The 1153433-nt window shown below is 41.8% G+C and overlaps 14 protein-coding genes, 2 long non-coding RNA genes, 2 other non-coding genes and 2 pseudogenes across 47 annotated transcripts; 6 read left to right on the top strand and 14 right to left on the bottom strand.

Moving 5' to 3' along the window:
- Positions 1–338989: 338989 nt before the first annotated feature.
- ZNF484 (zinc finger protein 484) lies at positions 338990–366267 on the bottom strand. Of its 5 annotated transcripts, none has more exons than XM_057725203.1 (7): positions 366152–366267; positions 360978–361108; positions 359066–359119; positions 357957–358001; positions 348811–348937; positions 348442–348537; positions 338990–342793 (listed from the first exon to the last, which is right to left on the bottom strand). In XM_057725203.1, the coding sequence occupies exons 3-7, from the start codon at positions 359102–359104 to the stop codon at positions 340476–340478; spliced, it is 2625 nt and encodes an 874-aa protein (XP_057581186.1). In that variant the 5' UTR covers positions 359105–359119; positions 360978–361108; positions 366152–366267; the 3' UTR covers positions 338990–340475. The 5 variants fall into 5 exon arrangements, with proteins under 5 accessions (XP_057581186.1, XP_057581184.1, XP_057581185.1 ...); XM_057725201.1 differs by having other exon boundaries at positions 366086–366216; XM_057725202.1 differs by lacking the exon at positions 360978–361108 and having other exon boundaries at positions 359066–359116; positions 366152–366260.
- A 26688-nt stretch (positions 366268–392955) lies between these two features.
- LOC130845254 (40S ribosomal protein S27) lies at positions 392956–393293 on the bottom strand. The gene has a single exon (XM_057722199.1). The coding sequence runs from the start codon at positions 393263–393265 to the stop codon at positions 393011–393013; it is 255 nt and encodes an 84-aa protein (XP_057578182.1). The 5' UTR covers positions 393266–393293; the 3' UTR covers positions 392956–393010.
- A 35392-nt stretch (positions 393294–428685) lies between these two features.
- On the bottom strand, positions 428686–532538 carry IARS1 (isoleucyl-tRNA synthetase 1). 5 transcript variants are annotated; one of them, XM_057719919.1, is made up of 35 exons: positions 532401–532538; positions 525817–525967; positions 525541–525666; positions 524696–524852; positions 524329–524448; positions 522379–522461; positions 519329–519446; positions 507558–507705; positions 492089–492176; positions 491775–491835; positions 488254–488349; positions 485221–485343; positions 484622–484713; positions 483872–483970; positions 475493–475619; positions 474180–474253; positions 473619–473813; positions 471884–471970; positions 470126–470209; positions 468487–468631; positions 466762–466882; positions 462444–462535; positions 461590–461667; positions 460512–460633; positions 459992–460094; positions 459674–459757; positions 457540–457714; positions 454499–454611; positions 452532–452627; positions 451536–451712; positions 450593–450698; positions 440692–440817; positions 438561–438704; positions 437695–437847; positions 428686–430754 (listed from the first exon to the last, which is right to left on the bottom strand). In XM_057719919.1, exons 3-35 carry the CDS (start codon positions 525657–525659, stop codon positions 430672–430674), a joined length of 3789 nt encoding a protein of 1262 aa, XP_057575902.1. In that variant the 5' UTR covers positions 525660–525666; positions 525817–525967; positions 532401–532538; the 3' UTR covers positions 428686–430671. The 5 variants fall into 5 exon arrangements, with proteins under 5 accessions (XP_057575902.1, XP_057575900.1, XP_057575903.1 ...); XM_057719917.1 differs by having other exon boundaries at positions 525817–526058; positions 532401–532530; XM_057719920.1 differs by having other exon boundaries at positions 525817–526061; positions 532401–532521.
- On the bottom strand, positions 529402–529534 carry LOC130847274 (small nucleolar RNA SNORA84). Its single transcript, XR_009052055.1, has one exon. It is a non-coding gene; the product is annotated as a small nucleolar RNA SNORA84 (small nucleolar RNA).
- A 3156-nt stretch (positions 532539–535694) lies between the features above and the next one.
- NOL8 (nucleolar protein 8) lies at positions 535695–560938 on the bottom strand. Of its 10 annotated transcripts, none has more exons than XM_057721345.1 (18): positions 560888–560938; positions 559664–559825; positions 558849–558911; positions 557399–557477; positions 556659–556794; positions 556072–556140; positions 552138–554003; positions 550768–550881; positions 550165–550275; positions 549794–549884; positions 546852–546990; positions 546138–546215; positions 540166–540437; positions 539759–539824; positions 538510–538636; positions 537504–537574; positions 536669–536748; positions 535695–536180 (listed from the first exon to the last, which is right to left on the bottom strand). In XM_057721345.1, the coding sequence occupies exons 2-18, from the start codon at positions 559800–559802 to the stop codon at positions 536130–536132; spliced, it is 3552 nt and encodes a 1183-aa protein (XP_057577328.1). In that variant the 5' UTR covers positions 559803–559825; positions 560888–560938; the 3' UTR covers positions 535695–536129. The 10 variants fall into 10 exon arrangements, with proteins under 10 accessions (XP_057577328.1, XP_057577327.1, XP_057577329.1 ...); XM_057721344.1 differs by having other exon boundaries at positions 560789–560903; XM_057721346.1 differs by lacking the exon at positions 560888–560938 and adding an exon at positions 560755–560842.
- A 495-nt stretch (positions 560939–561433) lies between these two features.
- On the top strand, positions 561434–787817 carry CENPP (centromere protein P). Of its 3 annotated transcripts, XM_057722502.1 has the most exons (8): positions 561434–561646; positions 580986–581167; positions 584254–584342; positions 598348–598436; positions 623946–624042; positions 785875–785954; positions 787101–787192; positions 787512–787817. In XM_057722502.1, exons 1-8 carry the CDS (start codon positions 561540–561542, stop codon positions 787685–787687), a joined length of 912 nt encoding a protein of 303 aa, XP_057578485.1. In that variant the 5' UTR covers positions 561434–561539; the 3' UTR covers positions 787688–787817. The 3 variants fall into 3 exon arrangements, with proteins under 3 accessions (XP_057578485.1, XP_057578487.1, XP_057578486.1); XM_057722504.1 differs by lacking the exon at positions 580986–581167 and having other exon boundaries at positions 561540–561646; XM_057722503.1 differs by lacking the exons at positions 561434–561646; positions 580986–581167 and adding an exon at positions 582404–582496.
- OGN (osteoglycin) lies at positions 627892–643360 on the bottom strand. Of its 2 annotated transcripts, none has more exons than XM_057722505.1 (7): positions 643264–643360; positions 641992–642520; positions 640493–640589; positions 634040–634198; positions 631800–632002; positions 629790–629885; positions 627892–628986 (listed from the first exon to the last, which is right to left on the bottom strand). In XM_057722505.1, exons 2-7 carry the CDS (start codon positions 642163–642165, stop codon positions 628816–628818), a joined length of 900 nt encoding a protein of 299 aa, XP_057578488.1. In that variant the 5' UTR covers positions 642166–642520; positions 643264–643360; the 3' UTR covers positions 627892–628815. The 2 variants fall into 2 exon arrangements, with proteins under 2 accessions (XP_057578488.1, XP_057578489.1); XM_057722506.1 differs by having other exon boundaries at positions 641992–642240.
- Positions 648775–660759, bottom strand: OMD (osteomodulin). Its single transcript, XM_057722500.1, has 3 exons — positions 660643–660759; positions 654006–654959; positions 648775–651421 (listed from the first exon to the last, which is right to left on the bottom strand). Exons 2-3 carry the CDS (start codon positions 654943–654945, stop codon positions 651093–651095), a joined length of 1269 nt encoding a protein of 422 aa, XP_057578483.1. The 5' UTR covers positions 654946–654959; positions 660643–660759; the 3' UTR covers positions 648775–651092.
- On the bottom strand, positions 668105–692600 carry ASPN (asporin). Its single transcript, XM_057722501.1, has 8 exons — positions 692423–692600; positions 684785–685057; positions 681380–681492; positions 677125–677338; positions 675988–676098; positions 672153–672246; positions 671622–671760; positions 668105–669357 (listed from the first exon to the last, which is right to left on the bottom strand). Exons 2-8 carry the CDS (start codon positions 685026–685028, stop codon positions 669160–669162), a joined length of 1113 nt encoding a protein of 370 aa, XP_057578484.1. The 5' UTR covers positions 685029–685057; positions 692423–692600; the 3' UTR covers positions 668105–669159.
- On the bottom strand, positions 705239–745003 carry ECM2 (extracellular matrix protein 2). Of its 3 annotated transcripts, none has more exons than XM_057722493.1 (10): positions 744820–745003; positions 730455–730768; positions 726608–726796; positions 723843–724436; positions 721459–721574; positions 719669–719804; positions 714089–714246; positions 711781–711920; positions 710114–710440; positions 705239–706758 (listed from the first exon to the last, which is right to left on the bottom strand). In XM_057722493.1, exons 2-10 carry the CDS (start codon positions 730741–730743, stop codon positions 706590–706592), a joined length of 2118 nt encoding a protein of 705 aa, XP_057578476.1. In that variant the 5' UTR covers positions 730744–730768; positions 744820–745003; the 3' UTR covers positions 705239–706589. The 3 variants fall into 3 exon arrangements, with proteins under 3 accessions (XP_057578476.1, XP_057578477.1, XP_057578479.1); XM_057722494.1 differs by having other exon boundaries at positions 723843–724367; XM_057722496.1 differs by having other exon boundaries at positions 730455–730702.
- LOC130847303 (U6 spliceosomal RNA) lies at positions 738366–738471 on the bottom strand. The gene has a single exon (XR_009052076.1). It is a non-coding gene; the product is annotated as a U6 spliceosomal RNA (small nuclear RNA).
- Positions 787818–787893: 76 nt separating the features above from the next.
- On the bottom strand, positions 787894–845806 carry IPPK (inositol-pentakisphosphate 2-kinase). Of its 3 annotated transcripts, XM_057722499.1 has the most exons (13): positions 845674–845806; positions 837114–837161; positions 834931–835026; positions 832198–832264; positions 829557–829678; positions 828195–828284; positions 819788–819846; positions 819329–819401; positions 815730–816009; positions 813742–813892; positions 812906–813008; positions 792697–792776; positions 787894–790299 (listed from the first exon to the last, which is right to left on the bottom strand). In XM_057722499.1, exons 1-13 carry the CDS (start codon positions 845752–845754, stop codon positions 790074–790076), a joined length of 1476 nt encoding a protein of 491 aa, XP_057578482.1. In that variant the 5' UTR covers positions 845755–845806; the 3' UTR covers positions 787894–790073. The 3 variants fall into 3 exon arrangements, with proteins under 3 accessions (XP_057578482.1, XP_057578480.1, XP_057578481.1); XM_057722497.1 differs by lacking the exon at positions 837114–837161 and having other exon boundaries at positions 845674–845796; XM_057722498.1 differs by lacking the exons at positions 819329–819401; positions 819788–819846.
- Positions 845807–845870: 64 nt separating this feature from the next.
- Positions 845871–850502, top strand: LOC130845383 (uncharacterized). 4 transcript variants are annotated; one of them, XR_009051394.1, is made up of 4 exons: positions 845871–846090; positions 846397–846474; positions 846878–849613; positions 850062–850502. It is a non-coding gene; the product is annotated as an uncharacterized LOC130845383 (long non-coding RNA). The 4 variants fall into 4 exon arrangements; XR_009051393.1 differs by lacking the exon at positions 845871–846090 and adding an exon at positions 846104–846166; XR_009051395.1 differs by lacking the exon at positions 845871–846090 and adding an exon at positions 846104–846174.
- Positions 850503–850856: 354 nt separating this feature from the next.
- Positions 850857–881716, top strand: LOC130845382 (AP-4 complex subunit sigma-1-like; annotated as a pseudogene).
- Positions 881717–890927: 9211 nt separating this feature from the next.
- Positions 890928–949002, bottom strand: BICD2 (BICD cargo adaptor 2). Of its 3 annotated transcripts, XM_057721384.1 has the most exons (9): positions 935549–935733; positions 935189–935373; positions 909941–910153; positions 900695–900847; positions 898469–898903; positions 896816–897823; positions 896475–896626; positions 894924–895134; positions 890928–893041 (listed from the first exon to the last, which is right to left on the bottom strand). In XM_057721384.1, exons 2-9 carry the CDS (start codon positions 935213–935215, stop codon positions 893036–893038), a joined length of 2205 nt encoding a protein of 734 aa, XP_057577367.1. In that variant the 5' UTR covers positions 935216–935373; positions 935549–935733; the 3' UTR covers positions 890928–893035. The 3 variants fall into 3 exon arrangements, with proteins under 3 accessions (XP_057577367.1, XP_057577366.1, XP_057577365.1); XM_057721383.1 differs by lacking the exons at positions 935189–935373; positions 935549–935733 and adding an exon at positions 948649–949002; XM_057721382.1 differs by lacking the exons at positions 890928–893041; positions 935189–935373; positions 935549–935733 and adding an exon at positions 948649–949002 and having other exon boundaries at positions 893048–895134.
- Positions 949003–957355: 8353 nt separating this feature from the next.
- On the bottom strand, positions 957356–957939 carry LOC130846703 (protein TEX261-like; annotated as a pseudogene).
- Positions 957940–1055189: 97250 nt separating this feature from the next.
- Positions 1055190–1056821, bottom strand: LOC130846278 (ribosome biogenesis regulatory protein homolog). Its single transcript, XM_057724412.1, has one exon. The coding sequence runs from the start codon at positions 1056751–1056753 to the stop codon at positions 1055656–1055658; it is 1098 nt and encodes a 365-aa protein (XP_057580395.1). The 5' UTR covers positions 1056754–1056821; the 3' UTR covers positions 1055190–1055655.
- A 10645-nt stretch (positions 1056822–1067466) lies between these two features.
- LOC130846711 (uncharacterized) lies at positions 1067467–1077995 on the top strand. The gene is made up of 4 exons (XR_009051610.1): positions 1067467–1067521; positions 1072857–1073147; positions 1076865–1076983; positions 1077929–1077995. It is a non-coding gene; the product is annotated as an uncharacterized LOC130846711 (long non-coding RNA).
- Positions 1077996–1079788: 1793 nt separating this feature from the next.
- FGD3 (FYVE, RhoGEF and PH domain containing 3) lies at positions 1079789–1117398 on the top strand. The gene is given in 19 exon segments (XM_057725097.1): positions 1079789–1079861; positions 1079863–1079952; positions 1079954–1080180; positions 1080182–1080293; positions 1091519–1091608; positions 1092315–1092451; positions 1094054–1094210; positions 1095468–1095606; positions 1096170–1096228; positions 1099161–1099307; positions 1099651–1099743; positions 1100925–1101004; positions 1101976–1102006; positions 1102911–1103018; positions 1104150–1104212; positions 1110866–1110988; positions 1111313–1111453; positions 1113102–1113248; positions 1113515–1117398. Coding segments are annotated over 19 exon segments (2223 nt in total). The 5' UTR covers positions 1079789–1079825; the 3' UTR covers positions 1113758–1117398.
- Positions 1117399–1132424: 15026 nt separating this feature from the next.
- Positions 1132425–1151891, top strand: SUSD3 (sushi domain containing 3). Its single transcript, XM_057723311.1, has 5 exons — positions 1132425–1132520; positions 1145019–1145207; positions 1146773–1146920; positions 1147565–1147717; positions 1151258–1151891. The coding sequence occupies exons 1-5, from the start codon at positions 1132430–1132432 to the stop codon at positions 1151451–1151453; spliced, it is 777 nt and encodes a 258-aa protein (XP_057579294.1). The 5' UTR covers positions 1132425–1132429; the 3' UTR covers positions 1151454–1151891.
- Positions 1151892–1153433: the final 1542 nt, after the last annotated feature.

Genomic DNA, 1153433 nt, shown 5'->3' with positions numbered 1-1153433 from the left:
AATAGTCTTTACTTTAAAGTCTAATTTGTCTGATATGAGTATTGCTACTCCAGCTTTCTTTTGACTTCCATTTGCATGGAATATCTTTTTCCATCCCTTTCCTTTCAGTCTATATGTGTTGCTTGGTCTGAAGTGGGTTTCTTGTAGGCAGCATATAGAAGGGTCTTGTTTTTGTATCCATTCAGCCAGTCTGTGTCTTTTGGTTGGAGCATTTCATCCATTTACATTTAAAGTGATTATTGACATGTGTGTTCCAATTACCATTTTCTTAATTGTTTTGGTTTGTATTTGCAGGTGTTTTCCTTTTCTTGTGTTTCCTACTTAGAGAAGTTCCTTTAGCACTTGTTGTAAGGCTGGTTTGGTGGTGCTGAATTCTCTTAACTTTTGCTTGTCTGGAAAGCTTTTGATTTCTCCCTCAAATCTGAATGAGATTCTTGCTGGGTAGAGTATTCTTGGCTGTAGGTTTTTCTCTTTCAGGACTTTCAGTATATCCTGCCATTCCCTTCTGTCCTGCAGAGTTTCTGCAGAAATGTCAGCTGTTATCCTGATGGGTTTTCCCTTATATGTTGTTTGTTGCTTTTCTCTTGCTGCTTTTAATATTTTTTCTTTGTGTTTAATTGTCGTTAGTTTGATTAATATGTGCCTTGGTGTATTTCTCCTTGGGTTTATTCTGAATGGGACTCTCTGTGCTTCTTGGACTTGGTTAATTATTTCCTTTCCCATGTTGGGGAAGTTTTCCACTATGACCTCTTCAAATATTTTCTCAGACCCTTTCTTGTTTTCTTCTTCTTCTGGGATGCCTATAATTCGAATGTTGGTATGCTTAATGTTATCACTGAGGTGTCTGAGACTGTCTTCCATTCTTTTTATTCTTTTTTCTTTTTCCTGCTCTGTGGCAGTTATTTCCCCCATTCTATCTTTCAACTCACTTATTTGTTCTTCTGCCTCAGTCATTCTGCTGGTTATAGCATCTAGAGTATTTTTAATTTCAGTTATTTTGTTATCCATTGCTGTTTGTTTTTTTGAGTTCTTATGAACTGTTTCTTGTACTTTATTTTGTTATTGATATTTTGTATCATTTTTACTATCATTACTCTAAATTCTTTTACAGGCATTTTTCCTATTTCCTCCTCATTTATTTGGTCTTTTGGGTTCTTTTCCTGCTCCTTTGCCTGCATGGTGTTTCTTTGTTTCCTCATGGTTGTCCAAACTTTTGGGGTTGCTTGTCCTTGCGATAGAGGTGTTTATAGAAGACTGTCCAAGCCTCAGACTAATGTCCGCACATTGGGTTAAACAAATACTGAGTCTAGGAAACACATACATGTATAAGACACACAATTACTGAATCCGTAGGACATAAGGCTCTAGAAAGACCTGACAGAACCCCAGTGTGCTATCAGATATTCAAAGAGAAACCCAACAGAAATTGACAACTGAATCAGAACAAATCAGAGACAAAAGCAAAAGCAAACAAACAAACAAATAACACCTTACACATACAAACATTAATCCAGGGAGATTTTGTAAGCTAGGATCCAATATAGAAAAGAGCCAGAGTACCACCAGAGAGAATGGAGATTCTCAGAATGTAATTAGACAACTGTACTAAGAACTAAGATAAAGACAAAACCTAATATTAAATACCAAGGCAGTGCGTCATCTGGAGAATAGTGCAAGTAGTCTGAGCAGACCGATAGTGTTGCTTATAAGTATGTTAAGATAAAATAAAGTTAAAAAGGCTGGAAGAAAGGGGAACAGAAGTGTGTAATGTGGTTGGAAATATGCAAATAAAGAGAAAGGAATAGAAATGTATAAAAAATAGGGATGAAAGGAAAGTATGAGAGATATATTGTCTGTACTACCAAAAACTTAGCTAGATATAGAAGTATATAAAAAAGGCAAAAAAAAATCATTAAAAAATTTTGTTATAAAACTTGTAGATCCCTTAGAGCTAAGATCGTATTTAATAAAGAAAAAAAAAAAGAGAGAGAAAGAAAAAGAAAAAAAAAATCCAGAACTGATCCCCGAATGGACCAGTTCAATAGGTATTGATACTGCTATTTCTGTTTCCTTAGCGTCTCAGCTGTAAGTGTCCTTCTCCTTGCCTTGGGTTTTTTTGCATTATTCTGTGACCAGCAGAGGTTCCTTTATTGTTCATCTGTAAGCGTAGGTGTGTGGGGAGGGAGAGGGTACAATAGTGGCTCCTTCTCCTGGGAGTGAGTGAGCAGTGGCTCACTGTTGTTTCAGTCGGGCTTGGAGGTGCCTGATGCAGAGGGAAGCCGGTGGCTCAGGCGTAAACAGAAAGTCTTAGAGTTGGGCCTCTCTAGGGTTTTTTTTGTTGTTGTTGCTGTTGTTGTTGTTTTTTTCCCTCTGCAGGCTCCCTGCTGCTGGCGTTGCAAGGGGTTTTAATCTAGCCCCGCCCGAGTGCCTGAGGGTGCTTGTTATCCCTGAGCGCCTTAGGTGGCCTACAGGCATCTCTCCACTGCCTGTTGCAGAGGCGCCGAAAGAGAGAGAGAGGCTACGCATGTGCGGCTCCTCCCCCCAGCCCGTGAGCCTGCAGCCTCCAGCCGCCATCATGGCCAGGCAGCTCTCAGGGACGGGCACTCCTCTCCATGGACCTCTTCCCTCCTGTCCTCTCGGTCCGTCACCCTACCGGCAACAATGTTTCTCACCCTGAACCAGCTCTCTGGTTCCCACGCTCCTGCTCCTGGACCCTCCATTCAGCTGCGGATCGACCTCTCGGTCTGGGAATGCTGAGCTGCGCTGCGAACCCTCTGTATTTTTTCACTCCCTCCCGTCTGCCACAGCTCCGCCGCTTCACCCTCTTTGAGCCGTTGTAGTTGCCTCCCTACCGGCTATGTCGGGCTCCCTGCAGTCCTTTCTGGTGTCCGAGGCCGTCTGCTGGTGTTCAGCTGGTTCTCTGTGGGAATTACTGTGTCCTTCCGTGCATTCCCAATGCATCTGTGGAGAGGGATGCACTCCACGTCTCTCTACTTCGCTGCCATCTTTTCTCCTTTTTTTTTCCTTTGTGCTTTGTCTGGTTTCACTCGCTCATAGGGTGCCCCGGGCAGACGCCTCTCAGCGGGTGCTTCAGGCCAGAGTTCCTTGTGTGACACAGCTGAGCTGGTACCTCGGCCAGGCGGGCAGTGTGCAGAAGCTCAGCGCCCGATGCTGAATCAGTCCCTTTTCTTTATAGATGGCTCCATGAACATGCAAAGTAGCAAAGGCATAAGTTGAGTCTGTGTAGATGCTGACTCGCTTCCCTTCGGCGTGCCTCAGCATCTGGATGAGTGCCCACAGCTCAGCCTGTTGTGCCGACCACCCCTGTGGCAAGGCTTCAGCCTTTATCATCTCATCTGTTTTTGCTATTGCATAGCCTGCTTTGCGTTGTCCTTCCCGGACAAAACTGCTTCCGTCACTGAACAATTCCAGTTCTGGGTTCTGGAGGGGAGTTTCCATCAGGTCTGGCCTGCTCGAGTAGATTTCACCTAGGACTTCTGCACAGTTGTGATCCTACCTCTGTAGGTAAGAAGGTGGCAGGATTCAGCGTCCGCACAGTCTCGAGGCGGACCCATGGGTTTTTGCAGAGCAGTCCTTGATAGTGAGTCATTCTGGCATCGGTCAGCCATTTATGTCCCTGGCTGTTCATCAGCGTGGTAACAGCATGGGGGACTTTTTTACATTTACATTCTGCCCCAGTGTAAGCTTGTCTGCTTCTCTGACCAGGACCACTGTAGCAGCTACTGCCCAGAGGCACGGCGGTCATCCCGCAGTCACAGGATCCAGTCTTTTGGACAGCTATGTGACCAGGCACTGCCATGACCCAACTATTTGTGTGAGGACCCCCAGTGCAGTATGATTTTTCTCATGCACGAAGAGGTTAAAGTCCCGTGTCACATCTGGCAGCCCTAATGCTGGAACGCTGGTTAAGAGTCTCTTTCTCTCCTTGAAGGCTTTTTCTTGTTTAGGCTCCCAGTCTAGGGGGTCCTTACCAGACCTTGCCATGGCCTCATTCAACAGCTTGGCAGTTTCACAGAAACCCAGTATCCAGATCCGGCAGAATCCAGCAGCCCTGAGGAACTCATGGACCTCTTTCTTGGTGCTTGGCTGAGGTATTGAAAAGATGGTTTGCTTCCTCACATGTCTGAGCGCCCAATGCCCTCTCAAGATGACAAACCCAAGGTACTTGACCTCCTGTCTGCAGATCTGAGCCTTTTTCTCTGACACTTTGTACCCCCTTGTGGAGAGTAGGGCCAATAGGGCTTTGGTGCCTTTCCAGCAGTCCTCTTGGGTGGGACTGGCTAGCAACATGTCATCTACGTACTGGAGTAGGGTGCAGTTCAAAGCTTTTCAGGGGAAGGCAGCAAGATCCTCAGCCAGTGCTTCAGCCAACAAGGTAGGCGAGTTTTTGAAGCCTTGTGGCTGTCGGGTCCAAGTCAGCTGTGTCTTTCTCCCAGTGTGTGGGTCTTCCCATTCAAAGGCAAACAAGGGCTGGCTGGCTGGTGATAGCCAGAGGCAAAAGAAGGCATCCTTGAGATCGAGGCAGGTGAACCAGCTCACTTGGGTGGGTAAGAGGCTCAGAAGGGTGTAAGGGTTCGGGACCACTGGATGGATGGTGATCACTGCATTGTGGATGGTGCGGGGGTCCTGGACGGGCGATAGTTATTCCCTCCAGGCTTCTTGACTGGTAGAAGCAGAGTGTTCCAGGGAGACTGACACTCGATCAGAATTCCAGCATTACGCAGGCATTGGATGTGGTCCTGGATTCCCAGACGCGCCTCTTGCAGTACTGGATAGTGCCTCTGCCTGACAGAAGTGGCCCCTGGCCTCAGGTCCACCACTATGGGTGCATGGGTTTTGGCTAAACCTGGGGGCCCCTTTTCTACCTAGACAGCAGGGAACTCTTCTAGCAGGCTAGTTGGATTCGTTTGTTCTCTTTCTGAAGAATAGAGATGCCATTCATCTTCCCTGGGCACAGTCACAGCCATTATCAGAGCTGGTTGGCTCCCCAGGGTGAGGCTTGCGGGCTTCCTGGGGACAAAGGTGATCTGTGCCCCAAGCTTTGTCAGCAAGTCTCTGCCCAGCAAGGGAATGGGGCACTCTGGTAAGTACAGGAATTCATGAGTCACTAGGTGGCCCCCTAGCTGACATGAGCGGGCCTTGCAGGATGAGCGGGCAGTCCTGTCCACTGTGGCCCCAATGATAGTTGCTGTTTGACCTGTGAGCGGAGCCACAGGTGTGGTTACCACAGAACGTTCAGCTCCAGTGTCCATCATAAATGTCATTGATTGGCCCCCTACTTTAATTGCGACCGTAGGCTCCGGGGGGCCCAGGATCAGGGCTCCCAGTCCTCCTTACTCCAGTTCTACTCCGGCCAGGCTGATAAGGTTTTGGACGGCTAGCTCAGGCTGGTACCTTCCTCTGCTGGGTTGATTGACCTTCTTTGACCCTTCAGATATCCCTCTGCGATGGGGACATTCCTTCTTCCAGTGTCCGGTCTCTTTGCAATAGCTGCGTTGGTCATGTCATAGTGGCGGTCTCCTCTTGGCTTCCCCTTTCTGCGGGGGAGCAGTCTGCTTTACTCGATCTGAGTTCCCAAGTGCAGCGGCCATCAGGGACACCTTCTGCTTCATGTGCTTGTCAGCCACCTTTTGGGCTTCTTGGTCGTGGTTCACAAACGTCTTGTTTGCAGCTTCCAGCAAATGGGTGGCATTCATTCCAGTGAAGCCCTGAAGCTTATGAAGCTTATGGTGGATGTCAGCATAAGACTAGGCCATGAATGCTGCATTAACCATGCATTGGTTTTCCCGTACTTCAGGGTCCTAAGGGGTATACACCCAGAACGCTTCACACAGTCTCTCATAGAATTCCATGGGTGATTCATCTGGCTTCTGGTGCACTTCTGTTGTCTTGGACATGTGGGTTGGTTTTCTAGCTCCTGCTCTCCATCCCTGCGGCAGGGCTTATCAATATTTATCAAGGGAGCCCTTCTTGTCCGGGGTGTTGAAGTCCCAGTTGGTTCGACCATCCAGTGCAGCCCCCAGGGACCAGGCTGCAGGATCTACTGTACCAGCTGGTGGCTGCCCTTAGAGCCATTTCCGTGCCTCTGACAGGATCTGGCAGCGTTCCTCGGTGTTGATGAGAGTCAGGAGGAGATGGTGACAGTCATCCCAGTAGGTTGGTGGATGTGAAAAATGGACTCAAGGAGGTCAGTCATTGCTTGTGGCTTCTCCGGATAGGACAGGGTGTGGTGTTTTCAGTTGAGAAGGTCGGTGGTGCTGAAGGGCTGATAATAAATGACTGGGAGTCCTGGCTGGAAGGAACTATCCTCATTGACCTGGGGAGGGCCTCGGGCCTCTCACAAGGGCATCTGCAGGGCTGCGGGCTGTTGAGCTGGTTGGTTGGCTGAGTGAAGTCTCCGCAGGCTTGGAGGGCGCTCTGGATTTGGAGGCAATGGAGACACAGATGGCGGAGGGCCATCTGGTAAAGGGTGAGGAGGCTGACTGGGAACCGGTGGAGCAGCTGGCATATAGGGCAGAGGCACAGGGGGCTTTTCTTTGGGGTGGTCTTGGTGGATAACCTTTGTCAGTTTATCTTTGCTTTCCCTTGGAGCCGGTTGGGCCATAGAGATCCTACACTGTCCCTGCCTATTGCACAGAACCAAACCCAAGGAGGGAGCTGAATGGCAATTTGTAAGCAGGAATCTATGTATGGAAACTGGTCTGGGTACCCGGAGGTCTGTCTCCACTTGGTACACAGCTTTAACCGTAGGAAGGTCCAGAGTACCCTCCATGGGCCATCTCACCGAAAGGTCGGCCATACTAACTCTCGCAGCGTGCGGAGCTTTCTCGAAGTTATCTTAACCCCATAGCCTCCAGGAAAACCTTTCTTAAAGTTTTTCATCATACAATCCAGAACAGTCAGCTCGGAGGAACTTCCCCCCATGTTGACAAGTGCAGTCTACCTCTTTGACCAGGGAGGAGAGGGGCACTCAAGGGAAGGACCTTGTTAGGGCCTTTTCACCCAGATAGTGCTAATGTCACTACTCCTGGAAAGCCCAGTGTTCCCAGACAGCACAAGTACGTGCCTCCTTGAAGATGGCCCTGATCATTACATGTCTCAGGGAGACAGGGCTGAAAGGAGGCTGTCTCTTGTAATGGGGGTTTCTGGAGGAGTAACTTTAGGTGGGGCTCTGGAGGGGGTCTGGGGTGATTGACCCTCTTGAGGGCACTGAGCAGGCAGAGGGAGCAAGTGTGCGTACTCCTCACCTAAGTGAAGAGCCTGAAATCCTTGGGGAATTAGAGGATTATGAAGGAAAGGTGACAGAGGAAGGCAGCCTTGAAATGAGAATCCGAAAGTGTCCAAGAACACGTCAGAGTGTGCTGCTCTACACGGACCGGTCCAGGGGACCAAGAGGGAGGGAGGTACAGATCTGTCTGGCAAATGGGACAAGTCTTTCAGGGATAACCTAATTCCTCAATAAATTGGCTCCATGAGTCAGCTGACGGAAAGGGAGAGTGAGCCTTCAAATTTTTAAGAAAATAATCTTGGCGGAGGTCCTTAGGGCAGAGTGCCATTTGGACATGCACAATTTTAAATCAAATCAGGAATCAATTGACTCCTCCCCCTGCCCCCATCTATCCTGCCCTGTGTTGGTGTCACAAAAACAAAGGTGGGTGCCCCCTAAAAAGAGGACACCATTCAGGTGCCTGCCTGGCTGTGTCCCCATGGGGAAATTAGGTGCCTCTTAGCTTTGGCAGGCCAGTGTAAACTCCTGGCCTGGATCTGACTCACAGGGAGGGACTGGGTCCCCCAGAGACAGACACCACCCTGAGCCATATGAGGTCACCATGAAACCACAGGTTAAGGCCCACTCAGACTCAGTCACAAAGGCCATGGAGCCACACAGTCGCCCTGGAACGAGGAGGAACCAGGGTTCTCACTCACATGCACATTCGGACCAGAGTTCATCACAGTGCTTCCCCCCTCTGGGAAGGTCCCTAACTGGTGGTCTTCTTACTGAAGATCATAGGAGGTGATCAAGCTCCTCTTCCATCCGGAGACGGGACCTGACTGGGTTCAGTGCCCCAGGGCCTTACCTGGTCCTGTGGCCATTCCTGGTGAGTTGGTTTGTCCCTCCAATGAGTCTGGTCGGGGCCCAGCCATACAGAGAGTCAGAGCACCAGTCCAAAAGAGAACCTGGAATCCTGTCAGGTGGCGTGCCTCCTCGTTCATCTCGTAGCTCCTTCCCTCCGACTCGCCTCAGCTACCGGTCCGGTGGCTCAAGGGGCTAGCGTGGTTGGAATCTCACTGGGGCCTCCAGAAATGTTGCAGAAATTGGTCCATTGAGACACCAAGCACCACACTTGGAGGGCTGGAGAACCCAGCTATATTAAGCCAGCAGCCCCAGATGAGCTAACGCTTCAAAGTTCTGGGCTCCGAGCTCAGGGTGAGCTTTACTTTTATAGGGGTCAGTGCAGATGGTTACAGTTAGCATTGTAGATTGGTGAGTTGGTTTACAGAGCACAGAAGTTTCCAAACAGAAACTTACAAGAGCAGGTGCAGAACATTCCATATTTAGCAAAACATCCTATGGTTACATCCGATTGCTAGGGCATCCTGTTTTTGTTTTTCCTTTTCAGCGCAGCAAGCATATTTTACAAAAGCAGAACACGGAGCAAGCATATTGTATGAAAGCAGAATGAGCACACAGTTATTTTTAGCTGAGTGCAAGTTTCTAATTTTCCTCTTCAAAAAAGCTAAAACTAGAACTACCATATGACCCCACAATCCCACTACTGGGCATATACCCGGAGATCATCATACTTCAGAAGCATACGTCTACCACAATGTTCACTGCAGCATTATTTACAATAGCCAGGACATGGAAGCAACCTAAATGTCCATTGACAGATGAATGCATAAAGAAGATGTGGCACATTATATACAATGGACTATTACTCAGCCAAAAAAAGGGATGAAATTGAGCTATTTGTAGTGAGGTGGATGGATCTTGAGTCTGTCCTAAAGAGTGAAGTAAGCCAGAAAAAGAAAAACAAATACCATATGCTAACTCTTATATACAGAATCTAGAAAAATGGTGCTGATAAACCTACTGGCAGGATAGGAATAGAGATGCAGACGTGGAGAAAGAACTTGAGGACAGTGGGAGGAGGCGAAGCTGGGATGTAGTGAGAGAGTAGGATTGACAAACACACACTACCAGATGTAAAATAGATGGCTAGTGGGAAGCTACTAGAGAGCACAAGGAGAACAGCTTGATGCTTTGTGAAGACTTTAAAGGGGTGGGATATGGAGGGTGGGAGGGAGGCTCAAGAGGGAGGTGATATGGGGATACATGTATACATGTAGCTCTTTCACTTTGTTGTACAGCAGAAACTGACACAATCCTGTAAAGCAGTTATACTCTAAGAAAGGTTAAAAGAACAGTTTCTCTTGAGGGCAGGCTTTTGTTAAGTAGAACAGAATGCTCAGGGCACACTTCAAAATGCTTACATCCTCCTCTCCCCCCCCCACCCCGCCCCCAGAAGCAGGAGGAGATTTTCTCTGATCTATACTTTGAGAAACTAATAAGGCTGCTGTAGGGAAAAACTCCTGAAAGTGTGGGGCCTTATGCAACTGAACCCCCTGGAGTTTTAACTCTCAAGCTCATTTAAGTTGAGCCTCCAGCAGGTCATGAGTTACAATGTAAGTTCTCTTGCACCACTCCTGGCTCTGGCAGCTAAGGGAAAAGTTTGAATCTGAACAGTAGAATGTGGGATTGAAACATTCTGCAGCGGGGGAGGGGCAGAGGGCAGGTGGGCCTGGGTGGAGTGGGGAGATATTCCATGAGGGCTCTGGCAGGTAGGTAAGAACCAGAAGTTCCTTCCACATGACACAGTGGCAACACAATTGGTATGTGCCTCTTTGGGCAACTTATAAATTGCTTTTGAGAGTCACAGCACCAAGGTTGGACTTGATGTTCTCTTCATTTCACTTCTTTCTCCATCAGCCTAGTTTTGTGTCCCTCAACCCACTCTGCTTCCTACCTGGCTCTTGTTGTACTTCAACAGAGACTTGACTCTCTGAACAAAATTCAGAACTTTTAGTCTGATAAACCCTTCGGTATTTATGGCCACATGGAACTGAGTGTTTGAGATTAGGATTGTCTCAGCAGATGCAGCATGGTTGATTGCTCTATGCACATCATTCCCAAGGAAGCGGTCCTTGTGCTCCAACCAATATCCAGCAAGACCAGCCTTACTAATGCTCCTTTGTGTTGGAAAACCCCCTCAAAAAAACCATCATGCAGCCCACATGTCTAAGACCAGAATTCACTAACTGTGTTTCTCATGGTATTACATTGTTGTTAAATACCTTTTACCTTTTAAAAATTTAATATTTTAACAAGTAGTACCTTTGCCTGGTTCAAATTCAAAGTGTGCAAAATGGAACTTGCAGTGATGCATCCTCTCACATCTTTCCCCTGTTAACCCAATTCTCTTTCCCAGAGGAAAGCAGTGTTGTGTTTCATTAAAGTCTTTCCAGAGATAAGTTGTGCAACTGAATACGAATGCAATCTATTTTCATTTTTAAAAATGCCTTCGGTTTTGTTTTTGGTTTTTTTTTTCTGGTTGAAATTCATATATGGTCCAAAATATCTGAGGATAAATCCAATGATTCTCTTTGTACTGGTATCGTGGCTCCTCTGTTTCTGCACTAGTTTCCTAGAATGAGAATTTCTACAGTCTCTCAAATTTCCAAGTACTTGAAAGAATAGGGTGGCCAGATTTAGCAAAGAAAAATAGCAAATGCCTAATTGAATTTGATTTTTGAATATGACAAACACAATGAATTAGTTTTTTAGTGTAACTGTGTCCTACGCAATATTTTGGACATAGTTTTACTGCAAATTCGTCCCCTGTTTCTCTGAAATTTACATTAAACTCAAAATCTGTATTTTATCTGGCAACACTACCAAAAACTATAATATACTAAGCTCTTATAAGTTACTTATCCTTATGAGAGAAAGAACTTGGAGTGAAGAGACTCAAGTGTGCACCTTGGGTCCAACATGAAATCCCATTGCAAACACACACACAATCTGCAGGCTCTTTGGATGAAATGGATTTGGAGGAGCCATCATACAGCATTGAATGTCTAGGCTTAGTAGGGGTACGGACAGAAGTAAGGAACAAAAAGGCAGAAAATATCTTCTCGTTCTTTATGTTAAAGGGACATCCTAGAGCCCTGGTTTTTCTAGGTGTTGAAAACCCACTACCCATCAAATGGATGTGCACCTTGAGATAATGCCAAGAATTTATCCACCAATGTTCAACTCCCAGTCACACAAACCCACTTCCATCTAAATCCTAGCCTGCAAGCCCTGCTTATAAGCTTGTGCATTTCCTGTCTGCATTACATACCCTTGCACTTTCGAATCAAGGCTCATCAGGGATGGTCCCATACGCATGGGAATCATGGTAGCATCCCTTTTTAAAAAGCTTGGTTGGTTCTTATTTTCATACGGAGAGTCAGAGTCAGTTTATCACTGTCAAAATGATAAGAAAGAGTATTCATGTTCTGTGTTGTGAGAAGAGAGGATTGTTAAGAAATTTGTCAAGGGAGATGAAGGGTGAAAACCTCAGAGGATTGCAACCAGATCTCTTGGGAGACAAGAGTCCCTCGCTGCTGTAGCAGCAGTAGAATTCCTACAGATTGTGGGGTGTTGGAGAAGGAAAGAAAGGTTTAGAAGGACTTTTCCACACTGTGAAAAAGACTCCTGTTGGTGCTTAAGAAGTTCCTTGCCCCTTGTCTGGAAAAATGGACTCAAAAAAAGATGGGAAGGTGAGGTGAGAGTGTTTCAAGCAATATCTTGGTGAACTTTAGATAAAGAAACTCCTGTTGGGGACTGAAAAAAATAAACAACTTGGAAATATTGCTCAGTACTTGAGCGTTGATCATGAAGGAAAACAAATGATTTTCAACCAATAACTTCATACTAGAGGGATGGTGAGGCAAAATATTGTAGCCAGGCACTCAAGAAAGGCAGGCTTCCTTGTTGCTTCCTTCCCTCGTTCAGTCATTCAACCAATAATTTACAAGATTCGCACTCATAACTCTGACACAGTATCTGAGTGAGTCTTCTCAGGGCCACTGATACAAAAACTGCGTTGTGGGGCAATTATCCAGTCCCAATACTGCGATCATTTTTGTACTACTTCAAAATCCTATACCCCAGAGACAGAGTTAATCAAATTAGCCCGAATGGAATTTGGGAAGACCAGTCACGGAAGGGAGCAACTGAAAGTCCTTTGGATCGTGATCTCTGATTATTTCTGCAGAGATGTTGGGAGCAGGCATCGACTACGGAGAAAAAAACATCTCTGGACATGGATCACAAGGCTCAGAAGATAGTTCATCTTTCACTCAATCACGAAACATTAAAGAAACGAAGAGATACCATGTTGGTGTCTCTTGGAGTTTTCAGATCTGTGCATTCTTAGTGCTGTTAGATGTGAGGGGTGTGCTGAGGCACCCTGTTGAGTGAGAAAGGCTCTAATCTTGCAATTGACCAGAAAGAGGATCTGATGACTGAAGTTTCTTTGGGAAGGATGACAAAGTCAGGTCAATAAGTTGATCCTGCTACTATGTATTATTTTTATTGCCAGCTGAAATTCGGCAATATATTACAACAAAGGAGACAGGAAGAGTAAAATTCTTCCCATACTACCTGCTGTGTTGATATCCGCCCAGATTGTCACATCTTGCTCAAAGTTGTAACAAAAAGCTTACAAAGGAAGCACCTGTGAAATCAACATTTATTCAAAAACCTCCAAGTATTACACACACCAAGAAAAAATATTCTAGTAGAGTAAACGCATTTGGAAAACCTCTCAGAATGGAGGTCAAGAGACAGTATCTCAGAGTGTGTCCCAGGTCTGAAATTCTTTGCTAGATAGTTCTTTAACGGAAACTTCAGTCTTGCTAGGAAAAAGGACCTACTGGTTTTTGGAAGGCACAGACAAGTACCAGGCAACTGCAGTGCAAAGGGCAAGAACTCACTTGCCCCAATGTGAGGATATTGTGCAGCTCTGGAAAACTCTTTGCATGTAAGTGCATGGATTTCACGTGTCAAGAGACCACCATGAAGCTTGCAGGCCAGCAGACATTGCCAAGTAAGCTCCCCAGGGCAACCCCACCCTTGATTTCTCTCCTCTTCTGCAGGGACCTCCTGGGACGGTTCCCTGACTGCCCTGTGCATGCACGCATGCGCATGGCCACTGGAGGCGGGCTCTCGGGCATGTGCAAGGCTGTCCTCCAACAGGCGGGCATCGGTTGAGCGGATATGCTCGGCTAGGGAAGACAGCAGCGCAGGCTGGAGCGCAAAGGGTGGGGCCCCAACGGTCTTCCCGCCTGGGGGCGGGGCCTCTCGTGGCAACCAGTGGAGTCAGTTATGTGAAAGCTGAGGTAGGGGATGTGGGGACTCTTCACACCCAGGTGTGACTGCTCCACGCTGTCGTTCACCCTGTGGGTCATGTGTGCCCTTGTCCTTGCAGGGAGACTCCCCACGTTGGGGATTCACGCCCCCGTAGAGCCCGAGTCCCCGAGGGGTTTACACCAGGAGTATTGGCTCCCCTGGGGAGCAGGCTGCGTGGCCGGTGCGGGGACGGCGGGGCCTGCAGTGGGGGGTGGACGGTGTGTGTGAGGTTACACGGCGCCTCTGGTCTGTGCCTTGTGAGGAGAACCGGCGCCGGAGGCAAGCGCTTCCCACTGGAAACCTCATCTGGTTCAGGTCACTGGAGAATGAGGGACGAGCTAACGAACAGCGTCGTCGCTTCACCAGTAACTTTTTCACATAAAGACAGCCATGCGCACTTGTGTTCAAACTGTACTCTTCTGTCAATGACGGGAGCAACTTTGCTGAACGTGGTAATAAATATCTATTTGTCGTCTGTTCTCAAATCGTGATTGATTTACAAACATAGGTGGGGTTTGTACCTATGTAATTGGTTGTGGGACTCGGATGCGTAGTCACATGCGTGGGTTGGTTTTGTCTTTGGGTATTTGTGTTTAAGGGGAGGTCGTGCCTGTGTTTTTGTGAGCTTGTTTCAGGGTGAGTGTTGTGTTTGGAGGGTGTTGAGATGTAACGCAGGCATCCTCAAGGAGTTGGGGGTGCGCGATTTGGTGTTTGGGGAATATTTTATGTGTGTTTTTTTCACCCATGAATTTGGGGATTTGTGTGTGCCTTATGGTGGATTTGGAAGGATTATCTGCATATGCATAAGGGCAACGCTAGGAAAAATGCTGATGTATATTAGTTTGGGTGTACAGTCTGTTTCATATATTTGGGGAATGTAGGATGATCGTTTGTGAATTCAGGGCATGTTCTATGGTTATGTGGTTTTCTGTGTATGGGGGTTTTCAGGAGCTGTCTATGTATATTTTGCAGTGTAGAGGGCAAGTCTGTGACTTTGGGGATTGGTGGATGTTGTATATGTAGGTGTGTTGTGTTTGTATGATTCTGAATTCTGCAAGATGGAAGAGTGAATTCTGTGTGAGCCTTTGGGAATGCGGGGTTATGTATCTGCAGGTAGTGTGTTATGGTATGTGTATTTGGAACAAAGGGTATATGGGGTGATGTTTTTGCATATTTGTAGTTACTGGGTAATTGTGTTTATATTTGGGACTTGTGGAGAGTTGTGTGTATAATGAGTTTGTGTGTGTATTCAAGATGTGTGGGCTTTTGGAGGAATATTTACCAGAGCTATGCATTTGTATTTCTCAGTGGGGGCCTCTTAGGCTTTTATATTTTGGGAAGGGAGAATGTGTGTATTTGTTGGAGAGGTGGGGTTCTGTGTTTCTACAGGGGAGTCAGAGAAGTGCATTTATATGTATTAGAAATATGTGATAGATATTTGTTAGTATTTGCAGATGTATAAGCTGGCTCCTGTTAGCTAGGGATACTTTGATATATGGAAGTTATTTCATCCATGGTTGGCTGGAGATGTTTCCGTGTGTCTTACTTGTGTATTCTAATTTGTGTGTATGTCCATCCTCAGGTGCATGCCTTATCAGAGTGTGTTCATAAGGTGTGGAATTGTTAGGAGTGTTTGAAGTGTGTTTCTTTGGAGAATGCGAGGGTGTTTATACATGTGTTTGGTAGTAGGTAGTAAGAGGTGGTTTGCCTGTATATTCAGGGTGAGGGTAGAAATACACACACACACACACACATATGTAGTGTCCTTTTGTTTATTTGTTGGGGGAGCAGTGGGGAGGTTGTATTCTGGAGAAGTAGCATAATGTATAGTGTTTGAGGGGGATCTGTATGTTAAGAGGTTGGGAATATCTGCACGTGTGTGTCCATAGGTGTGTGGGAATTGTGTATGTGTATTAGTGCAGAGATTGTCAGTGTTTTTTGTGTTTTGCGTGTGTGTGTGAGCATCTGGGGTGTGTACGCATGAGTAGTTTGTGGGTGTGCGTATTTGTGACGTGTGTATATCGGGAGGCTTGGAGTCCTCTTTGTGTCTATTTTGAAATGTAATGCCTGAAGAATTTAGTGGTGTTGCTTGTGTGTGTGTTCTCAGTATTAGTGTGGTGGACTTATATGCACAGTTGACCCTTGAACAACATGGGTTTGAGCCACATGGGTCCACTTATAGTGGGTTTTTTCCCATAAATACTGCATTACTACCACATGATCCATGGATGCAGAACCACTGCGTGGAGGGTTGGTGCCCTAACCCCCCAGTTCTTCAAGGGTGAGCTGTATTTGATAAGTATAGGTTGTTTATGGCTGTGTGTGTTTGGGTTCCTGGGGCATCTGGGGCATGTATCCTGGGGGATGTGAGAGTTCAGTTTGTGTATTTGGAAACCAATAGACTATGTAGGTTATGTGTGTGTGCAGGAATCCTGGAGTGTATGTATTTTAGGGCTCTGGGATAGCATAGAGTGCTTTTCTGGAGTTGTACATGAGACAGTTGTGTACTAGGTGAGCCTGTGTGTGTAGGTATTCAGTGTGTACATCTGGGTGGCATATTGGTTGCACACGTTTGTTTTCAGGCCCATGTTATGTGGGTATTTATAGTTGTAAGAGTGGAATGTGAATATTCAGGGTGAATAGGGTTTTGTCTGTAAAAATGTAGGTAGTAAGAAGTGACTGGTGTGTATATTTATTCATGGGGAGGGTAGAAATGTACATGTGCGCTCAGAATATATAGGTATATGTGCAAACACACACACACACATATATATATATATATATATATATGGTGTCCTTTTGCTTCTATGTCTGTGGTGGGAGCTCAGGGTCCTACTTGGGGTGTAAGTGGACTGTGTGCACATATTCAAATGAAAAGGTATGGAATGTGCTGGAAGGAAGTCCTCAGGGATAGGTAGGACCTCTAGGGATCAGTGAGCTGACAAGGACAGGGATGGGGAGGCTTTATCCCTGAGGGCAAGTTGGGGACTGAGAGCTGGAGAGACTGGGGAGTCCCGCTCTGAGGAGATATGGCTCTGATGTTCCCAAACCCTTTAGATGTGTTCTCTGCTCTTTTCTGAAGGCTCCAGATGCTTCTAGCAGTGGGACGCTCATCTCAGTTTCATGTTACTCTGATAGGATGCACTGACCCTTTTTCCCACTATTCCACATCCAGCTGCAAACCCATCAGAGGGAGCCATGTGATCAGTGTGGCCACCAGCTGACCCCACAGCCACCTTCTGCCTCCCTTGGAGCCACCCAAGAATTCCTGAGCCTTCTTTGCGGTGAGTCTTGTGGCCTTTTCTCCCTCGTTGGGAATCCTGCTGCCAACAAAACATGCTGTAAAAGTTCATAAAAGGAAATCTCAACTAGAATTGGAGTCTGGAAGGCTGTAGAGGGAGCTCTTATGCCCTATCACTCATCATCGATTACCCCAAAAGAAGGAGGTCATTAACTGACCCCAACAGGAAGAGCTAGACCTTGTCCCCCCCAAACAGGAAGTGCAGCCACTTTACTACCCCAGCTGGAGGAGGGAAGACTTCCTTCTTGGCCAGCAACAAGCGCAGCTAATAGAAAATTCCACAGTTTAGCGAATGAGAAGCCATGGTCACCTGAACTTTTACCTTCCTCCAATGAACTTTCATTTTTTTTCCCTTGCTGATGACTTTCTTTCCTTGTCTCACCCGCCTTACTATAAAAGGCTCCTGGCACTTCCCTGTGAGTCCAGTGGTTAAGACTCCACTTCCACTACAGGGGGCACAGGTTCAATCCCTGCTTAGAGAATTAAGATCCCACATGCTGTGTAGTGTGGCCAAAAAAAAAAAAAAAAAGAAAGAAAGAAAGAAAGAAAGAAAGAAAAGGCTTCCATGTTGTGTAACCCCTTGGAGTATTTCGCTTTCTATCAGATGAGATGCTGCCTGAACCATGAATCATTTAATAAAGCCCATGTATTCCAAATCAAAGTAAAGTTTCACATTTACTCAGTTAAATTTTGTTTTTCATATATTGGTGGCAGTAATAGGATGGGAAGCAATTTTCTGAAAACATTTGGGGACAAGGAGAAACAGGTGTGGTGCCCACAAATCCTTTGAGTTCACTGTCCTTCTCACCATTCCTGAAGGTTGTTGGTAAGCTCCTCTTGGTTTGAGCGCCATTCTCTTTGCATTTGTGCTTCCAGTGTGATTGGCTTTCCTTTACAGGGCAGGTCAGTGTGGCTGGTAGAGGATTCTGCCAGAGGCGAAACCCCTAGCTTTTCAGATCAAAATTCCTAGGACACAGTAACATCTTTTGGTTATTGCCAATGTATTTTTGCGTGGTAAATCCTAGCCCCTGAGTTTGTTGCCTGGATTCCACACTGGGAACTGCTGACAATTGAGTCTGCACTTCCCCATGCACTTGGAATCAGCCCCCAGTTTCCATTCTGGGAACTGCTGGTGGCAGCTATAGTTCTCCATTTTGTTTGGAATCGGTTTGCAGTCCCCATTCCTTGGGATTTGCTGGTTCGATCCTTTCCCCCAGTCCAAGGATTGCTGGGAATTGGTGGTGGTGCACACCAGGCCTTCTTTTGGCCAGGACATAATAACATCTCTTGGTTACTGCTGATATATTAAGGCACAGGTTTGCTTTTCTTGTTTGGGGTTGACAAAAGCTAGCTGAGGAAATGAGATCCTTTATCGCCAGCAAGTTGAGCCTGCCGCCTTCTGGCACAGCTGGTTATTTTATATTTAAGAACTATAGCCCTGGAGGCTGTAGTTATCTAGAAAGATGGCAAAATGTTACTAATATTGATCTAGAATGACAATGGTCATTGTGGGGGAAGGTTCCAACTAGACAAGATTGTTCATTTAAGGAAAACACTAGAGAGCGAGGGATCCCAAATTGATCAGGGAGAATGAGGAGTCTACTTTAATTGGTATGTAGAAGCTTAGAGAAGGCTTCAAGATTCCAAAATAGCTTCATGTAGAGACTTAATACAAAAAGATAGTGAAAAATCAAAGAGACTTTTGTCTCTAAACACCTAAAACAAAAGACCATAGGATGGATGTGATTACAGACTTAATTCCTTACTGCCCCTCCCTGTGCTTTTTCACCTGAGTACTCATGTTTTACTAAGTCTCTGTCTGAAATACTTTTCTATTCCAAAGAGAAGATTTAACAATTGCCATTCGCAATAAAACTACCCGAGGTTGAAGGTGAGCCCTCTCAGGTGTCCTTACCCCTTGGTCAAAGACTGAACTGAGAGCTATAGTCAAAGAATTCGCTAAACCTATGGTGGAGTCCCCCAAAATTTTTGAAGAATTTAGAGGCATTGTCAGGGCCTACGACCCCAAACTGCTAGATCAGCTTGTGCATATGTTAGTAGGACTGGGGGAAGCCTCAAGATGGATGTGGGAAGCAAAATGGCAAAAGCCCTAGGATAATATTCCAGATGCTCAGCCTAAAAGAGCTTGCAAAATAACAACAAACCTTTTATAAGCCATTCCTCAAATCTTCCCTGCTCACACTGATTGGTCTATTTTTCAGTCATACAGACGAAAGAGGGGTGAGTCTGTGGAAGACGTTAGAGCCAGTTTGCAAGCTCTCTTTTTACAGCATTTGGGGTTCCAAGCAATAAAAAGGCCCCTCAGCCTGCTTTAGCTGCCCTCTTTGTATAAATGGATCATCTTCTGAGATGAGTGGGTTGATAAAAAGGCAGAAAAGAGGGTGAGAGGCCATAGGCCTGACTGAACTCGTGACTGTAGCGGAGCATTTGGAAAGGACCTTGGAGCAAGATGACAAACAGAAATCCCCCAAGCTAATAGCCTTACAGTTACAACAGCTCCAAGGCAAGAGACACAAAATAACAATTGGGCCTCCCCCATTACAACCTCCTAGGGATCTGCGACCAGTTCGATGACCCAAAGGTGATGTTTCATTTGTAATCAATTAGGACACAGCGAAAAAAGGTGTCCTCAAAAGTCCTATGCAAACTCTTCACAAAAGGAAGAGGTGGAGGTAGCACGTTGGGATATAAAGTCCCCCGCCCACAACTTGAGAGTCCCCTCCCCCTCACTCAGTGGCCAGACTCACCTCCTGTGGCTGCAAGTAACAGGGGACAATGAGGGAACGTCAGCTTGGAGGTCAGTGGTCTAGGTTCTTCCCACGGCTCTCTCATGCTTTAAACAACAATCCTGTCCCTGGTGTACCCAGATTAGAATTGCAGTATGTAAGGAAGAAAGTCCAGAGCCTCTTCTCTGGGAACAGCTCAGAGACCTAATCAGAAATATTGGGTTGGTCATATGTTCCTTTGGTTTTTACGTAAAAATAAAAGATACAGTTTTCATTTTCACCAAGAACTTTATCGAACAACATATTCACCCTTTTGTTCCACTACCTTCTGCCATTTTTCAGGCAACTTCATAATACCATTTTCCCAAAACTTTTTATCTTTTGGAGCAAAGAACTTCTCCAGGTACGTTTTATAGTCTTCCAGGGAATTGAATTTTTTTCCATTAAGAGAAGTTTGTAAAGACCTAAATCAATGGAAATGTGAAGGTGCAGTGTCTGGTGAATACAGCAGATGAATCAGAACTCATCCTAGCTGTAACAGTTTTTGCCTGGTCATCAAAGAAGCTTGTGATCTTGCGTCATCCGGATGGAAGAGTATGCATTTTCTGTTGACTAATTACGAATGCTTTTTGCCAAGTGCCGCTTTCAGTTGGTCTAACTGGGAGCAGTAGTTGGAATGAATCGTTTGGTTTCCTGGAAGGAGCTCATAGTAGTGGACTCCCTTCCAATCCCACCATATACACAACATCACCTTCTCTGGATGAAGACCAGCCTTTGGTGTGGTTGGTGGTGGTTCATTTCGCTTGCCCCACGATCTCTTCTGTTACACATTATTGTACAGTTTCCACTTTTCATTGCCCATCCCAATTTGTTTTAAAAATGGAATGTTTTCATTATGTTTCAGTAGGGAATCCCATGCAGGAATGCGGTCAAGAATGGTGAACCCATGATCAAAGTGATTCACATAACCAAGCTGGTGCAAATGGTTTTGAACGCTTGATTTGGATATTTTGAGTATATCAGCTATCGCCTGAGTGGTAGGTATAACATTGATTGTTCTCAATTAATGTCTCAATTAGTTCGCTATCAGTTTCAGCTGGTCTACTGGACTGTGGCGCATCGTCCAGCACGAAACTTCGCAAACCACGTTTGACACGTTCGATCAGTCACAGCACCTCTCCATACACTGCACAAATCTTTTTTTTTGTTTCATTTGCGTTTCTACCTTTCTTGAAATAATAAGGCATAATATGCTGAAAATGTGGCTTTTCTTCTTCCACCTTCAGTGTTAAAATGGCTGCACAAAAATTCACCCATTTTGATGTTTTTCTTTAAATGCACACTGATATGACAGTTATCACAATACACTCTAACAAAATGTTTTTGAATGAAGTTAAAGACAACTAAGCACTACTAGAACCATCGTACGGAAAAAACGAACGACCTTTTTGGCCAGCCCAGTACTGTTTCTCAATGACACGCAGCTGTTCGCACCCTCCCCCACTCCTATCTGCAGAGTCCAGTAGATCAGGCACCCTTAAGTGGCTAACGTAACCTCTCCTAATGCAGTGCATGCGTGCCTGTGTCCATGTTCCTGATATAGCTATGTGTTGATTGTCTGCTTCCTCCGCTCAATTGTAATATCCATGAGAGGGGTCTTGACCATGTTCATTGATGCCTGATAAATAATGGAATGAAGAAATGGTGATTGTGTTCACAGTTTGGACTCTTTGGCAAACAGATGCAGAGAACATGTTTAGGGAACAAGATGTTTACTAAACAGCACCTGTGAGGGGGTAGAAAAAGAAAGGATTGGGCAGGGGGAAAGTTGACCTCTGATCCAGGTGCCAAAACAGCCTCAGCCTACCCCACCGGAGCTGAGGAGCCAGACTGTCTCTTCAGAGTTGTCCTCAGTTAGAAGGAGTCAGCCAGGCCTTTCTAACTCTGCCTCTGTCAGTCTATGGGATACGAGCTGTCCTGGAAAGGGGATAACTCTGGGCAAGGCAGCTCTCTGCAGTCTCGGCAGTCCCTGAAGGATCTGGGAGCTGACGCTGCCTCCCAGCCACACTCTCGTCAACTCAGGACACAAAGCCTTCCCTGAAGAGAGATCCAGGTGGCACATGTCATTGTCACCAAATTCATCCCCTTTACAGCGGAAAGCTGTTTTTTCACAGAAATTCTGCGTGTGTAGTTGTGTCTTCAGGGTGGTGGAAATTGTGTGTGTGTCACAGGTGTGTTTGTGTGTATACATGTGGTTTGTATGTGTGAAGTCAGGGAGTGTGGAGGGCTGTGCTTGTGTGTGAGGGAGGTTGGGACGGCCCTTGTATGTTTGGGTGCAGTGTGCTTGGCGGGGGGCACACAGCTGGTGTATTAAATTAGGCATGTGTAGAGTGAGGGGGCACAAGACCCACAAGGAACTGGCAGGTAGCTCCCTCAGCATCCAAACTCCCGTGTTCAGGAGATGAGAACCTTCGTGTTGCTTTGACTGAAGGCACAGTTTCAGTGCACACACAAAAAGGAAATGACGTCACAAGATGTACTATTTACAGCCACTGGAACGGGGGGGTGGCGGGGCTGGTTGGGCAAGGAGCTGGGAAGAGGCCGTCCTCTGCCCACGTTACAAGCAGGCAGGAACTAGAAAGCAGGGTAGCCGTCATCTCTTAATGATCACGTGGTCGGGGTGGAGGTCCGTAAATTGTGGTGGGCTCAACTGGGAGGGGTTACGTTACAAGGTGTCCCAGGAAGAGCACAACTGAACTTGGGGCAAGAATTCTGAGCTCAGGTGTGAGCAGGGTTATCACACGGTAAAATGCCTAGACAGCTCAGAATAGCTGTTTTATCATCACAATTGATGCCTAGGCACTAATCTTCAGGGGAATCATAGGCACGGTCAGGACAGTGACCGTATTAAAGCCCGCTGACAGGGTTTTGGTCACACAGCAGGTGAACCATTGAGCACAGCAGACGCGCCAATCAACATGATCAGTAGACAGATGGCAGTTTCAAATCCTGTTCATAACAATCCCCCCTAGTTTTGGGGTCCAGAAAAGAAACTAAATCACAGCCCTTGGATAAGGTTAAGGTGGGTATTTGATTAAAAGTTGGGTGAGAGTATGGAATACTTGTACCTATTGGGCCATCTTTTGTACGTTTGGCTGAATTTGTCCAGAATTCAGCAGGTGGCCTCCTTTACAGCACAGTTCACCTCCTACTGGGCCGATAAGTAATCTAAAGCTCAAAAGTGAATCAGAGCCATCTGCGCCAAAGAATCATGTGGTTGTTGCACGAAGGCTAGGCTGTGGTGTAACAGCCCAGTGTGTGCAGCCAGCGTGGCTGACGGGCTGGGGTTTGCCTTCATAATCAGTGTTGCGTGCCCATTGTAGCGGCTCCGAAGCCAGACCCAGGCGGGAGAGCAGCAGCCCTGCTCCCAGCATAATGGGGGTGGGTACTGGATGCTTTTGACCTGAAGGGCAGAAAGAGAGACAGGTTGGGGGTCCTGCTCAGAGATGTGTAAGGGCGGTCTCAGGCAGACTAAAAATTCTCAGGCGCCGGCAAGGTCAGGTGCACTGGAGGTTGAGGGAAGAAGTACACGTGTGAAGAAGTACACATGTATGACAGCTCCAGAGCACTGGACCCACCGTAGGCACCCACTGTGAGATTGAGGAGGCCAGAGTAAGTGGGGTTCCCGCTGGTGGCCGGGCCTTGAGGCCCAGGACTGTGGAGACTGTGCTCTATAGGGTGAGGTGCAGGTCATGTTCATCCACGTGGTGGTTGGTGGTGTCTGGGCAGGTATAGAGGAGTATAAAGGGGGCGTGGGGGCTCCGGCTGGGTGCTCCGTACTGTTATTACCAAGGGTCCTGCGTGGAGCACTCGAGTACCATTGAGAGTGGCTGCGGAAGCTGCAGGGACACATGGGGTGCCTTCTGTTGGGCAGACGGGGGCAGGGTCCATAAATCAGCCGGATAGGACATGAATTTAGGGGAAAAGCCTTTTTGGAGCCCAGTCACATGTCCAGCAATGGTGGTGGCCCAAAAAATGAGCCCTGGTTTCTGCCCATTGTATAAAAATATTAAGACTATTGCAGAGCTTGAAGGGAGGCCTCTGGAGCCCTGAGTGGTTACCATGGGAAAGGGTGCCCTCAGGGTGGTGTGCTGAGGGGACTCTGTGGCTGTGATCCTGAAGGTTATAGGGAGGGGTGCTGTGGTGGCAGCAGCACTGCAGCCAGGTCAGGGTCCTCCCAACAGAAATTAAATGTACTAATCCCCAGTAGGATGCATAACGTGAACCCATCTGATGGATGTGGTGAGGACCAGCACCTACATGAAGTGTTTAAAAGGGCCTCCATGTGGCTATGAGACTTGACACGTACCTTGGCCTTCCAAAGCTCAAAGGCACAGCAGAGAGCAGCCTGGCAATCACAGTACCATCTCATACTCAAGCAGCAAGCATTATAGTAAGTGAGCAAGGGTTCCTTTGGGGAAACACATAGTTAGCTCTGGAAAGGCCACTCAGGGTGGTCATCAGCAGGGAATGTAGATAAATAAACATTCAATCCAGCAGCCAAGTCCCAGTGCCGTGTCTTCCTTGGTGTTCTCTCTGCTACAGTGGAAGGTTGTAGAGGCAGCATTAGGGATGACGTTGGTGTCATGAGCTGGGGTGTTATCATATCTTGAGTTCTCATGTTCCAATCCATCCATGTTGTCATCTCTCAGACTGTCACGCCCCACACTTTTGTGGGCTGGGGCGTGGCAGCTCCAGTGTTGTCACAGGTGGAGGGATCCGTCCCAGAGGCTCCGAACGTAATGGCTCTGCTAGGGAGCAAGCAAGGAGGGGAACTGAGGGGCCAGGGGGTGTCACAGAGCCCTGATTAAGGTTTGCTTGCCCTGTCGGGAGCATCTCCTGGTATCACAGCTTCTCAGTAAATTTTGAGGGTCCTTGGGAGTTTACCTTGCAAATGATTGGGTGGTGTACTCCTCTGAGGCATAGCAGGTCTCCTTCCATAAGCAGTAAAGGTTGGAGGCACATGTGTAGCCTTGGCTAAGGACAATTTAGTTACATGTTCTCAAGGATCTAATGTTTGGCCTTGAATTACTAAAGATAGGTCTGAACTGCACAGGCCTATCAAACTATTAGGATTGAAATTAGGGCAATGTAATGGCCAGCTCCCGGATGCCAGGAGGTTGGTGATTATTTGGACAGGGCTGGTGGCCTTGATGCATTTGTGTCACTGGTCCCATTTAAGATCCAGGGCTTGAATTGCCTGGCTAGTATCCACAGCTGGAGGCATTTCAGGTACAGCCCCTGTAGGGCTGGCTTCCAATACTCAGCGTCTCCAAATCCTGGGGTGCGATTTTGGGTGACTGCTGTGCCAATCAAGCAACTTTCTAGTGTTGCTTCTCTCATGTCGAGGAGAAGCCCTAGGACCCAGATGGCACAAAAAGAACAGAGTAAGGCCAGAAGCAGCGACCATCATTTTATAGTTTTACATCTGTCCACTGGCTGTCCCATGTGGAGGGAAACTATGGGGTCATTGTGGGTCAGCGGCTTGTTGGTAGCCTCCTTCAAAGTGGGGCAGGGCCAAGGGTTGTAGTTGCCTTGTCATGCTGTCATCTTCGAATGTTGCTAGTGTCAACCAACCAGAATACCTCTTTTCCCCTTTCAGAGATCCACACCACTCCCTTGGTGGGCCCAGGTACAATTCTTCCACTTCCTATGGGGAGGCATGGTTAGGAGAAATGAGCTCTCTGCTAAAGCCACTATACATAGGAATTTCAGCTAGAAGTTCCAAGTTGTGCGTCAGTGTGGTCTGGCAGCCGCAAAGTGCATCTGTGTTCTTCGAATGGGCCAGGACTATCTATCAGCAGGGGATCACCGCTAACCACAAAATCTGTTCGCCAATGATTGTTGGAAGCAGAGACAATTGACTATTTTTTTAATTGAAGTATAGTTGATTTATAATATTGTGTTAGTTTGAGGTATACAGCAGAGTGATTCAGTTATAGATACATATTCTTTTCCAGATTCTTTTCACTAAAAGTTATTACAAGCTATTGAATATAGTTCCCTGTGCTATACAGTAGGTCCTTGTTGTCTATCTATTTTATATATCGTAGTGTGTATCTGTTAATCCCAAACTCCTAATTTATCCCTGCTCCACCGTTTCCCCTCTGGTAACCATAAGTTTGTTTCCTGTGTCTGTGAGTCTATTTCTGTTTTATAAATAAGTTCATTTGTATTATTTTTTTTTTAGATTCCACGTATAAGGGATATGATATAATATTTGTCTCTGTCAGATTTACTTCACTTAGTATGATAATCTCTAGGTGCATCTATGTTGCTGCAAATGGCAATAGTTTATTCTTTTTTATGGCTGAGTAATATTCCATTGCACGCATGCACGCACACGTGCGTGCACACACACACGTGCATCTTCTTTATTCATTCTTCTGTTGATGAACCCTTACATTGCTTCCATGTCTTGGCTGTTGTAAATAGTGCTGTTATGAACACTGGGGTGCATGTATCTTTTTGAATTAGAGTTTTCATCTTTTCCAGATTTATGCCCATGAGTGGGATTGCAGGATCATATGGTAACTCTATTTTTAGTTTTTTAAGGAACTTCCATACTCTTCTCCATAATGGCTCCCCCAATTTACATAACCAACAGTGCAGGAGGGTTCTCTTTTCTACACACCCTGTGCAACGTTTATTATCTGTAGACTTTTTTGATGGTGGCTATTCTGCCCAGTCTGAGCTGATAGCTCATTGTCATTTTGATTTGCATTTCTCTAATAATTAGCTACTTTGAGCATCTTTTCTTGTGCCCGTTGGTCATTTGTCTGTCTTCTTTGGAGAAATGTCCATTTAGGTCCTCTGCCCAGTTTTTGATTGGGTTGTTTTTTGATATTGAGCTATGTGAGCTGTTCATATATTTGGGGAATTAAGCCCTTGGCTGTATCATTTGCAAATATTTTCTCCCAACTATAGATTGTCTTTTTGTTTTGTTTATGGTTTTCTTTGTTGTGCAAAAGCTTGTGCATTTGATTAGGTCCCATTTGTTTATTTTTGCTTTCATTTCTTTTGCCTTGGAGAGTGATCTAAGAAAATATTGCTACAATTTATGTCAGAGAATGTTTTACCTATGTTCTCTTCTAGGAGTCTTATAGTGTTATGTCTTATATTTAAGGCTTTAAGCCATTTTGAGTTTATTTTTGTGTGTGGTGTGAGGGAGTGTTCGTTGATTTACACGTGGTTGTCCAGCTTTGCCAATACCATTTGCTGAAGAGACTGTCTTTTCTCCGCTGTATATTCTTGCCTCCCTTGTCACAGATTAATTGACCGTAGGTGTGTGAGTTTATTTCTGGGCCCTCTATTCCGCCCCATTGATCTGTTTGCCTATTTTTGTGCTGCTATCACATTGTTCTGATGAACACAGCTTTGTAGTATTGTCTGAAGTCTGGGAGGGTTGTGCCTCCAGCTTTGTTGTTTTTCCTCAGGATTGCTTTGGTAATTCTGGGTCTTTTGTGGTTCCATTTTAGGATTGTTTGTTCCAGTTCTGTAAAAAAAAGTCATGGATAATTTGATAGGGACTGCATTAAATCTATAGATTGCTTTGGGTAATATGGCCATTTTAACAATATTAATTCTTCCAACCTAGGAGCATGGGATATCTTTCTATTTGTTTGAATCATCTTCATTTACCTTTGTCGACATTTTATATTTCTCAGCATGTAAATCTTTCATGTCCTTGGTCAGGTTTATTCCTAGGTATTTTTTGACAGAAATTTAAGCAGGATTTTTTTTTTTACTTTCTGTTTCTAACAGAAAGTTAAAAAAATGTTTATAAAAATATTTCATTGTTATAAAGAAATGCAACAGATTTCTGTATATTAATCTTGTATCTTGCTGCTACCTGAATTAATCCTGCTACCTTGCTGCATTTGTTTATGAGCTCTAATTGTTTTTGTGTGGCATCTTCATGGTTTTCTATATAGCGTATTATGTCATCTGCATATGACGGTTTTACCTCGTGCCTTCCAATATGGGTACCTTTCAGTTCTTTTTCTTGTTTGACTCCTGTGGCTAGGACTTCCAATACTATGTCGAATAGAAGTAGTGAGAGTGGGCATCCTTGTCTTGTACCTGAATTTAGCAGGAAGGCTCTCAGCTTTTCACCGGTAAGTATTATGTTGGCTGTGGGTTTGTCATAAATAGCCTTTATTATGCTGAGATATGTTCCCTCTATACCCACTTTGATGAGAATTTTTATCATGAATGAATGTGGAATTTTATCAAATGCTTTTTATGCATCTATTGAGATGATCATGTGGTTTCTGTCTTTTGTTAGGGTATAACACATTGATTGATTTGCATATGTTCAACCATCCTCGTGACCCTGGGATTTATCAAACTTGGTCATGGTATGTGATCCTTTTTATGTATTGTTGGATTTGGTTTGTGAATATTTTGTTGAGGATTTGTGTATCTATGTTCATCAAAGATATTGGCCTGTAATTTTCTCTTTTAGTGGTATCTTTGTCTGGTTTTGGTATCAGGGTGATGGTAGTTTCATAGAATGACTTTTGGAGTGTTCCCTCCTTGTCAAGCTTTTGGAAGTTTGAGAAGGATTGGTATAAGTTCTTCTTTGTATGTTTGGTAGAATTGCCCAGTGAAGCCATCCAGTCCTGGACTTTTGTTTGTGGGGAGTTTTTTGTTTGTTTGTTTGTTTGTTTATAGGTTCTGTTTCACTTCTAGTGACCCGTCTGTTCAAATCATCTGTTTCTTCTTTTTTTAATAAATTTATTTATTTATTTATTTATTTATTTATTTATTTATTTATTTATTTTATTGGCTGTGTTGGGTCTTCGTTGCTGCATACGGGCTCTCTCTAGTTGCGGTGAGTGGGGGCCACTCTTCATTGTGGTGTGCAGGCTTCTCCTTGCAGTGGCCTCTCTTGTTGCAGAGCACGGGCTCTAGGTGTGTGGGCTTCAGTAGTTGCGGCACATGGGCTCAATAGTTGTGGCGCATGGGCTTAGTTGCTCCGTGGCATGTGGTATCTTCCTGGGGCAGGGATCGAACCCGTGTCCCTGCATTGGCAGGTGGATTCTTACCCATTGCACCACCTAGGAAGTCCCACATCTGTTTCTTCTTAATTCAGTTTTGGTGGGTAGTATGTTTCTAGAAATGTGTCCTTTTCTTCTAAGTTGTGAATTTGGTTGGCATATAGCTGTTCATAGTATTCTCTTATGATTTTGTGTATTTCTGCAGTACCGGTTGTTATTTCTCCTCTTTCATTTCTTATTTTGTTCATTTGGGTCCTGTCTCTTTTCTTCTGGGTGAACCTGGCCAGAGGTTTGTCAGTTTTGTTTATCCTTTCAAAAACCCAGGTCTTGGTTTTATTTACTTTTTTCTGTTTTTGTAAATCTCTGTTTTATTTATTTCCTCTCTGGAGAGGATCGACATTCTCAGTCTGTAAGGGAACTAAAAATTGTTGGGGCAAATGTTGGTGATATTATCCCATACGATGAAGGCATCATAGAGTCTTCATGGTAACAATCATAGGCAGCATGTCTGCTCGAGCCCAGTTGGTGTGAGGAGAATGGTGGCCGGAGGTATGGCCTAGAGCTCAAAGTGGTACCAAGTAGGTCCATTCAAAAGTCCATTTATTGCCCTGTCATGTTTAAGGATCAGAGGTTTTAAAATACCTTGTTATGTTCAATAATGCTAGAGGCCTATGTCCAGTATGAGAGATGAAAATTCCATTGGATCCCCTGTTGGACAGCTCAGTGCTATGTTTCATGAGAAGTAATGGGAGATCCTTGATCTGAGTCAGTGATGTCAGGAGGGCCGAGTGGGGGCAGGATATACTTAGAAAAGAAAGAGGTCACCTGCTTCGCAGAGATGTTCCTGGTGGGTGTAGCAAACAGCCAGCTGGTAAAAGTGTGTAATGGTGAAACAGGTCGTGCTTATGGAAGGAAAGGCCTATGAAATCTCCCTGCCAGCAGCTACAATGGACAGTGTGCTCACAAAGCAAATGGTGACAGAGCAGTTTCCAGTGTTTGGTTTGGAGGCATAATTTGCAATTCAAAACCACGTGCTTTCAAGGACTGCAGTAAGTGGAATTTCCTTGAGGGCAGGCCTTGGCCAGTGTGGCAACAGCTCCCCCATGACCGGAAGAGCTGTAGGACCAATTAGCCAGGGAATAAGGAGTATCGAAGTGGTGACTGAGCAAGGCCAAAATGGGGGAGTCAGGATTGAGTTGAGAGTCCCTAACAGGTGGTAACCTGGACTGAGGCAGGAGCATCTACCTTGGGGTTCAAGATAACCTCTGACATGGAAGCATTTGTATGTACTGAAACGTGGGTAATCTTAATTGTGGCCAGTGCCTGGGCAGTGTCCCTGCAAATTGGGGCACCCCAAACAGGATGGCCTTGAGTGTAAAAATTGCCCTGCTGCCATCAGCCTGACCAGACTGCTAGTCCATTAGCAACCACCTGTGAGGGAGTGAAAATGTGGAGAAGAGGCTTGTCATGGGTAGCAGTGGTCTGCATAGCCATTGTTACTGCAACCAGCTCAGCAAGCCGAGCCAAGCCCGACGTGCCATCTTTGATAAGTACGCTGCTGCTGGCAGGCTGGCACGTTGCTGCTCTGCACCAGGTTCTCCCGTGTGCAGGGGTGGAGCTGCCATCCCAGGGGCCACTCCAGATCACCAGACACTTAGGCAGTGGGGGTGCCAGCACCCGTTCCTCAAGGTCCCCTGGCAGGGGGCTGGGAAGCAGGGAAGTCATATCCTCCTGCAGTTTGAAAAACCTGCTATGTCTGGTTGAGCCTGTTTCTGGTGCTACTATTTCCGTTTTAGCCAAGAGGCATTTGTGGCCCTGCTGGGTCACTCCTAGGAGGCGCCCCTTACCCGTGAGGTAGTAGGAATGTGAGTGCCCAGGAGAACAAGCTTCATCCCATGAGGGCCTCTGTTTGTAACAAAAGCCCCCAAAGTGGCAGATTTTGATGTTCGAAGGGGTGTCGTAGGTGTAGAGAGCAGCTGTCTGGCCCAGAAGCCCACAGGCAGCTAGGAGGGGCTCTGTTTAGTCCAAAGGCTCCAGGACACAGAGTCCATGCTGATCCGTGCCTCCACCCAGATGGAGCAGCCAGGGGGAAGGGCTTGATTAATTAACCTTTGTGCCAACTAGAAAGCGTATTGCTGAGCTGTTCCCCAGGAAAATGTGGAGGGTTTGCTTATGGCTGCACAAATTGGACTAAGAATGATGGACAAGTGGGGTGTTTGCCTCCAAAATGTGAAGACATCTAAGTAAGACGTGTTAGGCTTGCCATAGTGTGGTGGGGGACTGAATAGTTAACCATTGAGGTTTAACAGCAAGCAGAATTTCCTAGCTTTTAGAGGATGAGTGAATGCCCAGAAATGTTATCGCTGTGGACAGCCCTTGAATTTGCTGTGGGGCAATAGCCCACCTCTATGTTGTAAGTGGGTCACCAACCACGTAAGGGCCTCATGCACCACATCTTCTGAGGGGCTTTGGGTTAGAATGTCACCAGTATAGTGCCAGATGGTGCAAGGGGACTCCAGGTCTTGCTGCAAAGATTGTGGGCAATAACTGAGCTGTAAAGATAGCCAACAGGCGGCCTTCTGAAGTGAAAGTAGACTGCGGCTGCAACTCTTAGTCATTGCTATTGAATAGAACATAAGAGCTAGATTGTCACAGCCAAGTACTCCCCTGGAGCCCTTTGGGTGTCCTTAATCAGCTGGACAGTGTTGGGAATGGGAGCCTTCCTAGTGGGGATCAGCATGTATAGCTCAGTAGTTGATTCTAAGTCACCACTCATTAGTAGCAGGCTTTACTACCAGCCACATGGGGACCTGAAAGGAGAAACGATGTGTTTAAGGACTTCTTCCTTCAATAATGTGTGCCTTCCTTTTGGAATGTGTGCCTTTGTGACTATCCCACAGGCCCCTGTCATAGATGATACTGGGGGATATTTACTGTCTTCGGGCTCCCAATATTCAGCTTCTACCAGGAAGGCCAGGAGTTAGAGTTTGTTCCAAATGGCACTGCAGCACATCAGGGCATCCATACCTATCACAGGAAAGGGTAGGGCCAGAGGGGCACTGCCACTAAAGGATTGTTAATAAAGATTGTTTCAGTGGTGACATTCAGTGGAAGCTGAGTGCCTTCTACTCTCCTGGCTGTTATGCTTTGTAATGTAAAGAGTGGCCCCTGTCTATGTTTGGAGGGGTTCCCACGGAGCATTGTAATTTGGGCTCCATTGTCAATGGCAGCCATAAAAAGTTGTTTATGTGTGTCCCAGTGGATAATTAGAGACGTATATGGCACATGTCCCAGAGGGGGGACGTGCTCCAGGGATCTGCGAGGTCCCTAAGGCAGAGGCCTTGGCAGAGGTCAGGGTACAGGATTCCGAGAGGTGACAGCTGCCCGTCTCTCCACTCTCTTGCAGAGCCTGCAGCACCTGAGCACAAGTTTCTGATTTGTGTTTGGGCTGTCACAAAATTATGTCATTAGGGCCTCCCGATCTCCAGAGCTGCCAGTACGGGGAGGTCTGTTAGTCATCTCATGAAGGAAGGAGCTATATCAAGGTACCACCCGTTGGTGGAGACCAATAAGGGGCCTGGAAGTCCCTCTATCCCTTAAGGACCCTCTGTGGGGTTCCTGGCTGATGGGGCAGTGGGGCCCATTTGCTTTTACTGGCAAGCAAGATTTGGGGCCTCAGAAAAACCATCTTTTTCATGTCTAGCTACAACACGGATGCAGTCTGTGTCTGACAAGTCTTTGAATTGTAACAGCATGGCTTTATAATTAGGGGGAACACCCTCCTCCCCCCCTTCCCTTGGGCAATTTTTTGTAGAAAAATTTGCATTTCTACCATGGTATAGTTACTTGTCTCTGTTTCTTGTTCACGCTGGTCTTCTGATATTTTGGTGCGATGGATGGTGACAGGGAACACTTGGAGTGGAGGTTTCCTTTCCCTGACTCATATGCTGCCATTTCCTGTGTAGAGTGTCCCAGTCAACCTTGGTGGGGTCAGGGGACGATCTGAAACAGCAGCAAGAAGTGCAGCAACATAGGAGGCACTTGCCTCAGCCGTGTTTGCCCCCCCCGGGGTGCCGTGATGCCCCTGGTAGAGCTGCCTCTGTCGTGGGCGAGGGCTGTGTGGGGATCTCATGGATGTATGTTTGGGGTACAGGAAGGTTTGGGGTAATATTAAAGATGTGTGGAGACTGTATGTGTGACCTGGGGAGAGCCGAGGGGCATGAGTGCCTGTGTGAGTAGACAATTGGTGTAGCATGGTGTGTGCGGCTGGGTGGTGGGGCTGGTTCTAGGTTTTTTGAGGCTCTGTGTGCGAGCATTTGAGAAGAGGTAGTTTAATGCACTGTGTGTTGGATTTGTGTGTGTTCAGAGTAGAGTGATTATACATTCGCGTATCCTGTCGGGGTAGGAAGGTAGGGAGTGCATTTTTGGTGAGGAGGACTCTGCAGAGATTGGGGTTGTCTGTGTATTTGGTGTTGCTCGCTGTGTGTGTATGATCAGGGGATGTGACAGATGCTGTTTAGAGATTCTCAAGAGGGGGATGGGTGTATGTATTGGGGGTGTGAGGTCATCATGTGTTTGAGGCGAGTATTTAGAAGAAGGTGGGAAGGACTGTCTGTGTCAATCTGATGGTATTTCTGTGTTTGTCAGCTTCTGAGGTGTTGCATGTACATGGATACTCACAGCTCTGGGGACTGCATGTGTTATATTTGGGTCTGGAATTGTGTCTAATAAGAAGTTTGTGAGTTTTTTGTGAATGACTTTGTGTATTGTTGCAGGGTTTGTGTGATTGCGTGGGGGGTTATTTTGTAGGATTGCGTGGGTTGGGTGGATTTTTGTAGGATATGAGGATTTAAGTGTTTGATTATTGGAGGCCTTTGTGGGGGGTGTTTTGTACTCAAGACTGTAGCTGTGGATTTTATTGAGGTTTGTAGTCCCTGCATTTTGGGGCAGGAGAGTTCTGGGCACACAATCACGCATCTGACTATAGGTAGGGACTGTGTGTGTTTGAGGATGTTTGGAGCTCTGTGAGGCTGTGTGATGGTGTCACGGGTCAGTGTGGCCAGTGCAGTGTGTGTTGGGCTGGAAGGGAGACTCGAGGGCGTGTTGGTGACTGTGCGGCTCTCATGTGGACTCCCATATGGACTGACCTTTGTTCCTTCTGATCATCAGTTGGTTCGAAGATTTCTTTTTTTCTTTGATGTGGACACTTTCAGAGTCTTTATTGAATTTGTTACAATATTGCTTTTTTTTTTTTTTTTATGTTTTGGTTTTTTGGCTGCAAGGCATGTGGGATCTTAGCTTCCTGACCAGGGACTGAACCTGCAACTCCTTCATTGGAAAGTGAAGTCTTAGCCACTGGACCATGAGGGAAGTCCCTGACCTTCTGTGATTTGTACCCATCCTGATCTTTTGTGGCACCCACTTCCCTGGAATGATAAGGGATATTCTGCTCATTCTTACCCAGATGAGTCTGGAAATGTCACTTCTGGCAGCTGGACGTGCCTCTTGCAAGTGAGCGGTCCTGGAGTGCAGGGTCCAGGACTGGTGGACAGATGCAGAGTGAGGCTGACTCCCCCGTGAGCCCTCTCCTTAGTGAGGTGGCCAGGAAGTCAGGGCTTCTTCTCCAGAAGACATGGCCAGTCCTCTCTAGAATGTGCTGGAGGGGCCAACTCATTGAACGGACCCTGCCAGTAGGTAAACAGACCTTGGAAACAATTCCTAAGGGAGAAGTCTGCACCTACCCAGCTTCTACTTTCTCCTTTGGATGGCTTCTACCACAAGGTAAAAGCTAAGGCCCCTGGCGTAGCCCTCATAGGGCCCTTCTTGGCCTGGTCCTGCTGGCCGGCCATTCTGTCCCCACGTTGTAGCGCACCATGGGCCCTCTGGTGACACCAGCATGAGGCTCCCTGCACATCAGTTCTCACCTCCTGCACTTGGCCCACGCTGCCCTTGCTGTTTGTCCTGCTCTTCCTCCCCAAGGCTGTGAGCTCAAGAGTCACCTTCTCCAAGTGGGCAGGATCCCCTGAAAATGCAAATTTGAGTCATTACTGTATCACTTGAGTCTCCGGCATGTGCCAGGCACTGTGACTCTTGCCAAACCCATAAAACCCCACCAGGTGGATATGTTATCAGGTGCACTTTGCAGGTGGTAAAGTTGAGGCTCACAGGTGAGAGAGAAGTCATGACCAAGTATCCTGTATGGACCAGAATATCAATCAAACTGGTCAACATATATGGTAAAGCAAACATTACCCTGATCAGCACGGCCAGAGGCCAGGCTGTAAAGGCACAAAATACATCCCAGCAGCAGAAGGAGCAGTGCCAAACTCCCCAGCAAAGATGCAGTGTACATATCCTGCTTTCCTAATCAAACTAACTGTAAATCTACCCACAATTTCCTACTCTACTAATAGGAGAAGAAAACCAATGTGCATTGTCCTATAAAACTACTTTAAAATAACACGTATGCTCCAAAGTGCCTTGGTAATGATCCCAAATCATCATCATAAAGTTGGGATACTTGTTAAAACACTGCAAGTCTTACATGCTGGCATGTAGAAGCTGGTGGGTCAGTTCTTTGGGAAATGATGATAGACCGAAGTGGCCCAGAAGGAAAGAAGACAGAAAACAGAGCAGAAACTGTTTGTCCAGCGAGGAGAGTGGGTCATGGTCAAGGTTCAAGCATCACTAGGGAGGTGATGAAAATGCTGATGGGCATAGATGTAGTAAGTCAAGGATACATAATGTAGTTTCTAATGAAACACTTTGTGAAAGACATATAACTAAAACAATAATAGGCAGAGAAGTGAAATACTATGAAACATTTGATGTGTTTTCTAAAAGGATGAAAGAAGATAGAAATGAGTATAAAAGAAGTAGGTCAAATAGAAAACCTGTAAGGTGGTAGTAAGCTCACAAAATGATGAGGCAATTTAGATTTATTTTTTAAAATAAATTAGTAGACTATTTGTAGAGCAGTTTTAAGTTTAAAGAAAATTTAAGCAGAGAGTATAAAGTTCCTATACACCCCCTCACATTCACCCCCAAACCATAGTTTCCTCTGTTATTAACATCTAGCATTAGTGTGGGGCATTTGTTACAATTGATGAGCCGATGTCCATACATTATTCTTAACTATTGAGCGTAGTTTACATTAGTGTTTACTCTGTTGTATAGCCTATGGGTTTTGACAAATTTTTGACAAACATTGACCATTATACAGAATAGTTTCAGTGCCCTACCTTTTCCAGAATGTCATATAGTTGAAATCATACAGTATGTAGTTTGGCTTCCTTCATTTTGCAATATGCATTTAAGGTTCCTCCATGTCTCTTCCATTTAGTAATCTTTTATCTTAGCTCAAGCTTCCCTAACATAATGTTCAATACTATAGGCTGGGTGACTTTAACAACTCACAGTCCTAGAGGCTTGAAAGTCTAGGATCAAGGTGCCGGCCAATTCAGTGCCTGGTGAGGGCTCTCTTCCTGGCTTGCAGTCAGCTGTCTTCTCACTGGGTCTTCACATGGTAGGGAGAGAGAGAAAAAACCTCTCTGGTTTCTTCTGATAGGGGCACTAGTCCTATCATGAGAGCCCAATCCTCATGATAGCATTTAATCTTTACCTCCCAAACACCTCATCTCCAAATAGCATCACTTTGTTCGAGCTTGAACATCTGAACTTGGGAGGGACAGAATTCAGTTGATGGCATCATTCTTCTAACAGTATAAAATAGGACTAAAAGAAAGCGCATCATCCAGTTATCTTTTCTAGCAGTACATAAACATTTACTTGTTTTCAATAAACAATTTACGTATTTTAAGATAAATGAATTGCAGATTTTAAAAAGTCAGGTCGAACAAAATAAGAAATTGTAGGTACAAACGTGTTGAAACAAAAATATGTATATCCCCCAGTTGCTTTGTCTCAAAAATTCAGTTGCCGTTCTAAGGTCCGATTGAGGTTCTCCTACGTGCAGCCTTTCCATCTGTGGTTCATGCCATTTACCCTGCCACACCAAAAGGACGGGGGAGTATGCTAGAGTTAGGATATTAAAGTAAATAACCGATTAGAAAACAGATAGCTTGCTAAATGTAGTATTTATTTGGTGTGAATTGAGGCTGTTTATTCTTTAAAGATATGATTCATAGTAAAACTTGTAATGACAGTAAATTAACTAAAAGTTACTTGGGGGAAGTTTTATTTTTTTACTGAGATAAAATTAACCATTTTAACTTGTGTAATTCAATGACATTTAGTACATTCACCTTGCTGTGCAACCCTTACTTCTCTCTAGTTCAAAGATGTTTTTATTACCTTAGAGGGAAACCCTACCCATGAAGCAGTTACACTCCATTCCTTCTTCCACCTAACCCCTGGGCAATCACCCCTCTGCTTTCTGTCTCTATAGATATAACTTTGGATATTTCATATAAATGTAATTATACAGTATGTGACCACTGATGCCTGGCTTCTTTCACATAGCATAATTTTCAAGGTTCACCCCTATTGTAGTATGTAGCAGTACCTCATTTCTTTTTTCTTCCATCTTTAGTGAGTTATAATCGACAAATAAAAATATATATTTAAGATATACAACTTGATGTTTTGATGTACAGACACATTTTTTAAATAATTGCCACAATCAAACCAGTTAACATATCCATCACCTCATATAACTGCCAGTTTCTTTTCTTTTCTTTTTTTTTTTTTAATGGTGAGAACACTTAAGATCTACCCTCTTAGAAAATTACAAGTATCCAGTGCAGTATTGTTAACTATATTCACATTGTTGTGCACTGGATTTCCAGAACTTATTCATCTTGCATAATTGAAACTTTGTACCCCTTGATCAGTACCTGCCCATTTTCCCATCCCCTTATCTCCTGTCAACTACCATTCTGCACCCCACTTCTATGACTATTTTCAATTCCACATGAAAGTGATATAATGCAATATTTGTATTTGTATTTCTGTATCTGGCTTATTTCACTAGCATAATCTCTTTTAGGTTGATCCATGTTGTCATAAACAGCAGGATTTTCTTCTTTTTAAAGGCTGAATAATACTCTATTGTATACAAGCGTACCTCGGCGATATTGCAGGTTGCTTCCAGACCACCAAAATACAGCAAATATTGCAACAAAACAGGCCACATGAATGTTTTGATTTCCCAGTGCATATAACAGTTATGTTTATACTATAGTGTAGTCTGCTAATGTGCAGTACAATTATGTCTACGAAGCCAATGCACATACCTTAATTTTAAAAGAATGCTAATTGGGAAAATGGCACCAAGAGACTAACTCAATGCAGGAGTGCCACAAACCTTCAATTTGTAGAATGCAGGGACTTCCCTGGTCATGCAGTGGTTAAGAATCCACTTGCCAATGCAGGGGACATGGGTTCAATCCTTGGTCCGTGAAGATCCCACATGCTACAGAGCAACTAGGCCCGTGTGCCACAACTACTGAGCCTGCACCCATGCGCTTAGAGTCCGTGCTCTGCAGTAGAGAAGCCACCACAATGAGAAGCCGTCACACTGCAACCAAGAGTAGCTCCTGCTTGCCTCAACTAGAGAAAGCCCACACGCAGCAACAAAGACCCACAGCAGCCAAAGAAACAGTAAGGAATAAATAAATGTAACATCTAAAAAATGCAACCTCTAAAAGCACAATAAAATGAAGTATGCCTGTATATATACCATATTCTATTTATCCATTCATGAATCTGTGGATACTTAGGTTGGTTCTATGTCTTGGCTACTGTGAAAAATGCTGCAGTGAACATGGAAGTGCATGTATCTATTTGAGATACTGATTTCATTTCCTTGGGCTGTGGACCCAGGAGTGGGATTGCTGAATCATAAGGTAGTTCTGTTTTAAATTTTTTGAGGAACTTCAATACTGTTTTCCTTAGTCGTACCAACTTATATTCCCAACAACAGTGCATGAGGGTTCCCTTTTCTCCACATCCACGTCAGTACTTGCTATCTTTTGATTTTTTGTTAATAGCCATTCTTCAACAGGTGAGAGATGCTATCTCACTGTGGTTTGATTTGGATTTCTCTGACAATTAGTGATGTTGAGCACCTTTTCATACACCTGTTGGCCATTTGCATGTCTTCTTTGGAGAAATTTCTATTCAAGTCCTTTCAGATTGTTTAATTAATATCATTTTGCTATTGAGTTGAAGGAGTTCCTTATGTATTTTGGATATTAACCCCTTATTAAATATATGGTTTGCAAATATTTTCTTCCATTACATAGGTTGCCTTTCACTTGCTGATTGTTTCTTTGCTGTGCACAAGCTTTTTAGCTTGATGCAAATCCACTTGTCTATTTTTGTTTTTGTGGCCTTTGCTTTTGATATCATATCCCGAAACCATTGTCCAAAAACAAAGTTAACAAGTTTTTCCCCTATGTTCTCATCTAATAATTTCATGGCTTCCGGTCTCACATTAAGTCCTTTATCCATTTTAAGTTTATTTTGTCCATCAAGTTAGATAAGGGTCCAATTTGACTCCTCTGCATGTGGCTATTCAGGTTTCCCATCATCATTTATTGAGGAGACTATGCTTTCCCCATGGTGAGTTCTTGGCATGCTTCTCAAAGGTTATTGACTATAGATGAATGGATTTATTTCTGGGCTCTCTACTTGGTTCCATTGGTCTCTATGTCTGTTTTTATATGAGTACCATACGGTGTTGATTTCTGTAGCCTTGAAATCAGCAATTATGACTCCAGACTCTTCTTACTCAGAATTTCTTTGGCTCTTTGCGGTCCTTTGTAGTTCCATATGAATTTTGGATTGCTTTTTCTATTTGTGTAAAGTACAGCAGCATTGGGATTTTTTTCCCTTGGGTCTCAGTTGCAGCACACAGGATCTTCGTTGTGGTATGCAGGATCTTCCGTTGTAGCACACGTCGGCTTGTCTCTAGTTGTGGCATGGGGGTTTTCTCTTCTCTAGTTGTGGCGTGTGGGCTCCAAGTCACATGGGCTTCATAGTTGTGGCGTGGTGCTTGTGCTCCAGGGCATGTGGGCTCTGTAGTTTGTGGCACATAGGCTCTCTAGTTGAGGCACTTTGACTCAGTAGTTGTGGTGTGCAGGCTTAGTTGCCCCGCAGCATATGGGATCTTAGTTCCTGACCAGGGATTGAACCCACGTCCCCTGCATTGCGGGATGAACTCTCTACCACTGGACCACCAGAGAAGTCCCCACCATTGGGATTTTAATAGGGATTGCATTGAATCTGTGGGTCACTTTGGGTAGTATGGATATTTTAACAATGGTAAGTCCTCTAACTCATGAAGAGAATGGGGCTCAGAATGGGGTTCTCCACATCCTCTTCAATACTTGTTATCTTTTGTCTTTTTGTTAATAGCCATTCTAACAGGTGTGAGATGATATCTCACTGTGGTTTAATTTGCATTTTTCTGACCGTTAGTGATGTTGAGCACATTTTCATACACCTGTTGGCCATTTGCCTATCTTCTTTGGAGAAATTGCTATTCAAGTCCTTTACCCATTGTTTAATTAATATTATTTTGCTATTGAGTTGAAGGAGTTCCTTATATAGTTTGGATATTAACCCCTTATTAGATATATGGTTTGCAGATATTTTCTTCCATTTCTTAATTTCTTTTTTGGGTAGTTCATTGCTTTTGTATAATGACTTCTATATGCTGAGTTTATATCCTGCAACTTTACTAAATTCTTTTATGAATTCTAACTATTTTTGTTGTTGTTGTTGTTGAAGCTTTAGGATTTTCTACATATATGATCATGTCATCTGCAAACGGAGGTAATTTTACTTCTTCTTGATTTTGATGCATTTTATTTCTTTTTCTTCCCTAATTCCTCTGGCTAGGACTTCCAGTGCTGTGTTGAATGGAAGTGGTGAGTGTGGGCATTTTTGCCTTCTTCCTTGTATTAGAGGGAAGGCTTTCAGTTTTTCACTGTTAAGTAGTATGTGTGTTGTGGTCTTTTCATATATGCTGCTATTGTGTTGGGGTACATTCCTTCTATACCCAATTTGTTTAGTTTTTATCAAGAAAAGATGTTTCATTTTGTGCCATCCTTTTCTGCATCTATTGAGATAACCATATGATTTTTCCCCTTCATTTTTTTAATGTGGTGTATAACATTGATCGATTTGTGTTTGTTGAACCATCTTTGCATCTCAGGAATAAATCTTACTTGATCATGAGGTATGGCCCCATTAATTTATTGTTGAATTCTGTTTGCTAACATTGTGTTGAGGATTTTTGCATCTATGTGCATCACAGATATTGGCCTGTAATTTTCTTTTCTTGTAATGTCCTTGTCTGGCTTTGGTATCAGGGTAATGCTGGCCTTGTAAAATTAGTTTGGAAGTATTCCTTCCTCTCCAGTTTTTTGGATGAGTTTGACAATGATTGGCATTAATTTTTCTTCACATGTTTGTTAAAATACACCAGTGAAGCCATCTAGTCCTGGATTTTCTATTTCTTTTTAATTATTGATTCAGTATCCTTATTTGTTAGTGGTCTGTTCAGACTTTCTATTCCATCTTGATTCAGTGGTAGTAGGTTGTATGTTGCTAGGAATTTATTCATTCCTTCTAGGTTATCTGATTGGTTGGCATAATTGTTTATAATAGACCCTTATGACTCCTTTATTTCTGAGGCATCACTTGTATTGCCTCCTCTTTCATTTCTGATTTTATTGATTTGTCTTCTCTCCTTTTTCTTAATTAGTCTAGCTAAGAGTCTGTCAAATTTGTTTATCTTTTCAGAAAGTACCACTTAGATTTGTTTATATTTTTTATTGTTTACCTATTTCCTATCTGATTTATTTCTGCTCTACTCTTCACTATTTTCTTTCTTCTGCTAAAGTTGAGATTAGTTTTTTCTTCTTTTTTATAGTTCCTTGAGGCATAAAGTTAGATTGTTTGAGGTTTTTCTTCTCTTTTTTTACTTTTAAAAATTAATTATTATTGGTGTATACTTGGTTTACAATATTGTGTTCAATTCTACTGTGCATCAAAATGTATCAGCTGTACCGCTCTTTTTTGGATTTCCTTCCCATTGAGGTCACCACAGTGAATTAAGTGGAGTTCCTGTGCTATATAGTATGTTCTCATTAGCTATCTATTTTATACATAGTAAGAATAGTATATATATGTCAATCCCAATCTCCCAATTCCTCCTGCTGCCCCCTTTCCCCCTTGGAACCCATATATTTGTTTTCCACATCTACGTCTCTATTTCTCCTTTGCATGTAAGATCATCTATACCATTTTTCTAGATTCCAGATGTAGGCATTAATATGTGATATTTGTTTTTTTCTCTCTGCCTCCATGCTGTATGACACTCTCGAGGTCCATCCATGTCTCTACAAATGACCCAAGTTTGTTCCTTTTCATGGCTGAGTAACATTCCATTTTATCTATTTAACACATCTTCTTTATCCATTTCTCTGTTGATGGACATTTAGGTTGACTCCATTTCCTAGCTATTGTAAATAGTGCTGCTGTGAACACTGGGGTGCATGTGTGTTTTTGAACTATGGTTTTCTCTGGCTATATGCCCAGGAGTGGGATTGCTGGGTCAGATGGTAGTTCTGTTTTTAGTTTTTTAAGGAACCTCCATACTGCTTTTCATAGTGGCTGTATCAATTTATATTCCCCCCAACAGTGCAGGAGGGTTCCCTTTTCTCCACACTGTCTCCAGCATTTATTTTTTGTAGATGTTTTTGATGATGGCCATTCTGACTGGTGTGAGGTGATACCTCACTGTGGTTTTGATTTGCATTTCTCTAATAATTAGTGATGATGAGCAGCTTTTCATGTGTTTGTTAGTCATCTGTATGTCTTCTTTGGAGAAATGCCTATTTAGGTTCTCTGCCCATTTGTGGATTGGATTGTTTGGTTTTATGATATTGAGCTGCATGAGCTGCTTGTATATCTTGAAGATGAATGCTTTGTCTGTTGATTCATTTGCAAATATTTTCTCCCATTGTGAGGGTTGTCTTTTCATCGTGTTTACGGTTTCTTTTGCTGTGCAAAAGATTCAAGTTCCATTTGTTTACTTTTTGTTTTTATTCCCGTTACTCTAGGAGGTGGGTCAAAAAGGATCTCACTGTGATTTATGTCATCGGAAGTTCTGCCTGTGTTTTCCTCTAAGAGTTTTATAGTGTCTGGGCTTACATTTAGGTCTTTAATCCATTTTGAGTTTATTTTTGTGTCTGGTGTCAGGAAGTGTTCTAATTTCCTTCCTTTACATGTAGCTGTGCAGTTTTCCTGTCACTACTTATTGAAGCGACTGTCTTTTCTCCATTGTATATTCTTGCCTCTTTTGTCAAAGATAAGGTGACCATATGTGTGTGGGTTTACCTCTGGGCCGTCTATCCTGTTCCATTGATCTATATTTCTGTTTTTGTGCCAGTACTATACTGTCTTGATTACTGTAGCTTTGTAGTATAGTCTGACGTCAGGGAGCCTGATTCCTCCAGCTCCATTTTTCTTTCTCAAGATTGTTTTGGCTATTCAGGGTCTTTTGCGTTTCCATACAAATTGTAAAATTCCTTGTTCTACTTCCATGAAAAATGTCGCTGGTAATTTGGTAGGGATTGCATTGAATGTGTAAATTGCTTTGGGTAGGATAGTCATTTTCACAATATTGAGTCTTCCAATCGAAGAACATGGTATATTTCTCCATCTGTTTGTATCATCATTGATTTCTTTCATCTGCATCTTATAGTTTACTGCATACAAGTCTTTTGCCTCCTTAGGTGGGTTTATTCCTAGGTGTTTTATTCTCTTGGTTGCAATGGAAAGTGGGAGTGTTTCCATAATTTCTCTTTTTGATTTTTTGTTGTTAGTGTGTAGGGACACAAGAGATTTCTGTGTATTAATGTTGTATACTGCCACTTGACCAAATTAATTGATTAGCTCTAGTAGTTTTCTGGTGACATCTTTAGGATTTTCCATGTATAGTATCATGTCATCTGCAAACAGTGACAGTTTTACTTCTTCTTTTCCAATTTGGATTGCATTTATTTCTTTTCCTTCTCTGACTGCCATTGCTAAAACTTCCAGAACTATGTTGCATAACAGTGGTGAGAGTGGACACCCTTGTCTTGTTCCTGATCTTAGAGGAAGTGCTTTCAGTTTTTCACCATTGAGAATGATGTTGGCTGTGGGTTTGTCTCATATGCCCTTTATTAACTACTGTAGCTTATTCATGTTTTGAAAGATGCCTTGGGCTTTATTGTTCTAAGGATTGGTTTAGCTAATTGGGGTATTTTGTGGTTCCACATGAATTTTCAGATTTCTTTTTCCATTCCTGTATTGAACACCATTGGGATTATAATAGCAACTGCACTGAATCTGTGGAGCACTTTGGTAGTATGTACATTTTAACAACAGTAAGTCCTCCAATTCATGAAGATGGGATGTCTTTCCATATTCTCAGTGTGTTTTTTTAATTTTACTCATCTTTCTTTAATACTTTTCAGTGAACAGATCTTTCACTTCCGGTTAAGTTTACTTCTCAGTATGTTACTGTTTATATTGCAGTTGACAATGGCATTGTTTTCTTAATTTATTTCTCAGAGAGCTCATTGTTAGTGAATAGAAATGTCATTGATTTCTGTATGTTGATTTGGTGTATTTCCACTTTACGGAATTCAGTTTTTGTGGAGTTTTTCAGACTTTCTACAAATAAAATCGTGTCATCTACAAACAAAGATAATTTTATTACTTCCTCTCTAATTTGAATGTCTTTTGTTTCTTTTCCTTACTTAATTTATCTAGCTGGGACTTCCACAACTATGTTGAATAAAAGTGGCAAGAGTGGAGATCCTTACCTTCCTGTTTATAAAGGAGTAGCTTTCATTTTTTCACTGTAGACTATGATATTAGCTGTGGACCTTTCATATATGGCCTTCTTGCTGTTAAAGTACTTTCTTTCTCTTCCTAATTTGTTGAGAATTTTTATTTGAAAGGATATTGATTTTTTTCCAAATCCTTTTTCCGCATCTATTGAGATGATCATGTGGGGGTTTGGGGGTTGGTTTTTGCTTTCATTCTGTTAATGTGCTGTATCATATTGATTGATTTATGGGTGTTGCATCCTAGGGGTAAGTCCCACTTGGTCATATGTATGATTCTTTTAATGTGCTATTTAGTTTGGATTGCTGGTATTTTGATGAGATTTTTAACAGAAGTGTGCATCACGGATATTCTGTATTTTCTTGTAGTGTCTTTGTCTGGTTTTGTATCAGGGTAATGCTGACCTTGTAAAACTGGTTTGGAAGTGTTCCCAGCTTTTCAATATCTAGCAAGAGTTTGCTATGGTTTGAATCACATGTTTTTCCAAAATTCATGATGGTAATAGTAAGTGGAGCCTTTGGGATATGCTTAGGTCATGAGGGCAGACCCCTCAGAAATGGGATTAGTGCCCTTATTTAAAAAAAAAAGGCTCTAGAGATATCTCTCGCTCCTTCCATGATGTGAGAACACAGTGAGAAGTTCCCGAATATGAATCAGAAAGAATACCCTCCTCCACCCATCCTGATGCCATAAATGCAGACTTCCCGCCTCCAGAATGGTGAGCTATTATTTATAAGCTACTCAGTCACAGGTGTTTTGCACTAGTATTCCAAATGGACCAAGAAAGAGTCTCAGAAAGACTGGTGTTAATCTTCTTCAACTGGTGATAGAATTCCTCTGTGAAGACATCTGGTCTTGGGCTTTTCTCTGCTGAGAGGGTTTTGATGACTGATTCAGTCTCCTTACTAGTTATAGATCTATTGAGGTTTTCTATTTCTTCTTCACTTAGTCTCTGCAGGTTGTGTGTTTCTAGGAATTTATCCATTTCTCCTAGGTTATCCAATTTCACGGCGTATACTTATTCATAAGAGTCCCTTATAATCCTTTTTGTTTCTGGGGAATCTCTTTTGTTCCCTCTTTCTTTCCTATTTGATTTTATTGGAGTCTTCTCTGTCTCTCTATTTTTTCTGTTTTCTTCTAGCTAAAATTTTGTCCATTTTTATCTTTGTAAACAACCCAACTCTTAGTTTTATTAATCTTTTCTATTGGTTTTCTAGTCTCTAGTTCATTTCTTTCTGCTCTGCTCTTTATTTCCTTCCCTCCGCTCACTTTGGGCTTAGTTTGTTCTTCTTTTTCTAGTTTCTTAAAGTCTGATGTTAGGTTGTTTGAGATCTTTCCTTATCTTCATGTAGGGATTTATCACTATAAACTTCCCTTGTAGAACTGCTTTTGACATACCCCAAACATGTTTTGGTATGCGATCTTCATTTTGAATTTTCTCAAGATATTTTTAAATTCCTCTATTGTTTTCACTGTTGAAAACAAAATAATCTTATTCAACACTATATTATTTAATTTCTACACAGTTGTGAATTTTCCAGCTTTTCTTATATTTTTAGTTACATTCCATGGTTGACAGAAAAAATAATTAGTATAATTCAGTCTTTGTAATTTTATTAGGATTTGTTTTATGACCTAATATGTGATGTATCTTGGAGGAAATTAAGACTAATGTCTAACTGTTGGGTGGACTCTTCTATATATGCCCATTAGATCCATTTGGTTTATAATGCTGTTCAAGTTAGCAGTTTCTTTATGGATTTTCTGTATGTTGTATCCATTATTGAAAATGTCCTTGTGAAACTTCAAAACTTCATAAGAGGGATTTCTCATTGACTCCATGCTGGCCCACAGTGAAACTAAATATAGTTTTTCCTGGAGGTATTCTTTTTCTTTAAGCTGCAATACAAAGAGACAAAGTGACAGGTGTTTCTCTTCAATTACTTAGAGTTTGATGCACCACCCCCCTTTTGTTTCTGTTCTGAACACTGGCCACGAAATAGGTACGGTTTGACACGATGCTTGCCAATGAGACACCACCTGAGAATTTCTGGGAAAGTACTTATTTTCCTGATCTGATGTGGCTCCTTCCAACGTTTGTTGTCCTTTACAGGTCAACCATGTATTTTTGAAAGCAAAAGAATGCTTTCCAAAGATGATGGGGCAGGGTGATAAAAGTTACTTGGGTCCTTCATCACATCATCGAGCTGTCTCTCCAAACCTGTGTTTCTTGTAAGGTGAGAAGAATAAACTCCAGCATGTTTAAGCCCCTGCTGCATAGTTTCCTGTACTCGTGATAAAGAATGACCCACCTGGAAATGGCATTGCAAGGTGCAGACCCTAATATTTAAAATTGGCTGAGTTGGGGTAGAAGAGAATATTCAGTGATCCCAAGTAAGTCAATTAGAGCTCTTTATTACAAGGTGATGGAAATGTGTGATCAAACAGATACCTACTTACCGTGGGACACAAAATATAGAATAAGGAAAAATGGTAGAAAAACATGTAGAATTGTAACTTGGGTTTGTTATGTTTTGCTTTCAGTCCTCAAAGGCAGGGATGATTTCAGACTTCAGCCAATCAGTCTGTCTAAGACATGGAAGAATAGAATATAGTTTTGCTAAGAAAACATTCTGTAACTGCAGCCTGTAATCTGTACTGACTCAAGAGTCATGACTTGGAGTTCTGTGAGTTGAAATAATAACTGTTAACATTTATATGACACTTCCTACATGCTAGACACTATTCTAAGCACTTTACATGTATTAACAGATTTAATCCTCAGAACAGCCCTGTGAGATGGGTGCCATTATCTGCAGTGTCCTTCTCCCATTTAGAGATTTGTAAGTGGAGCCCAAGAGAGGTTAACTCGCTTGCCCTGAGGGTCGCACACAAAAGCTAGGATTTGAACCCTGGTTATAGGGCTGCAGATTCCATGCTCTCCACACCTACCCCTTCTATACCCTAAACTGAAAAGTTTACTGAGTGGCTGCGACCTGTATTTGCAGGGAATAAGATGAGGATACCCAGCCATTCTTAAGCAAATACATGGGACTCTTCACAGTTACCTCAAGGCAATTCAGTTAAGGGAAGAGGGCATAGATAGGTCATAGAGGCCAGCTGATAAATGCAAAAGCAGAACAGGCTTAAAAATGTTTAGAAAAAACCATTGGTGATTGTTACGTGTGGAGTGCACCAGAAGTAAAAACTGGGATCTGGCATGTGAGTGTAACTCAGGTCACATCTGGTCTGATGTGAGGACGCTGAGAGCCTGGTGAGGAAGAAAAGTTCACTCCAAGCTCCTTCAGAAACCACATACTCTGAATTCTCCTAAGGGAGATTGGAGTTCATCATCTCCTCTCTAGCAGCACTGGCACTAACCTGCAGCTGTCAAAAGCCATCGTCCTCAGTTCCTGTCCTTTACGGGACTTCTCGGATGCTAAAGGCTCCACTGGCCAGTGCCTCTACTTCCTCATCAGCAGTCAAAGGATCCATGTTCCTTTGTGCCACCTCTTCACCTCCTGGATCATTTCTTCTGAGAAGCTTCAGGATACTTCAGGCTGGTTCCTTCTGGGATGGAGCAGGGGGACGGGGCAGGGTGCGTGCTGACTCGAAACCCCCACTGTCCCAGGAGACCCAAGGAAAAAGAAACGGTGGCTTGGTGAGGAAACCCAGAAGCTTCCTACATAGGCTAGAAAGATCAGTCCTTTATTCTGTGCTTGGCTGGGCCCAACCATGGGCCAGGCCTTGCAGTGCCTCTAAGAGATTATGTAGATTTAACAGAAAAGAATTGTTACCCTTCTTTGTACCATTTTAAAAGAGAAGCCAACTGGGTTTTTGCTCATTTGTTTATTTCCCTATGGAAGAGAATCAACACCACAGTTGCTTAGAATAAGGAGGTGCCCTTTTCCTTTTCTGGACGCTGGAACACACCATCCCACAGACGCACAACTTCCCTTGTGGCTTTTAGCTCTGGCTCTGGGGGCTGAGGCCAGGAGGCTTCATTAGAAACATGGTACTTAAGAGGCCCTGGTGCCTACTCCAGGTGGTGCCAAGCTATCCCCACCAAAGCTGACCCAGGGTCCACACAAGGTCTAGACACTGCCAACTGAGGTATTGGGGCCAGTGACACATCTCTTCTTCTATCCATCCACCCAAGAATTTCTAATTTCCTAAAACTGAAAACTCTTTCCCTTTGTTCCATGGAAATGCCCCTGAGCCAACAAAGCCTTCAGGCCTGGGTAGACCGACTCAGTGCCCAAGGTGAAGGGCACGGCCAGTCCTAGGCAGACAGAGCCTTGTGAGGACTTGGGACATTGGGGCACTGGGGATTAAAGGGAGGGCGCATGGCTAAAGAGGCAGTGCCCTGGACTGGATAGAAGGGTGGGTGCTCCAGATCCTCAGCCCATGACTAGAGGCCTAGGGAGGATGTGGCTGAAGGCCCTGAGTCCTGGGGCTGGATCACTGGTGCATAGGCATAGGGAACAGAATGGGGCCAAGGGTTGCAGGGCTGAGGGTGTGGGAGGATGCCCTTCACTGGTGGTGTGGGAAGCCGAGTGTGTGGCTTGGGGCTTTCATTCAGCTGTGGGAGGACTTAGGAAGGGTTGAGAAGGAAGGCCATTATAATATTACTCTCCCTTCACACAGAACCAGAGTCCAGAACAAACACACACGGATTCCTCCCATGTCTCCCAAGAGGCCGAATACCATGGGGTTCTGAGCAGTTGAGTGAGTGAGGTACAGCTGTCCAACGAAGTGGCGAGAGAACTATGTGGGAAGTGAACTGGAAGGTGTTTCTCCCATCCAAAACAAGTCTTTCTTAGAGGGTTATGTGCTGGGTTCTCTACCACGGTGTGTAGACGTGGCAGTGAAACACAGAGACACAGTCTGGGCCTGTCACCCCTTAAAGGATTTTGGCTTCTGGTGAACCCAATCATATCCAACACCTGCTCTTGTGAGTTTTACAAATAATTACAAATAATTTATTTTACAACTTATTGCAAATGGAAAAATCTCCACCTAAAATGGCTCTTGGAGATCTCAAATTTGTATGCCTTGTTCCATTATCCTTCTTGTATCTACCTGAAGCTGATGAAAAAGACCATGAACCTGAAATAAACTCAGTATGCCAGGCCTTTCCAGACCTACATGATTCTTTCTTCATCAACCACAAATGAGATGTATTTTATGAACCATCTACAATGTTGGTCAGCAAACTACAACAAACCAGGTGTTTTGTAAATAAAGGTCTGTTGGACCACAATCTCCATGTAGTGTCTTTGGCAGCTTTCACATACAACAGCAAAGGTGAGTAGTTGTAACAAAGAACATAAAGGCTACAAGGCCTCACATATTTACTACCTGACCCTTTTGCAGAAAATTACTCATTCCATCTGGTCTAAGTAGCTTTCAATACTAACAAGAATAGCTACCATGGAAGCCCTTCCTAACACGTAAAAGCCCGTACACTTCCTCCTCAGCAAACTATGCAGTAAACTTAGATCATTCTATGTGTGTGTGTGTGTGTGTGTGTGTGTGTGTGTTGCTAGGTCGAGCGGCTCCTGTGAAATGGCCTTGATAGTCACTCACAAGTGCTGACCCTGTTGGACTTCCACTGTGAAAGGGAACATCCTTTCCGTCTTAGGATACAGTTTTGGCCATGAGGGGTCCCAGCATGGTTGGTCCCTACTTCAGCTCATTGAACTGTCAGCGAGTTTACTGTGTTAAGCTAGGCTGTCTACATTTTTGGATCTCTTGGCAGGTACGTACATTTCTGCCTAGCAGTTTCCAAGAAATACTTGGCTGTAATTCTAAAGTTCTGACAGCTGAGCTTTCAGTATTGCACTACTGTCTACTTGTCTGTGACTTGTCTGTGGTGGGAGGAGAAAAGCAGCCACTGCCTTCTCCTTGGGCTGGTTATCCTCCCAGCTGTGCATAAAGTCTAAGGCCAGTGGTAAACTGCACATCCTTAGAGGTGTGCCATTCAGTGTCTTCTGTATAAACTATGGTGACTGATTTAAGTACATTTAACACTGTCCTTGTGGGAGACGCAGCCTGTAATTAGACTGTTCGTTCATCATCATTTTTGTGCCTATCTAGTAATGTGGCAAATTTGAACTCAAAGTGATTAAGAATTACAGTGTCTACTTTGGGAAACCCTAAACCTTCACGTGGTTTTAAACATCCAGAAGTTCCTCAATAAAAGGAGAAATAAAAAATGATACCAAGGTAATGTTTCTTAGTTTATCATAAAAATTTCCAGGATGTAGAAAAATTAATCCGTTTACAAACTTTCATAATCTAGAGCTGCTCTTGTGCCAACTGATTTTTTCAGACCAATAAGTACTTCAGTAATTGTCCATGAACTCAAATGTCCCAAAGGAAAACAATCCATGTCTAATGGCTCCTTAAAGGAGTTCTTTCCTTCTGCAGCTGCAGTTGTGAGGAATACATTACAGCAGTGAGGTAAATGAATGACCACAGACCCTGGATTACAACAAAAGAGCAAATGCTGTGCGTTTGCTGCTTTTAAGCAATTGAAACAGTTTTAACACTTGGCCCATAAATGTAAAAGGGGAGACATTTTTAATATGAGACAATTTTCATAATATGTCATCTCCATGATTTTATCACAATATACATGTAATCTTAGCATAATATCTGCAACCTGGCATACTTTCTCAGAAAAAGCCTAATTAATGAAAATATCTTAAATTTCCTACATATCTTGTTTTGCTCAAATAAAACAAAAACTATGTTTAATCTAAATATATAAACATGCATGCAAACTAATCAGAAAACCATTGGTTCAATAATTTGTAGAGAGTGGTACAAATCATATAACCCTTTACATAAAATCATATAAACTTTAAAATCATATAAAACTTTAACATCATATCAATCTTTAAAATTGTATAAAAATGTACAGAAAGTCTATTGTAAATTCTAAAAATGGGTTCCTCGACGATTTTAACATCACATTGACACATTGTTCTTTAAAACTCTTTTGAATTTCACATCTAAGGTCTTTGACAGAAACCTTGAAAATCACTAATAAATATGTCTTAGCTAAAGTTTACTATGCAAATGAGAAGTTTACAATTGAGTAAACAAACATATGTATTTGCCATGCAATAATTTTACTTCTATTCTCTCCTACAAATATCAGGGGTCAGCAAGCTTGTTCTGTAAAAGACCACACGGTAAATATTTTAGGCTTTAAAGACTGTACCATTTCTGTTGCAAATAATAAACTCTGTTGGTGTAGCATGAAAGCAGCCATAGACAACATGCACACAAACAGGTGTGACCATGTTTCCACAAAACTGTATTTACAAAAACAGGTAGTGTGCCAGATGGGACCCACAGGCAGACACATGCCAACCTGTGTATGCATAATCTTTGATCTTTAAAAGCTTAAACTCTGGAATTTCCATTCTCAATGTAGAATTGACATTATCTTAATAAGACACATTTAATTTTACTCACAATTGAAAATTAGAGCTTTAAATATCTTCCATTATGCATGATTATAGAATGTCTACATACGTACATACACCGGAATGATGATGCTGAGAAGAAAAAAGGTTAAATACGAAAAAAGGGAGGACATGAGAACTATGATTTTATGTATACTAGCTGTTCTCTATATGAAGATATAAATAAATATTGTTAGCTTTTGTATACTCAGGAAAAATAAGGTTACTTTTGCCTCACTAGTGTACATTCAGTTTCCAAGAGTCTTTTTGTGCTTTGATTCTGCCTGTTACCATACTCCTCAGGCTTTTGGTGGTGGTGGTTTTAGGTTTTATTACAGTTTGCTTTGCACTGGCTGTGTTCCCAAGCTATTAAGTACAATTTCGGTGACATACACTATCTGTTTAGTTTTGCAGGATGAAGAGCAGGAGTGACAAAATGATGGACAATGTGAAATTAACTGAAATTTCTTGGAGGGTCTTCTCATCACACACATGTTCAAGAAAGGCAACTGAGGTAGGTTGTCAAGTAACAGTAAATAAACCACCACCTGTCGGGGCAGGTGGCGGTGGTCAGAACATTCTGGCACATAGCTGTTTGGTTACAAACAGCCTCCATGTGTCTGGGGATTCTCTCTCGGTGATGACCTCTCTCCTTCCTGCCAGCTGAAGTCTCTATGTGCCTATCGTAGCTTCGAACCTTCCTTCGATTTCCACAGCCATACCAGCTATAAGATTCCAACCCATGGATTGTGGAGACACCTCATTCATGGAGAATTTCATTTGCTGTCATCCGTCTACATCCTTGCAATTTCCCGTATGGATTTTTCATAAACCTAACAAAAATCTCACCACTACCCCCCTTTTGTCTTCCTGCTCTTTTCCACAAATAAAAGAACATGGGATTGAAAGAAGGTAAGGAAGGGGATGGAAGAAAAAAAGGAGAGAGAGAGAGAGCAAACTCATAAGGCCCTAGAATATCACCTTGGAGACTAAGCAGGCCACAGTGCATCCATGTGCAGAGGGAGGTAAAGCAATGAGGGCTTCCAGGAGAGAAGGGAGGGGAAAGAGGGAGAGGACAGAAATAGAAAGTGTATTCATCAGTGTTCTCCAGAAAAATGCAACCAGCAGGATGTGTGTGTAGATTCATTTCATTGATTCATTTTAAGGAACTGGCTCACTCTATTTTGGAGGCACAGTGAATCCAAAATGTGATGGGAGAGGCCAGTAGGCCTGGAAACTCAGGGAAGAGTGGCGGTTTGAGCCCAAAGGCAGCCTGCTGGCAAAATTCCTTGTTGCTTGGGGAAGATCAGCCTTTGTTCTGTTAAGGCCTTCAGCTGATTTGATGAAGCCCAGCCGTGTCACAGAGGGTAATCTACTTTACTCAAAGCCCAACAATGTAAATGTTGATCTTACACAAAACATACCTTCAGAGTAACATCCAGAATGTTTGATCACATATTCTGGGCACTGTGCCCCAGCCAAGTTGACACATAAAATTAACCATCAAGAGAGTTAGCTCTCTTTGTATAAATAGAGAAATTTATTCAATAGAGAAACAAAGTAGAGATCCTGTGTTCCCTTCATAGTTTTCTCCAGTGGCAACATCTTGCAAAATTATAGTGAGGAGAAAGGCCTTGGCGTTGGGAGACAGGAAGAATCTGTTCTTTGTTTCTGGTTGCTGTGTTCAGTGTAACAGGAATAAGTGAGTTGCAACTAACACAAATACTGTAAAATTCACAAAGCAAAAGCAGCCTAAAATGTGTCCTAAAAATTCTGCTCTAACCCAATGGGGTGGAGGACATGCAAGATTAGAGCAAGAGTCTCTACAGAGTTTTTCTGGCTTAAATTTTACTTTGGTTCTTTTTTAAAATTAAACCTTTAATTTTGAGATAATTGTACATTTACAATTATAAGAAATAAAATAGAGATCCTGTGTACCCTTCATGGTCTTCTCCAATGTCAACATCTTTCAAAATTATAGTACAAGAACTTAACAAAAATATTCACATTGACACAATCCATCAATCATATTCAGGTTTCCAAGTGTCACATATATGAATGTGTGTGTGCATGTATGTATTCACCCCAAACAATTTAATCACATGTTTATGTCCACATATTCACCAGTAAAGACACAAGAGAGTTTCGTTACCACGAAGATCCCTCATGTTGCCCTTTTAATCACACCCACCTCTCTCCTGTCCAGGCAACCTCTCCTTTAACCCATGTGAACCATTACTATCTTCTTCATAATTTTGTCACTTCAGGAATATTACATAAATGGACTCATATAGTATGTAACCTCTTGGGATTGGCTTTTTTCACTCACCCTAATTTTCTGGAAATTCATCCAGGTGGTGGTTTTTATCAATAGTTCACTCTTTTTCATTGCTGAGTTCCTAATATTGAACCAGCCTTGCATAAGGTGGAATTAAGTCTGCTTTGTCATAAGGTATCAATCTATTTATAAATGGTTTAATGTAATTTGCCCATTTTTGGGGGGGGATTTCTTGCATGTATCTTCATGAGAGATACTGGTCAATACTTTTACATTTTTGCACTTTGTCTGTTTGTCATATCAAGGTAGTAATAGCCACATAAAATAAATTAGGAAATATTCCTTCCTCTGTGTTCTGGAAAAAACTGTATCAAATTAATCTGTCTTCAAATGTTTGGTAGAATAGTCCAGTGAAATCATCTGGGCCTGGCTATTTCTTTTTCAAGAATTTTTAAATTATGAAATCAGTTTCCTGGTATGTGGTTTTTGAGGAATTGTTCCATGTTCTCTAAGACACAGAATTCATGAAGATAGTAAAATTGTTCATAGTAATCCCTCCTTACCCTTTTAATGGCTACAGGATTTGTGGTGATATCCCATTTCATTCCTGTTGTGATGATTTGTAGTTCTCTCTTCTTTTTATCATCCTTAAGAGATTAATCAATTCTATTTTACTTTTTGAAGAACCAACGTTGGCTTATTTTACTCTACTTTTTCAAGTTTATTGAGGTATGAATTTAAACTACTGATTTGAAATGTTTCCTTTTTGGCTGCATTTGAGTCTTTGTTTCTGCGTGCTGGCTTTGCTTTAGTTGTGCCAAGTAGGGGCTACTTTTTGTTGTGGTGCGCAGCCTTCTCTTGTTGTGGAGCATGGGCTCTAGAACGCAGGCTCACTAGTTGTGGCACATGGGCTTAGTTGCTCCGCAGCATGTGGTATCTTCCCAGAGGAGGACTCGAACCCATGTCCCCTGCATTGGCAGGCAGATTCTTAAACACTGCACAAGCAGGGAGGTCCATGAAACATTTGTTTTTCTTTCTTTTTTTAAGAACTGTTATTGAGATACAATTGGCATACAATAAACTGCATATAAGAAACATTCCTTTATGTATAATGTGAGCATTTAGTGCTATAAATTTCCCTCTCATCCTGGCTTTAGCAGCATTCAACAAGTTTGATACATTGTATTTTCATTCAGTGCTATGTATTTTTTAATAATTTCTGGTGAAATGATTTCCTGTTTGACCCATGGTTTATTTCTGTATTGTTAAATTTCAAAGTCTTTGGAGGTTCTCCTGTTATCGGTTATTTATGTCTGGTTGATTCCATTGTTGTTAAAGAATATACTCTTTTAAATTTGTTGAAGTGTGTTTTATGGCCCAGGATATAGACTGTCTCAGTGAATGTTTCATGGGTGCCTGAAAGACAAACATGTATTCTACTGTTCTTAGGTGGAGTCACACACACACTCACACATACACACACAAATGCGCACATCAGATCCTGGTGTTTGATTATGGTGTCCAGGTCTGTTACATTCTTGTTGATTTTTGTCCCAGTAGTTCTATCAGTTGATGATAGAACAGTGCCAACCATTGTCAATAGTAATGAATTTTCTCAATTTCTCTTGCAGCTCTACCAGTTTTTGCTTCACGCATTTTTTCATCTGGTTCGTGCCCATTTAGAAATGTTCCATCTTCCTGGTGGATTGATTCTTCATTAAGTAATGTTCCTTTTTGTCTCTGGTAAATTTCTTTGCTCTGAAGTCTACTTTAGTATACTGCTGATTTTTAAAATTAATTATGGCATGATATGTCTTTTTCCACCCTTTTACTTTCAGTCTACCTATGTCATTGACTTTGATGTACAGCATATAGTTAGGTTATGTTTTTTAATCCACCCTCACAATCTCTCTTTCCAATGGTTTAAGTAGAACTTTTACTTACTGATATATTAGGGCTTGGGTGAGGCATTTTCTTATTTATTTTTACATTTGTTTCCTCTGGTTCTCATTTTTTTCTGTATCTTCTTCCTTGTTTTTCTGTAGATTATTGTTCTACTGGTTAAGATTATATTTGGATTCATTCTTAGTGTTTTTTAGTGCATCTCTTTGTAGTTTGCTTAGTGGTTGCTCTGAGTATTGCAAAAAGTATGTGCCTTATCACAGTATATTACCACTTGGAGTGAAGTGTGGAAATGTTACTTTCATTTAGGTCCCTTTACCTTTCCCATTTCAAAATAGTTTCTAGAGTATCAGATGGTATTATAATTTTGCTTCAATCATCACATGTGATTTGATTTCAGAAACTTGTGGGTGGAAGGAGAGTCTATTATATATACTCATATTTGTGTTCTTTTCATTTTTTTCTTCCTTCCTGGTGCTCCAGTATTCCTACTTTTATCATTTACTTACTCATTTGAGGAACTTCCTTTAGACATTGTTTAAGGGTAGGTCTGCTAAGCAACACATTCTTTTAGCTTTCTTTCATCTGCAAACATGTTCATTGCACTTCATTACTGAAGGATAGTCTTGCCAGATGTACAGTCTGCAGTTGATAGTCTTTTCTTTCAGCACTTGAAGAAAAATACTGTGCCATCTCCTTGTGAGCTCCGAGGTTTCATATGGTATTTGCTGTGATCTGAATTGCTGTGTCTTCCTTCTTCCATGAGTAATGAGTCATTTTTCTCTGGCTGCTTTCAAGATTTTTTGCCTTTAGTTTACTGATGATGTCTTAGTGTAGATCTCTTAGGATTTATTGAATACTGTAGTCACCTGGCTTCTTGACTCTGCACACTTATGTCTTCTGCCAAGTATGGGACGTTTTCAGCCATTATTTCTGCAAATGTTTTTTCAATCCCCCTCTCTCTTTCTGGGACTCTGATAGCATAATTGTTACCTTTTTTTTTTATTCTTGTCCCAGAGATTCTTTTTTTATCCCAGTGTGTTTACTCTGTGCTGCTCAGATTTGCCAAGTTCTATTGGCCTGTCCTTATATTCTCTGATTCTCTCCATTTTGTGTCATTATCAACTCTACCATTGACCAAGCCAATGAGTTTTAAATCATCTATGTTGTAGTTCTATAAATTCCACCTGACTTTTTGTATAACTTCTACATTTTTGTTGCAGTGTTGTACTTTTTCCTTTGTGTCAAGAGACCTTATAATTGCTTAAAGCATTTCTATGATGGCTGCTTTACTATCCCATGCCAGTATTGGTGTCAGTTGATTGTCTTTTTGAATTTACATTGTGATTTCCTGGTTCTTGGTATGATGGCTAATTTTGTGTCATATCCTGAATATTTAGCTGTTAGGGTAAGAGACTGCATCCTATTTACATCTTTCATTTTAGCAGGAAGTCACTCTGTTTTTGGGTTTGGCACCCAGATCCTGACCTACTGTTGTGGGCTATGTTTGTTCCAATGACAGTTTTCAAAACTCTCATGATGCTATAAGTCTGCTTGGCTTATTTGGTAACACTCTTGCTCCCACTTTTCCCTGCTGGTGTTTTTGGAGAGTGTGGATGAAGCTTCCCCAAACAGGCTGCTCTGGGTATCTAGTTAGGGGATACTGTGGCCGAAAATAGGAAAAGCTTCACAGGCTGAGTGACTGATGTATCAGGATCCCTCTTCCCAGTGCCTCCTGGCCATCTGGGATCTGTCAGTAGCGGAGAGGAATCTCTTCTTGGGGTGGGGGGTGATTTAAGGTGGGGGAGGGGGGAGGCCCTTGCTGGTGCTGCCTAGCTGCCAGGTGTCTTGCGTCTAGGTGGGGAGTCTCAGGTCTGTGAGGATCAAGAACACTTCATGGGACAGGTATTTCTTTGGCAGAATTGCCCTGGCTGGTACCACCCAACTACCTGGTGTCTCTAGGTATGAGGGGAGGGGGGTGTCAGTCCTGTGAGAAAAGAGAGCACTTCCCTTCACCACCTTCTGTTAGCAGAGGTCTTGGTGGTGCTGGACTCCCCTGATGTTGTCAGCAGGACTCCCATTCCATGCAGGGAGGAATGAGCCTCTTGGGGTTCCCTTTGCTAGTTTGGGATCCAGGAAATACTGGGCCAGTTTCTTCTGTAGGGTGGGGGAATGTAAGAAGCACTGTCACTATGTTGTTACTCTAGTCACAAGGTCCATTCTCCAGGAGGTAGAGCTTAATTCCCCTCAGACCGTGCAAAACTCCGATGCACAGGAAAGAACTTTGGATTCATTTATAATCAGATGGGATGCCCTAATTTGAGTAGGAGTGATACAGTCAGGTTCATATTTGAAGTGATCGCTTTGGCAGCTCAGTGACAGGCCAGGGGAATGAGGATGGACACAAGATTAGGAGCTTGTTGGAGCAGAGATGGAGACTGCTGGTTAAGGTTCTGGGTGAGTTGTCTCCCCAGCTTTGTTCTTGACATTCCAAACTGCACAACTTCAGATGTGGGAGACTCAGCGATATCCTCCATCTCCCCAACAGACTATGATTTGCTCCCAGGCCTTTTTACCTGTAGCACACTGTTCTGAGGGTTGAAAGAGAACAAATGTGCATCTCCGTGGGCAAGGATCTGACAGTAGCTTCACTTGATTCTATGGTTATGGTCATTCGTTGCAGTTGCAATTTTATAGCTGTGACATTATTTGTTTCATGTCTGCTTTTTACCCTGGACTATATGTTTCATGGAAATAAAGACATTATTTAATTCACCACAGTAACCCCAGTTTTACCACAGTACCTGACACAGAGTAGTTCCTCAAATTGTATTGTGTTCAGGTATGTGTATTAGTTGGGGGTGGGGGGAGGGGAACACTGCACAGAGAAAGAGATTGAGTACAATCTGTAAGTGGATAGGAAGATTCTGTCTATCTATCTATCTGTCTATCAATCGTGTGTGTGTGTGTGAAATTAATCAGAACATTTATTAATCAACATAACAATTATTTTTCCAGAATTAAATATGGACCCGGGCTATGAATTTACTAATAAATGAAGCCAGATATAATTTTCTTGCTGTTTTTATGGCCATAAAATATTGCTTTTGTTAAAGAACACTGAAGCTGTAAACCTAAAGTAAGAACAGCTTTTTAAAGGCCCTTCCCTAGTAATTGTTAAAACCCCTGCCAAATGATACGATGCTCTATATTTTATACGTATTATTATAAACCAACTTCCAGGATACCTCAAAGGAAGATTCAGTATTATCAAGATGCCAGTACTGCACAACTTGTGGGTTCAGTCCAATCCAATCAAAATCCCAGGTTATTCTGTGAATATCAACAACCTGGTTCTAAAGTTTGCACAGAGAGGCTAATGGCCCAGAATAGTCCATGAAATCTTGGAGGAGGACTCACACTACTTTACTTCAAGATTTACTCTAAAGCTCTAGTTATCAAGACAGTGTGGAATTTGCAAAAGAACTGACAAATAGGTAAATGGAACAAAATAGAGAGTGCAGAAACAGACACACCTAGATATAGTCCATTGATCTTTGACAAAGGAGCAAAGACAATACAATGAACAAAGACAGTCTTTTCAACCAATGGTGCAGGAAACAACAGGACATCCACATGCAAAAAAGCAGATATGGACACAGACCTTAGTCCTTCACAAAAGTGAACTCAGAATGGACCATAGATCTGAATGGAAATTGGAAAACTGCAAAAACTCCTAGAAGGTAACATAGGAGAAAACCTAAATGACCTTGGGTATTGTGATGACTTTAGAGACACACCAAAGGCATAGTCCACAGAAGAAATAGTTGATAAGCTGGACTGCATTAACATGAAAATCTTCTCTTCTATAGAAGGAAATGTCTAGAGAATAAGAAGACAAGCCACAGACTGTTAGAAAATATTTGCAAAAGACACATCTCATAAAAGGCCTGGTATCCAAAATAGACAACGAACTCAACAACAAAAAAACCCAAGAAACCTAATTTAAAAATGGGGAAACTGTCTGAACAGACACTGCACCAAAGAAGATGTGCAAGTGGAAAATGAGCATATGAAAAGGTTTTCACCATTCTGTGTCACGAGAGCTGCAAATTAAAGCAACAATGGGATAACACTGCACGTTTGTCAGAATGACCAAAATCCAGACCATTGGTGACATCAAATGCTGGTGAGGATGGGGAGCAATAGGAACTCTTCATTCACTGCTGGTGGGATGCAGAAAGGAACAGCCGCTTTGGAGGACAGTTTGGCAGGTTTTTACAAAAGTAAGCATAGTCTTACCATATACCCCAGCAATCTCACTTCTTGGTATTGACACCAAGGAGTTGAAAACATATATCTGCACAAAACCCTGCACACAGATGTTTATAGCAGCTTCATTTACAATTGCCCCAACTGGAAGAAACTGAGATGTCCTCTACTAGGTGAATGGTAAATACACTGTGGTACATTCAGACAGTGAACTGTTTTTCAGTCCTAATACTGAATGAGCTATCAAGCCATGAGAAAACATGGGGGAATCTTAATAGCATATTACTAAGTGAAAGAAGCCAACCTGAAAGAGCCATATATTGTATACTTCCAACTATATGACATTCTGGAGAAGGTAAAACTGGAGACAGTAGCGCGATCAGGGGTTCACAGGGGTTGGAAGGAGGGAGGAATGAATAGGTGCAGCACAGAAGATGTTCAGGGCAGTGAAACTATTCTGCATGATATTATCATGATAGATACATGTCACTACACAGTTGTCCAAACCCACAGAATGTACCACACCAAGGGTGAACCGTGATGTGAACTGTGGGCTTTGGGTGGTGCTGTGTCAGTGCAGGTTTATCAGCTGTAACAAGCTCAGCACTCTGGCGGGGAGTTGATACTGGGGGAGGCTGTGTGTGTGTGAGAGAGTGCTGTCGGTACATGGGTGCCTTCTTCATTTGCTCTGAATCTTAAACTGCTCTAAAAAGATAGAGACAAAAATATTCAATTACAATTTATTCCCAAGAACATACGGGATACGTTCTCCTTCACCAAAAACGAGAGGCTGACAGTAGGCATGGACATAACTTTTTTATGGATTTCTCCAAATAGAGATCAATTACATACATATAGTTATGGAGGGGAAAACTGTTTTATACTCATTAAAATGTAGATATACTTTGGTTACCAAAAAACACTGGAAGGTTTATTTCAAAATTAAATAACCAGCAAGAAGATGTAGTTAAAGGACATCCGTGCTATCAGCGTGTCACTGCCCACTCTCCCCACTCAGGTCACTCTCATTTCAGGGCTCCTTCAGCCTGGACACGATGACCTTTAATTCTGTGATCCTATGAGATGACTTGAATCTATAGAGTGACCTCTGCACCCTCCCAACTCTCGGGGGCTTTGGTCCTGAATGATAATGTTACCCAGCACTGTCATTGCTGCATCCTGCATCCCTGTGACCGCTGGTCAGACTCCGTTGGCTACAAAACTAAGACCACTGTTGCTGAAAAACAACATCACATACTTTATTATACAAGTAGGATGATTTTCACGTTGGTTGTCTATTTCTCTGCCCTGAGATTGTAAAAGGCACTCATGAACATGCCTTCAACGTTATGAACTGTGTCCTGTGAAACAGAGCTAGTTCATTAAACAAAGCCCCTCCATTGGAGATGATGCCGTGTGTCTATCTGCACAACAAGGGACAGGCGCTCCCTGGGTTGCCCTGAGTCTGATATGAGACTCATGGCCTGAGGACCAGGACGGCAGCAGACATACAAGGCCTGGGAGCCCGCAACAAAAATGTGAAGGAGGGAAAAAAGAAACGGGAAATTCCCCGGCGGCCCAGTGGTTAGGATTTGGCACTCTCCCTGCTGGGGCCAGATTTGATCCCTGGCTGGAGATTTAAGATCACAGGAGCAGCGAGGTGTGGCCAAAAAAATAAAGGAAAGGAGGAATATTACTCACCAGACCCAGATGCATCATTTCCTCCAGTCCCTACTCTTTTGTGAAAATTCTTTTAAGACAAATACACATTGTTGTCCCCAAACAAATGTAGTGTTGGACCTTCTTCCTCCTAGAAAGTTAGTAGGACAAATGTTTTCCTAGCCATCTGTGTTGGATGAACTTTCATCATTGCAAAGCCACTCAGAAAAGAATTGCTTGTGCCAACACCTCCCCCGGACCAATGTCATCTGGCCCACAATATTGAGGTCCTATCAGCAGGTAAACACGTGCTTGAATGTGATTTAATACCGGTGTAACTAAACTTGATGGTATTTATCGACTGAAGGAAAATGTAGCTGAGCCCCACAGCAGCACTAATAGCCACCCTTGTCTCGTGAGATCCCATCACCTCGCAGAAGCCTGTGCACCTCCCTGGGAGAAGCCCTGTGGGGTGCACAGGCCTCAGCTCGGGGGATATCCTGTGCTCCTGCTGGTTTCCCTGAAGCACCGAGCGTCGTGCTCTGCACACAGACACCGTTTCCACTTACCAGAGGTGTAGGAGAGGGTCATAAACTTGTCAGATGGCTCTTCATTTTCATGATTTGGCTTTTAATTCTCAATATGTTTGTGTTCCCAAGCTTTGAGAGCTTTTCACTAACCCATGAGACATGTCTTGAAAATGTCAGGTGACTTTGAAAGGTGACCCTGAAATATAAATACTTTAACCAAGTATGTCCTTAAGGCATTTACCACCCCCACTCCAACCAAGGAACTCTCTCTCCTTTGGGATGGCAAAATAGAAATTTTAACATAAAAGTAGAGAAGTGAAGTCCTGCCTAAATACTGGCATTTTCACAGCTAATTCTTAACATATTTGCTGGGTTTGGAAAGAAAGAAGACAAAGAGGTAAATATGTTTATAGGTAAATGCCAGTATTACATAAACAAATATGAGCCAAGCCTAAGTCCCTAAGTTTCCAAATTATATAAAATGTTGTAAGCTTGTATGCTAATTTCTTTTTCCTGGGGATGAGAAATTCTCCTTCAGATGAACTGGTAAAAGTTGATACCAAACTTAGTTGAAAATGAAAAGAAACGTGACAGAATCAGATGCCTTTACAGTAACTCAAAGGCCTAACAGCAACCCTAGGAGGTGAGGGGTTTGGATGAGAAAATAAAGCCCTCTCTCACCCCAGCAGCACCTGGAAAGAAGGGGCCTGTAGAATGTGCTCCTCATGTGACCCCCCACCCCCAGAGCCTACAGGAACCTGAGGAAGGTGCAGAGAGGTGGGGATGGGGTAGGATTTTTAGAGAGTGTTTGCAGGGTCCTGTGAGTGCACCTCCAACAGGGAGCATCCCGGAACCAACTTTGAGAACCTGCCTGTGACTCTTTGGCATTTTGGGAACCCAGGGCATGACTGACCATCCTGGAGATGGGCGGGGGGGTCAGGTGGCTGGCAGAAATGCCAGGAGTAAGTGTGTAACAGGGAAGAGCAAATCTGACACCACTTTAGATCTGTTTCTTTTCCTTTAACCTTTGTATTCTATTGTTTTTGCTTTGGGATAAGAATGTTGCCTATAGCCTGAAATATACAGGATAGCCCATTCTCAAGGCTCTGACCTTTAAGGGTATAACACTTTCCCATTCATGGAGGGATAACAGGGTGCAGAACAGGGAATAACTCTTGTCTTGGAGGTTTACAGGAACATGGTGACCTGGTCTCTGACCTAGTAGGTGGACCTCTGCCATAACACAGGATTCTATACTGAGATGTTGCAACAAGCAGCCATACCCCCTCCCCCTTTAGTACAAAAGCAGCGTGACTTCTCACTGGAGGAAGATGGTTCTCTAAGACATTAGTCTGCCATCTTCTTGGTCTGCTGACTTTCTGAATAAAGTCCTTATTCCTTGCCCCAACAGCTCTTCCCTCAGTTTATTGGCCTGTCGCCTGGTGAGTAGAATGAGCTTAGACTCATAACAAGTGCCTTGGGGCTGAAGGTGTTCCATGCTGACTTAATGTGGCCCAGCTGGAGAGAGCTGCCCTGAGAGGGCAGGAGATGGCACCCACATGAGTACTGCCCAATGGTGGGGAACTGGGGGGCCGACCAGCGGGGCTTCCCCAGGGCAAGGCGCTGCGAGTGTGAGGCCTCACGAAATGACCTAAAATGCCCATGAGAAGACGTCCACTCTGAACCACCGCCAAGTCCAGGCGGCACCATGGTGGGCTTTCAGCAGAGCAGTGCGGGTAGCACGAGCCTTTCTTGCTTTTTTACTCTTCCTTCCTTCCCTCCGTCCCCTGGCTGGATGAAAAGACATCAGAATTCAGATTGGGTAATCTAGGGAGCTGATGAGCCTAGTGGAGAGGGCTGGGAAGAAGAGGAAGCAACACCAAGTGCAAATGGAGAAGTTCACGTGTTGCAGGCTCAGCTCCACATCACAGCATCCTCATCTAAAGCAGGCTCTTCTCCTGGAGGACAGAAACCTTGCAGCCAAACTCAGTGTGGCATTTTGACGGTTATGTCTCGAGCATAGTTTTATTGCTGAAATCAAACCTCCCCTTGTTACTGGAGGTAACTAGCAGACCCCTGGATTTCACCCAAGAGCTAGGGGGACCAGGACCAAGAAGCTGGTGTGAACAGGTGGAGGGAACAGAGTTGTTTACAAAGTACACAGTGAGTCCAGCTTGTTCAAAGTAAAGGAAGCAGAGGCTTTGGGATTGCCGAAAGAGTCCTTGAAAATCAAAGTACATTAGGAAAAACCTACGAAATACTGTGTGGCAAGGAATGATTTGCAAATTAGTTGAAGAATATTTGTTTTCTCAGAAAGGATTTTTAATATTTAATACATTTAAGGAACTGGCTTTTGTGCTAGACAATTGTATTGCTTAATTCTGTAACAAATAACTAATTGTCTGTACTTTAACAAGTAGAAACTAACTTTGTAATGACATGAAAAAATAAAAACGATATTAGCAAAATGACTCAAAAGTAGTCACGAAGTACTTTAACATTGTAACTCACTTCCCCTCCACTGCAACACTATTAACTTCGAGCCCCATTTTCCAAGTCAAGGAAATGAAAATTGGAGGCACTGGGTGACTTGCCCAAGTCAAAAACTGGTGAACAGTATATGGTCCTACTCCAGGGACCACACGGTGTAAAATAAGTTTACACATTTTATGAAATCTTTATTGACATTGGAAATAGGCATGTAAAGTGTCACCAGCATAAAATTATGGCAAGAATAAAAGAGAAAGGTGGTGGTCTTGCCTCTGAAGTTGAAGGGCAATCTGTGAGCCGGGGGAAGTCTGTTTGGCTGCAGTGTTCATTGGAAACAAAGAGCAGAGACTGTGAAACCACAGGGGGCAGGTAGCGGTGAGCCCCCCTTCTGGACTTAGAGGAGGAAAGAGGAGCTGCCGATGTCCTTGCAGTGAGTGAGGGTGAGAAACTGGAAAGCACAAAACAGCTTCGAGTCAGAGAGCTGTGTCACCCAGGTTTGCTGTGAAAGATGAGGGTGTGTGCTGCAGCTTCATGTACGGGGTCTGGCACGGCACTATGGTATCGCTATCTGCAAGCTCTTTTCAGCGGTGCCACTTGCATATCTACAGGACAGCATGGCTGTGGAGAGCATGGAGACCATATCCCTGGGGAAATGGCTCTTCTGGTCCCTGTGCTGTGTGGACACCAGCCTGGCCACAGGCTGAGGGAGCCGCCACAGCAAGCCTGGGTAACAGGACCTTATGTCAGAGGCCCAGTGATAAAGCCAGATCCTGTTCCAGGAATGATTATGAATCGGACGGACCTCCAAGAGGTAGAGGCAGCTGTGAAGCTTCTGGACCACCCAGATCTTGACGTTCCCTGCCGTGCCCATGGTGTGAGCATGGCAGAAAGTGCACCTGTGTATGTGTGGAAACACTGCCAGAACTCTTCCTGTGGGAGTTCGTTATAAACTCAAAGGGTATGAAACTGAAAATAGCATTGTACCCTATCAAGGGAGCTCTTCGGGGTTAACATTGTAGACTGACTAGTTTTTCTTTCTTTCTTTTCTGTTTTCTTTTCCTTTGTTTGCCCATGTGGAAAAGCTTTACAAGTCATCACATGATTGCTGCACATTTGTTTTCTCGAATGCCTGCTTCATCCTAATCAGTGTGAGAATTGTTTCAAATATAAATCAATTTCAAAACCAAACATATAATAGATCCTGAATATTGGGGAGACAGGTTTTTATCTGTAGATTAAAAATCACATGTTTTCATGTGAAGAATGTCAAAAAGAAAGGTCTTGCTTTTGTTATTTTCTCCATTATCTTCTTTTTTGGTATCCACTTCGGTTTGGTATATATAAATGGTAAAACGTTGATAAGATTTGCTGTAGGTGAATCTTGTTAAAAATAAAATACAGGTGACTATAAAGCCTGGAATCCCGACAATGTTTTCAAAATAGATGGAATCTCCTTGATAGTTTCATCTAAGGCAAAGGTGCACGTTTACGCCGTGGAAATTGGACGCACATGCCATCTGAGGCAACGTATGACAGATGCACGAGCAATGACCAGGGGCAGTGCTGCTTTACTGCACATTGTTTATTGCAGTTTTGCACAGCTTATTGAATGATGAATTGCTCATGAGGGCCAATCACATCCGCACATCATCACGATAAACTATCATGGACATTTGTCTATGTTTTCAGTTTTTAAGTTTGTTCAGCTTAAATTCAAAGGACTGAATAATAATCAGTCTAATACTGCTATAATACTGTTAAGATAGTCAACTTGAAAAGGAAATAATACACTTTGTAAAGATTTTCCCATATGGACTTTTTCCTGCTTGGTGCCATTTTGTTATGATCATGAAACGTACCTGCATAGCTTTCACTACAAACAAATACCCCCCAATAGAACACTACAGGACGTCCATGACCACATTCCATCACGGTGTCATTCAGTTGTAATTGTAAGGAAGAGTGTAAGGAATTAAGGTAGAAACTTAGTTATAAAGTTGTAAAGCATGGAGAATACAAGAAGGGGATTTTGTTGTTGTTGTTGAAATAAATAGAGCAAAAGAGCCCTCACGTCAGCTCTGCGTCTCTTAGAGGAAGGACCGTGATACTCTCATCCTGGTGGATAATCTGACTTAACCAACAATAAACACTCAACAGCCATCATTAAAGTAGCTTTTAACAAGGCAAGGAAAACTAGTTGTTATGAGCAATGAGAAATATGTATGTAGTATCAGTAAAGTCCCCCTTTGGAAAGGGCAGATTCTGCAATGTGAGGAGTGTGATGGTGAATGTACACTTTGTGTATGTTAATGTGCACTTTGATCAAGGAATCTTCCTAAATCAGTTTAAGCTATGTTACCTAGACATTAAGATTTTGACATATCTTGGGAGCGTGTATAATTCCATTTGAGGGCCTTACCACAGAGGACAAAAAAGGAATATTTCCAGATATATGATTCATTTGAAACATCTTCACATACTTTGAGCCTGTTTCATTTAAAAACAAAACAAAACCCACACATCTGACCCAAGCTGTGATGTGCAACGCAATGTGTCAGCTGCACAGCCCCCTGGGAGGTGCGTGAGAGCCAACATGCCTTTTTGCTGGTTTATTTTATTCCTAGAGCCCATTTGCTGCCGGCCTTTACCTTGTTTCCAAAGTAAAGAAAAATACCATCTTGAGGTCAGATAGTTTCCCCAAGGAAATAAAAACGATATAATATTGACACCTTCTGACTGGAAGAGGACTAAAATGGCACAAATAAGATATATTCTCCCATTAGAGGTTGGCAGCATTTTACTCATATTTAAAATTTGTATTCTCTAAGGCATGGGTCAGAGCCGGAGCTAATGAAGACCCGGGGAGGAAAGACCTTTTCAGGTCTGCACTTGGAATGCTGTAATTCTTCGGTTCAGAGGCAAGGGTTAGAAAAAGGCAAAATTTCATGAGCATTTCTCCAAACAGAGAACCCCGTTTGGGGCAAAGCTGCCAATGTCTGGGGGCCTTGGAGTTCTGGGGCATCAGGGCACGGTCACTGGTCCTTCTCTTGTGTAGCCAGTGTGTTAAGTGACATCAGACCTACCATGAAGGACCTATCAATGGGTGTGTACTCATAACCTACAGAATGCCTGTGACGTCTCTGCGGGTGGTCACAGGGAGAGGTCTCCGTGGGATGATCTAGAGGTCTCTGGGTGAGATGACTCAGTGTGTGTGTGAGGAGATGCCTGTGTGGGTTGAGTGTGAGTATGTGGGGGGTCCCTGGGTGGGATCAGAGTGTGGATCTGTCAGAGGGTCTCTGTGGGGTGAGTGTGGGTCTGTAGGAGGCCCCCGTGTGAGGTCAGGGTGACAGTCTCAGAGATCGCTGTGTGGATTCCCTGTGGGTCTGCAGAAGGCAGCTGGGTAAGTTCAGTGTGTGTCAGAGGTTGTGTGTGGGGTCACTGTGTTTATGTCTGTTTTCCTGTCTAGGGTCGGTGTGGGTCCCTGGGTGGTCCCCGTGTGGGTAAGAGAGGGTCTGAGGATCATCTCTGTGTGGGGTCAGTGTTGGGTGGTGAGAGGTCCATGTGGGGGTTAAGTGTGGGTGTATCACAGTTTCTGTGTGGGGTCAGTGTGGGTCTGTGGGAGGTTGCCGGGTGGGGGGGTCAGTGTGGGTCCCTGTGTGGGGACTCTTAGTGGGGGGCCCTCCATTGCTGACGTTACTGCCCCTCATGGCAGGAGAAGAGCAAAGGGGCTTCCCCCTCCCTATTCCTTGCTGTTTTGTCAGGTCCCTTCTGTGCCACTTCCCTGATAGGCACATGGGGGGTCCAGCTCTCCCACCCCAGCCCTCCCCTTTTGGTGGCCCTGAGAGGACCCAGCAGCAGCCAGGCTCAGGGTCCCCACTCTGTGCCACCCTCTCCTGAGCTCCGGAGGGTGCTCTGTGCCCTGGGCCCTGCCCCCTCCAGGGGCCCTGGCTGTGCCCCCATTGCTGTGCCCACCCTGGAGGATGGGGCCCAAAGAGGGGTCCTGGCTTCAGGGAGAAACGGCGGCAGGAGCAGGGCTCTGCCAGCTTCTGACGCCCACAATCCAAAACCCTCCAAACTCCACCAGCACCCGCCAACATGCAACCGCAGGTTTTGGTCCCACAGGACTTGGAACCAGACAGGCTTGGCGGCAGGGCCATTCCTGATGTCACCTATATCAGGGGCAGATCCCAGAGCAGGACTCTGAGCTGGCCGTGACGGGTGGTCTGTGGGAGGTCCCTGTGTGGGGTCCGTGTGGGTCTCTGGGAGGTCCCTATGTGGGGTCCGTGTGGGTCTCTGGGAGGTCCCTGTGTGGGGTCAGCATAGGTGTGTAGGAAGTCCCTGTGTGGGGTCCGTGTGGGTCTGTGTTGAGGTCCCTTTGTGGGGTGCGTTTGGATTTGGGGAGGTCCCTGTGTGTGGGGTCATGGTGGGCCTGCCGCAGGTCCCTGTGTGGAGTCAGTGTGGGTCTGTGGCTGGTCCCCTGTGGAGTCAGTGTGGGTCTGTGGGAGTGTTACCGAGTCCAAGCTCGCTCTGCTCGCTGCACGACAGGCCAGTGAATCGGAGGCAAGGTGTTGAGGCAAGGGATATGACTTTATTTGGAAAGCCGGCTGACCAAGAAGATGGCAGAGTCGTGTCAGTCAAAACACCACCTTGCCTGAGTTAGAATTCAGGCTTCTTTTATATTAAAAAGGGGAGGGGGTGTTATTGGTTATTGCAGACGTCCTCGTGCCAGAAGCGTTTGTTCTTGCAGCTGTCCAGGTAGGTCAGGTCACGGTGTTCCTGTAAACCTCCAACAAGGCAAATGTTATTCTCTGTTCTGCAACCTTCAAGGTCAGAGGTTTGACAATGGACTAGCCTGTATATTTCAGGCTCTAAAGTAACATTCTATTCTTGTAACAAAAGCCATAGAATACAAAGGTTAATGTAAAACAAAGAGATCTAACATGGAGTCCCACTTAGCTCTTCCCTGTAACAGGAGGTGCTTCTGTGGGGGGGTCCGTGTGGGCCTGGTGAGGACCCTGGGTGGGAGGTCAGTGTGGGCCTGTGGGAGGTTCCTGAGTGGGAGTCAGTGTGGGTCTGTGGGAGGTCCTTGTGTGTGGTCAGTGTGGGTCTTTGGTAGATCCATGTGTGGGGTCAGCATAGGTGTGTGGGATGTCCCTGTGTGGCATAAGTGTGGGTCTGTGGGAGGTCCCTGTGTGGGAGTCAGTATGGGTCTGTGGGAGGTCCTTCTGTGTGGTCAGTGTGGGTCTGTGGGAGGTCCATGTGTGGGGTCAGCATGGATTTGTGTAATGTCCCTGTGTGGGGGGTCCGTGTGGGTCTGTGGCAAGTCCCTGTGTTGGGGTCCGTGAGGGTCTGTTGGAGGTCCCTGTGTTGCTGTCAGTGTCAGTCTGTGGCAGGTGTCTGTGTGGGGTCCGTGTGTGTCTGTGCGAGGTCCCTGTGTGGGGTCCGTGTGGGTCTGTGGGAGCCCCCTTTGTGGGGGTCAGCGTGGGTCTCTAGCAGGTCCCTGTGTGGGGGTCTGTGTGGGTCTGATGAGGTCCCTGGGTGGGAGGTCCGTGTGGGCCTGTGGAATGTCCTTGTGTGTGGTGAGTGTGGGCCTGTGGGAGGTCCCTGTGTGGGGTCAGCATAGGTGTGTGGGATGTCCCTGTGTGGCATAAGTGTGGGTCTGTGGGAGGTCCCTGTGTAGGTCCGTGTGTGCTTGTGGGAGGTCCCTGTGTGGGGTCCGTGTGGGTCTGTGCGAGGTCCCTGTGTGGGGCATCAGAAAGGGTCTGACAGAGGTCCCTGTGTGTGGGGTGAGAGTGGGTCTGGGGATGGACCCTGTGTGGAATTCCTGTGGGTTTCTGGCAGGTGCCTGTGTGGGGAGTGTGTGTGTGTGAGTTCAGTGTGTGTCTTTGTGCGGTACCTGTATTGTGTCCGTGCGGGTGTGTGAGAGGCTCTTGTTGGGGGGTGGTTAGTGTGGGTCTGTGGGCTGTCCCTGTTGGGAGTCAGTGTTGGTGTGCGGGAGGTGCCTGTGAGGGTTGAGTGTGGGTCTGTAGGAGGTCCCTGTGTGGGGGGTTCGTGTGGTTCTTTGGGAGGTTCCTGTGTGGGAGGTCCCTGTGTGTTTGTGGGGGGTGCCTGTGTGGGGGTCAGAGGGCAGCTGTGGGAGATTCCCGTGTGGGAGGTCCGTGTGGGTTTGTGGGAAGTTCATGTGTGGGGGTCCGTGTGGTCTGTGGGAGGCCCCTGTGTTGGGGCGAGTGTCTGTGGGAGGGCTTTGTGTGGGGACTCTTAGTGGGGGCCCTCCATTGCTGGCCTTACTTCCCCCCAGTGGCAGGAGAAGAGCAAAGGGACTTGCCCCTCCCTGTTCCTTGCTGTTCTGTCAGGTCTCTTCTCTGTCACTTCCCTGACAGGCACATTGGGGGTCCAGCTCCCCCCACCCCAGCCCTCCCCTCTCGGTGTCCCTGAGAGGACCCGGCAGCAGCCTGGCTCAGGGTCCCCGCTCTGCGCCGCCCTCTCCTGAGCTCCGGAGGGCGCTCTGTGCCCTGGGCCCCGCCCCTCCCAGGGGCCCTGGCCGTGGCCCCGCTTCTGTGCCCACCCTGGAGGGTGGGGCCCAGAGAGGGGACCTGGCTCCAGGGAGAAACGGCGGCAGGAGCAGGCCTCTGCCCAGTGCCCCCCCAAACCCATGTCCTGGCCCCCTCCCGCGAGCCTTGGAAAGAACTTCAGAGAATACCCTGGGGAACCGGGAAACCACTGGAGAACAGTTGGACCTGAGGTATTTTAACAAAGGCCCCTGGCTCTGGCGTCCAAACCACATAAAATGTATCAAAACGTTTGTAACCTTTTATTAATCGATTAAATTTTTTAGCAGTGCATCTTAGTGAGGGGAGTGAGAAGCAGGGGCAGGGGCTTCTAGGACCCTGACCCCAAGCCCTAAGCCCACTTCGTGGCCCCACCGTCCCATCCGGCCATCCCGCTCCCCAGTCTGACAAACTGTATAAACTGTCACTTTAAATCAGCCTCAGACTTTTCCATGAGTCCTTCCCCACAGGGTCATAGAGTGGGACCGATCCTCCCCCAGGCTGAGGCCAGCTGGTTGCTCTCCCTTCTTCGCTTCTGTCTGTTCCCTCTTCCTGGGTCTCACACCCAGGTTCCCAACCCTCAGGCTCCCTCCACCCAGCTCAATCCATCTTACTAACTGGCACCAACTGCCGTTTGCCAAGATTCCATCTTACTCCTCTCTCTCTCCCCTCGTCTCTTTCCCTCATTCCTAGCTTTTCCCAGGAAATGGAGGAAAGGAAGCCTCGTCTGACCTTTCTTTCCTAGAAGTGGACAATCCCCGTACGAAGTCCTGGCTACTCAGCCCAATTGGAAACCTCATGCCTTCCTAACAAATCAGAGGTAATGGCTGCATGGACAATAATAGCCCAGGGTTGGACCGAACTTTGACCAGTGTGCTCCTCTCGGGAGGCTTTCATTAGTTTCCAGACTCCTCTTATGCTCTATGGGGTCCTCTCTTACGGAAAGAGCCCTCATCAGTAAATTCCTTTAAGAATGCTTATTTATGCCTCCTGCTCAGTCTTTCCCTATCCTGCACTGCCTCCCACCCGAGGCCTACGGACTCTGTCAAGGGATACCTGTCATCCTATTTGAGGCTGCATTTTTACTGTTATTCATTGAAAACAAGGGCTCAAACGGATCCTCTTTCTTGAAGAGCAACAAACACATAAGAGTGGAAAAAACAAACTGATTCCATTAGTAAGAGTGCCAGCTCAGCACAGATTCACAGGCTAACCCACTCTGACCACAGGAGAGAGTTGACATTAAAAAGACAGGCACTAGTACCTGCGTAAGCTGGATATTCCCAAGGGCAGATGCCCTGGGCCTATGAAGGGGAACACCAGGAGGGCCACTGGCCCCAGTCCTCTCTGTCACAAGGGCTTCAATGCCACCAGGTTATACCTATAATGACAGAGAAGCATCGGCAGGTTTGAGGAAAGAAGATAATCACTGCCTCATTACTGGACCACATCTGTTGTGAGTGATGAATCAATATTTTTAATAAATCCCCTCATAACTCCTTTAATCATCTTGGGAATGGCATTATTGAACTGAATAAATACATATATACATGTGTGGACTGAAACAGTTTACGCCTTAGATATTGATATCGAAAATATACCACACATTTTATAACTCTATTTTGCATTTCTTTTCCTTCTTTTTATTTCTGTTTTATTTTGTTTTGGTTTAATATGGAAGTGGCCTGTGCCTCTCCTGACCTCTGACAGGCCCCATGAAAACCTGAAAGGTGACAAAGTCTGGTCCTTCAGTATTAGGACCTCCTCACATTACTTCTTTACTCAGAAAAATAAAATGCTGTCGCAGGAGACCCAGAGCCACAAATGCTCTTCCCAGGCGAATCAGTTTCCAGAATTCTTAGGTTTTTAGTTTACTTTAGCCGTCAGGGAATTGTCTAGACTGGAAATATCTAGGCAGGACCAAAAGAGAATCTCAAGTGTGCATCTGTCTCTTCCAGGTTGAGTTAAAATCGGATATGCCTTTGTGAGGAAGCAAGCAAGGGAGCTGTTCTCACCCCACACAGTCACCTCACAATCAGACAGAAGGTGAGTAACTAGTTACACGTCTAACTGCAATTCTTACCAGATTCCCATTTCTATTTTTTGAGCCAAAGAGCAACATACCTAATACAGGTTGTTAAATATGGTTGCAAAACTATAACTTAATCTTTGTAACTGCTGTTGCTAACCAGACACGAACATGATCATATGTTCAGTATAGAAATGACAGCATGAAACTTTTTAGCAACTCCTTGCACTTCACAATTATACTGGGTCCTCTTGAGTGTGAGGGATCATGACACTGTCTGTATGTAGTTTTAAATTCCCTAGGGATGCCAAATATATCTGTGTCACCAGACACCGTTCCAAAATACCGGAGTTCAATTTAGCTGAATACCAGGGGACTGACTCAAATTACTGCAGAGGAAACAAATATATCTTTAACTCAGATGGCAAAATGTTGAAAACTCAGAAACACAAAGAGCTGGAAAGTTGTAAAGTCAGACTTTTCCAGAAAAGCTAATCCATTTTGTGTTTTCTTTATACTTATTGTAACTCTTTTCAGTTCACATCTTTTCTCAGCCATATGTGAAAAACTGTTTCTTTAAACCAGCTTATGATAGCATCTAATTCATTATGAATCATAAATAATTGTTAGGGATATAGAAATCTGTTTTATACTCCAGAACTCTTCAATACAGTAAAATACCAATAATGATAGGAATAATCTCCAAAGTAACATGTAATTCTGACTGAGTACTTACTGTGAGCTAGAAGCTTTGCGGAATACCTACATGGATTGGTTTATATTAACCTCCTAACAGCCTTGTGAGATAGGGAAAATAACTTGCTAATTCCTATTCTAACGAACGGCTAAGCTTTGTATTGAGAATGTGCTGTGTGTCAGGCACGGTACATGTAACTCATCCATTCCTCACAACTCTCCACAAAGCAGGTTCTCTCATTATTCCCATTTTAGGGATGAGGAAACTGAGGTACAGAGCTGAAGTGACCTGCCCAAGGCTACTTGGCCATAAGTGACATAGCCAACCCTCAAACTCCATCTGTCTGGCTCTAAGCTCAATCTTTCCTTACTAGACAGCTGCTCAACACCTGCTATATTTTCTTTGAATCCTTTGTGTGCCAGGCACTGTAGCAAATGGTCTTCGTATGTTACTTATCCCTCCTTCAGGAGCTCGTTGTTTTCCCATTTTTCAGATGACAAAGGAAGGCAGAGGCCACTTGCTCAGGGGTCAAAATCCGGTCTTACCTGACTGCCAAGGAAAGTGCTGGCCTCAGAGACAGAAAGTAAAGAAGCTGCCATCTTCAAAAGCCAGCTCTGGATGGCACCCATCAGTCTTGCAGCAAGCTTGACTTTTTATGGGCTTGCTCAGGCTGGGAGACATAGGGTCAGAATTCGTCCTCCTGGGTCCACCCTTTTCTTAGATTTTGGAGCCACTCGTTTAGGCCAGTGGTTTGAAGAGGCTCAAGTCTTGTGTAGAAGCACAAGAGAAACTATTCTTATAGAGGGAAAACCAGCTCGTAGTTTTTCCTGTTATTCATTTTGAGCTTCCTCTTCCTTAGCATTGAACATTGTTTAAGGGATTATTTCACTACTAAATTGCAGTAATTTCTGTTTTCTTAAATTTCTGACATACATTCATAGCCTCAGATTTTTTTTTTTTAACACCTTGCATCTTTTCTGCTATATGTATTCTTATATGGTTGTATTCCAAATCAAGTCCAAGCTACATGAAGTCAAGGTCTATAGCTTACTGATCTTTTTAATCCTTATAGGACCTTACTTCTTATATTGTATAAAGTGGGTGCTTGAGTAACAGTTGGTAAATTAACCAATTTTATAGGCAGTATGCTTGGAACTTAATGATAGCACCTAAAACTATCCTAAAAGGCAAGTAATTACATTCCCAGCACACAAAATCACATATATAAAAATACAAAATCCATCTTTTTGATACATAGCTTCAGCCTCTGACAGCCACCTTTCACAACTTTGGTGATGGTGCCAACCCAGCCTAGCGCACTGGGCAAAAGACATTTCCCCCGCAAAATGCTGTTTCATTTTCCTGAACTGTGTGCAGGATTTTCACTTTTATTTATTTCCTCAGAAATGAGTCCCTTCATACAATAAAGCATTGTCATTTCTTCTTTCTGAAGTTATCTCAGTCTGTTGTATTTTATATATAAATATAAATACATGTGTGTATATATATATATACATATATTCACAAATTGACTTACAGAGCTTGAGTGCTCAACCAGGGCTCACTGTGAATGACACCCCCTAGGACTATTCAGTGTACAAATGCATACCACACACAGTGCCCTCAAAGTCAGAGCTCTGCTAGAAGAAGCCAACACTAAAGCAGAGAACTTAACAACAGGAATTTGCTGTCCTTTGATTTTTTTCCCCCCATGCTCTATCTTGTTCCAGACTTTAGCATTATGGCTTTTAAGTTTTTTTCTCTGCAATGCAGAACCTGAATAGACAAGCAAAGCAATATGTCTACTTGCATGTAAGACAGAAAATCAGTTGTTGGCCTATTTGAAATAGGTTCAACTTAACTTTTTTTTAATTTGGATTTTTGGAAATTGTTGCTGTGGGGTAAATTTGATCCATTTGATCACATCAGGTTAGTGTTGCTTCTCTTAGTTGAAATGACATGAAGAGCTAGAAGTTAAAAGCATGGCTCTGATGGGTGCAAGCTCTAGTTGAATAGACATTTTGGTAAACTAACATAGTTTTTGAATTTAGCTACAAAAGTCATCATCAAATCCTAGAATTATAATGGGAGAAAGTCTGGGAAGGAAGTAATCTAGTTCACCTGTTTTAGTGCAGATGTATTCTAAAGATCAAATGAAATAAACTGGAGTTTTCTTGGCTGGCTGAGATCCTATACCAAGAAGGTAGGTGAATTCCCTCATGCCTCCTCTTTCCTACTTATTCCTTTTATACACACACACACTCTCTCTCTCTCTCTCTCTCACACACACACACACACTTACACATGTGTGTACGGTTGCCAAATTTTCTACAGTGCATGTGATGATTTTGACAATCAGAGGAAAAACCACACAATAGTAAGTATATAGCACACAGTAGATACTCAATAAAATTGTTGAATGGAAAAAAAATACATTTGAAAACATGAATTATAAAATCAAGTCTTGCCCATTGATTTAAAAAAAATCATAGATACAGCCTCGGGACACAAACCTATAAACAGAGATTTATGCACAAATATTTATGGCAGAGTTAAAGAAATGAAAAAAAATGGAAGCAATCTAAATAGGCAATAATAAAAGAATTATGAGATAAACAGTATAGCAACGAGGAAATATGCAACCCTTTAAACTATATTTATAATAACTTTAAAGGACATAGGTAAATGCTTATGACAGAACGTTCAACTTATAAAATCAAGGGCCTACAAAGTTGTATTTCAGTGCAAGCTTAGCTCTGTAAGGACATGTTGCACAGAAAGAACTGGAATATGCTAAAATGTGAATAGTGTTTCAGGGTAGTGAGATTGTTGGGGTTTTTTTCTCCTTTTTTTGCCTCTTTTCCATTTTCACAATTTGTCTCAAATAATAAAGATGCATTATTTTGATAATGATAAAAGACTTAAAAGCTAGAAAAACGTTTCTGTGGAAGAAAATTTATTCACGTAGCAGCTCAAAATCAATGAAAAGTTTATGTGTTTGTAATCTAAACTAAACCCATAAGATGGTTTTAATTATAATGCTATGAGAGTCACGTAATTGAGTTTCCATTGTCCCTGCAGGTAATCTGTTCCAAAGTGTAACAATCAAAATGTGTCAAGCTTACCTTCAGTTCTTTGGTTTCAATTTGGATCTATTATGACTCAGTGACTTTGTGGGAATATGTGTGCTTCTATCACATTCTAACATCTTTCTTTTACTAAATAGTCTATTCGTTTCATCTTCTCTTCCTTGCATTTTCTTATTTTATTGTCTCTTAATTGTTTTACTTCATTCTGTATTATCTGATGTTCCTGGGTGCTAATTTTCCCATTTACTGTCTGCCAGCTCCCCTCATGGTGGATCATTTCCTCATGTAGTCTGTAATTTTAAATTGTGAGCATATCTTTAGCAGGTACACTGTTTCTTTAGATATCCCAGGTGCCTTGCATTATAAGTGTCCTCAAAGAAAGATTTGTGTTTGCTTCCGGCCTGGCTCTCAGGGATTCCACCCCATTCAGGACCCATTTTCACACTAATTTCTGGGCTTGGGATTCTCATACCACGTGGACAGTATTCATTCAGATCTTATACCCCTGCATGGGGTTTTAATTTCTCAAGGGAGACTCCTTATGCACAAAGTTCAAGGGCACAGCTTCCTTTAGGCCACTGGTGTGGTGTGTCTAAGGCTGTCTTCATGGGGGGTCCAGACCTCCAGGACTCTGCTCTGAAGCACACGTGTGCTTGGGAAATGATTTGGGCTCCTTCCCTCTTGGTTCCAGCTCTCCACCTGGTGTGAGCCCTCAGTCATGGCCTTCATCCCTAGATAGATACTAAAATGCCAGCCAACAGCCATTAGGACCTGTGTCTGGGCCCAGTGCCCCCAGCACTTTAATGTCATCCCATACATGTATTGCACTAGTTTTGAGGTCCACCTTCTGTTCTAGTGCCTAGGTATTTCCTTTCAAGCTGTATATATATTTTAAAAGTTTTTGCATCTTATCCAGAAATCCTATGGTTTGGAGTGGGAGGAGTTCTGTGGAACTCTTGGAATTCTAGAGTGGGAAGAGTTATCTCAGCTGGATCTCGAGTCCTCAGGAGGTTTTTCGGACAGGAGCATCTCAGACTATATTATGAGCGCACCTGGTGTGTTGCCATCCATTTTGAGGCAGTCACAAGAGATTAGTCATTAACAGCAGTTAGAGCATCTAACTCTCAATTTTTCACCTCTTAAAACAAATTCAAGGCTCTTCCTGTGTGACAACGTGACCTTCGTTTCTTTAAATTCTTTACTAGGTAGAAATGCTCTGAGAATGTCATCTTTTGTGTACGTTGAGGTGGGCAAAAAAGCTAAGAAGTTACTCTGGACTATATTCACCACTCTCTTAGGCATCATCTGAAGACATCCTCAACACCAAACCATGATCAAATTCAAATTTTAACAAGAAACATAACAACATAACGACAAGAATAAAACTAGATTTACTTTCTGTATCTTTCTCAAGATTTTTCTCATGATAAATTCCAAAGTGAAGTTTCACCCAAATGAAACATAATTGATCAAGTATGTGCAATAGTTGCTCAGTTGCCATAACAGGGAAATGATTTTGGCTTCTTCCCTCACAGCAAGTCCAGGCCTGCGCTTAGGCAAAGAGCCCAATAGAGGAAAAATGAGACCTACCTTAATGGGGCACCTCTCACCTTGTGCCTCTTGTCCATGCCAGTGACCACTCTGGCTTCTGAGATCACTGCCATTTGTACCCACGTCCTCCTTATTGTTGATGACAAATTTAAGGAGAGGGCTGGATAGAGATAAGCACAACCCAAAGGCAATTGATTGGTAGGTTCTGATTTTTGGCTACGTCGCTAAAATGAGTTTGCCTTAATTATGTGATGCCTCAGCAGAGAGTAATGGTAGGAATTAAGCTTTTTCAGAAAGACATTAAAATTTGTTTCCTGTTGTATAGGACATCACCAAGATTTTTCTAAGCTCTTTTTGTCACCTGTCATGTTGCTGGCTTTAAGAGAGTCCTCTAAGAAAAGGAAAGGGAGTTATTACTCATCTCACAACAGAAGCTGCCAGTGCTAAATGCCCTCAGCTGTCCCTTGGGCAAACCTGGGGCATCCGGGTTAGCAATGACCTGAAACTTTCCTTGACTCAAGTTGATTCAGTGGTTCTTTCTAAGCTTTGCTTCTCTTAGCTCAATAGTTGAGTCTTACCCTCTCATTCTGATCCCTCTGTGTCTCAGCTCCACTGAGATTCCCACGCATATCACTCCCCTCCCACCATAAATCTTCCCCCTGTTACTCCTGAAATGAACCCATATGGGCTTTCACATTTATCACTTCGATTGTATTGACCATTCATTGGCCACAGTCTTCGAAGTTGTAACATACGAGCCTGGGTGATTCCCGCAGGAATGGTAGGAATGACTGTGACAAATCTTTGGAAAGACAAACGTGACTTGATACCTCATTTGTGATGGGAAAATGTTTTAGCATATAAAAGGCATCTGAATTTATTAGCTTGGCGTAGCTATAATGTAACCAGTAATGTATGGGATTTTTTTCTCACAGTCTGATAACAGCTTTATTGCATGTTAGCCTTTGAAAGGTATTGCTTCCTATGACTGTAAAAAGGGAAAAGAGCATGTTATGCCTTGACTGGCTGGCTTAGATTTGTGATTTATTTGATCAGAAATGTACCCTCTAACCACAGCACTTCAATTTACGGTCGCAGTTGGTTTGACAGTAGATGAAAGAATACAATTAGAGAGCACTTAGGTAATCAAGCTGCTTCCCTAAATTAGAGTTTCTTAATTTGCTCATTATCTTAGCCCCAAATGCTGCTGCTTCCATTTTGATTTTTGCCCTGTAACTTTAGACAAGTGAAATGGATAAGTCAAAAGCCCTAACTAGGTAATGACAGGCCCTGACGTGTCTTCACGTTGCTTCAGCCTGAAGAGAAGGCTCTGTCCAGGGTCACAGTTTTGTGTGTGAGGAGCAGGAAGCAGCAGGGAGATGAAAGGGAAGGGGCTGTGAGCTACAAGTCTGCGGTACAAAGATGAAAGCACCTGTGGTGGGGACAGAGTGTGGACAGAGAGGAGAGAGGCCTGGTGCTCGGCTCTGCCCGTTGCCTGGACACAGAAACAGTGGTGCAGCATCAGTCTGAAAAAAACATAAGGAAAACTGATCTCCCAGAAACAGGCTCGGAGAGAGACTCACAGACATAGAGAACAGACTTGTGGTTGCCAAAAGGGAAGGGGAGTGCAGGAGGGATGGACTGGGAGTTTGGGGTTAGCAGATGCAAACTATTATCTATAGAATGGATAAACAACAAGGTCCTCCTGTAGAGCACATGGAACTATAATCAGTATCCTGTGATCAACCATAATGGAAAAGAATGTGAAAAGGAATACATATGTATAACTGAATCACTTTGCTGTACAGCAGAAATTAACACAACACTATAAATCAAGTATACTTCAATAAAATAAATTAAAAAAAAAATAGAAACCCAGATCTCCAACGTCATGACTCTGATGGGTGGCGGGCATGTCATGCCGGTAGGCATGGTCCGGGGTGGACTAAAGAAGAGAACAACTGAACTTGGCAGAAAAAATAACTGTGAGTGGGATTCTTGATGTATTTTCAGTACTTAGCAGATATACTAGATCGCTTTTAAATCTTCCCCACTTTTTTTTAAAAATCAAAGGATTGGTTGAGGTCAAGACAATGACAGTTGTGAGAAAAGGTGGGGAATTTAGAGTTTGGTGCTTACAGGTTCTTATTCAGAAATCTCATCAAAATCCAGGGTAGACACAATAGAAAGAGATGAGAGGCATTAGCAAAGACAGCAGCTGAGGAATGATAAGGAGATCAAAAGATAAGACCCTGGACACCCTTCAAATGCTATTTTTCCTAGCATTTGAATCTTTTTAAATCTCACTATCCTCAGGTAATCCTTAAAAAACATAATTTATTTTCCACTTAGTGACTGACATAGGGCTATATCAATTCTTCATAGAGACCACGTGCTGCTTAATTTTATGTTAGATCATAAAATCTTAGACTGGGCTAATGGATGCCCAGGTAGCTGGAAAAGCACTATTTCTGGGTGTGTCTGGGAGAGTGTCTCCAAAAGAGATGAGCATTTGACTCAGCAGACTGAGTACAGATCTGCCCTCACCATTGTGGGCAGGCATCATGCAATCCATGGAGGGGCTGAATAGGACAAACAAAGGCAAAGGAAGGGCAAAATCTTGGCTCTCTCTTCTTGAGCTTGAATGTCCGCCTTTTCTTGCCCCCGGACATTAAAGTTCCTGGTTCTCGGGCCTTCACACTCCAGGACTTACACCAGTGTCCACTCCTACCCTTCCATCCCACCCCACCCCTCCACTTCACAGGCCTTTGGACTCAGACGGAATTATTCCACCAGCTTTCCTGGTTCTCCAGCTTGCAGAGGGCAGATTGTGAGAATTCTCAACCTCCAAAGCTGTGTGAGCCAATTCCTATAATAAATCTCTTCTTCAGTCTATCTACCTATCATCTATCTATCTATCTATCTATCTATCTATCTATCTATCTATCTATCCATCCACCTACCTATCTATCATCTATCCGTCCATCTATCCTATTGGTTCTGTTTCTCTGGAGAACCCTAATACAGGCCATTTCTTAACATTAAAAACTACTCTGTTAGAGGGAGAATATGAAGCACACTGGAAAATATCAGACTTCTCTTCCTCTTCCATTCCATTCCCTTTCCTTCTTTTCTCTCCTCTTCCTGAGCATTTCAGTCCTAAAGCTATTAGGTGAGACAAAGCAAGGCATGTGTCTGCGGTAGTAGGGATAGAGCGTGGGGCGCCATGATGGCCCGGCGTGGGGCACCAGAGGCTATACAGAGAGGAAAGGGTGCCCATCAGAGGGGCAGCCCTGTGCGCATGCAGAGCCCCAGGGGAGTCTAGAGGCTGTTCCATGGAGGTGGAGGTCCTAGCCTAAGCAGGGGAGAAGGTAGGGTTGCCAGATTTAGCCAAGGGAAAAAAAGCCTATAAAACAAAATATGACACCCTACTAAATTTGAATTTCAGATAAACAATGAATAATTATTTAGTATAAATGTGTCTCAAATCTTGCCTGAATGGTTAGTAGTTTATACGAAATTCAAATTTAACTGGACATCCTGTATTTTATCTGGCAACATTATGAAGAAGGCATCCATACAGAGGACGGCTCGGTGTGGGGTGCTGGAGTTCAAGTGGGTGAGGAGGGCATCCGAGAGGAAGGCGGGAAGTGGCTTGGAATGGGGAGTCAGAGCTGGGGCAGAGAAAGGGGACTAACACGGGAGATGGGGCGGCGGAAGAGGCATGAGGTTCTTAGGGAACAAGGTGCTTGCAGGGCAGTGCCAGCTCCAAAGGCTCTAGAGGAGAATCATTCCTTGCCTCTTCCAGCGTCAGGTGGCTACAGGCATTCCTTGGCTTGTGGCTGCAGAAGTCCAGTCTCTGCCTCTGTCCTTATGTGGCCTTCCCCTCTTCCCCCTGACTGTCACTCTTCTGTGTGTGTCTTTTATAGGGACACCTGCTAGTGGATTGAAGGTCCACATAGATAATCCAGGATGATCCCATCTTGAGATCTTAACTACATCTGCAAAGCCCCATTTTTCAAGTAAGTTCACATTCACAGGTTCCAGGGCGTAGATAATTTTGAGGACCACCGCTCAATCTAGTACAGTTATATATAGGAAATCAATCAAATAAGCAAATGTTTCAAAGGTATTAGAAGCCTGGTTTTTCCTAATGGAGAACAATATGAAAAGACATTGGATTGGAATTATGTGTGTCAGTGTGAACTTACGGTTTTCAGTATGTAAGCATAGAAATAATTCTAGATGGAAATGTCTGCCTGTGTGTGTGTGTGTGCTGTCTACAGGCCAGCGACATCCCAATAGCAGTGAATACATTTAGCACCCAGGTCTCAGCTTCTAGATACCATTTCCCCTTAAAGGGAATCAGGTTTCCTTGGAGGAATGGCTGATTCCAGGACCGGTGCAAGAAAAGTACAAAGCAATCTTAGAATATTTTGTTGCACCAGAAAACAAAGAGGTTTTCAAAAAATAAAGGAGATGTCAAAGGGACACAGAAGTCTGCTTGAATAGGCTCCCAGTTGTCAAATGGAACAATTTGAACATCAACATAGATAATAACAATGGATTATAATCTATGAATAAAAAAAGAATCCATGAGTCCAAAATGATCTAAATGAATGAATGAATAAATTAAAAGTTTAATGAGAAATAGAATATTTCCGTAGTTCCAAAGTACCTCCCCAGAAAGTATTTATTAATTACAAAGGGGTAAAAGAGTAATTTGATATTGAAGAAGCCTGGCAGACACCACCTTAATCAAATGGTCCAAGTGAACATCATCAGTAATGAGACAAATGTAAATCACGCACCACCTGATAGACTATGAAGAGGAACACTCAGCATAGGTTTTGTGTTTTTCTTGCCAAATATTCATAATAAATTTCAGTTTAATCATGAGGAAACATCAATTAAACCCAAACTGACAAAATAACAAACTAACAGCCCTGTACTCTTCCAGAGTGTCAGGCCCATGAGATCAAGAAAAGGCTGAACCAATGTTCTAGTATGTAGGCATCCACAGAGACATGACAACTGCACATAATACTTGACTCTGAATTGGAAACTTTTGTTATAAAGGAATTATTGGAACAATTGGCCAAACTTGAATGGGTACCATGAATGGTTAGATGATAGTAGTGTATCAGTGTTAAGTTCTGGACTTGGGTTGTTATTTTACGGTTAAATGGGAGAATGTTCTTATTTGTAGGAAAGCACACAGAGAAATATTCAGGGGTGATATGGCATCAGGTTGAGAATTTGCTCTCAAATGATTAAAGAAAATAGAATTCTTTGAACGGTACTTTCAACTTTTCTGTAATTGTTTCAAAATTTAAATCTGTTATTTCAAAAATTTAAAAAATGAACAAGCACCGTCAGCAGGGCCAAGAAGTGTGTTCATATATGTCCATTGCAGCATTATTTATAATATCAGACAACTAAAAACAGTGCAACTGGGTAACAATTTGTACATGATGCTCTCAACTGTGTTTAAAAATACAGAAAAAATAATTATCAAGAAATATATGAAAATGTTAAGATTACGTATGTCTATGTGGAAGAACTATGATAGTGCGCTTTTGCAGGGGCATGTCTTATGTACAGAAGGAATGTTATAGTTCACCAGGACTAGAGTGTAGAATTTAATTATAAAGTAAATAGAAGTGAGGAAAGGGATTAGATGAAATCATATGAAGTAAATCGTAGAATTGAATCATACAATGAAATTGCATATATATGTCTTTAATTTCTGCCAAGTCAACTGTGCACATTCAGACTGTATTTTCCCTACAACCTAGGGCTGAAATGCAAGCCAACAACCTCATCTGTTGCCGAACAATAGAAACAATGATGGACTCCAATGCTGGAGAAAGAACTGGCTGCACTGAATTCACTAAGAAATGGTAAAGACTAGACTAATCCTGATTATTACTGTACCCTGGGCAATTCAAGGTCTTTTCCAGAGTAATTTTCATTTAACATATAGCTGTGTAGGAGGTAACCTTTGGTTAAAAAGTGACTCTAGCTTTGATTTTAGGTTAAATTTTAACATTTATTTTAATTCCTTCTAGGGATCTTAACTAAATAGTCTAAATTTATTTTTTTAATTGAGATATAATTCACATAGCATAAAACTTTGGTTTTAATGATCCATTTTTAACAGGGTACAAGATATCCACAGTGAAAAAAGAATGTTCATTTTAAATAATTCTATAGATTTGTTTAAAAGAAAAGGAAATTTAAGTTTTAACATCCGGGAGGAAGTGATTGGATCAAATCAATGGGAAAACCGTCTGACTGGCCTACCCCTTCATTAAAAACAACCAAGGTGGGGACTCATCTGAGCCTGGCGCTGTAGCCAAAGTATGGATAGAAGTAAACAAAGTCTATCTTTAGTGGCAGCCCCGCCCCCCCCGCAACAGACACACACACACACACACACACACACACACAGACACACACACACACTCACGGTCTTCTTTTCCTTCTCTCTCTTTGGCATTCTTCCTCCCTCACTTCCTTTTGCCCTACTTGTGGCCAAACTCCCTTTCCTCACTCAGGAGCCACTGGAGGGAGACCTTGCAGTCTACTGTGCGTGAGGCCCTCGGCAATTTCGCAACCTCTCCAAGCCTCACTTTCCTCCGAGTAGTTCCAGCTTTGTCAGGATGTTGTGAATAGTTTTTAAAGGATTAATATGAAGTGCTTTACATGAATCCTTTAACGTTACTTCTCTTTTGTATTAGTTTCCTGTTGCTGTAACAAATTACCACACACTTAGTGGTCTAAAACAACACGCTGTGCTAACTTACAGGTGTGAAGGTTAGGAGTCTAACATGGGTCTCACTGGGCTAAGATCAAGGTGTTGGCAAGACTGTACTCCCTCTGGAGGCTCCGGGGGTAGAATCAATTTCCTTGTCTTTTCAGCTGCTGGAGGCTTTCTGCCTTTCACGGCTTGTGGCCCCCTTCTTTCCATCCCTCCGAGCTCTGCTTCCGTGGCCACAGCTCCTTCTTTGACTCTCCTGGCTTCCTCTTATATATAAGGACACTTGTGATTCCATTGTGCCCACCTCGATAATCCAGGATAAACTCCCCATCTCAAGATCCGTAACTCACATCTGCAAAGTCCCTCCTGCCATGTAAGTTGACATATTCGGTCATGGATATCTTTGGGGTCAGCATGCATTACTCTGCTCTGCCATGCTTTCCCTTTCCTCCCATATTGCTTAACTCCCAGGTATTCCCAATCTGTCCTCAACCTCCCTTTCTTGCTTGAGTTCTCTCAGAGCTCCTGCTCAGGGCTTCACATTTCCAGCTATTACTCTCTCCTTCTCTTCCAAGTTGAAAACCTACCCATTTCACAAGTCCCAGTCAAATCATGAGTCCTTTGGTAAAGCCTTCCCAGGCCATTGACTTATACAGATAGCTTCCTAAACCTCATTGCATATAGTAGCTGTACCATTCATTTGGCAAACACTCTGCCTTCTTGTCACATATGCATGGCACACAAATGCTGCATATATATTGAATAAATAAATAAATCTCCACCACCAGACCATAAGAAATTGAGAGCTGTGTCTTATTTTTTTCAGGTTTATTGAGATATAATTAACACATAACACTGTGTTAGTTTCAGGTGTACAATATGATGACATGATATACATATATATTGCAAACTGATTACCGTAATAAGATTAATTAACACATCCATCGCCTAACATGATTACCATTTTTTTTGGTGTGCGAACATTTAAGACCTACTCTCTCAGCAATTTTCAAGTACATGATACAGTATTGCTAACTGGGGACATTAGATCCCCAGAACTTATTCACCTAATACTGGAAGTTTGTACCCTTTGACCAACATCTCCCCATCCTCCCCTCCCCCGCCAGCTCCCGGCAACCACCAATCTACTTGAAGAACTGTGTCTTAAGCTACTTTCTAATGCAGCACGGAAGAATGGTTGAGGGGAGACACATGACAAGGATGAAAAGATAAAACATGTCCAGGAGTTCTAGGAAGGAAATGTCCCCAGAGTCCCATCTGCTTCCTTAGTTTAGAGCCACACCAACTCACCTCCTAAAAACACATCTCGGGCAAGGGGTCTTTACGTATTCTCTTTAGGTTGGTTTCAGTGACAACTTTTAGTAACAATTTTTCCTGGACTCTTCCTGCCCAACTTCTCGTGCTCCCTTGATTTGCTACCCGTGTGTATGGCCAATAGAAGCTCTTACAGAAAAGCAAATGGCACCTCTGAGAGGTGCTCCAGAGGCCATGATGGCCTGTAGAGGGAAGGGTAGAAGTGAGAGGTGGGCAAAGCCTCTCATTCTACCTCAGGATATTCTTCAGAATCTGTGGTCTGCCTCAGTTTGCACACCACTAGTAGATTATTTACCGGCTGACATTTTTCATTCTTTTAAGAGTTTTGGAGAGGGGGCTTCTGTTAGTCTATCTTCCCTTCAAAGACAGATGTCACTATTTCATGTGTAATTCTGTCTTCCTAGTTTATGATGACCACTTTCCTTTTACTTTTCTATTACTACTTTCAGAAAATATCTTTCCCAGAACTTTCTTCATTGGCTAATAGCATTCACTGGGCAGTTCTTCCCAGTCAAGGGAAAGGGATAAGAAAACTTCTTGGTGACTTTGGTACTTGTGATTCTAACTACCAGCCTAAAGTTCACATCAAAATACACATCACACAATGCTATTTGTTGTCTCACACTTTTGACAGACGAGTTGAAATCTTTTTATATAATTCAGCAAACAATATATGAACACTTTTCTGGGGTTTTGTGAAATAAATAGATGAACAAAAAACAGTTCTGGCCATCCAAAGAAGATCAGACATGAACATAAAAAGGTGCACATGAACTATTTCAGGCATCCCTTCTGACTCACCACTAGTGATAGGTTGGGCCTTAGACCAAGAAAAATTAAACTCCAGAGTTAAAAAAAAAAAAAATCCTTTCAACTTCCTGGGCAAACAACCCAAACTGCAGACCTTTCAGTTTTCAGATAACATTACAAAGAATCGTTTACTGACTGTAAATGTGCTCTTCCAGCAATATACTACTTTTTCTGTCTTCCTAGTTATTGTGCCATTTCTGTGACTGGGTATTACAGTCGGGCACAGATATGGAGTTTGCCTTGTGTTCAATTGTAGAAGATGAATCTGTAACTTTCCCCCCTCCCTTTGGGGACAAAAATCAGGAAGGAACTAAATTACAAGGCTCTTCCTCCCATTTTACATTCAAACATGTCTTGCAGGAAAAGAACAATTAGTGATTCTCAAATATACCATTGTGCTTCTGTGTGCTATAGTACAAACAGAGCTTTACAGGAATTTTGTGTGTTCCGGAAATTGAGAATTTTTTTAAGGACAAATGTGGGACTTGGACTTTTTCACTTCCTGCAGAATAGAAATGCCATATTCCTTAGCCTAACATTCAAGACCTTCAAGAGCTCATCCCAACTCACATCCAGTCTTATCTATGTCCATCCTCACTCCATGGACCCAGTAACATCCCATGAGCCGTGCTGAAGATTTTTATCTCCAAACCTTTTTTGCCCTCAGGATTGTCCTTCTATCTTTCCTTTCCCTCCAATCCCACTGTCAAATTATCTATTCTTCAAGGTACATGTTCAAAGAAAAGGCATCCATAAAGCAACCATTATCTCCAAGCTGGAATTACCCTTTCTTGGGTTTTCATAATTTCCTATAATTAATGGTTACAGCTTTTACAAGGAGGAATAAAAATTAAAAACCACTTAACAGCTTGTCAAATAAAACTTGAACATAGCTTTTTTGAAAAGGGCAAGAAATTCTTTCAGAACCAAAGAGGTACAATTCATACTTGTAAATGCTTTCCCTAATAATAAAAAAGAGATAGAAATGCCAGCCAACATAGGAAGCACTAACAAGATAGAGCTGTCCTGCAGACCACAAATTGCTAGTTTTAAAAATAATGGTAAAGAGGGAGAAAGCAATTAAAAAGCTAGAACTGCCTTAAAAAATGAATGTGACCTACAAGAAGAAAATAAAAAACATTTTAATGGGGGATTTTAAAAATGATAAATTAATGTACGCATTCTCCTGCAAAATGTCTTCAAATTAATATGTGGGTTTAATACAAATACTAATAAAAATTCCAATGTGATTTTTTAATTAAAAAAAGGAAGTAAAATTTATTGAGAAAAACTAAACAGACATGAATTAAAACATATTTTGGAAAAAGAAAGAATAACGCAGTGGGATTAGTTCTGCCTGATACTAAAACATATAAAAGCTGCAACAATTAAAGCAGAATGCTATTGGAAGATAACTAGAGAGGTCAATTAATAGAACAGAACAGATAGCTTAGAAATAAATCTTATTATATATAATACTTTACAAAATGATAATGAGAAAAGAAAGGGCTTTTCAATAAATGGTGCTGAGAAGATTTTAGCTCTTTAAGAAGAAGTTCCTCATCCCATACTTTATAATAAAATGTGTTCTAAGTAGAATTTTTAAATTAACGATTAAAATAAAACTTTAGACTCTTCAGACAAAGTAGAAAAGGTGAATATTTATTCAATGTCTAGAGGAGAGAGTTCTTTAAGGTTAGAAGTATGAAGAGGAATCAAAAGAGGAATGAGGTAATATTTGATGACATAAGTCGCAAAGTTTTGCATGTTAAATATAAACAAAAGTAAATGACTGATGTCTGGTCAAGTGGTGAAGCAGCTTCAGGCTCTGTTAAAACGTTCCCTCCTACCTTTAGGGCCCACACTTGTTCCTAACACATAATAATAACAAATAGGATATGAAAAGGGAAAATCAAAATGATATAATTGGGTTCAAAAAAGGAAACGAAAGCACAAATAAACAAATGGGACCTAATTAAACTTAAAAGCTTTTTTGCACAGCAAAGGAAACTGTCAACAAAATAAAAAGACAACCTACTGAGTGCGAGAAGATATTTGCAAATGATATGACAGATAAGGAGTTAATATCCAAAATATATAAACAGCTCATACAACTCAATATAAAAAAAATAAAACCCTCAAAAAACCCAAACAACCCGATTTAAAAAATGGGCAGAAGACCTGACTAGGCGTTTTTCCAAAGAAGACATGCAGATGGTCAACAGGCACATGAAAAGATGCTCAACAGTGCTAATCATCAGACAAATGCAAATGAAAACCACAATGAAATATCACCTCACATCTGTCAGACAGGCTATCATCAAAAAGACCACAAATAACAAATTTTGGTGAGAATCTGAGAAAAAAGGAGCTCTTGTACAGTGTTGGTGGGAATGTAAATTAGTGCAGCCACTGTGGAAAAAGAGTATGGAGGTTCCTCAAAAAACTAAAAATAGAACTACTATATGACCCAGCAATTCCACTCCTGAGTATATATCTGAAAAAACAAACAAACAAACAAGAAACAAAAACACTAATTTGAAAAGATACATGTTCATAGCAGCATTATTTACAATAGCCAAGACATGGAAACAACCTAAGTGTCCACCAACAGATGAATGGATAAAGAGGATGTGGATATATAAACTATGGGATACTACTTAGCCATAAAGGAGAATGAAATTTTGTCTCTTGCAATAACATGGATGGGCCTGGAGGGTATTATGCTTAGTGAAATAAGTGAGACAGAGAAAGACAAATAGTGGATCTTATCACTGATATGTGCAATCTAAAAATAAAACACACTAATATAGCAAAACAGAAGAAGACTCCCAGTTATGAAAAACAAACTAATGGTTACTAGTGGGGAGAGGGAAAGGATTTGTATCAAGATAGATGTAGGGATTAAGGAGTACAATTATTATTATTAAAATAAATAAAATAAAAACAAATAAAATTATTAAAATAAATAAGATACAAAGATATAGTGTACAGCTCAGGGAATATAGCTAGTATTATATAAAAACTTTAAATGGAGTATAATCTATAAAAATTTTGCATCACTATGCTGTACACCTGAAACTAATACATTAGTTATAACTAATATTAGTTATATTAAAACTATACCTCAATAAACAAATGAAAAAAACATAAGTACCACCATGGAACCGAAACAAACAAAAAATGCCCCAGTGAAGACAGCAGAATTGCAGCTGTATACCTACTGGTCTTCCATTCCCATGTCCAAGGCTTCAGCTCTCACAGGAACAGTCTCATACAGAGAAGAGTGAGGACAAGGAGTAGGGCTGGGGCTCTCTCTAGTCATATGAAACTGATAGAAACAGTTGGTTCACCCATTGCTTAGAGGTATGGGTTCACAGGAAGCTGCAGATGTTGGGAAGTAGGAGTTCAAACACACAACCTGAGGCAGTGAAGAAATCTGTGATAACTACGTCTCCCATCCAAGTACTAACCAGACCCAACTCTGCTTAGCTTCTAAGATCAGGCAAGATCAGGTGTATTCAGGGTGGTATGGCCATAGACTGATACCTACACTATCAAAGTAAGTCAGGAATATCAAACTACTACTACATACCCATTTCTGAACTGGGGACTCCAGTGTACTATGTGCCAAAAAAATATGTTGTCAGGAAGGGGTGAACATAGAGGGAAAGGGAAAGGGAAAGAGAATAAGTAAAAGACTAAAAACCTTTCTACTAAATATAAGCCTCCTGCAAAACAGAATTCCAAAACCACATTAAAGTATCTAACAACAACAAGAGAAAGTTTGAACGCCCCCTCCCCAGTTGGACCATGAATTCACTTCAGATAAAATTAATTTTATGGAACTGTTTGATAAGGAACTGGAAAGTAAATGTGCTGATGATGCTCAAAGGAATCAATGAAGATAACCTTTCCATTAAAAAAAGAACAAAAGGGACTTCCCAGGTGGCACAGTGGTTAAGAATCTGCCTGCCAATCCAGGGGACACGAATCCAAGCCCTGGTCTGGGAAGATCCCACATACCACGGAGCAGCTAAGCCCGTGCACCACAGCTCCTGAGCCTGTGCTCTAGAGCCCGTGAGCCACAACGATTGAGCCCTCAAGCCACAACTACTGAAGCCTGTGCGCCTAGAGCCCGTGCTCTGCAACAAGAAGCCACTGCAATGAGAAGCCTGTGCACCACAGCAAAGAGTAGCCCCTGCTAGCCACAACTAGAGAAAGCCCACACGCAGCAGCGAAGACCCAATGCAGCCATAAATAAAGAAATACATTTATTTTTTAAAAAAGAACAAAAAAGTGTGGAGCAAAAAAAAATCAATAGTGAAAAAAGAAACAGGTGCATCTGAAAAAGAAACAGATAGAAATAAAAAAAGAGACATTAAAATTTAAAAATCAATAGAAAGAATGAATTTTAGGCTGGAAATATGAAAAGAGGAGTATTTCACTGGAGAGAAGAATTCACCCACTTCATGGTCAAAGGAAAGAAAAATATGAGTAAATAACTAAAGAATACTAAGGTTAGATGGTGAGGATCCCAGAAGAAGAAAACGAAGGAAAAGAGTTGAATCCTCATATCAAATGTGTTCTATATACCAAAAGGATGAAAAATTAAATCTTTACAGGGGGAGTGCAGAACATGAAGAATGACAAGAGAACGTTAAGAGCTATCATAGATAAAAGGCAGATTATGTGCTTCCCGGCAACAGTCTTCCCATCAGAAATATTAGATGCCACAAAGAAGCCGGTGAAGTAATGTCTTCAAAATGCTGAGGGAAAAATAGATAGCGACACTGCTAGACTTTTGCAATGTAGACACAAAATGAATCCATTTTCAAATAGCAAAGCATAGGACCAAGAGTTCAGCCACCTGCTGACTGTGGCTGATACTTACGCACGAGGGCACTGGTATGAGCAAAGTGGAGATCCATTACACAACAATGTGTACTTTAAAATGATTACAATGGTAAATTCTGTTATATGTTTCTTACCACAATGGAAATAAAAATATCATGCCCAGGCTCCAAGCAGTTCTACCTTAATTTCTCTGTAGAGGCAGGCAAAGTGCATGGAGCATAGGCAGAAGGTATTTTCTTAAATTTCCCAGTTGAGTTTTATGTTTATTTTTTTCCCCTCAGGTGATTTCTAATGTGCAACCAAGGTGAAAACCGCTGACTTATGCCTAAAACAAAACCATATGAAATTTGAAAGAAAAAAACAAGGATGGGAAACAGTGTTTGGAAAGGAAGATATAAGGTAAATATAGAAATAGTGGTAATACTCTCCAAAAAAGCCAGTGTAGGAGTTACTGTATTAGACAAAATATAATATAAGGCAAAAAACTTAGATAACAAGAGATGCTACATAATAATCAAGGGAAGAAGCATATACAATCATGAATTTGTATGTACCCAACAACATAGTACAAAGTGAGCTAAAAACTGACAGAATGACAAGGAGATACAAATTTAAAATCATGGTGAGATATTTTAACACCTTTATTAGCAGCTACTAGATCAAGAAGACAAAAAAAACTTAAAGATATAGAATATTTAAAAAGTAAAACTAACTAGTTTGCCCTAATAAGGATACAGAGAATCCTACAGGTGGTAACAGAATGTTTTTTCTTTTCACAAACACATAAAACAATTATAGAAACTGACACCATACAAGGTCACAAGGTAAGTCTCATCAAATTTCAAGACATCAGTATCCTTCAGATGATATGTGTTCTTGTAATTTGTAACTTTTTCTTCTTGAAAAGGTTCTGAAATGATGGCAAAACATTATTTGATAAAACTGGATGTAGGTTCACGAGAGTTTGCTATATTATTCTCTAAATGTTTCTTTATGTTTGCAATATATTAATAATATTTTTTAGAATTTGAACCACCTGACAAATATATTTCCAACAAATATAACAGCCAATTAATGCCAGTTTATATAAAAAGCCCAGAAAAAAGATAAGAAAAATACTAAAATGTTAATATGTAAGTACACAGAAGACACTGAATGACGTTCAACACAAAGAAAAAACAGGTACTTTACAAATGGAAGAGCATTCATTCTGAATAGAGTCAAAACTGTGAAATAACATGCTTACCAATTTAAGATTTGAAAGCTTGATTATACCCACTGTTGGTAAGGTGATAACAACACATTCCTTCTCATACATTTGGGGTGGCAGTCTAAACTGTTTAAAACATTTTGGAAAACAATTTAATAATATCCATCAAAAGTCATACAATTTTCTATGATTTTTGACTCAGTAATTCCATTTCTAAGGATCTAGCATATGGGTATCCTGAATATATGAAAAACTTTATGTACAATGATGTTCATAGCATGTTATTTGTAAAAAATTGAAAACAAATTAAATGTACAGTTATTAAGAAAATAAGTCCCCAAATTATGATATATTCCCTTGAAAGATCTTATAGCCATTAAAAGGATAGGTAACAGGGGAAAATGATTGCTAGAGCATGTCAAGTGAAAAGACCGAAATTCAAAATTATTCACTATGATTACTAGTATTTGTAAGAAAAAAGCTTTGCAGGAACTACATCAAAATGTTCAACCTGATTATTTTTTGGATGGTGGAACCATAGGTGATTTTTCTTTCTATTATTCTTATTCTCTAATTTTTCTTTGTGTTTCTATTACTTTAATAATAATCTTTACACAAACTGCTTTAATGTTCCTGTATCTTTCCTAGGTGATGACAGGTTGGCAGATTGTTAAATATGTTATAAACTATGCTGTCTCTCCCCTTTAGACCAGGGAGGCACCCAGTAGAACCCCAAAGAAAACACAGACTCCTTCTTTTTGTCCCATGGTATTCTCATGTCAGTAGACCAGGTTGAAGCCTTGGCTGGAAGGGAAAGTCAGCTCCAAGGTGACGGCCAGGTTTGCTTCTGAACTGGGAGGGGAGAGGAGAAACAGAACACATTCACATGGAAGACGGGGCACCTTGAACCTCATATCGTGCCATCATAGATGGGAATAACTATAGCCTCCCTTGGGATGAAATATGAAAGTTGAATACTTCCAATAATTTAGGACAAAGCACACAAAGCAGCAAGTCAAAGGACCCTAAAAGGATTTTAATAACTGAAAGAGTACAGAATCCCTTCAAACAGACTCCCTTTATAAAAAGACAGCAATCACAGTTCTGAAGGGGTAAATTTTTTTTGGGGGGGGGGTACACCAAGTTCAGTCATCTGTTTTTAGACACATATCCCCGTATTCCCTCCCTTCCTTGACTCCCCCCGCCTCAAGTTCCCCCCACTCTCCCCGCCCCAGTCCTCTAAGGCATCTTCCATCCTCGAGTTGGACTCCCTTTGTTATACAACAACTTCCCACTATCTATTTTACAGTTGGTAGTATATATACGTCTGTGCTACTCTCTCGCTTCGTCTGTTTCCCCTTCACCCCCCGCCCCCTCCCATACCTCGAGTTCTCCAGTCCATTCCCTGTATCTGCGTCCTTGTTCTTGTCACTGAGTTCATCAGTACCATTTTTAGATTCCGTATATGTGAGTTAGCATACAATATTTGTCCTTCTCTTTCTGACTCACTTCACTCTGTATGACAGATTGTAGGTCTATCCACCTCATTACATATAGCTCCATCTCATCCTGAAGGGGTAAATTTAATACTGATTGAGATCACACAGAAAAGTAAGATTGCAAAGGAGAGCTAAGTAATTTAAATAAGAATTTTCTGTAGAAAGCATCTTTTTTCAAGATAACATTTAAACATATTTTGGCCTAGCCTCATTTTATAAGTACATTCATAAACAATTTTTTCCCAAATTTCTCCCTAAGGACAGACAGCATCTCTAAGACAAGAAATCGTATTTTGTAAGCATTTAAAAGAACGTATCTACAAATCAACCATTTGTTTTGTCTCAATGATTGAAATAGGTTCTTGTTCTACAAAGGTGGGTTTGGTCCTCCTACCAAATAAAGCACGTTTTGATTAGTAAAATGTTTGCCAATGTAACTATAGTCAAAACATGTCTACTTTCTGAATTCATCCTTCCTCTCTCCGTCTCTTTCTTTCATCTTCCCTGTCTTTCCTGTCTTCCTTGAGTTACAAATTCAGATGTCCATAAGAGCCAGTCAAGTTGTGTAAATGAGCACAAGTGGTGGATATGCATGTAGGGAGTCTGGGGCAATGGTGGACTGGAGAACATAGGCTCCTTGGGAAGGGGGAAATCGCTACCCAGCAAGAGCCAATGCAGGCCCTGAGCTGAGTCCCATTTTCGCAAGAACCCAGAATTCTAGATATCATATGAAATCTATCAGGTTTGGGAATGGCTGCAACTGACTCAAATATTTGTGTAAACTGGGCAGGCCAACAGTGAGTGGCCAATTTGCAGTCTCTGATTTAACCTGTTTAAGCCTAACCGTCTCCTCTAGCTCATGGGACTATTATATAGATTGCTAGTTTTTCTTTAAATAACAAAAGCCATACTCATTGAGCCCTTACTTTGTGCTAGGTGATGTTTGAAGTGCTTTACAGGTATTATTTGTTTCCTCACATCAACCCTATGATGAAAGTACCGTATAACTTCATTTTGTAGGTAAGAAACAGAGGTACAGAAAAGAGCAGACGAGATGATGCACACTGGTATGCTAATAACACCGTACTGTGCTATAGGAACACTAGGCAGTATGATCATCACAATGGAGGAATAAGGGGACTCGTGAAACATCAGAGGGAAAAGTCAAACAATAGTATTCTGAAGAGCTGGGCGTCTAGATGTGTTCCAGTTATCTTGCTGTGTACCAAACCACTTCCAAACTTATTGGACTAAAACAATACTTCCCTGTTATTTCTCATGGTTTGGGGGTTGATGGGCTCATCTGGGCAGTCCTTATTGGGGTCACTCATGCAGCTGTAATCAGATGGCTTCTGAGACTGGAGTCATGTGAAGGCCTCTTCATTCACAGGTTAGGCACTTGGGCCAGGATGGCTGGAACCACTGGGTGCTGGCTGGGCATGTGTTTCTCCACAGGACCTCTCCACGTGCCCACCTTTGGCTTCCTTAAAGCATGGTGGCCTCAGGGTAGTTGAACTTAAATGGTGTCTCAGGGCTCCAAGAATGAACCTTCCAGGAGACAAAAGTGGAACAGGCCACTCTGTGGAGCGCTAGGCCCTAAAACTGGCACAGTCACTTTCATTTAGTCTATTGATCAAGGCAGTTGCAGAACCTACCCAGATTGAAGGGAAAGGTCTAGACTCCACCTTTCTTTTTTTAATTAATTAATTAATTAATTAATTAATTAATTATTTTTATCAAAGTATAGTTGATTTACAATGTTGTGTGAGTTTCAGATGTACAGCAAAGTGATTCAGTATATTCTTCCTCAGGTTCTTTCCCCATATAGGTTATTACAAAATACTGAGTATAGTTCCCTGTGCTATATAGTAGGTCTTTGTTGTTTATCTATTTTCTATATAGTGGTATGTATATGTTACTCCCAAATTCCTAATTTGATGGGAGGGGTGACCAAGAAGAGGTAGCTATGTTTAATCTGCCGAAGGATGGTCGACCAATTGGGTAATCTCCATTATCCCAGTTGACAGGCTACCACTGGGATGAATCACTGGCAACTTTTGTCATTGTTCCGCCTGAGTTCTGTCTCCATGAGAGTGAGATTGTCTAGGCCAAGGGGACATGCACTAGGGGAGTCGTAGTTCCCCAAAAGAAAATCACATAGTCCTTACTACAGAAAAAAGATGAATGGATGCTATAGAGTACAAACAATGTCTGCTTCAGACATTTATTGTTTGATTGAAATCTATTTTTGTTCAATGTAAGAATCTTCACACAAACCCACGCCCTTCCCTCCACACCCTTCACACCCAAACTCTGTCTGTGTCTCTCATTTGATTCAGATAACAAGTGTTTACCTGCAGCAGTGCTAGGTGGGCCTAGGTTAGGCTCTGTGTGAGGGCTCAGAGAAGAATCAGCCCTGGAGCTTGCCCACCAGCTGCTCACTCTTAAGTAGTGGGGGGAAATTGAGAAACAGCAGTAACATCAGAGAGGAAAAGAGGAGGTGCCGTAAGAGGCACAGATAAAGTGCTCTGGACATTTAGATGAGAGGGAGATTACTTCCAGCTGCACCCTTAATCACACACTGCCTCACATCTCTTGTAGTGTCATCTTGTCTGGTTATTGACTGCTATACTGTTGAACAACAGCAAAGCAGTCACCCTGAATAATTCAGGGTGCTGCTTCTTCCTCAGCCTCCAGATCATCAGCTCCTCCGAGGCAGGGCTGGAGAACTCTGACAGGCATATCGCAGGGGCTAATGTTGATAGACTTAAGAATGCTGGCTCCAGTAGAAGAGAACATCAATAAGATGATATCTGAATAACGTCTATATTTGCTCACAAATATAGGTCTTTATGAGTTTACTAATATTTCTTCAATGCAGTAAACAGAAGAGGAGATTAAAAGATTGCTTTTCTCCATGGCCTTTTTTTTTTTTCTTCTCCTGGGAGGAGGAAATGTCTTTCTACTGGCATCTCCTGCTTCTAATGACTGACATCTCAGTTGGGTGTGTTCTTCCACTGCGGCTATGGAGAGATGTCAAATAAAGGTGATTGAGTGTCATAGTAAAACACACCTCAGTGATGGCTCTACCAGGACCTTTTACACATAGTAATCTCAGATTTCTGCATGGAAAGTTCTTTTGTGTGTGTCCCATTAGAGGATCATTTTTGGCATCAATTCCAAGTCTTTCTGAAAAACGTAGTTTTCTTTCTTGTTTCTTATTTTTAAATGACAGATGGTTAGGAAATATCTTCTTCACTCTTATAAGTATTTTCCTCAGTTTTTCTCCATTAAGCAGCAATTACCCTCATGCATCATCTTTCTAAGTAGTTATTTTCTAGCTCCTGAAGAGAATAATCACAGTGAAGGCTTTTGTCTTATGTACTTCATGATTTTTCTCAGCAGGAAACTTCTATTGAATATAATTTGTACCACAGTAACTAACATAGACACTTAAACATACTTGGTAGTTAATTTTCTTTTTCAGTGGACCAAGTTTTCCGATGAAACATTCATCTGTTTCACAAAGGGTGGTTTTCCTGGATTCTCTCCAAAAGTACCTTTAAAGAAAATTAGATATGTGACTACTGTTCTCCAAGGGAGAGGTGGAGTGAAAGAAAATTGTTTCCTCCAGCTTAAATTACCTCACATTTACACTATACTAAGCACTTTAGAAAACGTGCACGTTGTCTGCTTTGTCGAGAAGCAAAACCCCTCCTGGATTTATTTCTTGATGCTAGCAATATTGAAAAATAATTTAACGTACATTATGCAAAAACAACTTTAGATAGGTTTAACAATTAAACCTATAAATCAAGTCTTAGCAAAGTAGCGGAAAACAGAAACAAGCAGTTATGACATCTTTAGAGGAATTATAACTTACCCAGGCTTGGAAATGGTAAATGAAATATCAAAGGACAAAAACAAGAGATTTGATGATTTGTAACTTGTAATATTTAAGATGATTTTAACAAGCACCATTATTTCACCAAAGGTCGTTCATGATTCATTTAGAAGAAATTATTCTTGGCCTTTGGCATTCAATGATGTGCATATCACAAGTAATCCCTAAAGCCAACGATATAGAGAGCTATGTTATTCTGAGTCAGAATTTGCATTATGCCGAGAGCGTGGTATGCCTGGCAGAGTCCCTCACTTGAAAGTACCCTATTTGACCCCCCAGCACCTGATTTCAAGGTGACCTATCCTTCTCACCTGCTTATTGTGACACACTTCTCTCCAGAACGCACATGTTAATGTATTTGTACAAAGGAAAGCATTCACTGCAATGGTTTTTCTCAAATGTGGAGATTCAGAAAGGTTTCACCTAGGATACCTTTCTGGAGAATGATATCATTGCTGGGAAATTCCATAGAATGGAGATAACAGAAAGATCAATGGAAAGTTGCTGACTTTCTAGAGATATTGCCTGAATCAGGACTCTTCTCTCGTTGACTTTAGAAAAACTGCAACTTTGAATATGAATGATAGTATTCAAGGGAATCAATTAATGCTATTGGTAAAAAAAAAAAATAAAGGAAAAAGAAGAAAATAAAAAGAAACACACACACACACGACCCTTGTCCCAGTCACACAGAAAAACAATAGCAAGCAGTTAATGTGATTTCTCACAGGGAGCCCTCTTGAATCAGATGACCTCTCCAGGCAACGTTAACAACACACCCAGCTGGACAATGCTCAGAATTGCCCAGGTGGACAGTGTCGAATGTGACACACCTCAGGAATGACCACAGTGGTTCCCAGCCACACCTGCATTCCTGCATGCTGTCACATCTCCTTCTTGTTTCTCTCTGGGCTGGTCACACTATCATTAACCCATATCTGGACCATGGCAGGTCCTCCAGCTGGTCCCTCCAGGCTCCAGCCCGTTCCACGACCAATCCATCAAACACATTCCCAAGAGGCTGCTGTCAAAAATGCAAGTGTGGCCATGTCCCTCCCAGCTTTAAAATGCTTCAGGGAATGGGCCATTACTTTCAATAGACTTCCCAGTTCTTTTTTGTCTTTTTTTCTTTGTGGTTAAAAAAATACAAAACCGTAACATGGAATTTACCACCGTAGTGTTAATTGACTGCAAGCACATTGTTGTGCAACTGATCTCTTGAAGTTTTTCATCTTGCAGAGCTGAAACCCTATACCCATTGAACAACTCCCCATTTCCTCTCCCTACAGTCCTTAATAATCACTATTGTACTTTCTGTCTCTACGAGTATAACAACTTTAAATACCTCATGTAAGTGGAATCATGCAGCATCTGTCCTCTTGTGACTGGCGTGTTTCACTTAGCATAATATCCTCAAGGTTCATCCATGCTGTAGCATGTGACAGGACTTCCTTTTTAAGACTGAATAATGTTCCACCGCATGTATATATCACCACATCTCGTTCAGCCATTCATCCGTTGGTGGACATGTGGGTTGCTGCCATCTCTTGGCTATTGTGAATAACGCTGCTTTGAGCAAAAGTGTACAGATCCCTCTTCGAGATCCTGCTTTCAGTTCTTTTGGATAAATAGCAAGAAGTAGGATTATTGGATCACATGATAATTCTATTTTTGAGATATGTCCCTACTGTCTTCCATAGTGGCTACACTATTTTCCATTCCCGTCAACCGTGCACAAGGGTTCTAATTCTTCCACATCTTCAGCAATACTTATCACAGTAGTCCCCCCTCCCCACCCTCCGTCTGTGATCTCACTTTCTGTGGTTTCAGCTAGCTGTGGTCCAAAAATATTCCATGGAAAAATTCTAGAAATGAACAATTCATACGTTTTAAATTGTGGGCCATTCTGGGTAGCATGATGGAATCTCAAGCCATCCCACTCCAAGCCACACAGGACATGAATCATCCCTCTGTCCAGCGAATCCACCCCTTCGTCACTTAGCAGCCATCTTGGTTATTGGCTCAACAGTCATGATATCTCAGTACCTGTGTTCAAGTAACCCTTATTTTACTTAATAATGGCTCCAAAGTGCAAGAGTAGTGATGCCAGCAGAGACTATTATCTGATAATAGTAATTATTATTATATCATGTAAATATAACAATAATAATTAGTGATTAGTGAAACTGAGCATCTTTTCATGTTTGTTGGCCATTTGTATGTCTTTTTTGGAGAAATGTCAAGTCCTTTGTTTTTTAATCTGTCTTTGTTTTGTTTTTCTGTTGTTGAGTTGCTGTTCCTAATTCTTAAGCATGGTCTACACCCTTCCTGATGTGATCTGGTTGTAAGTCTCATTTCCGTCCTCTCCTTACCTCACACACTTCTCTTTGGCAAGCTCAGTTCCTAGAAGTTCTCTACTAGAGGAGCCAGGCTATTGATTTCTCCACGTGCAGTTCCTGACGGGATGCTCGCCTCCCTACCCCAAATGCTTCTTGACCACCAGAGCAAAATCTACTGCTGTCAGAAAGAAAAATTTCCATGGGGGAATTACCTTTGAGAAGCTTTCTCTCACCCTGTCCTGCAGTGCACCCACTATGCCTTCCACATCTTTATGGGTGGATCTAATAAAACATTTCCACCACTAAGCAGATACTAAAAGTAGTGAATACTCATCATAGCAAAGGCTTTTTGTTCATGTCTGCTATATTTTCCCTTTGTACCTCCCATGGAGCGACTAAACCTATTACACCTGGTAAGGTCAGCAGTAATTAAACTTAGGAATTTTATCTGAGGCATTCCGGAGTATATCCAGAAATGGAAAGCAAGCTAGTTAACAGGTGAGCGTACTTTTTAAAACATCATTGATATAGAACATTGCGACAGAATAACAGTCCATATAGCATTTCCAAAAAATGTCTCTGCGATGTAAATTCTGTTAAACTGGGTGACATTTCTTGTCATGAAGGTAGATTTTGTTATCATGGTCTATCGTGGAATGCATGGGACCAATTAGAAGGCTGCTTGAAGTTTGGTGCCATGTTGAAACCCCAGGTGCTGCTCAGGCAAAGCCCGCTTGTGTTGTCACCATCCATCTACCCTGTGTTCAGGGCTGAGCATGTGGGCTTGAGATTTTTATTATTATCTGCCACCCCTATGAGATGATAAGCTCCTTAAGGTCAGCACCAAGCTTACTTAATATTCAAACTCCGGTGCCAAGCATGGAGACTGCCATGGAGTCAATAATGTTACATTTTTTCTGAAGGAAGGGAGGGGAGGAGGAAGAAAGATTGGTGGGCAGGTGAGCAAGCAGGAGCAAAGGGAAACACACAGCCAGGCTTCTCCTGTGTGCCCTGTGCTGCCCAGTTCTCCCGCCCAGAAGACCTAGTCACCCAGGCTGCACACTCAGGTCCCAACCACACCCCTGTCTCAACTTCCCCAAGCTGAAATGGCTCAGTCTTCACAAAGGTCACCCCCCACTTCCAGCTGCAGGGTTCAAAGTGGGAGTTTAGATCCAGGGACTGCAAACAACAGTCCTGTGCAGTCTGGCAAATATACTGATCAGGTCTCAGATTATTGAGAAAACTATCATTTAGGAGGCATCTACGCCATGCCAGCCAACACGTGAAGGCCTTCAGATATGTTATCACATTTCACACATTTCAGCCCTTTTCCAATCGTTTGGGAACTTTGTTATTATCCCCACGTTGCACATGAGGAAAATGAGACCCAACCAGGATTGTAATCAAGTTTCTTTAATGAGAAGGCCGTGCTCTGATGATCATATTATGACACTCAAAGTCAGAGTCTTTTTGATTTACAATAGACATGGTCCATTGTTTTCGTACTTATTAGGTGTCGGGGCTGTATCATTCATAGGCTGAAAGTCTTTTAGGCCTGGCAGATATCTTAGAAGACATCTAGTCGAATCCCCTTAAGTTACAAATGAGGAAGCTGACAATTTGACATGATTTATAAACCGTACAGTGAATAGAGTGATACAATCATGCTCTTTAAAGATTTCTTTTTTTGATTTTTTTAAACTTTTTATTTGTTTATTTTTTACAGCAAACTGCATCTATTTAGAGTGTACAATTTGGTATCCCAGTCTCCCAATTCATTCCCGCCCCAACCCTCCCCACTTTCCCCTTTGGTGTCCATATGTTTGTTCCCTACATCTGTGTCTCGATTTCTGCCTTGCAAACCGGTTGATTTGTGCCATTTTTCTATAGTCCACATATATGTGTTAATATACAATATTTGTTTTTCTCTTTCTGACTCACTTCACTCTGTATGACAGTCTCCAGGTCCATCCATGTCTCTCCAAATGTCCCAGTTTCATTGCTTTTGACAGCTGAGTAATATTCCATTGTATGTGTGTACCACATCTTCTTTATCCATTCATCTGTTGATGGACATTTAGGTTGCTTCCATGTCCTGGCTATTGTAAATAGTGCTGCCATGAACACTGGAGTGCATGTGTCTTTTTGAATGATGGTGTTCTCTGGGTATATGCCCAGGAATGGGATTGATGGGTCATATGGTAGTTCTATTTTTAGTTTTGCAGGGAACCTCCATACTGTTTTCCATAGTGGCTGTATCAATTTCCATTCCCACCAGCAATGCAGGAGCGTTCCTTTTTCTCCACACCCTCTCCAGCATTTACTGTGTGTAGATTTTCTCATGATGCCCATTCTAACCGGTGTGAGGTGATACCTCATTGTCGTTTTGATTTGCATGTCTCTAATAATTAGTGATGTTGAGCAGCTTTTCATGTGCTTCTTGGCCATCGGTCTGTCTTCTTTGGAGAAATGCCTATTTAGGTCTTCTGCCCATTTTTTGATTGGGTTGTTTATTTTTTTGATATTGAGCTGGATGAACTGTATATTTTGGAGATTAATCCTTTGTCTGTTGATTCGTTTGCAAATATTTTCTCCCATTCTGAGGGTTGTCTTTTCGTCTTGCTTATAGTTTCCTTTGCTGTGCAGAAGCTTTGAAGTTTCATTAGGTCCCACTTTTTTTATTTTATTTCTGTTTTTATTTCCATTATTCTAGGGGGTGGATCAAAAAAGATCTTGCTGTTATTTATGTTGAAGAGTGTTCTTCCTGTGTTTTCCTCTGGGAGTTTTATAGTGTCTGGCCTTACATTTAGGTCTTTTATCCATTTTGAGTTTATTTTTTTGTGTGGTGTTAGGAAGTGTTCTAATTTCATTCTTTTCTATGTAGCTGTCCAGTTTTCCCAGCACCATTTATTGAAGAGGCTGCCTTTTCTCCATTGTATATCCTTGCCTCCTTTGTCAGAGATGAGTTGACCACAGTTTATCTCTGGGCTTTCTATCCTGTTCCATTGATCTGTATTTCTGTTTTTGTGCCAGTACCATACTGTCTTGATCACTGTAGCCTTGTAGTATAGCCTGAAGTCAGGATGCCTGATTCCCCCAACTCCATCTTTCCTTCTCAAGATTGCTTTGGCTATTCGGGGTCTTTTGCGTTTCCATACAAATCGTAAAATTTCTTGTTCTAGTTCTGTGAAAAATGCCATTGGTAATTTGATGCGGATTGCATTAAATCTGTAAATTGCTTTCGGTAGTATAGTCATTTTCACAATGTTGATTCTTCCAATCCAAGAACATGGTATATCCCTCCATCTGTTTGTGTCTTCTTTGATTTCTTTCATGAGTGTCTTATAGTTTTCTGAGTACAGGTCTTTTGCCTCCTTGGTTAGGTTTATTCCTGGGTATTTGATTCTTTTTGTTGCAATGGTGAATGGGATTGTTTCCTTAATTTCTCTTTCTGATCTTTCATTGTTGGTGTGTAGAAATGCAAGAGATTTCTGTGTGTTAATTTTGTATCCTGCAACTTTACCAAATTCATTGATTAGCTCAAGTAGTTTTCTGGTGGCATCTTTAGGATTTTCTATGTATAGTATCATGTCATCTGCTAAAGGTGACAGTTTGACTTCTTCTTTTCCAGTTTGGATTCCTTTTATTTCTTTTTCTTCTCTGATTGCGGTGGCAAGGACTTCCAAGACGATGTTGAATAGTAGTGGTGAGAGTGGACATCCTTGTCTTGTTCCTGATCTTAGAGGGAATGCTTCCAGTTTTTCACCATTGAGAATGATGTTTGCTGTGGGTTTGTCACATATGGCCTTTATTATGTTGAGATAGGTTCCCTCTATGCCCACCTTCTGGAGAGCTTTTATCATAAATGGGTGTTGAATTTTGTCAAAAGCTTTTGCTGCATCTATTGAGATGATCATGTGGTTTTCATCCTTCAGTTTGTTAATGTGGTGTATCACATTGATTGATTTGCGTATGTTGAAGAATCCTTGCAGTCCAGGGATAAACCCCACTTGATCATGGTGGATGATCCTTTTAATGTGTTGTTGGATTCTGTTGGCTAGTATTTTGTTAAGGATTTTTGCATCTAAATTCATCAGTGATATTGGTCTGTAGTTTTCTTTTTTTGTAGTGTCTTTGTCTGGTTTTGGTATCAGGGTCATGGTGGCTTCATAAAATGAGTTTGGCATTGTTCCTTCCTCTGCAATTTTTCGGAAGAGTTTGAGAAGGATGGGTGTTAGCTCTTCTCTAAATGTTTGATAAAATTTACCTGTGAATCCATCTGGTCTTGGACTTTTGTTTGTTGGGAGATTTTTCATCACAGGTTCAATTTCATTCCTTGTGATTGGTCTGTTCATATTTTCTATGTCTTCCTGATTCAGTCTTGGAAGGTTATACTTTTCTAAGAATCTGTCCATTTCATCCATGTTGTCCATTTTATTGGCATATAGTTGCTTGTAGTAATCTCTTATGGTGCTTTTTATTATGTGGTGTCCGTTGTAACTTCTCCTGTTTCCTTTCTAATTTTAATGATTTGAGTCCTCTCCGTCTTTTTCTTGATGAGTCTTGCTAGAGGTTTATCGATTTTATTTATCTTCTCAAAGAACCAGCCTTTAGTTTTATTGATTTTTGCTATTGTTTTCTTTGTCTCTCATTCATTTATTTCTGCTCTGATCTCTATGATTTCTCTCCGTCTACTAACTAGGGGTTTTGTTTGCTCTTCTTTCTCTAGTTTTTTAAGGTGTAAGGTTAGATTGTTTATTGGGGATGTTTCTTGTTTCTTGAGGTAGGATTGTATCGCTATAAACGTCCCTCTTAGAACTGCCTTTGCTGCATGCCATAGGTTTTGGATCGTTGTGTTTCCATTGTCATTTGTCTCTAGGTATTTTTTGATTTCCTTTTTGATTGCTTCAGTGATCTGTTGGTGATTTAGTAGCGTATTGCTTAGCCGCCATGTGTTTGTGTTTTTTATGGTTTTTTTCCTGTAATTGATTTCTAATCTCATAGCATTGTGGTCAGAAAAGATGCTTGATACAATTTCAATTTTCTTGAATTTACCAAGGCTTGATTTATGACCCAAAATGTGATCTATCCTGGAGAATGCCCCATGTGCACTTGAGAAGAATGTGTAATCTGCTGTTTTTGGACGTAATGTCCTATAGATGTCTATTAAATCCAGCTGATTTATTGTGTCATTTAAAGCTTGTGTTTCCTTATTAATTTTCTGTGTGGATGATCTATCCATTGGTGTAAGTGGGGTGTTAAAGTCCCCCACTATGATTGTGTTACTGTCGATTTCCTCTTTCAAAGTTGTTAGCATTTGCCTTATGTGTTGGGGTGCTCCTACATTGGGTGCATATATATTTATAATTGTTATCTCTTCTTCTTGGATGGATCCCTCAATCTTTATGTAGTGTCCTTTCTTGTCTCTTGTAACATTTTTCATTAAAGTCTATTTTATCTGATATGAATATCGCTACTCCAGCTTTCTTTTGATTTCCATTTGCATGGAATATCTGTTTCCATCCCCTCACTTTCCGTCTGTATGTGTCGCTAGGTCTGAAGTGGGTCTCTTGGAGACAGCATATATATGGGTCTTGTTTTTGTATCCATTCAGCCAGTCTGTGTCTTTTGGTTGATGCATTTAGTCCATTTACATTCAAGGTGATTATCAATATGTATGTTCCTATTCCCATTTTCTTAATTGTTTTGGGCTTGTTTTTGTAGGTCCTTTTCTCTTCTGTTTCCCGCTTAGAGAAGTTCTTTTAGCTTTTGTTGTACGGCTGGTTTGGTGGTGCTGAATTCTCTTAGCTGTTGCTTGTCTGTAAAGCTTTTGATTTCTCCCTCGAATCTGAATGAGATCCTTGCTGGGTAGAGTATTCTTGATTGCAGGTTCTTCTCGGTCATCACTTTAAATATATTGTGCCACTCCCTTCTGGCTTGTAGAGTTTCTGCTGAGAAATCAGCTGTTACCCTTATGGGAGTTCCCTTGTATGTTATTTGTCGTTTTTCCCTTGTTGCTTTTAATAACTTTTCTCTGTCTTTAATTTTTGTCCATTTGACTACTCTATGTCTTGGCATGTTTCTCCTTGGGTTTATCCTGCCTGGGACTCTCTGCGCTTCCTAGACTTGGGTAGCTGTTTCCTTTCCCATGTTAGGGAAGTTTTCAACTATAATCTCTTCCAGTAATTTCTCAGGTCCTTTCTCTCTCTCTCCTCCTTCTGGGGCCCCTATAATGCGAATGTTGGTGTGTTTAACATTGTCTCAGAGGTTTCTTAGGCTGTCTTCAGTTCTTTTCATTCTTTTTTCTTTATTCTTTTCCACATCAGTGAGTATCACCATTCTGTCTTCCAGGTCACTTATTCATCCTTCTGCCTCAGTTAATCTGCTATTGGTTCCTTCCAGTGTATCTTTCATTTCAGTTATTGTGTTGCGTATCTCGGTTTATTTGCTCTTTAATTCTTCTAGGTCTTTGGTAAACTTTTCTTGCAACTTTTCGATCTTTGCATCCAATCTTTTTTCAAAGTCCTGGATCATCTTCACCATCATTATTCTGAATTCTTTTTCCAGAAGAGTGCTTGTCTCCTCTTCATTTAGTTGTTTTTCTGGGGTTTTATCTTGTCCCTCATCTGGTACAAAGTCTTTTGCCTTTTCACTTTCTCTGTCTTTCTGTGGCTGTGATTTTCAGTTCCACAAGATGAAATAGTGCTGATACTGCTTAATTCTGCTGTCTGCCCTCTTGTGGAGGAAGCTGTCTAGGAGGCTCGTGGGTGCTTCCTGATGGGAGGGACTGATGGTGGGTTGGGCTGGGTGAGTGGAGCTCGGTAAAACTTTAATCTGATTTGGTGGATGGAGCTCAGTGACACTTTAATCTGCTTGTCTGCCAATGGGTGGGGCTGTGTTCCCACCCTGGTGGTCGTTTGGCCTGAGGTGACCCAGCCTTGGAGCTTACAGGCTCTTTGGTGGAGCTAGCTAATGGTGGACTCTGGAAGGGCTCATGCTAATGAGCACTTCTAAGAACCCCTGCTGCCAGTTCTCCTGTCTCCTCCGTGAGCCACAGCTGCCCCCCACCACTGCAGGCAACCCTCCAACACCAGCAGGTAGGTCTGGTTCAGTCTCCTATGGGGTCACTGTTCCTTTCCCCTGGGTCCTGGCGAGCACACTTTTTTGTGTGCCCTGCAAGAGTGGAGTCTCCATTTCCCCCAGTCCTGTGGAGGTCCTGCAATCAAATCCCACTGGCTTTCAAAGTCTGATTCTCTGGGGATTCCTCCTCGCGTTGCTGGACCCCCAGGTTAGGAAGCCTGATGTGGGGCTCAGATCCCTCAGGACTTCTGTGGTATAACTGTTCTCCAGCTTGTGAGTCACCCACCCAACATTTATGAGATTTGATTTTAATGCGATTGCACCCCTCCTACCATCTCATTGCGGCGTCTCCTTTGCCTCTGGACGTGGGGTGGTTTTTTCTGGTGAGTTCCAGTGTCTTTCTGTTGATGGATGTTCAGCAGTTAGTTGTAATTCCGGTGCCCTTGCAAGAGGGAGTGAGCGCACGTCCTCCTACTCCGCCATCTTGATTCTTCTCTCTCTATTTGATTTTTAAGTGTTTTTCCCTGAATATGAAAGCAATACAAGCTCAGAAAAATTGAAAATTAAATAAAATAGAAAATGAAAAAGAATCCATAATTATTATTCCAACAATCCAAACACATTGAGAAACATGGTTTTAGGCTTAGTTTTTTCATCGTTTTTAGGCCTTAGAAAAAGATGTATTTATTCAGTGAATGGTTATATATTTGTATATATATGCACATGTACATATAGAATTAATTAATATATTCTCTATAAAATATGGTATTCTTGCTGAATATTATGAATAGTTTCTTATTTCATTAAAATTCTTTATAAATACTAAAAGATGAAAAGGATTTTTATCATAATAATAAAAATAATATTTTTTCACTGGGAAACATCTTAAAAATATATATAATTACAAAGTAAAACTACCTATTATCCTATCACCAAGAGATAATCACTGTTAACACTGGGTTTTTTTTTTTTTTTTTTTTGAAGGGTGAGTGTCTTTTTGCTGTTTATGAATGTATATATAATGGAGACAAATGGAATAGACATTTTCAACTCTTGATGTATTTTTGCTAAATTACTTTCCAGAAAGTTTGCTCTTATTTAAATTAACAGCATCAGTGAATGAAAATGTTCATCTCACAGTATCCTCACCAACTTCAAATATTATCTTTTAAATTTTTTGGCTAGATTTATAGTGGGGAAAAATGGTTATGAAGTGAATTTTAAAATATTGATGGTTGTGAAAATAATTGCCTGTAATTGTCTTATTTTATGAAGCAAAAAAGATTAAGTATGTGATGTTAAGAGCTTTGTACAACTAAACTCTAGTTTATATCATACCTATTTAGACTATTTTAAACCAAAATAATGGTGGCTTAAAAACTGTTTTGCAAAACTGCATTATATTAAATGGAATTGAAAGAACAATAAAGTACCTGGTAAGACAGGCCAAACAGCCTCAAATAAGACTTCTGTGGAAGAGACGAAGGTGGCCTCTCTCCGTAATCTATTTGTTTATTTGTCTCTTTCCTTTCTACTCTATTTCAAAAAGGGAAAACAACCAATACATTGATATATACAGCACAATGCAAAGAGTCAGACCCTACCTTTAATCAGAATTTTTAAAATATTCTACTTGGGCATATTTTAAAGCCACTGTTGATTTGGAGGTCTGTACATCAGAGTCATAATTCACAGAACACTAGAGTCAGAAACCGAATACACCTTCAGAAAAAGTTCAATTTCTAGTCCAGTTAGTACATTCTTAAGGCCCCCCGATGCTGTTGTATGTGCCCCTCCTGTCTCTTTGCATCTGGATTATTAAAAACAAATATTTAGCCACTATGGAAAACAGTTTGGAGGTTCCTTAAAAAACTAAAAATAGAACTACCGTATGACCCAGTAATCCCACCCCTGGGCATATACCCAGAGAAAACCATGATGCAAAAAGAAACATGTACCATAATGTTCATTGCAGCACTATTTACAATAGCCAGGCCATGGAAGCAACCTAGATGCCCATCAACAGATGAATGGATAAAGAAGGTGTGGCACATATATACTATGGAATATTACTCCGCCATAAAAAGGAATGAAATGGAACTATATGTCATGAGGTGGATAGACCTAGAGTCTGTCATACAGAGTGAAGTAAGCGAGAAAGAGAAAAACAAATACTGTATGCTAACATATATATATGGTATCTGAAGAAATGGTACTGATGAACCCGGTGACAGGCAAGAGTGGAGGTACAGAAATAGAGAATGGACTTGAGGACAGGGGGCTGGGGTGAGGGGCAAAGGGGAAGTTGGGACGAGGTGAGAGAGTAGCATAGACATACTTACACTACCAGCTGTAAAAGAGATAGCTAGTGGGAAGTTGCTGTATAACAAAAGGAGATCAACTTCATGGGAGATGCCTTGGAGCGCCAGGACAGAGAGGGTGGGGGGGAGTCATGGGAGGGAGGGGATATGGGGATATGTGTGTAGATGCAGCTGGTTCACTTTGATGTACCCCAGAGATGGGTACAAGAGTGTAAAGCAAATATATTCCAATAAGGAGTTTAAAAAAATTCCATTGTATATAGGTGCCACATCTTCTTTATCCAGTCATCTGTTGATGGGCACTTAGGTTGCTTCCATGCCCTGGCTATTGTAAATAGTGCTGCAATGAATATTGTGGTACATGGATCTTTTTGAATTATGGTTTTCTCAGGGTATATGGCCAGTAGTGGGATTGCTGGGTCATATGGTAGTTCTAGTTTTAGTGTTTTGAGGAACCTCCATACTGTTGTCCTTAGTGGCTGTATCAATTTACATTCCCACCAACAGTGCAGGAGGGTTCCCTTTTCTCCACACCCTCTCCAGCATTTATTATTTGCAGATTTTTTGATGGTGGCCATTCTGACTCATGTGAGGTGATACCTCATTTTGGTTTTGATTTGCATTTCTCTAATGATTAGTGATGTTGAGCATCTTTTCATGTGCCTCTTGGCCATCTGTATGTCTTCTTTGGAGAAATGTCTATTTAGGACTTCCATGCTGGGCAATAGAGTTTTTAAAAACCAATTTCCACTCTCACTTAGCAGCATGTCTTGCCACTGCGAGACATTTGAAATTGTGTAATTCCGTTGGGTGTGAAGTGGTATCTAATTTTTGCTTTCATTTTGTCATGCAGAGGTTTTAAATTCTCAGTACTAACATTTATCAGTCTTTCCTTTTATTGCTTGAGCTTTTAAATTGATTTCCAAGAAATCTATAATATCCTTCTGTTCCCAAAGTGCCAAAAGATGTAAAGTTTTGCTTTTTGCATTGAGGTCCTTAAATCACCAGAAAATTATATCTTTGTTTGCTGTGAAGTAGAAATCAGACTCTGGCCACCACGATACCATGAGAGTTAGTTGTCCCAGTCCCATTCATTGACTAGTCTATCATTTCCCTAACAGTTTGTGATGTCATCTCTGTCACACACGAGCTTTATTTAGGTATTTCCTTATTGATTTTGTTGTAAAATATACATACCATAAAATTTTGTATTTATTCATTTTGTGTGGAGGTTAGCAGCATAAATTACTTTCACAATGCTCTGCAAACATCACCATTACATTATTCATTTCTCAAACTTTTCCATTTCCCCAAACACAAGTTTTATCCTAATTAAGCAATAACTTGTCATTTCGCTTCACCTCCGTCCCTGGTAAACTCTGGTCTACTTTGTGTCTCTATGAATTTGCCCCTTCTATATATTTTATATAAGTAGAATCATACAATATTTGCTTCTTTTTGTCTGGCTAATTTCATTTAGCATAATATCTCCATGTTTCATCCATGTTAGAGCATGTGTCAGAATTGCAGCCCTTTTGAAGGTAAAAGAATGGACAAATAGATCCATGGAATATAATAAACAGCCCAGAAACCCACAGTGGAGCAAAGATGGATCTCTTCAACACATGGTGCCAGAACAACTGGACATCCACATGGAAAAATATGAACCTAGCCACTCTTTATGAATATTAATTTAAAAATGGGTTATAAACCTAAATGCAAAACTACAACATAGGAGAGAATTTCAATGACCTTGAGTTTGGGCACTTTACCCCTTGGAGTACTAATAAGTCATCATATAATTGCTACCCTCCACGTTTTTTGTTTTTTGTTTTTTTTCTAGAATGCCGGGTTCATTATAAACAGTGTAAGAATTGTTTTAAATATAAATAAATTTCAAAACCAAACTTCTAGTAGATCCTGAATATCGTGGAGACAGGCTTTTATCTGGAGGTTAAAAATCACATGTTTCCATGTGAAAAATGTCGAAAACAAAGGACTTGCAATTGTCATTTTCTCCATTATCTTATTTTTTGGTATTCGTTTCTGTTTGGTCTATATAAACGGTAAAAGGTTTACAAGATTTGCTGTAGGTGAACTTATTCATTATAAAATATGGGTGACCATAAATTCTGGAAACATTGACAATGTTTGTAAAATAGACAGAGGGACTTCCCTCTTACCCAGTGGGTAAGGCTGTGTGCTCCCAATGCAGGAGGCCCGGGTTTGATCCCTGGTCAGTGAGCTAGATCCCACACACGTGCCACAACTAAGAAGCCCACACGCTACGATGAAAAGATCCCACATGCTGCACCAAAGATCCCTCATGCCTCAACTAAGAACCAGAGCAGCCTAAGTAAATAAGGAAATAGATAAACAAACAAACAAACAAAAAGAGCAGTTTAAAATAGATAGAATCCCCGTGATTGTTTCATGTAGGGTAAAGGTGCACGTTTATGCCGTGCACGTTGGACGCACAGATCATGTGAGGCAGCGTATGACAGATGCACATGCAGTGACGGGTGGGAGCGCTGCTTTACTGCACATTGTTCATGGCAGCTCTGCACAGCTTCCTCAACTGTGAATTGTAGTGAGCGACCCACATCCACACAGCATCACAAGAAACTATTTATCATGGATGTTCATCTATATTTTCAGCTTTCAGTTCAACTTATATTCAATGCACTGAGTAATAATCAGTCTAATTCTGTTAAGACAGTCAATTAAAAAGGAAAAAGTACACTTTGTAAAGCATTTCCCGTATGGAATTTTTCCTAATTCGTCCCATTTTGTTGTGATCATGAAACTTACCTGCATAACTTTCACTGCAAACACACCCCCCCCCCCCCATAGAACCCTACAGGACGCCCACGACCACATTCCCTTGTGCTGCGATTCAATGAGACTGTAAGGAAGTAGGGTAGAAAGTTAGTGATAAATTTGTAAAATCATGGAGAATACAAGAAGGGAACTTTTTGTTGAAATAAATGGGCCAAAAGTGCCCTGTGTCAGCTGTGCTTCCCTTAGTGGAAAGACTGTGGCACTGTCATGCTAAGGGATAATCTGACTTAACCAATGATAAACACTCGACAGCCATCATTAAGGTAGATTTTTACAGGGCAAGGAAAACTAGCTGCTTATGAGCAATGAGAAATATGTATGTAGTAAAATGCCCACTTTGGAAAGGGCTCAATATACGATGTGAGGATTTTGATGACTGATGTACACTTTGTGTAAATTAATGTACACTTTGATCATTGATGTACACTTTGATTCGTATGTACACGTTCTTCAAATCAGATGTGAAGAAGTCCCTCCTGGTAATTTTATAAGGCCAGGTGGACATATCAAGTGTAGGTTAAAAGATATCTTTTGTAAGACTCCACACTATTTGAAGCAAAGGGTTCTTATTTAGGCCTATAAGGAATCTAAAATGGAGGCTGCCTGAGTCTCGGAAATTGTACATTTTAAAAGAAGTATTGAAAAGATGAATCCCCCTAAGCAGTTCATCATTTTAAGCTATGTTATCTGGACATTAGGACTTTGTCATATCTTGGAACTATGCCTAATACCATTTGAGGGCATTACCACATTTTAAGGAAAAAGAAAGCATGTTTTTGCCAGAGGACAAAAAAGGAATACTGCCAGATATAGGATTCATTTGAAACATCTTCACATACTTTTGAGCCCCTTTCATTTAAAAAGAAAACAAACCCACACATCTGACCCAAGCTGTGATGTGCAATACAATGTGTCAGTTGCACAGCCCCCTGGGAGGTGGGTGAGAGCCAACAGGCCTTTTTGCTGGTTTATTTTATTCCTAGAGCCCATTTGCTGCAGGCCTTTACCTTGTTTCCAAAGTAAAGAAATATATGGTCTTGGGTTCAGATCTTTTCCTCAAGGAAATAAAAACACTATGATATTGACACCTTCTGACTGGAAGAGGGCTAACATGGGACAAGTAAGATATTTTCTCCCACTAGAGGTTGGCAGTATTTTACTCATATTTAAAATTTGTGATTCTCTAACCTGTGGGTCAGAGCTCAAGCTAGTGAAGACCTGCAGAGGAAAGACCTTTGCCAAAGGACCAAACAGCATGAGCATTTCTGCAAGCAGGGAACCCATTTGGGGCAAGGCTGACAGGGTCTGGGGGCCTTGGAGTTCTGGGGGGTCAGGGCAAGGTCACTGGTCCTTCTCCTGTGCTGCCAGTGTGTTATGTGACATCAGAGCTACCGCGAAGGACCTATCCGTGGGTGGACACTCAGATCATAAGGAAAGCCTGTGAGACCTCTGTGGGTGGTCTCAGATAGAAGTCTCTGTGGGATGAACTGAGAGGTCTCTGGGTGAGATTTCTCACTGTTGGTCTGTCGGTGGTCCCCGTGTGGGGTCCCTGTGGGTCCCTGTGTGGGGACTCTTAGTGGGGGGCCCTCCATTGTTGGCCTTAACTGCCCCTCATGGCAGGAGAAGAGCAAAGGGACTTGCCCCTCCCTGTTCCTTGCTGTTCTGTCAGGTCCCTTCTGTGCCACTTCCCTGACAGGCACATGGGGGGTCCAGCTCCCCCACCCCAGCCCTCCCCTTTTGGTGGCCCTGAGAGGACCCGGCAGCAGCCAGGCTCAGGGCCCCACTCTGTGCCACCCTCTCCTGAGCTCCAGACGATGCTCTGTGCCCTGGGCCCTGCCTCCTCCCAGGGGCCCTGGCTGTGCCCCCACTGCTGTGCCCACCCTGGTGGATGGGGCCCAGAGAGGGGTCCTGGCTTCAGGGAGAAACGGCGGCAGGAGCAGGGCTCTGCCAGCTTCCGACCCCCCCAATCCAAAACCCTCCAAACCCCACCAGCACCCCCCAACATGCAACCGCAGGTTTTGGTCCCACAGGACTTGGAACCAGACAGGCTTGGCGGCAGGGCCATTCCTGATGTCACCTATATCAGGGGCAGATCCCAGAGCAGGACTCTGAGCTGGCCGTGACGGGTGGCCTGTGGGAGGTCCCTGTGTGGGGTCCGTGTGGGTCTCTGGGAGGTCCCTGTGTGGGGCATCAGAAAGGGTCTGACAGAGGTGTATTTGTCCAGGACACAGTGCCCTGGTCAGTGAAGGGGACGGCCCGGGACCCGTGCCACGCTTGCTCCATGCGGGCAGGCCCTCCCTGGGTGGGGACCGGGCTCCCTGGGGGGGAAGGCCCACTTGCTGTCCCTGGGACGGGTCCACTCCCTCTTATGAGGACAGCTGTGGCCCATGGGGGTAGCTTGGTGATCGTGGGCTCTGTCTCTCATCACTCGCCTTTGCTCTTGCCAGGAGAGGAAGCTGTGGTGGCAGGAGTGCGGACCTAACGGGGCCTGGAGGTCCCCGTTGCACCAATGTAACTGGGAGGCATGCAGTCCATGGTGAAGTGCCACCGTCTCCCCTGCCATCCGTCCAACAGCTGCCATGGGAGCCTGGGCCTCAGCAGCCCTGCTGTCCTTCGACATCCTGCTTTTGACGGGTGCCTGGCTCTGGGCAGCGGCTGCTGCAGGCTTGCCCTTCTGCGGGGGCGCGTCTGGTCCTTTGCCTTGATTGGGGAACATCCACTGCAGAAGGTGCTGAATCCTTTGTCTGAAGTGGCTTTCTGAGGGAACCTGGCCCTTCTTCATGATTAACTGGTGGAAGTTGCTTCCTAGGGACTCTGCGGATTCCTTTTTCTGGCCCGGGTGGATCATCCCACGGGCCTGGTAGGCCCTCGGTTCTGCCAACCCTTTTTCACAATGTCCTAGTTTGGGCTTCCTGTAATTCTCGCTCCCATCAGTGGGAGCAGACTTCCTGCTCTGGCTCTTATATTGGGGCTGCCGTCTCAGGTCCTCCTGCTGCCCCTGGCTGCTCTCTCCAGTGGATGTAAGAGGAGAGAACATCTGGGAAATGGACGTGTCTTCACTGGACAAGGTCTGGGAACAGGGCCGAAATTCCTGAGAAGCCAAGATGTCTGCGGCAAGGAACATGTCTGAGCGACAGTCTTTGAGAAGCGTGTCTGTGGCACAGTCTTGAAGGATCACGCCAGTTTCACAGTCGTGAAGCAGCACGCCGGTGGCCTGGCCTGGAGCTTGTTTCTGCCGGTCTGTGAACCCTTGGACCTCAAGTTTACGAAACTGCGCCTCAGAGTATAGATCTTCTGGATTTGAGGCAAAAGGCTTTATATTTGATGAGGGGCTTTTATTGGCCCTTGGAGACCGTGAGCTCCTCCAATCCTTAATGATTTGGGATTTGATGAGCGTACTCGCTTCAAAGGTGACTTTCGAAGCAGGGTCCCCCTCCACGGCCTCTTGGGCCCTGGCAGATGGGGACCCTGCATCGAGATCCACCACAGTCATGCTAGAGCAGGAATCCGGGGAGGCCCGTCCCCCAGCCTCCTCCTGTGGCTCCTTCCTGGCCATTGCTGGACGTGGACTGGGCTCCAGGCTGTCTTTGGCAGCCCCCACGACAAACACATTATGCCAGATTCTGCCCACAAACTTGTAGGTGGGGGTCTGCGATGGTGGCTTGTCCTCCTGTCGAGTCACAGGGGCCTCTGAGGGTTTATGGACGTTGCCAGGTGCGGGCCCTCCCAGGCCCCCCTGGGTTTCCTCACTTGCCCATGAGGGGACAGCGAAGGGACTCTCCACAGGGGGAACTGCCTCTGTTGTTATCACTTTCTCTCCCGGATGGGGCTGAGGAGGGTTTTGCAAGGCCTCAGTTAACTGGACTTTTGGGTGGGCCGTAGATTCACAGGTGGCTTTCAAGGTGGCCCCTGGAAGGGGTATGGGGTGAGCCTTTTTCAACTTCAAGGTACGTATGAACTTGAGGACCTTGAGGGTTAGGCTCCACCTGTGGCTCACCCGAAACCTTATAAGATGTGCCTCCAGCTCCTGTTGAATATAAGGGCTGAGGACAAGAGACACATGGGAGTTGTCCATGGAGGCTCCCCCATCCTGAGAGGAAGCTGCATCTTCTGTTTCCTTATGAGCATGTGACTCTCCAAGAAGGTCTAAGACATGGGTGGCAGCAAGCCCTGGATGGTGGACATGTGCACAGTTCTGACTCTCCTGGGTCTGCTCTGCCTTCCTGCCCACAGGGCCTCCCGAGCCTTCTTCTGGAGGCGTCCTGCCTGGGCCCAACTGTCTTTCTGACTCAGGCTTCACTCTTGGAACCTTCTCTGGGTGGCTGGCTGAGGCCATGTACAGATCGTTTAGGATCCTCCCCACACTCTGCCCTACAGCCTGGCTCAGGTCTTTCCCTCCCGGGATCCTTGCTGGGCACCTGGCCCCCATCTTCTGTGCATCCTGGCTGCTTTTGCCTGTACCTGCCGAGGGCCTTGAGGGCGCCTTTTTGTCCTGTGCCTGACAAGGCCTTGGGGTTTCATCCTGAGGCTGCATCAGTTTCTGAGATGCTTGGATTCTGCAGGGTAGGCCACTTTGTTGCTGCATGAGTCTTTTTAGAATGTGGCACTCCAATTTCTCCTGAACCTCAGGGCTCAGCAAATGCCCAGGAAGGATGGAGGGAGAGTTCTGGGCCTGGAAAGATCTATTCTCCTTGGAAAGGTTGGGAGTGACTTGGCTAAAGACTTCCTGAGATCTTTTCACCATAGAAGGTAAAGTTCTCCCACTTTCTATTTTCTTTTTCAAGAAGTGATTTTCTAGATCATGAAATGTTTTGGGGAAGCAAGATTGTGCCTTATTTTGAACGGTAGGGCAAGATACGTCACGGGACCCAATCTGGGACTGAGAAAAAACTGGACTGATTGGGAAAGAGAGTGTGAGCTGGGCAGTGGTCTCCAACTGAGCCTGAGGTGTCAGCTGACACTGAAGAATGGTTGGAGTCAATGGTTGCGGTGGAGCCTGGGTCTCCATGTGAGCCTGAGGTGGTGGTTGAAAGTGAGGCATGGTTGGAGTCAGTGATTGGGCTCGGGCGTGGGTCTCCATGTGAGCCCGAGGTGGTGGTTGAAAGTGAGGCATGGTTGGTGTCAAGGGTTGGGGTTGGGCCTGGGTCTCCATGTGAGCCCGAGGTGGTGGTTGAAAGTGAGGCATGCTTGGCGTCAAGGGTTGGGGTTGGGCCTGGGTCTCCATGTGAGCCCGACGTGGGAGTTGAAAGTGAGGCATGGTTGGTGTCAAGGGTTGGGGTTGGGCCTGGGTCTCTATGTGAGCCCGAGCAGGTGGTTGAAAGTGAGGCATGGTAGGTGTCAAGGGTTGGGATTGGGTCTTGGTCTCCACGTGAGCCCGACATGGGGGTTGAAAGTGAGGCCTGTTTGGTGTCAAGCGTTGGGATTGGGCCTCGGTCTCCATGTGAGCCTGAGCAGATGGTTGTAAGTGAGGCATGGTAGGTGTCAAGGGGTGGGGTTGGGCCTGGGTCTCCATGTGAGCCCGACGTGGTGTTTGAAAGTGAGGCATGGTTGGAGTCAATGGTTGGGCTCGGGCCTCGGTCTCCATGTGAGCCCGAGGTGGTGGTTGAAAGTGAGGCATGGTTAGAGTCAACGATTGGGGTTGGGCCTGGGTCTCCATGTGAGCTTGAAGTGGTGGCTGAAAGTGAGGCATGGTTGGAGTCAATGGTTGGGCTCGGGCCTGGGTCTCCATGTGAGCCCGAGGTGGTGGTTGAAAGTGAGGCATGGTTGGCGTCAAGGGTTGGGGTTGGGCCTGAGTCTCCTTGTGAGCCCGAGGTGGTTGTTGAAAGTGAGGCATGGTTGGCGTCAAGGGTTGGGGTTGGGCCTGGGTCTCCATGTGAGCCCGACGTGGGAGTTGAAAGTGAAGCATGGTTGGCGTCAAAGGTTGGGATTGGGCCTGGGTCTCCATGTGAGCCTGAGGTGGTGGTTGAAAGTGAGGCATGGTTGGCGTCAAGGGTTGGGGTTGGGCCTGGGTCTCCATGTGAGCCCGACGTGGTGGTTGAAAGTGAGGCATGGTTGGCGTCAAGGGTTGGGGTTGGGCCTGAGTCTCCTTGTGAGCCCGAGGTGGTTGTTGAAAGTGAGGCATGGTTGGCGTCAAGGGTTGGGGTTGGGCCTGGGTCTCCATGTGAGCCCGACGTGGGAGTTGAAAGTGAAGCATGGTTGGCGTCAAAGGTTGGGATTGGGCCTGGGTCTCCATGTGAGCCTGAGGTGGTGGTTGAAAGTGAGGCATGGTTGGCGTCAAGGGTTGGGGTTGGGCCTGGGTCTCCACGTGAGCCCGACGTGGTGGTTGAAAGTGAGGCATGGCTGGCGTCAAGGGTTGGGGTTGGGCCTGGGTCTCCTTGTGAGCCCGAGGTGGTCGTTGAAAGTGAGGCATGGTTGGCGTCAAGGGTTGGGGTTGGGCCTGGGTCTCCATGTGAGCCCGACGTGGGAGTTGAAAGTGAAGCATGGTTGGCGTCAAAGGTTGGGATTGGGCCTGGGTCTCCATGTGAGCCTGAGGTGGTCTTTGAAAGTGAGGCATGGTTGGCGTCAAGGGTTGGGATTGGACCTGGGTCTCCATGTGAGCCCGAGCAGGTGGTTGAAATTGAGGCATGGTTGGTGTCAAGGGTTGGGATTGGGTCTGCGTCTCCATTTGAGCCCGACATGGGGGTTGAAAGTGAGGCATGGTTGGTGTCAAGCGTTGGGATTGGGCCTGGGTCTCCATGTGAGCCCACCATGGTGGTTGAAAGTGAGGCATGGTTGGTGTCACGGGTTGGGATTGGGCCTGGGCAGAGGAGGCTGTGGGAAGTGGAGGGGAGGGCCCTGCATCTGGGGGGCATGGCGGGGAAGGGGAAAGAGCCAGTGGCCGGGGTGAAAGGCCGTCCAGGGGAAGGAAAGGCTCAGGTGGGTGAGAGGACCTCAGGGAACTTGAGGAGGTCACTGAGCCTGGAGACAGGGTGGAGGCCCGAGGTAGAGGGCTCTCGGTCAGAGGAGCCGGGGACATGGCGGGAGCAGCCTCTCCCCTGCATGGCTGGTGGGCTGCAGCAGGCACTGCTTTGCACACTTTGCCAGGGGGGTCTTGACAGGAGAGCTGTTGAAAGCGGCCCTTGTCCGGGAGCCTCCCCATGTGGCTGCAGGAGACACGAGGCACAAGCTGCAGCCAGGAGGGCTGGGCCGGCCAGGCAGGGGTGGGCACCTGCAGCCCACCGCCCTCCAGGGCCCCCATGCTGACCTCACAGTGCTCCTGTGGTCCCTCCCCCCAGGGCTTTAGCCATACCCTGCCCCCAGGGCTCCCCTCCCAGCTCAGCCCCAGGCTGCCTGCAGCCCTGCGTGACATCACAGGCTCTGGGAGGAAGAAGAACCCAGGAGAGGAGGGGAAGATTCTTTACCTTTGCGTAAGTGCCAACAGGTCCCAAATCTCTTCCTGCGCCTCCTCCAGGCAATCTCTGCAAGCTGCAAATGAGCAGACTGGATCATGGTGGGGAAGGCAGGTGCCTAGGGGTCTTAACAGGAGGCTGAGTGCAGAGTCCCTTTAGGGGACACCATTGGGAGTTTGGAGGCCAAGCACCAGCGTCCAAGGCCATATGGTCCCTGACAGTGATGGCCAAGCTCATGAAAGGCTTTCTCATTTACAAAGTGCTTCCTTATCCATTACCCCTTGCTGCGCTCACAACCTCACTGTGGGAGAGAGTGGGCAGGGCTCACCTCACAGAGGCATCTCGGTAAAGCGACGCAACTTGTCCGTGGGCAGACCTGGAGGTCCCACCTCCCAGGCCAGGAGCTTTGGGTCCATTGCAGCCCACATGCCTCTGCTGGGCCTCACCCTTTTCCAGGCCCCTCATGGCTTCCTTCTGCACCTGGAATCTGGGACGTATCTGGGTTCTGCTCTCCTTCCCAGGAGCCTCCCTGGGGTTCTGTTTCCTGAGGGACAGGCCCTGCCACTGGCGTCCTCGGAGCCCATAGAGCTGGGCCCACAGGGCCGAGAGAGGTGGGCACACGCTCGGGGCACACAGGGCTGAATGGCAGAACTTACCTTTCAAAGCTCTTATCTTCCTCCTCCTGCTTCTCCCCCTTGGCTCCATTTGACGCTGAGAGAGAGAAAAAAACGAGGACCTGGGACCCAGTTCTCAGTCTCCCTCTCTAGACAAGCATCAGCCACTCTGTCCATATAGAATATGACCTTCAACATTTCACTGAGTTCTGTGATATTTCTTTCACTTTGAAAGCAGATAAAATATGTTGTTTTCCTTCTTTGAAGAACTTAAAGAAGGATTTTCAATGTGAGATTCATCCACGATTTCTTTCATCACTGTTTCTCTGCTCAAGAAACATACACATTCTCAGACCTAGGGGTTCATCTGAGCTCCATCAGGTCGGTCTCTGCTTCCTGAGGACAGGGTCCCCCTCCAGCCCCTGCACGAGGCTCTCAGGGCCTCAGCACTGCCAGCAGATCAGCCCGCATCCGAGACCCTTGTTCACGGCTGGTGACCCAGTGCTCAGGGGCCTGTCCTCTGGCTGAGACTGAACTCAGTGTCCAGTCCTGGGCCTCTGGTCACTGAGTTTGGGACTTGCCCTGGAGCCCTCGGCCACACCTGGACACCTGCTCTGAGGTCTTTGGATGGAAATCCTAGTGTTCCCTCTGTCCCCTGCCGAGCCCTGGCTTGTCCATAGAGGGGAGATGTTCCGTTCTTTCTTGGGAATAGGTGTCCTATTCTTTCCCCCCTCAGGAGTCTCTCTAGTTGATTCAGAGAAGTGGAAATAATAATAGAAAAGAAGAGGGAGTCATGTGCTCGTGGGCCTGGGCCAAAGGTTCCTTACCTTCCTGATGTTTCCATGTTTCCTAGGAGGTGGTAAGGATGGATTCTTCTGGAGGTAGGGAAGTAAGAGGTAAAAGAACCCCAGCGCACAGAGCAAGGCAAGGATCGTGTCAATCGCCCAGGCAGTGGAGCTGGAGTTCAGCCAATTATGAAAAGCGCTTTTCAGAATAAAGAGAGGAGTCTCCATCTTCTGAATCACACGGCTGCCCTCAGGCAACTGAGCACAGGGTGTGTACTTGGGGACTAAAGTCCTAGGCCCACATCACAGAGCTGTGGTCTGGTCACAAAGGGCTCCTGAGGGTGGGGAGGGAGTAATAGAGGAGGAGCCTGGACCCTGACCCCTCCCCAGCCATCCAGCCCCACAGCTCCATTCATCTACCTTCTCTGAGCCTTCCCTAACTACCTCCTCATCCTGCTAGACATAGACACTAGTCAAGTTTTGATTCATTCCACCTGGAACTCAGACAAAACTTGGTTCCTTGTTCTTTTGAGAGTTCTACTTGAGCCCCAGCAATAGCTTTTAAAAATCTGAAGTTGTCCCTGTAATTTTAGTTAATTCCAGAAGTTTTCTTCTCAGGATGCCCTTGTCTGGGACTCCAAATTTTACACATAGTATATTTCTGCCTTGCATCAACCCAGATAGAGCACTTAAATGTCTTTAATACTTCTTTAGCCATGTGAGTTTTGCAAACATGGAAAAAAATAGTAAAACTTGTATAACATATTTGCTATATACAGCTACAGGGACTTAAAAATTAAATCAATACTTATTGAAATGTGTAAAGCTGTGAAATATAAAACAAATTGAAATAAACCTTCAAAATAAATGTTTGGTAAGTTGACAGCATCCTTGTTTCTGAAATCAATAAACTGCACAAAAACTTTTGGAACATTCTCTACAGATACACACACATCATTTAACAAATGAATCCAGCATTTTCAAATCTGGGAATCAAGTTTCATTTTTCTGAGTTCAAAAGGCTTCCTTCACTTATTGTTATAAGAGGAATCACTCACAGCCACTTCTCCTGGTCTTTTTACCTGGGAATATCTTCCTTTTGCTTCTTTTTTGAAGGATAGATTTTCTAGGCATGGAATCCTTGGTTGACAGTGTTTTTCTTTCAGCTCTTTGAACATGTCATCTCACAGCCTTCCCTCTACTGTTTCTGATTGGAAGTCAGTGATTAATTTGACTGCAGTCCCCTCGAACATGGAGAAAGTTTTTCTCTTACAACTTTGAAGAGTTTTCCTTGCTTTTCCTACAGTTTGACTCTTCTACCGTTTCACCCTCATGTGTCTTAGAGTGGCTCAGGTTACTTTCATTTTTCTAGAGGTAAACATTGACTCTGTAGATTCATGTTTTCCATTAAATTTGGTAAGTTTTCCGTCATGATGTCTACAGGTGTATTTTCTTCCTCTCCTTTGTCTCCCTGCTTTCTGAGACTTTTCCACACATGCTGCTGTGCTTAATCATCCCCTTAGTTCATTTTTCCTCAAAATCTTTTCTCTTCGTTTGTTTACATTGGTTTCTATCCATCCGCCTTCAAGTTTACAGATTCTTTCTTCTGCCATCTCACATGTGCTGTCAAACCCCTCAATCAGGTTTTCATTTTGCTTACTTTAGTTTGCAGTTGCAGAATTTATATTTGCTTCCTTTTTTATAATTTGTAGCTCTTTATTGTTTCTCTATGTGTTGACTTATCATATCTTCATCTAATTCTTTAAACATGATTCCTTTAGTTCTTTTTGTAGTTAGTTATTGTTAATACTTTTATCTTTTGACCTTCATACTGGAATTATAAGTGATACACATATATGAGATACAGGTGATATGTTATGTACATGCTTTGCTCACCACCATTACAAGGTTAGAGTACTCTGAGTATAACTGTATACTTACCTGTGCCAAGGAGTTTTTTACTGTGATATATTTTCCTTTGACTAATTAGCCTCATTTCATTTCAGCTTGTAGAGCTCCCTTTAACATTTCTTATAAGGCTGATGATCTAGGGCGATGAACTCCTTCAGCTTTTGCTTGTCTAGAAAATCCTCTCTCTCCTTCAATTCTGAAGGACAACTTTGCTGGGTATCATTTCTTTGAATAAACTTTCTGCCCCTTTCTCTGCCTCTTCACCTTTGGGGACCCCTGTAATGCATATCCTTGGTCCACTTGATGGTGTCCCTTAAGGTAGGCTCCTTAACTCTCCTCACTAATTTTCATTGTTTTTCTTTTTGCTTTTCCTCTGATGAGGTGAATTCCATTGTTTTCTCCTGAGCCTGCTGATTCTTTCTTCCACTAGTGTGCTGTTGAACCCCTCTGTTGAATTTTTCAGTCAATTGTTGCATTCTTCAGAGCTGTGATTTCTGTTTGGCGCTTTTAAAAAAAAAATTTCCTATCTCTTCAATGAAATTGCTGCCTTGTTCATGAATTGGTCTCCTGATCTTGGTGAACATGTTTATAACCATTATTTCAAACTCTGTATCTGTTTAAATGACTTCTCTCCATAGCAATAAAATCTGTTTCTGGAGTTTTATCTTATTCTTTTGTTTGGAACATCGTCCTCTGTTTCTTCAATTTCCTTCACTCTCTGTTGGTTCTGCACATTAGGGAAGACAGCCACATCTCCCAGTCTTGACAGGCTGGTTTCACATGGAAGATGAAGCTCATCAATCAGCTCAGCCTGGTTCTTGATGGCCTCTCAAACCCTGTGATTGTTTAAGCCACATTCTTTGTTCTTGGTACCTCTCAGTAGTTGAGGATGTTCAAGGGCCCCTCAGAGTCCCAAAGGGGAGGGTCACAGGCAGCACCTGTTGGAAGGTTGATTGGAAGCTGGGAAAGTATGTAGTTAAGCCCCTTCCAGAGATAAACTGGGAATTAACATTTTTGCCTGTTCCTTCTGTGCTTCTGTAGTTGTGAGGGAATAGGAGAGGCTGCTCCTGTGCCCATGAAAAACTTCTCTGTCTGCTACAGTTCATGAATGCAAAGCCTATTGGCTGTCAACACATCCGGTGGCCTCTCTCTTTGGTGGCAGCCACAAAAGCTTCGGCATATGTGGACAAGCTTCTTGTAGGGAGACACTAGCAACTTGGAGTGGGCTTGAGGGCAGAGGGTGGGTCACAGGCTTTTCTGGTTTCTGGGGAGGCTCTCAGTCATCCCAGAGAAGGATGCTGAATTAGAAGCCTGACACTTGCAGTGAATTTTAAAGTATGCAAGTAGACCCTTTTTAGGAAAAGACTCAAAGTTGGGTATTTGTGTTTGCTCCCTCTGCTCTGAGCCCCAGGAGGATAGCCAGTAAGAAACTGCTTCTTTGCTTGCTAAGGTTCTCTGGGACTGGTGAATGCGAACCCTGGTGGCTGTCACAGCCTGGTAATCGAGGGTCCCATCCCGCAGGCAGAGCCACTGAAGCTAGGGTGCAGGCAGGTGCACAAGCTCCTCCCAGGGTGATCCCTGCTGATTGGAGTCAGTTAGAGGGATAAGGTGGAGGAGGCCAGCTTCCGTTCTTTCATCATACTTGAAATAGCTGCTCTGAATTCTTTGTTTGAAAAGTACAATATCTCCGAATGCTTGAAGACAATTCCTATTGATTCTTCACACCCTAGTATGAACATATTTTCATGTTTCTTTTTATGTCTTACTATTGAACACTAGACATTGTAGTTAATATGCCATAGATGTCTCTGCCCACATGTTTTTCTCTTTTTCATTCTTATGTATTGCTTCCAGGCATAACCCATCTTTCTGTTTTCTTTTTTTTAGTATATTGCTCTCTTTTTTTCCACTCTTCTTTTCAAGTTTTATTGGGATATATTTGACCTACCGCACTGTATAAGTTTAAGGTGAACCGTGTAATGATTTGACTTACGTACATCATGAAATAATGACCATAGAATTTAGTGAACATACATCACCTTACATATTATAGATAATAACTAAAGAAATAAAAAAACTTTGTGATAAGAACTCAAAATTACTCTCTTAATAATTTTCATATACAACATGCAGCAGTGTTAATTATATTTATCATGTTGTAATTACATCTGTAGTAGTTATTTATCTTGTAACTGGAAGTTTGTACCTATTAACTGCCTTCATCCAATTCCCCCTCCACCCACTGCCCGCCTCTGGTTACTGCAAATCTTATTTCTTTTTATATGAGATTTTATGCTTGTTTTTGAAGTATAATTGACCGGAACACTATGTTAGTTCCTGTTTCAGAAAACAGTGATTCGATACATCTATACATTTCTTAATAATCACAATGATAAGTCTAGTTACAGTGTGTCACCATTCAGAGATATTGCCCAATTATTGGCTATATTCCCCCATGCCATACATTTCTTAGCGAATAGTCATTTATTTTGCAATTGGAAGTCTGTACCTTCACCTAGTTCTCCTCTTCCCTGACCTTCTTCCTCTCTGGCAACCAGCTGTTTCTTCTCTGTATCATAACTGTGTTTCTGTCTTATTTTTTGTTTTCTTTGGTTTGGTTTTGTAGATTCCATGTATAGATGAAATCATACAGTATGTATGTTTCTCCAACTATTTCACTAGCTTAATACCTTCTCGATCCAACCATGTTGTTGCAAATTGAAAGATTTCATTATTTGTTATGGCTGAGTAATACATATGAACACATACCACATCTTCTTTACCCATACATCTATTGGTGGGCACTTAAATTGCTTCCATATCTCAGCTATTGTAAATAATGTTGCAGTGAGCATAGGGATACATATATCTTTTTTCTTTTAAAGCTCTTTATTGGAATATAATTGCTTTACACTCCTGTACCAGTTTTTGAGGTACACCAAAGTGAATCAGTTGTGTTTACACATATCTCCCCATATCCCCTCCCTCCTGCAACTCCCTCCCACCCTCCCTGTCCTGGCGCTCTGAAGTATCATCCATCATGGAGTTGATCTCCCTTTGTTATACAGCAACTTTCTACTCGCTTTGTATTTTACATTTGGTGGTGTATCTATGTCTATGGTACTCTCACTTTGACCCAGCTTCCTCTTCACACCCCCCTGACCCTATGTCCCCAAGTCGATTCTCTACATCTGCATGTTTATTCTCGCCCTGTCACTGGGTTCATGTGTACCATTTTTTAGGTTCCATATATATATGAGTTAGCATGTGGTATTTGTTTTTCTCTTTCTGGCTTACTTCACTCTGTATGACAGTCTCTAGGTCTATCCACCTCATGACATAGCTCCATTTCATTCCTTTTTATGGCTGAGTATATTCCATTGTATATATATGCCAGATTTTCTTTATCCATTCTTTTGTCGATGGGCATTTCGGTTGCTTCCATGTCCTGGCTATTGTAAATAATGCTGCAATAAACATTACGGTACATGTTTCTTCTTGGATTATGGTTTTCTCTGGGTATATGCCCAGGAGTAGGATTAATGGATCACATGGTATTTCCATTTTTAGTTTTTTAAGGAACCTCCAGACTGTTTTCCAGAGTGGCTGTATCAGCTCATATTCCCACGAACAGTACAGGAGAGTTCCCTTTTCTCCATACCCTCTCCAACATTTATGGTTTCTAGATTTTTTGATGATGGCCATTCTGACCGGTGTGAGGTGGTACCTCACTTTGGGTTTGATTTGCATTTCTGTAATGATTAGTGATGTTGAGCATCTTTTCATGTGTTTGTTAGCCATCTGCATGTCTTCTTTGGAGAAGTGTGTATTTAGGTCTTCTGCCCATTTGTGGATTGGGTTATTTGCATTTTGGGTTTTAAGCTTCATGAGCTGCTTATATATTTTGGAGAGTAATCCTTTGTCAGTTGCTTCATTGGCAAGTATGTTCTTCCATTCTGAGGGTTGTCTTCTTGTGTTGTTTACAGTTTCTTTTGCTGGGCAAAACTTTTAAGTTTCATGAGGTCCCATTTGTTTATTTTTGATTTTATTTCCATTATTCTAGGATGTGGGCCACAAAGGATCTTGCTTTGATGTATGTCATAGAGTGTTCTACCTAAGTTTTTCTCGAAGAGTTTTATACTGTCTGGCCTTCCTTTCAGGTCTTTCATTCATTTTGAGTTTATTTTTGTGTCTGGTGTTCAGAAGTGTTCTAATTTCATTCTTTCCCATGTAGCTGTCCAATTTCCCCAGCACCACTTATTGAGGAGGCTGTCTTTTTTCCATTGTATATTCTTGCCTCCTTTGTCAAAGTTAAGGTGGCCATATGTGTGTGGGTTTACCTCTGGGTTCTCTCTCCTGTTCCATTGATCTTCCTTTCCATTTTTGTGCCAGTGCCATACTATCTTGATTACTCTAGCCTTGTCATACAGTTTGAAGTCAGGAAGTCTAATTCCACCAACTCTGTCTTTCCTTCTCAAGATTGCTTTGGCTATTCGGGGTCATGTACATTTCCATACAGATCATAAGATTTCTTGTTCTAGTTCTGCGAAAAATGTCGTTGGTAATTTGATAGGGATTGCATTGAATGTGTAAATTGCTTCGGGTAGGATAGTCATTTTCACAATATTGATTCTTCCAATCCAAGAACATGATCTATCTCCCCAGCTGTTTGTTTCATCTTTGATGTCTTTCATCAGTGTCTTATAGTTTTCTGCATACAGGTCTTTTGCCTCCTTAGGCAGGTTTATTCCTAGATATTTTATTCTCTTTGTTGCAATGGTAAATGGGAGAGTTTCTTTAATTTCTCCTTCTGATTTTTCATTGTTAGTGTATAGGAATGCAAGCGATTTATGTGCATTAACTTTGTATCCTGCTACTTTACTAAATTAATCGATTAGAGCTAGCAGTTTTCTGGTAGAGTCTTGAGGGTTTTCTACGTATAATATCATGTCATCTGCAAAGAGTGGCAGTTTCACTTCTTCTTTTCCAATTTGGATTCCTTTTTTTTTTTCTTCTCTGATTGTTGTGGCTCAAACTTCCAAAACTATGTTGAATAATAATGGTGAGAGTGGAAACCCTTGTCTTCTTCCTGTTCTTAGAGGGAATGCTTTCAGTTTTTCACCATTTGGAGCAACGTTGGCTATTGGTTTGTTATACATGGCTTTTATTATGTTGAGGTAATTTCCTTCTATGCACATTTTCTGGAGAGTTTTTATCATAAATGGATATTAAATTTGTCAAAGGCTGTTTCTGTGTGTATTGAGATTACCATATGGTTTCTTATGCTTCAATTTGTTAATATGATGTATCACATTGATTGATTTGCATATATTGAAGAATCCTTGCATTCCAGGGATAAACCCCAATTGATCATGGTGTATGGTCTTTTAAATGTGCTGCTGGATTCTGTTAGCTTGTACTTTATTGAGGAATTTTGCATCTATATTTATCAGTGATATTGGCCTGTACTGTTCTATTTTTGTGACATCTTTGCCTGGTTGTGGTATCAGGGTGACAGTGGCCTCACAGAATGAGTTTGGGAGTGTTCCTGCTTCTGCTATATTTTGGAAGAGTTTGAGAAGAATAGGTGTTAGCTCTTCTCTAAATGTTTGATAGAAAATCTCCTGTGAAGCCATTTGGCCCTGGTCTTTTGTTTGTCGGGGGATTTTTTCTTTTTTTTAGTTTAAAAAATTAGTATTCACTATTTCCTTAAGTTTTGTTTTGTTTTGTTTTGTCTCTTTATTGTAATATAATCACTTTACACTCTTATACCAGTTTTTGAGGTACACCAAAGTCCATCAGCTTTATTTATACACATATCCCCATATTCCCTCCCTCCTGTGACTCCCCCCCACCCTCCCCGTCCTGGCCCTCTAAGGCATCATCCATCATCAAGTTGATCTCCCTTATACAGCAACTTCCCACTGGCTATCTATTTTACAGTTGGTTGTATATATATGTCCATGCTACACTCTCACTTTGTCCCAGCTTCCCTTTCGCACCCCTGCCCCCGCAACCTCATGTCCTTCAGTCCATTCTCTGCATCTGCATCTTTATTCTTGTCTTGTCACTGGCTTCATCAGTACCCTTTTCTTTTTTAGATTCCATATCATAAATGGATGTTGGATTTTGTCAAAAGCTTTTCCTGCATCTATTGAGATTATCATAAGGTTTTTATCCTTCAATTTGTTGATATGATGTATCGTGTTGTTTGATTTGCATATATTGAAGGATCCTTGCATCCCACGGATAAACCCCACTTGATCATGGTGTATGATTTTTTTAATGTGCTGTTGGATTCTGTTAGTTAGTATTATGTTGAGGATTTTTGCATGTATATTCATCAGTGATATTGGTCTGTAATGTTCTTTTTTTGTGTGACATCTTTGCCTGGTTTTGGTGTCAAGGTGGTGTTGGACTCATAGAATGAGTTTGGGAGTGTTCCTCCTTCTGCTATATTTTGGAAGAGTCTGAGAAGGATAGGTGTTAGCTCTTCTCAAAATGTTTGATAGAATTCACCTGTGAATCCATCTGGCCCTGGGCTTTTGTTTGTTGCAAGATTTTTAATCACAGCCTCAATTTCCATACTTGTGATTGGTCTGTTCACATTTTCTATTTCTTCCTGGTTCAGTTGGGAGATTGTACTTTTCTAAGAATTAATGATTTCTTCCAGGTTATCCAATTTATTGGCATATAGTTGCTTGTAGTAGTTTCTCATGATCTTTTGTATTTCTGCAGTGTCAGTTCTTACTTCTCCTTTTTCATTTGCAATTCTGTTGAATTGCGTCTTCTCCCTTTTTTTTCCTGATGAGTCTGGCTAATGGTTTACCAATTTTGTTTATCTTCTCAAGGAACCAGCTTTTAGTTTCATTGCTCTTTGCTATTGTTTCCTTCATTTCTTTTTCATTTATTTCTGCTCTGATCTTTATTATCTCTTTCCTTCTGCTCACTTTGGGGTTTTTTTGTTCTTCTTTCTCTAATTGTTTTCGGTGTGAGATTAGTTTGTTTATTCGATACTTTTCTGGTTTCTTAAGGTAGGATTGTATTGCTAAAAACTTCCCTCTTAGAACTGCTTTTGCTGCATCTTGTAGGTTTTGGGATTTTGTGTCTTCATTGTCATTTGTTTCTAGGTATTTTTTTGTTTCCTCTTTGATTTCTTCAGTGATTTCTTGGTTGTTTAATAGCGTATTGTTTAGCCTCCGTGTGTGTATTGTTTACAGTTTTTTTTCAGGTAATCGATATCTAGTTTCATGGCATTGTGGTCAGAAAAGATGCTTGATATGATTTCAATTTTTTTGAATTTACCAAGGCTTGATCTGTGACCCAAGATGTAATCTCTCCTGGAGACTGTTCCATGTACACTTGAGAAGAAAGTGTATTCTGTAGTTTTTGATGGAATGTCCTACAAATGTCAATTAAATCAAGATGATCTAATGTGTCATTTAAAGCTTGTGGTTCCTTTTTTATATTCTGTTTGGATGATCTGTCCATTGATGTAAGTGGGGTGTTAAAGTCTCCTACTATTGTTGTGTTTCTGTCAATTTCCCCTTTTATGGCTGTTAGCATTTGCCTTATATATTGAAGTGCTCCTATGTTGGGTGCATAGATATTTACAATTGTGATATGTTCTTCTTGGATAGATCCCGTGATCATTATGTAGTGTCCTTCCCTGTCTCTTGTAATAGTCTTTATTTTAAAGTCTAATTTGTCTGATATGAGTATTGCTACTCCAGCTTTCTTTTGACTTCCATTTGCCTGGAATATCTTTTGTTCCCTCCTTTCAGTCTATACGTATCCCTTGGTCTGAAGTGGGTTTCTTGTAGCCAGCATATGTAAGGGTCTTGTTTTTCTATCCATTCAGCCAGTCTGTGTCTTTTGGTTGGAACATTTAATCCATTTTCTAAATTGTTTTAGGTTTGTTTTTGTAGGTCTTTTCCTTCCCTTGTGTTTCCTGCTTAGAAAAGTTCCTTTAGCAATTGTTGTAAGGCTGGGTTGGTGGTGCTGAATTCTCTTAACTTTTGCTTGTCTGGAAAGCTTTTGATTTCTCCATCGAATCTGAATGAGATTCTTACTGGTAGGGTTTTCTTGGCTGCAGGTATTTCTCTTTCAGGACTTTCAGTATATCCTGCCATGCCCTTCTGACCTGCAGAGATCTGCACAAAGATCAGTTGTTATCCTTATGCATTTTTCCTTATGTCTCATTTGTTGCTTTTCTCTTGCTGCTTTTAATATTTTTTCTTTGTGTTTAATTTTCATTAATTTAATATGTGCCTCAGTATATTTCTCCTTGGGGTTATTCTTTATGCGACTCTCCATGCTTCTTGGACTTGATTAATTATTTCCTTTTCCATGTTAGGGAAGTTTTCCACTATAACCTCTTCAAATATTTTCTCAGAGGCTTTCTTTTTTTCTTCTTGTTCTGGGAAACCTATGATTTGAATATTGGTGTGCTTAATGCTGTCGCCAGGTCCTCTGAGTCTGTCTTCCATTTTTTTATTCTTTTTTCTCTTTCCTGCTGTTTGGCAGTTATTTCCCCCATTCTATCTTCCATCTCACTTATTCGTTCTTTTGCCTCAGTTATTCTGCTGTTTATACCATCTAGAGTATTTTTAATTTTGGTTATTTTGTTGTTCATTACTGTTTGTTTGCTCTTTAGTTCTTCTAAGTCCTTATTGACTGTTTCTTGTATTTTCTGTATTTTGTTATTGAGATTTTGGATCATCTTTACTATCATTGCTCTGAATTCTTTTTCAGGACATTCTCTTATTTCCTCTTCATTTATTTGGTCTTGTGTATTTTTACCTTGTTCCTTCATCTGTTACATATTTTTCATCATCTCATTTCAGCCCCCTTTGGATGGGCAGGATGGTGTTCCTGTCTCACTGGGTGTTTGGCCTGAGGTTTGAAGCACTGGAGTTTGTAGGCTAATGGATATTCCCTGGCAACTTGGTTTCCCCATTAGTTGAACATTTTGGACTCAGAGCTCCCACCTCAGCAGCTCAGGCCTGACCCCAGGCTTGTGATTCAAGATCCCAGAAGCTGTGTGGAGCAGGAAAATGAAAGAAAAGAGAAAAAGTAGGAGAACAGAAGAACAATAGCAAGATAAAAGATAGGATAAGAATAGGAAACTAACAGATGTGTTAGAAAAAATTTTAAAAATAATAGATGGAGAAACAACTGGAAGGTAAAACAACTGCAATAGCCAAAGTGAGCAGGTGGGAAAAAGAAAAAAGTTAAAAGGAAAAAAAAAAGCCAGAAAAGGCCTTTGCTGTGAGGCAGGGCATAAACAAGGGCAGGGAGTTGGGATGGTAGGGTTGTCAGGCAGTGGGCAGGACCTATGCTTAGAAAAGGCCCCAGGGGTGGTGGGGCCCAGTGAGTCAGAGGGGCCCAGGAATAACCTCTGGTCCTTGGGGCAAAGGACCAGGTCCAGTTTCCCAGCAATCTCCCTGGGCCTGAGTTGGTGGAAGAAATGCTAGGCTCCTCCCCAAATCTTCCCATCTCAGAGGGTCCCTCCCCCTTAGGTTCTCCTCTTCCCCACCCCCTCCCTCCTGTTTCCCTAGGACTGTCACAGCTGGCAGGGGCACTGGAAGGCAGGAGACCACACTCTGAAGCCCAACAGGCTTCCTGGGGCCAACTGGGCTAGGGAAACACCTGTGGCACTTCCCCAGATCTCCCAGTCTCATAGGGTCCCTGTCTGCCTCTCTTCATCTTCCCATGCCACACTTCTATGCCCCCAGAACCAATGCATCTGGCAGGGGACCCTGGAGAGTTGGAGACCAGACCCAGGAGCCCAGCAGGCTTCCTGGGTCAGTGGGCAGCAGAAATGCCTTGTGCCCCTCCCCGGATCCTCTGATCCCAGAGGGTCCCACCTCCCCTCCACCTCTCTTCTTCTCCCCTCACCACTTCCCTCCTATACCCCTAGGACCAATGGCCCAGAGGGGCCTTGGAAGGTGGAGGACCCGCCCAGAAGAAATACCCGGCGGTGCCTCCCCTATTCTTCCGATCTTGAGAAATCCCTTCCCACCCCATCTACCTCTCTCCCTCCCCCACCCTGGTGCCCCTCCCCACTCCACCCCCAGGGCCCGGGCTGGAGGAGGGCCTGGAAAGTGAAGGACCAGGTCTGGGAGCGCAGTCGACCTCCCTGGCCAAGAGGGCAGGCAAAATGCCCTCTTGCCTCCCCTTCCCCCAAACTCAAAGTCCCCAACCCCAGCAGTCTGCCTCTATACCTCCTTGCCCTTCCTCCCTCCCTCCCACACCCCAGGACCCAGGCAGCCCCAATGGGGCCTTGGAGGGTGGAGGAATCTTCTAGGGAGCCCAGCAGGCTCCCAGGCCCAGGAGCTCAGCACGCTTCCTGACCACCTGGGTGGGAGAAACCCAGATGCAGTCTCCCAATCCCCCCAGACCACAAGGGTTTCTCTAGGTGGAAACCTCCCCCCTCCCCCAGCCACCCCCCAGGGGCACCGGTGCCATCCAGCTTCCCCTTCCCAGCACTTCCCCCAGGTTCTACCTGGTTGCTCCAGGGTTCCTCCAGTCTCCTTGGGCCTCAGGTCACCCACCAGCTTCTGGCAAGTGATCTAATTTTGGGAAGATGCGATCTCTGCATTTTCCCACACTGCCATATTGACTCCACCCCCTGCATATATCTTTTGAAATTGTTGGAGTTTTTGTTTTCTTCAGATAATGGCCCAGGAATGAAATCTCTGGATCATCTGGTAGTTATGTTTCAAACTTTTCCAGGAACCCTCCATACTCTTTTCCATAGTGGCTGAACCACTTTACATTATAATTTACATTATTTGGTACAATTCACCTTGTTTGGTAGAATTCCACTGGGAAGCCATCTAGTCCTGGCCTTTCATGTGCCTGGAGTGTTTTGATTGTGATTCAGTTAACACTACTGGTGATCAGTGTGTTTGTTCACTGTCTATTTCTTCCTGATTCAGTCTTGGAAGATCATATGTTTCTTCTCACTGTTGGCACATAACTGTTTGTAGTCTTGTCTATGATTTTTTAAGCTCTGTGATATCAGTTAATATTTCTCCCCTTTTATTTTTTATTTTCTTCATTGCTGTCCTTTCTCTTTTTTTCTTGATAAGCCTGGCTTATGAGTTATGTGTATCTTTTGAAATATGCAGCTCTTGGTTTTATTGATCTTTTCTCTCCAGTTTTCTCTCCTTCTTATCTATTTCCTCTCTGTTCTTTATTATTTTCTTCATCTGTTCTTATTTTCCTTATTCCCAGAGACGGTAGGTTAGGTTAGTTGAGATTTTTCTTCTTTCTTAAGGTAGGCCTGTATTGCTCGAATCTTCCCTCTAAAACCTGCTTTTGCTGCTTCTCATGGATTTTGGGAAGTTATGCCTTCACTTTCATTTGTCTCAAGTTATTTTCCAATTTCTTCTTTGTTTTCTCCATCGACCCATTGATTTCTTAGTAGCATGCTGTTTAGTCTCCATGTGTTTGGTTTTCTCCAATTTTTCTTCTTGTAATTAGTTTCTAATTTTATGCTGTTGTGGTAAACAAAAACAAAAACACCAACAAAAAATGTTGATATAATTTCTATCTTCCTAAGTTTGTTGACACTTGTTTTGTGGCCTAGCATGTGATCTGTCCTGGAGAATGTTCCATGTGCTCTTGAAAAGAATGTGTATTCTGCTTTTGTTGGCTGGAATGTCTTACAGCTATTAAGTCCCAGTGGTACATGTGGTTTAATACCACAATGTCCCTGCTCATTTTCTATATGGATGATATTGAAGACCTCTGCTCTTCTTCCATTATTCTCAATTTCTCCTTTTATATCAGTAAATCTTTGCTTTCAATATTTAGGTCCTCTCTTACTAGGTACATATACCAGAGTGAGTTAAAAATTATCTGCACTGTGGTTATATTAAAACTTCTGCTGGCTGCACTGTCTTATCAGCACTTTCCATTCAAGGCTACTGCCTCTCCAGTCACTGCTGTACAGGCGTGAATATGTTACATCAGATGATTTGTAACTGTGGTGTGAGCAAAAATGGATTTCCCACATGTGACTTGCACAAAAGAAGAGCCGTGTGCAGTGATTCATTTTTTGTGGTCTGAGGGCGTACCTGGTGGTATTATTTATTGAAAACTTTGTGCGCAGTATGGTGAAAGTGTTTTGTCATGAAGAAGTGTGTATGAATGGATAGAGAAGTTGCTCCATCGGACTTTTACCTCTTTGGTCCCCTGAAAGCAGCCCTATGTGGATGAAGATTCACTTCTGAAGAAGAAGTGAAGACAGCAGCGCATTCATGGCTCACAGCTCAGCCTAAAACACTTTTTAATGAGGGAATATGAAAGCTTGTTGACAGATGGACAAAGTGTATTGAAAAGCAATGATGTCAGAAAATGATGTATTTGTCTTTTCTAAATGTTCATTAAAATGACTTCTACAGCCAGAGTGTGGATAATTTTTGACTCACCCTCATATATATATATTTTTTGGCCAAAAAAAGGAAAAAAAATTAAAATTAAATACATAAATAAAAATGTCAACAACCCCTCTCACCAAAGACGTTCATTTCCTCCCAAACATCCACCCTCCAGCCCATCTGCTTTGAAGAAATGACTCTTAAGCTTTTTCAACTCAAACCCCACCAGGTGGGGCAGAATGTGCCACACTCCCCTACCTCCCACCTGTACCCATTTCCCCATGGAGGGAGAAACCTGTTGCTAATAAAGAATCAAGAGAAAATACATATAATTAACTTTATCTTATAAAAGGGTAGATTCATAAGTTTATATAAAAAAGAATGCCCTGTAAACTTAAAGATAACTTAGGGGGTTGACCTTGACTGTATCTTAGAAGTTGTTTAAATATCTAAGTCATAGCACGTCACCAATGTAGTGTTGCCATAGAGGCAGATGGAGGCTATACATCCTGATGGCAGCTAGGGTATGGGGAATGTATACCTAAACCACAACTGCATAGTGTCTTAAAGCCCAGTTACTGAAAAATATGGAAATATGCATCTCTGCACTCTACATCCCCAGCAAAGTGAATCCACAAGGAAATTATCCCAAGAGGACTGATCTCTAAGGAGCAAGAACAGTAGCAATTGAAATCCTTGCCCTTTCCTTCCTGAAAATGGCAGGATTCCTATTCCCTGCAACATCCCCAGGGGAAGTCTTGTGACATTGTCAGGCCAGGTGTAGCAGCCATGCTTCTGAAGTAGCGTCCCTGGAAAACACAGGCACATTGCTCATTTGCATCTTTGATTGCCCTCTTAATGGGTTACCGATAGCAGTTAATTGCACCAAAATAAGAGAATCTAAAATCTCCTGCCTTGCTCCATTGGGAGGACCCTTGCAGCTCTGGCTCAGCATCTGATTTCAAACAAGTCGTTTAACCTGTGAGCCTCAGTGTTCTCATCTGTGAAGTGGGTGTAACAACCCTTTCCTCCTTATGGGCTCAGAAATGCCAGCTGAATGTGTTTTGGAGCCTGGAAAGGCTGGGTTCTTGAGGCAGAAGCCCCAAGGGTCACCCCAGTGGCACATTTATAAGGAGACGTGTCAGAGCCCAGGGCCAGCCTGGTCTGGCAGCGAGGAGTGCCTCAAACTCTTTGCAGATACTCCCTCATATAATCCTTCCAACAATAACCCTCCAGGATAAATACTGTTATTGTCCCTATTTTACAGGTGAACAAAGCAAGGCACAGAGAGGTGAAGTTCTTGCCCAAAGTCACACAGCTAGGAAAAGGCAGAGCTCAGATTGAACACTAGCAGTCTGGCTCTGGAGTCCATGCTCTCACTAACTGTGCTATGTAGTCTGATCAGCCACTGGCCCCCAAATTCTCTCCCATGGAAAACTGACAAACAAGAAGCGTCAGAGAACTTGAGAAAGCCTCACTAGCCAAGTCCTTTACAGGCCAGATCTTTGGAGCTCAGTTTCTTCAATAGAGGAAGAAATTGGAATAAGCAAGGGTTTGCAAACTGTGTTCCATGGAATCCTTAGGGGTTCCTCAGAGGTCCCTCAAGAGGTGACCGTAGCTGGTGAAAGAACGAGCAGGCAGGGCTCCAGCCCCACCTTCTGCCAGAAGCTCTGCCCTTATCTATCTGTTAAGCACTGGACCTCCATGCAAAAGTCCACTGGAAGGATCTCCTAATAGAGAAAGAAACAGCCAAAAGAAAGAGAATGAGAGGTTTGAGAACCACACGTAGAGCAGTAGTTGTCAAGCCTTGAGTTTTAAGGATACAGGTTCCCAGGCTCCACCCATACCTCCTGAGTTAGAAGGTCCGGGGTGAGGCCCTGGGATCTGTGACAAGCTCCACACTGTGGACTCAGTTGCCAAAGGTCACACAGGGCCATGGCCGAGGGCAGCATCCAGCCAGTGGCTTTTTTTTTTTTTGGGCACACGGGCTTAGTTGCTTCACGGCATGTGGGATCTTCCTGGAGCTGGGATCGAACCCGTGACCTCTGCATTGGCAGGCGGATTCTTAACCACTGCACCATCTAGGAAGCCCCAGCCAGTGGCTTTTAAGACTTGCCAATAGGAAGCTTCTCCAGGGGGCTTTTATAAGGTAGTTGGAAGCCACCTTCCTGGGGCAGCTCCAGGGTCCCCCAGTGAGGGAGGAACCACACCCAGGTAAGACCCCAGGCTGCCCCCCAGACAGAGAGCCAAGGGGACTGGCAGGTGGGAGTATCTGCTGGCTCCTGGGCAGCTGCACAAGCCCCCAGCAGTGCCCCTCTTAGAGTCATGGAGAGGGTTCCCACTTTTCCTAGAGGCACACAGCCAGGAAGTGCTGGGGGCGGAGGTCAAACCTGGGTGAATTCCAAGTCCTGAGCCTGGCATCCACCATCTCAGACTTCACCTGACCTGTGGCCAATAGAGGCTTCTGCCGAGCACTGAGTGGACCTGCTGGCCTTGGCCTGGGGCCAGTGGTGCCCCATGGACATGGGATGTTGAGCCCTAAATTGGGAGCGAGGCAGCTCAAGCTGTACTCTGGGGAGTGGTCTTGAGTGGGGCTGCTGCCAAAGGGCCCGGCAGGGCTCTGCCCAGAACCTGCCCTCACGTTCCAGAGGAGGCCTGGCCTTCTTCTCTCCACAAGCCCCACTGCCCCTAGTCCAGCACAGTCAGAAGCCCTGAGCCTCGCTCTGGACTCCCACTTTCTGGCTTGGCCAAGGACTTGCTGTGTGACCATAAGCAAGTCAGTCTCCCTCTCTGGGCCTCAGGTCCCCGCTAAATCAGGCCAGGGCAGTAGTTACCCACCTGTGGCCAGTGGAGTCTTATGAGTCCCTGCCCTTCAGCCGAAAGCTCCAGTTTATTTATCTCATAAATACGATTTCATTTGAACAAATGTTCTGCAACATGAAGGCAGTATGAGATCCATGGGTTAGGTCACATCTAAGCTCACTCCGTGGGTCTCCAGGACGAGAGGCGGCACAATGGCCTCAGGCCTCATCCTGCCCGAGCCCTGTGGAAAAGTCTCTCCCCAAGGCACATACCCCCCGCCCTGCTCCCGGATTTCTCTGTTCAGCCCTCCTCCCCATCAGAGAGAGATGGTACAGAGCAGGGAAGTGGGGACCACTCATGGGCTCCCCAGCTTCTGAAAGCCTGCAAGTCAAGGGCCGGAGATCCTCCTAGGAGGCCATGTACATCCCTTGGATGAACCACAGTGAGACGATGCTGAACAAAGCCACTCCTGGGTCACAGCCCTTTACAGTTTACAAAGCCCCTTCACAGGCACACTAAGGTCAAGGTTAAGATGTAGATTCTGGGCACACTCTCTGGGTGCAAACCTCAATTTGGACATTTGACACTTACTACCTGGTAACCACAGGCGAGTTCCTTAACCAGGCTGTGCCTCCGTTTTCTCCCCTGTACACTAGAGACAGTAAGACACTGTCAGATTGGCTGCCAATGAGTTGCTCCGTATAAAAGGCTCAGCACAGGTAGTAATAACTGTTGCCGCAATGATGACGACAGTGGTGACAACGGCGACAGTGATCTCGGTTCAGCCTCTCACCAGCCCCGTGAGACAGGTAGAATAGGCCCCTTCGTCCAAATGCTGAGACTTGGCCCAGGTTAGTTCAGCAACTTTTCCCAGCTGCCAGGACCAGCCCAAGTAGAGGGCCAGAGGGAGCAAGAGTCTTTGAGCTGAGAGGGCTCTTGGTGGCCTCTCGCCCCCTCCCCTCACATCACAGCCAGGCAGGGCATCAGTGGCTGAGCTGGTCCTGGAACCCAAGGCTGCTGACTCCCAAGCCAGTGTCCCGAGCTGGTGCAGACCACAGGGTTCAGCAGGCAGGGACTTGGAGCCCCCAGGCAGGGCTGCAGCGGCAGCTGCTGGGTCCGCATTCCTGGGCACCATGGCAACAGGTGTGCTGATTGGTGACCTGCACGGAGTCTGTGCCATCTGCTGTTTTCTGGGCTGGGAGGTGAGGGGTCGCCTTCCATCTATCTGGCTGGAGGGAGGCAGGGCCAGACTAGTGGGCCCTTTCAGCCTGGTCCATGATTCCACCGCCTCCCAAGGCGAGGCGAGGCGGCTGCAGAGATGTTCCCGGTGCTGTGCTCTGACTGCGGGGAGCTCACCCTCGTATTTTAACAAATTGTATGTCCTCATTTTCAATTGATCCTTTTAGCATTTTATAATGCAATCCTTTGCCTTTGATTGCAGACTTTATTTTAAAGTATATTTCTTTTTTCTGTTTGATGTGACTATTGCTACCCCAGCGTTCTTGTTGTTTCCATTTGCATGAAATTTGTCTCCCATCTCTTCAGTTTCAGTCTTTGTGTGTCTTTAGATCTGAAGTGAGTCAATTGTAAGCAGCATGTGGATGGGTGTTTTTTTTTTTGTTTTGTTTTGTTTTTACCAACCAACCACCCTAGATCTTTTGATTGGAGCATTTATGCTCTTTCTATTTAAAATGATTATTAATAGGTATATACTTATTGCCATTTTATTACTTCTTTTCTGGTTGTTTTGCAGTTCTGTTCTTTTTCTTCTAGCTTCTTCCCTGTGATTTGATCCTTTTCTTTAATGGGATACTTGTGTTCCTTTCTCTCTAGGTTTTGTGTATCTATTGTCAGTTTTTGATTTGTGATTGCCATGGAATTATCATGACCTATAAACATATCTTCTTTTAACCTGGTAGTCATTTAGGTTCAAGTACATTCCAAAAGACCTACATTTTTCCTTCCCTCCTCAGTCTGTTTTGACCCTTCACTGTATGGTTTAATGTAAAGAAAAGTGTTAATCCACCTTAATATTTGTGAAAATTACTGCATGCAGCAGTATTTTCTCAAGTATCTCTTTTTCTTACCTGAATTGTCCCCCTTTTCTTTTTTTTTATTTCTAATAGGTACTTTTTAAAAAGACATACCAACATGTTGTAGACCTGTATGTAACCAGTTCCTTCATGTCATATTATAGGTATGTTGTAAGAATGGATAAGTCACATGGCTTTAGAATGTTTTAGAAGGAAAATAATTAAATGACTAGGACTTGGCTACTAGAATGCTTGTTTTTCATCATGATGTGTGATTCTACATTAACAATCATTTTCATGGAAGAAAAATTGAGTGAATATATGTTAGTCTCGGAAACTAATAATAGCATTATAAATTTATATGGCAGTTTAAAAATACAGAAGAAATAGGAAAAAATACAGAAGACTATAATTATTTTAAACCTAATATTACCGACAGAAGGATGAGAAAGGGGTGCTTCTGGTGTGATGGACAATTTATAGGATGTTAGATTTTCTTTTTCATCATTTTTTTCTGTCTCTGAGATAAAACCAATTATTAATTAAAATTTGTAAGCTCATATTGTTTTGTTTGAAGGCAAATTGTGCTCAGAGACTGAGATGGCCTTTGCCACTATTTTATTTGACACAAATTCCCTGTGGGAGTTCTAATCATTTCACAAGCTTATAGCATATGGAATAATGTCTCTTAATAAGCCAATAAACAAATATACTACAAAGCAGTGAAGAATTAATTACAATCCTTTTCCAGGCAAGGGGAGATGAAAGGAATAAAGTCCAAATTTAGCCAGTGTGTACCTTTCTACTAGTTGCTTTTTAGGAGAGAGAGCTTAAGCCAAGCAAAAGTTGACGCACAAGTCTCTGTGCAAAGGCAAACTCCTTTGTTGGTAGAGCACTGTACCTGGGGAAAGAAGATGCTGGTGCTGACAGGCAAGATAAGATTGCAGTGCTGCCTATGGCTTTGATGACTGCCAAGTGGAGACTGGCCTTGCCCAGATGGGAGCTAATGCTCCAAGGTCTGCAGAGACCTATGTACTTTAGCAAAGACTTGCCTTGCTCAGAGCAAACACCCTGGAATAGTCCTCACAAACCCTCAGTAGTTCTAATCTACATGTCCCCTTCCTTCTTTTTTTTTTTTTTTAAGTTCTTTATTGGAATATAATTGCTTTCCACTGTTGTGCCACTTTCTGCTGTACAAAAAAGTGAATCACTGTATTTACACATATATCCCCATATCCCCTCCCTCCCACGACTCCTTCCCACCCTCCCTATCCCACCACTCTAAGTCATCACCCATCATCGAGTTGATCTCCCTGTGTTATGCAGCAGCTTCCCACCAGCTATTTTACATTTGGTAGTGTGTATATGTCAATGCCACTCTCTCACTTTCTCCCAGCTTCCCCTTCACACTCCCCCTCGATGTGTCCTGAAGTCTGTTCTCTGCATCTGCATCTTTATTCTTGCCCTGTCACTGGGTTCATCAGTACCATTTTTTTTGGATTCCATATACATGCATTAGCATACAAGATTTGTTTTTCTCTTTCTGGCTTACTTCACTCTGTATGACAGACTCTAGGTCTATCCATCTCACTACAAATACATCCATTTCATTCCTTTTTATGGTTGAGAAATATTTCATTATATATATGCACCACATCTTCTTCATCCATTCATCTGTTGATGGGCATTTAGGTTACTTCCATATCCTGGCTACTGTAAATAGTGCTGCAGTGTACATTGTGCTACGTTCCTTTTTGGATTATGATTTTCTCCAGGTATATGCCCAGTAGTGAGATTGCTGGTTCATATAGCAGTTCTACTTATAGATTTTTAAGGAACCTCCAAACTGTTTTCCATAGTGGCTGTACCAATTTACCTTCCCACCAACGGTGCAGGAGGGGTCCCTTTTCTTCGTACCGTCTCCAGCATTTATTGTTTCTAGATTTTTTGATGATGGCCATTCTGACTGGTGTGAGGTGATCCCCTTGTTTCTTCACACGTTCCTATTGACAAACCCCCATCAGCGCCCCTGAGCAGCTGACCTACTGAATGCTTATTCACAACTGCAGGTGAGGAGATTGATATACTGACAAAACAATGTCACTTTTTATGTCCAAGCAACTCATAAAAACAACTTCATTCTTATATATAAGTTGTGTCCTACAACTTTACTATATTTGCATATTAGTTTTGACATCTTTATAGTTTTCTATATATAGTATCAGGTCATCTGCAAATAATGAGAGTTTTCATTTTTCCTTTCCAACTTGGATTCCCTTTATGTCTTTTTCTTGTCTGGTTGTTGTGGCTAGGACTTCCAATAACGTGTTAAAAGACATAGTGACATTGAGCATCCTTATCTTGTTCCTGAATTTAGAGGAAAGGCTTTCTGCTTTTCACAATTTGTGTGATGTTAACTGTGTATTTGTCACAATCAACATTAATTATGTTGAGATATATCCCCTCTACACTCATTTTGATGAGAGTTTTTATCATGAATGGATGTTGAATTTTGTCAAATGTTTTCCTGCATCTATTAAGTTAATCATGTGATTTTTAACCTTTTTCTTTCTTTCTTTATTTCTTTTTTTTTGTTCTGTTAATGTGATATATCACATTGACTGACTGGCAAATATTGAAACATTTCCACATATTTGTAATAAACCCAACTTGATCATGGTGTATGATCCTTTTTTATGTATTGTTGCATTCAGTTTACTAACATTTTTTTTAGGAGTTTTGTACCTATATTCACCAAAGATAGTGGCCTGTAATTTTCTCTTTTGTAGCGTCTTTGGTTTTGGTATCAGGGTAAATGTGACCTCATAGAATAAATTGTTCCATTCTCTTCAGTTTTTTGGAATCATTTCATAAGGGTAGGTATGATCTCTTCTTTACATTTTTGGTAGAAATCCCCTATTAAATTTTCCAGTCCTGTGCTTTTGTTGCTGGGATTTTTTTTTTTTTTTAGTTACAAATTCAGTTTCAGTACTAGTGATCAATCTATTCAAACTGTTTCATCTTTTATATTTTGAAATTAATTTTATTCAAATATTTCATTTTTGGGGGGTACATTGTGTCTTCATTGCTGTAGGTGAGCTTTCTCTAATTGTGGGGAGTGGGGGCTATCCTTTGTTGCTGTGCACAGGCTTCTGATTGCAGTGGCTTCCCTTCTTGCGGAGCATGGGCTCTAGGCATGTGGGCTTCAGTGGTTGCAGCACATGGGCTCAGTAGTTGTGGCTCATGGGCTCTAGAGCACAGGTTCAATAGTTGTGGCACACAGGCTTAGTTGCTCCTTGGCATGTGGGATCTTCCTGGACCAGGGCTTGAACCCATGCTTGAGCATTGGCAGGCAGATCCTTAACCACCGCACCATGAGGGAAGTCCCTAAGTCTGTTTCATCATGATAAAGTCTCGGGAGGATGTATGTTCTAGAAATTTGCCCATTTCTTCTAAGTTGTCCAACTTGTTATATTTGGCATATAACTATTCATAGAATTCTCTTATGACATTGTGTATCTCTGTGGTATTGGTTGTTATTTCCCTTCTTTCATTTCTTATTTTGCTTAATTGGGTCTTATCACTTTTCTTCTTGGTGAGCCTGGCTAAAGAATTATCAATTTTATTATCTTTAAAAAAAAACAGCACTTGGGTTTCATTGATCTTTTCTATTATTTTTGATCTCTATTTTGTTGATTTACTCTATTTTTCTAACTTTGGGCTTTTATTCTTCTTCTTTTTCTAATTCCTTTAGATGGTAGGTTGTTTACTTGAGTGTTTCTTGTTTCTTGAGGGGGGCTTGTATCCTTATAAATGTCATGCTTCAAACTGCTTTTACCACATCCCATCAAGTTTGCAGTAATGTGTTTCCATTTTCATTAGTCTCATGGTATTTTTCTAGTTTCCTCTTTGAGTTCTTCATTCACCAATTGGCTTTTTAGCAGCAAGTTTCACCTCCCATTTTTCCCCCCATTTTCTTTCTGCAGTTGATTTCTATTTTCATATTGTTTGATCAGAAAAAAGATGGTTTACTTCATTTCTATTCTCTCAAATTTGTTGAGACTTGTTTTGTAGCCTAGCATGTGATGTATTCTGAAGAATGTTCCATGTGCACTTAAAAAGAATGTGTATTCTGCTCTTTTGGGATGCAAAGTCCTGTAGAGATCTATGAAGTCCAATTGGTTTTTGTGCCAATGAAGGACACTGATGTAACTGGGATGTTAAAGTCCCATATTATTATTGTATTGGGTCTGGCCCACATTGGCTCTGTTTCCTTTAAGTGTGTTTTCCCTGCTCTCTGTACAGGGATGTGTGTCCCAGAGGGGAGAATGTGCTGAAGCACGTGGGGCCTGTGGGGGCTCTTTGCTCATGTCTGCTGCAGACAGAGGTCTGAGCTGTCTCTGATGCTCTGCCTGGGTAGGCACCCATATTTATTTCTCTTCCTCTGTGCAGACTCAACCACAGCATCCAGTCCTCTTTGTACTCACAGCTGAACACTGCCCCCTCTGCCATTCCTGCCCAGGTGTGGAGCCACAGGGCCTGCGTGGCCTCTCTGCATGTATCCGGTGGTGAGATGTCTTGGAGTGGCTACCTTCCGAGATCTGGGCTGCTTCTGATGCCCTGCTTGAGTAAGCACCAACTACAGCTGCTCTTGCTGCCCCACCCAGGTGCCACACTGAGACCAGGTTACCTCTGCCTCCCACAGGCAGGCCTTCTCTGCGGTTGTCATCGCTCCACATCCAATGCCACACTTTGACTTGGAGTGAGTGTTTGCTCAGCCAGGGCTGGGGCCTGTGCCGAGGTGACCATGGGAATCCCAGCAGCTGGTAGATCAGAGTTCTCTTCACCCTGCCTCAGGACCAAGCCAGCACATGCTCTCCTCATGAGCAAAGTCCAAGCTTCCCACTGTCCTCCTATTCATCCCAGTAGTCTTCCAACCAGCCAAGGGGCTTGTCTCCCCTTCACTGAACCCCAGGAGTTGGGCATCCAATCTGTGGCTCTTGCCACTCCCTCCCCAGGGTGGGTGTGCAGCTGTGTATTCTCCCTGTTCTTCTGAGTGTCCTCCCAGGGGCACAGATGTCAACAAGATTGCTTCTCTTCCCTTCCTCCCAGATTGCCTCTATTTCTTTCTTACACTCTTGGTTGTACTGGAGCCCTTCTGCCAGTTCCCAGTTAGTTTTCAGTGAGAATTATGCCACATGTAGATGTATTTTTGATGTGTTCATTGGGGGAGAGGTGAGCTCCACATCCTCTTACTCTGTCATCTTTCTGATCCTTCTTTAGAGTATTGTATATGTAATAATATGTCATCTGCAAACAGTGACCATTTTATGCTTTCCTTTCAGTTGGAATGCCTTATTTTTTTTTCCTTTCCTGTTTTGTCAAATATTTTTTCTATATCTATTGGATTATCATATGGTTTTATCCTACATTTTGTTAAAGTGGTAAATCACATACTTTGATTTGCAGATGGAGAACCATTCTTGCATTCCTGGAATAAATCACCTGATCCTGTTACATGAGACTTTAAATGTATTATTGAATTTGCTTTGCCAATATCTTGTTGAGAAATTTTGCATTTATGTTTATCAGTGATATTGGCCTGTATTTCTTTTCTTTTGGTGTCCTTGTCTGACTTTGGTATCAAGGTAATGCTTGCCTCATAATATGACTTTGAAAGGGATCCCTTTTCTATTTTTTGATGCACTAAAGAGGATTGGCATTAATTATCTTTTGAATATTTGATAGAATTCAGCAGGTAAAGCTTCCTGCTCCAAAACTTTCAGTTTTTGATTCCTGATTCCATTTCATTCATAATCAGTCTGTTTAGGCTTTCTCTTTCTTTATGATTGAATATTGGTAAGATGTATGTTTCTAGGAACTTATTTTTTCTAGATTGTCAAATGGTAGGCATAAAATTGTTCATAGTAATCTCATGATCCTTTGTATTTCTGTGGTATCAGTTGTTATATCTCTTCTTTAATTTCTGATTTTGTTTATTAGAGTCCTTTTTTTCAATGAGTCAATAGTTTGTCAATCTTGCTTATATTTTCAAAGAAGCAAAGCAGCTCTTGATTTCACTGATCTTTTCTCTTGTCTTTTTAGTCTCTATTTCATTTCTGTTGTGATCTTTTCTATTTCTGTCCTTCTACAAATCTTGTTGTTCATTTCTTATAGTTTTTCTAGTTCCTTGTTGTGTAATGTTAAGCAGTTTATTAGAGATTTGTCTTATTTTTGGAGGTAGGCAGTTTTTGCTAGGAACTTTCTTCTTGCTCCTGGTTTTTCTGCATCTCAATGTTTTAGGGTGTTGTATTTCCATTTTCATTTGTCTCAATATATATTTTAATTACTTTTTAAAATTTCTTCTTTGACCCACTGGTTGTTCAATAGCATGTTGTTTAACCTTTAAATTTTTGTGAATTTCCCAGTTTTCTTCTTGGAATTGATTTCTATTGTTATATCGTTGTGGTTGAAACTTATTCTTGCTGTCAGTTTGGTCCTTAAATTTAGTGACTTGTTTCGTGGCCTAGCTTATGATCTATCCTAGGAATGTTCTATGTGCCTTGAGAAGAATATGTATTTTTTGGCTTTTGTTTGGAATGTTCTGATTATATTTGTCAGTCCATATAATCTAATGAGTCATTTAAGGCCCATGTGTCCTTATTGATTTTCTGTTTAGATGAATGTGGTATTAAATTCCCCTACTATTATTGTATGTTACCTATTTCTCCCTTAGTGTCTGTCAATATTTGATTCAAATATTTAGGTGCTTCTATGTTGGGTGTATACATATTTACAAATGCTTTATTCTTCTGTTGGATTGACCCTTTTATCATAATATGATGACCTTTTTTCCCTCATTATGATCTTTTATAAAGGCTATTTCTCTGATATAATTATAGCTACCTTAGCTTTCTTTTGATTTCCTCTTGCATGAAATATCTTTTTCCATTCCTTTACTTTCACTTCTGAAGTGAGTCTCTTGTAGGCAGCATATAGATGAACCTTGTATGTACATCTGTTTAGTCACAGTATCTTTTGAGTGGAGAACTGAGTCCATTTAATTTTAAAATCATTATTGATCGGTATGTATTTATTCCCTTTTGTTAATTTTCTTCTGGTTGTTTTCTAGTTCCTCTGTTCCTTTCTTCTTGTCTTGGTTTCTTCCTTTGTGGCTTGATGACTTTTTTAAATGACACACATAGATTCCTTTCTTATCTTTTGAGGACCTTCCATAGGTTTCTGCTTTGTGGTTACCATGGAGTTTATATATAACACCATATATCAATATTTTGAGTTGATAACAACTACAGTTTGAAAGCATTCTTTCTCTTTTTAGTCTTCTCATGTTTTCTGTTTTTGGAGTCACATACGACATTTTTCTATCTTGTGTATCTCTTAACTAACAATTGTATTTACAGTTATTTTTACTATTTTTGTTTCTTAACTTTCATAGTAGCTCTACAAGTGGTTAATTCACTACTTTATTATACATTTACCTTTAATGTCAGATTTATAATTTCACATGTTTTCTGTTACTCATTAACACCCTTTCTTTTCTCCTTCAAGTTCTTCAACATTTTTTATTAGGCCACATTAGTGGTGATGAACTCCTTTAGCTTTTGCTTCTCTGCCAAAAAATGTATCTTGCTTTCAATTCTCAATGGTAACTTTGCTGGGTAGAGTATTCTTGGGTGGAATTTGTTTTCCTGCAGCATTTGGAATATTTCATGTCACTCCCTTTTGGCCTACACATTTTCTGCTGAAAAATCTGATGGTAGGCTTATGGGACTTCCCTTGTACATAAGAAGTTCTTCTTCAACTGCTGCTTTTAACATTCTCTTGCCTTTAACTTTTGACATTCTAATTATAGTGTGTCTCAGTATGAGTCCCTTTGGGTTGCTCAAATTTGGAACTCTCTGGGTTTCCTGGGTTTAGATGTCTGTTCTTTCCTCAAGTTAGTGAAGTTTTCAGCCATTATTTCTTTCAGTAAGTTTCTGCCCCTTTGTCTTTTATCCTTCTAGGACCCTCATAATGAAAATATTAGTTTGCTTGATGCTGATTCATAAGTCACTTAATTATCATCACTTCATTTTCATTCCTTTTTCTTTCTGCTGCTCTGATTGGGTGACTTCCACTGCCTTATCTTTGCATACACTGATTCTTTATTCTGCTCCATCTAGTCTGCCTTTCACTCTTCTGGTGAATTTTTCAGGTCAGTTATTATATCCTTCAGCTTTGTGACTTCTGTTTGGAACTTTCTGAGACTTTGTTTCTGTGTTGCAGTTCTCATTGAGTTCATCCACTCTTCTCCTGAGTCCAGAGAGCTTCTTTATGACCATCACTTTGAATGCTTTGTCACATAAATTACTTATTTCCTTTTTATGAAAGGTTTTCCTGAATTTTTATCATGCTCTTCTGTTTAGAATAAATTTCTCTGTTCCTTCACTTTTCTTGGCTGTCTGTATTGGTTTCTGTGTTTGATGAATCAACCATTTCTCCAAGTCTTAAAGCAATGGCCTTATGTAGATGCAACTTACTGTTCAGCCCTGCCCTAGCTCTTGGTTTTCGCTCAAATCTTTGTGATGGTCCAGAAACCTGTTATACTTTTAATAACTCTCAGTAGTTGAGGGTGTCCAAGATCTGTCAGTGTCCCAAAGGAGAGAATCTCATTCAACACCTCGATTTGGGCTGCTTAGAAGCCTGACCTTCAGGCAGTAGCAGTTAAAGCATGCAAATATATACAGCCCTGTGGTACTTTTAGCATAAGCCCTGCTGGCCACCAGTGCCATCGAGCTGGAGGTGTCTTCCCAGCAGCAGTTGCAAAAATAAAGGCTCCAGAGAAGTGTACAAGCTCTTTTCTGGGAGATACTGGCAAGCTGTCATGAGGCAGAGGGAGTATGCCAACATTATGTCCACTGACCTACATTCCCTGAGAATAGATTTTTGGGCCCTTAAGTGTGTGCCAGACTTGAAGCCTATCCCAAGGCCAAAGTTCCAGAACAAGCATCTAGGCCTCTTTGTTTGTCCTGCACAGAAAGCCTGGGTGTTTTTCAGTCTGTTGTGTGTGCAGTGCCCTGGAGGTGGTAGCCTGCCATGAACTGTCTCTGCACGTGTTACAGTCCCAAGGGTCTCAGGAACACAAGCCCCTTGGCCACCAGAGCCTGATTGTCATGGAGCCTCCCCTGGGCAGCAGCCATAGAATTCTTGGCACCAGGTGTAAAAACCAGGGCATGAGATATATATAAGAGCTCCCTCCTGGGAGATACTGCACTCTGGAGTAGCAGCGGGAGAGCAGAGAGAGCATCCAGCCTCTGAGTTCTATGGAAAGGATGACAGTCAGGCCTCAGCTGTATGTTTAATTAGGGGCTTACCTTTCAGGCTGCATCTATGATGGTTAGCAAAGAGGCCTGTTTCATAGTGAGACTGAGCTCCTGGGCCTGTTGCCTCTTGCTGTTCTCTGGAGTGACTGTTGGGGAAGACTTTTCCTGTTGTTTACCATCCTGTGGGACCTGTGAGTAACCTCCTTGGCCACCAGGGGCAGGACATATAGAGGCATCCCTGGGTGGCAGCTAGAAAAATTGGGGTGTCCATCAAGGGCATAAGCTACTTTCTGGGAGATACTGATGAGCTGGAGTGAGGCCAAGGGAGAATGCCAAGATTGCATCCACTGTCCTCTCTTCCTGGAGACCACTTCCTTAGGCCCCTGGATGTGTATCAGACCACAAGCCTGCTCCTCAGGGCAAAGCTCCTGGAGCAGCCAATAGGTCTCTTCCACAGAAAGACTGGGGACAAATTTAAGCCTGCTAGCTGTGCAATTGTCTGGTGTTGGTAGCCTGACAAAAAGGGTCTCTCTGATTGAGATCATGAAATGCAAGCCCCCTTGTCTTCAGAGCCAGGTGACCAAGGTGGTCCCCTGGGCAGTAGCTGCAGAAATCCTGGCACCAGAAGCATGTAAATGCTTCCTTCTGGTAGATACTGGTGTTTAGCTTGTAGCAGAGGTAGCACACAAATATGCTCTCTGCTGACCGTAGCAAGGCAGAAGTGCAGTGTAAAGAAGAAAACAAAGAAGTAGCACCTATTGTTCAGAGCAAGACAGAGGAAGAGCCTAAAGATGATATGCCTGGAGGAAAAAGTTGGCAGTGAAGTAGAAGGACCTGGAGTGCATCTCTCTCCACAGATGCATCAGGAATACATCAAAAATTGCAATAATTCCCACAGAAAACTGGCTGAACACTAGCAGAAGACCTTGGATGCCAGAAGGGACTGCAAAGATCCCAACTTAACTGGGTAGGACAGCAGAAAAAGAAATATAAAAGAAGGAGAAAGAGGTGGAGATGAAAGGTAAGGGATGGGTCCTACACCTTGGGGTGGGGGGAGCTGAAACAGAGGAGAGATTGCTGAATTTGGGGAAAGCCCACTTATTTGACAGGGAAACCCCCGCTGCAATGGAGAATTTGATTGGGTCAGAAGGGAGGCCTCTGGGACACTCCAAAGATGGTGAAGCAGCTGAACTGTGGCAGATGGGAAAGAGTGAGAAAGACACAGAGGGTCTGTACCATGGCCCTGCAAGTCCCAGACTGAGACGTGGCTTCAGAGTAGTACAGAGGGTCTGGGAGCTGGAATCTGAGAACTGGAGAACTAGCCCAGGATGAGAAACATTGTTGGCTGTGGAGAGACTGACTGAGGGGACAGGAGGGAAGAAATCCACAGTGGAGAGTGCCTACCATGGAAAGCTGGGTGGCCATGGTGTTGGTGCACTACTGCTGACTCACAAATAGTGGGGAGGAGCCACTGTTGTAGCCTCTCTTTTGGCACCTGTAATGAACAAAGAGAGGCCCCCTCTGGGCCTGGCTGTTTCAGTCAACAAGGAATAGAAGATGCCCCCTGGGTGGGGAGGGGCCGACCTGGTGTGCCTCCTGCTGAGAGCCACAAGAAGTCCACAGAGTGGGCAGGCTTTGTAGACCTCCACTTATACCCAAGCCCACTGGCTTCCTTCTGCAATGGGCACCGCCGCTACTACCAACGTTCTCACGACCCAGGCAGAGGACTACTGCTGGCTCACATGCAGGAGAAGGAGCCACTATTGTACCATCTCTCCCCACACACCAGCACCTACAGGTGAACAATAAAGGAATCCCTCACTGAGGCAGACCCAAAGAGCAACAAGGCAGCCTCAGGAACACATTCTGGTGGTTAGACCACATGCAGAAGCAGGGACAAAACCAAAGCTGAACGCCAGGGACAGAGGAACTAAGGAACAGGTTCTAAAATCTTTCCACCAGATATACATGCTGCAGACTAAATCTCTGTGATCAGCTAGGTAGACCCTATGTCTTTGGAATATCTGAGTAGACAAAGAATGTTCCCCCAAATGAAGAAGGTCTAGCTCTGGCAACTGTGGACTTTGGGAGCAAGCACACACATGAATTGGGCCAGATCAGAGCCTAAGTGGACCCCATAGGACCCACAGCAGGTCCAGAGTCCAACCCAGAGGCATAAGAGGGCCTCTTGGGGAGGTGAAGGTGGCCTGAAGCTCAAGGCATGTACAAGGACACTTACAACTGAGACCCCAAGGAAACAGAATTATTGTTATTAATTCTGTTGAGCTTATCCATTCTGTGGTCAGTTCAACCTTTTTTTTTTAAATTACCACCTTAGTCCTAAGGAATCCTCACCTTTTATAACACATTTTTAATTCTACTTTTTATTTTCATTTGTAGGCTTTTTATATATTTCTATTTGTAGCTAGCTTTATGGTAGTGCTGAGTTTATCTCCCTTATTTTCCTTTCTTCTTTATCTTTAATACATTTCTATTTTATTTATTTTTGTTTTTCTTTTTATAGTTCCAGTCATACTGTGCTCTTCTGTTGCTCTTTTTTTAATTTTATTTTATCTTATTATACTTTTCATCAATATTTTTGGCCTGCTCTTTTCCTTGCTTTATTCTTCAGATGACATGATGCTTGGGTTTTAGTTATTAGGCTTTGTCTTAACCTTAGCTCTAATTATAATTGTTTGATTTTGTTTTGGGGATCTTCAGTCTATCTGGTTGTTCTCTTGCTCTTTGTTATATTTGCTTCTGGTTTCTGTCTGGTCCCTGTTATATTTAGTCCTCATTTTCACAGTTTTCCTGGTTGTTTATTTGTTTGTTTGTTTGGGTTGGTCGGTTTTGGTTTTGAATTTTTTTGGTTTTCTCTAATTGCCTGATTGAGTTCTGGGGTTGTTCTGTCAGGTTGTTCTAGTGCTTTATGTTCTATTGGCTTCTTTTGGTTTCTTCTGTGTGTACGTGTTTCCTTGATTCAGTATTTGTTTGTTTGGCTTAATCTTTAGCCATTAGTCTGGGGCTTGGATTGTCTTTTTGAATCCCCTTTATTGGCAGGACAAGTGACCTCTGAGATCTTGATTCCTTAACCAGAAGTCAAGTCACAGGCTCTGGGGAGGGAGCATCAAGTCCAGGATGCTAGACCACTAGAGAGTCCTCAGCCACAGGGAAGATTAACCACAGAGAATTCTCACAGAGGCCTTGATCGGAGTCTAAAACTTGGCTTTGCCCAACTGCCTGCAACTGCCAGTGCTGGGTATCTCACACCAAACTACAAACAAGACAGGAACACAAACCCACCCATCAGCACACAGACTACCTAAAGCCGTATTAAGCTCACAGATACCCTAAAACACAGCACCTGACACAGCTCTGCTCCTCAGAGAGAAAAAGACTCAGATCCACAGACCACAAAGCAGGCACCATACCTTCCCATCAGGAAGCCTACTTATGACACTGGACCAACCCCACCACAGGGGGCAGAGAACAGAAACAAGAGAAATTGCTACTAGGCAGCACAGGGAAAGGAGACAGAAAACACTATAAATTAGACAAAATGAGAATACAGAGAAACACTTTGCAGGCAAAGGAGCAAGATAAAACCCCTCAAGACCAAACAAATGAAGAGGAAATAGGCAAATTGCCTGAAAAAGAATCCAGGGTAATAATAGTAAAGATGATCCAAAATCTCCAAAACAAAATAGAGAAAATACAAGAAACACTTAAAAAGGACCTAGAACAACTAAAGAGCAAACAAACAGTAATAAACTACACAATAACTGACATTAAATATACTCTAGATGGTATAAACAGCAGAATAACCGAGGCAGAAGAATGAGTAAGTGAGCTGGAAGATAGCATGGTGGAAATAACAGGTATAGAGCAGGAAAAAGAAAAGGAATGAAAAGAATGGAGGACAATCTCACAGACCTTGGTGACAACATTAAGCACACCAACATTCGAATCATAGGCATCCCAGAAAAAGAAGAAGAAAAAAAAGGGTCTGAGAAAATATTTGAAGAGGTTATAGTGGAAAACTGCCCAACATGTTAAAGGAAATATTTACTCAATCCAAGAAGCTCAGAGAGTCCCATACAGAATATACCCAAGGAGAAACACACTGAGGCACATATTAATCATACTAATGACAATTAAACACAAAGAAAAAATATTAAAGCAGCAAGAGAAAAGCAACAAATAACATATAAGGGAGAATCCATAGGATAAGAGCTGATCTTTCTATAGAAAATCTGCAGGCCAGAAGGGAGTGGCAAGATATACCTAAAGTCTTGAAAGAGAGAAATCTACAGCCAAGAATACTCTACCCAGCAAGAATCTCATTCAGATTTGATGAAGAAATCAAAAGCTTTACAGAGAAGCAAAAATTAAGAGAATTCAGCACCACCAAACCAGCCTTACGACAATTGCTAAAGGAACTTTTCTAAACAGGAAATGCAGGTGAAGGAAAAGACCTACAAAACCAAACCCAAAACAATTAAGAAAATGGTACTAAGAACATACATGTCAATAATTAACTTAAATGTAAATGGATTAAATGCTTGAACCAAAAGACAGAGACTGGTCGAATGGATCCAAAAACAAGACCCTTCTATGTGCTGTCTACAAGAAACCCACTTCAGACCAAGGGACACATATAGACTGAAAGTAAAGGGATGGAAAGAGATATTCCATGCAAACGGAAGCCAAAAGAAAGCTGGCTTAGCAGTACTCATATCAGACAAATTAGACTTTAAAATAAAGAGACAAGGAAGGACACTACATAATGATCAAGGGATCAATCCAAGAACATATAACAATTGTAAATATCTATGCATGCAACATAGGAGCACCTCAATACATAAGGCAACTGCTAACAGCCATAAAAGGAGACATTGACAGTAACACAATAATAGTAGGAGACTTTAACACCCCACTTACAACAATGGACAGATCATCCAAACAGAAAATAAATAAGGACACACAAGCTTTAAATGACACATTAGACCATCTCGACTTAATTGATATTTATAGGACATTCCATCCAAAAACTACAGAATACCCTTTCTTCTCAAGTGCACATGGAGCATTCTCCAGGAGAGATCACATCTTGGGTCACAAATCAAGCCTTGGTAAATTCAAAAAAATTGAAATCATATCAAGCATTTTCTCTGACCACAATGCCATGAGACTAGATATCAATTACAGGAAAAAATCAGTAAAATACAACCACATGGAGACTAAACAATATGCTATTAAACAACCAAGAAATCACTAAAGAAATCAAAGAGGAAATCAAAAAATACCTAGAAACAAATGACAATGAAAACACGACCACCCAAAACTTATGGGATGCAGCAAAAGCAGTTGGAAGAGGGAAGTTTATAGCAATACAATCCTACCTCAAGAAAGAAGAAACATCTCAAATAAACAACCTAACCTTACACCAAAAACAATTAGAGAAAAAAGAACAAAAAACCCCAAAGTGAGCAGAAGGAAGAAAATCATAAAGATTAGATCAGAAATAAATGAAAAAGAAAGGAAGGAAACAATAACAAAGATCAATGAAACTAAAAGCTGGTTCTTTGAGAAGAGAAACAAAATTGTTAAACCATTAGCCAGACTCATCAGGAAAAAAAGGGAGATGATGCAAATCAACAGAATTAGAAATGAAAAAGTAACAATGGACACCACAGAAATAGAGAAGATCATGAGAGACTACTACAAGCAACTATATGCCAATAAATTGGATAAGCTGGAAGAAATGGATTAATTCTTAGAAAAGTACAATCTTGCAAGACTGAACCAGGAAGAAATAGAAAATATGAACAGACAAATCACAATTACAGAAATTGAGACTGTGATTAAAAATCTCCCCACAAACAAAAGTCCAGGGCTAAATGGCTTCACAGGTGAATTCTATCAAACATTTAGAGAATAGCTAACACCTATCCTTCTCAAACTCTTCCAAAATAGAGCAGAAGGAGGAAGACTCTGAAACTCATTCTATGAGGCCACCATCACCCTGATACCAAAACCAGGCAAAGATGTCACAAAAATAGAATATTACAGGCCTATATCACTGGTGAATATAGATGCAAAATTCCTCAAGAAAACACTAGCAAACAGAATCCAACAGCACATTAAAAAGATCATATACCGTGATCAAGTGGGTTTATCCCTGGAATGCAAGGATTCTTCAATATACTCAAAGCAATCAATGTGATACATCATACTAACAAGTTGAAGGACAAAAACCATGGGATAATCTCAATAGATGCAGAAAAAGCTTTTGACAAATTCAACAACCATTTATGATAAAAACAGAAAATGGGCATAGAAGGAAATTACCTCAACATAATAAAAGCCATGGATGACAAACCAATAGCCAATATCATTCTCAATGTTGAAAAACTGAAAGCATTCCTTCTAAGAACAGGAACAAGACAAGGGTGCCACTCTCACCATTATTATTCAACATAATTTTGGAAGTGTTAGCCACAGCAATCATAGAAGAAAATGAAATAAAAGGAATCCAAATTGGAAAAGAAGAAGTAAAATTGTCACTCTTTGCAGATAACATATTATACACAGAAAACCCTAAAGATGCTACCAGAAAACTAGCATGAATCAATGAATTTAGTAAAGTAGCAGGATACAAAATTAATGCACAGAAATCTCTTGCATTCCTGTACACTAACAATGAAAGAGCAGAAAGAGAAATTATGGAAACATTCCCATTTACCATTGCAACAAAAATAAGAAAAAACCTAGGAATAAACCTGCTTAAGGAGGCAAAAGACCTGTATGCAGAAAAGTATAAGACACTGATGAAAGAAATCAAAGACGATACAAAGAGATGGAGGGACAGACCATGTTCTTGGATTGGAAGAATCAACATTGTGAAAATGACTATCGTACCTAAAGCAATTTACAGATTCAATGCAATCCCTATTAATTACCAACGACATTTTTCACAGAAGTAGAACAAGAAATTTTACGATTTGTATGGAAACAGAAAAGACCCCAAATAGCCAAAGCAATCTTGAGAAGGAAAGATAGAGTTGGTAAGATCAGGATCCCTGAATCCAAAGTATACAACAAGGCCACAGTGATCAAGACAGTATTGTGCTGGCACAAAAATAGAAAGGAAGATCAATGGAACAGAATAAAGAGCCCAGAGATAAGCCCACACACATATGGACACCTTAACTTTAACAAAGGAGGCACAAATATACAATGGAAAAAAGACAGCCTCTTCAATAAGTGGTGCTGGGAAAATTGGACAGCTACATATAAAAGAATGAAATTAGAACACTTCCTAACACCAGACACAAAAATGAACTTACAATGGATTAAAGACCTAAATGGAAGGCCAGACACTAAAAAACTCCTAGAGGAAAACATAGACAGAACATGCTATGACATATATCAAAGCAAGATCCTTTTTGACCCTCCTCCTAGAGTAACGGAAATTAAATAAAAAATAAACAAATGTGACCTGATGAAACTTAAAAGCTTTTGCACAGCAAAAGAAACCATAAACAAGACAAGAAGACAACCCGCAGAATGGGAGAAAATACTTGCCAACGAAGCAACTGACAAAGGATTCATCTCTGAAGTATACAAGCAGCTCATGCAGCTTAATACCAAAACAGCAAATAACCCAATCCACAAATGGACAGAAGACCGAAATTGACATTTCTCCAAAGAAGACATGCAGATGGCTAACAAACACATGAAAAGATGCTCAACATCACTAATCATCAGAGAAATGCAAGTCAAAGCCACAATGAGTTATCACCTCACACCAGTCAGAATGGCCATCATCAAAAAATCTAGAAACAATAAATGCTGGAGAGGGTGCAGAGAAAAGGGAACCCTCCCGCTCTGTTGGTGGGAATTTAAATTGGTACTGCGACTATGGGAAAGAGTACAGAGGTTCCTTATAAAACTAAAGCTAGCATTACCATATGACCCAGCACTCCCTCTGCTGGACATATTCCCAGAGAAAACCGTAATCCGAAAAGAAACATGTACCATAATGTTCATCGCAGCACTATTTACAATAGCAAGGACAAGGAAGCAACCTAAATGTCCTTCAACAGATGAATGGATAAAGAAGATGTGGCACCTACATACAATGGAATATTACTCAGCCATAAAAAGGAAAGACATGGATTTATTTGTACTGAGGTGGATGGACGTAGAGTCTGTCATACAGAGCAAAGTGAGCCAGAAAGAGAAAGACAAATAATATATGCTAAGTCACATATATGGAATCTAAAAAAATGGTACTCATGAACCCAGTGACAGGGCAAGAATAAACATTCAGATGTAGAGAACGGACTTGAGGACATGGGGCCTGGGGACCAAGGGGAACCTGGGACGAAGTGAGAGTGTGGCATTGACATATATACACTACCAAAGGTAAAATAGATAGCTAGTGGGAAGTTGCTGCATAACACAGGGAGATCAACCTGTTGGTGGGTGATGACTTAGAGAGCTGGGGTAGGGAGGTGGGAGGGAGTCGCCCAAGGGAGGGAGGGCACATGGCGATATCTGTATGAAAACAGCTGATTCACTTTGTTGTAGAGCAAAAACTAGCACAACAGTGTAAAGCAATTATATTCTAAAAGAGCTGAAAAAAAAAGAAAAAAGAGGTCATGCCCCCCTGTCTCTGTCCCCCAAGTGTTCTAGCAGACTCTTAGATGTGTGTATTAAATTAGATATCTGTCCATCATGCCAGTGCTGTACTATATGCAAATGAGTCTTTCTCACTTAAAAGTCTAAGCACAGTGGGCTGGGCCCTTGGGTGGGTGAGTGTGATGCATGAGCTCCTTAAGAGCTGTTTTCTTAGACCACTACAGCCTTGGGGTCTTGTAGATGTAAACACTGTAGGTTTTCAAAACTAATGTTTTGGGGGTTCATTTCTCAGATGAATCTAGGAAAACTTTTAAATCGACATGTGGAAATAAACAAAAACCAACCAAATGAAAATAAGCCAAGGTTGTTAGTTCAGAGCTTGCTTTAATAAGAGTGTCAACCAGCATTACTTGTGTTGGGCAGACAGCCAAAGTCTGGCAGGGAGGGGAGAGCTTTACAGGGGAAATAAGGGAAGGCTGGGGGGATGCCCTGACTAGGGGCTGCTGTCACTGGGAGCAGGTGGCAGCTAACCAGAAGTAGGGCATCCTATGTGATTGGTTAGGTGCACATGTTTGGATTTCTGTGCTTTGTCTTACATTGGAAGCAGTGAGAAAAATTAGACAAATTGTGATTTATTAATCAAGTCCTGGACATTTGGGGCTGACTCTTACAGAGGTTATTGCTTGGCATCCTTCTTTGTTGCTGGAAAGAGCAGTCTAATTTCCTACAGGTATAACTGACAGCAGGCTGGCTTTCTGGGCTGACTACTCTGGATGATGGGGTGGTTTTGTGGGCTGGTTCCGCAGGCTGTGGGTCAGAGTCCTACTTTTATACATGGTCTAGCCGTGGTCCATTTGTGTGTTCCATCTCTCACACACTTATTTTCTTCACAGAAGCATGTGATAAACAAGCATCCTTGTGTGTGGTATCATGTACCCCTGCCTTTAATTCACATGAAACATACTTTAATGCAGATAATTTAGCCTCTCCACTCTCCTGTTGGGGACAAATGATTCACTGTTGCCTTATCTTCTTTAAAGATGCCACCAGAAAACTTCTGAGGGGAGGCTGTCCCTGACAAGGGTGACCTGCTTTCTCTTCTTTTCAAAGCCTGCGAGTTTAATGATGGAAAAAGTCTTTGTGTAGCTATTTCTAGATTCTCTTCTGGTATTTCTTACACCTTCACTCTGTCAACAAATGGGGCCCATGAGAACGTGATGGGCCTGTTCTCCTTGACATCGTTCACTTACGTTTAACGTTTAATTGTACCTCAGCACAAAGAACACGTCGGCATCCGTGGGTGAGGAGAGGAACGTCTGCCCCATCGTTGGTCTTTATTAGAGACACATCTATTAGGAAGAACTAATGTTCCAGTGAATGCTAAGCTCTTCCTCTTCTGTCCCTTTTCTGTGGCCTCCTTTCTAATCTCACAGACAACAGGGCACAGACAAAACATGAGGATTTTCTCCTGTGTAACTAGAAGAGCTCATTCCTGGCATCAGAGTCAATGTTGCCTGGCCATGTTCTGTTCACAACGTCTCCAACAAAGAAAGAGGCCCCACCGATCCTGTGTTACACCCTAACTCCTACTCAGACTCTTTCCCAAGCAAATGCTTCTGAAGGCACTTCAATATTCTTTCTCACTTCAGCTGTTTCCATGAGATTCCTCCTAAGACTAATATTTTACACTCAATGGCTTCAACCACCTCAGAACTTCCAGCAGACCTATGAGGCTAGTGTCGCATATTGACCTTCTTTTTCTTGCAAATCATCCCTCACATCAATGTGGTGTCCTTCCATCCTAATCAAAGTATGTACCGGCACCTCCCAGGCTCCCTGGAGGGGAGAAGGAAGATGATGTGAAAAGTCCCAGAGGATTTGTTAGGGGAACATGGAGCACAAGTGAAACAGACCTTGATGAGAAGTTGGCCATCACCTCCGATGACGAAGCACGTGGGTTACTTGGGGCATCTGAGACTTTGGTGTAATGACTTTTTTAACCCAAAAGGAAAGGGTTATAATCATGTCAATCCAGGCTGAGAATCTTTTATGTAAAAGAAAAGAACAAAAAACAGAAAAAAATAAGGTGTCTAGTTGCAAAACCTGAATTAAAAGAGCATCTGGATAGTTATGAAAGACACTGAAAACTTCGATCTCACTGAGTTAAGATCTATATTATGCTACAAATGTGAATATGGTAAATCCCTTCCCTCCTCTTCCTCCTCTTTCTTCCTCTTCTCCTTCCTCCTCCTCCTCCTCCTCTTCCTCTTCTGTTTCTCCTTCCTCTCCTTTTCTCCACCCACCCTTCCTTTGAGATTTCTTTCTGCTATATTTACCCTGTGTTACTCTCAACAATTCTCCCACTTTAATTCTTTTTCCTTCTCCATCATAATCCTTAGGGCACCTGAAGAGTTAATTTGCCTAGATATTTTCTGTTAAAGCAAAAGCTGAGTGTTCTGACTCACTTTTAGAGACAGACCCTAGGCCTGGGCTCCTTCCAGAACTCCTAGCATTTCTCTTCTTCCCCTAGACTAGGACAAGAGGTGGTATTTCCACTCTCTGTCTCTAAAAGCTGCGGGTCACTCTCCACAAGCACAGAGATTTTGGCTCAAAGGGGCCAGTGTCAGGAAGCATCACATTCATATCCACAAGGGACCACAGTCGCCGCTGTCCCCTGCGCTGTCTGAGGTCCTAGAGCCTGAATCCCAGCTCATGTGAAATTGCTGACTGTGTGGTCATTTTGGTTGTTCCTTTCTGTCCTCTGATATGACTGATTAGATTCCAGATAGCTGGCTCTTCCTATCAAGTATTTTCCAGTTGGCCTGACCCATAACTGTGGCCCCTCCCCGTGTGACAATGGGGGCTCTTAGTTTGCTCATTCGCCACTCACCTAAGGCCTGGAGGAACCAGACCTCACCTGACATCTGGCAAGTGCCTGCTCAGGTGAAAGTTTCACTCAGGCCTGGATCTCGGGGCAGAAAGTCCTGGATCTCCCACCTCTCTTCCTGTGAAGTTCAAGGCTATAAGCAGGAGACAAGGACAGCTCTTGCCCAGGGGTTTTGCAGGTTTTAGTGAAATAACTGCTTTTTTAACCTGCAACTACTCACAAACAAGCTGGCATAAACAAGTGTTTCTCCTAATGGTGACTTATTTGTGGCCACTACTGGCTGTGGGTATTGTTGCAGCTGATGGACAGATGAAGGGCATCAATCAGAAGTATCTCCCTTTCTTCCAAATTGCTCTTTAATAAAGCATTTTAAAGTTTTTCACATCTAAGTAGATGTACCTAATAATATTTCCTAAACTCTATAGTGATTGTTATACTATAATGCCCTTAAGTATCAGTGTTTTAATTGTGGAAATACCATAATTGCCAATGCACTCAGTGGTGTCTTTTAATTGTTTCATAACTGTTGAAATACGATAGTTGCCCACTATCTTTTGGTAACGCCCACAGGAGAGAAAACCTTCTGTCGTTCTTTTGAAATACTGTACTTCCCAAAGTATTTTATTTCTTTTGATGGTAAGTACAACGATAAGACACTTACACATGTTCAGCTTCAATACATTTATTTATTTAGCAGTTGAGTTACACTAAGCGCCTTGGCAGACTTTCAGGCCTCTTCTTGTACAGAACGTGTTTGAAATAATAAATGGAGAATGTTTTAATTATACATGATGGTTTTCCATTTGTGGAAGATTGCAGCTCATTCCAGAGAGTGACTCGGTAAACTGAGGTAAGAGTCGATATTTAAGTACAAGGTGTTTAATGTTAGGAAAGCTCGAGGTCAACAACGTACTCACAAAACCTAGATTCCTCTCCACACGTCTTCCTCCCTTCTAGTTTCAAGAGTGCCTGTCGGGGTGTCCACCCTTCCCCAATCCCTGGCCTCTCGGGTGCCCGCATGGAGACACTGCCCTGGGGAGGAGCCACTCATGGTGCCGTCAGGGGCCCACTTACAAGACACACGTGGTTCTTCTCTGTTGAATCCTAAGCTGCTCCTCTCAGCACGACAATCACTGTGCCCCCTTCCGTGATTCGACCGTGGGTCACATTTGGTGCCTCTCCAATCCCCGTGTCCCGATGGAGGGCACCACCTTGGCCCTCAGGAGCCTGGTAGACAAGCCTCCGGGACCCGAGCTTCTGCCCATACAGAGCGCCAACCTGCAGTGCTGGACGTGTGCTTTCCTCCTAACACAGTGCTGCTCTGACAAGTTGCTCATGTGCACTCCTTCCCTGTTAGACCAACTCAGCAGTAGAAAAACCAGGACGGACAGTCTCCCCTGTCTCCTGGGTAACCTTCAGCTGGATTCCATTGCTGAGTTTTTCCTGCTTTGTTGGGGCATCAGGGGAACTGGCAGCAGCACAAAACTCAATGAGGCAAATCTGAAAGTGTTGTGGAAAAATGGGGTGCGAGAGGGTGCGTACATCCCAGGTCCCCGTGAGTCCCTGGAACGGGCTGCCAAGGGAGGGAGGGTCCTTGGCTAAGGAGTGGGAGGACTATTCTAACTATCCTGGAGAAGGGGCGGGGATTTCCAGGAATTGGGGCACCACCCAGGTTTTGGCTTTGTATGGTCGGCCTCAGAACTGACATGGTGCCTGTTGACTGTGTCCCTTATTGTGCGCCCATATATTACAGTGAGTGTATAATGAGGCTCCAGGTCTCCTGGAAGTTTTCAGTGTACAGGTCGTTCACCTCCTTGGTTAATAAAAGTGTTGGTTATCCTTGTCTTGCTCCTGATCTTAAAGGAAAATATTTCAGCTTTCCACCACTGTGTATGATGCTAGCTGTGAATTAAGGGACAAAAATGAGAATAGCACCAGTATTATCCTTAGCGACCCACTATCAAATTGTGCTTTCTGTTCCTGTGACCTTATGCTCCACTGGTCTTAGTTCCAAAGGGAGAAATGCTTCTACCAGGAGCCACGACAATGATTCCATTGAACTGGGAGTTTCAACTGACACCTAGCCACCTCAGGTTCCTCACACCTCTGAATCAACAGACAAAGAAGGAAAAGAAAGTGTTTTTTGATCCTGACTACCGAGGACATGACTTGTGGATGTCTGTTCCACAATGAAGGTAAGGAACAGTATATCTGGACATATTAGATTCCTTAAGGCACCCCTTAGTATTACCATGCTCTGTGATTAAGTTCAAGGGAAAATGACAACAACCCAATCTAGGTTGCCTCTAATTTCGGGCTGAATAATATTCCACCGTACGAATGTAGAACAGATTTTTTTTTTATCCATCTGTCTATGGAAAGGCACCTTGGTTGCTTCTAATTTGGGGCAGTTATGAGTAAAGCTGCCACAATTATTCGCACGCAGGCTTCTGTATGGTTGTAAATGGTTCAACTCTTTTGGGTAAACATCCAGGAACTTGTTTGCTATATTTTATGGTAAGAATATATTTACTCTTTTATTAAACTGCCAAACTATCTTCCAAAGAAGCATATCACTCTGTATTCCCTGCAACAATCATGAGAGTTCCTGGTGCTCCACATCCTCACCAGTATTTGGTGCTGTCAGTGTTTTGAAGTTTCCTCCTCCTGATAGCTGTATAGAGGTTTCTCACTGTTTGTTTAATTGGCAATTCTCTAAAGACAAAAGATGTTGAGTATCTTTTCATATGCTTATTTGACATCTTTATACATTCTTTGTTGACGTGTCAGTTTAGATTTTTTGCCCATTTTAAAATCAGGTTGTCCTTCCTTTCAGTGGTGAGCAGTAAGAGCTCCAGTTCTTTAACGGATTTCACTTTTACAAATATTTCCTGCCTATCTATGGCTTGACTTGCCATTCTCTTGATATTCATATCTTTTGAAAGTTTTTCTTTTCTTTGTGTGTTTATTTTGAGTAATGTCTATTGCTTTTTGTTCAATTAATTTCTTTTTCTGCAATGTCTAACCCTATCAATGTACTTTTAAAGTCAGCTATTCTGGTTTTAATCTCTAAAATTTTGATTTGATTTTCTTTTAAATATCTTCCTTGTTTCTTCTTAACATATCCAATCCCCCTATAGCTTCTTGAAAATATGAAATGTAATTATCTGTTTTAGTTTCTTTGTCTACTAATGCTTTAATTTTTCTACTTCTGGGTCAGTTTTAGTTTAGTTTTGTTTTGTTTTTTGTCCATCACTGTCGTTCTACTTTCTTGCTTGTTGTCATAGCTGGTAATTTTTTATTGGATGCCAGTCATTGAGGTTTTCTTTTTCTGTGGTGCTGAATACTTTAGTATTTCTATACATATTCTTGAACTTTGTTCTGGGATGTGGTTAAATTCCTTAAAACTAATCTTATCTTTGTGAGTCTTGCTTTTGAGCTTTTAAGGTGTGGCGCAAGCAATGTTTAGACTGTGTTAAGTTTTCCCCACATTTCAGGATTGAAAACTATTCTGACTACTTGTGTATTAAGCAGTTTTTCCAGTCTGGCTGGGGAGACTGGGAATTTTTTTTTTTCCTTTGTGAGTGTTAGGGATTTGTTCCTTCTGATACTTGCAGGTGGTTCTTTCCCTGCCATGAGTGGTTTTCCCACACACATATGCCCATCTGCATGCACAGGCTTCCATAACCTAGTTTCCATTCACCTGTTTCTCATCCCTTCATTCATTCTGCCATGTTCACAGTGGGGCTTGTCCAATTTCTAGAGGAAGCCTGGCTCTTTGCACACAATTTTTATTCCTTCGGCTTCGAATGTGCTTCCTCAGCCTGGTTTGATTGGCTCCAAAATGGCGTTCCACTCTGAACACAAATATCACCTTGGCTTATGCAAACGAGATCCCCCAATTTTCTCTCAAACTGTTTCTTACCTTCATATCATTTTGTGATTCAAAAACATTTGTTGGTGTGTTTTTTTAAATTTTTCTTTCTGAGGCTATCTTACCCAGGAGTTGATAACTTCATGGGGACAGAAATTCTGATGGTTTGCTCACCACTGATCCCTCATGTTTTGGTTTAGAGAACACTTGTAAATATCTGTTTAAATATTGATCTTTGATGTGATCACTGATTAGAAGTGTGCCTTTATCAACTATTGCACCAATATAAGCTCTCTATTGTTTGATTTATGATATCAACATATTTATGGTTTACATTAATATTTTTATACGTTTATTATTAATTTTCTACAAACTTATCCTCCAGGATTTGTGTTCAATAATGATATTTAACTGAAAGTCTAATTTTATTTGTTAGGTCATGTTGGTTTCCCACTCATCTGTTACTGATTTTCAGTACCACAAGTTGAAATAACTTTGTTAAATGCAGAACTACATTTTTCCCAAAGATACTTTGATATCAAACACTAATAATACATCTTCCCTTTTGTCTGATTCTGATAAAAAATCCTAGTGCTGAAAGGCTTAGTAAAGAAACTTCCAAATCAATGAAAAATGTGGCAATTGAAGTTTTAAGAAGAAATTTTCTGGTTTAAATATGTCATTATACTCAACATAGTATCTTCCTATAATTGTTAAATGTATTTAATTTCAGATGTTAATGTATATTAGAAGTTGACTTTTTATACAGCTCCAAAAAGTCAAGTTGGCTTAAAATATCTATATTTAATATTATTATTCTTTAAGTACAAGTAGGTTAGGAGAATATGGATTCAATATTAAACATATAACACAATTTAATTAGTGTGGAAATATTTTGCAAATACTTAATAAACCACCTGTGTTAATGCTTTTTTTAAAGCTCTGATATCCAAATAATATTTTTGGCTGGTTCTTCTAAAGAAAGAGAGAAAATTCTTAGAATGAACAGTTTATTTTTTTCACAATGCTGAAAGTACACAATTTTAGAATTATCTTGACATTGAGGATTGCTTGATTTTAGGCAACAATTATACATTTTATTTGATTTTACTGTGATGAAGTGATATTTAAATTGCTCATCAAAATGTACTGCACTCAAATGAAAAGTCCAGCAGGAATATTCATCTGCAATGCAGACCTCCTGTTTTGCAGGAAGCACAGCTTGCCAATACTGACTGGGTCATTTTGGTCATATCAAGACGTAAACTTGAATGCAACCTGTATTCTGAGAAGAAAGTGAGAGTACAGAAGGAAACTGAGCTGAGTGAATACTTTCTCCTCCTTAAGGGAAGAAAAATGTGTTGATTCCAATCATCTGTAAAAAGAAGCAAACACTTTTCAATTTATAAAGTAAAACGGGGGGGGGGGCCTCACATGCACATGGGAAATGGTCTGCTTTTGTGATAATTCAGGACTTTTCATCTAAAGACATTTTTCTCTTTTCAAAGCAAGCTCTTGAGTAGGCGACAGATTATGCCAAATATTCTGCCCAGTCTGAAACCCATTTTCTACATACAGATAACAATTTAAACTGTAAAATCTTGCTCAGGTTCATAGTGCTATTTAATGTGATGTGAAAATATTCTAGGTTCATTTACAGTTTTGAGGATTTGACCTGTGTCCCTTCAAAGGCTGTGAGGTTTCAAGAGGAACTCTGTGCCATTCTTTTCCCTACATTCTTCTGAGTGTGTTTTGGCCAGGCAAGTACCACGTTGCCACAGGGCCACCATTTCCTTCTCCTAACGTGGGTCTAGAGTCACCAATTTACGCTGCGTGTCTGGCCCCTGAGATAATCTGAGTTTGAAATGAGATTTGCTTCAATGCTCTTGACAGAGGAGAAAATTAAAACCAGATTGGTTAAGGGGTTTGCCTAAGTCCTGATAATAGGACTGTTTTATGACTTTCATAGGTTGATTAGTTTCCTATGGTTGCTATAACTAATTCTCATACACTTAGTACCTTAAGACAACAGAAATTTATTATCTTACAGTTTGGGAGGGCAGATGCCTGAAGTGAGTCTTCTGAGCTAAAACTCAAGCCATCAGCTGGAGGTTCTGGGGGATCTGTCTTCTTGCCTTTTCTGCCTTCTACTGAAAGCCCACCTTCCTTGGCTCACAGCCACATCCTCAGCCTTTGAAGCTCTGCTCCTGTCATCATATCTCCTCCCTCTCTCTCTGACATCTGCTCTGTCTTATAAGTACCCTGGTGATGACACTGGGACCCCGGGTAGCCCAGGATTCTCTTTCCTTGTTAAGATCCTTAATACACACAGGCCCTTTTGCCAGGCGAGGTAACATAGTACAGGTTCTGGGGATGAGAATGTGGGCATCTTTGGGGCCATTACTCTAACACAATGAGCACTTTTGCCTTGTGCACCACTTCCTTCATTAAAAAGTATTAAAAATTACATTGTATGATGACCTTAGTCCAAAGATAAATATAATTCAAGCTCAATCTGTTATGATATACTCATTATTATTATATTCATGTTTTCTCCTAATTTTAAAAGAAATTAAAATCAAACCACTTCATTGGCCTACCATGCCTCATGGATAAGAAGGCCCTGAGTGAAAAAGTTTAAAATGTAACTCAGGTTTTGGAATTTCCACTTCCTTCCTCTTTACACTACACTGGTAGGGCTCATTTGGAATTTCAGAGGAAACGGTGCTGCTAACATCACACTGCTTTGGAATGTGCTGCCACTTACAGCTGTTTTCAGCTTGAGTTCACTGCTCAATACGATGTTCTGGCCGACGCCTGCTGTCACTGAGGTTGCTCTCTGACTCAACCCAGCAGCTGCCCAGGACAGACACCCACCACATCCACACACCTCTTTCCTCACCAGAAAATGCTTTCCCCAAGATATGCACTACTTAATTTCCTGCATCCCACATTCTTTTGTGCCTTCTAGCTTAGTCAAAGATCCAGGAATAAATTTATTTTCCTCTGAAGTAACAATCTACCTGTATTCCTTCTCCACATTGCTGGTACACTCAGCATGGAAGAAGAGTCTGACAGTTTATTCTGTGACCTTGCACCTATTAATGGGGCACACTGGTGTCAGTGTCCTCTCCCAGTGAAGGGGCAGTGAGGTGGCCCAAGGCCTCAGGCTGCATTGGATTCCCTGAGCTCCCTCATTTAGGTGTTTTCTTTTCAATTTAAAACTTTTATTCAATTTCTAAAGGTTACTTTCCATTTACAGTTAATACAAATATTGGCTATATTCCCCATGTTGTACAGTACATCCTTGAGCCCATCTTATACCCAATAGTTTGTACCTCGCACTCCTGCACCCTATGTTGCCCCTCCCCCCATCCCCACTGGTAACCACTCATTTCTTCTCTGTCTCTGTGAGTCTGTTTCTTTTTTGTTATATTCGCTAGATTGTTGTATTTTTTAGATTCCACATATGTGATATCACACAGTATTTGTCTCTCTCTGTCTAAATTATTTCATTTAGCATAATGCCCTCCAAGTCCATCCATGTTGCTGCAAATATCAAAATTTCATTCTTTCTTATGGTTGAGTAGGAGTCCATTAATGCTATTATTAGTTTCCAAGACTAATATAGATTCACTCAATTTTTCTTTGATGAAAATGATTGTTAATTTAGAATCACACAATGGCATGATGAAAAACATAAGCATTTTAGTAACCAAGTCTTATCATTTAATTATTTTTCTTCTAAAACATTCTAAAGCCATGTGATATAATCCTTCTTATAACATACCTATCAAATGAAACTAAGGAATTGGTTACATATAGGCCTACAGTATGTTGGTTTGTCTTTTTAAAAAGTACGTATTTAGAAATAAAAAAGAAGAGGGACAATTCACATAAGAAAAAGAGATACTTGGGTAAATACTGCTGCATGCAGTAATTTTCACAAATATTAACATGGATTAACACTTTTGTTTACAGAAATTGTACAGTGAAGGATCAAAACAGACTGGGGAGGGAAGGAAAAATGTAGATCTTTTAGAATGTATTTGAACTTAAATGACAACCAGGTTAAAACAAGAAGATATAGTTATAGGTTGACATGATAATTCCATATTAATCACAAATCAAAAACTGACAATAGATACACAAAAACTAGAGAAAAAGGAATGAAAGTAGCCCAATAAAGAAAATGATCAAATCACAGGGAAGAAGATAAAAGAAAAAGAAAAGAACTATGAAACAACCAGAAAACAAGTAATAAAATGGCAGTAAGTGCATACCTATTAATAATCATTTTAAATATAAATAGAATAAATGCTCCAATCAAAAGATAGAGGGTGGCCGAATAGATAAAAAACAAAAACACCCATCTATGTGCTGCTTACAATTGACTCACTTCAGACCTAAAAGTACACAAAGACTGAAATTGAAGAGATGGGAAAAAGAATTTCATGCAAATGGAAACAACAAGAACGCTGGGGTAGCAATACTCCCATCAAACGGAAAAACAAAATATACTTTAAAATAAAGTTCCAAAACAAAAGACAAAGAATTGCATTATATAATGCTAAAAGGATCAATAAAAAATGAGGATATACAATTTGTTAAAATACACAGGTGAGTCAAAAATTATCTGCACTCTGGCTGTAGAATTTATTTTAATTAACTTTTAGAAAAGACAAATGCATCATTTTTGACATCATCTCCTTGCTTTTCAATACACTTTGTTCATCTGTCAACAAGCTTTCATATTCCCTCCTTAAAAAATGTTTCAGGCTGAGCTGTGGGCCACTTCTTAGCAGAAGTGAATCTTCATCCTCGTAGGGCTGCTTTCAGGGGACCAAACAGGTGAAAGTCCGATGCAGCAAATTCTCTAACCATTCATACACACTTCTTTACACAAAACACTTTCTCTATATTGTGCACAAAGTTTTCAATAAATAACAGCATCAGGTATACCCTCAGACCACAAAAAATGAATCACTGCACACTGCTCTTCTCTTGTGCAAGTCACAAGTGGGGCATCCATTTTTGCTCACACCACAGTTACAAATGAACTAATGTAACACATTCACACCTGCACAGAAGTGACTGGAGAGGCAGTAGCCTTGAAGGGAAAGTGCTGATGACAGTGCAGCCAACAGGAGTTTTAATATAACTGGAGTGCAGATAATTTTGACTCACCCTCATATATGTGCCTATTAAAAGAGGACCTAAATATTTAAAGGAAATATTTACAGACATACAAGAAGAAATTGACAATAATGGAATAACATGAGAGGACTTTAACACCCCACTCACATCAACAGACAGATCATCCAGATAGAAAATCAGTAGGGAAGTTGTGGTCTTAAACCACATATACCATTTGGATTTGATAGATAGCTATAGGACATTCCATCCCCAAACAGCAGAATACACATTATTTTCAAGTGCACATGGAATAGTCCCCAGAACTGATCACATGCTAGGCCACAAAACAAGTGTCAACAAACTTAAGAGGATAGAAATTATATTATTTTTTCTTTACAACAGTATAAAATTAGAAATTAATTACAAGAAGAAAAATTAGAGAAAACCAAGCACATGGAGACTAAACAGCATGCTACTAAGAAACCAATGGGTCAAAGAAGAAATTAAAGAAGAAATCAGAAAATAACTTTAGACAAATGTAAATAAAGGCACAACTTCCCAAAATCCATGTGAAGCAGCAAGAGCAGTTTTTAGAGGGAAGATTCGAGCAATACAGGCCTACCTCAAGAAAGAAGAAAATCTCAGATAAACAACCTAACCTACCATCTATAGGAATGAGGAAAATAAGAACAAACCAAGAAAATAATAAAGAACAGAGAGGAAATAAGAGAGAGAGGAAAACTTGATACAAAAGATCAATGAGACCAAGAGCTAGGTTTATGAAAAGATAAACACAACTCATAAGCCAGGCTCATCAAGAAAAAAAGAGAAAGGATATCAATGAAGAAAATAAGAAATGAAAGAGGAGAAATGTTTAACTGTTATCACAGAGCTTAAAAAATCATAGACAAGACTACAAACAGTTATGTGCCAACAGTGAGACGAAATGGATAAAGTGCTAGAAACATATGATCTTCCAAGACTGAATCAGGAAGAAATGGACAATGAACAGACTGATCACTAGTAGTGTACCTGAGATACTAATCAAAACACTCCAGGCACACGGAAGTCCAGAACTAGTTGGCTTCACAGTGGAATTCTACCAAACAGCGTGAATTGTACCAAACAATGTAAAGTATAATGTAAACTGGTGCAGCCACTATGGAAAAGAATATGGAGGTTCCTCAAAAAGTTTAAAACATAACTACCATATGATTCAGCAATTTCATTCCTGGGCATTTATCTGAAGAAAACCAAAAAACCACTAATTGGAAAAAATATATGCACCCCTATGTTCATTGCAACACTATTTACAATAGCTGAGGTATGGAAGCAATTTAAGTGCCCACCAATAGATATATGGGTAAAGAAGATGTGGTATATGTGTATATATATTACCCAGCCATAAAAAATAATGAAATCTTGCCATTTGTGACAACGCAGATGGACCGAGAGGGTGTTATACTAGTGAAATAGTCAGAGAAACAGAAATACTTTATGATTTCACCTATAAGTGGAATGTATAAAACAAACCAAAAAACATAAGACAGAAACACAATTACAGATAAAGAGGATACACAGCTGCTTACCAGAGGGGAAGGAGGTCAGCGAAGAGGAGAAGTAAGTGGGGGTACAGACTTCCAATTGCAAAATAAATGAGTATTATGTATGAAATGTACAGTATGGGGGATATAGTGAATAATTAGGCAATATCTCTGAATGGTGACAGACTGTAACTAGACTTATCACTGTGAAATGTATAGGGCTTCCTAGGTGGCACAGTGGTGAAGAATCTGCCTGCCAGTGCAGGGGACATGGATTCGATCCCTGCCCCAGGAAGATCCCACATGCCTCAGAGCAACTAAGCCCGAGTGCCACAACTATTGAGCCTGTGCTCTAGAGCCTGTTAGCCACAACTATTGAGCCTGTGTGCCACAACTACTGAAGCCCTCATGCCTAGAGGTTGTGCTCCACAACAAGAGGAGGCACCACAATGAGGAGCCCACTTACCACAATGAAGAGTAGCCCCCGCTCACTGCAAATAGAGAAAGACCGTGTGCAGCAACAAAGACCTAACATAGCCAATAAATAAAAACTAATTAATTAATTAAAAAAAAGAAATGTGTAGATGTATCGAATCACTGTTTTGTGAAATAAGAACTAACATATTGTTCAGGTCAATTATATTTCAAAAACAAACATAAAATCTCATATAAAAAGAGATCAGATTTGCAGTTAGCAGAGGTGGGGAGTGGGTGGAGGGGAATTGGATGAAGGCAGTTAAAAGGTACCAACTTCCAGTTACAAGATAAATAACTACTATGGGTGTAATTACAACATGATAAATATAATTAACACTGCTGCATATTGTATATGAAAGTTATTAAGAAAGTAATCTTGAGTTCTCATCACAAACAAAAATTTTTTTTCTATTTCTTTAGTTACCTATCCTATGTAAGGTGATATATGTTCACTAAATTTTATAGTCATTGTTTCATGATGTATGTAACTCAAATAATTACTCTGTACACCTTAAACTTATACAGTGCTGTATGTCAACTATATCCCAATAAAAGATGAAAAAAAATGAAAAAAATAAAGGTAACATACTAAAAGAAATAAAAGGAAAAAAGAAAGATGGGTTATGCCTGGAAAGCAATACGTAAAAATGAAAACAAGCAAAACAGGCAGACAGAGACATCTATGGAGTATTAACTAAAATGTCTAGTGTTCAATAGTAAGACATAAAAAGAAACATGAAAACATGTTCATACTAGGGTGTGAAGAATCCATAGGAATTGTCTTCAAGTATTCGGAGATGTTGTACTTTTCAAACAAAGAATTCAAAAGAGCTACTTCAAGTATGATGAAAGAACGGAAGTTGGCCTCCTCCACCTTATCCCTCTAACTGACTCCAATCAGCAAGGATTGCCCTGGGGGAAGCTTGTGCACATGCCTGCACCCTAGCTTCAGTGGCTCTGCCTGCAGGATGGGACCCTCGATTACCTGGCTGTGACAGCCACCAGGGTTCGCATTCACCAGTCCCAGAGAACCTTATCAAGCAAGGAAGCAGTTTTTAACTGGCTATCCTCCTGGGGCTCAGAGCAGAGGAAGCAAACACAAATAACCATCTTTTAGTCTTTTCCTGAAAAGGCTCTACTTGCATACTTTAAAATTCACTGCAAGTGTCAAGCTTCTAATTCAGCATCCTTCTCTGGGATGACTGAGAGCCTCCCCAGAAACCAGAAAAGCCTGTGACCCATGCTCTGCCCTCTTCCTCAAGCCCACTCCAAGTTGCCAGTGTCTCCCCACAAGAAGCTTGTCCACATATCCCCAGGCTTTTGTGGCTGCCACCAAAGAGAGAGGCCATCGGATGTTTTGACAGCCAATAGGCTTTGCTTTCATGAGCCCACGTACTGTAGCAAACAATGAAGCAGTTCTTAATGGGCACAGGAGCAACCCCTCCTACTTATTCACAACTATACAGGCCCAGAAGGAACAGGCAAAAATGTCAATTATCAGTTTATCCCTGGAAGGGGCTTAACTACATACTTTCCCAGCTTCCAATCAACCTTCCAACAGGTGCTGCCTGTGACCCTCCCCTTTGGGACTCTGAGGGGCCCTTGAACATCCTCAACTACTGAGAGGTACCAAGAACAAAGAATGTGGCTTAAATAATCACAGGGTTTGAGAGGCCATCAAGAACCAGGCTGAGCTGATTGATGAGCTTCATCTTCCATGTGAAACCAGCCTGTCAAGACTGGGAGATGTGGCTGTCTTCCCTAATGTGCAGAACCAACAGAGAGTGAAGGAAATTGAAGAAACAGAGGACGATGTTCCAAACAAAAGAATAAGATAAAACTCCAGAAACAGATTTTATTGCTATGGAGAGAAGTCATTTAAACAGATACAGAGTTTGAAATAATGGTTATAAACATGTTCACCAAGATCAGGAGACCAATTCATGAACAAGGCAGCAATTTCATTGAAGAGATAGGAAATTTTTTTTTTAAAAGCGCCAAACAGAAATCACAGCTCTGAAGAATGCAACAATTGACTGAAAAATTCAACAGAGGGGTTCAACAGCACACTAGTGGAAGAAAGAATCAGCAGGCTCAGGAGAAAACAATGGAATTCACCTCATCAGAGGAAAAGCAAAAAGAAAAACAATGAAAATTAGTGAGGAGAGTTAAGGAGCCTACCTTAAGGGACACCATCAAGTGGACCAAGGATATGCATTACAGGGGTCCCCAAAGGTGAAGAGGCAGAGAAAGGGGCAGAAAGTTTATTCAAAGAAATGATACCCAGCAAAGTTGTCCTTCAGAATTGAAGGAGAGAGAGGATTTTCTAGACAAGCAAAAGCTGAAGGAGTTCATCGCCCTAGATCATCAGCCTTATAAGAAATGTTAAAGGGAGCTCTACAAGCTGAAATGAAATGAGGCTAATTAGTCAAAGGAAAATATATCACAGTAAAAAACTCCTTGGCACAGGTATACAGTTATACTCAGAGTACTCTAACCTTGTAATGGTGGTGAGCAAAGCATGTACATAACATATCACCTGTATCTCATATATGTGTATCACTTATAATTCCAGTATGAAGGTCAAAAGATAAAAGTATTAACAATAACTAACTACAAAAAGAACTAAAGGAATCATGTTTAAAGAATTAGATGAAGATATGATAAGTCAACACATAGAGAAACAATAAAGAGCTACAAATTATAAAAAAGGAAGCAAATATAAATTCTGCAACTGCAAACTAAAGTAAGCAAAATGAAAACCTGATTGAGGGGTTTGACAGCACATGTGAGATGGCAGAAGAAAGAATCTGTAAACTTGAAGGCGGATGGATAGAAACCAATGTAAACAAACGAAGAGAAAAGATTTTGAGGAAAAATGAACTAAGGGGATGATTAAGCACAGCAGCATGTGTGGAAAAGTCTCAGAAAGCAGGGAGACAAAGGAGAGGAAGAAAATACACCTGTAGACATCATGACGGAAAACTTACCAAATTTAATGGAAAACATGAATCTACAGAGTCAATGTTTACCTCTAGAAAAATGAAAGTAACCTGAGCCACTCTAAGACACATGAGGGTGAAACGGTAGAAGAGTCAAACTGTAGGAAAAGCAAGGAAAACTCTTCAAAGTTGTAAGAGAAAAACTTTCTCCATGTTCGAGGGGACTGCAGTCAAATTAATCACTGACTTCCAATCAGAAACAGTAGAGGGAAGGCTGTGAGATGACATGTTCAAAGAGCTGAAAGAAAAACACTGTCAACCAAGGATTCCATGCCTAGAAAATCTATCCTTCAAAAAAGAAGCAAAAGGAAGATATTCCCAGGTAAAAAGACCAGGAGAAGTGGCTGTGAGTGATTCCTCTTATAACAATAAGTGAAGGAAGCCTTTTGAACTCAGAAAAATGAAACTTGATTCCCAGATTTGAAAATGCTGGATTCATTTGTTAAATGATGTGTGTGTATCTGTAGAGAATGTTCCAAAAGTTTTTGTGCAGTTTATTGATTTCAGAAACAAGGATGCTGTCAACTTATCAAAAATTTATTTTGAAGGTTTATTTCAATTTGTTTTATATTTCACAGCTTTACACATTTCAATAAGTATTGATTTAATTTTAAGTCCCTGTAGCTGTATATAGCAAATATGTTATACAAGTTCTACGATTTTTTTCCATGTTTGCAAAACTCACATGGCTAAAGAAGTATTAAAGACATTTAAGTGCTCTATCTGGGTTGATGCAAGGCAGAAATATACTATGTGTAAAATTTGGAGTCCCAGACAAGGGCATCCTGAGAAGAAAACTTCTGGAATTAACTAAAATTACAGGGACAACTTCAGATTTTTAAAAGCTATTGCTGGGGCTCAAGTAGAACTCTCAAAAGAACAAGGAACCAAGTTTTGTCTGAGTTCCAGGTGGAATGAATCAAAACTTGACTAGTGTCTATGTCTAGCAGGATGAGGAGGTAGTTAGGGAAGGCTCAGAGAAGGTAGATGAATGGAGCTGTGGGGCTGGATGGCTGGGGAGGGGTCAGGGTCCAGGCTCCTCCTCTATTACTCCCTCCCCACCCTCAGGAGCCCTTTGTGACCAGACCACAGCTCTGTGATGTGGGCCTAGGACTTTAGTCCCCAAGTACACACCCTGTGCTCAGTTGCCTGAGGGCAGCCGTGTGATTCAGAAGATGGAGACTCCTCTCTTTATTCTGAAAAGCGCTTTTCATAATTGGCTGAACTCCAGCTCCACTGCCTGGGCGATTGACACGATCCTTGCCTTGCTCTGTGCGCTGGGGTTCTTTTACCTCTTACTTCCCTACCTCCAGAAGAATCCATCCTTACCACCTCCTAGGAAACATGGAAACATCAGGAAGGTAAGGAACCTTTGGCCCAGGCCCACGAGCACATGACTCCCTCTTCTTTTCTATTATTATTTCCACTTCTCTGAATCAACTAGAGAGACTCCTGAGGGGGGAAAGAATAGGACACCTATTCCCAAGAAAGAACGGAACATCTCCCCTCTATGGACAAGCCAGGGCTCGGCAGGGGACAGAGGGAACACTAGGATTTCCATCCAAAGACCTCAGAGCAGGTGTCCAGGTGTGGCCGAGGGCTCCAGGGCAAGTCCCAAACTCAGTGACCAGAGGCCCAGGACTGGACACTGAGTTCAGTCTCAGCCAGAGGACAGGCCCCTGAGCACTGGGTCACCAGCCGTGAACAAGGGTCTCGGATGCGGGCTGATCTGCTGGCAGTGCTGAGGCCCTGAGAGCCTCGTGCAGGGGCTGGAGGGGGACCCTGTCCTCAGGAAGCAGAGACCGACCTGATGGAGCTCAGATGAACCCCTAGGTCTGAGAATGTGTATGTTTCTTGAGCAGAGAAACAGTGATGAAAGAAATCGTGGATGAATCTCACATTGAAAATCCTTCTTTAAGTTCTTCAAAGAAGGAAAACAACATATTTTATCTGCTTTCAAAGTGAAAGAAATATCACAGAACTCAGTGAAATGTTGAAGGTCATATTCTATATGGACAGAGTGGCTGATGCTTGTCTAGAGAGGGAGACTGAGAACTGGGTCCCAGGTCCTCGTTTTTTTCTCTCTCTCAGCGTCAAATGGAGCCAAGGGGGAGAAGCAGGAGGAGGAAGATAAGAGCTTTGAAAGGTAAGTTCTGCCATTCAGCCCTGTGTGCCCCGAGCGTGTGCCCACCTCTCTCGGCCCTGTGGGCCCAGCTCTATGGGCTCCGAGGACGCCAGTGGCAGGGCCTGTCCCTCAGGAAACAGAACCCCAGGGAGGCTCCTGGGAAGGAGAGCAGAACCCAGATATGTCCCAGATTCCAGGTGCAGAAGGAAGCCATGAGGGGCCTGGAAAAGGGTGAGGCCCAGCAGAGGCATGTGGGCTGCTATGGACCCAAAGCTCCTGGCCTGGGAGGTGGGACCTCCAGGTCTGCCCACGGACAAGTTGCGTCGCTTTACCGAGATGCCGCTGTGAGGTGAGCCCTGCCCACTCTCTCCCACAGTGAGGTTGTGAGCGCAGCAAGGGGTAATGGATAAGGAAGCACTTTGTAAATGAGAAAGCCTTTCATGAGCTTGGCCATCACTGTCAGGGACCATATGGCCTTGGACGCTGGTGCTTGGCCTCCAAACTCCCAATGGTGTCCCCTAAAGGGACTCTGCACTCAGCCTCCTGTTAAGACCCCTAGGCACCTGCCTTCCCCACCATGATCCAGTCTGCTCATTTGCAGCTTGCAGAGATTGCCTGGAGGAGGCGCAGGAAGAGATTTGGGACCTGTTGGCACTTATGCAAAGGTAAAGAATCTTCCCCTCCTCTCCTGGGTTCTTCTTCCTCCCAGAGCCTGTGATGTCACCCAGGGCTGCAGGCAGCCTGGGGCTGAGCTGGGAGGGGAGCCCTGGGGGCAGGGTATGGCTAAAGCCCTGGGGGGAGGGACCACAGGAGCACTGTGAGGTCAGCATGGGGGCCCTGGAGGGCGGTGGGCTGCAGGTGCCCACCCCTGCCTGGCCGGCCCAGCCCTCCTGGCTGCAGCTTGTGCCTCGTGTCTCCTGCAGCCACATGGGGAGGCTCCCGGACAAGGGCCGCTTTCAACAGCTCTGCTGTCAAGAGTCCCAGCGAGGTGTGCAAAGCAGCGGCCACGGCAGCCCACCAGCCATGCAGGGGAGAGACAGCTCCTCTGACTGAGCGGCCTCTACCTCGGGCCTCCACCCTGTCTCCAGGCTCAGTGAACTCCTCAGGTTCATAAACACATCCCTGAGAACCTCTCACCCACCTGAGTCTTTCCTTCCCCTGGACGGCCTTTCACCCCGGCCACTGGCTCTTTCCCCTTCCCCGCCATGCCCCCCAGATGCAGGGCCCTGCCCTCCACCTCCCACAGCCTCCTCTGCCTCACCCCCACCAGGCTCCATGCTGAGCCTCACTCAGGGTGACTCCACAACACTCGCCCAGGGCACCATCCCACCCATCTCGTCTCCACACTCCCCTCCAAGACCGGCCATCGCAGGCCTTGTCCGTTCACGCTGTCCCACTTCAGCCCTGTCTTGGGGGCAGGTGGCTGTGAAAGTCTGGAGCCCTGCCACCTTGACACACTTCGAGTCCTGGCAAGAGCACCTTTCCCACCACCCACCAGAGGCCTCGTTTTTGAGAGACCCCACAAACAGGCAGGGAGAGCCTGGTAGCCTCTCTTTTGCCAACCCAGAGGTGCACAAGCTGCTGGAGATACTCATCACCAAGAGGGTAGAATTGAAGCGTTGGAAGGAGAAGGAAAAGTCAGGCTACCACCTTAATTCTTTGGGGAAGAGCATCCAATCTCTGGGTGACAAGCAGGACACCTTGGGTCACCAACACTTCTGGAGCCTAAAAGGCAAACCAGAACAGCTGCTTGGTCCCGAGAAGCCCGCATACCCTGACACTTTGGGGGACCATCTACAGAAGACACGTAGCCAGCTCTTCTGGGGTCTCCCCTTTCTGCACAGCGAGTCTCTGGTGGCTACAGCCACGGTAGCTGGTTCCCCTCTAGAGTTACGCCCTGTTGCTTTCAATGAAGACACTAACAAGGTAGGTTTCCATTTTCCACATAAAGTAACATCACGACTGTCATTGGCGCAGCCCTTGAGCCACCCTGTGGCCCAGTCTCCACCTCAATCCTGGACTCCAACAATCCCCCAACATCAACCACCACCTCGGGCTCACAAGGAGACCCAGGCCCAACCCCAACCCTTGACGCCAACCATTCTTCAGTGTCAGCTGACACCTCAGGCTCAGTTGGAGACCACTGCCCAGCTCACACGCTCTTTCCCAATCAGTCCAGTTTTTTCTCAATCCCAGATTGGGTCCCGTGACGTATCTTGCCCTACCGTTCAAAATAAGGCACAATCTTGCTTCCCCAAAACATTTCATGATCTAGAAAATCACTTCTTGAAAAAGAAAATAGAAAGTGGGAGAACTTTACCTTCTATGGTGAAAAGATCTCAGGAAGTCTTTAGCCAAGTCACTCCCAGCCTTTCCAAGGAGAACAGATCTTTCCAGGCCCAGAACTCTCCCTCCATCCTTCCTGGGCATTTGCTGAGCCCTGAGGTTCAGGAGAAATTGGAGTGCCACATTCCAAAAAGACTCATGCAGCAACAAAGTGGCCTACCCTGCAGAATCCAAGCATCTCAGAAACTGATGCAGCCTCAGGATGAAACCCCAAGGTCTTGTCAGGCACAGGACAAAAAGGCGCCCTCAAGGCCCTCGGCAGGTACAGGCAAAAGCAGCCAGGATGCACAGAAGATGGGGGCCAGGTGCCCAGCAAGGATCCTGGGAGGAAAAGACCTGAGCCAGGCTGTAGGGCAGAGTGTGGGGAGGATCCTAAAAGATCTGTACATGGCCTCAGCCAGCCCCCCAGAGAAGGTTCCAAGAGTGAAGCCTGAGTCAGAAAGACAGTTGGGCCCAGGCAGGACGCCTCCAGAAGAAGGCTCGGGAGGCCCTGTGGGCAGGAAGGCAGAGCAGACCAGTGAGAATCAGATCCGTGTCCATGTCCATCGTTCGCGGCTTGCTGCCACCCATGTCTTAGACCTTCCTGCAGAGTCACATGCTCATAAGGAAACAGAAGATGCAGCCTCCTCTCAGGATGGGGGAGCCTCCATGGACACCTCCCATGTGTCTCTTGTCCTCAGCCCTTATATTCAACAGGAGCTGGAGGCACATCTTATAAGGTTTCGGGTGAGGCACAGGTGGAGCCTAACCCTCAAGGTCCTCAAGTTCCTATGTACCTTGAAGTTGAAAAAGGCTCACCCCATACCCCTTCCAGGGACCACCTTGAAAGCCACCTGTGAATCTACGGCCCACCCAAAAGTCCAGTTAACTGAGGCCTTGCAAAACCCTCCTCAGCCCCATCCGGGAGAGAAAGTGATAACAACAGAGGCAGTTCCCCCTGTGGAGAGTCCCTTCGCTGTCCCCTCATGGGCAAGTGAGGAAACCCAGGGGGGCCTGGGAGGGCCCGCACCTGGCAACGTCCATACACCCTCAGAGGCCCCTGTGACTCGACAGGAGGACAAGCCACCATCGCAGACCCCCACCTACACGTTTGTGGGCAGAATCTGGCATAATGGGTTTGTCGTGGGGGCTGCCAAAGACAGCCTGGAGCCCAGTCCACGTCCAGCAATGGCCAGGAAGGAGCCACAGGAGGAGGCTGGGGGACGGGCCTCCCCGGATTCCTGCTCTAGCGTGACTGTGGTGGATCTCGATGCAGGGTCCCCATCTGCCAGGGCCCAAGAGGCCGTGGAGGGGGACCCTGCTTCGAAAGTCACCTTTGAAGCGAGTACGCTCATCAAATCCCAAATCATTAAGGATTGGAGGAGCTCACGGTCTCCAAGGGCCAATAAAAGCCCCTCATCAAATATAAAGCCTTTTGCCTCAAATCCAGAAGATCTATACTCTGAGGCGCAGTTTCGTAAACTTGAGGTCCAAGGGTTCACAGACCGGCAGAAACAAGCCCCACATCAGGCTTCCTAACCTGGGGGTCCAGCAACGCGAGGAGGAATCCCCAGAGAATCAGACTTTGAAAGCCAGTGGGATTTGATTGCAGGACCTCCACAGGACTGGGGGAAACGGAGACTCCACTCTTGCAGGGCACACAAAAATGTGTGCTCGCCAGGACCCAGGGGAAAGGAACAGTGACCCCATAGGAGACTGAACCAGACCTACCTGCTGGTGTTGGAGGGTTGCCTGCAGTGGTGGGGGGCAGCTGTGGCTCACGGAGGAGACAGGAGAACTGGCAGCAGGGGTTCTTAGAAGTGCTCATTAGCATGAGCCCTTCCAGAGTCCACCATTAGCTAGCTCCACCAAAGAGCCTGTAAGCTCCAAGGCTGGGTCACCTCAGGCCAAACGACCACCAGGGTGGGAACACAGCCCCACCCATTGGCAGACAAGCAGATTAAAGTGTCACTGAGCTCCATCCACCAAATCAGATTAAAGTTTTACCGAGCTCCACTCACCCAGCCCAACCCACCATCAGTCCCTCCCATCGGGAAGCACCCACGAGCCTCCTAGACAGCTTCCTCCACAAGAGGGCAGACAGCAGAATTAAGCAGTATCAGCACTATTTCATCTTGTGGAACTGAAAATCACAGCCACAGAAAGACAGAGAAAGTGAAAAGGCAAAAGACTTTGTACCAGATGAGGGACAAGATAAAACCCCAGAAAAACAACTAAATGAAGAGGAGATAAGCACTCTTCTGGAAAAAGAATTCAGAATAATGATGGTGAAGATGATCCAGGACTTTGAAAAAAGATTGGATGCAAAGATCAAAAAGTTGCAAGAAAAGTTTACCAAAGACCTAGAAGAATTAAAGAGCAAACAAACAGAGATACGCAACACAATAACTGAAATGAAAGATACACTGGAAGGAACCAATAGCAGATTAACTGAGGCAGAAGGATGAATAAGTGACCTGGAAGACAGAATGGTGATACTCACTGATGTGGAAAAGAATAAAGAAAAAAGAATGAAAAGAACTGAAGACAGCCTAAGAAACCTCTGAGACAATGTTAAACACACCAACATTCGCATTATAGGGGCCCCAGAAGGAGGAGAGAGAGAGAAAGGACCTGAGAAATTACTGGAAGAGATTATAGTTGAAAACTTCCCTAACATGGGAAAGGAAACAGCTACCCAAGTCCAGGAAGCGCAGAGAGTCCCAGGCAGGATAAACCCAAGGAGAAACACGCCAAGACATAGAGTAGTCAAATGGACAAAAATTAAAGACAGAGAAAAGTTATTAAAAGCAACAAGGGAAAAACGACAAATAACATACAAGGGAACTCCCATAAGGGTAACAGCTGATTTCTCAGCAGAAACTCTACAAGCCAGAAGGGAGTGGCACAATATATTTAAAGTGATGACCGAGAAGAACCTGCAATCAAGAATACTCTACCCAGCAAGGATCTCATTCAGATTCGAGGGAGAAATCAAAAGCTTTACAGACAAGCAACAGCTAAGAGAATTCAGCACCACCAAACCAGCCGTACAACAAAAGCTAAAAGAACTTCTCTAAGCGGGAAACAGAAGAGAAAAGGACCTACAAAAACAAGCCCAAAACAATTAAGAAAATGGGAATAGGAACATACATATTGATAATCACCTTGAATGTAAATGGACTAAATGCATCAACCGAAAGACACAGACTGGCTGAATGGATACAAAAACAAGACCCATATATATGCTGTCTCCAAGAGACCCACTTCAGACCTAGCGACACATACAGACGGAAAGTGAGGGGATGGAAACAGATATTCCATGCAAATGGAAATCAAAAGAAAGCTGGAGTAGCGATATTCATATCAGATAAAATAGACTTTAAAATGAAAAATGTTACAAGAGACAAGAAAGGACACTACATAAAGATTGAGGGATCCATCCAAGAAGAAGAGATAACAATTATAAATATATATGCACCCAATGTAGGAGCACCCCAACACATAAGGCAAATGCTAACAACTTTGAAAGAGGAAATCGACAGTAACACAATCATAGTGGGGGACTTTAACACCCCACTTACACCAATGGATAGATCATCCACACAGAAAATTAATAAGGAAACACAAGCTTTAAATGACACAATAAATCAGCTGGATTTAATAGACATCTATAGGACATTACATCCAAAAACAGCAGATTACACATTCTTCTCAAGTGCACATGGGACATTCTCCAGGATAGATCACATTTTGGGTCATAAATCAAGCCTTGGTAAATTCAAGAAAATTGAAATTGTATCAAGCATCTTTTCTGACCACAATGCTATGAGATTAGAAATCAATTACAGGAAAAAAACCATAAAAAACACAAACACATGGCGGCTAAGCAATACGCTACTAAAGCACCAACAGATCACTGAAGAAATCAAAGAGGAAATCAAAAAATACCTAGAGACAAATGACAATGGAAACACAACGATCCAAAACCTATGGCATGCAGCAAAGGCAGTTCTAAGAGGGACGTTTATAGCGATACAATCCTACCTCAAGAAACAAGAAACATCCCCAATAAACAATCTAACCTTACACCTTAAAAAACTAGAGAAAGAAGAGCAAACAAAACCCCTAGTTAGTAGACGGAGAGAAATCATAGAGATCAGAGCAGAAATAAATGAATGAGAGACAAAGAAAACAATAGCAAAAATCAATAAAACTAAAGGCTGGTTCTTTGAGACGATAAATAAAATCGATAAACCTCTAGCAAGACTCATCAAGAAAAAGACGGAGAGGACTCAAATCATTAAAATTAGAAAGGAAACAGGAGAAGTTACAACGGACACCACATAATAAAAAGCACCATAAGAGATTACTACAAGCAACTATATGCCAATAAAATGGACAACATGGATGAAATGGACAGATGCTTAGAAAAGTATAACCTTCCAAGACTGAATCAGGAAGACATAGAACATATGAACAGACCAATCACAAGGAATGAAATTGAACCTGTGATGAAAAATCTCCCAACAAACAAAAGTCCAAGACCAGATGGATTCACAGGTAAATTTTATCAAACATTTAGAGAAGAGCTAACACCCATCCTTCTCAAACTCTTCCGAAAAATTGCAGAGGAAGGAACAATGCCAAACTCATTTTATGAAGCCACCATGACCCTGATACCAAAACCAGACAAAGACACTACAAAAAAAGAAAACTACAGACCAATATCACTGGTGAATTTAGATGCAAAAATCCTTAACAAAATACTAGCCAACAGAATCCAACAACACATTAAAAGGATCATCCACCATGATCAAGTGGGGTTTATCCCTGGACTGCAAGGATTCTTCAACATACGCAAATCAATCAATGTGATACACCACATTAACAAACTGAAGGATGAAAACCACATGATCATCTCAATAGATGCAGCAAAAGCTTTTGACAAAATTCAACACCCATTTATGATAAAAGCTCTCCAGAAGGTGGGCATAGAGGGAACCTATCTCAACATAATAAAGGCCATATGTGACAAACCCACAGCAAACATCATTCTCAATGGTGAAAAACTGGAAGCATTCCCTCTAAGATCAGGAACAAGACAAGGATGTCCACTCTCACCACTACTATTCAACATCGTCTTGGAAGTCCTTGCCACCGCAATCAGAGAAGAAAAAGAAATAAAAGGAATCCAAACTGGAAAAGAAGAAGTCAAACTGTCACCTTTAGCAGATGACATGATACTATACATAGAAAATCCTAAAGATGCCACCAGAAAACTACTTGAGCTAATCAATGAATTTGGTAAAGTTGCAGGATACAAAATTAACACACAGAAATCTCTTGCATTTCTACACACCAACAATGAAAGATCAGAAAGAGAAATTAAGGAAACAATCCCATTCACCATTGCAACAAAAAGAATCAAATACCCAGGAATAAACCTAACCAAGGAGGCAAAAGACCTGTACTCAGAAAACTATAAGACACTCATGAAAGAAATCAAAGAAGACACAAACAGATGGAGGGATATACCATGTTCTTGGATTGGAAGAATCAACATTGTGAAAATGACTATACTACCGAAAGCAATTTACAGATTCAATGCAATCCGCATCAAATTACCAATGGCATTTTTCACAGAACTAGAACAAGGAATTTTACGATTTGTATGGAAATGCAAAAGACCTCGAATAGCCAAAGCAATCTTGAGAAGGAAAAATGGAGTTGGGGGAATCAGGCATCCTGACTTCAGGCTATACTACAAGGCTACAGTGATCAAGACAGTATGGTACTGGCACAAAAACAGAAATACAGATCAATGGAACAGGATAGAAAGCCCAGAGATAAACTGTGGTCAACTCATCTCTGACAAAGGAGGCAAGGATATACAATGGAGAAAAGGCAGCCTCTTCAATAAGTGGTGCTGGGAAAACTGGACAGCTACATGGAAAAGAATGAAATTAGAACACTTCCTAACACCACACAAAAAAATAAACTCAAAATGGATAAAAGACCTAAATGTAAGGCCAGACACTATAAAACTCCCAGAGGAAAACACAGGAAGAACACTCTTCAACATAAATAACAGCAAGATCTTTTTTGATCCACCCCCTAGAATAATGGAAATAAAAACAGAAATAAAATAAAAAAGTGGGACCTAATGAAACTTCAAAGCTTCTGCACAGCAAAGGAAACTATAAGCAAGACGAAAAGACAACCCTCAGAATGGGAGAAAATATTTGCAAACGAATCAACAGACAAAGGATTAATCTCCAAAATATACAGTTCATCCAGCTCAATATCAAAAAAATAAACAACCCAATCAAAAAATGGGCAGAAGACCTAAATAGGCATTTCTCCAAAGAAGACAGACCGATGGCCAAGAAGCACATGAAAAGCTGCTCAACATCACTAATTATTAGAGACATGCAAATCAAAACGACAATGAGGTATCACCTCACACCGGTTAGAATGGGCATCATGAGAAAATCTACACACAGTAAATGCTGGAGAGGGTGTGGAGAAAAAGGAACGCTCCTGCATTGCTGGTGGGAATGGAAATTGATACCGCCACTATGGAAAACAGTATGGAGGTTCCCTGCAAAACTAAAAATAGAACTACCATATGACCCATCAATCCCATTCCTGGGCATATACCCAGAGAACACCATCATTCAAAAAGACACATGCACTCCAGTGTTCATGGCAGCACTATTTACAATAGCCAGGACATGGAAGCAACCTAAATGTCCATCAACAGATGAATGGATAAAGAAGATGTGGTACACACATACAATGGAATATTACTCAGCTGTCAAAAGCAATGAAACTGGGACATTTGGAGAGACATGGATGGACCTGGAGACTGTCATACAGAGTGAAGTGAGTCAGAAAGAGAAAAACAAATATTGTATATTAACACATATATGTGGACTATAGAAAAATGGCACAAATCAACCGGTTTGCAAGGCAGAAATCGAGACACAGATGTAGGGAACAAACATATGGACACCAAAGGGGAAAGTGGGGAGGGTTGGGGCGGGAATGAATTGGGAGACTGGGATACCAAATTGTACACTCTAAATAGATGCAGTTTGCTGTAAAAAATAAACAAATAAAAAGTTTAAAAAAATCAAAAAAAGAAATCTTTAAAGAGCATGATTGTATCACTCTATTCACTGTACGGTTTATAAATCATGTCAAATTGTCAGCTTCCTCATTTGTAACTTAAGGGGATTCGACTAGATGTCTTCTAAGATATCTGCCAGGCCTAAAAGACTTTCAGCCTATGAACGATACAGCCCCGACACCTAATAAGTACGAAAACAATGGACCATGTCTATTGTAAATCAAAAAGACTCTGACTTTGAGTGTCATAATATGATCATCAGAGCACGGCCTTCTCATTAAAGAAACTTGATTACAACCCTGGTTGGGTCTCATTTTCCTCATGTGCAACGTGGGAATAATAACAAAGTTCCCAAATGATTGGAAAAGGGCTGAAATGTGTGAAATGTGATAACATATCTGAAGGCCTTCACGTGTTGGCTGGCATGGCGTAGATGCCTCCTAAATGATAGTTTTCTCAATAATCTGAGACCTGATCAGTATATTTGCCAGACTGCACAGGACTGTTGTTTGCAGTCCCTGGATCTAAACTCCCACTTTGAACCCTGCAGCTGGAAGTGGGGGGTGACCTTTGTGAAGACTGAGCCATTTCAGCTTGGGGAAGTTGAGACAGGGGTGTGGTTGGGACCTGAGTGTGCAGCCTGGGTGACTAGGTCTTCTGGGCGGGGGAACTGGGCAGCACAGGGCACACAGGAGAAGCCTGGCTGTGTGTTTCCCTTTGCTCCTGCTTGCTCACCTGCCCACCAATCTTTCTTCCTCCTCCCCTCCCTTCCTTCAGAAAAAAATGTAACATTATTGACTCCATGGCAGTCTCCATACTTGGCACCGGAGTTTGAATATTAAGTAAGCTTGGTGCTGACCTTAAGGAGCTTATCATCTCATAGGGGTGGCAGATAATAATAAAAATCTCAAGCCCACATGCTCAGCCCTGAACACAGGGTAGATGGATGGTGACAACACAAGCGGGCTTTGCCTGAGCAGCACCTGGGGTTTCAACATGGCACCAAACTTCAAGCAGCCTTCTAATTGGTCCCATGCATTCCACGATAGACCATGATTACAAAATCTACCTTCATGACAAGAAATGTCACCCAGTTTAACAGAATTTACATCGCAGAGACATTTTTTGGAAATGCTATATGGACTGTTATTCTGTCGCAATGTTCTATATCAATGATGTTTTAAAAAGTACGCTCACCTGTTAACTAGCTTGCTTTCCATTTCTGGATATACTCCGGAATGCCTCAGATAAAATTCCTAAGTATAATTACTGCTGACCTTACCAGGTGTAATAGGTTTAGTCGCTCCATGGGAGGTACAAAGGGAAAATATAGCAGACATGAACAAAAAGCCTTTGCTATGATGAGTATTCACTACTTTTAGTATCTGCTTAGTGGTGGAAATGTTTTATTAGATCCACCCATAAAGATGTGGAAGGCATAGTGGGTGCACTGCAGGACAGGGTGAGAGAAAGCTTCTCAAAGGTAATTCCCCCATGGAAATGTTTCTTTCTGACAGCAGTAGATTTTGCTCTGGTGGTCAAGAAGCATTTGGGGTAGGGAGGCGAGCATCCCATCAGGAACTGCACGTGGAGAAATCAATAGCCTGGCTCCTCTAGTAGAGAACTTCTAGGAACTGAGCTTGCCAAAGAGAAGTGTGTGAAGTAAGGAGAGGACGGAAATGAGACTTACGACCAGATCACATCAGGAAGGGTGTAGACCATGCTTAAGAATTAGGAACAGCAACTCAACAACAGAAAAACAAAACAAAGCAAAACAAAGACAGATTAAAAAACAAAGGACTTGACATTTCTCCAAAAAAGACGTACAAATGGCCAACAAACATGAAAAGATGCTCAGTTTCACTCATCACTAATTATTATTGTTATATTTACATGATATAATAATAATTACTATTATCAGATAATAGTCTCTGCTGGCATCACTACTCTTGCACTTTGGAGCCATTATTAAGTAAAATAAGGGTTACTTGAACACAGGTACTGAGATATCATGACTGTTGAGCCAATAACCAAGATGGCTGCTAAGTGACGAAGGGGTGGATTCGCTGGACAGAGGGATGATTCATGTCCTGTGTGGCTTGGAGTGGGATGGCTTGAGATTCCATCATGCTACCCAGAATGGCCCACAATTTAAAACGTATGAATTGTTCATTTCTAGAATTTTTCCATGGAATATTTTTGGACCACAGCTAGCTGAAACCACAGAAAGTGAGATCACAGACGGAGGGTGGGGAGGGGGGACTACTGTGATAAGTATTGCTGAAGATGTGGAAGAATTAGAACCCTTGTGCACGGTTGACGGGAATGGAAAATAGTGTAGCCACTATGGAAGACAGTAGGGACATATCTCAAAAATAGAATTATCATGTGATCCAATAATCCTACTTCTTGCTATTTATCCAAAAGAACTGAAAGCAGGATCTCGAAGAGGGATCTGTACACTTTTGCTCAAAGCAGCGTTATTCACAATAGCCAAGAGATGGCAGCAACCCACATGTCCACCAACGGATGAATGGCTCAACGAGATGTGGTGATATATACATGCGGTGGAACATTATTCAGTCTTAAAAAGGAAGTCCTGTCACATGCTACAGCATGGATGAACCTTGAGGATATTATGCTAAGTGAAACACGCCAGTCACAAGAGGACAGATGCTGCATGATTCCACTTACATGAGGTATTTAAAGTTGTTATACTCGTAGAGACAGAAAGTACAATAGTGATTATTAAGGACTGTAGGGAGAGGAAATGGGGAGTTGTTCAGTGGGTATAGGGTTTCAGCTCTGCAAGATGAAAAACTTCAAGAGATCAGTTGCACAACAATGTGCTTGCAGTCAATTAACACTACGGTGGTAAATTCCATGTTACGGTTTTGTATTTTTTTAACCACAAAGAAAAAAAGACAAAAAAGAACTGGGAAGTCTATTGAAAGTAATGGCCCATTCCCTGAAGCATTTTAAAGCTGGGAGGGACATGGCCACACTTGCATTTTTGACAGCAGCCTCTTGGGAATGTGTTTGATGGATTGGTCGTGGAACGGGCTGGAGCCTGGAGGGACCAGCTGGAGGACCTGCCATGGTCCAGATATGGGTTAATGATAGTGTGACCAGCCCAGAGAGAAACAAGAAGGAGATGTGACAGCATGCAGGAATGCAGGTGTGGCTGGGAACCACTGTGGTCATTCCTGAGGTGTGTCACATTCGACACTGTCCACCTGGGCAATTCTGAGCATTGTCCAGCTGGGTGTGTTGTTAACGTTGCCTGGAGAGGTCATCTGATTCAAGAGGGCTCCCTGTGAGAAATCACATTAACTGCTTGCTATTGTTTTTCTGTGTGACTGGGACAAGGGTCGTGTGTGTGTGTGTTTCTTTTTATTTTCTTCTTTTTCCTTTATTTTTTTTTTTTACCAATAGCATTAATTGATTCCCTTGAATACTATCATTCATATTCAAAGTTGCAGTTTTTCTAAAGTCAACGAGAGAAGAGTCCTGATTCAGGCAATATCTCTAGAAAGTCAGCAACTTTCCATTGATCTTTCTGTTATCTCCATTCTATGGAATTTCCCAGCAATGATATCATTCTCCAGAAAGGTATCCTAGGTGAAACCTTTCTGAATCTCCACATTTGAGAAAAACCATTGCAGTGAATGCTTTCCTTTGTACAAATACATTAACATGTGCGTTCTGGAGAGAAGTGTGTCACAATAAGCAGGTGAGAAGGATAGGTCACCTTGAAATTCAGGTGCTGGGGGGTCAAATAGGGTACTTTCAAGTGAGGGACTCTGCCAGGCATACCACGCTCTCGGCATAATGCAAATTCTGACTCAAAATAACATAGCTCTCTATATCGTTGGCTTTAGGGATTACTTGTGATATGCACATCATTGAATGCCAAAGGCCAAGAATAATTTCTTCTAAATGAATCATGAACGACCTTTGGTGAAATAATGGTGCTTGTTAAAATCATCTTTAATATTACAAGTTACAAATCATCAAATCTCTTGTTTTTGTCCTTTGATATTTCATTTACCATTTCCAAGCCTGGGTAAGTTATAATTCCTCTAAAGATGTCATAACTGCTTGTTTCTGTTTTCCGCTACTTTGCTAAGACTTGATTTATAGGTTTAATTGTTAAACCTATCTAAAGTTGTTTTTGCATAATGTACGTTAAATTATTTTTCAATATTGCTAGCATCAAGAAATAAATCCAGGAGGGGTTTTGCTTCTCGACAAAGCAGACAACGTGCACGTTTTCTAAAGTGCTTAGTATAGTGTAAATGTGAGGTAATTTAAGCTGGAGGAAACAATTTTTTTTCACTCCACCTCTCCCTTGGAAAACAGTAGTCACATATCTAATTTTCTTTAAAGGTACTTTTGGAGAGAATCCAGGAAAACCACCCTTTGTGAAACAGATGAATGTTTCATCGGAAAACTTGGCCCACTGAAAAAGAAAATTAACTACCAAGTATGTTTAAGTGTCTATGTTAGTTACTGTGGTACAAATTATATTCAATAGAAGTTTCCTGCTGAGAAAAATCATGAAGTACATAAGATGAAAGCCTTCACTGTGATTATTCTCTTCAGGAGCTAGAAAATAACTACTTAGAAAGATGATGCATGAGGGTAATTGCTGCTTAATGGAGAAAAACTGAGGAAAATACTTATAAGAGTGAAGAAGATATTTCCTAACCATCTGTCATTTAAAAATAAGAAACAAGAAAGAAAACTACGTTTTTCAGAAAGACTTGGAATTGATGCCAAAAATGATCCTCTAATGGGACACACACAAAAGAAGTTTCCATGCAGAAATCTGAGATTACTATGTGTAAAAGGTCCTGGTAGAGCCATCACTGAGGTGTGTTTTACTATGACACTCAATCACCTTTATTTGACATCTCTCCATAGCCGCAGTGGAAGAACACACCCAACTGAGATGTCAGTCATTAGAAGCAGGAGATGCCAGTAGAAAGACATTTCCTCCTCCCAGGAGAAGAAAAAAAAAAAAGGCCATGGAGAAAAGCAATCTTTTAATCTCCTCTTCTGTTTACTGCATTGAAGAAATATTAGTGAACTCATAAAGACCTATATTTGTGAGCAAATATAGACGTTATTCAGATATCATCTTATTGATGTTCTCTTCTACTGGAGCCAGCATTCTTAAGTCTATCAACATTAGCCCCTGCGATATGCCTGTCAGAGTTCTCCAGCCCTGCCTCGGAGGAGCTGATGATCTGGAGGCTGAGGAAGGAGCAGCACCCTGAATTATTCAGGGTGACTGCTTTGCTGTTGTTCAACAGTATAGCAGTCAATAACCAGACAAGATGACACTACAAGAGATGTGAGGCAGTGTGTGATTAAGGGTGCAGCTGGAAGTAATCTCCCTCTCATCTAAATGTCCAGAGCACTTTATCTGTGCCTCTTACGGCACCTCCTCTTTTCCTCTCTGATGTTACTGCTGTTTCTCAATTTCCCCCCACTACTTAAGAGTGAGCAGCTGGCGGGCAAGCTCCAGGGCTGATTCTTCTCTGAGCCCTCACACAGAGCCTAACCTAGGCCCACCTAGCACTGCTGCAGGTAAACACTTGTTATCTGAATCAAATGAGAGACACAGACAGAGTTTGGGTGTGAAGGGTGTGGAGGGAAGGGCGTGGGTTTGTGTGAAGATTCTTACATTGGACAAAAATAGATTTCAATCAAACAATAAATGTCTGAAGCAGACATTGTTTGTACTCTATAGCATCCATTCATCTTTTTTCTGTAGTAAGGACTATGTGATTTTCTTTTGGGGGACTACGACTCCCCTAGTGCATGTCCCCTTGGCCTAGACAATCTCACTCTCATGGAGACAGAACTCAGGCGGAACAATGACAAAAGTTGCCAGTGATTCATCCCAGTGGTAGCCTGTCAACTGGGATAATGGAGATTACCCAATTGGTCGACCATCCTTCGGCAGATTAAACATAGCTACCTCTTCTTGGTCACCCCTCCCATCAAATTAGGAATTTGGGAGTAACATATACATACCACTATATAGAAAATAGATAAACAACAAAGACCTACTATATAGCACAGGGAACTATACTCAGTATTTTGTAATAACCTATATGGGGAAAGAACCTGAGGAAGAATATACTGAATCACTTTGCTGTACATCTGAAACTCACACAACATTGTAAATCAACTATACTTTGATAAAAATAATTAATTAATTAATTAATTAATAAAAAAAAGAAAGGTGGAGTCTAGACCTTTCCCTTCAATCTGGGTAGGTTCTGCAACTGCCTTGATCAATAGACTAAATGAAAGTGACTGTGCCAGTTTTAGGGCCTAGCGCTCCACAGAGTGGCCTGTTCCACTTTTGTCTCCTGGAAGGTTCATTCTTGGAGCCCTGAGACACCATTTAAGTTCAACTACCCTGAGGCCACCATGCTTTAAGGAAGCCAAAGCTGGGCACGTGGAGAGGTCCTGTGGAGAAACACATGCCCAGCCAGCACCCAGTGGTTCCAGCCATCCTGGCCCAAGTGCCTAACCTGTGAATGAAGAGGCCTTCACATGACTCCAGTCTCAGAAGCCATCTGATTACAGCTGCATGAGTGACCCCAATAAGGACTGCCCAGATGAGCCCATCAACCCCCAAACCATGAGAAATAACAGGGAAGTATTGTTTTAGTCCAATAAGTTTGGAAGTGGTTTGGTCCACAGCAAGATAACTGGAACACATCTAGACGCCCAGCTCTTCAGAATACTATTGTTTGACTTTTCCCTCTGATGTTTCACGAGTCCCCTTATTCCTCCATTGTGATGATCATACTGCCTAGTGTTCCTATAGCACAGTACGGTGTTATTAGCATACCAGTGTGCATCATCTCGTCTGCTCTTTTCTGTACCTCTGTTTCTTACCTACAAAATGAAGTTATACGGTACTTTCATCATAGGGTTGATGTGAGGAAACAAATAATACCTGTAAAGCACTTCAAACATCACCTAGCACAAAGTAAGGGCTCAATGAGTATGGCTTTTGTTATTTAAAGAAAAACTAGCAATCTATATAATAGTCCCATGAGCTAGAGGAGACGGTTAGGCTTAAACAGGTTAAATCAGAGACTGCAAATTGGCCACTCACTGTTGGCCTGCCCAGTTTACACAAATATTTGAGTCAGTTGCAGCCATTCCCAAACCTGATAGATTTCATATGATATCTAGAATTCTGGGTTCTTGCGAAAATGGGACTCAGCTCAGGGCCTGCATTGGCTCTTGCTGGGTAGCGATTTCCCCCTTCCCAAGGAGCCTATGTTCTCCAGTCCACCATTGCCCCAGACTCCCTACATGCATATCCACCACTTGTGCTCATTTACACAACTTGACTGGCTCTTATGGACATCTGAATTTGTAACTCAAGGAAGACAGGAAAGACAGGGAAGATGAAAGAAAGAGACGGAGAGAGGAAGGATGAATTCAGAAAGTAGACATGTTTTGACTATAGTTACATTGGCAAACATTTTACTAATCAAAACGTGCTTTATTTGGTAGGAGGACCAAACCCACCTTTGTAGAACAAGAACCTATTTCAATCATTGAGACAAAACAAATGGTTGATTTGTAGATACGTTCTTTTAAATGCTTACAAAATACGATTTCTTGTCTTAGAGATGCTGTCTGTCCTTAGGGAGAAATTTGGGAAAAAATTGTTTATGAATGTACTTATAAAATGAGGCTAGGCCAAAATATGTTTAAATGTTATCTTGAAAAAAGATGCTTTCTACAGAAAATTCTTATTTAAATTACTTAGCTCTCCTTTGCAATCTTACTTTTCTGTGTGATCTCAATCAGTATTAAATTTACCCCTTCAGGATGAGATGGAGCTATATGTAATGAGGTGGATAGACCTACAATCTGTCATACAGAGTGAAGTGAGTCAGAAAGAGAAGGACAAATATTGTATGCTAACTCACATATACGGAATCTAAAAATGGTACTGATGAACTCAGTGACAAGAACAAGGACGCAGATACAGAGAATGGACTGGAGAACTCGAGGTATGGGAGGGGGCGGGGGGTGAAGGGGAAACAGACGAAGCGAGAGAGTAGCACAGACGTATATATACTACCAACTGTAAAATAGATAGTGGGAAGTTGTTGTATAACAAAGGGAGTCCAACTCGAGGATGGAAGATGCCTTAGAGGACTGGGGCGGGGAGGGTGGGGGGGACTTGAGGCGGGGGTAGTCAAGGAAGGGAGGGAATACGGGGATATGTGTCTAAAAACAGATGATTGAACTTGGTATACCCCCCTCCCCCCCAAAAAAAATTTACCCCTTCAGAACTGTGATTGCTGTCTTTTTATAAAGGGAGTCTGTTTGAAGGGATTCTGTACTCTTTCAGTTATTAAAATCCTTTTAGGGTCCTTTGACTTGCTGCTTTGTGTGCTTTGTCCTAAATTATTGGAAGTATTCAACTTTCATATTTCATCCCAAGGGAGGCTATAGTTATTCCCATCTATGATGGCACGATATGAGGTTCAAGGTGCCCCGTCTTCCATGTGAATGTGTTCTGTTTCTCCTCTCCCCTCCCAGTTCAGAAGCAAACCTGGCCGTCACCTTGGAGCTGACTTTCCCTTCCAGCCAAGGCTTCAACCTGGTCTATTGACATGAGAATACCATGGGACAAAAAGAAGGAGTCTGTGTTTTCTTTGGGGTTCTACTGGGTGCCTCCCTGGTCTAAAGGGGAGAGACAGCATAGGTTATAACATATTTAACAATCTGCCAACCTGTCATCACCTAGGAAAGATACAGGAACATTAAAGCAGTTTGTGTAAAGATTATTATTAAAGTAATAGAAACACAAAGAAAAATTAGAGAATAAGAATAATAGAAAGAAAAATCACCTATGGTTCCACCATCCAAAAAATAATCAGGTTGAACATTTTGATGTAGTTCCTGCAAAGCTTTTTTCTTACAAATACTAGTAATCATAGTGAATAATTTTGAATTTCGGTCTTTTCACTTGACATGCTCCAGCAATCATTTTCCCCTGTTACCTATCCTTTTAATGGCTATAAGATCTTTCAAGGGAATATATCATAATTTGGGGAATTATTTTCTTAATAACTGTACATTTAATTTGTTTTCAATTTTTTACAAATAACATGCTATGAACATCATTGTACATAAAGTTTTTCATATATTCAGGATATCCATATGCTAGATCCTTAGAAATGGAATTACTGAGTCAAAAATCATAGAAAATTATATGACTTTTGATGGATATTATTAAATTGTTTTCCAAAATGTTTTAAACAGTTTAGACTGCCACCCCAAATGTATGAGAAGGAATGTGTTGTTATCACCTTACCAACAGTGGGTATAATCAAGCTTTCAAATCTTAAATTGGTAAGCATGTTATTTCACAGTTTTGACTCTATTCAGAATGAATGCTCTTCCATTTGTAAAGTACCTGTTTTTTCTTTGTGTTGAACGTCATTCAGTGTCTTCTGTGTACTTACATATTAACATTTTAGTATTTTTCTTATCTGTTTTCTGGGCTTTTTATATAAACTGGCATTAATTGGCTGTTATATTTGTTGGAAATATATTTGTCAGGTGGTTCAAATTCTAAAAAATATTATTAATATATTGCAAACATAAAGAAACATTTAGAGAATAATATAGCAAACTCTCGTGAACCTACATCCAGTTTTATCAAATAATGTTTTGCCATCATTTCAGAACCTTTTCAAGAAGAAAAAGTTACAAATTACAAGAACACATATCATCTGAAGGATACTGATGTCTTGAAATTTGATGAGACTTACCTTGTGACCTTGTATGGTGTCAGTTTCTATAATTGTTTTATGTGTTTGTGAAAAGAAAAAACATTCTGTTACCACCTGTAGGATTCTCTGTATCCTTATTAGGGCAAACTAGTTAGTTTTACTTTTTAAATATTCTATATCTTTAAGTTTTTTTTGTCTTCTTGATCTAGTAGCTGCTAATAAAGGTGTTAAAATATCTCACCATGATTTTAAATTTGTATCTCCTTGTCATTCTGTCAGTTTTTAGCTCACTTTGTACTATGTTGTTGGGTACATACAAATTCATGATTGTATATGCTTCTTCCCTTGATTATTATGTAGCATCTCTTGTTATCTAAGTTTTTTGCCTTATATTATATTTTGTCTAATACAGTAACTCCTACACTGGCTTTTTTGGAGAGTATTACCACTATTTCTATATTTACCTTATATCTTCCTTTCCAAACACTGTTTCCCATCCTTGTTTTTTTCTTTCAAATTTCATATGGTTTTGTTTTAGGCATAAGTCAGCGGTTTTCACCTTGGTTGCACATTAGAAATCACCTGAGGGGAAAAAAATAAACATAAAACTCAACTGGGAAATTTAAGAAAATACCTTCTGCCTATGCTCCATGCACTTTGCCTGCCTCTACAGAGAAATTAAGGTAGAACTGCTTGGAGCCTGGGCATGATATTTTTATTTCCATTGTGGTAAGAAACATATAACAGAATTTACCATTGTAATCATTTTAAAGTACACATTGTTGTGTAATGGATCTCCACTTTGCTCATACCAGTGCCCTCGTGCGTAAGTATCAGCCACAGTCAGCAGGTGGCTGAACTCTTGGTCCTATGCTTTGCTATTTGAAAATGGATTCATTTTGTGTCTACATTGCAAAAGTCTAGCAGTGTTGCTATCTATTTTTCCCTCAGCATTTTGAAGACATTACTTCACCGGCTTCTTTGTGGCATCTAATATTTCTGATGGGAAGACTGTTGCCGGGAAGCACATAATCTGCCTTTTATCTATGATAGCTCTTAACGTTCTCTTGTCATTCTTCATGTTCTGCACTCACCCTGTAAAGATTTAATTTTTCATCCTTTTGGTATATAGAACACATTTGATATGAGGATTCAACTCTTTTCCTTCGTTTTCTTCTTCTGGGATCCTCACCATCTAACCTTAGAATTCTTTAGTTATTTACTCATATTTTTCTTTTCTTTGACCATGAAGTGGGTGAATTCTTCTCTCCAGTGAAATACTCCTCTTTTCATATTTCCAGCCTAAAATTCATTCTTTCTATTGATTTTTAAATTTTAATGTCTCTTTTTTTATTTCTATCTGTTTCTTTTTCAGATGCACCTGTTTCTTTTTTCACTATTGATTTTTTTTGCTCCATACTTTTTTGTTCTTTTTTAAAACATAAATGTATTTCTTTATTTATGGCTGCATTGGGTCTTCGCTGCTGCGTGTGGGCTTTCTCTAGTTGTGGCTAGCAGGGGCTACTCTTTGCTGTGGGGCGCAGGCTTCTCATTGCAGTGGCTTCTTGTTGCAGAGCACGGGCTCTAGGCGCACAGGCTTCAGTAGTTGTGGCTTGAGGGCTCAATCGTTGTGGCTCACGGGCTCTAGAGCACAGGCTCAGGAGCTGTGGTGCACGGGCTTAGCTGCTCCGTGGTATGTGGGATCTTCCCAGACCAGGGCTTGGATTCGTGTCCCCTGGATTGGCAGGCAGATTCTTAACCACTGTGCCACCTGGGAAGTCCCTTTTGTTCTTTCTTTAATGGAAAGGTTATCTTCATTGATTCCTTGGAGCATCATCAGCACATTTACTTTCCAGTTCCTTATCAAACAGTTCCATAAAATTAATTTTATCTGAAGTGAATTCATGGTCCAACTGGGGAGGGGGCGTTCAAACTTTCTCTTGTTGTTGTTAGATACTTTAATGTGGTTTTGGAATTCTGTTTTGCAGGAGGCTTATATTTAGTAGAAAGGTTTTTAGTCTTTTACTTATTCTCTTTCCCTTTCCCTTTCCCTCTATGTTCACCCCTTCCTGACAACATATTTTTTTGGCACATAGTACACTGGAGTCCCCAGTTCAGAAATGGGTATGTAGTAGTAGTTTGATATTCCTGACTTACTTTGATAGTGTAGGTATCAGTCTATGGCCATACCACCCTGAATACACCTGATCTTGCCTGATCTTAGAAGCTAAGCAGAGTTGGGTCTGGTTAGTACTTGGATGGGAGACGTAGTTATCACAGATTTCTTCACTGCCTCAGGTTGTGTGTTTGAACTCCTACTTCCCAACATCTGCAGCTTCCTGTGAACCCATACCTCTAAGCAATGGGTGAACCAACTGTTTCTATCAGTTTCATATGACTAGAGAGAGCCCCAGCCCTACTCCTTGTCCTCACTCTTCTCTGTATGAGACTGTTCCTGTGGGAGCTGAAGCCTTGGACATGGGAATGGAAGACCAGTAGGTATACAGCTGCAATTCTGCTGTCTTCACTGGGGCATTTTTTGTTTGTTTCGGTTCCATGGTGGTACTTATGTTTTTTTCATTTGTTTATTGAGGTATAGTTTTAATATAACTAATATTAGTTATAACTAATGTATTAGTTTCAGGTGTACAGCATAGTGATGCAAAATTTTTATAGATTATACTCCATTTAAAGTTTTTATATAATACTAGCTATATTCCCTGAGCTGTACACTATATCTTTGTATCTTATTTATTTTAATAATTTTATTTGTTTTTATTTTATTTATTTTAATAATAATAATTGTACTCCTTAATCCCTACATCTATCTTGATACAAATCCTTTCCCTCTCCCCACTAGTAACCATTAGTTTGTTTTTCATAACTGGGAGTCTTCTTCTGTTTTGCTATATTAGTGTGTTTTATTTTTAGATTGCACATATCAGTGATAAGATCCACTATTTGTCTTTCTCTGTCTCACTTATTTCACTAAGCATAATACCCTCCAGGCCCATCCATGTTATTGCAAGAGACAAAATTTCATTCTCCTTTATGGCTAAGTAGTATCCCATAGTTTATATATCCACATCTTCTTTATCCATTCATCTGTTGGTGGACACTTAGGTTGTTTCCATGTCTTGGCTATTGTAAATAATGCTGCTATGAACATGTATCTTTTCAAATTAGTGTTTTTCTTGTTTGTTTGTTTGTTTTTTCAGATATATACTCAGGAGTGGAATTGCTGGGTCATATAGTAGTTCTATTTTTAGTTTTTTGAGGAACCTCCATACTCTTTTCCACAGTGGCTGCACTAATTTACATTCCCACCAACACTGTACAAGAGCTCCTTTTTTCTCAGAGTCTCACCAAAATTTGTTATTTGTGGTCTTTTTGATGATAGCCTGTCTGACAGATGTGAGGTGATATTTCATTGTGGTTTTCATTTGCATTTGTCTGATGATTAGCACTGTTGAGCATCTTTTCATGTGCCTGTTGACCATCTGCATGTCTTCTTTGGAAAAATGCCTAGTCAGGTCTTCTGCCCATTTTTTAAATCGGGTTGTTTGGGTTTTTTGAGGGTTTTTTTTTTATATTGAGTTGTATGAGCTGTTTATATATTTTGGATATTAACTCCTTATCTGTCATATCATTTGCAAATATCTTCTCGCACTCAGTAGGTTGTCTTTTTATTTTGTTGACAGTTTCCTTTGCTGTGCAAAAAAGCTTTTAAGTTTAATTAGGTCCCATTTGTTTATTTTTGCTTTCCTTTCCTTTTTTGAACCCAATTATATCATTTTGATTTTCCCTTTTCATATCCTATTTGTTATTATTATGTGTTAGGAACAAGTGTGGGCCCTAAAGGTAGGAGGGAACGTTTTAACAGAGCCTGAAGCTGCTTCACCACTTGACCAGACATCAGTCGTTTACTTTTGTTTATATTTAACATGCAAAACTTTGCGACTTATGTCATCAAATATTACCTCATTCCTCTTTTGATTCCTCTTCATACTTCTAACCTTAAAGAACTCTCTCCTCTAGACATTGAATAAATATTCACCTTTTCTACTTTGTCTGAAGAGTCTAAAGTTTTATTTTAATCGTTAATTTAAAAATTCTACTTAGAACACATTTTATTATAAAGTATGGGATGAGGAACTTCTTCTTAAAGAGCTAAAATCTTCTCAGCACCATTTATTGAAAAGCCCTTTCTTTTCTCATTATCATTTTGTAAAGTATTATATATAATAAGATTTATTTCTAAGCTATCTGTTCTGTTCTATTAATTGACCTCTCTAGTTATCTTCCAATAGCATTCTGCTTTAATTGTTGCAGCTTTTATATGTTTTAGTATCAGGCAGAACTAATCCCACTGCGTTATTCTTTCTTTTTCCAAAATATGTTTTAATTCATGTCTGTTTAGTTTTTCTCAATAAATTTTACTTCCTTTTTTTAATTAAAAAATCACATTGGAATTTTTATTAGTATTTGCATTAAACCCACATATTAATTTGAAGACATTTTGCAGGAGAATGCGTACATTAATTTATCATTTTTAAAATCCCCCATTAAAATGTTTTTTATTTTCTTCTTGTAGGTCACATTCATTTTTTAAGGCAGTTCTAGCTTTTTAATTGCTTTCTCCCTCTTTACCATTATTTTTAAAACTAGCAATTTGTGGTCTGCAGGACAGCTCTATCTTGTTAGTGCTTCCTATGTTGGCTGGCATTTCTATCTCTTTTTTATTATTAGGGAAAGCATTTACAAGTATGAATTGTACCTCTTTGGTTCTGAAAGAATTTCTTGCCCTTTTCAAAAAAACTATGTTCAAGTTTTATTTGACAAGCTGTTAAGTGGTTTTTAATTTTTATTCCTCCTTGTAAAAGCTGTAACCATTAATTATAGGAAATTGTGAAAACCCAAGAAAGGGTAATTCCAGCTTGGAGATGATGGTTGCTTTATGGATGCCTTTTCTTTGAACATGTACCTTGAAGAATAGATAATTTGACAGTGGGATTGGAGGGAAAGGAAAGATAGAAGGACAATCCTGAGGGCAAAAAAGGTTTGGAGATAAAAATCTTCAGCACGGCTCATGGGATGTTACTGGGTCCATGGAGTGAGGATGGACATAGATAAGACTGGATGTGAGTTGGGATGAGCTCTTGAAGGTCTTGAATGTTAGGCTAAGGAATATGGCATTTCTATTCTGCAGGAAGTGAAAAAGTCCAAGTCCCACATTTGTCCTTAAAAAAATTCTCAATTTCCGGAACACACAAAATTCCTGTAAAGCTCTGTTTGTACTATAGCACACAGAAGCACAATGGTATATTTGAGAATCACTATTTGTTCATTTCCTGCAAGACATGTTTGAATGTAAAATGGGAGGAAGAGCCTTGTAATTTAGTTCCTTCCTGATTTTTTTCCCCAAAGGGAGGGGGGAAAGTTACAGATTCATCTTCTACAATTGAACACAAGGCAAACTCCATATCTGTGCCCGACTGTAATACCCAGTCACAGAAATGGCACAATAACTAGGAAGACAGAAAAAGTAGTATATTGCTGGAAGAGCACATTTACAGTCAGTAAACGATTCTTTGTAATGTTATCTGAAAACTGAAAGGTCTGCAGTTTGGGTTGTTTGCCCAGGAAGTTGAAAGGATTTTTTTTTTTTTTAACTCTGGAGTTTAATTTTTCTTGGTCTAAGGCCCAACCTATCACTAGTGGTGAGTCAGAAGGGATGCCTGAAATAGTTCATGTGCACCTTTTTATGTTCATGTCTGATCTTCTTTGGATGGCCAGAACTGTTTTTTGTTCATCTATTTATTTCACAAAACCCCAGAAAAGTGTTCATATATTGTTTGCTGAATTATATAAAAAGATTTCAACTCGTCTGTCAAAAGTGTGAGACAACAAATAGCATTGTGTGATGTGTATTTTGATGTGAACTTTAGGCTGGTAGTTAGAATCACAAGTACAAAAGTCACCAAGAAGTTTTCTTATCCCTTTCCCTTGACTGGGAAGAACTGCCCAGTGAATGCTATTAGCCAATGAAGAAAGTTCTGGGAAAGATATTTTCTGAAAGTAGTAATAGAAAAGTAAAAGGAAAGTGGTCATCATAAACTAGGAAGACAGAATTACACATGAAATAGTGACATCTGTCTTTGAAGGGAAGATAGACTAACAGAAGCCCCCTCTCCAAAACTCTTAAAAGAATGAAAAATGTCAGCCGGTAAATAATCTACTAGTGGTGTGCAAACTGAGGCAGACCACAGATTCTGAAGAATATCCTGAGGTAGAATGAGAGGCTTTGCCCACCTCTCACTTCTACCCTTCCCTCTACAGGCCATCATGGCCTCTGGAGCACCTCTCAGAGGTGCCATTTGCTTTTCTGTAAGAGCTTCTATTGACCATACACACGGGTAGCAAATCAAGGGAGCACGAGAAGTTGGGCAGGAAGAGTCCAGGAAAAATTGTTACTAAAAGTTGTCACTGAAACCAACCTAAAGAGAATACGTAAAGACCCCTTGCCCGAGATGTGTTTTTAGGAGGTGAGTTGGTGTGGCTCTAAACTAAGGAAGCAGATGGGACTCTGGGGACATTTCCTTCCTAGAACTCCTGGACATGTTTTATCTTTTCATCCTTGTCATGTGTCTCCCCTCAACCATTCTTCTGTGCTGCATTAGAAAGTAGCTTAAGACACAGTTCTTCAAGTAGATTGGTGGTTGCCGGGAGCTGGCGGGGGAGGGGAGGATGGGGAGATGTTGGTCAAAGGGTACAAACTTCCAGTATTAGGTGAATAAGTTCTGGGGATCTAATGTCCCCAGTTAGCAATACTGTATCATACTGAAAATTGCTAAGAGAGTAGGTCTTAAATGTTCGCACACCAAAAAAAATGGTAATCATGTTAGGCGATGGATGTGTTAATTAATCTTATTACGGTAATCAGTTTGCAATATATATGTATATCATGTCATCATATTGTACACCTGAAACTAACACAGTGTTATGTGTTAATTATATCTCAATAAACCTGAAAAAAATAAGACACAGCTCTCAATTTCTTATGGTCTGGTGGTGGAGATTTATTTATTTATTCAATATATATGCAGCATTTGTGTGCCATGCATATGTGACAAGAAGGCAGAGTGTTTGCCAAATGAATGGTACAGCTACTATATGCAATGAGGTTTAGGAAGCTATCTGTATAAGTCAATGGCCTGGGAAGGCTTTACCAAAGGACTCATGATTTGACTGGGACTTGTGAAATGGGTAGGTTTTCAACTTGGAAGAGAAGGAGAGAGTAATAGCTGGAAATGTGAAGCCCTGAGCAGGAGCTCTGAGAGAACTCAAGCAAGAAAGGGAGGTTGAGGACAGATTGGGAATACCTGGGAGTTAAGCAATATGGGAGGAAAGGGAAAGCATGGCAGAGCAGAGTAATGCATGCTGACCCCAAAGATATCCATGACCGAATATGTCAACTTACACGGCAGAAGGGACTTTGCAGATGTGAGTTACGGATCTTGAGATGGGGAGTTTATCCTGGATTATCGAGGTGGGCACAATGGAATCACAAGTGTCCTTATATATAAGAGGAAGCCAGGAGAGTCAAAGAAGGAGCTGTGGCCACGGAAGCAGAGCTCGGAGGGATGGAAAGAAGGGGGCCACAAGCCGTGAAAGGCAGAAAGCCTCCAGCAGCTGAAAAGACAAGGAAATTGATTCTACCCCCGGAGCCTCCAGAGGGAGTACAGTCTTGCCAACACCTTGATCTTAGCCCAGTGAGACCCATGTTAGACTCCTAACCTTCACACCTGTAAGTTAGCACAGCGTGTTGTTTTAGACCACTAAGTGTGTGGTAATTTGTTACAGCAACAGGAAACTAATACAAAAGAGAAGTAACGTTAAAGGATTCATGTAAAGCACTTCATATTAATCCTTTAAAAACTATTCACAACATCCTGACAAAGCTGGAACTACTCGGAGGAAAGTGAGGCTTGGAGAGGTTGCGAAATTGCCGAGGGCCTCACGCACAGTAGACTGCAAGGTCTCCCTCCAGTGGCTCCTGAGTGAGGAAAGGGAGTTTGTCCACAAGTAGGGCAAAAGGAAGTGAGGGAGGAAGAGTGCCAAAGAGAGAGAAGGAAAAGAAGACCGTGAGTGTGTGTGTGTCTGTGTGTGTGTGTGTCTGTTGCGGGGGGGCGGGGCTGCCACTAAAGATAGACTTGTTTACTTCTATCCATACTTTGGCTACAGCGCCAGGCTCAGATGAGTCCCCACCTTGGTTGTTTTTAATGAAGGGGTAGGCCAGTCAGACGGTTTTCCCATTGATTTGATCCAATCACTTCCTCCCTGATGTTAAAACTTAAATTTCCTTTTCTTTTAGACAAATCTATAGAATTATTTAAAATGAACATTCTTTTTTCACTGTGGATATCTTGTACCCTGTTAAAAATGGATCATTAAAACCAAAGTTTTATGCTATGTGAATTATATCTCAATTAAAAAAATAAATTTAGACTATTTAGTTAAGATCCCTAGAAGGAATTAAAATACATGTTAAAATTTAACCTAAAATCAAAGCTAGAGTCACTTTTTAACCAAAGGTTACCTCCTACACAGCTATATGTTAAATGAAAATTACTCTGGAAAAGACCTTGAATTGCCCAGGGTGCAGTAATAATCAGGATTCGTCTAGTCTTTACCATTTCTTAGTGAATTCAGTGCAGCCAGTTCTTTCTCCAGCATTGGAGTCCATCATTGTTTCTATTGTTCGGCAACAGATGAGGTTGTTGGCTTGCATTTCAGCCCTAGGTTGTAGGGAAAATACAGTCTGAATGTGCACAGTTGACTTGGCAGAAATTAAAGACATATATATGCAATTTCATTGTATGATTCAATTCTACGATTTACTTCATATGATTTCATCTAATCCCTTTCCTCACTTCTATTTACTTTATAATTAAATTCTACACTCTAGTCCTGGTGAACTATAACATTCCTTCTGTACATAAGACATGCCCCTGCAAAAGCGCACTATCATAGTTCTTCCACATAGACATACGTAATCTTAACATTTTCATATATTTCTTGATATTATTTTTTCTGTATTTTTAAACACAGTTGAGAGCATCATGTACAAATTGTTACCCAGTTGCACTGTTTTTAGTTGTCTGATATTATAAATAATGCTGCAATGGACATATATGAACACACTTCTTGGCCCTGCTGACGGTGCTTGTTCATTTTAAAAATTTTTGAAATAACAGATTTAAATTTTGAAACAATTACAGAAAAGTTGAAAGTACCGTTCAAAGAATTCTATTTTCTTTAATCATTTGAGAGCAAATTCTCAACCTGATGCCATATCACCCCTGAATATTTCTCTGTGTGCTTTCCTACAAATAAGAACATTCTCCCATTTAACCGTAAAATAACAACCCAAGTCCAGAACTTAACACTGATACACTACTATCATCTAATCATTCATGGTACCCATTCAAGTTTGGCCAATTGTTCCAATAATTCCTTTATAACAAAAGTTTCCAATTCAGAGTCAAGTATTATGTGCAGTTGTCATGTCTCTGTGGATGCCTACATACTAGAACATTGGTTCAGCCTTTTCTTGATCTCATGGGCCTGACACTCTGGAAGAGTACAGGGCTGTTAGTTTGTTATTTTGTCAGTTTGGGTTTAATTGATGTTTCCTCATGATTAAACTGAAATTTATTATGAATATTTGGCAAGAAAAACACAAAACCTATGCTGAGTGTTCCTCTTCATAGTCTATCAGGTGGTGCGTGATTTACATTTGTCTCATTACTGATGATGTTCACTTGGACCATTTGATTAAGGTGGTGTCTGCCAGGCTTCTTCAATATCAAATTACTCTTTTACCCCTTTGTAATTAATAAATACTTTCTGGGGAGGTACTTTGGAACTACGGAAATATTCTATTTCTCATTAAACTTTTAATTTATTCATTCATTCATTTAGATCATTTTGGACTCATGGATTCTTTTTTTATTCATAGATTATAATCCATTGTTATTATCTATGTTGATGTTCAAATTGTTCCATTTGACAACTGGGAGCCTATTCAAGCAGACTTCTGTGTCCCTTTGACATCTCCTTTATTTTTTGAAAACCTCTTTGTTTTCTGGTGCAACAAAATATTCTAAGATTGCTTTGTACTTTTCTTGCACCGGTCCTGGAATCAGCCATTCCTCCAAGGAAACCTGATTCCCTTTAAGGGGAAATGGTATCTAGAAGCTAAGACCTGGGTGCTAAATGTATTCACTGCTATTGGGATGTCGCTGGCCTGTAGACAGCACACACACACACACAGGCAGACATTTCCATCTAGAATTATTTCTATGCTTACATACTGAAAACCGTAAGTTCACACTGACACACATAATTCCAATCCAATGTCTTTTCATATTGTTCTCCATTAGGAAAAACCAGGCTTCTAATACCTTTGAAACATTTGCTTATTTGATTGATTTCCTATATATAACTGTACTAGACTGAACGGTGGTCCTCAAAATTATCTAGCCCCTGGAACCTGTGAAGGTGAACTTACTTGAAAAATGGGGCTTTGCCGATGTAGTTAAGATCTCAAGATGGGATCATCCTGGATTATCTATGTGGACCTTCAATCCACTAGCAGGTGTCCCTATAAAAGACACACACAGAAGAGTGACAGTCAGGGGGAAGAGGGGAAGGCCACATAAGGACAGAGGCAGAGACTGGACTTCTGCAGCCACAAGCCAAGGAATGCCTGTAGCCACCTGACGCTGGAAGAGGCAAGGAATGATTCTCCTCTAGAGCCTTTGGAGCTGGCACTGCCCTGCAAGCACCTTGTTCCCTAAGAACCTCATGCCTCTTCCGCCGCCCCATCTCCCGTGTTAGTCCCCTTTCTCTGCCCCAGCTCTGACTCCCCATTCCAAGCCACTTCCAGCCTTCCTCTCGGATGCCCTCCTCACCCACTTGAACTCCAGCACCCCACACCGAGCCGTCCTCTGTATGGATGCCTTCTTCATAATGTTGCCAGATAAAATACAGGATGTCCAGTTAAATTTGAATTTCGTATAAACTACTAACCATTCAGGCAAGATTTGAGACACATTTATACTAAATAATTATTCATTGTTTATCTGAAATTCAAATTTAGTAGGGTGTCATATTTTGTTTTATAGGCTTTTTTTCCCTTGGCTAAATCTGGCAACCCTACCTTCTCCCCTGCTTAGGCTAGGACCTCCACCTCCATGGAACAGCCTCTAGACTCCCCTGGGGCTCTGCATGCGCACAGGGCTGCCCCTCTGATGGGCACCCTTTCCTCTCTGTATAGCCTCTGGTGCCCCACGCCGGGCCATCATGGCGCCCCACGCTCTATCCCTACTACCGCAGACACATGCCTTGCTTTGTCTCACCTAATGGCTTTAGGACTGAAATGCTCAGGAAGAGGAGAGAAAAGAAGGAAAGGGAATGGAATGGAAGAGGAAGAGAAGTCTGATATTTTCCAGTGTGCTTCATATTCTCCCTCTAACAGAGTAGTTTTTCATGTTAAGAAATGGCCTGTATTAGGGTTCTCCAGAGAAACAGAACCAATAGGATAGATGGACGGATAGATGATAGATAGGTAGGTGGATGGATAGATAGATAGATAGATAGATAGATAGATAGATAGATAGATAGATAGATGATAGGTAGATAGACTGAAGAAGAGATTTATTATAGGAATTGGCTCACACAGCTTTGGAGGTTGAGAATTCTCACAATCTGCCCTCTGCAAGCTGGAGAACCAGGAAAGCTGCTGGAATAATTCCGTCTGAGTCCAAAGGCCTGTGAAGTGGAGGGGTGGGGTGGGATGGAAGGGTAGGCGTGGACACTGGTGTAAGTCCTGGAGTGTGAAGGCCCGAGAACCAGGAACTGTAATGTCCGGGGGCAGGAAAAGGCGGACATTCAAGCTCAAGAAGAGAGAGCCGAGATTTTGCCCTTCCTTTGCCTTTGTTTGTCCTATTCAGCCCCTCCATGGATTGCATGATGCCTGCCCACAATGGTGAGGGCAGATCTGTACTCAGTCTGCTGAGTCAAATGCTCATCTCCTTTGGAGACACTCTCCCAGACACACCCAGAAATAGTGCTTTTCCAGCGACCTGGGCATCCATTAGCCCAGTCTAAGATTTTATGATCTAACATAAAATTAAGCAGCACGTGGTCTCTATGAAGAATTGATATAGCCCTATGTCAGTCACTAAGTGGAAAATAAATTATGTTTTTTAAGGATTACCTGAGGATAGTGAGATTTAAAAAGATTCAAATGCTAGGAAAAATAGCATTTGAAGGGTGTCCAGGGTCTTATCTTTTGATCTCCTTATCATTCCTCAGCTGCTGTCTTTGCTAATGCCTCTCATCTCTTTCTATTGTGTCTACCCTGGATTTTGATGAGATTTCTGAATAAGAACCTGTAAGCACCAAACTCTAAATTTCCCACCTTTTCTCACAACTGTCATTGTCTTGACCTCAACCAATCCTTTGATTTTTAAAAAAAAGTGGGGAAGATTTAAAAGCGATCTAGTATATCTGCTAAGTACTGAAAATACATCAAGAATCCCACTCACAGTTATTTTTTCTGCCAAGTTCAGTTGTTCTCTTCTTTAGTCCACCCCGGACCATGCCTACCAGCATGACATGCCCGCCACCCATCAGAGTCATGACATTGGAGATCTGGGTTTCTATTTTTTTTTAATTTATTTTATTGACGTATACTTGATTTATAGTGTTGTGTTAATTTCTGCTGTACAGCAAAGTGATTCGGTTATACATATGTATTCCTTTTCATATTCTTTTCCATTATGGCTGATCACAGGATACTGATTATAGTTCCATGTGCTCTACAGGAGGACCTTGTTGTTTATCCATTCTATAGATAATAGTTTGCATCTGCTAACCCCAAACTCCCAGTCCATCCCTCCTGCACTCCCCTTCCCTTTTGGCAACCACAAGTCTGTTCTCTATGTCTGTGAGTCTCTCTCCGAGCCTGTTTCTGGGAGATCAGTTTTCCTTATGTTTTTTTCAGACTGATGCTGCACCACTGTTTCTGTGTCCAGGCAACGGGCAGAGCCGAGCAACAGGCCTCTCTCCTCTCTGTCCACACTCTGTCCCCACCACAGGTGCTTTCATCTTTGTACCGCAGACTTGTAGCTCACAGCCCCTTCCCTTTCATCTCCCTGCTGCTTCCTGCTCCTCACACACAAAACTGTGACCCTGGACAGAGCCTTCTCTTCAGGCTGAAGCAACGTGAAGACACGTCAGGGCCTGTCATCACCTAGTTAGGGCTTTTGACTTATCCATTTCACTTGTCTAAAGTTACAGGGCAAAAATCAAAATGGAAGCAGCAGCATTTGGGGCTAAGATAATGAGCAAATTAAGAAGCTCTAATTTAGGGAAGCAGCTTGATTACCTAAGTGCTCTCTAATTGTATTCTTTCATCTACTGTCAAACCAACTGCGACCGTAAATTGAAGTGCTGTGGTTAGAGGGTACATTTCTGATCAAATAAATCACAAATCTAAGCCAGCCAATCAAGGCATAACATGCTCTTTTCCCTTTTTACAGTCATAGGAAGCAATACCTTTCAAAGGCTAACATGCAATAAAGCTGTTATCAGACTGTGAGAAAAAAATCCCATACATTACTGGTTACATTATAGCTACGCCAAGCTAATAAATTCAGATGCCTTTTATATGCTAAAATATTTTCCCATCACAAATGAGGTATCAAGTCACGTTTGTCTTTCCAAAGATTTGTCACAGTATTCCTACCATTCCTGCGGGAATCACCCAGGCTCGTATGTTACAACTTCGAAGACTGTGGCCAATGAATGGTCAATACAATCGAAGTGATAAATGTGAAAGCCCATGTGGGTTCATTTCAGGAGTAACAGGGGGAAGATTTATGGTGGGAGGGGAGTGATATGCGTGGGAATCTCAGTGGAGCTGAGACACAGAGGGATCAGAATGAGAGGGTAAGACTCAACTATTGAGCTAAGAGAAGCAAAGCTTAGAAAGAACCACTGAATCAACTTGAGTCAAGGAAAGTTTCAGGTCAGTGCTAACCCGGATGCCCCAGGTTTGCCCAAGGGACAGCTGAGGGCATTTAGCACTGGCAGCTTCTGCTGTGAGATGAGTAATAACTCCCTTTCCTTTTCTTAGAGGACTCTCTTAAAGCCAGCAACATGACAGGTGACAAAAAGAGCTTAGAAAAATCTTGGTGATGTCCTATACAACAGAAAACAAATTTTATGTCTTTCTGAAAAAGATTAATTCCTACCATTACTCTCTGCTGAGGCATCACATAATTAAGGCAAACTCATTTTAGCGATGTAGCCAAAAATCAGAACCTACCAATCAATTGCCTTTGGGTTGTGCTTATCTCTATCCAGCCCTCTCCTTAAATTTGTCATCAACAATAAGGAGGACGTGGGTACAAATGGCAGTGATCTCAGAAGCCAGAGTGGTCACTGGCATGGACAAGAGGCACAAGGTGAGAGGTGCCCCATTAAGGTAGGTTTCATTTTTCCTCTATTGGGCTCTTTGCCTAAGCGCAGGTCTGGACTTGCTGTGAGGGAAGAAGCCAAAATCATTTCCCTGTTATGGCAACTGAGCAACTATTGCACATACTTGATCAATTATGTTTCATTTGGGTGAAACTTCACTTTGGAATTTATCATGAGAAAAATCTTGAGAAAGATACAGAAAGTAAATCTAGTTTTCTTCTTGTCGTTATATTGTTATGTTTCTTGTTAAGATTTGAATTTGATCATGGTTTGGTGTTGAGGATGTCTTCAGATGATGCCTAAGAGAGTGGTGAATATAGTCCAGAGTAACTTCTTAGCTTTTTTGCCCACCTCAACGTACACAAAAGATGACATTCTCAGAGCATTTCTACCTAGTAAAGAATTTAAAGAAACGAAGGTCACGTTGTCACACAGGAAGAGCCTTGAATTTGTTTTAAAAGGTGAAAAATTGAGAGTTAGATGCTCTAACTGCTGTTAATGACTAATCTCTTGTGACTGCCTCAAAATGGATGGCAACACACCAGGTGCGCTCATAATATAGTCTGAGATGCTCCTGTCCGAAAAACCTCCTGAGGACTCGAGATCCAGCTGAGATAACTCTTCCCACTCTAGAGTTCCAAGAGTTCCACAGAACTCCTCCCACTCCAAACCATAGGATTTCTGGATAAGATGCAAAAACTTTTAAAATATATATACAGCTTGAAAGGAAATACCTAGGCACTAGAACAGAAGGTGGACCTCAAAACTAGTGCAATACATGTATGGGATGACATTAAAGTGCTGGGGGCACTGGGCCCAGACACAGGTCCTAATGGCTGTTGGCTGGCATTTTAGTATCCATCTAGGGATGAAGGCCATGACTGAGGGCTCACACCAGGTGGAGAGCTGGAACCAAGAGGGAAGGAGCCCAAATCATTTCCCAAGCACATGTGTGCTTCAGAGCAGAGTCCTGGAGGTCTGGACCCCCCATGAAGACAGCCTTAGACACACCACACCGGTGGCCTAAAGGAAGCTGTGCCCTTGACACTTTGTGCATAAGGAGTCTCCCTTGAGAAATTAAAACCCCATGCAGGGGTATAAGATCTGAATGAATACTGTCCACGTGGTATGAGAATCCCAAGCCCAGAAATTAGTGTGAAAATGGGTCCTGAATGGGGTGGAATCCCTGAGAGCCAGGCCGGAAGCAAACACAAATCTTTCTTTGAGGACACTTATAATGCAAGGCACCTGGGATATCTAAAGAAACAGTGTACCTGCTAAAGATATGCTCACAATTTAAAATTACAGACTACATGAGGAAATGATCCACCATGAGGGGAGCTGGCAGACAGTAAATGGGAGAATTAGCACCCAGGAACATCAGATAATACAGAATGAAGTAAAACAATTAAGAGATAATAAAATAAGAAAATGCAAGGAAGAGAAGATGAAATGAATAGATTATTTAGTAAAAGAAAGATGTTAGAATGTGATAGAAGCACACATATTCCCACAAAGTCACTGAGTCATAATAGATCCAAATTGAAACCAAAGAACTGAAGGTAAGCTTGACACATTTTGATTGTTACACTTTGGAACAGATTACCTGCAGGGACAATGGAAACTCAATTACGTGACTCTCATAGCATTATAATTAAAACCATCTCATGGGTTTAGTTTAGATTACAAACACATAAACTTTTCATTGATTTTGAGCTGCTACGTGAATAAATTTTCTTCCACAGAAACGTTTTTCTAGCTTTTAAGTCTTTTATCATTATCAAAATAATGCATCTTTATTATTTGAGACAAATTGTGAAATATGGAAAAGAGGCAAAAAAAGGAGAAAAAAAACCCAACAATCTCACTACCCTGAAACACTATTCACATTTTAGCATATTCCAGTTCTTTCTGTGCAACATGTCCTTACAGAGCTAAGCTTGCACTGAAATACAACTTAGTTGGCCCTTGATTTTATAAGTTTAACGTTCTGTCATAAGCATTTACCTATGTCCTTTAAAGTTATTATAAATATAGTTTAAAGGGTTGCATATTTCCTCGTTGCTATACTGTTTACCTCATAATTCTTTTATTATTGCCTATTTAGATTGCTTCCATTTTTTTTCATTTCTTTAACTCTGCAATAAATATTTGTGCATAAATCTTTGTTTATAGGTTTGTGTCCCTTGGCTGTATCTATGATTTTTTTTAAATCAATGGGCAAGACTTGATTTTATAATTCATGTTTTCAAATGTATTTTTTTTCCATTCAACAATTTTATTGAGTATCTACTGTGTGCTATATACTTACTATTGTGTGGTTTTTCCTCTGATTGTCAAAATCATCACATGCACTGTAGAAAATTTGGCAACCGTACACACATGTGTAAGTGTGTGTGTGTGTGTGAGAGAGAGAGAGAGAGAGAGTGTGTGTGTGTATAAAAGGAATAAGTAGGAAAGAGGAGGCATGAGGGAATTCACCTACCTTCTTGGTATAGGATCTAAGCCAGCCAAGAAAACTCCAGTTTATTTCATTTGATCTTTAGAATACATCTGCACTAAAACAGGTGAACTAGATTACTTCCTTCCCAGACTTTCTCCCATTATAATTCTAGGATTTGATGATGACTTTTGTAGCTAAATTCAAAAACTATGTTAGTTTACCAAAATGTCTATTCAACTAGAGCTTGCACCCATCAGAGCCATGCTTTTAACTTCTAGCTCTTCATGTCATTTCAACTAAGAGAAGCAACACTAACCTGATGTGATCAAATGGATCAAATTTACCCCACAGCAACAATTTCCAAAAATCCAAATTAAAAAAAAGTTAAGTTGAACCTATTTCAAATAGGCCAACAACTGATTTTCTGTCTTACATGCAAGTAGACATATTGCTTTGCTTGTCTATTCAGGTTCTGCATTGCAGAGAAAAAACTTAAAAGCCATAATGCTAAAGTCTGGAACAAGATAGAGCATGGGGGGAAAAAAATCAAAGGACAGCAAATTCCTGTTGTTAAGTTCTCTGCTTTAGTGTTGGCTTCTTCTAGCAGAGCTCTGACTTTGAGGGCACTGTGTGTGGTATGCATTTGTACACTGAATAGTCCTAGGGGGTGTCATTCACAGTGAGCCCTGGTTGAGCACTCAAGCTCTGTAAGTCAATTTGTGAATATATGTATATATATATATACACATGTATTTATATTTATATATAAAATACAGCAGACTGAGATAACTTCAGAAAGAAGAAATGACAATGCTTTATTGTATGAAGGGACTCATTTCTGAGGAAATAAATAAAAGTGAAAACCCTGCACACAGTTCAGGAAAATGAAACAGCATTTTGCGGGGGAAATGTCTTTTGCCCAGTGCGCTAGGCTGAGTTGGCACCATCACCAAAGTTGTGAAAGGTGGCTGTCAGAGGCTGAAGCTATGTATCAAAAAGATGGATTTTGTATTTTTATATATGTGATTTTGTGTGCTGGGAATGTAATTACTTGCCTTTTAGGATAGTTTTAGGTGCTATCATTAAGTTCCAAGCATACTGCCTATAAAATTGGTTAATTTACCAACTGTTACTCAAGCACCCACTTTATGCAATATAAGATGTAAGGTCCTATAAGGATTAAAAAGATCAGTAAGCTATAGACCTTGACTTCATGTAGCTTGGACTTGATTTGGAATATAACCATGTAAGAATACATATGGTAAAAAAGATGCAAGGTGTTAAAAAAAAAAAAAAGCTGAGGCTATGAATGTATGTCAGAAATTTAAGAAAATAGAAATTACTGCAATTTAGTAGTGAAATAATCCCTTAAACAATGTTCAATGCTAAGGAAGAGGAAGCTCAAAATGAATAACAGGAAAAACTACGAGCTGGTTTTCACTCTACAAGAATAGTTTCTCTTGTGCTTCTACACAAGACTTGAGCCTCTTCAAACCACTGGCCTAAACGAGTGGCTCCAAAATCTAAGAAAAGGGTGGACCCAGGAGGACGGATTCTGACCCTATGTCTTCCAAGCTGAGCAAGCCCATAAAAAGTCAAGCTTGCTGCAAGACTGATGGGTGCCATCCAGAGCTGGCTTTTGAAGATGGCAGCTTCTTTACTTTCTGTCTCTGAGGCCAGCACTTTCCTTGGCAGTCAGGTAAGACCGGATTTTGACCCCTGAGCAAGTGGCCTCTGCCTTCCTTTGTCATCTGAAAAATGGGAAAACAACGAGCTCCTGAAGGAGGGATAAGTAACATACGAAGACCATTTGCTACAGCGCCTGGCACACAAAGGATTCAAAGAAAATATAGCAGGTGTTGAGCAGCTGTCTAGTAAGGAAAGATTGAGCTTAGAGCCAGACAGATGGAGTTTGAGGGTTGGCTATGTCACTTACGGCCAAGTAGCCTTGGGCAGGTCACTTCAGCTCTGTACCTCAGTTTCCTCATCCCTAAAATGGGAATAATGAGAGCACCTGCTTTGTGGAGAGTTGTGAGGAATGGATGAGTTACATGTACCGTGCCTGACACACAGCACATTCTCAATACAAAGCTTAGCCGTTCGTTAGAATAGGAATTAGCAAGTTATTTTCCCTATCTCACAAGGCTGTTAGGAGGTTAATATAAACCAATCCATGTAGGTATTCCGCAAAGCTTCTAGCTCACATTAAGTACTCAGTCAGAATTACATGTTACTTTGGAGATTATTCCTATCATTATTGGTATTTTACTGTATTGAAGAGTTCTGGAGTATAAAACAGATTTCTATATCCCTAACAATTATTTATGATTCATAATGAATTAGATGCTATCATAAGCTGGTTTAAAGAAACAGTTTTTCACATATGGCTGAGAAAAGATGTGAACTGAAAAGAGTTACAATAAGTATAAAGAAAACACAAAATGGATTAGCTTTTCTGGAAAAGCCTGACTTTACAACTTTCCAGCTCTTTGTGTTTCTGAGTTTTCAACATTTTGCCATCTGAGTTAAAGATATATTTGTTTCCTCTGCAGTAATTTGAGTCAGTCCCCTGGTATTCAGCTAAATTGAACTCCGGTATTTTGGAACGGTGTCTGGTGACACAGCTATATTTGGCATCCCTAGGGAATTTAAAACTACATACAGACAGTGTCATGATCCCTCACACTCAAGAGGACCCAGTATAATTGTGAAGTGCAAGGAGTTGCTAAAAAGTTTCATGCTGTCATTTCTATACTGAACATATGATCATGTTCGTGTCTGGTTAGCAACAGCAGTTACAAAGATTAAGTTATAGTTTTGCAACCATATTTAACAACCTGTATTAGGTATTTTGCTCTTTGGCTCAAAAAATAGAAATGGGAATCTGGTAAGAATTGCAGTTAGACGTGTAACTAGTTACTCACCTTCTGTCTGATTGTGAGGTGACTGTGTGGGGTGAGAACAGCTCCTTTGCTTGCTTCCTCACAAAGGCATATCCGATTTTAACTCAACCTGGAAGAGACAGATGCACACTTGAGATTCTCTTTTGGTCTTGCCTAGATATTTCCAGTCTAGACAATTCCCTGACGGCTAAAGTAAACTAAAAACCTAAGAATTCTGGAAACTGATTCGCCTGGGAAGAGCATTTGTGGCTCTGGGTCTCCTGCGACAACATTTTATTTTTCTGAGTAAAGAAGTAATGTGAGGAGGTCCTAATACTGAAGGACCAGACTTTGTCACCTTTCAGGTTTTCATGGGGCCTGTCAGAGGTCAGGAGAGGCACAGGCCACTTCCATATTAAACCAAAACAAAATAAAACAGAAATAAAAAGAAGGAAAAGAAATGCAAAATAGAGTTATAAAATGTGTGGTATATTTTCGATATTAATATCTAAGGCGTAAACTGTTTCAGTCCACACATGTATATATGTATTTATTCAGTTCAATAATGCCATTCCCAAGATGATTAAAGGAGTTATGAGGGGATTTATTAAAAATATTGATTCATCACACACAACCGATGTGGTCCAGTAATGAGGCAGTGATTATCTTCTTTCCTCAAACCTGCCGATGCTTCTCTGTCATTATAGGTATAACCTGGTGGCATTGAAGCCCTTGTGACAGAGAGGACTGGGGCCAGTGGCCCTCCTGGTGTTCCCCTTCATAGGCCCAGGGCATCTGCCCTTGGGAATATCCAGCTTACATAGGTACTACTGCCTGTCTTTTTAATGTCAACTCTCTCCTGTGGTCAGAGTGGGTTAGCCTGTGAGTCTGTGCTGAGCTGGCACTCTTACTAATGGAATCAGTTTGTTTTTTCCACTCTTATGTGTTTGTTGCTCTTCAAGAAAGAGGATCCGTTTGAGCCCTTGTTTTCAATGAATAACAGTAAAAATGCAGCCTCAAATAGGATGACAGGTATCCCTTGACAGAGTCCGTAGGCCTCGGGTGGGAGGCAGTGCAGGATAGGGAAAGACTGAGCAGGAGGCAGAAATAAGCATTCTTAAAGGAACTTACTGATGAGGACTCTTTCCGTAAGAGAGGACCCCACAGAGCATAAGAGGAGTCTGGAAACTAATGAAAGCCTCCCGAGAGGAGCACACTGGTCAAAGTTCGGTCCAACCCTGGGCTATTATTGTCCGTGCAGCCATTACCTCTGATTTGTTAGGAAGGCATGAGGTTTCCAATTGGGCTGAGTAGCCAGGACTTCGTACGGGGATTGTCCACTTCTAGGAAAGAAAGGTCAGACGAGGCTTCCTTTCCTCCATTTCCTGGGAAAAGCTAGGAATGAGGGAAAGAGACGAGGGGAGAGAGAGAGGAGTAAGATGGAATCTTGGCAAACGGCAGTTGGTGCCAGTTAGTAAGATGGATTGAGCTGGGTGGAGGGAGCCTGAGGGTTGGGAACCTGGGTGTGAGACCCAGGAAGAGGGAACAGACATAAGCGAAGAAGGGAGAGCAACCAGCTGGCCTCAGCCTGGGGGAGGATCGGTCCCACTCTATGACCCTGTGGGGAACGACTCATGGAAAAGTCTGAGGCTGATTTAAAGTGACAGTTTATACAGTTTGTCAGACTGGGGAGCGGGATGGCCGGATGGGACGGTGGGGCCACGAAGTGGGCTTAGGGCTTGGGGTCAGGGTCCTAGAAGCCCCTGCCCCTGCTTCTCACTCCCCTCACTAAGATGCACTGCTAAATAATTTAATCGATTAATAAAAGGTTACAAACGTTTTGATGCATTTTATGTGGTTTGGATGCCAGAGCCAGGGGCCTTTGTTAAAATACCTCAGGTCCAACTGTTCTCCAGTGGTTTCCCGGTTCCCCAGGGTATTCTCTGAAGTTCTTTCCAAGGCCCGCGGGGTGCTTTAGGACCCAGCGGTGCCCTGCTGCCTTTGATGGCCTCCTGCTTCCTTTCTCCTCTCAGCCACCCTTCCAGGCCCCAGACCCCTAATACAAACTACCCAGCCTTGGCCCTCCCTGGTCCCCAGGCTCCACAGGGCTTGTACCCTCTCACTTCATTCGGACCTCTTTCTCCAAATTTATTAGTGTCTGGGGGCAGCCATAACAAAGTACTACAGACTGGGTAGCTGAAACAATGGAAATTAATTTTCTCACCGTTCTGGAGGATGAACGCCTAAGATCAAGATGCCAGTAGGGTTGGTTTCTTCTGAGAGCTGGGAGGGAAGGATCAGTTCCAGGTCTCTCTCCTTGGCTTACAGGTGGCCGACTTCTCCCTGTGTCTTCACTGGTCTTCCCTCTATGTGCCTGTGTCCAAATTTCCTCTTCTTAAAAGGATCCCAGTCATAGTGGATCGCACTGTAGCTTATTACCACTGTAACCACTAACAGTCGCACTGTAGCTTATTACCACTTTAAAGGCCCTGTCTCCAAATATGGTCACATTTTGAGGTACTAGGGGTTAAGGCTTCCTCATATAAATTTTACGGGGGACAGTTTTATGGGAAAGTTAAGCCTATAATAGCCTCTTATCAAAGAAGACTCCCTGACACATCCTAAGTAGTGTCCCTATTAACGGACACACATTTATTCATTTATTTTTGAGGTCTCCTTCTACTTCAACGTCAACCCTAGAGGGCCAGATTCTTTGTTTTGTTAATTGATGTGTCTCTAGTGCCTAGCTGATGCCTGGAAAGTAGCAGGCCCTCAATAAGTATTCATGAAAGGATGAATGCATATTATGAAGCCATTACAAATTACGCTGCAAAAAAGCAATGACAGAGAAAGAGGTGCAAGGTATATCGTTAAGTGAAGAAAGTATATTCTAAAAAACTGCATGTGTAGCATAGTTTCATTTTAAAATCATATACATATAATTTATCTTTATTAAAATAAAGCTTAGAGAACAATAATAAATAAATAAATAAATAAATAAAATAAAGCTTGGAGAGATATGCAACAAAATGCTAATAGTGGGTGGCCCTAGGGGTGGGATTTTGATTTCTCATTTATATGTATTTTCTAATTTCTCTTCAGTGAATATATATTACTTCTGTAAGAGGAAAAAGACCATAAATTTATTAAAAGTTAATAGAAGATATTTTCTCATAACATGTAACTGGCTGTTATGGTAAGAGAGAAAAAGGATATTGTTTGTCTTTTTCACCGGGGAAGAGTAGGAAACACAGTGCGTGGGCAGCCCCTTGGAGCCCAGTGGCTGAGAGCATAGCCCGTGGAGTCCACGCAGCCTGGACTGAAGTCCTCATGTGCCACTTTCTAGATTTGCCATCTAGGCATACCTGTCAATCGTACTGAGTCTCAGTTTCTCATCTGTAAAATGGGGTCATAGTGGTACATGCAAGACTTGGGGCTGCCTTCCACCTCTGGCCCCGACTGGAATTTGATTCTTTGGAGCTCAGTGATTTGGAACTTTTAGGACACCAAACTTCAGGGACCAAGGCAAGGATTTGACTCTCCCTTTATTCTCTGTCCAGGCCAGGCCAAGCAATATCCAGAGTACCGCTCACATTGCTTCTGGGCACAGGGCCTGGTTGGCGGGGGTGGCAGGGGGAGGGATAATGAGGCACTTGCCACAGGTGCCAAGTTTTTAAGGGGCTATCAAGACACTCAGTGATCAAGATAAATACTATTTAATGGAATATTTTTAATAAAAATATGCTTAAAAATCTCTAATGAACAAAATATCAACACTTTTAATAGAGATAGGTAAGTATGACTAATTTCTCCTTTGTTTCAGGCTCCATTACGGCTCAGCATGGCGCTGCTCCCAGCCTGCAGACTGAAGGTGGGGAAGCTTCAATTACTCAAATCATTATTCATTGCTACTTAATTATACTTAATTATCCAAATTATCCTGAGCCTCAGAACTGGCACTGCTCTCTCTGTGATTGTTTGGCCCTCCGTCAAGGCCCTGTATGGTTATAAACATGTTCACCAAGGTCAGGAGACTAATTCATGAACAAGGCAGCAATTTCATTGAAGAGATAGGAAATTTTTTTTTTAAAAGCGCCAAACAGAAATCACAGCTCTGAAGAATGCAACAATTGACTGAAAAATTCAACAGAGGGGTTCAACAGCACACTAGTGGAAGAAAGAATCAGCAGGCTCAGGAGAAAACAATGGAATTCACCTCATCAGAGGAAAAGCAAAAAGAAAAACAATGAAAATTAGTGAGGAGAGTTAAGGAGCCTACCTTAAGGGACACCATCAAGTGGGCCAAGGATATGCATTACAGGGGTCCCCAAAGGTGAAGAGGCAGAGAAAGGGGCAGAAAGTTTATTCAAAGAAATGATACCCAGCAAAGCTGTCCTTCAGAATTGAAGGAGAGAGAGGATTTTCTAGACAAGCAAAAGCTGAAGGAGTTCATCGCCCTAGATCATCAGCCTTATAAGAAATGTTAAAGGGAGCTCTACAAGCTGAAATGAAATGAGGCTAATTAGTCAAAGGAAAATATATCACAGTAAAAAACTCCTTGGCACAGGTAAGTATACAGTTATACTCAGAGTACTCTAACCTTGTAATGGTGGTGAGCAAAGCATGTACATAACATATCACCTGTATCTCATATAAGTGTATCACTTATAATTCCAGTATAAAGGTCAAAAGATAAAAGTATTAACAATAACTAACTACAAAAAGAACTAAAGGAATCATGTTTAAAGAATTAGATGAAGATATGATAAGTCAACACATAGAGAAACTCAATAAAGAGCTACAAATTATAAAAAAGGAAGCAAATATAAATTCTGCAACTGCAAACTAAAGTAAGCAAAATGAAAACCTGATTGAGGGGTTTGACAGCACATGTGAGATGGCAGAAGAAAGAATCTGTAAACTTGAAGATGGATGGAGAGAAATCAATGTAAACAAACGAAGAGAAAAGATTTTGAGGAAAAATGAACTAAGGGGATGATTAAGCACAGCAGCATATGTGGAAAAGTCTCAGAAAGCAGGGAGACAAAGGAGAGGAAGAAAATACACCAATAGACATCATGACGGAAAACTTACCAAATTTAATGGAAAACATGAATCTACAGAGTCAATGTTTACCTCTAGAAAAATGAAAGTAACCTGAGCCACTCTAAGACACATGAGGGTGAAACGGTAGAAGAGTCAAACTGTAGGAAAAGCAAGGAAAACTCTTCAAAGTTGTAAGAGAAAAACTTTCTCCATGTTCGAGGGGACTGCAGTCAAATTAATCACTGACTTCCAATCAGAAACAGTAGAGGGAAGGCTGTGAGATGACATGTTCAAAGAGCTGAAAGAAAAACACTGTCAACCAAGGATTCCATGCCTAGAAAATCTATCCTTCAAAAAAGAAGCAAAAGGAAGATATTCCCAGGTAAAAAGACCAGGAGAAGTGGCTGTGAGTGATTCCTCTTATAACAATAAGTGAAGGAAGCCTTTTGAACTCAGAAAAAAGAAACTTGATTCCCAGATTTGAAAATGCTGGATTCATTTGTTAAATGATGTGTGTGTATCTGTAGAGAATGTTCCAAAAGTTTTTGTGCAGTTTATTGATTTCAGAAACAAGAATGCTGTCAACTTATCAAACATTTATTTTGAAGGTTTATTTCAATTTGTTTTATATTTCACAGCTTTACACATTTCAATAAGTATTGATTTAATTTTAAGTCCCTGTAGCTGTATATAGCAAATATGTTATACAAGTTCTACGATTTTTTTCCATGTTTGCAAAACTCACATGGCTAAAGAAGTATTAAAGACATTTAAGTGCTCTATCTGGGTTGATGCAAGGCAGAAATATACTATGTGTAAAATTTGGAGTCCCAGACAAGGGCATCCTGAGAAGAAAACTTCTGGAATTAACTAAAATTACAGGGACAACTTCAGATTTTTAAAAGCTATTGCTGGGGCTCAAGTAGAACTCTCAAAAGAACAAGGAACCAAGTTTTGTCTGAGTTCCAGGTGGAATGAATCAAAACTTGACTAATGTCTATGTCTAGCAGGATGAGGAGGTAGTTAGGGAAGGCTCAGAGAAGGTAGATGAATGGAGCTGTGGGGCTGGATGGCTGGGGAGGGGTCAGGGTCCAGGCTCCTCCTCTATTACTCCCTCCCCACCCTCAGGAGCCCTTTGTGACCAGACCACAGCTCTGTGATGTGGGCCTAGGACTTTAGTCCCCAAGTACACACCCTGTGCTCAGTTGCCTGAGGGCAGCCGTGTGATTCAGAAGATGGAGACTCCTCTCTTTATTCTGAAAAGCGCTTTTCATAATTGGCTGAACTCCAGCTCCACTGCCTGGGCGATTGACACGATCCTTGCCTTGCTCTGTGCGCTGGGGTTCTTTTACCTCTTACTTCCCTACCTCCAGAAGAATCCATCCTTACCACCTCCTAGGAAACATGGAAACATCAGGAAGGTAAGGAACCTTTGGCCCAGGCCCACGAGCACATGACTCCCTCTTCTTTTCTATTATTATTTCCACTTCTCTGAATCAACTAGAGAGACTCCTGAGGGGGGAAAGAATAGGACACCTATTCCCAAGAAAGAACGGAACATCTCCCCTCTATGGACAAGCCAGGGCTCGGCAGGGGACAGAGGGAACACTAGGATTTCCATCCAAAGACCTCAGAGCAGGTGTCCAGGTGTGGCCGAGGGCTCCAGGGCAAGTCCCAAACTCAGTGACCAGAGGCCCAGGACTGGACACTGAGTTCAGTCTCAGCCAGAGGACAGGCCCCTGAGCACTGGGTCACCAGCCGTGAACAAGGGTCTCGGATGAGGGCTGATCTGCTGGCAGTGCTGAGGCCCTGAGAGCCTCGTGCAGGGGCTGGAGGGGGACCCTGTCCTCAGGAAGCAGAGACCGACCTGATGGAGCTCAGATGAACCCCTAGGTCTGAGAATGTGTATGTTTCTTGAGCAGAGAAACAGTGATGAAAGAAATCGTGGATGAATCTCACATTGAAAATCCTTCTTTAAGTTCTTCAAAGAAGGAAAACAACATACTTTATCTGCTTTCAAAGTGAAAGAAATATCACAGAACTCAGTGAAATGTTGAAGGTCATATTCTATATGGACAGAGTGGCTGATGCTTGTCTAGAGAGGGAGACTGAGAACTGGGTCCCAGGTCCTCGTTTTTTTCTCTCTCTCAGCGTCAAATGGAGCCAGGGGGGAGAAGCAGGAGGAGGAAGATAAGAGCTTTGAAAGGTAAGTTCTGCCATTCAGCCCTGTGTGCCCCGAGCGTGTGCCCACCTCTCTCGGCCCTGAAGGCCCAGCTCTATGGGCTCCGAGGACGCCAGTGGCAGGGCCTGTCCCTCAGGAAACAGAACCCCAGGGAGGCTCCTGGGAAGGAGAGCAGAACCCAGATACGTCCCAGATTCCAGGTGCAGAAGGAAGCCATAAGGGGCCTGGAAAAGGGTGAGGCCCAGCAGAGGCATGTGGGCTGCTATGGACCCAAAGCTCCTGGCCTGGGAGGTGGGACCTCCAGGTCTGCCCACGGACAAGTTGGGTCGCTTTACCGAGATGCCTCTGTGAGGTGAGCCCTGCCCACTCTCTCCCACAGTGAGGTTGTAAGCGCAGCAAGGGGTAATGGATAAGGAAGCACTTTGTAAATGAGAGAGCCTTTCATGAGCTTGGCCATCACTGTCAGGGACCATATGGCCTTGGACGCTGGTGCTTGGCCTTCAAACTCCCAATGGTGTCCCCTAAAGGGACCCTGCACTCAGCCTCCTGTTAAGACCCCTACGCACCTGCCTTCCCCACCATGATCCAGTCTGCTGATTTCCAGCTTGCAGAGATTACCTGGAGGAGGCGCAGGAAGAGATTTGGGACCTGTTGGCACTTATGCAAAGGTAAAGAATCTTCCCCTCCTCTCCTGGGTTCTTCTTCCTCCCAGAGCCTGTGATGTCACCCAGGGCTGCAGGCAGCCTGGGGCTGAGCTGGGAGGGGAGCCCTGGGGGCAGGGTATGGCTAAAGCCCTGGGGGGAGGGACCGCAGGAGCACTGTGAGGTCAGCATGGGGGCCCTGGAGGGCGGTGGGCTGCAGGTACCCACCCCTGCCTGGCCGGCCCAGCCCTCCTGGCTGCAGCTTGTGCCTCGTGTCTCCTGCAGCCACATGGGGAGGCTCCCGGACAAGGGCCGCTTTCAACAGCTCTCCTGTCAAGACCCCCCTGGCAAAGTGTGCAAAGCAGTGCCTGCTGCAGCCCACCAGCCATGCAGGGGAGAGGCTGCTCCCGCCATGTCCCTGGCTCCTCTGACCGAGAGCCCTCTACCTCGGGCCTCCACCCTGTCTCCAGGCTCAGTGACCTCCTCAAGTTCCCTGAGGTCCTCTCACCCACCTGAGCCTTTCCTTCCCCTGGATGGCCTTTCACCCCGGCCACTGGCTCTTTCCCCTTCCCCGCCATGCCCCCCAGATGCAGGGCCCTCCCCTCCACTTCCCACAGCCTCCTCTGCCCAGGCCCAATCCCAACCCTTGACACCAACCATGCCTCACTTTCAACCACCACGGTGGGCTCACATGGAGACCCAGGCCCAATCCCAACGCTTGACACCAACCATGCCTCACTTTCAACCCCCATGTCGGGCTCATATGGAGACGCAGACCCAATCCCAACCCTTGACACCAACCATGCCTCAATTTCAACCACCTGCTCGGGCTCACATGGAGACCCAGGTCCAATCCCAACCCTTGACGCCAACCATGCCTCACTTTCAAAGACCACCTCAGGCTCACATGGAGACCCAGGCCCAATCCCAACCTTTGACGCCAACCATGCTTCACTTTCAACTCCCACGTCGGGCTCACATGGAGACCCAGGCCCAACCCCAACCCTTGACGCCAACCATGCCTCACTTTCAACGACCACCTCGGGCTCACAAGGAGACCCAGGCCCAACCCCAACCCTTGACGCCAACCATGCCTCACTTTCAACCACCACGTCGGGCTCACATGGAGACCCAGGCCCAACCCCAACCCTTGACGCCAACCATGCCTCACTTTCAACCACCACCTCAGGCTCACATGGAGACCCAGGCCCAATCCCAACCTTTGACGCCAACCATGCTTCACTTTCAACTCCCACGTCAGGCTCACATGGAGACCCAGGCCCAACCCCAACCCTTGACGCCAACCATGCCTCACTTTCAACGACCACCTCGGGCTCACAAGGAGACTCAGGCCCAACCCCAACCCTTGACGCCAACCATGCCTCACTTTCAACCACCACCTCGGGCTCACATGGAGACCCAGGCCCAAGCCCAACCATTGACTCCAACCATGCCTCACTTTCAGCCACCACTTCTAGCTCACATGGAGACCCAGGCCCAACCCCAATCGTTGACTCTAATCATGCCTCACTTTCAACCACCACCTCGGGCTCACATGGAGACCCAGGCCCGAGCCCAACCATTGACTCCAACCATGCCTCACTTTCAAACACCACGTCGGGCTCACATGGAGACCCAGGCCCAACCCCAACCCTTGACACCTACCATGCCTCACTTACAACCATCTGCTCAGGCTCACATGGAGACCGAGGCCCAATCCCAACGCTTGACACCAAACAGGCCTCACTTTCAACCCCCATGTTGGGCTCACATGGAGACCAAGACCCAATTCCAACCCTTGACACCTACCATGCCTCACTTTCAACCACCTGCTCGGGCTCACATAGAGACCCAGGCCCAACCCCAACCCTTGACACCAACCATGCCTCACTTTCAACTCCCACGTCGGGCTCACATGGAGACCCAGGCCCAACCCCAACCCTTGACGCCAAGCATGCCTCACTTTCAACCACCACCTCAGGCTCACATGGAGACCCAGGCCCAACCCCAACCCTTGACACCAACCATGCCTCACTTTCAACTACCACCTCGGGCTCACATGGAGACCCACGCCCGAGCCCAATCATTGACTCCAACCATGCCTCACTTTCAACCACCACCTCGGGCTCACATGGAGACCCAGGCTCCACCCCAACCATTGACTCCAACCATTCTTCAGTGTCAGCTGACACCTCAGGCTCAGTTGGAGACCACTGCCCAGCTCACACGCTCTTTCCCAATCAGTCCAGTTTTTTCTCAATCCCAGATTGGGTCCCGTGACGTATCTTGCCCTACTGTTCAAAATAAGGCACAATCTTGCTTCCCCAAAACATTTCATGATCTAGAAAATCACTTCTTGAAAAAGAAAATAGAAAGTGGGAGAACTTTACCTTCTATGGTGAAAAGATCTCAGGAAGTCTTTAGCCAAGTCACTCCCAACCTTTCCAAGGAGAACAGATCTTTCCAGGCCCAGAACTCTCCCTCCATCCTTCCTGGGCATTTGCTGAGCCCTGAGGTTCAGGAGAAATTGGAGTGCCACATTCCAAAAAGACTCATGCAGCAACAAAGTGGCCTACCCTGCAGAATCCAAGCATCTCAGAAACTGATGCAGCCTCAGGATGAAACCCCAAGGCCTTGTCAGGCACAGGACAAAAAGGCGCCCTCAAGGCCCTCGGCAGGTACAGGCAAAAGCAGCCAGGATGCACAGAAGATGGGGGCCAGGTGCCCAGCAAGGATCCCGGGAGGGAAAGACCTGAGCCAGGCTGTAGGGCAGAGTGTGGGGAGGATCCTAAACGATCTGTACATGGCCTCAGCCAGCCCCCCAGAGAAGGTTCCAAGAGTGAAGTCTGAGTCAGAAAGACAGTTGGGCCCAGGCAGGACGCCTCCAGAAGAAGGCTCGGGAGGCCCTGTGGGCAGGAAGGCAGAGCAGACCCAGGAGAGTCAGAACTGTGCACATGTCCACCATCCAGGGCTTGCTGCCACCCATGTCTTAGACCTTCTTGGAGAGTCACATGCTCATAAGGAAACAGAAGATGCAGCCTCCTCTCAGGATGGGGGAGCCTCCATGGACACCTCCCATGGGTCTCTTGTCCTCAGCCCTTATATTCAACAGGAGCTGGAGGCACATCTTATAAGGTTTCGGGTGAGGCACAGGTGGAGCCTAACCCTCAAGGTCCTCAAGTTCATACGTACCTTGAAGTTGAAAAAGGCTCACCCCATACCCCTTCCAGGGGCCACCTTGAAAGCCACCTGTGAATCTACGGCCCACCCAAAAGTCCAGTTAACTGAGGCCTTGCAAAACCCTCCTCAGCCCCATCCGGGAGAGAAAGTGATAACAACAGAGGCAGTTCCCCCTGTGGAGAGTCCCTTCCCTGTCCCCTCATGGGCAAGTGAGGAAACCCAGGGGGGCCTGGGAGGGCCCGCACCTGGCAACGTCCATACACCCTCAGAGGCCCCTGTGACTCGACAGGAGGACAAGCCACCATTGCAGACCCCCACCTACACGTTTGTGGGCAGAATCTGGCATAATGTGTTTGTCGTGGGGGCTGCCAAAGACAGCCTGGAGCCCAGTCCACGTCCAGCAATGGCCAGGAAGGAGCCACAGGAGGAGGCTGGGGGACGGGCCTCCCCGGATTCCTGCTCTAGCGTGACTGTGGTGGATCTCGATGCAGGGTCCCCATCTGCCAGGGCCCAAGAGGCCGTGGAGGGGGACCCTGCTTCGAAAGTCACCTTTGAAGCGAGTACGCTCATCAAATCCCAAATCATTAAGGAATGGAGGAGCTCACGGTCTCCAAGGGCCAATAAAAGCCCCTCATCAAATATAAAGCCTTTTGCCTCAAATCCAGAAGATCTATACTCTGAGGCGCAGTTTCGTAAACTTGAGGTCCAAGGGTTCACAGACCGGCAGAAACAAGCTCCAGGCCAGGCCACCGGCGTGCTGCTTCACGACTGTGAAACTGGCGTGATCCTTCAAGACTGTGCCACAGACACGCTTCTCAAAGACTGTCGCTCAGACATGTTCCTTGCCGCAGACATCTTGGCTTCTCAGGAATTTCGGCCCTGTTCCCAGACCTTGTCCAGTGAAGACACGTCCATTTCCCAGATGTTCTCTCCTCTTACATCCAGTGGAGAGAGCAGCCAGGGGCAGCAGGAGGACCTGAGACGGCAGCCCCAATATAAGAGCCAGAGCAGGAAGTCTGCTCCCACTGATGGGAGCGAGAATTACAGGAAGCCCAAACTAGGACATTGTGAAAAAGGGTTGGCAGAACCGAGGGCCTACCAGGCCCGTGGGATGATGCACCCTGGCCAGAAAAAGGAATCCGCAGAGTCCCTAGGAAGCAACTTCCACCAGTTAATCATGAAGAAGGGCCAGGTTCCCTCAGAAAGCCACTTCAGACAAAGGATTCAGCACCTTCTGCAGTGGATGTTCCCCAATCAAGGCAAAGGACCAGACGCGCCCCCGCAGAAGGGCAAGCCTGCAGCAGCCGCTGCCCAGAGCCAGGCACCCGTCAAAAGCAGGATGTCGAAGGACAGCAGGGCTACTGAGGCCCAGGCTCCCACGGCAGCTGTTGGACGGATCACAGGGGAGACGGTGGCACTTCACCATGGACTGCATGCCTCCCAGTTACATTGGTGCAACGGGGACCTCCAGGCCCCGTTAGGTCCGCACTCCTGCCACCACAGCTTCCTCTCCTGGCAAGAGCAAAGGAGAGTGATGAGAGACAGAGCCCACGATCACCAAGCTACCCCCATGGGCCACAGCTGTCCTCATAAGAGGGAGTGGACCCGTCCCAGGGAGAGCAAGTGGGCCTTCCCCCCCAGGGAGCCAGGTCCCCACCCAGGGAGGGCCTGCCCGCATGGAGCAAGCGTGGCACGGGTCCCGGGCCGTCCCCTTCACTGACCAGGGCACTGTGTCCTGGACAAATACACCTCTTCCGCTCAATCAGAACATGCCAGTCACAGCTTTCCTGGTACGAAAATGCTTCTCCAAGAAACAATGCAGACCATGCAGAAAAAAAACTTTGTTCTCTCGTGTTAGCACATCCTCTCTGTGCTAATGGGTTCTTCCCAGCACAATCTTTATTGTTTCCTGAAATACATGTTCTTTTTTCATGAGACATGGTGGCCTCCGTCCGTGCCCTGCTGGGGGGAAGGGACGGGATCAGGGTCCACTCTTCCCAGGTGCCTGCTTTGGCTTCCAGATGGGATGGGAGGGAGGTTGAGCCCAGCGTGGAATACTCAGCCTCACCCCAATTCCCTCACTGCACCTCAAGTTTCCAAAATACCAGCACTACAGAAACAAGCAACAGCATTCAGGACGCATCAAGGTGAACTAAACATAAAGACCCTCCTCTCAGGATCTGGCTCAGTTCTCTCCTGCTCTCTCTCTGCCTTGAACTTGTGTGGCTGTTAGGGGAGGGCTTTGCAGAGGCTGACATGGCCCTCAGGCTGCAGAAAGTGTCAGAGACAAGTTCATCTGTCAGAACAAGGAGGGGAGTTTGGGGGCAGGGCTGACCCCAAGTCCGGAGGTGGGAGAAAGCCTGCTCGCATGTCTCAGTGGGGACAGCTGATGTCTGAAAGCCCCTCCTCTCCCCATGGAGCTGGGATTGAGATGGGCCGGGAATGTCACCCTCCCTCTGCCTCTCTCTCCCTGGAGCAGTGGGGAGGATGGGGACCATGCCGTCCCAGCGCGGAGGGTGTGAGGTGGGGAGTATAGAGGCCCCCAAGGGCCGGTCTATCCCTGCCCTGGAAGAGAGGACAGCCCTGTTCATGGTGCCCACCTCCCACCTGGGGAGAGAGCAGGGGCGTGACTGTGTGTGCAGTCACCTCACTGACGTGTGCCCCTAGGGTGGGATGCAGGGGAAGGAGGCAAGTGGCAGAGGTGCCCATAAGCGGTGCAGTGACCAAGAAGCCCCTGGGGTCCCACCACTGTCTGCAGGCCCAGAGGAAAGAAGTTAGGGGCCCGGTGGCTCATGGTGGCCCCACCCCAGAGTCTCCCCACTACTCCAGCTCCCAGAGCCCAGACACACGGCGGCCACCTGGGGCCTTCCACACAGGGCCAGGCTCCCAGAGCAGCAGAGCCTCCAAGCAGGGAAGGGTCACTTCCCCACAGTGTATGTCATCAGCTCTCACAGGATTGGGAGCTGGGGACAGACTCGTGGTCTGTGACCTTTACCTACACACGGGGCCCAAGGAGGCTCCCAGGGGGCAGGTGGGACATTACAGGCCCAGGGACGGTGCTGGGGTCGTAGCACGTCTCCCCTGCTATCAGCCTTGCTCACCCCAGAGCCTGGCGAGGAAAGAGGCCAGCAGACAGGATGCGTCACCCAGAGGCTGGGACGTGACCTGTAGGTAATGAGGGTGCTGTCAGCTTGCCTCCACGGCCCCACCCACAAGGGAAAGCGGGGAGACAGGAGCACTTCTCTAGAGAGATGCGGGGCTCTGTGCACCAGTCAGTCCCGAGGGGGAGAGTCCTGCTCCAGGAGGGGCCCTGATCCAGGGGAAGCAGGGATGGCCCTGCCCCCACGCCTGTCAGGACCCGAACATGGAGGACCAGGACCTGGGTTTGGGGGGGCACTGGGCAGAGGCCTGCTCCTGCCGCCGTTTCTCCCTGAAGCCAGGACGCCTCTTTGGGCCCCATCCTCCAGGGTGGGCACAGCAGTGGGGGCACAGCCAGGGCCCCTGGGAGGAGGCAGGGCCCAGGGCACAGAGCGCCCTCCGCAGCTCAGGAGAGGGTGGCACAGAGTGGGGGCCCTGAGCCTGGCTGCTGCCTGGTATCCTCTCAGGGACACCGAGAGGGGAGGGCTGGGGTGGGGGAGCTGGACCCCCCATGTGCCTGTCAGGGAAGTGGCACAGAAGGGACCTGACAGAACAGCAAGGAACAGGGAGGGGCAAGTCCCTTTGCTCTTCTGCTGCCATGAGGGGCTGTTAAGGCCAACAATGGAGGGCCCCCCACTAAGAGTCCCCACACAGGGACCCACAGGGACCCCACACGGGGACCACCGACAGACCAACAGTGAGAAATCTCACCCAGAGACCTCTCAGTTCATCCCACAGAAACCTCTATCTGAGACCACCCACAGAGGTCTCACAGGCTTTCCTTATGATCTGAGTGTCCACCCACGGATAGGTCCTTCGCGGTAGCTCTGATGTCACATAACACACTGGCAGCACAGGAGAAGGACCAGTGACCTTGCCCTGACCCCCCAGAACTCCAAGGCCCCCAGACCCTGTCAGCCTTGCCCCAAATGGGTTCCCTGCTTGCAGAAATGCTCATGCTGTTTGGTCCTTTGGCAAAGGTCTTTCCTCTGCAGGTCTTCACTAGCTTGAGCTCTGACCCACAGGTTAGAGAATCACAAATTTTAAATATGAGTAAAATACTGCCAACCTCTAGTGGGAGAAAATATCTTACTTGTCCCATGTTAGCCCTCTTCCAGTCAGAAGGTGTCAATATCATAGTGTTTTTATTTCCTTGAGGAAAAGATCTGAACCCAAGACCATATATTTCTTTACTTTGGAAACAAGGTAAAGGCCTGCAGCAAATGGGCTCTAGGAATAAAATAAACCAGCAAAAAGGCCTGTTGGCTCTCACCCACCTCCCAGGGGGCTGTGCAACTGACACATTGTATTGCACATCACAGCTTGGGTCAGATGTGTGGGTTTGTTTTCTTTTTAAATGAAAGGGGCTCAAAAGTATGTGAAGTGTTTCAAATGAATCCTATATCTGGCAGTATTCCTTTTTTGTCCTCTGGCAAAAACATGCTTTCTTTTTCCTTAAAATGTGGTAATGCCCTCAAATGGTATTAGGCATAGTTCCAAGATATGACAAAGTCCTAATGTCCAGATAACATAGCTTAAAATGATGAACTGCTTAGGGGGATTCATCTTTTCAATACTTCTTTTAAAATGTACAATTTCCGAGACTCAGGCAGCCTCCATTTTAGATTCCTTATAGGCCTAAATAAGAACACTTTGCTTCAAATAGTGTGGAGTCTTTCGAAAGATATCTTTTAACCTACACTTGATATGTCCACCTGGCCTTATAAAATTACCAGAAGGGACTTCTTCACATCTGATTTGAAGAACGTGTACATACTAATCAAAGTGTACATCAATGATCAAAGTGTACATTAATTTACACAAAGTGTACATCAGTCATCAAAATCCTCACATCGCATATTCAGCCCTTTCCAAAGTGGGCATTTTAGTGATACTACATACATATTTCTCATTGCTCATAAGCAGCTAGTTTTCCTTGCCCTGTAAAAATCTACCTTAATGATGGCTGTCAAGTGTTTATCATTGGTTAAGTCAGATTATCCATTAGGATGACAGTGCCACAGTCTTTCCTCTAAGAGAAGCACAGCTGACATAGGGCTCTTTTGGTCCATTTATTTCAACAAAAAATTCCCTTCTTGTATTCTTCATGATTTTACAAATTTATAACTAACTTTCTACCCTACTTCCTTACAGTCTCATTGAATCGCAGCACGAGGGAATGTGGTCATGGCGTCCTGCAGGGTTCTATCGGGGGAGGGGGGGTGTTTTTTGCAGTGAAAGTTATGCAGGTAAGTTTCATGATCACAACAAAATGGGACGAATTAGGAAAAATTCCATATGGGAAATGCTTTACAAAGTGTACTTTTTCCTTTTTAATTGACTGTCTTAACAGAATTAGACTGATTATTATTCAGTGCATTGAATTTAAGTTGAAAAAACTGAAAACTGAAAGCATAGACAAATATCCATGATAGTTTATTGTGATGCTGTGTGGATGTGGGTTGCTCACTACAATTCACAGCTGAGGAAGCTGTGCAGAGCTGCCATGAACAATGTGCAGTAAAGCAGCGCTCCCACCCGTCACTGCACGTGCATCTGTCATACGCTGCCTCACATGATCTGTGCGTCCAACATGCACGGCATAAACGTGCACCTTTACCCTACATGAAACAATCAAGGGGATTCTATCTATTTTAAACTGCTCTTTTTGTTTGTTTGTTTGTTTATCTATTTCCTTATTTACTTAGGCTGCTCTGGTTCTTAGTTGAGGCATGAGGGATCTTTGGTGCAGCATGTGGGATCTTTTCATTGTAGCATGTGGGCTTCTTAGTTGTGGCACGTGTGTGAGATCTAGCTCACTGACCAGGGATCAAACCTGGGCCACCTGCATTGGGAGCACACAGCCTTACCCACTGGGTAAAGAGGGAAGTCCCTCTGTCTATTTTACAAACATTGTCAATGTTTCCAGAATTTATGGTCACCCATATTTTATATTGAACAAGTTCACCTACAGCAAATCTTATAAACCTTTTACCATTTATATATACCAAACAGAAACAGATACCCAAAAATAAGATAATGGAGAAAATAACAAATGCAAGTCCTTTGTTTTTGACATTTTTCACATGGAAACATGTGATTTTTAACCTCCAGATAAAAGCCTGCCTCCACGATATTCAGGATCTACTAGAAGTTTGGTTTTGAAATTTATTTATATTTAAAACAATTCTTACACTGATTATAATGAACCCGGCATTCTAGAAAAAAAACAAAAAATGTGGAGGGTAGCAATTATATGATGACTTATTAATACTCCAAGGGGTAAAGTGACCGAACTCAAGGTCACTGAAATTCTCTCCTATGTTGTAGTTTTGCATTTAGGTTTATAGTCCATTTTAAATTAATTTTCATAAAGAGTGTCTAGGTTCATATTTTTGCATGTGGATGTCCAGTTGTTCCGGCACCATTTGTTGAAGAGACCATCTCTGCTCCGCTGTAGGCTTCTGGGCTGTTTATTATATTCCATGGATCTATTTGTCCATTCTTTTACCTTAAAAAGGGCTGCAATTCTGACACATGCTCTAACATGGATGAAACATGAAGATATTATGCTGAATGAAATTAGCCAGACAAAAAGAAGCAAATATTGTATGATTCTACTTATATAAAATATATAGAAGGGGCAAATTCATAGAGACACAAAGTAGACCAGAGTTTACCAGGGACGGAGGTGAAGTGAAATGACAAATTATTGCTTAATTAGGATAAAACTTGTGTTTGGGGAAATGGAAAAGTTTGAGAAATACTGTAATGGTGATGTTTGCAGAGCATTGTGAAAGTAATTTATGCTGCTAACCTCCATACTTAAAATGAATAAACCCAAAATTTTATGTTATGTATATTTTACAACAAAAACAATAAGGAAATACCTAAATAAAGCTCGTGTGTGACAGAGATGACATCACAAACTGTTAGGGAAATGATAGACTAGTCAATGAATGGGACTGGGACAACTAACTCTCATGGTATCGTGGTGGCCAGAGTTTGATTCCTACTTCACAGCAAACAAAGACATAATTTTCTGGTGATCTAAGGACCTCAATGCAAAAAGCAAAACTTTACATCTTTTGGCACTTTGGGAACAGAAGGATATTATACATTTCTTAGAAATCAATTTAAAAGCTCAAGCAATAAAAGGAAAGACTGATAAATGTTAGTAATGAGAATTTAAAATCTCTGCATGACAAAATGAAAGCAATAATTAGATACCACTTCATACCCATCAGAATTACACATGTTCAAGTGTCTAGTAGTGGCAAGACATGCTGCTAAGTGAGAGTGGAAACTGGTTTTTAAAAACTCTATTGCCCAGCATGGAAGATCTAATAGACATTTCTCCAAAGAAGACATACAGATGGCCAAGAGGCACATGAAAAGATGCTCAGCATCACCAATCATTAGAGAAATGCAAATCAAAACCAAAATGAGGTATCACCTCACACCAGTCAGAATGGCCATCACCAAAAAATCTGGGAACAATAAATGCTGGAGAGGGTGTGGAGAAAAGGGAACCCTCCTGCACTGTTGGTGGGAATGCAAATTGATACAGCCACTAAGGACAACAGTATGGAGGTTCCTCAAAACACTAAAACTAGAACTACCATATGACCCAGCAATCCCACTACTGGGCATATACCCTGAGAAAACCATAATTCAAAAAGATCCATGTACCACAATATTCATTGCAGCACTATTTACAATAGCCAGGGCATGGAAGCAACCTAAGTGCCCATCAACAGATGACTGGATAAAGAAGATGTGGCACCTATATACAATGGAATATTACTCAGCCTTAAAAAGGAATGAAATTGAGTTATTTGTAGTGAGGTGGATGGACCTAGAGTTTGTCATACAGACTGAAGTAAGCCAGAAAGAGAAAAACAAATACAAAATGCTAACTCATATATATGGAATCTAGAAAAATTCTACTGATGAACAGAGTGGCAGAGCAGGAATAAAGATGCAGATGTAAAGAAGAGACTAGAGGGCACAGTGGGGGAACGGGAAGCTGGGACGAAGTGAGAGAGTAGCATTGACATATACACACCACCAAAGGTAAAACAGATAGCTAGTGGGAAGCTGCTGCATACACAGGGAGATAAGCTTGGTCCTTTGTGATGACCTAGAGGGGTGGGATAGGGTGGGTGGGAGGGAAGATCAAGAGGGAGGAGATATGGGGATATATGTATACATACAGCTGAGTCACTTTGCTATAGAGCAGAAACTAGCACATTGTAAAGCAATTATACTCCAATAAAGATGTATTAAAAAAAAAAAGCAAAAAAAACAAAAAAGAAAACCCTCTATTGTCCAGCAAAGTGAGAAGAGGATGCACGTGGAGGGTAACCTAAGGTGGGGACGCAGAGCCCATGTGGTGTGAGAAGTGACAAGTTAGCTGCAGAGATGGAAGATTGGTCACAGAGAATAGAGTTGCTCAAATAATAAGTATATTGAGAATAATAAGAGGCAAGTTTCTCACTGTCACAGAAAGGAGGTACAGCTATGTAAAGAGAGAAAGCTAAAATGAACCCTATAATGTTGGACTGGAATTAGAGGTGTGAATGGGTGTATGAACTCATAGTTTTTACAGGTAGATAGGTAGGTAGGTAGGTAGAGATGATAGATGGACAAATAGATGATAAATAGATACATGTAAAGATACTGATATATAAAATTTTTTCTCCATCTCTATCCAATAAAAGGTCTGGAGTAGTGACACCCCAATAGCAATAAGCACACCTAACACCCAGATCTTGCCTTCTAAATACCATTTTCCACTAAAAGCAATCAGTGTTCCCTGGAGAAATGGTTATGTCCAGGGCTGGGAAAATCCAAATCAACTGTACAGCCATTTGAACACCAGACTAAATTAAGGCTACAATGCATTATAAGCCATGGGGGAAAATAAAAAACTATGTGTCCATACGGATATAAATAAATTGCAAATTTGGTGAGAAATGTGGTAGTTACCATTTCAAAAGTACCTCTCTAAAAATACTTATTAATTACAAAGGAAAAAAAGCAATTTCATGGTGGGAGCCCTGGAGAATCCCATCTTAGTGCAGAGGTCAAAGTAAACATCACCAGTAATGGAATGAACCCAGATCATGTACCACCTGATAGGATACAATGAGAAGACCACAGCCTCACTTCTGTGATATTCTTGACAAAGACCCATAACCTGAATCAAGTCATGAGGAAACATCTGTAAAAAGAGGGACATTCTATTCTACACCAGCCTGTGACTTTCAAGAGTATCAAGGGAATGAAGTCAAAGAAAGAAACTGGTCCAAATGGAAAGAGACTAACGAGAGATGGCAAGCAAAAGTAAAGTACAATTCTGGACTGCATCCTTTTGCTATAATGGACACACAGGGACAGGTGGAGACACCAGAAGTGGTCTGAGGATTAGATGATAGTAATGTGTCAGTGTTAGTGATGATGGGTGTACCATATACATATAAGATGTAGGAGAACATTCTATTTGTAAGAAATACAAGAGCAAGTATTCAAGGTGATGGAAAATCAAATGGCAACTTTCAAATAGCCCAGGAAAAATAAATTTATACTCTACTTAATACACGTCTGTAAAATTTGTGATTGTTTTAAAAAATTAAGCCACTCAGTAGGCAAAATTCTACCTGGAAAATATGCATTTCTATCACCCAATAACTAATGAATTCTCCCATATATATAGGCAACTGGGTCCCCCCAGGCTCATCATAATAGAGAAGTTGTCATAAGAAAAAAAAGGCATCAACCCAAGAAAAGGGGCATGGTTATGTAACTCCAAGTATATTTATACACTGGAATACTACTAAGCAGTTAAGATGGATGAACTGTTTTGACCTGAGTGGATAGTGTGAAAATAATAAGTTGTAAAACAATAGGGATAATATGTGTGTGTGTTAAGCAGACCAAGCAATCCTGTGAACCTGAAGGATACACACCTATGATGTAAAGTATAAGAAGGCAGACGGAAGAATGCACACCATTTCAGAATATCTGAACACCAACCAGGAAAAAGAAGAACACAGTTAGATGGGCTCAACTGTTCAGGATCATCTTAAGTTTCTTTTTCTCTGAAACAAAAATGGCAAGTTGTTTTGCTAAATTTGTGGGTAGTTGGTATGTGGGCTTGTGATAGATTATTCCTTGTACCTTTCTTCATGATGGCAATATTTTATTGTTAAAATTTTAAAACAATAAAATAAAATTGCTATCAAAATTTTAGAGGCTCTGAGCAGAATTTGAAAACAAGGTCTGGCCTGGCTATAAGCCACACTGAAATTTTCCAAACCAAACCACATGTCTCAGGAGAACTCTCCACTCAGCCTCCAGGATTCCAAAGTGGGCAGCAGAGAACCCCTGCCCAGATGAATCAGAGTGAGTGAGACGCAGAGAAGGGAGGCAACAGCATTACTGAAGAGGGAGAATATCAGCCAGGAGACACCAAACTCTCTGACTCTGGAGGAAATATTTTCTTTTGCAAAGCGTCACAATCTCGGAGTAACATGAAGGGCCAATAAAGAGTTGTTTCATGTGCCGTTATGTCAGAGCTATGAAATTATCTTTAATTTTAATAAGTGCAGTTGCAAATGTAGTTTTTGTCTTGTTTTTGTTTGTGGGGTTTTTTGTTGTTTTTCTTTGTCTGTTTGTTTTGTTTTGTTTTGTTTTTTTGTGATGGAAGGCCTCTGAGGGCTATTTGTAACCATCTTTAGAGAGTAAGGCCAAAAAACTATGGAGCAAGAATAATTAACGATGTGCAAAGCAAAAGGCTTTAGTAAATTACTTTTGAAGCTTGTTTCCATTTCAAGGTGGCATCAAACATGGTTTAAATCACCAAATGCCCTGTTCATTTTCTCAGGTTGGAGACAGTATCTTCTACTGTTAATTCATGTGTCCACTGTTGTAAAATACTATTTACTATTCATATAATATTTGATTGATTTTTTTTTTTTTTGGTGTGGAGAATTTAAAAGTCTGCTTTTTGGATTGATCCCTGGTAGCATTTTCTATGTGGCTAATATGTCAGAGATCAACAAGGCTCCCAACAAAGTACTTGAGCCTAACACTGAAGGCTGGAAGTGTAAAAGCAGCCGTATCTGCCTGTCCAGCTAACAGACGTGTTCCCTGGTGGGGCCGTGAGCCTCACTGGGGCAGAGCCCTCACCCACCGTGCGGGTGCCGCGCTCAGCACGATGCCGGCCACAGCAGACTCCAGGCTTCCCTCCTCCACTAGCTGCCAGCTCTCCACACCCGCTCCCGACCTCAGACCACAGCCACGTCCCTCACAATCACCACCCTCTACTTCACCAGCTAGTACCTTTACATCATCTCTCTCTCCGCAACGCCCCCCCCCACCGCGCCCCGACTCCGGGCAAACTTGCGCTTCAGTGTGAGGTGTAGCAACTATAGGGAAAAGGGCATAAATCACACATACAATGTTACTTAATTATTATCATACGAACAACCAGAAAGTACCGCCCATGGCAAAAGAAGCCCCTCTTGTGTGGCAACTACAACTGCCTTCCTCCCCAAAGAAAACTACCTTCAATCACCTTTTATGTTTGTTTAGAGTTTTAGCACATTAAGTATGCGTCCCTAAACACTACTGTCCTGTAAGTGCCTGACATTAAACTTGATTGCTGGGGCATCCATTTCAAAAGACACCCTTCTTGAATAAACATCTTGCCAGCTACCAGCAAAACAACCATAGAAGGAGTTAAGCGACCCCTACCCAGGAAGTGTCCTTTCAGAAAGCCCTCGGTCACCTAGATAACTGACCACTTGAGTGGTTTGTTTATCCCTTTCCCATGCCCTGAATCCTGCTCTTAAGCTTTAAATTAGGCAATAAAGAGTGAAACCCTGAAACCCGAGACACCCCACCCACCACCCTAATAACATCAGAGCCCTGGGTCCACTTTGTCTCCCATCCTTTCCACCTGCCCCTTCCTTGTGTGGCCCTGGGTGCACCATGGACCCTCCAGGACCTGTGAGTTATGAATTGGTTCCTCAAAGTTCCCGGACAGTGGTTACAGAAACGCATCCTGCTGTCATAACAAGAACCACAAGGCTGGGTCCAGCCTCAACAATGTCCCCTGTGGGGGCAGAGAGGAACGTCTGTGGACTCACTTCAAGTACGATGGCCCAGGTGAGTGCCCCGGGCAGTCCTAGCCAAGAGCATCGCTACCAATAGGCGGAGACGAACACAAAAACCATAGTTTAATTTGGCTCCTAGGGTGTTCTCTTTCGTGCCTGGCTTTTTTCACTCCACATTGTGCTCGCGAGACGCATTCGTGGTTCTGTGTGCAGCTGTAATTTATTCATTTTTATTGCTACAGTGTATTTCATTATATTAACATTCCATAACTTCTTTACTCACGCCACACTTTGATGAACATTTGTATTTTAGCTGTTATAAACATTCTTCGACATATTTCCTGGCATAAACTGTGCAAGCATTCCTATAGGATGCATTTCTAGAAATGGAATGATTGTATATGCAGGTTCATATTGTTTCAAATATTCACCAGCACTTGCTTTTGTAGTCATTTTAACTATCTTATTTTAACTAGTGGCATCTCATGAGATTTCAAACTTTTAATATGTTTATTGTCTATTTGGGTTTCCTCTTTATGAGTAACCTGTTTAATTTCTTGCCACTTTCCAACTGGGTTGAGTGTCTTTTTGTCATGGATTTATAGGGCTCCTGGCATATTCTGGATATGAGCCTAAGTCAGCAGCAGTGCTGCAATATCTTCCTCCACTCCAAGGCTTGGGTTTTAAACATCTATTTCCCACTAGTCTACATGACTAGCTTTATCATAAATTAAGTATTCATAATACATGTTTGCTGGGGACTGTTGTGTTCCCATGGTCTATGTGTCTATTCTTTTCCAAAAGGGAGAAACAGGAGAGAAGGAAAGGGTGGCAGACCCCAGGCAAGTCCAAACTGTAACAAGGCCGACTCCATTAGATCTTAAGGCTCCAGAATAATCCTCTTTGCCTGGATGTCCCACCTCCCTGGCTCCCTGAAGTGGCACCATCCCCCGCACTCCCCTCTCCTCGGTGGGGTGACCCTGCCCCTTCAGCCCGGTGGGACCTGCCCACATGGTTTTCTATAGATGCTCTGCCTCTGAAACTGGGGAGCTAATAGATTTGGCCCCTGGGCCTATGATGGGAGTGGCAGCCCTTATGATCTCTGAATTGCCTTGGGGTCATTCTTCCCTTTCCTTGAAGAAAAGGGCAAGTTCACAGCCACATGGTTCTAGGCCCACTTCTGTGGAACCCAAGAAGTCTGACAGCCTGCCTTCATTCTGCCTGGCTTTTTCTGTCCCCTTTACTTCAAGCTGGCACTGTCTTTGCTGGTTTAACACCATCTCTATTCCTGGCCTCTGCTGAAATGACTCACTAAATCCATTCTTCACACCCATGCTCTTGGATCAAGGGGTTGTTCAGCCACATCCTTTGTGTTCTCTTCAGAGCAAACTGTCTTGGTTTTTGCAATAGGACTAGGTTGAGAGTTTTTCAAATTTCTAATTTCTGGTTCCTTTTGGCTTAGTGATTCCTTCTTCATATCTCTGCTCTTGCATTTTACTATAGGCAGTAAGGAGAACCCAAGCCACACCTTCAATACTTTGCATAGAAATCTCTTTCGGTAAATACCCAGTCTCATCGCTTGCAAGTTCTATCTTCCACAAAACCCTAGAACACACTTCAGCCAAGTTCTCTGCCACATTATACGAAGGATCGCCTTTCCTCCAATTTCCAGTAACCTCTTCCTCATTTCCATTTGAATAGCCCTTAACAGCTACACTCCACCAACATCCTGTTCATGAATATTTATATATTTTCGAAGTAGATGGAGGCTTTCTTTCCAGCTCTCCCTTTTCCTTTCTGAGCTCTCAGCAGAATCACCTTTAGTGTCCATATTTCTAACAATGGCCCCTTCATAGCAATCTGGGCTTTTTCTAACATGCACCTCAAAACTCTCCCATCCTCTATCCTTTACCCAGTTCCAAAGCCGTCCACGTTTTTAGGTATTTGTTACAGCAGCACTTCTTGTCTCAGCACCAGAATCTGGGTTAGGGTTCTCCAGAGGAACAGAACCACCAGGATATCTGTATCAGTATCTATATCTATGGATCTATATCTCCTATTGGTTATGTTCCATAATCATGTGGGCCACTTCCTGACAATATCTTTTTATGTATCCTTATGTATGTTTATATATATATATGTTTTTATCTTATATAACTATATAAGATATCCTTATATGTATATTATATATGTATTTATTTATTGTAAGGATTTGGTTTGCATGATTATGCAGGCTTAGAAATCTCAAGACCTGCAGTCAACAAGCTGGAGACCCAAGAGTCCATGCAATAGTTCCAGTCAAATCTGAAGGACTGGGAACCAGGAGAGCTGATGGTATACGTTCCAGTCCAAAAGCCAGCAGGCTTGAGACCCAAGAAGAGCCCAAGTTCCAGTTCAAATCCAGAGGCAGGAAGAGACTGATGTCCCAGTCATTCAGATGAAGTGCCCTATTATTCTCTGGAGGGTTAAGTCTTTGTGAGCTATTTGTGTCTTCAACTGATTAGATGAGACCCACCCACATTGGGGCGAGCAATCTTCTTAGTCTCTCAATTTAAATGTTAATCTTCCCCAAAAATACACTCACACACACACACACACACCCAGAATAACGTTTGCCCAAATGTCTGAGCACCCTGTGGCTTACTCAACACATAAAATGAACCATCACAAGGAATTCCTTCTTTTCTCATTTTCTGGAAGATTTTGTGTAAATTAGAAATACTTTGTCCTGAATGTTTGATAGAGCTATTTTGGCCTGAAGTTTTATGTGTGGGGAGATGTTTAAAAACAGATTCAATTTCTTTAATGATGATAGGAATATAAGCGTTCCTTCCATTTTTTTTCTTGACTGGATTATAAGTGATACTTACTAAATTTGTCCAATTTTTTTCTTATATTGACATGATATTTTTCATATTTTAAAATGTGTAAAGTTGTTATGTACTTTATTATTTTTAACTATCTGCCCCAGATATAAAGTCTCTTTTATCATTTTTTATATTGGTTTTCTGGGCCTTTTCTTTTCTGTTTGTTTGTTTGTTTGTTTCTTAATGAACCATGCCATTCTTTTGTCACTTTTATTAGTTTGATCAAGGTTGAAACTATTGGCTTTACTGTTCCATTCTATTTTATGGTACTTTTGTACATTAGTATTTTTTTACCTTTGCCGTCCACCCTTTTGGGGTTTAAATTGCTTTTCTTTGGCAATTTCTTAAAATGGAGGCTTAGCCCATTAACTTTTCAGGCTTTCTTCTTGTCTAGTTTATGTACATGAGGCTATAAATTTTTTTCTCAATACTACTTTAGCGGCACTCCACAAGTTTTGATAGGTAGTATTTGATTATTCACTTCAAACTATTTTCTAATTTCCATTAGAATTTCTCCTTTGATTCATAGTTAACTTTAAAAGCTATTTCTTGATTTACATTAGGAATTTAATGTATATTTTAAAATATTTATTTATAACTTAGCTTTCTCATGTTCAGAGAACATACTCTCCATGAGTCCAATCAATTGACATTTGTTGAGATTTAGTTTGTGGCCCATCTGCTTAGTTGTGTTAATGCACAAAACAGAACTTTGTGCATTAACAAACTGGTATAAAAGAAACAAAAGGATTTGTAAGATTGGTGACTATGAACCAGGTGCAAGAATCTTAACATTCTTCTCCCATGAATACACCAGATATCGAAGAGAAGCTGCAATTACAGTCAGCATTTGATTAAGCTTCAATAAACTAATGCATTCTCCAATATCTATGTGCTTCTGCACAAGGCAAACAGGTGATTATAGGAAGATTGAAAAAGACAACCAGCCCTGCATGTTTCAAATCTTTGCACTACCCTCTGCAACTGCCCCCAGGACACTGGGATTGCTTTTGCTTTACTATTTCATTTTGCTGAGTAATAATGTTGCACAGACTTGGCACCTTGAAACAATACCCGTTTATTATCTCACACTTGTGCATGTCAGGAGTCTGGGCTTGCTATGGCTGGGTACTCAGTGTCTCACAAGGCTGAAATCATGGTATCAAAAAGTCTGATGTCTCATTCGAGGCTTGAGGTCCTTTTTCCAGCTCACATGGCTGTTAGCAGAACTCATTTCTGTGCAGCTAAAAAACTCTCGGGGGCTACATCTTCAAGGTCAGCAGAACAGCATCTCTGTGACACTCAAACTTCCTGGAAAGAGCTCACCTTGCTGTGCCTGGTCCACTTTGGACAGTCTCCCTTTTCATTAACTCACAGGCAACTGATGTGTAACCTATTCCTGAGAATGACATTCTGTCATTTTCCCTGATGCTCCCCAAACTCAAGGGGAGGAGATTTTACAGGGTATGTACAGCAGGTGGCAAAAAGCTTAAGGGTCAGTTAGAATTCTGCCTACCAGACTACCCCAGAGAGATGGTCTCAGGGCATCTATTTGGCTCTTCCTACTGAACAGGCCTCCCTCACTCCCCAGGCTGCAGAGATCACGCATGGATCACACCAGTCTTCCAGTGTGTTTATTCCCATTATATATTCAGTAACCACAGGTTACATCCAGGGTCACACTGAGTCCACTGAAAGACAGTCCCAGCCCCAAATGCCATTTACCACCTGTAAGGATATAGCTCCAAGCTGACTTGTGGACACTGGTGGTGCTTTGGGTCCCAGAAATTAGCACTGGCCAAGAGCCAGTGTTTAGCATCCTGAAAAGCCTCCTCCTGCCAGTGCACAAGGACTCTGTAACTGCCTGCACAGCCCCTCCTTCCAGCAGCAGTGGGCCATGGTCTGCAGTTTCCTTCTACACTCTGTGGACCCGCACCGTCTCCTAAGCATCTCGGTTCTGAAACCCCAGCCCCTTCCTTCTGTTTCTCAAGCTCCAGAGATGGTAGCGGCTCCTGCCTCTGGGTCACCTCACCATTTGCTTTTTGCATTTTTAGTCCTCCAATGTCTGTTCACCAATTCTCTGTTTTAAAACGTCTCCACTACATGAATGAACCCAGAGGACATTATGCTAAGTGAAATAAGCCAGTCACAGAAGGACAAATACTGCATGATTCCACTTATAAGAAGAATATAAAATAGTCAAACCCACAGAAGCAGAGAGTGGAATGCTGCTTGCTGGTGACTGGGGGGAGAGGAAAATGGGGAAATATCTGTCAATGAGTGCAAAGTTTCAGGTACGCAAGATGAATGAATTCTAGAAATCTGCTGTACAATATTGTGCCGATAGTTCACCATATGGTATTGTGCACTTAAAACCTTGTTAGGAGGGTTTATGTTAAGTGTTCCCATGGGAATTCCCTGGTGGTCCAGGGGTCAGGACTCTGAGCTTCCACTGCTGGGGGGGCCACGATTCGATCCCTAGTCAGGGAACAAAGATCTCACAAGCCACATGTCAAAAACAAAACAAAAAGAAAGTGTTCTTACAAACGACAAAAAAGAAGCACAAGGAAATTTTTGGAGGTGATGGATATATCTGTTTCCTTGATTGTGGTGATGGTTTCATGGGTGTATGTATATGTGCAAAGTCATCCAATCGTATACACTGAACATGTGCATCAGTTGTATATCACTTGCACCTAAATTAATCTATTCAAAATAAATAGATGAAATAAAATGTATTAAAATAACTGTTACAATTCCTATTTTCCTGACTGGAGCCAGACATATATACATCCAAGGGGTCCTCCACAACAGAATGGGTAAGTCAACTACTGTGTATTCATATCGTGGACCATCCACCACATATGCTGAAATACAGCTGAACATGTAATTCCCCCACACACAGATGAGACAAACTCAATGCTGTGACACAAAAGGGCAGATACAGTACAATTCCACTTACATGTGTTCTAAAATTAAATCCTCTTGTGTAGGGATGCATACATTGAGTGTAAAAACATAAGAAAAAGCAAAAACATCGTTACCATGAGCAGCAGAGTAGCAGTGGCCCAGAGCAGAAAGGGAGGGCTCGCTACCCCGGCAGAAAAGGAGGGCACGCTTCTGGGGCCTCAGTCATGTTTCCTGTCTTCACATGATGCTGGTTTCAGAGGTGTTTTATGCACTTTTCTGTATATGTGTCATAGTTCACAATGTAAAATATTTTGTTTGTTACTTTAATTCTAATACAGATGACTTTATAACTTACATAAACTTGCAGCTTTACTTTCCATGAAAACTGCTTCTTTCCTACATGCTTATGTCAAGCTTTCATTCCTCTCCCACAGAATGACAGTAAAACAGTTTTCCAGGAAGAGAAAAGTTCCACTCTGAGAACATCAGTGACTTCTGAAGTGGCTATAGAACATACTCAAGAAGTTTAGTACTTACTTCACACTAAGCTGTAGCGTTGATAGTTGTATTAAAAAGTGCCAAGGAAGAGGAACTTGGGTCTGTAGCAGTAAACCTGGAAGACAACAGCAAACATTTTTTAAAATAAGCAAACTGAAGCTAACGTTCATGCCTTTTTCGACCTTACTCTCTTGAAAATTGTTCTCAGACCGTCTTTTCAGAGATAATCTGACTGATCATCTATACATATTTAAATTAAAATATGTTTATATTTATTTTTGTAGGTTAAATACATTTAGTATATCTAAGCATTCTGCATCTCAAATGAAACAGTAACTTTTAGCACATTGATGGTAAACTTATAATGAAAGTGTACATATATAAGTTTTCATGAATTAACTCCTGTGTGTTAAACCCTTGCTTTCTTTTCCCTGATAGTATTACACTTATATAAACCTTGAAACATTTTTGGAAATCCCAAGGGGATTTCAGCACTATGGTCATGCCAGTGATGGCTGCTTTTTCTATGCTAGTTTCTCCTCGCTCCAGGAATCAATGTCAAAGTATTCCTCCCAGGTACTCATTACAATTATCCCTCAGTATCCACCGGAGATTGGTTCCAGTGGCCCCCTGAAGACCCCAAAGTCCTCTGCTGCTCAAGTTCTTTATATAAAATGTTGTCATATTTGCACATAACCCCCCCACACACACATCCTCTGTATACTTTAGATCATCTCTAGATTAGTTATAGTACCTAATAGAATGTAAATGCTGTGTAAATAGTTGCTGGAAGGTGGCAAATTCAATGTGAATAGTTGCTGGTGCATGGCAAATCCAAGTTCTCCTTTTTGGAACTTTCAGGTTGGCTGTATCCACAGATGGGGAACTCACAGATATGGAGGGTCAAAGGTATGCACTTCTTAACCAAGTTATCTACACGAACAACACAGGCAGACAGAAAACAAATATTCATTATACCTAAAACTTTTATCATACTCTCAAGGCTTTATTTATTTAGACAGAATAAAGGAGCCAACTGCAAGGTTTTCTCCTTAAAAGAATTTTAAAGAAATTCCATACATTATAATTTAGCAGTTGTACTAACGCTAAGTATATTCAAAATGAAGTCTTATGGTATGATTATGATTTCACTTAAATAGGAAAGAAGAAAAGGCACAAATTCAGACTTTCTCTAACAAACAAACCTTGAGCAACTGACATGGCCAGGAGTGTGAATTTTCCAGCTATAAACCACTAACACAATTGTTTAATAGTCAAATAAGGAAGTGTGTTCAGAAATATCACGTGACAGTGCACAAGGATTTTACTGCTCTGCAGCATTCAGAGAAAAAATAATGGTGAAAAATAGAATTCCAGGTTAAAATGTTAACTTAATGAAGCATTGTGATTATATATATATATAGTCATTCTCTTTTAGGTTCCCTCTAAAAGATGTCAAACCTATCACTACTCCCACCGATCAGGGTTTTGGCACCCAAAGGACCCATCCTCTGGTGCTCTGCAGTGAGCGATACTCGGGCCTTGACCTCTTTGTGGGAGCATTCGCTCTGGGGCCTCCACCAGCTGAGCGCGCTACATCCCTGATCCTACCTTCAGCGCTTCCTTACACTTCTCTTGAATTAGACCCTATCTTGGTTCTCATCCTCACGAGGGTACTCCAGGTCTCTTTCATTGTATCTTCTATTGTCCATAAAAAAGTCCACTCCCAAATATTCATTGGACAAGTATTTCTTCCAGAGTTTTCCTATCCCGAATCCCTTAAGCGCCTACTCCCACCCCTGCAGAATATCCACCAGCGGGTTCAGGCCCACCCCACTGTGACCCAGCCCAGCACCAGCCAAAAAACAGTGGGATGAAAGAAAAGGGGGAACTCAGACACGTAGACACTCCACCAAGTCATCTGCATAAGCAGTAGATTCTGTTAAGAAAATAAAATATCCCTTCAGCTAAAGGTAACATCCACTGTTTTTTTTTAAATTAAATACTCGTATTATTAATACTCTCATGAGGGAGAAAAAAATCAAGCGATCCATGTACAGAAAAGGGTGACACATCCCAACTTCCAGACACATGCGCAAATGTCCAGGAAATCTTAAAGGAGAAAAAAAGCTTAATAGAGAGCTGAAAATGACTGGAAGCGGGCACCCCAAAAATCAAAAGTGGAGGAGGGTCTCAAGCATCATGAGGCCCGTCTCGGGGAGGCTCCCGTGACGCCCCCTCAGTGGCACTTTGCCGTCTCCTGCTTTGCCTCCCAGGGCCCCGAACACGCTGACACGTGTTGCCTCGACCCTGTCCAGGTTGAAAACATCAGACTCTCACATCACCAGAGTGGCTTTGCCTCATGCTGTGAGGCAGGGCAGCTTTCCAAAACTAGGAAGTGACTGGTATGAAAGGAAAAATTTTTATCAATTACGAAAATTTTTTATGAAAGATTTCATGATGCTGAAAAAAGGTGGTTCCACTGAAAGCAAAACATTTTTCTTGTGATAGGAAAATTTCTAAATTGTATAAAATAAAACCAAACTAAATGGATCTTCTAATATTTTATCAAATGAGAACACACACACACACACACACACACACACACACACACCCTGTTCTGAAAGCTAATCTCCCACCAGCGTAATAAACTGTCTCCTTTGTAGCCAACTGGACCCGTGGACGTGGAGGGCAATAGGTCCCAATTTAGGCAACAGTTAGCCCCATACCCTTGCAGATCTGAGCTTCTCACCCTCATTCGGGTGTTCAATTTCTAACCACAGGTTGGAGTGGTACTTCTCTCTGGCTTTCATTTTATTAAAAGAAGCAGAAAGAAGGGAAGATGTCATTAAGTGCAAAGTGCAGGAGACTGACCTATAATTGGATCCCAGGTAACTGGAATGTGGGGCGAATGCAGTTAGAGTCTTCAGTCAAGCTGAATGTCTTACTTACAACATTCCATACAAAAGAGATTTGACAATTGCATCAGGGTTTGTTTCATAAGGAACCAAAATAATGGACCAAATAAATGTGTGTGTGTGTGTGTGTGTGTGTGTATATATATATATATATATATATATACTATTTTCAATCTAATTTACATGCCTACTTTTGAGCAAATGTGTGAACTGAGGTGCCCTAAGCATAAGGTGAAATAGCATGTTTATTCTGGAAGATTACACACATGTTATTTGATAGCTCTTTACACTGTATCATTCATACCCTGAAAACATCTTTTCTTCTCATGTTAAAGTATGCTGGTCTTGTAACTGCATCACTTGTAACATAGAAAGCTTTTGGCTTTAAGTAACTCAACTTTTGCACTGAAGTTGATCCAAATGTTAATGATTACAGTTAAGTGAATAAGGCTTCAGGCATGAAAGTGGCCCTCAGAGGTTTCTATTGCTTCTCATCTCACTAAAATGACTCTTTTGAGCAAGCTGATGTAGGAGACAGATGTCATATTTATATTACACACTGGTTTGAATTTTTTTTCTTTTCTTCTTTTTACTCCCCAATATTCCACCACCTCACCTAAACTGGTGTATTCGTTAGCTATGTTTATTGTCTTCCTGTGTGATTATCATATTGTCATCCACATTGCTGGAGTTTAATTTGCTCTATTTGTGTGGTAAGAACGAAACAAACTGCTCCACTAACCAGCAAACAGAATGGAGACAGGCGCCTTTTAAAAAATACACATACTACGATATGCAGGTTATAAGGTATCATTAAAAATATGTGGAAACCAACCTCAGTAGACGCTTTAGAAGTTAAAGGTCAATGGGAAATAGGCCACATTTTGAGTTTGCCTCATTCTATTATCATTCAAACAATTTTTTTCTACATATACAAGGTATTTCTTACTACAGGATTTTGGGTGCCTGTCAATCAGGGACATTTTGCAAATAAGGAGACAACAGAAATTTCATTCACAGATGATTTTCAGTATTCAGTATTATCCAGTATTATTGATACCATTTGGTAGAGATGCTGGAATCAGTGAAAGCCTGTTGAAAGTATGTATGTTAAAAGTAACGATGTGCTTTCAAGTATTCATTACTTTTCATTCCATAGAAAAAAATATTCTTAAAAAACCCCCTAAACTTTATGTCATAGGAAGAAACTAAACACACAACTTTGCTTTAAGTACTTTGCACCCAGATTATAAATAAATCGTTTTAGAAATGGAGTCAGTGGTTCTCACCAGTTTAGAGTGACTGGAGCAGCCTCTGGGAGGATCTGCCTGGAAATTCACTCTCTGTCCAAAGCCGACTCCCACGGAAGCACAGCTGACATACCCAGTTATCAAACTGCTCCACTGGCCCTGGCATTTTCTACAAAATCAGGTAAGTAGGTTTTGATTTCCATCTTATATTTACAAAATTTTAAATCATTTCTAGGAAAACTGAGGAGGTGCTTGGGAATATTAGTTTTCTTGAATAGCAAATAGAAAAACTGATTGTTAAATTGTATTATTTTTCATTAAATTTGGGAATCGTATTCGATTTACATGAATAGTCTCACTTTTATGCTTATAACCATGATAGCTGCCTCCCTTCCTCCCCAAAAAGCAGGGCTGATCTGTTATGAAATGGCAGTTTTTTAGGTTGCGATCTAGATAAGCTGACATTTTTCAGCAACTTTATTATCATCGTTTTTAGCTTTCCTTTTTTCCATTCTACGAGCTTTCCTGGACTCTGACTGACACTCATGCTCCTACAACCAAGATGGAATTCCTTAAATACTCCACTTTGTTTTTTTTTCTAAGATCAGGTCCTGGGCATCCTTTTCATCCTTGATGCTAGAATATAGCATCTATTTCTACAGAATATAGAAAGTAAAAAGATATAAAATGCAAATATGAAAAAAAGTTAATCAACCTAAATGAGGATGTAAGAAAGATGCATGACAGAAAATCTTAGCATGAGGCTATTTAAGGAATCATAACAAATAATTCACAACCAACAGAAAAGAGTAAAAATCTAGAGATGCTACCAAAATACAGTCCTGGATTTTCACAATGCTCTTAGAAAACATGAGGAGGCTGGCTGGATTTAAGACAAGTTGGACCAAAGTAGACGACTTCCTAGGTTCAGATCAGGTAGCTGGGAGAAATCACTCATTTAAGGCACAGTCTTCTTGACTTAAGTAAGAAAGGTCACGATTCCAAATTGCTTATCCTTAATTGTAGATTAATTGAATGTGAACACAGGCATTGAAGGTCTACACGAAGCCCATGGATGGAACAGCTTACTGGTAAGCATTATGTACAGTCTACACTGCTTACTAACGCAGCAGCATTAAACCTCCATTCCCAGAAGGATCGCTCCGTTAGTGAGATGATGAGTCCCATCACTCCCTAGCAAGGTCTGGGCTGGCAAATCAAAATTCAAGCGTACAAGCAAACCAAAGAAACTTTTAGACATACAAAGAGACAGAAAGTTTACAACACACAGACTTTTCTGAAAGAATTCCTGCACAATATTCTCTGGTGCAAGACAAAAACTGAATTCAAGAGAGAGGAAAACACAGGAAACCAGAACAGTGGCAACAAGTATAACAGTAACTCATGATTAAGCCTAAAACACTGTCAACAGATATCACCTGGATCTAGAATCCAGATGATACCAGCGTTAGGACTGGAGCGGAACTATCAGAGTCCTTGGCCAAATGCAGGGAGAGCACGAGAGCCGTACTCTCAGTGTCTCCACTGGCCATTCAGTCTTCATGAAGCAGCCGTGCTCACAGAATCGTGACTCCGCTGGGTCAAAATCAACATCCACCAGTAAGGAAGCAAATTCCTTGAGCGCCTTAGGGAAGATGTGCCCTACAGAAACAAATTACACAGTTTTGAATATTTTTATTGTTAATGAAAAGTTAGAGCATCTTGTACCCTTACCATAAGAGGTAATATCATAGAGTCTCATATAACTGAACTTGATGTACTTGAAAAATACATTTCTTCAAATCTGATCTCCAGAAGCTTTGTTAGGGTCAATTGGGAAGTTTTTGTATTAAATGTGAGTATAGTGGGACTTTTTAAAATTAATTTCTAGTGGAGGATGGTTGCTTTACAATGCTGCCTTAGCCTACACTGCACAACAAAGTGAATCAGCCATACAGATATCCCCTCTCTTTTGGACTTTTTTGAAATATGCCTGCATCTCACATATACTTACATGTGATACATGATATGAAGGGATTTTAGGAGAGAAAGATATTTCTGCTGGTGTGGGCTTTTCTGCATTTTAATAATCAAAGAAGCAAACTGAGCACGAGCTTTGAACAAATACTTATGGAACTAAATGGAAATAACGGTCTATGAACAAATCACAATTAAAAGAGTTTAGGCAAGACACAAGACAAACACAAACCAAAATATGTGCAGGGAAGAAACAAAACCACAGAACAAAAGGAAAAATCTGGAAATTCAACACTGACACACTATTAACTATAACATAGCCCATATTCAAATTGTGTTAACTGTCTTAATATATATATGTGTGTGTGTGTGTGTGTATGTCCACATTGTGGACACACAACTGTTTTTTGCTGTTATTGTTAAATATACACCAAAAAAGAGTTAGCTTACAGGAAGTGTCATAATTTTAAGTCTCAGTCAAAACCTTAGACTTGATAAATCAGGAAAGTGAGCTGAAGAATGTTTAACAGTGATAAACAGTTAATTTTCTAATTCATTAATTTCATGACGTATTGACACATAATGCTACCTGTATTTCAAAGCACCATTTCCTGTTATAATTTGTAAGGAAAGAAAATAGAAATTTAGTTAAAAAATATTCTTTTGAAAGCAGGAGGCCTGAAACCTAGCTCTAAGTATACACACTATTTCGTATATACTTTTTAAAAAAGTGTACTTGAGTTATTCCTGGTAAATTAAAAGGAAAAGAACGGCAGATGTGGGCCTTACCTACCTTTCTTAGGCGTTCTGTGGGGGCTTACAATTGTTCACCCTACAGACTAAGGGAGTTCTGTCTTTGCTCATAGTGACAAGAACAGTCCCAGGGTTTCCCTCCTGGAGATCGTGGTGGAGCAGGGAGGCCTAAAGTCTAGCTCCAAGTCCTCCAACTGTCCAAAGGAGCTGCTGGTGTGAGGCCCACTGCTGCCCCCTGGGGCTGGAAGGGTCCTGCCCCAGGATTCCAAAGATGGCTCTGGCCTCAGCGGCAGTTACACAGCAGTTCAATGTGAAGACTCAACTGTGCAGGCTTGACGGGCTTCCATGTGTAATGGCCCGGTCTGTGGGAAAGGAGGAAATGCCTTCCTGGATCACAGGGTGGGAGATGTCCAGGAGGGCCTTCAGGTGATGACACTGTGATACTGGACCATTCAACACAGCCTCTCAACTCTGAACTTTCATATACATACATATATGTGAAATATACACACATATATGTGAAATACATACAAATACAAATATACACACACACACATATATATATGATAAGCAGGAATTGTTATAAAGAGTTTCATAACTTTTTTATTCTGCTTTGTTTGGTAGAGATATTTCCTTTTGGTAACCATTAATTTTGATAAAATTTCATACTTGCAGAAAATCATAAGAACAGACAAAGCGTTCCTGTAAATCCTTTATCAAACTTACCATTTTAAATATTTTGCCCCATTTACTTTATCTCTTGCTCATTCTCATCATTTTTTTTTTCTGAATCATTTGAAAATACATCGCAGACACTAGGCTTTATTACCCCGTAAAAACTTAAGAGTAAGTACACTTCTTCCATAACCACAGTACAGAATTAAAAACCTGGAAATTCAACATTGACACAATACCATTAACTAAAACGTAGCCTACATTCAAATTTTGCTAACTGTCCTAATAGTGTCCTTCATCCTAAGTTCAGGATCGAATCCAGGACTGCTCGTTGCATTTAGGTGACAGATCTTAAATCTGGAGCTGTTCCTCAGTCCACCTTTGTCTTTTGTGACCTGGAGACGTGGAAGAATACAGACCAATTATTTTCAGTTTGGTTTCCACAGGATTCAACCCACATTAGCAGCTTGGGGAGGAATTCCATAAACCTGACTTCTGTCCGACTGCACCCTGTAGGATGGCTCTTACTCCAACACCATGCGCCCGGGGACACGAAGTCTGCTTGTGCCATCGTTGGTGATACTACTGTTGTGTGGGTAACTAGATTGTTTCTTTACTGCAAATTTTCTTCTGTCCGTTTCTAACTAATAAGCGGTTTTGTAGGCAACTATTTCAAAACTAAGCAGTTATTCTGTTCCTCATCAAACTTTCACCCACTGATCGTTCCTGGCTGAATGTGATTAACATGCTCTGATGACAGGGCTCCAGTGCCATCACTCCTTCGACACTTGTTAGCAGGCATTCCCTGTAAGAAACAGACTTTCCTTTTCTCTCACGTAGTATGTATTCATTTATTTATTGATATCAGTATATACTCCCGAGTTCCTCTCTCATCTTAGCCTCATTTATTTTGATACTCAATTGTCTCTTGTATTAGTCAGCTCAGGACACGATAACAGAATACCACAGACTGGGTGGCTTAGACAACAGAAGTGCATTTCTCACAGTTCTAGAGGCCACAAGTCCAAGACCAAGGCATCATAAAGGTAGGTTTCACGCTGAGGCTTCTTCTCTTGGCTTGCAGGTGGCTGCCATCTCACTGTGTGCTCATAGAGCCTCTTCTTCATGTGCGCTTGGAGAGAGAGGTGAGACGGGTGCTGGTGTCTCTTCTTGTAAGGGCCTCCCTCTCGTGACCTCATCAAACCTAGTCACCTCCCAAAGGCCCCACCTCCAAATCCATCACATCATCATATTGGAAGTTAGGACTGAATTTAGGAGGGGACAAAAATACTCATCCCGTCTGGACAGTTATCTCCTTTTGGCCAGAGGGAAACACTTCAAGGCGACACTTAAGTCCTTTTCACAAGCTCCAATATTATTTGAGGACTTAATTGTTTTCTGGCCTGAGATGTACCAAGGTCATCTTGTTTTTTTGCTGTCCTAGATATGCAATCAAGACTTTTCCAAGGACCCCTGTTCCTTTTTATGGGGAGTGGTATTTAGGACACAGCATGCTATATGTGATCAGTGGTACTGGCTTACCACCACCTCCAGCAGAAAGAAATAGGGGAACATACAGATACCTGCACACACATATGCATATACACATACACACATGCACATATACAAACACACATATACACATACCACACAAATACACATGCCCTTCACACACATGCCTGTACGCATACCACACGTACACATATTTACACATACACACACAGACACAGAGGCACAGATATATATATACACACATGTATATAAGCTTTGTAAAAATAATCAAATGAAACACAAACTAGACATTTTAAATCTGATTCCTGAGCCTGACACCATCACAGAACCTTCTCTCTTAGGAAACAGAGTAGGAGCCAAGCAACACGGTGGACAAGCCTCACAGAATCAGGAGTCACAGTCTTACCACACCTGTGCACCTGCAAAACAGCTGCGAAGCATGCTAAGCTGAGTGGCTGCTGCATCTCTGAGCAATACCTCGAGTCTTCAATGTTCTGTGTTCAAAATCTCTACCCCAGTAGTCAAAAAGGTCATTCGCATTTACTTTAATGCTGGAATAAATATGGCTATAGAAGAACAATTCTTAGTCTGTGAAACACAGAGATGAATACCTGCTTTCCTTGGAGACTTTGCTAGTGCAGAGCACTCATGAAGTTGGGCTCAGATTGAATGATGCGGAAAGAGGCAGGCAGTGGGTCAAGGGAAGGCAAGGCTCCACTCTAGTCCCTTAATGTCAACTCTAGACCATATGGAAATTCTCATTTAAGTGAGAATTAAATCAATTCATTCAATGCTCTTCAGTATATTGTATTAATGGGTAGGATTCTATGTTATAAATCTTCATTACAATGTAATCTTCAAGATCAGGACTGATACACTCATAGCGTTTTAGTGGACTTTCTGAAATCTGCTAAGAGAAGACCGGAAGGCAGCATGACAGAATGCTGTATCAAGACTTGCTGAACGATGGATGTTATCAATGGGACCATCCAGCATGGGTCAGCTCAGGGACACTCCAGATGATGGCTGCAAGACAAGAGTAAGTAAGGACCAGCTGGTCTGAAAGTAACTGGAAAAAGTTCTACACACACCAAACTGTTTAAGACAGTTAATTAATTCAAGGAACATAAATGATTGTGTGCCTCCATGCGAAGTTTTGCTTGTTAATGGGGATTACACACACACACACACACACACACACACAAAATCATTGAAAAAATTTTAACGATGATTCTTTTCAGAATACTGTGGTTACTAACACATCTGGACAAGAGGAACTGTGTAGAACTCCTATACAAACTCTAACCTCTTCCAACAAGCTCAAGTTTCTTCCTATTTTAAACCAAAAAGAAAAATGATAAAACTTTAGCTCCTGGCTAGGTTAACCCCAGAATGAGTATAAAATAAGACTAAAATAACATAAAACAAAAATCCAGGTCTTTGAAGCTATTGGAGGACAAACAAGGCCACCAAGATATGAGAATAAAGGGAAATACAGAGAGTGGGCCTTCTATTCACCACAACCCTTTCCTTCAGAGCATTTGTTAGCTTGCCATGCTGAGCACAGACACAGAACAGAAAGTAGTAGCCCAGAGCTTATAGCAATCTTACTTGGGCTTCAGGAAATGATGGACAAAACTGAGAAGAAAGAGAACCAAAGAGGACCTGACATTCTGCATGCAACTTCCTTCTACACAGAGCACTTGATAATTCCTAGGCTGGATGTATGCATATGAGAAGACAAGCAAAAAGCAGTCTTCAGAGACTACAGAACTAAAGCAGAGTTTCTGCTGTCCAATAGTGCTGGAGAAATAGAAGTTGGGGTTCAGAGCCTATCAAAGAGCCGAAGTCCTGGCCAACACTCTAGGCTTTCACTTGAGACTTCAGAAAGTCTTCACCACGAGAGTCACAACAATCCAGAAAACAATCAGCTTTAACAATGTCTGAAATACCATCTGAACTGGATTCAGGTGAGCTACCCACTCTCTATCTGTCTACCAGCAGAAAATCCTATCTAAGGAAAAAACAGCTGCATCCTGAGCCTCAAATCTCTGCTATTTAATGCAAATGCAGTGTACTAAGAATTCAGGAAACATGATTAGGTAACCAAAAATAAAAAATGTAGAAACAGACAACAGAGAAGATCCACAAGTAAACCATGTCTTGTCATATCTCGGATCCCCTAGAGACCAACTGTGAGTCCGAGTTTATTCCGAAATGCACTTGTGAGCAATACTCATGCAAGGAATGGTACAGAGGCAGGACTAGGAAGAGAGAGAAACTGAGTCATCATGAAGCCCCAACTGTAGTCTAAAGGGACTCCATGGGGAGCTCTAGAGCAAGAATGGGCTTTCAGAGTTGTGTCACCTTGTGCAAAGTTGGGCAGGCGTTTCTGGTCTTCACCAGTCAATGGGTGTGGGCTCCCCTAGGGAGGAAGACCTTGGCAAAGTGGCTTCCTGCAGCTGAGGCAGTCCCTGGAGTTGCTGAGAGCTGAAGGTTGTCTGCTGACTGCTCTCCCAGCAGTGGAGCCAACAAACCCCACAGTGAAGAGGACGTCTGGGTACACGTCACATGTCAAGAGGACATATAAAAGAGGAAAGACAGATAAAAGTAAACTAGGATTTTAAAAAGATGTTGTGTTATTGGGATCTACCAAAAAACACAGAAGCCAAGACAAGATTAAACATGCAAGATATTTGCTAGTAGAAACACTTGTAAGAGTGTATTAATCATGTTTATTATTTTCTATATTTTTTGATGCTTTGACATCTTAAGGCCTTATGGACCCAGAGAGGGATTGACCCCTGCAGGGTTCGCTAACTCCTAGAGACAGCAAACAACCTGCCTGCAAGCATGCCTTTGATATGCAAACCAACTAATGCAGAGCCTGTACCCCCAAACACCTCCTTTATCTAACACACCAAGCCAGTACTCCTCCTGCCCTATGTCACCTCCGTGCCAGGTACCAGACAACTAGGGATGACTTCTAGAGCCCACAGCCCACCAAAATCATTCAAATCAGCCAATCTTACACCTGCTCAGAAGCCCATCCTGTCCTACCTTTCCTCCACATGAAACCACCATAAAGTCTCTGGCCCATGCCCTCCCCTCTCCTTCTCCCTCCTGGCTGACACTGGTGCTTCCCATGTGGCCCTGCAGGGCACAGTATGTTCTCTCCCCTTGAGGTCCATGTCTGTCACCTCACCATACCTGATTAAACCAAATCCAAGCTACACACCAAAACAGAGAGGGAATAGAGAGGGACCCTGGCAGAACCAGGAAATGACCCCAGGAGAAGGAAAGACAGAAGAAAGGAAGAGGTGTGGGAGGACCTTGCACTGAAGTGCAGTTCTAAGGGATGCTTGGCAAGGAGGTTGGGGAGACCTTAAGGCAAACTCTCCTGGCAAATGAGTCCTTCATCTCTGAGGACCAGCCTGGCCTTCGTATTCCTGCTAAGCTCACTGGCTGGGAGCAGCCTGTGGGAATTACAGCCTCAGCGCAAACAAGTGTGATGAGTTTTAGAATGCAGCAGCTGGGACCAGTGGTCAACTAATTATGTTCCCCACATTGGGATGTGACGGGTACATTCTCATGGCCACCACAGATGAGAATTCTAGAACATAAAACACGTAATTTGAAATGGAGATTCAATAGATGTGTTTAATGTAGGTTGAACAGAAAAGAAAGGAATATTAGTAAACAGAAAAACGGCTCAATAAAAATGTTTTAGAGAGCAAAATTATGGGGATGGAGAAGGAAAATACAGACAGCGTAAAGACTGCACATGAAAGGCAGTGAAAACACAGAAACACATTCACAGTGCAAGAATAATGAAGAGAAAGAAATGGATGAAAGCAGTAGCAGAAAAGGTACTGATGAAGAATTTTCCCAAATGAACGTAAAATCACAGATTTAGAAAGCTCTACAAACCCCAAACCTGACAAAGAATAAACCAAACGTAAGTTTATCTTACTAAAACTGCTGAGCATCAATGACAAAGAGGGGAAGCCATTTTGCTTTCAAAGGAACAACAATGAGAATTTTCATAAAAATTATAGGAGTTTCTCTCTCCTTTTTTGATCCATAAAGGAATAACTGTTTTTAAGTGCTTAATGAAAATAACTGCCAACTTACAGTTCTATACCCAGGAAAGAACATACTCCAAAGATGCAGGTGGTTATGCTGGAGATATAATGTGGAACATGATGGGTACAGGTTACAGGGCTGTAGGGTATATTTGAAAGTTGTTAAGAGAGTAAATCTTAGCTCTCATCACAAGGGGAAAACAAAACATTTTTTGTAGCTATATGAGATGATGCATGCTATCTGAAGCAATTACAAATTAACAAGCTCTTTCTCGCAGCTGTTCCTCACCTAAGAATTTAGACTACAATACAAATAAACTCTCACATGTTTGAAAGATTGTATGGATAACATTATTCACTGTGGCTTCTTTTCAAGGACAGGAAATGGTGCAATCAATTCTGATATTTGACTCAATGGAATCCTTAGCAGCTATATCAAGGAAATGATCATGTGTTGATAGATTGATCACTATATTCTTAAATGAAAAAGGCAAAATGAGTAACAGAGTACACAGTATGCTATCTTTGTGAACCAGAGTATAAAAATATACATTAGTATTTGTGTCTTCCCTGAATGTATGCATACATTTTCTTTGAACGAATACATTAGAAGTCAATGATATTGCTTGCCAGCAGGCAATGGAACTGATTAGGTGGGAGACAGTGGAATAATGGAGATTTATCACTCTATGCTCTTTTGTATCAGGTAAACGTATTACCTATTCTGTTTACTTAAATTTCTTAAAGTGGACACTGGAAGTTTCCAGTTCTGGTAAAGATGGAACAAGCACATTCCATCCCGTTGAATGCAAATAAATTCCTTGGACAGAATACATGGAACAGCTATCTGACGACTCTGAAATGTAAATAGTAAAAGGTCAATTGAAGAAAGAAACCAGAATCCAAGTAAGAACAATCCAGCAATGAGGTTCTTAGATTTTTTTCCCCTTCAGTGTCTCCTGACCTAAACCCAAAGTCAGCTTGAAACATGCAATTGCATCCCAGGTGTAGAGAGAATGAGTTCCAAGAGGAGCATTTTCTTTCTGATCCACCTTTAACAATAAAGAAGGGGTGACTCGAGGGGGAGTATCATGATCAAGGGGTGGAGCCAAGGGCCAAGGAGAGTTCTTTCCAGGACTTGAAACCTAACTGAGGAGCCCGACACTCACCTGGCTAGGTTTCAGAATGTGTGTGGTAAAATGCTACTTAAAAAAAAACCTTTATTGGAGTGTAATTGCTTTACAATGTTGTGTTAGCTTCTGCTGTACAACAAAGTGAATCAGCGATATGTATACACATATCCCCACATCCCCTCCCTCTTGAGCCTCCCTCCCACCCTCCCTTTCCCACCCCCTAGGTTGTAATAAAGCACTGAGGTGATCTCCCTGTGCTCTGCAGCAGCTTCCCACTAGCTCTCTATTTTACATTTGGTAGTGCATATATGCCATGCTACTCTCTCACTTCATCCCAGGTTCCCCTTCTCCCCTCTACCCCATGTCCTCAAGTCCTTTCTCTACATCTGTGTCTCTATTTCTGCCCTGCCACTAGATTCACCAGTACAGTTTTCTAGATTCCATATATATATGTTCGCATATGGTATTCGTTTTTCTCTTTCTGATTTACTTCATTCCGTTTCTTACCTTCTGTTTTAGCCCGTTTTGAATCAGAATGCCTAAAGCTGCTATCCTGTGCCTGCTATCATGACCTTGTATTATATAACCCCATCTTCCTGAAGGTGGGTGGGACAGCTGATCTGCTTGTAGCCTATTGAGTATGTAACACTGTGTCACTGTCATTTTTGTCAGGTTGTTAGAGGTGGTCCACGAAGGAGGAGGTCACAGCACACATCTCTGTACCTCTCCTAATATAACGTAGGTGTTATCAATGAGACCTGTTCACACCTGAGCAACAGTGATAGCCAGACAAGGAGACCAGATGGACACATACGTGTGGTGGGAGAAGAAACCCAATGTCCATGGGCAGATGGAGGAGCCCAGAGTCTGACCACACTGGCCACAACCAGCCAGGTCAGAGTCTCAGCTCAGTGCTACCTGGAGGGGGCTTCAGAGTCCACCCCAGATCGCCTGTATCCAATCAACTCTTTTTGATCCCTGAGTTTTCTTTTTCCATGACCATTAGGGAGTCTCATGTATGCCATCAAGGAGATCCCCTTATCCTGTTGATGCTTTCAGTAGCCCACTAGGGATGAGTGGTGGTCCCCCACATGGGAGTCTTCCAATTCATTCTGCCATCATCATTCGCTAGTGTGTGCATATCTGTCCCAGGGTTACATTTTATACAGAGCTTCCAGGCTGCTATAGGGAAGGCGCATCAATGATTTTCCACAGCAGTTTTAGTCTGAACTTTCAAAAATGTTTTGAACAGTCACCAAAATTCTTACACATTTCTGTGTATAAGAACATTGCTTTTCTTTATTCCCTGGCAAATTGATATCTTGTCAAAATTTTCTTCTCTAAAATTGAATAAATGCTTGAAATTTTTCTTATTTTTTTATCTACATCTCATGGACTGAACTTTGTTTCTCTGGGATTATGATCAGAGACAGTTTCACCCCTTGAAATAAGGATTCCACTGAGTCACATCTCAACCTTGTGGATGAAGATGTGACCACGCTCTCTTGGCAACCATGTTAACTCTTTCCAGCAACTGAAAGTTACAAGCAGCTGAAGGGAGATCCCCAGTTGGTGGTTCATTTTAGACATCTTATTACAGGTGAATAGAATCTAGTTGAGACAGGCCTGGGACCTGGGACTTTTGCTGCAGGGCGGCAAAGCTTGCACCTGGACACACATCTCTTTCAGCAACAAAATACAAAGAAACTGTATGGGACTAAAAATAACTGCATGCACAGTTAGGGCAAATTCTGAAGCCAAAAGATACAAAGAGACCAAAAATCGCAATTGCCACTTTTGAGGAGCCTGGAGAAAAGCTGGGCGTCAGGAGCAAAAGCATGGTTTTGGGAGCAAAAGCAGGGTACTGAGCATGCCCCCTGCACACAACACAACCGGAGGGGTGGGCAAAACACCAACGCCATTACTCAGGCCCAATCCCTCCCCTCCCCCCATATAAGAAACAAGCTTGCCCCCCTTAGCCAGAGAGCAAGCAAGGAAACCCGTTGTCTGCGCTCGCTCCCCACTGCTGCAGCAGGGGCCCCAATAAAGCCTTGCCTAAACCTCTTGTCTGGCCTCTAGTCAGTTTCTATTGCTTGGGAAAGGCCAAGATCCTGGTCCCTAACAGTTTTGACTATTTAGAAACACTACTCTCTCGCTGTGCAGATTCCTCCTGCCTTAAAATTCCCCATTAATTATGAAGATTCATGTCAAAACAGGGATAATTTCTGAGATGTCAAGTGTTGTAAGCAAGTCATATATCTTGAGAGGACATCTTATGCCAGAACCTCACCCAGGCTGACCCCCTGTCTGACTGATATACTACTGAGAACCAGCTGTAAATAGGAAATCACTGGATCCTTTGGGTGAAAAGATCTTTACCTTTTTTAAAATTTACATAGCACTCTCATTATTTTCTTAGTAGGGCTTAAGAATATTTCATTTTTGACAACTAACTGCTGAACAGTCATCGACAGGAAGACACTGGAACTCACCAAAAAAGAGACCCCACATCCAGAGACAAAGGAGAAGCCACAATATGATAGTAGGAGGGGCGTGATCATGATAAAATCAATCCCATAACCTCTGGCTGGGCAGCTCACAAACTGGAGAACAATTATACCACAGAAGGTTCTGAGCCCCGTGTCAGGCTTCCCAACTTGGCGGTCTGGCAATGGGAAGAGGAAGCCCTGAGAATCAGACTTTGAAGGCCAGTGGGATTTGACTGCAGGACCTCCACAGGACTAGAGGAAACAGAGATTCCACTCTTGGAAGGCACACACAAAGTAGTGTGCACACCAGAACCCGGGGTAAGGAGCAGTGAGACCATAGGAAAGTGAGCCAGACTTACCTGCTACTGTTGGAGGGTCTCCTGCAGAGGCAGGGGGTGGCTGTGGCTCACAGTGGGGACAAGGACACTGGTAGCAGAAGTTCTGGGGAGTACTCATTGGCATGAGCCCTCCCAGAGTCCTCCATTAGCCCCAACAAAGAGCCTTTAAGCTCCACTGCTGGGTCACCTCAGGCCAAACAACCAACAGGGAGGGCACTCAGCCCCACCCATCAGCAGACAAGTGCATTACAGTGTTACTGAGCTCTGCCCACCAGAGCAAAACCCGGCTCTACCCACCACCAGTCCACCCATCAGGCAGTGCTGCACAAGACTCTTAGATAGCCTCATCCACTAGAGGGCAGACAGCAGTAGCAAGAAGAACGATAATCCTGCAGCCTGCAGACGGAAACCACAGCCACAGAAAGATAGAGAAAATGGAAAGGCAAAAGACTTTGTACCAGATGAAGGAACAAGATAAAACCACAGAAAAACAACTAAATGAAGTGGAGATAGGCAACCTTCCAGAAAAAGAATTCAGAATAATGATAGTGAAGATGATCCAGGACCTTGGAAAAAGACTGGATGCAAAGATTGAAAAGATGCAAGAAAAGTTTAACAAAGACCTAGGAGAATTAAAGAATAAACAAACAGAGATAAACAGCACAATAACTGAAATAAAAAATACACTAGAAGGAGTCAATAGCGGAATAACTTAAGCAGAACAACAGATAAGTGACCTGGAAGATGCAATGGTGGAAATCACTGCCACAGAACACAGTAAAGCAAAAAAGAATGAAAAGATATGAAGACAGCATAAGACATCTGGGACAACATTAAATGCACCAACATTCACATTATAGGGGTCCCAGAAGGAGAAGAGAGAGAGAAAGGACCCGAGAAAATATGGGAAAAGATCATAGTCAAAAAATTCCCTAACATCAGAAAGGAAATAGCCACCCAAGTGCAGGAAGTGCAGAGAGTCCCAGGCAGGATAAACACAAAGAGCAACACGCCAGTAGTCAAAGTGACAAAAATTAAACACAAATTATTAAAAGCAACAAGGGAAAAACAACAAATAACATATAAGGGAACTCCCAAAAGGTTAGTAGCTGATTTCTCAGCAGAAACTCTGCAAGCCAGAAGGCAGTGGCATGATCTATTTAAAGCTATGAAAGGCAAGAACCTACAGCCAAGAATACTCTACCCAGCAAGGATCTCATTCAGATTTGACAGAGAAATCAAAAGCTTTACAGACAAGCAACAGCTAAGAGAATTCAGCAAACCAGGCTTACAACAAATGCTAAAGGAACTTCTCTAAGTGGGAAACATAAGAGAAGAAAAGGACCTACAAAAACAAAAGCAAAATAATTATGAAAATGGTAATAGGAACATATATATTGATAATCACCTTGAATGCAAATGGATTAAATGCTCCAACCAAAAGGCACAGGCTGGCTGAGTGGATACAAAAACAGGACCCATATATATGCTGTCTCCAAGAGACCCACTTCAGACCTAGGGACACATACAGACAGAAAGTGAGAGGATGGAGAAAGGTATTCCATGCAAATGGAAATCAAAAGAAAGCTGGAGTAGCAATACTCATATCAGATAAAACAGATGTTAAAATAAAGAATGCTGTAAGAGACAAGGAAAGACACCACGTAATAATCAAGGGATAGGGCTTCCTAGGTGGCGCAGGGGTTAAAAATCTGCCTGCCAATACAGAGGACATGTGTTCAATCCCTGTTCCCGGAAGATCCCACATGCCACAGAGCAATTAAGCCCATACGCCACAACTATTGAGTCTGTGCTCTAGAGCCCATAAGCCACAACTATTCAGCCCATGTGCCACAACTACTGAAGCCCATGTGCCTAGAGCCCATGCTCTGCAACAAGAGAAGCCACGGCACGAGAAGCCCGTGCACCACAACAAAGAGTAGCGCCCACTCACCACAACTAAAGAAACCCCGTGCAGCAACAAAGACCCAACACAGCCAACAAATAAATAAATAAATAAATTTATAAATAAAAAAACAAAAAACACATAAGATACCTTTAAAAAAAATAATCAAGGGATAAATCCAAAAGGAAGATATAACAATTATAAATATACATGCACCCAATATAGGAGCACCTCAATACATAAGGCAAATGCTAACAACTATAAAAGAGGAAGTCAACAGTAACACAGTAACAGTGGGGGACTTTCACACCCCACTTACACCAATGGACAGATCATCCACACAGAAATTAGTAAGGAAACAGAAGCTTTCAATGACACAATAGACCAGATAGATTTGATATTTATAGGACATTCCATCCGAAAAAGCAGATTACATTTTCTTCTCAAGTGCACACAGAACATTCTCCAGGATAGGTCACATCTTGGGTCAGAAAACAAGCCTCGGTAAATTTAAGAAAATTGAAATAGTATCAAGCATCTTTTCTGACTGCAATGCTATGAGATCAGAAATCAATTACGGGAGAAAAAAAATACATAAGAAACACAAACACATGGAAGCTAAACAATATGCTACTAAATAACCAAGAGATCACTGAAGAAATCAAAGAGGAAATCAAAAAATACCTAGAGACAAATGACAATGAAAACAACAATCCAAAACCTATGGGATGCAGCAAAAGCAGTTCTAAGAGGGAAGTTTATAGCAATACAATCCTACCTCAAGAAACAAGGAACATCCCAAATAAACAATCTAATCTTACACCTAAAGAAACTAGAGAAAGAAGAGCAAAAAAACCCAACGTTCCTAGAAGGAAAGAAATCATAAAGATCAGAGCAGAAATACATGATATAGAAACAAAGAAAACAGTAGCAAAGATCAATAAAACTAAAAGCTGGTTCTTTGAGAAGATAAACAAAACTGATAAACCTTTAGCCAGACACATCAAGAAAAAGAGGGAGAGGACTCAAATCAATAAAATTAGAAATGAAACAGGAGAAGTTACACCAGACACTGCAGAAATAAAAAGCATCATAAGAAACGACTACAAGCAACTATATGCCAATAAAATGGACAACCTGGAGGAAATGGACAAATTCTTAGAATGGTATAACCTCCTAAGACTGAACCAGAAAGAAATAGAAAATATGAACAGGCCAATCACAAGTAATGAAATTGAAGCTATGATTAAAAATCTTCCAACAAACAAAGGTCCAGGACCAGATGGCTTCACAGGTGAATTCTATCAAACATTTAGAGAAGAGCTAACACCCATCCTTCTGAAACTTTTAATTGACTGAACTTTTAATAAGAGTACTACATACATCTAAATAAAACAGAGAGAGGCTGAGAAGTGAAAACTAACATTGACATTTGAAGAGTCAGCCAGAGACCAGAGGGGCTGCGCTTAGAGACACATCCAGTTCAGAAAGGATACCTGCCTGGATACTCAGACACAGAGCACCTCACAGCATGCGACTCTTTAAAAAGACGCTCAGTATGAAGGGCATGATACCTCTGTGGAGTTCAGGGAAAAAAATGCAAACAGAAAATAGAGAATTATCAAAACAACTCCTCTTGCCAATATCCTGTAATCACAGCTAAAGAAACAAGAAAGGCAGCACAGCCCTCTGCTTCTGTTATAATGAAAGGATGCTTGAAACCACATATCCTTTAAGAGTGACCTCCAGTGACTTTTTAATTGCACCTCACTGTACTATGTTAAGTGATTCTACAAAACCTACAGATTTCATGTAAATGCCGCATTTTAATTAATCCATGGAAGGTGTGCACAAAGCTAAATTAAAATTGTGTCTGCAACACAGGGCAGTATTTGCTTAAAGGAGACCAAGGATCATTTTCAGCAGCTGACTCACATAATATGGCCTGAAATGAGCTGATACTAAATGATGACAGCACAAAATCATCACAGCCTCAGGGCATCCATGGATGAATACTGGAAGGGTAACTTTATTTGTACAAAACGCTTTTCACTTTAGTGCAAACATCCCTGTGAGGGAAGAGTTGTCCCCTCACCTCTACCCTCAGCTAAATCTGGATACCCACCAGCAAGGTCAGTTTCTAAACAAGCCTACTAACACTTTCTTGAAATGCGTACTACCTTGCCCTACTCCCTACAACTTGATTTTTTTTTGAAATTCTTCAGGGGGATGTGGTGTGGAAGAAGGACGAGGGGGACATTCCTAAAATCCTTCATGAAAAAGAAAAGCCCTTTGATAGAAATTTCAATCTGAATAACACTTCTAAAACTTTTTCTGATTCCCAGATTAAAATGCCTTGAGGTTGGCTGAATCAATGTGGCTAGCATCTTTAGATCAGACTCACATCGCTAATCCAGAACTGAGAGGTTAACACATCTTCACTGAACAAAATCAGCAACACAACAGATCACGATATATACATAACAAGCATGTACACTTGCAATGAACCTGCATGGCAGGTTGTTTTTCCTTTAAGCAAAAGTCATCTACTTTCAAGGGGTCTATCCTTCCCAGAATTCTGGGGACTACCTGGGTTTGCCATCTGAGCTCTGCTGCAGAGCCCACCACTGGTGCAGTGCCCAGAGATCTTGGTACCCTATTTTGCAGTGTGCCAACTGCAAACATCTATGCTAATGCAGGACCTAGCCAGAGAGGCCAGCAATTTCCTTTGTGACATACATCCTACAAAATGCATTTATGCTAAAAAGAAATAAATGACCACATTGCCATGCTCTTCTCTCCTTATCTTATGCTATTCTCTCTCCAGTCTGTCTCTGCCTCAATATTCTCACGCTAATTTTAGACTTTACTAGAATCTGAGCTTTCTCAGTGAATATTCAAAACAACAGCACACAGACAAAATTCAGCTCACAGACAAAAAAGTCCAAACAGGCTTTGTGTATTATAGACTCGAGAAGTGGAAAAAAACATTGTAAACCATCCTATCCAAGTGTTGGGATTTTGCCATGTTTTTAAATGCCTCACTTTCAGAAACAGGCCAGCGACGGATTGCAAAATTCAATTAATGATTTAAAAAAACACGAATTCTAAGCTGTCAGTATAAGTTTAAAAAGATTTGCTGTACTCACAAGGATTCCCTGCTGCCAAAGTACTCCATGGCTGGGCGGACAATAGAAAGAGCATCCTGAGAAAGGCTCCCGCCACGGGTCCATGTTCACAGTCGCCTGGGTTCCTCCACCCCAAAACCCAAGGTGTCCAGGCAGCAGCTCTGAGTTGGGGTCGGTCTGCTCCTTCCCTCTTGGGGTCGCCAGTGCTCTCTTCTCTGGTCTCAGGGAACGCGCCCAGCCGGGGGAGCAGGAGCCCCAACGTGCAGCCACACCCGCACCCCAGCCCTCCACTCGCTCCTGCTGCGCTGCCAGCTCCGCGAGGCCCGGGCGCCCCTGGCGGTGGAGGGAGGAAGTGCGAGTCAGATCACCTATGGCCCTTGGCCTGCTCTCCTGCAGAATCTGGGGAGATCGCTCCGGAGCTGGGGTCCTAGCTCCTTCACCTGCAGGTTTCCCCACTCTCAGCAGCTGAGCAGTTCAGTGGACTCCAGTCTCAGGAGACCGAAACTCACCTTGGTGATGATGCTTCAGAGTTAACGCGCATGCTAGGAAAAGTGTATTGTTTTGTTGTTGAAAAGATGTTAGGATAATTAATCAGGTTTGAAGAAAATATTTACATGCATTGAGAACTGGTAAAAAAAGACGAATTTTGTTTTCTCAACTCATTTAATGTTTCATATTTAAAAACATCCTAAAGAACCTTATTATAGTAATCATTTCAAAATATCTGTGTATCAAAATGTCACATTGTACACCGTAAACTTACACAGTGTTATATGTCAAAATACATCTCAATAAAGCTGGAAAAAATAAAAATAAATTAATGAAAAAACCGACGCCATTTCTAGTCTGATGTCAGCACTTTATTATGCATATTCCTACTTAGAGATTTGAGAGTTATGGTCAGCAGACATATAAAACTATAAACCGGTGTCCTGGGAGAATGAATCTTATTCCAAACATCATCACGGAAGTGACTTTATGTTAAACAGGTAAACTGAATACATTTCATTGATGAATGAAGAGTTTTGAATCAGGTTTTCTCTACTATATGTGTGATGCTTTCCATTCAAATTCTTTAGTGGCAGTTCCTAAAAGGCACATATTGAAAAATGATGGACTATAAAGGAAAAGGTATCATAAATTAATAAATAATAGTTTGAGAGTATACAGACAGAGCCCAGGGAGGAAGAAGGATTTCAAGATCCATGACGTTGAAATAAGTCTGCTGGCCTCCTACTTCCTGAAGAGGCTGCCAGCAGGTATAAATGAAGGAGGTATGAGCATGGCATCACTAGGATCAATACTCTCCTAAAACTGTGACCAGACTCATGACAGATGTGCTGAGACTTGGGAAGAGGCTCCAGGCATTTTGCACCCAAAAAAGTGATCAGAATATCAAAGGAACTTTAACCTTTAGCAGGACATCATATTCTGGAGAACAAAGCAGAAAAGGTGCTTCTATTTATTTCTACTCTGCAGCCTGGGTAAAAAACAAAGACAGAAATAGAAAATGTAAATAGCTTGCCAAGGCCACAGACTTTACAGGTGGATGTGTTGAGAATTTGGCCAAAATATGTGGCTTCCGATCCCAGTGTTCCAGGTTTCTCCATGCCTATTCTGGGCCCCTCGGAATCAGGAACTCTTCCCACCCACCCCATCAATCAGCAGCCCTGAGGAAACGCTGACAGCAAATCTTGCTTGGTGGGTGCGGTTAGAACTTTGAAAAAAGCCACAAGCAGTAGAGTGGCCTGCATTTATTAATCAGACATTTTTTCCAGTGCCTACTACATGTCCCAGGACCTGCATATTTTATTTTATTTCTAATGTTTAAAGCAAGTATAAATTAAAGATTTACACTGTGTCTAACTTTTTTAAAGCCTATACACCAGACAGTCTGTGTGTGTGAGAGAGAGAGACTGTGTGTGTGTGTGTGTGTGTGTGTGTGTGTGTGTTTGTGTGTGTATGTAATCTAAATAAATGGTCACAGCATTCCTTTGAAGTGGATGTTATTATGCCCATTTAATGAATAGACAGACTGACCTCAGAGAGTCTGCTGGATGTGTCCAAAGTCACACAGCAAGCCAGACTTGGAAGCCAGGTCAGGTGAGCTGAGCAATCCCTTCTCACGACATCCTCAAGTCTCTGAAACAGAAAAGTTGTCTCCTGTGAACTCTGTGTTCAGTTGTTCACAGAAAATCCATTTAAAATGGGTTTGTAGGCCCCTCAATAATTGATGTCAATAAAAACTAAAAAGGATAATGCTGGTAAATTACCTGAGCAAGCATTAAGGATGCATTTTCATAAGTCAGAGATGAAACAGCCACGAGGGCTTGAGATTTGCAGGCAGATGTCCTTGTGCAGTGCACGCCATTGACTGCTGGAAAGCACTGGGGCCATTACATGATCTTCCAAGACAAGGGCAGCCCCAGGTGAGGAGACCTGAAGAGCCCATGCAAAGCAGGGCCCAAAGCAGGAACCTGGGAGCAGACAGCTGGTGAGACTCCTGCTTTCACTCCTTTCTAGCTGCCTTCTTTAGTTGGAGACTTCGTGGCTTTGTGCTTCACTTTTCTTGTTTGTAAAATGGGGATGATAGTGGGTCATAGAGCCATTATGAAATTACAGGTTTGAAACCCCCACAAAGGGCTGGAGCCTGCTGAGGATTCCACGTACAGCCACAGAGCTGCCCTGGGAGTTGGTACTCACCCGGGAGACCCCGACAGCTGCTCAACACCTGTGATCCTCAGCTTTGTCGTCTGTTTCATAAGATAATAGAGGTCTTACCAGCAGAGGACTGACCTGAGGGTTACAGGAGAAAATGAATGTCAAGTACTTACCACCATGCCCATCCACAGGGCACTGGATCAGGTAGGTTGATGCTAGAGCTCTGGGCTCAGAGGAGAGAGGATGCCTAATAGAACCATCGAGGCCTCCAAGCTACATCCCTGCAGGTGAGGGACACTCTGCCTCATTCTCTGACGTGTTTCCACAGCCCTTTGCTCTTTTATAAGAGAAAGATAATAGATAATCAACGAGGACCCACTGTACAGCACAGGGAGCTCTACTCAACATTCTGTCATAACCTATATGCGAAAGGAATCTGAAATAGAATGGATACGTGTATACATATAACTGAATCCCTTTGCTGTACACCCCTGAAATGAACACAATATTGTAAATCAACTATACTCCAATATAAAATAAAATAAAATTTAAAAAAAATTTAAAAAAAGGAAAGATGAAGGAAATGTGTGGACATAACCGTGCACATTTCTATAAGTTATGATTCAAGCCCTATGAATAGTGTGCGTGTGTGTGTGTGTGTGTGTGTCTGCAGAGTTCACACCAAACACGAGTCACAAATAACAAGAAATCAACTGCCCATGCTCAGAAGGGTGTGGACACTCATATGTGTAAGTGTGGACAGGCTGCCTAGGAAAGGTTATTCTAAGTGAAACTACACGCGTGGCAGTTCCTGACCAAAGCCTTCTGTTTTCCTGCTCACCTGGGAGCAGCCTGTGCACTCAGGATTCCCTGCCTGAGAGGAGGAAGGCTCAACTCACCCCACCTGAATGAAGCCCTTTCTCAATGCTCTCCCTAGATCACAACTAGACTCCATTCATTTTTCTTCTGCATCCAGCAGTTTCACCCTTTAAATTGTTTCTGCATGTTTTATTTAAACCTGGGAGTACATTTACCTTGACTCGCATAATGGGAACAGATTTGTCATTAAATCCTCTGAAAGTTCGAATACTGAGAATAAAATATAATAGTATTTCTATTAGGAGTAATTTTTCCCATAAGCTCCCAGGCAACAAACCCTGAAGAATAATTATGGAGAGACAGACCGCAGAGAGAATAAATGTCACATGTGTGATATAAAACCCACACTGCACAGCGTCTTTGCAGGTTCTCTCTGATGAGCTGTGTTTTCTATAATCAGCCCTTGGGAGCCTGGGTTTTACCAACCAAAGGATTACACATCTCATTGCACAAATCTCAGCTACATGAATAGCCAGCCTCAAAACTGGGCTTGCCTCTGGGTGGATGTCAAGCCAAAAGACACAACCAAGGCAAAGAGTGGGAGGAGGAAGGGTTTGTTACTGGCAACAAGTAAGTAGAACACCAGGGACCTTTCCCAGAGCAGTGTCTCCCTGAGCAGCAAAACTGGGCACGTTTTAAGCTACGGGTACGTGTATATTCATGAAGGGGCTTGGGAGGTAGGCAGAGCCCAGGCTTCAGTTGACTGAAGTCCCGAGGGTCAGGAAAGGTCAATATCATCGTCCCTTAGGTTCCATTTAACCTGGTGGTTGACTGCTTCAGGCTAAGCTTCACCATTGAAACAGAACTGGGAGTCTTTACAACTGATACATTATCTTTCCTAGTGTTACTTCTCTTGCCTGATAACAGGCTGCATTCTTTTTCTCCCCTAAGATCCTTAATTACTGAGACCTGTTCAAGGGCAAGCGTTGTGGCCAGACTTAGATCACAAAATGCCTTGGGCCAAAACTGGCTTCTTTTCTGTCAAGAAAGCCATGCCTGGGTTTCTTTCTCCAAAGACCCCCTACCTTATCTGTTTACAGTATTTCTTTCCAACTCAGCCCACCTCAACCCAGTAGGACTTTTGTGGACTAACACTGGTGTCTAAGATAGAGGCTGGTATCTAAGATAGAGCAAACCACAACTAAGAACTTGAAGTACTGCATGGTATTTCCAAAGTGCTTAGTAAACATTTCACAGGATTGCACATAGGTAAACAACACAGACACTGTTCCTGACATTGTGGCACACACAGACTCCGAGAGGCTTCACATTAAAATCAAGTGCAGAGGGAGCTGGCCAGCATTCCACCCAATTCAAGCACCAACCGGTCCAAGACCATCTGGCACACATGTCCAGTGATGGCTGCAGCTGAGGTCAAACATGTGGAGAAAAGAGAGATTCTAGAACTTCCTTCCATCACATCACAAAGAAAGATAAATTCACAGAATCAACTACATGGGTGTCCAGGAGAAAAATTCTTTTTCTTTTTTAATGTTTTTAATTGATACATTATACCCTTTAAAGAAAATTTCTAATGTTTTGAAAGGCATAAAAGGTAGCAATTTTTCTTTATTTCTTTGGGGTAGGAAGAGGGTGGCAGAGTTGAGTGTGTCCTTAAAAGTGCTGAAACAGGAAGGAAGGGCACAACCTTTCAAAGAATCACATAGCCCCCCCGAGGACACAACAGAAACTCATTAGAACCAAATAGGTCCAACAGTGACTCGCCTTCCACTAGAGCTGGAGCCTCCGTATACACATCAGCATGCTAAATGACACACCTGCAGGCGTCATGTCAGTTCCAAGGCCTGCCAACCATAAAGGTCAAAAAGTGGGTGGCGGCCCAATTTCTGGAAATCCCCACCCTTCCCCCAAAATAGCTGGAATACTTCTCCCACTCATTTGCCTATGAAATTACTCACCCCTGTAAAAACTGACACCCCCATACCCTGGGGTGCTCTCACCTTCTTAGATGGCCAACACTCTGTCTGTGGAGTGTTTTTCTCTCTAAATAAATCCACTTCTTACCTATCACTTTGTCTCTCCCTGCATTGTTTCTGTGATGAGACATCAAAAACCAGAACTTCATTAAATCCTGAGACCAGGTGTGTGATCTCAGTAAAAAGACCATGGGTTCAAGTCCCAATCTGGGTTTTTGGCTGGATTTGAATCCAGACCTGTGGGTTCAAGACCCAATCTGAGTTGAACAGTTTCAATTCTTTTTTAATTTAAAAGTAAAATCAACATCTGATCTTGGGCTTCCCTGGTGGCACAGTGGTTAAGAATCCACCTGCCAATGCCGCAGACACAGCTCGAGCGCTGGTCCAGGAAAATCCCACATGCCGGGGAGCAGCTAAACCCATGGGCCATGACAACTGAGCCTGTGCTCTAGAACCTGAGAGACACAACAGTTAAGCCCATGTGCCACAACTACTGAAGCCTGCGTGCTAGAGCCTGTGTTCTGCAACAAGACAGGCCCGAGCACTGCAATGAAGAGGAGCTCCCACTCTTCACAACTACAGAAAGCCCTATGAGCCGCAGAATAAGTGTGGTACTGGCACAGACACAGAAATATAGATCAATGGAACACAACAGAGAGCCCAGAGATAAACCCACACACATATGGCCACCTTATCTTTGACAAAGGAGGCACGAATATACAATGGAAGAAAGACAGCCTCTTCAATAAGTGGTGCTGGGAAAATTGGACAGCTACATGTAAAAGAATGAAATTAGAACACTTCCTAACACCAGACACAAAAATAAACTCACAATGGATTAAAGACCTACATGTAAGGCCAGACGCTATAAAACTCCTTGAGGAACACATAGGCAGAACACTCTATGACATACATCAAAGCAAGATCCTTTTTGACCCACCTCCTAGAATCATGGAAATAAAATCAAGAATAAACAAATGGGACTTCATGAAACTTAAAAGCTTTTGCACAGCGAAAGAAACCATAAACAAGACTAGAAGGCAACCCTCAGAATGGGAAAAAATAGTTGCCTATGAAACAACGGACAAAGGATTAACCTGCAAAATATACAAACAGGTCATGCAGCTTCATACCAAAAAAGCAAATAACCCAATTCACAAATGGGCGGAAGACCTAAACAGACATTTCTCCAAAGAAGACATACAGATGGCCAACAAACACATGAAAAGATGCTCCACATCACTAATCATCAGAGAAATGCAAGTCAAAGCCACAATGAGGTATCACCTCACACCGATCAGAATGGCCATCATCACAAAATCTGGAAACAACAAATGTTGGAGAGGGTGTGGAGAAAAGGGAATTCTCCTGCACTGTTGGTGGGACTGTAAGTTGGTACAGCCACTATGGAAAACAATTTGGAGGTTCCTTAAAAAACTACAAATAGGACTACCATATGATCCAGTAATCCCACTACTGGGCATATACCAAAGAAAACGGGACCGATAGACTTGCTTGACACAGGGTTCATAGAAAAAGAAAAAAAAAAAGCAATATCTGCAAAGCACAATAAAGCAAAGAGCAATAAAATCAGTTATGCCTATGGTTTCACTTTTACATGCCTTGTTGTGATTTCTTTTTGTTTTATCCTGTTTCAATTTCATGATACATCTAGAATCTAAGGTCATCATGACTGGGATTGCAGGCCACTGTGGTTAGGATCAGACTATTACAAACAAACCAATAAAAGCACTTTGTTCTGAACAGTCTCATATATTCATGACGTATCACATGGGAGGTAATTGCCAAAACCTCCCACAAGATAAAGAATTTAACTCAATAGTATGTAGAATTTCAATTGATATTTGGTTACTGATTGTTCAACAGCCTTGTGAAAGCCCCTTAGTCATTCTAATGTCTTCTATGGATTCTTTGAATTATCTCTTTGTATAATTACATCATTTGCACAATTCTGAATAGAAGTGGGAATAGCGGTCATTTTTGTTTCATTCCAAATTTCACGTAAAAATTTTAATATGCCACCATTAAATACAATGTATGCCATGGCTTCTTGTTGTTGTTGTTGTTGTTGTTGTTACTGTTAACAGTTCACCTGTCAGGTTTAGAAATGTCCTCCTATTTTGAATTTGCAAGGAGTTCTCATTATACCTGAAAGTTGAATTTTATTAGATGAGCTTAGAGTTTACTATAGACTTAAAGACACATTTTTTCCAATTCTTAAAAATTATTAGCAATTATCTTTTTGAATGTAAATTCTCTGTCACTCTTTCCAATTTCTTCTTCTATAACTCTTTATATACTTGAATTTCTCAAGCTATTTTTATATCTTTTAACACATCTTCCTATTCTAATGGTTTTCTGTCTCAATTTAATTCTTCCAGAGTATCATTTTTATTGTGTTGAATATTGAATTTATTTTGATTATTGTTTTTATCACAAATACTATACATTTTAAACATGTTATCTTTCTAACCAGTACTGTTAGCCTGTTTTATTTCACTTCTGCTCTTTATGTTTCATGTTTTTTCATTAGCATTAGGCTTCTTTATAGGATTCGTAATTTAATTTGTAGGCTCATTTGAGCAGATGAATCTTCAACCTGTGACTTCTGTGTGTGTGGTGGTTTGTGGTGTGTGTGTGTGTATGTGTGTGTGTAGAGTGTATGTGGTGTGTGTGATATGAGTGTGGTGTGTATGGTGTGAGTGTGTGTGTGTGTGTGTGTGTGTGGTGTGTGTGTGTATTGCTGGTTCTTTGGTTGTTGCCCCCAGGCTCCCAGCCCTCCCAGTCCAGAGCCAGGTTCTTAGTGGTTCAGAGCTCCTGCCCCCTGGGGATGTTGGGGACAGCATTGGCTTAGTTCAGATCCTGGTCAGGACTCTGGCCTTTGAAACCCTGCTGTTCACATCTGTTGTCCCATACAAGCTGTAGGCTCAGATGGCATCAGTAAGTGGTCCTTTCTCTCTTGGTCCAGGAGTGAAAAGTCCCACCCCAGGCTCTGGTTTCAAGTGCGGATTCCTGTCTTGTAAAAACCATTCCCCCTGATCCCTGCATGAGTTGACTTGACCAGAACCTGGCAGGCATCAGCGCCATGACTTCAGGCTCACTTGCTGCTTTCCCCACCCCCCACATTCTTGTCCATATTATTGTAGACTTTGTTTAAGAGCTTATTTATTTCTCTTTGTTTTTCTCTTATGTATTTTATCCATTAGTGGCAGATTGGGAGCAGAGGAGTTGCATCTATGTGTTAATCTGTTGAATCATTTCTTCTGGAATTTCCTGTAAACTGTCTGAAAAGTATATGATTACAGTTATAACCTTGCTTAAAAGCTCTCAGTGAGTCTCTGTTGTTTTGAATATAAAGACTACATTCCATATAATGATATAAAAGGGCTTCTATAGTTTTATTTTTCAAGAAGCTCCTCTAAATTTTGTGTGTCTCATGTTTTAAAAAACTACTTAAGACAATTGAATCTTTGGGGTATATATAACACATGGCTAGACACAGGAACACATCTAGAACAATTTCTGATATGTAGTGATCAGTCAATGTATATTAGTGGTTATTGCTGTGCTCACCCCTAGACAAATGTTATATGCCATCATTTAATCCTTAAGACCTCTCTATTAGCTGAAAATCATTCTTTCATTTTGTACCTGATGAAACTGAACTTGCACTTGAAGAGTTTAGATAGATTGTCCATTATCCAGAGCTAATATAAAGAAGTTAAGATTTGAATTCATGTCACTAAGTACTAGGATATTCCTCTAAATCTACAAGCAATGATGGTCATATTATAAACATATTTCAGCCACATTCTCAGATACTCAATGTCAAATGTTTTTACTTAAGTGCTGGCATTCTTTTCACCTGTCCTCCTGGCAGACCTAAATAATCAATCATCACATTCTTCTCCTCTAAGTTGAGATGAGGCTTTAAGCAGCCACAAGGAATCAATCAGATTTTATAAAAGGGATAAAAGAAATTTTCCATCCCTGCCCCAAATATACTGCCATGGACTGACTGCTTTGAAGAAAGCAAATGACTTGTTTCCAAGAGTTTCTCACTTTTGGAAAGTTTAAACCTACAGCCTACTTTTAAAAGAATAAAACCTGGAATAATAGATTTTTACCAATGAAATTTAAAGTTATACAGTTCAATAGTAAATTCTTACTTTGAAAAAGTGTCACGTCTAATTTGCTGTGTAAAATTGCTAATTGTTTTAAACATATTTGAAGTGAGGTTATTTGGTTCCATTGTCTCCTAAATAATTGTTGAGTGGGAAGCATTGCTTAGGAACCAAAAATATCCAGATTACTTGGTGATAATAGATCATGAGAAATCAGCACAACCAAAGAACGTGATCAGGTCAGGAGGATCTTTTAGAAAATCAGAATTATAAGGAAGAGAACACTGCAGAAGGGCAAAACTTTTTTATTTTTGTGACCACATCAGACATGTGACCCAGCAGCATGGTCTAAATCTCAGCAACATCTGACCTCTGTAGCTATTTCATGAGACTTTCACCCCTAGCCTGCATGTGTCCCTTGAACTCATTGAATTACACTTTCTTTTTCTACTAACCCAGCCTGATACATTTTTTTACTTCTAACCCAACACATTCTTTTCTTATAAGTGCTTGCCACTCAATAGTAGTGGAGAGAAATCAGGGAAACATGGAGTACAAAATATGGTTATTACCACCCTGGAGCTAAGAAACCATTCGTGCTATAAATACGAAATAATGTTGTTTACAGAAAAGCAGAACAGCCAGAAAGTACTCCAAAAGTTTAAAACAGAAACAGATGCCCCTGGCATTAGGAGAGAGTATTCATGGAGAAGAAAGAATTTGAGAGGGGAGGGATAAATTGGGAGATTGGGATTGACATACACACACTACTATAAATAAAATAGATAACATAAGAACCTATGGTATAGCACATGGAACTCTACTCAATACTCTGTAGTGACCTATATGGGAAGTGAATCTAAAAAAGAGTGGATATATGTATATGTATAACTGAATCACTTTGCTGTACACCTGAAACTAACACAACATTGTAAATCAACTATAGTCCAATAAAATTTAATTGAAAAAGAAAAAAAAAAACAGCAACAAATTAAAAAAAAAAAAGGAATTTGAGCTCAGTAACATTGTGTCGCTATTATTTTTATCAGGTCACTAGAGGTGGTCCATGAAGGAGAAGGTCACAACTCACCTCTCTGTACCTCTCCTAATACAAAGTAGGTGTTATCAGTGAGACTTATCCACACCTGGAACATCAGTGATGGCTAGACAAGGAGACCAGATGGACACACAATGTGGCAGGAGAAGAAACCCAACAGCCATGGGAGGATGGAGGAGGCTCTCTTATGGCCTTTCAAGCCCTGACTTGAATTTGTTTTGCTGAGCGTTTCCAGGATAATCAGTACAAGGGGAAAATAAGACTATTGATCATCCAACAGAAGGAAAGGGAGACAGGGAGGTGGAATGTCGCTGGAGACAGGCCCCTGCACTTTTCCTTCCATCCAGAGACTCTTTGTTGACTCTGAACATTATATTTTCATTCTTAATGACTCTTCACATTTTCTTCATGAATTATGGTGCAGGAAGGACCATGGCTTCCAAAACCTCTGGGAATATAGCCATACTATGTGGATCTTTTTATCTGCTTCAGATCTTTCACTGACTCTTTCTTGTCCACATTTCTTAAAATGTCACCAGAAGCTTACAGAATCTGGCCCCACCTTTCTTTCTGGTCCCTCTGTCTATCATTGTTCCCATAAATCCTATGTGTAGCTTCAAACTGCTCTGGACACACTAGTTTCCCTGTGTTCTGTTTTGCTTGCTCACTCGAGCGATTTCTTTATGCCCTGTTTCCTGAAATGCCCCTCCTTACCACCAGGGCTCTCCCACTGCATCTTCATGACTAAGCATCTCATCTTACCTGAGATGCTTTCTCCAGCCCCTTCAGTCAGAATAAGTGGTCACTTCTTCCGGGGACCCTCAGGACTCTGTGGAGAGTTCGGCTTCAGCCTTCAGCAGATCATCTGTTCCTGACACCCTGGTTTACTTTGTTATCACCTCTCATCTCCTCAGCAAATAACATGTGTCAGGCATATGGGAGGCACTCATTAAATCCACTAAATGAATCAGTAAAAGAAGAGATGAATACTTAATCATATCATGGATCACCCCTAAAATCGTACAGTATTTGTTGTCCTTCAAAATATCTCTTTCACATCTCTTTTATCACAGTGAAATAAGGTAGATTCCCTGCTCAGCACATCTTTGATCTAGCTTTTAATTGGCATCAAAGACCCTGAGGCGTGCTTTAAGTCCTCCATTAAGAATAGCCATGTCATTGCTGCATAACATAAGGAGATAAGCTCAATGATGGGTGATGCCTTAGAGGACCAGGATAGAGAGAGTGGGAGGGAGTCGCGGGAGGGAGGGGATATGGGTATATATGTATAAATACAGCTGATTCACTTTGGTGTACCTCAAAAGCTGGTACAAGAGTGTAAAGCAATTATATTCCAATAAAGAGCTTAAAAAAAAAAAAGTCAGTGAACTGAAGACATGAAAAACTTGATAAGCCATTTCTGCCCAAAATGTCCAAAATGAAATATTGTGATGTGGAATATTATTTCACTGTGTTTAAATATGTTTGAACTTTCTGAAGAAATAACAGTCCTTTGCATTTTTAGAGAGAACTAACTAAACCAAATAGGATTGTTCAGTGCCATAGTTTTGGCTTTGTTCTGCTAATAATGAAAATAATATACCCCCAAATCATGAGAAGTTAGAGAAAAAAATATCCAATTAATATGGTTGCAGTCTTCTACTTTAAAAAAATATATATGTATGAATTTACTTTCAGCAGATGAGACAAAAGCAAAAACACAAAATGCCTAGATACTATATGAGATAACACATAAGATGGATAAGTAGCCTATGTTTTAGAACTGACAATTCACTCAAATGGCATTAATTCACTTAGGAACTGAATAAACATCACAGGTCTACTGTATTCATTTTCTATTACCAAGGACCACAGACTTAGTGGCTAAAACGACATTTATTTGTTATCTCGGTTTTGTAGGTCAGAGGTTCAGGATGGATTGACTGGGCTCAACTCCCAATGTCAGGAGCTGAAATCAAGGTTTTGATGGGTGGGCGTTTATGGGGAGATTCTGGGGAATCACTAGGCTTCCAGGCTTATTCAGATTGTTGACAGAATTGGGGTCCTTGCGGTTGTAGGTCTGAGGTCCCCAGTACCTTGCTGGTTGTCACTTGGAAATCATACTCTGCTTCTAGAATCACTCGTAGTCCTTCTCATGGGGATTCTTTCATGTTTAAGGCCAGGGATTGTGTGTCAAATCCTTCCAGTGCTTTGAATCACTCACTTCTCCTCTTGCCTCTGTCTTCTGTGACCAGTTAGAGGAAGTTCTCTGCCTTTAAGGGCTCATGTGATTAGATCGGGAACCCCCCCCCCCACCCCAGATAAGCTCCCTATTTTAAGGATAACTGTGTCACACAACAGCATGATCACAGGGCTGCTGTCCCATCATGCTCATGGCTTCCAGGGCTTAACATGGAACCTGGGGCCTTTCTCAGACTTCTGCCTAAATATGTACATCCCAGGATTAGACCCACAGCAGATCACAGAATGCCTGAACTGAAGAAAAACTTGGAAACTAGTAGCTTCACTGTTCAACTAAAACATCAATCCTGCACATGGAGCCAAGAGCCTTCATTTAAATACATCTAATGCTACAAAATACTTTTTCTCATTTTTTGACCAATTTGATGATTAAAAATCAAGAATTCCTACAATGAAATTTGCTCCCAATAATTTTTTTTGGAATTACCTTTTTATTGAAGTATAATTGATTTAATAATTTTTAATTTTTAAAATTGAATCCAATTTTCTTTTTGACATATAGCAGTCTATTATTTTTCTATGTTTCAGTACTCCTGTGAGTTTGTTTCTAGACACTTCACAGTGTTGTTTCAGCCTGGAAATACTCAATATCTCTTGTAAAATGCAGGCTGACAAGGAATTCAGTTCTCTATATGTGGCCTCATTTTATATAATGTATGGACATTTATCCAGGTAGTTTTCTCTTCCACTAAGATATTTTTCCTTTTAAAATAGTACTTACCTCAGTTTCAGACTCATGTGTTCTCATGCGGAACTTACTTTCCAGAATAGGCTTCTAGAAATTTGGAAAGTCCACTAAGAGTAAAAAAAAAAAAAAAAAAAAAGTATAATTGTATAATTTCTTTTAAAATGGCTTCCTGTGATTGAGTACCACCTTATTATATCATTATTTGAAGAATCATTAAATATTCCAGAAAGCATTCGGAGTCCCACAAGAACCCCCAACACTTCAGGCTCCTTTGACACCTTGAAAGGAAACACATATAAGTGAGCAAGTGGAAAGAAAAATGCTGCTTGAGAGACATCTATGAGTCCACACGTGCATTTATGATTTAAACACCTGTTATCCAACCATCCAGGAGGCCCTTTGTGAGCCCAATAAACCTGGTCCTGAGTGGGCGATCACCTGGTGAGCAAAGTGGATTTCCGTGGGCTTGCTGATTTCCAAAGGCAAGAGAAAATAATAAAAAGGAAAGGACTGACTACCATGGAAGTACTAATAGCTCAGGAAGCTTAAAATCTTTGAGCACATTTTACCTTTATTCCTTTGTTCATTCTAGCTGTGAGAAAATCTCAAATTTCATTGTAAATATTTTTGTCACATATTATGAGTTGAAATTCCACAGGGCAAAACCAGCTTTCTGATGAAGCCACCCTCCCCAGCCTGGCAGGCTGCTGGTCTGTGTTTTGTTTTGGTTACTCAATCAAATACTAGATTACAGTCCTTTTCATAAAAGTTTACTTTTTGTAAAACAATGATGATATAGCTTTATCATCTGGGATATTATGACAAACAATTAGTGACCTATGAACTTGAATACCACAGCATGATCTTTTTTGGTAAAATCTGTGTAGTAATTAAATAATATTCATCTGAAATATCCATACCTGTGTCTGAAATAAACAGATTTTTCTCTTTATCTAGATGGAGCTTTCTGTGGTGGAACTGGCAGGAAGTCCCTGTCTCCCTCACAAATGTACTATGTTACATTATATGAATAAGATAAACATACTGCAATCTATAATATTTCTAATTCTGAGTTTATTGGGTTATCAAGAAATCCATGTGGGAGACAAGAAGGTATAATTTATTGTCATGTTGGTGAACTTCCCAGAAACTATAAAAGTTTATGACTCTGGTGTTCAGGTATTACACCCTTTCCCAAGTCAAGCTGCTCCAAATTCTGTTATTTTTAACAAAATGTGAGCTGAAAGATCATTAAAAATATCTTTGTTTTAGATTACACCATAATTTTCAACATGGAAGCTTGGATAGAATTAAAAACAGTGGAGCGTCCTTGCCATCACAAAGTCCTCCCGCCTGCTCCAAGTTCTTTAAGTGAGTCAGAATCCACTGCACTTAAAAGTATTAGATTGAAAAATAAGAAGAGAGTCAATCCTGAACCCTGTCTGATTCCAGCAGTGAGGGGTATTAGTTCACAGTTATATTAACCAACTGAAAAATAAGCCCCAGCCGTTCTATCTTATCACAAGATGAATTTTCAGTCAGTTTTACTTTTGTTGCATGCTCCTTTTCTCTGTACCCTTCACCACTAGATACGTGGAGCTCGAGGTAGCTTTTTAAATAGAAACCTCTCAACCCACAAGTAAGAGAGACAGACTGCACTTTGGGACAGGTTCCCCAAGGATTTGTCCCTGGTCTCCCTCCTCTACCAACACTACCACACGGACACCAGGGAGAGAAAGGACAACATCACTATTGACATGACCACAAAGTACCACACTTTATGTTTCAGTAGTGAGGCATCATTCACTCATTTTGGAAAAGGGATATTTAATTGAAGTAAGGGGCTTTTGCCGACGTCTTCTCTGCTAACCCCCCTACCGGGAGACTGACTGTTGGCCTTGCAAAGACTTAGTAAGGGACCACCACTCACCTGGAGGCAATGTATGAAAACTTGGGGCACCATGTCTAAGTGGACACAAAAATTTCTGCTGTCCTGAGCAGCTATAACAAAATATCATAAACTGGTGGCTTAAATAACAATTTTTTCCCCTCACAGTTCTAAAGACTGGGAAGTCCCAGATCAAGGCAGGTCTGGGGTTTGGTGAGAAAGCCCATTTCCTTGTTCACAGACAGTCAGTTTCTCACTGTGTTCTCACAAAGGGGGGAGAGAGACAAATACCATATTATACCATTTATATGTGGAATCTAAAATATGACACAACGAACCTACCTACAAAACAGAAACAGACTCATAGACATAGAGAACAGACTTGTGGTTGCCACAAGAGTGGGTTAGGGGAGGGGTGGAGTGGGAAGTTGGGGTTAGCAGATGTAAGCTATTATATATAGAATGGATAAACAAGAAGGTCCTGCTATACAGCACAGGGAACTATATTCAGTATCTGATGATAAACCATAATGGAAAATAATATAAAAATGAATGTGTATATATATGTATAACTGAAACACTTGGCTGTATAGCAAAAATTAACATGACATTATAAACCAAATATACTTAACAAAAGGTGGGGGGAGAGAGAACTCCTGTCTCTTTCCTTTTTTTAGGGCACTAATCACATCATGAGGGCCCCACCATGATGACCTAATCTAACCCTAACTATCTCGCTAAGAATATCATCCCATTGGGGGTTTAGGTTGTCAACACGAATTTAGGGAGAGGGTGAAGCAAGCGTCCAGTCCATAGCTCCTGCCAATATAAACCACAGAGAGATGAGCATCACAGCCACTGAGTTTCTGCCGCAGTGTCTCCTGGGGAAAGTGGAGCAGGTCCTGTCATCTTGGAGGGCCCCATGCACCTAGGTAGTTCCACGCTCTTCCCTTCCTCAAACTCAGTCTGGGCTACAAGCCCAGGAAGAAGGTTCCGTATTCAGAACTAAACACCCAAACATTTCAACCACATCAGGTTCTGTGGGCGTTCTCCACACACACTGCTCCCCACACTGATTCTATCCCTGCAGCTTGGCGGCTTAACAAGAGTATGTGTCTTCCCCACTGTGTTTACCCCTTTTGTTATCTTCACAGTGTAATTCGCCCTGAAGCCTGTGGGATCCCCTTGCTAAACTCTGGGTCATTGGAGATATGAGGAGCAGAGAAAATAAGTATTTATTGCTTCAGGTGGAGAAGAGAATATAGATGAAAATTACTTTTTAAAACTCTCTTAGGAAGTAAATCAGACGAATGCGTGCAAGACACAAATATACTTCGGTCAGTTGGAGAAACAGGGAGAGTGGTGGAGAATTCCACCCACTATTTTTTCAACGTGTCTACCAGGAGAGAATGCCTTTCAAGTGTCAGCTGTTCGTGGGCTAGCACCCTGCCTCCCAGACAGCGTTGACTTGTGTTTATTGTCCAGGTGTGCACAGTACGTGAGCATTTACACACACTAAAATTACAGCTTTGGGTCCCAGGTTTTGCAAAGCGCTTCAAAGTCGATGTGTTTTCCAACTGAAAACAATTTACTGTGTTCTTCGTTTCATTAATCCCTCTTGCCAGTGGGTCCTTTCCTAATTCCTGGAAAGAGGCACTGGTGCTAGATAGAAATACCAAGATGAGAGAAGAGGAAAAGCAAACAGAGAAAATGCAATTTTTTAGGGGAAAGGGGTGTATTTTAAGGTAGAATAAAGGCAGACAAAGAAAAGCAGCATTTCTAAGGTAAATGTCTACTGCTTCCTTCCATGAGTGTTACAAATACCCCAGGAATTACAACATGTCTTATATGCAAGCACAGGCTGTTTCTCATCTTCTCAAAATAATGTGTAAACAATTTTGAGCAGCAGGTTTAATTCAAGCAGCCCAACCAGTCACGACTGTGGACAGAGCATCACTCACAGGTGTCGATCATCATTGCTAGCTTGGGAGGGATCAGTTTCAGGTGTGTTGGAGCTGGGCGGGAAGAAGGGCAGGTGTGACTTAAGAGGACTCCTTCATTCATTCATTTGATAAATACTGCTGGGTTCCTTTCACCCACTCTTAGGCTCTACAGTGTGTGCCAGGTAGTAACAAAGAGACTCGGTTGGCACATAGGTGGTGCTCAGAAAACACTTGCTCCTGATGACAAATTGGAATTATAATGGAGGAGACATAGTCCAGGTGCGCTAAAGTGGAGCCAGACAGCCATGGAGAATCGGGCTCAGACACTTCCCCACACTGCTGAGAACTTGAATTCTCTCTGAACTGTATCAAACTGTGTCAAACAAGTACCAGGCATTTTGGGAACAACATGTGCCAGCTGCATCTTTTTGGCTTGAAGGTTGTTTCCCTTTGTAACTCTGCAACCATTTCAGACCCCAACCAATCCTTGCTTAATGAACCCCTTTACTTCTTGCCAGCTCCAATTCTTGCCAAACAGCTAATGTAACTACATGTGACCTTGCAGTTTTTGCCTTTAAAACCTTCCTCCATTTTGTAGTCCAGCTACAAAAATGTGCTTTTTGAATCTGTGTCTTATGGGCTGAGGTCCTAACAAACCCCAAATAAACACCTCTTTATTTCCATCAAGTCTCTAGTTCTGAAATGTGTGTTAACATTCCACATAGATGTAATATAGGTGCCCAATCCCGGGCTTAGCTGTGCTGAGCGATGAGCTCTTGTACTTTGCGTGCAGGTGTTCTCATGTAAAGGGAGAAGACAGAGCCCCGCTGGCTGCAGAAGTGCCGCTCTCAGAATCCGGAGATCCCCGGTCCCCACTGTGAAAGGGACAGGGGCTGCCCAGGAGCAAGAGTGTCACTGAGCTGGTAGAAGACCCCGTCTCTGGCTTCGCTCCAGCCTGCAGGGTATCAGCCTCTTTGAGCCTCTAGTTAGAAGCTGCATCAGTGATCCTCAAAAAGCCAGAGCAACACTTTCCAACAAAGGAACAGGGACCAACATACCCTCGGGCTTTTCCAGAAAGTAGAGAAATTTTTAAAAGCCAATTTAAGTAAGTTAAGACCTAGAACCAACTTTTCAAAGTGAGAGCATTGTTAGCATTAAAACAAAGGGAAAAGATCACAAGGAAAAAAGATTGATCTATTTGATTACATAAAATTTAATAAATTCTATAAGTTAGGAAATATCATACACAAAGTTAAACTATAACATATGGGGGGACTATTTGTAATAGCCAAGAAAGGGTGTATAAAAAGACCATTCCAGTCAATAAAAATTATAATGATCCTAATACATAAATGAGAAAAAAAAAAGACAAATCACAAAATTTGCACTAGAAATGGCAAATGTATATAACAAAATATTGTCTCAAAAGGGTAAATATACTTAAAACTATAAAGCAAGTGTGTTTTTTCTACACCAATAACAGTGAAAAGAAACAAGACACCCACAGGATTCAGTACTGGTGATTAAGTGCTCGTGAACATGGTCGTAAAAAGGAATAAACTGAGCAGTTTATTTACATGCATTGAAATTAAAAGAAAAAATAATTATCCTGGTTAAAAAAGGAATAAACTGAAAAGTATAACTCTACTGAAAAGAAATTTGATAATGTACTTCAGGAGTTCTAAGAATGTTTAGATAGTTTGACCTGGTAGTTCTACTTCTAGGAGTGTATAATAAAGGAATAGGGTGAACTTTGAATAATGCATGAGTCATTTATGTTAAAAAAAAAACTGGAAATAATCTTGTGCAAAATAGGACAATATTAAGTAAATTATGAAATACTAATAAGATGAAATATTTAAGATGTTTAATGTTTGCATAGAGTATTTCAATGACAGAAATTATTATGGCAGAATGTTAAAAAGAAAGAACAAAATTGTAAGTAGAGTAAATGTCAACTTTGAAAATAAAAAGGAAATAAAGCTTGAAGTAAATACTTTTAAATGGCAGAATTTACTGATGTTAATTTCCTAGTTAGAGCAAATGTAGCAGGGTTATGTAAGTTGTTATCAGGGGAAACTGGGTGAAGGGTACACAGGAACTTTGTGTACCATCTTTGCTACATTTCACTGTCTAAAATTATTCAAAAATACAAAGTTTCATTTTTTAAAAAATGTTATTATGCATGGATGGCACTTGGGAAAGCAAAATTGCAGTGAATTATTTTCTTTATTTCACATCCCCAACCTTTTGAAATTTTAATGTATAACCAAGTATTCATAATAAGAAAAAAAAAGAATCACTATTTAAAACCTCATTTAAAATCCCCAACACATCATTTATTGGTGGTGGAGAGACAGAGAAGGGCACTGACTTACATACCCCCCCCACACACACACACAAAACGCAGAAATGGAGTGAGGATGAGGAAATTCAGAAACTATAATGATAGGATACCTGAATGCCTCCTGTCCACAAGACCCGGGGGGAGCCCAGTGGTGACTGAGTTGTACCACTTCCCCAACACGGGGCAGAGATCACCCAGGCTCTAAAAGCACGTGATGGGATGAACCCCACCATTACCTCGGGGCTCACCGGGGAGAGGCCTCTGATCAGCCTGGCCTGTGGGAACCTAATGTGAATGGATGGAGAGTCTAAATCCAGAGTGTTTATTTCAGACACTCACTAAGCAAACGCCCTTCCCCAGGAAGTGCACTCTTTAAAGAAGAATTAAGAATGGGCCAGAATGAACATATTTACATGGGCTGAGTGCTTCTAAAGGGCAAAAATACTTGACTTCTAGTTCAATACACTATTCCCATTGCGATATTGATTACTTGGTTAATTTCCTTCCCCATGTTCCTTGATGCAAAGCCTCACAGTTTCCAAAGAGGCAAGGTCAGAACTGATGAATGTTTATGGGTGACGATGGTGCCCAACTTTACTTGCGGGGCGTGTTTGAGCTCTTCCAAGAAAGTCAGCTGGACAGTCAGTGGCCTTTTTCACTCTTGTGTTTACATGTGCCTTTTTGCCTCTCTAGGCTGTGCCTGTGGAATAGAATCACCACCTGTCCTGAATTACTTCCCCCCACCCTTTTTTGGGTCTTTTTTTCCTACCAGCTTTATTGAGATACAATTGACATACAGCACTGGGTAAGTTTAAGGTGTACAGCATAATGATTTGACTTACATACATCATGAAGTGATTACCATAGTAAGTTTAGTGAACCCCTGTCATCTCATATAGATACAGAATTAAAGAAATAGAAACAAAATTTTTTCTTTGTGATGAGGACTCAGGATTTACTCTCTTAACAACTTTTATATATCACATACAACAGTGTTAATTATATTTACATATTGTACATTCCACCTGTAGTGCTTATTTACAAGGGTGAGTCAAAAATTATCCGCACTCTGGCTGTAGAATTTATTTTAATTAACTTCTAGAAAAGACATATACATCATTGTTCGACATAATCTCCTTGCTTTTCAATACACTTTGTCCATATGTCAACAAGCTTTCATATTCCCTCATTAAAAAAATGTTTTAGGCTGAGCTGCAAGCCAGCTCAGAAGTAAATCTTCATCCTTGTAGGGCTGCTTTCAAGGACCAAACAGGTGAAAGTCCAAAGGATCAAGATCAGGACTATGGGGAAGATACTTTAACACCTCAAAACGAAGTTTTTGCAGAGTGTTGACAGTGTGGGCAGAAGTGTGCGGACGTGCATAGTTATGCAAGATCACAATGCCCTTGGATAGCAGTCCTCTGCATTTAATCTGAAGTTTAGGCTTCAGCTCTTCAATAAACATCTCACTGTAATGAGCACTGTTGATTGTTGAACATTTTTCTTGATAATCTTCTAATACTGGCCCTTGAGAGTCCCAGAAAACTATAAGCATCAATTTTCCAGCTGATGTTTGACTTTTGAACTTTTTCTTGGTCAGCGATTGAGGATGTTTCCATTCTATACTCTGCGGTTTACTCTCAGGTTCATAGTGATGCATGCATGTCTCGTCACCAGTAATGACTCTCTTTAAGAAAATTTCACCTTCCTTAGAGTATTGGTTGAAATTTTGTTTGCAGATATCCAAAAGCTTCTGTTTATGCTCTTCCATGAGTTGTTTCGGTACCCATTTTGCACAAAGTTTTTGAAACCTAAGTCTGTCATGGATTATTTCATAGGCAGAGTCATGGCTGATTTGCAAATGATTTTGCCACATAATCTACTGTCACTTGTCTATTCAACAGAATCATATCACGTGTACACTCAATGTTGTCATCAGCCGTGGACATGGATGGCCGTCCAGCTCCTTCTTGATGGCTAATACTTGTGCAACCTAACCATTTATACACACTTCTTCGGGGCAAAACACTTTCTCCACACTGCACACAAAATCTTCGATAAATGACGGCACCAGGTACATCCTCAGACCACAAAAAGTGAATCATTGCATGCTGCTCCTCTTTCATGCAAATCACAAGTGGGTCATCCATTTTTGCTCACACCACAGTTACAAATGAACTGATGTAACATGTTCACACCTGCACAGCATTGACTGGTGAGACAGTAACCTTTAATGGAAAGCACTGATAAGACAGAGTGGCTGAGCTTCCCTGATGGCACAGAGGTTAAGAATCTGCCTGGCAACACAGGGGACACAGGTTCCAGCCTTGGTCTGGGAAGATCCCACATGCCGCGGAGCAACTAAGCCTATGCACCACAACTACCAAGCGTGTGCTCTAGAGCCCATGAGCCACAACTACTGAGCCTGCATGCCACAACTACTGAAGCCTGCATGCCTAGGGCCCGTGCTCTGCGACAAGAGAAACCACCGAAATGAGAAGGCCCAGCATTGCAGCAAAGAGTAGCCGCACACTCAACACAACTGGAGAAAGCCTGTGCACAGAAATGAAGACCCGACACAGCCAAAAATGAAATAAATAAATAAATAAATAAATAAATAAATAAATAAATAAATAAATTTAAAAAGAAAAAAAAAGACAGTGTAGCCAACAAAATTTTAATATAACCAGAGTGCTGATAATTTTTGACTCACCCTCCTATCTTATAACTGGAAGTTTGTACCTTTTGACTGCCTTCATTGATTTTCCTCTCCCCAGACCCACACCTCTGATAACCACAAATCTGATCTCTTTTTCTTTGAATTTGTTTTTTTTCTGAAGTATAATTGACCTACAACAATATGTTAGTTCCTCTTGTATAGCATAGGGATTCGATATTTCTATACACTCTAAGCTAATCATTACAAGTCAAGTTCTGGTATGTCACTGAACAAAGATATTACATAGTTATCGACTATATTCCCCACACTGTGCATTTCATAACCATGACTCATTTGTTTTGCAAATGGGAATTTGTATCTCTTAATCTCCCTCACCTATTTCTTCCCCTTTTAATTCTAATTTGTAACACTTTGCTTGTTTTATGATCAAACCTCAACTGGTTTCATCAAGATGACCCCTCATCTTGAGGTGGAAGCATCTTTGTTGGCAAGCATGTCAGGCACCACGGGTCTAGGTTCCTGGGACTGTCCTGGTCTTGGCAAGGAAAACCCTGCATCCCTCCCTGGGATGGGGAAGTTCTGGTTTTTGGTGAAGGGTGGTTGTGTAGATTGGGGGAAAGCTCAAAAAAGAAGGATTGAAAGTAATACTGTGTTTGATGTCAAATGGTTGCAGCAAAGCTGATCCCCCTGACCACTGTCTGATGTCACCACCATGGTTTGCAGTTCAGGACAGTGGATGGTGTATCACTGCTTTGACCTAAGTGTGCAGCCTGAGTGCTGTATTCCTGAGCACTACATTTCCTCTACTTTGCATGTGGATTCATTGTTGTGCTTTGATAGTGCTAGTTTAATTTCTAACCTTATGAATAGTGTAAATATTTGCTACTTCTATTGAAGGCCCCCGACAAGACTTTTATATTTTTTATTTATCATACAATGACTCTCCTTTCAACATCAAATTGAATCCAGCCACTCTTGACCCTCAGTCCCAACAAAAATAGCAAAAAATGGATTAAAGCTCAAAATGAGTAAATAAGGGTGTAATAGGTATACCAGTCAGGTAAAATATAAAATGAAAATGACACACATATTCTCTCATTAAGAATAAATCCTCCCTTCCTCCTGGAAAGGAATATGAAGGAATCTCATGGGACTGAGCCCTTAACCTGTGGGAGCTGGAACTGTCTCTGGGTTAACAGTGTCAGTTGGATTGGATTGGATTGGATTGGATTGGATTGGATTGGATTGGATTGGATTGGATTGGATTGGATTGAAGGACACCCAACTGGTGTCAGAGAATTGCTTGGTGGTATGGACACACACACACACACACATTGAGAGGCTGAGCTATAGATGGAATTATTGATCTTAATACTCAACACTCTTTATGGCCATGCCCTTTCCCACTTAAGTTTGCAATTCCTCCCATAAAAGATGGAGTGCCTTTTCCCATTCAGCAATGGTAGGCTCAGCCAGGTGACTTGCTTTGGTTCCTTCTAGGTTCAGAGTCAAGTGGTTCCCCATTTTCTGCTTGCCCTCTTGTGTCTCTGCAATTGCCAGGTGAAGAGCATACCCAGTCCAGCCCACTGATCAGAGTAACATATCAGATTCTTGGAGGAGATATTGATATACTGCAACAAGTCAACCACTGTTAAAACTTACAGGCTTAACTTTTCATGTGCATATTTTATATCTAATGTTGTGTAGTTTCATGCATTTCTACCCCCATTTTGAAAGTCTTTCCACTGCCACTCCCCGCCCCCAATATATTGATCCTACCACCTTCTCGTAGCCCTCTATTTAACTCTCCCTCTCCTTTTTTTCTTAAATTCCATGGTCAATCTTTATACTCACTGATATACTCCTGCTTGCTGTTCTCTTGCTTTGGTTAAATAAAATACTGGTTATATAAAAGTCTCCACCTACTTTGCACTTGTACCCATGCAGAGCAGCTGAATGGGACTGGAAAAAGCACAACCACGCTGACAGGTCTCAGTTTAAATGAGAGGTCACTCTAGCCATCCTGTCCTACCTCAGGTGTAAGGGGGGTGGGGTAGACTGAGAAGCACATGTGAAGTTCATAGTCCAGAGGCACATGTTCACTAAAAGACTGAGACCTAATCACAACACTACAGAATGGTTCCCCTTCCCCAGCACCTTGCCACCACACTCCTAAATGCCTATTTACAGCAGATCCTTTTACTCAGGACATCATACCTGGCTATCAAAAATTTATAAGGTATACTAAAAGGTAAAAACACAGTTTGAAGACACAGAAAGCATCAGCACAAGACTCAGATCTGGCAGGGATATAGGAATTACAGGCCTGAATATTTAAAACAACTATAACTAATATGCTAAGGGCTCTAATGGAAAAAAATAGCATGCAAGAATAGATAGGCAGGGACTTGCCTAGTGGCACAGTGGTTAAGAATCCGTCTGCCAATGCAGGGGACACAGGTTTGAGCCCTGGTCTGGGAAGATCCCACATGCCGCAGAGCATCTAAGCCCACACACCACAACTACTGAGCCTGTGCTCTAGAGCCCACAAGCCACAGTACTGAGCCCAAGTGCCACAACTACTGAAGCCCATGCACCTAGAGCCCTTGCTCTGCAACAAGAGAAGTCACTGCAATGAGAAGCCTGTGCACCACAATGAAGAGTAGCCCCCGCTGGCCACAAGTATAAAAAAAGCCCACTCACAGCAACGAAGACCCAACGCAGCCAAAAAATAAATGAATGAATGAATAAATAAATAAATAAATATTTTAAAAAATAAGCAAATAAAAAAGTGTAAAAGCTGCCTGCTTTGCCCACCTTAAAAAACAAAAAAAACAGATATAAGCAGAGATATGGAAATTCTAAGAAAGAACCAAAAAGAAATGCTAGAGATAAAAACACTGTAACAGAAATGAAGAATGCCTTTGATGGATTCACTAGTGGACTAGACATGTCATGTGAAAAGAATATCTGAACTTAAGGATATCTCAATAGAAATATCCAAAACTGAAAAGCAAAGGAAAAAAAAGACTGGAAAAAAAAGTCAAGTACTGTGAGACAACTACAAAAGCAGTAACATACATGTATTGAGTATATGAGAAAGAGAAAAAAGAGAGAAAGGAACAAAAGCAATATTTGAAGCAATAGTAATGACTGAGAATTTCCTCCAAATTAATATCAGATACCAAACCACAGATCCAGGAAATTCAGAGAACACTAAGGAGGATGAATGCCCAGAAAGCTAAGCTTAGGCATATCATTTTCAAACTACAGAAAAGGAAAGATAATCTCCCCTCCAAAATTCTGGGGGAAAAAGCCAGAAAAACACCTGCCTTACCTGTAGAGAAGCAAAGATAAGAATTATATTCAAATTCTCAGAAACTATGCAAGAAAGAAGAGAATGGAGTGAAATATTTGAAGTATTGAAAGAAAAAAAAAGAACCTAGAATTCTGTGAAATTCTGTGAAACCAACCTGTGAAATTATCCTTCAAATGTGAAGGAGAAATGAAGACTTTAGCAGACAAAACAAAAATTGAGGAAATTTGTTACCAGTAGATCTGCCTCAAAGAAATGTTGATGGAAGTTCTTTACAGAGAAAGAAAATGATATAGCTTAGCAACTCCAGATCTACACATAAAGAAAGGAAGACCATCAGAGAAATAAGTGAAGGTAAAATAAAAACTTTTATTTTTCTTATTCTTAATTGATCTAACATAACAGTATGTTCAAAATAATGATGGTGATACTGTATTTGTATGCATGTGTGTGTGTGTGTGTATTTATGCATGCTTAGTTATAAGTGAAACAAATGACAGTGTATTAGGGTTCTCCAGAGAAACAGAACCAGCAAGATCTATCTCTACATCTACATCTATATTTATCTACCTAACTACCTATCTATCTATCCATCTACTGAGAGAGACTAATTTTTTTTTCTTTTTTTTTTTTCCCCCGTATTCCCTCCCTTCCTTGACTCCCCCCCCCTCGAGTCCCCCCCACTCTCCCCGCCCCAGTCCTCCCAGGCATCTTCCACCCTCGAGTTGGACTCTGTTATACAACAACTTCCCACTGACTATCTATTTTACAGTTGGTAGTATATATATGTCTGTGCTACTGAGAGAGACTAATTTACTATGAGGAATTGACTCACATGATGATGGAGGCTGAGAAGTCCAAGATCTGCAACTCACGTTAAAGACCCAGGAGAGCCAACACAGTTCCATTCCAAGTCTAAGGGCCTGAAAACCAGGAGAACTGATGATATAAGTTCTAGTCCAAGTTCAAGTCTAAAGGCAGAAGACCAATATCCCAGCTCAAAGTGAGTCAGACAGAATGATTTCTTATTCAGCCTTTTATTCTACTGAGGATTTCAATGGATTGGACAGGCCCACACACATTTGGGAGATCAATTTGCTTTAGTCTACTTATTCAAATGTTAATCTCATCCAGAAACACCTACATGGTGTTTCTGGCACACCCAGAAATACTGTTCAATGAAATATCTGGGCACCTTGTGGCCCAGTCAAGTTGACACATAAAATTAATTAACCATCACATATACCATTTGTTTATTTCTTTATTTTATTTATTGGCTGTGTTGGGTCTTTATTGCTGCGTGCGGGCTTTCTGTAGTTGTGAAGAGTGGGGGCTACTCTTCTTTGCAGTGCGCAAGCTTCTTGTTGCAGTGGCTTCTCTTGTTGCAGAGCATGGGCTCTAGGTTTCAGTTGCATCTCATGGCCTCAGTAGTTGTGGCTCACAGGCTTTAGAGCGCAGGCTCAGTGGTTGTGGCGCACGGGCTTAGTTGCTCCAAGGCATGTGGGATCTTCCCAGCCCAGGGCTCGAACCTGTGTCCCTTGCATTGACAGGCAGATTCTTAACCACTGCGCCACCAGGGAAGCCCACATATACCATTTTTAATGAGCAATAGTTTTCATAATATTTGCTATTAAAATGACAGGTAGTTTTTCAAAGTAATGTTTTATACAAGCATCTGAAACAGTTCAGCCTGTCTCTATGTGTGGAACAAAAATATAACTAAATTATATTAACAGTAGGAATAAATCCTATCTTCTTCCCCTAGAGAGTCAGGAACATCAAGGAACTGAAATTCTGAGAATTCTGAGGTTTTGTACTCTCTGAGCATGGATTTCTCCAAGAGCAGATCTTGAGCCAAGGATTTAAGTTTGCAAGTAGTTTGGGAAGTGGAGAAAACATTAGTGAAGGAGCATGAAATTGGGACAAGAAAGGAAGGGGAGGTATCTCCTAAAGGGCGCATTATCAAACAATTTACCACTGTGGGTAATGGGAGTGTAATTCCATTGGGGAGCTCTAGGAGGCAGTGTAGAACACACACCCCAGCATTTTCTCCCTGAGGGGTGAGGGAGCTGGGGTGTCTTCACACAATGCTGCCAGCACTTGGTTGAAAGCTACTGACAGAGGTGTTAATTGCTGCACTTCCCCTGCTACACACTCAGGCTCTAGCCTAGGGGAACCAAAGTCAAGAGATACAGCTGCTGGCGGTTGACTGTGGGCAGTGTGCCCTGGAGTGTTAGGGAACGTGCATAAAGTGACAAGAGTGTTTGCGACACAATCCCAGTTCAGTAGCACTTTGATGATTAGAACTGACTTTCCTTTTGATCTTACATTTTCTTTCTAAGCAGCGTTTTATTTCTTCCATTAGGACAAAAGTTTAAAGTTTGGATATAACCCTCTTCTTGGATCAATATATGAGTTTATTTTAGTGACTCTATATTACCTTATGTGGAAATGGTCAAAAGTCTAAATTTGAGGCTGGGTAACATGAAGCTGTGGCAAGCCCTGAAAGGTAGATGATTAATGTAACAGTGCCTTCAGGATCGCACTGTCTTCTGAAAGCATGGACAGGGAAAATAATGGTGACAATTGGATGCAGAATTACTACAACAGAATAAAGCTAAGAGTCATTCTAGCACTGAGCACAGAGGTTAACAAACCTATGAGGTGTGTAAATAATCCCAATTTCACAAGTGAGGAAATGGACTCAAAGAGGTAACAAATCTTTCCAAAATGAACCATCTAGCAAGTGCCTAACGAAGGGTCTATAGAAGGACTAGCTAAATTTCAATACCACATATTAAGGTCTCATCCTTATGAGAGAAAAAGTGGCTTTTAAAAAAAATTGTGTTTTCTTTCAGTAATTTCTTTTTACATTTTTACAGAGTAATAATTTTCTAGTCTATTAATTTCACTTATATCATAATAGAATCATTTCCCCAAATATTACAAATTCTTCAGAGAACATTTTTTAAAATCCAGATATTATTTTTTATTGAGGTATAATTTACACATATTATATCCAGGTGTGTAACATAATGATTTAATATATGTATATATTGTAAATGATCACCATTATAAGTCTAGTTAACATCCATCACCACACATAGTTACAATTTTTTTTCCTTATGATGAGAACTTTTAAGGTATACTCTTTTAGCAACTTTCAAATATACAGTACAGTATTGCTAACTATAGTCACCATGCTATATAGTACATCCCCAGGACATTTGTTATATAACTGAAAGTTTGGACCTTTTGATGATCTTCACTCATTTCACCCACCCCTTCCCCCGTGCCTCAACAACCTCAATTTGCTCTCTGTATCTGTGTGTTTGGTGTGTGTGTGTGTGTATGTGTGTGTGTGTGTTTCAGATTCCACATTTGCGACATCATATAGTATTTGACTTTCTCTGTCTGACTTGCACTTAGCACAGTATTCTCAAGATCCATCCATGTTGTCACAAATGGGAGGATTTTCTTCTTTTTTAATGACTGAATAATATTTCCCTGTGTGTGTGCGTGTGTGTGTGTGTGTGTGTATACACCACATCTTCTTTATCCATTTATCTATTTATGGACACTTAGGTTGTTCCCATATCTTGGTTATTGTAGATAATGCTGAAGTGAAGTTGCAGATATCCTTCTGAGATAGTGATTTTGTTTTCTCCAGGTAAATGCCCAGAAGTGGTATTGCTGAATCATATGGTAGTTCTATTTTAATTTTTTTGAGGAACCTCCATGTTATTTTCCATAGTTGCTGTACCAATTTACATTCTGACCAACAGTGCACAAGGGTTTCCTTCTCTCTACATCCTCACCAACATTTGTTACTTTTTTTAAATTGGAGTATAGTTGCTTTACACTGCTGTACAGTAAAGTGAATCAACCATGCATACATGTATATCCACTCTTTTTTGAACATTTGTTATTTCTTTTTCTTTTTTTTTTATAATAGGCATTCAAACAGGTGTGAGGTGATATTTCATTGTGGTTTTGATTTGCATTTCCCTGATGATTAGTGATGTTGAGCACTTTTTTATGTACCAGCTGGTCATCTGTATGCCTTCTTTGGAAAAAGGTCTGTTCAGATCGTCTGCCCATTTTTAATTGGGTTGTTGGGGGAAGGGGCTGTTTGTTTGTTTTTTGTTTTGTTGTTGGGTTGTATGGTTCTTTATATATTTTGAATATTAACCCATTATCAGATATATGATTTGTGAAGACTGCCTTTTTATTTTGTTGATGATTTCCTTTGCTGTGTAGAATCATTTTAGTTTGATGTAGACCCAGTTGCTTATTTTCACTTTTGCTGCCTTTGCTTTTGGTGTCACATCCAAGACCAATGTCGAGGAGTCTATGCTTTTTTCTAGGAGTTCTATGGTTTCAAGTCTTATGTTCAAAACTTTAATCTATTTTGACTTGATTTTTGTGTATGGTGTATGATGGGGTCCACATTCATCTTTTGCATGTGACTGTCCAGTTTTCCCAGCATCATTTATTGAAGAGACTGTCCTTTCCCATTGCATACTCCTGACTCCTTTGTCCATAAATTAATTAACCAAAAATTAAGTTATATATACATGTGGGTTTATTCTCTCTATTTTGTTCCATTTTGGCCCTCTATTCTGTTCCATTTATCTGTATGTCTGTTTTTATGCCCATACCATACTATTTTGATTACTATAGTTTTATAATATAGTTCAAAAGCAGAAAGCATGGTGGCTCCAGCTTTGTTCTTCTTTTTTATATATTTAAATTTACTTATTTATTTAATTTATTGGCTGTGTTGGGTCTTTTTTACTGTGTGCGGGCTTTCTTTAGTTGCGGTGAGTGGGGGCTACTCTTCATTGTGGTGCATGAGCTCCTCATTGCCGTGGCTTCTCTTATTGTGGACCACAGTCTGTAGGTGCATGGGCTTCAGTAGTTGCAGCACATGGGCTCAATAGTTGTGGCTCACGGGCTCTAAAGTGCAAGCTCAATAGTTGTGGCACACAGGCTTAGTTTCTCTGTGGCATGTGGGATCTTCCTGGACCAGGAATCGAACCCATGTCCCCTGCATTGGCAGGTAGATTCTTAACCACTGCGCCACGTAGGAAGCCCTATTCTTCTTTCTTAAGATTACCTTGACTGTTCAGGGTCTTTTGTGGTTCCATATAAATTTAAGGATTGTTTTATTTCTGTGAAAAATGTCGTTGGAATATTTATAGGGATCTCATTGAATCAGTGGATTACTTTGGGTAATACGAACATTTTTAACAATATTAATTCTTCTGATCCATGAGACAGAATGTCTTTCATTTATTTGTATCTTCAGTTTATTTCATCAATGTGTTATAGTTTTCATTGTGGAAGTCTTTCACCTCCTTTGTTAAATTTATTCCTAGCTATTTTATTCTTTTTTGATGCAGAGAACATTACTTTTAATAGTCAAATAATATTGCACCTTGCAGAGCACAACTATTTTTTTAACCATTGCTTTACTGTTGGAATTTCAGATTCTGTCCATTTTCACGTCACTGAATATCCTTGTGAAAAGATTTTTTTCTGCATTTATAATTATTTCCTTAAAAGACATTCCCATATGTGAATATTTTCCAACATGCACAAATATTTTTTTACTATGTTTTCTATTTCCAATCTGATACCCAAAATGCTCTACCTTTTCACTTCAAGCAAAAAAAAAAAAAAAAAAAAAAAGAGTACTCACCTGGCACCATGCCCACTAGCACAAAGCATTATTTCTTTTGAAAGGTCCTTGCTAATTTGATAAGCAAAAATGGGTAGTCCAAAATTGTTGTTTTGATGCATGTGTTTTAGATGTCTAAAGAGGCTTATACTTGGTAAATATTTGTTGAGGACTTATCTTTCTTGTCTTTGAAGCCAACATCTGTTCATCCCCTATGCTCCCTCTTCCATACAAGTGTGGGATGAACCTTTCTGGAGCACCACCTGTACCTGCTTGATGTTGGCTGGGCAAATAAAGATGAGGGAAAGGCATCAGATCCAGTTTCTTCCCTGAAGAAGCTCACAGTGCAACAGAGACAATCCAGGAACAAGGGCACAGGGACCTCAGAGAAGCTTCAGTCAAGGGCCTGCCTAAGCCACATTTTTCAGATAGCTAATCAGTCAGAGTTGGAGGAGCATTGTAAAAGGAAGGAACAGTGTAGAAAAAGTTTGAAGTGGGAAAGGGCCTTTGGAGTGTAGCTTAAACTCAAGAAATGAGTTAACAGCAGGAGTTTAGGCTAAAGAGATTGGCTGGGGCCTAGAATGCCAAGTGAGAACCACGCTTGTCATTGATGAGCCCCTGAGCTCAGAGCTGTCCTCAGGAAATGCTGTATTCTATACTGATATGGAAGGAGGTCCACTATCTTTTCTACTTTTTCCAGAGCTGCTAAGACACTCAGAGCAAAATACTGTTGTGGGTCCATAGTGGCCTCCCTCAACCTAGGTTTCTGACTTATCTATTCCTCTCTCATCTCCTCACACTATGGCTTTTTTCCCTCTGTCCCCAATTCTCAGTACCCGACTCTGGCAGGACCTTCCTTGGGTCAACTCTGAAAGTTGGAAATTGGAAAGTAAAGAAAGAGTATTTTGGTGACTTTTCTCAAAGCAGGAAGTTTCTATAGAGGCAGACATTGCATCACTCTCATTATAAAGATGAGGAAACTGGAAATCAGAGTGGTCTCAGGTGACACAACCTACTATGGCCAAGTTAAATTCACCTCAAGTCTGTATAACTCTTCACCTAATACCTTTCATCTTTCATCATTTTAAATGACTTTCCCCAGAAGACAGAGGGTTGTGGTTATGCCTAGTACTAAAGAGAAGGAAAGCCTCTGCATGGAACTATAAAGAGGAAGATTCTGACTCCACTGAGGAATGACTTCTCAAATCAGAGTGGTCCTCAGGGCTACTATCTGTCTCCCAAGAGAAGCTTCTGGTGAAGGACAAATCCAAACAAAAGCTGGATCACTACTTATCTAGGCTGCAGTAGAGAAATCTCAACTTTCCTGGAGCCTCTTAAGTTTCTGGCTTGTGTACTGGTAGAATGCTTTCCCTGTATTGTTGCCTCAGGCTAGCTGCAATGTTGGCTTTCTTGATCGTTTGACATTAACATCACTATTGTTTTCACTAGCAAATCTGTATACTGGTTTTTCCAAGATTTAGTCCAAATCAAATTACCTCCCTCTGGCATAGAGTCTTCTGGTCTACAAGGTCCTGCCCTGCCCTGGTAGAACCACTGTGTCACACAGCTGAGCATGAATATGAATATTTCCTGGCCAGGAAATACTGCAGACTCTCAGTTCTCTTACTAAGTTTTAGTAGTTTGTCTTGAATAAAGGGCTTTCAATTTGTTGTATGCAATTTCCAGGGTCCTAAAATGGTTACTTTGGACTAATTTTTTCAGTTTTATCATTGCTTTTGGAGGAGAGAATTTGCTGAGTTCCTTACTCAGCCATTAAAAATTTCCATCTCTAGTCCACCATTCTACTCTATTTGTTTACCTTTCTGCTCCCACTTACAAAGGGCTCTCAACACCTTCCCAAGAGAGATTCCAAATTCTTTCCAATCACTGCTTCAACCTCAAAGCCCAGAATTTCTGGGTGATGCTTAGTAGTCTCTATATCAGGTCCAGATGTGACTTTTCTTTATTTGGAGGTCTATGAACTAAAAAAATAAATTGTCTCTTCCCCAAAATTCTACCTTCAATAGTTTTAAAAGGAGAAGATAACCTTAATAAACACTCCAATTCAGAAAGAAGGATAATGGGGGTATCCAGCAACTGCTGATATTCTAAAATCCAGTTTGGCATTGAGTTTAACCCTCCTATCCTTAATTGGATTCTGACTCTATTCCTTGAGAACATATCCCCTGTTCATTGTTTTCCTTTATTTTCTTTTAGCATTTGTTAAAGAAAAAAAATGTATTCCTTTACATATTGCAGAAGAACAATCTCAAAAAGAACCTAGTCTCTCACCCTAGGAAAAGAAGAGGAAATTAAACACAAATCAAGCAGCAGGAAAGAAATAATAAAATTAGAAAAGAAATTAATAAAATAGAAAACAGAAAAATAATATAGATGGAATCAAAGTTTTTTTTAACATACAAATATAGGCAAACTTTTAGCTAGATTAAGAAAAAAAATTAACAAAATACACAAGTTAGCACAAGATGGCAGAGTAGAAGGACACGTGATCACCCCTTCTTGCTAGAGCACCAGAATCATAACTAACTGCTGAGCAACCAGAAAAATGCTGGAACCTATCAAAAAAGGTACCCTACATCCAAAGACAAAGGCAAGGCCACAGTGAGACGGTAGGAGGGGAACAATCCCGATAGAATCAAATCCCATACAGGCTGGGTGGGTGACCCACAAACTGGACAATAATTATACCACAGAAGTTCTCCCACTGGAGTGAAGGTTCTAAGCTCTGCATTGGGCTTTCCAGCTTCGGGGTCTGGCAATGGGAGGAGGAATCCCCAGAGAGTCCAGCTTTGAAGGCCAGTGAGATTTGATTGCAGGATTTCCACAAGACTGGGGGAAACAGAAACTCCACTCTTGGCAGGCATACACAAAGTCTTGTGTGTACCAGGACCCAGGGGAAAAAAGCAGTTGTCCCACAAGAGACTGAGCCAGACCTACCTGCTAGTATTGGAGGGTCACCTGCAGTGGTGGGGAGCAGCTGTGGATCACTGGCGGGGTCAAAGACACCAGCAGTAGCAGTTCTGGGAAGTACTCATTGGTGTGAGCCCTCCAAGAGGCCACCATTAAACCCACCAAACAGCCTGTAGGCTCCAGTGCTGGGTTGCCTCAGGCCAAACAACCAACAGGGAGGGAACACAGCCCCACCTATCAGCAGACAAGTTGATTAAGTTTTTACTGAGCATGGTCCTGCCCACCAGAGGGACAAGAACCAGCTCTACCCACCACCAGTCCCTTACATCAGGAAGCTTACACTAGCCTCCTAGATAGCCTCATCCACCAGAGGACAGACAGTGGAAGCAAGAAGAACTATAATCCTGAAGCCTGTGTAATGAAAACACAATCACAGAAAGTTAGACAAAATAAAATGGCAGAGGATTATGTCCCAGATGAAGTAACAGGATGAAACGCCAGAAAAACTAAGTGAAGTGGGAAAAGAATTCAGAATAGTGATAGTGAAGATGATCCAGGATATCAGGGAAAGAATGGAGACAAAGACTGGGAAGATGCAACAAATGTTCAACAAAGACCCAGAAGAACTAAAGAATAAGTAAACAGAGATGAAAAGTACAATAACTGAAATGAAAAATACACTAGAAGGAATCAATAGTAGAATAACTGAGGCAGAAGAATGGATAAGTGACCTGGAAGACAAAATGGTGGAAATCACTGCCATAGAACAGAATAAAGAAAAAATAATGAAAAGAAATGAAGATGGTCTAAGAGACCTCTGGGACAACATTAAAGGCAACAACATTTGCATTATAAGGGTCCCAGAAGGAGAAGAGAAAAAGATAGGACCTGAGAAAATATTTGAAGAGATACTAGCTGAAAACTTCCATAACATGGGAAAGAAAATAGTCACCAAAGTCCAGGAAACACGAAGAGTCCCAGGTAGGACAAACCCAAGAAGGAACACACCAAGACACATAGTTAACAAACTGACAAAAATTAAAGATAAAAATATTAAAAGCATCAAGGGATATCTCATAAGATTATCAGCTGATTTCTCAGCAGAAATTCTACAGGCCAGAATGGAGTGGCATGATATATTTAAAGTGATGAAAAGGGAAGAACCTACAATGAAGAATACTCTACCCAACAAGGCTCTCATTCAGATGTGACAGAGAAAGTAAAAGCTTTACAGACAAACAAAAGCAAAGAGAATTCAGCCACAAGACCAGCTTTGCAACAAATCTAACAGAACTCCTCTAGGTGGGGAAGAGAACAGCAACTTAAAATAACCTTGTACAAAACCTCATGGGAACAACAAACCCAAAAACTACAATAGATACACACACAAAAAGGAAAAAGCAATCCAAACACAGCACCAAAGATGGTCATCAAACCACAAGAGAACAAAAGAGGAAGAGAAGGAAAACGACCTACAAAAACAAACCCAAAACAATTAAGAAAACGGCAATAGGAACATACATATAGATAGTTACCTTAAATGCAAAAGGATTAAATGCTCCAACCAAAACATATAAATGGATACAAGAAAAAGACCCATATTTATGCTCCCTACAAGAGACCATTTCAGACCTAGAGACACATACAGACTGAAAGTGAGGGGATGGAAGAAGGTATTCCATGTAAATGGAAGTCAAAAGAAAGCTTGAGTAGCAATATTCATATAACAGAAAACAGACTTTAAAATAAAGACTGTTTAAAGAGACAAAGAAGGACACTACATAATGATCAAGAGATCAATCCGAGAAGAAGATATAACGATTGTAAGATATAACAATATATGCACCCAACATAGGAGCACCTCAATATATAAGGCAAATACTAACATCCATAAAGGGAGAAATTGACAGTAACACAGTAATAATGGGGGACTTTAGCACCCCACTTTCATCAATAGATAGATCATCCAGACAGAAAATCAATGAGGAAACACAGGCCTTAAATGACACATTAGATGAGATGGACTTAATTGATATTTATAAAGCATTCTATCCAAAAGCAGCAGAATATACATTCTTCTCAAGTGCACACAGAACATTCTCCAGGACTGACTACATGCAGGGCCACAAAGCAAGCCTTGGTAAATTTAAGAAATTTGAAATCATACCAAGCATCTTTTTGACCACAATGCTATGAGATTAGAAATCAACTACAAGAAAAAAAATATAAAAAATACAAACACGTGGAGGCTAAAAAAATGCTACTAAACAATCGATGGATCACTGAAGAAATCAAAGAGGAAATCAAAAAATACCTACAGACAAATGAAAATGAAAACACAATGATCCAAAACCTAGGGGATGTAGCAAAAGCAGTTCTAAGAGGGAAGTTTATAGCAATACAATTTTTTTAAATTTTTTATTTATTTATTTTACTTTTTTTTTTTTGGCTGCATTGGGTCTTCGTTGCTACATGCAGGCTTTCTCTAGTTGTGGCAAGCAGAGGCTACTCTTCATTGCAGTGCGCAGGCTTCTCATTCCCATGTCTTCTCTTGTGGAGCATGAGCTCTAGGTGCTTAGGCTACAGTAGTTGCAGCACACAGGCTCAGTAGTTGTGGCACATGGCCTTAGTTGCTTCAGGTCATATGAGATCTTCCTGGACCAGGGCTCAAATCTATGTCCCCTGTATTGGCAGGTGGATTCTTAACCACTGTGCCACCAGCAATGTCCTTATAGCAATACAATCTTATCTCAGGAAACAAGAAAACTCTCAAACAACCTAAGCTTACACCTAAAGCAATTAGAGAAAGAAGAACAAATAAAATCCAAATTAGTAGAAGGAAAAAAAATCATAAAGATCAGAGCAGAAATAAATGAAATAGAAACAAAGAAAGCAATAGCAAAGATCAATGAAACTAAAAGCTGGTCCTTTGAAAAGATAAACAAAATTAATAAACCTTTAGCCAGACTCATTAATAAAAAAAGGGATAGAATTCAAATCAATAAAATTAGAAATGAAAGTTACAATGGACACCACAGAAATACAAAGGATCATAAGAGACTATTACAAACAACTGTATGCCAATAAAATGGATAACCAGGAAGAAATGGAAAAATTCTTGGAAAAGTACAAGCTCCCAAGACTGAACCAGGAAGAGATAGAAAATATGAACAGATGAATCACAAGCACTGAGATTGAAACTGTGATTTGAAAGCTCCCAACAAACAGAAGTACAGGACCTAATGGCTTCACAGGTGAATTCTACCAAATATTTAGAGAAGAGTTAAAACCTATCCTTCTGAAAACCAGAACCCCCAGGGGCCTGCAGCCAGAGAATCCAGGACTGAGATGCATCCAACCAGTGAGCAGGCATCAGCCCTAGAATCCACTGGGCCCTGGCTCTACCCTCTAGCCAGCCTGCTCTAGCTTCTGGACCAGACTTATGCACCAGCAGGCAGACACCAGCTGCAAGACAACCATAGCCCCACAGCTTGTGAACACAGCCCATCCACAAGCAGGACATATCCTGCCCTGGGACCAGTTGGGCCATGACCCTGCTCACTAGCAGGCCAATACAAGCTTGGAGACACCCTGGATGCTGCAGCCAACTGTGTCAGGAATAGGTGCCACCCACCAGGGATTCTACACCAGCACTGAGGGCCCTAGGCCCTGCAACCAGACTCCAGGACCCAGCTCTGTCCACTAGTAGGCCAGGACTAGACCCAAGACATAGCTTCACCCACCAGTGTGTAGAAAAATGCCACAGGGTATCCTGGACCCAGACTCCACCCACCCATGAACCAGCACTAGCCTTACTGCCCCCCAGGGTCCACAGTCAGCTGCCTCATGACCCAGCTCTGCCAACCAGCAGCCTGCAGTCCCCACACAAGGCAGGATCCAGCAACCAACCTGATCAAGATCCAACCAAGCCTACCAGAATGCCCACAATAGTCAGCCCATCACAACAGAAGGACCCACCCAGCCCATATGGTGGAACCCCTAGAGCATATAGCTCTGGGGATGCGAGGAGAGTACACTGCTGGGACACAAAGGATATCTTCTAAAAGAGACCATTTCTCTCCAAAATCAAGAAATGGAACCAACCTACCAGATACATAAAAATAAAAACAGCAAGTTAGGCCAAATGAGGCAACAGATGAACACATTTCAAAAGAAGAAACAAGATAAAACCCTACAAGGAGAACTAAATGAAGTGGAGATAGAAAATCTACCCAAGAAAGAGTTCAGGGTAGAGATTGTAAAGATGATCAAAGAACTCAGGAGGAGAATGGATGCACAGAGCAAGAAGTTTGAAGTTTTTAACAAAGAGAAATTATAAGGAACAACCAACCACAGATGAAGAATACAAAAATTGAAATGGAAAATATACTAGAGGGAATCAACAATAAGCTAAATGATACAGAGGAACAGATCACTGAGATGGAAGACAAAGGAGTGGAAATCACTGAATTTAAACAGAAAAAAAGAAAAAAGAATGGAAAGAAATCAGGACCATTTAGGAGACCTCTGGGACATCATTGAGTGCACTAATATTTGCATTACAGGGGTCCCAGAAGGTGAAAAAAGGGTGCTGAGAGCATATCTGAAGACAAAATAGCTGGAAACTTCCCTAACCTGGGAAAGGAAACAAACATTTAAGTCCAGGAAGCTCAGAGAGTCCAATAAAAACTTAACTCTGAGAGGACCACACCAAGATCCATTGTAATTTAAATGGCAAAAATTAAACATAAAGAGAAAATATTAAAATTAGCAAGGGAAAAGCAACACGTTATATATGAAGGAATTTCCATAAGGTTATCAGCTGACTTTTTGGTAGAAACTCTGCTGGTCAGAGAAGAGTGGCATGATATATTTAAAGTGACAAAAGGGAAAAACCTCCAACCAAGAATAATCTACTCAGCAAGGCACTTTTTCAGATTTGATGGAGAGGTGAAAGGTTTTATGGACAAACACAGGCTAAGAGTTCAGCAGCATCAAACCAACTTTATAAGAAATGTTAAAGGAACTTCTCTAAGTGAAAAAGAAAATGCCAAAACTAGAAACATGAAAGTTTCAAAAGGAAAAATCACATCAGTAAAGGCAAACATATAGTAAACGTAGGAAATTATCCATGCAGAAATCTAATAGAAAGATTAAAAGATGAAAGTATTAAAATTAACTATATGCACAATAAGTAAGCAGCTAAGGGATACACAAAACAATCAGATGTAAAATATGATGTAAATAATAGTAATCATGAGGGGAAGAGAGAACAAATGCAGGGTTGTTAAAATGCATTTGAAATTAAGAGATCAACAGCATAAACAATTACATACAAACAACTGAAAACAATTACATACATGTATACGTATATATATGCCTCATAACCACAAATGTACAACATAACAGACACACACAAAAAGAAAAAGAAACCCAAGCATAACACTAAAGATATTCATCAAATCAAGAGACTAGACAAAAAGAAGAAATAAATGAACAAGACCTACAAAAACAACCCAAGAGCAATTAACAAAATGGCAATAGGAACATAAATATCAATAGTTACTTTAAATGTAAATGGTCTAAATGCTTCAATCAAAAGACATAGAGTGGCAGAATGGATACTAATGGACATATGCTTCCTACAAGAAACTCACTTCAAATTTAAAGACACATACAGACTGAAAGTGAGGGGATGGAAAAATGTAGTCCATACAAATAGAAATAAAAAGAAATCCTGGGTAGCAATACTTATATCAGACAAAATATACTTTAAAACAAATACTGTTAGAAGAGAGAAAGGACATTGCACAAAGATTAATCCAAGACAGATATATAACAGTTGTAAAAATATATATGCACCCAACATAGGAGCAACTAAATATACAAAAGCAAATATTAACAGATATAAAGGGAGAAATCAACAGTAACACAATAACAGCAGGGGACTTCAACACCACAGTTACATTAATGGACACATATTCTAGACAGAAAATTAAAAAGGAAACACTGGCCTTGACACATAATACCAGATGAGATTAACAGCTAGAATATCCCATCCAAAAGCAGAAGAATACATATTCTTTCCAAATGCACATGGAACATTCTCCAGGATAGATCACATGCTAGATCAGAAAACAAGCCTCAGTAAATTTAACACAACTGAAATCATACCAAACATCTTTTCTGATTGTATGAGACTAAAAATCACACAAGAAAAAAGCTACAAAAAAACACAAACATGTGGAGGCTAAACAATATGCTATTAGACAACCACTGGATTGCTGAAGAAATCAAAAAGGAAATTAAAAAAAAAACTCAAGACAAATGAAAACAAAACCACAATAATCCAAAATCTATGGGATGGAGCAAAAGCAGTTCTAAGAGGGAAGAAGTTTACCTCAAGAAACGAGAAAAAACTCACATAAACAACCTAACCTTACACTTAAAGGAACTAGAAAAAGAAAAAACAAAACCCAAAGTTAGTAGAAGGAAAAAAATAATAAAAATCAGAGCAGAAATAAAATAAAGACTAAAAAAAAATAGAGAAGTTAATGAAACTAAGAACTGGTGTTTTGAAAAGATAAAGAAAATTGATAAACCTTTAGCCAGACTCATCAACAAAAAAAGAGAGAAGGTCCAAATCAATAAAGTCATGAATGAAAAAGGAGAAGTTATAACTGACACCACAAAAATACAAAGGATCATAAGAGACTACTACAAACAACTATATGGCAATAAAATGGACAACCTAGAAGAATTTAACAAGTTCCTAGAAATGTACAATCTCCCAAGACTGAACCAGGAAGAAATAGAAAATATGAACAGACCAATTATCTCTAATAAAATTGAATCAGTAATTAAAAAAAAAAACTCCCAACAAACATAAGTCCAGGACCACATGGTTTTGCTGTTGAATTCTACCAAACATTTACAGAAGAGTCAACACTTATCCTTCTTAAACTATGTCCAGAAAGTCACAGAGGAAGGAACACTTTTGAACTCACTGGATGAGGCCAGCATCACCCTGATATGAAAACCAGACAAAGACATCACACAAAAAAGAAAATTCCAGGCCAATATCACTGATGAACATAGATGCAAAATTCATCAACAAAACATTAGCAAATTAAATCCAACAATACAGAAGGATCAAAAACCATGATGAAGTGGGAATTCTCCCAGGGATGCAAGGATGCTTCAATATTTGCAAATCAATCGATATGATACACCACATTAACAAATTGAAGAATAAAAACCAGGACTTCCCTGGTGGTGCAGTGGTTAAGAATCTGCCGGCCAATGCAGGGGACATGGGTTCAATCCCTGGTCTGGGAAGATCCCACATGCCATGGAGCAACAAAGCCCATTCACCACAACTACTGAGCCTGTGCTCTAGAGCTCACTAGCCACAACTACTGAGCCCACATGCCACAACTACTGAAGCCGGCACATCTAGATCCTGTGCTCCAAAATAAGAGAAGCCACTGCAATGAGAAGCCCACGCACTGCAACAAAGATTAGCCCCCACTCGCCACTGCTAGAGAAAAGCCTATATGCAGCAATGAAGACCAATGCAGCCAATAAATAAATAAATGAATAATTTTTAATAAAAAGAATAAAAACCATATGACCATCTCAATAGATGCAGGAAACCTTTTGACAAAATACAGCATCCATTCATGATAAAACCTCTGCAAGTAGGTATAATGGAAACATCCATTTATGATAAAACCGCCTAAATGGGTATAATGGAAACACACCACAATGTAATAAAGCCATATACAATAAGGCCACAGCTAACACAATACTCAGTGGTGAAAACTTGAAAGCATTTCCTCTAAGATCAGGAACAAGACAAGGATGCCCACTCTCACCACTTTTATTCAAAATAATATTGGAAGTCTTAACCATAGCAATCAGAGAACAAAAATAAATAAAATGAATCCAACTTGGAAAGGAAAAATAAAACTGTAACCATTTGCAGATGATTTGATGCTATACATAGAAAATCCCAAAGATGCTACAGAGAAAGCTACTAGAGCTCATCAATGAATTTGGTAAAGTTGCAGGATACAAAGTTAATATACAGTAATCTGTTGCATTTCTGTACACTAACAATGAAGAAAGAGAAACTAAGGAAACAATCCCATTTACCATCACATCAAAAAGAATAAAATACCTAGGGATAAACCTACCTAAGTAGTTAAAGACCTGTACTCAGAAAACAATGTCACTGATGAAATAAATTGAAGACAACACCAACAGATGGAAAGATAAACTGTTTCTGGATTAGAAGAATTAATATTGTTTTAAAATGCCCACAGTACCCAAGGCAGTTTATAGATTCAATGCAATTCCTATTGAAATACAATGGCATTTTTCACAGAACTAGAAGAAATAATTTTAAATTTTGTATGAAAGCACAAAAGACCCAGAATTGCCAAAATAATTTTAAGAAAGAAGAGGGCTGGAAGAATCACACTCCTTAACTTCACACTATACTACAAAGTCACAGTAATCAAAACAGTATAGCACTGGCACAAAAATAGACACATAGATCAGTGGCAAAGAATAGACAGCCCAGAAATAAACCCATGCACTTATGGTCAATTAACCTATGACAAAGGAGTCAAGGATATACAAACAAGAAAGAACAGTCTCTTCAAAAAGTCGTGCTGGGAAAACTGGATAGCTACTTGTAAAATAATGAGATTATAACATTTTCTAATACCATATACAAAAAAATAAACTTAAAATGGATTAAAGATCTAAGTGTAAGATTAGAAACTGTAAAATTCTGAGAAGAAAACATATGCAGAACACTCTTTGATATAAATAGTAACAATATTTTTTTGGATTTGTCTCCTAAAGCAAAGGAAACAAAAGCAAAAATAAAGAAATGGCACCTAATTAAACTTAAAACCTTTTGTACAATAAAGAAAACCATTGACAATACAAGAAGACAATGTACTGAATGGGAGAAAATATTTTCAAATTATATGATTAATAACGGGTTAATATCCAAAATATATAAACGGATCATTCAACTCAACATTAAAAAAAGAAATAACCCAATTTAAAAATGGGCAGGAGACATGAATAGACATCTTTCCAAAGAACACTGCAGATGGCCAACAGGCACATGAAAACACGCTCAACATCATTACTTATTAGAGAAATTCAAATTAAAATCACAATGAGGAATTCCCTTGTGGCGCAGTGGTTAAGAATCCACTGCCAATGCAAGGGACACAGGTTCGAGCCCTGGGCTGGGAAGATCCCACCTGCCGTGGAGCAACTAAACCCATGAGCCACAACTACTGAAGCCCGTGCGCCTAGAGCCTGTGCTCTGCAACAGAAGAAGCCACTGAAATGAGAAGCCTGTGCACCCCAACAAAGAGAAACCCCCGCTTGCTGCAGCTACAGAAAGCCCATGCACAGCAACGAAGACCCAACAGAGCCAATTAATTAATTAACTAATTTTTAAAAACCCACAATGAAACCATACCATATGTAGACATTTCAGACTTGCTTCTTCCAGCAAGCAATAACATTTATGTTCCTCCATGTCTTTTCATTGTTTGATTGCTCATTTCTTTTTCTTGTAGAATAATATTCCACAGTTTGTTCATACATTCATCTTTTGATGGACATTTGAGTTGTTTCCAGTTTGACCAATCATTAACGATGTTGTTCATAAACATTCATGTGTAGGTTTTCATGTGGACATAGATGAAAACTTACTTGGATAATTACCAAGAAGCACAACTCTTAGATCTTATGGTGCAACTATGTTTAGAAACTGCCAAACTATCTTCCAAAATGTCCTTATCCTTTTGCATTCCCACCAGCAATGAGTGAGAGTTCCTGATGCTCCATAGCCTCACCAGTGTTGTTGTACTGTCACATGTTATAATTTTACCCATTTTGATAGATGTATAGTAGTAACTCATTATTTTAATATTGTCATTAAACAATCCTCTAATGACTTGATGTTAAGCATTTTTTCATCTGTTTTGTGGAGGTGTCTCTCCAGATATTTTGCCCATTTTAAATTGAGTTTGTTTTCTTATGGTTGAATTTTGAGTTCGTTGTGTATTTTGGATACACACAAGGTTTTTTATCACATATGCGTCTTGCAGCTATTTTCTTCCAGTGTATACCCTGTCTTTCATTCTCTTATTAGTGTTGTAACAAATCAGAAGTTTTAAATTTTAATGAAGTCCAACTTATCAATGTTTTTCCCCAAGGATTGTACTTTTGTTGTTGTAACCAAAAACTTACCAAATGAAAGGCTACTTGGATTTTCTTCTGTTATGTTATCTTCCAGAAGTTTAATAGTTTATAGCACCTAATATTTAGGACTGTGATCCATTTTGAGTTAATTCTTCTGGAAGGTTATAAGAACAGTTTCTAGATTCATTTTTTGGCTTGTAGATGTCCAGTTGTACAAACACCTTTTGTTTAAAAGTCTATAATTTCTCTGAAGAAGACATACAGATGGCCAAGAGGCACATGAAAAGATGCTCAACATCACTAATAATTAGAGAAATGCAAATCAAAACTACAATGAGGTACCACCTCACACCAGTCAGAATGGCCATCAGCAAAAAATCTAGAAACAATAAATTCTGGAGAGGGTGTGGAGAAAAGGGAACGCTCCTGCACTGTTGGTGGGAATGTGAATTGATACAGCCACTATGGAGAACAGTATGGAGATTTCTTAAAAAAGCTAAAAATAGAAGTACCATAGGATGCAGCAATGCCACTACTGGGCATATATCCAGAGAAAACCATAATTCAAAAAGATACATGTACCATAATGTTCATTGCAGCATTATTTACAATAGCCAGGATATGGAAGCAACCTAAATGTCCATCAACTGATGAATGAATAAAGAAGGTGTGGCACATGTATACAATGGAATGACTCAGCTATAAAAAGGAACGAAATTAAGTTATTTGTAGTGAGGTGGATGGACCTAGAGTCTGTCATACAGAATGAAGTAAGTCAGAAAGAGAAAAACAAATACCATATGCTAATGCATATATATGGAATCTAGAAAAATGAACCTAGTGACAGGGCAGGAATAAAGATGCAGATGTAGAGAATGGACTTGAGGACACAGGGCGGGGCAGGGGGGAAGGGAAGGCTGCGACATAGAGAGAGTAGCATTGACATATATACACTACCAAATTTAAAATAGATGGCTAGTGGGAAGCTGCTGCATAACCCAGGGAGATCAACTCAATGATTGGTGATGACCTAGAGGGGTGGGATAGGGAAGATGGGAGGGACGCTCAAGAGGGAGGGGATATGGGGATATATGTATAAATATAGCTGATTCATTTTGTTGTACAACAGAAACTAACACAACATTGTAAAGCAATTATATTCCAATAAAGATGTATTTTAAAAAAGTCTATGCTTTCTCCATTGAACTGCCTATTCTTTGTCAAAGATCAGTTGATTATGTCCATGTGGGTCTATTTCTGGGCTTTGCATCCTGTTTCATTGATCTGTTTATCTGTTCTTTCAACAATATCATGTCCTTTTTAAAAATTTTATTGAAATATAACAGATTTACAATGTGTTAATACAATGCCTTTTTTTTAATTGAAGTAGTTAATTTACAATGTTATGTTAGTTTCAAGTGTATAGCAAAGTGATTCAGTTACACATATATGTATATGTATTCTTTTTCAGATTCTTTTCCATTATGGGTTATTACAAGATATTGAATGTAGCTCCCTCTGCTATACAGTAGGTCCTTGTTGTTTACCTATTTTATATACCGTAGTATGTATATGTTAATCCCCAACTCCTAATTTATCCCCCCAGCACACTATGCTCTGATAACCAAAAGTTTGTTTTCTATGTCTGTGAGTCTATTTCTGTTTTGTGAATAAGTTCATTTGTATCATTTTTTTAGATTCCACACATAAGTGGTATCATATGATATTTGTCTTTGTCTGACTTACTTCACTTAATAGAATAATCTTTAGGTTCATCCATGTTGCTGCAAATGGTATTATTTCATTCTTTTTTATGGTTGAATAATATTCCATTGTATATATATACTACATCTTCTTTATCCATTCATTTGTCAATGGACATTTATGTTGCTTACATGTCTTGCCTAATGTAAATAGTGCTGATATGAATATTGAGGGGGAGGGGGGGAGTATGTTTTTGGATTAGATTTTTCTCCAGATATATGCACAGGAATGGCCTCCAAACTGTTCTTGAGGGTTCTTTTTCTTTAAACCCACCCCAGGATTTATTATCTGTAGGCTTTTTAATGATGGTCATTCTGACTGGTGTAAAGTGATACCTCATTGTAGTTTTGATTTGCATTCCTCTGACAATTAACAATATTGAGCATCTTTTCTTGTTCTATCAATTTTTGCTTCAAGTCTTCTGAATCTGTTTTTAGATTGGTACAGATTAAGGATTGTTATGTCTTCTTGTAGAAATGATCCCTTTATCATTATGTAATTATTCCTGATAATTTTCCGTGTTCTGAAGTCTGCTTGAATCAAATTAATATCACTACACTAGACTTCTTTAGATTGGTTTTAGTGTAGTTTTCTCCATCCCTTTACTTTTTATCTGTGTCTTTAAAGTGGATTTCTTGTTGACAACACACTATTTTTGTCTTGCTTTTTATACATTCCATCAATCTCTTCTTTTAATTGTTGTATTTAGACCATTCATGTTTAATTTGATCATTAATAAAGTTGGTTAATGTCTATCATATTTGTAACTGTTTTCTATTCATTGCCCTTGTCCTTTGTTTCCTTTTTATGTTCTTCTGTTTTCCGCTTTATCTGCTTTTAATTGAGCATTGTGTTTTTCCATTTCTTCTCTTCTCATAAAATATAAATTATAATTCTTAAAAAAATTTTTTTTCATGAGTAGTACAAGTGCCTTATAACTGTATTTCCATTTTCTCTTGTTACAGTGCTGTTGTTTGTTTCAGTTATCCATAAGATGTAAACATTCAATACATTATCAATACATTTGGAACAGTTATTAAGTCAAGAATAAAAACCATGAACTATTTTATTTTACCTTATTTAATGCTGATTTTTAATACAGATCTGAGTTTCTGACCTATATCATTTACCTTCTCTCTGAAGTACTCCTTAAAATCTTTTCTGGTAAGGCAGGTCTACTGGAAACAAATATCCTCAGATTATATTTGTCTGAGAAAGTCTTTATTTCTCCTTGACATTTTTTTTATTATGGTAAGTACACATAAAATTTGCCATTATAAAATGTACAGTTTAGTGTTATTAAATGTTATAAAGATACACAACTGCCACCATCATCCAGTTCCATAAATCTTTTATCTTGTAAAACTGAAACTTTATGTCCATCAAACAATAACCTCCAATTTCCCCTATCCCTAGGCAACCAAGATTCTATTTTCTGTCTCTATGATTTTGACTGCTCTAAGTACCTCAAATTAGTGAAATTATATTTGAAGTATTTGTCTTTTTGTAACTGGTATAATGTCCTCAAGGTTTCCCTTTGTTGTATTATATGTTAGGATTTCATTCCATTTTAAGGCTGAATAATATTCTGTTACCTATATTCTGTTTTACATATATACATTTTGCTTATCCATTCATCTCTCAGTGGATGTGTGTTAATATCACGTTTTAGCTATTGTAAATAATGCTGCTATATTTTATTTTTAATCAATTTGTGTCAATATTTAAAGTAGGTTTATTGAAGAAAACACGGATCTTGGTTTTTTATCCACTCTTTTAATTGGTGTATATACATCATTGACATTTTAAGTGATTATTGATATATTTGGATTAATATCTACCATATTTTTTAACTGTTTTCTATTCATTGCCCTTGTTCTTTGGTTTTATTATTGTCCTCCATGTTTTTCTTCATTTTGTGGTTTTAACTGAGCATTGTATATTATTCCATTTTCTCTCCTTTCTTGGGATATGAGTTATATATCTTTTTCAACTTCTTTGAGTGGTTCCCTTAGAGCTTTCAATATACATTTACAACTAACAAAAACCGACCTTCAAATAACACTATACTACTTCACAAGTAGAACGAATACTTTATAATAACAAAAGTATCTTATTCTCCCTTCCTATTCCTTGTATTATTGCTATTACTCATTTCCCTTACATATAAACACTTATACATAATACACATACACTTAAACACATATTAGCATACTTAAGCATATGTATATATATGCATATATATAAATATATATGCTATTATTATTTTGAACAAAATGTTATCTGTTAAGGATAAAAAATACAAGATTTTATTTTACTTTTATTTTTCCTTTAACACTCTTTTCTTTATATAGATCTAGTTCTGAATTTCATTTTCTTTTCTTCTGAAGAACTTCTAACATTTCTTGTAAGATAAGTCTACTTGTGACAAATTCCTTCAATTTTTGCTTTTCTGAAATTGACTTCTTCACTTTCCAAGGATATTTTCACAGTGTACAGAATTCTAGGTTGGTGGGGGGTTTTCCCTCAATATTTAAATATCTCACTCCACTCTCTTCTTGTATGATTACTGAAGAGAATTTGGATGTAATTCTCTTCTTTGCTTCTCTATAGGTAAGTTGTCTTCCTCTGACTTTTTAGAAGATTTTTTCTGCATCTTTGATTTTCTGCTGTTTTAATATGATATGTTTAGTGGTAGTTTTTTTGTTTGTTTGTTTGTTTTGGCATTTTCCTGCTTCGTGTTCCCTGAGATTCCTGGATCTGTGGTTTGGTGTCTGACATTAGTTTGGGAAAATTCTTGGTCATTACTGCTTCAAGTATTGCTTCTGTTCTCATCTTCCTTTTTTCTTCTTCTGGTATTCCTATTACATATATGTTCCTTTTTTATAGCTGTCACACAGTCCTTGAATAGTCTGTTCTTCTTTGTCTCTTTTATCTTTGCTTTTGCATTTTGGAAGTTTCTAATAAGATATCCTCTAGCTCAGAGATTCTTTCCTCAGACATATCCAGCCTACTAATGAGCCCATCAAAAGCAGTCTTCATTTCTGCTTTTTATCTCTAGCATACTTTTTTTGATTCATAGAATTTCTACATCTCTACTTACATTGCTTATCTGTTCTTTCATGCAGTTTACTTTTTCCGTTAGAACCCAAGGCATATGATCATAGCCGTTTTAAGTTTCAGGTCTGATAGTGCCAACATCTCTGCCACGTCTGAGTCTTGTTCTGATGCTTGCTCTGTCTCTTCAAACTGTTTTCTCCCTTTTAGTATAATTTGTACTTTTTTGCTGATAGCTGAGCATGATGTACAGAGTAAAAAGAACTGTGGTGGAAAAAAAAAAAGCCCTTAATAATGTGGTGGTGAGGTGTGGGGAATGGACAGCATTCTATAGTGTTATAATCAGGTCTCAGTCTTTTAGTGAGCCTGTGTCCCTTGACTGTGACATTTACAAATGTTTCTCAGTTTTTCCTCCCTTGGATGGGAAAGGATGGCTAGAATGGACTGGAGTTGGGTATTTTCCTTCCTCATGTGGAAGGGTAGAGGGACGGTTAGTATTTCCTATCCCCTGGTGTGGTTAAGCTCTGAAAAGATACCAATCATTTAGACTGTGGTAAGAGTTTCTCTGGAGGGCAGGCCTTGTTAATTAAGAAGAACAGGATATTCTGGCAAGTTTCAAAATGGTTCCTTTTCCCCTCCTCCTACTGGAAGCATGAGGGGCTTTTTCTCTGATATGTACTGTGAGAATTTGGTTAGGTTTCTGGAGATAAACTCACAAACCTGTGGGAGTCTCCTTTTGACTGAGTCCCACTGGATTTTTTAATTCTCAGACTTGTCCACACTGCATTTCCCAGAATTATAGTTTAGGTTTTCCTACATGGGTACTGGTTCCCACAGAAGTTTCTCCTTGTGGGTTTCTGCTCTGGTAAGTTGTGATTCTTTGTTTCTCCAATTGCCTGTTTGTCTCTCCAATGTGGGGGCAATGGTTTGCCCTGTGACCTCATTCCTCTGGAGGATCCAATAAGAGTTCTCATTATTCAGTATGTTCAGGTTTTTATTTGTTGTTAGGACAAAGTGACAATTTCCAAACTCCTTACATGCCAGATAAAAAACAGAAAGCCTCTGCTGTTGTTTTTTGTTTGTTCCTATATACATAAGGTGTCTTTTTTCCTCTGTCAACTTTTCAGATTTTCTATTTTCACTAGCTTTAAGAAATGTAATTATGATGTGATTTGGTACATTTTCTTCTTCACGTTTGTGAGGTTCTTGAATCTGTGGGTATATAGAGTTCATCAAATTTGACCATTGTTTCTTTAAATATTTTTGCTTGTCCCCTCTTTGGGGATACTAAATATTTGTATATTAGGATACCCTAAATTGTCTCACTGCTCACTGATTCTCTGGTCTCTATTTTTTTCTGTCCATTTTCTGAGATTACTTTTGGACAGTTTCCATTGCTTTGATTTTTAGTTCAGTATTTCTTCTGCAACATAATCTAATATTAATCCAATGTAGTGTACTTTTAATCTCAGGCATATTGGTTTTCTTATTATGAAGATTCAATTGTGTTTTTCTATACCTTTCATATCTCTATGTAATCTATTTAATCTTTCCTCTATCTCCCCGATCGTTTGTAATACAGTTATAACTGTGTTTTAATGTTCTTGTCTACTAATTCAATCACACATGTCATTTCTGAGTTTGTTTCTAATCCATTTTTCTCCTCATTCTGGGTTATATTTATCTCTTTATTTTCATGCCTGATAATTGATAATTGTATGCCACACACTGTGAATGTTACATTGTTGTTAGCTGAATATTTTCATGTTTCCACTAATATTTTTGAGATTTGTTCTTAAATGCAGTTTAATTACTTGGAAACACTTGATCCATTGGGTCCTTCTTCTAAAGTTTGTTAGACAGGACCAGAGCAGCATTTGGTATAGGACTAAGTTGCCCCACTAGTGAGGCAAAACCTATCTAAGTACCTTACCCAATGCCCTACAAATTATGAGACTTTCCACTGTGGGTGGCCAGGATAGGAACTATTTCTGTCCCTGTGCAGTGTGAGCGTGGCGTGCGTGTGTGTGTGTGTGCGCACGCATGCAGCTCTCTCCTGTCTGGTTCTGCGTCCGGGAACTCTAGTCATTTTGACCTCCCTCAGCTCATCTCCCTATGCAATTTTTTAAGTAAACATTTTAGGATCATCTCAGATTTAGCAAGAACTTATGAAAAATAGTACAGAGAGTTTCCATGTACCCCACATTTAGTCCCCTCTACTACTTGCATGTTACATTAGTATGGTGTTTCTCACAAGTAATGGATCAATACTGACACACTATTACTAACCTCATTCAGAATCTCTTACTTTTTCGTACGTTCTTTTTTGTGTCGCAGGAGCCTGTCCAGGATTACATTTAGTCATCATGTCTCCTTCTGGTTGTGACAGACTTTGTTTTTGATGACTTTGACAGTTTTAAGGACTACTAGGGAGGCATTTTGTAGGAGGTCCCTGAATTGGGCTTTTGCTAATGTTTTCCTTGTGATTAGACTGGTGTTTTGTGTTTTGAGGAGGAAGGCCATAGAGAAAAGTGCTATTCATTACATCATATCTTTAGTACATATCATCAACATGACCTATCATTGTTAATGTTAACCTTGATCATCTGGCTGAGTCCCCAAGTAACTTAGAACACCATTTTATACTGTATGTCCTCTGTTTAGAGACAGGAAGAGCTATAAACAAATACTGAACTATAGTTTCTAAGTTTCTTTTTTGCAGAGGTGTAAATTAGCCATTCTGTACTTCCTATGTATTCCAGAGAGAGAATATGGAAATATATTGTGGATAACGGGAGTTGTGTTTCTCACTGTCAGAAAAGGGAGTTACAAATGTGGAAAGGGAAGAGCGCATAAACATTTTCATCTTGAATATGAATTGGGGGTATGAAAATGAACACATTTTTAAATACATAGATACTGAAACAGACTGTGTGTGCATGTACATGATATTGTGAGTGTTTATGGGAATGTATGTATATTTATTCATCTATTGCTTAGTTCTTCCCCTGATAGAGACTAGAAACTATAACATTTCAATAGCACTGTATACACAGCACCCAGATCTTGGTTTCTAGTATTATCCTCTTCTATAAGGATATTATATTCTTCTATTTATTATCCTCTTCTTCACGTATCCTTTATGAAATTGTTAACTCAGGGTTAGGAAAAGGAAAATGATTTTGGAACACCTTGTAGAAGAAAATAAGAAGTACTCAAAGAATAATGGGAATACATCAAAAGGACATAGTAATTAACCTGAAGGGATGTCCAATTGCCTAATACGGGATAATTTGAGCACCAAAATAAAGAATGACCTTAAGGTGAATAAAATAAGAATTTGAGTGCTTACAGATATAACAAATGAGTAAATGAAAGGGTGGATTAATTTTAAAAGTTAATGACAGAGAAAGGGAACATCTTTCTTATGCTAGAAATTCATCTAGAAGAAGCGACGTTATCAATGTGACAGGATAAGAGTTTCTACCATCTTCCCCCCCAAAGAAAACATATTTAGACAATTAACAATGGATGATAAGAGAGCATTTGCGGGAGTCCAGAAGAAAAGTTCTAGCACAGCACTGGAACAACAAGAACAACAACAAAAATCTGGGAGACTTTCTAGGTGGCACAGTGGTTAAGAATCTGCCTGCCAATGCAGGGGACATGGGTTCAATCCCTGCTCCAGGAAGATCCCACATGTCATGGAGTAACTAAGCCCATGTGCCACAACTATTGAGCCTGTGCTCTAGAGCCCATGAGCTACAGCTATTGAGCCCATATGCCACAACTATTGAAGTCCATGCACCTAGAGCCCATGCTCCACAACAAGAGAAGCCACCACAATGAGGAGCCTGCACACTACAATGAATAGTAGCCCCCACTCTCCACAACTAGAGAAAGCCCATGTGCAGCAAAGAAGACCCAACACAGCCAATAAATTAATTAATTAATTAAAAAATATGAAAGTGGATGCATTGAACAGGGAAAATGAACATTTTTACATTACCTGCATCAACCCTCCCCCAAGGCAGTATAGCTTAGTACTAAGAGGCAATTTCTTGGCCATGATTTCTCCCATGGGGAAAGCAAGCATATGAATGAGCACCCAGCTTCTCCAGCTGTGCAAGATGCTAAGAAACAGAACTACCTCTTTTCACTCCATCCAGAATACTGTGGTATGCAGTGTGATGGGGACAGAGAATGACTAGGAGAAGAGCAACCAGGTCTCTCAGAAGGCACCAAAGGGATGTGGATCCTATTAACTGCAGATTCCATCAGGGAGCCCACCCATAATTACTGGGAATGCCTTGCCTACAGATCCCCCCAACTGACGCAATGCTTCATGTGCCTCACTCACACATACCCTCACACATTGTGACCAGCTCCCTGTGCATGCCCTCAAAAATGGTGAAAATGAGCCTGTGTGGAGTTGCACCTAGCTTGCATAGGAAGCTGGCACAACAGCAGGATCAGGAGAAACCACATAAACATAGGCATTCAGCACCACAATAGGGAAAGCAAAAGGGAGGCTATCCACACCAACCTGGTTTTGCAGGATTGATAGAAGCCATACAATCTTATTATTTCTCACACAAGAGGGAACAAGAAGTATGGCACCAACATATTCATAGAAAAGGTCTGAAGGACTTCCCTCGTGGTCCGGTGGTTAAGAATCTGTTCTGCAACTCAGGAGACGCTGATTCAATCCCTGGTCAGGGAACTAAGATCCCACATGCTGTGGGACAACTAAGCCCATGCAACACAACTAGAGAGTTCTTGTGCTGCAACTACAGAGCCCATGCACTCTGGAGCCCATGTGCCAAAACTACTGAACCCATGTGCCACAACTAGAGAGCCCACGTGTGGCAACTAATGAGCCTGTGTGCTCTGGAGTCCAACTGTCACAACAAGAGAGAAGTCTGTGTACTGCAGTGAAAGATCCCACATGCTGCAACTAAGATCAGATGCAGTCAATAAATAAATAAATAAACAAATAAGTATTGAAAGAAAGAAAGAGAAGAAAAAGAGAGAGAGAGGAAAGAAAGAAGAAAGAGAAAGAAAGAAAGAAAGAAAGAAAGAAAGAAAGAAAGAAAGAAAGAAAGAAAGAAAGAAAGAAAGAAAAGTATGTCTGAGAAAGCCTCAGAATCCCTAATAGGGCTGATGGAAGGTATTTCTCTCCCAAAGCTAGTCAGTAAAGACTGGAAGATGTTACAGCTTCTTCAATATAAAGACAGCAATACAAGACTTCAAGGAATATGAAAAATCAAGGAAACAGGATGTCACTGAAGGAACACAATAATTTTCCAATAAACAAACCAAAAGAAATGGAGATCTGAAATTTTCCTGAGAAAGAATTCAAAATAGTTGTTTCAAGGAAACTCAGCAAGCTACAAGAAAACACAGAAAAACTATTCAACAAAATCAGGAAAACAACACACAAACAAAAACTTTGCAGTTTTTGCAGGGATATAGAAATCATAAAAAAGAACAAAAAGAACATCTGGAGCCAAAGAATACATTGCATAAAACAAACAAACAAAAAAATTAAATAGAGAACATCAATAACAGAAAGGATCAAACAAAAGAATCTATAAAGTAGAAGACAGGCTTTTTGAAGTTATCCAGTCAGAAAGCAAAGAAAAAAGAATGAAAAAGAATGAAGAAAGCCTATGTGAACTATGGGATACAATTAAGAAAAGCTATCTATGCACTATTGGAGTCCCAGAAGGAAGAGACAGAGAGAAAGAAGTAAAAAGCTTATTTAAGGAAGTAATAGCTGAGAACTACCCAAATCTGGGGAGAAATTTAGACATCTAAGTTCATGAAGTTCATAGGTCCCTTCAAAACTTAAACTTCAAATGACCTTCTCCAAGACACATTACAATAGACTGTCTAAAATCAAAGACAAAGAGAGATTATAAAAGAAGAGAGAAAAAAATTTACATAGAAGGAAACTTCAGTTAGGCTATCAACTGATTTTTCAGGAGAAAGCTTGCAGGCCAGTAGAGTTGGAAGATATATTCAACATGCTGAAAGGAAAAAAATAAATAAATAAAGAACTGTCAACCAATCATACTTTACCTGGAAATCTGTCCTTCAGAAATGAACTAGAGATAAAGTCTCTCCCAAGCAAACAAAAACTGAGGGAGCTCATCACCACTAGACGTGCCTTATAAGAAATGTTGGAAAGTTCTTCAGTGGGAAATGAAGGGCCCTAATTAGTAACATGAAACCATATTAAAACAAAAGCCACACTGCCAAAGGTAAATGTATATCAAATTCAGAATATTCTAATACTATGATATGGTGGTGTGCTAGCCTCTTGATGCTAGTATTAAGGTTAAAGGATGAAAGTGTCAAAACTAACTATAGCTACAACAATTTGTTAATGGATACACAATATAAAAAGAGGTAAGTTGTGACATCAAAAGAAATGTGAGAGGGAGTAAAAGAGCAGAGCTTTTGCATATGACTGAAGTTAAGTCATCATTAGTGTTAAATGGATGGTTACATGTATACTATGTTTTATGTAAGCCTCATGGTAACCACAAAGCAAAAACATATAGCATATACACAAAAGATAAAGAGAGGGGAGTCATAGTATATCACTATGGAAAATCATCAATACACAAAGGAAGGCAATAAAAAGGAAAAAAAGAACAAGCAAACAATGAAAAAACCAGAAACAATGATCGCATTAATAGATGCTTTCTATGAATAATTACTTTAAATGTAAATGGCTTAAATTCTCCAATTAAAAGGCATATAGTGGCTGAATGGATTAAAAAAACAAGACCCAAGCATATGCTGCCTACAACTCATTTCAGATTTAGGGACATATATAGGCTTAAAGTAAAGGGATGGAAAAAGATATTCCACACAAATGGAAACCAAAAGAAAGCAAGGAGAGCTACACAGACATCAGACAAAATAGACTTTAAGCCAAAATCTGTAACAAGAGACAAAGAAGGTTATTGTATAATGATCAAGGGGTCAATTTATCAAGAGGATACAACAATTATAAATTTATATGCTCCCCAAAACAGAGTACCTAAATATATTAAGCAAATACTAACAGATCTGAAGGGAGAAGTAGACAATACAATAATAGTTGCAGACTTAATACTCCACTTTTAACAATGGATAGATCATCTAGAGAGTAGAAACAATGGACTTGAATTACACTTTAGACCAAATGGGCCTAACACACATATAACAGAACATTCCATATTACAAAACCAGAATACGCATTCTACTCAAGCATACAAAGAACATTCTCCAGAATAGACGATATGTTAGATCACAAAAGAAGTCTCAGCAAACTTAAGATGATTGAAATCACATCAGGTATCTTTTCTGACCACAGTGATATGAAGCTAGAAATTACTAAGAAAGGAAATTTGGAAAATTCACAAAGATGTGGAAATTAAACAGCCCACTCCTGAACAAACAATGGGTCAAGGAACATATCAAAAGGGAAATCAGAAAATATCTTGAAACAAACAATACCAAAAATACAACATACCAAAACTTGTGAGATGAAGCAAAAGCAGATCTAAGAGGAAAGTTTGTAGCAACAAATGCCCACATTAAGAAAAAAGGGAGGACTTCCCTGGTGGCACAGTGGTTGGGAATCCACCTACCAGTGCAGGGGACACAGGTTTGAGCCCTGGTCCTGGAAGATCCCACATGCCCTGGAGCAGCTAGGCCCGTGTGCCACAACTGCTGAGCCTGCACTCTAGACCCTGCAAGCCACAACTAGTGAGCCCATGTGCCACAACTACTAAAGCCCACATGCCTAGAACCTGTGCTCTGCAACAAGAAAAGCCACTGCAATGAGAAGCCACCGCAATGAGAAGCCCACACACCACAACAAAGAGTAGCCCCCACTTGATGCAACTAGAGAAAGCCCACATGCAGCAACAAAGACCCAACACCGCCAATAAATAATAAAATAAAATAAATTTATTTAAGAAAAAGAAAAGAAAAAAGAGAGATCTCAAATAAATAATCTAACTTTACACATCAAAGAACTAGAAAAAGAAGAACAAAGCCAAAAGTTAGCAGAAGGAAAGAAATATCAGAGCAGAAATAAATGAAGTAGATACCAGAAAAATAACCAAAAATATCAATGAAACAACGAGCCAAGTTTTGAAAATATGCAGAAAATTGATAAACCTTTTAACAAAGGAAAAAGAAGACTAATAAACAATATCAGAAATAAAAGAGGAGGCATTCCAACTGACAACACGGAAATACAAAGAATCACAAGAGGTTACTCTAGCAATTATACCTAGAGGAAATGGAGAATTCCTAGGAACATACAACCTATCAAGACTGAATCATCAAGAAAGAAAATCTGAACAAACCAATACTAATAACATTGAAGCAGTAATTTAAAAACCTCCCGACAAAGAAAAGTCCATGAGCAGATGGTGTCACTAGTGAATTGTAATAAACATTTAAAGAAGAATTAATGCCAGTTCTTCTCAAAATCTTCCCCCAAAACTGTATATGAAGAGAACATTCCCAAACTCATTTTACAAAACCAGCATCACTCTGATACCCAAGCCACTAAAAGAAAAGAAAACTACATCCCTGGCTAATATAGATTTTTTAAAAAAACTCATAAAAATATTAGCAAGCCAAATTCAATTAACACATTAAAAGGATCATACACCATGATGAAGAGGGCTATATTCCTGGGTATACAAGGATAATTCAATATACACAAATCAATAAATGTGATATATCACATTAATAGAATTAAACATAAAAATCACACAATCCTCTCAATAGATGCAGAAAAAGCATTTGAAAAATTCAATATCCTTTCAACAAATTGAATATAGAAAGAATGTAACTCAACATAATAAAGGCCATATATGATGAGCACACAGCTAACATCTTACTCAATGGTGAAAGTTTGAAAGCTTTTCCTCTAAGATTAGAAATGACAGCCATGCCAAATCTCACCACTCTTATTCAAGATAGTACTAGATGTCCTTCCCAGAGCAACTAGTCAAGAAAAAGAAATAATAGGCATTGAAACCAGAAATAAAGAAAGAAAACTGTCTCTGTTTTCAGATGATCTTATGTAGAAATAATCTTAAAGATTCTGCTAAAAACTATTAGAACTAATAAATGAATTCAGTAAAGTTCCAGGATAATGTAAAATCAACATACAAAAATCAGTGGCACTTCTATACATTAACCAATGATCAATCTGAAAAAAAAATAAACTCATTCCATTTACAATAGTATCAAAAACAGTATAATACTTGGGAATAAACTTAACCAAGGAGGTGAAAGATCTGTACACTAAAAACTGTAAGATAGGGAGTTCCCTGGCAGTCCAGTGGTTAGGACTCTGTGCTTTCACTACCATGGGTCTGGGTTTGATCCCTGGTTGGGGAACTAAGATCCCACAAGCCATGTGGTACAGCCAAAAAAAACAAAACCAACCAAACAAACTGTAAGATATTGGTGGAAGAAACTGAAGAAGAAACAAATAAATGGAAAACTGTCCCATATCCATGTATCAGAAGGATTAATATTGTTTAAATAGCCATACTGCCTAATGCCATCTATAGATTCAATGCAATCCCGATAAAAATTCCAATGACATTTTTCATAGAAATAGAGAAAACAACTCTAAAATTTGTATGGAAACACAAAAAACCCCAAGTAGCCAAAGCAATCTTGGGAAAGAATAAAGCTGGAGGCATCATGCTCCCTGATTTCAAACTATATTTCAAATCCATAGTACTCAAAACAGTATTGTATTGGCATGAAAAAGACACATCAATCAATGGAACAGAATAGAAAGCCTGGAAATTAACCCATGCATATTAAGTCAAATAATATTTGACAAGGGAGCCAAGAACACTCAATGGAGAGAGAGTAGTCTTCAACATATGGTGTTGGGTAAACTGTATAACCATAGGCAGAAAAACAAAATTGGATCCCTCCCTCACACCACTCACAAAAATTAACTCAAAATGGGAATATTGACCCACCTCCTAGAGTAATGGAAATAAAAACAAAAATAAATAAGTGGGACCTAATGAAACTTAAAAGCTTCTGCACAGCAAAGAAAATTATAAGCAAGATGAAAAGACAACCCTCAGAATGGGAGAAAATATTTGCCAATGAATTAACAGATAAAGGATTAATCTCCAAAATATATAAACAGTTCACACAGCTTAATGTCAAAAAAACCAAATAATCCAATCAAAAAATGGGCAGAAGACCTAAATAGGCATTTCTCCAAATAAGACACACAGATAGCCAAAAAGCACATGAAAAGCTGCTCAACATCACTAATTTTTAGAGAAATGCAAATCAAAACTACAATGAGGTATCATCACCTCACACTGCTTAGAAAGGGAATCATCAGAAAATCTACCAACAGTAAATGTTGGAGAGGGTGTGGAGAAAAGGGAACCCTCTTCCACTGTTGGTGGGAATGTAAATTGATACAGCCACTATGGAGAACAGTATGGAGGTTCCTTAAAAAACTAAAAATAGAACTACCATATGACCCAGCAATCCCACTGCTGGGCATATACCCAGAGAACACCAGAATTCAAAAAGACACATGCACTCCAATATTCATTGCAGCACTATTTACAATAGCCAGGTCATGAAGCAACCTAAATGTCCATCAACAGATGAATGGATAAAGAAGATGTGGTACATATATGCAATGGAATATTACTGGGGCATAAAGAGGAACACAATTGGGACATTTGTAGAGACATGGATGGACCTTGAGACTGTCATACAGAGTGAAGTGAGCCAGAAAGAGAAAAACAAATATCATATATTAACACATATATGCAGAATATAGAAAAACAGCACAAATCAACCAGTTTGCAAGGCAGAAATAGAGACACAGATGTAGAGAACAAATGTATGGACACCAAGTGGGAAAAGCACGGGGCGGGGGGGGCGTTAGGGTGGGATGAATTGGGAGATTGGGATTGCCATATATACATTACTGATAAGAAAAAATGTATCAAATTGTACACTTTAAATATATGCAGTTTATTGTATGTCAGTTGTATCCCAATAAAAGTTCTTTAAAGAAAAATGGAACTAAAGACTAAAGATAAGACCTTATATCATAAAACTCCTAGAAAATAACAGAGGGAAGAAGCTCTTGACATAGATGTTGGCAACGATTTTTTTATATGACACTAAAATCACAAGCAACAAAAGCAAAAGTCAATAAAACTAAAAAGCTTCTACATAGCAAAACAAACAATTAAAAAAATGAAAAGGCAACCTACAGAAAGGGAGAAAATATCTACTAATCTATACAAGATAAGGAGTTAATATCCAAAATATAGAAAGAACTCATATAACTCAGTAGCAGAAAAAGAAACAATATCATTTAAAAAAAAAATATGGGCAGAGAATCTAAATAGACATTTTCCCAAAGAAGACATCCAAATGGCCAACATGTACATGAAAAGATGCTCAACATCAATTATCATCAGGGAAATGCAAATCAAAAGCTCAAGATATTACCTCGCACCTGTTAGAATGGCTATTACAAAAAGCAAAAAAACAAAAATAAGCGATAACATGTGTTTTCAAGGATGGGAAGAAAAGGGAATTCCTGTGCACTGTTGGTAGGAATGTAAATTGGTACAGCCACTATAGAAAACCATATGGAGACTCCTCAAAAAAAAAAAAAAAAGATATGACCCAGCAATTCCACTTCTGTGTATATATCCAAAGGTAATGAAATGAATATCTCAAAAAGATATCTGCACTCTCGTGTTCATTGCAGCATTATTCACAATAGCCAAAGTATGGAAACACCCTGAGCGTCCATCAACTGATCAAAGAAAACATTATACACACACACACACACAAATACACAATGAAATATTATTCACACATAAAAAAGAAGGAAACCCTGTCACTTGAGGCAACATGGATGGCTCTTTAGGGCATTATCCTAAGTGAAATAAGTCAGACAAATGGAAATACTGTATGATCTCACTCTATGTGGAATCCAATTGAAACAGAGAGAGTATAGTGGTGGTTGCTGGGCTGGGGTCCAGGGGAAATGAGTTTGTCAAAGGGTACACACTTCTAGTTTAAGACTGAATAAGTTCTGGGAATCTAATGTACATTATGGTAACTATAGTTAACAATACTGTATTATATACTTGAAAGTTGCTAGGAGAGTAGATCTTAAATGTTCTCATCACACAAAAAAAGATAGTTATCTTTTTTTGAAGCGTTAACTAACCTTATTGTAGTAATCATTTTACAATATATATGTGTATCAAATCATCATGTTATACACCTTAAATTTATACCACTTTATATATCAATTATGTCTCAATGAAGCTGGAAAAAATAAAATAAAATATGAATTTTTAAAATAGAAAGTTATCTAATACACCTATAAAAAACATGGAATTAGAAAGTTATCATTTTGTAGCCATCAGCATAATAATTGATTCACGCAAGAAGCATCAGTAAATGCTAAGTGTAGTGGATGAATCTATGGGGTGTTAAAGGATATTTACATAGTCTCAAAGATTCCCCCCTCCAGGGAACTTATTAATATTAATTGAAAACATAAACTTGACAGGGGAGAAACCTGGCAGACACCAATCTTAAATGATCAAAGTTAATATAACTGGTAATAAAGTAAATCAATATCTTATGACTTCTGATACAATGAACTTATAATACAAAGTCATCTCTATGGTTTTTTTGAAAGAAAATTATCAGAATCTAATTATGAGGAAACAGACAAAAACAATTAGAGAGACATTCTACAAAATAACTGGTCCATCCTCTTCATTAATAATGTCATGAAGAACGCAAAAAGACTGATGACCTGTTGTAGATTAAAGGAGAGTAAAAGACATGATAATAAAGCAAAACATAATCTAGGATTTGCTTTAGCAGTAAAGTATGTTATCTGATGAAGTAGCAAAATCTGAATAAAGCCTGTAGATTAGGTAATAGCATTGAATCAATATTAATTCCAGTTTTGGTAATTGTGCTGTGGTTATATAAGAGAATATCTTTGTTTTTAGGAAATAAAAATAGAAAAATTTGGGATAAAGAGGAATGATGTCTTCAGTATACTCAAAGGTTCAAAAAATGACGTGTGTATATGTGTGTTTGTGCATGTATGGATATTTTAATGGGGAAAGAATTGAAGTAAGTGTAGTTAAATATTAACATTTGGTGCATCTGGGTAAAGGATATATGGGAATTTTGTAATGTTCTTTCAAATTTTCTTTAAATCTGAAATTATATTAAAATGAAATTTGAAAGAAAAAATACATAGATGAATATATCACAAGCAAAATCAATAGAGAGATGACAAATTAGTAACACACATGTACATGGTATATGACAAAGGGATCATTTCCTAAGTGTATGGAATCAACAAAGAAACAATAAGACAGTAAAACAATGGGCAAAGAAAATAAGTATGCAGTTCATAGTGAAAGAAATAAAATGGCTTCTAAATATACACAAAATTCTACCATATTCATATGAAAATATAATTTAAAAAATATATATACAGCTACCTTTTTCACTTAAACTGTCAGAAAAATTTGACAATCTTTTAACTTCTATGATGTATAAATTTAAAATATCCTTAACCTGGAAATTCTCTTTATTAAAAACTGTATACTTTCTGACGTAAAAATACTATATACAAACAAGTGCCCATCAGAATGTGACAGGGTAAATAATAATGGTACACCCATTATTAATGTATATATAGGAAATATTCAAGAAAGTTTAATAATGTGATACAGACATACGTGTACTAATATCTAAACTAATTAACAAGCTATGCATATTTTCTGCTTACATTTTCAAAGATTATAATTGGCACAGGAATGTGGGGACCATGAAATAGTGCAGGTAGCATTTACCTGCACTTTCTTTTGTAATGTTTTAAATATCTTAATCTGGTGCATATGTTATCAATAATAAAAAATGAATCATATTTTCTCACAATTAAATGACATGTCTGCTGTTTTAAACCCTCCTGCCACTAGAATCTATTCTTAATTCTGTTTCTAATGTTTATATCAATACTTGCACTTTTCATCTTATTTCATGACATATTTTCTAATAGTTTAAATAATAATGGTACCAGTGGAAATCCTTTATTACTAAAAATTCAGCTATTTATTTCCATTTAAAATATTTGTTGTTGCTATTAGAGAATAATATATTTAAGTAGTTTGCCAATTTTATTAGTAAAGAATAAATTAATCAAATAAGTACTGATATCAACATATTGTTTTCCCTTTTAATTTATGGTCATTAATTATTCTAATCTCTTGATATTCCATCACTCTTGAATTTTATAATTAAAATCACTACTAATTTTTATTTTATATACCACAGATTCTATTTGCTAAAATGCATCTGTAGTCATACATGACACAAGTCAATAATTACTTTTGTATTGTATTTACTGTGATGGTCGTATAGTGACGGCATATTCTTAAACTGCAATGGCACAATGAAAAGAATAAAATGTACTGGGAAACACTATCTTTCTCTAGGACTTGGAAGAATTTGAATGAATAAAATTATCCTGTGTTTAAACGTGAGCTAAATTCACATATAAATCCATCTTTTCATGTTATTTTTAAATCAACTTTATTGATATGATTTACATAAAATAAACTACATCCATTGTGTTCAATTCAATGCATTTTGACAGTTGTGTACACCAACACAATAAAAATACAGAACAATTTCATCATCCCCAAAAGATTCCTTGTACCCCTTTGCTGGCCATCACTCCCTCTGCCCCTAGCCCCAGGCAACCACTGATCTGATTTCTGTCACTTCACTATTTGTTAGTTTGCATTTGTAGAATTTCATATAAATTCAATCATTCAGTATATACTACTCAGTTTGTGTCTGGCTTCTTTTACTCAAAATGGCTTTGAAATCCATTTATGTTGTTACATATATCAGTAGTCCATTCCTTTTTATTGCTGAATCGTATTATAGTATTCATTTGTGAATATACCACATTTTGATTATCATTCATTTGATGGTGGACATGTGAGTTATTTTGAGTTTGAAGCAATTATGAATAAAACTGCTATCAACATTCATGTACAAGTCTTTGGATGGATATAAAGTTTTATTTCTCTTGGGTTAAATATAAGAATGGGGTGGCTAGGTTGTATGGTAGTTGTATGTTTAACTGTTAAGAATTTGCCAAACTATTTTACAGTGTTTGTGTCATTTCACATTCCCATTTGCCATATATGAGTTCCAGTTTCTCCACATCTTTCAAAACATGATGTCAATCCTTTTAACTTTAGTCTTTTAAATGAGTGTATAGAGGTGTCTCATTGTAATTTTAATTTGTATCTCCCTAATGGCAAATGTTGAAAATCCTTTCCTGTCCTTATTGGCTATTTCATATCTTCTTTCATGAATGATCTCTGTTTGAATTTGCTGCCATTTTGGGTGAGAGGGTGATTATCTGCCTTTTTGCAATTGGGTTATAAATTTCTCTACATATTCAGAATACAAGTCTTTTGTCAGATATCTACTGCAAATATTCTCTCCCATTCTATATCTTGCCATTTCATTTTCTTAACAGTGCCTTTCAAAGGACAAGTTTTTAATTTTGAAAAGTCAAATTTATCATTTTTCTTTTATATTTACGTGTCCTAAGAAGTATTTTCCTATGGTCCCAGTACATTTTAAATGGTTGCTCTATAATGACATAATTTTTTATGATTATTGGCTTTTTTCAGTTTTTTCTTTTAAAATTTTGATCAATTATGTTTTGCTAGGAAATCACTTACTCTAGGTAGTATTCTCTTCTGACCCTATTGATTGACCCAATATTTGTGGTTGTTTTTACTCATCACACATCTTGTTTAATTTTGCTATCTCTCTACTTCATTTAGGTTTCTGTGGGGTATCTTGTTTACTGGAGTTTTAAAAAATCTTTTCTATTTATTTTAATAGAGAAAAGATGGACTACTTTATAAATTTTGATGCCTGAATAAATTCAGGCATACTTTCCCATGCAAGATAAATCTAAAATAGAATGGTTTATACAAAGCATGTCTATTTTTATCACACAGAAAAAGTCTAGAGGTAACTTGCTGCTAGTGTTGATTAAATACATGTCGGGACATGTCTCTGATTCTTTTGGCCTTTCCCCTACAGTTGAGAAAATGTTGCCACTGCCCCAGGCATTATGTAAAAGTCAGGAAGGGCAAATTGATGATAGCAGCTATGTCCATCTCTTTTTAAAAAGCAAAGGTTTTCCCAGAATCACCAGTGTTTTGCTTCTCCTTACCTGAGTCAATTCACTTGGCCACTACGAACTTCAAAAGATGCTAAATGGAGTAAGTAGTGAGAGAGGAGTATTGGAATCACTCAGCAAACCAACAGTGTCTACAACTGTGAAAGTGACTACCCATACCCAAGAAAAAAGATACACAAGGTATACCAAAACCCTCAAACACTTAAAAATCTTATAACATGTGAAGCTTAACTAAGACTAGAAATTCAGAAACTGCAAAAGAATAGATGGGCATATTTAAACATGTAAAAAATAAAATGTGAATGGGAAAATATATATACAAAGTCAAGAGACAAACAATAGGCCTTTTTCAAAGGAGTTACTACCTTCAGTAGATAAAAAGCTGTTACAAATTGACAAGACAATCCAAAAAGAAAAATTTAGGATGGTTTATATAGGCAACTTGCAGATTAGCAAAGTGGCCAAGCAATTTTTAAAGGTATATTAATGTGTCAATTAAAATAAAACTAGTTATCACTTTGAAATCATAAAACTCAAGGTAGATTAACAGCTGCTTTTAATAGAGGGGAAGGGCACATTTTTATACTAATGTTAGACATATGAAATGCTAGTCTTATTCCAGAGAAATCTGACAATCTCTATTAAAATAAGAAAACACAATTCAATCCATCAGTCTCACACTTACAAGGGAAAAAAAAGAAGCTCCAGCAGGTAAGGGCATGATTATGTTTGTCCACCAACATATTATGCTATGCCTGCTCTTGAAGATGGTTATCAAATCATTTTTCCTACTGACAGAAGTGTCAACAAACAGTGGCAAAGTAGCTGAACAAATTATGGCATGTGTATATCATGGACTCTTCAGCTGGTTAAAAGTACTGAGTGCAAAAGATGCAAAAATGTGTGTATAATCCCATATTAAGAGAATGGAAACACACACTCATATATGTGTGCACAGATAACCTATTAATGTGTCTATATGTGATTATGAGTAAAAAGAAAAATAAAAGTTCATCAGCATTGCTTATCTGTTAGACTGTTGATAGCTGGAGTTGCTGAGTGTGGAGAAAAGTACAAAATTCAAGAGATAAAAATGTCACATTTATATAAAGTTTTATGTGTTTGCACATGTGTGCTTAAATATTTTTTTAATGAAAGTAAAGGCGATTTTTGGACTGACCTATTTGTCCTCACTGATTCTAGACACCTGGGCATGAAATTAAAGCCCACACATCATATTTCTTGAGGAATTTGCTTTTATAGAAGGCTTCTTCCACTGTAACAAATATATAGTTTCCTCCCAGGATGAATTTTGTGATGTTTTAAGAAAATGATGTATTCTTAGCAGACTTATTCTTCTCAATTATTTATCTGATGTCCAGTAAGGTATAACTCATGGACTAAAACTTTTTGACATATAACATACAACATACAATAATCATAGGGCCTCTCTGTAGCATGAGTAATTTGTAATTAATCATTTATAATTCTGACTTGTGTGAGAAGACTTTCTCACTTCTAAGAAATACACAATTTTACTTGTGTATAAATACAGAATACTGAACTGATTTCTGAATGAAGCTAGTCCCATATTCAGTGCATTTATCTTCCTCTAGCAGAAATCTTCTGATAACTTCCAGGTGTAGTGTTTTCTAGTCACTGCTTTTACAGGTTTTTCTTTCCAAAATAAGCTTCTGTAATGAAGTATGCTTTGTGAATGCAGCCCTACCCACATTGAATCAGACAAAGAAGTACTCTCCCTATGAATTACCTGATGCATAATTAAATATGGTTTAAGTGAAAGTTTTCTTACATTTACTGAATTCACAGGAAAAAAATTCTTGAAAAATTAATGTACAGTGCATTTTTAATTTAAAAATTCATATTGTAAAACTGTCTTAAAATAGTTTTGCTATAAATACAAATGAACTGTATTAGAGCGCTGTCATAAAAAGCTTGGCTAACTCACTACTTTCACAAATCAAGTCTATACTCCACATTTCCCCCAATCAATTTATACTGACCTTGGGGTTTACCTACTTAAGATTTAGCTCTCACATTCCGCTGATAATTTTCCATTATCCATTCCTCAATCGATTCCCAAGTATCCTCTGAGATACATGGAGGCCCACAAAACAGTCTTCCTTTCTCCTAGACATTAATCCTTTCTCCTAGATATTAACAACATGTTTACAAAAGGTAAAGTTTTTTTGTTTTGGCTTGGTAATGTAGAATTGTATTTTTTTAAATGTACCTGAAAATAAAAAAGTTGAGAATCAAACCACTGGGCTCTTAACACCAGTTTTCATTAACTTTTCTATTAATTATCCAATAGGGAGGGAAAAAAACATACTATCAAAGAAGAAATCTGGGAGGCTCTTTTTGCTAAAAGGCTCCTTTTGCTAAAGTTTGGCAGCTACCATAATAAAATTTGATACCACCAGAAGTAATTTTCTCATTTGTATCAAAGCTTATAAAGTTTTTAACAACAGAGTGAATGCCTTAACTTCTAGTAACAAAAATTGGGAGTAAATTCATGTTGCAAATCAGAGCACTTTCAGTTTTAGGTTAGTTTGGAAAGTTTTGGTAATTAAAAAAATATATTTCTGGACTCTGCATTCCTTAAATAGGAACAGTTATCTCAGTGAATTGAAAACTTCTGCTAATCGCAGTGTAGGTGGTCTGTACCAGCACTCCCTCTGAGAACTAAAAAAGGTGGAAGAAAATATTAAATATGTTTAACTTTGTGACAACACTGGAGAGCTACCAAGGAAGTGAGAAACTACAGGAAAAAGATTAAAGACACAACCTCTGGAAGAGGTGTTCACTGATTCTTAATGCAAATACTGGGGAAGAGAAGTTTAAGACAGTTTTTTTGACAAGTTTATGGGATGAAAGGAACAAATAGTAGAATTAAGGTCCTTCTAAGGAGAAGGGGCCTGATAAATCTCCCAAAGTTGTAAGTCTTGAAGGTATCCCCTAAGAATAGTGAAAAAGAAAAAAAAAAGTAGACAAGCCTTCACAGGGACTGAAGCCCAGTTTTGAATAATCTCAATACATGATTGGATGAAGGCAATCAGGGATTGCTTACTTTTCAACAAACAATGAAAGATAAATCATACAAAATATCTCAAAGTACTAATAGAAAATAACTGCTAACTTAGAATTCTATACTCAGAAAAAACATCCTTTAAAAATGAAGGCAAAATTAAGACATTTTTCAACAAATGAAAACAATTTGTCACTAGCAAACATACACTAAAAGAAATACTAAAAGATGTCCTTCAGTCAGAAAAAAAAGATGATTCTAGAAGGAAAATTAAAGAACAAGAAGGGGGAAAAGTAACAAAAAGGGTAAATATATGGATTAATTTAAATGAATATTGACTCTGAATCAGTAATGACTGAGCATGTCAACTACATTCAGAATTAAAATGCATGGTATCAATACAAGTCAAAAAGGAAATAAACATAGCTAATGTTCTAAGTGTTCATCTTATCCAGAAAGTGGTATACTAATTTACATTAGCCTTGTGTAATGTAATTACATGCATAAGTGACGTATGCATATTGTATTAATACCTTACATAGTAAGTTGAGAAAAACGCATCACTATAGATAAAAACGGACATATCATGATTAAGGTAAAATTAAGCAGAAAGAGTACAACAATTCTAAATGTGAACGTATGTAAAAACAAAGACTTAAAATATATAAAACAAAAATTGGTAGCTCTAAAGGAGAAACAAATACACAATTATTCTGGAAGAGTAGAACATACTTCTTTTACTATCTGAAAGAATAAAAGACCAAAAAAAGTTTAAGAATATAAAGGATTTGAAAACACAATTGATTAAGATTAATCTGTAGAGACTGAAAGGAGATAGGGGTACTTTTCCAAATGTGCAACTATCTTCTAGGAATACAAGCTCAAATGCAAGAAAATTGTCTCATAGTAACCTAGTATGTAATAATAAATATGAAGAGAATACACTAACAAAATTTGAAGGAAAGAATTCTAGGTTTTAAAACTCATTTTCTTAATTTGTCTCCTTTTCAAACAGATATCAGTAAAACGTAGAGGTTTCTGTGGAAGACGCTGAGAATCCAGAGTGCTAAATCTGCAACTTGTGGCTAAATTCCATGATCTCAGGGCCACTTCTTGTGTGACAGGTGGTCTCTGGAGCTGTGGCTTACATCACTGATCACTTCTGGGATACAGGCTGGGAGCAATCTATACCTCTTGGGCAACAGTTACCAGCTGCCACGGCAGCAAATTAGTAAACATGAGAACATACTGGTTACCTAAAGATGCCTGTGAATACTCAGATAAGTCTGTGGTTCTGATTTGCCACTCTCAAAGTCAAATTGTAAATTTAAAATTTATTAATCCAAATTTCCACACACTAATAAACATTATAAACAATAAATAATAGTGAATTCCCAAAGAAAAGAAAAAGTAGAGTCCTTCTTTGTGTCTTTAATGTCAACAAAAACTTCTAGCTTCTCTTCATTATAGACCTGAATTGTCTATACTGTTGCTTTGATTTCAGTGTCCTTAGGGGTGCTTGAACAATGAAAATTTTCTTAGAACTCTATTCATTTAAGAAATTCCTTTGGTCAACATTGAATATTTTTGCTATGCAGAGCATGAAAAACTGAATAGCCCTGATTTATAAAGCTGCTTATCCAAAGTGTGAAACAAGGAAGATTGCCAAGTCATCTCCTTGCATGTGTACTGGGGCTTGACAATCCCAGTATCTGTAAAGTAACCAAGCATGGCCATTAAACACTGCTTAAACACTTTCTCCAAAGTATCTTCCCATATGTAAAAAATTGGATGTCAGCCATGAGATCCAGATATTCATACTTCTGACTAGATAGAGGAAAGTTGATTTTGGTTACCTCTTGCTCCTTAGTCAAGCTATAGCTCCTCACAACTTTGTATCCCCACACCATGACTGTGGCACTGAGCATTCTACTTTCCCAGTATCAGATTTCTGATGTGTACTGAGTTGTGCTTTCCAGTTGAAGGCTTTCCTAAAGTCACTACATTTATAGGGTTTCTGTTTAGTATGAATTTTCTGGTGTTTAATAAGATTTGATCTGATGGTGAAGGCCTTTCCACATTCAGCACACGTATATGGTTTCTCTCCTGTGTGAATTCGATGATGTTCAAGGAGTTGTGACTTCTTAATAAAGGCCTTCCCACAGTCACTGCATTCATAGGGTTTCTCTCCAGTATGAATTCTCCGATGTCGATTTAAGTGTGACTTCTGGATGAAGGACTTCCCACATTCAGTACAAATATAAGGTTTCTCTCCTGTATGAATTCTCTGATGCATAATTAGTGTTGATTTTCTTGCAAAGGCTTTCCCACATTCAGTGCATTCATGATGTCTTTCTCCAGTGTGAGACTGCTGATGTATATGAAGGCCTGACTTCCGAGTGAAGGCTTTTCCACAGTCATTACATTTATAGGGTTTCTCACCAGTATGAATTTTCTGGTGTGTAAAGAGATTTGATCTGTCAGTGAAAGCCTTTCCACATTCAGCACATCTGTAGGGTTTCTCTCCTGTGTGAATTTGCTGATGTACATGAAGTTGTGATTTCTTTGTGAAGGATTTCCTGCAATCATTGCATTCGTAAGGTTTCTCTCCAGTATGAATTCTTTCATGTGTAATAAAATGTGACTTATGGAAGAAGGCCTTCCCACATTCAGTGCAAACATAGGGTTTTTCTCCTTTATGAATTCTCTGGTGCATGCTCAGTGTTGACTTCTGAATAAATGTTTTCCCACATTCACTGCATTCATAATGTCTCTCTCCAGTATGACATTTCTGATGTATCCTGAGCCGTGACTTCCAGGTGAATGATTTTCCACAGTCATTGCATTTATAGGGTTTCTCTCCAGTATGAATTTTTTGGTGTTTAATGAGATTTGACCTGTCAGTAAAGGCCTTCCCACATTCAGTACATATATAGGGTCTCTCACCAGTATGAATTTTCTGGTGTATAATGAGATTTGTTTTGTGGGTGAAGACCTTCCCACACGCTGAACATATAAAGGGATTCTCCCCTGTGTGAACTCGCTGATGCACATGGAGTTGTGACTTCTTTATAAAGGATTTCCCACAGTCACTGCATTCATAAGGTTTCTCTCCAGTGTGAATTCTCTCATGCGTAATAAAATGTGATTTCCGTATAAAGGCTTTTCCACATTCAGTACATACATAGGGTTTTTCTCCTGTATGAATTTTCTGATGCATACTTAGTGTTGATTTCCTTGTGAAAGCTTTTCCACATTCAGTACATTCAAAGTGTTTCTCGCCAGTATGAACTTTTTTATGTGTATTGAGGTTTGAATTCTGAGAGACATTTTTCCCACATTCACTATAGTTATAGGGTTTTTTCCCTCCAGTATGAATTCTCTGATGTCTGGACAGATCTGACTTCTGGATAAAGGCTTTTCCATGTGGACTGCATTTATAGTCAGTCTCCTTAGTGTGAAGAGTTTTCTCATGGTTTGAGTTGAGGGAAAAGTCCTTCCCATATTCAGCACATATACAGGGCTTCTCTCTTGTATAAACCTGAGGTACAGCAAATTGGGACTTTCGAATGAAGACTGTCTCACATTTGCTGCACTCATGATGTTTCTCTTCAGTATAAATCCTTTGATGTGCAAAAAGGCGTGACTGATGAGTGGAAAGTTTTACACAATCAGAAAATAAATAGATGTTCTCCCCAGTATGAATTTTTTGATGTTGAATGAGAGCTTGCTTATGACTTAGAAGTTTCTTACATTGATTATATTCACAAGCATTTATTTCTGTATGAGAATTCATATGAGTGAAAACATTACCAAATCCAATAATCTTATCAAAATTTTCTGTTGCATTGTTTCCATTATAATTACATAAGCTTACAATGGGCTTCAAACTCTTTTGAAATGAGTCATAGTTATGGAGTATTCTTCTTGAAGGAACAAGGTATGTGTTTACATGAAATATTTTCCTGTCTTTATTATATTCACAGTTCCCCTCATTAGCTAGCGTATCCTTGTTGATGACGGTGACATGACTTAAATGTTTGCTCTGGTTTTCCTCACATCTCCCTGTCTGTTCATCATCTTGCCACAATTCTTCTAAAATGCAATATAGGTCATCTCTTGTGAAGAGATTAATTCTCTTTGGCTGGATTGAAACTTCTTCAGACATTTCCTGTTGTGATGTTTCAAAATCAATACCCTGATCTAAGAAATAAAATAAAAGAAAACACACAAAGAACAGTTAGCATAACACAGAAGGAATGATACATAGAGTGGATACAGGGTGAACACAGAGAAATGGGAGAGGTTTATATAAACATAATAATAAATACAGGTAAATATATAAAATGTGAATAAACATATGTGCAGTAATCTCTTTATATGTAATAGTATGCAATAATAAAATAAGCGCTCACATTACATTTACTGTCTGATAAACAATAGCATTTAGATGCGCCAGGCATTATTCTAAGTTCTAACTCATTTACACATCATCACAACCTTTTGCTGTTGGTGTTATTATAGTCCCTATTTTACAGAGGACGAAACTGAGTCATAGAAGAGTTAAGTAGTATGCCCAAATCAAACGTTTAAGTAATTGGGGAAGATAAGATTCAAACTGAAGTACACCGGTTCTGTGCATGTAGCAGAACTACATAATAAGGTGTCAAAAGAACAAAGTGACAGATTATGTGGCTTAAACAAGTATTTCTGAGTCTAGGTTCTTATTATCCTTCATCTATAAATCCTAATCTCTCTGCTTTCTCTTTTACCAATTAACCACTGTGCCCTAAACACCAACTTATTTATGTACAGAAAACTACTGTAGCCTCAGTCATCCTGAATTAGCTTTACCATTACAAACATGTATGTCCATGATTCAATTTTTTATGCCTGGTTTGGGGTGCAGAGACATACACCTAATAGGAAGAATGTAACAGCAAAAATGGCCAGCTCTGAAGCAGAGACTGAAAGTTGTCCATCAAAATCTGTCCCCTTCCTTCAATAGTATTAACCTTGTAGCCAAGCATGTGTCTGCCTCAAAACAATAAGTCTGTGCAGCCTCATTTGTCATTAGGTAAATCCAAGTAATTCAGTTATCACCAATCAGATGGCATAAAAATTATATTTGTTGTAATCAGGCCAAGGTTTTAAGGAAGTGGGTATGTCTCCCATAACCCTCTTCTCTTCTCACTGGCTATATTCCAGACTTGCAGCTGGCAATGCCAAAGGCAGAGATCAGAAAACTAGAGCCCTCAGGCTAAATCCAGGCCTCTACCCAAAAGCTAAGAATGGATTTTACAGTTTTGAATGGTTAAAAAAAGCAAAAGAAAAATAATACTTCATGGTACATGAAAATTATATGAGATTCAAATTTCCACGTCCATAAAGTTTTTATTGGAGCACAGCCACTTCCACTCACTGATGTACTGTCTTTAGATGTTTTGGGGCTTCAACAACAAAATGGAGTAGTTATGACAGCAATCACATGGCTCACAAAGCCTAAAATATTGACCTCTGGGCCTTTACAGAAAATGTTTGTCAACCCCTGCTCTAGGAGATGATGGAGCAATGACTTTCTAGAAACTTTGTCCCTAAACAGGCATTGGGAGCAGAGTGGCTTGGCAGACCTGGACCACTCACTTTGGAACTGTCATGTGATGGGTCAATGTTTATGCTAAGTCACTGTTTCTTGGGGTCATTCAGTGACAGGAGCTTGATTTTACTCCAATATACCATTCTTTCCCCAAATAAGAATAACCAGTACAAATACAGATGATTGAACTTGGTGTACCTCAAAAAATAAATTAATTAATTAATTTTAAAAAAACAACAATAACTAATGTTCCAAATTCTGGAATAGTGTATAAGACATACTAGATTCTCGGTAAATATTTATATAAAAATTAGATTATTCTTGAATATAAAAAAATCTAACCTCATATTCATTTCATTCTATCTCTAGGGCCTTGTAATGTCCACAAACACATTCTTCAACTTTTATATTACATTTTTACTCATATACATTAATGGCTTTCATTAATCCTGAGGATTAATCCTCTAATACTGGATTCCTAAACATGGATTTTCAACTTTTGCAATCTTTCACTTTATTTAGCTTACAAACCCATTGCTATGCCTGACAACATTTACATTATTACCAAAAATGCTCAGTGTAAAAAATTTGCTCCTGTGGTAAAAAGTTTATTCATAACTCCTCCACCACACATTGAATTACTCATTCAATAAAATACAGAGTCATAATTCAGGCCAATAAAATGAATGTATGCAAGCTATCTTTCCACCAGTCACTAAAGTCTGTTTTATTACTGAATCCAAATATGTATTCTTCTCCTTTTCCCCATTAAGCTTCCTTTTTCTGATCCTCTGTTTCTATTCAAAATTCATTTTCTTCATGCATCATTTAGGGTTCTATGCTCTGAAAATGAATCTCAAATCTCAGCACAACTCTAGGAAGGTTCTCAGCACAACTCTAGGAAGGCTCTCTTTTGTTTTAATTAAAAACAAACACAGATATTCTGAGCCTTTCATAGTCATATTTGATTGGCATCGGCGTGCACAATAACAAATGGTTAATGCTCAAAGGCTGACATTTTAAACATTTCTTGCAGTTATCTTCCCCTTCCAATTACAATTACTGGCCTTTTGAATTACTCCTAGCAGAAAAAATTTTCAAATCCCTCTGAAATAGAGCAAAGTAATCTCCTCTGCCTATCACATAAATTAAAGAATTTAATTTCACTAAATATCCTCTAGGGAAACATTTAAAAACAAGAAGTAAACGATTGAGTTATCACACAGATTAATGTCATTTTCTCTGAGTTTCTGTGGGTTGAAGAATTAGAAAAGGGAAAAAGCAATGTATGCTGTAATAGTTAGGTCCAATTCAAGGAGTAAGTGAAATCTGAGAGCAAAGTATAAGTATGTGGATTATCTGAATAGGCAGATGGAGCAGAAAATAAAGGGTCAGATGCAGGGGATCATTAAAGAAAATGTTACAATTAAGTAAACATGATGATAGAAACTAAACAGAGATAAATATGAATTGCAAATACAAGGCATGTTCTTCCTTTAGCTTATAAACCCATTGAGAGAAGAATTTGTCATGTTAGATAATATTTTGCACCATATAGTTATGACAAGATAAATATTTTAATCACTATCATCTAAGAAAAAAGTTAAAAGAAAAAAAAAAAAAAAAGGAACCAGCATATCCAAATAGGGTTAGAATAATCTAGGTATGAGTAAATATAGACATGGTTTTGGTGATATCGCTGGAAAGTAAAAGGAGGAGGGCATCTAAATGACATTTTCTAAAAGAGAAAAATTAATAGAAATAGAAAGAGCCTAAAGAATTGTTTGAGAAGATGAGTCACAGGGAAAAGCAAAAAGCACAATAAAATATGACAAAATTTTGAAAGATACGCCATCCACTTTTAGCACGCTGTGTTGTAACTGCTCTTCCTCCACAAAAGTAGCCACCGGATGGGCCCTTACATGTGTAAGGTATCAGCTGTTCCCCTGAAAGCTCTACACCATGGGGGCCAATGCCTGCTTGAGACACACAACCAACAGTGACAGATTAAGACTTATTCCTCTGATTCTGGCATCAGTCATGGCTTGTGCCAGAACTGAGACACATGACTCAGAGACACACAGGTCTGGGCCACTTTAAGGAGGGCCTAGTCCTTTACATCTGCCCCAAAATGCCAACTATAATGTCCAACTTCAATCAGTTAAATGTATGACAGAGACATGTGGGACTCAGCAAATGCAGCATAAAGTAGCACAGCTCAAAGTGTACACTCACCAGCAGGCAGTGAAGCCAGAGAACAAGAGAAGAAAGACCCCCTTGGTGGTGGTCATCATCTAAAGATCTTGCTTACTACATCAACTGGTAAGTCACCTGCAGAGGAGGAAGGGACTCCCACTCCCAATCTGGTTCAGATGTCAAGAGTGATGGTTTGACACACATACCAACAAGGTATGGAAAGGTCTGTTACTCACATAATGAAGCTTTTAAAGGGAGAGCTCCCAAGCAAGTCCAGAAGTGGCTTAAGAGCAAGAAAAGGAAACCACCTTGGGTTTCTTATGGTGGTTGGGAGGTGGGGCTAAACTGACTGATGCAGTGCAACTCCCCACTAGCACCAATGGAAAGCACTTGGGCTTTCTTGTCTGTTTGCCCAGATGTGGGGCAAAAGGTGAAGAGAGAGTGTGGAAGTTTAGAAGGTGTCAGCAGTCAAACACCAAAAATGAAGTCAGAATCTATTACAAGGTACATGATAAGATGTTCAAAATATTTTGTTATTAGAGAAACACAAATTAAAATCATAGTTAGAAATTAAAATCCATTAGATTAGCCACCTAATGAGAAATTATTAGAAATATGCGCAGGGATGTGGAGAAACTGTTGCCCTTGTATGTTCAGGGGACTGTAGACTAATACGTCCAATCTAGAAAACAATGTGGTTATGTTTCGTGAAATAAAGTATTAGTATACTCAGTAATAAAACAATCCCACTACTCATCCTCAAGAAATTCTTATTTCTTATTCTATAAGAATAGTTCATGAGGAAATTTATTACAGTACTAGTTGTAGTAGCTAGAAAGCTGGACATATACACACACTATGGAATGTATGCATCAGTTAGAAGCAATGAACTAGAAAAACACACGGAACATGAACCAATTTAGAGCTGAGAGGAAAAAAATAAGAAACTGAGTAGGACATATAGCACAGTACCATTTCTATAAATTAAAATGACCAACAATTTAAATTTTACAAATACCCCACAAATTCAAGGATAGATTGCAAACATATCAAATATAAGAGAGCAGTTGCCTCTGGGAAGAATAAAAACGAGTAGGGAGTGAGGATTAAAAGGGATAAATAAAGAAGTAAGATTAACATTCTAAAAAATTTTGTAAAATAGGGAATTCCCTGGCCATCCAGTGGTTAGGACGCTGTGCTTCTACTGCAGGGGGCACGGGTTCAATCCCTGGTCAGGGAACTAAGATCTTGCATGCTGTGGGATGTGGCCCCCCCCCAAAAAATTGTAAAAGAAATAAAATAAGGGAGCTTAAACAAAGTGATGAATATATTGACTACAAACTGAGGACCAGAATTTACTCAACTTTCTGCACACAAGGTACAAAAATTTTTTGTAAAACATCAAAATTAATAAATTAATCAGAAAGACCAAGTCAGTGTCGTGTTACACTAGCCAGGTAGGAAGAAAATCTCAGGAAGCTTAATTACTAATGTTACACAAAACAAAAAGCTGTCTCCAAATGTAGGTAATGGTGCCCTCAAAGTCAACAGTTGGAGGAGAGGCATGGGAGATGATATATATAATAAGGCCATCTCTAGATAACAATTCTGAAGCACTAAGGGAAATGAAAGAAAATGAAAAAAATCAGCAGGAGTGTGACCCACAGTAATTTTTTTAAAAGGCAACTCTATGAGTCCCCGAATGTGTAAGAAAAGGATTTAAGACCTTGATGGAGGTAAAAAGAATAAAAAATGCTATAAAAAGGGAGAAAAAGCAAAAAAGCAGGATCCTAAATCCAATGTAGCACATCCCTCCTAAAAAGTCAAGCAAAGAAGACACTGATATTGGAAGGGGCCTTAAGTAGGGATGGCATTTAGATGTCCAAGGGGCCAATATCAACTCTATCCAAAAGTTCAGAATGTTAGAGAAACATCATATTAACAGCACTTCAAAGTCGCCAGCCTCTGCCAGTACAGCTGTAGTACCACTGCCAGTGCAGCTGTAGTACCACTGCCAGTGCAACGGCACTGTCTCCTATGCTTTTTGTTTCCTACTCACCTAGACAGCTCTGGCTTGAGATTTCACCATCCAACACACATGGCTCTTCTCCCCACTCCAAGTTGAAAATGACTTCTGGTTTGGGAACCTGACACCCTAATAATAGGAAATGATAGAAGACTTGATTTCAGAGGTCATACAATGAGGCATTCCATTTACTTTCCAGAAAAGTTCATGGGGAACAGAGGTATATTCATAATATTGTTAAGAATATAGGACAAAATAAGGACAAAACTATTACACACTTCAGATGTCCTGCAGTCTTTAGAAATCTCACATACCTCAGAAATCCCACGAATTTCAGAAATTCCACTGAGAAAGAAAATACACTCAATTAGGTACAGCCTTAACCAGAAGAGCTGTGCTTACCTACTGAGATCAAGTTGAAGTAGTTTTCCAGCATTACATCCCTGTATAGACTTTTCTGAGAAAGGTCCAATTGTTGCCACTCCTCCCTGCTGAAGTCTACAGTTATATCCTTGAAAGACACTGATCCCTGGAAAAACACATGCTTATTCAATGTAAAGGATCAGGATTACAGGACAGGAAAAAGATATTTAGAAACTTATTTTTAATAATTTTTAACATGATTCAACATATAAGATTCCCACTAAATACCTAAATTTTACATTATTATTTCAAGGAAAAAATAAATATTAAAAGTATCATGCCATTCTTTCTGTGGTTCTGATAATATTCTGGGGTTTTGTTTTGTCTTGTCTCTATCTGTGTGTTGGTTACAAAAGAATAAGCTGTGAAACTCATCAAGCTGCAAACATGATTTGTGCATTCTTTTCTACGTACACCATATTTTACTAGCACTTCACTTAGAAAATATCTCCAGCTTTCACTTTGCACTCATCAATCTACTAAGTCAATTCTTTCTTTAAAAGAAAGATAAATAAAATGGGCTTTTTTCCCCCAAAAAAACTGTATGGTATTCACATAAGTATAGACAATGGGATGTAACTAAGAATCCAAAAATAAACCCTCATATTTATGGTAAACTGATAATTCAACACTGGTGTCAAAACGATTTAAAAAGGGAAAAATAGTCTTTTCAACAAATAGTGCTAGGATAAGTGGACATCCACATGCGAAAAAAAAAAAAAATGAGCTTGGACTCCTACCTCATGCCATATTAAAAAAATTAACTCAAAATGGATCAAAAGACCTATATGTTCTTAAGTTTTAGCTAAAAAGGGTAAATCTTTGTGACATTGGTTTTGTCAATGATTTCTTAGACATAAAGTCAAAAGCACAAGCAACCAAAGAAAAAAATAAATTGGACTTTATCAAAATTAAAAACCTTGTGCCTAAAAGGATACCATCAAGGACTTTCCTGGTTGGGCAGCAGTTAAGAATCTGCCTGCCAATGCAGGGGACACAGGTTCAATCCCTGGTCCGGGAAGAACCTACATGCTGAGGAGCAACTAAGCCCAGGAGCCAAAACTACCAAGCCCGTGTGCTGCAACTACTGAAGCCCATGTTCCTAGAGCCTGTGCTCCGCAACAAGAGAAGCCACTGAAATGAGAAGCCTGAGCACTGCAACGAAGAGTAGCCCCCTCTCGCCACAACTAGAGAAAGTCTGCACACAGCAACAAAGACCCAACACAGCCAAAAAAAAAAAGAGAGCCTGGGAGAGCAGGCAACTTGACTTTGGCCTTCTGACTTCCAGACCTGTGAGAAAATAAATGAGTGTGAAGTTTATTACAGCAGAAAATAGAAACGGGATAATACAAGAAGCAATAAAATTAAGTCAAATTAAAAAAAAAAGGATGCCATCAAGAAAGTGAAAAGACAGGGGGAATTCCCTGGTGGTCCAGTGGTTAGGTCTCTGCACTTCCACTGCATGGGGTGCGGGTTCGATCCCTAGTCAGGGAACTAAGATCCCGCATGCCATGTGACACCTTCAAAACAAGCAAACAAAATGTTTACTTTTAAAAAAAGAGAGTGAAAAGACAACACAAAGACTGGGAGAAAATGTTTGCAATTATATATCTGATAAGGGAAACTCTTACAACTCAATAAAAAGATAAATGACCCAATTAAAAATGAACCAAGAATCTGAATATACATGTCTCCAAAAAAGATACACAAATGGCCAAAAAGCACATGAGAGGTTCTCAATATCTTCAGTCATAAGGGATATTGAAATTCAAATCAAAGAGCTACCCCTTCAAATTCACCAAGATGATTATAATTTTAAAAATGCTCTGTTTGTACCTATTCGTATTTTTATTATTATTTTGTAGCAAAATAATAAATGAAATTAAAATTTGCTTTCTGACATTTTAAAAAATGCTCAAATCATTAGTCAGTCATCAGGAAAATACACCCATTAGGATGGCTATAATAATAAAAAAAAAAGACACATAATAATGTGTTACTGAGGAAGTGGAGAAATTGGAACCCACCTACAGTACAGGTAGGAATGTAAAATGGTGCAGTCACTTTGTAAAACAGTTTGGCACTTACTCAAAAGGAATAAAATGACCCAACAGTTCCACTTCTAGGTGCATACCCAATAGAAATAAAAACATTTATCCACATAAAACTTGTACAGGACTGTTCATAGTAGCATTATTCTTAATAGTCAAAAATAGAACCAACCCGATGTCTGTCAACTAATGATGCATTTTAAAATGTGGTATACCCATACAAGAGGTTATTCAGCCACAAAAAGGAATGAAGTACTGATTTATGCTACAGTGTGGGTTTATCTTGAAAATACTATGCTAAGTAAAAGAAGCCATTCACAAAAGACCACATATTATATGATTCCATTTATATGAGATGTCCATAAAAGGCAAATCTATTGAGACAAAAAGGTTACTGGCTGCCCAGGGCTAGGGGAAATAGAAGGATGTGGAGGGTGACAGCTAAAAGGTACCAGCTTGGAGTGAGGAGGGAAAGAAAATGTTCTAAAACTGTGATAAAGGTTGCACAACTCCATGACCATTGAATGTACACTTTAAATAGGCAATACATATGGTATGTGAGGAGACCCTTTTGAGGCACTGTCATATCCAGATGGCATACAATAGTCTGTGGCAGTCTAGTGTTTCTTCCAAGAAGAACTATAAATGCCAGATGAAATACCGACATCCTCTGTTTGGAAGTACTGGAAGCTTGTTAGGTGCTAAGAGAACATTGAAGACTTAAGTTGATGCACGTGGCCACTTTTACACTGGGAGTATTTGCCAATTCTTGCTGTGGAAAAAGACGAAAATCCAACTTTGAGCCAGTAAAAGGCTACAGTTGGGTGACAGAGAAACCAGAACTCAAACACATGGTCAGTTTTCCCCTCAAGATATCTGCCAAATTCTAGGGCTCTATGGGCAGACGACTAAAAACATAAGCAGACAGCCTCTGAAAAGCAAAGCAAAATTTTAGTAGTCTGGTAAGAAAACAGAGTTAGTGTCTATCAGAGGACAAACTGGGCTCTCAGCTGAAAATCCTGGATGGCCAGAGTGAACCAAAGGTAGACTTATTATTAGGGCTTCAACTCAGCCTTGATTCAGTACAACACTGTGCCGGACTGGATAAAGATGTTCACCCTCCACCCTACCTGCCTAGGGAAAGAGGAATCTTCTATTGAGAAAGATACCATAATCCAGATCCTCTACAATGCTTTATACATGTTTTGATATAATAAAAGAAATCCTCTGCCTGTCAAAAAAAAAAGTCAAATATCCAAAACCAGAGGAAAAAAATTCAAAACAAACAGTCATACAGGGCTTTGGAGTTGGATGAGAAGATGGAGAATTTCATTAGAGAAATGGGACTTGTAATAAAAAATCAAATGAAAATTGAAAAATTGAAAAATTCAGAATCTAAAATTAAGAACTGAGAGAGGTTTAATAGCAGAATACAGAATTACTGAAACGGAAGACAAACAAACAGAAAATATCCTAACCAAAACACCGGTTTCTTTTTAATAAAAATAAATACAACGGCATGTGATGTATCACATATATGACACAGTGAAAAGGAGTAACATATTGTAGTCTGAGAAGATAAAGAGGGAGAATATGATGCAGAAGCAAAATTTGAAAAGGTAATGGTGAATGACATCACCTCAAAGATGCAAGAGGTTTCTCAGATCCCATGCTACAAAACTATAAATTCTGACTATGCAAAAACAGTAACAGTAATACCTTGTGAAGCTTAAAATATATGTGGAATTTAAATGCATAAAAATAATGATGTAAAAATGAGAGGCAGTAAATGGAATCAAGGTGCTTTGTATCTACTGAGAAGTGGGTAAGATAGTGAGTTAAAGATGGATATTGTAATATCTAGGGAAAAAAAAAGAATGCATAACAAACAAGTTAACAAAATAAAAATTTAAATTTTGACTATCTAAAAGAAAGTCAAGGGACATCCCAGGAGGCGCAGTGGTTGAGAATCCAGCTGCCAATGCAGGGGACATAGGTTTGAGCCCTTATCCAGGAGGACCCCACATGCTGCAGAGCAGCTAAGCCTGTGTGCCACAACTATTGAGCCCATGTGCCGCAACTACCAAAGCCCATACGCCTAGAGCCCATGCTCTGAAACAAGAGAAGCCACAGCAATGAGGAGCCCGCACACCACAATGAAGAGTAGCCCCTGCTCGCCACAGCTATAGAAAGCCTATGTGCAGCAATGAAGACCCAACACAGCCAATAAATAAATAAATTTAAAAAAAAAAGTCAAGAAAGGAATGGAAAAATAATATTAAACAGATGGTTTAAATACAAAACTGCTAAAACTGGATATAAATTCAAATATATCAGTAATTGCATTAAATGTAAATAAACAATCAAGTTAACAGTAGACTTCCAGTTCAAAAAAAAAAAAGTTAAATGCATTCTACCCTATTCATTCTGCTAAATACCTAAAAACCTACAAAAATGTATAAGCACCTATCCACACCTTTGACTTTCTCTCAAGAACATACTTTCCTACAGTGAAACTAATTTTAGCACATTTTGGAATCTTGATAGTCCCCAAATTTCCCAAATTATCAAGTATAGTTCCTTTTTGCTTATCAGGTCTTCCTCATCTCTTAACATTCACATTTTACCATAAGCAGGAAGAAGAAACCAGGCTACATCTTCAGCCTTTCGCCTGGAAATCTCAGAAAAAAAGGAAAATTCATCACTGACGAATCGGCTTTCCACATAACTACAAGACAAAATTCAGCTGAACTTTCTGCCACTATATAACAGAGATGTACTTTTCCTCTAGTTTCCAGGAACATGTTCCTCATTCTCTTCTGGGTCTTCACCAGCAGCATCTTTAACACCCATATTTCTATCAATAGTCTGTTTATAATAATTGAGATATTCTCTAAAAAGAATATAGGTTTTTCCCTGCTGTGCTCACTTTCTTCTAAGTCCTCTAGCAGAGGTAGCATCCGTATTTCTATTACCAGTCTGTTCAAGGAAATCTAGGCTCTTGCTATTATACTCTTCAAAATTTTTACAGTTTCTATCCACTACCAAATTCCAAAGCCAGCTGACGTTTTTTGGTATTTATTACAGCATCATTCCACTTCCAGGTACCAAAATCTGTAGTGGTTTCCTATCGCTGCTACAACAAATTGCCACAAACTTAACACAAATTTATTATCTTATAGTTCTGGAAGTCAGAAGTTGAAAATAGGTCTTACTGGGTGAAAATCAGTGTGTTGGATCATTCCTTCTGGAGGCTATAAGGGAGAAGCAATTTCCTTGTCTTATCTGACTTCTAATAGGCTCATGGTCCCTTCCTCTATCTTCAAAGCCATCAGAGTAGCATCTTCAAATATCTCCTTGACTCTGACCCTTTGATTCCCTCTTTCACTTATAAGGACCCTGTGATTACACTGGGCCCTCCCAGATAACCCAGAACAATCACCCCATCTCAAAATCCTCAACTTAATCACATCTGCAAAGTTGCTGTTGCCACGTGAGGTAACATATTCACAGGCTTTGGGGATTAGGATGTGGATACCTAAGGGGGTTATTATTCTGCCTATCACATCCAGTAAGAAAAGATGGGATGGTAAAAGTAAAAAGAACAGCTTAAAATTTCTGAGTAAAAATGATTTACAATCTAGAATTAGCTATGAAATTACTGAGGGTAAAATAAAAATATTTCTAGACACACAAGGTCTCAAAAAATTTATTTTCCACACAATACTTTCTAGAGAGCTACTGGATAATATTCTCTAAAAATGAAAGCATAAATCAAGAAAGAGCCAGAAAACAAGAGATCCAATACTTAAGAGACATGAAAGGAATTCCTAGTATCAAGGCAAAGGGAGACCCTAAGTCAGTGGATGAGTATCCAATAAAGAGTGACTTCGAGCAGGTCAAAGACTCCAAGGGAAGCTTCTTTCAACAGCTGAAATAAAAAGCCTATATTTAGGAGCCAAATTGCTTGGGTCTTACTCCTGCTTCCACACTTACTAGCACTGTGACCCAGGGCAAATCACTTAACTTCTCAGTTTTCTCTGCAAAATGAGGATAGAGAAATCTCAAAGGGGTTGTAATTAAAGCAGTTAATAGAGAAAGAGAGTGTTCACAGTGCCCAGCATACAGTAAGCACTATATTAATGCTTGTGATTACTGTTATTATCTAATGTATTTTAACATACTGAGAAGATATTTATATACCTGGGAAGAACATGGAGTTGGATTATTGATTTAAATACGGAAAATGAAACAAATGATTAAACTAAAGAATAATTAATTCCAGATAAAACAAAAAACAGTGCATAAAAGGTAATATAAATCATTCAGCTGTGAATATAATTAAAATAATCATAATAATAAATACAGCCTATTGATTTACCCAAAATTATGATATATCTATATTATTAGGAGAAGAAATGTGCACATAAATGTTGAAGCATTTAGTGTCTGAAAGAGAGTTAAATCCTTATTTTCCATTGTGCTAAGTCAGTAGATACTACCTAAAACTGAAAACCAAAAGGTACCAATACAAACGTGTGGTTTAGACATAGGAATGTAAATACTAAAAGAATTAGTTCAATTGAGTTCAGAGTGATGTGATTACCTTTGAGAAGCTAGAATTTGAGGGATAAGAGAGCAGATGACAGGTGGTTTTTTGTTTTTTGTCTTCAAATGAAGCCTCAAACAACTATCTGACTTAGTAAATACATATATAATCTTCATGATATTCAAAATTAAATATTTACTCAGTATCACTAATCATTACAGAAATGCAAATCAAAACAACGAGGTGTCACTTCACACTGGTCAGAATGGCCATCATCAAAAAATCTACAAACAATAAATGCTGGAGAGGGTGTGGAGAAAAGGGAACCCTCCTACACTGTTGGTGGGAATGTAAATTGATACAGACACTATGGAGAACAGTATGGAGCTTTCTTAAAAAACTAAAAATAGAACTATCTTATGGCCCAGCAATCCCACTACTGGGCATATACCCTGAGAAAACCATAATCCAAAAAGACACAGGCACCCCAAAGTTCACTGCAGCACTATTTACAATAGCCAGGACTTGGACGCAACCTAAATGTCCATCAACAGATGAATGGATAAAGAAGACATGGTACATATATGTACCATGAAATATTACTCAGCCATAAAAAGGAATGAAATTGAGTCATTTGTAGTGATGTGGATGGACCTAGAGTCTGTCATATAGAATGAAGTAAGTCAGAAAGATAAAAACTAATACCGAATGCTAATGCATATATATGGAATCTAGAAAAATGGTTCTGATGAAACTAGTGGCAGGGCAGGAATAGAGACACAGACATAGAGAACAGAGTTGTGGACACAGGGTGGGACGGGGAGGGTGGGACAAATTGAGAGGGTAGCATTGATATATATACACTACCATGTGTAAAACAGATAGCTAGTGGGAAGCTGCTGTATAGCACAGGGAGATCAGTTCGGTGCTTTGTGATGACCCAGAGGGGTAGGATAGGGAGGGTAGGAGGGAGGCTCATGAGGGAGGGGATATATGTATACATATAACTGATTCACTTTGTTGTACAGCAGAAACTAACACAACACTGTAAAGCAATTATAGTCCAATAAAGATAAAAAAAATAAAAAATAAAAATTTAAAATGCAAAGAACAAAGAGGTAAGCAAAATTTTAAAAAAAGACTATGCTTAATACATAAATAACTCCTTTTAAAAAAAAAATCAATGAACTGACTTCGATTCCTGGAAAAATGGGGTAGATGCGCTTTGTCCCTATTCACCCACTAAGTACATCTAGTAACCATAGACGTTACCCATAAAACAAATAAGAAGACTGAAATTTTAAAGAAAAAAAGGCAAACTCTCTACAGACCTCAGGAACCAAGGAACTACACAGCATGAGTTCTCTGAAGTCTACTGACTCATACAGTCCTGACCAAGTACTAGAAAAGCCTACAACCCAGAAATGCCAACAAGGGCACAATAAAAAAACTCAAAGAAAAGTCTGCTGTCTCTAACTAAGAGACCAGGAAAGAGGCAATCTAGAAAGACCAAAAGCTTTTAGACAAAACATGCTGCAGCCAAACATAACCAACAAACAAAAAACTCTGGGCCTGATCCCATGGCCATCATCAAAGACCCAGTGGGCAGCTGAGATTCCTACTCTTGCCTGGCTGAACAGAAGTGCCCCCTCACAAGCCAATGGGGTGGTGTGGAAAAAGAAAAAAGCCAAGTGGGGTTTTGGAACTTCGTTCCATACACAGCAATGAAAGAAAAAAAACAGATCAATATCCCTCCTAAACATGATACAAAATCCTTAAAAAATATATCAGCAAATACAAACATATAAAAAGAAGTGTATGTCATCACCAAGTGTAGTTTACTCAGAGATTGCAAGGCTGGCTCAATATGTGAAAATCAATCAACTGTAATCTATTGCAGCAATAAACTAAAAAGGAAAATCACCTGACCAAGCCAACAAATGCAGAAAAAAGCATCTGACAAAATTCAGCATCCATTCACTCAAAACTTTGCTTCACAAGGCGGTCTTTGGACCAGCAGCACTAACACCCTGTGGGAATCTCAGTCTTACTCAATCAGAATCTGAAGTCACGTGCAAGTGTTAAGAAGCACTGCTTTATAAGTCACTATAGAAAACGTGTTAGTGTACTTCTAACAGTTGTTAAAGACACTGTCCTGTCTCCATTCATCTGAAAATCTATCAAAAATTTTCTCAAACATCAAGAAGCAGGAAATAGATACTATAGATGAAATAAATTACTTTTCAACAATATAAACCATGTATTTCACTTCCATTATTGCTATGTCTTTCAGGAAGATCGGAGATGATTTTATAGTTCAAAGTTCATAACTGTGTGAACCATGCAACTCACATATACCTATAATCTAAGCTTGACTTGGAGCTGATAATCTCTTTATTTTCTCTGACCTTAGTTTTCATTTATTTATACCTGTCCATTTACTATATGGGTTAATAGATGCCTCCTAAAATCCACTAAAAAATAAAGAAAGCAACAGATAAATACATGAACAAATAAGAACTCACCAGGGACTTGATCATTTCTGGCTCTTCTGGGAAAGGGGCAGGGATCTGAGAAAACAGATTGACAGAGGGACAGATGAGAGAAGGAAGTGTGTCAATGTCACACGTGGACACATACATCATTTAGTGTCCATGCACGTGACCCCAAAACTTATTTCTAGAACTACATCATAAAAAATCATCCTGTGTTGCACAACTATTTAAATGCAGGAGTTTTACCACAGAATGGCTAATAACAACAAAAAAAGATTAGAAACATCTTGGTACCCAATAATTACAGAACAGCTTAAATATTTTATAGGGCATCCATAGATAGGATGTTATGTAAAATTAAACTATTGTAGAAAAATATGTTAAAATCCTAAGTAAAAATAAAAAGATGTACCAAACAGTATGAGTCCATTTTCATTGAACACATACGTGAATGCATTCATGCACATAGAGAAAATCATCTGGAAGGAAATACACTAATATGTTAATAGATATAATATTTGGGTGATGGTAAAATTATAGGTAATTTGAATGCTTATATCCTTCTTATTTGCTAGTAAAAAGCAAAGTAACTTTTTAATGATTTTGCTCTGAGCTTCTGTGACCAGCCCATCACAAGTAGTGAGAACATCTACACACAAGTAAGACAAAAAGGGAGACTGTTATGTTAGCTTTTTCACTGCTCTTTGCTTACAGTTCTTTTTTTTTTTTTTTGGCCCAGGCTTGCAGGATCTTAGTTCTCGGAAAAGGAATTGAACCCGGCGCTGGCAGTGAAAGTGCCGAGTCCTAACCACTGGAGAACCAGGGAATTCCCACTTACAGTTCTTGAAAAGAGAACTGTCAATGGAAACTTTCTCTTCACTACAATTATAGTAAGTGGATTTAGTTCTAGTTAATAACAAAGCTTAAGACCTGAGTTGTCACTGACTGAAGCCATTGTTTTCCAGTTTTTTAATGAGTTTTCTAACATAAAGAGTTGAATTATTAGGACAAGAAATACACATATACTTTCCATCTAGTTTCAACAATTAGTTATTTTGTCAAATTTGTTTAATCTTTCTTTATACACATATAGTTACATGTAAGTGCATACATATATACGAATATACTAGTGTATATACCTGGTTTTTGCTGAACCATTTGAAAGTTGCAGATGTCATGACACTTCATGCCTAAATAATCACATCAAAATTATCGTGCCTGAGAAAATTATTAGCAATTTCTAACTTTTTAATATTCAGCTCATATTCAAAATTCCCAATTACCCCAGAAACACCTTTTCTTGCTGTTTTGTTGGAAGCACATTCCAATCAAGGCTCACATTGGGGACTGTGTCCCTTTTACCCTAGACCTATCCCCCCCAATATCTTTTTATGATGGACTTTTAACATTTTTGCTTCTAACTTTTATATTAGAAGTATCTCTATTAAATATACTTTTCTAATATAAACAACATTTTGGTTACTTCTTTGCTAATTTTCTTGTGTGTGGTATAACATATAAAGTACATAAATATTAGGTACACAGCATTTTCCCCTATTTTTCACACCTGTGCATCTGCCACCCAGAGCAAGAGAGAGAACATCTCTAGCATCTTTGGAAAGTACTAGGGAATCGAACCATTATTTTTGAAACTTGTAAAAAAAAGCAAGAGAGTCAAGCATCACCAAACACTTCATGAAGGAATTCCTCTTTTTCTCTTTATATAATTATTCCAGCTACAAGTTGCCAACTAAAAATTGGCACTTGTCATCTGCCTCTACAAGGGTTAAGTCACCACTGCAGCTGTTGACCTTCAACACCCCGTGAAAGGAGTTCAGGGTGGCGATCAGGAATGAGGTGCTCTGTGCTCTGGCAAAAACTGGCAGAACAGGCCTTCAGATAATTAGATATTTTCAGGAGAAGATTTTATGAGCCCAAATTCTTGCACCTCCTCATATCTAGAAAGGCATTAAAATCATTAACAGAGACATCCACTCACTGTGACTAGCAGCAACCTTCTGCCAAAATGTGTGTCTGACTGCATGTACACCCTTCACTTAAATCATATATAGTACCAACCTTCCCCTACCTCTCAGAGCAGCTCCTCGGAGCTATATGAGACACCCTCTCCTGGGTTATAGTCCTCATTTTGCCCCCAATAAAACTTAACTCTCAACTCTCACATTATGCATTTTTTTAAGTCCACAATGTGAAGGAATGGTAGAAGTGGAAACGTTCATTTTGCACACATAATGAAATATGGACCTAAGAAACAATCATCAATGGCTGCTCACATCACAAAAACAGATAACCACACATTATGTGCCTCCTGATCAAGTACATGATATCACCTGGGAAGCAGTCTTGCTCCCCAAAAAAACAAAAACAGGAGTCTGACTCTGATCAAGCCTCTAAATCTTACCAATCCAATCCAAATCAATGTACATTTGAATCCCAGGTCTTCCACCTTCTAGCTGTGACAATCTGAAGAACTTATTTCAATCTCGGTTTCCTCATCTTTATACTTTTAAGATAAACAAACTGAGTTTATAAGACTTGAGAAGCTCTCAGCCCATGTGTGGCACATAAGTGCTCATTAAGTACTAATCACTGCCATTATTACAAAATCAGTAATCCACATAGAACACGATTACTGTATCAAACATTATCTGACTTCACCAAACCCTCAAGTCACCAACCCTGGCACTCAATTCCTCACTCCCACTCCTCAACCTGCTTGCTCCAACTGTCAATCACTGCCCACGGACCTCATCCCAGCAGCCATTACTCATGCATCAGAATCACTGGCTCCCTTGTCCTGCTGCCCACAGGCCCCAACTGAGGCAGAAGATAGATGAGCTCCAGGCTAGACACTTACAGCCAGCTTCCTGTTTACATTTCCAGATTGAAATAACAACGGCACTTTGCCTCCAGTGGACACTTTAATATAACAGTAATGGCAGGGGCAGAGAGGAGCTGAGTCCTGCCCAGATAAACAATAAAGAGACCACATAGTTCTCATTTTTGAGGTCAAGGAGATCTCCCCAACTACACATGTGCAGAAAGGCTCCTCAGAGGTCAAAAAGGGAGGTGGTGTCAACCTTCCCATAGGCCTCTGCACTAGAATCCATCTTGGCAGAAAGACGTCCACACATGTGAGGGAGGGACCTAGGGCAGGCCAGCTGTGGAAAAAGAAGTGAGATAACTGGTCAAAGGTAAACAAAGACCCAGAAGAACTGCCCAATATAAATTATTTAACCACCTCTTTACTTCACTGCTCATTAGGGAGGACGCCCACACCCTTTGTCTCTGGGTGTGTATCTCTGCCTTGCTTCTGTCTTAACTAAACAAACTGTTCCTCTGTGTGCTCTCCTACATGCTGTGCTGTGTCTCTAATAATAAACTTTGTACCTGTTTTACAGTTTTTGCCTCCTTGAAATATTCTCACTTTCAAACAGGGCCAAAGCCAGGGGAACTTTGCTTTTAGCCCGTACTGGTCTAGTGGCTAGGACTCTTGTTTTTCATGCAGGCTACCCAGGTCTACTTTCTGGGCAGGGAACTAAGATCTTACTTCATGCCACCACTCACTGCTGTGTCCATGAGATCACAATCACTCATTCTACAGTCCCTGATCACACAGCCTCCAACATCACTACCGCATGGTGCTGGCGCTACATCAATCAGTCCGATGCCCTGAAAAGGAAAAACTCCTCCTGTGTGTTTTTCCTCTATTCTCAATACTTCTGGCCACCAAATGTGTGTGTATGTGTGACTGTGTGTGTGTGTGTGTGTGTGTGTTGGGAGCAGGGGTCCCCAAACCAAGGAATTCTACACCACCAGCTGGGTGTCCTACAATTTAACTCAATTCTGACACCTTCTACTTAGAGTTAACATTGGATCACACAGATTAAGGGCTCAGTCCTATAAGACTGTCCTCATCCAACTTCAGATGCCAATCACAAGTTCAGGTTGTTACTTGTGCTTCTAACCAACTGGCTATAATCAGAGGTTCCCATGACCCCCTCCTCAGGCTCCATTAATCTGTTACAGCAGCTCATGGAACTCAAGAAAATATTTTACTTATTAGATTACCAATTTATTATAAAAGAATATAACTCAGAAACAGCCAGGTAGAAGAGATGCATGTGGTAAGATAGCTGGAAGGAGTGCACTGCTCTCCTAGAATCTCCGCGTGTTCAATCCAGAAACTTTCCAACCTCCATCCTTTTGGGTTTTTATGGAGGCTCCACTATGTACAGATGATTGATTAAACAACTGGCCCTCATTGACTGATTCAACCTCCAGCCAGGGAGTGGGTTTCAAGTTTTAAAACTCTAATAACTTGCTTGGTTCCCTGGCAATCAGCCCCCATCCAGTGACTCACTACAGGCTTTCCAAACATCACTTCAGGTGTGGTTGAAAGGCACTTATTATTTATAGCAAAAAAACCACTCATTTCACCTTTATCCCTCTGGTGCTATTTTAAGAGACAGGAACAAAAGAAGTCCCTATAGCCCTTATCACTTAGGAAATTACAAAAGTGTTCAGAGCTATGTGCTGGGAACTGTGGATGAATGAAAACCAAAATGTATATTTCTTATTATATCATAATAGCACATGCACCAATAGGGGGCCTCCATACCTTTATCACAACTGTCCACTGAAGAAAAAAAAAGCACAATCTAAAAGGTGAGGATTATTTTTTATTTGGTGGACTTACGGAGGACCTAAGCTCAGGATACAGCCCCTCAGATAGCTCTGAGGGACTGTTCCCAAGAGCTAAGGGAGGAGCCAGGATATATAGGAGTTTTTGTAAAACAAGACAAAAACCAGGTGATCAAAAGATTACTGTTAATTAAAGAAAATCCAGACATCTCAAGTTAATGAATTTAGCACTTTTCCACGTATAGGAAGATGCAAGAGTCTGGGCTCATTGAAATCACTCCTTTGACATGCACCTTAACTATCTAGGGCCAGTATCCTGTTTTCCGCCATTCAGAATTCCCCTCAGGGTGCACAGTTGGGGGTGGCTGCAGTGGCTGAGGGCTTGATGGCCACAACATCTTTTGTTTATTGAAGTGGCAGGCAATGTTCTTTGTCCACACTACCCACCATGCATCTCCATCAGTGATCCCCAAACTCCAATTCCAGACACACCTGCACCTGCAATGGGCCCTGAGAAATCACCCACGGACTCCTGCCACTAACCACACCACTCACTAGGCTTATACCATTAGCCAAATTTATACACGGACACACACACAGGTTGGATCTCAATCAATGAACAAATCTAGGAATATTCTTGACTTTTAAAGACAAATTTTTAAATCTAAAACACATCTAAATCTAAAGCATGTGTGAAAGAACAGATTATTTATAGAGAAAGAATTAAGAAGATCAAGATGCCTCAACCACAGTAATGAAAGATAAATAACATCAGAAGTAGCACCTAAAGGACCACTTTTCGGGGCTTCCCTGGTGGCACAGTGGTTAAGAATCCGCCTGCCAATGTAGGGGACACAGGTTCTAGCTCTGGTCCAGGAAGATTCCACATGCCGCGGAGCAGCTAAGCTGGTGCACCACAACTACTGAGCCTGCACACTAAAGCCTGCGAGCCACAACTACTGAGCCCACATGCTGCAACTACTGAAGCCCGTGTGCCTAGAGGCTGTGTTCCGCAACAGGAGAAGTCACCACAATGGGAAGCCGACACATGGAATGAGGAGTAGCCCCCACTCTCCAAAAATAGAGAAAGCCCATGCACAGAAACGAAGACCCAATGCAGCCAAAAATAAACAAATAAATAATAAAATTAATCCCTTAAAAAAATAAAATAAAATTTTAAAAAAGGACCACTTCTCTACTAGGGCCACGCAAAGACCTTTTCAGAACTAAAAGCACTTGCAGAATATCTCTTATCATTACCTGAGGAAAATACCCACAAAATTACTCCAAATAAATGTAAAATAAATCTGATGAGAAATAGCAAATAGAAAAAAAACTGTTCAGTAATAATTTTTGCAAGAGATATATGATTATTAAAAAGGACAATGATGACGATGTGATAAGGAGACCATTAAAAGGAAAATTAATAATATTACCCTATGACAAAACATTTTTAACTATTTCAGGAAAAAGACAGAAGTTATCTGGGATGTAGAATGGAAACAATGAACAGAAATTTCATCCATCCAATAAAAGTATGAAAAAGTTAGAAAATAATGAGTTAAAATAAATAGTAAACATTAAAATGGAAAGTATTAAATCAGGTGAATCATTATTACACTAAACTAAAAAGGTAAAACTATCCTACTGACAAATAAACAAAGACTCGGTTATAGGTTAGATTTGAAAAAACCAAACTGTATCTATTACAAGTAGTTAACCTAAACAATGAGACAAAGAGAAACATAAAATATAGCCCTGGGCAAAGGTAAATCATCCAAATGTAATGAAAGTGAAAATCAGGGATAGCACTATAAATATCAAAGTGAAATTCAAAGTTGAAATTGCTTTATGTTGAAAAGAGGAACCCTATAATAATAGCACCCAAAAAATGAAAAAAAGATACAAAATGCATTAACCATTAGGTTTATGTATGCCTCTCCAACAAAGACACACAGATAAAACTAGCAAAAAAGCATAGACCCATAAAGTGAATTATTAGTGAGAGATTATTATTATATCTCTTTCAGAATATGATGAATCAAGTAGACCAACAATAGGAAAGAGAAAGACTTGAAAAATATTAACAAGCTGTATTTAATATACATGAAGAGAATGTTGTACCACACAAACAGAAAATATACTTTCTCTTATAACCACTGAAAAAAGTTCAATATAACTTGTGTAACTTGCCTTCAAGGAAAATTTTGATAAATTTTTAAAAGTTGAGACTTTGTAGTCCATAGTTTATGACAATACAATAAAATTAAAAATAAACAATGAAAACATATCAATAATTTGGAAATGAAGAAACAACTCAGGATCAAAGTGGCACATCAACCTGAAATTATACGTTTCAAAAATAAAGATGTATATAAAAGAAACTTTATACCCCAAAACATATCCAGTATAAAACTGGGAAAATAAGGGAAAGAATGACGATTTACACAAAATGGAAAAAAAAAAGAGAAAATATGAAGAAAAAGATACAATTAATATAAAAACAGTAGAAAGTATAAACACAATCGGTACTTCAAAATGACCAATACAATAAACTTGAGATGCCTGATAATATAAAAGGGAAAGAAAAATGATACATAAATATTAGGAATGACAAAGTAGCTACTAATCTGGATATGGAAGGGATGAAAATAAGATAAATTGAAAATACATATGCAACCCCATGGCAATGTATTTTTTTACATCTCTAGCAAAGTGTACCATGATAATGATAATGGGAATGACTTTCCATATTGAGTATGGGAAGTCATTCTGGCTTATACATGGTTCAGCCTGAACTTTGTGTGAACACACATAGAACATCTGCTCTAACCATTAAACTAAAGAAGTATGCTTCAAAGATAAGAATAAATAACTCCCTTCCTATGGCGTCCCCTTCCTAGACACCAGGGTCCTGCTGTCTCGCATACGTACTAAATCTGGTTCTTTTAAAACCTTGAAGGAATATTCCTGTCATGTTTGAGCTATGATCTTTGTTCTGATAAGGTATAAGTGTGCTGAAAGCCATGCTTCAAACCAGCGGTTCCTCAGAGCCTTCTGAGAAGCTGTCTCCTGGGCAACAGCCCTCAGTGTGGCTCAAATAAAACTCTTTTCTACTTCTATTATGATTATTTATTGTTTCCGTCCACAACTTTTAAAATATCAGAAATAGACACAAACCAGTAAGCAGAAAAAAGAGAGGCAATCAATGAAGATCTAGCATCCCTCCCCCGCCCCCAGCCCTCATTACTCAGGCCCCACAGTTATCTTCCCCGTCACAGACTCCAGGAATCCGCCCACGGATCCAACATCAAAGCTCCCACAGACCCCATCACTCCGCCTGGGAATCCACCATCATAGACTTCCTCACTCCCACCCCGCATCGCCGCAGATCCACCATTAAAACCCTGCAGACTCTACCAATCCGCTGAAAAGCCACCCTCAAGACTACACCAACCCCGTTATTCCATCCACTGACCGCCTCCATCACTGACCCGATTGTTCTTCCCCGACATCAGAGACACCTCTTCACTCAGCCCCCGGCAACTCCCTGCACTCACCAGCCCCTCACCCACGCTCTGTCAAGACAGTGGTCGTTTAATCGCAGGAACTATAACAGCACCCACTTCCTTTTTCTGGATCTCTCCCTGTGCTTGAGGAATTCCTTAGGCGCCGCCTGGGTGTGCGCATGCTCGGCAGGGGCTTCTTTGCCAAAACTTGCCAGTATTCAACATGGCGCCGTGCTGAGCCCCGCCTGTCTCTAAACGGCTTAAATTTGATGTCAATATGGCTGCGCCCAGGTACTCACTGAGGACTGTGGGCGGCCATGTTGAAGTGGCGTAGACTTGTGTAGTTAAGAGTTGCCAGGAGGAAGGGTGGACCAGAGGTATGTACCCGGGAATTAAGGCAGGAACAGCCAGAGCCGGTCACCGGCAGCAGTCCCAGGCCTTTCCCCTGCTCCTGTGGGTTCGAGCACCATCAAACAATAATATCTAATCAGCAATTATTAAACACCCCACCCCCAAAACAGTAGAATAAACATTCTATTCAAGCACCTATCAGCATTTACCAAGGGATACCATAACCTGAGCTGTAAAACAAACAACAAATTTAATAGAACTGAAATCTTACAGAGCATTGATGGAAATAATCAGTAAACTAAGATAGGAATATGAAAGAGTTTTATTTGAACCAAACTGATAACTGTAGCTCAGGAGACAGCTTCTCAGAAGGCTCTGAGGAGCCACTCTCTTGAAGCATGGTTTTTAGCATAGATTTAAATCTTATCAGAACAAGGAACATACATCAAACATGACAGGGGTATATTCCTTCAAGCTTTCGAAAGAGAGAGATTTAGTACATAGACAGTGAGACAGTGGGACCCTGGTGTCTGGAAAGGGAACCATATCTTCTAGGGAGTGTTAACATTGGATGCTACAGGAAGGGAGTTATTTATCCTTATCTTTGAAATAGAAATTCTTTACCTTAATGGTTAAACCAGATGTGCTGTGTGTACTTGACAGGCCATGAGTTAGGCTGCTTTAGTTTACCCAAAGTTCAGGCTGAACCATGTATAAGCCAGAATGACTTCTCCATGCCCCAATGAGTGAAAACTTTCTCCATCAGCAGTATGTTCTCTAGGGGACTTCCCTGTGGCGCAGCAGTTAAGAATCCGCCTGCCAATGCTGGGGACACGGGTTCAATCCCTAGTCCAAGAAGATCCCACATGCCAAGGAGCAATAAAACCCATGCACTGACTACTGAGCCTGCACTCTAGAGCCCAGAAGGCACAAATACTGAACCCAAGTGCCACAACTGCTGAAGCCTGAGCACCTAGAGCCCATGCTCTGCAGCAAGAGATACACCACAGTGAGAAGCCCGTGCACTGCAATGATAAGTAGCCCCCACTGGCTACAACTAGAGAAAGCCTGTGCCTGGAGCAGGGATTGAACCTGTGTCCCCTGCATTGGCAGGCAGATTCTTAACCACTGTGCCACCTAGAAAGTCCTTCAATTTTTTAAAAGGGCATATAATCACAGTATCCTAAAAGATTCTGCAGTGAACAATATTTATTGTTATAATGATACAAATGCTAATTATTTTTTTCTAATGTTTTTTTTAATTTTATTTATTTATTTATTGGCTGTGTTGGGTCTTCGTTGCTGCACGCAGGCTCTAAAGTGCAGGCTCTACAATTGTGGCACACAGGCTTAGTAGCTCCACAGTATGCGGGACCTTCCCAGACCAGGGCTCGAACCCATGTCCCCTGCATTGGCAGGTGAATTCTTAACCACTGCACCACCAGGGAAGCCCATGCAAATGCTAATTATTGATATAATTTAAAGTATGATAAAATTTTTGGTGAGAGGATAAGAAATGAGAGGTGGAGGTATTAAATTTTCATCTCATAATATTTATAAATTTAAAGATTGCTTTTTTCTTTTCTATTTATTGTATCTATATGAGATAGATGTTAAGTAAATCTTATGGTAATCATTTCCTCATATATGTAAATCAAACCTTCATACTGTACACCTTAAACTTAAGCATTGTTGTGTATCAATTATTTCTCAATAAAAAAAACTGGTAGAACTGCAAAGAGAAATAGTCATATTCACTGTTATAATTGAAGACTTCAATATTCCTCTATCACTAACTGAAAGATCCTACAGGCATAAAATCAGTAATGACATGTTTGAACTCACCAGCACCATCAATCCACTGGACCTAATTGACATTTATAAAACAATTCATCAGACAATGGCAGAATACACACTGATCACAAGCTCACATGGAACATTCACCAAGATAATTATCTGCACTCTGGCTGTAGAACTTATTTTAATTAACTTTAAGGAAACACAAGTATATCATTTTTCAACATAATCTCCTTGCTTTTCAGTACTCCTTGCTTTTCAATACTCTTTGTCCATCTGTCAACAAGCTTTCGTATTCTCTCATTAAAAAATGTTTTAGGCTGAGTTGTGAGCCACAAATGAACCACTATCTTCACTTCTTCATCAGAAATAAGTCTTCATCATCATAGGGCTGCTTTCAGCAGACCAAACAGGTGAAAGTCTAATGGTGCAAGATCACGACTATAGGGAGGCTGCTTTAACACCTCAAAATGAAGTTTTTGCAGAGTGTCAACAGTGTAGGCAGAAGTATGTGGATGTGCATTGTCATACAAGATCACAACACCCTTGGACAACAGTCCTCTGCATTTAATCCAAAATTTAGGCTTCAGCTCTTCAAGAAGTATCTCTATCCATTCATACACACTTCTTTGTGACAAAACACTTTCTCCATACTGCACATAAAGTCTTTGATAAATAACAGCACCAGGTACAGCCTCAGACCACAAAAAACTAATCACTTCATGCTGCTTTTCTTTTATACAAATCACAAGTAGGGCATCAATTTTTGCTCACACCACAGTTACAGATGAACTGATGTAATGCTTTCACACCTGCACAGCAGTGACCAGGGAGACAGTAGCTTAGATCACATTCTGGGCCATTAAATGGGTCTTAAATTTACAGGAATACAAATTAAATAAAGTATGTTCTCAGACAACAATGGAATTAAACTAGAAATCAGCAACAAAAAAGGAGCTGAAAAATCTCAAAATTTTGGAGACTTTGCAACACACTTCTAATTAATACATGTACCAAAAATATCTTAAGAGAAAATTTTAAAGTATTTTGAATCAAATAATAATAAAAGTATAATTCATCAAAATTCATGAGATGCAGCTAATTAGTGCTTAAGGGAAAAATTATGATATAGAATGCATAGATTAAGAGAGAAGAAACAGCTAAAATCAATAATCTAAACTTCCACCTGAGGAAGCTACATGTAAAAAAACATGAAACTAGAACATTCTTTAACACTATACACAAAAATAAACTCAAAATGAATTAAAGGGTAGGCTGGATAGTATAAAACTCATAGAGGAAAATATAGGCAGAACACTCTTTGACATAAATTGCAAGAATGTCTTTTTGAGCAGTCTCCCAGAGTAATGGAAATAAAAGCAATAGTAAACAAATGGGACCTATTTAAACTCAAAAGCTTTTGCACAGCAAAGGAAACCACAGACAAAACAAAAAGACAAGCCACAGAATGGGAGAAAATACTCACAAACTATGTGACTGACAAGGGCTTAGTCTCCAAAATTTACAAACAGCTCATGCAGCTCAATAGCCAAAAAATGAACAACCCAATCAAAAAGTGGGCAGAAGATCTAGATAGACGTTTTTCCAAAGACAACATACAGATGACCAAGAGTCACAGGAAAAGATGCTCAACATTGTTAATTATTAGAGAAATGCAAATCAAAACTACAATAAGATATCATCTCACACCAGTCAGAATGGTCATCATTAAAAACATCCACAAACAATAAATAGTGGAGAGGGTGTGGAGAAAAGGGAACCTGTTACACTGTTGGTGGGAATGTAAATTGGTACAGCCACTCTGGAGAACAGTATGGAGGTCCCTTAAAAAACTAAAAATAGACCTATCATTTAATCCAGCAATCCCACTCCTGGGCATATATCCAGAGAAAAGCGTGGTTTGAAAGGATACATGCACCCCAATGTTCATTGCAGCACTGTTTACAATAGCCAAAACATGGAAGCAACTTAAATGTCCATCAATAGATGAATGGATCAAGATGCGGTACATACATACAGTGGAATATTGCTCAGCTATTAAGAAGAATGAAATAATGCCATTTGCAATAACATGGATGGACCTGGAGATGATCATACTAAGGGAAATGTCAGATAGAGACAGATAAATATCGTATGATATCACATATGCAGAATCAAAAAAATGATACAAATGAATTTATTTACAAAATAGAAACAGACTCATAGACTTAGAGAATAAACTTATGGTTACCAGGGGAAAGGGGGGAGGGGTAGATTGGGAGTATGGGATTAACATGTACACACTGCTATATTTAAAGTAGATAACCAACAAGGACCTACTGTAAAAGTAAATAATAAATAAAATTAAAAAAATAAACTTCCATCTTAGGAAATTAAAGAAAGAAGAGCAAGATAAAACTAGAGCAAGCAGAAGAAAAGAAATAAGAATTAGAGCAAAATAAATAATATTGAAAACAGGATATTAATATAGAGAAACTCAACAAAACCAAAAGCTGGTTCTTTGGAAAAATCAATGGGATTGATAAGTCTCTAGCTAGGCTAATGAAGAAAAAGAGAGAGAGGATGAAATTACTAACATCAGAAATTGAAAGAGAGAACATCATTACTGATCCCATGGATATTAAAAGGACAAAAAAAAGGGAATTTTTTTAAAGAATGTAAATTTCTGAGCAGTTTAGTTTCCTAGCAAAATTGAGAGAAAGCTATAGAGATTTCTCATATAGTGCCTGCCTCCATACATGCATAACCTCCTCCTATCATCAATATCCTCCACCAGAGTCGTACATTTGTTATAACTGAAAAACCTGCATTGACATGTCATAATCACTTAAATCCATAGTTTACATTAGGGTTACTGTTGGTGTGTACATTATATAAGTTTGGATAGATCTATAATTACATATATCCATCATTATGACACGCTCTATGAAAATCATCTTTGCTCTGCCTATTCATCCATTCCCATACCCTAACCCCTGGCAACAACTAGTCTTTTTCCTGCCTCCATAGTTTTGCCTTTACTAGAATTTCATAGAATTGGAATCATACAGTATATAGTCTTTGGCTTCTTTCTTTTAATGATATGCTTTTTAAATCCCTCCATATCTTTTCATGGCTTAATAGCTCATTTCTCTTTAGTACTGAATAGTATTCCATTGCCTAGATATACCACAGTTTATTTATTCATTCACCTACTGAAGAACATGTTGGTTGCTTCCAAGATTTGCCAGTTATAAATAAAGCTGCTATAAACATCCACGTGAGATTTTTTTCTGGGTGTACATTTTCAACTCCTTTGAGTTAAAAGGAGCACAAATGCTGTCATATGGTAAAGTGTGTTTAGTTTTGTGAGAAGCTGTCAAACTGTCTTCCAAAGTGGCTGTACAATTTTGCATTCCCATCAGCAATGAATGAGAATTCCTTTTGCTCCACATCCTCATGAGCACTTGGTGCTTTCAGTGCTCTGGATTTTAGACATTCTAATAGATGTGTAGTAGTAGCTCCTTGCTATATTAATTTGCATTTCTCTGCTGACATATGATCTGGAGCATCTTTTCATATGCTTATTGAACATTTGTGTATCTTCTTTAGTGAGATGTCTGTTAAGGTCTTTGGCCTATCTTTTAATCAGGTTTGTTTGTTTGTTTGTTTGTTTATTAGCTGTTTGGATCTTTGTTACTGCACGTAAGCTTTCTCTAGTTGTGGTGATCAGGGGCTACTCTTCGTATGCGGGCTTCTCATTGTGGTGGCTTCTCTTGTAGCGGAACATGAGCTCTAGGCGTGCAGGCTTCAGTAGTTGTAGCACACGTACTTAGTTGCTCTGGGGCATGTGGGATCTTCCTGGACCAGGGATCAAACCTGTGTCCCCATTGGCAGGCAGATTCTTAACCGCTGCACCACCAGGAAAGTTCCAATAAGGTTGCTTTCTTATTGCTAAGTTTTAAGAGTTCTTTGTGTATTTTGCATAAAAGTCCTTTATGTGTGTTTTGCAAATATTTTCTCCCAGTCTGTGGCTTGTCTTTTCATTCTCTTGACATTGTCGTTGACATTTTAATGAAGCCCAAATTACCAATTATTTCTTTCATGGCTAGTCCAATGGGGTTGGGTTTTCTCCTGTGTTATATTTTAGGAGTTTTAAAGTTTTGCATTTTACATTTGTTTCTGGATCCAATTTGAGTTCATTTTTGTGAAGGGAGTAAAATCTGTCTGGATTCATTTTCTTTCACATGTGGAAAATTCATTTTCTTTTGCCCAGTTTTTCCAGTACAATTTGTTGAAAACATTATTTTGCTCCTTTGTATTGTCTTTACTCATTTGTCAATGATCAGTTGACTCTTTTACATGACTCTATTTGTGGTCTTTCTATTCTGTTCCATTAAACTATTTGTCTATTCTTTCAACAATTCTACACTGTCTTGAATACTGTAACTTTAGAGTAAGTCTTGATGTCAGCTTGTGTCACTTCTTCAGCTTTGTTGTTCTCCTCCAATATTGTGTTGGCTATTCTGGGTCTTTTGTCTCTCCAAATAATTTTTTTTTCGGGGGCCATGCCATGCAGATTGTGGGATCTCAGTTCTCTGACCTGGGATTGAATTTGAGCCACAGCAGTGAAATCCTGGAATCCTAACTACTAGGCAGCCAGGGAACTCCCCCAAATAAACTTTAGAATCAGTTTGTCAGTATCCACAAGATAACTTCCTGGGATTTTGATTGGGATTACAATGAATTTATAGATCAAGCTAGGAAGAACTGACATCCTGACAATATCAAGTCTTCCTATCCATTAACATGAAATGTCCCTCCATTTACTTAGTTCTTTGATTCAATTCATTGGAGTTTTGTAGTTTACCTGGTATAGATCTTATGCATATTTCATTAGCTTTATACCTAAGTATTTCATTGAGGGGGGGGTAATAGCATAAATGGTACTGTGTTTTTAATTTCCAGCTCCCTTTGTTCATTGATAATACATAGGAAGTGACTGACTTTTGTATGTTAACCTTGTATTCTGAAATTTTGCTATAATCATGTAGTAGTTGCAGGAGTTTTTTGGTTGATTCTTTCAGATTTTCTACATAGATAATCGTTCATCTGTGAACAAAGACAGTTTTATTTTTTTCTCTAAATCTGTATACATTTTATTTACTTTTCTTGTCTGATTGCATCAGCTAGGATTTCTAGAACAATGTTGAAAATGAGTGGTGAGAGGAGACATCCTTGCACTGTACTTGAGCTTAGTGGGAAAGTTTTGTGTTTCTCATGATTACATATGATGTTAGTGTAGGTTTTTAAATATATATTCTTTATCAACTTGAGAAAGTTCCTCTCTTTCCTAGTTTACTGAGATTTTTTATCATAAGTGTGTGCTAGATTTTGTCAAAGTATTTTCCTGCATCTATTAATATAATCATGTGAATTTTTAGCTGACTGATGTGAAGAATTATATGAATTGATTTTCTAGTGTTGAACCAGCCTTACGTATCTGAGATAAATCACACATAGTCATAGTGTATAACTCTTTTTATACATTGTTGGATTTGATTGGCTAATGTTTTGTTGAGGAGTTTTTCATTTATATTCATGGAAGATTTGGTCTTTAGTTTTATTTTCTTGTAATGTTTTTGTCTGGTTTTTGGTATTAGGACAATCCTGATCTCAAAGAATGAATTAGGAAGTATTCCCTCCGCTTTTATCCTCTGTAAGAGACTGTAAAGAATTAGTATAATTTCTTCTCAAATAGTTGTTAGAATTTACCAGTGCAACCATCTAAACCTGGTGCTTTTTGATTAGGAAGGTTATTAATTATTGATGCAATTTCTTTAATAGATATAGACCTGTTCAGAGTGTCTATTCCTGCTTGTGTGAATTTTAGCAGCTTGTGTCTTTCAAGAAGACACATGAAGGAAGGGAAATACCCAACTGTAGTTCCCCCAAGCCTTTCTGACCCACCTAAGGGGTAAACAATCTGAGGAGCCCATGTGAAGCTTACAGCCCAGGAGCACAGGCTCACTAAAAATGAAACCTAATCAGGGGAATATAGAATTCACACCCCCTCACACATCTTTACCACCACCACAAGGGAGATAAAACCAAGGACACTAGAGGAAATTATAGCCTCTGATACATTCAGCTACAGCAAACTCTAAATACAGCCTAATTCCTATCCTGATAAACATAAATCCTCACACTAAAGATCTATTCAGGTACTTTTACCCAGTACATCGTGTCCAGCTTTCAAAAAAAATCAAAAGGCATACTAAGAAACAAACAAAAAAAAACAGTTTAAAAAGACAGAAAAATTGTCAAAACAGACTTGGGTAAGGCAGAGGTGTTGAAATTTTCAGACTAGGAACTTAAAACAATTTTGATTAATATGCTAAGGGCTCTGATGGAAAAAGTGGACAACATGCAAGAATAGATGGGTGATGTAAGCAGAGAGATAGAAACTCTAAGAAAGAATCAAAAGTAAGTAAAACACTGTGACAGAAATAAAAATGCCTTTTATAGGCTAATCAAAAGAGTGAACTCAGTCAAAAAAGAATCAGTAAGGTTGAGGATATGCCAGTAGAAACATTCCAAAATGAAAAGCAAAGATAAAAGAAGAATGGAAAAAATAGAACATATTATCCAAGAATTAAATGGTGTGATATCTGAGTGGTGGGAATACAAGAAGGAGAAGAAAGAGAGAATGGAGCTGAAGAAGTAGTATATAGTGAAATTACTTCCAAAAGTAACCAAAATTGAGGGAATTTGTCACCAGAAGACCTACATTGCAAGAAATGTTAAAAGAAATCCTTCAGAAAGAATGGAAATTATATATGTGTCAAAAGCTTGGATCTCATAAACAAAGGAAGAGTATTAGATAAGGAATAAATGAAGGTAAAATAAAATCTTTCATTTTTCTAATCCTTAATTGAAGGAAGAGATATTAATTTGTTCAAAATGATAATAGCAACAAAATAATCAGTGACTGTAACCTATGGATAAGTGAAATGAATGACAGCAATGTTGTAAGGGATAGAGGAAGGAAATGGATATATAATACTCTATTTTTTTAACTTTTTATTTTATATTGGGGTATACTTGGTTAACAATGTTGTGTTAGTTTCAGGTGTACAGCAAAGTGCTTCAGTTATACATATACATGTATCTATTCTCTTTCAAACTCTTTTCCCATTTAGGTTGTTACATAATATTGAGCAGAGTTCCCTGTGCTAAACAGTAGGTCTTTGTTGGTTATCCATTCTAAATACAGCAGTGTGTGCATGTCAATCCCAAACTCCCTAACTATCCCACCCCTCCCACTCTTCCCCATTGGTAATCATAGGTTCCTCCTTTAAGTCTGTGAGTCTGTTTCTGTTTTGTAAATAAGTTCATTTGTATCATTTTTTAAAGATTCTGATATTTCTTTTTCTCAGTCTCACTTACTTCACTCAGTATGACAATCTATAGGTCCATCCATGTTGCTGCAAATGGCATTATTTCATTCTTTTTAATGGCTAATATTTCATTGTATATATGTACCACATCTTTATCTATTCCTCTGTTGATGGACATTTAGGTTGCTTCCAGTCTTGGCTATTGTAAACAGTGCTGCAATGAACACTGGGGTACATGTATCCTTTCAGACCATGTTTTTCTCCAGATATATGTCCAGGAATGGAACTGCTGGATCGCATGGTAGCTCTATTTTTAACTTTTTAAGGAACCTCCATACTGTTCTCCACAGTGGTTGTACCAATTTACATTCCCACCAACAGTTTAGGAGGGCTCCCTTCTCTCCACACCGTCTCCAGATTTATTGCTTGTGGATTTTTTTTTTTTTTTCTGATGGCCATTCTGACTGGTGTGAGGTGATATCTCATTGTAGTTTTGACTTGCATTTCTCTAATAATTAGTGATGTTCAGCATCTTCTCATGTGCCTCTTGGCCATCTGTATGTCTTCTTTGGAGAAATGTCTACTTAGGTCTTCTGCCCTTTTTTTGATTGGATTTTTTGTTTTGATGATATTAAGCTGCATGAGCTGTTTGTAAATTTTGGAAACAAATCCCTTGATGGTCACATCATTTGCAAATATTTTCTCCCATTCTGTGGGTTGTCTTTTTGTTTTGTTTATGGTTTCCTTTGCTGTGAAAAGCTTTTGAGTTTAATTGGGTTCCACTTGTTTATTTTTGTTTTTATTTCCATTACTCTGGGAGATGGATGGGAAAATATATTGCTGCGATTTACGTCAGCAATTCTGCCTATGTTTTCCTTCAAGAGTTTTATAGTATCTGGTCTCACATTTAGGTCTTTAATGTATTTTACACTACCAAATGTAAAATAGATAGCTTTTGGGAAGCTGCTGCATAACACAGAGAGATTAACTTGATGATTGGTGATAACTTATAGAGGGTGGGAAGGAGTCGAGGGAGGGAGAGGATATGGGGATGTGTGTGTGTATATATATATAAGTATAAATACAGCTGATTCACTTTGTTGTACAGCAGAAACTGGCACAGCAGTGTAAAGCAATTATTCCCCAATAAAGAGCATATAATACTCTATTATAAGGTACTTGCACTATCTATGAAGTGGTATTGTGTTATTTCAAAGAGGACTTGGACTAGTCATAAATGTATTTTGTAAACTCAAAGCAACCACTTAAAAAGTCTTTTAAAAGAAGTATAATTGACACCTAAGGGAGGAGATAAAATGGAATCATATTAAACGCTCAAGTAAACAAAAGAAGGCTGAAAAAGAATAGAAACAAATAAACAAAAAGAAGCAAAGAACAAAGGCAACAGAAAGAAAACATAGTAGATACTTATCCAACTATATCAATAATCACTTTAAATATCAATGGTTTAAATACACACTGAGTACACATAAAAGACAAAAACTTGTCAGAGTGGACAAAAAACAAGACCCAACTATATGTTGTCTACAAGAAACCCACTTTAAATATAAAGACATAGATCAAAAGTAAAGTGATGGAGAAACACACACCATGTTAACACTCACTAATCAAAAGAAAGCTGGAGTAGCTATTTTAATTTGGGATAAAGCAGATTTCAGGGACTTCCCTGGTGGTGCAGAGGTTAAGAATCCACCTGCCAATGCAGGGGACATGGGTTTGATCCCTGGGCTGGGAAGATCCCACGTGCCGCAGAGCAACTAAGCCTGTGCACCACAACTACTGAGCCTGTGTGTTGCAACTAGTGAAGCCCACATGCCCAGAGACCATGCTCCACAACAAGAGAAGTCACCGCAAAAAGAAGACTGTGCACTGCAATGAAGAGTAGCCCCAGCGTGTCATAACTAGAGAAAGCTCACATGCACCAACGAAAACCCAACACAGCACACCCCCCAAAATTAATTAATTAATTTTTTAGAAGAAGCAGATTTCAGAGCAAGGAAGATTATCAGAGACAAAGAGGGGCATTACATAATGATAAAAGGGTCAATTATCCAAGAAGACATAACAACTTATAATACTAATGGATGTAGACAAATTTGCCCCCAGAAAAGCCAGCTCTCTTTAGCAAAGAGCAGAGAAGAGGGCAGCCCAGCAGGACACAAACATTTTGACCTGTCTTAGTCTGGTCAGGCTGCTATAAGAAAACCCACAGACTAGGTAGCTTATAAACAACACAAATTTAATGCTTATTGTTCTAGAGGCTGAAAAGTCCAAGATCAAGGTGCCAGCATTGGTGCCTTCTGTTGAGGGCCCTTTCTGGTACATAGCCACTGTCTTCTTGCTGTGTCCCCACATGGTGGACTATGACCTCACATTGTGGACAAGGCTAGGAATCTCTCTGGGGCTTCTTTTATAAGGCACTAATTCCATTACTGACAGTTCCATCATCAAACCTAAGCACCTCCCAAAGGTCCACCTCCTAATACTATCATCTTTGGGGGTTATAATTTTTCTATCTTCTCTCTCCCACTTTTTTTTTTTTAGATTTTTAAAAAATTTTTTTATTTGTTTATTTTTTGGCTGTATTGGGTCTTCACTGCTGTACGTGGGCTTTCTCTAGTCTAGGCGAGCAGTGGCTACTCTTTGTTGTGGTGTGCGGGCTTCTCATTGCAGTGGCTTCTCTTGTTGTGGAGCAGGGTTTCTAGGTGTGTGGGCTTCAGTAGTTGTGGCACGTGGGCTCGGTAGTTGTGGCTTGTGGGCTCCAGAGTGCAAGGTGAGTAGTTATGGTGCATGGGCTTTGTTGCTCCTTGGCATGTGGGAAGATCCCGGGCCAGGGATCAAACTCGTGTCCCCTGCACTGGCAGGTGGATTCTTAACCACTGCACCACCAGGGAAGTCCCCTATCTTCTCTTTATTTTATTTTATTTATCTTTTATTAAGGTATAGTTGATTTACAATATTAGTTTCAGCTGTACAACATAGTGATCATAATTTCTATAGATTATTCTCCATTTAAAGTTATTATAAAATATTGGCTATATTCCCTGTGCTGTACAATATATCCTTGCAGCTTATTTTATACATAGTAGTTTGTACCTCTTAATTAATTCCCTACCCCTATCTGGCCCATTGCCATTTCCCTCTCCCCAGTGGTAACCACTAGTTTGTTCTCTATATCTGTGAGTCTATTTTTGTTCTGTTATATTCATTTGTTTATTTTTCTTAGATTATTTTTTACATTTTATTTTTAGATTCTACATATAAGTAAAAACACACAGTATCTGTCTTTACCTGTCTGACTTATTTCACTAAGCGTACGTAACACCCTCTATGTCCATCCATGTTGTTGCAAATTGCAAAATTCCATTCTTTTGTCTGACTGAGTAGTATTCCACTGTATGTATATATACAATATTTTCTTTATCCATTCATCTGTTCAGGTTGGATACATGTCTTCCCTGTTGTAAATAATGCTGCCATGAACAATTGGGGTGCATGTACCTTTTTGAATTAGTATTTTCATTTTCTTCAGATATATACCCAGGAGTTGAATTGAATTGATAGATCATATGGTAGTTCTACTTTTAGTTTAAAAAAAATTTTCCCCAATCTTTGGTTTGCCTTTTCTTTTTATTTTTTTCTTTCTTTCTTCCCCCCCCCCCTTTTTTTTTTCCACATTACGTAGCATGCAGGATCTTAGTTCCCTGACCAGGGATAGAAACCTAGAACCTGCACACCATGCAGTGAAAGCATGGAGTCTTAACCACTGGACAACCAGGGAATTCCCTATTTTTAGTTTTTTAAGGAACTTCCATACTGTTTTCCACAGTGGTTGCACCAACTTACATTCCCACCAACAGGGTACAGGGGTTCCATTTTCTCCATATCGTCACCAAAATTTGTTTGTGTTCTTTTTGATGATGGCCATTCTGACAGCTATAAGGTGATATCTCATTGTGGCTTTCATTTGCATTTCTCTGACAATTAGTGATGTTGAGCATCTTTTCATGTGCCTGTTAGCCATCTATAAGTCTTCTCTGGAAAAATGTCTATCCAGGTCTTCTGCCCATTTTTAATTGGGTTTTTTCTTTTAATATTGAGTTGTATGAGCTGTTTATATACTTTGGGTATTAACCCCTTATGATCATTCACTTGCAAATATATTCTCCTATCCAGTAGGTTGTCTTTTTGTTTTGTCAATGGTTTCCTACACTGTACAAAAGTTTTTAAGTTTTGCTAGGTCCCATTTGTTTATTTTTGCTTTTGTTTCCTCTGCCTTAGGAGATAGATCTGAAAGAATATTGCTATAATTTATGTCAAAAAGTGTTCTGCCTGTTTTCTTCTAGGAGTTTTATGGTTTCAGGACTTACATTCAGATCTTTAATCCATTTTGAGTTTTTTTTTATATGGTGTGAAGGAATGTCCTAATTTTATTCTTTTACATGTAGCTGTCCAGTTTTCCCAGCACTATGTATTGAAGAGAATTTTTCCACTGTATATTCTTGACTCCTTTGTCATAGATTAATTGACCATAAGTGTATGGGTTTATTTCTGGACTCTCTATGCTATGTCACTGATCTATGTGTCTGCTTTTGTGCCAGTACTGTATTGTTTTGATTACTGTAGCTTTGTAGTATAATCTGAAGTCATGACATATGATTCCTCCAGCTCTGTTCTTATTTCTCAAGATTGTTTTTGCTATTCTGGGTCTTTTGTGTTTCCATACAAATTTTAAAATTATTTCTTCTAGTTCTATGAAAAATGCCATTGATATTTTAATAGAGATGGCATTGAATCAGTAGATTGCCTTGGGTACTATGAACATTTTAACATTAATTCTTCCAATCTATGAATATGGTATATCTTTCCATCTGTTTGTGTTTTCTTCAGTTTCTTTCATCAGCATGTTATAGTTTTTCAAGTCCGGATCTTTTATCTGTTTATGTAGGTTTATCCCTAGGTATTTTATTCTTTTTTAAAAAAATATTTATTTATTTGACTGCATTGGGTCTTAGTTAAGGCATGCAGGATCTTCATTGCCACATGAAAGATCCTTGTTGCAGCATGCAGGATCTTTAGTTGATGCATGCAAACTCTTAATTGCAGCATGCATGTGGGATCTAGTTCCCTGATCAGGGATCAAACCTCGCCTTCTTGCATTGGGAATGCAGAGTCTTACTCACTGGACCACCAGGGAAGTCCCCTTAGATATTTTATTCTTTTTGATGTGATGGTAAATGGGATTGTTTCTTTAATTTCTCTTTCTGATGGTTTGTTGTTAGTGTGTAGAAATGCAACAGATTTCTGTATATTAATTTTGTATCCTGCATCTTTACCAAACTCATTCATGAACTGTAGTATTTTTTTGTTGCTGCCTTTAGGATTTTCTATGCATAAAATCATGTTGTGTGCAAACAGTGACAGTTTTACTTTTTCCTTTCCAATTTGGATTCCTTTTACCTCTTTTTCTTGTCTGATCACTGTGGCTAGGACTTCCAATACTATGTTGAATAAAAGTGGCAAAAGTGGGCATCTGTGTCTTGTTCCTGATCTTAGAGGGAATGCTTTCAGCTTTTTACTGTTGAGTATGATGTTAGCTGTGGGTGTATCATATATTTATTATATTTATTACTTTGAGGTATATTTCCTTTATATCCACTTGGTGAAGAGTTTTTTAATCACAAATAGATGTTGAATTTTGTCAAAAGCTTTTTCTGCATCTGATCTTTGTTTGCACCTGATTTCTACATCTAATTTTCTGCGTGCCCTTTAAGAGTAGAGTATCTATTTCTCATAGCCCTCTGGCTCTTCCAAAAGTAAGCCCCACTGGTCTTCAAAACTAAACGTTCTGGGGTCTTGTCTTCCCAGTGCAGGACCCCCAATCTGGAGAGCCTGATATGGGGCTCAGAGCCCTCAATCCTTGGGGATAAATCTTGCAATTGTAATTATCCTTCCACTTGTTGGTCGCCCACCTTGGGATATGAGTCTTGACTATACTGTGACTCTGCCCCTCCTACCTATCTCGTTGTAGTTCCTTCTTTATATCTTTAGTCTTTCTCATCAATAGTTGCTCTGTAAATAGTTGTAATTTTGGTGTACCCATGTAAAATCTCAGGGTCTTCTTACTCCACCATCTTGGCCAAGTTCTGTTCCTCATTAGGATTTCAACATATGAATTTTGGGAGGTCACAGATATCTATGCCATAGTACTACCCAACTCCAGGTAAACACCACAAAAAATCTGTGCTCTTCTCCCTACCAGGTGCTGAGGCTCAGAAAATATGTGTGGAGCCCAGTATTTCATCCTTGCTCTATAATAACAAGGCAACATTGAACACCCTCCCTATTGAGATCTGTGGCTACAGAGACACAGATCATAAGTACCACTCTTACTTTGCATTTCTTATGTGTTTCTTTCAGTCTAAAACTGCCTTCTGCATGTAAAACACCTATTATTTTTGTTTTCTCACTATAATGCCTACTCCTAAGTGTACCTTTCTAATGGGCATAATTAGACACCAAGAACATTTTGGAATTACAGTGGTCACTTTTGCAGAACTTAAATATGAACAAGTTTTTCATATGAGAGCTGCCTTAGAACAAGAACAACAAAATACTTTTACTGTTCAACTGTCTGTTTCATATGAGGAGGCTTTAAAATGAAACTTGAACTCAAAATTTGCCTTCATAAAATATCATATAAAGTTAATTTGAGGGACTTCCCTGGTGGTGTGGTGGTTAAGACTCGGTGCTTGCAATGCAGGGGGCCCAGATTCGGTCCCTGATCATGGAACTAGATCCCACATGCATGCCACAACTAAGAGTTCGCATGCCACAACTGAGGAGGCTGCCCATGCAACTAAGGCCCGGCACAACCAAATCAATTAATTAGTTAATTAATTAATTATTAAAAATAAACATAAAAGATAAAGTTAATATGAGAATTATGAGGAAATATAAAAAACTGTTTCCCTAGACAGTAATTTTAGACAATATTTAGAATTAGCTTCAGCTGTTCACATCGCTAATGCTCTTTTGACTTTTTTGTTGATGACTCAGAGCCAGAAATTGCAAACATGGTAAGTAAACAAAAAAATTGACTGAAAAACCATCCCATGGCATGAAATTCAACATTTTGCCAATGATTTTAGAGACCTGAGGTAATGAAAATGAAAGGACCTGGGGAAAATATTTGTTCTCTTTGTCTAAAAAAGAGATCATTTTGTTTAATATGGGAGGTACCCCCTGTTTCATTTCCCTACTTAGAGGATTAAAATACTGGCTTTTTAAAAAATTGAGGTAAAATATACATATATAAAATTTACCACATTAACCATTTTTAAGTGTACAGTTCAATGGCATTAAGTATACTTACATTATTTTGAAACCATCACCATTATTCATTGCCAGAATTTTTTCATCTTCCCAACTGAAACTGGACCCATTAAATAATAAATGCTATTCCTCCCTACCCCCTGTTGACTTAAAAAAAATGGCACAATATGAGAGTTGTGAGTTGAGTTTATTTGGGGCAAAATTAGGACTGCAACCTGGGAGACAGCATCACAGATAGCTCTGAGAAACTGTTCCAAAGAGGCAGGGGAGAAGATTAGTATATATATATTAGTATATATATATAAGGAGGAATACATGTAATCAAAGCACATTTTTTTGGTAAGAGGTTTCTCCTAGTCATGAGGAGCAGATGTCACCATATAGGAATTTAGTGATTTTCCAGATATGAGGGGATGCAAGGGTTGGGCTCATAAAATCAGCTCTTGAAAACATCTAACTATCTGAAGACCTGTTCCACCCATCCTCCAAAGCACAGAGTGCCTCATTCCTGGTCTCTACCCTGAATTCCCTTCAGAGGATGTGGAAGGTCAGTAGCTACAGCAGCACAAAGTGATTTAATTCTTGTACAGGCAGATGACAAGATCCAATTTATAGCTGACACCCCAATTCCAGCAACAATCACTCTACTTTTTTCTCTATGAATTTGACTATTCTAAGTACATCATGTAAGTGGAATCATACAACATGTGACCTTTTTGTGTCTGCTATTTCACTTAGCATAATGTCTTCATGTTTCACCCATGTTGAAGCATATGTCAGAATTTCCTTCTTTAGACTAAATAACATCCCATTGTATGTAGAGTATATACCACATTTTGTTTATCTATCTACAGGGGTGAACATTTGAGTTGTTTCCACATTTTTGCTATTGAGAAAAATGCTGCTATGAACACTGGTGTGCAAGTATCTGTTTGAGTCTCTGCTTTCAGTTCTTTGGGATATATACCTAGAAATAGTGTTGCTGAATTGTATGGTAATGCTATGTTTAACTTGTTGAGGAAGAGCTAAACTCTTTTTCCACAGTGGCTCCACTATTTTACTTTCCCACCAGTAATGCAGGAGTGTTTCAATTTCTCCACATCCTTTCCAACAGTTTTTTTGTTGTTGTTTTTTAGTTTTTTGTTTTTAAACAATAGATATACTAATGAATGTTAAGTGGTATCTCACAGTTTTGCTTTTCATTGCCCTTATGGTTGGTGATCTTTTCACCTGTTTACTGTCAATTTGTATATGTTCTCTAGAGAAGTATCTATTCAATCCTTTGCCCATTTTAATGGCTTTATTTGTCCCTCCTTATGGCATATGTATTGAGTGCTAAGATCTGGGTAGCTCATTTCCTTGGAGTCCTAACTCCACCCTGGGTGGCTGGTGCTGTTATTTCCCTTACCCAGAGACAGAAATGAGTCAGAGGGGTTGAGTGACTCTTTTAAGGAGGCTCAGGACTCCAAAACAGAAAAGTAATCAAGAGAAGACCCTGCTGGGGAGAGTTTGATGGGACCAGAGAGTTAGGAGTGCCAGATAAAATACAGGATGTACTTAGACTGTAAGACTGTTTGTGTCTATTGTTATTGTTGAGTTGTATTTCTTTATATATTCGAATATTAATCCCTTGTCAGATATATGGTTTACAAACATTTTCTCCCATTCCATGGTTTACTGTTTACTTTTTTAATAGAGTCCTTTGATTCACAAAAGTTTTTCATTTTGATAAGGTCCAATTTATCTATTGTTTCTTTTGTTGATTGTGTTTTTAGTGTCATAAATGAGAAATCACTGCCAAATGTAATGTCATTAAGCATTTCCCCCATGTTTTCTTCTAGGAGGTTTATAGTGTTAGGTCTTATGTTTAGGCTCTTAATCCATTTTTAATTAATTTATGTATGTAGTGTAAGGTAAGGGCTCAACTTCATTTTTTTTGCATGTGGATATGCATTTTCCCAACACCATTCATTGAAAAGACTGTCTTTTCTCCCATCCAATGGTCCTGGCACCTTTGTCAAAAATTATTTTCCCTGGGGCTTCCCTGGTGGTGCAGTGGTTTGAGCCCTGGTCCGGGAAGATCCCATATGCTGTGGAGCAACTAAGCTTGTGTGCTACAACTACTGAGCCTGCATTCTAGAGCCCATGAGCCACAACTACCAAGCCCACATTCTGCAACTATTGAAGCCTATGTGCCTAGAGCCCATGCTCCACAACAAGAGAAGCCACTGCAATGAGAAGCCTGCACAGTGCCATGAAGAGTAGCCCCCATTCACCACAACTAGAGAAAGCCCGTGTGCAGCCATGAAGACCCAACACAGACAAAAATAAATAATAAATAAATAAATAAATAATAAATAAATTTAAAAAAATCATTTGCCCTATCTTAGCCTGTTTGTACTGCTATAACCAAAATACCATAAACTTGGTAGCTATAAGATCAAACATTTATTTTTGACAGTTCTGGGGGCTGAGAAGTCCAAGGTCATGGCACTAACAGATTCAGTGTCTGGTGAAAGCTCACTTCCACATAGATGGGTGTCTTTTCACTCTAACATCACATGGCAGAAGGAGCAAGGGAGTTTTCTTGGGTCTCTTTTATTTATTTACTTATTGTTGGCCTCACCACACAGCTTGCAGGATCTTAGTTCCCTGACCAGGGACTGAACCTGGGCCACAGCAGTGAAAGCACTGAGTCCTAACCACTGGACCACCAGAGAATTCTCTCTTGGGTCTCTTTTATAAGGGTATTAATTCTAAATATGAGGGCTCCACCTCCCAAAGGTCCTACCCCCTAATAACATCACACTAGGCATTAGGTTTTTAACATACGAATTCTGGGGGAGCACAAACATTCAACTCTTAGTGTGAACATATATTGTAGGGTTTATTTCTGGGCCCTCTATTCTATTCTGTTGGTCTTTATGTCTGTTTTTATGCCACTACCACAACGTTTTGATTACTATATCTTGAAGGTATTGAAATCAGGGAACATGAGCCCTGCAGTTTTGTTTTTCATTTTGAAGATTGTTTTGGCTATTTGGAGTCCCTTGAGATTCCATATGAAATTGAGGGTAGATTTCTCTATTTTTGTGGAAAACAGAATTGGGATTTTGATAGGGATTGCACTGAATCTGTGTCGTGGCTTGAGACGTGGGTCAGAAAAGAATTTCCAGACACAAGGCAGAATGTAAGGAAGATAGAGTTTATTAGAGAGAAGGGACGCTGTAAGGACAGCGGGACGACTTCCTGGCAGACCAGGGAGAGCCAACGTTCTGGTGGGCTCACAGCCAACTTTTATAACCCCAAGACAAGGAAAATTCCTGCTAAGAAAATGGCACTAATTGATTGGTCAGTGTGCCAAAGGCAACCGGTTTCATTAGGTGTTAAGTTAGCATCCTATATGGTGAATACCTGCCCTAATGGGGTCAGCTGGCCCAAGTCATGAGTCAAAGATTGCTATGGGGGGTGGGGGGGCGAGATAGCTACAGAATTTGGTTGCTATGAGGGTTGGGTTAACTCTGGAATCTTGTCCTGTGACTTTGGTATAGGGCTTCACAATCTGTAGATCATTTTGGATAGTATTAACATCTTAACAATATTGTCTTCCAATCCTTGAATATGGGATGTCTATTTATTTGTCTTTGTTAATTTTTTTCAGCAATGTTTTGTAGTTTTCAAGTCTTTCACCTCCTTGGTTAAGTTTCTTCCTATATATTTTATTCTTTTTGATGATATTGTGTTTTCTTAATTTCATTTTCAAATTATTCATTGATAGTTTGTAGAAATGTTCTGGCTAGAACTTCCATTACTATGATGAGTAGATGTAGTGAAAGTCTTGTCTCGTTCCTGACCTTATATGAAATACTTTCAGTCTTTCACTATTGAGTATGATGTTAACTGTTGGGTTTTCATACATAGCCTTTATTATATACTTGGAGTATTTTGTACATCTGTTGGGTTCAATTGGTTGATAGCATTGTTCAAGTCCTCTATTTCCTTATTGACATTCTTTTTGGTTTTTCTATTTATTATTGCAAGTGCAGTGTTGAAGTCTTCAACACTGTGCTATTGTATTATTATTGTGTGAATATTTCTCTCTTCAATTTTGTCAATGTTTGCTTCATAGCTAGGTCTCATTGTTGTTACAAGCTGGTCTGATACTCACAGCCAGGTCATCTTGTTCTCTTGTTGGACATAGTCTCACAGAGTACTAACTTCAGACAAGATTACTCCGAGACCATGATAAATTGAAACAAAAACAAGGACACTTCATTATGTTGTCTAGGCACAGACAAAAACAAGATTGCTTTGCCATTCACAAAATAATTATCAAATTGCCATTTCTGACAGATTCCAATCTAGAGTAAACCCCCACTCCCTTAGACTCTACTCCAAGTCATTCAAAGCCCAAATCCAATGACAGATTCTTTCTAACTCCTCTTACTAAAACACCCTATGGTTCCCCTTGATGTTCTGCATCCTCATTGCATCGTAATTCTTTAACCACAAAGTGTGTTCCTAGTGGTCTTTAAGGGCTCTGAAAGGGTCCCTGGTGAAGAGGTTCCTGCGCACTGAGTCAGGCCCCACCTCAGGGCCCTGTACATGATGTGGAGGTCATATTTTTGTATACATGCACCTGGAGGAAAAATAAAGATTAGAAATGTGATCAAGAGAACTGACTGAATTTTATACTAACCTCAGATTTAATATGCACCTGCCACTTGGCAAAGGCTGTGTTTCCATGAAAGAATTAGCTAAGCTGAGATTTGAAGGAGTTGAGAAGAGGGGCCTGGGACAACGTGGGCCAAATAGTGAAGCTCATAGGAAGACACAAGCCATATGCCTCTTGAGAGTTTGGAGTTCAGACAAAGTCTGATTTCCCAGATGCCAAGCTCTTTGCCCATAGCCCTTGCTTATCCAGTTTTCTTCTTTCCTTCTGCTGCCTGGAAGCTGTATTTTTCCTATAAAGCTGGTATTTCTGGTATAAACATATCTCAGCTATTGTTTTTGTTTATCTATTAGAGAAAAAGTTAATTGGACACTTGTTAAAACAAGGTGGACTTTATTCTGGACAATAATGATAGGTGCCTCATTTACAGGGACTACTGCAGAGGGGTTTGCAGAAGGGGAGAGAGATTGGGCTCAAGTCTGAATATACCAAGAACAAGAGGGGAATTTATAGCCAAGGAGCAGGGTGATGGAAAACTACTAAGGAAACACCAAGCCTAGGGGGAATTCTTCTTCAAGGATGCAACACAATTATTGCCCAAAGCAGGCCAGGGTGATAAGATATGGAGAGTGAGGATGAGTAATTTGATCAAATATTAAAGGTGATCAGATACCAAGGGTGGGGGATTTTCTTTCAGTAGGATTCTTGCTAGTTCCAGACTAAGCAGTCCAAGGACAGAGCTCAAGGTTGGGGCCTCATGGAGAAGAGTGCTCCAGAGGAACATTATTCAGGTTTGGTCAAGGAGAGTCTTTGGCCTTTCTCACCTTCTGAGATGGCCCACACTCTGTCTGCAGACTATGTTTCTCTCTAAATAAATCTCTAAATACACTTCTTACCTATCACTTTGTGTCTCACTGAATTCTTTCTGTGATGATGATGCTGAGCAGGGCCCTGTGGGGCTCCTGGCCATGGAGGCTTTTGTTTGTTTGTTTTCATCCCCATTTCTTTTAGGCAAGATTCCAACTTCCATGACCTTCCCTGGGTTCCAAAGGGCAGATTCACACAGCTGCTGATCAAGGGAGGAGCAGCCATGAAACCACCTGAGGTGGGATTACAGGGACCAGAGAAGCTCAGAGATTAGGAAACCTGACCACCAAAGACCCTGCACACACCCTAATCCTGTCAGCAACCCCATCCTTTTGAAACTTTGCAGAAGAAAGAAGAATACAGAACTGTTACTGCCTGAATCCTTATCACATAACTCTGACCACTACCCCTGGCTATATAACCTCTCCCTGTTCCCCAGGGAGTGGGGCACAATTCTTGAGGCCCTAGCCTACTGTGTTCCCCCCTTTGCCTGGCAAAAAAATAAAGCCGCTCTTTCTTTCTCCTCCACAAAAAAAAAAAAAAAAGAGGAAAGAAAAAAAGAAAAAGGAGAGTCTTTGTCACTGTCCTGAAGGCTCTGGGAACCCATGAAGGTAATGAATACAACACAAAGGAGACTTAACCAGGTGGATTAAATGCTGGACTTGGGACTGTTTCTGCTGGTCAGTTTTTCTTACATGAGAAATGAGTCATGTGTGGGAAGTGCTGCATACAGGCTCTGTTACCTGCAGCTCCCATCGTGTCTGGTCCCCAGCCCCTGCCCTGTGTCCCTACAGAGCCCACCATCCTGCCAACAGTCTGACTTTTCCAGGTGAGAGATTTTTTTTTCCAGGTCTGAATCCCAAACTTTCTCCTGAATGAGTCGGGACCCAAATCCACCTGCTCCCCATTCTCCTCCTTCCAGAGAGCATCCCTCTCCAGGAGGCACCTACTCCGTATGGAAGAGGGGCCTGCCCAATATGATTGCCTCAAAGCAAAAACTATGAGGTGGGCGCTGCCGTCTTGTTCCTGGACCTGAACAGCGGCAAGGGAGGGCCGTCTGGGTAGGGGTGGGGGTGGGGGGCATGTTTGTTACTGGCGGGCAGCAAGAAGCCCTGCAGTCCCACTGAGTAGTGCACAGCCCCAGGCTCGTTCTGACAGAGGAGAGAAGTTCCAAAAGCAAGAGTCATCTTGGAACTCCGTGTTACTATTGCTGGGATCAGTGTAAGCACAGAAATCTGTGGTCCAGAGAGTGAGATGATGAACCTGAACCATGGTCAGGCAGTGATGGTTGAGTTCAGGGGTCATTGAGGGGTGCCCTGTGCTCACTGATGGGGTGGTAACTTTCAGTGCTGGGGTGACCAATTTGTCTCAGTTAGCCCAGAACTCCCAGATGGAGCCCTGAAGGTAGCTCTTTTTGTGCAAATCACAATGATTGGTCCTTCTCATGAGTGCAATGTCTGATGTGTCCAGGTCACTGATGCAACACCTGTGAGTTCAGTGTAGACTCACCAGGGATGACTCTTTCTCCAGTGATTCAGGCTTCTGTGATGTGAGACAGGGATGTGTGGGCTCAGCAAAGTGGGGCTTCATGCTTGCTGATGGCATGGATGTTGGGCCAGGGATGTGGGCTCTGTGGGACAGTAACATTCTTTTGGGGGCATCAGTGAAGAGAGTGTGTGAGATGGGTGATGGTTTTCATTGAGTTCGGTAGTGAGAGATTTGTGGCTGCAGTAATTGGGAGGGGTCAGTGAAATTTCGTGAGGAGCGTCCATGGGTTCAGTGATGAGGATCCTGGGTTAAGTCAGTGAATGGCTGAGTGATTGGGGGTAGTCATTATCAGGGGTCAGTTGGTAGAGACTCTCTTGGTACCCTGATCACAAGTATAGATTTTAATAATTATTAGTACAGTGCTAACTTATTTGTCTCCCTTTAACTCATCCCCAATTTCTTTCATAATTACCACCCTGTGAATTTTTTTAAGTTAATTTTTTTGACTAGTTTATTTCTTTTTTTAAAAAAAGCTATTTATTTATTTATTTATTGGCTGAGTTGGGTCTTCGTTGCTGCACACAGGCTTTCTCTAGTTGAGGTGAGCAGGGGCTACTCTTCATTGTGATGCACGGACTTCTCAGTGCTGTGGCTTCTCTTGTTGAAGAGCACAGGCTCTAGGCACGCAGGCTTTAGTAGTTGCAGCACATGGGCTCAGTAGTTGTGGCTCGTGGGCTCTAGAGCGCAGGCTCAGTACCTGTGGTGCACAGGCTTAGTTGCTCTTCGGCATGTGGGATCTCCCCAGACCAGGGCTCGAACCCATGACCCCCGCACTGGCAGGCGGATTCTTAACCACTGTGCCACCAGGGAAGTCCCTAAAGTTACTTTTAATTTACATTCAATAAAATTAACTCTTTTTGATGTAGCATTTATGCATTTTGTGTAACCATCACCACATTCAAGTTGCCTTATGAATTTTTAGATCTTGGCTCCACCATTTATGAACTTTGTGACCTTGGGCAGTTTGCTTTGTCTCTCTGTATCTCCACAGAGTGAATTTAGTACATGTGTATGGCATAGAATAACTGCTCAACAAATATTAGCTATTAAGCTAAGGTACCTTCTCTTATTTTATTTTCTTCCTCCCAGATGGCAATTGTTGTAACGTCATCCACTATTTACTGAATTGAAATGTCCACTTTTATGTTAGTTAATTTATGTGAATTTGATCACTTTATTTCCCATGTTGGTGATTGAATGGGTTATGAGCTGGATCTGGATCAGAGGGTACATGGCAGCTTCACTTAAGTCAATAAACAGGCATATTTGCCTTCCTTGCAGTCCTTCACTCAAACTCCTTTATTCAGAAAATGTTTATTGTGCATCTCTGTGTACCAAGAACCAGTGATCCCTAAAATTCGTATGGAACCACAAGGGACCCCAAATTGCCAAAGCAATCTGGACAAAAAAGAAAAAAGCTGAAGGTATCTTCCTCCTATACTTCAGACTATACTACAAAGCTACAGTAATCAAAACACCATGGTACTGGCACAAAAGCAGACACATAGATCAATGGGAAAGAATAGAGAGCACAGAAATAAACCCACTCACCTGTGGTCAATTAATCTACATTGAAGGAGGCAAGAATATTCAATGGAGAAAAGAGTCTCTTCAAGAAGTAGTGCTGGAAAAACTGGACAACTACATGTAAAACAATGAGATTAGAACATTCCCTCATAACATATACAAAAATAAACTCAAAATGGATTAGAGATCTAAATGTAAGACCTGAAACCATAAAATTCCTGCAGGTGAACATAGGCAGAACACTCTTTGACATAAATTGTAGCAATATTTTTTGGATCTGTCTCCTAAGGCAAAAGAAATAAAAACAAATATAAACAAATGTGATCTAATTAAACTTAAAAAAGCTTTTGCACAGCAAAGGAAACCACCTTCAAAAAGAAAAGACAGCCTACAGAATGGGAGAAAATATTTGCAAATGATGTGACTTACAAGTGGTTAATATCCAACATATATAAACAGCTCATACAACTCAATATCAAAAAACAAACAACCCAATTAAAAAATGGGCAGAAGACCTTTATAGACATTTTTCCAAAGAAGACTTACAGATGGCTAACAGGCATATGAAAATATCCTCAACATTGCAAATTATTAGAGAAATGCAAATCAAAGCCAAAATGAGATACCACTTCATACCTGTCAGAAGGGTTATCATCAAAAAGTCTATAAATAACAAAGGTTGGAGAGGACATGGAGAAAAGGGAACCCTTGTACACTGTTGGTGGGAATGTAAATTCATGTAGCCACTATGGAAAACAGAATGGAGTTTCCTCAAAAAAACTGAAAATAAAACTACCATATGAGCCAGCAATTCCACTCCTGGTTATATACCTGAAGAAAGTGAAAATACTAATTCCAAAAGATACATGCACCCAAATGTTCATAACAGCACTATTTATAACAGCCAAGACATGGAAGCAACCCAAGTGCCCATCAACAGACAAGTGGATAAAGAAGATGTGGGAGATACATATATATTCAATGGAATATTACTCAGTCATAAAAAAGAATGAAATTCTTCCATTTGCAACAACATGGATAGACCTAGAGAATATTATGCTTAGTGAAATAAGTCAGACAGAGAAAGGTAAATACTATATGGTATCATTTATATGCGGAATCCAAAAAATTAATATAAATGAATGTATATGTAAGACAGAAACAGACTCATAGATTAGAAAACAAACTAGTGTCTGCTGAAGTAAGGAGGGACAAATTAGGGGTGTGGGGTTAAAAGATACAATCTACTATCTATAAAATCGATAAGCAACAAGGATGTATTATATAGCACGGGGAATTATAGCCACTATTTTATCATAATTTTTTTTTTTTTTTAGTATCCAAAATGTGTTTATTGGGATGGTTTCCCATTCATCTTGATTCCAGGGGCTTTTAGTGCTGCTTCCGCCTGAAGGAGCATCCTTCTGTAAGCCTTGCTTTTCCTCCTGTAGGCTGGCAGAGGACAGTAGAGCAACCAACACACAAAACTACTGTTTGTGCATGGCTAAAGACGGTGGTGATTTTATAGCATCCTGGGCATTTGACATCCATGAAATAGGAATTGGGGCTCTGCACCAGGCGCTTCTTCTTGTGTTTCCTCTTCTCCTCTTCTGGAGAGGGATGAAGGAGATCCTTTGCGAGAGGCATGTTCTCGTGGGGAGGTCGTCACCGTCGGAAAGGCTATCATAATTTTTAATGGAGTATAATCTGCAAAAATACTGAATCATTATGCCGTATACCTGAACCTAATGTAATATTGTGAATCAACTCTACTTTAATAAATAAATGAATTCACAGGCCAAAATAAAATAGACATAAAAGGTTTGACAATATTCACCTTACAACTTATACTTTACATTATGCTGCTCTGCTTAAGGATAGACAAACCACATCATAGCACAATAATAAAATGTAATTAACTTGAGAAAAAAAAAAAGGAACTAATGATCCAGGTAACAATATTCATGTTATGGTAGGGATCACAGGCTGTATATATAAATATAATCAGATGAGGAAGGTGATTTCATGCAGTGAGGAAAATGGCATAACAGGGTTGACTGTGACTGTGGGAAGCCACTGGAGGGTGTTAAAGTAGAGGAGTGAAGAGATCTGTTTCCCTTTTTAAATTTATTTATTTATTTATTTATTTATTGGCTTCATTGGGTCTTCATTGCTGCATGCAGGCTTTCTCTAGTTGTGGAGAGCAACAACTCTTCATTGTGGTGCACAGGCTTCTCATTGCGGTGGCTTCTCTTGCTGTGGAGCAGCGGCTCTAGGTGTGTGAGCTTCAATAGTTGTGGCCTGAGGGCCCTAGAGCACAGCCTCAGTAGTTGTAGCACATGGGCTTAGTTACTCCACGGCATGTGGGATTTTCTTGGACCAGGGGTCGAACCCATGTTCCCTGCATTGACAGGCGGATTCTTAACCACTGCGCCACCAGGGAAGCCCCCATTTCAATTTTTAAAACCACTCTTGGGCTAAGGGGTGGAGTGGAGAAAAGAGTCCTGGGGACTTTATTATGGCCTATGTGCTAAATAATCAGTGTTAAAAAAAAAAAAAAAGTGGAGGACATTATAGGAAAAAAATGCAGTCAGACCTAAAGCCGGCAAGCCCTGCTGGAGTCATGGGGTAGAATGTACACAAAGTCCCCAGTGCAGTTTCAACCCCTACCTGTCTTTTTCAGTGGCATGGAATCATAGTAGGTGGCTTCAGGACACACAGTGGCCCTGTACCTTTGGAGACCCCAGGTCCCAGGTGCAGTGGTGTCTACCAGGAGCTTCTGGGGCCTGGGAAACTAGATTCTTGGGCCAGGTCATTGTTTCTTTTTCAGGTCTGGAGACACATTTCAACAGTAAAATTTTGTATTTCATTTCATCCCTATGTGCTATCAGCCCCACATGTGGGAGCCTGTGGTCACATCTCTGCTCTACACATGGGACAGGGGTAAGGTGGCAGGCCCATCTGGGGTAGGGTCAGGGCTTTGTTTTCACTGGAAGAGGCTGCATTTGCCTTAATAGGGGCTTAAAGTATTAGGAGTGCTGGTTGAGGACTTCCCTGGTTGTGCAGTGGTTAACAATTTGATCCCTGGGCTGGGAAGATCCCACATGTGGCAGAGCAACTAAGCCTGCATGCCGCAACTACTGAGCCTGAGTACTGCAACTACTGAAGCCCATGTGCCTAGAGCCTGTGCTCCGCAACCAAAGAAGCCACCACAATGAGAAGACCGTGCACCACGACGAAGAGTAACCACAACTAGAGAAAGCTTGTGCAAACCAACGCAGCCAAAAAAAAAAAAAAAAGAATGCTGGTTGCATGTGAAGTTACATGGATCACCTGTGACATGGACAATCTCTAAGTCAGGTTGTTTTGGGATTAAATGAGGTGCATCCTACCCCATCATACAGAGGCTGTGCCCTGTGCGATCCTGTGCTGAGGGCCTCACAAGCTCTAACAAGGGCCTTTTAAGCTCATCTTCCTGTTCTCCTGGCCTGTGGGTCCTTATCTTCCGGCCTCTCTTGGATCTCATGTGCCTGACTCCAGAATTGGTTTGATGGTGTTCTTCCTGGTTAGTGACCTGCAGCATGCCTGCCTGCCTCTGTTATGCGATTGTTTCTGCAGAGTACCTGGGTCAGGCACAGCCCCCAGGGAGGCTCTTCTCCTTTAGAGTACCAGGGACTCAGCCTGGGTGCTGGTGGCTTCCCTTGTCTCAAGGGCCACAGTAGGGAACGCCCAGGAAGATACCCTCACTCAGAGGCAAGGACAGTGAGGCCATAGTGCCCACAATTCCTCCAGACTACAAAGGATGACCCAGACCCAGGTGAGTTAAGCTTTGTGCTTTCATATCCCACACCTACCACTCTTTGCTTGCCAGTTGATTTCAGGAAGTTTTTGCAATTCCTTGCAAGGGAAAGGCAAAAACAGGAGGTTCTGTGATTTGGGAGTAAGTGGTACAGAAAAGGTGTGTTTAGAGAACATCAACTCAAAGGAAGGACCAAAAGACCAAAATCTCCTGGGAAACTGTGGGGGAAAATATATTATGAGACTTAACTTTGAAAAACCAACTGGAGATAATGAAACAAAGTTTATCTTTTTAAATAAAATCAGATTGCATTGCAACTTTGCACTAATTGTTAGAAAGGACAAAGAATGAAGGAGCTTAATTGCTCTTTAACTTTGTAATGGAAATTTCAAGCATATGCAAAAGTTGAACAGTGACAAGGACCCTCCATGTATCATTATCCATCTTCACTATTGTCAATTGTGTGATTGTCCTTTATTGAATAGAATTTCCCCCACAAAATTATATAACCACATCTGCAGAGGCACATTCAATGGTTTACATTGTTGGCAATTCCAAGCAGTGAAGCAAGGAACTTCCTCATACACATGTATACAGTCAGAAGACGAAAAGATTTTAAGGTTGGTTTTGGCAGCAAGATTATTGCATTGAAGTGTTTTCAAGACACCAATGGATATAGCCAACCTGGCTTCCCATTAACAGTATGAGAAAGTGTGCCTATGATAGTAGCCACTGTGTTGAAAGGGAAGTGTTATATATGCTATTATATGCTTGAATTGTCCCTGTCAGGATATATAAGAAATTGGTAAGAGTAATTGTTCTGATCACAGGTACCAACCAATGGGGCCTAGAGATGGGAGAAACAGCTTACTTTTTCTGTAACCCTTTTCTACTTTGTAAATTTTGTGGGTATGCTTGTGTGTTTGTGGGTTTTACCACACATATATTATTCAAAAAGGTGAATTAATTTCAAGAATTTGGACAACCTAATGGGTTATATTTCATTTTAATTTGTATTTCTTAATGACTTTTGAGTTTGAGCATGTTTTATATGTATTTATTAACCATTTGTATTTTTTTCTATTGACTGGATTTTCTTGGCCCACGTTTTGTGTTGCTTATTTTTATTGAGTGATAAGAGCACTTACATATTTTGAATAGCCACCAGTCCTCCTTATTTTAAGTTCCAAGTGTTTTCTCCTAGGTGGTCATTTTATTCTATAGAGAGTTTGAATTTAAATTGGGTTATCTTTCACCTTTTTCACTATTGTTGGTATATAGAACTCAATGGATTTTTGTATATCAATTTGACATCTAGCAATCTTGCTAAACTCTCTTGTTAAGTCTAATCCTCTGTACATCTCTGTAGACCTTTATTTCTGTGAATCTTGAGTGTTTGTTTCTTCCTTTGCAATCCTTTTTTATTTTATTTTTTTAAACCTTACTATGAAGTCTAGCACCTTCAGTACAATGTTCTGTAGCCATGGTGATCATGGCCATCCTTGTCTAGTTTCAGATTTTATAGGGAATGCTTTATAACATTTCACTGTTAACTGTAATTATGCTGTTAGGCTAACTACAATAATGATGATCTTTGTCCACCCAAAGTTTGCTAAAAAATTATCTTTTTTTCTCTAGAAGCTTTATACTTTTAAACACATTAGTTTACATATGGCATTAATTTTTTAAAGCTCTTTATTGGAGTATAATTGCTTTACACTGTTGTGCCAGTTTCTGCTGTACAACAAAGTGAATCAGCTGTGTTTATACATATATCCCCATATCCCCTTCCTCCCACTACCCCCTCCCATCCTCCCTATCCCACCCCTCTAGGTCATCACCCATCATCGAGTTGATCTCCCTGTGCTCTGTAGCAGATTCCCACTAGCCATCTATTTTACATTTGGTAGTGTATATGTGTCAGTGTTACTCTCTCACTTCATCCCAGCTTCCCCCACCCTGTGTCCTCAAGTCCGTTTTCTACATCTGCATCTTTATTCTTGCCCTGTCACTTGGTTCATCAGTACCATTTTTTTAGATTCCCTATATATGAGTTAGCATATGGTATTTGTTTTTCTCTTTCTGGCTTACTTCACTTTGTATGACAGACTCTAGGTCTGTCCACCTCACTACAAATAACTCAATTTCATTCCTTTTTATGGCTGAGTAGTATTCCATTGTATATGTGTGCCACATCTTCTTTATCCATTCATCTGTTGATGAGGTTTGCATTAATTTTTTAAAATAAATTTATTTATTTATTTATTAGCTGTGTTGGGTCTTTGTTGCTGCACATGGGCTTTCTCTAGTTGCAGCAAGCAGGAGCTACTCTTCATTGTGGTGTGCAGGCTCCTCATTGCCATGGCTTCTCTTCTTGCAGAGCACTGCTCTAGGTGTGCGGGCTTCAGTAGTTGCGGCACATGGGCTCAATAGTTGTGGCATACAGGCTTAGTTGCTCCGAGGCATGTGGAATCTTCCTGGAGCAGGGCTCGAACCCATGTCCCCTGCACTGGCAGGCAGATTCTTAACCACGGCACCACCTAGGAAGTCCTAGGTTTGCATTAATTTTTTATGTGTTATAATTATTTTTCCCTCCACTTTTATTTCAATATAATTGACATGTATAATTTTAAGATATACAGTATAATGATTTGACTTCAATACATCATGAAACAATTACCACAGTAAGTTGTTTATTGAACATCTAATATCTCATATATGTTAACATTAAAGAAACAGAAAAAAATTATTTTCCTTTTGATGAGAGCTCTTACTCATCAAAGTAAGGATTTACTCTCAGCTTTTTTTAAGATTTTTTGATATGGACCATTTTTAAAGTCTTTACTGAATTTGTTACAATATTGCTTCTGTTTTATGTTTTGGTTTTTTGGCTGAGAGGCACGTGGGATCTTAGCTCCCCAGCCAGGAATCAAACCTGCTCCCCCTGCATTGGATGGCGAAGTCTTAATCACTGGACCACCAGAGAAGTCCCAACAACTTTTTCAATATAACATACAGCAGTGTTAATTAAATTTATCATGTTGTACATTACATCCATAGTACTTATTTATCTTATAACTGGAAGTTTGTACCTTTTGACTGCCTTCATTGAAAACCCCCTCCCACTACCCCCTGCCTCTGGTATCCATAAATCTGATCTCTTTTTCTATGAGTTGGTTTATTTATTTTTGAAGTATAATTGACCTACAACACTATGTTAGTGTCTGGTACACAAACATAGTGATTCAATATTTCTATACATTTCAAAATGGTCACCATAATAAAACTAGCTTTCATTTGTCACCATACAAAGACATTACATAATTATTAACTATATTATCCACCCTGTACAGTATTTGTCTTTGTCTGAATTATTTCACTTAACATACTGCCTTCTATGTCCATCCATGTTGTCATAAATGGCAAAATTTCATTCTTTTTTATGGCTAAGTAATATTCCATACAGCATACATGTAGGTCTTGTTTTTTATCCATCCAGACACTCTGTCTTTCGATCAGAGCATTTAGTCCATTTACATTTAAAGTAATCATTGATAGGTATGTACTTATTGACATTTTATTCTTTTCAGGTTGTTTTTGTAGAGTTTTTTTGTCCAACTATATATGCAATCACTTCTTTTTCATTTTTAAAATTGAAGTATAGTTGATTTATCTTTTTTCTTTCCTTCTTCTTTTGCTCTCTTCCCTTACGATTTAATGACTATCTTTTGTGTTATACTTGGATTCCTTTCTCTTTTCTGTGTATCTGCTATAATTTTTGGTTTGTGGTTACCGTATAGCAATCTATACATATACGTGAGTATTTTAAGTTACTGAACTTAATTTGAAATGCATTTAACAACCTTGCGTTTCTACTCCTCCCCCACCCCCACTGTGTTTACTGTTTTTGAATCATATTTTACATCCTTTTGCTTTGTGTATCCCTTAACTACTTATTGTGGAAATAGATGATTTCACTACTTTTAACCTTCCCACTAGCTGTATAAGTGGTTGATTGACTACTGTTTTTGCCTTTTCCAATGAAATTTTTCCTTTTGTACTCTTCATATTTCTAGTTGTGGCCGTTTCTTTTTCACTTAGAGAAAAGGTGTTTTGTGATGCTGAACTCTTTTAGCTTTTGCTTGCTTGTAAAACTTTTGATCTCTCCTTTAAACCTTAATGAAACCTTGCTTGGTTGTAGGCTTCTGCCTTTCATCACTTTAAATACATCATGCCACTCCCTTCTGGCCTGCAGCGTTTCTGCTGAAAAGTCGGTTGATAGCCTTATGGAGGGTCCCTTGTATGTAACGTGTTGCTTTTCCCTTGCTGCTTTTAATATTCTCTCTTTAATTTTTGACATTTTATTTTTTTTTTATTTTTTTTTTTTTTTGGGCACACGGGCTTAGTTGCTCCACAGCATGTGGGATCTTCCTGGAGCTGGGATCGAACCCGTGACCTCTGCATTGGCAGGCGGATTCTTAACCACTGCGCCACCTAGGAAGCCCCGTTGACATTTTATTTACAGTATGTCTTGGTGCGGTCCTCTCTGGGTTGATCCTGTTTGGAACTCTCTGTGTTCCTAGACCTGAACGTCTGTTTCCTTTCCCAGGTTAGCGAAGTTTTCAGCTACTATGTCTTCAGCTATGTCCTCTGCTCCTTTGTCTCTCTCTGCTCCTTCTGGTACCCCCATAATGTGAATGTTAGTATGCTTAATGGTGTCCCAGAGGTCTCTTAACTGTCTTCATTTTTTTACATTCTTTTTTCTGTTCAGCTTTGTGATTTCCACTCCTCGGTCTTTCAGTTCCCTGATCTGTTCCTCTGTTACTGAGTTCAAGCTCCCTCTGCTCGCTGCATCACAGGCCAGTGAATCAGAGACAAGGTGGTGAGGCAAGGAATACACCTTTTTTGGAAAGCTGGCAGACCAAGAAGGTGGCAGACTAGTGTCTCCGAAACAAAAAACCATCTTGCCAGAGTTAGAATCCAGGATTCTTTTATACTAAAAAGGGGAGGGGAGTTATTGGTTATTGCAGACTTCCTGGTGCCGGAATCTTTTGTTCTTGTCCATGTAGGCCAGGTCACGGTGTTCCTGTAAACCTCCAACAAGGCAAGTGTTATTCCCTGTTCTGCAAGTTTAAAGTTCAGAGGTTTGGGAATGGGCTAACATGCATATTTCAGGCTATAAAACAACATTCTAAACTTGTAACAAAAGCAATAGAATACAAAGGTTAATGTAAAACAGACCCAACATGGAGGCCGATTTAGCTCTTCCCTGTTACACCTCTGTATCATCTAATCTACTTTGATTTCTTCTTGTGTGTTTTGTATTTCAGTTATTGTAGTCTTCATCTCTGTTTGGTTCTTCTTTACACTTTCTAACTCTGTTAAAACATCTAAGTTCTCACTCTGTTTATCCACTCTTCTCTCAAGTTTTAGAGCATCTTTATTATCATTACTTTAAACTTTTATTGGGTAGATTGCTTGTCTCCACTTCACTTAGTTCTTCTTCTGAGGTTTTATCTTGTTCCTTCATTTGGAACATATTCTTCTGTTGCTTCATTTTGCCTAATTTGCTCTTTTTATTTCTGTGTATTTAGTAAGTTGGTTACATTTTCCAGTCTTGGAGAAGTAGCCTTATGTAGGAAACATCCCATGGGATGCGGCAGTGCATTCCCCTCTGGTCACCAGAGCTATATGCTCTGGGGGTGTCCTCTCTGGGGCTGCATGGTTCCTTCTGTTGAGGCAGGCTGACTGCTATAGATGTGCTGGTAGGCATACGTGGTCCATAATCTGGTTGGCTGCCAGACTCTGCCTTGTGCAGCAGCTGCTGGCCAAGGGTGGATGGGGCCAGGTCATGGCACAGCTGGCTGCATGGCCAACTGCAAAGGAAGAGAGTCCTGGTCTTGATGCCAGTCTGCTGTGGACAGAGCCGGGTCACAAGGTGGTTTGCTACAGAGCCCCCCAGGGGCTTCAGGGCTAGCTATGGCCCACAGGTGGATGGGGCCAGATGCTGGGCACTCTGGTTGTGGGAGTGGGATCCCAGAGCTGGTGTTGGCCCACAGGTGGTCAGGACCAGTGTCCAGAGGGTTCTGGGGCTGGTGACCATCCCCTGTTGATTGAGATTGCTTCCTAGGGCTGATGCCAACATTCTGGTAGTCAGGGCTGGATTCTGGGTTGGGTGAAGGCTCAGGAAGTCTACAGCAGCTGGTCTGCTGATGGATGGGGCTGTGTTCCTGCCCAACTAGCTCTTGGTCTGTGGCATCCCAGGACTGCTGCCATGCTCTGGTGGGCAGGGCTGGGTCTTGGCATTAATAAGCTAGAGGGAGGATGCCAAAATGCACTTGCTAGCACCAGTGTCCACATGGTAGAACAAGCTACCAAAAATGGCTGCTGCCAGCATCTGTGTCCCCAGGGTGAGTCCCAATTGCTTCTAGCCTCTCCAGGAGACTCTCCAAGATCAGCAAGTGAGTCTGACCCAGGATCCTTTTAGATTACTGCTTCTGCCCTGAGTGCTGGAGCATGTGAGGTTGTATGCACCCTTTAAGAGTGGAGTCTCTATTTCCCACAGCCCTCCCCAAATTAGCCCCACTGGCCTTCAAAGCCAAATGTTCTGGGAGCTCATCTTCCTTGTGCAGGATCCTTGAGCTAGGGAACCCAGTATGGCGCTCAGACCTCTCATTCCTTGGAGAGAACCTCTGCAATTTTAATTATTTTCCCATTTGTGGATCTCCTACCCAGGGGTATGGGACTTGACTATACCACGTCTCCACCCCTCCTACCCATCTTATTGTGGTTCTTTCTTTATATCTTTAGTTCTAGAAAATCTTTCCTGCTAGTCTTCAGGTAGCTCTCATCGATACGGCTCTGTAAATAGTTGTAATTTTGGTGTGCCCATGGGAGGAGGTGAACTCAGGGTCTTCCTGCTCTGCCATCTTGGCCACCTTCCTCTGCATGTTGACAGTTCAGTTAAACTACTCCACAATATTGCTGCCTCAGCATCCATTTTGTGTAGCCAAATAGCCTGCAGAGGCCTTGAACTGACACTAGCCCCTCCCTCCAGCACATGCCCTAGAAAACAGTCCACAGAGCCTCACCTTGTGGTCCAGTGGCTAAGATTCCACGCTCCCAATACAGGGGCCTGGGTTCGATCCCTGCTCAGGGAACTAGATCCCACATGTTGCAACTAAAGATCCCGCTTGCCATACTAAAGATGCCATGTGCCACAACAAAGACCCAGTGTAGCCAAATAAATAAATAAATATTTCTTAAAAATGCCCACAGAGTTAAATGTCAGGTGATGATAGTACTCCCCCAATGGCCCTTGCAATAATCAGTCTCCTTGCCTCCCAGGGCCTTCCCCTTAGATAAGACCTGCAAGAAACATACCAAACCTTTGTCCTTTGGGGGGATTGAATTGACCAATCTGGCTTAGCCTGGGAACCTCAAAGCATTTCACCCAAAGACCCTAATAAAGACATGTGCTAGGTAGTGCCAGGCTCTCTCTACCCACACTCTGCTTTGACCTTGAAGTGTTACCCCTCAGGCATGTGTGTACTTCCTCCAAGACCTGTGAGTAATCAACTTCTATTTCAATTCCTTTGTCTTTTGTTGAACCACAGCTCACCATCCAGACATCCTGAGGTTCTACTTAACAAATGTTAATTTAATAAAGTCACAACAATAATATATTAGGAGTTGAGGCTTACCTTTTTTCCCATACTAATATCTAGGTATTCTGGCACCATGTTTTGTGATGGCTTTTCTTTTCCTATTCAATTGCAGTGGCACCTTTTTAAAAAATTAATTGATCATATGATTGTGAGTTGACTTATGTACTCTCTGTTCTATTCCAATAATCTGTTGTTTTATCGTTATGTTGAAAACTCACTGCTTTAATTATTGTTACGTTAGAGTAACCATTTAGATTAATTAGCATGTCTTTCAACTTTGCTCCTCTTCAAGATTATTTTAGCTATTCTAAGTGTTTTGAATTTCCATATAAATTTCCAAATTGGACTTTTTCTTCCAGTTTTATTGATATACAATTGACATATAGGACTGTATAAGTTTAAGGTATACAGAATTATGACAACTTATATAAATCATGAAATGATTATCACAATAAATTTAGCAACCATTCATCATCACACATAGATACAAACTTAAAGAAATAAGAAAAAGAGTTTTTTTTTCTTGTAAATCCTTTCAGGATTTGCTATCTTAACAACTTTCATATATAACATGCAGCATTGTTAACTGCATTTATGGTGTTATACATTACAACCCTAGCACTTATTTATCTTATAACTGGAAGTTTGTACCTTTTGACTGCTTTCATCCAATTTCCCCTCCCCTGACTTTGCCTCTGATCTCTTCTTCTGTGAGTTTGTTTTTTAAGAATACAGTAATTGACCTACAACACTATGTTAGTTCCTGTTATACAACATAGAAATTCAATATTCCTATACATTTCAAAATGATCCCCACAACAAGTCTAGTTATATGTCACCAAAGATATTGCGCAGTTACTGACTGTAGTCCCCATACTGTACATTTCATACCCGTGACACATTTATTTTGCATCTGGAAGTTTGTACCTCTTAACCCCCCTCACCTATTTCTTTCCTCCCCAATCCCCCTCCTTTCTGTCAGCCACTTGTTTGTCCTCTGTATCTATAAACTCTGTTTCTATTTTGTTATGGTTGTTCATTTTGTTATTCAGATTCCACATATACCTGAAATCATACAGTATCTGTCTTTCTCTGCCTTATTTCACTTAGCAAAATTGTCTCCAGGTCCATCTATCCATGTTGTATCAAATGGCAAGATTTCACAATATATAGATATACATATATCTATATTTATCTATATATAATATAGATACTTATCTATGTATATAATATATATATATGTTTATCTCACATCTTCTTTATTCCTCTATTGATGGGTGCTTAGGTTGCTTACATGTCTTAGCTATTGCAAATAATGCTGTAATCAACACAGGGGTGCATATGTCTTTCCTAATTAGTGTTTTTGTTTTCTTTAGATAAATACCCAGAAATGGAATTGCTGGATCATGTGGTAGTTCTATTTTTAATTTTTTGAGGAATCTCTATACTCTTTTTCATACTGGCTGCATCAATTTACATTCCCGCCAACAGTGCATGAAGGTTCCCTTTTCTCCACATTCTCACCAACGCTTGTTATTTGTTGTCTTTTTGTTAATAGCCATTCTGATAGCTCATTGTGTTTTTAATTTGCATTTCCCTGATGATTAGTGAGGCTGAGCATCTTTTCAATGCCCTTGCTAGCCATCTGTATGTCTTCTTTGAAAAATATGTATTCAGGCCTTCCGCTCATTTTTAAATTAAGTTGTTTTGATATTATGTTCTATGAATTCTTTATATATTTTGGATATCAACCCCTTATTGGATATATTGTTTGCAGATCTTGTCTCCCATTCAGTACAAAAAGGGTGTTGGGATTTTGATTGGGGTTGCATTGTACCTATGGATAAATTTTGGGAGACTTGACTTCAGTGATAATGAGTCTTTAATTCATTAGCTGGCATATCTCTCTATTTATTTAGGTCTTTAATTTATCTTAACAATTTTTAATTTTTTGGTGTGCAGGTCTTATGTATCTTTGGTTAAGTTTATTTCTCAGTATTTGAGCTTTTTTGATACTTTTCTAAAAGTATTCCTTTTTAATTTCATTTTTAATGGATGTTGATAGTATATAGAACTATAATCAACTTTTTATATTGACTTTATTCTACAGTCTTGGAAGTATTCTTCTGTAGTTCACTTGTAAATTCTTTGGGATTTTTTTTGCATTCACAATTACATCATCTTCAGATAAAGCCAGTTTTATTTTTTCCTTCTATCTTTACATCTTCTATTTATTTTTCTTGTAGTGTAGTACCTAGGACCTCTGGTAAATGTTGAAAAGAGCAGTGAAAGTAGACTTGTTTGCCTTACTCCTCACCTTAAAGGGTATATCATGCTTAACTATGATGTCAAATGCTTTTCTTACATCTACTGCAATAATTATTTTATTAATTTGGTAGATTGTATTGATTGCATTTTTTTAATTTTTGGCATTGCTGGGATAAAACCTACTTGATCATGGTGTGTAATACTACTTTTTGTACATGGCTGGATCCAAATTGCCACTATCTTGTTAAGAAACTTTGCATCTATGATTACAAGGGATTTTTGTCTGTACTTTTAATGCACTTGTCAGATTTTGGGAAGGGCTCACTCTGTATTAATTATTTGAAAGAGTTTTTGTAAGATTCTCTAAATGTTTGAATGAATTTACTATTAGGCCATCAGGGCCTCATATTTTCTTTTCTTTTTTTTTTTAAATTAATTAATTAATTAATTAATTAATTAATTTATTGGCTGTGTTGGGTCTTTTTTTGCTGTGCACGGGCTTTCTTTAGTTGTGGTGAGTGGGGGCTACTCTTCGTTGTGGTGCGTGGGCTCCTCATTGCCATGACTTCTCTTGCTGCGGAGCACAGGTTCTAGATGCGTGGGCTTCAGTAGTTGCAGCACATGGGCTCAATAATTGTGGCTCATGGGCTCTAAAGCGCAGGCTCAATATTTGTGGTGCACGGGCTTAGCTGCTCCGTGGCATGTGAGATCTTCCTGGAGCAGGGATCGAACCCGTGTCCCCTGCATTGGCAGGCAGATTCTTAACCACTGCACCACCTAGGAAGCCCTCATATTTTCTTTGTGGAAAAGTTTTTAATTTAGATTCTTTTTTTTCAGTAGATTTAAGTTACTAAGATTATTTTTCTGTCAGATTTAGTAATTCAGTAATTTCTTTTAAGAAATTATTCATTTTCTCTAAATTGTCAAATTTATTGCCAGAAAGTTATTCATAATGTCTTTTTATTATTTTTAAATCTTTGTATAATCCTTAGTGGTGGTCCTTATTTTTATTTCTATTTCTTGTAATTTGTATATTTTTCTTTTGTTTAGGTTTGCTCAAGGTTTATCAATTTAATCATTTCAAAGAACCAACTCTTGGCTTTCTTTTTATCTACTACTCATTTGTTTAAACCTTATTTTCTAATGTATATGTATTTAAAACTCTAAATTTTCCTCTAAGTGATGCTTTAGCTACATCCTATAAACTTCAATACATTCTCTTTTTATTATTATTCAGCTCAAAATATTTTACTTCTATTTAGAATTTTTTGCTCCATGTGATATATAGAAGTGTCTTGTTTAATTTCTAAGTATTTGGGTATTTTCTAGTTATATTTTCATTGTTGATTTCTGAGTTATATCTTTATCATTAGAAAATGTAGTTTGCATTACTTCATATCTTTAAAATTTATTGAGACTTGTTTTATGGTCCAGTATATGGTCTATGTTGGTAAATATTTCATACATTCTGAAAGGAATATGCCTTATCAGAGTATTAGTTGTAATATTCTATAAATGTCAATTAGGTTAAATTGCTTGATAGTGTTCAGTATCTTTACTGATTTTTTGTCTGTTTGATCAAACAGACAAGAAAGTAATATGAAAATTTCTAACTGTAATTATAGATTTGCCTATTTTGCTTTATGTCCTGTCGATTTTGAAGGGACATTGGTTGCATGTACATTTAACATTTTGTGTCATCTAGATGACATTATCCTTTTGTCATTTGAAATTTCCCTTTTTGCTAGTAATACTTATGTCTTGATACCTACTTTATCTCTTACTAACATAGCCATAGTGGTATTATAATTAGTGTTTGTGTGGTATATCTTTTTCCATTCTTTTACTCTCAACATATCTGTCCTTAGGTTCAAAATATGTTTTTTGTAGTCAGCATACAGTTGATTATTTTTAAAATTGTGGTAAGATACACATAACACAAAATATACCATCTAAACCAATTTTAAGTTCAGTGCTAATAGGTACATTGACTTTTTTTGTGCAACAGCTACCACCATTCATCTCTAGAATTCTTTTAATTTTGTAGAACTAAAATTCTGTATTCGTTGAACAATAATGTCCCATTCCCCCTTTTCTCAGCCCCTGGCAACCACCATTCTCCTGTCTCTATGAATCTGTCTACTCTAGTTATCTCACATTAGTGGATCATATAGTGTTTGTCTTCTTATGATGGCTTACTTCATTTAGCCTAATGTCCTCAAGGTTCATCTGTGTTGCAGCATGTGCCAGAATTGTCTTCTTTTTTAAGACTGAAATACATTCCATTGCAGGTACATACTACATTTTGTTTATCCATTCATCTGTAGTTGTACAGATGGGTTGTTTTCACCTTTTAGTTATCGTGAAGAATGCTCCTATGAACATATACAAGTATCTCTTCAAAACCTTGTTTTCAGTTCTTTTGTGTGTATACCCAGAAGTGGAATTGCTATAAGGTAATGTCATAATTATATTTTTAATTTTTTGAGGAACTGCTATATTATTTTCCCACCAATGATGTACAAGGATTTCAATTTCGCCACATCCTCATCTACACTTATTTTCTGTGTTTTTGATAGTAGCGATCCTAATGGATATGTGGGGGTATTTAACTCTGGTTTTGATTTGCATTTCTCTAGTGATTAGTAACGTTAAGCATTTTTTTATATCCTCATTGCATTTGTATATCTTTTGGAGAAGTGTTTATCCAAGTCCTTTGCCCATTATTGAATCAGATGGGGGTTTTTTTGTTGTTGAATTATGTGAGTTCTTTATATATTTTGGATATTAATCCTTTATCAGATACATGATTTGAAGATATTTTCTCCCCTTTCATCAGTTGCCTCTTCACTTGTTTATTGTGTCTTTTGATGCACAAAAGACTTAAATTTTTACGTAGGTTTTTTAAAAACATTGTTTTATAATATCTGTCTTTTACTGGCATTGTTTAATCCATTTTCTTTTTGTATAATTACTGATATGATTCAATTTAAATCCACCAATTTGCTGTCTGTGTTCTATTTGTCCGATCTGTTCTTTTTTCCTCTTTTTCTGTGTTCTTTTTATTAATCAGTCATTGACTTTTCAACTGGTTCTCCCTTTTAAAAATTGTCCCAGGGATTACAATATGCATCTTTAATTTGTAACAGTCTACCTCTAATTAACAATATACTATTTCACAAGCAACATAAGAATCTTCCAATAGTATAATTCCATTTAACCTTTTCTTCATGTTGTTTTGAAATATTTTGCTTCTATATACATAATAAACCCCATAACACTGTGTTATTTTTGTCTTAAGTAGCCAGTTGTCTTTCATATTACCCACATTTTAAATTTTTAGAAATTGAATATGTTACACGCAGTGAAATGTCCATGAACAGGTTTGTGATTCTGATAAATGTCTATGTGTGTAACCCCCACATAAACTTAGATACAATTTCCATGCCCATTTACAGAAAATTCCCTCATCCCCTTTTCAGTCATTCCTACTTGCAGAAGAACAGCTATAATGATTTCTGGTACCAAAGATTAGTTTTGTCATTTCTTAGACTTCATATCAATAAATCACATACTACTTGCCATGTGATTCCCTTCTGTGTTTTCACTGCACATAACGTTTTTAACACTTATCCATATTGTTATATACACCAATTATTCTTTTCTTATGAGTAGAATTCCATTCTACATGTATACTATAACTTGTCTATTCATTTTATTGATGGACATTTCAGATGATTACATTTTTTGATGATTATGAATGAATCTGCTATAAACATTCCTGTTCAAGTCTTTTCGTGGACACAAGATTCCTTTCTCTTGGGATTATAGGAATGGAATTGCTGGAATCATAGCGGAAGCTTATATTTATTTTACCAAAATCTGCCAGACAGACTTTAAGTTATCAGCTATACATGAGCATTCCAGTTGTTCCACACCATTATTAACACTTGGTTTGTTGGTCTTTTTTTTAGCTGTCCTGGTGGTTGTGCAGTAGTATCTCATGGTGATTTTACTTTGCATTTTCCTGATGACTAATAAGGTTGCCCATCACTGCATGAGCTTAATGACATTTGTATATCTCTGTATGAGTGTCCATTCAAGTCTTTCACAAAATCCTTGGATTATCTTTTTAATTATTTCTGACTTGAAGAAATCAGCTTTATTCTGGATGTCACACTGAAAATATTTTTTTCCAGTCTGTGATTTGCCTTTTCATTTAATTAACATTGTGTTTGATGAGCAAAAGTTTTTAATTTTGAGAAATCCTAAAGTATTTATTTTTCTTTTATGACTAATGCTTTTTATGTCCTCAATAATAGATGTCCTCACTCTACAATTGTGAAAACATTCTATTTTCTTCTAAAAATTTTATAGTTTTAGCTGTCACATTTAGATTTATGTCAATCTTGAGTTAATTTTTATGTGTACTGTGATGTAGAAATCATCGAGTTTTTTTAACTTAAAAAAATTTAATTCATGTTTAAAGTAATTGTTCCTGTGTCTGTGTGTGTGTGTGTGTGTGTGTGTGTGTGTGTGTGTGATGAAAATGAAATAAGCACTATTTCTGAAGGTCTAAAAGTCAGGGTTTCTTTCTTAGATGGTTTGGAAAAAGTCTGTCTTGGGGTTCATTTATTCTTTTGTTTGCTTAATGTGGCCTTCAAGGTGAGAGGTTTTTGTTGTTGTTGTTGTTGTTGTTGTTGTTTTAACAGATATTTAGTTACTCTAGCATCATTTATTGAAAATAAGGTGTCTTGAATTAGAAGCCCATTCAATTACATTTTCACCTCTGACAAAAATCTGTTGACCTTATTTTCATAGGTTTATTTCTAGATTCTAATATGTTCCATTGTTCTATTTTTCTGTCTATATTCATGTAATGTTACATAAGCTTTATATAACAAGGCTTGAAATCTGGGGTATTCATGTAACACTATGTAAGATTTAGGACTTCCCTGGTGGAGCAGTGGTTAAGAATCCACCTGTCAATGCAGGGGACATGGGTTCGAGCCCTGATCCAGAGAGATCCCACATGCTGTGGAGCAGCTAAGTCCCTGTGCCACAACTACTGAGCCTGTGCTCTAGAGCCCACAAGCCACAACTACTGAGCCCACATGCTGCAACTACTGAAGCCCACGTGCCTAGAGCCTGTGATCCACACCACTGAGAAGCCCATGCACCACAACAAAGAATAGCCCCTGCTCCCCACAACTAGAGAAAGCCCACTCACAGCAACAAAGGCCCAATGCAGCCAAAAAATAAATAAATAAATAAATAAATAAATAAATAAATAAATAAAAATAAATTTATTAAAAAACACTATGTAACAAGGCTTGAAATCTGGGGGTATACATCATACAACTTTCTCCTTCAAAACTGTCTTAACTATCACCGTCATTTCTGAGGGTCATTTTTTCTGCATATGCAATTATAGGTTGACAGTATTATTCTTTCAACATTTTAAAGATGTCATTCTGCTGTGCTCTGGCTCCCACTACCCAGTCATCATTCTCGTTGTCTCTCTGAATGCTACATGTCTCCCACTCCCACTCCCTGTTTTTTTAAGTTTTTTCTATTCCTTCCTTCCCCCTTTGTCCTTCCCTCCCTCCATTTCCTCCTTTCCTCTTGTCTTCCTTCTCTTTCTTCCTACTTACTTTTTAGTAGTTTGATTGTCATGTCTCTCAGTATGTTTTTTGGTTTGGTTGTTTTTTGTTTTGTTTTGTTTGTATTTTTCCTGCTTGGAGTTTTTGAACTTAATAGATACCAGATTAGTAAACAAATATTTCAGATGACTTTTGAATATAGTAACTTGACTGTACATCCGTAGAATATAGAACTTCAAAGAGATATTAAACTTCATTTAGCAGGTCTACCATTAGTAATTAGGTACTATAACTCTGAAACTATCATATGTATTTGGTTTAGAAAGCATATAAATAAATATATTAGTAATATTAGCAGATACGATTTTCAGTCTAAGAGGAAAAAAAACACAAAGCATTTGAAAGATTAAGGGGGAAAAATTGTGTTAAATTTAAATTGGAACTGCTAATATTTGGAAAATTTAAATTTCTAGCTCTGTTTATTAAAAGAGCCTAGATTCAGCGACACATCAGTAACAAAGTTCACACCTAATACCCACTTGGGTTTGTCCTGCAAAGTAAAATGAAAACCACTTCTATGTAATGAATCATAGTGAAAATGAGTTGAATTTATTTTTGATGCCTCCCTTTGTCATCACCCGATGCAGACAACCTCAAATCAAAGTGAGATTTCTTTATTACAAGTGTCAGTGTCTTTCAAGAACGTGACTGCGGGTTTCAGCTGGGAGGAACAGCAGCACCTGACACCCCTGCAGAGGACCCTGTACAGGGACATGATGCTTGAGAACTACAGCCACCCAGCATCTGTGGGTGAGGATCACTGACCTGTGCAGGCTTGACAGTGCCCTGTCGACTGATGCCTTTGCTTTCTCTTGCTGACACTATATGGGGGCAATAGGACGGGGCAGAGAACTTATGAAGGGTGTATCAAATTTGCCCTTAATTTCTCAATTTCACAATCTCCCTTTGGACACTGAATTTGTATTTCTCTCTCACTGGTAAACTTTTTTTATCTTGCTAACATGCAAAGTGGAAACTTTACTGTATGATCCTTAACACCAAGTCTGAGGTGGTTTGTCATCAACACTCACTTGATTCAGTTCCTAAATCATATATGATCTTCGAGTTGGACCAAGGAGAAGATCCAGGAATGCTTGAAGGGAAAATTCCAAGTGATCTCTGCTCCTGTGAGTATGAGTCAGACACATGCAAGAGAGAGGACTTAAAACCCCAGTGAGCAGGACTTCCCTGGAAGGTGCAGTGGTTGAGAATCCGCCTGCCAATGCAGGGGACATGGGTATGAGCCCTGGTCCAGGAAGATCCCACATGTCACGGAGCAACTAAGCCCATGAGCCACAACCACTGAAGCCTGAGCGCCTAGAGCCCGTGTTCCACAACAACAACAAGAGAAGCCACTGCAATGAGAAGCCCGTGCATTGCAATGAAGAGTAGCCCCCGCTCACTGTGAACAGAGAAAGCTCACGCACAGCAACGATGACCCAATGCAGCCAATAAATTAAAAACAAAAACAAACAAAACAAAAAAACAAAACCCAGTGAGGAAATAAGAGCAAGCTGAAATCTTGTCACATAGGCCTTGTAAGGCCGTTAGATGTGCATCTCTCCCCACAGCACTGGCTTGTCTCCTGGCTTCAGCAGCAGGTGGACACTTACCAGCACTCTATAGCTCATCTCATCCTTCCTCATCTGGTACCTTGCTTTCTTGATTTATCTTACCCCTTACCCCTGGCATACCTACTTCCTCTCCCTCACACTGTGATTTAAGATTCATCCCTTTGTGCGTCATCGAGACACTTATGGATCTGTCTTCTTTCCAAGTTACTCTGTGTGACACTCTTAATCCTTCCAGTCCCTTTTAATCCTCTCACATTTGTGTCACTATGAAATGCCTACTACTACTTGCCATCTACAGCTGGCTTCCTGTACCTGCTCTCTGGAATTACTGCTGTGAGCTTCAACATTCCTCTCTCCTCTCTGCTTCTTCATGTTTCTGTGTCTCTAATTCTTACACTTAAGGTCATCAGTGCTTTCCACTAGAGTTAATTTTGGCTGTTCATTGGTTTTAACGACCCTTCCTGAAATATCCTGTGACTTGGCTTGCTGGAATGGCCTCAATTAATTCATTGATTCATTTTCTGCTCTTCTTGAATGAAGTGTCCCAACAGCCTTATCTTTTCCTTTCTCATATTCTCCTCACATATAATCTTCCCAATGGATTAATATTTCCTGAAAATTTATACCAATTATTATCTATGGCTGATGACTACCCTATTGATATCCTCACTTTCTTTGTCTACCTTTCCTCTAGACACATACATTATTTCTAGATCAGTTCCCCTAGAATGTCACATTTTGTTTTTAGTGTGTCAGAATTATCACCACCCTCATCAGAAAATTTTCTCACTTCTGTCTTCATCAGATTCTACTATTTCCTAATTCCTTTTTTAAAAAAAAAATTATTTTAATCTCGGCAGTTTCTTTAAATTGAATGTTTTTGTGTCCCTCTTGTCAGTTCCCATTGGTATCATACAAGAGGTAATTCTTTGCCTAAAAAACTCTAATTCCAATTTGGATTTGCTGATCTCTTTGTTTGTTGTTTCTTATTATTTTTAAAATATTTATTTATTTATTTATTTATTTATTTATTTATTTATTTGGTTGTGCTGGGTCTTAGTTGCGGTATGTGGGCTCCTTAGTTGTGGCATGGGAAATCTTAGTTGTGGTATGCATTGCAGGACCTAGTTCTCTGACCAGGGATCCAACTCAGGACAGTTGGGAGCATGGAGTCTTAACCACTGCGCCATCAGGAAAGTCCCTTCTTTTTTATTCTTCTTAGATGATACAGTTGGTTTCCTTCACTGAGAACATTGTTTTATCTTGTCTTTAGACTAAAAAAATAAATAAATCAACAGTGACTCCCTAATGCCTGGCACTTTACATCTAAAATTCTGTTCTTTAAAGAATCTCTGTAATATCACCACAGGTTGTTGATACAACATTTTATGTCACTGATTTCCACATTCACTCTTTTCTATATTTTTACTATTCTGCTTCTGCTCTCCACAGACATAATATTTTTCTGAACGTGTGGGCTTTTGTTTATGGAATGTGCTGTGTAGCAATTTAAGCTTGGTTTTTATCCCCTCCTTATAACACTGCTCAATCCTTCCCATTCCATTTTGCATGCTCTTGGATCACCCACCCCACTTAATGTCTATAAGCACCATGTCTGTTTTGTACTTCTTTGGTCTGTGTTAGGTCTAAGCTTTCTATTGTCTATTAGAGCTTAATTTTTTTTAAGTACTCATATTTTAGCTTTTATTTTTCCAATACTGAGAATTTAGAGTTTCAGCGAATTACATTGGATGCTTCTTTGGGAGCTAAGCATGCGGAGGCTTTTACTGATCCTTTCAGAAGTTATGTCTAAAGGCTCAGCTTGAAGATATAAGAAATAGGAGATAAGAAATAGGAGATAAATAGGAAAACTAGGAGATCACTCCAGGAGGCCTAACATCTGAATTACAGCAATTCCAGAAAGAGAGAAGAGAGAAAATGGAGGAAGAAAACTGTTACAAAATAATTTAAGAAAATTTTCTCACTGAAAGTGTCCATTGAATGATGGCTAGCAAAGTGGATGAAAGTAAACCGACATTAATTCAGATTATAAAATTTCAGAATGCTAATTACAAAAGAATATCCAAGAAGCTTCCTAAGAGGAAGACAAAAAAACATAAGAGACATAAATAAAGCAACCAAACTGGCTTTGGCAATAAAGGAAACTAGAAGATAAAAGAGTAATACCTTCAAAAATTTGTGGGAAAATTACTTCCAACCTAGAATTTTTATACCATACAAAACTATTAATTATGTTTTAGGATAGAATAGCAACATTTTCAGACATGCATGGTCTCAAAAGAATTTATCTCCTATTCATACTTCTAGCAGGAAACTAATGCAAAAAGAACACATAGAATCAAAGTGTCAGGATGCAGCAAACAATGTAAGTGAGGGAATCCGTAGGATAAAGGAGAAGTTCGATCCCGTGGCCACAGCTGTGCAGGAGCTCTAGAGAGCATTCACTGCAGATTGGAGCAGCTCAGAACACATATCTTCGAGAATATGATACTGTCAAAATCAATGTTATTGTTAGGAATTCATGAAAAAAAAAGCCTTTGAAGGTAGTATGAGAAGGTCGGGAAAAAGTATTATTTCAGAGCATGGTATACTAATTTCTCCTGGATACATACCTCCACATACATATATTTTGAATAAGTGGGCAAGAAGAAGAAAAGCAAGCGAAGTGGTGCAGAGGGACATATATAAATACACAAACTTGCAATAAACCTGACTTTGTACAGAATAATTAGTAGTCTGATGCTACTGGAACAGAATATATTTGTGGTTACTAGTGAAATACTGTAGATAATTGGATCTGTTGGCTTAAGAGTGTTACAGATGTGGACTTCCCAGGTGGTGCAGTGATTAAGAATCCTCCTGCCAATGCAGGGGACATGGGTTCGAGCCCTGGTCCAGGAAGATTCCACATGCCACAGAGCAACTAAGCCCGTGCGCCACAACTACTGAGCCTGTGCTCTAGAGCCCGTGCTCCGCAACAGGAGAAGCGTCTGCAATGAGAAGCCCGCACACCACAACAAAGAGTAGCCTCCACTCTCTGCAGCTACAGAAAGCCTGCATGCAGCAACAAAGACCCAACACAGCCAAAAACATAAATAAATAAATTTGTTAAAAAAAAAAGTCTCATTGATTACCCAGCATATCCATGCTTATAAAGAGATAATTTTTTTTTAAAGTGTTATAGATGGGCTTTGAGCACAGGAATTACATATACAATTTGAATATGGTGACAACACAGTTTAGTTAGGTTATTATTGGTTGATTTGTTTTGTTTGTTTTGAGGAAATGAGAATAAAATTTGAGGAAAGCCTAAGTTTATAATAGTCACAGTAAGTGGAAGCCTTAAGTGTCAAGATGTACTATTAGAGTTAAAAGGAAATGTGGTTTCAGAGGCAAGACAAGAAGTATCCAGGGATGAGGACAATAGGGGGAGGAAATAATGATCAACATAGATTCAAGGAACAGGAGCTGTAATAGGATACGACACTGATGTTTTTCACAATGGCTTACTAAGCACCAACTATGCGCCAAGCCCCAGACCAGTAATCTAATTGTGGGCTGCATAGCGTGGTTTCTGTCTGCCTTTATATGTCCTGTTGAGCCACTTTTATCTTCCTTCATCTTCCTTTCAGGTGTAGAATTTAGACTTGAAACCACAAAAGTGAGAATTTCTGAAGAATATTTCTTCCCTTTTGAGATGTTGGATCATTTCACAAGGGATGATTTGCTTTGTTCCATTTTAGGAGATTGACAAATTGTGGTAAATCAAGGCCAACTTTTAAGTCAACTTAGAGGTGGTAATTTGTAACTTAGTACCCATCAGAGAAATTATACTCAGTACCTTATGAGTGTTCTAAATGTTTGAAAGCCTTCTCTCAGAAATTCACCTTGTAAGACATCTGCTAATTTATATCAGTGAGAAATCTTATGACAGCCAAAAATGTGAGAAAGCCTTTGAAAGTAAGACAGCATTCATTATCCATCAGGTGGAGATAAAACCAGTGAATGTACAGAATGTGGAAAAGGCTTTTCTCATAAGGCAGATCTCAAAACACATCAGAAAATTCACACTGGGGAGAAACCCTGTGAATGTGCTGAGCGTGGGAAAAACTTCTCATGTGAGCTAGATCTCTGCAAGGTTTGCACAATTCATACTGGAGAGAAACCCTGTGAATGTAATGAATGTGGGAAAGCTTTCAGATTGAAGCCAGAACTCATCACACATCAGAAGATTCATTCTGAGGAGAAGCCCTATGAGTGTATTGTGTACAGAGAGGCTGAGCTTTTGGTAACATAATGAGTTGTTGTTTGTTTTTTATTTTTAAATTGAGATAGAATAAATATACAAAATTATATTAGTTTTAGGTGTATGATTTAATGATTTGATATTTATACATATTGCAAAATGATCACCACAATAAGTCTAGGTAACATCAGTCACCACACATAGCTACAAAATATTTTTCTTGTGATGAGAAATTTTAAGATCTACTCTCTTAGTGACTTTCAAATGTACAATACAGTGTTATTTACTGTAGTTACCATGCTGTACACTACATGACATTTATTTTATAGCTGCAATTTTGTACCTTATGGCATCCTTCACTCACTTCACCCACCCACCCACCAACTCTCTCCTCTGGCAGTGACCAATATATTCTCTGTATCTATGAGTTCCACTTTCTTTTGGTTGTTTGTTTGTTTTTAGATTCCAGATATAAGTGAGATCATACAGTATCTTCCTCTGACTTATTTCACTTAACATAATGCCCTTAGGGTGCATCCTTGTTGTCAAAAAGGGCAAGATTTCTTTCTTTTTAGGCTGAATAATTTTCCATTGTGTATATCACATTTTCTTTACCCATTCATTATCAGTGGACACATAAATTATCTCCACATCTTGGCTATTGTAAATAAATTCTTCAGTGAACACAGGGGTGTAGATGATGTTTTCAAGTTAGTGTTTAATTTTCTTAGGATAAATACTCAGAAGTGGAATTGCTGGATCTTATGGTATTTCTATTTTCAACGTTTTGAGGAAACTCTATACTGTTTTCCATAGTGGCTGCATCAATTTACATTCCCACCAACAGTGCACAAGGGTTTCCTTGAGGATGTGGAGCAAAGGGAATCCTTGTACACTGTTGGTGGCAATGTAAATAGGTTTAGCCACTACAGATAATAGTAGGTAGGTTACTCAACAAATTAAAAATAAAACTATCGCACAGTCCAGCAATTGCACTTCTGGGTATTTATTCAAAGAAAATGAAAACAGTAATTCAAAGAGATATCTACACCCCCACATTCATTGCAACATTATTCACAATAGCCAGGATGTGGAAACAACCTGAGTATCCATCAATGGATGAATCAATATATATATATATATTTTTTTTTCAGCCATAAATAAGAAGGAAATCTTGCCATCTGCAACAACATGAATGGACTTCAAGGGCACTATATTAGGTGAAATGTCAGACAGGGAAAGACAAATACCATATGATCTCTCTCATATGTAGACTCTAAAATAAATACACACACACACACCAAGCACCAAACTGATAGATAAGAGAACATTATTGGTGGTTGCCAGAGGCAGGGGGCGGGAGGTAAGTTGTTTCTGCTTTTTGTTTTTAGCTAAAATAAATTATATATATAAATGCAATGAATGAACAGACCAATGACTATAGTATTCCTAACTTAATGGTACATAATAAATACAAATATCTGCTATTAAATTTTTAAAAACACATTTTCAGTCATCATTTATTAAATTTTCTTTTTATTTCTCCTCAGCCACAGCACAACTCACACAGGCTGTTAAACTTCAGCCTCAAATAAACATTCTCTCCAGTTTCTTCTCAATTTAGGGCAAAAGAGAGCATTTGTGCAGAAGCCTGACCAAAGGGATCCAAGACCACTAAGTGTGGGGCCCCCTCTGTCACACGGGTGGACCTGGGGATCCCTGGAACACAGTTCCTCCTGCCCAGGTAGAGCAGGAGTGAGAGAGCATTCCTGCTTTATTTCTTTGCATTAGTGTATCTAGTGCCATGTTTCTCCATCCATTTTGGTGAAATATGTGTACATGGAAAATAAAAATGTTCTTCTCTCTCAACTTTCACTGCCAGTGAATGAATTATTAAATCTTAATTTAGTATTGAAAATCTTAACTTGAATTTTTAAAGCATTTATGTCTGTTATTACCCATCAGACTGTCATGAATCTGGGTTTTTCAAATCTGAAGCATATATCATTTGGGGTCCTTTCAAGAATCTAGAAATAGGTACAAAACTGAAATATTTAGAAAACCACAACAAATTAAACATTTTTTAAAAAATCACAAAATCCAACATATGTAGTAACATTTAACTTCCTAGAACATCTAATAGTTGCCACTGTACATTGGCTGCACAACTTTTTTACCTTTTTTAAAACAACTTTATTGAGGTATTATTTACATATCATGAAATTCACCCATTTTAAGTATACAATTCAATGAATTTTAGTAACTATACCAAATTGTACAGCCATTACCACAATTCAGTTTTAGAACATTTCCATAACCCAACAAGATCTCCTTGCCCATTTGCAGGCCGTGACAACCACTCATCTATTTTCTTTCTCAACTGATTTGATTTCTGGATGTTTCATACGAATGCAGTTGTACAATATGTGGAGTCTTCTGTGTCTGGCTTCTTTCACTTATCATAGTGTTTTTGAGACTCATCCATGCTTTAGCATGTACCAGTACGTCATTCTTTTTAATTACCAAATAACATTCCATGGAATGAATATACCACATTTTGATCATCCATGCATTAGTTAATGAACACTTGTGTTGTTTTCACCTGTTGCCATTTATAAATAATAATACTGTAAACATTCAGGTACAAGTTTCTGTGTGGGTAGATATTTTCATTCTATTGCATGCAAATACCTAAGAATAGAATTGTGGGGTTATATGGTAAATTTATGGCATTTGTCTTTTATGGTGCCCCCCACATTCTACTTTTTAGTAGAATCATGTATTCCTTTGTTCTACCACTACAGCCATCTGGGAAAACCTGAAGAGCAGGAGCCAGGCTTCATTCATGGTGGTTTCCCCCACAGTGCCTTGTTTATTGTTTGGTAAATGAACAAGGGGTTCTCCCCAATCACTCTGATGCAGGAAAAACCATGTTCCTCAAGCCTGGGCTCTGGAGTGTGAGGCTGAGGCACATAACAGACCAACGAGTAGTTGAGGATCCACAAGAGGAGTGCAGGAAACTACGCTCAGTTGCATGATTGTTGTCAATTCTTCAGCCCTCCCCGTATCCCTGCTCTTTGCTGTGTGACTGTCCATGTGCTTACACTGACGGTGCAGTCTATTTCCCTGCCCCATTGATGTTGGGCTTGGTCTTATGACTTGCTCTTGCCAATGAGGTAGGCACAAGTGACAGTGTACTAGCCCTGAGCCTAAAGTTAACGGGCAATCACGTGTTTCCACTGCCCCTCCAGAAGCTTCTGCCATCACTATGACAAGAACTTGTCCTGGGTGGCCCTGTGGTCTAGGCGGAATGAGCGAGACACATGGAACAGACCTATATGTAATTTGCGCTTGGACCAGTTCCAGCCTGGACCAGCTGACCTCCAGCCATAAACCTAAGAAAGAGAATAAATGATGGTTCTGTTAAGGCAGTGAGTTTTGGAGTGTTTCATTATGCAGGATTAGTGTGGTAATTGTTGACTGATATAGAAACCAAATAAAGATTATCCCACACAGGCATAAAGCCAGGATACTTCAGACTTGGAATTCTGAATGTAGATCTCTTTGGCACAGAAGCGGAAGCTAGAAAATATGCAAACAGGAATGGATAACGACAGACTGGTTAGATACGTGCTTGTCAGCTGAAGAGACTGAGAAGGGTTTGAAAGGCCAATAATAATATTTTACATTAATAAATTATATACAATATAAATATTATTATACCAGTAGTTATCTTTCATTGATCAAAATGCACTGTGGTAGAAACTTTAGCAGACATTTTTTATTTATTGCTTACAATATTCTTGCTATTAGAAAATGAGGGTAATCTGGAATTCCCTGTCCAGTAGTTAAGACTCAGTGCTTTCACTGCCATGGCCGAGGTTCAATCCCTTGTTGGGGAACTAAGATCCTGCACATTGTAGGCTCCCCCGCGCCCTGCCAAAAATGAGGGTAACCAAGCACTGAGAGGGTTACAAATAACTACCTTTAGTCAGATACCTGGCAAAGAGCTGAATTTAAACCCAGGTCTCTGGTATTCCAAAGCCAGTGGACTAGGCTGTCTCCCTGTGTGTGTGTACACGTAAGGCAAACAGACTATTTAACTCTATACTTTAGAATGTGGGGGTATTTCTTGAAATATAGAAGATATAAATTGATACTTACCAGCCCAAGAAGGGAAGAAAGGTTTTGGTAAGTAATAAGTCCTTAATATGTTATGCAAGAAAATGAAGCTATCTGGGAAGTTAATTGAGCATTTTTGGTTTAATATCAGTAGTCTGTTCTAGGCTGGATAAACTGTCCCATGCATCCATCCTTCCACTCATCTGAGCTGTGTTCCCAAGGTGGCTGTCTAACCCAGATTTGCAGTTTTCTGGTTTTGTCAGGCACTGACATTCCCACTTCTCTTGCTTGTGCCACAAATTTGCAATATGAATTCTATAATTCCACCGCTATTATCTTCTACTCCTATTTGCTTTTATGGCCCTCCACAGACCCCTTGATACTTAACCGTTGATAGTGTAAAGAGGTTATTAAGGGTATGGGAACAATATTTGGGGTTGAGAGACAGGGGCATTTAAAATGGAATTTTAATGAGTTCCATTAGTAGCTTGGCATCTGCCACCTCGATCTTTCTTTCCTTTGAACCCTCCTCAGGCCACATTAGCAACTGGAAAATGTTGCTGACGCCTGATATCTATATTTGAAATCTTCGTTTTTCATTCACCTGCTTGGAAGCTTACATTAACATCATCTTCTTATTCTCCTTAAGGTCTGCTGTTTGGAAGATCCACAGACCTCTTTGGATTGAAAAGCTCTGCTGTGTGCTGGATAGTAGGCATTTATAAACTGCCTAGTGGGTGCAGTGGGCTGTGCTTGGTGCTATCTTCTTATAGCATAGAAGCTTAACATTTCTCTGCTTATAGCGTAGAAGCTTTAAATGTCCAGATTCTTGTCATGTAGTAATGTAAAACAAGGGAAAAAACCTTTGATCTGTGGAGGCAGCTTGCTCAAATGCACATGAACGTGTTCTTCGCTCATGATGATATGATAAATGATGCCTTGTAGCTCATAAGGGCCTTTCACAAGGTCACAGCAGGGCTTCGCAGCCTTGGTGCTATTAACACTTGGGGCCAGATAGGTTTTTGCTGGGGGAGCCGTGCTGTGCACTGCAGGATGTTTAGCAACATCCCTGGCCTCCACTCACTGAGATGTGAGCAGCACCCCCACCAACCAGCTGTGGCAACCAAAAAAGTCTCCAGACTTTGCCAAAGGCTCCTTTCCCTGGGGGATATCATCACCTCTATTTGAGAATCACCACCTCACATAATTCTCAGGACAATTGCATTTTTCTGGAAAGATGGAGTAGATGTACTTTTCCCTATTCATAGCTTTAAATATAACTAAATCCCTGGAAATTACAAATAAATCAAACATAAAAAGGCTCTGAAATGTGGGGAGAAGAAGGCAGAAGTGCAAAGGTTCTTGGGATGTAAGGAGTCTGCCCGAACTTTCAATGTGTGGGAGGTGGGGTTTCTCCACACCATCTGCAATTCTTGGACACCAGGTGGGTGTTCTACAATTCAACTCAGTTCTGACAGTATTTACCTGGAGATAGTGTCAGATTCCACAGGTTAATGGCTGTGATCCACAAGACTGCCCTTCACTTCAGATGCCAATCCCAAGTCCAAGTTGTCACCTGGGCTTCTGATTGGATATAGATTCCAATGACCCCCCTCCTTGGGTTTGATAAATTTGCTAGAGCAGCTCACAGAACTCAAGAGAAACATTTTACTGATCAGATTACCAGTTTATTATAAAAGGGTATAATTCAGAACAGCCAGATGGGAGAGATGCATAGGGCGAGGTACGGGGGACACATGAGGAGCTTCCATGCCCTCTCTAGTGGTTCCCCACCCCAGAAGCTCTCTGAACCTTGTCCTTTGGGGTTTATGGTGGCTTCATTGCATGGGCACGACTGATTAAATCACTGGCCATTGATGACTGAACTCAGTCTCCAGCCCCTCTCCACTCCCTGGAAGTTGTGGGGGGTGGGTGGAGTTTGGGGGCTGGACTGAAAATTCCAACCCTTTAATCACATGGTTGGTTCTCCTGGCAACCAGTCCTCATCCTTGGCCATTGTCCAAAAAGTCACCTTATTAACATAACAAGAGACACCTTTATCTCTCATTACAAGAGATTACACGGATTTTAGCAGCTCTGTCCCCAAAATAGGGACAAAGACGAAATATATGTTCATTACAAATCACAATATCACAGGACCCAAGGAACAAAATGGTGGCCAGTTCTTTGGGTTTTCTTTTTGCTTCGTATATCCTGGACTTAGAGCTGAAGAAACCAACCATCCAGGAATGCCAGAGGGCGCAGACAAAACAAAAAAGCCCCCCAAAAGCTCTAGTCCAAATGTTAGGGGAACCACTGACTGAACCCGCCTGCCTTGGCCAGGCACTTGCATGAGTTCTCTTACAACAGGAGGTCCTGGAAAGGAATGCAACCAGCCACCACCAACCAGAATAATTCAGGAAAGATCAACAGGGAAGAGGAGACACCAGTCCATGGGTCCTACCAACCTCCCAGAATCCTTCTGGCTGGAATCCATCTTCGCTGAGTGATGCGCACGCCAACAGAAAGGACCCTGGGTCAGAATGATTGGGCCAGAGACAACCCAGAACTAATCAAATTACCATAAAACCCGAGACTATGAGCCACGTGGCAGGGCAGTCCTCCTGGGCTCCCTCACTCTGCTGCTCTCCCTGGGGCACCCCTTCCCAATAGAGTCTCTTGCTTTGTCAGCACATGTGTCTCCTTGGACAATTCATTTCTGCATGTTAAACAAGAGCCCACTCTCGGGCCCTAGAAGGGGCCCCCCTTCTTGCTACAAAAGGGCCAGAGAAGCGAAAGCCTAGCAAGACAGAAAACTTTTAGAGAATAACCTCCCTACTCCAGCAAAATGACATAAAATACACTGTGGCTGCACCCCACCACACAAGCAAAGTCTAGACTTCTACCCTCAAATACTTTGTTATAACTCTTCAATGCAGTGTGCTGGCTTCTCATTGCAGTGGCTTCTCTTGTTGCAGAGCATGGGCTCTAGGTGAGTGGGCTTCAGTAGTTGTAGTACGTGGGCTCAGTCATTGTGGCTTGCAGGCTTAATTGCTATATGGCATGTGGGGCTTGGTTGCTCCATGGCATGTGGGATCTTCCTGGAGCATTGATCAAACCCACATTCCCTGCATTGGCAGGAGGACTCTTAACCACCGTGCCATTAAGGAAGTCCCAAATCCTTGATTAAATTTATTCTTAAATATTTTATTGGTTTTGATGCTATTGTAAATAGGTCATTTTCTGTATTTCTTTTTCATATAATTCATCATTAGTGTACAGAAATGCTACCAATTTACGTATGTTAATTTTGTACCCTGTAACTTTACTGAATTCATTGATTGGATCTAACAGTGTCTGGGTGGATACTTAGGAATTTGTCAGATAATTTGAACATTTGTTTAAACTTGGTGTTGGTGTCAGTTGAGTCTTTCCTCATTCGAGTTGTGATTTTCTTGGTTCTTGGAGTAAAGGGTGATTTTCTATTGTTAGGTGGCTTAGGTTCTGATGTGAATCTTTTATTTTAGCAGGCAGGTATCCCATTCTGTTTAGTGTACAGGTCTTAACCTCCTTTTGTGGATAGCGGTTGCACTGACAGTGTAACTTTTAGCGGCTTTGTGGTATCATGTTGGTCTGCTTTAACTGGTGCCACTGGGGCTCCCTGCTTGTGCCACCTGAGGGAATAAAAGGAGTCTTTCCAGGCTGGGATGCTGGGTCTCTCTCTGGGATGCGGGGTTTTCTGACCTCGAGAAATGAAGAGGCTTCCCTGTCCCAGAGCTTGTGGGGGAATTTCCCCTATCTTTGCACTACAGGCCACATGCTTGTCACGGTGACACATTCCTTTCTCCGCTCCCACACACACCAGCTACCCTCGCCACCCTGGTGTCTCTGGGCAGGAGAGGGAAGTCTCAGGCCAATAAGACAAGAGGCTGCCTTGTCTGGGTGCTTACGGCAGGATGCCCCCTACTGGTTACCCTCTGTAACGTCAGGCCTCTGGGAGGAAGTGCGGCTTGTTTACTGCTTGGTTTTTATTTTTTTAATAATTTATTTAATTACTGACTGTGTTGGGTGTTTGTTGCTACGCACGGGTTTTCTCTACTTGCAGAGAGCAGGGGCTACTCTTTATTGTGGCACGCAGGCTTCTCCTTGTGGTGGCTTCTCTTGTTGCAGAGCACTGGCTTCAGTAGTTGTGGCACATGGGCTTAGTTGCTCCATAGCATGTGGGATCTTCCCGGATCAGGGCTCGAACCCACGTCCCCTGCACTGGCAGGCTAATTCTTAACCACTGCACCACCAGGGAAGTCCTACTGCTTGTTGTTAGCAGAGCTCCCTTGCTGATGGTGCTGGGTTACTTGGTGTAGTTTGAGGGATTTCTGTTTGATCTGTGAGAGGAATGAACTACCTGCGGTCTCTGCTGTTGCTAGGTTGGGTCACCATCTTCTGTTGGGTGCGGAAATTTAAGACATCCTACCACTTGTGTTGTTTTTCCAGCCAGGACGTTTCAAACCAGTTCACTTCCCTCTTTATCTCCTTTGGTCACCTGCTTAGTTATTTCCATGACTTTTGGTTGCTCTTATCCAGAGGAGCAAGAAAAACAGGTCGATGCACCCTTGTACGTACCTGAAGTCTATGTTTAACATTTTAAGAAACTACTAAACTGCTTTCCAAATTAATGGCCTCGTTTTATATTTCCAACAGCAGTATATGAGAGGTCCAGTTGCTCTCACATCCTTGTCAACACACAATATGCTCAGACTTTTAACTTTTAGTCATTCTAGTGGGTATGTGATGATTCTCACTGTGGCTTTAATTTCCGTTTCCCTAATGACTAATGATGCTGAACATCACGTGCATATTTACCATTTGTATACCTTCTTTGGTGAAATCTCTTCAAATCTTTTACCAAATTAAAAAAACTGGGCGGTTTGTCTTATCATTCAGTGTAAGAGATCCCTATATATTCTAGACACAAGTTCTCTGGCAGACAGGTTCTGCAAATATTTCCTCTCAGTCTGCGGGTTGTCTTTTTATTATCTATACGTCTTTTGAAGAAGTGAAGTCTTTACTTTTCTAAGTCCAATTTACTTATATTTTCTTTCATAGTTTGTGCTTTTTGTAACCTACATAAGAAATCTTTGCCTAGCTCAGAGTTTATTACGCTCTAATAAATTATCACAAACTTAGAGGGTTAAAACAACACACATTTATTATTTCATAGAAGTTGTTACATCAGAAGTCTGGTGAACTTAGATGGTATTTTTGCCCTAAGTCTCACAAGGCCAAAGTGAAGGAACTGACTGGCTTTGCTCTTATCAGAGCCTTCTGGGAAGAATCCATTTCAAAGGTTAGGCTACTGACTGAATTTCTGTCAGGGCTCATTTCTGCTGCAGGACCGAGGTCTCTTTTTCCCTGCGATCATCTGGGGCTGACCTTAGCTCCTAGAGGCCCAGTTCTTGCACATGCGCCCCTACATCACAGAGCCAGCAACGGGAGAGCAAATCCTCATGTTTGGAGTTTATGCCTCCCCTTCTGCCAATTTCTCTTGCCTCCAGCCAGAGAAACCTCTGCTTTTAAAGGCTCCTGTGATTAGACTGGGCCCTCCCAGATAAACCAGGATAATCTCGTTAATCTTAAAGCCTATAATCTCAATCATATCTGCAAAGATGTGATCTTCAGTATGTAATATATTTAAACATTCCAGAGAATAAGGTGTGGGCATCTTTGGGGGGCTATTTTACCTACCATACAAGGTCAATAAGATTTTCATGTTTTCTTCTGAAAGTTTTATAATTTTAGCTCTTACATTTATGTTATTTATAAAAAGTTATAAAACTTTTATTGTGGTAAAATGTATTTTGTCATGTATTTGTATTTATGTTTACATTTTGATATATCGAGTCCTTTGTTTATGGAGAGGTACAGGGCAAGGCTCTGTGTGTGTGTCTATGACAATCCACCTGTTCCTGCACCATTTTGAGGAAAAGATTATCCTTTTCCCATTGACATTTTTGGCATTATTAAAAAAAAAATCAACTGAAAATACATATGTGGGTCTATTTCTGGATTCTCTATTCTGCCCTAATGATCTATTTGTTACCTTTATGCCAATTCCATAGTCTTAGTTTCATAAATCTTGTAATCAGGCTATTTAAATCCTCCGACTTTGTCCTTCTCTGTGAAAATTTGGTTCTTAAATCCCCTGCACTTCCATATAAAATTTGAAACTAGCTAGTTAATGTTATTAAAAGAAAACCCTGCTGGGATTTTGATCAGGATTACATTGAACCTATAGATCAATTTGGGAGAACTGTCGGCTTAACATTGCCATTGGATCCATAAGAATTGTTATAAACTGAGTTGTTTCCTGAAAATTCAAATGTTGAAGCTCTATGCCCACATGATTGTGTTTGGGGATAGAGCCTTTATGAAGGTAATTACGGTTAAATGAGGCCATGGGGGGTGGGGGCCTGATCCAATAGGACTAGTGTCCTGACAGGGGACACCAGGAGTTCACACACACACACAGAAGCCACGTGAGGGCACACCGAGAAGAGCCCTCAGGAGAAACCAAACCTGCAGACTTGGTGATATTGGATTCCCTGCCTCCAGAACTGTGAGAAAACAAATTTCCGTTGTTTAAGCCACCCTGTCTATGGTATTTTGTTATGGCAGGCAGCCCTAGCTGACTAATATGAACATGATGTATCTCCTTTAATTATATAGGCTTTATTATCTCTAAGCAACATTTTATAATTTTCAGAGTATAGGTACTGTACATCCTTGGTCAAATTTATCCCTGAGTATTTCATATTTTTTGATGCTATCACAAATAATTTGAAATTTTACTTTCTTCAACTTTAAAATAGTTTCAGATTTAAAGATAGTACAGTTTCCATACACCACACCAAGTTTCCCCTATCGCTAACATCTTACATTATCGTGCATGTTTCTCAATTATTGAACCAAAAACGATACAATACTGTTAACTCTATACTTTATTTGGATCTCATGAGTTTTCCCCTTTAGATTTTTTTGTTCCTGGATCACATCCTGGATACCACATCCATATTTAGCCTTTATGTCTGCTTTGTCCCCTCTGCTCTGAGTTTCAGAGATATTCCTTGTTTTTGATGACCTTGACAACTTTGGAGTTAGGTATTGGTAGGATGTCTCTCAGTTTGGGTTTGTCTCGTGTTTTTCTCATGGTTAGATTGGGGTTATAAGATCTTGGAAAGACAACAGAGGTGAAGTACCAATCTCATCAGGTCCTATCAAGAGTCTGTTATCATGACTAATGATGTTTAACCTGTCCGAGGTGTGTTTGCCAGCTTTCTAAACTAAGTTACTTCTTGCCCCCTTTATATATTCTACTCTTTTGAAGTAAGTAACAAAGTACAGCCCACTCTCAAGTTGTGGGGAGTTAGGGTATACCACCTTGACAGGGTATCTGTATGTAAATTTTTTGGAATTTTATACAGACTTGCCTCATTTCTCTCACTTATTTATTCAATCATTTATATTAGCATATACTCATGGATATTTATTTTATACTTTGGATTTTAATTCAATACTAGATTACATTTTTGTTCAAGCACTTCCAGCTTTGGCTGGAAGCTGGGAGCTCTTTCAGGTTGGCTTCTGTCCCTTTGACATTCAAAACTTTAAAAAAAATTGTTACAAGAAATACACAAAGTTTGCCAATGTAGCTATTTTTAAGGATCAAGTTTAGTATGTTAACTATATAGTCACAGTTGTGCAAAAGACCTCTAGAATGTCTCAAAACTTGCAAACTTACAAATACTCCCACTGAACAATTCCCCATTTCTCTCCCTGCAGTGTGGCAGCCACCACTCTATTCTGTTTCAATGCATTTTACTACTCTAGGCACCTCATACAAGTGGAAGCACACCATATTTGTCTTTTTGTGACTGGCTTATTTCACTTTGCTTAATGTTAATGTCTTCAAGGTTCATCCTTCTTTTTTAAGACTGAATAATATGCAATTGTATGTGTATCTTACATTTTCCTTATCCATTTCTCCCTCAGTGGACACTGGGGTTGCCCCCCTCTTGGCTATGGTGAATATCGCTGCAATGAACTTGGGTGAGCAAATGTCTCTTCAAGACCCTGCTTTCAGTCCTTTTGGATGTGTACCAGAAGGTGGCCGCTGGATCATAGGGTGGTTCTACTTTTAATTTCTGAGGGACCTCTACACTGTTTTCCATAGTGACTGCAACACTTTACACTCCCACCAACAGTGCACAAGGGTTCCAGTTCCTCTGATCCTTGCCCACACTTGTTATCTTGTGTGGTCTCCTCCAGCTTCGTGGGTCTGGATTTGAATGCACTTATTTTAGCAGCTAGAAACACACCGCCCAGAGCTCCCTTCAGGAGAATCTGATGTAGGGAGTATACACGGATGACAGCCTTGAACTACTACATTTTCAGATCAACGGATCCATTTGTCATGAGGCCACTGCCCCCCTCAGCTGCTTGAAGCCACTGACTGAGCAAGGCATGGGTCCAGAGTCGGGTCATTTCTGCCTAACTGTGGACTCTTTCTGAAGGCTTTCTCTGTCCCTGCCTTCACCTTCTCCCCTTTACCTTTTTTTTTTTTTAATTTATGTATGTATTTATTTATTGGCTGCATTGGGTCTTCATTGCTGTGCACGGGCTTTCTCTAATTGCGACGAGTGGGGCGTGGGGGGGGCGCTACTCTTCGTTGAGGTGTGCGGGCTCCTCATTGTGATGGCTTCTCTTATTGCAGAGCACAGGCTCTCGGCGCATGGGCTTCAGTAGTTGCAGCACATGGGCTCAATAGTTGTGGCTCACGGGCTGTAGAGCGCAGGCTCAGTAGTTGCAGCACACGGGCTTAGCTGCTCTGCGGCATGTGGGATCTTCCTGGAGCAGGGATCGAACCCATGTCCCCTGCATTGGCAGGCAGATTCTTAACCACTGTGCCACCAGGGAAGTCCCTCCCTTTTATCTCTTATGTGTGCTTCCCCCAATACATTCTTGCACATCTAATTTTGTCTTGGCATCTGCTTCTTTGACATAGGATTTTGGGAAAAAGTGAAATTAGATATTCAGTCTAGTGTCAATATGGAAGTCACTATTCAGTTTTTGTGTTCTTTAAAGATTGCAAATTCCAAGTTTCACTGAACTATGGGAGAATGAATTACTTCTAACATATTTATTATCTCAGAGGAAGTTTATCGTTCTGATTTACTGAAACTTAAAATACTCAATCAAATTACCGAGGAAAATCCAGGTAGCAAAAATATACAACACTGTCCATTCCTTCAAGAGATTTCAAATAAGTTTTAGAAGGCCATAGAATTATGTGTGTGTTTACACCCCCCCCCACCCGCCACACCACTTAAACAACTTCTATGTTCTATACGTAACAATTCAAGTATAGAAATATACTCTGTAGTGCTGAGGTAACACTGTAGCTTTCCTTCAACATGACTGCATAGGTATTTAAGGTTAAGTGTGAATATTACTGTGTAGTCTCAAGTCACTTGATAGATTCCATTTCAATTTTAGACCAAAAGCAGTGTATTACACATGCACCTGAAGTAAATATCTTCAATATGTCTGTGTCCATGTGTGTGTGTTGGGGGGTGGGAGGAAGGGGAGAACAGGTATATGCCAGGGAAAGGCTGACTGAATCACACAGGTAACTGAATGTTAGAAGTCTGCTGTAGTCGGTAATACAGAAACATACACAGTCTTCGTGTTCAAAGTCTTCATGGGGATTTCTTCTGTAATTTCTAGAATGGAAAGAAGAAGTGTAAATAAATCATTTCTCTACCTTTCTGGATGCATATTAAAAAAATGTTAACTGTCTGGGTAGTAAGAAATTTGGCCTCACCTTAAGAAAAGCCTAAACTTTGTCCCAGCTACTGGGGGTATTTCTGAAATCCTGGGACTTCCTGAGGGATAGGAGCAACTCTTGTTATTTACTGTGGGCCCCTGAACAAACCTGAGTTTATGCTAATGCGATGACTCAGGGTGGAGCTGGCCACACCAGAAAGACCAACCATATGAGCAATCACACCTATGTAATGAAGCCTCAATACAAACTCTGGACACCAAGGCTCAGGTGAGCTTCCCTGGTTGGTAATACACTGTACGTACTACCGTCATGTACTGAGGCTGGGAGGACGTAACGTTGTCCATGCCTCCCTGGGGAGAGATAAATCTGAAGTTACATATTTGGACCTCCTCCCACATTTGGCCCTGTGCATCTCTTCCCTTTGCCTGGTTCTAGTTTATATCCTTTCCCTATAATAAACGCAGTCATGAGTACAATAGCCTTCATGAGTTCTGTGAATCCTGCTGGCAAATTATCAAACCTGAGGGTGATCTGGGGAAACCCTTTGAACTTGCAGTTGGTGCCAGAAGTGACAATGGTCTTGTGTGAACTCTTTTGTCTGAATTTGTAGTTGGAGCCTAACTCCTTATACTTGGGGTTAGAAGTTTTGGGCAGACTTCTAGAGGACTGTGCCCTTAACCTAACTAACTCTGAGTACTATCCAAGACGTCCCCACACCTCTACCCAAACAATATTTCCTATGTCTACAGAAAAGGCCTAGAAGCGATGCTCAACAAGTAGCTCCGATCTGTGGTTTCTAAATATTAACACCCTATAATAACAGGAAAAACAGTCATTTCCAGGTTTGGGGAAGTAAGAGTACATGATAAACCTAGGACATCTTGCAATGTCAGAAAGTAAGAATTTATCAAAGACTGAAGGCTCAGGTCAAAAAATACGGAAGTCAATATGGCTAAAGATAAAAAATTTAAGTATCCAAAAGTATAACACAAATGCTATAGATCAAAACACAATGAATATATAAAAGTTCAAAGAAAGAGTGGGGTGGGGGGGAAGGGGGAAGGGAAGAAAGGGTGGGAGGGAGGAAGGAAGGGGAAAATTTTAAAAAGTTCTTTGCCTACTGTGGAGCATTTTGCTTTTAGCCAGATCTGAATTCAAAGGGAAGGACCAACTTTCTCTAAAAATGGCTCTTGCCCTAACAAGAATCCTAGGTAATAAAATACTTTCAAAAGCTGCCTCCTTCATAGATAACTACAGGAGCTGGAGATGATATTTAGAATCTAGTGGAACAAGCAAGATGGCATCGGTGAGTTTCTAACACTGTAAGCCTCATGGGATCTTTCTAAACTACCAAATTATTAGTATTTTATGAAAGACAATCTTGAGAGAAGGAATACAGTAAAAACGAGGCGAGCACTATCAGGTTGGGAGAAGATACTGGATGGGAAAGAGGAGCCGGTTTCTGGATAATCTTGGGTGTATAACAACTTTCAAGCCTTTATCTACTAAACATGCCCAGTCAGCCTTATAAAGGCAAAAAGAATGTAGTAAGACGTTATAGGTAAGATCTGGTTTGTGAATCACAGGCAGTAGTACTAACAGCTAACCCACATGGATGTAATTCTGTCCCTGATCAGTTTCAACCAGGTGCCTACACTTGCAAAGAACAAGTAAAAATCATGACACTTCTTCGTTTTCACTGCTCAACTGCACTTGGTGACCAATGGATTTGAGGGCTAAGAAAAAGAAAAATGTCTTTGAAGTTTCATACAAGCTTATCAAAACAGGAAGCTACATCCACCTGTTGATCTTGACTACCAAAACATAATGAAAGAGCCAAGTGTGTTGGAGGGAGAATGAAAAATAGTCTTCTGATAGAATGAAAGCTTCATGGACACAACTGAAAAGACAGATGAAGGCCAGAACAGGAAGGAGTCTGCGTGTCAAGCTAGATTCTGAAGCACTAGATAATGGTGAGCCTGGGGGGATCTGAGCAGGGGAACATCATCAAGTGAGGAAAGTGCATGGAGACAGTCTTGGTGGAGGAATACAGTCTGTAGACAGGCTGTCTCATTAGATGATGAGGCCCCAAAACTAGTGAGGAGTAAAGAGATAAAGGAGAGTTACTGAAAATAAATCTGAAACACAATAGTTGTGCTTCATTATAGAGAGAAATGCAAGTGGAAGAGAAGGCATTTGTTTTTAATAATGTAGCAGAAACTGTCAAAGTACAACATAAAACACTAATTTAAAAAAATAAAAAAAATAAAAAATAAATAAATAGCTAAGCAAGGAAAGAAAATGACAGAAGCCAAAATATCATGAATCCCAAGAGGCAGCTGAACATTTTCTGGTGGTCCTGGAGGCTTAAAGATTTGGCACTAAAAGGCTATGAAAGTGAGAGAAGGAAAAGCCTAGGGTCTATACAAACTGGGGAGTCCAATGAAACCCCGCCAAAAATTGAGACCTCAAATAAGGAACCCGTGGCAAAAGGGTAAATTTCGAAAAGATCCTTCACCACAGAGAAAAACAGTTAAGAGAACGTTATGGGTTTAATAATGGCCTTCCAGAAGATATGACCATGCTCTAATTCCTGGAAACTATGATTGTGACCTTTTTTGGAAAAAGGAGAAACAGAAGAGGTGGCAATGAGGCAGAGATCAAAATGATATGGCCACAAGGATGCCTGGAACCACCAGAACCTGGAAGAGGCAAAGAACAATTCTCCCCTAGAGCCTTCAAAGAGAATACAGTCCTAATGACACCTTGATTTCAGACTTCTGGCCTCCAGATCTGTGAGAGAATACATGTCTATTGTCTTAAGCAACCCAGTTTCTGGTAATTTATTGCACCAGTCACAGTAAACTAACATAGAGACTTGCCCCACTTAGCCTTGGTTTGGGGAGAGATAGACAGAACACGTCCCCATGAGAATTCTGGCCCCTTGCACAACTGGGACCAGAACTTTCTAAATACTCTCTGTGGTCCAAAATAATGGAGTTTAAAGTGTGCCTGGGTTGACAGTGTACCCAAAGAATTAAAGAAATGTTCCCTTAAACTGGACATCAACCGAAACATCACAAAACAGCCAGCCAGAATCAACTTTGTCAGAACTCTAGAAAGCAATCACATGTTTATAGCAACTAAGTGAATGCTGAATCAAGGAAAAGGCAACTTGAAAATGATAGGCAAGATTTGTGTTTTTACTTGTGCTTTACTGGCCCCCTTCTAGCTTAGTGGTGGGCTTGAAGGGAGCAGCCTGTGTTTCTAGTGTAGGACCCTGGTTCCTAGTTCCAGGAGGAACAGAGCAAAAATATTGTTTGTTCTAACCTGTCTGGGAGCTACTTGAACGGCTTACATAAGGTTCTTGTTTCTGTTTTGCCTACTTGGAACTCAGGGTGGAAAAGCGGTGGGCACTGCATGAAAACCAAAGGCAAACAAAAAGCCCACAGCTGCCTAGGACAAAAGATTATGGCTGAAACAGACAATGGATTGCTTAAGGCCTGGGAAGAAAAGTCTGGACGCTTAGGGCATTAAAAAGTGCCTCTGGTCTACTGAGTAATATAGAAAGCCACACGCGTGCCCAGGACAGTATGCATACACAGGAAAACCAGAGAAGACCCCAAGCAGTCTGATAAAGGTAAAAAGCTTTTCTGGCCAAACGTGGCTGATCTTCAGGGCTCAGTGAAAACAGGAAGAGAAGCCTGAGGCAGTGCTGTAAGCAGCCTGGTTGAGCTGAAGGAGTAGCCCAGAACAGAGCCAATCTTTAAAGACTGGGAAACGTGGGTGTTTTGTCTTTAGTTCCTGGAGATCAAGGAAATCTCTGTCAAAATAATAGCTGAGGGACTTCCCTGGTGGTCCAGTGGTAAAGATCCACCTTCCAACACAGGGGATGAGGCTTTGATCTCTGGTCAGGGAACTAAGATCCCACATGCCTTGGGGCATCTAAACCCACGTGCCACAACTAGAGAGAAGCCAGCAACAAAGACCGCCCCCCCCCCCCCAAGTAAATACATAAAACACAATTAAGAATTTATGTTTGGGGGCACATAATTACAAAAATATAATTTCTGACAATATAAATGGGGGCAGAGCCGTACAGAAGCAGAGTTTTGTATGCTACTGAAGTCAAACTGCTATCAGTTCAAGCTAGACTGTTACACATTTAGGATGTTAATTGGAATCCCCATGGTAAACACTAATACCTTAAGAAAAAAACACAAAAGGAAGTAAGAAAACAGTACACTACAAAAAATCAACTGAACACAAAAGGTGGCAGTAATGGAGGAAATGAGGACAAAAAAGAAACAAGGCTTCTAGAAAAAAATTCCCAGTAAAATGGGAGTTCTTCCTTATCAGTAACTATCTTTTTGCTTTTTAACCAGAGCCTAACTGACCCAGGGAAAGGGAAATACCCACAAAGAGGAAAACTTTTAAAGCTGAGTAATACCTGTGAAGGTCACAGCCCAGAGTCACAGGCTCACTAAAGTCTGAAAACTAATCATAAAATTATAGAACACTTCCCTCACTTCTTCTCCCCCCATACCTTACAACATCATATGGGCCCCTGAATGATAACACGGCACTGTAGCTGAAAGAATGGGCAAAGCTCTGACCATATTTAAAAAGGAATCTCTAGGGAAACCATGAGACAACAGAAGGGAATTTGAGCCTCTGGAACCTACAGCAACTGTAAACAATAAACACAGCCTAACGCCTAGCCAGATAAACATAAAACCTTACAATAAAGGCCTATTTACTCAGTTCCTTTCCCCCAATACGTCATGTGCTATCAATCAAATATTACAAGGTGTTCTAAAAAGAAAAAAACACAGTAGGAAGAGATGAAGCAAGCATCACAACCAGACTCAGATATGGTGGAGATTTTGAAATTATCAGATTGGGAATTGAAAATAACTGGGATTAATATTAAGGACGCTAACAGAAAGGGTGGACAACATGCAAGAACAGATGGGTAATATAAGCAGAGAGATGGAAATTCTAAGAATAAAAGGAAATGCTAGAAATCAAAACACTGCAACAAATGAAGAATATATTATACCAAAAAATTTACACCCAGGCTTAGTATATTCAAACTACAGAAAATCAAAAGACTAACTTTGGAAAAGATAATGTCTAGAAACTTTCCACCAGTGCTGGGAGACACAAATCTTGACTCAGAAAGTCCAATAAATCCCAGGCTGTAAGGCTATATAAATAAAAGGATGAAATGGTAAAACATTTTGAGTTAGGATGACAAGAAGGATGGTTATAAACAGAAAAAACCAGATCCCATCAAGGAAAGCTGTTTGAGGCAATGATTTCAGTGGCAGCAGCATTAAAATGAATACCCATGTGTAACAGGGAATTGATTACAGAACAGAACTCAAGGGCCGGGCTAAAATGTCAATAGAGAAGTTGTCAGAACAGCCACAGAAGCTGAAATCACAGAAGTGGATGATCTAAGTGGGAGTAAGAGAGAGAGAAAACACATCCTCAAATACACTAGCCTGTGCCTTATCCTGACTGTTTTCTGAATTATGGAACGGAGAATATGTCAACTAATGACCTAGCTCGTCACATTTTTATGCAGCTCATTGAGAAAACGTATGCTTTATAAGTTGTAAAGGAGAAGGTATAATGTCAGTTATGTTTCCTTGGAGCTGTTATTTTAAAATACTGTGATCACCGATCAGAATGGCCATCATCACAAAATCTGTAAACAACAAATGTTGGAGAGGGTGTGGAGAAAAGGGAACTCTCCTGCACTGTTGGTGGGAATGTAAGTTGGTACAGCCACTATGGAAAACAATTTGGAGGTTCCTTAAAAAACTACAAATAGGACTACCATATGATCCAGTAATCCCACTACTGGGCATATACCCAAAGAAAACCATAATCCCAAAAGAAACATATACCATAATGTTTATTGCAGCACTATTTACAATAGCCAGGACATGGAAGCAACCTAAATGCCCGTCATCAAATGAATGGATAAAGAAGATGTGGCATATATATACAATGGAATATTAGTCAGCTCTAAAAAGGGATGAGATGGAGCTATATGTAATAGGTGGATAGACCTAGAGTCTGTCATACAGAGTGAAGTAAGTCAGAAAGAGAAAGACAAATATTGTATGCTAACTCACATATATGGAATCTAAAAATGGTACTGATGAACTCAGTGACAAGACAAGAATAAGGACGCAGATACAGAGAATGGACTGGAGAACTCGAGGTTTGGGGGGGCAGGGGGTGAAGGGGAAGCTGAGACGAAGCGAGAGAGTAGCACAGACATATATATATATATACTACCAACTGTAAAATAGATAGCCAGTGGGAAGTTGTTGTATAGCAAAGGGAGTTCAACTCGAGGATGGAAGATGCCTTAGAGGACTGGGGCGGGGAGGGTGGGGGGGACTCGAGGGAGAGTGGGGGGGGAGTCGAGGGAGGGACGGAATACGGGGATATGTGTATAAAAACAGATGATTCAACTTGGTGTACCCCCCCAAAAATAATAAATAAATAAATAAAATTAAAATAAAATAGAAAAAATAAAATACTGTGATCATTTTGGTTCTCGGGGAAGAGGACAATTTTAGGACCAGCAACTATGCTAATTTACCTAGAAGCATGAATTTTAATATAGCAGTATAATTTTTAGACTTTTCCCAAAGCACAAAGTAACCATCCTTTTAATTATTATTATTTTTTAACATTTATAGTATGGCAAATTTCTGGAGAAAGATAAAAATAGATAATAGTACTATCTCTTACACATATAATCTACAAATAATCGATGACATCACAATCTATTTTCAATAAAATAAAAACAAAAATGAAAAAAAAATTAGCATGTCCTATAATCTCCTCACCTTCTGTTTGAGTCTCATTCAGGAAAAGCTTTAGCTTTCTGCTCCGCAGGCCAAACACCTTGGCTGCTTCATACAGAAGACCTTGGTGGGTGAGCCCATTCTGCCCAAGCGGATTTTCAAGCAGCAGAGTGCCTACTGTCCCCATTAAGCACTCTACAGAAGGGAAAAAAAAAGGATGAAATCCTGAGAGTTCACCCTCAGCTAGTGGACCCCTAACAGAGGTGGTGAGTAGATAGCTCTAACGGGTAAAGTTACAGGCTTTGAAAGCCAACAGTGGGTACAAGAGCAAGAGTGGAATTAACTGTACAGTCTGCAGAAACAGTCTTAAATATTTCACAGGGGGAAGAAAGGGAAGCAGAGAAAACAGCTAGTATAAACGCCAACTAGTTTAGGGAAGAGATAGTAAACAGTCAAATGAAGAGTCTGAAGACTGGAATAAATGTGCACAATGAGGACCCCAAAACATCAAGGAGAAATAAGCATCGATCTAGTCTGCTGATTAAGGCATGGACATGGACAACAGCTCTCAGAACGTTTTCCAAGGAAAAAAAAAGGGCAAAATTAAAGATTACAATGTTTTGGCATTTAAACAATTCAGCTTCATTTAGCTGTAATTTTTACCTAACTAATTTATCTCATTTCCTGACCATGTCAGATGGAAGGGTGTTTCTACATAAATACACGAAAAGAAACAAGTCATGAATATTCCCCAAAGAAGTGTGGAAGTCTGCATTTTAAATTACTAAGTTGAAGCTGACTTGAAAAATCCATATAAATCAGAGAGATTGAATATTAAAGGAAATCTTAACATCCAGCACTCCATAACCTGCCTGCTGAGGGTGTTCACAGCTCAGAGAGGCACGCACCTTGGGGGTCTGCATTCAAGAGCTGCAGGTTGATATACTGACAGAGAAGAGTACTAGGACTGTTGATCACAGAGGGAGTTGATCCTGCAGTCACACAAAGTGTTTTTCCACGAAGACTCAGTAAGTTGGTTTGGTTTTTTATTTCTAAAAATAACAACAAAAAGTCATTCTTTCCGGAGGAATAGTTCAGAGCTGAAGTCATTTACTTTTTCCTATTTAATTATTAAACTATCATGTATCTTTACAGTGATGCTTTCAATTTCTATTTATCAAAGGATACCGTCTTTTCTATAGAACCAGGCTTTAATAAGATGCAAATAGTAGGAAACCTTAATGATGCAAAATAGCATGATATTCTTAACTTCCAAGGCAAATTGTTTTTTCCCCTTTTAGTATTTATCCTCCATATTATAGCTCCTCTTAAAATTTCCTCCTCTATCAGAACCCTAGACTTTACCATGAAAAGAAGCTTTATATTAAAAAAAGAAAATTATGGGCAGAAGATAAGTTGACTAACAAACACATGTGGAAAACAGCAAGACACACAGAATACACATAGTGTAATTTCATTTATATACAACTAAACACTGCTTAGGGTAGAAGAGTAGTTACAGCCACTAAACCACTAGAAGTCAATGTGAGGGCCAGGCACTACTCAGCTTTCACAGGCTGCCGCTTGCTGGGTCAGAGGGGACAGCAAGCAGCCCACACTCCTCCTCCTGTGCTTTTCCAGCTTCTGAGCCAGGTACATGAGCCTCTTCTGCAGGTAGGTCCCCTGACTTAGTGTTAAATGTGGCTAGACAGATACGAGTTCCAGTCTGTCCTTGCTTCTTATTCTACAGCGACTTGAGACAGAGACCCAAGCTGTCCACCAACTGACTGAGCAGCTTCCCTTGGTGGATCCTGGTCAGAGACTTTTCCCTGATCCTCCAATGAACCATCCGTGTTCCAGACCTTAACTTCCCCAGTTTCCCCACATCATATTTGCTTCCCTATCCAGCCCTTAAGTGATAAAACAGCAAAGGGGTTTTCCACAGTGCTTCTATCAATTTACAGTCCAATGAATGACAGTTCGTATTACATAACATTCCTGACATCTGATACTGTGAGATTTTCTAGTTTTTGCCAATCTGGTTGCATGTGATAGTACCTCATTATGGTTTTTACTACTGAAGTTCAGCAGTTTTCCCTTTATTTATTGGCCACTTAGATTTCTTTGTTTAAGCTATTGATATTTAAAAGTTTCTGAAAACGAACATTCAGATTTGGTAAGTGAGTGTATTTGTTTCCTACGGCTGCTGAGAATCACACACTGGGGAGGGGAGTGGGGGGGAGTGGGGTGGGCGGTACAGCCTAAAACAACAGAAATTGACTGTCTCACAGTTCTCTGTAGGTGAGAAGCCCCAAATCAAGGTGTCAGCAGGGCCATGCTCCCTCTGAAGCCTGCAAGGGAATCCTCCTTTTCCTCTTCCTAGCTTTTGGAGGTGCCGAGCAATCTTTGGTGTTTCTTGGCTTTGCTGAATTCCAATTTCTGCCTTTGTCACCACATAGCCCCCTCCCTGTTTCTGTCTTCACATGGACCTCTTCTTATAAGGACACCAGTCATATGGGAGTAGTGCCCAACCCAGTATTACCTGAACTAATTACATCAGCAATGAAGGGTACTGGGGGTAAAGATAAGGACTTCAACATAACTTTTGGGGTAGAGGTGGGAGACTGGGTGGTGATATCACAATTCAACCCATGACAGTGGTAGGAAATGTACTTATAACTCTTTAAAATTTTATTTAGGCTTGTCTAATTGAGAATCTGGATTTATCAAGACAGACACTATGTTTAGTAAGTTTAAACTCAACAGGGAAGTCTCTGAAGCCTAGAATGCATCACACGGCTAACAGGAAAGATGGCAGGATTAGTACCTTCATCTCAGCAAGTCTAGTGTTCTTTCAGCCATATCACACAAAGGAGTCACAAAGAGACACTTGCAGGCAGGCACTACTGTAGAGGCTGGCCCTGACTCAGAGTCAGGAAAAAGGCAAAGGTTACACAGCATAACTGTTACCAAATTAAGATCTTCACTGGTCCACCTCATATCAAAAGACACAGGTGGATGTCCTAACTTTCCACATACCTGTTTCACCGTGGAAGACAGCCAGCTCTGTATTCTTTACACCAAAAATGCTACTAACAATACTCTTCAGCTTTAAAAGGTCCATCCTGTTATCTCCTTTTGGATTTTCCAGAAGTAGTACTCCACCTAAGAAGTCACAAATATAAGTGAAACTGAAGAAAAAAAAAGTTAAATTTGAATAAAAAGTCAAGGGAAACACATCATTTGCATATTTTCTTTGATAAATGTCTATTCTTGTCTTTCCCCATTTTCTAATTAGATTAAAAAAAAACTGCTGAGTTTTGAGAGTTATTTATATACTCTATCAGGTTTTCTTTTCATGGATTGGACTTTTGGTATCAAGCCTTAAAAACTCTCTGCATAATCCTGAATCCTAAAAATTTTCTGTTTTTTCCTAAATGTTTTATAGTCCTATACTTAAGTCTGTGGTCCCTTTAAGTTTGCTTTGTATAAGGTGTAAAACTTGGGCCTGGGACGTTGTCTGCATATGGGTATCTAACTGCCTAGTGCCATAGAATGAAAACTACTCAACTGAATTGCTTTTGCTCCTTTCTCAAAAATCATCTGGCCACATTCTGTGGTCTCCTGTGAGTGTATTTCTATGTTCCGTGTCTGTGACAATGATTTCTGTGTCTGTGACAATGATTTCTGTGTCTATTCTATGCTCATGCTACACACGTCTTCAGATAAGTCTTGAAGACGGGTAGAGTGATTTCTCCCACTATATTCTCATTTTTCAAAAGTGTTTTAGCTACTTTATTTCTTTTCTCTTTCAAGAAAATTTGGCTATATCCACAACAACATTTTTCTGAGATTCGAAAGGAATTGAGTTAAACTTGTATATTAACTGGGGGGAGATCTGACATGTTTTTTCATTGAATTTTCCAACCCATGAATATGGCATGTCTCTCCATTTATTTTGACCTTTGATTTTTTTCATCATTATTTTATAGTTTTTGGCATAAAAGTCCTGCACGTTTTATTAGATTCATACCTAAGTTATCTCTTTTTTGAGCAACTGTAAATGGTATTATATTTTAAATTTCATTCTCCATGTGTTCATTGCTAGAATATAAAACTTAAATTGATTTTTGTATGTATATCTTATATGCTGTGAATTTGATGAAAGTTTTTTCCTTTTTTTGGGGGGGGAATTTTTTTTGGTTCTCTTATTTTATTATTATTTTATTTATATTTATTTTTGGCTGCATTGGGCCTTTGTTGCTGCGCACGGGCTTTCTCTAATTGCAGAGAGTGGGGGGCTACTCTTTGTTGTGGTGCGTGGGCTTCTCTTGTGGAGAATGGGCTCTAGGCATGCGGGCCTCAGTAGTTGTGGCCTACAGGCTCTAGAGCGCAGGCTTAGTGGTTGTGGTGCATGGGTTTAGTTGCTCTGAGGCATGTGGGATCCTCCTGGACCAGGGCTCAAACCTGTGTCCCCTGTATTGGCAGGCGGATTCTTAACCACCTTAACCACCAGGGAAGCCCTAAGTTTTTTCTTTTTATAAGCAATATGATTTTTAAAAAGGTAATATGATTTTATTCAGTTACTTTGGAAACAACCCCCCCAATTAAAGCGTAAACCCAAATGGTATATAAAAGTAGCCAAAATACTTTAAAATAATAAAGATCATTTGTAGTTTTTTCCTCATAACATAAATGCTTTCAGTCAGACAGTAAATTACAAACCATATCACATCATGTTGATGTAGATGATAAACTGTGGTTGCATTCTGAAATCATTCCTGGGAAAATAATCTTGTTAGAGTTGTGAGCTCTTCCTAGTTGTTTAGTCAGTTGGCCCAGAAAGGGGCAGTACTGAAATGAGCAGATGGGGGAACTAGGCCCCATTCGTTTTGTCACTGCTCACTCTGCTGGCCCCCTGTGGCTAAAGCTGAAAATAAACCCTGGCCCTGCTGACATTTCGTATGCACATCCACTGCTCCTATGACTAATTCCTTCCACAGGATCACCTGTCTCCACCTGAGACAGGTAGAATGTTGGCAATGATGGAGCAGCTCACATGCCACACATCACTGAACTTGTGCAGCAGTGTAGAGAACCATGTACTGCCCGAGGCATCACCACAGGTCCAAAAGGACACACAAATCCTGAGAATAGCTGGTAACAGTGCCAGTGGGCAGTGCAACAGAGGGCTCCCAGGACACATCTCAGTCCGTAGATTCCTTGCAATTTTCTATGCAGACAATCATGTCATCAAATAGAAACAGTTTTATTGCTTCCCTTCTGATCTGTATGCTTTTTCTTTTTTCCCTTTTATTTTCTTGCCTCATTCCACTGGCAAGAACTTCTAGTGCAATGCTGAATAAGAGTAATGAGAACAGGTATCCTTGCCTTGGTTCTGATCTTACATAGAAAACATTCAATCTCTTCCGATTAAGTATAAAGTTAACTGTAGGTTTTTGATAGATACTCATTATCAAGCTGATGAAGCTCCTCTCCCTATTTTTCTGAGTTTTTTTTTTAAAAATCATGAATGGGTACTGAATTTTGTCAAATGCTTTTTCTATAACAACTGGTATAATCTTGTAATCTTTTAACCTGTTAATATTGTAGATTATATTGATTGGCTTTTGAATATTGAACCAGCCTTGTAACCTTGGAATAAATCTCACCTGTCATGATACATAATTCTTTGTATATACTGCTATATTCTATTTCATGATTTTTTGGTAAGAATTTTACATTTATATTCATGAGAGATATTTCTCTGCAGTTCTTTTTTATTAGTATTGTTTATATATGGTTTTGGTGTCAATACTTTATTTAGGAATAAAGTGAGTTAGGGAGTGTTCCATCCTGTTCTATTTTCTGGAAGATCTGTGTAAAACTGGTGTTTATTTTTTTAAAGTCTGGTTGAATTCTCTACCAAAACCATTTGGATCTGGAGATTTCTTGAGAATTTCATCATTTTTTTAAAAATTGCCATCTCTTTTACTTTTTCCCTCCATTTCCGTTCCTCCATTTCCCAAGACAAACATATTATGAACTTTGTTTTTCAAGTCCGTATTCTCATATTTCATAATTCTACGTTTATCTATAAACAATGTGTGATATATTTTTAAAATTTACATGAATGCTACCCTATTGTATATATAATTGTGAAACTTGTTTTTCATCAATAATACTTGATATAGAAAAATTTATACATAGAGATGTATTTCATTACTTTTAACTGGTACGTAGGAAGCCACTTTATGAATATGTCTATGTCCCTTTTTGATGGACATCTGTATTGTGCAACACCATCAGTGACAGTGTCAAACTTAACTAGAGAATCAAATTTACAATCAAATTTTCTAGAGGTTTTTTTTTTTCTAATCTTTATTTATTGGCTGAACTGGGTCTTTGTTGCTAATGCATGGTTTTTCTCTAGTTGTGGTGAGCGGGGGCTACTCTTCATTGTGGTGTGAGGGCTCCTCATTGAGGTGGCTTCTCTTGTTGCAGAGTACGCGCTCTACGCACATGGGCTTCAGTAGTTGCAGCACAAGGGCTCAGTAGTTGTGGCTCACGGGCCCTAGAGCACAGGCTCAGTAGTTGTGGCACATGGGCTTAGTTGCTTTCTGGCATGCGGGATCTTCCCGGACCAGGGACTGAACCCATGTCCCCTGCATTGGCAGGCAGATTCTTAACCACTGCACCAGCAGAGAAATCCCTCTAGGGAGTTTTAAAATTATGAATTCAATCTCCTTAATAGCTATAGGGCTACTAAATTATCTATTTCATATGAGTGAGTTGAGATAGTTCATGCTTTTTGAGAAACTGGTTCATTTCATCCCAGTTGTCAAATTTATGTGTAGAGAATTGTTCACAGTATTTGCTTATTGCTTTGATTTCTGCAGCCTGTACTGATGTCCTGTTTCATTCTCAATACTGGTAATTAGTGTTTTCTTTGTTCTGTAACAGTCTCAGTAGAGGTTTATTGATTTTATTAATTTTTTCAAAGAACCACATTTTTATTATCTTCTTTATTGTTCTGCTTTCAACTGCTTTGATTTCTACTCATTTTTATTCTCCATCTTTCTGCTTGCTTTGTTTTTTTATATTCTTAAGGTTGGAACTTAGATTATTGATTGAAACTTTCTTCTTTTCTAATGTTAGTCTTCAGAGACGTAAATTAGCTGCAAATCAAATATTGTATTTTCCTTTTCATTCAGTTTTATGCATTTCTTTTTTCCTTGACACTTTTTCCCTGATCATGGATTATTTAGAAGTATGCTCTTTAGCTTTCAAATGTGTTGAAATTTTCCTTGGATCTTAATGTTACTGATTTATAGTTTGATTCCATTGTGGTCAGAGAACATTCTCTATATGATTTCAGGTCTTTAATTTAATGAGGTTTGTTTTATGGCTCATTTATCTTGGTAAATGGGAACCTGAATAGAAGGTGTGGTCTGATCCTGTTAGGTGGGGTGTTCCATAAATACTGATTAGATTCTGATTTTCTGTCTAGCTGATCTCTCAAACTAAAATTATGGATTTTTCTATTCTCCTTTAAGGTCTAACAGCTTTTGTTTTATGTATTTTGCAACTCTGTTGTTAGGTATATAGAAATTTAGGATCATTATGTTTTCTTTTGGGTTGACACTGTATCATTATTTAACATCACTGGTAATTTTCTTTGCTATAAAGTTTATTCATTGAAATGAACACAGACATCACTGCTTTGAGTAATTCTTGCAAGGTATATCCTCTTCTAGACTTACTTTCAACCTACCAATTTTGTTATATTTAAGGACTTTCTTATACACAGCAAAAAGCTGGGTAATGTGTTTTTATCACTCTGCCAATCTATTAATTGATATATTTAGACCAATTACATTTAGTGTAATTACTGACGTTAAGTTTAAGTCCTCCATTTTATTTTCTGCTTTGTATTTATTCTTTTTTCTTTTTCCATGCTTCTTGTGGGTTACTTGAACATATTCTAGAATTCCATTTCTATTTCTCTAGTGTATTTGTATGTATCTTTTGGTGTAGGCTTTTTTAGTGGTTGCATTAGGTGGTACACTATTATATATATAACTACTAGTCCACTGGTATTGATATTTTACCAGTCTGAGCAAAGTGTAGAAATCCTACCTTCCTTTGCTCTTCCCTATTTACAACTATCTTAAAATATTCCTTACATATGCATTTTGGGGTTATACTTTTTATTGCAATCATCAAACATAATTTTAAAAATTCAGGAAGAAAAATCTGTTGAATTTACCTATATTTTGACTCTGTCCATTTTTCTTTCCTCTGTGCTAATGTCCCTAGATATCCTCTTTTATCATTTTTTTGTTTTAAGAAATTTCCTCTAGCTATTCTTTTAGGATAAGTCTTACTAGTAACGAATTCTTTTAGTTTTCCTTCATTTGAGAATGTCTTGATTATCCCTTCACCCTGAAAGAGATTTTTGCTTGATATAAAATTCTGGGTTGACAGTACTCATCTTTTAGCATTTATCACTCAAATTGTTTTTCCCCTATAAGTCAGGTATTGCAACATCTCTGTCACTACTTTCAAGATGTTTTCTTTGCCTTAAGTTTTCAGAAGTTTTACTACATTACGTCTGATGTGAATTCTTTTGGATTCATTCCGTACGATGTTTCCTAAGCGTCTGGAATCTGTAGGTTTATGTGTTTTGCCAAATTTAGGAAGTTTTCAGACATATTTCTTTGAATACTTTTTCAGTCCTGTTCTTTCTTCTCTTCTTTCCAGAATTCAGTGACAAGACTATTAAACTTTTGTTATTATCCCATAGATCCCTGAGGCTTCTGTTCATTTTTTTCAGCTTTTAACAAAAGATTTTTTGAACTCTGTTATTCAGAGTTGGTAATTTATATTGTTATTTCTTGCAGTTTATGGACTCCTTCCTGTCTCTTCTGTTGTTGAGTCCACCCATTGAGCTTTTGTATATTAATTACTGTATTTACCAGTTCTAATATTTTGATTTCTTATATCTTCTATTTGTTTGCTGAGGCTTGCTATATTTCATTTGTTTCTGTTGTGTTTGTAATTGCTGTGAAGCACTTTTATTATGGCTGCTTTAAATTCTGTCAGATAATATCAACATTTCTGTCATTTTGGTGTTCATATGTATTTTTTTGTAAAGTTACTGTATTTTTACCTTTTGTGTTTTTTTCCTTTTAAAAAGAATTTTATTGCGATACAATTGACATACAATAAACTGCACATATTTAAAGTGTATAACTTGATTTCTTTATTAGTCATCTATTTTATACATATTACTATATATATATGGCACTCTGAATCTCCCAATTCATCCCATCCCAACACCACCCCAGTTCCCCCCCTTGGAGTCCATATGTTTGTTCTCTACATCTGTGTCTCTATTTCTGCCTTGCAAACCAGTTGACCTGTACCAATTTCCTAGATTCTACATATATACGTTAATATATATTTGTTTTTCTCTTTTTGACTTACTTCACTCTGTATGACAGCCTCTAGGTCCATCCACGTCTCTACAAATGACCCAATTTTGTTCCTTTGTATGGTTGAGTAATATTCCATTGTATATATGTACCACATCTTCTTTATCCATTTGTCTGTTGATAGACATTTAGGTTGCTTCCTGGTTATTGTAAATAGTACTGCAATGAACTTTGGGGTGCATGTGTATTTTTGAATTATGGTTTCCTCTGGGTATGTGCCCAGGAGTGGGATTGCTGGGTCATATGGTAACTCTATTTTTAGTTTTATAAGGAACCTCCACACTGTTCTCCATAGTGGCTGTATCAATTTACATTCCCACCAACAGTGCAAGAGGATTCCCTTTTCTCCACGCCCTCTCCAGCATTTATAGTTTCTAGATTTTCTGATGATGCCCATTCTGATCAGTGTGAGGTGATACCCCATTTTAGTTCTGATTTGCATTTCTCTAATAATTAGTGATGTTGAGCAGCTTTTCATGTGCCTCTTGGCCATCCATATGTCTTCTCTGGAGAAATGTCTATTTAGGTCTTCTGCCCATTTTTTGATTAGGTTGTTTTTTTGATATTGAGCTGCATGAACTATTTATGTATTTTGGAGAGTAATCCTTGGTCTGTTTATTCATTTGCAAATATTTTTCTCCCATTCTGAGGGTCTTCTTATCATCTTGTTTATAGTTTCCTTTACTGTGCAAAAGCTTTGAAGTTTCATTAGGTCCCGCTTATTTATTTTTGTTTTTATTTCCATTACTCTAAGAAGTGGGCCAAAAAAGATCTTGCTGTGGTTTATGTCAAAGAGTGTTCTTCCTATGTTTTCCTCTAAGAGTTTTATAGTGTCTGGTCTTACATTTAGGTGTCTGATTCATTTTGAGTTTATTTTTGTGTATGGTGTTAGAGACTGTTCTAATTTCATTCTTTTACATGTAGCTGTTCAGTTTTCCCAGCACCACTTATTGAAGAGACTGTCTTTTCTCCATTGTATATCCTTGCCTCCTTCATCATAGATTAGTTGACCATAGGTGCTTGGGTTTACCTCTGGGCTTTCTATCCCATTCCATTGATCTGTATTTCTATTTTTGTACCAGTACCATATTATCTTGATTACTGTAGCTTTGTAGTATAATCTGAATTCAGGGAGTCTGATTTCTCCAGCTCCTTTTTTTTTCCCCCTCTCTCAAGATTGCTTTGGCTATTCAGGCTCTTTTGAGTCTCCACACAAATTTTAGGATTTTTTGCTGTAGTTCTGTGAAAAACATCATTGGCAATTTGATAGGGATTGCACTGAATCTGCAGATTGTTTTGGGTAGTATAGTCATTCACAATATTGATTCTTCCAATCCAAGAGCATGGTATATCTCTCCATCTGTTTGTGTTGCCTTTGATTTCTTTCATCAGTGTCTTATAGTTTTCTGAGTACAGGTCTTTTACCTCCTAGGTATTTTTGTTGTTGTTGTTGTTGCGATGGTGAATGGGATTATTTCCTTAATTTCTCTTTCTGATCTTTCATTGCTAGTATATAGGAATGCAAGAGATTTCTGTGTATTAATTTTGTATCCTGCAACTTTAGTAAATTCATTGATTAGCTCTAGTAGTTTTCTGGTGGCACCTTTAGGGTTTTCTGCATATAGTATCACGTTATTTACAAACAGTGACAATTTTACTTCTTTTCCAATTTGGATTCCTTTTATTTCTTCTTCTTCTCTGATTGCTGTGGCAAGGACTTCCAAAACTATGTTGAATAGTAGTGGTGAGAGTGGACATCCTTATCTAGTTCCTGACCTTAGAGGGAATGCTTTCAGTTTTTCACCATTGAGAATGATGTTAGCTGTGGGTTTCTCATATATGGGCTTTATTATGTTGAGGTAGGTTCCCTCTATGCCCACTTTCTGGAGTTTTTATCATAAATAGGTGTTGAATTTTGTCAAAAGCTTTTTCTGCACCTATTGAGATAATCATATGGTTTTTATTCTTCGATTTGTTAATATGGTGTATCACAATGACTGATTTGAGTATACTGAAGAATCCTTGCATTCCAGTTTTCGTATTTTCTTAATTTTATTTTTTATTTATTATTTTTAAAATATTGATTGTTTGGTTGCACCAAGTCTTAGTTGCAGCAGGCAGGCTCCTTAGTTGTGGCATGTGAACTCTTAGTTGCAGCATGCATGTGGGATCTAGTTCCCTGACCAGGAATGGAACCTAGGCCCCCTGCATTGGAAGAGCAAATTCTTAACCACTGTGCCACCAGGAAAGTCTCAGTGTTTGTATGTATTGATTGACTTTTTTCATTCAGTTTAAGATCTTCCCAGTTGTTGGCATAATAAGTAATTTTCAATTAAAACCTAGACATGTTAGGTATTATGAGACTCTGGTTCTTATTTACATCCTCCAATTTAGGTGACCTTGTTTGACATTACACTGGCAAGGAAAAGGGAACACTGCATCACTGCTTGGTGAGAGAAGTCCAGGATCCCTATTTAGCTTGCACTGACACTCAGGTCAGGACTCCTTGTTACTTTTGGGGCAGGGGTAGGGGTGGGGAGGGGTAGAGTGATGCGAGAAGGGAGTTCCTCTAGACGTCCACTAATACCTCTCCTGGCCACAAAGAGTAGGAATGCCCCCTTGCTGCTCCCATGTGGCCTTCACTGACATCTTGATGGGGTGGTGAGGATATGGCCTCATTAGTGCTGGGCAGGGATGCCTGTTACTTCTCAATGGGGACAGACGTTCAGGCTTTCCACATGGTTTACAATGACGCTACTGGGCAAAAGACTTCATTATTACCTAGATAGGATAAAGTCCCAACTTACTTCTTGGTCTCCTCTGATACCACCATGGCAGTGAGGGCTTGAGGCTCCTCAGCCTGTCAAAGGTCTAGACTCCCCATCTGGCTTTTGCTGGTGTGAGTGGTGGTAGAGGCTAGTTTCTTCTGTCTTATTTGGCTAGTAGATCAGTTACTGTCTAGAAGTTTTCTTGTCTTACTAGGTTGCCGCTCTCCTGGTCCCAGCTGCAGAGAGCAGGACTTTGTTGGGGTGTTTATGTCCATGCTTGTTGGCATTTCCAAGTTGCCAACTTCTTTAGCTCGAAGTCTGGGAAACATGAAGCAAAAAGAAAAACAAGGGAACTCTCCATTGTCCACTGTTTTCTTACTTGTTCCCAGGGTCCCCAGTTGGTCTGCCTTCTTCCCTTCACCATTAAGAGTCTTCTTATGCTTGATTTTATGTATCCTGTCTGGGGTGTTTAGGTGTACTTTGTGGGAGGAACAGGGAAAAGTATGTCTACTCCGTTTTCCTAGAAGTGCGAGTTCAATCCTTTACTTTTGTGGATTCATACTGATAATTAGAAAAAGTTATCCAATTTTACCAATTCTCTTGTAATAGCCTTAAAAACATTCATAGGTTTAACTAAAAAATGAAATACAAACCATGGAGTTCAATTACTCTTACCTTGCTCATTGCCATTTGTACAAATGTTAAGATTGACATATGCACAAGCAGGGCCAGGCATGGAAGATCCTTTGGTGAGTGTAATTTCCAGGTCAGACCCTTTTAACTAAGCACATGAGAACATGAGACTGGGTAACTGCAGCATCTAATCACAGTGTCATCAACTAAGATAGCAACTATTCAGTAAGAATAAGAGCTCTATACACTTCTGAGAGCATATTCGATCTCATCACTAAAACTGTCAAAAGCTACAATTTCCCCCCTCTTTTTTCCCTTTTTCCCTTGTTCTTTAAAGAAATATGCAAAATAGAAAATGAAACCATCTTGTAACTTGCCCCACTGAAAAGACAGTCACATTCAGGCCCTGCTTGTCTATTCCATTTGTCTCATACAAAGTAGAACAAGATAAGGAACATTCTATTGAATAAATGAGTAACTGATATAGAAAAGGATTTCTGTCTATCAGATATTACTGAACTATTGGCTAATATCTTTCATGTCTTGGTCAGATTTTCAGTTACATCTAAAATGTACCAGCAGGAAATGAAATTGTAATTTTATGTATAACCCACTACCATAAAAGTGGGTTATACATAACTCACTACCATAAAAGGAAACTGCTTTTCAAGTCAATTGCTCTTTACTTTTAACAGTAAGTCCCAGAATCCACAATACTGACTTTTATAGTTTTAGATAAAACAGCACCACACAGTCAACTAACCTGGCAATTCTTATGTATATCCTGGTTACCTTCCCCAAGAGAATAGCTCTAATTTCCTTTTTTCTCTTCTGGACCTTATTCACTATTCTCCAGAGCAATACTTTAGGACTGAGTACGATACTAATTGCTACCAGTGGACAGAACATCAAGATATGACTACACAAACTTAACATAAAATCTAATCCTAAATCTCTTAATAGTTCAACAGAATTCAGAACTCACCTGCATTTTTTCTTGAATAAGTATTTCATCTGATGTAGGAACTGGATATGGTTTCAAAGGAGACTTTATGGTGGCAAATATGAACTCTATGTGGCTTTTGATAACATTATTCAGATATTTTCCTTCAGATGTTGCTTTATAATAAACTGTTATTTCATCAGTTGGAACCAGACTGCACTGAAAGTACATAAAGAAAATTTAAAAGAGAAGCGCATCTGTCACTTAAAATGTAAGGTGCTGCTAAACAGGGCTGAGGATCTTACACTGCATCACTGTGGAAGGGTGTAGTATCCTGACCAACTCTCTGAAAAAAGGAGTGATAAAGAACTCACAAAGATCTGAGCCTAGGCAGAGCTCACAAGCATCCTAGTATCTGCTGGAGTGGCCACCTCAGACCCTGAACTATAGGTCTCAGAAACCTGGTCAGAGGAGGGCTTGTGGGAGCCCTCCTTGGGACAGAAGCTCCATAGCTCTCTCATCCAGGAGAGGCAGGCAATAGGTTCTGTGTACCTGCCCTGGCTCCCAGCTTCTGAATGAGGAAGAACCACCCCACCCTGTCCAGATCCAACAATCTCTCCCCTGAGCTAGGAGCCCTTCCACACTGACTGCACCTCTGCCCTTCCTCAGAGACATTTGTTGTCATCTCTGACAACCTTATGTGCCAGTCAGGAGGACTATCTATCCAGAAGATGGTTTTGTGGAAGCCCTAAGGAACTGGAAAAGGAGGACAAGGAGCACATGTTAGCTGAAAACTTCTGATAGGAGAAACAAAAGAGCCTCATTCACCTTGGGAGTGAACACGGAGGGAGAGGAAGGGGCCTACTTTTTCTAAAGAGTACAATCTGAATGAACCACAGATCAGTGACTAATTACCATTAATGAATTACTATGGTTTATATTACCTGCCTCTCCTCTCCTCCCCAACAACCAAAACAAAAAACAAACAGAAAAACAAAACTCCAAAACAGTAGCTTGTTCTTAATCTGACAAACTGACCTTTTTGCGCAGTTTCTGAATACGATTAATGACTTCCCGAGCCATTCCTTCATCCACCATTGACTGGTCAGGGGTGACGTCTAAGAGAACCAAAGCCTGTAGGAATAAGTGGTGTACACCATGACAATCAAATACAGAAAAACAGTTCTTTCAAACTCAGCAAAATGCTGTTTAAATTCTCAGAAGTCTATAATGCAGCGCTATTTAGTCACACAACTGAGCCAAAGACATAAAACTAATGTAGTTGCTTTATAGTTTGCGTCCTCCTTTGTAAACAGCTATTCCTTCATCTCTGGAGAAAAGTGCAATTTTGGATTTTTCTTCTGTAGGGTGCTGCTCACAGGAAATGTCCTGAGACAGACTTTCAAGAGTCTCCCATGTAACTCTGCTTTTTGTCTACCTAACAAATAATATCAACCCTCCTAATAAATAAAATCACCAGTAATGAAGCTTTTGCAGCAGCACAACTTTTCACAATGGCTCCACCACAAACAAGAGGACTGAAGACCTCAAAGCAGCCATCTCTGTTGTTTTCTGTAACCATGACCCTTTCCATCCTTTGGTTTGTTGGTGTGATTCAAGACACAATTTCTACAATGGGCCACAATACCTCTTTACATGGTTTAGTTTATATTGCCACGTTCTTGCCAACTTTATCTACTTTTCTATGTCATCTGTCATAAAGGTTGTCAATGATGATGTAGTAATAATGACAGGGTCGCTTCTGCTATAGAGGGGAATAGAGGTATAAAACAGGGACCTTCCCCATTTACATGTTTGAGGACAATCAATCAGAGAAGTTAACAACTTGCTTCACTTTTCATGAAGGCACAGGAGGTGAACTGGAAATGGAAAATGAGTCAGGGCAGGGCAACCATGGCCCACAATACACAAATCATGTCAAGAAACTCAGAAGCATCACAAGACAACACTTCTGTAAGTACAGACACCCTCTCATTTGGCTGTAATCAGAAAGGACTGTACCCTCTCACTGTTTACAAACCTCCTTCCCTGGTCCCAATTTCTTCTTCCTAGTTCCCTCACCTTCAGCTCCTTACCACTATCTGCCCACATGGAGTTCTGTCTACTTCATATTTAAGACTTGTTTATAGGAATTCCCTGTCAGTCCAGTGGTTAGGATTCAACGCTTTCACTGCTGGGGGCCTGTGTTCAATCCCTGGTCGGGGAATTAAGATTTTGTAAGTGACATGGCACAGCAACACCACCCCCTACCCCCCCGACAAAAGAAGAAAAAAACCCCAAACAACCCTGTGTAAAGGCTGGAGGAGGCTCGCTTGCCTCATATGAGGTACTCCTCATCTTCCTCTGTATGTGGCATATTAAGCACAGAGGGATTCCAGCTGGTCTCTCACTGTCACAATGGACATCTTACAACCTATCTGCCCGGAGAAGTCTGGTCAAGAGTGAAGAGAGATGCTGTGATCCATCACAACAAAAAAACCACAGACCCCAGAATTCAGGACTGTCTGTGCATCCCCTTCAAGGGGTGCTCTCTAACCACCCCTTCAAAGGGGTGCTCTCTAACCACTCCTTCAAAGGGTGCGCTCTAACCACTGCTACCCTAGACTTCAGATAGAAGCCCTTCTCTGTACTTACTTCTACCAGATAACTTATCAAGTAGAATAATAAGAATTGACTCACTTTTCTATCTCCATGATTGACTCTTTCCTTGAAAGGTGGGATTACATCTTACTCATTTTTGTATGACCCAATATTTAGGACAACTGCATGCATAAAGTCACAAAATATCTATTTATGTATTCATTAAAGAAATGTATATCTCAAAAAGTTATAATAGAGGAGTTTAATAAGGCCAATCTAAAATAAGTAACTGGTTTATTTTACCCTGAGACAAGCTGTCAACACTGTCAGGAGAGGCAGAGGCAAATATTTTCTCCTCTTTCTTATCTTTTGGTAAAGAAATATTCCAGGGAACAGAAAAATACCTGAGCATCCGAGTGTGCTTCAAACTGTGTTGTTCCACCTGTTGCCTGATCAAAGGTATACATGAGGCGGATATCTTCATCATGCAATTCATGGCCTTCCACAACAATGGTCCCTATGGGAAGCAATTGCCACTGTTACTCAAGCAGTACCCCACTCCTCAAGCTGCTCTGTTACCAATATATTGTGACACTCTTTAATAAAAACTTCATATCATCGAGGGACTTCCCTGGTGGCACAGTGGTTAAGAATCCGCTTGCCAATGCAGGGGACACAGGTTTGAGCCCTGGTCCAGGAAGACGCCACATGCCTCGGAGCAACTAAGTCTGTGCACCACAACTACTGAGCCTGTGCTCTAGGGCCTGCGTGCCACAACGACTGAGCCCGCACTCTGCAACAAGAGAAGCCACCGCACTGAGAAGCCCACGCACAGCAACAAAGAGTAGCCCCCACTCGCCGCAACTAGAGAAAGCTCGCGTGCAGCAATGAAGACCCAACGCAGCAAAACAAACAAAAAAACCCCCAAAACTTCGTATCATCAAGCTACAGAGTCTTCAAGAGATCATGTCCTCCTGACTCATTTCATTGTTGTAGTCAAGGATGAGATGAACGTTCCTTACACTGCTCAATGCTATCTTGAGGACATTTAAATCACCACCAATATCTACTGTTGTATACAAGCTCCTAGGTCCAAAGACATGTGCCAGGAGGCAACGAATCTCCATCATAAAAACAGGAACAACAGGCCATAACGAAGAAAGCACAGTCTGCAGAGTCAAGCTGGACTTAGGCCCACCGCTCACTGCTTGTAGGACCCTGGTGTTCTATGATCTGCCTGTCAGAGTGCAGCGAGGGTGAAAAGACGTAGACAGTGAAGCTCTGAGCATCATGCCTATTCATGGTAGGCAGAATATATAAACAGCTGAGGATGGCAACTCCCATCTTCAGGGAAGCCTACTATGGTAACTCACAAATGATCTTCTTGGTCTTTGTGTAACTGGCTGTCATTTTCACTTGTCACTGTATTCTGAAGACTACTTTGCTTTACATCAATGCAGAACAGTCCATTCAGAAACTGCAGTTAGAAACTGTAGAGTTTCAGTTTCAAATAAGGCTTATTTCATGAATTTTTAATATTTTGGCTAACTGGTGAAGCAACTTAAGATTTGTGACTTGAAGGCTGATCAAAGATTTTGTTAATTTAACAAATCAAGTTAAATTAGTACTGACTCAACTGTTAGTTGCTAGCCTCTTATGTTTCATAAATTTCTTTTAAATTAATTAATTAATTAATTTATGGCTGCATTGGGTCTTCATTGCTGCACATGGGCCTTCTCTAGTTGTGGCGAGCAGGGGCTACTCTTCATTGTGGTGTGTGCTCTCCTCACTGCGGTGGCTTCTCTTGTTGTGGAACAGGGGCTCCAGGCACGTGGGCTTCAACAGTTGTAGCACATGGGCTCAACAGTTGTGGCTCATAGGCTTAGTTGCTCCTCGGCATGTGGGACCTTCCCGGAGCAGGGATTAAACCCATGTCCCTTGCATTGGCAGGTGGATTTTTAACCACTGTGCCACCTAGGAAGTCCTATTTTATAAATTCTATCTAAAAATTTGGGGAATCTTAGGGACATTCCCCCAATTTCTATAATTAGTCATCTGATTTCTGAATCCTTAAATCTTTCCTCATGATACTTCCATGCTTATGATTTTCAACTTCAGATGGAACCCTAAGAATCAAATACCTTGTGCCCTACGGCTGCTGCAGGATGTCAAGTAGCCATAATTAGATCACATATGATTCTAATTATGGCAGAGCTGAGAACTCCGGGGCACCTGGAAAAGCTCCCTAAAGATTTCCTTCAGTGTACTTATCAAAACTATGCTTATGTCCATAAATCTTTAGTGTCTGCCAGTACCATGAGGGTAAGGACAATGTCTGTCTTACTCAACTCTATGTTCCCAGTGCCAACCAAACTGAAGGGCTTTAATAAATATTTGCTGAATGAATGACTCCAGTCTTGCTCAGCTGAGATCAACATATGTATTCTAGATATTTTAGAGAAACTGTGATATGTTCTGACCCAGCTCCCCTTTGTAAGGGAGTCTTCCAAACCTCAATCCCTTTCTCTAAAAATACTTAAGTATTCTAAAATTTAAATTTAAATTTTGACTTAAAATTAACCTAACTCTTTTCTTTTGAATATCTTCTAGTCTTCATTCTGGAACCTCTAAAAAGTCATCATCTTTTTTCTCTACAAGCAACATGTGATAACAATACACTCTATACCACTGGCTGGTGAATCTCAGGGGGCTCTGCTCTCTCTCTCACTAGGGTAGATTTTTCTAGGCCTACATTAGCATTTATAGAATTCAATGATAACTTAAGGTCCACCCATCTGATTCAGTAATTTCCATCTACAAACGCAGCCAAAAGGAATCAATTCCACAAAACATTTACACATGAAAATATTCACTGAAATTAGTGAAAGAATGGAAACAACTAAAAGTACCAACAATAAAACACTCGTTAAAAACACTATTCAGTACCCACAGGAAGGAGAATTTTTTCAGCACTTACTGAAACAGCATTTTAAAGACTAATAACACACAGAAATGTTTATAATATAAAGTGAAAATGCAAAATAAAAAAGTAAGTAAAAACAAAATAACATAAAATATAAAAATATGAGTGAAAAATGTGAAATTTAAAATTGTAATGCGATTTCCATTTTGTAAAGCTATAATTATATGATTACACATGTATCTAGGATGAACTAAATCAGAATTTTAATAGTACCCCAGCACCTAACATGACAAATACCAGGCAGTAGGTACTCAATCTACATTAAAGGGATGGGTGATAGGTTATGGGTCATTTTTATTCTCTACTTTTTTTTTACTTTTTTCCTAAGCTACCAGAATTATTCATAATAAATACTTTTATGAACAGAAAAGGCTGTGACAGTAGAAATCAAAGCGAAGCCTAAGTATGAGACACCCGTCAAGCCGAGGACACACGTGGTGCCCCAGGGGAACAGATGCCCACCAGTCTCCTGGAACTGCTCCAGCTCCTCGCTGCTCAGCTGCTTGATGGCTGTCATCACCGTCTTGAAGGCTCCCTTCAGACGCTTACCCAGGACCATGTGATCTGGCTCTGCCCTCAGGCGAATGCCATACTTGTTTTTATCTGTAGATAAGGTAACTTTTCGAACATTTAATTCCTATATTTGGTAGACAAGATGGAAAAAAAAATTGGAACAAATGAAAACATGTCCACAAAAGCTCGCACAGAAACATTCACAGCAACATTACTAACAATAACCAAAAAAGTGGAAATAACCCAAATGTGGATCAACTGTGAATGGATAAACAAAATGTGGTATATCCATATAATGGACTATTACTTAGCAATATAAAGGAATGAAGCACTCACACATGCGGTAACATGAATGACCCTTGGTGCTAAGTCACAGAAGCCAGACACAAAAGACCACATGTTGTACGATTCCATTTATAGAAAATGTCCAGAGTAGCACACAAAGAGACAGAAAACAGATTTGTGTTTGCCAGAGGATGGTGGGATATTGAGGGGAAAATGGTGCATGAATACTAATGGATACTGGGTTTCTTCTTGGGGTGATGAAAATGCTACAAAATTGTGATAGTTGCACAACTCTATAAATAATACTAAATAAATAATTGTATGGTATGAAAAAAACCTTTCCAGATCAATCAAGTTGAGCCTAACTCAACTAACAAGGACTGCAGCATTAGAAATATGGACTTCATGTCTCAGGGGTAACCGTTCTTCAAGCAATTTCAAAGCACCACAAAGTTAACTATCAATTAATCAGAAGAATCAATTAATCATAACATTTCATGTCTCCATATTATGTTAGTTAGTTAAGGACTACTAATGCAGCAGGAAATGGTGACTGCACAGTAGGAAACATGAAAATGAGATATTGGGGAACTCTCAACTGAAGCAAATTATAGGGAAATTTCTGGTTTTGCCATTATACGCTACTATATTATTTGATCTCAGAGTGATTAAGATATTCTATTTAAATATATTCCCTTTTTATCCATATCTTAAGCATTAATTATAGAATCTATAACTCTTTAGTTAGAAAATCTAAGTTTCTAAAGAGTTATAAACTCTTTAGTTTCTAATATTTGTCTGGAATTTGCAAGCAATTCAAAGCCAAATATAGAAATTAATTATTTTCTATCATAAAGATTTAAACATTACCTGTGAAAGGAATAAAAGTGACATTTGAAATATGATATATTTCTTTTTAAAACATCACAGGGTAAAGCTTTTTGGGAGGACAACTGACATAACAAAACTGAACCCAAAGCTCCACTTCTAGGAACCTATGGAACATCCATATTGTGACATATCTGCAAGTGTGCACACAACCTTTCGTTTGTAATCATAAACCTAAATTTCCAACAATACAAGAGTAATTAAATAAATTATGATGCAGCCAGAAAGTGAACACTTATGTAGCTGTTAAAAAGATCTAATAAATTAGATCTCTTAAGTTTTAAAATGGGACGTTTAGGAAATACTATAAAGTGAAAAAAAGAAATTAAAAACTACATATATGATCCTCTCTATTCACAAATAAAACCAATGATGTGTGTATGTATATATAAATGCATGTACATGTGTGTAAAATGCTAGGAGCAACCAAGCAGGCGATACCCTAGTGAACATCCTTACAAGTGGGTAATGGGACGTCAGAGAGTGACCAGGGTGAGAAGAGACTTTGCCTTGTACTCGATGCTAGTGCTTGTTTGCAACCAGTGTGTGTTTACTTGATACTTCTACAATTTGAAGGAACAAAGTTTTTTGTTTTTGTTTTTGGTTAATTACCAAAAAGTACTTTGGGGAAGAGAACTGGGTGAAAGGATAAATGATCCAACAAAGGTGAAAAATTCATTGACCTTGAAATCATTGTTAAAGAATTACAATTATATTGTAGAAATTCATAATGCACCTAAAAGCAAAGTGTAGAATTATATGGATGGCTAACTTTATGTATATACTGATACGAAAAGGAAAAGGACAGATGATACACTCAAAGTGTAGCTGACTGAAGAGTACTAATCAAAATTATCTTCCTAAGGAAAGAAGTCTGTTTGGACCAAATCGGACAAATCAACTGTCTTACCTCAATGATATAATTCTCCAAAGACTTAATTTCATTAAGAGCTTCCGGGTCCTGATGAATAACGACAATTTCTCTCAAAGGATACTAGAAAGAAAAGGGAAGGAAAGTGCACAAAGCATTCAGTCCTCTAAACTGCAGAAAAATGAATGTTAAATGTTTTATCTGAATCTCAAGCTCCAGACTAAGCAGGCTTAACTAATACTAAGTCATTCACACCACTACTGCAGAAAAGAAATTTATGTCATTGCTGGAAGCTCTTTATATTAAGCCATAATTACCTAGGTCTGTGCAATGTAAAACAGAAATAAAATCTCAAACCTTTATCGGAATAGTTTTGCGGTCTCGAATCACTCGCCCAAGTTCAATCACGGATTGCATTCTAGATACTGCACTCTCAGTTTTCTTGTCAATCAATTCCTCTCTGGTTGGTAGAGATAGGGATGTGAAAGAGATTAGATTTAAAAGGAGAAAATTCCAAAGAACAGGCATGGTTAAGTGAGGAAGAGGGTCAGGCTAGAGATATGATGGGGTAGCTGGGCTTCCCAGGCAGGCTCCTGGGAAGGACACTGCCATCGGGGCACACAGTGAGAAGCAGGCAGCCAGCGTGAGCCTGCTGCTTAGTGCCTAGCAGCTCCCCAAAGTGATCCCAACAGGCCTACCACACCCCACCTGCTATAGCTCTAAAGGGGATTCCATGCTAAGCATCCCTCCCATCTATTCTGCAGCCTGAGGAGCTCAGGAGGGAGGCAGGGCAGGGAGTGGCTGGAGCACATGAGTGTATCTCTGGCAACTCTCCTTCCCATGGCCCAGGCGAGGCTTATGTATATTTGATTCTTACCGAACGTGGGGCAGCATGAGGTAGTGGATACTGAATGTGTCCTTGTCCCAGACAGAAACGGGGTCTATCAGCGTCTTTAGATTCTGGTACATCAATTCAGTAAGAAAAGGGGTATAGGGGGCCTGTATAAGGACAGAAGGCATCGGTCATTCATATGTAGCCATCATTAACTGATCTCAGAGTAAGAAACAACAGCAAAATAAACATGTTAGAGAAATGACACAGGAATATGGATAAAAGTGGACATGAGGTTATAAAACATGCCCTATGAAAGAGAAAAGAGCTCATTTTGAACTTGGCAAGATAGACACTCGTGAAGCACAGCAGCAGGACTACAGCCAGAAGTGCCTCAAACATCTTTAAGGATTTCTGTAATAAAAACAGGAGCCCCTGACCACATGCCCATCAAGTCAATATGCAAAGGAATGAATGTCCCTAAACCTCACAAACCTCATCTGTAAACTCAGGAAACACCACCTGCTTCACAGGATGAAGAGAAATGAGGTCAGACATGAGACACCAGGCAGAGGACCTGGTACAAAGCAGGTTCTCATTCCATGTATGTTTAGAAAATAAATGGAAGGCTTATAATATTAAACTGGAATAGCAGAAATGAGATACAGGAAATTTAAAAACTGGAATTTTTACTTGTATACCATTTAATTATATTTCAATTGGTAGGAACACATCTCAAGTAAAATACTGTTTAGAATATACTTTTGTTTGGTTAGCTATTAGTCCAAGAACTTCCCCGCTACTCACAGACAATTTTATAGGGATCTACATTAAGATGAGGTATGTCACTCTTGAGTCTAGATGCAAGGACCCTGACCTGAAGTGTACTGCCAGGGGTGAAAAGAAAGAATCCAGCTTTTAAAGCCAATGTTTCTTAGTCCTTATTTGACATATATAAGCTAACGAGGATTTCTGAAAAGAAACTACAAATTCAGGTTGTTTTAAAAATTCTATTTCTATTTCTAGTGGAACAAACACAGAATAGATACAGACGGAGGTCAGCGCAGCAACCAGGCACCACAAGCAGCCCCCACGAGTTTTAGTATGGGATCAAGCATCTTACCATAAGTCTGCACAGAGAAAGCAGAACACTAAACAAGGTCTCCAGGGCCATGACACAATCCTCTACCCCGTTTTCACCCTCGTGAATAAAAAACAAACACACATTAAACTGTTAAAACCAATAGTTCACTGTAGGGAAAAAAAGATAATAAAAAGATAATTACTCAGCTATAGTTAAGTTACCAGATAACTACTTTAAACATTTTAGTGTCTGTCTTTCTAGATATATGTGCACATACACACACACATGTACATGTGTGTAATGTATTTTAACAAGAACAAAATTACTGTTTTGTTATGGGATTTTATCATGAACACACTTGAAGGCAGTACTGATGGACAGCTGTCTGCGCATCCCTCACTCCTTGTTTTCTACCATTGTTGCTTATGTACAGCTTAAGTCCTGGGACAGCACCCATGCTTCACTCATCCCATATCCCCAACAGGCTTAAGGAAGAGTCTTGTCAATAAATAACTGTCCCTCTAGAGGTAGAAGTGAGCAGGTGCCCCTCTCGAGATCACAGCTGTACCTAAAAACATTTGTAAAATGATCTGCATGAATTTACTTCAGATTTTAAGAGGTCTGCTCAGTACAGTCCTGTTTGGCCTGAGACTTTCCCTCTAATATGAATGTCCATAATTGTGTTCTGAAAATATGCAAGATGACTTTAAAACTTACAGGCTTCCCCATCCATCAAATGGCAATACAGTTAATATGCAATGTAAAAGGGAAAAGATAGCTTAAAGAAGTGAGAGCATTTGAAAGTGCTCTTTTTCCTTTTGGCTGTTCTCATTTTTCCTCAACTCTCATACTTCCTACGCTTTCTGCTCTTCCCAACAGCAGCCTGCACTTACCTTTAATCTTCTACGGTTCATCCTGACATACCAATTAGTCAGAACATCCACAAACTTGACCAGGCGAGGAACCACAGTATAGAGCCTGTAAGCTAAAAGTAACAACCAATCAGGCAGTGAGAACATGCGAGCATCTTGGGTGCTTAGGACAGGGCTAGACACAAGAAAAAGCAGCAGCCCCTGTCAGCCAAGGGCCATCACACCTGTTAGGGAGACGGAAGTACCAAAGTGAAGCAATCAAAACAACTGAGGACATACTATATGGCTGTGAAGGTGTCTAGGGGCATTCACAAACCACCCTATGAGCTACATGCAAACTCCCATCGTCAGTGAGAAAACTGGAAACCCTGTATGTGTGGCTGAGAGGCCGAGGCTGCCCACCAGATGACTCCACGAGGCACCATTCATCTGGAGCTGTACAAGGTGGCAGTACCACAAAAGCCTGACTTCTTCCATTGCGTTACCTTGGCCTTAACTCAGACAGACACAGAAAAAACTCTAATTAGACTCTGAGATGCACAGCATAGAGCAGGGCTCCTGAACCAGAGCAATCACGCCCTGCATGAGACATTGACAATGTCTGAAGAGACATGCTGGCTGTCAAAACTGAGGAGGTGGACACTCCCGGCATCTGGTGGGTGGACTCTAGGGATGCTGCTCAACAGCCTATAATGCACAGCCCAGCGTCCACCACAGAGAATGGCCCAGCTCAAACGGTTAGCAGTGCTGCCACTGAGAAACTCAGGCAGGGGCTGTGCATAGAACAGAACAGGGTTTCTAAAGGTTAAAATAGACAAGGAAAGAAAGCTAAGGGAGGTATTGGAAGCAGAGAAGAACCTTGAAGAATCAGAAAAATCTGAAGGCTCCCCAAGGAACTCAGAGGACAACAGGAAGTTAAGGGCATCTAGCCAACCTCATCTGAGGCCCATACTTATTTTCAGGATTTTTCCCATTCACCTCCCCTTTAACTGATACTCTCTGTTGCACAAAAATAAACAACAAAAACAAGGAAATTAAGACCAAAATTCATTAAAAAAACAAACAAACAAAAAACCAACCACAATTTATATTACTGAAGAGTTCAGTGACTATTAATGAGGCTCCTGGTCTAAGCTAACACAGTGGTAAGTTGCCAAGGGTAGAGCTGCTCTCTGCTGCAGTCCAAAAAGACTCAGCACTGAGGTACTGCTAGACTAGCACCTGAACCCCGGGCCAGAGGCACTAGCTGGTCACACACTTCTAGAGAGGAAATTTCTGCGATCAGAGGCCTGCTCTGTAAAAACAGAGGCCCGTCCAAGTTATTTTAGGGTTCACTACACTTTTCACCTTCTAGGAAGCCAGAGTTTCCTGTGTTCAAGAGCTTCAACTCTTAGAAGGTTAACAAAACCCATATATAATCAGCACCAATAAAAGGAAGCAGGAGCAGCTAGCACTGAGATCACTAATACTAACTGCAGGCTCTTAAAGGATGCTACCCACCAGGTTCTCAGAACTCTATCTTGATGAGGGAGACGAGGGCACAAAGCTGACAGGGTGGTGGAGCAGGAACTGAACTGGGCGAACTGGGTCTGGAGCCCCTCCCATTGGCTCACACACACCACCTAGCCCCTTGCACCTGCCCCTTCCACTCGGCAGTGTGCACAACTGCTGCTGAACCTCAGTTCCCAGGCAGACCAGGCCCCAGCCAGGCTGTAATTCTCAGGTCACAGCCACTGCTGTCTGAAGATGGCATGCGCCCCCAGGCAACAAGCCCACTCCTTTGTGTCACTTAGGAGGCAAAAATGGACATGACTATGGATAGCTGACCCAGGGAGTGTGGTGAGGACCCAAGTGCAGACGTCTGCGTCGCACACTCATTTCCGTCTTCCCTTGCGTCAATCTGCCCAATAGCTTAACATTCACATGACCCTTATTATACATGTTTAACAGAGTGGGTATAGTCCTTCAGGATGACTAATAAAGCATTCAAAATTTCCTGGACTAATACTGTGCCAAGTACTGAGGCACCAACTATTCCACGAAGAGCTATGTACCAGCTGAGGAATGGAAGACACGTGCGTGAACCACACAACACTGGCGTGCTATACCCGAACAGCAGCACCTGGCAACCACAGGATGCTGGGGGAGGCTGGTTTATGTCATGAGGGTGCACACAGAGATGCCATCTTTTCTCCCCTGCCCACAGACTTTGTCAGACTCATATACTCTCAGACCCATCTCAGGTACCCAAGTTAACAGTTTCTAGCATTTCTCACCATGACTTACGGCTGTTCTATGTCCAACTTCAAGGAAACCAACATAACCTACTTTTTCAACCTCTACCTAAAACCAAATTCGTTGTTGTTAGGTAACAGAAATGTGGGGAAATGTCAACTTCATTACTGCATTTCTGTATTTCCTAATTTTTCCAGGCTGAACGGGGACCTCTTATTTAATAAAGTAGACCTAAAAACAAATTAAAAACATATTAATAACAAGTACTTATTAAGTACCTGTTATCTGCTAGCTTATTAAGTATCTGCTATCTGCTAGCTACTGTATGTACAAAATCGCCATCTGAGCCTTAGAGTAAACCTACCAGGCATTTTTGAGAGAAAGAAACTGAGGCTCGTAGACTAGGCAATGTTTTCCCCAGGGAACAAGTGGTGCAGCTGGGTTTTGAACCCATAGGCATCCTCTACTGACACCTGTGATTCCATGGGCCTGTGCAGTGTCTGTGGAGGGGTGACACTACTAGACATCTCCCCAAGACAATCTCTAAGGCCTTGGAACAACACTTTTCTACAACTAACAAGCCTTAAAATTACATTTGAGAGGTAAAAAGAAACACTTATCTATTGTTCTGTATCTCTCAAAATTTCTATAAAATTTCCTCTATGTTTAGAGAGCCCAGAAATAAACCCACACACCTACGGTCAATTTATTATTTGCCACAAAGGAAGCAAGACTATACAATGGAGAAAAAACAGTCTCTTCAGCAAGTGGTATTGGGAAAGCTGGACAGCCATATGTAAATCAATGAAATGAGGATACTCCTTCACACCATACACAAAAATAAACTCAAAATGCCTTGGAGAAATAAGACATGACACCATAAAACTCCTAGAAGAGAACACAGGCAAAACATTCTCTGACGTAAATCATACCACTGTTTTCTCAGGTCAGTCTCCCAAGGCAACAGAAATAAAAGCAAAAACAAACAAATGGGACTTAAACATAAGCTTTCGCACAGCAAGGGAAACCATAAACAAAACGAAAAGACAACCTATGGACTAGGAGAAAATCCTCACAAACAATGTGACCAACAAGACATGCAGATGGCCAACAGGCACATGAAAGATGCTCAACATTGCTAATTATTAGAAAAATGAAAATCAAAATTACCGTGAGGTACCACTCACACAAGTCAGAATGGCCATCACTAAAAAGTCTAATGCCGGAGAGGCTGTGGAGAAAAGGGAACCCTCCCCTACACTGTTACTGGGAATGTAAATTGGTACAGCCACTATGGAAAACAGTATGGAGGTTCCTTAAGAAATTAAGACTAGAGTCGCCATATGATCCAGCAACCCCACACCTGGGCAATATCTGGAGAGAACTCTTAGCTTGAAAAGACACATGGACCCCAATGTTCACTGCAGCACTACTTACAACAGCCAAGACATGGAAGCAATCTAAATGGCCACTGACAGATGAAAAAATACACACACACACACACACACACACACACAATGGAATACTACTCAGCCATAAAAACGAATGAAATAATTCCATTTGCAACAACATGGGTGGGCCTAAAAGATTATCTCACTAAGTGAAGAAAGTCACAGAGAAACAGATACTGTATGATATCACTTTATGTGGAATCTAAAATATGATACAAATGCACTTATTTACGAAATAGAAACAGACTCAACAGACATTAAAAAACAAAAACAACAAACCAAAAAACTTATGGTTACCAAAGGGGAAAGTGGGAGGGGGGATAAATTAGGAGTCTGGGATTCACAGATACAAACCACTACAAATAAAACAGATAAACAACAAGGTCCTACTGTACAGCACACAGAACTATATTCAATATTCTACAATAAAACACAGTGGAAAGAATATGAAAAAGAAAAAAATATATATATACACATATACATTTATATATTTGAATCACTGTGCTGTATAACAAAAAGTAATGCAACACTAAGTCAACCATACTCCAAAAAAAATTTTCCTCTGTTTATAAAGAAAAACAGTTAAATATCAAAAGGACCATTATAAAGAGAAGAGTCCTTATTCCTGGGAGGAAGGCCCAAGAGAGACACACCTGCCATTTCGGTCTCAAAGAACCCAACGAGCGACTGCATAAAGGACAGGACCCACCGGTCTGTGATGTTGGTACTTTCTTTAACCATGTTCTCGTTGTAAAGGAATTCCATTTCTTCTTCCTAGGAAGTGACAATTATTGAAACATGCTGCATGCTTGGGGGAAACTACTGTAGAGAAATGAATTTTTTAAATTATTTAAACTGAAAGAACTAGCCAACAAATCAAAAACAAAACAAAACAAACAAGAAAAACACCACAAAAATCCAGACCCTACTGGCAATCTAAATTTCTGATGCTTAGCAGTATTTTCCAAGTAAGCTCTAAACTTGGAACATTAAGTCCTCAACTAATGAATTATATTTTTGAGTGAACTAAAGAGAATTTAGGAAAAAAATGATTCCTATGTACCAAATAGTAATTATGAATTAAGAAATATTCCAATATCTTGTTGTTAAGTAGAGGGTTTAGTTACTTTAAATCTGAGGAAGGAAGGACAGCAAAACTGGCTAGGACTGGACAACTGTCTATAAGTTGAAAATGAGTACTAGGAATTAACGTCTTTGCTTAAATTACTTTTTTCCCCAGAATGCTCTATTCTACCCCTGCTTTTTCCTTTGCAAATCCTCCTCGATCCTGAAGGCCCACTCAGCAGCAGCATCAGGATGGCAAGGCAGTGACGATGCTGACTCCTGCCCTTATGTAAGTACCGGATGCTGGAGCCTGCATCTTTCTGCCACGCCCAGACAAGCCCCAACTATGAGTGGCTTGACCCAGCCTGTGTTCCTGAGTCCCACACCAGCCAGAGGGCTGCAAAGCAGACCAACTTTAGGAATGCTGGCCTGAGAGGTGATGGATCAAAAAGAAAGGAACAACACCAGGGGTCTGGGGAAGACCCTGTTCTTCTTGGGAGGGTTCATGAGCAGACCAAGATGAGCCAAGGCAGCAAGAAGTGAGTGACCAGCCTGCTGGAATGTGATGCTCAAAGCTCAGCTCTCCAACCAGTTTCTCAGGAAGGAATAATATCACTTGTTTAGTCAAGAGTAGTCAATTAAGAAATTCTATCTGTAAGGTGCTGGAGATAAAAGGTGAGTGGTACCTGAGCCCTGACCCCAAGTGGAGTCCAGGAAGCATGCAAAGACACATGTGCAATGAAGCCTGCTGGCCTGAGAGCACTCAGTAGGGGCAGGGGAGGGGACTTCCCAGACAATGCCTCCCAGGCCACCAGGTACCTGCTCTGAGGCATTTTCACATACATCACAACCACTATTTTTCATCCCAGCAACCCAATGAGAACTTCTCTCACTTTCAGAGTCTCAGGCAAATGTACTCATCCAGTGGCCTTCCCTGACCACCCATCTGCAGCAGCCTTTACCAGGCACTCACTCTGATAGCAGCTGACTCTTTACTGCTCCCCCATCACCAAGCCCCCAGCACCAATTTGGCTAGCTAAATGAATATCCAATGCAACTCTTCTTCAACAGGTGAGGCCTGTGTCTTGCACAGGTGAGCATCTGCCCAAATGGCGAAGCTCCAGTCCTGTGCGCCTGGCCCCACATGAACCCCAGATACCTGTCGCACCTTCATCTATGCCCCCCATAAAGTCCCCACCCATGGGGCCTGCTGGCTCCTGTCTCCCATGCAGCTCCACTTTACAGCTCGCCCCTATCTTTCGCAAACCCAGCTCAATGAGACAGACCCCACCCCACAACACTGCAACCCACACCTTCTGTAGCCTCAGGACATTCTGGATGAAGAAGCGATAGGCGTTGTACCAAGGGAGCAGCACATCCTTCAGGACATCTCGGACACCTTCCTCCTTAAAGCGGAGGTTTTCTGCTCTCACCACAGGGGAGTTAATCAAGTACAATCTGGAAGAGCAGAAAAATTACATGGAAAAGGAACATAACAGGAAACCCAGTATCACTAAGATGTTGACAGGGCAATACCCAAATCAGCACTTTTTCTACAAAAGTGGAGAATTATAAATATTCTTCTAATAGTCAATTTAAAACTGACACAGTTCTTATTTTGTGTAAGAGAACTAGCAAATTATAAAAGGAAGACCAAAAGTGCCACACCAAAACATGGCACTGGACTAACCTAGAAGCATGCCCTGCACTGGTCCCAGCACAGGCCTCAGGCAGTACAGCAACACCAGCAGAAGTGGCCAGGCCCTCCTCCCAGGACAAATGTGCAGGCATCAGGGATTCACAAGGAACAGCCACATGTGCTCTGCCAGCACAGAGGGACTCGGGGGCAGAGGCCAGGGATGCTGCTAAACATCCTACAGGACAGCCTTCAACACTAAGAATTATCAGGCCCAAGCTGTCAGCTATGCCCAGGTAAGTCTCACAGATACCTGGGGGTTGCAGGACATCCCGCTACTGGCTCCTGGACAACACAGCAACCATGAATGTGCCTGCCCACAGTCCCTGCGTGTGGGTCTCGGTGTTCGTAGCAAGAGGATGCTGAACAAGATCTCTGTGGTTCCCTTTAACCTGAGCACTCAACGTTTATGACTATGACTATTTCAAGCAGTCTCACATTTCTCTAAAAACTTTTCAGTGTTTTTATTTGCTCTAGCATAAATGTACCTCATATGGCTATCTGAGGAATAAGTACAAAATTGAAATAAATGATATAAGAGAACTCTAATATCAACAAGACAGGAAACCTACAGAAGAAGTGAGGCAGAGGAACCAGCAACTGGCTTGGGAGTATCTGTGCTACTCAATAAAATGCAACACAGAGCCTCATCTTCCAAAAGACCTCTAGATTTATAAACATCTTTACCATTTAGAAAACCACCTTGGGGATTGAAAGTCAACACCATACCAGACTTTCCTGGGGGTGCAGTGATTAAGAATCTGCCTGCCAATGCAGGGGATACGGGTTCAATCCTTGGTCCAGGAAGATCCAACATGCTGTGGAGCAACTGAGCCTGTGTGCCAAAACTACTGAGCCCATGTGCTGCAACTACTGAAGTCTGTGCGCCTAGAGTCGAGGCTCCGCAACAAGAGAAACCAGCGCAATGAGAAGCCCATGCACTACAATTTAGAGTAGCCCCCGCTCACCACACCTAGAGAAAGCCCACGCACAGCAACTAGAGAAAGCCTGCACAAGCAACGAAGACCCAACGAAGCCAAAACAATAAATAAAAATAAATTTATAAAAAAATAAAAAAAATAAAGTCAACACCATACCAATGTAATTCTCCATGCAACAGAGGTGCATTTAAAAAAGAAAAGCTATATAAACCAAATTAATAGAATGATCAATATCACTGAAAACATGATTAATAGAATGTAAGATGCTTACATAAGAAATGACAAACACACACAAGGCAGAGCACCAGTTTGTACCTGAGGGCATCAGCACCATATTTATGAATGATTGAAAGTGGATCTGGATAATTCTTCTTGCGTTTGCTCATTTTTTGGCCATCACTTGAAAAACAAAAGGGAAATGCCAATTAAATAAGTCAACATTACAGTTTATACATGGTTACAGATTATCTATGAATTGGAATACATAAGTGCAAATGGGACACAAGCTACTATTAAGCACAACGATAACTTTTGTTAAAATGTGTTTAAGCCTCTTTTTGAATACTGTAGTGAGTCAATGGAGAAGTTTCAGGATAAACTGCAGCAGGAAGATACCAGAGTGTAACAGTTAAAAATCACAGCCTTGGCATTTATCCTAGAGAAATGAAAACTTATATTTACACAAAACCTATAAAGTTCACAGCTTTATTCATAGTCAGCAAACACTGGAAACAATCTCAATGACTTCCAGCAGGTGAAAGGTCAAACTGTGGGTCACTACGGAACACTGCTCAGCAATGAGAGAGACTATGGATACATCCAACCACCAGAGGAATCTCCAGGGAATTACAGTGAGCAAAAAAGGCCATTTTTATAACACACTTGAAACGACAAAATTACAGAGATGGGGAATAGATTAGTGGTTGCCAGGGGCTGGGGATTAGGGTTGAAGGCTGACGCGGTGGGGTGTGAAGGGGTGGGGTGGGTGTGATTATAAAAGGGCAACAGAGGCATCCTGTGATGTTGAGACAGGCCCATTATCCTGACTGTGCTTGTAGATACAGGAACCTATACACAAGACAATGATGCAGCAGCAAGTGACTAAATGACTAAACCGAGGAAGTCTGAGTAAGATTTGTGGATTGAATCAACAACCTGATTGCAACAATGTGCTACAGCTTCAAAAAACGTGACCACTGGGGAAACCAGGCAAAGCACACAAGGGGTCTCTATTAATTTTCACAACTATAACTCCATAAGATTGTCAATTAAAAAAAAAAGAAGTACAGACTGTAGAGCCAGACTGCCTGGGTACAGAACTAGAATTTATCACTCTTTTGCTGTATGACCTTAATTTTTCTGCACCTCAAATTCCTCAAATGTCAAAGTGGACAGTGAAAGGACCCATTTCAAACAGTTCTGGAGATAAATAAGTGAAGATATGTAAATGCTCAAAACAGGGTCTGGCACAGTGCTAGGTGTCATCCCCTGCCTTGAACAGCACACGACGCAAGCTATCTAGGTATCAAGATTTTATTTTCTTATTTTTATTTGTTTTTACTTTTAATGACTAGAGGCAATAGAAGCAAAGGAAAAAATAAGACTCCTTATTATAATAAGCCTCTAGAACTAATAGCTTCTTCATATATTAAAAAGAGGACAGCAAAAATTTAAAGGACCAGTGTACAGATTAAATAAGAGCTATAAGCAAAAGTACTTTAGAAAATTCTGAATGACAAATGTTATTTTATCACTAGTAGTACCATGGGATGACACATGTCCTCCCCTCCGTTCTCCTCCATTAGGCTCAGCTCTTAATACAGCCCTTCTCCTAAGATAGAGGAATATGCAGAGACAGACCGTTACAGGTTGAGAAGGGCACAAGACAGGAGTTGGGTGAAAAGGGAGAGCAGGGAGAAGTATAAAGGCAGAAGGAAGGAAAAGAATAAGAACAGAGCTGGGCCATTCCTAAATTCCTCTATTCAAAAAGAATGGTTAGGTCCAACCAGAACATGCTGCGAGAATGAAGATCAGGAACCGGAACTCATCATTTACACAAGGGAGTGCACCTGCCTTGCCAGGACGAGTCCATTCACAATCACATTTTTGAATGGCGGCCGTCCAAAGAGAGCTGTGGCCAGCACCAGCAGGGTGTAAAACCTGGAAAAGGAAACCCACAAAGAAAGAAAGAGCTCAATCAAATAAGAAACCGAATTCAAGCATTGGAAAGAAAACTGTGTTTACTTATTGGACTGAATTTCTCTTTTAGGTAAGTTACACTTCTCGATAATCACTTAAAGCAATGGTTCTTAATTCGGGTGATACGTCAGAATCATCTGGCAAGCACTGAAAAATTAGGCATGGGACCCACTGCAGACCACTCATATTAGAGCTTCTCACTAGAAAAAAATAAAATGACCTTTACTTAAAGCAAATAAAGCCCTAGAGTGAGGTACTGGCCCCCTGCTGGAGACAGTACTATCACCCTCCTGGGGGGCTAGCTGGACAGCCACAAGGCAGAGCAGGGCAGCACTGGGTGGCCTCTGAGGACCTCACAGAAATGCCAGGCTGAAAATCCAAAGATGTGTGTTGCCTTCAACACAAGGTCATATGGGACAGTCTGATGACAGAAGATGCAAAGAGCACTCTCATCCAAAAGATAAAAGGTAGACTACATGAATATTAAAAAATGTTTTTATTCTATCAGGTATCATGCATGTCTTTTATCTGCTAGGTAGATTGTTCCCTACAAGAACTATATCACATCCACATAAGCTGTCCCAGTAAGTAATGCACTTCTGTCATCTCCGACCTGATTTTGCACCCCAAGAACATCACCAGACACAGCTGATGAGGACAGAGATCAGACCCCTTGCCTAACGTGAATACCTGACCAGATATCCCTTCCTCTGAAGGCAGATCAGGGGGACACTGGTTCTTATGAGATGCAGCCCATGCCTGACAAAAGGGGAAGGAGGCAATGTGCACATGGGGACCCATGTGAGGGCTTTCAACAGTTGCCAGACATGGCAGCACCGCAGAGAAACAACTTATTGGTGAATCATCTGGCCCCTCCTACGAACAGCAGTTTGTACGTGGTAGCTGTTCCTATAGAAAAAGGATTGGAAGCTGAAAACATTAAGAACACTAAGGCTGGAATTTCGTCAGTTTGTGATGACAAGTTGTAAAGATAGAAAATGACATAAACATTTCTTAAACATTTCTGCAGAAACATTACTAAGTATAATTAGAATCTGTGTCAGCCAAGCTCATCCATGAAGAGAAGGTAATTCACCTTTTTCCAATTAAGAGGATGAAGGTGCTGCTTTAGATAAGGCACCAGGTAAAACCAATGCCAACATCCTCATCACTATGCTTTTTTTTTTTTCTTTTTTCAAAATTTTAAATCTGGACTTTTTAGAATGTTATGAGGCTAGCCTTAACATCTGAGTACATTTTCAACTATCTCTCAAATCCGTAGCACCCACCCGAGCATTTGAGTAAATGATTTAAAGTAAACAAACTAAGGACACACATTGTTTTGTATCACTTAATCTTCCAATATACCAAATCTCTGTATTCTAAAATGTCAAAGGTATAATTAAAACTCTAAAACTACAGCCTTAATATAGTGAGAGATTCCTGCTCAAAAGACCCTTTTATGGTATGTTTGGTGGTGAGGGGCAGAGGGCAAGAGCAGAGCCTGTCTTGTTTGATACAATCTCCCCAGCACCCAGCTGATAAATGCTAAATGCTCAGTAAAATATCTGCTAAATCAATAAAACACTTTAAAGAACAAGGAACATACCATCCTCTGGTTTGGTCAATGCCTTCAGCAATGAAGTCTGCAGGGAATGCATCCTCAAACTCCCTCTTGTTTTCAAATGGATAATGAATTTGAGCATAGGGCATGCTGCCACTCTCGAACCAACAGTCAAAAACTTCAGAGATACGATGCAACAATCCCTTCCCACAGCGTGAAGGAATAGTCAGATGGTCAATGCTAGTAAACAAAGAAGTAGCCACATCTATTAATTTTAAGCAAAACAGAACTTACAGTTAATTGCCAAGAGGAAACACAATGCCCTCACAGCTCTTTCATATGTATCTGCAAACAGAAATATTGGCAGTTATCACAGGCTTTCAGAGAGCACCATCAGTGCTCAAGCTGGAAGGTTATATACTAAAGTCTCCTGACATCCAATTTAAGGACAAAAGGCCACGTTCCCTCAATATGACACGAATCATCAATAACAAAGTAGCAAACTAGCTGATTTCTACATGTAGCTCTGTGATCTATTACAGAGACACCCAGCCCAATACTCTCTGAATGACAGAACTGAAGTGAACCAAATATTCAGAAACTGACCTCTCTCTGTGGAGATCTGAGATCTTTGCTCCTGACAGTTCTTCCAGTTCTGCCACCGACCCAACACATACTACCTGTCAAAACAAAATTAAAAGGCCTCAGAGGCAAAGACCACACAGAGTAAATTTATGTAACTTTCATGTGCAGGTTTAGAAAACTCTGACCTTTAAGACAGTTATCATCCATGTGGCTTACCTCATGAAACACTACAGGTCACTGCCTGAATAGGTGAGCAGACTTCCTTCTTTGCTGCCTACCCTTGTATCAGAGGGATTCCCTACATGGAGAGAATTTCACAGCCACAATCTCAACAAGTATTTCTTGAGGGTTTACTATGCCCAAGTCTCTGCCAAAAATAACCAGCATAAATGAAATGCCTAGATTATTACTCTAAGGCATCTTAGTTTGTTCCTGGCACTTGCATTTGGCTCTGTAATCTGAAATCTTCTCAAGTCAAAGCTGGAACTAATTTACTGTGCATGAACTGGACCAAATAATCAGGTTGCAACATATTAGGGTTACGCTCATATAACAAGCCTGGGAAGTGGGCCCAGCAGGTGCATTCGGAACAGGGGGAGCCATCTACCAGGGGCTGTGCAGTCAGGCTGCACCAGCAGGAGCTGCTGTGGGTTCAAACCCAGAGGTCACCTGCTACCTAAGAAGCACTCATAGCCCCGTTATCTGCCCTTTCTGTTCAGTCCTGAAAAGTCCTCTGATTCAGCTACTTCACTGTTGCCTTTCAGGTCCCTACTAGAGATTTACTGAGGTCCCTGGGCTGCTGTTGCACATGACCTTCTGTCAGCACTGCACAGAAGGAATACATCTATATACCTATGTATGTATTTATTTAGACACACACACACACGTCTGATTTTATAAATTAAAGGTCTGCAGTGCTTTGGTAATTTTTTTTAAGTCGTCCTTTTTGAATCACTATAAGGCTGTTTTAATATGCTGTGACTTAGTGTAGTGGGTGGAGTCTCTGTTCATCAAAAACTCAAAAGCAGAAAACGAGATCTGAGCAACACAAGATAAACAATATGAGGACTTCCTGAGAAAAATACAAATTGCAGTCTTCACTTTTACACAGAGGGAAATTTAAAACTGTATTTAAAGTAAAAATAAAGTCAAAATGAATACAAATCTTAAAAATATATTTATGTCATGATTCTAGGAAGGAATAAAGAAGAAAAAAGTAATGAAATGAGAAAGGGGCAAATAAAATAAGAAAAGATATTCTTTACCCCATGTTGAGATGCATGAATAAAGAGCTTCAGCAAAAATCAACACAAGGAAACGCTACCCTGCCTCACCTCCTCGAAGTCACTGCTGACCCACAGTGGGATAGGAGTGCCCCAGTATCTATTTCTGGAAATTGCCCAGTCACGTGCATCTTTTAGCCAATTTCCAAATCGCTTTTCTCGCACAAACTCTGGAACCCTGCAATAAAGAGGTCAGATAACCAATCACATAAAAACATTAGTAAGTAAACATATAAATTAGATCCGCATAAGCCTTTGTATAATACTTTGTGAACATAATGATCTGGAAACACTGAGGTCACTCCTAGGAGAATGTCTTCTGAATGGACAGCACCAGAAGACCCACATAAGCTGTTTCTGCTATGAATTCATCCCAGGAAAGATGCTCTGCAATATGAAACCCCACAGCACACAAGCTTCCCTGTCCTGCTCTCCGACCACAGGACTGTCGCAATCTTATGACAATAGCTAGCCTGATCCTACTTAGATCTAGTATTTAGGTCATCCACACAATAGCTCTTTTACTGAAACTCATTAGCAAGGGCTCTTAGTCACCTACAAAGTAAGAGTCTGAACAGGTGGGGCTATTTGTAGCTGGTGGGAAGCTGCCTCTCCAGGCTCACCTACAGTTCCCCTGCCACTGCATTTTAGGCTCCAGTAATAAGGCAAGTTCCTTAGGATGCAGCTTCCTAGCTCACTGACTTTGCCCATGCCATCCCCCCACTTTGATAACCTTCACCCTGCCCCCCTCCTTCCCTCAGCCACCCCCACACCCAAGGCTCTTATGGCTTCTGACTGGTAAATGACTCCTTATTCTTTAAGGTTTAGCTTCTTTAAGGAAATCTTGCCAAGCTCAAGGCTGAGTTAAGGCACTCCCTGGCTCCAAAACACTCCAGCCTCTCAGGTGCTGCAATTACCATCCTAGGTCATTTTATAGGCCTGCACCACACTCCCCCTCCACCCCAGTAAGACAGCCATACTAATATTACATACTCAGCACTCCACTAGGAAACTAAAGAGCTTCTTAGGTATAAAAATGAAAAAACTACTTTCTCTTGAGAAATCAGGGTCACTCTGCTAAGAAATATAGAAAGCTACAGTTTCCTTTTACTCCCCTGAGATTCTCCCCATTCTTCCAAAATCAAATGCACTATTTCTTACTTCCCCCAAGAACCCAACTTAAAGTCAAGTAGGGTACTTGGGGGAAGTAAGAAATAGTGATTACCCTCAAAACTCTCAGTGAAAACCATTCTTCTGGAATACATAGATTTAGTTTTATATCATTTTTGCACCTACAGGTTTAAGTACAGTAGGCTCCCCTTATCTGTGGTTTCAGTTACCTACAGTCAACCATGGTCCAAAAATATTAAAAGGAAAATTCCAGGAATAGAAAATTCACAGGTTTTAAACTACACACTGTTCTGGGTAGCACAATGAAGTGCTGTGCCCTCGCACTCCATCCTGCCTGGGAACACTGTCTTTAGTGTATCCAGGCTGTATATGTTAGCCACCCATTAATTACTTAGCAGCCACCTTGGCTACCACATCAAGTGTTGATTATCTCAGCACTTGTGTTCAAATAACCCTTATTTTTACTTAATAATGGCCCCAAAGCACAAGAGCAGTGATGCTGGCAATTTGGATATTCTCTTACTGTGCCTAATTTATCAATTAAACTTCACCAAGGTATGTATGAATAGGAAAAACAGTATATACGTATAGGGTTTGGTACTATCTGCATTTTCAGGTATCCACTGGGGGTCATGGAACATATCCCCTATGGAAAAAGGGAGGGACTACTGTGACATCTCTCTGCACTTTAGATATTAGCTGAGGAGAGAAAGCCTTCTGTCCCTGAAGTGTTTATCCATGAAGCCAGTGTGCACAAAACATCACCATATTTTAGGAACTCAACAAATGTCAAAAATATTAAGAATAATAGAGATTGGTTCAAGATGGCAAAGTAGCAGAACATGTGCTCACTCCCTCTTATGAGAGCACCAGAATCACAACTAACTGCTGAACAATCATGGACAGGAAGACACTGGAACTCACCAAAAAAGATATCCCACATCCAGAGACAAAGGAGAGCCGCAATAAGATAGTAGTAGGGACGCATAAAATCAAATCCCATAATCGCTGGGTGGGCGATTCACAAACTGGAGAATAGTTATAGCACAGAAGTCCACCCACTGGAGTGAAGGTTCTGAGCCCTACACCAGGCTTCTCAAACTGAGGGTCTGGCAACAGGAGGAGGAATCCCCAGAGAATCAGACTTTGAAGGCCAGCAGGATCTGACTGCAGGACCTCCACAGGACTGGGCGAACACAGACTCCACTCTTGGAGGGCACACACAAAGTAGTGTGTGCACCAGGACCCAGAGGGAAGGAGCAGTGACTCCATAGAAAAGTGAGGAAAACTTACCTGCTAGTGTTGGAGGGTCTCCTACAGAGGCAGGGGGAGGTTGTGGCTCACTGAGGGGACAAGAACACTGGCAGCAGAGGTTCTAGGAAGTACTCATTGCCATGAGTCTGACAACAGCCCCCAAAAAGAGCCTGTAGGTTCCAGTGCTGGGTTGCCTCAGGCCAAACAACCAAAAGGGAGGGACCTCAACCCCACCCATCAGCACACAAGAGAATTAAAGTTTTACTGAGCTCTGCCCACCAGAGTATCACTCAGCTCTACCCACCACCAGTCCCTCCCATCAGAAAACATGCACAAGCCTCTTAGATAGCCTCATCCACCAGAGGGCAGACAGCAGGAGCAAGAACTATAATCCTGCAGCCTGCAGACAAAAACCACAGCCACAGAAAGATAAAGAAAACGAAAAGGAAGAGGACTTTGTAACAGATGAGGGAACAAGATAAAACTGCAGAAAAACGACTAAATAAAGTGGAGATAGAAAACCTTCCAGAAAAAGAATTCATGATAATGATAGTGAAGATGATCCAGGACCTTGGAAATAGAATGGATGCAGAGATTGAAAAGATGCAAGAAATGTTTAATAAAGACCTAGAATTAAAGAACAGAGATAAGCAATACAATAACTGAAATGAAAAATACACTGGAAAGAATCAACAGTGGATAACTGAGGCAGAAGAACGGATAAGTGACCTGGAAGACAGAATGGAGGAAATCACTGCTGCAACATAGAAAAAAGAATGAAGAGAAATGAAGGCAGTTTAGAGACCTCTGGGAAAACGTTAAATGCACCAACATTTGCATTATAGGGGTCCCAGAAGGAGAAGAAAGAGAGAAATGACTCAAGAAAATATTTGAAGAGATTACAGTCGAAAAATTCTCTAATATGGGAAAGGAAATAGTCAGCCAAGTCCAACAAGCACAAAGTCATGGGCAGGATAAACCCAAGGAGAAACACACCAAGATACATAGTTGTCAAACTGACAAAAATTAAAGACAAAGAAAAATTAAAAGCAACAAGGGAAAAACAACAAATAATATACAAGGGAACTCCCATAAGGTTAACAGCTGATTTCTCAGCAGAAACACTGCAGGCCAGAAGGGAGTGCCACAATATTTTTAAAGTGATGAAAGGGAAGAACCTACAGCAAGGATCTCATTCAGATTGGACAGAGAAATCAAAAGCTTTACAGACAAGCAAAAGCTAAGAGAACTCAGCACCACCAAACCAGCCCTATAACAAATGCTAAAGGAACTTCTCTAAGGGGGAAATACAAGAGAAGAAAAGGACCTACAAAAACAAACCCAAAACAATTAAGAAAATAGTAATAGGAACATACATATTGATAATTACCTTGAATGTAAATGGATTAAATGCTCCAACCAAAAGACAAAGACTGGCTGAAACAAGACCCATATATATGCTGTCTACAAGAGACCCACTTCAGACCTAGGGACACACAGACTGAAAGTGAGGGGATGGAAAATGATATTCCATGCAAATGGAAATCAAAAGAAAGCTGGAGTAGCAATACTCATATCAAATAAAATAGACTTTAAAATAAAGAAAGAATATTGCAAAAGACAAAAAGGGCACTACATAATGATCAAGGGATCAATCCAAGAAGAGGATATAACAATTATAAATACATATGCACCCAACACAGGAGCACCTCAACACATAAGGCAAATGCCAACAACTATAAAAGAGGAAATGGACAGTAACACAATAATAGTGGGGGACTTTAACACCCCACTTACACCAATGGACAGATCATCCAGACAGAAAATTAATAAGCAAAGACAAGCTTTAAATGACACAACAGACCATAAAGATTTAATTGATATTTATAGGACACTCCATCCCAAAATAGCAGATTACACTTTCTCCTCAAGTACACACAGAACATGTTCCAGGATAGATCACATCTTGGGTCATAAATCAAGCCTTGGTAAATTTAAGAAAATTGAAATTGTATCAAGCATCTTTTCTGACCACAATGCTATGAGATAAGAAATCAATTACAGGAAAAAAAACCGAAAAACACAAGCACATGGAGGCTAAATAATACACTACTAAATAACCAAGAGATCACTGAAGAAATCAAACTGGAAATCAAAAAATACCTAGAGACAAATGACAATGAAAACACAATGATCCAAAATCTATGGGATGCAGCAAAAGCAGTTCTAAGGAAGTTCATAGCATTACAATCCTACCTCAAGAAACAAGAAAAATCCCAAATAAACAATCTAATCTTACACCTAAAGAAAATAGAGAAAGAAGAACAAACAAAACCCAAAGTTACTAAAAGCAAAGAAATCATAAAGATCAGAGCAGAAATAAGTGAAATAGAAACAAAGAAAACAATAGCAAACATCAATAAAACTAAAAGCTGGTTCTTGGATAAGATAAACAAAATTGATAAATCTTTAGCCAGACTTATCAAGAAAAAAAGGGAGAGGACTCGAATAAAATTAGAAATGAAACAGGAGAAGTTACAACGGACACCGCAGAAATAAAAAACATCAATAAAAGACAAGCAACTATATGCCAAAAAAAGGGACAACGTGGAAGAAATGGACAAATTCTTAGAAAGGTATAACCTTCCAGGACTGAATCAGGAGGAAATAGAAAATATGAAGAGACCAATCACAAGTAATGAAATTGAAACTGTGATTCAAAATCTTACAACAAACAAAAGTCCAGGAACAGATGGTTTCATAGGTGAATTCTATCATTTAGAGAAGAGCTAACACCCATCCTTCTCAAACTCTTCCAAAACACTGCAGGGGAAGCAACACTCCCAAACTCATTCTATGAGGCCACCGTCACCTTGATACCAAAACCAGACATTGATATTACAAAAAAGAAACTTACAAAAAAAAAAAAAAAAGGAAGAAAGAAACTTAACAGAAGAATATCATTGATGAATATAGACACAAAAATCTTCAACAAAATACTAGCAAACAGAATCCAACAACACATCAAAAGGATCATACACCATGATCAGGTGTGATTTATCCCAAGGATGCAAGGATTCTTCAATATACACAAGTCAACCAATGTGATGCACCATATGAACAAACTGAAGAATAAAAACCATACGATCATCTCCATAAATACAGAAAAAGCTTTTGATAAAATACAACACCCATTTATGATAAAAACTCTCCAGAAAATGGGCACAGAGGGAACCTACCTCAACATAATAAAGGCCATATATGACAAACCCACAGCAAACATCACCCTCAATGGTTAAAAACTGAAAGCATTTCCTCTAATTCAGCACAGTTTTGGAAGTTTTAGCCACGGCTATCAGAGAAGCAAAACAAATAAAAGAAATTCAAATTGGATAAGAAGTAAAACTGTCACTGTTTGCAGATGACATGAGAGTATACATAAAAAATCCAAAGATGCCACCAGAAAACTACTAGAGCTAATCAACGAATTTGGTAAAGTTGCAGGATGCAAAATTAATGCACAGAAATCTCTTGCATCCCTATATACTAATAATGAAAGATAATAAAGAGAAATTAAGGAAATAATCCCATTCACCACTGCAACAAAAAGAATAAAATACCTAGGAATAAACCTACCTAAGGAGGTAAAAGACCTGTATTCTGAAAACTATAAGAATCTGATGAAAGAAATCAAAGATGACACAAACAGGGGCTTCCCTGGTGGCGCAGTGGTTAAGAATCTGCCTCCCAATGCAGGGGACATGGGTTCATGCCCTGGTCTGGGAAGATCCCACATGCCGAGGAGCAACTAAGCCCATGTGCTACAACTACTAAGCCTGTGTTCTAGAGCCTGTGAGCCACAAATACTGAGCCTGCGTGCTGCAACTACTGAAGCCCATGTGCCTAGGGACCATGCTCCACAACAAGAGAAGCCACTGCAATGAGAAGCCTGCATAGTGCAATGAAGAGTAGTCCTTGCTTGCTGCAACTACAGAAAGCCCATACACACAGCAATGAAGACCCAATGCAGCCAGAAAAAAACAACAAAAAAAATGACACAAACAGATGGAGAGGTATACAACGCTCTTGGACTGGCAGAATCAATATTGTGAAAATGACTATACGACCCAAAGCAATCTATAGAGTCAATGCAATCCCTATCAAATTACCAATGGCATTTTTCACAGAACTAGAACAAGAAATCTTAAAATTTCTATGGAGACAAAAAAGACCCCAAACAGCCAAAGCAATCTTGAGAAAGAAAAACAGAGCCAGAGGAATCATACTCTCTGACTTCAGACTATACTCCAAAGCTACAGTAATCAAGACAATATGGTACTGGCACAAAAACAGAGATATAGATCAATGGAACAGGATAGAGAGCCCAGAGATAAACCCACGCACTTATGGTCAACTAATTTATGACAAAAGAGGCAAGGATATACAATGGAGGAAAGACAGTCTCTTCAATAAGTGGTGCTGGGTGAACTGGACAGCTACATGTAAAAGAATGAAATTGGAACACTCCCTAACACCATACACAAAAATAAACTCAATATGGATTAAAGACCTAAATGTAAGGCCAGACACTATAAAACTCCTAGAGGAAAACATAGGAAGAACACACTTTGATATAAATCACAGCAAGATCTCTTTTGACCCACCTCCTAGAGTAATGGAAATAAAAACAAAAATAAATAAGTGGGACCTAATGAAACTTCAAAGCCTTTGCACAGCAAAGGAAACTATAAACAAGATGAAAAAAAGACCCTCAGAATGGGAGAAAACATCTGCATACAAATCATCAAAGGATTAATCTCCAAAATATATAAACAGTTCATGCAGCTCAATATCAAGAAAACAACAACCCAATCAAAAAATGGGCAGAAGACCTAAATAGGCATTTCTCCAAAGAAGACATACAGATGGCCAAAAGGCACATGAAAAGATGCTGAACATCACCAATTATTAGAGGAATGCAAATCAGAACTACAATGAGGCATTTCCTCACACCAGTTAGAATGGGCATCATCAGAAAATCTACAAACAGTAAATGGTGGAGAGGGTGTGGAGAAAAGGGAACACTCTTGCACTGTTGGTGGGAATGTAAATTGACACAGTCACTACCCAGAAAAAAACCATAATTCAAAAAGACACAGGCACCCCAATGATCATTGCAGCACTATTTACAATAGCCAGGTCATGGAAGCAACCTAAATGTCCATCCACAGATGAATGGATAAAGAAGATGTGGTACATATATACAATGGAATATTACTCAGCCATAAAAAGGAACAAAATCAGGTCATTTGCAGAGATGTCAATGGACCTAGAGATTGTCATACAGAGTGAAGTAAGTCAGAAAGAAAAATACTGTATATTAATGCATACATGTGGAACCTAGAAAAATGGTATCCATGAACCAGTCTGCAAGACAGAAATAGAGACACAGATGTAGAGAACAAATATATGGATACCAAAGGGGGAAAGTGGGTGGTGGGAGGGGGGTGGGGTTGGGGTTGAGTTGGGATGGATTGGGAGATTGGATTGCCATACATACATTAATACGTATAAAGTAGATGACTAATAAGAAAAAGTATCAAATTGTAGACTTTAAATATATGCAGTTTATGTCAGTTATATTTCAATAAAACTCTTTTTAAAAGGAAAAAAAAAGTGTAAATGGCTTTTGCAGGTATATCCAAAAATAAATGTTTATTCTGAAAATGACTATTGTTTAAAGTTTATGGACTGAGAATACAGCCAGTTTTCCAGTCATTCCATTCTTTAAATCAAATAAATGGTAATTTCTCATCTCCACTGGGTTTTATAAAGAAAAATGTTCCTCTATACAAGGGATGCTACTTCTGTTATATAATATTATTTAAATTATTTTGCATTCCTGAATAAACAGAACAAAAAATAGCTAATATTACAATATACAATAAAAGGTAGCTTTTCTAATTATTATAACTTGAGGGAAATGTAAACCAATACTAACTACATGACAAAGGACATTATGAAGACACACATCTTACTGCTCACCAATAACACAGGTCATTGTTCCTCAGCAGATGGTCCACCATGTGCTCCACCCGAACGAACCAGCTAGGCACTGCTTTGTAAATGAGGGGAGTGTCTGACCTGGGCAAGCAAAAATGCAGAACATGGCTTGTCAGACCAAGGTCTGCAGGGGCCTAGGGTAAGACTGACCTTTAGTTTCTTACTGATATCACCACCACCTATTAGGCCTTCTACTGATATTTATTTCTATTGCAAATACTAATGTCTATGTCATCTCCCTCCACAATACAAAGAAGGTGAAAGCTAATAAGAGAACAAGGAAAAACACAGTTCTGCTTGTGTGACACTTGTCTAAGAAATGATGTTAACCTCAGCAAAGAGGAAACATGGAAACAAAACATAAGGCCATTGAAAATTCCATTTTCACCCACATCTTTATAGTATGATGTTGTATTAAAAAATGCATCACATTATATTTCTTACCAAATTCCACTAGAAAATTTTAGAGATATATCTCACCTAGAGAAATGTGATGCCAAAACAAAACATATTTGTACATGTCTGTTTCTTACACTCAAGGAACGAAATAGCTATATATATATATATATATATATATATATATATATGAATTCATAAAATTCTCCTTAAAACAAGAATGAAATTTTCAAATGCTAACTCTAAAGGATACAAATGATATGGGAACCATGATGGAATAGGCACACACATCAAATGTACCCACAAATCTGAAGCTCTAGCTACGTTCCATCTCACCTCCAGCAGAAAGGGTAGCTATGGGTGTAGGTGCTGGCAACAACAAGTCGACCTTGTTCCTTTAGGGTCCTGATGATATTTTTGTCAGCATCCTATTTTGAAAAAATTAAAATCTAGCCATTAAAATATCCTGCGGTACTTAGTAATACAATATAATATATTACTAAAGTCTGTTATTTTGATACCTTTACTATGAATAAAAGGCACAAATAACAAATGTACTATAAAAATACTTGGCCTACATTTTAGTCACTGTACAACTCTGAGCGCTTTTAAAGTACGTTCCGGACCATTTAATGTAGTGAAGTTTTCAATTAGTAATGATTACCCCAAGGTCACAAAGCTGTTTCTGGAGCCGCAAACCAGAGCCCATTTTCTCTGATTCCTACCCTTTAAATTACAGCATGCTTGCTCTGAAGATACTAGACCCTTGGAAAGCAGCTGATAATATGTCTATTTTTACTGATTTTATGTGCTGAAACAGAACAAAATCAACTTCCTGGAAAAAAAAATCCCAGATATGGAAGTTATCCAACAAAAATGATTAATGAAAGAAGTACAATGAAACTGACACCTTTCTAAGCCACAGAGATACAGACCTTCACATATTGTCCTGCAAAATCCGTCACTTCCGCTGTGAAACAGCCTGAAGCATCCACAGGGCAAATAGGGGGAGAGTCTTTCTGAATGATGCTGAAGTCCATACAGACCCGATAATCATCCTACAGGGAAAAGGAGAAAGGTGGAGGGAAGAATAAAACAGTTAAGGCTGGGTGTGGCAGGAGAGGCGCATAGAGGTGAGAGACTTATAGAATTCTTTGGTATTCTGACATATAGATGTAACCAACTTTCAACATCCTCTCAACTGAAGTTAACTCAAGGATCACTCAGAGCCCTACAGCAGGGTAGGCACTAGACCAGTCTTCCCAGCCATTACTTCACAAACCCTTAATACAGCAGAGTATCCACTGAGAAGATGACACTTGTGAATATGAACAAAATCGAATTTGGTTTACAACAGCATCGTGTATATACACACGTATGCACAAAGCAGAAAGACGTGTATACAGGTGAAAGGCATGAACCATTTCCTATTGCACAGTGCTTGATGTGCATCTGGATTTGCATCCTGTCAAGGAGCGCCTGAAAGGATGGCAACAGTGATCTAAATTCACGTTATTCATTTTACAGGAACTCACTGGCTGTCCAGTAGTTAGAACTCAGTGCTTTCACTGCTGGAACCTCGATTCAACCCCCGCTCAGGGAACTAAGATCCCACAAGCTGGGTGGTGCAGCATGTATAAATAAATAAATAAATAAATTTTAAAAATAAATTAATTAAATAAAACAAATAAACAACCCCCCTCCCCTCAAACTATTTACTTTACAAATAAGTAACATGGGCCCCAGGCAGCCTGGGTACACCATGATGCTTCATGCTACATTTTGAGCAATGCTAACAATAATCAGGGCAAACACTTATAGAGTGCTGTATCAGACAGTGCTCTCAGCACCTGACTACATCACAGCAGCTCATTCAGCCTTTATAGCGAGCCTGTGAGGAAGGCAGATCGGTGTACAGGTCTTCATCGTGTGTTCCCCTCAGACAAACCAGCAAGTATCTCCATTTTATGGATGAAGAAGCTGAGGCACAAAGAAATAACTCAGCTGCTAAGTGGCAATAATCACATTCAAAACCAAACAGCCTGGCTGCAGAGTCCAAGGTCTTTACCTCTGTGCTATGCTGCTTGAATCTAAAATTAAAGGGACTGTCTTAGACTAAATAGTGAAACCATATCTGGTTTGACTCCAAGATAAGCTGGAAAGCCAGTGTGCTTCCACCTGGGCCTATGTTCAACTCTCGCTGTGCTGAGGGCTCCCTAGTATGATCTGCCACGTGGGTGTGCTAACAGCAAGGGCAATGACAGCCTGGTCAGGAAGCAAGACCCTGAAATAAATAGTCAGCAACACAGATAGGACAAGCCCCAAAGTCCAGCAACTTGAACCATTCGGGGTAGAGCAAACAGCCCTATCCAATCCGACTGGCTAAGAGCAGCGCTCCTGATGGAGCCAGGGTAACAGGTGATGCTCAACATGGTCATGCAGAAGCGCAGACTCTGTGGAGAGATCGCACAGCACAGCGTCCAGCAAAGCCACAGCATGGACGGCCTCTTGGAAAACGTCTACCAAGTGGGGTTCAAGGCTGAAATGTAAAGACCTGATCTTCTACAACATTAACCTGCCTGGCATTCAGTTCAGGACAGATACATACCAAGACGTTATCTTTTCATTACTTATTATCAATGGAACAACCATACCAGCTGACATTAAATTATGAATAACTGAAATCTGACTAGTTCCTAAAACTCAATAAACAGTATTATCAAGAATGCTTCCTTTCCATCTAACTTGAATATTGACCAGGTATTAGGTGATATTAAGCAACTGTTAATTTTATTATGTATAATGGCGTGGTGACTGTGAAAAATAAAAATCCTCATCATTCAGCGATGCATATAGAAGTATTTGCAGATGAAAGATACAATGTTGAAGATTTGCCATAAAACCCTCCAGCCAAAATAAAAACGGTTTTGGGGAAGGGAATAGCGAACGAGATAGATGAAACAGAAATTCCAAAATGTTAGTAATTAAAGCAGTTGGATGATGTGACCATAAGGAATTATTATATTTTATCTGTACATGTTTGAAGATTTCCAAAATAAAATTCCTGGAAAGGTTAAGTATGGAAAAAAAATGACTACCAGAGACAGACTAGCATCGCTGCCTCTCTCACTGACAAAATGATCAAGCCGAGAGGCATCTGTATGTCCCCAGTGACTACACGCACTGACAGTGTCAGGCACTGTGCTACACACTCCATATGGATGGCTCCATTTAGTCCTTGCGCTTACACAGACAGGCAGGTACTATCCCCTAGGCCACAGAGGAGGAAAAGGAAGTCCAGACGGGCCAGGTTACTTACCCAGGGATGGCCTGTTAGTGGCAGGGCTATGACCTAAGGTGAGGTCTGGTTCTAAATGTGTGCACTTAATCCCTATGCTCTTCAGTTTTATTCATATGCAAATTACATTAAAAGGATTACATTGTTAGAAAAATTACTCTGGGCAAAACTTAAAATTAATCACACTGCATAGCTTTGAGGAAAGAGGTCAAATTCTCCATTCTGATCATTCAGTATTTAGTCAAGAACATAGCAGAGGTGATGGAAGCTTTCTGCATTTTGATGGTTGTGGTGACTGTATGACTCTAGGCCCTTGTTGAGACTCCCAGAGCTGTATATCATAAAGAGCAAAGTGTATAGCAAGTAAATAATGAATGAATGAAAACAAAGCACGCCTTTTGGAAAGACTAAATGCCCAGCAATACTCAGGATTTAGCCCACCATTTTCAAAAATCACCTCAGGGTGAAAAGAAACTGCAGATGCAAAATTTATAATGTATCTTTGGGGGCAGTGAGCCTGAAAAGAGGTTGACTCCATAGTTTGAACAACAGTGAGAAACCTCTCTCTCTCTCTCTCTCTCTCTCTCTCTCACACACACACACAGACACAACTCAGTGGCCACTGACGTTTACTGCTCATAAACACATCTGCAAGACTTATACTACTCACAGCGCCAAAGTAAGGAGCTTGGTGTACAACCCCAGTGCCTTCTTCCTCCTTCACATAGTCGTCAACAAGCACAGTAAAAGCACCATTCTCTTTACACTGGAAAAGAAAGGTTATCAGATTTCAAGAATAAAACAATACCATATCATAATGTTAATTTAATAACAGCTTTTGGTAAGAGCCTGAAAAATCTTGTAACATGCAAAATTATTTTCAGAAATAGAAGACAGAATAATTCAGACTGGGAAGAAACATGCTAATTCAACACATTTTTTCCATGAATAATGGTTCATCACTTATAAATGAAGTAATTATTTGAAGACTTGCAGAGAAAAATTTCTAACTTCCTTAGCCACAAAGCTGTGCTTTTTCATCAGTTCTTCCAACCTCACCCTGCCCCAAAATGCAGTTTATCAGGAAAATGTCTCAGAAGACGTGCTCCCTTAGCTATTCCTCTCCTGGTATATTTTCAATCACTGCATATGCTTTGCTGGTCCTTTTCCTTTCAGTCCGGCTCAGGTTACTCAGTAATAAAAGGCAAACCTTGGAAGAATCGGGATGGGAGCCAAGTTACAAGTCCTAGGTATAGGTACTCCACCTACTTAACACTGAGGGGAAGTGTTTTCAGTTCGATTTTCTTTGTAACACCAATAAAATCAGGTTCATACATATAGAACTGCAGACCTATTTTTTCTACCTTCATCTCTTAGTATTTCTTTTCACGTACCCTTTGCTTCAGCCAAACTGACCCTTTGCTTTCTTACCTTCCTGCCTTTGTAAAAAGTACTTTCAGAAATGATCTTCACATTTATTCCCATAATCCTGTGAAAAAGGCATTAGCAGTTCCATGTTTTAAAAATATTCTGTGCCACAACGAATGAAGCCTGCGTGCCTAGAGCCTGTGCTCTGCAACAAGAAAAGCACCACAATGAGAAGCCCGCACAGCAACGAAGAGTAGCCCCTGCTCGCCACTAGAGAAAGCCTGCAAGCAGCAACGAAGACCCAAAGCAGCCCCACCCCTAAAAAAATTCTAGTTGTATTTGAATTTCACAGATAAACAAACTCTGAACAAAGATGAAATGGTTTGCCCAAATCATGCAAGTAGTAATGATGAAGCCAAGACCTAAAAGGTCTTCTGGTTCTAAGTGCAATTTTATTTTCAACTACATCACAGCTCTTTAATTCCTTGGCATTCACTTAAAACTAAACTTGAAAAATAACTATGAAATTTTAATTGCTATAACCCAAATCACCTGAAATATTTTTGGTGTGGTATGATAGACACCAAAAGGTGTGTCTTCAGTAGTTTAAACATGGAAAGATAATAATATGTGTGTCCTTAGAATCAGATGTAAGAACAGGGAATGCAAAGGTGTCTTACTGTTTCTAACTGTAGAGAGTTTCTAACAAAAAAACCCTGCATTGCATTCCTATCCCTCAAAGTCCAGTTTTAGCTCCTGCCCCTGCCAAGGCTGAGGTGGGTCAGCACTCACACAGAGAACTACCGTGCTGCCCTGCACAGACAGCATCTACTCTCACAGCTCCCACTTAATATTTCATAACATGTGTACTTTAGGTATACACCAGATGACTTTTGTCTTAAGTCAAAGAATCTGCAGCATCTTTCTAAAACTCACCAAACGTTCTAGAAATTTCAGGATGCTAACTGAATGGATAGGTGTTATTTAATTTTATTTTTTTAAGTTTTGATATTTTATTTTTTTTTCTTTGGCTGCATTGGGTCTTTGTTGCTGCATGCAGGCTTTCTCTAGTTGCGTGGTGAGCGGGGGCTACTGTTTGTTGTGGTGCGCAGGCTTCTCATTGCTGTGGCTTCTCTTGTTGCAGAGCATGGGCTCTAGGCTTCAGAAGTTGTGGCACACAGGCTCAGTAGTTGTGACTCACGGGCTCTAGAGCACAGGCTCAGTAGTTGTGGCACACGGGCTTATGTGCTCTGCGTGAAACTAAGATCCCATGTGGGATCTTCCCAGATGAGGGATCGAACTCGTGTCCCCTGCACTGGCAGGCAGATTCTTAACGACTGCGCCACCAAGGAAGTCCCAGATAGGTGTTATTCTTAAATAACTTAAACTAGTATGAAGTGAGTGCATATTCTAGACAGACTTCTGATTTACCTCAAAGTTCCTATCTATTGTGTCCATGTGCATTTTCTGAGAGGGTTGAACTTCCCTTCGGTTCTCAATAGGATCTCTAATTTAGAAAGGTCACTGATCTAGTATAAGAGTTTTAAGACAAATAAAAACAAATACAATATAAAACAAAACATGTTAAGATACAGAAGAGAAGAATGTATTTTTGATATTTTTCAGAGGGACAAACCAAAGAAGTATTTCAGAAAATGCTTTTTTGTTTTCAGATTGTTTCTGAGTTTAGCCTTGAAGAATGTCAAGCTGATATGACATTAAAGAAAGGTGAGGATTTTTTTAAAAAGAGGAGGAAAACTTAATAAAAACCAAGGCAGGGAGGGAAGAAAAAGAAAGGGCCAGTTTGATGAAAGCAATGGATATGTTTAAATCAACATTAGGGGATGTGATTAGGGAGCAGGACTGCCTTGTGTCAAGTGGAGAACAGCCAGTGAGGAATGTGTTGGCAAATGACTGCAGGCTCACAGGGAGGGACCAGACCAGGTAAAGTGTTCAGAAATCCATCTGTAGCAACATGGAATGAGGAAAAATGCCATTAGTTAGGAGATAAGAAAAATGGGAAAACAGGTGCACAAAAATGCAGAGACAGATGTGATGTTGTGGACAGAGCCCACATGACAGAGGTCACCTGCATTAGCCAGACTCTATCTCTACACTGAACCAGAACAGAGGTAAGCAAATATTTCATCCTGTGCTGTGAGGTAAGGTCTTGCTGGCTAATGCTACATCTGACTGAATATAATTTCCACATAATGTGTAAAACCAAGTCTGAGAGTGTTGCTCATTAGTTCACTCCAAGACCTATAAATAAAAATGAACAGGAAATTCTTTTGTTGTTGGGGGTGAGGTTTACAACTACAGCTGTGGATTCTGTTGCCAGAAAATGGAAAACCACACGAAATAGCTTTGTGACTCTCATGAAAACTAAGTTACTAAATGTCTGAGCTTAAAGCACCCCCTTGTCAATTCCCTGAAATGATCTCTATTTACTTTTTACACATACAGTTTTATTCTAGCACTATCTTAAATTTGTAAAAACAAAACCCAAAAAACAAAAAGCACCTCAATGACTTCCCTGGGTGATGTGTATACTATAAACAATACAAATATATACATATAAATCTTATCAATGTAACTGATTCCTTATATAATTTGAGAAAAGTATTTAAAAATTCCTATAGGATTTTAAGTACTAAAACAAGAAGGCAATACAAACAGAATTTAATTTTTGTAATACTAAAACAGGTTTTTGGATTCAGGCACACTTATACAAACAATATAACAATAAGAACACGAATACCACTCCAGTTATCAAATGCATGGGTTGTGGAGAGCTCCTGTGGTAAAGGTACCTAAGCTCACCTTTATAAAATAGTCAAACAGGGGCCTGTATTTCTTGCCTTTGAGATAGGCACCAGGAAATCTAGAAAAAAGAGAAAGGCAAACACAATTAAAATCATCAAAGAAATGAGGCTAAAGCCACATCCTTTCTTGTTCCTAAGTCGTTAGTGCTGAAATGTGTGACCTGAATGTACTTGGTATTAGTACTTAAAACTAAACTTGAATACAGCATTTGGGCAATAACGTATCTCATTTTTTAAAGCTAAAGATACACACATGCACGCACACACATGCACAGATGCACAAATGTACAAATCAATGATTTGTATATTCACCTTTCAAGGATCTCATAGTCACTCTCCAACTTATACAGGGCTGACAATCTGGCTTCCATTAAAATGTATAAGTTTCCTCTGATGGCATCTACGAGAGAAAGGGAAAAAGTGGACTTCAATAATATTCAGGCTTTGGCTTACTCTAAAGACAGGCATCAGCATGCTTTTCCCTCCAGGGGCTCCCATATACCTGCATCCAATGCGCTCAGCACTGACAGGGGAACACCACAAAGAATGCTAGGGCACACTTGCTTCCCAAATACAAAAAAGACAAAAACATCAACTGCTATTAAGGCAGCTCATCAGTTGTGGTTAACTGCACCTCTATTTATTTTATGTAAATTAATCTTTATTTTCTCCTACCAAAAGGAATATATGTGAATGTTTAAAATTCATAACATTAGCGAACCAAGAAGATCAAAAAGTGAAAGTTTCCCAAAATCTTATACTCCCCAACCCCCCCACCTTAGCACTATCATTCCAGTGTCTAGTCCTCCAAGTGTTTTTCTATGTGTATCTTAACATGCATATTATGTAAACGTGTGACTTAATAATTATGTGACATAACAGTACAGTTCTGCAATTTGTTTTCACAGAAAACATTGTGAACATTTTCTCATCTATTACCACATACAGATCTTTCTCATTCTTTTAAATAGCTCTATAATGCTCCATCTTATGGAGGTACAAATTATTTTTAACATATCAGTTAATGCTAGACAGTTAAACTGTTTTCAAATTGTTACTACTATGGACACTGAGATAATGAATACCCTTATGCATATTTGGTACCCATACTGGAGATGTTTCTGGAGGATACTATCCTAGGAAGAGGAAAGCTGAAACAAATGCATGAACATTTAAAATTTACTAGATACTGACAAATTCCCTTACGAATATTTAGGCTAATTTAAATGCCCATATGTAAAGTATGACAGATCCAAGAATATATTCAATCTTATGACATACATCCAGTATAAGAAAAATGAGAATCCATGGATCACTGTGAAGGCCTTTGCAATTCACTGAAAAACTACCGCAAACAACGCTGCTACCCACCAGTTCTGTGAGCTTCATTATAAGCGGAGGGTATATTTTCTGAATAAAACACAGAACATATGGTCTGCCAAGTACAAGAGCTGTATGCAGGCAGATGAATGACATGACTGAAATCTCAGCCAGGTGGCCTTTAAGGCTCTCTACGAATGGCCATGACCCACAGGCCGCACAGGAAACTTCGCCTGTTTCAAAGTTTCAAAACAGACAGAAACGCACTTGCTGGGAGAAGCAGCCTTAGACACCAGAGCCAGGCTCTATGTAGAAACAGTTCCTTCCCTGTAGCTATCATTAGAAACCAACTCTTGGTCTTAGCTACTCCTAAGGAATAGCTAAAAAATGATAAAAATATCTCTTTTCTGACTCCCAATCCTTTCCCATCCCTTTCTCAATATTCTTCCCTTGATAGCACAAGCTATTGTGAATTAAGTTAATTGTCTTTTAAGACAGATTCTTTTTCTGGCTATGAGTTTTTCTTTTCTTCTCCTGACTTCCCCCTGATCCCCATAACCTATTGAAACCTGAAGGTACCAATCTTCTTTTTTTCATATAAAGCTCTATGGAAAGGGCTTCATTGACACCATGGTTAACCCCATACCAGGGAATATTTGAAAAGTACAAAGTTCTCAAGTTCTGGTACCAATTCTATGATACTATGAACTATAATAAGAAATATACATTTTGTCTTAATCCCCATTCTGGCAGAGCTCTTAAAACCCTTGGAACTTCCTAAGTGATGGGAGCCACAAAGATGTCTTTTGTTATGTTACTGGGGTGACTGTTGTAAAACCCCTAGGTAACAGGTGGAGGGTGAATCAACCACAGGGCTACAGGGTTGGAACTTTCATACTCCACCTCCAGCCCTCTCTGGGGATGAGAGAGGGGTCAGAGACTGAGTTCAGTCACCAATAGCTAATGACTTAATCAACTGTGTCCATGTAATAACGCCTCCATAAAAACCCAAAAGGATGGGGTTTGCAGATTTTCCAGGTTAGTGAATGCATCCACATGCTATGAGAACAGCCCACCCCACTGCAGTTCTAGGGACAGAAACTCCTGTGCTTGCGACCCTTCCAGATCTCACCCTATGCACTTCTTCATCTGGCTGTTCATGTGTATCCTTTACAATCTCCTTTTATAATAAACTCGTAATCTAGTAAGTACAATATTCCTCTGAGTTCTGTGAATTGCTCTTCGGACTCAAAGAAGAGGTTGGTTAGAAGCTCAGGTGACAATTGGAACTTGTAACTGACCTCTGAAGGGGCGGTGCAGTGGCAGAGAGCAGTCTTGTAGGACTAAGCTCTTAATCTGTGCTATCCGACTCTAGCTCTGATAGCTAGTACTTGAATTGATTTAAATGCTTGGTGGTGTGGAGAAAACACATACTGGAGATTCTTAGTAGCAATGATACACCACCTCTTTGAATCTCAGGTTCTTCATCTGTAATAGGGGCATGATGTATAAAAGTATTATAATATGAAAATTATATGGGATTTTTACTTTTTATATCTCTGTATAATGTTAATTTTAATTCTAATTTTTTGTGTTAATTTTTCATTCAGAAATGAAAATACTCTTAGAGGTTATTTTTCAGATTAAGTCTAATACATTTTCAAAAACTTCTATATTTACTCCAAAAAGAAATGTAACTTTTTTTTCCTTTTTAACCACTGTATCAAAAAGAATAAAATACCTAAAAATAAACCTACCTAAGGAGGGAAAAGACCTGTACTCTGAAAACTACAAGACGCTGGTGAAAGAAATCGAAGACGACACAGATGGACAGATATACTATGTTCTTGGACTGGAATAATCAATATGGTCAAAATGACTATACTACCCAAAGCATTCTACAGATTCAATGCAATCCCTATTAATTACTAATGGCATTTTTTTCAGATCTAGAACAAAAAATCTTAAAATTCATATGGAAACACAAAAGATCTCAAATAGCCAAAGCAATATTGAGAAACAAAAACAGAGCTGGAGGAATCAGGCTCCCTGACTTCAGACTATACCATAAAGCTACAGTAATCAAAACAGCATGATACCGGCACAAAGACAGACTTATAGATCAATGGAACAGGATAGAAAGCCCAGAAATAAACCCATGCACCTACGGTCAATTAATCTACAAGAAAAGAGGCAAGAATATACAATGGAGAAAAAAGACAGTCTCTTTCTAAGTGGTGCTGGGAAAACTGGACAGCCACAAGTAAAAAAATGAAATCAGAACATTCTATAACACCATACATAAAAATAAACTCAAAATGGATTAAAGACCTAAGTGTAAGACCAGATACTATAAAACTCTTAGAGGAAAACATAGGTAAAACACTCATCGACATACACTGCAGCAATATATTTCTGGATGCACTTCCCAGAGTAATGAAAATAAAAACAAAACAAGCAAATGGGATCTAATTAAACTTAAAAGCTTTTGCACAGCAAAGGAAACCACAAACAAAAGGAAAAGACAACACAGAAAGGGAGAAAATATTTGCAAGCAAAGCGACTGCCAGGGGATTAATCTCCAAAATACTAACAGCTCATGCAGCTCTATATCAAAAAAACAAAGACAGACAAAAACAAAACAAAACAAAACAAAAAGAAATCAAAAATGAGCATAAGATCTACACAGACATTTCTCCAAAGACATACAGATGGCCAAAAAGCATATAAAAAGATGCTCAACATCACTAATTATCAGAGAAATGCAAAGCAAAACTACAATGAGGTATCACCTCACACGGGTCAGAATAGCCAGCATCAAAAACTCTACAGACAATAAATGCTGGAGAGGGTGTGGAGAAAAGGGAACCCTCCTGCACTGTTGGTGGGAGTGTAAACTGGTGCAGCCATTATGGAGAACAGTATGGTGGTTCCTTCAAAAGCTAAAAACAGACCTACCATATGATCCTGCAATCCCACTCCTGGGCATATACCTGGAGAAAAACATAGTTCAGAAGGATACATGTATCCCAATGTTCACTGCAGCACTGTTTACATAGCCAAAAGATGGAAGCAAGCTAAATGTCCATCAACAGATGAATAAAGAAGATATGGTACTATATATACAATGGAATATTATTCAGCCATAAAAAAAGAACAAAACAATGCCATTTGCAGCAACATGAACGGACCTAGATGTTATCATACTAAGTGAAAAGTCATCCACAGAAAGACAAATATCACAATCCACAACAGACTTACGTTTCAAGAAGTTTGTGTGAGATGGGTACTGAAACAACTCACAGATGAGCATAAACAGAAGCGTTTGGATATCTGCAAACAAAATCTGGACCAATACTCTAAGGAAGCTGAAAGTTTCTTAGAGAATCATTACCGGTGACAAAACATGGATTCATCACTATGAGCCTGGGAGTAAACGGCAGAGTATGGAATGGAAACATCCTCAATCGCCGACCAAGAAAAAGTTCAAAAGTCAACCATCAGCTGGAAAATTGATGCTTACAGTTTTCTGGGATTCTCAAGTGCCAGTATTGGAACATTATCAGGAAAAAGGTTCAACAACCAACAGTGCTCATTACAGTGAGATGCTTGTTGAAGAGCTGAAGCCTAAACTTCGGATTAAACGCAGAGGACTGCTAATCCAAGGGCGATGTGATGTTGCATGACAATACACGTCTGCACATTTCTGCTCACACTGTCAACATTCTACAAAAACTTCATTTTGAGGTGTTAAAGCATCCTCCCTATAGTCCTAATCTTGCTCCATTGGATTTTCTCCTGTTTGGTCACCTGAAAGCAGCCCTATGAGAACAGATTCACTTCTCATGAAGTGAAGACAGCAGTTCATTTGTGGCTTACAGCTCAGCCTAAAATATTTTTTAATGAGGGAATATGAAAGCTCGTTGACAGATGGACAATGGATATTAAAAGGCAAGGAGATTATGTCAAACAATGATGTATTTGTCTTTTCTAAAATTTAATTAAAATACATTCTACAGCTAGAGTGAGGATAATTTTTGACTCACCCTTGTAAAATAGATAATCAACAAGGACCTACTATATATAGCACAGGGAAGTCTACTTGATACTTTGTAATAACCTATATGGGAAAAGAATCTGAAAAAGAATAGATATATGTATATGTATAACTGAATCACTTCGCTGTACACCTGAAACTAACACAACATTGTAAACAACTATACTCAAATATAAAATAAAAATTAAATAAAAAAACTAAACTAAGAAAAAAAATAAGCAATATTTACTTCTACACTGGACCAAGCAGAAAACTCTGGGTAAAAAAATAGCCTTTTTCCTAGGCCAGGGGAAACAAAGTAGATAAACTAGTTGCTTGGACATGCAGAAGAAGGTAGGAGGAATCAGTAAACTAAGACATGTTTCATATGTCTTTGTATACTGTTTTTCTCTAAACTCCTAAAAATACACTCCTTGCCCTTCACTCTGTCCACTTCTTATATTTGCCTTTCTGCATCCCTTGCCTCAAGTCTTGTAATTCAGCAACACGAAAACAGGCATGGTTCTCCTTTCAGGAGGCCCAAGAAGGAGTCATTATTTCCAGCTTCAGAAGTATTGGGTTGGCCAAAAAGTTCATTTGGGGTTAGCCATAAAGTTTGTTCAGGTTTTTCTGTAACATCTCATGGAAAAACCCAAATGAACATTTTGGCCAACCCAATACACTGGAACCTAACTGGCTTTGCTGTGCTGTTTGAAACTCATTATCAGATTCTCCTTCCAAAACATATCTCGCTACATTGCACCATACCTATGTATTCACCACTAGAAAATTATTTCTTAGAGGCTTTCTGGGTTTCCAAGAAATTTATTAAAATGCAAACTTCCCCAGGGTTATTAGCACATGACTGATTATGACATACCTAAGAAAAGATTCCCAAACAATAAATCATAAGACATGACCAGAGAGTACATGCTACCTCCCAGTGCCAACAGCTTTACTGATTTTAGTAAATATACTTATTTTTCATATAATTAGTAACAAGTTTATTAAGTTGTATGTAGAAACTATGTCCTGATTACTAATACTGATGTCTACTTAAACATCAAAGTAAAGAACATTTTAAAAATAATATTTAGGTACATATTAAGTAATTTTCTGAGAAAATTTCAGACATTATCTAATATTGTATCCAACTCAGTTTTCCTTAATGAATTAACTGTGTTCTATTTCTACTGTGGCCCCTCTATTGTCTATTTACTTCCCCCTATCTAGCGTGGTAAGATTTTATAAGCTTTCATTCACTGAATACTTATTTTGTTGTAGGTAATGGGTTATAAAGGAATAGCCCTAAACAATACATATCCAGGCCATGCCTTCCACAAGTCCAAAGAATTAGAGATTTTTTTGTTACTTGCTAATAACAACATCCTTGGGAATTCCCTGGTGGTCCAGTGGTTAGGACTTCATGCTTCCACTGCCACAAGCTCAAGCTCAATCCCTGGTTAGGGAATGAAGATCCTGCAAGTCGTGTGGGGTGGCCAAAAAACAAACAAACAAAAAGACAAAAAAACCCCAACCTTATCCTGATAATCTCTCTTTGTAGCTAGATAAAATTGTTGTAATAACTTCTACTAAAAATGCCTTTCTTAGAGGGAATATACTTCAATATACTAAAGGCCATATATGAAGCCCACAGCTAACATCATATTGATTGGATGAAAAGCTGAAAGCTTTTCCTCTAATATCAAGAACAAGATATATATGCCCACTCTCACCACTTTTATTCAACATAGTATTGGAAATCCTAGCCAAAACAATTAGGTAAAAAAGAGAAATAAAAGATATCCAAATTAAAAAGAAGTAAAGCTCACTATTTGCAGATGACATGACAATACATATAGAAAACTCAAGAATCCACCAAAAACTTAGAACTAAAGAATAAATGTAGGGACTTCCCTAGTGGTCAACTGGTTAAGAATCTGTCTTGCACTCCACTCTTGGAGGATACACAAAAAAGTGTGCTCACCAGGACCCAGGGGGAAGGAGCAGTGACCCCATAGGAGACTGAACCAGACTTACCTGCTGGTGTTGGAGGGTTGCCTGCAGAGGTGGGGGGCAGCTGTGGCTCACTGAGGAGACAGGGGCACTGGCAGCAGGGGTTCTGAGAAGTGCTCACTGGCATGAGCCTTTCCAGAGTCCACCATTAGCTCCACCAAAGAGCCCATAAGCTCCAGGGCTGGGCCGCCTCAGGCCAAATGACCACCAGGGTGGGAACACAGCCCCACCCACTGGCAGACAAGCAGATTAAAGTGTCACTGAGCTCCAACCACCAAATGAGATTAAAGTTTTACCGAGCTCCACCCACCCAGCCCAACCCACCATCAGTCCCTCCCATCAGGAAGCACCCACAAGCCTCCTAGAAAGCTTCCTCCACGAGAGGGCAGACAGCAGAATTAAGCAGTATCAGCACTATTTCATTTTGTGGAACTGAAAATCACAGTTAAAATGTCCATACTACTCAAGTAAGTCTACAGATTCAGTGCAATTCCTATCAAAATTTCAATGGCATGTTTCACAAAAATAGAATAAACAATTTAAAAATTTATATGGACCCATAAAATACCCTGAATAGTCCATGTAATCTTCAGCAAGAAGAACAAAGCTGGAGGCACAACACTCCTTGATTTCAAACTATATTACAAAGCTCCAGTAATCAAAATAGTATGGTACTGGCATAAAAACAGACAGAGAGAGCCCAGAAATAAACTCACATATATATAGACAATTAATTTACAACAAAGGAGCCAAGAACATACAATGGGGAAAGGAGAATCTCTTTAATAAATGGTGTTGGGAGAACTGGACCACTCTCTTATGCCATGCACAGAAATTAATGCAAACTGATTAAAGACTTGAACATAAGACCTAAAACTGTAAGATTCCTAGATGAAAACATAGCTGATAAACTTCTTGACACTGGTCCTGGTAATGCTTTTTTGTTTTGTTTTGTTTTTTGCTCTGACAACATAAGCAAAGGAAACGGAAGGAAAAAAAAATGTGGGACTACATCACACTAAAGCTTCTGCACAGCAAAAGTAATCAACAAAATGAAAAGGCAACCATGTGAATGAGAGAAAATATTTGCAAATCATATAGCTGATAAGGGGCTAATATCCAAAATATATAAAGAACTCATACAACTTGACAGCAAAAAAAAAAAAACAAAAATTAAATTTTTAAAAGTGGGTAGATGATCTGAATAGACATTTTTCCAAAGACAAACAGATGTCCAACAGGTACATGAGAAGATGCTCAAGTGATGCAAGGATGTAGAGACGAGAGAATCTTTGTGTAAGGTTGATAGAAATGTAAATTGGTGCAGCCCTATGGAAAACAGCATGGTGGTTCCTCAAAAAATTAAAAATACAACCATATATGATCCAGTAATTTTACTTCTAGGTATTTATACAAAGAAAATGAAAACACTGGAGCCTCCTACATAGCTTCCTCCACAAGAGGGCAGACAGCAGTATCAAGCAGTATCAGCAGTATTTCGTCTTGTGGAACTGAAAACCACAGCCACAGAAGATAGAGAAAATGAAAAAGCAGAGGACTTTGTACAAATGAAGGGACATGATAAAACCCCAGAAAAACAACTAAATGAAGAGAAGATAGGCACCCTTCCAGAAAAAGAATTCAGAATAATGATGGTGAAGATGATCCAAGACTTTGAAAAAAAAATGGATGCAAAGATCGAAAAGTTTACCAAAGACCTAGAAGAATTAAAGAGCAATCAAACAGAGATATGCAACACAATCACTGAAATGAAAAATACAATAGAAGGAACCAATAGCAGATTGGCGAATAAGTGACCTGGAAGACAGAATGGTGATCATCACTGATGCAGAAAAGAATAAAGAAAAAATAATGAAAAGAACTGAAGACAGCCTAAGAGACCTCTGGGACAATGTTAAACGCACCAACATTCGCATTATAGGGGTCCCAGAAGGAGACGAGAGAGAGAAAGGACCTGAGAAAATACTGGAAGAGATCATAGTTGAAAACTTCCCTAACATGGGAGAGGAAACAGCTACCCAAGTCCAGGAAGTGCAGAGAGTCCCAGGCAGGATAAACCCAAGGAGAAACACGACAAGACATATAGTAGTCAAATGGACAAAAATTAAAGACAGAAAAAAGTTATTAAAAGCAACAGGGGAAAAACGACAAATAACATACAAGGGAATTCCCATCAGGTTAACAGCGGATTTCTCAGCAGAAACTCTGCAAGCCAGAAGGGAGTGGCATGATATATTTCAAGTGATGAAAGGGAAGAACTTACAACCAAGAATACTCTATCCAGCAAGGATCTCATTCAGATTCCACAGAGAAATCAAAAGCTTTACAGACAAGCAACAGCTAAGAGAATTCAGCACCACCAAACCAGCCCTACAACAAACGCTAAAGGAACTTCTCTAAGCGGAAAACAGAAGAAAAGGACCTACAAAAACAAAAACAAAACAATTAAGAAAATGGTAAAAGGAACATACATATAGATAATTACCTTGAATGTAAATGGACTAAATGCACCAACCAAAAGACACAGACTGGCTGAATGGATACAAAAACAAGACCCATATATATACTGTGTACAACAGACCCACTTCAGACCTAGGGACACATACAGACTGAAAGTGAGGGGATGGAAAAAGATATTCCATGCAAATGGAAATTAAAAGACAGCTGGAGTAGCAATACTCATATCAGATAAAATACACTTTAAAATAAAAAATGTTACAAAAGACAAGAAAGGACATTACCTAAAGATCAAGGGATCAATCCAAGAAGAGGAGATAACCATTATAAACATAGATGCACCCAATATAGGAGGCACTGCAATACATAAGACAAATGCTAACAACTAAGAAAGAGGAAATGCAAGACAGAAATAGAGACACAGATGTAGAGCATAAACATATGGACACCAAGTGGGGAAAGCAGGGAGGGTTGGGGGGAATGAATTGGGAGACTGGGATACCAAATTGTACACTCTAAATATATGCTGTTTATTGTCCGTTAACTGTATCTCAATAAAAGTCCTTAAAAAAACAATCATACAAAAAAAAAAAGAAAGAAAGAAAATGAAAACACTAACTTGAAAAGATATCTGCACCCCATGTTCACTGCAGCATTATTTATAATAGCCAAGCTATGGAAACAACCTGTGTCCATCAATGGATGGATGGATGAAGAAAATATGGTATGTATATGTACAATGGAATGCTATCTGGCTGTAAGATAGAATGAAATTTTGCTGTTTAAAACATCATGTGCCAGATCAGGAAAAAGATGGCGGCGAAGTAGAGAGACGTGGAGTGCATCCCTCTCCACAGATGCATTGGGAGTGCACGGAAGGACGCAGTCATTCCCACAGAGAACCAGCTGAACACCAGCAGACAGCCTCGGACACCAGAAAGGGCTGCGGGGAGCCCGACATAGCCGGTAGGGAGGCATCTACGACGGCTCAAAGAGGGTGAAGCGGCGGAGCTGTGGCAGACGGGAGGGAGTGAGAAACATGCGGAGGGTCCGCAGCGCAGCTCAGCGTTCCCGGACCGAGACATCGATCCGTGGCTGAACGGAGGGTCCAGGAGCGGGAGCGTGGGAACCGGAGAGCTGGTTCAGGGTGAGAAACATTGTTGCCGGTAGGGTGGCGAACCGAGAGGACAGGAGGGAGGAGGTCCGCGGAGAGGAGTGCCGGTCCCTGGGAGCTGCCCGGCCATGATGGCGGCTGGAGGCTGCAGGCTCCCGGGCGGGGGGGAGGAGCCCCACGCATAGCCTCTCCCTCTCTTTCGGTGCCTCTGCAACAGGCAGTGGAGAGACGCCCTGCGGGCCACCTAAGGCGCTCAGGGATAACAAGCACTCTCAGGTGCTCGGGCGGGGCTAGATTAAAACTCCTTGCAACGCCAGCAGCAGGGAGGCTGCCGAGAGAAAAAAAAAAACCAGCATCAAAAAGAAAAAACCCCGAGAGAGGCCCAACTCTAAGACTTTCTGTGTACGCCTGAGCCACCAGCGCCCTCTGCAACAGGCACCTCCAAGCCTGACTGAAACAACAGTGCGCCACTGCTCACTCACTCCCAGGAGAAGGAGCCACTATTGTACCCTCTCCCTCCCCACACACCGAGGCTTACAGACGAACAATAAAGGAACCTCTGCTGGTCACAGAATAATGCAAAAAAAAAAAAACCCAAGGCAAGGAGAAGGACACTTACAGCTGAGACGCTAAGGAAACAGAAATAGTAGTATCAATACCTATTGAACTGGTCCATTCTGGGATCAGTTCTGGATTCTTTTTCTTTCTCTCTCTCTCTTTTTTTTTTTTTTTTTTTTTGATTTATTAAATATGATCTTAGCCCTAAGGGATCTACAAGTTTTACAACATAATTTTTTAAGGATATTTTTTATTCTTTTTTTTTTTTTTTTTTTTTTGCCTTTTTATATACTTCTATATCTAGCTAAGTTTTTGGTATTACGGACAAAATATCTTTCATACTTTCCTTTCATCCCTTTCTTTTATACACTTCTATTCCTTTCTTTTTCTTTGCATATTTCCAACCACATTACGCTCTTCTGTTCCCCTTTCTTCCAGCCATTTTAAGTGTATTTTATCTTAACATACTTATAAGCAACACTATCGGTCTGCTCAGACTCCTTGCTCTATTCTCCAGATGATGCACTGCGTTGGTATTAATATTAGGCTTTTGTCTTTATCTTAGTTCTTAGTACAGTTGTCTAATTACATTCTGAGAAACTCCATTCTCTCTGGTGGTACTCCAGCTCATTTCTATATTTGATCCTAGCTTACAAAATCTCCCTGGATTGATGTTTGTATGTGTAGGGTGTTATTTGTTGTTTGTTTGCTCTTGCTTTTGTCTCTGATTTGTTCTGTTTCAGTTGTCAATTTCTGCTGGGTTTCTCTTTGAATATCTGATAGCACACTGGGGTTCTGTCAGGTCTTTCTAGAGCCTTATGTCCTAACAGATTCAATAATTGTGTGTCATATACATGTATGTGTTTCCTAGACTGAATATTCATCTAATCCAATACTTGGACATTAGTCTGAGGCTTGGACAGTCTTCTATAAACACCTCTATCACCAGGACAAGCAACCCCAAAAGCTTGGACAACCATGAGGAAACAAAGAAACCCCATGCAGGCAAAGGAGCAGGAAAAAAACCCACAAGACCAAATAAATGAGGAGGAAATAGGAAAAATGCCTGAAAAAGAATTTAGAGTAATGATAGTAAAAATGATACAAAATCTTGATAACAAAATAGAGAAAGTACAAGAAACAGTTCATAAGAACTCAGAAAAACAAATAGCAATGGATAACAAAATAACTGAAATTAAAAATACTCTAGATGCTATAACCAGCAGAATGACTGAGGCAGAAGAACGAATAAGTGAGTTGGAAGATAGAATGGGAGAAATAAACGCCACAGAGCAGGAAAAAGAAAAAAAAATAAAAAGACTAGAAGACAGCCTCAGAGACTTCAGTGATAACCTTAAACGTACCAACATTCGAATTATAGGCATCCCAGAAGAAGAAGAAAACAAGAAAGGGTCTGAGAAAATATTTGAAGAGGTTCTAGTGGAAAACTTCCCCAACATGGGAAAGGAAATAATTCACCAAGTCCAAGAAGCACAGAGAGTCCCATACAGAATAAACCCAAGGAGAAATACACCAAGGCACATATTAACCAAACTAACGACAATTAAACAGAAAGAAAAAATATTAAAAGCAGCAAGAGAAAAGCAACAAACAACATATAAGGGAAAACCCATCAGGATAACAGCTGACCTTTCTACAGAAACTCTGCAGGCCAGAAGGGAATGGCAGGATATACTGAAAGTCCTGAAAGAGAGAAACCTACAGCCAAGAATACTCTACCCAGCAAGAATCTCATTCAGATTTGAGGGAGAAATCCAAAGCTTTCCAGACAAGCAAAAGTTAAGAGAATTCAGCACCACCAAACCAGCCTTACAACAAGTGCTAAAGGAACTTCTCTAAGTAGGAAACACAAGAAAAGGAAAACACCTACAAATACAAACCCAAAACAATTAAGAACATGGTAATTGGAACACACATGTCAATAATCACTTTAAATGTAAATGGATTAAATGCTCCAACCAAAAGACACAGAGTGGCTGAATGGATACAAAAACAAGACCCTTCTATATGCTGCCTACAAGAAACCCACTTCAGACCAAGGGATACATATAGACTGAAAGTGAAGGGATGGAAAAAGATATTCCATGCAAATGGAAGTCAACAGAAAGCTGGAGTAGCAATACTCATATCAGACAAATTAGACTTGAAAGTAAAGACTATTAAAAGAGACAAGGAAGGGCACTACATAATGATCAAGGGATCCATCCAAGAAGAACATATCACAATGGTAAATATCTATGCCCCCAATATAGGAGCACCTCAATACATAAGGCAAATGCTAACAGCTATAAAAGGGGACATCGACAGTAACACAATTATAGTGGGAGACTTGAACACCCCACTTACATCAATGGACAGATCATCCAAACAGAAAATAAATAAAGACACACAAGCTTTAAATGACACATTAGACCATCTCGACTTAATTGATATTTATAGGACATTCCATCCAAAAACGACAGACTACACTTTCTTCTCAAGTGCACATGGAACATTTTCCAGGATAGATCACATCTTGGGTCACAAATCAAACCTCAGCAAATTCAAGAAAATTGAAATCATATCAAGCATCTTCTCAGACCACAACGCCATGAGACTAGATATCAATTACAGGAAAAATACTGCAAAAAATACAAACACATGGAGGCTAAACAATTCACTCTTAAACAACCAAGGAATCACTACAGAAATCAAAGAGGAAATCAAAAAATATCTAGAAACAAATGACAACGAAAACACAACAACCCAAAACCTATGGGACGCAGCAAAAGCAGTTCTAAGAGGGAAGTTTATAGCAATACAGTCCTACCTTAAGAAACAAGAAAAGGATCGAATAAACAACCTAACCTTACACCTCAAACAACTAGAGAAAGAAGAACAAAGAAACCCCAAAGTGAGCAGAAGGAAAGAAATCATAAAGATCAGAGCAGAAATAAATGAAAAAGAAAGGAAAGAAACCATAAGAAAAATAAATGAAACTAAAAGCTGGTTCTTTGAGAAGATTAACAAAATTGATAAACCATTAGCCAGACTCATCAAGAAAAAAAGGGAGAAGATGCAAATCAACAGAATTAGAAATGAAAAAGGAGAAGTCACAACGGACACCTCAGAAATACAAAACATCATGAGAGACTACTACAAGCAACTATATGCCAATCAATTGGATAACCTGGAAGAAATGGATACATTCTTAGAAAAATACAATCTTCCAAGACTGAACCAGGAAGAAATAGAAACCATGAACAGACCAATCACAAGTACAGAAATTGAGGCAGTGATTAAAAATCTCCCAATAATAATAATAATAATAATAATAATAAAAAAACAAAAAAAACAAAAAAAAACATCATGTGCCAATGAGACTTCCCTGGTGGTCCAGTGGTTAACAATCCACCTTCCAATGCGGGGGATGCGGGTTCAATCCCTGGTGAGAGAACTAAGATCCCACATGCCATGTGGCAACTAAGCCTGACAGCTGTAACTACGGAGCCCGCACGCTCTGGAGCCCCCACACAACTAGAGATAAGCCCATATGCTGCAACAAAAGATCCCATATGCTGCAACAAAGATCCCATGTACTGCAATTAAGACCTGATGCCGCCAAATAAAAAAACTAAATTAAAATAAATAAAATAAACAACAGTTATTAAAAAAAAATCTTGGCTGGATCTTGAGGGCATTAGGCTAAGTGAAATAAGTCAAAGAAAGACACATAATGTATTATCTCATTTATATGTGGAATAAACACAAAACCAAAATAACAAAAATAAACCTGATGGATACAGAGAACAGACTGGTGGTTGCCAGAAGCAGGAGTGTGTGGGGGGAGAGGTATGGGGGGTGGGAGGTGGATGGAATGGGTAAAGGGAATTAAAAGTTGCAAACTTCCAATTGTAAAATAAGGAATGGGATATAATTTATAGCATGGCAACTATAGTTAATACTGTATTACATATTTGAAAGTTACTGAGAGAGTATATCTTAAAAGGTCTCATCACAAGAAAAAAATTCTGTAAATACGTATGATGATGGATGTTAACTAGACTTACTGTGGTGTTTATTTCACAATGTATACAAATGTTTAATTATTTTGTTGTAAACCTGAAACTAATACAGTGTATGTCAATAAAAAAGTTAAAAAAAAAAAAAGGAAGAAATGTAAGCTTTAACGTTCTTTCCCAAAATTCATTAAAATTATTTTGTTCACACCAACCATGAGTAACCAGTCTCACACTTACCTTTAATCTTCACATATTGCAAATCTGGGTTAACACACAGGGCAAGGTTACTAGGTAGAGTCCAGGGAGTAGTTGTCCAGGCAACCAAAGAGATACTTTCATCTTCCTCCAAAGGGAAAGTTACAAATACTGACGGATCTTGAACATCCTGAAATAAAATGAGATAAAATATTCTTTTACAAATTCCATAACAGTAGACACGGAAGAAAAAGGAACTGATCCTAAAGAACAGAATAAATTGATTTTCAGAATAAACTGAGCTTAAAAAAAAAAATCTGCCACGTTTGTAAAAAAGAAAATTCAAAGCAGGAAATTCCAAATTTTTTTTATATAAAGAAAATGCTTTAATAATTACCTTAGTAATCACAAATAAAACATTTATAGTGTATCAAGAGGGATACATAATGGAGATTTCATTATTACAAGTGATCTATTTTATAATTAAGTCCATAAAGAGTTAAGTCAATAAAACAACTATTTTGGAAAACAGAGTTATTCTTTATTTGAATTGAAGTGTATATGAGAATTTTTTTCAACTTTTCAGGAAGTCTGAAATTATGTCAAAAATTAAAAACAAAAACAATCCTTAGTACACAATCATAGCATGGCCGAAGTGAAAAATGATAGAAAATACTAAGGGTTGGCAAGGATGCAGTGTAATCAGAACTGTCTAGTGGAAGTATAAGTCAGTATAACCTCTTTCAGGTTAAAATGAGAGGCAGTGAACCATGGTCCATGGGTCAAATCTGGTCGTTACCTGTTTTTATACAGCCTAAGAGCTAAAAATGGTTTTGACAGGATTGACAGACAATCTGGCCCACAAAGTCTAAAACAGTTACTATCTGGCCCTTTACAAAATGTGCCAACTCTTGTACTAGAGCTAAATGTAAGTATACCTTATGATTCAATAATTCCACTACTGGGAATATAGCCAACAGAAATGTGTATATATGCTCCCAAAAGACAAGTTGCAGAATGTTCACAGTAGTACTACTGATAAGAGCCAAAAACTGGATATTACCCAATATCTATCAACATTAGAATGGATAAGTTAAATACTAGACAGTAATAAAAATGATGATCTACAACTACACACAACATGCATGACTTTCACAAACATAATCTTGAGTAAGAGAAGCCAGACACAAAAAAAGAACAAACTGTACAATTCATTTATATTTAGTACAGAATCAGCAAACAATGAGGTTGGAAATGAAGACAGTGGTTACTATAGAGTGGGGGGATACATGCTAAACTGAAGGGACCATAAGAAGGGAGAGCTTTTGATAGGTTAAGCTTCTTTTTAAACTTTATCTGGGTGCTGGCTTCACATATATATTCATTTTGTGCAAGTATATGGAATAGAGCAAGTAAAATGGAGGAGCAAAAATATGTTGTCTTATTAAGCCAGGAAATAGGTACTAAGATATAAAAATTATTAATTTTAGTCTGCATAGTAATGAACATAAAAAATTAATAAGCCACTAAAGGGAAATCCAAATAAAACATTAACAGTGATTTCCTTTGGGTACTGGGATTATAATTTTTTCCTTCTTCTTTATGCCCCTATGGTTTCTAAATTTTCCACAATGAGCATAAGCCTCGTAAATAATTACATCAACCAGACTTCTAAAAACCAAAAATTTAGACAGTATAAAAAAATAAATATTTTTATATACTACAAGTTGGTTTATCTTTTGGAAAAGTTGGAAGGATTTTCTTCTATAACTCAATTTACTTTTGTACAGGTTGCTCTTTCCCAATAAGAGAATGTATTTATTTACTTACAGAAGAGTATAAACTTTGAAAACTCTAGGACCTAACAAGCTATTAGGGGGGTCTAACATGTTAAAATTTAGTTATGAAAGAAAACTACAGCATAGTACACAAGGATTTATATTACAAACTGTTTAGAGCAACATTGATTGTTACCATTTAAGTTAAAAAAAATTAAAAAAAAAAAAGGCTATGCTCTCTGAACACCTCAAATATCTATCAAAAGAATGAACAGATAAATTGCAATCTATTTGTTACATGAAACACTATGCCGCAGTTAAAAATAAAGCTACATGTGTCAATATGAAGAAACTTTAAAACATAATGTTTAGCATAAAAGGCAAAATGCAGAAGTACAATGAGTGAGATTTAAAAACATGCAGAACAACACTAAATACAGTATATGGATACTTATACAGATAGCAAAAATATAAAAATATGCATGAAAAAGAAACACCAAATTCAATACAGTGGTTACCTAGCAGGATGTGAAGAAGGAAATGGAAAACAGAAAGGTGCCATAAATAAATAAACTGTGGTATAGTCACATACACAGAAATCAGAACAAAAGATCCACAACTACCCACAACGTGGATGACTACCACAAACAATGCTAGGTGAGAAAAGCCAGAAATAGAAGAATACATAGTGGATCTTTCCATTTCTTCAAAGTACATAGTCACACAACACTACTCAACGGCTACATGTGATATTTGATGTATCTGAAAAAAGCAACAGATAAATTTAGCGAAATCCATTTTTAAAAAAAATTTTTTGGTCACACCACAAGGCTTGCAGGATCTTAGTGCCCCAACCAGGGACTGAACCTGCACCCTTGGCAGTGAAAGCACAGAGTCCTAATCATTGGACCACTAGGGAATTCCCCTAGTGAAAGCCATTAAATGGTATACTTAAGATCAGTGCACTGAATTATATGTAAAATTTAACCCACCAAAAAACCATAAACAAATACTGACCTCTATTATAGATGCTCAAGGGAAAAAACAGACATGAAGATGAAGTACTTATTTTTATAAAATGCAGAGGACAGAGAAAATGTTAAATTAGACTATGGAGATGTAATCATGAAAACTCAGACTGTGGGAAACTCTACAAGATAATACCTGTTTCCCAAACAACGATTTGCAAGGGGGAAAAAAAAAAGGAAAAAAAAAGAAAACGGTACTTCCCTGGTGGCACTGTGGATAAGACCCTGCACTCCCAATGCAGGTGGCCTGGGTTCGATCCCTGGCTAGGGAACTAGATCCCACATGCATCTCACAACTTAGAGTTCGCATGCCACAACTAAGGAGCTCACCTGCTGCAACTAAGACCCAGCACAACTAAATAAATGAATAAATATTGACAAATAAATAAATAAATATTGGTGGGGGGAAGAAAAGGAAAAACACAGAAAGAGAAATGGGGACCTACGCAGTAAAATAGATCTGAAAGACAGCTATTACCATGTATGAACCTTCCTTAGATCTGGATTACAAAACAACAACAACAACAACAACAAAACCGAACAGCAACAACAAATAGAAATAACCTGAAGGAACAAAAAAAGGATGCTATTTATAAGACAAATGGAAATGTGAACACTGATAATATTCATCACATAAACAATTACAGAATATTAAAAATTAAGAATGTTAAAAAAGCTTGAGGATGACTTTTTAAGATGTGATAATGGTACTATGGTAACCTTAACGACATATAATGGGACTTCCCTGGTGGTGCAGTGGTGAAGAATCCGCCTGCCAATGCAGAGGGTACGGAATCAATCCCTGGTCTGGGAAGATCCCACATGCTGTGGAGCAACTAAGCCCGTGAGCTACAACTACTGAGCCTGAGCTCTAGAGCCCATGAACCACAACTACTGAGCCTGCGTGCCTAGAGCCCATGCTCCAAGAGAGAAGCCACCACAGTGAGAAGCCTGCACACTGCAAGGAGAGTAGCCCCTGCTCCCCGCAACTAGAGAAAGATCATACATAGCAATGAAGACCCAATACAGCCAAAAATAAATAAAATTTAAAAAATATATATTTAAAGATACATAATTTATTACATTGATAAAATGATATGTCTAGGGAAAAAAGATGGTGGCGAAGTAGAGGGACGTGGAATGCATCCCTCTCCACAGATGCATTGGGAACGCACCAAAAGACGCAATAAATCCCACAGAGAACCAACTGAACACCAGCAGATGACCTTGGACACCAGAAAGTACCGCAAGGATCCCAACAGAACCGGTAGGGAGGCATCTACGATGGTTCAAAGAGGGTGAAGCGGCTGAACTGTGGCAGACGGAAGGGAGTGAGAAAACACGGAGGGTCCGCACCACTGCTCAGTGTTCCTGGACTGAGACATCGATTCACAGCTGAACAGAGGGTCCGGGAGTGGGAGCGTGGGAACCAGACAGCTGGTTCAGGGTGAGAACAATTGTTGCCAGTAAGGTGACGGACTGAGAGGACAGGAGGGAAGAGGTCCACGGCAAGGAGTGCCTGCCCCTGAGAGCTGCCCGGCCATGATGGCAGCTGGATGCTGCAGGCTCATGGGCAGGGGGGAGGAGCCGCGGGCATAGCCTCACTCTCTTTTGGCACCTGCAGTGGGCACTGAAGGGACCTCTGTGGGCCACCTAAGGCACTCAGGAATAACAGGGACCCTCAGGCCCTCGGGTGGGGCTAGCTTAAAACCCCTTGGAACGCCGGCAGCAGGGAGGTTGCCGAGAACAAAGAAGCCCGGAGAGAGGCCCAAATCTGAAACATTCTGTTTACACCTGAGCCATCCACGCCCCTCTGCAACAGGCACCTCCAAGTCCAACTGAAACGACAGAGCGCCACTGCTTACTCACTCCCAGGGGAAGGAGCCACTATTGTATTCTCTCCCTCCCCACACACCAACGCTTACAGACGAACAATAAAGGAAACTCTGCTGATCACAGAATAATACAAAAATCCCAAGGCAAGTAGAAGGACACTTACAGCTGAGACTCTAAAGAAACAGAAATATTAGTATCAATTCTATTGAACTGGTCCATTCTGGGATCAGTTCTGGTTTTTTTTTTTTAATTAATTACGACCTTAGTCCTAAGGGATCTACAAGTTTTATAACATATTTTTCATTCTATTTTTTATTCAATTTTTATTTTTAGCCTTTTTATATACTTCTATTTCCAGCTAAGTTTTAGGTAGTACAGACTATATATCTCTCCTACCTTCCTTTCATCTTTATCCTTCATACATTTCTATTCTTCTTTTTATTTACGTATTTCCAGGCATACTACGATCTTCTGTTCCCGTCTTCCAACCATTTTTAGATTATTTTATCTTAACATATAAACAACACTATCTCTGCTCAGACTCCTTGCTCTATTCTCCAGATGACACACCACCTTGGTATTTAATATTAGGTTTCTGTCTTTATCTTAGTTCTTAGTACAATTGTCTAATTTTATTCTGAGAATCTCCATTCTGTCTGGTAGTACTCTAGCTCTCTTTTATATTCGATTCTAGCTTTCAGTATCTCCCTGGATTTGTGTTTGTAGGTGTAAGGTGTTATTTGTTTGTTTGTTTTTGCTTTTGTTTCTGTTTTGTTCTGTTTTGGTTTTCAATTTCTGTTGGGTTTCTCTGAATATCTGATAGCATACTGGGGTTCTTCTGTCAGGTATTTCCAGAGCCTTATGTCCTAATGGATTCAGTAACTGTGTGTCTCATACAGGTATCTTTCCTAGACTTAGTATTTGTTTAACCCAACACTCGGACATTAGTCTGAGGCTTGGACAGTCTTCTATAAACCCCTCTATCGCCAGGACAAGCAACCTCAGAAGTTTGGACTACCATGAGGAAACAAAGAAACACCATGCAGACAAAAGAACAGGAAAAAAACCCACAAGACCAAATACATGAAGAGGAAATAGGAAAAATGCCTGAAAAAGAATTCAGAGGAATGATAGTAAAAATGATACAAAATCTCGATAACAAAGTAGAGAAAGTACAAGATACAGTTCATAAGAACTCAGAAAAATAAACAGCAATGGATAACAAAATAACTGAAATTAAAAATATTCTAGATGGTATAACCAGCAGAATGACTGAGACAGAAGAACGAATAAGTGAGTTGGAAGATAGAATGGGGGAAATAACTGCCACAGAGCAGGAAAAAGAAAAAAGAATAAAAAGAATGGAAGACAATCTCTGACACCTCAGTGATAACATTAAGCATACCAACATTCAAATCACAGGCATCCCAGAAGAAGAAAAAAGAAAAGGGTCTGAGAAAATATTTGAAGAGGTTATACTGGAAAACTTGCCCAACATGTGAAAGGAAATAATTAACCAAGTCCAAGAAGCACAGAGAGTCCGTACAGAATAAACCCAAGGAGAAATACTCCAAGGCACATATTAACCAAACTAACGACAATTAAACAGAAAGAAAAAATATTAAAAGCAGCAAGAGAAAAGCAACAAATAACATATAAGGGCAAACCCATAAGGATAACAGCTGATCTTTCTGCAGAAACTCTGCAGGCCAGAAGGGAATGGCAGGATATACTGAAAGTCCTGAAGGAGAAAAACCTACAGCCAATAATATTCTACCCAGCAAGAATCTCATTCAGATTCAATGGAGAAATCAAAAGCTTTCCAGACAAGCAAAAGTTAAGAGAATTCAGCACCACCAACCCAGCCTTACAACAAGTGCTAAAGGAACTTCTCTAAGTAGAAAACACAAGAAAAGGAAAACACCTACAAATACAAACCCAAAACAATTAAGAACATGGTAATCGGAACACACATGTCAATAATCACCTTAAATGTCAATGGATTAAATGCTCCAACCAAAAGACACAGAGTGGCTGAATGGATACAAAAACAAGACCCTTCTATATGCTGCCTACAAGAAACCCACTTCAGACCAAGGGATACATATAGACTGAAAGTAAAGGGATAGAAAAAGATATTCCATGCAAATGGAAGTCAACAGAAAGCTGGAGTAGCAATACTCATATCAGACAAATTAGACTTGAAAGTAAAAACTATTACAAGAGACAAGGAAGGACACTACATAATGATCAAGGGATCCATCCAAGAAGAACATATCACAATGGTAAATATCTATGCCCCCAACATAGGAGCACCTCAATACATAAGGCAAATGCTAACAGCCATAAAAGGGAAAATCAACAGTAACACAATAACAGTGGGAGTCTTGAACACCCCACTTACATCAATGGACAGATCATCCAAACAGAAAATAAATAAAGACACACAAGCTTTAAATGACACATTAGACCATCTCGACTTAATTGATACTTGTAGGACATTCCATCCAAAAACGACAGAATATACTTTCTTCTCAAGTGCACATGGAACATTCTCCAGGATAGATCACATCTTGGTTCACAAACCAAACCTTGGCAAATTCAAGAAAACTGAAATCATATCAAGCATCTTCTCAGACCACAACGCCATGAGACTAGATATCAATTACAGGAAAAAAACTGCAAAAAATACAATCACATGGAGGCTAAACAATTCATTATGAAACAACCAAGAAATCACTAAAGAAATCAAAGAGGAAATCAAGAAATATCTAGAAACAAAAGACAATGAAGACACAACAACCCAAAACCTATGGGATGCAGCAAAAGCAGTTCTAAGAAGGAAGTTTTTAGCAATACAGTACTACCTTAAGAAACAAGAAAAATATTGAATAAACAACCTAACCTTACACCTCAAGCAATTAGGAAAAGAAGAACAAAGAAACCCCAAAGTGAGCAGAAGGAAAGAAATCATAAAGATCAGAGCAGAAATAAATGAAAAAGAAAGGAAGGAAGCAATAGCAAAAATTAATAAAACTAAAAGCTGGTTCTTGGAGAAGATAAACAAAGTTGATAAACCATTAGCCAGACTCATCAGGAAAAAAAGGGAGATGATGCAAATCAACAGAATTAGAAATGAAAAAGGAGAAGTAACAACGGACACCTCAGAAATACAAAAGATCATGAGAGACTACTACAAGCAACTCTATGCCAATAAATTGGATAACCAGGAAGAAATGGATAAATTCTTAGAAAAATACAATCTTCCAAGACTGAACCAGGAAGAAATAGAAACTATGAACAGACCAATCACAAGTATGGAAATTGAGACTGTGATTAAAAATCTCCCAACACACAAAAGCCCAGGACCAGATGGATTCACAGGCGAATTCTATCAAACATTTAGAGAAGAGCTAACACCTAGCCTTCTCAAACTCTTCCAAAATATCGCAGAAGGAGGAACACTCTCAAACTCATTCTACGAGGCCACCATCACCCTGATACCAAAACCAGGCAAAGATGTCACAAAAAAAGAAAATTACAGACCAATATCACTGATGAATATAGATGCAAAAATCCTCAACAAAATACTAGCTAACAGACTCCAACAGCGCATTAAAAAAATCATACACCATGATCAAGTGGGGTTTATCCCTGGGATGCAAGGATTCTTCAATATACGAAAATCAATCAACGTGATACATCATATCAACAAATTGAAGGATAAAAACCATATGATCATCTCAAAAGATGAAGAAAAAGCTTTTGACAAAGTTCAACATCCATTTATGATAAACCTCTCCAAAAAATGGGCATAGAAGGAAACTACCTCAACATAATAAAAGCCATATGTGAGAAACCAAAAGCCAACATTGTTCTACATGGTGAAAAACTGAAAGAATTCCCTCTTAGAATAGGAACAAGACAAGGGTGTCCACTCTCACCATTACTATTCAACATAGTTTTGGAAGTGTTAGTCACAGCAATCAGAGAAGAAAATGAAATAAAAGGAATCCAAATTGGAAAAGAAGTAAATTTTTCACTCTTTGCAGATGACATGATAGTATACATAGAAAACCTGAAAGACTCTACCAGAAAACTGCTAGCACTAATTGATGAATTTAGTAAAGTAGCAGGATACAAAATTAATGCACAGAAATCTCTTGCATTCCTATACACTAACAACGGAAGAGCAGAAAGAGAAATTAAGGAAGCTCTCCCATTTACCATTGCAACAAAAAGAATAAAATACCTAGGAATAAACCTGCCTAAGGAGGCAAAAGATCTGTATGCAGAAAACTTTAAGACACTGATGAAAGCAATCAAAGACAACACGAACAGATGGAGAGACATACCATGTTCTTGGATTGGAAGAATCAACATTGTTTAAATGACTGTACTACCCAAAGCAATTTACAGATTCAATGCAATCCCGATCAAATTACCAATGGCATTTTTCACAGAAATAGAACAAGAAATCTTACGATTTGTATGGAAACACAAAAGACCCCGAATAGCCAAAGCAATCTTGAGAAAGAAAAATTGTGTTGGTGGAATCAGGCTTCCTGACTTCAAACTATACTACAAGGCCATAGTGATCAAGACAGTATGGTACTGGCACAAAAACAGAAAGGAAGATCAATGGAATAGAATAGAGAGAACTCAGAGGTAAGCCCAAACACATATGGGCACCTTATCTTTGACAAAGGAGACAAGAATATACAATGGAAAAAAGACAGCCTCTTCAATAAGTGGTGCTGGGAAAACTGGACAGCTACATGGAAAAGAATGAAATTAGAACACTTCCTAACACCATACACAAACTCAAAAGGGATTAAAGACCTAAATGTAAGGCCAGACACTATAAAACTCCTAGAGGAAAACATAGGCAGAACACTCTATGACATCCATCAAAGCAAGATCCTTTTTGAACCACCTCCTAGAATCATGGAAATAAAATTGAGAATAAACAAATGGGACCTCATAAAACTTAAAAGCTTTTGCACAGTGAAAGAAACCATAAACAAGACAAGAAGGCAACCCTCCGAATGGGAAAAAATAGTTGCTAAAGAAACAACGGACAAAGGATTAACCTCCAAAATATACAAACAGCTCCTGCAGCTTAATACCAAAACAACAAGTAACCCAATCCACAAATGGGCAGAAGACCTAAATAGACCTTTCTCCAAAGAAGACATACAGAAGGCCAATAAACACATGAAAAGATGTTCAACACCACTGATTATCAGAGAAATGCAAGTCAAAGCCACAATGAGGTATCACCTCACACCAATCAGAATGGCCATCATCACAAAATCTGGAAATAACAAATACTGGAGAGGGTGTGGAGAAAAGGGAACTCTCCTGAACTGTTGGTGAGAATGTAAGTTGGTACAGCCACTATGGAAAACAATTTGGAGGTTCCTTAAAAAACTACAAATAGAACTACCATATGATCCAGTAATCCCACTACGGGGCATATTCCCAGAGAGAACCATAATCCCAAAAGAAACATGTACCATAATGTTTATTGCAGCACTATTTACAATAGCCAGGACATGGAAGCAACCTAAATGCCCATCAACAAATGAATGGATAAAGAAGATGTGGCATATATATACAATAGAATATTACTCAGCTATAAAAAGGAATGAGATGGAGTTATATGTAATAAGGTGGATAGACCTAGAGTCTGTCATACAGAGTGAAGTAAGTCAGAAAGAGAAAGACAAATATTGTATGCTAACTCACATATACGGAATCTAAAAATGGTACTGATGAACTCAGTGACAAGACAAGAATAAGGACGCAGATGCAGAGAATGGACTGGAGATCTCGAGGTTTGGGGGGTGGGGGGTGAAGGGGAAGCTGAGACGAAGTGAGAGAGTAGCATAGACATATATATACTACCAACTGTAAAATAGATAGCCAGTGGGAAGTTACTGTATAACAAAGGGAGTTCAACTCAAGGATGGATGATGCCTTGGAGGACTGGGATGGGGAGGGTGGGGGGGATACGAGGGAGGGAGGGGACATGGGGATATGTGTATAAATACAGATGATTGACCTTGGTGTACCTCAAAAACTGGTACAAGAGTATAAAGCAATTATATTCCAATAAAAATAAATTAATTAATTTAAAAAAATGATATGTCTAAAATTTGCTTTTGAAAAAGGATCTGGAAGAAGTAAGTGGAGTGTGTAGATGTGGCAGCACTGGCCATAGAGATTACTGGGTATACATGATAGGACATGGGAGTTAATTATTCTGTTAATTATTCTGTCTACTTTTGTGTATGCTTGAAATTCTCCATGTTAAAATGTTTTTAAAAAGTAAGCAAATACAGCAATATATTAAGATTTGAAAAAGCTTAAGCCTTTGGTACTCAATAGTTAGCATATTATTCTCTACATTTTTACATGCTTAAAATACTTTAAAAACACATAATAACATGAGCAATACCATGGAAGGGTATTTAGAAGACAACAGGAATCATTATGCCCACCTCACAAGGATATGCAATGATCCAATGGGATGTTGAAAGCATTGTATAAGATGAAAAGTGCTTTTGAAATGCAAGTTTTAATAAAATGATTTCCAAATCTGAGCCATGAAATAAGAATTCCAAACAAATCAACGTCCTTTAAAAACAAAGAGGGTTAGATAAACTCAGAAATAAAAACACCCCCTGAATATACACACATGAGAACAGACAGTTCTTGTCTCTGAAGACTTACAGTCTTTACTCTCTGTGGATAAGGTAAAGCAGGACACTTTGTAAGCATCAGACAAGTTTAAACTCTTATACCAATGACAGCAAGCTATTCCATTCATCAAAGGAAAGAACGTAACACATTACCAATCGCAAATCAGATTTTCCTCCAAATACTTTTAACAAATACATGATATTACAAAGTCTCAGATGAGACATAAAAACACCCTAAGCAATAACCTTTATGAAACAGTGACTGGAGGAAAACAGAGCAGAGCTGGACTTATTAAACAAAGTGAGGCATAAAAATATGGTTAAAACAAGCAAAACTTATCACATTAAGACATCATTTACATCTCTCCGCAGGCTAACATTCCCCATTGAGACTAAATACCGTGATCACCGCAACCATTTAACTTCTGAATACATAACTTAATGCCCAATGACGTCTCGCATACCTTGTAATTCTGGTGAGATTCAAAGTTGGAAAGTGGAGTACTGCATGCAGTTGAGAAGGGCATGACTTTCACACCTCTGTAAACAAGGCCTTTATCATAGAGTTGTTTGAAGATCCACCTGGCAAGTAAAGAGACAGAACTTTACAATTACATAACCAAAATTCTGTTTTCCCAAATGCGAACATTTATGCCAGTTTCTGTTTGTAGGGTTTCTGACACCAAAGATGTGTAAACACAATGCCTGTCAACTGGTGAATAGCTGGTAAATTACAACAGATCAGTATCATGACATATTATGTAAACATTAAAAGTGCTAATATCCGTTGACAGGGAAAGATGTTCATGACTTGATGTTGACTGAGAAAAGCAATTGACACCATACTGTACAATGAGGTACAATTACATAAAACTGTACACACCAGTATACATATTTACATTTTTAGAGATGCTATAAATATAGATTTTCACCAATATGTTAACTATGGTTGGGATTTCAGACTTTTCATTTCTCTTAATAGTTTTCTGGTATACTGATTAAATTTCACTACAATGGACAGTTCTACAAAGGCAGTTTAAAAATTATAAACCACTGGGATTAGAATCAGATATCTCTTTTAGAGTCAGTCAAAAACTTTTATTAAACACTTAAACATGTTGCTCTAAGCTAAATGCAGCAAGACACTGCAAAACAGTCATCCTAGGTTCTCCTGTGGTGACTACTCATCTTTCCCAATTGGATGCCAGAATTCATTTGGTGGGAATCCTTACTTAATTCCGTTTTTATTAAACTCATTTTTATAGTTCGATTCCTATGTACTTGGCACAATAAATGAATTAAATGCACTCTCATTTGCTAAAATGCATTTTTTAAGAAAAACTCTGCATATATTTTCACGGTATTCCTTTGGCTTTGAAAAAAGCCTAAAAGGTGATATCATGTAAAAATTTTCCCAAGTTTAAACTCAATCTTAAATTATATACTCTGATGCAAGGACATCCACAGGAGAACAGAGAACAGTGTCAGATTCGACATCATGAGATCCAGATTCAAGCCTAGGAGCCACATAATTAGCTGAGTGATCTCAAGCAAGTCACAACTACTTGTCTTTAGCTCGGAGTCCTAACCCAATTCACAGGGCTTTCTGGATCATCTGGGAAAATTCATGTGGAAGTACATTATATACTCAAAAGCACCAACTCAGTCTAAATTATATCATTAAATTAATGTCATTTAAATGCAACTCCTACTATTTTTTTTTTATATTCACCCTAGGTCTATATGTGCCTTATTTATATGTCAACATGTTGCTTAGGAATAACTAACATTCTAATACCAAGAGGCTTTGAAAATGGTTTTCCCCCGATTCAAGTATGTTTTATGTAAACTAAGAAGTCTGATGTAGTGCTATATTGTCCAACATGGTAGCACTAGCCACGTGTGCTCATTTAAATTTATTAAAATTAGAAATTCAGTTTTTCGATCATACTAACCACATTTAAGTGCCAAACAGTCCTGATTTAGAGCATAAAGAGTATCTTCTTTTTCAGAAGTTTAACAGAAACCCTGTGTTTTAGAATGCCCAAATTATGAGAACTCCAACTACTCAGTAAAATGGGAAGTCCCACGTCCAAAGTTTCTGCCATGTCAGAGAATTTAATCAGCTTCCACCCTTGGGTACATGGGTCTGGAGACGCACCCACGGGGCACATCAGTGTCAGAGGGTCTGAGAACTGTCCCAAGGTATCTAGCTCCTCAAAGGCAAAGGCAGGTGCCAAGCATGTGCAACAGATCTCTCTCTCTTTATTTCTTTTTTGGCCGTGCTGTGCAGCATGCGGGATCTTTGTTCCCTGACCAGGGATTGAACCCATGCCCGCTGCATTGCGAGTGTACAGTCTTAATCACTGGATCACCAGGGAAGTCCTGATCCTGACTAACAGAAATGTAATCAGGTAGACAGGAAGACAGTAAGAAGCACAAGCACCTATAGCACAGTGCAAAAAAAAACAAACAAAAAACCTATATCCTAAAAAAGAGCTTTGCAACTCACTTGTAATCATGCATAATTTATCAAAAGTAGGACTTCCTCAAGGTCTGAGTTATGTACACAGGGCATTCTGCAACCACCCTAACTGTTTGCCCATTATCGATATGTAATGATTCTCAGACTACTATAGGAGGCTCAAGTTAAATCACCTATCAAGACTAGCATAGCGACAGTTGTCTTATAACAGTAAAAGGAAGCAAGTTTCATTCTGAAACCATTATGAAACGGTAACTGCATATACAACTTCTCTTAGTAAAAAATTCAAGTACACATCTCTTAGACGTAAGTCTTTCTAACAAAACCCATTCCTATAACCTAATTTTCCTAAAATTTGACCAAAAAACCTGTAACTGACATCGGGCCATTTACATTCTTCACTTATTTCACTTAGTGTGAATAATTATATGTTCTGTTACAGAAATACTAATGAAACTGATTACAAGTTGCTGCTCAATCTGCCAGGGCCATTATACTATATAACATATGGATAACCTCTCACCTTTCTAGAATGCAAAATTTACTAAATTCAAAAGTAAATCTAGTGGTGGAAGGGATGCATAGGTGGAGTACAGTGGAATTTTAGGGCAATGCAAATATTCTGTATGATACTAGAATTATGGATATATGTCATGTATTTGTCTAAATCCACAGAATGTACAAGAGTGAACCCTAATGTAAACTCTGGACTCTGGGTGATTATGATGTGTCAATTTAGGCTCATGAATTGTAACAAATGTACCACTCTGGTGGGGGATGCTGATAATAGAGGGGGCTACGTATGTGTGGAGGCACAGGGTATATGGGAAATCTCTGTAACCTCCTCTTTTACTTTTTTAGAGCATTTTTGGGTTCACAGCAAGATTAAGTCTTTAAAAACAAAACAAATCCATCCCCTAAGATTTCAAATAATTGTGGACCTGAAAAACAAGCTGATTCATGCTAGAGCATCTCTCTGCTAATTAACATAAAAAATAGCCATTATATTTCAACTAGAAATAAACTTACCAGACAGATTCCATGAATTGTGGATAGAGAGTTTTGTAGTCATTGTCAAAGTCAATCCATCGGCCAAGTCTGGTAATAGTAGACTTAAAAAATACGAATATTAGAGTTTTTAGACAACGGTATTTGTTATTGTATAGCAATTTGTTTTACTTCTATTATCACTACTTATGATGATTTTGGAAAAACAGAACAATCAATGGTTCAAGTAAATGTATATTGTAAACAACACATTATAAGGTTAAGTTTTTTTGGCATTCATCCTATATGTAGGTAACGTTATTTATAAGTATTAATATTCTTTTATAAAAGTCTACCAAAATTACCATTTGGCAAACACTGCAGGTCTAACTGTTGCTGGCATGAATCATCAATTGTTGCTAAAATTAATGAGTCACAGTATGATAAGAAACAGGGTACTTACTAATTACGAAGGAAAAACTACAACCATACAATGGAGAAACCTGACAGAATCACTTTAGTGAACAAACTTAACACCAATGAAACATATCAACATCATGGGCCTTCTGATATGACAGACTGAGAAGGGGATGATGTTACTTCTGTGGCATTCTTGCCAAAAACATATAATCTACACTGAACCATGAGGAAACATCAGACATTGAGGGACTTCCTACAAAAGAGCTGGTCTGTATTCTTTAAAAGTGAGAAAGCAATGAAAGACAAAAACTGAGGGAAGGTTTCAGACTGGAGGAGACTGAGGATGTGTGACAACTAAATGCAATCTGGCTCCTAGATTGGATCTTGCATCAGAAATAAAAATTAATGGGACAACCGGTTAAATCTGAATAAGGTGTATAATGTATCAATGTTAATTTCCCACTCTGGATAATTATACTACAGTTATTAAAGGTGTTAGCTTTTAGGAAGTGGGTGGTGGGTATAGAGGCTCTTCATACCATTTTTGGAAGAAGAAAAACAAAAACAAAAACAAAGCCCATATGTATATTATAATCACCAGAATTTCCCCCTATTGGTGACCAGGCAAGAAAGGTAGATTAAAGAAAGTCAGGTTAGGAGAAAACTGAGGAGCTTTGATTTTTAGGTTGATGAAATCAGATTTCATTCAACAATGAAGAAAAGTATTGAGCGTGAAGAGCACAATGAACAGTCTTGAGAAAAATAACTTGGCAGGCTAAGAGGAAAGAACATCAGCAAGAGACCAATCAGCAGATTGTTATACAAATGAAGACAATGGTAGGTGAGAGACTAGGTCTAGGAATGAAAAGAAATGTCTAGATAGGAGATACTAAGAGGCTTGATAGGATTTGACATTTAAATTGGTCATAATGATTGAAGTTTGAAGTCTGGTACCATTGACAGAAGAAGGAATTCTGAAGAACCACAAATTTGACAAAGTGCTAAGATGGAAGCAAAGATGGAAAAAAATAAAAGCCAGACTTTAGTTGTAGAGATATATTAACCTGAGAGCCAGGATGGAAAGTGGGAGCTGAGGAGCTTTGTTCCTAAGCACATCAGAATAAGAAAGCACAAGAGCTCGCCAGCACCTGACAGTTACTAAAATGTACCAGGTGTGGGAGCCCTATTACTAAGAGAAGCAGAGGCAAGAAGGGAGTCAATATAAAACAAAGAGTCCAAATGTGAATTGTTTTTTTAAACATCTGAACTTTTTTATTGCAACATTCAAGTTAGCACAGCATGATTCCTGTCATATACTGTGGGTAGGTAGATTAAATATGGAAGACCAATCAAACACACAGAAATCAGAAAAGAGAGGGTTCAGTTTAAGCTAACGGTTTAAGTAATGGAGTTGAAGATGGAAGCGAAATACTCCTTTAAAGAGGATGGTCAACCCCTCTTTTGTTACACTTTTGGGCACGTCATAAAAAAGCACAAAGGACCATAAAACATTTCAACCCCCATTTAAAAACTAGAGTTTCTTTTCCTTCTACTTAAAATAACCAAGCATACCTTCCACTCAGTAGAATATCGCATCACAATTGCTCGGCACTGACTGTTATACTCTGCAATCCCCAATTTGGCTACATCCTCTGGTCCTCTGATTCCCAGTGTCTTATCAATCTCATATTCCTGAAAATTTGCAATAAAACTGTTAACATCCCTGCCCTACGAAACAAATGAAATTCAACAAAACTAGAAAATAAAACATTAAAAAAAATTAGTTTTCAGAAAATCTACTGAGAAAACAAACTGTAAATATATTATAGAAATGAAGAAAGTCTGATTATAGTAAAAATGCATACTTTAACATATTATATAATGAAATCTAATGCTTATTAAAAATCAAAACATTATAAGGCTGGTGACTCAAACATACCACAGGTAAACCGTGACAATCCCATCCAAATCTTCTGTCAACATGAAACCCACTCTGGTGAGCATATCTTGTAACTATATCTTTAATTGTCCCTGCAAGTATATGTCCATAGTGAGGCAGTCCAGTTGCAAAAGGAGGTCCATCATAGAAGGTAAATCTAAAAGGTAATAAAAATACATTAAGTTACTTTAAAACAGCAAAAATTTAGGACAGCTTTATTCTATAGATAGCTCCTGTAACTGTAGAGCCTTCAGGGAGAAGAAAAGCTGTGAGGCTAGGAAACTTAGACAACTGATTAGGTATCTACTGGAGGCCCTGCCTTCAAAAGAGCTAATCATGACAGAGCTGGAGAGACCTGCATTGGACCATCCATCCTTCATTTATCAGTTCCGTGACATAAGGGAAATTATTCACCCTGATCCCGAGTTACTTAATATGTAAAACAGGGCAACAAACACCTATCATAGTTTTTGAGCACAGGAGACACATGATGAAAACAGTAATTAAAGAAAGGACTGGTCTTTAGGTGAATGAAGACTAGAGGCAGGAAGTACCCCAAGAGAAGGCTACTACACTACTAGCCTAAATGCTTAAATGACGGTGGTAGTAATGAGAAAAGTGGAAAGGAAGAGAGTGATATATAAATTCTATTTGGAAGACCTCTTAAACTGAACCTACCCTGGTAATTAAGAACTCATTCATTCAATATATATCTACTACTGAGATATAGAGAGAAGTAGGAGAATCTGGGAATACAATGTGAATAAAGAGTTTCTGCCATAATGGAACTCAGTGTAGGAAACGATTATTCTTAAAGACTACCTTTACCAAAGAAATTCACATACTTTGGCCTATGTTTTGATTGCTTTAAGCATTCCTGAAAACAATTAAAGTCGGACCAAAACTGCAAGATTTTCTCTTCTTCAGCAGGAAAATTGATGTTTTCTGGAACTTGTTGAACCATTTTGTTACTGCAAGAGAAATCAAATTTATTATTCTCAAAAGAGAAGTCTAGAAATAACAGAGTATCATGCATTAAAATAAATGTACCTATCATTAGCCATGATACTACATGGTACTTAAAAAAAATTACAGCTTTTTTTAAGGTGACATTAACATACCATAAAGTCCACCCTTTTAAAGTGTACAATTTGGGACGTCCCTCGTGGTCCAGTGGCTAAGACTCCGCTCCAAATGCAGGTGGCCCGGGTTCGATTCCTGGTCAGGGAACTAGATCCCACATACTGCAACTAAAGATCCCATGGACCACAACTTTAAAAAAAAAAAAAAAAAAACTGCATGCCGCGACTAAAAAAAGATCCCACATGCCGCAATGAAGATCCCACACTTGGCAACAAAGATCCTGCTGGCGCAGCCAAATAAATAAACAAATAAATATTAAAAAAAAATAAAGTGTACAATTCATTTTTTTAAATTTTATTTATTATTTTTTTGGGGGTACACCAAGTTTAATCATCTGTTTTTATACACATATCCCTGTATTCCCTCCCTTCCTTGACTCCCCCCCACTCGAGTCCCCCCCACCCTCCCTGCCCCAGTCCTCTAAGGCATCTTCCATCCTGGAGTTGGACTCCCTTTGTTATACAACAACTTCCCACTGACTATCTATATTACAGTTGGTAGTATATATATGTCTGTGCTACTCTCTCGCTTCATCTCAATTCATTTTTAACATTTTTTTTTAAAGTATATTCACAAGGTTGGGCAACCACTACCACTCTCTAATTCCAGAACATTTTCATCACTATTCCCTCTTCTGCCCTCCAAAAACCTGTACACATTAGCAGTCACTCTATTCTCCTCTTCCCCAGCCTCCTGGTGACCATTAATCTTCCTACCTCTCTAGATTTTCCTACTCTGGACATTTCACATAAATGAAATTATGTATATATAGCCTATTGTGTCTGGCTTCTTACAATTATGTTTTCGAGGTTCATTCGTGTTGTAATATGTACTGACACTTCATTGCTTTTCATGGCTGAACAATACCTCATTGTATGCATATGCCACTTCAGTTCACAGACATTAGCATTGTTTCCACTTTTGGACAGCGCTGTTATGAATATGCATGTATAAGTTTTTATGTGGACATATGTTTTCAGCTTTCTTAGGTAAATACCTAGGAGTACCACTGTAGGGTAATATGGTAACTGTGTTTAACTTTTTGAGAAACTGCCAAGGTGTTTTCCAAAGCTGCTGTGTCATTTTACATTCTCCCAGCAGAGAATGAGATTCCAGTTTTTCTACATCCTCATTCCTTACTGTCCATCTGTGGATTACAGGAAATCCTAGAGGGTGTAAAGTGGCACCTCACTGTGGTTTTGACTTTCATTTCCCTAATGATTAGTGATGTTGAGCTTACTGGCCATTTTATACCTTCTCTGGAGAAATGTCTGTCTATTCACCCTCTGCCCATTGTTTAATTGGGTTCTCTTTTTACTGTTGAGTTGTAAGAGTTCTTTATATAATCTAGACAAAATCCCATTATCAGTTACGAGATTTGCAAAAAAATTTTTCCCATTCCATGGCTTGTTTCTTATTTTCTTTATGGTATATTCTTTGAAGCACAAACACTTTTAATTTTGGTAAAGTGCAGCTTAATTATTAGCTTTGCTTCTTGAACTTTTGGTGTCATATCTAGGAAACCACTACAGACAACAAGGTTGTGAAGTTTCAGCTCTTATATTTAGGCCACTGATACATCTTGAGTTATTTTTGTATAAGGTATGAAGTAGAAATATATGGTACTTTTACATTTATTTCAAAATTTGTGTCCAATTCACACTCTTTACTTATTCTTCAACTACAGTATAACATTTAGTAATTGCAGACAACATGCTTTAAAAAAAAAAAAAAGAAAGAAAGAAAAGAAAATCTTGGCTATTTTATCTAATGACACTAAAAATTCATTAATAATCTGAAAAAATAAATCTCAAAGTAGGTAAAGATTCTTATCTACATTCACAAGACAGAAAGCACTTCTGTTGAATCAACCTAATCTTTTTGAGGAAAACAGGCAAAACCAAAAATAAATTTTAAAGTTAAAAAGATGAGAATCACATTCAAATAATCCCTAGCTCATTCTAATTTTACATTTTATCACTTCTGTTGCTTACTCATGATTTTTGTAAAGGACAAACTTTATATCTCTCTGATTTAGTGCCTAGTGAGAGAAGTCTTAAAGTGTCTTTTTCAGAAGTTTGTTAATAACCTCCTTCAGAAACACTTGATCAGCCCGGGCTTAACTATCTAGTGAGCATCCTCGAGCCCATTCCTCCTCAAAGCCTATTTATTCTCACTTTATATTCTAATAAGGTTGGTGACCAGATTTCCAAGCCAAAATCAGATTAGAAGGGGACAGGATTGCTAATAATGAGAAAACAACAGAGAAGGTGGAAAACCTTAAGAGCTCAAGAACTATAACAGTCTGGGATAATTGACTCTAGGAGCAAAGAGACATATACTTCAACCAATTCTGAAAACATCAAAGCCTGAGTGTAGCAATTGACCCAAGCCATCAAATAAGTTATTTTTATAAAAAATAAATCTATGTACAAAAAGCAATGCTAGAAATTATGGAATTTCAGAGACAAATATAGTCCAAACTCTGTTAACTCATTTCTGTTCTATTTTATTTGACAGAGAATGTGAAGAGACTAACCAAAAGATTAACCATGAAATGGCAAAAACATAAATTGATTAAAAATACAATTAGGGGATCAAAAAATTATATGGAAATTCAGGATCAGGAAAAATTTAAATCACACAGCTCCTATGCTCTTATCAATTAGCAACACTGATTCAAATATGACTGTGAGCTTCCTAGCAGCCAAGACAAGGGTAAAAAGTCAAAAGGATATCAATTTTGCACGCAAGTGAAAAATCTGTAAAAAATGAGACTTATGCCACCGAGGTCTGAGTCACACATGGAAATGAGTGATCTGTTTACATTTTTAACATCAGTTTGTTACAAGCAGTGTCTCTCCTTTTCTCCCCGTGTCATTTATTTCTGAGATGTGAGAGTGCCTTTGAGTTTTATATAGGAAAAAAATAAGGAAAGAACAGGTGGGCCATTTAACTCAACTATCCATTTCTGATTAGAGTGCGCCATTAAATGTTACTAAATAGAAGCTGAAAGGCATTTTGGATCTTCAGTTCTTCTTACAACCTCCAGCCTTTCAAGGATGGAGAGAGGTGTTAGTCTAGTACGAGTCCTACTGGCTCAGTGACAACCTTGTTAGAGGCCAACTGAAACTTAAGGGGTTACATCTGAAGACTAACAGATCTTTAGATATCAACATATTTATTTCTGTCACCCCTGTTTGTCAAGGCTAGTCCTATGATTGCCAGCATCTATGGGGGTTGATTAGAACAGACCCACCAGCCCCATCTCGGACTGAGGAGTCCAAACCTGCTTTTTAACAAGATCCTAGGGGATTAGCATGCACTCAAAATTTTAAGTCATTCTCTTAAACTGTTCTGACCATTATTCTGGAATAGCTCTCTGAACTTTATTTATTTATTTATTTATTTGAGAAAACGAGATTTAAGCTTTCTGTGAAGACGGCTTTTAACTTTTACAAAATTTCCTAGAGAGCCTCTACTCCTCCACTGACTAAGAACTACTTCACTATTAGGCCAAACACAAAGACCCTATGTAATGGCATTGACTGTTCCAGGAAGAGCCATGTATCAGTGACCGGGCTATGGTGGCTGCTGAGGAGAAACGGCCCCCATGCATAAATCACAGGATTGCTCTGGCCCCTCACATCCACTGGAGAGCTGTACCTGCACAACAGCATCCAGTAACCACAGGGCTCTTGGGGGAAAGGGGGAGCAGAAAGAGGAGGGAGATTAACCTTACGAAGTCACACTCAGGGAAGCAATCTCCTCTTCTTCCCTTTAACTATAATCCAAGGCCTCCACTATCTTCCTTATTTCATGACTCCTTCAGACCTCTTTAGCCTCAACTTCCTGTTCAGGAATTTCTAGATACTCTCCTTGACTTTTACTTGTATTTACCTCAACAGATCTTGGAAAAGCATACCAAAAACATTTTTGTTTAAAATAAACCTCATGATCTTCCTTGCCGCACCTGTTCCCATTTAATTCCACTGTGCTAGCAGTTCCACTATTCCTTCCCATTACCTGAAATTTCTGAGTCACCCTTAATACTACCAGATGATCCCCACATCCAACTGATCACCAAGTTACGTGGGTTTGACTTCTAAGTCTATTTCTCTATTCCCTCTTCCTCATTCCCAGGTCTTCATAACCCGTTACATTAAGTCAAATTTAACCCAAGGCAGGGGGTCCAACTCCAGCCTTTTGACAGACTACTCATATCCTGTTAACATATAACCCAGAGATATACTTACACAAATGTATAAAATATGTACAAAAATATCAACTGAAGCATTTCTATAGGCAAACATCTGAAAACAACTTAAATATCTAGGAATAGATAACAAGCTAAAATAAATTATGGTACATCAATACCATGCAGACATTAAAAACAATAAGTCATAAATCATCATATATATATTCCTTATATATACTGAAAAAGAAAAACAGCAAGTCACAAAGCAATTTATATAATATTTTCAAGAGATTAAAAATATAAATACATAAAGCCTATGTTTAAGTAACTGTGTATTTAATTCAGAAGGCTACCCACCAAACTTAACAATGGCTACCACCAGAGAACAGAATTAGACAAGGAAGGTGTGAAACAACAGATTTTCATTTACTTATTACTATTGTTTTGTTTTGAGTATGTAGTAATTTGACCATAAAAAATTTAAAAAGAAAAAGAAAAATAAATAGTATACATACTACATACCACCTTCCTAATGGAAAAGTTCTGAAAGTATCACTTCTGTATTAAAAAAATAACCAAAAAACAATGGTTCCTCACTCCCAATGGTTTCTGTACAGACTTTTCAGTGGGACACCATGATCTTACCCACAATTACTACTTCTGACCTTACAAAACTCAAGGTCCAACTACATCACTTTCTTGGACACTGCTGAGAAACAAAACTGCTTTGCTGACATACTGCTTTCCTGCTTCAGGCCCTTTCTCCAAACACTACAGCACTACGTAGCTTAAATGTACGCTCCTCTACGAGGCTTTTACCAATCTCCCTTTTTCAAAACTAATATCCCCTTCCCCAGAATCTGTTCCTCTCCTACACATCATGGTTTATTTGTATTGCATGTCCCATGTCTCTCCAATTCAACTGTAAACTTGTTGCTGGCAAAAGCATTTTACCATTTAACCTCTATCTTATCATGTGCTTACACATGGTAGGTGCTCAAAAATGTTTGAACGAATCCCTCTGTCAGCATGTCTAGTTTCCATCAGTGATACTCCTTCACCTGCCTTTCCAGTCTATTCCACTGCATGAGCTCCTCTCGGCAAGGATAATGGTAAAGATGGCTGGCTTTGGAATTTGACAGTTTTGGTCCCACAACTTAGTATGTGACTTATAGGAAAAGTTACTCAACCTTTAAACCTCAATTCTGCCATCTGTAAAATAAAGTTGGTAAATACTCACAATGCTAATTTAACATTAAGTGAAATAACGGCTATCACAGCAATCACATGTCATCTATGGAAACTATTATCATTATTTCTTTGTCCACAAATTCTACTCTATTGCCTTTGCCCAGCCCCTATATCATCTTTCCAAAAACATTTAAAGAGTGCAATCTACATTTAGCTGCCTTCTCTTCCTTATAATTCACTCTTTAATCACTTATGAAGAGGATATATTGTCGACCATTTTACTGATAATTTACTTTTTAAAAGTTCATCATATTACTAGAAATGCATAAATCAACTGCTTTGCCTCTAGTTTCATACTTCCTGACCTCTCTGCAACACCTGAATGAATGCTAAAAGTAACACTGTCCCACCTAATAAAAAACTCATCCTCCCTTCTGGATTCATTTCAAACATCACTTCATTCACGAAGAAAACCATAAATTCAAGAGGCTGGAAGCGAAGCGTCATCTCCCACTTGCTCCTCACATGAAGCTGCAGTGACTGCAGCAACTCCCCATCTCCTGAATCACACACATTTTAAAACCCTACTATGCATTACACTACGGTCCCCTGCACCACATCCCCAAGCTCCAACTTATCTATCTTCAAGGCCCCAAACCCACTGCAGTTCTTGAGCAGCCTTCTCCTGCTCCCACCGTCTTCCTCCTCTGTGCACTTGGAATCCTGTATTATTAGACTCTGCCAAAACCGAGGACGGGGGACTCTGCTTACTTCCCTCTAACCCCAGGAACCCAGCAATAAATGCCCATTCATGGGAGTCTGACTTGATTCGTTCTGATGAATACCTAGACTTTCAATTAATTTCGTCACCTTCGGAACTTCTCCAGTAAGCTCGATCACAGCAAATTCTCAGAACCACCCAACGGTTTAAGTGTTACCAAAATCCCAGGCTGATGCTGAGGAACTTCCAAAGGTTCTAATCCTCGGCCCGACAGGCAAGCCAGGACTGGTACCTGGTTCTGAGTTCTTTCTCCCACTTAGACTGCCTCCCAATCTTTTCCTTGGAAAAAGATATGCACGTAACGAACCCACAGCCCCCCAAAAAAATTAAAAAAAAAAAAAATTTCTGTACCCGAGGGGGCCGTGGATCCCAGTGGGCAGGAAGGGTCGTACCTGAGGAGCCCCGCGGGCGAAATGGGGAGTATCTGAGAGGCCCGGCGAGGAGGACCGGGTATGCCTGAGGGGCCTCCGAGCCTGCGTACCTGGGAAGACCCAGCGTCCACGCCTTGGTCGGGAGGCCTGGGGTGATGCAACACCAGACAGCGTGAGGCTAAGAGGAAGGGGCCTGGTTTGCACCGGCCAATCAGCGCCCGTCGTTTGACACCCGTCAACAAGACAGGGGCCAATTGGCCGTGTGGGGCCCCGGTCCCGCCCACCCGACCGTGCCCTGCGGTGTGCGCTGGGAAGGCGGAGGGGCGGCGGCGCACTGCGCCCTTCACGGAGCTAGGGTGACAGTGGCGGGCACGACCATTTTGTGGCCTGACTGGGAGGGGCGCAGAGAGGCAGATGATGTGCCTCCTGACTGGGCGCTGTTACACAGGTGTTCACCTCACTGTACGGGACGTAAGTGCAATTCACCAAAGGTAAACCAAATCCAGCGATGCACTGTCTGTAATTATGCGCAGTAATTGTGCTTTGGGGCCGCGAGTGCACAGTCTCGCGGCTGCTTCACCCGGTGACAGATAAGGAGAGCATCCTTAGGCACCGGGGCTGTTTTTTAGTGTAGTGGAGACCTGCACCAAACCACCTTGGAGTCTGCAAAAAAGCGGAGTCCTGGGGCACGGACTAGGCCTACTGAGTCTATGGAGGTGAGTTACAAAAACATGCATTTGAACACGCATCCTGATAATTCTGCTGCACACGCCTATCTGAAGACACCCTCCTGTTTCTCGGAAATGCAGAGGCCACAGGACGGTCTGAGAGGAGCTGAGACACTGCTCAGTGGTGTTCACGGAAACCTCTCCTGTGTCCTTCAGTGCCACCTCCAGAGTTCTCATGAATTTTACTGCAGAAATTATGGTAAACAGCCATGTGGAGAGAGAACAAAAAGGAAGGAGATGCCTGACAACCAGCTTTAGAATTATTGCATCTTAATGTTTCCTGTATTGAAAACAAAGTTATTTGCATATTAGTCTGCTTACTTACATATTTATTATCACTGCTCTGAGTCTGAGGATCTGCTGGTTGAAAACCAAAGGGAATCCAGAGCCATGCAAAGGACAGTAGACCTCAGCATTGGCACCAGAGACTGAAGGAAATTTTAGCCCTTGGCAAATTGAGAGTGATTCTGTATGTAACTGCTTAGTGTATCCAATAGAAGGATAGAAAAAAACCTGATGTGACTGAGAATATGTATAAGGCATTCCTTGATAAATTTAAGAACATTTTGATAGTCTGTGTAGCATTCATTCAAGTCATATATGGTTTAGGAACAACTAAAGGGATTAGAGTAAGGGGTTTTACATCCTTGCCCAAAGGGGTAACTCTCCATTCAATAACTTAACTTACTTGAACACATATATTTAGTAGTGTGTCTTTACCTTATTAACTAAAACTATTTGGAATGTGTTTTCATTTTCACATTCCTCAAGTTGCCACCTTGTTCAGTTTTTTTTTTTTTTTAATATTTTGGCTGTGTTGGGTCTTTGTTGCTGTGCACTGGCTTTCTCTAGCTGTGGAGAGCAGGGGCTACCCTTCATTGCAGTGCATGGGCTTCTCATGGTGGTGGCTTCTCTTGCTGTGGAGCATGTCAGTTCATTTCTATCATCTGTCCAGACAGCCCAGATTATAGCAGGACAGAGGGCTTCCAGACAGATATGTCCAGGGGAAAAAAAGGTGGAGATGATAGATAGGTCTAATTATTTTTAAATGTCTGATGTCTAAAACTGAAAAACCAAGAAATCACAGCATAAGCATGTTAGGTAGAAATTCAGAGGTAAATATCAGAGGAAACAGATAAAATTTTTGAAGGTGGTTATATCTGGGGAGCAGGAACTAGGGATACACAAGCCTACTTGATGTTACTTATCTGTCTTCTCTGGAGATGGAGGGTGTAACAGACTTAAACATGGCCAAAAATTCTAGACACTCTTCGCACTGAGAGGTGAGGAACTATGTCCTCTCACTTTGAGTCTGGGTGGGCCCAGTGTCTGTTTTAACCTGTAGAATATAGTGGAAATAACTCAGCCAATTTCTGGACTAGGTCATAAGAGACAGGCAGCATCTGCTTCCTACTCCTGAAACCTAGTTGCCATGCTGTGAGGAAACCAGTGGATAGGCACTGAGAGAGCAGGCCACTTTAGAAGTGGGTCCTTTAGCCCCAGCTGGGCCACTCCCATGATACTACATGGAGTAGAAATGAGCAGTCCCCACTGAGTCCTCACCAACTTACTTATTTGTGAGGAAAATGAATAACTGTTAATGGGATGGCTTGTTATGCAGCAACAGATTAAGAAGCTGTTAATATAATCAACATCAAGAGAAGGTGGAATGGGACTTCCATGGTGGCGCAGTGGTTAAGAATCCGCCTGCCAATGCGGATCCGTGGTCTGGGAAGATTCCCACATGCCGTGGAGCACCTAAGCCCGTGTGCCGTGAACTACTGAAGCCCACAGGTCTAAAGCCAGTGCTCCACAAGAGAAGCCACTGCAAATGAGAAGCCTGCACACCGCAATGAAGATGCAATGCAGCCAAAAATAATTTAAAAAATTAAGAAAAAAAAAAGGTGGAATATTTGGATTATTTATCCTGCTGAGTGGTGGTTTCCTTTTTTCACCAAGTCTGTAGTCTTGGAAACAGGAATCTCAAATGACTCTTCAGCTACTTATTTCCTTGGACCCTGTTTACTGAGCACCCACTTAGTGCTAGACATAGGTCTAGACAGTGTGGACATAATGTTTAAGAAACCAGGTGATATCCCAGCCCTCACAGAGTTTATATTTGATCAAGATGTAAATCAATAAATACTTAATTTCAGATATACACACTATGACTCAACGATAATCCCTTGGGACTTTATATAAAGCATAGTTTTGTACAGAGCCCAGTTTGATAGAGGCTTATCTGTCTTGAATCCTATCCACGTTGATTTAATGAGGTATTAAATCTGCTTCCCTGTCTGGACCCAGGGTCCTGACTCCTAACTGTGACTATGTATCTTTCAGATGCTTGGATTTTTCAAAAACCTCTAGTCTAACTAGAATTTTGGGATTGATGGGCCTGCCTCCATCAATTCATGGAGGCCAAGGATAGGAAAACTTTGCATTTGGCATCCTTTTTTGGTCCTCACAGAACTCTCCCACGTTGGCCTGAAATGTGCGTTTCAGTTAGCTTATTCATCAGGACACAAGTACAGAACTAAAGGCTGACTTGTATGCAACCTCTTAAACAAACAAAAGAAACCCCACAAAATGGAGGTAAGGTGTATTTGATAAAATCAGAAATATTTCAAGTATAATTCACACAAAACAGAACTTGGAAAATACAAGTGCTCTGATCCATATATTTTAAAAGGCTTTATGTAAACTCTGTGTCAGAAGATGGCGATTAGTTACTGAAAATGGAAGGCAAAGAAATTATATATATCAAAAGTATTTTGAGGGGCTATCTTGTGGTTCATTTAAAAAAATGTTCAGGTTAATTGTTTGAAATACTTAGTTAGGAACAAACACAGAGGAAATCTACAGAAAAAGAAAGCAACCAGAATGATGTCCACCAGATAGGATTCTGAATATTCCTTCACTCTGAACTCTTCTTTGTTAGCTAAAATTATTTTCTACATGACCCCAATTTCCACAGGTGAACCTTGTTTACATTCAGTATCAAAACTAATGATGACATTTATTATTTTGGTTTCACTCTCCTTTTGGCATCTTTATGTTTCTTCCGACAGTCCTAGAAAAACATAAAACCAAAACCCTTTGTTAAAAATAAAGGTAAAAATAAAGGTAAATAATTTTCAAGGTGTTTAGTAACTATAAAGTAAAATTTAGGTTACTCAGTGTCAGGGTTGTAAGAACCATTTTGGAAGTGCTCACTTGGAATGTACAGGGAATATTCAAACTTTTGGCTTTAAGTGTTTAAAAAGGAAACTGTAATTCAGTCTTTCAAAAATCTCATGATTTCCTCTTACTTAATAAGCATGACCAGAACTAGTTCCAGTCACTCAATGGGGCCACTCTTCAGTCTCCTTACTGCACCATGGGTTGACTGAATTAAACAACTTAAAACTTCTCTTCCAGCAGTTTAATTCTGAGCATTTAAGTCCTGTTCTGAGTTATCTTAACTTTCATGCCTTCCTATAGGCAAATATTAGCACAAAGATGACACCATATCTTTTTAATTAACATGGAGACAATTAACATGGAGATAGAACCGCTCACCATACGCAAGCTGTTTGTTCTGGCCTCCCAAGAATTCCTGCTAATATTACTTCCCACTCCTCTCCAGAATAAGTCAGAACCTAGAAGGGAAAAATAAAGAAGGACAAGGCAGCACATTAATATTAAAACAGACAATATTCTAGTGCTGGCATTATCAAGGTCTTCAATTCTAGTTAAGACCAACCCCACCCCCCAATTTATGTTAATTTTCAAAATTATTTTGTTTTCTTTACAAAATGAAAATGTAGAATTGCTGGGATTTTACTGTTTCTAAACCATTTACTGTTACGTAACTTGGGTTCTGTTTGTGTTAGGCTTAAGAAATAAGTTCAACAGCCTTAGAGTTTTCATGTGAACTTTTTTTTTCTATTTTTTTTATTAAGGTATCATGTGTTAGTTTCATATGTACAGTTAAAGTGCTTCAGTTATACATATATGTTCTTTTTCAGATTCTTTTCCATTATAAGTTATTACAAAATATTGAGTACAGTTCATGTGAACTTTTTAGGGTACTAAAAACTTAGAAGTTTTTTATGTCTAGCATCTCAGCAAGCCCCTGGAACAAAACAAGCCCTTGTTGAGGACAGTGAACAAGTGAGGGAGGTGGTGAGTTGGAGCTTTCCGTTTTCCAGAGCTCTGCAAGTCATGCATCTATGTAACAGACAACATGCACCTGTCTAACAGAGGGGGCTACAGCACATGACATTGCAAAGGATTAGAATTGTTCCCAATCAGTTCTTACTTGGAGAACTTACATGTTAGTATATCAGAATGCACTATGGTGAGAGCTGTATTATTACCTGTTCTATACCATTTAATCAAAAAACTGACTTACCGTGAAGTCTTTCATCATTCTTAGAGAAAAAGAAAAATCTAGTGGTCTCCTTCTCAGGTAATGATACTTCTCTGAAGTGAGAGAGAAAGAGAGAATTGGCCACTTAATTTCAGTATTAAAGAAATGTTCACACTGTAAATATAAATGAACTATTCCTTAAATATATGTGCTTTTTCTTTTGCTCATTTTTTTCCCTGAGTTAAAGTGATACCACCCCTTCTCTATTCAACATTCTTCTCTTCTACCTGAAACTTTGGTAACAAAAACTTAAGTACAAGCTCTACCTTCCGTGTGCTGATTGTTGATACTCTCACCCCACCAGTGCTACCCAATTTGCCAGTGTTTCCCATGGGGTAGCAGCTAACAAGCTGAAGCATCCTCTTTCCAGGCCAGAGACTTCAGTGGCAGGCTTTCTTCTCTGTGCATGTCATATCCCCCACCCAGTGCTATCCAAACCTCAAGGAAAAGGAAACCTGCTTCCAGTTACAAAAAGGCTACAGAACTCTCTAAAGCAGCCAAAAAAAGAAAATTGTCTTGAGAAGCTAAGCTTAGATACTTCTATAACATTTCTAAAGCATGTCTAATTCAGATTTTATAAATTATGAAATATGGGGACTTCCCTGGTGGCGCAGTGGTTAAGAATCTTCCTGCCAATGCAGGGGACATGGGTTTGATCCCTGGTCTGGAAAGATCCCACACGCCGAGGAGCAGCTAAGTCCGTGCACCACAACTACTGAGCCTGTGTTCGAAAGCCTGCAAGCCACAATTACTGAAGCTCAAGCGCCTAGAACCTGAGGTCTGCAACAAGGGAAGCCACCACACTGAGAAGCCAGAGCACCGCAACAAAGAGCAGCCCCAGCTCGCCACAACTAGAGAAAGCCTGCATGTAGCATCAAAGACCCCACACAGCCAATAAATTAAAAAATAATAAAAATAAAAAATTAAGAGAATTAAAAAATCAACCAACCAACCAACCAACCAAGCTGGACGGAAACACCTTACTTACCCAGGGCTGGGGTTTTTGTCATCTGTTTCTTCAGTAACATCTTCCTCTTCTGAACTGCTGTCTTGGAAACGAGGGTCTCCCTGCCAGGCAATCTTCCCAGGTTTCACTGCCTCAACTCTATAGGTCTCTATATCATCATGACAATGAAAGATAACAGAATTGTAACCTAACGACTAAGTATTTGTGGACACACTCATTTGTTTACTTTCACTATGCACACATATTTTGAAATTTCAAATATCTTAATTGTTAATTCAAAATATATAGTATCTTTTCAGATTTTCAAGTATTGAGAGAAGGTATTATATTTTTTGGCATTGCCAGGGTGATCTGATAAGGAATATAGTAACACTATAAAAAGGTATAAAAACTAAAGGTTTACAAATGAGCAGCACAATTTAAAAGAAAAAACAAAATATGCACGGCACCTGTGCTAAAATGAGAAGCCTAAACTATAACACGATGCAGTGAAACCAGGTTGCCTTCCTGCTTATTCATAAATGAGAAAAGAAACATCTTTACATTTTAAATTCCCCAAACCTCTTTCTAAAACTGCTGAAAAAGCTTCTGCTCTAGGATATGGATGATCACCTCACAAGTCCTCATAATTTCCTAAGTACATAAAACACATCTCCCAGGTTGCTGAGGTGTCTTAATACTTATTTCAAGGACAATTTCTCACACTTGGCTCTCAAAATTAGAAGAATTAAAGACAATATCTATATCATACCAACTCTGTTCAACAGTTTAGAACTGACCTTGGTACTCAAATGGACAACACAGGCAAGAGAATGAAGTGGGCAGAGCAATGATATATTGTGTTTTATTGAGAACAATTTTGGAAAAACTACTATATTGTTGTACCTCCTTTTGAAGCACCACAAAGCTGGCATTTAATACTTATCTACTAAACACATGGATGCTATTTTAACTGCTGATCTTTAAAGTAGAACTTATTGTTAGGTGTGCATGTATTCTCTTGTAGAGGTATATCTTGCTTTTTACAATGAACTTCCAGAAAAGCTACAGTTCCTTCTTAAACACTATGTGAAGAGCAACTTCCTAAGGAATAGGTGTTTTTAACTTTTGGACTATGTAGGACTTTAGAGGTAAACCTCCTGAAATGGAATGCAAAATTGTATATACTGGTGCTGATTCTTTTCTCTAGGTTCTGGCAAATCTCCAAGGATAAAGTTTGAAACAACTGGTATATTGATGACATAGCATATTTGTAGAGAGCCAGGCTTACCTATTTTTTCCCCTCCCCTACCATATAGCACTGGCTTTCCTGAAGTCATGGCTTCTCCAACTGCATCTAAGATACAAAGCTATTTAAATACATGACTTCTTATACTTCTTTACGACTGTGTCTACTCAGCAGAAGAAGGGATGCTTCTTCACACACATTATTCTCTGGCTTCCCTTCATATGGCAGCTGTCCAGAAGGTTGCTTCTAAATGCAAGAACAATTTCTTACTTTGTGAAACACAGATCTAGGCACATTACCTTTATGGCCACGTCATGCTGACTGTAATACTGTTTATCTAGATAGAAGAAAGAATCCTTTCTTCAGCTAATGTTAAAGCATTACACTTATAGTAGTTTCAATCAATTAATTTAAAACTGCGTGAAATAAAAAAGTTAAAAAAAATGTACCTTTCTTTACATTTTTAGCATCTGAATCAAAAAAAGAGAATGTGAACCCGCCAGGCTGTTCATCTCCAGTAGTCAGAGCTGTAGGGTCCTGGACCACCTTGGCTTTCTCTCCATCAGAGTCCTCATTCCAAGATGTGTTGTCTTCCTTTTCAGTGGTATCTTTTGTAGTTTGGAATATTTGTTTTAAATCTGTAGCAATGTTATAATACATTTCTTTAGATACCTCAGGTAGCTTCTCAGCTTCCTCCCTTTTCTTCTTTCGTTTTGTTTTACTGCATTGACATATGTAGAGAGACATGCATCACAAAAAACAGTCAGTTTGGGGAAAATTTCCAGAAATCAGGAAAAAAAAACACCTTGGATAATGTTAGTCCCATTCTTTCAGCAACCAAGATAATCCACATATAAAACTCAAAGGCAGAACCTTAACCAAAAACCTTTATGTAAACACAACTATTTCAAACAGCTCCAGTTATTAAATATGAATCATATTTTCCTATCTCATCCTCTGAACTACATTTCACAAGTTATACCTAAGATATTAGCTATGAGTAAGAAAATCACTTAACTGCAATGGGTCTCTCCTCATTTGCAAAATGAACCATGTTAAACCACATGACTTATAAGACTCTTTCAAATTCTAAAATTCTGTGAGCTTTATGACACTGGCATTAAAGGATTTAGTCATAATTCTGTTTTAGAAATGCATTATAAATGTGCTAAGTCTAGTCTATTTTGGAATGAAATTTTTCTATTACTATCAACCTGCTCTATAACATCAACAATATGTTTTTCTCTTTGATCTTAAACCACAGTTACATAGCAGTCTCCAATATTGAGTTTTTAGCTAGTAAAAGATTAAAATCCTTTTTTCTGTTAGAATCTACTCTATTAGGCCAAATATTCTAACTATATTACCTAAAATAGTAATGTCCTAAATGATCATCTTATTGGTGGAGACTACATCACAGAGAGATACTGTTAATACTTCATTAAATAAACCATTGGTTAGAATTTAAGGCAGATTTGCCTCCTATGAAACCAGGCTTCATAAAAAATGGGGTTCTTTAGACAGGTCCAAGTGATTATCACTGAACCATGATGTAGTGGTTTTAAAAGTGGTCCAAAGGTCCTTTGATACTTCTTTAAGAGGTGGAAGTTAATTCCCCCATCCCTTGAGTGTGGGCTATACTTACTGACCACTTTTAAGGAACAGAATAAGGCAGATGTGATGGTGTGTGACTACTGAAACTAGGGTTATAGAATGCATTGTGGCTTTCCTTGCTCTCTCCCCGTTCTGGATCACTGGCTTTGGGAGAAGCCATATGCTATCTTGTAAGGGCACTCAGCCAAAACGAGAGGACAACAAGGCAAGGAACTGATGCTTCCTGCCAACAGCCAAGTATGTGAGCCATCTTACAAGGAGATGTCAAGCTTTCAGAGACTACAGCCCTAGGTGACATCTTGACTGCAACCTCTTGAGAACCCCAAACCAGAAGTACCTGGTGAAGTGCTCCCAAATTCCTGACCCACAGATATTGGGACCTAATAAAAATTTAGTTTCGAGCTCTGAGTTTTGGGAAAATTTTTTACACAGCAATACCTAACTGATACATATTTTGGTACCTGAAAGTGGGGTAATGCTATAAAAGCCCAAAATGTAGGAGTGACTTCAGAGCCCAAGCAATAGGCAGAGGTTGGAAGGTCAGTGAGGAGGGTGTTAGCAAAAGCCTGAAGAGCCCTAAAGAAACTGTCAGTAGAAACTATATGGCCAGTGAGGCTTCAGGTAAGGACTTGCAGAAAAGTGAGGTAAATGCTATTGGAAAATGGAAGAAAGGAGGTTATTGCTACATAGTGGCACAAAGTTTAGCAATATTGGCACTTCTATCAACTGGGAAGTAAAAATGTACCTAATGAATGGGTGCTCTAGCTAAAGAGATGTCCAGGAAGGTGCTGAAGCTATTTTATGATTTCTTCCTGTTTACAGTAAAACATGAGCAGAGATAATGAAATTAAAGGAAAAAAATTTTTTTTATAAGGAGCTAGGACCTCATGGTTTTGAAGACTCCTACTATCTAGAAGGCAAATGACATGAAATTTAAGAAATGTCTTCTAAGCAAAGAACAAACTCTCAGGAAAATATGGTGTAGAGCAGGTATTGGCAAAGTACAGCCCATGGATCAGATCCAAGCTGCTGCCTATTTATGTATGGACTGCAAGTTAAGAATGATTTTTAAAGTTTGAAATGATTAGAAAAACTATAAAAAGATGACTTCATAACACGTACAAATTACATGAAGGGCAAATTTCAGTGTCCTACTAATAGCTTTATTGGAACACAGCCTCCCTTATTTGCTTTATGTATTGTCTGTGGCTGCTTTTCTGCTACAAAGGCAGTGCAGAGTCACTGCCACAGAGACCATCTGGCCTGCAAAGCCTAATATATTTACTACTGGACTCTGAAGAGGAAAATCTGTAAACCAGTTTAAATATAAAATAAAATCCTTTGCTAAGATCCTAGACGTAGCTCAGAAACTTCAATTGTTCACATAAGAGGGCTTCTTAGGAGTTTGATTCTCAGCAGTCTCAGCAGGACCCCACAGTAAAAAAAAGGCTTATCTTACAGTGATCTGTGGGTGTGGCTTTTGTCTAACGGAGTGAACCCCAAGAAGATTTACAGGAAACCCACAAATATTTTAAGAGAATTATATTAACAGAAACACTACTAGGTTGGACTGATAGGTACAGAGGCATTTCACAATGAAGAGGCTTTTAGACTCCTACATTTCTACAAGCAAAGCAGGCTGAGAAAATTACTCAGCTGCAAACGTGGGCTACCATTCATAAAAAAGGAAGGATAAGTCAAAAGGCAGAGGCAAGAACCGTGCAGCATTATTCCCAGGCTTTCAGTTCTAATCAAAGAACTCCCAATGTTTGCCTGTCTAGATTTCAGAACTACCATGGACCAGTGACTCCTCTGTGCTTCCTGTTTTCCTCCACTGAATAGTGTTTACAGTGACTACCCTTTGCTGTCCCACCGCTATGTTGGGGGAGGGGCAGATAACTATCCCCTTAGTTCAGAGGTATTCTGATGAAAAAGAACTGTACTCAAGAAACTACAACATATAAGCCTCATCTACACCTAATCTGATTTGGATGACACCATCCTACATTTTGAACTGACACTGTAAAAAGGTGAGACTTCTGGGGAGTCTAGGGCAGGGCTGAGCATATTCTGCGTGTGGCAGGAATATAAAACAATTTTCAAATGGAGCACAGGTTGTGGTAGTTTTAAATATGTCCACCAATTCCTCAACACCTCTCTCTTCAATAAGTAGTGCTTACCATACACAAAAATAAACTCAAAATGGATTAAAGACCTAAATGTAAGGCCAGACACTATAAAACTCCTAGAGGAACACATAGGAAGAACACTCTTCGACGTATATAACAGCAAGATCTTTTTTGATCCACCCCCTAGAGTAATGGAAATAAAAACAAAAATAAATTAAGTGGGACCTAATGAAACTTCAAAGTTTCTGCTCAGCAAAGGAAACTATAAGCAAGATGAAAAGACAACCCTCAGAATGGGAGAAAATATTTGCAAACGAATCAACAGACAAAGGATTAATCTGCAAAATATATAAGCAGTTCATCCAGCTCAATATCAAAAAAACAAACAACTCAATCAAAAAATGGGCAGAAGACCTAAACAGGCATTTCCCCAAAGAAGACATACAGATGGCCAAGAGGCACATGAAAAGCTCAACATCACTAATTATTAGAGAAATGCAAATCAAAACTACAATGAGGTATCACCTCACACCAATTAGAATGGGAATCATCAGAAAATCTACAAACAGTAAATGCTGGAAAGGGTGTGCAGAAAAGGGAACTCTCTTGCACTGTTGGTGGGAATGTAAATTGATACAGCCACTATGGAGAACAGTATGGAGGTTCCTTGCAAAACGAAAAACAGAACTACCATATGACCCAGAAATCCCACTGCTGGGCATATACCCAGATAACACCAGAATTCAAAAAGACACATGCACTCCAATGTTCACTGCAGCACTATTTACAATAGCCAGGACATGGAAGCAACCTAAATGTCCATCAACAGATGAATGGATAAAGAAGAGGTGGTACATATATACAATGGAATATTACTGTAAAAAACAATGAAACTGGGACATTTGTAGCGACATGGATGGACCTAGGGACAGTCATACAGAGTGAAGTGAGTCAGAAAGAGAAAAACAAATATCATATTAACAGATATATGTGGAATATGGAAAAATGGTACAAATCAACTGGTTTGCAAGGCAGAAATAGAGACAGGTGTAGAGAACAAGCATATGGACACCAAGTGGGGAAAGGGGGGAGGGTTAAGGGGGAATGAATTGGGAAATTGGGATACCAAATAGTACACTCTAAATATATGCAGTTTATTATGTTAACTGTATCTCAATAAAAGTTCTTTAAAAAAAAAAAAAAAAAAAAAGAGTGCTTAATTCCCCCTCCCCCCATAAAAGTATGCATTCGATGTAGTGACTTGTTTTAAGAAAACTGAATAAGGCAGATGTGTCAGCGTGTGACTTCTAAGACTAGGTCATAAAATACCCTGTGGCTTCCTCCTTCTATTTCTCTTTTGGGTCAGTGTTATGAGAACACTTAAGCAGCCTAATGGAGAAGCCAACAAGGTGAGGAACTGGCCAATGGCTATGTAAGTGAGCCATCTTGGAAGCAATATCACCCAGGCTCAGTCAGGCCTTCGGAGACTGACGCCCCAGGCAACATTTTGACTGCAACCTCTCCAGAGACTCTACCCAGAATCACATTGCAATATGGAATCCTACATTGCAGGGAATATTTATGTTACTTCTACTTTGGTCTGGAATGCGATTCTTTTTAAAAGAAACCTTTAATTTTGGAATAATTTTAGATTTATAGAAAAACTGGAAACTGTTCCCAAATAACCCTCACCTAGTTTCCCCTCATGGCAGCATCTCACATGAATATGACACAATTGTCAAAACTAAAAGATTAACACTGGTACATTACTATTAACTAAATACAGCCTCTGTTCTCATTTCACCAGTTTCTCTACGAGTGTCTTTTTTGTCCCAGGACCTAATTCAGGATACCACATTGCCTTTAGTAATTTTAAATAGAAGGAAAAAGAAGGAATTAAATCAGGCAAAGTTACTGGTTGCTCCATATATTTGCCATATTTATAAAACTGACAGCTTATCTATAAGAAATAGACATTCCTACCATACTGCAATAGTGCAGTGGATTGAATGGTTGCCCCCAGAAAAATATGTCCGGGCCCTAATTCCTGGAACACGTGAATATTTCCTTATTTTGAAAAAACAGTCTTTGTAATAAAGTTAGGGACTTTGCAATGAAGAGATTATCCAGGCAGGCCTTAAATGGAATCACAAGTGTCCTTATAACAGACACAAAGACACAAATAGAAAAGAGAAGGCCACGTGAAGATGGAGGCAGACTGGAGGAATATAGTCACCAGCCAAGGAATACCACAGACTGCTGGCAGTCACCTGAAGCTAAGAGAGAGGTGTGAAATGGATTTTCTTCCCCCCGAGTCCCCAGAGGGAACACAGCTCTTCCAATAAACTGGATTTCAGACCCCTGGCCTCCAGAACTATGAGAAAAATTTTTGTGGTTTAAGTCACCAATCTGTTACCGCAGCAACAGGAAACTAATATAAGTAGGAGACACCTCCTAGAGAAGGGGCACACATCATCATTTCCATGCATGAGATTCCTCTGTCAAAAGTAAGACTCTCTCTACCCCATCAATAACTCCTCTCTTTCCCTCCTCCCCATTCTTAAACTAAATACAACGGGGACCAATGGATGTGACATTGGTTACTCTTTACTTTTCTCACTGTCTGAAACGAGATTAATTTATATGAGCCTGCTACTAAAAGTAGCAGCTTAATTTACCTTTCTTTTGGTTTATCATCTCTCTTTCTTTCATAAGTGGCATGGTCATGCCTTGTTGGATCGTAACGTATGATGTCCCTATTAAAAAAAGGAGAATGATGACTTAGAAGAGACAAATCAAAACATTAATGTAAAACACTGATAGCAAATTGTAATGCAATACCAGGGCAATTCCACTTTTGAGCAAGACAAAGCCATATAACATCAAAGAAGTGTATTAGGAGCTCCTTAGAAGCAATCATATTTTAAATTATTTAGTTTTGACTTTTCCTGGATCTTCATAAATATTTAGTATTATTTTAAGCATACATGGATAAAATGATATGTTATTGGGATTTGCATAAAATATTTGAGTGGGGAAAGTAGAGGAAGTGAGTAAAGGTATGGAAGAGAAAAGTGGTCACATGTTGGTGATTGTAAAAGCTGGGTGATGGTATACAGGGGTTTCATTACACTAGTCTCAAGTTATATGTTTGAAAGTTTCCATAGTGAACAGTTACATTTATTATTATTTAAACAGTTGTCCAATTTTTCACTAATAATAAATGCAGAAATAATTTAAGATTAGTTTCTTGAAGTGAATCACTAGGTCAAAGGTAAGTATAATTTTAAGGGTCTAATACATATTGCTAACTGCTCTCCGTAGGAGTTTAAAATAGCCTAGTTTTGTGGCAAAGGAAAAGAAGGTGACATGGGGTGAAACATAAACCATACTTAAATTTCTTAGCAGCTACTGATCCTTTGCTTGTAGAATTGCTTAAGCTGATGTGCAAAACACTATGCACGACATTCAGGGCTTTCAGCTTTTCTGCAGCAAGCTCTTCTTCCTCAGCAGTTTTCTTTTCATTTATTTCTTAGAGGGAAGAGGATAGTTAGTAATCTCTTGGCAAACATAACTTGAGAAATCTCAATAATCAAATATTTATCAAGCACCTAAACATGTGCAAAGCACATTAAGATAGGAAGAAGAAAAGTTAAACCTTGTTTTGCTAACCTCCCTAATCCCTAATATCCCCAGTGTCACAGTGAATCCAGAAATTGCATGACCAGCAAACAAAATTCACATTTCTATTTGATTATAAAAATGAAATCTGAATTTCATGGCTTTCAGTGGCAATTCTAAAAGTTTTTAAGGTAAAGATTGACAAATGTAACTGAGCAAGATACTAATTACAAAACTAAAGTGATTAGAGATTCTTTTTTTCTTTAACTTTCTAAAAATTAATCTAAATTACATGTAAATCTAAAAAGAAAGATAGTGAAAGATGGTAATTTTACTGACTATTAATATGATATGTTAGTAGACAGTTACTTTAGCATTTAGGTTCAGTAATAAACATTGCAGGAAGAGAGCCTACACACAGGCATTGTGGAACGCTATAAACTGTTTTCTTTAACTACTAGAAACAGACAAATATTAGAGAACAAAGTTAAACATTTAACAGCTCGTTTGGATTATAGATAGAAATACAAAAGAAGTCTAAGCCTTAAAGATCTTTTCAAATTATTGTAGGAGATTAACCACCAAGTAACAGAAATAAACAGAAAAAAATGCTGATTTGACTTAAGTTCTCTATGGAGATGACCCAAAAGTGCTAAGGGTTCAAAAGAGGCAGAGATTATGTTCAACTGGATTAAGCAATGTTTTATAAACCAGGTGGAGTCTAAGGTAGGAAAGACAAAGTAGATCCCCTGAGGAGGGAGGAAAGCATGCCAGGCAAGGGAAAAAATGAACACATACATTGAAATAAGACAGTGCTAAGAGTTTACATTGCATTACGTTAAACCATATGAAACTGCTAATATTTAACAATTTTTGACTTCACAAAATGGCAATTTCAATTTATCCTAATATTGACCATTAGGAAGTAGAACACAGCGCTAGAAAGGGCTCAGTATATTTGCGGACTGGCTGCAAGGTATTCATAGGCTGCTGACCTGAAGGACAGTCTTTGTGAAACTCACAAAAAATTCAGCCTCAAAAGTTGCGAAGGAAAGAAACAAAAGACAGAGATTCTATGTCTGACTGCCCTAAGAATGGACGTACCATCAATAGAAACAGAAGGGTCCAGAGAAGCTGACAGAGTAAATTCAGTTCGGGATTTGCTGAGTTTTAACACGGGTTCAGGGACGCTTGTGAGAATTATCCATCAGGCATTGAGAAAAGAATAATTGGGAGCTCAGCAGAATAGTCAGGAGCAAAGATGACCCAGATTTGGAAAATACTCATGTACAAAAGAAGGCTAAAGCCACAGGGACTTACAGAACCTTGGGAAGAGCCTATATCTAAAGGTAAAGGGAAAATTAGGAACCAAGAATTAAGAAGAAGACAAGGAAGTTATAGTGCAGTGGAAGCCAAGGGAAGAGAACAGTTCAAGAAGGATGAGCAACAGTTACAAATGCTACAGGCAGGCTGAACAGGGTGGAGCCTGGGAAGGTGCCACTACATCTCGGGAACCAGGTACCATATACAGGGAACACATACTAAAGAGCTGTAAAGAGACAGACAAAAGTGGTAGAAGTTAGAAAGTAACCTCTATAAACAGCTGCTAGGCTACTTCCAAGGTTCTGTCCATTCCTGTGTTTTCAACATGGAATTCTGAGTGAGAAGCTCTGAAACATAAGTTGGTATGAATCCTGGAGAATTTACTCTCTGAACACTCATTTTCAGAAATGTACAATATATATAATAATCACCTCAAAGAACTGAGAGCATCATATCCAGAGATTGAATTTTCAATAAAAAGCCAACTACTTCTAAATTAGGTGCAATTTATTTTTTTCATTTCAGGTTTAGAACTGAAAAATGGAGTTAGCAACTTGAAAACTGGCAGTGTTGAAGAAATGGCTTTTTGAGCCTGTGAGACCTAACTATGTCTGTAGAAAGAGGAAAGAGATGAAAGGGAAAGTATGAAGATGCAGGTGAGAAAGGAGGTAACAGGAGGTATGAATGGGAAAGATTAAGATACAGACTAGATTAACTCAGGAAAGAGGAAAAAAGTAAGGACACAGTAGTTCTGAGATTGGAAAGGACAGCAGGGAGCTCATTTGAGGTGGTCATCCTCTTGGTCAAGTAGGAGGGTCTTTTGCAAAGGATAAGAGTAGAAGGTCTTGTAGAGAAAGTTTGGAACCACCGCTGTGAAAAACACTATCGGAAGTAAAAGAGTAGAATCAGGAAGCTTTTGAGTAGAATCAGGAAGCTTTTGATAGCATCATTGCTGTTAGATATATTCAATAAGGATGAAGTACAGGGACATTTAATGGTACATTTTTTTAAAAACCTGCAGCCAACAATGCACACTGGAGGGACGACAAACACTTTCTTTAAGTAAGCCAAGTGGGATATAACTGTCTTCAACAGCCTCACGAGGACCTGCTGATCTACTGCCAGGCAGAGTCCTTGCCTTCTCTCTAATGCCAGGGACAGAATGAGGGAAGATGGTACGTTTGGTGGATGCTAACGATTCATGTCTTTTCTGGCAGCTTCTGGTAATTAAAATTGTACAAATTAGTATGTACAAACTCAAGAAGTACTGAGTAGGCTAATTACTGGATTACAAGCTCCATGTGTTAAGTGAAGAAGCTACAAGAGATGACTTCTCAGGGTCCCCCAGCTCTGACATCAGGGCTGTTTGTTTGGACAGTAAGGAACTTACCTCCCTGTTCCTCTTCATTATCGCTTTCTAGAAATCGGGAGTCCATGCGAAATCTGTCATCAGTGCCAAAGTGGGACTGCAAACCCATGAGCTACAAAACACAAAGACAACTGACAGCCATATTCCCAAGAAATTACTTTATAAACAGGACCCTCCAAATATACCTTCATGCCATGAAATTCCCTACATTAATGTTTGCATAACCTCACCTACCCATGAACGCGTTAGAGAGGGTCACAGAGGACTCACTATCAAAACAAACACTTTAACCCTGGAGTGTGGGTCAACCTGCCTGCATTAACCTAGATTTAAGGACTATGTTGAAAAATAAGGATGTATTGCAAGTTTTATTATTTTCAGTCTTCACTAACCTTCTGTCCAGCCCTGCCCTCAAACTGAGGTTTAATTCTGAACCTGTTGCTGTCATCTTCGGAACCAGATTCCTCATCATCGCTGCTGTCAAAGAGCTTCCCAGAGGACTCCTGTTACATAGGTGAAGACAGAAGTGTTTATTAATAACCAAGACAATCAGTGTTTCCTTCATTATGTCATCTTCCTCCTCACATTTATGAAACAACAACCCAGACGCATCTCCCAGGAAAGGGTGGATGGTGATTAGAATGGAAACTCCTAACTCACTGATTATCTACTTGGCTCCTTGGGTCACTAGATCCAGAGGCTCCCAATGCAGCCTGGAATGGAGGGAGTTATTAATGTGAGAACACTTTCTGCAAGGTTTCACTAACATTGATGTCACTTTGCAGATGATGTGGAGGATAGATTTCCATGGGGGAAAATCTCTAAGGCCCCTGTTGTATCCATGCGTGGTGGTCTGGGGGGCCCTGGGTTTCACTGTGGCTCCCAGAGGATTTTATGTTGAGCCCAGCAGTTGTGTGCAGGTCTAGGTATGCAACTTACAAAAATGGGTCTGCGAAAGTATAGGAATGCTCACGTGGACATCCTAAGTTTCTTACTTTTACCAGTTTCTCTCCTGGATGGCTTTGCTCACGAGTGGATGTCTCCTCTGCTTCACTTTCACTGCTGGAACCAAAGACGATGTGTGTTGGCTTGTCCTCTGGATGACCATCCTAGAGTGGTCATCAAAAGCATTATCCTTAAGATGACCCCTCCTCTCTTCCCCAGAGCGAGTCTATTTCCCACCCTACTTTCGTGTCTAGTGAATGCGGCCAGCATCCCAAGATAGAAACTTCTCTTTCTCTCCATTTCCAGGTGATCACCAAGTCCCATCAGTTGGAGCTTCTCGCTATTTTAGAAATATATTCCCACTTTCACTGGCTTGGTTCTGCCTCAAGACCTCCCAAAGGCTGTACCATTTGATTTGCTGTTCTATGTCCTGAACCATCTTTCCCAAACAGAAGCCAGCAAACTTTTCCTGTCAAGGGCCAGAGAGCCAATACTTTAGGCTTTGCAAGCCACATATAGTTTTGATTCTGTACTCTTCTTTGTAAAACCCTTTAAAAATGTAAAAACCATTCTTAGCTTGGAGGCTCTTCCAAAATAGGCCATGGGCTAGATGGCTTGGGAGCCCAGTTTGCCAACTCCCGTTCCAATATATACACAACTAATCTTCATTCCCTTGCTTCACATTCTTTAGTCTTTTCACAGCCTTAAGAATAAAGTCCAACCCCTGTAGCCTCTTCACAACTCACCCCCAGTTATCTCTCTCATCTCATTTCTCATCACCTTGTTCTCTGTAAGTGTAGTCACACTGACTGCAAATACTCACTTCTGTACAAACTGCTCCTTTATCTTGGAATGCCTTTCTTCTCTCTTCCTACCTTTTTACTTCTGCCAGACCAATTCCCACTGATCCTTTCATACTAGACTCAGTTCAGCTGAGGAAGCACCCACTCCCCCCACCAACCCCCAGCCAACAAACTGGTATGCCTCCTGTGTGCTGTCAGGGCACACAGACATACTTCTTCCTCAACTCATGGAACTGAACCGTGACCCTCTGTCCACCAGACTGTGAGCCAATACCGCCAGACAGTGATCCTCTCTGTAAATCTAGCACTTGCTGTGAAGGCCTGTAACTTCTTAGGTATTTAACAATTGTTCAGAGAATGAATAAAGACTCATTATAGTAAATCTTGGTAAGATATGAATCACTTGGCAAGTGATTTCTATGTAAATTCAGATGTAATAGGACACATCACTTAACTGTATCAGTTACAGCTTCTAGAGCGATGTCTGGATATACTAAAGACACAAGGACACAAAACACAGACATTCAACTCTGAAGGGGCCTGCCTACCTTCGTGGGAAAGAAAAGTTGGACTTGGAGAGAGCTCTTGTTAAATCTCTAGACTGAAAATACACTCACCAAATTTGCCAGAGCACTGTGAACCAGCTTCTTCTGTGCTTCCTTTGCTTTCTGCCTCGCCTCTACGGCTGCCAGGCGCTTCTGGTTATCTTCAGCATGCTTATCCTTAGCATGCTTGTCTGATGAACTATTAACAGAAAGGGGGACGTCAGTTTTGCTTCCCTGAGGGTCGCTTCCAGAGACCTCTGGTGATGGCTCAGGGGCCTTGCAGCTGCACAGATCACACCTCTTTTCGGAGCTCTCTCCTAACTTTCCAGTCCAGTCTTCATCAAAACCTCTCCTGGGAGTCTTGACACCAAGACTTAAAGATTTCTTATCTTTTAGTGGCAACGGACTAGAAACAGGATTTCCATTTCGCTTTTCGGAACTGCTAGGGAACACTACCTTGTGGCCCTGGCTCTCAAAAGTAGACTGTCCCTCTTGAGGCTGAATTTGGTTTGAGTCATTTGCCTTCTTTGCATGTTGGAAAGGAGACAGTTTACTTGATGGGCCATTAGCATTCAGGGACAGTTTTCCCATGGACGTGTTCCTGGGATCCTCAAGTTTCAAAGAATTACGATCTTTACTAATATTGTTAGAGGCAACACTCTCTTTCAAGGATTTTTTCACCGATTCCTTTCCATAGAGACAGCCCACTCCCTTGAAAGCCTGGAATTTTGGTTTTAAAGTATTTTCCTTTGCTCTCTGTTTTCCATGTGTGTCCTCTTCTCCTTCTAAAAGGGAAGCCACAATCTCCTCAGGATGAATACACTGTTGGACTTTGTGGAGGCCACCCAGAGTCCTGTGCCTCTTGGAGGCCCTGTCACACTTGGTGGTGGTTTCCTGGCCACTGCTCTCAGTATCTTCTTTTGGCACCTCCTGGTTACTGCCAGCCAACTGTTCCAAATCAGCTAAAGTGAGACTCACATGGAGACAGTTTTTCATCATGGTGTTATACTCTGTATCTCCTTCAGACTCAGTTGATTCTGATACAGAATCAGCATCTTCACTGCTACTGGACTCAATCAGAGATTTACGATTAAGAGGCCTAACTGCATGACTGAGGGCTATCTCTACTTTGTTTTTTCTTTTTTGTACTTTAATACAATCATCAGAAAGATCACACTTTTCCCCATTTTTCAAATAAGTTTTCTTGTGCACATACTTTTCCGTTTGTGAAAATTCTATACTGTTTTTGATCTTACCAGAATGTTTTTTCATTGCAATGATTTCATCTGTATCTCCTGAATCAGAGTCACAATCGTTTCCCATAATATTATCTTTACTAGTGAGGCAAGAGACATTATTTTTGATGCCTAAACCTGTTGAAGTATGAAATCTGTGAAAATCTGATTTAAAATCATCTCTGACAACTTCAAAGGGATCATTTTCAGATTCATTTACTGAGGACCATGTAGTTTTCTCTAAGTTTTCCTCTCTTGCAATCATTAGTCTTAATTCGTCTTCAGAATCAATATCATCATCAGACATGCTATTTCTGTTTTCGGTAGTTTCTAATCCAAAAGTCTGAAAAAATACATTTTTAAGTTTCTGACTATCAGAATCAGGTACACGGGGTGATTTAGGAGTAATGGGCTCATGAAGTGTTTTTTGTGCAGTCCGTTGTAGTAAGTGTGGACTCTCCATTATGCTACTAGGTTTTGGACTCAAAGCCAGAGATGCGGCGGAACCCTCATTTTTCTGCACTTTTATTATCTTCTTGGCAGGGCTGTGAAAGTCAGAGAATTCTCCTCGCCGTTTCTTACTCATTGGATCACTCCCTCCTTCCAATTCCCAAGTGAGGCTGGATACAGGGATAGCATCTGTGAAATCCTCCCCTATCTTCTTTAAGTTGTGGCAGTATTTTGAGGGATCATACTTTATGATGTCACCAGTAGTCAAGGAACAAAACAAAGGCACTAGGTTTTAGAAAACCCTATCAATCTGGTAGAGCAAAAAGAATACTGTTTAATCCTGAGCAAGTCATTGACTCATCTTACCCTCAGTTTCCTATCAAACAAAATAAGGACTTCATTAGGTGTCTCAGGGTCTTTGAAACTCACATGTCCATGGCACATCCGGAGTGAAAACCAAGCACCATCACTATTAATTGGCAGAAATTATTTCTGTTGTATATGTATATTACAGCAAACCGATTCAGATTATATTCTAGGTACAAGAGGCCACAAGACTTTCCTCTAAGTCTGAGAAATCTATCCACTGAGCTAACACCATAAAGCAGAGTATAGAGGGGAACCCAGAAGGGGCACAGCTGGATACTGAGTGTTGGTATCTGAAAATTGAGACTCAAAGATTCTCAAACTTTTTGGCCACTCCTGTCTTCTCAATGCTGGCTCATCCTAGACCTGATTCGCTTAGCTCAATAACATCCATTTCACATTTTACTCACTCTCTGCATCTTGTAGGTCTTTCTTAGAAGGCTAATTAATTCTTTACCAGGTCTGTTTTGTTGCTGACATTGTCCAGAAAGATTCCAGTTAATGTCACTATGCTGTAGTGACAGCTAGCATTTTCTGATTTCCTAAAACACATGAATAGGCAAGTATAAACTGCTTTAATCTATCACTCCTGAAAAGTCCCGTTGTTCATTTAGTAACTACTGAACACATGGCCAATTACATGTGAAGTGTGCCAAACAGTGTCTGTTGTCTCTTGGCTTTACACTGTTCTTCTAAATCCTCCTCTTTGCTGTCAGTGGTACCACTGGGGGGAAGCTGGAAGGTGAAGAAGTATTTCCCTGACTTTAGTGCCACTGGCAGGGAGAGTGGAACCAGCAGCTGTGGCCAGGGCTCCAGGGGCCTCAGTGGCACAGTAGCCATAAACAATGAGGACACACCTCTCTAATTCTCTAGCCCCAGGATGGTAGTGATTTGCTGTGGTCATCAATCTTTGGACAACCTGACCATCAGCTTCTTATTCCTCCAGGACTTTATAAACCTATTGCATGTATTACATTCTCTCTGTTTGAAATACTTGAAATTGCTTCTGCTTCCCCTGACACACAGGGTGAGCTAAAAGAACACACAAAACACCCCCTGCCTAGAGGTCCACAACACTACTAAGAATTCAGGGTCTTACACAATCTGACCTCAATTCCTCAGGGGTGCGGGCACCTGAATTTGCACATCCTGGGCTCCACACTGTGTCTCCATCTACCATTCTTCTGCCTGTCTACACATTTGTTTTTTTTTCTTTCTTTCTTTTTTTAATTAACTAATTAATTTATTTTTGGCTGCGCTGAGTCTTGCTGCTGCATGTGGGCTTTCTCCAGTTGCAGAGAGCAGGGGCTTCTCTTTGTTGTGGTGCACACGCTTCTCATTCCAGTGGCTTCTCTTGTTCTGGAGCACAGGCTCAGTAGTTGTGGTGCACAGGCTTAGTTGCTCCAAAGCATGTGGGATCTGCCTGGACCAGGGATCGAACCCGTGTCCCCTGCATTGGTAGGCAGATTCTTAACCACTGCGCCACCAGGGAAGTCCCTATCTACACACTTCTACCTACTATTTTCGTCTCTCCTAGACTCCTTCCTATCTCTCTTCTACTAATGTAAAACCTATCTCATTTCCTCTAAAGCCTTCTTTAATGATTGAGGCTGTGTTCCCCTGCCCTTCTTTGGTTCCTTTGGCAATGGCTTTAAATCCATGTCAAAGGAGAGGAACAATGTTTAAATTAGTAAGTCATTATGCTTCTTTAACAATCATCATCTGTATCACTTACTTTTCTAAAACCTCATTACATTTTCTCATTATCCTATTTCATACATATAGGTAGATGGGTCTTACTTTACTTAGAAACTGGGAACATAAAAACTGTTACACAAACATCTAAAGATTTACTGACAGAGGCAGTGAAATTCTAAAGGTATGAAGTAAACTTTTGCAAGTATCCATTATTGTAGTAAACAATAATTCTCTGAAAGGCCAATTGCTAAGGATATTTTACGTTTATATTGATTCTTCAGGTGAAGGACAGGTAAGACTCTTCCAAATTTACTCACAACCCAATTCTAAAAGAAAAAAAAAAACATATTTACTATATTTGTCACAAATGGAAAAGATTAACCACACTGCATAAATATAACAAGAAAAATTTGAACACACAGTGGACCGTGATTACTATTGGGTTTCATTTTCTGATAATGAAACACGAGTGCTCAAAAAAGTGTATGAGGAAAGGAAAAAGAAAGAAGGAAAATTGGGGCAGTTGTTGATCCCATATAAACCATATAGGATGCTAAAGAAATAACAGCCATTAAAAAGGCAAACTTGGGACCTGCCTGCACTCCTCACTACCTATGCCCCCTGGGAGACCTGCCTGCACTTGGGTTTTGATTTCTCTTTCTAAAATGGGGGAAAACTGTGCTTTCCCAAGAGTTTTAAATGCACTTTGAAGACCATAAAGCACTACTTATGTTAACTGCTTCAAAGCAAGATAAAAGGGCAATTGCTTTAAAACATGATGCTCATGGTCACTTGGTCTCGGGAATCAGTTCCTGGGCTACTCTGGCTACCAGAGGAGACTCACTTTGTGCCCTGGTACTTCTGTCCCTGGCACAGCTTTCACATGGAAATCCACCACTCCCATCTTTTCTAACGAGTTGGTGTTGCCTGTTGTTGATTTTCCTTTCTTTGCTTTTGCCTCTTCTCTCTCTTGGGCCAACCTGAATCAAAGAGAAAATATCAATAAAAGTTAAAATAACCAACCACACGATTAACAGTGCTTCTGGTTTTTTTGTTTGTTTTTAACTAATTTATCTATTTATTTTTTTATGGCTGCTTTGGGTCTTCATTGCTGTGCGTGGGCTTTCTCTAGTTGCGGCGAATGGGGGCTACTCTTCGTTATGGTGCACAGGGTTCTTGTAGTGATGGCTTCTCTTGTTGTGGAGCATGGGCTCTAGGCACGCAGGCTTCAGTAGCTGTGGCACACGGGCTCAGCTGCTCCGAAGCAGGGGGGATCTTTCTGGACCAGGGATTGAACCCATGTCCACTGCATTAACAGGCGGATTCTTAACCACTGCCCCACCAGGGAAGTCCAGTATATATTTTTATAGGTCAAAATATATGTATATAAGAGCATTACATTATCTTCTTTAGTGGCATATGAGGTCACAGGGAGTCATAGTTAAGCATTTTAGCTCTACTTATAATGCATAAATTTGCTAAAACTATAATAATATATTTGATAGTTTCAAATCAATTAAGTGAACATATAAAACCACTTACAATATAAAAAAATTGGGTTAAATTATGCAGAGCAAATCTTACCTGTGCAAAAAGCTTTCCTTTGCCAGCTGAATCTGTAGTGTTCCACCTTTCCATTTTGTTTTATTTAAAATAGACATACCTATAAAACAAAGAATTAGTACACAAGTATATGGCAATGGAAAAATATATTTCAGCATGTGCTTTTACTAGTTAGTACCAAAAATAGAAAACTTGTCTATCACAAAGACGCAGAGGAAATAGAATAAAGAAAATGAGACCTGGAAAGAGAAGGCTTAGGTCCCATTCTCATCTTGGCCATGTATTAGATCCTTACACTCCCAGTCTCCCCGTGTAACTGGAAGATTGGAATGAGGCAAATGTGTAAACCATAAAGCAAAATTTGTCATTTGTTTATAAAGTAATGTCAGGAATCTCTGGCGAATGGCTGGTATTTATTTACCATTTCATTGTTATTTCCCACATTAAAACTATAAAACATTAATGTAATTTTCTGAGAGTGAATCAGAGGACACTGGAATCCTGCAGCACTTCACTTTTATTTATCACCTCATACTAATTATCACTGTGTAACTTGCAAATGTATTAACTGCAAGCAACTAAACTGTGTTTGAACTACTCTGCCCTAGGAGTTGATTTTTCTCAATATCTGCTATCAGCTTCCTTAATAATTACCGCTAACAGAAATTTCTATGAGGTGTACTATGCTAAGTACAAAGGTATTATTAAATTTTTTTTTTTTGGTATTATTCAATTTTAATCTTCACGTAATATTATGAGACAAGCAGTATCTTGGTCATGCCTCAGATAAGCAAACTGGATCTTCCAGTTTAAATAAACTGCTAGGTCACACAGCAAAAACTAATGTCTTCTTAACTGCAACCTACTTGTCATATCTATTTCCTAATTGAACAAATCAATTTTTTTGCAAATGAAATCGCAAAAGGCCAGTGGCCCTGTTCAGGGTCTTTTGACTTTTTAGTCTCCAAATAATTAGAATGCATTACTACATCAGTGGCAGCATGAATTATCTCCTCTCTGTAGTCACTGAAGGCCACAGTTGGCCCTCAGCTTTACTAAACTTATCAACAGAGATTTCATAATTTCAAAGATATCATCTTTTAAGGGTATATTCTAAAGCCCTCTCCTAACAACATTTAACAACGAGAATTAGTTGCCTGAAAAATGAACACACTGGGAAGCAGGGTTATTTCATAATATCCAGTGGGATATGTGTAACAGACAGTTTCTATGGTCCCTTGTACAAAATATTTGAAAATGCCACTTTTGAGAGAACTCATTGGCAATGTGCTACCATATGTCACTCATAATGGAATGAACCTAAACCTCCTGAATTGTAGGATATCAAAATTCTCTTGACCGTGATTGTCCCTTTGGATGACTTAAAGGTGGATGTTTAGATTTAGAACCAAAGTTAATCCAAATTACAAGGTGACGTGAACTGATAAACAGTATAGAAAACATTCATTACACTTTTTCAGGTCTGCTTCTGCTACTCTGATGTTGATATATGCAAAGACTTTCTGTGGGTTTCCTAGAAAAAAAAAAGAAAAAAGAAATTTAAATTCTTTCCCAGAGGACAATGTAAAAATCATTAAGTTTCTAAATTTAAAAATGTGCTCTTAGACACTTTTTTTTTTTTTGAAACTTAATTCTTTCAAAGAAAAACGCTATTTTTCATTGGACACAAAGATTGCATTTTTTTAAGTACGATTATCTAAATATTCCAAAAGAAAATATGTAAGAAAAATGTCTGTCAAATACTCAGTTAAAGAAACATTTTGCGTGTTTGTATGTTAGTGATAAATCTATTTAACAAGACACTTACTAATTATTAGAATTTTAGCTCTGAAAACTTAAAGCTGCATGTTCAGAAACTGGATGTTTGGGAATTCCCTGGAAATCCAGTGATTAGGTCTCTGCACTTCCACTGCCAAGGGCCTGGGTTCAATCCCTGGCTGGAGAACTAAGATCCCCACGAGCCGTGCGGCAAAAAAATAAAAAATATAAAAAACAACTAAAATCAAAACCAAAAAACAGATGTTTAGGAATTTCGAATTTTTTTAATTTCAGAAACGTAATTATGGGCAAGTCACAGGTCATATATAACACCTCCAGGTCATAGGTGGGGGATGGGGGTTGGGAGGTTGCTACAACAGTATCATGTAATGAAATACATATCACTTCCCGTGTTCAGGACTAACATTCACCTCTGGGAGTTGCTTTATTTTGTGATATTTGACTTAAATTATATTTGCCTTTACCCATGAAGAACTATAAATTTACCTTGGTCATCTTTCCGAGTGATGATCTCCACATCAGAAACTTCTCCAAATCTGCTGAACTGATTCTGTAGGTCTGCCTCAGAAATATTCCGGCTAAGGCCACCCACAAAAAGGCGCTTCGTTTCTCTGTCGGCTTTCATCAAGGCTGAGCACACAGTATGTTCTAGTGGAAAAAATAATTATCTACAGAGAAGAGTTCTTTCCCTTAAATCTTTTCAAATCTAAAACAAAACAAAACAAACAAAACCCTCAACTCCTTTCCCTGAATCTTCTATGCAAACTGGTTGCCTGGAGCTATGTTTCACTTTCTATTGTATTGTTCCAAATTTTATAGCTGGAGACTCAGTTTAAAGCCTACCTCCAAATTCTTCTGCATTTTGGAACAGCACCTCTGCACACAGACATAGGTACAGGCGGATACTTTCCCTCTAAATGACCACAATATTATACTTTACTCCTCCCAGTTTTACTTATCCATATTGTTAGGTGTTTCCCCTTTATTCTTTCACTTTAACAAACGCTGACAGAAACGGGAGGGGGCAGGTTAACACACGAATAGATAAAACTCTCCATCCTCAACCTCCTCACAGTCACATGAGAAGTAAGCAAATGCTGCAACTGCAATACTATGTCACAACAGAAATATCTACAAAGTGCTGTTCAGGTACAAAAAGAGCAACTGATATCATAGCTAACACAGACTTTTTAAAAACACGATGTGCCAGCGTTGTACGAAGTCGTTTGCAGGCATCTTTTTTCAGATTAGCAGGAGAGGTGAAGTCACTTTCCCAATGCCATTTAGAAAATTAGCGATGAAGCCAAGATTATAACCCAAATCTAATTTCAGAACCTGCAATTCTTAAAACTATACTAGGGAGGTTGCTGGATTAGAAAAGACTCAGGAAAACTCTTCCAGAGCTACTGAGATTTGAGGCCTATCATGAGATCTTTAATCCCGTCTAGCAACCAGCTAGCGCTCAGCTCCCAATGTGCCCCTCCCGGAAAACTGGCAGACTCCTCCTACGCGCGACCCCAAAACAACGCCAAAAGCCCTGAGCATCGCTCCTGATCTAGACGTGAGCCACAACCTACATCTTCCTGGTAGCTTTCTCCGCTCCCAACCTACCCACGCTAGCCTTCTTCCTCTGAGAGAACTCAAAGACAAGAAGGGAGAAAGTAGGCCAATTGGCCCCGGCACATTCCACGCCCCAAACCCAGTCCTCACCACGCCGTTTCCTACATCCGGCTCAATTTAGGTCCCTGATTTCTCGTCACGTGTCCCGACAAGTGCCGTCTCTCTTCCTTCCTACTGGATTTCCAACCCAGCATCCTAAGGTTCCATTACCACGCTTAGTTCCCAGTGCTCGTTATTTCGTTTCCAGTCTTCTGGATGACCGCGATGCCTCCGTCCCCTGTCTCAATATCAGTAGAAGACCCCAAACTAAAATTCCCTAATTCATACTGAAGAGGGTTATCACCTCTCGTTCTCCGGGATAAGATCGGCGGAAGTGAAGGAGGGGAAGAAAAATAAAGGGACTCCCCCTTCAACTGCTCCCGGAACCTCCTCTTCTGTGACTTATTCGTCCTGGTTGCTCCAAGGAGCCACTAGGTAGGGGTGGGTAGCTGCGCCCTTGGACTTCGGGTTTGGGGGAGTCAACTGTCTTGAAGCGTAGGGACTACTGGGGGACAGCTGTGAAAAAGTGCGCACGGATGGCAACGAGCCCGGGGTGCTGGCGAGCGCGGGTTATAAACGCGGGAATCGCGCGTCGTTCCCCTGCCTCCCCCGCCGCTTTCCGGGATGGTTCGCGCCAAGCGCGCGAGGCTTGAAGTGCCGGACGTGGGCGCGCTTCTGTCAGGCAGCTTGTCTGCGCCGCACCATGGATTCTCAGCTGGCGGAGGCTCACGCCCTGGAAGGCGAGATCACTGCCTTGAGGCGGGCGTGCGTGGAGCCGCCGGCGCCCCGGGAGGGCTCCTCCCGAGTTCGGTATGTGGCCTTCCTCAGGCCCGGTGGGAAGGGTGATCTCTACTCCAGGCGCCCCGGACTCCCCCCTCCCCCGCCCCCCCCAGACTTTCCCCGAGCACCAGACGTGGGCTGGAACTCATTATCTGTTTGTTAACAACAGCGCTAAGAGTGATGAGTACATGCGGGGACCTCGTTGTAAACATATGATCGTATATTAACTGATTTAATCGCAGTCAGGGGGTGGTGTTTCATTTCACTTCATTTCAAGGTGTTCTTTCTCTTGCTCGTAACTAGCAAGGTGAAAGTCTTGCTTATCTCCTTGGCAGCCTTGCCTTTAGTGGGCAGCAGTATCTAGTTGGGATTTAATAACTCTGGTTTCATGGCATTTGTTTTTACGAGTCACCTAACTGTAGAAAGTGATACTGATTTTTCGCTTATGGTAGTGATATGAAATTTCCTTTAAGAAATGATTTAGGTAAAAGAGTAAGTTTTGATATAAAGAAGAGTAGATAATGTAGTCTATAGGAGAATTTGGCAAAAGCTGCGAAAGTGATTGTCAAATGCCTGCAGGAGGGGAAGCATCCCTGGAAAGCTGCGTTCCCCAACCTTTTTGGCACCAGGGACCGGTTTCCTGGAAGATAAATTTTCAATGGACGGTGTGTGTGTTGGGGGCGGGGGGTGTTTCAGGCAGTAATGCCTGCAATGGGGAGCAGCAGATGAAGCTTTGCTACCTCCGCTGCTGCTCACCTCCTGCTGTGCGGCCGGTTCCTAACAGTCCATGGACTGGTACAGGTCTGCCGCCAGGGGGTTGGGGACCACTGCTGTAAAGGAAGTGAGGGAACTCCCTGTTTAAAGGCGAACAGAGCCATATGCACTAATAGGTAGAAATAACTGAAGAGTGCTGTCTGCCACAGAGCGGTGGCATCATAACGTCTTTGTTACTACCAATAGCCAAGGTCTATCGACTACTTACTAAGTGCCAGACTGAGAGATGCAGACGTCTTTACGTGTAGCATCTCTTTTAATACCTATGACAATCCTCCGAGTCAGGTGCTGTTGTTAACCCCTTTTTAAAATTAGGAAACTGAGGCTCAGAGAAGTTAAGTTGCTTGCCTGAAGTCTCAGAGAAGGTAAGTGTTAGAGCTGGATTTGAGCCCAAAAATCAAACTTCAAAGCCCAAGCACTTTGCCTAACTGAAGAAGGAGAGAGAAAGGGTCTATGACAATTAATTATGTACCTATTGTCTCAGACTTGCAAGCTGCTTGAAAGCAGAAACTATCTTCATTTTTCAGTCAATTCTAAGTTGACATAGATGCAGAGAGGATAAGATTTTCCTGAACGAACTGGACAAGAGTTGGTAGAAATTGGGAAGGAGGAGTTCTGAAGAAAATGTTTGCATGCATGTTGGATGGAATCAGGAAGGTAGAGGAAGTAAACTAATAAAAGGGAGAGGGAAATAGGTGAACAGGGAACAAATGTGTTCCTCCACAAGTGAAGGATTAGCAGTTAATGTATTAGAACAAGTTAATGTATTAGAACGTTTGCTACTCCAGGGGTGCTCCACAGGTTGCAAGTATTAGCATCACTTGGGTTGAAGAGAAATACAGATTTCAGCCCAGGCTTGAGTCAGAATCTGCTTTTTAACAAGACCTTTAATGATTGTATGCACTTTAGAAAGTTTGAGGAAACACCATGATGAAAGATGACTTCTTTACTGGCCACAATATGTCATTTTTAGCTCAGGACAGTGTATAGACTCTCCATGTAATCTGAGCTTCCTCAGTGATCAAGCTGAGAAAGTCCAAGATGTTTGGATTTAATGCTTCTTTTCACTGTGACAGAGAAGGAAGTTTAGGACCCGTGTGCCAAACTTTTTTTTTTTTAGTTTGAGTAAAATACATATAAATGTATCATCTTAACCATTTTTCATTGTACGTATCAGTGGTATAACATTCATAATATTGTGCAACTATTACCTTCATCTCTTTCCGTAACTCTTTGCATCTTGTAAAACTGAAACTCCATACCCGTTAAACAATAACTTCCCACTTCCCAACTCCCCTTAGCCTCTGACAACCACCATTCTATTTTGTGCCTCCTGAAGTTGACTTCTCTATTGCCTCATGTAAATGGAATCATACACATTTATCTTTTTGTGACTGGCTTATTTCACTTAGCATAATATCCTTAAGTTTCACCATATTGTAATATATTGCAAAATTTCCTTTCCTTTTCAGGTTGAATAGTATTTTCTTGTCTGTATATGCCACATTTGACTTATGCATTCATCTGTCAATAGATACTTGGGTTCCTTCCATGTTTTAGCTATTGTGAATAATACCGGTATGAACATGGGTGTACAGATATCTCTTTGTGACCCTGCTTTCAGTTCTTTGGATGTATACCAAGAAGTGGAGTTACTGGACCATATGTTAATTCTATTTTTAATTTTCTGAGGAGCCACTATACTGATTCCCACAGTGGGTCTACCATTTTACATTCCCATTAATGGTCTACAAAGGTTCCAGATTCTCTACATCTATATCAACACTTGTTATCTCTTTTGATAGTAGCCATCCTAGTGGGTATGAAGTGGTACCTCACTGTTGTTTTGTCTTGCCTTTACCTAATGATAGGTGATGTTGAGTGTCTTTTCATGTACTTATTGGCTATTTGTATATCTTCTTTGGAGAAATGTTTATTTAAGTCCTTTGCACATTTTTGAATTAGGTTGTTTGGGGTTTTGTTGTTGAGTTTTAGGAGTTCTCTATATATTTTGCATATTGATCTCTAATCAGATAATCAACAAATATTTTCTCCCATTCTGTGAGTTGCCTTTTTACTGTGTTGGCAGTGTCTTGATGTACAATTTAAGATTTTTTTCATGAATTTTTTCTTTTGTTGCCTGTGCCTCTGGTATCGAATATATCCATGAAATCATTGCCAAATCCAATGTCATGAAGCTTTTTTCTTACATTTTCTTCCAAGAGGTTTATTGTTTAGGTCTTATATTTACATCTTTGATCCAATTTGAATTAGTTTTTGTGTATGTCAGGTAATGCTCTAATTTTATTATTTTGCATGTGGCTATCCAGTTTTCCGAGCACAATCTGAATAGTATTGGCATGCTAGTCAAAAATTATGTGACCGTATATGTGAAGGTTTATTTCTGGCTTCTCTACATATTCCATTCCATTGATTTGTATGTCTGTCTTTATTCTAATACTACCCTGTTTTGATCACTGTACCTTTTGAGATATGCTTTGAAATTGGGCGATATGAATCCTTCAGTTTTGTTCTTTTTCAAGATTGTTTTGCTATTTGGAATCCCTTGAGGTTCCATATGAATCTTAGGATGGCGTTTTCTATTTTCGCAAAAAAACAAAACAAACAAACAAACAAAACCTCATTGGGATTTTGATAGGGATTGCATTGAACCTGTAGATTGCTTTGGGTAATGTTGACATTTTATAACATTATTTCCTAATCCATGAACCTGAGATGTGTTTCCATTTATTTATATCTTCTTTAATTTCTTTCAGTGATGTTTTGTAGTTTTCATTGTACAAATCTTTTACCTTCTTGATTAATTCCTGTGTATTTTTTTGATGGTATTGTAAATGGAATTGTTTTTGTAGTTTCCTTTTCCGATTGTTCATTGTGGTATAGAAATGCATCTGATTTTTATGTGATGACTTGTTATCCTGCTACTTTGCTGAATTCATTTATTAGTTCTAACAGATTTTTGTAGAATCTTTAGGATTTTTTTGCATTTACCACAGATGGTAGTCTGCGGAGATAATTTTAATTCTTCCTTTCCAATTTAGATGCCTTTTATTTCTTTTTCTTACCTAATTGCTCTACCTAGAATTTTCATTATTATGTTGAATTGAAGTAGTGAAAGCTGCACCCTAATCTTACAGGAAAAGCTTTCAGTCTTTCGCCATGAAGTATGATGTTTGTAGTGGGTTGTCCGTATATGGTTTTTATTATGTTGAGATACTTGATTTCTGTTCCTAGTTTTTTGAGTGTTTTTTATTATGAAAATTTCAAATACAGGTTCCCCCCCACTATCCGAAAATAGAGCATTCCTGTGAAACCTTTTGTAAGTCAAAATGGTGTAAAGCAAAGAAGCAGTTACCTCAGGACACATTTTGCTAGCAGATGTACAAAGTAAATCAAGATACAGCACAGATGCTCACACAGTTCAAAGCTATGGTGGCTTGATGCTGAGTGCAGTTTCTGGGGTAGGAGCTTGGTGGTGCCGCGCTCGCTGCTCAGGGTGTGTGTTGCCTCTATGATGGCTCCCTGCAGAACAAGCCCTGAACACTATTTTCACTTCTCACATTTCTTCATAAAAGTGAAAATTCTTTTCAGATTTTATTTCAAAGAGCCAATTTTTAGTTTCATTGAATTTTTTCTGTTTCTTAATGTTTATTTCATTGATCTCTGTTCTAATCTTTATCACTTCCTTCCTTTTACTAGCTTTAGGTTCGGTTTATCTTTTTCTAGTTTCTTAAGTTTTACCATTAAGTTGTTCATTTGAGATCTTTCTTGTTTTTTTAATTTGTGTTTATAGCTGCAAATGTTCTTAGTGCTCTGTTTGCCATGTCTCTTGTTTTGATATGTTGTGTTTCCATTTTCATTGGTCTTTAAATATTTTCTCATTTCCCTTGTAATTTCTTCTTTATTATTGGTAATAAATACACTTATTTAAAAGTGTGTTGTTTAATTTCACAATTTTGTGAATTTTTCGGTTTTCCTTCTGTTACTGATTTCTAACTTCAGCTGACTGTGGTTGGGGAAAATACTTTGTCGAATACTTGTCTTTTAAAATCCATTGAGACTCAATTTGTTGCCCAGTATATGATTTACCCTGGAAAATGTCCCACCTGCACTTGAGAATAATTTGTGTTCTCTTGTGTAGAGTGTTCTGTGTGTGTCTCTTAGATCTAATTGATGTATTGTGGTGTTTAAGTTTTCTATCCCTTACTTATTATCTGTCTGGTTTTTCTATCCATCATTGTAAGTAGGGGATTGAAGTCTCCAACTGTTATTTTGTTTTCTATTGAGCTATAATTGGCATATAACATTATTTTAGTTTCAGGCATACAATATGATGCTTTCACGTTTGTATATAACAAAAAATGATCACAAGAAATTCTTAAGTTTCGTCCTCATTAATAGTTACAAAAATTGTTTGTGATGAGAACTTTGAAGATTTACTCTCTTAGCAACTTTCAAATATGCAGTACAGTGTTATTAACTATAGTCACCATGCTATACCTTAGATCCCCATGACTTGCTTATTTTATAAATGGAGGTTTGTACCTTTTGACCACCTTCACCCATTTCCCTCACCCCCACCCACTCCCTTGCCTCTGACAACCACCAATCTATTCTCTGTATCTGTGAACTTGTTTGTTTTTGTTGTTTCTTAGATTCCACATATAAGTGAGATCATACGGTATTTGTCCTTCTTTGTCTTAGCATAATGCCCTCAAGGTCCATCCATGATGTCACAAATGGCAAGAGTTCATTCATTTTATGGCTGAATAATATTCCATGTATATACAGCCCACATTTTCTTTATCCATTTGTCAATCAGTGGACACTTAGTTTGTTTCCATGTCTTGGCTATTGTAAATAATGCTGCAGTGAACATTAGGGTGCATATATCTTTTCGAGTTAGTGTTTTTGTTTCCTTTGGATAAATACACAGCAGTACAATTGTTGATCATATGGTAATTCAATTTTTTAACTTTCTGAGGAGCCTCCATACTGTTTTCCATAGTGGTTGCACCAATTTAAATTGCCACCAACAGTGCACAAGTATTCTTATTTCTCCACATCTTCACCCACAACTTGTTATTTCTTGCCTTTTTGATAATAATCAATCTAACAAGTGTGAGGTTGTATCTCATTATAGTTTTTTTTTTATAAATTTATTTTATTTATTGGCTGCGTTGGGTTTTTGTTGCTGCACACGGGCGTTCTCTAGTTGCTAAAGCGGGGGCTACTCTTGACTGTGGTGCATGGGCTTCTCATTGCGGTGGCTTCATTGTTGTGAAGCACGGGCTCCAGGTGTGTGGACTTCAATAGTTGTGGCACATGGGCTTAGTTGCTCTATGACATGTGGGATCTTCCCAGAGCAGGGCTTGAACTTGTGTCCCCTGCATTGGTAGGTGGACTCTTAACCACTGCACCACCTAGGAAGTCCCTCATTATAGTTTTGATTTGCATTTCCCTGATGATTAATGATGCTGAGCACCTTTTCATGTACCTGTTGGTCTCTGTATGTCTTCTTTGGAAAAATGTCTATTGAAATTCTTTGCTTGTATTAAATTGTATGGGGATTTTTGCTATTCAAAAATTGTATTGCTATTCAAAAGTTGTATGAGTTCGTTATACATTTTGGATATTGACCCCTCATGAGATAAATGATTTGCAAATATTTTTTTACATTCCATAGGTTGTGTTTTCACTTTGTTGATAGTTTCTTTTGCTGTCTAGAAGCTTTTTAATTTAATGTAGTGCCACCTGTTTATTTTTGCTTTTATTGCCTTAATTTTTGGTGGCAAATCCAAAAAATTATTGACAGGACCAATGTCAGGGAGTTCAGTACTTATGTTTTCTTCTAAGATGTTTATTGTTTCAGGTCTTTAATCCATTCTAAGTTAACTTTTGTGAATGGTGTAAGATAGTGGTTCCATTTCATTCTTTTGCTTGTGGCTGTCCAGTTTTCCTAACCCATTTATTGAAGAAACTGTCCTTTCTCCATTGTGTAGTCTTGGCTTCTTTGTCATAAATTAATTGACCATATATGAATGGGTTTGTTTCTGGCCTCTTTTTTTCTCTTCTGTTGATCTATGTGTCTGTTTTTATGCCAATACAATATTGCTTTGATTACTATAGTTTTGTAGTCTAGTTTGAAATCAAAACATGTGATACCTCCAGTATTGTTCTTTCTCAAAAGTTCTTTGGCTATTCCAGGTCTTTTGTGGTTCCATACAAATAATAGGATTTTTTTTTTTTTTTATTTCTGTGAAAAATGCTATTGGAATTTTGTTAGGGATTATATTGAATCTGGTGATTGCATTGGGTAGTATGGACATTTTTAACGATATTCTTTCTATCTGTGAGCATGGAATATCTTTTCAAATATTAATATTTTGTCAGTTTCTTTCATCAGTGTCTTATAATTTTCAGTTTATAGATCTTTTACCTCCTTTGTTAAGTTTATTCCTAGGTATTTTTTCTTGATGCAGTTATAAATGGGATTGGTTTCTTTTTTTTCTTTTTCTGATAGTTTGTTATTAGTGCATAGAAACACAGCAGATTTTTGTATTGATTTTGTATCCTGCAACTTTACTAGTTTGTTTACTGGTTTTAACAGCTTTATGGTAGAGTCTTTGGGGTTTTCTCTAAATAATATCATGTCTTCTGCAAATAGTGACAATGTTACTTCTTCCTTTCTTATTTGAATGCCTTTCTTTTTTTTCTTCTGTTCTGGTTAGTATTTCCATTACTATGTTGAATAAATGTAGTGAAAGTGGACATCCTTTGTCTTGTTCCTGAACTCAGAGGGAAAACTTTCAGCTTTTCACTTTTGAGTATGATGATGTTAGCTGTGGATTTGTCATGTAGCCTTTGTTATTTTGAGGTATGTTTCCTCTATACCCACTTTGTTGAGAGTTTTGATTATAAATGGATGTTGAATTTTGTCAGACTTTTTTCTGCATCTATTGAGATGATCACATGGTTTTTATCCTTCATTTTGTTAATGGGGTGTATCATTTTGATTTTGCAGATTTGAACCATTCTTGCATCCCTGGACTAAATCCCACTTGATCCTGGTGTATGTTCCTTAATGTATTGCTGAATTAGCTTTGCTAATGGTTTGTTGAGGATTTACGTTTATGTTCATCAGGGATATTGGCCTCGAAATTTTCTTTTCTTGTAGTGTTCATGTCTGAGTTTGGTATCAGGGTAATGGCCTCATAAAATGAGTTTGTAAGTTTTCCCTTCTTCTGTTTTTTGGAAAGGTTTGAGAAGGATTGGTTTGCTTCTTTAAATATTTGGTAGAATTCACAAGTGAAGCCATCTGGTCCTGGACTTTTGTTTGTAGGCAGGATTTTAAATACTAATTCAATCTCCTCCTTATTAATTGGTCTGTTCAGTTTTTCTGTTTCTTCGTGATTCAGTCTTGTTCTGCGATTCTAGAAGTTTTTCTGTTTTTTCTAGGTTGTCCAGTTTGTTGGCATATAAGTTTTCATACTTTATTATGATGTAAGCGGTTTCCTTTGTATTTCTGTGGTGTCAGTTGTAATGTCTCTTCTTTCATTTTGATTTTGTGTCTTCTCCCTCTCTCTCTTTTTTGAGTATTCTAGCTAAAGTTTTGTCTATTTTGTTTACCTTTTTAACTAACCAGCTCTTGGTTTCCTTGATCTTTTCTATCACCTTTTTAGTCTGTATCTCATTCTTTTCTTTCTCTGGTCTTTGCTGTTTCCCTCTACTAACTTTGGGCTTCATTTGTTCTTCGTTTTCTACTTCCTTAGGTGTAAAGTTAGATTTTTTTATTTGAGATTTTTTTGTTACTGCTTTTTAACATAGGCAGTTATTGCTATGAATGTCCCTCTGAGAATGACTTTTGCTATAACCCATAGTTTGGTGTGTTTTATTTCTGTTTTCATTTGTCTCATGGTATTTTTTTTACTTTGTTTTGATTTTTCTTTTGACGCATTGTCATGTTCAGTAGAATGTTGTTTAATCTCCATATATTTGTGGATGTTTTATTTTCTTGTAATTGGTTTCTAGTATAATACCATTGTGGTTGGAAAAGATGCGTGATATAATTTCAATCTTCTTAAATTTATTAAGACTTTATTTTTGTTTTGTGTTAAGCCATGCATTTTGTGGCTTAGCATATGACCTATCCTGGAGAATGTTCCTTGTGTGCTAGGGAAGAGTGTGTATTCTTTCTTTTAAGTGGAATAGTCTGTATATGTCTGTTAAGTTCTTAGGGTCTAAATGTGTTCTTTAAGACCAATATTTCCTTATTGATTTTCTCTCCGGATGATCTACACGTTGGTGTGAGTAGTGTGCTAAAATCTCCTAGTATTGTATCTATTTCTCTCTTTAGGGTCTGTTAATATTTGTTTTATATATTTAGGTGCTCCTGTATTGGGTGCATAAATATTTACTAGTGTGTCCTCCTGTTGGATTAACCCCTTTATCGATATATAACGACCATCTTTGTCTCTTATTACAACTTTGTCTTAAAGCCTTTTTTTCTGATATAAATATGCTACTTTAGCTTTCTTTTAGTTTCCATATGCATGGAATATCTTTTCCATCCCTTCACTTTCAGTGTATATGTGCTTACATCTGAAGTGAGCATCTTGTAGGCCACATGATGGGTCTTTGTTTGTTTTTAAATCTAGTCAACCACTCTATGCTTTTTGATTGGAGAATTTAGTCCATTTCCATTTAAAGTAATTTTTGATAGGTGTGTGGTTATTGCCATTTTATTTTCTGGAAGTTTTGTAATTCCTTTGCTCCTTTCTTCCTCTCTTGCTCTCTCCTTTTGTGATTTGGTGGTTTTCTGTAGTGGTATGCTTAGATTCCTTTCTTTTTTTCTTTTTTGTATCTACTGTAGCTTTTTTGCTCTGTGGGTACCATGAGGGTTACATAAATCATGTTTATAACTGTTTAAGTTAACAATAACTTAAGTTCTAACACATTCTAAAGCTCTGCATTTTTACTCCCTCCCCCCAATGTTTTATGTTTTTGATGTCACAATTTAGATCTTCTTATATTGTGTATACCATAACAAACTGTTGTAGTTATTGTTATTTTTACTACTTTTGTTTTTTAACCTTCATATTAGCTTTTAGGTGATTAACCCACCATCAATGCACCATTAGATTATTCTGAATTCTTCTATATATTTACCTTTACCAGTGAGAACTATACTTTCTTGTTTCCTGCTTCTACTTATTGACCTTTTGTTTCAGAGAAGTTCTTTTACTATTTCTTGTAAGACCTATCTGGTGGGGATGCACTCCTTTAGCCTTTGGTTGTCTGGAAATCTCTCTCTGCTTTAAATCTGAAGGACCACTATGCCAGTAGGGTGTTATTGGTTGGCAGTTTTTGTCTGTCAGCCTTTGAATGTATCATGCCACTTCCTTCTGGCCTGCAAAGTTGCTGCTGAAAAATCTGTTAGTCTCTTGGGGTTCCCTTGTACATAACAAGTTGTTTTTCCCTTGCTGCTTTTAAGAGTCTCTCATCTGTCTTGATGTGGGTCTCTTTGGGTTCCTCTTATTTGGTACTCTCTATGCTTCCTGGATCTGATGTCTGTTTCTTTCCCCAGGTTAGTTAAGTTTACTGCAGTTATTTTTTCAAATAAGTTTTCTGCTCCTTTCTTTCTCTCCTCTTCTTCTAAGGACCCCTATAATTTGAATGTTGATCCATTTGTTGTTGCCCTATAAGTCTTTTAAGCTATTATAGCTTTTTTTTTCATTCTTTTTCCTTTTTGCTGCTCTGATTGGATAACTTATATTGCCTAATTTCAAGTTCACTGATCCTTTTTACTGTTTCATCTAGTCTGATGTTGAACCTCTGTATTGAATTTTCCAGTTCAGTTTTGTAGTCTTCAGGCCTATGACTTCTACTTGATATTTTCTTATAGTTTCTGACTCTGTTGAAATTCTCATTTTGCTCATCCATAGTTCTCCTGAGCTCTGCGAGCATCTTTATGATCATTATTTTGAACTGCTTATAAGGTAAATCACTGATCTCCATTTCATTAAGGTCTTTTCTTGAGCCTTATCTTGTCCTTTCATTTGGAACATATTCCTGTGTTTCTTCATATTCTTGACTCTCTGTGTTGGTTTATATGTATTAGGTAAAGCAGCCCTCTCCTACAGTCTTGAAAGAGTGACCTTGTGTAGTAGATGAACTTCATTGTTCAAATCTGCCCTTGGTCTTGATTTTCTCTGAAACCTTGGTATTGTCCAAGCAGCCTACTTTATTCTTAGCTGCTCCCAGTAGTTGAGAGTATGCCAAGACTTGTCAGTGTCCCAAAGGAGAGGTTCTCAGTCAGCAGGTAGATTCAGGTTGATTGGCAAGAAGACCCTCAGGGAGGAACTTTTAAAATATACAAATAGAACTTCCCTGGTTGCACAGTGGCTAAGAATCCACCTGCCAATACAGGGGACACAAGTTCAATCACTGGTCCAGAAATGTCCCACATAATGCGGGGCAACTAAGCCCATGTGCCACAACTACTGAGCCTGCACTCTAGAGCCTGTGAGCCACAATTATTGAGCCCACATGCCATAACTACTGAAGCCCACGTGCCTAGAGCCTGTGCTTTGCAACAAGAGAAGCCTCCACAATGAGAAGCTCATGCACCACAACAAAGAGTAGCCCCCACTCACTGCAACTAGAGAGAGCCCACGTGCAGCAGCAGAGACCCAATACAGCCAATAAATAAATAAATATTTAAAAAATAAGTAAAATAAAGTCTACAAATATACCTCTTTAAGGGAAGACTGCTCCCTCTGCCCTGAGCCCTGGTAATAGCAAGGTGAGAAGTGCTTCTTCGGTCGTTACTTTTCTTTTGAACTCACGAACACAAGCCCTTCTGGCCACTAGAGCCAGGCTATAAAGGGATATGTCCTCTGGACAGCATCCACAACACTTGGGGGTGCATAAGCCCCTGTTTTGGAGAGACACTGATGACTTGGCCCTGGTCAGATGGAAAGCATGAAGGTAACATCCTCAGACCTCCTCAGTCTCTGCAGAGGATTGTAATTGGGCTCTGAATGTGTGTTTAATGACAAGCCTGCCACTCAGGCCCCAGTTCTGAAGATAAGCTTATCTGTCTCTTTCACAGTAAGACTAGGAGTGCATTTTAGTCTGCTGTGCCCTGGGGCCATTAGTCATTTAAGAAATGTTTCTCCCTTTCTTACAGTGCTAGGGGACTCACCATAAGTTCTGCTGTAAGTTCTGTTGGCTGCCAGAGCCCGGTGAACAAGAGGTGTGCTGCTAGGTGGCAGCCATAAAAATCAGGGTTCCAGAGAGCACACAAACTCCTTTCCAGGAGGTACTGGTGATGTGGAGAGAGAGAGTACAAAGATGATGTTCACTGGCCTCTGTCTTTGGAGGTATTTCAGTAGGCTCTTGTATGATGTTTAATTAGAAGCCTTCAGGCCAAAGCCTTAAGATAAGAAAATAGGCCTCTTAAACAGAAACGCTGGTTGCTTTTTTGTCAACTGCCTCTATGCTGAGTTCGGAGGTAAGTGAGTCTGCGTGCGTGGGCCCTTTAAGAACTGTTTCTGGATTCCCTTTAGCCTTGTGAGTCTCATGGACCCAAGGCTCTTTGGCTTTCAAAGCTAGATATTTTAGGGACTCACCTCTCATATGCTGGTCTTAAAACTTGGGGTGCCAACTGTGGTGTTCACAAGTTTCAGTCCTCAGAGGGCAGCTCGGGGTTGTTAGTCCCTCTTGACTGCAGGTTGCTGTGCAGCAGATGGCTTTTATGTGGATTGTGTCTCAGCCTCTGCCATTCATTTCAGTATGGGCTTTTTCTCATCTGCCTGATGTGGAGGGGTTGCCCAGCTAGTTTTGGGGTTTCTTTCAGAGAAAATCGTTTCATATGTAGGTATAGATTTGGTATGACTATGGGAGGAGGTGAATTCAGGATCCTCTTATGTAGCCATTTTGAACTGGTTACATAGAACTATTTCTCCCTTCAATTCTCTCAGTTTTTGCTTCAAAACATAGTCAAGCCTGTATCTGCAGGTTCCATATCCGCAGGTTCTGCATCCATAGATTTTGGTATTTGTGGTGAGTCCAGGAACCAGTACACTGCAGGTACTGAAGCACTACTGTATTTTGATAGTCTGTCATTAGGTTTGTAAACGTTTATAATTTTTATGTCTTGCTGTATTGAACCTTTTACTAATATATATATTTTTCTTTGTCTCCTATAACCTTTTTTGACTTTAAAGTCTGTTTTGTTTGATATTAGTGTCCCCAGGCCTGCTCTCTTTTAGTTACTTTTTTCATGGAATATCTTTTCTCATCTTTCACTTGTAGTCTTTGTATCTGAAGTGATTCTCTTATAGACAGCATATGGTTGAAGCCTGTGGTTTTATCAATTCTTCGAAATTCAGTCCTTTGTTTGGAGCCTTTAACCCCTTTACATTTAAATAAGTACTTACAAGGAGAGACTTACTTCTGTCATTTTGTTGTTTGTACTTTTTATGCCCTTAAGTTTCTTTGTCCCTCATTTCCTACATTTCTGTCTTCTTTTGAGTAGTTGAATTTTTGGAGTGAAATGCTTAAATTTTTCTCATTTTCTTTGATGTGTATTCTTTAGCTATTTTCTTTGTGGTTATCAGAGGGATTATAAATAATATGCTAAAGTTACAACACTTGATTTAAATTTATACCCACCTCATTTCAATAACAGAAAAATTCTGCCTTTTTATAGCTCCATCCCCACTGGTTTGTTTTTTGTTTGTTTGTTTTTGTTTTTGTTTACGTCACAGAATTATATCTTTATACATTTTGTGACTCCAAACATAAACTAATAATTCTTTAAAATTCATTCATTTCTTAAATTTTGTAGAAAACATGATTTGAAGTCACAGATGAAAGTTATATTAATAGTACCTTTAGACTAATAATTTTTTAAAACGTTATATCATGTAGGAAAAAAAGTTCAGTTACAAGCCATTGTTACAGTACTGCTAGATTTTATATGCCCATGTACTATTTTTATTGAGATCTTTATTTTTCCACATGGCTTCACGTTACTGTCTAGTGTACTTTTATTTTACTTTACAGGACTCTCTTGAACATTTTTTTTCTTTTTCTTTTCTTAAAGCTCTTTATTGGAATATAATAGCTTTACACTGTTGTGCCAGTTTTTGCTGTACAACAAAGTGAATCAGCTATATTTATACATATATCCCCATAACCCCTCCCTCTTGAGCCTCCCTCCCACCCCCCGATCCCACTCCTCTAGGTCATCACCAATCGACGAGTTGATCTCCTTGTGTGACGCAGCAGCTTCCCATCTGGCTATCTACTTTCCATTTCGTAGTATATATATTGTCAATGCTACTCTCTCACTTCATCCTGGCTTCCCTTTCACCTCCCCCTGCCCCGTGTCCTCAAGTCTGTTCTCTACATCTGCATATTTATTGTTACCCTGTCCCTGGGTTCATCTGTACCCTTTTTTTAGATTCCATGTATGAGTTAGCATACGGTATTTGTTTTTCTCTTTCTGGCTTACTTCACTCTGTATGACAGGCTCTAGGTCCATTCACCTGACTACAGATAACTCAGTTTCATTCCTTTTTATGGCTGAGTAATATTCCATTGTATATATGTGCCACATCTTTATCCATTCATCTGTTGATGGGCATTTCAGTTGCTTCCATGTCCTGGCTATTGTAAATAGTGCTGCAGTGAACATGGTGGTACATATTTTTTTTGGGATTATGGTTTTCTCAGGGTATATGCCCAGTAGTGGGATAGCTGGGTCATATGGTAGTTCTACTTTTATTTTTTTAAGGAACCTCCAAACTGTTTTCCATAGTGGCTGTACCAATTTACATTCCCACCAACAGTGCAGGAGGGTTCCCTTTTGTCCGCACGCTCTCCAGCATTTATTGTTTGTAGATTTTTTGATGATGGCCGTTCTGACTGGTGTGAGGTGATACCTCATTGTGCCTTTGACTTGCATTTCTTTAATGATTAGTGATGTTGAGCATCTTTTCATGTGTTTGTTAGCATGTCTTCTTTGGAGAAATGTCTGTTTAGGTCTTCCGCCCATTTGTGGATTGGGTTATTTGATTTTTTGGTATTAAGGTGCATGAGCTGCTTGTATATTTTGGAGATTAATCCTTTGTCAGTTGCTTCATTGACAAATATTTTCTCCCATTCCTTGAGCATTTCTTGGAGGGCATGTCTAGTGGTAACAAACTCTAGTGGTAACAAAGAGTTCCTCAGCTTTTGTTTTCTTATTGTTTGTTTGTTTAAGAACTTTTATTGAGATATAATTGGCAATAAACTGCATATATTTAAAGTGTACAATTTGGTATTTTTTTTCTTATTATAATGTATTTATGGCAATCCCAACTCCCAATTCATCGCTCCCCCCCTCCCACTTCCCCCCATAGTGTCTATATGTTTGCTGTCTACATCTGTGTCTCTATTTCTGCCTGCAAACCAGTTGATCTGTACCATTTTTCTATATTCTGCATATATCCTCAGCTTTTGTTTATTTGAAAATGTGTTGATTTCTTCCTCACTTTTGAAAGAAAATTATGCCAAAAAGATTGTTGATTGATGGTTTTTTTCTTTTAGCACTTTGAATATATAGGCCCACTGTTTTCTGGCCTCCAGTTTCTGATGAGAAATCTGCTCATATGTTATTGAGGATCCCTTGTATATGATGATTTGCTTTTCTCTTGCTGCTTACAAAATCTCTCTTTATCCTTGGTTTATGAAAATATGATTATGTCTCATTGTGACCCTCTTTGAGTTCATCCTATTTAGAGTTAGTTGAACTTCTTGAATTTTAGTATTCAAGTCTTTTACCAAGTTTGGGGCTTTTTTACCATTATTTCTTCAAATAGTTTCTCTTCCCCTTTTCCTCTTGCTTTTCCTCCTGGTACTCCCACAGTGCATACATTGGTCCTTGTGGTTGTGTCCCAGTGGTCCCTTGGGCTCTGTTAGCTTTTCTTCAGTGTTCTTTCTTTCTGTCCCTCAGCCTCTGTTTCCAGTGTCTTATCTTCAAGTTCACTGATTCATTCTTCTCTCTGCTCAAATCTGGCTTTGAATTCCTCTGGTGAATTTTTCATCTTAGTTATTGTACTTTTCAGCTCCAGAGTTTCTTTTTGGTTTCTTTTTAGGTTTTCTGTCTTTACTGATGTTTCCATTTTGTTCACACATCATTTTCTTAAGTTTCTCCACACCTTCCTTTATTTCTGTGAGCATCTTTAAGACTTCTGTTTTAAAATCTTTGATATATCTGCCATTAAGTCTTTTTCAGGGACAGAGTCTTTTGAATATTTTTTTTCCTTTGAATGGGCCATACTTTTCTGGGTTTTTTTGTATGCCTTCTGATATTTTGTTGAACAGTGGACATTTTACTTTAATAAAGTGGTGACTCTGGCAATCAGATTCTCCCTCTCTTCCTCAGTGTTTGCACTTTTTTGTTGTTGTTTTAGGTTTTGTTGTTGTTGTTATTGTTGTTGTTGTTGTAGGCTCTTTGCTGAGGATCAGCCTGAGGTATAAACTCAGTGTCTAATTATGTCTTTTCTGAGCTTTTCCTTGGGTATGTGCAATCATTTTCTAATTTTCCCCCATATATTTAGTTTGATTTTGCATGTCCTAGGCTTTAATGTCTGACTTCTGAAAAGGAAAAGGCAAAAATGATGGTGGGAAACAAAAAGTGACAGCTCTTTAAATATCCTTAAAGTTACCTCAGCCGAAGGGGAGGGACTTGCAACAATGACTGCCCACCTCTTTGTCTGCATCTCTGTGATCAGAAGCAGCAGTCAGCAATTGGAGCACAGATACCCAGTATTTGGGAGGCAAAGTCCTTTTTGCCCACCCTTGCTCCCCTAAGCTGTGTGCATGCTGCTCCAAGAACATGTGCACAGCTGCTTGCCATGTTGTTGGAGTGGGCGTGGGTAGCTACTACTGTGCTAAGAGCTGAAATTGCCCAAAATTTACTGTAGTTTACATTTCAGCCTTCTCCATGAAGTTGTCAGCCTTCAGCAGTCTCCAGAGTTCAAAAAAAAAAGTTATATCAGACAGATTCTGCCACTGCAATTGATGCCTAGTTGGGGAAATAGATTCCTGGTGCTTCCTACTCTGCCATCTTCATAGAATCCTACGTCATTGAATTTTAAACTCAAGTCTTGTGTAGATTTGCTTTAAAAGGAAAAAAACAAATACTGTATGCTAACACATATATACGGAACCAAAAAAAATGCTACTGATGAACTCAGTGGCAGGGCAAGAATAAAGATGCAGATGCAGAGAACAGACTTGAGGACATAGAGTGGAGGGGGGAGGGGGGAAGCTAGGAAAAAGTGAGATAATAACATTGACACTAAATGTAAAATAGATAGCTGGTGGGAAGCTGCTGCATAACACAGGGAGATCAACTCATGATGGGTGATGACCTAGAGGGGTGGGGCAGGGAGGGTGGGAAGGAGTCACGGGAGGGAGGGGATATGGGGATATATGTATAAGTGCAGCTGATTCGCTTTGTTGTACAGCAGAAACTGGCACAACAGTGTAAAGCAATTATACTCCAATAAAGATCTGGGAAAAAAATGGAAAAAAAATTCTTGTGAACATCTAATTTTGAAACAAAAAATATATGCTACTAAGATGAATTTGCAAATAACAAATAAAACTACAAAACCATAAATGCATAACCCCCATTCATTCAAAATAACATCATTAATTGTAATGGACCAATGATATTTTGCTCAAAGTAAATTACTGCTGTGAATGAGAATTTGCGTGTTATCTTTTTATTTTGTACTAATAGATACATAACATAAAACTTACCATTTTAACCCTTTTAAAGTATGTAGTTTAGTTCACATTGTTTTACAGCCATCATTGTTATCCATCTCTAAAATGATTTCATTGTCCCAAAGAGAAACTTTGTGCCCATTAAACAGTAACTCCCCATTTTTCCCTTTCTCAGCCACAGGTTCTTTCTTGAGTTCTGCATATCTATCTTTTAATGTGATTACTTAGTTCTGTTATCAGTTTGCTCTGTTGGAAATACCTTGAAATTTTCATTTGTAGTTTGCTGTGACATTGTTTAGTATTCACTTCAAAGAAACTCATTTATATGAAGATTATCTCTGTTTTTTTATTAGCTTTATCTATTTAATTTTCAGAAGTCAAACCATGCTAGCACATACAAAAGAGCATGTTGTCTCTCAGATGACATAGAACATACTTATAGTGATATTTTTTTTCCATTTTACGGGTTGTGTGTGGTTTTTTTTTCCAGCTCTTTATTGGAGTATAATTGCTTTAGTGTTTTGCGAGTTTCTGCTGTGCAACAAAGTAAATCAGCTGTATTTATTATAGTGATATTTTAAATTAGCATTAAAACAAAGTTTAAAAAATTTCTACAGGCTTCATACAAATTTTGAATTACCAGTGTGAAGATACAGTTAGGTTATTCTTTATAGACATGATGTAAGATCATAAGAACATAGGCGAATGTAGTGGAATTAGAAATAGAAAAGGAGGGATAGCTATGTGGGGGAGCAGAAAAGATGACCTTCGGTCCAGATGTGAGAGGAGTAATAGAGCCAAGGGTGGCCCTGAAGAAATGAAGCCTGCTATATCAGGGGACAGATTTTATCACTAACGAAAGGGAAATTTGAAGGAAAAGCTAATTTGAGGAAGAAAACCTTTGATGGTTTATTTTAGGAGTTGCTGGCATAAAAGAACCAAGATTAATCATCAGGTATTCTTCTAGAATGAGAGAATGCATATTTAGAAGAGCAGAGGCAAGAGTGTTAGGGTTTTCTTCTAACATTGGAGACAAAAAGCAGGGACAGTGGAAGACCCAAGATGTAAAATGAGAATCAGGATAATCATGCTGCAGAAGGCAAGGAAAGCATGTTTTAAGATCGTGGAAGTCAGCAGTGTAGAATGTGGCTGCTAGCATGATGGCAGTAAAGGATTACAAAAAGTAAAATACCATTTAGCGCGATCATTTGCTGAGGTTTTACCTTTTTCAAGGAAAATACAGCTGTATGTTCTCAACGAAGAAAATCTGATTACAGTGTGGATTATGCTCTTATTCGTTCGGAATTTTTTACCTCAATACTCTTCAATTTCCCAAGAATCTCTTCCTTAATATAAAATGCTCTATGATACTTCGCTTGTTGTAGAAGTTGAAGCTAGCTGATTTATTTTGTTTTTAATTTCATCATATCTTTTAAAATAGTTTGAGATGTCTTGGGATATCAGACAGTTAGGTTGGAACAGTTTAAATATTCCAACCTAAAGAGACATTTTAATTTCACAAAGTACTCCTTTTATAATTTATTTTATAGTTGTCTCCAGTATGTAGAAATATGGTAGTATAACTTGGTAAGGTTTGTTTTGTATTAAGATTAATGATTGTAGTGTTAGTAGCCACACTGGTTTTAAGAAAAATTATACTAGTTTTCATGGAAAGAGAGTAAGAAGGATAAAATGGGAATAGTTTGAAGAAATTTATAGATATTAGTTGAATCATTAGTTAGTGGTTTCTTAATTGGAGTAATTATTTGTGGTATTTGCTTCTTAGAAAATCATTTCAAGAAAAATGCCAATCAAATTCTGAAGGATGGGAATTGTCAAAAGATCTGAGACGTCGTCTTGGGCATTTAGAATCAGAACTTCAATTTCTAAGTACGCTTACTGGCATCAGTATAAGAAATTACTCCAAGAAGACAGAGGACCTAACAAGCACTGAGATGACAGAAAAGAGTAAGCATTAATTGTTTTTTTGGTTTTTGGGGTTTTTTTTTTTGCCATGCCAAGTGGCTTGTGAGATCTTAGTTTCCCGATCAGTGATTGAACCTGGGCCCTTGGCAGTGAAAGTGCCGAGTCTTAACCACTGGGCCACCAGGGAATTTCCAGAGTAAGCATTAATTTCAATCTAGAAGTGGTATTGAAGTTTACCTTATTATACATAGGAAATTGGTTGTCCTATCATTGAATTAAAATTCTGCCAGGTAACGATTTGAACGTGTAGTTGTGGTAAACTTGTTTTGTCAAGCGTCTATTGAACATCACAGTGTGTGTAATACTCTTAAAAGCTTCCTAAGGTAGATATCAAAGAAGACAAGGTTTCTGTCATTAAGTAATTTAACAGTCAAGTAACAGAGATAAGTGATTTTAAGAACAGCAGCAGCATTAATTTGTAAATCTTAGCCCTTGTTCACTTCTGACATGAGAGCTGCATCATCTATGGTGCTGTGCTCCTAATGAACACGGCCTTGTGGCCAAGATAAATATTTCAAGAGCTGGACAATTTGACAGAGGACGGTTTCTGGTCCCAGTGACTTACGTTTTATTACCAAGGACGTGTGATGCACTAACAAGTAAGGGGAAGCTAATTCAGCTGTTCAGTTGGATGCTGGGGACTTTGTTTAGAAGAAGGAATCATTTCAGGAAATGCTTCCTGATTTTTCCACCAAAACAACCCTCATGACTAGGGAGAGGAAGAGTGACCCTCAGAAGGTCGCGAACATGGGAATTCCCTGGTGGTGCAGTGGTTAAGAATCTGCCTGCCAGTGCAGGGGGCATGGGTTTGATCCCTGCGCCAGGAAGATCCCACATAATGCAGAGCAACTAAGTCTGTGTGCCACAACTACTAAGCCTGTGCTGTAGAGCCTGGGAGCCACAACTACTGAACCCATGTGCCACAACTGCTGAGCCCCCTGCCAAGACCAGCTCGGCGACTCAAGGCGAGTGATGGGTGCTGCAAGCTTAAAGAAAACACAGACACAGATTTAAGAGAAAGATGGGACCAGGGGACTCAAGACCTCTAGGATCAAGAGCCTCGCTGATTGATCCCAGGTTGCTTTTATTGAGTTCTTGGCATAGCCTAAGGGTCTAACACTGCCAGTTTAGTCCCCAAAACAAGGTTATCTTTGAAGTAAACAAACAAAGGCCTCACATTTACGGGGGCAATGATCTTTGTTTGCCTCCTAGGTCCAATTTGTGCTGGGTGTGGATTTGAGCTGGGCATGGATTTGAGCTGGGCGTGGAGACCAAAGCAGCCCTGGGGGCAGGAGACGTCTCTCAAAAGGAGTAAGGGTCTGTGCCCCACCCCTGTTGGCCCCTCTGCGACTGTGCCTGTCTTAGGTTGTTCCTCCCCTGAGGAATCTTACCGGTCTCTGGCTAACCAGCCATCCTCCAGGGCCAAACAGGGTGATATGAGGTGTGCAAGTGGGAAAGGGGCTGCGCCCCCAGAGGGGGTCAATATTCTGTTTCCACGGTAGCCTATGCCCCCATGGTCTCCACGCCCAGCACCCTTAGTTCCTCCGCTGCTCAAGCAGGACATCCTGCATCCAGTTGCTCGGCCCACATACTTTAATTACTTTTAATAACATTTTCAAGGTTTCAGAAAGGCTTCTGAATGTTTTCCCACAGCCCACGCGTGTAGAGCCTGTGTTCCACCACAAAAGAAGCCACCACACTGAGAAGCCTGCACATTGCAACAAAGAGTAGCCCCCACTCGTGAGCAGCGATGAAGATCCAACACAGCCAATAAATAAATAAATTAATTAATTAAAAAAAAAGAAGGTTGTGGACAGCTCACCTCAGTGGAAATTTGAATTACACGTAGAAATGAGTAATGAAATTTAGACACTTCAGGTACTTGAAAGGAATAGATGGAATCCAGAAAGTATGGAAAATGAAATTTTCCTGTGCAGATGTCTCAGTCTTTCTATTTTGAGCCCCAGGTTTACCCCATCTGTAGAGGTACTTGGTGGTGCCCATTCAGAATGCCTTCTGGGCTTGATTCTCACCTGTCTCCATTGCTGGCTTAGGTTTTAATTTTCCTGGATCTGCCAGGTTAGTTCCACTTTTTCATGTAGTATCTAGCTTATCCATCTGATTTTCAGCCTCTAAAATTAGGCTACTCTTATCTTTTTCTCTTTATCCTTGTAGAATTGTGCCCTTCTAGGGGAGGGGTAATATAGATGTAGATTAAGAGGTGTAAATTATTAGGTGTAAAATAAGCTACAAGGATATATTATACAACATGGGGAATATAGCCATTATTTTGTAATAACTATAAATAGAGTATAACCTTTAAAAATTGTGAATAACTATATTGTCCATCTGTAATGTGTATATATTGTACAGCGTCTATACTTCAGTTCAAAAAGAAGAGAACTGTGCCTTTCAAAAAATACCTTCATTAGCAAAAGTAGATGGTAATAAAGTCAGAATAATGGTTCTCTCTTGTGGGGGCATAGCGTATAGCCTGGAAAGGGCATGAGGAAACTTTATGGGGTACTTTAAATTTTCTGTATCTTGATCTTGGTGGTGGTTACATGGGAAACACTTGTTTAAAAAAATGCATATATATGTATATATCATGCTGTATACTTAAGAATTGGGCACTTTATGCATTTGAGTGTGTGCATGTTATACCTAAAAAAAATACTTCTGCTGTCATTTTAGTAAAGTTTTGAGAGTAACTGAGATAAATACATAGATTTAATTTATTGTCTAACTAGAACCAGATAATGTTGAAGAAATGAAAAATATCTAACAGCTATCATGATTCAAATTTGTCTAGGGTCATACTAGCATATTTCTATTTCTTATCTTAATCTTTGGTATAATCGATAACTAGAAAGTACAAGTTGTCTTTCATCTTATTTCACAAAGGTAATCAATTTGGTATACATTCTCCTAAGTATTTTCAATGCAAATACTGATATACACTCTCACGCATATACCCATGTGTATTGCGATATCCACACAAAATTAAATGATAGATATTTAAAGAAAATTGTTATTTGCAAACAAATATTTGTTTTTCTCGTTTACAGATATAAAGAAAGTTCTGCAGAGACACAGATTATCAGGAAATTGCCACATGATTACGTTTCAACTTGAATTTCAGATTCTGGAAATCCAGGTAAATTAGGAAATATGTTGTGATAGATAACACAAATTCTGAGGCTATGAAATAAAGAACCCCCACACCCCAGGCTGTAGCAGTGGCTGAGTTGAGGCGATGTTCTTGAGCTAGGGCCCCCTTGTAGCACATTTGTGCAGTGGTACCATTAAAAAAAAAATTTTTTTTTTAAGTATGACTACCCCAGCAACTGCGTACAGTAGGATTGTTGCTGAGAGCATAGTGCTTTATTAGAGGGCAGGTAGTGAGATGTTCCTGGGCTTTCAGTTCGAGCCTCGAGGTCATGGGAACAGTCTTGGATGCCCTCAGTAGTCAGCTGATATCTCAGTCATCTATTATCTATTAGTTATCTATTGCTGCTTAGCATTTTCTTCCAAATTGAGCAGCTTAAAACAACAAAAAACACTTATTATCTCACCATTTTCTGGGGATCAGTTATTTGGGAGAAGCGCACTTGGTGTTCTTGCTCAGGGCCTCTCCTATAGTTGTGGTCATCTGGGACCACTGCAATCTGAAGACTGCTCAGAACTGGAGGGTTAGACTTCAAGGTGGTTCATGGTTATACCAACAAGTTATATAGGACTGCTGAGACACATAAATCATAAAGCAGAATTTTTCAGATAAAATCATTAAGCAGACAGAATGTTAACGTGCAGCCCCTGGCCAGGATAGGGCAGCACAAGACTCAGACACCTTCAAAGTCTGGCTCCAAGAAGAATGGGATCCAGGCATAATTTTGAGAACTGACCAAGTCTGGGCATGTGTTTTGATAGCAGAAAGCAATTTCAACCAGTTGGTTTTATGAGTTTGGGCCCACAGGGAGAATGTGTAGAGGAGAGGAACAGGGAAGGGCAGGCAAGCTGCCTTGGCCTCAGTCCCTCAGATAACTAAAGTGGATGTAGACCAGTTGTCACAAGGAAGTCATGGATAAGCTGCTTGCTTACACGCACAGCCGTGTGCCTGGATTCCTCAAGCTTATCCTCAGCCACAGAAACAGCTCCAAGTTGTCCCCTTTTGTGTGCAATAGGTGTTAATGTCAGGTATCAGAAGTTACAGCCAGCTGACTCAAGAGTGGTTGGGTCCAGGGATCTGGGCCAGAGGTTTTACTTCCTAAGAACTCTGTGCAGTCTATGTCCCCCGTTGTCACCACTGATGCTGGCAGGTTGAGAACTGACTGAGGGATATCTAGGCCTCTACATCTGATGACAGAGCTTCCAGCTTGCTCCCGCCACAGAGTATCCCCCTTTAGTCTGTCACAGTGACCAAGAACATCCACAGTGTGGCGTTGCGAAAAGTCGGTTGAGTAGGATGTCAGGGACATGGGCGATGAGTGTCCCTAGGGGAGGTACACTATTCCCAGGTTGGCACCAGCCTGGGAGCCATGCAAAGTCACCAAGATGATACTATAGTTCTTCATGACCTCAGAGATAATCTGCTGAAATCTAAAACAGAGTATGGACCCAAATGGATTGATCTCATTTAGGATGAGCAGCCCATGCCAGGACTCAGACTTCTTTGTTGTGGTCCAGGAATTCCTGGATGTTGTCCCATTGCATAAGGATGCATAGTTGGACCAACTGCCTTTTTCTCTGTGGATAATGTGATCCTAAACCCAGAGTGGTGAGATACCAAATGCTTACCTGCATTCTGGCCTCCGTTAATGGTGAGGCCTATAGTCTGTGTCAGGTTGTCAGAATCAGAGGTCTGAGGTATAGTTCCATGTCTGAGAACATCTGCACTATCAGTGTATGCATTGTCCAGGAAACTTCTCAGGGCCATCCTAGTAGCCTTGGGGTCCTACAGGCTTTTTCTGCTGTTGGCATTCATCTTTGTTATAGTCACTCCCTGGGTTATCTGGAGAGAAACTAGACTGCTAGCAAATCAGTCTCATTCTTGGGAGGCTGTCCACAAGTTCAACTGAAAAAAGAAAAACCATCCTCTGAAGTTGAGGTGAATGAGCTGCTCAGTGGAGCTGTAGATTCCAGAATAGGTTGTAGCCAAGGATTGATTGGGTGCTCATTAGTGGGGCTTTGGCCTGAGAGATGAAGCCAACTGGAATATGTTAATTTCATTTTATTGAAGTTGCATACTGTGGTCACCTTAAGCCTCTGAAGGAAAGCATCAAGTGGTAATTTGATCACATCATGAGTTAGATCAAGGATGAGTTTCAGTTTGGGGACATTTTTTATAATGTGACATGCTTCCGAAGAATGACTATTACCTGACCAAAGGCATTCCCAGCATGAACTGGCACTGGGTCCCTGCAGCTCCCACACTTGCTTGGCTTGCTGGTCCTGGGTGGCCACCATGAAGCCGCATAGACAGGACCAGAGCCATTTTTTGGTCCCTGCCATACAAGACCTGCTACCTCTGCTATACTGGCTGTACTCCCTATCTCCTACCAGGCAGTAGTGGCACCAGCCCACACCTCACCTCCCTATCAACAGTATTTTAAGCTAGTATTCTGATCCTCATACCACCAAAGCATGATTGAACATTTTGTAACCATTTAGTAATGGTCTAAAGTTATACTGTTAGCTCACATGCTGAACTAATTAGAATTAGTTGAGCTGCACATAACAGAAAACTTAAAAATAAGGAAGGTTCAAAGTACTAGAAGTTTATTTCTCTGTTGCTTAAACAAAATTTCAGGATCTGTTTTCAAGGGCTAGTATGGTGGTTTCATGATCATCAGGCTCTGCCGTCACCCATGTGGCTTTCAAATCGTGGTACAGTTGTCACTTTAGCATTTCAGACATCAGGAAAGGGCTGGGCAAACAAGGGCTCACCTTTTCCACTGAAGGACACTTTTCAGAAGTTGCAACCCCCATCATTTTCACCTACATTCTAATGGCCAGTAAATTAGTGCAAAGGAGACTGGAAATTTAGTCTTCATTATGCAAGTTCATGTGGCCAGTGAAAAAATTGGGGCAAGAAAGAAGTATAAATATTGGGGACTACCAGCAGTTTCTAGCCCACATGTTTTAGGGGATGCAGGGAAAAAATATCTAAGGATAGGAACAATTTATATTCTTTGAAAGACATAGAACATAGCAATTACTGAATCTCTAAAGGGACATAAGTTGTCATTATATACATTTTAAAGTGTGTAGGTGCTTTTGAACTGCTTGGTTTTACCTAATTTGCTACATAAAGAGCATACTGTCCCAGGCTACGTTAAGAACACTCCCTTTTTCTCTGCACCTTTCCAATTTTATGATTTTTATTTTTTAATGGTAAACCCTCACATATTCTAGACCTGCTTGGGTACGTATACTTTTAGAACTGTATCTTTAGTAGAATTGCCAGGTTAAAGGAGTTGTACTCTGATTGATAGTACCAAACTGCCTTCTAAAATAGTTTTACAATTTTACATTTTGAGCAGATTTTTATAGTTGAGATGATAGAAAAAAAGCAGTCGTAAAGAAGCAGCAACTTCTGTGTTCTAAAACATTTTTTAAAACAAAATTTCCACTAGAGGGAGATGTTTAACTATCAGAAAATTAAAAAGTAACCTAAATAATAAAACTGTCTTACTTATAGAATACTGTTACAATAAAATCACGGTAGTACAATTTTAGAAACCAAAAGTGACCTAAAATCATATTAATAGAATGCTGGGACCAAAAATGACCGTATAGATTACCTAGGTCAGCCCATGTATAGGGAAATACACCCAGAAAGTTTGGATGGTTACACACGTTGGCACAGCTGTTATTGGAGACGCAGTTGGAGCATTCAGCTTTTTCCCTGGATTTACTGTCTGGCGTTGTTAGTGTTATCGTACTGTTTGTGAGGAGCTACAAGAACATTAGAATTAACATGTATCAGCATTCATAATCCATGCAGCATAATAAATCAAATAGGTGTCACTTTCTGGGGGAAGTGACAGATTAAGTGTAAAATTTTTAAATTAAAAAGAATATTTGGCCTTGGCACAACTTCAACTACTGGCAGCTATAAAAAATAAAACGGGGGACTTCCCTGGTGGCTCAGTGGTTAAGAATCCACCTGCCAATGCAGGGGACATGGGTTCGTGCCCTGGTCTAGGAAGATCCCACATGCCACGAAGCACCTAAGCCTGTGCACTACAACTACTGAGCCTGCACTCTAGAGCCTGTGTGCCACAACTACTGAAACCCACACGCCTAGAGCTTGTGCTCCGCATCAAGAGAAGCCACCACAATGAGAAGCCAAGCAACGCAACGAAGAGTAGCCCCCACTCGCTGCAACTAGAGGAAGCCCACGCATATGCAGCAACAAAAACCCAACGCAGCCAAAAATAAGTAAATAAATTTTTAAAAATAAATACATAAAATCAAATCAAATCGGCAGCTTGGATAATCACAAAGGTTTGAGAGACAACCAAGAACTAGGGCAGTGTTGAACAATAAGGTTTATCTCCTACACAAGGCCAGTCCTTCAAGACTGGAGAGGTGGCTGTTTCATCTAATGCATAGAAACCAACATAGATAATCAAGTAAAATGAGGAAACAGAGGAATATATTTGAAACAAGATAAAACCTCAGGAAAAATACCTTAACAAAATAGAGATAAGTAACTTACCTGATAAAAAGTTCAAAGTAATAGTCATTAATATGCTAACCAAACTCAGGAGAAGAATGGATGAACACATTGAGAACTTCAGCAAAGATATGGAAAATGTAAGAACGTTCCAAACAGAAGTCTCAGAGCTAAAGAATACAATAACTGAACTGAAAAATGCATTAAAGAGGTTCAACAGCAGACAACGTGAGACAGAAGAAAAGATCAGTGAACTCAAAGACAGGGTACTGGAACTCACCAAATCAAAGCAGTAAAAAGGAAAAAAGAATGAAAAAAAGTGAAGTTAGCTTAGGGTACTTATGGGAAAACGTAAAGCATGCCAACCTTCGTGTTATGAAGGAGAACAGAAAGGATCTGAAAACATATTTGAAGAAATGATGGTAGAAAACTTCCCTAAACTGTAAAAAAAACAGTTCTCAAGATCTAGGAACCCCAAAGAGTTCCAAATAAGAGGAACCCCCAAAACCCCTCACCAAGACACATTAAAATTAAAATACCAAAATTTGAAAACGAGGAGAGACTCTTAAAAGCAGCAAGAGAAAAACAACTGTTATGTGCAAGGGAATTCCCTAAAGACTTTCAGCAGATTTTTCAGCAGAAATTTGCAAATCAGACAAGAGTGGCATGATGTATTCAAAGTGCTGAAAGAAAAATAATTTCCAACGAAGAATAATCAATGTGGCAAAGTTATCATTCAGAATCAAAGGAGAGAGAAAAGAGTTTTGCAAATAAGCAAAAGCTAAAGGAGTTCATCACCACTAAACCAGCCTTAAAAGAAATGTTAAAGGGATTTCTTTAAGCTGAAAAGAAGGAGCACTAATTCGTAACAGGAAAACATGAAAGTATAAATGTCACTGGTAAATGTAAATATGTAGTATATTGTATAGGTAGTGAATTAATCACTTATAAAGCTAGTATGAAGGTTAAAATACAAAAAGTAGTAAAAACAACTAATTACAATAATTATTGAAGGGATATACATGATAAAAATATGTAAAATGTAAAATCAAGAACATAAAACATTGAGGAAGAGAGTAAACATGTAGAGCTTTGGAATGTGTTTAAGTTATCAACTTTAAAAGTAGACTGTTATATATGTAAGTTGTTATTTGTAAGCCTCATGGTAACCATAAAGCTGAAACCTATAGTAGATACACAAAAGGTAATGAGAAAGGAATATAAGCACACCACTAAGGAAAGTCATTCGACCACAGAGGAAGAGAGCAAGAGAAGAAGAAAGAACAGAGAAACTACAAAACATCAGAAAACAATTAACAAAGTGGCATTAAGTACATACATATCAATAATTACTTTAAATGTGAATGGACTAAATTCTCCAATCAAAAGAAGTAGAGTGGATGAACAAATAAAAAACAAGACACATCTATCTATATGCTGCCTACAGGAGACTTACTTCAGCAGTAAGAGCACACACAGGCTGAAAGTGAAGGGATGGAAAAATATATTCCATGCAAATGAAAACCAAAAGAAATCTGTGGTAGCTATAAGTATAGCGTATATCAGACAAAATAGACTTTAAAACAAAGGCTGTAATAAGAAATAGAAGGGCATTACATAGTGATAAAGGGGTCAATCCAACAAGAGGATATAACATTTATAAATATTTATGCACCCAGCAGAGGAGCACCTACACATGTATAAAGTAGATATTAACAGACCTAATGGGAGAAATAAACAGAAATACAGTAATAATAGTGGACTTTAAATTGATCACACATCAGTTGATAGATCATCCAGGGAGAAAATCAATAAGAAAAAAGTGACCTTAAAGAACATGTTAGACCAGGTTGACTTATCAGATGTATGCAGAACATTCCTTCCAAAAGCAACAGAATACACATTCTTTTCAGGTATATATGGATCATTCTCTAGGATAGAACATATATTCTTAACTTATATGTTATAAGTCTTAAATATAAGAAGGTTGAAATGATGTCAAGCATCTTTTCCAACCATGATGGTATGATTAGAAATCAGTTACAAGAAGAATATTGGAAATTTCACAAGTATGTAGAGATTAAAAACATGCTACTGAACAACCAATGGGTCAAAAAGAAGCAAAATAACAAAATACCTTGAGACTAATGAAAATGGAAATATAGCATACCAAAACTTATGGGCTGCAGTAAAAGCAGTTCTGAAAGGGAAGACCATAGCAATATACACCTACCTGAAGAAACAAGAAAAATTTCAAAAAAACCTAACTTTATACCTCAAGGAACCTCAAGGAACTGAGGTATAAAGATAAAGAAGAACAAATGAATCCCAAAGTTACCAGAGGAAGAGAATAACTTGGAGTTCCCCAGTGGGCCAGTGGTTGGAACTCCATGCTGTCACTGCTGAGGGCCAGGGTTCAATCCCTGCTCTAAGAACTAAGATCCTGCAAGTCACATGGTGCGGCCAAAAACAAACAAACAAACAAACAAATAAAAAACCTGTGAGCATAGATCAGAGCAGAAACAAATGAAATAGAGACTAAAAAGACATCAGAAAAGATCAGTGAAACTAAGAGCAGGTTCTTTGAAAGGATAATCAAAATTGATAAACCTTTAGCTAGACTCACCAAGAAGAAAAAAAAGACTCAAATAAAATCAGAAATGAAAGAGGAGTCATTACAGCTGCTATCATAAGAATACAAAGGATCATAAGAGACTACTATGAACAATTATACAACAACAAATGCATGAACTCCCAAAAACAACCTTCTAAGACTGAATCAGGAAGAAATAGAAAATCTGAACAGACCAGTCACTAGTAGGGAGATTGAATCAGTAATTTAAAACCTCCCAACTAACTAAAATCCAGGACCAGGTGGCTTCACTGGTGACTGCTACCAAACATTTAAAGAAGAATCAGCATCAGTGCTTCTCAGACTCTTCCAAAAAGTAGAGGAGGACCACTTCTGAACTCACTTTACAAGGCCAGCATTACCCTGATACCCCAAACAGACAGGCGCCCAAGAAAGAATATTATAAGTCAATATCCCTGGTGAACATAGATGCAAAAATCTTCAACAAAATCTTAGCAGACTAAATTCAGCAATACATTAAAACAATCATTCATGATGATCAAGTGGAATTTATTCCAGGGATGCAAGGATAGTTCAACATTTGCAAATAATTGTGCTATACCACATTAACAAAAAAAGATACAAAATCTTATGAGTATCTCAATAGATGCAGAAAAAGCATTTGCTAAAATTCAACAACCATTTATGGTAATAACCTCAACAAAGTGGGTATAGAGGAAATATACCTCAAAATAATAAAGGACATGTATGATAAGCTCACAGCATACTTCATACATAGTGAAAAGCTGAAAGCTTTAACTGTAAGATCTAGAATAAGACAAAGGATGCCCACTCTTACCATGTTTACCCAACACAGTATCGGAAGTCTTAGCCAGATCAGTTAAATTAAAAAAAGAAATAAAATGCATCTAAATCACAAAGAAAGAAGTAATACTGTCACTATTCATAGATGACATTATTTATAGAAAATCCTAAAGGTTCCACAAAAACAACAACAAAAAACTGTTTGAATGAACAAATTCAGTTAAGTTGCAGGATACAGAATCAATAAATCTGGTACATTTCTGTGTATAATAACAAACTGTCAGAGAAATTAAGGAAACAATTTCATTTACAATAGCATCAAAAAGAATAAAACACCTACAAATAGGTTTAACCAAGGAGGTGAAAGGGCTGTGCACTGAAAACTGTAAGACATTTATAGAAGTTTATAACACAAATAAATAGAAAGATATTCAATGCTTGTGGACAGGACAAATTAATATGGTTAAACTGTCCACACTGACGAAAGCTATCTACAAATTCAGTGCAATCCCTACCAAAATCCCAATGTTGTTTTTCACAGAAATAGAAGAAACTCCTAAAACTTTTTTGGCATTGCAATAGATCCCAAATAGTCAAAGCAATCTTGAGAAAGAAGAACAAATGTGGAGCCATTACACCTCTTGATTTCAAACTATGTTACAAAGTTATAGTGATCTAAACAATATTGTGTTGGCATAAAGTGGACACATATGTCACTGGACCAGAATAGAGAACCCAAGAAATAAACCCATGCATATATGGTCAATTAATTTATGTCAAAAGAGCCAAGACTATAGAAGGGGGAAAGGATAGTCTCTTCAGTAAATGGTGTTGGGAAAACTGCATAGCCACATGCAGAAAGATGAAACTGGACTGCTCTTACATCATACACAAAACCTAACTCAAAATGGATTAAAGGTCTGAATGTAAGACCTGAAACCATAAGACTCTGAGAAGAAAACCTAGGCAGTGAGCTCCTTGACATCATTCTGACAGTGATTTTTTGGATTTGACACCAAAGGCAAAAAAACAAAGAAGTAGAACTACATGAAACTAAAAAGCTTCTGCACAGCAAAGGAAACCATCAACAAAATGACAAGGCTGAATGGGAAAAAATATTTGCAAATCATATCTGATAAGGTGTTAATATCCAGAATATATAAAGAACTCATAAAATTCAATAGTGAAAAAAACCATCTGATTAAAAATGGGCAGAGGATTTGAGTAGACATTTTTCCAGAGAAGACATACAGACCAGCAGGTACATGCAAAGGTGCTCAACATTACACTAGTCATCGAGGAAATGTAAATCAAAACCACAATGAGATATAACCTCACACCTGTTAGAATGTGTAATGTAAAAAAGATAAGAAATAACAAGTGTTGGTGAGGATGTAGAGAAATGGGAATTCTTGTCTACTGTTGGTCACAATGTTAATTGGTGCAGCCACTATGGAAAACAGCATGGAGGCTCCTCGGAAAGTTAAAAATATAACTGTCATATGATCCAGCAATTCTACTGAGTATTCAGAGGAAACAAAAACACTAACTCAAAAAGATGTATGCACCCCCATATTCATTGCAGCATTATTTAGAATAACCCGGACATGGAAACAAATTGTGTCCATCGGTGGATGAATGGATAAAGAAAATGTGGTCTGTATATAAATGGAATATTATTCAGCCATAAAATGAATGAAATCTTGCCATTTGTGACAACATGGAAGGACCTCGAGGGCATTATGCTAAGTGAACTCAGACAGAGAAGGACAAGTACTGTATGATCTCACTTACATGTGGAATCTAGGAAACAGTGTAAACAAAAAGAAAAGCAAGCTTATAGTTGCAGAGAATAGATTGGTGGTTGCCAGGAGTGGGGGCTGGGGGAAATGGGTGACAGTGGTCAAAAGGTACAGACCTCCAGTTAGAAAATAAATAAGTCACAGAGATCTAATGTACAGCATGGCAACTATAGTTAATAATACTTTATTGCATTTTTGAAAGTTGCTAAGAGAGTAAATCTTCAAATCATTACAAAAAACAACTTCTGTAATTATGTGTGGTGTTGAGTATTAAGTTGGCCTATGTGATCACAACAAATACAAATATGGAATCATGATTTTGTATACCTGAAACTAATATAGTGTTTTATGTCAATTATACCTCAAAATTTTTTTTTAAAAAGAATATAACCCCATATCACAGGCTCCAAAGAAAATTTACCTGATGTGATGGCATTCAAACCCAAATGAAAGAAAACACTAAAGGCTGCTATAGGGTATTTTGTGACGTTAACAGGACCCTTTTCTTGAATGTCTCTACCCACAATCCTTAAGTTGTGGAGAAGAATGAGAAATGCGGAATTAAATTGACTGTGGTAACAAGGAATGTGCTGCTGAGACTCGTGCAGGGTCTTTGAGGTCAGGTTGTTTATAAGGTCCTTCACTTGTTTGCCAACTGGGGTGGGTTGACCTGGTTAGCAGTATGACTCGCAAGGAGAGAGATGGAGAAAAAATATCTTGAAGAATCCACAATACAAAAAATAAAAAATAAAAAAAGGAGGGGCCATAGGCTTTATTGCTGACAGGATAATTTGCCTATTCTAATGGGTGAAAGGCCAAAATCCAAAACACACACACATACTCAAACAAGACAAGACATTCCTCTGAGATTTTTTTTCCCTTTTTTTTTGTTATAACAGCTATATTGAGACGTAGTTCACATACCATATAATTCATCCATTTAAAGTATACATTCAGCAGTTTTAAATTTATTCAGATTTGTGCAACCATCACCACATCAATTTTAGAACTTTTTTTCACCTCAAAGAGAAACGCCGTGCTCTTTATCTGCCCAGACCTCATTTGCCTTTCTTCTGCCCAGACCTAACTTATCTTTTATCTGTATGGATTGGGCTATTCTGGGTATTTCATAAAAATGGAATCATATAATTTGTGGTCTTTTTTGACTTGTTTCCTTCACTTAGCACAGTGTTTTCAGGGTTCATTGTTGTAGCATGTATCATTACTTTATTCTTTTTTTCAATTTTTTTTTTTTTGGCTGCATTGTGAAGATGTATCACATTTTGTTTATTCATTCATCAGCTAAGAAACATTTCACTTGTTTTCACCTTTTGGCTGTTATGGATAACATTTCTGAAGATATTCATGTATAAGTTTTTAAGTGGACGTATATTTTCATTTTTCTTGTATAAACTAGGTAGAGAATTACCAGGTCAGATGGAAATACTAGATTATGATTAGTATGTTGAGTGGCTTTTCACAAGCTTATCGGCCATTTGTATATTTTCTTTAATGAAATGTCTGTTGAGATCCATTGCCCAGTTTTTAATTGGCTTGTCTTTTTGTGTAAGAATGTTCTGGAATTTGGTTTTGATTAGGTATGGTGGTAGATGCCCATAGACAGTCTACTTTAACTACAGATGCTCCTAACAATTCCCACTATATTCTTGAGCAGATGAAAAAACTAAAAAGAGATTATAAGCCATTATTATCCATTTCTCCAGCAGCAGAAAATACCGAAAGACAAATCAGATAGTACCCAGACAAATGGGGAAGAGTCAAGTATTGTCTACTCACTCTGTATCCTTAGGAAATAGCAGAGATTGCTAGATTTACTTCTGTTAACAAATAAGATCCACAGAGTACAGAGCACAAAGATTGGACAGAGTTTGTTCATCATCATTTAGGATCCTTGTCATGAAAGGAATTAGCAAATGGAGATAAATTCTCTTTAAAAGAATTAATCCAGGAAATAGAACATGCTGTATTATAACTTTGCTTTCAAAAGAAACCACTCAAAGAAAATTGAATAAGAGGGAAAGAGAGCTGAGAGAAAGAAAGAACAGAAAGAGAAGAAAGAAAGAAAGAAAGAAAGAAAGAAAGAAAGAAAGAAAGAAAGAAAGAAAGAAAGGAAGAAAGGAAGAAGGAAGGAAGGAAGGAAAGGAAGAAAGGGAGAGAGAGAGAGAAAGAAGAAAAGAAAAAAATGATTATAGTGCTGAAAACTAATTTAGAAGTAGCTAGGGGTAGAATATGCAGGATAGGCTTGAGAAAAATCACCTACAAGTACAACTGTAAAGAAGAAAAATCTGGAAGACAGACAATGAAGATTCATATGATTTTTCCAAAAAAGAGAAAAAAATGAAAGAGAAATTATAGGTAAATATATAATAGAAGAAAATTTACTAGGGTAAAGGAGAAAACCTTGATTTTGCAGATCAAAATATTTAACAGTTTATTTAGTAATCCCCATTATTGAATATAGAGTTGTTTCAGCTTTTTGTAGTAAGGAACTATTAGTATTTGTCTTGATTTCTTGTTTCTTTATGATATATTCTTAGAATTCAAATTTTTGAGACAGAGAATATAAGCATTTTAAGTTATGCATTGTCAAAACAATGTTATAGGTAAAAATGTCATCTCATTGTTTTAATTTACATTTATCTTATTACTTGTCAGAGCAAATGTTTTTTTTCCATGGAACTTGTCTTTTACCTCTGAGTTTTAGTTTTCATATCTCCTTGTCATTTTTATAGTACAAATTGTCCTCTGTTTATTTCTTTTCTTTTAGTTATTAAAGTCATTTCATGTTGATAGTTTGTGTTTTCATATGTAATCATACTTTCTTTTTGGTTGTTGTTATTATTTGCTTAGAAAGTTCTTTCTCACTGAGTAATCACTAATCAGTTAAATGTCTGTATTCCCTCATATTTTATGATTTCAGTTTTTACATTTAAGTAAGTAATTCGTTTGGAATTCATTTTAGTTTTTGGTTTGGAGTAAGGATCTGATTTCATTCTTTTAAGAAGTAATCCATTTGCACAGCAAAGGAAACCATAAACAAAACGAAAAGACAACTCATAGAATGGGAGAAAATATTTGCCAGTGGAGCAACTGACAAGGGATTAATCTCCAAAATACACAAACAGTGCATGCAGCTCAATATCAAAACACAAACAACCCAATCAAAAAATGGGCAGAAGATCTAAATAGACATTTCTCCAAAGAAGACATACATATGGTCAAAAGGCATGTGAAAAATGCTCAACATCACTAATTATTAGAGAATTGCAAATCAGAACCACAATGAGGTATTACCTCACACCGGCCAGAATGGCCATCATCAAAAAATCTACAAACAATAAATGCTGGAGAGGGTATGGAGAAAAGGGAACCCTTCTATACTGTTGGTGTGAGTATAAATTGGTCCAACCATTATGGAGAACAGTATGGGGATTCCTTAAAAAACTAAAAATAGAGTTACCATATGTTCCAACAGTCCCACTCCTGGTCATTATACCTGGAGAAAACCACAATCTGAAAAGATACATGCACCCCAATGTTCATTGCAGCACTATTTACAAGAGCCAAAACAACCTAAATGGAAGCAACCTAAATGTCCATCCACAGAGGAATGGATAAAGAAGACATGGTACATATATACAATGGAACATTACTCAGCCATAAAAAAGAATGAAATAATGCCACATGCAGCAACATGGATGGACCTAGAGATTGTCATACTGAGTGAAGTAAGTCAGACAAAGAAAGACAAATATATGATATTGCTTATAATGAGGAATCTAAATAAATGGTACAAATGAACTTAGTTACAAAACAGAAGTAGAGTCACAGAAGTAAAAAGCAAACTTATGGTCACCAGGGGCAAAGGAGGGGGAAGAGATAAATTGGGAGATTGGGATTGACATGTACAGACTACCATATATAAAATAGGTAACTAATAAGGACATATAGCACAAGGAACTCTACTCAATACTCTGTAATGACCTACAAGGGAAAGAATATAAAAAAGAGTGGATATCTGTATATGTATAACTGATTCACTTTGCTGTATACCTGAAACTAATACAACGTTGTAAATCAACTATACTCCAATAAAAATTAAAAAAAAAAAAAACTCATAGTTGCAGTACTTTTTCTTGGTTACTTTTTCTATTACTTGGTGAAAATTTCATTTTGCATATTTTGAAAGTATTTTTGTCTCTATTTTGTTTAAAAGTTGACCGTGCTTTGATACAAAAAAGTTTTTTTGTCCTTATTTTAGAATAAGGAGAGTTTATCTTCTGTTATTACTGACCTCAGCATAATAATGGAGCCCACTGAATATTCAGAATTAAGTGAATTTGTGTCCAGGTAAGATAAGATATTTTACTTTTTTTTTTTTTTTTTTTAGGGATTTCTTTCAGTTTAAAATTTTAAGTTTACCTGTTCTTTTTTCTTTTTGTTTTATTTATTTATTTATTTATTTATTTATTTATTTATTTATTTATTTATTTTGACTGGCTGTGTTGAATGGTCTTAGTTGCTTGTGCAGGCTTTCTCTAATTGCAGAGAGCGGGGGTCACTCTGTTGCGATGCACGGGCTTCTCATTGTGGTGGCTTCTCGTTGCAGAGCATGGGCTCTAGGCACATGAGCTTCAGTAGTTGTGGAGCATGGGCTCATTAGTTGTGGCTTGCAGGTTCTAGAATGCAGGCTCAGTAGTTGTGGCACACGGGCTTAGTTGTTTCGCAGCGTGTTGGATCTTCCTGGACCAGGGATCTAACCTGTGTCCCCTGCACTGGCAGGCGGATTCTTAACCACTGTGTTACCAAGATAGCCCTGTTCTTTTTTCTTGATAAGTAAATATCAAAATATCTCTGAGAGCATAACACCATTATTGTGGCTCATATTTAAGCCTGTATTTTCTATGTCTCTCATTCATTCAATTAAAATTTATTTTACATTCACCATATGCCAGGCATTAAAATGAAATGTAAGCAAAACCAGATATAATCCTTGATCCTCATGGAATTTATAGCCTAATAGAGAAGTCAGATTAAATAACTGCAGGAATAAATCTAAAATTATGGCTGTGGCAAATGCTGCAAATAAGAGTTACACTGTGCTGTTGAAGCATGTATCAGGAATTTGACTTTCAGGGAGAACATAGAATAATTTCCTGAAACTTGAGTTGATATCTGAAAAATGAGCAGGTGTTCACTAACAAAAGAGGTCCTCAATGGCATAGCTTATACCTAGGCACTGTGCTGGGGGAACATGACATCTGTGAGCAACTGACAGGAGGCCAGAGTGACTGGGGGAGGGCAAGAGCAGTGGAGTGTGGTATAAGATGAGGTTAGCAATATATGTAAAGTCCACACTATCGATTTTGGTATAAGGAGTTTGATCATAGTCCTAAGACCCATGTGAAGCTATTGAATGATTTTAAGCAGAGCCTAAGGAAGGCAGAAGTGTGACGTCCTGGAAAGAATTATTTGTAATGTTGCAGAGAGGAGGGATTTCAGGGGTGCAAAATTGGATACATGAGGGTCAGTGACTAGCCTATTGAAACAGTTCAGGGGAACAGAAGTTTGTAGTTTGAACTAGAGTAATGGTGGTTGAGATGGAGGGCTGAATGGATTTGGGGGATATTTAGGAAGCATAACTGAATAGGCATGGTGTTGGTTGAATTAGAGGGGTCAGGAGTCACTGACAGGTGGTAACTCCTTGATGATGGTCATTGTGTTTGTTGAGATAGGACGAGTTGGAAGAAGACCATGTCACATGAGATTGTGACTTCAGTTTGGACATGTTGAACGAAAGTGTCTTTGAAACACTGAAGTGAAAATAAGAAGTAGGCAGCTAAGAAGAGGCGTAGGTAGGAGATATAAACACTGGGGTTATCTGCCGGTGGGTAAAGTTAAAACTTTGAGCAGGAATGAGATTGCCTTTGGAGAGAATATGGAGTGAAAACAGGAAAAGGACTGACACTGAACCTTGAGGAATTCTAAAATGTACTGCCGAATAGAATTGAAGAATCATGCAAAGAAATTAGAAAACTGAGAGATGGGAGGAAAACCAGGAATGTGTTGTTGACCATTGACAATTGTATTGGCAGTTTTTCTTTCACATCTTTAAAGCAGTCCTTCCAGTGTCTACTGAAGTACATAGGTTGTGAAAGGAAGTCTGCTATGTTGTTTTTGTTTGTGTGTGCCTTTTTTTGGGCAGCTTTCAAACCTTTCTATTAATTTTGGTTTTTGACAGCTTGTGCTATTTCTAGGGTGTGTTTATGTGAAAATTCCCAACCACTTCTTTTCAGATACTTTTTCTGTCTTGTTCTCTTTCTTCTCCTCCAACTCTGATTACCCATATGTTAGAACATTTGATATATTGTCTCCGTGCTTGGATGCTCTGTTCTATTTTTTTATTGGGTCGGGGGCACTGTGTTGGGTCTTTGTTGCTGTGCTGTGTACTGGCTTTCTCTAGTTGTGGTGAGCAGGGACTACTCTTTGTTGCCGTGTGGGGGCTTCTCAATGTAGTCGCTTCTCTTTTTGTGGAGCATGGGCTCTAGGCACATGGGCTTCAGTAGTTGCACTACACGGGCTCAGTAGTTGTGGCATGCAGACCCTAGAGCTCGCAGGCTTCAGTAGTTGTGGCGCGCAGGATTAGTTGCTCCGCGGCATGTGGGATCTTCCCGGACTGAGGGTCGAAGCTGTGTCCCCTGCATTGGCAGGCGAATACTAAACTACTGCACCACCAGGGAAGCCCTGTTCTATTTCTTTCACTTTTTTTTTCTTTGCATTTCATTTTGGATAATTTTTATTACCCTATCTTCAAATTCACAGATTCTTTCCTTAGCTGAAGTCCAGTCTGCCAGTGAGCCCACTGAAGGAATTCTTCATCTCTAATGTAATGTTTGTTTCTAATGTTTTCATTTGATTCTTAATTTTTCTCTCTGCTGAAATTCCCCATTTGTTTGTAAATGTTATCTACCTTTTTTTACTAGATCTTTTAACTTGTTAATCATAGTTATTTTTTTCTTTAATGTCTTATTATGGAAATTTTCAAATATAGGTTCCCCCCCATCCAAAAATAGAGCATTCCTATGAAAGCTTTTGTAAGCCAGAATGGTGTTAAGCGAAGAAGCAGTTACCTCAGGACACATTTTGCTAACAGATGTGCAAAATAAATCAAGATACAGCACAGATGCTCACAGACACAGTTCAAAGCTATGGTGGCTTGATGCTCAGTGCGGTTTCTGGGGTAGGAGCTTGGTGGTGCCGCTCTCGCTGCTCAGGGTGCACGTTGCCTCTATGATGCTTGCTGCAGAGCAAGCCCTAAACGCTATTTTCACTTTTTGCCTTTTTTTGTAAAAGTGAAAGTTATTTTCGGATATCTTTCGATTAGCAGAAAGAGGTAATAATGTAGGGTTTTGGTAAAAGTGAAGTGGTGTGAATTGAACTTTTGAAAAGTGGAGGATACATGGATATGTAAAAATAATAGTGTAATTAACCTACAGGTACCCATTAGGCACCATCAACAATTATCAATATTTTGCCAATTGTATTTCCTCTGTTTTAAACTTTCAATTTGGAGGTAATTATAGACTCAAAAGAAGTTGCAATAAAAACAACATACAAGGAGATTCTATACACCCTTCATCCAGGTTCTGAGAATGATAACATCTTCCATTTAGGTTCTATCAAAGCTAGAAAATTGATATTAGTAAAATCTAGAGAGCTTTTGCAGATTTTACGAGTTTTGCAAGCACTTGTTTGTGTATGTGTTTAACATTATACTATTATATATTATGTATATAATATATATAACCTTTTTAACCATTTTTAAATGTACAGTTCAGTGTATTAAATACATCCATAATGTTGCACAACCATCACCACCATCTATCTCCATGACTCCTTTCATCTTGTAAAACTGAAACTCCATACCTGTTAAACAATAGCTCCCCATTTCCTTATTTGCTCAGCTCCTAGCAACCACAATTCTTATTTCTGTCTATATGATTTTTAACCATAGTTATTTTAAAGCCCATGTCTGATATTACCAACATTTGAATCATCTTTGAGTTCAATTCTGGAGATTAGTCTACAATAGATTTTTCCTTGAGTTTTTGTGTTTCATAATTTTTTATTAAGTAATGGGCATTGTCTGTGGAAAACAGTAGAGACTGAAACAAATAGTATTTATGCCCAGAAATGGGCACATTTTTTTAATCAGGCTGTTAGTATGGGGTTTAATTCAAGGTAGCAGTTGAGCTGGGTTTGGGATTTTTGTTTTTTGTATTAACTTTAGGCACCAAACGCTTCAAATTCTTCCAGCAGTGAATTCAGACTCAACTTCAAATTCATTTCTTCCTTATGCTTAGAATAGGGTTTGGGGAGCTGGAGGGTTTTCATTGGTGTTCCAGCTTCACTCTCAACTTTTATTATTCCCTATACGTTGGCATCTCAGAGAGGAGTGCATCTCCCTGCACTTGGCACTCCCTCAGCGTAGGTGTTGCTGTTTGTTACTTGGTGCTAGGCTCGCGGTGGGAACAAAGGGAGATCTGTGTGCCATGGTCCATCCTTAGTATTGGGCAGCTCCTGTAGACCTGCGCCTCAGGGGTTGGCAACACCAGCTTTCCTGCTGCTCCTCCCCAGTGCAGCCAAACTCAGCCTGGGTCTGGGGTTGGTCTTAGGTGGGAGAGAGTTCCTCTCCCTGCCCCCCCTCCCCCGCCCCCATGGTAGCAGGGTTATGCTTGGTTTTGGTGTAGGATCAGGCACCCAAAGTGTTTCATACCCCTCCCATGGAACAGAACGATTTAACTTCTGTCCCTCTTTCCAAAGCAGTGGCTCTTTCTCTTGGTAGCAGGAGTGTTTTCTGCCCCTCTCCCAGAGTCAAATGGGTTTGACTTTTACTCCTCCCTTGGAAGCAAGGAATTTTTTTCTTGCATTGCTTGCTGCTGCTGCCTTAGCAACTTAGGGTTTTTGCTTCCTACCAGAGAAAAGTTCTGGATTCATTTTGTTTCCCAGCAGGAGCTGATCACCTCTTTGTGCCTGTGCCATTGAGAGGAGGTCTCTCTGGGCTCCTGCCAGGATCTTTCTGGTGGAGTCCCTTTGTGTCTGGGGTTCCCATCTGTACCAAAATGACATTCACCCCACATTTGTCCTTTAAGAATTTGTTGGAATTTTAGCTTTCTTGTTACCCATTTGTATTGTGGCTGCTTCCCTCCCCTATGTGTAACCAAGGGTAAATAGTTTGTGTGTCCTGTTTTTCCTTAGAGGTAGAAAAATTTTTATTTATTTGGTTGCCTTGTGATCTCAGGTCTTTGATGGGCTCAAGAAACTGTGATTTTGTAGACTATTCAGATTTTCCATGATGTTAGGTTCCACTTTAGTAGAAGTAGAATGCTTTCTTGATTTTCTCTGATTCTCATTCTGGAAATTGGGACATTATGTTTTTATCTTCTGCATGCATCTTACCCTTTCTTTATATTTTCTATCTCTTCATGTCTTTGTACTTATTCCTGATTGTTCCTCAGATCTGTATTTCAGTTCAGTTAATTATTTCTTCATTTTCTGACTAATCTGCTTTAAAAAATTTTTTTAATTAAAAAAAATTTTATTGGCATATAGTCGATTTATGATATTGTGTTACTTTCAGGAGTACAGCAAAGTGGATCAGTTATACATATACATATATCAACTCTTTTTTTAGATTCTTTTCCCATATAGGCCATTACAGAGTACTGAGTAGAGTTCCCTGTGCTACACAGTAGGTCCTTATCTGTTTTATATATAGTAGTGTGTATATGTCAATCCCAGTCTCCCATAATCTGCTTTTAAACGCCTATCCATTGTGTCTTTTGTTTTAATTGAAGTATAGTTGATTTACAGTGTTGTGCCAATCTCTGCTATACGGCAAAATGACTCAGTTATACACATATCTACATTCTTTTTTTATATCCTTTTCTGTTATGGTTTATCACAGGATGTTGAATATAGTTTCCTGTGCTATACATTAGGACCTTGCTTATCCATTCTAAATATAATAGTTTGCATCTACCAACCCCAAGCTCCCAGTCCGTCCCTCTGCCTCTCCCCCTTCCCCTTGGCAACCTCAAGTCAGTTCTCTATATCTGTGAATCTGTTTCTGTTTTGTAGATAGGTTCATTTATGCCATACTTTAGATTCCACTTATAAGTGATATCATATGGTATTTGTCTTTCTCTTTCTGATTTACTTCACTTAGTATGATAATCTCTAGTTGCATCCATGTTGCTGCAAATGGCATTATTTCATTCTTTTTTATGGCTGAGTAGTATTCCATTATATATATATATATATATGTACCACATCTTTATCCGTTCATCTGTCGATGGACATTTAGGTTGTTTCCCTGTTTTGGCTATTGTGAATAGTGCTGCTATGAACATAAGGGTGCATGTATCTCTTTTTTTTTTTTAATATTTATTTCTTTATTTATTGGCTGCATTGGGTCTTCTTTGCTGCATCTGGGCTTTCTCTAGTTGCAGTGAGTGGGAGCTACTCTTCGTTGTGGTGCGTGGGCTTCTCATTGCAGTGGCTTCTCTTGTTTCAGAGCAGGGGCTCTAGGCACGCAGGCTTCAGTAGTTGTGGCATGTAGGCTCAATAGTTGTAGCTCATGGGATCTAGAGCACAGGTTCAGTAGTTGTGGCGCCTGGGCTTAGTTGCTCCACGGCATGTGGGATCTTCCTGGCTCAGGGATTGAACCCATGTCCCCTGCATTAATAGGTGGATTCTTAACCACTGTGCCACCAGGGCAGCCCCCATATATCTTTTTGAATTATAGTTTTGTCCAGGTATATTTCTCAGAGTGGGATTGCTGCATCATATGGTAGTTCTAGTTTTAGTTTTCTGAGGAAACTCCATATTACATAGTGGCTGAACCAACTTACAGTCCCACCAACAGTATAGGAGGGTTACCTTTTCTCCACACCCTCTCCAGCATTTTTTATTTGTAGACTTTTTAATGATGGCCATTCTGACTGGTGTGAGGTGGTACCTCATTGTAGTTTTAATTTGCATTTCTCTAATAATTAGTGATGTTGAGCATCTTTTCATGTGCCTGCTGGCCATCTGTATGTCTTCTTTGGAGAAATGTCTATTAAGGTGTTCTGCCCATTTTTCAATTGGGTTGTTTGTTTCTTTGTTGTTGAGTAGTATGAGCAGTTTGTGTATTTTGGAGATTAAGCCCTTGCCTGTTACATCATTTGCAAATACTTTCTCCCATTCCATAGGTTGTCTTTTTGTGTTCTTTATGATTTCCTTTGCTGTGCAAAAGCTTGTAAGTTTGATTAGGTCCCATTGAGTCTTAAATTTCACTGACAGTACTTGTCATCTGTAAAAGTTCTGTGTGTCTTATTTTCAAATTTTCTTGTCTTTTCTTAAAAACAAAGAATCTTTTCTTAACGTTTGCTTTTCCATGTAATTAGATTATCTCCTTAGATGTATATTTCAGTAAAGGATAAGTATTGCTTCAAATTGTATCTAATCAGGTATTCAACCCATCCATTGATCTTTCTACCTCACTGTCAGGACTGGTCATTCCTAAGTTCTCTGTGTGACCTCTTTTGTAATTTACCTCTTTTCTTTTCTCTTCTTTCTGTTCTTTTTTTCTTTCATTTCTTCCTTCATTTTTCTTTCCTTTCTCTCTTCTCCTTCCCTTCCCTTCCCTTCCCTCTTTCATGATTTTGTATATGTTTACATTAACATACAATAAAATTGACTTTTTTGTCATAGAAGTCATATTAATTTAACACAAATATAAATTCACATAACTACCCCTATAATCAGAATGGAGAACAACTCCATAATACTACAAAACTCTCTCCTGCTGACCCCTACTGCCAATGACAGTCATTGGTATGTTTGTCACCAGTCGAGTTTTGCCTTTTCCAGATGGAATCACATGGCATGTAAAGTTTCAAGACTAGTGTCTTTCACTCAAGATAATTCCTTTGAGATTCATCCATGTTTTTGCAAGTATCAGTAGGTTTTTTTTTTTTTCCTTTTCATTACTGAGTAGTATTTTATTACATGGATATTACACAGTTTGTTTTTCCATTTACCCATTGAAGCACATTTGGGTTGTTTTTAGTTTTTTGCTCTTATGAATAGAGGTGCTCTAAACATTTGTGTTGTGGGTTTTGTGTGAGCGTAAGTTATCATTCCTCTTAGGCAGTGATGGGCAAACTTTGATTCACAGACCAGCTGCTTATTTTTATAAAAGAAGTTTTATTGAAACACAGTCATGCCCATTCCTTAAGTACTGTCTATAGTTGCTTTCATTGTTAAATGGCAGAGTGAAGTAATTTTACAGTATTATAATACAGACCACATAGCCTGCAAGCCTGATGTATTTACTGTCTGACCTTTAAGGAAAGTTTACTGACTTCTGCTCTACGATGAATACTTGGGAATTGGACTGTTGGGTCATGTGGTAAGCACATGTTTTTCTTTCTGTTTTTTTCTTTTTTCTTCTTTAATTTATTTATTTATTATTATTTATTGGCTGCATTGGGTCTTCGTTGCTGTGCACAGGCTTTTCTTTAGCTGTGGCGAGCAGGGACTACTCTTCGTTATGGTGCACGTTGCGGAGCATGGGCTCTAGGCGTGTAGGCTTCAGTAGTTGCAGCACACGGGCTCAGTAGTTGTCGTGTGCAGGCTCAGTAGTTGCGGCACACAGGCTTAGTTGCTCCACGGCATGTGGGATCTTCCTGGACCAGGGCTCAAACCCATGTCCCCTGCATTGGTAGGCGGATTCTTAACCACTGCACCACTAGGGAAGTCCCCACATGTTTTTTTTTATAAGTAATTGCCAAGCTTACAGCATTGTAAATCAACTATACTTCAATTAAAAAAAAAAAAAGAAAGAAAAGAAAGAAATCACCAAGCCACTTTCCAGAGAGTTTTATCATTTTGCATTTCCACCAGCAATATATGAGAGTTCCTATTGCTCTACATGATCTCCAGGACTTTGTATGTGTGTATTTTTGAATTCATCCAGTCTAGTACAAGTGTAGTATAATCTCATTTTCCTAATGGTTAATAATGTGAGCATCTTTACATGAGCTCAGTTGCCATCTATTTGTCCTTTTTGGTGAAGCTTTTGTGCTTTTACTTATTGCTTCTTTAGGTTGTTTTCTCACTGTTGTTTTGCGAGTTTTTTATATGTTCTGCATACAAGTTCTTTGTCATATATGCAATTTCCAAATATTTCTCCGATTATATAGCTTGTCTTTTCATTTTCTTAACAGTATCTTTCAAAAAACAAAATTTTTTTTTTGTTTCAAGATCATAGTTCACCCTTTTTCTTTTTTGTTAAGCTCATGTTTTTGGTATGATGTCTGAGAACTTTTTGTCTAAACTCAGGTCGTGAAGGTTATCTACAAAATTTTTAGAAATTTTTATAATTTTAACTTTTACATTTAGATCTTTGATTTATTTGCATTTAATGTAATTGTTGACCTGTTTGGATTGAGATCTACCCACCTAGCAGTTTTTATTCTCTCTGTTTTTTTCTTCTGTTTTCCCCTTTCATGTCTTTTCTGGATTCTTTGAATACTTTTTAAAATTCCACTTTCATTTGATTTTTTCCTGTATCTATTACATATTACATAAATATATGTATTATAATAATATATCTAAATATGTATTATGTGTGTAATACATATGTTACTGGTTGCTTTAGGGATCACAGTCTACTTAGAATTAATATTTTTCCACTTCATTTAGAAACTTTATACTAAATAGATCCCTTTACCCTCATCTCTTCATATTATAGTCATCATATACTTCTACATACATTGTAACCCCATCAGATAATGTTATAATTCTTACTTTCTGTGTTTTAACATATTTTAAGGAACTTGAGAAGAATAGTCTGATACAGCTATGCAGATTTTTACCATTTTGGTTGTTTTTCCTTTATTCTGATATTACCGATTTCCCTTCAGCCTCATTTCCTTATCATCTGAAGAACTTTCTTTAGCATTTCTTTTTGAGTAGATTCACTTGGACAGATTCTTTTAGTTTTCTTTCATTTGTGAATGTCATTATTATACCTTCATTTTTTTTAAGATATTTTCACTGGATATTGAATTCTGGGTTGTTGGTTCTTGTCGTGCAGTGCTTTAAAAATGTTGTTTTACTTCCTTCTGGCCTCCATAGTTTCTTTTGAGAAATGTACTGTCTTTGAATCCTTATTCCTCTATATGATATGTGTCTGTTTTCTTCTGATTCAGGAAGTTTTCTTTTTCTTCAATTTTCAGTAGTTTGATTATGATATGTTTAAGTATAGATTTCTCTGAGTTTATCCTCTCTGGGATTTTCTGAGCTTCTTAAATTTATAAGTTTATGTCTTTTTACCTAATTTGGCAACTTTTCAGCCATTATTTCTCCAAATATTTTTTTTCATTCAACACTTTTTCTTCTTTGCTTCTGGGTCTCTGATGACATGAATGCAAATCTTTTGGTATTGTCCTACATGTCCCTGTGGCTCCATTCATTTTATTCAGTTTTTTCCTTCTGTGTTATTCTGATTAGATGGTTTCTATGTACTCACCACTACAATCAGGGTATTAAACAGTTCCATCAATGCAAAAAATCCCTTATACCCTCTCCCCACTCTTAACCCGTGGCAAAACCTGCTCTGCTCTTCATTGCTGGAATTTTTCCTTTTATGAAGTGTCAAATAAATGAACTCACACAGTGTGTAACCTTTTGAGACTGGCTTCTTTACTTAGCATGATGTCTTTGAGATTCATCTGTCTTTTTCTTTTTCTTTTTATAAATTATTTATTTATTTGTTTGTTTATTTTATTTTTGGCTATGTTGGGTCTTCGTTGCTGCACGCAGGCCTTCTCTAATTGTGCGGGGGCTACTCTGTTGTGGTGCAAGGACTTCTCAGTGTGGTGACTTTTCTTGTTGTGGAGCATGGGCTCTAGGGGAGCAAGCTTCAGTAGTTGCAGCATGCAGGCCCAGTAATAGTGGCATGCAGGCCCTAGAGCACAGGGGCCTCAATAGTTGCAGCACTTGGACTCAGTAACTGTGGCACACGGGCTCTAGAGTGCAGGCTCAATGTTTGTGGCGCACGGGCTTAGTTGCTCTGTGATATGTAGGATCTTCCTGGACCAGGGCTCGAACCTGTGACTTCCGCATTGGCAGGCGGATTCTTAACCACTGCACCACCAGGGAAGACCCATCTGTCTTTTCATTTCTGAGTAGTATTCCATTGTATGGATAATAGTTTGTTTATCCATTCACCTATTAGAGGACATTCAGGTTATTTCCAGTTTTCGTGATTATGAATAGGGCTGCTCAATAGAGGTTTTTATGTGAATTTAATTTTTCTTTTCTCTGCGGTAATAACCAGAAGTGGGGTTGCTGGGTCATATGATAAGAATATGTTTAAATTTATTATAAACTGCTAAACTGTTTACCAGAGTGACCATACCATTTTGCATTCCCACTAGCAGTGTGAGAGCAAGTGATAATATTTTAGTGAATTAACTTCTGATAGTCATTTGATTTCAGACCTATTATTCCTAGAAATTTATTTTATTTTATTTTATTTTTTCTTTTAAGAACTTCTATTGAGATAGAGTTAACAGACAATAAACAGCATATATTTAGAGTGTACAATTTGGTATGCCAATCTCCCAGTTCATTCCCCCCCAACCCTCCCCACTTTCCCCACTTGGTGTCCATATGTTTGTTCTCTACATATGTGTCTCTATTTCTGCCTTGCAAACGAGTTGTTTTGTACCATTTTTCTATAGTCCACATATATGTGTTGGTATACGATATTTGTTTTTCTCTTTCTGACTCATTTCACTCTGTACAACAGTCTCTAGGTCCATCCATGTCTCTACAAATGTCCCAGTTTGTCTACTAACTTTGGGTTTTGTTTGCTTTTCTTTCTCTAGTTTCTTTAGGTGTAAGGTTAGATTGTTTATTTGGGATTTTTCTTGTTTCTTGAGATAGGATTGTATTGCTATAAACTTCCCTCTTAGAACTGCCTTTACTGCATCCCATAGGTTTAGGATCGTTGTGTTTTCATTGTCATTTGTCTCTAGGTATTTTTTGATTTCCTCTTTGATTTCTTCAGTGATCTGTTGGTTATTTAGTAGCATATTGTTTAGCCTCCATGTGTTTATGTTTTTTACAGTTTTTTTTTCCAGTAATTGATTTCTAATCTCATAGCATTGTGGTCGGAAAAGATGCTTGATACGATTTCAATTTTCTTGAATTTACCAAGGCTTGATTTATAACCCAAAATGTGATCTATCCTGGAGAATGTTCCATGTGCACTTGAGAGGAATGTATAATCTGCTGTTTTTGAATGTAATGTCCTATAGATATCTATTAAATCCCGCTGATTTATTGTGTCAATTAAAGCTTGTGTTTCCTTATTAATTTTCTGTGTGGATGATCTGTCCGTTGGTGTAAGTGGGGTGTTGTGTTACTATTGTGTTACTGTCAGTTTCCTCTTTCGTAGTTGTTAGCATTTGCCTTATGTATTGAGGTGCTCCTATATTGGGTGCATATATATTTATAATTGTTATCTCTTCTTCTTGGATTGATCCCTTTATCTTTATATGATGTCCTTTCTTGTCTCTTGTAACATTCTTTATTTTAAAGTCTATTTTATCTGATATGAGTATTGCTACTCCGGCTTTCTTTGGATTTCCATTTGCATGGAATATTGTTTTCCAGCCCTTCACTTTCAGTCTGTATGTGTCCGTAGGTCTGAAGTGGATCTCTTGTAGACAGCATATATATGGGTTTTGTTTTTGTATCCATTCAGCCAGTCTGTGTCTTTTGGTTGGTGCATTTAGTCCATTTACATTCAAGGTAATTATCGAGATGTATATTCCTTTTACCATTTTCTTAATTGCTTTGTTTTTGTTTTTGTAGGTCCTTTTCTTCTCTTATGTTTTCTGCTTAGAGAAGTTCCTTTAGCATTTGTTGTAGGGCTGGTTTGGTGGTGCTGAATTCTCTTAGCTGTTGCTTGTCTGTAAAGCTTTTGATTTCTCTGTGGAATCTGAATGAGATCCTTACTGGGTAGAGTATTCTTGGTTGTAGGTTCTTCCCTTTCATCCCTTTAAATATATCATGCCACTCCCTTCTGGCTTGTAGAGTTTCTGCTGAGAAATCAGCTGTTACCCTTATGGGAGTTCCCTTGTATGTTATTTGTCGTTTTTCCCTTGTTGCTTTTAATAACTTTTCTCTGTCTTTAATTTTTGTCCATTTGACTACTATATGTCTTGTCGTGTTTCTCGTTGGGTTTATCCTGCCTGGGACTCTCTGCGCTTCCTGGACTTGGGTAGCTATTTCCTTTACCATGTTAGGGAAGTTTTCAACTATAATCTCTTCCAGTATTTTCTCAGGTCCCTTCTCTCTCTGGTCTCCTTCTGGGACCCCTATAATGCGAATGTTGGTGCGTTTAACATTGTCCCAGAGGTCTTTTAGTCTGTTTTCAGTTCTTTTCATTCTTTTTTCTTTATTCTTTTCCGCAACAGTGATTATCACCATTCTGTCTTCCAGGTCACTTATTCGCATTTCTGCCTCAGTTAATCTGCTATTGGTTCCTTCCAGTGTATTTTTCATTTCCGTTATTGTGTTGCATATCTCTGTTTGACTGCTCTTTAATTCTTCTAGGTCTTTGGTAAACTTTTCGATCTTTGCATCCAGTCTTTTTTCAAAGTCCTGGATCATCTTCACCATCATTATTCTGAATTCATTTTCTGGAAGGGTGCCTATCTTCTCTTCATTTAGTTGTTTTTCTGGGGTTTTATCCTGTCCCTTCATCTGGTACAAAGTCCTCTGCTTTTTCATTTTCTCTATCTTCTGTGGCTGTGGTTTTCAGTTCCACAAGATGAAATACTGCTGATACTGCTTGATATTGCTTGATACTGCTGTCTGCCCTCTTGTGGAGGAAGCTATCTAGGAGGCTCGTGGATGCTTCCTGATGGGAGGGAGGGATGGTGGGTAGAGCTGGGTGGGCGGAGCTCAGTAAAATTTTAATCTGCTTGTCTGCCAATGGATGGGGCTGTGTTCCCATCCTGTTGGTCATTTGGCCTGAGGCCACCTAGCCCTGGAGCCCACAGGCTCTTTGGTGTGGCCAATGAGCACTTCCCAGAACCCCTGCCACCAGTGCCCCTGTCTCCTGGGTGAGCCACAGCCACTCCCCACCTCCGCAGGCAAGCCACCAACACCAGCAGATAGGTCTGGTTCAGTCTCCTATGGGGTGACTGCTCCTTCCCCCTGGGTCCTGGTGAGCACACTTTTTTGTGTGCCCTCCAAGAGTGGAGTCTCTGTTTCCCATAGTCCTATGGAGGTCCTGCAATCAAATCCCACTGGCTTTCAAAGTCTGATTCTCTGGGGATTCCTCCCCATTGCTGGACTCCCAGGTTGGGAAGCTTGACGTGGGGTTCAGAACCCTCACTTTAGTGGGTGGACTTCTGTGGTATAACTGTTCTCCAGTTTGTGAGTCACCCACCCAGCATTTATGGGATTTCGTTTTAATGCGATTGCGCCCCTCCTACCATCTCTTTGCGGCTTCTCCTTTGTCTCTGAATGTGGGGTGTCTTTTTTGGTGAGTTCCAGAGTCTTTCTGTCGATGATTGTTCTGCAGTTGGTTGTAATTCCAGTGCTCTTGCAAGAGGGAGTGAGTGCACCGTCCTCCTACTCCGCCATCTTGATCCTATCTGAAATTTATTTTTTAAATAAAATTTAGAATTGTTATTCCAAATTTCTCTTTATGCTTTGCTTTATCCTTCAGAAAGAGACATTTGGAGTTACTTTACTTTTTTGTAATTGAAATGTGCCACTGCCAGCATTTGTGAAGGAAATCCATAACATCTGTTTTACATTTAGTGAAGTTTGAACTATGCTTGGGAAAAATAGATAAGTTGCAGTCATGCTTATAGTTAAGAGTCAACACACACACACACTCTCACTCTCTCTTTCTCACACACACACACACACTCTCTCTCACACACACACACACACACACACACACACACACACACACACTTTCTATAATGCAAAACTATGGAAATATGAATGGTAGTGAAGGAATTGTGACTTAACTTTTAAATATAATTCTTTTTAAAAAGTTACGTAAGAGAACAGTCTTTTTCTTTCTCCCCTTTCTCTGGGTGCCTGTTGTGTGCTTGTGCGTGTGTGTGTAAACTTTGGCCATTGTAGTTTTTAAGATTTATTTCTTGGCTCACTCCCCCATCACATGATTAAGAGCTTATCTTTTGCTCCCTTGTTTGATGGAGATTAAAACATCTTGTCATTTTGGCCTTGTAAACACTAGTGAAGTAACTACTGCTCTTTATAGACCTATATTCTTTGGAGAGTAATTTCTTCTCTCAGACATTAGAAAATTATTATTGTTTGTTTGCTTGTTTTTTAATTTTTATTGGCTGCTGGAGGGATTTCAACTACATAAGCTAACTTTAACAGTCTACTTAGATTTAATACTTTACCACTACAGGTATAGTCTGGGAATCCTTATAACCGTATAGATCCCTTTCTCTCCCTGCTTCACATTGTAGTTTTTATATGAATTACATTCATATGTAGGCACTGAAAACCCCATCAGACAGTTATGGTGTTTTACTTTCAACCATGATACATAACTTAAAGAACTTAGGAGTGAGTGATAGATTGTTATATTTACCCAGATTTTTAACCATTCCTATTGTTCTTCCTGATGCATATATCATGCCTGTGTTCTCCTAGATACTATGCTGTACAATCTAAGAGCAGAGGTATTCTCTTATAGACATTGATATAATACTTTTATCTACTTTGCCATCCATGTTCCAATGTGGTTAGTTGATCTAATAATGTCCTTTATTGTATTTTCTTTTCCTCTACAGTACATGATCCAGTCTAGAGTCAAGTATTGCATTTAGTTGTCATGTCTTATAGATTTCTTTAATCTGGAACAATTCCAGAGCCTTTTATGACTTTGCCATCTTTAAAAATACAGTGCTTCCACCTCCCCCTCCCTGCCACTCATAAAATGTTTTTAATTTTGTCTTTGATTTTTTTCTCATCATCAATTACTGTTATATATTCTTAGGCAAAATATCACTATGTAGGTGATATTTTGTCCTTCTCAGATATCCATCCCTCACAGGTGATGTTAATTTTGATCATCAGTCAGACTGTTGCCTGCTTCTCCACTGTATCATCACTGCTTTTTTTCCTCCCTTGCAGCTAATAGGCAGTGTATGGAGACACTTTATGACCAAGCAGGTACTGCTCTTCATTAAAGTTTCTGCCTATATTTAGCACCCCTTGGCAATTTATATCTGATCTACTCCTTACTGCAATGGTTGCAAAATGATGATTTTTCAACTCCAGCACTTCCCTTTACATCTCTCAATAGGCATTAGACCTTGTGCTTAAGAAATAGATCTCCCTTCACCCCTACGTCTTGTATGTGTGTATATGTGTACATATCTATTTACTATAGATATGGTATCATTCCTTCTTTTTTTTTTCCAAAGATTTATAATTCTTTACTCTTCTTATATTTTTGAGCACTTCCTTATATTCTGGCATAAAAAGACTTTCCAGGCTTGAAATATACCTCTCCTACCCCAGTATGAAAATTTAAAAATAAATAAATAAGTAAGCATTTTTCTGTTCTTTGCACTGTACCAGTCTCTAAGAATGTAACTGAACAAAAGGTACACGGTTTCTGGCTTCATGAAGCTGACAGACTGGTAAATGAGCAAAGCCAGTAATGTGTGGTGAATGATGATGGGATAAATGCTGTATATAAATACATACCTATTATGTGGCAAATGTTGTATGTGCTTAATATGTAGCAATGAACAAAACAAAACATCTCTGCCTCCATAAACTTATTTTCTAGGAAGGGGAAAAGGCAATAAATAAACTGATATGTAAAATGAATAGTATATTAGGTAGAGATAAGTGATATGGGGGCAAATAAAGTGGGATGGGAAATAGGTAATGTACAGGATGAGGGAGGGGTATCCTTTTTTTTTTTTTTTTGAGGGGTATCCATTTTTAAACAGCATGGTCAGAAAAGGCCTCATTGAGCGGGTAAGTCAGGGAGCTAACCTTGCCTAATTGTACCCAGCTGGTTATCAACTCTAGGTACTCTCTAAAAATGAATCCTCTTTTGCCTTGTATTATAATCACTTAGTATACGTATCTTATCCTTAGAGTGAATTACAAATAAGTGATAACAAGGATAGTGTACCTTCATACAACACATTTTGTTGGGTTTTTTCCTTTAAACTAACGACTAACACCACTAAATTAGGAAAGATATTTAAACTCTGTGGAACTCTATTTGCAAGGTGAAGAAACTGGATAAATTATTTGCAAGCTTCTGCCCCATTCCAAAAGTTTATGTGAAGGATAACAAATCAAAGAATAGAAATATTTCTGAGAAATAATGGAACTTATTGGAATTGGAATAACAGAGCTAGTGGAAGAACACCCGTGAGCTAGTTCTCCCCTTTGCAACATGGAGCGAGTGCCAGTATTTGGGGAATGCTTCTCAGCATAACTGGATCTACAAAGCACTGTTCCTCTGGGCCACCCACTATACATGGAATTACTTCATCTTACATATTGCCTATTGTTTGATACCGCTTGTGGCACAGATTCCTGAACTCCTTCAGTAAGAATATATGCCCACCACTGTTTACAATTTACTCAACTGATCGAGTTACAAGGATTCTCTGAGAATGAATTTTATATGCCAGATGCTTTCTTCACTATTTTTGTTGTTGTTTTTGGAAAAAAAAAAAAAAAAAAAGGCATAAAATGCTATAACTAGAAGCAATTTAGGACGAAACTACTCCTCAGATTAATCATTATATGGGTAAGCTGAATGAGTATTACACAAACATGCCCATTTTTCATATGTCTGAGGCCATTTTAGGTCATTTTCCAAGAACCACAATTCAATTAATCCCTGTACTGGCTTCCACAAGTTACTTACTCCGGAGTTACTTACTATTCTGAGTTCTAGTAAGTTCACCAAGATTAGCTTCAAAGAGCCATTTACTCAGTGATTAGGAACTGCACCAAATTGTGTTTTTTAAATGCCCTATTCCCACCTCTTCTTTATAGAAATATCACTATCACTTCCATGAAGACTCATTTGCTGAGATCTCTCTGAGAAGCAGTTCCAATGAGTTTATTAACTCATGGTTACAGGACCATTTGGCTGAGTGACCAAGTATGGAGAGAATAAACCTCACCACTGCTGTTTATGTGTTCTGGGGTATTCTTTTTGCTACTTGCAGGAATCAGCAGCTGACATGTGAAATAAACATCTATATACTACCTGGCTAATGTTTAAAAGTTAGTAATAAGTGTATGGGAACCTATTTTATTAGGGTTTTTTTAAAATTATTTGAGTATGATAAGGACGATTACCATTGAAAAGATAGTGTGTTACTCATGGTTCCTAAGAGGGAGGGGTACATCATTTCACTGGGGGCCACAGGGAGAAGCACTAGAGTAGGTCAGGAGACAGAGAGAGGGGGGAAACTGGTTAAGAGCCTTTACTGTGGTTTCTGAGGTAAGGAATAGGTGAGTCAGGTGAGCAGGCTTAGCTTGGCTAGTTTGAATAATTTCAGGAGGCTCTGGGTCATAGGGGCCGTCGCTAGGTGACTCTGGTACCTAGCCCTGGGCAAGTGGATAGGGGAATAGTGAATATAAAGGAGGTGGCTGAGATATGGGTTCTGGACTGGTTGTCTCACGTTAGAAAAGCACACACAGGAGTAAGTTATTTACTATCTCTAGGAATGGGCTAATCTTGGGAGGCACAGTTCCTTCAGGCTCAGCAAGGCCCCAGATGTCAAAGCATCAGAATACAGAAAATAAAAGACAAGATTAATACAGAGCCCTCTCTGAGTCCTTTTAAAATTCAAGGCATAAATGTCAGTGAAACTAGCAGAGTAAGTAAGTACCTTTGAAGATTCTGTCCTCCGTGTAAGCAACAAGAAAACTGGCCAAAACTGTCAGAATCAAATTTTTTGGAATTCTAGAAATGAACCAAAGGCTTTTAGCAATCCAGGGAGCATTTATTCAGGAAAAACGGCAGAATCTTGATAAGAAGAGTGAGCTTTGTGTTTTCTAAATGCCCTATTCCCATCTCTTCTTTACCAGCTGTGTGTTAGCCTTGGCAACAAAAAGCCTGTAATCCTGGTGATAACTGGCAAGCCTGGCAGCCACCAGAGGGAGCAGAATAGACTCAGATTCCTTCAAAGCCATTCCCAGTGAATTGTCATTAGTTGACATGTTTCTTCATTCTCTGGAAGATCTCATGTTCAAGGCTGTGTTTATTTGACCTGACTCAGAACTAATCTAGTGTGAAAGGCTTTTCTCTGGGAGCATTTGTTGAAGATATTTGGAGGCTTTTTTTTTTTTTTCCTTTGGCCACATCACGCAGCTTATAGGATCTGAGTTCCCTGACCAGGGATCATCAAACCCAGGCCCCAGCAGTGAAAATGCTGAGTCCTAACCACTGGATCACCAGGGAATTTCCTGGTGGCAGTTTTTAAACTTCATGGGTGCCTGAGGTGGTGGATAACAGTTGGGTCGATTAATAGGTTAATGAAAACACTTAAAAGAAAAGCTGTAGAATGCAGCGGTTATATCCCGGGAATCCAAGGTCCTGCCCATGTGTTGGGTTGTGCATGCACGTGTGCCAAGGGTTATGTGCAAGCCTAGGAAAGACCTGAGATGGCCTGAGTTCTCACTACTGGCTGACCACGCGGCTATGCAAAAGCAGGAAGTGAAAGCTAAGGTAGTATTATCAGTTGCCTTGCTGAATATTGAAGGTGTGCCCAACAGAAAGAGCCCCTTGGCAAAGACTTGGGGACATGGCTTCAAGGTGTTTAAGTAAATCTGTGTTCAAATATTAGCTAATTGAGCAGAGATTTTAAGTAATCCCACACAGCATAGAATAGACTCTATAGATTTGTTCAGAAAAGTCACTAAACAAACATAAAGTAAACCCTGAGGAGAGGGGGAATCTGATTCTAGGAATGGCCACACTATAGTGTTTAAAATGTTCAGTTTTCAACAAAAATTACAAAACAGGCAAAACAAGAAAGCATGGCCCATGCACAGGGCAAAAAAGCAATCAGTCAATAGAAGCTGTCCCCGAGGAAGCCCAGAGTTTGGATTTATTAGACAAGGGCTTTAGATCAACTGTTTAAAATATGCTCAAGGAGTTAAAGGAAACTAAGTGGAACGTTGGCTCTGGCAGCAAGTTTTCTTCATTTTCTTCATGTGAGAGTGTCTTTACTTTCATTCCTGAGGAAGATTCTTTCTGGATACAGAATTCTAGTTTGACAGTTCTATAATCTTTCAGCACTTAAAAAGTGTTGTGCCACTTGCTTCTGGCCTCCATGGTTTTTGATGAGAAATAGTTATTCAAATCATTGTTCCTGCATTTGTAAGGCCTCATTTCTTTGTGCCTGCTTTCAAGAACTTTCTTTGTCTTTAATTTTTAGAAATGTGATCATCATTTCTCTGGGCTTAGACATCTTTGGGAATCTGTAGGTATACTTTTTTAGTCAAATTTGGGAAGTACTCAGTCCTTATTTCTTCAAATATTTTTTTGGTCCTAGACCCTTTCTGCTCTCCTTCTGAGACTGATGACATGAAGATTAAACCTTTTGTTATTATTTCGCAACTCTCTGGGGTCTCTTACCTTTTTTTCCCCAATCTTTTTTTCTCTCTGTTGGTTACTTTCTATTGATGTATCTTTAAGTTTCTTTCCCCTGCCATGTCCATTCTGCTATAGAACCCTTTTGATGAGATTTGTATTTAAGTTATTGTATTTTGCAGTTCTAAAGTATTCAGTTCTTCTTTTTATCTTTTATTTCTTTGTTGATATTTTCTATTTTTGTATTTCTTTAAATCATGTTCATGATAGCTTGTTGCAACATTTTTATGATTTTTACGTTGAGTTTTAAGAGTTCTCTCTATATTCTGGGTTCTAGACCCTTATCAGGTGTATATTTTGCAAATACCACTATGTAGTTTGTCTTTTCACTCTCTTGATAATGTCATTTGATGCACAGTTTTAATTTTTATGATGTCTACATTATCTATATTTTGATGTTTATGACTTTATTGTCATATTTGAGAAACCATAGCCAAATCTCAGGTCAAATATTTTCCTTTATGTTTTCTTCTGAGAATTTATAGTTGTAGCTTTTATATTTAGGTCATTGATCCATTTAAAGTTTAGAGCATATGGTGCAGAGTAGGCGCCACACCATCCTTTTGCATTTGGATATCTGGTTTTCCCAGTACCAGTTTCTGAAGAGACTGTTCTTACCCCTGTTGAATGGTTCTGGCTCTCTTGTTGAAAATAGGTGGCTGTAGATGTATGATTTTATTTCTGGACTCTTAGTTCTATTTCCTTGATCCCTGTGCTTATGCTTTTGCTTCTTACCAGCAGTACTAGGTGGGATTGGGAGGGTTTAGGGACACAGCGCCTCTTTGGCATTAGGGTTCTGTACTGGATGGTTTCCCTTATCTCATCTTTTTTTTTTTTTTAACTGCATCACAAATTTTATTGCCTAATTTTTGAAAACTTTTGCTATTAAGTAATAAACCACAAAAGAAAATTTATTAATATTATCTCCAGTAGATTAAATTGCATGATTTTGAACATTGTGGGGTTTTTTCTATAGGAGTGTAGTTGACATATAACATATATGACATATAACATATGACATATAATACATTTGTTTCATGTATACAATATAATGACTAGATATATGTATATATGGTGAAATGATCATTACAGTTACTCTAGTTAACACATATAGTTTTACCTTTTCTATAGCCACACATAGTTACTTTTTTTCCCTAATAAGAACTTTTAACATTTACTCTTCTAGCAACTTTCAAATATACAATCCAGTATTATTAGCTACAGTCACCATGGTGTACATTACATCCCCATGACTTATTTTATAACTAGAAGTTTGTACCTTTTCACCACCTTCACCCATTTTGCTCACCTCATACCCCCTGCCTCTGGCAACTACCAGTGTGTTCTCTGCATCTGAGTTTGTTTTTTGTTTGTTTGCTTTTTAGATTCCACATACAAGTGAGATCATACAGAATTTGTCTTTCTGTCTCTGACTTATTTTACTTAGCATAATGCCCTCAAGATCCATCCATGTTGTTGCAAATATCAGGATTTCCTTCTTCTTATGGATGAATAATATTCTATCACATAGATAAATAGAAAGAAAGAAAGAAAAAGAAAGATAGATAGAGCTATGTATCTCTATCTATCTATCTATCTATCTATCTATCTATCTATCTGTCTATCTATCGAGGGAAATTAGAAGTGATATTCTAGTGAACACACGAATAAGAAAGTGAAAAGCTTTATTGCTCTATGGAGGAAGTTTTAGTGGTCTGGATAGAAGATCAAACCAGTCACAACATTTCCTTAAACAAAGCCTAATCCAGATCAGTTAGGGCCCTAACTTTCTTCAATTCTATGAAGGCTGCGAAAAAGGCTGCGAAAGGTAAGGAAGCTACAGAAGAAAAGCTTGAAGCTAGCAGAGGTTGGCTCATGAGGTTTAAGGAAAGAAGCTGTCTGCATAACATAATAGTGCAAAGTGAAGCAGCAAGTGCTGATGTAGAAGCTGCAGCAAGTTATCCAGAAGATACAGCTGAGAAAATCCATGAAGGTGGCTACACTAAACATCAGATTTTCAGTGTGGATGAAACAGCCTTATGTCGGAAGAAGATATTATCTAGGACTTTCATAGCTAAACAGGAGAAGTCGATGCCTGGCTTCAAAGCTTCAAAGGACAGGCTGACTCTTGTTGGGGGCTAATGCCATTGGTAACTTTAAGTTGAAGCTAGCGTTCATGCATCATTCCGAAGTTCCTAGGGCCCTTAAGAATTACTCTCAGTCCACTCTGCTTGTGCTCTATAAATGGAACAACAAAGCCTGGATGACAGCACATCTGTTTACAACATAGTTTACTAAATATTTGTAGCCCACTTAGGGACTACTGCTTAGAAACAAGCTTCCTTTCAAAATAATATTGCTCACTGACAACGCACTTGGCCGCGCAAGAGCTCTGAGGGAGATGTACAGTGAGATTAATGTTGTTTTCATGCCTGCTAACACAACATCCATTTTGCAGCCCATGGATCAAGGAATCATTTTAACTTTCAAATCTTATCATTTAAGAAATATATTTTATGAGGCTGTAGCTGCCATAGATCATGAATTCTTCCGATGAATCTGGGCAAAGTCAGTTGAAAACTTGGAAGGGATTCACCATTCTAGATGCCTTTAAGAACATTCATGATTCATGGGAAGAGGTGAAAAGATCAACATTAACAGGAGCTTGGAAGAAGTTGATTCTACCCCTCATGGATGATTTTGAGGGATTCATGACTTCAGTGGAGGAAGTAACTGCAAATTTGGTGAAAATAGCAAGAGACCTGGAATTAGAAGTGGAGCCTGAAAATGTGACTGAATTACTGCAATCTCATGACAAAACTTTAATGGTTGAGAAGTTGCTTCTTATGGATGAGGAAAAAGAAAGTGGTGTCTTGAGATGGAATCTACTCCTAGTGAAGATGCTGTGAAGATTGTTGAAATGACAACGAAGGATTTAGGCTATGACATAAACCTGGTTGATAAAGCAGTGTCAGGGTTTGAGAAAATTGACTCCAGTTTTGAAAGAAGTTCTGGGTAAAAAGCTATAAACAGCATTGCTGCTACAGAGAAATTGTTCGTGGAAGGAAGAGTGAAGTGATGGGTCAAGCTTTATCATTGTCTTATTTGAAGCATAAGGGTGGTGGTTGCCACAGCCACAGCAACTTTTAGTAACCATGCCTCATCCATCAGCATCCATCAATTTCGAGGCGAGACCCTCCACCAGCAAAAAGATTTGCTGAATGCTCAGATGATGGATAGCAGTTTTTAGCAATAGAGTGATTTTTTTTCTTGTGAACTTTTTCTTCTTTATTGTGCACATTAGATCAGTTTAACATTCAGGAGTCTTCAATCAGACATGGACTGATTGGGTCCAAAAATATAGCAAATGTATTTATATCTTATAGAAACTTAAAGTTGAAATGTAGTTGACATACAACATTATGTTAGTTTTGGGTGTACTGCATAGTGATTTGACATTTTCATACATTATGGAATGATCACCCATGGTAAGTCTAGTAACCATCCATTCCATACGAAGTTATTACAATATTATTGGCCATATTCCTTATGCTGTATATAACATCTCCATGGCTTATTTATTTTATAACTGGAAGTTTGTTCACTTCACCTGTTTCTGCCCCACTCCTAAAGTATTTTTTAATTAAGATATGTAACTTTTTTTTTAAAGAAATAATGCTATAGTGTAAACATAACTTCAATATGCGGGAAACTAAAAACAAATCTGTGTGACACGCTTTATTGCAATATTTGCTTTATTGTGGTGGTCCGGAACTGAACCTACAATATCTCTGAGGTATGCCTTTATACAGATCCTCTGCTCATTTTATCTGATTGTTTGGGTTCTTTTGCTGTTGGGTTATGTGAGTTCTTTATATATTTTGCATATTAACCCCTATCAGATATTATGGTTTGCAAACATTTTGTCCCATGCGCCAGGTTGCCTTTTCATTTTGTTGATGGTTTCCTTTACTGTGCAGAAACTTTTTAGTCTGGTGTAGTCCCTTATTTATTTTTGCTTTGTTGCCCTAGCTTTTGGCGTCAATTCCAACTAGTCATCACTAAGACCAGTGTCTTCACTCTTCTCATCTTGCATGACCTCTGCTGGCTAGAAGGAGCAGTCTTTCCCTGGGCCTTTTTGTTTGTTTTTGTTTTAATTGCAGTCTGCTCTAGCGTCTGGCTTGGAATGTACAGGAGGTAAAAATAAACCCCAAGGAACTCATTACCTGGTGTTCCCTTAATTCCTGAAGTCTCTACCCATGTTGCCTTCTTCTGTCCACATTTCAGAATCTTCCAATATTTGCTTTATGTGTTATTTCCATGTTCCTAAATTGCAATTAATGGGAGCGTTCAGGTAGAATGTTCTTACCCATTCATGACTAGAATGGGAACTCTACTCCCACAGTCATTTATTGAATGAATGATTAAATGAATAACATGCATCTTGCCTCCTAGCACATCAGTGTGTTCATGAACCTGGAAGTGCCACTGAGTCTTGCTCTCCAGAAGTTTTATTGGTGTTACCTTACATAGGCATCATTGATTAAATGATTGGCAGTATGATTTAACTCCTCCAGCTCCCCTCTCTTCCCTGGAGGACTGGTGGGCCCAGAGTTCCAGCCTTTTAATCATGTGGTTGGTCTTTCTGGTGACCAGTCCTCATCCTGAGGCTACCTAGGGACCATCCTGAGTCACCTTATTAGCATAAAAAAAGGCACTCTTGTTACTCAGGAATTCCAAGAGTGTTTGAAGCTCTGTGCTAGGAACCAGTGACAAAGACCAGATGTATTCTTTATTATACCACAGGTCATCAAATGAGATATCAAGGAGAATGTGGCATTTGTGTGATATCTTGAAAGATGGGTAGGATTTAAATATTTGAAGATGGAGAAAAGGGAATTCCAGTCTGAGAAATCACCCAGGGACACATACTGAAAAGGGCAGAGTTCAGTATATAGAAATATATCAAGTACTTTTTTAGCTTTAGGGTTGGATCTATAAAAAGCAACAATAAGATAAAGCCAGATGGAGAAGGGTTTAAATGAATGGTAATAAATGATACTTATTAATCATAGAGTCTTTTATTTCTACAGAGTAGAAGAAAGAAGAGATCTGTTTATGTTTTTCCGAAGCCTGCACTTCTTTGTGGGATGGTGTGAATATCGTAAGCGCACGTTTAAACGTTTCAAGGTAGAGTCTAAAGTCTTTTAATTTAAACAAATATGGAAAGTGAAGCCGATGTTAATTTGGGGGATTACGAAAACATTCTTAAAGTGTTCAAACAATAGAAAATGTGTTTATTGGCTTCTGGAATTTGCAATTATTTGGAATAAATGAAGGAGGAATGCTTCTGTACAAGTCAGTGAACCATTTATGTTGAAAGAAGAACAGTTATAGTCTTCTTTATTTTACAATTCACATTTTGAAAAATTAATCTACCAAGGATGCTTGAAGTAAAATGCCAAATGCTAATAAAGAATATAGGCATAGCAGCCTCGTAACATCACAGTATAACCTTCACTTCCTGAGCCACACTCTGTATTTTGAGCTTCTTATTTATTGTATATTTCAAGTTTAAATATTGAAATCTGATTCTTGCAAAGTAATGCTTCTTAGGTCTGATACAGAGACAGTCAAAGATTTTTTAAATTCCCTTTGTTTATTGTTATAACTAGAATTATATTTGGCTGCATGGCAATCCTCCAGGTCCTACTTAGTTGGATAGTATCAAATTATTGACATCAGTGATCCACACAGAAACCAGTTCTGAAAGAGTTAACGTAAATAATATCTCTAGGTTCAGGTGCCCTCAAAATCCTGAGTCACAACTGTTGTGTTTTATGACCGGCACTAACTTGCATTTATTTTGGATGTTTTTCATCATCATTGCCGTCATTATTTGCATTTTATTTGGTTGAGCTAATAAAATCTGTCAGGCGTAAGATCTTCTTTAGAACGAGGCGTGTCGGTACCTGTTCTATGCGTGTACTGTGGTCCCTTGAGGAGTTCTCATGCTTATGTTGTTTACTGGCAGGTGCTCTTGCACCAGAACAGTTACATAGCTCTTCTTCAGAATCCGTGAAACACAGTAATGATTGAGGAGGATGTTGGCAGTTATGGTGATGAACTGCCTAATGTGGCCATTTACTTATACATTAGAACGGGTTGTGGGAAATGTGAGCACCAGTCCCATTTTTAAACTGATTTCCTCTAGGTGCTTTTAAGGCAAGTATAGAAGTATAATGGGTGTGTTTTTCCTATAGACGATGATGTGCTTCTTTGAGCTGGTCTTTGCTGGTGACAAGGTTACTGGAATGGAAAGAAACAGTCACGTTGTTGTGCAACCATCAGCAGTATTTACCTACAGAACGTTTTAATTATCCCAAACTGAAACTCTGTCCCCATTAAACGCCAGTTTGCTATTCCTCCCTCCCCCCAGTTCTGGGAACCACCATTCTATTTTCCGTTTCTATGAATTTGACTAAGTATCTTGTTTAAGCAGAATCATAAAATTTGTTCTTTATGCCTGGCTTGTTTCACTTAGCATAATGTCCTCGGGTTCATCCATGTTGTAGCATGTGCCAGAATTTCATTCCTTTTTAAGGCTGGATAATATTCCATTGTATGTGTTCACCACACTTTGTTTATTCACTCATTTGATGGACACTTGGTTGTTTTCACCTTTTGGCTATTGTGAATAGTCCTTCTCTGGCCATTAGTGTACAAATAGCTATTCGAATCCCTGTTTCAATTCTTTTAAGTATATACCTGTAAGTGGAATTGCTGGATTGTGTAGTAATTCTGTGTTTCATCTTTTGAAGAACTGCATATTCTTTTCCATAGTGGCTTGCACCATTTTACACTCCCAACAGCAGTGCATGAGGCTTCCAGTTTCTTCACTCCTTGCCAACATTGTCTGGGTTTTTGCTTTGTTTTTGTTGCATTTTGTTGTAGCCAACCTATTGGGTGTGAATTGGTATCTCTTTCTGGCTTTGATTTGCATTTCCCTCTTTAATGATTAGTGACTTTATCTTTTCATGTGCTAATTGGCCATTTGTATATCTCCTTTGGAGAAATGTCTATTCAAGTCCTTTTCCCCCTTTTGTTGTTGAGTTGTAGGAGTTCTTTATATATTTCCCTCATCAGATATATGATTGGCAAATATTTCTCCCATTCACTGAATTGCCTTTTCATTCTCTTGATAGTGTCCTTCAGTGCATAGAAATTTTTAATTTTGATGAAGTCCAGTTTACTTTTTTTTTATTTTGTAGCCTGAGTTTTGGTGTCATATCCAGAAAATCATTGCAAAATTCAATGTCATAAAGAATTTTTCTCTTTATTTTTTCCTAAGAGTTTTACAGTTTAGCTCTTAAGTGTTTAATCCAGTTTGAATTAATTTTTGTATATGTTGTAAGCTAACAGTCCAGCTTCATTCATATACATGTGGACATCCAGTTTTCCTAGCACCACTTGCTGAAGAGACTGTCCTTTCCTGAGTGGTCTTGACACATTTGTCAAACATCATTTGACTGTATATACAAAGGTTTGTTTCTGGGCTTACTGTTCTGTTCTTTTAGTCTGTACATCTGTCCTTTTCCAGTTCTTCAAAAAATGTCACTAGGAGTTTGATAGGGATTACTTTGAATCTGTATGTTGTTTTGGGTAGTGTTGACATTATTAACTATTCAGTCTTCCATTCATGAACACAAAATGTCTTTCCATTTATGCATATCTTCTTTAGTTTCTTTCAGGGATGTTTGTAGGGGTAAAATATTTTTAATTTTAATCCTCTGTTTCTTTCATTATCGGTGTCAAGAATGAAGCAATATCTATTTAAGATAATGGGGGTCAGCATATCTTTTTTACTTTCGTTATTTTATTTGTGTCTCAAGGATATATATAAGGTTGTCAGGTACCTAGGTTCATATCTTCTTATCTAGAAGTCTCAAAAATATTTTTTAAGATAATTCCGTAATTCAGACCTTTTAACCACTGCTCTTTCCTAATTGCTATTTTATATAAACCACTGGCTTTTAAATTCTCTAAAATTTGAGAGTTATTTTATGGTGCTTTTTCTCTTTTAGTAATGTAAAGAACATAGGAATACATTATTATTCTGACGTCTGGTAATGGGAAGGAAGTCTCCACTGACCTCTTTCCCCAGTGTTGGTTCCACCACTCAGGAATCCTTTGTTGTGTTTATTTTTCCAGATAAAGTTGTAATTTACATGTATTGATTTATTCAAGATTGTGATAGTTTAAATACTCTATTTTTATGAATAAAACAGAGCCCTTCTGTTTAAATGAATTTTATTTTGCACTATTTACTGTATATTCAATTTAGATGAGCACACTATTATGCTAGGCACTTTGAATGCATAAAGGGAATGTTGGATGTTTTCAGTGCGCTCAGTGAGCTTTCAGTCACAGAGAAATGAGACACACACACAAAATGAGAAAGCAGTATAATAGTTATTATTGTCAGTTTCCAAAATAAAATCAGTAAATGCGTTAATAAGTGTTATAGCAGTAATTATTGTGGCCTTAAGAGATCACAGGTATTTTAGTGAAAAAAATTTCCTCTTGGGGTCAACCTTGACATATGGGAAAACTGAAAAACAGGAGGTCCTTCTAGGTATGGAAGAAAGAGAAGCAAATGAAAAAATACCAATCGTGTTTGTTCTGGGAATAGTATACAGAGACCAACTTGATTCTAATATTTATGTTGGAAACAGTGTTGGTAAATTTTATATACACAGTTCAGACTCTTGTTTCTAAAGCACTGATAATTTTATATGCAACCCCAAAGCAGTGTGGAAACGAAGACTTTTGAGTGGCGTTTGTGTAAAAGGAACGTAATTTTAGGAACTTTAATCTGGCAGCATTGCATCATCATTAGATTGGAGATGAATTCGTATCTTTAAACATAGTTAATCATGGGTCTTTAGAAAATGTTACTGAGATGCTTTCTTGTGAATGTATGGTCTGTTTTCAAGAACATAGATGTGTATGGGTGGTTGGGAAGGTGGTGTGCAGTAGTTAACACCACAGAATTCACTTTGTTTTCATGTCTTACATGTGGACAACTTTATTGATGAGATTCTCATTCCTATAGTGTAAAAAGAAAATATGTTGCAGTATGTATCATAATTGAAAGCCTTTACAGTGGAGAACTTTATGGCTGTGCTCTGAGAAACAGGATGCACTTTCAGGTTTTTTTAATAAACATACTGATTTTGATGTGCTTGGCTTCCTAAAATGTTTTATGGTGGACTTAGAATGTTAATATTTAGATTAAAGAAAATTTTGTACTATTTTTCTAAAGCCTTTAATTGTGTGACCACAAAGCAGAATAAAGGAACATTACCATACTAGCTTTTTATCAGAGAGTAAAATTATGCTTTATTTGGAAAGTTTTGCCTAGGTATGAGACTATAGCCTATTTCTGAGGCTAAGTAAAAATATAGTAGCTGCCGTAATAGAAGAAAACAGAGTTCCTACTTCATAATGAATAATGTATGAATCATAAAAGAAAAGTAAGAGATCCCTAGAAATATTTAGCTTTTCAAAGTTTTTAGAACATATGCTTTAAATGTTTTAGGGACAGTAGAAGCCAGGAAAGACAAACAGTTGAAAGTTTCTTAGACCTATCCTCTCACTTCATAATACTTCTTAAATTTGGGTATTTATATAAATATACCTTTTAAAATGGTAGTCTAGTATAAGCTACAGGGATTTTGTAATGCTGTTCAAATATTTTCACATTACTTTGTTTTGAACTTAGAGATTCAGTCTTACTTTTTACTTGTTATATGTAAGGTTTTTTGAACATCCTTGCTTAAAACATAAGTTCCTTCATAGTAGGATACAAAATTAATATTAAATATTTATGCTCTTTTAGACATTGTTGAGACAGATTGTAAGTATCTGTGTACTTTAGCTTATATGCTGCATTGATAGTAGTTAAATGTATGACCCTACAGGCAATCTTTTTAAGCAGATAAAACTGTTGGGATGTTTTCCCAGGATGATGGGGTTGCCCTCCAAGCGTATCTCTTCAATGCGGTCCCGAATATAACTGGTGTCATTAGCCTTGCAGAATGTATCATCTGTAATTGAAGTTATGTTGTTAAACTGGAAAATAAAAGGGAAAAATTGTTTAGAAACCCAAAATCATTCTTTTGTATTCGGTGTACTGAGATCTCACAGAATATTTTATCTCAAAATTGATTTTTAAAATATTGTACATACTGTGTATCTATCTTCATGGTAATAAAAACCCTCTCTGAGCAATTTGAGCCTCCCTTTTTAAAGTCTACAGTATTACTTTGCAAAAGCAGACTACTTGCTATTTCTAAGAGTAAAAGCCATATAACATAAATTTCTGAGTATAAACAAAATTATAGTAGCTGGGATAAGTATACTATTCCAGAGTGTCAGCTCAGAATGGGTTTCCTTAAATATACTTTAAAGAAGTAAAAAGAACAAATGGAAATTCTTGTGTTGGTGAAAGACCACTTTTAGTTTACTTTTATTCCCTCTTCACTTTTCTGTTACCCTAAGTTGATGTTGGACAATAAAGTCAGCTGGGAAGTCTCCAAAAGCAAGTGTTTACTGCTATTTGGAGAAAGAAACATAAACCACAGGTCTTAGTGTCCCCTAACTTCAAATCCACATGTCAGATTAACTAGGAGATGCCAAGTGCACACCTGGAGACAAACCCTACTATAAGAGCAGATCTCACACCTACTGTTACTGGTCCTTTGGTTGTGCTCTGGTTAGAACTGGGGCTTCTGGGCAGGAGAGATCATTGGCTAAATAGTAATAATTTTGATGGTCAAAATTTATGTGTGAATAAGTAAGCTTCCTAATGAATTGTAAGATTGACCCATAATAATTTGAATTAAAGTCAGATATTGTGAAAGGAGCAATCATACCTGAAGATGAATTACACGCAGACTCTCCGGTAAGTTAAGAGGCACAGATTCCAGGGCATTGTGGTCCAAGTAGAGAAAGGAGAGTTTATTCAATTTCTGTAAAGAAAAGGTGCTTTTGCTTGAGTGTTATTGAGGTCATTGCATTTCTTCACATGATTCGTGTGTGCTATATACACACATACATGTACATATGTATAAACATATAGATATAGATAATAGACACTTATCAGTACTATTAATCATTGGTATGGTAGTTTTAGGTTTGGTGGGATTTTTTTGTTTTGTTTTTTTGTTGGTGGTGGTGGTGGCTGGTGTTTTTTTGGTCCTTTTTGAAGGGCAGTAGAGCATCCTGATGCATACACACATGTGTCCACTCATCTCACCACTGAATACCTACTCATATCCAGCCTCAGCCCTCACACCAATTTCTGGGGCCCTTTAAATTTGTCTTGGGAGCAGGTTAATTCTTATGCAGGATTGTATTTGGATCCTGGTACTGCCGTAACCTCTTTTGAACCTCCAGAACTTTCCGTTTCAGCTCCACCAATTTGTAGTAAAATGAACATTCGTAAGAGATGTGTGTATCTGTTAGTAAGATGTCTCCAAAAGCAGTTTATTAAATATGTAGCTGGGTATGATTTTTTTTAACCCTCTAAGGGGCTCTACGTCGGATTACTCTTCAGGATCAGTAACCCATTATTGTGTATAATTTTATAATATGATTTCAAGATGTAGTTTCCCCTGACAATAATCTTTTACCTTACCTTTGATAATCTATCCTGTGGCAGAATTTGGTAATTTTTTTTGTTTTTTCTTTAGAATTAATTTGCTGTTATTTTAATCCTTTCTTAAGCATCCTACAGTCCACCATATGGCCACCAAGCTCCTGTCTTCCCCAGTTGGTCTCTTTACATGGATTAGAGTAACCTGATTTTACCAGTGGCTTTGGCAGCCTAGGACCTTATGCAAAACGAGGAAATAGCTGAATTTATCATTTTCATGCCAACTTGTCATGAATCCTTTCTGTAATCCATGTGTAAAATCCAAAATATTCAAACATTCTTTTTGTGAAATGTTGATCAGCTCCTCTAGGTCTTTAACATGCCAGTTACTCAAAGGTTTACCTGCTCAAATTGCATATCTCCAAATTTTTTTTGTTTTTAAAGTGAGTCCGGTTTTTAAAAGTCCCCTAAGAGTCTCTTAACTTCTGAGGAACTGCTAGGAGCTGTCCTAAGGAGCTGCAGACCTTCCTTTTGAACGAGGTCTTCTGTTGCCAGCAGTAGCGCGCTAGTCTCATCTTTTTATCCGGGGTTTCTTCCAGGACTGGGAGTGAGTACATCAGAGCTATAGAAATCCTGGGCTGAGGTGACTGATTCTCTGTAGACGGTGCATTTTGAGACCACCTGGCTACCTAAATCAGAGTAAATCACCTTCCCTTTACCTGTGCATTTATTTTCTTGAATTCCTAAATTAAGAAATGTATGTAATTTTTACTACATACAAAATTTTGTGTTAGGTGCCATCATGGAATTCAAAAGGATGTCTACCTACAGAATTCTATGGTCTAATGCTTTTAAGTATTAAAAATAAAATTCAGTGTTTACTTTAGAACATGATTTTTTCTGGTGTTTGTAAATTACTAATATTGTAAGGAAAAAGAAACGCAGGAACACTCCCATTTTGAGGTTTTGTAGATTGTTGGTGCCATGACTTCATGGCACAAACCTTGTCTGTATAAATATTTGCTGTGTGAACAAGGGGAAAAGATGTGACCCCAGGTAGTCCCATGAAATAAGATTAAGGTATTTTAAGTGAGGTACAGTCATAAGCTAAACTGAATAAGCCTGATAGTATCACTATTATGTAAATAATGTCTTCATTTATTACATTAAAATAGTTTTAAAACAAAATTCTAGACCATAGTTTCTTTTTCTTTTATCATGTTATTATTGGCTGTGTAACTGATATTATATTATGCTCAGTCATACAGTCATACTGTAAAATACTTACTTTGAATGCATTTGCTTTGATTCCTCTACTCTTGATTTTGTTGTATTTTGCATTAAATAAAGTAAGCTTGGGAGGGAGAACTGGAAGTTTCAGTAGTTGATTATCAGCTAGTGTAAGTTCTTCTAACAGAGAAAGTTTTGAAAAAGTACCATCTTCTATATCTTCAATCAAATTTCCCGTAAAATCAAGTCGTCTTAAGTTAGCTTGAAGGAAAAATACACAAAATATAAGAAAAATTTTTAAAAATATATGAAGTTAAATTCTTAATTGTCTGGACTGAGGAAAAGCATTTGTTTAACAAGTCATTCAAACGTCTTTTATTTTTAGTGCCTAGGAGAGCTTCTACAATTAGTAGCTCAGTAAGTTTTATTGAATGAATACTGAGCATCTATTCTGCGCTTGACACTGATGGTCTTTCTCACTGGAGTTCTAGAATCTCAGGTTTGGAAGGGAACTTAAAGTTAATAGAGTTCTTCCATCCTTTTTTGTTTGAATCCCTTAATGTTCAAGGAGTTTGAAAGAAATTCTTTGTTGCAAAGTGTGGAAAGTAAGCATTACATCTGATTGAATAGAATCACGTAAATATTTTTGGATTTTTTGCCAGCCTGTTGCAGTGTGATTGTGGGTATATTACTTAATCCCTCCGTGCCTTATTGCTTAACAACGAAAAAAGACAACAATGTTCCCTAATTTGTTAATGTGGTGCGCACTAAGAGATAGAGAAATTCAGTGTGTGTTTTTGTGTGCATCACTTTTTTCCGTCTGGGATGATTAGGCAATATGGTTGCTTCTTACTATTCAAGGTAGTCATATCAATAAAGTCGACGCAAACGCTGAATCAGTGAATGTGGAACCATTGCTCCTAGGGAGCATACAGGGTTCAAGCCTTTCCTCACACATTTTCATCAACCAATCAGTGGAAAATTTTATGTGTTTCTTTTTAAAGACATCTTATTCAGAATACATTATTGATACATTAACATTGAACTCAGCCATCAGCACTGTAACTCACACTTAAGTAAAGATTACCTAACGTGTTTTCTCTGTAAGGCACAGTACAGCCTTCTTGCAGTTAGGAACACTAGACAGCTCTTCAGCACTATACTTAATACTTAGGGAGCATTTTAAACAGCAAAAAGCACAAAAATGTGAAAATGTGGCACTAAGTAGACTGTAAGCAGGATACTTGTTTACAGTATAAAAGCTGAAACAAAGGGCGGAGCATCTCCTTCAGCCTATCCTGGATGGCTCAGGTTTTTTGCCACTGTGCACATTTCTGCAAATGACCGTGAAAGTGCCAGAAGTATTGATTTTGGGGTTATAAATAAATTTTATCAAGGAGGTGAGTTTGAATACATGGAAGCCACAAATAATGAGAAACAACTGTATTCAGTCAGTTTGGAGCTACCAGTGACAGCATGAATTCAGTTATCGTTAATCTTGTAAATGTGTGGTGGGACCAGTGTGTGTTTCTTCATGTGACTTTCTTCAGAAGCCCTTGACAACAATGGAATCTAGAAAATTTATGACGGATTAGTGATCGGACAGACTAGTACTTGGACTTGATGCTGCGGACGTAGGGGATTTTGGTGTGCTCATGGCAGCACCCTCCTGGCAGCTGTTTGGACACTAGAAGTCCAAGATTTTTAAAGACCTGGGAAGGAGTTAAATGGCACTGCTCTCACCACTATTTCCATATTAGAATCATCTGAGGAGTATGGTTGTGGTTAATGACAATACCTGGACCTCTAAATTTAGAGACCTAAATTAGAACCTCTGGGGACTAGGACCTTGTCTCAAAAATACTTTAATATGCAGCTAGATTTAAGAACCATGCGTAAAGTAAAAAAAAAAAAAAGCAGTTTCTATGTTTTTATAGTGAAGGTAGAAAATAAAACATTGTCATTGGAGAAATATCCTGATTATATTTGTACTGCTGACTGGCTGAGATAAATGGGTCCTGAAATATTGGGGTTGAGAATATATGGTTGTCCATATGTTAGATGGGCTGTCAACATAGACTCTGAAGTCACCAGTAAAAAAAGATGACAGGGAACATCTGAATGGAAAGGAGATTCACCAGCACACCAGTGGATTTTTATGAAGTGTGGTGGATACTTAAAATACTCCAACAGTCACTACCTTACGTGTGATAGGCCACGGGTACCTGGAAACTTGTGTTTATATGAGTTAAATACTAACATGAGTTAACACCAGTATCTTATTTAAAATTAACTTACGTATGTCTGCAAAATCTTTGGCAGTCAACTTTTTAATTTTGTTGAATCGTGCATAAAGATAGGCTGATTCCTTTGGCAAGGGTGGTACAGCATCAATGTCAACTTCTTCACAGTATACAGAGCCACTTAAACAAACACACAACAGGCATGTGGGCATTTCTAAATGGGGAAACAAAATTGCAAAAATCAGTAGTTTAAAAATATATGACCTCCAGTGTTAAAATTCTTGCTGTCATGAATGTTATTACTAATTTGAAAAGATAACTTTACAGAATTATGGATGATAACAGGAAAGATGTTATGGCCGTGATAGCTAGTGATCTGTATTGTATCTGATAACTCACCAGAATTGTATTTTAAATTCTGTAATCCACAGTCTCTTATTCTCCTGTCCATTTTAACAGTGATCGCTTAATTGCTGAACTGATTGAGTTACATTTCTTCATTTGAATATCAAAAATCATAAAGCAGGACTTAAGGTAAATATAAGCTTGATTTATCACCTGAGTGGTGCAAACACATTTCTAGTGAGCTTAGAAACCACTTAGTTAAATAAGCAAACTATGAGCGTAAAAATTGGAGTCATCAAGGACACTGTTAGAATCCCCATCGCACCCTGTGTCATTCATTGCGTTACTTGTCATGCGTCTTTCATTTCCTTCAACCTGGATCAGTTCCTTAGTCTTTGTTTTTCATACCATTTACTGTTTGGGAAATTTTTGAATTTTTAGAAAATTTTATTTTCAAGGTATTTATTTTGCAGAATGTCTTTCAATTATGGTTTATATGAGTTTCCTCATTTTTGGACAGGAATGCCATGGAAATAAAGTTGCATCCTCAGTGTCATGTATCTGTCTCATTCCTATGATGCTGTCTTTGGTCACTTGGTTCAGTTGGTGTCTGCTGTGGGTCTTAGTAAAGTTACCAGTTTTCACTTTGTAGTTAATAAGTACCTTCTAGAGAAGTACTTTGAGATTCTAAATATCAGGTTTGTCATCAGACTTTCACCCTCTAGTTTTATCATCTGTTGAAGATTCTTACTTGAATCATTTATCACTAGGATAATTGCCAAATAATGATTTTCTAATTCCATCATTTTCTTCTACATTGTTAGCTGGCATTCTGATATAAGGTGGAACATTCCCTTCTTGTTTATTTCTGTCAGTATGAATTTATGAATTCCTCACCCCATGGGTCATAATACATTACTGTCTTATTTATTTTGATAATCAAGTTGTCACAGATTAGTCAGTCTTAAACTCTGTTTTATCCTCCCACAGCCTTCTTATGGTTCAGTGATATACAATAAGTTGCACATATTTGATTTGTATAATTTATAAGTTTGGACATATATATTTGAAACCCTCACACAATCAAGATAATTAACATATCCATCACTCCAAAAGTTTCCTCATGACCTTTGGTAATTTCTCCCTCCCAGCAACCACTAATCTCCTTTCTGTCATTATATGTTAGTTTGCATTTTTGAAAGTTTTGTTTCAAAAGAATCATGCAGTATATACTCTTTTGTCTGGTTTCTTTCACTCTGCGTAATTATTTTGAGATTCACCTATTTTTACACGTATCAGTAATTTGTTCCTGTTTGTTACTGAGTTCATTCTGATTTATTCCACTGTGTCAATAAACACAGTTTATACAGTCATCTCTTACGAACATTCGGATTGTTTCCAGTTTTTGGCTATTTCAGAGAAAGCTGCTATGAACATTTATGTGTGGATTTAATGCTTTCATTTCTCTAGGATAAATATCTAAGAGTAGAATGGCTGGGTCTTATTATACATATATATTTTACCTTTTGAAGAAAGTCCTAAACTGTTTTCCAAAGTGGTTGTGCCATTTTACATCCTCGTTAGCAATGAAAGTTCCAGTTGCTCCACATTCTTATCAACATTTGGTATGTGTGGTTGGACTTTTTTATTTTAGCCTTTCAAGTAAGGTTTACTGTGGTATCTTGTGTTTTAATTTATATTTTCCTAATAACTAATGTACTAAGCATCTTTTTATGTACTTATTTGCCATCCAAATATTTTTTTGTGGTGAAGTGTCTATTCATATTTTTTGCTTTTTTTTTAATGGGCTTGTATTATTATTTTTGAATTCTAAAAGTATATTTTGTAGATATAAGTCATTTGTCAGATTTATGTTTTGTAAATGTTTCCTCCAGTCTTTGGCTTGTCTCTTTATTTTCTTATAATGTCTCATGAAGAGTAAACATTTGCGGACTTCCCAGGCAGTATGGTGGTTAAAACTCCACGTTTCCACTGCAGGGGGTGCATGTTTGACCCCTGGTCCCAACATGCCGCAAGGTGCGGCCAAAAAAAAAAAAAGAGCAAACATTTTTTATTTTAATGAATAATAATTGATCCCTTTATAGTTCATGCTTTTTGTGCTGTATTTAAGCAAATCTTTTCCAACCACTAAATTTTTATCCTATGTTTTCTTTTAAAAGTTGTATAGTTTAAGCTCTTTATATTTAGGTATCGAGTCTATTTTGAATTTTTTATATATGATGTCAGGAAGGGTCAAAGTTCATTTTTTTCTTATTTCCTATATCTATCTGATTCTTTCAGCACCATTTTTTGAAAAGATTATCCTTTCCCCATTGACTTGCATTGCATCATTGTAAGAAACAAGTTGACCATATTGTGTAAGTGTATTTCTGGACTCTATTCTGTTCTCTTGATCTATTTATTTTTATGCTAAAACCATAAGTCTTAATTCTTCCAGCTTTATAATAAATCTTGATATCAGGTAGTGTAACTTTTCCAGCTTTATTCTTCTTCAATATGTTATGATTCTCCTAGGTTCTTTGCATTTTCATATAAATTTTAGAGTCAGTTTGTTAATTTCAAAAAGCCTGCTAGGATTTTAGTTGAGATTGCAGTGAATCTGCAGATGAATTTGGGAAAAATTGACATCTTAATGATACTGAGTCTTCTGGTCCTTGAATACAATGTATCTATCCATATATTTAGATCTTTTAAAATTTCTCTCAGCATTATTGTCTGGATTTCAGTGAACTGGTCTTGTACATCTTTTACACATTTATACCTATGTATTTTTAATATTTTGATTAATTAAAAAAATTAAATGTCCCCACTATTCTTTGAGAACTTATTTTCTGGCATGCTAAGATATCCCAGACCAATTTTGCCCTTTCCCTGCCCCAGGCCTGAAATCAGCTATTACTTCAAAGAGTATTGGTCCCTTTTAGTGCAGAATGGTATTTAGAAACCAAGATTTGGGTGTGGATGTGCTCGTTGCTACTGGAATATCATTGCTTCTGGGCTCTTTCAGCAAAGAGGGCTGGGAAATATATGCATTTTTATTTGGCTCTCTCTTCATATATAATATACATCCATATGCACAGTTATATGTATATAGACATGGACATAATAATACACATGTACACACATGTAGACATACATATGTACATGTATATATGCACCATATACTCATATGAAAACATAAACACACCACATGCATATATACACTTAGACACTCATACAGGGAGGCAAACCCATCTATATCTATTTCTGTATCTCTGTATACAGACGAGGAGTTGATGCTGATACCTTTCATTTCACTCCATTCCACTCCATCTCCACAGTGTTCATTCTAGCCTTGCCCCTTACCATATTTGTAACATCCTTCTCTGACAGTGAGAAACCTGGCTCTCATGATCCACTGTGTATTTACTTTGCTCAGTCCTAGAACACACATTATGTAGTTTCATTTTTGCTAGCCTATAATACTATGGAAAACAAACCTACCCATTGGAATTTTAGTATTTGCCTATTTTGTTTTTAGCCTGACAGTATACAGTCAAAATACTGTGTTTAAGGGTTACTTTGATTAGATCTTTTCCCCTGTAGTGTTATTGATTTGAAATGCAATTAAGTTTCTGTTTTTCTGTTTGACAATTTGGGTTCTTTTTATCTTATCCTTGTTGGTTTATTTATAAGTGTATTTGTTTGCTTATGTGAATATAACATTCTGAAATCAGATCTACACAAAAAGTGTATACTCAGAGAAGTTCTACCACCTTCTCCCAGTACCCCTAGTTCCCATCTCCTCCTCCTTTCCACCCCTAGTCCCATCTGTAACCTATAGGTAACTAGTCTCAGATTTTTAATTACCCTTCTTGAATTTCTTTTCACAGAAGTGAGCTGATGTATGTATATTCTCTTACATCCCCTTCATTCTTAGGTGAAAGACAGCATACTGTAGATACTCTTTTTGCACTTTGGTTTTTTTCACATAATCTCTTCTGGAAATCACTCCATATTAGTTATAGAGCTCATCCTCATTCATTTTTACAACTGCATAGTATTCCCCTGGGTGGATGTACCATACTTTATTCAGCCACTCTTCAATGTATGGATAATTAGGTTGTTTCCAATATTTTGCAGTTGCAAGCAATGCTTCAGAGATTTTACGTATGTATTTTCTTACTTTTGGAGGTATGTCTTTAGGGTAAATTCCTAGAAGTCAATTGCTGGTTCACAAAGTAAATGTGTATTAGGTTTCATTAGATATTATCAAATTTCTGTCCATTCTACCAATTTGCCTTACCACCAGCAATGTATATCAGGGTCTGATATGCTGCAGTTTTGCCAGTGGAATATATTAATATATTTGTCAGATAGGTTAAAAAACTTTATCTCAACGTAATTTAAACTTACATGTGATATTGAACATCTTTTATGTTTTATATAATTTTGTGAATTGTCTGTTTATATCTCTTGCCCATTTTTCAAATGGATTTTAATCAATTTCTTTTTCCTGGATTTTTACTTGTTCTTTATAAATTAGAGATATTAACTCTTTATCAGTGATATATATTACAGATATTTTTCTCACTGTTCAGTTGTCTTTGGCTTTATTTATAATGGTTTTTGCCATGCAAATGTTTCATTTATGGAGTCAAATTTATTGATCTTTTCTATTATCATCTCTGGATTTTGAGATACTCCACACCCAGCTTATCTTCTACTATTTGTATGGTTTCACTTTTTACATTTAGACCCTAACTTATTTGGAGTTTTTCTGTGTAAGATAGGGATCTAATTGTATCCCTTTTCAGTTGACTACTTGTTGTCCTAGCCCCAAGTTTTTGTTTTTGTTTTTAAATTTATTTATTTATTTTATTGGCTGTGTTGGGTCTTTTTTGCTGTGCGCGGGCTTTCTTTTTTAGTTGCAGTGAGTAGGGGCTACTCTTCGTTGTGGTGTGCGGTCTCCTCATTGCCGTGGCTTCTCTTGTTGCAGAGCACAGGCTCTAGGCGCATGGGCTTCAGTAGTTGCAGCACATGGGCTCAATAGTTGTGGCTCACAGGCTCTAAAGCTCAGGCTCAATAGTTGTGGTGCATGGGCTAGTTGCTCCGCGGCATGTGGGACCTTCCCGGAGCAGGGATCGAACCGTGTCTCCTGCATTGGCAGGGGGATTCTCAACCACTGTGCCACCTAGAAAGCCCTAGCCCCAAGTTTTTAAAATATCATCTTTGCTTCAGTGATTAAATATGCTACCTTTATTATTTACTAAATTTCTACATGTATTTCTGTCTGTGGACTTTCATTCATGCCCCAGTATTACACTTGTTTTAAGTGTGGAGACTTTAAAGTATGTTCTGATAGGTGATTTCATGCAGGTTTGATTTTCCTTCTGAACTTGAGGATCAACCTTACCAGCTCTTTAAAGAAGTTCACTATTGTAAATTTAGGGAGAACTGACATCTTTGTGATAGTAAATCATCCTATTCAAGAGCAAGGAATGTATTTCCATTTCTTCAGGTTTATTTTCACCATGATAATTCTCAAATTTCTTAAGATATATTTTCTGTTTTGTCCACTTTAATTTTATTGTAGCAATATAGAGATTAGTGTGTGATTTTTTTCATATTGTCAAGTGAAGTAATGTTCTGTGATAGAGCAAGAATAAACCAAATAGAAACTAGTAAGTAGGACTTTGTGATTTGTTATTTGATGTTTTATGTTGTTTTAACTGAAAAGAACATTATATTTATTTATGTATATAACCATCTCTCTCTTCTACGAATTTCTTATAGGCAAGAATTATATTTTATTTACTTTATCCTCAGGCTACATAGTATTTGCAAATAATTGGTGTTTAACAAGTATTTCTCGAATTGATTCATATAGACAGAAGCACACACTTTGTAGAGGCTAAGCTTAGACTAAAGTTTGGCTGTTCTTGAATGTTCCTATTCCATGTTTCTCACTCATAACGTGGGTTGGCAAATGATAAAAACTCACAATATACCTGTTTGACTTTATCATTGGAGATAAAATTCCGCTGTTTGGATTTACCATATCCTGATGCAATTTTTGACTACTATCAGGAATAAAGTTCCATTATAAGCTGTTTTTTAAAGCTCCTTTAAAAAGGTTTGACGATAGGGTATTCATACTTACCATCGCTTTCTTTCTTGGGGGGTGATGGTGTTATACGTGCATCTTTTTGTAATTGGAAACTCTGCTCATCGGGTATTATTATCATAGTTTCTTTTTCCTATTGGAAAAATAAACATTTATTATCAGGTGTGATAGAGACCGATTTGGACTGTAACACTGAGGGATTACAGACAACATTGTCGCGTAAGTGTTCTGGTTGAACAGCCCTTCCACTCTCCATTTGCCTATTAAGTGCGGTTGAACTCTACTCCATAAATACCTTGGCCCCTGCATTTGTATTAAGATAGAGAGACTTCTAAAGCAATGTAAAGATAAGAAGCAGAGAACTTTTTACTCACTACTTTTTAGGGACCAGGAGATTTTGAAAGTATTCTTTAAACTGATTGATAGATTCAAATCAGCCATGTGAGCCAACAACTTGTTATGATGGGCCTTTTTTTTCTTAAGCTATAACTGTATACACCTATATTATATATATGTGATAATAATAACACTAGCATAGTAACCAACTCCACTGAAAGAAACTATAGTGTTCACATATGCTCATCTGTACTAAAAAAAAAAAGAAAAAAGCAGTTATAACTGTTCACTCTTAAAATCTTTGTCATCTTATTTATAGTGGAGAACTTTTGAAGCAATCAACATTGTTATATATGTGGCTGCATTTCTCATTTTCCATTTCTGTATGTGTGTGTGTGTGTGTGCGTGTAAGAGAGAGACACACATACAGGCACACGGTAGGCAGGCAACATATACTTATGTGCTGTATTAACTTTTTCCTTTCCCAGTATTCATTTCTGTGTGCCAGTAAAACCACAAGTAATTACTTAGCTCCCGTACAAGTAGAATATGAAAGATGTGGTATGAAAGTCTTACTTGTAGACAATGACAGTTACAGTTACTTGGTAAAATGAAAGAGTCTAAATTGTTGAAACCGATTAAAAATTAAGCTCCATATTAAGTAGTTTTCATTTTTTGATACTGTGTAGTTAACATATGTGAATTATTGTGAAATGCTGTAGGTTCAAAATAAGCAGTACTCTTCTATTTATTTCCTTGAACCACTTCTTCCTAAAACAATAAACCTTAAGCTGGTGATTCATTTTTATTTCTCCTAATACACATTTCTCCTATTTTATTTTAACATGCATATATAGGATATTATGTAAGATTACTTAACATTATAAACATCAACTAGTCAGAGATCATCTTAAAGTTTAATTTTCCTTAAATTTTATGTTTTAAATTTTAATTTTCCTTAAATTTTCAGTGTTGGTTGCTATAGATATTGTTTGGTTATCATAGCATCTATTTATTAATTTGGGAAGCATGCATACTTTAAAAATATAATCTTAGGGACAGTTATTTTGAATTATTTTGAATCGTTGAAAGTGCTTTTCCTTTCCCCTTGCCTTATCAGACACATTCAGAAAAAACAAAAACATGCATTTAAATGGGCGACTATTTTAGAAGTTAAATTTAGAGTTGAAATAAAATACCTTAATACTTTTTCCATCCAGGGATTTATCCTCATAATCTTGGCTAAATAAGGTTTCTTCAAAATTATCTGTTCCATAATCATAGATAATGCGTGAATCTTGCTGAGATGGTGGTGCTGGCTTTACCAGAGGCACAAACAGGAGCAGGAGAAGTGTAGATTGCAGAGTCTTCATTTTAGCAAAAATTAAGGTGATTGGAAGTTAATAAGCTAGTGGCCTGCTGACTGTGGGACAATACTCTCTCTTTCCCTGGAAATAAAAACGCAGACCATCTAAGCAATATTTAAAAGCTTAGAGGACTTTTGGCAGGGTGTACGCAGTAGGGGCCAGAGAACAAGTATTTAACCCTTAGTGATCTTTAATTAGATGCTAAAAGTTTTTATATATCGGTAACATTCTGAAAAATGGTTTCAGAAAATGGTTTTCTTTTTCTATCAAAAATCCAAGCAATGTTGATAATTTCAGTTTTTTAATAGTTAGGTGCCTTGAGCAAAGGTACTTGTACGCAATTGAAGTCCTCTTAGAATACCTGTAATATAAACAGTTAAAATGAAGACCCATGATTCTGTCTCATGTGAGTTAAAAATATCATATTTCAACTTTGCTACTTTATAAGAACTCTTGATTTGTATCGGTATGAGCAGAAACAAGTTCCAGGAACAGTTTTAAAATTTAAACTTTAGCATTATGAAAAGTAGTCATTAACACTTACTTTTAGGTGGTACAGAATATTGGAAAAGCCATAATTTAAATTTTCTTAGTTTTATAATCTTTATAGATATAATTTCTTTTAGTTAATAGCATTTATTTTAAAATTTAAACTACGAAAAATGCAAACATAATATTGCAGACTAGAAAAAATACAGAACTTTAATCAAAACTTTAATCAAAGATTTAGAGGGAATGAAATAGGAAAGATTCTTTTAGGCTCACTACTGGATTTTATCTGGTGGTTCATATTTTACCCTTTTTCTTAAGTAACCTCAGACAGAATCACTGAAAGTTGCTGGTGCATTGTAGATACCAGTTTGTCAAAAATCAGTGGTTTAAAATTAAGAGTAACATGGTTTTATGACCTTTGCAGCACCCTGTTCTTGCCTGAGTGGACATTAAAGTTATCCAATGATATATACTTAGGTGCTTGTTAAAAAAATAATTGTTCAAGATAACTGAAACTTAAAAAAATTAAAGATGGCCTTTACATTTACTAAGATTGTTAGATGTCACATTTTAACAAATGATATTTAAAATAATACGTGAAAAAGAGCCTACCGTTGTAGCTGTTTTGAAGTTTTTTGTGGTTTTCCTCAATAGATGATCATGGCTTGCATTATCCCCAAGTGGGAGGGTGAATGAGAAAAGCTGTGGATTGATTTCAAACTGCTGAATAGAATTTCAGGGCCCAACAGCTTTAAAAGCAGTTTCCATGTGGTAAAGATCTTTGCCAGCATTCTTTCTCTAGGGTGAAATGTAGTGTGTTGCACTAGAGAACTGTGCTCAAAATATTTGTAACTGCTGTACTCAGATTGCTTCTACTGATTACCATAAACTTGTGTTATTTTTACCTTGTGTAATACATACTCATGTTTTTGCGAATATTAGTTCATGAAGATGACATAGTTTAAAAACCATGCTTTTCATTTTAATGCTTTCCCAGGAGATGAAACATGAAATAAAACACCAAACTAAAGCATAATCTGTGCTCTTAATTTTATGAGGAGCAAAAATGTTGTTCTAGTACTTTAATTAGTATAATATAGCCAAAAAATTTCCAGTATAGAAATTAGTTTTAGCACAAACTGTTTTTTAGTTTAGTCCTTTGGGGCTCGCCTCCCCTTTATTTTGTTACATATAATAAAAACTAAAGTGTCAGAGTTAGCTTCTTAAAAATAAATTTTATTTATAATTTGGGGTTTGATAGTAAAAGATATTTTTGTTTACTAAATGAAGGAAACGGTATTTATTTTAATATTAAATTTGATTTTTTTTTAAGTTAAAGTGGTATTTAGATAACTATGTGAACATCTTTAAAGATCTGTTTTAATTTTATCATTCTTTGGTACTTTTAACAATCAAGGTAACATTTCTTTCTCCTCAAAGTAAAAATTCAATAAATATGGATATGGATAATTATTTTATTAAAAAGTAGAAAGTGAAAGATACTCTGTTTTCTGTTCAAAATTGGCTTTAGAGCTTTTCGAATTAAAGCTTGGATAAACTAAGACTTAAATACTCATGTTTTTATTTGAATGTGAATTATTTTAAATTTAGTTGTGATATTCTCTGGTTTTGGTTGATATAGTCAATTTTAGGGCTTTAAAGTCTTTGAAAATATCTAATAATGAAAAGCAGATATTGATTTGTTTTCTGTTGTGTGGCAGGTTTAGTGGGATGTGCGAAGTGAACTGGATAGTTGTTAAATAGATTTAGAGGATCTTAGAGATTCAAAGTTTACTAATGGTAAACTAAATATAAACACAGTTTGATACTGTGTACTATAGAAAATTTTTTTCTTGAAAAATTATGACCATAAACATAGTTTTATTGGCATTCATTCACTTAGTAGAAGTTTATTGGCGCTATTTGTCTGCCAGTACTACAGAAAAATAAACTCAGACAAGCAAAACTCATTTTCTCCCCTCAAAAAAGAAGGGTTTATAAGTTAGCAAGAAGGGCAGTAAACAAGGGACAGAATGCACAGTGAGAGACTTGCTAACCAGAAATGCACACAGGGTTCTGCAGTGGCCTGGGAAAGGGTGAGGCCACGGATGCTGCACCAGACTGACTTCTATAGAGAAAATGAGGGGGCAGGGAGGGAGGAGGTGAGGGAGAAGTGCTCTAGGAATGGGAGCGGCTCACAGATCCGGAGGATAGAGCATTAAGAAAATGTATAATTAGTTGTATATGGCTGGAGCTTGGAGGTAGACAGAGAAGAGGTGAGGGGGCTGGTGCATATTAAGAGATCAGACAGCGGACTAGAGGTCAGATTAAGGAGAATTTTATTTTCATTTTAGAAATATACCTGTAATGGTGCATTTCTGAAGAATACCGCTACTTATCTATTTTATTGGTTATTTATTACAAGTTTAGTGGTCTAAAATAAGACACATTTATTCTCTCAGTTTCTGTGGGTCAGGAGTCCAGGCATGGCTTTGCTTGTATCTCACCTGAAAGCAGCAATCAAGGTGTTGACTAGGGCTGCACCCTCATTTCAAGGGTCAAGTAAGGTAAAGGTGTGTGAGCCCATGTGGTTGTTGGCCACAGTTCCACGCAGAGTGCGGGACTAAGGGCCTCAGTTTCCTGTTGGATGTTGGGTGAAGACCACCCTCAGTTATTTGTAATGTGAACTCCACCATTGGGCAGCTCATAATATGGCAGGTTGCTTCTTCACAGCCAGCAAGGGAGATTAGTGTTCCAGTAAGATGCGCAGTACAGTCTTTGTAGCAGTCATGCATCCATAATAGTATATATGCCATCTCTGCAATATTCTGCTCATTAGCAGCAAGTCAGAGGTGATAACCACGCTTGAAGGGGAGATGACTACACAAGGCAAGATTCTAGAAATATTCAGAATTCACTGGAAAATACGTATGTTCTCGCCCAGAGTTAGCAAACTTTAAAGTTTGAGACCACAGCCCCCAGAACCATCCTCATTTCTTATATGAACTGCAAGTTTAGGGGGTTCCCAAAACCACCCTCACATTTGGAACTCCCTGAAGGCCATTATATTGATGGTTATGGTTTATCACAAGGAAAGGATACACATTAAGTATCAGCCAAAGGAAGAGATGCATCGGGCAGAGTCTGGGAGGGTTCCAAGTGCAGAGCTTCCATTGTTCTCAGGACGTGTTACCCCCACCCTGGTGCTGAGGTATGGCAGGGCACATGGGAATTGCCAACCAGGAAAGTATTACTGAGCCTCACAGTGCAGCTTTTACTGGGGCTTCATTACAGAGGCGTGATTAGTTGATTATCCCACATGGTTGAACTCTGCCCCCAGGTTGACTGATGCTACATGACCCACCCTAAATCCCATGGTTGTCTATCTGGCATGGCCAACCTAAGACTACTATTGGGTATGGCCGGTCCCACCCTGAGATCTGGTGTGATAACCCCCCTTCTAAACAAAGATACAGATTACCTCCCAGAAATTGACAGCAAAGCCCAGACTCCTCTTTGGGGTCAAATTCTTTACTACACAGTTTCCAGTATAAAATATATTTCAAACTTAGATAGTTTTCTACTCCAGAAGGAACTATTATACCCTAGTAGAAAGCTGTTTTAACTTTTACTGCACAGTAATAAAAGATGAAAGCTGTCTAAGGCTCAAGAGCAGACATTTATCCAAAATTGAGAGGGTTATCTCTGTGGAATTCTTTTTGGTGACCCTACCACTTTATCCTTGGTATTTTTTTTTAGGGTTTTATATCTTTGAAGGTGTCCCAGAGTTTTGTCTTGTGTAGTCATCTCCCCTTCAGTGTGGGAGTGACCTCTGACTTGTTTCTAATCAGCATTCTAGGATTTGATGGGAAGTCTGTGATTTGAATCTTCCTGTCTCAAATCTCTGCTTATGCCTGAAGCCTAGTCGGTTAGTCAAATGAGATAAAGATGTGAACCCAAGTACTTCCCGGACTAAAGGCTAAAATTTAAAGGGAGAGGAATTATGACTCAGTGTAAAAGAAGGGTTAATGTTAAAAATGTATCGTATTTGTGATTTTAATTTTTCTGAGTAGTACATAAGTCTACACATAATAAATTTGCAACCTAAACATGCAGTGACAGACATATCCATAAATGCCATAATATTTACTTGTTAGGCATAGAAGGTTATATTTATTTAGGACATTGGAACATATAAGAAACTTTGGGTTTTTAGCTGTTGTGATTTAATTTTGTTTCCAGCTGCTGTTATTCTTTATTTCCAAGATTTAGAAAAGATGGATTTAGAATCAGGAAATTGGGGTTTTAGTTCTAGCTTTCCTTGAGTCATATGAATCCTTTGGTACAGGAAAAGTAAACAGAAGAGACAGATTTATTTCTTCTGTTTTTCCCCATCGAATTGGTTAAATATGTTACATGATACACATACATCTGCATTTTGGTTTGGTGGTTCCAACTTGAGGAATAAAGTAAATATCTGTAGTTTTCAGGTAATATTTAAACACATGCTAAACGTTCTCAACCGGTATTATTGTAAGCAAATTTATTAAGGATCCTTTTATTTTTACTTCCTTTCTAATGTGTTTGTTAATTAAGCTTGGGTTGATGATGTGATTTATTTGTTAGTGGTCACAAACACACACAGTTCAGCCTCAGAGCTAATATAGCTAATACTTTGAAGTGTAATGAGAAAATTGATGAATTTTCATCTTTCTCTTTGCTGATATAAATATATCAACTGGTTTTGTTTGCAGCTCTGGTAGGAGGTAGAACTTTATTCTTCAGTTCTAGGGAAAGCATCCGTGGTTATTTGTTTTGTTTTCTTTTTAATGAGAAATACTTGGGGTGGGTATGAGTTCCTCTGGGCATTTTTGAATAACAAAAGATGGTTGTTAACCTACCTCCTTACTGGGCCCTGCAGCTGGAGGACATTTTATGATGTGTTTATATATACATGCCTTTGAAGGAAGGTCAGAGTTGACCTCTTCTTCCTAAGACAGGAACTGAGTTTGACTTCACTCTGGCCAGAGGAGCCAGGCAGCCAAGTGCCCCGTGAGCGGTGGAGGGAACTCTGCCCCTGACCCTGTGGGCCATCTAGAGGTGCTTTGGAAAGCTGAGCCATCAAATAATGACATGGAAGGTGTTTGTTGTGGGCAAATGACTTAAGTTCCCTCCTCTCTCTCTCTCTCTCTCTCTAATGAAATCTTTAGTAAATTCTCTGTGTTTACTAATCTTTTGTACAAGTGGGACTCTGCAAGGAACCTGAAAGATGCTAAGTCCGTTCTGGAGGGTCCCAAGAGAGCACCAAGGCATGAGACGGACAGCTGATGACTGGGGGTACATAGATCCAGTGGGCTGCTGGGCAGGACATGCTGCAATAATTACTGCTTAATAATAATTACTGTAACTGGCATGCACTTTGTTAAATGCTTTGGTATGTACATTATCTCCACCTGTCCTTAAAACAGCCCTATGAGAACCACCTTCCTTACAGAAATACAGAAAAGGAAGCTTCAGGAAGTAACTTACTTAGAGTCATCTTGCTTAGTTACAAGTGTGAAGTCAGGTATATCTGGTTTCAAATTCCTTGTGATGAACTGCTAAACTGCAGTTTTTTTCTTTGCTAAGACTATTCCTTGAAGATTAAAATGTATTTTCTTTTGTCAATTTAGGAGGACATAAAAATAGGTCCTCCAGAATTCTGAAAATTTGGAGGGTTTTAACTGTGCAAGAGGTGAAATAAGTAATTACTACATCTTTATATTAACCTCACCTTGGGACCTTGTTTTCCTCACTCTTGCCATCAGTCCCTACTCAAGTACCACCTCTTACTTGAAACCTTCAACTGCTTCACCACATCCTGGTCAGAAGTAAAGTTAGTATATCTGTGTTCACATTGTGTTTCAGTTACTGCCACATTTTATTTCTTTCTTCCCTTTTTTGAATGAGTTATTAGATCTTGTTTTCTACGTTAAATTTTTGAATGACAGCTTTATTGAAATAATTCACATCTCATGCAATGCATTTTTTAAAGTGTACAATTCAGTACTTTTTAGTATTTTCAAACTTGTACAATCATTAATCAATTTCAGAATATTTTCATAACCCTCAAAAGAAGCACTCTATCCATTGTCAGTCACTCCCCAGTTTCCCTCTGTTCTGCCCCTCAACCCCAGGCAGCCAATAATCTTTCTGTCTCTATACATTTGCGTGCTCTAGACATTTCATATGAATGGAATCATACAATAGGTGGTCTTCTGTGACTGACTTTTCACTAGCATAATGTTTTCATGGTTCATAAATGTTGTAACATGTATCAGTATGTCATTCCTTCTTTTGGCTGAATAGCACTCCATTGTGTGGATATATCATATTTTGTTTATCCTGTCATCAGCTGAAGGACACTTGGGTGGTTTCCACTTTTTGGCTATTAATGGATAATACTGCTATGAACATTTGTGTACATGTTTTTGTGCGAACATATGTGTTCAGTTCTCTTAGGTATATATCTATGAGTGGAGTTGTTGGATCACAGGTAACTAACTTTTTGAAGAACTGCTAGACTGCTTTCCAAAGCAGCTGTACTGTTTGACTTCCTCACCAGCGGATTCCACTTTCTGCACCTCCTGACTAATACTTATTATTTGTTTGCCTGTTAGATTATAGCCATCCAGTGAATGTAAAGGAGTATTTTGTTGTGGTTTTGATTTGCATTTTCCTGATGGCTCCTCATTAAATTTTAAATTGTTCTGTGTAAGAAATAGTCTTCTCTTTCTTATCTCCTAAAACACCCACAGTGTTTTCCACATATTAGCTCATAATAAATGTTTAAATTTATAACCCTGTTTTTTAAAATTCCAATAAAGGGGGAGGTTGTCCTTAAAGCTTTTTACCTCATTTGAAAATGTGCTTTATCCACATCACTAATGTTTTGCTCTTACCTTTACCTTCGCACCTGTATCTTACAGTGTAACAGGTGCACATATGTATGCTGTTTGCTAACTCTCATTGCTATGCCCTGCACACCAAACGACTTGGTGAATGGTAATTAAATGATTGAATAAATGGAGTATTGTTCATGTTCATTCTGGATTGTTGAGCTTGTCTCTGGAGACACGTGGGTGGCCTGTTTCTGCTACATGCTAATAACCTACTCAAAGACATAATGAGCATTAGAGGCTTCATTTTAAACTGCCACGTCCAGAAAAATAGACTCACCACTAGAAAACTGCTTCTAAAATATAGTTTTAATTGTCTGGTCTTTTTGCATACTGTTTAAATTGTTACTGTTTATATGAGGGGTTTCCTGTATAAGCAGTTCCAGATTTATATTCATTACTTATCTGAGGAATTCTATGAAATATTAGCCTGGTGAATCAAGAAAGTTCATCATAGAAGTTATACTTCATTATAAGGGATACTTACAGTGCTTCAAAATGATATGTGATTTTTAAGGCTTTAAAGAAGATATCAAAGCCTGTCATTCAAATTTCAAAGGAACTCTATTCAACTTTAGCACGGTGTAAATAAACATTGGCTGATGTGCATATATGTTTCTAATATATTATGCTAAGGAAAAAAAGTGCTTAATTATGTTGATATACTTTCTTGTGCTAACATTAACTTAACCTTGTGAACAGAACAGTTATCTATTAGCAAATCTTTATGTACCTAAAACCTTTCTCTAGTGGATTTACTATAAAAACACTGGAACACAGTCAAGATTGTTTTGTACAATTGCTAAAATTTGCTAAAATATGAATTGTGCTAAGATAATTTGGTGTTTTTAGGTATCCAAATATAGGGTTTAAACTTTTGTTGCTTTGGTGCTCTGAGAGAAAAACAGGACTAGTGATTTAATAAATTTGTGTGCCTTGGATACTTAGTAGGATAGCCTCTTTTGAAAATCAAAACTACCATTCTGTGCTCTAAGTGGTGGGGGGGGGGGACGGGGAGGGCAGTGCTTGCTGTCATGGTGATGATATCCAAATACAAGTGTGAAACCTTTTCTGAAGATTAAGTCAAAGAAAAGAGTCTGTTCCTTAAATGAATAGCTGCTGTTACCTCATGGCATTTAAACACTATGCTCACAGTGTTTTAAAGCACATGGCTTACAGTTCTTAGCTTCTAACGCTGCTTCTTTCATCATTATTACAAAAATTACTATTCATAGAAATACGCATACTTGCTTTTCTTCTCAACATGATGGAAATTTTATGTTCAGAGTGTAGTTTTTGATTCCCACTTGTCATTATAATTTACATTTCTAGAGACTTGTATCACTAAATTCTAATCCTATGTAATGATGCAGATGTTATCAACAACCTAAATTCAATCTGTTCTCATACTGGTAAACAATTCCAGGTATATTACTGCGAGCTATGCATAGTTAGTTAAATTTATATTGAATAATGAGATTTTGTGAAGTAATAAATGTATACCTATATAGTTCCTTGCCACTCTTGACTTCCATAATAGTGAGGGTCAACGTTTTCTTCTGTTCCTCCTTCTTCTGGGCTTTCATGATGATCATCTTGGTCTTCACTATCAGCATCATCTTGAAATCTCCTGAAAACTTGGGTCTTCAGTCGTATTGTTTGACCATTATTGCTTCTTTGTTCACCATAATAAATAGTGTGTATATGAGGGAAGCAGAGGAAAATGTATGAGCTTATTGGCTGTTTTAGCTTATTTTGATCTATGCGAATGTATGTTAAATGATGGTAATGTAGTAGGTCAACAGATGGACACATCAGTGTGACATTGATATCTGAAAAATACAAATTAAAAATTAGTCCTGCTGTATTACATCCATAATCCTATATTGGATTTTATGAAAATGTTTATGGGGTATCATTTTATTAATTAAAATACTTATAAGTGGAATTAGGTTTAATTATGTTTTTACAGTAATCAAATAATAAAATGAAGGAAATGAAACTATAAATGAATTTTATATTATCAAAATAAATGATGGCTTCATTGGTTATTAAGTAATTATTTAAGTATTAAATAAATTAAGTAATAAATTCTTAGTAGAAACAATCTCAAAAAGAAAAAAGTGAAAATCACCTATAGTTCCACTGCTCAGGATCTCATATTTCTTTGTATATTCTACAGTACTAATTCTCAATGTTCAAGGTGATAACATTTAATAGAAAAAACTGTAAACCTCAGAGTAAACCTTTCTCTGCGGCCAATTTCTGCCATTTCCGTAGACAGCTTCTAAGCGACCATTTTCAGCAATGTGCAAAGCATAGATATTTTAAAGATTTGTTCTTTAAAAGGTCAAAATGCTGTTCTTTCCGTCTTTAAAAGACGATGATGCTCATAAATGAATTCATTAAAGTTGCAGGATATAAAATTAATACACAGAAATCTGTTGTTTCTATACACTAACAATGAAAGTTCAGAAAGAGAAATTAAATAAACAATCCCACTTACTATCACATCAAAAAGAATAAAATAGCTAGGAATAAACCTAGCTAAGGAGACAAGAGACCTGTACTCCAAAAACTGTAAGACATGGATGAAAGAAATTGAAGATGACACGATTGGGAAGATATACCATGTTCTTGGATTGGAAGAATCAGTATTGTGAAAATGACTGTACTACCCAAGGCAATCTACAGATTCAGTGCAATCCTCATCAAATTACCAATGGCATTTTTCACAGAACTAGAACAAAAAAATCTAACAATTTGTATGGAAACATAAAAGACCCTAAATATCCAAAGCAGTCTTGAGAAACAAAAACGAAGCTGGAGGAATCAGACTTCCTGACTTCAAGCTATACTAAAAAGCTACAGTAATCAAGACAGTATGGTGCTGGCACAAAAACAGAATTATAGATTAGTAGAACAGGATAGAAAGCCCAGAGATAAACCCACACACCTATGGTCCCCTTAACTTTGACAAAGGAGGCAAGAATATGCAATGGAGGAAAGACAGTGTCTTCAATAAGTGGTGCTGGGAAGACTGGACAGCTACATGTAACAAAATGAAATTAGAACATTTAACACCATACACAAAAATAAAATAAACTCAAAATGGATTAAAGACCTAGATGTAAGACCGACACTATAAAACTCTTAAGAGGAAAACATAGGAAGAACATTCTTTGACATAAACCATAGCAAGATCTTTTTTGACCCACCTCCTAGACTAATGGAAATAAAAAACAAAAATAAACAGATGGAACCCAGTGACACTTCAAAGATTTCGCACAGCAAAGGGAACTATAAATAAGACAAAAAATCAACCCTCAGAATGGTAGAAAATATTTGCAAATGATGTGATCAACAAAGGATTAGTTTCCAGAATTACAGACGGCTCATGCAGCTCAATATCCAAAAAACAACTCAATCAAAAATGGGCAGAAGACCTAAATTAGACATTTCTCCAAAGACAACACACAGATGGCCAAGAGGCACATGGAAAGATGCTCAACATCACTAATCATTAGAGAAATGCAAATCAAAACTATAATGAGACATCACCTCACACCAGTCAGAATGGCCATCAGCAAAAAATCTACAAACAGTAAATGCTGGAGAGGTTGTGCAGAAAAGGGAACCCTCCTACCCTGTTGGTGGGAATGTAAATTGATACAGCCGCTATGGAGGACAGTATGGAAGTTCCTTAAGAAACTAAAAATAGAGTTACCATATGATCCAGCAATCCCACTCCTGGGCATACATCCAGAGAAATCCATGGTTCGAAAGGGTACAGGCACCCCAGTGGTCATTTCAGCATTGTTTACAATAGCCAAGAAATGGAAACAACCTAAATGTCCATGGATAGAGGAATGGATAAAGAAGATGTGGTACATGTGTACAGTGGAATATTTCATAGCCATTAAAATAGAATGAAATAATGCCATTTGCAGGAGCATGGATGGACCTGGAGATTATCATACTAAGTGAAGTCAGACAGAGAAAGACAAATATATATCACTTATATGCAGAATCTTTAAAAAAAATTGTGCAAATGAACTTATTTACAAAACAGAAACAGACTTATAGACTTAGAGAACAAACTTATGGTTCACCATGGGGGAAAAGTTGGGGGGAGGGATAGATTGGGAGTTTGGGACTATGTACAACAAGGACCTACTGTATAGCACAGGAAATGCTGCTCAATATTCTGTAATAACCTAAATGGGGAAAAAAATTTGAAAAAGAATATATATGTGTATATGTATAACTGAATCACTTTGCTGTACACCTGAAACTAACACAACACTCAATCAACTGTGCTCCACTATGAAATATAAATTAAAATTAAATATGTAAATAGATAATAATAAAAATAAAAACAATACACATACACACAAAAAATGAAATTTTACATACTTTCAATTTCATTATTTTCTAGGTATAGGTGTTGTAAGTTTCTTGGAATATAGAATGCTTGCTTCAGTTTGTTGTGTCCAACGTTGAGCTCTATAAGATTGGAAAGATTAAAAATATTATATGGGATGTCTTGTAGTTCGTTGTGTGACATTCTTAGAGCATGAAGTTTTGGAAGTTCATTGAAGTAATTTTCTGGTATAGAAGATATTGAATTATTTTCTAAAGACAGATACATAAGTGAAGAAGGCAAACCAGGAGGCATTGATTCTAATCTGTTATTACAGAGGTTGAGCTGCATTAGTTTTTCCATTTTGGCAAGGACTTTTTCTTGTAATGTAGAATCATCGATTTGATTATAACAGAGATCGAGCATGGTCAAGTTTACTAGGCCATTCACAGCATTTGTCTGCAGTCTGGAGATCTCATTGTGACCGAGAAGAATCCTTTCCAAAGACTTAGGAAGAGGAAATGGAAAGTCTTCTAAATTGTTGTGCTGTAGGTGAAGTTGTAGTAGATTTGACAATTTAGCAAACACACCATGATCAATCTTTTGAGATTTAATTTTGTTGTGGCTGAGGTTGATTTCTTTAAGATGAGTGGCATTGATGAATGAATCTGCAGTCACAGCCTCAATTTCATTGAACTGAAGATAGACTTGCTGAATGTATGCTGGAATATTTGGAATAGTCTTCAGTTTGCGATTATCACAGTACATTGATGAAGGAAAGTTGGGTGGACAGAAGCATTCACTGGCACAACGTGAAGTATGCTGATGAAATGGAACTCCATAGTCTACATTCTGATGAAACTGGAATTCTGGTTGGTAGACATCATCTGGTTCTTGGTCATAATCTTCATCCCATTGATAACTTTCATACTGGCAATGTACTTTGACTCCAAGAAAGAAGAGAAGGACACATACTGGACTAGAAAAGCCCATGTTCCTTTTTTGTCCTGTTACAAGGCAAAAAGGAAATATATTGTGGGAAAAGTGAGTAAAACTTAGAATAATTCTTATATAAATTGACAGTTATATAAAATGCATAATATCTATATCTGTTTTGAAATATATAAAAGAATGTCCAGAATTAATTGGTGCCGCTGAGACCAAAATTAATATATAAGGTGGTATTTTTGAAAAAGTCACATACTGCATTGAATCAGACTAAGTAACCATCTTTTAGGAGAATCTCGATTTGTCTTGCTTACTAGACTATAGATTTACAGTGATAGCATGACCTCTCTCCACCCCAAAGCCAAGTGCTGCTTCCATATAAATGCTGCATGTTCTCACTGACTGTTTGGCCCCTTCAGTGATGTTCACTGCCTATGAGAAGAGGGACTCTGTGTTTTAGTTACTTAGGAGATTAACCAGATTTTCCCACTGCAGCTTTTAGTTACTTAGGAGATTAACCCAAATTTTCCCACTGCAGCTTTGTTTGCTGATGTTCTTTTCTGCTCTTTGGAAAAACACAGAACACTCCATTTTATGTGAAGGCTTGAGATATTAAAAATAACCATCATGTTTCCTCTTAGTGTTCTCTGTCCAAGCCTAACCTGTGACTGCAAATTTTCCCTGTGAAAGAGTTTCCAGAATCCAATTATTTTGTATCTGACTTTACTTGAATAACTACTTCAAATCCCAGATACACACAATATTTACGTTCTATGAAATTTTAGTTTCTAATTGGTTATTCTATACATTTTTCCTATTAACCTTCCTAGCTTCTTTCTTTCCACTAATATTTTTGAGTTAATTTATAGATACACAGATATTAAAAACACACTGTCGTCTGCCCGCAGTTTAGGTCTAATGGAGAATCAAACATGCAGTACAGTGAGTAGGAGCATGTGTGTGGGGTAGGATTATAAAATAGGGAGTGCTCAGATTTAAGAAAGAGAGACAGTTAACAATAGTTTTGCTGAAACTTGAGGTTGTAGTGAAATGGTGGATTATGTGTACTGGGTGAGGCTCCTGAAAGTCTTCATTTCAGTCCTCTCACTTATGGTGGTCAAGTCACTTATATATGCCTGTTGCCTCATCAGTAAAATAAGAACTGTAATTGCTTCCCTGCTTATCTCACCTGGTAATTTTTAGGATCATAAATGCATATGAGGTATGCATGTAAAAGTGCTTTGCAAATTAGAAAGTGATCCAGATGGAATAAGTATGTTATTTAGGAAAAGGTTAAAAAAAAAAAATTGTACCTCTTATTTTGTGGTCAATTTTCTCTACCCTTCTCATCCATGGTTTCATGAGAGAATTCGTATCCTACTACATCATTGTATGTAATGAGGTGACTTACCTCCTATTCATCTAGAATGGTACTATTTTTCATCATTGGGATAAATGAAAAAATAGTTACTTAAATCATTTTCTCTGACAGAACCCTGTTTGAGAAAGGCTGACCTAGACCCTAACATCTTAGTTTCTTTTTTCTTTTCTTGTCAGAAACTAAAAAGTATAGAATGTAAATATTACGTGTATTTGGTATTGGAAGTAGTTATTCAAGTGGAGCCAGAGACCGTGAACCTTTTTTTCCTGGATGATGTTTCCTCCAGTCTTCCACACCGTTCCCTCCTTTGTACCCACATAAAGGGCCTTATCATTACAGGTGCTGCAACTGCTTCACATGCTGACCACTATCTCCTATCTTTATAACTTACTTCATGTAGTAACTCCTACTGCAATAATTCTTCAGTTTCAGTGGGACCTAAAATATATTGATCCTACTGTTTTTTCACTGTCGCTCATCATACCTCTCAATATACTTAGGTCCTTACCAACCTAGACCCCATAGTGCATCATGGCCATACCCCTTTGCACATGCCCTAAATTTGCTGGCCCTTTATATCCTCATAGTCCAACCCTGGTTACTTTAATTCTCCATCTACTCATGGCCTGACTCATGCAGCTGAATACAATGAGAGATAATAGGACAATGCCAACTGGTCTCACTCTAAAGCCATGACCACGCAAGTGCTGCCCAGTGATATCTCCTTAGTCCATTCCTTTTCCCCTTCTCCTACACAAGCCTCTAAAACCTTATTTTGGTTTTGGATGATGACCCCGCTTCCTTTTTCACCAAGCAGATAGAATAGACAGTCATTTACTCTAATATATTGATTTCTGTTTATTCTTATCCCTTCCTATAGAAAATGCCAAAATAGTAATGGTTTGATCTTTTTAAACAATTTTGATTTTGAAATTCATAAAGTTTCCTTTTGCAAATCTAAATAAAGTCCATCCGCAGTTCCTTCTTATCTATGTGATTCATGAAGGACATGGCATTGGAATTAGACTTTGAAGGAATATGAGGGTTCTCACAGAGGAAAATAGGGAAGAAGATTTGCAGATAGAAGAGATGAGCAGAAACATGTAAGCAGCAGAGGGTGAGATGTCTGGGATGTGGGCTGACTTGTTGAAGGAGCAGAATAAGACTGTTACAGCCGATCTCAGCCAGAATCTAGAGGCCTACATTGTGACCTCAGGAATCTGTACTCTGGGAACAAACACCTAGCTTAATTCATTAATAAAGTTGGGCCATGATCTTCATACTGCAGTGTTCATGCCTCAAGTAAGTCCTGGCAAGAGAAGTGAAAGCGTGTGGTCTCATCCCAAAGGGCAGTGTTCGGTGCTGGCTGGCCCAGACAGGGCTCTGGGAAACTCCCAGTGGGTGTGATTAGGAGTGCTCTTTCACCTGTGGTAACTAGCGAACCTGTACTAGATGCTGTGTGGGCGTGATTAGAAAAGCACCTTGCAAATATTGCTAGTGAGTTATTTTGATTGGGTTACTTGATGATTGTCTTGAAGCACTGTGCTTGGTAGGAAACACAGAAGTGAAGAAGACATGAAGACCCAGTCCCTTCTATAAAGAGCATACAATTTACTGGACAAGAGAGAGAGATACCAGTGCTGTGGGAGCCAGTGGCTTAACCCTGCTTGAGCGAGACAGGGAAACCTTTGCAGACATCATTTGGCCAAGACTTTGGGAGATTAGCAGGAATGGGTTTAGAACATCCTATACATATTACTCTCTAGTTGATAATATTTTATGTATAAAATTACAGTATTTTATTATACTCATTATACTATAGCATATCAACTTTTTAAAAAGTACTTGTCATATTTCATTTAAAGTACTGCACCATAGGGCTTCCTGGGTGGCTCAGTGGTTAAGAATCCGCCTGCCAATGCAGGGGACACAGGTTCGATCCCTGCTCCAGGAAGATCCCACATGCCACGGAGCAGCTAAGCCCGTGCACCACAACTATTGAGCCTGCGCTTTAGAGCCCATGAGCCACAACTATTGAGCCCATGTGCTGCAACTATTGAAGCCCACGCGCCTAGAGCGTGTGCTCCGCAACAAGAGAAGCCACCAAAATGAGGAGCCCACACACCACAACGAAGAGTAGCCCCCACTCACTGCAACTAAAGAAAGCCCATGCACAACACAGCCAATAAAATAAATAAATAAATAAACCAACGCAGCCAATAAAGTAAATAAATTAATTAAAAATAAAATAAAATAAAGACCCAACACAGCCAATAAAATTAATTAATTAATTAAAAATAAAATAAAATAAAGTACTGCACCATAGAGTTAAGAAGAAAGTAGAGGCAGAGAGGCAGAGACATGCAGCTGCACAGCATCAGATCCGTAGGGGGTCTCAGAAGCTGACTGCTACACAGTTGAACTTTGAAAAGTGTACTACTCATCAGAACTCTGAATTTTATCCTTGTGTTAAGAACATCAGATAATAACCTTACATTTGAGAATTAAAGTCATGACTGTTCAACAATTGTGAGAAAATATTGGGAAAAAAGACTTGGATGATACTTTTGGTTCAGCACTTACCTTTGCCTTGGAATCAAGACCTCCTGATGGGGGCCTCTCTGAAAATAAAGGGATTCTTTTTTTTTTTTTTTTTTTTTTTTAATAAAGGGATTCTTAGTATTATCTGCTTTTGGTCTTCCTGGCCACTTGAGAAGAGTCTTTCCGAGGACGGTTTCTCCTCTGAAGCTGAGCTCATCATCATCGTCCTCAACCATTGAGGACCTTGGCCCTGTAGCTCAACCTTGTCCCACTCCCTTTTGAGTAAGTGCAGTTTTCTGGTCTGAAATCCATTCTGTCTCCATTGATATACCCATTATTTCCTATTCCTCTTACTCTTCAACTTCACTGCTGATCATTTTCCCTGTTACAGTGATCTCGTTTCTTTTTACTCAAATTTTTCATTCAGTTCATCTTTCACCAGCCATTTGATAAGCATATTTTTATTACTTCTGCCTTTAATGTTTGGCAATCTATGCCTTGTTTCCTATAGGCTGACCCATAGCAAAACATCATAACTCACTGTCAAGGATCTCATTTCTCAACCTCTAATTTTTGACAGACTCTAGTACAATGCACAGTTTGTAAGTGCTCACAGATTTTTGGAATCAATGATTAATTTATTGTTATAGATTACATCTTGTTAGTGACGTTTATTGCTACTAATGTTGATTATTTCTAGGCATTTATTTCACCACAGTGATTTCTTTAAATGAACACAATCACAGAGAACCTGGCTGTTTTCTTTTGAATATTTCTTTGTCACAATATACTGTATTCACTTTCCTATTACCTTGTTTAGTAGAAAAAAAACAAATGTGGAAAAGAAAGTTTAAAGCAAAGTGAAATATGTTACCAGGTTTTTAAATTATTCAATAATGTGAATTTTTCATATTATAGCTAAAAAAGTTTCTATGTCATAACACTTCTCTTACCTGGAAAAAAGGACTTGTGCTTTCATCAGGAGAGTTCTAATTTAAATTGCTAATCAAAATGAGATGGAACTTTGTTCTGGAAAATTTAAAGTAATTGGAAAGTTTCATAGCATTTTATTATTTTAGACTTAATTGTTTTATTGGTATGCCATAGAAACTAAAATGTAAGAAACCAAGTATTAGTATGAGTCAGAATTTTTTCCAAAGCAGTTTTAAATTTAACTCTGTAAAAGTAAAGTTGTGTACATCACTATCACACACAAGGCCTAAGGAAGTAAGACTCTTTTGCCCTTAAAAATATGAAAGTCTCAAAATTATTTTTAGCTATAATACATTTGAGTCTTAATTAACTGAAACCCAAGAAACTAGATCTTTCAGTGCTAGATAGAGTACTTGTATTTCCTCTTTGAAGAAGAGGCAAACACATTGTAATATCATGGATTTGGTTAATAGAGAAATTTTGAGAAAATTTCTAGTGAAATTTGTACAAATACTGTAACATTGCCCAAATGCATGGCTCACAGGCATTTGCCGGGTTTTTGTCACTTGAAGTTGAGACAGAGAGAGAGAGGGAGAGAGAAACAAAATTATTCCATTAACCTGAGAATCTTTCACTCAAAGTAAAAAAAAAAAAAATCTAAACAAAGGTCATTTGTTGGGTAAATCTTAAGTTAGAAAATTAAATTCACTATATTACTTATTTCCCTGAATATTTTGGCTAATCAAATTTTAAGTAGCTTTTACCAGGCATTGCTTACAAAAATTGTTCATTTATGATGGCTACAATCTATTTTAATGTTAAATCAGATATATTTTTAACAGTAGGAATATTTTCTTTAAAAATTGAAAATTATTTTATCATCATACCTGTTGAGTTTGCTTTAGTTTTCAGGGGCTGATGAATTTGTAAATCCTGTAAATGAATCAGAAATTCCTAAATTCTTAAACTGAGTCTCTTAAAAATCCACAGTAACTGTGTGTCCAGGCAGGGCTGTCCCTTGAATTGCTATAGCAATTTAAGCAAACATAATCTGTTTGGAAAATACTTGGGTTGGATTAAAATTATGTATTTCTTTTCATTATCCAAAACTTTGTGGACTCAAATTAAAATGCTTGTGTTCCTGGTAAGATTAATGTGGCTTACTTCTTTCTTTTCCCCTTAATTTTGGTTTGAGGTATGGCAAGAATTTCCTCTAATATGAAAGGCAAGCAGAACTAAATGAAACAGCATGTACTGATTACTGTTTTTATTTTCATTTTCATGCCAAAGAATTCTTCAAATTAAGGTCCACTGTAACATGGAGCTCAGTGTCTTGGCATTTTAAGGTGGAACTCAGAGTCATCTTGAGACCTCAGTTGTCTGATAACCTTGTGTTCACACCAGTGCTTCCCTTTATTAAGACGAGGAACCAGGATTAGAAACATATAGCATTTCACATCTAGTTTATTTTTAAAATGAAATAGATTGTCATTGGTGACACAGATCAAATATATTACTTTTCCATACAAAGAATTATACCTTCTTTTCTATCACCCATCCCCTTTCTCACCTTCCTCCCAAGTATATCCACTAGCATGCTTTCTAATAACCTTAGAGATAAAATTAATCTCTTAAAGAATTCACTCAGAAGGTATATCTCTGATTTATCTATTTTTATTAGTACAAAAATAATTTTATATTATTGAATAAGATGGAATTAGGAACTTCTGTTGACCATTATTGCCTTTATTTTGCAGATGTAGAAAATTTACAAATTTCACTGAGCTGTCTCTCCAGAAGAGTAGCAGTTAACTACTTAAATGCTGTATTTTTATGCTAGTGTTTTTGTATTTTAAACAGAGAGTTAACTTGTATCTCTTGGCAGTGAACTTTGAGTTCATTCTTTGGGAGATTTTTTTCAAGCTTGTACAGACTAATAAGGTAAAGTGATTCCTGGAATTTGTTTTTATTTCCTCAAGATAGTATTTTCCATTAGGTTTTTAAAAAGAACTCACAAGATTTATTTTGTTATACTTCGGATTTTTAAAAAGTATACAGTGTTTCAAGAGATGTTTTGGCAATATTGTAAAAATCTCATCTATTATTTGAGACACTGGTATGTAAAACGTGGCAGACCATATTTGAGCCAAGTTTTCATCTTGTTACTGATCTCTTCCATATGTTTCCTTTTAGTATTTGTTCTTAAACCTCAGCCTTCCACACCAAGCAAAAGAGCAAATCAGTGTACTTTTTCCAAAAATCATTCTATATGGCCTCAGTTAATTTAAAATTAACAGTTTAACTTTTATTAAATTCTTCATTTAACTCTGTGATTTGAACTTATGATAGTGATTATGTTGTTCATGTTCCTAACAAATGTGAAAATATTTATCAATAGATAGCTAGAACACTCAGAATTAAAAGTGTCTAGGAAATTTAAATAAGGTTGATGGTGTCCAGGAGGTTTAGGTTGGCAGGGGGTGGGAGGGGTGGTTTGAGTCAGGCCTTAGAGGAAAACTGGAAGCTGCGAGGGATTGTGATAATTCACTGTGTCAGCTGGTGGTTATTTTTTATTATTATTATTTTTATTTTTTTAAATTTATTTATTTATTTTTTACTGTGCTGCGCGGCTTGTGGAATCTTAGTTCCCCGACCAGGGACTGAACCTTTGCCCTCGGTAGTGAAAGCTCGGAGCCTTAACCACTGGACAACCAGGGAATTCCCTCGGTGGTTATAACTGTAGCAATTAAGGAGAGAAGTCAGCTGAATTGGTGAAAGTGTAAATTATATTCTATGATTATAATTTGATTGAAGTAGATACAATATCTCAGCGGCAAATAACTAGTGCTGGCTAGGAAAGGTCTGACTGAGACCTGGTAATTATGGTAATAAACCCTAATAAAGATTTCTAATTCATTTATTCATCCAGCTAATATCTGTTGAACATCTGCTTTGTACAAGGCAGTTTTAGGTGCTGAGGACCCAGCAGTAAAATTCCCTGTTATCATGGAAGAGGAAGACAGATAATAAACACATATCAGGTGGTGTAGAGTGCAATGGAGAAGAACAAAGCACGGCAGAGGGGTAAAAATGAATGAGCACAGGGATTTAAGTCAGTAGTTCTGACACTACAGTGATGTAGGCTGAAAGGAGTGGTTATGTAACTCCGGCGAATGGGGGAGCCAGATGTCTCACTGCTGGAGGGAGGTTACAGTTACAGGTAAGCAAGTGGAGGTAATGGGAATGAGAGGCTACAGTTGCTTTAGATCTCAGTCATACTTGACATTATCTAACTTCCCCCCTATTTATAGGTATATGATGGTATTGCCTGTGATTTTAATTTCCATTTCCCTGATTACTAAAGAGGTTGAACACTGTGTCACGTGTTTTTCAGCCATTTGGATTTTCTTTTCTGAGATATGCCTGTTAATGTTTTTTGCTCATTTTTCTATTGTGGTATTTGTCTTTTTCTGATTGATTTTTCAGGGTTTTTTTTTTTTTTTTTAATACATTGTGGATACCCATCTTTTGTTATGTGTGTGGCCATGTCATCATTTTTCAGTTGATTCTCTTGGGGTTTTCGGGTACATATGAATCATATGCAAATGAGACTGTACCTTCTTTCTAATTGTTTTTGAGGGAATAGCTCTTATTTCAAGAAGACATTTTGCAAATCTTTACTACTCAGACAATTGGACTGTTGGTTTGTGTTTGTCCCAATTAACTCCTAAGTGAACCACACGAGATAAAAGTACAGTTCAAATCAGTAAGCCACATGATAACCAAACTGTGAGACGTCATGGAAACCTTATCAAACAAGGAGGTATGGAAAGAAGAATTTAAAAAGACCAGCATACTGCCAGGCATGGATGGCAGAGAGAGAGCAAGGGAGCACTAAAGGCTCATGGAGCAGTCAGTACTCTCCACCCTCACAGAGTTAAGTTCCAAGATTATATAGACAGTTAAAAAGTAGTTGTCTAATCCATTAAATTTTTTTTCACTGACTGGGACTGACACAGGCTACAACATGAATGAACCTTGAAAACCTTATGATAAGTGGAAGAAGCCCATCACAAAAGACCACATATTATATGGTACCATTTATATGAAATGTCCAGAATAGGCAAATCGATAAAGCAGTGGATTTGTGGTTACCTGAGGCTGGGAGTACATGAGGAGTGATGTTAATCAGGACAGGGTTTCTTTTTGGTGTGGTAAAAAAATATTCTGAAATTGATTGTGGTGACGGCTGCTAAGCTGGAATAGAGTTAAAAACCTTTGAACTGTATACTTTAAATGGTAAATTGTACAGGATGTGAATTATACCCCCAGTAAAGCTGTTATTAAAAATAATAGTGATGGGAGTGTAAATGAATAATGGCTTAAGTTAAAAACTAAGTCAGAAGTATGTGAAAGTTTATTGTAGTGTTTTGTCTACTTTTACTTCTATTGTAAATTTTCCTTAATACAAAGGAAATCTCCAGTACTCAAACTGCAGGTTTTAATGTTAGGAATTCATGGAACTGCACCCTCCGTGTAGAGCTGGGCATGGTACAGGCTTTTGCCCCTTGGCCTAATTTGTCCTTGTGTTTCTGCTTCTTCCAGCCTCTGTAACCTCCTCCCCTGTCTGTGGAAGGGCTTGTTTTCAAGGGTCCTCAGTAAGCTCTTTCCCTGTCTTTAGAAGGTCTCATTTTAAAGCCCTCTGTAAGCTCTTCTCCCTGACTATGGAAGGGCTCATTTTAAAGCAGTTATCTTTATTTTCATGCTGTTATTTCACCAAGGAAGAAATATCACTGCTGGGAATGCGTACCTTGTTACAGCACTAGTCAGAGCTGATTAGGTGGGAGGATCTGTTTTAGAGCTCCCCAAAGCCTGTGATAGAAACTGTAATAAATCCCTTTAATAACTGAGTGCATTGGGAAAAAATGCCATCTGCCCCTGCTTCAGAGTACTGTGGCACACACAGTATATCTGCATCAAGTGAGTATAGGTCTATGGGAGAGCTGGAGAGCGGGAGGGGGAGCTACTAGGATGATGAAAGAAAGATATGTAGGATAAAAAACACATTGCCTTGTGAGAATGAGGATAGAGGCTTTTTTTTTCCCCTCAGTAAGCACCCTTTGCTGATTTAATCCAGCAGCATGTTTTGAGTGAAGGAAGTGTGCTCACTTTTGGGGGGGGAGAAAAAAGGGATACAAAGATGACTAAAACACAGTGCTTACAATCAAGATATCTAGAATCCTCCAGCGAATGTGAAGAAAAAACCCATATATAAATAACTGTAATAAGTTAGATTGTGATAAGTGCAAAAGAGGAGCACGTCAAAATACTGGGACGATTTTGGGGGTGGGGTGCAAGAAGCCACATCTGTTTATGGGAGGATGGTGAAGATGAACTGAGATGGGTGACCCTTGACACGGACATTTGAGGTTGGATAAGATTTTGATAGATGCAAAGGACGGCTTTAATAAAGGACACAGAAGCCAGAAAATACAAAGCAGTTTGAGAAATAGCAAGTAATCTTCAGCTGGAGTATAAAAAGAAGTAAACATGAAATAAAAAGTTCAAAAAACATTACTTAAATGTAGATCATGAAAGTCTTGATAGGTGAGTTAAGCACTTTTTGTAATTTAGTATCAGTGGGAACTGTTACAGTCTTTTGATGAGGGGAAGGACTGACATAATCCAGACAGCACATAGTTGTGTTTGGTTAGTCATGATAGAGTTGGGTTGGCAAAATGAGGCCAGGAACTTATTTTGATGTTCCAAATAGAAAATAAAGTGATTGTGCTGTCGTGAGTGAGAGTAAAAGGAAGGAATGGTGCAAGCAACGTGGGAGGGAGAGCAGGAATGGCACTTGCGGAAGTTTAGAACCAGAAGGGCTAAGGGAAAGAAAAGGTCAAGAGGGTCAGGGTGGGTTTGAAAGAAATTGTTTTTGATGTTGATTTTGATATGGCTCCAAATGTTTGGGTTTACTTTTGAGAGTTTCTTACTCCCATCAAGGTCTGCTTTTGAGAGGTGAATTTCAGAGGCCTTCACCTGAGACATTATGGCTAATGTTTAGAAATGAACGAGATTACCAGGGGCAAAGTGAAAAGGCCAAAACAATATTGAGGAACACTAGCCATTAAAGAGCAACCCAAAAGGCATGATATGTGGAAACCAAGTAAGCGAAGAATCTCCAGGAGGAAGCACTGTCTATAACGTTGATCACTGCCTAAAAAGTTAGTGTGTCATCATGGTTAAAAGTATGGAGCTAGATTGCTGGGATCAAATCCTAGATCTGCCACAAGGTATTGAACCTTTGTTTTCCCGTTTTCACCCCCTTTCTGCAAATACGTATAAGTAAAGGTAGCTGCCTCATAGGGCTATTGTGAGGATTAAGTGGATAAATGCAAGTAAGGTATTTGGAAGAATGTCTGAAAATGTTCTTTACATACCACCTGTTACTGTTTAGTATTATTCACATGGGACAATTTGGAGAAAGTAAATTCGGGAGAATTGTTCTGTCAGTTGCAGCAGGTTAAGGACCATGTGAGTAGAGAAGTAATTAATGCCAAGGTAAGAGTTCTTTTATCAAAAGATGGAATTACAAAGGAAAGAAAAAAAATGCAGTAGTTTAAGGAGGAACAAAATTGATTTTTTTTTTTTTAAAGCTTTAGTTTCAGTGACTCCAAGTGATTTTCTAAAAGTATTTGTTTCATGAATTCAGTGATCATTTTTATTGTAGTATTTGGGAGGAAATAAGGATAGATGATCACTGAGTTTTTTTTTTCTACCTTGAAGTCCTTAATAAATCCAGTAAATTGTAGTAATTCGTTTCCAAACTTTAATGGATTTCAAGTGGGTGATATTTTGTATTTACCATAAAATGGGATTATGGCAGAAAACTTTAATGCAGTTTTGGTTGTTTATGATTTTTATTAGTGATTTGTTTTTTGCAAACTTATAACCAAAGATGGTAACCAGCTGTGGGGTGAAAAACACAAACATAAATACTGGAAATTAATTGCAGTGATTTCAGGAATCGTTTCCAGTATTTAAAACTTTTTGCTGTCTCTTCCTTTTAGAAAAGGTTAATTTTGCTACTTTAAGCTTCTCTATTTAGATCAGTCTAATCTGTTTAGATGATTCTAACCTTAGCACTAACCTTATGAATTTAATTATTAATTTCAAGAACTGGATTCTTGCAATTTCAGTGAACAGTTCACTTCTACTTATGTTCTTTTAACTAGCATGGTGTCACAATTTTATCTTTATGATATATTGTAGAAAAATGAATTTAAAAAAAAGAAAAATGAAATTTATTAAAACTATGAGAAGCTTAGGACATTTTAATTTTAAGATGATTATCATTGTTAGATATTCTTTTGTTTTTGAAGGACTTCATAATCTCTAATTTTTCTTGTCAGTAAATTATTGTCCAGTATAATAGTTATGCATGTTTCATGAATCTTTATGGTTTACAAAAAAGCATTTTTACATACACTTTTTCATTCAGTTCTTATAGCAACCTATTTGATCAGTATTGTCATCCCTACCCTTTATAGATGAGAAGACAGGTTCAAAGAGATTGTGATTTGCCCAAGACTATAAATGGAACTGGATTTCTGGGTATGTTTTTCCAACTCAGAGCTGCATCCGTGGGCTCTTTCTGTTATATCGCTACTGGTGGTATTATTATAATCACACTTTGATCTTCCCCCTACAGTTTTTCCAAACAAAAATAGTAAGTATTTTGTTTCAGGTTTCCAAACCTGTGTCAGAAATTAGAAATTAAGTAAATTTTCTATAAAGCAGTAGTTCTCAACCAGCTGCAATTTGGCTCCACCCCCTCCTCCTGGGACATTGGCGTTTTTTTGGAGAAATTGTTGATTGTCACGCTGTGGGGCCTGACTGCAAGTGCTATGGCATCTAAGGGGTAGAGACCAGGGAGCTGCCAGACATTCTGCAAAGGACAGGATGGCATCCCCCACAGAGAAGGGTCCAGCCTAGAATGTCTGCAGTGCCAGTGCTGGGGAGCCTCACTAGGAAGAACAAGACCCGTGTACCCACTCTTGACCTGATGTCCGGACCCCTACCCCTTTTTACATATCTGTAATGTGCTGCTCTCCCCCACGTTATTTAAAGTCTAGGTTTTGAGGTAGTTTACCATAAAAGTGATAATCTTTCATGGCACAGGTATAATTTGGGATATTTCAGTACTATTATTAAGAATAAGCTTTAACACTTTACTAGAAATGTTTTAGTAAAAATATAAGAGTTTTATGAAAAATAGTTTATGTTCCTAGGTTGGAGAAGAAAAATTAAACCAAAGCAAAGTATTTTATTTCAAACCAATATTTTAATGTTTCCTTATTTTCTAGTTTTACTTATGTTGAACACAAACAAAAATATATGTAAGTACTCTTAATTTTTATACAGAGCTTTTAGTTTCTTTGAATTCTGTTTAAAGCTCCTTCTGTTCAGTTATACTAGGTGTGTTTTTCAGAGTTATCCAGTCTGTGCATATTTAAGGAGACACTTTGGTGTAGAGTTGATAGCATCCAGTCTCTTCCAACAAAGATCTTACAAAGGGACATCTCAAAAATATTCCTTATCATTGAGGTGACCATGTTAATATAAGCTAACAATTGACACACTGTTAAAAGCTTATAATAACTGTGATAATAAAAAGTGTGAGATTTTATATAAACACTCACTATGCATTTCTATAGAGGTTTTATAATTAGGTAATAATAATTACAAAGAAAAGCACGTGCTACAGCTTGAAAAAAGCTGTTATGAATCGCATCTGTTGAGTGGGTAATAAACACTTACCGAAGGCTTTGTTATAAGGAGTTCTAAACATAAAGACAGTAAGTCTCTAAGACATGAGAATTTGAATAAGATTATATCAAACCATACTTCAACATTATTAGAAATATTACAGCAATACCCAAGTTCCTAAAGACAGAATAAGAATAGTATAATGTACTCTTTATATAACCGTACTTGTCAATTTTCTTTTTCTAATAGCAAATGAAAAAGCACAAATTTTGCTAAGTCAAGCACTCCTTTTACAGTACAGTTCTGTTTTAAATGCACTTGATAACAAAGTGTTAAATACTGAATGTCTTATTTTTTGTTACTGAGAAAGAATGTTCAAGCATGAGATTTATGCACAATCACTTATATGTAAAAGGAAACTGCAATAGACACTTATTTCCTTTAATCCTGATGTATCAATAGTTTCTGCAAAATTCTGTTGAAATTTTTTGTCGTACAGTAAGTCAGTGGACTTACCACATGGGAATACATTTTTGCTTGTGTGTATAATACCACCGTTTTTAATAGAGTTCAAGTATTCCAAATGTAACAATTTCTGAATGTTATATTAAATCGATATCACTGATTACTAATTATTACTTTCTGAAGTTCCCAAGCTGAACACTCATTCTGCCCAAAACACAACGAAATGTTGCAGGTTGTACTTCCCAATATTTCACCGGGTTGTTGAATAAACTTATTGCACTGTACAAAGACTTCTTCATCTTTGGCACTGTTGGGCAGAAGTCATTCACTCCCACTTTGGTAATTGAATTAGAATGAAGGAAGATTATCTGTTGTAGTGGGGAAAAGAGTAGATTAAAAATACATGATCAATGTAAAAAGAAGGTATTCTGTTCATAGTCAGCATTTGTTCATAGGTTTGTCTCTTTACTTTACACTGATTTGAATATGTTTCTCTTAAAATATATGTGCTCATTTATGCCTGTTAAATCCTTATTACAAGGGCTCAGACTCCTGTGTTATACACAAAAGTGCTCTATATGTGAAATGTGGTACAGGACTCATGCCAATGCCCAGGGCACACTGCCACTCTCCTCTGTCTCTGTCTCTCTCTTTCAGTCACTGACTCTCTGTCTCTGTCTGTCTGTGTCTCTCTCTATACACACACACACGTATGGGATGTATGTGTGTGTGTATGGGTACTTCAGTGCCATATTTACAATAATGTATTTTAAAAGTATTACAGACGAGCGGAAGAATAATATTTAATGCTCTGAGAATTAGACTTGAAATATGAATGTGAAGAATTTTTAGCTAGCATTTTCTGTGGTCAAAGGGAGAAGTGTAGAGCTGCTTTTTTGTAAATTTGACAGAAAACTACATCTGTTGACATCTTAAATGCATATCTGTAAGACAGCATCACTAGTTGAATCTTTATTTGCACCAATGGATAAAATACAATTTTGTAGGCTGTGCATATGTCTTATTAAGTTAATACTCAGAAAGAATGAACAATGTAGGACCTTCCTTTCATTCCTTTTAATTGCCCTTTAAATTCCTTCTTTGGACTTTTTTGGCAACTGAGATTTCTGGGAAGTAAAAACAATCTACTTAATTAACAATGTTTTGGCATATTAAAAAGAAGGAGCCTTTTGCTGGCAAGGCTAAGATACCAGTTCCAGCTGTTGTTAACTCTAGATTTTGCCTTGATGAAATTGATCTGAGCTGGTCATGAGAACTGTAGGCACGGCTAAAACCTCTAAGTTGTCTGTTGGGAGTCCTGCTGCCCTCAGTTAATCTTGGGGATTTTGTGACAGATGCTTTATATGGTTTCCTGGCAGCTCAGCAGTAGTGCAAGATGTAGTTTCCCACAGCACTGACCTCACTGGGAATGGGGAACAGTGCTGGACGTGGGTGTGTTTGCTTTGTGGACATACGTTGAATTGTGTCCTTATAACTATGTTTGTGTTATAATTCTGTTCATTTTTTAAAATGCTAGCAATATCATGGATAGATTTAAGATGCCCAGAAGCTGGGATCAGTGTTCTGGAGTAAAGTACTCAAAGACAGGACAGCTTGAGGGAGGAAAGACTCCAGTTGTGCTCACTGGTTAAAATAAACATTTAAAAGCAGCATTTTAAAAAATCAAAGCAAAAGTCGTAATCTTGAAATGAGCACCTGCCTATAGCACATCCATTTTGATGGCTTCTATCTTGTGTAGTGAATAAAACTTGTTTAAAGAAAAATTAGGAAGAAAATCTGGAAGGAGGTGGCTCCAGGCCCAGCTTTGTTCTCAATGTGTTTTCCCGTGGAAGATGAAGAATTGTATATAAAGAAAGCACATGAGAAAAATGGACTAAGGTGACATGAGATTAAGTAGGGATTCTTAGTTTGAGGTCCATAGATGGGAATCAGGAAGATCTGTGAAACTCCTAAAATTATGTGAAAATACTGTCTTCATTTTTATTCTTGGGAGTATCTAAAGCTTTATCAGATGTTCCAGCAATTCTGTGGCCCCTCCCAGCTAGTCAAGAGTTGCCAGATTAGAAGGAAAAGTTTTCTAATAATGAAGAACAACAAATGTGAGCCCTTAATGTTCCAAATACTGACTTTTGATTATATATTCTGGCCTGAGTTTTTAAAAAAGCATGTACACTTGTAATCTGGGGCACCACATCAATAGTAAAACTGCTGGGACTTCATCCACATGCTCTGCCTTCATGAAATCTTTGCAGAGTGAAAGGTTATGTAATTGTACTCGATTTCCTCCTGACCAGTCCTGCCTTTGTGTAGCCACTGCCACCCCGGAAACCTGAAATTAGCTGTTTCAGTACCTTTGCCACAATGGCCTTAGCAGTTTCAGGAGAAGAAACTGAGGGTCGAAAGTGGGTACCTGAGTGTTTTAGCTGATATCTCAATAGAAACCGGTCTTCTAACACTCTCCTAACTGCATAAAACACCTCAGGCAACCTAGAAGGTCTTTAAGATGTGAATTACCCTTGCTACTTGACTGATCTTTGCTTCAGATACTAATGTGTTTCATAAAAACAAAGAAAAGTACTAATATCTACAAAACACAAGTAGGATGTTTTACCTGGAGGTATTTCAACTCTTGTAATCCTGAAGGGATTTTCTTTAGTTTATTGTTTTCCAAGTGTATTTCTCTCACATGTGGTATGTTAGCAAGACTTCCATTTTCAATATCTGTGATTTTGTTGTTTCCTAGACCCAGCCTAAAAATGATATAAAATGCATCAACTCTTGAGCAGATGGTATGATACAGTTAGCTGAAAACACCACAACCAAGTTAGAAATATTTGTATATATTTTCAGAGAAAGGTATTTCATGGTTTCCTGTAATAACCTATTTCAGGATGTAACAGCCCTCCTCCACTGTCAGAAAATTTTCTACCTAACCTATATGCAACAAAAGGGACATTTGGAAAGCGTCCTTTTTCTCATTCCACTTGCTGTCCCTCTTCTGTTACTGAGACAGAATGATAGCAGATCCTTCGAGTTTTCCCTTAATTTTGAGTATGTTCCTGTGCACGTTCTCCAAGAAGTTTCATTTCTGTCTTCATCATATGGACTACCACTTCCAAATTAGGATTTGGGGGATGTTTACCTTTGCAGGTCTTTGTATCTTTTAAAATCCTCAAGTTCCACAGTTGAAATTTTATTATAATCTAAATGTAGCTCCAGTAAAGTTGAAGGTAGGCCTAGGGATAAGAAGAGACAATTGTATGTTAGATCAGATTAAGACCAAGCCCTGTTGATTATTTGTTTACTTGTGAAGTTTCACATTATAGACTTAGGCAGTTTTGGAGGATCTGCTTTTTAAAAAATTTTTTATTATGGGTAATTTCAAACATATTCAAAAATAATATTATGGGATACCACGTTGTTGCCCAGCTTCAACAATTATCTCCATTTTTCCAGTCTTGTTTCATCTACCCCAATAGTTATTTATTATTGATTTGTTTATTGATTTGTTTTTATTTATTCATTTCTATTTTTGCTGGAGTACTTAAAACCAAATTTCACATGTAATGTCATTTCACCTGCCAAGACTTCACTAGACATCTCTCACCCATAAGGTCATCTTTTTTTTTCCTTATATAACCATCATGTTAGTATCACATCTAACAAAAATAGCAACAATTCTTTACTGTCATCTAATATGCATCTCTCTAATGACCTCAAATGTATACCCAGTTGATTTGTTCAAGTCAGGATCCAAATAAAGTTTACAGGATACATTTGGGTCTTATATCTCTTTAAATCTCTTCTATTACTCTCTCCTTTTTCTCTTTTTTCTGTTGATTTGTTTCAGGTATTAATTTGTTTGAGATACTCATTTGTAGATTGAGCTGATGGCCTCCACATAACATAGTTTATCATGATTTCTAGCCTCTTTCTTTGTTATGACCTAATAGTTAGATATAGAGACCAAATTAGATTCAGCAAATCACTCTTTCATCTGATGGTCTTCATCCTCATTCATTGATTACTGCTACCTAGATTTATTATTTCATTAAGAATGAGAAAATGGTGATTTTCTGATTTTGTCATTCATTATGCATTTATTAGGTGAGATTCTTCTCTGAAGTATTTTCCTTCATTAATTATTTAGTTACTTTATAATACAGTTTTTATAGAAAAAGCAGCATAAATGCTTGATTTTTTTTCAAGTAATGAATTGGTGCAATGCCCAAAGGTGACCAATGAATTTTTTCTTATATCATTATGAGCACATGGATTTTTTCCCCCTGTTTTATATGTTTGATCCACTGCAGTATTTATTCTTTTCAATTAGTAGTAGTGTCTGCATAAGTTAAGAGGAGCATCTTCAGTGCCACTTGGCACGTGGCAGGTGCCTTGTGAATGTTTTCACCTTCTCTTATCACACCTACATGTTCTGACCCCAGCCCTCCCCAGATTGATTAAAGCTGGAGTGAAAGAGACTAACAAGAAAATTCAGTCAGATCTCAGTTTATTAATCCTACACATAAGATATTATTTTTCAACCAAAAGTTCTTATTGGCTAGCTAGGAAATACACTATCTTTTTCAACTATTGCTGAAACATTTCCTTACTTTATTAGTAGTAAAAACTGTTGAAGATAATTGAAGCATCCTTACGTATAGGAATACTCATCATGGCTGAATTTATGTTGATTTCATAATGTACTTTTAATTTTAAAAGTAAATAAACTACAGAGCAGGAAAATTCTAAACTGAGAGCGTTCTAACTTGAATTCTGATCGGTTTAGCTTAATTACATTTATGGAATGACTGTACTCGTTTTAATATGTAAAGGAAAAGGTTCTATCTTCAAAGATCTTAAAAACGAATTGAGCAAGTCTATTGTATATGCAAAAATCACTAGAAAAATATTATCGAGTGTGCCAGTCTATTCTAGAATATGCTGTAGCAAGTCAAAGAGGAGAAGAATCTCTCTTCATGTTGAGTCAGGAAAACTTCTTGGAAGAGGGTTTGTAGAATTTAAGGGGACTGTCCTCTCATGTGGATTTGGGTAGTTCAGTGACTGCCAACAAATGTAATATACTTTCATACAGATATTTCTATACCTACCCTATCTTCAGACAGGTCTCTCCTCCCCTCCACACAATGCTATTGTGTAACAGAATTTTCCAGATGAATAGGAAGGAAAACATTTTTCACTCTTCTTATGTTAACTTGTTGGGTCTGGTAAGAACCCTCTGGCCCTCTGCCTAATTCATCCTGTCCCAATGGGCAGTGATGATTGAATGATAACATTTAGGCAGTCCGCCTTAACATTTGAGCAAATAAGTCATAAAGACAAAAAGTGGCTTTTGAATGTCATAAGGATCTTAAAGCAGTAGTTATGTGAATTAAGAGGCTTGAAATTTAAATCTCTAAAGACATAAAATGTTCCTTTAGACTTTGGAAGAATCTTGAGAACTTCATGAGGAGTCAAAACTTCATTTTTAAGATACAGTTTGAAACTTAAAAGAAAATTACTCTCAGGATGTTTTGTAGTGCAAGAAAGCTGCTGGTGTAGATGTAAAGAGCAGTGATAACTTGGGGACCTCTGAGCCACAGCTCTGGGGTGGTGCCCTACCCTTCTGCTCCAGTACATCCTCGTAGCCTCTATCTCCACTCGGTCCTGTCCTGTTCCTCTTTCCCTTCACTCCATGTCAGCTTCCACCTTATGAAAGGGATTTACTTAACTTGTTAGGTTCAGTATGTATTTTTGTTGTTGTTGTTCTAAAGATTAGAAGGTAAATGTAACATTTTAGGTTTCTTATAGAAAAACAGCCACCTCCTTGAAAACTAAATTAAGGTTGTTTTTAATTGTGTAGCTCTGAGTTAAATTGATTTTTTTTTATGCTAAAAGAAATTCCACTTTTACTTTAGATGATTTTTCTCCTAAATGAAAGATTAATAACAGCGTTGCTTGATTAATAATAGCAGCTTTGGTAGGTCTTTTAAATTATCAGCATATGTTTGTTTTGTTAATCTTCTGGATCAGCTGAGTAGTAGAAAGGGGCTTATGGTAAAATAGAAGAAAAGAGGTTACTGCTGCTTTTACTGTGGATACTGAAAGACAGGGCTGTTTGAAAGGAAAATATGTTATTAATCATAGGAGTTATTTCTGATCTAGGTGTTAGCATAGAAGAGACAGAACTTGTCAGGGAGGAGGGAAGCAAGACTTTGAGCACGGGTTCAGAGAAAGGCAAATCCTATTTAATTAATCATCAGCCTGGCAGCTTGAAAGTAATACATTAGAAAACTGGTCCGGTGACAAAATTAGGAAGCATTTTACTTTGAGGCACCAGCTTCAGTTCACATGATAGAGCACTGTGCTCATTCTGGTATTGGTTATGTCATGAGAGAATGTTTACTATGTGCCTAACATTGTCTTCAGACCTTTCTGTGCGTTAGCCCACTAATCTGCACAGCACCCCTGTGGAAAAAAAAATGAGGTGTAGAGTGCCTCACCCAGAGTATATACCCATCCCTGCCAGAGCCAGCGTCTGCCCCAGTCCCTCCTCACAAGCCCCACCCTGAACCACTGGTGCAAGGCTGGGAGAAAGGTCTCTGGCCCTGTGCATCTTCCTCTGTTTTCTTCTCTACAGAATTCTTACCTCTAACAGACACTTCACAGAATGACAAGTATAGATGATTAAATGTTATGAAAGAGACAGAAGATAAAAAAGGTCATTGCTTCTTAATGTTTTCCTCGCTGGGGAAAAAAAGATTCTGGCTTCATACTGTCAAAAAAAAGAAAAAAGCACTACATATGGCTCTTTATGTGTACATGAGAAAACACTGAATTTCATACTACACTGGCCAGATATGCTGGTGGAAAGGATTCTAATTACAGTGTGGTTTTGACAATGTGTACAGTTTACAACATTACATTTAATGGTCATTTGAAAATGACAATTTAAAAAATACTGTGTAAATACAAACCTTTAGGAATTGAGGTCAGTTTTGCTTCTGCAATTCTGATATGGAACGCTGTTACCCCTTCAAATGCCCCTGGTTCAATCCCATTATTATCAAGAGGGTTTGCACTCATTTCTGTGGGGGGAAATTATATAATTTTAGCATACATATGTTGTATATGACAGAAACTCACAGTGCAGAGATGCCCATCCCAAGAAAATTCTAAGAAGTTTGAGCATTATCCTTCAGACTGTTCTTCACTCAGTATCTGTTTCTGTGTCTGTCTACTCTCCTTTCTGTTAGTCTCAGAAGCAGACTGCTTTGTATTACATAGGCTGGAATATATAACAGCTTTACTATTTTGCTTTGAATTACTAAGCCAATAACTTATCATTTTTTCTCAACCATAAGCACGATCAAGGTTTCATTTTAGTAATATTACAGTAGGAAAAAAGACCATCCGTCACATAATTCAAAACCTTTGTGTTTTCCAGTGTACATTTATTTATTTGTCAACTAAACTTTTAAAATTGTAAGTCGATTAGAAATTATATGATTAACAGAGGAAGTGCCAGAAAGTGAGGCTGTTTGGTAAGTGCCAGGCACTTGGTTGAATTAAATGAGTACATAAATGAATGAGAATATTGGCTAGGAATTTTGAATGGATATTGTAGGGGAAGATGGCATGGTTATACCATGGGTGCTAGAAGTAAAATAGTGTCTAGAATTGGAAGTATACAATAAAAATGCCTTAGATGAATTATCCTAAAGTGGATAATGAAAAGTTAGATGTACACTCCAAATAATATCTGAATTAATGTTGTAGGCTGTATTTGAGTAGTTTTTATAATACATTAAAAATGATACCTTTAAATTAAATAAGAATTACAGATTTTAACCAATTAAGTGCAGTCAGAAAACAGAAACAACACTAGGAGATTCTTAAGAGTGCATGTGTATTTATATTACAAGAGGTGTATTTCTTTAAGTGCTATAAGTTTTGATACTTTGATTTATGAATGGCTTATCTAAGTAAAGCTTATTAGATTAAAAAAATTAATTTTGGAAATCATCAGTCCTAAAGTTGTTAATGATGATAGAGCTCTACATCTGCATATTGCTTATAATTTCAAAATGTTCCATTTATTTGCAAAAACTTACCTAGAACATGTAAAGCATTCATTCCTTTGAACGTCTCCTTGTGTATTTTCTTAACTTTATTGTCATGAATTCTGAGTTCTGCTAACGATTTGGGAAGATTAAGAGGTATTTCACTTAGTTGATTGTGAGACAAATATAGCCTTCGCAACTTCTTTGTGGTTAGAAAGGCTTTGGGGTGAATCTTTGTTAGCTTGTTGTTGTTCAGAATCAAAGCCTAGATAAAGCATAAAAAGTTACAACGTATCAGGAAGTGGATTCGATTTACCAGTATTCTACAGTGATTAGTCACTCATGGAAATCAAGGCAAATTATGTCATTCATATACTTTATTAACCATGTAAATAATTCTCCAGCCCAATCTAAACCATATACACACACACACCCACACCCACACACACACACACACACACACACACACACAAACTACTGAGTTGGAACAGTGCAAAGCTTTGACAATTGGTTTCATGACTTTGGTTTGTCTTTGAGTAGGTGAGGTGTTCACGTGTTTAAGGCACCCCTCTCCCATTTCTCTTCATGAAAGTGATGGATGGTATTATCTTTATCTTATCTTAAAACCTCTTCACTCGACAAAATTAAGTTCAGTACACAACAAATACATTTTTGCATCTACTCTTAAAACCTCACTTCTGTCTTGTTTACTAATATGTACCATTTTCCCCCAGGATAGAGGCCTGTAAGAATAAATTCCTACAAAGTGTCCTTAGCATGTTGACATATTTTAGACACTGGGTGGGGGGGGGGGGTGTGGTAGTAGGTTCTGGGGAATGACTCAACCCCTCCTCAGTTCTGTGGCTGTTTCTCAGTGCAGCATGGCAGCACCCTTCAGAGGAGACACAACCCCAGACAGTGAAAGAGCTTCTAGCAGCCTGAATCTGCTTTCCCCACTGCCAGGCCCTTTGTGCCATGTTGAGGGTTCTGACTGCAGCCATCTGCTGGGAACTTCAGAACCCAGAACTGGGAAAGTCCTTGGTAACCAGGGCTTGCCAGTCACCTAGTAACTATTTTCAAAATGTGCCAGATTTTGCAGAAAGAATTTTCAGTGTGTCCCAAGGGCAATGGCAGATGGTTTAGCATTCCTAGGACTTGCTGTACCTCTCTGCTAACCTGGATCCTCTCATTCTTTCTGGGAGCAGCTGTAGATTCTTTCATTTTATGACTTCTGTCCCCGGTCCCATTCTACAACAATCTTTCCATTGTTTCCAGACTGACTTAATACGCCTTTCTGGTGTTATTCACATTGTTGTTTCACAGAAGAAACACAAATACTTGGGCAGTTAAACTCCCTTTATTGTTGTATTTACTGGTTTCACTGTAGACCCTTAGTGTCTCCTTTTTCTTACCTTCCTTTGAGACACATCACTACTTTTAACAATTTCAGCTGAGAAAGGTTAAGCCTAGAAGAATTTAAACTACATTTTTGTTACCAATTGGTAAAATATACTCCTTCCTGTGTGCTGCCAATTTAGAATTTGTTCTCTTTTCGTTTGGTTATACTGAAAAAAGTGAGGGAACAGGGGATATTTAAGAACTTGGCAAGCTCTCACTCAACCCCATGAGGTAAATTTAGCAGAAATTATTTCTCTCCTCTTAGTGATGAGGCAGTTGGCACAGTGAAGAAAAGCGACTTGCCTCCTGCTGGGCCCCGCCCCTCTGCCCCCCATGCTTCACTCTTCCTCTTGTGCACGTCCTGTGGGCTGCCACTGTCAGGAGCCCCAAAGGGAATGTGTGCCTCAGTTAGATCCAACTATGATGAACGGGGTTTTGTTTTTTTTCCCCTGGTTAAGACATGCAAAAGTCAGAGCTGCATGAAAGGAAGTATAAATAATACAAAATGGGGTAAGAGTTTTAACCCCATCAAATGCTGCCCCAGCAGGTTCGGTTAGCACAGCGTCTCCAGTTAAGCAGTACTTTCAGTGTTGGCTTTCACATGAAAATTTCAAAAGTAGCAGTCACAGAGTCCCAAACAGTGTGGTTATGTGTAAGGACACAGAATGAGAAAAGTATAATCTTTCAGCGGTAGGACAATAAGTCTTCATGATGAATGTGGCTGTAATAATGGGCTGGAAGTGAACTGGGAGAGAGTGTGTGTGTGTAATGCTTTCACTTAGCCTGTAACACTGGATTGCTCTTTGTGTAAGAACCAGAATGCCAAACAAGCAGCTAAAACATAATATAGAGAATTTATAGGATATCTGAAAAGAAAAAATTCTGATTATCTTTAAAAACAAGTACCATATGAGATGATACTATAATTAAATAAATGTTTTGAAATACACAACATGCTCACAATTCAAGTATAAAGTGTGTGCTTTGAAAAGTGCTTTACACTCATACGTTGGCCAGTCTGGAAACACTAGGCTGGTGGCAATAGTAGTTAACAGTTGGACTCTGAGCACCTTACATGCATTCACTTGTCTAAATCACCACTCTGAATTCCATGCTATTATTACACCTCTTTTACAGCTGAAGAAGGTTGGACTTACAGAAGTAAGCCACCTTCGCAATACTTCCACTTCTGGTGGAACTAAGATTCCAGCTCAGGACTGCTGAGCTCCAGAACACTCACTTCCAACACAGTGCCATCTAAAAACTGACTGAAAGGAAGTTAAGGAGGCCTAAGACAGCTCCTGACACCTTTTAGATTCTCATTTCTCAGTGAATAACAGGAGTGCATATGGACTAAGTCCCTGGAATACTCCTAAAATGTAACAAAATAATATGACAAATTAAAAATTCTTCATGACTTCAGTATTAAATATGACATTAATTATTGTGGTTGCATAGATAAATATAGATTGAAGAAGTTGTAGAAGCATTCATAGGCTATATTTCCAGCTTCCGAAGGTGAAATAGTGGCCTTGCTATCCTCTAAGAGTCTGTGTGGTCTGAAGTTAGTGGTGTAGACTGCATGGATTCTCGGTGTGGACACCACTGTGCTATTTCTGATTGTCTTAATATTTAAGTGAGGCCTCAGTTATAAGGTAAATATATGCTCTTCCATTTGCGCTTTTTTTTTTTTTTTAACATGGAAGCTTTATTATATATGGAACCTAACCAAATCCACACAGTACATTTGAAAGGAAAGGGACAATCAAGGCCCCATGAGCCCCACCACCTGTCAGTGCAGGGAAGAATGTGGCTTTCCAGGGAGGGTGACCTGGGTTTCTCTGGGCCCAGGCCTTGGCAAAGGGGATTTAGCAAGAGAGCTTAAGTAAAAAGCACCTTGCATGGTGCCTGGCACATAATCATCCAGCTGACAGGTAGGCACAGGTTTCATGATGGAACTTGGGAGCCCCTTTCCCTGCTGGCTGGGATGGCTCAGCAGGGTTCATGCAGGTAGGGTGGCCTCAAGCCTCTCAGATGTAGGAAGAGAACAGGCCTGCAGGGATGGCAGCAAGAGACTGTTGTGGTCATGATATCTCTACCTTTTCCTCCTAGTGCCTTGCAGATAATGGTTTACATTTCTTCTCTCCAGCACAGCATGAAAATGTGGAAAAATGGCCTGGAGGAGCAGTATTATCTTACCCACCAGAGCCTAGTGCAGAAAAGGGGCTGCCCCACTCTAACGCCACTCTGAGGGAAAGAGATGACACCCCATGTCTGTGACAGTGTGCAATCAGGCTCTCCCTCAAACCCGATTTCAGATAGAATTAGAAATTTTACCTGCTAAAATCTAAAGGCTCAAAATGTTAAATAGAAAAATAAAAATGTTTTAAATCTTAGACAATTAAAATATTTTAATGAATATAGTACGGAAAAGTTCTTTTTCGTCTTTAGAGATCTAGAAAAAAGCCATATTAGTCAATTACGTATATTGCACGTGCTGCTGTTAGAGCTTCGTGGTTTCTTAAGACAAGGCGGTGGGTTTGGGTACTGCTTTTCTTACATTGTACACTAATGAGTTCCTGGAAATAACCATAGTTTTATTATATTAGTGTATAGTGACTGATTACCTACATAGATCATAAGCTCATCTAAGGACCACTTATTTGAATTCTTAGCCCACTGCCTTTCACCTGGCTGTTATTCAGTAAACATCAGTTGAATTAAATTATTAATTGAATTAAATCTATAGTTTTTCATTAACTAGAACACTGATGAAAAACAGGAATTTTGTCTCGCATCACACACAGAAAAGTAAGACTTGTTTACGCAAACACAAATACAAGTAATCAGTTTAGCAGTGATAGAGATTTTCACTTAAATATTTGAAAATACAAGCATGTATTCTTACATAAAGTGAGATGAGTCCTTTAAAATCATTTTCTTTGATTTCCTTAATTTTATTGTTTTGAAGGTCAACCATTCGAGTATCAAATGGAATGTTGCTTGGGACGGAGGACAAACCTGAGAAATAAACAAACACATTGCATACATGTTACATGCTAAAGATGAGATTGCTGGTGTGACAGAAATGTGCCTTTTTAAAAATTCATGGTGGGGCTTCCTAGGTGGCGCAGTGGTTAAGAATCCACCTGCCAATGCAGAGGTTACGGGTTCGATCCCAGCTCCAGGAAGATCCCACATGCCGCGGAGCAACTAAGCCCGTGTGCCACAAAAAAAAAAAAAAAAAAAAATTCATGGTTACCATTAAGTAATAGATGACTTAACATGTAACAGATGACAAAAACATTGTTCTTTAGAAAGGCCTAAAGATCTTATCAAGTAACTTTATTGTTACAAGGTGTCTAGCTGGGTCTTGCCATCACTGTCAGTCTGCTGCAAGGTGACATTAAATGGAGCTAAGCTGCCGGGTTCTAATATGACTGCAAGGAGGAGACCTACGTACAGCACAGCTGCGGCTGATGCACTTTTGACTGAAGAATATTAACATTCTCTGCAGATTTTCAGGCAGCTGTGTGCTGAATTGGAGCCTGTGGGTTTTGATCATTTTAAGAAACATCAGCATTTTAAAAAGCTTAGAAAATAGATAAGTTAGATTATTTTCATGTACACAATCAAAAACTTTACCACCCATTTCCTTTAATAGTGAGCTCCTCTAATTAGTCGTAAATTACCTGGTTTACAAAAAATCATTCATCCATAACATATCATTAACATCTAGGTGTGTGGTATACCTTTACTGGATTTGTCATCCACAGCGTCAGTTCTTTTCTAGCCACGTACTCTAGTGAGAGTGTTCTTTTCTGTCAGCTCAGCAGCTGTATCCTCCTTTTTGTGTAGGCATTCAGTAAATGTTAATTAGATCATTTAAAGACTTAAATGTGTTTTTCCTCTCTTAAAGAAGCGGAAAATTGCCAGGTGCTGTACTGGTGCATTTCTTCCTTTCCTTGCTTTGCCTAAATGGCTGAACATGTGCACCTCTGATTGTTGTCACACATTTCATACGATAATTATGCTTGATGAGCAAGGGGGCTCCTTGGTTTTCCCCAACATTTTATTATTGAAATGTTCAAACATACAGAAAAGTTTAAAGAATTTTACAGTGAAAACTCATATTCCTTTTTCTCCCATCAACATTTTACTATACTATACTCACTGTCCACCATCAGTTGATCTTTTTTATGTATTTTAAAGTGAGTTTCAGATATTACTACACTTTTAGTGGAGCCATCCTTACTCCTTAAGAGTAGTATTATATTTAATGGCCCCAGATTGAAGAATTTAATATTTAAATACTGTGAATATATCAACATTCCACTTGACAACCTTCAGTACTTCCCCCTTTATACTTTAAAAATGACAATTCTTTTAAGAAGTTTGACATAGACGGAAAGAGGGAATGGGGGTAACTTGATTGGTTACCAAAGTCTTACCCCGAACCAACCAGTTTACATCCAGCAGTTTTGTTAAGAGACTACTTTGGTTTTCGAAAATGAAGTGGAAGATCTTATAGGAAGGTAGAGGTTCTGCAGACAGGATCTTGTAACATAGACTTTGACAAATCTTCCCCTTCCCTACCCGTGATGAATTTGGAAGCTCTGAAAAGAATTTCACTTCCTGAGGGAAAAAGAATGTTAAGTGTCCTTTTAATTTTCAGTTGTCATGGGGGAGGCGATGTTTACGCTGCTAACAGTGCCATGCTATTTTAAAGGTATGTGTCAGACTGTTACAGATATTCTTGAGTGAATTTTATTTAGATTTTTTTCAAAGCTAAATATTCAAGAGACCATGTAAGTAAAACACTATTTGCAATCAACTGACTGTCATGAGGCAGTTCAGGTTATCTCAGTTCTTTGATGGCAGTCACATACTGGAGCAGAGCTATGCAATGTTTCCTTCAAGATGTTTAAGTTGAAGTAGATGACTTTGTGCTGGAGCGAATATGAAGGCCATCACACGAGGATGGTGTGTGCTAAAGGTGAACATCTCCTAAGTCAAAGTCTTACCCTGAACCAACCAATTTACATCCAGCAGTATCAAAGTAGGTACATATATATTTACCCTGATCTTTGTTTAGCAAAGTGTTTTCTTATGCTTCAACTCTATAATTGATAGTGGAGTTTTTTTCCTGCATGGGATGCATCTTAAAAATGACAGTACCAAAAGAAGAAAAAAAAAAAAAAAAAGACCTTCTGGTATTCCCTGATCTAACCTTCTCTTACACCAGGGTCTGTTTCAGCTTCTACATTTCTCCTTTCTGCTGCTCTTCCCACAGTCATCCTTGCATGTGCTTCCAGACCAGCTTTTCTCAAACACTGTTTGCATCTTGTCATCTCTTTCTTACAACAATGCCAAATGTTAAGCTTAAAGCTTTTTCCTGGCCTGTGTATTTCATTAAGACTTTCCCAGTGATTCTAGCTGATAATAATATCCTCTTTTTCTGGATGTTCTTTGTTCACCTTTCTCATTATGTCCCATAATGACACATTTTTTCAAAGTCTCTGCAGTTCACTGTAACAAGCTTTGACTGTTGCCACGAATGCTGTGGCAGTAGGAAATGAATCTAAAGCTTGCAGAGGCACTATCTGCTCATATGCACTCAGGAAGTGGCCTTAATGGGCCTCCAAGTCCAGAATGGGAGGTGTGTGCCATGCTTTTGACTTCCTCCAAGTGGGTCAAGTCTGAGCCATCCCCTCTTTTGAAAATAGCTGAGTACGACAGTTCTTAATGTGCATTCCTGTTACACCTCTCCCTGAGTATGCCCTTCTATTTGAGAACACCTTCATTAGGAGTATTAAAAGAATAAAATATACATTTTTAAGAGACTAGAAAGTGGTTTTTAGTTCAGCCATTTCTTTTCTAGGTAGTTTTAAACCCAAGTCATAAATGTCTAGATTAGAGATTTCACAAGCTCTATAACCTATTTATTATTCTGGACAGGCAACTTGTTATTGTAGAATTTTGCTAGGAAGCAGAGTTTCAACCAGCTGACATGCGATAAGATGAAACCACAGTGACATCCATTGTCTCTGACGGAAATTAAAATGAGGTACTGATTCTGACTTGGAAAGAGAAGGAAGTTCTGTATATGAAATTTCCATTGTTTTCCTCTGAATTTTCTGGATATTAAAAATAAGCTTGGATATACTTTGGGATTCGTTATACTTTTCAGAAATTTAAATGAAAAATTCCTTTACAATATGCTGATTTTTTGAAACTTCAGTGAGGTCTTTCCCTATTCTTCAAATTTTGCCAGAATGACATTACTCTTCAAAACCAGTGGACGTGTTCTTACCTAGATCAGAACAGTGCACAACTCTCGAGTAGCACTGGCATCCAAACGGACATGTTGGGAACAGATCAAATGGGAAGAAGGGGTTAACTGGCTCTCTCGTTGGAAAAAGAGAGTTGTCAGCATCTCCGTCACCTTCATCCTCCATGTCCTTCAGCATCATATTCTTCAGTGCCATGTATGAAGGGCGAAATGAGGGTTTGGCAGAGCACAAAGTCAAGAACAGTAGGATTACATACTCCTTCATGTTGTCCTGGGTAGGGGACCAATCTAGAACTAAGTAGACATTGAAGATTAAGTTAAAGTTTAAATCAGTACAGTTCCTGCTGCTGTACATTTCTCAGAGCTGACGAGTACAATGAAATGGCATTCTTATTTGTTACCAGTGTGAGAATAAGTTTATTTAAAGTTTTTGGAAAGCAATTAAGCAATATGCCTTGGAAGCTTTATAAATATCTTTATTTTTCATCTAGTAACTCTACCTTTGGCATCTGGTCTCAGGAAACAATTCTAACGTGCATAAAAGTGTTCATCACAGAATTATATATAATAGCAAAAAAGTTAAAGATAGATTTTACAGTGAAAACTCATATTCCTTTTTCTCCCATCAACATTTTACTATACTATACTCACTGTCCACCATCAGTTGATCTTTTTTATGTATTTTAAAGTGAGTTTCAGATATTACTACACTTTTAGTGGAGCCATCCTTACTCCTTAAGAGTAGTATTATATTTAATGGCCCCAGATTGAAGAATTTAATATTTAAATACTGTGAATATATCAACATTCCACTTGACAACCTTCAGTACTTCCCCCTTTATACTTTAAAAATGACAATTCTTTTAAGAAGTTTGACATAGACGGAAAGAGGGAATGGGGGTAACTTGATTGGTTACCAAAGTCTTACCCCGAACCAACCAGTTTACATCCAGCAGTTTTGTTAAGAGACTACTTTGGTTTTCGAAAATGAAGTGGAAGATCTTATAGGAAGGTAGAGGTATAGGGAAACAGGAAAATAAAATAGGGTGTATATATTCCATGAAATACTTTGGAACTCACAGAATGTTTGCAAAGATAGTTAAAAATATGAAATACTGTTTTTTGAAATAAAAGAAAATATAAAAAATTTATACATCATATACTTACAAACACACACACAAAAAAACCTGGCACAAATATACCTAATTAAAGATAATATCTGGGTGATAGAGTCATGAATTACTTGTGTCTTTTTTTCCTTCTTTCATTTCTATACTGAGCAATAATAACTACATTTATACTTAGGAAACTATAAATGTTTTTAGAAACAAAAACAGATTATCATACCTGACTCTATGCCTAAAATCCTTCCATTGCCTTAATATCTATGTCACTTTTAAAGTAAAATCCTTCATGTCCCTTTAGCACATCTGAAAGTTTTCTTTTACTTCTCTCCCACCATCCTCCAGCCTCACTCTCAGAGCTGGCTATTTTTTCCACAGTGTTATTGGATTTCTTCCTTCCAAGCTATTCCATTATCTAATACCTGATCCAAAGCATCTGAGATCCAGGCTATTCTTTCTTACTCATCTTTCCCCTGAGTTCCTTTTGTTTTACTTTTTTTTGGGGGGTGGTGATGCTATCAGTAGTATTTTTTAAAGCCCACACAAAACTGGAATGTAAAGTGAGAAGCTTCTGAGAATAGATTTGTCATCATCTGATGGCGGATATTCCTACAGGTATGTTTACATATCATGGTTTCTTAACTGTCGACTGTGAAACATATATTCTTTGTAATTTTCAAAGATTAAAAGCATTATGATATCATCTGAAACAGACTTATGCCTGTCTTCCCCGTGGGGCATGCGGTGAGCTGCACATAATGCCCATTGATGAGTCTGTATCCTGACAGAGGGAGTCCATACCCAGCCAGGTCACCCAGCAGTGTGTCTGTCCTGCTGTTCCTGAGCACCAGACAGCACGTTAGCCACAACGGGCTTGTAGCATCAGTCAGAACTGGTCCAGCCTCAGGAAGACCTGGCCCCCCAAATCCTTGAATTATGCCAGCTTTTTACAATTTTCTGGAACCCTGAAATCAGCTTTAATGTCTCTCCACAGCCTTGCTTTTTCTGGACTTAAGAATCAGAATGGAACTAATGAACTTAAAATATTGATTTGTATATGTATATCTTTTAATCATCAGAGAAAGCTTTTAAAAAAAGAACCCTACTGTCATCAGTGATTAATCTGATAATTAACATTGTTTAACTCTTAGAAATCTATATGGCAACATGCACATTTTGCCCACTGGGTGGCTGGACATCACCAGCCTTACCAGGTTTCCCTATGATAACTCACACTCCATTGTACTAGGAAAGGGGAGACAACAGGACACAGAACAGCAGAAAATATTTATATTTTTATAATCTTACTCTGACTCCCACCTTAGAACCAGCTCTGGCCTCCCATCTCTACACTGCCATGTGGAATTGTCAATTCAATTTATTCTAGACCTATCTGTCACATTAACCAGGAGCAGTGGGAGATACAGGTAGCTTCAGTGGCTTCCCCAAGGCCACATGACCAAATCGAACTAGAATTCGAGTTGGAGCTTATGTGTCTCAACCCATCCTTTGCATCTTCTGCTGCAACCCACCAGGACCACTCTCCTTTATCTTCTTTTACCTAGTGGCTTCTGTCATCTCCTTTCTAGCCAGTCCACATGTTGCTGTCTGATATACATCTGTACATAAAGGAGTGCACTTACAGCTTTTGGAGGGTGGAAATGGGATTGGTAGTGTGGGCAGACTTGTATGGTGCAGAGAGGCATTGTGCTGGCAACTCAAGGCCCAGCAGCTTCTTCTAGCTGGCCCTGGGGACAGGCAGGTTACTATTCCAGTCACCCGGGAGTCCTGGCACAGGCACCCGGTTATGGTCACCTGGCCTCCATTTCCAGCATCACTCTGGCACATCATTTCTGCTCTTGGCTGCCTGCCTAACTTTGCTCCATTATGTTTCTTGACCATAGGCCTCTTTGTGGTTCCTGGCTCCTTAATGCTTGGTGCCCTGCCTTGCCTTGACTTCCAGAATTCTCATTCTTGAGCGAATTTAGCTCTTGGTCCTTAGCAAAACCAAAGCTTGTCCCTGGTACCAATTTATTCTTTAAGACTGTTCTGCATCGCAGCTCTATCTTCTAGGTCCATAGCTGCCCCTGACCTTACTTGACCTTGATAGAGAAGTTAGTGAACTGAATGTCATTTGAGATCCTATCTCTGGCTTTCTTTGAGGTTGCTGGAGTTTCTCGTTGGGCATTTATCAAGTACCCACTCTGTACCAAGTACAGTGTTAAGATACAGCATCCATGAAGTAGAACATGTTTGGATGCTTTCAACGGGCATGCCTCTCCCTATCCACCTCTCTCATGCTTCCTTGCTCAAAAAACAACACCACAGCTCCTAATCCACTGCTCTCAAGTCAGTGTGTGATTATTGTAAAAGTTAATACTTGAATGTCAGGTGCGCTAAGAGGAAAACTAAAAAATAAATGCTCAAGTTAGTAAATAGAACTAAATCGCAGGTGGTCAGTGCTGACTGTGTACACTGTGGCTCTAACATTTTGAAGAATCTCCAGGTGTGTGGTCCCCAGACTCTGAAAGTGAAATTCTTCACCATAAGTGTGCGTGCTCCTCATAACGCTCAGTTTACTCTATGAGACCAATAGAAATAAAGACATCTATAAAAGGTACATATGTGAAAAAAGGTTGGAATAGAAGACCCAAACCTAATAAGAGGGATGGTGGGATTATGAGTGAAGGCTTATTTTCTTGTCTATGGTACGTATTTTTCAAATTATTATTTTGCTTTTATTTTAAATGGCAATCTGCCAAAAAAAAAATTGTCTTTGCTCTGGTCCTCCATATACTTTTGCCTTTTCTTACCACTTTTAGAAGCATTCGGCAGCACAATTAAAGGTTTCCCGTACCCTGCCCCCTCAAAAGTCAACCAACAGTGCCTACCTTCAGGACAGTCTAGAGCCACGATTTCATGAGGGCTAGCACCATTTACTCAGGTCCATGGGAGATAAAAGAGTTTTAATAAGAAGTTATTTTTGAGTTGGTTGGTTGTTTGAGTTTCATCATGTTTTGTAGAAACTTAGGGATAAATGGGCTGTAGCTTCCCCATCTAGACCAGAAAAATCTACCCTAACACATAATATACCAGAAATATAGCCCTAAGAAAACCATAAAACTTTAAAAAAAATACATTTAACAAGAGGAATATGTTGGAGATCCAAAGTGGGAAGCCAGGACGTGACATCTTGGCTTTCCCTGTGGCCTGGCAGCAGGGCCAGGGACTTGCCTTCACTCCTTCTGCACACCCCATTTCCTGCTGCAGTTGTGTTGCCCTATGATGTAGGAGAGCCCTGGAGCAGGGTGCAGACTGGGATGAAGGCCTTTGAGACTTTGCTAACATGCTCTCTTTTATAGCAGAAGAAGCTGAAGGTGGCCTCCTCACTCCTGCATTTGTGACAGACTTAGAGGGATGCTGGTGTGAGGAGCAGAGCTAAAAGGACACACTGAAGCCGGGTGCACAGATGAAGGAGAGGAAGAGCGCGAGGCCTGGGGGAGGGAGCTTATTTCTCTTCCATGTCCCCTCCCAAAGGGCTGCTGATCAGCCTACCTGTGGGGTCAGGAGGAGCATCAGCCAGTGTCCCTTCCTTCCCCTCTCTTCTTTCTTCCACTGATAACCTACGTGAGTTCCTCCCTGCCTCAGATGGGATGGCTACTCTGGCTTGCTAGGTTAGACAGTGGCTTGTCTCTGACAGTTGGGAAGCTTTCCAGTTGCTGGCTGGTGGGGGCAGTCACCTGCTGTGCCTTCCTGGACCCTTCCCTGATGAGTGAGTGTGGAGATATGTGGAAGCAGGAAATCTCGTTTAGTTGAAACTCCCTCCCAGTGTTGAAGTTTCCTCCATAGCATTGTGGACCAGATGGCATGTCTGCTCTCTGATTGCATGACTCCAGTGAGAGGACTCAGGGAGTACACCACCTCAAGAGGCATCCAGTTCCACTGCTGTCCATCTGTGGTTGATAGGAAATTCTTCATGTTGAGACCAAAAATGCCTGCTGTCACATTCTTCTCTCTGTGCTACTTCTGTCTTCTGTTAGTCATGTGAAATTAACCTGATGTTTTTGCATTCTCTTATCCCTGGTTACTTGAAAAGAGAAGTCAGGAGAACCTTGATTCCATGAGGAATTCGCCATTTTTATTCCCTTCATTTGAGATGACAAAGCCTTGATTAAAAAAACCAGTGATTATAGACCCCAAACCTCACCCTATTCTAGTTAAGCAATTTTTTATCGGTAGAAAAATATTGATATGTCCAAGAGGGAACACTAAATAGCAGTGATTTTTCCCTATTGCTCAGAAAGTGTAGAGAATATTGTTTCTCATTTAAATGATGTGACTTTTAGGTGTTTGTCTTATTTTTAAATTTTGAGTTTATTAATATGGCTCAAGCTCTTATTTGTTTAGTTTTGACAGTATTTAGATTATGTTATTTTTAAAACCTTTAAAAATGTTTATGTCTTGTTCTCAAGAAAGCTCAGTGTTTCCCTGATTTAGACCAGTTTTGCCTGAGTTTCTTATTCGTGGAAAGCTTTGAATTTTGGTTTCAAATTTCTCAGTCTGAATAATTTGTGAAATATTATCTCAGTGCTACTGCTGTTATTACTAAGCCGTGGCACGTTAGAGCCAGAAGAGGCCTTTGAGACCTTGCTACCATGCCCTCTTTTATAGCAGAAGCTGAAGCTGGCCTCCTCACTCCTGCATTATCTGCCCTCTGCTTGGCCTTCTCTAAATGGGTCTTATTCCCACAGTGACTTCCAGACAGTAACCAGACTCTCTTTGGAGAGGATGGGTAGAGAGGTTTGGCCAAGTTCTCAGGACTGGAAATGTAGCTGAGAAGTGTCTTTCTGAATTTACATAAGCTTCTATTTTCCGCTTAAGTGTTCCACAAACTTAGAATGGAAAATTTGTCTAAGTGAAATGGTATTTCCTCTCAGACACTATTACTAGGAAAATAAGTCACTGTGCTTTTAAATCCTATGCTTTAAGGTCCGTGTGGCTGAAATATTGCTGTCGATTCACAAGTACCAATAATAATTTTCAGCATATAAATGTGACATAACATGCTCTGTGTATTCACATAAGAAATCTAGACTAAATTCAGGTGTGATCAAGGCACAGCCTTGTAAATGAACAGGTAAGTTAAATGTCCAAACATGCATTTGGAAACTTATTCACAGTATCTTTTGGTCATGGAAACTGATACTTTTAAAGCCTTTGTTTTCCTTAAAGAAATACTTAACTTTACTTGAAAGTATGAATAGCAGCTGATTGAGGAACTTGCTGGCTGCTTTTCTTTTATATGTTTTGTCCTTTATCAGTGTTTCAGTGCATCTAGCAACCTAGCTGCTGTCTTTAAAAACAAAAAACCCCTACCTCTTCATTTTTCTTTTGTTTCCTATACTTCCTTAAAACTTGTGCCTGTAAAGTTAACCTGTTTTGTCGCAAACCTCAGGTCAGATATGTGAATGTTCTTTCTTAATGTAGTAGTTGTAACAGAAGACTGCATGTCCCCTCTTCTTTCCACCACTACCCTATATTGCTAAATACTAAAAACATCAGGATGCTTTTACACGTGTGTGGGCTTATGATTTTTTTTTTAAACAACTCAATTCTTGGTGGTATTTTTTAATTCTTTATTTTTAGAGAGATATAGACCCCTGATTTCTTTGTGATTTAATCATATACCATGTGGCTACTGTTTATGGCTGCCACACCTCCAAATAGATTAACAAGAAAGAGTGCTGTGCTGTATTAGGTTGCAAGGGAGTAGAATATCAAATACATTGTTTAATTTTTTAAAATCTAATGTTTAATAAAAAATTTACTTTGGGAGGGGACAAAGGAAATCTTTGTTTTATATTCTGACTGGATTTTATGAAAAGAAGTTTCTAATCTTGCATATTGAATATAGGGCTGATTAAACTGTTGCTAATAAAAAATTCTTTCTTAGAGTTATGTGGCTCTTCATTTTAACTGTCCAGTGCCATTTTATTACCTAAGAATGAGGAAGACATTTATCAAGGAAAAATATGAATATTCAAATGTGTAAGTAAAAACATTTGAATAACTCGTATAGTTTTAAAATACCTTAGAAAATATCATAGTTTCACATTTTGAAAAAATTTTTTTACTGTTTTCACTTAGTGTATTTGCAATATCCCCAAACTTTCTTATCATTAATTATTAAGGTAATGTTATATTCTTAAAAGAACATATTCACAAGATATTTGTTTAAATGATTTTAAAAATCAGTCATGTTAACTTTTATGGTAACGCATAATGACAGTTTATCATTTAGCTATTTTAAAAAGTCACAATTATAGTAAAAGTAAATCCATTATATATAAAACATTAAAAAAAGCTAGAGTAATTTTAGATATGTATTTAAGTGCTGTTTTTTAAGAAATTATACAGATAAACTTTAAACTATATTATATAATTTACAAGATTTATGTTAATAATATAAATGTCCTCTTCATATTGACTAAAACAATTGTACACTAGTACATGAAAAAAAGACATGAAAACATACCTTGTAAGAAGAGAGTAAGTTCTCTTGAAAGTAGAATTTTTCACCATGTACTACTGTCTACAACATAAATGTTCTCAGCTTCTATTTAAGAAGAAAATATGAGAAGGTATTACATTGAAAAGAAACCCTTCTGCAGAGCCTGGTGTGGCTGCACCCTGGGTGACACTGGAATAAGCTGCTCCCACAGATTAGCCCATGTTAGTACTGAGAAGCGAGATTAAAACTTGTTACTGCTCATATGTTTTCCATCACTGTTTGTATCGTAGCCAAGACTTCTAGCTAAACTCTAGACGTCTACTGGAAGATTCTGAAGAAAAAAGAGAGAGAGTTTAATAATTCATGGCAACTGGCCATTGAAAGTGCGGTCAAAGTCATTCAAGAAATACTTGATTTGAAAAAAAATACTTTATGAAATTCTTAAATGAATGAATACTTATAAATAACCAATTTAAAAATCACTTACTCTATATAGACTAACAAAATATTTATCAATTTTAGGAAGGAGTACTGAAAAAGTACATTATTGAAATATAAACCCAATCTCCAGATGTCCCTAAGAAAGGAGCCATGCTGTTAATTTTCTTCTGATGACTGAAGCTATTACATCAAGCATACGTCTCAAGATGTTCTTTAAAAGCTTTTAGCCCTGCCATAGGCATATCAGGGGATCTGCAGACCAGGCCATATATAATGCTTCTGGACCCAGCCTAGATGCTGTGATGCAGACATTGATGCAAGGATACAGGTGAAGCCTGCTTGGACATTCACTTTTCAAGAGAATGTCACCTATGACCACATAGCATTTAGGGAGGACATGGGAGCAGGAAGACAACATTCTCAGTTACCCCTGAGAGAATGCCCAATTCCCACATCAATTAAGACATCATCCTTCAAGAGGACATTTGTCTGTCTGGGTACCTAAGTACTAGGTAACACCAAACTAGCATCTTCATGACGTGCAGAATTGAGGGGCAGCCTATTTGCAAAGCATGTTTCCAGTAGGTTAGCAGAGTCTGATCTCTCCTGCTACAAAGAATCTGACTGTCATTTGTTCCCAATTCCCAGAGAAATGGCACGTGTTGAAGCAGGCCATAGAAGAAGTGCTGTGCCTCCAATGTGCAGGGGGGCCAGCGCCCACTTAAATAAAATCTATTTCTGTGGCCCTCAGCGGACAGTCCTGTATGCTGGCCTCTGCAGAGCTTTAGGCCTGCCCTGGGTGCAGTGCCTGAGGTTTGGTAGGCCTCCTGTTTGGTTATAATGCTCATGTCCCCATTTATTCAGTTATGTTTAGTTCAAAACATTTGTCTGTTACCTTGATGAATTGGGACATCGTGAAGGTTGAAATGGATTTTATTCACCTGAGTTCCTTCAGAGCAGTGGCCATAAATGGGAAGCTCCTTGGGCCAAAATCTGTGTCCTTCACAGTGTTTTGTTTCATTTTTTTAACTTTTAACTAAAAGTATACATTACAAAAAAATAAGCATCGTAATGGTACAGCCCAGTTAATTTTCACAAACGCCTAATCAAGAAACCCCAGCACTCCCCGACCCCTCCTTGGAATCACTTCCTCTTCAGAGGAGGCTGCTGCTGGCTGACTTCAGAAGCCAGAGCCTTCTGAAGTTTATGTACACGGTGCATTCTTTCTCGAGTCTGGCTTTCTTCATTCGACAGTATGTTTTAGAGATCCATCCAGGTCACTGTGGTTAGCTTGTTCATTCTCATTATAAGCATACTTTGTTGTATCGCGCTTTGCTTTATTGCATTTCACAGTTACGGTGTTTTTTACAAACTGAAGGTTTGTGGCAACCCTGTGTCAAGCAAGTCTATTGGTGCCACTTTTCCAACAGCATTTGCTCCCTTGATGTCTCTGTGTCACATTTTGGTAATATGCAGTGTTTCAAACTTTTCCTTTGTTATTATATTTGTTATGGTGGTCTGTGATCAGTGGTCTTTGATGTTACTACTACAGCTTGCAGAGGCTTAGATGAGGGTTAGCAATTTTTAGCAACAAAATCTTTTTAATTAAGGTATGTTCTTTTTTTGAAAGACATTATTAAGTATGTGGTCTATTAAGTATGCAGTAATGGTATTGCATACTTAATAGATCACAGTGTAGTGCACTGGGAAACCCATAAATTCATGTAACTTACTTTATTGATATATTCACTTTATCACAGTGGTCTGGAACCAAACCTGCAGTATCTCCAAGGTATACCTGTGTTATATGATATTCTATTGTATGAATATGTCAGAAATTATATATTTTATATTTATATACATATATACACACACACATTCAACTGGGTTAATTTCCATTTGGAGTATAGCTATGAACTTTTGAGCATTCCTTAATCTGTCATTTGAGACTCATGTGTGTGTGTTTTTGTCAGGTAGGATTGCTCTATATTTAAACATTATGAAGTTTCAACTTCTCTTGAAAAGTAAAGCCTTGCCACTGGGTGACTCCTGTTTTTGCATGGCAACGCTTGGCTGGGCCTGAGAGGCAGCTCCTCCTCTCAGTGGGATGCGTGCCTCCCACTCTCTACCTTTGCCTGTGTCCACACAGTGTCCCTCTCCCAGCCTCTCCTCACTTCTCCTCAGTCATGGCATTTGCCCCGCCACCACCCTTCTAGGCAAGAGTCTGATCTCTGGTTCTGCCACCTGGTCTAGAGAGCTGGGAGGCACTTCCTATGGGATTGTTTTTCTAAAGATGTGTTGCAGCCTCTCTCCTCTCCTCACTTGTGAGCCCTGAGCTTGTCTTCCTTCAGCATGTTGCTGTGATCTTTAGTCAGAAGGCTTAGGGAAAGAAATAGGCCCTGGAGTATAATGCCAAGATGCACGTGGTCTTACTCACCCTATTTTGCTGACATTGTGACTGGAGGTACAGCCCAAGGCCCAAAACCCCTCCCACAGTCTTGGACCTGCAGGAGGGAAACTTTACCGCACAAGTGCTGAGATAGCCCAGTGTGCACGAACACACCATTTGGATATAAACTGGAGTTTTTTCCCCATACCTTTGCAGGTTGTCATTCCAGACACATCAGTGTACCTCCTCTTCCCTAAAATATTGTGAGGAGAAAATCTTCCATTTTTGGTTCCTATAAGGGTCCTATGAAGGGGGCCTAATTCTTTTCTACATATTTGTTTTTTTATTGTTTGGGTTTTGCCTCATCAAGCCTTGGTCTAAATATTGGAGAATTAGTGTTACTATATCAAAATGTCTTTAGGAATCATGAATAACCTGCACATTATTATGTTATAAACAAGATAAATTTCAAATTTAGAAAAGTAATATTCACTTCACTGACATTTTATGAGCAGAAGCATTGATTGCATAAAAGGAACGTCAACACAAATTTCTTGAGCGGCCAAATATATTCCAGTCCTGATGAAAATAAAAGTAAATTGCTTAAGCCAAGATCACGCATAATTTTTAAGACCCTTTCCTGACCTTCTGCTAATGTAGAAATGGAGAACAGTGGTCAAAGTCCAAACAGATGAGAACCGCAAAGGACCTTAGAAATCATCTCATGCAAATTAAAACTCCAGTGTGTGGAGTAGGGGTGAGTGTGGCCACGTGAGACACCTTCCTGAGCTCAAGTATCACTAGGACGATTGAGTTTTATGATGTTTGTCAGCCAGTATGTGGTGTTTCCTCCCCTGTTTACCTTAACCTTCTGAGTACGTTTGAATGGATTGTATAACAATCTTTCATAGTAGAAGTTACAAGGAGAATTTTGTCCATCAGTTTATTCAGAGAATGGTGTTGAGTGCCATGAAGAAAAGCAAAATGGTGTGGGGGATTGTCAGGAAAGCCCTGAGGGATGTGAGGGGATGAGCCTTGCAAATACCTAGTTTAAGAATGTTCTAGTCCATCAAATCCTAGAATGTAAATAATGGGTGGTCTTTATGCATAGCAGAGGTTGTATACAGTAGGCACTCACAAAGGCTTCTGAAAGAAGTGAATTCATGGGTTTGATATGGTTTTATGGGTTGTTTTGAACGTTCAGACGCCCCTCATGGTGGACTAGGCTCTATGGTTATAATGAATTGACTTTATATAGTAGATATGACCCCTGGGCAGTAGTCAGCCCACAGAAATGGTTTGTTTGGAGCATATGGTATTTTTTAAAACCAGGAAGTTTTATATCAAAGTCCAAATTTACAATATCTTAAGAACTCAATTTGACAAAGCGAGCCCTGAATTTTCGTGCAGTTCCAGCAGTTGGCTGAGCTCATGGCAACAGCCTCCTTCAGATGCGCTCTGGTCCCTGGTCCTCAGCTGCCATTCTTCTACACCCTGGACTGGTGAGGACTTGCTTTTGCAACCTGCAGGCTGAACTCCTGTCATCATCCTGTTGGATGTTTGCTCTGAAAATGAATTAATGCCATAAATTGTCATTTAAAATGAATTGAGCTGAATTTATAAAGATGTGGGTATTAAGTATTTTTAAGTAATGCCTCAAAGTGCTTTCGGGAATGGTGCAAGTAATGGTTTTGTTTTAAATAAATTTCCTAGTTCTTTCCACTGAGAAGACCTAAAAGCAGTGAGTGCATCTAATGTCCAGATCTGTGTTTCTAAGGACTGTTTTTCATTAGAAGAAGCAAGGCTCCTGAGAAAAATGTCAAGTAATCAGGGCCAGGGAGTCTTTAAAGTATGCCTGAAATATTTCATCATACGAACAGACACAAAAGCACTCAGAGATTACTGCAGATTGTGAACAGAACATAGACGCTAGGGTGAAGGCACAGTTTGAGTACCTCAAAGAATAAAGATGGCAATGGGTTTTAACACATCAAATGCACAATCCTTTTTATAATAAGGAGGAAAGAGGATCAAAAGGGTCACAGCTTTTTCTATAGAGGAATGCCAACTAATGAGTACAGAAGGAATCATAGAGTTAGAAAATCACCACTGTGAAGCCTCCAACGTAGTCACTGATTAAGGCAAAGATAATCAGTGGGAGCTAAAACCACTAAGTGAAAGGTTATTGGATGGCAAGATATTCACACAGACCTATAATCTTACCATGCAGGATATTTCTTAATTACAAGGAGATGAAGATGCCACCTCAACCAAATGTCTCAGCATCACCAATAACAGGCCAGCCTGACATTTTGTGCTTCCTGATATGATACTGAAAGAAGTACATGACATCACCTATGAGGGATTCTTGGCAAAAATGTCTCGCCTAAATATAATCGTAAGGAAACAATCAGACAAATGCATATCAGGGGACATTCTACATGGTAGTTGGCTTGGACCCTTCAAAAAAGCGAAGGGGTGAAACACATAGGCAGAGAATTGCTGCTTTAGATCACAGGACACTGAAGGCAAGTGAGCTCTGATTAGATTTTGAGCCCACATGTACACATACCACACACACAGCAGTTTAGGACACTGTTGGGACAGCTGGGGAAATCTGAATATGGACTGTATGTGGATACTGAATCAATGTTAAATTTCTGGGGTTTGATAATGTGAGAGAATGTGATCATTGTCCCATGGTTATGTAAGAAAATGCCCTTGTTCTTAGGAGGCTCATGCTAAAGTACTGGGGTGACGTGTCATGATATCTGCAACGTGCATTCAATTGGTCCAGCCCCTGTACCCCACAAGCACACTCTTTCCATAGAGTGAAAAAGATAAAACGAAGGTGACTAAATATTAATTGGTGAATGTAGGTGAAGAATATGTACATGTTCATTGTATTCTTTCAGATTTTCTATGGCCATAAAAATATTGCTAAATAAATGGGGGGATAAATGCTAAATAGTTGTGGGAAATAAGGCAGTTTGCCTTAATTTTAACTCTTTGATTTATCCTTAACTCTAGTGAAATATTTACACATAAAATTTAAGTTAATTAAGGGGGTACTCTATGTAGGGATTCTTAGCTATGGTACAAGAATCCCTAGAGGATTTAGAATCGGTTTTGTGAGTCTTTTGATACATGCCAAGTGTTTGTAAGTGTGTATTTTTCTGCATAGAAGGTCCATCATAGCTTCCATCATAGCCTCAAAGGGGTCCATCCTTCAAATAGTTGAGAACTACTGACCTAGAATAGAATACAATTTATAATGCATTCTTTATTCTGAGTATCACATACTAGTTAGCATTTCAGACAGTTCCTGCATAAATTTGGTAATTGTGAATGTGATTCTCAACTTATGTAAAGCAAGTGAACCTTCAGCATATTCCAATTTATAAAAAGATTTGCTTGTAGCAGCTGATAGTTTAATGTAAGTTTATTTGACCACAGAGATTCTGTTACTTGGAAACACACCATGACATTCTAATAACATGATGTATTCCTTTTCTTTTCCAAACTAATATGTGTTTAGTGCAATCACATGTTATTTTTAATACAGCCTGCTTTCCCTTGTGTGGATTCACATTCTTCACATTTTTTTGTGCGAAGGGAAAAATATACTAGACTGTAGGTTTTTTAATCCATTTTCATATAGAAAGGGAAACATGTCAAAGACGAAAGAGTCATGCCTCTATTTTTTAGTTGTGTAATCACTAAGCTCTATTAATCTAGTTAGAAACATTCGCCTCTTTGCAAATAACAGTGTATAACAGACTAAATTCCAACATGACTGAAAGTTTCAGCTGTTCCTGTTCAGCATGTTGAAGCAAAGATGTGTGAGTGATGTTAGAATACGCCAAAGTATTGTTTAAGACACACAGGATGACATGTATACTAACACGTAACTGTGCTGTTTACAGTAGATTTTAGTTCCTCTGGAAATCTTTCACAAATGCCTCTGGGTCTGTTGGAGTAGGTTTAACCAGAGTTGAGGTTCACAAGATAGTAAATATGTCAGCTCCCCAGGAGAACCATCTGCCCAGATCCTGCTGCACCTGGCCAAGGCTTGCTGTACCCTGTAGCCCCACTTGTGGGTTATCTCTGAGGTAGGAATCCATCTGCAGGACAGGTTTATTGATCAAATATTCTTCTAGTTTGGCTATTTTAAGTACAGTTTTTCTCCCCTTTTGGTGTTATATTTTTACAGTGAATCACACTTATAAGTCAAAATTACTTTTCTTTCCTATAATCAGGATTTTTTTTTTTAATCTGCTTCTAAACTACTCCCATATCTATGACAATAAGTAATTTCGATTCTTGGAGTCCTAGTTTCACTCTGCGTTTATAAGAGCTCTTGCTCAGGCATGTTCTAAGCTGGTTTCATTCTGTTCTTTGTGATGGATGTGAGCACGCAGCGGCACCGCGCAAAGGCCGCCAAGCTCAAGAGAGACGCTGACACGGCTGCAGGGTCCCACTGGAGCCCAGCCCTCTACAGAGAGCATTTGCTGCCCCTGCCCTGCTGTCACAGGCCCAGTCCTTTTGCCCTGTGTATCACAATCTAAGGAATCAATTTCCTTTAATAATTCATATCTACCATATTATGAGACTTGGCAGCCTTGAGCATGTCACTGAACCTTCCTACCTGCTGGTTTCCCAGTGCTTGTCCATGAAGGAATGGACACTCATCTGATGTCCACCCTGTGCTCAGTACTGTCATGGGCATCACCGTGTTTAACCTTCCCAGCAGCCTTGGTAGGCAGATACTCTCCTGAAGTTCACAGGCAAGGAAGCTGAGTCTTAAGGAACTTGACCAAGTCCACAGCTAGTAAGGACTTCCAGTTCAGATCCAAGATACTCATTCTTGTTTTTTCATTTCAAGAGATGGACCTCATGTTTCATAGACTTCTAGGGTTTCAGGGCCCCTGGAGTCATCTAGTGTAGGTTAGAGCTGGCCAGAAACCTCTATTTTCGAAAGTACTTTTAATATTTTTGAATTTTGAGTTGACTGAGAGTCTGAATTCACATTCAGCTATGGACAGATGGATAATTCAGTCATCACCAATTTGTAAATACTTCTCCTATGAGGAAATGTTCTGTTTTCTAAATAAGGGAAAGAGGTGGAATAGATGTCGTAGAGGGTTTTACCCAGCCCTTTGAGGTTTCACTTAAACAGCAGAACTAGAGTATTTCATTCTTTTATGTCAGCATCTATGAACCTAGTAATTCATGTTGTTTAAATGATGGCTTTGGAAAACATGGTCAATGTTGCTGTTATGGAGAACAATCAGTTGATTACTAAGTATTACCAGTTGTCAAAGTATGACTTAATTTTTTATAAAATATACTCTGTGCCTTCTAATGTCCACATCGGGAAATATTAATAAGAGAAATTATTCCTTATTAATTGTATGACCCTATATAAATCTTTCTCACTTTTCCTTTAAAAATCCTTAAATTTTGCAGATTTCTTTTTGTTTCGTTTAGGAGTAATATTAATATCAACCTTGGACAACTCATGAGCTGATCGTTTAGACAGGAATCCGATAGTCATTTCAGTACCTACTTTGTACACAGGATGCAGGGATCCAAGAAAGGAATTGTCTCTCTTCTTCTAAGTTTTACAGTCTTTGGGGGAAAACAAGATACACCTCCTGGGGCTTCCCTGGTGGTGCAGTGGTTGGGAATCCGCCTGCCAATGCAGGGGACACGAGTTCGAGCCCTGGGCCAGGAGAATCCCACATTCCGGGGAGCACCTGAGCCCGTACACCACAGCTACTGAGCCTGCGCTCTAGACCCTGTGAGCCACGGCTACTGAGCCCACATGCCACAACTGCTGAAGCCCACGCACCTGGAGCCTGTGCCCCACGAGACAAGCCACCGCAATGAGAAGCCTGCGTACCACAACGAAGACCCAACACAGCCAATAAATAAAAATAATTAATTAATTTTTAAAAAAGAAAAGAAACACAGTGTGATAGTTAAAAGAAAAAGAAAAAAGATACACCTCCTATTCATCTACTGTACAATACTCCATGTGCAAAGAAATAATCAACGCAGACCCAACTCATAATACCAGAGCTGTCTGTCACAAGGTTGGTGGATCAGATGCCAAGTGCCAAAGGGAGGGAGCACTTCCCAAGAAGCTGAGCTTCTAGGCAGAGCTTGTCTTGTGCCTTGGAAGTTCCTTGAGGCCAGATCATATGGCTCAAGTCAGACGAGGACTTATGTGAACTTACTGCCCTTGAAATTAGAAGTCAGTCCCCATTAGGGTTCAGCTCCCCTGCCCTTCTCTTCACCTGACCCTCAGTGTGTATTGTTTCCTTCAAATTCCACTCCAGCTGGGGTGCATTCCCATCCTCCTGCCAGAATTCCATGGTGACCCCGACCCCTAGCTTCAGCATATTCTCATCTAAACTGTCCCTTTATCACACACTGAGACTCAGAGCAGTTCTCCTTTTTGTCTCCTTTTCTTTGTGTCCCTTGCATGGTAGATCACTATCCACTAGTACTTCTTCTCTTTTCTTTTATTCTTCCTTCCTTCCTTCCTTTCTTTTTCTTTCTTTCTTTCTTTCTTTCTTTCTTTCTTTCTTTCTTTCTTTCTTTCTTTCTTTCTTTCTTTCTTTCTTTCCTCTTTCTTTCTTTCTTTTTCTTTCTTTCTTTCTTTCTTTCTTTCTTTCTTTCTTTCTTTCTTTCTTTCTTTCTTTCTTTTTCTTTCTTTCTTTCTTTCTTTCTTTCTTTCTTTCTTTCTTTCTTTCTTTCTTTCTCTTTCTTTCTTTTTACATTCAACCAGTTCATTTTATTTTTAATATATTCTCAGTTATTCGTGGCTCATAATGTGCTTCTGAGATTGAGCCCCTCAGAAGACCACAAATGGTCACTAATTATATGGCAAGCTTGCCCTCAGACTTAATCTCCAGTGATGAAAATATAGATGTTTTTCTTTCTTTCTTTCAAAGTCTCTGTCATGCGTATTCCTGTTTCTGCTTGTTCCTCCTGTCACCTGCGCTGTGTGGGTCCCCCTTACTCTGTTTCTAGATTACTACAGCGGTGGCTCTTTTTCCTTCCTAAACCATTGCTTTCATGACGTGCTCCTCCCTTCAGAGATTTTCAGTGGTGCTGTACATTCTTCATCACAGTAAGTCTGGTCTGCTCTTGCTGGCCTTCCAAGCGCACCCGGCCTCTTATTTCCTGTATAGTTTCTCCTCCACTGGTGAACCTCAGCTATGCCTGGCTTGTGCCTCTTTCAGTCAGTCAGTCCTTCCCCCTCAACTGATTCAAATCCTATTTCAAGGCCCAGCTCAAGCGTATTGATCTTTTCTTCTCCAAACTCAGTGCTAGTTATTTCCCATATCATATGTACCACAGGCTTCCTTTATTACTACTGATCTAAATTTGTCAATGCAGGGAAGCCATTTTTGCCTATAGCACACAACATTATGCTTAAGGTAACATGTGGCACCAGTAAAAATTTGGGATTTTATCCTTTACCTATATACATCACCTGTGGCTTAAATTCCCACATACTCACCAAATGTAAAATTATCTTGAAACAAGCATTATAAGTTATTAACACTTCCCAATGAATTTAAAGGTTTACACTACATAGTCTGGACAGTTATTGGACAGAATATTTGGACAGAATAATCACATTCTCATGTGTGAATGGGGTAATCATCCTCACTGCTCTTAGTGGTGTCCATGTGGACCAGAGGCAGATTTCAACTAGTGTAGTGGATGGTGTCTTCCATGTTAATAAAAGCAGTCACTCCTAAGAGTAGTTAACTTTAACCTCACAAGCCCGGCTCCTAAGAGATGTGTGTAGAGTCGTTTGACAATACAAGCCCAAGGAGAGAGTGTTGTATCTTCTCGCTGCTGTTGGCAGCACCTGCCAAACCAGGTGCCGTGCACCCTCAGATTTAGAGGTGCGCCACACCCACTCTCAGGTGTCCAGACTTTGCGCTTTGGGGACTTCCTTCAGAAATGCATGTTAGGTCCAGACTCAGACACATGCTCCCTGTGCCACACACTCACGCTGGGGATGTAGGGGGCATCGCCTGCCTGCTCCGTAGGGAGTCACCCCGTCTGGCAGAGATGAGGATGTGAGCCCAGTCTGTGTGCGCTGCAGCACTGTGCCCTGTTGTGCCCATGCTGTAGAACATGCACTCACGCTGACTGAATTTCAGCGTGTTTGAGGTCAAAGGTCAGCAGTTTTTGCTTGTGGCAGAGGTGCTCAGGGCTGATCCCACCCTATGGTGCTGGAGCTCCAAAGGAACAAACACATCTACTAAACTCCCTTGCCCCAGCTTACTCAGAGATGGGCTGTGTCCAGGCAGCTGTACTCTGCGTACCTGAGAAGCATTTCTTCAGGCCAGAGCTCTCCAGTGAAGTTCTCTGAAAGTGTAGGAGGAGGTGAGCAGAGTATAAGGACCAGGGACTTTGGCTGAATGTTCTCTATGATTCTTAAAACTTGATGTGTGGTTTATATAGTACCTTGTGTATTGGTTTCAAGAAAATAAGGGGGGTTGCGGAGGCAGGCAGGGGCAGTGGCAGCTAACCCTTTTTGATGGTAGCAAAGCTGTTTTGTCTGAAGGGAGTCTGTGTACTTCTTCAGAGACACTTCCACCCCAGGGCAGCATGAACTCCTAATGAGCCAGGCTTAAAAACCACTGATGTGTTCCAAGCGTGCTATTTTATAATTGAATCAGGTAATCTCAGAAAAGTCAAATGACTGCATAATTATTGGAGACCAAGATGGACACCCAGGTGTCCTGATTCCCTGTATAATTATTTCCTGATGATTCTAGGCTACTTGTTTCTTTAACCACATCATATCTTTAATGCTTTTTGATATATTTTTTATTTTAATTTTTATTGTTATTTTCTTTTTGATACATTTTAATTTACAGTAAGCCAAATCTCATAACTGAGAAGTTAGTTAATACTCCTTGTACATATGTTCAAAGATAACACACCATTAACATTAACAGGCCATGGCTGGGCCGGGGTTTCCTTAGTGTACATATGTGTAAGTAATTACAGCATATTTCTGAAGCCAAACAGAATGCCTCTTTGTTTTGTTTTTTTGTTTTTGTTTTTTTAGCTCTTTATTTTAGTATAATTGCTTTACACTGTTGTGCCAGTTTCTGCTGTACAACAAAGTGAATCGGCTGTATTTATACATATATCCCTATACCCCCTCCCTCCCGTGACTCTTTCCCACCCTCCGTGTCCCACCCCTCTAGGTCATTGCCCATCATCTAGTTGATCTCCCTGTGTTATGCAGCAGCTTCCCACTAGGTATCTATTTTACATTTGGTAGTGTATGTATGTCAGTGCTGCTCTCTCACTTCGTCCCAGCTTCCCCTTTGCCCCCCCACCCCCACCCCATGTCCTCAAGTCTGTTTTCTACATCTGCATCTTTATTCTTGCGCTGTCACTGGGTTCATCAGTACCATTTTTTTAGATTCCATATAATTGTGTTAGCATATTTTGTTTTTCTCTTTCTGGCTTACTTCGCTCTGTATGACAGACTCTAGGTCCATCCACCTCACTACAAATAACTCAATTTCATTTCTTTTTATAGCTGAGTAATAGTCCATTGTATATATGTGCCACATCTTCTTTATCCATTCATCTGTTGATGGGCATTTAGGTTGCTTCCATGTCCTGGCTGTTGTAAATAGTGCTGCAGTGAACATGGTGGTACATGTTTCTTTTGGGATTATGGTTTTCTCAGGGTATATGCCCAGTAATGAGATTACTGGATCATATGGTAGTTCTATTTTTAGTTTTTTAAGGAACCTCCAAACTGTTTTCCATAGTGGCTGTACCAACTTACATTCCCACCAACAGTGCAGGAGGGTTCCCTTTTCTCTGCACCCTCTCCAACATTTTACTGTTTGTAGATTTTTTGATGATGGCCGTTCTGACTGGTGTGAGGTGATACCTCATTGTGCCTTTGACTTGCATTTCTCTAATGATTGGTGATGTTGAGCATCTTTTCATGTGTTTGTCAGCCATCTGCATGTCTTCTTCGGAGAAATGTCTATTTAGGTCTTCCGCCCATTTTTGGATTGGATTATTTGCTTTTTTGATATTGAGCTGCATGAGCTGCTTGTATATTTTGGAGATTAATCCTTTGTCAGAACTATTGAAAGATTTAAAAGCTGAAGTTTGAAAAATTAGAGTAACCTGCCCAAGGGGTCAAGGCAAGAATTTAAGTTACTAATCTGGTGTTTCTTCAAGATACAAAACTGAGAGTAACAAGGAAAGTCAACATGGTTTCTATGTGTGTCTTTTACAAATTATTTTAGAAATAAAAAGATCATTACATAATGAAAATTTTAATGTGTTATATGGTTTTGTTAGGGTCTAGTACATAGTAAATACTAATAGTTTTATATTAAACAGAACTGAGTAAAAGGATACATTTGAGCAAATTAGGGCAAAGAAAAGAGGCGCTAACAATGACCAGAGGAGCAAAAATTTTTTTAAGTTTATGCATTAGATTTACATTTACAAGCTTTAGTCGAGGATAATTAACTTGTATTTTAAGCAAACTCCACTGCTTTTCATAAAATCTTTTGATCTTGGGCAAAGAATAATGAGGGTGATCTTAAAATACTGTTAAACTTTTTAGACTTACAAAGAAATTTTAGGCTTACAGAAAAATTGCAAAAATGATCTAGAATTCACACATACCCTTCCCCCAGCTTCCCCTAATGTTAATAACCACATCCTTAACCATAGTACAATTCTCAAAACCAGGAAATTAACTTTATAGTAGTGTTTTAATTCCACATGTGAAATTAATAAAAGAAACTAAAGCTAAGCCAGTAATTAAGCTTATTTATACCAGTAATTGTATCATAGGGTCTTATAGAAAATTAATAAATTATTGCTTTAACAGTAGAATAATAAAACACTTGTTCATAAATTCTACCTATTACTTTTTTCCTGCCATCCACTTCTTGGTCTCGACCATAACATACATAACTTTTAAAAGGACTTAGGGAGTTCTTAACTAATAGCAACACTAGGATCTGTTGTAAAGGACATGCTTATTTTGTTCCAGATTCTCCCAGCCTAGTTCAGTAGAACACAACACCCTATTCTCATGAGAAAACTGTAGTGAGATGGCTTCTTTCTAGAGTGTGAAACTGAAGCCTTCTCTAAAACTCTAGAAGGCTAAACATTGTAGATAGTTTTTGGTTGTTCTGTGCATTGATTGGTGAATCAGGTTGACTAGCATAATGATACTAAGTATAACATGACATTATATCTCTCTTATTGGTGAAAATGCTGCTAAAACAGATATGTGAGCATAATTTACATCTGAGAAAGAAAAACGTGGAATTACTTGGTATTTTGTGGTTTAAGAACGACACTTGAATATGATCTTATGCATGAAAATGCATAGGATGATATTTCTCTTGTTTTAATATAGTTGTTTTCAAGATGAAGATGTTCCAGGCTTGAATCATCATCTTCTTCAGCATTGCAAATTTGTTCTGGAAGAATATTCCTAAGGAAAAATAGACATGCAAGTTATAAATGATCCAAGCAGTATTCTGCCTTCATAATTCAGGAGTTAAATTTTACATTTGTTTAAAAAAAAGAACTCTTGTTTTTAAAATAAAATTGGATCCTTTTCTTATACATCAGAAAAAATTTCAAATATGTCAAAGATCTACGTGTGAAAAAAAGAAGAGGCCATAGAAGTAGTAGAATAAAGCATGGCCATATCCTGGGAGTGGGGGAAATATCTTCCTATGTATGACTCAAAAACCAGATGCACTAACAGAAAAGATTAATAAATTGACTACAGGGTTGTTGTTGTTGTTTTTTTAATGCAAAGTTAAAAGACAAATCACAAACTAGGAGAAAGTGTTTGCAGCTCATATTACAGGTAAAGGGCTAATATACAAATATCTAAAAACCTAGGAAGAGAGGGAAATGGGGAAAAAAAAGAAAAGGAAGATACCTGGGTAACCAGTTTACAGAAGGGAAAAGGAAATGACATGTAAACAAGAAAGGATGCTTAATTTCATTCATGATAGGAAAAATGTAAATTGAAATGATACTGGCATACCACTCTCACTTACCAGATTTGCTCCCACCCCCCCAAAAAAATATCCAAGAGCTCATTAACATATTCACACAATGAGGCTGATCAAACATCATTGAAGGGAATTCAAAACAGTATAGCCCCATGTATAGGAATTTGGCAGTAGCTAGCAAAATTTCATGTGTATTTTATACCTTTCACTCAACAATCCCATTTCTAGGGATATATCCCATAGTTAGATTGGAAAAATACAAAATTACATTTGAACAGAGTTATACGTTGTGGCATTATTTATAGTATAAAAAATGGAAGCAATCAAATGTCTATCAGTAAGGAACTGTTTGAATAAAATAAAATGTCCACATAGTAGAATACTATTCAGTTGTAAAAAGGAATGAGGAAATTCTCTACATACTGATATGAAGTGATATCCAGGATATACTGATAATTCTTAAAAGGTGAAGAATAGAAAATATATACACTTGAGAGAGAGAGAGAAAATAATCCTTCTATGTAATAATCTGTATAATAATTGTAAAGGGGTGGGGAATATGAATGTGTGTATGTATGCTTATATTTTCAAAACAATAACACTGGGGTCATCAATGGAAAATTAAATTAAAAATTTAACCTGTGGGGAAGGATGGAATATGGTATAAGGGAGAGGCAATGAAAAAATGTATAGAAAGTAGCAATTCCTAAAAACCAAAGCAAACTAAAGACCTGTCTGAATATTAAGTTGTTGATATGTTACAGAGAAAACTACTATATTTAAGCTATACATTCTTCATGGAACATATTCTGAGGACAAACAGCACTATCAAAAACTTAAATACTTTTGTTGTTAGTTGTAATAATGGTATTATCATTTTGAGACTATTGTTTATATATATTGTAAGACTGTAAATGTAAGTTATTGTTGGGAGCCTAGATTTTCAGTGTAAGAAAAACAAGTTTAAAACAGAAGGAAGTCTCTGTAACATTAAATTTGACTTGGGAATATCAGTATAAACTCATTTTTTTTTTCTTTACAAAATACACATTTCTGGCCGTCCACTGAAAGGTCTTGAAACAACAACACATTTGAAAGAAAGATGCCTGGTGCCCAGACTGGGGCCTCTGAACACTGTTCCCCAGTTAGAGGAGCTGGGGCTCTTTGGAAGAAGACTGGTATAGGTCTGTAGTGGGGAACAAAAAGTGAGCCATCCAAGATCTACAGAGGCCTGTCCAAGAACACAGGAACCAACCTAAAGGGCTACCATTGGCTAAAGGTGGGACAGTTTAAGAACAATAATTGCAACTGATTGAAACATTCTTAATATATAAAGCCATAAGTTCATATTGATTCTCCAGAGAAAGAAAGAAAGCCAAGAACAAAATAATAAAGCAAAAATATTTAGGCAACTTCTTTCTTTTTTCCCCTGAGACAGGAAGGAAGGACAGGACAAGAAGAAGAATCAACTTCTTTCTTTTTTTTTTCCTGAGACAGCCACTATTAAAATTTTAATATATTTTATAGTCTTTTTCATTCATGTTTAATGCATATATATAATTTTTTCCATTTTTAAGTAGATAAAATAAGCGTAACACTGTATTCGTTTAAAGTGTGCAACCTAATGATTGACATGTGTGTATGTGGTTAAAATGATCATCACCGTAAGTTGAGCTAACATCCATCACCTCACATAATTAAAAATTTGTAACCAACTTCTTACTCTGATGGGCAGTTTAAAGGAAAGAACTGAGCATTTATGCTACCTTTCAGAGTAACAAAGTTGCCCTAGTTGATAAGAAAATATTCTTTACAGAGGAATTCCAGCTATCAAATGTGGAAAGAATGACAAAAATTGAAATTCACAATTTTGTTACCGCTAAGGAAATAACAGATGCAAGCAACAGGCATCTGTGAATGAAAAAAACATTTGTTCAGTTGTGGAAGAGAAGGGTTGTAATGGAGATATCAGGCCATGACCACCTGAATCCCACCAGAAGTGGGACAAATATTGTATGCCTCCTGATGCAATGCAATAGGAAGCATATAGCACGACCTAGGAATTATTTTAGCCAAAAAATTTTGACTCTGAATCTTTAAAGCCTTCCCCATCCCCACCTCTTCCCCTGTAAACTCTTGACTCTTTGTTTTATATTTTAGGAGTTTGTGTTTGGAATTTTAGAGATAGGTAAAAGAGTTAAGCGGTATAACCTTCAAGGACAGGACCACAGAGCTCTGGGATCTGCTTCCCTTTTTGGCTGCACTAACAAAGTGTTCCAGGTTAATTCTTGAGACATTCATACTTTCTAGGCAGGGGTGATGACTTGGTCAGCCGTTGGAACACATACAGAAAAATATGTCCTCAGAAGTGAGGGAGCTGAGTCTCAGTAAATTTATTTAGAATTTTGTCTTTAGAAAAATCTAGATAGAATTTTAATTTTAGCATATACTTAGGTTTTGTGCTCTATAGATTACAGTGTTTGAAATTACACACGGAGGTGGGATTAGCACCATAGTCTACTGCCTTGAAGCCTCACTTGAACATGCCTCGAAGGTTCTAGGTATTATGTACTTATACTCTGTTTTTAAAATTTTTTCTGTGGAAGTTTGCACACGTACAAAAGTAGAAAAAAACTATGATGAATCCTTATGTACCTATTATCATCCGACTTCAACAGTCATTAACATGTGCCAGCCTTGTTTAATGCAACCTCTTGTCCCTTTTTTTCTTTAAATTCCAGACATCGTCGTGGTTGTTTAATCCTATATTTTGTCACCCATGACAGTTTAAATGGATACTTGAAAAAGGCCAGACTTTACCGTATCTTGTTGTTGTTCAATCTCAGAAAATGTAGTGCTTTCATTTCTTGGACCCCAGGTGGTATAGATTTTAATTGATTATGATCCAGAAACAGCTCTCGCAGAGAATGATAAGCCCCATAGAAGGAGACTCGGTCTATGCCATCATCCACAAGTTTGTTAAATGACAGGTACAGGTATTCCAGGCCTGGTTCCATGTGGCCAAACACATAGCCAGGGATACGCTCAATCTGGTTCCCAATGAGCACCAGGTGCAGCAGCGACTTGGGTAGATAGGAGGGGACATGGTAGAGCTTGTTGTAGGAGAGGTCAATTGATTCTAGATTTCTAGGAAAGAGAAAACAGAGTGGAGACATCAGGGCAGTGACTGTAAGCTCAAAGTCAGTCAGGATGCTTGTCCACTTTCCTGGCAGCACTCAGTTTGCAATGTTGATTCCCACTGCAAGCGTGGCTGTATGGTGGTCTGGCTGCAAGGCTTCTCCTCTTACCCCGGTACCACACAGCTACTTGAGTTCCTCTCTAATAGAGGAGCACCAGACTTCAGAGAGAAAACCCATATCCCAGGGGTAATGCTGAGACCCAAAGAGGTCCCCCAAATATCTCTAAGGTCAAACTTGTATCCAAAATGAAGTCCAGAATCCTAACTGAAGTCAAACTGCCTAACCCTAAGATCATCTCTAGTTCCAGCAAGGAAGTAGCAGTGTTAAGGGGGTTTTGCATTCTCGCTCCACATTGGATCTGATGACCTGGGATCTAGGTCTTGGGGTGAGAATGAGAGATCTAGGAAAGGTTGTTAATTAGCCAGCAGATCTGGGAAATGTGGTGAGCTACCTGGCTTTTTTCAGAGCCTCATCTGCAGCTTCTGCCCACCCCATGAAGACTTTTCCCCCCATGAAGACTCATTTGCCCTGGCACTGCCACATCCTGCTGAACCTAACTGGCCCTCAAGGCCTCTTTTCATCTCTGTCCTGCTTCTGAAAGATGCCTGTCCCCATGGGGCACTCAGATCGCTCATTCCCTCACCACATGACTCCAGATCTGCTCTGATGCACCTGCTGCCAGGGCCTGACCCTGCTTCCCTGTGTAGCTAATCCTCTCTCTCCTGACACTTTGGCCCTCCCTGAGGGCTACAGCCTAGGGCCGCTGATTCCTTTCCAGGAAGATGGGCTCTGCTTTTTGCTTCTGCTATGAGGTCACACATTCTTTAGTCTATTTTGTAAGACTTGAAGCAGAGAAATAGTTTGAAGGAATGAAGACAGTTTGGTATAGAACAGTGAATCCTGGTGCTTCCACCTAATGGTGAGGGAGGAGAAGGGGGGTGGAGGGCAGCTTCCTTCTCACTGTGGGTAGGGGATTATCTCATTTAAACTTCATGACCGCCTGTGAGGTCAGCAGAGAGCAGCACAGTGATCAGACCTCAAGTCACGCTGCTTGGGCTCAGCACTTGCACACTGTAGGGTGTCCACAGCAGCACTGAACCTGGCCATCCTAACATCAGTCATATCGTGAACAGTTTGAACTCTATGCAGATAGCCAAGTTTCAGGTAGAGGGAGGTTCACTAAGAAAGAATGCTGTCACCTCCCTCACTCGCCCATGTTTGTAACCTGTTTAGTAGTGGCAAAGGAAAGAAATCATCTAAGAAAGTCAAATTGTAGCATGTACTTACTCTTGATTTATCCAGGCTAAAGGAGCAATTCTATTTTCTTCAATTTTATTATAACGTAATACAATGACATTGATCTTTCTGGTATGATTAAAAGAAATTTCAGTTATTTCTTCAATTTGGTTATTTTCTAGGTATAATTCCTATAATTAAGAGAAGAGACTTATTTTTTTCATATTAGTTGATAAATATATTCAATCTCACAGAATTAAAATCATGTTATAGACTTATCACTAGTGTTAGCTAAAGAAAGAGTCTTGCAGCTCTTCCAAATGAGTTCATTTTTTAAGTTGTCACATTTTCTAACTAGTAAAATAAAATGTACTATCTGTCATGGTTATGGAGTTAAATGAATTTTATTTAATTATTTTTAACCATAAAACGATATAAGATATAGCATACCATAATAATTGTATAAAGCTTTCTAATTTACAAAACTTATTCACATAAATTATTTCATTTGGGCTTCAAGATCCTGGAAACTAGAAAACAGGTAGAAATTATCCCCATTTAGCAGTGGAGTAACTCAGGCCTGGAGAGGTGGCAAGGCGTGTGCAAGGTTTCACAGCTAATACATGAGGGAGACTCATGCAGGCTAGCCCCAGCTTAGGTCAGCCTGCTTCCTACCCGTCCATGATGTCTGGAATATTTTTAGGCTCACATTTTGTAGATTTGTTTGTATTATAATTACTTTAATTAAAAGTTAATTAAGAGCCTTCATTTAACCTCAGGGTGAAGTTTGCTAGAACTATTAGTAAGTTTTCAACAGCTAGCTGCCTTCAAGTTAAATTCATTTGGCATTATAAGGAATTTTACACTCAGGGCTTTTGTTGGAATTCAGAAGTACAATTGGTATATATATTCAGAGTAACTTTCTATTCCTATTGTATAATTTCCCCCTTTTGTCATTTAATTTTGGTATTCTTGGAAGTGGGTAAAGTGAGTTTTAGCTTTTTGCTTTTACCTTCATGCATATTTAGGGGTGAACTAGATCAGTGGTTCCTAAACTTGATTGTATGTTAGAATCACTCATGAGCTTTTTAAAGTATAAATTCCAACCTAAATCAGAGCACAATCATTTATACATTGAAACTGCAGCTATGAAGTAGTGCGTTGGAAGGATTCAGAGCACAGGTACCTGCACGGACAGCGCCTCCCAAGAAGCTAGTGAGAGGGTCTTTGGAAAGAGAAACCAGGGATGGGAGGATAGTATGTGAAATAGAGACACATTGCTCTTTTGTACTATCTAAGTGTTGTGTGTGTTTTACTGTGTACATTATCTATATAAAATGTTAATTTAAAAAAAAATTATAAATTGTGGACCCCATTCTCCAAAGAACCTGATTTAGCATATCTGGGATAGGTCCAGGAATCTATATTTCTTTAGAATCCAAGTGATTCTGAAGTACAGCCAAGTTATGGAACTTCAATCTTTACAATTTTGATAAATTCTGAAGGTCTGTCTTAATCTGCAAATAGGAGGAAGAGGAAGCATGGTAGCTGTGGTAGCGACAGTATCAGGTCAAGATGGATGGACCTTTCTTGGCTCACTGGGTCCGGAGCCATGGGAAGCTTGGTCCTGCTGGCTGATTGTGTATGTGGCAGAAACAGAGCTCAGAGGAGGTGGCCTAGGAGTCAGCTGGGTCTGCCAGACCTCTGCTCTTAATGCAGCAAGTTGGGGTGTATACTCAGTAGGGACGGCCCCCCAGAGTCCCCCCTTAGTTAAGTGTGTTCCTTGTTGTAGCAAGGGAGACCACGCACTTGGGCAGCAGGGAGTGTCTCCAGAGGGGATGGAGACAGGACAATGCCTGGGCCCTTGGCAGGAGCTAGTCAGAACTCATAAGCTGTGGGAAGGGGGTGGGGGTGGCACTGCTGGCACAGTCAGCAGCCTTCTCTGCAAATCTTGTCCATCCTCACAGTGTCACTGCTAGTCCATGTGGAACTCTGGGTGGAGCAGACTGGAGTGAACATCACAGTTCCAGTTTGGGACAGTTTAAACTACTTTGCAAGTCAAGGTGCTTTTTTGCAAGTTGTCGTTTCTGTTTGAATCCTCAGTTCATCGTCCCTATTCTTTCTCCAAGAGCTGTCAGCAGAACCAGTTTTCACTTTATCAGAATTCTCTACTAGTAGTTATAATTTTGATTCATAATTTTGTATTGTTTGAAAACAGTGCTCAAATTATAGTAAATTCTGTATATAGCACCAAAACTACTGGGTTTAATATACACCACAATAATCTAAAATGTATTGTTTGTTTTGTAATAGTGTGCTGTATTTAAAATATAAAACATTATAAGGAAGATATTGGTACCTCAACAGAAGCAGGAAGACCCTGTGGTATAATTCTAAATTTATTTCTTCCCAGACGCAGGTAGGATAGGCTCTTCAAAGGTTTGAAAGCTAAAGAATTGACATTAGTTTCACTGAGATTGTTTCCTTCCAATTCCAAGGTGACCAATTGGTTTAAGTCTATAAAAAAAATAAAGTTATTGTGATATGAGGAGTATTAAAAAACATATAATTTCTGTAGGCTTTCAAAATGTCATGGGAAATGTTCAGTTTATTTGGAGGCCTGATGTTGAGCTTCTTTCTTTGTATCCCCCACTTAGGGCCTTTTCCCAAGTACTTTGCGCAACCCAGATGCTCAGTTTAGCCAGGACTCAATGCTGAATGCATGGTCCAGGAGAGGCAGACCTGTAGAGAAATCATTGTTGTGCTGTATGATAACCCTCATACAAAAACTGAAAACACCACAAAGAAAAGAAAAGAAAAAGAAAATTATAGGCAAATATCATTGAAGAATGTATATGCAAAAAACCTCAACAAAATATTGGCAAATCAAATTCAAAGGATCAAGTGGGCTTTATCCCAGGAATGCAAGGATGGTTTAATAGCCACAAAAAAAATCAGTGTGATACACTGCATTAACAAATTGAACAATAAAAGTCATATGATCACCTCAGTGGATGCAGAAAAAGCGTTTGACAAAATTCAACATCCATTTATGATAAAAACTCTCAACAAAGTGGGTATAGAGGGAACATACATCAACATATATGACAAACCTACAGCCAATATCATACTGAACAATGAAAAGCTGAAAGCATTTCCTCGAAGATCAGGAATAAGACAAGGATGCCCAAGCTCACCACTTTTATTCAACACAGTTTTGGAAGTCCTAGCCATAGCAATCAGACAAGGAAAAGAAGTTGAAAGGAATCCAAGTTGGAAAAGAAGAAGTAAAACTGTCACTGCAGACAACATGATACTATATATAGAAAATCCTAAAGACTGCCACCAAAAAACTTAGAACTAGTACATGAATTCAGTAAAGTTGCAGGATATAAAATTAATATACAGAAATCTGTTGAGTTTCTATACACTAACAACAAACTATCAGAAAGAGAAATTAAGAAAACAATTCCATTTCCAATTGCATCAAAAAAAGAATAAAAACCTAGGAATAAATCTAAACAAAGCAGTAAAAGATCTATACTCAGAAAACCATGAAACATTCATGAAAAAAACTGATAGAAGGCAACACAAACAAATGGAAAGATATATCGTTTGCATGGACTGGAAGGATTAATACTGTTAAGGTGACCATACTCCCAAAGGCAGTCACAGATTCAGTTCAATCCTTCTCAAAATACCCATGGCATTTTTCATAGAACTAGAACAAATAATTCTAAAATTTGTATGGAAATGTAGAAGACCCCAAATAGCCAAAACAATCTTGAGAAAGAAGAATGAAGCTGGAGATACCACACTCCCTGGTTTCAAGCTATGGTACAAAGCTACAGTAATTGAAGCCATGTGGTACTGGCACAAAAACAGACCCATAGATCAGTGGGAGAAAATAGAGAGCCCAGAAATAAACCCATGCATTTATGGTCAATTAATCTATGTCAAAGGGAGTCAAGAATGTACAGTATGGAAAGGAAAGTTTCTATAAGGAACAGAAGCCAGAGGAGGGAGGTTGGGGGGGCAGGCATCCCATAGAGGCAGCAATGGCCAAGCAGCGACTTGGAATGCAGGCGGATAAGAAGTAGAAGATTGTAGAAGGTCATTCTATTTGCAAAGACAGATAGGTATGAAATGGCAGCATAACCAAGGATGTATGGGGAGTGTGATGCAATGGGTAGTTCCTTCTTCCAGGACACAGAAGGAGTCCTCTGCCTGGCAAACCCTCAGTCTCTGAACAAGGGAGTTACAGCTGTGAATTCCCATCACAGTGTTCACTTCCTGGCAGAGAGTGCAGCCAGATGGATGTTTTGAAAGGAGAATGATAAAAAATTCTCCACACATTCAGAATGAGCTACCAAGAAAGGCCTTTGTATAAACAAGTTTTTTCTAAATTGTTTCTACTAGTCTCAGGAGTGGTATGACCAAATCAACTGGAAACTTAAAGGAGAATGGATAGCTCAGCAGTGGTGATACCCAGAGGCATTTGAGTCAGACATTCAGGGTGTAACTTTGGAGTTTGTTCAGTGGCCAAAATTTTCTGAATAGGGGATGTTTTCATATTCAACTCATGTCAGATACTGCACTGAAATGCTCTGTGCAACTCAGATCCTACTCAGGCATGTCAGAGAAGTAAGACATAGTCTAAGCATAAACAAAAGATACTACCGTCAGGAGTACAGATCATAGATTCTAGAAGATGGCAAGGAGGATGTGGCAGTGTAGACTTCAGTGGTACAAAAGTGTGAGTGGGGCCAGGTTCTTAAGATAAAAAGATGTAGGTAGAAATGGAGCGTGAGGCAGCCAAGTGAAACCATGGAGGTACGAACCCACGTGGGTGTGCTCTGGTGTAGGAAAGTGACCAGCCTTGGAGTGGCCCATGTGCAAGAGGGGATGAAGGTCATTGAGAGGGCAGAGGTGGGCTGTAAAGGGCCTTTGTACACCAGAAAATAAGGTCTGACTTTCCTTCTCCAGGCAACGAGGAGCCTCTACAGGGAAGAGCATGACAAAGTATTAATCTGCTCGCGTTTATCATCAGCTGAAGGGCAGAGAGGAAGTACAGAGGCCAGCTAGTAAATTATAAGTGATACTATTTCCTCATATAACCAAAACTCTTTAATTTTAACAACTAAAGATCCTGAGACTCCAGCATACTTATCTAGTACATAGTTGAGGTTTTGGAATGTAGCAGAAGTTTTTCAGAGAAAAATAGATAATAGAATAGACTAATAGTCATTGCATGATCTCACAAGAGAGAGAAACAAAACACAACAATGTAAGTTAATGATATTATGCATTTACAGTTATTCTCTAGCATATGTGTATATTGAATGTGTAAGAAACACAGATAGTATGTACGTTTCTATATGTAACAGGCAACAGGATGGAGGTAGAGAAGGTTCTTGCAGGTTAGACTTGGGGCAGAAAGAGGATTTTATAGTCTGGAAGTTGGTAGAAGTCCCTCCCATTGTGGGTAGGGAGCTACATGACAGGTTATAAACCCGGACAGACTTTTGTGAGAACTTGATCTCACAGGTATTCTGAGTAGATAGCCACACACCATCATTGCTAGAAAGGATGCTGCGATCCTGGATTTTTGTTTGTTCTCATCACTAATGAAGACGGGAACTTTTAGAAGTCCAGTCTTCTCCTGCTGTCCCTCCCTTCTATCTTCTTACCTTCCCTTCATTGTTAAGGCCTCCCTTTTCTCTGTAGTGGGTGTGCAGGTCTCTCAATGGGCCCTAGGTGAGCTCCCAGCCCTCGGCATAGCATGTGCAGCTCCCTGTTGTGTGCTTCCTTCCCACCTTTTCTCGTCACCTTTGTTCTTCACTCCCCATCACACCCTGCTTCCGAGATTCATGAAACTGCGTGCATTTCCCATAGCATCCAGATTGTTTTGTTTCTTCACACTGCTTCTCTCCCTGGAGTGCCCTTCTTCCCCACTTTTCTGGAACTATATGTATAAAACCTGAAGGGTCATGAGGGAGATCACAGAAGTACTGCAGGCCACTGATTGTCAAGCCAGGGGCTTCCACCCAGAAGAGTAGTGTCACAGCACTGGCAATGGCCTGTGCTTGGGCTTGCTTTGCTCACTGCCAGCCAACCTGACCATCCACAGCAGTGGGACTCACAGGAACTGAGCAGCCCCACTGGCTGCAGCAGTCGAGGGAGAACCCAGTACCTGCGGGGCCAGCACTGGAGCAGGACTAAGAACACTGACCAAACAGAAGAAGAGCCTTCAGGCCACACAAAGACTATAGGAGCCTCTCTGGACAAGGTGACAGTGCAGAGCCTCCCCGCTGGCCGCCTGCGCAGGACCGAGGCCTGTGAGGTGCGCAGACTGTGGAGGTGGGCGGGGGATGGAGGAATAGGCCAGTTCACCCTGGAACACAGTCAACCCTCTGGGAATCTGGAAATTTTTTCATGAGGGAGAAGTGCGTGTGGAGAAGCAGTTGTAGGAATGTGTGAGAGCACCTTCCAAATAAGGATTTATAACATGTCATTTTGATAACACTGCTAGAAATACCATCTCACATGTAGTTCACATATAGCCCATTAGTACACTTGTCCTAAATTACGTGTTCCTTTGGTCTGTTTCACCTAGCAGTTAGAAACTGAACTTTCTAATGTCTTTTCCATATGACAGTGGCCCTTCAAAATTTGTTTATTAATGTTTTTCATGTGTACCCTGAAATCCATCTGGAAATAGAGTATTTCCATAACTCTGTAATCCTCAGATTTGGCAGTTCTCATTATTGGTTTTTTTTGTTTGTTTTTTTTTTTGCCATCACTGGAAGTGTTTTGTCCTTATGAAGTTTTTTAAGGCATGAAAGGAAATAATGGAATTGTTTTATTCCTTTAAAGGCTTGGTTATCAACATAAACATAATAAATACTTTCCAAATCAAATAAACAAAAAATGTTAAGCACTATACCTCAAGAGCTACACTAGACTATTCGGAAGATAAAAAGAAAAATTAGGCAGTCTTTGTCTTAAAGAAACATATAATCTGATCAAAGACATTAGCTAGAATTCGCGAATGGTTAATGAAGTAGTGCCTCTCTTACACTAAGTTCATAATATGACAATTCCAGTTGTACAGTTCAGTCCTGAAACAGTCTTAAGATGAGTAAATTACAGTTGTACCAAATGTACAGAATGTGGGGCACCTTCACTAAAGCCTATCCATGGGAAAGCCAGGCTGTCATGGCAACCATACACCCATGGACGTCATTGGTTTTGCCCTGTGGGGTGCATGTACCGCATTGACACACAAGTGCCAGAAGTGCCAGAGCAGCTCTCAGGAAACAGGACTGTCAAAGCCAAAGTGACTGCCACATAGAATGTGTGTGCTAAAGTTTATGTACTTTGTTTGTAGAATAATCCCTCAGCCTCACATAGTATGCCCATTTACTTATATTTTATACATAATTCTCATGTGCCAAAACATGACACGTTAACATAGCAAAGTGTTCAGAGGCAGCTGGGAGTTGTGGATGGGGTGTAGGGAGCATCTAAGGGTGATTAAAGTAGACCTGTTTGGCAAGCCATGGTACTGCGTTATCACCACTAATACCAAAAACATCAGTACAAACACAGCACCAGAACAGATGTCTGTGTGGGGATGTTAGTGTAACTCTTAGGATATTATGGATTTGTAATTCAGTTCCTGTATTGTGAATTATGCAAACCTGAAATCATTGAAAGTTTATTTGTAAAGTACATTTTTAAGACAATGGGCAGTTTAAAATACATTTTTTAAAGTTTCACCAGTCAATAGTTAAAATAAGTTTTATCAACTTAAATGGTAACATGACCTAAAAAAAATTTTTCTAGCTATTCATTTAGGAATGTTGCAAATAAAATTTCCACACAACTACAGAAGAAAGGTTATTAAGGACATGTCATAAAGTCAAATGTTAAATACCTGATAAACTTTCTTCATCGATAACCTGAAGATTGTTCTCATTGATTTTAAGTTCCTCTAATGTAGATGGTAGTTCTGAAGGAATCGCTACCAAATTGTTTCCATCCATATTCAGGCGGATTAAATTCTTTAGAAGCTTGAAAGGCAAATCTCAAAATTACTTTTTTTTATCTTGTCACGGATGTACAGTCATATATGTCATTTAATGGTCAGTTTGTAGTAGTTTCTAAATTTTCACAAACCCTCAGTTACTCAGGCTTAGACAAAAATCCCCATATTCCCCCCTGCCACATAGATGTTGGTCCTGTTAATAGCATTTATTCCCTGGTATTTTCAGCAAACTACATTGGTGATTTTGTATCACACTCACTCATATTTTTATGGTAACTTTAGTAAGCAAGAGAAAGTTCCTATCACCACTGGACTAGTCCTGCTTTCCTAGATCTTCGATTTTCACCTGCCCAGCAGTAGACACAAAGTTAATTAAATCATGCAGTAATCTGAATCTGTTACAGATACTAAGAAGACAGCAATTTGAATCCTTTCAGTGTGTGTGTAAACTCAGTTTTCTATCTATACTAAGGAGAAACAGTCATAAAATAGCACTATCTATTGTGGAAATTCTTCAAAATTAAATGCTACAAATATCACAAACTCTTTCTATATGGTACCCAAACAGTTTTCACTGTCTGAAGAGTGTATGTCCACATTTGTAAGTTACATGTTTATTGGCCAAACTGGCCTACACTACCAAAGTTACAGGATGATTTACTTCAGTGGTGCTCAGAGTCAATTTCAGCAGTTTGGAAATGGGACAGAGAATCCCAAAACAAGAAAAAGGTAATTTCCTACAGTGTCTTCTTTTTGACCAAATACAGGAAATGCACCAGTCCCAGCTGCTGTTCTAGCAGAAGCACGGCTAGCATGAGGCAGGACTCCAGGTCTTTCACATGAACATGGATACCAGGTGTCTGGAGCACTCTCATCTGCAGCCCAGAATCTAAATGAGAACCAGGAACTGAGCTCATAGGAGGCCAGTGATTTGTCCAAAGAGTGGATGGAAGACCATCCAAGAGGATAAAGTTTGACCTCCTGGCATGTAACTTGTTTTACTTGGACTTCTTTACGCACACACAATTATGAGCATTTGTTTACACACACAAGCCCCTCCTTTCTTCTGCCTTTGTTTTTTTGAAAGTCCTTGATACTCTTTTCTCCTTTTTAGAAAAATTTTTAATTAAATCTGATTCTTTCAAAGGTTTACTGCATGCTTTTCTCTCTTCCTCTTTCCCTAACCTATCCCCCTGCTAATCTTCATCTGAGTCCATTTGTTTTTCTAGGACCCCCTCCTGCTGTGAAGTATCCTTTATCAGATTTTGCAGAAAGCACAAAATAAGGAAGCTTTGTCTTGCTGGCCTGAAATAGTTTCCAGATAAGCTCTCCTTTTTTTCCCAGAACTACCTCATATACTAAGAGACCACATTTCAACATGTTTTCAGCTACCTGGGAGAAACTCCTCTATAAATTCAAAACATTAGTTTTGTCATTCATGCTGTTGTGGGTGCTTTAAGTATAAAGCACAGAAAAACAGCTAGAAACCTGTAAAACAACATACTATATTCAAGATAAAACTTGAATACAGTTTAGAGACATCAGAGAGGAAACTTTCTTTGGAGAAATCTCCAGTAAAACATTTTGCTTTTCCTTCCTTCTGCATCTCCACCCACTGCCAGTACAAGTCATGAGAAAGCCATCCAAATGGACTGTTACAAATCAGAGCATGTGTTTACCTTGAATGCTTTTGGACCTATGCCCGAAGAGCTGATATTATTTTTGCTCAGATCAAGCCTTTCCAAATTCGGTAATCCATTAAATGCTCCATCCGGAATGGAGGTGATAGAATTGCCTAGGACACATAGCAATTGTGTTTTAGGCTTCTGTGCCTATAAATACACGTATACCTGCACATGCGTAGATAGGAAAACACAGTACTTACAGCAAGGACCATGTGTATTATATAAGAAAATGAGTGTTTAGGGAAGAAAAAACAAGACTGGGACTAGATTATTTCACGTGGTCAAAATTTTCACTCTACGGACTTATGCTCTAGTATATCACGTTTTAGATGAAGCTGCTTAAAACAGCCCGAATATGGTTTGCTAGACAATTCTGGTGGCATTATGCATTTTACAACAAAGCTGTGTTTATGGAAGGTGCTATAGAAACTGATTTTTATACTTCTTCATATTTTCCTATTGATGTCTCCTAGACCCTGGACCAGAAATATACTTTTTTTTTTTCAATGAAATCTTGGGTGTATGACTTGCCTTCTCTGAGCATCAGTTTCCTCTAAATTAGAAGCTTGGGGAGATAATCTCTCAGATTGTCTCCAGATCTGATGTTATAATTCTGTGACTTCAATCTATAAAAGTTCCTGCATGCTTTAATTTACGGGGTTTTGGTTTGGCATTTAGTTAAGTACAGTAGTCAGTGATTTTTAAACCCAGAAAATGAGCTTACCAGAAATGGTGAGTACTATAAAAACCATGTGGTGACCTTATAAAACCAAGATACTGTGACTGAGCACAGGTCATTCATCTTTCATAAGACTTTAGACTTTCACAAATTGTGGTTTTGTTTTTTTTATTTTAATGCCAGGCAGAGCACACCTGGCATGCAGGCTGCAGAAGGAGGGGGCGTTGTTGGAGCAGGACACTCGGGGCATGAGAAGAATTCCTTAGGGAAGAGCATGTGAACGTGGTATCAGGAAGGCCGTAACACCAGAAGTGTCCTATTGCAGACCAGCTGTCCTGATTAAAGGGGTCAGGCTGTGACTATTGAGTATTAATTTATATGATCATTTTTTATTTCTGTTACTTTCCCCAAGACACATCTGAAACCCCACTCAGATTCTCTCACCCCTGCATCTTCAGAGCCATCCCCAGCATGGGCCTTACCACCAGACTCATCTACTGTCCCAGTCTTCCCGGCCAGCCAGCCTCACACACGCATCTGCCCTGCCATTCCTCCACTCAGAGCCCTTCCTGGTCCTATAAGAACATGGGCAAAAAGTCTGGACCACTCCGTGCCTACCACAATGGCTAAAACAAGGGGGGAACAACAGGAACTGTCTGATATTGCTGGAAGGAGTGTCACAACCATTTTAAAGAACTGTTTGGTAGCTTCTTATAAAGTTAAATATGCTTTTACCATGTCACTCAGCAATCCCACTCCTGGGTATATACCCTAGGAAAAAGGAAACTTAGGTCCACACAGTCATCCGTATGTGGATGTTTATAGCAACTGTATGCACAATTGCCCCAAAGTGAAAATAACCCAGATGTCCTTCAGCTGATACCTGTGGTCCATCCGAACAGTGGAACACCACTCAGAAGTAAGGAGCAGCGAGCAGCTGATAAATGCAACAACCTGGATAGCCCTCAGGAGCATTACGATAAGAGAAAGAAGTCCAGCTGAAAAGGCTGCACACTGTATGATTCCATTTCTATGATATCCTAAAAAAGGTACTCTAGGGACAGAAAACATCAGGGCTGGTGAAAGGAGGGACGTGACAGAATTTGGTGAGGTGATGGAAGTGTTTTATCTTAATTGTGGTAGTGATTATATTGTGGTAGTGGTATATCTTGATGTGGTAGTGACTGTATGCATTTGTCAAAACTCGAAGAATAACAGGGACTTCCCTGGCGGTCCAGTGGTTAAGACTTCGCCTTCCAATACACGGGGTGCAAGTTCGATCCCTGGTTGGGGAGTTGGGATCCCACATGCCTCGCAACCAAAAAAACCACAACATAAAACAGAAGAAATACTGTAACAAACTCAATAAAGACTTTAAAAACAGTCCACATAAAAAAAATCTTAAAAAACTCAAAGAATAATATACTAATAACAAGTTTGACTATATATAAATTATACCTTATAAAGCTGACTTTAGAAGAAAGTCAGTGGGAAGTTGGGATTTGATTTGGAGGAATTTGCTCTATACCTGACAGTGCTATTCTGCCAGTAAACACCTATCTCTTTTGCAAAGTTTTTATGTTTGAAGATTGTGAAATTAATCTGTTTTGGGGTCAACTTATATTATGAAATTAAAATATAACTTTCATAGGGCAATGGGAGTTAACCACAAAATCAAGCAGACGTCAATATCTCTTACCTATGAGCTCCAGACTTGTTATCTCTGGTGCTGTTAGCGGTGGAATTTGTGTGAGATCGGCGCTGATACAGGAGATGGTTTTGTAGGACAGAGAGCACCTGCTGGGCAGAGGTGGTATGCCTCTGCGGGTAGCTGGGACTGGGAGTCGAGAGGGCGTCCTGAACATATCTCCTCTGACGGCGTCGTAGTCGTCCTCGTCCTCATCCTCGCCCTCGTCCTCGCCCTCGCCCTCATCCTCGTCCTCGTCCTCGCCCTCATCCTCCCTTGCTGGGTTTCTGTGCTGATGGGCCTGCCTCCCCGCTTCTCCAGGTGTCTGCTCTCCCCCTTCTTTGCTCTGTCCCTCATTGGGAAGTCTCCCCCAGTCTCCAGGTCTAGGGGTCTTTTTCTTTTGCTCACTATCTTCATATTGTTTCACTTCTTCTCCATCCTCCTCAAATTGAAGTTCCTCTTTTTTCAGTGCTTGATCCATTTCCACCCAAGGAGGTGGCTCTTGCTTATGAGGTAAACTGGTAGGTTCTCTTTGTTCTGAAGAATCACCAGAAAATTCAGTTCTGTCATTGAATGCTATACCATTGAGTAGCAAATAGGAGGCAACTGACCATGTGAGGAGAAGACAGCAGAGGCAAGTTGTGGTATTAATAAAAGGAAAAAATCATAGTGACAATTAGGTTAGTAAATATTATTCCCTCCAGGTATATGAGTGCAGTTTAAACATGAAATGCATCTTGAAATTTTTGCTTGAATAGTTTTAATAGAAATAAATAAACTTTATTTCTGTTTTGGAAGAAGTTATAGGTAATTCTTGTTTTGCTTGTGAGCCTTAATACTTGTTTTTACTAAAGTATCATGCTATCTGATGCGTAAAGAGGGAATAATATTAGCATATGTTGCAAAATGGTAAGCAGTCCTATTGTGAGATTGTAATATAATCAGATGTGATACCTTTATAATAGATACTGTTCAGTTAATTGGGGTTATTGATAAGGTAAGACTCGATACACTATCAGACATAAAAAAATGAAACAGATATACATTTTACTTGCTTATGGTGGTGAAATTGGCTTTTATTTATAGATTTATTATATTTGTCCAATTTTCTTTCAGCTCCATGGGCCTAAAAGCATCCTCTGAAATTTAGAGTTATAGAAAATTCTCTTCTATTTTCCTCCCAGATTCTGTATTTAAATCATTTTTACTGCTTGAGACCTATGGAAGTTATCCTGGACTTAAATGATGTTTTCTTAACCTAGACATATGCACAAGAGTATTTTTCATTATTCCATGATGATGAGAGCATAATATACAATAGTAGTAAGTTTATCTACATTTATTTAGCTGTTAATATCTTTGGCAGAAAGTGAGGAAGACTTGACGAAGACCAGACTTCAGGCTCACCCTCTGAATGAACAGTTTTAGGGAAAAGTGAACTCAGTACATAGATTTTCTTTAATCAAAATATAAAAATTTACTTAATCATTTCCATGACTTTATTTAATGTCATACATAAATCATCTCAAAAAAGGACTCAAAATATAATTATTTGAAGGAATTACTTGAGATTTCAATTCAGTATATATTATAAAGTCTGTGAGTTATTTTCTTCACACATCTGACAGAACATGCAGAAGGAGAACAGGAAAAAATTAGCAAAAGGAAACTAAAGCTATCATATTTAAACATATCATATTTAAACATTTAAATTCTTTCCTGTATATCCAAGTTTATTTTTCCAAAATAACCACAGCATTTCAAGAATAATAAAGTCCTTTGAAAAATGTCTGAGAATTTCTGGATCTTGCCTTCTTAAATCTTGTGTTTCATCTCCTCAGGAGTCAGTTTCATTAAACACTTTTATTTTCTAACATTTTTTAGTCATAATATCTTAGGAAAATAATTGGTAGTATACACCAAAATACATTTCCTAAATGTTCTGGAGTTCTTCCTGGGAGGAGACTTTTGTAGGTAACCACCCTGTAATCATCCTGTGTGTGTGGAAACAACCAAACAACCTACCTTGATCATAGGCAACAGAAAACATCTTTATCCCTTCCCATCAAATTATTTAACACACATTTATTTCATAAGCTATTTGCCAGGCTTTTCTTGGAGGAGCCCTGAGCCTCCTTCCCAAGAGTCCTCTACTCCATCAGCCTCATAGGATAAGGAGCAGTGAGCAGCCAACAAATCCTCACAGTGTGATCTTTCTGTGCACAGCAGGGCCACAAAAGAAAGCCGTTACTCCAGGGCCGTGGCCGTATTTCCCTAGGATTACTGGAGCAGTAATGACTGCACATCGACTGGGAGAACTGGGTTTTATTCTCTCTAGATGCAAACCCCTCCTCCCTTTGTTCACCATGAGTTCTTCATCTTCATTTGGGTGGATAACTAAACACGTTGAGTTGAATTAAGTAGGATAATGCATGTAAGGAACTAAGCAGAGCTCTTCACACACACGAAGAACGTGGGAGATGTTTGCTGTGTAAGCTCTGTCACTACATCTGTAATGCTGAGAGTGAAATGTGGAATGTGATCTGGTCCGAGTTTACTCGTTCTAACACAGCTACAACTCTAAAGCCAAGATCTTTTATTTCTCTCCCCGTCATACAGTGTCCCAAATAACTTCCATGTTTATCATCATTGTGCCAGTATTTAAGTATCCTAATGTTGAGTTTATCATAATTTAAAATTTAAGGTAGTGACAAAATAAAAACAAATGGAAGTTAAAGACTAAATTACGTGTGATACTTTGGGCTAAATATTTGTACCAGTATCAGAGCAGACGGGGCAGCATTCTCCTTCAGGTGTAACTGTTTGGGGGCACATCTGAGGGTGGCACTTGGTCTCATCACAAAGGACTCTTCCATTCGAGCAGAGGCAGGTGGTGCAGGGCTCGGGGGACCATACAGCTTTGTTATACATGGTCATCCCATTTGCCAAACAGTGTCCTTTCTTTCCTAGAAGAGAACAGTAACATTTAAATTCCTTGTGTGATTACTAGCACCTATGAATGGAAGTGAGCCCAGTGTGAAGCCCAATGTGCTAGGGCCACACAAGAATAACATTCTGTGTTTATGCATGCATAGGGTAAAAGTATGTTACAGATGTAACCCTCTGAAATGCTTTCCATGTGCTCTATTTTCAACCCCTCTTACTTAGGCTCTGAGAATGCCCTCCTCATGGTACCGTGACTCTGAATCATGTTTACATCCTGTATCTGTCAGGATGGCTGAGGTATACAACAACAAACAACCCCCAAATCTCAGTTATTTCTTGTTCGTGCTGTGTGTCCAATGTAGATATTGTTTGTCAGGACAAAAAATTGGCTTCATCTCCGAGCCGGCTGCCCTGATGGCCACAGCAGTGGGAATGTGAGGTTGCAAATAAGACAAGCTCTAAACTTGTCTAATTACATTGACCAAGGCAAATGATATGGCAGTGTCTCACTTCAGAAGAGAAAAAGCTGTGTCATTCCATCCCATGCCAGAAAGCAGAGAGCTGGAACAGCACTAACGATGAACAAGCCCACATTGTACCCTTCCTGATGTGTGGATAGAGAGGTGAAATCAGACTATGCTTGTGGTGCTTCTGACACTGAATTCTCAAGGAGACATTGCAGCGATCTCTTTTTTTAGAATTGTTGTGTTATTGAAATACAATTCAAATACCCTTTTAAAGTACACAGTACAGTGAGTTTTAGTATATTGTTTTCTCTGCATGCAAGGTTATAGATACATGGATAAGTGTGTCGACTAAACAGGCCATTAGGCAATCAATCTGAATGTTAGAGGGGATGTGTTCCTTCCAATCCTAGTGTTATTCCTGATGACTCTTCTCCATCTGATGAGCTACTGTGCCCACAAATGAGCTCTCACATTTGTCCCCTTCTTTCCCTCACCACTGTATCAGCCCTATTCAGGCCCTACCCATCTCTCATTTGGATACTTGCAGTAAACTAATCCCACCCATCCAATTTCTCCCCTGGGAAAACAAAAGATATAATCAGGAGTTTTCTCCTGATTATAATAGTACTATACTGTATCAAAATTCTAACAGCCTTTTTTGCAGAAATGGAAAAGTTAATCCTCAAATTCATAAGGAATTACAAGGGGCCCCAAATAGCCCAAAAAAAAATATTGAAAGAAAAAAAAAAAAGAACAAAGTTTGAGGACTCACACTTCCAGATTTCAAAACTTACTACAAAGCTAATGGCATAAGGATAAACATATAGACCAGTGGAATATTGAGAGTCCAGAAATAAATCCATACATCTATGGCCAATTGATTTTTGACAAAGGTGCCAAGCCCATTCAATGGTGAAAAAAATTGTCTCTTCAACAGATGGTGCTGGGATAACTGTATATCCATATGCAAAAGAATGAAGTTAAAAATTAACTGAAAATGGATCAAAAACCTAAATATAAGATCTAAAACTGTAATATTCATAAAATAAAGCATGACCTTGGATTTGGCAATGTATTTTTAGATATGATTCCAAAAGCACAAGCAATAAAAGAAAAAATAGATGAATTGGACTGTATCAAAATTAAAAATTTGGTCCATCATAGGACATTGTCAAGAAAGTGAAAGGATAGCGTTTACACAATGGGAGAAAATATTTGCAAATCATATCTGAAAATATTTGCAAAAATAACTGATATTATAAATATCTGATATTTGGAATATACATAAAAATCTCTTATAACTCAACAATAGAAAGCCAACCCAATTCATAAATGGGCAAAGGACTTGAATTAACATTTCTTCAAAGAAGATATACAGTGAACAATAAGCACATAAAAAGATTCTCAACGTCATTAGTCATTAGGGAAATACAAATTAAACCACAGTGTGATACCACTTCACATCCACAAAAATGGCTATATTTTTAAAATGGAAAATAATGGCAAGGATGTGGAGAAATTGGAATCCTTGTACCTTGCTGGTGGATATATAAAATGATGTAGCTTCTGTTGGGAACATTTGGCAATTTCTCAATAAATTAAACGTATAATTACCACATGGCTCAGCTCCTAGGTACCTGATATTCCACTTCTAAGTGTATACCCAGTGGAACTGAAAACAGAAATTCAGATAGATAGCAACTTGTACACAAACGTTCGTAGCTGTGCTATTCACAATAGCCAAAAGGTGGAAGCAATGCAATTATCCATCAATGGATGAAAGGATAAACAAAACATGGTATCTCTCTGCAATGAGATATTATTTAGCCATAAAAAATAATAAGGTACTGGTACACACTACAATGTGAGTGAACCTTGAAAATACAATGCCAGATGAAAGAAATCAGACCCAAAAGGCCACATCTTATAGGACTTCTTTTATGTTAAATAGAATAGGCAAATTCATGGGGACAGAAAGATTAGTGGTTGCCAAGAACTGGGGGGGTAGGAGAAAGTGGGGAGTAAGTGCTTAATATGTATGTAGTTCCCTTTTTAGGGTGAAGAAAGTGTTCAGGAACTAGATAGTGGTAATAGTTGCACAATATTGTGAATATGCTAAATGCCACTGAATTGTACACTTTAAAATGGTCAAATGGTAAGTTTTATGTGTATTTTACCCACAGTTAAAAAAAAAAGTACTGTAAGACCACTGGAAAACATTTTAGGACAATTTAGAAATCTTTAGTATACATCTTCTATACCTTTTAATGTACATCACCCTATATTGCATATTTTTAAAAACAGATTTGAGATCACATTATGCATACTACTTTTCAACCTTTTTATTTTCTGTTATTATAAATTGGATATCTTTCCAGTTAATTAAGGAAATTGACTTCATTGTTCTTTAAGAGTTATGGGTACCCTGTAATTATCATTTTAAATTGCCTGCCTCCAGTCTCTTTTTTCTCTCAGTCATGTTGTAAATGTGACCTAAATTGTTTATTTTCACGGTAATTGTATGTTATTTCTGTTAACTTCGTGGAAATAACATCATTTAGAAGCATTTGGTTTTCTTGAGACAATATATGAAGTATTGGTCACAGAACATTATGTGGTGATAGTTTCGTCTTTTAAAAGTTTTATGTAATGGTAACGTATGTAGAATATAATTACTTTTTCCTTCCAAAGCTGGAAAAATGTGGACCATTAAATATTAGTGTTTAAAAATGCCTAGTTAAAATCTTTGGAAGAATTTCAAAGATCTTTTCAAACTTTAAAAATTCAGTAGTTTGGTCTATATAAAATAAATTCCATGGTTTAACTACATGTTTGGTTGAAAATATTTAATAGCCATGAGTTCATAGACTCATCTGGATCATTTATTTCTATATCCTAGATGATCCATCATGATAAATGACATGTATATTACTATATTATGATTACAACTGTTCTAAGTACATGGTATAGTAAACAGACCAGAAATAATAAACCAAAATTGTAACTATGATTTTATAAATATAGTTATAGGGTAATATTTTTTCTGTTTGCCAATAATTTTGTATTGTAAGTATATTCTATAAATGATTTTTTCAATTATTTCAAAATTTATCTTCTTAGATTAAACCAAAAGATAATATAATAACTTGAATTCTTTGAAAATTTTCTTTATGGAGTTTCTCTCTGTTCCTCTCAACTACTATTTTCTTACCTGGTAACACATCATAGCTTGATTCTACCCCAGGAACATTTAAAAAGGATTCAAACTTTTCCTCCGCACTGTAATCCAAGTTCACCACGGGAATTGTTGCTGCTGGTGTACCTGTCCTCATTTGCTGAATTCCAAGCTGTCTGCTGGACCTGCGGGCGGGCAAGGAACTTTTTCTTAGTCTTCTGTAATACATCTTCCTTCTTTGCTTCCTAGAAGTTTCTTCATTTTGTCCAAAGTCAGTTTGAAAACTGAGAAGCAGAAGAAAACAATACAAGCTTGAAAACTTCATGCTTGCTTTTTTCACTATTTGATTCCTAGGATGAGAATGAAACAGAATTTCAGAGTTAATGATTAAATATTTACCTCTGAAAATTGGCTTATAATTGCCTATATCCCTCAGCAGCAAGTCTTTGAGAAATAACACATATGATATATGGGCTCTTTGCTATAGCATTACTGCCAGTCAGAATTTAGAATTTTTCTGCCCAAATCAAAGAATTTTTAGTATTTTATCTTTATTGCTAGACCAGGTGTGAGCAAACTTTTTCTGTAAAGAACCAGGTAGTAAATATTTTAGGTTTTACAGGCCACACATTTTTTGTTGTAACTACTCCACTCAACCCTTGTAACATGAAGGTAGACAGTATGTACACAAATGGGTGTGGCTGTGTTCCAAAACAGGCAGTGGGTCAGACTTAGCCCCAGGCCATAGTTTGCCGACCCCTCTCTGGACCACTGGGGTGTAGGTTTTCAGAGGTTACTTAGGAGGTTTCTCTCCACCTGTCTGCCACGTCATTCTGTGACTAATATCATCCACAACTCATATTCCCAGCTCTTCTATTTTATTCTTTCATTCTCTAGTGTTATAATTTTCTTTGTTAGGGGTAAGGAGCATAATTGCACCAAATAAAAATAACAGAAAACTAGTATCATTTGTAAAGAGGTAAGAGCACATGGTCTCAGCTGGTCTCAAGAGCAGCGCAGGGCCCTGCACATGGTGAAGCTGAAAAACATATTTGAGAAGTGAATATCTTTTCAAACCTTAAACATGAAGTAGCACAGAACAGAAGTCCCTAAGAGGGGGAAATTCCAAGTTGAGCTCCTGCTCACTGCCTGGAGGGAGTTCCTTCCCAGGCTGAAACCCAGGGCAAGGACCCAGGCAGAGCCCAACAATCTCCCTGAATTGAAAAACAAAACCTGGGGTCCTGGGGATGCCAGAGAGGAAAGAGTTTGCAGAGCAGAGCACAGGGAGGTGGGAGCTACCCTGAGAAAAACCTCCAAAGATATCAAGTCTTCAGCTGAGTACTGATTAGCACATTTGTATGAATAAACTACTCAACACTGTAGAAAGAACTACCATGAAGGACAAAAAGAAAAAATCCTTTGGACAAGAAAAGGCTCAGCAGACTGTGTGTGTCCACCAGTCGTAGTAGAGAACCTTTACTGCAGAGGGCATCAGGCATAGTGCTCAGAAGTGCACTGGCACATCAGAGAAAACAATTTACCCTAGACTAATGGCTGGTCTGATCCCATTCAACAGAACTGAACGGCAAGCCTCCCGGAAAGGACCAAACTGTGTGCAACAATTTAACGATGTCCCAGAGCACCCAACAAGTGCTGGGAAATCCAGCAAAAATTTACCAGGCACACAAAGAAACAGGAATTGTTGACCCATAATGATGAGAAAAATCAATCTACTGAAACCCATCCATAGCACAGCTGACATAATTATTAAGTAGGTCATTAGAAGTTATTAAAACTATAATCTGTGTTCAAGAAGATAGAGGAAAGATATTTAAAGAAATCCAAATTGAACTCTTAAAGATGTAAACTACAAGATGAGAGAGAAAAACTATACTGCAAGGCATAAATAGCACATTGGAGAGTACAGGAAAAAATTAGTAAACTTGAAAACACAGTCATAGAAATGATCCAAAATGCAACACACACACACACACACTCACACACACACACACACACACACACACACACAAGACCAGTGAAAAACATGAGCAGAGCATCATCAAACTGTGGGACAACTTCAAGTGATCAATTTATATCCAGTTCCAGTCCCTGAAGGACTAGGGAGGCACAAAAATATTTGAAGAAATAAAGACTGGTCATTTTCCAAATTTGATGAAAACTGTAAATCCACATATACAAAATCAATAAACCCGCAAAAAAAGAAATATGAACAAAATTATGTCAAATATTCATCATAATCAAATTGCTTTAAAACCAGTAATAAGGAGACCATCTTAAAAGTGAGCAGAGAAAAAGGCACAAAGTTAACAATAGAATATAAGATTTCTCATTCAAAACAGTACAAGCCAATTCAACACCCATTTATGATGAAAACTCTCCAGAAAGTGGACACAGAGGCCTCAACATAATAAAGGCCATATATGACAAACCCACAGCAAACATTATTCTCGATAGTGAAAAATTGAAAGCATTTCCTCTAAGAACAGGAGCAAGACAAGAGTGTCCACTCTCACCACTGTTATTCAACATAGTTTTGGAAGTCCTAGCCACGGCAATCAGTGAAGAAAAAATAAAAGGAATCCAAATTGGAAAAGAAGTAAAACTGTCACTGTTTGCAGATTACATGGTACTATACATAGGAAACCCTAAAGATGCCACCAGAAAACTACTAGAGTTAATCAATGAATTTGGTAAAGTTGCACAATAGAAAATTAATACACAAAAATTTCTTGCATTGCTATACACTAACAATGAAAGGGCGGAAAGAGAAGTTAAGAAAAGTCTCATTTACCATTGCAACAAAAAGAATAAAATATCTAGAAATAAACCTACCTAAGGAGGCAAAAGACCTGTACTCAGAAAACTGTAAGAACTGATGAAAAAAATCTAAGATGACATAAACAGATAGAGAGATATACCATGTTCTTGGATTGGAAGAATCAATACTGTGAAAATGACTATACTACCCAAAGCAATCTACAGATTCAATGCAATCCTCATCAAATTACCAATGGCATTTTTCACAGAACTAGAATAAAAATCTAACAATTTGTATGGAAACATAAAAGACCCCAAATAGCCAAAGCAGTCTTGAGAAACAAAAACGAAGCTGGAGGAATCAGACTCCCTGACTTCAAACTATACTACAAAGCTATAGTAATCAAGACAATATGGTGCTGGCACAAAAACAGAATTATAGATCAATAGAACGGGACAGAAAGCCCAGAGATAAACCCACACACCTATGGTCCCCTTAACTTTGACAAAGGAGGCAAGAATATACAATGGAGAAAAGACAGCCTCTTCAATAAATGGTGCTGGGAAAATTGGACAGCTACATGTAAAAGAATGAAATTAGAACACTCCTGAACACCATACACAAAAATAAACTCAAAATGGATTAAAGACCTAAATGTAAGACTGGACACTATAAAACTCTTAGAGGAAAACATAGGAAGAACACTCTTTGACATAAATCACAGCAAGATCTTTTTTGACCCACCTCCTAGAATAATGGAAATAAAAACAAAAATAAACAAATGGGACCCAATGAAACTTCAAGGCTTTTGCACAGCAAAGAAAACTATAAACAAGATGAAAAGACAGCCCTCAGAATGGGAGAAAATATTTGCAAATGCTGTGACCAACAAGGGCTTGGTCTCCAAAATCTACAAATAGCTCATGTGGCTCAATATCCAAAAAACAAACAATCCCATCCAAAAATGGGCAGAAGACCTAAATAGACATTTCTCCTGAAAGACATACAGATGGCCAACAAACACATGAGAAGATGCTCAGCATCACTAATTATTAGAGAAATGCAAATCAAAACTACAATGAGATATCACCTCACACCAGCCACAATGGCCATTATCAGAAAACCTACAAATAATAAATGCTGGAGAGAGTGTGGAGAAAAGGGAACCCTTCTATACTGTTGCTGGGAATGTAAATTGGTACAACCATTATGGAGAACAGTATGGAGTTTCCTTAAAAACCTAAAAATAGAGCTACCCTATCATCCAGCAGTCCCACTCCCGGTTATATACCTGGAGAAAACCATAATTTGAAAAGATATAGGCACCCCATATTCATTGCAGCACTGTTTACAATAGCCAGAACATGGAAGCAACCTAAATGTCCATCAGCAGAGGAATGGATAAAGAAGATGTGGTACATATATACAACGGAATATTATTCAGCCATAAAAAGGAACAAAATTAGGTCATTTGTAGAGACATGGATGGACCTAGAGAGTGTCATACATACAGAGTAAAGTAAGGGAGGGAAAAGCAAATATTGTATAGTAACACATATTTTTGGAATCTAGAAGAATGGTATAGATGATCCAATTTGCAAAGCAGAGATAGAGACATAGACGTAGAGAACAAATGTATGGATACCAAGGGGGAAAGGGGTGGGGAGAGAGGAATTGGGAGACTGGGATTGACATATATACATTTTTTATACTATGTATAAAATAGACAGCTGATGGGAAGATAGTGTTTAGCACAGGGAACTCTACCCAATGCACTGTGGTGACCTAAATGGAGGGAAGACCAAAAGGGAGGGGATATCTATATGTGTATGGCTGATTCATTTTGTTGTGCAGTGGAGGCTAACGCAACATTGTAAAGCAACCATCCTCCAGTAAAAAAGAAACAATACAAGCCAGAAGACAATGGAGCAACAACTTTAAGGTACTGAAAAAAAAAATCAACTTAGAATTCTATACTCAGTGAAAATGTCTTTCAGAAACAGGCAAAATAAAGACTTTTTCAGATATAGAAAAGCTGAAGGAATTAATCACTAGCAAAATTGCACTATAAGAAATGCTAAAGTGGAAGGAAAATTATATCAGATAGAATTATGGATATACCAAAGGAATGGAGACCACAGGAAATAGCATATATGTAGATAAATACTCTTTTATTTTTAAATCTCTTTAAAAGATGATTAATACAGTCATCTGTTTAACAGTTGTGTTAATACAATAGTACTGTATCTTGGGGTTTCTACCTTAAGCGAAAGTAGAATGTATGACAACAGAAGCAGAAAGGAGGAAGTGTAGATACACTGTTGTAATATTCAGATACTATAAGCAAGGTGGAATATCAGTTGTAGGTAAATTGTAGTAAGTTAAAGATGCATACTATATGCCCTAACCCAGTACACACAAAAAAAAAGTTATAGTTATCAAGCCAATAAAGGTGATAAAGTGGAATAATAAAAATATCCAAAACATAGTACCTGTAAATCATATTAAATGTGAATTCATTAACTGTCACAATTAAAAGGCAGAGACTGTCCAGAGAGAATTTTTAAAAATTAAAACCCAGCTCTTATGCTGACTGTAAGAAACCCATGCTAAACAAAGTTACAAATGGGTTAAAACTAAAAAGGATGGGAAAATATATACCTTGGTAACACTAATCAAAAGAAAACTAAATGGCTATATTAATGTAAGATGAAGAGGAGCAAGAGTAATTAGGTAATGACAAAAGGATCTATTCTTCAGGAGGCTATAATAATTCTAAGCCTTTACGTACCGAACAATACAGGTTCAAATTACATGAAGAAAAAAACTGATATAGCTACAAGAAGAAAGAGGCAAATCCATAGTTATCATCCAGAATTTCTACTTACTTCTCCCAAATATGGATTTCTAAAATAGCAGACAGATCACAAGCTTAAACAGCAAGATAGCACTGTACACCTGTTAGAATGGCCAAAATCACAAACACTGACAAATTGTGAGTTGAGAGTGTGTAGCAACGGGAACTCTTTGATTTGTTGCCAGTGGGAATACAGAACCATACAGCCAATTTGTAAGACCGTTTGGCAGTTTCTAAAAAACTAAACATACTCTTACCCTGCCATTCAGCAATCATGTTTCCCCATGAGCTGAAAACTTATATCCACACAAAAACCTGCACGTGGATGTTTACAGCAGCTGTCTTCATAATTGTCAAGGCTTGGGAACAACCAAGACATCCTTAAGTAGGTGAATGGAAAAATGAGCTGTGTTGCAGACAAACTGGAATATCATTCAGTGCTAAAAAGAAATACGCCTTCAAACCATGAAAAGACATGGAAGAATCTTAAATGCTTATTACTAAGTGGAAGAGGCCAATCTGAAAAGGCTAGTACTGTGTGACTGCAACTATATGTTATTCTGGAGAAGACAAAACTGTGGAGACAGTACAGACATACTTCATTATTACTGTATTATTTTTCATTATTACATACTTTTCCATTATTACCGTATTACTATCTTTGTTATGGTGATCTGTCATCAGGGAGCTTTGATGTTACTGTTGCAAAAAGATTACTACCCTCTGAAGGCTCAGATGATGGTTAGCATTTTTTTTTTAGCAATAAAGTATTTTTTAAATTAAGGTACATGGTTTATTTTTTTAGACATAATGCTATCGAACACTTTATAGACTACACTATACTGTAAACATAGCTTTTATATGCACTGGGAAACCAAGAAAAATTGTGTGATTCCCTGTATTACGGTATTAGCTTTATTGTGGTGGTCTGTAACCAAATACACATCTCTGTGGCATGCCTGTATGTGCGTTTAGTCAGAATTGCATGTTCCTTGATTTATGATCCTACTTTCAGTGTGTGTTTTCGTTGGAGCCAGGTGTTGCTTTTGTTTCCTGGCAGTCTATGTCATTTATAACGGTGCTTCATTGCGTAGAAATCAAATTTTGAATGAATCTTTGAAGTCATCTGCTTTTCCAGTAATGGAAAATTCTTTATCTTCCATGTTCAGACAGACCTGTCAGAAAACTCTTTCTTAGATGGAGATACAATTTGTTGTTCACATCATGGCCCATAAGAGATTTAAAGATAAAAGCCATATTCACACAGTTTTCTTTCTCCTAAGTTCTTAATCTTTTTTTATCAGTGCTCTTTAAGATGTGTTTAAGTTTCTAAAAATAGTACATAATTTTTAAAAACTCAAAATGATACATAGGCATAAAAGACAAGTTACCTTAACCATAAATCATAGTTTAGTTCAAGGGTAGGCATACTTTTTCTTCAGTGTCCAGAGAGTAAATATTTTTAGCTTTGCAGGACAACAATCTCTGTTGAAACTTTGTTATCATGGGCAAAAGTAGCCATAGACAAGAAGTCAGCGGGTGGCCACAGCGGTGTTCTGATGGCACTTTGAAAACAGGATTGTGCCTGTGGGCCATAGTTGCCCAACCCCTAGTTTAAGTGTATCTTTCATGATGCCTTCTAAACATATATGAACATATATATTTAAGCAGAAATGGAATTGTGCAATATACTGCAACCTGTTTTCTTTCCATTCAGTAATGAACTGTGGCCATATAGACATATATGTCAATGTATGTAACTCCATCTGGTCTACGCAGTCTATTTTCATACCATAAGTTCTGTAACAAACAATTTGGTGATGGATATTTAATTTTTCCTCTGTTGTAAACACTCTTGTGGGAATTCCCTGGTGGTCCAGTTGTTGGGATTCTGTGCTTTCACTGCCAAGGGCCCGAGTTCAATCCCTGATCGGGCAACTAGGATCCCACAAGCCGCACAGTGCAGCCAACAAAACAAAACAAAACAAAACACTCTTGTGCATATATCTTCTGGAAATATTTTTTATGTTCTTTTCTTTTTTTTTGATTGAACTATAGTTGATTTACGATGTGCCAATCTCTGCTGTACAGCAAAGTGACTCAAGTATACATATATCTACATTCTTTTTTCATATTCTTTTCCATTATGGTTTATCATAAAATATTGAGTATAGTTCCCTGTGCTACACATTAGGACCTTGTTGTTTATCCATTCTAAATATAATAGTTTGCATCTACCAACCCCAAACTCCCACTCCATCCCTTTCCCTCCCCTCCTCCCCCTTGGCAACAACAAATCTGTTCTCTATGTAAAAATATGGAATGCGTCACAAATTTGCAGGTCATCCTTGTGCGGGGGCCATGCCAGTCTTCCTCTATCCTTCCAATTTTAGTATACGTGCTGCCAAAATGAGCACTTTTATGTTCTTAATTATAATTTTTAATTTACAAATAATGTAATAATAGATTTTCTATTGTTTTTAACTTTATTGTCTTGGGTGGATGTAATTTAATATTTATAAGTCATCTGATCATATTTATTAATATATTTTAAGGCCATGGTATACCTATATACACATTTAGAATTGTTATGTATTTCTGGTGCTTTTATCATTAGGTACTTGCTGTATCTCTGGTAGTGTGTTTTGTCGTAAGACCTACTTTGTCTAACGTAGCTGCTTTCTTTTTGTTAGTGCCTGCTTAATATATTTTTTGCATCATTTTACTTTCAGCCTTTTATATTTTCAATATGCTTTCTATCAGCATGTCATTTTTAGTGCATCTTTCAATTGAAATAGTCTTTCAATTTTTATCTTTCAATTGAAAGAGTCTATTTGTATTTAATGTAACACTTGATGTGTTTGGATTTAAATCTGTTTGCTTTCTATTTGTTCTTCCTGTTCTGTGTGTGTGTATGTGTGTTTTCCATTCTTGCTTGATTTTTAATTCATTGCTTCATTTTTATTATTCCATTAGTAATTATATATTTTTTGCTATTATGTTCTTTATAGAGATTACCACATAACATCATTTACTTATCAAGTCTAATATAAATTAGTAGCTGGACAACTTACTTATCAAGTCTAATATAAATTAGTACCTGGACAAATTAGTACCTGGACAACTTTAACTTTACTCACCTCATCCTGGCACATATACTATATTTTAATTTTGTCTATATTTTGTCTATATTTTAATTCTTAAACCCTCAAAAGATTATTATTGTTGTTATATTTATTTTATGCTAAAAGTTCATTTAGATCGGGCTCTCTCAACCTCAGCACTGTTAACATTTGGGTCAGATAATTCTTTTTTGTGGAGGGGCTGGCTTACACCCAATAGATACCACTAGCACCTTCCTCTCAGTTATAACAACCAAAAATGTCTTCAGATATTACCAGATGTGTCTTGGGAGATGGAAGGAATCAGCCTGCCTCCAGTTAAGAACCACCAATTTACAACAGCCTGAACATTTGTCCTTTCTCTTTCTACTCTTTCTTTCTTCCTGCATCTCCAGTCTTCTCTAAAGATTATTTCCTTCCTAAAAGAATACCTTTTAGTAATTTCTTTAGTGCAGGATTGCTGATGACCAGTTCTTTTGTTTGTTTGTCATATGAAAATGTTTATAGCTGTGTTCATTCTGAAAGGATTTATTAGGTGGGCCAAAAAGTGCCTTTGGTTTTTTAAGTAAAAATAAAAGATATTTTTCATTTTCACCAAGAACTTTATTGGAAAACGTATTCACCCTTTTGTTTCCACTACCTTCTGCCATTTTTCAGGCAACTTCATAACTCCATTTTCCCAAAACTTTTTATCTTTTTGAGCAAAGAACTTTTCTGGGTACCTTTTGTAGTCTTCCAGGGAATTGAAGTTTTTTCCATTAAGAGAATTTTGTAAAGACTGAAATAAATGGAAATCTGAAGGTGCAATATCTGGTAAATATGGCAGACGAATCAGAACTTCCCAGCCAAGCTGTAACAGTTTTTGCCTGGTCATCAAAGAAACATGCAGTCTTGCGTTATCCTGATGGAAGATTATACGTTTTCTGTTGACTAACTCCAGACGCTTTTTGTCGAGTGCCACTTTCAGTTGGTCTAATTGGGAGCAGTACTTGTTGGAATTAATTGTTTGGTTTTCTAGAAGTAGCTCATAATAGGGGACTCCCTTCCAATCCCACTATATACACACCTTCTTTGGATGGAGACTGGCCTTTGGTATGGTTGGTGATGGTTCATTTCTCTTGCCCCACCATCTCTTCCATTCCACATTGTTGTACAGTATCCACTTTTCATCGCCCATCACAATTTATGTTACGTAACATTTTCATTACATTTCAGTACAGAATTGCACCCGAAAATGTGGTCAAGAAGATTTTTTTCACTTATGTGGAACCCAAACATCAGAGTGATTCACACAACCAAACTGGTGCAAATAATTTTCAACACTTGATGTGGATATTTTGAGTATGTCAGCTGTCTCCCACGTGGTATAACATTGATTGTTCTCAATTAATGTCTCGATTGGATCACTGTCAACTTCAGCTGGTCTCCCTGACCGTGGAGCATTGTCCAGCAAGAAATCTCCAGCAGGAAACTTCGCAAACCACTTTTTTTTTTATAAATTTATTTTTATTTACTTATTTAATTTATTTATTGGCTGTGTTGGGTCTTCATTGCTACACACGGGCTTTCTCTAGTTGTTGCGAGTGGGGGCTACTCTTCATTGTGGTGCGCAGGCTCCTCACTGTAGTGGCTTCTCTTGTTGTGCAGCATGGGCCCTAGGCGTGTGAGCTTCACTAGTTGTGGCACATGGGCTCAGTAGTTGTGACTCATGGGCTCTAGAGCACAGGCTCAATAGTTGTGGCGCACAGGCTTAGTTGCTCCATGGCATGTGGAATCTTCCCAGGGCAGGGCTCGAACCTGTGTCCCCTGCGCTGGCAGGCAGATTCTTTACCACTGCGCCACCTAGGAAGTCCCGCAAACCACTTTTGACACATTCGATCAGTCATAGCGTCTTCTCTATATACTGCACAAATCTTTTTGTGCATTTCAGTTGCGTTTTTACCTTTTTTGAAACAATAAAGCATAACATGCCAAAAATGTTGCTTTTTTTTCCATCTTCAATATTAAAATGGCTACACAAAAAATCACCAATTTTGATGTCTTTTTTTAAATGCATGCTGATATGACAGCTGTCACATACAATCTAACAAAATTGTTTCAAATGAAGTTAAAGACAACTAAGTGCTACTAGAGCCATCTTACAGAAAAAAACAAGTGAATGTTTTGGCCCACCTAGTATTTGCTAGATATGGAATTCTAGATTGTTTTCATTCAGTATTTGGAAGATTTTATTCCAATGTCTTATTGTTTCCATATTTTGTAGTGAGTAGTCATCTGTCAATCTAAGTATTTCTGCTTTAAAAGTAACTTTTGGGGCTACTTTTAAGAAATTCTCTTTGGCTTTGGTTTCCAGCTGTTTTACTCTATTGTACATATATATGATTTTCTTGTTTTTATCCTATTTGAGATTCAGAGTACTTCTTAAATCTGTGGCCTGATATTCATCAAATTTGGAAACTTCTTAGCCCTTACCTCTTCAAATAATGCTTTCCTACTTCTCTCTCCTCTTTCTTTTTAGAACTACACTGACATGTATGATAGCCTTCTCATTGTGTCTTTAATGTCACTTTCCCTCTTTCTTATTTTTCATCCTTCTCTCATCCTCTGATTGATCCTGATTATACCACTAACCTCCTGTCCATTCACTAATTATCTGTTCAGCTGTGGTTTATGTGCTATTAAATCCATCCATTGACTACCTTGTTTCTGTTATTGTGGTTTTTTAGTTTTTTGGATTTTCAGTGGGTTCATATTGTTTCTGAGTCTCTACTGAAATTTTCAATCTTGTATTTTACGTTTTGAACATACTAAACACATTCATTTAAGTCTGAGTCTGAAACCTCCATTTTGGGATCCTCTGTATGTCTATTTCTATTGTCTGTTCTTTCTTTTTAGGATTTTAGCCGTTTTCTTCTGTTTCTTCCTATGCCTGATGGCTATGCCTATGCCTATTGCCAGCCATTGTATATGAAAAACTATGAAAATACTTTGAAGCCTAGAAAGATGTATTTATTATTTATCCTAAAAGGATTTACATTCAGACATGAGGCTAAGGGCACTATCTATCATAAATTGAATGATTTGAAGCTGAGCTTCACTATGTCTAATTAATAATTGTACTTTAGGTCCCAAACCAAAGATTGGTGATTTCATCAACATCACTTTTCCCTGCCACCCCTGCTGCTTGGTTGGCCCCATTCCTTGAGTTTTGTTTCTGTCTTGACTTGAGAGGCTGTTTTAAAGCTATTCTAAGCTTCTCAGTCAACCCTTTTGGTTCCACAGATGCCTCCAGAAGAAAAGCTGTTCCAGTCCTCTTCAGATTCCAGTCCTATCCCAGATATTGGCCATGTTATTTTTCCTATTTTTTTTCTAATTACTCTCAGCATGCTGAATGATCTGAGTTGCCTAGTTTGCCATTATGAGAAGCATGAGTTCCCTCAGATTAGTTTTATTTCCCTGAAATATATCCTTTCTCTTAAGACAGTGTTTTGGGTTGTAAAAAATTTTGAATTCTTATATGTCAGAAAATATCATTTTGCTTAGTTGGAAATAGAATTATGATTTTAAAATAATTTTCCTTTAATCCTTTATAGGTATTGTTCCATTTGTTTCTTATATCTGTTGCTGATGAAAAGTTTAACTTGAATCTGATTCTCATCTCTTTTTTCCTCTCTCTGTAGAATTTTTTTTTCTTTCAGATTTTGAACTCATTTTTAATATTCAGAAGTTTTACTATAATGTACAGGTTATTATTTTTTTTTCTTAATGTATCCTCCCTGGGATCTTTTACTCTAATGACTTCTTTCTTTTCCACACAAGTTCTTTTTACACAGTTCTCTCCTATACCTATTCAAGGCTATGTTTTTCCTCTTTAAATTTGTTCCCATCTTCTCTCTGTATTTGAAGGATTCCTCACAGTTTCTGTCTCACCAGAAGCTTCCTTTCTTATTTCACTACTGCAGCTGTATGTCCATGTGTGTATTTGTTTGTAATATATCTTCTCTTATTTCTAGGTAGTTGGTAATAGGAAAAGAGTGGTATCTGCTGAGTTTGCCCTCTTGAATCTCAGGGTTTTTTTTACAACTTCATCCACCAGAATTATCCTCCTCTAGTCAGGTTGTACTTGGATCCTATGCTGACTTGTCACAAGTTTACCTTAGCTCAACAAATAGCAGCCTCTAAGTTATTTTCATGCTGACTAACCTCAGCATGCAATCTTTTTTTTCAGTATATATGTACATTAATTACTACAGCCGTTTCAGATCCTTTACTGTAGGTCATTGAAATGAAACTATATTAGAACAACTTTTCATAATCTACATTAGTTTTAGAAAAACTAACATGCAAAATGTAAGGGAGGAGCAAATCGCCTAGCTGATTGGTGGCTGAAGTTGTCAAAGTCAATTCAGAGAGCAAGCTAATATGTTGGAAAGAAATAGCAAGAGCAGCAGGGGGAAAGCAATATAAAAAGTTGGACTGTGAGACAGGGTAGAAGTAGAATTTGCTGAGTGTCAGGGAAAGTGAGCTCTTACAGAGAGCATAAGTTCTGTGCTTTACATAAAACCTGTACATGGAGATTTTCTTGCTTTGACAGACATATATGTGACTCTCCATCCTGTGGTGGGTGAGAGTTATGAAGAGTCAGGCCCTGGATCTAAGGGTTCTGGAGATAAACTTCCATGAGGGTCTCAGGCATTGTTTTGTCCCTGAGCCTCTTACTTAGCAGGGCATTGCCGTATCTCCCATTATCCCCATCCCTCTTTGTCTTTCTCCCCCCCTTCCCAAATTGGCTCTCTTTTACTTATCCAGAAATCTAAATAGATAAGTACACAAATAAATTTACAGAGCTGTCTTAATTTTAACAAAATCAGAATCTAAATAGTCTCATTGAAATGTTTAAATAATTTTTATGAAGTGGCCTCTTGATACTAATTTTATCATTGATGCCTAGACCTTTGTTGTTTTCAGTGATTTATAGAATTTCACATTGCATTTAATATTTACTCTAAAAACAACTTTATAATTGAATGAATATGTTTCTAGCGGTAAACTTTTATGACACAGTAGGTCTAAATCACTGTAGGTATTATTTTGATCAAGTAAAATTTTCTTTCTTTTTAGAATTTATTGTGTTTATCCCAACATTAAATATCATCTGTAAATCTTGATTAACTTATTGTTTTTTTCTATTAAAGTTGTTCATCTGCTGTCTTAAGTAAGCTTTAAACGGGTTTAAATTAAATTTTAAACTTCTGCACAAAGCCATGAGAAGGCTATTATCCCTTTTAACTTCACTCAATAGGCTTAAAACTGAAAAACATTTTAAATTAATCCTTTATGCTCTTTTAGGACTTAAAAAGAGAAAAGAATGACATTTTCAAACCAACTTATACTTCTATTGAGTATGTAATTCTATTTAAACACAAAAATATATTTAATCCTAATTTCATAAAGTTTTAAATACGTCGGAAGTAGTCATCCTGAAAAAAATAAGTAAACAAAATAATGTACACTTTAAACTTTTAAAGTCTATTAATAAGAGCTAATTTCCTCAAGTGTTAAACATATTTGCAACATAAAACACCCAAATATTAAAACCATTTCACATGCTTTAGTAGAAACTTAAAATTTAAAACATTTTACCTGGAAATCTAAACTAAGTAGGCTTTGCTTGGTGTCATTTAAGTCTCCAGATGAAAATGAAACAAAACCAGAGCTTTCTTTAAAACAAAGAAGGGAATGTTGAAAAATGTTAACTGACTTCTTTGCAAAATCTAAAATAACTGCTTCCCTTGGGGATACATGCCTTTCGGTTCTTTGTGCAGAAAATCAGCCAAGCGAGTAACCAGGGAAAATGGTTACCAAGGCAAATATTTGTTCTAAATTACAGGAAAAGTGGAAAGCAGCAGCGGGGGAGGAAAGCATTAGTCTGTAGGCTGAGAAGGCGGAGTTTGAAGTACAAAAGTAGGGCTGGATTAAGAAATGTGTGATTTTCATAGACTAACTGCATTAAAAATCTTAACATTCATACTAGCCTGCATATCACTTGAGCTTTATCAGACTGCAGAGATGCCATTGTTGCCAAGTTGGAGGACTCTGCGTTCCTGGGATGCCTTTAATTAGGTTAATGTTATTTAGCTCTCCCATTGGCTCTCTGCTGGCCACAACAATCTCACACTGCAATATTGTTAACAAAACAGAAAGCTGTTACATATTAATGTCATTGAAATTATGTAACTTCCAACTTTAAAAAATAACAAGAAAATATGCAAGGGAGCTATGGGTCTTCTGATTAAGGTAACTGGCAAATTAGTTATCTACCTCTACCTCAGGTTCTTCATCTGTAAATCAGCAGGTCAGAGACAGATCAAGTTTCCTGGCCAACAGTGCTCCTTATGGAGACCCTGGGTGAGTTACTGCTGTTTGTGACCAAAGTTTATTCTTTGTACATCTGGGATGCTATACATATCTTTCAAATTTTTGCGCAAATAGAATGAATGGCATATACAAAATGCCTGTCATAGACTAGGTAATTATAATATCTATTTTTTTAATTCTTACTTACCTCAAGGGTCTAAAATATTAGACCTAGAAGAGCTACATTTTTGTTTTTCCAAGCTCTTAACATGACCTGGAGAGATCAAATCAACATGATGGACTGAGCAAATGGGCCAACCCAAATTTCTAAAAATAACAGAAACTGTGTTTGCTTTTAAAAATTTAACGGTGCACTACCAAGTAATTAGTACTATTAGAAGACAAGAAATTTTGAGAAATTCCTTAAAGACTGAAGGCACACAGGCTTTGTCTGACAGACGACACCACAATCCAAAACATGTGTGAGACAAGAACTGTGTGGGTGTTCCAGGGTTAGAAATTATGGATGCTGGGAATGAGATTTGTTGGGAAACTGCACTCAGAAGCAGGACTTATGACCCCAGCCCTCCTGATGTCTCCATCATTTGTTCCAAGTTTTAGGCATTTGCCCCCAAATTGAACCCATGTTTTCATCCACTTGGCCTTGGGTGTCTGGTAGAAAAGGGAACCCCCATTTTCAGAATCCAGACTAGTTCAACCCAGTACAAGCACAAAGTTGACAATCTCCACCCACACATTCAGAGCTTTTGTTCAGTATTTTTAACATAAGCAGATAGCCCAGAATTACCAAACATTTGCAAGTATTCTAACATTAGAGATGGGAGTTCCCCTCATCTCCCTCCCAGAATACCTACCCACAATCAGAAAAGAGCTTTGGAAATTAAGTCAAGAATGAGAAGCCACTACACACCTATTAGAATTGCAAAAATCAAAACACTGATAATACCAAATGTGGGTGAGGATGTGCAGCAACAGGAATTCTCATTCATTGCTGGTGGGAATACAAAATGGTACAGCCACTTTGGAAGGTAGTTTGGTGGTTTCCTAGAATAGTTCAGCAGTCACACTCCTTGGTATTTATCCAAATAAGTTGAAAACTTATGTCCAAACAAAACTGTGCAGACATGTTGACAGCAGCTTTATTCATCACTGCCAAAACTTGGAAGCAACCAAGATGTCCTTCAGTAGGTGAATGGATAAACTGTGGCTCATCCTGCAGTGGAATATTATTCAGTGCTAAAAAGAAATGGGCTATTAAGCCATGAAAGGACATGGAGGAACCTTAAATGCATATTACTAAGTGAAAAAACCATTCTGAATGGCTATGTACTATGTGATTCCAGCTATGTAACATTCTGGAAAAGGCAAATCTATGAAGACAAAAAAAGTTCAGTGGTTGCCAGGGTTGGTGGTGGGGAAGAATGAATAGGTGGGACATAGAGGGTTTTTAGGGCAAGTGGAAATATTCTGTATAATATCATAATGATGGTTGCAATGTCTTTATACAGTTTTCTAAGCTCATAGAATGTGCACACCAAGAGTGAACCCTAATGTAACCAAAGACTTGGGTGGTTATGATGCCTCAGTATAGGTTCATCAGTTGTAACAAATGCACCACTCAGGTGGGAGATGTTGATAATCAGGGAGGCTGTGTGATGAGGGAACTAGGGATGTATGGGAAACCTCTGTGCCTTCCTCTCAATTTTTCTGTGCGTCTGAAACTGCTCTAAAAATAATAGTCTTTAAAAACAAAATGTGGCCTGATTTGAAATGTATACATTGTTTTAGGAGGAAAAAAATGTGGATGACATGCAGTGTTGGACACATTGCTTAGGGCAAACAGAAACTCATATTCTTTTTTTTTTTTTTTTTTAATTTTTATTTTATATTGGAGTATAGCTATTAACAGTGTTGTGATAGTTTCAGGTGCACAGCAGAGCGACTCAGCCATACATATACATGTAACCATTCTCCCCCAGACTCCCCTCCCATCCAAGCCATCACCTAACATTGAGCAGAGTTCCCTGTGCTCTACAGTAGGTCCTTGTTGGTTATCCATTTTAAATATAGCAGTATGTACATGTCAATCCCAAACTCCCTAACTATCCCTTCCCCTCAGCCTTCCCCCATGGTAACCATAAGTTTGTTCTCTTAAGTCTGTGAGTCTGAGAAACTCTTCTGTAATGGATTCCTAGAAGTGAAATGCTGGGACAGAGAAAGCTATTGTTTAATTGTCCTCAAAAGAAACAGGACAGAGACTCCCCTGGTGGTCCAATGGGTAAGACTCTGCGCTCCCAATGCAGGGGGCCCGGGTTCAATCCCTGGTCAGGGAACTAGATCCCACATGCCTCAACAAATATCTTTGTGCCACAACTGAGACCTGGAGCAGCCAAATAAATAAATAAGTAAGAAACAGGACAACTTAACAGTAGCTATACTCTGTCCCAGCATTTCACTTCTAGGAATCCATTATAGAAATGCATCTTTCTCTGCACAAGTGTGCCTCTAGGAAAGTACTTTGAAGCATTGTACTCAAGAGGGGAGGGGATTTAACAGTTAAATACTGATAGGGAACAGTGGGATGCCATAAAGCTATGTAGAGAGTAACTGTTACACAGACATGCAAAGTTTTCCACAATATACTAAGAGGAAGAAAGAAATTTTAAAACAGTACTTGTGCTGTTATGTTACCTTCTTTTAATGTATACAATTCAGCATCTTCTTTAGAGAACAAATTGGAAGAAATAAACAACAAACTGTTAGTGGTTATCTTTGAGTGATGGAATTACGGGAGGATTTTAGTAGGTAATTCTCTATTTTTTAATGTTTTGAGCTTTTCATAACCAGATCAGAAAAAAAAAAAGAATAACTTTTTTTTAAAAAACTTTAAACAGTCAGAGAAACAAGAAACTTAAATAGCAGCATAGAGCCAAGATTATCATACCAAGATTGGCAAAGTTGCAGAGAACCAGATTATACAGTCTCTGAGGTCCCTGCTCTGAAATCTTGTGGGTAAATGGACTGTTACATGAGTCCTTCTGCTGAAATTATGTTAACCACAGTGATACATGGAAAATGCTGGTATTAGTGTTCCCTTCCTGTTTATTATTGAAGCCATAACTATGTTCTAAAGCTGGCTCTGACAGCCACTCTGAAAAGTTTGGTGTTGGTCACCAGACAGGATGTCAACAGGTCCCTCAGTGCCCAGGCTACAAGCACGGCCAGTGCAGGTTCCAATACCAAAACATGTGTTTGAGTAAAGTCATCTTTTCAGTATTTTTACTGAAAGTGGTATAAAGTACCAATGAGTTAGTTTTTCTTTTAAGGATGTAGTTGCTTATGCCAATTTTGTAGATAACACACAGATAAAGCTAAATTTTGAAAATTTTAAGTAGGGCCTCTCTTGGAAATGGGAGTCTTATCTTGCTTCAGGCCTATGCTGTATCCCTTCCTAGTGTCATAGTTAAATGCCTTTTCAGCTAACTTACACTGAAGTGTGACAGTTGCTTCATTTGCTTTCATTGAATTTACCCTCTCAAAGGAATATTTACATTTAAGTGAAGTACTGATGTTTAAATATGCCATGATACATTCCCCTATCAGTAGACATTTGAATTTTTCCCTTCTTTGAGTTTTGGTGCATTTTTCCAGATTGCTCCCCATAAAGATTCTAGTAATGTCCACTCCCACCAGAAATATGTAAAATGTCCATTTACCTGCCACTATTTTTAAATGATTTTCACATTTTTGAATAGGTAATATATATAAGTGGCATAAATTTTTTAAATACACAGTTAAAATTTTCAGTTTTCTATATCTAATACTGGAGGATTGGATGATTCTACCAACCTTCCCATCAAAGACAACTAAAAAAACTTGATCACTATTAAAAAACATCTTAAAATCATCAATGAGGTTAAAAAAAGACCATAAGGAGCCACTGGGCTTAGATCTGAGAGGGTCCATGAGCACCTTTTTGCCCTGGCAGTGTTTGTCAAAAATATTAAAGAGCAAAAATGTCAATGAAAGAGGATATTATGAACAATTCTTGCCAGCAAATTTAGACAATGTGGATAATTCCTAGAAAAAGACAATTTAATAAAACTGTCAGAAGAAGAAATAGAACATCTGAGTTGTCTATAACTATTGAATCCATAATTTCAAGCCTTCCCACAAACAATACTACAGGCCTATATTAATCAACAAATTCTACCAAACAATTCTTTAAGGTCAACATAACCATACTACAACCTGACAAGGACATTACAAAAAAGGAAAATTATAGATCAGTCTTACCAATGAACATAGATTAAAAAAACCTAAAATATCAGCAAACCAAATCTAGCAGTATATAAATAGGATAATAAATCATGACTACACTAGGTTTAGTCAAGAAATACTTAGTCGAGGGACTTCCCTGGTGGTCCAGTGGTAAAGAATCTGCCTTCCAATGCAGGGAATGTGGGTTCGATCCCTGGTCAGAGAACTAAGATCCCACATGCCGTGGGACAACTAAGCCTGTGTGCCACAACTACTGAGCTCATGCACCTTAACTAGAGAATCTGTGTGCTGCAAACTACAGAGCCCATGTGCCCTGGTACCTGCACACCACAACTACAGAGCCCACACACCCAGGAGCCTGCGCGCCACAACTAGAGAAGCGAAAACTCGCATGCATAACTAAAGAGAAACCTGTGCGCCGCAACAAAAGATCCTGCCTGCCTCAATGAAGATAGCGTTTGCCACAACTAAGACCTGACACAGCCATAAATAAATAAATAAATAAATAAATAAATAAATAAGAAATACCTGGTTTAAAAAAAAAAGAAAAAGAAAAAATAAATACCTGGTTGATTTAAGGATAAAATCCAAACATTGTATGATGACCTTCATGTTTAAAAAAGGAAGTGAGAAAAAGCTTTTACCATACTAGAAATAGAAGGGAACTCCTTAGTCTGTCAGAGTATCTATAAAACGCAACATACTTCCACTCCTAGCTGTACACCCAGGAGAAGTAGAAACATAAATCCACGTGGAAATTGTACATGAACTTTGAATTGTGTAGCTACACTATTCATAACAGCCAAAATGTGGAAACAACTCAAATATCCATCAGCTGATGAATGAATAAAGTGTGGTCTATTTCTGCAATGGAATATTACTCAGCAATAAAAAGGAATGAAGCACTGATACACGCTACAACATGGATAAACCTCAAACTCATTATGTTCAGTGCAAGAAGCCAGTCACAAGAGGCCACATAGTGTATGACTCTTTTATATGAAATGTCCAAAACAGGCAGATGGCTGCTAACTATGAAAATACTAAAAACACTAAATTGTATATTTTTAAAGGGTGGATTTAATGATATATACGTTATATCTCAGAAAAGCTATTATTAAAAAATGCTAACTGTTGAAATGCTTCCTGTTCTGGGAACAAGACAAGCAGGCCCACTGAAGGTCCTTGCCAGTGCAGTAAAGCAAGGAAAAGGAAAAAGAAAATTTAAAGGTGTAAGTTGAAAACTGGGAATTCCCTGGTGGTCCAGTGGTTGGAACTTGGCATTTTTACTACCAGAGGTTTGGGTTTGATCCCTGGTTGGGGAACTGAGATCCAGCAAGTCACATGACCCAGCCAAAAAAAAAGGTATAAGAAAATTAAGTACAGGAAGGAAAAAATTTTTATTAGCTCAGGTGAAATAGTTGTATATGTAGAAAATCTAAAATGGGGGGTGGGGGTGGGGAGGGTGAAATGAGAAAAGGGGCTCAGCTGTACGGTGACAGATGGAAAATAAATTTTCAGTGGTGAGCACATTGCAGGGTATACAGAAGTAGAAATATAATGTTGTACACATGAGACTTATATAATGTGACAAATCAGTGTTATCGCAATAAAAAAAAGAAAAAAATTCTGAAATAACTTTCAGAAAAATTATTAAATCATCTAACATGTCTTCCAGATACACAGTTAATAAATAAAAGGCAATTGGCTCTATCTACAGTTAGAGAATTAAATCAAGGAAAAGACATATTTCCTTTTTTTTTGTAATTAAACTTGACAAATTCTAAAATGTATATGGAAATTCAAAGGCCAAAGAATAGCCAAACCATTCTTGAAGAAGAACAAGGCTAAAGGACTCTCTGTCCTAAATATCAAGTCTTATTACAAGAAGCTACAGTAATTAAGACAGTTTGGTAATAACACAAGAAAAACAATAGACCAGTGGAATAGAAAGCAGCACAAGGAGTCATTCACATTTGGCTACTTGATTTATGACAGAAGGGGCCTTGCCGGGTGAATATAGAGGGACTGAGGAGCAAAGACAGAAGAGACTGCAGATATTAAAACAGGCCATGAACTTACCATTATGCTGCAGAGACCAGAACCAGAATCAATGTACAGAGGATACAGACAGACTGGTTTGGGCTGAGTTTAAAAAACAAACAAAAGCCCTTTCTCATAACTAGAAGTATCCAACTGAGTTACCTACTGAGATGCTGAGTCCACTAGACTGAAAGGATTCTAGTAGAAACCAGACGACATTCCATTGGAAATGCTGCAGAAGGGACTTCTCAGACACTGGATTTGATGATATCATTTTTTTTTTTTCTGGGCTTGGGGATTTTATTTTATTTTTTATGTTTAAAATTTTTATGTTATGTTGGCACATACTTTATTAACAAATGTGTTAGTTTCAGGTGTACAGCAAAGTGATTTAGTTATAAATGCACATGTATCTATTTGTTTTCAAATTCTTTTCCCATTTAGGTTATTACAGAATTCTTTTTTTTTTTGGCCTGCGCCAGGTTGCAGCACATGGGATCTTTGTTGCAGCATGCATCATCTTTAGTTGGGGCGTGTGGGATCTTTAGTGTGGCATACAGGATCTAGTTCCCTGAGCAGGGATTGAAACTGGGCCTCCTGCATTGGGAATGCGGAATCTTAACCACTGGACCACCAGAATATTGAGCAGCATTCCCTGTGCTATACAGTAGGCCCTTGTTATCTGTTTTAAATATAGCAGTGTGTACATGTCAATCCCAAACTGCCAATCTATCCCTCCCCGCCTACTCTTCCTCCCTGGTAACGATAAATTGGTTCTTGAAGTCTGAGAGTCTGCTTCTGTTTTGTAAATCAGTTCATTTGTATCTTTTTTTTTAGATTCCACATATAAGTGATATCATATGATATTTGTCTTTCTCTGTCTGACTTACTTCACTTAGTATGATAATCTCCAGGTCCATCCATGTTGCTGCAAATGGCAATATTTCATTCCTTTTTAATGGCTGGGTAATACTCCATTGTATATATGTACCACATCTTTTTTTTTCTCTTTTTTCTTTTTTTGTTTTTTAATTTTATTATTTTTGTCTACATTGGGTCTTCGTTGCAGTGCACGGACTTCTCATTGCTGTGGCTTCTCTTGTTGGGGAGCATGGGCTCTAGGCACATGGGCTTCAGTAGTTGCAGCACATGGGCTCAGTAGTTGTGGCACACGGGCTTGGTTGCTCCACAGCATGTGGGATCTTCCTGGACCAGGGATCGAACCCATGTTCCCTGCATTGGCAGACAGATTCTTGACCACTGCACCACCAGGGAAGTCCCTGCCACATCTTCTTTATCTGCTCATCTGTTGATGGACATTTAGGTTGCTTCCATGTCTTGGTGATTGTATATAACACTCAGTGAATACTGGGGTGCCCACATCCTTTCAATCCATGCATTTCTCCAGATATATGCCCAGGACTGGGATTGCTGGATCATATGGTAATTTTTAGTTTCTTAAGGAATCTCCATACTGTTCTCCATAGTGGCTTCTTGTGCTTCTTGGCCATCTGTATGTCTTTGGAGAAATATCTATTTAGGCCCATTTTTTGATTGCATTATTTGTTTTTTGTATATTCAACTGCATGAGCTATTTGTAAATTTTGGAGACTAATCCCTTATCAGTCACATTCCTTGCAAATATTTTCTCCCATTCTGTGGGTTGTCTTTTCATTTTGTCAGTGGTTTCCTTTGTGGTGCAAAAGCTTTTGAGTTTAATTAGGCCCCGTTTATTTATTTTTGCTTTTATTTCCATTACTCTAGGAGATGGCTCAGAAAATATATTGCTGCAATTTATGTCAAAGACTGTTCTGCCTATGTTTTCCTCTAAGAGTTTTACAGCATCCAGTCTTACATTTAGGTCTTTAATCCATTTTGAGTTTACTTTTGTGTATGGCATTAAAGAATGTTCTAATTTCATTTTTTTTTACAAGTAGCTGTTGAGTATTCCCAGCACCATTTATTAAAAACAATGTCTTTTCTCCATTGTATAATCTTGCCTTCTTTGTCAGATTAGTTGACCACAGCTGTCTGGGTTTATTTCTGGGCTTTCTATCCTGTTCCATTGATTTATATTTCTGTTTTTGTGCTCATAACATACTGTTTGATGACTGTAGCTTTGTAGTATAATCTGAAGCCAGGGAGCCTGATTCCTCCAGCTCCAGTTTTCTTTCTCAAGATTGATTTGGCTATTTGGGGATTTTGGTGTCTCCATACAAATTATTTCTTCTAGGTCTGTGAACACTGCTATTGGTAATTTGAAAGGGGTTGCATTGAATCTGTAGATTGCCTTGGTTAATATAGTTATTTTGACAATATTGATTCTTCCAATCTAAGAACATGGTATATCTTTTCCACTGTTTGTGTCATCTTCAATTTCTTTCATCAGTGTCTCATAGTTTTTAGAGTACTGGTCTTTTGTCTCCTTAGGTATGTTTATTCCTAGGTATTTTATTCTTTTTGATGTGATGGTAAATAGGATTGTTTCTTTAATTTCTCTTTCTGATCTTTTGTTGTTAGTGTATAGAAATTCAGTAGAGTTCTGTGTATTAATTTTGTATCCTTCAACTTTACCAAATTCATTGATGAGCTCTAGTAGTTTTCTGGTGGCATCTTTAGGATTTTCTGTGTATAGTGTCATGTCATCTGCAGACCTACCTAGGGAGGTAAAAGACCTGCACTCAGAAAACTACAAGACACTGAAGAAAGAAATCAGAGATGACAAGAACAGATGGAGAGATATACCATGTTCTTGGATTAGAAGAATCAATATTGTGAAAATGTCTATACTACCCAAAGCAATCTATAGATTCAGTGCAATCCCTATCAAATTACCAATGGCATTTTTTACAGAACTAGAACAAAAAATCCTAAAATTTGTATGGAGACACAAAAGACCCCAGATAGCCAAAGCAATCTTGAGAAGAAAAAAAAAAAAAAAAACAGAGCTGGAGGAATCAGGTTCCCTGACTTCAGACTATACTACAAAGCTACAGTAATCAGGACAATATGGTACTGGCACAAAAACAGAAATATAGATCAATGGAACAGGATAGAAAGCCGAGAGATAAACTATGGTCAACTAAGCTATGACAAAGGAGGCAAGGATATACAATGGAGAAGAGACAGCCTTTTCAATAAGTGGTGCTGGGAAAACTGGAGAGTTACATGTAAAAGAATGAAATTAGAACACTCTCTAACACCATATACAAAAATAAACTGAAAATGAACTAAAGACCTAAATGTAAGGCCAGATACTATAAAACGCTTAGAGGAAAACATAGGAAAAACACTCTTTGACATAAATCACAGCAAGATCTTTTCTGACCCACCTCCTGGAGTAATGGAAATAAAAACAAAAATAAACAAGTGGGACCTAATGAAACAAAAACTTTTGCATAGCAAACTATAAACAAGACGAAAAGACAACTCTCAGAATGGGAGAAAATAATTGCAAATGAATCAACAAACAAAGGATTAATCTCCAAAATATATAAACAGTTCATGCAACTCAATATCAAAAAAACAAACAACCTAATCAGAAAATGGCCAGAAGACCTAAATAGGCATCTCCCCAAAGAAGACATACAGATATGGCCAAGAGGCACATGAAAAGATGCTCAACATCACTAATTATTAGGGAAATGCAAATCAAAACTACAATGAGGTATCACCTCACACCAGTTAGAATGGGCATCATCAGAAAATCTACGAACAACAAATACTGGAGTGGGTATGGAGAAAAGGGAACCCTCTTGCATTGTTGGTAGAAATGTAAATTGATACAGCCACTATGGAGAACAGTATCGAGGTTTCTTAAAAAACTAAAAGTGGAATTACTATATGACCCAGAAATCCCACTACTGGGCATATACCCAGAGAAAACCATAACTCAAAAAGACACATGCACCTCATTGTTCATTGCAGCACTGTTTACAATAGCCAGGTCATGGAACCAACCTAAACGTCCATCAACAGATGAATGGATTAAGATGTGGCATATATATACAGTGTAATATTACTTAGCCATAAAAAGGAATGAAATTGGACATTTGTAGAGGCATGAATGGACCTAGAGACTGTTACAGAGTGAAGTAAGCCAGAACGGGAAAAACAAATATCGTATATTAATGTATATATGCAGAGTTTAGAAAAATGGTACAGATCAACTGGTTTGCAAGGCAGAAATAGAGACACAGATATAGAGAACAAACATATGGACACCAAGAGGGGAAAATGGGGGGGGGGGGGGGGGGAGTTGGGATGGGATGAATTGGGAGATTGGGATTGCCATATATACATCACTAATAAGAAAAAAATATCAAATTATACACTTTAAATATATGCACTTTATTGTATATCAATTGTATCTCAATAAAAGTTCTTAAAGAAGTGAAAAAAAAAGAAAAAAAAATATCAAATTGTACACTTAAAAAAAAAAAGATCCTGCCTTCTTAAGATGGCATTGTCAGGCCGCAGGGACCATAGAGGTCCATCCTCTGGGAACTTCCCTCACTCCCTGAGCAGAGTTTGTGATCAGGGGCCGTTCTTAGTAAAGCAGCCCACATGCACAATCAGAGGTAAGTACTAGGTCAGATTCTCTGTCCATGAGTCCTCAGTCCTCTGTCTGCATCCCTCCTATGAAGTCCCAGATCTCTAGAACAGACCCTGCATCTCCATGCTGAGCATATCAGGCGGAGGGCACATTGATGGGTTTGTCTGCATTACTTCCATGTGTGGAGACAAACTCAGGTGAACAAATGCTGTAACTTGAGGATGTTGAGGTGCTGGGTCTTGATAACACGAAAACTCTAATGAAGCAGTGCCATTCCTTACATTAAGATTTGAGTAAAATATAAGAGATTACATTTGATATAAGAAATGTTCCTAGGACCTATCATTTCTTCATTTCTGCTTCGTCTGATTTCCTGTTGTGCTGCAGGAACAGTCATTTGGGTAGGCTAGAAAGGATGAAGGAATTGAGGCAAGAGTACGGATGAAGGTTCATATATAATATTACAAATGTGCAAAAAGTTATGAATCAAGCTAGGAAATAGCTAAATAAATTATGTTGGGGCTCCATTCTCTTACCCTGTCAAGCATCCTTTACAATGACCTGGAAAACTGAACTTCTCAGAATTCACCTCCACAAGAACATGGCGGCTCAGGAAGGAGCAGGCTGGTGGCCCACCACATGTCCCTCCTACCCCATGCCATGTGCTGCCCCAAGTTGTGACCTGCTTGTGTGTGTGCTCAGCCCATGCTTCCATGTTCCTCCTCAGCCCCATACAAGCAAACCCTTTGCACCCAGGGTTGCTCACACTAGCAACTGGGTGTGTCCTCAGGGTGACAGAGCCAGGGAAGAGGCCGCATGGGCCCTGGAAACAAAGCCACTAGGGCAGGCAACTCTGGGGTGTTAGGTGCATGCCCAGAGCATGATCTTGAGGGGGAGGTGCTAGCTGTGAGAAAGCATGTGGATCCCCTGCTTAGTAGGAAGGGGAGGGCCAGAGGAAGACCAGTGTGGAGCCCATTTCAGAGACTCCCAGAGATACCCTCTCACCCAGGTCTAAATGTGGGACTAGGATAGGAAACCAACAAATATCATGAGTGGAAACCATAGTTTTCAGGGAAGAAAATATTCTGAGTGGAGAAATCTATAGGAATATGGTAAGGACTTGGGTATGGTAGTTTTGTGATACGGCACAATTCCCAAAAATGATGTCCTCTGTGATATCATATGTTTCTAAATGTAGTTTGCTCTTGAGATAGGGGAAATACTACTGCACTGTAACACAAATCAAGGGAACTATTCTGAAATAATCTGATTTGGCTACAAAAAGTACAGCAAATAAATGTGTGAGAAGCAAGGAGGTTCTCATACGTGACTGAAGAGAACATCTTCATGAACTTTTCTGTGGATCAGGAGGAGACCCTTAATATTTGCCAGTTTGGTCTTGGGTGTGAATTCACACATCTCAGGTATCCATTCTTCTGTATTCATGACCTAAACCTGAATAACTCAACTGCCTCGACAGTGTGACATTCACGCCCAGGTATTAAATGATGGCAGTGACTGTGTCTCAATGGAATTGTGGCATCCTTGAGTCAGCAGCATGGCATTTTTCATAATCATAATTTGTTCCTCTTCACCTGCTAATATATTCAGTTTCTGTCCACCAGAAAGAATCTTTCTATGTCCTGTCGGGCTGTCCTCAAACTACCATCTATTCCATCTTCCCATTCTCTCCTCAGTTTCTTGAAAGGATATCTACAGAAAACGCCTCCATATACTCAACCTCCCCTTTGTTCCTTAACAAATTCTGTTACTACTGCGATTCTGCTGCAGCATTTATGGTTGTTGTAAAAGTACCCTCTCAAGCGTCCAGCGGCCCCCAGAAGCCATCTAATCAGCCTTGTTTTTTCTTGTCATTTTCTCATTGATTGCCCTGTTCTTGGAAGTCAATCTGTTCTTCCTTCTGTCTTTCTTACTTTCTTGCTCATCAGCTTTGCTGCCCTCACCCGCCCACTTACACATCCGTGAATATTGATGTTCCCCATCCTCCAGGGCCTTGTTCTCTGTCCTTTCTCTCCCTCATGATCTTGTTCCTCCATTAAGCAAACATAAACAAGTAGTAATCACATTGCTTTGACATATGCCATCGAGCTACAGACACTATTCTAGGCGCTAAACTGTTTCCTGAGCTTTATATTTAAATGGCCAACTTCCATTTGTTCAACTTGGGTTGGCTCTCTCCCACACGTTGCATCAGCACATCCAGAAGAACAAGATGTAGTATCTACCCTCCAAAACTTGTTATTCCTCCTATATTCCTTATTGTGGATAACTCATGGAGATACAGAAATGCATGATGTACCTAATTACTGGTTTTTGTGCTTGGAGGAGTTTTAAATTTTGGTTTCGTCTCTGCTTTTTATAGATGTTTATTTAAGTTTAGGCTTGAAAGGAGATGTGAGTTTATGTCATGTCTTTACAGCCAGGATATTGTTTTGCTTTTCCAAACCAACCTGTTCTAACACCTGCAATATTCTGACAGGAGTTCAAGAGAGTTTAGGTTAAATTTTGTAAAGGAGAAATTTTGTGCAAAGAAAATCACATTTGGTATTTATGGTTTAATTTCCATTCTTGAAAACTACAGTGTCATTTTTTGCCATAAGAGGGTGGAGCCAGAGCTAAAAATATAATGCATGTTATTTTAGCACTTAAATAGTTTTGTAGAGTTGTACAATAACCTAGGAATAAACATTTTTAGTATGTCCATTGGCAGAATCAGGTCTTCGCCGGTTCCTACATAGCTTATACATGATACGGATGGAAGAGAAACAAAGGAACCAGCAGCATCAACTAATTCCGCTGGGTGCCAGACGCCTAGTTCTCTGCTAGGCACAGTACTTGATAAATCCTTCAACCCAGTGTGTATCTTGTTATCCTTCAGTTTACAGAGGAAGAAAGCTGAAGAATTACAGAGACTAAATGAGGAAACTAAAGCTTCACAGAGTTATATGATTTGCCTGACTTGCTGAGAAATGGGAGAACTAAGAGTGACTCCAAGTTAGTCTGATTTCTTTCTTTCCACAGCAGTCAAGCTAGAGTCACTTTTCAGCTCACCCCTGCAGTGCTCCTTCCCCAGCAAAAAGGGAAGGATGGGTAGAACTGTATTCTGCAGCCCACATCAGCAGAAACCGACTCTCATCACCATGATGGCTCCACATGCCCATAAAACCATAGGAGTCAGATGCCTCTGAGATGAAAACCAGATTCCCTGAGTTTTGGAGAGCACATGCGGTGAAAGTCACTTCAGAGGCATCAGGGCCAGAATTCATCCTGGCCTCTTGCCTCCCAGGGAGGACTGGGTGAGTCACACCCTCCTTTGGGACGAGGTTCTTATCTTAAAAAAAGGCCCCTGTTGACAACTCAGGTGTTTCTCTGTGGCATCGCAGCTGTGGCGTTCCCACTTTGGGATGAGCCACCTCAGCCACAGCCTCTAGAACTGGTCTGTTCCTATAATTTTCCTCTGCAAACCCTAAAACCCATGCTTAGCGTGAGGTTTGTGAGACGATTACACATATGGTAGTTTTAACATTTTTGGGAATGGGATTCTTTTCTACTGATACACTGTCTGAAGGAGACGGCTATAAATCAGAGCAGCCACAATATTTACAAAGGTATTTAGTGGAAAAGAAGACTTTGGCAACTGGCTAAGCCATCACTCATGGGGGATAAAGTGAAGCTTTCTTGCGGTTTAATAAATCAAAACATAGTGTGTTTGTCCATGGCCTCATTTTTTCCCCATTACTGGTGGGTGATATCATCTTTTTCATTTCCATTAGACTCTTTCAGCATCCAAGAGTAGGAAAAACTAATGTTAACTTCATTTATTATGCTATATTTCCATTTTTAAATAGGAATTTAATTTTAATTTTGCCAGATTTGTGAATGCAGCTTTCAAACTCTTCTAGGATTTATGGAATTTTTATGAATAGTATTCTGGAAGTTACTGACTTTTTTTGTGTGTATGTGCAAAGACATTGTTTTTGAATTAAGTTCTTTTCTCCATTTGCCCAGTGAAACTTTGATCTTAAAAAGAATAAAACTAAACCCCTCCCCCCAAATTATAGCAGAATAGTAAATTTAGAAATTGCTAGAAAATGTAAAGAAGACTAAAATTATCCATGATCATACCCTGTTGAGATAACTAATGCATAAATAATAGTATTTCTAAATACAATGCTCATCTTTACCCTCAGTTTCTGACAGAGTGAAGGGTTTGAGTGTTGCCACTCACAGGCACATATGTTTATAACCTCTGCCTTGCGGCAGTGGGGTAATTAACAACATTGAAAGCAAACAGATGTTATTGTTTTAAAAGCTCAAGCCTCCACTTTCTGATAGCCTGCTCTTTTCTTCAGTCCCTAACTTCAGTATCATCTTTTCCAAGAAGCTTTCTCCAGCTCCACAGTTCACCCATAGCACGCTGGCTATACTTCTTTGCCAGTACGAATTACACCCTACTTTATATTACAAATAGTGGTTTCCATATGTTTTCCCCAAATGTATGTAAATTCCTTGCAGACTTAACACATATGTATGCTGATGATCAAGTCATTCAACAAGTTTTTTACTGAGTGCATCTTGAGCTCACAGCTGAAACCTGTAACAATAAATAAGGCTGACAAAATTCTTACTTGGAGTCAATTAGAGTCAGTTCTTACTACTAAGGGACCAAACAAGTAGCTGCCTCAGTATTAAACGGTATGATCATTTCTGTGGCTGGGGTGTGGGGTGTTATTGGAAACATGCAGAGATACCCCATCTGGAGCTGCCAGAGCAGTTTTTAGCAACATTCAACACAAATGACTCTCCCCCTCTTTGCAACACTCGTATATCTTAGTTTTTACAGCCCAACTCCTTTGCCTCACTTAACAATCTCCCTTGCTTGTTCCTCCTCTTCATTGACTTGATCTCAGGCCTGAAACCTCTTCTCTAGCTATAGTTTCTCTCCAGGTGAGTGTGATCATCTGTATTACCATCTACATGCTGGAAACTTCTAGCTGCTTTCTTGACATATCTGTTTCAATGTCTAGGAGTCATCTCAAACCTAAGAGATCCAGCTCTTTATTAAATATGGCTATAGACATATTTAAACTGAAACTTAAAAATTAAGTAAGAGTTTAGGTACAGAGGGATAAGGTAAAAGAGAATGTTCTAGCCAGAGAGGATAGTGTAAGAGAACAGCCTGCGATGAAACTGGCATCTTTTGGGAAGTGAAAGTGATTGTGAGGTGTGGAGGATTGAGTGCAGGAGAGAAGTGGCCAGATCTCAACAGACTCTAAAAGGGATGTTGGAGGTTTGGGGCTTTACCCAGTGACCACAGGAGAGGAGCATAACCAGTTTTGCATTTTATCAATAGAAAGATAACTGTTGTGTGTCTTATGTAATGAGTGAAAGGATCAAGTCTAGGGGCAGGGGTCCATTTAAGAAACCATTGCAGTAATTCAGGAGAGGAAGAAGATTTCTCTATGAGGGTAGGGGGGATTTCAAGACCCAATTAGAGGATATTTGCCAATGTTCACTTCTAGGAGTTTCGTGGGGGGGGGGGGGGTTGTTTTGTTTTTTTGTGTTTTGTTTTTGTTTTTGTTTTGGCCATGCTGTGCAGCATGTGGGATCTTAATTCCCCAACCAGGGATCGAAACTGCACCCCCTGCATTGGAAGGGCAGAGTCCTAACCACTGGACAGCCAGGAAATTCCTGGTGTCATGTCTTATATTTAAGTCTTTAAGCTATTTTGAGTTTATTTTTGTGCATGGTGTGAGGATGTATTCTAACTTCATTGATTTACATGCAGCTGTCCAACTTTCCCAGCACCACTTGAAGAGACTCTCTTTTTCCCATTTTATATTCTTGCCTCCTTTGTCAAAGATTAATTGACCATAGGTGTGTGGGCTTATTTCTGGGCTGTCTGTTCTGTTCCATTGATCCATGTGTCTGTTTTTTGTGCCAATATCACACTGTTTTGATTACTGCAGCTTTGTAGTAGTGTCTGAAGCCTGGGAGGGTTATGCCTCCAACTTTGTTCTTTTTCCTCAGGATTGCTTTGGCAATTCCGGGTCTTTTATGGTTCTGTATAAATTTTAGGATTATTTGTTCTAGTTCTATGAAAAAATGTGGGTAATTTGATAAGGATTGCATTAAATCTATAGGTTGCTTTAAGTAAAATGGCCATTTTAACAATATTAGGTGTTCCAATCCAAGAACATGGGATATCTTTCCTTTTCTTTGAATCATCTTCAGTTTCCTTTATAGTTCTCAACATATAAGCCTTTCACCTCCATGGTCAGCTTTATTCCTAAGTTGGTTTTTTGTTTTGTTTTGTTTTTGATGTGATTTTAAAAGGGATTTTTTAAATTTCTTTTTCTTGTCTGATTGCTGTGGCTAGGATTTCCAATATTATGTTGAATAGAAGTGGTGAGAGTGGGCATCCTTGTCTTGTTTCAGATTTTAGCAGGAAGGCTTTCAGCTTTTCACCATTGAGTATTATGTTGGCTGTGGGTTCATCATAAATAGCTTTTATTATGTTGAGATATGTTCCCTCTGTATCCACTTTGGTAAGAGTTTTTATCATGAATGCATGTTGAATTTTATGAAATGCTTTTTCTGCATCAGTTGAGATGATCATGTGGTTATTTTTCTTTTGCTGATATGGTGTATCACATTGGTTGATTTGCATATGTTGACTCATCCTTGTGACCCTAGGATGAATCCAACTTAATAGTGGTGTATAATCTTTTTCATGTGTTGTTGGATTTGGTTTGCTAATATATTATTCAGGATATTTGCATCTATATTCATCAGAGATATTGGCCTGTAATTTTCTTTTTTGGCAGCATCTTTGTATGGTTTTGGTATCCAGGTGATACATACCTTGACATAAATCATAGCAATGTTGGACTTCCTTGGTAGCGCAGTGGTTAAGAATCTGCCTGCCAATGCAGGGGACATCAGCTCAAGCCCTGGTCTGGAAAGATCCCACAAGCTGCAGAGCAGCTAAGCCTGTGTGCCACAACTACTGAAGTCCCGTGCCTAGAGCCCGTGCTCAGCAACAAGAGAAGACACTGCACTGAGAAGCCGGCGCACCACAACGAAGGGTAGCCTCCACTCACCACAACTAGAGAAAGCCCACATGCAGCAACAAAGACCCAACACAGCCAAAAAAAAAAAAAATTCAGAGCGATGTTTTCTTTGGTCAGTCTCTCAAGAGGTAATAAAAATAAAAGCAAAAATAAACAAATGAGACAATCAATCTTACAAGCTTTTGCGTGGCAAAGGAAACCATAAACATAATGAAAAGACAACCTACAGACTGAGAGGAAATATTTGCAAATGATGTAACCCACAAAGGCTTAATTTTCAAAATCTATAAACAGTTCATACAACTCAATAACAAAAAAGCAAACAACCAATTCAAAAAATGAACAAAAGACCTAAATAGACATTTCTCCAAAGAAGACATACAAATGGCCAAGAGGTACAAGAAAAGCTGCTCAACATCACTAATTAATAGACAAATGCAAATCAAAACTACAATGAGGTATCACCTCACATCTGTCAGAATGACCATCACTAAAAAGTCTACAAATAACATGCTGGAGAGAGTGTGGAGAGAAGGGAACCCTCCCCTACACTGTTGCTGGGAATGTAAATTGGTGCAGCCACTATGGGAAACAGTATGGAGGTTTCCTTAAAAAATTAAAAATAGAGTTACCATGATCCAGCAGTCCCACTCCTGGGCATATAATGGGAGCAAACTCTAATTCAAAAAGATACATGCACCCCAGTATTCATAGCAGCATTATTTACAAGACATGGAAGCAACCTAAATGTCCATCAAGAGATGAATGGATAAAGAAGATGTGATACACACACACACACACACACACACACACACACGCACACACGCACACACAGGAAAACTACACAGCAATAAAAAAGAATGAAATAATGCCATTTACAGCAACGTGGATGGACTTGGAGATTATCATATTAAGTGAAGTAAGTCATAAAGAGAAAGACAAATACCATACAATATCACTTATATGTGGAATCTGAAATATGATACAGATGAACTTATTTACAAAGCAGAAACAGGCTCACAGACATAGAAAACAAACTTATGGTTACCAAATGGGAAAGGGGGTGGGGGAGGGATAAATTAGGAGTTTGGGATTAGCAGATACAAACTACTGCATATAAAATAGATAAACAACAAGATCCTACCATGTAGCACAGGGAACTACATTCAATATCTTGTAATAAACCATAATGGAAAAGAATATGAAAAAGAATATATATATTATATATATTTATTTATATATCTGAATCACCTTGCTGTACACCAGAAACTAACACAACATTGTAAATCGACTATATTTCAACAAAAAATTATTTTCAAAAAGAACCATTTAATAAGACTTAAGTTTTGGATGTAGGAGAAGAGAAGGAAGAGGAATCAAATACATGAAGCCAAGGTGTCTGGCATGAGCAACTGTGTGGTAGAAGAGCCAGTTCCTGAGATGCACACAGGTTGATGGAGAAAGATAATGTAATCAGTTCTGCAGCTCAAAAGAGAAACCGAGGCTAAATATGTAAGATCCCACAGCATATAGGTGTATCATACTGAAGCCATAAAATTGAATGGAGAGCATAGACTGTGATATATAAGCAGACCTTTGGGGAAGGTTTACTAGAATTACAGGAACTAAAAGAAGAGAATTTTCAAACTCTCCAAAATGAGCACTTTCACACATTGTTGGTAGAAATATAAATTGATAGATTTTTTTATGTAGGTCATTTCATCAGCCTTTACTCAGTATTAAGCCATTCTGCCTCTACAAATGTACAAAAATATCTTAGAAGGATATTCATTGTAGTATATAAAATAGTGAAAAATTACAAAGAAACTAAAAGATTATCAAGAGACGGTTGTTATAATACATTGTATATCTATACAATGGCTTGCCTTATTGCCTTAAAAATAACAAAGTAGATTTGTATTTATTGATATGGGATATATCTTGATACGTTAAATAGCAAAAGCAATCATAAGTAGTTTATATGCCAAGTGAGTTTTACTGAGAATTTGGTATATCCCAGGCAATATATGTGAAGAAATCCAAAAACTGACAAGGACAAATGGGCAAGCAATTTGAACAGACTGATCCCAAAATTCAAATGGCCAATAAATGCATGTAAATGTTCAGCTCCACTGGTCAAATAAGGGGAAATCTCTTTTAAATCACCATGAGATACCAATGCACACCCACCAGAATGATTAATAGTAAAAAGACTGATAGTACCAATGGTTAGAATATGGAACAGTAGCTATTCTCATAAACTGCTGTTTGACCGTAAATTGGTACCAACACTTTGATATTATCTATAAATGTTGAAGATATGCATACTCCTAGGTATATACTTGTGTGCACATGTATATCCAGAAACATGCATAAAAATGTCACAGCAGTGATCATTTTGCAGTATGTACATATATCAATTCATTGTATACTTTAAGCTAATACAATATCATGTCGATTATATCTCAATAAAACTGGAAAAAATGAAAGTCATATGAGTAGAAACAGAAGATTTATCTCTAACAGATGTTCGTTTTAGAATTAAAGGATATTCTTCAGGCAGAGGGAAAATGATCCAAGAAGGAAGGTTTGAGATCTAAGAAGAAATAAGGACCAAAGAATATGGTAAATACAGCAAAGTGACCATATAATAAAGTCATAATAATGTCAAGTGAAATCTTTTTTTTTTAAGCTAGAATTCAAAAGTACGAGGGTGACTGAAATTAAAACACTGTGAAGTCCTTTGTTTGTTTGTGAGGATGGTTGAGACATGGATTACTTTGGTCTTTAATGAGTATGCATGATAAAATACCTAAGGTACTGACATACAGAAATAGAGTATGTGATGTCCCAACTAATATAGGGGAAAAAAACAAAATTTTAAAATCTAATCAAAAAGAAGGCAAAGAGATAAAAAAATTTAAATAAAATTTAAAAAGTCAATAGTTGAACTTCCAACTATGGCAGAATGAAGAGATCATTGAGTCTTCTCCACAGGAAAATAAGTGTAAAACTGGAAAAATTGTTAAAAAAGAACTGTTTCAGGACCGAAGAGACTGACCAAAGGCAAAGAACAATAATTTGGAGCTTGATTCTGCCCTCTTTTAATATCTGTGTTCACTTATGATGTCCTAGATAGTCTCTCTGCAGAAATGTGTCCCTTATGCATCCCATACTCTTTAATGTCACTAATGGAATTGAAATGGCTATTTTGTTTGTGAAGACATTTTCACTGCATGTAATAGAAATTTCAAATAAGTCTAAGTACAACATGGGTGTATTGGACGGACACTGATGAGGCTTTAGGGATTCCCAAGGGCCTGGGACCAGGAATGAGGTCACCCTCATGGTCCAGGCAGCCCTCAAGGACTCTATTGTTGCTTTCTTTTTCTGAGTTGCCTCATCCCTACCATTTTCTGTATGTTCACTTCATTCTCCTCACAGTAGGTCTTGCCATCTGCAAGACAAGCTCCCACTGTGTTGACAGGCATGTGGCCAATGGCCCATCTCAAAGCACCCAAAGCCTGTTTATCTTCAGTTCCAGCAACTTCCCAGACTGGTGGTATGGCCCTCAATTTCAGATTTCTCCAGAGAACCTGATTTAGCCAGCCTGGGTCATGTGTTCACCCCTGATCCTATCAACTGTGATCTCCAGGGCAAGTGCAGGTCATAAAAGCTTGGCTGGGTGTTAGTAATATAACGTAGTACAGAGTTAAACATATGCAACAAAAGACTTTTCACAAAGACTATCCCATGTAAAGCTTTTATAAGAGAGAGAAAAGTTGTTAATATTTAATATAACTTTCTTGGGGGGGAATGAATTGGGAGATTGGGATACCAAATTGTACACTCTAAATATATGCAGTTTATTGTATGTTAACTGTATCTCAATAAAAGTTCTTAAAAAATATTTAATATAACTTTCTTCAGTCAGCATGTATTTATCTTTACTTCCTGAAGAGAACATCTTTATACTGTTGGAATGCTCTATTGGGTAGCCTAAGGCAAGCTTTGTACCTATTAGTCTGTCATTAAATATTTATTGATTATTTCTTTTTAGTTTGTTTCATTTACAACAATACTTAAAGTGATTATTGAGATTTTATACAATTTTTAGCTCTTTCTCACAAGAATTGTCCTTTAATTATTAAATACAAGGCTTGAAGACTATGGTTGCTTTAGTTAATTTTTTCTGAATGTATACTTAAATTACTGAGAGGTCTTTTTTTCTTTTTTAGAGGGTGGTTAAAAACCATTTGTTATAACATACAAAAAGCAAAGTCCTCTTTGGTTAAGGGTTGTTTCGCTTTTAAACTGACTAATTTCAAGCAGGCTTTAGTGAAACAAACAATATTTTCACTATGAAATCACTAGCACGATAGAGGAGGAGCCATGCCATCATCTATTTGTGATGGTGTGCCATTCGGTATCTGTAATTCCGAACAGCGAGAGCAAACTCTTAAGTGTTCTCATGCTGAAGATAACTTATTTATGTCTTTGGAAGGGAGAATTAGCAATGATCAAGCACTTGGCAGTGACCATGTTTTCTGTCTACAATTCGACAGCTCTCCTTAGTTCCGTATATTTATTTATTTATTTCATACCATTTTTAAAGGTTACTTTCCATTAACAGTTATTACAAAATATTGACTGTATTCCCCATATCCACGATACATCCTTGAGCTTATTTACACCCAAAATTTGTACCTCCCACTCCCCTCCCCTACATTACCCTTCTCCGCCCCCCTCCCCACCCCCCAGCCCCACTGGTAACCATTAGTTTGTTCTCCATATCTGTGAGTTTGCTTTTTTTTTGTTGTATTCACTAGTTTGTTGTATTTTTTAGATTCCACACATGAGTGATATCATACACTATTTGTCTTTCTCTTTCTGACTTCTCTCATTTAGCGTAATGCCCTCCAAGTCCATCCATCTTAGTTCAGTTTCTTGAACCATCACAAGCCCTATGCAAGCATTATGCTCCGTGTCAAATAGGAATCAAAGACTGAATCAAATCACTGTAATTAATGCTGCTTCCTTCTATTTTCTCAGGGACTCTTCTTCACCATTCCCATTGTTCTCCCCTCTGCCCCCCCGCCCCCCCCCCCACCCCCCAGTACCAGCTTGGCTCATTTCATGACTATCATCCATAGCTGGACACTAGCTGCCCTTCCCTCCCAGAATCCTCATTATGTGAGTAATAAATCTCTTCACACCTTTTGCAACATGTGGAACCATCAGTGTCAACATCTGACCCCAAGTTTGGTGTGGGCAGGTATCCATCGTGTTCTATGGGATGGTCTCAACATTGTACTTACAGTATGTAGCAATGAGCACCTGGTAGAACATAGTGGTATAGGGTGGACATCAGTTGTTTGGTGCCCAGCACATTCCCTTCCTTCTTCTGAAAGCAGTCCTCTCCTTTGAGGAAGTTTTCCCTCATGGGATGACACACCCTTGAGAAGTATTCGCAGTGGAATACTACACAGCCAATAAAAAGAACACAGCAACTCTATCTTCAGAGGAAAAGCTCTTCAATACACATTGTTCAGTGAAGAAAAGAAATGTGAAAACAATATGGTGTAATGTGGTTTTATTCATTAAATTTTCTGTATTGAGGTATTTTTAATTAAGGTGTAACTTTCATATTTTCTGTGGGTCCATAGAGATCTGTAATGTGGGAAGAGGTCTGCAAGATACTCACCAGGGAAGAGAGGATGGAGACTCGAATTGGGGTTATATCAAAGAAGAGTTTCACTTAGCTTTAACCATTTAATTTTTATAGTGAGAATGCATCTGTTAATTACTTGTGTAATTAAAGAGAAATGAAAATGTGGTATTTCTCACCAAAAAGAAAGCAAGAGGATTCTTAAAGAAATATGGCAGGGACTTCCCTGGCAGTCTGGTGGTTCACTCTGCTTTCCTACTGCTGAGGGCACTCCCGCTCACCAGAACTAGAGAAAGCCCATGCACAGCAATGAAGACCCAACGCAGCCCCCACCAAAAAAAACTTTTAGAAACAAATGGATAAATCAAACAACAGGTTAAATGTTACTAAAGAGGAAATTAGAAGATTTATTTGAAGAAATCACCCAAAAAACAGAAAGATAATTAGATGTAAAATAAATGAGTTCAGTTAAGAAGCATGGAATTAGGTGGTTCAGCGTAATCTAATAGAAGTTCCAGAGACAATGGAATAGACACTATATTTAAAGAGAAGAATGTTACCTTGTCAGATATCCTCAGTTGTTTGTCCCAGTGCAGAAAGATTTGAATGACAGGATTCTGTGAGAAAAGAGGGACTTCACTTTGTACATGAATGTATCATCTCAGAATTTATAAGGACATTTTAAAAAGAGAAAAAAGGGAATTAACAAACTTTTACAAAGTGGCTGTACCATTTTACATCTCACCAACGTCTGAGGTTTCCACTTCCCCCATTCTCCCCAACACTTGTGATTATCTGTTTTTTTTATAATAGATATTCTAGTGGATCTGAAGTGGTTCTGTATGCTTTTAAGGTAGATTTCAAACTAAGCATCCTGCAAATCTGTTTTTTACATTCAACTATTTTATTTCAAGCTACTTATGATAGTTCAAATTGTTGTTGAATGCCTTTCTAAAGGACCTTGTCTTACAAAGTCTAGTTGTAATTTAAATTGAAAATAACCATATGTTCGCATTTCCTGACTCTGAGTGTTTAACCAGTCTCTGATTACAGTGCTTTTAATGTGTTTAAAATAGTGTATTTTTCTGATAAACACAAACTGCACAGTATCACCATCACTGCCCAAAAGAAAAGGCTGATTATATTTTTTGCCTCAAGAATTTAAAGATTGGTTACTTAGGAAAAGCATGTTTGAGGTAATGACCTTCTTGTTGTAATTAGTTAAATGATTTCAGACATTCACAACCATGTTTGCATAAGTGAGTCTTCGGGCCAGTCATTAGAAGCATCTTACCAGGACATGATTATCATTTTCATGTAGAAAGGTGTGGGCAGAAAAGCCCAGATATTTGCAAGTGCTCTTGGAAGAAACAGGAGGGCCCTGCTTAAGCAAGGTCACTGATAGTGTCAGTGGAGGGTGGAGGCATGCTTCAACAAAGGGCTTTCAGCAACTCTGGTTCTATTAGTATAACAGATCGTTAACCACTTGTTTTAAGATTTTTTTCAAACTCAAACTTTGGTTTCTTCTCTGTTTTCTTGCTTTATAAGAAGCAGTGAACTGCATCTGGTTAGTATTCAGGGCTTATGGCACTTGTAAATAAAGAACACTCTTTCTCTTACAAATGTGTAAATACTGTGCTTACAGCTTTTGATATTTTAAACAGCATGGAATATGTGTTTGTCTGGACTGAAGTCTGACCTTTAGGAAATTGGAATCTGTCTTTTGGCTATTTTATCTTAAAAAAAAAAAAAAAAAAAGCTTGACTTTGTTGGCCCACATCCTGTGTTTCCACTTTCTCTTATTGCTGGCCACGTAACCCACACTGCACAGTTGTGCAAGCCTCTGGGGTCCTGGGGCCCGAGTTCCCCTCCAGCCCTTTAACACGATGTCTCTCTGTTCCCAAAAAAAGCAGGCCTTTTCCATTTCTTTGGTCAGCCTCAGCCTCTGGAAATTGGTATGTTTCTTCAATTGTTATTTAAATGTACAAGTTTAGCTGAACTTTAACAGAAGGAAATTAGGAAAGATAAGTAGAAAGCTTACAAACCTTCAATCAAATGTCTTTACAAGTAAAATTTTCATGTCACAAAAATTTCTAAGCTGCAGCTTTTGGGCCATTTATTTCAAATGTGATTCAACTAATTCCAGTTGAACAAAATTATGTGACCATATTTTCAGAAGAGAGAAGTATTAAGCAATTGCACTTTTATGTGAATGAGCCAAGAGGGAATCAGCAGGAAGATCTCCATATTTTCAGACAACTTTAAGCCTTCCCACACACTGAAAAACCAAGAGAATGGGAATGCACTGAAAACATTACTGTGCATAAGACCTTCAAGGAAGAAAAAAATCCAGAAAACACCTATCAAAAGGTGTGTCCATAGTCAGTATTGCGGGGGGGGGGGGGGAGTTGTATATGTAGGGGAAGAGGATATATGGGAAATCTCTGTACCGTCTCAATTTTATTAAATCAAAAAAAAGATGTGCGCTTGAAGACCTCCCTGGTGGTCCAGTGGTTAAGGCTCCAAACTTCCACTGCAGGGGGCACAGGTTCCATCCCTTTAAGGTCCCACATGCTACACGGTAGCCAAAAAAAAAATAGATGTGCCCTTGGCTATCAACCGTGACCCAAGAAAAGGCATACGGATGCTTCCCAAAATAGTGTTTCCAGTACCTCTGCCTCAAGAAAGGCTTGCAGATTGCTAGTCTTAATTCAGGAAGCTCAAGTAAAAGAAAATAGACTTTATGTTCTTTGTCCCAAATCCTGGAACATCTGTACACAATATTTCATGCATTTATGGTCACTGCTCTTCAGGACAGATATAACAGAGCTGGCAAGACCCAAAAGGACAGCAAAGTAATCGAGATGGCTACAGGGCCTCCAGAGGAAAACAAGAACAAAGCATTCTCCACCCTGGATGGCAGTGGCACAGGGGAGCCATTCACGTATTTACTTATTTATCGTCTGTCTTCTCCACTGGATCATTTGCTCCGTGGTCTCAGGGATGCTGTCTTTTGTATTTTAACTTTTTGTTGAAATATATAGACACAGAAAAGGGCACACTTCATAACTATACAGTTGGATAATTTTTTACACAATCACAGAACCACCGGCCAGAAGAGAAAGCAGAGTGAGAGCAGTCCCCAGAGCCCCTGTGCTCCCTTCAGTCATTTCTTGCATCGGGCCAGGGCCAGGGCCCACCCACCTGCCACAGGACCCTACAGGATGGGGTTGGTGCCTGTCACTGCACACAGTGTTGGTGGGAGGTCCATCCATGGGCAGTGTGACTGGTGACCATTTACCTCATTGCCATGTAGCCTTCCGTCGTGTGGGTGAGCCACAAAGCATTCAGCCAGTATTCTAGGCCGTTCCAGGTCCTGGCAGTTGTAAACAGTGCTGCTGTGTGCATGTAATTTGGTGACACATGTACATGTTTCAGTTGGGTAGAATTGCTGAATCTTAGGGTAGCTGTATATTCAGCTTTAGGAGGTGTTGCCAGACAGTTTTTCAAAGTAACTGTGCCCATTTACACTTTCACTAACAGGGTGTGAGGGTTCCAGTTGCTCACAGCAGTTTCAACACTGGTTTTGTCAGTTGTTTGGAGCCATTCGGGTGTGTATGTTGTGGTATTCCATTGTGGTCTTTATTTACACTTCTCTGAGGCTCCGTGTTATTTTGTTTACCAGGACATATCCAGCATTTAACAAAGTGCCCAGAGTTTTTATTAGAGCTCTTTCCACGCAGGTGACAGAGGATGGGATAGAAACTTAACTCACATTGGCATAGCAAGGAAGGAAAGGTAGTCACTCCAGTAGTAGTAGAGGGCTGGAGTGGTTCAAGCAATCAAAGAAAGGGTTGCCTGCGCTTGGGAATCACACCGAGATAGAGGATTTCCCTTCCCTTTGTGAGGCCCTCATCTCCACGCGGTGCTCTGCTGGCTCTCTGTCAGGGCAACACGTGGGCCTCACACACAGCCTGGAAGAGGCTGTCTGCTGAGCAGCACGCGTAGGAAAAGGTTTTGTCCTCCCAGCGTCTACGTGTCAGCTGGCCCATGGCATATCATAGGCTGTTTGTGAGAAGCTGACAGTCTGCGATGACCTGAGCCAATCCTGTGATTAGGAGCAGGTTGTTGCCAGAGGAGGGGTAATAAGAAAGCCTGCCAGGCAGAGAAAAACAGGCTGACAGCCCACAATAGCTCCACGCAACAGACACTCTGCAAATCATTTTGAGTGAATGAATTCGTCAGTCCAAGTTCATCGTATGTGTAGGCCTCTTCATGCGTGAGAGGAGGAGCTTGAAATACTTTTACTTAAGAGGTCCTCTAGGAAGATAAAGCAGTTTCAGGACAAGGCAGCAAAGAAAATCCTTCTGCCCTCAATCAATTTAAGAGATATTCCATGCTGAAAATTTCATTTGTTACAAGATGCGTTTTGCCAATTCATGGGTCGTCTATAGAGAAATGTGTAAATGAGTGTAGCAAACATTTTCAGTGTTTGCTACACTCCTATTAGCTGTTTTTTTTTTTTCCTCCTCTCAGATCTTTACTGCGGTATAATTGTTTTACAGTGTTGTGCAGTTTCTGCTGGACAGATGACCACTCTAGGTCATCACCAAGCATCGAGTTGATCTCCCTGTGCTTTGCAGCAGCTTCCCTAGCTCTCTATTTTACATTTGGTAGTGTATATATGTCAGTGCTACCCTCTCACTGCGTCCCAGCTTCCCCTTCCCACCACCGCACCCCCTCCCCGTGTCTTCAAGCCCATTCTCTACATATGCGTCTTTATTCTTGTCCTGCCCCTAGATTGATCAGTACTGTTTTGGGGGTTTCTGTTCTTTGAATTCCATATATATGCGTTAGCATACGGTATTTGTTTTTCTCTTTCTGGCTTATGTATGACAGACTCTAGGTCCATCCACATCACTACAAATAACTCAATTTGGTTCATTTTTATGGCTGAGTAATATTCTGTTGTATATATGTGCCACATCTTCTTTATCTGTTCATCTGTTGATGGGCATTTAGGTTGCTTCCACATCCTGGCTATTGTAGATAATGCTGCAGTGAACATTGTGGTATATGTATCTTTTTGAATTACAGTTTTCTCAGGGTATATACCCAGTAGTGGGATTGCTGGGTAATATGGTAGTTCTACGACTTCCTAGGTGGCGCAGTGGGTAAGAATCAGCCTGCCAGTGCAGGGGACATGGGTTCGATCCCTGCCCCAGGAAGATACCACATGCCATGGAGCAGCTGAGCCTGTGAGCCACAACTATTGAGCCTGTGCTCTAGAGCCCATGAGCCACAACTGTTGAGCCTGTGTGCCACAACTACTGAAGCCCATGCACCTGGAGCCCATGCTCTGCAACAAGAGAGGCCACCACAATGAGAAGCCCGCGCACCACAAGGGAGAGTAGCCCCTGCTTGCCGCAACTAGAAAAAGCCCCTGTGCAGCAACAAAGACCCAACACAGCCAATACAATTAATTAATTAATTAATTAATTAATTAATTTTAAAAATGGTAGTTCTATTTTTAGTTTTTTAAGGAACCTCCATATTGTTCTCCATAGTGGCTGTATCAATTTACATTCCCAACAACAGTGCAGGAGGGTTCCCTTTTCTCCACACCCTCTCCAGCATTTATTGTTCCCAGAATTTTTTTTAAGCTCTTTATTGGAATATAATTGCTTTACACTGTTGTGCAAGTTTTTTTTACTGTACACCAAAGTGAATCAGCTGTATTTATTCATATATCCCCATATCCCCTCCCTCCCACAAATCCCTCCCACCCTCCCTATCCCAGCCTTCTAAGTCCTAGATTTTTTGATGATGGCCATTCTGACCGATACCTCATTGGTCACTTTGATTTGCATTTCTCTAATGATTAGTGACGTTGAGCATCGTCTCATATATTTCTTGAGCATCTGCATGTCTTCTTTGGAGAAATGTCTATTTAGGTCTTCCACCCATTTTTGGATTGGTTTGTTTGCTTTTTGATATTGAGCTGCATGAGCTGCTTATATATTTCAGAGATTAATCCTTTGTCATTTGCTTTGTTGGCAAATGTTTTCTCCCATTCTGAGGGTTGTCTTTTTGTCTTGTTTATGGTTTCTTTTGCTGTGCAAAAGCTTTGAAGTTTCATTAGGTCCCACTTGTTTATTTTTGTTTTTATTTCCATTATTCTAGGAGGTGGGTCAAAAAGGATCTTGCTTTGATTTATGTCATAGAGTGTTCTTCCTATGTTTTCCTCTAAGAGTTTTATAGTGTCTGGCCTTATATTTAGGTCTTTAATCCATTTTGAGTTTATTTTTGTGTATGGTGTTCATTCTTTTACACGTAGCTGACCAATTTTCCCAGCACCACTTATTGAAGAGGCTGTCTTTTCTCCATTGTATATTCTTGCCTCCTTTGTCATAAATTAAGTGACCATAGGTGCATGGGTTTATCTCTGGGCTCTCTATCCTGTTCCATTGATCTATAATTCTGTTTTTGTGCCAGTACCATACTGTTTTGATGACTGTGGCCTTGTAGTATAATTTGAAGTCAGGGAGCCTGATTCCTCCAGCTCCATTTTTCTTCCTCAAGATTGCTTTGGCTATTCAGGGTCTTTGTGTTTCCATACAAATTGTAAAACTTCTTGTTCTAGTTGTGAAAAATGCCATTGGTAATTTGATAAGGATTGCATTGAATCTGTAGATTGCTTTGGGTACTATAGTCATTTTCACAAGTGTTAATTCTTCCAATCCAAGAACATGGTATATCTCTCCATCTGTTTGTATCTTCTTTGATTTTTTTCATCAGTGTCTTATAGTTTTCTGCATACAGGTCTTTTGCCTGTATGGTTAGGTAGGTTTATTCCTAGGTATTTTATTCTTTTATTGTTGCAGTGGTAAGTGGGAGTGTTTCCTTAATATCTCTTTCTGATTTTTCATTGTTAGTGTATAGGAATGCAAGAGATTTAAATGCATTAATTTTGTATCCTGCTACTTTACTAAATTCATCAATAGGCTCTAGTAGTTTTCTGGTAGCCTCGTTAGGATTTTCTATGTATAATATCATGTCATCTGCAAAGAGTGACAGTTTTACTTCTTCTTTTCCAATTTGGATCCCTTCTATTTCTTTTTCTTCTCTGATTGCTGTGGCTAAAACTTCCAAACCTATATTGAATAATAGTGGTGAGAGTGGGCACCCCTTGTTTTGTTCCTGATCTTAGAGGGAATGCTTTCAGTTTTTCACCATTGAGAATGATGTTTGCTGTGGGTTTGTCATATATGGCTTTTATTATGTTGAGGTAGTTTCCTTCTATGCCCACTTTCTGGAGAGTTTTTATTATACATGGGTGTTGAATTTTGTCAAAAGCTTTTCAGGCATCTATTGAGATTATCATATGGTTTCTGTTACCTCTTTTGAGTCTCAAGTCAAGCCCAGGATCAGCTGGCCCCTTCCTACTGGCCCAGTCCTGAAGGGGCTGCTTATATCGTTTGTGGCCAGATGACAAGACGTGTGTTATTCTAAGACCCAAAGAACAGCTATGCATTTTCTCTTAAGAGTCTGTAAGTAAAAAATGGGAGCCCCTTATTAAAAAAAAGAATAAGCATAATACCTAGACCCATGGCAGGACATAAGGAGGCATATAGAGTAAAGATCTCTTCCACAAATGTCATGTGGGATCCTGGGTGGAAATCCTGAAACAGAAAAAGGACATTAAGCAAAAACTAAGATAGCTGAATAAATTATAGGCTTTAGTTATAAAAGTGATGTCCCGATATTGGTTTGTTAATTGTAACAAATATAGCACACCAATATTAGATGTTAATAGTACAGGAAGTCTGCACTATCTTCCCATTTTTTCTGTCAATCTAAAACTATTCTAAGAAATTGTGTTGTTTTTTTTTTAATTCAGTAGAGGGGCTTGTAAGGAGCCCGTGTACAGAGAGAAGGGTGTTGGTCCCTGAAGCATAACGGTTATTGGTTTCAGGGTGAATTCTCTCTGACCTCCCTCCACTCTGATCAGCATGGGGCTGGACCATGGGTCACCTGAAATTTGCTTCAAGAAAGGCATTGGGGTCAGGAGGTCAGCTCAGCTTGGCTTCTTTACTTTGGGCTTGGGGTCACTGGAGGAGCCTTGCAAGTCTCTGAGCCTCAGGCATAATTTTATATCCCTGCCTCATAAAGTTATCCTGTGATTAAATATGTAAAGATCTGGCAAAGCTAAAACTGTTGTGCAAGTAGAACAAATTATTCTTGTCCTTTGGACTATTTTATCAAGGCTTGTTTTCCCTCTCATGTTTTAATTTTTGCCCAACATTCATTTTATTTTTCTTTAAACCATCAGGACTTGATGTAATACAAAATTTCAACCATTTAAAGTTTTATCTACATAAATTATTTGTGCCCTATTTTATTTTGTCCCAGAACGGGAGGTGGGGAGGGGGTCCTCTATTCCTAAGAACATGAGTTGACAATGGTTCCTTTATTTTCTTCACATATTTTAAAACTGAAGGCATTTTAACATAGGACTCTAGAATTCAAGTTTGGACATATATCATTAGCTCTATATATTAAATATAACTTAAATATTATTTAAACCTTAAATTCTTTACCCAAACTATTCAAGTATAAGGGAAAATTGAAAGTAAAAACATGAAAGGCCTCAAAAATGGACGCTGAAACTCACCACCTTCGTTGGGCACCCTGCTAAAATAAAACCCTTCTGAAATGACAGCAGAGAGGGTTTTGAAAGACATAAGGCACAAGGGTGAAGAATAGGCCAGAGGAAGGCAGCAGTAACATACAGGGAGCAGATAACAGTGTGTGGTTTGATAAGGACAGAGAAAGCTGAGACCTAATCCTTGAAGGAAGTTGATTTGTTCTGTGAAAGCTCTGAAAGAGGGACTGTAGATAGGAGGAGAATTAGTAGAAAGTCTATGTGAGAGTACGTCCATCCTCACCCTGACAGAAGGCCTCTGTGAAAAAGCTAGGAACCTCCAGAAAGGGCCTGGACTCTGCATCCTGACTCCTCTGGAGAGAAAACTAAGGACTTCTAATAAAAAATAGGCACAGGGGTGTTCCCTGGTGGCCTAGTGGTTAGGATTCCTGGCTTTTACTACCCTGGCCCAAATTCAGTCCCTGGTCAGGGAACTGAGATCCCACAAGCCATGCGGTGCGGCCCCCCCACCAAAAAAAAAAAAAGGCACAGCAAGTTGCCTTCACTAGATCAGGAGCCCTTTACCGTTGGGGACTTAAGTCTTATACCATGTGGAATATATGAACAAACCTTTAGGGGCTATTATGTTTCCCACCAAAAATGTTTTTGTTGCTACCATCAAAATCAGTTGCCAGCATGAATTACGTTACAAGTGGATTGTAATCACACTTGACCTGTGTATTACAACTACATTTGAATTTAGAAATGTTAAATGGCAGAGTTGTTTATGAGCTCAGGTTTTGGAACCTGATTGCCTTCAGTCTGAATCAGTTTACTAGTAGTGCAGTCTTGAGCAAGGATCAGTTTTTCAAGCCTAGTTTCATTTAAATGGGCGTCATACCAGTGGTTTTATGTGACTGCTTTGAGCATTGAATGAGCTAACGCGTGTCGAGGGCATAGGGCCTGCCAGTGTTAACAGGCCCAATACATTGTGGGTGGCAGTGTGGGTGTGTAGTTTGTCTTTTGAAAAAGAAACTCTACACCTTAAAAACTCAAAAAGTCTGTGATTCTATGAAAAAAATTAAATTAGACCATAGTAACTTTTTAAAAAATATTTATTTATATTTTTGGCTGCATTGGGTCTTTGTTGATGCTCGCTGGCTTCCTATAGTTGCAGAGAGCAGGGGCTACTCTTCACTGTGGAGCATGGGCTTCTCATTGCGGTAGCTTCTCTTGTTGCAGAGCATAGGCTGTAGGCGTGGGCTTCAGTAGGTGTGGCACATGGGCTCAGTAGTTGTGACTCACAGGCTCTAGAGCACAGGCTCAGTAGTTGTGGCGCACGGGCTTAGCTGCTCCACGGCATGTGGGATCTTCCCGGACCAGGGCTCAAACCCGTGTCCCCTGCATTGGCAGGCAGATTCTTAACCACCGCACCACCAGGGAAGTCTCCATAGTAACTTTAAATAATAATCAGTTTCAATGCTTTAGACAACATTACTTTGAGACTTATGAAATAATGAGAGAGTTTTAACCTTAGTATTGATAAAATTGCCAGTGAATATCTGGAATATTACTTTCATCATCTGCTTGCATTTCATTATTTTGCTTGTATAATTACATATTAAAAACTGTATGAAGGGACTTCCCTGGTGGCACAGTGGTTAAGAATCTGCCTGCCATTGCAGGGGACACGGGTTCGAGCCCTGGTCCTGGAAGATCCCACATGCCGTGGAGCAACTAAGCCCGTGTGCAGCAGCTATTGAGCCTGTGTGCCACAAGTACTGAAGCCCACGCACCTAGAGCCTGTGCTCTGCAACAAGAGAAGCCACTGCAATGAAGAGTAGCCCGCTCTCCACAACTAGAGAAAGCCCGCACACAGCAACAAAGACCCAACGCAGCCAATTAAATAAATAAATAAATTATAAAATTAAAAAAAAAAAACTGTATGAGGAAAAAGTTGTGAAATTACCTCTAAAGAGTTTCTAGCATTAATTATTATGTTTAAATGTGTGTGCTCAGCTTCTTAATTATCATTTATCACTATTTTAAAAGAAACCACCTTGGCTCGCCTTTTTAATTATTAGTCTAGGAGGCAACAGACTATATTTAAAAGCATACAGTTGCTACCCAGTTAGCTTAGAATGAAAATGACACTGGTAAAAACAGAAGTACTGTTTGAACTTGTATCCCCACTTGATGTGATCTTTATTGTCTAGTAATCTTAATGGGGTTGATCTTTTCAGGGGACACTTCCCTTCAGATTGATTGCAGGCTGTATGTTTCTTGACCGTATATGTGACTGATTTTGCTTGCCTGGGCTTCCCCTTTCCATTCTAAAAAGGGAAGGTATAGAAGGATTATATGTGTAAACTTTATTCCTTCCTAGGAATACTGTGATTTTACGGCCGCAAAAGGAAGAAGGCTAGAGAGTTGTGAGGGGTGACCATGGTGTGTGTGTGCTGGTGCGTGTGTCACACCAACCCGTCTTGCCAAGCTCTTTCCCCTGAGAGGCACTGAAGCCCCAGAGCACCTCAGCTCCTTGGACAGACACTGGTACCCGTGGAATAAATTAGTGACCTGTGAGTCAGTACTGATACAAAATATATAAATACGGGAGAAGGAAAGCTCATTCTTCTGGTGGAAATCTTCTGTTAAATGTGGAAGGAATGATGGAGACAGACTGTCACCCGTTGGCAACCCTCATGTGGCTGACTCAGTTGTGAGGCAGCGGCGGGCCCGGCTGGTGTGTGGACATCCCAGGGAGGAGCCAGGCCGTGGCCGCGTCTCACGAGGTCCCTGGGAAAATACCAACTACAGTGGGGAAGGGGTGACTTTCGAGTTACCCCAAAAGCACAGAAGCGTTTTGGTGGCATCGTGAGGAGACGTCAGACCTGGACTGAGGCCCATGGGCAGCCCAAGAGGCCTCACTCTCCAAACTGCCAAGACTTGAAGCAGGAACAGACTGGGGCGTGGGGGGTGGGGGTGGGGGCCGTGCACTTGTTCGCTCCGTGACATCGTTATGTGACATCTGTGATTAGATAGATGTAAAATGTGGGTAAAGAAACTGTGCCTGTGTCTGGCACCGAGGAACCACTTAATATTTGTTCGTTTCCTCTTTAAAATGAGAGCAAATTGTCGTTCTTCAAAGTGCGGATGGTGTAGGCATCTCTCAGCCTTCTGATGCTGGGGAACACCTGGAACAGTTGTCTCAGGATTTCAGTGTGTGGGGCTCAGCGTGGATGCCTAGCTTGACTCTGAATGGCCGCTCAGCCTCCCAGAGCTGCACAGGCCCCCAGCCTAGAGCGGCTACAGATGATGCCCCAACCCAGGCCTACAGGCCAACGGGCTCTCCCTCTTCTTCCTACTTGGAACCCATGTACTGTGTCAAATGACAAAAACAGTACAATTTAGTAACAAGTTTGGTGTCCTTTATTCAAGGAAAACCATCCATGGATTAGGGGAATCCCATGCCTCGCAAGCCAGGGAACAGTGTTCCCAAGGGAGGTTTACAGACCTGTTAGAGGCCACACAAAAGCAGGGCAGGATTGGCCAGGAGGTCCTGCCTCCTGCGGTAAGGTGAGCTCATTAAAGCTGAACTGGAGGACTGCGACTGGGATGTCGTCCAGATACGCGGCTGACGTAGCTTTAGATCTGTGCCGTGGGCCAGGCTCAGGGGTGCCTTCCATTTTATGGGTCCTGATTTACAAATTAACATTATCAGCTGCCTCTGCCACCATCCACCTAAGTCTGTCCCGATGCCATGATGATTTGAGGACCGGCCACCTTCCTCTGTGCCAATGTGTCCACACACACCCAATTCCAACACCTCACGTCCCTCACTGCCAGCGCCACTGCTTGCCCGCTTCTCCTGGCAGCAGGCCTCCTTGTGCAACAGCCTGTGTCTGTGTCCTTCCTCACCTTGGGTTCTCCTTCATCCACCACAACCCAGCACAGGTCCTCACTGCCCCACCAACACCTTTGTCCCAGCACCACGGAGGAAGCCGCACAGTCACCCACGCCCTCCTGCCTGAGCCTTGCCTGTGCTCCCCGTCCCACACCTGGCCTCCACCTCTGTCACCTCCACGGGAACCTCCACAGACTGACCTGTACTGGGAGTCCCACATCTTCCCACCCAGGCCCCCCTCTCCCCAATAGCACAGGTGCCTACATCCTTGCTCTCCCTGATTCTTCTGTCTTCTCACATCCCGCAAGCCCCATCCATTCCTCCTCCAGAACACATCCTTGCTGTTGCCACCAGGCCACCAGCATCTGCCACTCCTGGTCACACACACCCTGCTCCCTCCCTCACCTCACCTACCTTACCACACAGCAGTAAGAGTGATCCTTCCAGAATGGGAGTCGGACCACAGGCCAGGCACTGGAGGATAAGCCTGTGTGTATTGGGAAGGACATGGGGAAACCAGAACCTGCACACACTACTGATGGAGTTATAAGAATGGTGCAGCCACTGTGGAAATCAGTTTGGCGGTTCCTCAGATGGCTACATAAGTGCTATCATACAACTCAGTAACTCCACTCCTAGGTATATAACCAAAAGAAATGAAAACATACGTCCATACAAAAACCTGTATACAGATGGTCGTAGCAGCAGTATTCCCAATAGCCAAAAAGTGGAGAACACCCAGATGTCCATCAGCTGATGAATGGATAAACAAAACTGGTGTATCCACAGTGTGGAATTCAGCAGTATGTAGCATGCTACAATATGGATAAGCCGTGAAAACATGCTAAGTGAAAGAATCCAGTCACAACAGTCCACATATAGTATGATTCCATGTGTATGTCATGTCTAGAATAGGGAGATCTATAGGGACAGAAGTAGATTCGTGGTTACTCATGGCTGGGTCGGGGGTAAGAGGTGCTGAGGGGTTAAGGGCAGTAAAAGGGAACAGGGTTTCTTTATGGGGGGAGGGGGATGAAAATGTCCTGGAGTTAGAAAGTGGTGATGGTTGCATTGCTTTGTGAATATACCAAAACTCACTGAAATGTACGCTTAAAAGGAGTGAATGTTAATGTGAATTATATCTCAATTCAGGGGAAAAAAAATCACTGAATCAGTCAGACATAATCTTTGGGAAAATATTACAGTCAAGATGAATTAGTGTATCTGTGGACACTCAGGGGTCCATTTAAACTCCAGATTCAAGGTTCCCCATTCATTTAAGTGAGGGTGGGGGTGGACTGGGACGGCATGACTGAGCTGTATTACCCAAGGCTGCTTTTCTCTAAAGTTCTGTTTAAAATTCTCTTCCCTGTGGACTAGCAGTCAGCAGCTATTCCAACAGCAAAGTGGGTCTCAGGTAGAAAACGGGTGAATGACAAACTGGCAGCCTTCTCACAGCTATTTGTTCTATCATAAACACCAGGAGAGCTCTTGACTGCAAAGTCCAGGCATGTGGCAAGCAGCTGAATCAACACCCTTTTTTGAATCACCGCTTAGGACAAGGCCCGGTGTGTGCAAAGGACCCACACTCACTACACAGCCTGTTTTCCAGCCGTCCCGACATCACCGGGAAGCACAGGCCTCCCATTTGCTCCGTTTAGATACCAGACCTGGACCTTAGTTTCACAAGTTGCAGAATGTGAAGTATCTGAGGTGCTTTGCAGGTCAGGCTGATAACTTTCCAGTCAACCTTTTTTTGTGTGTAGCTATTTTTACCACGTTAAATATTCTAAAACATATTGGCCAGATCTCTGCCTTACCAGAGTACATCATCTTAATCCTTTCTTGGTGATTCAGCTGGCTTTTTTGAATGTCAAATATGGCAATATGTAAAACTTTCAATTGCTGTTGAAATGTGCTGATCTTATACTGTGACCTCAGGTCCACTTTGCATTTAGAGTTGTATTACTTTTCACAACTTTTCTGTCTTCTCCCTCAAAGCCACCTGTACACGTAGACTCTGTCGATGAGACCCACCCTTTGTATTTCTAACTATCAGCGTTGAATACTTCGGTCACCAGGCAAGTGAATGAAGCTGGATAAACAGCGTAACATTATTAACTTGTATAAGAGAACTTTCCACACAAGCCCTTAAGAGCTATCCAGAAACACATACTAAATGCCTGATCTCTTCCCAGTATCAGCATTTCTACTTTGTTTTTTGATTTTAAAAACTAAAGGGAGTACATTTTATTTTTTTAGTGAAAGTTTCTTAACTAAACCCTCGTTTTGCTCATGAGGAGAAGGCCTAGAGAGGCTGTGATGTCAGCTTGGAGGCAGACCAAGCCCTTGGGCCTCACGCTGGAACTGGCCCAGGCCACGTGCTTCCAGCTCAGCCTGGAAATTACACTGCCACACTCACATGAGCTCCTTTACATTCTTCATACAGTTGTTATTAATTTAGAAGAGCTTGAGGTTTAAAAATCAACCAGAACTCTTTCCATTTAAAAAACTTAGGTATACATTTTCTCATAAAAATCGTTTCACTGAAATTAGAAGTCATCTGTAAGCTTAAACCAGGCCCATCCCAGCCTTTGGTCAGAATGGCTTGGTGTCTGGACATGTTCTTGCTCCATCAGCATCTTTCACACCCAGGGTCTGAGAGCACTGGCCTCACACACTGGCAACAAGCTCACTGATACATGGGCTGGTCCTTTAAAAGTTATGATACATCTTTGTCCCCACAAGACCTCGTTTGACAGCTGATTTTGTTCAGTGCCCCCCCCCCCCACGTCCAACCCTGCCCCTTGTCTTGCAGGAGGAGGGGTTCTCTGACTGGCTGCTAGACCAGACACTTCTCAGATGAGGCCACACCTCACTTTCCTTCCGTGAAGCTTGGGGTGGCCACGACGGCTGGGTTTCGGTTTGGATTTGGGACATGGCAGGGCTGATGTGTGATTTCAGTATCATCCCAGGTATTCGTTTCTACAGCAGGAGCTGTGAGAAGAGGGAAAGAAAATGTGTCTTCCAAAAGCTGACCCTTTGGGGACTTAAAGTCTCACTGTGGAGCCTACTTTTAGTCTCTGTCATTATCACCCCAACCCTGCAATCTGTTCTCACAAGCACAAAAATGTTTTCCAAGAATTGAGAAGATGGGCCACTCAGTGCTCTATTTGTTGTGGACATTCTGTTCCGATCCCTGCAAAACTCTGAGTTCTAATGACCTACAACAAGTCTAATACTAGAGGTTCCCAGGGCCCACTACAAATACTAGAAAGAAGCAGGCACTTCCAGAACTATTACATCACATGCAGGGAAAAGCAACCCTACTTCAGAGTTGCAAGCCTAGAAACTTGTGAAGTTCGACTTCATTTCCGTTTTAGAGAGAATGCTTTTGACTCTAAAATGGTACACGGTCTCGTCACACAGCTGACTTCAGCAGAGCGTGCTCCCCAAACCCCTCCTACCCAGAGTAGCTGGACGCCAGGCCTGGGGGACACAGGTCGCTGGGAGAGTCCAGGTGGCCCTGCGCTGGCCATGCAGGAGCCGTCTGCCTGCAGTTACCAGTGTGCAGGCCAGGGCCATTCAGCAGCGCGTGTGAGGACAGATGGTGGGGGCATCCACTGGGCTGGGCGCCAGCCCACAGCCCTCCGTCTGAAAGGCTTTTAAGGCCAAATGCTGCAGCTCTAGAGAAAAACACTTTACAAAGAGAAAGCTAGCAGTCATCAGGATCAGCACTGCTGTGGCGAGTCAGCTGGCCAGCACGTCTCACGCCATCCAGGTCATAGACACGGACAGAGGAGGCAGGTCGGCCAAGTGCCGTGGGGCCCTGGGGGGACGAACCAGTGAGATCAGAATGGGGTCGTGCAACACGTTGACATGAGGGAGCGGATGGCGTGGAGTCTGGCTGTGTGGCAGCGGGGGCCTAGAACACACAGCGCTGACGAGCACGGAAGGCAGGGGACCACGGCCAGGATGCCGTGTGTCAAGAGGAGAAGATGGCACACGTGGCAAGTAGAGACTTTCAAGGAATACGAGACACACCTGAAAAGGATTTCTCACTTCTTTTCAGTCACCTGCACAGCGTCCCTGCACCCCACAGATTCCTCTAACCATTTCTTCTCTCCACAGGAGAAGTACCCAGAAGCCGTGCACCTCCCAGAGGGGGCCTCCTCCAGCTGCATGGGCATCAGAAGCCCCCGCCAGCCAGGGTGAGGGCACAGCCCCGCCAGCCCCTCCCCAGCACCCTCGTGTCCTGTGAAAAGTGAGGATTACAAATAGTAGAAAACAAACGTAAACCGCCTGGCTGATGTCTCGAGGGACGTCTGTGGAGTCAGGACAGATAGGCAGCCGATGGCAGGAGAGCACCAGGGGGACCTTGCTGGATGAGGGACGCGGAGAACGTGGGGCCTGTAAACCAGACGGGGATGTAAGGAAAGGCCAGCAGGTGCCGGTCTCTCTGCTGGGGTCCTTAGGAGGCCAAGGAGGGGTGCAGCTCTATTTTCATCAACTCATTTCAAGAAAGGCAGGGGGTTGGCAGGCACTGAGTGAGGGGAGAACACGTCCGGGTCTCCCTCCACCCACCGTGGGCACCTCTACGTGCATGTGGACGGCATGTGCTTCTGTGACCGGCGCCTAAAGTTCTTTTGTTTCCAAGCCTTAAAATGGTGGTGTAGTTACATAAGCTTCTGGAACTTGCCTTGTTATTCAGCATTATTTCCAAAATTCACCTCTGGTGGTGCGTGTAGCTGTAGTTCGTTCATTTTCAGTGCTTATACTCCATTAGGTGCATATACGTACTTCTGCATTTTTCAGATCTTGGGCATCTGGGTTAGTCATCATTTCCCACTATTTCTAACATCCCTGTTCACGTCCTCTGGCACGTACGCAAGTACACAAGCTTCTCTTAGGCACATCCCTAGAAGTGAAATTCCTGGGTCAGAGGGCAGATTCAGCTATCACTGCCAAGTTCTTTTCAAAGTAGTTTATCGATTTATATTTCCCACCAGTAATTGCTAAGTTCCTGTTGCAATATATCCTGTACTTCACTTCTGTGGTCACACTGTGTAGTGGGTACAGACAGTGTCTTACTGTGGTCTTAGTTTCCATGTTCCTGTTTGTTCATGATGTTGAACATCTTTTCGTGTGTAACTGGCCATACTCTCTCTTCACCCGCGGGTCTTTAAGATCAGAGGAGTCTGAGCAACAGCCTTTGGGAAGGGCAGGAGCTCCAAGGATGGTTGGGAGAACAGCAGCGCACCTGCCTGGGGGCATCCTCTCCCCTAGAGAGAGGCAGGGGCTGCATACAGTTTAGTCTGATTTCAACAGCACTTAGCAGTGTCTCTTGCCTCTTTCAGGTTTGAACTAGTCATTGTTTGGAGGATACAAATAGATGAAGAAGGGAAGGTTTTGCCCAAGCTGGATCTTCTCACCAAAGTGCCACTGCGAGGTAGGGACGTCCTGGTGATTTCTCACGCTCCCCAACACAGACGCCTATTTATGGCATCTGGGTTTATACGGCAAGAGTCAAAAGTCTCATTAATGTATTTTTTAAATAAGTTTTCAAAATGTTTTTGTCCAAAATCACTCAAAAAGCACACGCGAGGGGGACTGCTCCCCCACGGCCCTGCTCGGCGGAGTGCTCACTGCCTCTGCCTCTGGCACGCAGGTGAGCGCCTTGTTCACAGGGTGGCTCATTTGTCCTGGCTTCCCACTCGGTGTGGGCAGCGTATCGGGGAAGTGTCTTATCCACTTTGTTTTCTTTACAGCCCTGGAACTGGACAAGAAGAGAGTCATAGAAACGGCGCCTCTCAGCTTCCGAACCCTCCTGGGCGTGCTGGGCATTGAAGCGGCTCTAGAAAGCCTGATTAAATCACTTCACACAGACGGAAGCAGCGAGTTCCCCAACAGCGGACAACCACACGTAGGAGGGAGAGGCGTGTGAGTTTATTGAATATAAACATCGGCTCTTTTCTGTGTAGAAACCTTACCTTTAGAACATGTTTATGCAACTCTGGCACATTATACATACGTTGTCAGAACATGGAAATAAATACAGTTATATAAATTCAAAACACCAAACAAGTGGCACATATAGTGTATTTTTAAAAGTAAACTCAACATCTGAGGAAGCGCGGGAGTGCCCATCCATCCTGGGATGCTGGGAGCCACTGCCCCCCAGCCCACCCCGAAGGCCGGCCCTCCTCCTGTCACCCACCACCCAGGGGCTCCTGGAGGGCTGGCCAGCGCAGCCTCATTTCCTAGACATTCCTCAGGAAGCCCCAGGGGGCCACACCACCCCCTCACCTCCCAGCTCTGGGAAGCAGCACCGGAGGCTTTCACAGCACCTCTCAGCAGCAAGTCCTCTGACATTCACTCTTCCTGGTCTTCCATAAAAAAGCAGAGCGGTTAGCATAAAAAAATGCAGTAGACAGCAAATACGGCACTGCCCTTCGCACAGGACCTCAGCACCGCTGATCCCTCTGCACAGAAGAAACAGTGTTTTCATCAAAGTCCCCCAGAGCCTAAGTGCTGCACTGACCTGAGTGGCCAGTTGAAAGCAGAATGGGTGAAACACTGTTTCAAGCAAGTGAAAGCCTCAGGGAAGGGGCGGAGGTGGAGTGTGAAAAGAGCAAAGGGCTGGGGCACGACCATCCCATCTATTGCCTCTTCCCTGCAAGTAGAGGGTGGTGCCTTCCAGACTGTTCAGGACAGGCAACAGGGGCCTGCCCAGCTCCCCTCCTGGAGGGGCTGGGCTTCCAGAGCTCTGCACGGGGACCCAGGGGCCTCTGCACACCCTGGTCCCGGGCAAGCCCGTGCTCACCCCAGGCCAGCCACAAGGAACAACCTCAGGCCAGAGCAACTCTGGCAGCTGCCTGCTTCCATGCCCTGTGGAGCCCGCAACTTGCCCACGAGATCGCGGCTCCACGCACATCCGGAGTGGAATCTCCGAAGCCCCAGCGCCCCAGCACACCACGTGAGTGAGAGGCGTGCCTCGTCGGAATATCTTTTTGAACCTCCGAGTGTAGAAGTTAAGTGGTAAATGGTAGTGAGGATAAGAAGTAAATGGTAGGACAGAATTGAAGAATAAATTCTAGAAGAGCTGGCTTGATTCTAATGAGCTGAAGTCTCAATTTATCACAAAATTCCCCACAAAAATGTACAATCAGCAAAATATTCTCCTTATTTTGTGTGTAGTATTTTCATACAATCCCATGGTTTCACTAGTATTATATATTACAATAAGCCTTCATTAGTCCCTCAAAACGATGATATAAATAATCTGTACAACCTACCATAGAATAAAAAACTGAAGCCAAGATTCCCAACAGTTTTCATAGCAGCTGGGCACACTTTTGGTGACCCCGACAAGAACCCTCTTAGTGCCAGCCAGAAGCCTTTTGGAAGCGGGGCCTTGGGCAGCCCAGCACCGCTCGAGGCCACTGACACCACACACCGTAGTGAAACCTGAGGGAGGAGCAGGTGTGGGGAAGGAGGGGAAACTCGATGCCGGCTCTGGCAGAAGTAACTGAGGTTCCCCAAACACCCAGGAATGCCAGGACCGCAGAGCTGGCAGGAGCACCACCACCCGTGACACCCACCCTGGGCACAGCAGCTCAGAGCTGCCTCTCCGCTCCCAGCTTCCACAGCAGCAGTTTCAGGTGGGAAACGACACCTCGTCTCCCCTAAAGTCAGAATCATTCAGCACAAAGAAAGTCAGTGCTCGCGTGAGTGGTGTCTGCCCTGCCCTGAGTTCCAGGCTCCCTGCTGACCCCATGCAGAGCGGTGGGTGTGGCACCTCGGCGAGGACTGCGTCCACCGCTCAGAACCGGCCTCACACCAACAGCTCACCGCCCTCCACATCAGGGAGCCACTAGGTCTGCACTGACACGTGGCTGGCACTGGAAAAGTGACCAAGTAACTCAGCTGGGAAAGTTCCAGTAGTATCTGTGTGTTCTTAAAAGTCCAAACTGCAAGGTGTATGTGACAATTCAAGTTTTCTATGTTAGGATTCTGGTGGTAGGAGATCCAAACCTTGGGTCTTATAAGGCTTTTTAAAGATTAGACGTGAGCCCTGGGTGGAAAGGGAGAACTGCCCAGAGGGGTCTCCTGGGACACAGCACATGCTGGGCACACGTCCAACATTCCTCATCCTGGAAGATGTTTCTAGTGCTCTTCCATTCCGTGTCTCCCAGAGGCAGTCCCACCTGAACAGGGGTTGAAAAGCAAAAGCATTCACAGCCAAAAGTCACCTGGCACAACAGAAAATAGCTCTATCATTCAACCTTCACATTCTATGTTCAAGTTTCAAAGCCACTACAGGAAAAAAGTTAGACCTTGTGGAGAACTAATGTGCAATCTTCGCTTTCCTTGAACCTGGTCGACGTCATGGCGGCGTCTTTGGCGTGTACAGTCTTTAAGTAGTAGTTGACTATTTTGCTGTCCAGTTTATACTGATGAGGAATGCTCTCGTAGGGCTTGAGGTCGAGATCCAGCACAGACACAGAGAAGGCAAACCTGGATCTCGATGAAGGGATAATGGGCCTTTGATCGGAGCTGGAAGCAAAAGAGGAATTTCAGAATACACAAATCCCAAATCCTCTCATCCCAACTCACAAAGAGCACCCATTCTGTGCCTCTGTATGCATTCCCTCTCTGTCTGTGCCAGCTGTATGCACTGGTGCTGGACGCTTCTGTAAGAGAGGCACCTACTGTGATACCCGCCAGCACATCAGATGAGAGAGAGTTAATGTGCAGAAAGAGGGAAAAGCCATTATGTAGAAAACGTGATTGATATTCCCCATATCCCAGCAGTATAAACAGATGCTAAAAAAGTTACTTTGTCATGAGCCAAGTATTACAAAATCTAAGAAAAAGGAGAAAGTCGATCTGGCCATCCAACAGCCAAATGGATAAAATGTTGAGGACAGACTTCTCTTTTCGTGTCTTTTCCCATGTCTGGTGAGAAACATTTGCTCCTTCATACTTTTTCACATTTGGAGAGAGAGATCTGGTTTCATGTTTTATTCTCAAATTGTATCTGCAGTGTTCTGTATTTTGTTTCTTAAGGTTTAGTTGTGGTTTTTCTAAATATTGTAATAGTTGTATGCTTCTAACAAAATAGGAACAACTACTTGCACTTAAAAACACTTTCAGGCTAATTTTGAATGTTGTACTAAGACTGCTGTATATACCACTCAGCTCTCGGAGGGCTTGATATATAGTATGTGTCCAAATGATTGGTTAAATATGTCACAGGAGCTCATTTTAGCCCAAGAGAAGTATTCACAAGTCCTGGTTTCTACATGCATACTACTCTTCTAGATTTAGAAATTATTAAAAAAAAAACAAACAAGCAAACAAAATACCAATTCCAAAGCTCCTGCCTGGGAGAAGGAAGGCAGATAAAACAATCCTATTTAACGAGCCTGATCAAGGCCCAGACTCTTGCTCAATTCCTGCTCAGAAATACTGTTTATACGAAAAATGAATCCTGGGCTCAGCTGCTGGGGCCTTCACCACCCCCTCCCGAACCACAGAGAACACGTGTGCAAACTGAGGTCTTGCTTCTGAGTCGCTCCCTCAGGGCTGGAAACCCAAGCTCCACGCAGCTGGGCTGCTGGGCCAGGGAGGATCTCTGGCCCTCAGCAGGGCTGCACATTTTATAGGATACCTCACATCACATCAGAACCAACACCCAATAAGATGACGCGAATAAAGGGAGAAGTCCATCACAGAGAGGCTGGTGCAGCACAGCCCAGGGGCCACTCCTGAGGAGAGTCTGACCATTGTCGACCTCCAGCTCCCAGTGAGTCCAGGCCTGAGGTTCCTGACACCTCAAATGCTTCTCCGCCCTGGGGATGACACTGGTGACCACACGGCTCATTAGTTTCTGGACACGTGTCCCCACTCTCCCAGCATGTCAGTTTCTGTTGACACACCTGTCAAGGGTGTCAGGACTCCTGGCCCTCAGCCCCTCACATTTCTGTATCCTGATTGCATCCTTGCTTGTGACGGATAATAACATCTGGTGGTTTTCTCTCGTCTCATAACACTAGCTTAATCCAAATGGATTCCTGTCACTAAGCACTGGGGGCATTGTCTTAGGGGATAATGAGAGTCTTCAACTGAACAGAACAACCTTTTTTTTTTTTTTCTTTTTTAGTATTTCAATTATGCCCTATAAATGTCCCTCTGTGTTTCCTATCAGAGAGTGGACAATTCTGTGCCTGCCAAGAAGCAGGACTCCTGGGAATGTTTAGTTCAAAAGCATCAGAAAAACGGGTGGCTGGCAGCCAGTGACAAGGTCATCCTGACCCAGGAATGCACATCAGAAGACTGTGAAACATTCTGCAAAACTGTGTGTGGGGTTTGGGGCCCTGAAGATCAATGCTGAAGATGCCACTAATCACTGAGAGGAGGTCACAGGTTCATCCTGAATTCCTAAAACAGGCAGAGAGGGGACTGGATAACGATGTCCAGGGAAAGATGCTGCAATGGAATGTTTTTTAAAGGCTTCAAATGGACTATAAAGGTCGGCACGTCAGCACCTGGTGAAAGGAGAGGAAAAACAAGGCCCACAGGAACCTACAGCTTTTTGGGCCTCTGAGCCATGAGGGGAGCTTGGGATTTTCTTTGAGAAAAAGGAATTTGCACCACCGTATCCAAACTGCTTCTAAGTCCTTGAGATATTTTCTTAGAAAATAATAGGAAACTTGAATTTAATAGAATAAGCTTTTAAAATTATTCTCAAAAATGTCTTTTTGACTGTATTACAAGCTTCTAAAGAGCAAGAGTTAATAATCCTCATGATATCAAATAGGCCTTGGACATCGGCCTCTGTTAAAAACCATGATCCTGCCAGGGCCTCTCTAAATATAGAGACACCAGCTCTTGCCAATCCACAAAATTGTGCTACACCAAGGACCCACGGCATGGTAGCGGGTGCCTCACCTTGCATCCTGCAGACAAGGAGACAGTGCGATCATGATGGAGCAGTCCTTCGCGGTCATGGCGACCCGGTACTGCTGCACCTGCAGGGGAAGCAGAGGTCAGCCCGCGGCATCACCACACACCCCCTTTCCCACCGGGGAGGCCGAGAGCTGTCCAGACCTGGGGGTGGGCTAGGAAGACCCAGGCCCAGAGAGCGCCTTACAGGCCAGTCCTGCCCTCTGACCTCTCCCTGCAGGTAGTGTATGGACCCTGATTCCAGAACCAGGGACCTAGGACCTGTCTTCAGCAAGACAATCACAGTCCACCTCGGAAGGAGCAGCAGTAAGTGGCCTCAGTGACTGCTGTGCCAGACACACTGACAGCACTGAGAGTCACTCTACGCCTCAAGACGGCAGCACACGGACGCCCACCAAGGCCCTGCTTAGGGCAACAAAATGTTCCCAGGTCACACAGCACACTGGAATGCCACGCAGCTACCATGAATGATACTGCAGAAACAGGGGTCACCAAATGTGTGTTCACTCACTTCACCCCCACAGCGACCCCGCAGGCAGGCACTGCTCGTGTCCCACTTCATGGATGAAGAAACAGACACAGAATAGCCTGTCCACTCTGCGCCGCTAGGCTAGACTCAAACCCAGCAGTTTTGACTCTGAAGTTCGTGCTCTTAGCACCAGGCTACGAGCACACGTAGATCTGCATGTAATGCCTGCAACGATGTCCACTAGGGTTGCTGACTCAACAACACAGGACTGGTTTGTAGGATGCGACACACAAAGCTATGTGTGTGCTCACATGCATGTCACAGACATACAGGGAAAGAGCCGAAAAGACAGTCACCTCTGTGTACAATTTGGGGGTATCTTTCCCCTTTCTTCTTTGAACTTTCATATACTATTTGAATTTTTTAGATTGAATAGCGCTCACTTTTACAAAAATAAACTACAAAAAAGGGAGTGGGCCTTACACATTATCACTGGCCTCAACGTCTGTGTGACGGCAGATCATAACCTTGTGTCTCCCTTTCAGTCGCCCCTCCATGTCACACAGCCGGTAGGACTGCCCCAAGACAGCACCCACGCTGTTCATCCCACAAGGCAGGAGTGGGTGGGAGGGAAAGGGGAGAACCTTAAGTGTGGGTTACCTCAGGCCTGCAAAAATCTTTACAGTAGAAGGAAAAAGAAGCTCTTCTCCTAATAGTCTATATTCATTTAGCTAAGAAACCAGGTATTTCACAATGTACACAAAAAAAAATCCAGTCCAAAAGAATTAAAGAGATAAATATTAAAAACAAAATATAAAATATTTATTATGTCCTAATCTGCAAGACACAAAACATAGAAGCTGTAGAAGACTGAGAAATTAGAATACCTAAAAATTAAAAGCTTTGATACAGTCACAATCCAAATCTAAAAGACTTGTTAAAGAGGACTTCCTAGGTGGCGCAGTGGTAAAGAATCTGCCTGCCAATGCAGGGGACACGGGTTCAAGCCCTGCCCTGGGAAGATTCCACATGCCATGGAGCAACTAAGCCCGTGTGCCACAACTATTGAGCCTGTGCTCTAGAGCCCATGAGCCACGACTACTGAGCCCATGTGCCACAACTATCGAAGCCCATGCGCCTAGAGCCCGTGCTCCACAACAAGAGAAACCACTACAATGAGGAGCCTGCGCACCACAATGAAGAATAGCCCCCACTCGCAGCAACTAGAGAAAGCCTGTGTGCAGCATCGAACACCCAACGAATACCCAACACAGCCAATAAATAAATAAAATAAATAAATAAATTTATTTAAAAAAAAAAAAAAGACTTGTTAAAGAACAGGAGAAAATATCTGCAACATATAACAGTCAACATCAAGAATATATAAAGTGCTACTATTCACAATACCAAGACATGGCAACAACCTAAATGTCCATCAGTAGATGGCTGGATAAAGATGTGGTACATATGTACAATGGAATATTAGTCAGCCATAAAAAAGAAGGAAATAATGCCATTTGCAGCAACGTGGATGGACCTAGAGATTGTCATACTAAGTGAAGTAAGTCAGACAAAGACAAATACCATATGATTCACTTATATGTGGAATCTAAAATATGACACAAAAGCGGTATCTATGAAACAGACACAGACTCACAGACACAGTAAACAGACTTGTGGTTGCCAAGCGGAAGGAGGTTGGGGGAGGAATGGATTGAGAGTTTGGGATTAGCAGATGCAAACTCCTATATATAGAATGGGTAAACAAGGTCCTACTATACAGGACACGGAACTGTGTTCAGTATCCTGTGATAAACCTAGTGGAAAAGAATATGAAAAAGAATGCATATATGTATGTATAACTGAATCACTTTGCAGTACAGCAGAAATTAACACAACATTGTAAATCAACCACACTTCAATATATATTCTCTTTTTAAAATTTATTTTAAAAAGAGAATATATAAAGTGCTAGGTCAACATGTAAAAAGGAAACTCCCCAAAAAAGATATGGACCAAATAAACTGACAAAAGAGAAAAAACATCCAATAAGTATATGAAAAGATGCTCAGCCTTACTACTAATCAAGGAAATGCAAATTATAACAGTGAAAATGTTTGCACTCAGTGGATATATATAGATATAGCTATCTATATATATCTATATCTATATATATATATATATATATATATACACCTGACATAAAATGAAAGGGCTAGACTTGTGCTTCAAGCAATGCTAGAGTATATAATTGGGGCCAACCCAACTGCTGAATTCAAGTAGAAAAAGCTGGACAAAATATCGAAAGGCAGAGCTAACAAGACCAGCAAGAATTGCTGGACCAGGGGAGGACAAAGACATTTGGGGGTTTTTTTGCCCAGGGAATGGGTGACAATTCTGGAAGGTCAGCCAAAAGACACTTTTAACTAACCTCCAGGGCTATGGGGACAGTAACCACGATGAATTCCTGCTCTGGGTTACTATCCAAAATGTTGCACCTTAAGACTGGATGAGCCAGAGTCGACAGGCCTTACCAAGAGCTGCAACTTTGCTTCAAAGAGATGAGTCACCAAAACTGGATTAAGATGACCCCAGCTTGCTAGTGCTTCCTAGGCCCCCGGCAGAAGCAAACCTAAAATTCTCTCTAGAAGAAGATATCATCCCAGGCCTCAAATTATTTCTAACATAATAATACAAATACAATTTCTGACACACAAGCAAAAATACCCAGGCACAAAAGATGATGCCATGAGAGGAAAAGAGCAAAAAAAAACAAAAAAACAAAAAAACAAAAATGACCCCCCCCCCCCCCCAAACTCCCACAATAGCAGAAAGAGGTGGACGTACCAGACACACAGGCTGCTCTGCTCAAAGAAGAAAAGACAAAGTTGAGAGCTTCAGAGGAGAACTGGAGACTATGAAAATGAACTGTCTGAAAATTCTAGAACTAAAGAACACAAAATCAACATTAAGAATTCAATGGATTGGGCCTCCTAGGTGGCGCAGTGGTTGAGAATCTGCCTGCCAATGCAGGGGACACGGGTTCGATCCCTGCTTCAGGAAGATCCCACATGCCACACAGCAACTAAGCCTGTGCGCCACAACTATTGAGCCTGTGCTTTAGAGCCCGTGAGCCACAACTATTGAGCCCATGTGCTGCAACTACTGAAGCCCACACGCCTAGAACCCATGCTCCACAACAAGAGAAGCCACGGCAATGAGGAGCCTACGCACCACATCGAAGAGTAGCCCCCCTCACTGCAACTAAAAAGAAAGCCCACGCACAGCAAAAAAGACCCAACACAGCCAATAAAATAAATAAATAAATAAATAAATTTATTTATTTAAAAAAAAAAAAAGAATTCAATGGAGGGACCTCCTAGGTGGTGCAGTGGTTAAGAATCTGCCTGCCAATGCAGGGGACACGGGTTCAAGTCCTGCCCCAGGAAGATACCACATGCCGTGGAACAACTAAGCCCATGCACCACAACTGTTGTGCCCATGTGCCACAACTACTGAAAGCCACACACCTAGAGCCTGTGCCCTGCAACAAGAGAAGCCACCAGAATGAGGCGCCCATGCACCACAATGAAGAATAGCTGCCACTCACTGCAACTAGAGAATGCCTGTGTGCAGCAATGAAGACCCAACACAGCCAATAAAAAAATAAATCCAATAAATAAACATTTATTAAAAAAATACTTTCTATAAAAAAAAGAATTCAATGGTTAGTTTTAACAGCAGATTAGAAAAAACTGAAGAGACTTGCTAAACTGGAAGATAGGTTAAAAAAAAAATCCAGAATGAAGCACAGAAAGGAAAACAGCTGGAAAATATTGAGAAAAGGGCATGAGACATGGAAGAGAAAGAGAATATGTTTAATATATATGTAACTGAAGTCTGGAAGAAGAAAATGAGCAGAAACAAAATTTGAAAAAGTTAAGGCCAAAAATTTTCCAAAACTGAGGAAAGACATCAACACACAGATTCAAGAATGACGCAAAAAACCCACTTATGCATATTATTAAACAAAAGCTAAGACTGAATCACCAGCAGGTCTACAATAAAGGAAACATTAAAGGGTATTCTTCAAACAAAAACAAAAAATGATCCCAGATGTAAGGTCAGAGGTGCAGGACAGAGTGAAGGGCAACACAAGAGATAAACACGTCGGTAAAAGGACACTGACTGTATGATAATAATAATAATGTCTTCTTGAGTTTAACATAATAGAATACACAGCAATAATAGCAATATGTCAGGAGTAGTAGTAAAATGGACTCTAAGAATTCTGCATTGTCCAAGAAGAGAGTAAAGGTATAAATATTAGAATTTAGTAAGTTAATTGCTTGCTGCAATAGCTAGGATAACCACTAAAAGAAACTAAAAGACTGTAACCTCTGAGCAAACAGTGGGGAAATGGAATGATGAAAAATTAACCCAAAAGATAGGAAGAGAGAAGAGAAAAAGAAATCTAAGGCACGTGCGAAAATTAAGGTTTAAACCCAAGTATAAGTCCAATTAAATTACAAAGACAAATCTCAGAATGGATAGAAAACCAAACCATATTTTAAATACAAAGATTAAAAATAAAAGGATAGAAAAAGACACAGGGTGCAAAAGAATCTAGAAGAGTGACATCAATATCAGACAAAAGAAACTTTAAAGTAAAAACTATCACCAGAGACATGATAAATGACACTTAAGAATGAAAAATTCATTTCGCCAAGACAACAATTCTAAATTTAAGGCACCTGACAATACAGCCTCAAAATAAATAAGAAGAAACAGACAAATCCATAACTATTACATAAAGTTTCCAAACATCCTTCTTATGGACCAAGCAGACCATAAAATCAGTAAGGTCACAGCAGATCTGTACAGTACAATTAATTTGACCTAATGGGCAGATATAAAACACTGCACCCAGTAATTTGAGACGCCTTCTTTTCATGTACACAGAAAAGCATTTTTCAAGAAAGATTAATCTATAACACAATACACAACAAATTTCAAAGGCTCAAAAGGCTGTCTCAACAAATTTTAAAGGCCCATATATAGTATGCTCTCTGACCATAATGCAGTTTTGCTAGTAATCACTACAAAACAGATAATGAGATAATCCCCACGTGTAATTAAGTCCCTTCCAAATGCTTCCATGGATCAAAGGAGAAATCTTAACAGTGATCAGAGTATATTTTAACTGAAAGATACTGAAAATACGGCTTGTGGGATGTAGCTAAAGCCATGTGTACAGGAAAATATATAGCTTTATACATATCTGAGAAAATAAGAAGGCCAAAACTCAATTAGGTAACCATTCATATCAGGAAGAAGTTACAGAAAGAACAGATTATCCAAAAAAAAAAAAAAAAAAAAAAAAAGGAAATAAGAGCAGACATTAATGAAATAAAAAACAATCATACAGTCCAAAAGGAACATAAGTTAATTTTTACAAAACTACCCAAACTGATAAACTCTTGGTAGGATGGATTAAGAGAGAGCGAAAACAAACACTGAAAGACAATAAAAGAATATTACCAAAACATTATATGTCAAAATTCTGAAAATTTTAGATAAGACAAATTTCTAGAAAAATACAACTTATCAAAACTGACAGAAGACAAAGAAACTCTAAAACTGAGATCATATTTTAAATTATCCTACAAAGACAACTATGGCCCCAAATGTTTTCACATGTAGTTCTACAAAATATTTAAGGAAGAAAAAGTACGAGCCTTACTTCACCTCTTCCAGAGAACAGAAAATGAGCAAACACTCTTCAAATGTTATACCAAAACCTAACAAAGACATTACCAAAAATTCACATCACTCACAAATACATATGCAAAACCCCCTAAATAAAATACCAGTAAATCAAATATCATAAAATATAAAAAGAATATTACATCACTACAAATCGTACAATTAGAGGCATACCTTGTTTTTATTGTACTTTGCAGATGTGTTTTTTTACAAATTGGTTTGTGGCAACCTTGCATCAAGCAAGTCTATCGGCACCATTTTTCCAACAGCATTTGTTCACGTCTTGTCTCTGTGCCACATTTTGGTAATTCTTGCAATATTTAAAACTCCATTATATTATATATATTATGGTGATCTGTAGTCAGTGATCTTCGATGTCACTACTGTCACTGTTTTCAGGCACCAGGAACCGGGACCACATAAAATGACAAACAACCAACTAATGTGTATGTTCTGACTGCTCTACCGACTGGCCATTCCCCCAGCTCTCCCTCTCCTCAGGCCTCCCTATTCCCTTAGGCACAATAATATTAAAATTAGGCCAGTTAATTTGTCCCTACAACGGCTTCTAAGTGTTCAAGTGAAAGGAAGAGTCACACATCCCTTACTTTAAATCAAATCCTGGAAATAATCAAGCTTAGTGAGGAAGGCATGTGACAGGCTAAAAGCCAGGTCTCTTGTGCCAAACAGCCAAGTTGTGAAAGCAAAGGAAACGTTCTTGAAGGAAATTAAAAGCGCTGCTCCAGTGAACACACAAATGATAATAGCACAAAACAGTCTATTGCTGGTATAAAGTTTGAGTGGTCTGGATAGAAGACCAAACCAGTCACAGCACTCCCTTAAGCCAAAGCCTAATAATCCAGGGCAAAGCCCTAACTCTCTTCAACCCTATGAAGGCTGAGAAAGGTGAGGAAGGAAAGCTTGAAGCTAGCAGAGGTTGGCTCATGAGGTTTAAGGAAAGAAGCTGTCTGCATAACATAATAGTGCAAAGTGAAGCAGCAAGTGCTGATGTAGAAGCTGCAGCAAGTTATCCAGAAGATACAGCTGAGAAAATCCATGAAGGTGGCTACACTAAATATCAGATTTTCAATGTGATGAAACAGCCTTATATCGGAAGAAGATACTATCTAGGACTTTCATAGCTCGAGAGGAGAAATCGATGCCTGGCTTCAAAGCTTCAAAGGACAGGCTGACTCTCTTGCTAGGGGCTAACGCCACTGGTAACTTTAAGCTGAAGCTAGTGTTCATGTATCATTCCGAAATTCCTAGGGCCCTTAAGAATTATGCTCAGTCCACTCTGTTTGTGATCTATAAATGGAACAACAAAGCCTGGATGACAGCACATCTGTTTACAACATGGTTTACTAAATACTTTGAGCCTACTTAGGGACTACTGCTTAGAAACAAGATTCCTTTCAAAATATTACTGCTCACCTAAATGTCCATCAACAGATGAATGGATAAAGAAGATATGGTACACATATACAATGGAATATTACTCAGCTGTAAAAAGCAATGAAACTGGGACATTTTTAGAGACATGGATGGACCTAGAGACGGTCATACAGAGTGAAGTGAGTCAGAAAGAGAAAAACAAATATCGTATATTAACACATATATGTGGACTATAGAAAAATGGTACAAATCAACCAGTTTGCAAGGCAGAAGTAGAAACACAGATGTAGAGAACAAACATATGGACACCAAGTGGGGAAAGTGGGGAGGGTTGGGGAAGGAATGAATTGGGGGATTGGGATACCAAATTGTACACTCTAAATATACGCAGTTTATTGTGAAAAATAAAAAATAAAAAAAATAAAAATATTACTGCTCACTGACAACACACTTGGCCACCCAAGAGCTCTGAGGGAGATGTACAGTGAGATTAATGTTGTTTTCATGCCTGCTAACACGACATACATTTTGCAGCCCATGGATCAAGGAGTGATTTCAACTTTTAAGCCTTATTATTTAAGAAATACATTTTGTAAGGCTATAGCTCCTAGAGACAGTAAATTCTTTTGTTGGATCTGGGCAAAGTCCATTAAAAACCTTCTGGAACGGATTCACATTCTAGATGCCATGAAGAACATTCATGATTCATGAGACGAGGTGAAAAGATCAACTTAACAGTTTGAAAGAAGTTGACTCCAACCCTCATGGATGTCTCTGACGGCTCAAGGCTTCAGTGGAAGAAGTAGAAATAGTAAGAGACCTAGAATTATAAGCGGGGCCTGAAGATGTGACTGAATTGCTACAATCTTATAAGCAAATTTTATTGAATGAGGACTCGCTTCTTATGGATAAGCAAAAAGAAAGTGGTTTCCTGAGATGGAATCTACTAGTGAAGGTGCTGCGAAGATTGCTGAAATGACAGAGAATTTAGAATGTGACATAAACTTAGTTGATAAAGCAGAGGCAGAGTTTGAGAGGATTGACTCCAATTCTGAAAGAAGTTCTACTGTGGGTAAAGTGCTTTCAAAGAGCACTTCATGCTTCAGATAAATAATTCATGATGGGAAGAGTCAACCTTCAACCATGAAACTTCACTGCTGTCTTATTTTAAGAAACTGCCACAGCCGCCCCAACCTCCAGCAACCACTACGCTGCCCACTACCCTAATCAGTCACTAGCCATGAACATGGAGGCAAGACCCTCCACCAGCAAAAAGATTACTTGCTAAAGGCTCAGGTGATGGTCAGCATGTTTTAGAAATGAAGTATTTTTTAATTAAGGTATACACATTTTTTTACACATAATGCTATTGTGCACTTAATACCATACAGTATAGTGTAAACAACTTTGATGTGCACTGGGAAACCAAAAATTCATGTGACTCGCTTTAAGATATTTGCGTTATTGAGGTGGTCTGGAACCAAACCCACAATATCTCTGAGGTATGCCTACCATATTAACAGAAAATAGGAGAAACGTCACATGATCTTCTCAAACAGAAAAGCACTGAAAAACTCAACACCCACTCCTGATAAAAACTCAACAAATCAGGAACAGAAGGGAACTTTCTTAATTTGATAATGGTTATTTATTTTAAAAATAAACCAAACGACACCCCCAAAAAACCCACAGCAAACAATTTACTTAATGGTAAATACCTTCTCTTTGAGAGTGGGAACAAGACTAGAATTCCCATAATCAAAAAATAACTAGGACTTCCCTGGTGGCGCAGTGGTTAAGAATCTGCCTGCCAGTGCAGGGGACATAGGTTCAATCCCTGGGCGGGGAATATCCCACATGCCACGAAGCAACTAAGCCCATGCGCCACAACTACTAAGCCTGCACTCTAGATCCCTCGAGCCACAACTACTGAGTCCACGCACTGCAACTACTGAAGCCTGTGCACCTAGAGCCCGTGCTCCACAACGAAAGAAGCCCGTGCACTTCAGTGAAGAGTAGCCCCCACTCTCCACAACTACAGAAAGCCCGTGCACAGCAACAAAGACCCAACGCAGCCAATAAAAATAAATAAATAAATAAATAAATAAATAAATAAATTTATTTCAAAAAGGATTTAAGGGGGAAAATATTTTTAAAAATTAACTATATGCAGTTAGGCGAAACAAAACAAATAAGTTAAAGGTATAAGGATTGGAAAGGAAAAAAATTGAGCTCACAAACAATATGATTATATATAATGAAAATCCAATAGAAGCTAGAGATTGTTAGAATTAGTGACTTCAACAAGGCTGACAGATAAAAAGGTCAGAGTCGAAAAATCACTTGCATTCCTACATATCCACAATAAACTTTTAAAATGTAATATTTTAAAAGATACCATCTGTATCTAAAAACCATCAAATACCTAGGAATGTATCTAATAAAATATAAGATCTCTCGAAAGAAAATCATAAAATGTTTTATCAGATTTTACATAACACTTAATAAAAATGAAATGCCTATGTTGGAAGACTCAATATTGTATGGATGTCAACTCTTGTCATCATTTTAATGCCAAATCAACCAAAATCCCTACAGGTTTGTTGTTGCTTTTCCCTGCAGAAATGAACAAAATTGATTCTTTTTTTTTTTTTTTTTTTGAGGTATAGTTGATGTACAATATTATATAAGTTTCAGGTATACAACACAGTGAGTCACAGTTTTTAAAGTTGTACCCCATTTATAGTTATTATAAACTACTGGCTATGTTCCCCGGGCTGTACAATATACCCTCGTAGCTTGTTTATTTTATATGTAGTAATTTGTACCTCCTCTTAATCCCCCACCCCTGTCTTGCCCCTCCCTCATCCACCTCCCCAGCGGTAACCTCTCATTTGTTCTCTTTATATGTGAGTCTGTTTCTTTTTTTTGAACAAGTTGATTCTAAGATTTATGTAGATAAGAACCAAGAAATTAACTAAAGGAAAGACATTTCTGAAGAAAGTAGGAGGATTTACTCTACTGGGTATCAAGATTCATTATGACTCTACAGTGATGACGACAAATCCTACGATTCTAGGACAACTGCATATGAAGATAAAACCTTACCTCATGCCACATCAAAAATCAATTCCAGAAGGTACTCGCCAAATGTGAAAGGCAAAACAATAAGGTTTCTAAAATATCTGTAGGACCTTAAGGTAGGTAAAACATAGAGACTGCTAGAGAAGGAAAAAGATGTAAATTAAACGACCTTAAAATTATGACCCTCCCTTCTGAAAAGGACTTCATTAAGAAAGTAAAATGGCAAGTGGAAGAAGATACCTGTAGCACATATAGCTGACAGTGAGCTTCTATCCAGAATATATAAGAACTCCCTCAAACCAAAAAGAAAAAGACAGACAACCCTACAAAAAACTTAGCAAGAGACTTACATAGGTGCCTCATGGAAAAGAAAAAACAAATGGCCAATAAACATACAAAACGGTGCTGAATCTCACTACCACAATAAGCCACCATTACACACTCACTAGAATGGCAAAAATTAAAAAGACCCCCAGCCAAGTGGCAGAGAGGGTATGGGGCCACAGTAACTCCCCTAGCCTGTTACAGGGAATATTAACAGGTAAAACTGTTTCACAGTATCTAAAGCTAAACATGCTCACACCTCTGGCCCAGAAATTCCACTCCTAGGAATATACCCAAGAGAAGTGTACGTGCATGTACACTAAGAGATCCGTGCAAGAATGCTGTACAAAAACTTTATTCATAACAGTCAAAACTGAGAGCAACTCAAATACCCATCAACAGCAGAATGGGTGAACTGTAGCATATCCATTTAAATAGATCACTACAAAGCATGGAAAATATGAAATGCAAGCAATAACATGAGTAAATCTCATAAATGTTATATAGAACTTTAAAAAAAACAAGAGATATATGCATGATTCTGTAATAATAAAGTTCAAAAACAGAACTAAACTATAGGTATGTAAGTAAACACAATAGTTAACTTGAGGGAGAAAGGCAAGAGGAATAACTGTACAGGAAACCAACAGGGATTCTAATCAGCAGCCAGTGCTCCCTATTCCGACCTAACTGGCAGTTCTCCAAGAGTTTTCTTTGTAACAAATCATTGGGCTGTGCCTCTTATTCTGCACACTTTTCTATGTGTGCTACATTTCACAATACAGATGGTTAATGAAACAAAAGCTTAGAAAATTAAAATCTTAAATACTAGAAATATCAAGTATTTTTGAGGGCATGTGGGAAACAGGGCCCTTGACTGTTACAAGAAGGACATAAACTGGCAAAATCTTTTCAGGAGGACAATATGATAGAATCTATCAAATATCTAACAATTTAACTTCTAAGAATCTCTCTGGCAGATATGCTTTAAGTGAACAAGGGTTAGAGTACAAAAATGTGAATGTAAACATTATTTTTAACAGTAACAAGTTAAAGATAACACCCAAATAAATGACAATTATACGACCATACTAAAGGGAACAACACTTTTAGGCACATGGAGAACTTCCAAGGCCCCTCCTACAAAACAATGACATCTCTTGTTAACACTTTTAATGCATTGCCAGGCTTGCAGAAGGTAAGGGAAATCCGCAACCCAATCCCCTCTTCTCACACTCATTCCCAAAAGAGCTGAAACTAGTATCTAGAGTCCCAGAAGAAGAGAATAGGATAATGGAGAAGAAAAAATATTTGAAGAGAAAATGGCTGAAGATTTTCCAGAACTAATAAAAGACAAATTCACAAATAGAGAAAGCACAACATACACCAAGTAGAACAAATTAAAAGTACACCATACCTAATCACATTGCACTAAAATGTCAAATTAAAAGAGAGAAGACTTTAAAAGCAACCACAGAGAAAAAAAATCACCTCCTGGGCAAGGATAGTTAGAATGACAGAAAACATCTTAGCAGCAACATCCACAGTCAGATAATGTTGCATAAAATGGTTAAATGCTAAGAGAAAAATAATCAACCCGTTCTTTGAACCTAGTAAAAATTACCTTTCAAAACTATGCCAAAATATAAATATATTCAGATAAACAGATACAGAAAGAATTTACCAAAAGACATTCGCTAATGTAACTTCTGAACAATATACTTCAAGAAGAAGAGGAAAACAACTGTAGGTCAGTAAATTAGACAACTTAGATAAAATGGAAAAATTCCTAAAAAGATACAAACTACCAAAACTGACTCAAGAAGAAACAGCAAAATTACATCTATAACAAGTAAAGAGAATGAACTGGGTATCAAAACCACCTACAAAGAAAAGCCCAGACCCAGATGGTTTCACTAGTGAATTCTATCAAATATCAATATTTAAAGAAGAATACCATCAATCCTTCTCAAACCTTTCCAAAAAAGAGAGGCTGAAATACTTCCCAACTCATTTGACAAGGCCAGTATTACAGACCAGTATCTTTTATGAGTATGGAACCCAAAAAGCCTCAACAAAATAATAGCAAATTGAACCCAGCAATATATGAGAAGAAGCATATGCCATGACCAAGTGGGGTTTATCCCAGGAATGCAAGGTTTGTTTTAACACCCAAAAATAAATTAATATGTCATATCTACAGAATAAAAAGCAAAACACATGATAATAAATGTCAATAGATACAGTAAAGACATTTGACAAAATCCAACATCCTTTCATGATAAAAACATTCAACAAATTAAGAAAAGGGAACGTCTTCAACCTGATAAAGGATATCTACGAAAAGCCCAAAGCTAACATTACACATAATGATGAAAGACCAGGAACAAGTCAGACAGGGCTGTCTGTTCTTGCATTCAACATTGCACTAAAGGTTCTAGCCAAGGGCTGTTAAGCAAGGAAAAGACATAAAAAGGCAACCAAATTGGAAAGGAAGACGTAAAACTATCTCTAAATGATCTTATACAGAGAGGAATTCACTAAAAAATTCACTAAAAAACTATTAGAACCAATAAATTCATCAAGGTTGTAAGCTACAAGATCAATATACAAAAACAAATTGTATTTCTATACACTTGCAATGATCAATCTAAAAATGGAATTAAGAAAACAACTTCATTTACAACAGCATCAAAGAGAAAACATTCAGGAATAAACACAAAGTACAAAATGTATCTCTGAAAAGACTGTTGAAATAAAAACAAAGATCTGAATAAACAGAACAGCATCCCATATTGAACAAACTGGAAGACTTACTATTGTAAAGACGGCCATACGCCAGCCATCTGCAGACTCACCACAATCCCTACCACAATCTCAGCTGGCTTCTTTGTAGAACTCGGCAAGCAGATTCTAAAATTCATAATGGAATTACAAGGGGCTCCAAATAGCCAAAACAACCTTGGAAAAGAACAATTTCAAAACCTGCTAAAAAAGCAACAGTAATCAAGGCTGGGTACAAGTGTAAGTACAGACATACACGTATCAATGGTACACAACTGAATATCCAGAAATAAACCCACACATTTATGGGAAAAAACAGTCTCTTCAACAAAATGGTGCTGGGACAACTGGATATCCACATGCAAAGAATGAAGCTGGATCGCTACCTCAAATCATATATAAACATTAACTCAAAGTGGATCTAAGAACTAAATTTGAGAGGTAAAACTCTTTGAAGAAACAGGGAAAAATATTCATGACCTTGGATTTAGCAATGAATTCTTAGATATGACACCAAAAGCAAAAACAACAAAAGAAAAAAACAGATAAACTGGACCTCATCAAAGTTAAACGCTCTTTTCTGTATGGGACAGATGGTTGCTAGACTTATCATGGTAATCATATCATAATGTATGCAAATGTCAAATCACTACATAGTATACCTGGAACCAACATAATATTGTACATCAATTATATTTCAAATAAACAAAGTTTCTAAATTGCAAATATTTTACAACAAAGAACATTATCAAAAAAGTGAAAAGGTCTCTGACAGAATACATTTGCAAATCACATACCTGATAAGGGCCTACTATCCACAATATACAGAATTCTTACAACTCAACAAGACAACATAACTAAAAAGTGATCAAAGGATCTGAATAGATGTTTCTCCAAATAAAATATACAAATGGGCAATAAGCACATGAAAAAATGCTCTTAGTCTTCAGGGAAATGCAAATCAAAACCACAATGAGATACCATTTCACACCCACCAGGATGGCTAAAAAGGGCAGGTAACAGGTGTTGTCAAAGGCATGGAGAAACTGCAATTCTGTACACTGCTGGTGGGAGTGGAAAATGGTACAGCCATTGTGGAAAAGAGTCTGGCAGTTCCTGAAAAAGTTAAATGTAAGTTACCACTTGACCCAGCAGCTCCACTCCTAGGTATATGCCCAAGAAAAGTAAAAATATGTCCACATAAAAATTTATACACAAATATTTGTAGCAACATTATTCATAATAGCCCCAAAGTGAAACCACCCAAATGCTCATCAAACTAATGAATGGATAAACATAATGTAGTTTATCTATACAGTGGAATATTATTCAGTCATAAAAAGAAATGAAGTATTGATACCTGTTATGATACATGTGAACCCTGAAAATATGCTCAAGTGCAAGAAGCACTTAAAGGACCACCTATTGAATGATTCCATTCACATGCAATACCTGGAATAGGCAAATCTATAGAGCTAAAAAGTAGATGAGTCGTTGCTTGGGCTGGTGGGGATGAGGAGATATGGAGATGATGGTTATAGGACACAGAATATTTTTTTAGGTGATGAAAATGTTCTAAAATTGGCTGTGAGGCTGCTTACACATATCTGTGAATACAGTAAATGCCACTAAATTGCATACTTTAAGCAGGTAAATTGTATGGTAGGTAACATCACAAAAAAACTTTTATAGAAAAAAGGGAAGAAGAGGAAAGATCTGAGATGTAAGAATGTTTAACAAAGATGGATAAACATGTGATAGAGCTAAACAATCATCTGTATAAAATAATACTGTAAATTGCAATTATTTTTTAAAAGAACAAGACATAGAATACCTGACAATAACTGCAAATTAGTTGGGAGCAATAACTGGAATTAAAGTATCCCAATTCCTTATATTGCTTGTGTGGCAGAGGCTGGGATGGGAGTAGGGGTTAAATTATTAATTTTAGTCTTTAAATATGCATGGTCAAATTGGACAAGTAACTAGAAAAATGATAGTAGCAGAATGTCTAACTTCTAAACCAACAGAGAAAAAAAATGGAATATAAAAACTAACAAGCAGGACTTCCCTGGTGGTGCAGTGGTTAAGAATCTGCCTGCCAATGCAGGGGACATGGTTTCAATCCCTGCCCCAGGAAGATACCACATGCCGCAGAGCAACTAAGCCTGTGCACCACAACTATTGAGCCTGCACTCTAGAGCCTGTGAGCCACAACTATTGAGCCCATGTGCTGCAACTACCGAAGCCCACACGCCTAGAGCCCAAGCTCCGCAACAAGAGAAGCCATGGCAATGAGGAGCCCGCGCACCACAATGAAGAGTAGCCCCCACTCACCGCAACTAGAGAAAGCCTGCGTGCAGCAACAAAGACCCAATACAGCAAATAAATAAATAAAAACAAAAAAACAAACAAACAAAACTAACACACAGACTTCCCTGGTGGTGCAGTGGTTAAGAATCCATGGGTGCAGCAGGGAGGGCTGGGGGGGAATGAATTGGGAGATTGGGATTGCCATATATACATTAATAAGAAAAAAAATACCAAATTGTACACTCTAAATATATGCAGTTTATTGTCTGTTAACTGTATCTCAATAAAAGTTCTTAAAAAAAAAAAGAATCCATGGGTTTAATCCCTGGTCCAGGAAGATCCCACATGCCATGGAGCAACTAAACCTGTGAGGCACAGCTACTGAGCCCACGTGCCACAACCACTGAGCCCACATGCTGCAACTACTGAAGCCCATGCGCCTAGAGGTAAAATGTGCTCCACAACAAGAGAAGCCACTGCACTGAGAAGCCCACGCACCACAACGAAGAGTAGCCCCCGCTCGCCACAACTAGAGAAAGCCCACACACAGCAGCAAAGACCCAATGCAGCCAAAAAAAATACCAAAAACTAACAAGCAAAAGTGAACAGAAGTCAACAAACTATGGCTCAGGGGCCAAACCCAGCCTGCCACCTGTTTTTGTAAATAAAGTTTCCCTGGAACACAGCCGTGCGCATTTATATTTGTCTCTGGCTTCTTCTGAGCTATAAAGGCAGAGTTGAGGGGCTACAACATAGACCAGATGGCCTACAAAGCCTAAAGCATTTACTGTCTGCCCCCTCCCTTTTTTAAAACTTAAATACATGTTATTTTATGACAAAATACTTTCCTCTTATTTCTCCCCCTTTTTATTACACTTAAAACTATATTACAGTTAAGATGCACTTAGGTAGGTTACATTATCTATGAATTTCATCTCAGGAGAGTAAAGGAGGGAGTTACAGTATTTGCTACAGAAAAAGTGTTGAATCTGCTAGGATTGAGAACCATCGGTTTAGGGGTGCAGTGATCATGTAAAAGCACAACTTGGGAAGAAGCCCTAAACATCTGTCAACTCCAAATCAGGCCCCTGTACACACCCTCCTCTCCCTTCCAGATGAGACGCCTGTGCCTTGCCCACTGCAGTCACGGTACGGCCCTGCAGTCCATCCCCAGCCTCTGTGTGCCAGTGTCAGTTTTCTATATTGGGATGAGAGCTGTGGTGTCTGGCCTTTTATAGAAAAAGTTTGCTGACTCCTATTATAAAATACTAAACCATAGTCAGAAAGCAAGAACTGCTCTGGGCTGCAGTTTCCTGAGCTTCAGAATAAATACAACATTTGCTCCTCTCTCATTTCATCAGAGGGACAAAGCTCAGATAAACAGTATTCGTGAAAGAACTTTGCATAGACTGGGGCCTAGAGATATTCTCAACCTGCTCCCCAGCTTCAGCTTCACATCCACCCTCTTCAGATTCCAACTAACAGAACCTAAATCCCTAAAACAAAAGAAGACACAGACCCTTATACTCCAACACCGAGAGACTTCAAGACACTTCAGGTTAAATGCGAGCTAATGAGCAGTACATATAAGGGAATAATCCCCCAAATGGTGTGAGTGAGAGCGTGCGCGTTAGTGTGAGCTTCTGAAAAGATATGTACTATGAACAGTGTACCGTCACTGCTCAGGCAGGAACACCACATTTTATACAATATACTCACGGCCTGACTCTTTTCCATTACATTATTTGTTTTGAGATAATCGTAGGTTCACATGCAGGTGATCCTGAATACCCTTTACCCAGTCTCCCCCAACGGTGACATCTTGCAAAACTATTTAGTCCAAAATCACAGCCAGGTTAGTGACACTGATACACTCCATGATCTCATCCCAATCTCCCAAATTCTACATGTACTCCTGTGTGTAGTGTATGTGTGTATACTTTATCACACATGGAGGTTCGTGCACCTACCACCACAGTTCAAATACAGAGCAGTTCCATCACAACAGAATCCCTCCTGCTGGCCTTTTACAACCACACCCCCCTCCTTCCACCTCCTCCCCACCCCACAGCAACCGTTCATCTTTGTCATTTCAAGAATGTCATTTAAACAGAATCATACTGTCTGATCTTTGGGAATTGGCTTCTGTCACTCAGCACATTTCTCTGAAGATTCACCCAGGTTGCTGTATCCACATTTTGTTCCTTTTTACTGCTCAACAGTTCCAGTGTATGTAACCTGTCGCAGGCCACCTGTTGACAGACACGAGCTGTGCCCAGTTTCTAGCTATCACCAACAAGGCTGCTATGAACACTCCTGCACAGGGTTTTGCATGAGCTTGAGTCTTCTCTTCTCTGTGACAGATGCCCAGGAGTGCAGGTGCTGGGTTATAGGGCATGTGCATGTTTAGCTCTGCAAGTCTAGTTTCTCTGCACCTGCATTAAGTGTTATCTCAATGTACTTATTTTAATCATTCTGATAGTTGTGGAATGATTCCTTGAATCTCTTACAACAAGATTATGTTTACATATGAGGTTAAAAACTTGTAATAAGAGACTTCCCTGGTGGCACAGTGGTTAAGACTCCACACTCCCAATGCAGGGCGCCCGGGTTCAATCCCTGGTCAGGGAACTAGATCCCGTGTGCATGCCACAACTAAGAATATGCATGCCACACTAAGGAGACCTGCAGCCACAACTAAGACCCAGCACAAGCAAATAAATAAATATTTTTAAAATTGCAATAAAATTAAAAAGTAATCCATGCTTATTTATTACAATTTTGAAAAATATAGAAATGTGTAAAAAAGGAAGTAAAGTCCTATGCTGCTTCTCTTGAAAAAAGGAATACTGATACTTATTTCAAAATCAGCGTACCCAAGTTGCAGACGATGTAGGGCAGTCTGTCTCTTTATTCTGACAGAGGCTCCCTTTTGGATCTCTCCTCACCTTGAGGACAGCTCTACCCCCAAGCACCTCAGCTAATTCCCTCAGGACCCTTGGCTTTGGAGGGGACCTCCTCAAAAACCCAACAGCTGCAGAAGAGGGAGCACCCAGCCATGGCCAGAGACAAGAGTGAGGACTCTTAATAAGTGAGAACCCCACACACACTGTCAGGACCAGGACAGCTGAACCAAGGGCTCCAGGGCAGCTGCCCAGAGGATGCAGAGAAGGAGGTCACTGCTTCCTTCCTACTTTTCTAGAACAGTGTTCCTTAACCATTTTAGCATCTAGCAAAACCTCTGACAGCCCTGCAAAGCCTATGGATCCCCCTCAGAATATTTTTAAATGCAGAAAATAAAAAATACAGAGTGATCATGTCAAATACCAAAATATTTTTTAAAACAAATATATTACATAGTATCACATAACAAAACATCAGGACTGCTGAATATAAAGATATCATGAGATATCCGTAGCAACTACAATGTGAAATTAAAAGGTCTGATTTCTCTTAATGGCAAAGTTGGGATGAAAGGAAACACTAAACTCAATCAGAAGTTAGTAAAAACAGAGATGTAATTTTTTTCCTATCCAAGTTCATGGAGCCCCTGAAGTCCCGGATTTTACAGAACTGGAAAGAATAGGATCAGGCCTCTTCCCTAAGAGATTCTCCCAGGGTGCCCCTTGGCCTGAGGCAGGGGGAGGAAGGAAGTCAGCCACACAAAACCACAAGTGGGGGTCTGGGCCCAGAGCCCCCCATGAGGGCTGGAAGGAGAGGGATGGTTGGCACTAGCCTGTTCTAAGGCTGCTAAGAAGGAAGGACAGCAGTGGCCTCAGGTCCTGGACCCCAGTACAGGGAGGGCAGAGAGAGGGCTCGGCCCGGGATGGCCTGGAGCCAGCTGAACAAAGGGGAACCCTCCCTAGAAACTACAGTAACAGAGGTATTACCACCCGGCCAGGTCGACCTAGGGGAAACTTTAGCCACTTTTTTTTTAATCCCCAGTTTTTGTGCTTTAACCATCAGGGGTAAGTACTGGGAAACACTTCTTAGGAAAACCCAGAGTTCGTGTTAAGAGCCTAAGGAGCCCGCAGTGTGCTTCTGGAAGTGTCTACCCACCTTTGTCAGCGCAAAAGCCACCGTGCCATCGTCCTCAGTGGAAAGATCAAGCAGCCTCTGGTAAAATGCTTCATCATAAGGCCCATCTATTTGCAATGCTTTTCTGAAGGATAAAGCACAAGAAAACAGGGTAACAAAGCTGCATGGAAATCGTCTGTTAAACCGTCAGCAGTTTAAGAATCACACATCCGGTTTTAAAGAACATTCATGGATTCATTTCTTCCTAATGCGAAACTTCGTGATGAAGCATCAAAGTTTTAAACGGAACTTGCAAGACCAGAACTGGGAGAGCCAAGGCTGAACGTCTCTTGTTTATGACAAATGGTGTCCAGGGAAAAGACGCCCATGAAAGGGTGCTGTGGGGGGAGTGAAGCCAGGCCAGGGCAACGGCCCCAGCCCCCCACCCCCACAGGCCACAGGCGTGGGCCCTAGCAGCCCCCGTCAAGGTGGCCAGGAGAGGGACGGGGCGGCGGCTGAAGGCCAAAGCCCAGGGGGGCTGGGCGAGAGCGGCTCCCTGGCTGTGGAGCAGCACTGCCCCCTGCAGGCCCAGCTGCAGCGCAGGACATGGCCCTGCCTCCTGCAGCCCTGGCAGGTTCACAGGATGTGCTTTCCTCTCAGAAAGTGGACAAGCGCCCACCTACCAGAGAGGACCCTGGTCCTCCTTTACACGGCACTCTGGGTGCCTGGGCTGGGCCTGGCCTCTGGGGGCATGGAGGGGAGGTAGCTGGGGTGAGTCCTCCTCCTAGGAGGCCAGTGCTGTCCTCCCACTGGGGTGACCTGCTCCCTGTACCCCCATCTTGCCCTCAGGGCTGCTCGGGACCCCGTGTGGCCCTCACCTCTCCTCAGGAAACTCCTCCAGGTACCGCTCAACCCGCCGGTACAGAGGGTAGAGGCCTTCGATGTCCAGGAGGTCCAACATCTGCACCTGGAGGGTTTTGTACAGAAGACAGCCCTTCGGTAACCCTGAGCGCTCCGGGGTGTTTTTTCCTACCAAGAACATCAGGGGAAAACGAGAGGTTTACTGTCAAGGACTGAAGAAGGCGGCGGGCACAGGCTGCACCCTGCCTCACGGAGCTGCTGGGGCTGGGACGAGCTGACGCTGGGGGCCGGGAACGAAAGGCAGGTGACCCACGCCTCACTCTGGGCCTCTCCTTCCTCTCCACATCCTTCAACCTGCATCACACCAGCCCAGATCTGCGTTTAGATAGGTGACCCTCCGTCTAAATAAGACAAGGCACAAAATTTACAACGACCATGTTGACATCCCCCAAACTGCAAGACTACATCTGCAGAGCCCAGAGCCACAGCTCGTGCTGAAAGGCGAGTGGCCACCTGAGCAGGGAGCTGTCACAGCAGGGATGGTGCGGAAACAAGGTCCAGTCTACTCAAGTGTCCTCGAGGGCTGGGGAGACAGAGTCCCGCCCATTTATCCCACCCTTCGAGGAAACAGCCACGGCCTGTGAACAAACAAGCATCTCTGAGTAAGGGTCCAAGTCACAGGGAGCAGCGGTGGCCCTGTGCAGTTCTGACACTCTGACCTCCCACCTCTGACAAAGCACGCTCAGTCATGCGAGACAGCGTGAAAGTGCAGAGGCCCAGCTAGAAGGGATGTGTTCACATCACAGGCTATTCATACAGTGGAATATCTACCTCACGGTCAATGAAAGTTCAAAAAATACAACTGCTGATATAGATAGAGATTTATCTTGATTAGGCAAAAATATCAGGTTACAAAACAGCATGTAGGACACACTGTACATCCCATGGGTCAGGCTTCTGTCTGTGTACACATGCAGGGAAGGCCTGGAAGGAAAGTCCACAGGTGTCAACAGTGCCTCAGAGACCAGGGTCCACCTGTGTGTCCTTCCAAACACGTTCTGTCTACTTAAAAGCAGTTAAGTACCCAAACATGAGCGTAAATTTACCAAAATTGTCTGAAACGACCAGGTATCAGCTTTGTAACAAGGAAAATACCCACAAAATTCATTGGTGCTAAGAAAAGTGTGAAATGGGGACAGAAGGGGGGGCTTGTGCACAGGCAGCTGCGTGGCCAAACAACAGCCCCTAAATCCCCGTAGCAGCAGGGCTGCCGCCCTCCTAAGTCACAGCCCCACGGCCACTGTCAGAGGCTCTGAGACCACAGAAACTGAATAATCCGCATCTTCCTGGTCAGCCCCTCCAAGTAAGTTCCTGGCTCCGGCCCCGCATGCCACATACGTGAGCGGCTTGTACAGCCGCCAGCAGACGACAAAGGTGGCAAACACAGGGCTCGGGCACATTCAGTCACCAGTCACCTTGAAGTCTGGATGCCCACCGAGTCAAAGCCAGCCCACGGCAAGTCTGTGAGGAGGAGGCATCCAGAGCCACAGGGCCCTCACGTCTGTGTTCACAACCTGCCTGCAAACTGCCACCCACTAAGGCCACCCACCCACCCCAAAGGGCCTTGCGCTGTGGGACTCCAGCATTCCGGGCCTCAATTCTCCCATCTGAGAAAAGGGCCAAGGAAATCCTACCCCAGGGATGCAAAGAGATGGAACAGGACAACACAGAGAAAACACTCTGCAAACCACAGAGGAGGCACAGACACGTGGGACGGTATTTAGGGAAAACCCTACGGCCCAAACGTATGCTGCAATTCAGAAACCCAGACAAGAGATGTGAAAAGCAGTATCCCCACCTGGGCCTGAGGACAGGGAGGCCCAGCTCTGGGGGACCCTGGTGACTGTGGCTCCTCCCACAGAAGCTCCATGAGGCCAGGCAGGACCCTCGCAGGCTATGCCACAGGCCCTGCTCCCCTGGCGCCCAGCCCACCCGCCAGGCCTACCTGGGCAGTGCAGGCTCCTGCTGAAAGGGCTGGCTTCACAGACGGGGGGGCCCCGCAGCCCAGGCCCCGACCTGAGGGCACCCGCCCGGCCCTTGTCCGAGCCGCTCAGTAGCACCCGCGTGATGACACGCACCAGCTCCCGGATCACTGCTCTCGTGCAGTGGGGCCCACTGGTCAGGCCGTTGGACGGGAAGAAGAATGGCTTCAGGTGGTGTGCAAGCTCACTCCAGTCAGCCACAGGGCTGCGGGCATCTTTACAGCCATAAATCAGCTCACCGTTCTTCAGGAAGGGAAAGACACAGGGAAACGTCAACCCCAACAGGCTGGTAGGAAGACACCTCCGTCCCCATCCGCTAGACAGGCAAAAGGACCTCACATTTTACATGCCCCCATTTGGGGTCTCTGCACACTGCAGCCCTCTGGGGAAACCCACCCTCACGTACCATGTCACTGGCCAAGAGGCAAACCCCACTGGAACATGAAAAAGAAGAAAAGTTCTCAAAAAGCAAAGGTCAGAGCCCTGGGCCTAACATACAAACCCTCCAACCAGAACACAAGGGATGCTGGCAGCATCAAGCAAACTCAGCCCAAAGCACAAGCTCCCAAAGACCCTGGCCTGTCCCTCAAGAGGCCAAGTGACACTACTGTGCTACTGAGGAACACAAGGTGTCGGTCTGCCCCTGAGCAAACGTCTCGGCCCGCGTGCACACACATTGCCAGCACCCCAGAGGGCTTCTGTCCTCTGTGCAAGACAAAGCCAGGCTCCAGCCAGGGTGGGTAAGGCCAACAGCATCACTAACGCAGACAGCTTCATCTTTGAGGCCATCCTACCTTCTAAAACCAAGTCCAGCAAAGAAACTCCTTACAGCACCAGGGTCACAGGACGGGATGCTCAGTGAGTGAGACCCTGTGGCTTTTGCAGGGGTCTGCAGTGTCTAGGAGGAAAACCCCTAAGGGAATCCTGGTCCCCACAGCCCTGAGCATCAGCCAATCCCAGGGGAGTGGTGAACCCCCTGCCCCTAGTCTCCTCGTGTGTGAGACAGTGTGGTCAGCAGTCCCCAACGGCCCCCATCCCTTGATACTCATACCCTGTAGTCCTCTCTGCACTGTGGAGGTTCGGTCTGTGTGACCAACAGAATACAAGCAGAGCAACAGCATACCCCCAGCAAGACTGAGGTATAAAATACACTGTGGCTTCTGTCCTGATGACCTCTTATCAGATCACAGCAGCCACAATGAGCAGCCCCATAGACCCCCCCCCCCATGGCAAGGAACTAAGGCCTCCTGCCAATGGCTGTGGGGGCACCAGCCCAGGAGCAGAGACTCTGGCCCCGGCCGAGCCTCCTGACAGGATGGGATGCAGCCTGAGCCAGAACCAGCTACATTGCTCCTTAATTCCTGGCCACAGAGACTGTGAGACGATAAGTGGCTGGTAAGCAGTAGTAGGTAATACAAAGAGGACGATCCCGGCTCTGCCCCCAGGTGGCAGACAGGGGTGAATTCAATCCAATAAGAAGTGTGGACTGGACATTCCTCCCTCAGCAGGTTCCTGGGAGTCAGCGGCACGGTGCCTCCCCGGGAGTCCCCTGTCAGCACTGTCAGAGCTCACAGATGTGGCTGTCCAGAGAGACAGGAACACACCTGAGGCCACTGCTGGTCAAAGGACCAGGGGAAACCAACAAGAGATGCTAAGCCTCGAGGTGGGCCTTACAGAGGGAGGAGGGTGTGCCAGGCTAAGGAAAAGCAGGAGCTCCCAGGAGGAAAGCAGGCCAAGAAGAAGGACCAAGCCAAGACCAGTCAACATCGGCTGCAGCCAGGAGGTGGGGCCAGGGTGCGGCCTGCAGTCCAGAGCTTGGCCTCCCATGAAGCTCCTCCCCAAGGCCCATGAGCAGCTGAGGGACCTGGGCAGTGGACGGCCTCTTCTCCCCCGTGTCTGGAATCCAGGCAGGTGGGCGTTTTACATACACAAACGCGGCTGCTCAAGGACCTCTGGTGACGCCTGGCAGAGAGCTATCATCTCGGGCTCAGGACAACCACATCTGTCCCCCACCGCCCCTCGCACAGCCACAGCCTTGGAGTCTGCAAACAAGGGGAAACCTCCAACAACAGACAGCGCAGTGGCAGCAGCGACCACGGCCCAGGACACTTCTCCACACCTGGAGCTTCACAACAGGGGAAGGCGCGAGCTTCAGCACCAGAGAGCCTGCCGGCAACGCGCTGTGCTGTACGCCACGTCACTTCTTTTAATCCATCTCTTTTGAAACTGTGATCTCAACCTCCAGATTTTTTTCCCCAGCTGAATTCAACAGAAGCAGCAGATAGCCAGGGTGTGCAGTCCCCGGCCCCAGGGCTGAGCCAGACCCACCACTCAGCTTCAGTGTGGGCCTGGTGGTCCAGCCCAGGCGGGAGCAGTCAGAAAAGGGGCCATCTGGGACCAAATGGCAGCCTCACTACAGGTCCCAAATAAATCTGCAGATGAGAGGGAACTTATCTTTAGGATTTAAAAAATTCCGCAAGTCTTTGGAAGAATTAAAAATAAAAACTGATTTTAAAATATGTCCTCCTTTCCTAGATGTGGGAAGGGGGAGGCAGACAAGGTAAAGCTGATTTGCTCTGACCAGAGTCCTGAACCATATGGGGGAAGCAAGTCACAAACAGGCTTCCCTCCCACCCCTCCATGAGCCCGCTTCTGAGGGGCGTCCAGTGTGCAGAAGGATGCCGAGGGCACAGGGCTGTCCAGACCCAGCAGCCCCACTACTCCACACGGACCCAACGCCTGTGAACCTGGAGCCTGCCACCCACTCTCGCTTAAGTGTCACACTCGATAAGGGCGTAACCAGGACTGCGGGCAGAAAGGGAGATGACAAGGGGGACTCAGGGGACACATTTCCAACACAGGCCATACCAAGCCTCCTCCAGATCTGGGCCAGCCCTGCTCCCCTCTCTCCATGCCCCCGCCCCTCAGCCTCTCCTCCACGTATGCCTGACTCCTGCCAGCAGCAGGCCAGGGGACCACAGGGCCTCAGCAAGGCTGGTCAGGGTGCCAGCAGCAGGTGGCAACGAGGAAGCAGAAGGTGCTAGTGCCAGGTGGTGAGCACTGTGCATGCAGAACCCTTGCCCTACACGATCAGGACGCAGGACAAGCAGAGCTACAGGACTCTGAGGACTCACTAATTGACAAGGAGCTCCCCAAACTATACGTTCCCTACATGAATCAGAAGGAAAGGCACAGGTGTGGCCACTCTCTGGTTGCCCCGCCCCAGCTCCTGTCCCCATCTCAACCACACAGGACTCCTGGGACACAGTCAGGGCATCTTTATCCAAAAACCAGAGTCAGGGTTTGTGCATCAAAGGAGCCCGAGGCCACCCAGTGGTCAAGGAGTCACCATCACACACCCTAGGAGTTCTAGAATGACATGCCCGTGAAACGAGGCTTGGAAAAAGGACCCAAGGGATCATGCTAAGGCAGCCCCAGCCCAGATGCCCTCGTCTGCAAGGCCACAGAGCCCTTCAGGGGCTAGAGCACCACAGGCTCAGCAGCTCTTTTCAGCACCCACTGGCCCACCCAAAAAGCGCCATGAAACAGAAGCAGCTCTCACCTTAAAGATCTTTAAGTTGTTCTGTGCCTCCTGTAACAAGCTTTTCAAAGCAAAGTACATTCTCTGTTTATTTCTAAAAAGAGAAAGTATTATTGACAGTATTAAAGCCGATTTTGCATTCACCTGCCCGTGGCTCAGGGGACATGCCCAAGAGCTACCTCTTGAGGTCTCTGAGCTTTGCAGATTAAGGAGCTGCATTCTCCCCAGGCCTCCTCACAGAGGCACCCCCATCACTGCCCCTAATCCCCACCCTGCTCTCTGCCCCTTCCTCTGGCCGTATCTCCCCAGCCACTGGCTCCCATAGGTAATCCGCAGGAGGCTGTGGAGCCGGGCCCTGGTTATCTGCAGGTGAGTAGCTCCCATCTCACAGAAGGCAGCCCACCCCACCCCCCACCGCACAGAATGTCACCCCCTACCAAGAAAGGCAGCACGAAGGACAAAGGAGAAGAGTTCTCTTACCCTGAGTAGAGATCAAGGGGACAGTATTTACTTATCTGCTTCCACTTCCCAGTTGCTACCTGTGAAGAAACCACCACGTAGCATCAATGATGGGACTGGGGGAGCCCTCTAACGCCAACAAGAAAAACAGCCCAAGTGGCTGTGAGACGACCAAGGAGGCTGGAGGGCCCAGCAGAGGACACCACCTCCACGTGCACGTCATTAGCTGGGGCAGGGGCTTGACTCTGATCCCAGGAAAATGCTGCCCTCCTCTGAGGTCCTCATGTAGCTGCCAGCCCCTCCACAACAGCAGAGAAGCTGCAGCAAGCACCTTTATAAGGTGACACGGCTAAATTTTGGTAATCAGATGAACAAACCTTTACAATTATAATACCCAGGAAGAGGAGGGTGCACCCAACTAGCAATTTCATGTTGTCAGCGAGAAAATAAATTGGTACAACCTTCTGAAAGGCAACTTACTGGTTTCCAATAAAATTCTCAATGTGAGTGCCCCCTCATTTGGCAAATCTATGAGGAATCACTGGGTCAAGGATGTTCACTGTGACCTAGCTGTGACAGCAAAACCTAGAAACAACTAAATATATCAAAGCACATCTGCTCCTATGGGCCAGGACACAGCGAGCCACATGTTGAATGAAGGAATGAATAAATAATATGCAGCCGCTAACAGAAACAGACAGAGCTAAAAATCACCAATATTTAGTCAGGGAGAAAAGCGACTGTCAGAACAATGCATATGAAATCACTTTTGCTTTAAAAAAAAAAAAAAAGGTATGTGCATCTATACATGCATGTATCCAAATATGCATTGAAAAAGCCCTGAAGGATACACAACAATCTCCAAAGGTTATTTAAGTGAAAAAAGAAATTAGCAGAACAATTACTTATGGCAAGACTCCACATTTGCTTTATAGAAGCGTGTGCGCGCACGTGAGAATATGTGTACAGAAACGCATCACCTCATTTCCACTTGAATAACATGTATATTTTTGTTGGCCCAGGAAGAAGTCTGGAAGGACAGACAAACTGATAAGATGAGTTACCACTGAGAAGGCAGGAGACCTAATTCATAAAATTACATATTTTATCAGTTAAATGAGCAGGTACTATTTCATAGCACCAAAAAAAAAAAAAAGTTCTTAAAAATCCATCATACATGTTGAAAATGAATGGTAACAATGAAAACCATCTCTTAAAGGGAATGGCTCACATACCTTCTTTTCCCTAAAAGCCTAGAAAGTTATAACACTACAAAGAAAAGATGGACTAAGGACCTCTAGAAATTCTCTTCTGCATAAGGGCAAGGAGAAAACTGGCAAAAACTGTCAGAATCAAAATGTTCAGAAATCAGTAAATTAACCAAAGGCTTACAAAAATCTGGAGCGCCATATCTAAATAAGGCCATAAGGAAAAATGGCCATATCTAAATAAGTACAGTGAGCTATGTGGCACTTTTAATGCCCTACTCCTACCCCTTCTCTCTAGCACAAAGTGAATCCTAAAAACCAACATCCCCAATCACGGTGAAAGCAGAAGTGTGGCAGCCACTGGAGAAGGCTAAATGGGGTAGGAGCTTCTCCAAAGCCTCATTCCCAGAGAGTGGTCATTATATGACCTGTCTCTTGGTTTCCTGTCTTCATTGACTTGACTCAGAGCTAACCAATTGCAAAAGGGGTATATTCCCCCAGGGGCATTTGTGAAAAATATTCAGAGGCAATTGGTTAACTTCATGACTTTCTGAGATACTGGATAACAGTTGTGGCAAACAACAGGCTAACCTAAAACTAAAAAAAAAAGCAGAAGAATGACAAGTACCAGGGCTTTGAACAGCTCCAGTATATCCTGGGCATCTAGGAGGCCATGCACAAGCTCTATCATAAAGACCTTAAAAGGCCACCATGTCCTCAAGATCTAAGGCTCTGCAGAAGTGAAGGCCAAGGCAGAGCTGCAGCCACCCTGCTAAGTGTTGATGGCAGACCCCAGTACACACACAGAGCCTCTCAGCAAAGCCTGCAAGACCTACTGCTCTCAGACATTTAAGAAACCTCTGTTCACCTAAGCTGATGGAGCATCAGAGGCCACACACAACAAAGAACAGACTTCTCAAACTCGGCAACGAAAAGTCACAAAACAATAACAATTACACTAAGCAGCAATAACAAATCCTAGAAAGGTTGTAGAAACTGATTTCCACAGCGGCCACATCACATTACTTAAAATGCCTGGTTTCAACAAATCGTTGCAAGACACGCAAAGAAACAAAAAAGTATGGTGCATACACAGGGGGAAAAAACAATCAATAGGCCATCCCTGGACTTACTAGACAAAGACGTTAACGCAACTATTTGAAATACGCTTTAAGCTAAAAGAAACCAAGGACAAAGAACTCAAGGAAACAAGGAGAACAATGTATTAACAAACAGGGGACATGAATGAGGACAGAAATTATAGAAAGGAACCAAACAAATTCTGTCACTGAAAAACCCAATAACTAAAATGAAAACGTCACGAGAAGGGCTCAACAGCAGATCTGAGTAGGCGGAAGAAACAATCCGTGGATTCTGGGATAAAGCCCAAGAGCTTCACACCTAGACACATCATAATAAAACTGTCCGAAGACAAAGACAGAGAATCCTGAAAGCAGCCAGAGAGAAGTGACTCATGATGTACAAAGGATCCTGCATCAGTGTAACAGCTGAAAGCCACGGAGGCCAGAGGCACCGGGATGGCACACCCACAGTGCTGAAAGGAAAACATTATCAGCCAAGTCTCATCTATAAAACTATCCTTTCAAATGAAGGAATAATTAAGACATTGCCAGATAAACAATAACTTTAAAAGTGTGTTGCGAGAAAACCGGCCCTGCAAGACATACTAAAGGGAATTCTTCAGGCTGAAATCAAAGGCACTAGACAACTCAAATCCACATGAAGAAATAAAGAGCACTGGGTAAAGCAACTACACAGGTAAATGTAAAGGATAATACAAATATATCTTGTTTGTAACTTTTTTCTCCTATCTGACTTAAAAGACAGAATGTCGCCTGCATGGCATAAGGCAATTATTATAACTGCATAAGGCAATTATTACAAATCTGTACTGACAAGCATACAATGTACAAAGATGTAATTTGTATGACAAGAACAGCACAACAGAGGAGGCAGGCAACACAGCTATACAGGAGTGGAGTTTATGGACGATACTGAAATTACAGTGTCATTAACTGAGCTAGATTGTTTAGGTTAAGATGTTAAATCAAAAGGTAGAACTAGAAAGAAAATCAACGAGAAAGTAGAAGACAAACAACATTATAAACCAGCTAGACTTAACAAATACCTATAGAACACTCCACCCAACAACAGCAGAATATATTCTAATCAAGGAAGCATGAAACATTCTCAAGGAGAAACCATATGTTAAACCACAAAACAAGTCTCAATAAATTTAAAAAGACATGAAATCAGGTGAATGTTTTGCAAATTCAGTGGAATGAAACTAGAAACCAATAAGAAAAAGAAATTTGAGAAACTCACAAATACATGAAAACAAAACACATTCCTAATCATCAATGAGTCAAATAAGAAATCAAAAGGGCAATCAGAAAATAAACTGAGATTAAATGAAAATGAAAATACAACATACCAAAATTTATGGGAGAAAGCAGTGCTTAGAGAGAAGTGTATACTTGTAAACACCTATATTAAAAAGAAGAAAGATTTCAAATCAATAACTGAACTTTCTACCCTAAAAAACTAGAGAAGATCAAACTAAATCCAATGTAAACGGAGGAAAAAAAGTAGTAGATTAGAGCTGAAATCGATGAAACAGAGAATAGAAAGGAGAAAACTGAGAAAAGAAATAAAACCAAAAGTTCTTTCTTTGAAAAGATCAACAAACATGACAATCCTTTGGCTAGATCAAGAAAAAAAAGACAGGACGCAAATGACTAAAACAAGAACCAAAGAAAAGACATTACTACCAACCTTGCAGAAATAAAAAGAATTTTAGAGGAATATTATGAACAATATATGTCAACAAATTTGATGAAATGAACAAATTCTTAGAAACATACAGCTACCAAAACTGACTCAAGGGACTTCGCTGGTGGTCCAGTGGTTAAGACTTCGCCTTTCAATGCAGCGGGTGCGGGTACGAACCCTGGTCGGGGAGCTAAGATCCCACATGTCTCAGGGCCAAGAAACCAAAACATAAAAAACAGAAGCAATATTGTAACAAATTCAATAAAGACTTAAAAAACAATAACAAAAACAAAAAAACTTTCAACAAAGAAAACCCAAGGACCAGAATGGCTTTGCTACTGAATTCTACCAAATGTTTAAAGAAGAATCAACACCAATATTCAAACTCTTCCAAAAAACTGAAGAGTAAAAGAAGGAAAACACTTCCTAACTCACTCTATGAAGCCAATTATTAACCTGGTACCAAAACTAGACAAAAACGTCACTAGAAAAGAAAACTACAGACAAATATCCCTTAAGAAAAAATCTTCAACAAAAACTAACAAACAAAATTAGCAGCATATTACAGAGATTACACATCTATCAAGTGGGACTTCTCAATCAAATACAAGGGTAGTCCAACAGATGAAAATCAACGTGATATACCATATTCATAGGAAGGGGAAAACACCTCATGATCATCTCAACAGATGCAGGACAAGCATTCGACAGAATCTAACATTCTTCCCTGATTCAAAAAACAAAGCAAAACAAAACAAACCAAAAAACACTCTAAAAGAACATCTCAGATAAACTCACAGTGAGAACACCGCATTCAACAGTGAAATACTGAAAGCTTTACCCCTAAGATCAGGAACAAGATACGATGTCCACTCTTACTGCTTCTGTACAATACTGTACTCACAATTAAAAACAGAATTACTGTATGATCCAGCAGTTCAACTTCTGGGTATATACCCAAAAGAATTAAAAGCAAAGTCTCAAAGAAATATTTGTAGGGCTTCCTAGGTGGCGCAGTGGTTAAGAATCTGCCTGCCAATGCAGGGGACAAGGGTTCGACCCCTGCGCAAGGAAGATACCACATCCCGCAGAGCAACTAAGCCTGTGCGCCACAACTAGTGAGCCTGTGCGTTAGAGCCCGTGAGCCACAACTATTGAGCCCATGTGCTGCAACTACTGAAGCCCACACGCCTAGAGCCCGTGCTCCACAACAAGAGAATCCACGGCCATGAGGAGCCTGCGCACCACAACAAAGAGTAGCCCCCACTCGCCGCAACTAAAGAAAGCCCACGCACAGCAAAAAAGACCCAACACAGCCAATAAAATTAATTAATTAATTAATTAATTTTTTTAAAAAAAGAAATATTTGTACACCCATCTTCACAGAAGTATAATTCACAACAGCCAAGAAATGGGAGCAGCTGAAGTGTCCATCAATGGATGAAAGGATAAACAAAATACGGTATATACATTCAAATTCTCACACAAGCTACAGTATGGATGACCCTTGAGGACATTATGGTAAGTGAAATAAGCCAGTCACAAAAGGACAAATACTGTATGATTTCACATATATGAGGTACCTACAACAGTCAAATTCACAGAGACAGAAACTACAACAGTGGTTGCCAGGGGCTCGAGAAAGGAAGAAATGTGGAGCTGTTTAATGGATGCAGAGTTTCAGTTTTACAAGATGAAAAAAGTGCTGGAGATGAATCATGGTGACAGTTGCACAACAATGTAAATGTACTTAATGCCACTGAGCTGTACACTTAATGGTTAAGATGGTAAATTTTGTCATGTGTATTTTATCACAATTAAATGTATGTATATATTAAAAAAAAGTTGTATTTCTATGCAATAAACAACCTTAAAATGAAATTTTTAAAAATTCCACTTACAATAGCATCCCCCAAAATAAAATATGTAGGAATAAGTTCAACAAAAGAAGTATAAGACTTATACGCTGAAGACTTTCTAACATCACTGAAAGAAATTAAAGACCTAAATAAATGGAAAAACATCCTGTGTTCACAGAGTATTAATACTGTTAAGGTGGCAATACTCCCCACACTAATCTGCAATACACTGGAATCCCTATCAAAAATCCCAGCTGATTTCTTGAAATTGTGAAGCTGAAAGGCATCTAAATTGGAAAGGAAAAAGTAAAATTCTACTCACAGATGACGTGATCCTGGACATAGAGAACTGGAAAGAATCTACGAGAACACTACCAGAGCCTATAAACAAACGCAGCAAAATTGTGGGGTACAAGATCAACACACAAAAATTAGCTGTTTCCATACTCCAGCAACAAATAAACCAAAAAGGAAATTAAGGAAGCAATCCTATTTGTAACCACATTTACAATATTCCAAAATAATAAAATACCTAGAAATACATTTAACCAAAATGGTGAAAGACCTGTACACTGAAAACTATAAAACGTTGCTGAAAGAAATTAAAGAAATCTTAAGTAAATGGAAAGACAGCCTGTGTTCATGGATTATAAGACTTAGTATTAAGACAGCGCTACTACTCAAAGTGACCTATAGATTCCTGCAACTTCTTTCAAAATTCCAAAGTCTTTTTTTGTAGTTATGGAAAATCCAATTCTCAAGTTCATGTGTAACTGTAAGAGGCTTCACGCTGCCAAAACAATCTTGAAAAAGAAGAACAATGCTAGAAGACTAACACTTCCTGATATCAAAACTTACTACAAAACTACAGCAATCCAGAGTGTGGTACCAGCGTAAGGACAGACATATAGGCCAACAGAATACAACAGAAGGCCAGAAATAAGTTCTCACATATTCGCCCAGTAGATCTTCAATACAGGCACCAAGACCATTCAAGTGGTGCTGGGAAAACTGGATATTACATGCAAAAGAATGAAGTTGGGCCCTTACCTAACATCAAATACAAAAACTAACTCAAAACAGATCAAAGACCTAAACATAGGAGCTAAAACCATAAAACTCTTCGAAGAAAACATATGGGAAAAGCATCAGGACCTTGGTTTAGGTAAACATTTCTTGGATATGACATCAAAGGCGTAGGCAATGAAAAAAAAAATACAAATTAGACTTTATCAAAACTTAAAACTTTTGAGACTTCCCTGGCAGTCCAGTGGTTAAGACTTCGCCTTTCAATACAGGGGGTGGCCAAAAAACCAAAACATAAAACAAGCAATATTGTAACAAATTCAACAAAAGCTTTAAAAATGGTCCACATCAAAAAAATCTTTAAAAAAACAAACAATAGTTGATTGAACTTGGTGTACCCTCCAAAAAATAATAAATAAATAAATAAAATTTTAAAAAAAACAAAACTTAAAACTTCTGTGCAACAAAGAACACTATTAATAGAGTCAAAAGATAACCAACAAAATGGGAGAAAATATTTGCAAATCACATATCTGATAAAGCAATTAACATCAAAAATATACAGAGAACCCCTGAAACAACTAGAAAACAACTCATTTCAAAAACAGGTTAAAAAAAAAAAAACAGGTAAAGAATTTGAATAGACATTTCTCCAAAGAAGATATTCCAATGGCCAATAAGCACATGAACAGATGCTCGACATCACTAGTCATCAGAGAAACGCAAATGAAAATCATGAGACATTATTTCATATCCATTAGGATGACTGTTCACAAACAGGGACAGCGCCAAGTGCACACACTGCTGGTGGGAACAGAGAATGCTGCTGTGGCTGCGGAAAACAGCCTGCCACATCCGCAAAAGAGTAAACAGAATTTCCCTAAGACCCAGCAATTCCACTCCTAGGAATATACCCAAGAGAATCAAAAACAGTGACTCAAACGTGTACATGCACACGCATATTTACAGCAATGTCGGTCACAAGGGCCAAAAGGAAAAAACCCACACGTCCATCAGTAGATGAGTGGATAAACGAAACATTCCCATACAACGGAGTACTATTCAGCCATAAAAGAAATGAAGTGCTGATAAATGCTACAACATGTATGAACCTCAAAAATATTACGCTAAGTAAAAGAAGACAGTCACAAAAGCCATAATTTGTGTGATTCCATTTATAAGAAATGTCCAGAATAGGCAAATCCACAGAGATAGGTGGTTGCCAGGGGTTGGCAGGACGGGGGGATGACTGCTAACAGGACTTCCTTTCAGGGTGATGAAATGTTCTGGAATTAGATAGTGGTGATGGTTGCACAACCGTATGAACAGACTAAAATCCACTGGATTACATACTTTAAAAGGGTAGCTCTTCGCATATGCAAATATCTCAATTAAGAAAAAAAAGATGAACATTAACTACTTTTAAAATAAAAGTAAATAATATCTACATTTTACTTTACTCATCTGAAAACTCTAGGTGGCCCAGCCCTTCACCAGGAGGCTCTGTGCAGGGAGGGAAGCCAGCAGATCAGCTCCTCTCACCTTGAGGTGCTGGTGCATGCAGTAACGGCACACCTTGTGCTTCATCTCATGCGTAACGTCACTGGAGAAAGGAATAAACCCACATTTTGGCTGCAAAAAATAAACAAGGAAGAAAAAAAGCTTAGGGAGAAAACACATACCTTTAGGTAGACATGTAACTACAGGATAACGAAGTGCAATTCCCAGGAGAAAATCAGCAAGTGTAGATACAAACACTCCCCGAAGTTGTTTTTATCTTCAGTCCCCAGTGGGGACGGACACCTCCCTCACTGCATCATGTAAATATCTCTTTGCTGCTAGAGAATCCAAAGCCAGAACTCTCACTGGAGAAGAACAGTGATGCCCCCATTGCTGGTTTGACAAAGTATAACACAGAGTAGCTCTGTGTTTTCATCACAGAACAAGACTGGAAAGACTCTAGGAGTGCAGATCTTCCCAGCACTCCCAGCTCCAAGAAGCAGAACCCTCGGTCCCTCTGATAAGAATGCGCGAATGGGAAGAACCCATCTGATGGCTGCTGGGCTCCCAGAACATCTGAAACTATGGTTGCCTTTTAAAAGCCATGATTCCTGGGCACATACAATATCAAAGACCACTGCCTACTGTCGGGGCACTGAAGACCACGCTGTCCATCATCTATGATACCTGAGACACTCATCAGTCCACACTGAACACCCAGGGATGTGAATGCTCAGGGCCAAGAGCATGACCCAGAATCACCACCAGAGGTTGGGAGGAAGGAAACAAATAACGGGATATCTGGGAGGCTTCCTGAGGGAGACCCAGCGGCCACAGAGCTGAAGCAGGGGCCCGGCCTTTACCCAGCAATCACTGCCCTCCACTAGACAAGCGACGTCCTTTGTCGCCTCCACCCTAGGACTCCTGGCCACGACACACCAGGCCTTGAGTCACACAGGTGTCTATGGCTCCTGGAGGTCTGTCCTGAGCATGCTCCTGAGGAGCAAAGGGACAGAGTGCCACAGTCTAAGGGTGGCCCACGGGCTGAGCTCTTGGAGCGTGGCATGCAGTGTCACCAAGCAGCCAAGTAGGCGCAGCTGGGAAGGAGGTCGAGAAGCCCTGGCCAGCTGCACCCGCCAAGGAAAATAAGCAGAGTAGAGCCCATGCTTCCTTCTGGTGGCCATCGGCCAGGGCTTGTCCCTGGCTGGCTCCCTGCTGTGACACCTTAGACTGAGCCTAAATCTGGGGGTCTGGGAAGCCACGCCCCTCAGGTCTGGCCGGGGGAGGAAGCAGAATAGGGAGGTGCCAGGGACACACACAGAAGGAGCAGGAAATGAGTCTCCTCTCCGGGAGGTGGAGGCTGCCTCGGTCCTGGGGCCCATCTTCCCCCGGGGAAAAACTCACCTTGATCTCTACACACAGAATCGGCCGGTGCTCTGCGAAACGGTAGGTCTGAAGTCTGGCTAAATTGGGAAGGCACAGAGCATAACCGCTGAGCGTGTCCAGGTCTTTGTCACAGCGAGATTCTGCAAAACAGCAAGGAGAGTAACTGAGGGTCAGTGCAAGAGACAAGCTGACTTCACGGCAACTCGGACTCCTGCTGGGGAAGGACCAGCCTTGCCCAAGAGAGGGCTGGCCGCAGCCTCCACTCTTGGGAGGTCACCTCTAAGCCTTAGGATGTTTACTTGGGGACGTAGAGTCACATGAGCAGAATGCTGTGATCTGTGGCAGGAGTTTGAGCCCTGGAGTATCAACTCAACCTCCAGAGGGGCCGGACGCTGAGGGCAGCCACGCAGGTGGTCAGCTGTTCCTACGTGCCCACGCCCCAACAAAGCCCTGACCCCTCTTATCTCAGCTGGTTGTCATCTGCGTCCCTTAGCTGTGACACGCCATAACCATGAGGGTGACAGTGAGTTCGGTGGGCTCTTCTAGCAAATTATCAGACCTGAGGTTGGTCCTGGGGACCCCAAACACGCAGCTGTCATCAGAAGTGGGGGTGATCTTGGGAGCCGCCTCAAGGGAAGTTCCACAGTCTTAGCACTGGTAAGCAGTATAACTGCCGATTATAGAAGTAATGACTCTGCGTGGTGCTGGTAACCAGACGGCAGGACCACAGCAGCCCTCCGTCTGGCTTTGTCTAGATGAGGAAGGCAGAGCCAAGACACAGTCCAGGCTCTGAACAAGGCTGCTGCCTCCTCCCCTTCATTGGCCCTTTCCACCCACGAAGTCCTGCTCCTTGCTGCTCCTCAAACCCAGGGCCCCGGGTGCAGTATCCCGTTTTCTTTCATTTTCCTAATCACATACGGAAGAATTTTGTATTGGTTCACTGCACACCCTGACTGCCTGGCTGTGCTTTAGGAGGAGACGTTTCACGTCTCCACAACACAGATTTTACACCTTTGTCTCTGACTGTGAAAGGAAAAGCTCTGACACGGTTACTGTCACTACTGCCAGGAGCAAGTATAGGGAAGGTACATGAGGTACTGAGGGGAAAACACAGGAGGTGATGGGAAGGACGTTATGTGAGGTGACAGGGGCAGTATATGAGGTGCCGGGGGGTATATATGAGGTGACGGGGGGTATATGAGGTGATGGGGGGCATATGAGGTGACGGGGGGACATATGAGGTGACGGGGGCACATCAGGTGACGGGGGCATATCAGGTGATGGGGGCATATGAGGTGACGGGGGTATATGAGGTGACAGGCGGACATATGAGGTGACGGGGGCATATGAGGTGACGGGGGTATATGAGGTGACGGGGGGACATATGAGGTGACGGGGGACATATGAGGTGACGGGGGCACATCAGGTGACGGGGGCATATGAGGTGATGGGGGCATATGAGGTGACGGGGGTATATGAGGTGACAGGCAGACATATGAGGTGACGGGGGACATATGAGGTGACGGGGGCATATGAGGTGACGGGGGTATATGAGGTGACAGGGGGACATATGAGGTGACGGGGGGTATATGAGGTGGCGGAGGGGTATACGAGGTGACGGGGGTATATTAGGTGACAGGCGGACATATGAGGTGACGGGGGACATATGAGGTGACGGGGGGACATATGAGGTGACGGGGGGACATATGAGGTGACGGGGGGCATATGAGGTGACGGGGGCATATGAGGTGACGGGGGTATATGAGGTGACAGGCGGACATATGAGGTGATGGGAGGTATATGAGGTGGCAGAGGGGTATACGAGGTGACAGGGGGTATATGAGTTGATGGAGGGTATACAAGGTGATGGGGGAAAGTATGGGAGGTAACAGAGGGACGGTATATTTGGTAACAGATGTAAGGTATGAGAAGTAAAGGCGGAAGTTTTGGGAGATGATGGGGGAATGTATTTGTGATGATGAGGGAAGGTCTGGGAGGTGATGAGGGGAAGGTGTGTGTAGTGATGGGTGGTAAGCATGTACGGTGATGGGGGAGGCGTGCACGGTGATGGGGGGAGGCGTGCACGGTGATGGGGGAGGCGTGCACGGTGATGGGGGAGGCATGCACGGTGATGGGGGGAGGCGTGCACGGTGATGGGTGGACAGCATGTACGGTTATGGGGGGGAGGTATGTATGGTGATGGGGAGGAAGTACATGAGGAGAAGGGGGGGTACAAAAATTTAAGTCACCTCACCTCAAGAGGATGAACAGGTTGGGTGGTGCCGGCTTCTGGGAGAATGTCCTTGGGACCACCACCGTCTAGGGCCTGGCCCACCCTCCATGGCTCAGGTCTAACCCGGTTGTCCCTTGGACTCCTCCAGGCCCCCCTACAGCCCACCTTCCCTTCCCTAAGTCTCCCCAAACTCCTTCGGCTCCCTCTTGGCTCCCAAACGAATTGTTATTTTTATTAATTAGTCCTTGGTCATATATTCCCCACAGTGATCTGCATATCTGACGCCCAGATTGTACTCATGAGCTCCTAGGATTTCTACCCCCAAAAATGAAGTTCCTGGCAAAAGAATTGCTAAAAACTATATCTACCTAACGAGTAATAACGTCAAACACTTTTCAAATAGAATCGTAGGTTAGAAACCCTTACCTGGTCTTTCACACTGTATCTTTAAACAAAGCTGTTTCACAAAATCTAAAGGCAGCTGAACAACTTCCTGTAAGAACAAATAAGAAATACTCAGTGTGGGTTGCACAACAATGTGAGCATACTTCATGCCACAGAGCCACACACTCAAAAATGGTTAAAATGGTAAGTTTTATGTTATATTTATGTTACCACATTAAAAAAAGAAATACTCAGTATGTGGGTTTTAGGAATAAAAGCTGCTCTGTTATTTTAAGGACGTGTCCAGATTAAGCAGATGCTGGTGTTTCTGTGCAGTGTCCTCAGAGCAGCTGGTGTCCACAACGGCGGCGGTGGCAGCGTGTCACATGCCACCTATGGCCAGTCTCCACAGAGCGCTCCTCCCGCGGCTCCTCCGTGCTCGCAGCGACCTCAGCCTCATTTTCACCATGTGTGGGTGGATGCAGAGCAGGGGCTGAGGCAGTTCTCTGCCCGCAAGAAGTTCCTCACCAGCTGTCTCCTCAGACAACCAGAGGCTTCTCACATTCCCATTTGAGAAGCAGCTCAAGGAACAGGGTCTGATCAAATATTAATCTCCAGCGAGACATCCTGTGTGCCCATCAGTCACAGGACTCAGGATGGCCAATATTTGGTGTGTTTGGGCAAAACACAAAGGAGCAACTTCTCTCTACTTTGCTATTTTTCTACAATCTCCCAAACTAAGAGTTTCTATTTAACCCACATTGTTCACCATCTTCCCCATGCTTCCAGGGTGGCAGAATTCTGACTTCTAAAGAAATCCCCAGGGGACAAGAGAGACCTGCCTAGAATGAGAACGTTGGGATCCTGTCCACTCACACGCCACACCTTCTCCGTCGTGCCCTGTCCCACCTCAACTCCAGCTCACAGGAAGACAGGCCCAGACCAGTTCCCAAACCAGCCACGCTGGGCTGGAGGCAGCACAGGCACGAGGGGTGTGTCTGTCGCTCTCTCTGAGCCTTGCTCTCTCACCACAGGGCTAGCTGTGTCTCGTCCAGGACACGGGAGAGGGAGGCGCACTCACCAGGGCTCCACCTATCTCGTGTCATCAGTCAGAGAAAACAGCAACATTTACAAATGCTGATTCTGCCTGAACGTGGTCTTGTTTGGGCCAGAGATGTGCTCTGTATCCCGCATTTCAACAGTGCTAGGCCTGAGTGGCGGTCCTCTCTTGATACTACAACCACCTGGAGGAAAAGCAGGTTGTCTTTCACTCTGGCAGTGTCTTCATGCGAAGGAGGTATGTCAACGGGATGAATATTCCCAAAATGTGACCTTGTGGGCTCACCTCATATGCCCAGAGCCTTGCCCACTGTGAACAAACAGAACCGAACCTGGAGCTAGAGCATGTCCTGGGCCCTGGGGGGACATCCCAGTGCTCCTCCCACCTGCCAGGCTGCCGCTGGCTGGAGCCCTGAGCTCCTCCCCGACTCTTCTTCACCACTGGCCCCTCCTGGAAGAAAGGCTTAGAGCCCACGAGTGCTGTGAGACGGAGACTCACTCCACGTGGCCAGATGAGCAGCCTCTCTCCCCAAGAAGGACACTGGTAGTTGGCATCCTGCCTTCTCTCACACACTGTGCAGGCCAGGATGCCATGGAAACGAGAGACACAACTCCCAGACAGGTCATCGCTCAGATGGTGCACCGGGGGCATCAGGGCCAAGTCACAAGGATGCTCAGGGCCCTGCAGAGAGTCCATACTGGGAGGTGCTGAGACCCCCAATCAACACCCAGCACCACACTGCCAGCTCCACAGCTCTGGGCCCTCCTGGAAGAGCACCCTTAGCCCCAGGTACAGATTAGACTACAGCCCTAAGGGACCCAAAGCAGCACCACCCACAGTACATCCTAAGCTGTCAAAGGACGACCCTCCTTGGAGGATGTTTTGCTGTCAGAGCCATTTCAATTCTACTTTGCTAGGCAATCCTTCAGCTTCACTCAACCTTCTTGGCATCGTTTTTCTCAGGATCGACACAAGGTACAGAATTTGCAAAACAAAGGCAGTGCTCTCTCTGTTCAAAATGACAAACCGCTAGCCTGTTCCGGGCTCTGACCTAAGGCTGTAAGGCCAGCAGATGCAGAGAAGCAGCGGTGATCAAAGCCAAGACGTAAGAAGGGCTGTCCCAGGCACGGACAAAGGCCACCTACTCCGAGGATTGCCCGGATCACAGGGACACTGCACTGTGGCTTCTTACGCTGCCCTCTCCACGAGTGTCCGAACAGCAGACCTCGCCTGTGACAGGTACTCGTCTCGGTTACTGAGACTGGAAAAAGCCAGCAACGCAGACCACCTGCGGGCAGGTGGAGGCCATCACCCCACATGGGCTTCAGCTGGGTTCTCCCACAAGACCAGGTCACACGTCCCAGCATCACGGCGCCCTCTCCTCCCTAACTTGCTCAAAGGTGCCCATCGAAGGTCAGTGCTGCTGCCTGGACCTCACTCAAGAGCTCTCACCAAACTGAATGCCTCCATGAGGGCAGGGGTCCCAGCAAGTGAAGGTCTGACAAAGTGTCTGAACATCATGTTTCTCAGCTAGAAAATGGGAATAACACTATCCGCTCTGCACTGCAACAAAAGAGAAAAGCACCTGGAAACTCTGTAACTAACATGGGTTATCATTAAGCACAAACTTCTGAACTATAATTGGGAAGTTGGTACTTTGATACAGGATGTGCCCATGAATTTAGATTACATTAAAAACAACAAAAACCACTTACCCCACAATGAACACAGTTCTCGCCCAAAAACTCTTTCATGACATTTTTGCCAAAGTCCACTATGTTCTGTAGGTGCTGAAATATTTCTTCCGAGGTCTGCAAAAGAGGACAAGAAGACCTCAATGACCAGGACCTCCTAGACTATGACACCACCGCCAGCCCCCATCACACACAGGGCTGCCATGTACGTGACCACAAAAAGCCGCCAGTGGCCCTGGACCTGGAGGAAGGTGAGCCTCACCATGAAGACTGCCACACTCACCGGAACTTCTGTCCCCACGGGCCCCCAGGGCCACCTCTGCGTTCTGCTCAGGGCCCCATGTGATTCTGAAGTTTGAGAACCATATCTATGCCCCTGCCTTCACCCCCCACAGGAACACACGTGGATTGCACCTGTGACCCATGCACATCTTCTGAGGAACTCGACTTTAAAAAATCCCTCCCATCCAAAAACCAGTAGATATTGAGATTTTATCCTTCAGCCTCTAAATGTGGAAATAAAATATTTTCTCCCCAGAGGTTCTGAAAGAATCGATAAGCTGTGAGATTTAGGTGAGACAAGAAATAAGTCCTGTGTCCCTCACTCTGACCCAAGGCAAGAAGTACAAAGTGTTGATCACAGGTCTCACGCAGGAGCGAGAGGACCATCTTCTTCAAGGGCAGGCTGGGAGGTGCCTGATATACGGCTCAGGCTCGGGGAAGGGCTCGGTCTGAGCTGCCACCCATGCACCATAAAACAGGCAGACCACAGCCTGCACCCCGAGGCACTACTGTGTTAGAATGAAGCCTGACAAAAAACCCCAGAACACACCCCACGGCTCCATAGAGCTGTGGCCACAGGGCTTCTGACAAAAAGCTCTTCTTATCGACAGAATGAACATACACAATGCCCCACAGATAATGCAGCTGGCATCACAGTGGCGTTTATATAGTAAAGAAAGGCAAACTGTTACCTTGGAAGACACTGTCTCAATAAATGTAAACAGGAAAAACCGAAAATAGAGGCATCCAGAGAACGCTGGCCCTTCACCGAGGCTAGGATCTGTAGACCCTGAGCAGGGACAGAGGGAGGGGCGGGGGCCAGAGGCAGCCTCCGAGACGTTTCTAGTTTCCACCTGGATTCCACAGACACAGAGCCACCCTGCACAATCCCCTTCAGCAGATGCACCCTCCCATCCTGGGCCACCTTTCTCTGCACTGAGATACTACCCTTGGATCTCACTGCAGCCCCACTGTGACGGCAGCCCCCAGCTTTCTCCCACAGTCCCCTCTTTTCTATGAAGTAAACCCCCAAGTGTGCCCTTCATCTGCACTCTGCCACCACGGATACCATCAGCATCCACCTCACCTTCTTTCCTGGCTGTTTCTCCGTAACTCACATGAGGTGAGGTGTTGGCTCACGTCTCCTGCACCCTGACCCTGAGCCCATGGCTACTCACCACCCAACTACCACAGGCCCTGCCCCCACCGTGTGGGTGTGACCTGCAGCCCCTGCCTTTTCTCCCCTCTTAAGATAAGAGCCTATGCTCACACCTAGCCCCTCTGGACCTCCCTCCCTCCTTCCCTCCCATGAGAGACGAAGGATCCCACAGGGCTACTCCACACTGACCCCTGAGACCACTCAGCTAGACACCACGGCGACACCCCACCTCAAGGCAGACAGACACTGCCACTCAGTGGGCAGCAGGCATACAAGAGCACAACAGGGGCTTCGTGCGGGTGTCCACAGTACTTTGCCTGGGTGACTCCGTGACTAGAAACCCGAGGCTCCCAGTGAACTGCCTGTTGTGATGTGTAACACTGTCTACCATGACATCACTGCCTTCCTGTTCGTTGATACAATTCCACAGATGGGGAAACTTGGGCAGCAGGGTGTAAGGAAATCGCCACGTCAAAGCCAAGACCCGGCCCTGGGTTTCCCAGCCACAAGCAGAGCTCTCTGAACCAGTCAGGGAGGTTCCTGGCTCGGTACCCAGGAACTAACCATGATGACACACAGTGACCCCAGCAGGTCAGAGCGCTGGATCCCGCAGGAATGATGGACACACTGCTTTCGGCATTGAATGCTTGCATCATATTCAAATTTCTAAAATTAGAATTAATACTTCTGCATCAGAAAAAAAAAATCAAAGTTTTCTTAAATAATTATTTTAATGACTGAGTGGCAAATCCATTGATCTTACCTTCTTCCTATTAGGAGGAAACTTCAGAAAACGAAGCACCACACAACGCTATCAGAAAATAAAACAAAGTCTGATTAGTACCCACCCGAAGACTGGGGATAAGGGTGGGTGGCCGTGCAGAAGAAGCCACCCCAACAGTGCAGAGGCTGGAAGCCCCACGGGCAGCCCACTGGCCCGGGACACCTGGTGCCTGGGGAGGAGGTAGGGGCCAGTACTGGGTCACATGTCTGAGGACACAGAGCAACCTGGGAAACCTGTGCTCTCTGACCTAGCCAGCCCACTCCCAGTAATTTATCTTAAGGCAATAATTCAAGATGCACAGAAGACTTTAGCTACTGCCTGTAAAAGTACTGTTTACAATTCCAAATAAAATGGTAACAACCTAAACATCCAACAATAGTAGCATGGTTAAACACAGAGGGACACATTCCAGACCATGGAATACTATGCTGTCATTTACAAGAAAATAAGGAAGATCCATCATTACAGACACAGAGGTACTGTCATCATCTACTGATAAATGAAAAACATTACAGAATAGGGCTTATAGAATGAACCTAGTTTTATAAATGTATACATATACATGTGTATGTATTAGAGAATGATGTATGGGTATAGTTCTATTTATGTAAAGCTCAAAAACAGGAAAGAGGGACTTCCCTGGTGGCGCAGTGGTTAAGAATCTGCCTACCAATGCAAGGGACACGGGTTCGAGCCCTGGTCCAGGAAGATCCCACATGCCACAGAGCAGCTAAGCCCATGCACCACGAGTACTGAGCCTGCGCTCTCCCACTGCAACTAGAGAAAGCCCGGGTGCAGCAACGAAGACCCAACGCAGCCAACAAATAAATTAAAATAAATAAATAAATAAATTTATTTTTTAAAAAACAGGAAAGGTTCTAGAAGGAGCTGGTCATAAGAATATGGGTCCATGTATTTTGTCATAAACAAGCTGTATATACACATATGATGTGACCACTTTTCTGTAGATTTCTTACTCTTCATTTTTTTAAGTTTGTAAATAAAAAATTTTAAATAACGTATGTACATGCTGAGCTTGTATGAAACTGTCTGAAAGGGCTTCAGAACAGGTAACCGCGTGTCCAGGTAGCCACAACTGGGGAACTTATTTTTTAAAGTTCTGTTTATTTGGGTTTTCCAGTTTTTTACAATGCTCATATAATATACCTTACAAAAATGTAAAAAAATAACTTTTTAAACAAGGACAGCCTTTGAAATGGCCATTCTCCAAGGAAATAACCTGGATGTGTTGTGGAGCCTTGGTAATGGGGGAGATTAACTCCATCTGGACAACCCTGGAAACCATTCCCGTGGAGACAGGCAGTTCCAGGCAGAAGGGCCTGGGTCAGGAACCTGGGCCGTGCCCAAAGAGAAGCAGGGACAGGAGAAGGAAGGCGGAGCTGCAGGAGGTCAGGCACTGTCCTCAGCAATGGGATCCAGGCGGGGCAGGAGGAGCTAGTGATGGAAGAGGCTCAGAAAGTGCAGCTCTGGAACCCAAAACACGGCTGAGAGCAAGGAAGGCCCATGGAGACGAGATCCATTTCCTGCCCCACTCAGATGACGCATACTCCTCTCAAAACCCCAGACATCCATCACCTCCCTGAGCCCCAAGCCCAGACTTGCGGAAGCCAAGGTTGAGAACGCGCGCATGCCCCTAACCCCTCCCAAATAAAGACAAACATCAATATTTGATCACGGGCAGCAACTGGCCAAAGAGTCCATCAAAATTCAAGGAAAAACCAAAGTTGACACACACAAACCCTAATTCCAGGCAACTTTCAAGAAACTCAGCCCCACTAAAAGTATACTCACTTCTCACCTGGATTCCACTGTTTCTCAAGATCCACTGAGAAGTTCCGAGTGTCATGTTGTGTCTGCTTCAAGGAAAGCTGCTTTCTCTACTGACCAACCCATCTGTCATTTAAAGCTGTCACCAGAAGCTGCCCACCTGCTGCAGTGTCAGCCTTGAAGGCCAGTCCCCACGAACACAAGCACTCAGTGGTCACACATGTTCTGCATGGCGAGTGCTAACTGCCCCTTGTGCAGATCTGACTGGGCTGGGTTGGTAGCCCTGTGACATGCCACAAGGCCAGTGGCAACACCCATTCAAGTGGACAGCAGAGAAAGGGGGAGAAATCAACCTTACCAGCCCTGCTTCGCACAAAGACACGGCTAGTCCAAGGGCCACCTGTGGCATGGAGCAGGACTGATGCTCCCATGGGGAGATTTCCACAAAGGAGCCAAAACCAACGCCTAATCTGGCAAGTACCAGGGTCCTGCCAGCTCACAAGGTATTAACCAGCTGTGAAGGAAACAACTCGTTTCCTTTTTTTTTTTTAAGAACTTTTACTGAGATACAGTTAACAGACAATAAACTGCATATATTTAGTGTACAATTTGGTATTTTTTTTCTTATTAGTAATGTATATATGGCAATCCCAATCTCCCAGTTCATTCCCCCCCAACCCTCCCCGCTTTCCCCACTTGGTGTCTATATGTTTGTTCTCTACATCTGTGTCTCTATTTCTGCCTTGCAAACTGGTTAATTTGTACCATTTTTCTATATTCCATATATATGTGTTAATATACAATATTTGTTTTCCCCTTTCTGACTCACTTCGCTCTGTATGACAGTCTGTAGGTCCATCCATGTCTCTACAAAAGTCCCAGTTTCATTCCTTTCTACAGCTGAGTAATATTCCACTGTATATATGTACCACATCTTCTTTATCCATTCCTCTTTCGATGGACATTTAGGTTGCTTCCATGTCCTGGCTATTGTAAATAGTGCTGCAATGAACATTGGAGTTCATGTGTCTTTTTGAACTATGGTGTTCGCTGGGTATATGCCCAGTAGTGGGATTGCTGGGTCATATGGTAACTCTATTTTTAGTTTTGCAAGAACAACTCCTTTCCTTTTAAACTGAGTATCTAAACCCAGATTTTAAACCATACCTTCTTCATAGTGTCTAGGATAAAATGCTAAGAATGTGAAGAGAAAGGGGTGAGATTAAGAAGAGGATTTTAACAAGAGTTTCTGCACAGTCTGGGTTGGAGGTGGCTCTTCCCTGTTCCAAAGCAGGACAGGGAGTCTTAGGCCAGGGCCACTCCTTTTCTGCCCTTCAGGATAGAAAAGCATGGTGTGCTCTCTCACACCTTGGAATGCTAGATGAAAACCAAAGATTTTAATAAGCTGAAAAGTCAGTGAATGGAGAAATGACACATATAAACACATACACATACATTAAACAAACCTCAAAACGTACAACACGCCACTTATAAAAGGAGTAGAAAGCATTCAGTGCTGTGAGGGTCCCAGGCTGTGGGGGAGGACTGGCATGTCATGTGTCAGGGGGCCTAGAAGATGCTTCCTCGATCTCCTCTGAGAACCCACCCAAGTCGTCAAAACACCAAGATATCAGCAAAGCCTGGCTCATAACAGCTCTAAAAGCACGACCATGTGAGTGTCTGACAGCACAGGAACTCTGGCTGCCCAAGTGCTCTGCAGCCTTGAAAACGTGTGTGAAGAATTATTTACATATTTATGCTGTAGGGTTGACTGAAAGACCAGAACACAAAAACAGACAGGATTCTTAAGTACCCAATAAAAGCATATAATAGAAGGAAGACATTGGATGCTTTTTACTTTCCACCTTCTAATATTCTATATTTTCTGGGGGCAGAGAGAGGAACCAATGATGGGTATTAAATAAAAATAAAAGACCACAAAAACAACACATTAAAAGGGTCACCTGCCCACGTGAAGCCCAAGGGAGGAAACTTATGGGCGGAATTAAGACTCCAGGGCCTCTCGGCAAAGACGAGGTGTGAAGTGACCAGTCGCTGAAGCCTTGCTGCTGCAGGACAGGCCCACGTCAGGTATTCCACCCAGGACGGGGCCCCAAGAAGACCCCAGGGTAGCGGAGATCAGGCAGCTTTCCAGGGAGAGGGAGACAGACAAACACAGCAATAGAAGGAATGGACCCTCAGGGCGCTGCCCTAGGCGTCCCCAAATGGCTCAGCCCTGCTTCTTAGTGAGGCTACCACCCACAGATGCCCCACTCAGGCACAGCCCAGGTCTTCCACCAGAATACCCATGACAGAATACCAGGCCAAGTCACTTGCCTCTGCTGGCACAACCAGAAACACACCCCAGGGCCCACAGAGAGATAAGAGGGACAAGGTGCAGGACACACTGCTGGGCTGACAGCCTCAGACAGAACAGATGGAGGGTGAGGTGAGACATCTCATGGAGGGGAGCCCAAGACTCCGAAGGGAGGTCAGACAGGAGGGGGGACACCACAAGAGGGGACAGCAGGTACCTGGACTGGGCATGACACTTTCCAAGTTTCATCTGCCCATATGGACCCATGGCCACCTGAGGACTGAAGCAGACCCAGATGCAAGTTGTGAGGTGGGGGATGGGACAGTGGAGGCGTAAGCCCAGGTGACATTTGGGGGCACAACACTCAGGGGCTGCAGTAAAAGAGATGCCCAGATGGTCCCTAAAGGACGGAAAAACCTAACAGTCAGAAGAGAAGCAGAATGTTTTATAGAGACAAACCACAAGTGCATGGAACACACGGTGAGGGTGTCGGAGAGGGGAGCCTTCAAGGACTCCAGGCCCGTCAAGGCCACGTGATGGCCCTGGAGCAGGTGTCCAAACAAATGAGGAGGTGAGTGACCCAGTGCTGTGGCCTTGTCCTTTTGCAGCAGACACACAAACCTTTCTTACCTTCCTGGTAAAAGGGGCACCGGCTGTCCTAACGGAGTTCTGACTGAGGAGGAAGAGGTGTTGGCAGGGCTGGGGGGATGTGACCGTGCCACCTTAGCATACCAGGTCTAGCCCGGCAGACCACCCTCATGCTAGAAAGGCAGAGCTCAGCGTTCACTAAGGCCAGGACTGGAAACCACCAAAGGGAATACGTTTTAGAAATAACCAATCCTAACCATTCAACTGCAGGTGATCCCAGGAAGAAACACAGGGCTACACGAAGAGCTCTCTGATGCAATGTCACCAAGGGGTCACATCAGCTGTATCAACCTGTATAAATACCATTAAAAATTTCAAATACATAATAAGTTACTTGTTTAAAAAAAAATTCTATAGGCAACAGAACATTAGGACTCTTTCTCCTAGATTCAGGAGCAAACTAAGGACTTGAAAATATACCATTAAAAAAACAAAAACAGAACAACTCTCATTTGCTTCCAACATTTCCGTTAAGAAGTATTTTCTACAGATCAGAAATCCTAAAACACAAAAGGAGAAGAGAAACACATAGCCCCTGACACCTTGAACCCCGCCTCTTCAGGACAAAACAACTGCAGACAGGATCTGAAGCCTGATCAGAATCTTAGAGGCTATAAAACCTGAACGATCAGGAATGAACTTTTGATAAAAGATCTCGGTTGGTGGGTCTTTCATGCTACCTCTGTCAATAAGGAGGAAACTGTCACAACAGCTTAGTGTGATAAAGGGAGTGGGGCCCTGTCTGCCCTGCACTCCCGAGGCGAGGGCAGCTGGAAGGCAGCTCAGTGCCTGTGGAGGAGTCTCTGCCAGGCCTGCCCCGGGGGACTCCCCACACTGAAGGCACTTAAGAGATCAAATGACAAACAAGACTTACAATGACCTTCACAGGACAGGACACCAAGCCAAAGCCAACAAGTCCAAGGTGAAGAAGGGTCACTGCAGATGTAAAAGCAACAACACTACATGGAGAGAAACCCAACTTGGCAGCAGCGCACGTGAGGGCAGCCCCAGGCTTCGTGACCACAGCTCAGCATGAGTAGAGTATGGTGCAGCCACGAGAACAAGTGACAGCACCCTCAGGCTATATAGTAAGGAAGGGAAAGTACACCCTCCATGGGAAATGCCCTTGCCCAAGACCCCCCACAGGGTCAGTGCCAGGGACTCCAGGCACCCACTAGGGTACAGTGTCAGGTTGGCCACAGCCTTGGAGCACCTCAGAGGGTTGGTGCCAGGGCCAAGGGCCAGTGTCTGGGAAAGGGTTAAACTGTACAGTTGGACCCGAGGATGCTGAGCATTGGGCCAAGGGAAAGCTGACAGCAGCACCCTGTCAAGAACTGGCTTACTGTTCAGGTCTCACACTGTCACCCCTTACTGTCCAACCCTGAGCACACCCCACACTATCGCCCTCCTTCAGTGTGCACTTAGCTCCTCCATCTCCAGGCCCCATTTTCTACAAGCCCTGTGCTCCTGGAAGCCTCCCAACCCACCAGCCTGGAAGGCTGTCTGTCTATGTCTCATCCCATGTTCCTTCAGTGCAGATGCCAGGCCTCAGGACTGGCTGGCTGAAGGTATGTCGGGTTCCGACACTGGAAAGGAGAGGGGATAGATGCATCGCTTTTTAAGGACCCTTCAATTCTGAAAGTAGATGATGCCCTCTCTGAGAAAGCCACCACCTCCTGATCTGAAAGAAACCAGGTGAGGGTCACCCTCTGCTTCAGAATGAATGAGGTGGGTCTGATGAGTCCACGCATGGGAGCAGGAATGCTTGCTCTCACTCACCCACCTTCCTCTATCCCACTCACACACACACACACCCTCTCCTTGGGCACAGTAGGGCCATGAAAGCCTCCTTCCAGGGCTCTATCCTCCTTCCTGGTCCTCAAGGCCCAGGCAAAGCACAAAGTTTTCTCCACACCCATGGGGCACAGTTCTCCCTTTACTCAATGCCTTCACCTGGTGGGAACGTTTTCTTACATGAGTACTCGTGATGATAATCTTCAAATTCAAATGATGAAGTAACAACCACCAAGCAGGAACGAGCACAGTAAAGCAAATTTAGCTTTAAAATAAAGAATGAAGAGTCATCAGGGCAGCCTGATGACTCAGTTTAAAAGGGGAAAAACGAAAGGAAAAAGAAACGTGACCCTAACAATTGGGCTGTGCAACAAGGGAAGGGGCCAGCTGCCCTGGAGGGTGGACACATGCTTGTTGGGGACACTGGAGAAGGCATCTGAGTGCCCAAGGCCTGGTGTTCTTTTACTCCGAGTCTTAAACTTGCTCCTTCATCTAACACTGCTCTTGAAACTCAGTGCATTAGCTAAAAGAAGCCTTAACTAACTTTATATAAAATGAAGATATACAATGCAATCTGACTGAGGAATTGGAAGATGATTCTTTGAACTGTGAAAAGGGGGGTTATCACAATAACCCAACAACCAAAGAGACTCATGCTGGAATATTTGATGCTTTGCCCAACCTTGAAATACAAGGGGGCCCAGCTGACTGCTTCAGGTTAAGCCTTGTCCATTATTAATTCACCTAAAGATCTCGAGCAAAGACTGTAGTCTCAGTTCTGCAGCTTCCCAACAATGTTAGTGAGTAACAAAATGCAAAAGCAGAACACAGGGGCCACCTAGGTGACTACAGCTTACCCTACAGCTGCCCCAGTGCACCCAGCTCCAGAACAACAGAGCAGAACAATATCCAGTTCCTGTACCACCCACAGGAGCTGCTGGGCTGAACCAGAGCTCTTAACCTCTGAGTCCAAGGGGGATGATAGTCATCACTTGCATAACTCGTCCAGCTCCTCATCTTTCTAGCAATTCCACAAAGGAGATTCTGTTACTAGTTTCACTTTGCAAATGCAGAAACTGAGCCTGAGCCAGGCAGTGGTAGAACTGGGATTCTGCCCAGCTCTGTGTAACTGCAACTCCCATGCTCCTAAGCGCTCAGTGACACCTATCACTCCTCCCCCAACCCACCACATTCCTGCCTGGTTGTATCACACAGCAAGATGTCAGAGAGATCTGGGCTTTCACACAAATCCACAAGCTTCTCTTCCCGGATTCAACTCATTGGGAGTCCTTACTGCACTCTCTGAAACTCTCATCCTTACTGAATTAAGACAGGGAAATTCTTTAACTTCTAGAAGGTTCTGAAGAAGAATCTGGAGACAATGCTAATATTACCAAGAGCAGCAGAACAGCCATCCCTACATCTCGGAGGCTGAACTCCCTCGATGCCGGGAGGTAACAGCACCCCAAGCACTTTGCTTCTTCCTCCTGAGCTTGCCCGCACCCTCTATCCTGCCTAAGGCGACTCCAGGCGGCCTCACCACAACCGCGCAGCGGGAGGCTGCACCGTGTGAGGCCGGGATGGGGGGCGTTGGAGGGACGCGGAACAGACCCGGGGGGAGGAGGTGACACTGGGGAAATGGGGAACCGATCTGGAAGAAGAGTGCTAGCACCAACCTAGGGGGAGGAGACCGCTGGGGGGACGCGGAACTGATCTGGGGGAAGGCGGTGATACAAGGGGGACGCGGAACCTACCCGACGGGGTGGGGGTGGGCGGGGGGTTGATGCTGGGGAGACGCGAAACCTATCCGGCGGAGTGTGACACTGGGGGAACCGCCACCGACCGGAAGGAGGGCTGCTGGGGAACCGACCCGGAGGCAGCGGGTGCTGAGGAGATGCAAAAGCGACCTGAGCGGAGGGGGTACTCGGGGGACGCGGAACTCACTGGGAGTAGGGTGAGGGCCCTGAACCGCGCCGACAACCCACCGCTCACCTGCGCGTGGGCCACCACTAGGCTTTTGTTGCCTTCACCATGGTACCCCCATTCATTCTCGTCCATCTTCCCCTCGTCCATCCCACGGTGAGGCCCTGGAGCCTCGCGGAGCCGCGAGCTGGGGGCCGCTGGGTCGCCTGGGCACCAGCCGCCGCCAACCACTGACGAGCGCCTGTCAGCCGCCGCCTGCGCTACACTCAGCCGCCTGCACTCTTAGCCGCTGGCCGCCGGAAGCCACGCCCCCGACAGTTCCCATGGCCGAGCCGGGCAACTTCCGGGTTCGCTCCCGCTTCTCCTCTGTTGACCACCGTGGCTGATGGGCTGGCGGCCATCTTAGGTGCTGGCAAAATGACTCACTTCCGGAGCGCAATCTTGGGAACCGGAAGTGAGGTTTCCGGCCTGGGCGCCGGAAGTGAGGTAAGAGAGAGAAGCCGGTGGTTGCCCGGCGTCCAGGGCTGGCCTGTTGGGGAACAGGAGTCCAGGCGGGCTTGGGGTAGAGTGGTACTGGCGGGTTAGGAGCCAGCGGGTCCCAGAAGGGCTAAGGCCGAGGGGCGTCCAGGCAGGCCGGGAGCTGGGAAAGGGGCGGTACAGGGGGGCTGGGGGCAGGTAGTCCCTAGAGCTGGAGACCGCTCCATCATGGGGCCTCAGCCTCTTCTGCAGAATGGGATAGGTTTCTCACTCATCGGGTTATTAATATTGTCGTTTGCTCTTTACCTGTTGCAGGATAACCCCAGTAGTCCCAAGAAGTAGAAACATTGTGGTCCACACCTACAAGTGAGGATACATAGCTCAAAGAGACAAGTGAGTGTTACCTGAAAAACTGGCTTTGCTTTTTGGTGGGTGTGAAGCAAAAAAACAAAGAGTAGGATAAGGAAGGATTTATTACTTGCAACAAGTAAGGAGAATGCCAGGGATCTTTCCAAAGCAGTGTCTCCCCAGATAGCAAAGTCAAGGAAGTCTTAAGCTAAGGGAACGTACATATTCATAAAGGGGCTTGGGCAGTCAGAAGCCAAGCTTTAGTTGAATGAAGTCATGAGAGTCAGAAAAGGTCTACATCATCCCTTAGGTCCCGGCTGATCTGGTAGTTGAGCACTTTTTAATCTCTACCATTGAAACAGAATTGAGAGTTTTTACTACTGATATATTATCTTTGCTATTGTTACTTCTCTTGCCTGATAAGTTTCTTATTTTTTTTTTCCTTAAGATCATTATTACAGAGACTTGCTCAAGGACAAGCACCAGGCTTACATCACAAAATGAGTTAGGCCAAAAACGGCTTCTCTTATGTCAAGAAAGCCATGCCTGGTTTTCTTTTTTCTGCCCGCCCACCCCCCGCCCCCCCCATCTGCCTACAGGAGGAGTAGGTGTCTTTGAATTTTGAGGGATGCACCTTGAGCAGGGCCACTTAATGGCAGTGAAGCAAAGGGCAGGCAGAGCTCTTCCCTTCTCCAGGCCTCAGTTTATTCACTGTTGACATGGGACTAATGATACCAGCTCATAGAACTGCTATGAGGATTAAATTAGGTTAGCGGTTCACAAACTTTTACTCTCAAGACTGTTTTGTACTCTTTAAAAATGATAGATTTCCCTGGTGGTACAGCGGTTAGGACTCCATGCTCTCACTGCCAAGGGCCCTGGTGCAATCCCTGGTCAGGGAACTAAAATCCCACAAGCCATGCAGTGTGGCCAAAAAAAAAAAAAAGATTGAGGGCCTCAAAAAGTTTTTGCTAATATGGGTTATATCTGTCCATGTTTACCATATTATAAACTAAAACAAATTTTTAAAAATTATTTTCATTTTAAAATAATAAACAATACCTTTTTTAAAAAGTAGCTATATTTCCCCAAAATATAGAGAAGAGTGACAACTGTTATACATTGTTGCAAATCTCTTTAAAGTCTGGCTTCATAGAAGATAGGTGGAGTCTCACATCTGCTTCTGCACTGAATCTGTTGCAATATGTTGCTAGGCTTGAAGTATGTGAAGAAAACTGAGCCTCAGGTATGTGGTTCAACAAGGAAAGAGCTGCAGACCCAACTTTAAGAACAGCTTAGAACACCTGGCAAGGCCTTGGGAATAGTAGTGAAATGAAGCCAGTGAGTCAGGAAAATGAGCTGATAGCTTTGAGCATCTCCCACACCCTGGGCCCCAAAGGACTGGCCCAGGTAGGCTCAGGCCCCACTCCATCCAGGGATGGTTGAGAAATGGGGGCAGAAACAGCCCACTCCTGGAGATAAGTAAACCCTAAGTGGGGGTAGGGGGAAGGGTGAGAAGGCCTTCCTACACCCCCATAAGGCCAGGGGACCCTGAACATGTCTGAGATTTTCTCAGCATCTGTGAATGGAGAATTGGGATCAGATTGTTAAGTATTAAAACATTTCCTGAAGGAAACCTCTGTAGTGCTGGAAACATTCTCTGTCTTGGTTTGTTGTTGTTGTTTTTCCAAGGAACGTTTTATCACTGACAGTGTTTAGAATTACTAGTGTATGGTTATTCAAAAGATTAAATCTTGATTTTATGATTGTTTAAAAATTCTCCACAGATGCACCTAGGGTGGACCACACCCACCTCATCCCTAATATGATACACCACTGGCTGTAGACAAAGGGACAGATGCTTTGAAAGAATCACAGTGGGGTAACACTGAGGGACACAAAGAGGGAGCTTGTCTGCAGGGGCTGGAGGAAGGAAAGGCTGGAAAAAAGACATAAAAACGGTGTTAGCAGACAGCGTTTATTAGTTGTTTTTCATGCCCTGGACCCACACTCCCTTCTTTGTATAACATCAACCCAGTTTTTATTAGGGGAAGCAGCTTTTCCTTTATTTAACCCATGTGGTCTGACTTAAATTAACTTGATTCTTGTGTGTGCAGTTGAGAACAGCATTCCCAGTGGTTGTTTCAGGAAGCACAGGGAAGTAATCCAGGTTTATCCAGTAAAGCTCACGCCTTTGGCTTGCACTGAAATGACTGTGGGGAGAATCGACCTCAGCTGAGAAGCTGGGCGGTCAGCACGTGCTGTCAGCACTGATGCAGGCACCACAGGTGGCAGCAACAGAGGGGAAACGTCTGGGAAGTGGCAAGAAAGGGGACAACAGAGTGAGCCAGAGGATCGAGTCCAGCTCAGCTGATTTTAATTTTCTGACTAGTGAATTCCATCTTTTGCGTAAACAATTTGAGTTGGGTTCCTTTCACTCAGCTCCTAGAGTCCAAGCTAATAATAAGGGTACCCTGGGATGGACCAGTCACCTCTTCAGATAAAAGCTGGAAGTGAAGCAAAGACCAAAAAAGCCATCATTAGCTGGGATTCCTGCACAGGGACATTTTGCCTAGATTCTTTATGCCCCTCCAACTAGGTCCCAGCTAGATTTAATCAGTGTCTTTTTTTCTTTTTATTTATTTATTTATTATTTTGGGGGGGGGGAATCAGTGTCTTTTTCTTGTTTGAAAAAGAGGAAATGAGAGGGAGGAAGGAGCAAAAGAGGAGAAGAAAAAAGGAATATAAGATGGAAAACTCATCTTCCAACCACACTGAAAAGCCATCCACAAATAGTGGCAAAACACTGGTAACTTGAGCCCAGTGATGAGTACTTACTCTGTTCTTGCTATTCTTATGTATGTCTGGAATTTTACTTACTAAAGTTTTTATTTTTGAAGGAAGCATGCAATATCATGTATCACTTGATATGGCATGACATGATGAGAAAGGCACATCACGTCTGTGGTATTCTCCTGCTCTTAAACCTATAATCCCTGTCTAATCATTAGAAAAACATCAGACAAACCCAAATTGAGAGAAATTTTGCAGAAAAACTGACCAGGAGTCTTGGTAACTGCCCAGGTCATAGGAAACATGGACAGACCAGAGGAGCCTAAGGAGACAAGACAGCTAAATGCAGCATGGGATGCTGGAACAGAAAAGGACATTGGTGGGAAAACTGGTAAGATCCAGCTAGGCTCTTCAGTTTCACTAATACTCACGGACCATTGTTAATTTCTTTGTCCTGGGAAATGTACCATAGTTAGGTATGTTAACATGGAGGGAAGCTGGGATAGGGCATTTGGGAACTTGGTACTATCTTGCAACATTTCTGCAAATCTAAAATCCAAAATTAAAAGTTTACAAAAAGAAGGCATTCATTGTTCAGCTTCTTTCATAATTAAATAATTAAAGTGTATATCTTAAATTTATACTTAAAATAAGTATATATCAAACTGGCAAAATAAAAGCAACTTTGCACAATGTTTGATGTAGGTGGTATAGAAGTGACGGAAAGGATGTGTGCACCGTTAGGGAGAAAGTCTGCATTGTTGGAGCCCAGTTTGGCCATATCATTAAAAGTATTGCAGCTATACCTAATCTCCTTTGACCCATTTCCATTCCTACAGATTACCCTACAAAACCCTCCCTCCAGTGCTCAGAGATATGTATGGGATGTTTGTACAGACACGAGAGTGATGGACAGGACTTGGTTCCCTATGTGGGCACCTCAGAACAGCCTCAGGCTGCACCAACCCACCCCAGCAGGAAATTTGCAGGGGGGCCTGACAACCCATGTTCAAACAACTTCCTCACATGAATCCCAGAACCGCTGAGTTATGGTATACAAGAAAATTATGCAGGCAGTAGGAAGATGTGTCTTAGATCTATGCTGACATGAAAGATGTCAAGGTCTGTGGTTAAGTGAAACGTGTATGTGTGTGTGTGTATATGCAAAGAAAAGGGAATGGAAATTTTTCTATCTGGGAAGAAAGGAGCAGGAGAAACTAAAGATAGTGTCACTTTCCTCTTGCATTTATATGTTGTTGACTCTATGTATTCAATGTAACACTTCTGTAATAAAAATTTTAATGAATACATTCTCAATACTTTTTAAATTAGATAGACCTATCACTATGTATGAATATGGAAAGATGGCCATGGTATGTTTAATACAGGAATGGATGTTTGTTTCTTAAGAGAAAAGAAAAACAGTCAAGAAATAGGTGCCTTACTGTGCGCTAAGATTTTCTTTGGGGATGGGACCACAGGTGATGTGCACTGACTACACTACATGTGTCTGTAACATTTGAATTTTGCATAAAAGATAATAGTTACCTTTGTAATTAGGAAAAAAATAAGACTCTGCATGCAGTGGCCTCAGGATGCTCAACTACATAGAATTAGGCACCTGTTCTGGAGGGTGGACTCCAGAATATTCAGGCCACCTGAACTGCTGACTTCATGTAATCTCACCAACTCCAGGGTACCCTGACTGGAAGGTGAGTCAAGAAGCCTTAGAGGGCACATGGTCCCTTTCCACACAGTGATATGATGATATTGGACATGCTGTTACCTGAATTAGTCACTCTCCTGGGGTCTGCCGTCGAGAACGTCTGCTCCCCATCCACCTTCTCCTTCCTCCAGCCTTTACACTCCAGGAAAATCCAGGGGAAAGGGTGATGGTGCCACAGCATGACTAAGGAGGCCCAGCCCTTCCAGCTGAGGGCATCCCAAGCCATCACTGTCATCTTTGACTTAGACAACACGAAAAGTAGAATCCATCAGATAAAAGATTGATAACTTTGTCTACATGAAAAATTAAAATCTTGAGGTACCAATACCTAGAGTAGTTAAATTCTTGGAGACAAAAGTAGAATGGTGGTTGTGAGGGACTGGGGAGAGGAGTAACAGGAAGTTAGTATTTAAAAGGTACAGAGTTTCAGTTTGGGTAGAGGAAAAAGTTCTGGAGGTGGAGGGTGGTGGTGGTTGCACAACATTATGAATGTACATCATGCCACTAAGAAGAAATTTTAAAATCGCAGCACAACAAAAGTCACAAAACTGCAATGCACTTAACCAATAAAAAAAAAAGGAAGTTGGAAACATCTAAATTATCCATCAAAGACATACTCTGCAGCTATTGCAAAGGAAGATTGTCTCTAAGATACATTGTTAAATGAGAGGTAAATTTTAAGATAACAGTGTACATTATGATGCCACTGATATAAAAGTATACAACACATACATATCTAATCAGCCAAATATTTCTATGAGCATAGAGGATCTCTGAGAGGATACAAGAAATTGGTAACAGTTACATACTAGTTGTAAAATGTGGTGATAGCAAAAAAAAAAAAAATCCTTACTATACTCTGTGTACCCTTTTTTCCTTTTTAAATTTTATACATATGCATGTGCTACCTATTAAAAATAGGACTTCTGGTTTCTGGTCTGGCATGTAAAAAACTTGGAAATTGTCACTATCTTAACAAGTAAACAGCTGAACAAAGTCAACAAATCTTAGTTCTGTCGAAGAAGTGAGGTCACAGGACAAATTGCTGTCACAAAAACTGGGGAGACAGGCAGACACAGAGAATTACAACTTACTAAGAGTAGAAACTCTCAGGCAGAGACATCTGCAGGAACCAGTGTTGGACAGGAAAACCTGAATTGTAATTGACTAATTGCTGGAGGTTCAGTGTGGACAAGTATGAGAGAGTAAAGCTCCATAGGACCCATTCACTGGGGGCCTCCACACTTTTGTGAGTTTACCTCCAGGAGCACCAGCAGGTTTCTCACAGTGAATGTTGGAGAAAAATCCCCTTGTGCTTCCAGCAGGGAGGAGGAGAAAAGCAGCCATTTTGAAATACACATAGCATTCTATTCTTCCTAAAAGGTCTGCCTTCAGTAGAAACTCGTACCAGAGCCAACCCAATTGGGGTTTTATCAGAGTCTAACCAACCTGGGAAGAGGGTAATATCCAATTCAACTCCCTCTAGCTTTCCATATGGAGGAGGGAACTACCCCACTCTCAACCCCTCCGAGCATCCTGTCCTAGCTAAGGTGGGGAAAAAACTGAGAACTACTTGTGAAGATCAGATCCTAGGTCAACAGACAGGCCCACAAAAAAATGAGGACTGTTGGAGACTCCCCCCACTTCCACATTTTATATTATACCACTAAAGACCTATTTAGCTCCTCTTACCCAGTACACCATGTCTGGCTTTCAACAAAAACTTACAAGGTATAATAAAAGCAAAAATGTAGTTCGAAGAGACAGAGCAAATGTCAGAATCAGACTCAGATATGGCAGGAATGTTGGAATTATTAGAACAGGAATTTAAAATAACTGATTAATATGCTAAAGGCACTAATGAAAAAGTAGACAACATGTAAGAGCAGATAGGTAAAGTAAAGTAAATGGAGAGATGGAAAATCTAAGAATTTTGAAAGTGCTAGAGATCAAAAACACTAACAGGGAAAGAATGTCTTTGACTGGCATTTGATAGACTGGATGCAGCTGATGAAAAAATCTCTAAGCATGAGGATATGTCAACAGAAATTCCAAAATTGAAGAGCAAAGAGTAAAAAGTCCAGAAAAAAAAAAAAACATGCAAGACAATTACAAAAGGTGTAACATATGCATAATGGGAATACCAGTAAGAGAAGAAAGAGAAAATGGAACAAAAACAAAAGTTGAAGCAATAATGATTGAGAATTTCCCCAAATTAACGTCAGTCATCAAACCACAGATCCAGGAAGCTCAGAGACACCAAAATGGTTAAATGCCAAACTAAAACTACACCTCGGCATATGATATTCAACTGCAGAGAATTAAATACAGAGAATCCTGAAAGACACCAGAGGGAAAAATTGCTTACCTATAGAGGAGGAAAGATAAAATTGATATCTGACTCCTTCTCAGAAACTATTCAAGAAGCTAATGGAGTGAAATATTTAAGGTGTTGAGAGAAAAACTCCACCAACCTCGAAGTCTGTATTCTGCAAAATTAGCTTCAAAAGTGAATTAGAGAAAGAAGATTCTAGGAAGATGAGCATAGAAAGGATCTGTCTCCCCCCAAACAGCAATTACACTAGCAGAAACTGTCTGATGTAACTTATTTTGTAACTTTGGAGTCTATTGTAAACTTGAATGGTAAATTGCAGTTAATTTTGGCCAATTTCAGCTCTTAGCATAGTAGTAGCCACCCATTCACCAGCCTCCTGACCCACAGCAGAAAGCCATGCATTTGCTCCAGGAAGTAAGATTGGGCAATAAGAACCATGTCATCGAAATATTTGGGATCTGTGTTGTGATCACTAATTGCTGCCTCTGATCACAGGTACAAAGAGGTGGGTGGCCATTATTGCTGCACCTCCTCACTGTTGTAAGCCCTACCTCCTTCTGCTGAAATGACTTTTAGGGGAGTAAAAAGACTGGTGCCACCCCACCATCCCATTCATTTTTTTCTTTTGCCCCTTTTGGGAACAACATATTAAAGACTAGGACATTCAATAACAACTGTGTATACAGGCAGAAACTAGAAAGTCCCAGTGTAAGCCCAAGGAAAGACACAACCTGTGAAAAGACCTTAAGTTTATACCTCAGGCTAATTCTCAGCACACACACAAAAATGACCTACAACAATCTAAAAAACAAAAATAATTACAAAGCAAACACATACAGGCTGAAAGTGAAGGGATGGAGAAAGGTATTCCATGCAAATGGAAATCAAAAGAAAGCTGGAGTAGCAATACTCAGATAAAATAGACTTTAAAATACTGTTACAAGAGACAAAGAAGGACACTACATAATGATCAAGGGATCAATCCAAGAAGATATAACAATTGTAAATGTATATGCACCCAACATAGGAGCACCTCAATGTATAAGGCAATTGTTAACAGACATAAAAGGAGAAATTGACAGTAACACAATACTAATGGAGGACTTTAACACCCCACTTACATCAATAGACAGATCATCCAGACAGAAAATCAATAAGGAAACACAGGTCTCAAATGAGGCATTAGAGCAGATGGGCTTAATTGATACTTATAGGGCATTCCATCCAAAAGCAGTAGAATAGACATTCTTTTCAAGTGCACATGGAACACTCTCCAGGGTAGATCATATGCCAGGCCACAAAGCATGCCTCTTTAAATTTAAGAAAATTTGAAATCATATTGAGCATCTTTTCTGACCACGACACTATGAGATTAGAAATCAACTACGAGAAAAAAAATTGTAAAAAACACAAACATGTGAAGGCTAAACAATATGATACTAAACAACCCACTGATCACTGAAGAAATCAAAGAGGAAATAAAAAAATACTGGGGAACAAATGAAAGCAAAAGCATGATGATCCAAAACCCATAGGATGCAGCAAAAGCAGTTCTAAGAGGGAAGTTTATAACAATACACACTTACCTCAGCCATAATTTGAAAAGATGCGTGCACTCCAATGTTCATTGCAGCCCTATTCACATAGCCAGGGCATGGAAGCAATCTAAATGTCCACTGATGGATGAATGGATAAAGATGTGGTACATATATACAGTGGGATATTACTTAGCTATAAAAAAAAGAATGAAATAATGCCATTTGCAGTGACATGGATGGACCTAGAGGTTGTCATACTGAGTGAAGTAAGTCAGACAGAGAAAGACAAATGTTACATGATATCATTTATATGTGAAATCTAAAAATATGTTACAAATGAACTTATTTACAAAACAGGAATAGAGTCACAGATGTAGAAAACAAACTTATGGTTACCAAGCCTAAAGGAGGGGAGGATAAATTGGGAGATTGGGATTGACATATATACACTATAATATATAAAATAGATAACTAATAAGAACCTATTGTATAGCACATGGAATTCTACTCAGTACTTTGTAATTACATATATGGGAAAAGAATCTTAAAAAAGTGGATATATGTACATGTATAACTGATTCACTTTGTTGTACAACAGAAACTAACACAACATTGTAAATCAACTATACTCCAATAAAAATTAATTTTAAAAAAGCTTACCCTAGGAAATAAGAAAAATGTCAAACCACCAAACCTTACACCTAAAGCAACTAGAAAAAGAACAACAACAACAACAAAAAACCAAAGTTAGTATAAGGAAAGAAATCATAAAGATCAGAGCAGAAATAAATGAAATAGGGGCTAAAAATATAGAAACGAGCACCTACTAAAAGATGGTTCTTTGAAAAGATAAAGAAAATTGATAACCTTTAGCCAGACCCGTCAAGAAAAACAGGAAGAGGGCTCAAATCAATAAAATTAGAGATGAAAAAGAAGTTACAACAGACACCACAAAAATACAAAGGACCATAGGAGACTACTATAAGCAACGGCATGCCAATAAAATGGATAATCTAGACGAAATGGACAGATTCTTAGAAAGGTACAATCTTCCAAGACTGAACCAGGAAGAAACAGAAAATATGAACAGACCAATTACAAGTACTGAAATTGAATCTGTGATGAAAAAACTCCTAACAAGCGAAAGTCCAGGACCTTTGCCTTCACAGGCAAATTCTATCAAACATTTAGAGGAGAATTAACACCTATCCTTCTGAAACTATTCCAAAATATTGCAGAAGGAACACTTCCAAACTCATTCTGTGAGGCCACTCTCACCCTGATACCAAAACCATACACAGATACCACAATAAAAGAAAATTACAGGCCAATATCACTGATGAACATAGACACAAAAATCCTCAACAAAATACTAGCAAACCGAATCCAACCATACATTAAAAGAATCATACACCATGATCAAGTGGGATTTATCCCAGGGATACAAGGATTTTTCAATTATCTACAAATCAATCAGTGTGATATACTACATTAACAAACTGAAGAATAAAAACCATATGATCATCTCAATAGATGTAGAAAAACTTTTGATGAAATTCAGCATCCACTTATGATAAAAAACTCTTCAGAAAGTGGGCATAGAGGGAACCTACCTCAACATAATAAAGGCCATATATGACAAACCCACAGCTAACATCATACTCAATGGTGAAAAGCTGAAGCATTTCCTCTAAGATCAGGAACAAGACAAGGATGCGCACCCTTGCCACTTGTATTCAACATAGTTTTGGAAGCCCCAGCCACAGAAATCAGAAAAGAAAGAAAAATGAAAGGAATTCAGATTAGAAAGGAATAAGTAAAACTGTCACTGTTTGCAGATGACACGATACTATACATAGAAATTCCTACAATGCCAATAGAAAACAACTAGAGCACATCAACGAATTTGGCAAAGTTGCCAGATACAAAATTAATATACAGAAACCTGTTGTATTTCTATACACTAACAATGGACTATCAGAAAGAGAAATTAAGGAAATAATCCCATTTACCATCTCATCAAAAAATAAAATACCTAGGAATAAGCCTACCTAAGCGGGTAAAAGACCTGTACTCAGAAAACTGATGAACGAAATTGAAGATGACACAAACAGATGGAAAGATATATTGTGTTCTTGGACTGGAAGAATCAATATTGTTAAAATGACCACACTGCTCAAGGTGATCTACAGATTCAATGCAATCCCTATCAAAATACAAATGTCACTTTTCACAGAACTAGAACAAATAATTTTAAAATGTGCATGGAAACATGGAAGACCCTGAGCAGCCAAAACAATCCTGAGAAAGAAGAGCAGAGCTGGAGGACTCATACTCCCTGACTTCATGCTATACCACAGTAATCAAAACAATATGGCACTGACACAAAAACAGACACATAGATCAATGGAACAGGATAGAGAGCCCAGAAATAAGTCCATGCACTTATCAATTAATCTATGACAAAGGAGGCAAGAACATACAAAGGAGAAAAGACAGTCTCCTCAGTAAGTGGTACTGGGAAAACTGTACAACTATATGTAAAAGAATGAAATTAGAACATTCTCTAACACCATATACAAAAACAAACTCAAAATGGATTAAAGACCTAAATGTAAGACCAAATATTATAAAACTCCTAGAGGAAAACATAGGCAGAACACTCTTTGACATAAATCACAGCAATGTTTTTTTGTATCGTTCTCCTAAAGTAAAGGAAATAAAAGCAAAAATAAACAAATGGGACCTAATTAAACTCAAAAGTTTTTGCACAGCAAAGGAAACTATTGAAAAAACCTACTGAGTGGGAGAAAATATTTGCAAATGATATGACCAATAAGGGATTAATATCCAACATATATAAACAGCTCAACATCACAAAAACAACCCAATTAAAAAATAGGCAGAAAACTGAACAGATATTTTTCCATAATGGAAATGCAGATGGCCAAGAGGCACATGAAAAGATGCTTGACATCGTTAATCATCAGGGAAATGCAAATCAAAATCACAATGAGATATCACCTCATGGTGTGAGAATGGCTATCATCAAAAAGAATACAAAGAAGAAACACTGGCAAGGAAGTGGAGAAAAGGAAACCCTCATACCCTGTTGGTGGGAATGTAAATTTGTGCAGCCACTGTGGAAAAGTGTAGAGGTTTCTCAAGAAACTAAAAATAGAACTACCATATGACCAAGCAATACCACTCCTGCGTATACATCCTAAAACAAAACAAACACTAATTCAAAAAGATATGAACCTTTCATAGCAGCATAATGTTCACAGCAGCATAATTTACAATTGCAAAAATATGAAAGCAACCGAAGTGTCCACTGATGGATGAATGGACAAAGAAGATGCAGCAACATGTATGGACTTGGAAGGCATTATGCTAAGTGAAAGAAGTCAGAGTTCTGTATGATATCACTTATATATGGAATCTAAAAATTACAGCAAAGTAGTGAACATAAAAAAGAAGCAGATTCACAGATATAGAGAACAAACTAGCTGTTACCAGTGGGAAGGGACAATATAGGGTTGGGGAAGTGGGAGGTACAACCTATTGAGTGTAAGAGGAGCTACAAGGATGCATTGTACAACACGGAGAATATAGCCAATATTTCATAATAACTGTAAGACAAATGTAACCTTTAAAAATTGTTTAAAAAAGAAAACCCCATCAAACAAAAAAGATAGCAAAGAAAAACTTTAAACTTAAAAGACTGTTTTAAGCACAGTAGAAATATCGCTTATGTTTAATATATTAGTTAAAAAGGAATTATGACTATGTACATATTACAATATATGTACATGATTGGTAATATATTTATTACCTTGTTTTTTATTCCTTACAATAAAATTTAATCAATAAAAAAGACACTCTCAGATAAACAAGAGCTAAAGGAGTTTATGACCACTAGACCTGTCCTAAAAGAAATGTTTAATGGAGTCCTGCAGATTGAAAGGAAAGAACAGGAGACAGAACTCAAAGCCGTATGAAGAAATAAAGATCTCAATAAAGGTAAATACACGGGCAATTCTAAAATCTAATATTATTATAACACTTTTGTAACTGTGTTTTTTGTTTCCTACATTAAAAGAACAATGCATTAAAAATAATTATTAGTTTTTGTGGTATATACGATATACAAAGATGTAATTTATGACACCAACAAATGAAAGGGTGGGGATGGAAATATAAATGAGCAGAGTTTTTGTATATTTAAAGTTACATAGCTATAAATTCAAATTGAGTGTTATAACTGCAATGTTAAATGTAAGCCCCATGGTAGCCACAAAGAAAATAGTTATGTAATTACATAAAAGGAAAAGAGAAGAGAATTAAAACTAAGGGACTTCCTAGGTGGCGCAGTGGTTGAGAATCTGCCTGCCAATGCAGGGGACACAGGTTTGAGCCCCTGATCTGGGGAGATCCCACATGCCGCGGCACAACTAAGCCTGTATGCCACAATTATTGAGCCTGTGTGCTGCAACTACTGAAGCCCACATGCCTAGAGCCTGTGCTCCACAACAAGAGAAGCAACTGCAATAAGGAGCCCCATGCACCACAATGAAGAGTAGCCCCCACTCTCAGCAACTAGAGAAAGCCTGTGTGCAGCAATGAAGACCCAACGCAGCCAATAAATAAACAAATAAATTAAAAAAAACTTTTCACTAAAAATAAAGAACAGAACAGAGACTTCTCTGGTGGCACAGCAGTTAAGACTCTGAGCTCCCAATGCAGGGGGCCTGGGTTCAATGCCTGGCCAGAGAACTAGATCCCACATGTATGCCACAACTAAGAGTTTGTATGCCACAACTAAGAGTTTGTGTGCCACAACTAAGGAGCCTGCAAGCTGGGAGTAAGGAGCCCACCTGCCACATCTAAGACCTGGTGCAACCAACTAAATGAATAAGAACAAACACAAAATTATATGAGGCACCCAGTGTATTCAAAGTGAAAGAGACAGAAAATAGAATGGTTTTCAGGAGCTAGCAGGAAGGAAAAATAGTGAGTTACAGTTGAATGGATACAGAGTTTCAGTTTTGTAAGATAAAGAGTTCTGGACATATATAGTAATGATGGTTGAACAACAACATGAATGTCCCAAATATCACTGTACACTTTAAAATCATTAAAATGATAGATTTAATATAATATGTTTGACACAATAAAAAAATTGGAAAAGAAATGAAAGATAAATGAAGACTTTCTTCAGACTTCCTAGGTTGTGCAGTGGTTAAGAACTCGCCTGCCAATGCGGGGGACATGGGTTCGAGCCCTGCTCTGGTAAGATTCCACATGCCGCGGAGCAACTAAGTCCGTGCGCCACAACTATTGAGCCCGTGTGCCATAACTACTGAAGCCCACACACCTAGAGCCCATGGTTCATGACAAGAGAAGCCACTACAATGAGGAGCTAGCACACCACAATTAACAGTAGCCCCCGCTTGAATCAACTAGAGAAATCCCATGTGCAGCACAAAGACCCAACACAGCCAATAAATAAAAGTAAATAAATAAATAAATAGATAAATAAATAAATCTTAAAAAAAAAAGATAAATGAAGACTTTCTTAGACAAACAAAAACTGAAGAAATTTACTGCAAGTAGACATGCTTTACTTGAAATGTTAAAAGAAATTCTTCAGAGAGAAAGAAAATTATATAGGTAAGAAACTAAGATCTATATAAAGACATAAGTGCATTACAGAGGGAATAACTGAAGGTAGAATAAAAAATTTTATTTCTCTTATTTAATTGTTTTAAGAGATAGTTTGTTCAATAATAACAATGTATTTGACAATTCTAGCTTATGTATAAGTAAAATGAAAGACAGCAATGATATGAGGGAGATGAGGAAGGAATTAGGAATATTTGTTATTATAAGGTAATTGCATTACCTGTGAAGTAGTATAGTGTTATTTGAAATGGACTTGTATCAGCTGTAAACATATTTTGCAAACTCTAGGGCAACCACTGCAAAGAGTTTTTTTAAAAAGTATAATTGATTTGCTGAGAGGAGAGAAAATGGAATCATATAAAATGATCAGTTGAAACCACAAAAAGCAGAAAAGAATGGAAGACAAAAAGAGGAACGGAAAACTGGGGCAACAAAATAACAAACAGTGACAAACATTGTAGATATTAACCCAACTATGTCAATAATCACTTTAAATGTCAATAGTTTAAATATACCAATTAAAATAGACCATCAGAGTGGACCAAAAGCCAAGACCAAACTATATGTTGTCTACAAGAAATCCACTTTATATATAAAGACACATATAAATTATAAGTAAAGGGATGAAGAAAGTGCTAACACTAAGCAGAAGTGGGTGTAGCTATATTAATTTCAGACAAAGCAAACTACAGAGCAAGGAAAGTTATCAGGGATAAAAAAGGGATTATATAATGATAAAGGGGGCAATTTCCCAAGAAGTTATAACCATCCTTAATGTGAAGTCCCCTAACATCAGAGCATCAGCCTATGTAAGGCAAAAACTTATAGAACTGCAAGGAGAAATGGATGAATCCACTATTACCACTGTGGACTTGAATACCCTTCTAATGGAAATGGACAGATCCAGCAGGCAAAAAATCATTAAGGACATAGTGGAACTCAACAGCACCATCAATCAACTGGGTATAATTAACATCTGTAGACCACTTCATCCAACAACAGCAGACATGTTCTTCAACGCTCACATGGAACATTCACCAAGATAGACTACATTCTGGGCCCCAAAACACATTAACAAATTTAAAAGAATAGAAATCATACACTGTACACCCTCAGTGCAATTTAACTAGATTCAATAATAGGAGATAGCTGGAAAATCCAAAAATACATGCAGATTTGCTTTAGACTGAATGTTTGTGACCCTCAAAAATTCATAATTTGAAACTTAATCCTGAATGTGATGGTATTTGGAGATAAGAGTCTTAGGGAAGTAACTGAGTCATGAGGGTAAAGTTCTCATGAATGGAATTAGTCCCTTTTACAAAAGGCCCCAGAGAGCTCCCTTGCCCCTTCTGCCATGTGAGGATACAGCAAACAGCAGGTCCTCACCAGACACTGAATGCTGGCACCTTCATCTTGGGTTTTCCAGCCTCAGAACTATGAGAAATAAATTTCTGTTGTGTATTTTTGTTATAGCAGAATGAATGAACTACAACATTAAAAAACAAACTTTTAAATAACATGAATCAAAGAAGACATCTCAAGAGAAAATTTTTAAATATTTTTAACAAAATGAAATCACAACTTACCAAAATTTCTGGGATGCAGTGAAATCAGTGTTAAGATGGACATTTACGGCAGTGAATGCATATATCAGAAAAAGAAAAAAACTAAAATCAATAATCTAAATCTAAAATCAATAACATAAAACTAAATACAAGACCTGAAACCATAAAACTATAAAAAAAATAAGGAAAAAACTCCTTGACATTGATCTTGGAACTGGATTTGGATGTCATCAAAAGCACAAGCAAGAAAAAGCAAAAATTAACAAGTGGTACTACATTAAACTAAAAAGCTTCTGCACAGCAAAAGAAATAATCAACAAAATGAAAAGGCAACCTTTCGAGTGGGAGAAAATACTTACAAAGCTCATATCTGATAAGGGGTTAGTATCCAAAATATACAACTCGCTAGCAAAATAACTGAATAATCCAATTTAAAAATGGACAAAGGACCTGAATAGACATTTTCCCAAAGAAGATATTAAAATTGCCATCAGCTACATGAAAAAGTGCTCAACATCACTAATCATCAGAGAAATGCACTTTGAAACCACAATGAGATATAAACCACCTCACACCTGTTAGAGGGCTATTCTCAAAAAGACAAGAGATAACAAAAGCTGGGAAGGATATGGAGAAAAGGGAACCCTTGCTCACTGTTGGCGGGAATGTAAACTGGTGTAGCCACTATGGAAACCAGAATGGAAGTTACTTAAAAATTTTAAGTGCCCCCACAACCCTCCTCCTGTGCAGCAATACCTGAGACCCCTGGAGACCCTGTCAGCGGTGGTGGGCCCACAACCCTAGCTACTCCAAAACTGGAGAGGGCACTCGTGACCTTGGTGGTCAAGCAGCAATATGGGTGCCCCTGGCAACCCCTCTTGCAGAAGGAGTAGAGGGTGGAACATGTGCTCCCAAATACAGCCAAGAGGTTGCACAGGTAAGAGAAACCAAAAGCTATAGTGCCACCTGCTGTAAAATAAAAGAAAGGCCTCTAATTGCCAACCCACTGAACTGTTTAAAATCAAAGTAAATAAAACCTTTTCTAAATGAGAAAGGGGTTTGATACTTCAAATGTGGCAGCAAGGCATATTTCATCAGATACCATGAAAAATCATGATAATATGGTATCACAAAAGGAAAATGACAATTTTCCAGCAACCAAACTCAATGTCACAGAAGATTGGAATCTTACTGATAGAAAATTCAAAATAGCTGTTATGAAGAAATTCAGTGAGCTACTAGAAAACTCAGAAAGCAATTCAATGGACTCAGGAATAAAATTAATAAACAGAAGGTGTTGAAATTCTAAAAAAAGAATCAAACTCTGGGGTTGGAGAAAATAAACGAGATGAAGGCTACATTAGAATGCATTGGAAATCAAGCAGATCAGATGGAAGAGGGAATAAGTGATCCAGAAGATAGGAATCTAGAAATGATGCAGGTGGAAGGGGAGAGACAACTAAAACTTTTTAAAAGTGAAGAAACACTAGGAGAGCTATCAGACTCCATTAGGAGAGCCAACATAAGATTAATGGGTATACCTGAAGGAGAAGATAAGGAGAAAGGGGCAGAGAGGTTATTTAAGGAAATAATAGCTGAGAACATCCCAAACCTGGGGAAAGAACTAAACACACAAGTCCATGGAACTAATAGATCATCTTACTATCTCAATGCAAAAAGACCCCCTCCAAAACACATTATAATAATGCTGTCAAAAGTCAATGATAAAGAAAGAATTTTAAAAGCAGCCAGGGGAAAAAAATAATCTACAAAGGACCCCATTAGACTATCAGACATCTCAACAGAAACTCTACAGGCCAAGAGAGGGTGGAACCATACACTCAAAGTATTGAAAGTTAAAATTTGACAGCTGAGAATACACTAACCAGCCAAGTTATCATTCATATATAAAGGAGAAATATTTTCCCAGAGAAACAAAAGCTGAGGGAGTTCACTACCACTAGACCTGCCCTACAAGAAATGTGGAAAGAAGCTCTACCTGAAACGAAAAGACAGAAGTACACAAAACTTTGAGTTAGGTGATAAATAGGATCCAAAATTTGTAACTTTATTTTAGAATAGAGTGTTAAACACTTAATTATATCATAAAGGTCAAAGAAAAAAGCATTAAAAATAGCTATAGCTACTACAATTTGGTAACCAAGGCACAGCATGAAAAGGGATAATTTATGACAACAAAGATATAAAGTGGGGGGAGGAAAAAGTATAGAACTTGTGTGGGAAAATGCAGATAAGTTCCTATCAGCAGAAAAGAACTATTTTATCTATGGAACATTTTATACAAACCTCATGGTAACCACAAAATAAAAACCTAGAGAAAAGACACGAAACATTTAAAAAGGGGAAACTGAGCTAATCATCATGGAAAACCACCAACTTAAAAAGGTAAATAGAAACACAAGGAAAAGGAAACAATAGAGATACAAAACAACCAGAAAACAAAAGATTAAATGGCAGTAGTAAGTCCTCATAGATCAACAATCACCCTAAATGTGAATGGTTTGAACTTACCAAAGGACACAGAGGGGTTGGATGGATTAAAAAACAAGACTTAATTATCTGCTGCCTTTAGGGCACTCATTCCAGCTCCAAACTCAAACATAGGCTCAAAGTGAAGGGGTAGGAGATGATATTCCAAGCAAATGGTAACCAAGAGAAAGCATGTATAGCTGGAATTATTATTAGGCAAAATAGACTTCAAGCTAAAAATGTTATATAATGATAAAGGAGTCAGTATATCAAGAAGATATAACAACCATAAATAAATACTCCTCTAACATATAAGCACCAAAAGATATTAAGCAAATACTAACAGATCTTAAGGGAGAAATGGACAACAATACAATAAAAGTAGGGGATTTCAATACTCCACTATCAGCAATGGATAGATCATCCAGACAGAAAATAAACAAGGAAATTTGGGGATTGAACCACACTTTAGAACAAATGGACTTAGCAGACATATATAGACTCTATCTAACACCAGAAGAATACACATTCTTTTCAAGTGCACACGGAACATACTCCAGGATAAATCATGTCATAGGTCCCAAAAGTAGACTTGGCAAATCGAAGATTAAAATCATACCAACTATCTTCTCTGACCTCAATCACATGAACTTAGAAATCAACACAAGAGGAAGGTGAGTAGATTTTCAAATATGTCGAAAGTAAACAACACACTTCTAAACAACCAACAGATTTAAAAAATCAAAAGGGAAATAAAAATTATCCCAAAATCAAATAAAAATAAAAATATAACATATAGAATTTTGTGGGATGCAGCAAAAGCACTTCCGAGAGGAAAGTTTATAGAAATAAATTCATATGTTAAGAAATTACAAAGATCCCAAATAAATAACCTAAGCTTACACCTTAAGGAACTAGGTGGAAAAAACAAATTAAGTCCAAAGTTAGCAGCAGGAAGGAAATAATAAACATCAGAGCGGAAATAAAATAGAGACCAGAAATACAATAGAAAGCATCAAAAAAAAACCCAAAAACCCTAAAAACTACTTCTAAGAGATATGCAAAATTGACATACCTTTCACTAGACTAAGAAAAAAAGAAGACAAATAAATATTAGAAATGAAAAAAAAAAGAGGAAACATTACAATTGATATTACAGAAATACAGGGAATTGTAAGAGACTACCATGAACAATTATATGCTAACAAATTACACAATCTAGAATAAAAGGATTCATTTTAGAAACACACAGCCTACCAAGACTGAATCAGTAAAGACCTAAATGTAAGGCCAGACACTATAAAACTCCTAGAGGAAAACATAGGCAGAACTCTCTATGACATATATCAAAGCAAGATCCTTTTTGACCCACCTCCTAGAATAATGAAAATAAAATCAAGAATAAACAATGGGACCTAATGAAACTTAAAAGCTTTTGCACAGTGAAAGAAACCATAAACAAGACAATAAGACAGCCCTCAGAATGGGAGAAAATACTTGCCAACAAAGCAATGGACAAAGGGTTAATCTCCAAAATATACAAGCAGCTCATGCAGCTTAACACCAAAAAAGTAAATAACCCAATCCACAAATGGGTAGAAGACCTAAATAGACATTTCTCCAAAGAAGACATACAGATGGCCAACAAACACATGAAAAGATGCTCAACATCACTAATCATTAGAGAAATGCAGGTCAAAGCCACAATGAGGTACCACCTCACACAGGTCAGAATGGCCATCATCAAAAAATCTACAAACAATAAATGTTGGAGAGGGTGTGGAGAAAAGGGAACTCTCCTGCACTGTTGGTGGGAATGTAAGTTGGTACAGCCACTATGGAAAACAGTTTGGAGGTTCCTTAAAAAACTACAAATAGAACTACCATATGATCCAGTAATCCCACTCCTGGGCATATACCCAGAGAAAACCATAAACCAAAAAGAAACATGTACCATAATGTTCATTGCAGCACTATTTACAATAGCCAGGACATGGAAGCAACCTAAATGTCCATCAACAGATGAATGGATAAAGAAGATGTGGCATATATCTACAATAGAATATTGCTCAGCCATAAAAAGGAATGAAATGGAGCTACACGTAATGAGGTGGATAGACCTAGAGTCTGTCATACAGAGTGAAGTAAGCCAGAAAGAGAAAAACAAATACTGTATGCTAACTCATATACACGGTATCTAAAAAAAAAAAAAAGTACTGATGAACTTAGTGACAGGGCAAGAATAAGGATGCAGATGCAGAGAATGGACCGGAGGACATGGTGTTGGGGGTGCAGGGGGTGAAGGGGAAGCTGGGACAAAGTGAGAGAGTAGCATAGACATATATACACTACCAACTGTAAAATAGATAGCTAGTGGGAAGTTGCTGTATAACAAAGAGAGATCAACTCAATGATGGGTAATGCCTTAGAGGGCCAGGACAGGGAGAGTGGGAGGGAGTCACGGGAGGGAGGGGATATGGGGATATATGTATAAATACAGCTGATTCACTTTGGTGTACCTCAAAAGCTGGTACAGGAGTGTAAAGCAATTATATTCCAATAAAGAGCTTAAAAAAAAAAGGACCGAATCAGGAAGAAGTAGAAAATCAGAACACACCAATAGAAAGTCAAGAGATTGAATTAGTAACAAAAAAACGAAACAAAAGAAAACAAACAAAAAAACCAAACCCAAAACAACAACAACAGCAAAAAACCTTCCCAAACAAAAACTCAAGGACCAGACTATTTTACTGGCAAATCCTACCAAACATTTAAAGAATTTACACCAATCCTCCTCAAACTCTTCCAAAATACGGAGGAAGAGGGAACACTTCCAAACTCATTCTACATAGCCAGCATTATCTTGATAACAAAAACATATAAGGATATCACAAGAAAAGAAAACTATAGACCAATATCCCTGATTAAAATATAAAAATCCTCAACAAAATATTAGAAATCGGAATCAATAATATATTAAAAAGGATTATACACCATGACCAAGTAGGATTTATCCCTAGGATGAAAGGAGGATTCAGCATAGGCAAATGAATAAATGTAATTAATCACATTAATAGACCAAAAGCTAAAAATCACATGATCATCTCAATAGATGCAGAATAAGCATTTCACAATACAACATCTTGTGATAAAACCCTTAACAGGGTGGGTGTATAAGGAACATACTTTAACATAATAAAGGCCACATAAGATAAACCCACTGCTAATATTGCAATCAATGGAGAAAAATTGAAAGGGTTCCCTCTAAGATGAGGTAAAAGACAAGGTTGCCCACTCCTATCACTTCTATTTAATATAGTACTGGAAGTTCTAGATAGAGCAATTAGGCAAGAAAAAGAAATAAAAGTCATCCAAATGAGGACGAAGTAAAATTGTTGCTATTTGCTGATGATATGATCTTATATATAGAAAATCCCCCAAAGTCAAGAAAAAACTGTTGGAATTAATCAATGATTTCAGTTAAGTGGCACTTTACAAAGTCAACTTACAGAAATCAGTGGCATTTCTTTACACTAATTCAGAAAAACAAAGAAAACCATCCTGTTCAAATAGCACCAAAAATACCTAGGAATAAATTTAACCAAGGAAGCAAAAGATACATACAATGAAAACTACAAGCTTTTGCAAAAGAAATCAAATACACAGCACTTCCCTGGTGGTCCAGTAGTTAAGACTCTGTGCTCCCAATGCAGGGGGCCCAGGTTCGATCCCTGGTCAGGGAAGTAGATCTCGCATGCCACAACTAAGAGCCCACATGCTGCAACTAAAAGAGCCCATGTGCCACAACTAAGACCCAGCACAGCCAAACAAAATAAATATTTTTTTAAAAAAAGAAATCAAAGACAAAAACAAGTGGAAAGACATCCTGCGCTCAGAGATTGTAATAATAAATATTGCTAAAATGATTGTATTATCCAGAGCCATCTATAGATTCAGTACAATTGCCACCAAAATAACAAAGGCATTCTTCACAGAAATAGAAGAAACAATGCTAAAATTTGTGTAGAACCAGAGACTATCCCAAATAGCCAAAGCAATTCTGAGAAAAAATAACAAAGCCAGAGGTGATACACTTCCTCAAAAGCTTCTACACAGCAAGAGAAACAATCAGCAAAATGAAATGGCAGCCTACAGAATAGGAGAAAAATTTTGTAAATCATATATAAGATAAGGGGTTAGTATCCAAAATATACATATATATATATGTATATATATATATATATGTATATATATACACACAAATATATATATATGGAACCAACATAACAACAAAAATCCAACAAACAATCCAATTTAAAATGGGTAAAATGGGGGGGGGAGTCAAGGAAGGGAGGGAATACGGGGATATGTGTATAGAAACAGTTGATTGAACTTGGTGTAGCCCCCAAAAAATAATAAATAAAAGTTAAAAATAAATAAATAAATAAAATAAAATAGGTAAAATAACTAAATAGACATTTACCCAAAGAGGACAAAAATGGCCAACAGACATATAAAAGATGCACAACCTCACTAATCATGAGGGAAGTGCATACCAAAACCATAATGAGCTATCCCCTCACACCTGTTAAATGGCCATCACCAAGAAGGCAAATGACAGCAGGTGCTGGAGAGGATGTGGTGAAAAGGGTGCCGTATATACTGTTGGTGAGAATGTAAATTAGTATAACCATTATGGAAAACAGTACGGTGGTTCCTCAAAAAGTTAAAACAGATCTCCCATATGATCCAGCAATTCCACTTCTGGGTATACACTCAAAGGAAATGAGAATGGAATTTCGATGAGATATATGCACACCCATGTTTATTGCAACATTATTCACAATAGCCAAGATATGGAAACAACCCAAATACCCATCAACGGATGAATGGATAAGAAGATGTAGTATAATATATATACACAATGGAATATTATTCAGCCACAAGAAAGGATAATATCCTTCAATTTGCAACAACATGGATGGACTTTAAGCACATTGTGCTAAGCGAGATAAAATTAGGCAAAGAAAGACAAGTACTATATAATATCACTTGCATGTGGAATCTTTAAAAAAAAAGACCATAAATGTCTACTGACAGATGAGTGGATAAAAAAAATGTGGTACATATATTCAACAGAATATTACTCATCCACTAAAAAGAATGAAATAATGCCATTTGCTGCAACATGGATGGACTTGGAGATTATCCTACTAAGTGCAGTAAGTCAGACAGACAAATATATGATATCGCTTATATGTGGAATCTAAAAAAAATGATACAAATGAGGTTATTTTCAAAACAGAATCAGACACACAGACTTAGAGAATGAACTTATCATTACTGGGGGTAAAGGGGGGAAGGATGGATTGGGAGTTTAGGATTGACATACACACACTGCTATATTTAAAATAGGTAACCAACAGTGACCTACTATATAGCACAGGGAACTCTGTTCAATATCTGTAACAACCTAAGCAAGAAAAGAACTTGAGAAGAAGAGATACATGTACACGTATAACTGAATCACTTTGCTGTACACCTAAAACTAACACAACATTGTTAATAAACTATACTCTAATACAAAATTTAAATAAAAAAAAAATCAAACCTGTAAAAAAAAAAGAGTAAAATTGTCATTACCAGGGAATGGGGAGGAGATATATATCTACCACCACACAAATTCATTTTTTGTTTGTATATTTCTTCATTGTCTGCCCCATCCTACACTGGACCATGACCCCATAGCTGCCTAGCCATTGCGGTGCCCATGTGTTCCAGTGTCCAGCCATGCTTAGCTCTCAGTAAACACTCAATAAATGCCTGTCCAGTGAATAGATGAATGAATGAGTGAATGAAATCAAACTTCTCTCTACACTCTAAGCACATGCGTGTATGCACTGCTGCTTTTCCTCAACGGGTGTTTCCCAGGAGTGCTCCAGGCAGTCAGTGACTGAGAAGTGATGAACAAGAATGAGTGTGGTGGAGGACTACGGCCCAAGGCCGGGAGAAGGAGGCAGTGTCTGTTCTAGGGGGCTTTAAAAGGCAGAGACAAAGGCCATCCTTGGGGATACGTGGTAGCCCACAGACTGGGGTGAGGGTGTGGCTCATTTACCTGATTTAGTGAAAGTGGAGGAGGGAAGAGTCACATGTGTCCAGCAGGGCGCCCTGACTTTGCGTTCCCTGCCAGTGCGCGCCACAGGTGAGCAATTCTGCAGCCGAGAGAAGGGTCAGAAAACATCTCAGCCTGCGCGTGGTTCAGCAGGATCGGAACTGGCCCTCACGTGGGCCACAGAGAGCCGCGGACCAGCTGGATAGGGGACCCACGCTCGAAGCAGTGAGGATGCACCCCTGGTGTCAGAGAATATTCCAAAATAATGCCAAATGCCCCCTGAGTGGAAATTGCCCTCCTGAGACTGACCACTGTACATACATTGTGGTATGTACAGTGAGGAAGGCAAATACCACTTGTTTGTCTGAGCCCACCATGGGGGGCATTGTGCACGTCAACCCAGATAGAGAGGAATGAGAGCTATAATGGGGTGGGGGGTGGGTACCAGATCGACAGTAGGGAGGTGAGAAGTGGTCCAGGGAGAAGCCTGCTCAGCGGACAGAAAGGCCAGCAGGACTAAAGTTAGGCGGGAAGGGCAAAGACAGGCAGGATGAGGAAGCAGGGTCTTTAAGTGCAATGAGAAGTCATGGAAGAATTTTTTTTAATTAATAAGCTTTACTTTTTAGAGCAGTTGTAGGTTTACAGAAAAACTGAGCAGAAAGTACAGAGTGTTCCCATACGTATTCCAAACACACACAACCTACCCTGCTACTGTGGAAGAATGTTTAGACGGGAGTGATATGATTCAATGTACCTCTTTTTTTAAACTTTTAAAATTATTATGGCAAAATGCACATAATATAAAATTTACCGTATTAACCATTTTTAAGTGTACAGTTTGATGGTATTAAGCACATTCACATTGTCATGCAGCCATCACCACCATCCACCCCCATAACTCTTTTCATCTTCTGAAAGGGAAACTCTGTACGTATTAAACAATAACTCCTCATTCTCCCTTCCCCCAGCCCCTGGCAACCACCTGTCTGCTTTCTGTCTATGATTTGACCACTCCAGACACCTCATATAAGTGGAATCATAATGTTTGTCCTTTTGTGTCTGGCTTGTTTCACTCACTTTAATGTCCTCATGGTTCATCCATGTTGAAGCATGTGTCAGAACTCCCTTTCTTTTTAAGGCTAAGTGTATGTATACACCATATTTTGTTTATCCAGTCATCCACTGGTGGACACTCAGGTTGTATCCACGTTTCAGCTGTTGTGAATAATGCTGCTATGAACATGGCTGTACAAATATCTCTTTGAGAACCTGCTTTCAAATCTTTTGGATATATACCCAGAAGTAGAATTGCTGGGTCATATGGTAATACTACTTTTAATTTTTCATTTTCCACATTGGCTATACCATTTACATTCCCACCAATAGTGCACAAGGGTTCCAATTTCTCCAATTTTTCCTTAACAACCCTTGTTTTTTTTTGTTTGTTTTGTTTTTTGATAGTAGCCATCCTCATGGGTGTGAGCTGGTATCTCATAGTGTTGATTTACTTTTCCCTGATGATTACTGATGTTGAGCATCTTTCCATGTGCTTGTTGGCCATTGAAATGTCTCATTTGGAGAAGTGTCTACTCAAACGTCCTTTCCCCATTTTTGAAATGGGTTGTTTGGCTTTTTGTTGTTATTGTTGTTTTAGGAGTTCTTTATATATTCTGGGTGTTAATCCTTTATTGGATATATGATTGGTAAATATTTTCTCCCATTCTATGGATAAAGACTTTGATATATATATTTTTTTGAATTTTAATGAAATCCAAATTGTCTATTTTTTTCTTTTGTTGCCTGTGCCTTTGGTTCATATCCCAGAAATCACTGCCCAATCCCATGTCATGAAGCTTTCTTTTGTCCTATGTTTTAAGAGTTTAATGTTTTAGGTTTTCCATTTATTCTTCTTTTTCCAGATTATCTTGGCTATTTGAGGTCCCTTAAAGTTCCATGTGAATTTTAGGAAGGGTTTTTCTATTTCTGCAAAAAACATCATTGAGATTTTGATAGGGATTGCATTGAATCTGTAGATGGATTTGAGTAATATTAACATTTTAACAATATTGTCTTCCAATCCATAAACATGGAATGTTTCCATTTATTGATGTCTTCTTTAGTTTGTTTCAGCAATATCTTGTAGTTTTTGTTGTTTGTCTTTTACCTCCCTCATTAAATAAATTCTTAAATATCTTTTGATGCTATTGTAAGTGAAATGGTTTTTGTAATTTCCTTTTCAGATTGTTCATTGTTCTTGTACAGATTTTCTTGATTTTCGTGCATTGATGTTGTATCCTAAAACTCTGCTCAGTTTATGAAATGTTTTTTTGTGGGTTCTTTAGGATTTTCTAAATGTAAGGTCATATCAACTGCAAAAAGAGATTATTTTACTTCTTTCTTCCCATTTGAATGCCTTTTCTTTTTCTTGCCTAATTTCTCTGGCTAGAACTTCCAGCACTATATTGAATAGAAGTAATAAGGGCAGGCATTGTTGCCTTGTTCCTGATCTTAGAGGGAAAGTTTCAGGCTTTCACTATTAAGTGTTATGTTTGCTATGGATTTTTCATAAATGGCTTTTATGATGTGGAGGTAGTTTCCTTATATTCGCATTTTGTTGAGTGTTTGTATCATGAAATGATGTTGAATTTTGTCAGTTGTTTTTCATTAATGAGATGATCACATGCTTTTCTCCTTCATTTTGTTGATGTAGTCCATTATATTGATCAGTTTTCATACATCGAACTATCTTTACATTCCAAGAATAAATCTCACTTGGTCATGGTGTATAAATTTTTAGTATACTGCTGAATTATGTTTGTTAGTATTTTGTTAAGATTCTTTTGTCTTTTGTAATCTGTTTTGACTTAAAGTCTACTGTGTCTGATATTAGTATTGTCTCTCCTGCTGTCTTTTGGTTACTATTTGCATGTAGTATCTTTTCCCATTCTTTCATGTTCCATCCTGTTTGTGTCTTTAGATCTCTTGTAGAAGCATATAGTTGGAACATGTGTTTTTATAAATTCTGCCAATCTCTGTCTTTTGATTGGAAAGTTTAATCCCCTTTCATTTAAAGTAATTAATGATCTCTGTCTTTTGATTGGAAAGTTTAATCCCTTTTCATTTAAAGTAATTAATCCCTTTTCATTTAAAGTAACTTCTGTCATTGTGCTGTTTTCTATAGTCCTAAGACTATTTTTGTCCCTCATTTCCTATATTGCTATGTTCTTTTGTGTTTAGTTGGGTTTTTTTTTGCAGTGAAATGTTTAAATTCCATTCTTATTTTCTTTTGTGTATATTTCATAGCTATTCTCTTTGTGGTCATCACAAGGATAACATACAATATCCTAAAGTTATAACATTTTAATTTGAATTTATAGCAACATAAATAACATACAAAACTCTGCTCCTTCTCAGTTCTGTCCTCATCCTTTTCAGTTGTGATGTCACCAATTTACTTCTGTATACATTGTGTGCCCCCCAAACACAAACTAATAATTGTCTTAAATGCATTAGTCTCCTTAATTATTTAGAAAACAAGATTTGGAGTTTTATTTATTTTATTTTTTATAAATTTATTTATTTATTGGCTGCTTTGGGTCTTCATTTCTGCACATGGGCTTTCTCTAGTTGCAGCAAGTGGGGGCTTCTCTTCATTGTGGTGCACAGGCTTCTTATTGCAGTGGCTTCTCTTGTTGCGGAGCACAGGCTCTAGGCAAGCAGGCTTCGGTAGTTGCAGCACACAGGCTCAATAGTTGTGGCTCATGGGCTCAAGAGCACAGGCTCAATAATTGTGGTGCATGGGCTTAGCTGCTCCTCGGCATGTGGGATCTTCCTGGAGCAGGGATAAAACCCATGTCCCCTGCATTGGCAGGCGGATTCTTAACCATTGCTACCTAGGAAGTCCAGGATTTGGAGTTTTAAACCAAAGTTACAGTAATACTTGCTTTTACACTAATAATCTTTTTTTTCTTTAAACGTATTAGTGTCTTAAATCATGTAGAAAACAAAAAGTATAGTTACAAGCCATGTTACAGTAATACTAGATTTTATAATTGCCCATGTATTCACCTTTATTGAGAACTTTATTTGTCCATACTGCTTCGAGTTGCTATCTAGTGTCCTTTCAATTTGCAGGATTCCCTTAGGTTCTGTTCACTTTTCTTTAAAGTTTTTTTCTTTCTGTTCCTCAGCCTCAATAATTCGCATTGTCCCATCTTCAAGTTCACTGATTCTTCCTCTGCCAGTTCAAATCTGCCTTTGAATTCCTCTAGTGAATTTTTCTTTTCACTTAGCTCCAGAATTTCTTTTAGGTTTCTTTTAAGTTTTTAAAATCTTTTTATTGATAATTCCATTTTGTTCACATTTTTGAAAACTTTCTCCACATCTTCCTTTAGTTCTTTGAGCATCTTGAAAACTTTCTCCACATCTTTCTTTAGTTCTTTGAGCATGCTTTAAAGTCTTTGTCTAACATATCAGCCATTAAGTCTTTTTCAGGAACAGATTTGTTAAATTATTTTTTTTACTTCAGTGGGTCATATTTTCCTGTTTCATTGTATAACGTGATTTTTTTGTTGTTGAACACTGTACATTTGAATCTAAAATTGTGTAAAATCAGATTTCCCCCTTTCCCAGAGTTTGCTGGGGGTTTTGTTGTTGTTCTTATTTTTATTGTTGTAGGTGGTCTCTGTGCTGAGGATCAGTCTGAGGTGTAAACAACATTTTTTTAGGTCTTTTCTGAGCCTTCTCTTGGGCATGTACAGTCACTTTCTGTTGTAATTTTCCCCATATATGCAGTTGTTTTTGAATGTCCTAGTCTTTAAAGCCAGGCCCCTGAAAGGGGAAAAGAAAAAAAATGAAGGGGCAGGAGGAAGGGCGCCAGCCCTGTAAGTCTCTGGGAGTCAGTTAAGCCAGAGCGGGAGGGGTTTGCAGCAATGGAGGAGATGGAACAATGGCTGCCCACATCTTGGCACATTTATGATCAGAAGCAGCAATGAGAATGCAGATCTCCAATATTTGGAAGACAGGGTCTTTTTCACCCACCCTTGCTCCCACATGCTGTGTGCAAGCTGCTCTAGGAACATGTGTATTGTTGCTTGCTGTGTGGCTGGGGGTGGTGGATGGGTAGCTGCTACTATGCTAAGAGCTGAAATTGATGGCAATTTATGATCTAAGCCTCCTCCTGGAAGTTAAAACCGTTCAACAAGCTTCAGAGGTTGCATATAGTAACATCAGATAGATTCTGCCACTGCAATTGTTGTCCAGGTGAGAAGATTTTTTTTTAATTAAAAAAATTATTTATTTATTTATTTATTTATTTATTTATTTATTGCTGCATTGGGTCTTCATTTCTGTACACATACTTTCTCTAGTTTTGGCGAGCAAAGACTACTCTTCATTGTGGTGCGCAGATTTCTCATTGTGGTGGTTCTCTTGCTGCACAGCACAGGCGCTAGGGCACACAGGCTCATTAGTTGTGGCTCGTAGGCTCTAGAGCGCAGGCTCAATAGTTGTGGTGCACAGGCTTAATTGCTCCACAGCATGTGGGACGTTCCTGGACAGGGCTTGAACCTGTGTCCCCTGTATTGGCAGGTGGATTCTCAACCACCATGCCACCAGGGAAGTCCCAGAAGACAGATTCTTGATGCTTCCTACTCCACCATCTTTCTAGAATCCTCTTCCTAGTTAATTTTTGTATATGGTATTAGTAAGGGTCCAACTTCATTCTGCATGTGCTGGGTTTTCCCAGCACAATTTCTTGAAAATAGTGTCTTTTTTTCCATCAAAGATCTTTGGCATCCTTGTCAAAAATCATTTGACCATATATGTGAGGTTTTATTTCTGGGCTCTCTATTCTATTCCATTGCCTTGGGAGACTAACCTGAGAAAACATTGGTATGATTTATGTAAGAGAATGTTTTGCCTATGTTCTTATCTAGGAGTTGTATGGTTTCATGTCTTATATTTAAGTCTTTAAGTCATTTTGAGTTTATTTTTGTGTATGGTGTGAGGGACTATTCTTAATTTCATTGATTTATGTGTGGCTGTCCAGCTTTCCCAACTCTACTTGCTGAAGAGACTATCTTTTCTCCATTATATATTCTTGCCTCCCTTTTGAAGATTAATTGACCGCATATGGGTTTATTTCTGGGCTTTCTATTCTGTTCCATTGATCCATATGTCTGTTTTTGTGCTAATACCATGCTGTTTTGATTACTACAGCTTCGTAGTATTGTCTGAAACCTGGGAAGGTTATGCCTCCAACATTGTTATTTTTCCTCAGGAGTGCTTTGACAATTCTCGGCCTTTTATTGTTCCACATAAATTTTAGGATTATTTGTTCTAGTTCTGTGAAAAATGTCATGGGTAAGTTGATAGGGATTGCATTGTCTCTAGATTGTTTTAGGTAGTATGGCCGTTTTAGCAACATTAATTCTTCCAATCCAAGAGCATGGGATATCTTTCCATTTCTTTGAATCATGTTCAATTTCCTTTATCAATGTTTTATAGTTCTCAGCATATAAATCTTTCACCTCCTTGGTCAGGTTTATTCTTAAGATTTTATTTTTGATGCAATTTTTAAAAGGGATTTTTTTTTACTTTCCTTTCTGATATTTCACTGTTAATGTAAAGAAATTCAACAGATTTCCATCTGTTAATCTTGTATCCTGCTACCTTGCTAAGTTTGCTTATCAGTTCTGATAATTTTTGTGTGGAGTCTACAGGGTTTTGTATATATGATATCACATCATCTGCACATAATGACAATTTTACCTCTCCCCTTCCAATTTGGATACCTTTGATTTCTTTTTCTTGTCTGACTGCTGTGGCTAGGACTTCCAATACTATGTTGAAGAGAAGTGGTGAGAGTGGGCATCCTTGTCTTGTTCCACATTTTAGTGGAAAGGCTTTCAGCTTTTCACCACTGAGTATTATATTGGCTGTGGGTTTGTCATAAATAGCTTTTATTATGTTGAGATATGTTCCTTTCATACCCACTTTAGTAACAGTTTGGATGTTGAATTTTATCAAATGCTTTTTCTGTTTCTAGTGAGATGATCATATGGTTTTTGTCTTTTGTTGATGTGGCATATCACATTGATTTGCATATGTTGAATCATCTCCATGACCTTGGGATGATCCAACTTAATCATGGTGCATGATCTTTTTTATGTGCTGTTGGATTTGGTTTCCTAATACTTTGTTGAGAATTTTTGCATCTAAGATATTCCCCTGTAATTTTCTCTTCCTCCCTCCCTTCCTTCTTTCCTTTTTCTGTAGTGTCTTTGTCTGGTTTTGGTATCAAGGTGATGGTGGCTTCATAGAATGGCTTTGGGAGTGTTCCCTCCTCTTCAATCTTTTCAAAGAGTTTGAGGTGGATCTGTACAATCTTTGTTATGTTTGGTAGAATTCCCCAGTGAAGCCATCTGGTCCTGGACTTTTGTTTGCAAGGAGTTTTTTAAATTACAGATTCTATTTCACTTCTAGTGATGGGCCTGTTTGAATTGTCTATTTCTTCTTTTTTAATAAATTTATTTATTTATTTATTTATTTATTTATTTATTTATTTACTGGCTGCATTGGGTCTCCATTGCTGCACACAGGCCTTCTCTAGTTGCGGCGAGCAGGGGCCACTCTTCGTTGTGGTGTGGGGGCTCCTCACTGTGGTGACTTCTCCTGTTGCAGAGCATGGGCTCCAGGCACGTGGGCTTCAGTAATTGTGGCACACAGGCTCAACAATTGCGGCTCACAGGCTCTAGAGTGCAGGCTCAATAGTTGTGGCGCATGGGCTTAGTTGCTCCATGGCATATGGGTTCTTCCTGGAGCAGGTATTGAACCTGTGTCCCCTGCATTGGCAGGCAGACTCCCAACCACTGCACCACCAGGGAAGTCCATCCCATAGGTCTTGTATATTGCTTCCTTTTTTTTTTTTTTAATTTGTCTTTCTGTCTGCTGTTCTGATTGGGTGATTTCCATTATTCCATCCTCCAGATCACTTATTCGTTCGTCTACATTGTTTAGTTTGCTATTTATTGCCTTTAGCTCAGCTTTCATCTCAGCAAATGTTTTTAAATTTTATTTAGTTCCTCTTTATATTTTCTAGTTCCTTCTTACAGTGATCAACATTTCTTTTGATAGCCTTTCTTAATTCCTTCAGTATTTTTATTTCTTCCTTTTTGAACGTGGGATCTAGTAGACTGGAGAGGTCTGTTTCATTGTTTGCTCTCTCTGGGGATTTCTCTTGTTCTTTTAATTGGGAGTGGTTCCTCTGCTTCTTCATTTTACTTATATTTCTCCAACTCTATGAGTTTAGGAGAAACAGTTATCCACTGTGGTCTTGAAGGGCTGTTTTTAAGTAGGAGTGTCCCTATGTAGCCTGTGTGAATCTAACATTTTGGTGTGAGGGTTGTTTTTAATATGGTTGCCTGCCACATCTTTCTTCAGTGTGTGCTGGCCATTATCCCCTTGATAAGGGGAGTGATTGGTGTTGTGTTAAATACAGCCTGCACTGGATGTTCAGTGGGGCCTCCTCTTTGCTCTTTGGCTGTTACAGCCTTGTCAGGGGCTGTAGTTGTTGGAGTAGAAGCCCCAAATCTGTTTTATGAGCTGCAGTGTGAGGTGGGTGAAACTGGAGCACTTCCACTGGGAGAGGAGCAACTGAGCATTCCTCTGTAGGAGCTTTCCACTGGGAGGTGCTCTCTGTGGTGTTGTCTGTCACCCATTGTGGGAGCTCACAAAGTCCACGGTTTTTGGCACTTCCCTTGGTCCTGCCTCAGCCATTGAAATGCAGGCAATTGGCCAGATGTCCTTCAGGCACTGTGCTCACAAAGCCACCAGTGCAGAACTGAAGTCAGGCATTGGGACCCACTGTAGTCATGTGTAGTCACATATCTGGACCCACCGTGGGTGCTACAGAATCAGCACAGACCCTGGCCCCACCTCTGCGTGTGTACACCCACAAGCCCTGCAGCTGCTAACTCTGGACCACCCACAGTCATGGGAGTACCAGTAACTTGCTAAGATGTCCCACAGGCACTGAGCTTACAAAGGCATCAGCTGCAGAAATCAGCCAAAGTTGCTAAGCCACCAGACATGGCTTAGATTTCAGCCCAGCTTCCATGTGTGGGCAACTGTGCACATGCTCCCAGAGCTCACAGAGGTGGAGCTGTGCCTACTGTGAGCACACAGAAAGTGAGGCTGCTATGGTGGGGCCCTGCCCCTCCCTTCATGTGTGAGTTAACAATGGGGCTTCTTTGGGGGACCTGGGCTCCATCCTGCATACACCCCCAGTTGTGGCCTGAGCCACACTCCAGCCCCTTCAGGATGTCTCCATGCAGCCAACCCCAGTCCTCCCTCCAGGTTTGTCTGCTGAAGCCTAAGTTTCAGCAACCAGCTCCTGCATGCAACAGCAGACACATATCTCAGGCTGGGGAGTGCAGCAAGGTGTCGAGGACCGCCTGTGCTGGCCTCTTTCTGTTCTGCCTGCCACAAGCTGGTTGCTGCACTCTCCTCTGAGCCTCTGAAGCTCCCTTTCTGTCCCAGCTAATCTCCAGCAGGGGAAGGGTGTTCCCAGGGTGAGGGAACATTTCCTATTTCACAGCTCCCTCCCAGGGGTGCAGGTCTCCTTCTGATCCTTTTTTTTTCCTTTTGTTCTACCTGGTTATGTGGTGATCTTTCTTGCAGCTTTGGTTGCATGAGTTCTGCCAGCATTCAGTAGGTATTCTGCAAGAATTGTTCCACATGTAGATGTGTTTTTGATGTATTTGTGGGAGGAGGTGAACTCATGTCCTTTTATTCGACCATCTTGATCTGCTCTCCCTATGCTTTTGATCTTTACAATTTGCTTCCTTCCATTTGTGTTATGATAAATTTATACCTTTTTTTTTGGCCCTGCACTTGTGGGATCTTAGTTCCCTGACCTGGGACTGAACCTGGACCCACAGCAGTGAAAAGCACAGAGTCCTAACCACTGGACCGCCATGGAATTCCTTACACTTCTTTTTATAGTTTCTTAACAGCCTAAGCAATTGTTAGGTTCAGACACCTTTTTTTCCTTTTGACTTGTGTTTAAAGCACTTCCCTAAGCACTGCATCCCCTATATTTTGATTTGTTGCATTTTCTTTCAGTTAAAAATATTTTTAAAACTTCCTTCTAATTTCTTCTTTGGACACAGGGTATTAAGAAGTGTGTTGTGAAAAAACCAAAATGGCTGCCCCAAGGAAGCCCGCACCGCGCAGCTAGCGAGGGCCGGGTAACAAGCTTCTGCGGGAAAGGGGGAGGAGGTTCTAGGAACAGCCGTCGCCAGGACCATCGACCCCCGGGCCGCACAGGTTCTGGCTACAGCCACCACTTGCCATAACTTTTGAACTATATTGGGAAAAATACTGGCCAGAAAAAAATGATAAAATTTTTCCTCATGGTGAATAAAGAAGGGCAGACCCGACTTTCTAAGTACTATGAACATGTGGAGATTAATAAGCGTACGCTTCTGGAAACAGAAGTCATAAAGAGCTGTCTCTCTTGATCCAATGAACAATGCTCTTTCATTGAATATAAGGATTTTAAGCTGATATATCGGCAGTATGCAGCTCTCTTCATTGTGGTTGGAGTTAATGACACTGAGAACGAAATGGCAATTTATGAATTCATCCATAACTTTGTGGAAGTTTTAGACGACTACTTCAGCCGAGTGAGTGAATTAGATATAATGTTTAATTTGGATAAAGTACACATCATCTTGGATGAGATGGTGTTAAACGGCTGCACAGTGGAAACGAATCGGGCAAGAATTCTTGCCCCTCTACTAATTCTTGGTAAGATGTCAGACAGCTGAAAAGAGAGAGGCTCTGCCAGACGACATCGACTTGTAGGAAATGGGAACACCATGGAACACCCCTCAGCACCGCTAGCCCAGAAGAATCTGGAAAACCAAACACTGCAAAACGGGCTGTCCTTCCAAAGACATTTTAAATAGGTGTTTCCCACAGTTCCTAAATGGAAAACAAAACTGTTCTAGAATATGACGTACAAAGAAAATTTTTCTCTAATCGGAGAGACAAGTTTTATGTTCTGACCGTAAGTGTTTTTTTTGTCACTCGTTTAGATTTTGTGGAGTGCTGAGGGAAACGTTTTTGGTCTCTGCTTCCCTTTGCAAATGGATCAATTCAGGAATAGCAGCATGGGGTGGAAAGAAAATGTGGCAGCTCTCTACTGGCCAATAAACTTTTAAAATTGAAAAAAAAAAAAAAAGAAGTGTGTTGTTTGATTTCCAGATATTCTGAGCTTTTTCAAATTACTATCAATTACGGACCTCTAACTTAACTCTATTGTGGTCAGAGAGCACACCTCGTATAATTTCTTTTTCAACCTTATAAGACTTGTTTTGTGTCTCAAAATACGGACTATGCTGAAGACTGTACCCTGAATACTTGAAAAGAATGTGTATTCTACAGCTGTGTGTTTTATGAATGTCAGCTAGGGTCAAGTTGCTGGACAGTGTTGTACAAATCTTCTTTATCCTTTCTAATGAGCTACTCAGTTGTTCATTCCATTGTGGTAAGATATACATAACATTAAATTTACTATCATAACTGTTTTTAACTGTACAATTCAGTGTTATTAAGTATATTACTACTGTTATGTACCACTTCCATCACCCATCTCCAGAACTGTTTTCATCTTGTAATACTGAAACTCTATACCCATTAAACAATAATTCCCCATTCTTCCCCACCCACAGCCTCCTGGCAACCACCATTTTATTTCTGTCTCTATGATTTCGATTACTCTGAGTACTTCATAAGTGGAATCATACAGTATTTGTCTTTTTGTGATTAGCTTATTTCACTTAGTATAATGTCCTTGTTTCATCCATGTTGTAGTGTATGTCAGAATGTCCTTACCTTTAAGGCTGAAAAGTATTCCATTGTATGTATACACCACATTTTTTTTTTAATTTTCTATTTTTTTATTTTTTACAATAAACTGCATATATTTAGAGTGTACAATTTGGTATTCCAATCTCCCCATTCATTCCCCCCCCAACCCTCCCCACTTTCCCTACTTGGTGTCCACATGTCTGTTCTCCACACCTCTGTCTCTATTTCTGCCTTGCAAACCAGTTGATTTCTACCATTCCTCTCTAAAAATGTCCCAGTTTCACTGCTTTTTACAGCTGAGTAATATTCCATCGTATGTATGTACCACATCTTCTTTATCCATTCATCTGTTGATGGACATTTAGGTTGCTTCCATGTCCTGGCTATTGTAAATAGTGCTGCATTGAACATTGGAGTGCATGTGTCTTTTTGAATAATGGGGTTCTCTGGGTATATGCCCAGCAGTGGGATTGCTGGGTCATATGGTAGTTCTATTTTTAGTTTTGCAAGGAACCTCCATACTGTTCTCCATAGTGGCTGTATCAATTTACATTCCCACCAGCAATGCAAGAGCATTCCCTTTTCTCCACACCCTCTCCAGCATTTACTGTTTGTAGATTTTCTGATGATGCCCATTCTAACTGGTGTGAGGTGATACCTCATTGTAGTTCTGATTTGCATTTCTCAAATAATTAGTGATGTTGAGCAGCTTTTCATGTGCCTCTTGGCCATCCGTATGTCTTCTTTGGAGAAATGCCTATTTAGGTCTTCTGCCCATTTTTTGATTGGGTTGTTTTTTTTTTATATTGCTGGATAAACTGTTTATATATTTTGGAGATTAATCCTTTGTCTGTTGATTCATTTGCAAATATTTTCTCCCATTCTGAGGGTTGTCTTTTCATCTTGCTTATAGTTTCCTTTGCTGTGCAGAAGCTTTGAAGTTTCATTAGGTCCCACTTATTTATTTTTGTTTTTATTTCCATTATTCTAGGGGGTGGATCAAAAAAGATCTTGCTGTGATTTACGTCGAAGAGTATTCTTCCTATGTTTTCCTCTAGGAGTTTTAGAGTGTCTGGCCTTACATTTAGGTCTTTAATCCATTTTCAGTTTATTTTTGTATATGGTGTTAGGGAGTGTTCTAATCTCATTCTTTTACATGTAGCTGTCCAATTTTCCCAGCACCACTTATTGAAGAGGCTGCCTTTTCTCCATTGTATATCCTTGCCTCTTTGTCATAGATTAGTTGACCATAGTTTATCTCTGTGCTTTCTATCCTGTTCCATCAATCTACATTTCTGTTTTTGTGCCAGTACCATACTGTCTTGATCACTGTAGCCTTGTAGTATAGCCTGAAGTCAGGAAGCCTGATTCCACCAACTCCGTCTTTCCTTCTCAAGATTGCTTTGGCTATTCGGGGTCTTTTGCGTTTCCATACAAATCGTAAAATTTCTTGTTCTAGTTCTGTGAAAAATGCCATTGGTAATTTGCATTGAATCTGTAAATTGCTTTCAGTAATATAGTCATTTTCACAATGTTGATTCTTCCAATCCAAGAACATGGTATGTCCCTCCATCTGTTTTTGTCATCTTTGATTTCTTTCATTAGTGTCTTACAGTTTTCTGAGTACAGCTCTTTCACCTCCTTGGTTATATTTATTCCTAAGTATTTATTATTTTTGATGCTATTGTAAACGGGACTGCTCTCTCAATTTCCTTTTCAGATTATTCATTGTTAGTGTATAGAAATAAAACTGATTTTTGTGTATTGACTTTGAATCCGTCTGCTTTGCTAAATGTATTAATTATAATGGTATTTTTGTGCAAACCTTTCAGTTTCTTTTACATATGAGATCATATCATCTGCAGAGAAAATTTTAATTCATCCTTTCCAGTTTGGATGACTTTTATTTTTTTCTTGCCTAATTACTCTGGCTACAACTTCCAATTCTGTTGAATAGAAGTTGTAAAAGTTAAATAAATAAATAAATAAATAAATAAATAAAATTACAAAAGAGAAAAAAAGTTGTAAAAGTTGGTTCCTGCTCTTAGAGGAAAAGCTTTCAAGTCTTACACCAATGAGTATGATATTTGCTGTAAATTTTTCATATATGGCTTTTATTATGGTGAGGTAGTTTCCTCCTGTTCCTAGTTGGTTGTTTATATAGTGAAAAGATACTGAATTTTGTCAAATGCCTTTTCTGCCTCTATCTTTTTAAAAAATTAATTTTTATTGGCTGTGTTGGGTCTTCATTGCTGCACATAGGCTTTCTCTAGTTGCAGAGAGCGGGAGCTACTCTTCATTGCAGTGCACAGGCTTCTTATTGTGGTGGTTTCTCTTGTCGTGGAGCATGAGCTCTAGGCACTCAGGCTTCAGTAGTTGTGGCATGTGGGCTCAGTAGTTGTGGCTCACAGGCTCCAGAGTGCATTGTGGCACACAGGCTTAGTTGCTCCGTGGCATGTGGGATCTTCCCAGACCAGAGATCGAACCCATGTCCCCTGCATGGGCAGCTGGATTCTTAACCACTGTGCCACTAGCAAAGTCCCTCTGCCTCTATCTTTATTTTTTATTTACTTTTTGGCAGCGCCATGAGGCATGTGGAATCTTAGTTCCCCAACCAGGGGTCAAACCCACATCCCTGCAGTGGAAGCATGGAGTCTTAACCACTGGACTGCCAGGGAAGTCCCTTTTCTCCCTCAATTGAGATGATCATGTGTTTTTTTTTTTCCTTCACTCTGTTAATGTGGTATACCACATTTTTTTAAAGCTCTTTATTGGAATATAATTGCTTTACACTCCTGTACCAGCTTTTGAGGTACACCAAAGTGAATCAGCTGTATTTATACATATATCCCCATATCCCCTCCCTCCCGCAACTCTCTCTCCACTCCCTGTCCTGGCCCTCTAAGGCATCACCCATCATCAAGTTGATCTCCCTTTGTTCTACAACAATTTCGCATGAGCTATCTATTTTACAGTTGGTAGTGTAAATATGTCTATGCTACTCTCTCACTTCATCCCAACTTTTGATTATGTAAGTTGAACTGTTCTTCCCAGGGATAAATCCCAGCTGAACTTGATGAAATTTAATGTGCTGTTGAATTTGTTTTGCTAGCATTTTGTTGAAGATTTTTACATCTGTGTTCATCAGGAGTATTGGTTTGTAATTTTCTTTTATAGTATCCTTATTGGGCTTTGGTATTGGGATAATGCTGGTTTTATAGAATGAGTTAGGGAGTGTTCCTTTCTCTTCAATTTTTTGAAAGAGCTTGAGACAGATTGGTATTAATTCTTGACATATTTGGTAGAATTCACCAGTGAAGCCTTAGGTACAGAACTTTTCTTTGTTGGGGTGTTTTTGATTACAATTCAGTCTTCTTATTTGTTACTGGTCTGTTCAGATTTTATATTTCTTCACAATTCAGTCTTGGTAGGTTGTGATTCTAGGAATTTGTCTTCTAGGTTATCCAATTTGTTGGCATATAATTGTTCACAGCAGTCTTTTATGATCTTTGTATTTCTGTGGTATCAGTTGTAATGCCTCCTCTTTCATTCCTGATTATTTTATTTTCTCTTTTTTAAAGTAAGTTTTGCTAAAGTTTTGTCATTTTTACTTTTTCAAAACAGCTCTTGGTTTTGTTCATCTTTTCTATTGTTTTCTAATCTCTATTTCATTTATTTCTACTCTTACAATTGTTATTTCCTTCCTTCTGTTAATGATGGGCTTAGTTTGTTCTTTTCCTAGTTCCTTGACATGTAAGGTTAGGCTGTTTATTTAATGTACACACTTATCACTATAAATTTCCTTCTCAGAACTGCTCTTTCTGCATCCCGTAAGTTTGGTACTTTTTTTTCCCATTTGTTTCAAGATACTTTTTGATGTTCCTTTTGATTTCTTCTTTGACCCATTGGTTGTTCAGATGTGTGCTGTTTAATTTTCCTTTGTGTGTATGTAAAATTTCCTGTTAATCATTCCCAGTTTCATACAATTATGGTCAGAAAAGATACTTGCTATGATTTCACTTTTCCTAAGTTTGTTAAGATTTGTTTTGTAACAAAATGTATGATATATTCTGGAAACTGTTCCATGTGCACTTAAGAATGTGTATCTTCTGTTGTTGGATGAAATATCTCATATATATGTTAGGTCCATTTGTTCTAAAGTGCAGTTCAAGTCCAACGTTTCCTCATTGATTTCCTGTCTGGATGCTCTATTGCTGAAAGTGGGATATTAAGGTCTCCTATTATTATTGCATTGCTATCTATTTCTCCCTTCACATATGTTAATATTTGCTTTATACATTTAGGTGCTGCAATGTTGGGTGCATACATATTTACAATTGTTATATCTTATTAATGAATTGACCCCTTTATCATTATTTCATTATTTAATGACCTAGTCATTATTTTCTTAAACTTTATATTGTCTGCTAGAAGTATATCTACCCCTGCTCTCTTCTGGTTTCCATTTGTGTAGAATATCTTTTTCCATACCTTCACTTTCAGCCTACATCTGTCATTAAAGTTGGGCTGATTATAGGCAGTATCTTGTAGACAGTTGGCTCTTTTTTTTCCTTCAATTTTAACCCAGCCTTTCTATATCTTTTGATTGAAGAACTTAATCCATTTACACTTAGTAGTTATTGATAGGTAAGGACTTACTATCTCCATATTGTTAAATGTTTTCTGGTGGTTTGTAGTCCCTGTGTTCCTTCCTTCCTATTTTCTTTTCTGACTTGATAATGTCTGTAGTGTTGTACTTTGATTCCTTTCTCTTTATCTTTTGTGTATCTACAAGGGTGAGTCAAAAATTATCCACAGTCTGGCTGCAGAAATTTGACTCACTCTCATACTATAGGTTTTTGCTTTGTGGTTTCTGTGAGGCTTACATAAAACATCTTATAATCATTTTTAATTAATAACAATTTAACTTTGCATACAAAAACTCTACCACTTTACACCTCCCATTTGTTTTTGATATCATAATTTACATATTTTTATATTGTGTACCATTAACAAATTATTGTGGCTAAATTTTGTCTTTTAGCCTTTACACTACCATTATGGTATTAAGGTATTAAAATTTCAGTACTCTGAAATTTTTTTTAATTTTATTACTTATTTATTTATTTATATTGAAGTATAGCTGATCTACAACACCATGTGTATATGTACACACACACACTCCCCCCTTCCCCTCTGGTAACCATAAGCTTGTTTTCTATGTCCATGAGTCTGTTTTTGTTTTGTAAATAAGTTTATTTATATTAATTTTTAGATTGCACATATAAGTGATATAAAATATTTTTCTTTCTCTGACTACTTAGAATCATACTTAGTATGATAATCTCTAGGTCCATCCATGTTGCTGCAAATGGCATTATTTCATCCTTTTGTTCTGGCTGAGTAATACACACACACACACACACATATCTTCTTTATCCATTCATCTGTTGATGAACACTTAGGTTGCCTCCTTGTCTTGGCTACTGTAGTGCTGCTATGAACATTGGGATGCCTGTATTTTTGCAAATTAAGAGTTTTGTTTTTTCTGGACATATGCCCAAGAGTGGGATTGCTGGGTCACATGGTAACTCTAGTTTTAGTTTTTTAAGGAATCTCCAAACTGTTTTCCATACTGGCTGCACCAATTTACATTCCCAGCAACAGTGTAAGAGGATTCCCTTTTATTTTATCCAAAATAAAACATCTGTTTTTTTTGCAGATAGTTTCTCTTCAGAAGACTGCTGTCTTCTCATTCTCTTGACAATGTCTCTTGCAGAGGAGGTTTTCGCTGTAATGGAGTCCAGCTTATCAATTATTTCTTTCATGGACTGTGCCTTTGGCGTATCTAAAAAGTCATTGCCAAACCCAAGGTCATCTAGATTTTCTATGTTATCTTTTAGGAGTTTTACATGTAAGTCTATGATCCATTTTAGTTAATGTTTGTGAAGGGTTTATGGTCTGAGTCTAGATTAATTTTTTGCATGTGGATGTCCAGTTGTTCCAGTACCATTCTTTTATCTGTTTCATTGACCTAGTCATCTATTGTTTTGCCAATACCCCACTGTATTGGGGGGCTCTGTTGTCCTATACATATATTTATAATGGTTATGTCTCCTTGGTGAATTGACTCTTATCATTATATAATATTCTTGTCTCTTGTAACAATTTTTGTCTTAATTAGCCTATTTTGTTTGATATAAGTAGAGTCACTCCTGTTTTGGTTACTGTTTGCATGGAATATCTTTTCCCACTATTTTACATTCAATTGATTTATATCATTGAATCAAAAGTGAGACACCCATAGTTCGATGATGGTGTGAGAAATCAATGCAGTTTGGTAAGCAAATCTATTATAGGTCTGGGTCTCTATTGTATGCTTCCATTTATACAAGGTACAGGAAAAAGCACAAGTGACCTGCACTTACAGACTCAGAGAGCTATCCCTGGAAGGAAGTGGGTGCAGAAAACATGAGGGCTTTCAGGGGTTGCCTGCTTTCATTTGTTTTCTCATCTGGGTGGTGGCTGGCTAGTGTATCTATTTTGCAAATATCCAGCCAGTGGACACTCGCTTGCACTCTTATGTATGTGTGCTATACACTGCACAAGCACTTCAGAGTAAATAAAACAAATCTTGATTCCATAAGAGTGAGATGAACAGAAGGGATCCTGGTGTGTGTGTGATATCAGTGATTCCTATTGTTCTCATGGAGGCCCATGAGGGGGTGTGCTCATAGTATCCACGCAGGGAGGCCTTTTCTGTGGGTAAGGTACTGTGGCATTGCCTTTTGCTTAGGAGGAGAAGCTATGTGTGTGTGGAGGTGGGGGGGTGGGGGGGGGTGGGGGGGGGAGGTGGAGGTTGGGGAGCTCCACTCCAGGGACCTAGGCTTACAAAGGCAAGTTCATGGATGACTGAGGTGAACTCACAAGAGCCAGTGTGCTTTCCTACAAGAAATTTGACAAAATGACTACATAGCTCTTTCAGGTCTGCTGTTTGGGCACAAATGAAAGGTAAGCACAGAGGCAAACCTGATGACATCCCATCCCGGCCAAAATTCCACACCAGCTGATATCAGAACGTAGGCATCTGTTTTCCCAGGAGGCTCCCAAAAGCAGGAGGCAGTGTCTCCAAGCTGGTGCTGTTGTTTCCAGCTCTGGTAACCTGCTTGGGTGTGTGGGGGTGATGAAAACCACTGCAGGGAGATGGAGGAGGTGGTGGGAAGGAGGATTCCCTCTTGGAAAGGAAGACAGAGTAGAAGGCCTTTCAGCTCCAACTGCCCCTTCCCACAGGCTCCCCAGGACCCTCCACCCACTCAGGAGCCTGCCACTCCACCCGTAAAATGAAGAAGCATGTGTTCAAGGACCTGAAGCACACTGAGGGGGAGGGAAGGTCTCAGCACCTGCACTGGTACAAATCAAACACCCCAACAAGCAGGACTGGGACAAGGGCCGGGTGGTACCCGCACCTGAAAAAGAGCCTACCCTGCTCAGCCCACTGCCAATGCCCCCTCCTCCTGGGGGGGTCCCCTCCAGATCTCTTGTAGGTTCTCTTCCCAACCTCTTCCAGGGACCTGTTGGGATGACAGGCCAGTAGGGAAAGGAGATTTCTTCTAGCTACTGAGTTAGAAAAACAATTATCTTGAAAGAAAGTTTCAAATTGAATGTGAGTCCACACTACTGAAGTGCGATGGGTGGGGGTCGTCAAATGGAGGGGCCTCTCAGTGACCATGAGGCCAAGGGAGACTCCAGGTGGAGGAAGGGGTACTGGGGAGATGTCAGGGTAGCAGCACCCTGACCTCAGACAGCCTCCCCAAGGGAAGCCCTGAGGTTTGGGTGAAATCACTCAGGCCTGACTGAGACCATCAGAAGGAGAGCTGGCAAAGCATCCCCAAGACTTCTTCTTCCCTCAGGCATGGTTTGTCTGCTATGCTCACACTCACAAGCAATCACTGGGCCAGGCTCAGTGTGCCTCGAACACATTCCTGCAGAGGAACATGGCTTTGTGTTAACAAGCAAGTCACCCGTGTTGCCTGCACCTGTTTATTCCTAGGTAGAAAGAGCAAGAGTCTGGCGGGCAGAGGATCCCTCGTCATGCAAATCTCTTTGTTTCCTGGTCAGCACAACACAAAGGTGATGTGCTCTCACTGCCACGCTGCTGGGTGCTCCCAATACCTGATGCCCATCACGGAAGGCACCCCATGTCTCCCTTCCCCCCCACGCCTCCTGAGATGGGCCCAGGTTCTTTCCAGTTCCCACCACCAGGGTACTGATAGGTTGGTTTTCTTGTTTTAGGTGCTGGAATTATAGTGCATTGCTGGACCCACAGTCATCTGGAGCAGGGGGTCAGAGCAGCCACAGAGAACAAGTCTTGTGCTTTGTCTTTTTATTATTCTTTATTTACTGGTCCTACCAACACGACCCTTTACCCAGGCCCACTGTTCCTATGCGCACTGGCTTTATAGACATTTATGCCATATGTCTGTGTCCCAAGCTGTGACTGATTTCTCCTTCCTATTCCTTTTCCATGCTGTGCCTCATTTTCTCACAATCTGAAGGCATTTTTGTTTGTCTGGGTCTGTGTAAAGGTTCCTTGGCAGAAGAACATGCATATGATCTTAAAATAAAGACAACATTCTGACACTAAGGTAATGCACAGAAAAAATACAGTACTCAAGACATCATTGCAAATAAATACCCCATATAGATGAAGTTTTTGTAAATGTAACATTATTTCTTATGAATCAACACTGTAAGAGAAGGTAAAAATAGGGGTCCTTACAACTAGGAATAAAAATGCTTATTCCAGGAAACAGAATTCTTTTATTCTCGCTACTTATATTATTATAATTTGTCCTGTATTTTGGAGGAGAGAGGACACTTTCTTCTTGCTCCTCCTCGAGTACCAATTTGACCATTTGCACAACCTCACTCAGCAAATCAGGACAGGACGCAGATCTGGTTTGCTAAGGAGCTTTAGTGACTTCTGTTTCCTGAAATTAACAGTGATTAGTTACACCAAGCATGAGAATATATAACGTCTCTTTCTCACATCTGCAAAGAATACTATGGCTAGCCCTCACCCCAATGCACGAAGCCGACGGTGCCGGCTCCCCTGCCACCCACCCCACTCTTCACAAACATGGCGTATTGTTCAGGTAGCTTGCTTAGCTTGTCCCATAAAGTCCATTTGGTTCCCAAAGCACACTCAAGGTTTGTGTTCGCTTTCATTTTCTCAGCCCCTGAATTTGCAAGGATCTGCACAGTAAAGAATCACTGACTAACAGAATTTTGCACAATTGCTGTTTTCTTTCCCTCAATGAAGATGCCCAGGTTCAGATTTGAAGGTGTGCACCTTTCCACACTGACTGGTCCACACTGGCCTTCAACATTCCCAACTAGCTCTTCACTGTCCATTTTAGAGAATAAACTATGCTGGGACACCTCCCTAAACTGATGAAGGCACTACTGGCAATGATTACTAACAAAAAGGTGTTGAAATAGAACACCCTAAAAATCGACGACTGTAGAATTTTCTAAGTGTACCACAATTTGGCACAACAACCAGAGTAACAAAACAATTCCAATTTGGAATTTCACTGGTACAGTTGTATAAAATTCTGTTAATCAGTCATGCTTCACAATGTCCTAAAACCCAGAAAATTCTGGAATTTGTAGGTAATACTACTCATTCAATAATTTATCCTTTTGTTTTCAAGTGCCTCTTACTGTTTAACCAGAGCAAAGGTCAAGTTTTCTTCTTGTTACATTGAACTATTCCTAAGAATAATAATAATACAATATGAAAAACCCCAGAATCGGAATACCCTGGATTTCTTAATGAACATGGCATTTAAAATCTGTAATTTCAAACATGAACCACAATGCCGTATAATCTAAAAGGCTGCTGAACCACAGCCTGCATACATTTAGCCGGGCTCCTTACCAGGTTGAAGCCTTCACCTAAACAGTCTAGAGCTACACGCTAGGAGGACACATCTGTGCCATGTGTTGATATCAGATCAACACACCGTTGGGAGCTACAGGACCACGAGACAGACTACGGCATCTGAGACCGTCTCTATGCCAGGGATTAAGGAAGCAAATATAATATCAAAATATCAAAAGTGCACAGGTGGACTGGGTAAAAAAGGAGTGTCTGTAACAGGGAGACCCCGGTGGTGAGTGTTTCTAGAGGATTCCTAAGCAAGCCTGGTGGTTGCTGTCCAAGCAGGTTCTTCAGCGCCTGTACAAAGGCCTTTCCAAGCAGCAGCTGGCGGCATTCTCAACATTAAAGCTTTTATTTCCTCTGCCATTAAAAACTTGGGGAATGCTATTTTGAAAAAAAATTGCAGTGGCATATCCAAAAACGTTTCTAAGTGGACTTTTAGGCTGCCCTTCCTTCCTCTGCGTGGGCCCACGGGAGAGGAGGGGAGGGGGCTGCAGTGTGACAGGGCCGGCGGCCGAGTCCTCCCAGCAGCTACTCTACAGCTGAAAATGGGAGAAAACAAGACAGCATTAGAACCGGTCACCCGTCAGACAACTAAAGCTCTCAACGAGCTGTGAGGGCATGGGTGTGTTAGTTGGCAGCAGAGAAGACCTGCATGTGTTAGGGGGGTCCGGTGGCCCCGAGTGCCTCATGAAGACCCTTTACAAGTATAGAGAGAAGCTGTGTGCCAGGCTTGGCGAGGAGGCAGAAGCAGCACACGGCACCAGCAGGCAGCCATGCCCCCTGGAAGTCCTGACTGTAGAGGGGAGATGGCCTGACATCTTCTCAACTGGGAGGGGACTCCAAGACCTGACATCCCATCTGCAAAGCAGCCTGGAGCTGGGGACAGGCACACAGAAGGGACAGGTGTGGTCCATCCTGCATATCTTCACCCTATGGTTTGCCAAACCCAAGTTGGTTTGGGTAGCATCTGGCATCTGGTGGGAATTGACACATGCTTGGGAACTAAGGGGAAGAGTGGAATGGGGGCAGATAACTGTGTGCAGGGGCAACGAAAACTTCCCCACTGGGCCACAGAGAGAGAAGGCAAGGAGCTATCCAGGGAGACTATAGCTCGTGGCTGGTGGCCCCATGGATGACATACAGAGAAACACTAAGAGAAGCTCAGCTGCCGAAGCTCCGGTGTGAGTGCAGCTTCTGAGAGCAGGGGTGTCCTACGGCTGCCTTTCCTGCCTGTCACCACCCTGGAATTGCACTGACGATCAAGAAGCGTATTCCTCCTACCGTGAGTCCTGAGCCAGCCCTGGATCCACTCAAGGCTCCTTTCCACACCCGGCTGGGCTTCAGCTACAGCTGTAGGACCCCGTCCCTCATTTCAGCCTGGCCCGCTGATGACTCAGGCCAGGTTAGGGGTTTCCACGGCCCTGTTTCTTGGAGTCTGAAGCCCTCTGGGAGAAAGGCCTGATAATGGGCACAGGGTGAAAAAATCCACCTAGAAGCTGGGGATACCCTAAGTGAAAAAGGATGGGCTTCCTGTGAGGACAGAGGTCTGGCCAGGCTCTTGGGAAGTTTTTCTCACTGGAAAAAACCCAAGCCTTTGGCCTGTCACTTTGTCACCTTGCAGGCCACCAGACTAGCGTACAAATCTCAGAAAGAGAAGCTGAGGCTGCTGAGCTCTGGTCTGGGGCGTGGCTGGGTATGCCTGTGCCTCCCGAGTGTGACCGGTGCCCAGTGCGTGTGTGCCTGGGCTGGAGGACACGGGGCGCAGGGCTGCTCTTCCTCTGGGTTTGGGGAAGGAATTCTGTCATTCTGTCCCAAATATAAACTGCAATGAGATGCTGCACAAATGACAAAGTAACTCTCTCTGTAATCTGTGCCAAGCACAGAGTGTCTTCCGAGGCTGCACCTGGGATTCAGGCTGGAGCCTCTAACACTGGTTTCTGGGTGCCGGGGCAGTATAACTGCATTAGACACATGCAGGGAACATGCAAGTTTCAATGCAGGTTCTGTCCCTCCCAGTGGGAGCCAACGGCACCCGAGCCCTGGGAAGCCACATTTTTGCAAGGACACGTGGCTCCAACTCCACCTTGACCACTCCTCCAAGAGAGTAGCTGCTGGGAAAGGTGGCCCCGAGGCATAAGAAAAAGACACAAAGCTTGCAGTGTCCAGGTGGAGCAGCAGGCTGCCTCTGCTAAATTCTTCCCTCTGTGCATTAGTCACAGTTAAGACCAGCCTAGCACCATGGTCCCACTGCTGCCAGGTTAGTTGAGGTGAAGCGGACAGGTGACGTGCGGCAGGTTAGCTGCAGCGTGTGACCTTGTGGCCCTAATCGCAGTAAATGTTATACTTCTCGCCGCAGAGCACCGGGGCAGCAAGCCCAGCACCCTCAGCCCTGTCACTAGCGCAGGCGCAGGTGTGACTTACGCTCGGGGTGCCAGACTTGGCCTTGGGGGCAGCCTTGGCGCGGCTCCGCCGGGTCTGCTCATGGTCCAGCTCGAGCAGTTCCAGCCGCTGGGTCAGTGCCAGCTTCTGCTGGATGGCCATGCGCAGCAGCGAGTTGAGTGTCTTCTTCTCGTCCTCGGCAGCTGCCAGCTGCCGCTGCATCTCATCCAGCTGCGTGATGTACTCGTCACACCTGTGGGGATGCAAGAGGCGAGAGCGTGGCTGAAGGGCCTGGGAGAGCCAGTGGAGTGTGTGACTACGGCACCCATGCCGAGGGCTCTGCACGGGTGAGGGGACTGCGGTGGGGTTCATCTGCTCACTGGGCTAGAAATGAAGACCACGTGCCCCTCTGAGGTCTGGCTTTCTCTGGAAGGGACTTTCTGAAGCCAGTTCTCACTAAAGGACGTGGTGGCTGCCCTTCACCCCTCCAGGTGGCCCAGGAGCAGCAGGCTGGAGGTGTGATGTCACGTGGCTCTTAGGACGTGGGGATAAACCCGAGGGCAGAAACTGACTTGCTCCCGGAACAGCCCAGGCACACAGCAGGTGCTTAGTGAGTCTCAGACAAATGGCTAACCAGAGCCTGGGAATAGCACATGTGGATACCATAACCAGCCCCATTTTAGAGCTGGGAGAGAAACGCCCACTCTGAGTCTGTCCCTGAGGGAGGGAGCGCGGCCTGGGTGAAGGGGATGGGGCATGCCCACCATACACCACCATCCACCGAGGCCAAGGACTGTCCACACGTTTTAACCCTTGCCCAGAGGTTTGTGATCTCAGCTCCATCTGAGAAGTCAGGCTTTTAAAGAAAACAAGTTGAGGAAGCAAGGGTCAACATACTACATGCTGAGGGGCTAACAGTGAGATCTTCCCGAAGCACTTCGCCCAGGAGTAGAGGAAGCGTCCAGAGAGGCCTGCAAGTTTCTGTCTTTGTCTTTGCCCCTCTCCTCCCACATCGCTGAAATGCAGGGAGCGCCCAGCACCGTGACCCAAGGCGAAGCAAGCCCTGAGCACAGTTCCAATCCTGTTTAACCCGGAGTCTCAGGCCTCCCAACCCTGCGGACGCACCAGGACTGCCAGGGGACACTCCCTTGGCGCCTGCCCGACCCTGGCCAGCAGATGGCGCCCTGCCCAAAGGCAGCCGCCGCGCTGCGCGTGCCCAGGCTTCCCGGCCTGAAGAAGGACGCTGCCCACCACCCCAACACACGCCAGCATCCAGGGCCAGAGGGGGGCGCGGGACCCCCCGCTGCTGGGAGGGGAACCTCCTTCTAAGCACAGGAACGTCCCACCAGGTTCCGGGGGACACCCCACGTCGCTTATCATCGGCTTGCCCGCTGGCCTATCTCCCGTTCCAGGCTCACGCCTCCAGCCTGGCCACTGAGGACCCACCCTCCTAGCTTTCTGCTCCCAACTTCCTCAGGGTGGATGTGAAGTGGAGACAAAACTGGCCCCTGGGTGTTCACAAACGGCAGAAACAGGCTCGCCGCCAGGGCCAGGCCAAGGTGCCGCGGCGCAGCGACAGGCACCGAGCACTACCTGGTGGCGAACATGGCGCGCAGCGAGGAGAAGGTGGCCGCGTCCTCCTTGAGGGCCTTGAGCTCGTTGCGCAGCTTCATCATGGTCTCGGTCACCATGGCCTTCTCGTTCTCGTACTTGCTCTTCAGGTTGGCGAGGGCCACCTCTGCTGTCTGGGGGTCAGAGACGCAAAGCACCGGCAGGTGAGGGGCGTCGGGAGGGACCCGCTGCCTCTGTGACGGCACAGACCGAGGCCCCGCCCAGCCCTGCGGCCCCTCCCACCCCCACCCCCGCACCGAGAAGGGGGCGGGGCGGGAGAGAAGCCCGCCCCCCTGCCCGCCCCGCCGCCCCGGCCCGCGCACCTGCTTGTTAGCCTTGAGCACCGTGCGCAGCGTGGTGATCTGCTCCCGCTTGGTGCTGAGCAGCGACTTCAGCTTCAGGATCTCCTCCATGAGCGCCTCCCGGTCCTTGTCGGCAGCGGGGCCCAGCTCCTGCGAGGCGAGGCGCTGCCGCGACAGCTCTGTGGTGCGGTCCACGGCCGCCTGCAGGTGCCTGATCTGGTCACGAATGATGGCGATCAGGTTGTAGATATTCATGGGCTCCCGGCGCGGGTCGCTCAGGGGCGAGGGCAGCGAGGAGCCGGAGGAGGGGCTGCCATCCCCGGCCCTACCCTCTGCGGCCGGGGGCCCCTTGGGCAGCACGGGTGAGCGGCGCCCGCGGGCCTCGGGGCTGCGGCTGCCGGCGCCGGCCGGGCCCTCACGGTAGTAGTCCAGCACCACGCGGGTGGGCGTCTCGTTGTTGCACATGCACACGTGGTGGTAGAGGTTGGCCAGCTCCTCACTGAAGGTCACCAGCTCGTCCTGGGCCACGCTCAGGCTGCCTTGTGTCTCACCCGCGACGTCGCTCACCTTCTTCAGCTCCGTCTGCAGCTGGGCCAGGAGCTCGCGGTCCTGGCGGCTGGCCTTCTCCAACAGGGAGACCTTCTCAGTGAGCGCCTGGCTCTCAGCCTCATGCCGGCCCTTCTCCTCCGTGTGCCGGGCCTCGCTGGCCTCGTGTTCACTGCGCAGGGCCTTCAGCTGCTCCCGAAGCTCGCCAGCCTCTGCCAGGGCCCCGCGGTACTTGCAGGCCAGGATCTCAGGCCCGTTGATGTCCACCTCGTAGTAGTCGCCATCCTCGTGGCTGTCTCGCTCCTTCTCACTGTCCAGGGCTGTCCGCCGCTCCTTGCTGGCCTGCAGGCGCCGCAGCGCGCTCAGGTCCTCTGTGAGGCGGCTCACCTCGGCATGCTGCGCAGACAGGGCTCCTCGCGCCTGCTCCAGCTGCTTCTGTGTGTCCTGCAGCGTCGCCAGCAGGCCCACCTTCTCCCGCTCCATCTGCAAAAGCACAGAAGTGGCCCATCAACAGCCCACAGGGGTACTTGCACTCAGAGAACCCGTGCCCAGTCCCAGCAGCGACCCCACCCATGCCACGACCATCACCCTGCTGGGCTCTCCGTGATAAACTCAGGTGGGGGTGTCGTGGCTGGGACTATGATGGCTCCTCCCCCTGCCCAGATGCTTGTGGGGCTGGGTGAGTCCCTCCTCAGAGACACGCAATGAACCAAGGGGCCGGGATGCAGGACCTGGGATTCTGTTCAGTCATTGCAGCAAACCCTTACGTGACGTTTCCCCAGGACACAACATGAGAAACTACACGTGGGGACCTCAGAGGGACATTAGAAAACTTCTGGTGGTGCCCAACCCTGTAACCAGAAACCTATTTCTCTAGGCACCTTCCACCTATAATGCTACAGTCCCACTTAGGTAACAATACACAATTACCTATGGAAAAGAAACATAAACAAAAGAAGGTGCAAAGCATTGGCAAAATGCCAGGCAAGTGCTGTCCTGGTGACCAGCAGGTCTGGCTCACACCATGGGGGACTGAAGTGGAGGTGGGGATAGTGCACGTGGGCCCGAGACCCAGGGCTGTGACAAGACCCAGGTGGGGTGGGGTCCCCACGCCACCCACCTACTCACCTGCATCAGCTGCTGCTTAAGCTTCTGGATCTCAGAGATGTTGAGCTCACTGAGGAGGTCAGAAACGAGGCTGGGGGAGGGTGGGGCGAGGCTGTCCTTGGTGGGCATGGAAGTCTTGTTGTCCAGCGGCAGCTTGGCCAGGCCACCGTGCTCAAAGCCATTGGCCAGGGCCTCAGCGTCATCACCGAGCTTAAGGCCGTCCAGCGAGACGTGCAGGTGGCTGGTGTAGAGGGAGTCGTTGATGCTCATGTAGTGCGACAGCTCCTTGCGCAGGCTGTTCTTCTGCTCCCGCTCGGTCTTCAGCGTCTCCAGCGCCTCCTCCAGCTGCCGCTCCGAGATCTCCTTGAGCCGGATGGCATCCTCCAGCTGGCTGTTGAGGTATTCGGTCTCCTCCTCCAGACGCTTGATCTCATGCTTGAGGCCCTCAAACTCCACCTGTGGAAGAGAGGTGGACACTCTTCTATGCCCGAGGGATGGGGAAGAAGCACCGTCATGCTAACTACACAGCTGGGAAGATACAAATGCTCAGAGGGTTACAGGCAGGAGGTACAGAGGAAGTGCTCAGCACACGCCTGGGACACGTGTGCACATGGTATGAACAGTGCAAAAGCATGAGACTTGCTCAGCACCAGAGATGCCATGGAAATCAGAACACACCCATGCCACCAATTTGTTAGGTGACATAAAATGTTACCAAGTGTATACATTTAAAATTTTAGGAAACTACCTAAATAGGTTGATTAAATATTTTAAGATACATAAAATGTGTATCTAGGTGTGCAATACGAGCACTACTTCTAATCATATTTCAAAATAAGGAACCCAACGCTTGCACTGAAGTGGGATGTACCTCAGCTGCACACCCCTCCCAGCCTGAGAGGCCCGAATGGGAGTGGGAGAGGCAGCATCCAAAGCTGCAGCTGCTGAAACAGTACCTACAGGTGGACAAGGCAACAGCAGACAGAAACCAGTGCTTGACGTGGGTACTCAGGGTCTACGGGCAACTTAAAAATGATTATTATTCTGTAATATTTGTGCAAGAAACAAGGAACAAACCACTCAGAGGCAGGACCAAGAGGGTCTCTGTGAGTCAAGGCCTGGGGCAGGGGAACCCCAAGGAGGGGCCAGACTCCACCGTGTGCCCCCCAGAGCCCAGTTTCCCCTCCTTGGGAGGCTTGTGTGTCACTGCAGGTGAGCACAGTGTCACAGAGGGCCTGCTCTGCAGCTAGAGGAGGAGCTCCTGTGCCTGCGTTCTCGGGAGGAGACCCGCTCCCTGCTGGCTGTGACGGTCACAGAGGTTCTGCTGTCGGCATAAGCACATGCACCCACACTTCCTATGCAGGATTTAAACACCCGGGTCCTGAGGTTTGGGGTTCCTGGGATAAAGGTCCCCCCCAGTCTCCACCCTGTAGAGCTGTGGTTCTTGGAGAGTTAGGTGGCAGGGGCAGGTCTTAAGGTGCCCAAGTGCCCAGGACCCCCTGGGTGTTCTGTCACAGGTGCAAGTGACCCTCTTGTCCGATCACAGGTGGAAGTGACATTCCTGTCTCTGCCCTCTCACTGGTGATGGCAACCGTCCTGCCCGTCCTCTCACTGGTGGAGGTGATCCTTCCATCCCCATCTTGTCACTGGTGGGTAGAGATGACCCTCCTGCCCTGTCCTGTCTGAGGCAGAAGTGATCCTACTTGTCCCATCCGCTGCGGTGTTGCTCGAGGGCATGATATGACAGCTTGGACATCTCCACACTGCTCCTCAAGGCCCACCTGGCTTCATCCCAAGGTCCAGGACCACATGGGGGCAGAGGGGGCTGGCAAACCTGAGACAGTGGGAGGAGTGAATGCACTGACAGCTCTAGGGTCCCACAGGGCACAGGGACACCTCTGGTCTCCTGCTGGCACCTGAGAGGAGACGAAGCTGGTCACAGCCTCTGGGGTTTTTGTGTCACCTCTTTTATTACCTCCATTTTTTCCCCCATCTTTGCTGCCTGGAACACCTTGGCCAACCCAACTGCCAGCCAACAATACAGCCAGAGGCCTTGTTTTTCTGGTCTTGGAGGGGCTGGGCCCTGCTGCCACACCCCTGGGTCCACGGAGGCATGCGGCCCTCAGCGTGAGTGTGTGGAAGGCGGGAGGGAACACCTTCTGATCATGGAGGACAAAGTGAGGGTTGGGCCAGGGCCATGGCCCAAAGCCAACCTACCTGTCCCACCTGCCCGGCCCAGATACTTGCCTGGTTCTGCCTGAGCACAGACACCTGCTTTTGCAGGCTGATGTTCTCCTCCTCCAGCTCTGAGTAGTCCTGTAGCAGGCGGGCCTCCCGGAACTTGTACTCCTTTATGTCATCCCGCAGGCGGCCACGCTGAATCTCTACATTCTGGTTGATCTGCCAGGAGGAAGGTAGCTGTGAGCAGCCTGCCTGAGCTGGTCTCACCACTCTGGGCACAAGGAGCTCAGAGCAGGAGGCCCGCTGCAGTGGCCACGCAGCTGGGCCTTGGAACTCCAGGCCTGCCGTGGTGCCCGATGTGGCCACCTGGCAAGGAGCTGGGGCCCTGGGCTCTGAGGTGGGGTGAACAGTGCAGGATCTCAGCCTGCTCTGACCCTTGGTTTCTTCCTCTGTAAAATGAGGTTAATAGTCCCTCCGTTGCCTGCTGCTGGGGGTAAGTATAACGGTGCAATGGTGTGGAACAGTCTGCAGCTGCTGGAACAGTTCAGCACAGAGTTAACATCTTGGCCCCTCAATGCCCCTCCTTGGCACGCACTCCAGAGAAAGGGAAACATGTGTCCACACAAAATCTTGTGTACAAGCGTTCAGACACCACTCAAAATAGCAAAGCTGCAAACAACCCAAATACCCACCAACTGAAGAAACAATATGTGGTATATTTATAAAACATGCTGCAACACAGATAAACCTTGAAGCCAACAAGAGTAAAAGTAGAGGTGTTAGTGGTCATGTATTCTACGATTCCATTTACAGGCATATCCACAGAGACAGAAAGCAGATCGATGGCTGCTAGGGGGCCGGGGGAAGATGGGGTGGAGAGTGGATGCTAACAGGGCTTCTTCTTGGAGTGACGTCATATTCTAAACTTGATTTGGGATGGTGCATAAATCTGTAAACATACTAAAATCCACTGACTGTACACTTTACCTGGGTGAGTTGTAAGGGATACGAAGTATCTCAATAAAGCTGCTAAAAAAGAGTTCCTGCCTCCAAGTTGCCCTGAGGATTCAATTATCATGCACGGACAGAGGTGCGTGCAGACCAGACATGGACTGTGCAACCAAGACTGCTGGGAAGTCTCGACCGGCTAGTACGTGCCCTGTGCCAGGACCTGGCTCCCTCGGCCACCATGCTGGGGCCATCCTGTATATTGTAGGATGGTTAGTGGCAACCTGAGCCCTGCCTTCTGGTGCAACCCCCACCCACTGTGACCACTGAAACTGCCTCCAGACAGGGCCAGTGTCCCCTGGGGCAGAATCGTCCCCTAGACAAACTCTCCATCTCTCTCCACATCCCCGTTCCCTCCGCTCCACGCAGCCTCCCACACATACCTGCAAAGAATCTAACACCCCCCCACCTCAGGCCAACAGCATCCCACCTGGACCCTCGGCTAGAAGCGCCATCACCCACTGGGCCCCACAGCTCACTCTGTCCTCCTCCCGGCACACTGGCCTCTCTGCTGGTGCTGAGGTTTCTTGTGACTACATCCAGGTGTACACTTTGCAGACAAGATTCTAAGATTCCGTATGCTACACACAGAACGGCAATGCTGGATTGGTAAAATGAAACAGGACCAATAAGAAAAAAAGAAGAAAGCCACAGAAGGGGAGTGAGTCATCACATGCGTCCAGCACTCCCGACAAACGCTCACGACCAAAATCTCCAGGAAATGGACCACGCCGTCCCCTCATTAAGTGACCCCAGGAGGTACCCAAGAGTTGACACCAGAAAAAACAGACACCAAGCTGCTGCCTGGAGAAATGCAAGGCCCCAGAAAGCACAACTCCTGTTAGGCAAAAATAAACAAAATAACAGTGTGAGTGGCAACGTGAGGAAACATATACTTCCCTGCTTCCTGACAAAGTTCTGCACTTAGCTCCACTCTGGCCCTTTCCCTTGTTTACCACCCGACAGACTGTTATGGTTAATCTTAGGGTCAACTTGTCAAGGCCCTGGCATCCAGATATTTGGTCAAACACCAATCTAGATGTCGCCATTCAGGCGTCTTTTAGATGAGCTTAACATTTAAATGAGCAGACCTGCCAGGTAAAGCAGATCACACGCCATAATGTGGGCGGGCCTTAGCCAGGCAGTGGAGGGCCTTGAAAGACAGCCTGCGGACTCAAGCCGCGGCACCAGCTCTTCCCGGGGCCTCCAGCAGCTGGCACAACCCGCAGATTGTGGACCTGCCAGCCCCCACAACGGAGTGAGCCAGTTCCTCACACGAAACCTCCCTTCCTCTCCACACACACACAGCCGTCGGCCCACATCTCTGGGGGCCTCACTAACACAGTGGCTGATGCGTAAGAACTGTGCTTGCGGCTTCCAGCTGGTGAGGCAAGCCGGGTGCGCCCCGCCACTAGGGCCTGATGCGCTGCTGGGAGCCCCGCCCCTCTCCCAACGGCAGGATGCAGGAGGGAGGACGGTGAGGCGGGGCGGCGAGTGGGGGCTGCGGGCCAGGAGCGTCGTAAATGGCCTTTACTTGAAGCTTAGCTCCCTCTGTGAAACAAGTGCTCCTGAGGGGCACGGGGAGAAGCCAGGGTGAGACCACGGGCCACTGGACTGCCCAGGCTGGAGCCCCTGCGCCCCAGAACCCGTGTGCCCCGCTGCACCATACGCCTCTGCCGAGCGGAGCCCCGCACAGTCCTCCTGCACAGGAGTCGTCTTCGTTTTTTATTGAGGTATGATTCACCTACCATGAAGCTCACCCACTGGAAGTGTACAACTCAGCGCTCATAGCGTATTCAGAGCCGTGCACCATCACCTATCCTGGAACACGTTCACCACCCTAAAAAGAAACCACATACCCATCAGCAACCACCAATCTGCTTTCAGTCTGTGGATCTGCCTCTGCTTGACATTCACAGAAATGGCCCTGGATGACACGCGGCCTCTCTGCATGGCTCAGAAACCTTCCACCGGCGCTGTCTCCACACGGGCTCCTCGACCACCCCGAGGGGCACTACCCATTCCCTCACTACTGAGTACCGACTGTGTGGGGTGCTGCGCTAGGCTGTCTCGTTCCCTGCGGCTCCCTAAAGGCGCCCACGCACGGCACACACACTGCCGGCTGGTGTCAGCTGCTGCTGAGGGAGGCCCTGAGCAGGTGAGGAGGGGTGCTGGCCGGGAGTCAGGTCCGGGAGTCTGGACGGCAGAGCAGCCAGCACTCCACACTGCACTGCACAGGAGTGCTCCAAAGCTGGTCTGTATCTCCCCCAGAGGAAAAGGGCAGGACATTTAGCCAGGAGGCCACAGCCAAAGCCCCAGGAAAGGCCTGTGGCCCCATGTAAGGCCAGGGTGGAGGTGGCAACGATGCCCCAGCTGTGTCAGAGCCGTGGAACCTGCACGGGGAGAAGGTGACAACAGAGGCAGAGACTGGAGCAACGTGGACACAAGACAAGGAGCACTGAGGGCGGCCGCCACCCGGGAGCTGGAGAGGCTCCACGTGGAACACAGTCCTGCCAGCACCTTCATTTCTGATACAGAAAACCTAAGGGAATAAACTTCTGCTGTTTTAAGCCAGTATTTTGTGGCAATCTACTACGGTGGCCCCAAAAAACAAATACACAAATACAGGTTTAATACTAGGAAAAAGACACTGCTGTAATAAATACCTGAAAATACGGAAGTGGTCACAGAGCTGGGAATGGCCAGCAGCTGGGAGAGCTTTGAGGAGCAAGACAGGAAAAGGCCAGACTGCCTTGAGACTCCTGGTAGAAATGTAATTGTTTCAGGTGACTCTGGTGAGGCTCAGAGAAGAGTCCTAGAGGAATCTTCCGCTGTCTCAGGGAATGCACGTACCGTCATAAAATAACACTAGGAGAGGTATGACTGTTAGTTACAGGTGCTCCCAGTAAGGCCTTAGGAGGCAATGAGGAGCGGCGGAAAGGATATCCTTGCTGTAAAGTGGTAGAACCCAGCTGAGCTGTATTCCAGTGCTGGGTGGAAAGCAGAGTTAGTAAGCGAGGAATTGGGATGACTAGCTGAGGAGATTTTTAAGCAGGGTATTAAAGATACAGCCTGGTTTCTCCTTGTTGCTTATAGTAAAATATGAGAGGAGATCAAGAAATTGAGGGAAAAACTGGTAAGCAAAAAAAGAACTAGGACTTGAAGATTTGGGACATGCTCAGCTTGTCCTTATTGCACAAGATGAGAAGCATTTTCTGGGGAGGGCGCCAAGGGCATGGCTCACATCCCGGTAAACCAGCCGGCTGGAGGCCAGCAGGTCCACTGCTTCCTGGGTTCCAGAGGCAGAGGAGGGGGCCACCAAAGACTGTTCTCAGGCCTTGAAATGCTGGGCTTCATACCTGCTGGGACCTGCAGCCCCTTTATTCCTCCCTTTTCTCCATTTTGGAATGAGTGTGTCTCTCCCCGCCTGTCCTAACATTGTATTCTGGCAGCAGATAATTTGTACAGGGAGGAATTCCACCCCAGGATGGACGATCCCTGATGTCTCAGCCTTTCCTGATTTAGAGGATTTGGACGTAATCTGGGACTGAGAGTTGATGTTGGAATGGGCTAAGACTTTTGGGGATGTTAGGATGGGATGAATATACTGCACGTGGGAAGGATATGAACTTTGAGGGCCAAAGAGTAGAATGTTATGGGTATGAACTGTGTACCCTAAAAAGATATGCTGAAGTGCTAAGCCCTGGAACCAGTGAATGGGACCTCATTTGGAAACAGGGCCTGTGAAGATATAACCAAGTTAAGATGAGGTAACAGGGCATTAGAGTGGACCCTAACCCAAGGGCCTGGTGTCCTTACAAGATGCAGAGCTGGAGATACGGACACTCGGGGAGAGGCCATGGAGAGATGGAGGCAGAGACTGGAACACCAGGGCTGCCAGAGGCTGCCAGGCAGAGGCCCGGGATGGACTCTCCTGCAGGGCCTCCAGGAGAAACCACCCCTGCTGATACCTTGGTTTTGGGCTTCCGACCTCCTAAACTGCGGAAATAAATATCTGTTGTCTTAAGCCCCTAGTCTGTGGTAATTTGTTTCAGCAGCCACAGGAAATGAACACAGGCTTCGGTCTTGCCTCACTGAAAGTTGGCGCCAGACACATGCAGTGCCCAGAGCACCTGGGCAGAGGTGAATGAAGCGTCGCCGGTCGCGCTGGGGAAAGGGAGGGGACGGAGGAGCCCCAGCTCGGTCAGCACCAGCCAGCCGATCCGCCTCTCGTGGGAGGGTGCCGTGGAGGCCCTCAGCTGGATGTCGCCAAGGGCAGGGCATGTGTCCCAGACAGCTTGGAGCCTCCTGTTCCTGGAAGGTGGCCTCACCCGCCAGGCATGTGTGCTCCTGGGGAGTCACTAACCGTCTTTACTGCAAATGTGCTGTCACCCAGACAGACCCACACCCGGTGCAGCAGCGAGGAGTCAGCTGTGGAGGCGGCTCAGACTGCTTCAGGCAGAGACGCGGGGCCCGGCATGAGAGGCTGTGCTGGACAGGCAGGGGTTCAGCCTCCCTCCTCGTGGAGGGGCTGTGCGGGGCTGCGCGGGAAAGCGAATGCCCTGGAGTGGTGGCCACACCTCGGCTCACCTCTCAAGGCCTTGTCTCCACTCTGAGGACGGCGGTGATGGTAACTGGTGGGGAAGCTGTGGCTCTGCACACCCATCCAAAGCACCGCCCCACCTGCTGCGGGCCACATGGCTGGCCACAGCTAGCTAGCCTGCCTAATTCATCCTCCTGCCTCCAGTCAGATGGGACACGCTCCCACAACAACTAGCTTGCTCTCTCATGTCGCCCCTGCTTAAGCGCTAAACAGCAGGCCCTCCCTGGCCCCCACTGCTCTTGGGGTGCTGTGGCTAGGAGCCCCTCGCCTGCCCAAGCCCCTGTCCCAATGCCTCCAGCCGCCTTGCCTCGCACAGAGCCTTCTCCTTCTGTGAACACACTGGTGGGTGCACGCTCCTCTCTCTGCCAGAGACGCCCTGCCACTCCTCCCTCTTTCCTCGCTCAGTCACACCACCTGAGGTGCAGGAGATGCTTCAACAGGTGTGGCTTCATCTCACATGGCCACCCAGCGGGGTGGAAGCCGAGGGGAAGGTCTAAAACCCACCAGCTCCCAATAGGTTTGCACATCAGGACTAACAGACCTAAAGGCCCTCCAGGCTGTGTAAGAGAAACTCAGGCCAGCCTCCCTGATGGCCTGGGCAGATTCCACCTCCTCAACTCAGAAGTGGAACACAGCCTCCTGTGCGGGCCCTTACAGGTCCTCGGGTAGGGCTTCTGCGCAGTGAGGAGAGGTGTACCTAGGCTATGAGCCAGCCTGGCAGGGGAGGGCACTGCTGCTGCTGAAGCAGGCAGGGGAACCTTCGCCTGGCATGCCCCCAACTACCAAGGGCTCAAACAAGCTCCCACAGGCCACTGTGGGGTTTGATTTCTCCCAGGTGAGCACCTTCTCCCAGGTAAGCCTGACAAGAGCAGTCCTGATGATGCACAGTGACAGGGGACACAGGAGGCTGGCCCAACAGGGTATAAGCCAGATAGAAAAGGTGGGTATGTGGGGTCCCATCTCAGCACCCTCTGTAGACCCTCCCTCACCAACTCCCCTGACCTCCTGGGGCTGCTAGATGTCACACCCAAGCAAGTTGGGTCCAGCCCTACTCCCTGGGAGGAATGTGCACTTCCTTGTGGGGTCCATTCCCTCAGGACTCATCTGGGCAACCCCAGCTCTTCCTCCCCTGTGGGGTCACCCCTGACTTCACTCCCTACCCTTGGTGCTTCTTCCACACACCCAGGGCCCCTCCTCTTGACTCTGGGTTGTCTGCCCATGTGACAGTCTCCCCACAGCCCATCCCCTGGCTCTGGAGCCAGGTGTCCTCTGTCCAAGCCTGTCCACTCCACGCTGGAGAGCCCATCTGGTGCCTGGGGCCGCTGCTCCTGACCCAACACCCACCGCCTCAGCTTGTGGCCAAACACCTGGCTTCATCCAGAAGCTCCTGGTGGCCCAAATGCGACCACAGCAGAAAATAAGCCTTTTCCTGGCTCCTAGCCAGGACAGGGGAGATGACAACAGACATGACTTCTGCTAGGACATCTTTGTCACTCATTCCTGGGCCTGACATGTGCAGAGTCCACCACGAGAGCAGGGCCAGGGTCCACTGGGACAGTAAGATTTTACCTAGGGGGTCCCACTGGGCAGACAATGCTGACCTCTCCTCAACTGACAGTCCTGCTGCTTCAGACAGCCCTCACCGCCTCCCCCACCCCCAAAGCAAATCCGTGGATGGCCCTGGCATGTGCGCAGGAGCCAACTCTGCCTCCAGCCACGTGTGGCCGTGCCCAGCTCCTTGGGTCTCTGCTTCTCCACCTGCAAAACAGTGCCCAAAGCCATATCCCGGGACAGATGGTGGGGCCTGTCCATACACAGTGCAGAGGTCAGGACCAGTGACTCTAGGCATTCAGCCACACCGTCTGCACCCTGGTTTCCCAACCTGTGAGAGGAGCGAAGTAACTGAATGCCAAGTTATGGGGTAACTGGAACAGTCCCACATGCTGAGCATGTTTGCTACACGTGTCACACGACGGCGGCCATGAGGTCCTCTTGGAGAGCTGGGCATGGGGGAATGAAGCCCTAAGCCAGCTGTCACAGGGCAGAAGGGTGGGGATGGGGGCTGGGGGTCAGAGGGCATAGCACAGCTGGCCCATCCGTTACCGAACATGGACGGCAGCAGGACTAGGCACCGGAAGGGGAAAACCCCGCTGTGGAAGGGGCATCTCCTGAGGTGACTGTGAAAAGCCTCTCTGGCTGGGTCACAGAGGACAGACACAGGCTGGAGCTTATCAGGGACAGTGCTTGGTGCTGTGTCCTCATGACCCAGGCTCCTCAGCCGGCTTGAGCCTTCGTGCAAGCCTCCTGCAGGAGGCAGGCCGGCCACGGGGGGGCGCAGCAGAGCAGCTCCGGCAGGCGGGGCGAGGCCGGACCAGCAGAAGCGTAATTGAGGGGGAGGGGAGCGGAGCACAGCCAGCCAGCAATGGTGGGGACACGGACCAGGGCTCTAGTCTGAGCAGGCGGCGATGGAGAGCCTCCACGCCAACCCTGAACCTGGCACAGCCCCACAGCACCTGCCCTAGAGTGATCACGGGCGCACAGGCGGGGCCTCAGGAGAAGGACGCGCTGAGGGTTTATGGGGGTGGGGAGCAGAAGCCTTCCTCCGGAGGTACTAACAGGAACAGCAGGAATCCTGGCCCCACCAGACCTGTTCTTTAACAGCAGCAGCCTGTGGGACTGGCTGAGCTCATTTCCTGGCGCCAAAGGCAGCAGTCAGCCAGTCTCCTGCCCCTCTCCCGACAGCCCCCTCTGGAAGAGGGAAGGAGCAGAATGAGTCTGGGATGGGCAGAGCACTTCCACGGGCTCTTCTGGAAAGGGGCGCTTAGCCGGAAATGAGGCTCTTCTCCCACTTGGGGGGTCAAATCTACAGCTCCGATGGCCCCTTCTGCCCACCCTGACCAGATGCTCCCGTGGGAGGAAATGAGATCACACACTCCCCCTGGATCCAAGCCAAGTTCCTCCCAAGCCCACAAGCCTTGGAGACCTCTGATCCCAAACCAGGGTGGGTGACTACTCCCCGCTGCTGCTGGCTCCTGGGCCCTGCCCCAAGCCTTGCCGGGGTCCCCTCCCAGCCCTGTGGGACCTTGACCGCCATACACCCTTCACACACCGCTCTGCTGTTCTGGTCACCTGTCCCCACCCCCGCAACAGAAGTCTGAGAGTAGGTCTTCCCATAGCCCAGAACAAGGCCTCGTGCCTTTCCTGATGAGAACTTGGGGCCTTGACAACCAGGGACCCCCAAGGCCACAGCTGGGACTGCAGCTCATGTAGGCCTCTGGTTATACCTGCTCCCCTGTTGCTCCCCCACCCCATCTCGGAACGGTGGCCCACCCTCCCACCTCTCTCAGAGGGCACTGGGCTGCCTGCCCTCCCCCTCCACCTGCCCAGGCCTCTCATGACCAGGCTCCTGTCAGGCGCGAGCTGACCCTAGGAGCTGTCTGTGGTGGCCCCTTCTGATTTTGTCGTCACAAGCTGGCAGGCGGATACTATGGTCCTGCTGATCACGTGAGGAACCCAGGATTCACATCAGTCCAAGCGCAGAGCTGGGACCCTGCCACCCTCAGCCCTTCCTGGACCACCACAGGCCATATGAAGCTGGGCTGGGGGTGAAACAACTTGTGGGTGGCCATGTCCCCAGGGAGCAGTGGCTTGTTTTCCCACCCACCCACAGTCAAGCAGCCTGCCCTAGTCCCGCTGGTTACCTCCTTCAGCTCCTGGGCCACTGAGGCCAGACGTTCGTTCTCTGACTGTGTGTTGGCGAGCACGTTGCGCAGCTGCTTGAGCTCTGTCTGCAGCTCCAGCACCTTGCGCACATAGTACTGCTCCTTGGAGGCCGACTCCTGGATCAGACTCTCTTCCCGGCTCTCGCCATCCGCAGCCACCTTCTTATGGTTCGTGTGGGCCTGTCCAAATGCCTGCAGGAGATGAGATGTTCTTAAGAAGGAGCCTGGAGGCAACCATGTGGCCAGACATGCAGGGGGAAGAGGGGGGCACAGGAGGAGAAAGATGCCTTAGGGCTGTGAGGTTACAAAAGAGCCGGGGGTGGGGCTTACGAGGAGCGCTGGTGGGATGGGATGAAGGGACTGGCTATAGGAACTGGGGCGAGGCAAGGATAGAAGGCCCCAGCCACCATCTCTGCCAGTGTGGCCCCCATCAGCAGACAGGCCCCTGTCCTGGGGCCAGGCAGGGAAGCCATCAGGACCAGGGTGAGTCTGAGGTCCCCCTTGAGATACGGAAACCGGGGCTCAGGGAAGCGCCCCTCCCCACCTGGTCCTGATTCACTCATCCTAGGAGACACCTGTGCTCAGGGAGGCCTGGGAAGGTGGGAGCCCAAGTCCAGCACAAGACAGGAGTGTGAACCAGAACACTCAGAGCCAGCCAGCAGGTCCCCACGTCTGTCCTAGTCAGGAGACCCTGCCCACCTGTCCAGGACCTGAGCACAGAGCTGAAAATACCTGTTACTGAGGACCCACCATCCCCAGACCCAGCAAGGGCTTTGGGCTGTAAGAGGCAAAGGAGCACGTGGCTGGCTCGGGGAGGAGCCCCCATGGGCAAGTACAACCAGGACTGGTGCTGGCCTGCCCAAGTCCATGCCCCAGGTCTTGGCCACCGTCGTGCTTGCACCCGTGTCATGTCCCCCCAGGTGTCACAGCCCCTGGTAAGCACCTTTGCTTCTCCTTCCCCCCCACCCTGCACCATCACAGTAGCCAGGACGCGACCCACACAGGCCTGTAGTGTGTGTCCTCCCCAGGGGCCCCCTTCCCACTGGCCACCCCATGCAGACCTCTGAGGGGAGACCTTGTCTCTTTACAGGGCTCCAGGCTCACAGAAGGAAAATGAAAGAGAGAGGGCTACTAAAGAGCATAGAAAATGATGTCTTTATTTCCTCAGAGAAATAGAAACATTTTCACTCATTTATTATTTAATATGAAGTCTAGGAATTCAGTCCAAGAAAACAACTGGGAAAACGTGCAAAGCTATATGTAAGGATGTTACTGAGCAGGACTGTTTGTAACATAAAAAAATCAAAATGTAGAAAGTGACGTGTTTATCGGCAGGGGACTGGCTAAATAAAGTAGGGTAGGGTCTGGTCAGGGTAATTGCTCTCCCTCCCGAGAGCGGGTCTTGTTCATCTGCTCCCAGCCACTGACGACCTGCTCTGTGAAGACAGGTTCCTTTTCAAATCAAGGCAGCTAGCTCTATGATTTCTGTTGCTGTCGTCCACCTCCTCCATCCTGGTCCCAGGGAAAAACCTAAGCAGAAGTCTGTGTGTACGCAGGACCTGCTGCATCCTGGGTGGCAGCCCCAACCCCCAGCTGCACGCCGGCCCTGGGCGCGCCAGAACTTGCCAGAAGTGCAGGAAGGACCCAATCCATGGGGCAGGTGTACTAGAAAGCACCAGCCAGCTCATGGGTGTCGCTTCAAACCTCCAGACAAGCTGAACTGGGTAGACATGCTCTCTAGTCTCGAGCTGGAGCACTGACACTTCATGAGGCCCCGCATCATCACCAGCGGCTACAATGAGGTGGGATGGCTAGATGCGCGCGCACACACACGCACACACGCGCACACACACGCACACACACACACTCTCTCTCTCTCTCTCTCTCTCTCACACACGCCTCGGCCTGAACCTTCACCTCCCGGGCGCTTCACCCATGAAGCCGGGGACTTGCACCTCCTGCCAAGACAAGGCAGTCATAGAATCTGGATCTCCCTCCCATGTGGAAATCTAAAAATAACTGGGAAGTTCATGTGACTAAGCAATAGTTTTCAAGTCACTGAACACCAGAATATGAGAGGCAGGGCACAGGTGAGCTCCATGACACTCGCCACTCCTCCCAGAAGGAACTTCAGCCATGGTGCAGAAAGAGAAACAAAGGTCTGGAGGTCTGAGAGAAGGAGGCGGTACTGGAAGACAGTGGACAGGGCAGCGAAGGCGGCAGACCTCTGAACAGAGGGGCCCTCAGTCCTCGCAGGGGACAGTCAGTGCAAGCCTGTGAGGAAGCCACCGAAGCCAGGAAATGGCCACCCAGAGGGACAGAGGAAATGATCCCACTGCCTACACAGGCTGTAAGCAGCACTTGTTTCTACCAGCGAGCGGGAAGCCCTAACCCACAGACAGCAGGCAGAGCCCTTGCGGGTCAGGACAAAGTAGAGCTGGGGAAGTGCTCTCTGGTCCCGACTAACAAAGCTTAAGGCAAAACCTGAAGGGATCAAACTACATCCCAGAACAAAGCACAAGAACATACAAAGGAATAACAGTACCATCTCCCAATACAGTGAAACCCAGAATCTGGCAATCACTGGTGACTGGGCCTGCCAAGGGGGCAGAGAAGCCAGTCCACAAGGACAAGGTGAGGTCAGAGTGATGCAGTGACAGAGCCAGGAGACAGGGCAGGACTGATTTCACAGGCTCAGGAAGCCAAGCAAACACTGAACAGAACACTGAACATGCCAAGCAGCAACCAGGGAAGATAGAGAAGATGGAAATACAAGGTATGAGATGAAAGGGGCACTAGATGGGATTCATGGCAAATTGCACAACACATATTAGTAAACTTGAAGAAACAGCAGTAAGACTACTCAAAATAAAACACACAGACCAAAAAAAGGGGGGGGGGGTGTTAAAACATGAAACACAGTGTGAGCGAGCCGTGGGACAACTTCAAGGAGCCAACACATGGGTAGCTAGAGTCCCTCGCGGAGAAGAACAGGTGAGGACAGAAAAAAACTTCAAGAAATAATGACTAAAATTACTCCAAATTTGATGTAAACTATAAATCCACAAATCTTAGCAGCTCATCAACCTCCAAACAAAAAATATGAAGAAAACTACACTAACCATATCACAAGGGACTTTCCTGATGGCGCAGTGGTTAAGAATCCGCCTGCCCATGCAGGGTTCGAGCCCTGGTCGAAGAAGATCTCACATGCCGCAGAGCAACTAAGCCCGTGCACCACAACTACTGAGACTGCGCTCTAGAGCCCACAAGCCACAACTACTAAGCCCGCATGCTGCAACTACTGGAGCCCTCGCACCTAGAGCCTGTGCTCCACAAGAGAAGCCACTGCAATGAGAAGCCTGCACACTGCAACAAAGAGTAGCCCCCGCTCACTCCAGCTAGAGAAAACCTGTGCGCAGCAACAAAGACCCAACAGAGCCAAAAATAAGTAAATAAATAAATTAAAACACACACACACACACAAAAACATATCACAAACTTGTTTTAAAACCAGTGATGCAGGAAGAAAATACTAAAATCAGCCAGAGGAAAAGGACACACTACTGATAGAGAGGCAAGCATAAGGATGACACAGGATTTCTCTGACAAGCCTGGATACAGTAGAGCAACATGTTGAAAAAACAAAAACAAAAAAAGTATTAACCGGAGCGCTATACCCAGTGAGAACTGTTCAAAAATACAGGTGAAGCAGACTCCAGACATACAAAAGCTGTAAGAATTTATCACCAGCAGATATGCATCACAGAATGTTAAATAAAATCCCTCAGGAGAAGAAAAATAATACCAGAAGGAAATCTAGATTTACAAGGAATGAAAAGCACCAGAAAGGATAACTACATGAGTAAATATAAAAGACTTGTTCTTCTTATTTAAATCCCTTTAAAAGATAATTAAGAGATTAATGTAATTCTATCAAAATTCCAACGGCCTATTTTTTTTGCAGAAATGAAAACTGATACAGAACTGCAAAGGCCCCAGAACAGCTAAAACAATATTGAAAAGAAACAACATGGGAGGACTCAAATTCTCGATTTCAAAACTTAATATGAGGCTATGGTGATCAAAACAGTGTGGTACTGGCATAAGGATTGACAATGTAGACCAATAGAACAGAAGGGTCCAGAAATAAACCCTCAAATATGTGGTCAACTGATTTTTGAGAAGGGTACAAAAATAATTCAGTGATGAAAGAATAGTTTTTCAACAAATGGTGCTATGACAGATGGAAATCCACATGCAAAAGAATGAAGCTGGATCCCTTCCTTATATCACATTCAACAATCAACTCAAAATGGATCAGAGACCTAAATGTAAGACCTAAAACTACAACTCTCAGAAGAAAATAGGGATAAATCCTCATGACCTTGTTGGCAATGGGTCTTCCATGTGACACCAAAAGCACCAGTAACAAAAGAAAAAAATAAATTGTACTTCATCAAAATTTAAAAATCTGTGTATCAAAGGACACTATCAAGTGAAAAGACAACTATACAACAGTAAAAAATATTTTCAATTTTTGTATTTGATAAAGGTCCAGTATCCAGAACATATAAAGGACTCCTATAACTCAAGAATAAGGAGATAAACAACCTAATTAAAAAAACAGACAAAGGACTTGAATAGACATTTCCACCCCCGCCCCCCACCCCAAAAGGGCCAATCAGCTCATAAAGCTCATTAAAAAGACGCTCAACATCAGGAAACATTAGGAAAATGCAAGTCAAAACCACAATGAGATAGCACCTCACACCCACTAGGATGGAGATAATTTAAAAATAAATTTAAAAAAAAAAGGAAAAGAACAAGTGCTGGTGAAGGTATGGAAAAACTGGTGCCCTCAGACACTGCTAGTGGGAACGTAAAATGGTGCAGCTGTTGTGGAAAACAGCCTGGCAAATCCTCAGAAGGTCAGATGTAGAATTACCATATAATTCTGCAATTCCACTCCTAGGTATAGACTCAAGGAAAATGAAAATATACATCCACGCAAAAACTTGTACACAAATGTTCATAATAGCCAGTAAGTGGAAACAACCCAAATGTCCACCAACTGATGAAGGGATAAAGTGTGGCCTACCCATAAAATAGTGTATTATTTGGTAATAAAAAGAAATGAATTACTGATACATGGTACAACATATATGAACCTTGAAAATATTCTGCTATGTAAAAAGAGCTGGTCACAAAAGGCCACATATTGTATGATTCCATTTATATGAAATGTCCAAAACAGGCAAATCTATAGAGATAGAAAGCATATCAATGGTTGCCCATGGTGGTAGGTGGAGGTGGGAGGTGGGGTGGGCAGGTAAGGGAGTATCTTTTGGGGCTAATGAAAATGTTCTAAAACTGGTTGTGGTGACAGATGCACAACTTTGAATATACTAAAAGCCAATGAATTATACATTTTAAATGAATGAATTTATGGTAAGTGAATTATATTAATAAATAAAGCTGTTGACATTGTTTTAAGAAGTGAAATAATGGAAAAAGATACACCACACTAACACTCATCAAAAGAAAGCTGGAATGGCTCTATTAATATCAGATAAAGTAGATTTTAAAGCAAAGAATATGACCAGGGACAAAGAGAACCTTACAATTCTAAATGTTTATGCACCTAATAACAGAGCTTCAAAATACAGGAAGCAAGAACTGATAGAACAGATAGAACTGCAAGGAGAAAAAGACAAAACTATAGTTGGGAGAGTTCAACACCCAACTCTCCATATTTCTCTCAATAATCTCATAGGACAAGTAGACAGAACATCAGTAAGGACACAGAAGATTATGAACAACATCATTAACTAACTTGACCTAATTGGCACGTGTAGTATCTCCCACCCAACAGCAGCAGCACACACATTCTTTTCAAGGACACATGGAACATTTACCCAGACAAACCATATTCTGGGCCACTAAACCCGACCCAAAAGGATTCAGACCATACAAAGGATTTGCTCTGACCACAGGGAATTAAATGAGAAATCAATAACGGAAAGATCTCCGGAAAATATTTGGCAATTAACCAACACATGGCTCAAAGAAAAAATAAAATAAAGAGTGAAACTAGAAAATATTTTTAACTAAATGAAAATGAAATGAATATGAGAATTTGTGGGATGCCACATAGCAAGGATTTAGGAGGATATTTATAGCACTAAATGACTATATTTGGGGAAAAACAAACACCAATCCAATCAATTATCTCACTTCCATCTTAAAAACTAGACCAGGTATTGGGCACAAAGCTCAAGGTGCAACTAAAAGCCCTGTGGGGTTAAGCACTTTTAACAGAGGAGAAGACTGAGGCTCACAAAGCTAAGAGCCTAGGCCCCACATACACAGCTCCTAAGAGCCCACATTCACCACAGCTCACCATGCCTGGTCTTCTCCAGACAACACTTCTCCAGGCCTTTGCCCAAACGTTCTCTGGGCCTTCTACAGGCCAAGGGATAAAGGCCTTCAAGTCCTGCCTGATGGCTGCCATGTTCCTCACCTCTGTGTCTGAGACACAAGTTCTCTACTGAACACAGGCCTATAAACGCCACTGGAGCATGGTTTGAAACCCCCCTTATAGACTGTGTGTTACTTAGGGGAGGAGCTGTTTCTTGTTTATGGCTAGTCTTTTGGGCCCACGTGGTATGTGAAGAGCGTTCTGCCAGCCCCGGTTGGAACTGTCTTTCTTCTCAGCCATGTGCTTGTGTATTCACTCACTCAGTTGCTCAACGGACACTGGACAGCACGATGGTGGACTAGGATTGTTACATCCTGTCTAAAACCCTCATGAACTCTTATCCTCTGGTGGTGGACGTGCAACTGGTATAACCACTTAGGAAAACTATTATCTACTAACACTAAGCACACACCTGTCCTCTGACCCTGAGTGTTTACAGGAGCATTATTTACAAACAACCCAGAAAGTTCCTAAGTTCTGTCAATACAAAGAAAAATTGTAATTCACATGACAAAATACTACACAGAAATGAAAATGGGTAAATTACTGTTATTTAGACAACAGAGATGAATCTCATATAATATTGGGTGAAAGAAGCCAGACATAAAAGAGATATTCTGTGTGATTCCATTTATATACACCGTCCAAGAATAAGTAAAACTAAGCTCTGCTGATATTAGGGCAGTGGTGACCCTTGGGTTGGGGAGGGCCCTTGAAAGAGGCTTCTGATGTCCTGATTCTTGATCTGGGTGCTAGTTACCTGGGTGTGTTCAGCTAGTGGAAATTCACACTTATGCTTTGTGCTCTGTATGTTTTTCCTCAATAAAAAGTAAAAGCAAACAAAAAACTAGAAGAACAAAAGAAATTCAAAGAAAAAAAGGAAATAATAATGATGAGAGTAGAAATCAATAAGATAGAAAAAACACATAAAATAAATCAAAAGCAAGTTATTTGAAAAGATTAATCAAATCAATAAATCTCTAGCCAGGATAACTGGGGTGTGGGTAGATGGAGGGAGTACCACAGGTATTAAAAAGAATAAGGGCATATCATGAACAGCTTTATGCCAGTAAATATGACAACTTAGATGAAAGGGGCAAATTCCTTGAAAGACAAAAACTACCAAAGCCCACTCAAGAAGAAACAGATAACCTAAACAGTCCTATATCTACTAAAGCAATTGAATGTGTAGTTAAAAACCTCAGAGAGAACATGAACATTCTGGGCTCAGATGGCTTCACTGGTGAATTATACCAAATATTTAAGAAAGACATAAATCCAATTGGACACAGATTCTTTCAGAAAACTGAAAAGCAGGGAATACTTTCCACCTAATTTTATGAGACCAGCATTACCCTATAACCAAAACCAAAGACAGTACAAAAATCTACCAATATCTAAAAAGAATAAGGAATCATGATATAGATGGGCTTATCTAAATAATGCAGTGTTGATTAATAATCATTAGGAAAAAATCAATGTAATTTATTGTATTAAGACAAAAAAGAGGGCTTCCTAGGTGGCACAGTGGTTAAGAATCCGCCTGCCAATGCAGGGGACACAGGTTCGAGCCCTGCTCTGGGAGGATCCCACATGCCGCAGAGCAACTAAGCCCGTGTGCCACAACAATTGAGCCTGTGCTTTAGAGCCCGTGAGCCACAACTATTGAGCCCATGTGCCGCAACTACTGAAGCCCACGCGCCCAGAGCCCATGCTCTGCAACAAGAAAGCCACAGCAATGAGGAGCCCCTGCTTGCCGCAACTAGAGAAAGCCTGCGTGCAGCAATGAAGACCCAACACAGCCAGTAAATAAATAAATAAATAAATAAATAAATAATAAATTAATTAATTAATTACTTAATTAAAAAGACAAAAAAAGAAAATCTATGGGATCATCTCAAAAGACGTGGGAAAACCTGAAAAAATTCGACATTCATCCCTGGTAAGCACTCTCAGCAAACAGAAGGGAGCATCCTCACCCTGGTAAAGGGCATCCTGCAAACACCCATCAGCTAACATTACTTAATGATGAGAAATTGAGTCTCCCTACTTCTGTTCAACATTGCACTGGGCTTCCTAGCCCAGGCTGCAATGAAACAAGAAAAATCAAAGGCATCTAGATTGGGAAGGAAGAAGTAAAACTGTCTTTACACATCACACAACAGTCTGTACAGAAAAATCCAAAGAAATCTACAAAGAAGCCACTAGAACTAATAAGTGAGTTCAGCTAGGCTGCAAGACACAAGATTAATATACAAAAATCAACCTTGTTTCTATATGCTAGGATTGAACAAAGTGAAAAAATTTTAAACATTATTTATAATAGCATCAATAATGCTTATGCTTAAATCTGACAAAAGATGTGCAAGACCATACATTAAGAGCCACAGAATATTGCTGAGAGAAATTAAATAATGGAGAGATATACTTATTCGTGGGCTAAAAGACTCAATATTGTTAAGATGTCAGTTCTCCACAACTGGATCTTTTAATTCATCACAATGCCAATCAAAATCCCAGCATTTTTTTTTTTGGTAGAAATTGAGCATCTCATTCTAAAATATGTGTGGAAATCCAAAGGACCTGGAACAATCAAAACGACTTTGAAAAAGAAAAACAAAGTAGGAGGACTAACACTAACTGATTTCAATATTATGAAGCTATAGTAATTAACAGAGCATACTATCGGCATAAAGATAGACAGAGGTACTGAACAGAATAGAGAATCCAGAAATAGACCCATATGTATGGCCAAGTGACTTGACAAAGGTACAAAGGTAATCTGGTGGAGAATGGAAAATCTTTTAACAAATGATGCTGGAATAAATGAATGTCCTTCTATAAAAATGAACTACAACCCATACCTTACAGCATATATGAAAATTAATTTAAAATGGATCATAGATAGGCTTAAACATTAAAAGTATAAGACTTTCAGGGGAAAAGAGGAAAAAACGTTTGTGACTTTGGACATGACCCATAGAAGGAGAAGCTGGTAATCTGGACTCCAAAACTACGAACTTATGCTGTTAGACAAGTTAAGAGAATGACAAGTCATAGACTGGCGAAAAAACGTTTGCAAATCACACTGTTGATAAAGGACTTGTATCCAGAATATAAGAACTCTCAAAACTCAGTAAGAAAAACAACCCAATAAAAAATGGGCAAAAGAATTAAACAGATCCTTCACCTGAGAATATAGGTACATGAAAAGGTGCTCAGCATAGTAAGTGACAAGGAAAATGCAGATGACGACTAGGCTGAGTCACCACTACATATTGCCTGGAACACTGAGGATGAAGATGCCGGACTCCACCAAGGCTGGCATGCGTGTGGAGCAAGCAGAACTTGCCTGCTGCTGGGGAATGGGAAATGGCACAACCACTCTGCTGAAGAATTTGGCAGATTCTTAAAAAGTTAAGCACATACCTGACATATGGCATCGCCATCCACTCTCAGGCATTCAACCACGGGCAATGAAAGCACATGTCTATACAAACACTCAGACTGGAATGTGTGTATCTGTAACAGCCAAAGCAAACCAAACAAACTCAAAACAACCCAACGACCATCAATAGGAAAATAGATTTTAAAAAGTGCAGAGCAGCCACACAACAGCAATCAAAAGGGAACAGCTATTGACATGCACATTAACACAGATACATCTCAAAATTATGCTCAGGGGAAAGCGAGACTAAAATAATAGCATATAGGGACTTCCCTGGTGGTGCAGTAGTTAAGAATCCGCCTGCCAATGCAGGGGACATGGGTTCCATCCCTGGTCCGGGAGGATCCTACATGCCACAGAGAAACGAAGCCCGTGCACCGCAACTACTGAAGCTCCGTGCTCTAGGGCCTGTGTGCCACAACTACTGAGCCAGCGTGCTGCAACTACTGAAGCTCACATACCTAGAGCTCCACAAGAGAAGTCACCGCACTGAGAAGCCCACACACTGTAACAGAGTAGCCCCTGCTCGCCACAGCTAGAGAAAGCCCGTGAACAGCAATGAAGACCTCGACACAGCCAAAAATAAAATAAACAAAAACAAACAAAAAAACCAGCATGTGTTCTATGACTCCATTTATATAAAACTAGAAAATGCAAACAAATATATATACCATGGTCTCCTGGGGATGAAGAGGAAAGAAATTACAAATGGGGATAAGGAGACGTGTGCGGATGATGAATTCCTTCCTCATCTCAGGCACACGGCTGATCTCATGAGTATACACCCATATGGAAACTTATCAAACTGAACACTTTAAATATATGCAATTTATCGTACTTCACTTATACTTCAATAAAGCTAAGACAACAATTTGGATGTTTTTGAAGCACTCAACCTGGAGACTTCACCCTTGTAACTCACTGCCCCACCTCACAGGCCAGGAGGCTGAAGTTCAGAGAAGTGGAGACTGACTACGCCCCCAGTCACTCAGCCCACCTGTCTGACTTTCTTCTGACCGAAGCATTCTTACTCGCACCCTGCACCATCCTGTGCAGGCTTGAGTCTGTCTCAAAACCTGCCTCCCCATTGCCGGAAGTGCTCACGGCAGCAACATTTACCATGTAACTGGGTGTGCAGCTGTGGATATGCTTGTCCTCACCTCACTGCACACCTCCCAGGCCAGTGCCTACTGGAGGGCCTCCAAAGTTCCTGGGCAGCTCAGGGATCCAGCTTTGGCCTCCACCTCAGGCCTGCCCACAAAATTCCCTGGCCACTCTGGGGGAGAAAGGCAACGACCTCCGGGACCACAGGGTGCCTGCCTGAGCTCTGAGATGACGGTGGCAGTGCCTCTGTGATACCCCCTTAGGGCTGCCCCAGCTGTGAGTGGGCTGATGCTGTTCCTGACACAGGACTGCAGCCCACACCCTGCCCACTGCTCTGAAGCTTCCCAGGCTCCGTGAGCCCAGCTGTAAGGTCACGCCTGGCCTTGCTTCAAGTACATCCGCATTCATGTGGACACCTGGAGCCAGAACCAGACACGGTGGAGGAGGCTGCGTGTGCCAAATGGGGAGGGGGCCCAGGGCAAGCCTCAGGCCAGTAAGGGGAGTTGCAGGGCTCCAGAGGTAAGATTTCAAAGCCAAATGTGGTGGGAAGAGGGGCCACAGCCAGGGAACAGTGTGAGCACATGCCATGTAGGAAGTCCCAGGCTCTCTGGGCAGCATCAGGAGCCACTTTCTGAGAAGGAGGAAGTTGGGCGACCCAGAGACCACAGGGACAGCCTGGGCAGAAGACCCAAGGTGGGAGCAGAGGGCTGGGTGGGGATGGGAGTCAGGCCTGGGGGCTTCCCCAGGTGACTTGGCATGCTGCCGAGTTTCTGTGGCGTGGCAACAGTGGTGAGGGCTCAGAGACCGGGGCGCTTGCACACTTCGGTAAATAAGACCAGTTTCACCCTGATCCTCCCTCCCTCCAGCCTTAAGTCTCACTGCAGGAGCCCTTAGAGACAAGACAGGATGCGTTCCTGTCACGAAGTTCAGGCTCTGGGTGGCCCCACCTTGCTGCCCAGTGCAGCCACCAATCTCGGTGTGTTGGCAGTGAGGTGCCGAGGGTGGCGTCGTCCAGAGCACAGGGCCCCGGGAGAGCAGGACACAGAGGGAATGGAGTGAGTGCAGGGCCCCTGAGCTGTGGTTCCAACTAGGAACATGCCGGAGGGTGACAACTAGCGGACCACCAACCATTTACGAAGGTGGGGTCTTGGCAGGGATGAGACTCCCATGAGGACATTCATGCAACAAACCAAACCTCTGCTTCCACCAAGGGCTGGGACCCACCAGTGGACAGGCAGCCTCCCCACTGCCTCAAGAGGAACCAAGGCCTCCAGAGGCAGCACTTCTGACACGCGTCAACGTGCTGAGAAGCCTGATGGTCCCTGGGAAGGAGATGACCCATGGGAGGCCCCAGACACCTGGCCCCACGCTCTGCTGTCCAGGACCAGGTCAAGGCCTCCACCAGATACTCTGGCCCCCACTCCCCTGACAAGGCCAAGATCCAGAGACAGAAGCAGGACAAAGAGGCAGAGATAACAGTTACAGATAAGGAGCTTCCACTGACCACCTGATGAGGAGAACGGAGGTCAGCACACTGTGGCCCAGGTCTGGTGCAAGCCTCGTTCTGTAGCTACAGTTGTACTGGAATAGAGCTAAATGGGAAAGCTGAAGCAGGCCAGCGTAATGCTGGGGCCTCGGCCTTGACTCCATGGGTGTGAAGCCCACACGGCCAATGGCCCACATGGCCAACAAAGGGGTCACATGGCCCATGCTGGGGTCAGCAAGCAGACAGGGACTGAGAGCCTGGTGTCCACAGGGAGACTGTGGACTTACCAGGCAAAAGGCCCCATCTGCCTCTCCCTAACTTGCCTGGCTCAGGGCACAGGCCCCAGGACCCCTTGGACACAGAAAGTCCCTCCAGAGAAGCCCTGGCCGCCACACAGGCTCTCTGGGTGGGGCATCCGGGGCAGAGACAAGAATAGGAGGCAGGGAGAAGGGAGGCAAACAGGAAGAGAGCTGAACTAGCTCCATACTCTTAGCACCAAGATCTGTATTAGTCAGGGCTCCCAGAGGAATGAAACCAAGAGAATACACGTAGTTATATGTAAGGGGAGACGTATCACAGGAGTTGGCTTAGGCAGTTTACGGAGGCTGAGAAGTCCCACGATCTACTGTCTGCAAGTTGGAGACCTGTGCCATACTCAGTCTGAGTACAAAGGCCTGAGAACTGGGAGCATCGATGCCCGAGGGCGGAAGGTGGACGTCTTAGCTCAAGCAGAGTGAACTGACCCTGCCTCCACATTCTGTTCCAATCAGGCCCCCAATGGATCGAATGATGCCCACCCACACTTGGGGAGGCTTCTATTAAGTCAATGCTAATCTCTCCCAGAAACACCTTCACAAGACACAACCAGAAACGATGTTTCACCAGCTATTTGGGCATCCCTTAGTGCAGCCAAGTTGACACATAAAATTAACCATCACACAGGTGTGGGGTCTGCTGCAATGCCTCTCAACTCTGTTGCTGTAGTGTGAAAGCAGCCACAGGCAACACAGGCAAATGAGTAAAATTTTATTTATAAGACCAGACTGAGGGCCAAATATGGCCTCCAGGCAGCAGTTTGCTGACCCCTAGTCTGGACCAGCACCTCAACATCACCTGGGATGCACCTTCTGTGGCTCATTATAGAAAAACTATTAAGTGTGTGCTGGAGGGGCCCATCCCTAAGCCAGGTGCAGAGGAGGAAATGTGCAACAGGTCAGAGCCTGGGAGGATGAGGGGTGCTGCAGGTGCAGGGATGGGCATGACAAAAGCCCAAGGCAGGAAAAGGTAGGCTAGGAGGAGACCTGGGTCCTTATGCCATGCCTCTGCGCCCTGGACAAGAAGCCCCCTTCCTCCTTGGCCATGGTAGACCCTAGCACTCACGGGGCAAGAGAGAAGGTATGAGCACTGTGGCACCTGCTGCCTTTGCTCCACCCTGGCTATGAGTCTCGGCCAGTCCCTCCCCTTATTGAGCCCAGCTATAAACCTGGCTATGCGCAGAATGCCCGGTCCAGTGCCAAGCCAGCTGATGGGCCCTGAGCCCCAGGCCAAATAAGCCACATCAAGCCCACTAATGAAGACTGCCAGGGCTTGAAGAGTGACCCCGGGTGAGTGTCTGCTCTGCAGTGTCCTCACCGCCCATTCCCCTTCCCATCAAGAGAACAACGCGAGCATTTCTGCAATGAGCGCTGGTCACCAGTCCTAGCTCGAAGAGGTCGAGCCTTAGTCTGACACACCTACAAGGGGCATGAGGAGGCTGAGAACAAGCCTGGCTCCTGATCCTAGCAGGGCAGATGCAGCAGTAGGAACAAGCCTGCAAACAGGGCTGCTCTGGGGGAACTCTCTTCCCAACCCAGCCTGGACATCTTGCTAGCAGATAGGATAGGGGCTCACCGGAAAAAGAATCAGGCATGGCTTTCTTGACATAAGAGAAACCATTTCTGGCCTAAGCCATTTTGTGATCTAAGTCTGGTCACACCGCTTGTCCTTGAGCAGGTCTCAGTAATTAGTTATCTTAAGGGAACAAAAGAATGCAGGAACAAACTATTGCCTGTTATCAAGTAAGAGAAGTAACAATGGCAAAGATAATATACAATTGTAAAGACTCCCAGCTCTGTTTCCATGGTAAAGATGAGCCTGAGGTGCTCAACAACGGATCAACTGGAACCTAAGGGACCTGTGCTGACCCCTGAGACTTCCAACTAAAGCTCTGACTCTGTTGACCTTTGCCCCAATCCTAGACTGAATTCTCCTTGCCCTTTCATGAATAGGCATACACTCTTATCTTAAAACTTCCGCACTTTTGCTGTTGGGGAGACACTGCTTTGGGAAAGATCACCGGTGTTCTCCTTACTTGCGCAAGTAATAAATCCTTCCTTCTCCTGCTCTTTGGCTCGACACCCACCAAGAGGTGAACCAGTTTTTCGGGTAATAATCTGATGCAGCAGGCACAACATATGCCAAGCCAGGAGAACTGGACTAAGCGTACCAGAAGTAAGGTGCCCTTCCAGGAAGGAGTTTTCACAATGAAGCTGGGATCTGGGATTCTCAACTTCCTTGTTGTTGGAATTCCTGGGCTGACCCAGCCCCACCCACGCACAGCAGTTCCCACCTCTTCCTGAAGGGCTACCAGGCTGCAGCAGGGTGGGGGCGCATCCCAGAAATTTTTGACTCCTATCAGCTGCCCATCCAGGCCCCTCTACTGGGTTTCCTGCCTAATCCTGTTCCTGGGACCAGGGGCTGAGGATGGTCACTACGTGCCCACCCCGCATCGTCTTCCTGTGCAGGCCTATAGGAAACCTCACCAGCTCGCTTCACAAGGACCTTTCTAGGTAACATTTCAGTTCCCCTTTAGCAAGAGCATGTTTACTGTCTGGCTTCGAGTGGGTGCCCGTGGTACCAGGACAGCCGACACTGTCAGGCCCTCAGGACCCAATTCTATCCCAGCTGGGACTCCAAAGCCTGGACATGCTTGAACCACTGAATGGACAGACTCACCCCTCACCCTCAGCTCACCAAAGGTCTTGATTACTACAACCAGAGATTATTGGCATAGCCTCTCTATCCCCCAACCAGAGGGAGAAGCCCCTAAAGCGTCCCTCACTTCTTTTCCGGTTCAAAGTGGTGTCCCTACCAGAACCTCACCCTGGGAGGCAGCTCCTCAGAGCAAGTGTGCGCTGAGAACCCCGAGGAGGAGGGCACCGGCCTGGGGCAGAGCTGGGCCAGCTGGTAGCTGGTGCTCAGGGAGGGAGGAGTCCCTCCAGTCATCACTCCACATGGTCACCATCTGCTGGCACACTTGTGCCTGCTGGACCTGTTGGCCCAGGCTCAGCCCCACCTAGAGCACACAGCGCTTAATAGTCAGTAGAAAGCTGCAGCTGTCTGCTTCTGTTCTAAGGCAGGGTGGAGCAGTCTTGGGAACTGGCCTCCCTCCCAATCCTCATGCAGGGAGCTAGGTAGGGAAGAGGAACCAGTAACTCAAGCTCCATGAAGGCTGCCGCAGAACGGTGCTCACCAGATACTGACAGTTGATGGATATCCCCCTACCCCAAAACTAGCACAAACCACAGGGCTTCACCACTCGCTTGGGTCAAAGGGGGATCTGGCAACTCTGAGGAATGGAAAGAAGACATGACGGGGGACCTGCAATATGGGCGGCACCCTCTGTGTGAGGCTGTCAGCCCCAAGAACCCACGTGGGCCTCGTCAACCTCAACGTGGGACTCAGGCCTATGAAGCGGACACAGATAACAAGCTCAGATATTATTATGAGATAAAGATCTTATAGCATTAGGAGATTAAAGTTTATCAAAGGTTGATTAAACCTATCAACACTTAACTCACTGGCCAAAACGGCCTAGTAAAAAATAGTACAGAATGGTAGACATGCAAGACTGTGCGTCACCTGACGAAGAACTAGACTGGGGCGTTTAGCAATACCCAAATGAGTCAGAATTAGCATCAATGTAGAGAAGATCTTCAACAGAAGGATGGGGACTTCCCTGGTGGTCCAGTGCTTAAGACTCTGCACTCCTAATGCAGAGGGCCTGGGTTTTGATCCCTAGTCAGGGAACTAGGTCCCATATGCATGCCGCAACTAAGAGTTTGAATGCCACAACTAAGGAGCCCGCCTGCCGCAACTAAGACCAAGCACAACCAAATAAATAAATAAATATTAAAAAGCAAACACAAAAACCAAAAAAACCCCAGAGGATGAAGGGCACACGCTTCCTTTCAAGATAGAGCTTTCCCCTAAGGAAATGGTATCACACTGGGACAGAGTGACATCACAGTAATCTAAAAAAGGGAAGATACTATACATACATGTGCATCAACATAGAAGAAAAAAATTTAAATATATTTTACAAGTTTTCTGTAAATCTAACACTGTTCTGGAAAATAAAAGCTATTAAAAAAAATCAGTTGGGCTTCCTAGGTGGCGCAGTGGTTAAGAATCCACCTGCCAATGCAGAGGACATGGGTTCGATCCCTGCTCCAGGAAGATCCCACATGCCATGGAGCAACTAAGCCCATGCGCCAAAAAATAAAAATAAAAATAAAAAAATAAAAAATAAAAAAAATAAAAAATAAAAAATCAGTACACACCTAAACACATAGAAATTGACCTCTTATACAACATCTGTCTCAGAGAGGGTAGTCAGAACAAATAACAGGAAACCAAATAAACAAAAAATAGAAACATCTCGTATCAGAACTTGGGGATCACTGCCAAAGCAGTACTGTGTTGGGGGAGGGGTTACACTAAAAATACATATTAATGTTAAAAAGAAACAGGAACTGAACAAAGTAATGAGGCAAAAGTCTCCCAAAGGGGAAGTGACATAACAAAAACTCAAAACAAAAGAAAAAAAAGCAAAAGCCCCTAAGTTAGTGTCTTTTCTCAACCTGGTGATGATTATATCCATATGCAAAGCACATGCCCCTAAACCAGGGAGCTGCAGGCCAGTGACCCCCATCCCTCCTCCCCACTCCCTGCATCTCTGAACTGTGGCAAGGCTGGAAGCCGGAACTTCTCTGTCCACTTCTCTGTCCACTCCCAGCACAAGACAGGACGGGGGAGGTAAGGGAGGGGCAGTCACCACAGGCTCAATGGACAGCCTGTAACTCATACAGGAGCTCCACAAATCCTCCCTTCAAAAGCCGGGGGTTGGGCAGTGGGGCGTCCCAGGACACCTGGGCGGATGTGCATGCAGGAACTTGGGTGAGACCTCAGCAAACAGAAGCCAACAGTTAACCTTGAGAATCATTCCCTTGCCCCAGGAACACAAAACCAGTGGCACTAATTTAATTCAATTTAAAAATATTGATTTGGCACCTGCCTGGGATCAGGATAAGCAAGCACAGTAAGTAAACCATACAGTGTCAGAAGGCGAACGATCAACATTCCTGTCACAGACAAATTCATGTTTAGCAAGGATGGGAGAATATCATCTGCACTAAGATGCTCTCAACTCGCTCCTCAACTGAAGTTTTAGAGAGATGTATGTGGTAACTTTCTGTCTTAATTTCACAGAAAAAGCACCTATAGCTGTAGTAAATCTACCTAGACAGACTGAAAACGAGAGCCAACTTAACAATGAACTGAAGACATTAATGATGGACAAACAGTAGAGTCACTCCACTTACAAGGACAAGGTAAGATAACCTCTCACCACACTTCGGAGACTGGAAGGAAGAAACAGAAGAAAGGATAAATTAATCCCATATTGTCTGCAGGTGATGATTTTATCCAGAAAATGTACTAAGAAACACCTCCAAAAAGGTCATTTAGAGATCTCTAATCCTCCCAAGTTAAATTAGGTTAGGAAAACATACTTTAAAAAAGAACAATTACATTTATAATCTCAACATCAAAAAACATTAACCCTGAATATTAATTGAACCAGAAACACAAGACTTATTCAAAGAAAACAACAAAGACGCTAATGAGCAGGGCTGAACCCAAGCAGGAGGGTAAGGTGCCTGAGTTGTCACCCGCAGCTCATGCGTCAGGGACAGCACAGCTATCAGGCTGCAGGGAGCTGCCCCAAATCCTCTGGGATTACCTGAAAGCAATAGTGCAATTTATCCAGATGATTTAGCAAGCAAAGAGACTCTCCTCTTTGCCTCCAATGAAATAGAATTTAAGATATAATTCATATACCATAACATTCACCCATTTAACACGTACATTTCAGTGGTTTTTAGTAGATTCACAGGGTTAAGCAACCATCACCACCAAATAATTTTACATTTTCATAACCCACATTTTCATTCCCCATTAGCATTCACTCCCCAGCTCCCCTCCCCCAGACCCTAAAAACCACCAATGTACTCTCTGTCTCTATGGCTTTGTCTATTCAGCATATTTCATATAAAGGGAACCATACAATATATTCTCTTCTGTGACTGGCTTCTCTCACTGAGCATAATGCTTTCAAGGTTCATCCACCTGGTAGTGTGCACCAGCACTTGCACTTCTTCTTGTTGCCAAATACCATCCCATTGTATGGATGGACCACCCTTGTTTATCCATTCATTGGTTGACGGACATTTGGGTTGTTTCCGCTCTGGGGTTGTTATGAATAATGCTGCTGTGAATACTTATGTACAAGCTGTTATGTGGACACACACTTTCAATTCTCTGGGTATACAGGTAGGAGCGGACTGATGGTACATATACGTGGTAACTCTATGTTTGACACTGTGAGGAACTGCCAAACTGTTTGCCAAAGCAGCATATCACTTTCCATTCCAGTGTGGGTTTGGATTTCTCCACATCCTTGCCAACACTTGTTATTGTTGGTCTTTTGATTTAGCCATGCTAGTAGGTATAAGGTCTCCTACCATTTAAAAAAAATTTAATAATACTAACAATAACATGGAGGTCCTTGCCACAGCAATCAGAGAAGAAAAAGAAATAAAAGGAATCCAAATTGGAAAAGAAGAAGTAAACCTGCCACTGTTTGCAGATGACATGATACTATACAGAGAAAATCCTAAAGATGCCACCAGAAAACTACTTGAGCTAATCAATGAATTTGGTAAAGTTGCAGCATACAAAATTAACACACAGAAATCTCTTGCACTTCTATACACTAACAACAAAAGATCAGAAAGAGAAATTAAGGAAACAATCCCATTCACCATTGCAACAAAAAGAATAAAATACCTAGGAATAAACCTAACTAAGGAGGTAAAAGACCTGTACTCAGTAAACTATAAGATACTAAAGAAAGAAATGAAAGATGACACAAACAGATGGAGAGATATACCATGTTCTTGGATTGGAAGACTCAATACTGTGAAAATGACTATACTACCCAAAAGCAATCTATAGATTCAATGCAATCCCTATCAAATTACCAATGGCATTTTTTACAGAACAAGAACAAAAAATCCTAAAATTTGTATGAAGACACAAAAGACCCCGAATAGCCAAAACAATCTTGAAGGAAAAAAATGGAGCTGGAGGAATCAGGATCCCTGACTTCAGACTATACTACAAAGCTAGAGTAATCAAGACAATATGGTACTGGCACAAAAACAGAAATACAGATCAATGTAACAGGATAGAAAGCCCAGAGATAAACTATGGTCAACTAATCTAATGACAAAGGAGGCAAGGATATACAATGGAGAAAAGACAGCCTCTTCAATAAGTGGCACTGGGAAAACTGGACAGCTACATGTAAAAGAATAAAATTAGAACACTCCCTAACACCATACACAAAAATAAACTCAAAACTGATCAAAGACCGAAATGTAGGGCCAGACACTATAAAACTCCTAGAGGAAAACAAAGGAAGAACATTCTTTGACATAAATCACTGCAAGATCTTTTTTGACCCACCTCCTAGAGTAACGGAGATAAAAACAAAAATAAGCAAGTAAGACCTAATGAAACTTAAAAGCTTTTGCACAGCAAAGGAAACCATAAGCAAGACAAAAAGACAACTGTCAGAATGGGAGAAAATATTTGCAAACAAGTTAATAGACAAAGGATTAATCTCCAATATATATAAACAGTTCATCCAGCTCAATATCAAAATAGGCATTTCTCTGAAAAAGACATACAGATGGCCAAGAGGCACATGAAAAGCTGCTCAACATCACTAATTATCAGAGAAATGCCAATCAAAACTACAATGAGATATCACCTCACACCAGTCAGAATGGGCATCATCAGAAAATCTACAAACAATAAATGTTGGAGAGGGTGTGCAGAAAAGGGAACCCTCTTGCAATGTTTGTAGGAATGTAAATTGATACAGCCACTATGGAGAACAGTATGGAGGTTCCTTGCAAAACTAAAAACAGAGTTACCATATGACCCAGCAATCCCACTACTGGGCACATACCCAGAGAAAACCATAATTCAAAAAGACACACACACCCCAATGTTCATTACAGCACTATTTACAACAGCCAGGTCATGGAAGCAACCTAAATGTCCATCAACAGATGAATGGATAAAGAAAATGCGGTACATATATACAATGTAATATTACTCAGCCATGAAAAGGAACGAAATTGGGACATTTGTAGAAACATGGATGGACCTAGAGACTGTCATACAGAGTGAAGTAAGTCAGCAAGAGAAAAACAAATATTGCATATATGTGGAATCTAGAAAAATGGTACAGATCAACCAGTTTGCAAGGCAGAAATAGAGACACAAATATAGAAAACAAACATATGGACACCAAGTGGGGAAAGTGGGGAGGGTTGGGGTGCGATGAATTGGGAGATTGGGATTGCCATATATACACTACTAATAAGAAAAAAAATATCAAATTGTACACTTTAAATGCATATCAATTATATCTCAATAAAAGTTCTGAAAAACAAACAAACAATAATAGCTACCACTCTTACAATTTTCCTTAAATCTATTATTTCACTTGATGCCTAGCTCAAAGTTCTCAGGAGAATTCTGGTTTCCATCTTAGGGAGGAAGAAACTAAGGGTCCAAGAGGCTGGGGCCATGTCAAGGCCTCAGCTATCCTGGGCAAAATCACAGCTGGAACTCTGGGTCATCCCTACCCCCTCACGCTCCTTCTGCAGCACCAGTGTCAGAACCACAGCCGGAGGGCAAGAGGATCCATGTCCAGAATACACAAGAACTCTGATACCTCAGGAAGAAACACGTAGACACCTCATAGAAAAACTGGTAAAGGTCCTGAACAGGCTCTTCACAGAAGAGGGTTTCCAAATAGCCAGTCAACCCAGGAAAGGTCCACGGGGAAATGCAAACTAGCACCAGGATGGCGACTAGGACACATGGGTCAGAAAGGCTGGAATATAACATGGAAAATGCCAGTGCCCACCCTGGGTGCTGTTACATGCATGCTGACAGAGGCACAGAGTCCAACAGCACAAATCTGGGTAAGGAAGCATGGAACCTACCAGCAACGAGTGCTGACCATCTGCAAGTTCAGGCGACAGTGTCTCTAGGTACAAAATGTTCAGTGGACACACAAAACCCACAGTCTGTAGGACTGCCTATAGTAAGTCGAAAATGGTAAGATCAATTTATGGGGAAGAGTCTGAACTATTAGCCCTGGACAAGCATCAGAGAACAGTCCCTGGGATGCTGACAACATGCGCTTGCTGCATGGAGACATCAAGCCGTACGCACAAGCATGATCTGTGCAGTTTCTATGTGTTATACTCCAACAAAAACTAACCTTCATTTTAAAAAGAGTATGGTATGACCATTGTCAAAACTATCATAAATAGGGTTTAAAAATAAATAGGAAGTAAATTATATCTCAAAAAGTAAACAAAATGATTTCTGAAACTGAATACTGAAATAGAATCAAACCACTGAAAAGGATGCAATATCTGCAATGTTACCTAAATGTGCAACGCTAGAGGTGAGACGCTCAGAATCTTAGCTATCACCACTCTTGGTGATGAGAAAGAACAGGAAGCAGAAGCAGACGTGCTCAGGGATGGAGTGCACATGTATTTAAAGTCTGTGCATTTTACCGAATGTAATTACAGTTATAAGATTAACAAAACCCAAACCAAATGTACCCCAGATCTGAATATAGCCCTGGGAGACCAATTACTCATTACTAAAGAAACAGAAGGTATCAGAGACACAATGAGAGATCAACTTTCCATAACTGCACTTCAGTAAAAACCTGATATAAGACTGTAAGGTCCAGACAGGAAATGGGACAAAAAAATGGACAGCAGGCTCACTCTGGGCCATATGCTTCCATTCACCCCACACAAGCACACAGTCTTGCTGGCAACTGGAGAGAAACAAGTTACAACAGCCACAAAGTACCAGCCTGGATGGGGGATGGGGTAGGGAGACGGGCATAAGAAGGGCTGGATCTGGAAACCAATGAGGATGCACCCAGGACAGATGTCCTGGAAAAAGACCCCGAGGCTCACACAGCACACAGAAACACAGTAGCTCCAAGGCCCATTTTCCTGGGCGCCCCTTCCAGCTCTGATGGGGGTCCAGGGAAGAGATGAGACAGCTGGGAGAGGTCCAGGAGGGCGGGCAAATAACCCGAGGCCTGCCCACTTCACATTCTGCGACAACATGAACCCATTAGCTTAGCTTTTCTCACAGGAGGGATCTCCTTTCACAGGTGAGAAATTGAACTCTGAAACAAGCAACTCCATATGACTTCCCAGGTGGGACTGCCAGAAAAGGCACAAAAGAGGCATAACAGGTTGGAAGGCAGAACTGGCTGCTGGACCCACGACTCTGCTGGACCCACGACTCTGCTGTTCAGTTGCCCACACCTAAGAATCACATCAGGAGTCAGAAAGGTCCCTTCCCAGGTACAGCCCCACCTTGCCAGTCAGCCCTGCCAGTCTCAAGCCTGGAATCTGGAATGTTCCAGCTTACTGGGGCAGCGCTTGTTAATCCCCAGATCTGGCTGAGACTGGTCATGCTGGTCCCTGTTCCTACTTCACACGACTTACGGAGATTATCTCCCTTCTGGCACAGCCCTGCCACCCTCGAGCACTGGGTACATGAAGGGGCCGAGCCCACAGAGGAGCTGGCCTTTTTGCCATGGGACCAGGGTGGTCACCTGTGTGTATCTGTCCTGGAAAAAGGGAGGTGAGTTCTCTTCATGCATATCACCAAGGAAACTGAGAATGCAGGTCCACACAGAGCCTTGCACAGGTGACCCTGACGTCCTCCAAGGGGAGGTATTGGTAACTCAGACATATGACTCAGGCACCACTGCTCAGAGAAAAAAGCAACCACCAACACTCACAGCTCTGATGCCTTTCAGAGCAGCCAGATAAAAAGGCCACCTGGGTGCAGCCCATCAATACGCAAGCCTAGAACAGAACCTAACGAATGCAGCGGAAAGCCGGCAGGGCCATCTTGCATGGGTTGGGCTGGAAGGCATGTGAGGACAACCCTCAGGCAGGGCAGCCACAGGAGCACAAACAACTCTGTGTCTCGTAATAGGTAAATTATGCCCCAATTTTAAAATGACAGCTGATTACAGATAGAATCATCTGGGCGGCAGCCAGAGTTGTCACCCCAGAAGCATCTGTCAGAGGTGGATCTGAACAATGCAGTCTGCCACTGGAAGAGGGGCTCCGCTTTCCCTCACAGTGAATCACCCAAATTCCGACAGGTGAGACAGAAATGGCCAGGAGGAGCAGCTTCTGGGAAGAGAAACCATGGGACAGGGCACGCCCAAGCTCCCACACAAGAACAGAACCTTCTGGAAGGCTGGACAGAGCCCTGTGATATCCCCACTGGGTCCCCGTCAGGCCATATCTCAGATCCAGGGTGTCACCAGGGGTCAAGGGCGGCTGGGGTGGGGGGGGGGCTCTCAGGGCAGTCAGCCCCAGGGACAGCAGGGGACAAGCAAAAAAAAGTGCCAAGGGCTACCCTGGCACCTTCCACCTTCCCTACAGGAAGCCACCCTAGGTCTGGTGTGCTATCATTTCAGTTCACAGATGCAGAGTTGGGCTGCGGGGAAGCAGGGTTCAAACCCGTTGAATACATAGTGTGCGCCAGGGCAGTGGGGGTGAGGTGGCTTCACACACGAGGAAGGCGAGCCTGGCCTGTGGGAACACAAGCAGCAGCGCACCTCAGGGCACCCCATGCCCGGCACTGAGTCTGTGCCTCCTCCGTGGGGTACAGGCCTGGAGTGGGCAAGCCCACACGGACAAGTGACTGGCACTCAGTAAATATATGTGGACTGACGGCAGACGAAGGAGGATGTGGGGACACTGCAAGGGGGTGACAGGCCCACCCCAGAAGTGGGTGGACAGGGACAGCAGGTCCAGCGACTGGCAGATGGCAGGTGTGCTGGGTGAGGCTTGGTGCTTGCGGGAGGTGGGAAGCGGCCTCTCCTCTTTACCTCTCCTCCCCAGCCAACAGGAGACACCCCCAGTGACTTGGCAGCAGGAATGGCTCCTGGCTCACCCCTCCACCTGGGTCTGCCCATGGCTCACGCACACCTCCAGAGAGGGGTCCTTTCCAGGGCCAACCCAGGGCAGCCGGTGGCCCATGACCTGGCCATGGGAAGAAAGAGGCAGGCCCTCCCACCAGCACGTGGACATAGCCACGGGTATTCCTGGGCCTCCCCTGTGCACCAAGGTGGGGAGATGAGGATAAATCCTGTAACTGTGCAGATGACACTCCACGCAGGTGGCCAGGCAGGGCACAGATCCCTAGCTGAGCTGCAGCGCATGATGGGCTTCTCAAACTCACCTTCCCACTGGGATCCTCCAGAAGCATGAAAACACCCGATGCCCATGTCTCACGCTGAAACTGTTTTGATCCTTCTGGGTGTGGCCAATACTTTGGAATTTCTGAAAGCTCCCAGGTGACCCTGGCACGCAGGAAATCCAATACACACACGGCTCCGCGTGAGCTTCCAAAGGAACCCAAATCAGCTGAGAAAGCAGAAACAGACCCACTCCCTCAGACACCTGCAGACCACACAAAAGGACCCCCTGTGTGCTCCACAAGAGAGCTCAGCTCACCACCCTCAGCCAGCTCTTCTCATCCGCTCCCACCTTCCACTCAAGAAGGACCTACCCCACACCCACTCCCGCTTCCCCGGCTCACAGGTTTCCTGAGCAGACAGGTGGGAGCAGGCATGGCCCCAGGCCCCTAGGCATTTTTGGAGGCAGCCTGGGAAGGCCTGGCTACCACCCAAAGGAGACAGAGGTGGGTGTGAGTCTCATTTGATCTTCACAACAGCCATGCAAAGTAGAAATTTATCACTCCCATTTCAGAGGTTCAGTGAGGTCAGATGATTCCCCCGAGCGGCACCACAGGACTGCTCACTCCAAAAAACACTATTCTTCTTTGCAGTGAAGTAGTTCCCAGAGCTGGGATGTCCCCGGAAGGGCAGGGTGTGCTGGAGAGGGCTGGGGTAAAGGTGGAGCTGGGCTCCAGGGAGCTCCAACACGCTCACCTGGCAGGATGGCGGGGAGGAGCCCGGGAAGGCTGCCCAGATCCCCCTGCAGGAGAGGATGGCGGCTCCACCTGGGAACCGGAGCAGAAGAGAGGCTGCAAGCACACCTACACACAACCTGCCCAACACAGGCCGCATCCAGCACATCAGCGTGCCAAGGGTCCACGCCGTCCCAGGCCCCCTCCAAAGGCCCAGGAGGGGCACGTGTGTGACAGCTGTTCCCCACTGGCTTGCCTTCCCATTATGCAGCTTCCCGTCTCAGGTTCCCATCACAGCATCTGCACACTGGTTGTAGGAATCAGAAGAACTGGACCCAAGGGCGGGTGCTCACAAAGGGATCACCCCCAGCCCCCACGTCTGTCCCATAGGTCCACATCCATCCCATCACCAACCACAAACCACAGCTGCCCTGGGCAGCGTCCAAACACTAAGCTGCTTTTAGAAAACTGGGAATCCACTCTTGGGCAGGAGGGATTTAACCAGAATCGCTGCCATTTAGAGAAGATTATACCCTAATTGCCCCAGTGTCAGCAGACAGGCTTCTGGCCAGCTGAGCCCTGTGGCCGGTGGCAGTCCCCACAGACTCTGGCTCCTCTGCCAATCCTGGGGCCTGGGGACGAGCCCTTGTTTTCTGAGGCAGCTGGCTGCCGGACACAAACCTCTATTCAATGACCTGCAGTTGGGGGAGCTGTCCAGCTCCCATCTGTCCCAAGCTCAGAAGACATTTGTTACGCAGACCAGCCAGGACTATACTGGGCTGGAAACACCAGGAAAGTGGACTGGGGTTTCTCACCTCATCTCTAATCTCAACACATGCCCTCACGTTATTAGCCCTGTTTCGGAAGGGACATCTAGCAGGCCTCGTGGTCGGCAAATGGCCAGAGCCTCTGTAACTCAGGCCCTGTCCCTGCAAGGACCCAGAGGTCTGCAGCTCTGGAGATGAGAGTGGAGCCTATGGAACTACATATGGGCACTGGCAGCAACGATGACTCAATGCTCACATCTGCCCTAAGAGGCTCGGGAAGGCAGGCGGGCCTGTCACCAGCTGTAGCCAGGATGAGATAAAGGGTCTCGGGGGCCAAGTGTCCCCCATGTCTGGCATCTGCCGCAGTCACCCTGGCAGGGTAAGTCTCTGCCATGAAGGACGCCCACACCCCAAGGAACTGAGGATGCTGCACTGCTCATGAAAAGAGGCGAGAACCTGAAGCTCAGGGTGGATGGCTGAGCCCCTGTACTGGAGCCAGGTATCTGGTGTCCCAGCCTCGCCCCCTCCAACTCACACACATCAAGGTCACCCAGAAGAGTGAGGCCTGCAAGGATCCTTCCAGCGCTGTCTGTGACACATACACATGTGAACACATGCACACACACACACACACACACACGGTTCACTTCATCATAGTTCGGGCATGAAAGCCCACTGCCTAACACTCCTGACTCATCCTGGACACCCTCCAGTAGACGGCCAGGGGGCCATTTCTCAGCCCAATCACAATAGCACCAACATTGTTTCAAGTTACAGCAGCCACTGTGCAAACCACAGCCAAAGAAAGTGCCAGGTCCGGACCTGATCCTCTGCCCTGTGCTTTTAGTCCAGGAGCACTCTCCCTCTCCAGAGCCTTACAGGCTCCTGTGGGTCCTGAAAACTGAGATGCACTCCAGACTTCAACCAGTGCAGGCACAAGGGGCATCCCACAGTGCAGGTGAGACACTGATGCTGAGAGAGCATGAGGGAAAGAGGTGTGCCTGGCAGTGAGAGTCTGAAAGAGATGCAGACTTGGCCACCTGGCATGCGGAGCACCACCCACACCAACCATAAACCCATTGTGGGTCCCTACAGACCTGTCCCAAAGGTAGTGAAGAGTCAGAGCGGGCATGGGGAAAGGCTGGGTGGGCATCTCTGGGGTGGAGTCTGGCCCTAGCACCAGAGGAGGGCGCCAGACCTTAGAGGCCTGGCAGGCTGGAAAGGGGCTCCCATAGGGTGGTGAGCACCTGAAATAACAGTGAAGGTACCTGAAACCCAGATGGGGATGCGTCTGTCACACTTTTGGAGGGACCTAGCAGGTGGCTTCTGCCTGTGGGGCAAGCAGCTAGTAAACGCCCAAGTGGAGTTCAATTCCAGGTCTGAGCAGTACCTGGGTACACACCCCTCCCCTAACTACTGCCTAAGTTGACTGCAGTAAGGCTAGTAAGTTAAGCATCTCTCCAGGTGGTTTCCCAGTTGTAGTCACCCCTGACTGAGCTGCTCAAGCAGAAGGTCCCAATGGACCACCTTAAAAACTGAGACAAAGCGAGAGAGTAGCACAGGCATATATACAGTACCAACTGTAAAATAGATAGCCAGTGAGAAGTTGTTGTATAACAAAGGGAGTCCAACTCGAGGATGGAAGATGCCTTAGAGGACTGGGACGGGGAGGGTGCGGGGGACTCGAGGGAGGGTGGGGGGGAATTTGAGGGAGGGAGGGAATATGGGGATGTATGTATAAAAACAGATGATTGAACTTGGTGTACCCCCAAAAAAATAAAAAATAAAAAATAAAAATAAAAAAAACAGGGACACAAAGACACAGAAAAGTATCACACTCGTCTTCTTTCAAAAATCTAACCAACTGTACTAGCGATTTTTGTTTTTAACCATGTGTATTCGATTACTTTTTCTCAAGATTAAAAAAAAAAGGACTATTGATTGACAATGACCAAGACCAACCCTGCCAACCCAGGGCTTGATGACCTAGGCCAGCAGACCCCAGTCAGGTGAGCCAAGTCACACAACAAAAGCCACAGGGCTTAAGGGAAAGATTCACCATTAACACATAAAAAAGACAGAAACCTAATAAAATCAGCAACACACACCAAGAAAGCAGGGTGCTGGAAAAAGAATAATTGCACAGTTCAATGGGACAGAAGAGAACTCCCAGAAGCAGACCCACACACACACACAGTCAACTGACCTTTGGCAAAGGAGCAAAAGCAACTTCATAAAGAAAGCACAGTCTCTTCAACAAGTGGCACTGGAACAACTGTACATGCATATGCAAAAAAAAAAAAAAACCTGGACACAGACCTTACACCTCTCACAAAAACCAACCAGAAATGAACCACAAATCTAAATGTAAAATACAAAATGAACAAAACCTCTAGATAAAAACATACAAAAAAATCTGCATGACTTTGGGTTTGGTGATGACAATCTTAATATGAAAGCAAAATAGCATTAAGAACTGCTCTATGGAAGACACTGTTAAGGGAATGAAAAGACAAACCATAGATTGGGTTATTATTTGCAAAGTAGGACTTGTATCCAAAATCGATAAAGAACTCTTAAAACTCTACAATAAGAAAACAAACTATTCGATTTTAAAATGAGCAAAAGATCAGAACAGACACCTCACCAAAGATGATACACAGACAGCAAACACATGAAAACATGTTCCACATCAGTCAGCAGAGAAATGCAAATGAGAACAATGAGGTGACCCTATACACCCACACGAGTAGCTAAAACCCAAAACACGGGCAATGCCAAACCCAAACGCAGGTGAGGAGGTGGAGCGACAGGAATGCTCATTCACTGCTGGCAGGAATACAGAACCGTGCAGACACTCTGCAAGACAGTGTGGCGGGATTTCTTACAAAACTAAACATACTCTTACCAGCAAGTCGCACACTCCCTGGTGTTCACCTAAAAGAGTTGAAAACTTATGTCCACACAAAACCTGCACATGGATGTTTTATAGCAGCTTTATTAATAATCACCCCCAGCTGGAAGTAACCAAGATGCCCAGTTCGAATGGACAAATGGTGGTACATCTAAACAATAAAATATTATTCTGTGATTTTTTTTTTTTAAGAGCTATTAGGCCATGAAAAGAAATGGCTCAATCTTAAAGGCATATTGCTACGTGAAAGAAGCCACTCTGAAAAGACTACATACTGCATGATTCCAATTCTATGACATTCTGGAAAAGGCAAAAGTATGGAGAAAGTAAAAGATCGGTGGCTGCCAGCATTTTTGGGAGCGGGTAGTATTGAACAGGTAAAGCACAGGGGATTTTTTTAATGTAGTGAAACAATTCTGTATGATACTGTAATGGTAGATAAATGACATTAATTGTTTGTCAAACCCCAGATAACTTTGCAGCACAAAAAGTGAACCTTAATGTATGAAAAATTTAAAAAAATCATTTAGGAGGTCAGGGGATCCTAGGATGGAAAATAGAATGTGGCGAAACAATCTAGCTGCACTGCAGATGGATGAAACCACCTCACTGAAAGGGACAGCAAATAAGGTGCTTGTTTAAGTAATGTATTTGGAAATCAGTGGAGTATATAAGACCAAAGTCAAAAAGAACTGCACAGGAGCACTATACTGGAGAGATAAATTATTTCACAAAGGGGTACAGGTCAACAGTTCTGACACTACTGTGATATGTGCTGGAAAGGAATGATTACGCAGCTGCATGGGGGACGGGGAAGCCAGCTGTCCACTGGTGGAGGGCGGTTACGTACAAACAAGCAAGGGGAGGTGGTGGGAATGATCTCCATGGTGATAGATCAGAGATGGAGACATCAGTAGGAACTCACGTTGAGCTTAATACACATACATGTGACTACACTTAGAAATGTGTGTGGATACTTGGGCCACATCTATCTCCTGGCTCTGCTGGCTGAGAGGGCCTAGAAGCTGGGACACTGCAGCAGCAACAAACACCCAGCACCCAGATCTTGGCTTCTAATACCATTCTCCAATAAAAGGAATCAGGGTTCCTGGAGAATGCTGACTCTAGGACCAGGGCAGGGAACATACAGGGTAAATCTGGAGAACCTTGTAGCACCAGAAAGTAAACAGGCTCTCAGGGAGGGAGGGAGGCAGGGAGGGAGGGAGGAAGGAAGGGAGGGAGGAAGGAATCACAATGATGGGTGTGTTGAAGGAGCACAGCAGCCAAATGAAATGAAAGAGTTGCCAGGAACCAAAGCTAGAACAAGCTGAGCAGCAAAATAAAGCCCAAATATAAACTAAACACCCATGAGTCTATACCAAAATAAATGAACAGATGAGTAAATAAATAAATTGGGAAGAGACAAGTCTCCCATGGGGAAGAATCCCAAACAATGTATGTAGATGCTCCCCCTCAAGGAAGCGAGCACATGCCCCTTAGGTGGGGGCTGTGCACAGTTTGGCAAGAATAAAAGCCACCTTGAAGTGGAGATGCCTGGCAAACACCTCAGCCAGGGGATCTAAAGTAGTTTATTTTTTTAGATTAGTGAAAAAAGGCAGCATAGTTTTACAAGTGTCAGGTAGTTTAAAAACACATAAATACGGCAACACACATGGCACGTGATCTATGATGTTTCCTGTGGCGGAAAGCAGGCCTCCTGAAATGCGATGGAAAGCCGCACCACATGCAGGTGGGTGGGTTACTGGGTGCAGGTTGTGCTCACCTGGAGTTTTCTGAGGGCAAAATCGCACATAAGCGAATGCTAACCTCTTATCATGCTCACATTGTTCCCTCAAACAGCAATCACTGGAAAAAATTTGCGTTTTCAAACTGAGTATTATGGCAGAACTGACTGCTCCCAGAGGAAGGAAATCAAGCCTCCGAGACACTCCTTCCCTCACCATGCTGGCCACGAGGACAAAGCTGACAGCACGAAGTGCTGACAAGGATGCAGACTTGCTTGTCAGCTGCCGCCGCCCCCACAGCAATCCCAGGCTCCGCAACAGGCAATGGGGCAACATTAGGTACAACCTTGGGTTCGTGACTTCAGACAGCCCACCTAGAGTAGCACCTTCCAGGGGCCTACATCCTGGGTCACAGTTCTACAACACCCTGGGAATCTCTCAGGTGGGTGGACAAGCCTGGACCCCTGCAGAGCATTCGGGGCAGGATGTGAGGGTGAAGGCAAGGAGAGTGCCCAGAGGACCCCAGGAGCTGGAAGGGTGAGGTCCCAGGTCTACCCTGACAGCATCACAGAGGGAGAATCTGGTCCACTGCCAGGGCTTCAGGGCTGTGCTAGCCTAAAACAAGGAAACCAAGGCCCAGGGAGTGGACCACTTGGGATCAGGTCAAGCCTTACTAGCACGCAGTGTGGGATGTCAGCCCTCACTCTGAGCCCCAGCATCCTCACCCATGGAACTGGGACAAAGAGAGCTCCTCCCTCCTGCTTGAGAGAGAGCTGGGCACCTCTCAGCCTCACAGTCACAACACACTTGAAGGTGACCATGAGCCCCCGTGGCACAATAAAAATTGGTCTAACGAACGAACTGGACGGGCAACAATGACCCAGCAGCGCAAGGGCCAGGCCATGCATTGGCTGAAGGCAGCACTACGGCCAATTTCTTAAGAGAAAAAAAAAGACAAGAGTGGGGTGCCTGGCCTGCACAAGGGCAGGGAGAGCTGCTCCAGATTGCCAGTGGGGAGACAGGACAGGCAGCCTCAGGACGGTCACGTGAGGTTCTGTAAGCAGTGAGGCCCTCAGCCAGGTGCACCAAGTGGACCTGCTTGGCTCCCAAAGCAAATAGAGCAACTGTAAATCAACTACGAGCCAAACAGGGGATCCAGATGCTGACCAGATACAAGATGGCATCAAGGAATCGTTCATCTTCTGAGGTATGAAAAGTAATCTGTGATTCTGTTCTATAAAAAAAAGTGAATTTCTCAGCACAACACACTGTACTTACAGTAGAAGCGAGGCACAGAATGGAGGCTGCCAAAGCTGGAGCTGCCGAGGTGACAGGAAAACACACAGGCCAATCTCTCCGCTCTGGTTATGCTTAAAACTTCCCCTAAATGTGGAAGTCCTTTAGGAGGGGAACCGTGAAGAAATACTGCCTCAAAAAAGCAAACCCCTAAAACTCAAACCACGACAATAATTTCACATAATACAACAGACTGGAAGTGCACAGCACCTTCCAAACCCATGGAAACCTCCATGTCTTCATCCACTTGAATGAAACCTACTTTTCCGCAACTCAAAAATACCAAACTGTCTTTTTAGAAATGACTGTTACAGATGTTCAAAGCACTTTCTAGTTTTTACAGTATAACATGTATTTCAGATACATACACAGGAAGAAGAAAGCCGGCAAGCAGAAACACCCAGTAGTTCTCCATACATACTCCATAATTCCTACAGAGACATACTCATTTCTACTTTTGATGTCTCTAAAGTGAATGAACGATTTTTTTAAACATAGTACGCTCTAAAGAAAAAGCCAGGCCCCGATCCTCCTTGATGCCGCCTGAGCATGGACTGCCCCTTCCGCCACATGTCCCCGAGACCCACCCTGCCTCTGCAGCCCCAGCTGTCAGTCCACCTCCCATGGCAGAGCAGGGCTGGGACAGAAAGGTTTGATGCCCAGGACAGCAGATGGGCAGTCACACTGGGCCCTCTCCAGCTCTGAAGGACAGCTCCAGGGGCCACACAATACAGGACCTAGGGCCCAGGAGGGTGTCATCCCTCAGAGCCTACAGGGTCCTGGCCAGCCCCTGCCTGCTAGCCACTTTCACTTCGCTGTCTAAGAAACCAAATCTTTACCTTCAGCGTGTGTAGTGGCCCTTTATCTAGTGCACAGATGTGGAGAAGCAGGTCTGACTGAGGAGTGGCTGCCCCAAACTGACAAGGTAAACTGATCTCCTCCCTCACAGGAAGGGGCTGGGGTCCCTGAGGTGGGAAGGCCAAGCAGAAGTCTGTCTACCTGGCCACGCCTCTCTCTGAGGGAGCTGCTCAAACCCAGGAAGCCTCAGCCACTACCTGCCCAACTGCCCCAGGTGCACCAGACTGATCCTGAGGGCACAGTGCTTCCTCCAGGGTCACACAGCTCCTGAGGGCCCGGGCAGGGTCCAGCTGCTCCCTTGGCGCAAGTGTGGAAACCACAGCCCTGGACAGCACATGCAGTGCCTCCTCACCCGCCCAGGCAGTGCCACTCTCAGGCCTGGCTCCCTCCTGCACCAGCTATGGAAAAGCAGCTCCGTCACAGTGTGCCCAGCCACCTGTCCAAAGCCACGCCCGAGAACACTGAGGTACACAGCTGCCTGCCCCCCAAATTCTGCAGGAAGACAGACTGTCAGGCGACATGGGAGTCTTGGGAGTTTTTAAAAGTGGAAGAGCCCTCAAGACTGCTTCACAATACTCTGCCAGACACAAGCTCTGCAGGCAAGAGTGCAGGGACTGCCCAGCTATGTAACCGTGGTGGGCCGTATGCTCCTTGCCTTTGGATGCTGGTAGCTGCCTCTCCCAGCTGTCAGACCCCGAGAGCAGGGCCGCCTCAGCACCTGCAGGATTCCCTGGAACCCAACTTCCAACCCAAGTCACGCTTCTTCATACTGATAGCAGACCACCACACAGCTGGCCCCGAAAGGCCCACAGGCCTCTTAGAGTCTCCCAACCCCCAATGGCTCTCTGCCCCAAGTTCTAGGATGGTATCAAATAAGCAGAATCCTCACAGGGTTTAGCCCAAATCAGGACTTTTCCTGCCCCAAAACGAACACTTGAGGAGGTTGGGCCTTGCACAGAGGCCTCCAATTGCCCTTTCCTCCAACTGGGAACAGGCTGCCTAGGCTCAGAGCCCTGAGTGAAACTCAGCTTCTCTGTGCCTCAGTTTCCCCAGCAGTACAACAGAGATAACAGGGTGGTGACCCCAATGGCTGGTATGAGGACTGCAGTGGGGCACAGGAAGGCTATGGAAGGAGAAGCTCACCAACGGGGATGAGGCCTGAGCGCAGCCCTCACACCGCCCTCCTCTGTGAGCCAGTGCATATCCGGAGCTTCTACACAGACTTGGACCCACTTCCAACTCGGTTTGAGTTACTAGACCTTCCTCAGTCACTCACACCCATCCCTGCCTTGGTTTCCCCATCCTCTGAGAGAGGAAATTATAAGAGGGATGGAGAGGAGGAAGCAAAGAGGACAGAGCAGCTGCTCCCACCAGCTCTGCCACAGTTCTTCATGCAGCCGCTGAGCCTGCAGGATGGGAGGGATACCCAGGTGCTGGAGCTGGGCTCAGGAGGGTCCAGAGGAGGTTCTGAAAAGTGTCCAGGCCTTGAAGGGCAGGCAGGACTTCCAAGGTCCAAGATTGGGAAGAGGCAGAGATGGTGAGGGCAGTGAAGGCAACCAGGACACAGGGGAGCAGTGCAGGCTGAGCCAGGACAGAGGCGGTGGGCTCAGGCCGCCCTCTGGGACACGCAGTGGGGCAGCTCCAGACCTGGTGAGAACAAGGAGCAGAGACAGTGACTACAGGGACAGCAGGGAGGGGATCCAGGCCTGGGGGAGATGGAGGGAAGGAAGGGGCTGATGACACCAGCCAACACACATGTATTGAGTAAGCAATTATTGTATTCCAGGCACCAGTCCCAGCCTGTGACAGGCTGCAGATCACCAAACTCCACCCTCAGCTTCCCTGGGATGTACGCGTGCTGCACAGACAAGATCCTGCGGCACAGAACTCAGCAAGGGCATCCAGACTTTGTCTTCCTGCTCTCTCTGGGAGCCGAGCGAGGGTGGGGCTAAGACTGCACCAGGACCCCCACCACTGGCCTGGGGCATGCCCTCCAGCCCTCACATTCCTAACAGACAAGGACCACCCACTCATGGTACCTGCCTGAGCCCCGCAGGCAGGAACGGTCAGCCCAGCACCCTTGCCCTCTTCAAACTGCAGCTGAGGGCACAGAGCGAAAGGTTCCATGGCTACTGAGGACAGGAAACACCACACGGCTTACCAAAATCTGTCCAATTTTCTTTCCCACCATGGTAGGGAAGGGGCTGAGCAGAACTTGGGACAGACAGGGCCCTTATTCAGCCAGGCTCTGTCACTAGCAAAATGGTTAGGCAAAATTATTACCAGTGGGTACTCCCCCTCCCCCCACACCATGGTGTTAGTAGGACACAGACACACATACATTCACCAAGTAAGAAAGGCTGCAGGGCCAGCGCCAGCACCACCGGCCCGGCAAAGGACCCTCCTCAGGTCTGGTCACAAACCCAGCCACTTGCGACAGGCCAACCAGCTTCCCTCCCTCTAAGACAGTATTATCTACAAGTGCTGAACAGGAACATGGGCACCTGTTTGTAGCATAATTTGTTAGTAACTGAACCCCCTTTAAAGAAATAAAATTCTAAAGGAATGAAGATGGCTCATCTCTCCACAGGAGAAAAAAATTAAAATTAAAAAGAAAGGAAAAAGACCCAACTAATACTGTCTGCTTAAATCTTGACTTTAAAAATAAGAGTTAAGGGACTTCCCTGGTGGCACAGTGGTTAAGAATCCGCCTACCAATGCAGGGGACACAGGTTCGATCCCTGTTCTGGGAAGATCCCACACACCTTGGAGCAACTAAGCCTGTGCACCACAACTACTGAAGCCCGTGCACCTGGAGCGCGTGTTCCACAACAAGAGAAGTCTGTGCACCACAACAAAGAACAGCCCCTGCTCTCTGCAGCTAGAGAAAGCCTGCGTGGAGCAATGAAGACCCAACACAGCCAATAAATAAATAAATTTATTTAAAAAAAAAAGAAGAAAAGAAAAGAAGAGTTAATACTTTCAAGTATAACAAAAGAAAGAATTAGAGAGGTTGACAAGAGGCTGTGCTGCCGTGGCTCTGAGTAAACTGGTGTGAGTTTTCTGGCAACATCTATCTACTGAGGCTCTGATGCACCTTCCTCTAGCTTATGCTGACTTTCAGCTGAACCGTTCTTATCCCACCTACAATGAGGGAAACTGAAGTTCAGGACAGTGGGGCAATGTGTCCAAGGCCACGTGGCCAGTGTGTGCGGGAGCCAGGCGGTAACATCAAACTAAGCAAGCAGCCACTTGAAGAACACCTGTGGAGACTGATACATCGGCTTCCCAATTCCCCTGGGGACCCATCCTCCAGACACACCCCGCAAAACCGAGTCAAGATTCTTCCACCGGGCCAAATGTTTGTGACAGTGAAGAGCTGACAACCAGAAGATCCCTAAGCAGGGAATAATTAGTTCTTGTGCAACCTTCCCTTCTGGTCTGCTCTTAACAGTGGATGCGAATTTGAGCTTGTGAACACAGAAAGGGACTGCGCATGCTGCCAGTGGAGGCTCATTGTGAACTCTAAGGGGAGGGGCTGGGGAAGACTGGGCTCGTCTCTGAGCTTCAGAGGGTGAGCCTAAGGTGCTCCCACTCCATTCTCAAAGCCCCCTCAGCCTCCCTCCATCTTGGACACATCCCCCTACCCCATACACCAGGATGAGGCCCTTGCCAGAAGGGTCACGTCACCCCTCTTGTAGATCTAGTGCCAGGTAAGCCTGGCTTGGAGGAGGTACCAATACCTGCTGACAGATACCAGACCTCTTCTACAGGTACTAATGGGGCACCTGCTCCACCAAGCATAGATTTAAATACTTGCACAATTAATTCCTTCCACTATCAGCAGGGGGCCCGACTGGTCTGCCCAGTGAGGCATGGAGGCTCAAAAGAGTCCAGGCACCTGCCTAGGCCACTGGGAGTGGGGTGCTGGGAGGTGGGCAGTTCGGGAAGCAGCAAGCATGGTGGATCCTGAGACCAAGAGCCAAGAGCCCACCTGGATAGAGGAAGAATCACGTAGGGAAGGGGCAGGCTATCTCAGACACTGACAGGCTAGATACCTGACACCTTGCCCAGCTTTTTCAAATATATCTCAGACCAACCCTTTCTGGGCAAGACGTTGCAGAGGGAGAAGCTAAGGTTCCTGCTCAAACCTGGATGTTTGAGGGGCAAGGCCTGGATCCAAACCTGGGTGTTCCACCCAGAAAGCAACTTCTCCCTTCCCAACCCCACAACAAGGCTGGGGAGTCAAGGAGGACTGAGAGAGAAAATGGTGCTTAAATCACCCAAGTGAATTACTTCAGGGAAGGGCTGCGCAGCTCTCTCCCTGCAAGGCTCCTTGGTAGCCTGCGTGTCCAACCTGCTCCTCCTGGAGTAAAAATCACACAGGAGACACAAGGCTTCACCCATAACGAACACCCACAGACGTGTACCCCAACTTCGGCGAAGGGCCTGGGAGGGCAACCAGGACGGGAAGTGGACAGAAGCACTGTACCACAGAGCAGTAACCAGTGGGGTGGTCAGAGAGATGAGCATGGGGAGGGGCTGTGGGATACACCAGCCAGCTGTGATGGCCACATACAAGGCAAGCCCCCGACTTGGCCCCTTCCTGGTCTCCCGGCGCCCACGGAAGACGCTGAAACCTCTGAAAGCAGCTGCGCCCAGAGAAAGAAGGTGATGTGCCTGAAGATGATGGAGACACAAGCCTGGTCTTCCCAGCCGATCACCTGCATCCATCCCACGTCCCCATCCCCCCCACGCGTAAAGTCAAACACCGCAGAGGATGCCATCCCACCATGCCCGAGAATTGCCATCAAGAGCAGAAAGGCTGACCACACGGCTCCACCGCAGCCCTTGCCGCGGAGCCCAGGGTTTCTAGAACGCGCATCGCCCACCGCACCGGGGGTCCGCCACCCACCGCAGGGTCGCCCTCCGGCCGGCCAGGCACACTGACCCTGGGCGCCCGGGTGCTAGTCTGGCCGGCCTGGGGTCAGGAGTCGGCTCGGGGGTTGACCTGGCACGGGGTCAGGAGTCAGTCTGGCCTGGGCTGGAGGTCGGCTGGGAGTCCCCTCGGGGGTCGCCTTGGCCCGGGGCAAGGGCCGGCTCTGGGGTCGGCGCGGAGGTCAGTCCCGTCCGCGGTCGGGATTGGTGGGGGGCGCGGAGGGCGTGGCGCCGGCCGCCCTCGCTCCTTACCTCCTTGAGCTGCTCCATCTCGCCGCGGATGGCCTCGTAGTCCACCTCGAGCTCCTCGAACTGCAGTTTGAGTTGGTGCTTCTCCTCCAGCACTGCCAGCCCGTACTCGGCCGCCTGGATCTTCTCACGCGTGGTCTCGGCCAGCTCGTGCGACAGCCGCTTAACCTCCGCGCGAAGCCACTCCGGCTGCGCCTCCATCACGAGCCGAGCGTACTCCTCCTCCTCGGACGGCGCGGACATGGTGGCCGCGGCCGGAGTCGCGCGACTCGCTCCGAGGCTCAGGCCGGGTTCCCGTCCGCCGCCGCCGCCGCCGCCGCCCAGCCCGACGGCGCCCCGGCCGCCGCCACCGCCGCCGCGCAGCCGCAGTGAGCTCGCCGCCGCGCGGGGCATTGTGGGGGCCATAGTCCCGCCAGCGGCAACTACAAGGCCCTTAGTGCCCCGCGCCCGTCTTCCCCCGCCCGTGATTGGCCCGAGCCCCGTGCGGCGGCCCCTTCCAATGCCGTAGCCTCCGCCACCGCCTCCGCCGCCGCGCGCAGTATTGTGGGGGTCGTAGTCCCGCCCGCCCGCCGACTACAAGGCCCACAGTTCCCCACGCCCGCTCTCCCCCGCCGGTGATTGGCCGGCGCATCCGCCGTCGCGGAGCCGGAAACTGGTGTTTTCAGGCGCCCGCCCTCAAGCCTGCGAGGCTGGGGTCGGTGGCGCGGTGTGTCGCCGCGGAGGACGCGGACTTCCCTGGGCAGGGGTTGGGTGGAGCCGGCCACTGGTCTGAACCACTCCAAGTGGAGCGCTCGGAGCGTCGCGGGGACCGCGGGGCGAGTAGCGGTGGGGACTGTAACCCGATGGTTCAGCTGGGCGAGACCTGCCGAGCCCAGGACGTATCCAGTGGGAGAGATGGTCAGACCGCTAGCGGAAGAGGCGCCTTCGCCGCGGCTAAATGCGAAATGCCTCCTGCGTGTTTCCTAAGAATTAGATATTTCCTTGTGCCCCACGATGATCCCGTTCAGGACCGGCGACACGGACGCGGCGTCGAATCCAGTAGCGCGTCCCTGCGCTACCCTCGTAGCATGGCTCCGGACCAGGACCGGGTCCTGGGTCGCCTCAAATGGCAGTCAGGTGTCCTTCCTACCCCTCAATCTGGGAGACTTTCTCCCTCTTTGTCTTGATGACCTTGGCCTTTCTGAGGCGTGCAGGCCGGAGATGTACACATCAACGCATCCCCATGGTTAGCTTAAGTTATACAGTTTGGCTGGAATAACACGAGGTGGTGCTAAATTCTCAGAGAATCCTGTCAGGAGACTCGCGAATCCATGACCCGGATGCTGCTGGGTACTCCTTTGTAATTGTTAAGACTATCCTCTGAGAAGACAACTTAGACTTTGCAAATATCTGTGGTTCCTCAAGCTTTTAAAATTTTTATTGAGGTATGCTTGATTTATAATAGATGTTTCAGGCATACACCATAGTGATTCACAGTTTTTAAAGATTATACTCCATTTATAGTTATTATAAAATATTGGCTATATTCCCTGTGCTGTACAATAGATCCTTGTAGCTTTATTTTATACATAGTAGTTTGTGCCTCAATTCCTTACCCCATTCTGCCCCTCTCCCCTTCTTTCTCCCCACTGGTAACCACTAGTTCTCTATATCTGTGAGTCTGTTTCTTTTTTGTTATATTCACTAGTTTGTTTTATTTTTTAGTTTCCACATAAAAGTAATAACTTACAGTATTTGTCTTTATCTCATTTCACTTAGCATGATATCTTCTAGATCCATCCATGTTGTTGCAGATGGCAAAATTTCATTCTTTTTTATGACTGAGTAGCATTCCATTGTGTGTGTGTGTGTGTATCTCACATTGTCTTTATCCATTCATCTGTTGATGGACATTTAGGTTGTTTCTATATCTTGGCTATTGTAAATAATGCTGCTATGAACATTGGGGCGCATTGTATCTTTTCAAGTTAGTGTTTCTATTTTTTCAGATATATATCCAGGAGTGAAATTAATGGATCATATAGTAGTTCTACTTTTAGGTTTTTTTGAGGAAACTCCATACTGTTTTCCACAGTGGTTGCACCGATTTACATTCCCACCAGTAGCGTGCAAGGGTTCTCTTTTCTCCACATCCTCACCAACATTTGTTGTTTGTGGTCTTTTGATGATGGCCATCCTGACAGGTATGAGGTAATATCTCATTGTGGTTTTGATTTGCATTTCTCTTATAATTAGCAGTATTGAGCATCTTTTCACGTACCTGTTAGCCATCCGTATGTCTTCCCTAGAAAAATGTTTATCCAGGTTTCCAGCGCATTTTTAAATTGGATTGTTTGTTTTCTTGATGCTGAGTTATATGAGCTCCTCAAACTTTTAACTCACTAGTTCTTGTTGATATCTCTTGCTTAAAGGAATTATTACTAGATGATTCTATTTCCATCATTCCTTCTCCACTGACTTGGTACTCTAGGGAGGATATTTCACTCATTGGTGGTATGGATCTGAATTCTTATTTTACTTTCTGAGATATAGTCCATTGCTCTCTGTATTCACTTAGGTGCTCAAATGTGGCAGATCTAGCCAGTGGGAGCTCCTCAACACATCACGATTTTTGAGAATCTTCTTACTTTCTAGCAAAGTTGTTCCTGGATCATCTTGTACTCTGTGTCCCAGACCTGGAAGCAGGCATTTCTCCAAGGAGCCCTGATTCCTTTTAGTGCTTTAATGTTTTATTTGTATGAGGAGAATATGTCATGATTTTACTTGCGAAATTAAAAAATAATTTGTAAGACATTCAGCCACAGAAAGAGTAGGATGCCCAATCAGCCTATCTGCGCTAGTCTTAGCACTGAGAGTCCCAAGTCCTATGAAACTCTCAAGCCTAGGCTCAATCATTCAGTCTAAGTGGGAGAGATGCTGGAGAAAAGAAGGGAAAAGGAACAAGCCTTGTTTGAGCAAGGTTAACATAAGAGGAAAGATTGATGTTCTGAGAATTGGTGGCCCCTTCTGACCCAAACTGACCAAACTCCAAACCCCCACCCAACTCCATGCCTTCATTTGAGGCTGGCCTGAGGAGGGAAAGGAGAAGAGGCTTTGGGAATCTGGTGCAGGCATTGACCACGGAGCTTAGAACTTGGAGACAGGGTGGTGGTGGAAGGAGACAGGCAAGGACTCTTATAGGTGCTGGGGTCAGAGGGCCTGTCACTGGAGGGCCTGTCACATGATGTGTGACAGTGTTGGGGGGATAGGCATCAGGAAACAATTCCCCAAGAAGGTGACACCTGAGTGGAGACCCAGAAGATGCACAGGAGGTGGCCGGTCAGGCTGCTGGAATAGGGGATTGGCAAAGATAAGAGAAGCAGGGCTGCTGCTTGTTGGGTTCCAACTGGACCTCCAAGGTACTTGACCTCCATCATCTCATTGAATCCTCCCAGCATCCTGGGATGTGGGGATTATGCTATGTGTTTTACAATGAGAAAACAGACTCAGGGCAAAATCCTTAGTATCATCTTTGACTTCTTACACCCTTCATGTGATTTTGTCAATCTGTGAGCAGATGACAGACCCAGAGATAGCCTTGGCCTCCTGCCTTCCTGACGTGCCCCTCTTTGGCTCAAACCCCATTGCCTTGCACCTGGACTATTATAGTCATCTTCCCACTGGCCTTCCCCCAGCCCCCTCACCCTATCTTTTCTCTCATAGCAGCAGAAGGATCCTTAGACCCAAGGCAAGTCATACCCCTCCGTTCAAAACCCTTTCTGTTAGTACATTGAGGCTGCTATAACAATGCCACAGTTGGGAGACTTATAAATAAAAGACATTTATTTCTCAAGGTTCTGGAAGTCCAAAATCATGGTGTCAGCAGATTCGGTGTCTGGTGAGAATCCGCTTCCTCTTCTCTCACTGTGTCCTCACATGGCAAGAAGGGTGAGGGAGCTCTTTGGGGTCTCTTTTATAAGACCACTTATCTCATCATGGGGGCTCCACCCTCATGATCTAATCACCCCCAAAGGCCCCACCGTCCTAACACCATCACCCTGGGGGTTAGGATTTAATGCGTGAATTTGGTGGGGCATAAACCTTCAGTTCATAGGCCCCTCCCAGAGGCAAAGCCTAATTATGGCAGCCACCCCCCAAGACTTTTCCTATTCTGGGGAGTGGTCCTTCTACCTTCCTGGCTTGCTCCCCTTCCTGGCTTTATCTTCCTCCATGGTGTCCTGTATGTTGTGCTTATTCACCTTTGCACCGTTGTCTCTTGGAATGTCAGCTCCAGGAGGCAGGGACCTCAACCAGGCCTCAGTAATCTCCTGATCCACACACCAGGGGCTCTAGCCAGGGTCCTGCAGGGGCTCAGGACTCAGCAGAAATCAGGCTCTTTATTATGCCCCCTCTGTGGACCCTATACCCCCTCACCAGGATGGAAGACATGGGAGAATGGAGGCAGCTTTGGCAGACTGGAATGCCAGGGAATGTCTGTGGTGCACCCCCCCCCCCCCCCCGCAAAGAATGACTGGGTGACCCTTAGCCTAGGGGCAAAGGGAAGCGATATCCTCCCACTAACCTGCTCTACCTTCAGAAGCAAAGGCACCAGGTCCCCCACTCCTCCCATCCAGGGCAAAGGGGCAGGATGTTCATGTGCACAAGTGTCCGGGCTGGGACCTGACCTGGATGTGGCCACTTTGGTAGCCTTTTTTTGCTACCAAGGCTATTTGCTCAAAGGCTGTTTGCTGTTTGGTTCCCTTTTTTGCTATTTGCTCAGGAGCTCTGCATGCCCACACGAGCCTCTCCTCCCAGGATCCTGTCTCCTCTGCCTGTGGCTATCCGGTTGTAGACCAAGGAGCAAAGCCATCTCCTGCTAGGTGACTGCCTGCCTAGGCGTACTTAGCTAACAGCAGAGTAAATGGTATGGCATCCCCACATGTTCATATTGTGTAACGTAGGATGAGTCTTTGACCCAGATGTCATTCATTTGATGAACCCTGTGCCAGGCCTTAGGGGTTCAGACATATGTTGTATATCCAGTTTTTCCAGTGCCATTTGTTGAAAAGACTGTCCTTTCATTGTTAAATGGTCTTGGCACCCATGTTAAAAATCAATCAATCTTACGTGCCAGGGGTTATTTCTGGAATTTCTTTTCTGTTGGTCTTTATGTCTATCTTTATGCCAGTACCACACTGTTTTGGTTACAGTAGCTTTGAAGTAAGTTTTGAAATAAGGAAGTGTGAATCCTCAACCTTTGTTCTTTATCAAAATGCTTTGGCTATTTGGGTTCCTTGAGATTCCATATGAGTTTTAGGATTATTTTTTTTTTTAATTTCTGCAAAAAAAATCATTGGGATTTTCCTAGGGATTGCATTGAATCTGTAGAATGCTTTGAGTAGTATTGACATCTTAACAGTTTGTCTTCCAGTCCATGAACACAGAATGTCTTTCCATATTTATGTCTTCTTTAATTTCTTTTAAGTGTTTTATAATTTTCGGTCTGCAAGTCTTTTGCCTCTTTGTTTAAGTTAATTTCTAAGTATTTTTTTCGGATTGTTCATTGTTAGTTTATAGAAATGCAATTTGATTTTCATGTGTTGATTTTGTATCCTAGAACTTTTCTGAATTTGCTTATTAGCACTAATAGGTTTTGGGGTTTGTTTGTTTAGTGTGAAATCTTTAGGGTTTTCTACGTTTAAGATATGGACAAAGATAATTTTACTTGTTCCTTTCCAATTTGGATGCCTTTTATTTCTTTTTTTTGCCTAATTGCTCTGACCAGAACTTCCAGTACTATGTTGAAAAGAAGTAGCAAAAGCAAGCATCCTCGTCTTCTTCCTGATCTTAGGGGGAAAGCTCTCAGTCTTTCATCATTGAGTGTGATGTTCACTGTGGATTTTTCATATATAGCCTTCATCTTGTTGAGGAAGTTCCATTCTATCCTAGTTTGTTGAGTGTTTTTATCATGAAAGGGTGTTGGACTTTGTCAAAAGGTTTTCTGCATCAATTGAGATGATCATGTGTGGTTTTTTTTTTTTTTTTTTCTCATTCTGTTAATGTGACATATTGGTTGATTTTCATATATTGAATCATCCTTGCATTCTGGGAATAAATCCCAGTTGGTCATGGTGTAATCCTTTTAATATGCAACAGAATTTGGTTGGCTAGTATTTTGTTGAGGATTTTTGCATCAGTATTCATGAGAGCTCAATGGTCTGTAAGGTATTTTTAAAGGTACATGAAACTCACCCAGCTCCCCTGGTTAAGATAATAGGGCTACATGATACTGAAAATGATACAGTGTTGAGAAGGGGAAGAAACAGAGGAGAGAGTTCGTGTGCTTGGAACTTTGGAACTGAGCCTATCACACTTCCTGCATAACTGGAAGAGAAGTGGAATCACTGAGGTTTGAATAGTGATGGGAGTATGGGGAATTATTTTTCCTTAAACATTTTTTAATAAAGGAATTATTGTTAATTTAAAGTGTGATTATGTAGGAAGAATGACTGCTTGGATGTAAGTACACCCTTAAGTATTTACAGGTGGAGGACATGATGTTTAACATTTGTTTTAAAATACTCCAGAAAAAAAGGGGAGAGGAGGATAATGAAATTGCAGAAGCTGTTGATGGTAGTTGAAGCTGGGTGGGTGCTACATTATGCTCTTGACTTTTGGGTCTATTTTGAAATTTGTAAGATAAAAAATTTCAAGTGTTTTAATGTTGCAATGACATTATCTTCATAAAGCATGAGAAGACCAAAAAAAAAAAAAAAAAAAAAAATCATTTACCTGTCTCTGAATGGCTGCCATCTGAGTGCCATTTGACTTCTAGGTAGCTGTCCCTGCTAGAGGACATGAATTCTGACCTCATGCTTCGACCTACTTCTTGTTTTAAATGAATCCATTGGTTGCTCTCATGTGCCTGCTTTATCTTATTTAATCCTTACAAAAAAAACCTAATGGGCTATTATCCCCATTTTTCAGATGAGGAAATTGAGGAACAGAGGTAGAATGATATGGCCGTGGCAGGTGGGGAGGGGAATCTACACTCCCACTCCTCGTTACCCCACTGCCCCCTAAACTGTTCTTCACGTCTTACTCCATCTCTGGGTCCTCCTGGACCCTCAGCCAACATTGCCATTTCCAGCTGAATTTCCAAGGCTGTGTTAAACATAGCTCCCCTATGTGGCCTCCCCATTTTCCATGCTCTCACCCAACTGTCACTGTGAAAATATTTGGTATTTCTGGGCCCCTACGATCAGAACCCTTTCCTGTGTTGAGAGAAATCCCCCATTGTGTGAGTTTTGATGGAAGACAAACCAACCTCCCAGTATTGAAGCCCAAAGAAGAGGCAGATCCTCACCTCCCAGACTCCATGCAGCTGGGATCTGGGCATCTGAGCTGAAATGTTTGAGATTTCACCAACAAACAACCCTTCTCACCACCCCTTTCCCATACACACACTTATAAATAACACACACGCTTACATAAAATACCTATCATTCCTGCCCAATGAAGGCAACCCAAGTCTCATGTGATTGCCACATTCCAATCCAGGAACTATGGGTGATTTGTGATTTTCTTAGGCCTGGATAATAGCTCCTCAAGGGACAGTAACCATTGCCTAAAAGAAGAGTTTAATCATCCCAAAGTCCCTAAAGTATAATTGTATAGATGAGGTTGTAGTTCAAGAGATAGAAATGACTCTGGATGTTTCAAACAGAAAAGGATTTAATACAGGGAATCGGTTGCTCGCAAAATCATGGAAAACACTTTAAGATTTGAAGTCAGTAGGGCTATGACTAGACCTCAGTGTCATGCCATAGCAGCTGTAATCCATAGATCAAGAAGCTGCAGGAAACCATTGTCAAGGTCATGGCTGCCCACACCCATGAAACTGGGTGAAAGTGAGTGGGACATGGAATTCAGCCATTGCAAAAGTTCACATCTGCCAGAGCCTGCACATCAGTACCATCTCTACCAAGAGAATGGCACCCTCCTCCCTTCTGCCTTCCATATCTCATGCAATCACATTTCTTTGGCAGAATGCAAGTCAACCAATCCAAACTCCTAAGAGCAAAAGTCTCTGGAAAATGCAGTTTTTAGCCTTCCCACTCTTGCAACACAAGAAGTAGAAGAATAAATGTAGAAATGGATGCTGAGCGAAAATAGACAATATCTAGCACTGCAAGAGAATTCTTGCAACAAAAATGCTATTTGGATTTTTTTGTCAGGGTATTAAGGCAAACAGTGCCACCTAGAGTTTTTATCCAAATGGGGATCAACCCTTGGAAAGAAATCACAGTTCAACAGCAAAAACTTTCTCTTGTAAGTGCTAAGCCATGGCCCCTCCCCACAGCCATCTGCCCACAGCAATTATCACCATCTGCTCTCCAGCTTCACAGCCCCCGCCCTGCCTGCCCTCCTGACCCATCACAGGAAGGGGTGGGAAGGCCACAGGAGCTCAGCTTCTGCACACCCAGCTGGACCACAGCCTTCTGACTAAGCAGGCACCGCATCCTCCCTGGTGCCCTCTGAGGTCTCAGCCTCTGGCAGCATCAGATCTGAGCCAAGCTGAACTTCCTAAGGAAGGTGGGGAGGGGGGCATCTGGGGGAGGGAACGGAAGGAGAGCCAGGGCTGGGGGAAGCCAGCTCCTACCCCCACCTAGTGCAGAGGCCCAGGGGCCTGACTTTCCTGATCTTGCCCCAACACTCCCTCGCCAGGGGGTTAGTATATCTTCTGTTGACAGAGTAGAATGGCCTTTTTGATGAAGGAGAAGACAACCAGGATTCCTAAGTGTCTGCCCTGTTTGCCTTTGGTGAAGTAATTAGAGACCACATCATCTCCTGGCTGCATGGTGGAGGCAGAATGTCCTCCCCAGCCAACAGTGACACAAAGAACACAAATGGGATTATCCACATAGAAAGTCAAATAGGCCAGGACCTCTGAGAAAGGATGATATTCCTCTGCAAAAAACTGAAACGCTAGGTAATGATTCACCACCACTAGCGCTCACGATGGGATAAAGTTAGGTGAGATCAGCATGATGAAGGGGAAGGTCTGGAGGAGACCAAACTAGACAAGGTTGAAGAGGCCCATGCCAATCATGCAGGTAGGGAGTGCTCAAAAATGTAGAGCCCAATCAGCACAGCTGTGGAGAACCAGATCACACATTTTATGACCCTACTGGTGGCCACTGTGTATTCTTCTATCGATTCTGCGAGGTAATAGAGTCTGGCCATGACTGCCAGCATGATGATGGCCACCTGGATGAAGAGTGACAGCCAGCTCAGCACATACATGAACCGCATGGCATCCCCGCTGAGCCTGTCCCCCAACCTCAGGGACAGGCCTGTGTGCTCGCTATTTGGATTTTTAACATGACCATGTGAGCAATTTCACAAATCCTCTTTCCAAAAATCATTTATCAAAGCTGGAGAAAACTATCAAAACAGTCAAAAACAACTATTTCAGTGCTTAGAAATTCACCAAGTGCACGCATCAAACTGAGAAAAGTTTATTCATGAAAATTAATGAAATTCAGTTACAAGCAGCAAGAGTGGGTGATGTTCTTTCTTGGGGAAGCTGCTATCACTTCCCATCACTGTAGTTCAATAAATGTGGAGGAGGGCAAGAAAACTATCACCTTTGGTTCCACTGCCAGAGAGATCTCACTTTATTTGGAGTTTTGTCATTTAAAATGTAGATCTCATGAGCAAGTGATCAGGGAAGGCCAGAAGCTCTGCTAATGGTTCAGGGCTGTTTTGAGCAAGCAATGGGCCAGAAGGAAAGCTGAGGATTTCTAGGGAGCTCCAGGAGGTGAGACAGCATTGGGGGCTTGACAAATTCTCCACATATCCGAGAGTGTGTGCACATATATGAGAAAGACTAGAGCAGACTGAATACACTTGCACATCCCCAGCCATCACAGTATGCCTTTTTATGGAGAGAAGATGCAAGAGATTTCAGTGGAATGTGAAATCCAGGGTAGACTTGAAAGTCACTTGAGTTTAGAAGGTGCTCCCCTGCCCATATACAGACCGATCAGCAGAAGGTGGAAGCCTCATTAGCTCTGATAATAATCTGATTAACCTTTACCTGAATGCTAAGCTATGCAGTCACTGGGACAAAACCTGAGAAAGAGGGCTTAAACACAAAAATAAGAACAAGCAACTGGCAGACATCAGCAGCCATACACTGTTGGGGAGACAAGAGTTCAGAAACAAACCACAATAATGCATGAGAGAAGGGAATTGGAATCCAGAGCTGCTACAACACATTATCTTTTCAATAAAACATCATAAGACAGGCAAAGGCACAAGAAAGTGTGGCCTATACTCAGAAAAAAGGGAGTCAATAGCGATTGGCTCTGATTATCCCCAGATATTGGATATAGCAGTCAAAGCCTTCAAAACAGCTATTGTAAACAAGTTCAAATAGCTAAAGGAACCCATATATAAATAACTAAAGCAATGCATTCCAGCAATCGCTCAACAAATAGAGAATATTAATACAAAAGATCCAAATGTAAATTCTTAAATGGAAAGTTACAATAACTGAGATGTAACTTTTACTAAAGAGGCTCAAAAGCAGAATTAAGGTGCCTAAATGAAGAAATAGCAAGCTTAACAGATCAATAAAAATTGTCTAATCTGAAAACAGAGAAAAAACATTGAAGAAAGTGAAAGACAGCCTCACCATCTGTGAGACAACATTAGATATACTAATGTAATGGCAGTCTCAGAGGAGAGGAGAAAGAGAGAGGGACAGAAAAATATTTGAAGATATGATGGGCCAAGTTTCAAAAATTTGATGAAAAACATTAACATGCAATCCAAGAAGTATAAACAGGAAGAGATCCACACCATGCACTTCATAGCCAAACTGTTCAAAGCCAAATAGAAAATGAAAATCTAGAAAGCAAGAGGAAAATGACATAGAGTTGAACTATAAAATGATATCTCATCAAAAGCAATGGAAAACATAAAAGTGTAGAATGACATATTTAAAGTGCCAAAGATTGCCAAACAAGAATTCTATATCCAGCAAAACTACCTTTAAAAATGAAGATTACAGGCCAATATCACTGATGAACACAGAAGCAAAAATACACAACAAAATACTAGCAAACAGAATCCAACAGTACATTAAAAAGATCATACACCATGATAAAGTGGGGTTTATCCCAGGAATGCAAAGATTCTTCAACATATGCAAATCAAACAGTGTGATACATCATATTAACAACCTGAAGGATAAAAACCATATGATAATCTCAATGAAAGCAGAAAAAGCTTCTGACAAAATTCAACACCCATTTATGATAAAAACTCTCTGGAAAGTGGGCATAGAGGGAACCTACCTCAACATAATAAAGGCCATATATGACAAACCCACAGCCAACATCATCCTCAGTGGTGAAAAACAGAAAGCATTTCCTCTAAGATTGGGAACAAGACAAGGGTGCCCACTCTCACCACTATTATTCAACATAGTTTTGGAAATTTTAGCCACAGCAATCAAAGAAGAAAAAGAAGTAAAAGGAATCCAAACCAGAAAAGAAGTAAACCTGTCACTGTTTGCAGATGACATGATACTATATATAGAAAACCCTAAAGATACTACCAGAAAACTACTGGAGTTAATCAAAGAATTTGGTAAGGTAGCAGGATACTAAATTAATGCACAGAAATCTCTTGTATTACTATATGTTGAAAAATCAGAAAGAGAAATTGAGGAGACACTCCCATTTACCATTACAACAAAAAGAATAAAATATCCAGGAATAAACCTACCTAAGGATACAAAAGACCTGTATGCAGAAAATTATAAGGCACTGACAAAAGAAATTAAAAAAAAAAAAAAAGATGACACAAACAGATGGAGAGATATACCATGTTCCTGGATTGGAAGAATCAATATTGTGAAAATGTCTACACTACCCAAAACAATCCACAGATTCAATGCAATCCCTATCAAATTACCAATGGCATTTTTCACAGAACTAGAACAAAAAAATATACAATTTATATGGAAAAACAAAAGACCCAGAATAGCCAAAGCAATCTTGAGAAGGAAAAATGGAGCTGGTGGAATCAGGCTCCTTAACTTCAGACTATACTACAAAGCTACAGTAATCAAGACAGTACAGTACTGGCACAAAAACAGAAATATAGATCAATGGAACAAGATAGAAAGCCCAGAGATAAACCTATGTACATATGGTCACCTTATCTTTGATAAAGTAGGCAAGAATATACAATGGAGAAAAGACAGCCTTTTCAATAAGTGGTGCTGGGAAAACTGGACAGCTACATGTAAAAGAATGAAACACCATACACAAAAATAAACTCAAAATTTATCAAAGAGCTACATGTAAGGCCAGACACTATAAAACTCTTAGAGGAAAACATAGGCAGGTCATTCTATGACATAAATGACAGAAAGGTCCTTTCTGACCCATCTCCTAGATAAATGGAAGTAAAAACAAAAATAAACAAATGGGACCTAATGAAACAAAAGTTTTTGCACAACAAAGGAAACCATAAAAAAGATGAAAAGACAACACTCAAAATGGGAGAAAATATTTGCAAGTGAAGCAACTGACAAAAGATTAATCTCCAAAATATACAAGCAGCTCATGCAGCTCAATTAAAACAACAACAACAACAACAACAACAACAAAAAACCATCAAAAAATAGGCAGAACACCTAAAAAGACATTTCTCTGAAGAAGACATACAGATGGGCAATAAACACATGAAAAGATGCTCAACATCACTAATCATTAGAGAAACGCAAATCAAAACCACAATGAAGTATCACCTCACACCAGTCAGAGTGGCCATCATCAAAAAATCTAGGAAAAATAAATGCTGGAGAGGCTGTGGAGAAAAGGGAACGCTCCTGCACTGTTGGTGGGAATGTAATGTGATACAGCCACTATGGAAAACAGTATGGAGTTTCCTTAAAAAACTAAAAATAGGACTACCATATGACCCAGCCATCCCACTACTGGGCATATACCCAGAGAAAGCCATAATTCAAAAAGATACGTGTACCAAAATGTTCATTGTACCACTATTTACAATAGCCAGGACATGGAAGCAATCTAAATGCCCACCAAAAGATGAATGGATAAAGAAGATGTGGCACATATATAAAATGGAATATTACTCAGCCATAAAAAGAGATGAAATTGAGTTATTTGTAGTGAGGTGGATAGACCTAGAGTCTGTCATACAGAGTGAAATAAGTCAGAAAGAGAAAAACAAATACCATATGTTAATGCATATATACAGAATCTAAAAAAAAAAAATGGTACTGATGAGTTCAGTGGCAGGGAAAGAATAAAGACACAGATGTAGGGAACAGACTTGAGGACACAGGAAGCAGGGGAGGGAGAAGCTGGGGCAAAGTGAGAGAGTAGCATTGACATATATGTACCACCAAATGTAAAATAGATGGCTAGTGGGAAGCAACTGCATTATACAGAGATATCAACATGATGATGGGTGATGACCTAGAGGGGTGAGATAGGGAAGGTGGGAGAGAGGCTCAAGAGGGAGGGGATATGGGGATATATGTATAAATACAGCTAATTCACTTTGTTATAAGGCAGAAATTGGCACAACAGTGTAAAGCAATTATACTCCAATAAAGATCTAGAAAAAAATTTTTTAAATAAAAATAAAAATGAAGATGAAAAAAGCTTTTTCCAGATAAATAAAGATCAAGAGGACTTCCTAGGTAGTGCAGTGGTTAAGAATCCACCTGCCAATGCAGGGGACACGGGTTTGATCCCTGCCCCAGGAAGATACCACATACCACGGAGCAACTAAGCCCATGTGCCACAACTATTGAGCCCATGTGCTACAGCTACTGAAGCCCATGTGCCTAGAGCCTGTGCTCCACTGCAAGAGAAGCCAACAAAATGAGGAGCCCATGCACCACAATGAAGAGTGGCCCCCACTTGCTGCAACTAGAGAAAGCCCGTGCGCAGCAACAAAGACCCAACACAGCCAATAAGGAAATAAATTAATTAATTAAAAAGATCAAGAGGTGCAAGCATCCTGGCCTAACAATAAATACTAAAAGAAGTCCTTCAGGCTGAAAGATAATGATACCAGGTAGTAACTTGAAATACAGAGGAAGAAATGAAGGAATACATAAGTAAATATCAAAGATCCTATATGTATTTTTCTCACTTCTCTTAATTAAAATGCATAACATTATTTAAAGCATTAATTATAAAGCTATATTATTGGATTTATAATATATACAGACAAAGTAGATATCAAAATAACAGCATAAAGCCCAGGGAATGAAATGATAAATTTGTGCAGATGTTCTCTATTTGGCCAGATTTCAGTTAGCATTATTCTAAAGTAAATTATGATAAGGTAAGATGCATATTGTAAGCCCTAGAGCAATCATTAATAAAAATAACTAAAAAAATTAGTTAAAATGTCAATAGAGGAATAAATAGTGCTCTCTAAAAACACTGTTTAGAACAAAAGGAAACAGTAAAGGAGGAACAGAGGAAGAAAAGAGATATGAGACATATAGAAAAAAAGTAGCAAATTGGCAAAATTAAGTCCAAGCATATCAATAATTACATTAAATGTGAATGTGTTAAACATCTCACTTTAAAAAAAAGACACAGATTGTGAGACTGGATGAAAAGTCAAGATATAACTTTTTTCTATGAGACACATCTTAGATTCAAATAAATGTGTGGGAAGACATATAATAGGCAAATAATAACCACAAGAGAACTGGAAGGGCTATATTCTAGTTTGTCTTGAAATTAAACAAAGTAGACTTTGAACAAAGACGGACATTTCATTATCAATACACGAGAAACACATAAAAATGTAAAAATATACGCACCTAATAATAGAGTCTTAAATTACATGAAGCAAAACTTGACAGAATTGAAAGGAGAAATACACAACTCAAAAACCATAGTTGGAAATTCCAGTACACTACTGTCAGTAATTGAAAGAACAACCAGGCAGCAAATCAGAAAGGATGAAGATTTTAACAATACTATCAACCAACTTGACTTATGTAGCATTTATAGAACATACACCAATGACTGCCAAATACGCATTCTTTTCAAGAATTCATGGAACATTCTCCAGAATAGGTCATATGTTGAGGCACAAAACAAGTCTCACTAAGTTGAAAAAGATAAAAATCATGCAAAGTATGTTCTCTGACCACAGTGGGATTAAAATGGAGATCAATAACCAAAAGAAATCTGGAAAAACTTCAAGTATTGGAAATTAAACCTCTAAATAATCCATGGCCCCAAAAAAGATAGCAGAAGATTAAAATTTTAAAGATTCAACTTAATTAAAACAGAAACACAACAAATCAAAATATAGGGAATTCAATGAAAGCAGTGCTTAGAGGAGAATTTATTGCCTTAAATCAAGAAAGAAAAAAGGTATCTCAACCCAACAACTCAAGCATTCACCATAGGAAACTATAAAAAAAAGAGCAAACAATTATAAGGAAAATAGGAGGAAAGAAATAAATATTTCAAGCAGAAATCAATGACATAGAAAAAAAATCAACAGAGATAATCAATGAAACCAAGTTTGATTCTAGGAAAAGGCCAACAAAATTGACAAACCCTAGCTATATTAACCAAGAAAATAAGAGGTAATACACAATTATCAAAACCAGAAATGAAAGAGTGGACTTCACAACTGACCTACAGAAATCAAAATGATTATGAGAGAATATTCTGAACTACTTATAGCTACAAACAGACAACTTTGTTAAAACAAATTCCTAGAAAAATGCAAATAACCAAAATTGACTCAAAAAGAAATAGAATATCTGAAAAACCTAAAAGTCCATTGACAGAGATTGGTTCAAGATGGCAGAATAGAAGGATGTATGCTCAATCCTTCCTGCAAGAGCACTGGAATCACAACTAACTGCTCAACAATCATCAACAGGAAGACACTGGAACTCACCAAAAAGATACTACACATCCAAAGACAAAGGAGAAGCTACAATGAGATGGTAACAGGGGCACAATCGCAAAAAATTCAAATCCCATAACTGCTGGGTGGGTAACTCACAAGCTGGAGAACAATTATACCACAGGAGTCCACCCACTGGAGTGAGGGTTCTGAACCCCATGTCAGGCTTCCCAACCTGGCGGTCTGGCAATGGGAAGAGGAATCCCCAGAGAATCAGACTTTGAAGGCCAGCAGATATATTGCAGAACTTCTATAGGACTGGGAGAAACAGAGACTCCACTCTTGGAAGGCATACACCAGGACTCAGGGGGAAGAAGCAGTGACCCCATAGGAGACTGAACCAGATCTACCCACTAGGGTTGGAGGGTCTTCTGCAGAGGCAGGGGGTGGCTGTGGCTCACCACATGGACAAGAACACTGGCAGCAGAAGTTCTGGGAAGTACTCATTGGCATGAGCCCTCCTGGAGTCTGCCATTAGCCACTCCAAAAGCCTTACAAAGGCTGATTAGCCCCTTACAAAGAGTAAGCTCCAGTGCTGGATTGCCTCAGGCCAAAAAATCAACAGGGAGGGAACACAGCCCCACCCATCAGCAGACAAGTGGATTAAAATTTTACTGAGCTCTGCCCACTAGAGCAACACTCAGCTCTACCCACCAGTCCCTCTTATCAGGAAGTGTGCACAAGCTTCTTAGATAGCCCCATCCACCAGAGGGAAGACAACAGTAGCAATAAGAACAATAAACCTGCAGCATATAGAACAAAAACCACAGCCACAGAAAGATAGAGAAAATGAAAAGACAGAGGACTTTGTACCACATAAAGGAACAAGATAAAACCCCAGAAAGACAACTAAATGAAGTGGAGATATGTAACCTTCCAGAAAAAGAATTCAGAATAATGATAGTGAAGAAGATCAAGGACCTTGGAAAAAGAATGGAGACAATGCAAGAAATGTTTAACAAAGACCTAGATGAATTAAATAATAAACAGAGAAGAACAATACAGTAACTGAAATGAAAAATACACCAGAAGGAATCAATAACAGAATAACTGAGGCAGAAGGATGGATAACTTACCTGGAAGACAGAATGATGGAAATCACTGTTGTAGAACAGAATAAAGAAAAAAGAATGAAAAGAAATGAAGACAGCCTAAGAGACCTCTAGGACACCATTAAATGCACCAACACTCACATTATAGGGGTCTCAGAAGGAGAAGAGAGAGAGAAAGGACCTGAAAAAATATTTGAAGAGATTATAGTCAAAAAATTCCCTAACATGGGGAAGGAAATAACCACCAAAGTCCAGAAAGTGCAGAGAATCCCAGGCAGGATAAACCCAAGGAGAAACACGCCAAGACACATAGTAATCAAACTGACAAAAATTAAAGACAAAAAAAAATTATTAAAGTCAACAAGGGAAAAATGACAAATAATATACAAGGGAACTCCCATAATGTTAACAGCTGATTTCTAAGTAGAAACTCTGCAAGCCAGAAGGGAGTGGCCTGATATAGTTAAAGTGATAAAAGGGAAGAATCTACAACCCAGAATACTCTACCCAGCAAGGATCTCATTCAGATTTGACAGGGAAATCAAAAGCTTTACAGACAAGCAACAGCTAAGAGAATTCAACACCACCAAACCAGCCCTACAACAAACAGTAAAGGAACTTCTCTAAGTGAGAAACATAAGAGAAGAAAAGCACCTATATAAACAAATCCAAGACAATTAAGAAAATAGTAATAGGAATATACATATCAATAATTACCTTGAATTTGAATGGATTAAATGCTTCAACCAAAAGACACAGACTGGCTGAAACAAGACCCATATATATGCTGTTTACAAGAGACCCACTTGAGACTTAGGGACACATACAGATTGAAAGTGAAGGGATGGAAAAAGATACTCCATGCAAATGGAAATCAAAAGAAAGCTGGTGTAGCAATACCCATATCAGATAAAATAGACTTTAAAATAAGGAATGTTGCAAGAGACAAGAAAAGACACTACATAATGATCAAAGGTCAATCCAAGAAAAAGATATAACAATTGTAAGTATACATGCACCCAACATAGGACCACCTCAATACATAAGTCAAATGCTAACAACTATAAAAGAGGAAATTGACAATAACACCATAATAGTGGGGGACTTTAACACCCCACTTACACCAATGGACAGATCATACAGACAAAAAATTAATAAGGAAACACAAGCTTTAAATGACACAGTAGACCAGATAGATTTCATTGATACTTATAGGACATTCCATCCCAAAACAGCAGATTACACTTTCTTCTCAGGTGCACACAGAACAGTCTCCAGGGTACATCATATCTTGGGTTACAAATCAAGCCTCAGTAAATTTTAAAAAATTGAAATCATATTAAACATCTTTTCTGACCACAATGCTATGAGATTAGAAATCAATTACAGGAAAAAAAAAACAAAACAAAACTGTAAAAAACACAAACACATGGAGGCTAAATAAATATACTACAAAATAACCAAGAGATCACTGAAGAAATCAAAGTGGAAATCAAAAAATAGCTAGAGACAAATGACAACAGATCCAAAACCTATGGGATGCAGCAAAAGCAGTTCTAAGAGGGACCTTTATATCAATACAATCCTACCTCAAGAAACAGCAAAAATTGCAAATAAACAATCTAACCTAACACCTAAAGAAACTAGAGAAAGTAGAACAAAAAAACCCCAAAGTTAGTAGAAGGAAAGAAATCATAAAGATCAGAGCAGAAATAAATGAAAAAGGCACAAAGAAAACAATAGTAAAGATCAATAAAACTAAAAGCTGGTTCTTTGAGAAGATAAACAAAATTGATAGACATTTAGCCAGACTTATCAAGAAAAAGAGGGAGAGAACTCAAATCAGTAAAATTAGAAATGAAACAGAAGTTATAACAGACACCACAGAAATAAAAAGCATCATAAGAGACTAGTACAAGCAACTATATGCCAATAAAATGGAAAACCTAGAAGAAATGGACAAATTCTTAGAAAAATATAGGCTTCCAAGACTGAATCAGGAAGAAATAGAAAATATGGACAGACCAATCACAAGTAATGAAATTGAAACTGTCATTAAAAATCTTCCAACAAACAAAAGTCCTGGACCAGATGACTTCACAGGTGAATTCTATCCAACACTTAGAGAAGAGCTAACACCCATTCTTTTCAAACTCTTCCAAAAAATTGCAGAGGAAGGAACACTCCCAAACTCATTCTATGAGGCACCATCACCCTACAGAAAGAAAAAAAAAAAAAAAAGAAAATTAGACACCAATATCACTGTTGAATATGGATGTAAAAATCCTCAAAAAATACTAGCAAACAGAATCCAACAACACATTAAAATCATCATACACCATGATCAAGTGGGATTTATCCCAGAGATGCAAGGATTCGTCAATATACACAAATTAATGAATGTGATACACCATATTAAAAAATTGAAGAATGAAAACCATACAATCATCTCAATAGATGCAGGAAGAGCTTCTGAAAAAATTCAATACCAATTTATGATAAAAACTCTCCAGAAAGTGGGTATAGAAGGAAACTACCTCAACATAATAGATGCCATATATGACAAACCCAGAGAAAACATCATTCTCAATGGGGAAAAACTGAAAGAATTCCCTCTAAGATCAGGGATAAGACTAGGATGTCTACTCTTGCCACTACTATACAACATAGTTTTGGAAGTCCTTGCCACAGCAATCAGAGAAGAAAAAGAAATAAAAGGAATCCAAATTGGAAAAGAAGAAGTCAACCTGTCACTGTTTGCAGATGACATGATACTATACACAGAAAATCCTGAAGATGCCACCAGAAAACTACTTGAGCTAATCGATGAATTTGGTAAAGTTACAGGATACAAAATTAACACACAGAAATCTCTTGCATTTCTATACATTAACAACAAAAGATCAGAAAGAGAAATTAAGGGAAAAATTCCATTCAACACTGCAACAAAAAGAACAAAATACCTAGGAATAAACCTACCTAGGGAGGTAAAAGGCCTGTACTCAGAAAAATATAAGACACTGATGAAAGAAATCAAAGATGACCCAAACAGATGGAGAGATACAACATGTCCTTGGATTGGAAAGATCAATATTGTGAAAATGATTATACTACCAAAAGCAATCTACAGATTCAATGCGATCCCTATCAAATTACCAATGGCATTTTTACAGAATTAAAACAAAAAATCCTAAAATTTGTATGGAGACACAAAAGACCCCAAATAGCCAAGGCAATCTTGAGAAAGAAAAAACAGAGCTGGAGGAATCAGGATCCCTGACTTCATGCTATACTACAAAGCTACAGTAATCAAGATAGTATGGCACTGGCACAAAAACAGAAATATAGATCAATGGAACAGGATAGAAAGCCCAGAGATAAACCCATGCATCTATGGTTAACTAATCTATGACAAAGAAGGCAAGGATATATAATGGAGAAAAGGCATTCTCTTCAATAAGTCATGCTGGGAAAACTGGACAGCTACATATAAAAGAATGAAATTAGAAGACTCCTTAATAGCATACACAAAAATAAACTCAACATGGATTAAAGACCTATTTATATACCAGACTCTATAAAACTCTTAGAGGAAAACATAGGAAGAATATTCTTTGACATAAATCACAGCAAGATCTTTTTTGACTCACCTCCTGGAGTAATGAAAACAGAAAACAAAAAGCAAACAAGTGGGACCTAATGAAACAAAGTGTTTTGCACAGCAAAGAAAACTATAAACAAGATGAAAAGACAACTCTTAGAATGGGAGAAAATATTTGCAAATGAATCAGCAGACAAAGGATCAAGCTCCAACATATATAAACAGTTCATGCAGCTCAATATCAAAAAAACCCAAACAACTCAATCAAAAAATGGGCAGAAGACCTAAATAGGTATTTCTCCAAAGACATACAGATGGCCAGGAGGTACATGAAAAGCTGCTCAACTTTAGAGAGCAGCTCAACTATTAGAGAAATGCAAATCAAAACTACCATGAGGTATAACCTCACACTGGTTAGAATGGGCATCATCAGAAAATCTACAAACAATAAATGCTGGAGAGGATGTGGAGAAAAGGGAATACTTCTGCACTGTTTGTGGGAATGTAAATTGATACAGCCACTATGGAGAACAGTATGGGGGTTCCTTGAAAAACTAAAAATAGAATTACCATATGACCCAGAAATCCCACTACTGGGCATATACCCAGGGAAAACCATAATTCAAAAAGACACACGCACCCGAATGTTCATTGCAGTACTATTTACAGTAGCCAGGTCATGAAAGTGGCTTAAATATCTATCGACAGATGAATAGATAGAGAAGTATATATATACAATGGACTATTACTCAGCCATAAAAAGGAACAAAATTGGATCATTTGTAGAGACATGGATAGACCTAGAAACTGTCACACAGAGTGAAGTAAGTCAGAAAGAGAAAAACAAATATCATATATTAATGCATAAATGTGGAATCTAGAAAAATGGTACATATCAACTGGTTTGGAAGGCAGAAATAGAGACACAGATATAGAGAACAAACATATGGACACCAAGGGGGGGAATGCCGGTGGGGGTGGTGGAGGGTTTCAGTTGGATTGAATTGGGAGATTGGGATTGCCATATATACATTACTAATAAGAAAAAAAAAATCAAATTGAACACTGTAAATATATGCAATTTACTGTGTCAATTATATCTCAATAAAATTTTTAAAAAATGTCCAATGACAGATGAATGGATTAAGAAAATGTGGTGTATATATATACAACGGAACACTATTCAGCCATTAAAAAAATGAAATAATACCATTTTCAGCAACATGGATGGAACTAGAGATTATCATCCTAAGTGAAGTAAGTCAGACTGAGAAAGATAAATACCATATGATATCACTTATATGTGGAATCTGAAATATGACACAAATGAACCTACCTATAAAACAGAAACAGACTCACAGACATAGAGAACAGACTTGTGGTTTCCAAGGCTGGTGAGGAGGGATGAAGTGGGAGGTTGGGGTTAGTAGATGCAAAATGCTATATATAGAATGGATAAACAACAAGGTCCTACTGTATAGCACATGGAACTATATTCAATATCCTGTGCTAAACGATAATGGAAAAGAATATGAAAATGTATAAATGTATGTATGTGTATACACACACACACACATATAGACACACACATATATGTATATATATGACTGAATCACTTTGCTGTACAGCAGAGGTTAATACAACATTGTAAATCAACTATACTTCAATTTTTTTAAAGCTCTTTATTGGAATATAATTGTTTTACACTGTTGTGCCAGTTTTTACTGTAAAACAAAGAGAATCATCTGTATTTTACTTCAATTAAAAAAAGAAAGAAAAAATCTATAGTCAAAACAATGTAAAATAAAAGAGGCAAAAATATTTTTTTTAAAAAAAGAAGAAATAGAATACTTAAATAGATCTATAACAAGGAAAATAATTTAATTAGGAAGAAAAAATTCCACAAAGAAAAGCATGGCCAGATGGCATCACTGGTGAAGTTTATGAACTATTTAAAGAATAAATAATAATATATCACAAATTCTTCAGAGAATTGAGGAGGAAGACTCCCTAGATCTTCAATGAGGTCATTATTATCCTGATATCAAAGCCAGACAAAGAAATCACAAGAAAAAATTTTTAGAACAATATCCAGTCTTGCCATAGCCACAAGATTTCTTTACAAAATATTCCCAAGCCCAATTCAGCAATATATAAAAAGGATTATACACCATGACCATGTGAGATTTATTCTAATATGATTTTTTTTTTTTTGAATTCAACTAGCAGGAAGACGTGTTTTCCCAGAATCTCCTCCTGCTATCTTCTTCTTTTTTTTTTAACTTTTTATTTTTTACAATAAACTGCATATATTTAGAGTGTACTATTTGGTATCCCAATCTCCCAATTCACTCCCTCCCAACCCTCCCCGCTTTTCCCACTTGGTGTCCATATGTTTGTTCTCTACATCTGTGTCTCGATTTCTGCCTTGCAAACACGTTGATGTGTACCATTTTTCTATAGTCCACATACATGTGTTAATATACAATATTTGTTTTTCTCTTTCTGACTCACTTCACTCTGTATGACAGTCCATAGGTCCATCCATGTCTCTAAAAATGTCTCAGTTTCATTGCTTTTTACAGCTGAGTAATATTCCATTGTATATATGTACCACATCTTTTTTATCCATTCATCTGTTGTTGGACATTTAGGTTGCTTCCATGTCCTGGCTATTGTAAATAGTGCTGCAATGAACATTGGAGTGCATGTGTCTTTTTGAATTATGGTTTTCTCTGGGTATATGCCCAGGAGTGGGATTGCTGGGTCATATAGTAGTTCTATTTTTAGTTTTGCAAGGAACCCCCATACTGTTCGCCATAGTGGCTGTATCAATTTACATTCCCACCAGCAATGCAAGAGCGTTCCTTTTTCTAATATGATTTTAATATCTAAAAATCAATCTATGTGATGCATAATAATAGAATAAAATATAAGTTCATCTCAATTCATGCAAAAAATAAAATATTTGGGAAAACCCAGTACAGATTCATGATAAAAACTTTCAACAATGTAGGGGTAAAAGGAAACTTCTTCAACCTCATAGGAGATATCTACAAAACATACTTAATGATGAAAGACTGAATACCTTCCTCTTAACATTTGGAAAGCAAGGAAATCTATTTTACTACTGCTGCTCAACATACTACTGGAAATTTTAGCCAGCACAGTAAGAAAAAAGAAAAGAAAAGAAAAGAAAAGGAAGGAAGGAAGGAAAGAAGGAAGGAAGAGAAAGAAAGGAAGGAAAGGCATGCATATCAGAATGCAAGAAATAGAATTGTCCTTATTTACAGATGACATGGTCTACATACAAAATCACAGCAAATCTACCAAAAAAAAAAAAAATCCAGAATTGATAAGTGAGTTCAGCAAAGTTGCAGAATACAAAAATGACCTACAAAATCAACTGTGTATATCTGTATACTATCAATTAACACTGAAACAGCAGTTTTAAAAATGGCATTTACAATAGCTCAAAATGAGATGAAATATTTAGGTATAAGTATAAGAAAACATGCACAGAACTTCAATGCTCAAAATTACAGAATTCTGAAGAAAGAAATCAAACAAGGTCTAAATAAATGGAGACATAATGTGTTCATGTTTGGAAGACTCAACATAATAAAGATGTCAATTGTCTCTAAGGTGATATACAGATTTTTAGCAATTTCTATCAAAATTTCAGCTAGATTTTTTTTGTTAGTATAGACAATATCGATGTAAATGTATGTGGAAAGTCAAAGAACTAAAATATCTAATAAAATTTTGAAAAAGGAGAATCAATTGGGAAGCAATCAAGATTTTTTCATAGCTATGGTAATCAAGACTGTGTGGCACTGGTGCAAGAATAAACACATAGATCAGTGGAACAGAAGAGACCCTCCATAAACAGCCGCACAAGTATGGGTAGCAGATTCCTAAGCTAGTTTCAAAGGCAATTCAATGGAGGAAAGATAGTGTTTCCAACAAATGGGGTTAGAACAATCAGATATCCATAGGAAAAAAGTGAACCTTGACTTAAAACTGATGTCAGGGCTTCCCTGGTAGCACAGTGGTTAAGAATCTGCCTGCCAATGCAGGGGACACAGGTTTGATCCCTGGTCAGTAAAGATCCCACATGCCATAGATCATCTAAGCCCACATGCCACAACTACTGAGCCTATGCTCTAGAGCCCATGAGCCACAACTAATGAGCCCATGCTCCATAACTACTGAAGCCACTGCAATGTGAAGCCTGTACACCACAATGAAGGGTAGCCCTCACTCTCTGCAACTAGAGAAAGCCCACACAGCAACAAAGACTCAATGCAGCCAATAAATAAATTAAAAAGGAAAACCCAAAAACTAATGCCAAAAACTCAGCCTCTGTGCACCACTGCTGAATCAAATCTCAGAGACAGAGCTTTGGGTGCAGTAGGAAAGAATAGCTTTATTGTTTTGCCAGGCAAAGGGGGACACAGTGGGTTAGTGCCTTTCAAAACTGTATGTCCTGGTGTACCTCGAAAGCTGGTACAAAAGTGTAAAGCAATTATATTCCAATAAAGAGCTTAAAAAATAAAACTGTATGTCCCAATCCAGGAGAATTTGGTGAGAAGTTTTATAGTAATGGCTCAAGGGCAGGGTTGCTGATAAGGATTAGGGTGTGTGCAGGGCCTGCACTCCTTTAATCTGGTCTCAGGTGGTCTTCTTTGGAATGAAGAATGCTAACATCTTCTACTTGTTGGGGGTTTTAGTTCTGTAAACAGCTCACAGATGTTGTTATGTCTATCCCTTGAGGGGGACCAGGACACTGCCCCAAGGCTGTACTACTGTTTCTTGGCTTCTCCCCCCTTGTCTCTGCAACCCCTCCCTTCACGGATCATCAACTGTCCCAATCTGCCCTTTGGAACTCAGGGAAGGTCATGGAGGCTGGAGGCTACTCTGTACAAGAAAAGGGGACACAGAAAAACTTCCATGCCCAGGATCCCCACAGTGTCCTCCTTGGTTTTACAAGTATGTGGTGAATTTCTAGGTATCTTTCTGTCAAAAACAAATTGGCACTTGCCATGGGCACTTGCCATCTACCTCTACAAGGATTAAACACACTGTGCTGCTGCAGCTGCTGACCTTCAATATCCCCTGAAGGGAATTCAGGGTGGAGACCAGGAATGAGGCACTCTGTGCTTTGGAAAATGGGCAGAACAGGTCCTCAGATAGTTAGATGTTCTCAGGAGCTGATTTTATGAGCCCAACCCTTGCATCCCCTCATATCTAGAAAAGCACTAAATCCCTACATGGTGATGTCTGCTCCTCATGACTAGCAGAAACCGCCCTACAAAAATAAGTGTTTGACTGCATGTACTTCTTCACCAAGATTACATATATACTAATCTTCCCTGCTGCCTCTTTGGAACAGTTTCTCAGAGCTATCTGGGATGCTGTCTCCCAGGCTGCAGTCCTCATTTTGCCCCAAATAAACTCAACTCGCAATTCTCATGCTGTACATTTTTTTTAGTCGACATTCCTAATATGTATTTCTAATGTAATTCTGTTGTGATCACAGAATATATTTTGTATGATTTAAATTATTTTAAATTTATCAAGACTTGCTTTATAGCCTAGGTGTGGTCTGTCTTGGTAAACATTCCATGTGCACTTGAAAAAATACACATTCTACTGTTGTTGGGTGGAGTATTTTATAAATGTCAATTAGGCCAAGTTGATTGATAATATTGTTCAAGTCTTGTTCAAGAGTTCTATATCTTTCCTGATTTTCTGCCTACTCATTCTTTCAGCTGTCCAGAGAGAGATGTTGGAAATCTTTTGTTACCGATTGTGAGTTGTCTGTTTCTCCTTGCAGATTTCAACCTGCTATAATTTTCTTCTTCCTGAAGAACTTTAAAAAATATATCCTGTACTACAAATCTGCTGGAGATGAATCCTTTCAGTTGCACTATGTCTGGAAAAGTCTTTGTTTTGCCTTAGTTTTTAAAATATTTTTGCTGATTATAGAAATGTAGGCTTACAGTCCCACACTTAGACTCTAGTCCTTCAATAATGTTGCTGCACTGTCTTCTGGTTTACATTTCTTCTGAAGAGAAGTTCATTACTATTCTTATCTTTATTGTTGTGAGATAACATGCCTTTTTGTTCTGGCTACTTTTAAGATTTCTTTTTATCACAGATTAAGGCAACCCAATTATGACATGCCTTGATGTTGTTTTCTTCTCTCTCTCTCTCTTTGTGCTTGGGGTTGATTGGCCTTCTTGGACCTGAGAGTTTAGAGCTAAGTTTCTCAATCCCAGTACTATGGGGCCTGGTTGAGGCTGTCTATGCATTATAGGATGGTTAGCAGTATTCCTGGCTTCTACCCACTAGATTCCAGTATTGCTCACCTCTTGCAACAACCAAAAATGATTCCAGACATTGCCAAATGTCCTCCAGGGTCAAATCACCCCCCACTGAGCACCGCTGTTTTAGAGTTTTCTTCCCTTTCCCTCTCTTCTCCTACGGGGACTCTGGTTATATGTGTATTAGTCTGACTGAATTTGTCCCACAGCTCACTGATGCTTCATTATTTTTTTTTCAATCTTTTTTCTTTGAGTTTCATTTTGGATAGTTTTCTGTTGCTATTTCTTCAAGTTCACCCATCTTTTCTTCTTTATTGTCTAATCTGCTGTTAGTCCCACCCAGTATTTTTCATCTCAAAGACTGTATTTTCATTTCAGGTAGCTTGATTTTGGTATTTTTTCATATTTTTCCCTATCTCTAATAACCTGTGAAATCTTTCTTGAGCATTGAACATGGAATACAGCTATGATAATTGTTTTAATGTCCTTATCTGCTAATCCTAATAACTGTAACATTTCTGGGTTTATTTTTATTAATTGATTTTTTTCCTTCTCATTATGGGTCATATTTTCTTAACTCTTTGCATGCCAGACACTGTGAGTTCTACCTTGTTGGATGCTGGCTAATTTTGGATTCCTGTGAACATTAGTGAACATTATTTAGAGATGCAGCTAAGTCACTTGGAAATAGTTTGATCTTTCAAGGCTTGCTCTTGAGAGATGTTATGTAAGACCATGAAATGGTGCAAGAACCTGTGGGGTCCTCCATGATACAAATCCTTTCTGCGTCCCCCATTTCTCATTTGCAAGAAAGAGGCTTCGCCTCCTTGACTTTCCATGAGTTCCAAATGGCAGATTCAAATAGTTGCTAATCAGAGAAGGGAGGGAATGCAGAAAGAAAGGAGGAGCAGTCAAGAACAATAGTGCAGCCTTGGGGAAGGGTCCTGGTTCCTCCTCAATGAATAGACATAACAATATCTTTGAGTTCTTCTGCAGGAACTAAGGCCTCCACCCAGGTGGAAGATGGTAACTTCAGGATGAGCACAAGATTCCTGGAGCACCACCCTGTTACCTCACCACCAGCCAATCAGAAGAAAGTCACACACCCTGCAGCCCTCACCCCAAATTTTGCCTAAAAAGACTTCATAAAAACCATCAGAGAGTTCAGGGATTTTGAGCATGAGCCACCCCATTCTTCTTGCTTGTCCCTAAAATAAACCTTTCTCTGCTCTAAATGCTGATGTTTTGGTTTGTTTGGCCTCACTTGTGAGTCAGGCACATGGACTTGCATTTGGTAACAACCAGAGCAACCTTTGTTCTAAGGCTGATTCTGCTATACCACCAAGGAAATACCCTCTTGAGTACCCTATCTGATGGCCTGAGAACTGCAATATTTTCTCTTCTGACTGGTGGAGCAGGAGATACTCCCAGCCTTGCAAATCTCTGGTGATTGTTCTCTTACTCCACACTAGTGGTTCCTTCCCTAGCTTTGGGTGGCATCCCCACCCTCACACAGTGCTTAGTACTCAATACTCACAGGGGACCTTCTGGAATTCTTCAGAATTCTTTCTCTATGTATTTCTCTCCTCTCCTGCACTCTGCTCTGTAAACTCTAGTGGTTTGGTTCTCCCCAGACTCTCAGCTCCTTCTCCTCAACTCAGGTGGATCACCTGTTCCCCCTGGACTCACCTTCTCCTGCTGTACCCTGGATGTTCTCTCCAGGCAGTGAAGTGTGGGCAGTCATAGGTCTCTCCTTATTTACTTCCCTTTTCTCAGGGATCACTGTCATTCACCTTTGAGAACCAATGTCAGAAAATAATTGCTTTGTATACTTCATCTGTTTTTGTGTTACTCCATCTTAGAAGCAGAAATCATTCCTTAAACACCTAATTTTACCTTAACTTTAATTTTAATTTCTATATCACTTTTCAAAAGTTTCCTATTTCTATTTTTAAAAGTGTACTCAGAGATCTATCTGCTAAGCATAGTTTAACAATCATATTTCATTTAAAAAATCTGACAGCTTTAGTATTTTTGTATAAATGCCTAAAAACAGCAAGGGGGAACATCTAATTAGGATTTGGTATTCCTTGGTATAGGAAATAAATTGTGAGTCTTCATAGATTGGACAATTTTCTTTCTACAGATTAATATATCCCATTTTTGATGTCCAATTTCCATAAAAGAATCATAAATGAATTCTGTGGGAATGTGCACCTTCTTTCTGAGATGCACACTTTTAATTTACTTCTATTTCTCTAACATTCCCATAATTAAACTTGTTTCATATGATGTACAAATGGGTGACCTCACACAAGAGCTGACACATTGTAAATGGCTTTGAAGTGGGTCATGAAGGGAGAAAGTATGACTTGGTTCTGTATTACTTTAAAACTCCAAACCACATGTTTGCTTTCAAGGTAAAATAAAATGTAGTGTTTTTGTGGGGGGTTTAATATGTGCAGCTGAAGTATGACTCATTTTCGAAAACCACAGAAATTGTAAGGAAACAAAAATAAATCAAAGGAAAAGTCCTGGTCAGATCACTTTAGGATGGTTAGTAGTGTTCTTTCTTTTCTTTTCTCCTTCTCTTCCTCCTCCCCCCCTTCCTTTTTCCCTCTCCCTCCCTTCCAATTACTTAATTTTTACATTTTACAAGTTATCTTCTCTGCCTATATTTGAGAAGTAGAGAGAAGAGTGAAGCCTCTAATTAGGAAGGAGCTCTCAAGATGTTCCACTTGCTGAATATTGATAACAACAATAATGCACCACGTGGGTCAGAAAAAACTTTAATCCAGATGCTGGATATTTTGTTTAATAAGAGCTGTTGACAGAACTTACCAGAAAAACAATCTTTAAGTTGGTAATTTGTCTGGTCTTATCAGTACCATCTGAATGGCCAGGTGTTGTAAGTGAAACCTAGAGGACTGCCTCCATCAGGGCTTCTGTCTCCCAAAATTCAGATGTAAGAATTTTAAGAGTTTAGCTTTTCCTGACACATAATGAAGTAGGATTTTTTTTTTTAATTCACTGCTAAGAGTTAAAGTCATCATGGAATTTAGGTTTTATACTGTGGGGTATATTTCCCCCTTAGTTCCAACCAGTAGATTTGGTATTATGGAGTCAACAAAAACATAGGTTGAATGATTATAAAGTAAATCAGGGTACTAGAGTTCTTTCTCAAATTCACTAAGAAAATAGGTTTTGTTTTATAGATACAGCATTTTAGACAGTAAATCTATTGAAGGAAGGGCAATATCTCATTTACTTTGTACATTGTGTGTGTGTAGTTCACGTTCAGTGAATGTGTGTTGAGAGCAAGTAAGCATTATGCAAATACTCTGCTCTCCACGTGAGTGATCCCTCTGCTTCTCTCTATGTGATATTGTTACCGAGTCCAAGCTTGCTCTGCTCCTCGAACCAACAGGCCAATGAATTGGAGATGAGGTGTTGAGGCAAGGCATACTTTATATGGAAATCCAGCAGCCCGAGAAGTTGCCAGACTAGTGTCTCCGAAACACCATCTTATCAGGGTCTGGAGGCCAATTTCTTTTATAGAATCAGAGAGGGAGAGGCTCTGAGGAAGTAAAGTGAAAGGGTAGAATAGAGAGGGAGAGGCTACTGGGAAGTAAAGTAAAAGGCTCATCAGTCTTGCAAAACATCTCCTGGAATGACTAGCCTCAGGGAGGGGGTGTGTTAATTTCTTCTTCTCTGCAGCCATTCACAGGTGGGCAGGGTTCTCTGAGGAAGGTCATTATGTATAATTATAATAACAAGAGCAATGAAAAGCAAAGGTTAAAATCAAAGAAACAGATCCAACATGGAGTCCAGTTTAGCTCTTTCCTGTTACAGCATCAGTGTTCTTTATTTGTCTTTGGCCTCTGTCCTATCCCTTATCACTTATTAATTTCTTTTCCAGATTTTAAACCTAAATTCTTTAGTTTAATGTGAGATATAATTTAAGATTACTCTGTTAACTTGAAACTTAAGTGAAAAAAGTAATATACCTGGTATATGTTTTGTTTATTCATCTCAGGTCTGGTAAAATTGGATTCTTAAATATTCAGTGTTCAACTCAACCTCCATCTCTGTTGGTTATTTTCTTTCTTTTTTTCTTTTTTCTTTTCTTTTTTGACACACAATAAACAACATAAAGTGTACAACTTGATATTTTTTCTTATTAGTCACCTGTTTCATACATATTAATATATATATGGCAATCACAATCTCCCAAGTCATCCCACCACAAACCCCACCCCCACACACTTTCCCCTCTTGGTGTCCATATGTTTGTCCTCTACATCTGTGTCTCTATTTCTGCCTTGCAAACTGGTTGATCTGTACCATTTTTCTAGATTCCACATATATATGTTAATATACAATATTTGTTTTTCTCTTTCTAGGTCCATCCATGTCTCTACAAATGACCCAACTTTGTTCCTTTTTATGGCTGAGTAATATTCCATTGTATACACATACCACATCTTCTTTATCCATTCGTCTGTCAATGTGTCAGTTATTTTCTTATGGAAGTCTAAAACTTGTTACAGTTTGACTTTAACTTTTTTCTTAGCAACAAAAAACAGAAACTCAAATCTCTGTTTTGTTTTTCTCCTTTGCTGTGAGATATTAGACTATAATTAACTTTTCACTTAGTGAATTAACTTTAATATTCTTTTCACACACATGCATTCATGTTGGTGATTTCCACCTTATTCTCCTCCATGTGCTATCATGGTCACAACTATCTACCTCCATATTGTCTGCTCCACCTTCCTTCTCACACTTACTGCAAGGTGCTACAGGAAGTCTTCCTTGTGAAATGCCTTCTGAGCTCTACAGAGGTGGCCCTTTCTTGAGGGTCTTTTCCCTCTGCCTCTGTGGCATGATAATATACAGATTCTCTGGTCTCTGCTTCTCTTTCCTCCCATGGATTTTCCCTCTAACCTCCTAAAAGAAACAAGGGCTTGTTCTGTGGCTTTCCTTGCTTCAAGTTCTTGCCCTGCAGACTGCATTTATTTCTAAATTGATGACAGCTTAGCATTTTATCTAGGCTCTTTGTCCTGACTTCTAGGTCATGTCTGCTTAAAGGATATTTTAAATTATCTTACTCTTGTCTCACCTCCACTGTGTCTAAACTAGATTTATTTCTTCTCTCTGTGGTGACTCCTTTTTCCCCAGTTCAAACTTGGCTGGAAACTGGAGTCAATTTTGACTCAATTCTTTGTCTTTCCCTGTATACAATCAGTTACCAATTCTTATTGCTTTCGCTTTTGGACACATCTTTCATCTGTCCCTTTAGGACCTCACAACTTGTTGAAATGACGTAGTGGCCTGAGACCTTCTGTGGCTTGGCTTCCACATTAAGTTCATGGTTCAGATTGCAAATGGTACCACAACACCAGGGCAGAAGAAGATTCTGCCCTTTCTGACAAGACACAGCCCACTCATTGCATCTACTCTCCTTCACTCCTCCACAGGGCCTTTCTTTTTTTCTTTTTCTTTCTTTCTTTTCTTTTTTTTTTTTGGCCATGTCACATAGCATGTGGTATCTTAGTTCCTTGACCAGAGATTGAAGTTGCACCCCTTGCATTGGAAACATGGAGTCTTAACTGCTGGACCACCAGGGAAGTCCCTATAGGGGAAAGAGGACAGAGGACACATGCACTAAGGTGTGGAGATAGGAATGAGGTCAGCATGCTCCACTTTGCCAGCTGCCATTCACTTAGGGACATGGGTGTGGCGTTCCTCCAGCAGGATGCTCATCCCAAACTTTCTGATGTCTCCTCCTCTCTGCCCTCCTGTCCCAGTTTCATGGGACCCCTTGTTGCTGCTTTGTCCTCCCTTCACCCTGCAAGGTTTGGAGAGCAGTGGCACTGTGCTTACCATGTGTCTTGTTTGTCTGTTTTCTTTTCTCTCTCTTCTCCTCATTGACCACCAACTGGCTCCTATAGAACACAAGCCCCATGAAAGCAAGGCCTTGGTCATCTTGCTGCCAGGTACGTGCTGATACCTAGCACAGTGCCTGGCACATGAAGGGAAGGACAAGGCCAGGCCCACAGAGAACCTGGTTAGGGACACATCTCTTTTTTTGTTTTATTTATTTTCAAAGAACTTTTACTGAGATACAATTGACATACAATAAACTGCATATAAAGTGCCCAATTTGATTTTTTTTCTTATTAGTAATGTATACATAGCAGTCCCAATCTCCCAATTCATCCCACGCCAACACCACCCCCCTTCCCCTCTTTGTGTCCATACATTTGTTCTCTATATCTGTGTCTCTATTTCTGCCTTTCAAACCAGTTGACATGTCCTATTTTTCTAGATTCTGCATATGTGTTAATATATGATATTTGTTTTTCTCTTTCTAACTTCACTCCGTATGACAGTCTCTAGGTCCATCCATGTCTCTACAAATGTCCCAATTTCATTCCTTTTTATGACTGAGTAATATTCCATTGTATATATGTACCATATCTTCTTTATCCATTCATCTGTTGATGGACATTTAGGTTGTTTCCATGACCTGGCTATTGTAAATAATGCTGCAATGAACATTGGGGTGTATGTGTCTTTTTGAATTATGGTTTTCTCTGGGTATATGCCCAGGAGTGGGATTGCTGGGTCATATGGTAATTCTGTTTTTAGTTTTTCAAGGAACCCCCATACTGTTCTCCATACTGGCTGTGTCAATTTACATTCCCACCAACAGTGCAAGAGTGTTCCCCTTTCTCCATACCCTCTCCAGCATTCATTGTTTGTAGATTTTCTGATGATGCTCAATCTAACCAGCGTGAGGTGATACCTCATTGTAGTTTTGATTTGCATTTCTCTAATAATTAGTGACATTGAGCAGCTCTTCATGTCTCTCTTGGCCATCCTTATGTCTTCTTTGGAGAAATGCCTACTTAGGTCTTCTGCCCATTTTTTGATTGGGTTGTTTGTGTTTTTGATATTGAGCTGCATGAACTGTTTATATATTTTGGAGATTAATCCTTTGTTGATTCACTTCCAAATATTTTTTTCTGTTCTGAGGGTTGTCTTTTCATCTTGTTTATGGTTTTCTTTGCTGTGCAAAAGCTTTTAAGTTTCATTATTTATTTTTGTTTTTATTTCATTACTCTAGGAGGTGGGTCAAAAAACCTCTCTGTGATTTATGTCAAAGAGTGTTCTTCCTATGTTTTCCTCTAGAAGTTGGTGGTGGGTAGGGCTGGATGTTGCTTTGGTGGGCGGAGCTCAGTAAAACTTTGTCTTGTCTGCCGATGGGTGGGGATATGTTCCCTCCCTGTTGGTTGTTTGGCCTGAGGGAACCCAGCATTGGAGCTTACAGTCTCTTTGACGGAGCTAATGGTGGACTCCGGGAGGGCTTGTGCCAATGAGCACTTCCCAGAACCCCTGCCATCAGTGTCCCAGTCCCCATGGTGAGACACAGCTGCCCCCCACCTCTGCAGGTGACCCTCCAACACCAGCAGGTAGGTCTGGTTCAGTCTCCTATGGGGTCACTGCTCCTTCCCCATGGTCCTGGTGTGCACACTACTTTTTTTGTGCCCTCCAAGAGTGGAGTCTCTGTTTCCCCCAGTCCTGTGGAAGTCCTGCAATCAAATCCCACTGGCCTTCAAAGTCTGCTTCTTTGGGGATTCCTCCTCCCATTGCCAGACCCCCAGGTTGGGAAGCCTGATGTGGGGCTCAGAACCCTCACTCCAGTGGGTGGTATAACTGTTCTCCAGTTAGTGAGTCACAAACCAAGCAGTTATGGGATTTGATTTTATCACAATTGCACCCCTCCCAATGTCTCATTGTGGCTTCTCCTTTGTCTCTGGATGTGGGGTGTCTTTTTTGGTGAGTTCCCGTGTCTTCCTGTTGATGATTGTTCAGCATCTAGTTGTGATTCCGGTGGTCTTGCAAGAGGGAGTGAGCACATGTCCTTCTACTCTGCCATCCTGAACCATCTCCTGGGACTCAACTCTTGCCCAACAGAACAAGTCAGTGTAGTTGTTCATGGAGTGGGCTTGGGTGCACAGCCAAAGGAGCCAAGTGGAAGGATGTGAGGTTAGCATGTGATGGCTGCAGCTGGCTGAACTGGGCTTTGGGGGACTGCCTGAGAGATACTGTAAGCAGAACTTGCTTTAAACACAGAACTTGTTTTGAACACAGAAAGAAGGTAGTGGCTTCAAGGAAACACCAGTGACCTATTATTATTCTTTCTTATCTGTGCTACTTCCCCCACACTGGCCAACCACTTAGCTGAAAATGATGACATGAGAGGAAAGGGGAAGACAGGGCAGCTCACAGATGCTTTTCTTTTAGTTTTTCCTCACTCACTAGAAAGATGAAAATGTTAGCAGAATGTGAGTGTATCAAAAAGTGAAATAAAAACAGTTGACCTAGCTTTATGCAGCATTTCCTTTGCCCAGGTAAGAATGGAATCTGCATGCATGTGTGAGCAATGGATTGTGTAATTTCAGGGATTCTACACAGGAGCTGAATGTTCTAATATTTGCGTTTAAAACTGGCATCACATAACATAAATGGTAAAATTCATGCTATACTCTTAAATTTTATTTTTTCTTTACTTAGTATGACATTAGGTAGCAAACAAAAACAAGAGAGAGAAAGCAGAAGAAAGAAAATCACTTCCTCTATTGGTACATTTCACAGCACTTTTTTGCTGCTTGCTGAATAAGAGGTCATGCATTTTCATTTGTATTGGGCCACAGTTATATTGCAGGTCCTGTGTGTGGGGGAGGAAGAATGAAGTCAGGAAAGCTACATTGTGGAGGTAACATTTGACCTGGGTCTTGAAAATGAGTAGGCATCCCCAGGCAGAAGTAAACAGAAGGAACAGCAAAAACTCCTGCTGGGGGATATAAACATGTGCCTTGGTCAGCTTCAGCTGTGCAATATTGTGACATAAGAAAAAACCAATGGCCAACAATTTAATCAATCATGACTATATAATGAAGTCTCCATATAAACCCCAGAGGAGGAGGTTTGAAGAACTGGGTTGGGGAACCAGAGTGATTCCACACACCACCATGCTGGATCCCAAACTCCACAGGGACAGAAGCTCCCTTGTTCAGGACCTCATCTTATATATCTCTTCATTTAGCTGTTGATTTATATCCTTTGATATCCTTTGTAATAGACCGATAATCCAGTGAGTAAGCAGGTTTCTTGAGTTCTGTGAGCCACTCTAGCAAATTCATCCAATCTTAGGAAGGAGTCATGGGAACCTCCATCTGTAGCCAGATGGCCAGAAGTACAGGTGACAACATGGGCTTGCAATTGACATCTGAGCTAGAGGACAGTCATGTGGGACTGAGACCTTAACCTGTGGAATCTGATGCTATTTCTAATGTCAGAATTGGGTTAAATTGTAGGACACTTAGCTGGTGCCCAAGATTTGCTTACTGGTGGGGAAACCACTCTCTCCCTCTACCCACAGACACATTGGAATTGGTACAGAATTGTTAGGCTGTCATAACAAAATACCATAGACTGGCTTACACAGCATAAATTTATTTCTTCACAGTTCTGAAGCCTAGAAGTCCAAGATCAAAGTACCAGCATGGTTACTCTCTGGTGGGGCCTTTGTTCTTGGCATGTAGATGGCTCTTTTCACTGTGTCCTCATATGGAAGAGAGAGAGAAAGAATGCTTTGGTGTCTCTTTTTGTAAAAGCACTAATTCCATCTTAAGGGTCACACTTATAACCTCCTCTAAATTTAATTATCTCCCCAAGCCCCAATCTCCAATACCATCACTTTAGAGGTTAGGTTTTCAATGTATGAATATGGGGGAGGGCAAAATCCAGTCCGTAGCAATATACATGAAATTCTTGGGGAACATCGAGTAGGTGTGTATGATAAGAGTAGGTACTGGATAGGTAGAAGCTAGGACAAAGCTAGTGTCAGGTGTAAAGTTCTGTACTGTGCTAAGACTTAAGCTTTACATAGGAAATAGAGAATTTAGAGCATAGTCAGACTTGTGTTTTAGAATGATGCTCTGGCAAAGCATGTAGGATATAGCATAAAGGAGTATTATTTAGATGTAAAGACCTAGAGAAATAGAGGTCAGCTTAAGGCTATGATTTTATTTCCTGCAAAGGGGTGAGCCAAGACATGGGGAAGGAAACAAGGATGCATATGGCATGGTCAAATCATCTTTGTATGTTAAATGTTTTTCTGTAAATATTACTGAGTCCAAGCTCACTCTCCTCACTGCGTGATAGGCCAATGAATTGGAGATGAGGTGTTGAAGCAAGGAATATAACTTTATTTGGAAAGCTGGCATACTGAGTAGATGGCAGACTAGTGTCTCTGAAAAACCATCTTACTGGGGTCTGGATGCCAGTTTCTTTTGTAGTATCAGAGAGGGAGGGATGGGGAAGTAAAGTAAAAAGTGTTATCAGTCTTGCAAAACATTCCTGGAATGACTAGCCTCAGGGAAGGGATGTGTTAATATCTTCTTTTCTGCAGCCATTCACAGGTGGATAGGGTTCCCTGAGGCAGACCATTACATATGATTATAATAACAAAAGCAATGAAAAGCAAAGGTTAAAGTCAAAGAAACAGATCCAACATGGGGTCCAACTTAGCTCTTCCCTGTTACATAAGTTTATATTTTATTATTTCAAGATAACATTTTAAAGGCTTGTTTTTAATCCATCTAACATCAAATATACAGACTCTGGCTGAACTTGAAAGCAGCAAAAGCATTGCTCACACAGGAGCTAAAGGTAGTGGACATTCATGAACTGTTCATCTTAATGCCTTCCTGTGACTTTAAGGAAAGAAAGTGATATCTGGCATTCTAGAAACTGACAGAATATCAATGATTATAAAATAATCTTATGATAAAAATCTTTAACTTAAATATTAGGAACTATATCTTCTTGATTGTTTAGTTTAGCCTATGGCAACAATCAGAAAAAGAACTATAAGTATTTGGAAGTGACAGAATTGTGTACCTGGAAAACCCATGAAAACAAGATTTAACAATTAGTATGTGGATTCAGGAAGGTAGTGTCAACTATAAATTGGCACTTGCCATCTACCTCTACAAGGATCATATTACACTGCTGCTGCAGCAGCTGACCTTCAATATCCCCTGAAGGGAATTCAGGGTGGAGACCTGGAATGAGGCACTCTGTGCTTTGGAAAATGGGTGGAACAGGTCTTCAGATAGTTAGATGTTTTCAGGAGATGATTTTATGAGCCCAACCCTTGCATCTCCTCATATCTAAAAAAGCACTAAATCCCTACATGGTGATGTCTGCTCCTCGTGACTAGCAGAAACCCCTTACAAAAAATGTCTTTGATTGCATGTACTCCTCCTTTACCACGATTACATACATGCTAATCTTCCCTGCTGCCTCTTTGGAACAGTTTCTCAGAGCTATCTGGGATTCTGTCTCCTAAGCTGCAGTCCTCATTTTGCCCCAAATAAACTCAACTCACAACTCTTACATTGTTTATTTTTTTTTAGTTGACAGTAGTGTGGTATATTAATATATATGTATCAATAGCTTTCATAATATAAGTAATAGAATTAGCAAGTAAAAAGATGTAATACCTAGTAGGAAGCTAAACAAAAGTATTCAAGACTGTGTAATAACTGGTTAAGTAAACAACTATCCTAAGAGTCTTAGGATGTTTAAACCTGGCACATTCCAAAGAAAGGAGTGATCCTTGACTGGATCTTGGCAGATAACTTCTAAGCCCTTGGACAATCCTGCCTGATAAGAATGTCTTTGCTTACCTGTGGTCTTGGGCCATGCTAGATAGTTGATGCTAACAGTGTGGTTTATAATGAGTGCCTATTTTGTTTGCCTGGGACTCTGGGTTATGCTATGTCAGTCTGATCTCTGGAGGCTCTGAAGACTAAGGTGCTCCATGCTTACATGACAGACATTCAATAAAATTCCTGGACACCAAGGTTCTAGTGAGCTTCCCCGATTGGCAGCACTTCACACATGTTGTCACTCATTATTGCAGGGATAATTAAGTGCTGTCTGTGCAGCTCCACTGAGAGACGACAACTGGAAGCTTGCACCTGGTTTCTCCTGGACTCTACCTATGTACCTATTTCCTTTGCTGATTTTAATCTATATCTATTTGCTGTAATAATTCATAACTGTGAGCATATATACTTTTCTGGGTCCCGTAAGCTCATCTAGTATATCATCAAACCTGAGGGTGACCTTGGGGAATCCCTGACACAGTTGGACTTGGGCTGTAGTGATCCTAACTTACTGAGACACTATGAAAACTTTTCTTTGGGAGAAGGAAGGCTGAAGGAGTGGAGTTGAAGGAACTTTGATACCCATGGTATGAAACAGTAGCTATTCTGTGATCAATTACTAGAGATAAAAGTTACCAATGGAATTTAGAACTGACGGACACAATGCCTGAGAAGTTGGCTTACTAAATACATAAGAACATGCAAAATAATGAGAAAAACAAGTTAAATATATAATTCCTTGTTATTGTTGTCTGAATAGCTAAAATGAAAGTAAAGGAAAGTGTTGAATGGGGAACTGGATGTTGTTTATCAAGCTTGCATTTCAGCTGATCTGAGCTATGACTACTCACCTCAGGCACACAACCAAAGGGAAAAATTATGTTGGAACAACAAATAACAAGTATTTCTAAGACTTCTTTCCACCAAGAAGGTAGTCCAGGTGGCAGGGGGACAAAACTGAGAAACTATTGAAACCAAGGGGAGTTGTCCCATTATGTGGATCAGTACCATCAGCTTCCCTTTATGGGTCTTAGAGATACTAAGAAAATTAGAATAATTCACAAGGGAATAGGGAAGAAAAAGGGAATAGTCAAGGGGCTTTTCCCAGAAGCATGGAACTCTTTAAACAGTTAAGAAATAGGGTGAATAAAATGGACATTGATGGACTTGAAACAGAAGTCTTAATGCAGGGCTTCCCTGGTGGTGCAGTGGTTGAGAATCCACCTGCCAATGCAGGGGACATGGGTTCGAGACCTGGTCCGGGAAGACCGCATGTGCCACAGAGCAACTAAGCCTATGCACCACAACTACTGAGCCTGTGCTCTAGAGCCTGAGAGCCACAACTACTGTGCCCATGTGCCACAACTACTGAGGCCTGTACATCTAGAGCCCGTGCTCCGCAACAAGAGAAGCCACTGTAATGAGAAGCCCGTGCACTGCAATGAAGGGTAGCTAGCCCCTGCTCTCCACAACTAGAGAAAGCCTGCATGCAGCAGCAAAGACCCAGTGCAGCCAATAAATAAAAAAAAGAAAAAAGAAGAAGTCTTAATGCAGCACTAATGGAGGTTGGATGGACCACTGGGAACCCCTGCTAAAGATACAGAGGAACAGACCTGTGAGCTACAAGAAAGAGTAGTGAAAATCACTGATGCTGAACAGAAAAAAGAATGAAAACAAATGAGGACAGTTTAAGAGACCTTTGGGTCAAGATCAAGCCCATTAATATTCACATTATTGGGGTCCCAGAAGGAAAAGAGAGAGGGCAGGGTGCTGAGAACATATTTAAAGCCATAATAGCTGAAAACTTCCCTAATCAGGGGAAGGAAACAGCCATCCAAGTCCAGGAAGCACAGAGTCCCATATAGGATGAACCCAAAGAGGAACATACCAAGACACGTTGTAGTTAAAATGGCAAAAATTAGAGATAGAGAATATTAAAAGCGGTAAGGGAAAAGCAACAAGTTACATACAAAGGAACTCCCATAAGTCTATCAGCTGAATTTTCAGCATAAATTCAACAGGCCACAAGGGAGTCTCATGATATATTTAAAATGATGAAAGGGAAAAAACTACAACCAAGAATATTCTACCTGGCAAGGCTCTTGTTCAGATTTGATGGAGAGATCAAGAGTTTTATAGGCAAGTAAAGTTAAAAGAATTAAAAAAAAAGAAAAAGAAAAGTTAAAAGAATTCAGCATCACCAAATCAGCTTTACAAGAAATGTTAAAATGACTTCTCTAAGTGAAAAAGAAAAGGCCACAACTAGAAACATGAAAATTATGAAAGGAAAAACCTTATTGGTAAAGGCAAATATACAGTAAAGTTAGTAAACTATCTATGTGTGAAGATAGTAGGCAGGTTAAAAGACAAAAGTAGTAAAGCCACCTATATCCACAATAAGCAGTTAAGGGATACACAAAACAATTAGATGTAAAATATGATGTCAAAAACAGTAATCATGAGGAGAGGAAAGTACAAATGCAGAGTTGCTAAAATGCAATGGAAATTAAGAAATCAACAACTTAAAAATAATCATATGTATATATATAGTTATGTATAAATCTCATGGTAATCACAAATCAAAAATTTACAATAGATACACAACAAAGAGAAAGGAATACAAACATACCACTAAAGATAGTCATCAAATCACAGGAGATGAGAACAACAGAAGAAGAAAGGAACAAAAAAAGAATTACAAAAACAATCCCAAAACAATTAACAAAAATGGCAATAATAGCATACATATCAATAATTACTTTAAATGTTAAGTGGACTAAATGCTCCAATTGAAAGACATAGTGTGGCTGTATATATGCTTCCTACAAGAGACTCACTTCAGATCTAAAGACACACAGAGACAAAATAAGGAGATGGGACAAGGTATCCCATGCAAATGGAAATAAAAAGAAAGCTGGGATAGCAATACTTAAATCAGACAAAATAGACTTTCAAACAAAGACTGTGATAGGAGACAAAGAAGGACATTACATAATGATCAAGGGATCTATCCAAGAAGAAGATATAACAATTGTAAATAGATACTCACCAAATGTAGGAACACCTAAATATATAAAGCAAATATTAACAGACATAAAGGGATAATTTGATATTAACAAATAATAGTGGGAGAATTTGATGCCCCCTTATATCAGTAGACAGATCATCCAGACAGAAAATCAATAAGGAAACACAGGTCTTAAGTGACACATCAGGCAAGATAAACTTCATAGATATATATGGAATATTCCATCCCACAGCAGCAGAATATACATTCTTTTCAAGTGCACATAAAACATTCTCCAGGATAGATCACATGCCAGGCCACAAAATAAGCCTTGGTAAATTTAAGGAAGTTGAAATAATATCAAGCATCTTTTCTGACCACAATGCTATAAGACTAGAAATCAAGTACAAGAAAAAAAATTGCAAAAAACCCCACAAACAAAACAAAACAAAACAAAACCCCACAAAACAAAACAAACCCCACAAAAATCCATATGGAAGCTGAACCTTATGCTACTATGAAACTGATAGATCACTGAAGAAATCAAAGAGGAAATAAAAATACATGGAGACAAATGAAAACAAAAGCACAATGATTCAAAATCTATGGGTTGCAGCAAAAACAGTTCTAAGAGAGAAGTTTATAGAGATACAAGCTTACCTCAGGAAACAAGAAAAATCTCAAATAAACAGCCTAAACTTACATGTAAAGGAACTAAAACAGGGAGAACAAACAAAACCCAAAGTTAGTAAAAGAAAAGAAATCATAAAGATCACAGCAGAAATAAATAAAATAGACTAAAAAATAGAAAAGATGAAACTAAGAGCTGGTTCTTTGAAAAGGTAAATAAAGTTGATAAACCTTTAGCCACACTTATCAAGAAAAAAAGAGAGACTAAACAAAATCAGAAATGAAAAAGAAGTTACAACTGACACCATAGAAATACAAAGGAACATAAGAGATTACTATGAACAACTATGTGCCAATGAAATGGACAACCTAGAAGATATGGACAAATTCCTTGAAATGTACAATCTTCCAAAACTGAACCAGGAAGAAATATAAAATATGAATAGACCAATTACAAGTACTGAAATTGAATCTGTGAGACTGAATCAATAATTTTAAAAATTCCCAACAAATAAAAGTCCAAGACCAGATGGCTTCACAGGGGAATTCTACCAAATATTTAGAGAAGAGTTAACACCTGTCTTTCTCAAACTATTTCAAAAAATTGCAGAGGATGGAATGCTTCTGAATTCATTCTACAGGGCCAGCATCACCCTGATATCAAAACGGACAAAGATACGACAAAGAAAGGAAATTACAGGCCACTATCACTGATGAACATAGATGCAAAAATCCTCAACAAAACATTAGCCACAGAATCCAACAATACATTAAAAGGATTATACACTGTGATCAAGTGGGATTTATCCCAGGGATGCAAAGACGGTTCAATATTCATAAATCCACTGATGTGATACATTGCATTAACAAATTGAAAAATAAAAACCACATGATCATCTCAATAGATGTAGAAAAAGCTTTTGACAAAATTCAACATCAATTTATGATTTAAAAACTCTCCAGAAAGTGGGTATAGAAGAAACATACCTCAACATAATAAAGGCCATATATGGCAAGCCTACAGCTAACATCGTATTCAATGGTGAAAAGCTGAAGTACTGCCTCTAAGATCAGGAACAAGACAAAGATGTCCATTCTTACCATTTTCTTTCAACATAGTATTTAAAGTCCTAGCCACAGCAATCAGACAAGAAAAATAAAAGGAATCCAAATTGGAAAGAAATAGATAAAGTTTTCACTCTTTGCAGATGCCACCAAAACACTAGAGCTCATCAATGAATTTGGTAAAGTTGCAAGATGTGGGACTTCCTTGGTTGTCCAGTGGTTAAGACTCCACACTGCCAATGCAGGGGGTGCAGTTTCAATTCCTGGTCAGGGAACTAAGATCCCACATGCCATGCGGCATGGCCAAAAAAAAATTTTGCAAGATGCAAAATTAAAATACAGAAATCTGTTGTATTTCTATATGCTCTCAATGAACTATCAGAAAGAGAAATTAAAAAAACAACCTCATTTACAATTATATATAAAAAAAATAAAACACCTAGGAATAAACCTACCTAAGGAGGTAAAAGACCTGTATTCAGGAAACTATGACAGCAATGAAAGAAACTGAAGGTGACACACAAGAGACGGAAAGATTGGATTGGAAGAATTAATATTGTTAAAATGACCATACTACCCAAGACTATCTACAGATTTGATGCAATCTCTATCAAAATATCAATGGCATTTTTCACAGAACTAGAACAAATAATTTAAAAAATTTGAATGGAAAAGAAAAAACTCCAAATAGCAAAAACAATCTTGAGAAAGAACAGAGCTGAAGGCATCATACTCCTTGTCTTCAGACTATACTACAAAGCTACAGTTATCAAAACAGTATGGAATTGGCACAGAAAGCAGACACATAGATCAATGGAACAGAATAGAGAGCCCAGAAATAAACCCATGCACTTATGGTCAATTAATCTAAAACAAAGGAGATGATTATATAATGAAGAAAAGACAGTCTTTTCAACAAGTTGTACTGGGAAAATTAGGCCATTATGTGTAAAATAATGAAATCAGACTATTTTCTCAAGCCATATAAAAGATAAACTCAAAATGGATTAAAGACCAGAAACCATAAAACTCCTAGATGAAAACAGAATAGGCAGAATACTCTTTGAAGTAAATTGTAGCAATATTTTTTTTTGGATCTGTCGCAAGGCAAGGGGAACCAATGCAAAAGTAAACAAATGGAAACTATTTAAACTTAAAAACGTTTGCATAGCAAAAGAAACTATTGACAAAATGAAAAAACCTACTGAATGGGAGAAAATATTTGCAAATGATATGACTAATAATGGGTTAATATCCAAAATATATAAATAGCTCATATAACTCAATATCAAAAAACCAAGCCACCTGATTAAAAAATGGGCTGAAGACTTAAATAGATGTTCTTCTAAGAAGACATACAGATGGCCAACAGGCACAGGAAAAGATGTTCAACATAACTAATCATCAGATAAATGTTAACTAAAACCAGAGTGAACAATAACAACAAAAAGCCAGAGTGAGATATCACCTCACATCTGTCAGAATGGTTATCATCAAAAAGACCACAAATAACAAATCTTGGCAAGAATGTGGAGAACAGGGAACCTTAGTACACAGCTGGTGGGAATGTAAATTGGTGCAGCCACTGTGGAAACCAGTATAGAGGTTCCTCAGAAAACTAAAAATAGAACTACCATATGATCCACCAATTCCACTCCTGGGTATATATCAAGGAAAAAAAAGAAAATACTAATTTAAAAAGATACATGCGCCCCAATGTTCATAGCAGCATTATTTACAACAGCCAAGATATGGAAGCCACCTAAGTGTCCATCAACAGATGAATAGATAAAGATGGTGTGGTGTATATATACACAATGGAATATCTCAGTCATAAAAAAGAATGAAATTCTGCCATTTGCAACAACTTGGATGAACTTGGAGAGTATTATTCTTAGTGAAATAAGTCACTCAGAGAAAGACAAATACTATATGGTATCACTTATATGTGGAATCCAAAAAAATGAAACAAACTAGTGAATATAACAAAAAAGAAACAGACACACAGATACAGAGAACAAAGTAGTGGTCACCAGTAGGAGGAAGGAAGGGGCAGGGGCAAGATAGGAGTAGGAAATTGAGATACATACCACTAAGAATAAAATAAATATGCTACGAGGATATATTGTACAGCCCAGGGAATATAGCCAATATTTTATAATAACTTAGAGTACAACCTTTAAAAATTATGAATCACATTGTTGTACACCTGAACCTTATATAATATTGTAAATCAAGTTTACCTCAGTAAGAAAAAAAGATCATGCTTGTTTCAAAAAAAGAAAAAAAATAATAAAAGCACACAATGGAAATCAGTCTCAGTATAGTCTGTCAACTGAGGCAGCATGACCCACATCATTCTCATTGATTTGGGACCCAGAAATAAATGAATCATGGCCAATTGTAGTTATACCTGTGCATAATATCACCTGGTGTGTGGGCACGGGCCTATTCTGTTGAGAAGACACAGTACATGCCACTGAAATTCTTACTCTATTTGGTCTTTAGTGAAACGGAATGGTACTACATCCACACTGCAATATGGTACAACACTGGCATTGATGGTGAGATTTGGCAGGTGTACACAGATAAGTCATTTGATAATACTTACATTGATGATCAAATGTATTGGGAAATTGAGTTAAAGCCTCATCGGGATGTAATACCAGTGAAAAACAATGGGCTTGAGAAAGAACTGGATTTAGTTAACTGTAAGCTAATTTCCATGCTAACTGTCTATTTCATATGGTCATAAGGTGCAAATAGTGGTGGCTCAAGGGGAGAAATAAGTCAGCAAATTAGCACAGAAATTTGAAAATGTATGTAATGGCTTTATAGAATGAGTGTAGTTTTTCTTTCACTCTATCCCTACCCCACACTGGCTCCTCAAAATATTAGGCATGTCAGTACTGAGACTATTGCTATCTGATTGATAAATGCAATACTAGATATAGATGCTCAGGCAAATATGATCATTTTGTTGTAAGAGAATCTAGACTAAAAGTCAGAGGATGGCCTGTGTAGTAAAAGATTAACTCAGTGGGGTTGGGATACTCAAACTCTGTACATTCCAGAGAAAGGATCCACCCTGATCCTTTCTGGTTTTTATCCCTAAAACTTTTCTGCATTTATTTATTATTTATTTATTTATTTAATCTTTTCTACATATAAGATCTTATCACCAACAGAGTAATTTTTACTTCTTCTTTTCCAATTTGGATGGCTTTTATTTCTTTACATTGTCTAATTGCTCTGGCTAGAACTTCCAGTACTATGTTGAACAAAAGTGGTGAGAATAAGAATCCGTATCTTGCTCCTGATCTTAGAGGAAAAGCTTTCAGTCTTTCACCATTGTGCATGATGTAGGTTTTTCACATATGTTGAGAAAGTTTCCTCCTAGTTTGTTGAGGGTTTTTGTTTTGTTTTGTTTGTTTGTTTTTTATCATGAAAGGGTGTTGGATTTTTTCTATGCTGTTTCTGCATCAATGAAAGTGATCATGTGTTTTTCCTCCTTTCATTCTATTAAAGTAGTGTATTACATTGATTGGGTTACATGTTTTGATCCACCCTTGCATTCTGGTGATGAACTGCACTTGACATGGTATATAATCCTTTTAATATGTGGCTTAATTCAGTTTGATAGTATTTTTTGAGGATTTTTGTATTTGTATTTATAAAGTATATTGAACTGTAGTTTTCTTGTAGTGTTTTTGTCTGGCCTTAGTATCAGAGTAATGAGTTAAGAAGCGTTCCTTCCTCTTTTATTTTTAAGAGTTTGAGAGGGATTGGTATTAGTTCTTCTTTAAATGTTTGATAGAATTCACCAGTGAAGCCATCATATTCAGGACTTTTCTTTCTGGGAGGTTTTTGATAACTGATTCAATCTCCTTACTACTTATAGGTCTATTCAGATTTTCTATTTTTTTCTTGAGTCAGTTTTCATAGTTCTTTCTAGGAATTAATCCATTTCATCTGGGTTATTCACTTTGTTGTTTGTACAATTGTTCATTGTATTCTCTTATAATCCTTTTTATTTCTGTAAGGTCAGTAGTAATGTCCTCACTTTCATTTCTAATTTTAGTAATTTGTCTCCTCTTTCTTCCTTTGTCAGTCTAGCTAAATATTTGTTGATTCTGTCAATTTGTTAATTCTGTTGATCTTTTAAAGAACCAAATTTCAATTTTGTTGATTTTCTCAATTATTTATTCTCTATTTGGGGTGGGTGGGGGGCTAACCATGTCCTTTTATTTTTTAAATTGAAGTGTGCTTGATTTACAGTGTTGTGTTAGTTTCAGGTATACAGCAAAGTGATTTATGTGTGTGTGTGTGTGTGTGTGTGTACACACACATATATATGTATATACACATATATATATTCTTTTTCAGATTCTTATCCCTTATATGTTATTACAAAATATTGAGTATAGTTCCCTGTGCTATACAGTAGGTCCTTGTTGTTTATTTATTTTATACATAGTAGTGTGTGTATGTTAATCCCAAACTCCTAATTTATCCCTCCCCAACATTTCCTCTTTGGTAACCATAAGTTTTTTTGTTTTCTATGTCTGTGATTCTATTTCTGTTTTGTATATAAGTTCATTTGTATCATTTTTTTTAGATTCCACATAAAAGCAATATCATATGATATCATATCATATTCTCTGTTTTGTTTATCTCCATTCTATCTTTATTATTTCCTTCCTTCTGCCAGCTTTGGGTTTATTCTTTTTCTAGTTCTTTAAAATATCTGTTAGTTTATTGATTTTTTTAGATTATCATTTTTTAATGTACACATTTGCAGCCATATATTTCCCTTCAACACTGTTTTCACTGCATCCCATATGTTTTCGTATGCTGCATTTTTTTTTCACTTGTCTCAAGGTATTTTCTAATTTCCCTTGTGATTTCTTCTTTGAGTCACTGGTTATTTACAAGTGTGTTGTATAATTTTCACATGGATGTGAAAATTCCAGTTTTCTTTATGCTTATTAATTTTTAATTTTATTTCATTTTGAACAGAAATGATATTTTGTATGATTTTACTCTTTTTAAATTTATTAAGAGTTATTTGGTGCTCCTTTACTGATTTTAATCTATATCTTCTTACTGTAATAAACAGTAACCATGTATATAACAGCTTTCCTGGGTCCTGTGAGTCATTCTAGTGAATTATTAACCTGATTGTGGTCATGGGGACCGGCCCCCCCCCAACACAAAGACATATAAAGAAAACTGTCAAGCAGACTTGAAAAAAAGAATAAATACTTGAACAACTGGAAAACTACTAAGCTCTCAGATAGGAAGAGTCAAAATAATAAAAATACTAAACTCCTCTGAGTAATTTCCTAAATCAAATTCAACTTAAACAAAAATGCCATTAGGAATACTTGTTGTTGTTGCTGTTGTTTTCAACTAGTTAAGGTGATTTTAAAGTTTGTATTGGGGATGGGAAAAAATAATCTGCTAGTTGATAAACTTATTTGTTAGTAAACTTATTTTTTAATCAGAAAAATGATAAATGAAAAAGCCAATTAAAATATTTTTCAAATTGCACTTTTTAAAATTAAAAAAAATGATGTTTGAAGTATGTGAGTATATTAATGATGTAAAAACAAGTAAATATATACTTTAAAAAAAGGAAGTTAGGACCTAATTTAGTTGAAAGGCCAGGGTCCCATGTATTTAGGAGGTTTTTAAAAAGAAGGATTTGAACTGAAAAGTTAAAGGAACTCTTCTAGGAGACAAATTTTTCTGGTGTTGTTCTCTTCTTAGTCACATTTTTCTTTTCTTTTTCTCTCTATCTTTTCTCTTGGCTTATTACCTTTCTCCTCCACATAATAGGTGAGAAGAATAGCAGACACTGATGTGAAGGTGGGCTCAATCATGAGCTGTGCAAGAGTTTAGCAGTGGGCCTTTTAATTTTTCTCATAATTTACTGATAAATAAGTTTATCAACTAATAGATTAATTTTGTGAACTCTACATATAACTCTAGTTTTAATAAATATCTGTTCAATAAATTCCAGTATGCAACTCAAAAGAACACTATAACATGAATCAAAGCTTATTTATTTGGGAGAAATGATCAATAAATTTAGTGATAAATAATTTTTGTCTGCTTCATTTCCACTTACCTTTTAATGTGTGAAATTTTCATTAGATTGAAATTATAATATTTCAGGGATGCTCAATAAATGTACTGGTTTCTTTATACTGCAGAAAGCTTTTGTGACTTTTGAGCATGTATAATTTCTAATATATGTGTCTGAGCTACTGAATTTATTTTTTATTTAAAAAAGTTTAGTTAGGTTTTTGATCTAGGAGAGATCAAAATATCCAATATCCTAGAGATAACTGATTATTAAAACTGTAGCTAATGTCAAGTAGCTTTGTAAGCTATCAAGACAGCAAATTAACACAGATTCTCCAGAATTCTTTGGAAAGACATTCAAAATCACATATTTTCACTATCGGTCCAGTGTCTTTTAATAAAATGCTAAGGACTCAGCAAGTAAGTTTGGTTTTTATTCCAACTTAATGGAGGAACAAAGAAAGAAGCCCTACTATAATTAGAGACTATTTTCTTTTTGATTGACTTGACATACCTGTTAGGTAAAATTGACATGTTGATAACATTATTTAGTTCAGTTTTCCACAAACTTCAATTATTTCCTTGTAACAACTTTTCTTCAACTACCTTCACAATGTAGCCATATCCAATTACTATTTATACTGAAATGTGATGATTCTCTTTAAATTTATATATTTAAAGAATATATAAATGAAGCAAAGTAATGGTTTGATTCTTGCTAGTTAGTACTGTTTGCTGAAGGCTGTGGTCTCAAGCTTGATGTTAATTAAAATAAAAAGGGGTGATTGCCAGGTGTTAGGTGTTAAAAACTCATACTAACATGAGGGTTTTCCTCTTAATTCAATCAGAAGGACAAATGTTTTGAACTCCCATCTCCCTCTACTCACCTAAAGTCACTTTTGGTACCCAATATCTGAGAAACATTGTTTTAGACAAAGTTTCTGTCAGAGATACAGGTACAGAGAAAAGAGCATTAACAGCCATTTTGGAACCTAAGACTTGTTTGCTCACGGCAGTGCCTTGTATGGGTAGTTAAGTCACTAAAAAGTAGGATAGATGAAATATGGGTATGTGGGTTCAGAGGAAGAAAATGCTGTTGCATTGAAAGAAAGCTTTAAAGGAAAGACAGCTTCTGACCCTGAATTTGTGAGGTGGACAGGAGTCCATTAGTCCTTCAAGGTTCTCTATTTCTGTCTATCTTTATGATAAAATTTTTCTGATTAGAAGGAGAAATTAAGGAAACAATCCCATTCACCATAAAATACCTAGAAATAAACATACCTAAAGAGGCAAAAGACCTGTACTCACAAAACTATATGACACTGAGGAAAAAAGTCAAAGACTACACAAAGAGATGGAAAGATATACCATATTCTTGGATTGGAAGAATCAATATTGTGAAAATGACTATATTACCAAAAGCAATCTATGAATTCAATGCAATCCCTATCAAATTACCAATGGCACTTTCACAGAACTAGAACAAATAAATTTACAATTTGCATGGAAACAGAAAAGACCACTAATAACCAAAGCAATCTTGGGAAAGAAAAATGGAGCTGGAGTAATCAGGATCCCTGATTTCAGACTATACTACAAAGCTACAGTAATCAAGACAGCATGATACTGGCACAGAAACAGAAATATAGATCAATGGAACAGGATAGAAAACCCAGAGATAAACCCATGCACCTATAGTCACCTAATCTATGACAAAGGAGGCAAGGATACATAATGGAAAAAAGACAGCCTCTCCAAAAAGTGGTGCTGGAAAAACTAGACAGCTACATGTAAAAGAATGAAATTAGAACACTCCCTAACAGCATACACAAAAATAAGCTCAAAATGGATTAAAGACCTAAATATAAGGCCAGACACTATAAAACTCCTAGAGGAAAACATAGGAAGAACACTCATTACCATAAATCGCAGCAAGATCTTTTTTGACCCACCTCCCAGAGTAATGAAAATAAAAACAAAAATTAAAAAATGGGACCTAATGAAACTTAAAGGCTTTTGCACAGCAAAGGAAACCATAAACACGATGAAAAGACAACCCTCAGAATGGGAGAAAATATTTGCAAATGAAGAAACTGACAAAGGATTAACCTCCAAAATATACAAACAGCTCATGCAGCTCAAAATCAAAAAAACAAACAACCCAATCAAAAAATGGGCAGATCTAAATAGACATTTCTCCAAAGAAGACATACAGATGGCCAAGAGGCACATGAAAAGCTGCTCAACATCACTAATCATTAGAGAAATGCAAATCAAAACTACAATGAGGTATCATCTCACACTGGTCAGAATGGCCATCATCAAAAAAGTCTAGAAACAATGAACGCTGGAGAAAGTGTGGAGAAAAGGGAACCCTCTTCCACTGTTGGTGGGAATGTAAATTGATACAGTCACTATGGAGAATAGTATGGAGGTTCCCTAGAAAACTAAAAATAGAACTATCATATCACCCAGGAATCCCACTACTAAGCATATACCCAGAGAAAACCATAATTCAAAAAGACATATGCACTCCAATGTCCATTGCAGCACTATTTACAATAGCCAAGTTACGGTAGCAACCTACATGTCCATCAACAGATGAATGGATAAAGAAGATGTGGTACCTATAGACAATGGAAGCCATAAAAAGGAATGAAATTGGGTCATTTGTAGAGAATGGATGGACCTAGAAACTGTCATACAGAGTGAAGTAAGTCAGAAGGAGAAAAACAAATATTGTATACTAACGTATATGTGTGGAATCTGAAAAAAAAATGGTATAGATGATCTTATTTACAAAGTAGAAATAGAGACACAAACATAGATAACAAATGTATGGATACCAAGGGGCAGGTGGTGGTGGTGGGATGAATTGGGAGATGAGGACTGACATATATACATCATTGACACTATGCATAAAATAGATAACTAATGAGAACCTACTGTATAGCACAGGTAACTCTACTCAATGCTCTGCGGTGACCTAAATGGGAAGGAATCCAAAAAAAGAGGAAATACACATATACATATAGCTGATTCACTTTGCTGTACAGTAAAGACTAACACAACATTGTAAAGCAACTATACTCTAATTTTAAAGAAAGATAATTTTCTGACTCCTCTTTTAATGTCTGTAGGTTCTATAGTGATAGTCCCACTTTCATTCCTGATGTTGGTGGTTTGCATCTCCTCTCTCTCTCTCTCCCCCATGTCTCTTTTCTCTCTCTCTCCTCCAGTCTTGCCGAAGGTTTCATAATTTTATTAATATTTTCAAAGAGCTAGCTATTGATTTCATTAAGTTTCTCTAATGTTTTTGTTTTCAATTTCTTTGAATTCTGCTGTTATCTTTTTTTTTCTTTTTAAAAATTAAAGTATAGTTGATTTACAATGTTGTGTTAGTGTCAGGTGTTCAACAAAGTGATTCACATACACACACAGACACACACACACATATATATTCTTTTTCAGATTCTTTTCTCTTATAGGCTATTACAAAATATTGAGTATAGTTCCCTCTGTTGTTATTTTTATTGCGTATTTCTTTTGGCCTGCTTAGAATTATTTTGTTCTTAATCTAGTTTCTCAAGGTTGGAGTTCAGATGATGGATTTCAGATGTTTCTTCTTTTCAAACATAACCATTCAGTCCAATAAATTTCCACATAAGCACTACTTTACCTGCATCTGAAAAATTTTGAGCTGTATCAATATTTTCATCTTCTTTCAATTCAAAATATTCCCTTTGAGATTTCTTCTTTGACCCATGGATTATTTGACAGCTACATTGTTTAATTTTCTAGTGTTTGGAAATTTCCCTATTGTGTTTCTGTTATTGATTTCTAGTTTAATTCCATTATGGTGTGAGAAGACACTTTGTGTTATATCAAATTAAAAAAAAATCAAGCCTTGTTTTGTGACTCAGGGTAAGATTTTTCTTTGTGAAAGTTCCAGATGCAATTGAAAACAATGTGTTGGGAGGATTGTTCAATAATGTTAATTAGTCCTGGTTGGTTGATGGTGTCATTCAGTTACTCTATATCCTTGCTAATTTTTTCTAAAATTGAAGTATAGTTGATTTACGATATTACATTAGTTCCAAGTGTACACTATAGTGATTATAGTGATTATATTCCATTTAATGTTATTGCAAAATAATAGTTATATTTCCCTGTGCTGTACAATATATCCTTGTTGCTTCTCTATTTTATATATTGTAGCTTGTATCTCTTAATCCTCTACCCCTATCTTGCCCCTCCCCACTTCCGTCTACCACCTGATAACCACTAGTTTGTTCTCTATATCTGTGAACCTATTCCTTTTTTGGTTACATTCATTAGTTTGTTTTATTTTTTAGATTCCACATACAAGTGATTACGTAGACTATTTGTCTTTCTCTGTCTGACATTTCACTAACCATAATACTCTCCAAGTCCATCCATGTTGTTGCAAAAGGCAGAATTTTGTTGTTTTTTATGGCTGAGTAATATTCCATTGTGTGTGTGCATATAATCACACCTTCTTTATCCATTCATCTGTTGATGTACACTTAGGTTGCTTCCATATCTTGGCTGCTGTAAATAATGCTGCAATGGACCTTAGGATGCATGTATATTTTTGAATTAGTAGTTTCATTCTCCTATATATATAGGCAGGAGTGGAACTGCTTGATCATGTAGTTCTATTTTTAGTTTTTTGAGGAACCTCCATACTGTTTTCCATTGTGGCTGCACCAATTTACATCCCCACCAACAGTATATAAAGATTCCCTTTTCTCCACATCCTCTCCAACACTTGTTATTTGCAGACTTTTTGATGGTAGCCATTCTGAAAGGCATACAGTGGTACCTGCTTGTGGTTTTGATTTGCATTTCTCTGGTAATTAGCAATGTTAAGCATCTTTTCATGTGCTTATTGGCCATCTGTACATCTTCTTTTGAAAAATTATTCAGCTCTTCTGCTCGTTTTTTAATCAGGTTATTTTTTTTATATTGAGTTGTATGAGCTGCCTAGATATACATATAGATATATAGATATAGATAAAGATATAGATATAGATAGATATAGGTATTAACCACTTATTGGTCATATCATTTGCAAATATTTTCTCCCATTCAGTTAATTTTTTCATTTTTCATTTTCCTGGTTTCCTGTGCTGTGCAAAAGCTTTCAAGTTTAAATAGTTTCCATTTGTTTATTTTTGTTTATGATTCCTTTGCCTTAGGAGACATATCCAAAATAAATTTTTCTATGATTTATGTCAAAGAGTGTTCTGTTTATGTTTTCTTCCAGAAGTTTTATGGTGTCATGTCTTTTTTTTTTTAAGAACTTTTATTGAGATACTGTTAACATACAATAAACTGCATGTATTTAGAGTGTACAATTTGGTATCCCAATCTCCCAATTTATTCACCCCCAACCCTCCCCGCTTTTCCCACTTGGTGTCCATATGTTTGTTCTCTACATCTGTGTCTCTATTTCTGCCTTGCAAACTGGTTGATTTGTACCATTTTTCTATACTCTGCATAAATGTGTTAATATACAATATTTGTTTTCTCTTTCTGAATCACTTCACTCTGTGTGACAGTCTCTAGGTCCATCCATGTCTCTAAAAAGATCCCAGTTTCATTGCTTTTTACAGCTGAGTAATATTCCATTGTATATATGTACCACATCTTTTTTATCCATTCATCTGTTGATGGACATTTAGGTTGTTTCCATGTCCTGGCTATTGTAAATAGTGCTGCAATGAACATTGGAGTGCATGTGTCTTTTTGAATGATGGTGTTCTCTGGGTATATACCCAGCAGTGGGATTGCTGGGTCATGTGGTAACTCTATTTTTAGTTTTGCAAGGAATCTCCATACTGTTCTCCATAGTTGCTGTATCAATTTACATTCCCACCAACAGTGCAAGAGTGTTCCCTTTTCTGCACACCCTCTCCAGCATTTACTGTTTGTTGATTTTCTGATGATGTCCATTCTAACCAGTGTGAGGTGATACCTCATTGTAGTTTTGATTTGTATTTCTCTAATAATTAGTGATGTTGAGTAGCTTTTCATGTGCCTCTTGGCCATCTGTATGTCTTCTTTGGAGAAATGCCTATTTAGGTCTTCTGCCCATTTTTTGATTGGGTTGATTGTTTTTTTGATATTGAGCTGGATGAACTGTTTATATATTTCAGAGATTAATCCTGTCTGTTGATTCGTTGGCAAATATTTTTTCCCATTCTGAGGGTTGTCTTTTCATCTTGCTTATAGTTTCCTTTGCTGTGCAGAAGCTTTGAAGTTTCATTAGGTCCCACTTATTTATTTTTGTTTTTATTTCCATTACTCTAGGGGGTGGATCAAAAAAGATCTTGCTGTTATTTATGTCAAAGAGTATTCTTCCTATGTTTTCCTCTAGGAGTTTTAGAGTGTCTGGCCTTACATTTAGGTCTTTAATCCATTTTCAGTTTATTTTTGTGTATGGTGTTAAGGAGTGTTCTAATTTCATTCTTTTCCATGTAGCTGTCCAGTTTTCCTAGCACCACTTATTGAAGAGGCTGCCTTTTCTCCATTGTATATCCTTGCCTCCTTTGTCATAGATTAGTTGACCATAGTTAATCTCTGGGCTTTCTATCCTGTTCCATCAATCTATATTTCTGTTTTCGTGCCAGTACCATACTCTCTTGATCACTGTAGCCTTGTAGTATAGCCTGAAGTCAGGAAGCCTGACTCCACCAACTCTGTCTCTCTTTCTCAAGATTACTTTGGCTATTCGGGGTCTTTAGCGTTTCCATACAAATCATAAAATTTCTTGTTCTAGTTCTGTGAAAAATGCCATTGGTAATTTGATAGAGATTGCATTGAATCTTTAAATTGCTTTGGGTAGTATAGTCATTTTCACAATGTTGATTCTTCCAATCCAAGAACATGGTATGCCTCTCCATCTGTTTGTGTTGTCTTTGATTTCTTTCATTACTGTCTTATAGTTTTCTGAGTACAGGTCTTTTACCTCCTTGGTTAGGTTTATTCCTAGGTATTTTATTCTTTTTGTTGCAGTGGTGAATGGGATTGTTTCCTTAATTTCTCTTTCTGATCTTTCACTGTTAGTGTATAGAAGTGCAAGAGATTTCTGTGTGTTAATTTTGTATCCTGCAACTTTACCAAATTCATTGATTAGCTCAAGTAGTTTTCTGGTGGCATCTTTAGGATTTTCTGTGTATAATGTCATGTCATCTGCAAACATTGACAGTTTTACTTCTTTTCCAATTTGGATTCCTTTTATTTCTTTTTCTTCTCTGATTGCTGTGGCAAGGACTCCCAAAACTATGTTGAATAGTTGCGGCGAGAGCAGACATCCTTGTCTTGTTCCTGATCTCAGAGGGAATGCTTTCAGTTTTCCACCATTGAGAATGATGTTTGCTGTGGGTTTGTCATATGTGGCCTTTATTATGTAGAGGTAGGTTCCCTCTGTGCCCACCTTCTGGAGAATTTTTATCATAAATGGGTGTTGAATTTTGTCAGAAGCTTTTTCTGCATCTATTGAGATGATCATGTGGTTTTTATCCTTCAGTGTGTTAATATGATGTATCACATTGATTGATTTGCATATATTGAAGAATCCTTGCATTCCAGGGATAAACCCCACTTGATCATGGCGTATGATCCTTTTAATGTATTGTTGGATTCTGTTGGCTCGTATTTTGTTGAGGATTTTTGCATCTAAATTCATCAGTGATATTGGTCTGTAGTTTTCTTTTTTTGTAGTATCTTCATCTGGTTTTGGTGTCAGGGTGATGGTGGCCTCATAAAATGAGTTTTGGAGTGTTCCTTCCTTGAAATGTTTTGGAAGAGCTTGAGAAGGATGGGTGTTAGCTCTTCTCTAAATGTTTGATAAAACTCACCTGTGAATCCATCTGGTCCTGGACTTTTGTTTGTTGGGAGATTTTTCATCACAGTTTCAATTTCATTCCTTGTGATTGGTCTGTTCATATTTTCTATGTCTTCCTGACTCAGTCTTGGAAGCTTATACCTTTCTAAGAATCTGTCCATTTTCTCCAGGTTCTCCACTTTATTGGCATATAGTTGCTTGTAGTAGTCTCTTATGATGCTTTTTATTTCTGCAGTGTCTGTTGTAACTTCTCCTGTTTCATTTCTAATTTTATTGATTTGAGTCCTCTCCTTTTTCTTGATGAGTCTTGCTAGAGGTTTATCGATTTTATTTATCTTCTCAAAGAACTAGCTTTTAGTTTTATTGATTTTTGCTATTGTTTTCTTTGTTTCTATTTCATTTATTTCTGCTCTGGTCTTTATGATTTCTCTCCATCTACTCACTTTGGGTTTTGTTTGCTCTTCTTTCTCTAGTTTCTTTAGGTGTAAGGTTAGATTGTTTATTTGGGATCTTTCTTGTTTCTTGAGGGAGGATTGTATTGCTCTAAACTTCCCTCTTAGAACTGCCTTTGCTGCATCCCATAGGTTTTGGATCATTGTGTTTTCATTGTCATTTGTCTCTAGGTATTTTTTGATTTCCTCTTTGATTTCTTCAGTGATCTGTTGGTTTTTTAGTAGTGTATTGTTTAGCCTCCATGTGTTTGTGTTTTTTATAGTTTTTTTTTTCTATAATTGATTTCTAATCTCATAGCATTGTGGTTGGAAAAGATGCTTGATTGCTTGACATGATTTCAATTTTCTTGAATTTACCAAGGCTTGATTTATTACCCCAAATGTGATCTATCCTGGAGAATGTTCCATGTGCACTTGAGAAGAATGTGTAATCTTCTGTTTTGTATGTAATGTAATGTCCTATAAATATCTATTAAATCAAGCTGATTTATTGCATCATTTAAAGCTTGTTTTTCCTTATTAATTTTCTGTGTGGATGGTCTGTCCATTGGTGTAAGTGGGGTGTTAAAGTCCCCCACTATTATTGTGTTATTGTCAATTTCCTCTTTCATAGTTGTTAGCATTTGTCTTATGTATTGAGGTGCTCCTATATTGGGTGCATATATATTTAAAATTGTTATCTCTTCTTCTTGGATTGATCCCTTGATCTTTATGTAATGTCCTTTCTTGTCTCTTGTAACATTCTTTATTTTAAAGTCTATTTTATCTGATATGAGTATTGCTACTCCAGCTTTCTTTGGATTTCCATGTGCATGGAATATCATTTTCCATCCCCTCACTTTCAGTCTGTATGTATCCCTAAGTCTCAAGTGGGTCTCTTGTAGACAGCATATATATGGGTCTTGTTTTTGTATCCACTCAGCCAGCCTGTGCCTTTTGGTTGGTGCATTGAGTCCATTTCCATTCAAGGTAATTATCAATATGTATGTTCCTATTACCTAATTGTTTTGTTTTTGTTTCTGTAGGTCCTTTTCTCCTCTTATGTTTCCCGCTTAGAGAATTTCCTTTAGCATTTGTTGTAGGGCTGGTTTGGTGGTGCTGAATTCTCTTAGCTTTTGCTTATCTGTAAAGCTTTTCATTTCTCCATTGAATCTGCATGAGATCCTTGCTGGGTAGAGTATTATTGGTTGTAGGTTCTTCCCTTTCATCACTTTAAATATATCATGCCACTTCCTTCTGGCTTGCAGAGTTTCTGCTTAGAAATCAGCTGTTAACCTTATGGAAGTTCCCTTGTATGTTGTTTGTCATTTTTCCTTTGTTGCTTTTAATAACTTTTCTCTGTCTTTTATTTTTGTCAATTTGACTTCTGTATGTCTTGGTGTGTTTCTCCTTGGGTTTATTCTGCCTGGGACTCTCTGTGCTTCTGGACTTTGGTGGCTATTTCCTTTCCCATGTTAGGGAAGTTTTCAACTATAATCTCTTCCAATATTTTCTTGGGTACATTCTCTCTCTCTTCTCCTTCTGGGATCCCTATAATGCGAATGTAGGTGTGTTTAACGTTGTCCCAGAGGTCTCTTGGACTGTCTTTAGTTCTTTTCATTCTTTTTTCTTTATTCTTTTCTGCATCAGTGATGATCACCATTCTGTCTTCCAGGTCACTTATTCGCCCTTCTGCCTCAGTTAATCTGCTATTGGTTCCTTCCAGTGTATTTTTCATTTCAGTTATTGTGTTGCATATCTCTGTTTGTTTCCTCTTTAATTCTTCTAGGTCTCTGTTAAACTTTTCTTGCAACTTTTCGATCTTTGCATCCAGTCTTTTTCCAAGGTCCTGGATCATCTTCACTATCATTATTCTGAATTCTTTTTCTGGAAGGGTGCCTATCTCCTCTTCATTTAGTTGTTTTTCTGGGGTTTTATCCTGTCCCTTCATCTGGTACAAAGCCCTTGGCTTTTTCATTTTCTCTATCTTTCTGTGACTGTGGTTTTCAGTTCCACAAGATGAAATACTGCTGATACTGCTTGATACTGCTGTCTGCCCTCTTGTGGAGGAAGCTATCTAGGAGGCTCATGGGTGCTTCCTGATGGGAGAGACTGATGGTGGGCGGAGCTCAGCAAAACGTTAATCTTCTTGTCTGCCAATGGGTGGGGCTGTGTTCCAACTTTGTTGGTTGTTTGGCCTGAAGCTACCCAGCACTGAAGCTTACAGGCTCTTTGGTGGGGCTAATGGTGGACTCTGGGAGGTCTCATGCCAATGAGCACTTCCCAGAACCCATGCTGCCTGAGTCCCTGTCTCCTTGGTGAGCCATAGCTGCCCCCCACATCTGGAGGCAGCCCTCCAACACCAGCAGGTAGGTTCAATCTCCTATAGGGTTACTGCTCCTTCCCCCTGGGTCCTGGTGAGCACGCTTTTTTGTGTGCCCTCCAAGAGTGAAGTCTCTATTTCCCCCAGTCCTGTGGAGGTCCATCTCATTGCAGCTTCTCCTTTGTCTCTGGATGTGGGGTGTTGTTTTTGGTGAGTTCCAGTGTCTTTCTATCAATGATAGTTCAGCAGTTAATTGTAATTCTGGTGCTCTTGCAAGAGGGAGTGAGCGTACGTCCTCCTACTCTGCCATCTTGATCCTCCTTGGTGTCATGTCTTATATTTAGGTTTTTAAACCATTTTGAGTTTTTTTAAAAATATGGTGTGAGGGAGAGCTCTAATTTCATTCATTTACGTGAAGCTGTCCAGCTTTTCCCACACCACTTGCTGAAGAGATGATCTTTTCTCCATTGTATATTCTTGCCTCCTTTGTCACAGATTAATTGATCATATAAGTGTGGGTTCATTTCTGGGCTCTCTATTTTATTTCATTGATCTATGTGTCTTTTTAATGCCTGTATCATACTGTTTTAATTACTGTAGATTTGCAGTATAGTCTGAAGTCAGGTAGCATGATACCTCCAGCTTTGTTCTTTTTCTCCTGATTGCTTTGGCAACTTAGGGCCATTTGCAGTTCCATATACATTTTAGGGTTATTTGTTCTAGTTCTGTTCAATTTCCTTCATCAATGTTTTATAGTTTTCAGAGTATAAGTCTTTCACCTCCTTGGTTAAATTTATTCCTAGATGCTTTATTCTTTTGGGTGCAATTTTACATGAGGTTGTTTTTTTGCTTTCTCTTTCTGATAGTTCATGATTAGTATACAGAAAATCAATAAATTAATTATTAATCTTGTATCCTGTAACTTTACTGAATTCATTTTAGTTCTAATGGTTTTTTGGTGTATAATGTTGGGTTTTCTATACATAGTATCATGTCATCTATGAATAGTGACAGTTCTACTTCTTTCCCTCCAATTTGAATTTCTTTTATCTCTTTTTCTTCTCTGATTGCTGTGGCTAGGACTTCCAATACTGTGTTAAATAGAAGTTGCAAGAGTGGCATCCTTGTCTTGTTTCTGATTTTAGAGGTATAGTTTTCAGCTTTTCACCATTGAGTATGGTGTTAGCTGCTGGTTTGTCATAAATGGCCTTTACTATATTGAGATATGTTCCCTCTATACCAGCTTTAATGAGAGTTTTTTTTTTTTTATCATAAATGGGTGCTGAATTTTGTCAAATAGTTTTTTGCACATATTGAGATGATCATGTAGTTTTTATTCTTCAATTTATTAATGTAGTGTGTCATGTCAATTAATTTATGGATATTGATCCAAATTCTGCATCCCTGGAATAAATCACACTTGATCATGATGTATGATCCTTTTCATATAGTGTTGAAGTTGGTTTGCTAATATTTTATTGAGGATTTTTGCATGTATACTTATCAGAGGTATTGGTATGTAATTTTCTTTTTTTATAGTGTATTTGCCTGGTTTTGATATCAGGGTAATGATGGTCTCATAGAATAAGTTTGGGAGTGTCCCCTCCTTTTCAATTATTTAGAATAGCTTGAGAAATATAGGTATTAGCTCTTCTTTATATGTTTGTTAGAATTCCCCTGTGAATCCATCTGGTCATGGACTTTTGTTTCCTGGGAGTTTTTTGATTACTAATTCAATTTCTCTACTAGTGATCAGTCTATCAAAAATGTCTATTTTTTCCTGATTCAGCCTTGGAAGGTTGTATGTTTCTAAAAAATTTGTTCATTTCTTCTAGGTTGTCCAATTTGTTGGCTTATAAGTGTTCATAATATTGTCTTATGATTTTTTGGTATATCTGTGATATCAATTGCTATTTCTCCTCTTTCACTTCTTATTTTGTTTGAGCCCTCTCTCTTTTTTTCTTGATAAGCGTGACTAAAGGTTTATCAACTTTATCTTTTCAGAAAACCAGCTCTTGGTATCACTGATCTTTTCTATTGTTGTTTTTTTCCCTTCGGGGGTCTCTATTTTATTGATTTCCTCTCTGATCTTTTTTGTAAAATTAATTAATTCATTTTGTTGCACCAGGTCTTAGTTGTGGCAGGTGGGCTCCTTAGTTGTGGCTTGTGGGCTCTTTAGTTTTGGCTTGTGGGTTCCTTAGTTGCAGCTTGCCATTTCCCTAGTTGCAGCATCTGGGCTCCCCAGCTTCGGCATGCGAGCTCCTCAGCTGCAGCATTTGAACTCTTAGTTTTGGCACACATGTGGGCTCTAGCTCCCCAATCAGGGATCAACCCAGGCCCCCTGCATTGGGAGCATGGAGTCTTAACCACTGCACCACCAGGGAAGTCCCCTCTCTGATCTTTATTATTTCCTTCCTTCTGCTGACATTGCGATTTGTTTGTTCTACTTTTTCTAATTCCTTTAGATGGTAGATTAGGTTCTTTGAGATTTTCTTATTTTTTGAGGTAGGCTTGTATTGCTATAAACTCTTCGAACTGCTTTTACTGCATCCCATAGATTTTGGAAAGTTGTGTTTCCGTTTTCATTTGTCTTAAGGTATTTTTAAATTTCCTCTTTGATTTCTCCATCAACCCACTGGATTTTAAGTATCATGTTGTTTAGTCTCCACATGTTTGTGTTTTTCCCATTTTCCTTCCTGTAATTGATTTCTAGTTTTATATCATTGTGATAGGAGAAAATGCTTGATATAAATTCTATCCTTTCGAATTTGTTGACGCTTGTTTTGTGGCCTAAGCACATGACCTGTCCTGGAGAATATTTCACATGCACTTGAAAAGAACGTATTTTCTGCTGCTGTTGGATGAATGTTCCATAGATACCTGTTAATTCCAACTTGCCTAATATGTCATTTAAGACCATTGTTTCTTTATTGACTTTCTGCCTGGGTGATCTGCACATTGATGTAAGTGGATTGTTAAAGTCCCCTACTATTTTTGTATTATTGTCAATTTCTTCTTTTATGTCTGTTAATATTTGCTTTATATATTTAGGTGCTCCTGTATTAGGGGCATATATGCTAATGAGTGTTGTAACCTCTCCTTTTATTGATCCCTTTATCATTATATAATGTCCTTCTTTGTCCTTTATTCTAGACTTTGTTTTAAAGTCTATGTTGTCTGATATGAATATTGCTGCCCCCACTTTCTGTTTTCATTTCTTTGAAATATCTTTTTCCATCCCCTCACTTTCAGTCTGTGTGTGTCTTTAGCTCTGAAGTGAGTTTTTAGTAAGAGCATATAGGTGGATCTTGTTTTTTACCCAAGTGGCCTATGTCTTTTGATTGGAGTGTTTAGTCCATTGATGTTTAAAGTGATTATTGATAGGTATGTACTTATTGCCATTTTGCTATTTATTTTACTGTTGTTTTTGTTGCTCTTCTCTGTTTATCTTTCAGTTTCTTTCATAGTAGTTTGATGATTCTCTTTAGTGGTATGGTTGTGTTCCTTTCTCTCTAGTTTTTGTGTATCTATTGTAGGTTTTTGATTTATGGCTACCATGGGGTTTATATATGTTGATCTATTACTATATCCATTTGTTTTAAACTGATAGTGATTTAAGTTCAGACATATTCTAAAAAAATCTACATTTTTTTTACTTCCCTCTCCCACACTTTGTGTTGGTTTTTTTTTTTTTTTTGTCATTTTACATCTTCATATTTATCCCTTTACTGTTCATTGTAGTTACAGTTGATTTTTACAATTCTTGTTGTCTTTTAATCTTCAAACTTGCTTGTTTGTCTTTACTAGTGGGATTTTTCCCATCCTATAGACACTTCATGTTAAAGCCTTTTCTTTTACACTTAGGGAAGGCTTTTTAACTTTTTTTTTTTTTTTAGGGTAGGTTTAATATTGATGAACTCAGTTTTTTCTTGTCTGGGATGTTCTTTATCGCTCCTTTGATTCTAAATGATAATCTTTCTGGGTAGAGTATCCTGAGTTGCAGGTTTTTCTCTTTCAGCACTTTAAATATATCATGCCACTCACTTCTGGCCTGCAGAGTTTCTGCAGAAAATCAACTAATAACCTTATGGGGGTTCTCTCACATATGACTCTTTGTTTTTCTCTTGCTGCCTTTAGAATTCTCTTTAACTTTTGCCATTTTAATTGTTATAAGTCTTGGTATGGATCTTATTGGGTTCATCTTGTTTTGGACACTGTTCCTGTACCTGGATATCTGTTTCCTTCTTCAGGTTCAAGTTGTTCTCAGCTATAATTTCATCAAATACATATTTTAACCCCTTTCTGTCTCTTTCTGAGACCACTACAGTGCAAATGTTGGTATGCTTGATGTTGTTGCAGAATCCTGTGAACTCTTCTCATTTTTAAATTTTGTTTTTCTTTCTGCTGTTCTGTTTGGGTGATTTCCATTACTCTATATTTCATATCATTTATTCATTCTTCTGTATCACCTAGCCTGTTAATTCCTTGTAGTGTGTTTTTCATTTCAATTATTGTATTCTTCAGTTCTAACTGGTTTTTTTTTTTTAATATTTATTTATTTATTTATTTGGTTGTGCAGTTTCTTGGTTGTAGCAGGTGGGCTTCTTAGCTGCAACTCACTGGCTCCTTAGTTGTGGCATGCATGTGGGATCTAGTTCCCTGATCAGGGATCAAACCTGGGCCCCCTGCATTGGCAGTGTGGAGTCTTAACCACTGCACACCAGGGAAGTTCCTGACTGCTTATTTTTTATATTTTCTTGTTCCTTGTTAAAATTCTCACTGTGTTCATCTATTCTTTTCCATAATTCAGTTTGCATTCTCATTACTAATCCTTTGAACTCTTTATCTGATAAATTATTTGTTTCTGTTTCATTGGTTGCTTTTTAAAGGGTTTTCTCTTGTTCTTTCAATTCAAACAAATTCCTCTGTTTTTTCATTTTGCTTGACTTTCTCTGTCTCTATGAAATTAGGTGAAACAGTTATCTATCCTTGTATGGGAGTATCCCTATACAATCTGCACTTGCCCAGTGGCTTTGGTGGGAGAGCTGGATCTGATGTGAGCATGAGTTACATTTTTCCCCAGTGTCCTGATAGCTGTCACGTTGGTAGGGGGTGAGACTGGAGATGGCAGGGCTAAAGCCAGAGCCAGATGTGAGCCAGGGTTTTTCCTCTGCTCAGTGGCCAACTTCACCCTATTGGGGGTGGGGGCGGGTCCCAAGTTGCTGGAGCAGAAGCCCTGAGGGTCAGGTCCAAGCTGGCTCTGTTCCCTATGGGTGTGTTCTTCCCTCTCTGAGCACCGGCACTCTCATGCAGATAGGAGGAGTGCTTCAGGGGGTGTTTGGTGTGGATCTGGGCATGGGCTGTAGCAGGCTCAGCTCCAGTCAGAGTCTCAGGCCACTTCTGATGCACTACCTCCATAATTGCCAGTAATAGCTGCCTATGCCCCATTCAGATGCTGTTCAGGTTAGAGCTGGCTTCATCCCTCACAACTGAGCACTCCGCTTGGCCACAGCAGCCCTTGCTCTAGTGTGGAGCTGTGCCAAAGAGCAAGCAGGGCTGGGGTGGGTGCTTAGCTGAGGCTGGGGCACATGCCAGGGTGGTTGCAGGAAACCCTCCAGAGTCTTATGCAGTGTCAAGCAACTCTCTCTGCTTTGTTTCAGGAGGAAGCGAGTGTGTATGCACTCCTCTTGAATGGAGTCTAGGTTTCTTACAGCTCTCCTCTTAGCCCCACTGGTTTTCTAACCAGCTAAAGGGATTAGTCTTCCCAGTGTCAAACCCCAGGTCTGGATGCCTAATATGTCGCTCCAACTGCTCACTCCCTAATGGAGGATCCCCACCTGCGTAATCCCCCTCCTCTTCTATATCCCCTCCCAGAGGCACAGGTCCTGACCTGATCACTTATTTTCCCTTCCTGCCTGATTCTGTGTGGATGTTTCTTACAGCCTTGGTTGTACAACAGTCTTTCTGCGAGTCTCCAGCTAGTTTTCAGTGAGAATTTTGCCACATGTAGATGTATATTCAATGTGTTCATGGTGGGAGGTGAGTTCCTCTTCCTCCTAATTGTCCAACTTTTTTTTCTCCTAATCCTCCATTTTGACCTCCTTTCTATCCCTGCTGATGTTAGTTCTATCTATTACTAAACAAGAAATACTGAAATTTCTGAATATAATCCTGGATTTGTCTATTTCTCCTTTCAATTCTGTCAAATGTTGCTTCCGCATTTTGACACTATTTTTAATTGCGTATACATTTCAGATTGTTATATATTGATAAAATGACTCTTATCATTATGTAATGTCCCTCTTTTTCCTGATAATTCTGTTTTCTCTGAAGTCTATTTTATCTGGTATTAATATAGCTACTCCAGTTTTTGTTTATATGCTAAATCTTTTTCCATAATCTTACTTTTAGTCTTCATAAATCACATATTTTTGAAGGAAGTTTCTTGTAGACAGCATATAGTTGGGTCATTTTAAAAAACCATTCTGACAATGTGTACTTTAATTTGTGTGTTTACATCATTTACATTTTTTGTAATTATTGATTTGTTTGTATTTAAGCTTAGTTTGTATTTTTATATATACATTATATATTATTTGTTTTCTACTTACTATACCTGCTTTTATTTCATCTTTTCCCTCTTTCCTATTTTCTTTTGGGTAATTTGAGCACTCTTTAGTATTAGATTTTAATTTACCTATTTTGATTTATATAATTTTTTAGTAGTTGCTGTAGGGATTGTAATATGCACACTTAATTTCTCAGTCTACTTAGATTCAGAATTTTACCACTTCAAGAGGAGTGTAGAAACTTTACCACCACATCAATCCTTTTACCCTCCACTCTTTAGGTTATAGTCCTATATATTACATCTACATGTAATATAGACATTTTTTTTTCAATTATCAAACATGTTTTAAAGAATTCAATAGGAGGAGAATAATCTATTGTTTTCACCCATTTCTGTTGCTCTTCCTTTAGTCCTGATGTTCCCAGGTTCTTCCTGATATTGTATCCCTTCTGTCTGAAAACTTTTCTTTAGTAATCTTTGTAGAGCAGGTGTACTAGGTATAAATTTTCTTAGTTTTCTTTCATGGGAGAATATCTTTATTTTATCTCCATTCCTGAAGGATATTTTCTACTAGTAGTTATAGAATTCTTGGGTAAAAGTCAGCACTTTAAAGATATTACACCAGTTCCATCTGGTCTCCATGATTTCTGATGAGAAATCCTATCATTTGCATCTTTGTTCCTTTGTAGGTAACATATTGTTTTTCTCTGACTACTTTCAAGATTTTCTTTTTTTTTAGTTTGTTTTTAATGTTTAGTAGATTGATTATGAGTCTATGGATTTGTTTGGGCTTATCCTTTTTGAAGTTTGTCAAATGTTTCAGGGGTCCCTGAGATCAGCTCCACTCCTAGAATCTCTCTAGCTGAGATTCACCAGAAGGACTCAAACACTCAGTATCTGCTTCTGCTTACCACTAGGACTTATCACAGCAGTGCAGTGAGGACAGACTGCCACAGAGCTGCTCCCTTCACCACCACATCCTCATTCCAGTTCTGCTGGATTCTGCCTTCATTAAAGATTTGGATAATTTGCTCACCATGGATTTTTCTGCATTACTTTTAAGGAGAAACTCCTCTTTGTCTCTTCTTAAATTCACAGAAAACTTCCCAGCAACCCAAAGAAAACTTTGCTGGCCAAGGCTGGACACATGCCCAGGCCTGAACTACCTCTTCAGCAAGGCTAGACAATCAAACACAACTGATGCTGGAGAAGATACTTAGGTAGGTCAGGGGATAGATTCCAGATAAATTCCTTTCTGAGATGATCAGCCACCTGAGTTGGAGGCTTCTGTTCCAGCAGCCTTCAGATATGAGATAGAATGTCCAGCATATTTTTAAAGAAATTGAATTTCAAGCAAGCCAAACATTACTAATAAAAATAGGATTGTCTTTAATCTACAGCACTTAACATTCTTGTATGTTTCCCCAGCTTTCCTGTGTTGCTACCTATATGAAGACTACTTCATGTACTATGTATGAAGTGTACTGTATACATTACACATATATTATCTGCGTAGACTATGTGTACATATAAGTATACTTCAGTACTCATGTCAGTGAGACATAAATTAAGGAACCTTCTTAAAAACATATAGAAAAGAAATAATGGACCTTAGAAAAAAATTAAAAGAGGTATGTGTGAACCACATATTTTGGTAAAGAATAGGGCAGATTTAGAATTGGCGTTGTTGAAATGTAGAGCTTTTTTGTCAATAAATTTTTATTTAAGGAATTCACATTATGATTCTTTTCACTGCCAATCACTGTAGTTCCTCCAATGTTTGAGTCATAATCTTCAAGATAGCCCTTTTAAAATAATTTTTGCTCAGTCTAAAGTTGTCATGTCGGTCACGGCTTCTTTGATCTCCACTTGAATATGGACATACTGCAAAAATTCCCCACCTGTAATCTTTGAATTCAAATTCTTCAAGTAATTTTCTTTAGGGCCACACTTAGGGTCAGGGTAAATGGACCAGCCTGGTTCTGCATTTATGACACCCTCTTAACATAAATTCAAATTATACTCACTCCTAAGCTATCACACCATAATACAGATACTAGGAGTATGCCAATACCTAAGATTTAAAAAGTTTGACTGTTAGGTCTTGAATAGTTTAGTAGCTCTGTCTTATTCTTCCCCACAGATTTAACACACAGTTCTATGAGTAAAGGAAACCACACAGTGACTCTATGAAGTGTCCAATTGAGGCGAGAGATAGATGGGCCCCAGGCTTGAGCAGCTGGAGTTTGTCCCCCATGGACAGATACTCCAAAATAGCAGGAGCAAGAGAGGAGCTGAGCCCTGCCTGGACAAAGGAAAGAGACCACATATTTCTCATTCTCAAGGTCAAGGAGACCTTCCCAATTACACATGCACAGAAAGGCTCCTCGGAGGTCAAAAAGGGAGTGGTGTCAACCTACCCATAAGCCTCTTTGCTAGAATTTATCTTGGCTAAGAGATGCACACACACACGGGAGGACCTTGAAATAAACCAAATACAGACTCAGAACCAGGCCAAGCAAGATGATTGACCAAAGGAAACCAGGAAGAAATACCCCATATAAGTGATTCACACTACCACAAGTGCGTGACTCTCTGAGTCTGCCCATGTGTCTATCCACAGGTACCCTTTTTCCTCTTAATAAGCACTTGTTTCACTACTTTCCATTTCTTTGGGAAATTCATTTTCTGCAAAGCCACATGGGTCAGGGCCTTGTCACCGGCCACTAGTCTAGTGGCTAGGATTCAGCGCTCTCACTGCCATGGCCTGACTTCAATCTCTGGCCTGGAACTGAAACCCTGCTTCAAGCCGCTGCAGGTCAAGGCCACCCGAGAGCACAGTGATGCAGGTCTAGAGAAAAAGCTCCATAAGGATAGCACAGAGATTCTTAACTCATGAATATCTGAGTTGATAAACTGAGGTTTAAAACACTCTTCAACTAAAAAAAAACTCAACTCATAAAATTTTTTAGTTTAATTTACAATAAATCTACATATTTTATTTCTTAAATTTATTTCAGATTTTGCTTTTACTTCTCAAATGAACCACATAAACATGCTCCTTAGTGTCTTCTCATCACAGAAGATATAGGAAAAGCCTGTAGATCTTTGTTTCCCATTTTTCACTAAAAAAATATTCACAACCTAAAAGTTGGGAGTTATGTTTTGTTCGGTGGAAAGTTTTAGGACTTCAAGCCCAGAAGGCAGCATCTCAAGTAACCTTGAGAGAACTGCTCCAAGGAGGCAAGGTGGGGGGAGCCAGGATATATAGGAGTTTTGCAACGAAGAGCAGGTAGTCTGACCGTCAGCAGATTATTCTTAATGAAAGAAAAGCAGATATCTCAAGTTAAGGATTTAAGGGCTTTTCTATGTATGGAAAGATGCAAGAGTCTGGGCTTACTGAAATAATTCCTTTGAAGACTTCCCTGGTGGCACAGTGGTTAAGAATCCACCTGCCAATGCAGGGGACATGGGTTCGACCCCTGGACTGGGAAGACCCCACATGCTATGGAGCAACTAGACCAATGCACCACAACTACTGAGTCTGTGTGCTACAACTACTGAAGCCTGCATGCTTAGAGCCCATGCTCTGCAACAAGAGAAGCCACCTCAATGAGAAGCCTGTGCACAGCAACAAAGACCCAATACAGCCAAAAAAATTGTTTTTAAAAATTCCTTTGATATGCACCTCAGCTATCTGGGGTTAGTATCCTTTGTTTTCATATCCTGAGTTCCCTCCAGGCTCATGGCTCTCTGCTCACCGTTGGCGGTGGCTGCAATCATGATGACTGTGACATCCTTTGTTTACTGATATGACAGGCAATATTCCATTTCTCACCGTCATCAATAGATGCAAGTTGCTGTTTACTTACATCTTTGCCAGCACGGAGTATTGGTCTTTTTAAGTTTTGCCAATCTGGTGTGAAAATAGTATTCTGTTGTTTTGATTTGCAATTCCCAGACCGCAGGAGGAATGCGTCCTAAAACACTGAAAAGTTTGATTCTGAGAGAATCAGGTCACAATTGTGTGTAGAAATAACTGACTGTCATAAATCTTTTCAGAAGGTACTATATAGGATCCGTCCAATATATTGACCTCCATCAGGGTAGATCACTTTGACTTAAATAGAATTAGACAGCAGGGACCTGTTCTAATTACTTACCAACTGCATTTATCAACCAATGGTTAATAAGCACCTTCTACTTGCTGACCTTCCAAGCAGGGCCAACCATAGCCCAGAGCCATTCCCTCGAATATGTCTGGAATGTCAGAGAGGACTGAAAATGACTGTCTGCTGACCTAAGGGCTTGACGACTCCAGATTGGTATTGAGTTATTTCTTAGATTCAGAAACTATCTTGGCATGTTTCCCTCCTCCCTCTGTACACTTACAGGGTATAAACACGTGTCAATCTTAAATGCCCTCCTAAACTGTTCCATGTGGCATGTGTTCCCTCAGACGCTCCTGGGGAAAAGGGAGCAGTCACAGCATTTGGGGAGCAGCTACTTGGTGATTCTCCTTCTTGGAGACATTTGCATAGTAAAGGCCCTGACAAGTCCTGCAAAACCCAGGTCTCCAAAGCTTTTGCATATGGTGTGGGGCTTAATTATGCTTGGCAGAAAGAATCATTTTGAAAGACACTATTTTGATATATTAATATTAGATGTGTGGCAGGTTTCTAATGCTGAGGAGCTGACTGGGGAGACGGGTTAGGTATTAAAGGCAATAAAGAGATTAAAAAGAAAAAAAAATAAAGGCTGCTGGGGTCTCAGGCTTATTACTAAGGCTGACCTTGTCACTCAGCTGTAATTAACACTTCAGTGCTGGGCTTTGGTCTAGCTAACGTCCTCTGCTCACAGGGCCCATCTCAGGAACTCATCTTGTGGTTAATACTACAGCCCTAGAAGTCACAAACAGTATTTCCTAGCCGAGTGACCTAGGGAAGTCATTTAAGGTCTTTAAGCCTCAGTTTCTACAACTCAGGTTGGGTTGATAATGGAACCCATCTCACAGAGCGGGGTTGTGGGGTCCCAGTGAGACAGTACAGATGAAGAGCTCAGTACCCCTTAACCGTGACCACTCCTGTCCTTTTGATTTTGGACACACGCAGCAGTAAGTAGCAGTGAGCAGTGGCTGGAAGCAAGACTTTAGTTCCCGGACCGGGAGTCCTAACTGCTAGACCACAGAGGCCAGTGGCTAGGGCCTAAAGCCCCAGTTCTTGCCTGCCTTGTCAAGAAAGAATTCAGGCGAGGAGGCAGAAGGTAAAGAGAAAAGTAGAAAGTTTAATGGAAAAGCAAAGTACATACGAAAAGACACACGGGCAAACTCAAAAGGAGAGTCTCGCCTTGGGAAGTTTAAGTCCTTTATAAAGCGGCAGTTTTCTGGGTCTTTGTCTTCCTTCTGGCCAATCATCTTGTTTTGTACCCCCTGGTTAATTTGTCTCAGGACCCTCCCCTTAGGGGCGCACGCACCTCTCAGCCAAGATGGACCCCGACGCGAAGGCATCTGGGGCAAGCAAGAGTTGTCCTGACTTTTCTGCGCATGTGTAGTGCCTCCCTTGCCCCAAGGAGGGAGGAAGCGGAGATCCCTTAATCCTTTACTCAAACAAGGTTTTGCCCCTCTTTGTTCTTGCCTGACTGTTATCTTAAGGCATCCTCAAGAGACAAAGCCTGGCTATTTACCCTGTCTCTGTCATTGCTTCCATTCTGGAGAGCAAATAGGAGGCTGATTCTAAATGTCTAACCTGAAGCCCACCAGTCTCTTGTCTCAGGAGATACAAACAGGGGGCTAGTTGTAAGTGTCCGGCCCGAAGCCCACTTTTTCCTGCCCTGTGAAATATAAACAGAAGGCCAGTTGTAAATGTCTAACCTGGAGCCCATCTATCTCCTGCCTCACTTGGACCACACAACTTCACTGTAAGGGTTGGAACTTCCCCACTTTGAAGAGAGGACTTTGCTTTCTCCCTTCCAGGAGGCATCATGTGCTGAGTGATTGAGGCACAGAGGGGAGGCCAGCTTCCTTGATACTCTGCTTCCTGGTTGTGTGACCTGGGTGCTCTGCTTCCCCTTTCCGAGCCTCTACAACCCTAAGAACAGGTGCCTCCCTTGCTCTGGGGAAGGCACCCAAGTTTCAGTTTTAAAGCACAAGTGCAGGGCAGGTGCAGCTTGAGTGCTATCTAGGTGAGAGCCAGCTTTACCATTTGCTCTTACCTGTTGGGAAAAGCACTAAGCACAGAGAGTTATTGATTCATTGGGGAAGGAGGTGGCCACAGTCTGGCCTGACATCTTTTTGGTATTTGAAAGCACTGTATGCCCCCTAGTCTCCTCATCTGTGCTTTATGTGGCCTGCATTTCACAGGGGCCGGACACAGAGGCATGTGTGCACTCTCAGTAGCCTGCGGCCTGAGGGTGGGAGGCAGGAGACCCTGTGCTGAGAACACTGACCAGGACATGGACCTGGTCCTGGGAAGTGGCTGCCTGTCCCAGTGCTGGCTCAGGGCCTTGAGCAGGGTCTGTCCCCAAGCGTGAGCACTGGCCAGCAGTGTGGAGCGATGCTGGGGTCTGAGGACCCCATTTAGGCTCCGTAAGGTATGAACGATCGTCTTCACATTAGACATGTGGAAACGAGACCCTTGGCCAAGGCTCTGTGTTTGGAAAGTGCGGGCAGTGCTGGGTTCGCTGGGTAGGTGCAGCCCCACAGGTGAGGTGGCAAACATAAGGCAGGGCTCCAGCACCCAGCTGGTGGGCTTGGAAGCGTATGTGCATTTCTCAGAAGGACACCCAAGTCAGAACCATCGTCACATCTGCCTTCAATTACAAAACACAAGTCCAAAGGTGAATGTATTGAGATCACAGATGGTGACAGCAGACTTAAAAAAACCGCACAACGTGAGAGCTGGGAGTCAAGTTTTATTTGGGGCAAAATGAGGACGATAGCCTGGGAGACAGTATTTCAGATAGTTCTGAGAAACTGCTCCAAAGAAGTAGCAGGGAAGGTCAGTATACATGTGATTTTGGTGAAGGGGGAATACATGCAATTGAGCCCATATTGTTTACAGAAGGTTTCTGCTGGCCTCGTGCAGGTCACTGCTAGTCACGAGGAGCAGACGTCACCACGAAGGATTTTAATGCTTTTCTAGGTGTGAGGAGAGACCAGAACTGGGCTCATAAAATTGACTTCTGAAAATATATAAGTATCGAAGACCCGTTCTGCCAGTTTTTCCCAGAGCGCAGAGTACCTCATGTCTTCCCTCCAGCCTGGACTCCTTTCAGGGGGTGTTGAAAGTCAGCAGCCGCAGCAGCACGTGATTTAATGCTCGTAGAGGTAGAAGGCAAGTGCCCAGGGCAAGAGCCAATTTGCGGTTGACAGCATTCAGTCAGGTGCGCAGACCTCCTGAACAGCACAGTGGCCCGAGGACTGGCAGGTTGCAGCCACCCTGACTAAGCAGTGAGGAGGGGGGAGGGAGTCCCGAACCCCAGTTCTCGTCTAACAGAGCAGACACTAATACAACCGGACGGTTGTAAAACAGTAGGAATGGTGGTGCGGCAGGGGGGTGACGGGCGCCCTGCCAGCCCAGCGAGGCAGCAAGGCTTCCCGGGAGAGGCTCCTGAGTGTTGAACGATAAGTGGTAGTCGGCTAGAGGAAGGGTGGGACAAGCACTCTGGAGTGGGAGTGGAGTGTGCAAAGACAGACGCCAGGTGAATGCAGTCTTGAACCAGCCGACAGGTGGGGGTCATTTTGAGGTCTACCTTGACCAGTACCGGCTGCCTCGATGGCTGCATGAGGGACTGCAATCCTCTCTTAGGCCCCTGTGGGGATCAATTCGCCATCTCTGCTTCGGACTCTGCAGTTTTCGCTGCAGCCTGTGCAGGGATCAGCCAGCGACGTCTGCCATGAGAACGGGAGCTGTGGTGACAAGAGCTCTTTCTGAACGTGGTTCCTTGGAGCAGCTGCTCAGGGAGCAGTGGGATGTGAGGCAGGAGGCGGGTGGGCTGTGGTCCATGATGGGCTGGCAAAACCCACTGGTTTACAACCCTCCACTCTATTAGACAACTCCTGGGACTGGGAGCGCATCCCCCCTCCTCACTGCTCACAGTGGCTGCAACCTGCAGAGTCATCAGGCTTCTGTGCTTACTCAGGAGGTCCCTGCACCTGAATGCTCTGCTGTCACCATCTTGTGTTTTGACCTTGTGTTATGTAAGTGAAGACAGACGTGACAATGGCTACGCGTGGGGTCCCCAGTGGTCCCACCACCCGCTGTTCTTCTGCTTCCCTGGGACAGGTTCTTGCTGGTGTCTGGGCCCTGCCCAGCTCCCGCGTCACCTTCTACCTGGCACAGCGACAGGTCCCATTGGCCAGGGAGGCTGGGTATGGGCCTGGGAGGATTGGCGTCAGGTGTGCATACGCTGGGGCGTCTGGGGCAGGAGGATGGGCGGTGCTGCAGCAGTTCAGGCTCTGAGTGTGGCTGAAGTTTAAAGACACCTTTGGTGATGGCTGTGGGGGAGTGGAAAGGCCCTGATTTCCTCAGAGACCCCCCCAAGCCGTCAGGCGGGTGGCCGGGTGCCCACGACGGTCTCTACTCCTGCAAATATCCTCAGCCCAGGAGTGTTCCCTCAGCTGGCTCTGAGTTCAGGACCCTCTCTTCCTCCTTCCAACCTTCCTTGGTCCAGCTTTCAGCGACCTCCCTCTGGAATGAGCTACAAAATACAGACAGTGTGAATTTGTATAACTTTGGTGAGTTAAATTCTCTTATATTTGCATTTAAAACTGACATTCCATACTGTAAAGATTAACAGTAAAAGTCATGCTAATAATTTAAATTTTGAATTTTTCTTTAAAAAAAATTTATTTATTTTTGGCTGCGTTGGGTCTTCGTCGCTGTGCATAGGCTTTCTCTAGTTGCAGCGAGTAGGGGCTACTCTTCATTGCTGTGCACGGGCTTCTCATTGCGGTGGCTTCTCTTGTTGCAGAGCACGGGCTCTAGGCGCGAGGGCTTCAGTAGTTGTGGCATGTGGTCTCAGTAGTTGTGGCTCACGGGCTCTAAAGCGCAGGCTCAGTAGTTGTGTTGTACGGGCTTATTTGCTCCCCGCATGTGGAATCTTCTCCAACCAGGGATCGAGCCCATGTCCCTTGTATTAGCAGGAGGATTCTTAACCACTGCACCACCAGGGAAGTCCCTTTTTTCTTTATTATAAATGAAATTATATAGCAAATATAAGACATCAGGATAAGTCAAAAGAGATTGTGGAAGAAGGGAAGAAACTTTGTATGGCCCTCTCCTCCTGCTTTTTAAACAATAGATCCACATTCTCATTTTGCACTGGGCCCTACAAATCATATAGTGCATCCTATTTTTGCCCATGGTACCCAGCAGAGAGCAGGGTCCACGGAATGTTTGCTGAATTAAATTGAACTTGGAATGAAAGTCTCATCTGGCCATACTTGAGCCAGTACTGCCCTTGGCCCAGAGAACTGGATGCCTCCCTGACCTGGGCAGGATGTGGCTGTCCTGGCCCAGGACTCTGTAAGCACGCATAAGGGGCGGGTCTAAGAGGACTGCCTCTGGGAGCTCAGTGAGGTACCATCTGCAAGGATGCAGGAAGGTGGCTTTTCCTTGGGACTGACCTGGCAGCCGTGAGAGTCCAGGTGGGTGGTGTCACCTCCAAAGCTACCTTGGCAAAGCCAGAAAGCTGGGACTGCAGGCCTAGAGCAGGTGTGCAAGCTTGGAGTCAGTGCCTTGCTGCTCTGTCAGGAGGGACCAAGCCCAGGAGAACTGACTTTATTAGCCAGAGTGAAACTTAAAATAAAAAACAAACAACCAATCAGTTTCTATTACAGTTAGAAGTCTTCAGGGGAAAAATAATGTCTGCAGGAACATAAAACTGCCCCAAATGGAAAACTTTAGGCCTAAGTGAGAATCATTTGTTCCTGTAAAATATTTTCTGCTACTTTTTGTGCCCTCCTCTCTTACTGAGTCATATTTACTTCAGATTTTCTTTTGAGAACCAAGTTATTCCAAGGCTGCAGTCCCCATGCTCCATTCCCAGTCTACCCCCTGCTACATCTCCAGAGACAACATCATCATGAATTTGCTTTCCTGCAGCCCATGCTTTCTTAGCTTTTCAGTGTAAGTGCAAATGTTCATTTCTAAGTTCACACGAATGACTTCACACAGTACATAAAGCCTGGAACTTGCTCTGTTCATTCAACTGTGTGTTTATTAGTTCATCCATGTTGATATGTGTAGATTTAGTTCTTTCCTTTTTACTGTTGTACTGTATTCTATTGTATTAATATACCACAATGCATTAATTTCTTCTCCAAGTTATGGACATCTGATTTTTGACAATTAAAAGCAATGCTTCAGTGAATATCCCTGCACCAGAGGCCCTGTTAGCAAGTGCCAGCTCTTCCTGCTATTTTACTGCCATTTATAAGAGATACTAATACCACAAATGCTTAAATTAAAATTAGCCAGAGGTTATTAAAAATATCTTAATGCCCATAAACTTGCAAACCTAAATGAAATAAATAAGTAGAAAAATATAACTAAGCTGACTCAATAAGAAATATTCCAGAATAATCCTATAGCCACTAAAGAAATAAAATCAGTAATTAAAAACCTTCCCACACAGAAAAAAAATCCCAGTACAGTTTTACCAGAAAGTGCTACCAGACTGGGAAGGAACCCATAATTCTAATATTTCACAAACGTTCCAACATATATATAGATACAAAAGGAAGAAACACTCCCCATTCGTTTTATGATGCTAACATAAGCTTAATGCTAACCTCTGACAAATTCCACATAATTTGACCTATGAGAGAAAGGCAAATTACAGGCCAATCCTCTCATGAACAAAGTTGCAACACTTCTAAACCAACATTAGTAAGCCAAACCCAGCCATGCATAAGAAAGATAATACCTCATGACCGAGTTGAGTTCATCTCCCCAGGTTTACGATGCCACGCCTGTGTGATAACCGGTTTTCATTCCACATGGGTATATGCCAAGGTGTTCTGGTCTGTACTATTTGCCATTTGTCTATGTCTGTGATATAGTACATCATTACCATTTACAGTACATCTTGGCATCTTACAGCACATGTTCCCCTACTGTACTCGTTTCCTGTGGCTGCTGCGACAAATTTCCACAAACCGGTGAGACAAACAGAAATTTATACACTCACAGTCTGGAGGCCAGAAGCCCAAGATCAAGGTGTCGGCAGGGCTGTGCTCCCTCCAGAGACTCTAGGGGCACGTCCTTCCTGCCTCTTCCCAGCTTCCGGTGGCTCCAGGCATCCCATGGTTTGTGGCCGCATCACTCCAAGTTTGCCTCCATACTCACACAGTCTTCCCTCTGTGTGTCTCTCTCCACTTTCTCTTGAAAGGAAATTGGTCATTGGATTTAGGGCCCATGCTGATCCAGGATAGTTCCGTCTTGAGATCCTTCACCTAATTATATCTGCAAAGACCTTATTTCCAAATAAGTTCTCACTCATGAGGGATATGTTTTTGGACATACCTTTCTGAAGGACATGATTCAACCCACTATACCTACTTGTTCACTTTTTCACCACTTGGTTTTCTTTTTCAAATTTGTCTTAGTTTGGGGGCTTTTAGTATTTTAGATAAAATTTTAAATCAATTCTCTAGTTCCAAGAAAAATCCTGTATTAAGTTTTCTATTGCTGCTGTAACAAATTTCTACACACTTCGTGGCTTACAACAAGACAAACTTAGGACTTCCTAGGTGGTGCAGTGGTTAAGAATCTGCCAGCCAATGCAAGGTACACAGATTTGAGCCCTGCTCTGGGAAGATTCCACATGCCACGGAGCAACTAAGCCTGTGCACCACAACTATTGAGCCTGTGTGCTGCAACTATTGAAGCCCACACATCTAGAGTCTCTGCTCTGCATTAAAGGAAGCCACTACAATGAGGAGCCCACGCACCACAATGAAGAGTAGCCCCCACTCTCAGCAACTAGAGAAAGCCCGTGTGCAGCAAAGACCCAACACAGTCAATAAATAAATAAAATAAAATAAATAAATTAATTAAAAAAAAAACAAGACAAATCTCATACAGTTCTTTAGGTCAGAGATCAGGTTTAGGTCTCTTGGGGCTAAAATCAAGGTGTCAACAGGGCTGTGCTCCCTCCAACAAAGGAGGAGGAGAATCTGTTTCCTTGTTCATTTGGGTCGTTGGCAGAATTCAGTTCCTTAAGGTTGTAGGACTGAGAGTTCCATTTCCTTGCTGAGTGTCAGCTGAGGACCCTCCCAGCTCCTAGAGGACACCACTTTCCTTGGTTGGTAACCCCTTCCCATATTCAAAAGCAGCAACGGTAAGTGGAGTTTCTCAAGTCTTCACATCTCTCCTGCCTCCTCATCCGTTGTCACATCTCTCTGACTCTTTCATTTAAATATTTTATTGTAGGTCACCATAGTACCCAGCTAAACTCCAAAGCTAAATTCGATGTGAAAAGAGAAAAATTTCCCAGAACTGCAGGAAATTAAGCCTGAGTTTTCACCTGTCAGGTGGGAGCAGCCTGGCTTGCCAGTGTCAGCACCGTCCTGTGAAAGACTCTCAGCAGAGTCATTAGGTCCCAGAGAGAAATCCAAAATGTGAAGCCATTTCTGCACCTATGTCCTGCCTTAGTGCTGATGGGGACATCAGCTAAGCCTCCTTTCATTGCTGAAGGCTCCTTTGAAGTGCGCAAATAGACGCAGCAAAGCTGTTTCCTGCTGTAGAAAGGGTTGTTTTTCACAACTGAGATAGAACAGAATCTCCAAGGGCTTGGTGGACTCAGAAACAACAGAGGCCACCTCAGCTCTCGTCCCCACCATCCTCACTCCTCCTTTCTGCCCCTTTGTCTCCCTCACCCTTGAGGTCTTGTGGCCAGCATTACTAGACATCTGCATCTGCTGACGAATGTCCAAGCAGTGGGAGGGAGTGGGGAGAACTGGATCTTTCCCTGCAGTTTGCAGATGTCCCTGGGGGAGGGGACAGAGGATCATAGCTGGAGGGAGGAGGTGTCAATGCTACCCTTGGGCTCTGGGTGGGAGGGTCCTGCTCCACAGTCACCCCTCCCCCTTATAGAGATCCATTACTCTGAGATGATCATCTGAGCTTGCAGAGGCCACCCTTGCATTCATTCATTCATTCATTCATTCACTCTTTTATTCTACACACACTATGGATACTCGCTATGTGGCAGGCACCATCTATCTCTTGAGATGAATGTATAAGACATCTCTGTGGTCAGGGGGTACTTGCCACACAGAGTGATGGCCTCCTTCTCACAGCAGCCTGGCTAGAGCAAGATTACCACATGACCCCCACTCTGTAGATACAAAGCTGGAGGCTCAGAGCACAGGGACATGTCTGAGGCCATGCTGTGGTCAGTGGGAGCACCCTGAGAGGAACACAGGTCATGTACTGTCACTTCCCCACATGGCCCTCCAGCCCTTGAAGGCCTGTACTCTAAGGCTGAACTCCTACCCTGTCTCTAGCAGGCAGGCCCCATGAAGTTTCTTAAAGCCCAGAGGCTGTTAGCACCTTCTCATTGTCTGCCACGTGCCATGTTCTAGGAAAGCAAATGTGAAGAAGTAGAAAGAGCTAGAGTTGAACTCTCATCCAGGCTGTATCACATGATAGCAGCTGAGCTCTTCTCTCTAAGCTGACACACATCCTACTGGGCTGGGCAGGGGGGGTTGGGCCAGTGGCTTATTGAGGAGGGCTCTCTGGAGGAAGTAGTACAGGATGGTGTAGGAGGACGAGTCGTGCCAGGTTGGGGTCTCTGACCGGCAGGGTGTCGTAGAGTGAACGGCACCACACAGATACCTGTCAGTCATGGCCAAGGTCTGTTGAGGGGTGAAGTGTAACGGGTAGTGCAAGCTGAGAGCAGCCAGCACTCTCAAGAGTGGGAGGGTGGGGGTGAGGGGCACTGGCTGGTGAGGGGAATCTGGGTGGGGCCCCAAGTTAAAGGATCTCAGGTCCAAGTTCTAAGGACCTCAACAAATCTAGTGATGTGTAACTAATTACCCTAAAATTTAGTGGTTAAAACAACAGCAAACCTTTATCATCCCCCCAGTTTTTATGGGTCAAAAATTCAGAAGCAGCTTGGCAGGGTGGTCCTGGCTCAGTGTCCCTCGTGAGGTGCACTGAGATGTTGGTCAGGGCTGCAGTCTCACCCGAAGGCTTGACTGGGTCTGGGGACCCACTTCCAAGGTGAGTCACTCCCTCGTGGCCAGCTGGTGCCCGCTGCAGGCTGGGGGCTTCAGGTCCCCCCTCTCAGGGCTCTCCTCTGGGTTGCTTGAGTGTCCTCGTGACATGGCAGCTGGCCCCCCCAGAAAGAGCAGTCTAGGAGAGAAAGGCAGAAGGCTTTCCTATGCCCTAACTTCAGAAGGCACACCACCTCACTTGCACCACGTTCCCTTGGTTAAAAGTGAATCACTTGGGACTTCCCTGGTGGCGTAGTGGTTAAGAATCCGCCTGCCAATGCAGGGAACACAGGTTCGAGCCCTGTTCTGGGAAGATCCCACATACTGCGGAGCAACTAAGCCTGTGTGCCACAACTACTGAAGCCCTCGTGTCACAACTACTGAAGCCTGTGTGCCTAGAGCCCATACTCCACAACAAGAGAAACCACTTTAATGAGAAGCCCTCGCACAGCAATGAAGAGTAGCCCCCCACTAGCGGCAACTAGAGGAAACCTATGCACAGCAACAAAGACCCAGCGCAGCCAAAAATATATAAATAAATAATTTATTAAAAAAAAAAAAGTGAATCACTAAGCCCAGCCTACACTCAAGGGTAGGGGAGCTAGACTCCACCTTTTGGAGAGAAGAGAGTGAAAAACTGGATATATTTTAAGCCAAAACAAGTGGCACGTCTGAGCTGGTTTCCCCACCAAGAGGCCCTCAGTCTGCCGAAGCTCCAGGGCTGTAATTCTCTTGGGTTAGAACTTGGAGAAGGGTCTTTTGAAAACCCATCAACTGTTTCCCCTCTTTCAACTTTTCCAGCTTGGTGATAAGGTTGGATGTGTTTCACCTATTGAATAGTTCCTCAGACCGTTTCTTTTTTTAAGTTCTTTATTGGAATGTAATTGCTTTACACTCTTGTACCAGTTTATGAGGTACACCAAGGTGAATCAGCTGTATTTATACACATATCCCCATATCCCCTCCCTCCCAAGAATCCCTCCCACCCTCCCCGTCCCGGCCCTCTAAGGCATCACCCATCATTGAGTTGATCTCCCTTTGTTATACAGCAACTTCCCACTAGCTATCTATTTCACAGCCGGTAGTATATATATGTCTATGCTACTCTCTCACTTCGTCCCAGTTTCCCTTTCACCCCCCTCCCCTCTAACCCCGTGTCCTCCAGGCCATTCTCTGAATCTGCATCCTTATTCTTGTCCTGTCACTGGGTTCATCTGTACCATTTTTTTTTTTTAAGATTCCTTATATATGAGTTAGCATACAGTATTTGTTTTTCTCTTTCTGGCTTACTTCACTCTGTATGACAGGCTCTAGGTCTATCCACCTCATGACATATAGCTCCATTTCATTCCTTTTTATAGCTGAGTAATATTCCATTGTATATATATGCCACATCTTCTTTATCCATTCATTTGTTGATGGGCATTTAAGTTGCTTCCATGTCCTGGCTATTGTAAATAGTGCTGCAATGAACATTATGGTACATGTTTCTTTTTGGTTTATGGTTTTCTCTGGGTATATGCCAAGTAGTGGGATTACTGGATCATATAGTAGTTCTATTTGTAGTTTTTTAAGGAATCTCCAAACTGTTTTCCATAGTGGCTGTACCAACTTACATTCCCACCAACAGTGCAGGAGAGTTCTCCTTTCTCTACACCCTGTCCAACATTTATTGTTTGTAGATTTTTTTGATGATGGCCATTCTGACTGGTGTGAGGTCATACCCCATTTGGCTTTGACTTGCATTTCTCTAATGATTGGTGATGTTGAGCATCTTTTCATGTGTTTGTTGGCCATCTGTATGCTAAGACCGTTTCCTTTGGGGTTGTAAATATGTAGGGTGACCTCGATCAGTGAAATAATGGGAAGAATCCTTGTTTCACCGGAGGAAAATGACTCAGGGGTCAGCGGGGGCGGGTGGGGGGCAGTGCACCCTGTCCCGTTGCCCATCTTTGGTTCATCCTGTGTGTTAATTCACCATTTTTAAGTCGCAAGGCTCTGCTGTCTTTTAACTCATTTCATGAGAGTTGGCCTGAGATGCCTTTAGCTGAAGTGTTGAAGGGAGCTTTGATTCTAAAGAGTCTTGTCAAAGCCATGTGTTAGATGTGATTTTAGGAGTGAAACTAGTTCATTGGGCTCTGCCTGCAGGGCCTCAGCACTCAAGGCTTGGGGTTGGCACAGGCTGAGGGCTCTGTTTCGGGCACTGCGGCGTGGGGTGCACGTGATAGCATCAGCCCCCGTCGCCTAGTGAGCTTCCCAGGCCCAGCACCAGGCAGCTCAGGGTGTATGTGGTGAACATATGTGCCTCCCGGGATGGGGCCGCTCCTCTTGGTAAAAGGCCCGCCTGTGAATGCATCTAAGGAGATGAAGGAAAGTAGTCACTGAGCACTTACGGTACCCCAGCTGCTTCAAGAGGACCACACATCAGCTCTTCCACAGTGATGGATGGGGCAGGGTCCAGGAGGCAGGCAGTCTCTACGTCAAGGGGAGGACTCAGCGGGAGGGCCGCACGGGCAGTGTGGACAGGCAGGACAGGGAGTGAGGGGGCGGTACAGGGTGCTCACTGCACCAGGCCCTGGGCCTGCCATGTGCCCACTCCTATGAGTCTCTCATGCGCCCAGGCCACAGAACGAGGGGCAGAGCCAGGGTGGGAGCCCCAGGGGCCCCCCCCAGCCTTGGAACTGGCTTGTTACTTTTCTTCTGACCCAGAGTCATGAAACGGGGGGGTTTCAGTTCTGGCTTCACACAGGCGCATGTCTGCAGGGTCAGGCAGGGGGAGCAGGTCTCCATCCCTCCCTCGGTGTGAAGAAATGCACCTACATCCACAGGGTGCTGCCAGTCTCACTGGACCCACGTGGCTTTTCCCCAAGTGCTCACATCAACCCCAAGGTTAGGGGCATGCCCATTTTACAGACAGGGAAACTGAGGCTTTCCTAAGACCACTGAGCTCATCGATAAAGGGCTGGGGCTCAGGCCCGGGGCCTTTTGACAGCTTCAACAGTGAGTGTTGTGGCAGCTCTGTGCACAGAGCTGGACCACACCATGAGTGAGGGAGGCAGGGCCCACGCCCATGGCCACACAGTCCCCCAGCAACACTGGCAACACAGGTCTCAGGACTCCTCCCTGTGGGTCCTGAACCAAGACTCAGAATGCTCCTTAGCTCCAGCCAGGAGCTCTTTGTGATGACTTCCCTTTCTCCCCTCTCCTTTTGTCCCACCCTGTCTTTCCCCAGGGCCCCTGCCCTCTCCCCCTCCTCCTCTGCCCCCAGGGCCAATCTCAGGAGAAGGGCAAAGCCTCACGCTGCTCAGCCCCTTTCCCGCTTCCCATCACAGTCAGGATGGATTTTATCCTTGCCCACCTTCCAGCTGGGAACTTTGGTGTGGTCCCTAGCTCTCACTCCAGGCCACTCCCGCAGCCTCTGCACGCATCCCCTTGAGTCCTGTTGCCTTTTCCTGTGCTCTGCTGGTTATACCTTCATCCTTCAAGGCTCCTTGCAACCCATCCCCACCCAGCAGCCAGAAGCCTTTCAACAGGTAAGTCATCTGTTCTCCCTGCAGGGGCTTTCCACAGCTCTCAGACAGAACCCAGACTCTTCTGGGCTGACAGGGACTCCAGGATGGCCTCGGCCTCCTGCTCTGGTCTCGACCACGTCTCTTCCTGCCTCGGGACCTCTGTGCCTGCTCTTCCCTCAGTCTTTCCCATCCTCTGCAGGGCAGAGCCCCCCTCCCTTCCACATCGCCATCACCCTTACTATTTCACTGTCTTCACTTAGGACTGTTCTGGCTCCTTCGTTTATCCTGCCTCCCTCACAGGAGCGTGAGCCCTGGCCTCCAGGACAGGAGCCTCACCTCTCTGCCTCCTCGTTCTCCTGTGGCCCCATTTCCTGGCATGGGCTGGCTCAGATGGGGGATGCGTTTCTGAAAGCCTCCCTGACTTCTTTTGCCAGCCCCCTTCCAGGGTGCTGTGATGACCTCTGACCTTGAAGCTGCACATGGTCATGACGTCCTCTGCTGGCCCTGGAACATCATTCTAGAAACAGAGGCTCCTGCTGTGTGGAATTCTTGATGGTGTGTACAGCCCAGAGCGCTGAGCTCACTGGTACAGTGGCCGGCTAGTTTTACATACATCTGCCTGTTGTGCTTGCAGGGCACATCGCTACTAGGGTATGGGGTCTGGAGAGCAAAACACCAAGTGACCAGAAACCCCACCCTGCCAAGGGCAAGGGTGCTGACAGGTGTACGGTCTGCTCTCAGCCCAGCCCACCCATCTCAGTCCTCCCTACCTTGCACATCCCATGGACCATCCTCCTGGGGGCACCTCCTTTCTCCCCACCCTCTCCCTCCTCTCCTGAGAGCTCAGCAAAGTCACACCCCTCACCCTGGCCTGGCATTGGTGATGGTGAGGATGGTGGTGGTGGTGAGGGCTGATGGTGGTGGTGGTGATGGTGGTGACGACCAGGGCAGAAGGCCCTCTCACAGCAGGCTTGTGCTAAGCACGCGCAGGCCCGTAATGCCCTGTGCTGCCTCCTGATGTGATCTGTCCTCGGGGGGCGGGGGGATGAGAGAAGGCGGGACAGGGGAGGGCAGCTGAGGGGGTGGAGCCATGGGGGGGATGGGGGAGGGTCTGGCAGGGTTTTCCTGCCAAGGCCTTTGCACCCTCTGCTCCCCTCCTCCAGCCTCCTCCCCCCTCCCCCCACAGCGAGAGGGCTGAGGAGGAGGGCTGAGTCCCTGTGAAGTTGAGGGGGAGAGGCCCAGAGAAACGGAGAAGGGAGAGGGGTCAGAGGCAATCTGCAAAGCCCCCGCCCCCACCTGAGAACCCTAGGACCTGGCTGGGAAGTGGGGGCAGGGAGGGGGTGGATTTGGACCCCAGCGGGCCACCCGTCTTGGGCTCAGTGACCTGGCACAATCTGTCTGAGAGCCATTCAGCCTCTCAGAGGTTGTGAGGGGCCCCAGGTGGGGACACGTAGTGACTGTCATCCCGTGGGAGGTAATGTCATCAGTGATCCTGCCACCACTGAGGAGAGCATCCCTGGTGGATCACCTCTGGCTCTGGGGCTGGGAGGGCCTTAGAGGTCAGGGAACCTTCTCACATCCACTGCCATCCAGCTGGACACAGTAAGAATCACCAGGTCGTCTGGGCTGGCAGGAAGCAGTAGTAGCCTTACCTGATCACAGAACACCCTGCTGCTGCGAGGCCCGGGGAGGCCACAGAGCTCGCATTTTGGGGGAGGTGGGAAACAGGAGACAAGGCTGGCTCTGAGGAGCTTGTGTGGAAATAAACCAGGGCCCTGAATGGGGGCGTGGCTGGGGATACCAGTGGTCAGAGGGATCGCCCTGCCCAGTGGCGGGGGGAGAGCCCGTTAGTTGTGACAAGATTGAGGGCAGTGGAAGCGGACAAGGACAAGGGCACTTGGTGTGACTTGGGACCTATGGAAGACTCAGCTCAGGGTGGGGGGTGGGGGGACAGGTTGCGAAGGAAGCAAGTAAACAAGATTAGATCCGACGGTGAGTGCTGGGAATAAAAGAGGTGACGAGGTGGGGAGTTCTGGGCGGGTGGAGACCAGGGTGGCCCCAGGAGGCCTCTGTGCAGGGATGCCTGTAAGTTGACACGTGTGACATGCCTCCTTGCAGGGCACTTACACTCTGAAGTGGGAACACATGGGGCTCATCAGGGGGATGACAAGAGGACCAACATCCCTGCAGCAGAATGGGCAGGGGAGGCTCAGTGAGTCCCAGGAGAAAAGGTCAGGGAGGTGGCTGGGGCCAGCTCCCTGGGGGTCCTCTGGCCCACAGGAGAGAGGGAGCATGTTATTCCGAGTGGCATGGGAGCCGTGGCAGGGTTTTGAGGAAGGGAGGGGCCTGTTCTGGTTTTTGGAAACATCCCACTTAAGAAACTAAGTGAGCAGAAGGAAGGAAATAATAAAGGCTAGAGCAGAAATGTAAGAAAAAAGAATAAAATGGAGAAAATCATTGAAACCAGAAGTTGGTTCTTTTAAATGACCAACAAAATAGATGAACCCTTAGACTAAGAAAAAAAGAAAGAAAAATCGTATTACTAAAATCGGAAATGAAAGGGGATATTACTGCCAATCTTAGAGAAGTAAAAAAGATTATAAAGGTGTACTATGAGCAATTTTATACCAACACATTGGATAACTTGGGTGAGAAGGAGCAGTTCCTAGAAAGACAACAAACTGACTCAAGGAGAAATAGAAACTCTGAACAGACCCCTAACAAGTAGGGAGATTGAATCAGAAATCAAAACCATCCATGTAGAAAAGCCCTGGACCTGATGGCTTCACCGGTGGCTTCTACCAAAAATTTAGAGTATTAACACTAATCCCTTACAAAGCCTTCAAAAAATAGAACAGAAGGGGACAATTTCCATTTCATTCTGTGAAGCCAGATTAGCCTGATACCAAAAGAAGAAAAAAACTGTCACAAGAAAACAGAACTACAGGCCAACATCTCTTATGAATATACAGTCGCCCTTCAGTATCTTTGCGGGATTAGTTCTAGGACACCCGCCCTCCAGTCTCCCCACCCCATGGATACCAAAATCTGAGGATGCTTAAGTCCCATACATAAAATAGTATAGTATTTGTTTATAACCTACACACATCCTCCTGTATACTTCAAATCATCTCTAGATTACTTAGATTACCTTGTACAGTGTAAAGGCTATGTACGTAGTTGCTGTTGCAACAAATTCAAGTTTTGCTTTTTGGAATTTTTTTCAAATATTTTCCATCCTCGTTTGTTTGAATCCACTGATTCAAACCCTAAGAGGTGGCGGGCCAACTATAGATTCAACAAATCCTCCATGAAAAGCCTCGTAAACGAATCCAGCAGCAGCCTTATCACAGGAATGCAGCTTGGTCTAACATACAAAAATCATCAATGTATGGTCAACCCTCATTATTCACGAATGCCATATTTGTGTGTCCACTTGCTTGTTAAAATTTACTTGTAACCCCAAAATCAACACTCCCGGCACTTTCGTGGTCATTCACAGAAATGTGCAGAGCAGCTGAAATCTGAGTGGCCAAAGCACATGTTCCTAGCTGAGGTCAAACAAGGGGACGCTTTTCCTTCTGGTTTCGGCTCTCATACTGCAAACTCCTTTTCGACGTCTATTTCATGCCATATTTTAAGCTTTTTTGGTGTGCTTTCTGTTGGTGATTTGGCTGCTTAAAATGGCCCCAAGAGTAGTGCTGAAGTACTGTCTGGTGTCTCTAAGTGCAAGAACACCGTGATGTGTCTTAGGGAGAAAATACGTGTGTGATAAGAGCTTCATTCAGGCATGAGCTATGTGCTGGTGACTGAGAATTCCTTGTTAATGCATCAACGATATTTATTAAATAAGGTGTCTTTAAATAAAAACACATATTTAAAAAGGCTATGTATTGATTGGTTGATAGAAGAGTGTGACATGAGACTAGCGGGACCCTAACCCTGTGTTTCCCTTAGGGACAGCAGTTCCGCACTTGCTAATTCAGTGTTTGAGTTGACGTTACAGAAGGTAGCTACCGCAGATAAGCAGAAGTGTATGTCTTAGCTTGTTCAGGCTGGTATGCAAAATACCATAGATCAGGTGGCTTATAAAGAACAGATATTTAGAAATTTGCTGTAGTTCTGGAGGCTGGGAAGTCCAAGGCGCCAGCAGATGTGGCATCTGGTGGGGGCCCACTTCCTGCTTCAGAGACAGTTGTCTTTCACTGTAACCTCACCTAGAGGAAGGGGTGAGGAAGCTCTCTGGGGTATCTTTTATAAGAGCACTAATCCCATGAGGGCACCGCCCTCATCACCCAATCACGTTCCAAAGGGTCCACTTCCAAGTACCATCACACTAGTTTCAACATGTGAATTTCAGTCTATGGCAATAAAGTATATGATATTGATAGAATAAAGCACAGAAACCACACAATCTTCTCAACTGTTGCAGAAAAAGCATTTGACAAAACCCAACACTCTTTTAGGATAAAAAAACACTCAGTAAACTAGAAATAGAGGAAACTTCCTCAGCTTCATAAAGGGATCTATGAATGGCCCACCAGGAACATCATACCTCGTGATGACAGACAGATGCTTCCCCCATCATCACAATCGAGCACGGATGCCCACTCTACTTCTATTCAACCTCAGACAGGAGGGTCTAGCCAGGGCAGGTAGGCAAGAAAAAGAAACAAGGCATTTAGATGGGAAAGAAAGAAGCGAAACCATCTCTATTTGCAGATGACATGGTTCTGTATGAGGAAAATCCTGAGGAGTCTACAAAAAATCTTTTAGAACTAGTAAATGCCATGGGTTTTTAAACCTCCTTTTCAGAAAACAAGCTTGATAAGATCCACTCTTCAGACTGTCCAGTGCCCTTACTCTTCCAGACTTTCCAGATGTTTCTACAACTTAGAGCTTACAGGTGTCCCAAAGGGAAGTTGCCTGGGGGTCCCTAGGCCTTTAGGTTTGGGGTTACCACCTGTGGTGCTAAGGGCTTGGTTCTGTGATTCCACAGGGGATTCCGAGAGCACAGTCCCCTTTGGGGTGAACAGACCCAAACAGGTGGAGTTAAATGCTAGGTCTGGGCCCCTCATTGACACCTGTGTTCAGAGAATTTTCACTTTTTGAGAAGGTAGCATGACTCACACAGAGATGAGAGGAGCACATGCCAAAGATCTGATCTGAGAATCACAAAGACACGCCTGCCCTGCAGCTTAGGCACCGCCCACCCTCCGCTCTGAAATTTCCCAGCGGAGATTGTTCAGCAGCCCGTGTGCAGGCCCGAGGGAATGTACAGAGGCGTGCGAAGCCCGCTGTCCACCCGGCAAAAATCAGTGGTCTTCCTTCGCAAGCTTCCTTTGCATTTCTAGGGAGAAGGACCACTTACACTATTATTAGCCTCCTACTGTCACAGTTTTTCAGTTTTCTGCAGTCTTTCCACAGGTTTTCCTCACACTTGATCAAAAAGATGACACAGCATAGATTCTGAAGAAAAATTATGTGGGGGCAGGGAGGGTATCCATTATCCCGGCCCTTTTTGGCCATCTTTTTGAGATTTTCAACATAAACATGGTGTTGAACCATGGTTTTGCATTTGGATTTCCCCCATCCTATGTTAAATCTAAAAACTGTGTACAGACTTTGCCATGATTTAGATTATTTATAGTGTTACGTCACCCTTACGTATGCCCTGATCACCTGGTGCTAAGACATCTTATTCAGATATTTTTGCTATTGTGGAGGTGCTGCAGGGGTGGAGGTTTGCTGCTGTTGATTTTCACTGAGAAAACGCAGGGGTGCAGGGTTGGGGGTGCCTGCGTTGGAGGGCAGGGATGTCCTGCCCTTGGCACATGTTGGCAGGCTAGACCAGTGGCTGCCTGCTGTAGTTACAAATGGCCCTAATTCATCGGTTTTACCAATCTTTCCTGCCTTTGCTATTGCTAAAAAAAAAAAATTAAAATAATTCAACAGGTATGAAATGGGGAAGAGGTGTGTATGAATTAGATGATTCTGGAGATCTCTTAAGAGTTCTGAGATCATTCATTCCACAAATTTTTAAAAAATTTTTCTACACATATTCATGTTTATTTTGTTAAGTGTTAATAAATATACCATAGCTTAGTATATTAATGAGTCTGCAGGTGTACCTTGCATCTGTCATCATAGGATTTGGTTCTTGAGACAAGTGTAAAACACTTAAGAATAGATAACATCAATCTGATTCCTCCAAAGGTTTGGGTTAAGGAATGGGATTAATATTGATTTTTTTTATGTTAATAGACTTTACAAATTTTTGAGTGGCTGCTCTGGGCCCAGTGCTGTTCAGGACCCTCTCTCCCCCAGAGAGCCTGTGGAGGCTTTGTAAACGGGCTCCAGGGTCACTCAGAAAAGCAGCCTACCCTCCTTGGGGGCGGGTTTTGTGCAGTTTCTGACAACTGAAAAATGGGAGTGTTTTCACTTCGGGTTTACTCTTAGATGTATCTGAATGTGAGCTTAGTTATGTTAGGAGTGGTGTGGGGCCACATATTTGCTCCAGGGTGCCTAGGATGTGCTATGGTCTATTTAAATTCAGTTCCAGGTTCAAAGGGGTTGATGGTGGCCTGGGGAGATGCTGTGTTAGGTGCTGTCCACACAGTCCCAAGGACACCTGCTCCAAGGAGAGATGAGATCATTGTGGCACCAATAAGAGATACTGTACTAAACCTTGGCCTATGTTGCCTCTTTTAATCCTTTCAGTAACCAAAAGGGGTTGGTTCTTTTATTATTCTTACAATATAGACCAGGAAACGGAGGTTCAGAGAGGGTAAATAACTTACCCAAGGACACACAGTCCCTAACCTCTCCATCTTCCTGCCTTTCTATATGAGATGTTGGCACAAAGAACAGTCAAGAAGAGATAGTCACTGCTGTGGGCATCCACCAAGGTGCCCCAGGGCATAGAAGCTAAGGAGTCTTGTCTAATGTGTGTGTGGTGGGGGTGGGAGGGGTGTCACTGAGGACAGGCCTCTGAGCTGGGTGTGAAGTGTTGAAGAGACAAGGCGTGGCCCTTAACTTTAACTAGAACAGCTTTCTTCTTAAAGACCGAACTAAATGCTCTGTTGCTAGAAAAAAAGAAAATGTGTTTCTGGTCCCAGAGAAGGCTGGAGCCATGCTGAGGAGGCTTGAATGCCAGGACTTACCGAAAAGTTGCAAAACTAGTACTGAGTTCCCAAATACTCCCCACCCAGCTCCCCTAATATAAATTGTTAATGACCATAGTACTATGATCAAAACAAACAAATTTACCTTAGTATAATGTTATTAACTAAATACCAGAACTTTTCTGAACTTCTCACTCACATTTTTTCCTATTTTGGGATCCCACACTGCATTCATCACTCCTCCTGAATCTCTCCCAGGTTGTCCTGATGCCTGGGTCTTTCCTTGCCTTTCTGATCTAGATTAAAGAGTACCAGGGACTTTCTAGGTGGTGCAGTGGTTGGGAATCCACCTGCCAATGCAGGGGACACGGGTTCGATCCCTGGTCTGGGAAGATCCCACATGCCTCGGAGCAACTAAACCCGTGCACCACAACGTCGGAGCCTGTGCTCTAGAGCCCGTGAGCCACAACTGTTGAGCCCACATGCCGCAACCACTGAAGCCCGCATGCCTAGAGCCCGTGCTCTGCAGCGGGAGAGGCAATAAATATTTAAAAAAATAATAACTTATCTATTAAAAAAAAAAAGAAGAGTACCAGTTGCTGTTTTTACAGAATGCCGCACAATTTGAGCTTGTCCTCCATTTTCTCGTGGTTGGAATGAGGGTATGCATTTTGGCAAAATATCACAGTCACAATGCTGTGTCCTTCTCAGCACATCCTATTAGGGCATCTGTGACTCAGCACATCCCTGGCTTGATCACTTGGTTAAGCTGGTTAAATTTTCTCTGCTGTAACGTTCCTCCCTTTCCCTTCGAGGCTGATGAGTATCTTGGGGGAGACCATGCACATCCTGTTTCTCTTCACATTTTCCCCGCTGCCTTTGCCTCCATTGGGACGACTTGTCTACAGCATTTGTTGCTAGTGTTTGCCTGATGGGGACTCTCATGTCCCTCTTCCCATCTCTATTTGTTGAATGAAATTCTAGAAGGAAGATCTGTCTCTTCTCCCGCATTTGCTTAATGACTTCAGTTTTTGGTATCAGTATAGATTCATGGATATTTATGTTATTTTGGGGGTTAAAATCTGACACCGTCACTTATTTTGTAGTTCAAATTATTCCAGATTTGGCAAGTAGGAGCTCCTCCAGGTCAAGTCCTGTGTTCTATTGACAAGAACCCCTGTCTTATTTGTTTGCTTTAGCATTTCCCTACTTTCTGGGGCCACAACTCCAGACACATTTTGTATTTTCAGGACAAGGAGGGTGTGCTCAGGGGGTCTGCACTGGGCTGAGTTGCATTAGGCTGCAGGGGTGAAAGGCTGGCAGCTGGAAGTCGGGTGGGATTGGCTGCCTTCAGGTTCAAGCCCCCAGGCCCCCTGTGGGTACAGATGGAATCTAAAGCTTGGGGACATCAGGGCAGGGTCTAAATGAGCTTCTTTGTCCACTGATGCTCTTCTTGGCTAAGTGAAGGCTGTGTCCGAAATCAAGATTTGGAATATGCTGTTTTTTCCAAGGAAGAGTTGGTCCAGGTTTTGAACACCACATTCTCAGAGCATTGACCTTCAGTGGCTGAAGGTGCACTTGTCATCAGTTAAGTTCGTGGTGGAAACATGTCAGCAGTGGTGGGAGAGGACCCCCAGCCCGGGGCAAACTCTGTGTGCTCTGTGCATTTAGGCGGCACAGACAGTAAGAGAGGATCAGAGATCTGGGACTCATCGCCCGAGAGCTCAGAGCCGAGGCGGGAGCTGGGATGGGAGTGGGAGGGCCTGGGGCAGGGCTGCGCAGATCTGAACTTCAAAACTCCTGTGATGTCGTGCATGTCTTTCCCACTGAGGTACTGTTGGGAGCAAAGCACGGTGTCTGTGTCTTTCCCATATTATAGATGAGGCCTTGGCAAACATAACGGGCTTGCCTCATCCAGGCTGCGGTGGCCACCTCTGTCCATCCTGCTGCATCCTTAGGCCTCAGCACTGTGCTCCAGGGACCACTGTCACCAGATGGAGTGGGAGGGCATCAGGGGAGGAGTCCAGGCTACCAGGTGTGGGGGCGCTCCCGAGGTCACCTGGGGAAGGGCCTCTTACTTATAGACTCTGGTGTCCCCAGGCTGATGGGGTGAGCGGCTGGGCCTGGGCCTCCCTGGGAGAGAGGGGCTTACCAGGTCCTGCTCACCAGGGACTAGCCAGCCTTAAGTTACGTGACCCGGGGCAGGAGGGGAGCCAGGTGCTGGCCTCCACCAGCCGGGCTGGGAGACTGGCTTTGTGTCGGGGCTGTTAGGAGCAGATAGCACAAGATGTGTCAGTCCTGCTGCTTCCAGGGAGGCTGTAGCCCCCAGGTGAGGGTTTCTGGACCAGTTTGGCTCACAGCTACTTCCATGCCTAAGACAAGCCCGGTGCAGCTTGTCTCCTATTTTCTTAGTTACTGTCCTTGAGAGAATTCTGGGTTTGTTGTGGTGGCACCAAGGGACTGAGGAGTGTGCTATGGCACGCGGAGTGGGAGCACGCGTATGCGTGTGTACACGTGTGTGGGCATGCACGTGGCTCCTGGCCACCCATGGGCAGGCTTGGACCCAGGTGGGCCAGCCTCAGAGCCCAGCCTCGGTGCCCCCGTGGAGGTTGGTGAGACCGGGAACTCAGGAAGGAGCCCTAACTGCTGAGTCAGGAGGCACTCCCAGCTCTCTCACCCAGAACTGCTCTTCCTGAGCCATTTTACGCGCTTGGCCACGTCTTCATCTGTGAATGGAATTAATGATGCCCACCTCCTCAGGAGCAAATGATGACATCCTCATGTGAGGGCCTGACACGCATCAAAACAACTTATTCATTACGTTTGCACTACGTAAACATTAAGTTACTTATTTAATTTATATTTGCTATATAATAGTTTATTCAGAGTCTCTCTGTGTCTGGGTAGTTGATCAGTGTACCCAAGGGAGGCTGATTTCCGGGCTGTCAGCCGGGCAGGTCAGACACACACCCGACGCTGAAGGTGTGTGTTGCGACAACTCATGTGCTAGCACAGGGGTTTGGAATGCGGTGACCCTGCTGCCTGTTCTTTCTCCTCCAGGACCAGGCCCGCGAGCTGGGGGCTGGCAGGAGTGGGTACGAGATTGAGTCTGCTGAGTGATAGGAAGCTCGGATTTGTGCTTCTCTAAAATGTCAAAAGCTCACAGGCAAATGCTGCAAAGAAAAGAAAGCATGTCTAGGGAATATACGTTCTGGGGACAAAGCATTTCTGCCCTCTATTCTCCTGGCTAGCAAAGGAGAAACATCCCATTGAAGGGACAGCTGCTTGGATGTTTTTTAACCCAGCAGACAAATGCTTGGAGTTACAGTATTTCTGCCATTTTTCTACATGCCACAGGAAAATCACACTGCTCAGACCTCATATAAAGACACTTTTTCTTTGCTGAAGTTTGTTTTTTTTTTTAACAAAAAATCAACCATGTGTCCAGGTTCCTTGAGACTGAATTATCTGGTGACACACAGATGGGTTTGCATGACGGCGGCCGGCCCTTCTTATTGGGGTGGGGAGGCTCATCCCAGGGAAAGACTTGGAGTTGAACCCCAGAAATGTTGCAGGGCTGGCCCCCTTCGGTATTTTAGATTGTGAAGAAGGCTTTCTCTGAGAGGCAGTTGGGTGCTAGTTTGGGGTGAAAAGACCTGAATTTGGATGATTAAATGAAGTCACTTGTGGAAAGCACCTCAAACGTAACTCTTGCTCAGGAAGCAGTGGAAATTCCCTGCTTTCCTGGTTTTTGTTTATTGTGCAGTTTTCATCACAACAGCATGGGAGGAAAGAACATTTTTGTACAATCCCACTGCTGCTTCGTCCCCTCCTCATTTGCAAAAGTCGGTTTTACAAAGTGGTAATTTAACTTCTACGATCCGACTCCGCCTTTTTCCCCGTGTTGCTACACAACCCTCCTAATTATTTTAATGACTAGGCATTCGTGCATCAGCACTTCAGGAACAATTGCACATTTAGTGAGACAATGGCATTTTTCCTGGACCACAAGACTGTGTTTCTATTTGCAGATCTTCCAGGCATAGTAAAGGCCATATTGAGACATTTGGAGTCGTCTCCAGGGGATGAGACAAGAAGAACAGTGTTACCTCCTGTCCCTGACACTGCATGCATGTCACTCACATGTGGGCACACGTGTGTGTGTGTGTCCCTCACTGACAGTGACAGTGGCCCCAGGAGGCTGGCATTCTGGGTCATAGACACCATGGAATTGGAGGGAAGGATGCCTGCCATGCTGCCTGTCCTTCTCCAACACGAGACCTGAGGACACACCAGAAACATGGGCCTCCGGGGGGCCCAACCTGACAGATTTAGACCGTGGGTATGTGACAAACCACGAGATCCGGAGGGTTTTAGGGCCACATAGTCTGGCTTCAGAGTATTTCTCCATCCATGTGAGCTTGTAAAATGAATCATTGTCCGTGGTGTTATGAAAGCAATTAAGGCTGGGTGGGTTCTGTGGTTCCGTGCTGGGGGTGAGGTGACCATCAGAGAAGGAGAAATCACTTGATTGTTGGTTTCCACCCATTTCCACCCTGTGTTGGGCTAAAGGGGCAGAGCATAGAGAAGCAGCAGGAGAGATGCCCTCCATCACTCTCCACCAGCTCAACCCAGGGGAAGCAGCACTGGCTGGGGCAGAAAGAATCACACGGCTATAGGAGAATATTTCCTAACAGGGGTAAGTTTACAGTATATTGTGGGGTGAGGGAACCACTTTCTCAAACAAAGTATGGTAAATTCTGGTTGGAAAATAAAAAGCATGTGTAAACACTGGCATGCTGGCATTGACTGGGGAGTTGCTGTGAGCTGGGCCCCGCACTGAGGTGTGTGTGCAACACCCCACGGAATCCTCCCGCAACTTGGGAGTGGACCCCTGCCGCAAGGTACCCACTTCACAGATGAGGAGATTGGGCCACTCGGCCGGCAAGGGGCGAGCTGAGACGAACCTGGGGTTCATCTGCACTCAGGGAATCTTTTTCCTTTAGAAGTTTTTCTCTTCATTGCACTTTTTTTTTTTTTTTTTTTTTGGCTGCGTTGGGTCTTCATTGCTGCACGCGGGCTTTCTCTAGTTGTGGCAAGCAAGGGCTACTCATTGCGGTGACTTCTCTTATTGCAGAGCATGGGCTCCAGGTGCATGGGCTTCAGTAGTTGTGGCATGTGGGCTCAGTAGTTGTGGCTTGTGGGCTTAGTTGCTCTGAGGCATGTGGTTTCTTCCTGGACCAGGGCTTGAACCCGTGTCCCCTGCATTGACAGGTGGATGCTAAACCACTGCGCCACCAGGGAAGTCCCATTGCACTTATTTTTAATTTCGTAAGTAACATATTAGCACATTCTCTTTGCAAGGTGTTGTAAGGCTTCCACAAGTGTATATGTATAGATAAATTCACAGAGTGAGAAATGAGGACTTCGGGGTTTCAGACCCTCCATGTCCCTCCAGGCTTCTCACCAAGGGGACCTCAGTGGGCATTTGTAGGCCTGCAGACATTGACTTATGAAGACGTTTAGTGAGATTGTGGGTATAGGGGATGAAAAACACTCACACCCAGTGGGAAGCTGAGGAATTGCTGCTCAAGGCTTTGGGGTACCAGGCCAGGAATGATGGCTGGCCTGGGCAGAGCTGCCTGCTTCGTGCCCGTGCCCTATGTCTGCTCAGTGCTTGCTGGTCGTGTCTGACATGGCCATTTGGGCCAGGCTTGTCACTTACAGAGGGAATGACCTCAGGGGCGCACTTATCTCCTTGACTTCCTTGGTGGAAAAATCTGTGATAACAGTACTCACCTTACAGGTGTGCAGCAGGAAATAAGCAAGTAAGTCTGTGTCACGTTCATAGACAGGGCTCAGGGGAGCTGACATACCCTGAGAGCAAGTTTCTGTTAGCATCCCCCAAACTGAGGGGTGCAGGCAAGTGTGAGGGTAAAATGTGGGTGGGGGGGCAAGTCTGAGTGTGAGGGACACACACCCCCCCCCCATAGTCTCCAAAGATGCATATTCCCTGTATGCTTCCCTAGGCAAGTGTTGTGTCCACACACCATGAAAGGGGGTTCATTGGGGTGATGAAACATTTTAAATGCCCTGTTGCCTCAGAACCTTCTAGAAAGCCTGCAAGAGGGAGGGTGGGTGGCAGAGGTGTTCAGGACAGGAAACTAGGTCCCTCCCAGCCTGCCGGGGCCCCCTCCATAGCCCATGACTGTAGGGACTCCCCGGCCCTACAGGTCCCACTAGCCCATGGCCCACCCTCCCCGCCCTTCTTCGTTGCCATGGTGACAGTCGGCATCCCAGGCTGCGGGCTGCGGGCTGCACTCCCTTCACCCCTCCTGCTGGCTCTGGAGGAGCAGGCGGGCTTTGTCAGGGCTCAGCGACTCCCTGCAGCTGTGAGACAGAGAAGAAAAGAGGCTGCCGTGGGTGCCACTGGGGCCCCTTGAGGGCCAGAACAGGGAGGCAGGGCCACTCCAGGCCACCAGCCCCGAGCTCGTGGGGTGCCTGCCAGCCTTACCCTGGACTGACTGCCCACAGCACAGCGTGCCCAGAGAGGCTGTCCCAGGCAGAAGTGACCGATGGGGCTGCCCCCACAGGCCTATGGGGAACTCCAGCTCTGCCTGTTTGCATGTTTCAAGGTTTTCCTCCCCAAGGGAAGGAGGTGAGTAGACCGGTGTCTGAAAAGGGAGGACTTTTTCTTGTTTCAGGTGGTGAAGTCCTGGGTGGGTCACTTTCCTGTGTCCCTTGGGTGCTGCTTATTCTACAGGGTTGTGACTTGAGGAGGGAGTCCCTCTCCATTTCAGCACACCAGGGTCCAGGCTGGCAACCTGGGCTGGCTCTACTGAGGGGTCCCTGGCTCTTCAACAGAATTGTCCAGAATATTTTTTTAAAGCATTATTCTCTCTTTTTTAAAATTAATTAATTAATTGGCTGCGGTGGGTCTTCGTCGCGGCCCATCATCTTTCTCTAATTGTGGTGAGAGGGGGCTACTCTTTGTTGCAGTGCGCGGGGTTCTCAGTGTGGTGGCTTCTGTTGCTGTGGAACCTGGGCTCTAAGCGTACAGGTGTCAGTAGTTGTGGCTCAAGGGGTCGGTCGTTGTGGCTCGCGGGCTCTAGAGCACAGGTCAGTAGTTGTGGCACATGGGCTTAGTTGCTCCGCGGCATGTGAGATCTTCCCGGACCAGGGACTGAACCCACGTCTCCTGCATTGGCAGGCGGATTCTTAACCACCGAGCCACGAGGGAAGTGCCCAGAATATTTTTTGAACAAATGCAGGATGTTGGATTCTGTGATGAGACCTGGTTTAACTCTGGATTTCCCTCACCCTCACCCCACTCTTCTCTTTTATTTTTAAATGGATGGGAAGGGAATAAGAGCGTGTGCCTTAGAAATACCACTGCCTGAGGTTGCCAGGATAACAGGGACCCCATTTCAGAGGTCAGAATTGTCTTTACAAAAAAAAAAGAGACCACTTTTTTTAGAGTAGTTTTGGGTTCCCAGCAGAATTGAGGGGAAGTTACGGAGAGGTCTCCTCTACTCCCCGGCCCTGCTCCCGGCCTTCCCCGTCACCAGCCTCCCCGCCTGAGTGCTGTATTTGTTACAATTGATGAAACCTGTACTGACACCTCATCGTCTCCCAGAGTCCACGTTTTACATCACGGCTCACGCTTGGTGTGTACATTCTAGGGGTTTGGACAAATGTACCACAGCAGGTGTCCACCTTTATGGTATTGTACAGAGTAGTTTCACTGCTGTACAAATCCTTCGTCTCCACCTATTCCTCCCTCCTCCCTTAACCCCTGGCAAGTCCTGACCTCCTCTGGAATGTCACGCAATTGGAATGTAGCCTTTTCAGATTGGCTTCTGTCACTTAGTAATACACATTTTAGGTTCTGGGAGCGTCTTCTTTTTCTTTCTTTCTCTTTCTTACTTTCTTTTACATTAGGAAAACCAGCCCTTCAGATAAATGTGGGAAGGGGGCTTTTTCTTTCCAGTGACTGTAAGATGCTCATTCCCAGGTCCTCGGTGACCCCAGGCTGTCCCTGCCTCTCTGGCGGTGTTTCCTGCTCTGTATCTGTGTCTCCGGACAGTGAGAGCGCCTTAGCTGTCACTGGGGATTTCTGGGGTGACTGGGGAATGCAACATCCCTGCTTGAACCAGCTTGAAGTGGAAAGAATGATTATGTGAGCTGTGCACGTGTACACAGCCTCAATTCTAATGATCATATCCCCCAGTCCCAGACAGGTTGCTCACGAGAGGTTATACTGTGCAGAAAAGTTAAACATGTCTTGGCTGGCGTGGCTCTTCTCTCCAGGCCTCTGTGTCTAGCCAGTTGGTCAGCTGAAGGGCAGCTGGCCTTGGACGCAGGGCCTGCTCTGTGTAGGCGAGGGTCCCAGCCTTGCTCACCCAGCTAGCGACAGGGTGACAGGTAAGCCGGGTTGGGCTGGATGCTGACAGAGACCCCATCAGGCAGAGCTTGGGCTGGCCTTCAGTTTCCTCACCTGCACTTTAGGGCTTCTTGATGGCTCGTCCTCAGGCCATTAGGGGCTCACTCAGTGACCTCAGCTGGGGCTGTTGGGGGGGGCGGCGCGGATGGCCCTGCTCTAAGCACTGGGAACAGACCAGCTCACACAGGTCTGGGGGGATCAGAGCAGGACACATCTGCCTGGCACGCAGGTTGGTGGCGGGGGGCACACACCACCAGGTGATGGTGGCCCCTCCCACTGCGTGACCTTGCGCCAGTGCCTCTGTTCCCCCAGCTGTCCAGCGCGGCTTGCTGTGCACAAAAGGAGCTGAGGGGTGCACTCTTAGGCAGGTGCAGTCTGTCTGTCTGAAGTACCTGCCAGGGCTGAGGGGACACCCAACCCAAGCTCTTGGGCGCATCCACCTTCTCCAGGATATCCGGAGAAGGGGGTCCCCAGAGCCAGGCTTACAGTGCAGCCACAGCTCAGCATTCCCAGCCCACCTGGGGCCACCAGGTGTTTGTGTGGGCCAACTGTGTCCAGCGAGAGGTGAGGCACCAGAGTTTGCAGCAGTCTTCCTGGGAAGAATGGAGAAGCCATTCTTTCTGAGCCAGCACGCGCCCCATGTGTGCACTGTGGCACCCATGCCCTCCATGTGCTGCCAAGGGGTGTGGTCCCCCTCGTCCTCCCTCCAGACTCCCTGAGAGGCTCTCAGCCATCCTCTGCCCAGAGCCACAGGTGAGATCCCTGTTAGGGTTTGACTAACTGACCAGCCAGCCACTACCCAACCACTAACCAAGGAACTGACCTCCCTCCTTCTCCTTTCTTTCCCTTTTCCTCCCTTCTCTCCCTCCCTCTTTCCTTCCATCTCCCTCCCTTCCTCCCTTTCTCCCTTCCTTCCTTCCCATCCTGTTCCAGAAAGGATTTGGTTTAGCCTAAAGTTTTCAGGATAAAGAGAGCAGGTGAATACAAAGTAAAAGCTGGTTGTATTTGCAGACAGAACTTCTGTGTGTGTCTGGGGTGGGGTGAAGCCCCATGACCGAGTTCTGTGGGAGTTCTGGACTTGGGCCTACGCTTCCGAGAGCCTGGGTGTTGGAAGAAGGCAGGGGAGAGAGAAGTACCTGTGAGTTCAGTGTTGGCCGATTTAGTCCGAGCGCCCTCCCCATTTCCAGGTCAGGCCTTTGCGAGCTATCAGACCTCGTGAGCATTCCTTAGTCTGAAGAATGGAACCCAGAATCAGACCTAAGGAGCCCACTCAGAGGGGCTCTGAGGAGTGGGAGGTGCTAGATGACCATCCTCCTGGCTGTCCCTCCCAGCTCTCTGTCCCCTGTCCCCTTCAGGAACAAGGGAGAAGGGACACCATGGGGGTAGACGACTCACCTCTCCTTGGCCTGGCTGGGATGTGAGGGCTGTGTCTAGTGTGTTTAGAGGGAATTCCAACTGGCTTTCCAGAGATCCAACTGGGGCTTTTAAAATGAAAAGTTGCCAGTGATACATCGCTTATCCTCACTTGAACGGATAAGTGAGGGAAGCCTGTGTTCTCCTGGTACATATGTTACCGAGTCCAAGCTTGTTCTGTTCGCCGCATGACAGGCCAATGCATCGGAGACGAGGTGTTGAGGCAAGGAATACGACTTTGTTCAGAAAGCCAGCAAACTGAGAAGATGGCAGACTGATGTCTCCTCAAAAAAACATCTCATTGGGGTCTGGATGCTAGTTTGTTTTATTGAACCAGAGAGGGAGGGGCTGTGGGGAAGTAAAGTGAAAGGGCCATCAGTCTTGCAAAATATCTCCGGGAATAACCAGCTTCAGTGAGGGGATGTGTTAATTTCAGCCTTTCACACAGGTGGGCAGGGCAGATTGCCCTCTGGTGGGCTGAGCAGAGGCACTTTAGTTCAACATTCAGGCAGAGGGGCCGTGTTCCCAGAGGCAGGCCATCATGTATGATTATAATAACAAAAGCAACAAAAAACAAAGGTTAAAGTGGAAGAAACAGATCGAACGTGGAGTCCAATTTAGCTCCACGCAGTAACACATAATTTTGCATCTCAGAATATTCCTCGTGGACTGAGGCTGGATGAGGCTGGAATTCTTTGCTGAGTGCACCTTACACTGAACTGACAGCAACCTAAAATAAACTGCCGTCCCACTCCCATGTTCTTGACATCGTGTCTAAAGGATCCCTCATAGCTGCTTTTCTGGCTGCAAATTGGATAAAACCGCTGGCCTCTGAAATGTAAGCTTGGGGCCTCCTGGTCAGCAGGCTGTGACTTCTCAGCAGCCAGTACTGCTTCTCCAGAATGGCTCCAAGAGAGTGTGGCTGTTGCTTTTTGGTCCTAGGTGATTGGTCGGGGAACCCAGGTTTGGGTGGGAGCTTGCCCTGTATCCACCTGTGCGTGTGCAGGGAGGGTCTGCAGGAAACTTGCTGAAATGGCAGCCTTGCTAAGGTCAGGAGCTACTGCAGAGAAGGCCCTCGCTTCCTTCCCCATTGCCCAAGTGTATGGGAGACTAAGATCTTCTGCTGCAAAGGAGGCATCTGTTCTCTACTCTCCCCATGATCTTTTGTCTTAAACCAGGTTCCAAAAAATTTTGTTGGCAAAATAGACTATGCTGCTTCAGAAATCATTAATTTCAGGGGTGGGCAGATGCTCCCAGCCTGCTATGCTTCCTGAGATGGTCCCTCAGCTTTAGACCCCTGCTAAGGGACACTCAGGTCCTCTCCCACCCCTCCCTTTCCCTCCCCCCATCCTCCCCTCCCTTCCCCCCTTTCTCACTAGGACAGTGGTGCTGTGAGTAGATTCCGGTTCTCTCTAGCTATCTTCTCCCAGAGTTCCCAGCACAGCAGTGCCCTGAAAGGAAGTCCTCTAAATAAGCAGAGCTGCTGAGTTCTGAAAATTGCCTCAGTTACTCAAGGGCAGAGACTAAGGAACTGAATAAGAAAGGAAGTTCCAAGTGACTATTGAAGTTCTGCCTGGCTAACTCTAACAGGGGTGGGCCCTCAGCACGCAGGGGAGACCCTGTACCTCTCTGGGCTCTGCCGTGCCCTGGTTGAGGCTGTGCAGTTTTCAGAACAATGTTGGGGTCACCCTGTATCCAGACACCTGGACCTGCAGAGGGGGGCAAGGCCCCTCTTACTGCCTTACTCCTTCATGTAGCGCTCTATTTACACAGTCATATTCTTTCCTTATAGGGTTAAAAAAAAAAAAAAAAAAAAAGCACCCCAGACACAGCACTTTCCTTTCAGTGTAGATCATCAGAGCTCTTTGTTAAAGATAAGAGGTTGCTTCCACTTCAGACTTGAATGTCACTGCAGCCCAAGCCAGGGCCTCTCTGTAATTATCCTGTCCTGTCTGGAAAGCTCTCAAATGCCACTTCATCCAAGGGTTTGAGGCTGAGATTGCTTTTCCAGTGCAGTGCCAAAGGCTCCTCTTGGCTGAGATGACTAAACGGGCAACTATTCTTAGAGCAGTTCTTTTTTTTTTTTCAAATAAGAAAGTACAGTGAATGGGGTGGGGGCAAAGGGGAAGCTGGGACGGAAGTGAGAGAGTAGCATTGACATGTATACACTATCAAATGTAAAACAGCTAGCTAACTGGAAGCTGTTGCATAACACAGGGAGATCAATTCGGGGATGGGCGATGACTTAGAGGCGTGGGATAGGCAGGGTGGGAATGAGTCTCAGGAAGGAGGGAATATGGGGATATATGTATAAATACAGCTGATTCACTTTGTTGTACAGCAGAAACTGGCACAACAGGGTAAAGCAATTATACTCCAATAAAGAGTTTTAAAAAAAAAAGAAAAAGAAAAAGAAAGTAAAGCAAATGATGGTTAATCAGCTCCTTACTGTCCACACCTTGGCTTCTGACATACATTTTCCCAGGGAGTCCCCATAGCCTCATCTTGGGATTGAAGGGGCTCTCCCACTGTCACCTGGCCAGGAAGTGGCCTCACAGACTCCCAGGTCCTCTCCTGTTTGCCCTCCTAGCTGTCTGAATGCTGGTGAAGGTGGGTGAAGTTCAAGGCAGTGCCCAAGTTTTGGAAATATTTTCTGTTTTTGAACAAAACACGCTTTTAGTTTAGAACAATCTAGAAAACTTTTTGCAAAAAAGTGTTTTCAAAATGGAATTACACTCAGAATCCCTTCTTTTGGGGTTTCTCAACCACATTTTTCCTCAGAGAGATTAAGGACAGCTAAGTAGAAATTAAAATTTCCATACGTAAACAGACGTGGAGACAGCTGGCTCTATGTAATAGCTAGAGGTTTGTAATCTCAAAAGAGCAATGGAGACTTTTATTCTCCTATTTTTAAATAAATTCGCTTCTCTCCCAATTGCAAATATAATCAACATTCTCCATAGAAATTTAGATATTACCGAGGAGAATTGAGAGGAGAAGGAAAATTCCCAGAAGCTCACTACCCAACGATGGAGAGGTTTTTGTGGGTCTGAAAAGATTTCCCTTTTTCTTTTCTGGGTCTTGTCTATTGATAAGTGGAATATTCATTAGGATTTGTCTTGGGGCCTGAAAGCTGACAAAGTTGCCCCCCATCCAAAGCCTCTTGGGTTCTCATCCCAGGCTCCCACTCAGCTAGTCTGGCATTTCTCTGGCTCGCCCCTGCCTTCTGGAATGACAGTGCTGGATACTTTGTCCCATCCTTTGGGTCTGACAGGTGCCCCCCGTGCCTGCTGCATGTGTGCCCCATGTGACCAGTGAGTGCAAGGGGCACAGCCACAGAGCCCACTTGTGCCAGTGTTTGTCTTTCTCCATCCAAATGATTTCACTTAGCGTAATACCCTCAAAGCCCAACTATGTTATTGAAAATGGCAAGATTTCATCATTTTCATGGCTAACATTCCATATATATATATTTTATGTATATATATAAAACATTCCATATATAATATAACATTATATATAGAACATCTTTATCCATTCATTTATATATGAGTAAATATATATAAATATATAATATATATATAAAACATAAAACATCTTTATCAATTCATTTATCAATAGACACTTAGGTTGCTTCCATATATTGGCTGTTGTAAATAATGCTGCAACAAACATAGGGGTGTTCAAATTACTGTTTTTGTTTTCCTCAGAAAAATACCCAGAAGTAGAATTGCTGGCTCACATGGTAGTTCTATATCTAATTTTTCGAGGAACCTCCATACTGTTTTCCATAGTGGCTGCACGAATGTACATTCCCACCAACAGAGCGCGAGGGTTCCCTTTCCTCCACATCCTCACCAACACTTATTTGTTGTCTTTTTGCTGACAGCCATTCAGACTGTCATCAGATGTGAGATGACACCTCACTGTGGTTTTGATTTGCATTCCCTGATGATTAGTAATATTGAGCATATTTTCATGTGTTTGTTGACCATCTGTATGTCTTCTTTGGGAAAAATGTCTATTCAGGTCCTCTGCCCATTTTTTAATTGGGTTGATATTGAGTTGTATGAGTTTTTTGTATATTTTGGATATGAACCCCTTATCAGATATATTGTTTACAAATATTTTCTCCCATTCAGTAGATGCCCTCTTCATTTTGTTGACAGTTTCCTTTGCTGTGAAAAAGCTTTTTAATTCGATGCAGCCCCTTTTGCTTATTTTTGCTTTTGCTTCCCTTGCTTGAGGAGGCATATTGAGTAAATATTGCTAAGACTGATGTCAGAGAGGCTACTGTCTATGTTTTCTTCTAGGAATTTTATGGTTTCAGGTCTTACATTTAAGTCTTTAAACCATTTTGAGTTTATTTTAGTACACGGAGTGACACAGTTCAGTTTGATGCTTTTGCATGTGGCTGTCCAGTTTGCCCAACACCATTTATTGAAGAGGCTATCTTTTCCCCATTGTATATTCTTGCCTCCTCTGTCATAGATTAATTGACCAGAAGTGAGTGAGTTTATTTCTGGGCTTTCTATCCTGTTCCACTGATTTGTATGTCTGTTTTTGTGCCAGTACTATACTCTTTTGATAACTGTAGCTTTGTAGTATAGTCTGAAGTCAGGGAGCCCGATAACTCCAGCTCTGTTCTTCTTTCTCAAGATTGTTTTGACTATTCAGGGTCTTTTGTGTTTCCTTACAGACTGTAGAATTATTTGTTCTCATTCTGTGAAAAATGCCATTGGTATTTCGATAGGGATTGAGGTGAATGTGTAGATTGCCTTGGGTAGAATGGTTATTTTAACAATATTAATTCTTCCAATTCATGAGCACAGTATATCTTTCCATTTGTTTGTGTCGTCTTTGATTTCTTTCATCAACGGCTAGAGTTTTTTGCGTATGGGTCTTTTACCTCCTTGTTTAGATTTATTCTTAGGTATTTTTATTCTTTTTAATGCAATTGCAAATGGGATTGTTTTCTTAATTTCTCTTTCTGATAGTTCATTGTGAGTGTATAGAAATGCAACAGATTTCTGTATATTAATTTTGTATCCTGCAACTTTACTGAATTCATTTATTAGTTCCCATAGCTTCTTGGCAGCACCTTTAGGGTTTTTTTTTTTTTTTAGATACAGACACACTTTTATTAAATAACCTTTACAACAGTTCTGAAAATGTAACCTTTCTGTTCCCCTGTGCATTGATAAATACACAAGCTTGTTATTAAAATAATGCAGAAACCAATCCATTAAAAGTCTGAAATATGACTACCTCTCCCTTGTACCCCATCGAAAGTTTAAAGAGAAAAAAAAAGGGGGGGCTGTTTAAAGATAGAACTCACTCCTAGTTTCCACAAATTCTTTCCCTAATTCGTGTGTCCTTAAATACATCCTTTACTCTCCAGCCAAAGTTTTGGTTGTGGGAAATACATTGATTTGTCGAGTCCAATATTTACATACCATCTTCAGAGAAGGGCAAGCCTAGCCCTTTAACCTCAAACTTAATGAAGGCAGTGGCCAAATCTGCATCCCAGTACTGTTCCTAGAACTTAACATCAGGTACAGTTCTTGGTTTACAAGTAGGTCCGAGGGTGAAATTTACTTCCTCCTCTTTCCTCCTTGGTGTTTCCCCCCTTTCCTCTTGCCACTCAAGCCAGGAGGCCCGGAATTCATCTTGCCTCCCAAGCCCCCTCTCCTCTTCCCTCCCTGGCTGGGTGGACCCCCTTTCCTCTTACCCCCAGGACCCTGTCGGCCCCCCTTTCTTTTGCCCTTCTGACTCATTTTCCTCCTCTTAGCCGCCTCTTCCTGGTCCTCTTCTCTCATCTGCTTATTGGTGGCCCTCGTAACGTCCAACTGAGGCTTCTTGCTGTTCATCACTCGCAGCATCTCCAACTGGCTCTTTTTCTCGGCTGCAAAGTCCCCGAAAAGAGGCTGAAACTTCCTCTTCTTGCCAGAGCCCCGGGGCGCCTTCTCCGTGGGCAGACGCTCCTGGAAACGCCCCACAGAGGCGGTGGAGACCTTGGCCACCTGCATGGCGCGGCCCAGCTCCTCCTTACTCTGGTGTCCGGTAGGGTGCATGCCGCCCGCGCTGGGCAGCTGCATCTTGTGCGCGCGGGCCAGGTTACGCAGCCGGTTCAGCTCGTTCTTGGCCACCCGTTCCTTCTTAGCCTGAATCCGCTTGGCGAACTGGTCCTCCATGGGGTCGGCATTGCTGGGCACCTCGATCAACCATTCCCTGGTGTCGTCGCGGGCGCGCTGGTAGCCCCAGCGGCGGCGCCACTGGCTACTCACCTCGTCCCACACCAGATTGGTCTTCTTCTTGGGACGGATGCCCTTGAGGCATGCAAACTGCTGCCAGCGTGTAAGCGGCCGCGGCCGGGGCACCGGCTTCTCGCGCGGCAGACGAGTGGTGGGCTCCGGCAGCCGCGCCACCAGCGCCTCCTCCACACGATCGGTGGGCAGCTGCCACAGCTGGTTGATGAGCAGCTGCGTGTTGTCCCGCGCCAGGGCCCGCAGCTCGGCCTCCCGCGTGGGTCCTGCGTCCCGCAGCCCGGTCTGCGGGTTCCGGTCCGAAGCCAGCAGGTTACCCAGGTCGAACTCCAGCTCCAGTTCCTTGTATCCCGTAATGCGCTGCAGCTTCTCTGCCTCGTCCTGCTCCGCCTTTGCCAGCAGCTCCTCCACGCTCTGGCCCTCCATGGCTCCGGCTCGGCTCTCCCTCGCTCCGGAAGACCGTTCCAATCACTTTTCTGCCAGCGCGGCTCAAGCCCCGGTACTACCACCACGCGCAGGCGACCAGACGTTCATCCCGGAAGAGAAAGATCTGTTTCCGGGGCATCCGGAAGAGGCTCACAACGCCGGCTAGGGTTTTATATATAGGAAGTCCCCTACATATGAACAAGTTCCATTCTGAGAGTGCATTCATAAGTCCAATTTGTTCGTAAGCCCAGCAAAGTTGGCCTAGGTACCCAACTAACACAATCAGTTATGCAGCACTGTACTATAATAGGTTTATAATACTTTTCACACAAATAATACATGAAAACAAACACAAAAAATAAAGAAAACATTTTTAATCATACAATAACTGGAAAGTACTGTAGTACAGTACAACAGCTGGCATACAGGGGCTGGCATTAAGTGAACAGGCAAGAAGAGTTACTGGCTGGAGGGGGCGGGTGGGAGATGGTAGAGCTGAAGGATGGCTGACAGTAGGAGACGGAGGGCAAACTGCAACTTCACTCATGCCTGACGTTGATGGAATGCACATTCGCATCTTTGAAAGTTCACAACTTGAAGGTTCATGTGTAGGGGACTTACTGTATATAGTATCATGTCATCTGCAAACAGTGACATTTTTACATCTTCCTTTCCTATTTGGAATTTTTTTGTTTCTTTTTCTTGTCTGATAGCTGCGGCTAGGACTTCCAGTACTACATTGAATAAAAGTGGTGCGAGTGGGCATACTTATCTTGTTCCTGATCTCAGAGTAAATGCTTTCAGCTTTTCACCATTGAGTATGATGTAGATTCTTGGAATTTTCTTTGTACACAATCATGTCATCTGTAAATATGGATATTTTTATTTCTTCCATTCTGTTCTGTGTGCATTTTAGTTCCTTGCCTTGCCTTACTGCACTGGCTAGAGAATCCACCACTCTGATGAATGAGAACAGTGAAAGCAGATATCCTTGCCTTGTTCTCATTTTAAGGGGAGCTGTATTGTGTCCTGCAAAATTTATATGTTGAAATCCTAATCCTCAGCACCTCAGAATGTGACTATATTTGGAGACTGAGCGTTTAAAGAGATAATTAAATTAAAATGAAGTCTTGCAGGTAGACCCTAATCCATTATGACTGGTATCTTCATAAGAGGAGATTAGGACATAGACACACACAAACAGAGGGAAGACCATGTAAGGACACAGAGAGACTGCCATCTCCAAGCCATGGAGAAAAGCTTCAGGAGAAACAAGCCCTGCTGACACACGAATCTCAGACTTTAGCCTCCAGAAATATGATAATAAATTTTTGTTGTTTTTTCTGCAGTATTTTGTTATGGCAGCTCAAGCAAACTAATACTCACCCTCTCACCACAAAGCCCCAGAGCATACCACTACTTCAACTTCGTAGACTAGTTCTGCCTATTATTGAACATCTAAATTACTCTTTTGTGCTCGGCTTCTTTTGAGATGCATCCATATCATTGGCATATGACTAATTCATTCCTTTTTATTCCGTATTATGGCTACACCACACTTCACTTATTCATTCTCCAGGTGGTGGCCATTTGGGTTTTCTCCAGTTTTGAATTATTATGAATAGGGCTGCTATAGATATTTGTGACCAAGTCTTTGTATGGACAGATGTTTTCTTTTCTCTTGGGTAGACCCCCTAGGAGTGGAATTGTTGGGTCATAGGGCAAACATATGTTTAACTTCATAAGTAAATGCCAAGAAGTTTTCCAAAGCAGTTGTATAATTTTATGCTTCCACCAGCACTGTGTGAATTTTGTTTGCTCAGCATTCTTGTCTACACTTAGGATTGTCAGTCTTTCTCATTGTAGCCATTCTGGTGGGGCATGGTGATATCTCACTGTGAATTTAATTTACATTTCCCTGTTGACAGGTGATGTTGAGCACCTTCCCATGTGCTCTTTGTCCATTAAGATAACTTTTTTTTATCAAGTGCTTGGTTTAGTCTTTTCCTCAATTTTTTTTTGTTAGATCATTTGTCTTTTTTCCTGTTGATTTGTAGGAATTCTTTATATAGTCTGGACACAAGTCCTTTGTCAGGTAGTTGTATTACAAATATTTTCTTTCAGTCTGTGGCTTGCCTTTTCATTTTCTTAATGGGGCCTTTTGATGAGCACAGGTTTTTCATGCTGATGAAGTTCAGTTCATCAAGCTTTTCTTGTATGGCTAGTGCCTTTTATAGCCTAGGAAATCTTTGCTGACCTTGAATGCGTGAATGTTTCCACCTATTTATTTTTAGAAGCTTTTTAGTTTTAGTGGTCACTGTTAAGACTGTGATTCATTTCCTGTTATTTTTATGTATGGTGTGAGTGCTGGGTCAAGAATCATTTTTCCATATAGATAACCACATATTCCAGCTTGTTGAGAGGGTTTTCCTTTCCCATTGACAAGGGTTGGCACTTCACTGAAAATCAGCTGACCACGTGAATGTTAGGCCATTTCTGGACTCTCTTCTGTTCCATTGATCTATTTCTCTATCCCTATGCTATTATCACACTGTCTTGATTTTTTATTTCATTTAATCTTATTATTGTAGTAATTATTTTACTTAATAAATTCAATCATTTTATATTTTATAGTAAGACCTGTGCTGTGGTGATCTAGTGAACTAATTCTCTGTTGTTGGACATCCAAAACGCCTCCAATTTTCCCCTATTATGAATGTGACTGTACTGCATGCCCTTGCTCATGTGTGTGAGCATGAAGGACTGACACCTGGAGGGGGCACGGCTGGGTGGGAGCAGGTGGGAGCTGTGTATTGTCATCCTTGTTTTGGTCAAGGCTCCAGTCTGCCTTCCACAAGGTGGTGGGGGGCAGGGAGTAGTGCACTCCAGGCACTACTCTGCCCCTTTCCAAGCCAACCTTCAGTGTTTGGTGTCTGTGCAGTGCCATCTCATGTCTTGGTTCTGTGCTTTGTCATGGAGACAAGCCATGAGAGGAAGTAGAATTCTTTTGTTTTCATGATCTTAGTCTTACAAAATGATTAAATTAAAAATAGGTAATATGGTTATATGGCTAAAAAACCAAAAAGATACAAGAGAAATCTCACTTCCACCCCTATCTTCATCTACCCCTTTCCTCTCTATAGATAACCATCTAAAACCATTTTTAAACATTTTATTTTTGTAAACATTTATTTTAAAAAAATTTTTTGGCTGCATTGGGTCTTTGCTGCTGTTCGTGGGCTTTCTCTAGTTGTGGTGAGCAGGGGCTACTCTTCGTTGTGGTGAGTGGGCTTCTCATTGTGGTGGCTTCTCTTGTTGTGGAGCACAGGCTCTAGGTGAACAGGCTTCAGTAGTTGTGGCTCACGGGCTCAGTAGCTGTGGCTTGCGGGCCCTAGAGCACAGGCTCAGTAGTTGTGGCGCACGAGCTTAGTTGCTCCGTGGCATGTGGGATCTTCCCGGACCAGGGATCAAACCCATGTCCCCTGCATTGGCAGGCGGATTCTTAACCACTGTGCCACCAGGGAAGTCCCAACATTTTCAAACTTATAGAAAAATTGTAAGAATTGATTCACCAAGTGCCAATATTTTCCCACATTTGCTCTCTCTGTATATATAGGCAGATTTTTTTTGTCAAAACCATTTGAAAACAAAAAAAGCTTTCAGAGCTCACAGATGGAACATTTTGTGGCTAGGTACTTCCTATTGCGTCACTTAGGCTCTGGCCATCTCATTTCAGTGACTAGATACATCGTCCTTTGAGGCGGCTTTGCCAGGTCCTCCCGTCGTGTAAATTTGCCTCTGCTGTTGGTTTATCAGCAGGTCCCCCCTAGGTGGGTCTCGGTTGTTTCCAGCCTTCCTCTTACCAGCCCCGACACAGGGAACCACCTGGCACACTGTTGTTGTGCACCTGTGCAGGTGTGCCTGCAGAGCTGATTTCCAGAGAGGTGAATGCTGGGTCAAAGGGCAAATGTGCCCTTTCCCTCTGCTATCCACCGTGCAGAAGGAGCCTCTTCCCACAGCCTCACCTCCTCCCTCCCCCAGTCACTGCCAATCTGACAGGGAGAAAAGTTTTCTCAGTGTGGCTCTAATCTGTAGTTCTCTCATTTTGTGTGAGGTGTTTAAGAGCCATTTCCTTTTCTGTGGTTATCTGCTCCTGACCTTTGCCCAGAGTTATTGGCTTCTGGATCATTCCACAGTTCCGCTCACCGCCCCCCCACCCTCGACACCCTTATTTGGACTAAGTTATGGAGAGTGACTCATCTGATGGCAGGTCAGCCAACTGAATCTTAAAAAATAAAAATAGAAAAACTGAAACATTTTGCAATAAAACCAAATTTAGGTTGAGTCAAGTTAACTCATCTAACTCCACACATATAAATCTGATAAACAGCAAAACAAATTGCTTTACGTCTGGTAGCTATTTTTATCATCCTCTTGTCCCCCCATGCTGCCTCTGTGATTGACACGTGAGCCAGGAAGTTATGAATGGGAATTGCCATGAGAGACAAGATATTGAGAGAAAGCTAACTTGCTCATGGCCCCACAACAGGATTGTTCCATCTCATAAAAATGTTCAGTACTCAATTTATAGTCCCTTTATTATGAAGTAATTGTAAATCTACAGACAAGTTGCAAAGATAATACAAGTTCTTATACCCTTCACCCAGCTTGCCACAACATGGGCATCTACAAAATCAAGTTCCATTTGTCAAGAAATTGGCATTAATAGAATCCCATAATCTGCAGTCTGTAGCCAGATTTCACCAGCATCCAATTTGGAGTACCATATTATATTTAGTATATTGTATTTAAAATTTTTTTTTAAGATTTTATTTTTTAAGAGCCGTTTTACTTTCACAGCAATGTTAAGAGGGAAAAGGGATATTCCCATGTACCCCCTGCCTCTACATATACACAGCCTTCTCACTAACAACATCCCCCACCAGAGTGGTACATTTGTTACAACTGACTAACCTACCTTGACAAATCACAATTGTGCAAAGTCCATAGTTTACGTTAGGTATCACTCTTGGAGTACACTGGATTTTAATGTTTTATGTGCCCAGAGTTCTACTAAAAGATAGAGGAGAGAATTAAGTTCTCTACGTTTGATTTTTTGTTTTTTGCCTTTTTAATTAACTAATTTATTTATTGGCTGCATTGAGTCTTCGTTGCTGCACACGGTCTTTATTTGTGGCGAGCAGGGGCTACTCTTCATTGCTGTGCGAGGGCTTCTCAATGCAGTAGCTTTTCTTGTTGCAGTGCACGGGCTCTAGGTGTGTGGGATTCAGTAGTTGTGGCATGTGGGCTCAGTACTTGTGGCTCACAGGCTTAGTTGCTTCGTGGCATGTGGGATCTTCCTGGACCAGGGCTCGAACCCATGTGCCCTGAATTAGCAGGTGGATTCTTAACCACTGTGCCACCAGGGAAGTCCAGGTTCTCTAAGTTTTTATTCAAAGAAATAAAACTCCTTAATTCTTAATGTGTCCAATGTCTTGTCACAGCATATTGAATAAATGTTGGTTTTACCATTTTTCATCTGTCTATAGCAATAGTGAGAGATTTTCAGTGTTCTGACAAACATTTCTAAAGGCCCTGAACCAACAGTAGTTTTCCCCTTTGTCAGGACCTCTTTGGAGGCCGTTTTCTTGGTTCCACACTGCTGTGCCGTGGGGACTGCCTGCTGCCTGGCCAGGTAGGAGGGATTTGCTGATGTCTGCTCTGGGTCACTGTGTTGGCACAGGTATCCCATCAGGGATGCTGAAGTGGTGTTGGCCGTGCAGCTCTGGCCTGATCCCCAAGGACACAGAGAGGGCTGTGGAGTGGGGAACGCGTGCAGGGGCCAGCGGCACTGAGGGGCTCTGATGGGAGACCCTCCGTGTGTCTCCCCAGTTGCCTAGTACTGAAGCAGGGATTGCCCAACTCCCGTCAGCCAGAATGTCCACCTGGTGGTTCACAAGAGTGTCCCGGGAGAGGTCGCTGGCACCTACAGTACTGCCAGGACAGCAAGAGCTAGGTCAGTTCAGATCAGCACAGGCAAGAAGACGGGGCTACGCCCAGCCCTGCCACTTCTTGGTGGCCAGGAAACCGGAACCTGTGTTCTCTACCATGCTAGGGCCAGAGGATTTGATGAGATCTCTGAGCGCCCACTCAGAATGTATTGGGTGGGCTAGGCACCCCCTTTTCTAGCAGGGGCTTTTCCATTGCTGGTGGCTGTGGGTAAAATCTGAATGTGTCCTCACGGGAAAGTGTCTTAAACATCTTCAGAATCTCAGACGGGGCTTAGTTACGATTGCAAAGATGTATGCCACATACAGTACAGGTGAGAGGTGACTTTTGCCTGGAGCTAGTGTGCCTTTGCTGTCTCCTGGCCTCTGTGTCTACAGGAAAGCCTCCATGAGGCCTGGCCACGCATTCAACTCTGCATGTTCTAGGGCCATTTTATGTCCACAGCCAGGGACACCCTTGCGTGACTGGAGGATGTACCTTGGTGGTTGACCTGAGTCTGAGCAGCATTTGGGGTGGGCCAGTGGGTGCCAAGTTACCCCACAAATCCAGCCCAGGCAGAGCTGGCCCAGGCATGGGCTTAGTAAACACAACCTGGGAAAGAAGGGTCCACTGGCAGGCTACCAGCAGAACAGAACCATGAAGGGGGACTGGTGGAGACACTCGAGGAAGGCTGTGGCCCTGCTTCTGGGGCTGGGTTGATGATGGTTGCTTGGATGATGTGGAGTTGGACAGAGAGGGACGGGGATGAGCTGGAACCTGCCAGCATTCCTGTTTGGGTCTTTTTCATCTAATCACAATGACTTTCAGAAAGGGAAGCACCACTTCACTTTCATCTCCCAGATATTGTGCAAATTTCCTCCATGACCAGCCCTAACTTGGGTCCCCAAGGAGAAGGAGTTCTGGGAGACACGGGTCCAGCTTAGCTCACTGACAGTCTGGAGTCCAGTCCCCTCCATCTGGTGGCTCCTGGCCTGACTTCCATGCATTTGCCTGGCAGATGGGGAAGAGGGAGCTGGGAGATTGTGTGGGCATTTTTGGAGAGGCCAGGCCTGAAGGGGGCATGTCGCCCCCATTGTCCAGGGCTGGGAACACGGCCCACCATCAGCAGGGCAGGTCAGGAGTCATAAGATGTGGTCACTTCACCCTCCAGAAGAAAGTGGAGGCAGTGCTGTTCCGTACTCCTCACCCCCAAAGAAGTGCAGATAAGAAACTACCACATGTGGCCATTTTAGGTTTAACATTTTACAGTATAAAAGTACTCATTTTGGATGACCTCTGTGACCCTCGAGCTGGGACACAGCAGATGCTGTACACACTCTCAGACTGAACAGTGAACCAGGGAGCTCAGGGTTGGGCAGGAAACTAATGTACAAATGTACAGAGAGACAAACTAATGTATAGAGAGACTCTATAAACCCTGGACTTTACCACCAAGGCCTCCTTATTCACTCTTTCCTCTGGTCTTCGTGCAGACCTATTTACTGCAGCAGTAAGGCCAGGTAAGAATCACACAACCGGAGATGCATGAGACGTCGCCAACATTCAATTCACAAATTTATTTTATTTTATTGCACAGAATCAGCACACAACACGGCTTAGTCAAAGTAGGGAGAAAATAGGAAAGGGGGTACAAACCACTCCTGGGAGAAGTCCCGGAAGGAGGCGTCTCGGCACGAGCAGCCGTCTCTGGTCCAGCAGCGGGTCTCATGACACGCCAGAGTGGGAAGTCACTTCTGCTCCAGCTGAGCCTCCAGCAGGCCCATCTGTAACAGCTCTCAGCAGCGTGGCATTGGGTCCTCCAGCAAAGAGCCTGCAAGTCGTTTGGCTCAGTGGTCTCAACTTGTAAGAAAGTCCGTAAAAGTGTAACAGTTACGCCCCAGGGGGGGTTGTCTCTATCAGTTACCCACAGTCTTTCTAAGGATGTTGCCAAACAAATTCCTTATTTATACTGACACTCTCAGTCCTATGTTGTCACTTAGACACTCACAATCCTATACTGGACATTTCAAAACAACCAACGTGGAAGTTCCCATTCGCCGCTGTGACTCCATCTTGAATTATTTAATGTAGCTTAAATACTATGACATTCACACAAGGTGTGTAGGAATCATAACAGAAAAGAAATCATAGCACAAGAGCTTCTTAGGTTCCTCACTGGCCTGTCCCTTGTTCCAAGAGACTGCCGCACCCCGTCCTCTGTGAGGGCTGAGCGCCAGGCAGCCCCACCACGGGATGTGGGCTCTGCCCCATTCAGTGTCCCCAGACCCGTTTCTCTTGGCTGGCCTGGGGTTCTCTCGCTTTGGATCCTCTCCTGAGTGAAATGAGTGGGCATTCTCCCTGGTAGAAAGGTCGCTGCTCACCTGCTCTCTCCAGCCTTTGGTCCCACACAAGTCCCTTTAGGTGACGGCTTTCAGGGTTCTTCTGCCTTCCTCAGGTGGGCCACCCCTAGGTCATTGCCAGCTGTCCTGGTAGGTGGGGCTGGGGGTTTCTGGGACAGAAGGGGGGCCATGGGGGGCCCTCCTGATCAGGGCTGCCCCCTGTGCTGTGAGCCACTTGGGAGAGGAGTGAGCATCCCCTTTGGAGCGTGGGTGGGTAGGGGGATGATGGTTTGGGGCACTTGGCCTTCCCCCAAAGAGCCTCTGACTCGTGAAGCTATTCAGTGCCATTGAGTGTGAATGACAGACTCTTCACCGTGGTTACCAGGGAACCCTTCAGGGTGGAGGACACACTTTGGACTATTGGGTCATGAATGAAATAACGGGATAGAAACTAGGAATGTGTGCCGTTAATACCCTATTGGCTGCATTAGTGGGTCAACCCTATTCAAAGGGGGCAAGGCTGCAGAAGAGCGGAATCACCAGGAACCACCTTGGGGGCCGGCTGCCACAAGAACGCTTCTTGCTGGGTGGTGTCACCTCCCAGTGGAGACCCCCCTTTCAGGATAAGAGGGCACTTCACCCCAGTTCTGCTTTCCGGCCATGCCCTGCCAACATATGCCCTTTGGGTCATTACATCTGGTCTGCTGTGCTCCCAGGGTTCACCTCTGACTTCTTAGGCCATTTCTGTACAGCAGAGGCCTGGGCCTGGGCCTCCAGGTCCCGATGGGGCTGCCCCGCCAGTCTCCTGGCTTAGGGATGTCACCAAGGGGCAGGGCTGTGCTGGGGGTGGGGGCAGGCGTGGCCCTTCCCAGCCTGGGCTGCAAGCATTCAGCGGGTGTCTGCCGCAGGCCAGGCTCTCGTTCCTCACAAAAACTCCAACCACGTATCCTGTACTCTCTCCATCGTATGAGAAGAGCTGGAGCTCTGAGGGGCTCGGTGATGGGCGGGGCTCACACAGCCCGTGAGCCAGGATGTGAGGCCAGGCGCCCCTGGGACACAGGTGTCTTCTGTCCCCTGCTGGCTGGGCTGCTCTGAGTCCTCAGCGATGGCTGGGGGTCCGGGTGGAACTCGCTCGCACCTTGGCCCTCAGATTCCTGGAGGGAGGTGCACCCGTGGATCCTGGAGCTGGGCCTGGGTCCAGGGTGGCCGTACTCCTAAGGTCTGGCACAGGGTGGCTTTCACTGCCATTAGTCACGGAGGTGAGTGAGAGCCCATCGGTGTCTTAGTTGTAGACTTCTTCAGATCTTTGGTGGAAAGGAAGACTATCTGGAGGTGAAAGTGGGGAGCACCTCTCAGCCTACCCCCTCTCAAACAACTGGTAAATATTTAGAAGAACCAAGGAGGGAAGCAAGTCCCTTCTCCCGCTGGTGTGGTCATCACTGGGGAACTCACGGAGAAACGTGGCTGTGCGCTCTGCCAAGGGAGGGCCGTAGGGGCTGAAGAAAGTATCTCATTAACTGGCCCCTTTGATGACTTCACTTGTCACACACTCACATGACCCTGTGTGTGAGGTGCTGCCCCTGAGGGGGGCTCTCTGGTGACCCCCCCTGCGACAACAAGGAAATCAAGGCCCAGAGAAATCTCTCTGTTTTTTAAAAAGCATTTAAGGCTGGATGAAGAATCCATCATTTACACTGGGTCAGAATTTGTGGTCTAAAGCCTTGTTCGAATCCTGTATCTATAAATATTTACTTTCACCCTGAAAGTCATGGAGCCCTTCCTGTGGGTGCTGGGGGCTGGATTTGGCTGGAGCATCCGTTGTGGGAAAAAAGTCTTCTCAGGAAGTGGTGGGGGGGCGACGTCCCCCTGGGGAGCACCTTGAAATAATCCATTTTCAGCGGGACCTCTCAATTTCTCAACCATCTGTGGCCATGTTCACCACTCCTACCCAAGAAGACCTGAGGAAGCCTCTGGGGGCCCATTGGCCCTTTCTCTGATGCATGGGCCATGGCCTGTATGGTCTGGGGCCAGCCCCACCGCCCAGGCACTGAACCCGCTGGACGTCCCCTCCTCTGAGGGTCTGAGCCATGGGCACCCGGAGGTCTGCTGAGAAAAACCCGAAGAGGAAGAGGCAGGGTGGCTGCAGCCTCCACGCCCAGAGCCACGCAGGGGCTCCCAGAGCAGCCTGTTAAACTTTAAACCACCGCCGGCCACAGCGGGGCCAGCATGGCCTGGGCCTTGGATGGCGTTCCAGCCGGTTTGGGCTGTATTTTCGCAAATAAGGCAGGGGGATAACCAGTGCGCTTGGGTGTGTGATAGAGCGGAAGTGCAAAGGCGCCGTCGTTTGGGGACCCATATTGCGAAAACCAGCAAAAGGAAGTTGTGTTTTGGGGCTGCCTGAAGTCAGTCCTGGAGAGAAGTGTGTGCGCTGCTGAAGACAGGTGAGTGGGGCTGGCCCCAGGGTCCTCGCCAGCCCCGGAGCCCGTGCAGGTCCCGTGAGGGGCACTTTCGGGGTCAGGGGAAGTTCAGAGCAGGAGCTGTTTGGGGTCGGATGTCCTCGAGGCAGGAAGCTGCCGGGGCACCGAGTGGTGTCTTGTGTCCCTTTGTCTTCCTGTGGTGCCTCTGGCATGATTTGTAGCAAGTCAGGCTGTCGTGGGCGTCACATCGACCGGCAATCGAGCGCACCTGCCAGGACAGTGTCCGGTGTCACTGCGGTGGCTTAGACTCTAGGAAAGATGAACCCGAGGCCGGGGTCCCTGAGTAGGCTGGGCCTACGAAGGAGGGATGAGTGGTCCCGAACACTGTCCTTTCCACCTGGCGGGGCTCCAGAAGATTCCTCTGCCATCTGCATTTTAGGTACTGACAGACAGGGCCTGCCCATTGTGGTGCTACTAGGTGGGAAGGCTGAGCCCATCAGGGCTCCTCAGAGCCCCACACTGTGCCCAGACAGTGCAGGCTGGTGGCCTGGCCACCCGTGAGAGGCTCGCAGACTGGGGGAAGGTCCCGGGCGGCCACGGGGTACCAGAGGCAGCCGTGTTTGTGCCCATTGTACAGAGAGGACATGTCCTAGGGCACGACTGCACCCAGAGCACTTGGCTCCCAGGACCTTCTGGGGTGTGTAGTGTGGGGGTCCCTGTGATTTGCAGACAGTCAGCCTGCTTACAGCTTCTTGGGTAGGTGAGGTGCTGTGGAGTCCCCTTGGGAGGTGGAATGATGGGCCTGGGGTTTTCTGAGAACCCATTGGAGAGGAGAACTGACCACGGGGCAGCAGGTGGCTGGTGGCCTGGTGGTGCTCGTGGCTACTGGGACGTGTGGCTTGCAGCCCCTCCCCCAGCTCTGTGACTTTGGGCAGCTGCTTTGACTGCCTGGCTTTCCTGTCTGTGAAGTGGGATCTGAGTTTGCCAGGCTCCGGAGGTGAGCACAGCCCCTGGGAGGCTGGGTGTGCTCAGGACACCTCTGCTGTAATTCAGATTAGTCCTCAGACCAAGCCCAGGGTGACCTCGCTCCACCATTCTTTCAGGAGAGGAAACTGAGACCTACCCCTTTCTCCAGGCCATGGACTGCAAGCTGCCAAGCTGGGCTCAAACTCAAACCTTTGGAGCCTGACAGCTTGACTGGCAAGTGGCCCTGGGCTGGGTGGGGCCGGGTGCGGAAGGGAGGAAGTGGTTTGTCTCCAGCTGGGTGGTTGCAGGAGGCCAGAGGCCCTGGTTCCGCTCCCATGGCTGACGTCTGTCTCCGCCCAAAACCCAGCACCTCCTAATAGGCAGCGCCCTCCCCCCCACCAGAGCTGGACAGGACTGTATGTTCTGCATACACAGAAGCCTGGACTGCGGTGTGTCTGCTGTGGTTAGAGCTGAGATGAGATGCTGAGTGAGGTCCCAGAGGAAGAGTGAGGCTTTGCTGCCCAGAGCCCCTTGAGAACCTAGGGTGGTGGGTGTCCCTGAACTCAGAACAGTGATCACGGAAGAGTCGCTGATTCAGTGCCAGGACCACCTGCCTTGCTACATGCTTGCCCCCTGCTCCAAGTGGGCTCTGATGACCCCACTAACAGATGAGGAAACAGGTCGATGGAAAAGTGGGTGAACATGGGAGTAACAATGTAATCTTGGGGCAGTATTAGCCATAGCGCAGATGTGAAACCCAGACCTGAGTGGGCTGTCACTCATCTGCATGACCCCCTGGCTGCCCACAGCTGTGAGATCCATCCTGGCTTCAACCCCAGGCCCCATCCCTTCCCTCTCTGGGCTCACCCACCTAGGTACACAGCCAGCTCTTCAGATGGCCTGGGTCACTCTTGTTTGCTTTGTGCCCTTCCCTCTATCTGATGCTGTTCCCTCTGCCTGAGATGCTGTTCCCTCTTCCTGGGACACTGTTCCCTCTGTCTGCGATGCTGTTCCCTCTGTCTGAGACTTTGTTCCCTCTGTCTGAGATGCTGTTCCCTCTGTCTGCAGTGCTGTTCCCTCTGTCTGAGATGCTGTTCCCTCTGTCTGAGACTTTGTTCCCTCTGTCTGGGATGTCGTTTTCTCTATTGAGACATTCTTCCTCTGTCTGAAATGCTGTCCCCTCTGTCTGGGATGCTGTCCCCTCTGTCTGCAATGCTGTTCCCTCTGTCTGCAATGCTGTTCCCTCTGTCTGAGACTTTGTTCCCTCTGTCTGGGGCTTCGTTCCCTCTGCCTGGGATGCTGTTCCCTCTGTCTGCAATGCTATTCCCTCTGTCTGAGCCCCCATGTGTGGTGTGATGACTGGTCACCTATGTCCCCTGAGAAGTGGATGGTGACCGACCTTACACGTAAACTCTGGGAGTTTTGGTGGGGCCCACTTGGAGCCCTCGGTGTCCAGGACACAGAGTTCTTGCTAGTGCAGGTGTGTGGCTTTGGGAGGGTGAATCCACTGTCTAGGCCTCCCTTTCATTGTAACCACCTGACAGGGTCACTTTGCAGTTAGATGAGACGATGTGGGGCTGTCGGGTGATGGCCTGTAGGAGGTGGGGTTTTATCTGTAATCTTGATCTGCATTTTATGTTTTCAAAATCTGGACTCAGCCAGAGCACATTTTTGTATGGTTATGTAAAGTACATATTAGAAGGGAAATAAGACCACTTGAGATGCTGATTCAAAGTCATCTCTTCGCTGACTCACCGGACATGCTTACTGAGCCCTGCTGTCTGCCAGGTGGGGGGCCACGTGAAGGAGGTGAGGTTCCCACCTGTGTGGCCTGCAGCCAGTGGGGAGTGGAGGGGGGAGGTGTGGGTGAGCCTGGGGGAGGGGGGGGAAGGAGGAGGGGCGGCCTCAGCTGGGGAAGGCCTGTCACAGAGCAGGGAGTGAGCGCAGGGAGCTGGGCCAGGCTGTTCCTGCAGAAGGAGCGCCTTGCAGAGGCCCCTGCAGTGGCTCCGTGTGGAGGGGGCCGCAGAGTCACATCTGTGTTAAGGATTTCAGTGTCAGTTGGAAGCTGTTGGAAAGTTCTTCTCTGGTTTGTTTCATTACTTTTTTAAATAAAAATTTCAAAAATAGTCAGAAGCAGAGAGATGTATGTAGTGAGCCCAGGGTGCCCAACGGGAGAGGTCAAAATGGAATAAGGAGCCGCCTTGCCCCAGGCCGAGTGTGGGTCTGGGAGCCTGGGGTGCTGCTTGGGGAAAGAGAAACTCTTTTCCCAAAAACTTTATTACAAAACATTTGAAACATACAGCAAAGCTCCAAGAATTCTGCAGCGCCCACTCCTGAGATGCTACTTGCTTTATCACACATCTACCTGCCTATGCAAGGAAGGATTTATTTTTTATTTCAAAGGTGGTGATTTAATTTTCATCATTGCTTTTAATGTATGGCAATGCACAGTGTCTGTAGTGTTTATATTTATACTCCTAGATGACAGTAAAATAAAAACAGACACGAAATATGAAACAGAAATAAGTTTACAAAATTCAAAAATAGAAAAAAAAATAGGAAATAAAGAAAAATATTAAGTAAATACCTAAGTACAAAGACTAAGTAGAAACAGTGCAGGGACTTCCCTGTCGGTCCAACGGTTGACGCCTCGCTTCCAATGCAGGGGGCGCAGGTTGGATCCCCGGTCGGGGAACTAAGATCCCACATGCCACGCGGCGCAGACAAAACAATAAAGGGGAGAGAGAGAAAGAAACAGTGCAGTGGTCTGTCTCCCAGTCACACTCACCCTGCACACAGCGCAGCCCTACATGCAGCCCTTCTTGACATAGCCCCTTACACGGGACCCAGTGCATTTCTGGGCTTGCTTTCCCTGAGTTTCTGTCAGTCCAGCTCTGGGCACACGTCATCACCGCTGGGCTTATTGTGTGATTTCACCAACTCCTACCTAGCTGAGCAGGCCCTGTGTAAAGGGGCCTGGGAGCTTCAGGTGATGCTAACAGCTGAAGGCCATCAGCCTGGAGAAGTGTCCTGCCCGTGTTTGCCTGTTAGGGCCGCCAGAAACATCCAACGTGGCCAGTTGGGGGTAGAGTGTTGTGTGCTGCCTCATGCTTTAAGAACCTTTGCAGGACGGTTGTTGGGTCCAGTTTTGCAGACAAGGAAACTGCAGGTTTGGGGACACTGAGCTTGTCTCTGGTTACCAGGCCAGTAAATGGTAGAAACATCACTCTGGATGCAGGGCCTCAGGCCTGCTGTGCTGCTGCCTCCCCAGATCTATGGAGGAGGCCCGAGATGCGTCGTTCAATCCATGGGGGCTGTTGTGCCCCCTTTGACCCAAGCAGACAGCCTGGGGTCAGCGCAGGGAGGAGTCCAGGCAGGGCCTCTACTTAGCTGGACTTGTCCAAGCCTCCAGGAGGGGCAGGGTGTTCCAGCCCCCCCCAGCCCCCCCACCCCCCGCAGTGAGACACCTGTGGTCTCAGGAATGCACTCAACCAAGAAATTATCCTGCATTTTCCCCACAATCATTCACTGAGCCTCTCATAACGATACCCGTGCCCTCTGCTGGGCCACGAGCCGTCTCCGAGCCTCACCTCGTCCGGTGAGGGGCCCAAGACGGTCTGCAGGCCGGGGCCAGAGCGACGCAGAGCGTGGGCCACAGTCTGTTCAGGGCCCTGCCCTGGAGGCCACGTCTCCTGAGGAGCAGCGTGGGCAGTGCAGGGTGAGGCTGCCTCAGCCGCCGGGTGAGAGGGGTACAGGCGGCTCTGGCTGCGGGCCAGGCCTCGCCACAACCGCCCGCACGTCACCGCAGGCCTCGAGGCTTCCGGCTGGGTGTGGAGAAAAAGCGTTTGAGGCCCAGGGCGATAGGAATTCAGGGCAGGGAGGAAGCTTTCAGTGCTTCAAAACTCACGGCCACTTTGACCCTAATTAACAGCGCTTCTGACGTGACCCTTTCTGAAATGCATTCTTTTTTTAAAAACCTTTTTTTTGGTCCCCACGGTGGAAACATACCCACAACATGAAACGGACCATCTCAACCACTTGTAGGTGTACAGCTCAGTGGGGTTTAAGTGCATTCACACTGCTATGCGCTGTCGCCACCACGCACCTCCAGAATATTTTTATCACTCCAAAATGAAAATCTACTCCACGAAATCCTAACTCCCCACCCCAACTCTCAGCTCCCCCTTTCTACTTTCTGTCTCTATGATTTGACCACTCTGGGTGCCTAAGACAAGCAGAAACTTAATATTTGTCCTTCTGCGTCTGGCTTGTTTCACTCAGCGTGTCCTCAAGGTTCCGTCATGTTGAAGCACCTGTCAGAATGTCCCTCCTTTTTAAGCCCGAATAATACTCCATCGTATGTATTTACCACATTGTACCGGTTCATCTGCAGATGGACGTTCGGGCTGCTTCCACCTTTTGGCCACTGTGAGTAACGCTGCTGTGAGCCTTTGTTCACGTGTGAATGGGGTGCCAACATCTGTTTGAGTCTCTGCTTTCAACACTCCTGGGAGAAATGCGTTCTTGAGGACATAGGGGATTCGTGTTGGAATTTGGTGTTGCAACGCGTACAGCTTCCTCTGCAGCACACCTGGGAGCTGCAGGACCCCACCGCCCTCACGCCCCCGCTGTCCAGCCTGCGGGCCCTGCCCACTCACCAGTATCCCAGTGATCGAGCGGACAGGTAACGCTTGCTTCTTTTTTGTTTTTCTATAATTTCTAAGTTTTCTAAAAAAAGGACCCATCACTCAAGTGGTTAAAAAAAGATAACAGAAACTTTTTAGCCTGGTGGTGTGACCTGTTTGGGGAACCTCTGATGGGGGCATCCCAGCAAGCTGGGACGGTACTGTGTTCATCTGTCTCCTTTCCTCTGCACTCTGCTGGCCCCATCCCTCCCCGAGGTCCTATTGGCTCCCCTGAATTTTGAAGCATGGGACACCCCACAGTGTCTGTGCCCATCTCTGTGTCCTCAGCACACAGGATGGAGCCCGCAGACGGCACCAGCTGTCGCCGGAACACTTCCCGGGCTGAGGCCCCACATCGAGTATACTGCTTCTGGATTCCGACCCTGGAGCGCAGGCACCTCTGGGTCACGGGGCAGCTTTGCCGACATGCCGCTGATTGCTGCATGTGGCATGGCCAGCGCAGCCAGACCTTTGTCACTGCTGATACGGCCTCGTGGGTTTCTGCAGCTTCGTCTCCCAGCCTGCAAGCTGTGTGCAGATGTGTGCAGCACAGCAGTTTCTGGTCCTGCCCCGTGGTGCTTTCGGTATTGTTTGGGTTACCTCTTTCAGGTAACCAGCCAGCCAGACAGGGTGGGGTGAAGAGCAACCCAAGGGAGCAGCGTCATCACTTACGCGTCTGGGGCTGGGGGCGCGCATCTGGTGGCCCTCACTCAGGGTTTCTCTGGGACTGTCGCCAGTCAGGGCTGGAACTGTTTCAAAGGCTTCTTCTCGGGCTCACACATCCGATGGCTGCTGCTAGCTGTCAGCTGGGGCCCCATGTGCCAGGGCCACTAAGGCATGTCCGTGACAAGAGAGGGGAGCTCCCTGCCCACTCGGGGACTCCAAGGTACCAGGTGACAGGCGGCAAGTGAGATGGGCATAGTGGTGGTGTTAGTGGGGGGCTCTTGCACTGCTGCCAAGGTGGGGACATCCAGCGGCAGGTGGAGCAGACGTGTGGCCCATCTGCAGCCTATCCCTGCGTGTCTCAGGCAGCTCCCAGGTGGCTCAGGGACGCCAGGGCAGGGACCACAGCATTCATGCTGCCCCAGCCACTGGCCGCTGTGGATGGAGCCACTTAAATGGTCCGCAGTGCACTGGATAGCGGGGCACATTTAATTTCTCCCTATTTCTCCAGTCCCCACGCCTCCCCTAGCCGCAGATTTGGGGCCTTTGATGCTGGGTGGTGGCAGCCTCGGGTGTCAGGGGCCCTGGGCCCCGGCTGAGTTTGGCAGCAGGCTCAGCTCACCTAGGTGGGCTCTCTCAGCTCCAGGAGCCCAGGGTTTCTAAAGGGAGAGCTGAGTGGCTGGGAGGACAGAAGTGACAGATGCTCCTTGGCTCCTGCGTGGTGACACGTCCCTGGACTCAGGCATGTCAGAATGAGCCCAGAGCCCGGTCCAGGGGGTTCAGAGCAGCATGTGCAGTGGACCCAGCTCCTGGGTGCTGATTCCCCCAGGCCAGCATGGCCAGGGTCAGCCTTGGCACCCTTGTCTGAAACGTGGAATGCCGCCCACCTTGGTGACCGAGACTGAGCAAGCGTACAAAAGCGCTCACCCCTCTCCTGGCACATGGGGGGGGGGGGTGTAATTGGATGTATGTTTACATGAATTTGTGCATGGGTGCATGTTCATACGTATGTACACGTGTGGAGGCGTGTGTGTGGTTTCATGTGTGTACGGTGGACGCGTGCACGTGTGCGTCCTGTTCCCCAACCCTCCCCCAGCCCCCCACTCCTCTCAGTGTGGAGGGGAGGCTGGGACTGGACTGGCCTGGCCTGCCCTGCACTCACTTTGGCCTTGGAAAGGCAACAGGGGGACCAGTCCCGAGGTAAGCGAGGCTGCGGGCTGTGTCCTGAGGCTTCCGAAATCAGATCAGAGGGTGGTCTGATCTTTAGGCAGATTGCTCTGCAACCAGGATGTCCCTCTACCACACACTCTGCTCCCTGGAGGATGTCTTTATGCTGAGCCCTGAGCCTCCCAGTATGGCGGAGCACAGTTCAGCTGCCTTTGCACAAAAGCCCTTGGAAGATAAAGTGGTCTTGGGTAAAGGGCCTCCAGAGGAAGGGCACACTTCCTCCCCCTGACGGGGCGTCCAGGCAGGCCAGGTTGCTGCAGCCTCCCCAGGCTCTGGGCCTGCCACACCCCTCGCCACCATCCTCTCCGTGATGCACTGTTCCTTCTGTAACAAGGAAAATGACACTTGGTGAATGTCAGCAACTGACCAAGTTTGCACAACCCAGAGGTACCACCTTCCACGGGGTGTAATCAACATACAATTAACTGCATATGTTTAAAATGTACAGTTTGATGTTTCCACATACATACGTACACCTGTGAAAGGGTCGCCACTGTCAAGATGGTGAGCACACCTGTCGCGCCTTGAAGGCGTCCCTGTGTTCCGATGTAGCCCCCACACCACACCTTCCCCTCCTTCCAGACAGTATCCCGCGCTGCTTTCGGGCACCTCACGTTAGTGTACATTTCCTAGAATTCTATATAAGTGGGAAAAAGAGTAGGTACCTTTTTTGCTTTGTCTGTCTTCTTTCCCTTGGCATGATTATTTCTAGATTCATCCATGTTGGTGGGAAGTGATCCCTTTTCCCCTCAATGGTTGAAAGGTTTGTATAGAATTGGTATGAACTTTGGTCGTTATTTTTCTTAACTATTTTTCAAGCTCACTCCTTTTTTGAGGCTCTACATATATATTCTGCTACTTAAAGCTTTTCCACATCTCACGATTCATTCTCTCACTTTCATTTTAGATAGCTTCTATTGTCTCTCCAAACTCACTAATTTTTCTTCTACAATGTCTAATCTGCCATCAGTGCCTTCCAGTGGGTCTTGATCTCACACTTTGTGGTTTTCATCTCTAGAAATTGGCTATGCATCTTTTTTTATTCTCCATGTCTCTACTGACCTTTTGAAAATAATGCAAGTACTGTTGCTGCCTTTATCAAAATGCGAGTCAATTTCAACTCATGGACTTTTCCTCCTCCCTCTGGGTTGTGTATTCCCTGCTCTCTGTGTCTGGTCATTTTTGGCTGGATGCCAGACACTGTAAATCTCACTTTACTGGATGCTGAATATGTTTGTGCTCCTGTAATTTTCCTTGAGCGTTGTTTAGGAATGCAGTTAAGTTGCATGTAAACAGATGGACCTTCCTGTTAAAATTCATCCATATGTGTTAGGTGAGACCTGAGCAGAGCTCACTCTGGGGCTTATTAAGCCCCACACTGAGGCAAGACCCTTTCTAGTTCTTTAACTCCCTGTGGATCTTGGGGTTTCCAGTCTGGCTAGTGGAAAATGGCACATTCCCTGCCCTGTGTGAGCACCAGGTGACCTTCCCTCTGACCCTCTCAAGTAGTTCTTTCTCCAGCCTTGTCGTTTCCTCACACATGCACTGAGCCATCCTCGAGGGTCCTCGGCAGCTCTCTGTGCTCTCTCTGTGTAGCTTTCTCTAGTGCTCTGTCCTGTGACCTCCAGCTGCCTTCATGTTCCTGGACTCCCAGCTCTGTCTTCTCACTCAGGGGTCTACCTGGGATCCCCCTTCTCCAGGCAGGAAGCTGGGGTGACAGAGGGCTCCCTGCACTTGTTCCTACCTTTCAGAAGCACTGCAATTTGCTCCCTGGTGTCTCCCAAGCTATTGTTTCATATGTTTTATCCATGATTTGGTTGTTTCAGGTGAGAGAGTAGCTCCAGTTTCTGTTATTCCATCTTGTCCAGAAGCAGGAATCCCTGAGGTGTGACTGCAGCAGGCTCCACCTGGCACCAGACAGCTGTACTGGACACACCAAAGCTGAGTGCGTGATCTGCATTCCATCTGCTGGCATATTTTTACTGCTGTGTCATGTCTGATTTCTGGAAAATGGAGTTTATCTCCTGTGCTATGAGAAGAATGCAGCAAAGCATGCATTTTCTGTTTAGAAATCTTGATATTTCTCCCCATTAAGCTCTTTAAGGATGTGACAGTAGCCAATACTAAATGTGCACCCTGCACTGGTTTTGGTGTCACTTAAAGGAAGGTCCACGCAGAAGAAATCTGACTGAGTTGGAAGGCAAGAGCGCAGGAGACTATCACAGGGGCTGGAGTTGGTGCCTGGCTCTGGGGCCTCAGTGGCCCTCAAGGCCACGTGCGTGCAGAGGTAGTCACTTCTTTGCACACTCTGTCCGGAGGCGCTACTGCTGCATGGGTGGTCAAGGGTCAGGCTTCGGGACAAATTTTTGGTTGTGTTGGGGGGAGAGGAAACTGCGTCTCCACCACCAATGGGTCTTTCTTTTGTTTAGCAAGGGAGGAAGGGAATGTGTGAAGAAGCCACTGGCAGCAGAGCTGAGTGAGTGTGAGCTCAGGGAGTGCGTGTGTCTGGGAGGGCACATGGAGATGCCCACCAGCTCTCCTCAGATGCAGCACTGCACACTCAAGGGGACCCTTTCTCCTTATGTCATTGCATGACTGGGGACAAGCTCGATTCTGGCCCCAGTCTTCAGCCGGGCCCTAGAAGCTGCTGCAAGCCATGGCCATTTCCGTAGGTGCCCCCCCACCCCGCCCCCGGGCTGGGGACCAGGACTCAGCCATGCTCCATCCATCCACGGGCCTCAGTGACCTGTCTGGGGGGTCTCTGCACTGAGTAGTGGCATGGAGCTGCCCTTCCATCTTCTCCCCTTGAGCACTGGGCCTGCCACCCAGGCTGCTCCAAGTGCCAGTGAGAAGGTGGTTTTCATTCTGCTCTCATGTTTTTTTTTTCCAGAACCTCCTGAACGGCTCCACTTCAAAACTGCTGGGCAAGAAAAAGATTTTCAGCAAATCGCCCCAGCCCCGTGCAAGGCCTGGGCTGGCCCACCCAAACGACCTGGGACACAGCCAGCAGGGAGCCTGGCACCCAGCCTCCCACCTCAGTGCCCTTGCAGACCCTGACAGCCTCCGGTAACCCACCTATTGCCTGGGAAGATGGGACCGCCGCTTCTGGTCTCTGTTCTCCTCTGCAGCTCCGCTTGTGGGTTCCAGTGGAAGATTTGGGGGAATGTCTAGTCTCACCTTTGACCCTCTCTGGGCACCCACCTAGACTGACACTTGAAGGTGCCTTTCCTCCACAAGTGTTTCCAGAAGTACCATATGAGGGCATGAAGTAGCTCCAGTGCCCAGCAGGAGGAGGAATTTGAGACCAAGATCCAGCCTCCTCAGCCCCTAGGTCTCTGGAAAGTGTCAGGTCACCTGTCAGAATATTGACAGTGATATTGAGGGAGGGTCTTGATGGGGATCCTGCCCCATCTCAGAGCTACATCGTAGGATAGGGCACGTGGATGCCAAAGCACAGTGCAGACCAGATCCACTGGGCTCTGTTATCACGTGATAACCACTACAGTTATCGCTATTGTTTTATGCATATACGTTGAATTCATTGAGGAGCCGGTAGCTTCACACTACAGGATTCATTCCTCCCTCTCCTTTCTTTTTCTTTCACTCTCTCTTCCTTTCTTCCTGTCTGTCTGTCTGTCTGTCTTTCTTTCTTTTTCTTCCTTCCTTTCTTTCTTTCTTTCTTTCTTTCTTTCTTTCTTTCTTTCTTTCCTTCCTTCCTTCCTTCCTTCCTTCCTTCCTTCCTTCCTTCCTTCCTTCCTTCCTTCCTTCCTTCTTTCTTTCTTTCTTTCTTTCTTTCTTTCTTTCTTTCTTTCTTTCTTTCTTTCTTTCTTTCTTTCCTTCCTTCCTTCCTTCCTTTCTCTCTCTCTCTTTCTTTCTTTCTGTCTTTCTTCCTTTTTCTTTTCTTCCTTCCTTCCTTTCTTTCTCTCTCTCTCTTTCTTTCTTTCATTTCTTTCTTTTTCTCTCTTTCTTTTTCTTTTTCTCTCTTTCTCTCTTTCTTTCTCTTTCTTTCTTTCTTCTCTTCTTTCTTTCTTTTTTCTTTCTTTCTTTCTTTCCTTTCTTTCTTTCTTTCTCTCTCTCTCTTTCTTTCTTTTTGTCTCTTTCTCTCTTTCTTTCTCTTTCTTTCTTTCTTTTTTCTTTCTTTCTTACTTTCCTTTCTTTCTTTCTTTCTTTCTTTCTTTCTTTCTTTCTTTCTTTCTTTCTTTCCTTCCTTCCTTCCTTCCTTTCTTTCTGTCTTTCTGTCTTTCTTACTTTTTCTTTTCTTCCTTCCTTTCTTTCTTTCTTTCTCTCTCTTTCTTTCTCTCTCTCTTTCTTTCTCTCTCTCTTTCTTTCTTTTTCTCTCTTTCTCTCTTCTTTCTTTCCTTTCTTTCTTTCTTCCTTCCTTCCTTCCTTCCTTCCTTCCTTCCTTCCTTCCTTCCTTTCTTTCTTTCTTTCTTTCTTTCTTTCTTTCTTTCTTTCTTTCTCTTTCTTTCTTTCTTTCTTTCCTTCTCACTCTCTCCCTCCCTCCTTCCCTCTCTCTCTTCCCTCTTTTTTTCAATGAAGAAATTTATATTTAAAATAAAATGCTTGCCATTTGCCATTGCCCGAGAGCCTGCCTAGTCACGACCCAGCTGAGGCTGACCAGGGCGTTCACGTTCACACACAGCCCCAGCCCCCCTCCTCCATGTTGACTTTCTCCAAAGGGCCTCACCTGGGGGCTGGTCCACGGCCCTGCTGGCATTGACTGTGCTCATTTCTCCCTGACAGGAAGCCCTCGGCCAACCCCTTGGTCAGAGAGCTCAACGTTGAGGATGGAGCCAGGAGGGGGGTCCTCAGCACCCCCGGCCCCCCATTGCCACCCTGGGGGAGCCAGATGTTGGGCCTAGCAGCTCCTGCCTGGAGCATCCAAGTACAGACCCGGGGAAGCTCTGCGCGCTCCCCTGCTGGGCCTGGAGCCCACGGCGGGGACCCTGCCTCTGGTGGAGCTCTGGCAGCCAGGCCTCTGCAGTGGACATGGGTTGAGCCCAGTGGCGGCACTAAGATCCCTAACCGGGACAGCGGGATAGACAGCCCCTCCTGCAGCGTGGTCAGTGAGCACTTCTCCTGCGAGGAGGGCAGCGAGGCGGGCCGAGGCCCCACCATCAGAGGGCTGCACCTGGAGACCAGCCCCTAGGGGTGAGGCCCCCCAGGAGGAGGCTGACAGCGATGTGGGTGAGGGCAGCAGTGAGGAGCCGGACCCCGAGATCAGCCCCTCAGGGGCCGACACAGATCCAGCCAAGGTAGGCCCCCTTCCTGTCCCGGGTGTCAGGCTGCAGCGCTCTCCTCCGAGGGTACTTGAGGTTTACGGCGCCATGGCCTGGTGCCAGTAGCGGGCTGCACACTCAGGCACTGCGCTCAGAAGAAGCCCCCCACGATGGGTTGGTGGGCAGGCCCTGGGGAGGGACCACCCAGGCAGGGCTCTCCCTGACATATCAGACAACGATCTCACCCCCAGGCCTTAGTTCCACAGCCACACAGTGGCACGGGGACCCCACCCCAGGGTGGCTGTGGCGGTCAGTCTTAGCGGGAGCAGTGCTGCCACCAGCACTCTTCGTCAATTGATTGCTGCCTGCCTGGCAGATCCCCCGTGAGGAAGGCAGTGTGCTTGTCACCTTATTTTATTTTTAATTTTATATTTATTTATTTATTATTTTTTTAATTTATTGGCTGCGTTGGGTCTTTGTTGCTGTACATGGGCCTTCTGTAGTTGCGGAGAGTGGGGTCTACTCTTCGTTGCAGTGCGCGAGCTCCTCATTGTAGTGGCTTCTCTTGTTGCAGAGCATGGGCTCTAGGTGCGTGGGCTTCAGTATTTGTGGCACATGGGCTCAGTAGTTGTGACAACACAGGCTTAGGTGTTCCGCAGCATGTGGGATCTTCCCGGGACCAGGGCTTGAACCTGTGTCCCTTGCATTGGCAGGCAGATTCCTTTTTTTTTTTTTTTTTAATGATTTTTTTTAAGGCAGTACCATTTTTTTAAAAATTTATTTATTTTATTTATTTATTGGCTGCGTTGGGTCTTCATTGCTGCACACGGGCTTTCTCTATTTGCTGTGAGCAGGGGCTACTCTTCATTGTGGTGTGCAGGCTCCTCATTGTAGTGACTTCTCTTGCTGTGGAGCATGGGGCCTAGGCACGTGGGCTTCAATAGTTGTGGCACATGGGCTCAGTAGTTGTGGCTCATGAGCTCTAGAGTGCAGGCTCAGAAACTGTGGCACACGGGCTTAGTTGCTCCGTGGCATGTGGAATCTTCCCAGGGCAGGGCTTGAACCCGTGTCCCCTGCATTGGCAAGGTGGATTCCTTACCACTGCGCCACCTAGAAAGTCCGGCAGGTGGATTCTTAACCACTGCACCACCAGAGAAGCCCTCCTCTTGTTTTATGAATGGGGAAACCCCAGAGTTGCCCATGGGGTGTGGAAGAGGCAGGAAGAGAGCCCAGGCATGAGTGGAGCCCCGTGCAGATGGCCCCAGAAAGCAGGCATGCCCACGCCTGATGGCTCAGCCTTGAGAGAAAGTTTATCTTCATCCCTTTAGCATTTGGGGCTCTGGGTTCTACACTGGGACACTTGGGGACATGGAAGTTAAGCTGACAGCCCCAGGTTAGAGAGACCACCTATGCATGGGAGGAGAACAGCATAGGTAAGCTGCAAGCGACTGGGTCCCAAGAGAAGCACAGGTGGCATTTGGCCAGGGTCAGGCCCTACCCTCTGGCTCCTGGGCAAAGGGCAGCCACAGGCCTGCACTGTTATAAGCCAGATTCTCAGCGAGTGAGCTGGTGCCCTCTTTTAATCTAGGTTTTCTTATTATTCAGGAATGCTGAAGCTAACAAATCAGGGGATGACTGCCATTTATAGACAGTTATTCCTCACAGTTGCCAAGAGGAGGGGGCACACCACACCATGGGGAACCAGAGGGAAAAGCACCAGGGGTGTCAGAAAGTAGAGGGAGTGGAAATTGTGAGCAAGAGTCTTTTTTAATCACTTAATGATTTTATTTTTTTAATTGAAGTATAGTTGATGTACAAATACTGTGTAAGTTACAGTAGAGTCTTTATTGTTGTTTCTGAGGAGAAGGATGGGATGGCCAGTTTGAATAATTTCAGTGGGCTGTGGGCACAGGGGCTGTCCCTGGATATCTCACACCCGGCTCTGTCTGACTAGGGCAAAGGAAGAGGGGAAAAGCATGTATAGAGGAGGTAGCTGGGTGTGGGCTCTGGGGTTGGTTTGTATTTGAAAGACATTCTTCTTGCAGGTGAATGCTTTATGTCTCTAGGAATCAGTGAACCCTGGGAGGGACAGTCCCTTCAGTGTCAGCAAGGCCCCGAAGTCCTGGTATCAGGATAATGCTGGTCTCATAGAATGAGTTAGGAAATATTCCTTATTCTTTAATTTTTTTTGGAATTAATTTCCCAGGGAAGCTATCTGGTTCTGGGCTTTTCTTTGTTGGGAAGTTTTGCTTATTTAACCTCCTTACTTGTTATTGGTCTGTGCAGATTTTCTACTTCTTCATGATTCAGTCTTGGTAGGTTGTTTGTTTCTAGGAATTTATCTATTTCTTCTAGCTTATCCAATTTTTGGCATTTAATTGTTCAGAGATGACTATTATGATCCCTTGTATTCGACTGTGGTATCAATTGTAATGTTTCCGCTTTCATTTTATTTATTTGACTTCTCTCTCACTTTTTTGGTAAGTCTGGCTAAAGGTTCAATTTTGTTTATCTTTTCAGAAAACAACTCTTAGTTTTGTTGGGTTTTTTCCATTGCTCTTCTACTCTCTGTTTCATTTACCTCTGCTCTAATCTCTATTATTTCCTTCCTCCTGACTGCTTTAGATTTAGTGTGTTCTTTTTCTAATCTGGAAGTGTAAAGTTAGGTTGTTGATTTGAGAGCTTTCTTTCTTTTGCACATATGCATTTATAGCTATAAATATCCCTCTTAGCACTGCTTTTGCCGCATTCTGTAAGTTTTGATGTGTTGTGTTTTCATTTTCATTTGTCTCAAGCTATTTTCTAATTTCCTTTATGACTTCTTTGACTCTTGTTTAAAAGTGTGTTGTATAATTTCCACATATCTGTGGATTTTCCAGTTTTCCCTGTGCTATTGATTTCTAGTTTCATTCTGTTGTGATTGGAAAAGATATTTTTATATGATTTCAGTCTTCTTGAATTTGTTAATGCTTGTCTTGTGGCCTAACATGTGGTCTGACCTGGAGAGCATTCAGTGTGTACTTGAGAAGAATGTATGCTCTGCTGTTGTTAGGTGGAGCGTTCTGCATATGTCTGTTAGGTTCATTTGTTCTATGGTGTTATTCAAATCTCCTGCTTCCTTATTGATATTTTGTGTGTCCTATCAAGTATTGAAAGTAGAGTACTGAAGTCTCCTACTATTCTATTGTTGCTATCTGTTTCTTGCTTCAATTCTGTCAGAGTTTGCTTCATATATTTGGGAACTCTGAGATTTGATGCATAAATATTTATAATTGTTATATCTTCTTGGTGAATTGGTCCTTTTACCATTATATAATGTCTTTCTTTGTATTGTGTAACAGGTTTTTTTTATTTAAAGTCCATTTTGTCTGATGTAAGTATGGCCACTCCTGACTGCTTCTGTTTACCATTTCCATGAAATATCTTTTTGCCATCTTTCACTTTCATCCTATGTGTGTCCTTAAGTCTAAAGTGAGTTTCTTGTGGGTAGCGTGTAATTGGATTTTTTAATCTGTTCAATCAATCCATGTCTTTTGATTGGGAAGTTTAATTCATTTACATTTAAAGTAATTACTGGTAGGGAAGGACTTACTATTGCCTTTTTTCATTGTTTCCTGTATGTTTTGTAGCATTTTTTTGTCCCTCTCTTACTGCTTTCCTTTTTCTAAGTTTAATTGATTTTTTGTAATAATATGCTTTGATTCCCTTCTCATTGCCTCTTGTGTATATTCTATATATTTTTCCTGTTGCAATTACATAAAATATTTAAAGTTATAGCATTTTATTTTTTTTAAGATCTTTCATCTCCTTTTTACTTTTTTATTGTTTTATTGGAATATAATTTCTTTACAATGTTATGTTTCTGCGGTACAACAAAGTGAATCAGCTACATGTATACATATATCCCCTCCCTCTTGGACCTCCCTCCCACTCCCCCATCCCACCCATCTAGGTCATCACAGAACACCAAGCTAAGCATCCTGTGCTATACCACAGATTCCCACTAGCTATCTATTTTACACATGATAATGTATTTATGTAAAACCTAATCTCCCATTTCATCCCACCCTCCCCTTCCCACCCTGTGTCCACATGTCCATTCTCCATGTCTGTGTCTCTATTCCTGCCCTTCAAATAGGTTCATCTGTACCATTTTTCTAGATCCCACATATATGCATTAATATACAATATTTGTTTTTCTCTTTCTGGCTTAATTCACTCTGTATGACAGGCTCTAGGTCCATCCACATCTTTACAAATGACCCAATTTCATTTCTTTTTATGGCTGAGTAATATTCCATTGTATATATGTACCACATCTTTTTTTAAAAAATAAATTTATTTATTTATTTATTTATTTATTTATTTATTTATTTATTTATTTAATTGGCTGTGTTGGGTCTTCATTGCTGCACATGGGCTTTCTCTAGTTGCAGTGAGTGGGGGCTACTCTTCATCGTGGTGTGCAGGCTTCTCATTGCAGTGGCCTCTCTTGTTGCAGAGCATGGGCTCTAGGCATGTGGGCTTCAGTAGTTGTGGCACATGGGCTCAATAGTTGTGGCTCATAGGCTCTAGAGTGCAGGCTCGATAGTTGTGGTGCATGGGCTTAGTTGGTCTGTGGCATGTGGTATCTTCCTGGGGCAGGGATTGAACCCATGTCCCCTGCATTGGCAGGCAGATTCTTACCCACTGTGCCACCTAGAAAGTCCCTGTACCACATCTTCTTTATCCATTCATCTGTTGATGAACTTTTAGGTTGTTTCCATGTCCTAGCTATTGTAAGTAATGCTGCAATGAGTATTGGGGTACATGTGTTTTTTTGAATTATGGTTTTCTCGACATATAAGCCCAGTAGTGGGGTTGCTGGGTCATATGGTAGGTGTATTTTTAGTTTTTTAAGGAACCTCCATACTGTTCTCCATAGTGGCTGTATTAATTTACATTCCTACCAAAAGTGCAAGAGGGTTTCCTTTTCTGCACACCCTCTCCAGCATTTACTGTTTGTAGATTTATTGATGATGGCCATTCTGACTGGTGTGAGGTGATACCTCATTGTAGTTTGGATTTGCATTTCTCTAATAATTAGTGATGTTGAGCATCTTTTCATGTGTATAGCATTTTTGCTTTAAATTGATAAAGATTTAACTTCAATGATATAAAAAAACTCTATTCCTTTACAACTCCCCTTTCCAGACACTCTATATTATTGATGTCAAAAATTATATATTTATAAGTTGAGGGAGGGAGGGACTATGGGGATATGTGTATAAAAACAGATGATTGAACTTGGTGTACCCCCCAAAAAATAATGAATTTTAAAAAAATTGCATATTTATATAGCATATCCTTTCACATAGATTTATAATTTTTAAATGTTTTTGTCCTTTTTGTGTTGCTTTGTGCCAAAATTACAGTAGTACAGGTTACTATATTTGTTCATGCATTTATCTTTATTTATGAACTTTACATTATTATACAGCTTCATGTTGCTATCTACCATCTTTTCACAACTTGAAAGACTTTCTTTAGCATTTCTTATATAGCAGGTCTAGTGGTAATGAACTCTTCATCTTTTGTTTATTTGGAAAAGTTTTTATTTCTTCATTTTTGAAGGATGGCTTTGCTGGATACATATTCTTGGTTGACAGTTTTTTTTTTCCTTCATCACTTAAATATATTATCCCATTCCCCATTCCCCCCACCTTTTTTTATTATAATGGGTCCCAATGTGGTTCTTTGGATTTATCCTAGTTGGAGTTCTGTGAGCTTCTTGAATTTGTGTGTCTATTTCTTTCCTCACATTTGGGACATTTTCAGACATTAATTCTTCAAGTAAGTTCTCTGTTCCTTTCACTCTCTCCTTCTTCTGGGACTCCCATAAGAACGACTTCTGGTCCATTTGATAGTATCCCATAAGTTTCACAGGCTATCTTTGCTTTTCTTCATTTTTTTTTTCTTTTTGTTTCTTTGACTTGATGATTTCAAATGACCTAGCTTGAACTTTTCAGTCTAGTTACTGCAATTTTCAGCTCTAAAATTTCTGTTTGACTCTTTTTTTATATAGTTTCTGTCTCTTTATTGATATTCTCATTTAGTTCATGCATCACTTTACTGATTTCACTTAGTTGTCTATCTGTGTTCTTTTTTTTAGCTCATTGAGCATCTATATGACAGGTATTTAATATTTTTTATAGGCAGTTCACAGATCTATGCTTCTTTAGGGTTGGTTTCTGGAATTTTATTTTGTTCCTTTAATCACATTATGTTTTCCTGTTTCTTTGTAATTTTTTGCTGAAATTTGGGCATCTGGGACACAACCACCTCTCCAGTTTTTGCATGCTGGCTTTGTGCAGGGAAAACCTTAGCCAATCAAGCTGGAAGTTCTAAGACCTATGAAACTTTGTCTGATCTCTTGATCCCCTGGCATCTGTCTGCAGAAAATCAGCTCTAACATGCTGCTTGCCTCTGTTTTCAAATTCTGGCACTGGTCATGACAGCACTCCAAGTCAGGCAAGACAGAAACCAGTCCCTCCGGCAGCTTCCAGATGAGCCAGAACAATGGATGCACAGTTCACTCCTTTGTTCCTATCCTGAGGGAGGAGCCCCATGGTGGGCGGTGTGGGGGGGGTGCTCTTCCCAGTTGTGCTGTGCTATGCTGCATGGGGGAAGAACACAAAAGTGTGCTCCAAACACACCAATTTTCATTCTCTGTTTGATAGAATCTCTTCCTAGTTTTACAATGGCTTGGAAGCTGTAGCTTCTCAGCTGATCTCCAGAGTTTTCACAGAGGAATTCTTGTTTGTATATTGCTGTTAACTCCATGTCTGTGGGGGAGAAGGAGGACCTGTAGCTGTCTTTCTTTCTTTCTTTCTTTCTTTCTTTCTTTCTTTCTTTCTTTCTTTCTTTCTTTCTTTCTTTCTTTCTTTCTTTTTAATATACATCTTTATTGGAGTATAGTTGCTTTAAAATGTGTTATTTTCTGCTGTATAAGAAAGCAAATCAGCTATATGGGTACATATATAGCCATATCCCCTCCCTCTTGAGCCTCCTTCCCACCCTCCCTATCCCACCCTTCTGGGTCATCACAAAGCACCAAGCCAATATCCCTGTACTATGCAGCAGCTTCCCACTATCTATTTTACATTTGGTAGTGTATATATGTCAGTGCTACTCTCTCACTATGGCTCAGGCTTCACTCCCCCCACCCCATGTCCTCAAGTCTGTTCTCTACATCTGTGTCCTTATTCCTGCCCTGCCACCAGGTTCATCAGTACCATTTTTCTAGATTCCATACATATACATTAGCATACAGTATTTGTTTTTCTCTTACTGATTTACTTTGGTCTGTTTGACAGACTCTAGGTCCATCCACCTCACTACAAATAACTCAATTTTGTTCCTTTTTATGACTGAGTAATAGTCCATTGTATATATGTGCCACATCTTCTTTACCCATTCATCTGTTGATGGACATTTAGGTTGCTTCTATGTCCTGGCTATTGTAAATACTGCTGCAATGAACATTGGGGTACATGTTTCTTTTCTTTTCTTTTTTCTTTTTTTTAAGAACTTTTATTGAGATACAGTTAACAGACAATAAACAGCATATATTTAGAGTGTACAATTTGGTATCCCAATCTCCCAATTAATTTCCCCCAACCCTCCCTGCTTTCCCCACTTGGTGTCCATATATTTGTTCTCTACATTTGTGTTTCTGTTTCTGCCTTGCATTTCCTCTTTCATAGTTGTTAGCATTTGCCTTATGTATTGAGGTGCTCCTATATTGGGTGCATATATATTTATAATTTTCATCTCCTCTTCTTGGATTGATCCTTTGATGTTTATGTAATGTCCTTTCTTGTCTCTTGTAATGTTTTTTATTTTAAAGTCTATTTTATCTGATATGAGTATTGCTACTCCAGCTTTCTTTGGATTTCCATATGCATGGAATATCATTTTCCATCCCCTCACTTTCAGTCTGTATGTGTCCCTAGGTCTGAAGTGGGTCTCTTGGAGACAGCATATATATGGGTCTTGTTTTTGTATCCATTCAGCCAGTCTGTGTCTTTTGGTTGGTGCATTTAGTCCATTTCCATTCAAGGTAATTATGTATATGTATGTTCCTATTACCATTTTCTTAATTGTTTTGTTTTTGTTTTTGTAGGTCCTTTTCTTCTGTTTTCCGCTTAGAGAAGTTCCTTTAGCATTTGTTGTAGGGCTGGTTTGGTGGTGCTGAATTCTCTTAGCTGTTGCTTGTCTGTAAAGCTTTTGATTTCTCCATCGAATCTGAATGAGATCTTTGCTGGGTAGAGTATTCTTGGTTGTAGGTTCTTCCCTTTCATCACTTGAAATATATCATGCCACTTCCTTCTGGCTTGCAGAGTTTCTGCTTAGAAATCAGCTGTTAACCTTATGGGCATTCCCTTGTATGTTATTTCTAGTTTTTTCCTTTGTTGCTTTTAATAACTTTTCTCTGTCTTTAATCTTTGTCCATTTGACTACTATATGTCTTGGCATGTTTCTCCTTGGGTTTGTCCTGCCTGGGACTCTCTGTGCTGCCTGGACTTGGGTAGCTATCTCCTTTCCCATGTTAGGGAAGTTTTCAACTATAATCTCTTCCAATATTTTCTTGGGTCCTTTTTCTCTCTCTTCTCCTTCTGGGACCCTTATAATGTGAATGTTGGTGCATTTAACATTGTCCCAGAGGTCTCTTAGGCTGTCTTCAGTTCTTTTCATTCTTTTTTCTTTATTCTTTTCTGCATCAGTGAATATCACCATTCTGTCTTCCAGGTCACATATTCACCCTTCTGCCTCAGTTAATCTGCTATTGGTTCTTTCCAGTGTATTTTTCATTTCAGTTATTGTGTTGCATATCTCTGTTTGCTTGCTATTTAATTCTTCTAGGTCTTTGGTAAACTTTTCGATCTTTGCATCCAGTCTTTTTTCAAAGTCCTGGATCATCTTCACTATCATTATTCTGAATTCTTTTTCTGGAAGAGTGCCTATCTCCTCTTCATTTAGTTGTTTTTCTGGGGTTTTATCCTGTCCCTTCATCTGGTACAAAGTCCTCTGCTTTTTCATTTTCTCTCTCTTTCTGTGACTGTGGTTTTCAGTTCCACAAGATGAAATACTGCTGATACTGCTTGATTCTGCTGTCTGCCCTTTTGTGGAGGAAGCTATCTAGGAGGCCCATGGGTGCTTCCTGATGGGAGGGACTGATGGTGGGTAGAGCTGGGTGGGCAGAGCTCAGTAAGACTTTAATCTGATTTGGTGGGCAGAGCTCAGTAAAACTTTAATCTGCTTGTCTGCCAATGGGTGGGGCTGTGTTCCCACCCTGTTGGTTGTTTGACCTGAGGCTACCTAGCACTGGAGCCTACAGGCTCTTTGGTGGGGCAAATGGCGGACTCTGGGAGGGCTCATGCCAATGAACACTTCCCAGAACCCCTGCTGCCAGTGCCCCTGCCTCCTCGGTGAGCCACAGCCGCCCCCCACCTCTGCAGGCAACCCTCCAACACCAGCAGGCAGGTCTGGTTCAGTCTCCTGTGGGGTCACTGCTCCTTCTCCCGGGGTCCTGGCGAGCACATTTTTTTGTGTGCCCTCCAAGAGTGCAGTCTCTGTTTTCCCCAGTCCTGTGGAGGTCCTGCAATCAAATCCCACTGACTTTCAAAGTCTGATTCTCTGGGGATTCCTCCTCCCGTTGCTGGACTCCCAGGTTGGGAAGCCTGACGTGGGACTCAGAACCCTCACTTTAGTGGGTGGATTTCTGCAGTATAACTATTCTCCAGTTTGTGAGTCACCCACCCAGCATTTATGGGATTTGATTTTAACACAATTGCGCCCCTCCTATCATCTCATTGCAGCTTCTCCTTTGTCTCTGGATGTGGGGTGTCTTTTTTGGTGAGTTCCAGTGTCTTTCTGTCAATGATTGTTCAGCAGTTAGTTGTAATTCCGGTGCTCTTGCAAGAGGGAGTGAGCGCACGTCCTCCTACTCCACCATCTTGATCCTATCTCTCTTCATGTTTCTTTTTGAATTATGGTTTAGGAGGAGCTGTAGCTTTCTTTCTTTTTTTTTATTTTCTTGAAGTATAGTTGATTTACAATGTTGTGTTAATTTCTACTGCACAGCAAAGTGATTCAGTTATACATATATGTACATTCCTTTTAATATTCTTTTCCAGTATGGTTTATCACAAGATATTGAATATAGTTCCCTGTTCTATACACTAGGACCTTGTTCCTTGTTGTTTATCCATTCTATATATATTAGTTTACATTTGCTAATCCCAAACTCCCAATTCATCCCTCCCACACCCCACCCTCTCCCTTGGCAACCACAATTGTGTTCTCTATGTCTGCGAGTCTGTTTCTGTTTCATAGATAAGTTCCTTTGTGTCAAATTTTAGATTCCTCATATAAGTGATATCATATGGTCTTTCTCTGTGTGACTTACTTCACTTAGTATGATAACCTCTAGTCCATGTTGCTGCAAATGGCATTATTTCATTCTTTTTAATGGCTGAGTAATATTCCATTATATATATATAGTACCACATCTTTTTTATCCATTCATTTGTTGATGGACATTTAGGTTGTTTCCATGTCTTGGCTATTGTAAATAGTGCTGCAATGAACATTGGGGTGCATGTGTCTTTTTGAATTATAGTTTTGTCTGAACATATGATCAGGAGTGGGATTTCAAGATCATATGGCAACTCTATTTTTAGTTTTTTGAGGAACCTCCATAGTGGCTGCACCAATTTACATTCCCACCATCAGTGTTCCCTTTTCTCCACACCCTCTCTAGCACTTCTTCTTTGTACACTTTTTAATGATGGCCCTTCTGACCAGTGTGAGGTGGTATCTCATTATAGTTTTGATTTGCATTTCTCTAATAATTAGCAATGTTGAGCATCTTTTCGTGTGCCTGTTGGAAGGGTTTGTAGCTTTCTAATCTGCTGTCTTGCTGATGTCACTCTACAATATATTTTGATGTGGCTATTGCAGCTGCTCTGTAGTCATAGTCCCAGGAGAATAGAGTTTTTTCTGGGCTGCGGAAGGTTTGGAGGGATTGGTAGAAACTATCATGTCTTCCTCAGAAACCTCCCTGGAAATTCCATCTGTAAGAACCGAGTCCCATATCCCAGTCTCAGAAGCCTCCTCTGGTCTTTTGGGGCCCCTGGTCACCCCTGGCATGCCTTTGTTAGATGCTGCCTCCCCAAAGCTCACCTTCTCCGGGTGAGCTTTTGCTCTTCTGTTCACAGTGCTCTGAGCCCCAGAAGCTGCTCCACATTGCCCAGGAGCTCCTGCACACCGAGGAGACCTACGTGAAGCGGCTGCATCTGCTAGACCAGGTAGCCCTCCTGGCTTGGGGCCTGCATTTTTCTACTTCCAGAGTTTCAGTGGGCAGTTTCAGAGGCAAACTTTCTATCTTAGCATTGGCTAGGCCTTGCAGTTGGAGTATGACTGACATGAATGCTAAAACTTGGACAAATTTCAGTCTCCTCCAGAGAGTCTTAGTTTTTGTTTTCAGAACCTGTGGCTCTGGGGCAAAGGTCTTGTGCAGTCACCTTGGGGGTTTGTTCTTGGCAGTTAAATTATCTGAGTGTGTAAATGGCCTCTGGACTTCTTTCTGCATAAATAGTTGGGACAGTGGGTGGCACTCTCCCTGTCCACCTGGCAACATGAGGTTTATGAGCACAGGAAGTAAAACTCCAACAGAAATCAGCTTTTGACAGGTGCTGCTTCTGTTTGCAGCTCACTAAGCAGAGAAAGGAAATCAGGACCATCCATTTCCCATGTAAGGTACACGGAAGAAAGATGGACTGTCCCTGTCTAGCGGGGACTGTCCCTTTCTCACTGCCAATTCTTAGCCATAAGTAAGCTTGCTTTAAGACTATAACGTTCTCTGAGCCAGTCTGGTGAAGTGGAAGGTTCACTAAGAAAACATAAGGCAATGGCAGCCCTTCTTGAGCCCCCATACCTGCAGCAGAAGCATGATTGCAACCATCTGCAGTGACCCACACTCAGTGACCACTGCACGGGCTTCTCCGTGCCCAGGTTTTCTGCACTCAGCTGACGGAAGCAGGGATCCCTTCGGAAGTCACCACAGGCATCTTCTCTAACATCTCCTCCATCTATCGCTTCCACGGGCAGTTCCTCCTGCCTGAGTTGCAGACGCGGATCACGAATGAGTGGTAAGTGCAGCTCATGGTGCCCGAGAAGTGGAGGGGCCGGCACCTCCCAGGGAGTTTGGCTCCAATGCCCTTGGTGGTTGAGGGTCATGGCAATTCTGTTGCAGTGGTTTCGTTGAATACTCCCTGCCAAGCAGCCTCTAAATCTGGGGTTTGCATGCCCAAAAGCCAGGCAGCACCTGGGGAGCCTGTCTCATAGTGCCCTGGGCTCTCTTTCTGCAGGGTCCTGGCCAACCCCGACCCCACGGCCTCTCAGTGTCTAAGTTTCTTCATCTGCAAATTAAAGGAACTTTAATGCCTGCTCAGGGTCTTGTGGAATTTAAATGAGGTTTGATATGTGCGAACACCAGAAAATAGACAGTGCTTGGTTTATTTTCCCTCCTCGTATATATTGCACCTCCGCTTAAAAAAAATGAGATGTTTTTCTCCTTCAGCAGTGTCCCCAGAAGTCTGTCCATCTGTCCCTCTGCTGCTTCCACTCATTTATAGCAGACAGACAGCTCAGCTGTAAGAAATGATAATAAAACATCACAGACACAGCCCCCAGCTTGCCATTCTCCACATTATGTGCTTCCCCTTCTGTTCGGGGTGCTGTTGCAGCTTTGCTTTGGGGTCTCTGCCATCTCCCCTCTTCACTGACCTGGCTTGAGCCAGTGTGTGGTTCTTCTGTGGTGAGAGGAGAAGAGCCCATTCTCTAAGCTGCAGCCGGGCCAGGGAGAACCCAGAGGCCAGGAGGCTTGATGTGGGGGGGGGGGGGTGTCCCTGTAACTACAAGGCTCAGCGAGGGTCCAGGTCAATTTGTAAATATTTAGGACACGCGCCACCTGCACAGCAGGTTAGACTGTGTCCAAGGCCATGAGGTTAAAGCTCAGGGCTGGATGGGCTTTCTGGCTGACAGCACTGCACACCTGCTAGAAGTGAGTTTCCTCCGCAAGGCCCTGGAGAGACAGTCAGCGCACAGTCACTCCTTGTAGAATGACGATGTGAGAGCCCAGCAGCTTGTGCATCCGCCTCCACGGTGGTGAGCCTGTGATCGCACGTTCCCAGTAATGCTGCAGAGGATGGCTTTGCGCATGTGCCTTTTTTTCTTCTTTTCGATTGTTTCTTTGGGAAAAATCCCCCGCAGTTCTAAGGTCAAAGATTATTAATATATTTTCTGCTCCTTGAAATTTATTTCCAGATCCCCGTCCAAACCATTCATTATTACACAGTGCTGCTTTCCCATGCCGTTGACAGAGTTAGATTGCCCCGTTGTTCCTAATCTTTGCTCCTATAGAAGAAGTATAGTGGGGTTTTCTTGACTCTCTTTGACAACCGTGGCTCATCCCTGAAGCGATTCCATTGTGACTAACAGCTCCTGGTTTTGAGCAATGGTTCTATGACTGCACTGCTGAAGTACTTTACACGATCGTCTAGGTAACACACTATTTCCCATCCCATGTGGCACAGGGGAGGAAAGTAAGGCTTAGAGAGGGTGACCAGCTTGCCCAGCATCACACAGAGCTGGGAGTTAGGCCATTCTCCCATAGCTCCCTGGCGAAGTCCCTGTCCCACCCTGGCCCTTCACTGGAGCTGTTTGTCTGATGCTCTCATTCCCTCATGAAGGGACACGAACCCCCGGCTTGGAGACATCCTGCAGAAGCTGGCCCCGTTCCTCAAGATGTATGGCGAATATGTCAAGAACTTCGACCGGGCCATGGAGCTGGTGAGCACGTGGACCCAGCGCTCACTGGTGTTTAAAGACATTGTCCAAGGCATCCAGGTAGGGCAGCCCCACCTCTGCTTCATGGGCACAGTGCTGGGGTTATGGTTCAACATGGAGAAAATCAGTAACATTGTGGGATGGGTCCAGATGCTGTATTGATGCTTGATCCTTAAAGTAACTCCCAGAGACAAATCATCATTTTCATCTCATGGGTGAGGAAATCATGACTCAAAAAGTTTGTGCAATCTGCGTCTTCACAAACTATTATTCAATAGGACCTGGATTCGAACGTGCCGGCCTGCCTCCACAGCGTCCCTCAGTGGCTAGTGCAAGCACTTAGGAAAATGTTGCATAGGTCTTTCTTTCTCTTTTTCTGCATACAGTCTGTTCGCACCTCTGGTTGCTGTTGTCTTCTGCCATGTTGGTCTTCTTCTTTTTTATACTGCTTCCAAGGCCATGAGGTTGAAGTTCAGGGCTGGATTGGCGCACAGACGTTCCTTGTATAGTAATGGTGGGAGGGTCCAGCAGCTTGCTCATCTGCAAGCTGCTTTTTTCTATGTTAAGGTTTTTATATGTTAAGAATGTCAGCTGTTAACTGTCAAATGTGTTGCAAATTATTTTTCCCCATTGACCTTTTATTTTTTAACTTTATTTATGATTTTGTTTTCCATACAAAACACTGGGGTTTTAATTAGCCATGTTTACCAAAGTTAAATCAAGTAATTCTTTAAAAAATATTATAAGTATGTGCCACGTACACGTGTTTACACATGCACATGTGCACCTACATTCCTCACTGTAGCCTGAAAGGCTGATGGGCACTGAGACCCTCTGTGCTGAGGTTTGGAGGCCAGGCTTGGATTTGGGGTGGCCCCTTGATAACTTCCTGTGTTTCCCCCGGATTCCACTGTAATCAGGTCACCCACGATTTCTCAGTGTAGGGTCCTAGATCCCCCTGCGTCTCTCAGCATCCCCATCCCTTCCCAGAGAGGATGCTATCTGAGGTTCCCCTCTCCCCTTTGGCTGCACCCCCTGCACCCTCACCCCCTCACTTATGTCTGGAGGTGACACCTCCCAGCTGTCCCCACAGAACAGTGTCCAACAAGGATGTGTATAAAAGGGCCAGTGCTGGGTCTAGAGCAGGGCTGCCTGGGGTCCGGCCTCTTACTCCATTGTTCAACCTCTCCAAGCCTCAGTTTCCTCTGCTGTAAGATGCGGTCCGCAGTCAGTCGGGTATGGGTACTCCAGGCAGCCTCCTGGGGGGCCCACATGTGTGGCCATGGGTGTCCCCCACTGCCTCTGTCTCCCCCACAGAAGCAGGAGGTGTGCGGAAACCTGACGCTGCAGCACCACATGCTGGAGCCCGTGCAGAGGGTCCCCCGCTATGAGCTGCTGCTCAAGGACTATCTGAAGAGGCTCCCAGAGGACGCCCCAGACTGGAAGGATGCAGAGAGTGAGCCGGGCAGCCACAGGCCGTGGGAGCTGGGGCCCTGCTGAAAACCCACATCGAGAGAGTCAGAGACAGAAAGAGAGAGACAAAGGGGCAGAGACAGAGGGACAGATAGAGACAGCAAGACGGAGAGAGCTCCAAGTGACCCCTAAACAAGGAAGTGACTGAGAGTCTGCCGGTAGGGGAAAACCGGCCCTGCCCCCATGGCAGGGCGGGGGGTGGACGATGGTTCCGTGGAGGGGCTGCTAAGTGCTGGCAGAGCTCAGGCCTCGCAGAGGACCTCGTGGGGCTGGCGAGGCTGCTCCTGGCGCGGGGGTGGCAGCTGGCGGGCAGCACGGGGCAGGGTCTGAGCGGGGGAGAGGGACGCCAGCCCTGGCAGACCCCCAGTGAATGGGATGTGTTTGCAGGGTCGCGTGCCCACAGCCCAGGCCAGGTCTCGTGAGCAGCCTGGCACCGCGGTGGGAGAGGGCAGGAGTAGGGCAGAGCCCGGCAGGAAGCCGCATGGGGCGAGCACCTGCGCGGAGCCACCAGGCGCCCTGCAGCCGGACCCTGTCTTCTTCCTGCAGGGTCCCTGGAGCTCATCTCCACAGCTGCCAACCACTCCAACGCTGCCATTCGGAAAATGGTGAGTGTGGGCGTTCCCAGGAGATGCCCAAGGGGCCCACAGTGTGGGGCAGGGAGGGCACAGGGTGCGGCCAGGCACCGTCAGCACACACACCCAGCCACCTGTCCCCCCGGAAGACAGAGGCTGCACTGAGAGCTCCACAGGCTGCCCTTACTAGCGTGGTGACCGCTGGTAAGGTACACAGCCCTCCGTAAAATGCTTTCCATCCGTGAAATGAGGTCACGGACAGCGCCCGTCTCACTGGGCTGTCGTGGGGATTAAGGCACTCTACACAGAGTGCGTGGGACAGGACCTGGCACCTCTCAGCGTCAGCATCATTTGTTCGTTCACTTATTCACTGAAGCTCTGTCAGCTGGAGCTGCTATGACAAAGTATTATAGACTGGACGGCTTAAACAGCAGGCATTTACTCTCACCCTGCTGGAGGCTGGGAGTCCAAGATCAAGGTGAGGTGGACTTAGCTCCTCGCTGTGTCCTCGCGTGACAAAGCGAGAGAGCAAGCTCTCTGGTGTCTCTTATTAGGGCTCTAATCTCATCACGACCCCCCCACCCCTCCCCACCCCATGACCATGACCTCATCTAAACTTAATCACCTGCCGAAGGCCCCACCTCCAAATACAGCCTGAAGGTGGAGGAGACGGTGTCCTCTTGTCGATCTAACAACCCCGAGTAATGGGAGTAATGGGATCTGCACGTGGGGAGGCCTCCTAGCCTATACCAACACCTTTTGAGCCCGCTGGCCCTGTCCCATAGGCCCTCGTTTGGCCTGCACACTGCCTCACATGGTGTAAAAATTTCTAAGTCCTTGCCCAGAATTACAGGTCAGGGCATTTCACAGGAGAATCCAAATGCTTGGCTTTACTGGAAAACTCTGAAAGCCCCAGGCCCACACTACAACCTGGGATGAAGCAAGGTGCCCCCTCAGTGGGCCGGCTCTCCAGCCTCCGCAGTCCCCACCCAGCCCCAGTTCCCTCAGTCCTGAGACCTACTGACTTTCACGTGGGCACTGTTGTTTTTTGAGAGGAAAAGAAAGTGAACTATTTCTTTGACCTCGCATCTCTCAAAAGCAAGAAAGAGAGACGGGCCGCCTGTTTGGGGACAACTCTTGCTGTGTGTGGTCCACGTCCTGTGTCCTCGCTACCCGCCGGGACTGGGTCTGGAGCCCCCAGACCAGAGGGGCCTGAGGTCGGGCCCGCAGAGGGGCACCCACAGCGGGGCACCCACAGCAGCCTCAACAGGCGACATTTCCCCCTAGATCCTTTTACTCTAATTTCCCCCGTTTCCCTCCCCAAGACTAAATCTAATGCAGGAGAAAGAGCTGCTTCATGGAAGTCCGTGGTCATGAGCTCACAAGGAGCCCATGGACCTTTGGGGAGCCCCCATGGGCCTACATCTCTGTCCCAGTGTAGCACGCCCACCGTGTGGCAGTTCTTGCTCCAAGTCTGGCGAGGCCTCTGTGACAGGCAGGGGGCTCCCGTCAGGGGTGGGGGGAGGTTTATCAGTGTGTGCTCACGGGACCCTCCTCGTGCGTCCACTGTCCATCCCTAATCCCCTCAACCTGGAGCACCACCCCAGCCTCCCCACCTCCAGTCTCCCTGGTCTCTGATCCACGCTTCTCTACTCTGAGCTTTCTACAGGTTGCTTATTTTTTCACTTCCTGTCCAGAACCCTCCTGGCCTGCCACCGCCTGCCAGGTACACATACAAGCTCTCCTACATGCCAACTGCACACCCAGCCCCAGTACACATAAGGCCCTTGGGCCCTGCCTTGCCTGCTCCCCCTAACTCTCCAATGCTGGCCCCCTGTCCTGCTCCCATACCCACATCTCCCAGCTGTTCCCATGCCAGAGGCAGAAGGGCCACCAAACCAGTCTGCTTCCAGGGCCTGCAGGCTAAGATGGGTCAGGTCCAAGGGCAGTGGCTGCTGTAGCATGGTGGGTCCACGCTCCTTGTTGCCGGGTTAAGGCTCCTGTAGGCTCAGCTCTGCCTTTGGCTGTGTTCACTCCTGCATTCCTGGCTCAGGCCCCTGGTCAGGGCCCATGGCCTCTTGGCCCAGAGCTGGAGCAATGAGCTGCCTACCCTCTCCTCTCACACCCCAGGGGTGCTGGTTGGCCATATGACCACACAACCAGTCTCGAGGCCAGAGGGAGATGACCTGCAGATAGGCAGAGGTCTGGTCTCGTCATGGCCCTGGGCCACCTGAGGGTGGAGCAGCAAACCGGGTAAGGCTACCACAACAGGGGATGACTGTCCAGGGCAAAAGCTGCAGCTGCCCAGCGTGTCTCCTCTGACACGATGCCCTTCACGTGGAGGCGAAGAGAGCAGTCCCAGTTCTCTAGCGGAAACATCTCCAGCAACTCAATTTCTTTTAAGCTCTTTATTAGAGTATAATTGCTTTACACTGTTGTACCAGTTTTTACTGTACAACAAAGTGAATCAGCTGTATTTATACATACATCCCCATATCTCCTCCCTCCCACGACTCCCTCCCACCCTCCCTATCCCAGCCCTCTAGGTCATCACCCATCATTGAGCTGATCTCCCTGTGTTATGCAGCAGCTTCCCACTATCCAGCAACTCACTTGATTTCTCTGTGCCTCAGTTTCTCTGTCTACAGATTGAGGATAATAATGGCATCTGCCTCTTAGGGCCAGTGCTGGAATTAAATTAATTAATACCCACTTTGTGAGTTGAACAGCGCAGGGCACGTAGCAATGGTGCTAGCTGTCACTATTTATTACTCTCTGCAAGGTGAACTTCTGTTCTTCAACGCCCGTGTTTTCCCTCCCACCCTGTTGTCAGCAGGATCGTGATCCCATCTTGGTTCTGGACCACACTTGTGGGGCAGGGTTCCACTCACCTCTGGGTCCCTGGCCCTGGCAGGCCTCCAGTCCCTGTGGTCGTGCAGCTGCCTGAGCCCTGTGTCTCTCTTAGGAAAAAATGAACAAGCTCTTGGAGGTCTACGAGAGACTGGGTGGGGAGGAAGACATCGTCAACCCTGCAAACGAGCTGATTAAGGAGGGCCACATCCAGAAGCTGTCGGCCAAGAATGGCACGACCCAGGACCGCCACCTCTTCCTGGTGAGCCCTCATCCGGTCACACCCAGCCCTGTCCAGTTCTGCCCAGCCAGGCTGTAAGCCACGCCCCTGCCACGCCACGCCACGCCACATCCAGCCCAGGCGCAGAGCCCGGGCCCACCCAGCCACTCAGCCACACCATCCCCCAGCCCAGGCCCAACCAGCTGCAAAGCCACGCCCAGCCACTAAGCCACTCCCCCAGTCCAACCCCCAGCGTGCCCTCACCACACCCACATTCGGCCCCACCCCGCCCACCCCTGCCAGAGCCACGCCCCACCTCCTGCCAGGGGTACTTCTCTGTGGGGTCAACAGCCCCTCACCCGGTGCCTGCCTGTCCCTACCGCAGTTCAACAGCATGATCCTTTACTGTGTGCCCAAACTGCGGCTCATGGGCCAGAAGTTCAGTGTCCGGGAGAAGATGGACATTTCCGCCCTCCAGGTGGGTCAGCCCCTCCCACCCAGTCTGTTCCCCTGGATAGCACAGAGAGGGTGTAGGGACACAGGGCTCTAGCCGCCAAAGCACTCACTGCTGTGCAACTGTCGCCTGCCTGCTTCTCTGAGCCTCGCTTCCTGACCCAGGCGTGGGGGAACATGTGTGAGGGCTCCTTGGCCTGGCATCCTGGGCTGGGTGGGCAGGATCCTACCCACCTGGCCTACCTGCCAGTGTGCTGCTGGCTTCATGTTGGCAGGATGAAGGACTGGGCCGTCTCCTGTCCCCTGTGAAGTCAGCCCTCAGGGCCCCATTTACAGACTCTAAGGGAAGCTTGGGGTGAATACAGACGGGGTGCCCATCCTGCCTGTTCCATGGTCCTTGGTCCCATGCTCTCCACTCTTGCACCAATCTGGAGCCCAGCTGAGGTTCTGCAAGCACCTGTACCCAAGGTCCAGACGATCTGTTGTCCTTGCTGCCTCTATTCCTTGAATCCAGCCGTGTCTGGTGCTGTCGGGCTGCTGAAGCTGGAATCAATCCCACTCTCCTGTGGGGGAGTGCCTTGAATTAACAGGCATTCCAAAAATACTGGCTCAGTTAAAGAATTTAGTTATTCTAAAAAGTGAAGAGTTGCATTAATGGTACAAAAAAAATCCCTTCTGACAGTGGCCAGCCTGCAGACCACATCCCGCCAAGGGCTGTGGGAGTGGTATGTCGAGGGGATGAGGGATGCCTCCCTGTTGCAGACACTTGCAGATCCAAGTACCTGCCCATGGGGCGTCAGAAACCCCTGCAGAGTACTGGAGGTCCTCCGGGCTCTTCTCTTAGGCTTTCCATCCCTGTGTCAGGAGTTCTTGTGGGTACCTTTGTGGGGAAAGGCACGGGCGCTGACTTCCTGGGAGGTCCTGAGAGCAGGCAGATTTGGCCAGCACAGCTCCAAGAACAGTGAATGAGTGGTCCTAGCCCTGCCTAAACAGGTCGGTGGTCCACCCTCCTCCATGGACAGACTCATTCAGTGGCCCACAGCAACCATGACCCTAAGCCAGGCACGGCCCTGCAGACCCACTGGGTCACATCTGCCCCGCTTCTCAGGGAAGGACCTCCAAGTCTGAGAGTGTGAGTCTCCAGTTCGGGACCTGCTAAGTGACCCACTGTTTCTGTTATGTCCTTGGCTGGATGTGCGCTTTTAGGTGCAGGATGTCATCAAGTCAAATGCAGCCCACACGTTCGTCATAACTGGAAAGAAAAGGTCCCTGGAGCTACAAACTCGGTAGGCTCAGCTGCCTCAGTGTCTGCTGCTGTGTGAGTGGGTTTGACCTGAAATTGTAGCAGATGGCTCCCTTTTCTGGGCTGGATAACCTTTCGATGAGTTTTTATTTATTCATTTCACTCGCTTATTTGTGGTTTACAATGTAACAGTACTAAGGGGGAAGGCCATGAAAATGAAGCCTCTGCCCACCTTCTGTTCCCCACCCCAGCAGACATTCTTAACCACCTCTGAAGTATCATTCCAGAATTTCTGTCCCCATGCATACGTGTCTCTTTTTTAAATCACAGATGACCATTTTCTGTCTAGTCTTGCTTTTTTTTCATTTGATTTATCAGACATCCCATATATGAGCAGCATTTTCTAAAGCAGCTTAATTTCCCAGTTTGATCATTGGCTGGTTCCCACGGACAGGCGCCTAGGCTCCTCTGGGGTCTTGCTGTTGCAAACAGCGCTTCAGGTGGTGCCCACGAACCATGTGTTGTACGTGTGTGTCGTTAGGTCCATCTGATAGGGTCCTGAAGTAAAATTGCTGGCCAAAGGGTAGGGTGTCCGCTTTACTTCTTGGTGGCTATTGTCCCACTGCCCGTAAGGTGGTGCTGGGCTCTCACTCCAACGTGTGGCAGTGCGTGGGAGAGCCCGCCTCTCGCTTCCACCAATGACATGAGATCGTTGCAACGACCTGTTGTGGCCCAGGAGGCGTTGACTTACATCCGCAGCAGAGGGCCCTGCACACCAAGCGGAACCACATCTAGCCCCACCTAACTCCAGCTGGCCACACTTGACCTCGCCTGACTGTGCCTGGTGATACTGGCCACAGTGTCCCAGAGCCTTTGGGGCCGCTCTTCCAAGCCTTAAGTTGCACTTCCAGGCAGCGAGCCGCTCAGGCATGTGCTGCAGGGCTGAGAGGAGTCAGATGGTTTACAGTCAGTGCCCAAGACCTAATTAATAAAATACTGTTTTGGCTTTTATAGGACAGAAGAGGAGAAGAAAGAATGGATCCAGGTGAAACTCCTAAAGTTGTAAAGTAACCAAATGCCCAAATTCTTGAGCAATATGGCCATTTCATGGTGGCCCCAGGGATGGGATGGCCATGTGTCCCCCCAGGGATTGCCCACCCACCTGTCCACCTTGAAGTGACGGAGTGACCGAGTTTATAAGCACCTTCAGACGCCACAAACCCTTGTATCCATTCTCTTATCCTCCCCAGTAAACAAATAAACGTAAAGGCCTGGACGTGGGCATGCAGGGAGGTGCCCTCACCCTGGCGAGGATCTCCACTGTCTGGCAGCTCCAAGGCAGGCCCATGTCGCCCTTCTCTCCATGGATGGCAGGAGCAGTGGGTCTTGCGGAACAACCAGTTTGACTTCCAGGACGCAGCCTGTGCTTCCAGAGACAGGCCAGGCAGGGTCCTGGGGCAGCCAGAGCAAGCTCAGCTCAGAACCGGCCATGGTGAGGATGCAGGTCAGGAGGGCCAAGGCAGAGTGGAGGCCGAGGCATGGACCAGGGTTGGCAGACCACCGCCAGGCCAAATGTAAACCTTAATGATTTGTGGCTCCCCAAATTCATAGAACGGAAATCTGAGTGAGAAGAGAAAAAGGGCAGTTCAAACAGGTATTAGATGGGAATGCTGTTGCCGGAAATGAGAACATGGCCTCTCATCCTCATGAGATGTTCCCAGAGAGCATCTGCTCTCGGCTGGGAGCGCTGCATGTGGGGTAGCCCTGGGATCCATGGGAACCAGGATGGGGACCCGGTCAGTCACCATTCTCATCCCTGAGCCTCGTTTCCTCATCTCAGAGGACACGCGAGGCTGCTGGGCAGGGGAAGATGCAGTGACCACAGGACCCTGTCCTCACCCTCCTGGAACGCTCTCTGAGGACCCTTGGTCTTTGTGGCTTTGTTTCAGGTCATCGAGGCCACCATTGAGAAGCACAAGCAGAACAGCCAGACGTTCAAGGCCTTCAGTGGCTCCCTCAGCCAGGACGAGGAGTCCTCCCTCATGCCAGACCCGCCTGTGAGTGCCCGTGCCCTGGGGGCGAGGAGGCCCTTTGCACAGGGACTGTTGTCTGGGAGGGAAGCTGAGCCCCGTGCTCTCCTCGTGCCCAGCTTTATTGAGCACCCATGTGGGGACCCCTGGGCCTCGCTGCGGGGCGGTCAGCACTTGGATGGGAGGGAAAGACAGGCCTGGGTGAGGCTGCTGCCTGGGGCCTTGTCCTCTCACAAGCCCCTGGGGGCTGTGATCTCATCAGCGGGGGTAGCTTGCTCCCCATGGGGAGCTGTCCCCAAGCCCTGGGGGGAGCCAGGAAGCAGGATCCCCACCAGGGCCAGATGGGTCACCCTAGGCCTTGGCCATCTCGTCAGTCTGGGAACAACCACACATGGCTTCACAGTGAGGGTGCCTTGCTCCATGCCTCAGGGACATCCCTGAAGCTGAAGGATGCCCAGCCCAGCCGGGCTCAGCAGCCCTGAGGCCCAGACATCAGGCCTGGCCAGCCCTCCCTGTGACCTCACCCGTCTGTGGCCTGCAGGCCACCTCATTAGCCACTTAACATCTGCATCAAATCTCCATTTTGTCTGCTTTCTGGACTATTTTGGGAGAAAACTTTGTGTTGTCCCCGGGCAGGGAGAGTACTGTCCCCTACCTTGAAGAGAGGTGAGGTGGACACAGAACTGCCCCCCCCCCACCTTCCCTCCCCCACCCCCCACCTCCCCTCCCTGGCCCCCCCACCCCTCCCCCGGCCTGCCCCGCCCCGGCCCATATCTGCCGTTGAAGTCGTGCAGACGCAGAGCCTGTAGAAGGCAGGGCACCGAGCTCTCCACAGATGCCTGAGCTAGAACCCAGGGCCACCTCACGTGGGGTGATGTAGCAGATCAGGCCCGGTGGGCCTCGAGGGGCTTCATGCCTGCCCAGCCCCCCCACCCCACCCACACCCCCAGCTGGGAAGTGATAACTCTCCTGAGATGCCTTCAGTGAGCAGCCAGGCCAGGGACAGAGTCCCAAAGTCAGCGCAAACGCTAGGTCCCGACAGTCTTTCCCCTGACCCTGTGATCAGACGGAGGGAGTGGGGGCTTTCCAGCACCGGGCGAGGTGTCAGCACGTGGCCACGGAACCTGTGCTCAGTCCGGCTGCCTCTGTCCCTTCCAGATGGTGAGTGCCGGCGTGGAGGTGCCCGCAGTGGCAGCCAACAGTGGAGGGGGTGCTGCAGGGGTGAGTGACCCCCCCCCAGCTTTGGCAGGGGTGGGAGGTGGAAGTTGGGGTCCGCCCAGGGTGACCTGAGGGTGAGGGTTTAGCCCCCCCTCCATGTGACCTGGGTCCTCATGGGGATGGCCTCCGGGGCCTGTGGGTGGAGGGCTGGGGCAAGCCCACTGGGACCCAGATGTCCATTTCCTTGGGTGGGTGGAGGTGACACAGCTGAGCTCTCCTGAAGACGTGTGCTCTTTATCCCGGGGATAGTATGCCTGCATGAGATGTGGATCGAGGCAGTGCCTGGCCCTCAGGAGGCTCCGTGGGTGTAGCTGGAGAAGGCGCGGTCCAGGGTCAGACAGCCTGCGTGCGTGTCCCCACCCTGCCAGGGCCAGGCCACGGGACTGTGCCTGAGTCCCTCCCACTCTGTCAGTCTGGGAGATGAGTAGGAGGGCACACGTGTGTGCCTTGCGTGCAGTGAGTGTCCAGGACAGGGAAGCATCTCTGTTAACCACTGGGCCTCACGTGGTGAAGTCTCGTGACAGTCATGACTACCAGGGAGGTGCCACAGCCTGCATCCTGAGAGGGGAGTCTCCGGGGCCCCCTCACTTTGCCCTGTCCCTCAGTTTTCCAGGCTCAGAAGGAATGAGTGGAGGCCTGAGCCCCTGCCTGACCCCTAGCAGGGGGTCCGCTCCTAAAGCGGAGCTTCTCCTGCGGGAGGGTGGCTACTGCCCCCACCGTCTCCCCGCTGCGCCTGCCTCTCTTTCCCTCCCCCAACTTCTCTTTCTCACGCCCCTCATCAGGGCCAGCACTCCCTCGATGTCATCTGCCTGAACGTAGCACCAAGGTCTAGAGCCCCTTCTTTTCTGGCTACAAGGGCCGCCCTGCTGGTCATCACAGCCACTCCGGGTGGGTGCTTGTCAGGGCCCACCCATTTTAGGAAGAGGAAACGGGGCTGATAGGTGAGGAGACCTGGCCTTTGGCTCCAAACCTTGTGGTGGGACTTGACTTTCCTGGGGCAGCAGCAGAGGGAGGGATGGCTGTGTAGCTCGTCATGGGGACGGTGTGTTCCTGTCCTGACTTAGATTTTTAGTAAGAAAGGGAGTCCCCTCCTCCCACACCATCCCTGCGGGTGGACAGCATGGAGCCCCTGCTGAGGCCGCAGAACAGATGCGCCCAGAGGCCCCAGTCCCCTGCTCTGCTACGAGGGCAGCTTTGCCAGGTCACCATATGACCCCTGACCCAATGTGTCTCAGACTGCCAGGCACTGGAAAACCTTAAGAAGTTCTTGGGTTCCCAGGGAAGGGTGGAGCGTTTCTAGGGTATGATGGGGTTCAGGGACCAAGTGAAAGGCAGGAACCCCCGTATTTGAGTGGTACTGCTGCCACATGGGGGTGCTGTGGGAGCCAAAGGTAGCCTGTGCTAATTTGAACTCAGAGTCAGGACATGTGAAAGCGGCACGGACAGCAGGGGAGAGATGGTCTTGTCACAGACCCTCAAACTCCCTGAGGGGCTTCCTGCATCGTGGCTCTGTCTGGCCTTGCCTTCTTTCCAGGCCACCCTCCCCCACCATGCCCTGGCCTCCCTCACTTGGCCACGCCCCAGGGCCTTTGCACCTGCTGTCCCCTTCGTGCAGAATGCCTCAATGATGTCTACTCTGCCCCAAGACCTCATCTGTGAAGCCTCGTGGCCGACCCTAGAGTCACGGACAAGTGTTTCTCACTTGAAGCAACCCATCATCAGCTTTCTGTGCATGGGAGGCTGGCAGTGTGCTATTGGGCTCCTTTCTGGAAGGTCTAGGAATGTCATCAGAAGCAGCTCACACACTCAAGCTTTGTCTATGTAGCTGCCCAGAGAGAAGTGACAGATGGGGCCTCTGCAGATTTCCAATCAGCTCCAGGGTCCCGTGGCCAGGGTCTCTGACAACCTCCCTGATGGTCCTTTGTGCGAAGCACTGCCTCTCCCTGCCTCCCCCTGCCTCCACAAGGGAGCCAAGCTGGACTCCATGCAGGGCCCTCTGCTCTCCGGCCCTTGGCCTGGGGCAGGCTGGAAGGCGTCAGGGGCCACGAGCAACCCCCATTCTTTGCTGGGCGAGTCCACAGGCAGGCCTCAGGTGAGGCCTTTTCCTGGATGGAGGGAAAAGTGGAAGTGGCTATGACTGCGTGGTCAGGGAGATGGGGCCGGGGAGGACCCAATGCCAAAGCTGGGAGAAAGAACCAGGAGGTGGGGCTGGCACCCACGCCAGGCAGCACCCATCCGAGAACGATCTAGCTAGAAGGGACCTGAACATCACACATTTAATGTTTTAACCTGTGAAGTGGGTCCTGACGTGAGGCCTTGGGCACCTTCACCCCCTCCACCCTCACCTTCCCCTGGGTGGAGAGAAGAGAGACGGAAGCTGTGTCAGGTGCCCTTCCAATGGGTCGTCCAACTCCTTTGACAGGTGAAAAGCTAACTGAGTGCCCCTGAGGCTCAGGGCTTCAGCCCGGGCCAGGGGTCTGCGCATGCGAGGCTGCAGACCTGCTGGGCCGTAGGGGTGACACTCAGCCCAAGGACATGCAGGCCACCCTGTCTTCTCCCTCCCCGGGGGCTCAGCCTTCTGAGGGCTCTGCAGCATCTTGACTCACCAGAAGCTTGGGATCACGGTCAAGTTCAGGCCTCCTTGTCCCAGGCCTGAGCAAGGAGGGACCACCTTTATCCACCCCAAGCCAGGCCTGGGCGCTACGACAGACGAGCGCTTGTCAGCAGCATATGCGCAGCTCTGGCCCCGGCACATGTGGCCCGGCTGTAGTGTTCCTCCTTCGTGTCTCTGGTGCGCACAGGTTTTGGTGGACCCGGGGCAGCGCCGTGAAGCTCCTGCAATACAGGGCGAGTCCGAGACTTGCTCAGCGCATATTTGTGGAAAGTACCCAAACGTGGGTTTTAATGCTGACACTAGAAAGAGTGATCTTTGCTACAACATGTCAGGTGTGAGCTTTGGGAGAGGAGACATAAACTCCCTCTTGGTGTGCTGGTTTGATTTCCTGGTGGTGTCCTCAGACGCACAGTTCCCACAAGGCCCTCTTTCCTAAGAAAAGCTAAACCCAAACCAGGAAGTTTTGCAAGGGGGCCTTGCAGAATCCAAAGACTTCCTCGTTCTGTACAAGTTGCATCTGTCTTCACAGAAGCACAGAAATGTCGGAGTCCAAGAGCCCTCCCCAGGCTCCGACCCACCATGGCAACACCGGACCCCTCCACGATGCTGAGAAAGACCCCACCCTGTCACCCTTCGCTCAGCGTGTGCAGGCTTAGTGCCGCCCCTCCACCCCAAGCCCCCCTCTCCGGGGCCCCGGGACAGAGCTGCCTGCAAGGGGCAGAGGGGCCGGGCGGCACCCTCCACAGGGCAGGGCCTGTGGCCACAGCCTTCAGGACCCATGATATCCACGTGGCCCCATCTTCTGGGGCTGGCTGTCAAGGCCACTGTTTGGGACCCAATTCTTACCTGAATGTTCCTCCTGCTTCCCTGCTTTGTAAGCAAATCTGCTGAAGAGAAAACACTGAGTAAAACAGGCCTCAACACAGACCTCTTCCCAGGCCTGCATTTGTGTGTTTGGAGCACTTTAGGTGGAGTCACTTGGCTGTTCCTGGGGAAGCCATGGTTCCATACCTCCCTGGTTAGACTTGGCCCAGGCCTTTCCCGTGTCTCCACATCCAGAGAGAAAATCTGAGCCCCTCCCTGTGGCTGACTTATTCTATATCCTCATCCAAAAAGGAAGTATGGTTGGCCAGGAAGACCTGCCCCCAGAAATGCAGGTGGGCTCACCTCAGCCCCCTGGTCACCAGGGAATTGCCTGGGGGAGCTGCATAAAGGGTGGGCCATGGTGGCTCAGAGTCTTCAGCACCAAGGAAGCTGGTACCCAGCCAGGACCATCTGAGTACTCAGCTGCTGCCTGACAGAGGAAGCCAGGATGGGGCGCTCTGCCAAGCCCCAGCCCCAGGATGCTCTGCTCTGGGGACTGCCCCCTTGTCCCTCTGGCCAGGACGGGGTCCCTGCTGATCTTCAGGTGCTGAGCTCTTGGCCACACACCCCTGGGCCCCTACAGCTGCTCCTGCATCTCGTGGGCCAGCCCTGCCCCGCCAGCCCTCTGCCTACCCCTGCCCCTCAGGAATGCCCCAGTAGCCCCCATGGCCTCCCTGTGTTCTCAGCAGTTGTGCAGCCCTGTTCACAGGGTCTGGAGAGCCAAGGTTCTGCAGCACATGTCAGGGCTGGAAGGCAAGACAGCGGATGCAGCCCCCCTGCTGCTGACCACTCCCAGCTGGAGTGCTCTTGCTGTCCTCACCTGGAAAACGGGAGGGACAGGGTCACCATGAAGGTCGCTGGAGGGCTGGGGCTGCTGGGCCACGGCCGGCCCACGGATGGCCCCTCCGCTCTCCCCTCGTGGGTGAGCCCCAGCAGTCCTGGGAGATGGTCTCAAGGGTAGGAGCCCTGAGTGGGTGCTGAGCTTGAGGTGCTGACAAATGTGTCCCAGGGCTACAGTATGGCTGGCAGCCAAGGTCGAGTGGGAGGGCTGGCCTCCGGTAAGACGTACGGCTGCGGGCAGTGTCGGTGCTGCTTGCTGGGTCTGTGCCTCCCATTCTCTGTGGTCCTGAGCTGCATGGAATAAGCTGGGAGGGCGCCCAAGGTCATCTTACACCCGCTGTCCATGGGGCCAGGAGTTGTGAGATTGCGGCGGGGGGGAGATGGGGCCTTGGGCAGAGCACGTGTCCCTATCCCCCTCGGAGGCTCCTCGTCCTGGGTGGCCGGCCCTGGCCTCCCTGTGCCGGGGCCCACAGTGGGAGCCAGGAGCAGGGGCAGCAGAGCTGGGAAGCACAGGCCGGAAGTAATGGGCTCAGGCTGCTTCACAAAGTACCACGGACACTTACTCTCTCACAGTTCTGGAGGCTGGAGGTCCAGGATCAAGGGGTTGGCAGGGCCAGTGTCCCCTGAGGCCTGTCACCTTAAAGAAAAATACACAACTTAGGAGTTGCGTGTAAGTTTCATTCAGGATCTTCCTGAGGATGATAGTCCAGGAGGTAGCTGTGAGGCGCTACCCCTAAGATGCAGGCGAGAGCGGAGGGGCCATCTGTGGGATATGTGTGAATTTTTTGGCTAAGAAATACATGTAGTCAAGCATACATCTTGGTAAAAGATTACTGAGAATTAGAACAGCTCTGCCGAGCCCACATCCCAGCCTCACACTGCATGGTCGGTGCCCACGCCCACCCACACTGCCACCTGCCTCCTGCCAACCTCCCAAACCTTTGCATCAGGTCCTGGACACAACTGATGTCACTATGGTCAGGGGGTGGGCGGCCAGAGTGGACCCCGTAGGTTCCCTGCCGCAGCTCCAAACTGCTGTCCACAGTGCAGAGGGGACACAGTCCTCAATGGGAGTGTGAGGCAGGGGTGGGGTGGGGGGGTGAGGGGGCTGGTCAGTGAGTGGCTGGTTTGTTTCTCTACATCTTTATTGGCTTTCTTCCTCTTTCACAAGCTGTTCTTGGTGAATAGCTGAGAAAATCCAGATAAGAGAGTCAGATAAGAGTAACTCTACCCCAGACAGCCAATAGGATCATCAGGGTGTGCTTCCTTGCAGTCTTTTTTTCCTGCATGTACTCTTTTTGGTATAAACATTATATGCTACTGTACGTTATTTTGCAACTTGCTTGTTTCCTTTAGCAACATACCTTGACACCTTTAAATAGTCTTTGAACATGTTGCCTTGACATCTATCTCCCTTGCATGATTTATACACTTGTTCCTTGGTTTTAGACTGCATCAGATTTTTTAAAATTTGTAAATATGTTTACCTATGAAAGGAATAAATACTTTAAAAAAAAGTGAAGTGATGGAATAGAATGAAAACCTCTCTCCCACTGCTGCCTGCCACTCCCCAATTCCTCTTTGCTCCAAGGAGTTTGATGTGGTTCTTGTAAAACTTTTTGAGTAACCTTACACAGAACGGCTTGTTTAAAACCATAAAAGAAAGCAAACAAACATAAAGTAAAAGCATTTTAGAGTGTGTTCTTGTGACTTATCTCAAAGATCTTTTAACCTCTCTGAACACACACTATATTATGTTTCATGACTTCCTGTTGTTTCTCTTGTCTTGCTGAAAGGGCTCATCGCTGCGCGGAGGGGCTAGAGAGGGGAGTCCAGCCTCTGACCCTGCTCCTCCACCCCAGGAGAGCGCTGGCGCACGTGTTGGGTGGGTGACTACACACTACAGAGAGCCTGGCATGGAGCAGGCACCATGCTCTGCGGCCCAGTGAAGGACAGAGCGTGGAAGCAGGGGCCACCTGGCCGGACGCTGGGTGCAGACACCCTGGTCGTCCGCGTCTGGGCTTCTGTGCAGAGCAGCCCCGGTTTCTCCCAGTGTGGTTTCCGGTTGTTATCTTTGCAGACACGCCAAGTCACTGACCTCCATGGAGGGCCAAGTCATTCCAAGCAGAGAGTTCCTGATCCCCATGGGCTCTCACCCCGTGTGACAGCAGGGCAGCTTCTGGGAAGCGAGGCTGGGCAGGGGCCATGGCCAGTGTGGCTCCTGCCTAATTCCCTTCTGCACGTCTGGCTTTCGTGCCCTGCATGTGCGTCGCCCTTGTATCACAGCTGCCACTCCACACGTGCTGGGAAGCTGACTGCAACCATTTGCCTCTCACAGGTTGAGCCCAAGAGAGGGTCCTCTAAGACCAAACGTGACAAGGAGAAGCAGGGCTGCAGCAGCTGCGGTGAGACCTTCAACTCCATCACCAAAAGGAAGCACCACTGCAAGATGTGCGGGGCGGTGAGTCCAGGTGGGAGGAGGCCAGCGGCTGGGACCTCCAGGTGCTTAGTTCCTCCTCCCAATCCTCTTTCCATGCACACAGACCCCCAGATCCTGGACCCTCTGGGCAAAAGGCAGGTCCTGGAGGCCCAGCAGGGGCCAGCCTCGGGGTCTCTGCCCTCTGGACAAGGCTCCTGACCCCCCTAGCTCATGGACAAGCCCTTCCCTTGCATATGCTGTTGCATCCCTCTGGTCCTGCGGCCCTTCTAGCCTCCTTCTGGATAGTCTTCTGTCCCTGGATAGTCTTCTGTGGTGGTGGGGGTCACAGGTGCCCTTGTCTTGCAGGTCATCTGTGGGAAGTGCTCTGAGTTCAAGGCCGAGAACGGCAGGCAAAGCCGTGTCTGCCGAGAGTGTTTCCTGACCCAGCCAGTGACCCCCTTGAGCCCCAGCCTCGAGGAGCCCTTGGAGCCCAAGCAGAGCACAGAGGTGGGTGGGCTGGGTCTGGTGAGCCTTCCAGACACAAGGCCCCAGAAGCCTGCACAGACTGTGCTCTCAGAGCTGTCGGCTTCCCTGGGGCCAGGACTGATGGGGGTCAGTTGGGCCCATAGGCCACTGAGAGCAGCTGGCAATTGAATGCCAAATACCACGTGTTGCATGTTGGGCTTCTTAGAATCCAGTCATGGCCAAGAGCTTGGGAACCATTTGCACCCAGGAGTTAGATGATGCATTCGTCAGCTCAGGCTGTGTAACAAATACCACAGGCTGGGCAGCTTAAACAACAGAAACTTTTTTCTTCATAGTCCTGGAGGCTGGAATTCTGAGATCAAGGTGTCGGCAAGCTGGTTTCTCCTGAGGCCTCTCTCCCTGCCTTGTGGATGGACACAGTCTCCCTGTGTCTTCTCTCTGTGTATGTCTGCATATCTCCACTTCTTATGAGGACACTAGACATACTGGATTGGAGCCCACACATATGATCTCATTTTAACTTAATTACCTCCTTAGAGGCCCCATCTCCAAACACAGACACATGGTGGGTTAGGGCTTCAACATGTGGGTTTGCGGCAAACACTTCAGCCCACAGCAGATGGGAAGAAGTGTCATCTTCACTCATGGTCCCCCTGACGGAAGGCCTGGAGGCCCTGCTGAAGCAAGGTGCTGCCCCTGCCTTGCCCAAGCCACCGGGGGGCAAGGGGCAGTGAAGACATCAGCCTCCTTCTCACCTCCTGTCCTGAGGATGGCTGCTGCCCTCCAGGCCCTCCTTCAAGGGCATTGTCCCTATTTGTTGAGGTAACAGGAAGGCTGGAAAAGGGAGAATGTGGCTTTCCAAAAAAGTACATTTTTCCATTCTCTCCGTGTAACATAGTACATGATTCTCAAGGCCAACTGCCATCAGGGTCTTCTGGGAAGCTATGTATAATGTCAGTTTCCCTTCCCAAAGGAGGGGAGGCTTATCCTGGCGGGCCCGGACTCTGGTTGGAGCCCCAGTTAGGGTGTCTGTGTGTCTTAGAGGTCAAGTGCATCAGTATATTAGAAACGAGTGCAGGATTATCTCGATAGCAGAGAGAGGAGCCCCTTGCATAGCCCCCATGGCCCCTTCCATGTACTTTAAATGCTGTGTCTGGAAGACCCAGGTCCCAGGTCCAGGTGGGAACCAGCTTTGCCAGGTGTGTCTGAGGGGCTTCCTGATGACCTAGGGGTTGTGTCCATGACTGCTCTAAACACATCAGAAGAGAGGGAGGGCTGTGTGTGTGGTGAGTGTGTGTGAGGCATGTGTGGGTGTTGGGGGGGTGCTGTGGGTGTACATGTGTGAGTGTGAATGTGTGTGTGATGTGTGAGGGGGGTTGTGTGTGTGCGCGCACAGATAAGTCACCAACAGCCACCACATTCTGGTTTCCTGCCGTTCCATTTTTTCCTACTTTATCTTCATTTCTGTTCTGACGCTTCTCGTGGTCTCGCTCTCTAGAAGGTCCAGCTCAATCCTAAGTGGCCTTGCAGAAGGTCAGGCTGGCCCAGCCCTTGTCCAGACTGTCTTCCCCTCCTGCCTCTCTCTCCCCAGAGCCTCAGCCCTGGTGCTTCCCTGGGAGAGTGGCTCTTACAAGGGAGACTCCAGTTGACTTGTCCTCTGTGTCCCCAGAAGCCAGCTGCCACGGACCCCCCGCCCAGCCTGCTCTGCGGCCCCCTGCAGATGTCGGGTGGCAGCACAGCCTGGAACAAGGTGTGGGCTGCCATCTCGCAGTCAGACTCCCTGGAGTTGGTGCTGCACCTTCGAGGAGGCAGCCAGGTGTGTCCTCTGTCCGCCGGGCCGCGCTGGGGGTGGGCGTCCACCCTGCTCCAGCAGCCCAGAGCCTCAAGCCCGTGGTGCCCAGATAGGCCTGGGCCATGCTGCCTGGGACCAGCCCCACGGGGAGCGTGGCTCACGTGACCCTAGGGCCTCAGCTTCCCCAGCTGTCCAGAATCACCCTTCTGCGTCCCACCTGTGGGAGATGGCATTTGGCGATGCTGGGACGCCAGAGGCCGGGGTGCTGACGCTCCTCTCCTTTTCTGCAGGATGGCCCGCTGCTGTGCGTCATCCCCCTCTCCGGCTGCAGGGTGAGTGTGGCGGACCCCACGGAGCACCTAGATGCCGAGCACGTGTTGCAGCTGCAGCAGGCCCAGCAGTCTTTGTACCTGAGCACCCCGTCTGCCGAGTTGCGGCAGCAGTGGCTGGAGGCCCTGAGCTTGGCAGCCCACGGGCACGCGGCCCAGGCCAGCCTGGGGGCCCCGCAGCCCCAGGCCCCCACTGCCCCGTGAGCTGAGTCTCTGCCACGTCTCCTAGCTGTGCAGCCACCACGGCAAGGCCTCTACTCATCGGAGAGGTGGTGTCATGGCCACACGCAGGCATGAAGGGAACCTGGACTGCTGAGGGGACAACAGGCCACATAGCACCTGGAGGGTTCCTCCACGTCAGAGAGGAGAAAGATGGGGCCCAGAGATGGGAAGCCAGTTGCCCAGGGTCCCTCAAAGACCGGGGCCTCAGCCCTCAGGCCCAGCAGTGTGGCCCAGAGTGGGACGTGGGGTGACTGTCAAGTAAATGCCCTCTGAGTGGGCAATGAGGGGTCACCTGCGTCGGAAGACAGAGGAGCTTATGGGTGGTGCTCAGGGACACCTGGTGGATGTCTGCAGTCATGCCACCCCTCCCGACAGCTGCCCACCCATCTATAACATACACATCCGTGTGAGCTGAACCATAACTGGCCCCCTGGACTCCACCTGTCTCCTCTTTCCTCTCCTGGGGACTGGACACCGCCCCGTGCCACCTCATAGCTCAGCACCTCATTTGGGAATGCCCGAGGGGTGAGTGGTGGGTTCCTGGATAGTCATGCTGCAGAACTACAGGGGGACCACACGGGCATCATGTGGGGGCTTGAGGTTTGTGCCTGCCTCCCCAGGTGGGTGGTGGACAGTGCTTATCTGCATAAATAAATGCTGGTAGCCAACAGGTGGACACAGCCCTGGGACAGGGTCTCCCCACAGTGGCCTGCTGGTGGTCAGATGGAGAATGACGGTAACAGAGGCGCATAGCCAGTAACAGAGGCCCGGACCCCAAGCTAGCCCTGCAGGGTGCAAGTCACACCCCTGTGGATGCCCCAGGATGCAGCGGCATCAGACAGCTCGGCCTCAGACAAGGTGCCATGCCTGGAGAACTGCTCTGTGTCCCTGCTCATGCTAGTGAGGTAGACAGAGCCATTTGCCCTGTAGCAAGTGGAGCCAGACTTAGATATGGGATCATGAGGGTGCTGGGGACTCACAAAGACATCATGAAGGTCTATGTGCACCAGAACCCTGAGGGCCTCGGGAGAGAGCAGAGGGACTTCAGGACTGATGGCTGAGTAATGTCCAGGCCCTTGGAACCGCCATCCTCTAACATCCACAAGGCACCCTGCAGGGATGCCTGTCACTGCTCAGCCATGGGTAGACTTGCAGGGCACCTACCTGGGGGCTGAGAGGGCCACTGTGGGAGCCAGAAATGGATGACTAGTCACAGTTGAGGTGGAGCACAGGTGAGGTGCTCAGGGCACAGGTGAGTCAGGAGTGGTACCCGGGTGAAGTGGGCAGGGCCCAGGTGAGGTACAGGTGAGGCAGGACATGGCACAGGTAAACTACAGACCCAGGTGAGGCAGGCAGGGCACAGATGAGTCAGCGCCATCCCTCATATGCCTACCTGCTATGCCTGAATGCTGCCGCAGCTGTGTACCTGCTGTATACCTGGGCCTCAATCCTGCATCTGTAAGAGCTCACCACCCTGCAGTGGGTGTCCTGAAGCTGCTTGATACCAACAACCTGCCCATTGGGAAGGGGAGACCAGGCCCTTCCAACTGCGCCCTTACTCAAGGGAACACAGCAAATTCCCCTCCTGTGGTGTCAAGGCAGGGCCAGGGGGTGTCAGAGGCAGTGAAGGGACCTGGAGCCCAGCTGGCCCCTTCCCACTGGTCCTGCCCCTTCTCCCTCGGAGCCCTGCTATCTCTGCTCACGCACTGACTGACGGGCCTCATGGGGCTCCTTCTCAGGGTCAATGCTGTAACACTCCAGTCCCACCTCAACCCCAGGATGTTCCCATTGGACAGTTGAGGAAACGGAGTCACAGAAAGGATGCCCCCAAGAGTCCCACAGTTCCAGATCAAGTGGGGAGCCAGAATTGACCCGCTGGACATGGTGCTGGGGTCCAAGGGGGCAAGACTGGGCCCCCCTTCCAGGGTCCTCACCCAGGGCACCCACGGTGGGTTCCTGCCCAGGGTCCCTGTGGCTGGTTCCCCAGTGAGCTCTCTGTGCACCAGGGCAGAACTGAGCCCTATCCTCTCCCACCCAACAGCCTGGGGGGCACATCACGTAGGTTTTCACAGTAATTTCAGGAGGGTCCTGGCCTCACTCAGCACATCGGAAGGCTGGCAAGGTGGGTGTTCTGTCCCTAGCAGCTCGGGGTCCACCAGGATGTTATATTCCATCATGGTCCATCAGAGAGTGTCCTGGGGCCTGTTGCAAGGGTGAAAGCAGGAGGCGTCCCACAGGTTGTGGCTGCAGCAGGACCAGGAAAAACGTCCTTGCTGTCCAGTTTGGACAGCACTGGGCCCTGAGGACACAAAAGAAGGGAAATGCCCCTGTGTGGAGCTGCTATTCCCTTTGAGTCATTAAGAAGAAAATGTGGGCTTCCTAGGTGGCGCAGTGGTTGAGAATCCGCCTGCCAATGCAGGGGACATGGGTTCGATCCCTGCCCCAGGAAGATCCCACGTGCGGCAGAGTAACTAAGCCCGAGCACCACAACTATTGAGCCTGCGCTTTAGAGTCCATGAGCCACAACTACTGAGCCTATGTGCTGCAGCTACTGAAGTCCACGCACCTAGGAGCCCGTGCACCACAATGAAGAGTAGCCCCCATTCACCGCAACTAAAAGAGAGACTGCGCACAGCAAAAAAAAAAAAAGAAAAAGAAAAAGAAACTCAACACAGCCAATTAAATAAATAAATAAATAAGAAGAAGAAAATGTGCAGCCAGTGCGGAGGAACAGAAGCAGGGAAGGGGACTGGGCATGGTGGCGGGTGTGGCAGGAGGTCCCTAGGAGCTCACTCCTGACCAGGACATCCTGGGGGAGGGGGTTGCAGGAAGGGTGCCTCGTTGAGCGCAGGGCCACCAAGGCTTGGAGGAGCCAGTGACACACAGCGAGGAGCAGAGGGAGCTTGGGGGAGAGAAGGCCTGGTCATGGGGTCTCCACTGGGTCTCCTTTGGTGATGCTCCGGGAGGCAAGAGCCACGAGGCAGGCTTGGGGGCCTTAACACATCCAGTTGGCTGCAATGGGGACGATCAGGGCAGAGACGGAGGCAGGGCCTGGTGTCTCCAGCAGGTGTCTCAACACAGACCCTGTGGTGGGCCTGCTGGAGGCCAGCAGTCATGGTGATACAGGGGCCTCTCTGACAACTGTCCCCACGTAGGCAGGGGCCTGTGTGGCTAGAGCTTCCAGCTTTTCAGGAGATGAAAGAAACTTAGATGTTCTGTGTTATATCCCAATAAATGTTAATAACTATTGTGGAATCTGAAGTCATGGGGTGGGTGGCCAGTGCATGGCCCCAGAATGTAGGTCTGTCCCCAGGGACCCCTCCAGCGAGGGGCATCTGGCCTGCCCTGCTCCCTCTGGATGCCCCAGTAAGGACTATGAGAAGTAGGCTGCCTGCCTGGGGTCTCCACACCACGTGTCTGGGTAGTCCTTGGGCTTCTTCCCAACTGCATACTGCCCATCTCCGTCCACTCTCATCTTGCCCCCATAGCCTGGGCCAGGGCACACTGCACAGCCCACCCACAGAGGGTGGAGGCTGGAAGCACACTGGCTTTCAGCCTCTCCACTGTCCTTCCTTTTCAATCTCCTCCTTCTCCTCCTCTTCCTCCTCGTCCTCCTCCATGAGTCCAGCCCACAACCCTGCAGGACAGGAGGCCATCCCCTGGATAGAGGGAGAAGGGAGGCCAGTGGGCCGAGCAGGAGGTGGGCCCTGGGGCCTTTGGGGTCCTAAAGAATGGCAGACAGGGAAAGAAAGGGTCCGAGGTACCCAATTGTCACAGGAGTCAAAGGCCTGAGCTGAGGGTCTTCTGTGCCCTCAGGGGCTGCTGCCTGCTCAGCCTGGGGAACACGCATCCCCACTAGGCCCAAGGGGGATGCTGGCTGTGTCCCTCACAGACCTGGGAAGAGGAAGGAGCCAGCATACACAAGGGCCTGCTGCAGCCAGGCACCCAGCCCAGCCATTTGCTGAAAAGAATGAAAACTCAGGGGGTGTCTTAGTAGCAGTGAAACTAAGGCCCAGAGAGGGAAATACACTTGCCCAAGGTCACACAGTGAGTTAGGGGCCCACCCGGGAGTCACTCATTTATTCTTTGTCCATTTCTTCATGCAGCAGGCACTGCTGGCCTACCTCCTGTGTGCCGGCCACTGGGTCTTGGGGGTTGCACAATGCCCTGTAACCTCTGGCCTTGCCATATTTCCAGCCTCATTTTCTCTTGCCCCGCACCACCCTCCCCTCCCCAGCTTCTTTCCCACCCCATGTCACCAGGCTGCAGCCACTGAACCTTCAGAACACACCAGTCTCCTTCCCATCTCAGGGACTTTGCCCACGCTGTTCTGTCTGCCTGGGGGTTCTTCCTGCAGGACTTTGCAAGAATCTGCTCCATGCACCTCAGCAAACAGCCCCTACCCCAGTCTCCCTACTTTTGCTGGGATATTTGCCCTCTTGTTTAACCTCTGTCTCCTCATCTAGGACAGAAGCTCTGAGGGCAGAATGGAGCACCTACAATAGTGCCTGGCACACAGCAGGTGCTCAGTTAATATCTGCCGACAGCTTTGGTGAAAACTCAGGGACTTTGTTTTTGCCATGCAGCCCCAGAGCACTTTGGGTCTGGAATCCTCTTTTAACAGATGGGGAAATCGAGGTTCAGAGAGACACAGTGGCTGCCTGGGATCATAAAGGCCCAGTGCTCTCCTGCCTCCTCTGAGGTCCCCAGGTCTCTGGGACATAGAGCCAGGTCCTCCTCAGACGTCTGTTCCCATTGCAGAGACCAGCACACAAGACCTAAAGGGGCTGCCTTGCCCCAGGAAATCAGCAGAAGGGTATTTGGACCCAGGTGGGTCCAACTCACACCTGTGCGCATCCCTCACCACCCTCCCAGGGGACAGCAGACCACTGTGCACACGGAGGTGGCAACATCAGTACCCGAAGCCCTGGCTTACCCTAAGCCTCAGAGCCCAGGCCTGGGGGGCTCTGGCCCTCATGCCCCAGATGCTCCAAGGGCCTTCCCACCTCCTGGGGTCTGACAGGGCCCTGGAATCCAAGGCCCTCTGAGCAGCTAGTCCAGGTGGTGGGCACCCGGGAAGGAGGGTGGACTCACCTTCCCAGGAGCCATTGCAACGTGTCTGTAGATGTGCTCCCTCCGGACCATCCTTCTGGGAGGCCCAGCTGGCAATGGAGGGTGACTGTCCTGTGGACCCCACCGCCCATTCCTTTCAGTTACCTCCCCCTCCTCATGGGGTCCCCAAGGGGCTCTGGGGGGTCCCAGAAGGCTGCAGGTGGTCCCGAGGGCCCCAAGGTATCCTTAAGCGTCTCCATTTTGTCTCAGGGGCCCCAGGTGGTCCCTGTGAAACTCCAGGTGTCCCTGGGGGGCTCTAGGTATTCCTAAGGACTCAATGTCATCCAAGGAGCTCCAGGTGGTCCCAAGGCAATCAGCTGTGACAAGAGGCCAGGCTGCTCCCTGGTCACTTACCCTCCCACAGCCACCACAGCCCCCCATTTATAAGAGAGGAAGCTGGGGGCCAGAGGTGGGTGGGGCTAGGGTGGGCCATGGGGAGAAAACAGGCCCCCCTCCCCGCCCCACATTCTGCACATTCTGTCCTAGAAAGTTGGCTTCCCCTGACCTCCTGGCCACAAGGCCCACCAGGCCTGGTCTTGCGGATGCAACAAATTTCCAGGCTTGGTGCCCTGCTCACAGGTGCAAAGCTCTGAGGGAGGCCCTTGCAGCCTCAGGAAGGCATTGTCCCATGGCACCCCAGCCGTCTCCCAGCCTGCAGACTTCTTCCCCTTAAAGCCCGGGTGTGCGCAAGCCCCTGTCTGCTGGGCCCCAGTGGCCCCCCTGATGGGAGCATCCCAGGGGTCCTTGAGGATGGTGGACCACCCACGTTGCTCTCTTAGCCCTGTCTTACCTTCCTGGTGGCCCCTTTGTGCTGTCCCCAAGCTGGACTTTGTCCTCTTTGACCAGCAGGATGGCAAATACTAGGCCGTACCTAGGGAATTTCCTCCCAAGGAGAAGCGCTGCTGGCTCGGGTGGGCCATCTGGCCCCAAGATCCTGGAAAGCAAAGATGCGCAGGGAAAGGGGTCCAGCTAGGCCTCCTGTGGCACAGGTGCGCTGACCAGCTCTCCCATTCCCTCTGCCGGGGTTGGTCCAAGATGGCCATGTGACGCAAGACAGTCCCCCCATCGAGAGTGGAGGGGGGCCATCCTGGAAAGGGATGGAAGGGCCTCCCGGAGAGTCCAAACCAGGATGGGAGAACAGAGACAGAAAGAAACCCATCTCTGACTTCACCTGAAGCAGCCATGGCAGAATAAAGTTCACTTGGAGGCCAATTTCTTCTACGGCCCTGCCCCACCCCACAGCCCCCGTCTGCAGGGACCAGCCTGCACCCCCCAAAATGTCCTGCCTTGACCCTATCTCCCCAACAGAGTCCAGGCCGGCAGTGTCCCTGAGAGGCACAAAACCCCTCCCCTTTCCTGCCAGGGCCGGGCCCGCCCTCGAAGCCTGGTCTTCGGCATTCCAGTTCTGCCCGCTGAAAATGCGCAAGCCACCATCCCATGAATCTCCGTCTTGGAGAGGGCGCTCCACTTCCTTGTGCCCTGTCAGAACTCAGAAAGCAAATTATAGCCCCCTAGAACAACATCTACCCCCCAGGGGCACTGGAAAACTGACAACAGAGCAGCCCATCCACTTCAGGGAAAAATATTGGGGTCATCCCCAAAGCACCCCACTTCCCAGAGGCAGGGAGTGGCCATTCCCGATGTGTGGTCCTAAGCCCAGAGCCCTACAGCATTCTCTCCTCTGTGCTCCCAAAACCTCAGAGGAAGGGGCCATTATCTTCACTCTACTCGCAGAGGGGAACCCTGTAGCTTAGTACCGGGAGTCATGTCTTAAGTGGGTTGCCAGTAGCTCACGGGGTGGGGCGGGGTGGGGGGAGGAGGCAGGTCTTAGGTGGGTCCCCATTGGCTCACAGCCGAAGGCCTGTGTCTTAGGTAACTTTCTCCCAGTAGCAGATCCTGCTGCACGGATTGAATGCAAGGAGTTTATTTGGGAGGCAACCCAGGAAGAATAGTAGGGGAATGCAGAAGGAGGCAGAGAAGGGAAGACGGCCAGCACGCGTCGGCTTCCTGGTTGAATGGTGTCCCGCACCCCAAATCCATGTCCACCTGGAACCTCAGAATAAGATTTTATTTGCAAATAAGTTCTTTGCAGATGTAGTTAGTTGAGATGAGGATAGAGTGGGCCCTATATCCTATGACTGATGTCCTAATAAGAAGAGAAGCGGGGCTTCCCTGGTGGCGCAGTGGTTAAGAATCCACCTGCCAATGCAGGGGACATGGGCTTGATCCCTGCTCCAGGAAGATCCCACATGCTGTGGAGCAATTAAGCCCGTGAGCCACAACTATTGAGCCTGTGTGCCACAACTACTGAAGCCCGTGTGCCTAGAGCCCGTGCTACGCAACAAGAGAAGCCACTGCAATGAGGAGCTTGTACACCACAACAAAGAGTAGCCCCCGCTCGCCGCAACTAGAGGAAGCCTGCACACAGCAACAAACACCCAACGCAGCCAAAAAATTAATTAATTAATTAAAAAAAAGAACCTCCAAAAAAGGAAAGAAAAGAAAGAAGTGAGGAGAATGTAGAGGAAGTTGCTATTGTCTCAGAGAACACTTGTATGGTTGTGAACATGGTGTTGGTATAAGTATGAATGTGAAAGGTGCTTCTGGTGAGGTTACAGGTGGAAATGTAGAACTGGATATTGGAAACTGGAGGGAAGGCCATAAAGTAGCAGAAACTTGGCTGAATTGTGTTCTAGTTTTGAGTGGAAAGTACAAATTGTAAGAAATGAACTTGGATGTTTAGCTGAGGATATTTCCAAGCAAAATGTGAATATGGCCTGGTTTCTCCTTGCTGCTTGTAGTAAAGTCTGAGACGGACAAAAGAAAGAAATTGGGGAAGGAGCTGTTAAGCAAAAGGAACCAGCACTTGATGATTTGGGAAGTCCTTAGCCGGTTACAGTTAGGAAATTGACTGTTCAGAAAGTGTGGTCTAAAGAGAGCACCAACTAAAACCTTCAGTAGTTCCCCACTGCTCACCCTCACCCTCACATTTGAAGTCTTCTATGACCAAATCCTCTAGCCTTATGGATCTACCTTCCACTTCTTTCTGTTCCAGTTATTTAAATAGTACGTGAATATAATCCTGTCTTTCCCACCTTTCTGCCTTTGTTCTGCCCAGGTTGTCTCCACTCTGATCACTGCCTGTTAAAATTGTACCCAGCTGTTACATCCCAAAATAGGATTACTTCTGCATGTGGTGATTTGTATTATCGTTTTTATGATTTTCTGTACTTTCTAAGTTTTCTACGAGTTTGTGTTTTCTTATGTTCACCATAGAATAATCAAACTTGTAAATAATAAACAAATAAATAAATAAAGCACCAAAGGTGTTGTGGGAGAATCTATTGTTGAAGAGATTAGGAATGTGACTTGTGGGTCTACTCCACCGTCGCAGCAGAATGCAGGAATAGCGATGGGGCTGTTCAGGAAAGATCTGTGGAGCCTCTTATCTGATGCTGCGGCTCCCTATGAATTACACAGAAGACCAACAAGTGTTTTGAGACTGTTACATCCGTGGAAACTCTGCCAGTCTAGGTGGAGAGGCCAGAGAGGGACTGGCGTGAAGAAAGAATGGCTTGGAGGGCAGAGTAAGGAGCGCAGAGGCAGAGACCAGAGAAGCCGGGGCTGCAGCTGCTGTCAAAGCCCCAGAGAGCAGGGCCACCTTCATGCCCTGAAAGGACAGAGCATCAAGCCACAAAGGATTATTCGTAGGCCTTCAAATCTACTGGAACTTGCATGCTGGGCTTCGGACTTGCTTTGGACCAGTAACTGCTTCGTTTCTTTTTCTCCCTTTAGGAATGGGTTAAGACTTTGGGAGATGTTGGGATGGGGTGGATGTATTTTGAAAGTGGGACCAAAGTGACTTGAGGGGGTCAGAGGGTAGATTACAATGAGCTAAATAGTGTCCCCCACCAAAATTCATGTCCACCTGGAATGTCAGAATGTGACATTATTTGGAAGTAAGGTCTTTGCAGATGTAATTGGTTAAGATGAGGTCATACTGCATTAGGGTGGTCCCCAAATTCAATCACTGGTGTCCTTAGAAGAAGAAGGAAAGGGGACTTCCCTGGTGGCATGGTGGTTAAGTATCTGCCTGCCAATGCAGGGGACACACGGGTTCAATTCCTGGTCCAGAAAGATCCCACATGCTGTGGAGCAATTAAGCCTGTGCGCCACAACTACTGAGCCCATGTGCTGCAACTACTGAAGCCCACATGCCTAGAGCCCATGCTCCACAACAAGAGAAGCCACTGCAATGAGAAGCTCATGCACCACAACAAAGAGTAGCCCCTGCTTGCAACAACTAGATAAAGCCCACGCACAGCAACACAGACAAAAAACAAAACAAAACAAAAAAAAAACGGAGGGAAAGGACACGCAGAAGGGTGATGGTAGAGGCAGAGATTGCAGTGGTGCAGCCATAAGCCAAGGAAGGCGGAGGAGTCATCTGTTGTTTTACGCTTCCTGATCTGTGGTACTTTGTTGTAGTGGCCCTAGGAAACTGAGGCACAGAGTATGTTATCAAGCAACTTAGATCTGGAGGCAACGGAAGCCTGTGCGCCACCCACCCCATTCCTCCCAGCAGAGACCCCGGGACAACGTTGGAGTTTTCAGACCTGCTGCTGTGAGGTGAGGTGAAGCGCTCGTATGGGAAATCATAAGGCATCTCAGTGCGATGGTGTCGGGAGGACTTGAGTAGGGTTTGGGCTCATGTAAGACAATTTTGTTTTTTTGTTTTTTTTGGTTTTTGACCAGTGGGAAACTTTCCTTATTCAAATTTCATGTACGGCAATTTTGAAGAGGTTCAAGGAAGAAGAGCTGGATTGGATGCTGTTGGATGCTGGATTGGAAGTGGGGCTTGTTCTATGCTTGAGTATCAATAAGTTTTATTAGAAAGTGTGAGGAATGAAGGGAAGCAAAAGCTGTAGCTGGTAACAAAGCAGTGGCCACTTTTATCACCAGAACTGGGACAGCTGACTATGTTTCTCTGTCTCACAGAGTGACCTTGTCTGATGTGGATGTTCTGTGATTGCTGATGTTCAGGGGGACAGCCCCAGGGCCCAGCTCTCTCACAGTGTAGAACCATCACCTCAGAGCTGACTTGCCCGAGGTGCCAGGGGCTGAGAGCACACTGCACTGTGCAGGGCCACACAGGGAAGCACCAGGGCTGCTCAGGAGGCAGAGGGAGCGAGGGACATGTGGCAACAGTCGTTACTGTGGTTTCCACAGGAAGGAACGTGTGAGCAGGGTGAGCAGGCCTGGGACTGGCCAGTTTGAATGATTTCAGTAGACCCCAGGGCACAGAAGCTAGCGGTCTGGTACCTGGCCCTGGGGTGACTAGGGCTGGTGGACACTGGCCTGCAGCGTGAGGTGGTTGGAGTGTGGGCTCTGGGTGGGTTGGTTTGCATATGAAAGATGTCCTCAAGGCAACTCCTTTACTATCGCTGGGAATTGGAAGCCATCCCTCCAGGGTGACATGGCCTGTGTCAAAGCATGAGAACGCTGAAAATAAAAGACATGACCCACACAAGACCCCAAAGGGAGCCTCAGGCAGCTGGGAGTTGGGTTGAGGGCCCTGAGTGGGCTTAGCAGAGGAGACATGGTGGCCACAGGCAGCATCTGTCACAGACGACCTGCTCAAAGTCACCACAGCAGTACCAGGGTTTGAGCTTAAGGTCACTGATGCCAAATTCCACAATCTAATCCGCAGCTCAGTTTGGTGAGTGGAGAGAAAGGAATAGCAGGAGTACACCCAAGGTGTCACCGACATTATCTACCGGGACCATCTCTCATTCTCAGATTCCTCAAACAGTTAGTGACACCTGCCCCGTGCCCAGCCTGTGCTGGGCTCTGGGGCCAAGAAGATGAACCAGGTGTGGTTCCGGCACCCCAGGTACAATCTGTCTATGGGGTGGGAGAGAAAGAGTCACAAGCCTGTGGTCTGCCCCAAGCCAGCCTGGGTAGGCAAGGAGTCCTTCCTGGAAGCAGTGGTACCTGAGTGAATTTTGGAAGCATGAGCGGAGCCACAGGGCTAGGTAGAATGCAAGGAAAGTCAGCTTTACTGAGGGCTTTATTCCTGGGCCCTGTGGAACCAAGAGATCACAGAGGCTGGCAGCATGGGGCACAGAGCCAGGTAGGAGTAGGTGTTTGATGATTGGATGGAGTAAGACAGGGAGTCAAGGAAGAGCTGGGCAGGGACCTTTTAACCTAATCACCCTTGAGTCTGCTTTTGAGAGGCGGTGGCCGTCAGCATGGGAAGGCAGGACCTGTGCGCCCCTCGTCCTCTGAAGGCAGAAGGGGCATGTTCCCCACCGAGGACCACTGTGTTCAGTTGACAGGCTGTCTGCTACACAGGGGCCCCAGTGAGCACAGACATACAGGGATATCCAGCCCGTGCACTACCCTCAGGCTCTTGGCCGTCACCAGATGGGCTAGGCTTGGCCTCCCCTGGCCCTCCTTGAGCTGAGAACAAGGTGGTCTCCAGGAGGACAGGGGACAGGGGAGAAAAAAGTACAGCAATATCGAAGATCCACATGAGCTTGGACCCACCTGGGCTGAGCTGGGCCTTGAAGAGAAGGAAAACTCGTGGGCACCAGCATCAGGACCCCACGTGTGGGTATGTGAGAGATGCCCTTGTCTCTGGTTATGGGCCCTGCCCACCTGCCCTCAGATAGCACTGTTACAGCCCAAGGGCAGACGAATAGAGTGTACATTCGTCTGAACAGTTCAGAAAATGCGGACGAGCGTCAAAGACACAGACGCTACTCATATCCCCTGTCAGCACTTAACACCACGCCCTAGTGGCCTCCAGCCCTCCTGTGTTTGCTTCTGCTCGTGCATGTTTTATCAGAACTCAGTAAGGTCACACCTACATTTGGGGTCTGAATCTGATCCCACTCCTCTCACTTGGCGTGGCCTGCTGGTGTGCGGGTACACATCAGATACCCAAGAGCCTGGCCTAGTGCTTGTGCCCCCACGGTGGCCCTCAAATTTCCCGAGGATCCTCCCAATGAAAGGTGAGGTCTCTCTCCACTCCTTGAACCTGAGCTCCATGGCTGCTTGGTGAATAGAATACAACAGAAGCGACATTCCAGGCCAAGCCTGGATAAACAGGCAGTTTCCACTCCCTGGCTTCAGGAATGCTTGCTCCTAGAAGAGAGCGCTATGCCATAAGGAAGCTCAAGCAGCTCGGTGGAGAGGTGCCCGTGCCATGGGAAAGCCCTCTCCCCTGGAGTCTCACCGTGGAGCAGAGCCAAGGTGCTGAGCCCTGCCTGGACTGCACATTCATGAGCAGAAATGACTGTTGTTTTTATAAACAGTATCTGTGGTTATGCAGCCACAGGTTCCCGGAACCCTGGCCCATCAAGCACCTCTGCCTGGCACAGCAATTGGTCCAGGAATGAACACACAGTCCAGTGCATCTCTGGGATGAGGTGTTGGGATGCTGAAAGAGTTGCTCCCCGGCTCTGGGATCCGGAGGCTCAAGGGCTTCCCTCAGAACTCTGAAGCTGCCAGCAGCCATCTCCTCTGGGTTGACATTGGGTTTCTATCCCTTGCAGATGACTAAAGCAGCTACTTAGCAAATGTGTAACTCACAGGCCTGAGTCTCAGTTTCTCACCTGTAAAATGGGGACAGTGAGGCACTCACGATGATTACTGGAAAGGCATGGCTGTCAGTGCAGGGTGTGAGGAGGTATCAGGTACACAGCCTGCAGGGCTCAGAGCAGCCCCTTCCTGCTCTCTGCTGTCCCTACCCTCCTACTAGCCCTGACTATGGGGTTCACATGCTGGACACACTTGGACTTGCACTGTACATCTCATCCTTCCTTTGGCGTGGTATGAGGAGTGCTAACATGCCCATCCTGGGAAAACTGAGAGGCACAGAGAGCCAGAATATCAGGCCCCAGGGGCTGGGCCTTGGGGATGAGCTGTGTTGCTAGGGATAGACCCTTTCCCCAGGCCTCAGACTCCCCATCTGTGAAATGGGAGCCCTCCAAGCACCTGTCCCAGGCCAGGTCTCTTCAACCCGTCCATTGGGATGGCCTTGGTCAGCCTTCCAGGCCTTGTGAGAGACCACCCCCTAGAAGGCCCAGGGAATGCCTTCCCACAAGGCACGTGCCAGGCCACCAGCCTGGGCCTCTGAGACGCCCCTGAGCCACAGCCTTGGCAGGTGTGGCTTGGGGGTGGTGGGGAGGAGACAGGGGGGAGCAGGGCTTACCCAAAGTCGACCAGCAGGGTGCAGAGGAAGCTAAAATGCCCTGAGCCTGAGGGGCTGACGAGGGCCAAGAGGCCACAGGGTCTGTGGTAGGCAGGGGGAGGCAGGCAGGGGGGCAGGCAGGGAGCATGGGCTCTCATACTTCTCCTGTGACTGGGGACTCGGGCTCCCTCGGTGCTGGCTGGGCAGGGGCATGGCATCCAAGCTTAACTGGCTCATAACCACTGAGCCTCTGGTTTGCCCGGGACCCACGGGTGCACTTCTTACCCCGGGGTTACCCAGGAGAAGCTTCTGGCTGTGAAAACACACCCCTGCCCACCCCCACCCCCCCGCCGTGGGGGCACACTCGGACCCCATCGTTACGCATGAGCCCTCAGATCGCAGTAACGAGGCACCATCCCAGCTGGCAAACGGCCGTCGATGGGACAGTTCCCGTCTCTGAGCCTCAGCTTCCCCATCTGTAAATGAGGCACCAGTCCATATCTTTTCTGACAGGTAGAATTCAGAACTGTCCTGTGAATGTGTGTACCCATTTGCATGTATTCCACCCTTAAAATATGTATTAGTTTCCTGTTTTCTGATGAGGGAATAGATTCATGCTAATTGTAAAAAATTTAGACAACTCAGAGAAGAGTCAAGAGGCAGGAAAACATGACCCCACAGAGGTGGGGCCCCGGAACGGCCCATCAGGCTTTGTCCCTCCTGTGCCCCCCGAGTCCTGGCTCCTGAGCAGGCATGGCATTCAGGAGGGGCTGGTCCTAATCTGTTCTACGAATCTATCACCTGCTTTTGCCCCCGGGGAAGCACACAGCCCATTGGCCTGCCTCCTCCCAGCTTCCTTGCTGTGTCTCCAAGCCATCACTGTGCACTTGGGGGTGGTGGCTTGATGTCACCTGAGGTGACTCACCTGTCTCCCTCCTGAAAGCCAAGGAAAGCCTCACTTGGGCAGACTGAGGGCCAAGGGAGGACAACCCAGCGGTCAGAGCCTGTGCCCTGGTGGGGAGTGGGCTCTGGGCGGGGGTTCCCTACAGAGGAAGACCGGCTCTTGCCTCCCTGTGGGGCGGTCTGAGGACTAGTGTGCGTGGAGGACGCCAAACAGCCTGGCTGAAAATATTTTGCAGAAAATTCTTCTCTCCCCAAATACCCAGCTCATTGGAGCTACAAGTTTAGATTACTTTTTAAAATAATTGCTCTTAATTTAAAAATGTAATTTAAAAAAAAAAGAGGCAAAGCCCATGAGACCACCCTACTTCCCTGACTTTTTTTTAACTTTTTTTAAAATTAATTAATTAATTAATTTATTTATTTATTTTATTGGCTGTGTTGGGTCTTTTTTGCCATGCACGGGCTTTCTTTAGTTGCGGTGAGTGGGGGCTACTCTTTGTTGTGGTGCGCGGGCTCCTCATTGCTGTGGCTTCTCTTGTTGCGGAGCACGGGCTCTAGGCACGTGGGCTTCAGTAGTTGCAGCACATGAGCTCAATAGCTGTGGCTCAAGGGCTCTAGAGCGCAGGCTCCATAGTTGTGGCGCATGGGCTTAGTTGCTCTGCGGCATGTGGGATCTTCCTGGAGCAGGGATCCACCCCGTGTCCCCTGCATTGGCAGGTGGATTCTTAACTACTGCACCACCTAGGAAGTCCACTTCCCTGACTCTTATTTGGGGATGGAATTTTCTAGACGTGGCCCATTATGAGAGGTTTTCAGGATAAAAATCTTACTTTTATATTGAGTGAGAGGAAAAAAATGAAGCACATTTAAAGAAAAACAAAAAGCATTTTACATTTCTAAAGTTATTATCTGATTTGAAGGAAACAGACCAATGACCAAATCCCCCACGCCCCAGGCCACTGTGACCTGCAGACACTGTGTAAGGAGGATCAGGTTGAGGAAGGCTCTGGGATAGGCAATACTCCAACTGAGCCTTGAGGGAAGAGGAGATCCCCAGGCCAGATCTCCATCACCCCCTCAAAATCTCTGGTAGTGTGTGTGTAAGCCCATTTTATAGAACAGAACACTGAGACCCAGAGCTTCCAGACCACTCCCCCTTCACCAGCCTCCCTGGTTCCTTCCTGCCAGTTCAGTTATTCAACAAATGTTTGTTTCAGCATACTGTGTGCTCCCAGATACCTACGAAGGTGGGGAAGAGCTAATGGGGTGGGGCTGGACCCCCAAATGCAGAGAGGCCAAGGCTTGGGTCAGTTCTTCAAGTGTCCCTGCTGGGTTATCCCTGCCGCTTCACCAGCTCCCGCATGTTGCCTCCAGCAGGGAAGCCATACATCAGCCTCACAGGCCTTGAGGTCACGCAGCACGCAACGGCTTTGTCCAGGAAGGGCATCACGGAGGGCTCCCTTGAGGAGGTGGCCCAGGCCTGAGGGCCAGGAGACACCAGCCTGGCGTAGCACAGGCACTGCTCCCAGTCTGGGCCAGGACTTGGAGAACTGGGGGGCAAACAGGGGTGGTAGCAAGTCCAAACACTGGCAGGGCCTGTGTGGCCCAGCTTTCAGGCGATGCTCCATCCTTGACCGTGTCACAGTCTCCCTCGCCTTGGGAAGGGGGCAGGATCTTTTCTGTCCCTCAGGTGAGAATATTAAGGTTGAGACACAGGAGGGCTGTCAGAGCTGCGATCCCTGACATGGACGGGGGATGAGGTGGCGGCCCACACGGTCTGCGTCTGTGGTGGGCAAGTGCCTCCCCTCCCCGGGCTCGGTTTCCCTCCCCCCGACATGGTAGGTGCTGCTGGTGCCCTCCAGGAGCATGCCATTCCAAGGAGCCCCAGAAAAGGAGGATGGGGTGGTCCAGATCGAGGTTCATGTTGGCCAAGGTGCCACCACCTCCAGAACCAAACCCAGTTCCTCCCACTGCCTCTGAAGACGTCGTTGACACAAGTGGGTGTTCTGAGGTATAACAAGGTGTTCGGTTTCCTGTAGCATGTGACAGAAGTCTCAGACCACCGCCAGTTCCCTAACATTACAAATGGAGGCCGGTGCCACATGCTTGAATATCCAGAACATGTAACCATGCCACAGAGGGCCACGAAAACATGTTGTCTCACTCTTGTCATGTCATAGGATGTTATGGGCTGAACTGCGTCCTCCCCAAAATTCGAGTGATTTTGGGGATGACCTTATTTTGAAATAGGGTCTTTATAGAGGCGATCAAGTTAAAGTGAGGTCATCAGGGTGGCCCTATTCCAATAGGACTGGCATCCCCAAAAAAAGGGGAAATTTGGACACAGAGACATATACACAAAGGGACAAAACAGGTGTGTGATAACTGGAGTGATGCTGCCAGAAGCCAAGAAACTATCCAAAGCTGGGGAGAGGCATGGAAAAGACCCTTTCTAACGCCTTCAGGGGGAGTACAGCCCTGCCAGTACCTTGATCTCAGACTTCTGACCTCCAGAACCCTGAGATTACACATTTCTGTAGAACCAAAGTACCCAGTCTGTGGAATCTTGTTACAGCAGCCCCAGGAAGTATACACATCCTAAATGACCAGGCCTGGGCCAGCGTGTGGTGGTGTAGGCTGCCCGCAGGCAGCTCCCACCAGCTCTACCCTGTAATTTCAAGGGCCACACCAGACCTCCCGTCCCAGCCCTGCTCATGTACCTAAAGGCAGCTGTCTGGGGTAGTGTGGGGTGCACAAAAGACCAGAGCCAACAAGAAGACCACAAGACCCCAGAGGTGGGCACGGAACCATCAGGTAGGGAATTCTGGGGTCCCATGTCCCTGAGTATGGTCTGGAGGGGGCAGATCACAGTGGGCCCTGGACTCACCTAGCTTCCCGATGTGGCACATGGGACATACATGCTTGATTCATATCAAGGGAAATGGAGAAAGGCATTATGTGTGACCCACAAGCCTGAACTGGGAATTAGATATTACGGGGTGAAACAACTCCGACCCACGAAAGGGGAACATCAGCTTCTACCAGGCTACGAAACCAAAGCCGGGAGGGGCTGGCCTGCTGGAACCCTCCTTTATTGTCCCACAAGACACCCGCCTCTTTGCTGCCGCCTGCCAGGCACTCCAGAGCCAGTCCACCTGGGCCACCTCACAGACTTCCAGGGGTGCCCACACTGGACTTCTGGCTGTACCTTCCAAAGAATTAAGAGCTCAAGGCCTTTGCATCAGCTGTTCTCTCTGTCACTAATTGCCTACTGGTGGACCCCTGTATTTATCTTGGTGTCCACTCCTAGTCTAATGTTTGATCCCTGGGTTTACCCTGGTCTGCACACCTAGTCTAATAGTGGACCCTTGTGCCTATGTTGGTCTCCACTGCTTAGTCCGACGATGGCTCCCTGGGTCTGTCTTGGTCTCCACCACCTAGTCTAACGGAGGGTCCCTGTGTCTATCTCCCCGGTGTCCATTCCTAGTCAATGGTGCACTCCTGGATCTATCTTAGCCTGCGCTTCTCATCTTCCTCATCTAATGGTGCATCCCTGTGTCTGTACTTGTCTCCACTACTGAGTGATGGAGGATCCCTGGGTTTACCTGTGCTAACAGTGGACCTCTGGGTCTATCACGGTCTCCACGTCCTATTCTAAGGGTGGATCCCTGGATTTATCTCGGTCTGTACTCCTACTCTAATGCTGGATCCATGTGTCTATCTTGGTCATCACTAAGGGTGGATAAACTCAGTGATTCACCATTAAACTAGGAGTGCAGACCAAGACAGACCCAGAAAGCCTCCGCTCACCTTCCCCCAGCTCCACTGGGCTGGTCACCTGATCAGGAGCTGCCCTGAGATGTCCCCGCTGGGGAGTCTGTGGTCTTAGAGCTCTCTCAGCGGTTGCCTGGGCCTGGGCCTGGGCGGGGTGCTGCGCCTGGGCTGGGCGGGGTCCTAGGGAGAGGAAGGGGCGGGCCGCAGCTCTAGCCTGGGGCCCCTTCTGAGAAGCTAGGAGAGGGCAGGCTCCCCGCACCCCCACCCCACCCCACCCCCCGACCCCCGGGTGTGTTCGTGTGAGCCCAGGGCCAGACCCTGGAGTCTGAATCCTGCCCCCACGACCCGGGGTTCCCTCACTGAGGACCTACAACATCGATACCCACCACAGAGGGCCTGACTCACAGTGACACAGGTGGGGGTTCACATGTGCTACTCACCGAGAACACCTGGCCTGGGGGAGGCCTGGTGGTGGGAGAGGCGGGGGCAGAGGGCAACGCCTGCGCAAGGCCCTGGAGCGAGACTTTCCGCTCTGCCGGCTTCTGCCCCTCGGGGATTTGGGCTTCCGCGGGGTCGGCCCCGCCCTCACCCCTGGTGGGCGTGTCCGGGCCGCCCCGCCCCCGCTGGCCCCTGCGAGGCAGTCCAGCCGAGCGCCGCGGAGCGCGGGGATGCGCGGGACAGCCGCGACCCTCCGCCGCCGCAGGGCGAGGCCCGGGGGGCGCTTGGGGGACGCCACCCCCGCTCCGGGGAACGGCACAGGTGAGGGCCGAGGCCGCGGACCTCGGGAGGGGCTCTGCGCCCATTTCACAGACGGGGAAGCTGAGGGGCGGGATGCACAGCCCTTGCCGGGAGCGTGGGGGGTGGCCCGCCCTGCAGCGGGGAGGCGCACCGCGGGAGGGCAAACCTGCCCGACCCTCTCCTTCCGCCCCGCGGGCGCCCCCGCGGAGCCGAAGCCCGGCGGTGAGCGGCCAGAACCAGGCGGCGGCGTCCAGCCGGCCGCCAACCCAGGTGCGCGCCCTTTCCCAAGAGGGCCCCCTTCGTGCGGGGGATGTCAGTGCGACGGACGTGAGCGAAACGAAACTGGCCTCACCTCGGGGAGGTGCTCCAGCTGCTCGGCTAGCTCCCCAGCCCCACTGCAGGCGGGGAAACTGAACCTGGGAGAGGGGAGCGACTGCTCGGGGTCCTGCGGCAGCCGAGCCTGGGCTGAGGCTCCGGGGTCTCCGGAAGGAGGGGTTGGCTGGCTGTTATCTTAAATGTACGATTTCGACATTGTTCTGTAGGGGGTTCACCTCCCTGCCCGGCTCGGGGATGGGGAATGCGGCTGAAATCCCGGGTTCGAATGTCGGCCTTTGTTCCTTGAATCCGTCTAAAATCTAACCCATTTGGAAACACAGGTGAACCCGGACCTTGAGCCCCAGATGTTCCCGGAGGCTCACATTACGGCACACTGCCGGCCCCTTCCTTAAGCCTGAGGGTCTCTGCACCCCTGTGCCCCAGGCCAGGCGCTGAATTGTGCAGGTGGAAGCTGGGCCTGGAGGAGCAGGCTAGCATAGGTCACGCCCTGCAGCCAGTCAAGCTTAGAACAGTGACACCTGCCACCTTGGCAGGAATGCCGCTCTCTCTCAGATGGGGAAACAGGCCCAGGAAAGTAAGTGGCAGAGCCAAGGCTTGTGGCTTGGTGGTGCGCAGGCTGAGACCTGAGACCTGCCCCTGGTATGGTGGGGTGGGTTTATTTTCTTGACTCCCTCGGGCAGCCTGATGCCCAGTCCTGAATGTGGCGTTTTGCCCCTGTATGTGAAGAGGACGATGTGTGTGCAGGTTGTGCAGCGCTGCCTGGGGAGCTGAGTGTCCATTGTGAGGTGGAGGGACTTGCCCAAGGTCAGCCAAGGACAGGGAGGGGGAGGCCCTGGCTGCATACAAAAGGCTGTTTGCAGAGGACTGTCCTGGGGGAAGGAGGGTCTCAGAGTCCAGTTCCTGCCCTCTGGCCTGCCAGGCCTGGCCCCAGCCTTCTCCCAGACGTGAGTCCCCAGGGGTCCCAGCCTGTGAGTCCTTCCTGGGTATTTGGGGTTGGAGTCCACCCCCCCCGCCCCCCAACCTGGGGTGCGTCTCTCTATCTCTGTGCCTCAGTTTCCCCAGGTGCTAAGTGGTGGGCCCTGTGTACCTGCCCCGGGCTTGTGGACAGGCCGGGGGAGCCAGGGAGGGCCCAATGCAGCCCCCTCACATGGTTCTGCTCCAGGGTAATGCTGTTGTCCAGTGTCATCCACTCCTCTGCCCCAGTCTCTTGGGCTGTGAAATGGGCACACACCTCTCCTTGTGGGGCAGTGAAGTGATGGGTGTGGGGGTCTTTAGAGACAGTTTGGCACTGTCTAAAACACAGCAATGGGACGGGTGTTTTTCCTGCAATCTGTATTGGGCATATTATCCTGCTCTTCCTAAGGGAGGTATGAGAGTCCAGACAGACCCAGCGTCCGAGGAGTCTCCCCTCATCTTCCATGCGCTGCCAGGAGGGGCAGGTGGGAGGATGCTGGCTGGGTGCAAGGCCTTAAATCTTATTGAATGGCTGACTGAGAGGCCACCCGCCTACTCCCCTTAGGCCCCTGGCATGTCCCTGGCCCTGTTCCCAGGGCAGCTCCAGCACTCCCTGATGGAGCAGATTGTCCAGGAACACGGCCTTACAAGAGGAAGAACTCAGGGTTCCAGTGAACAGAGGTGACACTCCCCCATATCCCTGAAAGGGGGCGCAGGAGGACTGCTGGGTGGGTGAGGAGGTGCTCTGTGGGCATCCTCTTGGCTTCACTCCTGCAGCCCTGCTACACAGCCCATTTCACGGAGGAGACCAAAGCCCAGAGGGAGTGGGTGGGAATCTAAATGTGGCCTATGTGCCCCTAAGGCGTGGCTCTGCTCTCCCACCAGGGTACAGGCAGAGCTACTGGATGAAACAGACTCCCTGGGACCTCGATGTTCTCCCCTGAGAGATTTGGGTTGGGGGGAAGGTGTGCTCTCCCTTTGTTGTAATTAACCTGGTTATGTTCTGGAGGAGAATGTATATTCCACTGGTGTGAGCTGACCTGCTGTCAGCGGATTGCCTGGCAGACCCGGGTCTGGACTGTAGCCAAGTCCAGGGCTGCAGTAGCTCTGAACTCTACACCTGCCTCAGGACACCCAGCCAGGGCATGGGCCTCCTGCATGTGGCTGTCCCCTCTGCTGGGGTCTTGGGGGGGGGGGGCCCACTCTCCGTAGAGTACCAGTGTATACGTCACTCTTTTAAATTTCTCTTTGAGAAATTCCTCTTGAGAGTTCCTCTTTCCATTTGGGGAAACTGAGACTCAGAACAAGGAAGCGACCTTCCAGTCCCACAGGGACCCAGGCCCACTGTGGGCTGGTCCAGTGGCCTCCTTCCCCCAATCTCCCCCTGTACCTGTTGTCCACAGCCACGGCCAGCATAAAAGGTAACTTATTTACCTGGTCGCCAGCGGATGAGGTCAGGGTTTGGGGGCTGTGTTGGCTGCAGGAAGGAGGATGGGAGGCCTGTGGTCCAAGGTTCTAGATAAAAGATTAACAAGCAAGAATTGTCCTCATCCTCACTGGCCAGGCAGGCTGGGGGAGGCAGGGGCTGGAGGGACAGGCTTTCCAGGTCAGGCCACGCACCCCTGTGCATTAGGGGGTGGGAGAGAGCATAGCCTGGGGCTGGGGAGTGAGATGGGGTTTCGGGCACACACCTCATGGGCAGGTCTGCCTCTCCACTGTCTAGGGAGCCTATTGGGTTTGCTTTTGGTTTGTATCTTGTTTGCATCAAATCTATTCCCTTTGTTTTTTCTGTTGTTTTTCCCTCTTTTGAGATTTATTTGTACGTAGTAAAAAACATGGGGTCATAAAGGGTGCAGAGAAAAAAATGCACCAAAGATTGAGGGGTGCAGGGGTTCAGCCAAAGGAGGGCAGGGGAAGTGCAGCATCCAGTGTCTGGCCGCATGTGGGCAGGGCCAGGTGCCAGAGCTGGGTGGGGCTGGAAGGAAAGGACAGCTGGGCGTGGGGGTCCTCTTCAGGGACCAGGCCTAGGAAGGGTATACAGGACAGCTGGGTGTCTGGCGGGGTTTTCAGCAAGGGGTGGAGAAGGTGGGATTTGCCTCCTAGACACCACGTGTGGGGAGGGACTGTTCGGGGCCCAGCTAGGGGATCCGGGAGTCTCCAGGCTGTGGAGGGTGCAGTGAGGAGTGTGAGCAGAGGCTGGGCTTGCAGTGCTTAGGGGATGTGGTCTCTGGGGCCAGCTGGTGGCCCCAGATATTTCTTGACATTTCTTGAAATATCCTTAGAAGATGGGTAGACTGAAGCCCTCTTAGTACCCTGAGGCTGTGCTACCTTCCTGTCCCATCCGGGCTGTGTGTCACAAGTCCTGTAGAAAGGTCTAGTGGGGGCCCTGCCAGTGCACACCTGGGACCTTCAACAGGTCTGTGGGCCTCAGTTTCCTCATCTGGCAAATGGGCCCAGCCTGAAGTGTTTGCTGGTCTTCCAGGCCCAGAGAAGGGCTGCAGGACATCCTGTTCGAGTCTGGCGAGGGTGGGGTGGGGTAGGGGTGGAAGATAAAGGTGTCCTGGGTGTCATGGTCATGGGGAGGACTTGGGTCAGGGTTTGAGGGTAGCAGGTGCAGGTGTCCTGGGTGCTGTGGACTTGGGGTTGGGGGTTTGGTTGAGGTATTGAGCCTCCTCCTAGGGGGTGTTCCTGAGCTCCTGGGCACAGGTTTAAGGTCTCTACCAGGTGGTCCCACTCCTCCTGTCATTTGGGAGGCAGGTCACCCTAGTTTGCAGGTGGGAAACTGAGTCTGAGCAAGGCGAGGACCAGAACCAGGACCAGGACCAGGACCTGAGGCTAGAGGTGGTAGAGCAGGGTCAGACCTGGTGGAGAGGGGCTGGGGGGGGGGGGGGGGCGGGGAGGTGGTTCCTAGCCGAGCAGGCTCACTTGGCTTCTCTGCCTTCACCTCTAAGCCTGGTTGGGCTCTCAGATTTACTAGGGGTTGAGCTCCCTGCCTCCCAGGTAGGGGAAGGTTCTGTGAGGTGCTCAGTGCAGGGAGGGGCCATGGGCAGGGCTCACCCCCCCCCCCCTTACCTCAGACCTTTCATTTTCATTTCTAAAAGAACACCCGTGCAAACAATACACCTACGCTAGAAGTCGGGGCTCCCTGCTTCTGACGGGCATGAGACCCCTGTATTGGCCGGCTGGAAATGCAGTGTGAGGCCACAGGTCTGGGGAGGGAGGCCATGACCGCGTTTAAAGCCCTCCATTCGTTCAGAGTCTCTCGGGGGCCCCTCCTGCCCCCAGCTGCGCAGCGTGCCTAGTTACGGCAGCGGCATTGGGGCTGTGCCTCCAGTCCTCCCGTACCCTTCCCTTTCCCTTTCTTGTACCACGTAGGCATCTGCAGATCAGGCCTGTTCCCTTTCTGTGGCCTCCCCCCTCATCCTCCCACCTTGATGAGGCTCCAGGAGGCAGGACAGCCTCTGGGCCTCTTGGGGGGAGGGGTAGTGCTTTCCTTGAAGATGCGTGACCTCCTTGAGTGGTGCTGTGTCACAATGAGAACCTCGCCATAGCGGAACCCAGCGGCAGTGCAGGATGTGGCTGTTGACAGCCGGGCCCTTTCCCCACGACAGTGGTGGTTTCCTCCCTGGGGCTGGGGCTGGGGCTGGACGTCGTCTCAGTCAGCCCCGTCCTGCCCACCGCAGCACTTACAGGTGGGGAGGACCCACCTGTAAATGCTCAACCAGCTGGCTAAGTGTAGTTTACACCCAGACACGTGTGGCTGCAGAACTGGCCTGCTGCCTCGTTTTCTGGAGCCTTTTCTCCCGTCTGTGACTCCCCATGCCAGGGCCATCTAGGCTGGTAATGCCGAGTCTGGGCTGGGCCCTGGGTAGGGAGCTGGGTGGCCACCGCCTGGGACTTGGCAGGCCGGCTGGGGCATATCAGGCAGTCAGCACTAATGCGTGAGGCTTTCTCCCCACATTTTAAATGTTTTCAAACATACCACAGAATTGAAAGAATGTATAACCACACCCCCCCCCCCCCCCCCCACCGCCAGCTCTGTCCTAACCTTACCTTTTCACTAGGTTTCCTCACACAGCTTGCCATTTCTTTGTCCCTGCCTCAAGGCATCTTACTTTTTTGATAAAGTTCTAGCGGCATCTTTAAAAGACGAATGCACGTTTATGCCTTCCTCCTTTCATTCACCGGGTGCTGGTGCCGGTGCTTGGCAGACAAGTGCCCACAGAGCTCTCACCCTCGCTGATCCCCCCGCAGGGCCTCCCTTCTCTGAGGGTCGTATGGGGCTGGGGAGAAAGAAGGTGCTCAGCCGTGGGAGAAGGAGAAGTGGTGGCTCTAAATTGGGGACTGGGAAGTGTTGGTTGCCTGGTGCCACTGGGGAAGGGGCCATGTGGCTGGCCCGTGGCTGCCCTGCTGTCTACCCAGTTCCAGAACCCCAGTCCACTTCCCTGGCTGGAAGAACAGCACGTGTCCACGGATCCTGAAAAAGAAAAGAGGTCCTTCCTGGGGGAGTGCTGATCACAGCTTTCAACTGTTAGGTTGTTCGTTCATTCATTCCCTCATTCGTTCCTGCTTTGGATTCATTAAGGGCCTATACTCTGGGATCAGAGTTGGCATCCCTCTGTACTACTGAGTCCTGGGCGACCCAAGGCCAGTGAGGGTAATCGGGAAATGTCCGACTAGGGGCTCAGGGTGGGTGCTGTGTCTTCCTCACCCTGCCTCCCTGGGCTCCCAGCTCAGGGTCCCCACCCCTTCCTGCCTGCAAGCACCTGCCTGTCCCCTGCTGCAGGGCAGGACAGCCTCTCAGGTCCTCCCTGCCGTTCCCTCTGCCCTAGGGGTTATCCCTCCCCCACACCCTCACCAACCTGGTGGGCTGCTTTTTGATCTGGACCAAGCTAAGAAGCCGAAAGTAATAACTTAGGTTTCAAATCTACATTTCTTTAATTGAAATAAATATTTCCCCTGAACTTTTCTAACAGCTTTATTGAGGTATAATTCACATGCCGTATAATTCACATGCCATAAAATTCACACATTTGGATTGTACATTTAAAGTGTACAACTTGAGGGCTTCCTAGGTGGCACAGTGGTTAAGAATCCATCTGCCAATGCAGGGGACACGGATTCAATCCCTACTCCAGGAAGATCCCACATGCCACGGAGCAACTAAGCCCGTGCGCCACAACTATTGAGCGTGTGCTTTAGAGCCTGTGAGCCACAACTGTTGAGCCCACGTGCCACAACTACTGAAGCCCACGCGCCTAGAGCCTGTGCTCTGCAACAAGAGAAGCCACGGCAATGAGGAGTAGCCATCACAAAGAAGAGTAGCCTCCCCTGACCGCGACTAGAGAAAGCCCGTGTGCAGCAACGAAGACCCAACACAGCCAATAAATAAATTAATTAAAAAAAATAATAAAGTGTACAACTTGATGGCTTTTAGATATGTGAGCCATCACCGTAGTCAATTTTAGGACATTTTCATCACCCCAAAAGGAAGCCTGCATTCCTTAGAGGTCACCTCCCAACTCCCCCACTCCCTGGCCCCAGACTACCACTGATCTGCTTTCTGTCTCTCTGGACTTGCATATGCCAGACAATTCATATGGATGGAATCATATAATACGTGGTTTATTTGTGACTGGCTTCATGCACTGAGCGTAGCGTTTTGAAGGTTCTTCCCTGTTGTAGCATGTCAGTTCTTTACTCCTTTTTATTCCAGGTAATAGTCCATTGTCTGGGTGGACCATATTTTTTGTTTTAATATTTTTTTAATTTTTAAAAATTTATTTATTTATTTATTTTATTAATAATCCTCACAGTAACACTATTAGGTAGATTTTATTTTTTTTTAGGTGGAAGCATTTAGAATTTGAAAATATTTTAAATTGTGATAATGTACCTATAACATAAAATTTACCATTGTACCCATTTTTAAGTGTCCAGTTCAGTTGTGTTAAGTGTATTCACATTGTTGTAATCCAATCTCCAGAACTCTCATCGTCTTGCAGCTGAAATCTGCACCTAATAAACCGTGACTCCCCACCTCCCCCTCCTCCCTAGACCCTGACAACCACCATTCTACTTGGACCATATTTTATTTATCCATTTATCAGTTGCTGGATATTTAGGTGGGTTCTACTTTTTGTCTATTATGAATAATGCTGCTATGAACATTTGTGTAGAAGTTTTCATGCAGATGTGTTTTGCTTTCGCTTGGGTGTATTACTAGGAGAGGCATTGCTGCATCATTTGGAAATGCTCTGCAAAACTGTTGGAGAAACTGCAAAGCGGCTGCCCCGTCTACGTTCCCAGCTGCAGTGTGTGAGGGCTCCAGTTTCCCCACATTCTTGGTACACCTGTTATCATCTGTTTTTTTTTCATATGTCTTTTTCATGGTGGGTGTGAAAAGGTACCTCCCTGTGTATGTGATTTGCATTTCCCCGAAGCTGATGATGCTGAGCATCTTCTCGTGTGTTTATAGTGGCCATTGCTTTATCTTTAGAGAAATGTCTGTTCATATATTTTGCCTATTTATAAACTGGGTTGTCTTTTTATAATTCAGTATAGTTATACATTCTGTATACAATGCTTTATCAGATAGATGATTTGTAGATATTTTCTCCCACTCTGTAGGTTATCTTCATTTTCTTGATAGTATCCTTTGAAGCACAATTTTTTTTCATTTTAATGAAGTCCAGTTTATCCATTTCTTTTGTTGTTTGTATTTTGGTATCACTGAGAAACCATTGCCTAATCCAAGGTCAGGAAGATTTACCCCTATGTGTTCTTCTAAGAGTTTTGTATAGTTTTATCTGTTATGTTGCGGTCTTTGACTCATTTCTGTACATGATGTAAGGAGAGGTCCAACTTTCTTCTTTTGCACGTCAGTATTGTTTTCCTGGTACCAGTTGTTGAAAAACTATTCTCTTCCCATTCAGCTGTCTTGACACCCTTGTTGAAAGTCAGTCGACGGTAAATATGAGTTTATTTCTGGAGTCTAAATTCTTGCATTGGCCTGTATGTCTGTCTTTATGCCAGTGCGCTCTGTTTTCATCACTGTAGCTTTGTGGTAAAATTTGAAATAAGGAAGTATCAGTCCTCCAACTTTGTTCCTCTTTTTCAAGATTGTTTTGTTTGGTCTATTCTAGGTGTTTTTGCATGTCCTTATGAATCGTAGGATCAGCTTGTCAATTTCTGCAGAGGGAGCAGCTAGGATGCTGATAGGGGTCGTGTTGAATCTATAGGTGAGCAGAGGAGCCTTGCCATCTTAAACCGTGTTATGTCTTCTGACCCATGAGTATGTGATGTATTTCCATTTATTTCATTTATTTAGGCCTTCTTTAATTTCTCTCAACAATGCTTTGTAGTTTTCAGAGTTTAAGTTTTGCATTTCTTTTGTTAAATTTATTCCTAAGTCATTTATTCTTTTTGATGCTCTTGTAAATGGAATTGTTTTTTTAATTGCATTTTTAGTTTGCTCATTGCCACTGTACTGAAATACAATGGATTTTTGTGTGTTGATCTTGTATCCTGCAAACTCGCTGCCCTCATTTATTAGTTCCCACGGATTTGTAGCAGATTCCTAGGGATTTTCCAGATACAGGATCATGTCATCTAAGAGAGAAGTTTTGCTTCTTCCTTTCTGATGTGAATGTTGCTTAATTTCCTTAATTAATTGCTCTGCCCCCTGGTTTGGGGCCGTTTCCTTTTGTTGTTTCTTTCCTAAGAACCACTTTTTTGGTTGTGATGTTGTAATGTCTTATATAAGTGCTGTTTATGTAGGAAAGATGCTGTGTTGCATGTGTGTTGCAAATACTCACCCTGCCTTGTTCTGCTGTGAATTAGGAATTTTAAGCTCGGCGTCAGCCCTGTCTGTGGGTGCCCTCTCTGTCTGCGGGTGTTGGGCAGGTGAGCTGCCTCTCCAAGCTTGGTTGCTCATGTTAAAGTGGCGGTAATAACGATTTCTCCCCTGCTGTCCCCTGCAGACGGTTGAGTGCTGCGTGAGGTCAGGAACTGGGGTCCTTCTTGACCACATGTTTCTATCAGACTTGGGTGGCTATGGTTAGTGTGACACTAAGGATGGACACCTGCGGGCGTGCAGTTTACGTGGCGGCCATGGCCCAGCACACTTCCACCCCTGCCACCCTGAGCGTGCCGTCCAGCCTTGCTGTGCTTCCGTGTCCCCGTCTGTGAGGTGGAGATGGCTGGTCTTCCTCATACGGCTGAAATACAGTGAAGCAGCCGCGAGGTGCCCGTGTTGTCTCTGCTGTTCCAGATGCCAGCACCCCCTCCCTGCTTGGGACACAAACCACAAGGACCCCCCAGGCTCACCTCCTCCCCTCAGCATTTCAGCCTGGGAAGGCCCTCCCAGGTTCTTGGTAGGGCAGAGCTAGGGGGTGCACTAAATGCAGCTTGGCCAACCTTAGCCAGACACTCTCCCTCATTGTTGCTGCACACAGCGAGGGTCTTGGGCAGCCCTGGCCTCCTTGAGGGCAGAATGCAGGACTGAGGCTGAAGCCTGGCTCTGCCACTGCCCTGTTAACACCCTCGCCCTAAGTGGGGCAGGGCCAGTGGGGCCGTGCAAGGGCTGATTGACTTCCTTGAGCCTCGGTTTTCCCTCTGGACAGGGCTGGCTGTGCACAGACATGTGAAGGGCTAACACAGGGTGTGGGAGTACATGTGTGTGGCCCTCCTGAGTGACAGCCACCGCTTTTGGGCAGTGCAGGCGTGCTGTCCCTACAGCCCATGTGAAATGGGGTACCATGCATTCCACAGTGGATCCCCCACGTGGGTGCTTCCAGGTGGATGTGGATTTTGGAGGACTCTCCCTCCCACTGCAGATGTCCTGGGTGTATATTTTGAAAACAGAGCCCACAAAGTTTGCTGGTGAATTGGTTGCGGATTGAGAACAAGAGTCCAGGTAGTACGTTCCAAGTTTTGGGGCTGGAGCAAGTAAAGGATGGAGGGCCTCGTGGCTGACATCAGAGTTACAGTGGGGGAGGCCAAGTGGCGAGCAGGTTGGCCAGCGCAGCAGCTTGGCTGGTGTGGCAGGCCGAGTGGGCTTTACGACCCCTGTGCCTGGTGCCCAGGGGACAGTCCTCGCTGGAGGTATCCCGTGGAGGACAGCTGAAGGGTTGTCTCAGGTTGGTGTGGAACAACGGGGTCCTCAGCCTGGGCAGTGCCGGCCTCTGTCCCAGTCCCCACCGTTGCTCCCATCTAGGCCTCCGTCTGTGTGGAAGGATTTGGGACGTGGGCGCCGCCTCTGGTCAGTGTTGCCACAGGCACAGGCCGGACAACGAGCTTAACGAGTCTCCCTTTTGTGCTCAAATTCAGAAAGTTCTGGAAAAGCAGAGGGAAGAGCCTCTTGCACTCAGGCACCAGGAGGTGTGGCTTCATTCCTTCTTTTTTTTTTTTTAAATACATTTATTTATTTATTTGTTTATTTATTGGCTGCGTTGGGTCTTTGTTGCTGCACACAGACTCTCTAGTTGTGGCGAGCGGGGGCACCTCTTCATTGTGGGGCGCGGGCTCCTCATTGCAGTGGCTTCTCTTGTTGCGGAGCATGGGTTCTAAGCATGTGGACTTCAGTAGTTGCGGCTCATGGGCTCAATAGTTGTGGCTCACGGGCTCAATAGTTGTGGCTCACGGGCTATAGAGCGCAGGCTCAGTAGTTGTGGCGCATGGGCTCAGTTGCTCCGCAGCATGTGGGATCTTCCTGGAGCAGGGATCAAACCCGTGTCCCCTTCATTGGCAGGTGGATTCTCAACCACTGCGCCACCAGGGAAGCCCCTTCATTCCGTATCCTTGAACACCGGAAACAACTCACACACCCATGAGCAAACAAGGATGTCCGTACAACGGAACTCTGCTGCTCTGTAAACATGGACAGCCGCCAGCACATGCAGCAGGGCACCTCTCCCATCACTGTGCTGAGCAAGGGAAGCCAGACACAAAGGACACAGGACGTATCTATCACATGTGTGTGTTGAGAAGGGAGGCCCAGAGCCTCCCTGTGTGGTTCCAAATCCCTGCCCTACAACCTAGGAGCTGTGTGACTTTGGGAAATGATTAAACCACCCTGTGCCTCGGTTTGCTCTCCTGTCAAGTGGGGAGGTTTCTGTGAATTGATGAGTTAATGCACGTAGAGTGTTTGGAACAGCGTCCAGCACACGGTAAACGCTGTGTGTGTGCCGGTTGTTGTCGTCACAATTTTGTAAAAATGCTTGTGAATGCCACTTTATCCAGAGTGTCTCCCTGTGTCCTTATATAAGGACATCACTGTAGCGTTTCGGGATAGCATGGCTGGCATTCATGTCAGATGTACTGTGATTAACTGCACTGGCCCCCACAGCTGGAGATGTGGATGTAGACAGTCATCCTGGTGTAGAAATCCTGGCAGCAGATACATGACTACTTCCTTTGGCTAAATTCTCAGATGTATACACAACATAAAGCTCTTAATACACTTTACCAAACTCCATCCAGAAAGGTTTGGATCTGTGTCCCCACCAGCAAGTCTGAGAGAAGTCACTCCCAGGCCCTTGCTGACTTCACACATGGATTTTTTTTTTCGTTTTTGCCAAGTGGAGGAGTGAAAGATTAGCTCTCCTTTGAATTAGTGTTTCTTCAGTTACTATGAGGGCAAGCATTTTCTCATGTCTCTTGGCTACTTGTATCTCGTGATTTGCTTGTTCACACATCATTCCATTCTATTTTACTTGGATGTTCAGCTTTTACTGATGTGTAAGATATCTTTACAAATTAAGGGTGTTGAACTTTTGTCCTATATTTTGCAAATATCTTTTCCTAATTTTTTCATCTAAGTTTGTTTGGTTTTTAGTTATTGGAAAGTAACAAAAGTTTATGTTTTTTACTTTTCATGAAATTACATCTGTTGATCTCTCTTCTTCCTTTTCTTCCCCTTGATTCTGCCTTTTGAGCTACACTTGGATAATAATTGTCCTTTTGCTTTTATTGTCTTTAGACATGTTTCTTTTATCAACACCGTGGTCTTCAGAACATCTAGATTTCATGTAATGTAGTTCTTCTCTCCCTTTTGTTCCCAGGCCACTGGCCACGTGAATGCCACCCCCTGTCCTCTGGGTGGCTGTGTGACCTCCAGAGCATCGTGTGGTCACGGGGTCAGTGGCACCTGTCCCGGGTGAGGGCTCCGGCAAGCCCCTGCCTTCCAGGGTGGAGTCCTCATGCTGCCTCTCCTCTCTTCTCTCCTAGGCGTGTGTGTGCACGTGCAGCCACCCCCGCAGGGCACCTTCCAAGTACTTCGTGGGGATGGCACTTCTGTGGGGACTGTCATCATGTTCCACTGCCCCTCGGGCCACCAGATGGTGGGGTCTGGCCTCCTCACCTGTGCCTGGAAGGGGAGCATCGCTGAGTGGTCTTCAGGGACCCCCATGTGCAAGAGTGAGGCCCATCCCCCTTGAACTGCACCCAGCTCAGCAGCGGCCCCTGGGAGCGGGGCGGGGGGAGGGGGGATGCTGGTTTTGTCACGTGGATGGCATGGATGTCCACAGAGAAAGTTCCATGGGCCTCTGTGTAGGGTCCTTTTCGCAGTGCCGCTGGTCCCTTGGGGTTCCATGTCAGCAGTGTAGACTCAGGTCCTAGCAGCTGTGCCAAGTTCTAGCTCTGCCGCTGACTTGGCCTGTCATCTCCAAGAAGTTCCTTGTGCTGTCTGAGCTAGCACTTTATCTGTTCAGCAGAAAACTACGTTCCTTCCTACACAGATGCCACAAACCTTAGTAGGATATTCCATGTGCCAAGAATTCTAGAACTGGGGAATAGGACTGCCTGGCCGTGGGGCCCCAGTCTGGGGGAGGAGATGGTTTTCTAGATGTATTTGTCATACAGGGTTTTGATAATACCCAGCACAGCATTTTCCAAAGTGAGGATACATATGTTGTGTGAATGTGTATTCTGCATTGAAAAGGGCTCTATAGTCAATATAATTTGGAAAAGACTGGGTTAATAGGCCGCAGGACTTCTCAGAGCCTTGAAAATACTCAAGTGTGGTTGAATCTCTGAGAAGGAGAGTGTCTGTTAGGATTAGACTCCAAGAGGTAGAAAACCCAAGATAATGGGGGCTGTGAGAGTTTTTCTTGCCGTGGCCCTCAGAGTGGGCAGGCCTAGGCTTGTACGGCACCCCATGGTAGGGAGCTAGGCCCCTGCCATGTTGTGGCTCTGTTGGGCGTGACCTCAACTGCATAATCCAGGCAGTTGTTACAGGATCAGGGCAAGGCAAGGAAGGCTCTTAGGAGTTGTCTCACACCTCTCCCCGCTGTTCACCACTGGCCAGAACATGGTCGTGTGACCACATGTAGCTGCAAGGGAAGCTGTGAGATGTAGTCTTCAGTCTGGAGGCCAGTGTCCAGCTAGGGCAGGGGCACTAGGGGCTGGGGAGTGTGATCAATGTCCACTTCAAGGGAGAGTATGCAGTGTTGTTCAAATTAGGATCCTGGACCCTGATTCCTAAGAACATCCTCTAGAACCTGATAGCACTAGTTCTTGGCATGTAGCTAGTTCTTGGTCACACAGCTGATAATGTGCCATAGGCCCTTTGACCCCAAATGCTGGCACTTTCCTTGCTTTTGCACCTTCCTGGAAAGTGACCTGAGAAGGCACATAGGCCCCTGTAGGGTTCTGCCAACTTGAGGCATTGCGAAAATAGACCATGTGTTGTCTGCTGTCCCTCTGGTCTCAGGGGCCCAGACTGCAGTGGGTGGGAGCCAAGGGGACCATCACTGAACTCCCTGTCAGCACTTCTCCCAGTGTGCCACCAAAAACTCCTACACACCCTCCAAAACCCTGCTCAAACATCCCCTTCTTGGGGGACAGTCTGACCTGATAGCCCCACCCCTACAGCAATTTGCACAGACCTTCACCTCAGCTGCCAGTGCCTCCCTGCCTCCCCCAGGGAACAGGGCTCCCCATGGGCAGGCTGGGCCCAAAAGCTGGTCTGGTCTCACTTGCAGCCGTGCCCCCCTACGAAACCTTCGGCTTCAAGGTGGCCGTGATCGCCTCCATCATCAGCTGTGCCGTCATCATGCTCATGTCCGTGGCCTTCCTCACCTGCTGCCTCATGAAGTGCGTGAAGAGGAGCGAGCAGCGGCGATCTAGCAGGTGGAGAAACCCGGCCCTGCGGCGGGGCACCTGCTGGTCACTCCTGGGCTCCTGGGGGTGTCAGGGGCGGGGTGCTGGGATCTTGGCGCGTTGCTGCTCGCAGAGCATCGAGCCCGTGGAGCGCACGTGGCTCGCTCGCTTGGCCTTGCGACAGACAGGTGACAGACACACGGGGGCTTGTCTCATTCTGCAAACTGCGCACACGCGGTGTGTGCTCTGCTGTGTGTGGGTGTGCACGGCCGACTCTACAACGGTTAACTAGGGCCTGCACATGGCGTCTAGCCCACCTCTCTCTACTTTGCTTCACAGAAACTTACCCTTTTTTTTTGGTATTTTTAAAATTGTCGAAAAATATTTACAACATAAAAGTTACCATTTTAACCATCTTTAAGCGCACAATTCAGGGGCCTTGGTTACCTTCACAGCTCGATTCACCTCCAGAACTTTCCACCGCCTGTCTTTGGAAGTAGAGTCTCCCTGGAATTTATTCATCACCCACAGCTGCTTTCTCCCAACGGCAGCGGGGCTGTGTAATATGCAGGAAGTGTGTGGCCCTAAAATACTCACCGTCAGCCTTGCAGAGGCTTGCGGGCGGTGTCCTGGGCACACACGCACCTGAATGTCCTTCCCCCATCTCTCCCCAGAGCAGCCCAGCTGTGGCTCCAGCTGAGAGGCGAGGACTTGGAGACAGTGCAGGCTGCCTACCTCGGTGTCAAGGGCTTCAACAACAACAGCAGCAGCGGTGGCGAGTCCAGGATCCCGCCCATGCAGGCGCACGACAACCACAGCTTCACCACGTGGGCATGGGCAGGGCAAGGGGGTGGCGGGGCGGTGGTGAGGGTAGAGGGGCCCCAGCTGGGCCAGAGAACCTGAACCCTAAGGGCACCCACAGTCCCCACCTGCTGCGAGCCCAGGCTCCCCAGGGCTTCAACTCCCATCCCTAAGACAGCGGCTGATGGTCTTTCTAGCACCCGTGCCTGACCCCTCCTGCCACCCCATGTCCTTGTCACCCCTTGTCTAGAGAAGGAAGCTTCTGGGCACAAGTATTACCCTTCACCAGGACCCACGGTGCCCTGTCAACTTGCTCTCTCCTCCCATCTCCCTCCCTGCTCCTCTGTCAGTTTCTCTCCTTGTCTCTCTTTCAAAACACGCACACATACACACACACACACTTTCTATAAACCAATACAAGGACATTTCTTACATACTTTTTTTTGACTCAAGGAGTCTAATCTTGGCTGTACGTGGACTGCAGGTAGAACATCTCCCAGTGTTGTCCCTAGCTTTGAGTGAGCACCTTCTGACCCAGGATCACGGGGCTGCCTGGTCTCTGGCAGGATGTTTGTCCTTGGCAGTGTCGCCTTTTGCGGACTCTAGGCAACGGTCTCCTGCAGACACCGTGCCCTGGACTGTCCTGGCGTCCCTGCATGACGGCACTTGGGCAGTGTCTCTGGTGCAGGCGCCCTGTGGGTGGTGCTGGTGTGAATCACAGACGTGGGTCAGGCTGTCCCACTGCAGGCACGAGGACTGGGTGCTCTTAAGAGGCTGAGAGGAGTCCATTGTCAAGAGACAAAGAAGGGACTCTGCTAAGGGTCACTGTGCTGCCCCCATGACCTCTGACCTGTGGCCTTAGCATCCAGGGATGATCCAGCCAGAATCAGTTTTGGCCCTGGAGGTTACAGCGTAATGATTTTTATTCCGTTGCGATTCTGTTACTCCCTCTGTGAGGAATGAAGATGAGTTGTTTTTTCATTCCTTTCCTTTTCGTTTTGTTTTGTTGCTGTTTGTGTATCACTCTGAACTCATAGGTATTCTTTCCTCAAACTTTATTATGGGGGACTTTCACGAATACACAGAAGCAGAGAGAACAGTGTTACGGGTCTCTTGTCCCCGTCTGCTGTCCTTGGGTCACCGTCCCCCTGCACCATCTGGACCCGTGCTTCCTCTGGGCCCCAGACCTGCCTTGATCAGAGCCCTGTTGTGCTGCGTCCCGATCTCCGAGCGCCTTCTTGCTTGCACAAGGTGTTCTGGTACGTTCGGTGCTTTCTCTGGCCCGCCCCGGCGTCGCAGCCTGCTCCTTTCTTCAGCCTGTCCCCACAGGACCCTCCCAGGGAGCCACGTGCTTCCCTCAGCCTGACGCCTGGCCGTGTGACAGCTGCGCACACCCCGTTTTCCTGCCTTGTGCAGTGCGCACCGTGGCAGGGCTCACCTCCTGGCCCTGTGGAGGCGGTGCGGGTCGATGGCCTTGACTAGGCCCGGAGTACAGGTTCAGGGAGTGCCAGCCATTGTGAATCCCGCTCTTGATCCTGGCGCGCACGGGAGGAGACCGAGGCGCTGGAGGTGGTGGCCTGTGCAGGCGTGGCGAGGGTCCGTCTGGTCCCGTGTCCTCACTCAACGCGCGGCGCCTGGCTGGCGCCTGGAGTGGCGAGGCCTGTGGGAAGGAATTGATTTCCTACCTCCTTCCCTTGGGCTTTGGACACATGTTAGGCCTGCATCGTGATGGCCACGGAAGAAATGCCGCTGTGCACGCTTTCCACCTGACTTGACATGTCATTGTGTTGCCATGGTGGTCCGAGGCCCCTGGAGCTTTGCTCCAGATACTTCGACTCAGGTTTGGGTAAATGTCTGTGCTTAGAGCTGTTTTTCTTTTTTGAGATGACATTTTGGGACAATCCTAGGAACACACTGTTTAGGCCAAATAGTCTAAATATTTTTATTACCAAATTTTTTCTCCAGGAACCTGGCGCTAGTTGAGTCATTTTTACAGCTATACCGTCGCTGAGTGTTAATGGTTTGTTTTCCATCACTTACTTCACAGGCGTGAGTTCCATAGGTGGTTTCCATCAGCATTTCTTTGGTTAACATTGAGAGAGAGTGCTTTCTCCATACCTTTGCTTACCAGTTGCGTTGCTGGTTTTAGTCACTCTCAGTGTGCTCTGCTGAATGGCCTGCTGCTGTCTTCCTCATCAACGCCAGGAGCTGTGTGTATGTTGTGGAAGAGGTCCCTACCTGTCACTTGGCTGCGAGCACTTTCCTTTTGTTTCAGTTGTGTTGGGGTGGTCTTGCTAGTGCACGTCCTTTGTATATAGTCACATTCCCTTGGCAGGTTTCGAGACTTCTCCATCACCCTCTGCCCCATGGCACCCTCTCCCCGTTATAGACCTGTGACACACTGTCTTGTGTCTCAGTTGGGAAGAGGCCCAGTGGAATAGGGGAAGGAATTGCTGCCTCTCTGGATGTGCCATCCTAGGCGAGGCCCAGATACCCCAGTTCTCCCACTGGTTGGTGGTGAAATTGCCTTTAGTAAGGTGAGTTTTGCCTCTTGACCTTTTATATCATAAGTGCTTCCCAGAACTCACATTGTGCCAGGCACTGTTCCTAGCTTTTCCAGGTATTACCTGTTCTAACCATAGGAGTGGGCACTCTTCTCATCCCATGTTAAGAAACTTGTCCAGAATCACACACAGCTACTACGCATGGAGCTAGGTTTGATCTTAGGCTGTCAGGCTCCAGAGTCCATGGACTTGCTCACTACACTGACTTTCCTCTCCACTAATTGATTCATTCATTCATATATTTGTTGAACCAACAGATAACTTAATTCCTACTACTGCCTAGAGCTTTTCTGAGAACTAGGTGGGGCGGGAACATAGATCTGGGAAAGCTTCGTGGAATAAGTGATGCCTGATGTGAACAGACTGGGAGAGCCTGTACTGGGGGTAAGGAGAGAGACAGCATCTGAAGGGGAGGAAACAGCCAGGCAGCCTCAGGGAGCAGCGTCCAGTGTAAGTGGGAGATGGGAACAGGGCCAGGTGGACAGGGGTGGGGCCAGGGTTGCTCAGCCTAGAGGATGGGTGGGTTTGTAGCTTGGGGGCTAGGGGAGGCCACAAGGGAACTGAAGATGTAGAAGGTGGGAGATCTGGTCCCAGACTGCCAGAGGAAAGCCTGGCAAGAGTGAGAGTATCCTCCAGAATGTTCCTGGGGCCCCAGAGTCCCTTCTCTGCCTAGGGCATCCTGGCCCACATAGTTTAGGCACACTCTGAATACGCTCACTTCCTCTACAAAGCCCCAGGAAGCCCCTTCCCGCCCTTGGAAGGTGGGTGTGCTGCTCCTGGAGTCATCCACCGAGTACGAGTGAGGGGCCTGAGGCCTGGCAGGGGCACTGATGGAGCAGCCCCCCTTGGGTGCAAGGCAGGAGGAAACGGGCCCTCCCTTCGGGGAGGCAGTCTATCCCAGGCCCACTGAAGACCGGGGCCCGGGTACCCAGCATGGGGGCAGAGTTGGGGTTAAATGGGGTCCCCACTCTTCCCCCAAGCTCACACCTCCTCTTCCTGCAGAGACCTTGGTGAGGGCACCAGAGAGCTGGCCAACAAAGCCCGAGGCATTGACAAGGACCCCTGGACCCCCAGTGGCCCCACCAGCTCACCCCACGCCCAGGTGATGGTGCACACAGCAAACCCAGGGCAGATGCTGCCAGCCTCCAGGCCAACTGTGGGGATGCTCAGACAGCCTGCAGCCTATGTCCCGGGGTGACTGCGGCAGAGCCGGAACCCGCCCTTCACGCTGGGAGAGCCAGGCTGACCCCACCAGCCAGCCACTGCATCTCGACGTGTGTCTAGCTCAAGACTGGTCGGTGAAATCAGCTTCCGGGTTTAGAGATCCCTCAGGGCATTGAGCTGGGGACCCGATCGAGGGGCGTCCTGTCCCAGGGGAGCCCACCTGTAGTGGTTTTTATAGATAGCCTTCCTTGAAACCACCACTGAGGGTCACAGAACCAGCTGCGGCCACCCTCTAGTCAGGCTCTTTTGAAGAGACTGGGGGACATTTTAAGCACATCTAGTTTTGCATAGCAAAGTGGGAAGATGACAGCAGACTTCTCAACAATTGCAGCTGGCTGCGTTGTACTTGCAAGCAGGGACCCAGCTGGGGTGGTGCATCGGTTATCTGGAAAGTTGTGGTAAGGGGTATGAAATAAACAATTCTTTGAAAAGCAACAAAGGTAAAAATCACTGTGTCAATTTTCAATCCCTGTGTAACAAAGGGAGTGTAGTAGCATAAAGCTGTAATTCCTTATTGTTACAGCTCAGGGTTCCAGGTTTTCAGGCTCTGCTGGGCAATGCTCACTGGGGCTCCTCCCATGTGGTTGTGGTCAGCTGGTGGCACGCACTGGGTCATATCAGAGGCTGGCTGGGGGACTTCCCTGGTGGCACAGTGGTTAAGAATTTGCCTGCCAATGCAGGGGACGTGGGTTCAGTCCCTCATCCGGCAAGATCCCACATGCCGCGGAGCAGCTAAGCCCATGCGCAACAGCTACTGAGCCTGTGCTCTAAAGCCCATGAGCCGCAGCTGTTGAGCCCTTGAGCCACAACTACTGAAGCCCGTGTGCCTAGAGCCTGTGCTCCACAAGAGAAGCCACCGCACTGAGAAGCCCGCTCACTGCAACGAAGAGTAGCCCTGTTTGCTGCAACTAGAGAAAGCCTGCACACAGCAATGAAGACCCAACGCAGCCAGTTAATTAATTAATTGATTTTTTTAAAAAAGGCTGGCTGGATTGCTGCCAGGTGTCAGCAGAGACCTCGTGGGGTGGGGGCCACCTCGAGTGGCCTGGGCCTCCTCATATCATGGCAGCTGGTTTCCTCAGTGAGAGTTCCGAGCGCAAAGCTTACCTTTCAGGGCCTCAGAAGTCACCCTGAGTCACTACTGCTGCATTCCATTCAATGAGGGGAGGCAGTTGGACTCCACTTCTCTCCTGGGTCAGTTGGACTCTGACTTCCAGCCTTCTGAGATTTGGGGTGTGATCTGTCTGGCCATTGAGGAACCTCACTGATGTTTGCCCTCTGAACTATCCTGCTTCCTGGAGGCCCTGCAGCCACGTTGGGGCCATGAGGAGTGGAGCCTGACAAAGAAGAGCTAGTGGTCCTGAAGGAGCCTGTGCAACCCCAAAGCGACGTTTGTCATGTTTCCATCACTAACAAACACATCTTGATACAGACTACACAGGGCAGTCCATCCGTCCTCTGATTCATGTGGGAAGCCCCCAGCAGAGGGTGCTTGGGTGGTTCCACGTTTTCAGCTGCTACATTGGTGCCAGCATCCTTTCTGTTCTGGGATGCTTTTCCATCAGGTAGGTTCCAGAGTGGAATTGTGTGTGGTGCTCTGGTGGGGGATAGGCCATGCAGGGAGACACTGGGTGGGCAATCTCAGACCCAACCTTCAACCAGACAGTGCAGCATTCATGCTGGGGGGGTCCCTGGTAGACTCAGGCCCTCTCCAGCTTTTCTGGGAGTGGCAAGCAGTGGCCCTTGGCTACGTGCCTCCAAGGGTCATGTGGGCTCAACTTCGTGGAGCCAGGCAGGAGTGGAAGAGCCACCCTGGTCCTTCAGAGCGTGATGTCGATGTGCGTGGATGCTGTCCGAACCTGCAAGGCTCCTCACAGGGCTTCAACAACACTGGGCAGGGCTCTGTGTTCCATCATGAGTGCTACCTCCACCAGGCCCTCTCCGTGCCCTTATC

This window comes from Hippopotamus amphibius, chromosome 2 (assembly GCF_030028045.1).
Source record: "Hippopotamus amphibius kiboko isolate mHipAmp2 chromosome 2, mHipAmp2.hap2, whole genome shotgun sequence".
Classification (NCBI taxonomy): Eukaryota; Metazoa; Chordata; class Mammalia; order Artiodactyla; family Hippopotamidae; genus Hippopotamus; species Hippopotamus amphibius.
This window is presented reverse-complemented; position numbering and strand designations above follow the sequence as displayed.

Bases quoted from the DNA above. Each gene is read 5' to 3' on its own strand.
- ZNF484 (XM_057725203.1), bottom strand. From the start codon at position 359,104: ATGACATCTGCAACTTTCAAATGGTTCAGCAAAAACCAG. The intron at 358,002-359,065 runs GTATATACACTA...CTGTTTTCTCAG, and splicing joins AATGGTTCAGCAAAAACCAG to ATCCCTGCCCCTTTCCCAGA. The intron at 342,794-348,441 runs GTGAGTAGGAAA...TTTATTTCTTAG, and splicing joins CTCAAGCCAGAGCTGTCTAG to ATCAGGGTATTGATTTTGAA.
- LOC130845254 (XM_057722199.1), bottom strand. From the start codon at position 393,265: ATGCCTCTCGCAAAGGATCTCCTTCATCCCTCTCCAGAAGAGGAGAAG.
- IARS1 (XM_057719919.1), bottom strand. From the start codon at position 525,659: ATGGTTCAACAAGTTCCAGAAAACATCAATTTTCCTGCTGAAGAAGAG. The intron at 471,971-473,618 runs GTATGTTCCTTG...TTCCTTTTCCAG, and splicing joins ATTGACCAAACCAGAGGATG to GTTTTACACCCTGCTGGTGC. The intron at 457,715-459,673 runs GTAAGACAGTTG...TACCAAATATAG, and splicing joins TGGAGAATTATATCATTGAG to GAATTAAATGTTCGAAAAGT.
- NOL8 (XM_057721345.1), bottom strand. From the start codon at position 559,802: ATGAAAGCCGACAGAGAAACGAAGCGCCTTTTTGTGGGTGGCCTTAGC. The intron at 546,216-546,851 runs GTATGGTTTATG...TTTTTTTAATAG, and splicing joins GTAGCTGCTAAGAAATTTAA to GGACATCATACGTTACGATC. The intron at 539,825-540,165 runs GTACATTTTTTT...TTTGTATCTTAG, and splicing joins TGCTAAAAATGTAAAGAAAG to ATGCAGTTGGAGAAGCCATG.
- CENPP (XM_057722502.1), top strand. From the start codon at position 561,540: ATGGATTCTCAGCTGGCGGAGGCTCACGCCCTGGAAGGCGAGATCACT. The intron at 561,647-580,985 runs GTATGTGGCCTT...TTTGCTTCTTAG, and splicing joins GAGGGCTCCTCCCGAGTTCG to AAAATCATTTCAAGAAAAAT. The intron at 785,955-787,100 runs GTGAGGGCACAG...TGCCTCTTTCAG, and splicing joins AGAAGCCCCCGCCAGCCAGG to GTTTGAACTAGTCATTGTTT.
- OGN (XM_057722505.1), bottom strand. From the start codon at position 642,165: ATGAAGACTCTGCAATCTACACTTCTCCTGCTCCTGTTTGTGCCTCTG. The intron at 640,590-641,991 runs GTATTTTATTTC...TTTTTCCAATAG, and splicing joins TGGATGGAAAAAGTATTAAG to GAAAAAGAAACTATGATAAT. The intron at 632,003-634,039 runs GTAAGTTAATTT...TTTTCCTTCAAG, and splicing joins CAAAGATTTTGCAGACATAC to CTAACTTAAGACGACTTGAT.
- OMD (XM_057722500.1), bottom strand. From the start codon at position 654,945: ATGGGCTTTTCTAGTCCAGTATGTGTCCTTCTCTTCTTTCTTGGAGTC. The intron at 651,422-654,005 runs GTATGTAAAATT...TGTATTTTTCAG, and splicing joins AGAAAATAATGAAATTGAAA to ATATCAATGTCACACTGATG.
- ASPN (XM_057722501.1), bottom strand. From the start codon at position 685,028: ATGAAGGAGTATGTAATCCTACTGTTCTTGACTTTGTGCTCTGCCAAA. The intron at 676,099-677,124 runs GTAAGTTTTTGC...TTCCCCCCACAG, and splicing joins GAATGCTTTACATGTTCTAG to AAATGAGTGCAAACCCTCTT. The intron at 669,358-671,621 runs GTAAAACATCCT...CCACTACAACAG, and splicing joins AAGAGTTGAAATACCTCCAG to ATAATCTTCCTTCATTCTAA.
- ECM2 (XM_057722493.1), bottom strand. From the start codon at position 730,743: ATGAAGTTTTCAAGCTTGTATTGTTTTCTTCTGCTTCTCAGTTTTCAA. The intron at 711,921-714,088 runs GTACCAATATCT...TCTTAATTATAG, and splicing joins GTCTTCCTGCTTCTGTTGAG to GAATTATACCTAGAAAATAA. The intron at 706,759-710,113 runs GTAAAGTCTGGC...ATTTTTCCTTAG, and splicing joins TTGAACAACAACAAGATACG to GAATATTCTTCCAGAACAAA.
- IPPK (XM_057722499.1), bottom strand. From the start codon at position 845,754: ATGGACGAGGGGAAGATGGACGAGAATGAATGGGGGTACCATGGTGAA. The intron at 828,285-829,556 runs GTGAGTTTTTCC...TATTTTTTGCAG, and splicing joins TTCTGTGTGTAGAGATCAAG to CCAAAATGTGGGTTTATTCC. The intron at 792,777-812,905 runs GTGGGTAGACAC...CTTCCCCTGCAG, and splicing joins TGGCTTTTGCGCTGACAAAG to GTGCAGCAGTACCGGGTCGC.
- BICD2 (XM_057721382.1), bottom strand. From the start codon at position 948,888: ATGTCCGCGCCGTCCGAGGAGGAGGAGTACGCTCGGCTCGTGATGGAG. The intron at 900,848-909,940 runs GTAACCAGCGGG...TCCTCCTGGCAG, and splicing joins TGGCCCAGGAGCTGAAGGAG to ATCAACCAGAATGTAGAGAT. The intron at 895,135-896,474 runs GTAGTGCTCGGT...GCATCCCCACAG, and splicing joins CGCGCCATGTTCGCCACCAG to GTGTGACGAGTACATCACGC.
- LOC130846278 (XM_057724412.1), bottom strand. From the start codon at position 1,056,753: ATGGAGGGCCAGAGCGTGGAGGAGCTGCTGGCAAAGGCGGAGCAGGAC.
- SUSD3 (XM_057723311.1), top strand. From the start codon at position 1,132,430: ATGCGCGGGACAGCCGCGACCCTCCGCCGCCGCAGGGCGAGGCCCGGG. The intron at 1,145,208-1,146,772 runs GTGAGGCCCATC...TCTCACTTGCAG, and splicing joins AGGGACCCCCATGTGCAAGA to CCGTGCCCCCCTACGAAACC. The intron at 1,147,718-1,151,257 runs GTGGGCATGGGC...CTCTTCCTGCAG, and splicing joins GACAACCACAGCTTCACCAC to AGACCTTGGTGAGGGCACCA.